We start from the raw sequence: 887,082 nt of genomic DNA on the forward strand, positions 1-887,082 counted from the left end.
ATACAGGTGAAAGGATGTTTTGCTATAGCAGACACGTGAATGGATGCTCAAAGTTTGGAAAAAATATAAATATCTCCCCACAGACAATGGTAGCTCTGGCTCTGGTTTGCCTTGCACCACCTTGTGGGTCTTTGCTGATGACAAACATGTATTGGTTCACCTTTCATTGCAAGTTGCTGAGCTTCGCTTGTGGTGATGTCATAGAAACTCACCTAAGAACTTCTTGTGAGATTCCTGCGACTTCCGGCCACTGGACTTGGCAGACTAGCAAGTCTTATCGTTTCTTCTGGATTGAACTGCCCTTGCTGATTTGTGTGTGTGTTGCCCGCCAAGCAGACTGGACCACAGCTGCTGATTTGTGTTTGGTGTTTGCTGGTAGACAGAAAACAATGAAGATTGGAATCTCCCCCAAAGAACTGTTTCCAAACAGATCCACTTCTCCCATATCCTAATTACCTTTCTTTTCCACTACCTCCAGTGGGTGGTGGGTGGACTAGAGGGGAGGTTGAACCTTATTAAAGTAAGTTGTGAAAAATATGTGCCTATGTATATCATTGCTATGGTGACCCTGACCATGAAATCATTTTTGTTGCTACTTTATAACTAATTTTCCTACTGTTATAAATTGCAAGGTAAATATCTGATATGTGGATGGTCTTAAATGGCCTCTGTAAAAGGGTCGTTCAACTTTCAAAGGGGTCACGACTCACAGGTTGAGAACGGCTGCTCTAGAGGCACCACTTGAAGTAAGACACTGGCTCTTCTGAATGACAGCAATGCAGACAACGGTAAAAGGTTCATTCAGTCTTCATAGAAATGTAAGATTGACTCTAGATGTCAGAACTTTCAGAAAAGACATAAGATTCTTAGAAGTAGCTTTAAAAGCTTTCTTATGACTAGCACAGCTATACACACTTGTGACAGTTTTGTATGTGGACACAATGCATTTTGACCATTCACCTCCCTCTCTCCCTTGTTTCTCACCTGAGGGCCCACTTCCTCTTTCCAAATATAGAAACAGTCTTAACTTGCATCTTGCTCTTCACTATGAAATTTGCCTTTTTAATTTTTTTTTTTTTTTTTTTTGGTTCTTTTTTTCGGAGCTGGGGACCGAACCCAGGGCCTTGCGCTTCCTAGGTAAGCACTCTACCACTGAGCTAAATCCCCAGCCCCGAAATTTGCCTTTTAAAGCGCGGTAGAAATGCTAGTGACTATTTAGAGGGGAAGAACTTTATTGACAACACTGTCCATTTGAATATCCCTTTTTAATATAATGATTTACATCTTTGATAATTTATATTTATTGAAAAGTCATGGGGGTTGAGGATTTAGCTCAGTGGTAGAGCACTTGCCTAGCAAGCGCAAGGCCCTGGGTTCGATCCCCAGCTCCTAAAAAAAAAAAAAAAAAAGAAAAAAAGAAAAGTCATGCACAGGAACAAATACAAACACCAGGTTTTGTTTATAGACCCTTGAAAAACACAAGAATGAGTCAAGAGGATGATTCAACATGGAAAACTTGGCAGTGGAGACCTAAAGAGAAGAGGCCAAGCAGAGGAGAGAAACGGAGTACTCAGAGAAACGGTCTGTGTATGTTTTCAACAACTGGACACAAAGTGAGGAGCCTGGCAGAGTCACAAAGCATCCATGCCCCTATGAATGCTGACAAAGGCAGCTAATGCAGCTGACGCAATGTGTCCAGCAAAGATAAAGAACTAGAGGCAGTCAGAGGGAACAATGTGACTGTCAACAGCGGCCACGGCATACAGAAACAATAGTTTATTTAAAGTTTTAGTATAAATGATTTTGAAATTTGATGCTAGTACAACCAAAATAGAAAATATGGATTAAAAGCTAAAGACATGGGGTTGGGGATTTAGCTCAGTGGTAGAGCGCTTGCCTAACAAGCGCAAGGCCCTGGGTTCGGTCCCCAGCTCTGAAAAAAAAAAAAGAAAAAAAAAAAGCTAAAGACATTCTCTCTAGGGTGAGAAATTCAGAATAAGACTTTTGGCTTATGTCTAATGGAGTAAACATACATACACTATATCCAAATTAGCTAGATACACAGGACGAAAGACCTGATGATTGCCTGCATTGTTGACAGCCAGAGGAACACAGACGTGTGGAGGTGAACTGGATGTCTTAATTCATTTTACAAACACTGAAAATGTTTTTAAGTGAAGAACTGAAAATGAATCTTGATTTTAGGCATTAATTTCAAGAGAGATTTTCGTGAAAGACATTTGGTCTTTCCAGGCCTCCAATTTGGACTAGGTGGGCTGGAGGCTGTGCCTAGATATCTGACAGCATCCCAGTCATAAAGCAGAGCCCAAGCCCTAGAGCTGTGGTTCTCAACCTTCCTAATGCTATGACCCTTCAATATGGCTCCTCATGTTATGGTGACCCTAACCATAATATTATACTAGTTTCTGTTTCATGCTATAATTATGCTACTGTTACGAATAATAATGTAAATCTCAGTGTTTTTCTGATGGCCTTAGGTGACCCTTGTGAAAAGGTCATTTGATCCTCAAAGGGTCACAACCCATAGGTTGAGAACCACTGCCCTAGATGAAACCTGGGGACACAAGAGAGACAGCACAGGGTCCCCAGCCACAAATGCGGGCAGGGCTCCTGTTTACAAGCAGGCTCCATGAAGGGGCCTCAGTGGACCCAAAGACCTGGATCTTGATTTCCCAACATCCTGCCACTTGAAGATTCAAATCAAACACACCAGAGGCACATGGAATCTAAGCTTCTCTTGATGTTGTTTATTTTCCTTGTGAATATTTTAGTACCTTATCATTTAATTGGAATCCCAATCCAGGACTATGAACTGACTAGATTAATTCTTTACATTGCCAGTTCAATAAAAAAAAAAAAATCTGGTCCTGGTATCTTTTAGGTTTCAATCTGTGGTCCAACCCATCACCTTCCTATTTCTCACAGAAAGAACATGAAAAGAAAAAAAAAAAAGTCTTCATAAGTTCACAGGGTTTCTGAGCCAGCACACGCCAGCATGCTGAAGAAAACAGATAACAGACTTTCAAAGGAGGGTCAAAAAAGCAGGGACTTTATTATATGTTAAAAACCGGAAGTTTTGTTTATTTTTTTCTACTTTTGAAATAACATAGGCAAACTCTTCTTTTAAGTTATAGAGCGTGGGAATGTCTTCCTTTTTCTTTGTGTGAATGTACTGATGGATGGTCTAGACTGGGTTCAGCTAAATCATTTCAGAGAGAAAAATGCATAAGTTTGCCTGCAAGTCCCTCTGGTTCCAGACATGACTGGTTTGTGCTAGGACCAAGTGCACAGTAGAGGGGTCCGTGGACACCCTAGGTCATTTCTAGATCTATTTTTCTAGTGTCTTGAGTTGCTATGGCTTCTGCTAAGGCAGAAGGAACCCAAGTTCTGTGTCAGCCTGGGCTAGTCTTTTTATTTAAAGCTAATTGATGTTAATATTACTTAATATCAACACTGAACAATAAAGAAAAGCATTTCCAGAATGAGTTTGTCTGAGCTACCGTACCTGCTGGTGTGACCTGGGATGCCTGCATGGGTGTCCTTGATAGCTGGCTCCTGGTGGTTTACTTAGCACCTTCAGTGTCAGCAGGGCCAAGCAGGCAGCCTGAAGAGGGAGCACAGTGTACCAGGCACTGGGGACCACTGGGAGGTGTGGGCACAAGCGTGAAAAGGCATTTGAGAGGCTGAGGAGTATGGCCGGCTTTTTGACTACTTTTGTAAGACTCGAAGTGAGTCTGAATTACCAGGAGACCCCCCCCCCACCCAGTGAGACACAAGAGCAGAGTTTAATGCAAATTCAAGAGGTTTATTTTTCCAGCACGTTGGGGTTGACCCTCAATCAGCCTCTCTTGCTGGGTGACTAGAAGGTGACACTGGCTATAACAAGCAGTTTTTATACTTTTTAGGGGTACAGGTTACATCAGCAAGGTTACAGTTTAAACTGATTGGCTAAGCATAGTGACCTTTGAATCTATTGGTTGGCAAGCATATGACATGCATTTGAACTCTATCTGGGACCAGAAGGTCAGGTACATTCTGAGGTTTTTCAAGAAAGTTCCTGCTCCTCCCGAGAACTGTGGGTGGAGAATGGAACTTGGCGTAGCCTTGACCTGAGGCAGTGGGTGTAAGGCTAGTGAAAGCCCCTAGGGTCTTTCACTTGAAGGGTTCCTACGTCTACCATCCTTCTCCAGCTTATCCCTCCTCTACCTTAGCCATTTGGGTAGAGGGAAAGGGGGCATTGATATCATTAGACTGCTTCCTGCTGATTAGGGGCATACCTTGGTGATTTTGATCTTCGCCATCAGGATATCCAATTTCCTTTTCTCATTTCTTTGCTCAGGACGACTTGACAAACCCCAACAAACTACAACCACAGCGACCAACCACCACCTGGCCCACAAGCTCCTTCTAGTGGGGCTCTAGCATTTATATACCCTCTGAAAAGTCCCCAGAGCTCCAAACATCACATACTTGCCAAAGCTATCTGTTGTTGGCAAAATCACGCCTCTGCCAGAGCACGAGGCAAATCAGTCAGCTGCTGTGAACAACGTAAAGCAGCCCCATATCCCACACCTGGGATTAAAACGAAAGCACATTACTATATAACACTTCTACGTTTTTAAAAAAAAAAAGAAACCAAAATTCTCACTACAGAGGACAGCCTCGGCTTTGGCCCTGAGTGTTGCCCTATGAAACCATGAGCCTAGTCACCGAGTCTTTAAAGAGACACAAACATTTCTATCTCCTTAAAAATTTCATTGGGCTCACATGAATAGCAGGCTTGCCTAGCATTCAGTAAGAACTGGGTTTGAGTCCCAGGTACACAAGAGGTGGGAGTGGAACCACACTCTTGTAATCTCAGCATTTGGGAAGGTGGAGGTAGGAGAATCAAAAGTGCAAGGTCATCCTTAATAGCTACGTAGAGAGTCTGAGACCAGTCTAGGCTGTGAGAACTGTCTCAGTAACAACAGATAAGAAAATGTAAAAATGTCCCAGTCCTGAAAAGCTTTTATCTGAGACATGAAGGCCAAAATTTGAATCATAGCTCTTAGTGAGAGGCCTCTGCATTTCCATTAACCAAAGCTCAAAGGTTGCCACGTCTCTCCTGTCCTTGGCGCCCTCTGTGGCAGACAGTCCACAGTCCACAGTTGCTTCTGTTGCTGGCTGAGGCAACACCTCTCTTCTACAGCTCTTTTCTCACAACTCCCTGCCTGAGTCCCTCATAACCCTCAGATGAGGGAAATGTGACTGGTTTTATCTCTAGGCTCCACTGGCACTATTTTACTCTCCTGATCTCCTTAATTATTTCATACTCCAGGGGTGCTGTGTTTTAAATATTTGTACTTCCCCCAAATTCATGTGTTGAAACCTAATTTCCAGTGTAGTAGTCCTGGGAGCCAGGTCCTTGGGTAAGGTCATGAGGTCTTGAATGGAGTTAGTGCCCTTGAGGGAGCCCGTTGACCCCACTGCTGTGTGAGGATACACAGAAAATGACACCCATGTGGGGCTTCCCAGCTTGCAGGCCTGATGCTTGACAGTTGCCCAGTGGAAGGGACCCAGGGTATAGCTGCTGGAAGAGACTGAATAGAGGGCAGTGTCTAACCCTTCACCCCAATAACACACATTCCCCAAAGACACATTCTTTCAGACTCCCCCTCACTCCTTCCCTGGATAAACCGCTCTCTCATTGCTCTGAAGCACTTTACTATATTGCTGTGCTGTGTGACAATTATTTCATAATATAGAGGTCACTCTCCAGGGCCCAGGCCCTTGAGGGTATATCTGATTTGTTTCTGTTTCCTCACACCAGCTACCACAGCTCCCAGCACACCCTAGGTGATCTTTGTTTAAGGGAGAGACTAGAATTCCACTACCAAGATGCAGACAGATGCAAATAGAAGAAGCTAGAATTCCTCTTCCAAGGCACAGATGCTTGCAAGTAGCTCTGTCATCTTCAGCCTCTTCCTGCATTAGTTCACGTGGAGTCACCAGGAATGGGCTGTCTGAAGAATTTAACCCTTACACAATAAAGTGTGTAAGTGTGAATTAGTATTTTTACCTGTTTTTATGTACCCGAAGGGAAAAAATTTACATTTATGTGTAAGTGATTTTTTAAAAGGTTGTATCTTCTTTCTAAGGATTTATTTTATGTTAAATTATGTGTGTGTGTCTGTGTGGATATGGACAGGTGAGTATGGATGCCTTCAGGGACCAGAAGACGGTGTCAGGTCCCATGGAGCTGGAGTTATAGGTAGGTGTGAACTACCACACATGGGCCTTGGAAACTAAACTGGTTCCCAAGAGCAGCCAGTGTCACTGAGAAACCTTTCCAGCTCTCTCTCCCTCTCTCTCTCTCTCTCTCTCTCTCCCTCTCTCTCTGTCTCTCTCTCTTTCTCTCTCTCTTTCTCTCTTTCTCTCTCATATACACACACACACACACACACACACACACACACACACACCCCGTACCGGGTATAGATCTCAGAGCTTTGTGCATGCAAGACAAATGCTCTACCTGGAGCCACGCCCCCTGCTCCTATAACGTTTGTATGTGAATAAGCCTGCTGTTTGAAATCTTTTTTTTTTTTGGTTCTTTTTTTCGGAGCTGGGGACCGAACCCAGGGCCTTGCGCTTGCTAGGCAAGCGATCTACCACTGAGCTAAATCCCAAACCCCTGCTGTTTGAAATCTTGAATGTAAGGCCATCTTTCAAGATGCCAAGGTTGGGACTGGAGGGACAGCTCGTAACTTCTGTAACTCCAGTCCCAGGGATCTGATGCACGCTTCTGGCCTCCTTGGGCACCAAGTATGCACACGATACACACATGTAGGCAAACACTCATCCACATAAAATAAAAAATTCAAAATATCAGGACCATTTCTACAGTTCCGTTTCTGTGTAACCGTCAACTTCCAAATGGCTCCTGAAACTTAAGTGTCTTTCTTTACCTTCGTGTTGATGGCATGCAGGGCCTTCTGGGCCCTTTCCCGTTAGTTATCTGAGCTTACCTCCAACAATACACTAGTTCCAGTCTCGCCCTGGCTGGGAGACCAGGTTGCTAGGAGAGTGGTGCCGATGTGTTTAGTCAGAGGAGAAAGATTCTGAGTGTGCAGCTCTTTGAAGAGGAAAGTGCCTTGCTTCAGGGTGTCAACAACACTAACCCACAGGGAGGGCCTCTGCAGCTGCGTTCTCTGTGTGGAAGCCATAGAACGGTGCTCCAAGTCTAGTACGCAGGTTACAGAGCACAGTTGTACTCCTCCGCTACAGAAAACACTTTCTGTCTCAAAGGACACGAAGACAAATGAGGTCTTTCTTAAAGCACCAGCGTGGCTGGGCCTTTCTGCTCATTTAGTCCTCAGTCTGTACATACGCAGGGTGGGACCAACAACAGAGCGGGGTGTGAGTCATTGTCACTAGTGAGGGAGCACTGAGAAGTGCGAGTTTACAGGACACTAATGTAAGGGAGGCCTTGGGAACTCAGTGAAGACCAGGTGATTGACAGGGCTCTTCAGCTGCAAAGGCCTCTTCCTTAATCACAGTAATTCTGAGCCTCGAGTGCCAGTTGTTCTTAGCTCTTACTGCGACAGCCTGGGGATTTAAGTGCCAGCAGCGCTGAGAGCTGGACACATTCCACCTCATCTGAAGTCTTTCATGAAGTCCTTTCTGCAGTCTCTCATCTTCTACCACCTTTTAGCTCTCACTCCTTCTCTCTTCCCCCTCCCCTCCATCCCTCCATCCCTCTATCCCTCTGTCCCTCCATCCCTCCGTCCCTCCGTCCCTCCCTTCCCCCATCTATTTTGTTCAAGCTTTCCCTTGGTAGCCCCAGCTATCCTGGAACTCACTCTGTAGATCAGGCTGGCCTTGAACTCACAGAGATCCGCCTGCCTCTGTCTCCTGAGCACTGGGACTAAAGGCATGCGCTGCCACCACTGGCTGCTGGTTTTAGCTTCTGTAGCTCTTCACAACCTCATTCCTTCACTGGTCTAATTCCATACACTCTCTGCTTCTGGATGCTCTCTGCAACTCTTTTAAAATAAGTATTTTATTTATAACTGTTACTGGACTGAGGGAGGGAGAGGGAGTGGGAGAGAGAAAGAGCAAGAGCACACCCCACACGCCATGGTCTGCACGTGGATCAGAGGACAGCCTTTGGTCTGGGGTGTTTCTGTCTTCCAGGGGTGCTGGGGTTGACTTGAGTTGTCAGACTTGAGCATCAAGGGCTTTAACTGCTGAGTCACTTCCCAGCTTCCCTGGAACTCTTCAGTTGTTGTCTTGTTGCTGGCTCTGCACAACCCCACATGTCACTGTGTGGGTAGCTCAGCTCACTGCACCCTGTATAAAGTGATATTGCCACTCGGATGAAACTTTAGCTGGGCCGACATCACAGCATGAGGCAGCCATGGCCATGCATGGAGGAACATCTCAGACTGAGCCACTGAGGGTGAGAGGAAGGCAGAGTATACCGTGTACGTGCACAGCCTCATCTCTGCTGACCACACACTTGTTTGGTCATACCAGCTTGCACAGGCCCACCAGGCCTGCCTGTTTCAGTTTCCAGGAGTTAAGAGAGGCTTGTCTCTGGTCTGATTGGAAACCACTTGAGGGCTGTGGGCCAGGTCTTGCAGACCTGGGGCGGAGGTCTAGAGGGCCCTCCCGGAAGCAGTCTCCTAAGCGGCAGCTGCTGGAGTGGTAGAGTGGAAACATTGGAACTGAAACTAGGACCAGAGCAGAGTTCCCTGAATAAGCAACCATGAGGTATTTGGAGCAACCCCAGCTCTTGCCATGAGATCCCTCCATTTTACTAAAAGCAGTCTGAGCAACAGATCTGTAGTTCTGGGGACAGAGGTGGGGCACAAATTGCAGAAGGTATTCTCTGATGAAACTTCGGGAGTGGTAACAATGTTGCCTATGTTGGAGTAGGGATCCATGGAAACAAATACTGATTCTCAATCAGCCTTGGTTCCCGCTGTAGCTTCTATTCCCAAGCAACCAGCCGCTGTGGGCTGGAGACTGGGGATGGGAAAGGGTCCAGTAGCTGTCCATCAAACAGCAAACTTATTCACTCTTGAGAGTGCCACTTAAAGGAAAGGAAAGAAAACAGGACTAGGGAGATGGCTCAGAGGGTAAAGAGCATGCTGGGCCAAGCAGGAGAGCCCAAGTCAGGATCCCCAGTGTCCACATAAAGGCTGGCACAGCAGCTGGAACCCCAGAGCTGGGGGTGGAGTTGTGGACAGGTGGATTCTGGGAGCTTGCTGGTTAGGTGGTCAAGCCAATCAGTGAACTCCAGGTTCAGTGAACGACCTGGTCTCCAAAACTAAAGTGAAGGGCAGTGGAGGAAGGTTCCCAGTGTCAACTTCTGCACATGCACATGCACATGCACACACATGCACATGCACATAGACATGCACATAGACATGCACACACATGCACATACACATGCACATGCATAGGCACATACACAGACACACACACATGCACATACCACCCACTCTCCCACCCAGTCCCTCAAGGAGAAAGAAAAGCAAAACAGCATTAGAGAATGCAGCACATTTTTTATTTAACATGATATTTTCCTTCTTTAACCACTCTTGACTCAAGGGAGAGCCGAGACCTCCTAATCTGCCTCAAAACCAGACATGGGGGATGGAGGGGAGTGAGTGCCTGGCCCTCCTCCTGGACGAAGCCTGTGGAATTCTTGCATCGTGTGTCAGGGGCCTTGTGACCACACATCTGCACAAAGACCTCTCTGAGGCCTTCAGTACAACGTGGAGTTCTGCTGACGCTATGGTCATTTGAGAGAAATGGAAATTTTAATACCGTTATATAATTCTGAGGATTAGGAGAGGACCTCCCCTCTCCAACAATATGCCTTTGACTCAGAGTCTGCCAGATGAATTAACACAGACATTAGTTTTGGATTCATCCGAAATATCTTATATGCAGCCCCACCCCCCTTCGTCTCTGGCCAATGTGAGGAAGAGCCTCCCACTGGGCCAACTTCATCCCAAGATTTTGGTCACATATCCCACCCTAGCTCATACAGTTTAGTCATTTACAAGCAAGGTTTTCACCCATTATTAACTTTTAGTTATAGAGAGAATACAAATGCAGACATACACAGAGACAGACACAGACACACAGAGACACACACAGACACATACACACAGACACACAGAGACACACACACAGAGACACACACAGAGACACACACAGAGACACACACAGAGACACACACACACATAGACACACAGAGACACACACACAGACACACACAGAGACACACACAGAGACACACACAGATACACACACAGACACAGACACACACAGAGACACACACAGACACACACACAGAGACACACACACAGAGACACACACACAGAGACACACACACAGAGACACACACACAGACACACACATAGACACACAGAGACACACACACAGACACACACACACAGACACATACACAGACACACACACACAGACACACACACACACACACACACACACACACACACACACACACCAGTTGATCTGGGGTTACTCTTATCTTCAGTTAGTCTATAACTCCCAGAACCAGAGCACTGCTGGTCACAGTCATGGCACAGGCTGCAGCAGGGTGGGAAACCCAGTGTGTCCTTAGAGCTGCAGCCCCACCCCAGCTTTGCCTGATGGGAGTGAGTCTCCTGTTGCCAGGAGACAGCAGGTTGATGTCAATCATTTAGAGGCATGAAACCAACCAAGCCCCAGCCAACCTGGGACACTGAAGGATTTCGAATGAAAACCACTCAGAATTACAGAAACAGTGATTGCCTCGAGAAGGAATTCCTTCTTAAGGTGCCCTCCAGAGTGGGAAAATTTTTGCCAAAATAACCCAAAGTCATCTAAGTTTCAGTTAGATAGAAAGAAGCCAAATGAATGAGTTGAAATGGCCCCTCCACTCATAGTTATTTGACACTGAGAATAATGGCTTATAATACAAATAATGTTACATGTCTATGATTTAGACATCTGGTATAGCGGTCAGCCCTTGTTTGCACTCATCTCCGTGTGTTCATGGGTTCCAGAGAACAAGATGAATGCAAAGTCACAAACACTGGATCCACATCGAGCTCTCTATAGCATCAGGCACCCCTCTTTTTCTTACCGGGATCGCGTCTTTGAACTAAGTTCTAAGGGTAGACAGTATGGCCCAAGGGTATGAGAATCATTAAAGACACCAGCCCCTAGTCTACCTAGGGAAAAAAAAAAAAAAAAAAAAAAACAGAGACCACATGGTGTCCTTGCAGGCAAATGGACCAAATTTTAATTTCTTCCTGTTCCTCTTCTGAGTCTCCTGATCAAGTTTCCTGTCAGAGAGGAAGAAGTCAGCTGGGTGAGGTTTGAGTGAAGCCTTTGTTCACAGTTAGCTGTCTGGAAGGTGAGCCTGCTGGCTCATCCTGTTCAGGGTTAGAGGAACCAAGGAAAGGAGGCACGAGAGGGAGGGGGATTGGGGATAAAGTCTCTCAAGCAAATTAGAGGAAGGTTGAGGGCTGCTGCTTTAGGGTTGCACCCACCCCGTCCTCCTGGAATTGGGAGTTTCCCTAGTTTATCCATTCATGTTTACGCTAGCTCGCTTAGGATTTTCTACTCATTTGTTATGTTCAGTTTCTATCACGTGCCTAGAGTTGAGCTCTCTTTGGTTGCGGAACCAGCTCTTCCTAGCTTTATAGAATGCTCCCCATCAAATCCTGGAAGTGGGAATAAAGATCGAGTTGCCCTGCTCTGTCCCTCCCCTCCCCCTCCCTTCTTCCATGCTAGGGACCGAAGAGAGTCCACCAGAACTCCAGGCAAGCTCTCTCTCTCTCATACTGAGATTTAAACCGACCTCGTTTCCACTTTGGTACTTTGCTCACATGCTATTTTTTGTGGTTGTTTTCGAGATAGACTCTCACGATAGAATCCAAGATGGCGCCCGACTTGTAATCTTCCTGCTCCAGCCTCCCAAGTTCTGGAATCACAGGTGTGGGCTACTACACTGGACTGGAAAAAGAAAGTTTTCAAACCTTCAAAGCATGAAACAGGAGGAACCTTTGGGTTAGCATTTAGATAAAAGAGAAAACTTGTACTGTCTCTCTTTAGAGTCTTCCCCCACTGTCGACTTACTTAAAAAGATGTTGAAGGAAGATCTTTCAGAAGTTAAAGGTGTTTAAACTCCTCAATTTCTCTAAGTTTCAAAGTCAGAAGAGCCTAGAAAAAAGTTTTGATTTCCTTTAGTTCCACATTCCCTGACTTAGGATTCTTCTCGATTCTAAGGCTTTTGAGCAAACAAGGCAATGACTGTGCTCTAAGCATTGCTAAGGAATGGCAACAGTGAGCAAGTCCTGAAAGTGTTAGCCATCTTTAAGGCATGAGGGGTTCCGGTGGCTGCTGCTTGCTTCAAGCTGTGTTTGTTCTTAGACCTTTTGAGAGCAAGGATGGGTAGCAAAGCAGACCCTAGTGGTTTGAATGAGAATGGCTCCCAGAGGTTCATATGTTTGAATGCTCTGTCCCCAGTTGATGGAGCTGTTTGGGAAGGATTAGGAGGTGTGGTCTCATTTGAGGAGGGTGACACTAAGGCAGGATTTGAGATTTCAAAAGCCCATACCATTCCTGGTTTGCATGTTCTCTCTCTCTCTCTCTCTCTCTCTCTCTCTCTCTCTCTCTCTCTCTCTCTCTCTTCTCTCTCTGCCTTGTACTTATAGATCAAGATGTGAGCTCTCATATACTGCTCCAGCATCATGCCATCATGCTACTTGCCTGGTGCCATGCTTTCCACCGTGATGGCCATAGACCCACCCCTGGAAACTTTAAGTTCCACATAAACTCTTTCTTCTTTTAGTTGCGTTGGTTATATTGTCCTATCACAGCAATATAAGAGTAACTAAGACACAGACTTTCAGATTACCCTTTGGGTGAACATTCAACCTTGATGTTTCCAGAATCTATTAATATAGCAATGGACACTGCAGACATTGCTCCCTCCTACTACAGTCTACAATACAAGCCTGTTTTCCACGTATTCTCCAAAGGCACATAGTTTTAAGTACTCGTTTCTCTACTGTTGAAGAAAATAGAAGAGACAGCGGCATTCTATCCAGGCAGGTGCATGGCTGTCCACACTGGTCCCTGGGTTGGTTGGAGGCACAGTGGTGAAGTCACAGGTTCAGTCTGCCCTTAATCTGGTTAGCATGGGGTCTGATCACAGCTGATTTTCCTAATGTGACTTAGACGTATGGACATTAGTCTTGAGAACCAGCTGAGATGTGCAGATGGCCCAGCATGCCTCTGTCACTCCAGGTGCGAGGCGACGTCAGGTTCACACTGGTAGCTCATTCTAGGCTGCTACAAATGGCTTCCTTTCTGGTCCTGTTGAAAGCAGGAGGCTTCTCTTTCCATTTCAGTCATTGTTTGCTTTGGCTCTGATGTCAGAGGAGCGGAGGAGAAGGCATGGCTTGACAAGCTCTTTCCCTGCTGAGATGAAAGGGGAGGATGGGCTGCCAGCTGAGAGGGCATCTGGGGCTTTCCATTGGTCACTGCACCCATGGGGTCAGAAAAGACACCTTCATCCCACCACAGGGCCAAGAAAGGCTGTGCCAGAACCTCCAAGGCTGCTTTTGAGAGGAGAAAAAAAGCTAATGAAGGAAGCCACAAAAAGATGGCAAGGGGACCCAGGCTGCCAGTCTGTCGATAGCTATTTTCCATTGGCCTTTGTTATGTGCAAGACAACTAGGAGACATTCAAGGCCGAGTTCCTCAAGGACAATAGCAAAAAAATAGCGCTTGCAAGCATCTGGGACAGGGTCATAGATTAACTGGGTCATTGTCTCATTGGCACTCAGCTGGGTCTGCCCTCCCTGTCCTTCAGAAAACAGTTGGCAGTTCATTCCCAGAGTTTTGAGGAATCTGGGAAGGTAATTGGTAAGTTCAAAAGCGCCCTTTAGAGACTAGCCTGGGTTGGCTGAGGTAGGATCACGCTGGTGACCCCAGCCCAGGAAAACACATACGTTTGATTCTGTTTTGTATTTTCAAAGGTGGGATGAATCAAAGAACCACATGGCAAACTGCTGAGGGCCTGATGCACATGCAAGAGTACCAGTTTCTTCATTTTCAGCAAGAACGTAAGTCAGTGTTGGGTCAGCTGGTCAATCTGAGGGCACCAGTCTGGAGAGATGGGCTACTCTGCTGCTCATGGAGTTCGGTAGGCAAAGACTGGCACTGGCTGGGTGTGGAGTGCATGCACACCTGCCACTCCCTTTTAGCATATGCACAGCCCACTGTTGCATACAGGGCTTGGGGTGTCCAGAGTTTTCAGAGGTTGGAGATTTAGATTAAGATGAGAAGTATCGGGGTTGGGGATTTAGCTCAGTGGTAGAGTGCTTGCCTCGCAAGCACAAGGCCCTGGGTTCGGTCCCCAGCTCTGAAAAAAAGAAAAAAAAAGATGAGAAGTATCCTGATTTAAAAATTTGGGTCTGGGGAGATGGGGATGACTCAGTCAGTAAAGTGTTTGCCATGCAACCACAAGGATCTGAATTCAAATCTGAAGATGCTTCAAGAAAGGCCAGGCACGCCGGCATGTGTCTATATCAGTCCTTGGGAGACAATGTCAGGGGGATTCTTGGAGCTCGATGGCCAGCTAGTCTTGCCAGGTTGGTACGCTCCAGGGTCAGTGAGAGACAGCCCCTCTCACGCAGGTGGGAAGGGATGGAGGAAGGCACCTGACATTGGTCTTTGACCTCCACATGCATGTGCACACATGAACATGTGCATAGGCATATACTACATGCGCACACATTGAGCATAGCTATGGGCTATGGAGTGCCTAGTAATGCATTGCTCAACTCTGGGCTGCATATGAGACGGTGATCTCAAAAGATTATGTAGCTTAGTGACTGCACAGCTGTCTCTGGGCAAGGCTGTTCCCAATGCTGTGATCCTTTAATGCAGTTTCTCACATTGCAGTGAGCCCCAACCATGAATTTACTTTGCTGATACTTCAAAATTGTAATTTTGCTAGTGTTATGGATCATAATGTAAATATCTGATATGTGACCCCTCCTCCCCCGGAAGGGCTCACGGCACACAAGTTGAGAAATGCTACTCTACGTCGTGTTCACAAGGACAGTCATTGCAGCCTCCAGCTAAAACATAAACAGTTTTGTTTTGAGAACTAACTTCAGAACAAGTGGGGCCAACTGGTTGACCTCAGTGGTTTCTGATACCTACCTTTGACTCTCCGAGGCCTGTTTCCTTATGGTGGACTTGGGTGGGAAGAAGGGTCGAGCCTGCCTTCTGTCATAGCTTGCTCTGCCTTTCTAGCTTTCGGTGAAGCTGAATCAGGATAGAACCATAGGGAAAGTTGCCCAGACATAGAAGTGGGATGAAGCCCTTCAGTCTATGTTAAAGGCCCAGTTGCTGGGAGCCCAGGGCTCCAGGTCCGGGAGAATTCAAGGGTTCAGCGGGGGAATGAGCTTGTTGTATGAATGAGGACCTGGGTTCTGTCCTCAGCACTCTAATAAAAATCTGGGGGAGGTGCTTCAAGTCTGTAACCTAAATGCTGGGGAGTGGGACAAAGAGGGGGAGGGGATTTCTGGAGCCCACTGGCCAGCCAGTCACTTCTATTTTAACATTCTTATGTAGAATATCTCTATGTAAAAGGAATAATCTCTGGGTAGGTAGCCTTCACAGGGAACTTTGTTTAGTGTAATAGCATTTGTGTGTGTGCATTTGTGTGTGTGTGTGTGTGTGTGTGTGTGTGTGTGCGCGCGCACATGCGTGCATGCAATGGTTCCATTAGGAACTGGATTCTTCTTTCCTTTAATGTTCCAAAAGGAACATCGACAACACTGATAACAACGATTCATCCATTCAACAGGTGCTCCTTGAGCCGGCACAAGCTGGATGCGGAGTGTGGGCGACATTAGAAAGCCGGCAGGGCTCAGGGAACCCACATATTAGTCAGCATGGCAATGTCTACCAGGGACTTCTACATCATCATCTCATTTCTGTTTCACGTTAACAATACAAAACCAGCATTACCAGGATCTCTGCTTTTTGGGTGGAAACCTAGCTAATCAAGATCCAGCGACCCCTGCCCCAGCTCCTCTCTCCAGAGAGCCCATCAGCGACTTTCAGCACCTAACTAGGGTCTGAAAACCTGGCCCCTCTCATTGCCATTTTTGATGGAAAATTTACATAAGTGTTGAAGGTCTTTCATTTTTAATAATTTCTAATAGAAGTTATCTAGGGATGCCATCTATTGGGTTCCTATTTTGTGCCGTGATCCATGCGGAGTACCTAATAGGTATCATCAGAGCTGTTACATGACGTAGGCATTGTTACTTTCATTTACTTATTTTTGGTTTCTTTGAGACAGGATCTCTCTATGTAGCCTTGGCTCTACTGAAGCTTTCTCTGTAGACCAGGCTGGCCTTGAACTCACAGAGATCTGTTTGCCTCAGACTGCAGAGTTCTGGGCTTAATGGCAAGTGCAACCTTGATTTTTGTTTTGTTTTGTTTTTTGTTTTTGGATATATTTTTCATTTACATTTCAAATGTTATTCCCTTTCCCGGTTTCCCGGCCATAAGCCCCCTATCGCCCACCCCGCCCCCTTCTTCTATAAAGGGACAAAACGGCAACCAACAGATTGGGAAAAGATCTTTACCAATCCTGCAACCTTGTTTTTGAAGATAGTGGAGCTCAGAGAGGTGATTCTGCATCTTCTTCAAGCCTACTCAGAACACCGTTGTCTGCCGCTAGAGGGCGCTGACCCTGCAGCCTGAAATCAGGCAGTGCGAGCTGCTCTCAAGAAAGAGTTAGGTTTCACTGAGACCAGCACAGAGCAAAAAGCTAGCAAGGAAGCAAGCAAACAAACAAAACGGGATCGCAACAAGAGTCAGGGGACTGGTGACAGGAAACAGCCAACGACAGATGGGAGGGACACCCAAAGAAGTGGGAGATGCCATCATCAAGTGGTAATGCCCTCTCTGACATACTGGGCCAGTAGCCCGTCCCATCCCTTGGAGCACCTGGTTTAGCTGGCAACTTGTACTAAAGGCAGGCATCTCTGTGAGATTGTCAATGTCTTCTTTAAGCATCCAACACAGCTTCTTTCATAGGACGGATTTAGGAACACAACTGCTTGTCCCATCCAGGCATTTGACATTGTGTGGATAAGACAAAACAAGAAACTGGCTTTCAGCTCCAAGGTCTAAGTCAAGTGTTGCTCTTCTCTGGACCTTTCCAGGGCTTAAGAAGAGTTGGGAGGCTCTGCAGGGGCAGAGTTTCTCTGTTTACAGCATGTCCTATTGTCCTAGCTGAGTTTGCGGAAGGAAGCGTTTTCTTAAGGCTTCAAAATAAACAAGCAAGTAGGATGTGATCAAAAGCCATCAACTAAAAGGGTCCTTGGAGAAGATCCAAGCAGGACTCTTATCAAGGTGGGGCAGCCTTCCCCAGCAGCCTGTCAAATCAGCAGTCTGTCAAATGGATAGCAAGCTGAACAGCAAGCTGTTAGGTCTGGGAGAGGCTTCCGTCACTGCTGGGCCACATCCTTTGCTTTAAAAACTTGAAAGCACCAGCAAGATAGAATGACTTATCCAAGGTCACCATGCTGACTTGGAAACACCACTCTGCCATCCTGAGAGCTAATTGAGATTTTAAAATAGTTGACTTACCAAAGTTACATATCAGCAAACCTAGTTTTTCCTAAATGTTTAAAAATTTATGTCATATTTTGTTATGTATTAAAGGATCCTTAACTAACTGAATAAAATTATGTCAAATCTTTTGCCTTATAAATATATACTCTTGCATTTTGATTAAAACATTTAAGTGAGTAAGGCAATCTTTATAAGTCCTTAAACATTGCATATAATAATAATAATAATAATAATAATAATAATAATAATAATAATAACTTCAGTAAACCTAATAAGATTGTCAGTGGTGATCAAACTTTGCCAGTAAATTTTAAAAGTTCTCTTAATACATGACATATGCACTGAAAAACCAATCTAATTTTTTTCCATTTGTGTGTGTGTCTGTTTGTGTGTGTGTGTTTGTATGTGTCTCTGTGTGTTTGTGTGTGTGTCTCTGTGTGTATGTGTTTGTGTGTGTGTTTGTGTGTGTCTCTGTATGTGTGTTTGTGTGTGTTTGTATGTGTCTGTGTGTGCGTGTTCATGTGTGTGTTTGTGTTTGTGTTTGTGTGTGCGTGTGTGTGTGTGTGTGTGTGTGTGTGTGTGTGTGAGTGATTATGGATGGGTCCTGTGTCTTTAGGGATGGGTCAGGTCCTTGGCTTTGACAGGCTAGTATCTCTGATCGACCCCAGGGCCCACAATCGAAGCTTAAATACTTAATCTTTTAAAAATTACAATCACAAGTTTAAAGTGCTATTATCTGGCAGACAGCATACTGCATCCAGTATTTTAAATACTTTAAGTACAAAATGTACAGATTGTCTCAGTGGTCCTGACTCCATTCTCAGCAAGCGGTGGTGAGTCCCTTTTTTAATGGGAATCTGAAGCCTCCAAGGTGATTGTGGCACCAACCCCACTGAGAAACTGTTACAGTGCAGGGCTGTGGAGAAAGAATCTGGCAACCTGCAGTCTCTCAAGATGCTCAGCGCTCCTGAGCACACACATTCCCACTGCAACGGTCTCCTTCCGATGCCCACAAAGTAAAGCTTGCTCTTTCTGCTTGCTTGCTGCTTCCTGAACTTCCCCATCTTGTCCTGGTCTGTGAAGGGCACCTGCAGGCACTCTCTGTGGGTATCTTTGGCCCTAGTGTCCTGTGATCTCTGATTCTAACATCCCTTTAGAGGTGGTTTCTACCACAAGATGTTTTCCTTTGGCCTTATGGTCAGTCTTTGGGCAGTTTTCCTAAGTAGCTGGTGACAACACCCCTCTCCCTGCTTCTTGGAAAGGCACCTTTCAAATTGCCTTATAGTGTACCCCCAACCCCCCGTGCCTAGCTCCTAAAGCTAATGGCCAGGTAGGGTATAGCCAGCCTTGTTCTGTTCCTGATCTTACAGGAGAGACGTTTTAATCAAACACTTTTTAAGACAACAAAATTTCTAGTGTATTTTAACACTTTGTATTTTACTTATTTATTTTTGTAGAGTGCTTTTGAACTCAGACAGCCTGTCCTGACCAGCCACAGAAATCAAACCAGAGCAGTATATGTTTCAAATGGATTCTAAACCCTTTAGCAACTTTATTTATATAAGCAAATATTCAGCTGGGCAGAACTCTTGTGTATAGCAAATGTTTCAATCTTGGGCTACTTTGTGGAAACCTACCCGGAGTTGGTGCAAGCCTACCTTCAGTGTTAAAAAAATGACAACCAAAAGAAACAATATCTTGTGGCCAGGTGGATGCATATAAATATCTAGTTCTTGACAATAAAACAAAACAAAACACCAAAAACTAAAAAAAAAACCCAATCCAGTTATAGCCAGATGTGGTGGTTTATGCCTGTAATCCCAGCACTTGGGAGGCTGATGCAGGAGGATTGCAAGTTTAAGGCCAGCCTGGACTCTATAGTGAGACAGTGTATCCAAACAACAAGATATGTGTGTGTGTGTGTGTGTGTGTGTGTGTGTGTGTGTGTGTGTGTGTGAAAATACACAAATGAAATAACTGGTCATACCAACCAGTGTTCCCACATGGTTCCCTCTCTCTCCACTAGATGGGGTTTGTACTCTGTAGTTGGCCACACTCTTGATTCTTCTTTAGTGCCCCCTTGCCCTGTCCCCGCCCCAGGTCATCATGTGAGATCCTCACAACCTGTTTCTTATAATAGCATCAAGAGGAATCATTGGGGCTGGCAAGATGGCTCAGAGGGTGAAGATGCTTGCTGGCAAGCCTGACTACATAAGTTCTATCCCTTGACTCAAGGCGAGGTCGCATTCCTGAACATTGTCTCCCGATCTCTACTTGTGCAAACACAAATAAATAAATTAATATATTACTTTTTAAATGCGGGAACATTGTCTTATCAAAAGCTGAAAATGGCTGCCAGGATCGCATACTCTGTGTGTAAAGTACAGGCTTTTCCGGACTTTTAACAGGTGTGGTCGTCTCAGCCTGGCTTTGACTTTGTGCTGTGCTGGCTTCTGGACTTGCAATTAGCATGTAAATCACTAAGCTGCGTAGGAGCTGAGCCTGATCTTTGGTTTCACAGCTTGCTGTGACTTAACTCTTGTGCAGTGGTGAGAAGGAAAATACTGAATGCAGCTCCAACAGCCTTCCATTCAGGTCAGTTTCCATTTCAGACAGCACCTAGATCTGTGGGTCACGACCCCTTAGAGGGAGCTGACTGACCCCTTCACAGGGGTTGTTTAAGACCACTGGAAAGCACAGGTATTTACATTATGATTTATAACAGTAGCAAAATTACAGTTATGAAGTAGCAATGAAAATAATTTTCTGGTTGGGGGGTCACCATGACATGAGGAACTGTGTTGGGATGGGGGGATGTCGCAGCATTAGGTAGGGTGAGAACCGCTGTCCTAGGGTGAGCTCTCCTTCCAAACTTCCAAGTCAGCTGCACTATCTGCACTTCACACACATGTAATTGTCTTTGCTGCTAGCATTTTCTTCTCCAATCTCCCTTGAAATAATTGAGTTATTGCACTACAAGTGTCTCTGGTGAAGGGAGACTTAAAGCTAATAGAGATATGAACGCAGAGGTCTCAGTGTTCCCCTCAGGAGATGAGTGGGGAGTGTAGTTGGAGGGCGAAGACAATAAGCCAAGGTAATGTCTAACCCGGCTTGAAAGGAGGCTCTGTAACTGGGGAAGGGGAGAGAGAAAAGTCCCAGGGTTCTCGATTTGAAAACTCATTCTGATGAAAGGAAACCATTAGAAAAGGCTTGGTTCTTAACTTTTGACTTAAAGATTAAAAAAGAGAACTTAGAAATAGTTCAAACTTCAGTATGGGCAGAATTATCCCTAATGACTCATCTTTTTAAATAATAATAATAATAATAATAATAATAATAATAATAATAATAATAATAAATTTTAAAAATCAAGGTGGAATTTTTTCATTGTGGAACCTAAGCTATGTTGACCTCACTACGGAGTTCACACTGGTCTTGAACTTACAATCTTCCTGGCTCAGTTTCTTGATTGCTGGGATAACAAGCAGATGCAACCCATGCCTAGGCATGGAGTATGTACTTTAAGGGGCCAAGGAAAAGGAATGTTTCCTTGCAAAGGTGAAAACTGGGCTAGAACAGAGCTGCACCCTTCAGACCGTGGATGGAAAGGACCCCAATTCAGGGTCTGAGAAGCAGGCAGCTCTGGTAGGTTACTGTGTTTGTTCAGTTTTCACCCTTGGGACAGTAATTCAGGCAGGCTAACTTGGTAAGGATGAGGCCGTCTGTGTATCTCACCCTCTGGGAGAGCCAAGGAAGCGATGTCAGCACCAGCTCAGCTCTGGGCGAGGACCTCATGGAGGGAAAGGTGCCCAGGAGGGCAAGATCAGATAGCCAAGCAGAAAGCCAGAGGCCTGGTGTTCCACAATCCCTTTTGAGAACATGGCGGCTTGCTCACAGACCTCCTACTGAGTCCTAAATGTTGCAACACCTCTCAGTGTTACAGCCCTAAAGGGTAAGCTTGTAGCAATGGACCTTTGGGTGACACTTTGAGCCATATCCTGAACATGGGAATCGCCATAGTGACTTTTGTTTGATCCGGGCTGCTAGGCAGGCTTTATAGGGTAGAATCCTACTTAATGAGTACAATGAACAAAATCAATCGATTCTCAAGACGTAACCCAAAGCCACCACGTTAGAGGCTTCTTCCCAAGCCCTGCCTCACGCTCACTCCAGGTGTCTACCTTTCCTGACTTGTAAAGATGGGGAAAGCCTCAGGTTTCTTAGTCCCTCTGAGATTTAAAATAACAACCTCCAAGCAGAACAAAACAAGCAAACATCTTTTTGACTGAGGTGAGTTATGAAATCTGTTAGATCTCAGCAAGTTATGATGCTCGGTTCCACAAAACAGTCGGAAATCTAGCTACCTTTTGAGGAAGAGTCTCCCCTCCTGGTAGGTCAGGTCTCTCCAAAGAAATGATTGTGGGTCCCCTGACAATGTGTTGTTGTTGGTGTTGTTCTTATGTCAGTCAGGGGCAGAGCAGAAGGCAGTCCTTTGTTCATCCTGGCTTGGTGGCCAAAGCTGTTTTATGCCTAGGACTCATAAAAATCAAATCAAGTCAAGTCAAATCAAATCAAATCCAGGCAGCACAGCATAGAAGAAAGGCAGACAGAGACCTGGAGACTTCCACGCTAACCACAGACGTGCCCGCCAGTGCACGACATAGGCGGGCAATAGGCACTCGCTTACCAACACTATGTGTGCCCTGCTGCGTGGATGAAGGATGTCATCCAGGAGCCTGTTAGCCCAGTGGTCAGCCTGCATCGGGAGCCGCCACAGTGTGTGAGTATGGCGGTCAGACGGGAGAGAAAGAGAAGCAGAGCGGCTTGAGTGTTATGAAGAGAGATGGAACTGGAGGCTCGAGGGTTGTGAGCTGCCAGCCCTGCCACCAGCGGCCATGCTGAGGTGCCAGCCCAAGCTGCCTTTGAGCGCCACCTCTGAGTTTGTAGCTGTGCTGTGACAGGGGTCAGTGTTGATGTTTGTGGTTTGTGTTACCACTAGAGCACATGGGAATGTCCCAGGGCAGCCGCTGCAATGGTATGATTGTCTAGGGGCTGTGCAGAACTGACCCTGCTTCTCACTGGATATGGTACTCTGGAGAGCTGGCCCCATCTCTCATCACTGGTGGAACTTTGCAGAACGGGCCCTGAGGGCGTGAGTGTGGGAGAGCTGAGCCTGCTGCTGGTCTGTTCTGGGGTGGGACGGGTACAGAGGCGATGTCCCCACCACCACCTCTGGAAGTGAGGAGAGCTACCCACAGGTCCATGAGGTTGGGAGAGTGGGGAGAGTCCTTGCCCCTCATTAGCTACAGCACTTGGGAGAGTGAACCCGGTACCTCTCCTGGGCAGCACAGTGCTGGCCCCAGGGAAGGGGGAACGGGAGAGCCAGCCCTGAGGAAGAGCTGGTCCCACCACTTGTCTGCCATGAGGTAGCATGGGTGCAGGGGTGATGCCCCCAACCCTACCCATTACCACCTGCAGCAGTTGGGAGAGCTGGCCTGGGGTCATGAGAGTGGGTAAGCTGGCCCCATCCCTTGCCTGCTGCAGCACTTGGGAGAGTAGCCCCTCTGCCTCACCAGTAGAACTGGCCCTGGTAGAGCCTCTCCCCCGCCCCCACTTCCTGCTCCAACCAGCCCTGAGCTGCCCCAAAGGGCAAGGGTGTGAGAGTTGGCCTTGTCATTTGTCCGCCATGAGGTAGATGTGGGGTGATGTCCCTATTCCCCTTGCCACCTGTGGTAGTCACAGTCAGAGCTGGCCCTGAGGGCATGAGAGTAGGAGTGCTAGCCCTGCGCCCTCACTGACTGTAGCACTCAGAAGAGTGGGCCCTGTACTTTCCCTGGGCAATAGAGTGTAGCTGGCCTTGCTAGTGAGGTGAGCCATCCCGGGAGGTGTAAGAGCAAAAGAACTGGCCCAGCACCTCCCAGCTGCAGCACTTGGGAGAGTGGGCCCAGTGCCTTGACTGGGCAGCTGGCTCTGGCTCTGGAGGTGTGGCTGCTGTTCCCTGAGAGCAGGAGACTGACCCTGCCTCCTGCTGATAGCCACACCGGGAGGCCTCACCAGCGCAGAGCTGGAGAGCTTGCCCTGGTGGTGTGGTGGGCTGATCAGCTCTTCTACCATCCTGGCCCCGGTCCAGGACTCTAGTTGGCCCACCCTAAAATCTTTACCATCTGCAAAGGGATGAGATGTGTGAGAGGACTAGCCCTGCTGATCCAAAGCTGCAGGGTCTCCATGACACAGGGCAACAACAGGATAACCAGGAGGAGTCCTGATGAGGATCCAATATTGATGGAGTCACAGAAGCCAAAGCCTCGAACCAGACAATGACACATTGCAATGAACATTTGCAAGTAAAGATGTGTGGACAGAGGGATATACTGTGGGACACACTGGGACAGGCTATAGCTTCCGTAATGAGATGTTTTCTATGCCTTTGTGGGTGTTGTTTGGTTTTGCTGTTTTCATTTGTTTTGTTGTTTCTGTGTTTTTTATTTGGTGGGCAGGTTGCAAGGGCAAAGGGCAGATGTGAGGGGATGGGGAGATGGGCAGGACTGGAGTGCATGATGGGAAACTCATAAAAATAAAAAGTAAAAAAAAAAAGACCTATGACTGGCTGATTCTGTGTCACATGGCTATAGGGTGCCCAGATAGCTGGTAAAACGTACTTCTGTGTGTGACCGTGAGGGCGTTTCTTCAGAAGGCCAGCATTCCAATGGGCATATCGTTCACTTGTACTGGTGATGTGGACAATCTATCATCCAGTCCACTGAAGGCCCAGATAGAGCAAACAGAGGGACCTTGTACTGGGGGGACATCTTCCTCTCCTGCATGGCTGTAGTGCTCCTTGTTCTAGAGCAGTGGTTCTCAACCGTCCTTATGCTGCAACCCTTTAAAGCAGTTCCTCATGTTGTGGTGACCTCCAACCATAAAACCCTTTTTGTTGCTCCTTCATAACTGTAATTTTGCTACTGTTAGGAGTTGGAATGTAAATTTCTGATAGTCTTAGGCAACCCTTGTGAAAGGGTCATTCAAGCCTCCAAAGGGGAAGCGACCCACAGGCTGAGACCACTGTTCTAGGCCTTCTCCTCCTGCTCCTCTTCCTCCTCCTTTTGAGACAGGGTTTCTCTTCATAGCCTTTGTTGTCCTAGAACTCTGAGAACTGCCTACCTCTGCCTCCCGAGTGCTGGATTAAAGGCATGCATCACCACTGCTGGACTTGTTCTAGGACCTTCTGAGACTGCTCTGCAGGTTCACCGGCATTCAGACTTGGGCTAGAGCCATACCATCGACTTTTCCTGAGGCTCCAGCTTGCCGACAGCAGATTACTGCAGAGTGGGAAACCACTCAGCTTCCGAAGCTGACTGGGCCGATCTTTGATAAGATTTTGTGTGATTCACTTATATGATTATAGAAGCTGAGCATTCTCATTTTGTTTATATATTTAATTGTTAGGAGTAATGTATGTATAACAAAATGCACTGCGTGTGTAGAACACGTATACTTATATGCATAAAACAATTCAGAGTAATATATATTTATATGCATAAAACAAGGCATATAATAATATATATATATGTTTATATACTATATGATCAGCACATACTATTGGTTCTGTTTCCTTGGAGAATTACTCGAAGACTGGATTCTTCAAGATTTCTAAAATTAGCAGTCATATAAATGTTCCCCACCCTCCCTCCTCAGTTTGTCAAACAATTTCTGATGATTTTAAGGTGAAACAGGAAAAGAGAAGGGAGAAGAGAAGACAAGAGAGATCTTACCAGATAGGCACAGACTTGGAACAGGCCTAAGACTAGGAAATACAACTTAAGGAGCTCTCAAAACTAGTACTAAAGTAAGAAACGCTGTAGTGAAAAATTAAAAGAAACTAAAATTAGCATAAATATCCAAACAGTCAAAATGCTGAACTTGAACTGAAGAAGTTAACCTTTGACTTCCCAACACATTTTTTTATAGATCTTGAGTGATCATGTATCAAATTCATATGGAAAAACAAAAAGCCCATGAAAGCTAAAACACTCCTGAACAATAAAAGCATTTCTGGAGGAATCACTGTCCCTGATCTCAAGTGGTACTACAGAGCAATAGTGATAAAAACGGCATGGTATTGGTACAGAAACAGACAGGTTGATCAATGAAGTCGAATTGAAGACCCAGAAAGTAACCCATACACCTATTGGACACTTGATGCTTGACAAAGAACCCCACACCACACAGTGGGGAAAATGAAAGCATCTTCAATAAATGGTGCTGGTCTAACTGGATGTTTGCATGAAGTAGAATGCAAATAGGTCCATACTTATCATCCTGCACAAAACTCAAGTCCAAGTGGATCAAAGATCTCAACATAAAAGTAACCCTACATCTGACAGAGGGCTAATATCCAAAATATATAAAGAACTCAAGAAGTTAAACTCCAACAAACTAAACAACCCAGCTGAAAAATGGGGAGCAGAGCTAAACAGAGAAATCTCAACAGAGGAAACTCGAATGGCTGAGAAGTACTTAAAGAAATATTCAACATCTTTAGCCATCAGGGAAATGCAAATCACAATGACCCTGAGATTCTACTTTACATCAATCAGAATGGCTAAGATCAAAAACCTCAAGGGACAGCAGATGATGGTGAGGATGTAGAGAAAGAGGAACACTCCTCCATTGCTGGTGGGATTGCAAATGTGTACAACCACTATGGAAATCAATCTGGAGGCTTCTCAGAAAATTGAAAATAGTTCTACCTGAAGACCCAGCTATACTGCTCTTGGGCATACACACCCCCCTCCCAAATGCTCCACCATACCACAAGGACCCTATGCTCCACTATGTTCATAGCACCTTTATTCCTAATACCCAGAAACTGGGAACAACCCAGATGTCCCTCAAACAAAGTATGGATACAAAAAATGTGGTTCATTGACACAGCAGAATACTATCCAGCTATTAAAAACAGAGATATCATGAAATTTGCAGGCAAATGGGTGGAACTAGAAAATATCATCCAGAGTGAGGTAATCCAGACCCAAAAGGACATATAGTTCATATTCACTACTTAGACGTGGATATTAGCCATAAAGTACAGAATGCCCATGATACACCCCACAGACCCAAAGAAGTTAAACAAGAAGGAAGATCCAAGTGAGGATACTTGAATGTCACTTAGAAGGGTGAATAAAATAGTCATGGGAGACAGAGAGAGGGAGAGAACTAGGTGGGAGAGGGGAAGGGGAGGGGAATGTGCGGAGGTCAGGATCAGGTATGGGGAGAGACAGGAGAGAGGGATAGAGGACCAGGAGAATGAATGGAAATCTGCAGTTGCCAGGGGTGGGTGTTGGGGGGAATCTCTAGGAAGTCCCAGTGACCTGGGATGGGAGAGGCTTGAGGGGATCAATCTGGGTGATCTTAGCCGGGATGCCTAAGAGTGGGGACATGGAACTTGAAGAGGCCACCTCCTGTAGCCATGCAGGACCCCCAGTGGAGAGGTAAAAATACCAACCCATCCACGAGATTTCAACCCAAAATCTGTCCTATCTAAAAGAAATAGAGGGATAAATAAAGATAGAACAGAGACTAAAGGAATGGCAAACCAATGATGGACTCAACTTAAGACCCAACACTATTAATGCTGTATTAATATTATGCTTGCAGGCAGGAGCCTAGCATAACTGTCCTCTGAGAAGCTCTACCCAGGAGATGACTGAAACAGAAGCAGGCACCCATAGTCAAGCATTGCATGGAGATTGGGTACCCTTACCGAAGAGTTGGGGGAAGGGATTGGAGGCTCTGAAGGGGATAGAAACTCTTCAGGAAGATTAACAGTGTCAACTAACCTGGACCCCTGGGAGCTCTCACAGACCAAGTCACCAACCAAAAAGCATACATGGGTTAACCAAGGCCCCTGGCACATATGTGGCAGATGTGCAGCTCAATCTTCTTGTGGGTCCTCCAACAACTGGAGCAGGGGTTGTCCCTGCTCTTGTCTGACTGTCTAATCAGTTCCCCGACAGGACTGCATTGTCTGGCCTCAGTGAGAGAGGATGCCTCTGAGGCTGTAAAGACTTGATGAGCTAGGGTGAAGAGATATCCATGGGGGGGGGGGAGTGGAGGTGGTGGTGGTGGTGTTGGAGGAGGGGGGGTGGTGAGGTGGGGAGGCTGGGGGGGTCATCCCCTCAGAGGAGAAGGTGAGTAGGGAGAGAGAGGAACTCTGTGAGGGGGACTAAGAGGGAGGCAATGTTTGGGATGGAAATAAAAAGAATTAGAATCGAATCGAGAAACATTGTAAGAAAAAACTACGATCAAAATGCTGAACTTGAAATAAAGAAGTCAATCTTAAATCATTTTATGCTGACACTTACATCAAGAGAAACTGTGGACACAGCAGTTCTCCCAGGTAAGGAAAGCAGCGAAGTTGATTTAGAGAACACTATTGATGAGTTCGTGTCCACTAAAGCCAAAGAATTAAAGTGATAATAAATCTATTTTAGGTATAAATAAAATATTTAAAGTAATGTGGTTTCTAGATACTTCAGTTTTTCCATTGTTTTCAATAATGTTAATGTTCTGAAAAAAAATTAAGCATCAAAATAATCCACATTAAAAATGTATACAGAGGACACTTCTTTCACATCAGGTGCCAATATGACTTGATACAGCGTCATTGTCTTGTCTTTATTTAAAATGAGGATACTTTGTTCATAGAGATGTTTTCCACCTTACTCTTGATTTTTAAAAACACTGTAGCAAAGTGTCTTAGTCAGGGTTTCAATTGCTGTGAGGGGACACCATGATCTCCACAACTCTTAGAAAGAAAAACATTTAATTGGGGCTGGCTTATAGTTTCAGGGGTTTAGTCCATTATTATCATGGCAGGAACATGGCGGCATGCAGGCAGTCATGGTGCTGGAGGAGGAGGAGCTGTGAGTTATAGATTTGGATCCACGGGCAGCAGGAATAGTGTGATACTGGGCCTGGCTTGAGCATTTGAAACCTCCAAATCCCTGGTGATTCATTTCCTCTAACGAGGTCACACCTACTCCAACAAAGTTACACCTTTTTTTTTTTTTTTTTTTTTTTTTTTCCGGAGCTTGGGACCGAACCAAGGGCCTTGCGCTTGAAAGTTACACCTTCTAATAGTGCCACTCCCTCTGAGCCTCTGGGGCCATTTTCACAACGTATCATTTCTCCTTTAAAAATAACTTGGGGCTGGGGATTTAGCTCAGTGGTAGAGCGCTTACCTAGGAAGCGCAAGGCCCTGGGTTCGGTCCCCAGCTCCGAAAAAAAGAACCAAAAAAAAAAAAAAATAACTTTATATAAAAGCTTGCCAAAAACCCCACACCAAAATGAACATTTATCTTGATGGTCGTGGGCTTAGGTTTTGTCCATGTGTCACAAAACTATAGTTACCCGGGAAGAAGGAGCCCAGTGGAGGACGTGCCTTCACAGGCTGACCTCTGGACACATCTGTGGAGCATTTTCTTGATTAATGATAGACAGGGGAGGGCTCAAATCATGAGCGGTATCACCCTGGCAGGTGGGCCTGGTTGTAAGAAAAAAGCTGAGCAAGCCAGAAAGCACCGTCCTCTGTGGGCGTTGCTTCAGTTCCGCCCTTCAGGTTCCTGCCTTGGCTCCTGTCTTACCTTCCCTGATGGCGGATCATTGCCTGTAAGGGGAAATAAATCCTTCCCTTCCCTGAGTTGCTTTTGGTCAGGGTTTTATCGTAGAAACGAAGAAGCAAGTGAGTGGTGGTGTGTGTTCATGTATCTTTTAGCTTTGTCTCGCCTGAAGCGTCTCTCCTCTCCCGCCCCCACACACGCTGGCGTGGTGGTTGATGGCGGGCTAGGCAAGTGTGGAGGCTCGTTTACCCCTGCCTGCAGAGTTGGTTCTTTTGCTGAGCATATGTGTGTGCCTTGTCTTTATACACTCCTGACTCCTTTTCTTTCATCATCCCATTGGGCAAAGTCTATAAGCCACTCCTGAATTACTTTGACGGGCTCCCCAACTTTCCCAGAGAGCAGGATGGAGGACCTGTTGCTAGGGGTTGTTTGTAATTTACCATGCCCCTTGGGTTACTGTCAGTCTCCTAACGGCCTTTCTATGTTCCAGGGCCACACGTAGGGCACAGCATTGTGTTACTTGCTGTGCTTCCTTGGGCTCCTCTTGGATCTGACCGTGCCTTAGATTTCCCTTTCTTCTGATCATCTCAATAGCTCTGAGGAGCGTCTGTCAGGTAGTTGCAGGATGTCCCTCTATTGAGACTTGCCCGAGAGTTTTCTCATGAGTATGTTGGCGGTATTGGCTTTTGGCAGGAAATTCCCGAAGTATCTTTTCTTTTATCATGCCATCTCATTAGGGGTAAGAACTGTCAGCGTGATTTACAACCATCAGTGTTGACTTTGATCACTGGTGATGTCTTTTCAAATTTTCCAATGTACCAAACCCTCAAGTAAGGTAATTTAAATTACCCTTACGGTAATTTAAGGAATAGGAAAGTTTGGCTATTCTGATCAGTACAAACCCAAAAATGTAACCTTTACAATCACCTAGATTGTTCACAAACTGTGTTATCCTGGGCCAGCCTTTGCTTTATCCAGGCCTCTGCTTCTTATCTAGAATAAGAGGATGAAATAGATTTACAACATTGTGTGTGTGTGTGTGTGTGTGTGTGTGTGTGCGCGCGCACGCATGTGCCGGAGCTATCCACTACAGCAGTGATTTTTTTTTAACCATCATCATGCTACAACCCTTTAATACAGTTTCTCATGTTATGGTGACCCCTGACCATGAAGTTATTTTTGTTGCTACTTCACAACTGTAATTTTGCTACTATTATGAACCATAATGTAAATATCTGATATGCAGGACATTTGATATGTGACCCCCGTGAAAGGGTCATTCCATACTCAGAAAAGGTCACAAGCTGCAGGCTGAGAACTCCTGCACTAGAGGTTACTGTGATACCTGCTCTGCTACATTTCACAGAATATTTCCAAGAGACAAAGTGGGGTTCAGGGTTTGGGGAGAATAATTCTCTGTGATAGGCTCAGCGATCTGACTTTTACCTGGGACTATCAAGTCCTGACTCTTTCTGAAGAAACCTGGTATGAAGCCTGGCATAGTGTCACGCACCTGGGACCCAGTGCCACAGAGGTAGAGGTAGGGAGACTGTGATTTGGAGGCCACAACGTGACTCAGAAAACAAAAACAAAATGAATGCCATCAGTGCAAATGAAGGACACAATGGACAGAGTCGAAGGCTTCGGTGCCCAGTCCTACTCTGCCCTCTAAACCACAATTCCTTCAGCTATGGTAAAAACGCTACCAAGAATACTCAACTCTGTATCATCATTGGCGGTGAGAAATGAGCACCCGAGAAACGCCCTGTTGAAGAGCTTCAAAGTTCATTTCCTATATTCATTTCAAACAGGCAAGGACGTGGATCTGGGGCTGTACTGAGGGACATTGAGAAGCGGGGAGGTTTGTTCTCCATCTTCTTAATAAATGTCTCTGCCCGTGCTGACGTGTAACAAGCGAGGCAGGGAGAATGATGCAGGAAAGGCAGAGATCCTGCCTCCGCACTTCCGCTGAGGAGTTGCTGAGGACCAGATGAAGCACTAGGAAACGGCTGGGCTGTTACTGTGGCTGAGGCAGTGGTCTGATCGGAGTGTTCGTACCCCCAGTTCCAAGCCAGAGCACAGACTGGGTTGATGTATGTTTATGCTTAGAGCCTTCCGTCTCTCAAAGTGCTGTAGTCAGAAGCCAAGGGGTCGTTCTTATTCATCAACATTCTTCCTCCTGATTGTAGGAGAGCACAGCTTGTTCTTCAGGCTTCCGGAGTGCCGCTGCCACTCCAGCTTCCCTGCCTTCCAATTGGCTATTCCTTCCCTTTCCACCCCTCTAGCCCCGCCCTCTCTCATTGTCTTACAACTCTCAAGAGATTGTCACTCCTTCCTACGTGGTAGAGAAACCCTAATCTCATTCTTCATGTTTTGTGAACTCTCTGCACAATGTCAGGTTGTGGGTTTCTGTGTTTGCTCCCATCTACTACGACAGGAAGCCCCTCTGATGATGGCTGAGCGAAGCGATGGCGTCTGAGTACAGCAGAATGTCATTAGGGTTATTTTACGTTTACATTCTTTTAGCTGAACAGCAGTGTTTGGGTTTCCTCCAGGTCCCTGGCCTATAACACTGTCTCAGGTTCTTGGCCACCCATGCAGTGTCAGGGATAGGCTCCGTTTCACGCGATGGGGCTTAAATCCAGTCAGATACTACGAACGCTAGTCAGTACGGAGGAAGCCTGTAGGTAGGCAACAGCTCAACCTCTCTGTGTTCAGTGATTTGTGTAGGTGTTGTTCTCAGCAATAGGGCCTTGCCATCAGTTTGTGGAGAGCAACCTTGGCAATAGCCTGGGTAGTTTCGGGGTTCCTGTGGGGCCGTCTGACCAACGACCCAGCACTAGAAGCTTCGTATAGCGATGAGGGAAGCATCCTGCTTAGTTCTCAAACAGCTTCCATAGCAGGTTCACATGCTGCCACGCTCGCTTTCTCTTGCCTGATGTCTAGCCCAGGCATCACGCTTGTCAGCCGCAAGAGTTCCCAAGAATCACTCAGGCTGCTCACAAACGATCTGTAAATGCCACAGCAGTGGCGGCTGTCCATTGTTTATCGCACAAAACTTTAAGACCAGTTGCACCTCCACAATGGTAGCTTTAGCAAAGAAGCACAGGTGTTTGGTTGCTCAAGTTACATCTTTCCCGCTGTTCAGAAGCTCTTTGCTACGGATTCATTTCTTATGGTTTGGGAAGAACTGTCTCGGTTTTCATAAGAGCCTGTGAACATTCAGTTAGCATGATGATATGATCGTGAATGCTTTGGTGGACCTGCGAGTGCTAGGACCCATATGGTTGCTGAGAACTGTCCGTCACCATAGTTGCAGGGAATCCAACAGCGTCACACAGACAAATGTGTAGACAAGACACCAATGCACATAAAATAAAAAGGAAAAACATTTTAAAAGGTACATTTATTCATTTATTTATTTCTTTATTTAGTGTGGGGATAGAACTCATAGTGTTACTCATGTAAAGTACCAGCTCTCCCTCTGAGTCACATGCCAAGTCCCGTTTTCCTCAATTTGACTCTAGGAAGCTGAGGTTTGGAGAGGCCAAGTGGTTTGCCTAAGGCCTTCCAGCTACGAAAGGCAGACTTGGGTTTCATACACAGTTCAACGCTTTAGCAGGTACACACTGGAGGACACTGTTCAAAGGTGCCAAGGTAGTTCAAATCCAGGCTGGTCTGGCCCTGATGCCAGGATTCCTTTCACTACAGCACCCCTCCCTCCCTTCCTCTCCTATGCTCAGGGTGATCTCACAGTTTTGTGACTAGTGGCCCATGGTGACAAGGTACCTCTGAAGAGGCACCTGGTCATACTGTGAACCGCTACAGGCAAGACTTGAGATAAAGAGACAGAGCCAACTGATTGGTTCATGTACTTTGCAACAGGTTGGATGACTTCAAAAGTTATTTCCATATGAGGTGCAAAACACCAGCCTTGTCTCGGGCTGCTCATCATGTCCCTGCTGGGCCATGAGCCCCAACTGTGACATAAACAAATTGGTGTGGTAAGGGACTTCCGTTCATTCATTCACTAATACATCAATATGCAAACTCATTCTAACAATGCAGCTGTGTAGGCTGTACAGCTGTCAATCACACGGGAGCGATGAAGTGTCTGTTCCTTAAACTGTTTTTTTTTTTAGGGTCACAGGACCCTTTTATTTGTTCCTTTTCCCAGTGTGGCCACATTGATCAGTTGTAGGGTTATAATGGTCCTGCATCCACTTCACCACAGGGCTCAGACACTTGGGGAAGCAGGACATGGGAAGTTTGACCTTTTTTACTTCATGCTGTCGCCAGACAGGTGTTGAGCTGTAGAGAAGTCATGGGACAACGCCCCACTCCAGGGGGGTGGAGAAGCACAGTCTGAGGCATGGGACAGCTGGAACTGTCTCACTCAGGGGTCCCCAGGCCTGCAAGGAGACCACAGCCATCTGGTTCTCAGGCTCTCGGTACCCAGGCACCACTGGATGCCATGGACAAGCTAAGAACAGAGTGGGGGCCCCCATGGGCTGGATCTAGCCTGGGACTGAGGGAAAAAAGAGGGGGAACTCCAGCTGGTCCCTTGAGGGGAGTCCTTGGCTTGACAGTGGCAGGCTTGGGCTTGGGCTTGGCTTGGCAGCATGGCTGGGAGCGCTAGGAGTCTGTCTATGGGAGATTAGATGGTAGCTCTGTAGGGGAAGGCCTTCTGTTGTAAGACACCATAGTGGCCTTACCTCAGGAGTGCCACCCACAGAGCACAGATTGACAAAGTGACCACTGCGATAGCGTGAGGGTTTTAATCCATGTATGTTGGGGTTGCTCATCCATGCAGGGAGAGTCAACCCCGAACCCAAAAAGCACACAACTTTTATTCCTTACAGAGGGCAGACTTCAGGGTTAGCTGGCCCATTCTCATTGGTGATACACAGGACAAAGGATCTGGTCAGGTATTGGCTGGCCTGCTCAAGGGGCTGTTCTTGGCTCAGTCAGTCACTTCCTCATCCAGCCCTACACATGGCCTTGGAGAATCACTGGGAAAGGGCTAAGTTGGCACATCCCTTAGAGGGGGGTGAACTGGGTGATCGGGCAGGGTCAGGATGACATCTTGTGGTCATTCTCAGAATTTACCACAGGAAGGGGTAGGGGGTCTTTCCGAGAACAGTTGTTATTGCTTAATTAGCTTAGTCAGAATCTTGATCACCAAAACTTTATCATATCACTGGGCATCCTGACACCAGATGTATTTCTCAAAACCTCGTTTTTACAGCTTTGTTTCTTATATTTATGAAACTATGAAACTTTATTTCTTCAGTCCATGGCTTCCCACAGCAGATCCCAATGAAAAGAGGGAATCTATGGTTTCAAGGCGTTTATTGTCATGGCGGAAGGTGGATGCGTAAAACCGTATCCTACATCTCAGGGTGGGCCTGAGATTAAATACCTTTTGCAGGGAGGAATGTCTGGGGAGAAAAGGTGATTGGCTAAGCCCTCCAGGCCTTTAGGTTCCTCATTACAATGGACATCTATCTGTCTTGAGCTTGCGTGGCCTGTGGTCAGGTCCTCTACCTGTGGAGGGGCGTAGGGTGTTGCCCTTATGTGACTGATGGCCACAAATCTATGGAGGGCTGTGGCTAGTGACAGGGGCCTGGTGCCCGGGAGTCAGGCGAAATGCCTACTTTAGGGTCACTGGGGTTTCTAGCCTTAGTGCAACAGGAACCAGGCTGCCTTTCATGGTCCCATAGTAGATCTCCTCTCTCAGTTTGTCACTATTACCTGTCAGTTTATTGACCCATTGAGGACAGGAGAGCTGGTTAGGGCTGCTGGGACCCAGGTCCTGACCCTAATCACTCTGTGATGCATCTTCCTGGTTCCTTCCTGTTCCTCTCTGCTTTCTGTCTGCCACAAGTGAATGAACCTACTGTCGGCTCCCCCCCCCCCCCCCGGGCAACCTCGGGCACCGAGACTGTGAGCCAGAATAACGCTTTCCTCTTGAATTCTTTCGGGTCACATTTAGATATCTGCAACTAACACAGGTACCCATAATGCACTTGGGGGATGGAATACGTATGCCATGTTGAGTGGCACCCACACATTCCTGATTCACTGTTTCTGTCACAATTTGTTTACCGGTTTTTGTCAACTGCCCTTACATCATCCGACTCTGTAATTTTTCTCCTTATAGTTTCAAAACGAGGGATTATATAGTTTTGCTGATAATGGGATCATCTGAATACCCCAGGAATGCACCTGATCATGACAGATTAGTTTTTTTTTTTCTTTTTCTTTTTTTTTGGAGCTGGGGACCGAACCCAGGGCCTTGCGCTTCCTAGGCAAGCACTCTACCACTGAGCTAAATCCCCAACCCCAACAGATTAGTTTTAATAAGCTGTGGGATTTACAATTGAGAAACATGCGAGATTGATCTGTGCTTGGCTTGTGTATAAGCTTTGATAGAATTTGATTCTAGCTTAATAATAAATAATTGAACAGGGCTGGAGAGATGGCTCAGTGATTAAAAGCACTTGTTGCTCTTGCAGAGGTCCCCGGCACCTCTGTGGATTGCTAAGGTGGTTCTGCAGTGGGAGCCATCAGTTATTTCTCTTGGTGTTGAGCAGCTGGAAGAGGAATGTTGGTCCAGTCAGGGTGCGACTTTGAATGCCGGTCTTTACCACTCTCAAATTACTGTCAGAAGACAACTTTCTGACCAGAACTCTCTAGAGCAGTGGCTCTCAACCTTCCTCATGCTGTGACCGTTTAATACAATTCCTCATGTTGTGGTGATAAAATCACTTTGTTGCTACTTCAGAGCTGTAATTTTGCTCCTGTTATGAATCGTGATGTAAATATCTGATGTGTGACCCCACGGGGGCTGCAACCCACGGGTTGAGAGTCGCCACTCTAGAGGCTAAGCAAGCAGCGGCTCTCACAGAGGGGGATGGCAGCGTCTCATCACCGCCCCGTGTGGCTCTTGACCTCTACCCTTTGGAGGTCTACTTTTTGACTTATTGACTTCTGTGCTCTTCTGCTCCTTTCTAGCACTAATGTCTGCTTTAGAGGATTGGTGGGGCGGATATCACCCTCCGAGCATCAGTGAAGCCTTGCCCATGCTAAGAAAGTGCCCTATGGAGCTTCTCCCCAACCTTTGGCCAATTTGTACTCATTCTGTTTCTGTGGATTCTTCTGTCCATTTCTCAACCACTACTATCGTGAAGATTTGCCTCAGAAACTGACTTTATCTGCAGCCTGTCTGTCCTGGTACATCTTGATTACTGCTTTCCCCTATACATTCTGCCATTTCTGTTTCTTTTCCAAACCTAATTTTAAAAAAAGAGTTATTTTTTTTTAATTTTCAGGTAAAAAGACCTTTTGATTTCTAATTGTTTTAATTGCGTCCGGGAGACAATGCCTACACTTCTCCTACTCTTTGGAGTTTGTTGAGGTGTTCTTTGTGGTCTTAATATTCGGTCAATTTATTTTTCCCAAAAACCTCATAAGAGGAAAGAAAGCCTGTGTCTAGGTTTTAGGATATGAGGTTTAATGTATATCAACTGAGACACACCTTGTTAATTATTTAAGTCTGCTATATCTTATTTATTCTTTGCTTCACGTAATGCTTTTTGGCCTTAAATCTAGCTTACATTGTAGTTAATATGATGACCTCTGCATATTTCTTTTTTGGTAAATTTTTTTTTTTTTGGTTTGTTTGCACCTGTCCTGATTGCCTCAGCACAAAGTCCCATCTTTCCATCGTGGGGTTGCTGTCTTTTTGCAGGTGGGACTTTTGTTTGCTGAGTTAGGGTGTGCTGCGTGGCCCAACCTGAAAATCTTTTAACAACTAAACAGTGCCATTGCCACTAATGATGGGATAGGGGTGTTTGGTTTCCATGCTAACATTTTGATTCGTTTTGCTTTAATTAATTCTTCTGACTTCGTGGTCCCTTTCCTTAGCACCCGATCCCTGTCTAGAACTCCTGATACTTTTTGACTCTAAAAATAATTTAACATTATAATTTCATTTAATGCCCACGCATTTTTCTTTATTGAAAGCCTATTTTATGTGTTTCGCCTCTACGTATGTCTGCGTACCATGTGCTTGCAGTACCCAAGACGGCCAGAAGAGGACACTGGTTCTGCTGGAACTGGAGTCAGACCACTGACTGTCAGCCACGTGGGTGCCTAGAATTGAACCTGGGTCCTCTGGAAGGGCAGCCAGTGCTCTTAACTGCTGGGCCATCTCTCCAGTCTCTGTTCTTCTCTCTTTAGAAAATACTTAATCAATCTGGATCATGAGAAACAGTGACGGTGATATTTTCTCTTCTAGCACTTGGGTTTGGAGACGTTCTTTCCTAACGTGCCTTTGAACTGTTACTCACACTTCTGTAATTTGTTCATTTGGGTTTTAAAATGGTAACTTTGACTCCCACGTCTACGGATATTTCCACCTGTGGATTTAACTCATTCTTACTAAGATTTTTTTTTTTTTCGGAGCTAGGGACCGAACCCAGGACCTTGCGCTTGCTAGGCAAGCGCTCTACCACTGAGCCAAATCCCCAACCCCTTGGATTTAACTCATTCTCTCTCTCCAGCGTCTTCTTGGGCTCTAAGGCTTCCAGCTGGTATAGAACTCGTGAGCTCATGTTCTCCAAAGCCTCAGGCTCCAGATTGGCGGGGACCAATCAGAAACGTGCTACCATGTCAGCTGACAACTTGACACCTAGGAGGCAGGTTTCTGGGCACACCTGTGAGGGCTTGTTTAACTGTAGGCTCTGATGATACCTGCAGGGGGTTATCTTGATTATACCTTAATTGAAGTGGGAATTCCTACTGTGATGAACTGTAGCCTGGATCTGTGAGCCAAAATAGATTTCACAGGTGATTGTCCCCAAATCACCGTTCAAGGCATCGTGTTACAACAGTAGGATGGGAAACTGAGACACCAGCTCTTCACTGTATGGTCTTTACATTGTCCGGAAAATTGTGTTTAATATTCTATTCCCTGACTCTAGCTGGGGCCATTCAGGACAGAAATTGAAGACCCGAGAACAGGCTCTTTAATTTTACCTCCAACATTCTTGTGTCAAGGTTTTGCTCTTGCATGATCTGGGCTGACAATTGCTTGGGCGTTTCTTCAACCTCTCTATGTCCCTGTTATGCCCGTCATTATTCTTTCTTTCTGTTTTACTTTCTTCTGACTGCCCCTCTTCGAGTTAGTCCTGGTATTTTTTTTTATAAAATTCCTGAGCTCCTCCAGTGGCTTTGCCAGCTCAAGTTTGGTCTCCTGTCAAGTTTTGAAGTCTCCCTTTTGTTTTGTGTCTGTGGTTTGTGACTTTTCCTTTGCATAGCTTGCTCTAGTTCTTAGCTGAGATCTGTCCTGTGTTTGTATCCCTTTGGAATGCGTCTCTGACTTTACTTGAAAACCTTCCTGTTCCTTTTTCATCTTTTAAATGATATGCTTATATCAATATTGCTTCCATTTACCTATGTTAACCCATCTTGGTTTGAGATACTTTTTATTAGCATATGTGATGGGTATTTCTGGTTGTCAACTTGATTACGTTGGAATTAACTAAAGACCCAAGTGGCTAGGCACACCTGAGAGGGACTTTTAGTTAACTGGATCAATTGAGGTAGGAGGACCCTCTTAAAATTCTTATCACTTGAAGTGCAAAGACCCACCTTTAACTTGGTTACACCTTCTGCCGGCAGCCCATATAGGCCATGGGAGAAGGACGCTTGCTCTCTTTGCCTGCTTGCACTTGCTCTCACTGGCAAGTCTGTTCCTTCTCTGGCATTAGAGTCTACTTCAGGATTCCAGTGTCAACTGAAGACCATCTGAGACATCCAGCCTTGTGGATTGAAAACAATGGATTCTTGAACCTTCCATCAAGAGTCAGCCATTGCTGGATGAGCTGGATCATGACCTGTAAGCCTCTCTCTCTCTCTCTCTCTCTCTCTCTCTCCCCCCTCCCTCTCTCTCTCTCTCTCTCTCTCTCTCTCTCTCTCTCTCTCTCTCTCTCCCTCTCTCTCTCTCTCTATATATATATACATATATACACATATATGTATATATATATATGTGTGTGTGTGCGCGCTATGTATGTGTGGATATACATACACATATATGGAAATATGTATTATTTTATTGGTTCTGTCTCTCTAGAGATTCTTGAATATTATGACACCATTAATTATACATAGTAATGGGTTTATGTGACATTTTCATGCACATATGTAAATGTATTTTGATAATATTCCTCCCATTTCTCTCTCTTCTTTCTCTTTATCTCTATGCCTCTCTCTCCTTCTCTTTGTTGAGACACAATCTTATATGCAGTCCTGGCTAGTCTGGGGTACTCACTCTGTAGACCAGGCTGACCTCAAACTCAAAGAGCTCTACCTGCCTCTGCCTCCAGAGTGCTCAGACTAAAGGCATGCACCATCACATTCAGTCTTTGCATGTGCTCATGGGCATGTGTCTCTGTGCACATGTGCACACATAAGCTTGTTTGCAGGAGATCCCACCAGTGCTGAGCTATCAGGCTTTAAGATACAAGGGATTTTATGCTTCTGGGCCGACTGCTTTCTGTAAGTCTGGCTCATCAAGGGAGGCTCTGGATGGTCCATCCACCATGGGAGACTGGCCGTGGGAGACTGAAGAGGTCTGCTGTCTGCAGCTAAACTTGTGTGAAGAAGAGGTTGAGTTTGCATGGGCAATCCTTTCTCCTCCAGGAAGGATATTTTATGACGCCTTTTTAGATACCCCTAGACTCTCTTGTGCATGCTGTTTTGTCTTCTTGTAGCTGTTTCGAAGATCTCTTTCAGCATATTTGAAGCTTGTGAATTCTAGTTGTCTCCTAGTTTAGCTAAAATTGAACTTTTTAATGAGGTCTCCCCTCCTCTTTTCATTGGCATCTGTCTGACATAGGAGAAGGGGAGGTTGAGTAGCATACCTGTGCTTGCATCAGATGTTCTGAAGTAGGACCTTCTTAAATGAGAGCCAGAGGCCTCCTCCAGCTTCAATCATCCAGTGGCTCCATGACTCAAAGACTAAAACCAAACCTTGTTCTTAGTGCACATCATCTCATGGGATGTCCAGGCTGCGCACGTCTCCCCTGATTTATCTCAAGACTCTCTCAGTGTGCTTCATGCTTCGGTTATACTGGCTTCCTTTCAGGCTCTTAGGACATGTGAGTTTTTTGTCTACTAAAGAATTCCATGATGATAAAGGCTGCCCCAGCCCTCCCAGCATCCTCTCTTGTCCTTACTATTTCGTTTTGAAATTAAATGCCTTATTTTTAGAGATGCTATCCTGTACCACAGCCTCCCAGCTCCTTGCTCTTCCCCCATAGAACTGAATGTATGTTTGTCTCTTGTCCACTCCACTTTGTCCATCTTTCTCCTCAGCCTTCCCCCTCTTTTTCTGTTTCCTCATTTCCTGCCTTCGCTCTCCCCTTCCCTTATTCCCTCAGAAGTACAGGGTAGGAACTGCCGATTTCTTGTTCACTGTCACACCTTACACAATGCCTGTCCTGTGCCTGCTCCCAGGTTCCTTGCCCGTTTGAGTTCCCACCTTGACTTCCCTCAGTGAAGGTCTGTGATGTGGGAGTATAAAATGAAATCAACCCTTTTCTTCCCAAGTTACTTTTGTCATGGTGTTTTGTCACAGCAATAGAAACCCTGACTAAGACAGCATACTCTTTACCTAGTACTCACTCCCATCCATTGGGATAGACTATATTACCACCAGTGCCTCTTGACACCCACCCACCTACCCACTCCTCACCCAAACTGGAATTTCCCAGTTAGGTATTAAAGAGGCAGCCCCCACTTCTGGGATCAAGTCAACCCTTTCTGCAGAAGTCTGGAGTCATCCCCAGTCATCATCCAAAGCCCTCCTTCTCTTCCTCATCCTCAAAGGACCCCACATCCCCTGCCTGGTTGGGACTTCCTCCCTACTTCTCCATCTCTAGACTAAGAATAAATGCCTATCAGTCTCTTATTGCTCTTGTGTCTCTAAAATGGGAAGGACACATTTGGGGGTCAAAACAGTAAGAATATTTCAGAAGGACAGCCTGGAGCTTGTTACTTGGGCTGAAGAGCAACAAGGTTGGAAGGAAGCTTTGAGACCGTTTCTCAGAAAGGCTAGTTATAGGAACAGGAATATTTTGTTGTGGAAAAAGCCAGGTTTAGAGGCAGATATTAATAGCCTTCAAATGCAGGAGGTTTAATCTCGGAGAAAATTGTTTTCACCAGAAGAATCATCTTGGGAGCTTGTTAAAAAATATGGAATCCCGGGCTCTCCCAGACACTTGATTTCTAGGCTATGGAGTGGGACTAAAGAGTTTTATTCAGTTTTGTTCTTTAATAAGTACCCCAGGTAGTTCTTTTCATTAGAAACTGTTGAAGAATACCATTTATAAGCAGTGGTGGTATTACTGTAGGACAAGTTGGGCCTCTGGCTGATGTTACAGACAGGCAGATGGATACCATGCAGGGAATTTGTCTTAAAGTGGTGGGGCTGCCTCCTCGAGTGGAACCCTTTGGAACTTACCAACCCTTGTGTGGGCGAAGGAGAGTCATGCATAAGTGACTGACAGTTTGGGTTTCAGGAAACTCAAATACTTTGAAAAATGTGTATGGGTGTTTTGCCTGCGCATGTCTGCATACCTGGTGCCCTTGTAGGTCAGAAAAGGCTTTGTATTGTACCCCTTGACATTGGAGTTACATGTGATGGTGAGCCACCATGTGGGTACTGGGAATTAAACCTGGTCCTACGGAAGAGCAGTCAGTGTTCTTAAGTGATAAGAGATCTTTCCAAACCCCCCTCTCTCTCCGTGTGTGTGTGTGTGTGTGTGTGTGTGTGTGTGTGTGTGTGTGTGTATGTGCATGTTTTCTGTGTTTTCTGGAGCTGAAGTTACAAGTGGTTATGGCCACCCAATATGGTTGCTAGGAATTGGATTTGGGTCTATTTCACCAGAATCTCAAATACCTTTAAGTATTAAGGAGTAACATCAATTGGAATTTGGCAGTGGGAGAGACAAAGGCGGTATGAAACCAGAACTAATAAAAATCAGACAACAAACTAAATGAAATGGTTCTCTCTCTCTCTCTCTTTCTCTCTCTCTCTCTCTCTCTCTCTCTCTCTCTCTCTCACACACACACACACACACACACACACACACAACTCAACAGCAACTAAGGGGAACAGAGAGAAAGAAAGAAGGCAAAGCAGGGATTGTTTGTCATTCAAAGCCTCAAAGTTTTTGAACACGGAAGGAATTCTGACATTTTCAACTCACACACACTCAGAGCCGCTGCAGAAGCGAGACTGCTGAAGTGAGCTGCAGCCTGAGTTATTAACTAGATTAATTTAAAGCATGATGGCTCCACCAATTAACATGGAGAACCGGCTTGCATCTGCAAGCAAAAGATGGAGATGGATGCTGGAAGAATATTCCCAGGCCTCCGTGAGACCAGGGCCCATCTGGTCAGTAATTCCCCAACAGCCCCGGAGCCAGGAGGCCTGTGGACATGCTGACCTCCAGGGGACAGGTCACTAGTGAATGATCTCAGGATCTGGTGGAGGTTGCTATAGAAACAGGGAAGCTCTGGAAAGTAACTCTAGAATGGCCTGAGGGAGGTTCAGAAGGGTTGGGGTGGCCCATTATTGTTTCTCAGTGTTTATTAAGTCACACATTTAATGTTCACAAGAACCCTGAGCGATGCATTTAATCACCTCTGTTCCACATTGAGAAAACAATCTCTGAGAGACGATTCAGATCACCCAAAGGAACGGGGGAATTTTCCGGATTCAGCGTGTTAGTTCTTAAGGGTTAGTAAGTGGCAGATTTCACACTGGCCCCATCTCTGCCTCCAAAGCAAATGGAGGTTTCTTTCGTTAGCCAAGGGCCCACCTTAGTGATAGCTGAAGTGTGTTGCAAACTTTAAGGAAATTCCAACAAGCCAAAGGAGACGTCGGAAAAAGGCACAACTGAGCAGGTCACCAGAGAATTAATACAAGTGCACTTGAAGGGCACAGATATCGCAGTGAGAGATGCGGAGGGGGCACGGGAGAAGAGCAATTGCTTGTTCACAGGGTGTCGGTGAATTGTCAGTGAGTTGTCTTAAAGGACACCCTATGAATATCTATGACCGTCTTAAAATGTATATCCTGTTTGGCCCCAAAACTCTACTCCAGGGTCTTAGTTTTTATCCATATCCATCCATTCATCAAAACATACATATATACATGTGTGTAGAAGAAGCAAACACGGGTAGATATTTCAGAGCTATTTGTATGAGCAAAAGGACTGACAGTGACACACATGACATGGACTAGGTATGTATTAAATACACAGTCGTAACACATGACGTGAGATAGGAATGTATTAAATACACACTAGTAGCACACATGACATGGACTAGGGATGTATTAAATACACAGTAGTAACACATGACGTGGGATAGAATGTATTAAATAGGCACTAATAACACACATGACATGGACTAGGGATGTTTTAAATACACAATAGTAAAACCTGAAATGAAAAGAAGTTTGCAAAGCCCAAACTTAATTACTGGTTAATTCTACCCTCCGATAACAAGGAGACCCAGGAATAACCAGAGTACTTTACAGAGGTGCGTAAAGTCTTGACCCACATAGGACAGTTTACAAATAAGTTATCTATTCTGGAGACTTTCTACAATGCAAAGAACAGGCAGATGCTATTCCAACCTAAACCCATGGGAGCAGAGCATCCAGAAGGCTGAAACACTGCTCTGAACAAGGATGAGAAAAGACAGAGTGTGGGATGATAGCATTTTGGGCTCTGCCCAGGGTTCCTCATGGTACCCAGTGTTTGGAGAACTAGTGTTAGTGGAGGGAGGTCACACTGAAGATAGGTAAGTAAGGTTTTGAAAGGCTTCTTGCTGTACAGAGACTTAGCAGAAATAGAAAGGAGAGGAGGAAAGAAAGGAGATTCTTGTGTTTGCCTTATAATGTCTGGCCAATGCCTCCTATTGGCAGAATATAGACTAAAGCTAACTGAGAAAAGGAAGATTTGAATGTGCTTCAAGCCTGCTCAAGGCAGACGAGTGTGCAGAACACCCAGAAGGAAGACACATGAGAGCTAAATGAGCAGCTTAAACCTGACATATCCATATGGGTACTGGATATTTTTTGTTCTGAGTGTTTTTTTATCAGTTATTGGGATAGCGAATTACTAATGTCTCCTCAGAGTCCTGTTAATACTACCTTAACCTATATGACTAGCTACACACACACACACACACACACACACACACACACACACACACACTCACACACTGAAACCCTGAAAATTAGGGACTGTCGCTAGTCAGCTTAAGTAAGACTATTTGCATTAGATCCTGTTAGTCCTAGTTAGCCAAATTGTCAACATCACACAGCCTTGTGTCACTGGAATCTCCATTGAGGGATTGCCCAAGTCAGATTGACTTGTGGGCATGTCTGCGAGGGATTGTCTTGATTGTTAATTGATGGTGAAGGGCCCAGCCCCTTGTAGGCAGTGCCATTCCCTGGGCAGGAGGTCGAGGGCTGTACAAAAAAGTTAGTTAGCTGTGATCTGGGCATGAGCAGTGTTCCTCCATGGACTCTGCTTCAGGTTCCTCCTTGATTTCCCACAAGGACAGACTGTAACCTATGGGCTAAATAAATGCTTTCTTTCCCTGAGTTGCTTTTGACTAGAATGTTTTATTACAGCAATAGAAAGGAAGCTAGAAGGGTAGTATGTTAGAATTTGCCTGGTATTGGGATCCCTAATAGGACGGCAGCGATGGGGATTCTGATGCATGGGATGCAGAGAAGACAAGCTCTTGCTGTTTGGGGATAGCAAGTGGAAAAAGAAAACTGGGCAGGGACAGAACAGCTTCAGTCAGACCCTGAGGGGTGTGCATGCACCAGGAAGGCATAACCTACCAGGCAAAGGAGCTACTGGTCGGCATAGGTAGAGCTGCCCATTCTTAGAAGGGCCTGAAGCCAAAGACCACAGGGCACTGGCAGCACAGTTACATCACTTCCTTGGAGGGTGATGGCATTGCTAAACTTTAACTATTTATTTTTTGATATGTTTTGGCTGTATCTTTGTAAATCGATACATAGTTGAATCTTTGATTTTTGCTTTTATGATTGTTTCTCTTTGTCCTATCATCTCCGTTGAGTTACAGTTACAAACTTTGGATTAGACAGCTCTTAAGTGGACTCTGAGAGACAGGTAACTGCCAATGTGTATAAACGATTCCTCAAAGGATGCTTAGAAGACCTGCATCCTCTGTGGATGCTCTACATTTAACGAGTGTTCACTGCCCACCATTGGCAGGCCATCAAGTTTTAGTAGTGTACATTGATCTTGTTTACTTTGGGCTTCATAAAACTTGCATCATAAAATCCCTAATTGCTGGCTTCTTCTCTTCAGCAGAGTATTTTTTAAGATTTCCCTATGATTTTGCATATTCTGGAGTCAGGTAGTCTTTTTTTTTTAATATTATTTATTTAATGTATTTGAGTCCACTGTATCTGTCTTCAGACACACCAGAAGAGGGCATTGGATCCCATTACAGACAGTTGGAAGCCACCATGTGGTTGCTGGGAATTGAACTCAGGACCTCAGGAAGAGCAGTCAGTGCTCTTAACCACTGAGCCATCTCTCCAGTCACCCCCCATTTGTTGTTGTTTTAAAGCTAGAGTTCTGGCTATCAAAGCACCACTTAAAAACCCATTAGCCCTTTTGTGTGAATTTGAATTGAGATTGTCTCACTTGCAGTTGTTACCAATGAAGTTGCTATAAAAATATTTGTTCAAGAACTCTGCACGCATGCTTCTGTTTTCAGATTTTTAATCAACTTGGTTGAGGTATAACACACAATAAGCTGCATTCATTTAATGTATTCAATCTCAGGTCTTTACTGATAGCACACCTAAGAAGCTATCCTCACAGCAAAGATGCAGAAGCTCCAACCCCCTAGGGCTTTCCTGGCCTCCTCTGTGGTCCGTATCACCCACACTCACACCCCCCCAGTCCCACATGCACTCATGAACACACACACATGCACACATGTGCACACACACATACAATGCACACATGAACAAGCACACATGCACACGTGAACACATGTGCATACACACATACACATGCATACATGAACAAACACACATGCATACATGTGCATACACATGCACACATGAACACACACATGCACACATGCACACATGTGCACACACATACAATGCACACACGAACAAACACACATGCACATGTGCACACATGTGCATACACACATACACATGCACACATGAACACACACATGCACACATGCACACATGTGTACACACACATACAATGCACACATGAACAAACACACATGCACATGTGCACACATGTGCATACACACATACACATGCATACATGAACAAACACACACGCACACATGTGCATACACATATACACATGCACACATGAACACACACACATGCACACATGAACACATGTGCCCACACACATACAATGCACACATGAACAAACACACATGCACACATGTGCATACACACATACACATGCACACATGAACATACACACATGCACATACGCACACATGTGCACACACACATGCACACATGAACAAATGCACATGCATATGTGTATCCACGCACATACACACACACACATACACCAGCACACCAGGCTTGGGCTAGGCTGATCAGCCTTTTGTCACTGTAAGTTAGCCTGCATTTCCTAGAATTTTAAATAAATAGATTCATACAACACACACACACTCTTTCATGCCAGTGTCTTTCACTTAGCATAAAGCACTCAAGATTCACTCATCCATGATATGATTTGGGACTCGATTGTTTTGTTAAATACTTAATTTATTTTTTTGAAAATTTTATGCAAGAATACTGTATTACCACAACTGTCCCGAACCTCCTCCTTCTAACTCTTTTGATCTGTTGTCCTTCTAATTTCTTTTCAAATTCATAGCCTCTTATTTTTTTAATTCACACACACACACACACACACACACACACACACACACGCACACACACGCACGCTCACACACGGCACCTATCCAGAGAGGCTTGCCCCTAGAAAAAACTGATTCTTGCCATCATTAATTGCTCTTCATTTAGGGTGGGCCTTGTGAGCTTTCCCCAGCTGTGTTGACATTCTGTTGGTCAGGTCTTCTTTAGGCAGCCATGTTGTTGAGCTTTCATGAGTGTAACCTCTCTTCCATGTCCTGAAGATGTATGTGGTAACAAGTGTCCTGTTCCTCTGTTGTTGTTGTTATTTTGTTTTTTAATTTTCTGTCTCCTCTCTGATGTCTCCTGACATTCAGTGTGGGAGTTGTGTTATAGATGCATCAATGGGGATGGACACTCCATGCCAGTTGCTGTCTGCATTTGACCAGGTACTTCTGGAGTGAGCTCCTTCTACTGCAAAAGTAGTGTTGTGGATGGGGTAAGAGCTAGACTTACCTGTGGGTATGAGATAAGCAAGCTGAATTGAGTTAAAAACTATATGGTTTAGAGAACCGGCAGTAGTAGGCTTTCTTCAGGGGTCCTTGCCTCACCAGCCAGGGCAGTGAGAAAGGTTTACCATGCCAGGCATGAAGCCCCTCCTTTTGAGTGGGCCTTAAGTCCATTTAGATAGCTGCTGCTTACCCTCAGGATATAAGTGCCATTATTTCATCTTTTGGAGTTTCTTGCTGTCCTGATCATTGTGGTTCATAAGTTCAAAGCTGGGTAGGACTACTGATTGTTTATCTCCATTGGCAGCTCGCATATCAGGGAGCCTGACTAACTTACCACAGCTGCAGGGCCAGGGGCCTCTGTGCTTCCTCTTTTATTATTTTTACTCTGCTTTTAGGAATCTTTTAATTTGTCACACTGTGAAAACTTACAATTTTTTCTCTATCTTGTATGTATTTAATTTTGTTTATGCATCTTTCGATATTGTGCAATCTTTTTCCTTTTCCTTTCTTTTTGTCTCTATGCCTCTTTTTTTCTTCTTTCCATTGTACTTTCAGTAGTATTTTGACTTTATCACTTTTTAAAAAGTGCTGCCTTAAAGTGAAAAGGCAGAAAAGGTGTTTCAGGCTTGCCCACCTAGAAATTAAACAGGTGCAGCCATGCTAATGTCTGACAAAGTAGACTTTACATTAAGATTAGTCAGAAGACTTAGAGGAGGTAAGGTCATATTGATTAAGGGGTTAATAATCCATCAAGAGGACATTTTATTTTAAGCAATTATGCACTGAACATTGGCATGTCCAAGCTCATAAAACAAACACTCCTGGAAGTAATAGCACAAATCAATAAAATAATGTCAAGTAAATGTAAAGCCTTATTATCACCAGCAAGCATGCCACCAGACCCCCCACACCCCCAAAAAACAACAAAGAAACATCAGTGTTAGATGATAGCATATATCAAATGGAGACTCAATATTCTACTCAAAGAGACTAGAACACACATTTATGTCAGCATCCCATGGAACTTTCTCAAAAATAGATCACATTTTAGTACACAAAACAGATCTTAACAATTAAAGAACATGGAAAGAATTTCTTGTATTCTGCCTGATCACAATGGAATAACACTAAAAATTAACAGCAAAAAATTATAGCAAATATATCAGCTCATGGAGACAGCAAAACACAGGAGCAAAATGCTGAATGAGTCATGAAAATCAGGAGGCACATGAATCCTGGGACTGGATGAAAACAGAAACATCACAGATGAGACCGCCATGGGCTACAAGGAAAGCTGCTGTACGAGGGAAACTCATAGCCCTAAATGTCTGAGTTAAAAACAACCCAGAGAAACCTCCAATAGATAACAGTGATGTCCTCCCAAGGTCTTAGGAAAACAAGAGAAAGCCAACCAAAATTCGGCCCATGGAAAGAAATGATCAGGATCAGGGCAGACATAATGAAATGCAAGTGAAGGTTCACTGCAAAGAATCAATGAAGCAAAGAGTTAGTTCTTTGGAAAGATAAACAATGTTGGCAAACCTTTAGCTGAAAGTAACCCAAAACAGAAGACTCAAATGAACAAAATTAGAGATGGAAAAGGAAACATTATATGAGATTAATTAGGCACAGAGGACTATTTGGGCACACTTTGAGAATCTACATACATTCTAGTAAATTAGAAAACTTAGAAATTGATACATTTCTAGACACAGATGACTTACTATGATTAAGCCATAATGGTATAAATAGCTTAAGTAGGTCTATAATGATCAAAGAGACTAATAATTTCCCAACTGACACAAAGAATAAGGACCAGAGAGATTCACTGTTGAATACTAGAAAATCTTTTTTTATGATTATTTTTTTATAAGTGCTCTATCTGTATGTACACCTGCATGCCAGAAAAGGGCATGAGACCCCCCATTAGAGATGGTTATGAGCCACCATGTGGTTGCTAGGGATTGAACTCAGGACCTCTGGAAGAGCAGTTAGTGATCTTAACCACTGAGCCATCTCTCCAGCTGCAAATTTTTAAGAAACTAACATATTAATGTCACCAAAATAATTTTATAAAATGAAAAAAGAATTATACTAAGACTACTTTATAACATCATATCACCCTGATACCGAATCTGGGTGAGGACAGCAAAAAGAGAAGATCACAGCCCAATCTCCCTGAAAAACACTGATGCAAAAATTCTCCATGAGTTATCTTCAAACTGAAGTCAAGAACACACAGAAAGAATAGTCACCATGGTTATGAGTGCAAGGATGGTTCAACATGTCCAAGTCAATAAATGACTCTGGTATTGTGGGTAGACTCAAGGACAGAAATCACAGTGTATGTAGAAAAGGCCCAATGTCCCTTTACAACAAAAGGCTTCAAGAAACTAGGAATAGAAGGAATATATTTAATAATAAATAAAGACTACTTAACACAAAACTACAGGCAAAATAACACTAAATGTGGAAAACTCAAAGCATTTCTGAGGAATCAGAAATAAGACAGGAGTGTGTGTTCCTTTACCTATATTTAACACAATCCTTGAATCTTAGTCAGGAGAGCTGCACAAAAAAGAAGAGGGACACATGGAGGAAGAGAAGTCAAATGATCTGTGTGCAGGCGAATCAAAACACTAGAGACCATGAAGATCCTGCTAGGAAACTCTTAAAACTAACACACACTTTCAGGGAAGTTCCGGGACACAAACTTAGTAAATGAAGCCAATAGCTTCCCTATACATCAATGATAAAAAAAAATTGTAATCAGGAAAACAATCCCATCCATCATGGCTTCACCCAAAATAAAACACCTAGGAATAAGGAACAGAAAGACTTTACATTGGAAAATTTAAAATACCGAAGAAATCGAGTGAGACAGAAAGACCCCCATGCTCGCAGAACTACAGAATTGATGATGTGAAAATGGCTCTTCTACTAAAAGCACTCTACAGATTCAATACACCCTATCAAACATTCTTCATAGGTATATTAAAAGTGACCATAAACTTCTTTTGGAAGCACCAAAGACTCTAAGGAGCTAGAATAATCGGTTACCTAAATTTTTGACAAAGATGCTCAGAACATATTTTGAAGAAAAAGACTTCATCTTTAACAAATGGTGATGGGAAAACCAAATAGCCACATGTAGAAGAAAGAAACGATAATCTCATATTTCACCCTGTACAAAAGTCAATCTAATGTGGATGTAAGACCCCAAACTCTGTTTCTTTGTTAGGGTTTTACTGCTGTGAACAGAAACCATGACCAAGGCAACTCTTATTAAAGGACAACATTTAATTGGGGCTGGCTTACAGGTTCAGAGGTTTAGTCCAGTATCAAGGCAGGAATATGGCAGAATGCAGGTGGGCAGGCAGAATACAAGGCAGGTGCAGGAGGAGCTGAGAGTTCAACGTCTTGTTCCAAAGGCGAACAGGAGGAGACGGGCATCCTCAGACAGCTAGGAGGAAGCTCTCAAAGCCCACACCCACAATGGCACACTTCCCCCCAACAAGACCACACTTACTCCAGCAAGGCCACACCTTGAAATCGTGCCCTGGGCCAAGCATATTCAGACCACCACACTCTGGAACTGCTAGAGGAAAATACAAGGAAACGATTCTGGCCACAATTCTGGATATGGAGGCAGTCCAAGACTTTTGAAAGCTCCAACAGCTCAGAAAACAGAACGAAGAACTAACAAAAGAGATCGAGCGACATCAAGGTGCTTCTGCACAGCCTCTGAAACAATCAGCAGAATGAGTGGGCAGTGCACAGAATGGGAGGGAGTCTTTGCCTACTGGCATGTTCTATTTTACATTTCCCTGAGGTCTTAGGATACTGAACACTCTTTGAAATACTTATCCGCCATTTGTGTCCCTTCTGCTCGGTTCATTAGCTCCTCTATTGATTGCGTGATGTGTTTCTCTGAGCTCCCATCCTGGGATTCCCTATAGAATCTATATATTAATCCCTTGTCAGAGGCAGAGAAGGCAGAGATTTGTCTCTGAGTTGTGTGTGTATCTTCTAAAGGATGCTCTTTCTCAGTTCATTTATTACTAGGGACTTTTAAATGAGGTTCCAGTAGACTTCCTACATGGCAATCGCACCAAGGATTTGTCTATAAATAAAGGCTACTTTACTCCTTTCCAATCTGAATCTTTCATTTCTCATCCCTCCTTTATTCAACGACTAAGATCCCACCCCCAGGGCCATGTTTGAGAGGCAGAGGGAAAGGAGGCAGCTTTATCACGTTCCAGGTCTTAAGAGAAAACAGGCTTTTGTCTCTAAGCACGGAGTGAGCAGGAGGGTTCCCTCGGTGCCCTTTCTAGTCAAGAAAAAAATCCCTCCTACTCCCTATATGCTAAGGGTGTATATTAAGAGTTGATGCTGGATTAAAAACAAAGACAATTTTTTTTTGGAAACAAGATCCTTGCAATAATCCTCCTGCCTCAGCCTTTCAAATACGGGAATTACAGACATGAACCACCCTGTCTGGCTTAGATGTTGGATTTTCAGTGCTTCTCTGTATCTCTTAAAATGACTTTTTTTCCAGCGCACGTTTTAAAAATTTTAATTAGGCAAAGTACTTCGCTCAACTCCCTGATGCTTAGCTGAACGTGCATCCATGGTACTCCCCTGACATTGTGTTAGATAGCTAGTCACATGGTGACAGGCTAGAAGGAATTGGCACTGGATCCCTTTCTCATATTCAGTCAAACACACACACAGAACAGCAGGATTTATTTATTGGTCAAAAGAATGGGAGTGGAGATGTGCTTCTGGAAGACAGTGTGGTAGCTTGCCTGCCCAGAAAGTTATTAATGGATATAACTGACTGGACACCTGTGGGCGTCCTGATCTTGGAGGATTACTGTGTAACAGGAGGCTGGCTGATATACGACAAGGATATCATTGTATGAGATGTGTTGCGGAGCTCTCTCCTGCAAAAGTCAGTCTAAGCCTGTCAGTCACCCGAATCGGGTAAAGACCTTCAGAGAAAGTGGCTTGTCCCAGAGATCTGGGAATGTAGGTGAGGGCAATGGTCGTTGGCTACTGCTCTGCTCTTGCCTCTAGAGAATGCGTTCACAGGCTGGGGTGTTTGCTCAGCAGATGAGAGAACGTGCTCTGCCTTGTGATAAACTCTGCGCATGCCCCATCACAGTCTGTGTGTCTCCTCTCAGTCCGCTCAATGGATGGAAGCCTAGGGCCACGATAAAAGAGTCCAGACCCGTTTTCCAGTGACATTGATGGAGTTTACACTTTCTATATATTGTTGGGCTGGATTTGTTAAAATTTTGCTTAGGGCATTTATAGGCGAATATATTGATCTGCGGTATTTTTCTTAAGTTGTAATCTTCTGATTGGGATATATTTGCATTTCAAATTTCTAGAAGAGTCCATATAGCGTGAGTTGACGCCTTCTTTAAATATTTAATGGAACTGGAAACTTCTTTTTAAATTTTTTTGAGATGATAATTTAATTACAACAGTTCTTCTTCTTCTTTTTTTTTTTTTTGGTTCTTTTTTTCGGAGCTGGGGACCGAACCCAGGGCCTTGCACTTCCTAGGCAAGCGCTCTACCACTGAGCTAAATCCCCAACCCCACAACAGTTCTTCTTAAACCCTCCCACTTATATACTAATCCCTACTCTTCTTCAATTTTATGGCCTCTTTAAAAAAAAATAAATACAGTTCAGTCTGTATGATCTGTTCAGGCTTGACCATTTGGTACCAGGCAACCAGTCAGAGTGTGAGCTTTTCTCATTGAGTCTGGCCTCCTTGTTCAGCTCATGTTGGGCAGTCATGGTGAGACTTTATGGGTGTGGCTTCTGACATTTATAGGAGACTCAGTCTTTCAGAAAACTCCCTCATCTTCTGGCTTTTACAATCTTTCTACCCCGTCTTCCTCAGCATTCCCTGAACTTTATGTGCAGAAGTATTTCATAGGAGTACAATTTCATTGGTTGTGGATTTTCTGTATTGGTAACTGGAGACCCTTTATTAGGAAGTTTTTAGCTATGAAATCAAGTTCTAACATGTTGAATGGCATTTTATATTTGGTCCATAGTGTCAAATTTATTATCCTATAACTAGTCATGGTATTTCCTAGTGTTTAATAGAATGTGGTTTTGTAAATACGTTCATTCTTGATATTAAGTTCTGATTTGATTTTCCCATCTTGTTGATTTTTCTCACTCTTGCAGTTCTTGGTTTTACTGTTTCTCATTTGTTTTCACAGATATTTTACTTTAATATTTAACACTTTAATATTTAATATTTAATATTTATCAGTTATTCTGCTCATATTGGTTTGATTCTCTCTCCTTTCTTCTAGCCCAAGGTCATGGATGTGATGGCTTCTATTTTTTCTTCATTAAAACCTGGAAGTGCCCCACATTAACACTATAGCAGGGCTCACTACATTTTGACGGGTGGAATTTCCAATTTTTGTTGCATTTAAAGAGCTCACTAATTTTCTTTTGGTTTATTCTTAGACTTGTGGATTAGTTCAAGATATATTAGTTAATTTTCAAATAAAGGACGTTGTCCAGGGATCTTGCTAGTTTAATCCTACTGTGATAAGAAATCTTGTGTGACTTAAATTCTTTTGGTCTACTGAGACTTGGGACTTACAATAGACTTATCATGGTGACCTTCCTCTGTAGACTTCGCAAAAACACTGCTGCTGTTGCCGTCAAATGAAGTGTCATAGAAGTCAGTGGCTGTTTTGAAGTTTGTTTTGTCTTTACTGATTTTTGTCTCCGTTCCTTCTGTTATTAATTGAGATGGGCCATTAATCTTTCTAAATTTATTAATCCTTACAGTTTCATTATATAATTAGAAGTTGTGTCATTAGCTGTCTAAGCTTGTTTGTTTGAATATGGACTATCGCTGTACAACATAGAACGGTTTTGGATTTAAAGTGATTTTCCTACTCCAGCCTTCTGAGTCCTGGGTAGACAGGTGCATAACACCAACTGGCTTCTTTTATAGGGTTTTCATTCATTTTATTCTTTTAAAAAAGATTTATCTTATTTTTGAGTATGAGCAAGTTTATGTGCACCAAGCACATGCAGGAAGGTCAGAAGAGGGTTTTAGATAGTGGATCCAGTAGGCGATAGGCTTCTATGTGGTCGCAAGCTGTCATGTGGGTACTAGGAACTGAACCTGGGTCTTCTGCAAGAGCAGCAATTGCTCTTAAGCATGGAGCCATCTCTTGAGGACCACCACTCACTCGGCTCTTGGTGAATTGATCCCTCACGGTTGTGAAATAACTGCTGCATCACTGGTAACATCCTTGGTGCTAATCTTACCAGCATTAGTCTCTTCATGCCAGTGCTCTCTGGATGAATATAGCACAGACTACCTTCTCCGCACTTTTACATACTTGCCACTTGGGGTTTTAGAGTGAATGTGTGTTTCTTATAGTTGTGTGTTTGCTTCCATCCATATTCTATGATTCTGACTTATGTGACGGTTAAGTCAGTTACAGTTGTCTCACAGCGCAGCTCTGTTTCATTGATAGTCATTGCTGTTATGCCTCCAAGTCACTAAATTTCATGCATTGATAAATAGCAGGGTGGATGCTTTGCTAACCTCTAGCGATGCCTCTCTGTCAAATCCTCCTACCTGAGCCCCTCACCAAAAGGAAAAACTTGAGACTAGTTATCATTGTCATTCTCTGAATTAAAAATAGGGGGGCTGGAGAGATGACTCAGAGGTTAAGAGCACTGGCACTCTTTCGGAGGTCCTGAGTTCAATTCCCAGCAACCAATGGCAGCTCCTAACCATCTGTAATGAAATCTGGTGCCCTCTTTTGGTGTGCAGGCATACATGCCTGCAGAACACTGTATACATAATAAATAAATAAGTCTTTTTAAAAAACAGGGGAGAATGTTTTTGTCATTGACATCCTTTTAAAATGACAGTCAACAGGACTGTAGTCTACATGCTCAGACTTGTTTCTTCTGCAAGATCTAAAACAGCAGTCAATATGCAGGCTAGATTCACTCGCATGGGTTTCTTTCTCTGTCCATTTCTCCTCATTGCTGTTGGGCCTCCTTGTTTCCCTGACAAGCTATGCTCTCCCTGCTTATATTTTTTCTTAAAGAAAATTAATTACATTTATTTAATGCATACGTGTGTACACACACATATATAGAGAGGTCAGAGGGCATCTTGTGGGAAGTGATTCTCATTCCACCACGTGGCTTCCATGTGACTCAGGTCGTCAACCTTGGCCAGCGGGCTTGGCAGCAAGCTCCTTATTTGTGAAGCCATCTCACCAGCCCAGCTACACATATTTTTCTTTTTCTATTGTTCTCTGGGTTGGTCACTCTCTTTCTTGCCAGTGCCTTTTCTCTCTATTTCTGATCCTCACTACAGTGGAGCATGGGACAGACTGCATTTTATTCTGATAGTTTTTACTTTGTTCATGAAGCCCTGGACCCTTTGACATATAACAATAATAACAAGGACTGGAGAGATGGCTCAGTGGTTAAGAGCACCAACTACCATTCCAGAGGTCCTGAGTTCAAATCCCAGCAACCACATGGTGGCTCACAACCATCTGTAATGGGATCTGATGCCCTCTTCTGGTGTGTCTGAAGACAGCTACAGTGTACTCATACATAAATAAATAAATCTTTAAAAAACCAATATTAATAAGTGTTAATCACCTTTCTCCCTGTCTGGTGCTAGGAGACAGAGAATGTGTACACTTTTTTCTCAAGGCCAATAGATTTCACAAGTTTAACTCTGTCATAAGATCCATGATTAAGGCCTGCAGTACCCTAGGACTATGCCATGTGCTACAGGGAAAAAGCTTCGGAGAAAAAGAATCCCCTAGTTTTCAGTCTTGGAAGCTAGTCTATATAGTATAGGTCCTGTCAAAGAAGAGTGGCTTACCCACGGTAATTGGCTAATGCTCACAGCTATGAAGAAAGAGGTTTTGTTTATTTGTTTTTTGTTTGTTTTTGGAGGGAAGTTTGCAGTATCTTTAACCAAACTGGCATCTTTGGCATCTTTGGGTTTAAGTAATCAGAATGTTTGCATTCTCAGCTCCATTAGTAACTATCTTCACAGAGACAATCACGGGCTGCCTCAGTGGAAACAGGATAAACAGATTTTTCTGGATTTCCACACCCCCATCATATGAAGTGTTTAATATTTAAAGGGTTTACTAATTCTTTAAAAACGGGCAGGAAACATTAATAAGTGGGTACACAGTGGGTACTGAATCATCATTAGTGACTAGCATTCATTACCTAATAGCTAATCATTGACTGCCTACTATGTGCCAGGTCTTAGACTGGGTTCTGAGATGGGCTAGTGAAAGACCAATTTGAGCCTGGTGGATCTGCATTGGGAAGGAACTTGGAAATAATGGCTTGGGAAGTACTTACTTCATTTCTAAAAGCTGTCTTTCCTGGATTGCATCTTTCCTGGATTACAGTTGAGAGCAAAGTTTGTCAAACTTCTCCACAACAGATCAGGTGGTAACTGTCTGAGGCCTTGTGGGCCACACAGCCTTTCGCCTAGCCACTTACTGTGATCTTAGAAAGCAGTCAAGTACAAAACATAACTAAGTGGGCATGGTTGTGTCCAGTAGCCCTGACATCTTGTCAATCCCTGCTCTAGAGGGAACACAAGTATTCCAAGAGGCCATTGCAACATTGTATGATATGGATTACGAAAGAGGTGATAGGGAATGTTCTAGATCCTCATACTTGAGGTCTCACCTTTGGGACAGAAGCACTCTCATCACCAGCGAACTTGGTTTACAAACCATATCTCTTACTCACCTGGCCCAGAGCTGTCATCTCAGAAGCTCTGACAGAGGGGGAGCATCCTACGGTCTTGAGGAACTCATGACACTGCCATGTTAACATTGCTGCTGCTAGAAGTGAAAGCAGTGACATCAGAGAAATCTCTTAAGTCACTGACAATGGAATTGACTGGAGGGGGCTCTGATACCACCGAGGCAGGAGTTTATATAAGGAGCTGCCTAAAGCCAGACATGGAGCTGCATGCCTAGAAGCCCAGCACTTGGGAAGTAGAGGAGCTCAAGGTCAGCTTCACCCGTGTAACAAGTTCAAGGTCAACCTGGGCTACATGAGACCTTATTCTCTACCTGCCCCTTGAAGAAGAGAGAGAAGAAGAAATATCGGTATTCATTAAAAAAATATATGGAAGGATTTAGGGATGAAATGGCTGGGTTATAAGAAGGTGCTCAAAGAAGTCCCTACAGGAAAGAAAAGATCGACACAAAGAAGAGAGAAGCAAGCAGAGCCAGGAGTGACTCAGCGCCGACTCAGGGTCCACGCCGGGCTCATTACCCAAAGATCCCTCCTTTTGTGCACTTTTGAAAACTTTCATAATGAAAATGTTAAGGGAGAATCTTGAACTAGATCACATTTCTCATCTCTGATTTTATGGGAAGCTCAGCTCATGATTAAACCATCCCAAGAGCGCGGCACAGAGCAATATTTTTCTTCTTTGAAGTCAATTCAGAAGCGCTTGACAGAAGGTCAAGTGAAAAGAGCAGAAAAATAATGGCTTTGTGGAGGTTCACTTCATGTCTTAAAGTAGATACCCCTAAGGCTGGGGCTAGGGGCTCTGCTCAGAGGCCAGGCTGCACAGTGCAGAGTCATGGTCTACATTGGACATAAGACTGTGTACCTTTGTGCTCCTGAATTTGGAGTCAAGCATATATGACTGAGGTATTTGGTGGGGGGGATTATGGATTTTTAAGTGGAGAAGAGTTACTGCATCTCTCAGTGGACCAGTGAGAAAGAAAAGCAAAGACAACCAAAAGAGGATTGGTCCAGAAATGCCATTTTCTAGTGCAGTGTCCTTGTGAAAGCTGCCAAATGTTTGAGATCTCATTTCAATACCTGTAAAATCATTTAGCCTCCTCTTTCTGGCTCCTATGAAGAGGTAATGAGCTCATGTAATGACCCTGGGACTGTAAAAAATGATAACTATTTTGTTTCTCAGGTAACTTCTCAGGAAGACCTTCCCGCTCCTCTCTCTCTGAGCTGGGTCCACTGAGTGGTAGATCCCAAGTTTTACTGTGCCCTCAACACTGTCTTTATCCCTGACGCCTTTACACTCGGGTGTTCCTTCTTGCCTACCGTGCTGGCGTAGTTACTGTATTACATCCTCTCACCAATACGCAAGTCTACAACCTAAGAATGTGAGAATAGAGCTGGAGGAGCCGAGGTCCTCCATGGCAGCTCTGGGTTGTATCCATCCAATCTCGCCTTTGAAGCACACACGTTAAAGAGCTCAAAAATCTAAAATTACCTATAAAACAAGAGAGAAAATAGGGCTAGATGGAGAGATATGGCAGAATATTTATGACTGATGAATCAAGGGAATACGTTCCTGGGCCTAGATACTTTACTCTTTGTGTACAAAGTTTTGTAACAAAAGGTGAAAAGAAAGTTGAACTTCAACACATTGGTAATTATGAGCTCTCCCGGCTCCTTATTTAGCCCTTCGGGGAGCACAGTGTAAGAGTCTCTCGTTGGCAGTTTTTGAGTGTTGCATCTATAAACCAGTCCTGTTTCAGGGTCCTCACTGTGCTGCTCCCACTGGGGCTGCTCCAGCGTGTGCCTCAGGCTGGGGTAAGCTTTCTTCCATACCACAAGCTTGGCTGTGAGCTTCCAGTCCTCAGGGTGTATAGAAAACTGGTTTTTAGGTGTTTTAGGTTCTTGGTTTTAGAGAGTGTTGAATACACAAATATTCCTTCTTTCCCAAAATTCTTAATGTATTCTTTTAATAAGCACCATGGGCAGGTGAGGAGACACAGAGACGAGAGCCCTGGCCTTTGAGGTTCCTTTGTGGGAACAGAGATTCATGGGTAACCCCTTTTTTGATCATCATCCTTCTGATTTTTCCATGGCTGTTTGTGGAAATACTGTAGGATTTAGACCTGAAACAACACCTTTTCTGCCTACTTCATCTCGGTTTGCATGGGTGTGAGTCTGTGGAATATTGGAAAACACAATGATATTTGGAGCTGGACCCGGAAGAGACACAGGGACTGAGTGCACTTAGATGAAGTTGACAAAACATACCCAAGTCTGCCTGTCTCTGAGCTGCCGTACATTTGGCCAGTTTGCTGGTTTCTAGAAAACCCAGAAATAGGAGCCTCAGATGTTTTACAAATGAGCTTGTGCAATCACTTTATCATCCCAGGACGAGTAGAAAGGCAGGATTACCAAGGCTGGCCGGCCAGAGGATACAGAGCTGAAACACCTTTCTGGCTCAGAGACTGAAGGGTGCCTTAGCCTCCTTTCTTCAGGCAGATGGCATCTAAACTAAACATTTGTTCTGATAAAGCTATGGTCGAGAGTGAAAATATGTAATTATGTATTTGGAGAAGATAGAAATTGCATGCGTAGACAGAGTGTGTAACCGTCAATGCTTAACAGAAAAACCAAATGAAAATTTAAAATGAGCAAATGATTTGAATATAAAATTCAACAAATAGGATGCATTTAGAGTAAATAGGTGCATGAAGAGTGCTCACCATTTTCAACCCATTAGCAAAATGTAATTAAAACCATAATGTTGTCTCCCAGCTAAAAAATCCCGACAGTACTAAGAATTGAAAAAATACTCGGGACAATTATGAATACCGATGGTGGAAATATTGCATAACCACTCTAGAAGGGGGTTTGACACTTCCTGTAAGGTTAAAACCACACTTATCCCAAGAGCTGTCCATCTCACTCCTATGGAGTCACTCTGAGAACTTTATTCCTGGCTTCTTTGTTCCAGATCTCCCCCAGATGGAATGAAACCCAGTGTCCCCCAAAAGATGAATAAGCAACAAAGCATGGAGCCCTGGGGTTCCCCTGGCAAGAGAGAGGCTCGAAGCAAGGAACTGAAGGATTCCTCAAGGCACCAGGCTCAGTGAAAGAAGCCACTCGGAAAAGCGGAAGAGGTCATGCTCAGGAAACGTCACGCTCTGAAGGTCGTTCAGATGACATTCTTGAAAGGACAAAATGCCCTGACAACACTGGTTTGCAGGCATGACATCACAGGTAAGAGGAGGCGCCATCTTGGGTTGATGAGATTGTTCTGTATCCTAAGTGCCACCAGTTACATAAAGGAGCATTTGTGCTAAAGTTCACAAAAACCTTTTCTGCGTGTTACGTTCAATAAGAAAATGACATTTGAGTTGTTTAGTATTTCTGAAATAATTTCTGTAAGTCCTAAGCCTCAGCGATTAGACTAAGGGAGACCTTAAGATTCATTTCATTCTGTTTCTGTTTTTTTTTTTAAATTAAAATTATGTTTAATAATAATATACAATGATGTAATATATTGTATAATAATTGTGTGTTTTATATGTGGTATGATGTCACAGAGTGCAGGTGGCAGTCAAGGGACACCTTGCAGGAGTCAGCTCTGTGGTTTCACCACGTGGGTCCTGGGGACTGCACCAAGGCAGGCAGGCTTGGCAGCAAGCCCCATTACTTGTTGATCCATTGCCCTGGCCCTGTATGTAATTTTTATTAAGTACTTCCTTTAGAACAACTCCGAGATTTGTCTAAGTTTAGTCAATTGCTTATGATTTGAGGGCAAAAGTCAGGTTTAATACTAGGAAGGATATATATGGGGTTTTAGAAAGAAAAGGTAAATGAATGTCTTTTTTATCATTTGAACAATATTTAATGTGCAAGGCAAGGAGCTGAAGGAGTGCGAGAGATGGCTCGTGTGTTTCTCACAGAGGACCTGAGTGCAGTCCCCAGGATCCACACTGTGCAGCTCACGATCACCAGGAATCTAGTACTCTCCTCTCCTCGGTCTCCTTGGTCTTTGCACTCACGTGTGCAAAGCTTCTCACAGACACAGAGGCATACACACAATTATACAAAAGAAAACAGAAGTGAGAACGAGTAAAGAGTTATTCTAACCTTATTAGAATGCACTGACACTTCAGTCAAAATCGGAATAGAGACTCAGTCTTCTTCTGAGCTTCCCCATCCTTAGTGTACAATTCATACCCAAAGGGTCTCTGGATAGATAGCCAGGAGCTGTGACCCTTACTTCTCTCTTCCCAGACAACCTGGAGCATAAAGGGCACAGCTTCCCCTCCAGTCAATTCCCTTTAAGGAGTCCGGTCGGGAGTTCTATACACACCCTATTTCATTGGCCAGACTTTAGTCACATGGTCAAACCTATCTGCAAAGGAGACTGGGAAGTGTGGAAGTGTAGTCTCTTAGCTCTGCCCACTGTAATACGTGCAAGAGGCTGGGGCTTATTACTGAGGGAAGAAGGTGAAGTGGTGTTGGGCATTCAGTTAGTAGTCTCTGCTCTAGTGGGACGTGTGACACACTAGGATCTCCCGTGAGACCGAAATTCAAATTGATTTTTTTAGAGAAGATGGCAGGAAGGCAGTTTGTAATAATCTACTGGAGAATTCATTTTTCAGGGCATCACCTTCTGAACAGGCTTTGGAAAATGACGCAGCCCTAGTTAAAATCCCTTTCTGGGAAGGATTGACATTCTGAATAAGTGAATACCCTGTCCTACTTGCCAATAGTTTAAAGACTATTTTAAATTGTGTGTTAGTGTACACGTGTGTGTACATGCGAGCATGTGCAAGTGAGTGCAATGGCCCTGGACCTAGAAGAGGGTGTTAGGTCCCCTGTTGCTGAAGATAGAGGATGGTGTGAGCCACCTGTTAACGGGTGCTGGGAACCGAACTCAGGCCCTCTGGACCAGTGGGAAGCGCTCTTAGATGCGAACCATCTCATCAGACTTCAGGGCAGTGAAAATACTGTGTCTGACACCATCACTGTGTGTTCGTCCATATCTGCAGAGTAAAAAAGTGACCATAATGTAAACAATAGAGTCTGCACGAAGATAGTGCTTCAGTGTATTTCTGTCAGTTGTAACAAATGTACCCTGGTTATTGGGCACACCAATATACATATGTGAGCAGGAAGTAGATGGGAAAGGTTTGTACTTCCTTTTGAATTTTTTATGAACCCAAAACTGCAATAGGAAAAGTGTATACATATTTTAAGTGTTTTCTGCTTCTAGAAGAAGTTTTAGAAGGAATTACAAGTTAACAGCTCCTAGCTGGGTGTCGTGGGGCACACCTTTGATTCTAGTACCTGGGAGGCAGAGGCAGGCAGATCTCTGAATTCGAGGCCAGTCTGGTCTCCGTAGTGAGTTCCACACAGAGAAACCTTGACTGAAAACAAAACAAAATGAAACAACCACAAAAACAAAGCAGAAAAATAAAACTAAACAAAAAACAAGTAAAACCAACCACAAAATGGACCACGACTTGTTTGAAGATCAATGCGGTAATGCGGCAGCCTGGAGGAAGAGGCAGGGCTACCCAATGGCCAGGGCAAAGGTTTAGGAATCATTCGTGCTTTCACAGACCAGGGTGAGCACAGGAACCTAACAGCTCTGTTGACTGGCTCCTGTGAGCCTGGGAGTTTGCCTTGGCAGGGTGGGACACAGGCAGGATGCCTTCAGGCATTCTTTCTCAGCACAACTCTGTTTGCTCCAAGGACTCCTCCTCGGGTGTCCACTCGTGTTATTTCCTGGAAAACAAGCACTTCCGTGCCTTGGCCTTTCTCTTTCAGCAGTTACCCTTCTCTATCCGATCGGTATCAGTTGCCATGTTTCCTCCTCCGTTCTGAGGCAGTGCACGTTCCTGATGTATCATTTAGCATTTGAACCCATGAGGAGAGGCAGCGAAGAGCCAGAGCAGCTAAGAGAGGTAAGGAAGGGGAGAATACTGCACCACAGCCAGAGGTAATAACGGCAGTGAAATGGGCTTCATCTGCTGCAAACCCCACCAGCCACATCCTGCAGCCTTGGCTGTGACTCTTGCTGTGCCTTTTGGTCCTGCCCAGCCGGACCCAGTTGTTATTTGGGCACGTACCATCAAACCGGCCCCTAGTAGCATTCTTTTTCCTCATGCCTTTTCTTTCCTCTGAAACCGAGTTCCACAGCCGGACCCAGTTGTTATTTGGGCACGTACCATCAAACCGGCCCCTAGTAGCATTCTTTTTCCTCATGCCTTTTCTTTCCTCTGAAACCGAGTTCCACACCTCCACCGCAGGCCAGAAGTACCTAGGGGCATCCCTCTGCCTGTGAATTCTGGGCACTACCACGTCAATTCCTCCAACACTAACCTCCTTGGCAAGACCTCTTGGGCATGCACTTTATGCAGGGCACCAGAGTTTTGCAGTAGGGTTAACTCCACAATGGTCATTTCCTAGACCACCTAGCCCGACCTTCCTACTGGCATCCCCTTTGCCCACAGAGGGCCTGTTTGCCCCAAATCCTCATCTTAGAGTCTGCCTCTGAGGGAGTAACTGGGAGAGATCCAGCAATATATTCTGGAAGGAAAGCACGTTTCGTAGGCAAGCAGACTGTGGTGGTTTGCATATGCATATGTGGTGGCACTATTAGGAGATGTGGCTTTGTTGGAGGAAGTGAGTCACTTTGTAGGCGGGCCTTGGAGGACTCCTAGGTCTCAAGTCTAGACTCCTCCCTGTCTGCCTTTGGATCAAGATTTAGAAATATTGACTCCTCCTCCAGCACCATGTCTGTCTGTGCACTGCCAGGCTTCCCACCATGATGATAATGGACTGAGCCTCTGAAACTATAAACCAGCCCCAATGAAATGTCCTTTGTAAGAGTTGTCTTGGTCACGGTGTCTCTTCGCAGCAGTAAGACCCTAATGAAGATATAGACACAATGCAGGTCACCCTCAGGCTTGTTTTCTCATGTAATTGTTCCATATTAATTCTTAAAAGAAAAACAAATAAACAACAATGCCCCCGCCCCCAGCAACCCCCCCCCCCCCAACCCGAGCCAGAGGAGGTGAGAAGAATCCGAAAGTGCCCAGAGGGAAAGTTTCTTAGCCTGATTAAATTGAACAGAGCTTCTGTGAGGAAGCAAACATGACTCATGGATTAGACTGCTCCGGGAACCAGAGCACTTTCAGAGAACCCGGACCTATAAGGGAGTTCTAGAAAAATGGAAGCAAGGCATTGAAAACGACTCAATTAGTTACAGCTTAGTGACTAAAGGGACTCTGGCAAGCATGGCTTTGGCAGGCTTACCCTTTCCCCCACTCCCTCTGCCTTGCTGAAAATTATTAGGTTATATCCCTAAAGCGAGCCACCAAGGTCTATGCCCTTACTTGGCACCTTCCTCCTCCTGAGGTTGACTTCCAAAGTCCAGCTATCAAAATGCTGAAGTCCAGCAATTAGAAGCCCCTTGGGCTCACCCAACTAACCTGCCCGATCAAAACTAAACCTCATCCTACTAGGGTTCCCTCTTGTACCTTTATTAAACCGCCATTTTTCTATGTACCCCATCTCCTCTCTCCAGAGGCAGTCCTTTGTCCCCTCTGAGACAAATATCCTTCTCCCTCTCCCTTGTTCCCTTCTCCTTCTCTCCCACCCCCTGTCTCTTGTCTTTGTCTCTTATCTCTGCCCTTTGTCCTTCTGGGGCAAATAGATCTCCTTTGTGCTGAGAACTCAGTCTTGGGGCTCCTGAGTCGATATTTTTCTTGACAGTGACCAACAAACCAACTGAAACAGACAGCAGTGGGAGCCTCCCATCCTTCTAGGGACCGGCTGTGAAGCTCTTGGTAAACTCTGTAATGGTTTCATCTGTTGAGCTAGGTAGAGGTACCAGTTTGAATCCATGCTTTACCAGAATGGGAGGCATTTGCCTTTCAGAAAGGCATCCAAAGTGCTAAAAAACAAAACAAGAGACAAGACAAAACAAAAAACCAGTGAGCTCAGGGACAGGGCCAAAGAGCATTAAAACATAAGTAGTCAATACAGTTGATATCATAGCAACGTGGTGCTGATTGGTTTAGAGCACATAGCTTTTCGTGCTATGTGCCCGAGGGGTCAGCGTGTGTGGAGTTCCTGATGGCATTGCTTGAGCTCCCGAGTCCTTTCTCTTGGCCAGGCGGTGCTGCTGCCCAGGTACAGGCTGTCTTCTCTGTGCTGGGATCTTTACAACAGCTGCTGGTCTCCTGGCTGCTCTGGCTTTAGCTTCACTTCTTTTCCTTGTTCTTGCCAGAAAGATTGTTTTAAAATTCAAACCAAATTACCATTAAAATCTTTTAGTAGCAGTAATTCTCTAAACAAGAAGTGTCTCAGAGGTCCAGAGAACGCATACTTGAAAAGTTTTCTTTTTCTTTATATTTTTCTGCTTCGGTTTTTTTTTTTTCCTGAATTCAAAGTCTAAACACTGGAATTACTTACACATTCCTATCTCTTGTAATGAATGAATCTCGTGTGTGTGTGTGTGCGTGTGTATGTATGTGTATGTGTGTGTGTATGTATGTGTGCATGTATGTGTGATGTATGTATATGTGTGTATACGTGTGTATGTATGTGTGTGTGTAGATGGGTGTGTACGTGTGTATATGTGTGTATGTATATGTGTGTGTGTATGTGTGTATGTATGTATGTGTGTAGATGGGTGTGTATGTGTGTATGTGTGTGTATATTTGTGTATGTATATGTGTGTGTATGTGTGTGTGTGTGTGTGTGTGTGTGTGTGTGTGTGTGTGTGAGAACACGATCAGCAGAAGGGATTCCATTCTTGTAATCCTACTCATCCTTGGGTACCAGGCATTACCCCTGTCTGCCATGCTGCCATTCTCAGTGGAGAGTTTCATGGTTTATTTTTCATTTTTTTTCCTTTCTCTCTCCCTCCCTCCATCCCTCCCTCTCTCTCTTTCTTCCTTCCTTCCTTCCTTCCTTCCTTTCTCTCTCTCTCTCTCTCTCTCTCTCTCTCTCTCTCTCTTTCTTTCTTTCTTCCTTTCTTTCTTTCTTTCTTTCTTTCTTTCACAAGATCTACTGTGTAACACTGGCTGGCCTGGAACTCCCTATGTAGAACAGGCTTGCTCCAAACTCACAGAGACTTGCCTGCCTCTGTCTCCTGAATGTTGGGATTAAAGATGTAGATTGTCATACTTGGCTATTACACGTCTTTCTTACTTCTAATCATATGTCTTAGTGTGTGTATCCAGAATGGCTCAAGAGTCCTGTGCTGACATGAAAACATGAATGTTCTCGAAATTACCTGCGAGATGACATCACAACAGCAGTTGGTTATGAATTAACACTTTCAATAAAGAGCTTTACGGTCTCTCTGAGGCATCTAAACCAGGGCTGTGACAAGCCATTGTGTGCCTGCTTTTCTGCGTGTAGATACCCTGCCCACTCTCCCTGACAGATTTTTTTCCCCGCTGGGAAGAGTTGAGAATGGGGAACCTGAAATCTTCTCCCCTCTACTTCACCGTTTGGGAACAGGCATGAACTTTCACAAATAAACCAGCTACTCATTACTTTTTCCCTCTTTCTCTTCACGCCAGGAACACACACTAAGTCAGGAAAGCAGTTTTAGTCTGTTTTTGCTCCTGTAAAATGCAGTATTAAAATTAGGCTATACCAGGTGTGTTTGATCTGCAAACACCCCCACAGCACATGAGAGTGTTGAAGGTGCAGAAACCTTCCTCTGCCTTTGTAAACAGTTGAGGTTCATGGAAGCACTAATGATACTTATTAAGAAGAGGAGAACCGTGTTTAAAAGAAATGTTTGCACCGGAGAGATGGCTCAGCGGCTTAGCAGTGGTTAAGGGCACCTGTTACTCTTGCAGAGGACCTGAGTTTGATTCCCAGCACCCACATGGCAGCTCACAACTATTTGTAACTCCAGTTCCAGGGGATGGGTAACCCCTTCTGACCTGTGTGGGCAAATACACTTTAACACATAAAAATAAACCACGCACGCGGCGCACACACACACACACACACACACACACACACACACACACACACACCCTCTCTCTCTCTCTCATTCAGGATTGCCCTGCAAAGTGAAATTTGTGATATAATCTATAATTAACTAATTTGAAACTAAATCAAATCCAAAGTTGTTTCTTTATTACAAACAGTAGATAAATGGCACCAGGAATTTCAAATGTCCAAACAGTGCCTCAGGGTTGGTTGCTACTTCTCTGTGGAGGGAACATGGAAATGATGAATTTTGACCCTTTAGCGTGACATACCCACATATCTGGAACCTAGCTCAAAGTCCACCCATTTAGAAATGCACTTTTAAATAAATCATTTCATTACCACGAGATGTTCTAGCTGGTTGATTAGTTTTCTGTTACTTCCATCAAACCGTGAACTCCTTGTCATGAATTTTTATCTAATTTGCATCCTTGCAGCTTAGTGCCTGGAGCAACAACAACAAAATGGCTCCCATAAATGTTTAAAAATGATCATTCCCCATCCGAAACCAGACTTAATTATAGCTACTACATTCTGTGTAAAATGTAATAAAAAGCAGAAAATGCATTCTGGGAAAGGGTAACCTTCTCATATGACTGAAATGAAAGCTGTTAATACTTAAAGGGTTACCCCTCAGATTACCTCAGCTGCCCGCAGTCTTGAGCTGGCTGGACAGGTGGCTGGATGTAGAACTGTCCACCCTGAGCCAGAGCCCAGCTCTGTCATCCTGCTGGGTTGGATTCAGGTTGGTCTTTTGAGCGTCCACCCTTACTTCTGATTGCCTTGGTGGAGGGCATTATTATTCGAATTAGTGACATTAAATCAGGAAAAGAAAATGATGTCATGTTATTATTACCTAATTGTTTTAGGGTTTTATTGCTGCGAAGAGACACCAGGACCACTGCAACTATTATAAAAGCAAACATTAAATTTGGGGGCTGGCTTACAGTTTCAGAAGTTTAGTCCATTATCATCATGATGCGTACAGGCAGACTTGGTGCTGGAGAGAGAGCTGAGAGTTCTACGTCTGGATAGGCAGGCAGCAGGATGAGACATTGAGACAGTAGGCCTGGCTTAAACTCCTGAGACCTCAAAGCCAAGTGTCACACTTCCTCAAGCAAGGTCAGACCTGCTAGTAGTGCCATGACCCATGAGCCTTTGGGGGCCATTTTCTTTCAAACACTAATGCAGCAGCCTCAACACCTCCTCACAAGGAAAGAGACGCTTGGGATGCTCTGTACACATGCGCTAAAGGGAGCACTTATTTTAGCTTCAGAGTAATTCTGAGAAAAGCAGCAGACTGTTCTCTCTGTTTGGCTTGAGATATGGCCCCTGAGAACCTTCTTCTTTGGGTAGCTCAAGACTGGTGGCTCTCTGGCACCCCCTCTTTGTGTCTAGAAATGGCAAAACATTTAACCAAGGAATCTGCAGACACACTCCAGATGTTTCAGGCCTGTTCGAGCAAAACCCAAGGCATGAGAAAATAAAAAAGACGGGTTTTAAATGGGTGCGTTTTTTCTTTTTCTGATCAGAAGAGCTGTAGCAAATCTACCAGCATCATTCCAACGCTCCTTTAGTGGGTGTACATTAAGACAGGTCACCCCAAACGCCTGCCGGGAGAACTCAATTATTTAACTCAGCTCTAGGTAATTTGGCTGAAAGCAATTTGTACAAAATGTAAGTTGGTCAATAGGAGAACTTGGATCAAAAAAAAAAAAATGAATGTTCTCTTTAGTCTTTGCCTAGTGATTTGTGTTTCTGCTTAGTCATTTATTCACCGTTTTGGCAGACGACCAGCCCACTGAGTTGGCACATTTTGTATCTCCAGCGTTTAAAAGACACAGGGAAAATTTCTCCCTCATTATTTTGAAATTTTAAGTTTGAAATAGATTTCCAAAGAGTTATTCCTGCTCTGTACTGTATGTGGTGATGAAAAACCAGAAGTATCCTAAGTGCATAGCTAAAGAGAATTATTGAAACAACCCCAGGCCCAACCACAGTACCGAAACATACTGCGTTTCAAAGGCGTATGAAAATTTTCAGCAGTCTGCCCCAAATTACTGTTTCGTTTCCTTTTAAAATTTTGAGTGAAGGTCTTGCTCCTGTCAAAATTGTAATCCTTCTAGCTCAGCCTCTTTAGTGGTAAGATTTCAGGCATGCACCACCATTCTTTATAGATATGTATATATACATTATATAACATATGTATATGTAGGTACTTCATATATACATATATATAATTTAATAGTTTTTTGAGAGTTTCCTACATGAACACTGTATGCTCATAACTCCTGACTCTTTTTCTCCCTCTCATCTCCTCTCAATTCATGATATCTTCTTTAATTATTACTGTTACATGTACATACATATGTGTATTTGTATGTACACATGTATAGAGCCTACCAAGGCCATTTAGCTTTGCTTACGTGGACATGTGTCCAGGGTTGATTACCTGGGACTGAACAACCTATGTGATGTTCATCTCTAGAGGAGTCTGGGTCGTCTTCTCTCAGCAGCCATTGACCAGCTGTAGCTTTTCTAAGGGGGAACGTAAAGAATTCCCCTCTCTTTTCCCCATTCTGACTAGTAGTGTCATTGTATAGATTTTGTTCAGGTAATCATAGTCTTGAGAGTTCATGGGTTCATTTTTCCTGCCATGTTTAGGGGATGCAATAGGTTTCCTGGGGCTCTGTCTCTTACAATCTTTCTAAATCCCTTCTCCCTTGAATTTCCCCAAGTCTTAGATTTAAGAGTTGTATCAGGTGTATGTATGTATCAGGTGGCCCCACAGTCACATATTCTGCAAATTTTGAGAGTGGACGGTGGACCGTGCCAGGAAACTTGGTAAGATTGAATGGGTTCCCAGCTCACACGGCGCCCAGGCACCCACCTGAGACGGTAGCGTCTCTATCGTCTCCCTGCTCCCTGCTAGATTCTTGGCCCAGAACATGAGACTACCCCTCATGTCCATCATGTAGATCGGAACAGAGTTCTCCATACTAGTCAGGTATTTAGAGACCCTGAGGGTTTAGCCATTAGTCTTCCCTACCCAGACATTCCTTCCTGCAAATCTCTGATCACCCTGAGAAGCTGTTATATTCCTGTTTTTCATGATGAGCAATCAATAAACAGTTTGGAACCAAGGATTGTCTCTTCCATCAAGATCTGCCATGGGGAGAATCAAAAGGCCTTCGCCAAGGGTTGGGGATTTAGCTCAGTGGTGCAAGGCCCTGGGTTTGGTCCTCAGCTCAGAAAAAAGAAAAAAAATGTAAACTAAGGCCTTCACCCACAGAGCCACAGCCTACGTCTCCCACAGAAGGCCCCTCCATGCTCCCAGACAACCGATGCTAAGTTAAGGATGACCAAAAATGAGCTAAGCATCCTCAGCCCTCAGGCCCCCAACTCCATTCCCAACTCCTGGAGACCCAGTGGTGCCTGGACGTCCAGGAGTTTTGGAGCCCCCAGCCTCATCTCACTCAGGCCCATGGACTCCCGACCCTCTCTGTTTCTGACTTCTCTGTGCAGGTTTTCCTGTCTACTGGATGCCTGGGAGCTGGGAACCCTAGCTTCATCGTCCCACATCCTAGGCTGCATTTTCCCACCCCTGAGTAGAGTATCAGTGCTTCCCTGGAGCCCAGCACCCGACAGCAGTAACTCAGGGTAAACACAGTCAAGCCCTCCACATTTTGCCTACCTGGCAGCATCCCTACTATGCTAGCGGCAGGGTGAAACTCAGACCCCACATTGGATCTCTGTAACAGTCTCCATCCAAGGAGCAACTTTGATAAGGTAGAGAGCTACACTTATCTGTGGATATAAGGGTAGGAGAAAACCGTTAGACATTAAGTTGGTTTAGGACAACCAACATAATGGTCTCTCCTCTTGTGTTTGTGGCCTCTCCAGCCATGGGACCTTAGGTTTACAGCAGCAGACATGGACTCCCTCTCTCCTACTGAGAGGGCCTTAAGTCCAGTTTGGTAACTGTTGTTATCCCCAGGATGAAAGTGCTACCATTGGGCCATAGTGGATATCTCCTCAGACTAGTGCATGGCTGGCTTTACAGCAGGTAGGATTGCTCGTCTCCCTTAGTGGCTTGCATCAGAAGGTTCTCTTCTACCACTAATGCTCCTCAGGGAGGAGCCTCTTAGGTCAGCTCAGCTTTGTTGCTCTGAATCCTGTGTCTGAAGCCGTGGTGTCTTTGGCAATAGGGCCTTCCCTTCAAATTCTGGGAGGCAACTGAGAGTAGAGTGCCAAAGCCCTCTCTGGGAGTGGAGTTATGGCTGCCCCAAGGCCATCCTAAAGATTTAATTGCTCCTTTTGAGGGGGTCCAGACAGTCTTGAGCCAATTTGAAAAGAGCCTCACATCCATTAAGACTTTTAAAAACATTACCTGTCCGTACCCCGACCATAGGAAAAAGAGTAGTTGTTGAGGCCAAACATAGACAAAGATCATGTGTGCTTTGATGGGGTCACTGTCCACTTCCCAGGGCAATTCTAGAGAAGGACACAGAAAAGAAGGAGTGGATGCCAGAGAGAAGTGAGGACCCCTGTTATTAAGGTCCTTCATCTTATTTATTAAATCGAGATAGCGACAACCACAGAAATTTTACAAAGCCATGGAAACTGAACAACTCTCCACTGAGTGAAAAATGGGGCAAGAAAGAAATTAAAAACTGAAATTAAGAACGAATGAAAATGAATGGACGACATACCCAAACTTATGGGGCACAGTGGAAGATATTCTAAGGTGAGTTCATAGCACTAAGTGCTACCATTAAACAAGGAGAGAGAGAGAGAGAGAGAGGGAGAGAGAGAGAGAAAGAGAGAGAGAGAGAGAGAGAGAGAGAGAGAGAGAGAGAGAGAGAGAGAGGGAACGAAGAGTGAAATGCCATGGATCAGTAGGATTAACATAATAAAAATGTCCATCTTCCAAAAACCAATCTACAGATTCAACACAACTCCCTTCAAAATTCCAACACAATTCTCCACAGACCTTGAAGAGCCAACGTTCAGCCTCATGTGGAGACACAGAAAATCCAGGACAGCTTAAACAATCCTGAGTAATAAAAGATCTGCTGGGGGTCTCACCATCCTGGACTTCAAGTTGTACTATAGAGCTATAGTAAGAAAAACAGTGCAGTATTGGCAAAAACAAAACAAAAAACCAGACACATTGATCAATGCAAATGAATTGAAGACTCAAACATAAATCCGCACACCTATGAATGCCTGACCTTTGATAAAGAGAACAAAAGTAAATACAAGGGGGGAAGGGACAGCATCTTTAACAAGTGGTGCTGGTGAGACTGGATATCTGTGTGTAGAAGAAGGCAAATAAATCCATGTTTATCACCCTGCATAAAACTCAACTCCAAATGGATCAAAGACCTCAACATAAAACCAGATACGCTGAACCTGATAGAAGAGGGAGCAGGGAATGGCCTTGAATTCGCTAGGCAGGGAAAGACCGAACAGAACACCGTTAGCGCAGGCATTGAGCTCGACAATTACTAAATGAGACTTCATGAAACCGAAAAGTTTCTGTAAGGCAAAGGGCACCAGCACTTAGATGAAGCAGCAGCCTACAGGATGGGAAAGGATTTTTACCAACTCCACAGCCAAAATATAGAGAGAACATAAGAAACTAGATACAAGAAAACTAATAACCCAGTTTAAAATTAGGGTACAGATCTAAAACCCTGGAGCAAGTCAACTAGATAGACTAGCCAAATTGGCAGGCTCTGACTTCATCCAGAGACCCTACCTCCATAAATAAAAAGACACTTGACATCAACCTTCTCCTCCCAGTGATGCCCAACAAGGCCATCCTCTGCTACATATGCAGCTGGAGCCATGGGTCTGTCCATGTGTACTCTTTGGGTGGTGGTTTAGTCCCTGGGAGCTCTGGTTGGTTGGTATTGTTCTTATGGGGTTGCAAGCCCCTTCAGCTTCTTCAATCTTTTTTCTATCTCTTCCAATGGGGACCCCATTCTCCGTTTGATGGTTGCTTGCAAGCATCCACCTCTGTATTTGTCATGCTCTGAAAGAGCCTCTCAGGAGACAGCTATATCAGTCTCCTGTCAGCATGCATTTCTTGACATCAGCAATATTGTCTGAGTTGGCTGTGTGTGTATGGGCTGGATCCTCAGGTGGGGCAGGCTCTGAATGGCTTTTCCTTTAGTCTCTGCTCCAAACTTTGTCTTCGTATTTCCTCCTATGAATATTTTTGTTTCCCTTTTAAGAAGGACAGAAGCATCCACACTTTGGTCATCTTTCTTCTTGAGCTTCATGTGGTCTGTGGATTGTATCATTGGGTAATCCAAGCTTTGGGGTTAATATCCACTTATCAGTGAGTGCATACCATGTGTGTGTATTTTTGTTGTTGTTGGGTTACCTCATTCAGGATGGTATTTTCTAGTTCCATCCATTTGCCTATGAATTTCATGATGTCATTATTTTTAAAGATTTATTTATTTTATTTTATGTACAGCATTCTGCCTGCATATGTGACTGCAGGCCAGAAGAAGGCACCAGATCTCATTACAGATGGTTGTGAGCCACCATGTGGTTGCTGGGAATTGAACTCATGACCTCTGGAAGAGCAGTCGGGTGCTCTTAACCTCTGAGCCATCTCTCTAGCCCTCATTATTTTTGATAGCTGAGTAGTACTCCATTGTATAGATGGACCACATTTTCTGTATCCATTCCTCTGTTGAAGGGCATCTGGGTTCTTTCCAGCTTCTGGCTATTATAAATAAGGCTGCTATGAACATAATGGAGCATGTGTCCTTGTTATATATTGGAGCATCTCTTGGGTAAATACCCAGGAGTGGTATAGTCCTCAGGTAGTACTATGCCCAATTTTCTGAGGAACCTCCAGACTGATTTCCAGAGTGGTTGTACCAGCTTGCAATCCCACCAACAATGGAGGAGTGTTCCTTTTTCTCCATATCCTTACCAGCTTCTGATGTCACCTGAGTTTTTTTATCTTAGCCACTCTGACTGGTGTGAGGTGGAATCTCAGGGTTATTTGGGTTTTCTTTATTATTTTCACTTTCAGTCTTGACCTGTTTTATCCATCTCCTCCCACAGATGTCTGTGTTTTTATAGGTTTCTTTAAGGGATTTGTTTGTTTCTTGCTTATGTACCTCTGTCATATTCAGAGAGGCCATTTTTTTTTGTCTTTTTCTTGTGTTTTGGCTATGTTGGAATACTCAGGGCCTGCAGAGGTAGGGCTGTTGGGCCCTGGTGGAGACATCTTGTCCTGGCTGTTATTGGTCATGTTTAGGAGGATTTTTGTGCTAGACACTGATTTCTTGTCTTGTCTTTCTTGGGTGTTTTGTTCTTTTGTTTCTGTTTTCTCTCTGGTTCTTAGGAGAATGTGGTGACTGTGTTGCCTGGTAGGAAATTCTTCTGTGGTCCTGGTCCTGGTGGGTGTGGCCACTGGAGGTTCCAGGTGAAATGTGTCTCTGCTTCCCTGACAAGAGTGGCCTAGGTAGCATTATAGATCCTTCATGTTCCAGTCAGATTCTTATCTTACTTGTATCCGGGGCCTTCTATCTCTCGTTCTACTTCAGGAGGCATTTTCCCAGAGACTCCAGTCAATTTTAGAAGGCTATAACTCCACAGAATTGGCTTGTCACCTTTGTGAGTTCCCTTTGTCTGCTTCCTTTGGGTGATCCTGCTCATGGGGGAGTCAAACCTCTGCGGTGAGATCTCTGATGTGTCTCAGCACTACAAAATGTGTAGGCTCATGCCCTATGTGTGAACCCTGCAACTGCAACAGGAGTATGTAGATGTGTCTTTAATTTCTTCTAAAGGGTGATGCCCTGAGATGCTGTCTCTGGTATCCCGCGGAATGCCAGCCTTTGAGATAGAGCAGTCAGCTACACCTGACATCTTTCCTTTTCTGCCTCACTCTGCTTTTCCCATACTCCTTTATCCTGGGGATTGTACTCCATAATAAAGAGTAGCACATAAGCCTTTTGCCTCCGGCTCTGCTTCTGGGAAGCTCAGGCTGGGACGGGTATGAAACCTGCCTTGCATTTACCAAGTATGAAACTGTGGGTTCTGTGTCACATTTGCCTTTGAAATCAGCTTGAGTGTCACATTGTGCTGAAAACCCAGCAGCTGGAGCTGGTGGTGGGTGCTTCCCGCTTCCCATCTATAGAGAGCTCCCTGGTGTGTGGCGAAAAGGTAGAATTAGAGATGTTCAGGCCCCATTTCAATGTGACAGTGGGGGGCTATGACTCTAGGATCCTTGGGGTGGGGGGACTCTGCTTCTGCAAAGGGAATTATGCTGAAATGATGGTAATTGGCAAAGCAGACATTGTTGCTATAGTCACTGCTGAAGTAAAAACCAGCCCTTACATATTTCTCCAATAGAGGACAAGGAATTATCCACTAAGGGGGTAAATTAAAAGGAAATGATCATGGGCCATGAACCGGCTCAATGGGTGACTGTATTTGCCACACGAGTCTGTTGTGATGACCAGCTGTGAGTTCAAACACTGGAACCTATGGTGGAAGGAGAGGACCAGTGACCGTCTTCTGGCTACCACATATGCACCGTGGCACACCTCACACACACAGGCAATAGTATTTAAGAAATATACTATAGCTTGTGTAAGAGAGAAACCTGTTGCAGCTCTACGATGCCTGTCAGTGCGACAAGAAAGTACTATTGACTAAAAATCTCCAAACTGTTGGACTACCAACACAAAGCTGGACACAGTAGAGTTGCCACAATGTTGAATCTTTATTCTTTCCAGAACTCACACAAGGGCCAGCGGGATGGCTTACTGAGTGAAAGTGCCTGCTACCAAGCTTGACAACCTGAGTTTGATCCCTGTGACTTACACGGTAAAAAGAGAGAATTGACTCTGGCAGTTTGTCCTGTGACCTCTACACACATCATACTCCTGCACATAAATAAAAATGTAAAAACCAAAACCAAGCAACCAACCGAACCAAAAAAAAAAAAATCACAAACCTCACATGAAGTTCAGGGGTAGGCCCTTTAAGAAGCAATTGAGGGCTCAGCCTTGCAGGTAGGGTTGAAATCGGAAGGAGTGGATCGGGGCTTCTTTTGCCTTTATCTTCTCATATCAACAGAGATTAAAGCCCTTGACAGCAACTTGTAGAGAGCGGCGCGCCGAAACAAAGATGGCGCCGACATCCAGCCTTGTCTGGACATAAACGACTTACTGCGCATGTGCAGGCTTGTCCCCTTGCTAGGGCTCCCTCTAGTGGTGAACAGCGGTACTGCACATGTGCGGTTTATTCACCAGGTGTTAGTTGACCGTTAATATGCTAATGAGGTGATTCATTCTCCACCAATCCCTGGAGGACAAGTAGTGGGGTGATCCAAGCTCCACCAATCCCTGAGAGATAATTAGCATACTGCTGTCTATATAAGCCGAGCGATTTTGCTGCTCGGGGTCCCTGTTCAGAAGAGCTGTAACACTGAGAAGAGCTGTAACACTGAGAAGAGCTGTAACACAGTAAAGGCTTGCTCGCAGAAGAATCCTGTTGCCGCGCGTCATTCTTGCTGGCGGGACATTAGGCTCGAGACAGCAACTGATTATTTAATCTTAGACTTTCTAACCCACAGAATCATGAACCAGTACATTTCTGTTTAAGTCCCCCCCTCCCGCCCCCAATCTCAGACGGTTTGTCATAGTAACACAGAATGAACTGGCATGAAAGTTTATCAAAGGACTGAGCTGCAGGATGTCTCTTGTCCAACTAACTCTTTCTGCAATCATACTAGTCCTGTGTGACCTGGAAGCGAAAGGATCTGACCTAAGCTCTTCCTTTGTCTATTTCTGTACTCTACCCATCGGTCATTTGCAATTGAGCCAAAGAAAACCCAGTAGAAATAAGATAACCAGTCTGAACCTGGTTTGCCTTGAATGTGTGTGGGACAGAACGGACAGTCTCCTGTCAGTGATGAAGTTAGTGGATGTCTTTGCTTCCTTAGGAGACACCCAGGGCCCTGGTGCCGGTTGTGGAGGTGTTTTGCCCAATGCATTGTTTGAAGAGTTGTTGCTCAAGAAGTCAGGGCCTTTGAGGTGCACAGAGTCCAGAGAGCTTTCGGAGTCTTGCTTCTGCTTAGGCAGCTGTGGAGGGAAACATTTCCAGTCAGGGTTCTGGCTTCTTGTCATAGAACACACTGCAAAAAGATGTCAAAGAGCGGACTCTCCAAAGGCCTATGGTTCTCACTGCTGCTACTGTCTGCAGCTAGCAAGTCCCCCTGGAGGGCCGGAACAGGACATCCGGAGGAAGATCATGTGCAGCCAGAGATGCCAGGAGGCAGTGGAGGAGGAAGCTGCTGGGTCCTCCACCCTCGCAGGGTAGTCTATGATGATGGGCGGCTGATTTAATTGGACCTCACAAAATGTCCTACTTCTCCCTCAGCCCGTAGAGACTGGCCCTTCCGAGGTTCACCCTCCAGCAGGTGTGAACACAGCGGTAAGTATGGATATGAGAGACGCAGCCGACCAGCTGCTTCACAATTTTCCAGGCCTTGCCCTAGCCCACACGTTCCAGGGCTTATGGGCAGAAACAGAACCACACAGAATGCTCCTGACTAGTCCTGTCCCGTAGCCCAGGCCTACAGCCCTTGCGCCATAGAAGGGCAGGGGCTATGCAGAGGAGCTCAGACTAGGGGGAAGGTTTAACACAGACTCCAGGGTATGAGACCAAAGAGGGAACTGGGAGGGAGGGGGTTGCTAAACGAGAGCATTTTCTCTAGAATCATCTATTCACAAAAAACATAGGGCAATCAGATTCTAGATATGCAGGTGACAGAAGCCAAAACTGGTTCTCCGAGATACAAAAATGTCCTCATTGCTTGTCCCTGGGTGACTCCATGTTCTTTCTTTTTGACTCTGACTCTTGCCTCTCTTCACACTGTGACCTGGGGATTCTTTTGTTAGCTCTTTAATCCCTACCCCCTTTTCTTGAAAGTGAACCCTGAGAAGCTTCCGCCTCTACTTCATCTTTGTGGACTCCCTGCAGCCCATTTTCACTCTTGCTTCTGGAACTTTCCACGTGGCTGTTCCCATTACGTTGGTGTCACTGGCACACCTGAAACCTCAGCTTCATTCTGAACACTTCTCTCTTTATTTCCATTCTAAGGTAGCTGTTAAGTTCAGGAGGCTCTGCACTCCCTTCTCTTTTTCATTATTCCTGTGTCTGAAACCCCTCAGAGTTGTTTGCTGTGTTTGTTTTGAGCTGGGTGAGTTAGGAACCTGGGTGACTATAAACAACGGCCTTCCATTTGTCTTGTAGTTCTGGAGGCTGGGAGGTAATGCTCAATGGGCTATACTGGGGGAGAATTTTCCTGTATCTCTCTCTCTCTCTCTCCCTCTCTCTCCCTCTCTCTCTCTCTCTCTCTCTCTCTCTCTCTCTCTCTCTGTGTGTGTGTGTGTGTGTGTCTTGTTTTTATTATTTTTAATTAATTGGATCCCCTGGAGCTGGAGTTACAGATGGTTGTGAGCCACCCGATGTGGTCCTGGGATTCAAACTTTGTCCCCTGGAGTAGCAGTAAGTGTTCTTAATAGTTGAGCCATCTCTCCATCCTGGGAAAGACCTTCTTGTTGCAACAAAACATGACAGAAATCAGAGGAGATGGGGAGACAACTGAGACAGAGCTAGAGGAAGATGAAGAAGGAGAGAAGGGAGGAGGGGAGGGCAGAAGAAGAGAGATGAGGAAGAGAGAGGGAGGGGAACTGACTTGGCCTGTTATGTTATAGCCAACACGGGTCCATTTATCACTCATGACCTAAGCACCATGAGGCCACAATTGGGGCCAAAACTGGGATTGTACTGGGAATGCACTGGGAGTGCATTGGGAATGCCCTGGGAGTGCATTGAAATGCCCTGGGAATGAGATTTTTAGCACCTGCTTCTTGGGTACATTCAGACCACAGGCATTAAGTCATACAGAGCTGCCACATGGGACCCAGGTTCCTCTTTTCCCACCCGGCCTCTGGAAAACTGCACTCTTTGACAATCTCCTCTGAGCATCTTTCCCTGAGTCCTATAGCCCTCCCTCACCCAAACCTCCAGTTACTTCCTGGCTCAGGGAATCGGCCTCTCCTCCTAGACTAACTCACTTGGCCAGAGCAGCTACACACCATGATAGATGTATCATGCCTAATTCCACCTGAACACCGTGCCAGCCATTTCTCCACTAGCTTAGCCCTGGTGCCTGCTGCTCTGCCTAGGAGAAGCTTGAAAACGTGCAGTCGCCCACACGCCTGCCCACACACGGGATAATGGATGGAGTGACTCCTGCGGGCAGGCCACCCTCCCTGAGGGGTGCCTGTTTTGGCTGGGATTTGGGCTCCCAGCTCTACAAAGAGCAGGGCCCAGCAGCTGCTTTCTCTTCTGTTCTAGGAGTCCACCATGTGTCTTGAAGGACGCTCCCAACTTGTGGATACCCTGGTCTCTGACCACCCTTTGTATGGAAGCCCCAGGCTGCCATGGTCTAGGGAAGATTTATGTCTTATGTCTTATGTGCGGGGACATTACACTCACACTGCGTAGGCACAGCCATTTGTAGTGCTCTTGCTTCCCCCAGAGACAGTACCCATGGAACACTGAAGCCCCGCCTCCGGTGACTCCCCTCTACTTCCGGCTCTACAGATCTGCCTCGTGTTTGTTCTTTTGTGTCTGGTGAATATCAGTTAGCATTGTGTGCTCCGGGTTCACTGTGTCATTTCAGAGTTCTGCTCCTTTTTGTGGTGGAATGGTAGAGTATTGTGTCTAGACCACAGTTGATGCGTTCATCCGTGGGTTGGGACATGTGACAATGTCTGCCTTTTGGCAGTTGTGAATGACGCAGCTACCGCTATGGGCATGTATGTAGCCAAACCTCTGATTTTGGAATCGCTCCCGAAGACTGATGAGAGTTGCAAAGCAAATTATTCAAAACACAGGAATAAGTGAAAGAGATGAGTGATGTCCCTTCCTGGAGCGCTCTGTGCTGAGCTGTGTCACAGAGCCACCCTGAACAGGACCATCTCATTTTCTAGGGCGACAAGTTTTGAGTCCCTTTTTTTTTTCTTTTCTGACTGATTCAGTCGTTTTACAACTGAATTGACATATAGAAAGCCACCAGTCATTCTATCCAGCTCCAATGGGAGTGATTTCGACCAAGGAGAAAGGAATATTAGCTCAGGGACATAGTTAATGCCCTATAAGGTGTTTTCACAGGGTTACTGGAGTTGGTAGAAGAAAAACAAAAATCTATGTCATTTTAGGACTTATTTGTTTTATGTGCACCCCCTGTGTGCAGTGCCTGAAGAGGCCTGAAGAGAGTGTGGGGTCCCTCGGGACTGAAGTCATAGGTAGTTGTGAGCCACCATTTGGCTGCTGGGACTCGAACCTGGGTCCTGTGCAAAAGCAGCCAGTGCTCTTATTTGATGACCATCTCTGCAGTCCCCAAATCCTTGTTATCTGGACAGGTATGTTTTTCTTCTGGCTTCGTTGTGTTCCTCTTTCCAAACAAACCACTCTAGTGTGTGTTTTGTGTCTGTGTGGTTTCCTTGTCTTGTCACCATGGCAAAGCACCTGACATAGGCAACTGAAGGAAGAGTTTATTTTGGCTCCTGGGGAAATCATGGCGGCAGGAGCTTGAGGCAACTGGTCACTTTGCATCTATGGTCAGGAAGCAGAGGGAGATGAATGCCAGTGTTCAGCTGTGTTCAGTATGAACTCCGGGACCCTGGCCTATGGAATAGTGCCTCCCACAGGCAGGGTAGGTCTTTCCACCTCAACTAACCCAATCTAGAATCCTGTTGCAGGTATGCCAGATGCTCACCTAATATAATGAGGTTTGTGATCAGAGATCCCTCAGGCCGACTAGAACTACTAACAATCAACATTAACACCCGCAGTGAGCTTGCCACTGTGTGCTAGCTATGTCTCCTAAGATGCTCCTGCTTAGGCCAGGGTCGAAGCAGCAAGAACCCTTGTTTGGGTGCTGACCACCAAGTCCCAAATTTCCTTTACCAGATTTTTTTCTTCTTAGATGTATTTATTTATTATACATATGTACACTGTAGATGTCTTCAAACACACCAGAAGAGGGCATCTGATCTCATTACAGATGGTTGTGAGCCACCATGTGGTTGCTGGGAATTGAACTCAGGACCTCTGGAAGAACAGTCAGTGTTTTTGGTTGTGAGCCTAGCCTTTAACGGCTGAGCCATCTCTCCAGCCCACAGTCAGTGTTTTTAACCACTGAGCCATCTCTCCAGCCCAAATTTCCTGCCTGGGACTTATTTCCCAGGTCACCAGCTGAAACTCCTTCTCTTTCTATTTGCATATTGTAATTTCAAGCCTTCTAACTGTGACCCTCAGAAGCTCAGAGGGACAGAGGAATCTCGGGATTTGTGGATCACTGCAGTTGCTCCGTGGATGTTAAGCAGTTGTAAGTCAGTCTGAGAAGCTGTCTTAAAGGCTATAGGTGGAGTTTCCTTGGCCAGACCATCAGCTCCCCTTTTGAGCCAGTAATGAAATCCATACCCCGGTTCCCTTCCCTTACCCTACTCTCTCAGGTTGCTGGCAATACCAGGCACTTAGCACACAAACCCTCCCCTCAACCCCCCACCTCCTTGGGACTCGGAAGGCTCCAGAGCACCAAGGCTCTGCAAAATTATTTACAGATGGACATACATAGCTGCCCCTGTTTCTCCAGCCTGCCCAACATGGGCTTGCCTGTGTAGATTTCTGCCTTTGATCTCTTCCAGGGACAGCACATTGTGTCACCCATCCGACAAATAGCCCTTTTTTTTTTTGGAGCTGGGGACCCAACCCAGGGCCTTGTGCTTGCTAGGCAAGCGCTCTACCACTGAGCTAAATCCCCAACCCCCAACCCTTAGCTCTTACACAACCTTACTGCCTATCCATCCTGGTGGAGGATAGGTGAAGTAGGGGTGGCCTCTGCTCTCAAGGAGGTGTCAGAGCCTCAGAATACTCCCAAAGACTTAAGCTAAGAGGCACCATAGAAAGGAGGCTGTGTCTGACTTCAGAGGTTGGGGTTAGGAGGAGTGGCTACTGGAAGAGGTAATGGGTAGGTAGAGATGTTAGCTGATTTCTTTTTTAATATTTTTATGGATATGGAGTTTTGCCTGCATGAATGTCTGTGCATTACATGGGTGCCTAGTGCCCACGGAGATCAGCAGTAGGAATTAGATCCTCTGGGATTGGAGTTACAGACAGTTGTGAGTCCTACCCCAATGTGTGCTGGGACACAGACTGTGTCTTCTGGAAGAGCAGCCAGTGTTCTTAACTGCTGAGCCATCAACCCAGCCCTGTGTTTGCTATTTTCTTCCTCAGATCTTTGATCAAGACCTTGATCCCACTGGAGTTGCCTGTCTCATAGAAAATGCTCTCTCTCACTTTTAGACATGTTTATGACTCTAGCTCATTCCGTTTTCTCTTATTACTATTGTTGTGATTTTTGTAGTGGTAGGGATGGAATCCACCGCCTTGGTAATCCCAGGCAAGTGCCCTACCACTTAGCCACCATCCCCAAGTCCCTCTGTAAACCCCTCTGTTTATTATGTTGGTTTGGTTGGTAAGCACAGTGTGAAAGAGAGTGAGAAAGTCAGAGGAGGGGGCAGGTGGGATTTTCATATCCAACACTACTTCTTGGCTTAGGAAGGTAGCCTATGTCTCTGCTAAGCTCATACACGCATTGTCCAGTTTAGCCAGGAGAGTGAAGCCTCTGCCTTCTGAGAAACTCTACACCCCTCACTGTGGTTTTCGACTTCCATGTCAGTCGGTCATGATGGAGAAAGTTGACCCTTCTCTGCCCTCCCCTTCAGTTAAGATTCAGTACCCAGAGCCGGAAGTAGAGCTGAGGCTCGGTGAGTAAGGTCTGCACCCTCCAAGTATAGAGGCCACACTGGAGTGCCTCCTTCCCTTTTGCACCCCACTTTTCTCTTGGCCTACCTTAGCCCTGCCTGCCCCACCTTCAAGACACAGACAGCATTGCTTATAGAGAAACTTCATTCCCCAGTACACTCACCCTCCCTTAACACTGATCTTGGCTCAGACAGCTTCTATCCCCACTCCCCCCTTAGTCCTAACCCTTCTAAACTACCTCTCAAGAGAAACTGGTGTATTTAAGTTATAAGCAAATTGATGTCTGGCCAGTAACACCCAATTAACAAAAGCAAACAAAAACAAGCAAAAAATAAAACCAAATCCAACATTTCTCTAACGTAATGAAGTTTTTATTTATTTATTTTTCTTCATGACTTTGCCAAGCAAACTCAGGATTTAAAGACATGATGGTAATTTCTGGGACGCCTGAGTAAGCTGCCTTTGGATTTTAGAAATTAAAAGAATTTTTCATTTCAGTTCCTGATAGAGCTGGTTCCAAAGTGGGCAGTTTGATCTGCTTTTGGAACTCCCACAGAGAGGGGCAGAGCAGGCTACAAGGGCAAAGTAGGATTTTGAGGCTTTCCTTAGCCATTACAACATCAAACCAGGATGGGGTTTGAGGAGGAGCAATGGTTCAGGCTACAGTAGAATCTGAAACACAGGCTGTAAGATCCCAGTGCAGTAAGTCTATTTGAACGAGACGGAGTAGAAAGACCTTGAGCTGTTCTTTCCAGTGCCAGAAAGGACTCTGTTGGTCCAGTTGGCCATTGGGCGCTATCTGCAGGGATCTGTGGGGCTCTGTCCTGGCTCCGAATGGCCAAAGTGTTACAGCTGTCCAAGGCAGAGGGGGAACCAGAGCAAGAAGGGGTGCTGCCCCCAAATCAAATCGGTGGCAGGTGGTGGGACACGGAGGGCGGCTGCCCCAGAGTCAGTGGCGGGCAAAGGCGGATGGGGTACAGCAGACTTGTGGGAAATGTCTGTGGCCGGCGCTAGCAGCTTCCAGCGACGAAAGCTTTAGAAGAGAATTCTCTTCCACAAGGTGTTACAGTTCCACAAGACAGGCACTCTCCGACAGACTTTGATGAAATGACGCCTGCACTTTATTCCCCGAGGAGAGGGTCTTATATACATTTTGCAGTGGGTTGGGTCTAAAGGCAGATGCTTTCCATTGGCTTGGTCTGAGATGTTAGGGTTGCCTCATCTGCACGGGGAGGGGCTTCAGGTGTTGCCCCTAAATGACTGCTTGCCACAGTCCTCTCCATGGGGTGGTATGGTCTCATGTTCCAGGACAGGAACCTGGCTGGGAGTAGATTAAATGGCTACCGTCCTCAGATATGAGGATCACCAGGGTTTCTGAATCTGCTCAACCTTACCAAGTGTTCTGCTTGATGGCACAGTCCGCTGCCTCATAGTACTCCTACCACTGGTCTCTTAAAGACACAGCATCTCTCTTTAGCCCTGGGAGAGGATGGTTACTGAAGGGTAGGATTTAATTCTTTCTTCCCTCCCTCCTTTTCCCCTTTCAAGCAAGAGAAATGATACACATTTCTAGGGATTGAGAAATGATCTTTTCTCTTGGAAGTTTAGCTTGGAATGATTGAAGCATAGAATGGGGCTCCATTCGGTCCTGAGGATTTCTAGGTCGAGAATGACCAGTGGAGGAGGGGACATTTTCTTCAGTGGTGTAGCCAAGGAACACATGTCCCTGTGTACAACTGCCACCCACACTCCTGTAAAGAATCTCACAGAGTTAAAAAGAAAAAAAAAGACGTGGAAAGAGGTTTATGATGTTGATATGGTGGTGGTGACTGCCCAGATGCCCTCCTGCATGGACCCTGCAGGGGAAGACCTACGTTTTACAGTGCTTCGGGCCCTCAAACCTTATGTTTATATCGAGGAAATGATGTCACACCTCTGCTATGGTTTGAATGTAACCTGTCATCTACATAGACTCATGTTTGTCTCCAGCTGGTGGCGCCCTTTGGGAAGGTTGTGGAACCTGTAGGAGGCGGAGCCTTATGGAGGAAGAGAGCCTCTGGGGATGGACCTTGTAGCCCAGCTCTATTTCCTGTTTGCTGTCTCCTTCCAGAGTGCAGATGTAGTTGACCAGCCAGTTTTCTACTAATGATATCGCTCCTTTCCTGCCAACATGCATTTCCTCCTTGCTGCCTGTTTTCCCTGGTGGTAATGGACTGTATCCTTCTGGATTCATAAGCCAAAACAAGCCCTTTCTCTTTTAAGTGGCTTTGGTCATAGTGTTTTCACAGCGACGGAAAGGTAACCAACACAGTCACAGTAGGATAAAAGGTGTGAACCCACGTCTCGGTTTACAAACCTACCCAAACCCACCAATCACTAAGCTCAAAATCCCACCAATCCCTGGGCTTGGCTTTTGAAATCCCACCAACCCCTCCACCCTGTAAGTCCATACCCTGCAAAGTTCCTCCCCGGAAGAAACCGGTTCCCTGCCGCTCTTCAACAGAACAGAGGCAGCCCCCTTTTAGGGTCTTTCAGTAATTCTCTTGTGTAAGTAAGTTGGGTTGTGCAGTGTGACTTTGTGGAATTCCTTGGCTCCCAACTCCCTCTCAAAGATACAACACTTATGTTCGGAAGCTTTTCCCCTTGGAGCTGTGACACATACGGTCTGCTGTTAGAAGATATAAATTTATTGACGATAGTGTCTTTGTCTGGGTCACGGTGATGGCGGCGGCATTGGGGGCAGTGGAGGTGGTGGGGGTGGTGGTGGCAGCAATAGCAGCATCGCAAATCACTGTGTACATCACACAGTGGCAATCAGTTTACCGTGATTAAGTGAATAAACATATAACTGAGTTGTGTTGCAATAAGAAGTGGTCCTCGTGAGTGGCTAATGATGTGCTCTTTCATTGAGTATTCTATGCACCCAAGCTATATTGGTATACACGGAGCAGACAGTTCGTTAGGCGTCATGGGTAAAGCCTCCAGCAAGACCAGCGTGGCTCCTGCACGCGGAGTTTGCAGTCTGGGAGGAGATGCAGGCAAAGCACAAATCATTTCAGTGTACTGTATGTTTGAAAGGTACATTTACATTTTTACTTCTTTGTTTTTTTGGGGAAAGTAAATTGGTTATTATATTTGAAGGCTACTCAGAAGAGCTTGACAGGTTTTGGAAGGGAACCCAGGGCTTTCCAAGGAGCACATCAATTAGCTGCAGTTTTCCCTGCAAATATGAGAACTCTGACTGTGGGGCTGTAACTGTGGTGGGAGTTATTCCTCCTCATATAACAAGCAGGCTGGTGAGGCCGCGTAAGGATAGCCCCGGGAGGCTGTCAGTGTTTTGAGATCTTTTTAACCTTCTGCTCTGCCATCCCAGGCACCATGGCTATAAGGAAGCTCTTTTACCTCGGGCTTCCATCTTTTTTTTTTTTTTTTTGCTCATTTAAGAAGGAAGTAACAAAGAGGGAAATGAAAATCCTCCTGAAATCACTGTGCGATGTTTTTCTAAATGCTGTATATTGGAGTTAGGGAGATGGCTTAGTGGTTAAGAGCACTTTTTTCTCTTTCAGAGGACCGGGGTTCAGCTTCCAGCACCCACCTGGCAGCTTACAACTAATTGCCTGTATCTTCATTTCCAGGGGATCTGACACCCTCTTCTGGCCTTCACGCATGGTGTTCTATCTCAAACAAACATAGGGGCAAGTCTCACTCAGTGTTTGTGGCTTCTCCCAGCACTCCCAGCATTCCTCAGTAGCTGTGGCTCCTCCCAGCACTCCCAGCATTCCTCAGTAGCTGTGGATCCTCCCAGTACTTCTCAAGTCCCCCCCCCCCCCCCACCAATCCTAAACTTCTCCCTCCCAGGAGCTGGGTTTTCACTTCTCTTCCCCAAATCTGATCCCAGTGTAATTTAGTCATTTTAGCTATGCAGCCCTCTTGGCCTCAGGTTGCCTCTCTTGGTTGGTGGCCCCTCTCTTGCGCTCCCTCCCCCTCTCTCCTCTCGTAGTCTGGTTCAGTCCGCAGGTCTTGTTCAGACTGGACCCTTTCCTCTGCCTGCTTTCTCCCTATGTCTACAATGCAAATCTTCTCCGTACTTTAGGAGTACCCATGACATCCTCCTTTCGTTCCACGTTTTCACACACATGGGCATCAGGAGCACACACAGTGCACATGCATGCATGCAAGCAATCAAACATATATATATATATATATATATATATATATATACACACACACATATATGTATATGTATACATACATACATATATATACATTTAGAAATGTATATATATATACCATTAAACACCATGTGTTTACCATTACACACAGGGAGTCTGAGGATAAGCACCCTCCCTATTTATTTTATGTGAGCATGCATATGTGTGCACATATCATAGTGCACAGGTCGAGGTCAGAGGACAACTTGAAGGAATTGGTTCTCTCATACTTTACAGTCACCCACCCATTTCATATATGTCCTTTAAAGGGGTGGCTTGAGAGAAGGAGATGAATGGTTGAGAGAGCTTGAGGAACTTCACAGGTTTCTGTCCTCCTTGTAGGGACATGTATATAGTCTATGGTGAGGACAGAAAGGCTTAAGAGGTCCTACTTTTGTTTAAAGGGTCAGTTAAGTTGTCTTAGCAGATCTTCTCCATCAGCTGCTGGAGAACTAAAAAGATGTTTCCCTAGGATTATTCTGGAGAATTGCTGTCTTGATTAAAATCACAACCACAGCACAGTACTCCCATGAATTAACTCCTGCAAAGACAACCAAGCCATGAGTTTTGGGTGTAGAATGTCATCGCCTGTGCCCTGGACAGTTCTTAGCCTGACCCTACCTGCCCTTGTGGTTGGGGGTGAGTTGGCACAGAATCAACAATACAGACTCCAGGAGCAGGTGAGAAACGCTGCAGCAAACTCATCTGGGCACTGCTCCTTTAATACCCTCCATCCGCACTCCATTGGTCCCAAGAAAGTATCTATTCTAAACAGCAGTTTCTGATTGGCTAGCACTGTTTGCACTAGCAATCCTTTTCTCTCAGGCAGTCCTCAATTAGGTCCTCCTCCAGGAATGCTGGTGTCACAGTCCTCAGTCAGGTCCTCCTGCAGGAGATGCATTTGCAGCTGCACAGCTCCTAGCGTTTACATAAAGGCAGTCCTGCTAGTCCCGCTAGAGTGTCTCTTTAAAAAGATTATTTTAGTTCATGTGTATAAGTGTTCTGCTTGCACTATGTATGTGTATGTATACCTATTGTTCACAGAGTTACAGATGGTTGTGAGCCATGACATATGTGCTAGAAACCAAACCCAGGTCCTCAGTCCAAACAACAAGTGATCCTAACCACTGAACCATCTCTTCAGTTCAGATTATCTCCCAACCATCATCAGCGACATCAAATGTACACTGAAGACCGGCATCTCTTGTCTCTAGTGGTTCACATCCCAGTTTCCGGGCAAACATCCCCCTAATCCCTCTCCCTCCCCTTCTTTATGGGTGTTCCCCTCCCCATCCTCCCCCCATTGCCGCCCTCCCCCCAACAATCACGTTCACTAGGTGTTCAGACTTGGCAGGACCAAGGGCTTCCCCTTCCACTGGTGCTCTTACTAGGATATTCATTGCTACCTATGAGGTTGGAGCCCAGGGTCAGTCCATGTATAGTCTTTAGGTAGTGGCTTAGTCCCTGGAAGCTCTGGTTGCTTGGCATTGTTGTTCATAAGGGGTCTTGAGCCCCTTCAAGCTTTTCCAGTTCTTTCTCTGATTCCTTCAACGGGGGTCCTATTCTCAGTTCAGTGGTTTGCTGCTGGCATTTGCCTCTGTATTTGCTGTATTCTGGCTGTGTCTCTCAGGAGAGATCTACATCCGGCTGCTGTCGGCCTGCACTTCTTTGCTTCATCCATCTTGTCTAATTGGGTGGCTGTATGTGTATGGGCCACATGTGGGGCAGGCTCTGAATAGGTGTTCCTTCTGTGTCTGTTTTAATCTTTGCCTCTCTATTCCCTGCCAAGGGTATTCTTGTTCCCCTTTTAAAGAAGGAGTGAAGCATTCACATTTTGATCATCCGTCTTGAGTTTCATGTGTTCTATGCATCTAGGGTAATTCAAGCATTTGGGCTAATAGCCACTTATCAATGAGTGCATACCATGTGTGTTCTTCTGTGATTGGGCTACCTCATTCAGGATGATATTTTCCAGACCCATCCATTTGTCTATGAATTTCATAAAGGCATTGTTTTTGATAGCTGAGTAATATTCCATTGTGTAGATGTACCACATTTTCTGTATCCATTCCTCTGTTGAAGGGCATCTGGGTTCTTTCCAGCTTCTGGCTATTATAAATAAGGCTGCTAGGTTCGCAACCTTCTTAACGATGCGATCCTTTAACACAGTTCTTCATGTTGTGGTGACCCCATCCATAAAATAATTTTCATTGCTACTTTGTAACTGCAAATTTACTATTACAATGAATTATAATGTAAATATCTGATATGCAGGATTACTGACATGCAGCCCCTGTGGAAAGGCCATTGAACCCCAAAGGGGCTGAGGCCCAAAGACTGAAAAACCATGGCTCTAGAGGGTGGAAAACTAGAGGAGCTTCAAAAGTCCACGATGGAAACTGTCCCTTACATAGGAGACATACTGTCCCTTACATAGGTATGTTCCATACCAGAGAGGGACTGACAAGCTGGGTCCCTGTGTAGGGGTATAGGGTACAGAAAGGAGGATCACAAGGGTACTAAAAGGTTTGTAGGTTGTAGTTTTGTAGGGTATCTGCTCAGAGCAAAGATTTTGTCACCCTGACTCACTGTGAGACATTTAAGTGCTATGTGACAGGCCAAGCCAATGAAAAGGTACAACTGCCACTTCATACTTTTGTCTTCTGTTATGACTCTGAGATAATTTTTCTGTGTGGACACACAATCCCCGATGGGGAAGATAAATGGGGAGAGGAGGAAGATGAGAAGAGGAAGAAGTGGAAGGAGGAAGAGGAGGGGGGAGGAGGGGGAGGTGGAGGTGGAGGGGAGGAAAGAGAGAGGGAGAGGAGGACAGGGAGAGGGAGAGAGGAAGGGACTGAAGAGGGGAGGGGGGAGAGGGGAGAAGGGAGAGAGGGGGCGGGAGAGGGAAGAGGGAGGGGAGAGGGGGAGGGGATAAGAAAAAGAGGGAGAGAGAGAGAGAGAGAGGGAGAAGGCAGACAGACCGACAGACACTCTGGCTTTAAGCCAGACTTCCTGTTTTTCAGCTCTCCTTCCAACACTGCACGTTTCTGTGGTCTTCCCATTTAACCTCTGGGCAGACAGACATCTTTGATGAACATACGCGATCCGTTTCTTCTAGTGTGCTCTGGGTGCCCCTCGGTTGTGTTGATTACAAGGCTGCCTGCAGACCATATCTTGGGTGTTTTATAATCAGCACCATGTATTTTTTTCCCCAAACCCTTGGGGGTGTTTCCCCTGCCATAACTTAGCCTTCTAGAAAGGCTGTAGCTGCAACCCACACACCCCGTGAGTCACAAGGAAATTTGATTCACAGCTAGTGGAGTCTTCAGCAGTCAAACCATCCTTAGTGGAAAAGATTGAGCTGAGGTGCAGTGAAGGAAGATGTGGTTCAGCTTGGACTCAAAGCAGCAAAATACTCTCTAAACCCCAAACTCCCGTTCTTTACATGTACATCTATCTGCTTGTTTAAGACAACATTGTGGCAGGACTCCTGGTCAAATAGCATGTAAGAAAATGGGTTCCTGAATTAAAGGGTAAGTTAGTTCACCTATACTTGAGGTTCCCCAGGCAGGCTGCTTTTGAAAGTGAAACTTTCAAAATGAGGACTGATTCATGAACCTACTGGAAACTTGAAAGTAAAACTTTCCAGTTTGCTAGAACCTGCCAACAAATCCTTCATACTTAAAAAAAGTTATTATTTTGAATGTCCCAGTTTGCTTTTTGTTGCTCTAGTGAATGCTATGACCACAGTTTCCTGAAGGGAAGGGTTTATTTTACGTCACAGTTGTAGGCACCAGCCCATCACTGAGGGAAGCCAGGGCGAACTGAAGGCAGGAGCAGAGACCATGGAGGAACGCTGCTTACTGGCCTGCTCTCTGACACTCCAGTTAGCTTTCTCATCTAGGCCAACTGCCTGTGTAAGGATGGTGTGTCACACGCTGGGCTGGGCCTCCAGACATTCCCACGGGCCAATCTGATCAAGGCAATGCCTCTATGGAGGCTCTGTCTTCCCAGGTGACTCCAGGTTGTATCAAAGTAACGATAAATTAATCAACATAACATGTGTGTGCCTGAGTATATGTATGTGCACCATGTGTGTTCAGGCACCCAGGAAAACTGAATCAAGATCTTTGTAAAAGAGAAGCTGCAATTAACTGCTGAGCCATCTCTCCAGCCCTACCAGTCTTTGGTTTCTGTGGTTGGTTATTGGAGTCTACAGAATATCATGGCTTGTGAAACACTTACCTTGGTTTCCAGTAGGTTCGTGAATCAGTCCTCATTCTAGTGAGTATTGATAGTAAACAAACTCCGGGTCGGAAGCTCAGGAAGCAGTGGGCCAGGCAGGTTTCACCAGGCATCTGTCCTGTTCTTCAATCTGGAGTCTGTAGGAGCTATAGTTACCTAAAGGACAGAATGGACCTGACATGCAAGATGGCTTATCTATGGCAGTGAGGTGATGTGGGATGTTGACAAAAGTGTCTGTGTGACCTCCTCAGCCTTAGAGCCACCAGACTGCTTACATGGCAACTGGCCTTTCCCTAATTAAACATTCCACCAGGACAAGGTGGAAGTTATGTCGGCTTTAGCACAGACACAGAGAGAGGCATTGGGTAACTCAGTCACAGACCCACCCACCATCTTGAAAGGAGGCTGAGATTCCCACATCACATATCATGATGCGCTGTGTCAGAAAGAAGCCATCTGAGTCTTGCCAGTGTCAGGGTTTATTGGGTAACAATAAAGCCATGAGGTACAGTGGTTTCATTGGCACTAATTTGCCAGATATTCCTTGGCTCTGTCTGAAGCAAAACCAGGTTCTTTTATCCCAGTCTCAATTACAATTATTACCTCTCAGACCATACAATACATAGTAACTATATCTACATATAAGTGTGTGTGTGTGTAGCTCAGAGTGACTACAAAGGGTTAAAGTAGCCAGAGAAGATAAAGTTGGAATATAGATAGAAATGGGTCTTCCTCTCCCCTCCCTCTCCCATCTCCTCTCCCCTCCCCCCTCTCTCTGTGGGCTATGGTGAACCAGATTGGGGGGGGGGGGTCTCTGGGGAGTGGAGCAGAGAGCTTCAGAATTGAATCCAGCTACAGAGGCAAAGGGTTGGAACCAGGCAAAACAATGGGCAGATGGCTGAATGGCAGGTTCAGTTGGAAAATACACTGGGCAGGTGACAATTCAAGTAGGGAAGTGTAGACTGAGTTCTGCTGAAGCCCTTGTGACAGTCAGCAGTTCTCTGATGCACACCGTGACTCAGCACATGACAGATTGGTTGTCACTGCAGTGCTAGGTGTCCACATTTTTTATGAGGTTCAGGTGACAGAGTCCTATCCCTTTCTTGGTCTGGTGTATGGTAAGTTCTTAGGTCTGTTTTCTTGGCTTTAACATACCCATGTGCCTGTACAGTTCCAAATCACCCTGATAAATTCCACACTCACATATGGGATCTATTAACTGATCTGAACCAAATATGCTGGAAAGTATTTTTGAAAGAGAAGAAAAGCACCTTCTCTATCCTAAACAATGAGCCATTTATTAGTCCGTGATTCCTGGGTGGTGCTGTTCTCATGTCCAGTCAGGTGCAGAGTCTCCTGTCTTCGAAACAGAGTAAAAAACGGTAGAGAACAGATTCTCTGAGATCATCTCAGGATGCTCTTCAAAACGACTGTTTCATGGACTGTGAAGTAGCTCAGGTCAAGACACACCCTGATTCTAATTCTGTAGCCTCACACAACTGTACCATGCAAAACCAAATCCAATTGCAACAGCCGCAGACAGTCTGCATTAAGGTCTCCTGGGCTCTTCTCTGGGCACTCACGTCCGCCTCTGCTGGTGTCTGGATATCACCCGGCAGACATTTTCTTTAGCTCTTCCCTCTACTTCCTTTTAGTGATGTTCCTGCTATTTAGAAAAGTTGCTGAACATTTCTCTTCCTCTTTTAAATATTTTTTTCCAGCATATTTGATTCAAATCAGTTAATAGATTCCAAACATGAGTGTAGAATGCTTGACTATTTACAAGTTTTACCAAGGAGAGGTTTTAAGATAACAGGCTTATTCTGTGAAATGAATTTTATGGTGCACATCATTTTTCTGTGTCTTTACCTCAACAACACCTCTTTCTAGCAGTAGGATGAGATTTCTCTCCAGTAAAGCACCATGGGAGATTTAGGAGGCAATTGTAATTGGCCGGACCAATTTAGAAAGGGAAACTAAGGGAGCCTGTTCAGCACCTGAGAGGTGGCTCTTGGCCTGATGTTTTCAGGCTGTGGTGACCGATAGGTAGACCTCGTAAAAATACATTCGTGCTTTGAAAATAGATAACTGCCAATAATCTTCAGTCCAGCCTGTACAGCCTTCCTATGATTAGCTCACAGTTTCTTTCTAAGATGCCCAGGCCAGCCTTGGAGATGGGAGCATGTGAGTTGCTGATGTGAGCGGACTAGAATTGACAGGCTAGAAATGGTCATAGTTAGAGGACCCAGGCCATCCCACTAAGCAGGACTTATGCAGAGAGGGTGCAGGTAGGGCAAGAAGGCAGCCATTCCCCTACGTTATTCCTTCTCTTTCCCTGTTTGGATATTTCTAGTTCTCAGCTGGTTGAATCCATGGATGTCATCTGTGAACAAGGAAGGGCGACCGTATAAGGACCGGGCAGAGCAACAGCCTCTTTTTAAAGGTTCCCACTCCTTACTTTTCTGTGCTTTTGTGCTGACTTCTAGTCTTTTCTGTCCTGCTTTGAGTTGGCAGCTGAATGTCGTCTTTAGAATATTACATTTGCTTTGCATGAACTTTGCATGGAAGACTCTGTCTCAGTATCTACAGGGACAGAAGCTGGGGCTTTGCTGAGTTCACAGAACAGGATGCATGATGTTCTTTTTGGGTTTATATTATCAGAGCAACTTCTCAGACAAATTAATTACCAGCGTATATCAAAGATATTGTTCAAACTTACTGCCAGGGAAAAGGCATATCAATAAGGCAATTTAAATTTTCATACTTGATACGGAGTCTTGGAAGAAAAGGGACATAAATAATTCACTGTTGGTTTTATCTGAGTTTTCAGGTAAAGCTCATTAGACATGGGTGGGGTGGGATTACAAGGTCCATTCTTAGTTTAGATGTTACAGGTATGGATGGCTGCTCGTGGAGAGAATCTTAGGTCTGTTTGTTTGTTTTTCCAGGAATGGGGTCCCTGGTAGGTTGCTATGATGTTTTGCATATGCTTGGCCCAGGGAGTGGCACTATTAGAAGGTGTGACCCTGTTGGAATAGGTGTGTCACTGTGGGCATGAGCTTTAAGACTCTTGTCCTAGCTGCTTGGGAACAAGCCTTCCACTAGCAGCCTTCAGATGAAGATGTAGAACTCAGCTCCTCCTGCACCATGCCTGTCTGGATGCTGCCATGCTCCTGCCTTGATGATAATGGACTGAGCCTCTGAACCTGTAAGCCAGCCCAAGTTAAATGTTGGCTTTTATTAGAGTTGCCTTGGTCATGGTGTCTGTTCACAGCAGCAAAACCCTAACTAAGACAGTTGCCTATGATACAGTGGACATCCCTACACCCATATGAATGTAGATAACACTAATTGGATTCAGTGGGAATAACCATATATACATGGAAATGAGGCTGAAGAGGGATGAGGGGGGAAGGGACTTGGGAAGAGTTAGAGATGTTGGCAAATAAGAGGTAGAGTTGATAAAAATAAAACAAATTCATATATGGAGGAGAAAAAAGCCAGATCATTAGACACCCCAGGAAATGTCATTGATAAGCAGCTTCCAAGACCGGAAGTCAGTTGTTGGATGTGTAGGTCAAGGTCCTGGTAGAAGGCAAATGAGTCATGTGACTTCAATTGAAGAAGAGACTCTTAGCTTATATGCTGAACTTGGGGTTAGTAACAAAGGAGAAAGGTAGTTACAGTCATCAAGGGTAGTCATATGGGAACCATTCCTTCTTCCAGGCCTGAAAGGACAAGGGAAGAGGACTGGTGTTAGGACCCAAAGAGAAGATCTGCATGTAAGGAACGTGGTACCAGGAGCTAAGGCTGGGTAAGGAGTGTGTACTTAACCAACCATACCATTCTGCCTTTTGCTTTCTCCTGCTTCCTGTTTGGTGACTCTCACAGGCAAACCCAACTCATGCTGAAAGAAAGGCCAAGGACCCCATGGGTGCAGGAGTTTCCAAGCCTGAGATGTGGAGGAGGTAGGGCCTTGGAGCTAACAGAAGACACAGGGCAGGGAATTTCCTAGAACAAACTCTGGAGTTCATTAGGGACTATCAGAAAATAGCTGGTGCAGTTAATGAGAAGAGTAGTTATTTCTCCAAAGGAGCAGCTGATCACACCAGACCATGAAGTTCAGCCTCGGTTCTGGGACACCATCCTTCTTTTAGTATGGGTACCAGCAATTAGTCTGATTTTGGTTTTATTATAAATGGTCACTGGGTAGGAGGCTCTCTGCTTTATCCAACTCTGTTACAGCATTGCCAGGAACTGATTTCTTCTTCCTTCTCCCCGTTTCTTCCTCCCCCTTTCCCTCCTCCTCTATGTCTCTTTCTTCTTTCTATTCCCTTCTCCCCCTCTTCCTCCTTCCCTTACCTCTTCCTCCTCTCTCTTTCTCCCCTCTTCCTGTTTCTCCTCCTCCTCCTGTTCCCCTTCTTTTCCTCCTCTCCTTCCTTTTCTCCTCCTCCTGCTTGTGTTTAAAACTTTACTTCAACATTTTCATTCTTATAGTACTATACTTGTATTGGTTAATAGAAACCAATTATGTTTAAGTTACCCACACAATTTTTATTAAGTCTTGTCACATGGTCTATAGTTTAAAAGACCAGGAGGTAGGATACCCCCTTCCCTGTTGCAGTTTGTTGCAGTTTCCTCTCCAACCCGAATTGGCCAGTACAAAGAAAACGCAACTCAATTAATATGAAAACAATCTAGCGTCTAGATTGGGCAGATCCACCCTACACTGTCCTATTCCTAGCTCCCAAATCCCTCATCCCTTGCACCTTTTATTTGCCAGGTCTCCAGCTTCTCCTTCTCCCAAGACAACTCTCTCCTCCTCGCTTCTTTCCTTTCTTCTCCCCTGACTCCTCCCCCTCCTGACTCCTCCCCTCTCCTTACTCCTCCCCTCTTGCTCCCAACTCCTCCCTCTGCCCAAATCTCGAGCTCTTGCCTTTATTTTACAAATTTAGAGAGAGCTCCAAGGCAAACCACAACACCTCCCTATTGGAGGGAATGTGTCTCTGAAGTTTTAGGTTTTGATGTTTGAGTCCAATACTGTGTAAAAGATATGATTTTCCTTGATCATTCCAGAAAAATAAAATTCCACGGTGACCTCCAATTTGGCTGGTTTGGGTTACACTGTGAAACAGTGTGAATGTGAGATTAAAATTCAGTGTTGCTGAGGTCTGGACAATCTTCTTACCCTTGTATCTTCCAAGTAAGAAAGGGAGAACCAAGCTTCATTCTTTGAAAATGTAGGGAGAAGATACAAAACCCCATGTTATATAAGTAACCAAGAGGTGGCTGGAGGTATACAGAGGATATGGACAGGTTATATTCAAATGCTACATCATCTTGTAAATGGGACCGGACCATCTGTGAGCACCTATGAAGTCCTCAAATATAATTCCCTGCAGGAACCAGGACTATGGTACTTCTTGACTTCCCTGTGGGATATGACACCCGTCCACTACTTTGTCTGGAGACACTTCTGCCCTCAACTTCTGTAACATCATACCTGTTACTCCACACACCCCTCCCACTATACTTACCCTCCATCCTTCCCTGGCCATTGACCACTTATGTTCACTAAGTTCCTGGGTATTCTTCATTATCCACACTCTTTCAGAAGTCTGATATCTGACTTAGCTCTCTACCTGGAAAACACACAATCCCTTTTTTTCAGTGTAAAGAAAACTGAAAAGAGTGAAAAGAGTCACTTTCAGACTCATGGTCAATATATTCCGAAGTCTGGTTTCTCCCACTCATTCTTATTGAGAATATGGACTTTGAGGTTAGATGGCCTTTAATTAACAGTCTAGCTGCTGTGAGCCAGTTACAGAAATATTACAGCTTCCTGTTTTCTCTTGGTCTCAGTCTTCACTTACGTGATCTGAGAATCACTTAAACAACTCCAGGACATGATACATGTCTGATAAACGTCTAGTAGTTATTAACATAGTTATTTGCAATACAACTTATCTTGAATTGTTACTATGGTCAATAAATCTTTATCCAACACTGACGGTCATGTGCGATCTGGTGGCCTTTCTTCTTCCCAGTTAATACATGTGCCCTTTAAAGACAAAATAGTTCTGATGCCGAAGGAGTGGCATTTGAAACCCCAAGCCAGTCATAGGTGACTCCTTCAAGGCTGGTTCCTTTGATTGACACTGTTGTCCGTCCCCTCCCCCATGCTTTTTGGTGGTCCTCTTGGTTACTGACATTGTCAATTACTCGCCCAGGAGTCCCTCCTCCTTGCTAAGAGAAATCAAATTTTATTTAATTACTGGTTGTTGATGTTTAATCAGGTACTAGCCTTTACTTTAGAGAAGGGCGTGTGGTACAACTCTAGCCAATGGAACACATGGAAAGTCACTTGCAGTGTTCCTGGAAAAGGACTTTTCTAAAGCAAATAAAGCTGGAACAATCGGTCTCCCAGCCTTTGGGTATTGGCAGGTGATGCTTGAAATTATGACCATCTTTCTCCCATGATGTGTCAAGACTGAGTTTATATCAACACTCTCAGAAATGAAGAACACAGAGAAAGAACTTGGTTCGTGACATTGTGGGTTAGCCAAAAAAAAAAAAAAAAAAAAAAAATCTAGCCTGCTAAAGGGTTTGTGGCACTGTGGTTGGTTGAATCCCTTTGTTGCCCAAATCAATTAGAGTTAGGATTTCCATCATTTCATTAAGAAAATGTCTAAGTGATTCAATTATGGGTCATGGCAAGTGAACATCTCCATTACTGTTTTAGATAACAATTACGAAGGATTCTTTTGGTAAGTCATCTTTTCTAAAGTCACACTAGCAATTCTGTTCCTTCACTTGTGGACTCTGGTGAGCTCAAAGGAGCCCCTGAATGCTTCAGAACATTTTCTTTCATCAAACCTAATTCTGAAAGTCTAGGTGCAGACATGCAACTTTCCTGTGAAGGAAGGATGGTCTTCAGAGAGGTGAAAAGGTCTCAGGAACATACTCAGAACTGTCCTCCTCTGGGGACAGTCAGGGAGGAAAGCTCTCAAATGCACAGCTTCTGCCTGGGCTCCCAAAGAAGAGCAGACACCGTTTCTTGTCATACACATCAAATAAAAAAGCATATCTGACTTTTGAAAGAAAAAGATAGTGTAGTATTTCTTTAAAGGCCCATCAATCAATCTCTCACAGACTAAATAAGAAAAAGCTGAACTGACATCTTAATGAGGCATAAAATTGGGCATTGGCAGTGTGGCCTGAAGCCATTGTAGTTGGGCAAATGATGTTGACAGGGTGTTTACAGTATTGGAGGGAGCACTGAGGTGATGTGTCTGATTCCTGAAAAGGGGACTAGATCCTTAATCCTTAGCTCTTGCTGACAGGCTGGGTTCCTAACTCACTGGATAAACAAATTCATCTCCAGCTTCTTCTTTTCTGTGTAAAAGGACACAATGACATTGGCCTAGTCACAGCAGGCCTGGGCTCAATGATACACTAAAAGAAAGACCTGGCACTGGGATGTGGGAAACCCGGACCTGTCTATTAGCAGTGCTGCTCTCTTTAAAGCTGGGGTAAAAGACGGAGAAAGTCTTTTGAAGCCGCCCTGTGGTGTTATTACCACTCTTTGCTCTATGGCAGCCATGTGGGGAAAGTCATATGACTTCTTTTCTTGCCTGATATAACTCTTTGAAGGCAAGCAGCTCATTTCCAGTAGGGACCCCCTTAAATCTTTTCCGAATGTGCCCTTCTCTCCACATGGTACATATGGAGATCCTGGTTGGCTGGCTTTAAGGTCCGATACACCTCTGGACAGTTGGATTCCTTTTTTGTGAGGCTCTAGATCAGTGGTCTTAACCTTCCTAATGTTGTGTGAAGGGCCCAGCTTAACATTACAAATTCCATTTTGCTTTCAGACTTCGTTTTATGATTAACTTGCCCTCTGAATGAAATCAGCAACTGGAAAAATGCCAACTTGTTCAGAAGCCATGTCACCCTGGCGACATTCACAATTCTCCTGGGCAAATAGCCACTCCTCTTGTAGCAATAACCAATCCGGTCTTAAGGGTAAAGTACCTAATGTCTAAAGTAGATTGATTAAGCTAGCAACCATTGTTCATACCAAGCTGAAATCATTACTATCCAATAGAAATGTGCCAATTAAATATCAACCAATCATGTAACTGCCAAGTTGGAAAGTCTCTCATCCTGTTACCATGATAATTAAGCAAAGCTTGTACCAACTCCTTGCACCTTTCATACCTTCTGTTCTGGAGAAGTTGGAGGGTCTGAGCTGGAGCTTAAATAAAGACTCTTTGATTTTGCATATGAGTTGGACTCCTGGTGGTCTCTGGTAGTCTGTGGGGGACCTCGTCTGGTCATAACACTGTGACCCTTTAACACAATTCCTCATCTTTGTGGTGACCCCAACCATAAAATTATTTTGTCACTATTTCATAACTGTATTTTTGCTGCTGTTATGTAAATATCTGAGATGCAGGATACCTGATATGTGACCCCTGTGAAAGAGTCATTTGATTTCCCAAAGGGGTTGTGACCCACAGGTTGGGAACCACTGCTCTAAATAAAGTTTCTTGAAGATTAGTATATCACACTATTTGTGTGTGATACATGACTTTGAATTTGCAGGAGTCAGAAGGAAGGGGGTCTCCTCTGTCAATGAAGAGGTTCTTTTGAGAAGGGCCTTGGCATTAATCAGAGCAGTCCCATCAGCCATAAGTGAGTCTGAATAGTTCTTGCTGGGAGGAAGATATAGAGTAAAAGTAGTAATTGTACTTTTCATGTGTGTGTCAGTTACTTTTCTATTGCTCTGATAAAATACCACGAAACAAAGTGGATTACAGAAGAAGGAATTTATTTTGGCTCACAATCCCACAGGGAGAATCTATGGGAAGAAGAGAAAACATGCCAAGTGGCTAGGACAAGACACACCTAGAGAAGACATGTCAACCAAATGCAGGAAGCACAAAGACCAAGTAGGAAGTGGGGGTAGTGCTAGAAACCTTCAAATCCTGCCTGCAGCAGACTTCCTCCTAAAAGGCATTTAAAGGTTCCACAACCTTCCCAAACAGTGCCACCAACTGGGAACCAAGTGTTGAAATGCAGGAGCCTATGGAGACTTGTTTCGATCAAACCACAGTATTTTACCACATTTTCTTTTAAAGCCCATCCTCCAGGGAACTGGTTATCCACAGTTATATAAATAAAAACACAGTTCTTGCCTTGATACAAGTAGGATGTTTCAATAATATCTATACAGAAATAAAATTCTATTATTATTAAAATAAATGAGCATTGATAGATATCATCTTAGTTACAGTTTTATTGCTGTGAAGAGACACCATGACCAAGGCAAATCTCATAGAGGCAAACATTTAATTGGGGCTGGCTTACAGTTTTAGAGGTTTAGTCCATTACTGTCATGGCAGGAAGCATGGCAGCTTACAGGCAGACATGGGTGGAGCTTAAGCATGGGAGACCTCAAAGCCCGCTCCCACAGTGGCACACTTTCTCCAACATGGCCATACCTACTCTAACAAGGCCACACCTCCTCACAGTGCCATTCTCTGTGGGCCAAGCATTCAAACACATGAATCTATGGGGCCTGTACTAGGGTTTTCATTTCTGTAAAGAGACACCATAACCAAGACCACTCATAAAGGACAACTTTCATTGGTGCTGGCTGATATTTTCAGAGTTTCAGTCCATTATCATAATGGTGGGAAGCCTGGCAGCATTTTAGACAGGCATGGTACTGGAGGAACTGAGCATTTTAAATCCTATTTTGAAGTCAAACAGGAGAAGACTGACTCCCATGTGGCTAGGACGAGGAGGGTATCAAAGCTCACCCCTACAGTGATCCACTTCCTCCAACGAGGCAACATCTATTTCAACAAGGCCACACTTCCTAATAGTGCCACTCCCTGGGCCAAGGATATTCAAACCACCACAGGGGCCAAACCTATTTAAACCACCACATAGCACTACCTGGCCCCATAGGCTTATAGCCATAACATAATGCAAAATGCATTTAGTTCAATTTCAAAATTAGCGACCACAGTCTATCACAGTCTCAATGTTTAAAAGTTCAAAGTCTTTCCTGAGATGCATGCAATCTCTTAACTGTAATTCCCTTTAAAATTAAAATCAAAGAAGAGATCACATATTTCCAGCAACACAAAGATTTACATCCAAACATCATAGTGAGGAAATACTGGACCAAAAGAAGGACAAAAACAAGCTTATTGAACTCCAAACTCCGCGTTTCCATGTCTGACATCCAACTCCTTTCAGCTTTGTTGACTGCAACACAACTCTTTCTCTTGGGCAGGTTCCACTCCCTGCTAGTAGCTTTCTTCAGCTCGTATCCTGAAGTTCTGAAATCTCTAACATTTTGGGGTCTCCAAGGCAACATCAATTTCATAGCTTCTTGTTTTAATGTCTGGGATCCACACGTGATCTTCTGGACTCCTTCGAAGGGCTTGGGTCATTTCTCCAGCTCTGCCTTATGTAGCAATGTAGGTTCTGGCTGACTCCACTACACTGTGCTGCTGTTCTTGATAGTTATCCCATGTTACTGGCATCTCTAATATGCTGGGGTCTTCCACTGCAACTAGGCTGCATTTTCACCAGAGTCTCTCATAGGCTCTTTTCATGGTGCCAAGCCTCAACTTTTTGACATGACCTCTTCAGTCTTGGGCCTTTAACTTCCACCTTTACCAATGGCCTTTCATGGCCTCTCCTAGTGCCAAGCCTCAGCTGCTCTCCATGACCCCTTCATACTTTCAACATCCGCACTATCTAATCCTTACACATTACCAAATCCCAATGCCAGCATGAGGTCTAGCTCTAGAACACAGCTTCTTTCTGCTCTCAGAAAACACTTCTCAGAAGATTTTACCTCAGTGATGCTGGTCTCTTCTTAATCACCACTAATTTCTTAGCTCTAGCTAACCAGCATCAATTGTCCCAGAAACCCCTTCTATTCTTGACTCTAAAGCCAGAACCATGTGGCCAAATTTGCCAAGTTCTGCTGCTTGCTGGTGCCGGAAGATGTCCCTCTTGTTCTGTTACATCTTACTCACGAAACTGCATGCCTCTGTGTTTTGAGCGCTGTAATTAAAGGCATATGCCACCATGCTTTTCTTTACCTGGACCTTGCTCTGTACCAGACTGGCCTTGAACTCAGAGATCTGCTTGCCTCTGTCTCCTGGGATTAAAGGCATGTACCACCACACCTGGACCTAAGCTTTTCTTTATTTCTTTTCACAAGATCTTTGTAAGCACAGCCACTCTGCCTCAAGATCTGGACCACAGGTGTGCTCTCCACTTCTGGATTGTAGTTCATTCCAGATGTAGTCAAGTTGACAACTGAGAATAGTCATCACCATCCTTCTCTTGTCAATTTGACATACAATCATACCTCTTTATGTCCAAATAAAAACAATAACAGGTCATTATAATTCCTAATATGACATAACTAACTCTTGTTGAACTGTAAACACACAATTAAGCTTAGCTGGCCTGATCCAAGGTCACCACTCCCTTAATTTGTTTATCTCCTTGAAGACAGGATTTAGCTCCATTATACTTTCTGCTGCTCCTTTAATACTTGAACCATACATTTTGCATTTTTCTTTTCTAAGTTGGCTATGCTTGGTCAAAATGCTCTTTGCGAGAATGAACCACATGACAGAGTCTCTGGTAGGCTATTTTGAGATTTCCTTCCTCAATGCTATTAATCTACATCTCTTTAGCCTCAGGCAAACTCTTTAGACAAGGGCAAAAAGCAGCCACATTCTTTACCAAAATATCACAAGAATGACCACGAGGCAACATTCTAAAATTCTTCTCTGGAACCTCTTGAACCAGGCCTCCAGAATTCAAATCACCCTCAGGACCAATGTCTTCTATATTCCAACTAGGATGGCCCATTATACTCCACTTAAAGTATTCTACTGTTTTCCAAATCCAAAGTTCCAAAATCCACATTTTTCCAAACAATGGCATGGTCAGGCCTATTACAGCAATACCCCAGTCCCTGGTACCAACTTCTGTCTTAGAGTCTTATTATTGTGAAGAGACACTATGACCAAGGCAATTCTTATAAAGGCAAACATTTAATTTGGGCTGGCTTACAGTTTCAGAGGTTTTGTCCATTATTGTCATAGCAGTTTACAGGCAGACCTGATGCTGGAGGAGCTGAAATTCTACATCTGGATCAGAAGGCAGTCAGGAGGAGACTGGAATCCCACACTTAATGCTTAAGCATAAGACATCTCAGAGCCCACTCCTACAGTGACACACTTCCTCCAACAAGGCCACACCTCCCAACAGTGCCCTTTCCTGTGGGCCAAGCATTCTAATACATGAGTCTATGGAGCCAAACCTATTCAAACTACCATGGAGAGTAACATTTTGTATAACTGGAATAGAATACTTCTGAGCTGTTGCAGTAGACAACTGTGACTTCCACTAGTGAATAGAATCCTCTTTGTCCCCTAGGAATGGCATCCTCACTCTTTCCTCAGGATAATATCTTCCCTTTTCCCATGAGGACATGTAACACAAGCATTTAACACATGTATCACAAGTGACTCCAAACAGAAGGCTGAGATCTCCCCTCCTCCAGACAATCATGGGAAATGGGAAATATGAAAGGCCAGAACTTCAGAAAGATATTGTCTCCACAAGGGGAGAGCCTGTAACAAAAGAACCATGACATGTAATACTCAAGAGACAAAAGCAGAGAAGCTGAACTCATGTGATGGTTTTTGAGTTCCCATATCCCCCAGATGACCACTCTGCCATGATGGCTCCCCCTCATGCAGCCTGAGAGAGCCTTAACCACTAAAGCCACTTAGAATGGGGGGTTCTCACTTTGCAATTGACATTTGGATTCATATTGGTTGCCTTATAGCTATTTGCAGTTGCTGTTAGACTAATCCTGGTGTTGTTTGAATGTCACTCAGCTTCCCAGCAACCAGAACTGTCCTTGGATTTATTCTTGGTATTGGTCTTCTACCCTGGGCTTCTAGTAATAGCATCATTTATTGAACTTCTTGATATATTTTTCTTTCTAGTGTGGTTGAGAGAAAGTCTACAGGGGAGATTTGTCCTGGTTTATGGTTTCAGAGACTTAGGTTTGCGGTTGGTTGGCTCCAGTGTTTTTAGGTTGGTGATGCGTTTGATTGTCATTGTCAAAGGTATAGTTGGCTAGAGATGCTCACCCCATGGCAGCCAGGGAGAAAGAGTCTCCAGTAACAGCAAGGGGCCTGGGCTACACATTACCAAGAGCATGGCCCCTGTGACCCACTTCCTCGTAGACCTTGCATCCTAATTTCTGTCACTTCCTAATATTGCTACTATTTTGTGAACCTGTCAAGGGTTTAATCTATTGATTAGGTCAGTGCTCTCAGGAGATGATCAGTTTCCCGAACCTATCACCTGGCAAGTAGGCCCAGAAGACTCATCCTTTAGAGGTTCTGACCATGACAGTCATCTTTCTGCTCTTGCCTGGTCTTCTGGAAAGCACATGGACTGCACACAGGAGAATGCAGATCACTGGCCCGCGTGCCTGTCAGGTTACACTCTCAGGGCTTCCTTCTGGCAGTCACTCGAATTTTAACCCACAGTCCTAGCACTAGACCTCCTCCTGGCATTAGTACCTGCTGCTCCTAGGAAGACTTTATGTCACTTGTCACTAGATCAGTTCCTGTCTCCATGTACTGAGAGAAGATGACTGTGAAACAGTAAGTGGAACATGGCCATTGGTCATGTGACCTGGCACGTTTACCCTTCTCCCCCGTTCATTCACTGAGCAAGTGTCAGCTCAAAATTGAACTCTTTGCCCTTTGGAAATTTGAACTTATATTCTCTCATCTAAGTACTGAATAACTGGGGTCCAACCTTGCTAGACTTCTGAGATACGATAAGAGCTGTGCATTCAAGATGGTATGGCTGTAGATAAATTTACCTCCTCTCTTCTTCTGTGGTTTTGGAAGGTTGTAGATTTACTAAAATCCAGCACAAATCAGAGATCAGAAACATATATTTGAATAGAACATCATTAACTAGTTAAACATTTCCCTCTTCCCCCCTCTTCCACCAGAGGAGGGAGGGTTCTAACGAGGCCTGCCCATCTCCTGTAGGGCAAACTTATTTGTCTCATGCCATTTCGTGCCGCTATCCCATCTGGGCCATTAAACAAATATTTCCAAGGGATTTCTTTCATTTTAGTGTGGTTGCTGATGGATATACAAATGAGAAATCCTGGGAAAAAAGCTGTGATTACAAAGGTTGATTGGCTGAATTAAACGAAGTTGGAATGTTGCCAGTCTAGAGTCACACTATCTTAGGAGGCTGGGTGGTGGTGCCAGTACATATCTTTAATTCCAGCACTTGGGAGGTAGAGGCAGGCAGATCTCTGTGAGTTCATGGCCAGCCTGGTCTACAGAATGAGTTCCAGGACAGCCTGGGCTACACAGAGAAACCCTATCTTGAAAAACAAACAAAAATTATCTTGAAGCATCTTTAACCCACCTAACAGCAACTTATTGTCCACCTCTGTATGTGATTTAATGTCTTCGTGACAATTAGGTAAGTTCTTTACAAGCAGACAATTTCCAATAACCAAGGGGCTGAGAATATCCACGGACAGCATCTAAGGCCATTAGCAACATTTTTGCTGCCCCCTATAACCACCTACCTGATACATTCATCCATGTAGTCGAAAGTCTGTTGTTTTATGACCTTCTTTGTTCTATTTCTTAAAAAGCCCATGGAGTCGCTACATCTTTAGAGCGTGGCGTTTGGGGAGCGTCGAATCTGTGTTTTCCGATCTCACTCTTAATTTGGCTTCAGAATGAACCGTCTCTTTAAGGTGAGAACCGTTTCTGTGGCTGACTGTTTTGATACTCGAGCTGAAGGAGAGTAATAACATAGACACAGGAGTCAGCTTGGAGAAATAAGAAGCCTTTCCCATGCCCCGTGACCTCAAAATAGTAGCTCCCTTCTGGCAGCTATCTGAACCCTGACCTGACCCTGTTCCCATGCTGCCGTGAGGAAGCTGGCTTTCCCTTCACTTGCAGGCAGACAAACGTCACAATGTTTGTAGATTTCTCATGGATCTCTGCATAGACCCGTGGCAATCACTGACTTAAAACACTTAAGAAAGTTCAAGGCTGTGACAATAATAACTCACTCGTCACAGGGCAAGCTGGATCTCCACAGCAGCTGATGATGGCTCTTTTAGCGAAAGGAGTCAAGGTGCTGTCTGTCCAGCAGAGGGCACAGGCCCACCTCATCCCCAAACCAAAGGACTGGTTCCGGTGTTGGCAAGGGGAGGGGTCTCCTCCTCCTGTGCCTGGTCCCTCTGCTGACCTGTGCCTGGTTTGTAACTGCACTCTTTGCCTTGGATTTCTTGAGATTTTGGTTGGGAGGCGAGCCTTTGATGACTGGGTCACCTCTCTAGCTCATCCTTGGGATTTCTTAAAGCTCCATGGAAAATGTTACATCCAGGCTCCTCCTGAGGCATTCGCCATCCACCATCTCCCTCTTCTTCCACAGATCTCCTCCAGGATGCAGGAGATCACCTCAGATGTCGTCTGGATTGAAATGTTAAAAGTTAAGCATTCTAACCCAATGAAGAAGACAATATTTGATCTTTTTGGTTTTGTGCTTCTGTAATTTAAAAATTATATGTAAAATTATTTATTAATCATACTTATTAATTATACATATATATGTGTGTGTGTGTGTATGTGTGTGCATGTGCATACCTCAGTACATGTGTGGGAGTCAGAGGACCACTTGTGGGAATTGGTTCTCTCACTTCATCATACGGGTTCTGATTTCAAGCTTAGGCCTCAGACTTAGCAGCAAGCAGCCTTACCCACTGAATCTTCCTGCTGGTCCTTTGGGTCTCCTGTAGCTCACACTGGCCACAAATCTCTGTACGGCTCAGCATGACCTTGAACTCCTGACCATCCTGACTTAGTCTCTCAAGTGCTGGGATGACAGGCATGGGCCGCTATACCCAGGAAGTCCTGTCATTTCACTTGAGAGACAGTGTGGAACTCATCTAGGTACCTGCTCTCAGAGGAGCAGTTTATAATGAAAATCATCACACTAGCTTACTCCTACGATTCTAGGAGTAAATATTATATATGGGCATTTTCAACAAAGGAATGAGGCCTGGCTAGTACAGGGCCAGGAATCAGATCACAGGGCAGGACTGGGGTTTGGGGGAGGTAATTGCTTTGCTTGTGGTAAATTTTCCTTTGGGAACCTGGGAGGCACAGGAACCACCACCTACCCTGTCCCACAGCAGTGTGCAGAGCAGGTCACATGTTGACTAGTACTTCCTGGTGACGGGTGAGCTCCTCTTCCCTCAGAAACCTTTAATTTAGACACCTTGCTTTGTCTGACAGAACGGGAGGGTCTTACTTCAGACCCCTGCTGTACTGCTTGCTGCCGAGTTGATTCCACTCAGGATCTCCCCACCCCCACCGCTGCTCCCACTCAAACCTAACAGGTCACACACGCCCTAAACGGTTTTCGTTTGGAGATTGGCAGTGCTCCCTCCACAAGTACTGGACATTTCAACGATGCCAGGCAGCATATTGGATACCAAGGATGCGCAAACAGATGTAGGCTCCTGCTCTCTTGGGCTGCTCTCTGGAGGGCTAATCCCATTAATCAATTAATCATTGACCAAATGTGCAAGTGCAGCCCAGATCTGTCCTGCAGAGGAGAGGTCTGTGGGGGAGGGGAGCAGATGGGAAAAGGGATTTGGACTTGTTCATGGCGTTGGGAGTGAGCATCTTTCTTGAAAACTTGGCAGCTATGTTGAGGTCTGAACAACGAGTAAGAATTGGGCAAAGGGATGGCCTGGTGTGCATGGAGACCTGGAGACTCCTGGGGCATTGTAGGTAGAAGGTACTAGAAGACCTGAGTTGGAGCAAGAAGTCACCAGGGAGGGGGGCGGATTGAAGAAGCTTGGGCACAGCTCAGGAAGGTCCTTGCTGTGGCCCTGGCAAGGAGGTGGACTTTATAGGAGTCACAGAGAGTTGTTGAGCAAGTTCAGTGAGTGGTGGCAATGATGGTGACAGTGGGGATGTGGCTGTTCTGGCTCTGTGATGTGGGGAGGGCGACGAGGCAAGAAGAGCAGGAAGGAGAGAAAAAAAGGACAAGAAAGTGGAGTGAGGTTGGCAATAGTGAAGGCCAGAGGGACTTATGGTTGAAATCAGAGCTGGGCATAGTGGCACATGTGTGTGACCCAGCACTTAGAAAGTGAGTGGAGGCAGGAGGATGAAGCCATATAGAAAAATCAAAGCCAAAAAAAAAAAAAAAAAAAAAAAAAGAGGTGTGTCAGGCAGCTTGAAATCCACAAAGCTTGTTTGCACAGGAATCATCCATCCATCCATTGTCACCTTCAAGCCTCCTCAAGTGTAAATGTGACAGGAGCCTGAAGGTGGCAGGTCCACTGATGCGTGCGGGAGCAGAGCAAAGCTCAGTTATGTTTATCCGAGCAAACGTCCCTGGTGCCGGACCCCAAGGAGCCTTTTCCAGCCCTGCTGCGTCTTCAGCATGAGTGGCACTGAAGACGAAGCTGGGGGGTGGGGGAGGGGCAGGGACTGGCGTCCAGGTTATTTTTAGCACATCCTAGGAAATAGCCAACGTTCTCATTTGGATCCTCATTAAAACCCAGAGCCCGACTTCACCCAATTCTTGTTCCTAATATCTGCAAACTTCCCCCTTACCAGATAATTGACAATAGGCTTCCACAGACGTCTCAGCACTTCTGCACAGCTCTGGAAACATTAGGTCTGACATGCCATCAGGTTTGCCAAGGCAGCAGGAATCCCAGGGGGCAAGTGCGGTGGAGCGGAACAGCGGGGACAGCACAGAATGACTGATCTCTTCAGAAGGCCTTCTAGGGAAGCTCTCCTAGGTCCGTGTTTTCCATTGTCTCTGAGGCGAAGTTGGGGGCAGTGACTTTGGGGACACTGCACGCATGGTGTTGAGGATCAGGCTTCTTTCTTTTTCCTTCCTAGTTTTTGTCTTTGCCCTTAAATGGTGGCATTATCACTGCACCACTCTTCTCTTCTTCCTTCCCTTTTCCCCCTTCCTCCCTCCCTCCTTCCCTCTTCCCTTTCTTCCCTCCTTCCTTCCTTCCCTACTTCCTTCCCTCTTCCCCTTTCTTCTTCCTTCCCCTACCCTCCTTCCTTCCCCTTTCTTCCTTCCTCTTCCTCTTCCTCTTCCTCTTCCTCTTCCCCTCCCTCCCTCCCTCCCTCCCTCCCTTCCTTCCTTCCTTCCTTCCTTCCTTCCTTCCTTCCTTCCTTCTGTCCTTTGACAGGGTCTTTCTGAGTTGTGTAAGCTGGCCTTGAATATACTCTATTCCCTTTAAACTTGCAATCCTTCCACCTCAGTTTTGCAAGTAGCTAAGATCATAGACCCGTGTCACCAGGCTTGGCACTGGTGATTTAATTTTTTTCCTTTTCAAAACAGTAAGAACAGTTTTTAAATTTAGCAACTTAGAATCACAGAGGAATCAGGGTCTGATGTATCTCTGTGCTGATCTCCTGGTGGCATCTAGGCTCTCCACTACCTGACCCTGGGTAGAATGTTTTGCACACTTGGCTTCTGGTTCCTCCTTCCTGCTCCCAACATGAGAACGTGTTGGCCTAATATAATATATAGCATATAGTCTCCAGTTTCTAGGATTCTGGCTTTGTTCATGTTCATGTATTGCTCTATTAATAGTTTTTTCTTTAGTTTGACTCATTCATTTTTCCCAAGTCTTGCGTGTGTGTGGTGCATGCCTGTGAGTGTGGGTGTGGCCATATGTGTGCACATGGAGGCCAGAACAGGATGCCATGGTGTCTTCCTCTTTAAGGCAGGGTCTCTCACTGAATTGGGAGCTTCCTATTGGGAGCAGCTAGGCTGGCTGCTTAGCAAGCTATCAGTGTTTACCTATCTCTGTCTCCCGGTGTTGGGGTTACAGGCATGTCCAGCCATGTAGGCTTTGTATGTTAGTGCTGGGGACTCACACTCAGGCCCCTCACACTTGCAGAGGAAGCACTCTTACACACTGAGACATCTCCCCATCTCCCCGGCCCCTTTCTAAGTATTTTACAAATACATTTTAAAAGGCTGTGGGGTGGCTCAGTTGATGTTTCTTCCTAAGTATGAAGAGGTAGGTCCCATACCCAGAACCACCCAAATAAACCTGTGCACAGTGGGTCGTTTGGCAATCCCAGCACCAGATGGGAAGGCATGGGGAGATCTCTACTGCTTGCTGGGACACTGTCTCAAAGGAGGGAGATGGCATTACTGAGGGTGACACCAAGGGAGTCCTGTGGCCTCCATGTGCATACACATGTGCGTACAGGTACACGCACAGGCACACATACAAACACCACATATATACACACAGCACACACACATATACACAGACATAGATACATACATACCACACATATACCATATATATATATATACATACATATGTCACACTCATACACACACATGTATATATAACCTCACAGTACATACACATACACCATACATATAAACACATATTTAGCATACACATCATATACATACACATACACACCATACATGTGTACATACACATATTACTACATATACACACATATATATACAACATATATATACAACATATATATATACACACACCACATAAACATATGCATACCCACATATATATTGCACAGACACACATAGATGTGTGTGTGTGTGTGTGTGTGTGTGTGTGTGTGTAAATAAAACTTTGCCTATAGCGAGTTTTGGCATGAAAATGAGTGGATTGATGTGCAGTAGGTCTTTTATTTGCATAAATAAGCACAGATCTAAAATTCAAATGTTTCTTGTGTACACAGTAAGACTATGTTTGCTCACTGGCATGATGGCAGGTAGAGCTGCTCTAGGAAAGTGTGTGAGCTGATTTCACCATACCTTCCTCTTTGCAGATGGTCTTGTCTACCCAGGCTTCCAAAAATAGAACCATAGGCTTGGATGTGCATTGTTCCTACTACCTAGAGCTAATAATTTAGTAAAGAAAAAGAAACATGAGGCCTAACTATTAGAGAACAAGTGGAGAAAACATGTAGTGAAGTGTGTGTGCATGTGTATATGTGTATATGTATGCATCTGTGTGTGTGTGTGTGTGTGTGTGTGTGTGTGTGTGTGTTTCCTTTGAACACTAGACACTTGCTGGTTATGGTTCAGGTATAGAATTGAGGGGTGGGTCATTTGTGGACTTGTCCTCATTTTAAAGGGTTACCATTGACTAGTCAACTCTTTATGTGTCCCTGTGGTCTGTGCCATATTATAGAGATAAACTCTGGTTTGAAAGTTAGTGGTAATCATTAGCTGGACAGAAGGTTGTTAAGTCACGTGTTTGCTCTATATGACATCCTCCTGTGTGAGTCACCAGAGATGCAGAGGTGAGGGGTCTCCTTTTCCCTTAAAGAGCTGGAGTGTTTCAGGAGATGGAAATGAGAGAGACCGCATGATAAAGTGTCCCACACTGCTTAGCAGGTCAGGGCACCTGTGTCTAGGAGAGGAGGAATGCTGGTCCGGGAAGATGAGCTGATTGGTTTTTATTGTTCACTTTGTGCAAACAAGAGTCACCTGGGAAGAGGGACCCCCTCACCCCTCCAACCCCAATTGAGCAAGTGCCTTCACATTGGCCTCTGGCATACCTGTAAAACATTTTATTGTTTGTTAACTGATGTAGAAAGGCCCAACCCACTATGGGTGGTTCATTCCCTTCACAGGTGGGCCTGGGCTGGAAAAGGAAGGTGGCTACCAAACATGAATCTGGAAAGAAGCCAGTAAGTGGCACTCCTCAGTGATCTCTGCTTGGCTCCCAATGAGCTCCTGCTCTGACTTCCCTCAATGATAAACTGTGTACATGAAAAAAACCCTTCCCTCTCCAAGTTGCTTTGGATGATGGTGCTTATCACAGCAGGAGAAAGCAAATTAGAATAGGAGGCAATTCTCAGACAGAGGCTCTCAGGAGCAATTGGCAAGTATGCTGTGTGGGAGGGACTGCTCTACTAAGGAGACTTAGTATAGAGTGTGACTTAGTAGGGCTGAAACAGAGTTTGCTGTATGTATGTGGAGAAATGGCAGAGAGTATGGCTGCATGCAGGCAGAGGCTGGAACAGAAGTTGAAAGTTGTACATCCTGATCTATAAGAAGAGAGAGAGACAGAGAGAGCCTAGGCCTGGCATGGGCTTTTGAAATTTCAAAACCCACTCCCAGTGACATACTTTCTCCCACTCGGCCACATCTCCTAATCTTTCTAATCCTTTCTAATGCTGATGACTACACATTTCTGGGTAGAAGGCTCTGCTAAGAGGAATGTATAGGGCGTGACTTAGTAGGGATGAAATAAGCTGTATATGTGTGTCTGTGTGAGATGGAGATACATGTGTACATACAGAGAAAGGCAGGGAGTAAGGATTGTGGGAAGGAGACAGAGATAGATAGATAGATAGATAGATAAATAGATAGATAGATTGATAGATAGATAGATAGTAGCATGAGATCAGGCTACTCAGCAAAGGTTACTGGACTAGTAGGCAGGTGTGGTTGTTTGAATAAGAATGTCCCCCATAGGCTCACATATTTGAATGCTAGGCACCAGGTCGTAGCATTATCTGAAAGGATTAGAAGGGTTAGGAGGTGTGGCCTTGTTGAAGGAAGTGTGTCGCTGGAGGTGGGCTTTGAGATTTCAAACATCTGTGCCAGGTCTAGACTCGCTCTCTTCTTCTGGCAGGATGTAGAACTGTCAAGTACTGTTCCAGAGCCTGCCTACATGCAGCCATACTCCCTGCTATGATGATAATAGACTGAGTCTCTGTAAGCAAGCTCTCAATTAAATGTTTTCTTTCATGTGGGTTGTCTTGGTCTGGGTGCCTCTTTACACCAATAAAACAATGTTAAGACAGAGGTTGGTTGCAGGGCTTGGGGTATTGCTATGACAGGTCTCACCATTCTGTTTGTTGGAGGAATAGGGAAGAATTTGGGACTTTGGACTACGAAGGCCGTTGGATGCTTTAGACAAAGCTTAATGGACCATCATAACAGGAACATGGAATACAGTGCTGGGGGGCAAGTTAAATTGTTGGGGGACACCTCAAGAAGTTTCAGAGGGGAAGAATCTTAGTAAATGGCCTAGAGAACATTCTTGTGATATTTTGGCAAAAAATGTGGCTTCTTTTTTCCCTTGCCTTAAAAATATGCCTCAACTGAAGAGCTTTGGATTAGTGCCATTGGAAGGGGAGATTTCAAGTCCAGTATTGACTCTGTTGTGTGGTTATTAGTAATCACTCTTATGCAGATCTATAATGAACAGGATCAAGATGGATAAACAGAAATTCAAAATGTACAGTTTGAGGAGAAAAGAATCACCAGGATGTGTAATGGAGCTAAGTCCAGTGCTCAAGGAGATAAAAAGTTTAAAGAAAAGCCCATGTTAAATGTAATAAAGAGGAGTGGTGACCACAGGGCAAGAGCTCACCCAGCTAAGGCTTCCAACTTATGAAAAGGAATTAAAGAGAAGCTTAAGCAGTGATGGAAACCATGGGCAACAGAAAGCACCCTCTTCTTCACTTAGCTACCTCTTTAAAGTGCCCACCTCCAAACACAATCACTACCTGGGGTAGTGGGAATTGAGGCATCTACATATGAGGTCAAAGAAATAGTGTATAAGTCATTTCATAGAACACGCACACACCGAAACACAGATGGGTCAGGTTCTTGGTTTAGCAACATAAGAAAGTATGCTAGTGACTTAATCCCACCAGAAACTAAGAGGAGGTAAGAGTTTGCCAATTACTAAATAGGCTGGCGTGGGGCAGGGTCACCAAGTCATGAGAGGATGGGATGTGGGATAGTTATACAACAATGCACACAACTACCAGTGGCTTGGAAATGCTAGAAAACTGGAAGGCATCACTCCGACAAGGAGAAAGATGATATGAATACAACTCATTATCTGTGACTGTGGGTGAAGGTAGGAAAATTAAGGGAAATGTCAAGGCTTCCACCAACCAAGGAGAAGGCTGACCCCAACTTTCTCTTCCAAGTTGAATCTTAAGTCCATTCCAGTCGCTTGAAACTTCAAACTTAAATGTACTATTCCTTAAATAAATTAGTATCAGTTAAAAAAAGTACACATGGTTTGATTTGTCCCCTCCACATACAATGCTGAGATGTAATAGACTTTACCAAAGTACTCAGAAGAACTTCTAAGGATGGATTATTCATGGGGGAGCTGACTTTGAGCACAGATTAATGTCATTGTCTTGGGAATGTTATGTTACAGGAGTAGGCTCCTAGTAAAGGTCTGTGTGTGTGTGTGTGTGTGTGTGTGTGTCTGTGTACAGGTGTGTGTGTACAGGTGTGTGTGTACAGGTGTGTGTGTGTACAGGTGTGTGTGTACAGGTGTGTGTGTACAGGTGTGTGTGTACAGGTGTGTGTGTGTGTACAGGTGTGTGTGTACAGGTGTGTGTGTATGTACAGGTGTGTGTGTGCAGGTGTGTGTGTGTACAGGTGTGTGTGTGTACAGGTGTGTGTGTGTACAGGTGTGTGTATACAGGTGTGTGTGTGTACAGGTGTGTGTGTATGTACTGGTGTGTGTGTACAGGTGTGTGTGCATGTGACATATTTTCTAGTTCTTCCACACTGTTCTGATGCATCTTGAAGGCCCCACCAGACACTGGAACAACAGCTGGGACAGGTTAAGACAGTGCACTTGAAGGGGAGCCACCTGATTGTGAGCATAAGCAGGACAGATAGAAGCAAAGCAATTTTAACCTGGAAAAAAGTAAGACGCTCATCTACCCACAAGTTTCTCCTGTGAAGAACATGGTCCCATATTATCTTCAAGAAAATACTTCTTCAGAAGGAGAAAGGGGCTGGGTGTGCACCAAATACAGACAGAGCTCTATTCTTCTGAAAGAAAACAACTGGGAAAAAGAGATCAGCACTCGGTGGCACTCAGGAGAGACCAGAGTTTGACTTGAAGCCAGGCTGGAGCAGGAACCAGTCAAGAATGATTAGTGCTGCTCAAAGAGCTCACGGCCCATGGAAAATTCCAAGATGGGAGAGAAAAGTGAAACTTGGGCTCAGTTGTCATTGCAGTGCTGAGGGGCTTGGTTTCCATTGTAACATAATGAGCAGGGAGACTAAGGAGAGACAAACCACAGCAGAAGAGCAACTCCCTCACTTCCTTGAAGAGATAGGGGAATGTACTGAGCTCTTTAATGAGGGTGCTGACCTTGAATGTAGATGAATGCCATTATATTAAGAACAGGTTGACTATCATGGAGGTGGGCTCCTAATTAAGGACATACTGTCTTCAAAAAAACAACTTTTCAAAATTAGAGAGGGAGCTCCTGTGAGGCCTCGGCTGGCCTGAGGACAAAAATGTCTCCTCAGGGGACAACAGAAGAGAGAGCTGCCACGTAAGTCCTCTGGCTCCTTCTGAAATCGTCCCTATTGTCACGAAATTTCCTTGGGAATAGCTCAGTGACTAAGTATATGTTTAGCATCAAAGTGAAATTAAAAGTCTTCTCTTGGGATTATTTCCATTTTTAAAGAATAATCTTGCTGAAACCGCATTTTGTGTAAAGCAGTGGGCCTGTACCTTCCTAATGCTGGGACCCTTTAATACAGCTCTTCACATCGTGGTGACCCCCAATTGCAAAATCATTTTTGTTGCTACTTCATAACTGTGGTAACTGTAATCTTGCTACTGTTAGGAATCACAATGTAAATATCTGATATGCAGGATGTCTGATAGGTGACCCCTGTGGGGGTCATGACACACAGTTTAAGGCTGGCTTAGCTGAGAATTCTGAAGACTGTAGCCCTTGTGCAGTTACATGGCTCATTCCATTGATCCTCCTACTTCTCAACCCTAATGTAGCAGGAGACTGAAGGTCTCCCTTAGCTTTAGCCATTCTAATATTAGTGCTCCCGTTTGTCAATATGTTGATATAGGAACATGAATATGCTCAACATGTTTGAGTTTGAAGTCCCTCCCATGGGCTCAGGTGTTTGAACATTTGGTGCCAAGCTGGGGACACTGTTTTGGAAGGTTGTAGGGATTTGGGGAGCTATGACCCTGTTGGCATAGGCGAGACCCTTGGGGCTAGTCTTGAAGCTTCTACTTGCTTCTGATTATGGTCTGAGCTCTTGGCTTCCTGTCTCTTGCAGTAATGGGACCAGCCACCTACTTCATGCTCCCACTGCCATGGACTTGAGCCATATCCATAGCCACGGTGGACTGAAATCCCCTGACACCTAGATCTGTGAGCCAAGGTTACTCCATCTATCAGGCACTGTGTCACAGCCACAGAAGACAGCTAGTAACCTGTCTCTGCTTGCCTCTTATTGCTGCAATCAACTCCATAACTAAAGGCAGATCAGGGAAGACAGGGTTTATTTGGCTTACAGGTCATACTCTATCACTGCGGGAGCTCAAGGCAAGACCAGATGCAGAACGCTGCTTACTGGCTTCCTTCTCATGGCTTCCTCAGCCTGCTTTCTTATAGAACCCAGGACCACCTGCTCAGGGGTATCCCCACCCATAAGGCCCTGGACCTTCCATATCATCACTAACCAAGAAAATGTACCAGGGGTTGGGGATTTAGAGCGCTTGCCTAGGAAGCGCAAGGCCCTGGGTTCAGTCCCCAGCTCTGAAAAAAAAGAAAGAAAGAAAGAAAGAGAGAAAGAGAGAAATAAATAAATAAATAAATAAATAAATAAATAAATAAATAAAGAAAGAAAGAAAGAAAGAAAGAAAGAAAACATACCAAGGGCTTGCCTAGGGACCAATCCAAAGGAGGCATTTTCTCCATCAAGGTTCCCTCTTCCCTGGTGACTCTAGCTTCTGTCAGGCTGATGACCAACAGCTCATGAACGTACTCAGTCACTTTTATTAAGAATGCCTTTTCTTTACATCGATTCACCTTGGGGGGGCATATGAATTTATGTTAAAAGGAAATGCTGCATTGCTATCTGAAATAGAAACTCATAGACTTCCAAAGATGTTCATCATAATCTGAATCAAATGTGACTGAGAGCGACTACTTAGATAATAACATTTTCATGGATCTATCTCCAGTGAACTCCTCTCACAGGAGTGGTGGTAGATAAATCTTGCTGGAGAAACACTACCCTCAGATAGGCCCATTTCTCTCCCTGGGGCATGAGTTACAATGAAAGACATTGACCAGAGATCCTTATTGTAAGGATGGCTGCTCCCGGCTCTCCAACCCACAAGAAAGCACAATAAGCAGGTTTATGTAACAGAGTTGAGGTTGCTTCAACTAACTCAAACTGCTTGCTTATTCCCATTTCTCTCCATTCTGACCTCTGTCAGATTCCCTTTACATCCTACCTCTCCCCTTCAGGTGACCTCAGCTCCACTATGGACAGGCAACATCAGCCCTCCTCATCAGCACCTCCTCCTCGCCAGCCCCTTCCTTCACCTGCTCTGGGGGTTCCCTGGACACTGTGGCAGGTATGCTCTCCTCATGTACAGAATCTGTGGTGATTCTTCAACCAATTGTAGACCGAGCAGCTGTCAAAAGATCTTTAAGTGGATTCTGTGGTCGAGCTAACGACAGGTCTGAGCATCTCGCAGGTGTGTGTCATCAGCACCTCTGACTCATCTTCCCCTCAATCCAATGATCAACAAACTCAGAGAGCTTCAGAAATCTGTATCGGAATTAACACATGTTGGGTTTGCCTAAGCACAGGGTAAGATGTTTGGTGTATCTTTAATGCAAGGTTGGGAAGCCTAAGTAATTAATATTTCTAACCCATCTATAATATGAATCGTGAACTTCACCAATTAGATGATATTTCTATGGTACAACAGCATCTTACTTTTGATGGAAGAGTGATGGCTTGCACATCCTGGTAAGTCAAAAGAAAGGAATGATTTGATATTGGAGAAAATACAGAGAAGTGGTCAGACCAAGATGTTGAATACCAGAGTACTACCTTTGCATCATAGCGATTAAGTAGTGGTAGGCAGAGAAGGGGCAGGGATATATCAGCGTTTCAGGGAGATCTCTGCTGGATATTCCAACATGGTACAAACTAACCATGGCTGTTGATTCTGCTCATTACAGCTTGCCCTCTCCGAACAGAGAAACATTTACCTGAGAGGGCACTTACCAAATGCCATCAATTCTCTAAGATGAGAACCTGACAGGCTATATTCTCAGGCACAGAGAGAACCTCTGGAAAGTTGAACAAAGTTAGAGCCTTGGAGTGAGGAAAGCAAGTATCATTGTGGCACATGCTGTCACTGTGCCACACAGGCCCCAAGAGATACAACTCCAGAAGGAGCTCAGATATCTCTGTGCAATGTCACTGGTGTCCTTTGACAAAGAAGCCATTTGGATACAGAGAGGCCATCCCAGAGGAAATAAAGACCATGTGTGGATACAGAGAAAGTGGCCACATACAGAGGCCTTGGTAGAAGCCAAACCCACTTATGTCTTGATTTAGAACATCTACACTCTAATCCTGAGAGAAAGACACGGCTGCCATTTAAGTCCCCTTCTATTGTAGCCTTTCATTAGCTCAGTGGTTCTCAATCTTCCTAGTGCCATAACTCTTTAATACAGTTCATCATCTTGTAGTGATTCCCCAATCATACAATTATTTTTTGTTGCTACTTCGTAATTATAATTTTGCCACTGTTATGAATCATAAAGTAAATGTGTTTACTGATTGTCTTAGGCAACCCCTGGGAAAAGGTCATTAGATCTCTTAAAGGGGTCATGACCCCTAGGTTGAACTACTGCATTAGGCTATCATGGTGTACCACTAAACAGTCTAGTCAGAATCTTAAGGGATCTCTTCCTTGGGTGCTAGGCCCACCGGCCTGTCTCCTTTTGCGTGGATGTGTGTAGCTGGATGCTGTTTGTGCTATGTCCGTTTTATTGGTTTCTTATATTTACTATCCTTCCAATCTTTTTTCACCCTAATCCCCTCCAACTCCCCAAGGTAGGAGAGAAAGAAGGTTAGGGGGGAAAGGGAGCCTAGATCTCCGTAGACTACTTCCTGGTGGTTAGGGGCTTTGGATTGCTAGAGGCAAGTCCAGTCTTCATTGTCAGATATCCAGTAATCCCGCAAGCCAGCAACAGCAAACCAGCAATCCAGCAAACAGCAGAGACCACAGGGGAAGCAGCAGTCACAGGTCCTCTCAGGACTCTCCCATTTATGCCCTCCCTACCGTCCCCAGAGTCAAACTATCTGTAGCTGTCAAAAATCACACCCCTCTTAGAGTAAGATCACAGTCAGCTGCTGTGGACAAACCGAAGCAGCCCCATATCCCATGCTTGGCATTAAAACAAAAACATATTCATATAATGTAACTTGGGTTTTTAAAAGAGACCAAAATTCTCACTGCAATGGACAGTGGAGGAAGAAAACTGAGAAGGAAAGTATCTGGATCAAGGCCTGGCCATTTTGCTTACACAGGCTGAGCTATCTCCTGATTCTTGATTGAGTTTCCATTAGCAGCAACATGAGGGCCCTAGCTGAGGCAAACACTTTGTGTTTCCAGGCAGAGGAAGATGCTGTTTTGATGAAATTTTGTAAATAGGCCTCTGTGTTTTATAAGTCTAGGTTTCTTGAGGCAAGAAAATTGTATTGGCCCCAAAAGGAAGGAAAACGAATCCTCTGTGGTTTGAGAGTTGGAAAGAAAATTTGCCTGATTTCAAGCATGGGTTTACACTATGGAACTGCAGGCCTGGGAGTCAGTGACGAGGGAGGATTCCTCCAGATAACCAAGGGGGTTGTGAAAAGACCAGGCTTTAGGGAAACTGAGGCTTAGGGTGTACAGTTCTTCTGGCACATCGAGTGGGTGAGGAGATCTAACCGCCTTGGCTGGCTGCATAGGGATTTGTTAAAATGCAGATTCCCAGGCATACAGTAAATTGGCTGAATTAAAATCCCTGAGTCTGTGGCCTGGGGACAAGCATATTAGGAAGTTTATCAGCTGAGTCATTGCTGAGTATGCACAGTGTTAATTAATTTCTCTAATTAACTCCCCAGCCAGACAGGAAAATTCCTGAAAACAGATGGCTGAGAAGTCTGGGGTCAAGTTCTACCTGAAGGTCTGTGAGATGGCTCAGTGGGTAAAGGCCCTTGCCACCAACCCTGACAGCTTGAGAAACTTTAGTTTCCTGGGATCTACAGGGTGGAAGGAGAGAACCAACTTCTGAAAGTTGTTCTCTGACCTCAACATGACCCTGTTGCTCACATGAGCTCACCCAAGGGTGTTCTCTCTCTCTCTCTCTCTCTCTCTCTCTCTCTCTCTCTCTCTCACACACACACACACACACACACACACACAATAAACATAATAATAAAAATATCCTATCTGAAACTGGATGTTTATAGGTCATCCATCACTTTGGGTATATTCTTATGGGCCAGGCTAGGTTGGGCTGGATCTTTGAAATAGATCAATTACCAAAGCATCTGTGTCAGGACTATCCATTGTAGTTGCTGATGACCTAAGCCATTGGGTTACCCAGCTTCTATGGTGAGGCACTCTGGGTGATAGCATTTGGATCTTGACACTCTCAGACCTTCCTGGGGCTGGTGGAGGTGACATGGATGGAGTGACTGATGAGATCTCAGAGACCTCCCCCCACTACCCCGCCTCCATCAGTTAAAGCGTGCCAAGAATGACTGGCAGGGAGGCAATTTACCTCCACTGTCTACAAGTGAAACCCGGAGTCAGACTTCTCCAAGATGAAGTGGCAGTGAGATGAGATACTTGGCCTTGGCCTTGACTGTGAGTGCCCTCTGGGCTGCAGACCCTCCTGTGATTCACCTGATTCTCCTGCTATTGTGTAAAGCCTGTGTGCTCTTCATGCCAAAAGCAATGTAAACCAGTCAACAGCAAATGTTAGCAAAGTGCCAAGGGTGAGGATACCGACGAGGACTGGGAGCTCCTGGCTCTGTCCAGCTGTTCTGTTTCCACGGTGCAGTGCTGGGTCATTTCCGATCCTCTCTGGACCTCTCTCCTTATCTATAGCATGCACAGAAGCTACTCACGGCACTAGCCATCATCTAGGACTTCTAACTCGGCTTTGCTTGCCAATGTGAGCATTTGTGATGATGTAAAGGCAGCTTGGAGACGCTGGCTACATGAAACGAGTTGCTAAACTCTGACTCCGTGAGAGGATCAGCTAATAATTCCCTCTCATAGATTTACGTAATTTTAGAAACTCCTCCTTATCCAAGAGTGAAAATTTGTTGGTTTTGGGATTAGGAGTTTATGATTGAACTTTGTTAATTGAGAAGAAAGATATATGAACGAATAAAGCCCCAGTCCCATATTTGTTCCTGTTTGAGTTAACGCATCAATTAAAAGAGGAACTGTCCTACATCAAGGTGGTCCCTCTACAGAAACATTTATGTGTATAGTCTGTGAGGCCTCGATCTCCGTCCTTTGCCTGAGGAGTTTTTGTCTCAGGTGTGCAGCCCTGTTGAACAATCCATGGACTGTGACTTAACCACTCGAGTGTTTCCCATAGGGATTTGTTTATAACCCTCATTTTGGTCCATTATCCTATTTTTTGGGGATAATATGATTTTACTGCACTCTAAAATACGCATTTCAAAGAAAAGCAAATAAGATGTATGGTAAGCATGCGGAATTGAGTTAGGCCGATAAAGGCTTGCTTGGAATACATCTGATGGCGCAGAATAGCCGTGGTTTCCAGGCAGTTACATTTCAGATATTCAAACACTCCTCCTCTCGGTGGCCAGTTTTTCTTTTCTCCTAGAGTCTGACATTTGTGGCAAACCATATACAATGCACAGTTGTCCTGAGACAGTGGCCATCTCTTTGGTGAGGGTATGACTGCAGGGATGTGACCCACCAGGTGAGGAGTGGGGTCTGCCTTGCAACTCTCAGCTTCCCACAGCTCAGACACAGACAGGCCTAGCCTGGAAGGGGAGATCGCAGCTTGGCTTTTTCCTTGGCTTGCCCATACTTTTCCAGAGCATGGGTGGAGAGTGAGGATGGGGCCGTGGGATAGGACATGAGATGAGAAATAGTGATGGGAAATGGAGATGGCAAGTAGGAGTGGGAGTGGGGCTGGGAAACAGGGATGGGAAGGAGGGAATGGGGCTGGGGAATAGGCGGTGGGGATGGAGGGTGGGAATGAGGAGTGGGAGTGGGAATCAGGGATGCGGAGTGGGGTTAGAGAGTGGGAATGGGGAGAGAGGGTAGGGAGTAGCAGGGTGTCAGGACAGGTTTGCTCCAGAAAAAGTCCTCAAACTCTAGAGTTTGAATGGCTTGAATGATCACAGGGCTTGGCAGAGTGATGAGTTTTAGTTCCCATTTCTAGAGTTTCTGATTTAGAAGCTCTCTTCTGGAAACAGGAAAGCAGTTTTTAAACCTGTGTGTCAAGGTGGTGTGTGTGTGTGAGTGTGTGTGTGTGTGTGTGAGTGTGTGTGTGTGTGTGTGTGTGCATGTGTGTATGTGTGTGATGTTTAGTGGACAAATGAGAAGTATTTAATGTCTGAAACACTCTTACTGGGAATGCTTACTTGAAGGAGTAGCCTGGGTCTTTAGAGCACCCTATCTGGAGTGGATATGAGTGGCTGGAGATGGGTCAGCAGTTAAGAGTGTGTGCTGCTCTTACAGAGAATCTAGGCTCAGTTCCCAGCATAGCATGTCAGGAAGCTCACAGCTGCTTGTCACTCCAGTTCCAGGGAATCTGGCATCTTTTGGCCTCTGCAGATACTGGACTCACACATACCTGTCACACACATACATGTAGAATTAAAAGTAAACATAATAAGGTTTATATGTGTGTGCTTCGGGACAAAGTTCTTATGTACGTCTTCAACTATATTTCCAGTCAACATTGAAGGCTGTGCTAATTTTTGTGATGGTTTGAGTGAAAATGGTCCGGATAGACTCATATGTCTGAATGCTTGATCTCCAGATGTTGGAACTGTTTTGTAAGGACTAGGAGGTGTGGCCTTGTTAAAGGAGGTCTGTCACAGGGGGTGGGCTTTGAGGTTTCAGAGGCTCATTCTATTTCAGTTCTTTCTCTCTCTGCCTCTCTCTCTGCCTTGTGGTTGATTGTTGTCTCAGCATGGAAACTCTCATTGACTACTCCAGCATCATGCCTGACTGTCTGCTGCCATGATCCCCACCATGCTGGTCATGGGCTCACCCTCTGAAATTGTAAGCAAGTCCCCCAATTAAATACTTTCTTTCACAAGTTGTCTTGGTCATGGTGTCTCTTCACAGCACCAGAAGAGTAACTAAGACAATTTCCATAAGATGAATACTGTAGTTAGATTTTCATTGGTACAATGTATGGCAGTATATTCTGTATGTAAGCTGGGGTTGTAGCTCAGTGGTGGAGCTCTTGCCTAGCGTGTCTGAGACTCTGAATTCCGTCTCCAGTACCACAATACTGAAACAAAGCAGAATGATTTGCAAATAAAGGGAAATTTGCACATATAATTCAGCCTTGCATTAACTCACTGTCCTTCTGTGGGCCAAGGCAAATCTATAATATCTCTTATTACAAATGCAGGCCTAGGAGATCCTTGCCTGTAGAGTTGAGAGAAGGAGCTCATGGTCTATCTGTACCATCAGCATAACATCTAGGAGGCAGACTCCTGACATTTTCCAGGGATCTACTTTTGGTAGCTGCTGTATTTATTTATTAAAAGGAGAAGAGTTAATAGTGTCAACAGTGAAGAAGAGCTAAGTCTAAGAATGGCGAGGAGAGGGCTGGGGTGGAGTGACTGATGGTTAACTGATGTTATGGAGCCTAGGTTAACTGAAGAAGAAGCAGGAAACAGATATTTGAAAAATAGGTCAGAACGCAGAAAAATGGGAATAAGAAAGTATTTTGTGTTAATTGAAAAGAACTCCAAAAGCTTTTCTGATAATTCTTTCTTGTAAAAATAGCAAGATCTGCTCAAGGCTTTTCTGGTTATGGCATTTTAAACACTGTCTGGTCATGTGTACATAAAACCTAATGGAAGCCTTTGGGTCTTGCTGGAAGTCAGGCTAAAATACCTTGATGCCCAGGCAGTGCTTTTTTATATGTCTCCAAAAGGACAGACAACAAAGGCGAAAAGTGGACAAATGGGATCGCATCAAACGAAAAAGCTTCCTACAGTAAGGTAAACAATCTGCAGAGCGAGGCAACAATTCAGAGAGAGAGAGAAAGAGAGAGAGAGAGAGTGAGAGAGAGAGAGGGAGAGAGAGAGAGAGAGAGCGCAGAGGGGAAAAGAGAGAGAGAGAAAGAGAGTGTTCACAAAACAGATCTTGAAAGAGGCCAATGTCCAAAATATATAAGAACCCAACTCAATAGCCGGAAAACAAATAGAGCCATGTAAAAGCAAAGCACCCCACTGGCCATTCCTGCAAAGAATATATCAGAATTACCAGTGGAAATATCACAAAATCTCAACACAATTCGCTGTCAGAGAAATGCAAGTGACACCCATAGGGAGATACCCTATTACCCCAGTTAGTGGGGATTATCACAACGGCCAAAGGGAGACATGTTGGCAAGGGTGTGGAGGAAAGGAAGGTGCTGCACACAATCAAGGGAACGTGTGGTACAGTAAGAGCTGTGTGCGGTGGCAGACACCTACAATCCCTAGCACGCAGCAGGTTGAAACGTGAGGAATAGCTTCTCTGAGCATAAACCCAGAAGATATGAAATTCATAGGTCAAAAATGTGCGTGTGTGTGTGTGTGTGTGTGTGTGTGTGTGTGTGCGTTGAAACACTATTGACAACAACCAAGACACAGAAACAAATTAAGTCTTCGTCAACAAATGAGGGGATGGAAAATACGATGCATCTATGCAACAAAATATTATCCCTCCTGAACAAATAAAAAGACTCAGGGCTGGGGAAATAGCTCAGTGGTTAAAGCACTTGGCACACAAGCATAGAGACTGGAGTTTCGATTCCTAGAAGCCATATAAACGCTGGATGAGCCTGACCTGTAATCCCTACCACTGAAGGTAGAGTTAGGATCCACAGAGCAAGCCGGCTTTCACTAGTGATGTGTATGCGATCTGGAGGTAATTGTGAGACCCTGCCTCAGTGAATAAGGGGGAAGAATGATTGAGGATGATCTCTGAAGTTAATTTCATGTTTCCATTCCATGTGAACGAGTAACCATGTGTTACTCGTTACCCCTTACATGGTCACACCTGCACATGTAAACATGCATGTATAACAGGTGCAACACAATACACATATACAACTGAAAAAAGGGGGAAAGAAGAAAAGTCTCTCCTTTGTAATAACATGGCATTACCACAAATAAAGCAAGCTAAACAATTTCACACATGGCGTGGGCTAAATATGGAACCTGAAAAATGTCGATTCTGGGAACTAGGAGGTGAGAGAGAGGTAGAGAGATGCTGGTCAGAGGAGAGGGTACAAAGCTATGTTTATGTGAGATGAAATTGTCTCTCTGCGTGTAGTGTGTATAGTGCAGGCATGTGAGTGTGCATGTATGATGATACCAGAGGAGGGTGTTGATTTTCCTCTACCCGTCTCTGCCTCATTCCTTTGAGACAGAGAACCTGAATGTCACTTATCCTCCATCTAGTTTGTCAAGTCCCCATGGCCATGGTCTCTCTGCTCACTATGGAGTTAGAGGGACGCATGCAGCTATGACTGGCTTTGAATATGCTTGCTGGAGGTCCAAATGCAGGTCCTCGTCATTACAAAGCAAGCATCTTTCCCCACTGAGCCATCTACTCAACAGTTGCAAGATATAATTAAACAAAAATTAGTTCCCAATTTCCAGATCAATGTTTCTTACAAGGACTCTAAGAGTGATTGGTATCAGAAGGACCCTGGGACCCCTTTATGGCGGTCATCTCCATGTATGCTCATTTGTGACTTAACACGTGTCAAATGACTGAAGGAGAGTAACTGTAACCTCTCTTTCATGACATTCAATCTTACAGTATACTTATTCCTCTTTCCAATTTCTTTCTCTCCTTCTGTTTTTCTTGGAATTTGTTGTGTAGTCAAGTCTGCCTTTGGCTTCTCTGTCCTCCTTCCTTAGCTCCCCAGTGCTGGGATCATGATGTGTGCCTTGGTGCCAGCTCTTCTACTTTTCCATTAAGAAAAAAAAACCCATCGTTCTTGAGATAAGATCTCACAATATAACCTAAGGTGACCTCATGCTCATGATCCTGCTGCCTCTACCTTCTGATCACTGGGATTATAGGCATGTGCCAGTGCGATCAGCTTCACAATATTTTTACTGTCTATATTTATTGTTATGATATACTTTGATCTACATAGTAAAATAAGGCAAGAACATTTCCTTATGTGTCTTACCATAACTACCTTCCTGTGAATGATTAAAAAAATCTAAAATCTCCTACTGTGGGACATTTATATCATACAGCACAATACGAAGCAGCCCTCACAGTGTACGTTAGTGGTTTAGATTTATCCCTCACAGTGTACGTTAGTGGTTTAGATTTACTCATTCCATGTAACCCCACACCCTCTTTGGCCTTAGTAACTATTATTTTACTCTGTTTTTATGAGTGTGACTTAAAGAAAGGCTGTGTTAACTATTTATTTTGTATGTGTATGTGGTGTAGGTTGGACACTACATGTGCCACAGTGTCCCTGTGCTATACTGACGACACCTTGAAAGGGTTCTATCTCTACCTCTATCTACCACATGAGTGCTGGGTCTTGAACTCAGGTTGTTAGGCTTGGTAGTGAGGACCCTCTGAGCCATTTTTCTGGCCTGAGTTTGATTCTAGAGTCTGAATACAAATGAGATCATAGAATTTTTTTTCTGCTTGTGCTTGCTTTATTTTACTTAACACATGGTGGTTTGACTGAGACTGGCCCCCATAGGTTCATATGTTTGAATAGTTGGTTCCCACTATTAGTGGAACTGTTTAAGAAAGGTTAGGGGGTATGGCCTTTTTGGAGAAGGTGTGTTATTGGGGCAGTCATTGAGGTTTCAAAGGCCTATGCCACTCCCTGTTGACTGTGTCTTGTGCTTGTGGATCGAGATGTAAGCTCTCCAGTGCTATGCCTATCTGCCCGATGGCGTGCTCCCACAGTGGTGGTCATAGACTCTAAACATCTAAAACTGTAAGCCCCCAATAGATGCTTTCCTTCTGGGTTGCCTTGGTCATGGTGGCTATCATGGCAATAAAAAGTAACCTAGACAGCATCATATTTTAAATGTTCGCCTATGCTGCCATCAGTCTTTCTGTCTCTCTCCTCTTCTCCCTTTTCACAGCCCCCCAGACAGATTCGAGTGTACAGACACACACTTTCTAAGACAGGCAGGGTCTTGTTATGTGGCTCAAGCTGGCCTTGAACTCATAATCCCTATGCCTTTGCCTCCTAAACGCTGAGATTATAGATGTGAACCACTGTGCCTGGCTCCAGAGTTTCAGTTTCTCCACCTCTATCCGCTGAAGCTGAGAGCTGAACCTATTTGAACTAAATCATTAACCTTAATGTCTCCCTTTAAAAGGCTGGATAATATTCCATTGTGTGAATGATTATCACAGTTTCTTTGTGTAGGAATCCACGGATAGCTACTAAATTGCTTCCAAACATTGGCTACTGTGAATGATACCATGTCGGTGAGCTTGGGTGCTAGCTATGTCTCTGGCAAACTGACTCCTTTCCTCTGAGTAAATAGCCAGAGTCGAGATTACGGGGTCACATGATAATTTTATTTTTAGACTCTGAATAGCCTCCATACTGTTTTTCCATAATGGCCACTTTAATTCACATTCCCACTTTCTTCACATTCTTCCCACACTTGCCATCTTCTGTTGTTTTGATAACAGCCATTCTATTTGGGGAGGGTAATACCTCACTGTGGTTTTAATTTGCATATTCCTGAAGAATAGTAGTATCATTTTTTTTTCATGGACCTGTTGGAGTTTCTCTGCTTACTTTTAGACTGACTGTTTTTTGATATTGGATTGAGTTCCTTGTGTATTTTGGATATCAACCTCTTAACTAAGTTTGCAAATGTATTCTATTAAAGGGCTACCCCTCCTCTTCGATGGCTTCATCTTCAGTGTGAGAGATTTGGAAAACGCTGCAGACCGTACTTGTCTATTTTCACTTTGTCATCTGATTTAGGGCTTGATCGCTATAAAGACATCGTCTGCTTTAATATTTCTCTGTAGGAGCTTTATGCTTTCAAGTCTCATGTTCTGGTGTTAAGGCCACTCCAAGCTGGTGTTTGTGTGTGCTGGAGGAAAGGGACCTGGTTTCATTCTTTTGTGTGAGCATATCCAGTTTTTCTCAGAACCATTAATTAAGGAGATTGTGTATTCTCTGTGGGCTTTGCTGGTTCCTTGTCAAAATTTAGTTGGCTGTACATTGTTAGGCTTGTTTCTTGGCATTCTCTGTGTACCATTAGCCATGAGTCAGGCTTTATGCAAGCACCACATCACTGTGATGACTAAAGCCTGCACAATCAGCATTAAAGAATGAGTTGTCTTTCTTTGCATGCATATAGCCAAGGGAACCTATAGCTATGTGCACACACACCACACCACACCACACACACACACACACACACACACACACCACATACACACACACTATACACACACACCATACACATACACATACACACACACACACCACACACACACATACACACACCATACACACACACACACACACACACACACACACACACACACACACACACACTGAGAGGGAGAAGATCAATCTAAACACAGATATAAACAAATGTAATTTTAAAAGGAAACCCATTATCCAATATCCCTGTATTATGGCCACCTGTGAGAATCCCAGGACCTAAAAAGAGGACCAGAGATTGCTAGTCAAGGGAATTTGTCTAAAGCCCAAGGTATATCCTATCCGTTACTGGTCTGACTGCAAGGTTCTAGCAGGCAGCCCTTGCCTTAGGATCTGGGAAGTGCCTTTGTGAGGCCAGTGGTTCTTAACTGCTTCTATAAACAGCATTCCACAGTTATTTTGGGTTTGTTTAGCTTTTTAAAAGTTTGTTATTGCTGATGTAATTTTTGCCCTGTGTATAGTAGTTGGAGACATATCCTTGCCTCCTGACTATTAAGCTTTGGGACTTTGTAAATACAAACTTTACTTTGACATGGCATCACTTCCAAATCCCAAAACATAACTACCCAGCACTAAGATATAAACACATTTGTTCCCAGACACGGGTTTTGAGACTGCAGATCATGGACTAACATTGGAAAGAGGAAAAACCCCCCAGCCTATATTATCATTTTGAGTTTGTTTGCCATGGACTGACTCCTCCTGACATGGTTGGATAAGTAATAGTAACAAAAATGATGAGTGGTCTCTTACGGGAAAGCCCACAAGCTGCAGCTTACAAGTTCTTGGTCAAAAGTAGATCCTTGGGTCTCCAGTGCCAGAGATTTGGACTAATCAATTCTGAGCCAAAGCTCAAGAATCATTATTGCCAAGTTCCAGAAAGAACTCACACCATGGTGCTGATGCTGTGACCTTTGAACAGATCTTTTTTAAAACTTAAAAACAAATGTGTTTGGTGAGTGTGTGTGAATGTGTGTGTGTGTGTGTGAATGTGTGTGAGTGTGTGTGTATGTGTGTGAGTGTGTGTGTGAATGGTGAGTGTGTGTGAATGTGTGTGTGAGTGTGTGAATATATGTGTGAGTGTGTGTGAATGTGTGTGTGTATGTGTGTGTGAGTGTGTGTGAATGTGTGTGAGTGTGTGTGTGTGTGTGTGTGTGTGTGTGTTCCTATGTTGAGGTCAGAAAAAGAGCAAGTTGCTGGAATCAGCCTTTGCTTTCCTCCCTGTGGATTCTGGGGATCCAACTTAGGCCATCAGGCTTGGCTGCAAGCTCCCTTACATACTATGAGAACATTTGTTTTCTTTCTGGATGTACCATGAGGAAAAGCTGACCCAAAATCTAGTTCCTGTCTTTTGTCAAAATGGAAAGAGTGTGGTCCTTAGCTGTTAGGATAAAAGGCTCCACATAAGCTGGGGAGATGGTTCAGTGGGTGCACATTTGTGAGGACCTGAGTTTGAATTCTCAGGACCCATGTAAGCCAGGCAGGGTAGTCTGTGTCTGTGATCCCTGTGTTTCTGTAGGAAGATGGGAAGCAGAGATAGGAGAATCTTGGAAGCTTGCAGGCCTTGTGTACACAGCTTCAAACGACCAGGAGACCCTGTCTCAAATGAAGTGGAAGAAACACTAATACCCAAGGTTTCCCTCTGACCTCCGTAGACACACTGTGGCATCCACTTACACTCACATATCACACACACACACACACACACACACACACACACACACCCCAAACTTCACATAACGTTGAAGGAAGAGATAAGGAGATTTGAGGAAGAGTGTCATCAGCTGTCAAATATAACGAATCCATGATCCAAGACATGGGCTGTCTTGTACCCAAACTCATTATCCTCCACAAGCCCCTAATGTGTTTCAGAGACGCTTACGTGTACTATGCACTTCATGTTCTATCTCTGCTCTTAATGCTGTTATTAAAATGAAGTAAGCAGAGCTGTCCTAATGGCAATTCTATCACAGGCTTAGCTGTGGCCCCTCCTCTGGTAATGAAGAAATCAAAAGACTCAGGGTTTTACACATTGCTGTATTTATTTTATACCTTAGGGTTTCTGGAAAGATTGCTGTGTGTGGCAAGGCCTTCAGGAATACGGGGTTGGCTAACCAAAACAGGTTGGGTGGGATTGTACATATTCACAGAGTAGTGTGCAGAGAGACCATCTTTTTATCTCAGTTAATGGTGAGAGAATTCTTCAAAGAAAACTGTGAGGGACACTTTTCAAAAGCGAGGAGTCTTTAGGGGTCAGAGGGATAACTCAGTGGTTAAGGGCAGTGGCAGCTTTTCAGAGGTCTTGGGTTTGGTTCCAAGAACCCACATTCTGACTCAGAACCGGCTATAACTCTTGTCACCCTCTTCTGGCCTCCAGTAGGCATTGCACACACATGGTGAGCATACATGCAGGCGAAACATCCCTACACATAAAATAAAATGGAAAAAAAAAAGGGCCTTTGTTGTTCATCTTGAGAACAATTATATCTCAATGTATCTTTGTAGACCATCTATTCTGAAATCATATTGAATTACAAAACACATTACACAAGCAGTTGGACAGACCAGCCTGCTTGCTCACTTTATTTGTGTGTTACCAGTTTCCAACCATCTGTGAATGAGTAACAAAAGCTTGTATATTAGGCACCTTCTCTTCCCAGTGGCAAAATACTGGAGGTAAACAATTTACAAGGAGGAAAGGCTTCTTTTTGGCATGAAGTTTTAGAGATTTTTAACCCATGGTCTCTTGGTCCTATGCTTTAAGCTTCGATGGTGGAAGATGCTGGTGGGAGCACTGTGTACCTCATGGCTCCGGGAAGTAGACTGTGGGAGGAGCCAGTCTCCTCATACACCCTCCACGGACTCTCCATATACCCTACTGGGCCCCACCTCTGACTTAAAGTGCTTACCACCTACCAGTAGGGCACATACAGAGTTCCTGGCACATCCAGGTTCCACTCACCGACCCCTTCAGACTTCAGAGTACAGTTCCTAAACACAGGTCATTCTCAGTGTGGCAAGCGCACTAACGTTATGTGAGGAAACAACACTGACTGGTCTATTTTTTTTGAATCCATATATTATTGAAATCTGTGGTTATCGGTGTCATTTGTAGGTGTTGGAGCCTACCCAAGATCACCTGCTGACTTAGCAGCCTTGTCCTCTGGCTTCGTTCAGTCGGAAGCCATCTTTAACAGTCTGCCATTTTAGAAGAATGCCTCTCCATTTACATCTAACTGGTGTTTTTCATTATTTACATATTTATGCACAGCAGTGCTGACAAATGTGCATATTGCCAAGGAAACTTGAAATTTTCTCCTCCAGACTCATGAAAATGAAGAGTCCAGATCATTCATCCTTAATGACTTGGGGTAATTTAATTTTTTTGTTTGTGATTAATTCATTAAAGTATAAATTACTGATCCATTATTGGTGTTGGTAACATTGACGTACACATCTACTGGTAACTATTTAGTAACAACCACCTTGTCCTACCTCCAACTACAGCTTCCTAAAATAATTTGAGACAGGCTTTTAAGTAGTCCAGTGAGGCCTCAGACTCCCTAAGTAGCCAAAGATGGCCTTGAACTTCTGATCTCTCGGGCCTCCACCCACTGAGTGCTCATATTACAGGTGGCTGCCATTTACTCAGTGCTTGGGGAAAGCCGAATCCGAAACCCAGTCACAAGTGGTCAAACATCACATTTCAGGACTTCCACATTAAGCTGTCCATTCAAGTCACCCTTGCTCATTTGAATGTCAACTCTTCTCTTCTTGCCCAAGGATATTGTACATAGATTCCCTTTTGTACCAGCCACAAAGCGCTCCCAACGCTGTGTGTGGTGTAAACGTTGAATAAATAAAGCCACGAGGTTAGCAACAATATCTCTGACGAACGCACAGGCTCATTTTAATTTAGAGGGCACCAGCCCCACGTCAGTGAGGGATTTAAAAGCTACTGGGATAGCACCCCAGGCCAGAATCGTGAGCATCTTGGAGCCACTAAAGTTTCCGTACCCGGTCATCCTAGCAGCGAGGAGAGGAGCCTTGGCTTGCTTGAGACAGCCCCTCGGTTTTCTAGGCAGCTGCTTGGTGGCCAGGAATCTGCAGACTATTTTTTTCCTCCGCCTGCTGCACAGAGCCTGATCCATACCTTGGGCGGTGCTAGGACAGGTGAGCCTGGCGGCGGCGACCTGCGGACCTGTTCAGGTGTCAGGGTCCCGCTCGCTGAGCGCCACTCAAGCCAGGTGCGGGCACCCAGGTGCGCGGCGCGGGGCTGCAGCTGCTCTGGGTCCCCGACAGCGGGCGCCGCTGCCGCAGCGGCCGAGCCGAGCGCCTGGGCTGCGCGACTCCAGGCAGCTCCTTGGCGATCGGTCCCTGCCGGGTGGCCAAGAGCTCCGCCCGGGGGCGCCCCGGGGTCCCTGTTGCTGCGGGCGCCGAGGGGGCGGATCCGGTCCGGACCGGCGAGGGGCGAGGGAAACACCCCGGGAGCCCCGCGCCCTGGCACCATGGGACCCGCCGCGCCTCCTCCTGGGTCTGGGGCTGCACAGTCTGCTCGTTGAGCCCCTTGCGGTCGCCGCCTCGGAGAGTGGCACCAAGGAGGTGGAAGAGGAGGAAGCAGAGGCGACACTAGGGAGATCAGTGCCCGGACGGATTCGGCTGCCCCTCCACCCCTGAGAGCTGGCGACTCCCGGGTTCCCCAACCTTACCATGCTCCGGGCGCCAGCCGGGCTTTAGGAGAAACTGAGACGCCGGAGCGAGTCGAGGCAATTCTTTGGTTGCTAAGGTAATTGTACTTAGACAAAACGGGACAAGAACCAGGGGAAAGGGAAGAAAAGCCGCACCCGCGCCCCGATCTGTATGGCTTGCATTCCTCGGGGGTGGGCGCCTGTCCATTTCAGATGCGTGACAGGTGCGGGTGTGTGTCTGCAGTTTGGGACTGTGCACGGCGAGCTTACGTAAGTGACTCGGCGAGCTGGCGTGCGGACTTGTGTGGGATGGGTGCAGGTCTACATGGAAATCGCCTTCCCGGCTTTGGGGTGGGACGCGCTCCGCGCCTGGGCCTGGAGGGCGTGCGGGGCCCCAGAGGCTCTCTCTTCTTCCCAGCCATTCAGTTCCGAGAGCGCAGGTTGGGAAGTCTACCTCCAGCAACTTTTCTGGTGAATAAGCTCCTGGTTTGTGAAAGGGCGAGGCTCGGTGGTGAGGTGAGGAAGGCAGGGGAGGGTGGTGAGGTCTGAGGTTTGGGAATCGTCTTTACAGACAGTAGGTATAGCCTTTTCTGAGCGGGTCAGGCTGCTTAAAAAGTGTGATGAGAGAAGTGACCCAGAAAATTTAAATTTGTTCAGAGGAAAGCTGCGGGTTTTCATTCTTTTTTAATGACAAAGTGGGAGCGCTTTCTCTCTCGTGGAGACAAGTGGCATTACTAAGTCTGCAAATAAATTCAAGATGTTTTGAATCTCGTTGGTTTGGAATTATTCCCGCAGCACAGCATTGGTGTCTGCTTAGAAACTGGACCTGTAGGTAAGTTCTGATCCATGCCCTTTTAGCAGACCCAAAGGAAAAATTGAAAGGCAATCATGAGTCGTAAAGTCCACCATTACATCCTTTTCTCTCTAGGGACAATGGGAGAGTAAGACCTGGGTTGGTGCCTGTCAGAATGTTACAGGATGGGTTGCCAGTATGTGCGCGATGGTTGGAAGACCTTTGCTGTGGAGGTCAGCGCACTATAAACAAGGCGCTCACAAGTCAGTTTTCACAAGTAGGTAGGTGGGTGATTGTGCGCAGTTGGATCTGGGCTGCCTGGAAGTTTCTGTGACTCCTATATTATTTTATCCTTACTCTGAACTTACTTTTCATTAGAAGGGACTTACTCCATCAAAGTGGAGGACGGAGGGCTGTCCCCCCAGACACACCTTTGGATGCCAAAGACAGCATGCACGGGGAGAGCAGGATGATACAGTGTTTGAGTTCTTTGATATGGCTGTTAATCTAAATCGTGTGGATACCGAGGTGATCTTGGACACTGTAAGTTCCAGTGTGATGAAAGCTTCCTTCCACCAACTCCTTCTTTCCCTAAAGCAGCTGCAGAGTTTAGAAATGTCAGCTGTTGGGAGGTAATTCGGTGAAGGGGTTAGCTCTCGGTGTTTTCCTTTCCATAGTCTTAACTTTGCTTTTCATTCTTCTTATGAAATTTCAGTTAACATTCCCTGAGCTTATTCTGCTGAGAGACTTTCAGTAAAATGTCTTTCTTTGAAGCTATCAATTCGTCACATTAAATGTGACAGAAAAGGATGCCTGTGTGGCTGCCATGTCTCTTTAAATGAGACTTGTTTGTTTATTTATGATTTATGAAATCAGATAGCCAACATAAATGTTTTTTTTAAATGAGCAAACATTACTTACAAGGGAAAAAAAAGAATCATTGGGCAATGGAATTTGCCAGTAAATTTCAACATCTTACTGTCCCACAGGAATGGAAGTGTGTGTGTGTGTGTGTGTGTGTGTGTGTGTGTGTATGTATGTGCGTGTGTGTGTGTGTGTGTGTGTGAAGGTAAGATCCTTCTGGTCCCTGTGTTTCTGACTTTCTCTCATATGTTTCTATTTCCCGAGGTCCTGCACGTTCCAGGGGTTAAACGTAAGATAAGAGGGAGAAGCTGTCTACCACATTTTATTATTTTCTTTTCAAAAGGGATGCTCTCAGAGGGCTCAATACTGGGATTAATTTTTCCTTTAGCTCTGCGGCTTGTTTTAATTCTTAGTGCTTTGAACCTCAAAGTGCCTTTAACCTCCTTGCTTATTTTCAGAGCATCTGGGAAAGTACATTTAATGAATTTCATCTTCATTGTAACATATGGTGCCATATAAATAATTACTATAATACCGTCCTGCTGTATAGAAAGGAATAGAAATATGAAATAAACCTCCGTGCAGAATGATATGGATAGGGAATAGTTAAAAAAAATCAGTTTTACTTTCCCCTCATGATTAGCGAAGTACCACTCACCTGTTGGAAACAATCTGGGGAGAAGACTCTTTAGAATGTCTGTCCTACAGACTGACACAGCTGTTGACATTTTTTCAAACTACATTCCTCCAGATGTTGAGCTTGCCAAGCCTTCATGGACCTCCCTCCCTCACCCTGGATTTTCAAATGTCACAAATAGAAGTTCTATCTTGTTGAACGCTTGGGAAGTAATGCCTAATACTTTAGGTGATTTCAGTAGGATTTGGTTGCAGTTTTCCATTCGAGGTCCTTATTTTTCAAAAACAGTTGTCTGCCCTTCGGGAGCCAGTGCTCCTGCTTTGGCTGGGAGGAGCTGGGATCAGGGAGGCGCTGGGATGCTGGGATGGGGTGCCTCTTCAGAGGTTGGCAGTAAAGCAAGCGGCAGAAGGAACGGTGGCCATTCAGGTGGGAGACCTGGGTTGTGGTTGTGGTTTGTCTGTAACTCTTCTGGAAGGGCAGGGGACTTTCAGATTTAACTCAGTGAGCTTAGGACCTATGTGTTGCCTTGACTTTTGATGAGAACGGTCTCTGTTTGAAGAGGGATAATTCAAACAGGCAGCTGGGGCTCACCCCCAGAGGTTCTGGTTCACTCCTCCTGGAGTTAGCCTGTGAATTTATCCTTTCATCATATGTCTGACTCTGCTGACCCTGTGAGACCAATAACCCTTTCGGAGCCAAAGTTTCCCACTCCCGGCAGCAACCACGTTCCCCTGGACTTACCTGCCAGCAATTTGGTTTCCAGCAGGTTGGTCAGGAAACGCTGGCTTGGATCAGTACCAGTTTTCTCTACAGGAGGTAAACTTTCCAAACTAGTCAAGATAGAAAAGAGACACCCAGAACTTGGGACTGTGGAGTTTGTATTAAGAGTAATTATTAGGGGTTGGGGATTTAGCTCAGTGGTAGAGCGCTTGCCTAGCAAGCGCAAGGCCCTGGGTTCGGTCCCCAGCTCCGAAAAAAAGGAAAAAAAAAAGAGTAATTATTAGTCACGTAACCCAGTTCTTCAAACAGCAGGGAATGGAAGACTGCTTACACATAGGCAATTAAATTGAACAGTAACCTTAATGACTTGCATTAAATAACTAGGAATACGGGCCCGAGACCTTGTAAACCTTGAACCAAATGCCCCTCTGCTGCATTCTGCATCCTGTAAGAGGCTGTCACATGGCAATTGGTCCTCCTTCTCTGTAGGTCCCTCATCTGCCCACGGAACCAGCTGCTGATCAGAACCTCAGAAGATGATGTATTTGTGCTGAACACATACAAAACCTGGCCCCATTTATTATTAGCTAATATTATTTATTACCTGTGGAGGTTAGTTTTAATTGTCAATGCGACACAACCGAGATCTACCTGGAAAGAGAGTCCTGGCGAGGGATTATTTGAATATGTCTGTGGAAGATTGTTTTAGCTGTCTTTACTGATGGGGAGGAGCCAGCCTGAAAGTGAGTGGCACCATTCCCTGGTTTGGGGCACGGGACTTGATTGGAGTAGGAGAAACGAGCTAAGTATTAAGCATGCATGCAGCATTCTCTCTGCTCTTGATGACTGATGTTTTGGGACCAACTGCTTCTAGCTCTTACCCCATGACTTCCCCACAGTGATGGGCCAGAAACCTTGAGCTAAAACAGACCCCACACCTTTCCCTCTCTCTCTCTCTCTCTCTCTCTCTCTCTCTCTCTCTCTCTCTCTCCACACACACACACACACACACACACACACACACACTTATATGCGTGTATATATTGGTCCAGGTATTTTATCACAGCAGCACAAATGAGACATTTCCTATCCTACATTGTTTGGCTACTATCTGCATAATATTCACACCATATTAATTATTGTAATTAACCTAGAGATGGCTTAATGAATGCAAAGGAGTACTCGAAGATTAGATGTAAAGGACTTGATTTTTCAGGATTGTGTCTGTGGAGGGTCCTGGATTCATCCCCTATGGATCCTGGAAGAAGACTTCTCCAGAAAGGGAAGAGAGAGTTTATTAATAACGACATAAACCATGAAAGCAATAAATAGAGCGGGCAAGGACTCCCTGCTATCCCCTCCTCTCAAAAGTCTGAGCTCTGCTCATTTGAGAGATGGGTGCCCATTTTGCAATTAGGTAAACTAAGGCTTAGAGAAATAAATTAACTTGCACCCAAAGATAGCACGTAGTTGCATCAGAAGTCAGACCCAGGCCCTTCTAGTCCTGGAGGGAAGTTCTTCTTACCTGCTTCTACTGAGCCCCTGTGGTTGCCTGTGATAGGCAGGAGATTCAGCCTGCGTGGGGTTCCAGGTAGCTGCCATAGCCCATTTAGAACGTTTGCTCCTCCTTCCACAGTTTTCTACTGAAGGGAAAGCCCTCCCTTCTACTTGGATACTAGACACAGAGTACAGAGGGCACTCGTGTTTGGGACACCACAAACATATTTCATTACTGGGCTGTGTGGGAGAGGCTTACTGCACAAGCAAGATGACTTGACTTCCAATCCCTAGCATTCAAATAAAAAACCTTACCTGTGATGCCAGCACTGGAAAGGCAGAGACAGGGGAACCCTAGGACTGCTGCCCAGTCAGTTTAGATAACTTGGTAAGCTCTGGGTTCAGTGAGAAAAGCTTTATCTCAAAGGGTGGAGGGCTAGCAAGATGCTCAGTGACTGGAGGAGCGTCCTGCCAACCTTGATTCCCTGGGTTTGATTCTTGGGACATCCAAGGTGAAAGGTGAAAAATGACTCCTCAGAATAGCTCTCTGATCTCCACACGTGCATTGTGGCACACATACTCCCCCCAAAGTAAATAAAGCTGTGAGTACAACATAAAAAAGAAGATAAAGAGTGAGAGAGGAAAGGCACAGGGATTAGAGGGAAGTACCTTATACAGACTGCTGGGCTCCTTAGGTGCACACGGGCATGCTCACACCCTCACATGTGTGCACATGCACACACACACACACACACTCACACACTCATTCAAAAATACAGCACACATACACACAAGCACTCACACAAAATATACCACAGTCACCATAGTCACACACACACACACACACACACACACTCACACACTCACACACTCATTCAAAAATACAGCACACATACACACAAGCACTCACACAAAATATACCACAGTCACCATAGTCACATACACACACACACACACACACACACTCACACACTCACACACTCATTCAAAAATACAGCACACATACACACAAGCACTCACACAAAATATACCACAGTCACCATAGTCACATACACACACACACACACACACACACTCACACACTCACACACTCATTCAAAAATACAGCACACATACACACAAGCACTCACACAAAATATACCACAGTCACCATAGTCACATACACACACACACACACACACACACTCACACACTCACACACTCATTCAAAAATACAGCACACATACACACAAGCACTCACACAAAATATACCACAGTCACCATAGTCACACACACACACACACACACACACACTCACACACTCACACACTCATTCAAAAATACAGCACACATACACACAAGCACTCACACAAAATATACCACAGTCACCATAGTCACATACACACACACACACACACACACACTCACACACTCACACACTCACACACTCATTCAAAAATACAGCACACATACACACAAGCACTCACACAAAATATACCACAGTCACCATAGTCACACACACACACACACACACACACACACACACTCACACACTCATTCAAAAATACAGCACACATACACACAAGCACTCACACAAAATATACCACAGTCACCATAGTCACATACACACACACACACACACACTCACACACTCACACACTCACACACTCATTCAAAAATACAGCACACATACACACAAGCACTCACACAAAATATACCACAGTCACCATAGTCACATACACACACACACACACACACACACTCACACACTCACACACTCACACACTCATTCAAAAATACAGCACACATACACACAAGCACTCACACAAAATATACCACAGTCACCATAGTCACATACACACACACACACACACACACACACTCACACACTCATTCAAAAATACAGCACACATACACACAAGCACTCACACAAAATATACCACAGTCACCATAGTCACACACACACACACACACACACACTCACACACTCACACACTCATTCAAAAATACAGCACACATACACACAAGCACTCACACAAAATATACCACAGTCACCATAGTCACATACACACACACACACACACACACACACACACACACACACACACACAATCAAATAAAAATGTAAAAATCAAATACTTGACTGGACAAATGAATTGGTTTTTTATCTGCAGTTATTAAAATTAGAGTTGTTTAGACATCGACTTCTGTGGATAGTCTGGTCACACCATCAAAGGAGAGAGCCACCTTTAAGTTGAGCCCTGGAAGCACTCACTCCCTAACTCTCTAGCATTGGTTTCCTCCGAGGCTGTGTTCTTGCTAAAGGGAATCATTCACTCGGCCTGCTGAGATGAAGTCTCCCACATCAGTGTGCTACAGTGCTGGAATTCTCTGGAAGTTCTCAAGCCACTGGCGTTGCCTTCGCTGTGACCAGGCTGGCCCAGAGCCCAGACAGAGAACCACTGCTGTTTGAACTTCCATTTTTTTCATCTGTCAGATAAACGCAGCCGCTCCATCCCCTGAGTGGGTGAGACTGATGACAGAAGGTTGTGTATCGTGTCAGTCGGTGAGAAGCTGGAGAAGATGGATGTGCCACATGGGTGTGTGTGTGTGTGTGTGTGTGTGTGTGTGTGTGTGTGTGTGTGTTTCTGGGTGGCTTTTTCTTGACTGGAAACACCCAGAATTGTCTGGGAAGGGGAACCTCAGTTTAGAAAATGCTACCACCAGATTGCCTGTAGACAAGGCTACAGGGTGATTCCTTGGTTAATGGTAGATGCAGGAGTATCTAGCTCTTGGGGGCCTGTACCCACCCCTGGGCAGGTTGTCCTGGGTTCTATAAGAGGTGGGTTGAGTAAGCCATTAAGAGCAAGCCTCTAAGCAGCACTTCTCCATGGCCTCTGTACCAGCTCCTGCCTCCAGGGTCCTGCCTTGTGTGAGTTCCTGTCCTGACTTCCTTTGATGATGGACTATGATGTGGAAGCACGAGATGAATCAACCCTCTCCTCCCCAAGTTGGTTTTGATCTTTATCCCAGCAATAGAAAGCATAACTAAGATGGGTATTTCATGAGAATATTTTCTAGCTGATGTTTGTGCTACTGGGGATTGAAATCAGGGCCTTGTACGTATTAGGCAAGCACTGTGCCACTGAGCTACACCTCCAGCCTTCTTCCTACATTTTATTTTAAAACAGGGTCACTCCATAGCCCAGGTAGGACTTGAACTTCAGCTCATCCCACTCCGCCTCTGGAGCTGCTGGGATTACAGGTTTACACTCTCAGGCCCAGTGTTTTGACAAGGAATCATTAGATGTTTATTTGTGAGTAATGAACCCTTACTGTTCTTGTCGAGGACTTAACAGTATCTATGTAGCATCTGATGGACTGAGTCCTTCTCAAACCCAGCTTCACAGATCCTTCTTGGGGACTGGATCGGCCTCATGTAAGGCTAATAGTCCAAACATCTGAGTGGAAGAGGACAGAGCACCCCAGATCTCCCCTTGGGAGCCAAGATGCTTACGAACCTTGAGGCTGAAGGCAGGGATGTTGGTGAAAGCACCTGTACCTGCAATGAGATGACCTCAGACGCATCGAGCAAATGGAAGATGATGGGTTGGTGTCGTTGTGGTACCGGGCAGACTAGTCCAATGAGGATGTAAGCGGGGCGGTTATAATCTCATCTTTACTGGAACTCAGGTCTTACTTATTTCCTGTGAGACTATGTCTTGCTGTGTTTCCAGGTTGATCTTGAACTTGTAGACTCAATTAAATCTAAACTTCCTGAGTAGCTAGGACTACACTGCCTCCTGGCTTAAACTCAGATTTTCTTGGACTCCAAAGTCCTAAGTCTGTGATGTATCTCAAGTTGGAGGCTAAACAGATTCCTCCCCTCCTGAGATATTTTTAGTCATTTTGGAGACAAGGTAGATATAACCAAAAAATAATAAATAATAACTGAAAGGACTGTGAGTGTCTTCTTAGGAAGGGGTAGCATTTACATGGCCGGGCACTGACAGAAAAAAAACACAGCTCTCACCTCAAAGTGAATGAGAGATGGTTTATTCTGGAGCCAAATTTGAGTGACCATTGAAAGCATGGATCTAGCTTACCCTAGGTTCCAGGTTCCCATGTGATGGCAGCCTCATGGAGTTATAAATCAAGGCATTTAAAAGTGCATTGGTGGAAAACAGCAGAGACAGTTATATCAAAATGGGGGAATCTCTCCTTTAGGCCTCGGATGCTATCTGATGACAGTCTTGGCTTTGAGGTTGATGGAAGCTAGAAGTCTGACAAGTTAATAGATTTCAAAAAAGTTTTGAATCTGTGACTAAAAACTTTTTTTTTTTACCTAAAAACCATTAGGTCTAGCACAGAGGTGAGCAAGCAATGGCTACTGCAGGGAGTAGGGCTAAAAGTAGCTTAATGTAAGGTAACTGGACTCTGGATCTGCAACATCCCAACCTCCCCACACCATTGCACTTCAAATTAGTCAATCAGACTTGGTAGATGCAGCTTCTTTCTAGAAATCCCCGTTCATAAGAAAGTAGACAGGAGGTGCATATGACACTATTAGTTTAGAGACAGCATATTGGACCTGTCAAAGAGACAGGCTTTAGAAACTAGGAAGAAATCTCAAAAGTGAGAGAAATAACAACACAATTTTTCAAGTGAGAGATAGTGATAATAACTGGTCCTTAAATCTTATAGAGTAAAAGCTAACATAATGGGTTGGGGTTATGCTTCAATGTTAGAGCTCATGCCTAGCATGTCTAGGGTCCAGTATTCTGTCCCCAGCCCAAAAACCTAAACAGAAACTAACAAAAGCCTTCATAATAACCCCCCCCCCCGCCAGGTCACAGTTGGTAGAATGGTACTCGGGCTCTTTACTGACCCCTCCCGCTCTCCCCTGCACCCTCTCCATGTCCCAGCACCATACCTTCAGCTGCATTATTGTGGGTCTGCTTCCATTAAGAAATTCATTCCAGGAGAGCAGGGACTTCCTTATTCCCTGGCAGAACTTGAGCGTCTGCTGTGGATTCTGGTTCATAGTAATTAAGAACAGTATGTGGAAGGAACAAAGGAAAAAGCATTAGGAAATGTTGCAAGTTGAAGTATGTAATAGGACTAACTAGGTCAGGTAAACAGGGAACCAGAAATCGTGATTTTTTTCTCTAAACACGCTTGCTTTGTAACAGGCACACACAAGGCTTTCCCTCCCAGAAAGAGAGGCATGTAAATCTATTTTTTCTTAAAATATGACCCCCCCCCAACGCCTTTTAAAATAGAGGTGTGGTACTGTTGTTGTAAAAATATAAAAATAAAAAAGTATTGGTGTCTTTTATCCCGCTAGGTCCACACCACGGTGCCCTAAGATATCTGCTAGATATCTTGGCGGAAACACATCCCCACTCCTCAGCGGCCCAGTGTCTCTTGCTGTCACACACTTTCCTATACTCAAACCCTCACATAAAAGAACACACAACACAATAATCTTTGACCCAATTGGTAAGGTATAATTGCCCACTTAAACATACAAAGCCCGGTACCATCCATCCCTTAAGAACATTGATAACAACCTGTAAATACACAGAGCAGAATCTTAACATCACCACCTGCCATGGCTTCTCCTCCTCCTCCTCCTCTTCCTCCTCTTCCTCCTCCTCCTCCTCTTCCTCCTCCTCCTCCTTCTCCTCCTCCTCCTCCTCTTCCTCCTCCTCCTTCTTCTTCCTCTCTCTCTCTCTCTCTCTCTCTCTCTCTCTCTCTCTCTCTCTCTCTCTCTCGTCTCTTCCTTTCAATGGCAAGGTTCTGGTGAAGTCACCTGATTCCTGAATATGTGACTAGGCAGCTGTCCTTGGGGCAGTGGAATTAGCATCAAAATACAGTAACTTCAGAGCAAACCACAACATGGTACTCCATTGTTTCTTTTCTTCCAGTTTCTTCTTTTTCTCTGAGATATGTAGAACAGACTTGTGGTCCTCCTGCCTCAGCCTGCTGAGTACTGAGATCGCAGTGCGCCACCATCATGCCTGGCTATGCTTCCTTCTGTTTCTGTGCTGAAGTCAAAGCAGCTACCCACGTATGGTGGCGGACGGCAGCTGGTGCTGGCCTTCTGGCTTGGAAGGTGTTAGAGACCGGTGAGCTCTGCCTTAAAACTGACGGGCGTGTGATGATGCCCAGAGAACCCCGTGGTTGTACTTTTAATTGTTAATTCCGACTAGAGAAATCAGTGTGCTCACTTACAACCCAGAGCAACACTTGTTTGTATTTTAAGTGTTTGTGACCTCTCTAGAAATAAAGACTGAGCACTTAAGCTAAACAAAGCAAAAACCAGTTTGGTACACTTGCCCTAAACTGCATGCGTTTAGATCCCGAGTCAGGCAGGAGGCACCCTTGATTTTCTACCTTATATCCTATTGCAAAGGCTGAGTTCACCATCCAGTCAGAATAGAAAGGGTGCTTTCAGGAGGAATGGCCACATCAATATAGCTGGAATGTTTCTCTTTGGGGGAAGACACTAGGGCTCAGCGGCCAGCTTCCGGGTATGGGGCAATAGACAACACAGGCAACAGTAGCCGATCTGCAGTCTTTGCAAGGGCAGGACATGGCCTTGAGGAGGGCTGAGGTGAGGGGGACATGACCGACAGAGTGCTCCTGAGACAGCCTGTGACAAACAGAACTTCCTCACTGGACTGGCGTGGGAGCTGCATCTCCCTTGTCACAGTGGCTGCAGGGTCTGCTCTCTTTCTGATCCTTGTCCTCCCTGTCCCTACCACTCAGTGAGTCCCAAGCCAACAACCTTTGGCTCAATGCTTAAGAATGCTTAACTGGAGAAAAAAAAGACCAGAGGCCATCAGGACGTCATATAAACATGGAGTACAGACAGAGTCTACCCCAATGAGAGCAGAGCAACAAAGAGCGAGGTGTGTATGAGCAGACAACACTCCCTTCCCCAGTACAGGTTCTTAAATACATCTGGTGTTAGTGAACTTCAGGGGTCAGAGAAATCAGGGCTGGGAAAATCTGCGCTGAGGGCAAAACAACAATGAGTTAATATTTGTTATGTTCCCTGAGACAAAAATACAAACATACAAGATGACAAGTGACACTTTCCTCTTGTCCTATGGGCAGCAGAAGTGTACCATGGCCCCTCTCACTACAGCTGTCTGCTCTGGGGAATCTTGCACCCAATGCACTGAACGTTTGCAAAAGATTTTGCCTTATGGCACGCAGCACAGAACCCCTAGGCTCTATACAAAAGCAACAAAGAGAGAGAGAGAGAGAGAGAGAGAGAGAGAGAGAGAGAGAGAGAGAGAGAGAGAAAGAGAGGGAGAGAGAGGCTGACCACTGATGCTCCCTGTGGCTAAAGGGAGACATAGCTAAATGTTTATGTGGGCTTTATTTAAGTCCCTTGATATGGCTGATAAGGAAGTCTAAAGACATCTCATTCCAGGGCATAGGATATTCAGCATTACACTAAAGCACATACCGTCAATTCCAAGTCCCCACCCCCCCAAGCTTCCTTTCTCTTTCAGGAGCTTCTCTGAAAACCTCATGTTCATTGCCTGCCGTCTGCAGTATACCCCGTTCCCCTGCCATCCCATTTTAAGGTATTTGTTAAGCCCCAATTGCTAAAATTTTCTAATATTCCTTAAAAGAAATGATCAGTAAACTATCGAGTCCAACATGGCTTCTTGGGAACTCTTGGTTGGGAGTTTCCTGTGGTTGGGATTGGCTCTGTGATTGGATATATGAAGAAGAATTATGATCAATAAGGTTAGGATTGTAGGTCGTTACAGAATTGTAGGTTGAAATAGAATGTTACCTTTCCCTCCAAAAGACCTCACATTGCGTGTCCTTCCAGTAAACATGCACGGTTATTTCCCTCACGGATAGCCACTAAGCTGGCTCTTAGCATCATATTTATATCATTAAGGTAAAAGGTGTGTATGGAACCCCCTTTTCAGGCTCCTTTAGCATATGGATGCATCTGACAGATCCCTTTATGCTGTCAGGCATTCACAGTAGCGTATTCACTCACAGTAAGATGCTCTGCTCTTGTCTATCCACCATTGACGGGCATTTGAACGTTTCCAGCTTAAGTGCACGCGCATAGTGCCACTACAGAACTTTCCTGCATGCGTTCCTTGTGGTGGACACAGAAGACTGGATGGCCAACCTTCAGAGTGTGCTCGCCCTCCGTTTCCTTAAGTGGTTGCCCCGACTTAGACTCCCAGCATCAGTTACAAGCGTTTCTGTTTCTCTATAACCTTGAGGAGACCTGGGGCCATCAAACTGAATGTGAGATATTCTTATGTGTGTTTGGTGGAATCTCATTCAGGGTTTGGTTTGTATTTCTCTGGTGACCAGTGTATATCAATTTTAATTAATTAAAAATGTTTAGATTATTTTCTTTGAGTGGCGTTGGTGGCTGAACTCTGACATTAAAAAGGAGAAGCAAAGTAGTAGAGGGGGGAAGCTCTGTGATTTCTCCTTCTCTTCCTTTCTGATCTGGGCCCAGCAGAAAAGATGGCTGGGAGAAGGGTCATGCTGTCATTAACAAAATGGTTCCTAGAAACATACAATCAATGAGCATGTTGAAGCAAGTATTCCACTTACAACCCCAGTATATACATTTTTGGGGTCAATTTTTAATAACTTTTTACAATCAGTGGTTAGTTCTCAACCTCATTGACTGGACGTTTTCAAAAGCAGGAGAGATCTAGGTCCCAAAGTACAAAGCTCTTGTGGTAAATCTTCATTCTTGTTACATTCTATATAATCAGCCAGGGAGAGGATGTGGGACATTTTGTATCCCTTTCTCCAGGCACATCTGGATCCTGGATGCCCTTCAGGTAATTTCCTAACCCTCTGAACAGCTGAGGGGTGCTTCTTTGCTTGACTCCTCCCCCTGGATGTGCCTGTTGACAGCAGAAGGGTGCCCCTCCCCTCAGAAGGGTGCCCCTCCCCTCAGAAGGCCACCCCTCCCCTCAGAAGGGTGCCCCTCCCCCTTCTTTCCATTCTTCTTCACTAGAGTGCTTTGGCTGGACCAGGTCACAAAGGAAGAGCTTGTGGGATAGAAGACATTTCCTCTGTCATTTCTCTTTGGAAACCCACTCAACCCGTTTCCTATTGGTCTAGAGAATTACCTTTCCTAGGGAGCGAATCTTTCTTTTTTCTTTTGCTTGCTGTGGTTCTGGACACTGACCCCAGGGACCGCAAGCGTACCACACGGAGCAACAACCTAGCCCTCGTGGTCTTGTTTTTAAGAACCAATTCCTAATATCTGTGAAAGCGATGAACCATTTGTGTTACGTATTTAAAACATCTTTTCCGGTCTCTGAGGCCCATCTTACTTTTGATGAATAGGTGATCTTACTTTAAATATAAGTTATTAGTCTCATTTCTTTTCTGGTTATATTTGCTGCCTAGCTAAGACATTTTACTTCTAAGGTCTCAAAGATACCCTATTTTCATTTGCAAAAGCGTGATGGTTTGGGGTTTATGTTGATGTCACAAAACAAAAGCAAAAACAAAAAAACCCCCAAAAACCTGGTTTGATTTTTTTTTTGCCTATGGTGTGAGAAAGACTTTGATATTGATTTTTGTCAATGTGAACACCCAATTAACCCAGCACCCTCATTGAAAATCCCCTCCGTCTTGCTGTACGTCACTTTTGCTATCACATGGGTGATCAGATACACGTGGGTCTGCCCTGCTTTCTAGTCTATGCCATTTCCTATTTGTCTAGCGTAATGAGGTGCCACGCTGGCTTAATCACTCGAGTTGAGTAATGGGCCACAGCACCCGACAGCATATGTTCCTTAGCTTGTGATTCAGTCAGCTTGTTTGTAGGCACTTGTGTTACTTTATACGTCTTGAAGCCACCGTCTGATGGGATTTTGCTCAAGATCGGTTAGGTCTCTGGCTCCAATCGGGAGTGAGTTTACATCAGTGTTGGCTGTTTCAGTGCACTGGTGTGGAGTGAGGGTGCTCCTGGCATTTAGCCAGCCTCTCCATTTCCCTTGGTGCTTTTGTAGCTCTCAGTACTGTTCAGGTGCTACATAATTACCTTCTTCGTATTTGAAAGTTGCTTGATTTTATTTATAATTAACACTTTTAAAATCGTATTTTCTAATCGCTTGTTGCTAATATTCAAATGCAAAATTGAGTTTTGTTTATTGGCCTAGTATATAGTGACTTTGCTAAATTTCGTGTGTGCATGTGTGTGCATGTGCGTGTGTGTGTGTGTGCATGTGTGCGCGTGTGTGTGTATTATGCATGTGTAGAGGAACATGTATATGTGTATACGTGTATATGTGTGAGGCTAGAAGTTGGTGTTGCACGTCTCCCTCAGTCTTACTTATCTTTATGTTTGTTGAGGCAGACTTTCCTTGAACTGTGAACTCCCTGGGTTGGCTCTCCAGCTTGCTCTAGAAAGCCCCTCCCTTTGGCTTCCCAAGCACCAGGATTGTAGGTGAGCGGCCATGCTTGTTCACCTAGTCAATGGTATGCAGGTTCTGGGATCCAAATGACCTCTGGTGCTCACTGACCCATCTTGCCCATTCCATAAACGCACTCCCTGCCCCCTCTCTCTAAAACTCCAAGATCCGTCCCCTCCCTACTCCCAACTTCATGTCTTTATTGTTGAAACACAATTTCTGCTGCCTATATACTCATGAGCTTGGTTTATCTGCCTGGGGCCACTCCCTTAAAGAAAATGGACTCTCATTCCCTAGAACTGAAATCTCAGTTCATGGTTGGAGTTCATAAGCCCCTCCCGTAAGCTAGTATGTTGATTACACCAGTGTTGTAAAGGCAACCACAGCTGCTGTTGAGCTCATGAACATATGGGTTCCGGTTCATTCTGGTCCTCTGACTGGCTTTTACAGTCTTTCCAATTCCTCTCCCCTGATGGCTCCTGAGCTCTCTCTCTCTCTCTCTCTCTCTCTCTCTCTCTCTCTCTCTCTCTCTCTGTGTGTGTGAGTGAGTGATAGATGTCCACACTTATTCTCTGCGTTGAATGGGTTATGGGTTTGCTAACCGCCGACCACTGCAAAACCTCCTTCTCTGAAGGCATCAGAGAGCTATGTTTCTATGTATTTAGGAGGAAGTGCGCCACTATATGTTTATTTAGCAAAATGATATCAGTAAGTTCTCTCCTGGAGCATAAGTTCTTGGTCAGATTTGTAGAACCAGGCATGTGTTTCTTCCTGTGGAGGGGACATTAAATCCAAGCAGAAAGCAATTGGTCATCTCCTTAACCTTGGTGCCGCCACTGCTCCTGTGGGAATCTTGCCACAGCAGTTGTTACTGTAGCTCACGGGTTCACAGCTAGGTACCACTGGTAATTTCCCCCCTGCAGCCATCAGCATGGCACCTTCTGGTATTGTGAAAGCCAGTGAGCAGGAGGCATCTTCCTAGTCACGACCAGCTAGATCTCGCCGTGACCTGTGACCAAAGTGTGTGATGTCTTCGGCAATAGGGTCTTGCCATTGCAGTGGGAAACAAGAGCAATGGCAGTAACCTGTGTCATTCTGGGGCTTTCCAGGGTCAGTGACTCAAGGGGAGGCATCTCACACTTGGCGATGGACAGTGTCTAAGTGGGGTGGGGATGGGGATAACTGACACTAGGAATGCTTGAAAAAGCCATACGGGAACCTATTTTATAAAGCTTCTTAGAGTCACAGAAGAGCTTAATTGGAGTTACGCTACACAGAGGATACTGTTCCTCTAAGAGGCCGTAGACTGACAATCAAATTCACTTCTTAATTCAAACATTTGAGTGCAGGTTATTATAGCTGTCCCATGTATAGAACCACGTCATTGGCGAAATAAATCTTTACTCTTCCTTCCTAATTACTTTTATTTCTTTGGCTTGCCTCGTGTTTCCTAAGGCTTTCAATATAACAGTGAGGAGAACTGGTGTCGTATTTCCAGTGTCAGTGGGAAGTTTTAAAGTCTGATTATTAGACACTGTGTTGCTCTCTGGGGTATTGCAAATGTCCTTTATCAGGTTCAGTAACTTCTCTGACACTTGGTTTTAGCTAAGAACACTTTCGGGAAGAGATGTTGAATTCAAAGGCCTTAGAGCAGCAGTTACGTGAGGTGTCATTTCTGTATATCGCCTTTCTTTCAAATTGGGGTCCCATGTGCCTGTATCGCCTCGGGGACCTTCTTCTATGTCTTACCCAGCTCTACTATTTTTATTTTTTGAGGGTTGGTCTGTTATGAGATAGATCTTCTGTGGAGGAAGTGGTTCATTCTAATTTTACTATTTCTGTCATTCATCTGCACGGTGTGAGTGAAACCACGCAACAGCCCTCCAGGAACGTATTCAATTGTTATTTCTAGTCATTTCTACTGCTTCTGGCTGATAGGTCTTTCTTCTGTTGAGTTTTTGCTGCCTGCAGAAGAGGAAAAGCCTATTGTTGCTCTGATTATATGCACCGTGGAGTCAGAGGAGAGACAGATTATACACTTAAGGATTTTATTTTTAGCATGTGTGTATGCGGGTTCGCGCACATGAATCCACAGCACGCAGAGGCCAAAAGTAGCTGGATTCCGCGGAGCTGGCATTACGGATGCCACCTGACGTGGGGGCTGGGACCTGAACTGGGGTTCTCTGAAGAACAGCAAGCATCTTAACTGCCGAGTCCATTCCTCCAGCCCTGTGTATTACATTTAAATTCTTATGTTGACGGTATGAACATTCTGACTTACCTTTTGACGAATTTAAAAACTTTTAATTTTAATGTGTGTGTGTGTGTGTGTGTGTGTGTGTGTGTGTGTATGTGTGTGTGTCTGATGTGCTCTTGCACATCATGGTGCATGTGTAGAGGTCAGTTCTTGATTTCTACCTTATGCATTCTGGGATTTGAACTCAGGTTGCCAGATTTAGGACTGAGTACCTTTACTTGATAAGCCATCTTTCACCTACCCCCAGTTTCTTTGACTTAGGGTTTCTTGTAGCTCAGGCACCTTAAACTCTCTAAGTAGCTCAGGATAGCCCCCAACTTCTGATCTTTTTGTCTCTACCTCCAAAGTGCCCATATTACAGGCATGTGCCAGTATATCTGGCTTGTGTCTGTTCTTAGAAAAATAAAGAAAACAATGATACCACAAGTACTAAAGCTGACATATATATATATATATATACATACATATACATGCATAAGTATATTATATATGCACATACATATTAAACATATGATATATATATATATATATATATATATATATATATATATATATATATGGAATGCTTTCCTCATTGGGTGCCCTGGAAACATGCAATCTTCTTTATCTCTTAGTCATCTCTTTCTTCTGAACTAAAATTGGCAAGGCATCTCTGTCACCCCCATTTCTTCAGTGGCCATCACACCCTCTGTCATGTGAAGTGGGAGAAAAAGGAAATGTTACTTCTTCAGTCCCTTCAGACAGCGTCGTTAGAGACTCTTACTCATATCCCACACTTACAACCTGCAAGAGGAGAAACACACGAGACCTCGGAATCCCAGATCTCATGTTGTCTCTGTCAGTAACCAGGTGACCTCAGAATAATGCCTTCTCTAGACCTTAGTGCCATCTTCTGAAAACAAAACCAAAACCAAAAAGAAACAAAAAAATCCAACCAACCAACCAACCAACCAACCAACCAACCAATGATCAAACAAAAAAACCACTCTTGGTCTTGTTTTCCAAAACAGACATTGTTTTATGCAAAGCACTGAGTGTGTTGGCTCTGTGGGCTACACACTATTCAGTTCTGCCCCCGTTGTACAAAAGCAGGCACAAATCATAAGTAAGCAACTGAGATTTGTCTATAATCTTTAAATATAGTGACAAATTCAAATTTCATGTAATTTTCTCGTGCCATAAAATAACTGCCTTTCAACATTTTCAGCCATTTTTAAATATTCAATCATGCTTTGCATGCAGAGCATGGGAAATCAAGCAGCAAACCAAGGTACCATTTGGCTCTGGTTTGCTGACCTTGAACTAGTTGGAAGTCAAGGGTTAGGCATTAAAATGTCAGTCTTCAAATTTTCATTCTGATGAACAGCGTTCAAAGAGTCTATTTGTTTCTTGTAGATGATTTAAGGATAAGAAAGAGGTTTTTTTTTTTTTGCTGTTGTTTTGATTTTTGTCTTTTAGACAGGAGCTCTCTGTTACCCAGGCTGGTTTTGAACTCACGGTTCCCTGTGTCAGCCTTCCCAGTGCACAGGCATGTGTCACCAATCCAGCCAAAGGTGTTTCTTTGTCTCTGTTCCTACTCTGACTCTCTTCTCTGGCAGGCAGAAGTTTCTGGTTCACAATTTCCCTAAGTCTCAGCCACGTATTTTGCCCTCTCTGGCTTGGTGAGCCTGCTGGTGATTCATTTTGGTTTTGTTTACCTGAAAATGTTATTTTTCTCAATTTTTGAGAGATAATTTGCCCAAGGTAGAATTTTTAGAGGGCTATTTCCCCTCCATCTGTCAACATTCAAGGGCTGTGCTATGATCGCTGAAACGCTGAGCTGTTTTGTTTTTAGAGAGCGGTATCTATCCTGAGTGGCGGTTTCCTGGGCCTGGTTTTGTTGTTTGTTGTTGACTTGGGAAAGTTGTGTCATTGTCTCTCCCGCTTCTGTTCTTTCTTCTGGATTCTGACTCAGTCTGCACATGATGATGATGTTTCACAGTTCCAGAATGCTTTTCATTAATTTTTTCTCTCTCAGGTGTTTAGTCTGGGAATGTTCAAGCTCACCGGACCTACCTTTCTTTGTGGCCATTTTGCTTGTGCTGAGGCTGCGGGAAGTATTCGTCACTGTTGTTTTCAACTTTCTGTTTTTCTTTTCTTTTCTCTTTTCTTTCTTTCCCCTCTGAGTTTCTGCTTTTCTGTCTCCATTACCGTTTACCCTTTCTAAGATCACAGTTATTGGGGCTGGAGAGCTGAGCTAGCAGTTAAGAGAGCTTGCTGTTTTTCCAGAGGACTCAACTTCCTAGCAGTCATACCAGGTGACTAATAATGGCTTATAACAGCAGATCTAGAGAATCAATAGCTTCTTCTGACCTCCACAGGCACTCACATACAAGGCACACCCCCGCCCCCACAGAGAGAGAGAGAGAGAGAGAGAGAGAGAGAGACAGAGAGACAGAGAGAGAGACAGAGAGACAGAGAGACAGAGAGACAGAGACAGAGACAGAGACAGACAGAGAGGAGACAAAGACAGAAAAAGACAGAAACAGAGGGGAGCTAGAGACAGAGACAGACAGAATGAATAAAACATATCTTTAAAATCATAGTTATTTAAATTTCCTGTCAGATGGTGACACAGTAGTTCCCACATCTGTGTCATACCGAGTCTGGTTCTGATAGGTACCATTTCTTCAGAGTGTGTTCTTCCCTGCCTCCCCACCAAACACCTCTCCGTGTACATGTCCATGTGTTTACATTCGTATGTGCATGCAAGTGGAGGTCAGAGATCCATGTCAAGTGGCTTCCTCTGTCACTTTCTACTTTGCTTGGAGCCATGGCCCCTCACTGAACTCAGAGCTCAGCAGTTTAGCTGGACTGGTTGACCAGTAAGCCCCAGGGATCTTTCTGTCTCTACCTCCCCAGCTGTGAGATCACAGGCACATATTCTCCACCTCTCCTGCTGGCTTTTGTCAGATGCTGGGGACTAATCCCAGATCCTTATGTTTGTGTAGCAAACACCTTACCTGGAACATCATCTCTCCAGGCCTCTCTTTGCCTTTTCCTGTGCTATGTGGCCCTGCTCCTGAAAGTCACACTTGATGAACTTGGCAATAGGGAAGTGGGTCTTTTGTATGAGGTCTGGTGAAAGCTGGCCTCCCAGTGCTGTCAGTGCCACAGGCTTTGAGTTAGTCTTTATGATTGTCTCTTCTTTTGACTTTATGCTTTCTAATGTCTGTCTAGGAAATCCAGTCTTGGAAGTCTTTAGCTGTAAGAGCCTATAAATGCCTCAGCGCTGTTTGTGTGGTGGTAGGATTCCTGAGGGAATGCCATAAACATGCTCAAGACTGTCCCTTGGGGAGTGCAGTGATGCTTTCCCTGTAACTCAGGAAAGATGGAGAAGAAGGTGGCTCATGGGAGAGTGTCTGTAGTCAAGAATTTGCCCTCTACTAGCTTCTGTTGTGGAATAAGCCATCAGACTCTATTCAGTTGGATGAGAAGCACATGAGACAGCTAGTAGGACAGTTTAAAAGCAAACGATGGGAGGGAGTCAGGGTTGGTGGGCGTGTTGACAGCTCAGCTGAAGTGTATGCTTTACATTTAAAATGCAACTCTTCTTGTTGGTCAAGGGATTTCCTTCCCACCCTAAAGCATTCATTTGCTTGGATGTGCGCTAGGAGTTGCTGGAGGGTTGAGTTTCTCAGCAGTGAACCTTTACCAAGACCATGAGACAGGAAGAGGGGTACAAGGGAGATGGAGGAAATTTGAAGGGGGTAATTACAGCAATGTGGCTGTTGAGAGAGAAAAAGTACAGGTGTTGTGAGAAGAGAATTAGATAGTAAAAAGGTTAAGTTTGAAGGCTGCAGTGAGTTGGACAGAGAGAGATGGTTGGGGATGGGGGATATTGTGTTGGGATTTGAGAGGGGATCCCCTTGGGTGATGGTGAGGAAATAAAGTAGCTGGAGAAACAAACTTTCCCGTTACATCTTTGATTCCTATGTCAAAGTTACAGAGACTGAATAAGTGGGGACAGGAGAAGAAACCTTCAGATAAGAGGACTCTGGAGTCTTCAGGTAATGAAGGCCTTAAGTAAGAAGAATGGAAGGAGATGGGAGTGAGAATGGGGCTGGCCCAGCAGAATGTCATAGGGCTGTAAAGAAGGGTGGATCATCTGAGGCAGCCAAGGGAGTGCTCCCTTTACACCCTGGTCTTGAGATGCACAAACTGAAGATCCCTGGGCTGTGGGGAAAGGCACAGTTCCATTAAGGTCACAGAAGCCACAGCCAGGGATGAGCTGGAGGACATCATGGGTATATCATCATCTTACTTCTAAAAAGAGGATTGGGGAGAACCTGTGGAGGTGGCAGGTGTGGGGTAGGAATCTGAAATCGTGGTAAGAAGAAGCCTGGTACCCTGGCTTAATTTACACGAACTGGATGCAAGAACCATCCTGCTGACAGGGGAGCTTTCCACATCTCCATCTTTCTGTAGGTTTTAAGAGCTTTGTTACAGCCAATGCAAAAACAAAGGTCAAGGCACTCTTCATAAGCTGGATTATTTCGTATAAGGTAGATTAATTTGTTGAGACTGCTGGGCAGCTGGTCAACTTAGAGAAGATTATATTTATTCGCATGTCTTGGGTTGGGTAATAGAGATGTCAACCTTTCCAGTAAACTTGGAAGGAGAACGAAAGAAACATGGATTAGTTGAGTAGACTATTATTATTAACATAAAACTATGGATTCCTGGACTTTTGCGCTATACATTTTTTGTAGGTTATTTCATTGGAGACCAAGAAAAATATGTTGAAAAGATACTGGTTTCAGCCCAGGGTTGGGATTTCTAGTCCCTGCTTACTTAGGGTAAGTTCCATATGTTATGTTCTCTAGCCTCAACTTACTCATCCACAGAGTGAGAATAATGCCAGTCACTTATTTCAGAGGCTCGCTGAGCCGCCAAAGGGAATCCATTGGGCAGGCAAGGCTGAGGAACACTGTGACAGGGATCAGATGACTAAATACATTACTCGTGATCACACAGCACTTCAGTGACCTTGAATGACAGCTCTGGTACCTGACCTGGGAGCCTTGTTTTCACTGTGAAGTTGAGTTTCTACTTGAATACAGGGAAGTCTCCAGGGCAGTGTACACAGAGGGGTGTATAATAGAGCCTCCCTTGCCTTAGCATGTCGGCCTGACCTGGGATGAGGTGAGGGACCAGGTGAGTGGAATCTAGGCCAGTGCTTTCCAAACCTGGCTGAGTCTGAATCTCCCTTGGGGCATTGAGATAAGTCTCCAGGGACTACCCTCAGCCACTGGATCAGACTTTCTAGGACATGGGAACTAAGAATGTGTTTGTTTAGATCAATGGTGCTCAACCTTCCTCATGCTGTGACCCTTTAATACAGTTCCTCATGTTGTGCTGACCCCCAACCATAAAATTATTTTCATTGCTATTCCATAACTATAATTTTGCTACTCTTATGAACTGTCTTATAAATATCTGTGTCTTCCAATGGTCTTAGGTAACCCCTGTGAAAGGGTCATTTGATTTCAAAGGCATTGAGCCCTACAGGTTGAGAACCAATGGACTTTTCTAAGGCTGCTAGTGTGGTTCTGCTCCTCAGGCCTTCTTTTGGGAACCTTAGAGTTCTAGAAGGACTGGGCAGTTATATCTCAGTAAAACAGCAGATGCCTGGCAGAGCTACCTATATTGGCCTTTAGGAGTTGAGCACTGTCTCCTCGCTTTAAGGTATGATCCTCCGGTGAGCTGCGCTGTGATTGGGCCAATGAACCTTGTATGTACAAGAAATGTTAAGTTGGCAGGCTATGGTAATGGAAAGAGTTGTTTTTTTCTTTTCTTTTTTTTTAAATCTTTATTAACTTGAGTATTTCTTATTTATATTTCAACTGTTATTCCCCTTCCCGCTTTCTGGGCCAACATCCCCCTAACCCCTCCCCCTCCCCTTCTACATGGGCTTCCATTCCCCATCCTACCCCCATTACCACCCTCCCCGCAAGAATCACATTCACTAGGTGTTCAGTCTTGGCAGGACCAAGGGCTTCCCCTTCCACTGGTGATCTTACTAGGATATTCATTGCTACCTATGCAGTTGGAGCCCAGGGTCAGTCCATGTATAGTCTTTGGGTAGTGGCTTAATCCCTGGAAGCTCTGGTTGCTTGGCATTGTGGTTCATATGGGGTCTCGAGCCCCTTCAACCTCTTCCAGTCCTTTCTCTGATTCCTTCAACGGGGGTCCCGTTCTCAGTTCAGTGGTTTGCTGCTGGCATTCGCCTCTGTATTTGCTGTATTCTGGCTGTGTCTCTCAGGAGCGATCTACATCCGGCTCCTGTCGGTCTGCACTTCTTTGCTTCATCCATCTTATCTAGTTTGGTGGCTGTATATGTATGGGCCACATGTGGGGCAGGCTCTGAATGGGTGTTCCTTCTGCCTCTGTTCTAAACTTTGCCTTCCTATTCCCTGCCAAGGATATTCTTGTTCCCCTTTTAAAGAAGGAGTGAAACATTCACATTTTGGTCATCCTTCTTGAGTGAGTTGTTTTTTTTTTAGCACCACTGTTTTCCAGCCTTCCCTTTTGAGGTTGCTGCCCACATGGTCACATGAGAACTGTGTTATCAATGGAGCTAGTACACGACTCTGTCATTTGTCACCCCCCACCCAATTACTTAACGTTGATCTCTTCTTTAAAAAAACAAAATGTTGGTTTTAAAAGGAGGAGGCAAGCAATAGGTTGATGTAGCATGGTGGAGAAGGAATGATACAGGGGGTTTGTTCAGTGGCATGAATGCTCAGCCACCTTCACAGCCATGGGCTGATTTCCTCTCTAATTGATACTTCCCTGACTAGGGGTGTTGGGGGCTGGGTACTGAGAGTAGCAGGCCTCATATTCAAGGCTCTGTGTGACACTGCCTCATGGCTGGGGGTGCTCTTTTCTAGTGCTGCACTAGGTCACCTGAGGAAATGCTTACTTTCCTGAAGTTGGCTGGGGATGGAGTTAGTACTAGGGAGCTGGTATGGTAGGGTTTATCTCCATTCTTATATAAGAGACCTGGATAAATCCTAGCTTAGAACATGATAATTCTCTCTCTCTCCCTCTCTCTCTCTCTCTCTCTCTCTCTCTCTCTCTCTCCCTCTCTCTCTCTCTCCTCTCCTCTCCTCTCCTTCTCTTTCTCTCCCTCTCTCTTTCTCCTTCCCTCCCTCATTCTCCCTTCCCCCTCTTCCTCTCCCCCTTGTCCCTCTCTTAGACACCTGGGGATTTTACCTGGATAAACTAGCTATTGACAATTGTATCTGTCTATCTGTCTGTTCTTTTCTCGGTCTTTGTCTTTCTATCTTTGTCTCAGTGTTCCTGTGTGTGTGTGTGTGTGTGTGTGTGTGTGTGTGTGTGTGTGTGTTCATGTATGTGTGGGTACACATGTGTGCACATGCATGTTGAGGCTAGAGGATCATCCACCTTCCCAGCGCTAGAATGACAGGCACAGGTCACTCTGTTTGGCTTTTTCACATGGGCTATGGGTTTTAAACTCAGGTCCTCCTGCTTGCAAAGCAAGGAACATATCAGTTGAGCCATCTTCCCAGTTCCCAACGGTTTCTGTGATCATCTATGACAGGTCACTTCCATGGCTTTTCCTGGTCCCTGCCCAGAAGCATGCCTGGGTAGTGCATTCCCTCTTCCTAGCAAAGCTCTGGGTTTCTGGAATGACAGACAAATGCCAAAGCTCAAAGCATAGGCCCAGAGAAGTTCAGGAAGGCTGGCGCTGAGCTATGGCTCCGGGCTCACCCCAATACCTCAATACCTCTTCCCTTTCCAAGCCCTTCTTTCCCATTGGCTTAGCTTGGATTTGTGTGTATGCCTGTGAGTGTATGTGAGTGTGTGTGGTGTGTGTGTGTGTGTGTGTATGTGTGTGAGTGTGTTTGAATGTGTGTGCATGTTTGTGTGTGTGTGCGCATATTTGTGTGTGTGCATATCTGGTGTGTGTGTATGTGGTGTGTGTGTATATGCATGTGAGTGTGTGTGAGTGTGTGTGCGTGTTTGTGTGTGTGTGTGCATATGTGGTGTGTGTATGCGTGTGTGTGTGTGTGTGTGTGTGTGTGTGTGTGTGTGTGTTTGGGCTTTGCTTGCTCCAGAAAGGCTGGAATGAAATCAATAGGCACTATTCGTAATTTCAAGTTACAAAGGCAATTTAAGTTTAGCCTGAATGGCAGGCCCAAGGCTGACTTTTAAAAGATCTTCGGTCAGTGTGTATCATGGACAACCAGTTGTTCTGTTAGTCCCGTGTCTCTCCTTACCAGTCTTCCTACCGACTTGTTTCTTTCATCTAGATTGCTTGCATACTCCAGAGCTGGATTCCTGGTTTCAAACTGGCTCATAACAGTACACCCTGTGGGGGATTCCACACATGGGTCTTAATATATTGAACACTTAAAAAAAAATGGGACTTCTCCCTGAAGTCTGAACTGATTTGAACTGGCTGCATAGCCCAGGCTGGCCTCAAATTCATGATTCTTCTGCCTCTGCCTCTTGGTGCTGGATCATAGATGTCTACCATCGAGCCTGGCTCTCTGCAGTTACAGCAGTGCATTCTCCACACAGTGTCTCATCAAGGGCTCACTGTATCTTGGCAGACTGCTATCTGCTTTATCATTCATTCAAAAATATGTGGGTGCCTACTCTGTGCCAGGCCCTGTTTCAGATTCCAGGGACATAGTCAATAACTCATGCCAGCCAGCCCTGCCTACTTGGTGAGTTCTAGGCCAGGGAGACCCAACTCAGAAAAAAGTAAAGTGATACACTGGGTGGTCTGATCTGTACATGCATGTATGCCTGCACACATGTACACCCATGTGCACACAGGCCCTTACACCCGACCTTGCCATTTTTTATTACCTTGTCTTCACTGAAAAGAAACAGTATAATCATATTGTAAAGGATGAAGGCCTAATTCCCCAGCTCTGTCAGCTTGTCATCGGTGAGCCCAGTGATAAAGCCCAGCCCACATAGCTTCCCATCCAGACCTCTCTTGGTGTTTGTCGACATATGAACCGGCAGGTAGCTATATTACTATTTTAGAATTGATTCACTCCAGGCGTAGACACATCAGACATCTTGTCTGAGTTTCGACACTAGCTGATAGAGTCACCCCAAACAGCAGCTCTTCTCATGGGCACTAAACTCACTACATTTTTACCCGATACTCGGCCTTTACCCAGCAGCATTCAGGCCGATCTGAACTCACAGAGATGCTTCTGTGGCGGTGCAGAGGGAGGTGTGTGGGGAGGGCCCGGACAAAGGCACAAGACTGTGAAGTTAGTTTCTAGGTCATTACCAACTTTCCTATTCCAACACCACTTTCTAGGTGGGAAAGAACAGGCTCGTTAGAGTGAGAGTGTTTGTTTTTAAAGAAAGCCATGCAAACTGTACTGGGCTCTGCATTAGTGATAAATGAGGGCACGTGGTGGACCTGGGTTCTATTTCTCATGCCCTGTTATTGTCTATGTTAAGGTAGAGGAGCAGGCAAGGAAGTAGGTTTCCGAAACGAAGCGGTACGCTCACTTTAAAAGTCACTGACTAGAATAATACCCTGGGTTTCCCTGTAGCAGTCTATTCATAGCAATCCTGCCACCACCAAGAGCGGTGGGATAGGGTGAGCCTCTGCAGTCTTTCATGCAGTGTAGCTTTAAAATGTATTCTTAGTCAAATGATGTAGAGTAAGCTTCCACTCTGCGTTGGGTATTTTGGGCAATAACATTCTTAGCATAAATTACTGATTCCCATCTCTTCTCCATCTTCTGCCCTAATTCGTTTTTCTAGAATGACCTTTGGTACCAATGCAGTCTATGGGAGGATGTTTCCGAGTCCTTCTCTTGGACCGAATGGCCTTTGAAGTATGGTATTTGTCCAAGTTACTTTGATGAAAAGCCCATGAAATTTGTGCAGATAACTCTGGCAGGCTCCTAGATTAGTGATAACATTTAGAAAGAACCTCTGTGGCTTTACACTATGCTTTCCCATTCAGCCTGTCTGAAGCTCCCCTGTGAGAGAACTCACCCTTCAATGTGGGTGGAATGTGGAGAAAGTTCCCATGGCTCTGAGAAGGGAATCCAGTGTGTTATCTACGTGCTGAGCTCACACAGCAAGTGCAGTGTCATGACAACAGTTGAGCTCATCTCATTACGCCCGTCTTTTATATGCATGTCATTACCTTATATGCATATCATTATCTTATATGCATATCATTATCTTGCTATTGTTTCTACAGGTTTTTTTTTTCCTTTGAAACACATTCACTTTTTCTTAATTCAGGTGAAGTTCATATAATATAAAATTACTCATCTTCGGGGCTGGAGAGATGACTCAGCAGTTAAGGGCACTGGTTCTTCTTCAAGAGGACCTGGGTTCAAGTCCCAGCAGCCACATGGCGGCTCACAACTGTCTATAACTTCAGTTCCAGAGGCTCTGACATCCTCACACAGACAGACATGCTGGCAAAACACCGATGCACATGAAATAAAAAATAAATTTAATAACGTTTTAAAAATTACTCAACTTCAAATGTAGAATTTAGTAGCATTTAGCATTCATAGTAAACCACAACCCTCATCTTTCTCTAGCTTCAAAGTGTTTTTATCATCCCCGAAGGAGACCCTATGTTTGCCAAATGACCACTCCGTTACGGTTTCCCCCTAGTGCTGGCAGCCATCCAATGTTTTCTGTCTCTGTGCATTTACTTCTTCTGGAGACTTTATATAAATGGAGTCATGTAATACATGATTTTTTTTCTGACCAGTTGCTTTCATACAGCAGATTCTTTTTTTAATGGATCATTCACACTGTAGCCTTTATCAGAACTTCATCCCTTTTTTATGGGTGAATAATATTCTATTCATGCACTGGTGGGCAGTCGGGATGTTCCTACCTGTTAGGCAGTGGGACTAAGACTACTATGGGTATCTTAGAACTGGTATTTGAGTATTTGTTTTCAGTCTTGGAGTGCACACACAGAAGCAGAGTTGCTAGGCCACATGCTAGTTCTGTATTTGATGCTTGAGGATCACTAACGTGCTTCTGCTGTGTCTGTACCGGTTGACATCTCTACCAGTCATCTAGAGGGTTCTTATTTACCCACATCATTGCTAACACTTGCTTTTTGCTGTTGTCTTTGTGTTTGCTTGTTTGTTTGTTCCTTCTTTTTCTCTGTGTGGCCCTGGCTGTCCTGGAACTTGCTCTGTAAACCAGGTTGGCCTTGAACTCAGACATTTGTCTGCAGAGTGCTAGGGTTCAAGATGTGCATCACCGACACTTGGCTAAAACTTGTTATTGAATTTTATTACTATCATTGGAGTGGTAACTTCTTGGAATCTTGGTTTGCATTTCCATAATGAAATATCTGTATATTACTATATAGATTGTTGTTAAGGCAAAAATCAGCTTCAAAATGATTGAATTCATCTGTTGCCAGGAGATTAAGATGAGCAGAGGTCTTCTCCTAGAGTACTTGGCTTGGCCAAGAACCTTGTGCTTTGGGGTTAGAGACCGTTCAGTATATCTGGCAAAAGACACTTATCTGACTTTAAATGCTTTCCTTTTTAAAGACAAGTTCATTCTTGACTTAATGCTATATTCATTTATTTTGCAGTGTGGGAGAAGACACTCAGGATGGCTCAGGGATCCGGAGACCAGCGAGCAGTGGGGGTTGCTGATCCGGAAGAGAGTTCTCCCAACATGATTGTCTACTGCAAAGTAAGATGCCCAGGGAGCCACTGGGCGTGCAGCCTGTGTGTGTCTGTTCTCAGTGAGGGCAGACGGATGCTATCTGTCTGAAGTGCTTTTAGGATAAAGGAGGGCTTTCTTCTCATGGTTTAATACTGTAGGTCAAGGAAACATTTTATATCATTTAGTTGTGTGTAAACCCCAAGATTTCCTGAGCAATACAACAGAGTGTCTGCTTCTTCAGTGGCCTTCACAATGCCATGCAGATCCAACTGGAAGGTCTTTGAACTCACAGTATACGGAAGGATGCTGTCAGGAGATGCAGAAGTGCGGCCACTCAATGCTTGAAGTTGGTAGAAGACATTAAAGGCCCACAACACCCAGAATCCAGTCTGCTAGCTTGCAAAATAGGTACAAGGAGGGTGTTCTCTCTCATCAAAGGAGGATGTTGGAGTAGTTTTAAAGGATTTTCAGGATCGTTAAGTGATCTGCTAGGTCATGAGATCTGTTCAGCAAAGGCACAGAGCTGGGGAAACTAAATGGCTTCTGGATGGGCTCATGGATGGCAAGGAAAAAAAAAGATAAGATTGGGGCCAGAGATGTGGATGCAGCCAGATTGTAGAGTATTGGATTATGGGTTGTTTCATCTTGAAAACATTGTGTACTGAGAGTTGTGAAAACCGATCTGTTTGGGATTCAGGGTTTTTCCACAGTGAGTCATTAGGTAACAAGGTGGGGGGTGCAGATGCCCTGAGAGGACTTCCACATCAATGAAAAGGGTGAGGAGGATGCTCTTCTAGCCAGAAATGTATCCCTCAGAATGGAGAGGAGTCTCTAGGAGGAAGTAAAGTCTGAATTATGAATAACTTGAAAACTGAGCAGATGTGGAAGGAGAGGCCGTGGAGGGTAGGAGACGTCCAGGTTATGAACCTCGGGTGCTGGGAAGACACTGCTACTGTCAGTTCTCATAGGGACATTTAGAAAAGAAGGAGATACAGCCCATACATTTATTTTTATCTGTGTTAAATTTAAGGTACTAATTACTCTGTGTGCTTATGAAAATTTAAGCTAACCAGTATTATATATTAGTAAGGAAATGGGTTAATTGTTTATTCATTTTGATAAATACTTGAGTTGTCTGCTGGGATCTGTGCCTGCTGCCATTCTGTATTTGGTCTGTGTTAATCAGAGGGATAGTGTTGAACTAGACAACCCTGGATGATCAGTGTGGTATTGTGTGTGTGTGTGTGTGTGTGTGTGTGTGTGTGTGTGTGTGCGTGTGTATAAATAGGACTCATATTACTCCAATGGTTAGAATCCTGCAATTCTTTGTGTCTCAAGAGAATGTTGAAAAAGCCTACCTCTAAGAAAGATGGCTATTGGGCTATAATAAATAATAAATATAAACTTCATCAACAGAGCCAGCAGTTTAATGAAACACACAGAGGTGTGTTTAGAGGTGACTGTTGTAAACTTCTCCCCTACCTCAGTCCCTCCCCACCTGCCACAGGCAGGAGAGCCTGGGGCCAGAGAAGCAAGAACATGGCTTTGGAGTTCCACTTGGGTTACAAGGTCACCTTACAAAGAAGAAATTGCTGTGAAATCCATTTTAATAAAGCGAGACATCTTTTGTCCACCTTGGTCCATACTGTGGATTGTATTAATTTCTCTTTACTCTTTAAGCCTTTTAGGGATAGAGACACTTGGAGAAAGGATGAATTATGACATACATAAAAGCTCACATTGTTAGTAAGTTGAACAGAATCAACCGATGCACTGAGTTGTCCTTTTGAGGCAGAAGAAAATAATACAAAGATTATTAAGGAGATTATTACTTTAAAAATTTATTTATTTTTATTTTATGCATGTGACTGTATTGTTTAAGTGTAATGTATATACCCCCCATATGTGTGTGGTGCCCAAGAAGGCCAGAAGAGGGCATCAGATTCTCTGGATTTAGATTTCTATAGATGGTTGTGAGCCACCTTGTGAGTGCTAGGAATCAAGCACAAGTCCTCTGGAAAAGCAGCCAGTGTTCATAGTCAGTGAGTCATCTCTCCAGCCCCACTGCACCGCTGTCAACAAGGACTGTGAAATGATGCTACCTGAATACATTTTCACTAAAATGGGGTGTTGGAGGTTCAAATCTTTCTACAGGTTCATAGTATGTTTAAAATTTCCTTTTCCTGTGGGGACAGGGGGCCTCCCTTTTGCTGCTGCTGTTGTTATTTAAAAAAAGCAAACATTATTTGTAGTTCTTTAGAACAATGGCAACTAGGAAGAGGAGTGTACCTTGCTTGTGACTCCTTCATGTGAGGAGTTAGTATGTGCTCATACATGTTCACACATGTTCACATGAAGCATAGTGTTAAGGTTCTAAGACAATTAACTGAGTTTGTTCAGTCTATTAGGAAGGAAAAATGCCTATTGCCCCTTTCTGGAACAGAATTAAACTTACACTAACTTGACTTACTCAAGCCCTGGCTGTGCTTGACCCTCACCATGACCATAGAGCATTCTGATTCCAATGCTCTGAACTGCTGTTCAGCTACAACAATGAACTTGTCCTCTGGGGCATGCTGTCAGTAAGGGTGACTCTGGGAGCTGAGGTTAATTCCCAGAATTTTCTGTAAAACTCCTTTAGTGGGACCACTGTTTTCCAAGGTTGTAGCCATACACCCAGACCTTTTCTCAGCTCTACAACAGAAATTTTGTCTCCTTTTCTCTCTTCGACTGTTACTCTTGACGCAGACATTCTCAGGGAGAGACTTTTGCTTGGATGGTGTTGTGTTGAACCATGTGCCGAGAGAGAGAGAGAGAGAGAGAGAGAGAGAGAGAGAGAGAGAGAGAGAGAGAGGCTCAGATGAGCTTCTGGGTAATGGATGATGAGATGGGCACATTCACAACATGAAATGACTTTTCAGTTTTCTTATTTTTAATTGACACATAATTGTGCAGACGCATGTTAGCTCTGGGTGCATGTACACTGCCCAGTCATTAGCCTACCCCTTGTCTTAGGCGTTTATTATTTCATGTCATTGAAATATTCTAAACCTTCCCTTCTAGCACTTTGAAACACTCAGGACGTTGTCGCTAACTCAGTTGTTGTGACTCTCAGACACCATTTAGGATGATTGTGACACACAAGCGAGCCCACGGCTTTCAGAACATAGCTCATTTTCTTTTCACATTGCCATGTGAGAAGTTGTCCTTCCCCCAAGGCATGATTTATTTATTGACTTGAACTGACATGCTAATTTGGTTTTTTTCGTCTTTCATATTCACATTTTGGATCAGAGGTGTGTATGAAAAATGTATTGGTTGCATTAAAGAGCTATTTAAAAGAAAACCTTAATCATTCATTAAGACACCCAAGGCTTCTTCATATCCCCAATCCCTTAGGGTTCTGGGTCACTGAACCTCCTAGTGTGGTGATGAGTGTGGAAGCTAGCTGTCTATCAAACTGTCTAGAGGGTCTTTATAAAAAACACCAGTCTTCAAAGGATGTCCTTACCCAAGCATACTGTACTTTAATATGCCTAGGATGTGTGCTTAGAGTATGAGTTTTAAAGCGACCTCAAGAGATTCTCAACTAAATCAGAAAAGTTTTAACTGGATGTTTGTCTTTCATTCCCCTCCCACTCCACCCCATGTAGGTATATTATGTATTAAAAAATTATGGGATAATTGGTGTTTAAATTTGGTTTAAAATTTCTATTTACATCTCTATATTTTTAAGTGTGTGTGTGTGTGTGTGTGTGTGTGTGTGTGTGTGCGCGCGCGCGCGCGTGAATGCGCCTTATGTTTGTGCTGCTGTGATAAAACAAAATAACTAAAAACATCTTGGGGAAGAAAGGGTTTATCTGATCTACATCTGATGGACATCAAGACAGGAACTCAGACAGTACAGAAACTCGGAGGCAGGAGCTGATGCAGAGGTCATGGGGGAGTGCTGCTGACTGGCTTACTTCTTATAGCTTGCTCGGCCTGCTTACTTGTAGAACCAGGACCACCAGCTTGGGGTAGTCTCACCCAAAAAGGGCTGGGCCTCCCCATATCAATCACTAAGATAAGAGATGCTGAGTGGCTGGTTCAGCTTTCGTTTTTATTATGGGAACTTCAACTTTTCTGCTCCATCCTCAACTTACCACCTTTTCTCGCTTCCTTCCCAGCTACAAAATACTTTTTACTACAGAAATACACCCAATGTCCATGTAATATATAAAGGAAAAAATATGAACTCTATGCATTGACACTAGCCCAATAAATAGCATTATTAGGCTTCGTTTTCTCTATTGTCAAATGAGAGAATTCATCTAAATAATGTGCAAATTTATTTTTGTAAGGAGTTCAAAGTTTAATTCTTTACATTTTGCTTTTTAAAAATATAATACCCGATGCACAAACTATGCACATTTAAAGGTCTTTGACCTTTCTGGGAGTGTTTTATATGGTCATTGATAATCCTAAATTGGATTGAGATTAAACAAAATTTTGTCAGGTGTCAGGAAAATTAGTTGTGATAATTTAACATTAGTAAAAGTTACACAAGATGTCTTCTTGGGCTGCCCTTGACGATATAGCATGAAGAAAGGATCAAGTTCAAGGCTATCCTTGGCTACTTAATATGTTTAAGGTTAGCCTGGGCTACATGAGACTGTCTCAAAATCAAACAAACAAAAACCAACAGAACAAAGATCTTTTTGTGGCATCTTGCTTCTTTGGGCTTGCTCTGACACTTACAGGAGTCCTGTAATTATTTCTGGCTATAATTTCATGCCATAGAATTAGCAAGAATGGCTTTACAGTAGCAACGCTGACAGTAATGCAGAGTGTCATGGATGAATTAGGACTTCCAGTGGGAGAAGAAAGAGCTCACAGTGTGGTGTGTTGGAAGATTGGAAAGCTTTGTCACTGGTAGCTACCCTCCCTGTTAGTTCCTAACCTACTGGCTCCTTTCCTATCGGTGTGATACCCATGTTTCTATGATACCCATGTTTCTGTGATATGTGTGTTGTTGTGATAACGATACTGATGAGGCTGTGATACCCATGTTGCTGTGATACCTGTGTTCTTGAGATCACACCGTGTTGGTGTGATACAACTGTTGTTGTGATACTGATGATGCTGTGATACCCATGTTACCGTGATACCCTGTTGCTATGATATCCTGGTTGCTGTGATACCCATGATGCTGTGATTCCTGTGATGGTGTGATATCTCATGTCATCAAGGACCCTTGAAGTCCTGGGGCAGAAGCCAGTTTAGGCACACGTCCTGAGAGTAAGCACACTGCTATTTTGTTACACAAGTGGTTAGTGGTATGCAGCAGGGAGGGCAAAACCAGCACAGAGGAGGCAGAGCTTTGGAGGAACCTAGGAGCAGGATATTATTGTCTTGGGGTTCTAGGAAAGCTGTGGCAGAAGCAGGATGGCTGAGGGCCTGAGAAAGCATAAGCCCTGGTGCTGAAGCCGTGATGAGATTGGAAACCATTTGACCAGCAAATATGTGTTGATCTTCATTTGTGGGACAGACAGTGATAGATGCTAGAGATGCAGGATGAGGGCCGAGTCCTGAATAGACCCATGAGTCAATGCGGGGTGGGGTGGGAGCAGAGGGTGGGTGGGTAACTAGACAGGTTTGTGCTGGTAGAGTCAAGGAAGGGGGAGGGGGATGGGGGGATGAGTTTATAGCCCCTAGGAGATAAAAGCACCAGAGAACTCAGCACATCCCTTGCCTCTTGAAGAAGTTGGTGAACAGAGAGAAAAAAAATGAGGAGACCGAAGGACAGGCACACGCCAAGTTATTACTCTCTGGAAACTTCAAGAGTCTCTTTTTATGGATCTAGGTTTTTGCAATGATGGCTTGAGATGCCAAGCCAGATTCTGAAAGATCGAATGTGTTATCTCAGGAGGTTGGTGTCCTGCAGATATTGTCCCTTTGTGCTCCCACATCCATGCTTCTACATGCTGTTCTCTGCTGCCCCAGCCCTTACACATATGTAAATAAACACTTAACATATTTGCATCCACTTAGTCTTTCATGGCTTTATTTGCTTAAAAAAAAAAGAAAAGGAATAACTGAAAAAAGAAAAAAGGAAAGCATCTACAAAGTTAATCCAGCCAAAACTTTAAAGTCAGTTAGGTCAGATTATTTAAAAGGAGTGCATCTTTGGTCCTGAACATTTAAGAGTTTGTTTTCTTTCATTCTTTTCTTTCTTTTTTTCCACCCCGCATTAAGTAAAATCCCCAATGACTAACTTCAGAGAGTTTTTTGCTTGCTTAATTGTTCAGACTGCATTTTAAGACTGTTTCCATTCAAGTTTTTTTTTTTGGGGGGGGGTATTTATTTTTTACTGCCTTAGGGAAGAAAGAGCTTTTCAGGTTTCCTTCCCTCCCTGAAGTGAGCTTGCTAGGAGAGCAGCCTCCCATCACATTCTCTTGGTTGGCAGGACCAGAGGCATGCAGGCAAGTCCCAGACCCACGGTGTCAGCCTTGGTGTCCACAGACAGAAGAGATGTGTTTCCACATGGGGCACAGCTCAGTGTGGTTTAATAGGATGTGTTGCTGTGGGTAGAATTTTCTAATGTGAGAAGCCTTCGATGTGCTCACGCCTCCATTTCATCTCCCGTCCCCCTCCTCATTGCACTTCAAACAGTCTGAGGAGACTTTGCTCTCTGGCTGACGGTTTATCTTAGCATTGGCAGTCCTCTGCAGCCCTCGAATGGCTGTCAGTCCCCAACTGGCACAGTTTTGAACAAGGAAAGTTTAAAGTGAACGAGAATGAGTGAAAGGAAAATAAATGCTTAAAACCATCGGGATAGAGGAGGGGGATTCTTTTAAAAGGCCATGAGCATGCCAGCCGGGTCAAAACAGAAAATGGAGAGCGCTTTTGACAGTGAGCTTCTACGTCCTAGACGTGTACTTTAAGGAGGGGTGGAAAACACACGCACAGATATAAGCAGCCATCCCAGCCCTGGAAGACAGACAACCCTGGAAAATGACAAGCACAGACTGGAAAGACATTAGAGGTTCACTGAAAAGAAATGGTTAAGTGGTAGCTATGGTCCTGGAGTCCTAGTTGGATGAGGCCACAGTAGGATTTCTGTTCTGGCAAAGGCTAATCTTTGCCAGGAAAGGATGCTGGCTACTGATCTTCTGGGACAAGACCAGGGTGCGTGTTCTGATTTTGAAGAATGGTTTTTAAGGCTTTCTGTAGGATTCTTAATGTATTTGTTGAATGTGAGGCTCGTGTGGATTTTCTCAGACCCCTTTTTGGTGGCTCGTTCATTTCGGCATGATTGTCCTTACAACCTAGGTGGCCTCTCTGTCCACTAAAGGACATCTTTAGGATTTTTTTTTTTTAGGAATATCTGATGGTGGTGAATTCTCTGGGGGTCTGTTTTGTCTTAGACCTGTTTGCTTCCCCCTCGGGATTGAAGATGTTTCTAGATTCTAGACTGGCAGCTGTCTCTCTCCATGTCTTGGCTACTGTCATTATCTTGTGGCTCCCATTGTTTCTGTTGACAAGTAGCTGTCCTTCTTCTGAGGGCAATCTATTTTTTCCCTGCTTTGGTTGTTTTTAGAGTTATTTTCACTTTTTTTGTAGTTTTTTTTTTTTTTTTTTTTTTTTTTTTTTTTTTTTTTTTTTTGTGCCTGTGCCTCTGTGTTCTTTACTGAGGCAGGATCTCTTGCTGAATTTGAGGCTCACTTATTGGGCTTGTCCAGCCCTCTGCCAGGCTCATGGTTTTATGTGGGTTCTGGGGATCTGAACTCTGGTCCTCATGCTTTTGCTGCAAGCTCCTTATCCACTGAGCCATCTTCCTAACGACAGTGATGTTTTGTTTTGTTTTTTAAATTTACTCTTCTTAGGGCTGATAACACATTGTTTCATTTAGTGCTTGAAGACTTCTTGTCTAAAAACTCTAAATATTGATTTGTCTTTTCCTTCGTTTTGGGACACTGTTCATATGTTCAGATAATTTTTTCCTCCAGCTTTTGAATCTTTTTCTTTTACATTGATTGTTGTATTTTTAATTAATTAATTTTTCATGGATTCCAATATATTTCCCTTTTTGTATCAAATTTTTAAAAATATTTTTACTTATTCTTTGAAAATTTTATACAATGTATTTTGACCAGTCTTTCCTTTCCCCAACTTCTACCAAATCTTCCCTTCATGCCTACCCACTAGCTTAATGTTCTTCCTTTCTTAACAAAACAAAATAACACCCCCTCCCCACAAAAGGGAGTCTGGTTTGTGTTCGTCGACTACTTCTGAACACATGGTCTGCCCTGGAGAGGGGTGACATGCTCTTTGAACTCCATTGAAGAAAACTGATAGCCTCTCCCTGAGGTGGACATCTTTGATAACAGGTGCCTTCCTCAGTCAGTCTCCTCATTTGAGAGAAGGTTTCTCACTGAGTCTGGAGTATACAGGCCGAGTAGATGGGCTGGCCAGTGAGTGCCTGACATCCACTTGTTTCCACACTTCCTAGCACTGGGGTTACACACATGGATACTTAGCCTGTTTTTTTCTTTTGTTTTTTTTTAAGTTATTGTTGGGAACCCCGACTTAGGTCCTCACACATTTGTAGCAAACAAATGCTTTAGCCACTGAGACATCTGCCCGCCCTAGACTGATTGAGCTAAATCAAATTATTCAAAAATAGAATTAAAGTACTCCTCTTTCACTCTTGACAGAACTAGTGTACTTCTTGGTCACCTTTAAAAGAAGTTCTCTATGTTCAGCCTAAACCCAAGGTGTTCATTCGTGCCTCATGCTCTTGGTGGCTGTGACCTCCTGTGTTTGTTCTGGAAACTTCTTGGGACTTTGGGAAACCACTCAGCTTCCCACTCAAGTCCTTTGCTTAAGGAATTGCTAGGGCCTTTGCTTAGAAAATGCATCCCTGGTCCTGGGCTTCACTTTCTTCTTAGCTTTTGTCTCCTTTCAGATCACAGACACAAGCTTTTCTTCCATAGCTCTCAGTGCTTTCAAACATATTTACTAAAGTATTTTCCAATCTTTCTGTTGCTCTTACCTGGGGGTTTATTCTGAAGTATCTGGCGAGCTGTCACCAGGACGATTCCAGACTATTGGCTTTGAAAGAGCAGGAATCTGTCTTTCACAGACCCAGTTGACCCTTACGATGTTTTAATTTCTTATTTATTGTTTATCTTTGAGTTTCAGGATGTAGCCGGTGAGGCTTTGAACTTACAGTCCTCCTGCCTCATCATCCCTGATGCTAAGCTTAAAAGACATTTGGTGCTGTACTTGGCTCTGAAATGATCTTTGCAAAAGACATTTTCCAAGATTTTTTTTTACAGTAGGATGGTGATACTGGAGAGGAAGGGGAGGAAGGGAAACCCTGAGAACACAGAGAAGGTGGAATTGACCTTGGTTAATTTTATACATGGAGGATAGAGAGAAGGATTCAAGGTTAAAGACCAAGATGCAGGCCTTGGTGACTAGAGATGTCAATCACTGAAGTAGGCAGGAGGAAGAGGACATGGAACTGTAATGTCATTAGAGTCACAGAATTTTTTTTTTTTTTTTACCTGACTTAGTTCTGTAAAAGTCTACCTGTTGGACGGACAGTGGTTCCAGGAAAACATCTCAAGTATGAAAGGAACCTGAAGAGATGTGCTGTCTGGAAGAAGTTGTCCTCAGCCGCGCGGTAGTCTAGAACAAATCCAGGAAGTAGCTTATGCCTGTCAGTATATGTGACAGTTAGAATATTTCTGTGTTTGTATTAGGACACTGTAAAGAATTCTCATACACACTGTGGTTCTGGACAACAGAAGTCTGCTTCACTCTTCTGGAAGGTAGAAACCTGAGATCAAAGTGTGGCAGGGCTGGTTGCTCTGTGAAGGCTGGAGGTCAGAGTCCTTCCCTGCCTCTTCCCGCATCTTTGTGATCACTGGAAATCCTTGCCACTTCTCAGTTTGCAGGCTCGTTCCCTGATCCACCTTTGCCTTTATCTCATATGATCTTCTGCTGTGTTCAGCTCTGTCTTCCTCCAGCCTTTCGAGAAGAGGACTGTCCTTGAGTTTCGTCCCCACACTCCAAACCCAGTATGACTCGACCTTAGCTAATTATTTTCAAAAGGACCCCCTTCTCAAAATCAGGTCATGCAAATCAAATCAACCAACAGTGTATTCCTTGGACTCTAGCTTCTGGCAACTCATTGCCTGGGGAATAGAGGATGCTACCAAACCCAGTCCCTGACCCGGATGAGCCTGTCTGCCTAATAGAGGAAAGCGGAGTGGGTCAGGATTAGAAAATAAGCTAATGTTTATGGGCCACTGCTCGCTGGCCAGGTTCTGTGGCGGGTGCTGGGCTCATTCTGATGCCTGGAATCACTAGAAGAACTTGTGGGCAAGGCAGATAAGGAAACCAAGAGCCAGGGGAGTCATGGCTAGGTTTGAGTGTGGACTCAGAATCGAAAACCATGTGCGCTTTATTCCGAAGCTTGTAGATCCAGGGAAGACATTGGTGTCCGTAAAAGAAAAAAAAATCTTGAGACTATTTAAAATGTATTAAAATGCAGTTAATGTGAACCATGCTACTTATGGAGGAAGAGGACATCAGAAGAAAAACCACTGAAATTATATTCCTTTTTTTTTCTTTTTTTCGGAGCTGGGGACCGAACCCAGGGCCTTGCGCTTGCTAGGCAAGCGCTCTACCACTGAGCTAAATCCCCAACCCCTGAAATTATATCTTTTTTTTTTTTGAAATTATATCTTTAAGAAAGGGATTCTGGGTCCTGGGGCCATGTGGGCACAGTTGCAAAATATTCACAGCAAGGTGTGTTTTCTGTCAGATACTCATCGGCTAATGATGAAGTTCTGTTCCTTATGCCATGTCCCTGTAACCCCATTGTTTCTGAAGATGTTGTCAATCAAAAACGCATGTAATAGGCCTAACTCACAAAACCAACATCAAACTCAGCCATACAGCTCACAGTAGCGTCAATCGTTTCTTCTGGTCCTCATGTGATGGACAAAGGTGTGAGTCACCACTGTTAGAACTCTCACACAGAAGTCTACTCTCCTGGGGGACCGGGAGAAATTTGAAGTATGATTTTTTTTTATTGTACACGTGTGTCTCTTTTGTACCTTCAAAACACAAAAGAGACTTAAATCATCACACTCAGTACTACCTGCCCTACACACAGAGGATGCATGGGTTGCAAGTGTGACTCACTCTTCCCATGATTACCTGAAGCAAGAAAACAGAAACACTACTACTTCTCGAGTTCACGTCATGAGAAGTGTTGGTACAGCCAAGCTCCTTAACAACTGCTTTTATTTCTTCCTTCCTTTCAAAAAAATCTGTTCTATTTTAAAATTAAGAATCCAAATAAAAAAGAATCAAAGCCCAGAGAGAAAAAAGGAAGCTCACATATGTCTTATGCCTAACATGCCAGTGTGATTAAAGTTAACATTTTGGCCTGGATCCTCCCAGTTTTGGATGTGTGTTGGGGTGGGTGTTATAAGCTAGTGGGTTATCATTGCTATGTGAAACTGTGTGCTGCCCTCTTGTCTGTCTCCTAAATATTAATCTACGCCACAAGCTGCCTTTATCATTATCAATTTTGAAGGTGGAATAACATTTGGTGACGTTAAATAATGCGCAATTATTTTTTATTATTTATTTTATAAGATCTTATGTATTTGGGGCTGGGGTTAAACTCTCTATATAGTTGAAGTGGGCTTGAACTTTTGATCTTCCTGTGTTTACCTCCCTAGGGCTGGTGGTAAAGGCATGTACTAATATGCCCGGTTTATATGGCTCTAGACTTCAAACCAAGAGTTTCATATATGCTAGGCAAAGCGTTCTACCAACAGGCTACACCCCTGTCCCCTGTAGCATAATTTAGTTCATTTTATTTATTTAATTATTTATTATTAGCACTGAAGTTTATAATTCTCAGGTCAAAAGGCATGACTTGTGTCACATGTGACCCCCGCTCTTAGGTCAAAAGGCATGACTTGTGTCACATGTGACTCCCGCTCTCTATTATTTCCTGCAAGGTCAGCACATCCCCAAGTGGTGCTTCCCTGGGATGCAGGAAAGGGTCCCTGTTATTGATCTTGGAAGCACAGTGAGGGGATTCCCAGGAGTGAGGACCCATTTCTTCCCTTTGCTCTCTGCCTTCTAAGCCATGTTCCCACCCTGCGGTCTAAGGAACCCTACAGCAGCACCCAGCTTCCCCTGAGAGCTTTGCGGATGCCAAGGTATCCAGAAAATTTTCATCTTGGAACCTGTCCAAGCCATTTGCTATTTTACCCTCTATTTGTTTTTCTTAAGCAGCTAACTAAATAAGAATACCATCTCAACCTTGCTCCACTCCCTGCGGCATTTTCCCTGCCTGCACACCCTCCCTGCCTACAATTTAACCACGGGGTAGCTTCTTATATTTGAAAGCTAAATACAAAAGCGCAGCTCTGGAGACCCAGCCAAGTTCTGCAGCCAAGTTTGAAGAATAAAACTTTAAAACAGCTCTTCTGTCACATACTTGAGAGGGGAGGCAGGCTTTGCTATAAATAAAGACACATTCCATTTCTATCTCGTCCTTTGCAGCCCTCTTGGGTAAGGCTCTCTGTGTATGACTACAGTGTTCTCTTGCTGCCCACTCTCCCTCTCAACTTTCTGTTTTATGCCTTGTCTTGTTTCCAGGCTCAGTAGTCTTAGGGTTTAGGGACCTTGTGTGACAGAGGAGAAGATGGTCCCTGTCCTCAGGGTTGGGTGTAATAAGATCCAGGGATTGATTAAGAAGCCATGCTTTCTCTTCATCCCTAACATTTTCTGGCAGCTACATCTTGTATCAGTTTCTGCTGGCTGCTGTGACAACTACTTCCAATGGATTGGCTTAAAACAAAGCAAAAAAAAGTCTTGGGGCATCAGAGGTCTGAAAGGATTTATCAGTGCTGGGTACTCTCTTCAGGCTCTAGGGAAAGTTGAACTCCCTTTTCTATGCCTCTCTGGCACGCAGCCCTATATCATTCCATCCTGCATGCATCACCGGACCCCCTACCCTCATGTTTCTATGTTTCTCATCTAGAAACTCTGCTAACCACAAGGAACTCCATCCAGTTAAAGCAGCATCATCTCTCCACTTCAAAGTCCTTAACCCAGCCTCACCTACAAAGCCCCCATTGCCTGTATAGTGACACATTCATTCACAGCTTGGAGGGCATATGGATACGAGAGCCTGAATGAGCATGGGTGTCTTTGGAGGGACTGTGTTCTCCTTACTACTCGTCTGTCTAGGAAGAAGACAAGGAAAACTTTTCTGGAATTTTCCCTCCTTGTTTTACAGCTATGGATGGGGATGTTGATAGTAGGGTTTTCCTTCCCTTTCCGTCCTTCATGAGGGACACGGAGCGGACAAAGCCATTGTATTCTTCCCATTTGTTTTAGCTGGGAACCATAGCAGGGCAGAGAAGTACATTTCAGACAGTAGGGAGGATAAGAGGGATATTAAAGGCCTCAGCTATAGTTGGAGCCCATAGTAGGCTTTTCTCAAGGCACAGATATGTCTGTGCCATGGAGGCGTAACCTCCATGCTGATGATGTAGTCCCAACCAATAAGGAACACCCTACTTATATCCAGTATGACTTCCTCACAACTCCACTTGTCCCCAGCTATTCTATTTTTTAAAAATCTATAACATCAAGGCATATAAATATGTATTTTTTGAGATAGGGTCTTGGGTAACCTAGGTTGGCTTTGAACTAGATATGTAGCCAAAGATAGACCTTGAACTTCTGATCCTCCCCTGTTTCCACCTCTCAAGTGTTTGGAATACAGGCAGGTGACACCCACCATACCCAGTATACATGGTGCTAGGGAACCAACCCAGGGTTTTGTGCATGCTAAGCAAGCAGTACCAGAGGGTGCAAAAGGTATACTGAAACTTCTGAGGGAGAGTAGGACCCTGAGTGTTAACATGACTCAAGGAAGTTGAGGCATCTCAAAGACCTACCCAAGAAAACCTATGATGAGACTCGTTATGTAGTGAGTGGGTAGTAAATATTCTGCTGAGGAGGGTTCAGTGATGGAAGAAACAACGTTAGGGCTGTTGTCACATGTCACCAATCTGTCCCCATGCTGGTTTTGTATCCCTCAAGTTTAGATTGGTGTTTACACCTTGAAGTGATTTGGGGGGATCAAAACAGAAGCAATACTTTATGCTATGTGAAAATAATTTAAGTGTCAGTGTTCACATTTTGAGTTTTTCCACAACCCAGTCATAACATTTGTTTATGAATTATCTATGGGCTTTTTGAGCTTCCCCCTAGGAGTGAAGTGGTTGTGACAGGCATGATCTGAGCAATCATCAAAGCCTAAAATATTTACTAAGTTGCCTTTTGCAGAGTTAGGGGCTTTGGAAGGGGCTGGAAAAGCTTCCACGGACGTCCTTGTTGGGACAATCCTTTCAAAGGTTGGTAGCCTCAGCACTGCCCCGCCATGCCAGCACAGCACCAGACACTCATAGATGGTCAGCTGGAAAGAGTGTATGCATTGCATTTAGAGCCTGCCTTGTGGTCATGTGTATAAACGATGTCTGCATTAACTTCCTGGAATTCTGTGTCCCTGCCAGGTAATGTTATTTATCCTTGTGCATTATTGAGAAGACATAGAAACGAGCATAGAGGGTCATTGGGAGTGTTGGGCTGTGTGTTCTGAAATATCCCAGGGAGACATGCTACCTGCTGCTTCTATTCAGAGGCAGTGTCCGAGTGGTTCACATCAGGATCCATGCTGTACCAGCCATTGGGCCAGGACGTTGGGCACAGGGATTGCCCACAGCTCAGAGCTCTGTTGCATATCGGTTTGAGTTTGAGGAAAGGAGCTGAGGGTGGATCGACAGTGCCTAGGCTGCACCACGTGTTAGAAGTAGTGCTGGGGCTCAGTCTGTCTTCTCATAGCAGGCTGTGAGCTTGAGACCTGGAGGGTAGAAGATAGCCATCTGGGGAACAGCTAGACTCCATTCTTTTCTCAGACACAGCAGGGCGTCACCACCTTGTAAACAAGATGCTGTAGTCTCTGTGTTACCCTGTCTGGTGACAATACTGAGGTCTGTTAGTTCCTTCTAGTGCTTCATATCTTTCAGAGAGCTTCCTTCCCTCCCTCCCACCCCTTATCCATGGGTCCAGCCAACTTCAGAACAAAAATATTCAGGGAAATAGTGAATTTTTTTTATATGGCATTTACACTGTATCAGATATTATAAGCAATCTAGAGATGATTTAAAGTATATGGTAGGATGTGTGTAGGTTATATGCAAACATAATCCCATTTTACATAACAGACTTGAGCCTCCAAAATTTTTATACTTGAAAGGGGCCAGGAAAAAAATCCCTTCTGGTTACCAAGGGACAACAGTCCTGTATCCAAGAAAGTGCTGTGGAACACAGAGGGGAGATGTCATCTTATTCTGCCTGGGAAACAGCCGAGTGTCAGAAAGACGGTGAGTCTTGCTGGAGTCTTCAGGCTTTAGTAACGCAGTTAGGCTTCCTGATCTAGGTTTCTGTGGTTTGATTATCCCCCACCACAGAACCATGCCACTGAAACTCCCTTTGCAGTGAACTCAGCTTAAGGCATAAGCCAGTTAAATGGCTCCTTGGTGGTAGTCATTAGCAACTTGCAAGACCAACGTCACGTCCCAGGCATCAGGGACCATCCTTCTACAGTCGTTACTGTGCAGAGCTCAGGGTACTCCTGAATCCTGGCTCTCCCATATCAACACATCTTTTGTTTTGAGTCTCAGCCCCAAATAAAAGAAGCAAAACTAAAACAACAACAACAAAAATGAGAGAGAGAGAGAGAGAGAGAGAGAGAGAGAGAGAGAGAGAGAGAGAGAGAGAGAGAGAAGAGAGAGATTCCCACTCTGGGATCTCTTTGCACATGACTCCAACAGAGGAAAGGTGGAATGTGTTGAGAACTTGTTGGGACCCATCTTCTGGGAAAGTCTGTGTTCTGTGAGTCACAGGACTACAGCATGAATTACCACTGCCAACTGCAAACTTGTTTTAAGCACACTTTCAGTACTAGACAGGATTGTTCTCAGGCACCTTTAGCAAATGCTACCTTGTTTTTGTCCCAGTCTCTGCAGTAGTGTCCTCAGCCTGCCCAGTGTGCCCTCGGCACCACACTCTTCTAAGTACCATCTCCTCCGAGTGATGATTTAAATATCTACGAATTGCTGAGTACCCACCCCCAGACCCCAAACGCCTGGAGCTACCTGATAGACATGTGCCTGAGTCCTCCTTGCTGAACACCCACTGCTGTCCCGGTAGAGCAGACATCTGGGGCTTAGTGACTGATAGACCAGCATCCACACTGCATCAATGGAAACCTACCCGATTCCTCTTGATAAAAGCCACTCCTCCGCCCGTGAGAATATTTTTATCCTATTTATATTATAGTATCCCCATTTCTGTATAGTTCTGTGCATTGTGGAGAGTTAGGTGACTTTGTTGTTTGTGTGGACATCATAGAGTATACACAAGGCTTGGATGGTAAGTGTATAGTCCAGTTGGCTTCAGACCCACCAAGTTCTCCCTGTGCTGGCCTCATGCGTGCTCGGATTGTGTGCCACCATGCTTGACACTGGTTTCTCTAACTAGGTGTGAGCTAGGATGCAGTGCAGCGATGCATTACCTCACCCATTCTTACTGTTGAGTCTAACATTGCTCATCCTCACTACGATGTACAGTGAACTGGGCATAGTCGTGTGCCTGCCGCTTTCACATGACTGGCGAAGCAGTGGGTTTGTTTCTTTGTGCTATTTACAATGGTTATCTCCATTCGTGGACAGTGGTTTTCAGCTTTGTTATGATCTGAGACCACAGCTGACTACACGGTCTGGCAAGTAGACCGTTGTTATGTGGTCTATGATTGTATACTCAGCCACACCAGGCTTCTGTAAGTGCCTGCTTCCAAGTAGAGCATAAGTAAATGCTCGACAGACTGTTGATCTAGTTACCTTTATCAAGTGAGTTTTTTTGGGGAGACCAAGTGATTTTCCCCATGTTGGTCACATATTGTGATTCTGAGGTTCAAAGTTGGCGGGAGTTACTGAGATTGGCTGCCCTCCTGGTTGTGATGCTCTCCATGTCGTGAATAGGTGTACCAGAACATCTGCCTTTCCTGTACTTGCTCTCTTTCTCCTCTCTCCACCTTTCTGTTCTCTATCCATCTATCTCCACAGGCAGAGAGGATGAGAAAAACTAAGAGAACACAGTCTCAACTTTTCTCGTCAATTGAAAAATATCCTTCATCTTGCTTCCATTAGTGTGTTGTGTGTTGGGTCTTAGTGACAAGAGCCTCTTTCTTCAGACACTTTCTTAAAAATATTTTTAGTGCAGACAGTCCATCATTGATACTTCAGAACATTTAGTAATTATAGAAAAATACAGAGAACACCATAAAATGTATAATTGCCCCAGAATGCAGTAAGTAATGAAGTATCTCCTTTTGTACATTAATGACTTGACAAAACCAGAGGCTGTACTTGATGTTTGGAAATGCTACTTAATAGATTGCAAGCATTCCCATGGTTTTCAGTAGTATTCTGGATCACAGACTGGAAACGTTTCTGTAAAGGTCCAGATAGTAGCTATTTTAGACTTTGTGAAAGGAACGGGAGAGCGGCCACAGATGGTATGCAAATTAGTGGGTGTGCCTACATGCCAATAAAACTTTATAAAAACAGGCAACTGGCCAAGCTTAGCCCATGAGCTAAACTGGAGTTCGCTTCTCTAGGGTATCATGTTTAATGGCCAAATAATCGACTTTACCAATATGTCACTGTGACCTAGACAGGCAGCATATAGCTTGCATGTGAGGCCTTGCTCTCTGCCTGGTACACTGCCTGATGGAGTCTCTTTATCCCTCCTTTATTCCTGCCCAGGACACTGAGGTGTAGGTTTCACACTCTCTAAGTTAAAGATGCAGAAACTGGGATTAGGAATGGGTAGGTAATTGCCTAAGAGTAGTTGACTGGTAAGTCAAAATTTAGATTTGTTTTAGAAGCCAAACCCGTAAGAACTCATTATATCCTTATGCCTTTGTGGTTGTTTTTCCTTAGGATAAATTCCTAGAATCAGTATAACAAGTCTATTTGAAGGCTTTGCCATATCTTGCCAGGCTGAGAGAGGCAGAGCCAAATCTCTCTCCCTCTCTCCCTCTCCCTCCCTCCCTCCGTCTCTCCCTCTTCCTTTCTCCCCTCCCCAGCCCTCCTCTCTATCCTGATATCATATAACAAAGCTGTGTGCCTACATCATTATCTATAATTCCTCTAATGCTTCCTTTCAATCTTTGCTAATTTCATAGCAAACAAACTTCATCATTTGAAAAATCACATCAAAAGGATACATGCAGCTGAACATTTATGGTATGTGTCTTAGTTAGGGTTTTACTGCTGTGATCAGACACCATGACCAAGACAACTCTTATAAGGACAACATTTAACTGTGGCTGACTTACAGGTTCAGAGGTCCAGTCCATTATCATCAAGGCAGGAACATGGCAGCATCCAGGCAGGCATGGTGCAGGAGGAGCTGAGAGTTCTACATCTTCATCTGAAAGTGGCTACTGAAAGACTAACTTCCAGGCAGCTAGGATGAGGGTCTTAAAGCCCACACCCACAGTGACACACCTACTCCAACAGGGCCACACCTGATAGTGCCACTCCCTGGGCTGAGTATATATAAACCATAACAGTATGCATCTTTCTTTCTTTTTTAAAAAAAGATTTATTTATTTTATGTATGTGAATACACTGTCGCTGTGTTCAGACACACCAGAAGAGGGCATCAGACCCCATTACAGATGGTTGTGAGCCACCATGTGGTTGCTGGGAATTGAACTCAGGACCTCAGGAAGAGCAGTCAGTGCTCTTAACCACTGAGCCATCTCTCCAGCCCAAATCTGTCAATTTTACTACTGGGATGAACGTCACATTCATAACCCCTCCTGTAAAGGGGACATTTTATCTTTGCCACTGATTGCATGGAACCTTTCATATAAGGGTATGTAAGCTGATGTCACAGTGTTTATTATAGAAATGGTCCCCTTCCCCATGATGCACAAGGAATTGCTACTACAATTACACAAGATTAAATATGAAAGTTTGCGGTTGCTATGCAGTGGTTCAACTAGCCATGTGGATAAGGATGATCTTGAATTTCCTAATCTGGGATTATAGGCATGCGTTACCACAGCATGCAGCCCTAGGGATCTAACCCAGAGCTTCACGTTAGGTGAGCACTCTACCAATGGTGCTGCTTCCTCAGCTCCAAGTATTTGGTTTTAACAGTATTTGTTAGATACTTGGAGTCAAAGAAAGAAAGAGAGAGGGGGGAGAGAGAGAGAGAGAGAGAGAGAGAGCACCAAGCTGTAAAAGAAAACTTCGTTCTGTTATGATGCTTGTCCCTTTGTGTCTCTCTTAAGTCACTGAAATTCACGTTCTTTAATTGGAATGCCTGCCTTGCTGTGACCATGGCAACACATCTTAGCTTCCATGAGCAGCTCGCATCTTGACAAAATATTTCTTTAGAGATTGGCTTTTAGATGAAAGTCATTATTCAGTATATTTTGAAGAGTCTGGATGAACTAATGGATGGAAAACCCATAATTTTATACTAATTATGAGAGTGAAATTAAGATATTATCTACTGATCGCCTACTGTGTCCCAGCCAAAATGTTATTGAAATTTAGTCTTCACGGCGTTCTCGTGTTGTGGATATCCCTGTCACCATATTTTACATATGAAGCTGCTAATACACCAAGAAGTGGCTCGATCTGGGCTCTCCAGCTGCAAACAGTGAAACTGGACCCGGTCTACTGTCTGATTCTCACAGGCTTGCTACAGAACAAACTTGGGGGTATCACATAGCAGGGATCAATATTGATTATCAAACTGGAGGTCAAGTCACTAGGATGTAAGACAGCAACAGGCTCAATGGGCTTCAGTGAGTCTGACCAGGATTTCAAAACACATGCTCCTGTAAGGATCAGGGATGGGATTCTAAGAGCCCAAAAGGTCGTTGCCCAAAATATTGTATCTTGGACCTCTCCTAAAGACAGAGGGCAAGGTATCTATATCTATATCTCTCTATATAATTTGCTATTGTATTTCATGTTATATATAATTTTGTTTTATTTTTTGTGTATGGATGTTTTGCTCACCTGATTATCTATGAACTGCATGTGTGCCTGGTGCCCAAGGAAACCAGATCTGGAACTGGAGTTATAGATGATTGCAAGCTGCCCTGTGGGTGTTGGGAATTGAACCCAGATCCTCTGGAAGAGCAGCTAGTGCTCTTAATCACTGAGCCATCTCCCCAGCCTCATATGTGAGAATATATTCTCATTTCATTTATTTATTAAGGATGTGTATGTGAGAGGCATGCATGTGCTGGGGTACATGTGTAAGGTCTGAGTGTGAATTGCAGAAGTGAGTTTTTGTGACTACCATGTGGGTCTCGGGTATCAAACTCAGGTTGTGAGTCTTAGTGGCGAGCACCCTTATTTATTACTGGACAGGAGAACTATTTTTATATTTTCACTGGAGTTATTCTCAATTGCTTGACAGTTGTACTCTAAGCTCCTTACGTTGTCAGTTAAGGGCCCTTTAAACTGAACTGAACGGAACTGAACTACGATTTCATGGTCTTCACCTAACTCCACCAAACGTACACGCAGGTCTCAGGGCAACCACTCAACCCAAACGCAGCTTGGGCTGTTCCTTCCTCTCTGCTGCTTACCTGCTCTGTGCATTTAGAATGTGGCAGTTGCCCTTCCCCACCCCCACCCTCCACTGCTCAGAATTTTGGGCCTACCTCAATACTGTGGTTCAGATACTGAGACTCCATTGCTGATTTTGACAGACAAGCAGGATATCCCTTCCTATCCCTCCCCCTCTCTCTCCCTTATTCTTGATAATTTGTTTGGCATTCATGTCTTTGAAGCCTACCTATCTGTGGGATCATTTTTGCACAGTTTCTCCCCACCCTCCTCTGCAACATTGGAAAACCCTTGAAGGTGGGCTCTAAATTTCTCTTTATTCCCTGCACAACTTTGCTTGGTTCTTCTTGTCTAGCAGTTTCCTAAGAATAAATGATGACATGTTTCTATCTGTTCTTGAAAATCCTGACTCTGGATCAGGTATTGTTTTGAGTCCTGTTATAGATTTGAAAATGCTCTCTGCTCCCCCTCCCCCCAGACTCTAGGACCTCAGAAGATAATCGTATTTGAAGACATGGTTGTTTTGGATGTTGTTGGTTGGGGGAGCAGAGGGGGCGGGTACCGGAGTTGCGTGGGCCTGTACTTTGTGCTAATTGGTGTCCTAAACGAGGGCTCAGGTATGTTCAGAGAAACCGCCACAGGAAGGCTGGAGTGGTGCTGCCACAGAGCAGGGTCGTGCTAGAAACAAGGCCTGGAGCAGACCCCTTGTTCCTGCAGGGAAGCTCGGGTCCATGCTCATCAGCACCCCCACCGCACACACTTACTTGTTTTAGCCTTTCAGTTTGTGGCCTTTTGCTATGGTAGCCTCGGGAAACTAACATAAGCCGGGTCTATTGGTCTTCCTTATGGCCACCAAGAAGGCTGTTTTAGATGACCCTGTGTGGACCTGGAGGCTGAGGAGGGGATATCTGATACCAGAGGTACCCAAGTGCCTTCCCAGGGACCTGTGCTCCAGTCTCAGACGTCTGCCCCAGGCTCTCTCAGAACCAGATACTGGGCGCGCATCACACAAAACACAGCCTTCCTGGTTCTTACCACGTTCTCCCATGATCCCATCCATTCTCAGCAACAATTAAAAAACAAAGCAATGAGAAGCAAAACCACCCGGATTTCTGCCGTCATTTGGGAAACTATGAAGACCGGGCACCAGGCTCTGGTAATTCCACAGCAGTTGATGACCAGAAGGGCTGCCCCTACACAGGCACCGGGCCGTGGCACTCTTTGGTGTCATGTGATCAGGCTTGTGGAGGAAGGAGCCTGGAACTCTGGCAGGGTAGAAGGGGATGCTAGCCTTCCCTTGGAGGATCTAAGAGGTGAGCTTCCTGTCATGGGCTAAGATAGACTGCTGGGCTGGGCTTACATACTGCAGTAAACTTACTGGCTGGGGCCCAGCCACAGGCAGGATCCTCAGTCTCCCTGAATAATGTCCCTCGCGCGACCTCCCGCCGGCAAGGAGCACGCAGACATTAGAAATCCTTACTGTGACCACTTTATTAATCTTAGAAGAGGAAAAGCCACGCCGCGCCAACATGGGGCGCTTATAAAACCCTCGTGCGGCGCACCCACACCTGATTGGTTGTTACCCATGATCTCATAAGGCACGCCCCGGAGTGGGCAAAGACCTGGCACGAAGGCACTCTTGCACATGCACAGTTAACTACCTGAAAGGGGGGCCGGCTGGCGCGGCGAAGGTTGGCGCCATCTTGTAATGGCGGAGTCTATCCTGACCTACCACGTGGGGCGCAGTGGAAGACAGCGCCATCTAGTGGTGGCGAACGTATTGCGGCCCTCTACATCTCACCCTTATAATTTATATAATTTTATAGCAGAAATGATCACCCTATCGTGTGCAATGAGGAAACCTCAGCGATGTGCAAGGGCTGATCAAAGGAACACTGAGTCTCTCTCAATCCAAGTGCAATGGATCCACAGATCCATGGGGTGCAGGAGCAGAGAACTCAGATACAGAGAGTATCCCTCTCCTCCCAGTGCAATGGACCCACAGATCCATGGGGTGCAGGAGCAGGGAACTCAGATACAGGGTAAATCCTGAACAAGATAACCAAATTCCAGGTGAGGCCCTTTGTACAATGGCCACAAGTGCTTGAGTGATAACGGCCTTGTCACGTTACTGTTGAGATCTGAGTTTGTAAACCAACCATGGTATGAATACTGATCCACAGCATAGGGCTGCATCAGACAGAGCCACTCCCGATAAGTAGTGGGCACCTCATATGGTCCTCCTCAGCTGTTACCACCAAGGACCGTAGTCAAGCTGTTCTTATAATAAAATTTAGAATTCCCAATTGTTAGTAACTACTCCAGAAAGTTCACCCACTGTACTTGTCTAACAATAGATTGGGGGAGGATAACTCTAGACACTGCCGACACAATGTCTGCAGCAGTAATGGCTGCTACAATAGCAGCGAAAGTGTCAAGGTCTTTTCCAGGACAGTTCAGGATCAGTCATTCTTCTCTGGAACAACCAGCAGACAATGGAACCATTTCTGAGATCTGTATAACCAGGACAGAGTTCTCCAGTCACTGTAGCTTTATACAGGTGGCTTTCTGTGAAGCTACAGTCTGTAAAATGACAACACCAGTTACCAGTTAAGGCAGCAAGAGTCACCAGGGAAATGAAGGGACAGGGGTAACAGCTGGAGTCCAGTCTTCTCCAGGAAGCAGCAGTGTATAGAGTCTGAGCGTAGGCCACAGTGGGATGGGAACACACGCAGCGGTAACACTGACTGCAGCAACGGCAAAATCTCTGTGATGACAAAGGATGAAGGAGAATCTTCTATCTTCCTCTCAGGGCAGAGGAATGACTCCAGGGACCCGAACCAGGAGAGCTGAATAACCAGGATCAGCAAGTCTCAGCAACCACCCAGGCAGCTGGCACACTCCTGCAGCATCCTGTAGAAAAAACACAAACATTCCCTCTTCCCCATATAAAATATCTGGACAGGAACATGTCAATAAGTGGATCTCTCTATTTCACCTAGGCAGAAGTATGCCTAGTTGTAGGGTGCCATAAACTTTGGCATCCAAAATTTTTAAAATTGAAATAAAAGGAGCATTATTTAGCATACAGGGATAACTCCCCCCTTTTAATTATTAAGATATAGTAAAGATATTATTTATTAAGGTAAGTCCTCGAGGATTAAGTTGAGGACACTGAGCACTTGTATTTATAAATTGACTTGTATACCAAATTATTGTCTCTAGCATAATTGTATTGGATATATAAAGAATGAGATTTTTTTTTCACTAATTGTTCTTATGTAAGGCCTATAATCTGTCTGGAATCTTGTCCTCCCTTGTTAAGGAGCCCAGGCAATCCAGTTTGAGTTCTTAAATGTCCTATAAAGGAACAGTATATAGTGCTCTTAACCACTAAGCCATTTTTCTAGCACCTCACAAACTTTATTTATCTAAACATAAGCATTAATTAGAAATGTCAAATCTTGTAAATATTGTCCAGATTCAGTCTTACTAGAAATCCCTGAGCTGGCAGGGTGAAGCTGGGAGTTGAAAGTAAACAAATGGAGTCTTCCTCTTTTCGTGAGGGTGTGTTATTAACTCCATTAACATTTTCAAAGAGCTGGGTCTATGGTTTTGTTTAGTTCTCTGAGCCAGAGCACTGAAAGGACAGTGAGTTGTCAGACAATTTACACTGAAATCACTCACTGATTTTAAGTAGAAAACTTGTCTCTAATAAAGCATTAAGTAATTGAAATCAATTGTAAACCACAAGCCACACATTGGCTATCAGTATATGAATAGAAAGCTTGATTTTTTAACATATTAAAAACAGCGGCTAAAGCATGGAATTTAATAATCTGTGTTGAAGCAATAGAAACTCAAGAGAATAAACAAGTGATCCAATCATACCTGTAGCCTTTTCATTAGATGAACCACCTATAAATACAGTAAGCGCATTTCCTATGGGTTGTGTGTACAAATATATAGGAAGTACAAAAGCATGTAAAGAGTAAAATTATCAATTTTGTCTGAAAAATTTGTATATGTAATAGGCCAAATATCAGTATTTAGTAGTAACCAATTAACTGTTGTTTGGAATAAGATATGTTTTACCAGGTTTCTTTTTTAAAATACTTCTATGACTCTAGTCTACAGTTCTGTACTAACACAACTGAAGCTTTATCTCCAATGTGTATAACAAAGACCTAAGTCCTCTGGTAAGGTGAGGTACTTAGCCAATTAACATATCTTTAGAAGCTTAAAATTAGCTTTAAATATTCTTATCTGGAGTAGTGTAACAGCTACTCCTCAAATATTAAAGCTCATTTTGAGAGCAAAGTTTGTAGTAAAAATTTTCCATATACATTGAAAGATTTAAGTTCTAACTTCTTACACTGAAGAAGCAACAAAATTATATAATATAAGGCTGTTAGCCATTCTTAATGATATCACTTTATGGGCTCTCTAAAACTATAAGCAAGCTCACGAAATGAAAACTCACAATTGTTATGACGAAAACAAATTGTATAAAATCAATCCTCTAAATCTGTCTTGAAATGGCAGTTGGAGTAAGGAAACTGGCCGTAATGCTCTCACAAGTTCTAAAACCTCATCAATCCTTATAAATCCTGTAACAACCTCTACCTGTTTGATTTTTCCTTAATTAAAAATAAGTTTGAGTTAGTCAATGTAACACTGGCAATCCTAAATCACAATCTTTAAGTTCTCTTTGTAACACCAGAACACAGCCACGAGGTCACCTGAGTTCTGAGTACGTGACTAGGCAGCTGTTCTCCGGGCAGTGGAAATTAGCATTAGAATACAGATAACTTCAGGGCAAGCCACAACTTTGGAAAGCAAAACTCAACCTCCAACAAACAATCTAGTCTCCAAGGCACCCCAGGTCTATCTATTATGTTACAAAGTTTGACTGTCAATTCTTACATTTGGACGCACAATGGTGTGGTCTCCAATACCTCAACCAGGGACAATGTCCTAAATTCTTTTAGAAGCCTGGTTTCTAGGATAAGAGTTCCATAAAAATATTACCTCAATTTAGACCTGTTTCCCTGGGTTGGCCCATGTCACATGTTATCTAGAATGACTCCATCCAGATTATCAGCTTTATGTCAACTTTCTGTTACCAATATTATACCTTTTTAACCATATCCAATAACTTGAAAGCCAATAGTCCATAACCAAGGCAAGTAGAGCATATTTATACATTTAAAACCAATGAGAAACAAAATTGAATTGGCTACACCTATCTTTAATATATAGACCAAACATCATTTTTACCCTTTTACCTATGATTTTAAGAGAAGCACCTTGTCACCTGTTGAGTCAAGTAATAAGTCAGGGATTTTTTTAAGAGAAACAGCTATCAACTCTTGTATGAAGAAGGTGTTGGCGCTTTTAAGATCAGCTCGTGTAGACGCTTAGCTTCTGGTCAGCTTCTCCAGCTAATCTAGACACCTGGCTTGAGGCACAGGGCTCTAAAAACCTGATTGAAACTGTTTTTTATTCATTTGTTCTTTTTTGAAACGAGTTAAAACCAAGTCAAGGTGTGCACGACCGGCAGATAAAGTTTTTACTATTTTTTCTTTTGAACATGAAACATAAAACATTTAAACAACGAGAAACAAAAACCACAGACATACACTGACAGACATGGGGACATCCTGGTGCACCAGAGACAAACAATAGACAAAGAGGGGAAAAAGCCAGATGGTGTTCACGGCGACTATCCACTCGAGTGGAGCTGATATGGGCGATGGATTGTCTCAATTCCTGGACTAGTCCACCAACGTGTTGAAACCCAATTTCTGTAAGATACTGAGAGATATTATCTGAGCAGTACGATCGACATTCGCCAATGGTATGGAAGTAAAACACAGTCCTGAATATTTTTACTCACAACCCAATTATATTAACTCTATCAGGCTGTGCACGGGCACTGAGATGTCCTTTTGTTTGATTCTTCTGAATAAATTTTCAGGCAGTCTGCCTCTATCAAATCTGATCAGTATGACTCTGTAAAGCTGTCGCATCAGCGCCCGGACGCCGCGGCGTCCCCAGAGCCGGCGCACGAGCTTATTTACACCTTTCATAAGCACTAAGACAAAGTTTTTCTCCCAAAATACTGTGTTCCTTTTACCTCCTCCTTTCTCACCCGGGGCGTTTTTTCCCCAATCTTTCACTTCCAAATTGGAAGGGTCTGGTGCTTGAGATCGATCAGTTCGTTGTAACTTTTTACTACCCTCTCTTTCTGACTCTTTATTATCTCGCCCTTCCCCCAACACTCTCCGCTTTGCTGTTATAGCTGGGCAGTTCCCACGCGACCTCTGACGCCGTTTGGCGGTAGCTAGAAACTCAAAGGTCAATAGAAACAACTCGAGGGTTGCCAGAGCAACCATAGCGGCACCTGCCGCGTCCGGCAGGGGACTGTGCTGGAGCAGATCAAGGCTAAACATTGTCTCTCAGAGTTTTTTACCTGCATTCCACAGCTTCTGGATTTCTTCCGTGAAACGGAGGCTTCCTCTTGGCACCGGCGATGTTGTAGCTTTTTTGTGTCCTGGGTTTCGGCACCAAATGTCCCTCGCGCGCGACCTCCCGCCGGCAAGGAGCACGCAGACATTAGAAATCCTTACTGTGACCACTTTATTAATCTTAGAAGAGGAAAAGCCACGCCGCGCCAACATGGGGCGCTTATAAAACCCTCGTGCGGCGCACCCACACCTGATTGGTTGTTACCCATGATCTCATAAGGCACGCCCCGGAGTGGGCAAAGACCTGGCACGAAGGCACTCTTGCACATTCGCACAGTTAACTACCTGAAAGGGGGGCCGGCTGGTGCGGCAAAGGTTGGCGCCATCTTGTAATGGCGGAGTCTATCCTGACCTACCACGTGGGGCGCAGTGGAAGACAGCGCCATCTAGTGGTGGCGAATGTATTGCGGCCCTCTACACTGAATCTCTGGTTCCTAACCTATAAATGGAGATAATGGTGGCGCTCACCTCCGAGGCGAGCTGAGAGAGTGATTTCATGCATGTCAGGCGATTAGATCCCGATGCTAAGCAGGCACCCCATAAATGCCCACTCGTCTAGTTCTGTATTCAGGAAAACCTTGTCACCGTTTATCCAGAATGCTGTATATATTTCATAAAAACCTCTCTACTTAACTGCTTCGTTTTCCTTGCTCCTCCCTTGGAGCATCGCACCCATTAAGAGATGAAGCACTAGTTTACACACACAGATGCAGGGCTGGCCTAGTGGGGAATTTGCAGGAAGGCTCCTGGGATGAATCTTGGCTAAGCTCCTGGGCTTCTCCTGGCTGAAAGTCCCCGATGCTACCTGCTTTCCCTGTTGTTTAGGTTCCAGTGACCAAGCACTCAACTTGGTGACTGGCCTCCTGGGGCCCAGCAGAGTCGCCAGGGGTCTCTCTAATTAGCTGTATTGTTGAACACACAGGCATGTTTCCTGCAGGCAAGTAGGACTGCTGGGTAAAGATGCTTAACCTGAAATCCAGGAAGCAAGGCGGGGCCCTCTAAGGGTGTGTTAACTGTGATCCAGGGTGCTGGGAGAGGCCAGGCAGGAAAATGTCAAGGACCCGGTCCCTAGAAACCATTTCCTCCCTGCTGATTCCCCTCCAAGGTCACCCCTGAGCAGTGCTGACTCGTTCAGCTCATATTTGCTGACAGATTTTCATTTTCCATGGGGATTTATTAAGCACATCTGTGTGCCAGAGCCATCCGGAGGCCTCAGCAATAAATAAAAGGTGAGGTAAGACACTAGCCTGCCTTCAGGGAGTGGGTAGCTTTGTCACTGGGAGAGGGACAAAGAGTCCTGTGGCCAACAGGGCCTGGAGTTGGTGGGTTGCAGGTGTTGTCTATGGGATTCTGGGAGTGGGATCTCTTCACTCAGCTTGTGTTTGGGCCCGTGGGTTATTGGGAGATCATATTTGGATTTTATTGATGTGATGTTCTTCTAAGACTGAGCTTTGTAAGAGAAGGATTGTGAGTATCTTTAAATTGTGTGTGTGTGTGTGTGTGTGTGTGTGTGTGTGTGCATGCGTGTGTACATGCGTGTGTGCATGCATGTGTATGTATGGAGGCCAGAGGTCAACCTTGGGTCTTCTTCCTTAGACACCATCCACTTTACTTTAAAGACAGCACCAGCCTGGAACTCAGCCAAGTAGAGTAGGCTGGCTGGCCAAAGGGCCCCTGGGGTACCCCTGTCTCTACATCCCCAGTGCTGGGATTAATTAGAAGTAAGTGCTACCACACCTGGCTTTTTAAATGCTGGTCGGTTCTGAGACTCAAACTCAGGCTCTCCTGTTTGTATTGATGAGTTAGGATGATGGCTAAGCTAAGAGCTGCAGGCTGAGGAGCCGGTCAGGAGGAAGGTGGGGGTTGCAGAAGAAGGGGATCCAAGAGAACATTAAAACATAAAAAGAAGATAAAAAGGATCATCTGGGAGGGAGCAGTACCTAAACGAAGAGAGCACAGCGGTCTTTCAATAAAGCTTTATTTATAAAATCGGGTGGCGGGCCCCATTTGGCTTGTGGATCACAGTTGGCTGAAGTAAGTGGTTAATTAGAAAGAGTTTCCATAGAATCCCTTTTGCATATGAGGGAAGTAAAACCAGGAGGTTTGGTTATTTGGTCGGTGCAGTAAAAGCACAGCCTGATTACTTTGGTTTCAAAACTCATACTTTTCTCAGCAAACCATGGTACTCGGCTTCCCCTGTTCCAGAGTGAGTGATATAAAAGAGGAGATAAAACAAGTGCCTCGTGGTCCCAGACCACGGCAAAAGCTCCAAGAATGTGCAAGATGCTTTTGAGCGTAGCCTTTTATTTGCTTGTTTTACACTTTTTTTTTTTTGACAAGGTCTTATTTTGTATTTCAGGCTGGCCTCAAACTTGTGCCAATTCTCTTGCCTGCGACTCCGAAGTGCTGAGATTATAGATGGGAGTCATAGTGCCCAGCAAGAGGACAGGCATATATTTAAAATTTTTATTTATATACGAGTATGCAAGTAAACAACACATGTGTGCAGGTGCCTATGGAAGGCAAAAGAAAACATCAGGTCCTTTGAAGCTGGAGTGCAGGTGGTTATGAATATGCCTGACTTGAGTTCTGGGAACTGAACTCAGGTCCTCTAGAAGAGCAGCAAGCCCCTTTAATTGCTTAAATCCCTATATTAACCCCCCAATGCTGGCATCTTTTTTTTTTTTTTTGACAAGAATCAGACTAAGTTTCCTTGTGGAAGTAGTTTGAGCTAACTCTTAAAGAAAGATGTAATTTTAGCAGATGGAGAGGGGTCATGAGGCAGAAAAGAGCCTTTTAGGTGAAGAGAAGAACTCAAGGCAAGTTTAGAACATCCAGGACTATAAACTCAGCTGAGCATAGTGACCTTGGGTGTCAGCAGAGATAAGGATGGATTATGAAGAGGGTTAGAGGCTGAGGATTAAGATCTGGACTTAAATTGGGGGATGCGCCGAGCCTATCTGAGGAGGATTGCAGCGCACACATTACTTCAAGAAAACCTATCTGATTTGGTTGTATGGGTTTGCCAGAGACCACACAGCTGTCAAGAATTCATTTGGGAACTTACTGCAGAATCATTTCATGACGGACAATCTAAAGGAATCAGAGCATGAGACCCGTGCTTCACCCATTCTCAGGACCTGGAGACGTGTAGGCTTTTGTAGAAGAATGGTCAGAAAGCCATGTGAGCTCAGATCCACCAAGGGAGAAAAGAGGGGCAGAGAACAGAGGTGGGCAGAGTGCTGGGCTGGGCTGCTGCATTGGAGGAACCAAGGGAGGAGGTGCCTCCAAGTAAAAGAAGTGTTAAGGTCATGCAGGCTGCACACACCAGAGCAGGGACCACCATCTGAAGACTGGCCTCAGGACTCCCATGCATACACCAGTCCCTTACATGAAATGGTAGAGCATTGCAGATACTCCTGGAATATCCCCCTGTTTACCTAAATCCAGATACTTTATAATACCCAGCACAATGTAAATACAATGAAAAGTTTTTATATATTCAGTGAAGATGTAATTAAAAAAATACTTTTGTTCCTTGATTGAGTCTTTAACACCCTCCCTTTCTGCCCCCAACAACAGAGGCCAGCCGTTGGTGATTACATAATTACTGTGGGTGATAGATACCCAAGAGCTGCTTCGAGTGTGGGCTCCTGTGTAGTCAATATTAAAAGAAGAGAGAAGAGGGGCAGTTGAAGCTTGTCTTTGCTGTCTGTGACTCATTTTCTGGTGTGGAAATCCCACGGGTGTCCTGGACTGAGACTCCCATCCACTTTTGCCTCAAAGCTTTCATCTCCACATAAAAGCAGTGAGTGGATTCTTAGATCCATTTCTGTGGGGTGGGATAGTCATTTGCATTTGACTTGACTCTGTCTTTGGCCCTGACTGGTGTCCCCATTCAGTTCTCATTCAGAGGAGAAAAAAAAAAAAACGCTAGGTGCCTGAGGTGACCCATTTGTGGGAGGTGAGATTATTGCAATGGTAACCAGCCTAACCTCACAGGTTCCTTCAAAGATTCATTAGGGGCTTGCTGTACAGTGCTGTGAAAATGTTATCTCCTAAGCCATACTTAAACAAATGTCCCCCATCCCCCCTCAACCCACTGAATATTTTGCTTTCAAAGTGTTAAATAAACACACACACACACACACACACACACACACACACACACACGAACAACAGCAAACCCAATAAAGACAATTATAGAATGTCTACTGGAGGTGGTTTCACCAGTTAAAACAAAAGCCAGGTTCCCCCTCCTTCCTTCCTCAACTTGTGGTGTCTATGACATCATTGTTTGGTCTTAAATGGAGAGTAGACACAAGAAGTGGCGGCTTGAATTCATATTTCCCCTGGTGTACTTCTCCCCTTCCTCTTCCACTGGAACAGTTATAGTCTACCTACCCGCCCAGCCTAAACCAGCCTTCTCTGGAACGCTTTGGAGATTGGAAGTATTACATTGTTCTCTAACTGGTCACAAATTCAGTTCTGAAGTATTTTGATACACACTCATCTCATTTGACTTTACAAGAATTCATGAGCCATGCAGGCCAAGTACCATCATTGAGTCTGTATGGTAGGTGAAGGAGGTGGGGCTCAGAGTGGTTTGTGAATTAGCCCATGTGACTTGGTCCTGGTGGTACAAATGTCATGGATTTTAGCTTCAAATTAGTTGTGCCCCATGCCTTTGGCTGGCATTTGGACTTCAGCATCTATTCTCCTTCTTAAGCACTTCAATGTCCAAGCAATGTTACAGTATCATCTTGGGCTCTGGAAGGGCATTGATTGTCCAGGGCCCCGGAGCAGAAACTGCAGACTTCAAATGACAGTTGCCCTCGGCAGAGGTTTGGCCTTTAGCAAACGGAGGTCTTTTATTAGGGGAAGGTATTATGGTTAGGCAAAAAGCTCGCCAGATTTTCCAGGAGTGGGAGCCCAGGCTTCCAGGGACAATCATTGCTGAGTATGGAGCACCAGGCAAAGGAAAGCCCCTGACGGCCAGCCCTGCTTGAGGCCCGTTGCTCTGAATTTTGTGCATTATTTAGACATTGGTGCCTTCGGTACAAATGCCAGGTCTGTATGCCCACTGGTCTTACAACTCTGTTTACCCAGCCTCAGATGGGAAAGATTAAAGAAAACACACATCTGTATTGAGCGAACCCAGACCTTGTTATCAATCTTCAAATGGTATAGCAGTACAGATGACATTGCCTTATATTGTATTAGGTTATCTAGAGGTGATACAATGTATATGAGACGATATGTTCAGATCATATGCAAATTCTATGCCACTTTCCCCAAGGGACCAAACATTTGAAGATTTTGCTGTCAGTGGGATTCCGGATACACCTATTCCTTGGTGGACACTGATGGAGGGCAGCATTTAGTTTTAGACCCAAGCTTGTTTGCCATGGTTTAGAGATCCGCCTGCTATCCACTTTGTGGTGCTTCCTCTGTGTGCCAGCCTGCACTTCAGTGAGATCGAACGGTTGTCCTGCTGCAGAGCAGAACTTAGTGACTCTGCCAAGAGCTCAGCCCTCAAATAGTTTTTAAATATTCTTAACCCCGGGAGCTGGCCCGAGAAATGGCTTGTTTGTTTCCCCTGGACCACTCAGTACATAACCCCTGACTTCCTGCCTAGTGGAGACACACAGAGTGCCAATCAATAAGCACTCTTACTCCTGTATTTTGAGCAATGAGAAGATTCGTGAAGAGGGAACCCCTGAAAGATGAATTAAATATTATCACTCTGTGGCTTCACACTGCCTGCGCCGCGCTGTACCCACCATCGTTTTACCTCAGTGAGGGGGATTTTAAAAGCAGTGTTATTGAGACATAATTCGCTAGGATACAACTCACTCATGCGAAGGGTGCAATTCAACACTTTCGGTGTAATATAATAATGTTTTTGATATATCGTAATCATTAGACATTTTCTTTTACTAGGCAGAGAAGTTTATTAACCTTTCCTCAGACCCTATTCCCAGGCTTCTTCAGCTTCGTTTGTCACACACGACAATTGCGAAGAGTGTGTGTGTGGGGAGGGGCTGGGCTTAAATATTAGAGATCTAGATATTATCAGATCTATACACAAAAGCATTTTAGGAAGCGTCCATGATATGAAATAGCAGACCCTGTAACTTCTGCAAGTTCCATCTTCTTTGGAAGTTTCCTCCATCTAGTGCCTACTTCTTTGAAGCCTTATCACCATTTTCCACAAGATTTAGAATGTCGTTGTCATCATCATCATCGTCATTGTGGTCATCATCATCATCATCACCATCCTCCTCTCCAGTGGCAAGTGGTCCTTTTCCATCCAGTGATTGATTGATTGATTGATTGATTAGGCAGGGCTTCCTGTAGTCAGACTGTTGGCGCCTGGCTGGGTTAGGGTGCTGGGAGGCATTCCTGTCAGCTGCTGTGGCCTGTGTCAGCTGCTGATGTCTTAACTTCAGGGTTGTTGACCTGGAGCATGGTTCCTTGCTTTGCAAACATACCCCCTCTTCAGGACCAGAGATATTGTCACCCCTGACTTTTTAAAGGAGAACTGAAGGTTCTATTGTCTTCTGTGGCCGGTCCACGAAACACAAACAGTTCCTTTTCCCACCGTGGACACTCATGCCCGCAGTTTGGCGAGATTTTCCTAGTTCGTAATCATTTCTTTCATCTTGTGGGAGAAGAAATGGGGCCCTACATGAAACTAGGGTTCACTAAGTGTGTCTCTGTCAGACCAGCTGAAATCAAGCACACACGTGGGACACAAAATGGCAGCTAGAGGGCCATTAAACATTTTTAGCATATGGTATACTTGGCATCAATTTTGGGCATTAATTAGTTTAGCCCAGTCTCCCTTATTAGAATACCATGGGCCAGGTAATTTATAAACAAAAATTCATTTTGTTCACAGCTCTGAAAGCCAGCAAGGTGCCACAGGCAAGGCCTTCATGACATGCTGGACTCAGTAGGAGCATGCCAGCAAGTGAGTCAGAGGGGTGGAACCCAAGCCACACTTGTGTTGGTGGTCACCAGAAGTAACCCACTCCCTGAAAAGTGGTATTAGATTTAGTGCCTTTAAGAGTCTACATCTTATGACCATCGCATTGGTGATCAAGTGTAGGGTGTCATACAGGTGAGATAGAATGAGGCCTGCATTGGACGAGAAGGAAGGATGGGCGGGAGAAATGTTTTAGAGAGAGGAGGAGACAGGAGTGAGGCAGGAGAGAACATGGAGGGGGATGTTAGGATTCCTCTCTGCACATTTACAGGTGGTTATGAATGTTCCTAAGGGATGGATGTGTACAGGGCTTTGTATGTCTAGGTGCGCAATTATATCTTATCAATTGGATCAGAGGTTATTGTGCTGTGTGCTCTTTCCTGTGATGATTTAACTGAATTTTAGAAAGTTTGTGGTGGCTGGAGACACTGGGCTGCCATGGAATTGGGATGTGTGTGTCTGGCATGGTGGCCCTGCCTTGGGAACTGGATGGATAGAGAGATTGCTGCCAGGCTCAGAGAAACGCCATCAGTAGTGTGATATGGGATGGAGCAGAGTGGGTGACAGGCTTTGTTGACTGAGATGAGGATATCTACCAGATATGTTGGGGTACTGTGGTGCCAGACCTAGTATGGGGTAAAAGACAACTTTTATTTTTTATAATTTTACAACAACCATCAAGTTCTGCATAAGTCCTGGGTAAGACAATGAAACCAAATATTTTTCAACCATCACCACTATTTTCAAAATTCTTCACCATGAATGAAAGCTCTGTACCTATTAATAATAATTCTCCTGTAAGACCTGGAATGGCCTTTGATTGTTATTTTCAGATTGTGTTAAACCTTTGAGGATTTTTTATTTACTTTTTACCTTTTCCATCCCTGCCATTTCCTTTCCTATTTCTTCTTTTGAGACAGGGACTCACTATAAAGCCTAACTTAGCCACAAACTCACAATGATTCTCCTGCCTCAGCCTCTTGAATGCTGGTCTACCACATCTAATGGACATTTTCCTTCACCTACACTTTCTTGCTTTAGAAGTTTGCTTTTTTTAGGGGAAGCCCACATATTACACATCTTAGTTATGTTTTTGCTGCTGTGATAAAATACTATGAATAAGAGCAAATTCTGGAAGAACGAGTTTGTTTTGGCTTACAGTTACAATTACTGGGAGTTAGAGTCCCAAATGGCAGGGACAGCATGAATGTGGTAGCAACAGTGGGAAGCTGGCTGGTCATCAACTCACAGGAAGCAAAGTACATCCCCAGTGGCATACGTCCTGCAGTAAGGCTGTTCCTAAAGACTCCATAGCCTACCCAGTCAGCACCAGAAACCAGGGATAAAGCAATCAAATACGTGAGCGTACTGGGTGTGTGTGGGGGGCTTTGCTCATTCAAGTCACAACAGTATGTGATACACATTGGATTCTCTGAGGAATCTGCCTGCAGGACATCACTGGGGCCTTGTGGAAATAGGGTGGAAGAGAGCTAGTTGTAAGAAAGCAGATGTGCTAGTCAAAAAGCCCCATTCTTCTCAGTGGAATTGGGTTTTTGACTTGGGGGGCTATGGTTTGAATGTCCCCATTCAATGTAGTATCCATGTGATGGGTTTAAGATGTGGCACCTTGGGATTGGGGATTTAGCTCAGTGGTAGAGTGCTTGCCTAGCAAGCGCAAGGCCCTGGGTTCGGTCCCCAGCTCCGAAAAAAAGAAAAAAGAAAAAAAAAAAGATGTGGTACCTTTATGGTATGAATGAATGCTGCTTGATGAATGAATGCTGCTGTCTTGGGAGTGGGCTACTTCTGGCAGGAATAAATTCCTGGTAGAAGCATGGTTTGAGCCCCACCCACCTCTCTGACTGACATGCTTGCATGACCTTCTACCATGGTCAGTGTAACACAAAGGCCCTCTCCAGAAGTTGGCACTGTGCTTTCGGCATTGCTGGCCTTCAGAACTGTGAGCAAAATTAACTTCTACTGTTTATAAATTACCCAGCCCACAGTAGTCTAACAGAAGAGAGTGGTCTGAAGCATGGTACAATAGAGGTGTATCTCTCTGCTTCCGTATCATCCAGTTGTAGGATGTAGTAGGCTGTCCCCAGGAAGGGACAGGTACTTGGTTACGTTAGGTCTTTTTTTTTTAATATTGGATATTTTATTTATTTACATTTCAAATGTTATCCCCTCTTCCAGTTTCCCCTCTGCAAACCCCCTATTCCATCCCCTCTTACCTTCCTTCTATGAGGGTGCTCCCCCAACCACCCAGCCACTCCCACCTCACCACCCTAGCATTCCCCTACCATGGGGCATCAAGCCTTCATAGGACCAAGGGCCTTCCCTCCTATCGATTCCAGGAAAGGCCTCTTCAGCTCCTTCAGTCCTTCCCCTAACTTCTCCTTTGGGGTCCCTGTGATCAGTCCAAAGGTTAACTTTGAACATCCGTGTCTGTATTGGTCAGGATCTGGCAGAACCTCTCAGGAGACAGCTGTATCAGGCTCCTGTCAACAAGTACTTCTTGGTATCAGTAATAGTGCCTGGGTTTGGTGTCTGTATGTGGGATGGATCCCCAGGTGGGGCAGTTTCTGGATGGCCTTTTCTTCAATCTTTGTTCCACTCTTTGTCCCTGTATTTCCTTTAGACAGGAACAATTCTTGGTTAAAATTTTAGAGATGGGTGGATGGCCCCATCCCTTAACTGGGATGCTGGCCATGCCTAACCTCTGGATATGGTCTCAACAGGTTCTCCCTCCCCTTTGTGGGATATTTCAGCTAATGTCATACCCATGGGGTCCTAGAAGGCTCTCGCTTTCCTGGCATCTGGGACTTGCTGGTTTCTACCCGCAGTTCCCTGTCCCCATTGCTACAACCTCTGTTCAATTCTTGACCCTCTGTGCATCTTCCCCACCTCCTCCCACACCTGATTCTGCCCTCTTTCCCCTCCCCCTCCTCTTTTCCACCCAAGTCCCCCCCACTCTCTACTTCCCTTGTTTATTTTGTTCCCCCTTCTAAGTAGGACTGAGGCATCCACTCTTTGGTCTTCTTTCCTCTTTAGTTTCACATGGTCCCTAAGTTGTATTGTGGGTATCTCAAGCTCTTTGCCTAATATCCACTTCTCAGTGAGTGCATACCATGTGTGTTCTTCGTGACTGAGTTACCTCACTTAGGGTGATATTTTCTAGATCCATCCATTTGCCTGCAAATTTTATGAAGTTATTGTTTTTAACAGCTGAGTAATATTCCATTGTGTAGATGTACCACATTTTCTGCCTAGCAGGACATAGTGGTGCATACCTGTAACCCAATAATTTAGCCAATACAGGAACATTGCAAGTTGTAGGCTAGCCTAGGCTGCATAGTGAGTTAGAGACCAGTATGTGCTAAACAGTGGGACCTTTTCTCCTTCCAGCGCTCTCTCTCTCTCTCTCTCTCTCTCTCTCTCTCTCTCTCACACACACACACACACACACACACACACACACACACACATATACACACAGTAGAGATTTTCCCAAGAACAAATAACAGCAACAATAAAATAAAACAAACTTTCTGTGCCTGAGACTCTAACAGACTACTCAGATTGGGAAAACTTCTCTAGTGAGAAGCAGGACCACCATTTTTACTTTAGTGTCTGAACAGTCAGCATTAGCTGTACAGGTGTTGTACACTTTACCAAATTAGAGGCAGGCATTCCTCAGAATACAGGAAATGTCTGACTTGAGATTCAGGAACATTTGAACCTGCCTCAACCATTTACAAGCTCTGTGAGCTCTAATATGTGTTCTGCTAAGTCTTTGCCACTGGGAATCTGAACGGATCTGAGAGGTGGGTGGGTGGGGCACATGCACAGATCAGCCCGGAAGCAGTGAGCACCTCTTAAAAAGCTGCATGGGACCAAGATGCATAATGAAGAAAGGTGTCTTTAAATATTGAAAATCCATCGCAATAACAGGATGGAGGAATAAGAAATAAGACTCTGCAAAGGTGAGACAAAGTGAGAGGTGTTGGAGGTGGAGAAGTTTTTATTCTCTTGGGGCGAGTGTACACCGATATGGCCTTAGTGCTAGAACGTGGGGCAGTGTGCACAGGAATTTCTTCGACGTAAATGTCTTTTTCAGTACCGGGGTTCAAACCCAGGGCCTTGCCCATGAGAAGCAAGTGCTCTATCACTGAGCTCCATCCTGAGCCCCGAGGAAAGTAAATGCCTACTAGTTTAGCGTGAGGAAATGATGGGCCAGGGTGTGAAGGTGAGTTCACAGGGTGCTGCTGTGGGAATGAGCAGCAGAAACCCACTCGAGCTCACAGGGCCTTGAGTAAATCCGCTCTGGCTCCTCCCTGCGTATTTTGAAGTCAGGGACAGTTAAAGACGTATTTGCTTTTTAAAAGAGCGACTCTCAGAGAGCCGGAACCTGGTAATAGTGGGAAGCATATTTTTCCTCTGAGTAAAAGAAATTCAGATGAACTTTATTTTCCATCTCAATGTTTTCTTATAGAACAGAGTCCCTAAAACAACCTACCTGTATTTATCTAATTTTATATCTTAATGTCCTGTGCATGAAAAGTGTGCACCCATTTCCAAAGTTACACCCATACCCTTTCCCTACCCTGACCCACCCTTCATGTGTCAGCCTCAGTGGGAAGTCTGAGCTAACAGCTAATAATCAGTGTTTATTTCGGGAATTTGGAGTCACGGGACATTTGTATTTTTTTCGTATAAACATTTCTATGGCACAGATTTCTATAATGGCGTGGCATTACTCTTACACAAAGGATGGGAAATGGCTTTTAACATACCGGTGTACTTGACTGACCTTTTCCCCCCCTCTAGCTTTGCATCTGTTTCATGTGCAGGGTCCTTGAGCTAGCATTTCTTTCCGCACGTCTTTCTTCCTGCCTTCTTGTTTAACTAGTTAACCTCCAGTGAAGTGTTATGTGTCCTGTGCTTTACGGAGTTAGAGCCGTCAGTCATCCCTCGCCTTTGGTACCCAGCCGTGCATTTTCCGGTTCTTCATTGTTTTATGCTTTTGCTTCTTCCCCTTGAGTGAAGTTCCACCTTTCGAAAGGACATTTCTGGGCATAGCATCCCTCATTTGCCATTGTGGGTCAGATCTGTCTATTAAGTGGTGATGCGTCCTCTCGAAATATTGATATTGCATCAAACCATTCCATGTTTGCCCCTGAGAAGAGTGCTGAGCCTGTGAAGATTGCTAGACAGGTAGGATGTGTACACCTAAAGAGAGAGGAGCGGTAGTGCTCCCGTGGTTGTGCTCCCGTGGTAGTGCTCCCGTGGTAGTGCTCCCGTGGTAGTGCTCCCGTGGTAGTGCTCCCGTGGTAGTGCTCCCGTGGTTGGTAGTGCTCCCGTGGTTGGTAGTGCTCCCGTGGTTGGTAGTGCTCCCGTGGTTGGTAGTGCTCCCGTGGTTGGTAGTGCTCCCGTGGTTGGTAGTGCTCCCGTGGTTGGTAATGCTCCCGTGGTAGTGCTCCCGTGGTTGGTAGTGCTCCCAGAGGTGGAGGCTTTTCGTGTGAGTGAGAAACCTCAGCAGTCCTTGCTCCCTCAATGAAGAAGCCTCTTCCTGGTGTCCTTCTGGACTCTTTCAGGGTCAGCTGGAGATAATTGCTCCACCCATTTACTAAAGACATTTTTTATAAGAAGTGCTTGACGTCTACTGTTAGACCTCCACATAGGAAATGTGGCAGTCTCTTCTTTCCCCACCTCCTTGTTCTCATGTCCTTCATGAATAGGAGATTCCAGGAGTGGCTGAGTGTCATTTCCAAGGTGTGGTTATTAAACACGGAGGACTTCATTTCTAATGCTCTCTTCTGGCTCATTTCCCCTGTGAAAAGTCAACTGCCACGTTGGGAAGACAATTAGGACAAATATTGAGAGAGGATCATCTGCTGATTTAAAAGGACAGAAGTTGGCCAGGAGCCATGTGATTGAGTCTGGTCACAGACCTCTCTTTGTGAGGTCCAAACGGTATAGGATCTGTTGGGAGCTCGATCATAGCCTCCGATCACCCACTCACACGGCTCCCAACTTCAGATCCTCGTCAACTCTGTGAGGCAATAAATGCAAGCTTTCTGTGCAAGTTCTGAGTTTTGTGGGTATTTTCTTCCATATTAGCCTATCGTGGATATAGGCTTTAGTACTAGCAATGGAGGGCAGTGTAACAAAATCTAAATTGTGAAAATAGCTTTGAACTAAGCACGTAGAACAGCGGGAGAGGGTGAGGACCGACAAGTGTGCTAGGTAGGAGCTTTGAGTGCCGCAGTTCGAAGTTTAGATTTTGAGGGAACTGCCTGTGAGTGCTCAAAGGAATCTGGAAACAAGAGACTTCATATATGTACTGGCAGAAAGTAATTAGCAACACTCTCTATCCCCCACTGTCTGTGGAAAGGGAAGACTGGGCCTCCTGGACAGGGTAATACAGTGAGGGGAGCAGCTCTGGTTGAAAGTGCACTCTGATTGTTTTGTTCTTCCTAGTGCCCGCAGAACAATTTCAAGAAACCAGATAGTAGCCAAAGGCAGAGCAATTAAGGATGAGCCAGGTGTCATGGGGCCTGCTTGTGATCTCAGCAAGAGGAGGCTGTGTCAGGATGCCCAGGAATCCAAAACCAGTCTCAGCAACTTACCACGACTCTGTCTCACGTTAAAAGTAAAAATCAACCAACCAATAAATAGTAAGCAAATAAATAAATGGAACAGAATAGAATAGAACAGAATAGGAGCTGAGACTTTTACATCTTGAAGATGCCTGATCTCTCCCCATGATACCTGACTTATAACCAAGAAATGGCTTCTGGGTGAAGACAACAGTCAGGGAGGTCCTATTTAGTAAAACAAATGCCAAAGAAGAGCATAGCTGAAAATACCAAGATCTTAGCTATCAAAGCTGTGTGTGCAAGGGCTTTTTTTGTAGACAAAGACCCTCCAAAGTGATCGAGGTATGTCCTATAGCTCCTTAGACTGACAAGGGGCTTCCAGGAAGTACAAGACCGCTGAAGTTCAGCAGAAACCCACACAGAAAGGCCAACTCCACAGAGATGTGTGGGTACCCACTTTGTACAACCAACTGAAAGGACTCATAGGTGTAGAGTTTAGACAGTTAGACTTGAAGAAGCACCCTGAGCTGGAAATACAAGGGCTTCAACAGGAACACAGCCAAGTGTTCTTTGGGCATCTGACCATCAGAAAGTAGGAAGGTGACTCGGAAGTCTGCTACATTTTATGGAGGTTGGTAGAGACAGCAAGACCAAGAGTCAGCGGGTGAGACTGAGTCATGGAGAACCGTTCTTAGACCTGATCAAGGACCTTCCTATGTTTGGTTGACTTCCTGCCACAGTTACTCTTACGTTCATCCCACATTCTTCTCTGTGAGTGTTTCTAGAGCTTCTCCTTTGTTTATACCACCATTGTTAGGAGTTGGGGACGCACAGACAGCCTGGCTCTTCAGTTGTGAATGTCTTAAAGTCAAGGGAACACCAATGAAGAACCAGGGACTATAGCTGGAGAACATTCTGTATTGAGACCCAAACTAGAGGATAGGATCTGGATTTAGAGCTGATATGGGATGAAGCTTTGAGGGACCGTGGGAGGGGCTTGTATGTATTACCCTTAGGAGGGGTGAGTTGTCAGAATTAAGAGGATAGCCTCTGAAATGTTCCCCCGTGATTCCTGACTACTGGGCTTTAGGTGGTTAATATCTCTTCTACTCTACTCTACTAGGGTTGTTCTGTGTGCAGTAGCATATGGTGGCAGTGATGGCGTGTCACTCCAAGATTAGTTCATTAAAGACTTCAGCTTCCATTTTGGGTATGCTCTTACTGTCTTGGATCACTCACTGCAGGAAAAGCCAGCTGTCATCTGTTAAGGACATTCAGCCCATATGGCGAGGAACTTGCAGCCAATAGCCATCCAAGTGAGCTCTCTTCACTGGTACCCTCCAATCCCAGTCAAGGCTCCAGAAGACAGAGGGTAGACCTACTGCTCGACTGTGATCCCGTGTGACAATGTGGGGAAGAGCTGTCATTGGAGGTGAGAACTCAGCCCTTAACAATGCTTGCTTGGAGCACTGGCTCTTTGTTGGCAAGTGGAAGTTTGAATTTAGTGGGGTTATTCATCATTCCAAAGGAATGGGAGGGTGTTAGAACACTCAGTTTGCTAGAACAGGAAGTATGCTAAACACCTGGTACCTTCCTACTGAGAGCCTGAGGTAGACTAAACTTGAGCCAAAAGATGCACAAGAATAGCCCCCCCCCCCCGTTTACCCATCAGGCTGGGGTCTGTCACTGGGGTCTGTTGTGAACACTCCTGGTTTGTCACAATGGGATACCGGAAGGAGCAAAATAACATCCTCATTCACTGTGCCAGGGTGTGTGGAGGAGACTGTAGGAAGCCTGTGCTTGCTTCTCTGTCCAGCAAAGAGTAAAGGTGCTGATCTTGCTTTTATGCTTCGCTGTGATGAATCACAGCCATGAGCAGAACTCTGGGAGTTCTGCCAATCCTCCCAGCTATCGATGAATCTGAAAGCAGTCCCCCTTATAAACCAGAAGCATCCAGATCATCCTAGATTATTCTCGACTCCAGAAACTGAGATGCTTTTGAGGTCACTGAATTTTGGGTTGTTTGCTGTGTAGACATAGGTGACAAAGTTAGTAGAGTTGGTCACTTCTCTCCAGCACTTAATGTAGAGCTTGATCCAGAAGGATGACTACGGGTTTGGACATGAGGTGAGCATGTGCCCCAGAAGTTCAGAAGCTGGAAGTTTGGTGTAGCGGCATGGAGATGGTAGAATCTTTAAGAGGTTGTACCTAGTAAAGGATCGTTAAGGAATCCATCGGGACTCCATCCAGATGAAGTCATAGCCAGGCTTTCTATTGCTGTGATGAAACACATAATCAGAAGCAACTTGAGGGAAAAGTTTATTTACAACAGTTCGTCACTAAAGGGAGTCAGGGCAGGAAATCAAACAGGGCAGAAACCTGGAGGCAGGAGCTGATGCAGAAGCCATGGAGGGGTGCTGCTTACTGACTTGCTCTCCCATGGCTTGTTCACGCTGCTTTCTTATAGAATCCAGGACTACCAGCTCAGGGGTGTCCATACTCACAATGAGCTGGGCCCTCACACATCAATCACTAATAAAGAAAATGCTCAAAGGCTTGCCTACAGCCTGATCTTTTAGAGCTTGACTGAGGCTCTCTCCTTTACAGTGACTCTAGCTTCTGTCAAGTTGACAGAAGGATTTGCCAAGACAGATATGCTATTTTGATGTACTTTCCTTTGAGGATGAATTGTTAATTTTCCTTTACACACTCAAACACACACACACACACACACACACTTTGTATTTTTGGTATTTTAGTTATAGGATGTCACAGAGAGACTACTTTTATATCTGTTTTAGGTTCTAAATGCCTTTGTGTTTGGGTGTTGTGGAGGTTTGAATCAGAATGCCCCTCATAGGCTCCTAAGATTGAATGCTCAGTCACTAGGGGGTGGCACTGTTTAAAAGGATTAAAAGCATCAGGATTTGTAGCTTTGTTGGAAGTGTGTCACTGGGGATAGGCTTTGAGGTTTCAAAAGCCCATGCCAAGCCCAGAGTCTCTCTCTCGGCCTATGGACCAGAATGTAACTCTTAGCTACTTCTCTAGCAAAACACGTGCCTGATGCCATGCTCCCTGATATGATAATAATGGACTACACCTCTGAAACTGCAAGCAAGCCCTCAATTAAAGACTTTATTTTATAAGAGTTGCTTTGGTCATGTCGTCTCTTTAAAGCAATTAAACAGCGACTGAGACAGCTGTACAGTTCTTTCTCTAGATTTGGGAATTTTTTTTCCCTGCTATAATTTCGGCTATATTCTGAATTGCCTTAATTTTAAAACACGGTGCCTTCCTTATATCCCGTGGATTTTCAGACTAGTCTTTTGATCTTCTCTCCTTAGAGCTTGGCATTGTGGTTTGTTTGTTTATCGTTCCTTACTGACATTTGAATGTAGGGTTTCATTAACTTGCCCTACATCCCTTATGGCGTTTCTTCTCCTCACCGAGTCTGTTGATTATGTTTTCCACTATTTGGTTGTTTGTTGTTGTTTTAATTTGGCTCAATGAGCTATTTATTCTCTACACTTTCTGCATCTGGATTTCCATACTGAATCTTTTTCCTACATTGCTGATTTTTTTATCCACAGTGCTGAGACTGTAGCCATGTTGCCGACCCTGTCTCTGGGTTGCCCGCTCTCCTCCCGAGGTCCTAGACAGAATTCATTTGCTTGTTTGTATCCTCTTGGAGGACTTTTGCTTACTTCTGCTAGCAGACTTTTGAAGTGGTCAGCTGGTGTTTTATCTGTTTTGTAATATTTATATTCAGTGAGGGAGGTGTTACAATCTTTCAGAGTCATCGTGTTGCCTCGTTTATCCATATTTCTTGCAGTTTTGTGCCATGACTTAGGAATTTTTCATTTACTGTTTTTGATACATGTATATAATATGTTCTGACCATTTTAGCCCTGTTAGCCTCTCTTATCCCCTTCCTACTCCTGTTGCCCCCTTTCTTCCCAACTAGTTCATTTCTAACTTTCATATCAGTTGTGTGTGTGTGTGTGTGTGTGTGTGTGTGTGTGTGTGTGTGTGTGTGTATGCAGGCATCGTGAAGGTGGCCACAATTGCTGTGTCTTCATCAAATCCTACACGATGTAGGAATGCACTTAAAATCGCTTTTATCTCACTAAGGCCCACAGTGCAGGAAATGGGAAAGCTAACGTAGACTCTACCATGATGTTATGGATTACTTAGGGTATTAGCTAGTGAGTGAATGAGATAAAGGCAGGGAGAGAGGGGAAAGTAGAGGAGAAAGCAAGCTAAATAAAAGGAAGGAGTTGGGGAGAGAGAAGGATGTTACAGAGCGGAGAGCAGAAAGAGGCTAGAAATGGTAAAAGGGAAGACAGCTACTTCCCAGCAAGGAAGCTTAAGAGCAAAGCTAAACGGATGTAAGAAGGTGATTAAAAAATAAAATCCCAATACATTTAGAAAGAGAAAACAACAGCAAAATAAGTAAAAACTAAACACACCATTACGATGAGGTTAGAACATCCCACCGCTGTGGTAGAGAAAATAAAATAGTCAAAACAGAAAAAAAAAAGTGTAAAATTATGTCAAAGCGTGAAGGATAGAGTATTTTCAATAGAATGGAATGAACATACCATTAAAAGTGCAATGCAAACCACTGAACTGAGAACGGGATCCCCGTTGAAGGAAGCAGAGAAAGGACTGGAAGAGCTTGAAGGGGCTCGAGACCCCATATGTACAACAATGCCAAACAACCAGAGCTTCCAGGGACTAAGCCACTACCTAAAGACTATACATGGACTGACCCTGGACTCTGACCCCATAGGTAGCAATGAATATCCTAGTAAGAGCACCAGTGGAAGGGGAAGCCCTTGGTCCTGCCAAGACTGAACCCCCGTGAACGTGATTCTTGGGGGAAGGGCGCGAATGGGGGGAGGATGGGGAGGGGAATACTGATAGGGAAGGGGAGAGGGGGCGTTAGGAGGATGTTGGCCTGGAAACAGGGAACGGGAATAACAATCGAAACGTAAATAAGAAATACCCAATTTAATAAAGATGGAGGGAAAAAAAGTGCAATGCAAAGAACTCGAAAGTGCAGAAATAAAGACAAGGAAAAAGGCTAAGCCCGGGAGTTGCTTCTTTCTGGGATCTTGGACACTGGAGACTGTGGGTGTTGGGGTTTGGTTGGGTCTGGGGACTCTTGTCTGTGGCTTCTGTGGGCAGCGAGCCTGTATTTGTCAGATGTCTGATGTGGCCAGAGCTGTCTTCCCTGCGGTATCCTCCCTTCTTTTTGCTGCCTGTGTTTAGCTTTGTAACCTGCAAACTGCATATGCTATTTCACCCTCTCCCAAACCCTCCAGCTTTTACTGCCTGGGTTGGCTTGGCTAATGTCCTCACTTGGGGTGCATCCCCAGTGTACTGCAAATGTTTAAGCAGCCTCTGCATGGAGATCTGTACAGGCTGAAAACCCAAGAGCCTGTCCCTGTGCTTTCAATGCCGTCTGAGTACTAATCGCCCTGCTTTAGGGAGACATCCACGCATAGCAAACTGATTGCTGGAGCTTCACAGTCCTGGTGTGTGAAAGCGGCTAGATCGCTTTGAAGCTTGGTCTACCTACTGCCTACCCAGACTGCAGACCCTTGCCTGCCACACTCCAGCATTATACTTGATGGATGGGATCTACTCCTGAAAACAGCGTGGGGGTTTCTTGTCCCTATGTTCTTCACTGACTGAACTGAGGGCCTTGTTGGCTACTTGGCAGCATTGAGGTTGTCTCTCACACTGACACTAAGATGTGTAAATTCAGTCCCGAGACTGGTAGTTGCTGGTTCTCATGTTCCTGGGATAGCTCGGTTCCAAATAATGGGTTCCTTTCAAAATTGCAGCATGCTATGGCTCCCTGAGTCTCAGAGTAGCACCACGGGATTCCTTTCTGCTGCTCATGAAGGCTGTAGGCTTGTCTTGAGGGTTGGAGTGCCGTCAGGGGTGTCTGGCTTACCCTCTGGAGGCTACACTAGCAGAGCTATGTTCCCTTTAGTTTCTCCTGTATGCATCACGCAGCCTTTCCCCCATACGTGTGAGGTATTGTATCACTACCTCTATGGATTTATGAAAATTTTCTCCTCTTTCTCTGTTTGAAATGGTCTCCCCACTCCTCCTCCTTCTGCTGCTTCTCCTTTAAAAGGTCACATGGAACAAACCCCTAACCCCGACTCCTCTCCTGGAAGTCTCCATTCTCTTGTCTGAGTGAGACAAGCAGCTATAAGAGCAGGTGTGTGCACACACCTCTTCTGGGCTACCCCCTTCTGGGTCTCTTGATTTTTTTTTTTTCTCTATGCCATGGCACTGACAGTTGTTCCCAGTGAGGTATAAATTCCTGACTGAAAAATTAATTTCCAAGTGTTTCAGGGGCTTATAAGATATTTATATTTCCTTATTGAATCCTGCCTAACTTTTTCCTCAAGGCCCTTCTTAAAGATCTCATTATCTTCCATAGAGAGCCCGCGCCTTTAATACATGGGCCTCTGGGGCTGTTGTGGATCCAGACCACAGTCTTTAAGGAATTTTATAGTGATGAAGAATTCAATGGTGCCCCAACCACTTAGTACCATTGTGACTTTGGCCAAGTTGTGGACTCTGTATAATTCATACCCTCTCACTTGTAAATTGGGCGGGGGGAGGCGGTCAGGATACCCACACTGGCAGGCTGTTAAAAAGGTCAAATGAATTAGTAAATGGAAAGTACTTAAAGCTCTGTGATATTGTGTAAACCAACAATACATTTTAGGAATTATTTATAGGGTCATTGTCCTGTCCACTCAGCACTGTTTATCATATTTATTGGTAAGGTGGACGACACATCAGAGACTCTCTTCTCAGTGCTTTGATCTAGAAGCCACAAACACAGCGGTCTCCATGTGGGCTCCCAGACAACAGCTAGGGGTGGCAGTGCAGACCCGAGAGTCAACAGGACCCATTTTTATATATGACAAATGAAGGGGCATTAAACATCTCGTTAGAAGAGCGTCATTCACTCTATGGACAATGTAGCTTATCCATCCCACACTGGGTAACATGGCTGCTTTCGATGCCATAATTCCTTCAATAAATTATGAAATATTATCAGGGGCAAACATGCCCATGCTTTGTTGAATGGCTTGCAATGTATGTTATAAATATAGCGAAGGCTTTCTCTGCTGGCCTGACAGTTGACAATGAACTTTTTATCTGCAGAGTGGAATAGGTCCTTTCAGGCTGCTCTCTCAGATTAGTATCGCTCTCGAGGAGGAACAGGTTCAGAGGCAAGGCAGGAGGCCGGCTCATTGTCTGCCCTCCCTCTATTGCTGGTCCTGTGCTTTAATTCCCGACTCTGTCCTTATTGTAGCTGCTGGGTCTGATCTTGCTCTGAAAGTGTTTCCTTTCTGCTAACCCACGGGGTTCAGTGTTTGATTAACAACTTTCCCATTTTCCAAGCAGAATGCCTAGGTAAATCCCCCTTGGTCGATGCGAGGGATCTGCTGTAATTTACAGCCGCCCAGTGAGCCCTGTGCTGAATGACATCCTGTTTGTAAGGATGTGCTGCAGTTTCTCACAGGCTCTGAGGGGTTCCCAGTGCAGTGCCTGTGCTCCTGTGGTGGTCACAGGAGAAATGGCCACAGTTGCTGCTGCTGGTGAGTCTTAAAGTAGAATATCAGTTTTACAATGAACAAAAGCAGTGACCTTGAGATAGAAGGAATTCTTTAATGCTTCCGTTGACGTTGCTATTGCTCCAAATATTTCCAGAATCCTTCCTTTTAAGTTGCCTTCAGCACGTAGTATAGGTTATTGTGAATATTCTTGAAAATTCTCATGTTTGTTAAATGTGCCTTCTTCATGCGGAAGGCTTTGGAAGAGAGTGAAGAGCTGTCACTGTAGGGTGCAGCTTCTGAGATGGGTGGCCAGGGCAGGGCAGGGGGTCCTGGTCTAAGAGGCTGGGCCACTTTAGAAGCCTCCTTAGGTCAGGATACTTGGGCATCTGTTCCAAACATGAACCCTTTTTGAAATAATGTTTCAATGGAGGTTTCTTTTCTTTTGAAGACCATACTTAAAATGACGGCACATTGCAAGCCTACAGGACAGCACGGAACACTCTATGATGGGCAGGCTTGCCCCCAGTATTACCACAAAGCTCTATGACACGCAGGAGAGCTCCCAGCACTACCACAAAGCAGATGCTAAGCTTTCGCCGTCTCTCTTCACTCCCATTCTTTCACACAGCTGGTCTGCCCTGTTCTTTCTTTGGAGGCGAACCTTCTAGATATTCCTAGAACCCTGCTCATCCCCCATGCCTACCCACCCTTCCTCACATCTTCCATCAGTGGCCACAGCCAGGCCTTTGAGGGGGAGCGTGTGGGCGTTTACATGAGGTGTGTTCACCATGGTCGCCCTTCCCATGTTGTTGATTTAGCCAGGTTCACTTATCTTTATTGCTCTATAGTGTTCCAGTGCTCGAATAAATCTGTTTATACGTCTGTACGTTGGAGATAAAGTTAAGATGGTGTTACCCTTCATTCTAGAGCAGTGGTCTAGCAATTAATGGTGTACATGCCCAATGGTGTACTAAGGCATAGCCAAGCCAGGACCCAGAGGAGAAATTACTAGGTTCTAAGAATCTGTTCATTTGCAAGGCAGTAGAAAAATTTTAAATATTGTATTTTTCTTATTATTCCAACCAAATTCCCTGATGGAGGGAAAGATTTATTTTGACTCACAGTCCCAGTGAGTATGATTTATCACGGCAGAGAAGCCATGGTGGAGTCTCCCATGGCAGTGGCTCCTGAGAAGGCAGAGACGAGAGGGAAAGCAGGGCTTTACTGTTGACCTTAAGGGCTGCCCCCGATGGCCCAGTCTGCAGTTTGGCTCCACGTCCTGAATGTTTCACAGCCGCTCCAAACAGCACCAACTCAGGTGCAGACACAGAGCCTGTGAGGGACACTCAATGGTCACAGCACAACACGTCTCCCCATAACAGTGAAGAGGAAGCTCCTGACGGCAGGCACTGCTTCCACCGTGTCCCCTGGGTTTTCCAGATTTTTAATTTTGTGCCAGTTCTGATGGACTTGGGGTTGTGCTTGTCGGTTTAAGTTGTGAACTTGACTTGGCATCTCCTTGAGGGCATCTCCTCTGTTCTCACTGGTGCGAACCACCCTCTGCCAATTCACACATCCTTCACCTCTTATCTGGTGGTCACTTATCCCCTTTGCTATCCTTTGGTCACTGGACTTGTCACTTGTGGCACAGGAATCGTGTGTGTTATTATGAGAGATATCAGTTCTTGGTCAGCTTGACGGACTATAACTCTTTTCTGTCTCTAACCTGTGCATTCTTCTTTCTATGATGTTGAACAGAACATTGCTACCTGGCCATGTCTCTCAACTTCCCTTTTATGCTAAAGACTTTGTGTGTGGTGTTAAAAAAAAATCTTACTCGACCTCGATCTCTTACACTTTCCCGTGCATTCTCGTAAAAATTTGGAAATACAGTGATTTGTCGTCATCTAGAGCTGATTTTGTATGCGATGGCCTTGGAATCATCGCGCAGCCTTTCCCACATAAGTGTCTGCTCCTCTCAGTTATGCACACCGGGTCTTTTTCCTATGGTCACGTACCGCACTGCATTTCCAGCATGTGTGGCTTGTTTTGGGTTTTGTTTACTTTCTTAACAAATATTTACTTTTATTTGATGTGTATGAGTCTTTGCCGGCATGCCTGGGTACATTGTCTAGTGCTCACAGAGGCCAAAAGCAGGCTTCAGATCCCCTGGAACTGGGGTTACAGATGGCTGTGAGCCACTGTGTTGATGCTGGAAACAAAACTCAAGTCCTATTTTGCAAGAATATCAGGTGCTCTTAACAGCCGGGCCACTCCTTTAGGCCCATTCTCCTCGTTTATGTTTGGAAGTGGTCTTATTCTGTAGCCCAGGCTGGCTTAGCGCTAACTTGGGCCCTTGTGCCTCAGCCACCCGAGAGCAGGGGTTCCAGACACAGTGCTGGCTCCTTTCTGTCCTCTAACTCCATGTGGCCTGTTTGCCCTAGCTCCCCATTTTCATTACACTGGACCTGAGGTTTAGGTAAAGTTCTGCCCTGTTTTTTACCCTTCTCATTTGATTTGGTCATTCTGGGAACGCCACACTTTCCAGTCTGTTTTGGGATCACGGAGGCCTGTGTTTTGGAACCAGTGGGGCAGTTTCTAGGTTGTCTGGAAGTGTCTGGCACCTTAGGACAGAGGGCCTTTCCTCCTCAGCCATGGCACAAATGTGTTTATTTAGTTTTTCTTTAAGTCTTTGAGGTTTTGCCAAGCTCTGTGTACTCATCTTTGTTAAACTGTTCCTACCTATCCCACAGTCTTTGTTGCTAGTGGTACCTTTTACATTGTATCCATTCCTGTTGCTGCTGCTGTACAGAACCATGGTTGTTTTTGTTTATCTTGCTGATATCAGTGATATCAGTGATAATATCTTGCTGATATTATCACTTGTCTTATTGACTTCTGAGATTTGTATATTTTGTAATTTTTTTTTTTTTTTGCTAAAGCTGTAATATGTTTTATAAGGAGAGGCATTTAAAAGCCACATGGCTTTCAGGAGTAATACACTGACTTGAACTTCAAGGGTGTTATTTGTTTCTTGTAAATAAAGTTTTATTGAAACTCATGTAGCCCTACATTCTCTAGATTCTTTTGCACTACAGTGGCAGTTAAGGCACCAACACCGTGTACGCCAAAGTATTTGTTATCTGAGCTCTTCTACAAAAGAGTTTTCTCACCCCTGCCCTCACAAAAATAGTGTTGACCCAAGTCAATGTTAACTGCCCTCCTCAGCTCACTCCTGGCTACAATAACAGGGCTGTTGAACACACTGTACCACCACAGACACCTCCTATAGCTTGCTCACAGTGTCCTTTGTTGGGTTGAGAGAATGTCCTCATGTTCCCAGCATTGTCTGAAGCATTGTTTGTTGTTTTGTTACTTTAAAAGGTGGTAAATTATTGTTGAGCTTTATCAAATGTAGTTTGGCACTTGAAATTAGCTTTTCTAAAACTTTAAAGACAATTACAGTCTCTTTTGCATTATTCTGCTAGTTCTAGTTTTCAAGGCCAGGATCCTCCGGCCTAATGTGACTTTTTTCATGAGTGTGCTTAGTAGGACTGACTTCTCTTTAGGAATTGTCTGTAGCATGGAGTTCCACTCCAGTTCCTCCACGCCCATCATCGGCCCAGCACCAGTTTCTGTGCTGCTTTCTCAGGTATTACTGGGTATTACTGGACTATGGGAAGCCTAATTGGTACCCACACCTCCACAAACCCACAATAGTCAAGAGGCAGAGGTCTGGGTGGTCTTTGCTGAGATGTTGTCTGGCTTCATTCTCAGAAGGACAGAGACAGGCTAGGAGTGGGCTAATAAGAGGTATTCTCAGCCTCTACGAGCACACGAGCTTGTTTCTCCTTGAGGGGTCCTTGCTTTGGACAGCAGCCTTGGGCCTTGTGCAGTCCCCATGGGTTCTGCTTCTCTTCCTGCCTGCTGGTGAAAGTCCTTGCTTTCATGGAATCTGAATTCTTTCTATTCCCCTTTCCTCCCAGAAAACCCCTCAATTCAAGGGTGATCCACAGGTAGATCATGTGTTCTGGTCTAGACTTTAGTTGTCACTGTGTGGCTGGCATCTGGGGGCCTCTCCTTTGTTTCAAGTTTGGTTTTGAGTTAGAACCATGATAGGGTATTGCATGTGCCTTGGATCTGTACAGAATGTGTTGTCTCAGCTCATTGTGTTGCTGCGATGAGAAGCTACCCTCTGAGAGCAATTCTAACATTCGGAACAAAACCAAGTCTCACTTGGCTGTTCTAAGAGGGCGTAATGATAATAGTCCTCTGTGAGACGTTGCATTTTTGTGTGGATTTAAAGTCAAGAAAAGTCTGAAAAGTGGTGGGTTTGGAAAGGAACAAAGACAAGCCACTAGCACTTCCTTCTGAGCAAGGTAGACCAGCCAGGAATTAATAGGGATCTGCTGTATACCAATGTGTGTGTGCCATGAATGCATGCATGAGAAAGGGAGAGGGAGAGAGGGGCAAAGAGAGACAGTGAGACAGACAGACAGACAAATAGACACAGAGAGAGACAGAGAGAGAGACAGAGAGACAGACAGAGAGACAGACAAATAGACACACACACAGAGAGAGAGACAGAGAGACAGAGAGAGACAGAGAGAGAGACAGAGAGACAGACAGAGAGACAGACAAATAGACACACACAGAGAGAGAGAGACAGAGAGACAGAGAGAGACAGAAAGAGAGACAGAGAGAGAGACAGAGAGACAGACAGACAGACAAATAGACACACACACAGAGAGAGAGACAGAGAGATAGAGAGAGACAGAGAGAGAGACAGAGAGAGAGACAGAGAGACAGACAAATAGACACACAGAGAGAGAGAGAGACAGAGAGACAGAGAGAGACAGAAAGAGAGACAGAGAGAGAGACAGAGAGACAGACAAATAGACACACACACAGAGAGAGAGACAGAGAGATAGAGAGAGACAGAGAGAGAGACAGAGAGAGAGAGACAGAGAGACAGACAAATAGACACACACACAGAGAGAGAGACAGAGAGATAGAGAGAGACAGAGAGAGAGACAGAGAGAGACAGAGAGACAGACAAATAGACACACACAGAGAGAGAGAGACAGAGAGATAGAGAGAGACAGAGAGAGAGACAGAGAGAGAGACAGAGAGACAGACAAATAGACACACACAGAGAGAGAGAGACAGAGAGACAGACAAATAGACACACACACAGAGAGAGAGAAAGAGACAGGGAGAGACAGAAAGAGACAGGGAGAGAAAGAGGGTCCTAAATACCTCCTGTATCTGGATAACCAATAGTGTTCCCTGAGGAAGACTATTTCTCTCCCTCTCAGCATTCCTTAGTTGCCTGCATTTTTTTTTTCTAGCATGGAGGCCCTTGAGCTTTCCCCATCCACTTCGGAATGTCTGTTGTCTGTTGGAGCCATCTCTGTTCAGCTCATGCTTAGGCGGCCATGCTGGTGAACTTTATGAATGAAGCTTCTGACAATCCTGGGAGACACAGTCTCACAGCAAACTCCTTGATCCTCTGACTCCTCCAGTCTTTCTGCCTCCTCTTCCTCGGTGATCCCTGATCCCTAGGAGCAGGACTTGTAGATGAATCTGTTGAGACTGGGCCCCACAACTCCGCATTTTGATTGGCTGTGGTTTTCTGTAACAGTCTCTGTTGCCAAGAGAAGTTTCCTTGTTTGATGAGGGGTGAAGACTACGTTTATCTGCCGGTGTAAGGACAAATGTTTAGTGCAGGTTGGGATACGCTGGTTTCGACTGAGACGTGTTTTAAAGGCATATCGGTAGGTATGTAGTGTGTGGAAGGGCTCTCTATCATCTCTTGATTTCTCTGCCCGTGCACTGAAATCAAGGCAGAGCTTCGATAAAAATGAAATTAATGGTTATATTTTTGAATCAGGACTGAAGACCGACATGTTACTCAAGGTTAATGGTTGAGGACATGCTTACTCTGGGGTACGTGACCACAGCTTTCCCTCGTTCCTTATCTGATTTAGCAGCATCTGAAGTAGGACTAAAAGGCATCACAGGAATTTTTGATTGGTGTTTAAAAGAGTGTCCTGAAATCTCCTGTGCTGCCTGATGGCCTAGGAGAAAGTTCTTGGGCAGTCCTGGCTTAGTGGACCCTGGCCAGCCTGAGAGGCTGAGAAGGGGCAGAGCTCCAACCCTCCTGGTGACGTGTATCTCTGGAGGCTGCCCTCATGTGTTTGCTCAGAGCTCCTCAGTGCACAGCACGGATGTGGACCGAGTGAGCCGAGCCTGCCATTCTAGTCCATCCGGAGCAGTCAATTACACGTCTGCTAATTACCTTGATGCTTGGTCTTCCAGCGGAGTGGACTTCTGTGAACTCTGCCAGAATCTGAATTTCCAAATACGTGCTACCTGATGGGCCTAGGAGAAAGCTCTTGGGCAGCCATGGCTTAGTGGAGCCTGGCCAGATAAGAGGAGAAGGGAAACATTGGACTGAAGAGGCCATTGCCTGGCAGTTTATTTCTGGTAGCCAAAAACTCGCTTAGCCTAAGTACCCCCCCTTTCCCTTCTGCCTTCAGGACCGCTGGCCTCTCCCAGGGTGAACTGCCTTAACCTCACTTCACTGTTTTCTGTGCTGCCCTTGAGCAAGTCCGGGGCTCTGTACTGTGGAGGGAGACCTCTCCAGCTGGCTGGGCTTAGCTCTGTCTCAAAGGGGGGCCACATATATTAATCTCCGTGACTCTGCTTGATCCCTTCATTTCTCTTCCTTTTTCTGGCAAGCCACAGACTGTTCTCCAAGGTTCAGTGCGTCCCAGCTGCCTTCCTCCTTTTTTTTTTCTTTTACTAGTTTTTAGAGATATTCACCTATAAACACTAATGTTTATGGAGTCAGTTTCAAGTTTCTGGGCTCTGCGTAAAGTGTGCCGATAATAACAACTGGTGTTTATTAAGCAGCTACTGTGTGCCAGCAACTGTTTTAGGTACAGGGATGTGAAGCAAACAGCACACAGCCAGTCTTTCAACCCATCAGCAAACAAGCAGATGGTGTCAGGGATCTGAGGAGGAGAGGAGGCCTGGCTGGAGAGTGTCTTTATGGGTGACAGTTTGTCTCAGGAAGGGATATTGGAGGAGCATTTTTGGGGATGTGGATGAGGAGTCAGAGCAGTTCCTGCTTCCTAAGTTCACACCTGCTTCCTACCCTAGCTCACACCCCATCTACCCCAGCTCACACCCCATCTACCCCGGCTCACATCCCATCTACCCAGCTCACACCCCATCTACCCCGGCTCACACCCCATCTACCCCGGCTCACATCCCATCTACCCCGGCTCACACCCCATCCACCCCGGCTCACACCCCATCTACCCCAGATCACACCCCATCTACCTCCAGCTCACACCTGCTTCCTACCCCAGATCACACCCCATCTACCCCAGATCACACCCCATCTACCCCGGCTCACACCCCATCTACCCCAGATCACACCCCATCTACCCCAGCTCACACCTGCTTCCTACCCCAGCTCACACCCCATCTACCCCAGATCACACCCCATCTACCCCAGCTCACACCTGCTTCCTACCCCAGCTCACACCCCATCTTCCCCAGATCACACCCCATCTACCTCCAGCTCACACCTGCTTCCTACCCCAGATCACGCCCCATCTGCCCCGGCTCACACCCCATCTACCCCAGCTCACACCCCATCTACCCCAGCTCACACCCCATCTACCCCAGATCACACCCCATCTACCCCAGCTCACACCTGCTTCCTACCCCAGCTCACACCCCATCTACGTCCAGCTCACACCTGCTTCCTACCCCAGCTCACACCCCATCTACCCCAGATCACACCCCATCTACCCCAGATCACACCTGCTTCCTACCCCAGATCACGCCCCATCTGCCCCGGCTCACACCCCATCTACCCCGGCTCACACCCCATCTACCCCGGCTCATACCTGCTTCCTACCCCGGCTCACACCCCATCTGCCCTGGCTCACACTCCATCACATCCCGTATCCTTTCTTCTCTCCAAGCCAGTCTGTGATTCCAGCCTCCTCTTTTCATTAGAAAGAGTGGCTTCCCTGATCTGAGGTCCAATCTCAACTTCAGAGGACGCCCTTGGCCCCTGAGCACCTATCGTTCTCGCTCGTATCGACTCATCCTTCTCATTGGTACCCTTAGTTTGATTTTACCTGTGATCTTACCTGTCCAGAAAACTTAAGACACCCCGAAGAGAGCAACTTTCCCAAGCAGTGGGCTTAGGAGACAGAAACTCATTTCATGAGCACTCGTCAGGGCTCCAAACCCATTCGCTGGAGCTCCTTCTTCTAAATTGCCTCCAGCTACGCAAGAAAGCCAATTTCCTTTTTTAATAGCTGCAACGCATTTTCAGATTCACGATGGCATGAACCCCGTCCAGACGCCCGTCTGAGTCATTATTAGGGACTCTATTTAAAATGTGACTATTTCCTTACATCAGTCAGATCATCCCCACGGGATTAAAATGAGATGTTCACTAGAATGTGTCACCAGATATTTTGAAATCAGAGTTCTGGTGAGAGTGGGGATCCCATGGGGGACAGGATGTACCCCTTGTGTCTTGACCCTTCCTTCGTCTTCTCAGCTACCCGCTTCTTTGAGGAAAGAAAGGAGAGCCTAAGCATGAAAGGAGAAACCTTCAGAAGGGGTTAAATCTTCCAGCAAAGATAACGAATGCAGGGCCCCTGTAATTTTAGGTTTCCTTCGGGGAAGACCTAGCAAGACATTTGATTTAAAATTGGAAGGGGCTCTGGTTGGCAGTGACTGGAAAGATGGATGACAGAGGTGGGAGCAATAAGGTGGAAAGGAAGGCCATTTGCACAAATAATTCTTCTTGGGCAAAGGAGGGGGTTTAATAGAAGACTGGAATGCCAAGGATGTGGTCCAAGTTAGACTCCTTGGCTCAGTTGCGTTGGTGATTAGTTCCCCAAGAGCTACCACGGAATCTTAGCTTACCTGTGTCTCGACACCTCACACACTCTCCAGCACGTTATAAGGACTAGGCAGAACCTTGCAGAATTAATGTAAAATGTGGTAGTTGGAGAGGTTGAAAGGTTTGGCAAGTGTGTGTTGTCATTCCTGGTAGTGACCACCAGGTGGTGCCTTCCTAGAGCAGGAACAAATGAGGTCCTGGCTATGGCGGATGTGAGAGACAAACTCTTCTCCCCAGTGTCCAAAGGAGTCCATCACAGATTGACTGTGCACATAGAATTCAGCTGTGTGACAGACGCCAATTTTCCTTACTTAGGTCAAGTTCATAGGCACAAAGAAATTCTTACAGAGACTTTCCTTTAGAGCTTCGCTTCGTCTCTTGAAGTGAATTCCAGCTAGGCTGGCTCTGTGCTGGGTGGATTCCTTGTGAGTCATTGCTGGTCTTCCAAGATGACAAGGACCTTGCTTCCCCGCTCTCTCTAAAATACCCCGCCCCCCATAAAACCACCTGCAAATTTGTACCCGGCTCTCAGTGCTTCTGGGTTAAGTATCTGGTAGCCCTGTGGATTTCTGGTCTGTGTCTGTGGTTTCTAAGTGAAATTTTCAAGAGAATGAGCATAAACCAGCTTGGCAGGTTTAAACAGCTTCTCAAGAAAAGCAGAGACACAGGGGGTGACACAGAGAGGGCCCTGATCCAGGGCTCTGTGCCCATAGGCCACAGAGTAATCTGCGTCATGGTTTATGAATATTGTAGCTTAATGTGGCCCAGGCAGTTCCAGGGACCACAATCTGAAGGAATTCAGGTAGCGTGAAGCCAAGTCATAAAGATGTGGAATCCTGCTGTTCACTTTAGAGTTAGAAGATTCGCTCAGCTCTTAGCCATTCTCCAAGAGCTGCAAAAGATGAAATGCTTAGCCCAAGGCTTCTTGGCACTCATAAACCTAATGGAAGGCGGTGGAGATTCAGATTGCCCCGATCGGGGACCGAGATGCTGGAGAGAGCACATGTGTCCTTCCCTGAGCACATTTGGTAGAGAGGATACTGAGACAAGGTGAGCTAAGTCTATATAGAACTGGAGAACTATCACTTGTCAGGACCAGACGAGGCAAAGCAGCAGAGTGGCTGGCTGGCCTTTTCCTTGAATCTGTAGAGCCACCTTTCTCATGGGGTTCAGATCAGTGTGTGAGCATCTCCTTCAACACTGGTATGCCATATAGCTCTGTGTTCTAGGTTCAGCTCTTTGTTTGGTGAACACAGAATTGTACAGGGTTAATCAAATGAGTAGATCGGTAATGACACTTTTAATAATTATAGAATTCTTGATTTCCTTAAAAGAACACAGAAATATGAGAATGTGGTTTTGTTTAAATCCTAGGTGTGGGATATGGTCTTCATAGGACTGTGCACGGCAGCTGACTATGATTAGCCTCATGCTCTAGCAGGAGCATGATTTTGCTGGCTGAGGATAATTTCTGTGATTATGTGATGTTTGGGATTTTGAGAACCTTTCAAAGGGCACATAAATGTGAGGGCCCCAGAGAGGTGGAGTTGTTGGTTGTTGGACCTTTGGGAGGTTGTTAGTAGCTGTGGTCTAAGAAGAAACAAAAGAAAAGAGATTAGATTCAGGGATTTTCCTAGTTCTTCTCAGTCCTCTCTCCTGTTTCTCTCCTATCTAGTGTTAGGGGGATGGAATGGTGCGTGTGTGCATGCGTGCGTGCATGCGTGCGTGTCTGTGTGTGTGTGTGTGTGTGTGTGTGTGTGTGTGTGTGTGTGTGTGTGTGTGTGTGTGTATAGGGGGTGTCAAGGGTGGGAAAAAGAATACACAGAGTACTAGTAAGGACTGGCTAATGAGTCAAGAGATGCACTTCGTGTTTCTCTTGGGTTAAAATGATTACTTAGTTAATATGCTGCCAGGCACAGAAGACCTTACTGTTGAGGTGCCAGGAGTGATTGCTCTACTAGGGAGTCTGAAAGGAGTCAAAGTCTGCATGATTAGAATTGCATTTGAGGGAGAATTGGTGAAAAGGGGAGGGAAGACTCAGAGTTTTTCATTTCAGCTCACACTCTATACATGCTGCTTTTTTTCTGTAGGGCCAACCTTGATTATTCTTTTTTTTTTAATGGTCTAAAATATCTATTTTGAGCCCTTGCCGAGCCTTTCTGAGCTGCTGATGTTATGGAAGACTTGTGCTCCAGGAGCTGGGCACTACTTCAGCATTCCTCAGAGGAACCTCGGGAGGCAGACTCTGCTATTCTCCCCTCCCCGCTTTCCTTCAAAAGATGAAATAGGCGTAGGGAAGGCCATAAGCCAGATCATGACAGAGCCACGGCTCAAAGCCAGACCTGCGTGATGCTAGAGCTATGTTCTTAGCCACTGTATTAGGCTGCGAGAAGAAAGCAGATCTTCAAAACGTAATTCCTGCCCATTCTGCAGGGAGCACAGCAACCTCTGGAGTAGGTGCTAGAGGTGCAAGATGACCGAGACAAAGGGATGAACACATGGATAAAATAGAAGGTTCCCATGTGCTTGTGACAAGTCTGGCTGTTTTATGGTCATTGAAGCCACTTTAAATCTCTTGGTCAACAACTGTCCTGGTGAAACTTTATTTTAAACCTGGTTGAATTGACTAAGTTGATTCTGGTTGATGGTAAGTCGTTACTTCAGAAAGTCAGCATTCATGGATGGGCGGGAATGCCTCAAGAATGCATGCATGACCCTGTATGCCAGTCATTCAGTGACAGCCTGACCTGAGATCCCAGGACATTCTGCCAATCGCAGAACTCCGTGGTGTACAAAATCCTCTAAGGCTCTAATGAACTGTCTGTTTCATTTGGAGGCATCGTGGCCAACAGAGCTTCTCTCACTATAGTGAGCCATACATTTTGTGGTTCTGTTTCACTTGTTGAGTGAGGTTCTCACTGGCCATTGACACAGAAAGTACTTAACACATGTCAGGTGGTGTAGGGCTGAGAGAAGGCTGCTCAGATAGGAGGTTAGTGCACATGTGGTGTGTGTGTGTGTGTGTGTGTGTGTGTGTGTGTGTGTGTGTGTGTGTGTGTGTACCGAGAGGAGGGCTGTTATCACATATGGGAATTTCAAGAGAGCCTTTTGGATGGAGGAATGCCTATGGAGATTCTTAAGAGACTTGATAAGGAATCAGACAACCAGAGATCTAGACCTGGAAGTTTGAGAAAGGCAAAGATCTTGAGTTAAGAAAGATTGTTTGCATGTCTGGGAGGGAGAAAGTAAGACAGGAGAGGAAATTGGTAGAGTATGATCCTTCAGCATCTTGTGACTTTGGAAGGGAGATCTTTTTCCTCCAGTTACAACAGGATTCAGGAAACTATCCAGAGATCAACAGCGTCCTCTACTCCAAGAACTCTCAGCATATGTGTACTTACTGGAGGGAAGAGAGGTCATGGGGGATACAGGGTGAAGAGCATGTCTTATGACTTACCTCACTGTGTGTAATTGGCTTACTTTTGTTTTCTGTTGCTGTGATTAAAATGTCTTAACACAAAGCAACTTCTGGGCAGAGCTACTGGTGATGAAGTCCTTAGCTTTGCAACAGTGAACTGGGTAAGTACAATTCACCCCTGTGCAATGTGGGCCAGCATTGTACAATCAGCTGAGGATGAAGACAGAACAGAAAAGAATGTCAAACATTCTTTCTCCTGGTGATGGGTCATCCATCTTTTCCTAACCTTGGATTTCAGGATTCTGGATACTCTGGCCATCATACTTGCATCTTCCACAAGTGGTCCCACTCCCTGCCTTCTACTTCCTGAGAAGTCTTGCCTCTGACCCAGTCAAAATGTCAGCTCCCTTGGCTTTCAGACCTTTTAGCTTGACCAAACCATGGTTCTGCTTTCTCTGCCCTCTAGATTTGCAAAGCTCAGGATTTCTCATCTTCCACATTCTCAACCGGTTCCCCTAACAAGCACCCGCCTATCTACCTGCTATCTGGGTAGCTTCTATTTTTCCAGAGAACCTGATTATAATAGATATTAATCACAATTATGTTAAATTATCTAATGATTCTAACATCTGCCTGGTTGTGATGTTTTGTGTCTTTAAACTGTGTTCTTCTTGCCTTTTAGCATGCCTTGCAATTGCTATTGAAAGCTGAGCATAACTTAGGGTGAAGGCCTTAGGGTGAAGCTTTATTTTAATCTGGAGTATGCGAGTCACAGCCTAGAGTTGGCCCGTGCTTTGTTTTTGTTGGGGCTCAAAGTTCCAGCAACTCAGATTCCTGTCTTTTTCTTTCTTTCTTTTTCTTTTTCTTTTTTTAAAAAGATAATTAATGTTTTTAAAGACTCTGCCATTGCTTTGGTATCCTGTAGCTCTTGATTTACTTTTATTACACCAATGAAATATAGGCATTAGCTGTGGTGAGGAGGACTGTCAGTCTTTTGGTAGGCCTGTGCCTCTTAGGGTAGGGCTGTGGTCTTTTTCTCTATCTTAAAAAAATATTCTATCTCGGTGTAGTGTGTGTGACTTCAATCTCAGCACTCGGGAAGCAGAGGCAGGCAGATCTCTGTGAGCTCTAGGCTAGCCATGGCTATAAGGTAAGACTCTATCTCAAAACCTCAATTCAACCAACCAACCAACCAACCAACCAACCAACCAACCAACCAACCAACCAACCAACATCACAAAACCTCCAGAAACAAACCAACAACAAAAACTGTCTCTTAGGTGACAATGTAAAACTGTAGAAGGCTACAAAGTGGAGAACTGTTCTTTCTTTCCTTTGTCTCAGTAGAACCAGGCTCTGGCAAAGGCTACTTGGGATTAAACACTGGAAAGTAGATCTTTATCACCAAGAATCCTCTTGCTGTTTTTCTCAGTAGCTCCTTGGATATTTATGTCCCCATAAGATTCTTAGGCTGAAGTCCATCCCTCAGTTTTTGGTTGTAGGATCTTCAGAAGATGATTAGGGCTAGATGAGGCCTTGTGGATAGGGCCCTCGTCTGATTGATTAGTGCCCTGAGATAATGTATCACTGCAATACCTTTCTCTCCTCTCCCTGTTTCCTTCTGTTCCCATGCCCCTCTCCCTGCTCCCCTCCTTCCTTATCTTTTTCATTCTCCATCTTTCCCTGTGTAGGAATACTGAGGTTAGGATATGCAAGCACATGGGAAATTGGTACCCCACTTTATGCTGGGAAGTGGGCTCTCATAAAATTTGGAATTAGGACTTCATTTCAGACTCGAACCCTCCAGAACTGTAAAGCAATGAGCTGCTTTTTAAACCTCCAGTTTGTGTGCTTTATTAGGTCAGCCTGAGGTGTCTCTTCCTTCCTTTCTGATGGACTCATGAAGGAACCTGTGGGGGTCTTTGAAGAAAGCTCACTGATGAGTGAAGGTCTTTCTAGGTTTGCAGCCCCTATGTTCTTCTCTGCTGTGACTCCAGCACTTCTGCTACGTTGATGACATCTTGGATTTTCTGACTCTTCAAACTTTGGGGTTTACTCCAAAATTTTTGTGGTAAGTCAAACTTGTTGCTGTGAGGGTAGAAGCGATGACATCCCAACTCCTTACACATCAGGGCTGATGTTTAAGTCTGTATTTTTGAGTTTTTCCTTTGAGCTTCCTAGCGTATTTAGTGCTATGCAATCAGGAATATTTTGGATCTCCGCACAGTTGCTAATTAAACACTCCATCTCCTTCTTGATGATTTATGGCGTGTTCTTTATCACGTTAGGCACATACTTTCATTTGCCTCAGCATTTTCCCAGTAATGCCCAACTTATTATGCTGCCCCCCTCCTTTTTCGTACCTAGCCATACCATTTTAGCTTTTTATTCTTCACCATATATTTTTTTTCAAAAAGAAAGTCAAATAACTCCCTTGGTGTCTCTTCCTTGACATCTTCTACTCTCCACTAAGTAGCTATCCAACAGGTAGGGTCAGTTTTGTCATCCTCTCTAACCTTTCTCTCCCCAGAGCACAAACTTTCCATAGCTGCAGAAAGATAAGCTTCAAGAACACCAGTACAGCCCACAGCATTTCCCCTACACCTGCTTTAGGTTACTATGGTATCTGTGTTGTAACTGTGGACCCACCGGGGACTTACTGTTCGCAAAGGGCCACATGTTACACACATCTCCTTGCTTTATTCCCTCTTCTTTTCATTCCAAGGAGCTCATTCAGGACACCTGCGTCACATCTGCAGCTTATCTTGGTTGACATTGATCCTGATCACCTAGAAAAGCTAAACTCTGTAAGGGTTCTTTTGCACTCTCTTATAGGCTATTCTGTGGGACGCCAGCCCTTAAAGAAAAAGGGCCATATTCCACTCTTGATCTGTAGGAATTACGTGGAAGTCTTCTTCATGAGGAACATGTCTTCTCGTCACATCTTTATTCAATAGCTTATTTGTATCAGTCTGGATTGATGAATATTTATTTTATGCTTTGAATTATAACCCAACATAGCCCTTCCCCATCCAATTGTTCTAGCGTTTGCCATTGAGGATCTTCTTCCTTTTTTGTTTAATCCTTAGCCATTTTTTTTCAAAGCTGAGGACTGAACCCAGGGTCTTGTGCTTGCACTTTACCACTGAGATAAACCCCAACTCCCATTTGTTTATTTTTTAATAATAAATTGTATCCTTTGACAATTAATACATGTGTATTCTCCATCCCAGTGGTGTGTCTACTAGGTTCTTAGGTCCCTATGATATAGTTTATACTCTTGTACTACAAGATCTCCTTCTCTGTAGGCATAAATGTGGAGCATCTACTCCATGCCAGGCAACGTGTCAACCACTGAGGAGGAACAGGAAGTGTAACATTCTGAGCATGAATGATAGCATATGTTCTAGTCAGAGTCTAGGAGCAGGAGTGCTAGGAAGACATGGTTATTTCTAGGAGGTAAACAGAAGATAAAGACAAGAATAGTGTGTGTGTGTGTGTGTGTGTGTGTGTGTGTGTGTGTGTGTGTGTATGTGTGTGTGTGTGACCTGAGACAGGTAAACATTGAAGAAGGACTTTCTGAGGGTCTGCTTCAAGTTGCTTGGATAAGCAAGGGAGGCAAAATTGAAGATTATCAGGAGGACTGTTTCCACAAATAGGCATACTGAAAGGAAATAGGTTGAAAATGGAGAGATGGAAATGATGTGGGAAAGGAACAGCTGGATGGAGGTAGTGATTAGAACAAAAGGGTAGAGGGAAGGGAGAATAGATTTGTAAACAGGCCCTGGGGGAGCCATGTTTCAAGAGAATATCACTAAGCGTTCACTGTGAATCCAATTGTCTTTCAGATTCCGTAGGGGTCATTTAAAATCGTTTCAATATGCTGAGAATTTGATGCAGTATTTTAATCATTTTCACCCCAACACCTCTTCCTGATTCTTTCCCAATCCACCCTCACCCTTCTATCTACTCCACTGAACTTGTATCTCTACCTCCACCTTAAATAGCCCACAGACCCCAATCTGTGCTGTGTATGTGAGAATGTGGCCTTCGACTGGAGCATGGTTAACTACTAGAAGTCATCCTCTTAAAAAACAAAACAAAACTGTTTTCTTTCCCCCAGAAACCACCAACTGTCCACAGCTCTTTAACTGGGTTGAGAACTCATGAATCTCTTGCCAAGAGAATGTTGGCTAGATGGGTCTGGTGTAGGTGGCAACCATTGAGTTGCCTCTTGAGTTCATGAGTGCAGTCAATGACCTTGTTGTCATGTCCAAAAGACACTGTTTTGCTTGCATCTGACTTCACCTCTAGGTCTTTCACTGTTCTGACTCTTCTTTCATGACGAGTTCTGAACCTTGGGGGAGGGGTGTTGGCCAGATCTGCAGCACCAGGCAGGTGTTTCCATGGAGTAGGCCTTAAAACTTATCACAAAGTGGTTGTTTGTCCTCATAACATTTATGCCACTATTTCATCTGTGGGTATCTCATCACTCTGGTTATTGTAGTTCATTTACCTCATAGCTGGCTAACACTATTGATTGTTTTCCCCCATTGCAGTCTGCATAGCATCTTCCAGTACTATAGTACATTTAGAAAAAGTGTTGGATCATTGAGTTTTCGTGGTACCTAACAATAATGGTAACAGTGTGCATTGTTTAGGGAGACATCCCAGGACACCTCAGACCAGCAACCTGAAGAGAGGACTTCCACACTTGACCCTGGACCACCTATGACAAGGATCACAATTCTTTGAGGATACTTTTGACAATTTATACGCTCCTTCAGTGTGGTGGAAGATTTGTTTGGGGCAGCAAGGAAAGGAAAATCTTGGATTTAGAGTCAGAAAATTCTGGATTTGACCCAAACTATATTTAGATACTATTTCCCCAGGCCGAGGGGGAAATCATGAAGAAAACAATAAGTGCTGGGTAAGATGCTGGGGAAAGGGAACCGGTGTAGACTATTGGTGAAATGTAATTAAATAAGGGTAGCCACTATGGGACTAAATGCACAGACCCTTCAGAAAACAAAAACAGAAGTACAATATGATTCGGCTGTAACACTCCTGAGTATGGAAGCCGGCATCATCAGCAGAGCGAGATGGCTGCACTGCTTATTATGAAACCGTTCTCAATAGCTGAGTTAAGCCCATATGCTATCAACGAATAGGTGGATAAAGAAAATTCAGTGTTTGTACACAATGGGATTCCACACAGCCATAAAGAAGAATGAGAGACTATGTCATTTCGGGAAGGTGGAAAGAACTGACTCTCTTAACTCATTCCCCCTGATATAAAAATAACCTTTTAAGTTTTTTCTTTGCCTGAGGTGCGAAAGTTCTTGCTACCTCCTGCACACATGGAGAATACCTATTTTCCTTTCCATTTTCCTGGCTCCCCCACTGCTTTCTCTCTCCCCTTGCAATTCAACAGAAAGAGACAAATCACGCCCTACTGTGAAATGAGGGAGTGTAGTGGGCTGTGTTTTGTCCGTTTGATTCAGAATAGAGCTGTGCGGTTGGACTGCCTTCTGTCATGTGTTTGGAAGTTTCCAGGCAATCAGAACTCTCACCGGTGCTTTGGCACATATTCCAGTAGAGCTTGCACTCTGGGCAGGGATACTTTGCCTTTCTGCAAAGGATACTTTGTCCTTCTAAAGAGAGGACAAAGAAATATGTCCATGTGTTCTCTAAAAGAATAGGCCAAGGCATGATTTTAAAAGTGTAATTGTTAAGATATTGTGTGTGTGTGTGTGTGTGTGTGTGTGTGTGTGTGTATGCACGCCCACACACAAGCAAAGTACATGGGCGAGAGGTGCCTGTGGAGGTCAGAAGAGCACTTCAGACCCCCTGGAGCTAGAGTTACAGGCTGCTGTGAGCTGCCTGACATGGGTCCTGGTGGGAACTGAACTCTGGTTCTCTACAATAGCAGTGTGGTGGTTTGAATACGAATGGTCCCCACAGATTCATGTGTTTGAATGCTCTGCCATAGAGAGTGACATTATTAGGAGCCATGACCTTGTTGGAATGGGTGTGGTCTTGTTGGAGGAAGTGTGTCACTGAGGAGGCGAACTTTGAGGTCTTCTATGCTCAGGCTATGCCCAGTGTGGAACATAATCTCCTTCTGCTGCTTGTGGATCAAGACGTAGAATTCTCAGCTCTTTCTCCAGCAGCAAGCCTGCCTACATGCCACTAAGTTTCTCACTGTGATGATAATGGACTAAACTTCTAAACTGTAAGCCAGCCCCCATTAGTTAATGCTTTCCTTTATAAGAGTTGCAGTGGTCATGGTGTCTTTTCACAGTAATATAACTCTAAGACAAGCAGCAAGCAGTCTTAACCATGGGCCCATCTCTCCAAGCTCTGTCCCCCCAAATGATTATTCTCAATCTATTTGTTAAACCTTTTAATTTGATCAATAATGTGTGGCAAGTTATAGCAATTAAAAATAGTGAGGACTTAAAAACATAAAACCCACTGCAGTCCTACGACTTGAATGCAAACCCTCTCTTCCCCTCGTGAGTTCTGGGAGCTCCTGTGCATTATGCTTCTTACACTTTAAATATCAAGAGACTAATGCAACTTTTCTTATGATAATGATTTATAAATTATTACCCAGAGTGAATTCACTGAGATGTGAAATTACAGACCTAATAGAAAAAAATGGGATTTTATTTTCTTAGATGGGATGGAAATAGAAAAAGATATGAGAGTGAAGACATTTCCTCCCAAGTGTACATTTATGTTGGGCATTTTTTTTTAAAGACAGAAGTTCTTTAACTCCTGCTTTCATGATTTGTTCTGTGGTTATGGTAAAGTGTGTACTTTACATATGCCAGGTCAGTGGTTCTCAATCTGTAGATCATAGCCCCCTTTCGGGATCTAATGATACATCTACAGGGGTTGCATATCAGATATCCTGCATATCAGATATGTACATTCTAGTTCATAACAGTAGTAAAATTACAGAAATAGCAAGGAAATCTTTTGTGGTTGGAGCCACCACAATGTGAAGAAGTGTAGCAAAAGTTTGCAGCATTAGGAAGGTTGAGAACCCCTGTGGTGGACTCTGACCTTCAGACTTAGCACCCCAACCCCCAACCCAAATCCTCACTGAACACAATAGGTTTAAAAAATGGTATTGGCCTTTGTTTTTTGGTTTTTGTTTGTTTGCTTTGTTTTGTTTTCTACCAAAACCTTGAAAAACATCCCAGGTCATATGCAATCAGAAGAGTTTAGAAGTAGGAAATGTCAACTTGTAGGGTTTTCATTTGGAAGCAGATACCTTTAAACCATAGAAGAATTGGTCTTGACATTGGTCTTTGATTCACTTACCCTTACTGTGGCCACTGAGTTCAAAATGGAGGGACTCAGGTCACAAGGTAAGGGTTTAGGAACACTCAGAAGAGTAGTGTTAAAGCCCTTCTGAACTCTGCCTTTGTGCTTACCATGCTTCTGTGGTGAACACAGATTTAATCTGCACATGCATCAGGATTTTCCAACAGCCAGTGCAAGAGGAAGACAGCAGCAGGATCTGTCAGACAAAACATGAACATGTCTTCCCAACAGGCCTCAGAATGACAGACTATAGCACTTGCTCCTGGGATCCCATGCTGACAATATTAGTATAGTTAGAGCTTGATGAAAGGTTCCCTTTTAGTCACTTGCCACATTTGATGACTGCTCCCTGTTCATGAGACTCTGCACTGAAGCCTCTTCTGGGCTTGCAACACTCTTCAGGTAGGAAAGACTAGCAGTTCATGCATCATATTATCTCTAAAAAATTCTTTTTTATTTACTATATCAAAAAAACATGAGCAGAAAGTAAAAAATTTAACACCCATAACCAAACAGTAACACTAAAGCCACCTAACCACGTAAACAAATTTCCACAGTGTATCTATCCAAAATTGACCAGTTGGGTGATTTGGATACAGTAAAGACACATTTCTTTTACCAATGAGGAAAAGAAAAGGCAATTAGAAACTCTTGGATAGCTTCAGGTTTCCATCTGTGCCCCAGAGCTGACCCTGTGCCACAGCTCTCCCTACCCAAATCCCACTGGGAGAGAGCTGGTCTCCCAGGAGTGCTGACACACCTAGGAGCAAAGGTAAGACCAACACTTCTGCTCCTAGGGACCTGCCCAGAGCCCTCAGGACACAGGAATGGAGGGGCAGCCTGGGATAGGATTCTTCTGGTTTCCATCTGTGCCTGGAGCTGACCCTGTACCACGCTCTTCATACCCAAATTCTGTCTGGAGAGAGCTGTCACCCAGGAGTGCTGACACATAGGAGGGACAAGCCACAGTCAGAGAAAGCAAGGCCAGCTAACACCAGAGATGATCACATGGCAAGAGGCAAGTGCAGGAACATAAACAACAGAAACTAAGGCTACTTGGCATAAGCAGAATCCAGCTCTCCCAACACAGTAAGCCCTGGACACCCCAGCACACTGAAAAAGCAAGATTCTGTTTAAAATTACATCTCATGATGATGATAGAGGACTTTAAGAAGGATATAAATAACTCTCTTAAAAATATACAGGAGAACACAAGTAAACAGGTAGAAGCCTTTAAAGAGGAAATACAAAAATCCTTAAAGAATTACAGCAAAACACAACCAAACAGGTAAAGGAATTGAACAAAACCATCCAGGATCTAAAAATGGAAATAGAAACAATAAAGAAATCACAAAGGGAGACAACCCTGGAGATAGAAAACCTAGGAAAGAGATCAGGAGTCATAGATGCAAGCGTCACCAACAGAATACAAGAGATAGAAGAGAGAATCTCAGGGGCAGAAGGTATCATAGAAAACGACACAACCATTAAAAAAAATGAAAAATGCAAAAAGCTCCTAACCCAAAACATCCAGGAAATCCAGACACAATGAGAAGACTAAATCTCAGGCTAATAGATATAGAAGAGAGTGAAGATTTCAAATTTAAAGGGCCAGTAAATATCTTCAACAGAATTCTAGAAGAAAACTTCCCTAACCTAAAAAAGATGCCCGTAAACATATAAGAAACATACAAAACTCCAAATAGATTGGACCAGAAAAGAAATTCCTCCCATTACATAATGGTCAAAACACCAAATGCAAAAAACAAAGAGAGAATATTAAAAGTAGGAAGGGAAAAAGGTCAAGTAACATATAAAGGCAGACCTATAAGAATTACACCAGACTTCTCACCAGAGACTATGAAAGCCAGAAGATCCTGGACAGATGTCATACAGACCCTAAGAACGTAAGTGTTAGCCCAGGCTACTATACACAGAAAAACTCTCTCAATTACCATGGATGGAGAAACCAAGATATTCCATGACAACATCAAATTTACACAATATTTTTCCACAAATCCAGCTCTACAAAGGGTAATAGATGGAAAACTCTGAAACAAGAAGGGAAAACTATACCCTAGAAAAAGCAAAAAAAGTAATCTTCTTTCAACTAGCCCAAAAGAAGATACCCACACAAATATAATTCCACCTCTAACAACAAAAATAACACTAAGCAACAATCATTATTTCTTAATATTTCTTAACATCAATGGACTCAATTCCCCAATAAAAAGACATAGACTAACAGACTGGATATGTAAACAGGACCCAGCATTTTGCTGTGTACAGGAAACACACTTTAGTGACAAAGACAGATAGTACTTCAGAGTAAAAGGCTGCAGTAGCCACTCATATTTAATAAAATCGACTTTCAACCAAAAGTTATCAAAAAAGATAAGAAAGGACACTTCATATTCATCAAAGGAAAAATCTACCAACATGAACTCTCAGTTTTTAACATGTATGCTCTATGCAAGGACAACCACATTCATAAAAGAAACTTTAGTAAAGCTCAACGCACACATTGCACCTCATAGTGGGAGACTTCAACACCCCACTCTCTTCAATGGACAGATCATGGAAACAGAAACTAAACAGAGACACAATGAAACTAACAGAAGTTATGAACCAAATGGAGTTAACAGATATCTATAGAACATTTCATCCTAAAACAAAAAAAAAAATACCTTCTTCTCAGCACCTCATGGTATCTTTGCAAAACTGACTATATAATCGGTCACAAAAAAGGCCTCAAAAGATACAAGAAGATGGAAATAATCTCATGCATCCTAACAGATCACCATGGATTAAGGCTGATCTTCAGTAACGACAAAAACAGCAGAAAGCCCACATACACGTGGAAGCTGAACGATGCTCTACTCAGTGACAACCTGGTCAAGGAAGAAATGAAGAAAGAAACTAAAGGCTTCTTAGAATTTAATGAAAATGAAGGCACAACATACCCAAACTTCTGGGACACAATGAAAGCAGTGCTAAGAGGAAAACTCATAGCTCTGAGTGCCTCCAAAAAGACACTGGAGAGAGCATACACTAGCATCTTGACAACACACCTGAAAGCTCTAGAACAAAAAGAAGCAAATATACCCAAGAGGAATAGATGGCAGGATATAATCAAACTCAGGGCTGAAATCAACTAAGTAGAAACAAAGAGAACTATACAAAGAATCAACAAAATCAGGAGCGGGATCTTTGAGAAAATCAACAAGATAGATAAGCCCTTAGCCAAACTAACCAGAAGGCACAGAGACAGAATTCAAATTAACAAAATCAGAAATGAAAAGGGAGCCATAACAACAGAAACCAAGAAAATTAAAAAAAAAACTCAGATCCTACTACAAAAGCCTATATTCAACAAAACTGGAAAATCTGGATGAAATGGACAGATACCAGGCACCAAAGTTAAATAAGTATCAGACAAACCATCTAAACACTCCCACCACCCCTAAAGAAATAGAAGCAGTCATTAAAAGTCTCCCAATCAAAAAAAAAAAAAAAGCCCAGGACTAGATGGGTTTAGTGCAGAATTCTTCACTAATTCTTCACAAAGAAGACCTAATGCCAATACTTTTCAAACTATTCCACAAAATAGAAGCAGAAGGAACACTACCCAAATCCTTCTATGAAGCCACAGTTATGCTGATACCAAAACCACACAAAGACCCAACAAAGAAAGAGAACTTGAGACCAATTTCCCTTATGAATATCAATGCAAAAATACTCAATAAAATTCTCGCAAACTGAATCCAAGAGCACATCAAAAGGATTATCCATAATGATCAAGTAAGCTTTATCCCAAGGATGCAGGGATGGTTCAATATATGAAAATCCATCAACGTAATCCTTCACATAAACAAACTCAAAGAGAAAAACTACACAATCATTTCATTAGATGTTGAAAAAGCATTTGACAAAAATTCAATACCCCTTCATGGTAAAAGAGGAATTCAAGGCTTATACCTAACACAGTAAAAGCAATATACAGCAAACCAGTAGCCAACATCAACCTAAATGGAGAGAAACTTGAAACAATCCCACTAAAATCAGAGACTAGACAAGACTACCCACTCTCTGCCTATCTGTTCAATATAGTACTTGAAGTTCTAGCTAAGACAATTAGACAACAAAAGGAGGTCAAAGGATACAACTTGGAAAGAAAGAAGTCAAAATATCACTATTTGCAGAAGATTTGATAGTATACTTAAGTGACCTAAAAAATTCCAACAGAGAACTCATAAACCTGGTAAACAACTTTAGCAAGTGGCTGGATATAAAATTAACTCAAATAAATCAGTAGCCTTCCTCTACTCAAAGGATAAACAGACCGAGAAAGAAATTACGGAAACAACACCCTTCAAAATAGTCACAAATAATGTAAAATACTGTGGTATTTAACTGAACAAGTGACAGATCTGTACAACAGGAACTTCAAGTCTCTGAAGAAAGAAATGGAAGACCTCAGAGATGGAAATATCTCCCATGGTCATGGATTGGCAGGATTAATATAATAAAAATGACCATCTAGGCCAAAGCAACCTACAGATTCAATGCAATCCCCATCAAAATTTCAACTTAATTCTTCATAGAATTTGAAAGAACTATTTTCAAATTCATCTGAAATAACAAAAAACCCAGGATAACAAAAACTATTCTCAACAATAAAAGAATATCAGGGGGAATCACCATCTGCAAGCTGTACTACAGAACAATCATGAAAAAACTGCATGGCATTGGTGCAGAGACAGGCAGGTAGATCAGTGGAATAGAATTGAAGACCCACAAATGAACCCACACACCTATGGTCACTTGATCTTTGACAAAGAAGCTAAAACCATCCAGTAGAAAAAGATAGCATTTTCAACAAATGGTGCTGGTTCAACTGGTGGCCAGCATGTAGAAGAATGCGAATTGATCCATTCTTATCTCCTTGTACAAAGCTCAAGTCTAAGTGGATCAAGGACTTCCAAATAAAACCAGATACACTGATTCTAATAGAAAAGAAAGTGGGGAAAAGCCTCAAACACATGGGCACAGGGGAAAATTTCCTGAACAGAAAACCAACGGCTTATGCTCTAAGATAAAGAATTGACAAATGGGACCTCATAAAATCGCAAAGCTTCTGTAAGTCAAAGGGCACTGTCAATAGGACAAAACAGCAACCAACAGATTGGGAAAAGATCTTTGCTAATCCTATATCTGATAGAGGGCTAATATCCAATATATACAAAGAACTTAAGAAGTTGGACACCAGAGAATCAAATAAACCTTTTAAAAATGAGGAACAGAGCTAAACAGAGAATTCTCAACTGAGGAAACTGAAATGGCTAAGAACCACCTAAAGAAATGTTCAATATCCTTAGTCATCAGAGAAATGCAAATCAAAACAACCCTGAGATTCTACCTCATACCAGTCAGAATAACTAAAATCAAAAACTCAGGTGACAGTAGATGCTGGTGAGGATGTGGAGAAAGAGGAACACTCCTCCATTGTTGGTGGGATTGCAAGTTGGTACAACCACTCTGGAAATCAGCCTGGTGGTTCCTCAGAAAACTGGACATTGCACTACCTGAGGACCCAGCTATTCCACTCCTGGGCATATACCCAAATGATGCTCCAACATGTAATAAGGACACATGCTCCATTATGTTCATAGTATCCATATTTGTAATAGCCAGAAACTATAAAACTCAGATGTCCCTCAACAGAGGAATGGATACAGAAAATATGGTACATCTACACAATGGAGTACTACTCAGCTATTAAAACCAATAACTTCATAAAATTTGCAGGCAAATGGATGGATCTAGAAAACATCATCCTGAGTGAGGTAACTCAGTCACAAAGACACATGGTATGCACTCACTGAGAAGTGGATATTAGGCAAAGAGCTTGAGATACCCACAATACAACTTAGGGACCACGTGAAACTAAAGAGGAAAGAAGACCAAAGAGTGGATGCCTCAGTCCTACTTAGAAGGGGAACAAAATAATCAAGGGAAGTAGAGAGTGGGAGGGACTTGGGTGGAAAAGAGGATGGGGAGGGGAAAGAGGACAGAATCAGGTGTGGGAGGAGGTGGGGGAGATGCACAGAGGGTCAGGGAATTGAACAGAATTGTGTAGCAATGGGGCATGGGGAACTGGTGGCAGCAACCAGAAAGTTCCAGATGCCAGGAAAGCGAGAGCTTCTCAGGACCCCACGGGCATGACATTAGCTGAAATATCCCACAAAGGGGAGGGAGAACCTGTAGAGACCATATCCAGAGGATAGGCATGGCCAGTCTCCAAGTTGAGGGATGGGGCCATCCACCCATCTCCAAAATTTTAACCCAGAATTAATTGCTCCTGTCTAAAGGAATTCCAGGGACAAAGAGTGGAGCAGAGACTGAAGGAAAGGCCATCCAGAGACTGCCCCACCTGGGGAATCCATCCCATATGCAGCCACCAAACCCAGTCACTATTGCTGATGCCAAGAAGTGCTTGTTGACAGGAGCCTAATACAGCTGTCTCCTGGGAGGCTCTGCCAGATCCTGACCAATACAAATGTGGATGCTTGAAGCTAACCATTGGACTGATCACAGGGACCTCAATGGAGGAGGTAGGGGAAGGACTGAAGGAGCTGAAGGGGCCTTATCTGGCATCAATGGGAGGCGAGGACCTTGGTCCCATGAAGACTTGATGCCCCAAGATAGAGGGATGGTAGGGTGGTGAGGTGAGATTGGGTGGGTGGGTGGATGGGGAGTACCCTCATGGAAGCAGGGTAAGAGGGCATGGGATAGGGGGTTTGCAGAGGGGAAACCGGGAAAGGGGATTTCAAATGTAAATAAATAAAATATCCTATTTGTAAAAAGAAATTCTTGGATTAACAAAAATCTAATTTTAGTATGAAATAATAAGCCGTGAGACAGAAACTCAATGCTTGAAACAAGTCTCTTTCGTATTATCTAACCTTAGTATCTAAGTCAGCAACAAGTAAAAATATTCACATGATCATTATATTTGAAATATTTCATTTTACTTTTTATAACTGGTACACATTGCAAGTCATGAAAGGTAAACTATGTTTATTAAACAAAATGGAAATATTGTAAAGTAAATATTGTGAAATAATGGCTTGAGATTTTAAGATGTAAAAGTGGGAAGAGGCCAGGAGATTGGGGTGAACTATAAGGGACAGTATTTTTTTTTATTATTCATTATGGAGGGTTTAATGTTACTTTTAAAAACTTAATAAATGAAAAGATAAGAGGATTGAGGGGAAGCTGCCTGGCTAAATGACAAAAGACAAGAAGAGGAGGACAGAGCAGGAAAGAAGACTGATGTCTAAGCCCAAGTTTTTATACTCATATTGTCTTTTTACAGTCACTATTATTGCTGGAATGAGCCACCATCGCCAAAGCAAGTTGGGTTAGAAAGGATTTATTTGGCTTACACTTCCACATCACTGTTCATCACTGAAGGAAGTCAGGACAGGAGCTCACACAGGGCAGGAACGAGGCAGGAGCTTATGCAGAGGCCCTGGAGGGTGCTGCTTAGTGGCTTGCTCCACATGGCTTGCTCGGCCTGTTTTCTAGAGAACCCTGGACCACCAGCCCACAGCTTAGTATATAAACCTTACGTATCATGACATTAGCATAGGCATGCTTTTACATGTGATATACAGGGATGAAAATTGGAAAAACAAGACTGATAAGAGAGAAGATAATTTAAAAATGGGACAAAGGAACAGAAAATGATGATGATGATAATAATAATAATAATAATAATAATAATAATAATTGATAATAATAATTGTCGTGCCCAACCTCGACCAGCAAGGAAGACACGACCAGCGAAGATCTTCTTCAAGCAGTTTTACTCAGGAACCTTGATACAATCTTCTGACCCCGGGGAACCCCCGCACCACACTTAAATAGCTAGCGCTGGCCAATCCTAACAAGCCACGTGGGATAGCGGATAGGTTGTATCTATGTGGAAGCGACCAGGCCAAGCAGGAACAGCCAAATAAGGACTTGTTTTTCACAAGGAGCGGAAGGCGGAAACCGGCACCCTCCCCGGGGCGTGGGACCTTGCAGCTCCCTACAAATAATAATAAAATGGTTTTAGTTTATGTTGTTTGCATTTATGAGATAATCTCTCATGTGTCCCAGGCTAACTCAAACCCAGCACGTGGTCCTGAATTCCTGATGCTCTTGCTCTGGCTCCTAGGTCTGCAAGCTCCGGAAGATGAAGGAACAGATGCTAGACAATCATTCTACCAGCCGAGCTCCATGCCCATCCCCTAAATGCTTTCATTTATTGTAGAAAAAAGAATACCTTAGAGAAATGTCTACTAAAGAACCTTGGGAAAATGGGGCTCCTGTTTTGGGGTGAGGAGATTGTGAGTGTAGGTAAGTACGGGTGGCTATCCCCACTGTAGGGCTAGGTCATTTACTGGGAGAGAGAAGCATGGGTTTCATTGCTCTGACATTTCCTCGTGGTAAAATCCTATAAAATTGAAAATGTTGGGATGAAGGCATTATCAGGAGATCCTGTCAGGAGTTTTACTGTGCAAGCTGCAAATTCTCCTTATCAGAGAGTCCCTGGAAACCAAGGCTACTGATGTTTTCCACCTCAGTGAAACACAGTGGCCTGACCCTCATATGATTCTATGGGCGTTCTTTCTTAAAGCAACCTTTCTGTAACTCTGTAGATTTGGAAGGAAATAAGAAAGCAGAAAGTTTGCTTCCTGTCTTGGTCACGATGCTGGGGATGGTCCAAGGAGGTCAGCTTGGAGACTGTGCAGATGTCAGGTGGGGGCTGGTTGGGAGGGGAGGCAGGTTGAGCGTGACAGTAAAAGGTGTTGGAGCATCTGCTCAACCTTTGCTAGCACGGGGACTGGAAAGAAACCCATACTTAAACTAACGTGCACACTGTCTATTTATAAGCTCCTAGGCTGTCCTGTACAGTCGCTTTAAGAAGTGGCACTGGAATGTTATTGGGATGTTATTACCGCAGGCAATCGAGGTTTGATTTCTTCGCTGACCACCATAACACGTTTCTCATCAGAAACTTACAGAGGAGAGCATTGGCAGCCAGAGTGTGGTAGCTGTTCTTTTTCCCCATTGATACTTTTCAGAACAGGCTGATTGGAAATGATCGTGAAATTGTTACAAGTTATCTAGGGAGCACTTCACTAGGAGAGAGAAAAGGAGGTCTATTTTTAACACCAAGGCTGAGAAAAGGGTGTGCTGAGAGTAGTACCTGTGTGCTCTAAGGGCTAGACTTTTCAGGCTTGGGTTTTTCTTGTGAGGTCTTCGTGAGCGCTTGTGCCGTGTTCTGTGTAATGGGTTCAGGAGTCAGAATGGACAGAGCTTGCAGAAGCTTCTGGACTCAATGTGCAGCTTTCTGAATGAAATCCGGGGAAAGACTTAGGAATCTGCAGTCTATTCTGTGTGGTCTCCAGGGTATTTAAAGCCCTCCTAACACTTTAATAACCACTGCTAATGGCCAGGCTGTTTCTGCCGGCAGATGTTTGCTGGTTTTTTGTTTTTTTTTTTTCTGTTTACGTTTTGTGTCATGCAAAGTAGAAGTTTCAAAGCTTACCATGGGCAGGGCTGGAATACTGTCTCCAAGTTCCTCAGAGCCCGGTTGCGTAAGGAGAAACGTTCTATTCTAAATTCTCTAAGATTGATCTTAAGATGACCTGCTGACTCAAATGCTAAGCAGATCTGTCCCTGTCTCTGGCTTCTGCTTGTCAAAATCGATAACCTTGTGCTTGGGTGTTCAAATGCTTCCTGAAAGTTGAAACATTTTGAAACATTTTGGATGAGAAAGAGCTAAACCCGTCACTTGGAGGAGACTGAGGAAAGACAGAATGGTTCTGATAAATTTCACATCACGGAAGCAGAGATGAGAAAAATCAAATTGTCCGTAGCTCCCATGGCCTCCCCTTTGGTTGGGGGTATCTTGCCATAAATAACTCTTCCTTCCCCAGCCAACAGTATGGATAATCGATAAGGCCGCTCTGCCGGATGGCTCCTGCTGTACTGGGCATTAAGGTACATTAATTTCTTATAGAAATATAAAGAATATGACCCTCAAAAGATGAGTGAAGTGTCCAGTTAGAAGTTAGAGGTTCGGGCTATTTTTTGTCATTGCTCTCTGCTCGCAATGGTGTGTACTAGTTAGCCACACTAGGGGATATGTGACTGGCGACAGGAAGGAGTACCCATGCTCCAACAGGACGGTATCTGTTTTACCCCAACCCTTGCTTCTAGCACGAGACAGAGCCTGGAAGATGGGATGATCCTAGCAAATCAAGAATTTGACTTCAACTAGAATCAAGGAGAGTGTTGGAAAATTCTTCTCATGGCTGATGTAGTTTTCTTCAGAGAGATATTTTTTTTCTGTTTTCTTCTACCTTTGTAACTCTGGTTCACAGAATTAGCATAAACCTATTTTATGAAATGCAATTAATTAATTGTGTGTGACTGCATATGTGCCACACATGGAGCGGGTCAGAGGACTTGGGGGAGTCCATCACAGGGTCCTGGAGGTCAACCTCAGTTGGTCAGGCTTGGTGACAGGCACCTGTACCCACTGAGCCACCCACCACTGCCTGCGCCCAGCTGTCTTTTATTTTGACCTACATTTGAGTGGTGACCGGAGTCATGGCTCACATACGAATCAGAACGTGATTTACATTGTACTCTGTCTCTGGGAGTCTCAGCACATCCCTGCTCCCCCTGCTCTTCATCCAGAAGCAAACACAACTTGGAATGTGCCCTTCGCTCTCCCTCTCCTCTGCTCAGGTGATGCACAGTTTCATCTTGCCTGGCTTTCAACTTTATGAGGTGATACCATTCTGAGATTATAGAGGAATCCGCTTTTATCATTAGGGGTAAATAGAGGAGCCCCCTCTATCCCCAGAGTGAAGGGAAGAATCCTTCTTCATCCTCGGAGTGTATTATCTTCAGACAATACCTTCCGAGATGTTTCTTGAGTGCCCAACACTTCCACTGATACGGAACTCTCTGTATGCTGTAGTTTTTTCCTGGCATACATAATTTATAAACAAGGCACAATAACACATTGGCGAAAAAAAGAGTAATTAATAGAACAGTCTTAACATCCGGAACCATATGTTAGACTTATGCATTGCTTATTACTGGAAACTTCCACCTGATATTTTTAGGTGACAGTTTACCCTTGGTGACTAAAGCTGTCCATAGAGGACAAAACCACAGGCAGGGGCACTGAACCTGCCAACCTGCTCTAACTTCTATCTTTATGTTCTTAAGTCTCATCTGTGTTTTCACCGCTCTGTACTATTTTGATTTGTTGTTCTATACATGAATCCATAAATGATATCATGATTGATGGTCGTGCTTCTGCTATTGGGCAATGTCGGTATGTCTGATTTCAGTTTGTTTCTACCTCTGAATCTGCTTCTAAGTAACTGAGCCTCCTTCTGTACATGTGACAGGGTTCCCTCAAGCATATATTAAGAGGTAGGTGAGGGCCAGTGCTGTGTATCGGTGTATGATATTCTTCATGCCTACGAGATTGTCATGACAGCGCAGTTTCCCCACCCGCCAGTGGTACAGAAAACAGACCACAGAAGCACATGGGCACCAACCCTGCCTTTTATATACATTATTTTTTGCCAATTTTATGAGTATAAAATTGATGGAGTGGTATAGTATTTTATGTATCTCTTAGATAAAAGGTAGAGGATGAGATTTAGTGCCCTGTAAGTGGAAAAACCAGTAAACAATTTCTCATGCCTGCTCAGTTTTCTGGTACCTAGGTTTTTGTCTGGGTTAGTTCACTGCTCCTGGTCTTTTCCAGAGCTTTCCGGGAATGTTCAAATCTCTCTGCACCATGAATCACGTGGGAAATGTCTTTATTTTTATTTTTTTTTATTATTAACTTGAGTATTTCTTATATACATTTCGAGTGTTATTCCCTTTCCCAGTTTCCGGGCAAACATCCCCCTCCCCCCTCCCCTTTCTTTTTTTTTTTTTTTTAAATATATTATTTATTTAATGTATGTGAGGATACTGTAGCCACCAGAAGAGGGCATCAGATCCCATTACAGATGGTTGTGAGCCACCATGTGGTTGCTGGGAATTGAACTCAGGACCTCTGGAAGAGCAGTCAATTCTCTTAACCACTGAGCCATCCCTCCAGCCCCCCCCTCCCCTTTCTTATCGGTGTTCCCCTCCCCACCCTCCCCCCATTGTCCCCCTCCCCCCAACAGTCTAGTTCACTGGGGGTTCAGTCTTAGCAGGACCCAGGGCTTCCCCTTCCACTGGTGCTCTTACTAGGATATTCATTGCTACCTATGAGGTCAGAGTCCAGGGTCAGTCCATGTATAGTCTTTAGGTAGTGGCTTAGTCCCTGGAAGCTCTGGTTGCTTAGCATTGTTGTACATATGGGGTCTCGAGCCCCTTCAAGATCTTCCAGTTCTTTCTCTGATTCCTTCAACGGGGGTCCTATTCTCAGTTCAGTGGTTTGCTGTTGGCATTCGCCTCTGTATTTGCTGTATTCTGGCTGTGTCTCTCAGGAGCGATCTACATCCGGCTCCTGTCGGTCTGCACTTCTTTGCTTCATCCATCTTGTCTAATTGGATGGCTGTATATGCATGGGCCACATGTGGGGCAGACTCTGAATGGGTGTTCCTTCAGTCTCTGTTTTAATCTTTGCCTCTCTCTTCCCTGCCAAGGGTATTCTTGTTCCCCTTTTAAAGAAGGAGTGAACCATTCACATTTTGATCATCTGTCTTGAGTTTCATTTGTTCTAGGCATTTAGGGTAATTCAAGCATTTGGGCTAATAGCCACTTATCAGTGAGTGCATACCATGTACGTCTTTCTGTGTTTGGGTTAGCTCACTCAGGATGATATTTTCCAGTTCCAGCCATTTGCCTACGAATTTCATAAAGTCGTTGTTTTTGATAGCTGAGTAATATTCCATTGTGTAGATGTACCACATTTTCTGTATCCATTCCTCTGTTGAAGGGCATCTGGGTTCTTTCCAGCTTCTGGCTATTATAAATAAGGCTGCAATGAACATAGTGGAGCACGTGTCTTTTTTATATGTTGGGGCATCTTTTGGGTATATGCCCAAGAGAGGTATAGCTGGATCCTCAGGCAGTTCAATGTCCAATTTTCTGAGGATCCTCCAGACTGATTTCCAGAATGGTTGTACCAGTTTGCAATTCCACCAACAATGGAGGAGTGTTCCTCTTTCTCCACATCCTCGCCAGCATCTGTTGTCCCCTGAGTTTTTGATCTTAGCCATTCTCACTGGTGTGAGGTGAAATCTCAGGGTTGTTTTGATTTGCATTTCCCTTATGACTAAAGATGTTGAACATTTCTTTAGGTGTTTCTCCGCCATTCGGCATTCCTCAGCTGTGAATTCTTTGTTTAGCTCTGAGCCCCATTTTTTAATAGGGTTATTTGTTTCCCTGTGGTCTAACTTCTTGAGTTCTTTGTATATTTTGGATATAAGGCCTCTATCTGTTGTAGGATTGGTAAAGATCTTTTCCCAATCTGTTGGTTGCCGTTTTGTCCTAACCACAGTGTCCTTTGCCTTACAGAAGCTTTGCAGTTTTATGAGATCCCATTTGTCAATTCTTGATCTTAGAGCGTAAGCCATTGGTGTTTTGTTCAGGAAATTTTTTCCAGTGCCCATGTGTTCCAGATGCTTCCCTAGTTTTTCTTCTATTAGTTTGAGTGTGTCTGGTTTGATGTGGAGGTCCTTGATCCACTTGGACTTAAGCTTTGTACAGGGTGATAAGCATGGATCGATCTGCATTCTTCTACATGTTGACCTCCAGTTGAACCAGCACCATTTGCTGAAAATGCTATCTTTTTTCCATTGGATGGTTTTGGCTCCTTTGTCAAAAATCAAGTGACCATAGGTGTGTGGGTTCATTTCTGGGTCTTCAATTCTATTCCATTGGTCTATCTGTCTGTCTCTGTACCAATACCATGCAGTTTTTATCACTATTGCTCTGTAATACTGCTTGAGTTCAGGGATAGTGATTCCCCCTGAAGTCCTTTCATTGTTGAGGATAGCTTTAGCTATCCTGGGTTTTTTGTTATTCCAGATGAATTTGCAAATTGTTCTGTCTAACTCTTTGAAGAATTGGATTGGTATTTTGATGGGGATTGCATTGAATCTGTAGATTGCTTTTGGTAAAATGGCCATTTTTACTATATTAATCCTGCCAATCCATGAGCATGGGAGATCTTTCCATCTTCTGAGGTCTTCTTCAATTTCCTTCTTCAGTGTCTTGAAGTTCTTATTGTACAGATCTTTTACTTGCTTTGTTAAAGTCACTCCGAGGTACTTTATATTATTTGGGTCTATTATGAAGGGTGTCGTTTCCCTAATTTCTTTCTCAGCTTGTTTCTCTTTTGTATAGAGGAAGGCAACTGATTTATTTGAGTTAATTTTATACACAGCCACTTTGCTGAAGTTGTTTATCAGCTTTAGTAGTTCTCTGGTGGAACTTTTGGGATCACTTAAATATACTATCATATCATCTGCAAATAGTGATATTTTGACTTCTTCTTTTCCGATCTGTATCCCCTTGACCTCCTTTTGTTGTCTGATTGCTCTGGTTAGAACTTCAAGAACTATATTGAATAAGTAGGGAGAGAGTGGGCAGCCTTGTCTAGTCCCTGATTTTAGTGGGATTGCTTCAAGTTTCTCTCCATTTAGTTTAATGTTAGCAACTGGTTTGCTGTATATGGCTTTTACCATGTTCAGGTATGGGCCTTGAATTCCCATTCTTTCCAGGACTTTTATCATGAAGGGGTGTTGAATTTTGTCAAATGCTTTCTCAGCATCTAATGAAATGATCATGTGGTTTTGTTCTTTCAGTTTGTTTATATAATGGATCACGTTGATGGTTTTCCGTATATTAAACCATCCCTGCATGCCTGGGATGAAGCCTACTTGATCATGGTGGATGATTGTTTTGATGTGCTCTTGGATTCGGTTTGCCAGAATTTTGTTGAGTATTTTTGCGTCGATATTCATAAGGGAAATTGGTCTGAAGTTCTCTTTCTTTGTTGTGTCTTTGTGTGGTTTAGGTATAAGAGTAATTGTGGCTTCGTAGAAGGTATTCGGTAGTGATCCATCTGTTTCAATTTTGTGGAATAGTTTGGATAATATTGGTATGAGGTCTTCTATGAAGGTTTGATAGAATTCTGCACTAAACCCGTCTGGACCTGGGCTCTTTTTGGTTGGGAGACCTTTAATGACTGCTTCTATTTCCTTAGGAGTTATGGGGTTGTTTAACTGGTTTATCTGTTCCTGATTTAACTTCGGTACCTGGTATCTGTCTAGGAAATTGTCCATTTCCTGAAGATTTTCAAGTTTTGTTGAATATAGGTTTTTGTAGTAAGATCTGATGATTTTTTGAATTTCCTCTGAATCTGTTGTTATGTCTCCCTTTTCATTTCTGATTTTGTTAATTTGGACGCACTCTCTGTGTCCTCTCGTTAGTCTGGCTAAGGGTTTATCTATCTTGTTGATTTTCTCAAAGAACCAACTTTTGGTTCTGTTGATTCTTTCTATGGTCCTTTTTGTTTCTACTTGGTTGATTTCAGCTCTGAGTTTGATTATTTCCTGCCTTCTACTCCTCCTGGGTGTATTTGCTTCTTTTTGTTTTAGAGCTTTTAGGTGTGCTGTCAAGCTGCTGACACATGCTCTTTCCTGTTTCTTTCTGCAGGCACTCAGCGCTATGTGTTTTCCTCTTAGCACAGCTTTCATTGTGTCCCATAAGTTTGGGTATGTTGTACCTTCATTTTCATTAAATTCTAAAAAGTTTTTAATTTCTTTCTTTATTTCTTCCTTGACCAGGTTATCATTGAGTAGAGCATTGTTCAATTTCCACGTATATGTGGATATTCTTCCTTGATTGTTATTGAAGACCAGTTTTAGGCCGTGGTGGTCCGATAGCACGCATGGGATTATTTCTATCTTTCTGTACCTGTTGAGGCCCGTTTTTTGACCAATTATATGGTCAATTTTGGATAAAGTACCATGAGGAGCTGAGAAGAAGGTATATCCTTTTGCTTTAGGATAGAATGTTCTATAAATATCCGTTAGGTCCATTTGGCTCATGACTTCTCTTAGTCTGTCTACATCTCTGTTTAATTTCTGTTTCCATGATCTGTCCATTGATGAGAGTGGGGTGTTGAAATCTCCCACTATTATTGTGTGAGGTGCAATGTGTGTTTTGAGCTTTAGTAAGGTTTCTTTTACATATGTAGGTGCCCTTGTATTTGGGGCATAGATATTTAGGATTGAGAGTTCATCTTGGTGGATTTTTCCTTTGATGAATATGAAGTGTCCTTCCTTATCTTTTTTGATGACTTTTAGTTGAAAATTGATTTTATTTGATATTAGAATGGCTACTCCAGCTTGCTTCTTCTGACCATTTGCTTGGAAAGTTGTTTTCCAGCCTTTCACTCTGAGGTAGTGTCTGTCTTTGTCTCTGAGGTGTGTTTCCTGTAGGCAGCAGAATGCAGGGTCCTCGTTGCGTATCCAGTTTGTTAATCTATTTCTTTTTATTGGGGAGTTGAGGCCATTGATGTTGAGAGATATTAAGGAATAGTGGTTATTGCTTCCCGTTATATTCATATTTGGATGTGAGGTTATGTTTGTGTGCTTTCATTCTCTTTGTTTTGTTGCCAAGACGATTAGTTTCTTGCTTCTTCTAGGGTATAGCTTGCCTCCTTATGTTGGGCTTTACCATTTATTATCCTTTGTAGTGCTGGATTTGTAGAAAGATATTGTGTAAATTTGGTTTTGTCATGGAATATCTTGGTTTCTCCATCTATGTTAATTGAGAGTTTTGCTGGATACAGTAACCTGGGCTGGCATTTGTGTTCTCTTAGGGTCTGTATGACATCAGTCCAGGATCTTCTGGCCTTCATAGTTTCTGGCGAGAAGTCTGGTGTGATTCTGATAGGTCTCCCTTTATATGTTACTTGACCTTTTTCCCTTTCTGCTTTTAATATTCTTTCTTTATTTTGTGCATTTGGTGTTTTGACTATTATGTGACGGGAGGTGTTTCTTTTCTGGTCCAATCTATTTGGAGTTCTGTAGGCATCTTGTATGCCTATCGGTATCTCTTTTTTTAGGTTAGGGAAGTTTTCTTCTATGATTTTGTTGAAGATATTTACTGGTCCTTTGAGCTGGGAGTCTTCACTCTCTTCTATACCTATTATCCTTAGGTTTGATCTTCTCATTGAGTCCTGGATTTCCTGTATGTTTTGGACCAGTAGCTTTTTCCGCTTTACATTATCTTTGACAGTTGAGTCAATGATTTCTATGGAATCTTCTGCTCCTGAGATTCTCTCTTCCATCTCTTGAATTCTGTTGGTGAGGCTTGTATCTACAGCTCCTTGTCTCTTCTTTTGGTTTTCTATATCCAGGGTTGTTTCCATGTGTTCTTTCTTGATTGCTTCTATTTCCATTTTTAATTCCTTCAACTGTTTGATTGTGTTTTCCTGGAATTCTTTCAGGGATTTTTGCGATTCCTCTCTGTAGGCTTCTACTTGTTTATTAATGTTTTCCTGTGTTTCCCTAAGTGTGTTCATGTCTTTCTTGAAGTCCTCCAGCATCATGATCAAATATGATTTTGAAACTAGATCTTGCTTTTCTGGTGTGTTTGGATATTCCATGTTTGTTTTGGTGGGAGAATTGGGCTCCGATGATGGCATGTAGTCTTGATTTCTGTTGCTTGGGTTCCTGCGCTTGCCTCTCGCCATCAGATTATCTCTAGTGTTACTTTGTTCTGCTATTTCTGACAGTGGCTAGACTGTCCTATAAGCCTGTGTGTCAGGAGTGCTGTAGACCTGTTTTCCTCTCTTTCAGTCAGTTATGGGGACAGAGTGTTCTGCTTTCGGGCGTGTAATTTTTCCTCTCTACAGGTCTTCAGTTGTTCCTGTGGGCCTGTGTCTTGAGTTCACCAGGCAGCTTTCTTGCAGAAGACAAGTTGGTCTTACCTGTGGTCCCGAGGCTCAAGTTTGCTCGCGGGGTGCTGCCCAAGGGCTCTCTGCGGCGGCAGCCGGGAAATGTCTTTAAATACAGATGTCTGCACCTCACTTCCAGGGACTCTGATTTATTTGTCTGGGGCACAAGCTTGAACATAGGGCCTTTAAAAGCTTCTCACGTGACCCCTGTGCAGTCAAGATCATGAATCAGAGCTCCACATTCAGAAGAGCCCACTTCCTCGTTTCTGCAGCATGATGTGGATGTTACTCTGCAGAAACTATGTCTAATTTCATGTTCAATAACCTTTGGATTATTTTAGAGATGAGTGAATATTTATTCTTGCTAAGACAGTAGCCATGCAATGGAAGTTTTCATGAACTAACAAATGTGCGTGGCATGCATTTTTTTGTCTATAGATGTCAAACTTACATGTCTATAAGGGACAACTGGGAAGTGGCTTATTTATTTCTTTTTCCTTAATGTAGACTATGACCCAAGAGGTCTGCACATGAGCCTGGGAACATGCTGAGTGACACAAGCTTGTGTCATAGGGTCACTTTTGGGGAAAATGGCCTTAGAAGTGTTCTACAGTGCAGGTGGCATTTACATCAGGACCTTTCTCTTGCTGTGATAAAACTCCATGACATGACCAAAAGCAAGTTTAAGAATGAAGAATTGATTCTGGCTTACAGTTCCAGAGGGGGACCCCACAGTAGTGAGGAAGGCAGTCAGAACAGGAAGCTGGCTGATCGCATTTCGTCACACAGGAAGACAACAGTGAACTGGAAGTTCCTGAGGCTGTATAAACTCTCAGGGCCCACTTCCTCTCACGATACACTTCCTCAGCAAGCCTTGGTGCCCTGAGAGTTCCACAATCTCTTCAAATGATGCCACCAACTGGGAACCAGATGTTCACATGCCTGAGCTTATGGGGACATTTTTTTCCTTCAGACCATCGTAGCAGACTTATGGGCAGATAAGAGAATGTTCAGAGAGCTTAAGAACCTGCCTCAGGTCTCCCTGGTCTTTAGGGTTAAACCTTTGCTCTCTTCCCTCTCAGTCTTACTCACAGTGTGTCTCCAGAAATCTCTGGAACTTGGAGAAGGCTTCCAGAATTGGGAAAATGCATTATCGGTTGTCTACTAGCATTCTTACTTAATTTGGGATGACCTTCTCCTTTAACCTTTAACCTTTAACCTCTTGTCTTAGTCACCCATGTCTTCAGGTTGCTGTGCATGGTACACGATCCCGGGCTGTCTCTTTGCTTAGATTTATAGCTGCAAGCAAGTGTTCTCTATGGACCTGCATGGATACATCTTGATAGAGACATTGGATGGCCAGGGAGGGAACACCAACTCACACAAACAAAGGAATTTACTGACGTATGTCACAAAGAGCTGTTCCCACTGATAACCCACAATTAGGCTACATATGTATATATCTGTCATTGATTCCATATTCTTGATATATTTTGTGAGATGCATTAATTTGGGGTGTTATAGAGCTGTGCATTTCTTATACAACCTATTTCTTATTAGACACTGAACTTTCATCTCTCCTTTTTATTAAAAATAGATTCTTTCATATAATATAATCTGAGTACAGTTTCCCCTCCCTCTACTACTCCCAGTTCCTCTCGACCTTCTCTCCCACCCAGATCTACCCCCTTTCTGTCTCTCATCAGAAAAAAAACAGACTTTTAGGAGACAGTAGCTACATGTAATGAAATAAAATATAAGATAAAATAAAAACATCCTAATGAAGTTGGTTGGTCAAGACAAGCCATCAAAAGTAAAAGAGCCCCAAGGGAAGGCACCAGAGTCAAGACAAATTCGCTAGTCCCAGAAGCGTACTGAACTTAGAGCTCTTGGGTGTGTGCAGGGGATGTGGTATGGTCCCTGTGTGTGTGGGTTCAGTCTCTGTGAGTCCACATAACATTTGCTCAGTTGTTTTAGAAGTCCTTGTTCTCCTGGTGTCCTCCCTCTTCTCTGTCTCCCTCACTCTGTCTGCCTCCTTTTCCATGGGGGATCCCTTGGTCCTGAGGGGAAGGATTTTATGGAGACATCTTGTTTAGAGCCATGCATTCCAACATCTCTCTTTGAGTAATGTCAGGCTGTGGGCCTCTGTACTTGTTCTCATCTGCTGCAGGAGGAAGCGTTTCTGATTTCTCAGATGATGGATGACTAAGGCACTGACCTATGAATACAGATGAGTATCTCCGGCTCTTGGGCACCCAAGCAGAGATTTCAAAAGCATCAACCTGTATGATATTTTTTTTACTTCTTATTTTGCCCTAAAACAGCAGCTTTGGTTGGCAATGGCTTCTATGTGTGCTTAAGAATGACTTCGAGATTCATGTCCAAGGGAACGGAAGTCTTTCTGAACATGGGTGATTTCCTCAACCCGATGCAGGACTTTGCCTTGAAATGTTGGCCTATGGCCTGTGGATTTTTAATTATGTTCATATTATACTACACCTGCACAAATCTACAGTTTGGCTGTGAATGTCTAGTGAAGCACGGCATGCTCTTAAGCTGTATTTCATGTGAGAACAGACAGTGGCTCGTCAAGGAAGCATCACAATGAGGTTGGAGGTTATATTTTGCCACATTATTATCTGTATGGGTGTCATGGGATAGATCCTTGGGCTGTCATTGGCTCTGCTCTTAAATGTCCCTCAAGCCACATGTTAAAGACTTGATTGTCAGCTGTAGAACTGTTAGGAAGTAGTAGGGCCTTTAAGAAGTGGAGCTCTGTGAGAGAAAGTTAAATCACAATGCAGGGATTGGGGGGGGGGGAACCTTTGAATCATTGGTTCTGTTGGCTACCTGTTAAAATGAATATAGGAAAATTTATTATTATGATGATTCTTTAGTCGTAGGGTTTGACCCTAGGACTTTACCTAGATTAGACAAATATTCTACCCCTGAGCCACATGTCCAGTTCATTCTTTAAGTTCTTATAAGTTACCCAGCTGGTCCTATACTCAGTCCTTAGTCCAGGAAGGCTTTGAACTTGTGAACCTCATGCCTCTGCCTCTATAGTGACCAGGATGCTTGTTGATGCCATTTCTAATCACAGCATTCACTATTGAGATGCTCCCCCGGAAGCTTTGTCCTTAAGTCACCTTCCTTCCCCCTAGGCACATGCATGATCGCCCCTTACTAGCATCCATGAATTGCAGTAAATTCTCCTTCAGTGACTACCAAAGGCCCTTTGAAGCTCGTTCCAGCTTGGCTCAGCAGTGAGTTCTGGAATTCTGGATCAGCTCCAAACTCTTGCCCAGTCTCTGCATTGGGTTTGGCCTCAGGATTACCCGCTCTGCATTCTGGGAAGTAAGCATGGTGTAGTTGAGTGACTGCCACTAAATCTGCCATGGTGCAAATGTTTGCTTGTCTCTCTGATGCTGGTTATTATACTGTCAAGTCATGACTCTTTGCTTGTCATCTTCCATGGAAGTGTTTCTGCCTGACAGGCACCGATTTATCAGAGGCATTGCTTCACTCAGTCGATTGTAGAGCGCTATCCTCTGAGGAATGGCCTCTGTCTTCATTAGGTCAGCTATGTTCAGCTGTGCCAGCTGGCAAGTGGCCATCAAAGCTAGGTTTGTTGACCATTAACAGTTCCTCATAGAAGGAGGGTGTGGGGGTGGTTGCTGGACTCTCTCCCAAGATTTCAGCTTCTCCTACCAGACATTTACCTATGGTTTGGTCCTTATACCTGGCCTCCTATACTAGACTCTAGAGCAATGGTTCTCAACCTTCCTAATGCCGTGACCCCCAATCTTCATGCTGTGGGGACCCCAATCATAAAATTTGTATTGCTGATCATAACTGTAATTTTCAGTTTTGAATCATAGTGTCAATATCTGATATGTAGAATATCTAATATACAACCCCTGTGAAAGGGTCATTTGACCCTCCAAAAAGGTCACAGCCCACAGGTTGAGAACCGGTGCTACAGAGCCTGAGGAAGGTTAATTGAAGACAAAAAACACTATGTGCTTTTGGGGAAACCATCATCTGTTGGGGTGAAATCTTTCTATTTTGGAAGCTTCATGGTTATTCAGGCACCTGTGAGCAGTACCTCGCCTATGCTCTGTAGATAAGCCTGCTGAATTCATTGGTTCCCCTAGTTGAGCTTTGGCAGAATATATCTTGCTTTGTTGTTGATGGGATCTTATAAATGAGAGTAGATGTTGTCTACATATTTCAGGGAAGAAATTTTTGCAACACAGTCCAGTTTCTACAGACAGGCTAAGGGCTCAGCAAGGTTCTTAATATCTTGTTTTAGGCTATCCAACCCCTAAATTTTCTCTTTAAGTGTAGCAAAATAGCTGGCAATGGAGCGTAGGTGTTGAAGTGTCATCTCTTAATGGGTGTATATGTGCACTCTTGGTGCGCAGTGTTTTCAGGAGGGTCTTCTGTTAGGTTAACTATGACACAGTTCCAAAGACCCATAACCCTTAGCATCACCAAGAACGTCTCCTCCATGTACTTACTTATTTATTCTTTATAAAAAGTCTATATGTATTTCTAACAAGCATTTTTTAAACGAATGATATTTATGAGCGTGATAAAACTTGAGGAAGGGAAATATGACTAAGCTCCATCTACTCTAATTCTTTGACTTAACAGATGAAGTTCTTCGATTTCAGAGAGATTATGCTTTCTTTTAACTCCATAGTTAGTGGTCCAACAAATTGCTTCCAGCCGAACAGTGGCTGAAAGCACCCTTCTCTGTGAGACCCGAGTCACACTGTCAAGGATGCAATTTCCTTGACATTTGTTATCTCAGTGTTTTATTTGTACTGGCAGGTTTCTGTGAATATTTTATTTGACCAATGTCTTTTTTTAAACCAATAACCTTGTTCCTACTATCAAATAAATATTGAATTTATGTAATCCATTCACAACTATATTTATGTTCAATGCCTCCTCCCCCAAGCTCTTTGAAACCAGGGCATGGTGCTAGATAGCTCTCGCTGTGATAATGTTTGGGAGCCTTGTCTGTTCCATTTAAGGTTTTCTAGTGAAGCCTAGAAGAACTAAACCGGATAGAAGAGCTGAGCACTGGGAGTCTGTTTACTGTGAAATACCCTGGCACTCGGTGCCAGTGCCACATTGTGTTGTAAGCCCTTTCACACTGCATTCTGAACATATGCTTTGAGAGCAGTCTGTGCTTCGTGATCAAAAGGCAACGGCCTGTGCTTCCTTTCGTTATGGACTTAATGCTCGCATCCACCCAAAATCATAGGCTGATCGCTAATGCTCCCTGTCATGGTCAGAGAAGCCTGCAGGAAGTAATTAGGGTTTGATAAGGCATGATAGAGCTTTCATGATATGATTTGTGATCCTGCGAGGACTCAGGTAGAAGGTCACTGCCCACAAGCCAGGAAAGGAGGCCCACAAGGCCAAGACCTGCTGGATCCCTGCTGGATCTTAGTGTTGGACTTCCCAGACTCCAGAGTTGTGAGGACATTAACTATTTTATTACACCACCCATTCTATCGTGTCATGCCTCTGTTGGAGCCTGCGACATTTAGCCATCTGTTTCTGTGTATGCCATTGTGTGTGTCCATGAAATGGACATATCCCCGGGGCTCTGTCTTCCCTGTCCATCAGGAGCTGTGAATGAATTGTCATTAAAGCCTTTCATTGAGATTTGGGAGGAATCTTCAGATTTCCTATGTGAATCAATGGTGGGAAGAGGCCTGGTGCTTACTGATTTGTTTATGTAAATGCTTAACAATGCTATTTTGTGTTATGTATACAAATGGTCAGTCATTTGTTTGCTTTTATATAGTCATATATATTATTTTAATGGTATATTTCATAATATATTTTCTAATAGGTTTAATAATATATTCGATGCTATATTTAATAATATATTATATAAAATAATATACAATATACGCTTACATGAGATATAAAATTAGATCTGTTTTAGTATATATTATCATTTTTATATCCCTGTACCAACTGTCTTGTCTACCTTTCAATTTCTTTCTTTTTTTTTTTAACCGTTATCCATGTACTTTTGCGAAACCCTTACCTATACAACACAGGACCCTCACAGTGTCCCCACCCTCATCCAATCTGCTATGCCTATCATTTAAAAGTTATTTATTTATTTGTATATATGTGTCTTACGAGTTTATTCGCAACATGTTGTGTGCTCACAGAGAGTAGAAGAAGGCGTTGAATCCCCTGGAACTAGAGTTGTAGACAGTTACAAGCCCCCACGTGGTGCTGGGAACTGAACCCAGGTCCTCTGCAAGAGCACTGAGTGCTTTTACCTGCTGAGCCACCTCTCCAGCCCCTCTGTCATTTACTTATGGAGAATAGTCTATCATGTATAGATCTCTGTAGAGACACTAACCTTTTCTTTCTCTTTTCTTTCTTTTTTAAAGCTATCTATTAATCTTATTTTTGTTTTTCTGGCTCCTGGTCATTTTGCTGAAGTTGAAATCATCTAAGGTCACGGCTTGTTTTGATGCGAATAGATTGGGTGCAGTTAAGCCTGGGTTACAGCCAAGAACGATCTCACATCAAGTGCCTACAGGACAGGAAGCACTGCCAAGGAAGTGGCAGAGTCGAGCTTTGTTCTGCTCGCTGGAGTTTCTCTCTCCAACACGTTTTATGCGTTGGCAATGGGAGCCTTGGTTGCTGTTGGTGGAATGCAGGGAATGCAGCATTGTTAAATTTTTCTTTAAATTTTTAAAAATATTATAAAAGAGGATTTATTAGATGGGCAAACGTGATCAGCAGTCCATCTGTAGCCATCTACCTGCTGGAGTGGCTGAGAGCCCAGTTGCTGTTCAGTTCACAAAGCTGGATACTTCAGCAGCAAACTAGCTCTGGAGGTCTGGGTCTCCCGGGAGAGCCTTGGTGTTCAATCTATGCTGGAAGGAAGGGGAAGCAGAAGTCCTATGTCAGCAGAGGACAGCAGCAGCAGTAGTAATCCCCATAAGGATTCAGGAAGAAAAGATGGTCTTTTATATAAAGACCCCCCACTTACTTTCTAGGAATTTTGGGGCTAACCTTTGTGGCCTGTGTGTTTAAATATGTAAATGAGTAGAATAGAATAGTGGTAAATAAGAATGCATTCGCCTGTGTTACGAAGCCTGTGTTATGTGAAGGTTGTTATTCCAGGCTCTGTAAGGGAAGTGTGGCATCACAAAGGCTGTGGACAATCTGTTTTGTTTTGTTTTTCAAGACAGGGTCTTATTATGTAGTTCTGGCTTGTCTCAAAACTCACCATGTTTTGGTTTAGAACTCAAAGAGATCTACCTGTCTCTGCCTCCTGAGTGCTGGGATTAAAAGCATGTACTGCTAATTGCAGTTGGTAAATGGATTGCAGGACCTTTCCTGCTATGAAGGGTAGGAGCCATATGATTTGATTTGGCCAATGAAATGAGAACAAATGAGAAGGCCACCTTTAAGAGCTAGCGTATGATCTACCAAGGGTTCACCCATTGCCACTTTAAGTGGAAGCATGAAGCTTGAGGTGGAGCCTCTGTCTTTGTGAGTTCTTGATTGACCATGGTAAGCCAAATTATAACCAACTCATACAATGCATATGTCTTAAGCAATATTCTTCTGTTGGCATTTGCGACTATGACTGGGCACATCCAATCAACCCAATCTATTCTGTTTACAAAGATCAAGGACATGTTCACTCAGAGAGCTTGGGATTTACTAGGGTAGAGAAGACACATTTACATAAAGAAGAGAGATCCGACTACTCTCTACACTTCCTCTTTAGTCTCATTAGTTACTGAGCAAGATGGACACTTAGATTGATCATGTTTTTAAGTGTATTCTTGAGACCATAGTTTCATAAAGCATATTTTTTTAATGCTTCTTTTGGAGAGTCTCAGGTCATAGTTGATCAAAACACACAAGGGCTTATGATTTACAGTTAACTGGCCAATAGATGTAATAGATACATTACATATTTAATTTGAAAAGCACCGTCATTCATAATGGACCTCTTTACTATTAACTATTCTTTATTTTCTATTTCTACTCAACCAATCTCTTTACTATTCTTTCTATGTCACAATCTGCAATGAAAACTTATAACATTACATATTTACTGTATGACATCTACTAACCAAAATTGCCCTTTATCTTTTTGTGATGTGGGGGCAGCCTGCCTGGCTATACACTCACAACTGTTATTGGCTAACTTGGTAATTCATTCCTTAATGGGTAATTTGTTCAACAAACATTTATTGGGCATCTGGTGAAACCAGGCAGAGCTCTAGATCCTGCCTGGGAAATAAAAGGCAAAGCGGAGTCACAGACTTCATGAATCTTATTTTCAGTAAGGAAAATGTATGACAAACAAGCAAACATACGAGGCGCAAAGTGACATCGGTGGTGAGTGCCGATTGGAGACAGCCAATGACGGAAATGAGATGGCAACTGACAGGTACATGATTTCAGAGAGGGAGTCAGGAAAGGCCAGGCGACAGATGAATAAAGAATGAGAGGAAGTGAAGGAGCGCGTCCCCCAGGGAGGGGATGTACTTGGCCCTCTGTATCTGCAGGTTTCACTCCTAGTGACTTAAACTCAAGTTAAAAGCGTTTGGGGAAAATGAGAGTGCACCAGACGTGTGGAGATCCTTTTCCTCGTGGCCATTACTGAGTCATGTGATATACATGTTTTCACAGTATGTAGCTTGTATTGGATAGTATAAATAATCTAGAGATGGTTAAAAGGGTAAGGAAGGATGAGACTGGAGTGTATACAAACACTGCACCATTGTACACCAGGGGCTTGAGCAGCCTCAGATGTTCATAGCTGTGAAAGCTCCAGAGACAGTGTCGTAGAATACTGAGAGAGCGCTGTACCCTGTAAAGCAGACGCAATGACGGAAAAGGCTCGGAGGTTACAGAATGTACAGAGGACAGGAAGGCAGCCTGCAAGAGATGTGACCAGGAGAGGAATGGGTAGGTGACATGATAAAGTATGATCCTGAAGTAGCTTGCAGAGGACAGGAATCAAGTATGGAGACTAGATATGAAGCTTTTGTGTGGGTCTATGTAGACAAAATGGACTTGGTTGCAGTTAGTAAATGGAAGCTGTGAGGCGGGATTAGCTCAGGATGTGTTTGTGAAGGGTGTCAGATGCTTTGAGAACATCAGCATGGTTGATGAGATGGTTTTCACGAGGAAATAACACTGTTTTAATATGCTGTTACCTAGATAGAAGAACGTGGCCGTTGCCTACATGAGCCTAGAGTTCAAGCCTAGGTATGAAGAAGTCAAGCTGGATATTCAGAGCATTGGTGGACGTTTTTTCCTGAGACAGGTCTTCTTATATAGCACAGGCTGGTTTTAAACATAAGGTCCTCCTGCCCTTGTCTCCTGCATGTTGTAGTTAAAGGGGTATACTTTCTTGTCTACTGTCATTAGCATTTAACGTCATTAGTATTTAAACCTACAGGGTTGGTTGAAATCCCAGGGAGAATGAATATAGAGGGAGGGGAACTGAGTTCTGCCCACGCTCACAACACTTTTAGTTTGAGGAGATAAAGAGGAACCAGTTGAGAGGTCTGAAGAGTTGGGCGCCAGACGAGAGAAGTATCCCAATGCTATCTGAAGAGCTGAGAAAGAGGGGGCGTGATAACCATGAGAGTGGATGGCCATGACACCTGAATGCTTTCTATGTTGCTGTGGGGACTATGGAGCCAACAACAACACCAGGACCAGTAAGTGGGTGGGGGAAAATTTTGATAAGACTTGGTTCAGGAAAGAACAAAAGATGAAAAGAATCTATGGCTCTTGAGACATTTGGTCTTTGGGGTGGGAGGTGGGAAGGAGAAGAATGTGGAGACAGGAAAAATTAAAATTGTTTTAAAAGATAGAATCTCTTTAAATCTTTAAAAACTATTTTAATTTATTGATATGTGTTCATATATCTGTGTGTGTGTGTGAGAGAGAGAGAGAGAGAAAGAGAGAGAGAGGGAGAGAGGGAGAGAGAGAGAGAATATGTTTATGTTGATGTCAAACGACACTGGGATTTGTTCTCTCCTCTTACCACATGTGTCTTCAAGCCCCCTAGCTCAGGCTCAGCTTGCCCACTGAGTCATCTAAGCAGTCCAAAATTTAGCTGTTGTTTTTGCTGTTCTTAGATGGCACTTATTCTAATATACTGGAAAATTGACGGGCAATATTTTGTAAAAATAAAGGAGTTGATTGAGACCTCTTTAAGGCTACAGGAAAGATGTGAAATAAGTCATTGAGTGATGACTTGGCTATTCAGGCTGGAGCTCAAGCATGGAAAGTTCTAGATATGTGCAGTACACATCGGTGAGTGTCCGAGGTCTGTGCAAGATGCTGCGATTGTCTCCTGTTTGCTTCTGCGTTTGAAGAAAATGCAAGTCAACATCACCAGCTGTGTCCAAGGGAGGGGTGGATGCACGACGTACTTTCCCTGAAGTGACATAAGCTGGCCAAGAAAGAGTGGGCAGATCGTTTAGTGGGGCTGAAGGCCCTTTGAGATTTGTGTTATATCTTTGAAACAAAACACGCCAGTGTAGTTGTTTATTTTCTCTCTGCTTGGTGGTGAGGCAATCTGAGAAGAATCAGATTTGATGGTGATAGCAGTTTTGCCAAGTGAATAATGGGAGGTAGGGATGTGCAGAGATCGGGGAAGATGAAGGAGGTGACTCTGGGGAGACAGTGTATGCTGGGCTGGGAAAGAAGGCGATGCTGAGGTAAAAGAGGCGGTCCATGAAGAGGTGATCAAGTCGATTTAGAGACCCTAGAAGTTGAATTGTTCAAGTCGAGATACTGGAGGGAATGAGCTGGAAATACCTTTGAATTGAAAACTTGGCAGCTTTTCTCCAATTTAATTTCAAAAAGAGACATTTTAAAATCGCTTGCTTTCGCTGCGTGGCTGGGGGAAATGTACTTTTCAAGTATGAGTTCAACTCATTTTTGTACCAGTATATTCATGCTGATATTCTTGGGTAAGTCATTCAAATTAGTCAACTATTTCTGTGTCTTCAACCATAAAAGGAGACGAGTGAGGAGGCCGAGCTGAACGCTCAGTGAGCCTTGCGTCCCAGCGAGTGTCACTGCATGGTGGCAGTGTGACTGGCAGGCCGGGATTTCAGGGCTGTCCTTGCTGTTGGGCCACAGAACCTCATCCAGGGAGATAAAGCTAGGAGATAAGGTCTGAGTTGGCACAGTAAAGGGAGCTTTTGGCAAGTCACATGTGAGCGGCCATTAACTAGATGTCACCTGTTTGGTTGTCAGTCAATACCAAAGTTCTCCACTCTAGGTTAGTCACACATTTTTCTTGAGAAGGGTGGGTGAGTTCAGGCTGGGGAGATGGCTCCGTTAGTAAAGTGCTGGAAACGCAAGCATGGGGGCCTGGGTTTAGATCCTACTCATCTACCTTAGAAACTGCACATGTGGCTCGTGCCTTTTATTCCAGTGCTGGTAGAGGCAGGGGGATTGCTGGGACTTACTGGCCAGCCAATCTAGACCTATGACACATCAGTCAGGGATTCTATCCCAAAAATGAGGTTTAGGAGCCATTGAGGAAGGTAACCCAATGCTACCCATGTACAGACACACAAACACAGACATACATACACAAACACACACACACACACACAAGCACACACACATATAGAGAGAAACACACACAGAGAAACATACACACACATACAGAGAAACACACACACAGAAACACACGCCCAGATGCACACGCATACATACATGCCCATGAACATGTACACCCTATATCTAAACAGTTTTAAAAAATTAAAAGAAAACTTGCTTCGATGTAAATAGAGCTAGGATGGCTCCTGAGGCCCCACTGCTAGCTGGGAGCTGTTGGCTGCTGACAGCTACTCTTTCCAGTTCGTCAAATTGGGCATGCTTCAGCGGATGACTTCACACACAGGCACAGAGAAGAAGCATTAGCCTGATTCACCGGCCTATTAAAACTTTAAAGTTGGGCTTATTAAACAATTGAGAGAGAAGGGTAGTCTGGGGGATGTTGGAGAATTTGGAATAGGGCACCAAAGGGGAATGGGCATGAGTAAAATAAGTCACAGACATGTATGAAATCAAATATAAAATTGCTCTAGAAATGTAAAACTTTCCTCCTCAAAGCTATGGAAGTGGTAAAACATGTTTCTGTGGGATTTGTATTTAAAGTAATAGGTAAATCTTATTATATTTATAATATCTTGGGTATCACTAGCCAGAATGAGTGCAACTGAAGATCTGCCTGGTACTTTTACGTACTTTTTGTTTTTAGGGGAAATTTTCCCTAATCGTTACCATATGTTGAACGGAAGCAGAGCCATCTGAATTGAAATTGAAATGTGATAATTACCACTTTTATTAAACATCAGGCTGGCAAACCTTGAAAATATGCCCTCGGCATCTCGCATGGGTGCTTTTGTGTTTCCATGTTTTCCTATTCTTTCTACTCTATTTTCTTTTTTTGAAGAGACGTTGGGTCAGGATTATAAATTTCCCCCTTTTTTTTTCTTTTGTGTGTCTATGTGCATGAGTGTGCACATTCACGTGCAGGTGTGTGCTCCTGTATGTGTTTGTGTTGATGTGTGTCGTAGGCCAGAGGTCAAAGTCAAGTGTTTGCTTCAGTCTTTCCACCTTATATTTTGAGACAGCCTCTCATTCACAGAGCTTAACAATTCAGCTAGACCTGGTGACTGGGGATCCTAGAGGTCTGTTATTGTTCCCCTCCAACACCCCAGCACCCACTGGGGCAATAGATGCCCACTCTCCTGCCTGATCTTTTTATGTGGTCCCCAGGGTTTGAACTCACGTCTTCCTCCTTACATGGTAAGTACTTTACTGACAGAGCCATCTCCCGAACACCCAGATTCCTCCCTGCCCTGCATTATTGTGTTTTAGCAAATAGATACAGGTCTAAGAATTTAACCAGGGGCTTTATCCCAAAACTACTGAGGGCAAGTGTGTCTTAGTAACCGTGGACTGATGCTCCACTGGTGCACGTTGTAAGACAGATGATATACAGTCCCTTAACCCTTGACTGTTGCTTTAAGTTACCTTTAGAAAGAGGTTCAGTCATTGTCCAAGTGATCAATCCTCGAAGAGGACCTGATAAAATGTCGCTTTTCGGCCCTTCAAGAGAACAGCAATGACGGTTAACAGGCAAATGTCCTTTCGGTCATCAGGGTGTCTGTTTTTCAGATCCTCTGCCTAACATGGAGGATTTTCAAACTGACTCTTTCTGAAGGGAAAGGGAGTGTGTGGTGCTTAAAATCCATGTCTGCCCATTTTAGGGACTGAGACTAGAGTGGCTTCAGCCAGGACTGAGGAATTTGTCTTCATGTGCAGGCGAGGCTTCAAGACTTTCAAAGAGTGGGCAGGGTTTTCAGGAGAATGGTTGCAGCAATGCCCAAGTTGACTGTCTCATTGCCATCTTCAAAGTGAGCTTACTTTCCTTCCTTTTTAAGATTATTATTATTATCATCATGATCATCATGATCATCATGATGTTATTATTATTATTATGTGTGCATACATGTGTGTGTATGTGTGTGTGTGTGAGAGAGAGAGAGACAGAGAGAGAGAGAGAGGCAGAGAGAGAGACAGAGAGAGAGACAGAGAGAGACAGAGAGAGACAGAGAGAGAGACAGAGAGAGAGACAGAGACAGAGACAGAGACAGAGACAGAGAAAGTGTTTGTGTACACACATGCATGTGTACCTGCAGAAGCCAGAAGAGCTGCCATGTTGGGTGGAGACTGGGGACCACGCCGGTCCTCTGCAAGAGTAATAAGTACTCTTAACTGCTAAACCATCTTTACCGTCCTGGAAGTACTTTTATCTCCAATGGTGTGCGGCATGACCGACCGTAGGATGGAGCTGCCCGTGAGGTTTGGTCTTTGCTCTGCCTCCAACTTCCACACTTTTACAGTCAGAGGGAGACGATCCTGAATGAGGCCAAGTGTCTTCAAAGGCTTTGTGTCTCTGTAGAGCCGTCTGTGTGTTATTGCTCCGAGGCTCAACCAGGAACTTCAGGCCTCGCTACATTCTAATGGGAATTGCATTTTCTATAGATGCATTTAATTCAAGCTTGTCAAAAAGGTTTTTGACTTCAGGTGCCTTTAGGCTCACTTGGCATCTCTCTTTCCAGAAAGTGGGATCTTCAGGGAGAGCAAATGCCTAGAGCATGCTCAGTGGCCCTCCACTGACAAGCTGCAGTTAGGGCAGTGTTATTTTTGTCTTGAGGTATTAAAGTTAAAATTCCAAGGGAGTTGCAACTTGAGATTTCCCTTAAGTATTTAATTTTCTGAAAGAGCAGTTTTAAAACTGAAAAAAAACTACACTGAATAATTATATTTTACAATCTACTCTCAGTATTTTTGTTATTCCTCATAGGCTCATCTGTTTTTGTTATTATTTGGGGGGAGGTGGGATTTTGTTTTTTGTTTTTTGTTTTTTTTTGAGAAATACTAAAATCTCTGAGAACAATTTGTCCTGGGTTTAAAAACTCTTATCCAACCACGCTGGAATGGACATATTTGGGAATCCAAGAGTGTTTGGATTTTAGGAATACAATACACCTGTGTTTTAGCAGAGCCTGTGGCACCCTTTAAAGGCATACTTATTTCTACAGCGAGCTCATAGCAGCCAAACGAGGGTTGTGTTTTCTATTGAATCATGGTCCTGATTTATGGCCATGCCATCATGACCACGCCAGACTACAAACTGCAACAATTACACACACACACACACACACACACACACACACACACACACACACACACACACCAACAATCGGGAGCTAGTCCCTGTTTTGCTCTGAATTCACGATTACCATGTTTGTTAGTTTATTTACAAGTAAATCAAGGCCGTGTTTATGGTCAACCGGATGCTTTGTTGCTGAAAACCTAGTTCAGAGCTCATCGTCATCACTGTCATTTGGGAGCTTCCTGGCAATGTAGAGCTAAGGATCTGCTCAGACTGCATTTAGAACTATCCAGATGATTCCCGCACATGTTAGACACATGTATTCATCTGTTCTCTGACAGAGTACAACTGTATTCATCATCTGCTCTCTGACAGAAGGCACGAGGCAGGAGATTTCTTCCTTCTGAGCTCTACAGGTTGCAAAGTTCAAGAGCATGGTTCCTGACTCTGCCCAGCTTCTGGTGAGGGACCCCTTGCTCCACTGCCACACAGTGAGGCCATCACAAATAAGACTGTGCAAGCTCAGATCTTTCCCTCCTCATATAAAGACACTATTGCCACGCTGGGGGTCAAACTCTCCTGACCACGTTGGGTTCTAATTATCTACCAGTGACTCTGTCTGTCAATATTATTAATATAGGAATTGGAGGACCATGATTTCAACCTATGAATGGGATTGGGAAGAGGTGCAGAGTCAAACTATGCAACGGACTTTAATCCAGGCTGCAAGTCTTGGAGACAAAGGGAGACGGAGGGACACTTTAGTTGCTCAGACTTGGAGAATGAGGGTTTTGGTATTCACCCCAATGATGGTATCTTCTGAACCCCACATCTAATTTGTAACTTATTTGTAACTTCCATTGTCCCTGTGTCCATTCTGCTCCCCTCCTCTCCTCCTTCCTCTGTCCTTTCTTCCTTCTCTGCCTTTTCTGCTTGTTGAAGTCAGTTAATGTTTGAGGTACTGTTTAAGGTACTGTTTGAGGTAATGTTTGAGGTATATACATTTGAGGTAATGTTTGAGGTAACGTTTAAGTGACTCATCAATTGTTCTACTTACTTTAATCCCGATGTAATTAAATTTCTGTCTGTTTTTCTCTCTATTTTGTCTACCTAATTTCTTTTTCTCATATTCTCAGGGAGTTATACTTTTTAATCTTCTTGGTCTTTCCTCAAGTAATTTGTTTTGTACTCTGTTTCTATGCCTTAGCATAATCTCAGAAATTTCAGTGTGTGTTCTTACATGTGTCCAGATTTTAATCAGTCTCTTTTGGCTTTTCAAAGGACTGCTCAGAACACGTCACCGCTCATAATCCCCCTCTGTCATACTCTACTGTTCTTTATCTGTTTTTATTATATTTAATTCCTATTTTATTTATTTATTGGTATATGTATGGATGTTTTGCCCACATACATGTTTGTGCGCCATGTGCATGTTCGTTGCCTCCTAAGCCAGAAGAGGGTGTCACATACTTTACTGGAGTTACAGGCAATTGTAAGCCACCATGTGAGTACTGGGAATTGAACCTGGATCCTCTTAACCACCAGCTCATCTCTCCAGCCTCTTTATCTGTTGTTTTTAAATTACTGATCATTTGATATTTTGTCACCATGTTGTAGTGAGTATTGGCATTTGGATATTTGCCCCGTTCTTTGCACAGTGTTATTTTAGTGTAGCTTAGCCGCCTGAGGTTGTTGACTCTTGTTTTGTTTTTATTTATTTTTAGTGAATACCATTTATTTTATGAATCGGAAGCTTTTGTATGTTTTTAATCAGTAAGCAGATTGTCTGTTGGGGTAACAGAAACTTTGTCTTGGGGATGCAGCCGCTTACTTACCAGTTCGTGGTCTTTTTAGGTAATCCAGCCGAGTCCACTGCTCAAGCAGAACCTCCCGATATGTCTTACAGATTAAATCAGCTTCAAATCAGTATAAAGTTTCATTTGAAAATACGCAAGTCGATACCACGCCGAAGGCAAGGTTAGCGTCACAGTAACAACAGTTTGACTGTGTTCTCTGGCTCTCAGATTTGCTTGCATACCGCATCCCCATGGCATTAAAAAACATCTACTTGGGTTGGGGATTTAGCTCAGTGGTAGAGTGCTTGCCTAGCAAGTGCAAGGCCCTGGGTTCGGTCCCCAGCTCCGGAAAAAAAAAAAAGGAAAAAAAAAAGCATTTACTCGAGCTTTGTTCCCATGAGTTCAGACTTATCTGCTCTGGGTGGGACCTGAAGTACCAGAGATTTTAAAAACTCCCCAAGTGGTTGTAATTGTACCTAGGGTGGAGGATGGCAGGATGCTGGTTAGCTATAGTTACCACATTCAGACGGATCGGGTTCAAATCCTGCCCTGGCCATTCATGGGATTCCTAACCTTAGGTGCTTTGTTTGTTTGTTTGTTTGTTTTTAGTCTGTGTGGTTCCATTTCCTCAATATGAGCATGGATGGTAAACACAGGACCAATGTCTCAATGAAAATGTCTCAATGTCTAAGGAAAAATGAATATGGTATATAAAATGTTTAGAATGGCAACTGGTTGCTGTGTTGAGGTGGTGTAATCTCTACCCACCCCAGGAATTTACAGGCAAAGGTTCTGTCTCTGGGATAGCACATTGAGAAGTGCTCTGGGCTTTTAAGAGCTAGGGTGTAGTGAGAAAACTCTTAGTCATGTGAGAAGACCTGTGGAGAGGCTGAGCCCTTGGCCTAACCTCTCACTTCGTGTTGACTTACACAGCTCCTCCTTCTCCTACCATCTGCTGTGTGCAGAAGGTGAAGAACCAACGGGGCAGACTCATCTTGGGTTTGGAAGGACAAACTATGAACTAAATGAAATTTCCCTTCTCTTTATAGGTACACTACACCAGATGTTTTGTTACAGTAACAGAGAGTAAACATGTGTTATAGCACAAAAGTAAACATTTACTGTTAGCGGTTTTAAACAGACTATGATAAAAGTCACCAGGGTTGGAAGCTGTCTGACTCAAATGCATTTTAAAGTGCTTAGACTTTAAGTCAAACCAGGTACAGCATGGCACCAGCACAGCCGTGGTGTTTACTGGCTTTATTTTTTCCATGTCTTTATTTATAAATCAGTTCTAACTATTTTTTGAAGGTAGGGAGTGTGTGTTGGAATCATGCAAGATGTGTGTCCCAAAGACCCAGAAGTTAAATCAAGAAAATTGCCTGAGGAATGATTGACAGCTAACAGATGGACCAGTGAACGGGCTTCCCTAGTTCCACATAACAGAGTGAGCCATCCTTAAATTGGAAATCCTCACTTTCAGGGCAACGGAACCCATGTCAATCTTGCCTAAATACCTGGACTTTCACACGAATCTACACTAACAAAGTATATTAAAGTTTGTGGTTGGACCAGGAGAGAGCCTGCTAATCTTACTTCCCAGTGGAATTACCAGCTTTTGTCTTACTTTCCTGTGACAATGACACAGTCGACAATACTGGCTGTGTTTGTAAACCACAGCCTGTTTCCCAGGTCCCTTACTAGACGATTTCACAGAAACTTTACACTTGTTTCAAATTCATCTTCTGTGGGCAGTTCCCTGATTTCCAGTCCCTTATGCAGCATCCACTCTTACAGACATGGAGGCATACTTTTCAATGTACTACCTTTGAAAGAAATATTGGATCTTTTGGCTGTGCAAAAGCATTTTTGTTCTTTGCTCTGTTCTTTAGGCATTCATTGGCTCTGTCTGCCTTTGGTTTCTGTTGATGTTGCTGTTGCTGGGGGAAAAGGGAGGAGCGAATGCAGCTTCTGATGTCTCATGCTAGTCCAGGTACTTCACTCACAAAGAACAGGGAGCAACATTTCCTACAGTGTTAAAAGTCAACCAGAACCTGCGATAAAACGCTCACCAGAGTGAACCATAACCTCATTTCATTCACGTATTCACTACTGATATATTCAACAGGATAGATACACCTGAGGTAGCCCAGTCCTTAAAGATGTGCAGTGGTTATGTTTATATATGTCTGAATGGTGATCACACTTGATGGGACCTGACACCAACCATGATTTTACTTTATCTTCCCTGGAAGTGGTCTGTCTTTTCTTTCCCACAGAATTGAATGGATTGCTTGTTTATCTGAGACATAATGCATGTCCAAGATTAAAGAAAAACAAACGAAAAAAGAGAAAAAGAAAGAGAAACTCCAGCTAAGACCAACTTGGCCTGGGTCAACATTCTAGCTCTTCCAATGTTCTATGTTGGGTCGCTACCAGGGTTGAACAAACCCCTTTAAAGTCCTCACCCAGAGAAGAAAATTTGGTCTACAAGAGTGCTGTGTTGCTGAAATAGAGAAATATACTACAGAACTAAGGGTTTCAAGAGGAAAAGGAAATCCAATAAAGGGGCGAACTCTCTCCACTCTCTCTGTATGTCTCAAACTTTCCTCCAAGAAATTGCAAGTGTTAGGATTAACACTCGGTAGCCCCACGGTAAGGCTGGTGGAACCGGCCCTGGAAATGCTCAGTGCCTGAGACTTGATGATCAGCACCGAGGAGGAGAGAAAGGCTGAGGACAGCCAGCGTTTTGGTGTTTGCCCTCCAGAGTTGGCCAAGCCTCTGAGGTCAAGGCAGTCCTTTGGAAGGTGGCTCTGTACCTCTGGGAAGCCACCTGTCTTCTCATTAGCAATGCCACAGAACTTCACAGGTTAACTGCTGCCAGCCTGAGTGCTAAAAAAGGAGGGATCCAGGAAGAAAAGGTGCGCAGAAAAACAGTGAAGGACACTCACCCTCCAGGGATAAGCTGTCCCAGCAGATGGCATGAGGGATAGAGGGGAAAGAGCAGAGCAGCCACGAGGCTCCGCCCTGCGGTTTGCAGTGATTATCATTGTAGGATCCAGACTCTGGCTTCTTTTAAAGGTAGTGGTTCCCAGAAATGAGGTAAACACCAGAGCTTCCTCCTGTTTTTCTACAAGCATCAGTGGCATTTAGAAATTGGAGGCTTCTGGAAATACTTATGGGCTTAAACACACACACACAAACACACACAAAAACACACGCAAACACACACAAAAACACACATACACAAACACAAACACACATACACAAACACAAACACACACAAAAACACACGCAAACACACACAAAAACACACATACACAAACACAAACACACACACAAAAACACATAAACACACACAAACACAAACACACAAAAACACACATACACACAAATACACACACAAACACACACACAAAAACACACATACACACAAATACACAAACACACACACAAACACACACACAAACACAAACACACAAAACACACATACACACAAATACACACATAAACACACACACAAACACAAAAACACACATACACAAACACACAAACACACACAAAAACACACATACACAAACACACATACACAAACACACATACACAAACACAAACACACACAAAAACACACGCAAACACACACAAAACACACATACACAAACACAAACACACACAAACACACGCAAACACACACACACACAAACACATACACAAACACACAAACACACACACAAACACAAACACACAAAAACACACATACACACAAACACACACACAAACACACATACACAAACACACAAATACACACACACAAACAAAAACACAAAACAAAAGCGAGCAAACAAAGAAAAAACCCTCAAAGTCCTGCCGTCTTTGCTCAGAATATTTTTAAAAATGGTTAACAAAACTCTGTCAAACTTCCGGCTGTTGTTTGTTTGTTTGTTTGTTTGTTTGTTTGTTTGCCATGTGCCATGTCTGAGCCCCTAATTACTACCCTGTTTCTGCTTGTAGGGCCAGACATCTTCAAATGTCTGGTCTCCCTCTTAAGTAAAAGGCTGAAGGCTATAAAGTTGCAAATGATAGGCCTTTTGGGGATATAAAAAGCCGGGCCCACAATCAGACAATAACCAAACCTATTTATAAGACAGGCTAGGAAAATCTTTACACTTCCAATGAGTCCTCTAATGACAACTGAATTCAACTGGGAATTAAAGAAGTTGCACCTCGGGGTTGGGGACTTAGCTCAGTGGTAGAGCGCTTGCCTAGGAAGCGCAAGGCCCTGGGTTCGATCCCCAGCTCCGAAAAAAAAAAAAAAGAACCAAAAAAAAAAAGAAGCTGCACCTCTGCCCTTCTGCACCCCTCGAGAATGAGAATGGGGGCTGGAGAAACAGCTCAGTGGTTAAGAACACTGTCTTCTTTTCTAGAGGACCCAGGTTCAATCCCCAGTTCTCACGTGGCAGCTCGCAACCTCTGTAACTCCAGTTTCAGGGGACACAATGACTTCTTTTGTCCGCACACATGCAAGTGAAATACTCATACACATTACATAATAAATAGAGTTAAGGTGTCAGCTCTTTTCTGTTAAGAAAGTGAATGTAAAGCAAAGGGGTGACGTGTTACCACAAATACTTCCCGGATAACCCAGGTGAGGTTCTCTTCTCTCCTTATCTTGTTTGTTTCTGTGGACGAGATGCACTTAAGCTAGAAGTTCCTCTTTGGCTGGAACTAGTCAGATATGAGATGACTGACAGAGTAGCCTGCAAAAATCCTATGCTTTACCATGTTGCGGTTTGCATGTGGAGTGGTGCCAGGCAGTGCCAGGACAGCGGTGGTGTCCACATTCCCAGACAACATCTATCCTTCTAAACCCTCTCTTATTACCTAACCACTGCCCCACCTGACCATGTCTTTTATTCCTTTACAACCTCTGGCCCTCCCAGAAGTTGAGAATATACTGTTAACTTCTAGTTTTCTCTGTGGGCTCACAGGTTGGCGTTTTCCTTTCTCACAGTCCCCTTTCTCAGTGTGTTCACTGACTGCTCCAACTGTCCATGTCTCACAGAAGCTCACATGGCCATTGGGGTGAATCTCTATTTTTCTCAGAGGCAGATGCCTTCAGTGTCTCGGAACAGTGGGGGAGCAGGCAGGTAGGCAAGCAGGGCAGGCTGGGACAGGATCTCTGGTCTTTATTTGTCTGACCGAAGTCAGCAGAAGAACAAGATGTCAACGGTTCTCCCAGAACATGGCTCTGTTAACTTCGATCCTTTGCTCAAATTCCACCTTCAAATAACAAAGCATTTTTTACAGCATAAATCCGTGCCCAACTCCTGGGATCACATATGACGTTATCACATATCACATATCACATATCACATATGACGTTATCACATATCACATATCACATATCACATATGATGTTATCACATATCACATATGACGTTATCTCTGTTTATCTGCAATGTTTGCACCTTGCTTCTTTTTACGGCGCCATCACGGAAGGAGACTCGGCCCTTGCCTTAGCAGCTGGGAGCTGAGGATGCAAGCCAGGAGCTTGCACAGTCCAAGGCTCAGCCCTGACCTTGTCCTTTACTCCACCCTGCTGATACATGGTACCCTCTACATCCGTACTTTTCCTTTTGTGTTTGTCTCTTTCTTTCCTTCTTTCTTTCTTTCTTTCTTTCTTTCTTTCCTTTCTTCCTTTCTTCTTTCTTTCTTTCTCTCTCTTTCTCTCTCTTTCTTTCTTTCTTTCTTTCTTTCTTTCTTTCTTTCTTTCTCTCTCTCTCTCTCTCTCTCTCTCTCTTTCTTTCTTTCTTTCTTTCTTTCTTTCTTTCTTTCTTTCCTTTTTCTTTGGAGCTGAGGACCAAACCCAGGGCCTTGCCCTTGCTAGGCAATGTCTAACTGTCCTCAATCTAGCTGAAAACTAGCTTTGTTTATTCAACTCCAGCTTTCATGGTCATCTTACCTATTCAGTGCAATTTACATCAGTTATTCTTGTGAGTATGTCAGGAATATAGATGGACAATGTTGGTGCCTTTCCACAGTGCCAGGGAATATTAAATGACAGTGACTTCACAAGCCATATCAAGACTTTATATCAAGTACTACACTATTTCGCTTGGTGTGCTTGCCAGTAATTAGTCACAGGTTCTTTTATTCCAGTCTGAATATTACTTATAGCTTTTAGATCACATTATTAATGTCACAAGTAACTCCATACAAATGTAGCCACAGGTATGCATTACACACACTGTAACACATACACACATGGTTCAAAGAGGCATTCCTGAAGGCAGAAAGCTAACATAACCCTACCCAGAGCTGTTCTGGGAGGCACAGAGATGAGACCAGGCACAGGGCTTGGCTCAGGACACAGACTTGTTCCATAAGGCTTATATGGCAGGCCATTTAGAGTGTCACTTTAAAGTGGGCTAAAGGTCACTGGCACAAGTAACTGTAAGCTGAGCCCAGGGAAAAGGGCACAGGACATTTACTGGGACATTTTTCCCTGGAGGAGGCTTGTAACAATTGACTAGTGGGTTAGACTGATTGTCACATCATAGTCTTGGGTCCCATTGTTGTTTGCCTGTTTATTTTAAGTAGTATTGGGTGAACAGTGGCGCTATACTCCGTCTGGTGTGCCAAGGTCACACGTCCGACTTTCCAATATAATTCTGCTGTGTCCACATGAAAACACGGCCCTGATTTAACCTGGTAAATCCACAGGTGTATTCCTTTATTTGTGTAAGTTTTTATCGCCTGTGCCTCACAGCTCATGCCGGGTAGATGTCCAAATAAGACATCTGTCATTTACCCTCTGCATTTATACTTGGGACTTCGGTAACTGCTCATTTATGAGATGGAGTCATTCGGGCACAGCCCAAAGTGACAACCTTACGTAATACAGTCATGGCAAACAGAGCCCAGCCTGTCTCCACAATCCCATACTACTTCAGAGCACAAATGTGTTTTACTGATTCGATCAAATGTGTGCATGTATTTCTGGTTCCTTAGTTATCTAATTAACAGTGGAATAAATTTCCTTTCTTTTGAGATTTATTTTTAGAAAGATTGCTGACTTAAAAGGTATGTACACTTTATATGTGTATGTATATATATACATATATATATATAATTTGGCTCTCTATGATCCACATATATATGTACATGTACATAACCCATTTTTATGTATATATATTATATATGAATGGGAAATACTAGAAAAAATGTTGCATATGTACGACATAGATTATTTTCTCATCATTGTTCTTTAAATAACACATCAAAACAATGGTTTACATAGCATTACATGGATTGGACCTGGTATATAATCTAGACATAATTTAGCATATATTAAAAGATGTATATAGGTTACATACAAATACTATGCCATTTATGTAGAGAGGATATTGATATCTACTGGGGTCATGGAACCAATTCCTCAAAGACACTGGGGAAAACCCATAGTCAAACCGTCTTGTACAATTTAACCATCTTTTTTTCTTTGTGTGGGTATTAAGAGTTGCATTTTTTTTCAGAACCTAATAATGCTAGTTATTGATGGTCTTTTCAGACATTATAATTAGGATAAGTAAAAACTTATTATTGACCGTCTAGATGGTTCAGCGGGTTAAGGTGCCTGCCATCCAAGCCTGGTGATGTGGGTTCAATCCCTGGAACCTACTCCACAGAGCTCTCCTCTGACCCCCATATGTGACCCACTACATATACACATTGTGTCTGTACACACTTGGTAATAAATATAAAAATATATATGACTATAAGAAGCTTTTTTTGAATCACAATTATTTAGTAGCAAAGTCAAAGTCTTAGATCTCTGTATATGAATTCTCTCTTCATAAGTTTGTTCCCACAGAGTGCTTTCTTTTTTGATTTCTAATAGCTGTGCCTGTCATGACCACCAGCGTCAGCCGGTTTTGCAGAATAGCGAAGGTGCTCTCTCCAGTTTTCTACTATTCCTTTAACACTAGTTTTGTTTTATTTTCCTTCTTCAAAAATACTGTATTTTTTAGCAATTGTATACATGATTACTTACTGTATTTAAATCAGGCTCATCCCTCCTCCTACCCCACGTCCTTTCTTATTCCCCCAACTCACTCTTAAATTTATGACTGCTTCTTTAATTACACCCATATTTGTTCTCTCTCTCTCTCTCTGACACACACACACACACACACACACACACACACACACACACACGCACACACCCTACTGAGTCCATTTAGTATGGTTTACTCATTAGTTTTGTGTAATCATGTCTGATTGTGTGTGTGTGTGCGTGCATGCGTGCGTGTGTGCGTGTGCGTGCGTGTGTGTGTGTGTGTGTGTGTGTGTGTGTGTGTGTACACATATGGCTTTCTCTACACTGTTCCCAGCTGGGATGGTGTACATTCAAACCCTTTCCCACGCAGAAGTTGCCAAAGTCTTGGGAAATGATGCTGAGACCTCACACCTAGGTTTGCTAGGTGCCTTGCATAATTATTTGGTGTTCAAAGTCTTCACATTGCCAGTCCCTGGATCCACATGCCTTCCCCTCATCCTCCTCCTTACCTTCTTGAGCCACCCCAGAGCCATATTTTTATGCAGCAGAAGCATACCTGGTTTGTTCTTTTTCAAACAGAAGTTTCAGTCTCTTCTTGAATGATTATTCTCTGTATTAATAGTGAAAAGCAGAAAATGGAGATTTTTTTTTCACTTGGCCATTTTGGGAAGAGAACGGAAGAGGTCCTTTGACTCCCCGATGTCTTAATGATTATTCTTTCATATAAATGTTAATGGTTTTGTCAAGTATTAAGGAAGGGCCTAGAAATGTCTGTATTTCTGTACCATTTTCTAATTCTGGGGAAAGTTGGCATCTTTGTGGTCTAAACCCATTTGGCCTCAGCTGGCCTCAGCACAGGTTCCAGCTTTCCTTAGTCCTTCATTTCTTTCAGAGTCTCAAGGGTAGGATTGGAATTCTCAATTCTCCCTCCAGTGGGCTTCTTTCCTGCTGAGCCTGCCAATGGCTGTTAGGGTCCATGACGTCCCAGCTCAATGTGACAAGAGCCCTTCTTCTTACTCTCTGAATGCAAGTTTCAACTTCATCTTTCCTTTTGGTTCTGTGGATTTCTTTTGGGTGGTGGAGTCTTGCTATGTAGTTTGCACTGACCTGGTGCTTGCTATATATTCCAGGCTAGCATTAAGCCTAGGGCCAATCCTCTCGTCTCAGCCTCCTGGGTGCCAGGACTATGGTATATGCTATCACACCTAACTCATGCTATCTTTCTTAGTGTTTCAGAGTTAGCCTAAGTTCATCCTTTCCAAGGTGTTCAAGAGTTAAAATCCAACACAAAATAATAAAAAGACCAAAATATAGAGTGTTACCTCAACTCCAGAGAGGAGGAATGAAGTTTCAGCTTCATCTGGTAATTTCTCCAAACCACACAAGACCATATGCCCAGCCACAGTGGTAAGGTGTGGGCCTTTACTCACCTCTACGACTTATAGCATGTGTGCAAGAAACATGAAGCCTGTGGAGATCCTGGGATTTACGGATTATGAAATAGGCCCTACTTGTAGATTCTGTTTTTCTAGAAGACTCTCAGGCAGCTGAATCAACTGACAGCATTCACATGAATTCCACAATGAGACAGACCAGGCAAGTCAAGGCTGTCCGCAGATGGCGTTTTGCCCAAAAAAGAACCCAAATGATTTCCTTTCCCAATTTCTTAATAATTAGAAAACACTAATTCTGATCTGCCTTTCTGAGGAGAAATGGCTCCTGGGAAAAGTCAGGCCACATCCCCGGGGCAGGAGAACAGTGGCTGAAGCTATGGGCGAGGTAGCCATGACTCCTTTAAAGCAGAGTGCTTAGGTCTCTCTTTAGGCTAGATGCTGTCTGGCCTTAAAGATATTGTGCTAAATCCACGGCTTAGACACAGCCACAACCATGATAACAAAGACAGGGATAAAAATGGTAACAGCTAATGCTTTCTGAGAGCTCAGGTATCAGGCACCATCTGTGTATAATTCGCCTTATTTAGTAAACAAATTAAAATACAAAACTGCAACTATAAAACAAATCGAATAATACTATCCTGTAGATCTTACAGTGTCCCCCAACTCATAAAAATAGCCTCCTTTTCCATCCTTGAGGGGACACGTGACTTTGGTAGTTGCTACAGTTAGCATTCACTGTTTTTATTGTGTTTTTGCCAGCCAATCTCTCATACCTGATGTACCTGGACGAAAGCTCATTTATCCATCATTTTTTTTTCTTCTTGAGACTTGTGTGTACTTAAAATACAAGAGGCCCACATTAATTCTCATGCACAGTGCTGCAGCTGCTTGTCTCTCCCGAAGCTGGGGTTGTTGTCTCATAATAAACCAGGCTGCAGAAACTTTACGATGTTTGTCCAGGCAGAAAACCTTTCTGGGAGGATAATCCATTCAGCACGCAGTGTATAATCTGAAGTCCTTGATGTAGACCACTGACTTACTCCCTGTGGAATCCGCTCTGGGAGGACCCACCACCGCAGAGAACATGGCTTTTGTAACCAGATGGACTACGGTGAGGGCTGTTCTGCCCATGACCTGGGATGAGCTCTGTGCAGCACACTGATGCTCCAGAGAGAGTGATTTAAGAGTAGTTTATCCTTGTAGCAGTAAAGCATGAAAGTAGGGAATCAGAGAGAGAGAGAGAGAGAGAGAGAGAGAGAGAGAGAGAGGGAGATAGAGAGAGAGAGAGAGAGAGAGAGAGAGAGAGAGAGAGAGAGAGAAATAAAGAAAGGTCTGAACCTCCTGATGGCAGTCACTTCAGTATTTTATTTTAATAATCATGTTAGGTTATTATGATTACCTTAATTTATATGTGAAGAAATTATTGCCCAGAGTGGTGAAGGGACTTATGCAGTGTCCTCCAGCACCAATTAGTAAAGCGGATGTGTCAACATAGTACTGTCTGGCTCCGCCAGGTTTGGGCTCCATCTATGAACAGTGAGCACCTAGGTCCCAATATGACCCAGGAGCCAGATCCTGCCTTGCCTCAGCAAACATACAGAATGTTTGAGAAGAAACTGAGCTGTGCTTAGCAGGCAGAGGCTAAGCCTCAGAAGGGTTACAGTGAAACCCGCGAGAGAGAAATTTCCTGACTCATAGCATGTTAGTTATCGTTGCTTCATCTCTCCATAATGAGGGAAGTTTGCCTTCATTAGACTCTGTCAAATTCGTCTTCTTCTCCCCCCCCATCCTCCCTTGCTGAGGATGCCAAAGCTGTGGTGTTTATTTCTGCTCCTTTTCCTTAGAGACATGCTAAAGTCACTTAGCAAACATCTCAGGAATAAAATGTGCTAAATGATCTCGGTCTCTGCAAAGATTCCAATTCAGCCTTAAGTCCACCCAGCAACACAGCCTAGCTGACCAATTCCTGCCTCCCGCCCGGCTGCTAAGACTCTCTGGGAGACGAAATGGTCTCGTGAAGTGAGCCGGGTCTCAGAGGCTTCTGCTTAAGGACGCCAGTGCTCTCCACTGCTCTCAAGCATCAGGGGGTTTCCTCTCATGGAGTTTGGCTTTGCTGTTTGTGAGAACTGGCTGTTGGGGTGCTCTATGTGTGTACCTCACTCCTGACTTCCGAAAGGTGCACAGAGATCACATTTATTCTGAATTGTTCCTACCCTGTGACCTTGGCTGTGACTCCTTGCTTCTTTATTGAGGAGCTCACTCTTCTTTGCTCTCCAACTTTCTCTTCAACTTCCCGGGTACACTGTATCAGAGTGCATTCAAGTCTTTTCTGTTCCTGTGCGGATCCATTTCACAACTGATTTGAGCCATGATTTTTGGATGGAGCATCTGATCTTCTGGTTGCAACCATATGCCTCCATATTACTACCCCCACAAATGCCTGCATGCACGCATGCACATGTACAAACACATTAATAATAAAAGAAAAGAAGATTTGAAAAATATAGGGACGGTGAGAGTAATAGAATACCATGAGGTAGCAGGCTATAGATGCACAGGACATAGGTGGATTTTAGTAATAATGGTAACAGGTAGGAGATTCCTGAAGGAAACAATGAGGGAGAGACCCTTTGCATAAAACTTGGAAAGGTAAACCTCAACAATATACCCTGTTGCGTTTTGAAAGAAGGAATCACAAAGTTCATGATAGTGGCTGTGGAGTGGTGTGGTGAGCACAGGGGTGAATGTTAGCAATGCTCTCATGTCTGAAGTTATCCTATCCACCTGTGTGCTTATGGTTTTGCCGATTAGAATTCGTCTCCAAGCCAGTAAGAATCTTAATTGGGTCACCCTTGAAAACCTGGTGCCCAGAGACGCACCTAGCACCCAGCAAGCATTTAGGAAATGAGGTTGCAGGTTGACACTCATGGCTCTGGGTCCAACCATCCGGGACCAAACTGAGTTGCTTCCAGCGAGCATGTGGCAACGCTCCTATTTGGGGGAATAGTGATAAGAAGGGCAGAAGGAAGGGGACATTGCTGAGTGACTGGGACCCACTAGCGTACAGTTAGGTGTGTGGAGTTGGATGGTCGTGTGGAAGCCTCAGGTTTCTCCCCAAGTCCTTTGGGCTCCCCAGACAGTGGCAGCCTTGGCTGTAACAGCAAAGCTCGCTTAGGTGATTACTGGATCAGGAACTCTTGTCCTAGCGGAGGTCACCTTCACTTTTCCAGGGTCTGAGGTGCCCTTAGCTTGAATGGGCATTTAGGAAGGAGAATAGAGGCCAACTCCATCTGTCTGTGCAACCTGGCTTCATTTAGCCTGTATGGAGCTCCAAGCTGGGTCTGCGTTTCCAGGACTGTCCATTGCATCTGAGGTTGCTCTGGGATTTACAGTCCCTTTCAAATATGGTGGATTCACATGCAGCCCAGCCCAGGCCAGAGAGCTTTAATATTCTCTTACTTCAAAGAGAAGGTTCATACTCTAGCTGCAGCTCGCTGTGGTTTTAAAAGCCAGTTTGTTTCTCAATACTTGGTTTTGTTTTCTGAGACAGGGTCTTGCTGTGTGGGGTTCATACTGCCCTTGAATTTGCAGTTCTCCTGCCTTAGCCACTCCAGAGCTGGGTTTATAGTTTTTAATGGATACACTAGAATGTAAAAATAATCGTCTTATAAAATAAATAATAATGCATAAGAAGTATTATTATATAAAATTATTTATTTTAGAAAGTAATAAATAATACAATAAAAATAAGTAGATAAAATAAGAATTAGTGATGAAATGTGTATATGTTATGTATTTAAAGTATATCAAGCATCTATTTCTTTCAACCACTCATTATTTCTTTGTGGCGAGAACATTTGAAGCCCTTTATTTGAGCTGGTTTTGAGATAAAACATTTCACGGTTGCTGTCTCTAGTCACCTGACTGTAACAGCACACCTGGACACTTTGCTACTTATGAAACTGAATATGTTAAAATGGTTTCCAATTGCAGAAAATTGCAGCAGTCGTACAAAGAGAAAGAGCTCCCACAATGCCCCTGGTCATTGGCATCTAAAAGCCCCACAGCACACTTCTTACACATTATGAGCTAATATTGAGACATCATCCAGTGCAAGCCATGGCTGTGTTCCCCACATCTCCTTAGCTTTTGCTGGATGTCCCTTTTCTACACCAGGGTCCCATCCAGAGTTCTGTAGTATTGTCCTTTAGTAATTGTGTCTCCATGTCTTCTTGGGTTTCTCAGTGGACAATTCTCAGACTTTTATTTCTTGGTTTATGTTTGAGACAGAATGCCTCTGGATAACAGAATGCTGGCCTGGAACTCAGTAGGTATATAGATCAAACTGTCCTTGAACTTGAAGCAATCTTCCTGTCTCAGCCTTCCAAAAAATGGTGTGTGTGTGTGTGTGTGTGTGTGTGTGTATGTGTGTGTGTGTGTGTGTGTGTGTGTGTGTTAGGGTTTTAATGACTGTGATGAAACACCGTGACTAAAAAGCAAGTTGGGGAGGAAAAAGGTTTATCTGACTTATCCTTCCATATCACTGTTCCTCATTGAAGGAAGTCAGGACAGGAAGACAGGAACCTGGAGGCAGGAGCTGATGCAGAGGCCACTGAGGGATGTGGCTACTGGTTTGCTTCCCATGGATTTCCAGGCTGCTTTCTTGTAGAACCCAAGACCACCAGCACAGGGATGACACCACTCACAATGGTTTGGGCCCTCCTCCATTGATCAATAGTTAAGAAAATGGTATACCTCCCAATCTCGTGGATGTATTTTCTCAATTGAGGTTCCCTTCTTTCAGGTAACTCAGTTCCTGCACAGTGTGTGTGTGTGTGTGTGTGTGTGTGTGTGTGTGTGTGTGTGTGTGTGCATGCATGCGTGTAGGGGGTTGGGGTAGGAGCGGTAACTGTTGGCCTTAGAAGCAGAGCACTACAGGTGCCGCTGAAGACTTCCGTGTCTCTCTCAATTTATCTCCATTTATCTCCAAAGACAACCACTATGTTAATGTGCTTTAGAGCAACTGTACAGTTGCCTCGCATATTTGAAAATAAGAATATGATTCTGCAGGCACAGCTCTCTAGCTTACCACATACCATTTTAGTCTTTATGTGGCTCCAGTTTATTTACTTGAATTTCTAAATCTGATTTTGTCCATCTGTCCACTCTCTAGTTCCTCAGCATGCTGTCCTTTCTATATTTTCATGGCCATCACAGGCAGGCTTGTAAGACTAATGAAGTACTTCTTTTTTCGCTCATTAACTGGGAATCTCACATTCCAATGTTGTCCCTTGCTGCAGTGGCTAGAATAGCCTAACTTTCTATGTTTGGGTGTGTGTGTGTGTGTGTGTGTGTGTGTGTGTGTGTGTGTGTGTGTGCGCGCGCGCGTGCATGCCTGCGTGTATGCCTGCCTGCCTGTCTATCCCTTGTTCTGTATAACAACCCATTTTGGAAGTAGCTGAGAGGGCAGAGCTTGGAGAGAAGACAGAAGACCTGTAAGCTGTCAGTTATCTCAACTGTGGCTTTTCTGTCACAAAGGTCTAGCCTTTCCAGTTTATATAAAGCTCTGTGTTGGTATGCTTGCTTAATCATACAGCGAATTCTCCAAGTTACCTGATTATTCATCAAGAGCCAGTTTGCCCTCTAAATATTCAGCCCACAATTGTCTTTTAATTGCCACCAACACACACACACACACACACACACACACACACACACACACACACACACACACACCCCTCCTCAGTGAAGTGGCTGTACCACTATCTTTAGCCGCATTTGCCTTGCCTTAACACTTCTCTCCTTTTAAAGGCATCTCCTTTGCTGTGACACTGTTTACTTTCATTATGCCTTAATTATGGGACTCTGATAACCACAGAAGAGCAGGAGGGGCAATAAGTGGGGGTTTGTGGGTGACTATGTGTCAGCTGGAGGCAGAGATGTTTGACAGCCATAGCATTTGTTCCTACAAGTGTCTTCCAATTACTGCCATGTGATTGCTGTCCCCAGCAAGCGAGGGAGAGGAGCCAGCCTCTTCCAGCCGCTCAGACACTTTCTCACTGGCTGTGCTTTTGAACACCCCACCATTCATCTTTCCTCTGATGTGTCTTTGACGGTCAGTTTGAGCATCCGATTTCTTCTTGGATGAGTGAAGACTGGCCCTAGGTGGGAATATGTTACTCGTCTCAAAAGGTAAATGAAGAAGCAGAGAGAAGCCTCATCTACCCCAGGAGCCATAGTGTAAGCTGAAGAAAACTGTATTTGAGCAGCTGTGAATGAATACAGTGTGAATACACAGAGCCTCTGCTCTGTGTGTGTGTGTGTGTGTACATGTGTGTGCATATGTGTCTATGTGCATGTGTGTGTGCACATGTGTGTATGTGTGCACATGTGTGTGCATACATGTCTGTGTGCATGTGTGTGTGGTGTGCACGCGTATGTGTGTAGAAGTCAGAAGGCAACCTCAGCTGTCATTATTAGGCATCTTCCCCCCTTTTGGAGACAAGGTCTCTCACTGTCTATGACTTCACTAAGTAGGCTAAGTGAGTTAGTCAGTGAGCCCCCAGGGACCTGCCTGTCCCTGCCTCCTATCTCACCATCATTGAGATGGCGAGTGTGTACCACCCAGCTTTCCACATTGGTTCTTGGTTTCCAAACTCAGGTCCTCATGTTTGTGAGGCAAGAGCTTTACTGGCCAGCCATCTACCACCCCACTCTTAGCGTTACCAAATAGTTATCAATGCAAAAATATGTTTGGCTGCAGGTAATAGGAAAGGGTTTCTGTGGTCCTCTTGACACATTCCATTGCTCCAGACTTAGGTGAGTTTCTGGTATGTCATCTCATGCACAGATCCTTTCTCCTCCGTTCTCATTACTGTTTTAAGTTACCGCTTCATGGTTGCAAAATGGCTGCTGCGACTGCTAATATTCCCAGAGGGCGGAACATACCGTGCTGGGCATAGCTCTCTCCGTCAGGATAACAAAATATATACAGACAACACCCCAGTAGACATGTTGCTCTCCCTTCTAAATGCCCAGTGACGTCACATGGCTGCACCAGTTTTAAAGCTCAGAAAGTTGGCAATTCAGTTGACATAGTAAGATGTCAAACAAAGCAGAGGGCTTTAACCAAGAAGTGCGTACACACTGATGGGGCCAATAATGCTAATCACAGCCTTCTATCTATCAGACCGGAGAGATGGCTGTCAGGCATACATATGAACAAACGTGCTATCTCCTGTACAGCTGGGGGTTCTGTGTGGCACGCCACCTGAGGTAGAAAGGCAGGAAATGCAAGGACACCATCTACGCTGACACACTTGCTTGTTGACCTTGCCTTGAAGGATGTTAGTGGAAGTGAAGTAATCTTGGTTTATTTCAGAAAAACTTCTAATGTTTTCCTTCCCAACAAAACCCAACCTTGAAAACAATGGCAGGAAATATAGACATCTGAAGCAGAGCTTATTAATTCATTAGACACTCACAGAATATGCGTGTTCTGGGGGCCTGAGGGACAGCGATCTGATGATAATTACCACTCACGCTGAAAACAAACAGTGAATCCTCTAGTGGGCTAAGACTTCCAGTGTCCCTTGCCTGAATGTTGCAAGGAGAAAAGACTTGATTCCCAGAGGTTTTCTTTTCCCCCCTAATGTTGGGTACTGCTGTGGGACAAGCCACAGAGCCCAAGCTGGCACTTCTCATGGGTCTCTCTCTTGTGTTCTTGCTCTGGTATGGGAGCTGGGACTCCTGAATATGGCTTCACCATGGGTCTTGGTCTTTGATAGTCTAGTGGCTTGGTTCTGAAGCTGTACATTCCAAGACATTAAGGGGCTTGTTAGAAAGTGCCTTTTAAAAAGACATGGCCTCGGGATAATCTTGAACTTTGGACTCCCCTGCCTCTATCTCTCCAGTTCTGGGACTACGGGCATTGCTTTTTGAGTCTTTGCTGAGCTCCATGGGTCTGAATGGCTATGGGATCCTTAGGGGGGTTCACCAGAGAGTCCTGTCTTCCCAAGTCTCCAGAAGGCCACAATTAGCAAAAAGACCAGGAATGAAGAGGTGGGAAGAGGGCGGGTGCCTTCCTGCTGTAAACTAGCAATTTTCATCATTCCCTGCCTTGGCCTATGTGGCTGCTGCTACCTGGAACATCCCTCCTCGCTGTCTCTGCCTGGCAGACTCCCACACTCCCCCAGATGCAGCCCAGCTGGTGACTTCTTCATGAAGCCCACCTCATCTGTCGGCTTGGGTGCTTCATTCGTCCTCTCCACCCACAGTTTTGTGCTTGTCATCCTGTCTCTGCAGAGCCTGTTCCTTCCTGGATTGTGGCCAGGGACTCACTCCTAGCCTGGTGCTCACAACAAAGCAGAATATGTGTAGAAGCTGGAAAGCAGGAATGCACGGTCAGCCATGCCAGTGCGTGGTTACTTTCTCAGAGGACACACAGTAGTTATCTTTGATGTCTTAAACTCTCCCTGACCCAAAGAGGACAAGCTAAAAATGTCAGGCTCAACTAAGTGTGTAGACTTTTCCAGAGTCAAAGATGGGTAAACTAAGTGTGGCTCATTTTCCTGTTATCTAAAAGCAAAACCCCATCCTCACCAACCAGTTTCAAACCCTTGTCCTAGAAGCTCTGTTAGGGTTACCAAAACACAGAGCCTCTCCTTTCCTACCCCTGGTTCCTGGACAGTGCAATGAACATCTCTCACCCTTTTTGGGGTCTGCTTAGCCTTTGGCTAAGATGATACACTCCTGTTCTGTTCATTTCCTGTCTTAGGAAAGGGGGGATGTGTTGAGAGGGGTGGGGGACATGTTGAGCATCTTGGCGAAAGCACAGTGCACTTATTCTCAGCTGTGGGGGGCTGGCTATGGCAGGCATGCTGTGGAATGTGGAGAAGAGCTGAACTTTGAAGCAGGCACAGCTGTGAACTTAGTTCTTTTGAAGGTGTGAACTGTGCAATGGTATTGCTTTTCTTCGGCCAGACGCACAGAAGGTCAGAGTCTGGGGCAAATTTGTTCCACACATATGTCTTGACTGACCTTCACAAGATCTATAGAAACAGTGGGGAAAACTTGCTAATGTTTGACAACCAGGAGAGTGTATGTAAAAGCCTACTCTTCTGGTATCCCCAAAATCTGCAAGTTTTAGCAAAATTGAGCTTCAGTCTCTAATGTGCAATACTTACTTATTAATAAGCAAAAGCAATGGTTATTCCCAAGGACAAATGGGAGCCCCCTCTCTTCCTTCATCCTCTGAGAAATTACACCCTACATTCTTTCAATGGCAACTATGTACCTCTTCCTGGATAAATTATTCTAAAAGATGAGTCTTGTGTGTGATGTTAGACAACTTAGTGCATGAACAATCTCATGGGAGGCTCCTCGAGGCAAGCCTGGCAACTCCTATGAGCCATTTTGTCTTACAGAGTTTAAGAGAAACGAGCCAATGGTCAGTTGTGTTAACTAGCTTTATATCAACTTGATATGAGCAAAAATCATAGTAGAGGAGAGAACCTCAATTTAGAAAATTGCCTTCAGAAGAATCTCTCTCTCTCTTGTCTTGTGACTCTGGCTTTCCAGGCACATACATGCTGCTGCACCAGGCTCTGTGCGTTTCAAGGGCTCTGACTCAGGCCCTCAGTGCTGTGACACAAGCACTTTGCTGACTAAGCCTTCTCCAGCCCCCACTATTCCCACTTTATAGATGATTACACGGAGGCTAACGTGGGTTCTCACTCACCCACTGGTGTATCACCAGCAATGCCAGGCTATCCCTCTGAGCAGTGTTGGAAACAAACTTCTTAATAGGTTCCTAGTGGCTCAGTTTAGGTGGAATCTTCTAGCTACCAGCTTACCTCATCAACAGTGAAATGTCCTGCTTGACAGAAAACCTCACAGTAAAAAACAGTATATATACCTCAGGCTGACTTGTCCTCTTGGCATCTCTCTGTGTTTCAAACCATAAAGTGCTCACAGGGGATGCCTGGGTAAGGTAGAAGCTGGGTGTTTGGACCCTCCTCAGCAAGCAAACCCCAATCTCTTGTCTCAGAGGCAGAACCAGCATAGAATATGCTACCCTGTTGGTGATGGGCACTTGTAAGGGAAGCTTCAGTACAGGCATACTGGAATCTGACTGGACTTCTATTTCTTGGAATTAAAGCCCCAGCCAAGCAGAGGGTGGCCATGTGAGCCACATCAAGAGGCAAGGAGATTGTTTGAGAGTGTCATTATGGAGGAAAGAACCTCATGGGGCTGGAGCTATAGAAATGGCAAGAGTAAGGGTGGATTGGAGAGGGTTGTGAAGTTATAAAAGACCAAGTCTGGTAGAAGAGGGACAAGAACATAAGGGCTGATGGGAAGGGAGTGAAGACTCATGAGTTCAGGTTAGAACTCTGATGTTCGCTTGAAGGTGTTTAAAGGCTATTGTAAGACCTCTCTTCTCAGCTCCCTAGCTTGCCTTATACACGTTCCCTGAGTGAATTTCTTAGCTACTCAATACATATTTGCTGGTTAAATGAACCTATCTGCAAATAAGTAGCATTCCTTCCTACAACTTACCAATCAATGTCAAACCAATTGAATCAAAGCCAATAGGGACTGGGAGCTTGTATTGATATTTATCGATTCCTAGCCATAGATTATTCTGATCTGTAGCCAGATATGAGAGTTGCAGCTTCCATTTTAATCTAATAATAGATGAAAGGTATATGGACAGCTCTATCTACTATCTATCATCTATTTATCTATCATCTATCTATCTATCTATCTATCTATCTATCTATCTATCCATCTATCTACCTATCTTTCATCTATCTATCTATCTACCTATCTATCATCTATCTATCTATCTATCCATCTATCTATCTACCTATCTATCATCTATCTATCTATCTACCTATCTATCATCTATCTATCTATCTATCTATCTATCTATCTATCTATCTATCTATCATCTCTCTCTATCTATCATTTATTTGTTTACAAAGAATTAGGTCTCATCATGGCCTTTTTTCAAACAATGATTTTTGTTGTCCCACTCCTTTCCCCCATGTGGTGATTTGGATAGGTTTGGACCCCCATAGATCCATGTGTTTGAATGGTTGGCCCTAGGGACTAGCACTATTAGGAGGTGTGGCCTTGTTGGAGGAATTGTGTCACTGTGAAGTGGGCTTTGAGGTCTCCTATGCTTAAGTGCTGCCCAGTGTGGAATTCCAGTCTCCTCTTGGTTGCCTTTAGATCAATATATAGAACTCTTGGCTCCCCAGGCGCCATGTTCAGCCTGTAAGCTTCCTTGCTTCCTTCCATGATGATAATGAGCTAAACCTCTGAAACTGTAAACCAGCCCCAATTAAAGTTGTCCTTTCTGAGAATTACCTTGGTCATGGTGTCTCTTCACATAATAAAACCCTAAGACATCCCATTCTCCGTGTTCTCTTGTACGTTCCCTTCCATTCTCCTTTCACTTTCATGTTATACACAACCCTTTGCTCCACTCACAAACGTCTCTGTGTCCTTTCAGCGTCTCCACGTGTGGTGTTCATTGTGATTCCGGCTCTATGCCATTTCAAGTTTACTCATTTCATTTACTGATTCACCTCTATACTTCCCGTGTGAACATCTGGCACAATAAATACTATAGAACAAGACAACGTTTTAGGGTTTTGAGAACTGAAAATTAATCTCAGCAGTGCCTGCAAGCGGTAGACAGGAGGCACTGTGCTTCTGAGCCTGCATCTGGGCTGTTTGTCATGGATGCCTTGCATTTCTTCACAGCACAGGACTTGCTACTTCCAAAGGGGGCGCTGTTCTGAACGTGAAGTCAGACCCTGCCAGGTGACCCTCTGGACTCTCAGTGTGCTTCCTCTTTGTTCCCAAGCTCCTTTTTTGACACAGACTTATGTTTTCCCCAGATTCGTGTGAGGAAGCCATACCCCCAAATGCATTGATATTTGAATAAAAGGCTGTAGGGACAATTAGATTAGGATGGTGTAAGGTTGTCGTGATGGACCATATGACAATCATCTTTGAGGGAGGGAGCAAGACCTCAACAGAACCTGTCCCTACTAGGACCCTGTGCTTGGACTTAAAACTAGGATGGTGTGAAACTAAATTATGGTAGACCAGTGTACTCTCTTATCCTCCAAACTGTGTTTCTTTCCATCTTCCTCTCAGCTACTTCCCCTCCAGCTGCACAGCTGCAGTTGACCTCTTGGCTATGATGAATCTTATTGTGTGCAGGCTGAAGACATGACCAGCTGCAAAGGAACTCATGTGGCAAAGGATCGTCACTTTCCATTGCTTCAGGATTCCCTCTTCTGAGGCTTGGGAGGCGGTCTACATAAGAAGTGATTTTCTTTGTCAGCTGGTCTGGTGTAGTTGATAAGAAGGTCGTATTAAATCTTCTATGTATCTGTCTATGACTATGTACTTCTGGAAGCATTCTGTCCAATGATGTCACGGTTCTTTAGAAGTTCCCTTCCAAAGTTGGGAAAGATTCCAACTCCTGATTCAATGGCTGCTGCTATTTTTCTATCCACTCATTTTTTAAATTCTGTTACTTTACCCAAACAGATTTACATAAAATTGTGAATATATACACAAGAAATATGAGCCAATAAAATGAAAGAAAATCAAAACCAAGAGTTGAAAAGGAGGCCTTTGAAATCTCAAAGTTGACCTCACTGACATGGAGAGAGCAAGGGGTTTCGTTACATATTTTCCTGTTGGGTTACTAAGTGCTGGTTACTGGAATGAAGGTTTGGGTTAGTCACAGAACTCTACAAGGTCATTATTCTCATTCCTAATTCATAGATTAGTAGCTGACGTTCAAGATCATGTGATGAACCCACAGTAGGGCCTGGGGTATAGTGTAGTATCCCTGACCATGGAGTAGTTCATGAATTGCTTCTCTCATTACTGTGGCAAAATGGCAGACAAGAGCAGCCTAAGGAAGGAAGGGATACAGTGCATCACCACGGGAAGCCATGATAGCGGGAGGAAGATAAGAGAGCTGTCATATGTCCACACCAGGAAGCAGAGAGAGAGAGAGAGAGAGAGAGAGAGAGAGAGAGAGAGAGAGAGAGAGAGAGAGAGAGAGATTTGCTTAGCTTCCTTTTTTTATGTGGTCTTAGACTCCAGCCCATGCAATAGTGCTACGTACATTTAAGATGGGACTTTCCACTCCAATTAATCCAATTCAAAATCTCCCTCACAGGCATGCTCCGAGTCTTGTCTCTTAGGTGATTTTACATCCTGCCAAGTTGGCAACCAGTATTAACCATTGTAAGCAGTTTACAATGCCCCAAATACCAGCTACCATTCCTGATGAAGTTTGATAGTCATACACCCAAACAAAAATAGATAAAGATGACATAAAAGATTTTTTATGAAGCAAAACAAAACCTACTTGTTTGTTAGTTTGTTTGAGACAGGGTCTTACTATGTAGCTCTGGCTGGCCTTGAGTTCACTATGTAGACCAGGCTAGCCTTGAATTCACAAAGATCAGCCTGTCTCTGACTCTCAAGGGCTGGGATTAAAGGTGTGTATCCTTATACCTGGTCACAATCAACTTTTAAATCTGTAAATTACTTTAAACTAATTTTTATTGACTAAAGGTTGGTAACTTAATGTCAGACTAATGTCTTACTACTAATAATCATTATTATTGTTGCCTTAAAATTCTTCTTGTTCCCCAAATCATGGATCTGGTAGTTCAATGGAACAGAATATTTAAAGCTGTAAATGTTCCAGAGAATTCTGATGCCAAAATTGTCATAAAGCTCAGAAGAAGAATGAAAGATTTGGCTCTTTGCTCAGAGTTGAACACTGTGTACAAAATATCTTAGGAAGAATTCCATAGCTCCATTATTTCAAACTGAGGGAAAAGGGCTTTCTCAGCTTTATTGTGTTCCCTGCTGTGGTGAGCCAGCTCTTCCCTGCAGAGTTTCCTGCTGTCTGTGGAACCCCTCCCTCCCCACCACACTATAGTCATTTGCGCACCCCCTTCTCCAGGAGAAGCAGGAGCCTGAGTCATTCAAAATGTCTCCAAACTCCAGTGGGGATATTTGAGTGTCAAGTGTGACATATACTATATTTAAGTATTACTTAGGAAGAAAAGCAAAAACCTCAACACTTGGAAATGATTGTTAAATTAATGTTTTGGTGGGAAATCACTCTCTTATGTATGCAACTTAATGTCTTCTGTGCACTTTTGTCTTCTTCCCTAAAAGCATAAGAAATAACCACTCCCTGTCATCACTTTGCTTCCAGTGTCTGGAAAGCAGCAAAAATCAAACCAGCTGCTCTCAGTCTTTCATTTCCTTAAACTTCTCTTATTTTTAATGGGCAGGCAAAGTTCACTCTATATTATGTGACAGGTTTTAAAATCAATATACATTGTGGAATAGTAAATCTAATTAACAAATGCCTTAGCTCTGATAGTTGTCATTTTTTTTTTGTACTGAAAGCATCTCATGTACACTCTGTTCACGTCACCATTAACAATACTCACCTTGTCATTCAGCCAATTGCTTCCATGTCCCCACTTGCTTGAGCTGTGTATTTTTGACCACGTGGCAACCTGGTGCAAAGTATGATGTCAGAAGATGTCTTCCCTAAGTAATAAGAGCGTCATAAAGTCCTAACTATAATGTCTTCATTGAGATAAATTAAATCACAGACACACCCTCTCACCCTCTCAATAGGCTGAAAGGAGTAAAGCAAGCTTGGGCTTTTTCCGTGGTGGAGACGAGTTTCCTGGGAATGTTCTAGAAACATGCAAGCCACTCAAAGCCTAGATTCACTTTGTATCACTTCAGCCTCATATCTGGTCATTAAGGCCAGCCTGAGTCGAAAGGATCAAAAGACAGGTGTCCCTGAGAGAAGAATTGTGGACATTTTTACAGCTCACCAAAGGATGACGTGGTTATTCATTGAGTCAAACAAGTTAATGGCCCTCATACCTGTAATCTCAGCCTTTGAGAGGGAGAAGATGGTGGTGCAATGAGACCCTGCCTGAAAACAAGTGAACAGGAAAGAAATTAATTAATGTTGGCAAGGTACTTAGAACAATGTCCGCGCCCATGCAGTTACTGCTGTTTTTCCGGTTGTTGTTGTTCCTGTCTTTGTTGGCATTTCTATGGAGACTGGGTATCTTTTATTTTGCTTTTGAAGTGATGTGGGAGGAGGAGTCTATCTTTAGCATTCACTTTACAGGTTGCTCTCTGCTGCCCCAGGCCATGGAGCCATTTCTTTTGTCCCCATAGATGACCTCACTTCCGTCCCCTCCTCTGATGTATGCTCCTAGGGGTTCTTGGGCTCCCAGAGTGTTCTTGATTGTCTTTTATTCTCTGTCAAAATCTGGATCCTCGATTCTTTCCATGGTGATGTTTTCCAATTTCCCATTTAGAAGGAAAGTAGTCACACAAATTTGGATGTTGCTTAATATTTTTTCTTACAATGTTATGTAGATATTTACCAAAGAAAGCTGTGTACAAGCCAACTGTGCTTGCCCACAGCTTCTATGCAGCTATAGACTTAGAGAGATGAAAATGGAGTCTTAACAAAGCAGACTTAATGATTACAGGGGACTTCAAAAGCCAAAACAGCAGGAATGATCTGATGCTCATTGTGCTTAAAAATAGCAGGTCCAGACTCAAATCACCATGACCTTTGCTGCCTCTATTCCTTCAAAGCTTTCACTATTTTGGCAAATGTAGTCCCTCTGCTTCTACACTGGGCGATGGTAGTCTTCAACCTTCCTACAGGATGAGAACATAGTTAGCTGTCTAGTCTACCTATGTTTCTATTTCTTAAGTCTACCATGGTTAGCATGGTGCCACTTGGTGTCCAGATGGAGTCCTGAAGTCACCTGCAAGTGCTTGGTCACACAATTGCACTTAGTGACCTAGAACCTTATTAGAAAGATGTTTACCAGGGCTGGTGTGGAATTCAAGATTATGCCATTTATTTTATTCTAATTATTAATTAACTAATCTTTTGTAGTCTTAAGCATTGAACCCAGGACCTCATGCACGCTAGGTATATGCTTGACCACCGGGTTATGTATCCAGCCCCAAGACCACATCTGCATTTTAAACAAGTGCTTGGGTTATGGCTGTGCTATTGGTTGAGGGAGAGCATCTTGAACCATTTATGTAGCCAAAGACAACCGTGAATTCCTGATCTTCTTGCCTTCCCTGTTTTAATGCTCGCATGTGACATAGCAGTTGGTTTATTTATTGCTGAGGTTTGAACTTAGGGCTTTATTTTTTTCTTTCTTTTAGGCAAGCAATCTAACAATATAGCTACATCCCTGGCCTTCTAGCGGGACTTTTGAAAGATTTAATAGGGGTTGGGGATTTAGCTCAGTGGTAGAGCGCTTGCCTAGCAAGCAAAAGGCCCTGGGTTCGGTCCCCAGCTCCGGAAAAAATACAAAAAAAAAAAAAAAAAGAAAGAAAGAAAGATTTAATAGTTATATGAAGCAATCTGATATTTAAATGATGGTTTGTAGATAGGTCCATGGTTTCTAGTTGGAAAATTAGTTGATAAAACCTAAGAAATAGTTAGGCATTTTAGAGAATCTGACTTTGCAGGATTCAAACCCAGATGTTAAAGATGAAGTGTATATGATGTGTAGCTTTTTAAAAAAGTGTTTTAGTTTTCAATTAAAAAGTTAAAGGAATGTTTAAATAAACAGATGGTAGATGGGTAGATGGGTGAATGGATGGATGGATGGATGGATGGATGGATGGATGGATGGACTGATGGGTAGATGGGTGGATGGGTGGATGGATAGATGGATGGATGGATGGATGGATGGGTGGATGGATAGCTGGATAAGTGTATGGGTGGATAAGCATAAAGACAGGCAAGATGAGTGGACTTAGGAAAACAAGTCCTTGTCAGCACCATGAGAAGGCTGCCTTACCACTCACGTTCTGTTTGTTGATGTCTCCCCAGCTGACACACATGCTTGTTAAGACACTGGTGTGAGCTCTGCACTCTTTTTCTCTCAACCTCATCTGATGGTTTAGGTCCCAGAGAGTTGGCCTGAGTGTGTTTGGAGCTGACACTTGTATGCATCTCAAAGTGGTTTATCTAGAGCAAACACTAGAATTACATTTTTTTTATCTCACAGAAAAATGTTTTATGAGCAAGGCCTAATCTGGGTAGCGATTACAGTATTGGGCTTTCTCTGTAAAAAGGCCACCCTCCTGCATTCTCTCATGGAACTTCTCAACAGAAAATAGCTATGAAACTATTTAGAAAAGACAACTCCTGTCTATATAAACTATCAGTTAAAAAGTACTTTTAATTTCAGTAATTTTTCTAACAAAAAAATTAACAAAACAAACCAAACCAAACTATAAATCACAAAAAACCCAAATTCAAAAACTGAAAACACAAAATGTGTCTAAGAAAACAAAGAATAAGCTTGTAGTGCGTGTTTAGATACTAGATGTTAAACTTTACTCATTTAAAATTTAAGACTATTTCCTAAAAAGAGAAAAAGAGCAGTAATAGTAAAGAAAATAGCAAAATAAAAAATATAGTAGAGAACCACAAAATTTCTGTGATAAGAAAATTAAATCCAACTGTACAAATATTTATGAAAATTGCAAAAAGAAAGAAAGGGGGGAAAAAACCCAAATTTAGTAGAGCTTGATCCTTGCCTTTAGGAGACTGAATTTAAGGAGAAAAAACTAAAAATGTGTTAAACTGTAAAGCCAGCCTAATGTGAGCTGTAATATAAGGAAGGCACGAATACAGTTTGTTCAGATAAGAAGGGAGGTGTTTGATTGACAGCAGACAGAGCATAGTGAGCCAATGGCAGGGTTAGGAAAGTCATCTGAGCTACAGATGCACCTCCTCTTCCCATTCTTAGAACATGAGGATGCTGACTAGGACGTCTCTTGACTACTCTTGCTGTACTCCACATTAACCACAGAGCACTGTTACCATCACCAAGTACTTTTTTTAAAAGTTAAAATTGTGCACACACTCTGCCCATATTCACCCTTGAACAGTTCCTGGACATATCTGTTCCATTATCAGATAATAGTTACTCTATACTACACTCTCTTCTCATCAGTCCTTGATGTTACTTCTTAGTTTTTTATACTTAAGTCTCACCAGCCTCTTTATGTAAATGTCACTGGCCACCTGAGTGTCTGACATTCATTCTCTAGAAGATGCTTTAGGGAGGACTTACAGGAACAATACACTCTGAGTTCGGTTTTTTTGCACATGAAATCCTTGGCTCCTGCTTGACTTTCTTGAATACACCATTTCCTCTGTGATAATTCATTGCCAAATTCTGATGCCCATTCAGGCTACTTCTTAAAGCAAGTCATGCTCTCTTTTTGCCTGGAATCCAAAGCATTTTTTTCCCCTGTAATGTCTTGCCATTTTATTTTTCTGTAACTCGATATTAGTAATTTTTAGTTATTATTCTCACATGTGCAGTTTCTTAAATTATTAGTATACAGTTTCTAATTCTAGGAGGGTTTCTTTCTTTTAGTTTTAAGTTGATTTAACAAACAAACAAACAAACAAACAAACAACAAATGCTTCTCTTCTCTGCCACCAAGTGCCATACCCCTAACTTGGCTTTTCTCCAGATCTTCTCCAAAGACTTTCAGAATCAAGCAATTCCTGAGCAAGAAACAAAAGCAAAATCGTCCTATTCCTCAATGGATTCAGGTGAAGCCTGATAACGTAATCAAGTACAACACCAAGAGAAGACACTGGAGGAGAAAGAAGCTGGGTCTGTAAGGATTCACACAATGGCAAGATTGAGAGTTCATACTGAATCATGGTCGTCAATCAATCCTACCAGATGGAGCTCAACATTAAAAAATATTAATAGTTCTTTGTGAATTTCACATTATGTACCTCAAACCTACTCATCTCTCTCACCCCTCATACTGGCCCTCCACCCTTGAAACCTCCCCCACAACAGAGGAAAACAGATCTTGTGGAAGCTGTAGTGTGTCACAGTGTGTCCCATAGTATACACTTTCGTCCATATGTCTTTCTTTGCCTGCAAATTGCATTGCAATGACTCCTTGGTCTTGTACGAAGCCTCTAGCTTCTGCAACTCTATCAATACTGGCTCCTCACTGGTACTTCTCTTGGCTACCCTGTTAGAGCTCTCTGTCATGGAGAGTCTGTAGTTTTGGATTTGTAGGGCTGGCCACTTCATGCACTCCAGCTGTTCATCAATGGGGTAGATGTTGGGATGAGCCAATTCAAAGCCCTGGATATGGGCCTGAGAGATAATCTCAGATGGTCAGCCAGCTGGCCCTCTAGCTTTCACACCCTTAGGGCCACCTCATTGGTAAACAACCCCCAGCCCCATGACCAGGGCCAGCTCTACTCTCCTGCGCAGGTGAGGCGGGTCCACTCTCCCAAGAATTGCAGCAGGCGAGGGACATGGCTAGTTCTCCCGTTCTCATGACCCCCAGAGCCATGGCTCCTACTTGTCATAGATGTCATGGGACAAGGGAGGGGAAGAGGCCATCTGTCCCCTTTCTGCATCCCCTCTGGCAGACTAGAGGCATGGCTGGCTGTCCTGTGCTCATCCCCTCTTGGTTGGCTCACCTGCAACCCCATATCGAGGCCCATCTCTATTGTGCTGCCCAGCTAATTACAGGGCCAGCTCTCTTGAGTGCTGCAGCAGGTGAGGGGAGGGATAGCTCTCTGCTCTCATGAGCCTGGGCCCAGCTTTCCTGCCAGCCGTAGGTGACAAGGGATGGGGTGGGGCATCTCTTCCTCACCCATGACACCACCTGGTACACAAGTTGGGAGCCAGCTCATCCATACCCCTACCATCAGCTCTACTATGCTGCCCAGGTGAGGTGCAGGACCTGGTCTCCCCAAGTGCTGAGGTAGGCAAGGGGAAGGGCCACCTCCCTGCTGCCATGACCCTGTCAGTGCCAACTCTCCTGCCTGCTACCAGTGGTGAGAGCAAAAGGGAAGAGAAGGGATTTCTTCTTTGCTAACCCTACTGCACAGCGAACAAGAGACAGGGCTGGCTCTCCCATACTCATTGTAACACCCACATCCAGGGCCAGCTCTACTGTGCTGCCCAGGGGAGGTGCAGGGACTGCTCTACCAGGTGCTGCAGCAGGTGAGGGGCAGGGCCAACTCTCCTGCTCTCCTTACCCTGGGGCCAGGATTCCTACCTCCTGCAGGTGGTAAGGGTTGATCTGGTACAGGTGACAAGTGGTAGGGTCAGCTCCCTACACTCACATCCTAGGGCCTGGCTCACCTGCAACTCCCACGATGTGCAGGGCTCACTCTCCTGAGTACTGCAGCTGGCTAGGAGCAGGAGTCAACTTTCCTGCTCTCATATCCCCAGGGCCAGCTCTCTCTTGATGCTCAGGTGAAGGGTGAGGTCTGTTTGCACAGCCCTCACTTATCAACATGTCCCCGGGCAGCAGACCAGACCAGGGATGTCTGTCTGACCTTTGGTGGTAACAGACTCCTACTTTCCCTGGGCCACAGACCCAGTGGCAACACAGGCCAGGACCCCACCATGGCTCCAGGTGATATCCCCTGACTACTCACATTAGGCTGTTCCTCACTACCTCAAGTTTCCAGTTCTGCCTCTCTTCATTGTGCACACATCCTTCTGTTTCTCTTTCTCTTCCATTTCCCCACCACTTACTTGTTCCTTTTAGTGGCTCCCCAGAGACTTGTCTGGGGTCCTCTCCAGAGTGATCTCAGGAGTGCTAATGCTCTACTTGTGCAGTATGGCGCTGGGCCGTTGTCATCTTGGGCATGGTCTGCCCCACCCCAGGCCTGTGTGTTGTTGAACTGGTGGTCATCTGCCCTGTCTAGGCCCCATGGCACATGTCTGATGGTCACATCTTGGGCTCACTCCTCACCTGGACCACTTCAGTGGCTCCATGTGACCTTGTCTCAGGCTCACTCCTGCCTGAGGGCCCGAGGTCTTAGGTAGGTTCTTCTAGTCTCTGGCTTGCTCCCTGTGCTAGGAGCCAGTGTGGGCCTGCACGGTACTGGACTGGTGGTCATCTTAGGCTTGACTTTTTTCAGGGAAGGTTAGGCTACTAATCATTCAGCTGTTCATAGGTCAGAACACTGAGCACAGACATAGCCTCTCTCCTCTCTGCCACCTACGGATGCCCATGTGACACAGTAACCACTCCTCTAGGGGCAGGGGAGCTGGACATTTTTAACCTGGAGACTAGGTCATGTTTAAATTGGGGGGTGTGGTTTGCCCGGTAATAAAATGTAGAACCTCTCAAAAAGGAAACAAAATCTTGTCATATAATTTTACAAGCATCTGATACCAGAAGTCTGACCTAGGATTCGCAGCAGAACAGGTTTGTCTGCTGTCTCAAGAGTGATAACATCTAGTGATGTTGAAGTTATAGTCCCTGGGTTTGCTTGTCCTTCTTCCTCAGAGACTCCGGTTATCCTTACGTTGTACCCTATTTGACCATCTTCACAAGTGTTCCTTATAACTTGCTTTGCCCTTCTCCCACCTCACCTCTCTCCTACCACCCAGGCTATACGTGAGCATCCTAGGGTGATTGTGGGTCACCAGCCTGGGGTATATGGCACTGGGAATTGGACCTTGATCTCTGTGTGCTGGGCAAGTGCTTTTCCAGATGAGCTGCTTGCCTAGGTCCTCACTTCTTTCATTCGCCTTTTGGAGATTGATATCATTCCCTTCTTTTTATCTAAAGGATCCAGATATTATCCTTTTCAAAGCTATTTCTTGTTAGGACTTGTTTTGTTGTTGTATTTTATTTTGTTTTGCTTGGTTTCCTAAAATTTTGATTCTCTCCTAAATCCTTCACTTTATTTATGCATTTTTTCTGGTTCTTATTTGTGTACGTGTGTGTGTGTGTGTGTGTGTGTCCCATGTTTTCTTGGTGTCTTCAGCAAATTTGTAAATTGTATTTTGTGACCTGGTTCCCATCTATGGGGACAGTCATCATATATTTTTTCATAGTCATCTTGATCCTCATGAGACATTGATAATGGCATTGGGGGGGGGTCATGGTAATACTTTGTGGGGTTTGATCATCTTGCTTTTGTGTTTCTCATTGTCCTGAGGTTTTAGCAGGAGCCTTGGCTGAGTTGTTCTTTCTAACTTCACAGTGTTCTCTTCTCATGAACCCACACAGTGTTAACAGCGTAGCTTTCTGTGTGAAGATTTCTGGTTCCTTTTCCTTCTTACTGATACATGATTTCCCATTTTCCATTTTTTGTTCTGATCATCTTTGTTTTTTGTTTGTTTGTTTGTTTTGTCAATAGTTCCTCTCCAGGGACCTTGTGAGGGAGAGAGAGGGGAATTTCAGGGAGATGCATCCTGCTGTCTTTTGTTGTTTGTGGGAGGTAGCTTGTTGCTTCATTTGCTTGATCATTTTATTTACATTTTTCCATTCCCATTGCTCTATTATATTTGGAGATCTCCATGGACAAAATAATAGTTGTTACTACTAGTGGCATTCTCTCAGAATCTCTCCTGTGGTGTAGAGTTCAGAGGTCAGTATTGAGTGTCTTTCTCAGGCACTCTGTGCTTCACTATTATTTAGGCAAGTCCCTTCCTGAACCCGGAGCTTTCCAGTTGGCTAGACTATGTGGAAAGCAAGCTCCAGGAATCCTCCCCTGTCCTCTTCTCCAGTACTTGGATCACAGACACACTGTCACATCTGGCTTTTTATGTGGGGTCTTAACTCAGGTCACACGCTGACATGGCAAGCACTTTACCTCAGGATTCCTAGGCTTTTAAGCTGATAATTATGAAGATTTGGACTTGAGAGATGCATCTGGATTGTGTCTCGTTTGGCCTTGTCTGACCTACCTCATGTAGCTATCAGATACCAAATGCATCTCTTAAGTCCAAAGGATTTTTGGAGCCATGACAAGAAAAAAAATTATAAATACAATTACGAAGAGCAACAAGAGCAACTGGCTTCTAAAATGGAAGGGATTGTATTGCAGAGATGGGGGGATCTGTTTTCTTCTTCTTACCCAGAGCAGCATAGGAATGTCACAGAAGTAAATGAGATGTGGGAAAAAGTAGGTTGAGCAGCCCAGTCTGGGGTCTTTTCAGGGTTCATGATGTTTTTATTTATTTAGCAAATAAACACATTTTTGTACAGTGTCTTTTGGTAGTCAGACCCTATCTTAAGAACTTTAAAAAACACTCAGTCAAAGGACAATGTGGTGGTACATGTCTTTAATCCTGGCACTTAGGAGGCAGAGACAAGCAGATCTTTGAGTTCGAGGCCAGCCTGGTCTACAAAGTGAGTTCCAGGACAGTTAGGGTTGCACAGAGAAACCCTGCCTTGAAAACAAAGAAACCCAAAATCAAAACAAACAAAAACTACATACATACACAGACATACACATAGACACACATATACACAGATACACATATAGTCACAGACAGACACTCACACACACTCACAGACACACACAGACACACACACACAGTCACACATACAGACACACTGACACACACACACACACACACACACACACACACACACACACACACCATGATGTAGTCCATAGTTACCCACAGAGGATCTGAATGTGGAAATGGGGCATGAGAAGGTGGCCTTTCTCAGTGCCACACAGGAAAAGTGAGCATTGCCCTGCTTCACCACTAAGCATTAAGACTGATCGATTAGCCAGAAGACTCTCTCTCTGGCCTGGAGAGCATGCCCCTCCTCTGAAGGGTACTGTGATGCCTCCATTCTTACATATGAAGGCTTGTGGCTTTCACTGTGGGATTCTCGCACAGTCTTCACCGTTCATAAATGTTCCAGACATTGTTGGCTGTCACACACATTCTAACATAATCCTCACAAAGGATTAGCACCATCCCTGGTGTACACACAAGGTACTTAGCACAACTTAGAGTGTGAGATTTAAACTCACTCTGCTAACCCAATGCAGTCCTCTGGAGAGTCTTTTATTTCTTAAAGTGCCCTAGCTTCATGTTACTGCCCTATCACCTGGACTCCTCAGGGAACCGACTAACCCACCTTCCCAATTAGCTTAAGGAGCATCGGGCTGTAAAGTGTTTCTCTCCTCATTCCCGCCAACAGACATCATTCTGAGAGTCAAATACGAGGTCTTTGTAATCTTTTGTGCTGGTTTGTGTAGCTGTAGAATTATCCTCCCAACCACATGTGAAGCCTGGTGGGAGATCACCTATAGCCTGATGATGAAGAAATGGAGCCACACCTCTATTCTTTGAGGGTCTCTTCACATCTAGTAGCCCCTCACCAGCATCCTAGTCAGTTCCTTACCACCTACTAACCTGCCTCACCTCACACACTAAGCTCAGGACCCCAGACTCTCCTTTTCCGAGTTACTTCCCTTTGGAGATACTTGTTTTTTTCTCAGCGTTTAACACATCAAGTCTGTGTTCCTATATTTGGTCTCGTAGGCCCTTTTTAATGTTTCCTTCTTTTGGGACTTTAGCTTCCAGGTCCCTCTGAGGGGAGGGCTTAGGCTTGGAGTAGAAGCAAGCCTTTCCTTCCTTCCACTCTCCCTCCTTTGCCCTCCCTTGGTCATGTTTCCTTTTCTACCTATGACTGTAAAAAGAAATCAATTCTTTTCAGCTAAAGTAAATTACATCCAACTCTCCTTACATTGGGGAAAGGCACTAAAGTGCTGACAGGTACCGTCTTGGGAATGGATGGGTGTTCTTACCAACTTCCTCCCAGGCAAATCAGAAGCAAAAAATTAACTTGTGAACAGCCATTCTAGATGGAAGGAGAGCAGTAACTAACATGAAAGCACTTTAACTCCCAGTAGGAGACATCCTATTTCTGTGCATTTTCCACTTACAAATTACCAACCCAATAGCATCTTAAATTGGAATTCGGAATGGACCACAGACTTGAGCTACAGTCATGGCTTTTAAATGCCATTTGAGGGCTGGGGAGATGGCTCAGTGGATAAAGGGATTGCTGTGTGATGATGAGGAATAGACTTTGAGAACTCAGCACTCGTGTGCATACTGCACAGGTATGGCGGTCTGCCTGCAATCCCAGCACTTGATAGGCAGGTATAGGGACTCCTCCAAGCAGCCCAGCTGGCTAGCCTAGCTGAATCAGTGAACTTCTGGTTCGGCAGGAGACCCTGCTGAGGGTGGAGAGAAATTGAGGAAGACAGCTGCCATCAACCTCTAGTCTGCAGTCTCATACCCATACATATGCCTATATATCCATACGTATGCGTACCCACTCATATACGTGTGCTCACACGTGTGAACAAACATACATGCATTCAGCATACATCCATGCAAACCACACAAATACATACACTACAAAAGTATAAGTTGAGCAGAAAAGCACAAATATGTGGCTAAAGGCATAATACATTTCTAGAACACAGTAGGAACGAACACATCTTGATTGTTCTTATCTACAGTCACACCATTCCTAGCAAGATTTTGGTAAATGTGCCATTTTGGTTGAGGTTATGACTTGAACCAGTCAAGGTGACCTTGAAGGATGCCACTTGTATGCATGTGACAAGTGCCAAGGGGGAACAGTTGAAATTAGGAGTAGCTTTTCTGAATAGGTTTTTGTCAACTTCACACAAGCTAAAGACCTCTGAAAAGAAGGAGCAACAATTGAGAAAATGTCTCTGTAATATTGGCCTGTAGGCAAGCCTGTGGGGCATTTTCTCTATTAAAGGTTAATGAGGGCAGGTGCCACCCCTGGACAAGTGGTCCTGGGGTACATAAAAAAATAAGCCATAATGAACAAGCCAGTAAGCAACAGTCCTCATGGCCTCTGCTTCAGTTCCTGACTTGAGGTTCCTATGTTGAGTTCTTGTCCTGACTTCCCTCATTGATGGAGAGTTTTAACATGAAATAAACCATTTGGGGTCATGGTGTTTTACTGCAACAGTAGAAACTTAACTAAGACAGTAATACCATCTCAGTGTGGACCAAGGAAGAGATCCACAGGGAAATGAGACTATTGGCTTTCCCATCATTGTGTGCCCATAAAAACATGGCAGACGTGGTGTCCTCAGCCAGTCACCCCAGGTCCAGGATATTTATGGATTAAAAGTGAGACAAGCTAATGCATGGCTCTCTACCAATAGGTTCTTGCTACTTTCTCCTTGGCTACAGTGCTGTTTGGCTCTTTAGTAGACGCTCCATGATGAGATGCCTGAGTCTACTGGCAGAGATAGGGTCTTAGAGAAACAGGGCTATAAGATATATGAGGTTTACTCTAATGGTCCTTGTCATATTGGGCAGATGGTGGCATTTACCTTGGCAATCAATAAGGGACTCTTTGTTCTCAGCCACAGATGGCTCAGGAAGCCCCCCTCCCTGTGACAGCACTTCACCCTCTCCCTCACACACCTTGGTAGCTATTTCCAAGTTTGTTCCCATGGCACGCATGTTTCATGCTTTTTGCTCATGGTAGCATGAGCTTATGTTGGTGCATGCTCTCCATGAGGCTGTATACTCGAGGGGTTAAGAGATTCAGGAGGAAACTCAAGGTCATGGAGCTTCAAGTGGCAATGATGCAGGATCCCAAGCCTGGTTCATCAATCCCAGAGTTCAGGCTCTTAATTGGAAGGCTGTCATGTCATAGAAATCATAATTGTTCTCTTAGGGCAAAATAATGGGCATGAAATAGTCCATCATCCCGTGATAATTACAATGGTAATTGGTTATTGGGTCTTTAGGAACTGTGCTAATCATGTCATAGACATTTTAGTTAATCTGTCCTGCCATTCTATATGTGGGCAGAATCATCACCAGTTTTCAGATGAGGACACTGAATGTCATAGAAGCTAAATGACTTTCTAAGCTGACTCACAGCCTGGTTTTCTCTGGCATCCATGGGCTCTTTCCTTAGCTTTACTCAGACCCAAATTCTGTATACTACTTGTTACTTCGAGCATAGCAAACTGTGCACTGTTGAAATATGTTGTTGCTGTTGGAATGCATTCTTAGTAAACCTGGCTGTTATATATAATTTGAATGCAAATATCACACTTTATGCTTTTTGCTAATGACTTATTCTTACTTATTTTATATTCTATAAATGAAATCCAAGTTCAAAAATGGGCCATAAAGCAGCAGAGACAATTCACAGAGTCAACAACCCATTTGGCCTAGGGACAGCTATGAAAGAGAGCACAGGGGTGGTCAAGAAGTTTTGAAATGGGGACAAGAGGCTTGAAGCTAAAAGAGCACAGTGGTTAACCATAGGAACTTGACAGAGACCAACTGAGAGCAATGATCAAAGCTGATCCCCTTACGTGTACATGGGATGCTGCACAGAACTCAGCATGGACCATTCAAAGGTCATCTGAAACAAATTTAAAAGGGGGAAAATCTCAGTGTGTGTGTGTGGGGCAGCGTCTCATGACCTTACCAAAATTTTGTATTGAACTGTTTTGTTGAACTGTTGACCTTTCTTATGCTGTATCACAAGGAAGCCAGTCTCTGTCAGAATTTAACATGCTACAGAAAGCTAATTGCACTCAACAACTAGTGGCCACCAGCTCAGTGTTTGGACTTAGAGGAATTTCTAAAGGTTTTTCTGTAGCCAAACCTGCTCTCAAGGGTCTCGGCCACTGTGGGGCAGTCAGTTTTACTATAGCTTTCTGTCTCCCAGTGAAGCCCTTACACCTGGGAAGTATATGCCCCAAACAGATGATGCCCACCAAAAGAGGCAGTGCCTGGACCTTGCATCAGTCAACAGAAAGCACCCGATTCTTCTCCACATCAATGCCCAACTATCCATCCTATAACCAACACTTCAGAAGTGAAGGATGAGAAGGACCTTTGAAGTCCTGCCTCATCCACCATTTTCACCTGACCTCTAGCCAGCCAACCAACTACTGCTTCTTCCAACATCTTGATCCTTTTCTACAGAAAACATGCTCGTATGACTTGCAAGATACAGCACATGCTTCTCAGGAGTCTGTTGGATTCCAAAGCACCAGTTTCTATGCTATAAGAATAAGCTTTTTTTCCTCATTGTTCAAAATGTGTTGATTATAATGGTTCTTATTTTGATTAATGGAGGTATTGTTGAGCATAGTTGACATGATTTAAGCTAAGGTTTTAAATAAAATATTGAAAAAACTGATTAAAAAAATTTGTGGTCCAAATCGAAACTCCTTTGGTACTACATGATACAGTACAACACACACACACACACACACACACACACACACACACACACACACACCATCTCAATACTGAGAAGGGTGTTGAAACCTACTAGCTGCGTTTTTTATTGGTCTTTCTATGTGCATAGTCACATGTGTGTATGCACGCACACGATGTGCTCATGCATCTCGCTTAGATTTTGTTGAGGGAAACTTTTCTGGCAAGACCCCTATCACGTGGACAATTATAGTGCTGGTGTTGATAGGACTAGTACCTTACATTGGTATGTTTTATGTTTACATATATTATGGTTGGACTTCCCTCCAACCATATGGGAGGAAACTGAGTCTTCTGGAGTGACTCATGAGAAATGAGGTAGGTTTAATTTTGTGACCCATGTTTCCTGATCTTTTTGCTGGAGTAAAGTTGTCAAACTGTATATATGGAGGTACCTCAGAAGCTGTCATAAAGAATGGGGCCAGGGGCCTCAAAGGCCTATATATTACAGCTCTGTTTCTTATTATTTTTAGGGTTTAGGAGATATTCTGTTTTGTAAAACTGTGGAGCAGTTTGTTGCTGCTATGCAAAGGCCATGACTAAACTGCAGGAAGCTATCATTCATTGCTGTGCGTGTGTAGGCTGGTAGGGGTTGACTGGGCCCTCATGGTGGCTGTGCATACTCCAGTACAGTTGTGAAGCCACTGAGATGACCTTGATCCAAGGTTTAATCCCTTAACCGGTGGGTTATGCAGGGCATACTCCTCTCATTATTTGCTTTCAGGCATGAGCTTTGGAACAGATGTGCTGTCACTTCCAAATTAAATAGCCAAGTTCAAATTCAAGGGACTCTTAAAAAAGATGCTGTGGCAAGGATGTAAGTAAATAGAGGAGTAGAGAACTGAGGACAATAACGCAATTATCCATAACTCTTTGAAAGCTTTACACCTTCATTACCTGTCTAAATTGGAGATGAAAACCCTCTAGCTACATACACCCCAGGGAGTTCTATGGGATGGATGCTGTATTGTAAGGCTATAGTGTCTGTATCCAGAGGCTACTGGTCATAAGAACTGTCACTTTCATCAGCCACCAGTTTGGACTATACTCAGTGTCTTCCTCTTTTCATAACTTACTCAGGCACAATGGTTGGATAAGTGAGAGGCAGGGGGCGGGAAGAGAGAGAGAGAGAGAGAGAGAGAGAGACAGAGAGAGAGACAGAGAGAGACAGAGAGAGAGACAGAGACAGAGACAGAGACAGAGACACAGAGACAGAGAGAGATACAGAGAGAAACAGAGAGACAGAGAGAGACATAGAGAGATACAGAGACACAGAAACAGACAGAGACAGAGACAGAGATGGACAGACAGAGCACACAGACAGAGACAGATACAGAGACAAAGAGACAGAAACAGAAACAGAGAAAGACAGAGAGACAGAGAAAGACATAGAGACACAGAAAGAGACAGACAGACCGAGACAGACAGACAGATGCACACAGACAGGCACACAGGGAGGCACCATACAAACTTGTCTCTACCTACTCAGAGTTTCAGCTTCCAGCCTTGTTTTATTCTGTGCCTTACCTCTCCCTCTGACCCCTGATCCCCCTACACCTCTTGAGATCTCTGTAGATAGATCCGCCTTCTCCCCTGCTATCTCCTTGCTTACTGTCCCAGTGTCATTCAATGTCTGAGTGTACCTGTTGAAAGCCATTGCTAACCCAGTCCCCAAAGCTAAGGGAGTTTATAACTTTGACCTTCTCCTGGTTAATTGGCCCTCATAAGCTGTCAGACACTGCTAAGGTCATTTAATTCTGTCTTCTTCATAATGTGGTTCAAGCTAAATGGCTAAGAGGCCAAATAATGAGAAATTCTCTGTAAAATGCAATGTTGCTCCATCTCACAAAGGGAGGGGGGAACAGCACAGGAGCTCCTCAGCAGAATATTTATTAAGATGGGATCTGTGGGGACTTTCCAAACACAGATGCAAAACAGTGAAACACACGGAGTGGCACTCACAACGTAAGGATGAATTCTGGAAGATTCCCCTTGTGCACAGGTTCTTTCCCCCAGTGAGTTTAATTCCTTGATGACAAAGCATGAGTTTTCAAGTCTCTCCTGATCCAGGGGCTTTTCAGTGGATGACTGAATTGAAGGGTGACCTCTGCATAGCAAAAGGGATGATGATGTTGGAAAACAGGATCTTTGGTAGATATGGAAAACCACACATGTGATCTAGTTATCCAGGATCCATTTTGAAAACAGGAAGGAAGGAGAACCATAGCCACAGCCACAAAATATTATTTGCTAATTATTCAGAGTCCACATGGATTCAGCCCATTTGCATGTGGAACTCCACCCCCTCTTCCTTTTTTCCCCTTGTTTGGAGACAGCATCTTACTGTGTAACCCTGGCATTCCTGGAGTAGCTACATAGAACAGGCTGGATTCAAACTTATAGAGATCCACGTGTTCCTGCCTCCTGAGTGCTGGGATTAAAGGCAGGAGTCACCACACTTGGTTTAAAATCCATTTCCTTATAAGAAACCTTCAATCTCTTTTTCAGATCTTTCCAATGTCCTGGAACTTGCTAAGTTTCTTCCTCACCTTCCTCTTATATCTCCTGAGATGATGAAAAATGTCTTTAGTTGAAGTTAGATGTCACATAGGTCAAGATCACCCTTAGACTACCATATTAGGGAAGAGACAGGTAAATGCTACTCAGATAGTTTCAGGTACTAATAGACTTAAGAGTAAGGAGTAGGGGATCTGAAGAGATTGCTCAGGAGAAATCTCTGAAGCCAGAACCTGGATTCTTGGCATCCATGAAAAGGCTGTGCATGGCAGCATCTGCTGGTTGTCCTATTGATGGGGAAGAGAAGGTAGAGGTAAAAGGATCCTTGGGACATACTGGGAAGACAGTCCAGTTAAACCCACAAGCTAGATAGACCCTATCTGGAAAAAACATGGTGGATACTGACTGAAGAAGATAGCCACCATCAACCCCTGGACAACACTTGGCAAAGGCAGGTGTATAAGTACACACACACGCACATGCACACAAACACATGTGTAGGTGTGAATATGAAGTAGGATGCTGGGATTGTGTGACTATGGGAGACTTTGAGAAAGACCCTGACAAGTACTGAGATGGTGGAATTGCCAGGGATTTGGAGTATGGGTTGAAGGGATGAGGGAGCTTGCAGGTTAGGGAGGGCTAACATCCCAGGGGCTCTTTGGATATGCGGGCCATGGTTCAAGATTTGTATTTGGCTCTGAGTACTCTTGTAGGTTATGGAGACTTTCTTTCAGGAAAGTGATAAAATCTAATTTATATTTTCAAAGGACTGGGTACACTACTGTGAGTGGACAGATCTTATGCCCCAGCCCTCTTCCTTCATTGTCATCTACTCCATGTCTCCATTGTGCAACCTGTAAGGTGTGATATCCACCTGTAGCTGTGAGGACTTGTCCATTAGCAGTCAAGAGGTTTGAGTCTATAAATGTTCAAAACTGGGCGTGAAAGTACAGCACTGTTATAACTGGTACTTCTCAGATGCTAGCTACTTCTGTTTCTGGTCCTTTTCTTAACACATCAATATACTTGCAACAAGAGTGAGTCCTTGCAATTTTAGAAACACTCTTGTAGCCTCTGTTGAACACCAGCTTCTCCCTGAGGCTGTAATTGGAAGGACTCCATGGACCACAAGTGTGGGGGAAATGCAGAAGTCACCCATGCGGTCACAGCCTTTATGTCCTTCTCCCTTTGTCCCAACAGTTTTCATTCAATAGCTTCTTTCCCTCCATCCTCTATCTTCCTCATGCCTTCTCTCTTCCCATACTCATTAATGGTTTTACACTCATTAATACTTGCACTGTACCAGCATGAACAGTTGAGCTTCTTACTCTAAGAGGAGGTCCACTATTCCTCCAGGGGAGAAAAATAGCTTCCTGGACTCCATTTGAATAGACCTGGTCTGGGTAGCAGCAGAGAAGAAAGGAGCAGTCTGCCACAGGCAGCATTGAGACATGGCCCCTGACAGCCGGAGACAGGCGGATAGAACTGCATTTCAAATATGTTTTTTTCTGAAGCCAGTACAGGGTCAGGGCCTGGGACACCAGGACACCTAAATCATCCAGAGACATCCTCTGTGTGACAGCTTGACAAGACTGGATTTCCTAATGAAGCCTGTGAGACTCCAAGGTAGAGTTCATTTCTTAGAATAAGCTATTTAACAACAGAGTAAACTTTGAGTTATACTTTGACTGAAAATGCTCAAAATTTGGAGAGCGTTAGCTGCTTAGCTATTTACCCTGACCATGGACATGGCTCAAGAGGTAAGTGCTTGGACAAGCATGAGGACCTAATGTGAGTCTGGAAACCACGTGAAAGAGCTAGTCATGGCAAATCATGTGTGTAGTCTTGGCTCTAAGAGGACAAAAGCATGAGGATCCTTTGGTCACTGGCTAGCCTGGCCATTGAATTCTGTGAGTTCCAGGTTCAGTGAGAGACCCTGTTTCAAAAAATAAGGTAACAAGAAACTGAAGAAGACATGACCATTAGCCTCTGGCCTCTACATACATATATATATACACACATACATATACCCACATATACCTATACATACACACATATATATACACACATATACACATGCATAACACATGTATATACACACATATACATACATACACACATGCATATACATAGATACACACATGCATACTCCTATATACACACACCCATACACACATACACATATACACACATACATTGAAATATACATACACACATATACACATGTACACACATACTCATACACACACGCACATGAACATATACACATACAAGAAGGAGTTCTGTATCTGGAAATATAACTAATTATCCAGAATGGTTTTCTAAAGCTGACACTTTATCTAAATTTTATTATTGGTTTAGTTTCAGTGGAATTTTCCTAAGGACATTAGTCTTATTTTTTTCCCTTCAGTGAATGTTTTCTCAAGAGACAGTACCTATTTTTATATTAAACAGCAAGGGTTCCCAGAAACACACAAGTCACAACCCCTGTGGTTAGTGCAAACTAATTCTATAGAGAAAAGAAGCTGACAGGGGTTGGGGAGTGGGGGGTGTTGAGGAGTTCAGATGTTTTCCTCTCAGGGATGGGAAAGAGCAGTATCTGAGGTTAGGAAGGATGTGCAGACTGGGGAATAGCTAGAGGGAACCCCGTTGACCTCTTTAATGCCGTGTAAGAGAGTAGTGGAGGAATGTGGCCCAGTGGTGGGACATTTGCCTAGTGTGCCCCAGGCCCAGGTTCAATACCTAGCATGACAACATGAGGAAGAAGTTGACTGATTTATTGGCACACGAGAATTTTAGACATTTTCCTGTTGATTCTCCTTCAGCTAGGAAACCCTATCCCTGGGACTAAAAAAGTCACCCATAGGTGTTTATGGCTAGTTTCGGTGTTGGTGCTAGATTTGTTGGGCATAAGATTTGCAAAGTTGAACATATATTTGAAAAACTGCCATTACTTGTGAGTGCATCAGTGTCTAAGAGGTTTGACTTTCTCTGCAAGCAGAGAGTCACAAATCACATGCAGCCAGTACTGATTTTAACCTTGATGCCTGGCAAGCCATTCTGTCTGTTTGTCTGTCTGTCTGTCTGCCTAATCTATCTATCTATCTATCTATCTATCTATCAATCTATCTATCTATCTATCTATCTATCTATCTATCTATCTATCTATCATCTATCTATCATCTATCTATCTTTAAGTAATTAATTTTAATTTATGTATTCATCATTTATTTATATGTTTATATGTTTATTTATTTATTGTACACATGATCTCACTAATAGACCTGGATGGCCTGGTACTCATTACACATGTAGACCAGTCCAGCCTCATATTTCTGCCTTTAACTCCCAAAAGAGAAAACTACACACACACACACACACACACACACACACACACACACAGAGAGAGAGAGAGAGAGAGAGAGAGAAAGAGACAGAGAGACAGAGAGAGAGAGAGACAGAGAGATGCAGTGTGGGGGGGAGAGGGAGACTCTAGCAAAGTGCTGGGCTCTTATAATTTGGAATTAAACATGTTGACATACGTGCCAGAAGATTGGATGAAACTAACCATGTATCTCAGCGTCCTGAAGAGCATGCACACATACTCTAATGGACTTAAGTTCTAGAATGATGAAGATTCCCATTTACTTTTAGAGAGAAAATGCAATCCACGAAATCAGAAGCAGACTTCGCTTAGGTGAAGATGGAGAGCTCTTGAGTTTGTGGGGACAGTAGACCCCTGAGGTCAGATCTGTTGGAGACATGGGCTGGCACCTTGGAGAGCAACTGCAATCGAAGGCCTTGCTGATAGACTTGTTTTAGACTCTCCATGCCTTTTGAGATTTGGAGGGGCTGGAGGAGGACGTTGCCCTAGACAATTCAGAGGATGTAATTTAGATTTAAATAATGCAACAATTTCCTTAAAATTCTTGAAGAATAGCACAGATCTTTGTACTTAAAAAGAACCTTATGGCTTGTCTTCTGAGTTGGTTTCCAAATAGTTTTAACAGTGGAAATTTTTCAAATGACGTCTTACGGATACTTCATCTACAGTACAGAGTGTAGTTCTGATGAGTATGTGCTGGGCAGAGCTTAGCATTGGCTGTTTTATGTTTGTTCTCTTGTCTCAGCCTCCAGGAGACACTTGGCTCATGAGCTAGCCTGGTATTTTAAAATGAGGTAACTCTAAAGGGATGACAACATATTTATAAAAAAAAATGTGTTCAGTAACACTACGGGCTTTTTATTCATAATGGCTAAAAATAGGACACCAAATAAATATCCATCTGCAGAAAAGAATCATACTGTGCTGTGTTCGGACATTGGAATTCATACTCAGTGGTAAAAGGAAATGCCTATTGATCAGCACCGAGGTAGTTGAGTCTCAGAAGCATTAAGGAAAGGATACAGGGCACAAAGGAACACATTCTTAGGTTCTATTAATATTATATACAGGAGCACTTTAAACTAATCTACAAAGGAAGAATCCGGAAACGGTTACTGGGGTGTCAGAGAGAACTGGCTCAAAGGCCACACAGGGAACTGTGTGGAGTGCTGAAGATGTGCACGCCATTTGACAGGATGTTTACATTTATGTACCCAGCTGTTAAAACTTGTCAGACAGAGTGCCCGAGATGGACTCCTTAAATTCTGTGTCCATTTTGTCTTAGTAAACGTTGGGTCTGTGTTTCTCAGCTCCAGCATCGCTCAGTTCGTTATCCAGTTAGAGAAAGACAAAGGGATGGGCTAGAGCTTAGCATTCACAGTTCCTGATCCTGTGATTCCCCACCCTGGCCCTCCCTTCTGAGTTACACTCTCTTTTCACCAACGCGCTCTCCCAACAGAGCCCCTTCTCACCTCCTTCACCACTAGGAGCTCCAGAACTTCATTGTCGCTGAGATAGTAGTAATTTGCAACACTGTGGAGTTGCTGGCTTGGCCTTTGTCTTTTCCTATGGCAAAAAAAGCACCATGAACACCCACACAGTTCCTTCATTTATATCTGCCCCACTGCTGAACTCCTGGTGAAGGACACTGTACTCCGGGGCCATGAGGAGCTCCTGTTACCTGCCTCAGTTTCTCACCTGAGGAACCAAACGCAGCGTGTAATCATACGGGATATGCCCAGCACAGAAGTAAGACTGGAACTCTTGAAACTCGATGGGGCCAAAACTAAACTCTGAATGGTAAATTAGGAGTTAACTTTTAAAGAGACTTATTTTTGAAGATGATGTCTGTATCTGTGTATGTGCTTGTGAGTTAAAGTACACACCCTTAACCACTGAGCCATCTCTCCAGCCCTAGAAGTCACATTTTTTTTTATAAAAGAAATTATTGATTTATACTGCTGACGAATTTGCAAAGGACCCCTTACGGTTACAGACCTGACTTTGAATCTCAAGAGATGTATTTTTATAAAATCCAACCTGTGGGAAAACATGCATGACTAAATTAAGGGTGATGGGTGCTTACTGAAAAATATTGCTCAAAAGTTGGAAAACCATTCTGAGGGCTTTGATAGAAAACACGTAAGTGAAAATGGCACCCAGTTGTTACTTTGTCCCCAGTTTGCTCAATCTGGCAACACCATAATTTCTCTGGGTAATGACCGAGATGACCCCATACTATTACATAATGGAATGAACAAAGTCGTAGAATGAAACACTGACTTAAGATTTCCTCCTAAGCTCTTGGCCTGAGCACTAAACGGTCTGGAATGGAAGACAGGTGACAGATGCTGTGCTCCTACAATGTCAGCAAGGAATTTGGTCCTTTTACTGCATAATAGTAAATGCCGTTTAATCTGTGCACTGAAATGGTCTCCTCTGCTTTATTGTGTTGGTTATTCCATGTGCGCTTTTGCTGCCAGTTATAAAAATGTCACTGCTTCTGCAGCTGCATCTAACATCTCATAAACTCCGGCATCTCATCAGACCCACCTCCTGGATAGCTTGCAGCAAACTACCACAGGCCAAGGCAGGCTTAATCAAAGATCTTCTTCTTAATAAACATAGTGCGTAAGAAAGCACGCCATTCGAGGGCCTGGACTACCAAGCAAAGACTTAGCATGTATTGCAGTTAGGGGAATTCAGTGCAGTGTGCAGGCTATAGGAGGCCTGCAAACAGCCACTGTGGCCTCAGCATTTGAAATGTAACTTAATCTGCACGTGGTCTACCTTAGGTTTTAAGTAGTCTATTACTGGTGGGGAAAATATCCCTCCCTCCCTGTGGGGTATGTGTGTGTGTGTGTGTGTGTGTGTGTGTGTGTGTGTGTGTGTGTGTGTGTGTGTGTATGAGAGAGAGAGAGAGAGAGAGAGAGAGAGAGAGAGAGAGAGAGAGAGAGAATATCTCGTTATGTTGTCATGGTTGGCCTCTACCTATAAGAGCTCCTTCTCAAAGGTGTGCATCCCCATACCTGGAAAAATCTAGATTCTCTAAGATACAAAGTGCAAAGCATTTGTAGTAACCGATTATCACCACAGCTGTGGAAACACCAAGGTGAGTCTCTCTAGTGAAAGGTCTGAGTTATAAGTTGTTGCTCCTTAATACCTTCTGCTCAGAAAACTCTCTTCTTGGTGACTTTGTATTGGACGGCTTGGGCCATTGATGGTTGTCATGCTTGGAAGGGTGGAGAGCTGGATGCAGGGGGCTCCTGTTAGACTGCTGGTTCAGAGACACATGTATGCTGAGAACTAAGGACTGAGTGTTATCAAGGCACTTCCTCTCACTCTCCAGCCTGCTCCAGCACTAAGCAGGATAAAGGCCCAATCTAAGTTACCAGGCTAGAGATAAAGTTGTCTGTCAGAAGGGAGAGATATCAGTTGACTTTCTCTGGAGATTCTTAACCATAAGCCTTTGCAATGCCTCTCTTCTACTAGTTGACAAATACTGCCAGTCAGATACTGCCCCTGTCAGCCCTCCCTCCTCTCCCCAAACCCAACTCCAAGTGCTAGAAACAGAAGCCAAAGGCATGACAACCTTTCCTTCCTGATGTCCCAGAGGAGGAAGTAGTCACTGTTGACATCCTGAGATTGAACATTCATTAGTAGCCTCTGAGGAAAGTTTGCTTTGTCTGCCACCAAGATCTTACCTGTGAGCAAAAGATAAATTAGTCTCTATATGAGAGTCTCACTGGGGAGACAAACTACACCCAAAGGCAAATCCCATGCTCAGGAGTAGATGGCCAACACAAAATAAATTCAATGGTATTTTGTGTGTGTGTGTGTGTGTGTGTGTGTGTGTGTGTGTGTGTGTGTGTGTGTGTGTGTAGGGGTAGACCCATGAGTGCGGATGTGGATATACTCAGTATCCCTAGGGTCAGTCCTCAGGTGCTTGATATCTTGTTTGAGACCAGGTCTATCATTAGCTTGCAAGTTCACTATCAGGCCTGGCTCACTGGCTTCCAAGAGTTTGGGGCTCCTCCTGTCTCTCTGCCTTCCATCTCATAGCTTGGATTTAAAGGCATGCGCTGTCACACATGACTTTTGATGTGGGGGGTGGGGATCAGAACTTAGGTCCTCATGCTCGGAAGGCGAGCACTTTATCAACTGACTTAGCACGCCTGCACCTCCTAAGTATTATAGGCAATCAATGGCCCAAGTATAAGCAAACACAGCAGCTTTCTCTGTACAGTCTCCTGAGAGGTTTGAGAGTACGTGTTTCATCTTTGTATCTTTTCCCTTCAGAGATAGAACACCTTATTTTCCTCCCATGCCAGTATCTGCAGTGAGAAGAGACTCATGGCAAGGTGGCCAGTAAAGGGGGTTGGTTGAATCAGCTGACATATGCAGCACGTGGTACAGGGAAGTGGATGACTCTGTCTGGGCAGCTTGGTTAAGAGAGGGAGTGCATGCAGAGCCTGCCCCACCTGTGGATCCAGCCCATGTACATACAGCCACCAAACCTAGACAATATTGATGGAGTCAAGAAGTACATGCTGACAGGAGCCTGATCTAGCTGTCTCCTGAGAGGTTCAGCCAGAGCATGACAAATACAGAGGTGAATGCTAGCAGCAAACCATTGAACTGAGAATGGGGTGCCCATTGGAGGAGTTAGAGAAAGGATTGAAGGAGCTGAAGGGGCTTGCAACCCCATAACAACAATACCAACCAACCAAAGCTCCCAGGGACTAAACCACTACCTAAAGAGTAAACATGGAGCGACTCATGGTTCCAGCTGCATATGTAGTAGAGGATGACCTTGTTGGGCAACAATGGGAAGAGAAGCCCTTGATCCTGCCAAGGCTGGACTCCCCAGTGTAGGGGAATGTCAGGGCAGGAATGAGGGATGGTTGGGGAGAGGGAACATCTCCACCCAGAAGGGAGAGGGGGGGTGGGATGGGGGCTTATGGATGGGAATCTGGGAAAGGGAATAACTTTTGAAATGTAAAAAAAAGTCCATAAAAAATGAAAGTAACAGAACAAATAAGAAGGAGAATTATGGTGCTTTATGGAAAAAACTCATGCTAAGATAAAATAATTCTATAAAATGAAAAAAAGAGAGAGGGAGGGAATAGTCACTCAGAGGTCTGTGTAGACTGAAGCTCAGACTGCAGAGCACAAAGAGTTGTAGAATTAAAGTCGCTGTCCCTTGTCAAGTGAGGGTCCTCTCTGCTGACAGTGCTGTTGATTGAGTAGTTGTGCTTTTTTTATTTTCTTCATGAAGAGGATTCACACTGGTGTCTTGATGTCTGCTGCCTAGTTCTTGGCCATCATGACTACTTTTGTCTTATGTATTTTTTGGTCATCTGGCATCTTTCAATTCTCTCTCTCTCTCTCTCTCTCTCTCTCTCTCTCTCACTCCCTCCCTCCCTCCCTCCCTCCCTCTCCCCCCCCTCTCTCTCTACCTGTCCGTCTGTCTGCCCCTGCTCCCATCCCTGTCCATCCCTCTCTCTCTCTTGCTCCTTCTCTCTGCATGATATACTCGTTTGTGTGCATGTGTGCGTCCATGTGTGGAGATCAGAGGTTGACATCAGGCTCTTTCATCGAGCCTGAAGCTCATCAATTTGTCTAGGTAAGGGGACCAATGAGCTTCAAGGATCTACCCATCTCCAACCCTCACCCCTCTCCCACACAGTGATATCACAGACATGTGCCTCTATGCTCAACTTTCCCAGGGGCAGCAGGGATTCAAATTCAGATCCTCATGTGTACATAGCAGGCACTTTTATTAACTGGGTTGTCTTGCCAGCCTCACTTCAGAACTTTGAGGAGGTGCCACTTAGAGGACACTTATTAAGACTGTAGGGAAAGAATTGAGTTCTCAGTTTTGTGTGTAGCTGTCTTTATGTGAAGGCCCTGATGGTGGTGACTGTATGTAGCTGTTTCTGAGAAGCTACTTAGACACTTGGGGGCTGTTTGGACCCAGCTGGGCTTATACAGCAGAGTCAGGAAGAAAGATACAGCTTGTTAAGTGCCTGCTAGTCTTTTGGTGGCTAAGGAAAATACAAAATGAGCCCTTTCCTACCTCCATCCCATAATAGACTCTTAACATCTCTCACTGGTCCTTCCCATGGGTGGGAGAGCTGGTGCAGCATGAGAGTCAGCTTCTATGGATGTCACATATTACTTGGTGGAGAAAAGGTTGAATATTTAATATAGTTTTTGCTTAGCCCCCTGCCAGTCCAAAGATCAGTGTTTAACTTTTATTCCCAAAATGTTGTGTGTTGCTCCATGTTTGTGCTGTTTAAGGGGTTTGCCATGAACTCTGAAGCCGGCCAGGGAGGATCTTAAGATAAAGCATAGGAAAGAGATTTTATTCAAAAGAGAGAGAAATGCTTCAGATGTAAAGTCATTGTCTTGAGTAGCATTGAGTGTTGAGTGACTTGACTAGTGTCTAGACAGTGCTGAGAACTGTGATCAGAATGATAGTATTACTAAAGAATGGAGGGATTTCTCTCTTTACTTTGAAATCAGGGTGTTTTTATTAAACTAAAACTTATCTTCAACTTATAAATTGTGAGATTTTTTTTTTAATCACCTACTTGGAACCAAAATACATACTTAAATTGACTTGTTTTTATTAAACTGTGGAGTGTGTGTGTGTCTGTGTGTGCGTGCGTGTGTGCATGCGTGTGTGCGTGTGTGTGTGTGTGTGTAAGCATGCATGCTCTATTAGGGATTGGATATAGGAGCTCATACATGTTATTCAGTTGACCACTGATTTGCAACTTCAATCCATAAATATCATTTAAACACAAAGGATAATTCTTAAGCTAGGTTACGTTACTCTGGAATTAACTTTTTTTTCTTTTTTTTGGCTTAGAAATATAGGCTAATGTATAAGACTTATTCACTGTTCATTTATGTTTCCAGCAGGATGCAGCTAATCAGGACTTCAAGAGGTAAAGTTAGAGTCAATTCACGTGCAGCTTCCAGACAGACTACAAAGGGCTCTGGTGTTTCCGTTTACCCAGGGTCCATCCGTGCAAGCGTCTTACAAAGCTCTGGCCCAGATTCCCAGGGAGAATATTGATACTGGTTCAGTCAACAGCTAGAACAATGCCATTAACATAAAGTTTCCATGGGGCGTCCTTTTATAGCTGACTCTGACCCCCCTGAAGTCCACTAACCTGAACTCTGTTTCCATAATTTATTGCTTCAAAAATGTTGCATAAATGGGATTACTTAGTATGAAACCTTTTAAGAGTCATTCTTTTCCTCAATGTATCTTGCCAAAAATATTTATAAATTACTACATCTATAACAGGTCTTTCTATTTTTATTGCTGGTAATAATCTATAGCATAGCTCTCCCAGTCTGGGTAACCACTCGCCTGTTAAATGATCATGACTATTTCCTTGTTTTGCCCATTAAAAAACATAACAAAACAAAACAAAATCAAGGTTATTTTTTAATTACAGAAATGTTTTTGACTGTGTCATATTGTAGAGTATTGAAGGGGAGGAAGAGTAGACGAAGAGCTGAGAGTCATTTGAGGATAAAACAAAGTATCTGGCCTAGCTCAAATTAGTGCGATTGTGCAAATGGAGTGTATTTATGGTATTTAATCAAACTTAAGTGCATGATTGGCCATTGTCTGCAATAGAATCTAAGAATAGGTCTTTGGGGCCCCACATTTCCGTTTCTGCTCTCAACCTAGCTGATTGCCCACTAAACGATTAACATCTACTTGCTGACACATCGTGCTGTGTTTGTTGAAGCTGGCGATGTGGAGGTTCGGCTGCCAAACTCAATTGTGGGGTGTTTTAAAAACATTAACTACAACCCTATTCACTTGGCATCACTGATGAAGGGCTTAATGAAATAAACATTTGCTTATGAACTGAAGTGCCACTGTGGGTACTGGAAGGGAAGCTTTTTAGTTAATTGATAGATGGTAGAAAATCAGTTGAGGGACTCTCAGAAACACACGGCTATATTGGGAGGAAGTACATAAGGCCTGTCTGATGTTCACCAGACCTCACACAGTATGAATGTGTCTGCTTGGGGCCCATAGTAGCCCTGGCAGGGACAGAGGAAAACACTTGCCTACCATCTGCCCTGCAGATGCAAGGAGAAGGTTACCTGTGGGTACTTTTACTGTATAAGTCCCAGAACTTCTCCTGACAAACACATTTTAGAATAGACAATAAAATGTAACCTGCTTAGTTTATATTAGATTTGAACAATCTTTACAAAATTCTACTTTAAACTCATTAGAATCTTTTCGAAACACTGTTATCCACCCTTTGGGCTTTGGTGGACAGCCAGAGAAATTGCAGTGCAGAAGCCAGTTTAGTCAAAAACTGTTCCATGGGGACAGGAGTTTGAATTGAATCTCATTTGTCCTATCAAGAGGGAAGCAACACAGAGAACAGTAGAGGGGATGTAGGTAGCTGTATGAAGGAAGGACAGACGGGGTGCAGAGACCTGGCTGGGCAGATCCTCAATCTCTTTTGTGGTCTTGGAGCCTAGTGAGAGCCTGGCCCCAGAAGGGGTTCGAAAAGTATTTGTTTTTTTACCATGAATAAACATAAGGATAAGAAACAAGTTGTACCAACTTCCCAGGCTATGGTGGAAGATGACTGTCTCCGACTAGAGTGTTCCTTGTTCTGCCTCTCTCTGGCCACAGAATAAACTCCTTTCCAGCTCAGCGGTTGATATCCTTAGTCTTAGTTCCTGGGGTCCCCCAGAGCTGTTTCTTCAGAATGTAACTTCTCCCCTGCATTGGGCCTTGGACTCTACCTGGCTGCCAGCTATTGGGCTCTCTCCATTCTCTATCAGGTCTCTCTTGCCGAGTAGTCAAACTTCTAACTTGGTGGGGCTCAGGACCTTCCAAAAGTACAATAGCAGAGGTCTCTGTCCCTTCCAAAATCTAAGACCTGGAACTGCTTCTGTTCTTGTCGCTCTTCTAGTTAAGCAGGGAGGGCGCTCGACTCCACCTGTGCAAAGGGGTCTAATGTCTTCCCCACAGTGGCTCTGTATCACCAGCTGCAGGCCCTGCAGCTTGACGTGCAGCTGAGTCTGTTAGCTGGTGTCAAGGTACACAAAGTACTCTAGATACCAGCTGGAGGTGGACACTCCCAAGCCACCCATGCTCCTGCCTGACTGGATTTGGAGGCTCCCCTTCAGATTCAAGGATTCGCCAGCTCAAAAGGTTCACCTGCTGCACCATGGGGTCAGCAAACATTGCCTTCCTGGTGTTTCACGAACCTGGAAGGTGTTAAATCCTCCCTGATCAACACTATCCTTCCAGACTTTGTTGCTTAGATGGGAGTGATAATGTCATTGGCTACTGGAGATGAACTCTGTATCCTGTTTATTCTTTCACTAGAGGTTAAAAAACAATCCCAGCCGTGTAGTTACGCGTGGTCAGCACCTCCCTTGAATGACCTAAGGACCTGTCTTGAGCCACCTTCCCAGAATAAACCCGGATGCAGCCTAAAGTTATTCATTGGTAATAATCTATAATACTCCTGTCACTCGGGAGTTTCAAGCAGTATTCAAAGCTGTGTGCCTGGAGCAGGCACAAAACCAGAATAGACTTGTTATGACACCATAAGGGGGAAGAGAGAGAATGTGTAACTGGCTTCCACCTACAGCTCTGGTCCTTTGGAGACAAGTCAGCCTATTACCTTTTACGAAATGGATAGGATTTGGAGAGTGACTATTTTCTCGTTAGTGGGTTAATGGCCCTCCGCGTGTATTCCTATTACCCCTAGAGCGGGTTCCCACAGAGCAGGTGCTATGACTTGTGTGCCCACACCACAATCGACATGAATCAGGAAAAGTTGTTGCAGCCAAGTGCCTGAGTGAGAGGGCAAGAGAGCAATGGGTGGCTGGGTGTTCTGGTCAACCTGGTGCTGGGATTTTTCCTATTTGCCATTTAGCTGGCACGGGTTTCCCTGATCCCCGGGCACGTAGCTCTGCCTTGGGGAAATGTGAACCTCCTCATTTCCTACACACCACTCCTCGGCTCCTGCCTTTCCTCCCTTCACATTCTGTCCTCCCAACCTTGAGTGGGACCTCCTGGGCTATGCTTTTTCTTTCGATCTTCCGGGCCAGATTCCTCGCTGCTCCATTCCCCTCCCTTCAGCCATCTTTTGCTGGCTTCTCCAATGCTTTTTCAATTCAGTTCTTGCTACAAAGCTATTTTCGGGTCTGGCTATGGGGTTTTTTTTGGCTTCATTATTTCCCCAGGCCTAGCATGGAGGGTCCTCTGGGAGCTTGCTCTGAGTCTTTTCTTTTAGGACTCCACAGTCCTTATGGGCAACATGGCTAAAATGATCACACTGTCCCGGGAAGAGCATCGTTGTCTCCATTCAAATATTTAAAATCCTTAATGATCCCGGGCCCAGGGTTTTATGTGTAAAGATTATATTCTGACAAGCTGCTAGAGACAGCATGTAACATGAAATTCCCCACAGCCCTTCCCAACAGTCATCCTTATGGGGTAATTTCATCTCCGCTCTGGCTCAGGGTTACAGCATAACTGGAATCTTCGAGCACAAAACACTTTTATATCCCTCCCACATCCCAGAGCTAGCTCGGAGTTTAGCCTCAGGCAACAACCAACTAACTGTGCCTTGAAGATAATTCTCTGGGGAGTTAATTAGGGTAGACTGAATAATTTATGGTGCAGTTTTGGTGAATTAAGTAGAGAAAAGATTTTTCAAGGGTCAAATGCTGAAGCATCCCTTTCCGTCACCAGCTCTTGCTGCCACCTCCTTGATTCTATATGTTAAAACAAAACAAAACAGGCCTGTTTTCCTGTTTTGATATATTTAAGTCCATTAGTTAAATCTGAGCGTTTATTATGAGTTAACCATTGGACTGAAATTCATGGAGTTTGAGTTGTAATTATATACTAAGTATTTGTGTGTGTGCGTGTGTGTGTGTGTGCGTGTGTGTGTGTGTGTACGTGTGTGTGTGTGTGCGTGTGTGTGTGTGTACGCGTGTGTATGCAGTAAAAGCTGAGGCCTCCAGACCAACCTGAGGTTCATTATCGTACCTAAACTCTTCTTTATAGTTGGTCATTGTCTTATCCATATTCTCCAGAACTCTTTATACAAGAGGATATAACTTTTAGGCCATTGCTTGTAACTAGCTACTGATCTATCTTGCCCATTGGACCCGAGCAACAGAGACCTCAGGACTATTGGCTTCATTCACTACCCAGCATTTAATTAAGAAGGTATTATATCCTTGGCCCTCTCTGTCATGGTTTTCATATAAAAAGATTCAGTGCATTAGAGCACAGTAATATTTGAAAGAAGTGCATCTGTATGGGACAAGTACTGACTCCGTGTTATTATTTGCTTAAAATGTAATATTTCAGCCAGTTACACACACCTTAAACATTAGTATTGCATGTAATCTAGAGGTGATATGAAGTGCAGGAGAGGACGCATGTAGACTGCGCATAAATATTGCATCATTTTCTGTAAGTGTCTTGAACAAATCTATAGAGATGAGTGTCTTTGGGGGTTTTAGAACCAAAGCTCTATGGGAATAAAGGTACAGTTATTTGGTCCTAGCCATCCAAAGGCAAATTATCCCTTATGTCACAGATATTTTTGTCTTCGTCCAACATTTTATGTGCGTATTTTCAATGCATACTCTTTTTTTCCCCTATAGACAACAGAAATACAGCCATTGTCAGGTGTCACAGCACTGTATGTGGTTCAGTTTTAACGTGTCTTGGAAACAAGGTGTGTCTTGTTCATGGGCTTCTCTCTGTCAAACACATCCTGCACCATCAGCTTCTAACAACTTTAGAGACTGGCTCATGATCTTGGTATCTTCAGCAGATTCCATAGGAAGGGTTTGGCATGAGACGGAAAGAGCTGTGCTCCATGAGCAAATCTTGGCCTGTGGTTTTGTTTGTTGGTTTGTTCGTTTGTTGTGTTTTCTTTTGCTTTTGCCTCAAAAGCTACATTGTGATGTTTCCTTAAAGTGTGGATGACTGTCAAACATGGAGACAGCTTTGCAAGGCACTGGAAGGTCAAGAAGTGGCTGAAGCAGGGACATGTTCATCTGTTGCTGGGGGAGTGGATCCTAGTCATCATTTGCTGCCCCAATAACAGATGAACACGTTCCTGCTTCAGCCACAGCTTGCCCTTCCAGGAGCCTTGCAAAGCCACCACCAGCTTTCAGATTCCTTTTTAGCTCTTAAGGTAGCCATGTTTTACTTTCCTTGTGTAGTTTCGAGATCTTGGTGTTATTTTCCCATGACCTTTAACCCTTGCCCAGATCTTTCCCACTTCCAATGCTTTGAAGTTTTTGTCCTTTCTGATAATGCTGTTCTGCCTTCTGTGGATTTTGAGGTGTTCTTTTGTTCCTCAGCTATTCTCTTTAAGTCAAGGAGCTGAAAGATTATAGAATGTCCAAGGAAAATCAGTCAACACTGATCATCTGACCAATGAAGTACAAATGAAATGTGTTGATCTCCCTGTTTCTGTTTCTAGGGCATTAACCAACTCCTTTCCTAGGCTTGACTCTTTCCCACTCTACACATGTGCCTCTCCCAGGAGCTCTATCCACAGAGGGTGTAAGTGTACATGTTCTGCCCATGCTGAATCTAGTGGGTACGCTAATATTGCCCACACTATTCCTTGTGGAGAATGTGTAAGATTCTGAATGTGTGTGCTTCCTTTATTTCCTCTGACCATCACCTGCCATGAGCTAAGCTGTCCTACTATGGCAAGCATTTCACTCATCAAAATGAAGAATACAAACATGGAGAATAAATCAAATTTCTGCCTTCTAGAAACATCTTTACTGTTTAGACTTTCAGGTAACATAACTTCACAGAAGTGGCTTCTCCATGGTGGATTACAACACTGTGGGCTTAGCATCTTCCCTAAAACAGAAGTCTGGGCAACCATTTCACTGGATTGGATGAAGCCCAGTTGGCACTGAAGCATCTAGATTGATTTCTCTTGGCTGAGTCATTCTCCTTCTCTTTCTTGCTAACCACGTATGTTAACCCTGGGTTTTCACTTTTGTTTTGCTATTTTGAGTGCCTTCCATTGTCAGCTTGGACTGTAGGGCACGAGCACCAAGGCCATCTGGTGATATCTCATTACCTGTGAAGGTTGCTGCTCATCTCTGGGAGATATGTTCCTATATGCCCATATTCCAAATCTACTGATAATTTTGTCTCTATGCAATCTGTCTTTCTATTTATATGTGGTGCTTACTTCATTGGAAATAGCCTCTCTTATCAGAAATGCTGAATGGACTTTTCCCTAAAACCAGCACATCATTGTCCTGGAGTTGCCTGGCATGGCATTCTAACAGTTCAACAGCGTTGAAGCTCCTGGGTAAATCATACAGAGGCATTTCACTCATCAAAATGAAGAATACAAACATGGAGAATAAATCAAATTTCCTTTAGTTCTTTCTACATAAAGTTATTAATTATATCCCTATGCATAGAAATCAAGGCAGGAATGTGCCATTTAATAAGTGCATTAGTCAGGGTTCTCTAGGACAATGGAATCAATAGGGTGGCTAGATAGATAGATTCATAAGAGAAGATGTATTATGGGAATTGGGTCACATTATCATAGATTATGAGAAGCGTCATGATCTTCAGGCTGAAATGCCAATGGAGCCTCTGGTTGTAACTCATTTGGAAGGTCTGAAAACCAGGGCAGGCAATAGCATATCACCCAAGAACTGGCTCAGTACTCAAGGTCAAAAGATATGGGCATTTCAGCATTAGAAGAGAAAGAATAAATTCCTTTCCTCCTCTTTGTATTCATCGGATTGGGTGGTACTGGTCCGTGTTAGTGAAGACGAGTCTTCTTTGCTCAGCCTACTGATTCAAACGTCAGTCTGTTCTGCAAGGAGCCCAAAGTCACCTGAAAGTCATCTTTTAATAGCTCTTCTTGGATAGCCCTTAATCCAATCAAGGCGATGAATATAAATGAACTATCACACTATGCTTCATGTACATTTCTAAATGGCTTAAATTTTAAACCTGTATTCCGTGTACATGTATAGTGGTAAAGTCACTATTAAATTTTAAATATTTTGGTATATGTATCTGTGTATACATGTTCATGTGCCCATGTGTGTGCACATGATAGGAGAGGGCACAGGGCAGTGTTGTAAGTTCTTCCTTAATCGCACTCTACCTTACTGTTTGAGACAGTGTCTCTCACTGAGTCTGGAGCTCACTGCTTAGCTAGATGAGTGGCTGGCCAGCCTTAGGCACACTCTTGTTGTCATCTCCAGCTCTGGGACCACAGCCCCAGGTCTTCATGCTTCCATGGCAACCAGCAGCTCTCCCCAGCACTCAGTGAATTCCCTGCTATTGAGTTTGCCAGTGATGAGTTCACAGTTTGTGGGGTTTTTTTTATGATGTTTACCATCTTATCACAGAAACCCTGACCTTTTCGATGATAAACCTTAAGGTATTTGGGTGGCTGAATGCACAGCCTGGCCTATTTATTAGCGGAATGGCTTTCTTGATTCTAGTTCCAGTTTGGGATCAAGTTGGTTGCCTGCTTTTGTGGGTTCCCACAAAGATCCAGAACATTCTCTCAGTTGTGGGATATGAGCATGGACTTAAATGGCTTCTCTGACTCTCGGCTTCTCTGAATCACGTTCCCTTCTTCTGTATCTTCTATTTCCTGGCATGTCTTTTGTACTTAATATTATAAATTTATGTCTTTTGTATTTAATATTATACATTTGTCTCCACCTTGAAAGCTGATCTAGCATGAGAAAGCCATAGGAAATAGTTAACAAAATTGTACACCGAGCAACCTAACACTTTTCTTGGTTTATTTTTCCTCCAGCAAACCTCTTTCCCTTATCATGACAACTTTTTTGGGGGGGTGGGTGGACTTGTGGGTGATACTGATATTTAGAAAGGAGGAGAAATGCAGAATTGCAAAGTTAACAACAGATGGTTAAACAGAGCCATTTCAGGAGTGTTATTAAAATAACAAATCTATTTTCCTCAATAGTAGGCTTTCTTAAGTATTTAGCCTTATACCTTCTACTGAAATAGAAGAAGAGGAGGAAGGGGAGGGTAAGTCAAGGAGATGCTTGGACTGTTCTTACATGACCTCCATTTCTCAGTGCTCCTAGGGGTTTAATTTGGACAGCCATATTTATCTGAGATTGAATGCAGGGACATTTGTGCATCAAAGTGCCTGACAGTTACTATCTCCCATCTCAAAGGTAAGCTTTTTCAGTCCAGCCCTCTTAGAGCTTCCCTCACCCCACTACCAAGTGACCTTATGGGCTCTTGTCAAAGATGTCCTGGAGCAATGCACCTTCCTCTGACTGATGGATGATACTCTGCTCTGAGTAGACCTAATTCTCACTCCTGCATCTTCAGAACAGAAACACCCTACACAGGACAGCTCAGAGGAGAGGGGACTGTATATAGTCAGGGAGCCCCACACCTTCAACACATAGTGGGTATATGGCTTAGAAAAAGTTGCAAGCCATAATGACAGCAACCTTTGAGCTTTTGGTATACAAATATTCACTTAAGTTAATATGTCCATTTCCCTACCTACTAACCAGAGGACCCTCTCCCCTGAGATAAACTCCTAGACATTTTTAAGTTAGAATGAGCTGAGGATGCCCTCTTGCTACTCCCTCGCTTTCTCTGATCCTGCTTCAGTTCTACTTCTCAGTTTACACTCAACCTCATGTCCCTTTTTACAAATTTTAAGTTGCTTTTATGTGTTTACTACTACTGAGAATTTCATGAATGCACACATTTTTCAACAAAGGATTGCACTTGAACTGTAGCAGCTCATTGATACTGGTGAGAGGCTTGCCCAAACTTGGGGAGCTCCAGATTCTCAAACACTCCAGACTAAGGACCCTGTGGGCTCCAGCTGGATTTCCTTACTGGCTTTCCAACTCCAGTTTCCCAACTTTAGTCATGTGCTGGAGGCCTTATATACCCTCTTTTGTAAATTCTTTTCACAGTAAGAGAATTCAGTCTTTCTTTACATTGGTCCATGGCTGTGCGTTCCCTTCTCCTCTCCTCCCCTCCTCTCCCTGAGTCTCTTGGTTGTGTTTTCGGTGCCGCTTTCCAAGCCAACTGGTTGGAAATACACTGGAGGATTGAACCTCAACAAATGTGGATCAGGTGCCTTCCTCAGTACATTAGGAATAAAAGACATCTTGGCCATGTAAATTCGTTAGCCTGGCTTCAGTCATTGAGCAGTATTTTGCAAAAGAAATTGACCTGCCAGGCTACGTTCATTTTGTTCACACATTCCTTGTGTGACGTGGAGATTATTCTCTTCCAACATGCAGCCCTACATGGTCAATACTAGAGGTCTCAACCTGAAAGTGAGAGGGGAAACCTCTCAATTCACACATTCACCATTTCCCACAGCTCTCTAGTGGAAGCTATGTGGATGTCCTATAATATAGTTCAAGTTGAACACCATTTACCTACCTAGAGCTAAATATCTCTCAGGTTGAGACCTCAGAGCCACTAGACAATGACCATTTCAAGCTGTAAGTTTATGTCTGTAAGCTGTTTCAACTCTATCCCCCAGTAATCTTATTAGTATCAGAAGTAATACTCAGCACACTGGCGGATCCAAGGTTTTAAAGAAAGTCTTAAGACCAAATGCTTTCTATCTCGTTATAAATCACAGTATCATACTTATAGAAAGCACTGCACATAAAGTTTACATTCTAAAAACTTATAAATACATATTCATCAAATCGTCAGCCCCTGCTGCATACCATGAATAAGGATGCAGTCTCCATCATCTGCCCTTGAAAGTTAGACCGCCAAGTGTCAAATCAACCAGGATATCTGTAGGAATGGAGATGAATAGTTCAAGCATCTCAGAAACATGAGTGTGCTAAGGTGTGTATGGGGGGGAGTGCTAAGGTGTGGGGGATGCTCAGGTGGGGGCGGCAATGCCTCCCTCACCCCCTTCTGGTAGAATCATCTTCGTATCCTCCCTGGTTAAGATCAGGGACTTCACCACTATTGCCCAATCACATGTTCTCACTCTCTGGACTTTGGATCTCAGAGAAGGCTTACAGAAACCAAAGCACAGCTGGGGGAAGGATCAAGGCAACCACGTTGATGACTGGGTGCTGGTACCTCAGAGGACTGTTTCTGAGAAAGACCTGCTGCCTGGCTACTCCCAGTTCTGCTGGGTTTTCTAATACTCTGTCCTCTCTCTGACCTTGAATAGCCTTTCAGGGAACTCCTTTCCTATCTCATATAATCAGACAATATATGCCTGCAGCCCTGGCCCAGTGTAAGCCAAGCCATATTACATTTGTGCCTTTACTTGGTCCCCAATCACGCCTTCTGCCCAGGCAGCCAAAAGAGTAAGAGCTGCCAGCTCCATGTAAGGAAAGAATGATTATTTGGGTTTTGAAATTTATTATAATGGGTGGACAGCAAGGAAGAAATTCTGAGTCTACCAAGCATTAAAACACAAAGTTGTTTGTAGGGTAGAGCTTCAGCTAAGCACAGTTTATTTATATTTTCTGCCTATTTATCCAACAATAGGATGAGGGAAATCCATGGCAAGGAGAAAAGAAACACAGGGAGGATGCATGTGTTGAATAAATTATTAGAATCTAGAACACATAACTCTTTAGTATTCTTTATAAGAAAGCTTTGAATTTCTCAGGCAGATTCCTACCCCCCCACACACATCACTTGGTATTCTCTGCCCACACTTGCATATTTAAATAACAAATTTGAAATCACATAAAAGTGGTCAGGGTTTTTCTTCCCACTTGACTTTCAGTTGTTTCAATTCAATGAGACTTGTTAAGGAAACTATTTACTTTTGTAAATGTCACCCAGCCATTCCGAAATAAAGATGAGAAATTCTTCTCCAAGTCCAAGCTGAGAAGGCCCTATTGTCTCCTGATGGAATTGTCCTGTATGTCCTTTACCAGTCACCTCCTCGCCACCAAGCTGTTCCCTGAATGTGAAGGTGACATGGTGTGTCACAGTCACCAACAGCCACGCATTAGCATGACATTTAGCTGGAACACTGGTAGATGTCCCATATGAGAAAAGGGACTATCCCTCAGTGGCACCATATTGGGATATACTCTGTGCCTTCAAGAACCCAAGTTTGGCCACTGGCTCTGGAGAAACCAACTACAACAGCCACATTAAGAATGTGAAGCAGGAAAAGATTTATTCCATGAGGTCACCTTAGAAGAGGCAGCGGGAACATTCCCATGGCTTCTTGCACTGGCTTACTACCTTGGCCTGAGAGGTTTTGAATTGGGGAAGACTAGCTCTTGACCTTGGGGATAAGGGGTACAGAACATTTAGGGTTATTTTAGTGGACTGTCTCTCATTTCTTCACCTGTGTGGACTTGATTTTAATGTGGGCAATGTTTGACTACCGAAGCCTCCCCAGGTAAAATGTGCGATGGTCCTTGTCAGTGTGCAGCCAGTTGTTTGAATCACTGTTTTACTATCCAGCGGTTGTGTCATATTTCCCCAGTCAGGTGGTAAGTGTCTTGAGAATAAGGCCACAGTCATTCTCTTAAGTTTTAAGAAGGCATCCAGACTCTTGATCATATTCTTGTTGGTTAAAGCTCTCACCTAGAGTTGCCAGGGCCAATATTTACCCCAGCCACTGACACTGACACAGGAGAGAACAATGCCCAGTGTAAATAAGGTAACATAGTCTTTAGTGCTCCAATCTCTCTTTCTCTGATCCCTTTATAACTCAAGAACACTGTGCTCTGGGGTTCAACTGTTCCTCAGTGTCTGTGTCTTCTCTACATGCTCTATCTGAGCAGATGGGGCTTCCAGGTTTGGAAGCTGATCCGGGCATGGAGCTGTTGCCCTCTATGGTGGGCAGTCAGCAGCAGTGCCCTTACTCAGAGAACGAGCACAACTCTGAGCTTCCTTTACTCTCCTAGGGGTTGGTTCTTTGGTCAATGTCTGAAGGACTTTGAGGTGGCAGAGAGAAATTGATCTCTGGCAGGCTGTCATCCTGGGGCTGTCCTTGAGCCTGTCCTCTATACACAGCATAGATGAACATAAGGCCAATCAACTCCTGGGGACTTCTTATACCCTCCAGATATGCACTTCCCCAGTGCACCCTTTAAAATATCTCTTTGCTTCCTGTTGGCAATGTTCCTGATTGAGATCCCACAGGATGTGACAGCAACTCAGACATGGTTCCGTGTTCCTCATATGACCTTGTACTGCATGCCAGTGCCAGAAATAATCCCAGGCACTAGTGTTCCTAGATTATACATTTTATATTATGTTAAGACATTTTAGTTCTTAAATAAAAAAAAACAGTAAGAATCTTTAAATTTAAAATTGGTTTTATGTTTAAAAACTCTTCTAAGGATCTAGGACCATGTTAAGCCTTGATTGATATCTGTATCAATTAAGTATAGAATGCCTTTTCTGCTCTGATAGGACCCTCTTGATCACTACTGTTTACTCTCTTAACTTTGGGGAGCTGGTCAGCCAGACTTCTTGACAAGGAAGAATTGATACATCTCATAGCTGTTAAGACAGTTACTCTTCTGGTGCTTTTGAGAGAAGCTGTTAAATGTACTAGGTTGGACAGAATTATATGTTCCTTATGCAGGGTGATGATGATTTTATAAGTACCGCTTAGATAGCACTGTAATTAGTGGGCATCAACTTCTGTTTTGGGAACATTTCATTCTTATACCACATTTAAGAGTCACCTCTTTCTTGTGGTCATGAAGCAATAAAAGAAAAGAAGGAAAATTAAAAAAATCCATTTTAATAAGGATTCCCAAGCAGTCTAAGTACCTATGAATTATAAATGAAAGCTCTTCAGTGATTAAGATAAATATATGATGTGGTCCCTTCCTCTGTGTCATCTTCTGCTGGACCTGCATGAAAATCATTCACAGGAAGTCCCCTAGCTTTGTGAGGTGACTTCTGTCTGTTTTGTGAATTTCTCAGGTGCACATCAGAGGAGCAGGAAGAGACAACCGTGGTGTCTCAGCTGTTTGTAGGAGGGCTCTCTTTCCTTGAGGAGACATCAACAGATTGTTGATAGTCTGATAGGGGTTAGGGGATAGCTCTTTCAAGACTAGACTTTGGAAGAATGAATGACTAAGCTAGTCTGGTCTGTCTTTTGATGTCTTGAGAAACAACTTACAACATTAAATGTGAAGCAAGGATTCAGTTCCTTTATTTCTTTATTTATGTGAAGACTTATTCCATAGTAGCAGGTGAGAGATGACAGGCTTAAGTGTTCCATTATGACGTAAGAGAGACCTATAAGCCAAGAAAATTGAAGTCTGCCAGTTTATTTCTAAATAAGAGCCAGGCACAGTCTTCGGTGGAGACTAGTCTTTCATTTGTTTGTTTGCTTGTTTGTTTTTGAGACAGGGTTTCTCTGTGTAGTCCTGGATGTCCTGACACTTGCTCTGTAAACCAGGCTGGCTTTGAACTCAGAGAGATCTGCCTGTCTTTGTCTCCAAGGGCTGGGATCCTACATCCAATAAAGGGCTAATATTCAATATATACAAAGAACTCAAGAAGTTAGACTCCAGGTACAAAGCTAAACAAAGAATTTTCAACTGGGGAATATCAATGGCTGAGAAGCACCTAAAGAAATGTTCAACATCCTTAGTCATCAGGGAAATGCAAATCAAAACAACCCCGAGATTCTGCCTCACATCAGTCAGAATGGCTAAGATTAAAAGAACTCAGATGACAACAGATGCTGGCAAGGATATTGAGAAAGAGCAATACTCCTCCATTTTTGATAGAATTGCAAGCTAGTACAACCACTCTGGGAATCAGTCTGGAGGTTCCTCGGAAAACTAGACATAGTACTACCTGAGGACCCAGCTGTACCTCTCCTGGGCATATACCCACATGATGCTCCAATATACAACAAAGATAAATGCTCCACTATGTTCATAGCAGCCTTATTTATAATAGCCAGAAGCTGGAAAGAACCCAGATGCCCTTCAACAGAGGAATGGATACAGAAAATGTGGTACATTTACACAATGGAGTACTACTTGGCTATTAAAAGCAATGACTTCATGCAATTCATAGGCAAATGTATGGAACTAGAAAATATCATCCTGAGTGAGGTAACCCAATCACAAAAGAACACACATGGTATGCACTCACTTATAAATGAATATTAGCCCCAAAGCTCAGAATACTCAGGATATAATTTACAGACCACATGAAGCTCAAGAAGAAGGAAGACCAAAGTGTGAATATTTCAGTTCTTCTTAGAAGAGAGAACAAAATACTCACAGGAGGAAATATGGAGACAAAATGTGGAGCAGAGACTGAAGGAAAGGCTATCTAGATACTACCCCCACTTGGAGATCCATCCCATATACAGTCACCAAACCCAGACACTATTGCCAAGAAGTGCATGCTGACAGGAGCCTAATATAACTGTCACCTAAGAGGCTCTACTAGAGCCTGACAAATACAGAGGCAGCAGATGCTTGCAGTCAACCATTGGACTGAGAATGGGATCCCCAATGGAGGAGTTAGAGAAAGGACTAAAGGAGCTGAAAGGGTTTGGAACACCATAGGAGAAACAGCAATATCAACCAACCAGACATCCTAGAGCTCCCAGGGACTAAACCACCAACAAAAGAGTACACATGGAGCAACCCATGGCTCCAGCCACATATGTAGCATAGGATGGTCTTGTCAGGCATCAATGGGAAGAGAGGCCCTTGGCTTTGTGAATACTCCATGCCCCAGTGTAGAGGAATGCCAGGGTGGGGAGGAGGGAGGGAGCGAGTGGGTGATTGGGAGAGCACCCTCGTAGAAGCAAGGTGACAGGGGAAGGGGGATAGAATAAGGAGTTTCTAGAGGGAAAACTTGGAAAGGGGATAACATTTGATATGTAAATAAAGAAAATATCGAATAAAAGAAAAGAAAAGAATTTTTCATCATGCCTCAGAGTTATGGTGAAGCTTCTACTAAGAAGCTGTTTGTTACCTCATCTACTCCCTTAATATAGATGATTGGCAAGAGCTATTTCTCTATGCACAAGGCAATTCTGTACCCATTTCTCAACAAACCAACAATCTCCCCTTAAATATAGCCTCTTTGGGGAAGTCCTTTGCTCCAAGACAGACAAGATTCCTCTGTTATATACCTCATGTCTCTCATTTCACTGATAATTTGGCCAAAATGGCCAAAAGATTCACGAAGGTCCACTCTACTAGACCCATCCAGTCAAGCTGCCTTCTCCTGCTTTTCTCTTCCCCGTTCTTAGACTCATAGGGAATGCATGGAAAGTACTTGAGCCACGAGCCATCCATCAGGCCTGAGATTTCATTCTAGCACAGTATTTGCTCCAAATAGGCTTCAACACATTATAACTGAATGGAGGATACAGTATATAAATCTGAGAAGAAAGTTGGACTCCTAAGCTCAAAGATAGAGAAAGATCTCCAGGGGATATGGACAGGGCTTTTTTGAAAGAAATTAAAACCCAAAACATTAGCTACAACTTTGCAAATTTTTTATTCAAGAACAACTAACTTTATATTAGTTTCCTTTCCCTTTGTTCTGCCATTTATGGTTCCAAACTTCATTAGATATAGATTATTCAAAAATAAGATTAAATACGAAGACAGTAGTCTTATGAAATTGTGCAATTCAGACCAATTTATTGTGGTTATATTTTTTCTCTGAGTTTTGAGAGGAATTTTTCTAGATTATAGGTACTGGGAATTATGATGATTCTAAACATAAACTGATCCTGTATGTCTGGTCATGAGCCGTCATTACTTAAAAATTTTCAGCAACAACTTTTCCAGTCTTGCCAATGTCTCAGGAACCTTGAAACCTTTCAAAGGTGAATCTCTATTTTCCTAGATCCTTGGGATTCTTCACTTCAAAACCTGTCAAAGTCCTATGACTGAGATGCTGCTTACAAATTCATCATTAGTTCAATAATAACTCCTATGATGGGAATAAATAGTATCAACATTAAAACAAACATTTTGCTAACCACCATGTACGGTTCCATTGCATTTGCTATTTGCATCATTAAGAAAAATGATTCTCAAAAAAAAAACAAAAAAACAAAAAAACCTGAACTCTAAGAAAGGTAGAAATCTGAAGTAAAATGTTATTAGACTGGACTTTGGTGACAAGTTGTGACAGGATAAAGGTCTCAAAGGGGTCAGTGAACATTGCCTTAGCTAAAAAAATCCAGTTTGCTGAAGCATCCGTTGCTTTTATTTTCACATTAATTATGCCTTGTTGACCATGTTGGCAAAATGGATCATTTCACAACCTCTGACCATCCATATGAACAACTCTGAATTTCTTCAACACCAAAAGGTTGGGGTGGCCTTCTATGTCCAATTCCATGGCAGAAACGAATGTTATTTAACTAGCAAATGAAGAGCAAAGTACAAGAAAGAGCTAGATTGCCTCTCCTTTTCACTGTACGTAACTCAAGGAGAAATTTCCTTAATCTTCATCCCTTGAGGTATATAATAGAGGAGTCTGTCCTGGGAGCAAAGTACTTCCCTGAAGGAGCTGTGTTTAAGGGGAGATTGTTGGTTTGTTGAGATACGGGTGCAGAATTGCCAATCCTCTGTGTTAAGGAAATAGATTAGGAAACAAGAAGATTGTTCAAGGTCACCATGCTGGAGCCTAGAAGACACGGAAGAGTCTGCAGTGACAGCCAGTGGCAGTAGGAGGCAGAGGGTAACTAGGCTGAGATCTTTTAACCAACTCAAGGCCATAGAGAAGTAAGAAATTATTGATGTCCTAAAGTCCATTAGTACACACTGTAGTCTGGATGCCAGGTGGCAGAGAGTTGGTGGATACAATGAGGAAAGGATGAGAAAATGGGATCCAGAACCATCAAAGAGGCAGGATCAATAGAATTGGAAGGAGTTGAATTATGGAGGGAGAATGGTAACCCCGTCCCTTGATTTCTTGTGGCAGTAGCATTTGCTGTGAGGAAACTGCTATAAAGTGAGAATCAGAGAAAAGACTGAATTTTATTTAGGACACATTAAATTTGAAGAACATCAAATTGATTTCATAACATTGGCATTTGTTACATGGTCCAACAAAGAAATGGATCTTAGGAAGGTAGGATGGCTGGATGCTGAACATTCTGGATTTCTCATAATGTATAACAAACTCCCAGGCTATGGTTTTAAGTATTTGCTCATGATACTGTGGCAGTCCTTGATGTGGTCAGCTCTCCCTGCTTCTCTTGACATTAGAGTGTGTATCTTGAAGACTAGGGTGAGATTACCCAAAGCTTGCTCACCCTTGTGTACAGCATGGATGTTGGAGGATACTGAACTAGGGACAGTGTCCTTTGCCTGTGGACGCCTGGCTCCTTGAGAGCTTGGCAACTGTGATTCAACCTAAGTAGTAGTGTGAGAGTTGAACAGAGATTACATCATCTTTGATGATGTAGATTCTGAAGTTACTAAGCCTCATTTCCATTGCATCCTACTCATCTGAGGTGAGTCACTCGGCTGGCTGTGTTCAAGAGAGCAACTGGAGTCTAAGTTTAAAAGTAATAATGAGTTTATGAATCCTTTGGGAAAGTCATACAATGTGCTTTGATCATAATCATACCCATTCCACCCCTAATCCTTTCTAGATTCTTCCTCACCTACTTACCCACCCAACCTCACCTGTTTGTTCTCCCTTTCTCCTTCCCTCCCTTCCTGTCTGTCTGTCCATCGGTCTGTCTGTCTCTTTCTCTCAATCCAGTTTGTGCCATCAGGTCTGACACCTGCCCTGAAGTATGTTCAGTATGTCAAATATCACATCATTAAAAAAATTGACTTTCCTTCTCCAAGCAGCAATCAAATGCCAGTGTCCCCTGAGTGAAGGCTGGGACTTCATGCCCATATCCCCTTATCTGGCTTGAGCTTGTACAGTCTTATGTGTGTTATAAGTTCCTTGTGAGTTCATATGTGCAGATGCTCTGTTGTGTCTTGAAGTCACCCTCCACCTCCAGCTGTTGAAATCGATCTCCCTGTTCTCCCACATGGATTACTGAACCTCAAAGGGAGAGTGTGTGATGAAGACTTGCCTTTTCATAGGAGTGCTGAAGAGTCCAAAAAAATGCCTTAACACCATACACAGAAAAAGAATAAGGAAGAAGGCAAACACTGACCTTCTGGAAGGGGAAGGATGAAGCAGGAAGGGGTTTGTGCTCAGGAGACTTGAGGTAGCTGTTCACTTGTGTGAAAAAGTCATGCACGGTGAGGAATATGGGTAAAAAGGAAGCTTGGGATCAAGGCACAGTGGAGCTCAGCTCTTCTCAGTCTCTTGTTTTGAACCTTGAAACAAATGATCAGGGAAGGATATAAGAGTGAATTTATAAAATGACTAGGAAAGGGGGGAGCAGAGTTCAGAGGCTGTGCAGTTATCGGGCAATTCTACCTAATGATAAAATAGCTCATGACAATGTTCATTTCCATCTACACATTTTTCACTGTAATACCCCCAACTGTAGATTGTGGACATAGACAATCTCATTGGGTGGGTTGTGGGGCTTTGTCTAATCTTCCATCTCAATATCAAGCTATCTTAAAGGACAGGATTAGGAATGCTGCTAGGTGCTATCCACCACAGATCCATGTGTGCCCAGGACTTCAGAATTTCACCTTAGAGTAAATAGAATTTGTGTAAATACAACTAGGTAAGGATTTTAAAGTGATTCCTAGATTTAGGGTGGGCTCACCTTAAATCCAATCTGAACTCAGGGCCTCATATTTGTGTGCCCAGCATGTCACTTACTGAGTTATGCCCTTCTCTCCCCAGCCTCAGTTTGTAGCAATTCATTAGCTGGTCCTAACAAACTGACCAGAAATTGAAGACACATGGAAAAGTTTGGAGTTTGCCAGTTACTGAATGGAAAGAAATGTTGCCCTATAAAGACTCATGTGCTATATTTACTGATTGGATTGTGAGGTCCGAGTTGAACCTCTTCCAGGACTTCTAGAATGAGACTCATGGAGATGGTGATCGATGCAATAGCAAGAGGAGTTTAATTCTGGCATGCCGGGGTCCTCCCACTTCAAGGGGAGACGATCCCGAGCACATTCTGACAGGGAGTTATATACCTTGCAAACAACTGGGGCAGAATTCAAACAATTGGTAACTAGTCAGGGTATTATTGATGGGGCAAAGTGACCTCCAAACTGACTCATGATCAGTGGATCATTCTGGACTTTCCAAGGGGGACAGTTGGGAGTCAAGGGGAAGTTGGTTGGGAGTCTCAGGTAGCTTTGTTTGACAATTTGGTTTGCAGTTGCTCCAGGAACTAACTACTCCCTGGAAGGGGTCTTTGTGCTTGGAGGTTTGTGGTGGAACTTTCCCACTGGCCTTAGATTGACCCAAACTCTGGATCTTTCAGGATCTTTAGGACATTGGAGTATAGAGTATTTCTTTTCTTCACATTAGGCTGGGGTGGAAGGTTTAGGGAGTGTATGTGATAGTCTTCCTCCAAGTGCTCTCCTGAAACTAGAGAGAGGCTGTTCTGTTTGTCTACATGGTCTGTGGTCAGATAAAGAGAGCTGGCTGGAGGAAGATGCTTGGGTATAACTTGAGTGCCTAGCAGGGTCCATTCAATGATGGAGGGAGCCTGCTTCTTTCTCTCTACTACAGTAACTAGAAAGAAACCTTCTTAAGGTGGCAGGGGAGTTTTAATGAAGTAAAGGAGACAGAAGTGTCCCAGTGGAGAAAGGAGTGTGTCAAAACCAGATTGTGCACGTAATTACTTTCTCAGCCTTTGCTGACATTATCAGCAGGACTGGTGTTTTGATGAAAAAAACTTAATTAAAACTTAATTTTTTTAAGTGGAAAATATTTAGCACGATTGTGGGAGGATTGAAATCAGGGTGCCATGTAATTTTAATTGCCTTCAAGAGATGCTCTTCACAATGACACATTAAGGGATAAAGAAGCAGTTGGAGGCATGGCCTCGGAGGTCATCGCCATGTTGGAAGCTCCACAGGTGGTCTTCTTGCATGACGAAATCACTCCCAGGGATGGCAGCATGGATCTTCGGCTCCGTGTGTCATGGCATACAGAGACTGTCTCTGTGTGCACTGGCTAGGCCACATGTGGAGCCCATGTTGTAAAACACGTTTTTATTCTTATTTTTTCTCCGTACTTCGTAGAGAGACAGTAAGTGGAGATTCAATGACTCACAAAGCATTAGTTTTGAAGTGCTGATTGTTCGATAATTCAAGAAGGATCATCTGGCTCTTTTAAACAACCTCCGTCGGAGGACCTCTATGTTTCTGTTTTTAAACCAGAACTGCTCAACTGGTTCTAGGCTTCAAATGTGGCGATCTTAAGCTGTAATAAAGGACACGTGGTTTGAACCAGGACCATGGGCCATGGCTCTTACTTGTCTGTAGATGTGGGTTGATTGCTTTGGTTCCTCCATCATGTGCGTACCGTATATACTTACCTGATGGGGTCTTGCAATCATCAAAGACAACACAGGTAAAGTGACAGAGAGGATTAAATGGGAAAATTATCCAGCTCTTTAAGAAGAACAAAATCAGCCTGGTTGTGAAACCCAGGGGATGGACTGGGCAGCTTGTTTCCTGTTTAATCAGGAGTTGCAGTAGCAAACCTGACTTTTGGTGACCTTTTAAAAAGTGGCATAAAGTCGTACTTTCTGATGAATAGTCCAGGGGTACCATAGACTTAGGGGCAGTGGGTTCTGAATCCAGGGAGAAATGATAACAGCCTCCATGTTCTGAAGGAGAACCAGGAGACCAGTGGGATCAGTCTGTACTGGCGGTTCTGGTTTCCCAGGGAACAGGGCTGACATTCAGTGTTTGTTGTGGACAGACAACTCTGAGGGCTGCTATAGCAGAAAGAGTCTGTAAACAAGACCTGGAACAAGGGTAGCTTTTGTTCTTTCCAAGGACCACAATGCCCCCCTCATCCTGGGCTCTTCAGAAAGGGGTGAGAACATATTTGGATTTCTCTAATGAAGGTGGTTCATAGGTATAAGAGGGTAAGAGCTAGAGTTTTAAAGGGGCCTGCTGGTTAGTCCCAGGCTGTGAGAAATTACCTCACCCCAAATGTTACTGCTGTCTGTTGAGATACCCTGTACCCCACTAAAGCCCACATGGTAGGAAGGTAGACAGGGCAAGCCTCATAAACCAGAGTGTGGGTGATGGTGAGAGATGAAGGCAATTTACCTTTCTGTGACTGGAACTGAGTTTCTTCGGTGTATATGTGTGTCTTAGTTACCTTTTCGTTGCTGTTACAAGACACCATGACCAAGGCAACTTAATTAATTCCAGCACTCTCTTTGTCAAATGAAAAAGCTATTGATATTTCTAGTCTTCCTAGCTCTGAGGATTCCATCTTCCTAGTCTAAGGCTAGTTTGGTAGCCAGGATGCTACACCCACCTGATGTTTGTGTGGGATCTAGAGATCTAAACTCCAGCTCTTAGGCTTGCTGCAGGAAGTACTTTAATCACAGAACTAGAACTATCCAGTCCTGGAGAACTAAATTTGAATGTATGCCAACTCATTTTTGTGGAGCCTTGTGAACTATTTCTCCATCTACATCTCTTGACTTCTGTGAGATAGTGGGAGACTATTTGATCAGGGTAAAGGAGTAGTTTGTTTCCAAGTTTGATCTCTGATGCTAAGCAGGCTGGGTTGACAACGAAGCCTTGACTTTGACCTTGGCATCAGGTTTTAGCCAATTGACATGAAGTAGTTTGTGGTTTCTTTGTTAGACCTGGTTAACTCAGGAGTCCAAATCCTTCCTATGCAAATACGTGGATGATATCAGGGCTTCATTGTGTCTGGAGGGGGGATTCCCCTGCATATGCCTGTATCTCTGGGTGATAGCTTCTCTGATTGCTGTTTTCCCAACAGCTGGGAAGGCCCTCTCAGTCTCTTTCTCATCAGCCTTTCCCTTGTGAGGCTGGTTTTCACAAGGGGATCTTGATGAGTTAGACAAACATGACCATGTTCTCACAATGGTGTCCTGAAGCTGGCGAGGGGCTACACATGACTTGGTAGGCTGTGCTGATCTGCAAGTCAGTTGCCCCTGAGATAAGGAGACCAAGGGGGAAGCAGACATTTCTATGGTTACTCGGTTCACCCAGCAGACTTCCTGGCTAGTTTTCTGTGAAGCCAGTAAAACAGGAAGAAAAGCAAATCCTTCCCCACCAGAGAGCAGGTGCCTGTCACTCACAATCCTCCTGGCTGTCATATCCACCTTCTGAAACAAGGATGATGGTCTCAGGCTAGCAAGTTCCTTCAGCAATGCCAAGTCCAACCTGTGCCGGTCTAAGCAGCCGTGCCTCCTCTTGCCCAGCTTGCTTGAGCTCTGCAGAAGAGTGTGACTGAGACCAGTGGTGTATCATTTTCTTCCCACCATTCTCTGGAAGCCTATGGGTTTGTCACCTGGAATCAAAGACTTATCAGAACTGAAGAGAGCCTTGAAGGTCAGCTCATTCAACCTCCTACCCAGGATATGCCTTCCAGAACTAACCACCCACACTGCAGATTACTAATATATGTGGCTATTCAAGGCAGTTATGTCTTTTCGGGAAAAATGACCCATCCCCAGGGTGTCCCAAAGCTCAGGATAGTGAGCTGAGGTGTGATGGGGGAGGGGGCTGTACTCTCATCCCCAACCATTATAATTAGTGGTTCGGATTCTTGAAGTTTATGATAGCTTTCCTAATTCCCAATTAGAATTCACTACAAGCTGTTGCTTGAATGTAACACAGAGCTCTGACCCACTTTCTACCCAACAGTTGGCAATTTCCCCTCTAATATCAGTGGTTTGAGTCATCACATTTACCCAAGCAGCTGGGTACCACTTTATCTCTATTTTCTGACTTCAGGATTATTTCCTGGGGTAGCTGCTGCTGATCGCTGTGTAGCCTGTGCCATGGGAACAGGAAGAAGAGCTGAGAGCAATTGTACGTACACTCACCTGCAGTTCAGAATCATCTTGGGACCTTTAAGAAATATGCACACTTGGCTCCCACGTCTGGAAGTTCTGATGTGATTCATCTAGGTGGAGCCTGAACATCTGAGATTTTATGGCCTCCCTGAGTGATTCCAGTGTGGACCTGTGGGTCACTGCCAAGAAAGATTGGTCGAGTAAGGAAGGTTGTGGACCTCAAATGATGCTGACCCCAGAGGGTTAAAAGTAGAGCTGTGTTGTGTGCCCTTAGTACCCTTGAGGTCTGACATGGTGGTACCCCAAGTGGCAGGTGAATGGCTGCTCTTGATGAATGAGTGCACAGTGACAGACTGTGGCAGTTAGTGTTTAGAGTGATGACAAAGAACAGGCAGATTGACAGCTCTCCAATGAAGCAGATGAAATCTGAAGTTCCAGCAGGAGAATGTCAAATAAGGAGCTGGGACAAGAAGCCAGAAGTTTGGGCTGTGTCCACAGCGGTGTAAAAGGAAATAGCTGTATCATGTCTGAATGCTACGCAGGGACTGCAGGCTGACTCCAGGCCCAGAACCCTCCTCAGTATCTGCGGACTAAAGGCTTCAAGCAATCAGAGAGTTGGTAGAGTTATTACTACCAAGTTATATAGTTATATTCTATATGACTAAAATTATATAGATACTTCCCAATATGGGAAGAGGGAGAGTCTCGTGATTGGGTGGTTAGGTGTGGGTAGTTAGTTTTAAAAGGAATACTCTAGGTGGGAGGTTAAATCATGGTAGCCACTAAAACCAACTGGAAAGGTAAGAATGTTCCTTCTGAATAGGCTGGAGCTGTCAGCCACACCTACCAAACTTAAGGGAAAGCAGGAGGGCTGTTGATATAGGTCACTCGGTAGAATCCTGTCTGGCATGCACAAGGGCTGGCTTTAACTCCCAGAGCCACCACAGCGCTGGGGTGGAGGTCTAGTAAGGTGGTTGAGTGAAGGTTGGCTCTGATGATTTCGGATCAATTGCTGAGTTTCTCGTGATAGAGGGAGAGAACTGACTCTTGCAAGTTGTCCTTTGAGCACTGCATGCTTGCTGTGGCACTCATGAACACTTACAGATATACTCTCTCTCTCTCTCTCTCTCTCTCTCTCTCTCTCTCTCTCTCGTATTCCTTCTTAAGCTTTCTCATGCTATAGAAATGATATAACCTCTGTCTTAGTGATTTTTTTCTGTTGCTTTGATTTAAACAGGCTGGCAAAGCAACTTAAAAAGGAAAGGAATTATTTTAGCTCACAGTTCATGGGAGTCCTAGCTGCAGAACTTGAAGTAGTTGGTTCTGTTATTTCTTCAGTCAGGAGGCGGAGTAGTTGATGTTAATGCCCAGGTAGCTTTCTCCTTTTACACATCCCAGGACCTAAGCCCAAGGAATGGTGTCATTTATATTTAGTGTGGGCCCTCCCACATCAGTTAGCATAGCCTAGATGATCCCCTACAGGAATGCCAAGATGATTGCCTCCTAGATGGTTCTAGATTTGGTCAAGTTGACAATCACTAACCATCAAGCTCTCCCAATCCCAGATTGACAGCATCTTTCATCTAGGAAGTATTGGATTATGTAATACCTCTTAAGAGTTCTCTGGACTCTGTAGGGGAAAACTACTGTTTTGACACTGTATAGTTCAGGTTCTGCACCTTGGGAAGTTTGGTAATCTGTAGGATTTCAGATACATTCAGACATTCTTTTGATGCCTGGAAGACTTTGTGATATTCTTATTTTTAAAAAGATTTAATTTATACTTATTTATCTCTTTGTGTATCTGAGTGTGTATATACACATTTGCATAGTTCACAGAAGAGGGTGTCAGATCCCTTGGAGCTTGACTTCTAGGCTCTTGGGATGAATGAGTGCTAAGAACTGAACTCTGGTCCCCTGAAGGAACAGAAAGCCTTCTTGACTGCTTACTCTAGCCCAAAAATGTCACTCCTTGTCCTTTGGAAACCAATAGCAGTCCAGGTGGTATCTCTGTCTCTCTTCACTCTGGGGAGGTTGCCCAGTATCCTTTTACCACACTTGGACTATGCTGCTTGGGTAATATGTCTGTTTTCTTACATCTTATATCTTATTTCTTATAATTTATAAGATATTTTTAGGACCACTTAGGAGGAATTTGAACTTTTTTCTCCAGTCAATGGGGGAACTGCTGGAGATTTCTAAGCAGGCAGATGATATGCTAGAAAGATGTTTTAGGAAAATACAAGTACTTGACAGTCACTTGTTGGTGGGGGATAAATAACACTGTAATCCTCGGTTTGCAGTAGTGAGAGAATAAAATGATGTAGGAGATATAAAGGTATAAGACCATATCCCACAATCCCTCTGGGGATTGTCAGCTCCAGGATAGCATGTTTCCCTTGACTACTCTATTACATTGCCCTAGCATCAACCGTGAGGCTTAGACAACACAGAATTCTTTGTTTCTATGGCTGGAAGCTGGAAGTTTGAGATCAAGACCTGGTGGGGCTCATTCTAGCCCAGAGTCCATCCTAGGCCACTCGCATGAACTCTTACCACCTTTCTCTGGTGTCATGACATCTTCCACCCACATCATCCCATGTCTAAATTATGGCTTCTTTCAAAAAGGCCATTCATTCTGGATTAAGGTCAGTCCCCCCTCCAACCTCATGCTAACATGCATCCCACTGAGAAGACTCTGGCTGCCATGTGTCAGCACAGAGAGGTCCAGGGGGTTAGGACTTTAAAATGGAATTTTTTGAAAGACAGAAATTTAGTCTGTAAGAGTCCTTTTTTTTATGACTCAGAGGAAAAAATTCCACTTGAGTAATTATGGGCTATGTCAAGGATTATACATCAAAGCCGTTTCTTCATTAGCCATCTATCTCAGATTATATTTGTCATTTCTTGGTACCTGATAGTCGACCACTAGAGTCACTTTGCTGGCCAAGCTAGTGTTTTGAGATTATCTCTGTAAACAAGCGCTCCTCCTACACAGAGGAGCTCATAACAGCTGGTGAGCTAGTGGATGTATTTGTCATCCAATTATGCCAAGATTGTCAGGGAAGCAAAAATGCATGGTGCCACCCAGAAGATTCTGCATGTCTAGGCTAGTGCTATGGTCGCAGCAAGGTCTCAGGTACAGCAGCCTGGGGTCAGAGGTAGCTCTGCCCCTCTCCCTGTGTTGACTTAGGCGTGTTATTTGACTGTCTTTGAGTCTGTCTTCATCTGCTCATAGAGCAAATTTTGTCATTGCCCATCCCACGGAGTATGAGGAAGGGTTATAGTGGTTATGGTGGTTTGAATAGGAAAAGTCCCCAATAGACTCATGCATTTGAATGCTGAACCACAGGGAGTGGCACTATTAGAAGGTGTGGCCTTGTTGGAATAGGTGTGGCCTCTTTGTAGAAAGTGTGGTACTGTGGGGGTGGGCTCTGAGGTTATACATGCTCGTGCTAAGCCCAGTGTAACACACAGTATCCTTTTGGTGTCTAAGGATGAGGATGTAGAAGGTTCAGCTCCTTTTCAAGCACCATGTGTCTCTGCATACAGCCATGCTCTCTACCATGATGATGATGAAACCTCTGAAACTATAAGCCAGTCCCAATTAAATGTTGTTCTTTGTAAGAGTTGTCATGGTCATGGTATCTCTTCACAGCAACAAAACCCTAATCAAGACAAGAGACTGAAGTTTTCAGGTGTTAAGTGATCCACACTAAGGCCTGTGTCAATGTCCCAAACATTTTTTTCTATCAAGGACTATTGTGGGAAAAGGAAAGGGACTCTGGAAATGCAAGTAGTAGGCCAAGATGGTGGACTGTTATGGATGGTCTCAGGGCAAAGCATTGTTGTGAGCCTCCCAGCAAGAGAATGCTAAAAGAGGCAGGGTGTCCATGTGAGAAGAATTTCAGAGAACTTTGTCTTTTGGGGTAAGCCCTTCTTGGCCATGTGATCCCAGTGTTTGTAGTCTTTGACTGCCTTGAACTTCTCATTCATGTGCCAGCTCTGTCTTGGTATGAGCTTAGTGGTAAGTTTCTAGAGTTCAACACACGCTCTGTGATTTTTTTCCTCCTTAGCACTCATGATAGCCTCAGAGTATTAGATAGGAGAAAAATCTACTTTTTCTTCTCAGAAGTATGGTTATGAACAGCAAGAGCAGTAAGCTTGAACAGTAAAAATAAATGAGGACAGACTCTGTTCTGGTGATTCGCAGGACTGGAGAGAGACATCATTAAATGACCATCTGTTGTCAATTTGGAACTTGGCAAATTTCTGCAAAAATGACCAATTTTATTAACTTCAGGATTTTGAATTCACCTTAAGGTGCTTTGTAGAGTTATCTTTAATCCTATTTAGTTATAATGTAGCCATTCTTTGTACGTGTGGTTTTTTTTTTTCTTCTCCATTAGACTGAATCAATAGGAGATTCTCATTACTTGGTACCAGAGATCTCAGTAATACCTTGGAATAGTAGGTATTGAATAAAAATGGTAAATGTTGCTTAGCTGAACAAAAGCTTAGGTATACTTAAACCACTTCTCTGGAGAGCCATGAGCATCTACCTTGGACCTTGAAAAAAACACTGAATTTTGGTCAGAAGTAGAAGTTAGCATAACAAAGCTGGTGTTCTTCGATACAAAGGAAAATTATAGCTAGCTCTAATCAAATCACCCCAGGAAATTAGAGACTAATAAATATTTAGAAGATTCATCAAGTTTAAAGGAGAGAGGGTTAGCTTGGCTCACATGAGATTCCTGTGTTTGTTACTTGTAGTGGGGATGAATGCAAGTGATCTCACATGTCTGTGTATCCCCTCGGTAATGTTATGGTCACGACTGCACACGCTTCTCATCCCTGTGTTAATTCCCTGACCCCAGAACACTGGAATGTGACTGTATTTGGTAGCATGACCTTTAAAGAGTGATTAACTTGAAGCTCGCCTGAGGTCCTGGGTGTGGGCTCGAAATCAGTCTCAGTGTTGTTTTAGAAGAAGTATAGACATTCAAGGAGATACCAGGGATGGTACACATAGAGGGAAGAACATGAGGGAACACAGAGAGCATAACCGTCTGCAATGCCGGCTCAGGAGAGAGGCCTTAGGCAGAGTCAAGGTATCCATGTTTCTTACAACCTCTAGGCCTGGGAGAAAAGAAGTCTGTGTTTTAGAACTACACAGTCTGTGCTGTTTGCCACAGCTGCCCAGATGACCTAGTAAAGCCACCTATTTTCAACAGATACAGACCTTTCCTTAATGCCAGGCAGTATGTCAAGCATCACAGTGGAAACTTCCACAGAGGAAGCTGTGTGAAGCTTCCCATCCGTCCCTCATACTCCCAGTTCTTCAATTCTGACCCCAGAGCCAGACTTGAGTGAAGCAGAATGGGATCTTCCCCAGCAGGCATCACAATGGTGGCCATCATTGAAGTTTCTGCCTGTGTTCTGGGTGTCCTTCCCGCAGCCTTAGCCAGTAGCAAACACTCAGGAGAGCTGTAACAACGTCCTCTGTGTCAAAGCATGCAGATGGCCTGCCTTACTTTGCTTAAACTATTTGGTTATATCTTCAACTGAAGTGCCTAAAAATGGGATGAGAAAAACTACATTTTCATATTAGAGAGGAGCGTCTGTTTTCTTCTTGTTCTTGAGGTCTCTGGGAAACCCAAGGGAAGAGCAAGCTTCTATCCAGGGTATTCGACTTCAAATCATCTCCTCTCTTTTGTTCTTCCTCTAATCTATTCCATTGCATTTTTGTAATATACCCAAGGGCAAGATTAATAGCGAGAGCAGAATCCTGCTATGAAGTTTGAGTGATGTGAATTCTTTACTAAAATTTTAAGAATCAAAACGGTGCTGGTGATCCAGTTCATAATTTGCACATGTATGCACTTGACATTGCTAATTTGCATTAAGTAACACAAAATGCCTAATTAATGCAGAGGAAAGAGAAGAAGAGCAGATTGTTCTTTTGCTCATTCAAGAGGAAGATGTGGAATCATTTCAACTCTTTATTTACAAAAATACTTTGCCAGTATGGGGATGGGGGTGGGGTGGGCGGTGTAGAGGGGACTCTGCCCTGCCTCTAATCCTCTCTGGATTTATCCAGATGGAGGATATTTCAGAACCATTATAATGTTGATTATTATGTGAAACAAAACTGGAGAAATGAGAGTAATGAACTTGGAGACTGAGTTCTTCTGTGCTGCGACCATAGAGTGCAGACAGCTGTTAGATGCTAGTGGTTGATATTTATTAATGCTAAGCCTTGATATTTTATAGTCCTTGTCTGTCACACTCCCCCAACTTTGGTAAAGACAACTGCATGCACATCAGAAAACATTCTGGATAATTGAATCTTTAATGACGTTTGTGAGAATCTTTTCCCCTGGGGGAGTTATGAAGAAGCAGTATCTTCCTCCTCCTAAAGTCCTAACAATAAACCGAAGTTTGATTCCACAAGTTAACGCCGAAGAACAAATCATTTATTTGAGAGCATGGGTGAAGGGGTATGGGCGGGAGTATGACCCTAAAGTAGCCACTGGAAGATCTGTACCCTGCATGAGTGATGACCCCCATGGCTAGATATTATGTAGTCCCTTCGCCATGTCTTTTCAGGCCTACATACTGTAACTACTCCTGAGAACCCAAGGTCAAGTGCAATTGGAGCAGGATTTCATCCAACTGGTGGAGAGGAGTGGCTGTATGTTCAGATGGGGGACTAGTGACCTCGCCCCCATTATTTGAGGGGACGTCAACAGTAGAGTTGCATAAGGGGTAAAAGGATACCTATAGCCAGGTCAGTGCAAGTGAGACTGAGCAGCATGGTAGAGTCAACAGGTGATGGAGAAGTTGACCTTACCACAAGATACAGACACTTAACGCCAGGTGCTGCGTCCCCCGTGTGTGAGCCAAGTGAGGGTTACATGTGAGTCAATGATGGCCATTTCATTAATAATAAGACCTAGCAGGCTGCAACGTTGGGGGGAGGAAGAACTCAGACCAAAGACTTGCTTTGTTTTTTTTTTTTTTTTTGGAGTCTTTAAATGAGGTGTGGAAGATTTGAATCTCTTACTGTGCTTGCTCATTTAAGTATCATTTGAGTCTTGGACTCTTCATCTCCCAGCAGGGCAGGTAGTGGGAATGAACTGGGCAAAGAGGAATTCGCTTAGTCACCAAAGAACGTTCTAATAGGGAAAGTGACATTTTCTGGCCAAGAAGTAGATAATTGAAAAGCCCACTTTACGAAGGTCCACAAGTCCTGTCTAACTTCCTCTCTCTCTCTCTCTCTCTCTCTCTCTCTCTCTCTCCTCACCCACCCTCCCTCCCTCCCTTTTAGTTTCTAGAATTTTGTTTTCTTTCATAAAAAGAAAATTTTCCTAGGTGAATAAAGGGCAGAGCCCAGGAGAGGGAGGCTTTGTCTGCCTTCCGGGCAGAGGGTTCCTGAACTGTATTGCATGCAGTGGTGTGGAACAGTCAAAGTCGTTGATTCGTGAGTGAGTTTGTTTAGCTTCTTGTCAAGTCAAACTCAGATGGAATTTGTCATCCATGCTCTGGGGATGTATTCATTGTAGCCTTGGAGCGGAGTGAACAGAGAAGGCGGGACCTAAGAGGAAGGAGGAAATGGCTCCAAAATGTTTGGCTGGAGATCTCTGCATCTGACACATTATAGAAGCCCTTAGCATCCCATCCTCAGCATAGCCCTTTGACATCAGAATTATTTCCCATCTTAGAATGAGGAAACAAAACCTCAGAGAGACCCAGCAGAGATTAGACTATGTTGGAAGGGGTCAAATGCAGACCTGGAACCCCAAACTAGTGTTTTTGCCACAGTAAAAAAAAATCTTGTGAGTTAACCCTTTCTACTCTCCTTTCCTTCCTCCATTCCAGTCTTCCTTCTGTTGTCGATCTTGAGACAGATGTCAATGATTTCATGGACATAGAATAGTAGAATTATAACAACTACTGGAAAATAGCTGACTTAAATTTACAATCATAATTTTATTCTAGAATTTGTGTGTGTGTGTTTGTGTGTGTGTGTGTGTGTGTGTGTGTGTGTGTGTGTATGTATGTGTGCTCCTGCAATCACTCTTCACCTTACTTCTTGAACCTGGAGTCTCACTGAACCTAGAGCTCACGGATTTAACCAGGCTGGCCAGCAAGCTCTAGGGACCCTCCTGTCTCTGCCTCCCCAGCATCAGGATTATGGTGTGCCTGCCGTGCCAGACTTCTAACATAGGTGATGGATCTAAGTCAGGTATCCATGACTGCACACCAAGGAGGCATTTCCCTAGCTCCTTATCTCAGAATTAAACACAACACAACAAAACAAACAAACAAACAACGCCCCCTAACATTTAAATATTTTTCTTTCTGCAAACCCAACAAAGTGGTGGATGATCTTGGATATTGCCATTTGTTTTCTGTTATCTGAGTTCAAGACAAAATTATGCTGATGGTTATTGGCATCCACAACCAACCAGGAATGAGGTGAGTCCCGGAAGGAAGGTGCTCTCTCTCATCTCTAGGCACCACCTAAGGGGCTCTCAGCCTGAAGGGCATGAATGTCAGTAGAAGCTCAGTTGATGTTTCTTGAGTTCCAACGAGGAAGGAGCAAGGCCGAGAGAGAGAGAGAGAAAAGCAAAGAGCTAGCGCTAAAGCTAGGTTCAGGTACAAGAATGTGTGTACACTGTGTAGGGGATGTTCAAGCAGCACGATTCACATCTGGAGGTGGGAGGCCATGAGAAACATGGCAGCCCAGTAGGCAGACTTAGTTATAGAGAAGGAGGAGCAGGGCTGATTCGTGGATGCATCCCTGCGAGCATCAGTGACATGAGGCGCCAATGCTCTGTGTGCCTTGCCCACGATGACCAGGGTGTTTCCCCATCCTCTTAGCTGCTTTAAGGCCAGGACTTTCCTCTTTGCTCTTAATGTAAAGGAGTTTTGCTAGGCTTCCTCTGGGGGCCCTGTTTTTATTTGTTGTGGTCTGGTGGTTTATTCTGGCAAAATGGACTGCATGGATTTTTGCAGCTTTATCTTTGGGCATCTTTCCACCCAAGCAGTGTGTTTACAAATGCCAGCTCCCTGCTTTTGAAAAATACCATGGGAGAGAGCAAATGTGTCAGGGCGTGCGGTGTGATGAGGAGACTAGGCAGCCAAATGCCAGCCTTGCTTCTTCCTGGCAGTTCTTTTGCTCAGAATCACTCTTCATTGTGTCTGGTTTTCCAGAACTCGCTAATCTAAAATGGGTCTGCTCTCTGTTGACATGCTGTTAACACTGAAATTAAAATCCTTTCAAACAATCCTTCCTATGCTGAGTAGGACAATACATCAATGATAATGTGTCATGTGGGACTGCAGGGATGGCTCAGGGGGTAAGCGTGTGCTTGCTCTGCAATCATGAGGTTTTGAGTTTGAAACCCCAACATAAAAAGCTGGGCAAGCCTGTTACCCCAGCAATAGAAGACAAAGACAGCTGGAGCCCCAGGGCTCACTGGCTGCATAGCAAAACCCAACTTCTAGTCCAGGTGTTTTCTCAAGCCAATAGGGTAGAGAGCAATAGAGGAAGACTCGGGTTTTGCTCTGCATGGGAATGTGCATACACACACACACACACACACACACACACACACACACACAAACTCTCTCTCTCAGTCACACACACACTCACACACACACACTTTCACACACACTCTCACACATTCAGGCACACTCTCACACATTCAGACACACTCTCACACATTCAGACACACACACACTCAGACACACACACTTGCACACACACTCACACACACTCACTATCTCATACACATACTCTCACACACTCTCATATACACTCACACACACACTCACACATTCACTATCTCATACACACACTCTCTCACACACACACTCACACACACACTCTCTCACACACACTCACACACACACTCTCACACTCACACTCTTTCTCACACACACATACACACTCACACACACATTCACACACACTCACTATCTCATACACATTCTCTCACATACACTCTCTCACACACATACACATTTACACACACACTCAAACCACACACACACACACGTGTACATATACACACACAACATCATCTAATAAACTACCAATATTGATGAGTTTGCTCATGTCTGCTCTGCAGATCCCTTCAGATCCCATTTGTGGATGACTTGCTACACCTCCTTACTTCATCCCAATGGCAGATGAGTCCTTCTTTTCTGCGACTTCCATTCTCTATGGTCCCACTGTCAGATCTCCAGTCTGTGGCAATCGTTTCCTTTAGTGTGTACCTTGCTTTGCCAAACACACAGGCAGGTGGAAGGAACCTAGTGGGTGTCTGGGTTGTGCTGCTCTTGGGTGCCCCTTTCTCCATGTGTGAATTTTTTCCACAGCTAATCCCGAATATAGCCTAGTACATTTCGGTAACAGGAAGAACGGGGAATTGTGCTGCTTCACGTCTCTGGAGTTTCTAAATTCAGCAAGTTTTCCAGTGGGGAAGCTCTCATTCTGTGATAGCAGCAGCTGAGTGTGCCACCGTGGCCAGTCTGCATTTAGCATCGGAAATAGACCACAGAGGAAGGAAGATTTGAGGAACTCCAGAGAAGAAACATTAGAGACACTGTTTCTTGAGGGCAATGGATAATTGATAAGAGAGGGTCCACCTCACAATTCGAATGTGCTGTAAAGAAAAAGCAAAGTTCTTTTCTCTAAACAAATGATTTCAACAGGTGTAGGGGTGACCGGCAGAGGGAACTGACAAGCCTTCTGACTTCCAACAGAGCATTTTCTTCCTAGTCAAGTATACTCAATTTACTGTAATTGTTTTCTCCCCTTAATTTTTCAAAGCTGTTTTTTGAGGGCTTAGAGTCAGACTAATTTAATTTCCATACACTCATTTGTTCATTCTGTCATTCTCTGTGTATTTTTCCTAAATATCATTTTGAATGTTAAGTACTGGTTTATGTTCAGTAAATAAACTTATTTCAATTCCAGGCTGCCCAATTCTGTATTTCAGATGAATATGTCATTTAAAAATGCCCAACATTTTTAACAGGGAGCATGCCTGTTTATTTATTAGGCCTCGTGGTCTAAAGGAAAAATGCACTGTTGAGCCCTCTCCTGGGATTCTCAGTGCTTTCATTGAGCCAGCTGGGTCTCTCTCAGAGGTGCTGAGTTGGGGTCTCCAATGGTTAAGACATGGATCTGGGTGCCCTTGAATTTTAACTGTCTGCCAGGAGAAAGAAACTTCAGAGGCTGGTTCCCACACCTCCAGCAATGCTGGGGTGTGTAGTACTTTTCCTCTAAATGTGGGAGTCATCTGGACATGGAACGAGTGAATCGCAGCTCCCACCCCAGCTCCATTGGGGTCCTTTGGTGAAGCGCATTTGCTCTGTCTGCCTGCAGTCCTGCCTGTGGGATGAGGAAGGCCAGCCTCCACATGGCCACTTTCTACACTTGATCTTAGACAAGAGGCGGGAAAGCGACACATGGCCACTTTCTGGCAAAACAAATGGGTTCAGCTTATACTGGGAAGCTTATCTCATTAGAAAGACAAATTACATCTCTGAAAATTTTTTTTCTTGAATTGATTAAGGTCTGTGGAACAAAATGGCTTCAGATCTATTACACACTTAATCTACAGTTATAATTTATAAAAAAAAAAAGCAAACTCAAACATGACAATCATACTAAGACAGTACAGAGTGGGAAATGATGTCTTTACTCTCCCTGTGACTCTTTATCGCTTTCTCCTAAGGGTTAGGAGAGGAGATGTAGTGAACATGTAATTACAGCATGCAAGTATCTGCCATAGGAAGATTATAAAACCAGGCCAGCCTGGACTACGTAATAAGACTTTGTCTCAAAACAAAATAAATGAAGGGTGTTAGCCAGTAATGGGTCTCCTATTCACATAAAATTTTCTGTGCATACACGAATGTTTATATGATTATATATATGCATATATACATTCATATATATGTGTGTGTATATATATATAAAATTCATTCACTTTAAACAAAACTGTTTATTGACTGTGTCCATGAGTGATCGCTGTGTAGCAAACTGCCATAAATGAGCAGCTTCCAACCGTACCTCTTTGTTACCTTCCCTTGCCTGTTATCTGGAGTCTAGGTGTGGCACCACTGAGTTCCCTGCTTTCTGTCCCTCTGGGGCTTGTCTCAAGGCCCCCCACCCCCTCCCTTGAACCCTGGATGGAGACGGATCGAGGTTCTGGCTCATGTGTGCAGTTGTTGGCATCAAGCCCTAACTCCCTGTGAGCCAGAGACCTCGCTTGGTCCCAGCCAAATGGACATACTTTCCCATCAAGGCACCTTGCTTTGTCTGAGCCCCTAAGGGAGAGATTCTCCTAGCTAGATGAAAACTGTGATCGTGTGGGATGTCCTTACCTGGGGACACGTTCTCACCTTCGCCAAGTTCTATTGGTTAGGAGGGGGTCAGTTTCCCACATTTAGGGGAAGAGGACTACAGATCTCCAGATCGTTGGAGGTGTTATAGACCGAATCCCGAGTGCTTACAAGTGTGAACTTCTGCGTGACAGCCTGAGGAGGAGTGCTCGCTATGCACCAGATCCTCTCGCTTTACTCTTCTTTACCCCATCCATGACTTTTATTATCAAAACTTCAGGCCATCTTGGTGCTAAAAAGCTACTTTATTCCAGAGATCTAATTAACAGCCAACATGAATGAGGCCTTTTGTATACTGTTGGTAAACTAAAACATCACCAGGAGGAGTGGGTCAGAGTGGGCAAACTGTAACAGCGAATGTTAAATAGCTAAGGGTGGCAGCGGATTAATGAGCAGCCGGAACAGCGGGTGTTGATGGATGGTTCTGGCTTCATCTGAGCGCCGCCTGCTTCTGAGGCCTGTGCTAACCCATCCCTGCTAAAGAGAGGGGCTGAGGAGACGGTAGAAGCCTCTGGAAGTTAAAGGGCAGTTACTACGCCCCAACCCTTGAATGCATTATTGAATTACTGTAGAGTGTGGTGATCGTAGCCCAAACTGCTGGGTATCCACTCTCTTATTATTGGGTGATAATAGCCAGCCCATGTTATGTGCTTTCTCAATGATAACATGTATGATATGCAGAGAGGGAGTGAAGCCAACATTGCCTGTGTCAGTAACTGAGCTCTTAGACTGTTGGGGCTGTTGGATCATGTGATATACAGCTTTATTGTGTAAAAGAGCCCAAATAGATGATTTACAAAAACAAGTTTACTTATTTATCTCTTTACTTGCACATAGGCTCACATGTAGCCCAGGCTGGCTTTGAATTCACTATGTAATTGATCTTCTGATCCCTCTATCTCTGCCTCCTGAGTGCTGGGATTATATATGTGCCTCCCAGTTGGGTTTCTTCACAAGCCCTAGACTGAATGTCAAGGGCCTACTTGATGCCCCCTTAAGTATCTGCTGTTTGGGTTCATCAGGTCTTGGGGTAGACATATGGTCCCGCCAGCAGGGAACTTTAGGATCCTTTGCCCCAGAGTATGGCTTGGAACTTCTATGTAGACTGATTACAGGTTGCCCAGGGTTGATGGGGTGGGTGGAATCTTATTGGGGTTTGCCATAAATGTAAGATGCTCATGGGACTGTGATTTCATATAACAAATAAAATATACCAAATGGCTCATTAATAATTTTATATGGAGTATGTGCTGAAATGATGCCTTGGCGGATGCACTGAGTTCAAGAAAATACATTATTAAGTGACATTGATCTGCTTCTTTGTAACCCAACTGCGGGCCTCTCTTTGTGTGGGTGATGTCTGCACCTGTCTACTGGGCAGTGCTGATCTGAGAGGGGAGCACGTTTCTGCTAGAATGTATCATTCATAGCTTCTTGTGTTGTGAGGAGGAGTCCTCCAGACTCCTCCAGAATCCCCCAGAATCCTCCCGAGCACGTGTTTAAGGGAACTCTCTCATCTATGACAGGGTCTCAGTCTCTCAAGGCTGCATCCTGAGGTGAGTAGAGACCACCTCCTGTGCCTCTGCCCTTATCGCCAGTTGAGAATCACTATATTCCAGGCACAGAAAGGAGAATTCTTTTGTGTGAATCCTTATCTTGTAAGAGGTTCTTATTCTTTGGCTAAGACAGAATGTAATCATGAAGCAATTCTTCACAGGCACCAAGACCCTTTCCCGCCTCTCCCTTCAGTTTGGAGAACACATTCATCTTTCTGAATGAATTCTTCTAAGTAGTCCGACAACATATAGATCAAGAACACTGGTTTTGTTTGGTAGCCAGTGAGCCATCTGATTGTGCACTGGTTGTTAATAAGCTACTGAATTATGATATGGTTGTGTCCTATGAAGAAATTTACACACCTAATCACTTAGACTGGCTTACAATTTGCTTAAAGAGTTCATGTTTGCTGTGTGTTGCTCTGGGCTGACTGAAGGCATTCCTGCTTTTGACTATGACTATGGAATTAGAGTTTCACTGGGACTGGCTTACCCAAGGCAGGGGATTGTATCCCTCCACATGAATACTGTGATCTGATCTTACGTTCAGAAAATTTAGATGTCTAGACTCTTTTTAGCTATTAATGAAGGGTTTTCCTCCTGATCACTCGGCTGGGCTGAAAAGCCTTTTTTGCAGCTAAGCATGGTCATATGACTGCAGCTACATCCTAACCACAGTTTCTCTTCCCTCCACTCTCCCAAGCTCCCCCTCTCCACCATATCCCCTCTTCCTTAGATCCACTCCCCCTCAATTTTCTCTTCAGAAAAGAGCAGGCTTCCAAGAAACAACAGCCAAAGAGGACGAAACAACTTGATTATGTTTCCACACTTATTTCCTTCCTCCATGTATGGGATGCAGAGTTTTCAGAGGTATGAGGACCTCACCCAGGACAGTAGCTCTTGACTTTGTAAGCATGTCCAACCTCAAGTCATCTGTGGTCAAGGACATCTATGACTGAGGCATGCCATAAAATTGTAAACTTACTTAAGACACTCCGACCTTTCTCTCTTGTGCTTTGCTTTTTAATAACTTGGCTGCATGGCTCTCAAGTGTGTGCTTTATAGATGACAGAGTTGTGTGGCAACATCCAAAGGTTGGACATGCCTGCCAGAGCAAAGAATCAAAACCTGCATTTTAGCGAGAATCCCCAGATAATAACTCTGATCTTTTGTTTAACTGAGACCAACATAAGCTTTATAACTTGCAGAAACATGCACAGTTTGAGAAATCACAAATATTCTAGAACATCGACCCACGAATTTGCATACCCCTCTGTGTTCTAGAAATACCCTCCCCAAGACACATCATTTTGTCCTCTTCAACTTAGCTGTGGCAAAGAGGTAGAGCCTGCCATAGCTTCTGTGACTGGGTAAAGAGGTCACCCACATGACCAGTCCTTGTGAGTGCCAGAGTAAGAAAAGCAGGGCCTTGTACATTTTCATCTCTCTTAACTCCATTTTCTTGCTGTCATTTGAATATCTATAATTTATTGAGGTCAGCATTAGCTTCTATAGTTGAATTATACAGACTAAAATGCTAAAAAGCTTTGCTACATACACAGGGAGCATGATTAGATGTCCTCTACACGCTATCCCTAGTCTACAGAGCAGTCCATTCAGGTACCATCTGGTACAGCAGTGGTAAGGATAAAAGGCCCTGGAAACCCTCTAGAGTGCTAATAAGGGAGATTTGAAAATTCACGCCCTGTAGATCTAGAGATGTTAGGAACCAGCAAGGTGGATGAGTTTGTTAGTGTGCGTTTGATGTCTGCATGTGCTTGCCGTCTCCAGTAAAAGCTGTCTGTGCTGAATAAAGCAGAGCCAGGGTTTAAAACCTTCACCAGAATCCCCTCCATGAAAAAGTTTTTAATTAAGAAACCTAGAGAGATTTTTACTTTTTTGGTCTAATTTATATAGAGAATTAAATTATTAAAGCACTGGCTAACTTAAACATTATTTAAAAAATTAAAGCCATATCCTCACGCATAACTCTCCCACCACACACATGTACATACCACACACACGCATACATGTACATGTACATACATGCACACATACATGCACATAGCACACACACATACACTCACACTTGCTGAAGAGAAAAAAAGCCATAAATTGAAGGGATTATATAGACTACGTAACTACCTACCTTCCTAAGGATGCACACACACACACACACACACACACACACACACATACTCACACACTCATACACACACACTCACACACTCATACACACACACTCACACACACAAACATTCTTTCACATATAATTATGTGTATGAACACACAAATCCCATCAATTCTTATCATATTTTGTCAGATAATCCTTATAGATATGAACAACAACTTCCATTTACTGCCATAATTTAAATAGAAGAATGTCATGGGTAAGAACTATGGGTCTAGTGACAGGGAAAAAATGCTTCTTTGAGACTTTCGCAGTTGACCTGTACTATTTATAACCAGTGCTTTCAACTCTGGGGTCCATCAGACTGCTGAAAAGTGGAAGACATGTTAACCCAATTCTTGTTTCCCTTCATTTCTTAGCTAGAATATTGTCTTAGAGCTGGATTTCTGTGAAGAGACACCATGACCTTGGCAACTCTTATAAAGCACAACATTTAATTAGGGATGGTTTACAGTTTCAGAGATTTATTCCATTATGGTCATGGTGGGAAACATGGCAGTGTGCAGTCAGACATGGTGTCTTTACATTTTGATCCATAGGCAACAGGAGGGGACTGGATTCCACATAGGAAGAAACTTATGCAAAGGAGACTTCAAAGCCCACCCCCACAGTGACATTTCCTCCAGCAAAGTCACACCTCCTAATAGTGTCATTCCCTATGTGCCAAGCATTCAAACTCATGAGTGTGTGGGGCCACACCTATTCAAACCACCACAGGTGTGGTGAGGTGTCTGTGCTCAGGAGCCAGTTTGTTTAGTGTCTTGGGGAGGGGGATAGGGGTTGGTGGTGGTGAAAGGAAGCCTCCTGAAGATGGAGGAACAGCTTTCTCTACAGTACAGCCTCATCCTGAAGCCAATCTTACCTTCACTGTTACTGCCTTTAGTAGTAGTGGACAGGAAATGGGACAATCACAATATCATAAAATTTGAGCTCGGGGGGCAGGAGAGATGGATCGACGGTTTAGAGAGCACACTGTTGTTACGAGGACCGGAGTTCTGTTCCTGTAACCCACGTCAGGCCACTCACAATGCCTGTAAGTCCAATTTCAGGGCATTTGACTCCCTCTTCTGGTCTCTCTAGGCACCTGCACTCACACCTACACGCACCCCTACACAGATGCACATATAACCACGTAATTAAAAATAATATAAAATCTTTAAGAAGATCTTGAAGTTCAACAAGCCAGGCCTTTTGCATGGAAACCTGAGTTATTAAGACCCCTTGAAGCATTATCTCAGCTAAGTCTTGTAGCAGTCCTATGTGGCTAACGCTGTTATATCCTCTTGTGAGAGAGAAGACTGAAGGAATCACCCCTTAAACCAGGTCACCTGCTGGGACTCGCCTCACTGGCCACGTGTCCTGACCCAGTTCCAGGGTGTTACATTTTATGCCTTGAGATCTGGACACCACGTGGCGATTCAGAAGCTTCATAAAGATTCAGGCTGCTCACGAAAACGGCTCATAGGCAGGGTGGGGCTTCCAAGGAAATCAATTTCATTCCCTTCCTAATGGACCATGCTAGTTTGCAAAAAATCAAGAACTATGATGATTTAAGATGCATTTGAACTCTTCTCCATTTCCACAGAGCCTCACTCAGCACTCCTTTGGAGATGACGTCATGACTCTTTGTGCAAGCTTAGAATGTGTTCCAGGGGAAAAAACCCACATATTTTCTAAACGTTATCCTGAAAACACCCTTGGGGCTTAGTGAGTTAGTTATCCTTTGAGAGAGAATTAGGTTGTGCTTGTTAAAGTTCAATTTTATGCCACTGTAAACTAACACACACACACACACACACACACACACACACACACAGGCAGCTAATGTTCACTCACACACATGTGCACACACACACACATCTATGTATAGACACAGAAACGACATCAAACAACACTTGCTCTAAGTGTGCAATGACTCTGGTTTATTGAATTCCATCTCATTCCTTTTCACTGAGACCAATGCTGGTTGTGTGACAAAGCTGACTTTATCGCATACTCGCGGAGGTTACCCAAGAACCGTGGTACTGAGTTCCATCCGAGGCACAGAAAGATGGAGGCAGGTGGTGTTCTGTTGATTCTTTTCTGAGATTTTGCAGCAACCATTAGTCGTGAAATTTATTTGCCCTTTTAAAATATTTGAGAAAGAAGCAATCTGGCGTTAGATCCAGCATCGTGCCCTCAAACCACTCTCACGAGCACAGTGAACTTTTCTAAGCAACAACTTTGTGCCAGGAAATAGACAACGGTGACCAACATAGAGTCACTCCAGTTGGTCACTTGACAGTCTGGTACGAGGAGGCTAGGGAGAAATTATGACTTTAGACCCCTGGCATTTCAGATCCTGGGTTGTTTGTGCAGACCTAACCCCCATCCAGACCTCCCAAATCTAAAGTGTCCCACAGTTTAGAAGAGCAACACTTTGGATCTTGGGTTCTGCAGTCAGAAAAGTCCATCACCGATCAGATGATGTCAGTGCTTCTGATGGAGCATAAAGTAGGCTGAGCTGTGGTGAGCTGTCATCAGAGGACAGCATGAGCATGGCCTTCTTCCCAGGGCCCTCACCTTACCCCAGGGTCTTGTTGCTCTGAAGCATCTGCTCTCAACAAGGGACGTGTTTGAGATATCTAGAAAGCACTTGATATTTTTAGACCCTGTTGTTTGGCACAACTCAGATGGAAAGCCACACTCGAATTAACAGGAAGAGACCGGATGCTTCTAGTATCTATGGTCTACAAGGCAGCCAATGACAGAGTGACCTGGCACAGAATGGTTGGTGATGATAAACTGGAGACAGCTTTGTCTGGTTCTAGAGAGATCTGCTTGGATCCTATTTTCATGCCCCCAACCCCATGCCTTTTCTCTAACCAGCTTGGTCATGGGATTGTCTCATACCGAGCATCTCTGGTTATCCACTGATTATAGATGGCAACATTAGAGTTCTGGTTCATATCTCTGTCCCATCAAGAGCTTACTTATAAGAAACACACCGAAGGTAAGAGACATGATGGTGGGACATGCTTTTTCATGATATACTGTTTTAATCTCACTGTATTAGCCTTGTGAGTGAGTGGTGGACATTTGAATAGAGACTATGTATCTGGACTGATTCAAAAAATTCAAGATATCTGGATCAAAATAACCTTGTGGAACCCTCTTGCCCTCCATTGTCTTGCCTGTTTTATGGCTGTGGCTCCAAAAGAAGATGAAATATTTACTTAGATTTCAACAATGCCTCGTACGTCTCTGGCAGCTTCTCCCTATAGTTGTCCCTCAGCTACCAGAGCAGCTATCTACAGAGTAAATTGAAAGGATGCTCAAGTCACCAGAAATAGGAAAATATCTTATTCTATTGAAGGTCTACAGTCTCTTCTGCCACAAAGAGCACACTGGCCAGCCTTCTCCTGGACCCAGAGTGCAGAGCAGGGAGGAGATAGCAGGTAACTCTCTCTCTTTCCCTCCCTCCTTCCCTCTCTCCTCTCTCCTCTGCACCTCTCTTATTAATGCAGAGCTGTAATATTAGATTGATGCCAAGCCAGATGCTCTAGCCTGAGCTTCTTAGAAACCCACTCTAAGCCAGGGATCCAGAGATAGAGACCTCAAAGGTGTTTGGAGGTAAACTGTACCACTGCAACCTATTGTGTCTGTAATGTCTTTGTATCGCTCATTTCCGTATTCAACAAAACCTTTATTGAGAGCATGCTATGGTCTATGTATAGAGCTAGTCCCATGAGAAACGCCAATTTGAAGTGACACATGTTCCCTTTAGGGTGAGTGGAATAGAGCGGGTAAGAGAGTGGCCTAGTAGACTGCACACTCTATCTTGAAAAGCAGAGCTTTGGAAGCAAGTAAGACAGTACAGAGATGATGCTCGGATCAATGCCACCAGGGCCAGTGTGGTACCTGAAGGCTGGCCTGTGTTCCCTGTGCATGAATTGGAAACTTACAGCAATGCCCAGGAAGACACGTAGAGGGAGACCGAAGAGGTTACTGAGTAGACATATGGGCAGTGCTAACTCCAACTATTAAAAACCAAGCCAAACCAAACAGGTATCGTGTAGTTCAGACTGTCTGTGTACCATGTAGTTAAGGATGCCTTTGAACTTTTGATCTCTAGCCTTTATCTACCAAGTGCCATGGATTTATCATCATCCCCAATTTGTAGGTGCTGGGGATCAAACTCAGGGCTTCATAACATGTGAACCAAGTGCACTACCCATTGAGCTACATCCCCCCCTCCCCATTCTTCTTCAGTCTGGTGATGAATGGATCCTTGACCTGTGTTGTAATGCCATCGAATGTCACCTGGACATGCCCTTCCTAGCTAGTCCTCCACCCCAAATCAGGACACAGTGATAAAGGGACAATAGAATCTGTGATAAGGATTCTCAATCAAAAGCACAAACACCGTAAACTTAAGTGAGGAATCTCACAAGGAGCCTTAAGGTAGATTTTTTTCAATCCTTTCTATATCATGATCAGATAGAATTTGTTCACGGTTCTGCAACAGAGACATACATAAACTGCTTCTAAGAACTATTCAGGAGGTGGGAAGCATGCATATGGAGATGCACATTTGAGGGCCCCAACAATATGACATATATTGTCTGTTCTCCGTCTCCCCACCAAGAGGTGACATGAGATGTGATTCCCCATGTGTCTCAGAAGTCCCCATGAGATGGGGCAGCAGGAATTTTAAGTTTGCTGAGGCAGGGACTACAGACAAATCTGCCGTTGGAGCAAGAGCAGGACCACAGGAACAGACATCATCAAAGGAGCAAGGACTCTGGTCTGTGCTCAGAGGCAGCCAAGGACACGGCAGTGAAACACTTGGCTGTGTCCTGTTTCTACTGACATGCCTTTATGTGCATAATAGACTTCTCTTTTTCTGCTGCCAAGAGAGCTCCAGGAGCCAGCCTAAGCCTTTAGGGAATTCCAGAGCAGGAAGTAAGAGGAGGCTGGGAAAGAGCAAACTCTGTGAGCGATGATCGGAATCTGCCTGAATACAGAGTATTTTAAAGTAGAAGAGGCCGAGAATATAAAGTGCACTGATTTTATGTAGTTCAGCAGACTTACACACACACACAGGTGATTCTAACCTTCAAGAAGTAGGGGGGTCCATCACCCAGAAGGGTCCCTTGTACCCCTTCCCCATCAGCCTCTCCCCCAAAATGACTTTTATTCCAGCATCTATCACCACAATTCATTTTGCCTGTTCTTAAATTTGGCTTAATGAAGTCATGTGACATGTATTCTTTTGTTTCTGACTCCACTCTTCCAACATTATTATAATGAAACATGTCTGCACTGTTGGATTTATCAGTCATTTTTAAAATGCAGAGTGCAATTATATATATATATATATATATATATATATATATATATATATATATATATATGAATGAACCACTATTTATTTCACCTTTTCACCTGTGGATAGACACAGGGGCTGTTTCCCATTTGGGGTTCTTTCAAATGAAACTGCTGTGAACATTTCTCTGCATACCTTTTGGTGGGCACTCATGTCTTACAAATGTGTAGCTGGGGTGGGTACTCTGGGCTCCACCTTAGGCCATGCACAGCTTTCTACCCAGTATGCTCTGAGCTTTTGTACACGACAAAGGTAGGGCATCTCAGCATCTGGAGCTGGAAAGACCTAGGAGCAAGGCCAGTGAGTTGAGTCCACAGTAAAACAGGATACTGGGGAGGTCCTGAAGTAAGTATGGTGTACAGCCTGGTCCAGGGAAAGCTGGTAAGGAATTAATAGTTAAATAGGCTGGGGGAGGGGTGCCGTTCAGAGTAGAACATTTGCCTAGCAGGTCTAAGGCTATGGGCTTGATTTCCAGCAACACACACATGCATGCACAGACACACACACACACACACACACACACACACACACACATGCATGCACAGACACGCACAGACATGCACACATGTACACACACACAAATGCATACACACCCAGGAAAGGGACGAAGGCAAATGCTTCAGATAGGCACTTCGCACTTCCTGTAGATCCCATTTGTTCATTAATAAAATAAAAAAGTTGCATGAGGCGTGACCTTGGGAATTGTGTCACTGGGGGTTTCAATAGCCCAAGCCAGGCCCAGGGGCTCTCTCTTCCTGTTGCCTGTGGATCTGGGTGTAGGACTCTCAGCTGTTTCTCTGTAAACCTCTGAAACTGTAAGCCACCCCCCCCAATTAAATGCTGTGTTTTCTAAGAGTTGTTATGATCATGGTGTCTCTTCACAGTAATAGAGTGGGCCATCTTCATTCTCTCATTTAGACCCTCTGCTGACGTTTGTCTATGGACACGCTGCCCAGTCCCAGTTCCAATCCAACTATTTCCAGACATGGCATGGACTCCACTCTCTCCCATATCTCTTAGGAGACACTCTTGTAACCTGTGGCTTCTTGTCCAACTCCAGCCTTTCTGATGCTCAGCAAGTGCTATCACATGGATCATCCATGCGTAGAGCCTGCCCCGGAGAAATCAGGTGAGGCTCTTGGCCCATGTTCATTCATGTCAGCTGAGTAGAGGCCAAATGATCAAATCAAACATAGCTCAAGATGGTTGTTTGTTTGTTTGTCTAACTAAGAAACTGCTTTGAGAAGTGAAAACAGAGGAATACATCTATGGTTGTGGGGCTGATTTTTCCGAAAGTTACCAGCGAAGACCTTTTTGCACCTGTTGTTCAAATTTTTATTCCTTTGCTCCTTTTCTATGGCTGAAAACTATTCTCTTAATTTGCCAGTTCCAAGTGTGGTATGTCCTGCTGAAATAGCGGTAAACATATCAGAGACTAGATTTCATGTTTCCACAGTTTTTACCCAGGAACCCAGGGTAATCATGCACCTCAGTTCATAATAGCACCTGACATCTAGAAGGCTCAGAGTTTATTTAGCCAGAAGATATTCCCACCAGGCTCAGTGAGCAGCATCGCTAACTCATAATAGTGTAGCCCCATGGCAGGGACAGAAAGCTGAGCCCTCTTTGAGCCACAGCCACATACAGAGCTTGGCATGGCCACACAGGAAGCAATGGATACTTGTACAGACCTCTGCCAGCATCAGCTTCGTGATGTCCCCTGCCAGTGGCCTCATCTACTATATTAATCACTTGTGTCATTGCTGTGACAAAGGGCCTGACAAAGGCAACTTAAGGAAGGAAGGTTTATTTGGCTCACAGTTTCAAGGGGCTCAGTCCATCATGGCTGAAGAAGCAGGAGACACTGGCTCTGCACTCAGGAAGCAGAGAGTCATGGGAAGTCTTACCCTTTCAGTTAATCTACTCTAGGAAATTCTTCCCAGGTATTAACAAACCACTCCCTGGTGAAGGCTTGTAGCCATAATGTAATGCAATCATGCATTCAGTCCACCTTCAAAAGCCCCCCTAGTGTATCATAGTCTCAATACCTTCTAAAAGTCCAAAGCTCAAAAAGTCTCTTCTGAGACTCATGGCAGTCTCTTAACTACAACCCTCTGTGAAAGCAAAAGCAAAAAGCAGATCACATACATCCAACATAGCACGGCACAGGACATATATTGCCACTCTCGAGGAACATAAGTCAGAAAATACTAGAGCAAAGTAAGACCAAAACCCAGTTGAGCACACTCCAAATACTGTATCTTCATGTCTGATGTCAAGAGCTCCTTAGATCTCTAACTCCTTTCAGCTTTGTTGACGGCAACATACTTCTGTCTCTTGGGCTGTTTTCACATCCTGTCATCAGCTTTCCTTGGTAAGTATCCCCTGACTCTGATATCTCCAACACAATCCAGGCTTCACCTTCCCAGCTCCACGTGATAGTCTTTCTGGGCCTCTGTGCAGGGACACCCCTGATAAACACCTAGGCTCTGCAGCTTTCCTTAGCCACAGAGGGAGATTCTGCAACCCCTTTCTTGTATCCTTCAAAGTCAAAATCATGTGGCTGAAGCTGCCCAGCTCTGCTTGCTGACACTGGAACTTGGCCCCTTCATTCAATTACATTTGCCCATGGTTTCCTTTATTGCTTGAGCTTTTAACATTTTTCTTTTTACAAGTTAGAAGCTTAGCTGGGTATGGTCTTACCCCGAGGCACCACCCCCTTTGTTCCATTTGACATCAAACTTTTTCTTAAACTCTTTATCTCCTGGAGCATAGGACTTAGCTCTGTTACACTTACTGGTGCCCCCTTTATTTCTCCAGAAACTGTACATTTTGTATTTTTTCTTGCTCAGCCTGTTCCTTTTCATTCTAGTTCTGAACACCATGTGACACAGCCAACACTAGTGTGTCTTGAAATCTCCCCTGCCAATGCCATTAGTCCAAATCTCTTTGCTTTAGCCTCAGACAGATTCTTTTGGGCAAGGGTAAAATGTAGCCATATTCTTTGTCAAAATATCACAAGAATGGTCTCTAGGCCACTTAATAATATTCTTTTATTTTTAAACTTCTTGAGCTGGGTACCCATAGTTCAAATCACTCTCAGCACTGTCTTCCACAGTCCTTTTGGGATGGCCCGTTAATCCCTGCTTAAGGAGTTCAACTGCCTTCTTAATCCAAAGTCCCAAAGTTCAAATCCTGCCAACAAGCAGCATGGTCCATCCTGGCATAGAAATACTTCATTCCTGGTACCAGCTTCTGTTTGGCCAGTATTCTATTGCTGTGGAGAGACACCATGGTTTCTCTTATGGGGACTTCATTTAATTGGGACTTACTTACAGTTTCAGAAGTTTCATCCATTATCATAACTGTAGCAGTTAGCATTTTAAGAAACCCTCAAGATGCCTCTGAGGCCAGGGAAAGAGCCCTCTCTAGGGTGGAGTGCTATGTTGGTCCTGAAGATCACCTCTGTCGATAATCGATTGGATTTTCAGAATATGGCTAGAGAAGTACTAGGGGTTTGAGCAGGAAGTCTGGATGCTTGCCTGTTAGAGAATCCTGAGTTGCATGTATTAGTCAGTGGTTAGTCCTTCACTGTAACAAAAGATATTTTACTTAAAAAAGGTTTTGGGGTTTAGGGATTTAGAAGCTTTGGTATTTGATCAGAGAAACCCACTGGGCCTTTTGAGATAGCAGAACCTGCCTATCTCATGGCCAGAAAACAAAAGAGAAAGAAGAAGGGGGCAGGCTCTCATAAACTCCTTCAGAGGTGCACCCCAAATGATCTAAGAACATTTCACAGAGAACCATCTCTTTAAAAATCCCAACACCCCCAGATAGCCCTACCCCAGAGACTAAGTCTTAACTCATGGGTCTTTGCAGGAACATTTAGGACTCAAACCAAGACACCAGTTGTATTCCAGAGCCATTAACTTGTGTGGGAACAGAAGATTAATGCAATGTATCCTATTTGGGTATAAGCTGGTGGCAGATATGTCCCCAGCTGATGACATATTATCACTGAGAAGCCTGGAATCGAACTAGTTGAAGGCATTGCTCTGTGGAGCAGGTGTTGTTTGCAGCAAATATGAAAGATGCTAAATGTTTGTTTAATTGAATAAATCAGGTAATGGATGGCTCCTTCCAAACTTTACGGAAAGACCAATGAAGGTAACTTGATCTTTGCCAGTATGATCCATAAATGTTCTTCCTTCATTAGGGGAAATCTGGTGCTCATGGCAAAGTCTGTCTGAGAAATGCCCCTAAGTCTGTTCTCTTGAGCTTTATTCTGTTCGTTATCAATCTCGAAAGCTGAAAATCCACCTCATCCAAATCACACAGCACTAACATGGCCCTGTTAGGATTCTGTTTGCATTCATCTGTACTCCAAATTCTGGAAAACCTGGGAGGAGGAAGGAAATGGATTCATAACACCTTATTAAACTTTCTTTAATGAAAGTATTTACCTTGATGTATCCCATCCATTATTATTTGTATTATAAAATGCTGTTCAGAGGATGTGAGCCTAGTCGCTGTGGAAGGTGGGATTTCCTACTCTGGACTTCCATGACTAGGCAAACAGAGAAGACAAACCACTCTCTTTACTCTGTCGCTTCTTATGTTACAGCAACAAGGGGGACCCTCCTGCCTGAGATTTTCATTCAAGCTTATAACTGTTGTGTATTGTTCAAAGCATTGAGGGGACTTTTGGGCTAGATTAGTGTGCGACATGCTACAGACAGGATGCTAATTTTTAAAAATTTATCTGAACTCTACAAGAGAGCAAATCACTTGTTCCTTCAACATTTCTACCTTGAATGAATGAAGTACATGGGCACTGAGGTCATTTGAGCCCTGGGTGTGAGGATTTGGGGAGCCTCCATACTACCGAATGTGGCATAGCATGATTAACTGCAGAGTTTGAACTGCGTAATGCTATACTCTATGGGAGTGGACATTTTCAGTGAGATTTGGTCAGTGAATGCATTTTTATACCTTGATGATAGGAGGAAATCCTCAGGGTCTTTATAACCTTGAACAGTAACTAGCAAGCTTTGTCCTTGGCAGTCCTAGTATTGGTGCAAGCTTTTGTTCAATTGTTATTTTCATAATTCAGAAATGAAGATTATTCTTTCCATAGTTAAATCAGATTTTAAGGTTTTTTTCTATCATTTCCTTTAGAAAATATACTATGGGTTTACTTTTTTGTTAACCCTAGCAAAATGGATTTTGCCATGCCAGGTTGGTGCTGAGTGCATGACCCAATAGTACTGTGCTGTTTAATTCCCCGGAAGAGAGTGGGGGTAGGGGCAGCATATTCTAGAAAACTGTTGAATGATATGTGGAAATCAGGCCTGGATTTTTTAGGGCAAAGTAAATTATGGATAACGTCTTCAAGAAGCTGGAGATAAGTGAAGGAGGCATACACGGTTTCACAGAAGGTCAGCTGCAATTTCCCAGAAAATGTAAGAGCAGAAAATCTATTTTGAGAAATTATGTCAATGACCGGTTTTGGTTTAGAAAGGATTTTTTATTGAGATTGTATTATTTTTATTTATTTTTAAATTGTCATCTACTACACACTGGGTATATTCCTCCTTCCTTTTGTCCCCTTCCATCATTCCCTTTGTTTTGCAGACAGTCTCACTCCTACTTTCCAGTCACATGTACATGCATGATCTTATGCATCTACATATGACCTTAGAGTCACAAATGAGAGGAAATATGTGATATTTATCTTTTAGAGACTGGCTTGATCTCCAGTTGCACCCATTTTCCTTCAGTGACATGAATCATTCATTCATCCATTCACTGAGATAGGGTCTGATATAACCCAAGCTGGCCTTGAACTCTTGGTGCCCTTGCCTCCATCTCCAGAGTTGATAGGGTTATAGACATGAGCTCTGACGCCCAGTGTATGAGGTGCTGGAGACTGAATTTAGGGCCGTGTGAATGCTAGGTAAGCACTTACCAACCTAAAAACACTCCAAACCCAAACTTCCTTCTTATGTGGAGCTTATAAAAAAATCCATTCCTCTGTTGTTGAGCAAAAATTTCAAGCTCTTTTAAAACTTTATAAAATATATCCTAATGCACTTTGGAAAAAACCATTCAGCCTTACCACGAATGAAAACCGCCTTCCCCATCTGGTTCACACCATACGTAAGTGGAATCAAGAACGAAGTAGCCTCTGTCCACTTAAGCCAGTACGTTCTTTATCTCCACTAAGTTCCCCCAATACACTTGATAAAGAAGACACAACTCCTCAAACATGTCTGCTTTATGTAGCTGGTTTAAAAAGAAGAAAAAAAAACTTCATTCCAATTGGCCATCCAATATGCTAATTGATTACATGTTTGGCAATCTTCTGCTAAGACAGGTTAGCCTTACTTTATATCTCCTTAAAACAAGGTCAAGTTGGAAGTACAAAAGAGAAAGAATTCCACTGCAGTGTCGATGTCTATTTGTCAGGGCAAAGAAGTCCGGGCAGAGGTAATTGTATTGTAATACTCCAACGTGACTGAACTGCTTCTGTCTGTACAAAGCCCCGTCTCTCATTTACATTCACAGTGTTCATACATCTCTCCTGTGTGAAGCTCTAAGAACAAGCAGATCTCTTGTGTAATTTGTGTGATTAATAGACTTAGTTCTGGCCTAATACTTAGACTGTAGGTATATAAATTATCATAATCATACAGGCAAAATTGCAGGTAGGTTTTTATACGTGTTGGGCTCTGGGTTCTTTTTTTAATCATTCCTTCATGGAGAACAATTATTAATTTCCAACACCAAGGGTGGATGCTCAGCTCTGATTTGGAACATCAATAGTCCGTCCATTTGTGATGCAGTGCGGGCAGTGTCGTTGACAGAAGGTGAACGATTCACTAAGTCTGGGAGCAGAGGGGGGGGGGCAGCGCAGCAAGGGTAAAGAGAATAATGCAAGGAAGATTCAAACTGTAAAAGAATGGGAGCACACCCCAAATCCTAGAACCAAGGAGGTGGAGTCAGAGGATCTTGAGTGCAAGGCCAGCCTGAATTATATAGTAAGACAGATCTCAAAACAAAGAAGTATGTTAACAACAATGATTATGCCCAAGTCCCTTGAGTAATAAAATAAATATGTTATTTGAGTCCACCTTTAAGACTGAAATGACAACACTATACATCAAGGCTGAGGCTCTGTTCTGGTTAAGTAGTATATGGTATGAGTCATCTGAACTAGATTATACACTAGGATTCGCTTATTGGGTGTGTACAGTTGTTTATTTTACATTTTATGGTCTTTTGCTTGTTCTACAAGTCAGAATGTTTGACAGTTTTGTTCACTGGTGTGTGTGTGTGTGTGTGTGTGTGTGTGTGTGTGTGTGTGTGTGTGTGTGCCTGAGCACACCCTGTTCATAGTATCTAAAGAAGAACAGATGTGACACTTCCCTGCCTGGCTACACACATGAACCCCAACTTCAAAATGCACCAAGGACTTATGGTGATCAAAGTTGCTGCCTCGGATCCCCTGTCCTGATCATTCCTGTTTCCTTAGCTCACCTCAGCACCATCCCACCCAACCTATCTCCCTATCCCCTTCCTGTGTTGCCCCCACTAAGTCACTCTCATTATTTTTTTAAGCTTAGCCTTAAAAACATAAAAAACTCGACTCCCTGTTCTCTCCAGACAGCTCCAGTGTCTTTTCATAACAGACCAAGATCTTTAGAAGGTTCCTCTTGCTTTGGCCCCTGTCTATACCTCCAACTTTCTGCCTTTCCCCCTATAAATCCACACCTTCCAGAGGCTTCTTGCCTTTGCTGGTGAGTCTGTCTAGCCTTGTACCTTGTGGGACAAACTTTCCCCTTACTCAGAGGGAACTGTAGTTGCAAGCAACATCACCAAGGTCTGGTCTTTACCACATCAGGGACAGACTAAAAATGAAATAGCCATTAAGGGCATCTGCCACAGCCACAGGAAGCCATTCTGTCTGCGTTTGGGATCCTCGCACTGCTGAAAGTTCCATGAAGTTCTGATAAACATGGCTGAGAGGAGACAGTCCCTCCCTCCATGGTTCCAGCTGATCACAAAACCTGATGAAAAATCCTGTTCCAATTAAGTTCTTCCTAGAAAAGAGGAGAGAGAACAAGGAAGGGACAAAATGGATTCTCTTGCCTTATTTATTGAGGATCTAAAACCAAGAAACCATTAAGAGCAGAGGGGACATATTTTAAGAGGGGGAGGAGAAGCACAAGCAGGAGCATGAGCAGGGGCAGCAGGAGGAGAACAAGGAGAGGAAGAAAAGGAGGAGCAGAAAGAGGAGGAGGAAGAGGAGGAGGAGAAAGAGGAGAAGAGGGAGAGGAGGAGAAGAGGGGGGAGGAAGAGGAAGAGAAGGAGAAAGAGGAGGAGGAAGAGGAGGAAGAGGAGGAAGAGGAAGGAATCTAGAAGTTGGGAAAGATGAATGCTAAGGAAGTTTTTAAACCACCCCATCCATCTTCTGGAAAGTCAGAGTGGAGCCTCCTGATAGAGAGTGGAGTGAGCAGTGTTCAGAGGCCTGGAATTTGGGTCTGATTTTTCTCTGAGTCATAAGCTTCCTGGGCACATCAGTTAATCTCCACACAACTCATTTTTTTTCATCAATGGCTGATGACTTCATTTGTCACTGTTATCATGTGACCCCTGTCTCCTTAAGTGTTTGAGAGAGACATCAGCGAGGATGATGGCACAATCTAACTGACTTGCCAATTTGTAAAAAAATAAGGGACTCCATAAACAGTGAACAATGCACTGGTGTTACATCTGTCACCAGGGAAATAGTCATTTTAGTCTCATGATCCAGCAGCACAGAATTATGCCTGAATCACATTGACCAATGTCCATTCATTGTGTGGTAGTCACCATGTGCAAACCCCTATGCTAGGAGGGTTATGCATCCCTCTCTCCTGGAACTTGGAACTGACAATAGGAGTTCCAGTGAGCAGTGAGCCCACAACCTGCCTGCACGTTTGCTTGGCCCCACACTCAACTCTGTAGAGACATGCAGCAGAGAAGCCTGGCCATGGTGGGTCCTTGTGGAAGATGTCACGTGCAAAAGGCTGTGTGAGCAAGTTCTGCAGAGTGGGTGGGGCCGCCCAGGGAAGGGACACAGAAAGGGAATGAGCCATGTAAGGACCTGGGGAGGATTCCAGGTTCTGACAGGGAAGTGACCACAGAGGTCAGTGTGGATGGCACTGGATCCTAAGGAAGTAAGAATGAGGGTGGAGGAGGTGGCTGGCTCCACTATAGTGGCCTCTTGGCCAATGAACAATGTGGGTAAAGGGCTCATTTACAAATGTGAGCTTCTGAATAGTTTACTGATTAAAGTGCTAAGGTTTCAATATGGTTGCTGCTGTGCGTTGCCTAGAACTCCATACCCTGAAAGTTTGCTTGGAGACGAGACCTTTAGCAGTGGCTTAGTGGAGCTGGGTCGTGGTGGTAGTGCCTCCGTGAAGCAATTAACAAAGGTCTTCTGGAACTCGATTTGTTCTTGGCAGAATGAGTTGTAGTACAGCAAGCTCAGTGTCTCCACTCTAGTTCTTTTACTTCTTATTTTATGTTGATTGATTCATCCTCCCCCTCTCCTACATACATTGGAACCATGATCCCTCTTCTGGCTGTGTTGTGATACAGTAAGAATCACCTTATCAGACCCAAGCAAATGCGGGTTTCATGACTTTGGGTCTCTAAACTCTGAGTCAAATAACCCTCATTTCTTTATGAAATACCAATCTTCGGGCATTTTGTTATAGCAGCAGAAAGTGGACTAAGATGCACATTATATTCTTCTTATCTTAAATGTTGACTATATTTGGTACAGTTTGTGTCCATGTTCCAACTTTAACTTTACTGCTTTTAGGGAGCCATGGATGTTAAGGTCAGGGATCATCTGTAAGATTGAGAATTCAAAGTAAGACTTTCAGCTGATTAAATGGCCAAACAATGAGTGTGAATCTATTCAGATCAGGGATCTACTTACTGAAGGTCATATACATCCTTCAGTTCTGTTCACGAAAACTATTTATTTCATGGTGGCTAAGGTCCCATGGCTGCAGTGAGCTGTGGGTCACAGCCTCAAAGTGTAGCTGCTTCCCTAAACTCACTATCCGAATACCATGTAGTCTTGCTGCCAGCTGCTCTTTCTTCTCAGGCATTTAACAACACATGCAGCTACGTGCATGGTCATTTGCATACGACCTCATGTTCTCATTTGCATATGATCTCGTGCCCCTCTGGATGAGAAACTTCACATTGCATGGAAAGTCCTGCCTTGCTACTCTTGTCAATGTTACTGTGACATACTAGGAGTCCAGTTGCAGAACAAAATTATAAACATCCTGCCTATATCAGCATCCCAACACAGTAAATAAAGTTTTATTGGAACACAGTCCTGCTTATGTGTTGAAGCATTACCCATAACTGCTTTCAGTAACAACTAAGCCCATTAGATCTTTGGATAACTCTCTTGTTCCTTCACTTTCCTGGGACACTTTTGACACATTCCATCCAGGGAGAAAGTGACCTCTCACTTGTATATGTGAGTTCATCACATCAGCTTTTGAACAAAGTCCTCTCGTGGGCTCTAAAGCTCTGCTGTCCAAGAGACAGGCATGGCTTCTGTGCATTTATGCAATCAGATCCCCCAACAGCTTCCTCTGACTCATGGAAGCTGGGACACATGTGTTTAGCATCTATTTAAATCACACTTATTACCATAGTAGCGAGGCATTTGGGCAAGCTTGCTATTTTTGCTAGGAAAAAAAAAACAATTTAGACAAAATAAAAACAGGTCAGCACTGAGGCCTGCAGTGACCCTTTCCCTTGGCGTGCAGAGCAAGGGGTGAGAATCAGGTCAAAGTGTCCCCAATAAAAGGTGTCAGTCATCTGGAATGTGTTTGTTAGCCCAGGCAAAAACTAGGTCACCCCAGCTCCCCCAAAGTTGGCCAATTAGACTGAAGTTATTGTGTAGTGAGAAATAAAGGCTATGGATGCTCAGCAGAGGCTTGCTCTCCTGGCAGACCCATATTCTAGGACAAGTTCAACTCACAGAAGCCGTCCATGCTGGATCCACCTCCATCTACTGAGAGCACTCTGCAGGCACATGCCAGGGACTTTGGTGACGTGCCACCGGACAGTTCTGAACACCGTCTGTACCTCACCTGTGCGATGAAGTACATCTACTCCCTAGTCACACACACCACAGCTCAGGAAGGCAGATGGGCTTTGTTTATGTTGTGAAGTTCCTAGGGCTCCATCTGCTTCCTGAGAGACACTGAATCAGAATGTGTGCTTTGGTAGGCAGGACAATGAGAGTGGCTGGTGAAGCAAACGTCTCTGAACCCCATCTCTGGAGTCAAAAGTTATGGATTCAAATCCTTCACACCTGCCATAGCTGTTACACAGGTTGCCTCTTGGAGACTCAGTTCTTTCACTCACCTGAATGAGAGCTAGAGAGATCCTATTCTACTGTGAAGGGCAGCAGCATGCTCTCTGGGGAGTGGCTGGAAAATCAGAAACTTGAGTGCAGATGGTATTTCTTTCTTTTTTTTCTATTTTTCGGAGCTGGGGACCGAACCCAGGGCCTTGCGTTTGCTAGGCAAGCGCTCTACCACTGAGCTAAATCCCCAACCTTTCAGATGGTATTTCTAAGTCATTTTAAATTACAGATGCTGAAGAGATGGGCCCCTGGGTAAGAGTGGTTACTTACTCTTCAGAGGACCCATGTTCAGTTCCCAGCACCCACATAGCACTCCACAATCACCTATAACTGCAGTTCCAAAGGACACAAATGGTCAGCATGAGCTCTTGTTGGTCAACATGGGTTCTTGAATGCATATAACGCACATAAGCTTATGCAGGCATTCACACATACACACACATATACAGAAATATAATATATAAACCTAAAATGTTTTTAATTACAGCAATTTTATTACATAAGCTCACACAGGCATACAGGCACACACACATACATATACACATAAATATAATAAGTAAACCTAAAAATATTTTAGTTACAACAATTTTATTCATAGAATATATATCCTTCCTAAAAATAAAATAGGCAGAGGTGGAGATTAAAAATTAGATCAAAGGAGGAATATAAAGAAGGGAAGGATTATAGTTTTAGCTAGAATAGTCAAGGACTTTTGAGACGGCATCTAAGTTTGGTGTATTACTAGTTCTTTGGATGATGGTCCTATTTAATGAGCTCTCTGGCAATAATAAATGAGTACAGCTGCAAAGAGGAGCAGTTGGAAGGTTGCGGGGTGAAGAGTAGACAGTTGGCTGCTGTCTTTGCTGAATCTGAGGTATTTCTTAATGAAGACTACATAATTGGGTGTGCACATCTGAGGCTTAAGGGCATCGTCAGGCTACAGGTACAAATTCTATGTCTTAGGTGTCTAAAAGGCCTTTGAAACTGGACTTGATTCGATCTCCAAGGACACGAATGTAGAAAGAATAAAAAGGGGCTGCAAGTTCTAGTCCATCAAGGAGAAAAGAGGAAGGACGAAGAAGGGAGTCACTGGAGGAACTGTGAGAGAAGTGAGGCAAAAGTTAGGGGGAGATGGAAAAGTGGGGATGAAAAAAGTGGGGGTGGGGGAAAGAGTGTGTGCCAGTACAGTAAGAATGTGTGTGTGTGTGTGTGTGTGTGTGTGTGTATGTGTGTGTGTGAGCGCGTGCGCGCACATGTAGGAGGGTAACCAACAAGTATGCTATACAGGCTTCCTCAGAAGTAGGCAATGGAGCTATCTGGTAGCTAGCCTGGTGTGTATGATCACAGAAAGGCGCCTTCTCACTGGGGACCCTTGCTGTTTGATAGCACATATAGTATATGATTGACTTAAGGATGAACACCAGGCAAGATGGCACTAAAGAGCACATACAAGACCTTCAGTTCCATTTCATAGGCAGATGAATTCAATCTTTTATAAACAGGTATTTGGGGGAACAGAAGGGAAGATATATTGGAAGATGGGGTGGTAACAAGGAAGATTCCAGGGAGGAAGACCATTTCTGTGTTTGAAGTCTACTCTGGTGAGAGCCTGAACTACAGGAGAAATAGATACAACGGGGAGAAGTGTGTGTCAGCTTTCACTGATGGTAACAAATCACTTGAGGTAATCGAGCTAATGAGAGATTATTTGTCTCGCAGTTTGGCAGCCTTATTGTTTTGAGCCCATGACACATCACAAGTAGAAAGCATATTTGGTGAAGGTAAATTATTCCCCTCATGGGCATAGGCAAAAGAAGAAGATTGGGTAGGCAAGTGTCCGCAAATATCCTTCAGAGACCTGCCCTGAATAACCCAATGACCTTCTACAAGGCTTTACTTCCCAAAGATTCAGTCCCCTCTCAATGGCACTATCTTGGAGGCCCATACATAGGCCTGTGAGGGACATTCAAGGTCCAAACCCTATCAGGAAGATGGACCTGAGAGGCATTGGGCAATAGAAATAGCAACATGTGGAACATGTATGTGGTCAGCGGTTGTGGAAGGGTTTACTAGGGGGAAGGATTTAGACAACTTTGGGGCTTCTGTCTTGTGACTGGGGGATAGAGTTCACAGTAGAGTTTTGTTGAGAGGTGGAGAAGGGGCTGTCACATTAACTGGTTTATGTATTAATTATTAAGAATCAGCAGGGACTTGGGAGCTCCCCTCCTCGCTAATTACTTAGCTGGTAATTAGGTGCTGACTGATTAATGCTCTTGCCTGCCCCCCATGGGGTGGGAGGAGAGGCTCTGAGCCATCCTGAGTTGTGGAATATCATCACAGAGAGGCCACTTAGAGTCTGTGCAGTTGGTGGCGCCCCTCCATTTATCTCAGTCACCAAACTCTGAAGAGCCATCCTCACTATCAGGGTTTTCTTTTTCTATAGCTCTTCAGGGTTCTCCCTCAGTCAGAGGAAACCAGAGTTGCATGTACCATGGGTGGAGATCCTCAGGAAAGGCTTTTACAGAGATGCCTTGGCAACTTTGATCTTCAGATACCTGCTATTAGTTGTCCATGCACCTGTCAACTTCATGTCAGGGTTTAATCTTCCACTTTGGAACTATGGCTTCTCCTTATCTGGGCTTTTGTTATCCTGAGAACTGCTTGCCCACTATAAGATGAATGAATGTCCCCAAGGCTGTTGTAGCAGCTTAGTGATAAGCACTGGGGAACAACCTGAAGCTGTGTAACCAATGTTCTTGCAACATATTAAGTCCCCCCCAGAGACCTAAGTTGCTTTAATTTATTTGGTACATTCTAGACTCTCGTCGGAGCAGTGAGGAATGGTGTAATTGGGAGAAATGGTCGAGACACTCCTTTTCACTTCCCAGTTCCAAGCATCCTCATGGAGAAGACCAAGAAGACCCCTGGCAGCAGAAACAAACAGTAGTTGCTGTTGAGCATGGGCAGAGAAGCTCCCTGGTGCTCAGATAACTCCTCTGTTTTATCCAGAAAGTTCCAGCCCATGGGGTGGTACTGCACGTATTGAGAGTGGCTCTTCACCCCTCAATTAAACATCTTTGTACCTACCTTCACGGTCACACCCAGAGGCATTTCATCTAAGGAAGTGCTTCTCAACCTTCCTAAAACTATGACCCTTTAATACAGTTCCTTGTGTTGTTATGACCCCCCAATCAGAGAATCATTTAGTTGCTACTTCATAACTGTAATTTTGCTACTGTTATGAACCATAATGTAAGTATCTGATCTGCAGGGTATCTAATATGTGACCTCTGTGTAAGAGTCGTTTGACCCCCGAAGGGGGTCACAATCCACAGATTTAAACCTACTGTCCCAGGTGATTCTAAAACCCAGTCAGGGCAACAGTGAGGACTAACCTTCACAGAGACCGATTTCTCAGTTGTCAACTAGAGATGAGCTGGTATCTACACCAGACCAGGATGAAGCTCTCTAGAGAGTAGCATTCTGCATCGTACCTTGCTGTCTATATACATACATAACTGTGAGGTCCTTCAGGACTCACTGGTGTGTGACATCATCTCGGAGGCCACTCTTGATTCTCCAGGTCTGGGTTGAATTCCCACTAATACACCAAAGATTCATAGATAACAGAATAAATACATATTTTTCATTGCCTCATATTTTTGTTGAAGTATCCCAGTCCCCTGCTCTATAAGAGTAAGATATAGTTCATCTCATGCTTCATAGTCAAGAGAATTGACAGACAAAAGAAGGCCAGTAGGCTAAGTGACCTCTGGGATCCACGTTGGTTGTAATATTCCATTGCTCTGGTATCTCTAATTAAATATGCATAATCATCGAGTTCTTTCTTATTGGTGTGTGACAGGGTATTGATCTCTACGTAAAGCTGAGTACGATGCCTTGCTTTGGTTCATTCCCCTCTTTTAGTTCACAATACCAGAGAACATAGACTCACAGGACCTTGGAGATGAATACCTATAGCTTGCAAGCAAATCGACAGGCTCAGGGAAGATGAATGACTCTGACTCAGGGTTGGGCCTGAGTCTCCTGTGAAGAGTCCCCTACCCTCTTCTCTGGCATCAAAGAGCTTACGATCAATGCAGTGGGAAAGAAGTATATTCAAAGGGACTGAGAGTACTAAGCAGCGAAAACAACAAATGCTGCAGAGGTTTGGGGGAGATCTGAAGTCACTGCCGAAGTCTACTGAGGATTGAGAAATCCAGTGTTTATGGTAGGGGTTCCCAAACTGGCATTCTGTGGTGCGCCCCTGCAATCCTATGTCTCTTGAAAATAGGTGTTGACATGCACTGCAATACGTTCAATGCAAGGCTTTCTGCTTGAGTCTGTGAGGGAATGTGACAGTGTCCTAGCCAATGAAGGGGAGAAAGAGAGGGAAGTGATTTGTAAATGAGTGTGCACAATAAGTGAAGAGTCAGTGAGGGTGGAATAGGATGCTGTGCTGTCATCTGAGGCACTGGCCATTGTGTCCATTTCAAAGTATTGTCATCCGTTGTATTACTTCAGTAAATAATATACTCGGTAAAGGTATATGTGTGGATTGTGCGCGCGCGCGCACACACACACACACGCACATATGCTAAATAAAATGTATAAAATGTGTGCAAACACCATTGTGATAGGCCTGCCTAATTTAGGACAATGCTGAACGTCTAAGAGATTTGTGGAAGGATGGCTTAAAAGGAGCACACGCACTATTCAGAGTTGTAAACACTGACTCCGGTAGCCTGTGAGTCACAGCTATTAGAAACTGTTGGCATAAGGGAGGACTCATGTGTGAGTTCTCGTGAGTCACTTAGGAGGCTCTGGGTGTGGGAGCCTTACTATGTGTTCCCCACAGAAGGTGTCTGCTCCCACAGGCCATTCTGAAACCTGAAAGGGAGTGCTGTCATTTGGCTGGCTTGAGGACTAAGTCTTTGGTAAAATGTTCTGAGGCACAGGCCTGAGGTTGGGGAGGGGTATCACTTCCATTTCACATAACTGGCATAAGCTAGAGGTCAGCACACTGGCCCACAGACCAAATTTGGCTCATTCTATTCCCTTGTAACTAAACTTATTGGAATGTCGCCATTTGTGTAGAAATTGCACCAACATGGTAGAGCAATGGTTGGCCTGAACTCTCTACCACCTGGCTGGGTCCTGTTGCACCGTCTAAATGTGGTAAACAGTCTCTGCACTGTTTGGGGATTGCATGCATTTAATTTGTTTGATTCTCTAAAGTGACTTAATTAGCCTGTCCTGTTTGAGTAATTGAAAATCTTTTCTTGGCTGTTACTTGGTGGAAGATGCTTTGATTCCTCTAATGAGGGAATTCAGTCTGTTCTAAACATCAGTCACTACTTTCTTAAAATAGCTGGGAGTTGGAGACTGGCAATCTGTGCTGTCCAGGCTGCCTACCTGCCAGATCTAGCTTTAGGCTGGACCATGGGGTGGGTGCTTTTCTTTAACTGTAGCCCCTCCTGTTTTTCCGTTCATTTGTTTTCTATCTTTTCACTTTCCTATCTCATAGCCCATCTACCATGGTTCAGAATGCTCAGTTTCATGTCCATTTAAAGTGACTTGAAATAAACCCAGTGAAAGCCTAAAAGCTGATACCCACATAGGAGAGTGAAACATGAAACATTTGTCTTTAGGCGTCTGTGTTATCTCACACACTTGATGATTGTTTCTAAATATATCCACTTGCCCACAAATTTCATAATTTCATTTTTTTTCCTTAACAGCCGAATAATAATAGTCCATTGTGTAAATGGACCAAATTTTCATTATCTGTTCATCAGTTGATGGACATCTAGGCTGTTTCCAATTCCTGGCTGTTGTGCACGGAGCTGTAACGAACAGGAGCGAGCAAGCGTCTGTGTGATAAGATGTAGAGTCCTTTGTGTGTGCCCAAGAGTAGTAAATCTAGATCTTGAGGTAGATTGATTTTTCACATTTTTTTTGTGGAACTTCCACACTGATTTTCATAGTAACTATGCCCATTTGCGAATACCCCAGAAATAATAAGTGGGTTGCACTTCATTTCCTTGATTTTGGCCATTCTGAGTTGGGGTAAGGTAAAATCTCGAAATAGTTTTAGTTATTACGCTCTGTGCTGGCTAAAGTTGGCAAACATTTGAGAAGTGCTTCTCAATTATTTGTGTTTCATCCTTTGAGAACTTTCTGTAGCTCTTCACCCCGGTCTTAACTAGATTGTTTTCTTGGTGTTCAGGTCTTTCTGCTTATTTTCATTAGTTCTTTATAGATGCTAGCTACCGACCCCTATATAATTGATTTAATTGGTAAAGATTCTCTCCCTTTCTGGTGGTTGCTGTTTGACTCAAATGATGGTGTCTTTTGTGATAAAGTTGACTTTTTTTGTTTTTGGTTTTAGTTTAATGGGGTTCCATTCATTAAATGTTGCACTGAATGTCGGTGCCATCAGTGTGCGGATGAAAATGTCTAATTTAAATAACCACAGATCTTGGTTAGTTAATAAGGAGCCAGAGCTTGGTTAGTTAGTTAGTTAGTTAGTTAGTTAGTTAGTTAGTTAGTTAGGGGCCAGGGCAGAAGAGGAGCACTCTCAAAGAAAGGGAAATGGAATATAGATTATAAAGACATGAAGGGAGAAACTAGAACACAAGGACTAAGTGGTAAAAAGAAGGGAAGGCAGGGTAAAGGAAGGAACACGGGGAGAGAAAAGCCACATGGACACCTACTACTATAGAAGCTTTCCAAAATGCGCACATCTATGAAAGGAGTTTGAGTGGAGGGACCATGTATTGGGGGGACAATGCCACAACTAGATATTTTATGTCACCAAGTAGAAACTCTAGTGCCAAGAATGGAGTTCGTTTTATTGAATCATTGTCCAAAGGGGTTCCATAGACGATTCCAAACAGCACAGGATATTGTCTAGTCTATTGGTTACCTCCACAACCTATGGTAAGGCCCAATGGCTGAAGACAGCTTAAATCATCAAACATGGAGAAACTGACGCGGCACCAAACCACAAACTTCACTCATACTGACTGGGATTCATGGTGTTGGAAGATATTCTTTGTGATACTAGAGGGGGAAAGTAACTGTCAATATCACCCACCTACAATTTCTGTGATCTACAACAGTGACCTGCTTAGACTGTTGCAGTAGTGGCACAGATGTTATGGATGTAACCAACCACTTTCTGGTTGGATTTAAAGTCCTGTCCATGAGATGGGGCCCATACCTGACACTACTAAAGTGGCCAAGAAACTAAGAAAAAAATAAACCATGAGCCTTAAGGCAAAACCTACTACTATCATTCAGTAAAAAGGGAACATAGGAGTAAAAAAATTCCTAATGACATATTGCTATGCTCATAGATCAGTGCATTGTTCAACCCTCATCAGAGAAGTAGATATTCCTGTAGTAGATAATTAACACAGAAATCAACAATTGAACAATGTGCAGATGATGAGAGGCTTTGGAGCACATCCTGAAAGGGGTGTCTTTATCAAACCCCTTCCTCGAGGCTCAGGGATCTACGTGGAAGAGAAGGCAGAAAGACTATAAGAGTTAGAGGTAATAAGGACTCTAAGGAGAAGGGTCTTCCATATAAAACAGACCAGATACACATATAAATGCATAGAGACTTTGACAACACATATGAGACCATCAGAAGTTCAGAACAGACCAGATCTCAGCACTGAAAAGGAGAGGCGGACATAAAATTTCAATCTCAACCAAGAAGCTATTTAAAATTGATGCCTGCTGTGAAAAGGAAATTCAGTATTCTCTAATGAAGTGTTAATCACATGCGATTGGAGACTGATTCTCCCATGGCGTATCAGCCATACTCATGGCCAGGAGTGACGGGCCAACACAAAACAGATTCTATGATTCTTGTGGGAGCCTTTTGTTTCATTTTGTTTGGGTGTTTTGTCTTAGTGATTTTATATTTGTTTTGATTTTCACTTTTTATCTTGTTGTTTTGTTTTATTTTTAAGAGAGGGAGAGAGAAAAAACAAAGTTGCGTGGGTAGGGAGATGGAGAAGCTCAGGGAGGGGAAAGAATATAATCAAAAATCCATTGTAAAAGTTTAATAAAAAGGAAAAAGTGGAGTTGATTTGTTAATTTCTTATTCCTTCCAATTTTATTCACATTAGCAGCTTTGACCTCAGCTGTGGAGTAAGACTAGAAAGAGGAGGACAGTCCAGTGCCCTGATCCTGAGCTACTGTAGAAATCAGTCTACACTTCTAAAGCCACATATCTTCAGTGATCCAGGATTTTAGCAAATATATCTTCACGGACACAACTCACCTACAAAGCCACATAAAACTGGTCAAGGCTTGAACAGAGCACCAAGGCTGTTTGGAATAGTGACTTGGAGAGGGTCTTCTACTTAGGCAGCCTAGAGAGTGGGCAGCGGCAGTGTGAGGCAGAAGGTGATGCAAAAGCAGTAGTTCATAAGAGATGTTCACTGTCAAATGGACTCTGCCAAAACATGAGCAAAAACTAACATGTTGGGAGTATCCAGAAGGATGACACCAGAACCTTGTTAGCTGACATTGCTTGCCCTCGGCAGACCCAGTCATCAACATGAGCATTCCTAGAAAAATATATAGGACTTCAATCATCTGAGTGTGTAACTCAGTGGCTTAGACATTCGAAGTTCTTCAGCCATTACCACCATTTCTTGTCTCCCTAAATAAAAACAGAAAGTTACTGTGTTTAACTTACTAAGCTTATAGATGATATGCCACCATTCTGCTATCTTCATTTCCTTGGAAGCAAGTCGCCAATTCTTGTGCATATGAATGGGCAAGGGATTGATTATCCTGGGCAAGGACAGCAGGAGCTCGGCATCCTTGGAGGTTATGCTCAAAGCTATCTGTAACAAACACTGTGCAAGTCACACAACCTAAAGTCAGGGCATCTTACATAAAATCTCTAAGCCTCAGATTTAATCTGGGCAAAGGATGGAATGTCTTCATCTGTTTGGGCTGCCATAACAAAACATCACAATCCTGGTGGTTTATAACCAACTAACTTATTTCTCAAAGTCTCAAGACTGGAAAGTTCTAGTCAAGTCTGAGTCTGTGTCTGGTGAGGGCTTGTCTCACACAGACAGCTCCTTCTTGTGTCTTTGAATAGTTGGAAAGGTAAGGTCTCTCTCTCTCTCTCTCCCTCTCTCTCTCTCTCTCTCTCTCTCCCTCCCTCCCTCCCTCCCTCTGTCTCTCTCTCTCTCTCTCTCTCTCTCTCTCTCTCTCTCTCTCTCTCTCTCTCTCTCCCTCTCTCTGTCACCTCCTTTTAAGGACATTAATCCTATTGCGAAGACAATGTCCCCATCATCTAATCACCTTCACAAGACACCACCTTAGATTCCCATGATGCTCAGCAGCCTCATATCTTTGGACCCCTGACAACATGAACAGAGAGGACAGACATGGGCAGCAGTGTGGAGATCTGAGTATGATCCCTAAATCTATGTGTGTATCCTTCATGTGGATCAGGACAACCCTCTCAGGAAGGGAAAGTCTGCCCTCCTTTTGGTCCACATGCCCTCCTTGAACTGCTTCTAGGGATAGAGCCATCCTTCCTCATTTCCTCACATTTGCCACCAAGATGCTATTCTTGTTTGCTCTGTGATTTATTCTCTTTCTTCTGTGCAAATTCCTGCTGCCCTCTTTCCTGCTGAACTTCCCTGTGCAGTGAATAACAAACAGTTCCCCTGGAGCTCTTGCATGGGGTTATGTATGAGCAATAGGGGTGCTTTAACAGCTGTTCTTTAAAATTCCCCAAACCAGCCATATATGTTCCCATTCTAGTTCTTCCTCATACATCAGCCCTCAATGAGGCAAGGCTTCATTCCAAACGCCAGCTCATGGGTGTACTTCTGAGTCACTGTATAGTCCATTTGTATCTTTGTATTTATTTCCTGAAACTCTAGAGGATGCTACTAATTCTGATCCTTAATTAATCAGCTGAAAATTACTCCAAATGACTGTACCTTTTAGCCAAAGATGTGAATTGATCCTCTGTAATTATAAAAGCTTCCGGTTGAATGTTTTGGAAAGACTATTAAAACATTTTTGGGATTTTTAAAAAAAAAAGTTTATAAGATAATGTTCAACAAAACAAAAATAACCACCAAATAGTATTTTCCTAAGTTCACTCGTGGAAATAAAATGCCATGTGCTTACCCACTGGTCAAAATTAAATTGCCGATCTCTAGGGTTGATGACAATGTGGTAAAGCAGGTGTGGACTGTGCACTGCTAGACTAGAAACTGGACTGGACTCTCTGCAGGCCTGCAGACGTATCTATCATAGTTTTAAATATACACTCTCCCACTCAGTGGTTCCATACCTAGCAATTAATTTTAAATTATCCTTCCACACAAGTGTATGACTCTATGTCTGCTTGTCTTCATCACGGTGCCGGTTTTCAGAAAGAACCAGAAACACAGATTGCCAGGGGAACTCTCTCCTTGGAGAAGTATGCACAAATGTCTACCCCATCCCAAAGGACACCAATAGCAAACCAAGGAATGAGTCCACCAAAGCCCTACTTGGGAAGCCAATGAGCTTATCTAGATAGTTTACAGAGCATGGATGTGGCATTACTTAAGGAATGTGAGTGACTCCAAAGTTGCCGTACTGCAAGGTCTCACCCCGGCACAGATGATGACTTACCTGTGCAGGCTGAGTCATGTTCCAAGCTCTGTAGTAGCTCTAGATTAGGGAAGAATTACAGATAAGTGGCCAGAGGGTTCAGTGGAGAGTGTCTGGACTCTCTGATGAGGGTCCAGTAGCCCTCCCCACCCACTCCTTAAGGAGGGATCATCAGGCCTGATTTTGAGGGTCTCTTGCAAGTACCCATATCTGCTTGGATGAAGATGATTCTTGAGATAGCTACAGGATTGTGTTCAAGCAGATATTCATCGACAACAGTCTAGATGAACCGTCATGGTATGTCTCTCCTGGAGGAACATGCAACACGTAAAATAATGAGGCAGATCTTTATGAGCCTACATGAAAGGTAGGTATAACATTTTGTTAGTTGGAAGAAGTAAGTCCTAGAGATGATATTTTAGAATGTACATATGCACATGTATAATCACATATACATATAATATATATGGGTTTATATGATATGTCTGAATATATGTATTAAATCTATATGTTTACAGCAACATACATATTTTAGGGCAGATACACACTAGTCCATCAGTAGGGGATTGCTCTTTGTGTTGAAGAATAGAATTTTCTAGAATGTGGTGGGACTGCTTTCTGTTAAGTGCTCTTAACCACTGAGCCATCTCTCCAGCTGCTGCTTTTATAACTTTTATAAAACAATTTAAAATTGCCTCGTGGATTTATTAGAGAACTAGCATGTGTTTATTTTTAAGCAAAGCAAAAATTCTGTAATAAACTCTCTTCCAAAATACAATTACCATTATCCTTTCTATCTCAATCTACATATGCATTTGTAAAATCGAATTCTTCCATACAGGTTATTTAGTACGGGACTTCTTTTACTTCACAAAAAAGTAAATCAGTGTGATTATTGCCTTAAAGGTTAGACTATAAACATATATATGTGTCAGTAGATATTTATTAATTGTGTTCTGGATGGTTGTATAATTTGAAGCACAAGCTTGCTGGAAACTAGGAATTAGAAATAAAGAAGATTTCCCCTTGACAAAGTCTGGCATTGAGTGAGGCCTAGTGTAAAGTTCTGTTAGGTGAACACTGACTGTAACTGCCCCAAAGATTGTTGAGAAGGTGAATGGATGCATTTAAATGGCTCATAGGTGAAAGCCAAGGCTCTACAGTTGCTGTCTCTGAAATGGGCTGGTTTTCACGCAGTCCGTCTGGTTTCGTTGAGATTGGTTCTAAGGTCATTGGCCAATATCCCCTTAGAAATAGTCACTGGCTCAAAAGGAACCAAATTTGACCGAATCACTGAAGACTTCCAGTTTTGAGGGAGAGAAAAATTTTACTCTAGGCTTGAACATAATGTAGACCCAGCTCACTTGTGTTCCAGGAAGGGGATCTGATCTAAGATTCTAGGAGCACAAAACAGAGACATAAATGCGGTAGAGGAGGGCAAAGGGTGAGGGTGTCATGTCCTGGTTATATAGTCTGCTCTTGTGAACCCACTCTTGACCAGTTCTCTATAGACTCCTTAGCTATTTTATCCAAAACACTCCCTTTGGATTACATCACTTAAAATGGGGGTTACCATCCTCACAACCCAGATTTCCAGGAGATATACCTTATGTCTAACTGCCATGATGCTTTTGCGTAACGGTTTTTTATTGATCTACCTCCCCACTGGACCTTATGCTCCGTGAGGACAGGACCTGGGTAATATTCACCTTCGCATCTCCAGTTCCCAGCACTGAGTATCTACTGCATGAACAAAATGCCTTGACTGTCAACATGAGTTGTCCAATGGCTCTGGCTAAGCCAGGGCTAAAACCTGCTTATATAATCTGTAAGACAAAGCAGGGATGGGAACAGAATAAACATTACGGGGTGCCTTCCCAGAGCTAGGTAATTGTGTAACAGTATGTCACTTAACTAGAAACCCAATTCCTCCTTGTCCTGCTCTCCAACCACAGAGCTTCCATGCAAAACGTTGAGCAAAAACAAGATACCGGTGGAGAGTTTGCACTTCTGACTTCAAGGCAATGTGGCTTTATAAATTCTTACCATTGAAATATGTGACTTCATTAAAATGTGCCATTTTCATAGTCAAATATTGAAGGTTCCCTTAAAATTCTATAAATTGATATATTGGAACCCAGTTACTGAATGGTCTGAGTTGAGTGATATGGCCACGTATACACAGGCCAACATAAGGCAGCCCTTCCACCTCTCCACACTGCCAGCGAGTCCTCCACATAAGTCCTGTTTTGTTTGGGAGAAAGATGGCCCGGGAGAGAAGCATTAAATGCCCATATTCCAGAGGGTTCTCTCTACTTGTTCCCTGACCCGCTGTGCTCAGAAGCTATGCATTAGCAAGGGGCTCTAAGTCAGGATGCCACCCATGGGTAAGTCATACCTATGCAATCACTTACTATAGCACAGCAGATATGAGTGCTCTCTCTTTGCTGTGTATAAAAGCTTGTCCCAGGATTCTACCATAACATCTGTGAATCCTCAAGTCTCTTACACAAAATGTCATAATATTTGCATCAAACCTAGGCACATACTTCAACATGCCTTAAATACTCTCCACATTATTTTTAATAGCTAACAGAATCTAAATGCTGTGTATGTGGTTAGAAAACCACACTGTATTGTTTTGAAAAATAGTGACTATTAAAAGTCTCTTCATATTTTGTTCTGTTACAGTTTTTTTTCAATATTTTCAAACCAACTAAACACGGGCAATAAATTCAAGACAGGTGAGTCTAGCTTATCTGGAGAGGCCATTGTTGCTTTAGGGCAATGATGGGGCCTAATAAAATGTACCTCAAAGTAGACTTAGAAATACTGAAACCGTTGTCAAAGAAAATGAAGCAGAACCAATGCATTCCCCAAGGAAGAAGGTCCTAAGCCCCAGATCTTGGGGTGCCTGAGAAAAGCCAGGGTTACGAAGACCAATGACGTCAGTTATCTCAGTTACAGATCCTTCCCTGGCACCCATATTGAGGGCTCAGCAAGAGGAATTCCCTAGTTAATGCCTTGGGGGATAAAACACGGCCAATGAAGTTTAATACTCATGGGTCACCGTGGAGCCTTGTACGTCCATCGATAACTGAACCTCATCAAAGATACTTCAGCCCAGCCGAGCTCTCTGACTTGCCCGTTAGCTACCAGCCGTTTCATGAGAGAGAAGGGTAATGGGAAAATTGGAGGCAGATCGTGTTTGATTTGTGGAGTCGCGCAGCAGCACGTTTGCCAGCGGGAGTTGTGGATAGATGTCGCAGGTAGCCGAATACAGTTGGAGCTTCTAAAAACTTGGCAAGCATGTTGCATCTGGAAATTGTCCAGTGAAACTTCAGAGATTGAGTAAATACATGTTTACAATTCTGTGTACCTGCTTTCTGGGACATCTCTCCCCCGCTAAGCTCAATGAACATCTGTTTCCTGGTCCTCTGGTTACCACTCTTCTTAATGTGGAAAGACAGAAGAAACGCCCAACCTAGGACCTGACCTCTGAGAGTGATCTAGTCTCTTCAATGGAAGGAAAGTGACCCCCTATGTAGGTTTGTGCTGCTTTCCTAGTTGTGGGACAAGCCCAACTCTACGGGTTGCCAGTGTGTACCCCGTACACTGACACAGGTATGCTTTCTTGATTTTTTTCATGTCACTTCAGAGTAAAGCTAATCACAAAACTAGGACCATACAGCTCGGCCTGGTGGCTCACGCCTTTAATCCCAGCACTTGGGAAGCAGAGGCAGGTGGATCTCTGAGTTCCAGGCCAGCCTGGTCTACAAAGTGAGTTCCAGAATAGCCAGGGCTACCCAGAGAAATCCTGTCTTGAAAACCCAAAAGAATAAAAAGTAGCACGCACAGGTATCTGAGCAGTGTCCCTACTGGAAAGGCCCTGGAACTATGTCCCACTGCCAAATAGAGGAGCAAGGTTGGCAGGAGAAGAGAGGAGACCAAAGACCAATGCCAGAAAGACCAGTCATGCTCTGTGTAGGGATCTAGCTTGCTGTGACCACAGCCCTTTTGGTCATAACTTCCACCTGGCTGACAGGTAACCCTGATATACATCCCAAACTCAGTAAGGAAAACAAAGTCAAGGTGTCAGTCCAGCATTTTCTGCTGGCTCATTTTACACAGGCATTTTTTTTTACTGATGGTTGTCATATTTTGAGAAATGTACCCAGTCCTTCCTGGTTGGCTGTGGATCCATGAGCCCCCCATAAGTTGTGCCTCACACAATCCTGGGGTTGTCTCCTCCTTCCATGTTTTTGGTACTTCTACATTTGGTGGTCAGCTCTCTTACGCTCTGACAAGGTTTTTCTGAAAATTTCTGGACTATTTTTTATTTTCCCATGTTAGCCCTTGCCCATGAGGTCTGTGATTAGCTGGGTTTCTTCAGACTGCTGCCCTGACTCTTAACAAGGCTTCTCTGTATTCTGCATTGGGAGCACAGGACAGGTAGATTGGCTTCTCTGATGTTACACTTAGAGCTTCTGACAAGAGGAAAGAGATGTTCTGTTACCACCTTGTAACTAATTTACACCCTTCTTTTCATCTCCAATTGCTCTCTTTTATGCCATCCATTCAAGCCAGCAAGAGAGCCCTCTGGCTTGGCCTTACATAGCAGCAGTCTTTGAGAAGACTTTCAAGACATTTGCCTCCCTGTGTTCATCAATGACATGCTAAGAGTCACTGTGGAACGAAAGGTTAGACTCTCAGATTTCTCTTGCAGCCCTGCCAGGCCAGCAGCAGCTCCCGCAGTTGGCTTTGTGAGATAATTCAAGGTCCTGGATAGTGAGGTTCAGTCACAGACAGAATCTCCATCCCCATTAGCCAAGAAACTCTATCCTCACAAGTTGTGTATCAGACCCACAGAAGAGCCTCTCACTGGCCTGTAAGTCCAGACATAGAACTTGCAAATTTTCATTCTTTGTTGCATAACTGGAGCTTGATTCTTCCTGGGATTAAGCCAGTCCTGGATTCGGAGCATCCTCTTCAGAATCTCTTCTTAGTATTCATTGGTTAAGTTTGTCCCTTAACAATTTTATACATGTGTATAGTGTATTCTGTTTACTCTTGCCCCCAACTCTCTGATACCTTCTTCCCACCTCTGCCTTCTCTCCCTCCTTTATACACTTTTTTATTTTGTTTTGTGACCCATTGATTTTTTTTAACCAGGGTCATCTGTGTGGCCAAGTGTTTAGAACGATCCCTTGTTACCTGGTGGCCTCATCGTTGGGTACACAACTGGTAACAATGGTTGTCCTTCCCCTAGAATCCATCAGTAGTTCAGCAAGGAGAAGTAGGGCTCCACGAATCTTCCCAAACACCTGACTGACAGTTGACACGTCCAGTCGCGTACAGATTCAGTGTAAGCAGACATAGCAGACACAGGATCAAGCTTGCAATGGCTGCCATGCCCTGAGGATAGCTCTTCCTCCCTCTCTTCAGCTCTTACATTCTTTCTGCTTCCTCTTCTCTGCATCCACGTTGTTCCTTGGGCCTTGTAGGAATTGGTATAAATGTCCTGTCTGTGGCCGAGCACTCGACCATCATTCATTCTAAGCATCCCGAGCTGCCATAAGCCTCTCTACTCACTGCAAAGAGAAGCTCCTCTGATTAAGGATTCAAGTCTTGCTTGTGAGTACAGACACAACTGTTTAGACTGCAGTTTGTGGCCAGCACATCCTTCCCAAGCATCTCTGTGCCTGCAGAGAAAACGCCCGTCTTCCCCAACTGCCAGGACAGACCACTTGCTCATTTCCTCTCTTACTGACCTTTCTGTAATGATAATGAATACATGGGCTCCTAAGGTTGCAAAGAGAACAGGCTTGTTTGGGCTCACAACTCTGAAATTCCCAGCCCCAAATGATTTCCCGTAGTTATGGGCATGTGGTAAGACAGATCACCACAACTGGAGTGAACCCTTTCCCTATATGTCTAGGGAGCAAAATAAATGAAGAAGGGACCAGGACCGCACAACCTCCCTCAAGGGCAGCCCATCAATAACTTAAAGACCTCCCACTAGGTCCCACCTCTTAATGATTCACAACCCCTACCCTGGGGACCAAACCTTTACCATATTCAACTTCAAACTGCCCCATCTCCCATCTTGGCCTTCTTCTAGCCTTGTTCATTCTCCCTTTTGAAAAAGAACTCATTTCTGCCTGATCTTAGCACTTAGTGCCTTACTGTGAGGATATCTTTCATACTGAAAAGAAGATACCTTTCCCTTCTGAAAGATAGTTTAAAACTAATGTTTCTCCTGACCTAAATGTCTGCATTTATTTTAGTTTGACACCACTTTTTAGATTTTATTATTTAAAACTGACTACATTGAACATGATCCTTTTTATGATGGCCTAAGTTTGTCCTGGAGCAGTGTGTTATGACATTTAAGTAGACCAATGTGGCAAGCTGAATAGCTTGGGGTACTATCATGGGTACCAATTTATTTCTTGGAAGTATTCTCTATTTATCTTTCTTGCAATTTTTGAGTTATATTGAGCTCATGGGATAGAGTTTAATGGAGACCTTTCATTTGACCAGAAAAGTTTTTAAACAACATTGTTTCAAAATCAATCTCAGATGAGTATATGGGCCTACACCTCCAATCCCAGAACTAAGTGACAAAGGCAGGAAAATCAAGAGTTTTTAAGGCCATCCTTAGATACATAGTGAGTTTAAGGTTAGGGTAGGCTTCAAGAGATTCTGTTTCAAAACAAACAAAATAATGAATCCTATCCCAACATGATGGCATACTCTAAAATCCTATTGTGTTGAGGGGGACTGGAGCAGGAGGAGCAGAAGTTTGATGCCAGCCTGCACCACATAAAACTTTTTTCTCAAATATCCAAACTAAAAAAATTTTTAAAAGACAAGAATACTGTTTTCTATATAGCACCTATGTATGCATAAATTGTCCATTCTCCTATTCACAAATTAACCTCAAGGAACATAATGTGAACTGACTTTCTGAAAAGCTACTATGGTGTGATTTGGACATCTGACCATTATTTTCTTTTCCCTGCTGTATACTAACACAGAGTAGCCAATCAATCAGTCAATCAATCAATAAGTGAATAAACTCTTCCAAGCTGGGTGCTGGTGGTAGCACACGCCCTTTATCCCAGCACTCGGAAGGCAGAGGCAGGCAGATCTTCAAGTCTGAGGGTCAGCCTAGTCTACAGAGCCAGGACTACACAGAGAAGCCCTGTTTCAAAACAACGAAACAAAACAAACAAACTCTTCCACACACAAACTGGTACTAGGATTGCTCAATTACACGTGTAACTTCAGAAGAATTCGTGTACAGTTCTGTTATGGGGAGAGGGAAGGAAGCCTGTAGTATAGAAGAAAGGCGTACAGTTGTGAGCCTTTCCAGTGTAATACTGATAGCATATATGCTCACTGGCCAATGAGAAACAGAACATCTCTTCCAATTTGCACGAATTCCCAAACATAGCAGTTGTGATTAGGGCTCAGCTTCTTTCTGGTCTTGGGCTCTCCCCATGACACTAAGAGCCTTCCTTCTAGGGACTTCTATGAAGTCAGGACCCAAGGACAGTGATGATTTGTTTGATGTTACTGGTTCTACCCTGAATCTCTGCAGCTTGTTGGTTTAGCTGCTGTTCTCAGCACAAGGAGCTGCTGTCCATATACACCCTTTTTAAAAATATTTTATTTACTACTCATGCATCCATGTGACATGTTTGGATACAATCCATCCCCCACTGACCCCCATTGCTATTTTATCTTCCTTTCCTGATCAGCATTCAGACTGAGACATTCATGAGCTCATTTCTGCCTCCCCCACAGGTCAGTCGTGATAAGAGGTGTGGTCTCCATGTATCCTTTCTCCCGGAAAGGTAGGCTAGACCAAAGGTTTCTTTCCTTCTGGGTCTCTGAGACCAGGTCTATTTCTGAGTACCTGAGTATTTCTCAGATCTGCTAAAAATCTCCCCAAGTTTCTGGAAGATGGAAGGAATCCTGAACACTAAGACAGCGTACAGTTCTACCTTATTGTCTAAACTGTTATTAAAGCCTCTCATGGCGCTTCATAGACATGGATGTCTCATATACTGGTCTCCAGTTCTCTCTTGAGAGCCACACGGACTGAAATAGAGCATATCCATGGAGGTCACCGTTCCACTCCAGAGAGCTTGAGAGAGATAGTCAAAACCTCACTGGGGAAGGCATGTGCCTCTCCCCAAACAAGAAACCTTTGATCTAGCTCACCTTTCTAGGGCTTTCACTGTGAAACTACACTTTCTACAGATGCAGATGTCTTCTGGGACCCACAGATGTGTTCCTGGAGACTATGACATTGATTTTTGACACCTATTAGTTACTGTGGTAACCACAAAACAAATATAATACCTAGCCCCAACACAATAAATGATCAGAATCCTAAAGAGAAGGATCTTACCATATAAGGCAAATTTCTTTCCAAGCTCTTTAAGTGTGAAATGCAGGAAGATATTTAAGGATCGTCTTACCAGCAGGTAGAAGAGAATGCCAATGTGTGCACATTAAATCACAGGTCTCACAAGTGGGGATGTAAGGAAACAGTAATTATCCTAACTCCCAAATGATAGTCGCTGGCTGGAACCAGTTCTGGTGAAGTTATGAACCTGTAGAAATAATATAGAGTTAATGAACCCTGAAAAACTCTGGGGTGCTTTCTTCCTCCTGCTCTATGTTTATGTACGCACCTCACATTTTTAGTGTCTGCTTACCTTTGATAAAGCAAATAAATTTACTTTGAGCAACAGATATCATTTCTCTTTCCATTCAAGAAGTGAGGTTTTTTTCCTTTTGCCTGTGTATATGTGTATAGTATGTGTATGTGTGTGATGTACATGTATGTTGGGTATGTGTGCACATGTGTGTGGAGGCCAGAGGTTGGTGTAGAGTCTTTTCCTTAATCTCTACTTTAATTCTTTTTTTAGACAAGGCCTCTACCTGGACCCAGAACTCACTGATTTAGGTGGTCTGACTTGCTAGCCTGCTCCTGAGGTCCCTGTCTCTGCTTCCATGCACCGGGACTCCCAGGAGTCTGCCACATCCTCTTGGCATTCATAGACGCTGATGTGTTCCTCACGTTTGCATGACAAGCACTTCGCCTGCTGAGCCATCTTCGTAAACGATAAATGTGTATTTTAAAAAAGAGCTCTGACCTCATGGTGCAGTAAAACCAACTCTTCATGAGTGGGCAAATTGGTCCAGTGAGGGTCTAAGTTTCATGTTACCGTGGTGGCCTCTCCTGTCCTATTAAGGACCGCGTGAGGAAAGTGGTCGCAAGCTCCTTCCTCTAACAGCAGATAGATAAGGAGAATCAAGGTAGCTGCTAAGGATTTAATGGAGTAAAACCTCCAGACATGGAAGGCTTTAGCAGATTATCAGTCAATATATGGATGAAGAGTTTGAGACGACTCCGAACTCCAGTCAAGGTGACAGAGAGCCAGCTCAGCTCACAGAGGTAAGAGGGGATGACCATTACAAATAGTCAGAACAGCACCATCAGCTGTGTCTCCATAGGCAACGTGCTTGGATACAAAGTGACATGGACCCAGAGCTTCTCACAAGGTTCAGAGACGATGACCTGCAGACAGCTGCCCTAAAAAAGTTTGTCGGATACAAACTACAAAGTTCTGAGCATTAGTACATGAACCTGAGAATGGCTGGATCAGGCCCAAAAAACCTGTATTGTGTTTATATTCCATGGAACTTTGGATTTTATACTTTCTTCTTAGTTATTTAAAACTGCATCCATTATGGGTGAGGATAAACACTGTCAGAAGCACACTGTCAGAAATATTAGGCACTCTGTGGCCTTTCACAATGTTGGAGTTTACCGAACATGCCTGAATTCACAAGTTTCATTGGCTACAACTTGGCAGATCTTTTGATAGCTTGTAGCATGAAATATTAACATAGCAAATCCACACTAACGCCCACTAGGCACCGTCCGGCAGTCCCAGTCTGTTTTCAGCCCTGCAGACAGGCTGAGATCACATTTTTTCCCTTTTGCCAAAGTCTGTCCCACCAAGGCTGGCTCTGTCTCTCCAAAGCTCCGAAATCTCTCTCTCTCTCAAGACTGGGTGCTACCAAATCTGCCCAGCACCCCCAAATTCCTATAGCTATCTGGGGGTACACTTCCTGCAAACCTATGCCCTGTCACAGTTACCTTTCTCTGGAGTTCAGCTGAGTTGCCCCGTGAAGGAAAACAATCAATCATAGTTTAGCATCAACAGATAACAATCGCTGGGCACAGAATCTAGCATCCCAAATTCCCCAACTATATACTAAGTTAGAAATTCTGGTGGTGGATCCTAGTGGATCCACAACTCAAACTAACAGCCTATATGTGCTTTCTCTCGAAGTCCATAAAGCAAGTGCCTTTTTCCTGCAGGCCCTCTTTCTCTCCCCAATCCAGAAGTCCCACCTCCTTGCCCAGTGATTGGTTTCTTGTTGTCTTTATTTATTAGGGGAAAATCCCACTACAATAGCTGACTGTGGATAACACAGTTCTTTCATTCTAGTCTTAACTGCTACCTCTCACACCACATAAGACACTATATACATGCATACATACATACATGCATACATACATACATACATACATACATACATACAATGTGTATGTACATATGTATGTGTGTGTATGACACACACAGAGAAGGGGAGGGACAAATGTGTTACAGAAAGCCTACAAAAACTTAAGGAGGCTTCATTGGGATTCAAGAAGTTCAAGGAGGTCTTGCACAGTCAGAAAGCAAAGAGATGTGCAGTCTTTGGAGGACTTAGGCTAGGACAAAGAAGCCTGCTAGGGAGCTGCTGCTGAGTCACAGCCATTCAAGCCACCATGTGTTGCCGTTAGTACTGGTTCTGCCTTCTAGTCCCATGCTCCCAGAAATAAGACTCAGACTCAAAATATATCTACAAATCACTTGGCCATATAGCAAGGCTCTACTCTGACTAGATCATAACTAAAGATAACCCATTTATTTTTAACCCACATTCTTCCATGTGTCTGGTCACCTGTGCTCAGGTACCATGGGTTGGTCTTGTCACATTTTCCTGGCCAATCTCCTGCCTGGCTCTATCCCAGAATTCTTTCTCCTCCTGGATGTCCCACCTTCTATTTCCTGCCCTAAGCCATAGGCCATAGGCTTTTTAATTGACAGGTGATGAATCCATACAACACAAGGTATTCTCTCTACAACTGTGTCAGAACTGAGTCTAGCCTTGGGGTTGAGTGAAGCTATTAAAGCATGATGTGAAACCAGAAAGGGAAGGACCAGGGCTAGATAGGCCATGTCAACAGTAGAAGCTAAGAAAGAAAGCCTGCCTGGTACAGTTGGGAATTCGTCCTGTCAGTGGCCAGATGGCAGGTTGGTAGAGCCATGCCCACTGAGGTATTTGATGTTCTCCTTCTTATGGAACCCTGGTGAGGGAGTTGCACTCATCATGCCCTGGTGTATTTGATAAGCCGTGGGCCTGGCTTACTTAGACACAGCCTGAAAACCTATCTTGTATATAATATGGACTAACTTTGAGTAGGGCACAGCCTGATCTCTACAGACATAACTCAGAATGCAGATAAGAACAAAAGAGAAGTAAATCTTTCTAGACTCCATTTCTGCACAGACTAGCTGCCCACTAAGGGCTTTTCATCTCATTCCCCACAATGGCATAAGCTAAAGTTTGATTTTTACTGGACTCCTAGGTGATAACAGGCCCAACTTCAGGGATCTGTGCCAGGTCCAGTTACTTGCCCACCTCTGCTCCCCAAATTAAAAGGCAGAGGGTAATGTGGGAGCATGAAAGGATTCTACTCATCATCAGACTACTGGGAAGACAAATTGACCAAGCATCTTTATCTGTCTGCCAGAGAGCTGCCATGAGGTTCAGGTTCAAACAGGGGGAGAATTTGGTTGGTATTTTGATCAGTCAGGTTGATCATTATCTGATCTGAGCATTATCTGAGGTCTGATTCTGCCAGGGCCAGAGAAGTCGATATTACTTGCAGTAGGCAAATTTGTTCCTATAATGAATGGCTGCTTCTGCTAAGGGAGAATGCCCCCAGTCCTTTTCATGGGATAATTGCTAGGACCTAAGAGGGGACAGTCTCATCACGGGGTAACCTGTCTACAAAGGTCCGGGATCGAAGTGACTGCAGCAGAGAATAACTCCCCCAGAAGATGAGATGGTGGTGGCTACTTCAGTTGAGCATTGACAGGGAACCCTAGGCTATTTCTGTGGCCCAAATGACACCATGAACGCTGGTGGTTACAGTAACTCAGTTCTGGAAAACAAACCTAAGTCTTGTCTTCAGCCTTGAAGAGGAAGGTTACCAGCTCTAGATAGTTAAACCCTAAATGATTGACACGTCTGTGTCAATAGCTAAGTGGGAATCCGACCCAGAGACCTCTGGTGATTAAGGAGACAGAGGGATGAAATAAAGGCATGCATGTCCAGCTCTACCCGGCTTTCAGATACCCACCAGGTCTCTGCAGATCCGAGAGACAGAACTTTGTATGATATATAGTTCTGTCAGGTTTATTTTTATGGTTATTTTGTCTCGATTTCTTCCTTCTCTTGTTTGCTTTTATGTAGAACATTTTAAAATTCACTTTTCTCAAACCATAAAGAAAACCACTAAGATTTTAAAAAAATCATTTTATGCATACACACACACATTCACACACAATCACATGCACACAGAGACACACACAACCACACACATAATCACACACACACACAGAGAGACACACACAACCACACACACATAGAGACACACACAACCACACATACAATCACACACACATTCATACACACAATCACACACACATAGAGACACACACAACCACATACACAATCACACACACAACCACATACACAGTCTCACACACACACACAATCACACATACACACACACACATAGAGACACACACAATCACACACACACAATCATACACACCTATGTCGGGTTGCTAGAGATGCAGTCTAACATGGAGGGTAAGCTCCATCCTAGACAAAATATTAGCACAATAACCAACAAACGGCATAAGGGAACACTGGAAAGCATTTTGAGGAATTATGCACATTTATTTTTTCCTTGGCATGCTATTTTACCAAGTTTGTAGATCTTAAAATAGTGATGCATTGCTCTGCTGACAAACACCAGAGTGTTCCCGGTGTCATTTGTGTGTCATTTCATCGCCATTTCAAAAAATGCCTTTATCAGGAGAGATAAGTTAGCAGAGATGATAGATATTTCTGGGATTAAAAGGCACATTTGCTGTGTTATTCACACGACAGTGTTATTTTCCTAAAAGCACTTAGCACCATTCTGCTTAGTTACATCTTATGAAGCTACCTTAAATGCTGAGTAGCCAAACATGAGACCATTTTACGAGTATAAAATACATTGAATTCATATATAAATTGGATTAGCTCTAAAGGACATACAGATGAGGTTCCTGTGAGTCTTTGCCCATACCTTGCATCAGGGATAATTCTGCTTAAAGACAGTTTACTCGACGCTCACTATTGATCCACAGATACAGCTCACACATAACCACAGCTCCTCCAATACAAGTCATCTCTCCATAAAATGCAGCCTAGCCTTCTTGTACTTAGGCACATTAGACAGCCCAGCAGCACCAGGCTAAGGGGTGGTAGTCACTTAAAAATATTGAAAGGAAGACAAAATTGGCTACACAAGGACACTTATTTATAGTATGGGGGTTGCAATAAGGCAGGGTGCCACCTTTTTTCACTTTAGCTGGGGACATCTATTGAGTGACTCATAATTTTGACACTGAGCATATCTGTGAGTGACTCAAATGGCCGTGGAAGCGCTGCAAGGGTTGATTTGGGGTTTGCAAATGAAGTTGAGCTGGCAAATTTGTAAATATAGAATGCACAAGTAATAAGGGTTGACTAAGTGTTCCCCGACCCCGCAGTTCTTGTCTCTCTCATTATCCGTTGCCTTCGCTCAATGTTATCACTCTACATTTGTGAATTTGTGTGTCTGGTGTGTGTGTGTGTGTGTGTGTGTGTGTGTGTGTGTGTGTGTGTGTGTGAATATTCCCTTCTTGATAAGGTTAGTAAGCTTGAGTACTTTTTATCTCTCATTATGTATTTCAATGAAGACTTTGATCACTGAATTATCCATGTATTTCCCCCTTTATCCCACAAAGTGGCTTTTTTTCTCATCTATTTGTAGAGTTTTCATTTATTAGCATGTTGGCCCTTTTCCATTGGTTATGCAAATATTTCTCAACTCCTTCTGTTGCTTCTCTGATTTTGATGACACATTTTTAATAACCAAATATCTGCCTCCCATTTGTGAGGTAAAGCCTCCCATTTTGTATCACCAGCACTATGTGAAATTTCTACTTTTATCCTGAAAGTTTGATTGATGTATATTTACAACAAAGTCTGGATTGTTTTCTGTACAGAGTATCAGCTAAGTTCTGTGCTTGCCTAGGCCAGATGAACATTCCCTTTTGTTCTGATGCTAACTAAAGTTTAAGACTGAGAAGCCCATGGAACAGCTGGACCCCGCTGGAGGCCATAACATGGAGTGTCTTCTGGCGCCATGCAGGGAAAAGAATAAGTTGTCTTTCAGGATGTATGTCTGCATGGCAGGTGCATCCCAAGTCAATTAAGATGCATCTGAAAGCATCTCGGAGACAAATTCAGTTGGCATTAATACTTGCATTCACTCAGTTTGCTAGAAAATAGGAAAACCAAGGTAGAGTGAGCCCTCACCTTAATTAATAATAAAACATAGTGGCTTTTGTTATGCTATCTTCATACCTGTCCATCATTGTATATAACTCTCATTCGCTCCCCTTTACCCTCTTGTCCCTCCTCCCATTAGTCTTCTTCCTCCCTACAAATAGTTCCCCCCTATGCTTTCTATATATTTATATGTATGTGTAGACAGACAGATAATAGAGAGATCAATAGAAAGATGGGTAGATAGGTGATAGAGGGGTATATAGATAAGTGGATGGAAAAATAGCTAGATGATAGGTAGATACATAGGTAAATAGATACATAGAGGACAGAGGGATAGATAAATGAATAGATAGATAAGTGGATAGAGGGATAGATAAATGATAGTAGATAAGCAATAGATAGAAAGATAGATAGATAGATTGATTGATACAAAGAAAGAAAGAGAGGGGGGGGAGGAAGGAAGGAAGGAAGGAAGGAAGGAAGGAAGGAAGGAAGATAGATATGTATGGATTGCTCCCCAAATTTCTATTATTCTTGTACCAGGGTCACAATAACATTTTATGCATTGTTTTGGTTTTAACGCTTCTGTGGCCACAGTGAACACCAGGATGGATTTATGGGTTTCTCTGCTCTAGCAACTCAGTGTGTTTCAAGGATTCTATTGCTTTCTGCTGACGTTCAGCCTTCCTCAGCAACTGCTTGAACCCAACATTGCCTTTTTCCCTGTTCATCAGGTGTCTGCTAGCAGCAATGAGAATGAGGTTTGTTTTTTCCTCATTTGTGTGGTGGCTGAGTTGGATGTTATGCACCGTTATGATTCTTCTCGGATGGTTATGATGGAGTGTGTAGGGCTGGTGTCACAAGACTGGGGTCAATGTCAGTCTATGGTATATTTAAGGTTCCCTTTTCCTATCTCATGTTCCTAGCTTTGTAGCATCTAAGCCTACTCTCTGGACATCATAAACATTCTCTGAGCTGCCTTCTACCCTCCATCCATCTGTTTCTGCTTATTCTTAAAGTTGATTATGTTTTTACAGCTAAGAATAGTTACCTCTAGAAGTGTTTGTGTAGATAGTCAGACACGGATATCTGGGGTTAGTTATCTGACTTAGTTGCATCTGAAGATATGTAAAGGAAACATTTCCCTCGACACTGGTTGTGGTTAATTGGAGTCAAGTGCCTGAAAAAGACATTTTGGTGAATTCAAGTGATGCTTGTATGACATTTTTTAAAAGTGTGGCTGTTTTCGATACATGTGTTTGTATTAGAAAATTTAAAGAAAGAAAAATAAGACGAGGTAGAAAGATGTAGTTCAGTGGTAGAACATTACCTAATATATACAAGGTACTACATTGATGGTAGATATATAGATAGATGATAGATAGATAGATAGATAGATAGATAGATAGATAGATAGATAAATGATAGATAGATAAATGATAGATTGATAGATGATAGATAGATTGATAGATGATTGATAGATTGATAGATGATTGATAGATAAATGATAGATAGATTGATAGATGATAGATAGATTGATAGAAGATAGATAGATAGATAAATGATAGATTGATAGATGATAGATAGATGATAGATAGATGATAGATAGATAGATAGATAGATAGATAGATAGATAGATAGATGATAGATAGGTAAATGATAGATAGATTGATAGATGATAGATAGATAGATAATAGATAGATAGATGATAAATAGACAGATGATAGATAAATAGATGATACATAGATGATATATATAGATAGATGATAGATATTACTTCTATTATTGTAATATTTTATATGCAAATTACAATCTTTAAAGTTCTGCACAATGTCATGCATTGCCCTTCTCATTTTTCTCCCTGGTTGGAACGTCTGCTTTGTACAGTGGCTCAGCTAAGACTATTGCATTCTCAAATGCCTCAGAATATAGAGGAGGCCATGTGACATACAACGAAACATAAGCATCAGACTGTGACTATTTCTTTACAAGATGTTGGCCTTTGGGCCTTGTTCTTCCGTCATGTACTCTCACAGTGTCTGCTACTACACAGGTCATGTCATGCTCATGAGAGGAAAACCAAGAGATTGCTTTGACTTGGATATGACATGTTTAACCCAAATGAATACTACACTCACTCACTTTGCCTCTTCTTATTGCTTAGTGGAAAGGGGAAGCCTATTTATTTCCATCATTCTTTGATATATCTAATCTTCTGTTCTGGGCAGAGTAAAGTAGCATTGCTTTATAGCCATTGATTTTCCCTTAGGAAAAAATGTCCTAATCTTTAAGTTTCACTGGCTGGGCCACATTAGATCCAATACTAGCCTTTTATCCAGTTTGGCAGAGCAACACTGTGTATTCAATGACATGGACAAGTAGAGTTGTTTCTGGGAGTTGGGGTGGAGTCCATTAAATACGCTCATTTGTAGATCTGTGATGAGGATACAATGGCAGGAAAAGGAGAGGAATAACTCAGTGATGTATTGATTTCTTTCTCACTGCTGGGATAAATATTCTGACAATAGAAACTTAAGGCAGAGAGGGTTTATTTTAATTCACAATTTAAGGTACATAGTTCATTGTGGTGGGAAAGTCAAGGCAGCGCGAGCTTGAAGCAGCTGTGGTTACATCATGTATGCAGTCATAGGAAAGCAACAGATGCAGGCATACTGCTCAGCACCCTCTTTCTACTTACACAGTCTAGGACCCAAGCCAGGAAGTGACGCCATCCATAGTGGACAGGCCTTTCTAGCTCAATTTATGTAATCAAGATGATCCTCCACAGACATGCCCAGATATCCCATTTCCCATAATTCTAGATTCTGTCACATTGACAATTAACTCTATCAAACGTAGGAAATAGACAAATGCCCAGTGTCTTGCATTCTTGAATCAGAATTCATCAGTCATCCATTTTGTTCTGCTTTAGTGGTTGCTGAGCTGCGTCCTGGTTAGATTTGACTTTCTATGTAATTTATGTCAGAGCAGTGGGAACAGATCTACTAACCGGAATCCCACAGTATTGTGGTCATTGCATTATATACCAGGTTTCATGAATTAGCATCTTTGGTTAATATTTGATTAATGTGAATCCTTTTACTGTCACCTCCCAGAAACTTCTAGAAACTTAGCTGCCCTACTTAGAGCAGCAAGCTAGATGGTGAGGTTTTTTTTTGGGGGGGGGTGTGTGCAGGTTAGATTCCAGGCCAAGAGATTCTTCTGAACCATCCTGGCATCCAGCCCACGAGCCCTGTAGAGACCTCCCTTGGTTTTATTTCTTAACACCTAGTTGAACACTCAGAACTGTCACTGATGCTATGACTGTTTCATACCCTTTGTGTACAATTTCTGGCCTTCCAGATGTCTGGAGTGACATCTGCCCAGCCTAAGAGTCCCCAAGATACAGTGCATGGAAAGATAGATCCTGTTTCTAGAGTCAGCACAGTGCACGCTAGGGATATAGCTCGGTGGTAGAGTGCTTACCTAGCATATAGAAGGCCTTAGGTTCATCTGTTACTGCCTTACAAAAATGATAATGGAACCCTCACCTCTAAAAACTGGGTCCACTTTGAGAAGACTCAGGCCTGCTTCAGAGTGTAGTGATGGGCACAGCCAGAACAAGAAACTGAAGAAGAATGGGTGAGTTTGCAAAGCCAAGGGGCAGAGCTGTTTGTATGAACCCTGTCATCGGAGTGCTTGCAGAGTATCCGAGCTTTAACTAACTCCTTCATACACAGAGTGCCTGCTGTAAGGTGCACTTATGATTCACAGAGAATCATCAGTAGTGATCAGTGAGTGAAGGCAGTTTTGGACCAGGAGACAGGAGCCCGAAGGGCTGATTTTCTTTACTGAGGCTGTGAACACATCAACTCAACCCAATGATCTTCAGCACTGAAACTTAGTCCTCATTAAGGTTTAAATATGTCCTGAGCAGTTTGATTTATCTCATTAATTTACTTTAAAAGGCTGTTCTTTATAGCACACAGTTCTCCTTTATTGTGGTTTCTGAACAAATTATAAATTTTCTGTTTGTAGAATCCCAATTAATGAGCCCTAGCTGCATGCTAATTAAAGCTCCTTAGAATTCTGTAAAGAGCTCTTCTTCAAGAGTTCACATTTGTTGATGAAATTTTCTCATTAGACTTCACAATGAACTCAGCAAACAAATTATTGGCCTCTCAGCCCTACAAGGAAAACCCCTTGCTACTCTTGACAGTTCCTATTATTTCTTTCCAGTGGAAGGCACCGATGGAGCATTCTAACGAACCTGACCTTGACATTATCTTATATGTATTTCACTCTCTTAGAGGCATCCATGTGAGGGTCTCAAACCAAAGTGTAATGTAGCATTGAAATTTCATGATTAGATTCATTAACTGGCACTCGATCACACCTCCGTACACCACCTCTAATAGAATGGATTAAAGTCTTCATTCATTGCAGTCATTAGTCCTTGTCACTGATGAGGTTGTGAAGAAATCTGCCTGTGTTCCACTTCTAATTAGTGTGTTAAGTGGCATCTCTGCTCTGAACACATATTAGTTCTGTTTTAAGGGAGTGTGACCCAGTTAAAAGCCTTTCATGAGGACACAGTCTGGAAAGCTTGACTGGAATAAACAAAGCAGGATGGTAGCACCTAGTCCAATAATAGTCAGGGACTACTTAGGTGCACATGAGTCTTAACCTCAGTGATGGGAAGGAAGAAAAGTGATTTACTCCAAAGGAGAGAGACCGGTGCTTCAGTGGATCCAAAAAGAGGGACTACAGTAAGCTAGCTTGTCTCACAAATGCTGGGAGGGTGATTACCTGCACCAGGATACTTTAGGAAGCTGATTAAAAATGGAAGCCTTGCTGGGCATGATGCTACACATCTTTATTCCCAGCACTTAGGAGGCCAGTGGGGGTGCATACAGCTTCAAGGTCTACCTGGCTGCAGAGACCCTGTCTCAAAAAATTGAGTGGTGAAGGAGCTAGCCTAGGAGGAGAATGCTTGATTAGTTTGTGCTGGGTTTGATCCAAAGCACTGGAGATGAAAGAAAGGAAGAAAAAGAAAGAAAGAAAAGAAAGGAAGAAAAGAAAGAGAGGGGGAGTGAGTGAGGGATGGAAGAAAGGAAGGATAGAAAGAAGGAAGAATAAAAAGAAGGAAGGAAGGAGAGGGGGAGAAAGGGAGAAAGGGAGTGAGGGAGGGCTGGAAGAAGGAAAGGATAGAAGGGAGGAAAATGAAAGAAGAGGGGAGGGAGGAAGAGAGGGAGAGGGAGGAAGAGGAGAGAGAGGGGGAGAGAGGGGGGAGAGAGAGAGAGAGAGAGAGAGAGAGAGAGAGAGAGAGAGAGAGAGAGAGACTGGCCTGTGAATTGTGTTCCAGACCTTGATAGGTACCCAAGATCTGCAGGGTTAATAAGCACTTCAGGTTACCCCCAGACTCACTCTGCTTTGAGATAGTGGTGTTAAGAGACACCTTCAAGAAGGGACAGAGAAGCAGACGAGATGTGGAAAGGAATCAGAACATTTGTCGTGAAGCACAGAGGAACACCCCATCTTTGTGTGTTATTGGAATTCTTGCTCCCATCAGCTAGATAAGCTAATGGGGTGGGAAGGTCAAATTTCCAACCCATGGTAAAAGAATGGCGTGTGCCCTTCAGAGGGTTTGCGTCTTTTGCTCTGCGTGATATTTCTATATCTGAGCTGCATGAAAGCCCGTTACATATTCCGCATCTACAAATTATGGATGTGCACAGATTTATTACTCCTGCCTTTGAAAGTTGTGCATTAGGAATTCACCATCTTTCCAGGCGTCTTGCACTTTGAAAATTATGAAAGGCCTGGGTCCTGATTCCCATCGATGTGTGCTCATCAATATGCAGACTTCCACATCTCATTTCTAAGGATTTACAGGCCTGTGGGCTAGCGCTCTAACTTATGAACCTTTGACCTGAGCTGAAACCACTCGGTCTGCTGTTCTGTAGGCTCACACGGGCTTTCCTGGCAAGGAGAAAAATAGCCCCAGAGTGGATGGCTTGAGTAAACGCAAGGCTCAGGAATTCAGCCATTCACACTCTGACTCATACCCTGAAGCCTGTCAGAAATGTCATCAAAATGTTTGTTTCCTCATCCAAACGTGACTGGTTACCTGTAGTAGGTGGCAAGTCCCCGACTTTCCTCTGCTCATTCACTGAAACTTAGAGCCATATTGAACAAATCTGCAGTTGAAGACATTTGTAATGAGTTAATGGGACTCCATGGGCTCCTGGTCAACCTGAACCTCTCTGCCTTAGTGAGTGAGGTTGGTGTTCTAGGGCATGTGAGTTGCCATTTCAGTTAGCTTAGATGTACAGGTAAGCTACCCCAAGCTTGATCTGGGCCTCTTGTGGATCATACTTTTAAGTTATTCACTTTGGAAAAAATTAAAATACAACAACCTATAGCACCATGTCTGAAGATACCTAATGGGATGTAACAAAGCATCCTACATTAATTAAAAAATAAGATATGTAGTGCACTCAAACCTGGTATTTTCACTTAGTTCATGTAGGCATCTGTTTCGGTACGTTACATCTATTGTGTCATGGTACTGGCTTCTAATAGTCTGTAGTATTTATGTGTGCTTTATTTACCAGAGTGCCCATTAATAGACACTGGGGTTTATTCAGTAATGAGATTTTTATAAATATCTTTCTGTGCTATGACCATTAACATTTGGGAATTTTGGTGCTGTGACGTCTGGTTTAGAAGTCTCTGAAGAAATGGGTACTTTGTAGAATTTAGATTCTTTGCTTAAAAACAAATTCCTTGGAGCTAACGGTGTGCAGAAGTAATTTTCACTTCTCACTTTGTTCTTAAAAACTAGGAAGGAGTAAACATCTCAAACCTATCGCAAATGCCCACCCTGTCCCCCATGGGTGATCAACCTCAGGGCCAGAACTTCAGAAGGGAAGACAGAAAATATAGCTGAAATCATTCTTAATTGGGCACTTAGCTATTCTTAGAACTGTATTTTTAATTGGTAGAGTGTTTTGAGAATTATTTTTCAAGTTTTACTTTTATTGCACTTAACCATGTATATGCAGGAGGTGTATGAGCACATGAATGTGGTGGCCATGGAGGCCAACAGAGAGCGCCAGATCTCTCCAGAGCTGGAGTTAGAGGGGTTGTGAACTGCCTGACGTAGAGGCTCAGAAAGAAACTCAAGAGAAATATGTGCTCCTAACCACTGAGCCATCCCTCCGGTTCTCGTGGTTTATTCTTGTTCAGTGTATTCGAGCAGCTGTGAATATAGATGTCTTTTCAAAGTGTGGCAGATTAAGAACAGGATTCCTCCTGTCTTCTAGCTAGTTAAGCTATGGCACGTGACTGATTGTGCCTGGATGGGTAGATCTTTGAGAGAAAGGAGAAACTTTCTGTCAGCAATCTTTCTATCAGAAATCTTTCTCTGATTTGATGCCATGTTTGGAAACCTGAGATCTGTTTTTTTCACATGCACGTCTGTAACCCTAAAATTGTCAGGTGTGCATATGTGGTCAGTGGATCAGAGGCCTCAGTGAATTGGGAGCTTGATAAATAGAATCATAGGCTCACCCATAGGGGTGCCTTTGAATCAGAGTCTTTAAGAGCGTCCCTGGGTGATTGTTATATATTTGACAGTTTGAGACACTGTTGTCCAGGACACCAAATAAATCAGATTAAATAAATACACGTACAATCCTCATCCATCTCTTCTAAGTAACTGAGATTCATTTTGAGGGAAGCAACCCTGTAGTGTCACCAAATGACCACATTTGGTGAGACTCTTCCTCGTTCTTTCCTTGTAGAAGTGAGTGTTTTGAAGTCTTAAGGTTTTAGTACCCTTTTGTTCATTCTTAAAAGTTTTAAGTACCCTTTGGTACTCACTCATTTAGTACCCACACCAGCAATTTTCCTCCATTTATGATAGGGATGAATCCAATTAAAATCATTATAAATTGAAAATGCCATACGTCAAAGTGAATTTACTATATCTGGCCTCACAATCACTTAGGAGTGTACCACCAGAGTATTGGTTGTTGCTCTGCTAGTCATGTGACTGACTTACTAACCTCACAAGGCAGACTTCAGTATTACATATCACTAGTCTATGACCAGGTCAAAATTCAAGGTGTAAAGCATGTTACTGTGAATCATCATAAAGTTAATAAACAGCAAGTCAGACAACCATAAGCTAGAACTATTTGTATTCATAAACACCAAGGATATCTTCCCTGGGGAAGAGAGAAACACTAGTACTGTGTCAGGAGTCATAAAAGCGTGGGCGTCTTGGGGTTGGAGAAGGCAGCCATTTTGAATGAAGATATCAAGGAAGTTTAATTCAAAAGAAAATATTTGAGCTGAATCTTGAAGGTATGTAAGATGCCATGGAAAAATCGAAAGGGAAGAGCAAGCCAGGTGATAGCAGAGGTGATGAAAATAAGACAGGAAGTCACACATTAGTCCTTTCTGTCTTGTGAGGAAGGTGCCCTCAGGAGGTTAGTCAGAAGAATGGCATGAGGTTGGATTTCAATCAAAGTCATCCTGATAGTCCAGCAGAAATGAAATGAGGTGAGGTTAGAGGCACAGAAATCCCTAAGGGATTTGTAACAGTCCATGTGACAGACGTGACTGAACTGAAGCACTGAGCTCAGAATTATAATAAAGAGTATGAGGAATTAAGCAAAGGGTACGGACACTTAGAAGATTCTATGTGGGACTGCTTGTTGATTTTTGGTGCCAATATGAGGGAAAGTAAGATATGTTCATCCTACCTTTGGCCTTTCTTTGCCTTTGTTTTTGCTCCTTATAAATGTCTCTCCTTCCATGAGATCAGGATGGACAATTTGTTGGAAACAATTCTGTCATGTGCCCTTGACCTGATCCTTCTCTCCAATGGTAGCATCTTGTAAAAATAAGTATCCTAAAAATGTTATAATCTATGGATTTTTTTTACTTAAAATATTTGTATGTTTTCGTGTCAAGTTTTAAATTCCCTTCCTCACCCCAATCCCACACAGGTCATCTCCTTGCACACACATGAATGTCTTCAAGAGTCAGGCCTTTATCAAGCAGATCTAGACCCTAGAAGGGAAAAAAGTCATATTTCTCAGAGTCACAAGACTCCTCTATCCATCAGATGCCCCTGGCTGGGTGTCTTAATCAATCCTCTATTACTGTGATAGCTGCTATGTTCTCTCTACATATCATAATGCCACTCTACAGCATTGGAATGGGATGGTAAGATCTCCAGTGACAATTATATCTATAAATTTGTGGGGAAGTTAAACAAATAAAGGGGGAGGCGCTGTCTTGTTCGCCATCTTTCCCCCAAGGCTTGGCGTTATTCTGTGTTCTACTTCATTCTAAAAGTTAAGTAAACATTTGTGGCTGAATAGCTTTGGTTTATTATACTATCCCAAGTCCCCTTGTCATTTCCCATGGGATTACCTTCATTGTGGTCTGAGTCTCTATTGGAATGTCTACTTTGTGAAACAAGTGTTTCGGTTTTTGTTTTTTTTTTTTTTTTATTCACTACTATGTTGCCAGCACCCGGAGCCATATGTGGTACAAGGGAGGGGAAGTAAGAACATGAATGTTTGCTACACTGAGACCAGCCCAGCAAGTGCCACATCCGTTCACGGTCTGTCTGACCACAGAGACCATATCTCACCTTCCCTTGGAGAGACAGAGGGAGGGAAGGAAATTCAGGATGATCTGAGCTAAAATGACATCAAGTGAAATGTAGGGAGTGTCTAACAGGAGCCCTTGTGCATTCCTCTTCCTAAGAAGATTGCTCATTTTGTAAAATGCTTACTTCACAAGCATGGGGACCTAAGTTCAGTCGACAGCACCCATATACAAAACCATACTGTGGAGGCAGAGACAGGAGGATCCTTGGAGCTCTCAGACAACTAGCCTATTTATCCGATTCCAGATCCTAGTGAGAGAATCTGTCTTGAAAGTCAAGGTTGGGTGAAGAACACCCAAGATGGAACCAGGCCTCTACAGCACATACATACACATGTATGTACATGCACACATATATGTGTACACACACACACACACACACACACACACACACACAAATCTGGCATGGGGAGACTGAAGCTATAAGACATCTAGATGTAAGAATACTGAAGACCTTTCTCTGGTGTTATTGAAAGTAATCTTGATGAGTAATTTGTACCATTTTTATATCTTTGAAGATAATATCTGAAACTAAATGAATCATGCAATTTCTACTTCCTTTATTATTTACCCACCTCCTTTATATTTTTCCCTGCATGTGTTTCTATCTATAACGTCACACACAAAGATAATGCCATTTCCTGGCAGCAGCCACCCACAGTTTAGGTCTTGATGTCTGAGAGAAAATAAGTTGCTCTTTTTGCAGCCCTGATCCCAGAATATGACTGAATAACTCCACCAGAATCTATCGCTTTGCTAGCTAATAGCTCTTTAATGGATGTGATGGATAATTGCCATTTGACTGCATTTAGAATCACCTAGGAGACACACCTCTGAGCTTGTCTGTGAGGGCATTTTCAGAAAGTTTTAACTAAGGAGGAAGACCCTCCCTGAAAATACATGGTACCATCTTTGATCTGGGGTTCTGGAGCAGACAAAAAGAAGAAAGCTGGTGGAGCACCAGCATGCGTCTCTCTCCTCTGATCATGGATGCAATGTGACCAACTGCTTAACCCTTCTGCTGCCATAGCCAGAGCCACTCTACTCACTGTGCTTTTCCCAACATGATGGACTCTTAACTGGAAGCCAAAATAAACCTTTTCTCCCTCCCTTCCTTCCTTATATGGCGTTATATCACAGCAGTGAGGAAAGTAACTAATTCAGACGACATGCAAATGAATTCTACATTTTTTATTCTCTGAGCACAGTGCACAGAATCTTAACACACATGCCTAGTATAACCTATCTGATCTTCATTTATAGGAGATACTAAATTTCTTTTCGAAAATATCTTTTTTCTTCAGGTCTTCCTAAATGGCCTTAAAGTAATATCCTGATCCAAATGAGATACAGATACTGACCTCCAAAGAGTTCCAGGCCTTCTTTAGTAGTTGAAGGGTACAAGCAAGAAATTCAGGACACATTGAAACACAAGTTCATTCAGCAGGGGGCTTTTATTTCTTTCATGTCTTAAAATCGCTCAGCAGAGTGAAAGGGAGAAGGGTCAGGGCCTTCCCAACATACCACTAGGATCACTTTTAAACAAGCAGGAGCATCGAAAGTGGTTGTGCTGTGAGTACCCATGCCCTTACTACCTACATCCTGCAATTCATGTTGCTAGCCTCCTGTGAATCTTTTTTACATGTATTCTGAATTGAACTGGATGAATCGGTACACTATGCCACTCAACAATTCAACCTGCATGCCGTTATGTAGTGTTCAATACATTTTAAGGTATGTCTATGTATAGTGTTATATGCACAGATTCAAGCTTCTCATTCAGAGAATTGTGACTCATGCATATGAATGTGCAATGTGGGTCCTTATTAAACTACAGGCTTTGTTTTCATGCAGATGCTAATTTTATGCTAATGACTTTTCCTGGGTAGTCCCCACCCTACCTGTATAGAGAGGCAGCAAATGTTTTGGGTTTCTTGGTGTGAGTTATTTTAGCCTGTTCTAGAAAAGGATGCAGTTCGAGAATCATACAGCATGTGTCATTTTGGGAACGTACATACAACGCAGGCTATTTTTCTTTAGTCTCATTTTTACACTCAGCATACTTTCAGAATTCATCCCTTGGGTGTTTGTGTCTATGTACATAATTTGTACTCATTTTATGCTAAGTAATGGATAGACCACAAATATGCTAAGTAATATTCTAAATGGATAGACCATGATTTACCCATCACTTCACTTATCAATGGTTACCTGGGCTCTTTCCCACTTGTAGAGAATGTTGAAAAAAAGGAGTGTTACATGCATTCTTGTAGACAAGAGTCCCTCTTGTGAACACCTTGAAGTATGGAGCTAGTGTGGTTTGAATGAAATGGCCCTCGTAGGCCATAGGTAGTGGCACTATTAGGAGATGTGGCCTTGTGGTGTAGGTGTGACTTGTTGGAGGAAATGTGTCACTGGGGGAGAGCTTTGAGGTCTTAGACGCTCAAGCCAGGCCCAGTGTTTCTGATGCCTGCCAATCTGAATGTAGAACTCTCAGCTTCCTCTCCAGCACCACATCTGGCTATATTAGAACGCAGTACATTATTAACAAGTACAGTGTCAACAAGGAGAGTCGTAAGCATAAGATTAGAGCACCCAAGCAGCCTGTTCCACAGACTCAAGGAGGTCTCAGTCTGTACACTTAGGAGCTCCTGGAAGCCCCTCTCTTCACACAGCGGCCTAGGAACAGCATCAAGGAGCTACCTAGTCAGAACAGTATTCTGGCAAGTGAAAGGACCCAAGGGTGATTGAAGTTCTCCACCCGCCCCCCAGCCCTCTGAAAGCATGAACTCATTAAATTACCCAAGCCTAAGAAGTTTTCAGTGTAAACCTTGGGGTTTCTTTCCAACCTAAATAGCCCTCACATCTCATGTGGTACACTTACCGCTGTGTACCAATAAACCTTCTGATTTGGATTCAGATAGTCTAAGCTTCCAGCAAGCCATCACCACATATGTTCATTGGACATCTTGACATGATTGCATGTATGCGTGGGGCTGGGGGTCACTGACTCTGGAGTATTTGATGTCTGTCACATTGTGTCCATATATCCTCTAAACCTGCTGACACCTGCCACCTCTCATGGTCGGAAATGGCAAAGCTGCACATTGGCAAAGCAGGCAGAGTGGGATTTACTTGGTGATTTTAAATGAACCTCTAACTCTGAAGTGTGGCTCTGATCTGGTCTTTGGCTCTCAGGAGCAATCCGTCTCACCCACGGTGAAAAGCTGTGATTCTGAGCCACAGCGTAGTCTTTTATAACTCTTCAGGCTGTGGGAACAGCACCTCATTAGCAGTTAGTGCTGTTAATTACGTTGATAACCTTGTTAGTGCCTTGCTCTGCTGCATTGATTAATTTTGTTGATATAAATGTAGCATGCAGATTTCTCAGGAACCTTTTACAGCTTTGTTCTATTCATTATTTATTGTTAGCATTGTGTGTAGGTCGATGTGTGTGCACATGCACATGAGTATGTGAGCACATGCATGTGGGGGTCATGGAACAACTGTACAGAGTCCGTTCTCTCCCTCTACCTTTTTGTGGTTTCCAGGGACTGAATTCTGATCATCAGGTGTGGCAGACACCTTTAACCTTCTGAGCTATCCAATCAGCCCATACTAGGGGGCTAGAAATAGAAATAACAAATACTTAAGCTTCCATATCAATATGTTAAGAGACAGATGTTTTTATAGCTAATGCTTTCTCCAATTGCAAGAGTAGATCATATTTGAGACAAACTTTTAACTGTTCGCTTTTTATTAAAATGTTCTCTGTAGCAAAACTTTATAGTTATGTGTGTGTATTTATATATTTATATATAAATACATAAATATATATTTACCACTTAGTATCTAAAAGTTTAATCTATCTAATTGAAACAGAAGAAATTTGGATGACTCTATGGGATTCTTGGTCAAATGAATAAAAAATTTAAGAACAGACTCTGTTGGAAGCACAGGGATAATTTTATTAAAGTTTAGGAAAAGGGGGAAAAAAGCTTCAGGGTAGACAAGGTGTAGGACCTCAGCAATTTCCTGGAGGTAAATGGAGGAGAGGAGGAAAGGCTATGCCACTGAGACTGGCACAAACCAGACTCATTACAGACAGGTAGGCACATGGTAGAAGAGACACGTTGGAGCAATGGTTCTCAACCTGTGGGTCTCGACCTCTTCAGGGTCCTATATCAGATATCCTGTATATCATGTGTTTACATTATGATTTATAAAAGTAGCAGAATTACAGTTACGAAGTAGCAATGAAAATAATTTTGTGGTTGGGGAGAGGTGGGTCACCACAACATGAAGAACTATGTATTAAAGGGTCACAGCACCAGGAAGGTTGAGGATGACTGTTCTAGAGAAAGAATAAGGAAACCAAAAAAAAGGAAAGCCCAGTATGCTGAGGGAGGCAAGCGTAGACAAGAGATGGAAAGAGGTAAAGGAAACCGTACAGCTTGTTTTTGTTGGTGGTAGTGATGGAGTTGTTAATGTTGTTGTTGTTGTTGTTGTTGTTGTTGTTGTTGTTTGTTGTTGTTTGGTTTTTTCCCCCTAACAATTTAGAAAAACAGACAAGCGCTCAGTGCTGCAAACCTGCAGCCTTTGAAGCTCCTGCACTAGGTAGGGGACTTCTGGGAAAGGAAAGCACAGCATTTCATGAAAGAACTGATTATTCTGCCTGTGTCTTCAGCATGGCTAAGGGGAGCCCACCTAGGAGTGCCCCCTACACAAAGGGAGGGAACTAGCCCACGTGGAATGCAAGGTTTCCGCCCAGGCCATGTGTTCTCCCAGAGCACATGCTCTTCTCCTCTCACAGTAGGATAAGCTGTAGTTAGCTCCGGCTGTTGAAAGTGTGCCTTTGTGGCTAGGGATGTAGTGTAGCTGGTAGAGTGCTTACCTAGCATAGAAGAAGCCCTGGGTTTGAGGCCCTGTAAAATGAGTGTGGCACAGGCCTACAATCCCAGCACTGTGGAGGTAGGAGGATCAAGTTCAAGGTCATCCTCTGCTATCAAATGAGAACAGCCTGGGATTCCCAAAACACATTGTCACCCAAACAAACCACAAGTATGCCCTCGCCCAAAGGAAGTTAGGGCCTAGGAGTGGAAGGGGCTGGAGGCAGAATGGGAGTTTGAATAAAGTTGGTTAAATAGGGGTGTGGTTCTGCCGCATGCACATTGTGCACCTAAAAGCATTTCCGAGTGCCGTCTCTTTATAGCAACTCCATTGCAATCAAACCAGATGATCGTGTCCACACACCAGTATTGCATAGTTTTAAATGTGGGAATCGGATGGGTGGGGTATGCTGTAATGACAAATTATGTTCTATTTCATTTCAAAGTTTCACTTTGCTTTTCCTGAACAAGACACGTCTTTTCTTTTCCTAACTTGGGCTGGGCACGTGCACCACACATTAACTGACTGTAGACAGACTGACGGGAGGAAGGGGGTTTATTTACACTGGTCTTGGTGCTTATAATAATAACTCAGCAAAGAGTTAGAGGGGATGCAGACTCGGGGAGCCCAACATCACCCAAACCACTGGATAATTTATAAACAACGGTCTGCTTTGCTCAGATTCTGGAAGCGTGGGCATCTAAGAGCATGGCTCCAGCTTGTGGCAAGGGAATCCATGCTGTGTGGTAGGTAACACAGTGGAAGTGGCGGTCATGATACACAGAGAGAGCAAGAGCAAGCCTGTCTGACTCATTTTCTATTTATGACCAAATACCTGAACTTCATAAGCAGAAGGGATTGATTTAGCTCCCAGTTTGGAGAGGGAAAGCTCAGCCCTGGTACCCACTGAGCTGGGCTCTGGTGAAGGCTGTCTTACCTATGTCACCACATGGTTAAAAAAAGCAAAGAGGGATCATGGTGTATACAGGAAGGGTTGAGCCAAGTGGGTGGGCTGGCCTCACTTTATAAGGGCCCTCACAAGAGCTGATTCACTGCAGAAGGCCAGCACCCCTTCTAAAGGCAGCCCCACAAACCACCTCTCACTAGGTCCCAACCCTTTCTGGTCAACCCCTCCAATTACATAGGGGGACAAGCCACGAGCACTTGAACACATAGGGGCCATACTCAAACCACAGCAAGGACCAAGTTAGAAGAAAGCCATGTTTTGATAAATAGCATGTTTTGATCTGAAGCATTAACAGCTATATGACATCTTCGGACCACTTTGCAGAACAAGAGCATACCTTGGCCACCACTGTCCAATCACACATGCTTCCCACCCCTTGCCCAATTCTTCCTTTGTTTATTTGCATAAGTCAGTGACCCAAAGATAGACTGAGGGTGTGCTCACTGAATGCTTGGCTTGTTTCTCTTTCCAATGCAGCCACACTGAGTAAGACTCTCTCTGCTTTTAACGTTACATTTCTCCAGTGTTGAATATTGAGATGGGTCCCCATGCCTATCTCGTTTGTGCTGCCAGAGGTCAAGCATTCGCCAGGAATGCTGGTTACAGTATCAATCTATTTGCCCATTTCAAAGGGAACAGGTACCTGTTCTCATCAATAAAAGAATTCATATTTGTCTATACATATGTATAGACAGCAGCCAGGGAGAGCGTCTGAGGACCCCATGGTAGGTAGATTTTTGTGGGCTCAGAAATGTTGGTAAGGGATCATTTGTCTAGCTCTGTCCTTTGTGATAATTAAGTTGTGTGACAAGTTGTATGGCAATGCCCGGGGCACATGCATGTTATTGATTTGAAGCTATGGGACCTGATCAGGGCAGCCAAAAGTTCCCTAAAGCTCTCCTTATCAGTTCGGTGCCATCAGTGGAAGGTCTCACACGCATCGTCTGATAGAAGTTTTAGGAAACTGTTCATCCCCTGGCCTTTTGCAGCTGGCAAATATTTTGACTCTCCTACCTTCACCCCACCCCCCACCTCCCACCCCTTTTTAAAAACTGGACAAGAAAGAAGGGCAGTGTGTAAAAGAAGGAGGGGATTTTATAATGAGGGAGTTGGCCATCGCTCCTAGTCTCTGGCTAACTACAGACTTTCTCAGATGAAATGAGAATTACTCAAGACAAAATAGGCAGATGCAGGCAGAGCTGTATTGAGGAGGGAACAGGGCTTGCAGCTTTCAAGGAATTTATTGTATGTTCCTCAACACCAAGTTCATCTACTTCAAATCGAAGTCATGGTGGGAATGATTAAAACTTCTGAGTCATATGACTAGGGATCCATAGTTAAAAATCACCAAGGTTATAAAGCAAACCAAACCCCTTATTCAGTATTCACCTAGTAAATGGTTATTACTGAAGCAAGTCTCAGTTCCTTGCGTCTTGGCCAGGATGGTCACCCATGCTTCAAGTATCTCCCAGTAGCTTTGTGGCTGATACAGTGGGAAAGCGGTGATGGAAAGGCATGATGGGAGAAAACGGGTTACACCTTCTAAAGGACTGCTCACCGTGCACTGCAGTGCCATTCCTGGGGCTGGCTCTCTGCTGCACGTCCGCAGACCAGTGTTCATAGTTTTCTGACTCTTGCCTTCTGCTGGTCATAAGTGAGTAAATCACTTGGGTGAGAAGATATTTCAGACCAGACGAACTCTCTGCCCCTAGTCCACATTTAACACGAAGGGTAAATGCATCAGTTCCAGTGAACTACCCGGTTCTTTCTTCCCAATTTGTTCAAGGTTGGGTCTCTTAAACGTGTCCTAGGAAAAGGACCTTTTGCTCACCTTCATACCCCTGCTGCCCAGTGTCATGGACTCAGCTGCTCTAGGACAGGCTAGGACAAAGTGACTTACAATCTCCAGCACTTCGGGTAAGCTATAAAGGGAGTACTATGGGGGGAGACAGACAGAGACAGAGACAGAGACAGACAGACAGACAGACAGACAGACACCTGGGAGCTCATGGCGAGAAACGTTACTCTCCAAAGGTTTCCTGGAGGCTTTCTTTGAGTTTCAATCCTCAGTGTTTTGTTGACTTGGCTCAGTGAATCTAATTCAGTAGAGAAGACAGAGCAGAAGCTGCATTTAGCAAGTTGGAAAAGTCCCTGGAAGTCCGCCCTAGGGACTAGCATATGGGGCTGTGCAGAACCCCTGACGACGACTCCGACGACTCCGTGAGTGATAGCAAGTCAGGGAAGGCTGCCCACATGCCCTCGCTGAGAATTGTCAGTGTGCCTTTGTCCTTTCTCTTTTCTCCTTCCTTCCTTCCTTCCTTCCTTCCTTCCTTCCTTCCTTCCTTCCTCCCTTTCTTTCTTCCTCCCTCCCTCCCTTCCTTCCTTCCTTCCCTCTTTTAGAGATACTTTCTTGCAGACTAACCTTCTCAAATGTCTAACCCCCTGTACCCCAACAAAGAGGCTGTACTTTTTAGAACCCCACAGGGCTACTAAGGTATGTTCCTCCCTGCTGTGCCTTCCTGGGTGGGTGCTTTCCACTCTCCTTGCCTCCCAAGGTGAGAGGTATTGACGGTACCTGAGTTCTTAATGTCAACGATTCTACTTCCTAGTGGAGACTGAAGGGCACCAAGGACAACCATCCACTTACCACCGTCACCGCCCAACCCCCACCTCCATACCAGGAGCCTATTGTCTCAGACTGTGTGGAGAACAAAAAGTGGTGGAGAGGCACCAGTGTTCCCTCATGCCTGTACCCATGTTCATCCCTGGAAGGATCATGCTAGCTTCCACTTCCAAGGCACTGCTGGGAAACCAAGGTGAAGTAGTCCTTGGGGCAGGTGGTAAGGGCACACTGTGCAAAGTTTTAAAACAATAGTAAAACAGCCTCAATGGCTGTCTGCTTTTTACTGTCGCCTTGTTCCAGCAGTCTAGAGGGTATGAGAAAAGACAAGGAACAGTGTCTTTTCCTTCTAACTGTCTCAGGCTCATTGGTCCCTGTTACAGAAAACAAATGAAGAGGAGAAAAGGAATACCGGTCTATTGCACACACATCCACGTGACATAGAAGCTTCCTAAGAAAATGGCTGCATGATAGACCAATGGAATAGAATTGAAGACGCAGAAATGAACCCACACACCTATGGTCACTTGATTTTTGACAAAGGAGCCAAAACCATCCAATGGAAAAAAGATAGCATTTTCAGCAAATGGTGCTGGTTCAACTGGAGGGCAACATGTAGAAGAATGCAGATCGATCCATCCTTATCACCCTGTACAAAGCTTAAGTCCAAGTGGATCAAGGACCTCCACATCAAACCAGACACACTCAAACTAATAGAAGAAAAACTAGGGAAGCATCTGGAACACATGGGCACTGGAAAAAATTTCCTGAACAAAACACCAATGGCTTATGCTCTAAGATCAAGAATCGACAAATGGGATCTCATAAAACTGCAAAGCTTCTGTAAGGCAAAGGACACTGTGGTTAGGACAAAACGGCAACCAACAGATTGGGAAAAGATCTTTACCAATCCTACAACAGATAGAGGCCTTATATCCAAAATATACAAAGAACTCAAGAAGTTAGACCGCAGGGAAACAAATAACCCTATTAAAAAATGGGGTTCAGAGCTAAACAAAGAATTCACAGCTGAGGAATGCCGAATGGCTGAGAAACACCTAAAGAAATGTTCAACATCTTTAGTCATAAGGGAAATGCAAATCAAAACAACCCTGAGATTTCACCTCACACCAGTGAGAATGGCTAAGATCAAAAACTCAGGTGACAGCAGATGCTGGCGAGGATGTGGAGAAAGAGGAACACTCCTCCATTGTTGGTGGGATTGCAGACTGGTAAAACCATTCTGGAAATCAGACTGGAGGTTCCTCAGAAAATTGGACATTGAACTGCCTGAGGATCCAGCTATACCTCTCTTGGGCATATACCCAAAAGATGCCTCAACATATAAAAGAGACACGTGCTCCACTATGTTCATCGCAGCCTTATTTATAATAGCCAGAAAATGGAAAGAACCCAGATGCCCTTCAACAGAGGAATGGATACAGAAAATGTGGTACATCTACACAATGGAATATTACTCAGCTATCAAAAACAACGACTTTATGAAATTCGTAGGCAAATGGTTGGAACTGGCAAACATCATCCTGAGTGAGCTAACCCAATCACAGAAAGACATACATGGTATGCACTCATTGATAAGTGGCTATTAGCCCAAATGCTTGAATTACCCTAGATCCCTAGAACAAACGAAACTCAAGACGGATGATCAAAATGTGAATGCTTCACTCCTTCTTTAAATGAGGAAAAAGAATACCCTTGGCAGGGAAGGGAGAGGCAAAGATTAAAACAGAGACTTAAGGAACACCCATTCAGAGCCTGCCCCACATGTGGCCCATACATATACAGCCACCCAATTAGACAAGATGGATGAAGCAAAGAAGTGCAGACTGACAGGAGCCGGATGTAGATCGCTCCTGAGAGACACAGCCAGAATACAGCAAATACAGAGGCGAATGCCAGCAGCAAACCACTGAACTGAGAATAGGTCCCCCGTTGAAGGAATCAGAGAAAGAACTGGAAGAGCTTGAAGGGGCTCGAGACCCCAAAAGTACAACAATGCCAAGCAACCAGAGCTTCCAGGGACTAAGCCACTACCTAAATACTATACATGGACTGACCCTGGACTCTGACCCCATAGGTAGCAATGAATATCCTAGTAAGAGCACCAGTGGAAGGGGAAGCCCTGGGTCCTGCTAAGACTGAACCCCCAGTGAACTAGACTATGGGGGGAGGGCGGCAATGGGGGGAGGGTTGGGAGGGGAACACCCATAAGGAAGGGGAGGGGGGAGGGGGATGTTTGCCCGGAAACCGGGAAAGGGAATAACACTCGAAATGTATATAAGAAATACTCAAGTTAATAAAAAAAAAAGAAAAGAAAAGAAAATGGCTGCACAGGAAACAGGAACAGAGGCTGCGTCTGCTATAAGCAGTGACTTCCTGTGGGCCTGCAAATGTCCATCGGATCAGAATCAGAGCTTGGGTCTCCTCTGGTTTAGCGTCTGGTTTCTTAGTTGGCTCATTTTCTTTTACACTCACCCTGGATGCCAGAAACAATACGTTATGGATAAATGTTAAAAATATTGTATTTGTGTGTGTGTGTGTGTGTGTGTGTGTGTGTGTGTGTGTGTGTGTGTGTGTATGCACGTGCCTGCACAATTGCCCACATAGACCAGAAGAGGCATCAGATCTGTTGAACCTGGAGTGACAGGCACTTGTGAGCTACACAAAATCGTTACTGCGACACAAACTCTAGTCCTTGGATTGGGCCTTAAGCACTCCTAGCCATGGAGCTTTCTCTGCCGCCCTGAATAAATATTTTATGACTAAAATAGAATCTACTGCCTCTCGACTGGCAGGAATAACTATATCCTGAGATGACCAGTCTTGAGATAGTAGTCACTAGACCACACTTTGGCCAAGACTATTCAGTTCCTATCATGCTTCTCTCCCATAATCAGGGAGCTCATGTAGCTAGCCTGAGATATTTAACTCCTTCCATCTTCCCAAAAATTGCCATATTGATTATGGGAATCCTTTTCATCATTACTTCTGTTTGATTTTTATAGGGCAAGTGGCCAGACCTGCCTTTTCGGGGCACTCAGAGTACATTATGACTACAATAAGAGAAGAAGTTAAGCCTGGAAGTTTTAATTTCTAGGTTTCAGGAAGAATGGAGAGGAATAGACCAATGGGATGGGCTGAGAAAAGTAAACTGGGATGTCCTGAGTGTGAATGTGCCAAAGACATAAGTGTATCCGTGTGTCCTCCCACACTCAGAATAACAACAAATTCACAAGTAACATGGATGGCATTGGCTGCAATTTGCCAAGTATTCCTGCTTTCCCTTGACAGTTGGCCTTGGCAAATATAGATTCTTTTATTCCAATATTAACTCTATTTAATCATCCTACCTTTCCCATCTACACACACACACACACACACACACACACACACACACACACACACACACATGATAGTCACATGACAGAAGTCCATCATGATCATAATATTAGGTGTTCTCTTTATGGAATCCAGGTGAAGGCGTTCAGCCTGCTTGGTCTAGAGTGTATAGTAAATGCCCCGGCCTGTTTTTTCTGCTGTGACTTTAATATGTCTGTGTTCTCGTGTCTCTGGTCTGCTTTGATAAGCTCACAGGTGGAACCATTGCCTTCCCAGGAATAAGCAGTTCATAGATGGTGACGTATGCATGCTCAGGAGCAGAGTCATCCGCTTCTGCATTTGCACTCAAAATAAAGGCAAATGCTGCTTATGAATTAGAATGTGAGCTAGCGAGATGATGCTTCGGCATGAAGGATGCTTGTCTATGGCACGCCTGCTGATACAAGCTCCATCCCTGGAACCCACATAAACAGACTGAGAGAACTGACTCGTCTAAGCTGCCCCGTGTCTTCCACACATGCGCCATGGCATGCACGCGACCATACCCACATACAATACAACGCTGAAAATCTTAGTCACCAAGAGCAAAAAGCGGCTTGGAGGTGCTGCTTCCTGTGTTACATGAAGGGGCTTATAGCCCGATCTTGATATGGAGGGAGAAGCATGACCTGTCTGTGGCCTCAGCTTCCTCTTTGTGTCATTGTGTCTTTGAAAATAAGGATGGTCTTTTCTCCTGGTCTTTTCTCCTGGCAAAAAGAGGCCATCTCTCAAATGAAGGTCTTCTGACCTTTCTTTTTTTTTTTTTTCTTTTTTCTTTTTTTCGGAGCTGGGGACCGAACCCAGGGCCTTGCGCTTCCTAGGCAAGTGCTCTACCACTGAGCTAAATCCCCAACCCCTCTTCTGACCTTTCTTAAGGAAAGGCCAGGCTCTCCTTCCCACACACCCTGTCCTTCAAATTCCATTAATTTAAATTATTCACAATGACAAGGTGATGCCTTTTGGGATGGTATCTTAAGCCTTGTCATTATTGACATTAGACTTCTCCCCAGAAAATGTTTTTGCCACTGAGTTCTAAACAAACGTTGTGATGATCACTGAGTCTTAGTGAAGACTGGAGCACAAATAACTTATCCCTCAAGATGCACTGAATGCCACCTAGGAATTAATTCAAAGAATTCCAGTCAAAGCCACTGGCTCTTCACGTGTGACAGTACGTATGTCCCAGTAGCATGTAAGCTCATGAGGGTTGAAAACATTTGCGTGTTCTGCTGGCATGCGGTTTCTGTTCCTTTTTGTCAGTATTATTGTTATTATTGTGTATGTATGTGGGTTAGTGTGTCATGATTATTATGTGTATGTATGTGGGTTAGTGTGTCATGATTATTATGTGTATGTATGTGGGTTAGTGTGTCATGATTATTATGTATATGTATGTGGGTTAGTGTGTCATGATTCGTATATGGAGGTTAGAGGACAACTTTTGGGAGTTGGTTCTATCCTCCTACTGTGGGTTCCTGGGATTGAACTCAGGTTTTCAGGAATTAACAGCAAGCTCGGTAAATGTTATAAGCTTTATTGCAAACATACAGTTCATATTTTTATTTTCAAAGACAAGTTCAAAATAAATAGTGCTTACACATTTACAATGATAAAGAAGCAGAATTTACAAGCCGTGTGAGTCTTTAACTCTAAATATGTTTTTGAAAGTGTTTCCTTTAAAAAGATTTATTATAGTTCTAGTTATATGTAGGGAGATGGTATGTGCTCATACAGGTATCCATGGAGGTCAAAGGTCACAGATGTTTGTGTTAAGGTTCCTGGCTAACCCACTTAGCTGCTTCACCATCTCTCCCTCCATTGAAGGATTTCTTTTATGCACCTCTTCTCTCTTGAAAGAAAGTCTTTAATGCAATTAAAATTTATCAGTCCACAGGGAGGATCTGGGGGGAGTTGGAGGAGGGAGACTGTGATCAGAATAGACTGTATAAAAATTTGGTTTTCAATGAAATAATTTTAATTCATTATTTTTTTTCTCATCTTGTGCTAAAACAATTGGTAACTGGCTTCCATGCACCCATCATCTTAGAAAGGACTATCTTTTAGACTTACTTACTGCACTTCATTACTTTCGTTTTTAAATTAATTTATTGATATGTGTGTGCGCGCGCACCCACACACACCTGCACTCTTGTACACACTTACATGCCGGCCACAGAATGTGTGTGGAGATCAGAGGTCAACATGCAGGAGTCAGTTCTCTCCTTCCACCATGTGGGTCCCAGGGACGCAGGTCCTCAGGACCAGTGGCGAGTGCTTTACGTGCTGAGCTGGCCCATTGGTTCCAGTAGTTTGTTTTAATGAGTGATCTCTCTATTGGAAATAAGTTTGCTGACAGGGAGAGGGGTCATGAATGATGCTCGCTGGCAGTCTGTCTCCCTCTGTTCCTCCTGTCTCCCCCTCCCTAAAATTCCTAGGTCTTTGTAAAAGTCTAGACTGGTTCTCCCGATAATCTCAACTCAATTCTTTTCTGTGAATTTCTCTAACTCATCAGCTCATGTTTCTAACATCTTTTGTGAGTTATGATGTGATCTCTTGGGAAGTCTTAATATATTTCCTATTCCCTCCTGAGTCCCCTCAAACATATCTCCTGGAAGCATCTTTTAAAGACACTTGCTCTTAATAACCAACATAAACCTTTCCACATCAGTTCTACCCCTAAACACTTCACTACTCTCCCCTAACTTACAAGGAATCACTTTCTTTTGTTTGATTTTTTTTTTCCTGAAACTTTGTTGAGTAACCAAATGTAATCCCTGTTATTCAAGGCTATAAATCTGTCTCCAAATACTCCAAAGACATGACAGGGTAGATCAGTTTCAGGGTTAAACTTCTGGTTGGGACCTCCCTTCCCCTCCACGCACAGTGACGTCCCAATACTTAGGTGGTCCATTCCGCAGTATTGAAAGTTGTCTTTGTACATATCCTGTAGGCCCGCAGCTCTCAGAGAATGATCCAGGGGCTTCTTAGAGTCACTGTGACCTTTGCAAGAGGTTCTGTGTGGTGCGGTGATTTTCCTAACGTTCACCCTTTCCTTGATATCTGCTATGTCTGAGGTGGAGTCGTTCAGATGGAAATCCTGTGATATGTAATATCAGAGTAGATGGGGTGCGGAAAGGAATGTGAGAACCCAGCTCTGGTCCATTAAGTCAGCCGCCGAAGGGATGTGCAAGAAATCGACAGCAGTGCCAGGACCCACATGGCAATTTTTTTTATATTATTGTTATTTAGTGAAGTAATTCACAGAAAAAGGTATAAAGAAAAAAGTAAAACATATAAAGGAAAAAGAAAAGTATAATTCACAAAATTACGTAGTCATATTGCCGTTAATATGTAATGAGTTTGTTGTTAATTTTAAATACATTTGGGAGATTATATTTTACATTCTTTAGCTTTACTCACATTGGTTTCCTGAAAATTACAGAGATTAACTTTTCTTTTTAGATTAAATGAAGTATTCCATATGTGTATACCACATGTGTGTTACACACACATGCACACACATACACACTCACACACAGTATATGAGTGTTTTGCGTACATTTGTGTGTGTGCAACATGTGTGCCTGGTACTTTCTGAGGTCAGAAGATGGGGGTAAGAACCCCTTGAACTGGAGTTACAGATGGTTGTGAGCCACCTGTGGGGATTGGGAAATGAACCCAGGTCTTCTGTGAAAGCAGCAAGTGCTCTAACCCGTGGGCAACCTCCCTGGCTTCAAACTTGCTAAGATCTTTGCTTCCAATGACCACACAGATCTTGCCTATTTCCCTTCTATTCTCTCCTGATTAGATTGTCAGCTAAAACTCTGCCATTCATCTTAGCAAAGCTAAGATTCTTCCTTACACATCATCTATTAGCTCTGAGCTGGGACTCCCTATAACACAGCACAGATGAACAAGAAACACACACACACACACACACACACACACACACACTGTTCAAAACCGTCTTGAGATTTCAGAGTTAATCACTACAGTTTAGTGAAACCACTTAGCAAAAGAAGGATGCTGAGGAAAGCCCACGGAGGACAAAAGTCTTGGAAAGGTTGGAACCAAGCAGAGTTATACCCAGGTGTTTTGCACTGAGGGGTCCCTAACAGTTTGATCACCCTCCTTCAAATCAGAGGTGGCCACAGTCTTATAAAGGGGAGGGGGTTGCTTTGAAAGTGTGAAGCTTTTCTTTGCATGTAAATATTTAAAATGATCAGATGAAAATAAGCCTTATGCCAATAAAAGAGCATATTTGAGGTGACCAGTGTTGTATATCCTGAACCCCTATATTCTCTATTTCCCTCCAAATTCATGTATTGTAAACTTAATCACCAAGGCAGCAGTGTTGGGAAGTAGTTCCTGAAGAGAGATTAGGTCATGAGGCTTGGCCTCATGAGTAGATTTGTTATTGGGGTCGTACAAGGGTTAGTTATCATGAGTAGACTTCTGTAAATCAACTTCAACCACAATGTGTCCTGACTGTCACCATGATGATGAGAGATAATGACGCCTTCACCAGGCTGCATGTGACACATCAAGAAAGTTCTCACTAGTTACAGTCTCTTATTCTTGGATTCGCCCACAACAGTTATTAGGAGACGAACCCATTGTCTTTTCATTGGTAACTACCCAATTTGTGGTATTCTGCGATGGCCACACAAAATGAACTAAGGCAGTTTCTTAGTGACAACTGATCAAGGGCTGACCTTGACCATGAAAGCAAGTGACAGATCCATCTGTAATTGCACTCTTCAGTGGGGCGATGAAGCCAACACTTTGAGTCTACTGACAGAGAAGACAGAGAAGTGGAACAATTGCTTAGAAACAGACATATTTCCCTGCGTTTTACAATCAGTACATTCTTCTACAATGTCTCCTACAATTTCTTCTTACACGATTTCTCTTAGAATCCTTCCGTCTTGAATTTGCATGCATATGTCTGCTCACACGCATTTGCTTTAAAATGGTTCTTTTGTCCTCTTTGCTTTTATGTGCATAGGAAGTAAACAAAAATCCAAGAGATACGAAACACTGACAAGAGTTTTCAAAACAGAAGAGTTCAGCTGAGAGACACAGGCCACACCTGTAGTCTCAACTACTCAGGAGGCCAAGGCAGGAGGATTGTGAGTTTGAGGTCAGCCCAGGGTACAAAGAAGTAAAATCCAGTCATTGGATATAATGGCTAGCCATGATCATCAGCTTGGTGAGCTCTAGGAGTAACAAGCTCTGGACACATCAGTGGATAGATTACCTGAAGTGAGCTCTTCCCTAAATGTGTACGACACCTTTCTGTGGGGTGGGGTTCAGGGTTACAGGAAAAGAAGAATGCAGGCTCAGAACAAGCTATGGATACAATGTAACCAACTTTCTCTTACACACACACACACACACACACACAACCTTCCTCCCTCCCATCCCCACCACATGGACTGTATCACCTAAAACTGTAAGCCACTGAAACTATAAGCCCAAATTAACCCTTCTCTCCCTAAACTGCTTTCATCAGAAATGAGACAAGTAACTAATATGGTTGGGTTTATTTGGGATGCAAAGGAAACTCAGAGGATCTAGGAAAGGAGGGGAATATAATCTAGTTTTCAAAATTGAACTATTACCTTTAACCCAGGACTGAGCCACCTTCAGATCTGAATTCAAGTCCATGTTTAATAATTGGATATTTTATGGCTTTATTTTATTTTAATGATTGACTACTACCCACAGTGGGAAATTTGCTGAAGGCAAAGAGTACTAAAGCCAATTCCTAAGTGGGCAATATCATTGGATTGAAAACAGCTAAACTAAGAGTAACACATAGCATTAGTTCTTGTACTATACACTGAAGTTGCCTATGTATTTTTGGTCCACAGATCTGAAAAAGGTGCAGAAATCTCTGGTGGGTTAAGAAAAAAATCCACTAGGAATTCTAATGCATCCAAAATCAAGCACTATCTAAGAGCTAAATAATTAATATGACTCGTCCATGTGTGTAACCAACATTCATCTTCAAATGTATGCGTAGGCTTGATTGACAGACAATAATATGCTTTTAAAAGCATTACAGGGCTGAGGTATAGCTCAGCAACAGACTTGTAGTATGTGCAAGGTCCTGGGATTACCCTGAATAAATAAACAAGCAAATCTTCCTACTAGTCACTTTAGAAATAACGGATGATGCATTAAGTCCCAGTGCTATAAAAGTTAACAAGATATCCTTAAGTCAGACAGGCACACAGATAAACAGGTGATTATAATCTAGTGAGGGTAGTATCAGCCTCACCATGTCTGCTTGTGATATACAGTCAAGATTCCATAGCTCTGGGAAAGAAATGCTGTAAAGTTAGCACATCTGCCCTGTCTGTGAGCCGGTACAGATCTGTTTATGTGTTAGCCAGCAATCCCAGGAGAAAAGCAGAGCCGTTCACACTGGCCTCAGAATTACCTTCAGGTATAGTGCTGACTCACAACAATGATTAAGATATTTTAGTTCCATGCACATCCTTAATATAGGCTACTCCACAAAGCACAACAGCCGTGATTCAGAAAGTTGGTAAGGATCTAAATGCATTAGCACAAAATGGTAGAAAATCATGATGCAATGTCTTTCGTTGATTTTATAGAGGAAACCTCCACAAAATGTTTAGAGAGAGGAGATGACTTGTTCTGTCCTGAACCTTTGTTAGTTTTCAGTTCATTTTTGGTGGTGGTGGTAACCTTTTCATTGTTTTTGTTTGTTTGTTTGTTTGTTTGAATGATTGATGGATATTTTTTTTAAAGATAGGCTATCCCTGTATCCCAGATCCCCTGTATCTGATCTAGAACTCACTATGGAAACCAAGTTAGTCTCATGTGCTTGCTTCTGCCTCCTGAGTGCTCTGATTAAAGGTCTTTTTCTTTCTTAAGGTTTTGTGTTGGGCATAAGTGCTATCAACCCATACTGCCCAGTAGGACAAGTGTGGTCAGTGGTCATATTATTCCCAAATACTTTATTTTTCCTGAGAGTATTACGTACTCTGAAGAGTCAGGGGACTTACAGTGACTACCTCAGTCATTTCCTCTTTCCTACATCAGTGGGCTTGCTTCCCACTGTGGTAGGACAGCTGACAGAACAACTTCACAGGAAGATGTCTGTATTTTTCGTCATGACTTGAGAGGGCTGAGGCCATAGTTGTACTTGAGCAGGATGTTGTGTCCTCTTTAAGTTCCTGCCCCAACTTCCTTCAAAATGGACCATGATCTGCAAGCTGAAGTAAAAACCCTTCCTTCTCCTAAATGGCTTCTGGCCAGTGTTTCATTCCTGCAACTGGAGGGAAATAAGGAGACCCGAGACCTACTGCCTCCAGCCTGGCACACCTCCTGGGCTTTCCACTGCCTCCCAAATCCCATCACAGCACGGAGACCAAACATCCAGCACACAAGGCTGCAAGAGACAGTTCACATTCAAACTACAACACTTGGCCATACACCATTCTCTGGACAGTAAAGTGGGAGCAGAAAAGACGTAGTCACCTTCGTGACAAGCTTTAAGCCCCCTCATGTCTTTCAGCCTGTGAGGAAGATGCAGAACAGAGCCACAGACTGGCAGCCGGCTCATCACTGACGCGGACTGGGAATGGGAAGGAAAGAATCCTCTGTCTGTTTTGTTTTGCTTTGTTTTGCAAACCGTGTAGAAACAGGAAGGTTTTTTTGTGTACAATGCCTGGTTAGTGAAAGCTGACTAACAGAGAGGAGCAGAGATCTGAACATTTCTTCTAGAAAGTCTAAAAAGTATTTCAGGCTTGTGAACCATACCTGGTCTCTGTCACAGCTACTCAACTCTGTGACATATAAACAAACGAGCTTGTCTGTGTTCCAGGAAAACTATTTACAAACAGGTAGTTAGTATGAGCCCAGAAGTGACAACGACTCCAAGGAAACAGTGTCTTCAGGACAACGCGGCTGATGCTCATGTGACTCACAGAGGCCGTGGCTGCACACCTGCACAGGTTCAAACCAGACAAAACCGCAGCACTGGGAAAGAGGAGTGGATGCAAAGTCCCCCCCTAACCAGGAAGCTATTTGTAACCAATACCTGCTGGAAAAGGGAGAATACATGTCACTGGGTATATCAACCACACTCCTGTTGCCCAAGAATTGTTGGCCAACACAAAATGGGTTTGTCTTCATAATTTTTTATTATTGATTTTATTTTTTAATTTGTTTTGATTTGGGGGGATATATTTTTTGAAAAAGAGATAAGGCAAGAGAAAGAGGGAGGGGCATAAAGAGGGGTATGGAAAAGGGGAGGAGCTGGAAGAATGGAACAAACATGGTCAAGTCAATTTTTTAACTAAAATTTAAATGTGCATATAGTGTATAATATATATATATATAGTCTAGCCTGCAGGCTATAGTTGGCTTTCCCCTGCCCTTGGACTTCGCTCATTGGTGGATGAAGTTGACTATGGCTAGTACACTGCACTGTAGGCAACACTGCTTTGGCTAATGGATACAAAACCGCAGTCAGCAATTGACTTCCAGGGGGACATAAAAAAGCTGAGCTTTAGCCATCCCATGATGGACATAAAGCATAGCCAAGATTAAGCCTCATTAGTTTAACATTTAACTGTGTGGGCTATGTGTTACCCAGAACAACCTAGCCTGTCATTCCTAACATTAGAGTTTAGAAAACCCTGATTCCTGCTCTCCCTGTGTACCCCAAGTGACATTCTGTCATGGATATTTTTAATTGTGTTTTATATGCAGTAGTGGCATGAGAAAGGACTGTTCTGTTGACCATAAATTTCTGCTAGTACTTTGCAGATAAATGATTTCACTTTACATGTTCTCTATTGTATTAGAAACTTTTTATTTTATTTTTTTTTCCCGGAGCTGGGAACCGAACCCAGTGCCTTGCGCTTGCTAGGCAAGTGCTCTACCACTGAGCTAAATCCCCAACCCCAGAAACTTTTTAAAGACATCACCTGAAATGGTTGTTTGTTTATTTGTTTCTCTTGCGATGGATCAAGTCCATTAACTGAGTCACAAACCTTGCCTTTGGGAAAAGTGCAATAGGAGTATGTTGCAGTGGTCTTGTTATTTGTGGTATGCAAAGGTTAACTATGGGAGTTCTGACCAATGGTGAAAATGTACAATTGTTGAAGTTATCCCATTTTGGGTAGCTGGCCTCAATACTGTCAGGTCTAGACGCTTACTTACCTCAAACTGAATTACTATATAGCTCAGGCTGACCTTGAACTTGCTGAATAGATGATGCTGTCATCAAACTTGCAAGCATCCTGCCTCAGCAGCCAGAATGCTACTATTGTAGGTGTATGTGATCACGCCCGACTAGACCTATTGTTTGATAGTGTGGACCTGTGACTCTCTTTCCCTTCTTCCTTTTCACACATGGAGTCCTCCCATTTTTAAATTTTTTATTATTTATTTATTTTTAAAGCACTGCATGTATGAGAGTTGCCATTCTCCATAGCCCCTGTCCCTTCTCCCAGGTCTGGTCAGTTGCTTCTCTGTGTAATATGTTACCCAGCAAGCTTAGATCATTGTACAGTGTGAGCTTTTCTCAGTTCTTTATGCTCAAAGGAGACACATGAAGGAGGAAAAAAAAAACATCCATGTCTCAAGATTGAAAATCTCGGGGAACCTGCAAGACAAAAGGCAGAATGCTTGTGCAACTCAGAGGTACCTCCTGTTCCTGTGGGTAGAACTCTGGACCTCAGGAAGTCAGAGGCATGAAGGGGAAATTCCATGTCCCATCTGAGGGGATGGATTGACATGAACAGAAAAGAAGATACATCAATTTAAGAACATGCTTTGAACACACCCTGTGATTGTTAGGGATAAGGAATGGACCTGGGAAACAGAGGAACTTGCAAAATTGTCATTGGAATTTGAATGAACCTAAGAGACAGATATAATTTGCAAAGAGAGTCCTTTCAGGCGTCTACATTCCTAGATCTTTTATTCTGTAGGTAATGAGTTTTCAGAGACGTGAGGGGAGGTCATTATGTTCTATTTGTGGGATCCAGGTCTTAAAGCAGCAAGGTATCCTGTGCCTGCAGCAGTGGAAGCCCTCCCAGAGGGGAAAGACATGGAAAACTGAGGTGATGTTAAAGAGACCTGGATTCTAAGCTGCATATCAAGGGCTGCCTGAAGGAATCATTCCTCTGAGTCCCAACAGGGTCTGTTCCTGGACATCTTAGCAGTGGGTCTCAGTGTGTACTCTTCCTAGCATCATGTATAAAGACATTTATCATTAAATGCTGTAGGCAAGTATCACAGATGAGGCTGGATACATGTTTTTAGAGGATGTGAGTTTGGTTTAGGATGCTATAACAACTGCCTCGGATGATCAACTTACAAAAAGGAAAGTTGTTTTGGCTCACAGTCTCAGAGGCTACAGTCAATGACCGGTTGGCCATGATGCTTTAGGGCTGTGTTAAAGCAATAAGCCATGGTGGCAATGTAAAACGTAACTGCTCACTCATGCCCTGGACAGAACGACAAAAAGAGGGAGAAATGCTGGGTCCCTAGGATCCCCTTCAAGCTCACATCGATAATGACTAGAGGATTTCCTACTAGATCCTACCTCTTAGAGGTTCTTTTCCTTCCTGTCAGTGTCATAAGAGGCCCTTTATCTGAAATATAAGATCCTTACAGAGAGCACAACTGCCTATACAAGGCCACTCAGGGGAAGACCTGAGGTGGATGAAGAGGCAAAGAGGGAGGCGGGGGGGGGGGGAGGAAGAGAATAGAGAGGCAAGTGAGAGGTTGAGGGGAGAGAAGGAAGAGAGAGAGGAATGAGCACCTTTATCAGAAAGAACAGGTAACAATAGTAACCAGATTTATGACTGGCCAACTTGAATAGATTATCTGATGGTTAGCCACAGGGCAATCACAGTAGGAAAACAATGGTCATGGTCCAGAGTGGTTGAAGAAAAGAGGTTGGGGGTATAGATTTAACTGATTACTCAAGAAGAGAATCTGATTGGTTCCAGAAATTAGGGTCAAAACACCCTGCCACCACCACCAATACCCATACACACAGTATTGCTAACATAATAGACCAAAATGCCAGGAGTCATATAGCTATCATAATCCTATTATTGAAGATCTGCTGTGTTTGGTAAGAGTGATTTTAGCAACATTCAAGTTCTTTTAGTATATATTATAAGTTTTAAATTTTAAATGAGCAAAGTAACCCCTTGCTCTCAGTGAACACTTTATTCTGTTTTAGAATGTCGTTTGAAAAGCTAGTGACTGCAGGCAATTGTTAAATTACTGGTGTGGGATTGGATCACAGCTTGTCCAGTATCTCTGAGGGCTATGGGCACACCCGCCAACATCGGATGGCCAGCACTTCCCAGAGGAGTGCTCAGAATTCTCTTAAAACTCCTTCATTGTCAGTGGTGTTCAAAGATACTCTGGAATCCAGTATTGGCTGACACTACAGTTTTACTTTGTACTGGAGATGTGAAGACCCAAGTAGATGGTCATCTAAACACTTATTAGATTGACAGTATGTCCTGACAAGGATTGAGTCAAGTCCTATACAACACTTAGATTCTTCAAAACCACTTGATAGCGTTTCCCCTACCCATTTGGCCCCCACTGATTAGCTCAGAAATAAGACGATAGCTGAGCAGCCTTGAAGCATAATCCCTAAGATTGGGGATAAAGGGCAAGATGGCCTTCACCATGACTCTAGTCAAAGGCCAGCACATCCCAGGACAACCCACAGACCTCGTTTGTCACCCAGCACACAGTGCTGCAGCTAGAAGACCTGTTTGGGAAAGGGGGAGTTCTGTCACTTGAGCAAGCTTGAAATCCTGTGGCTTCAACATTATTTATGGGGGAAGAAACTAAGAATAAGAACAATACTGAGTCTGAACAACGAATTCCTTAAGACCTGAACATCTTGTGCTCGTATACGGTTATAATTTAATCCAAATAGGTTGGAACGGCACCGTAATTCAATTTGAGGCAAAGAAAGGCTTTGTACACAGATGATTCATTTTAGAGCTCTCTGGAGATTTGATTACAGAAAAATTCAAAGAATTTCTTTGTGCTCTCCCACCCTCACAAAGCTGCCCCAAGGCCTGGATTTGAGAGTCTCTGTTACAGAGAGGCAGCCCTCCTCAGACAAGCTAAAAGACACCCCATGTTGTCTTCATGGGGTGCACTTAAATCAGGGCCCATATATTGTATCTCATCAAATTCCCTGGCTCAGTTCTCAAACTGGGGTGTCAAAGACTAGGCAGTTCACTTATGTTAGAAGAATGCTAGACTTGTATGCCTTCCAAAGGGGTGTTCTCCGTCTTCTCTAAGAGGGCTTCACTTACATAGTAATTGTATTGTGTTCTAGGGAAATAAGCCACTTCACAATTCAGGAGCCTTGAGAAACACCTCTCCCAGTGTCTACAGGAGCAAGTCTGGGAGGCATCTGAGTTTTCAATTTCTGCTGTACACATACATATTATCTTTGCTTTGTTTTAGTTATGTGTGTGTGCACATGTGTGTGCATGTTTCCACTTGTGGATATAGGTACATGCATGAGAGAAAGGCCAGAGATTAGCCTTTGTTGTTGTTACTTAAGAGCTAGGCACCTTGTATTGTTTTAGATGGGGCCTCTCATTGGTCTAGAGTTCTCCAAGTAGGCTGGCCAGAAAGCACTAGGAGTCTAGCTGTCACCACCTCCCCAGTGCTGGGATAATAAACCCAGCTCACATATTGTTTTCATTAATACTTAAGAACTCTTGATTTGAAGCTAGAAGAGAGAGGTTGGGACTTCATGGAGATGGCTATAAAGATCACTATCCTTAGCTTTGTGTCATGGGGGACCTTAAGGAGACTCACGTGTTGTGTGATCAACATGATGATGACATACATTAAAAGAAGGTAGGAAGAGGTGGGGGTGGCAGCCTAGAGACCAGGAGGGTGTGCCTTTGTGCAGATGTGTATGTTAGCTGGGAGTGGGCAGGCTCCAGATGTTCTGTGCTTCCTGGCTCCTAGAGGAATGGGATCCTTAGCTCCGCCCTTAATCACAGTGTGATCAGCTACAGAGTGGGGACCGGGGAAATGCGCTGCTCTCCATGGCTCAGCTGAAAGACTGTTCCCAAGGTCTGCAGAGACCAGACTGAGTGTAGTGCAGCCAATAATGCCTGCTGTGCCCAAAGATTGCAAACTGGGGGCTGCACCTGCCAGCGTATGTAGGCGGCTTGTTTGATTTTGTTTTGGCTTGATATCGGAAAATTTTTGATTAAATATATTTTAGAAATCAGATTTCACAATAAATACATTCTTAAACCTCCTTTAAAAATCAGATAAATATTGGCACCGAGTAGGCATCTGTGCGGATCCTTTTTAGTGTGGCGTGTGATTTGAGGTTGGCCGCAGTCCCCTTCATTCCCTACTGCCCTACCTCCTGCACTGTTTAGCCCACTAGGAAATTTGGCATCTGATATAGGGGGTGCTACCTAAAACCCCTTATGTTGCGTTCGGCCGACTTGTGATCAGCGTGATTGGAGAGGGGGTTGATCGGGAGAGCGTGTGGGAGAAGGCTGACATGTGGTTAGTGTAGAGTTTGGGTGCTGCTAATAGTGCTGTGAAATCAGGTCAGTGCTGGGAATGATGCTTGCTGAACAGGTGTGTCGGGTCGCTGGGTGAAACGCCTCAGCAGGTATGCACATGCGCACTCCCCCAGCTTACCCGGAGCATCCATTCTAGCTGCTCTTTAGTCAAGGACAAAACTTAGTATTTCCTTTAAGGTTTCACATTGCTGAACATTTATTTTAGTCATAAAATAGATATCATAGCAAAAGAGTGACTTAAGTACCCTAATAAATGCATACAGACTGATTAGCGTATTTCCGTCCATGATTAGACTCATCATTACTCTTACTGTGAAGTCTATCGTATTGGAGGCTTTGCTTTTGGTTTAGCCTATGTTTAAACAGATGGGTTCTCACTGTATAGTCCAGGGTAACCTATTATTCGTGTTATTGCCCATACTTGGACCTCACAATCCTCCTGCTTCACCCTCCCAAGTGCAGAGATTATATTCAGGCTTCTCAAAGTTGGTATTTTTGTCAAGGTTTGTTTCTCGCTATGGTGAGATGTCTTTAACACCAAACTGCTAATTTTCTACAAACACAACTAAGTGAGGATGTTGACTGGGGCTTTCCCAGTTATAGGAAGAAATAGATACTCCAAGGCTGAGCATAGCTGCTACTTCCCTGGTGTCCTAAAGTGCGTGGCTAGGGGCTCGAGAGATGCTTCACGGGTTGAGTGCTTATTGTTCTTGAAGGAGGCCAGGTTGGGTTCCCAGCCATCCACATGGGACAGCTCACAACTACCTATAACTGCACACACACACACACACACACACACACACACACACACACACAAATAAATCTTTAAAATGAAGTGCTAGACACAGGTAAGGGAACTTAATGGAAGGCATCGAAGGTATCTGCTAACTGGTACTCCATAAAAGATCCAGCCTACACCCAGAGATGACTGGTGATTCGGTAGACCCCTTTAGAGTACTTTCAACATTTCTCCTCCCTAAACTGTGGGGAGTAGAAGGAGGGTGCTCCTCCCCTCACACTGCATCAGGAATGAAAGACTCTAGAGGTTTGGGTTATGGTAACAGCGGCCGGCATCTTGCCATCCTGTCGAATGCTTGCTATATGGCCTCTTGACCATCAGAATGGAGCACGGAAATGAGTTGGGAGTATGTCAATATGGACCCAGGTGCCAACTCCCAATATAGAGGATGCCATGGGTACCAAGTAGCTAAACGAATTCATGAAAGCAGGACAAATAAGGTGTTCAGCAGTCAGCAAACCCAACTCTCACCATTTGGCAGAGAAGTGCATATTCTCATTGGACTGTGAAACATAAGGAAGGGCATATTTGGAGCAATTATTGTTGGTTCCCTGCCCAGTGGAAAAAATGGCTGCTTGGGTTGAAGTGAACCTAGCTATGAGGACAGGGAAATGTATGTTAATGTAGGGGAGAGAGAGGGGGGAGGGAGGGAGGGAGGGAGGGAGAGAGAGAGAGAGAGAGAGAGAGAGAGAGAGAGAGAGAGAGAGAAATGTATCCAGCGAAGGTTGAAACATGGACCTAATTCCCTGGCACAGACAACCTTGGTATCCAAGTGAGGGGGAATTGCAAGATGATATAAAAAGATATTCAACCACTAATCCATGATAGCATTTCTTCCATTGACCTTTGGAAGAGTCAAGGCACCGGGAGATGGAGAGAAAGAACAGAAGAAGTGAGATGTAAAGCAAAGGCTGGGCATCCACTCCCACTAGAGGTCATGCAAGAGCAGACAAGGGCAGAAACTTTGAGTGGGCTGGTGGATGGCTAAGGGTCAGCTACACTGGCCAAAGCAGAGTACAAGGGTCTCTGTCACCCATAAGCCCTCCCAGTGGTGTTGGTCTGGAGCAGCTCCAATCGGCGTGGTTCCAGCGTGTATAGCTTTAACAGAGTCTCCTGAGGCAGCTCTGACCGTCCTGAATGGCATGAGGGATAAATGGCCACCTGAACCCAGGTCCGACCCTAAGGTCTACAACTTGCAACCCCAGCCCCTGGGAGATCAGATTTCCCAGCAGAGCCAACGATGTGGCCTGTCTGTAATCTCTTCTTCTTTGTTTGGTTCTTAGCTATTTAATTGCACAGAAGACTTTTAGGTTTATTCATTTTGTCATAGGCCAGGATGTTCTAGTTAATGTCACTAGAACGTGTGAAAATCAAATAGTGTCACCTTGACCTCTGTAAGGGTTGTGCTGTGGACTCTTCAGATAGGCAGTCCAATGACCTGCAGGAGGTTAACACCCGAGGCTTCAGCCTCCTCCCCTAATCTGGGAGCTTTGCATCTTCTGCTGGGATCTGAGAAACCATTTCTCTCAAAATCCTGACTTCCAAGATAATGCTATTTAGGGAGATGGCTGGGTCGTCGAGGTTGGCTAGCAGAATGGGCCAGGAGGTTAGACAGACCTTCAAGGCCCTTCCACCATGAGAGGACACAGAGACAATGACCCTCTGCAGAATAGAGTAGGCCAGATTCCAGTCTGTGGCCACCTTAACCTTACACTTGAGCTTGACCAGAACTGTAAAAAGTACCATCTATTGTTTGTCAGCTGCCCAGTCGCCTGCATTTGGTCATAGCAGACCCAAGTGGAGCAGAGCACCAGTTACAGCTCTCTCACGTTGGCCAGAGCAACTGATCCTCCGTCTCAAAGTCCCGGTCAAGTGTGTCCTAGAACTCAGTTTCCATCGTGGAGAAACGTAGTGGACTGAGCATGTGTTTTATAGTGACTTCCCTGAGGAGTCTGAGGTGACAGCCTGGACTCTGCCTCATTAACAGCCCAGAGGAAAGCATGAGTGCTAAGCTAACACTGTGTGAGATAAAGAGCAGCCATGGTAGCCGTACATCCCCTCGGCTCTTGTTTTCCACCAAATGAGTTGTGAGAAAGGCTCTCTTCAGGACTCTGCAGTTCACAGTGGTAAAGGGGACTGCATGTGCACTTGCTTGTGCTCAGGAATATGTCTGTTGGACTCTCAGTGCCTCTGACAGCTCGCCACAAAATGTAAAACCCAGAAACATTTGAACTCACTGTCCACTGTAAGTATAGATACCTATGAAAAGCTGACATTGCACATACTCTACATATATACTGCATACATATAACACACACATATACATATACTGTAGTCACACAGGGAGAGAAAGCATTTATTAAAATTGGCTCAGTCTGTCACTCATGCCTGAATCTCTCTGTCTCTACAATTCTCCTGGGGTTTCCACAAAAGGACTCTACAGTCTCTCTACACAAAAATGAGGATACACTTGCAGACATGAAAACGGCTTTAACACCTGAAAGCGACTTAGTCTCCTACTTGGAAACCTCAAGTTGAAGGTTTGTTTCAAGTTTATCATGCTTGGTGTCTCCCAGGGAGAGCCAAAGGGCAGAATTGATTCCTGTTTTGCTAATGTCCCTACCAGCCTGTGTCAACCATTTGCCATGACGACCATGTCATTCATCCCACGTGCTAGCTTCAGAGTCTTTGATGTATTCCAACAAAGCCGGCTTTCGGTAATTTCATAATGCTACTGTCCTGGATGAATGGCAGGCACGTCTGTCTGCTGCCTGCCAGAGGTGTTGGAGGAGGGGCTTAAAAGATCATCTGATTTATCCAGAAGATCACGTGTAAGCTTCTATGGGTATGGGAGAAGGGAACTGTGTTATTCGTTGTGGAAATTTACTTTGTAGATGCTCCATGTGAAGACTTTAGGTCAGCTGAGTACATAGGGAGAGTCCTCATTGGTAAACACCAAGGATTGAATCAGTGACGTTTAGTGCACACGGTTAGTTAGAGATAAAGGTGTGGAACTTTCTGTTCTTTCCTGAACAAGGTGTGGAAATCTGCCACCAGACACCGTCAGCAAAGCAGCATTTCCTATCTAAGCCTGTTGACCAGTCTGTCTCTCTTTCCACTCTACGGAGAGTCCTGCCAACTGGATCAGCCTCCAGCCTGGGAACTCTTGAGTCAGATGATGCTCAGTGGGCTCCAGGGCAGCATCTATTGGGACAGTAGCCAGGTTTGGGGACTCTTTGTACATGTTGTCACACAAGGCCATTTGATCTCAGCCCACTAGAAGTTGCCAGGGTAGGGTATATGATCACCTACTTCCCTCACATTCCCACCGCAGCCTGCTGTCGCCACAGGAAGTCACCCCGTCCTTCACCAAGAACCACACTGGTCTGTACTGCCTCATTCCGGTAGCTCTCCTCGTTGGGAGTCATTTCCCTCCTTCTCCTTGCGCACGCTCACCTCTCTTGTACACTTGCACCTTACTAACCTGCTCCGTCCCTAGCTGCCTTCACGTCCTTCTAGCTGGCCTAGATAAGGTCTGCCTTTGCAGTTCCACCCATCCTCAGGTTCTTGGTTCTATCCAGCCTCAGACTTTCCTTCTTTAGCTGACTGACCCTTTTCACGCCTCTCTGGATTTTAGTCGTACCATCTGGGGTCGAGATGAACTTCTCTCTTTTCTAGTTCCTGTTCTATTTATCTGTGCTATATACATGGCATATACAACCCCCTTCCAAAACTTAGTAACTTAAAAATAAATGCTTTAGTTTATCATATCTTACAGCTCTGTGACTGGGAAATCCTGTGAGATTCGCCTGGGCCGTTCTTTTCTTCTTGTGGCATCGGTTGAGACAAGTCTGTGGTTTCAGTTGGCAACCAGGTGTGCTGGAGACTTAAGGATGGCCTGGATTATGTGCCTGGCACTTTGGTGGGGAGGTTGGAAGGCATACTCAGTTGGGGATATCCACTAAAGCACCCACACCTGGTGGTTCAGAACAGTCAGACTTCTTTATGCCACCGGCTTCCCTTAGACTGAGCATTCAAGAAAAGGGAAGCAGAAGGTGGTGGTTTCAAAGACATGGGCCCACTGTCACTTCTGCCACAAAGTCCAGTTTTAAGAGAAGAGAGCCATGACTTTATTCCTCGGGGTAACACAATGGGTTGCACTGCCATGGTGGGTCCAGCACTTGTCTCACATGTGCCCTGCTAGGGTTTGAGTGTCTCTGACTGAAACTTGGTTGTCATGTGACAGCATTAAGAAGGGCAACCTTTAAGAATGGATTGAGCCCTGAGGACTCTGCCCTTGTGAGTTGACAAGTGCCATTATTGGAAGAGGTTGTGTCGTGGGAGTGACCTTGGGTAGACATTTCCTTTCCACCTGATGCTTCCTACCATGTAATGATGTAACAAGAAAGAGGTGTCAGCCTCCAGAACTATGAAGAATCGCTTTCTGTTCTTTTATGTTTCCCTGTCTCAAACGCTCTGTCGTAGCATCAGGAAACATGATGTAATCCTCGTAGTTCCTGTTCCAATTCTCCAAAGCTCAAACGCCTCAAGTATTTTTGGTCTTTGGAGAAGGTATGAAGAGACATAAATCAAGATGGAAATAGCTAGAGGATGAAGTTTCACTTTGTGCTCACTTTCCTGGAGAGGCTTTAGAGAACAATTTAAGGAGGCCTTAATGCTCACAGCCTAGGACTCAGAACTAAGCTGATAACCACATGTGGGTTCCTTCCAAGGCAGGGCAGGTTAGGGAGCATACACTGCTACTGTTTTTGCTTAGAGATCAACTGATCCCAGGCAATGACAGGGGCAGGTCTCCTCAAGCAGAAGCAAGCTCATTTACCTCAGGGCCGGCACACCTCAACCTGAATATTTTAGTACCTCCCATGTTTATGCCCTGAGCTGAGTGTGATTTCTACATTTTAAAATAAGTGAGGGACTATAAAAAAAAGAGTGCCTCCTAAAGTACAAAAAAAATATGAAATTCAAATTTCCTTGCCTGCAAATGAAGTCTGATCAGAACACAGCCTTGTTCATTTACTTACATGGTATTGTAGCCATTTCACACTACAAAGGCAGGGGTAAGAGGCTGTGACAGAGACTATCTGGCCTGCAAAACTGAAAATATTCGCTGTCTCACTCTTGACACAACAGTAACATTAATTTTAACAGGGCCTCTCTAAGGTCAGTTGCATTTTTTTCAAAGCTAGATTTGAGTTTCTAGGGAGGAAAACAGAAGGCAGAACTTCTGGTTGGAGGATACTATAGCTAGAGTGTAGACTGTCCATGGTTGGAGGCTGCTATAGCTTGGGTCTATTATGCCCAGCTTAATCCCAGACTAGCACTCTTTGGAGGTAGTGGAAACATTTAGAAGGGAACTCTGGTGGGAGGACTTTAGGTCATTGGGTGTGTGCTCTCGAAAGGAATTACGGGATGTTATGCTGTCCCTTTTCACTCTTAGCTTCTCAGCTACAGGATCAGCAGTTTGGGTGTGTCTCATACTCCCTGCTCATTCCTTCTAGCACACCTACCAGATGCCTAAAAGCAGGGGATGGGCCTGATCACAGGCATCTAAAACCCTAAGTGTCTATAAACTTTTTCTCTTATAACTTAATCATCTCAAGCATTTGTTATAGTAACAGAAATATAAGTAACAGATGTTAATGTAACTGGGGGTGGGGAGAACATTACAGTAACTATGTCATCAATCCAACTTTATGGAGACTGTGGCTTACGAAACATCAGAGAAGAAACTAATTATGTGAACCAGGAGAAGAATGAAAGATTTCAGTCATTAGAGTATTCCCAAAGTTGATCCCCTCCCTTCAGCTCACTCTACCTTAATGACTTTAATATCAGAATAAGAACTATTTGTACCTCAATACTCAAGTAATTTCTCCCCCAAAACATAGAGCATGAACATTGCTGTCATTGTATTTCCAGAAATACAACACAGCATCACTCGTCCCCACAGTCCCATGCAGACACATGCACCTCCTTAGAAATCACATGGGAAGGAGCAGATTTACCTTTCCATCTCCCTCCCTCCTGCACACCTCCACTCATCCTACATATGGCTTCAAAGTTTTCTGCTTATTGGCAGGTTTGTCTTACAGCCCATTCTGTCACCAGCTCTAGTTTCCACCCAAGATCCAGTTCTGGTCCTAGGCAAGTTCCTCTTTCTGGAGCATCCTTGTAGCCCTCAGGAATTGATGTAATCCCATTTGGGGATGGGCGTGGGGTTGTTTCATGGCTTACTCGAGGACAACTTTAGAAGTCAGTTATCTCCTTCCACCTGGTGGTCAAACTCAGGTAACCAGGCTTGTGGCAGATAGCCTTACTCACCAAGACACTTTTCCAACCCAGGAGATACTCTCTTGTCTTAAATCTGGTAATCCGGTCCCTAGATGTAAGCTTTTCCCCCAAGATGTGGAATATAGCATATAGCAGTGTCTGTTTTCCTGGAGTTTTTTTTTCTATATTGTTCTTCATTTTTTCTTTTAAATTCCAAAACGATTTTCTTTTAAAACTTCATTACTCAGTCAGATAAGCAATAAGCTTTCTCCCCTGCTTGGTATCTCCACCTGAGGGGAACAAAACACACACTATATCCACACAGTTCTACTTCTGCCTACTCTCCATTACAAAGCACCAGAAGGAAGCGCAGGATGCACTGTCTGCCAGGGGGCTGCTCAGTCACTGTCCCCTGAAATAGGATCTCATTCACCAGTCACTGGTAACAAGCTTTGCAGTTCATCAGCCTACCTGAGACACACTCTGTGGTGAGGAGAAGAGGGCAGACAGGCGGGAGAGCCAGGTTAGAATGCTGCTCTGGGAGACTTTCAACAGCTGCTGTCGTTTGAATGTGTCCCCCACCCAGTGTTCGCGTTAAGAGCATAAGCACCAGTGCAACAGTACTGGACAGCAGGGCTGAGTGAGAAGGGTCAAGGCTGCAGGCGGGGTGAGCAGGTTAATGCTGGACTTGCAAGAATGAGTTACTTCAAGGACTCCCTCTAGTACAGACACTCTTGTCTTCTGCCATGGGACATCACACTTAGACTATCATCAGATGCCAGCACCTTGATTCACCCGTAGGGCTTGTCTAACAAGAATCCCACAGTCCTACAGAGCCAGGCGACATTACTGAGCAGAGAGGCCAGTGGACCCATAGCTGGTCCGTAGACCTGATCCCATCCTCTACATCATCCCTCTCTGTTTTAGCCAATATACCATTTCCCTCACGCTCACGACTCCCATGTTGGTACGACTCTGTTCCACTTAGATTTCCCTTGAGTCCTGCTTTTAATCCCACTATCAGTAACCTGTCGGCTTCTTCTATGCTCTGAATTTATCACCTCTACCATTCCCACCCTGTCCCAAGTCACCGTCACCACTCTCCCGGATTGTTGATGGCATCTTTACACCCAATTCTTCCTCTTGCACCTTTTCATTCCAAACATTGAATCCTGGTCCAGAAGATAGGCCAGATTATAGCCGTGACCAGCTTCCTGTTCACTGGGCAATCTCACTTCATTCCAGATACTAGTGGGAGTTCTCAAGGGGCTTCAGTCTGGCATCTAACATGCAGCACCCCTCTAGCCTTATCCTACCATCCACTAGTTCTGCCTTAGACTTGTCTGCTTCATTGATGCCTCTTTAGAGCCAGGGCCCTTGCACTTGCTAGGTCCTCTCTCCACTAGAACATGCTTGTCCCAGGAAACTGCATGGTTGGCCCTCTCACCCCACTCACGTCTTCCCAGTGAAACTGACCTTACTAGTCTACTTTGCTTCCGGTGTGCTGGCCACCTAATATTCCTTACTCTGTCCCTGCTCTCTCTTTCTCCTCATTATCTTACTCAGTTAGTTATTATCTGCTTCCTCTCCTAGAATGTCAGCTCCCTGAGGGTGTGACTGCCATCTGTGTCATCAGGTGTCCTAGCATCTCTTACAAGGCCCAGCACATAGTAAATGCCCAGGAAACTTTAATGGGTGAGTGTATGAAGTCAATCTTAGGGCTGGACCAAGATTGATTTCGTGATACAAAACCTAGAGGGTGTGTTTCCCAAGTCTGCACCCCTGGGCTGTTGATGCCATCCCTCGGAACCTTAGTTTTTCTACTCTGAAATATGGATGCTGGAGGACAATATTGCTCTCTCTCCACATGAGAGGAATCCTATCATTTGGTCCATTGAGTTAAATAAAACGCCCTGCTGTTTAGCTTGTGTTGCCTCCTCCTGAATGTGCATCAAGGGCTTAAGCTCTCTGCAGACGAGAACGAAGTTTCCAGTCCCTTGATTTCTTCCCCCACTGTCCTGGGTGCAGCGTGCTGAACTCAGCTCGTTGCTAATATGCTTTGCCAGCCCAACTAAAGATAAATTGCACTGAAGTTAGAGTTTTCCCTTAGTTGGAAATCTCTTGTTGGTAGTTGCAGGAGAATACTGGCATTGCCTACGTCAGAGGCCACTACTCTCCTGCCTGTGCTGGCTTTAATTGTTGCCACTCAGATCAATAGATATTTCCACTGTCTACGTTTAAAGCACAGAGGCCAGTGTTACAGGCTACCAAGAGATAATGGAGTGGGGGGGGAAGTCTTAGCATGCTGTGGGCTGGTGTGAGGTTCCAAGTTCAAAGGGCATCCTAAGTGAAGGGATCAGCATTAAGATTTATGCCTAAGGCTAGACCAACTTGGCTTAATTAATTAATGCCAGGAGAACTATTGTTAAATACACAAAATGAAAGACACTGGAAAAGGAAATGTCATTCCGTGTCCTAAAACCACAGCCTCCTAGAGGGTAAGGCATTAGAAAAGTGGAACAGTGTTTAATTACTTTGTCGTTAAAATACTTCTTATCCTGAGGGACCCTTAACAACAGCGTTCTTCTTGCTCCTTACCATTTTCAATGGAAGGAAACTTAGATCCAACCTGGTTTAACGCTCTAATCATACAGAGAGGGGCTGGGAATGTAGCTCAGTGGGTAGAGCCCTTGCCTAGCATTTGAGAAACCCTGAGTTCAGTCCTCTGCCCAAAGTCTGTAGAAACCAGGTGTAGTTTGGAATGTGCAATACCAGCACTGAGAAAAATCAGATGTTCAAGGTCAACCCCAGTCATATAAAGGCCTTCAGGTTAGTTTAGTCTACAGGGGACGCTGTGTCAAAATGTAGACATTTTAGTAATAGTTGGTTGATTTACCTTTAGATGAGAGCTTTGAAAAACGTTCATTATTTTAGTGTGGTTTTATAGTCAACAGGATAGAATATATTCTTCCTAGAGCACATTCTTAATTTGATAGAGAAAAATAAGAACTAGTATTTTCCTTATCTGTCTTTCTCTTCCTATATTCATATACAGAGTAAGAGGGTACAGAGAATGTATATACATAGATACACATTCATACATATACACACATGCACACACAAAAGTGGAGGGAGATACATACACTAAAATACATAGACAAACATATACATACATACATACATACATACATACATACATACATACACACACACACACATACATACATACATACATACATACATACATACATAAAAAGGGTCAGGGGAGACCCAGATATATAGACATACATACAGTCACATACACACATGCGTACACACAAATGTATATACACAGAGAAAAAGACAAACATATACACATATGCATGCATGCATTCACAGATGGGGGAGACAGATACAGACACATAGAAAGACAAACATGCATACAGACACATCTAAACAAGCACACATGCACACACACAGAGATGGCAGGGGAGACACAGACACACATATAGATACATACACAGAGAAAGACATACATATATACAAACACACAGAGGCACACACACAAACATGCATGCATACACACATACATCATCTTGGTAAAGTACAATATAGCTTTAATTTAATATCTCAAATACAGGCCCTGCTCCATAAATCATTCTGTAGGATGTTGGAGGGTGAAAGGACGTAAAAGAGTGTGTGTCCCTGGACCTCTGAAAGCTTAAAAGATTGTAGAAAACAAAAAGCTTGAACTCCACATAGCACATAGCACATAGCACATAGCACACAGCACACAGCACACAGCACACAGCACACAGCACACAGCGCATAGCACATAGTGCATAGCAATTGCGCAAAGCATGTGACATATTCCATGCAAGCTTCAAGTTAGGTACTCTGCAAGGTTATTGGCAGAAACCCAGAGGCGGTTCCTCAGAGAGGGACTCAGAGAGGAGACCTTGACAGATGGGGACAGCTTAGATCAGAGTCTGTCTCCTGCCAGTAGCTCATCCTTGCATTCCAAATGCTCCTGTCCACTAAGTTTCAGCATGTGTGCAAAATTTCTGGTATTCAGCCATCACCTAAAACGAGGCGTCTGCACATGGTGTTGGTCCACAGAAAGGAGTGAAACTGGGTGACAGCCAGGACAAATGGAGTCCTCCGGGGCAGAAAGAGAGGAAAGAGATGGCATTGTCCCAGGAAGCGACGTGAGAGTCTGGGAGACGGGACAACTGGCAGAGACTCGACTGCACTGTCTATTGTCAACTGTCCAGCACTTCAGATGTCACCTGAGGACACTGTGACAATTAACATGCAGGCAGACACTCACGGTGACTATACATTTTGGCTTGCTTGGTGGCTGTGGTTGAGTATTAAACAAAAGCAATTGGGAGGGCAGATCTTGGTCCAGGCTTTCAGAGAAGAGGAAATTATGTGCCGTGACAACTATAGCAACAATGGAGTGGCAGCATTTCCAACCCTGTCTGTCAAACAGGCCTTAAAATACATCTTCATTTGTTGTTGGGAAGCTGGGAAAAAGTCAATAGAGATGTTAGGGTACATCATCAAAGTTCGATTCTCTGCCTTCCACGCAGGTAACCCTAACCCCAAGTCACCCTGCTATAATACAAACAAGCAAAACCCCGTATTGGTTGTTCATCCATTTGTTTATTTGGTGAGTAGTTAAGGGTCAGGACTGGAGCCTTACCTACCAGCAAGTGCTTTTTCATTACGCTATATACCTAAGTGCCAAGATTGCAGGCAGGTACCACCTTACTTCGCACTAATGTATGTGTGCGCATGCGGGCGCACGCGCACGCACACACACACACACACACTAATTAACTGAATAAAAAGAATTGATTTCTTTTTCTTTCCCCTTCCTCCTTTCTTTCCTTGTCTCCTTCTTTCCTTCCTTCCTTTCTCCCTTCCTCCCTTCCTCCCTTCCTTCCAGAGAGGGTCTCACAATGTAGCCTTGGCTGATCTGGAACTTACCGTGTGGACCAGGTTGGCCTCGAACCTACAGAGATCCAGTGCCTCTTCCTCTCTAATCCTGGGGTTAAAGGTTTTCCCCACCAAGCCTGGCAGAATTGCTTTCTTTTTTTGCATGTGTTCTGTACACACATTTCTGTGGTGTTTCCTTCAGCCATGCATTTCGGGTCTCTGAAGATCTATGTCTCCTGCTGAACAGTAGGTACTGTGCTGGTTGGTGGCTTGAGGTTGAAAAGCACATGTTTTCCATCTAGATTTTGGGGTGCTAGGGGCACATCAACAGTGGTATGATAGTATGTTGAAACGGGGAAGTAGGAGACAGTGATCCATTGCTCTCCCAATACCCCACAGACTCTAGATATGGCCAAGTTCAAACGTAGTCAATAGGACCATGACCCAATGAAAGAATGAGGCCACGCCTGTAGATAAGAGAGTTTTCAACCGCAGCAGTTGACCTGATATGGTCATCAGACCACACCAGTCTTCTCTGGTTTCTGTGGCAAATGGCTACACTCTGTGGCCTACTGGGCTGGAGCTAGAGCTCAGAGACAGAGCAGAGGCTTGACATGAGGGTTCCATCCTTCAAACCAAGAGACCTCGTTTATAACAATACAACTCTGTTCTCTTTTATGTTCTAGAGGTTAGAAAAATCTATCACAGGTGTCCTCATGGCCAAAGTCAAGATGCCATAGGCTGTGCTTTCTTCTGAAGGCTCCGGGGAGAATCTGTTTCCTGCTTCTTCAAGTGTCTTGAAGTTAGCACTTTACATTGGCTCTTTGTCCCTTCCCTCTTCAAAGTCAACCCCAGGAGGTGGAGTCCTTCTTACATGGTATTACAATGGCCTTTGTCTCTTCCTCCCCATTTTCATTGGGTTAAATCGGGTATTTTCCGGAATTGTCTCCATCTTATAAGCCATTGGCCACCCTAATTTCCTCTTGCCATGTGACCTTTCCGAGTAAACTCCTGTGTCAGGCTCGCTGGCTCAGCGGTCAGAACAGAAAGACATCATTCTCCCTACCATATATTCCCACACACAGTTGCTCAAACCACCTATAGTAATACGTCTGATCAGCGCTGGAGAGAAGCACCTAGAGGCTCAGAGGAGCCCAAGGTTACCTGGCTTCAGACAAGAATGACCCGAGATCTTAATTCCATGTGCAGCTGTCATAATTTGGCCCAGCAGAACAGTGCACCATGCGAAAGGACCACTTGCCTGGTGTCCTAGATACACTGACTTTCATTCCCCTATCTGTGAAGAAACTGCAGAATGGATGGGCTATTATTGAATAGCTCTGGGCATAAAATGACAGTAGTAGACAAGCCATTCCTAATGCCTCTTGCAGTTACAACCTACAGGAAATGAACTGAACACCAGAGAGGCTGCCCTATGAACATGTACTACTGTTGTATCTTGCATCCAAGTGCTGGAATGATGTGCAGCATGTTATATAAACACAATTCTGTCTGCATCCTTTCTCCTTTAGCTCAGTCCTGGGTCCAGCCCACCTAGCCTTCCGCAGTGCTGGCAAACATGTTATCTCCCTTAGTCTGCCTGCCTCTCATCCACTAAATTGGTAAGTGCTCCAAAAGAATGATACCGGGGTATTTAGTTGAATATGATATTTAATTGTGGTTCAGGAGATAAAATATAGCTTTAAGAAAAATTGACTCAAGAGATATATGAGGTCACATATAATTGAGCATGAGTCTTCCAGGCTTCCAACAACTACAGCTGCTACGTTGTGGGTCAGAGGCTCAAGCCTACAGTGAAATCCTAAGTCTATGGATTATTAAACAGCCTCCACTGCTACTGCCTTTCTTCCTTTCATCAAAGAATTATAATATACATGTCACTGGATCACCCCTCTCTCTTCCTTCTCCCTTCCCCTTTAATCACAACAGAGAGGAAAATTTCCAGCCAGGCATTAAATTGGGTCAACAGCTAACCCAGCGTGAGTGTAGACAGCGGGGCTAGCAAGTGGTGTGTATACACAGGAAATGAGAGCCACTGCACTGCCCGCATTCGTGTGCTGTGGAATAGTGCAAAGGCCCTATTAAGACAGAAAGTAATAAAAGATGAGGGAAATATGGGCACCAGCAGCCAACAATTACTCCTGCCTTAAGAAAGCGTTAGTTTCATGCACTGGCTTCTAATGCCTTTCATGTAATCTCTCAAGGTAACCTTTGTCACCAAGAGTGGGCCTACAGGACTTCTAGGAAATGTCACAGCTTTGAGTGCCTACGAGCTGATCTTAAACCATTTATGGCAGCTGCACAAGGTTGGCTTGATTTTCAAAGGCTGTCATTGAAGGCATGTGTAGAAGGATGTCCTTGGCCCTGCCATACACTCATAGAAGTTGAAGCAAAGGCACACAGACCTGTGTCAGCTACAAGAGGACAGCCGTTCCCCTCTCTACCGCCTAGAATGACTCAGAAATGCACTCAACCGCCGGGCTTGCTACCACAGCACAGTGCTAATAGCTGCTAGTAAAGGCTATGCTATTGGCTTTGCCTAGATCATCCCTGGAGATCAGAGCAAAGATTCCGTTCTTCTTGTGTCATCCCTTAGATATGGCTCTATAGTTCTTTTGTTTTCTCTATGTAATGCAACAGAGGACAGCGCATTAGGAGAAAGTCTAACATCTGCCCTTGGCGAGCAAGGAAGAGCTATCTCCTAGGGCAACCTTCCTGTCCTCTCATTCCTCTGAGAGTGAACTCACAGGCCACAGAGTGATGAAAAACACGTTATTTCCTTCAGACCTCCCAAGGCTTATGCAATAGCTGGCATAATGCCCCCAACAATGACCATGACCATCCCAGTGTCTAGAGCTTAAGTTACTTTGTGAATTAAGAGAGATGGCATGCTATCCTGAGCTATGAATTGACCCAGAGTCCCCCATAAGCAGTGGAAAGATGGAACTATGATCCAGAGGAGGAGTGGTATGGCCGACGATGTGGTCGGAATAAGGTAAGGCCTAGAAGCTAACGATTACATGCAGCCTGGAGCTACAAAAGCAAAGCCATCGAGTCTCTCCTAGGAACATGAGAGGACCCAGCTTCTGCCGCCACTCCAGACTTCTCGGCTCTGGCAAAACAGTAAATAGTTCTGCTTTCAGTCACTAAGGTCACGATCATGTGTTCAGGCAGCAGTGAGAAGCTCACGGAGGCAGCTCGCCCTGCTTTCTTCCTTGGGATTAGCCTCCTTACAGGTTGGCCAACTTACAGAAAACTTATCCTAATCCATGAGAGGAAAGTTCCACCCCCCTGGCTCCAACAAATGCCACAGGACACTATCAACTCCAGCAACCCACTTCATCAACCATGGAATGTATTTGCACATTATAACTAACAAAAATATGCACTTGTCCTGTATGATGGTTATCTTTGGAAGATAAGCTTGCAATTTTAATGTTCTGGGGTTTTATTTATTTATTTATTTATTTATTTATTTATTTATTTCTTGGAAATCCTTTTAAGGGAAACATCATAAAGCTTGAAACTAAATGACACAGCAATTGAAAATTTAAAGAATAAAAACATTTAGCATTACTCTGTGGTCTAGCAGTAAGTGAGAATGTGAATACGTTTGCCCAAAAAGAAGGTAGAAAAAGAAAAGAAAAGCTACCCCTCTAAGTGAAATCAATTAACTTGGAGTTTTCAGGGGTTCTGGGGTGGGGTCTCCAAGGACACTCATGCTCTGCATGATTTCTGGTTTCACCAGTGTAATTAACTTTGCTTCTGTGATTAGGTATGTTACATGACATAGATTTCCTGCCAGGAATGTTGTTTGGCTGGGTCTGGGCTAATCAAATAGCCCTTTAAAAGCAGAGCATATTCCCAGGTTGGCAGCAAGTGAGAACTAGTCTATGTACCTGGTTATCTGAAGGTTGAAGAGCCTGCGTGTCAAGGCGTGTGATCCTGGCTTCGGCGCAGCCAGCAAGGTGACACGGGCTTCAGTGTTACAGCTACAGAGAAACCTAATTCTGGTACCAGTGAACACAGAAGTGAGTTTTCCCCACCACCTCCGGATGGAAGCCCAGGTCAGCAGACACTCGATATTAGCCTGGGAGGTACTACACGGAGTGCTAGCATGGTGTGGAACTTCTAGACCCTAGCACGGTAGCTACTCAACTGATTGTCCTCGGAAACCACCTTTGATTCCTAAGGCCTCTGTTCCTCAATGGAGCAAACACTGCTTCTGGGGTGAGGGTGATTTTCAAAAACACCTGAGGTAGTTCAGCCAATAAGGTATCTCAGAAGTCCTACTGGGAGAAGAACAAAAATCAAAGTATCAGTAAATCCTTACCTAGAATAAAAGTTCAATATTTGGTTTCTACTGGGTTTTGCCCATAGGCTTCTAGCATAGTGGTTTGGGGGTCGAATGACCCTTTCATGGGGATTGTGCATCAGATATCTTACATAACAGATATTTAGATTATGGTTCACAACAGTAGCAAAATTACAGTTGTGAAATAACAACAAAAAATAATTTATGATTAGGGGCCTCCTCAATGTATTGAAGCACTGCAGAATTAGGGAGGTTGAGAGCCACTGCTCTAGTGAAGTACAGACAGGACAGGCAGGGAAGCAGAGGGTCTGTTTTGCTGTCTGCTGAAACCTAAGATCCTGCAGTGGCCCTGGGAACCTGGAGGTGTTCAGTTAACAGGAGATGCTGAAGTGGGCGGCAACTCTCTGGGTGGCTCACCAGGTCACAGCAAGGGAGCTTTCCCGGCAGCGCCAGCCCCAGGCTCTTCCAAGCAGGTCTGATGTAGTTTACAGGACAGCTAAGGCCTTTTCCTTCCTTGTGCTGAGTCCATGCAGAACGTAGGTCTGAGGATGGGGCTGCCCTAAAAAGTTGGCAGGTGCTGCCTTTAACATAAAAACCATGCACCTCAAATATCTGAATGCCGTTCGGGGATTTTAAGACAGGTCTGTCTGCCTAGGCCATTGTGACAGGAATTTTGCCTGTGCAACTGTGGCCCCTCCATGCTGCCTCTGTGGGCTATTAGGTTTGTGTTTAGCTCCAGAGCCTGTTGTTTAGGAAGTCAGGGATGGCAGGGGTGAGCAGTTTGCTCCGGATGTCAAAGCAAAATTCTACTTATTGGATTGTTTCAAGATGAGAATTGTGTTTTCTCCCATTTCAGGAAGCTGAGAAGTACCTGAGTCCAGCAGGGCTCAAGGCAGGGCAAGGGGTTGTTCTTCCTCCTCAGCGGCCAACTGCCTGTTTTTAAATAGACACCAGTGCTTTTGCTTTGGGGCCCCACCTATGACATCACAGTTATACACTATGATGACTTTTTGTTCAAGACCCCGTCTCCAGCAACTGTTGCATTGGGTACCGAGCTCCAACCTAAGAATGTTGAAGGGCCACAGACACTTAGTCCATAGTAGATACAAAATGGGGAGACAGGTGTAGGTTGGAACCTTCAAACAGATGCTGAAACCTAGATCAATAGGAACTTGGTTAGCATCCTCGTACCCCACCCTTCCAAGGGAACTCAATGTACATCTGGCCTAGGCACTGAAGAAGCTAGAGGAGAACCCCAGGAGTGGGGGAAGAACAAGGAGTAGAAGTCTGGTCTGGCACTAGTGAGCAGCAGATAAGCCATGGGATATGGATCTGCTATGTCACTTCCACACCTCACATCTCCTCCATGACAGTCTCCCATGGCCCACTCTCGCCACAAACACACATGGCAAGGAATTCTGGGAAATGGAATTGAGTTCACTCAGGTTGACATTTTATACACTGCCAGCCTCTAACAGGGGAATTATGCCTAAGGCAGAGAGAGATGGAGGCCATTACTTGTACACGAATGAATGAGCGGTGGCTTTGAAGCAGATCTGCATGGGACCAAGCATTGTCGATGAGAAAAGATGATGTAGAGATGGAAGGGCAGTACAGAGAGGGGCTGCTGAGTGACGTGAAGAGAAAGGGGGGAGCCAAGATGTCAACAGTGACGTCTCTCATCACATACAGAGTATAGGAGAGAAGGAAATAGCAGACCACAAGAGTCAGAGTGGATTCATCTGGGACACAAGGCATGTGTGCCTGGCTAGATGTCTCTGGTCAGACCAGAGTCCAGAGCAAGAGACCATCCTGGGAAAGGAAGCATGATTGTTTCAGACTATCACTAGGGGGATACCACATTCACTGCCCATGAAATTAACTGAAGAATTAAGCCTTGCTCTACATTATTTGAAGGGGTGTGAAATCAACCTTGTGCCTCCCACCCTCAAGTCTAAATGTTGAAGATTTTTGTATATGTTTTTTTTTCTTTTTTTCGGAGCTGGGGACTGAACCCAGGGCCTTGCGCTTGCTAGGCAAGTGCTCTACCACCGAGCTAAATCCCCAACCCCCATATGTTTTGTGTGTATAGGGGGAAGTGCACCCATGAATATGAGGTATGTATGTTTGCTTACCTGCACATGTGTGTGTGTGTATATGTATATGTGTGCACACACATGTGTGTACATGTGTGTGCACACATGTGTGTTACACTTGACCATTTGGGCATTAGTGAAGACTAGAATTAACGTTGACATGTCTTCCTCAAACTCTGCTTTTTATATATGATTTTATGTGTATGGATGTTTTTTTCTGTATACATGTTGCCAGTAAAATATTGTATGCCTTCAGAGGCCAGAAGAGGGTATTAGATCGCCTGAAACTGGAGTTACACATAGTTGTAAGCCACTGTGCTGGGAATCAAACCTCTGCAAGCGTAGGAAGTGCTCTCAACCATTGAACCACCTGTCCAGCCTGTCTTGTTTGTTGAGATAAGGTTCCTCATTGAATCCTGAGCTCTCTGTTTGGTGTAGACTGGTTGGCCACCATGTCCCCAAGCTCCGCCTGCTTCTACCCACTATCTCCAGCACTGAGACTGTCAATGCCTGCTGGAACATCCAGCTTCTACACGGGTGCCGTGGGCTCCATCTCAGGCCCGAATGCTTGCACGGGAAGCACTTTGCCCACTGCTCCATCTCTCCAGCCCACTAAACATGAATGGTATTTACCTGGATTTTTCTTCCAAAAAGTAATGGGTCTTATCTTTCATGTGTGGCTAGAGGCAATGGATAAATTTGGAACTCAAGGTTGAAGCATAACAGTAGTAGGTGAGTGGGTTATCAAATCAGCAGAGATTGGAGAAAGGAAGCTATGAAGACTTGCTTTAGAACTGAGGTAGCATGAATGAAATCATAGAGTGTACTAGCACCAGGTCTCTCAAGGTTATGGTCCAAAGATTCTGTGTCTGGGATTCAAGTCTCACTCACATGGACCACGCTGTATACCAGGGAAATGGCAACCATGATTTTATATCATGGAACAATCGTAAAAACGTTGTCTACTAATGTATTCACTCAGCAAACATAGTGGGCGCCAGCTGTATGTCAGGCATTACCTCCCGGACTAGGCACACAGGAATGAAGAGAGAGACGATGACCTCGGCCTCATGGGAGTGACTATGGGGTGAGAAGAGAAATAATGCCATAAATAATGAAATCAAAGCAAATAACATGTCACTATTCTCTCAGTGGCCAAGATTAAAGAAGCTACCTTTCATGCTTGTTCTGGTCTGGATAGCTGCCATTTCTCTCACAAATGCCAAGGCAGAGACGCTTGCCTGAGGCCACTCTGCTAGACAGGGTCGCATCACAGGTGAGACTCAGCCTAGGTTTTCTGATTTTACAAATCCCTCTTTGAGCAGAAAATGCAAACCCAGGGTTCACAGACTTACAACGAAAGGGCATTGTCTCACTCGGACGGGAGGTGATGATGATCTTAGACTCATAAAGTTCTACGTAGGCAGAGGCTTCCTCAGTGACAGAAAATGTAAACATGGGCCCCACCAACACATTTTCTGAAAGTAACTGGTTTCTATTAACACGGGGATGTCTGTGGTATGTCGATGCAGCAGTGAGGCAGGAGAGTGAGCTAAAAACTGGGAAATCAAGCAAGAGCCTTAGAATAAGAGAAAGCAAAGGGGTAAATCCAAACCTGAGAGCTGGCCATGTTATCCTGACGACAGATACAAGTGACACCGGGTTTCTGCCTCTCAGGTGATAAATTCAATAAAGGTGGTAAACCGAAGAGGGGGACCACGTGACTGAGGGCAGCTGGGGTGGCCAGTCAGGTAATAGCCCTCTGAGGTAGAGACCGTTGAAGAAAGGAGACATGGATGCCAGGCCTGGAAGAAGCCCGCTCCAGGAGAGAGAACAAGGGGTGGGGGACCAATAGCAAAAGTGAGCTCGGTATATCTCAGATGCCAACCATAGTGGAAGGAGCTGGCAAGGAGCCAAACACTGTAGGACATTGAAAGCCCCTGTGAGAAACGCAGATTTTACGTAAAGCGAAAGGGTGTCTTTGGAAGATTTTACGCCACAGTGACATCTCATTTGCATATATTTTAAGCCACAGAGCGCTCACAGACTGCTCATGATTGTTAAAGATTATTGTGCAGTAGATCTCTCATGCATGCCAGACCTGAAATAGAGGGCCAAGAAAATGGAGGAACTTCCGGACTGTGAGAAAGAGTGAAGAAGTTTATAGGACACTGGCTATGGTCCAGGCCTTTGACACTGTTATGGCTGCCATGGGAGATTATGTGATGGCTCTGTGGTCACTCACTTGTGCCTTCCCTCCGTAAAGCATATGTGCCCTTTCTGCACCTTTATTCCTCTTCATGACTAGGGCACCAGTAGACATTCGTTTTGAAGTCCCTGTGAGAGATGACTAATGTGAAACCCTTTTCAGTTCCTGAAATCAATTGCTATGCCTAACTCGTTGGGAAACACTGACTCTCTGACTAGGAACAGGGATCCCCATATCTGTGGCAGCCAAGAGAAGAGTTGAGAGAAAGGCAGGGACCTCACGGACTGAGGTAACCACCTCCGATTCCTGGTCTTGAGTACCCCAGATTCAATCACAGGCTCAGAGTCCCCTTGTTTGTTAAGATCTCAGAGACAGTGTAATCACTTTACTGAAGTACAGTTAACATACAAAATGATGCATATCTAATGCACATAGTTTGATGAGTTTGGACATAGGCAAATACCTGTGGTGCCACCATCAAAGTAGCCATCTCTGGCTCACTCTCAAACATTGTATCTCCTTTTAGTTTTCCTACTTCTTTATGTATTAAGAGTATGATTTTTTTAAAGATTTATTTATTTCAATTTTATGTATAGAAGTGTTTGGCCACATGTATGTCTGTGTACCACAACCATGCCTGATGCCCACAGAAGCTACCAGAGGGTATCCAATCCCCTGGAACTGGAGTTACAGACAGTTGTGAGCTGCCATGTGGGTGCTAGGAACCAAACATGGGTCCTCTGCAAGAGTAGCACGTGATCTTAACCATCTCTCCAGCCCCTATAAAAACATAATTTTATGTATGTTCTCATAGCTCAGGTTCAGGAATTAGCACCCACAAAATCCTAGGTTTGATCCCCAGAACTGCACAAACCACTATGTTTGTATAGATTTTTGTGGACATCATGCCACTGTGGCTTAAAAAAATATATACAAATGAGATGCCACTGTTGCTAAAAATCTTCCAGTGGTACCCTTTCACTTTACATAAAATTCGTATTTCTCATTGGCACTTGCTTATAATGCCAGCACTGAGGAGTTGAAGGGGGAAGATCAGAAGCACAAGGACATTTTCGGCTGTGTGGCAAGTTCTAGGTCAGGCCGATACATGAGACTTATAGAAAAGAGAAGAAAAGAAAAGAAAGGAGGGAGGGAAGAGAAAGGGAGGGAAGGGAAGGGAAAGAAAAAAAGGGAGAAAAATATTTAAAATGTAAAGCTTTCTTTCTGATGAATAACAATTCCTATTTTCTCCCTTTCCCAATCCCTGCCCACCGCCACACTACTTTCTGTTTCCATGGCCTTGGCTTTGTGAAATACTCATAGAAAACTGTGACACTCAGCATTTGTCCCCTACTGTCCTCACAGTCTATCCACATTATGTCTGATGGCAGGATTTCCGTTTTTAAGACTGGACAATACTCTACAGGGCATAGATGCTACGCTTTCTCCATCCATATGTCAGTGGGCATCTGGGTATGTTTCTGTACCTTGGCTGCTGTCAATGATGCTTCAGGGACTCAGGAGTTCAGCTCGCTCCTGTGCATTCTGATTTCACTTACTCTGAACATGGGCTCAGCGGCAGGATGGCTGCCTCCTGTGGCCTTTCTACACTCTTTCCCACAGCAGGGGCGCCATCTCACATCCCCACTAAGGAAGAGTCCCCATTCCTCAACCTCTTTGGAAACACTTGCTTTTAAAAAAACAACAACAGAAAACAAAGAGCAATGCAAACCAGCCATTTCAGCCAGTGTAAGGCAAGAAAGACCTCATGATGATGCTGACTCCGTCTCTTTTATTCCACAGCATTGGGTATTTTTTCCAAGGTAGCTGCCCATTTCTGGCTTGTTTCAGCCATTTACCCATGTTTTAATTGGTGTTTTCATGACTCCTGAGTTTTTTTAGGAGTTGTCAATGTTTAACATTAAACCACGACCAGTCATCACAGTCTGTAAAAGTGCTCTCCCATTCTCTACCTCATGGTTCTGTTTGTTTGTTTGTTTGTTTGTTTGTTTGTTTGTTTTCAAATGCTTTCCTTTGTGGGGCAGAGGCTTTTTAGTCTGACGTCATTCGTCTACATTTTACTTCATACTTTAATTTCAGTATCACGTTCAATAATACCCATCCCAATGCTTAATTTACGGCTGTGTTTTCTTCTAGCGGTTTTATCAATTCTCACGTACATTTAAGCCAAGTCATCCCGGAGTAACTTGGGTGTGGTATGAGAATGGCCTTAGACTCCTTCCCTGTGGATATCCAGTTTTGTGGGAGTGGATATCCCTCCCAAGGGGGTATTCTTGGCCCCAGTTTATCTCTCGGCTGTCTGTCCTTCCCATCAGCCCGTCTGTCTTTGTGCCACTGTTAAATTATCTTGATCATCATAGCTCTGTTATGAATTTGAAAATGCTGGACACGATGCTACTGGCCTTGTTCTTTCCCGAGATTTATTGATTTCTGTTTTTCTCTTGTGGTTCTCTATGGATTCCAGGATTGCTTTTCTGTTTTTGTGATAAGCGCCACTCAGATTTTTGTAGGCATAAATTAAATAATTTATGAACAGCTTTGGGCAGTGTGGACATTTTAACAGGATTTACCCTTCCAGCCCATGAATGTCAGATGCCTCTTTCTCTGAGTCTTCCCTCACAGTTCTTATCAATCTTTCTTCCTTCACAATGGCTGTGGACGTGTAAGCCTTTCCCCTCCTGAGCTATAGCCCCTTCTAGGTTTTCTTCTTTTTATGTTAGTGAAGTACGATTGTTTCCTTAGTTTTCCTTGTAGACAGCTCGTTGTCGATGCATAAAAAAAAATGCAGCTGGAGTTCGGGTCTTGATTTAGTACAAGGCAGTTCCACTGAAATCATTTAAATTTTTGTTGAATATTCAGTGCTTTCTACATAGAAGATTCTGTCATCTGCAGGCAGAGATCATTTTCTTCTTCCTTTCTGTTGGGAATGCTCCTTGGTTCATTTTCCTGCCTGATTGCCCTAGCTAGACCTTTCGGGAGTGTGTCAATAGAAAAGTTCAGAACAGTAATTCTTATCTGTTCTCGGGTTCAGAGGAAAAGCCTTCAGTTTTGGACCGCTGGTTATGATGTTGCCTGTGCTCAAGTCATATATGTTATCTTTTATATGGAGATAGATTCGTTCTATGCCCTGTTTCTTGAGAGTTGGGATTTTTATAAATCTTGAACAGGGAATGAATCTGTCAATCTTTTCCCTACATGCATTGAGATGATCATGTAATTTTGTTTTGTTAATGGTATTATATTCATTTGCGTACATCAACCATCATTGTGTCTCAAGGACAAATCCTATTTGGTCTCTAAGCTCAGTCTGTTGGCATTTTGTATTCCTCTCCATCCATGGTACTGCTGTGCAGGTTTTCATCAGGCTTCTGTCCTAGGGCAATACCACCTCCAGATTTTTGGAAGCGTTCTAGAATTAATGACATGAGATTCTTCCCCAAATGTCTGGTTCAATTCACTGGTGAGGACATTATAGAAATATGACGGGTGTAGTTTATGTTGGGAATTGTTCCTCTGAGCCAGGTCAGTTAACACAGGCCTATCATTCACAAGATAAGGCAGAGGCAGGGGGAGCACAAGTTCAAGGCGTTCCTGAGCCACAAGATGCATCTCCGTGGTAGAGCACTTGATAACCACAATCCCATAATGCTGCCATTCACTTGATCATACCACTGAATAAAAGGGGTCCAGGAAATAGACTGCATGTTTGACTAGTGATTACCTCCACTCCTAGGACAAATTGGCTGGAGCATCTGTTCTCAGAGGTAGCAGGAATCTTCTGCTTGGGAAGAGAGTGTTAAGCCTAGATCTGTTAGAGGATCCTACCTCACAATGGGGAGGCTGGAGAGAAACCAGGCAGGATGCGTGCTAAGTGACAGGTCTAGTACTTATCCCATGTTAAAAATGGTGATGGCTTGCAGGCCCAGGATGCTTTGAGGCAAGATAAGGAGTAAGACTGGGGGCAATACCAAGCTAGCCAGATGGCTGTCATTTCTAAGAAGCACTCTTAAGAGTTCCAAACAGTGGGTAGCCCTGAAAGGTGGGTTCAGAGTTGTCTTGGATTTCCTTCTCACCCTGACAGACATGTCCTGTTAAGACAAAACTTAAAACACAGCTGTTTTCCCTGTTTTGCTAACATTGAGTTACCTGAATCTAGATCCCAAGACTCGGGTAGGGTCCATTTGTCCTAACATAAAAATGGTGATCTCAGAGAATCAAAGCATGCCCCAGATGATAGCAAGGACTCTGTTGAGCCATTAAAACCCATACTTTAAAAGGAAACCTATGCCTTTATATCCAGTAAACTAGAAAAGTGTTCATAATTTTCTGACATGGGTCTTTAAGCATCTCTACCAAGGATGTGGTGTTACCCTTTAGTCAGTAGCTCAGGAAACCATTCTAGTCTCTTATGGATGTATGAACTGAAGGGTGCTATGGTCATATATCTGGTCTGTTCACCCTCTCTTCCAGGCTCTTTCCTTTGGCTTCTGTGGTTGACATTTTGGAGAATTCTGCCCCCCCCAACTTCCTGTGTTACTAAGTTTATCAGGAAGAGAGCCAGCTTGCTTACCGTGCTGTCTGTTGATACCGTGCTCATTTCACAGCAGAATAGCTAAAGGCTACCTTCCAGGCAGCACAGATAAACAGTGTTCTCAGCCTCCCCATTAGCGAAGTTCCTCAGGACATTATAGTTCGGACACGCTCTGTGCCCAACAGTACACGCGTTTCATATTCACACTCATCCCAGGAAGTGTTACTGCTTCTCTTTCAGAAAAGTCAGAGCAGAGGTGACTTACCCAAGACCTCTTTGCTACCAGAGTCAAAGGTGAGACCTGGTCCATGCTCAGCACCTCCAATGGCATCTTCTGACAGAAAATGAAAGCCACAATCTTCACATCCCTCTCAGGACAGAAAATATAAGTTCCCAGTTCCACATCCTTCTAGGATGTAAGAGGAACACGTTATCTCGTGGGGACAGATGGTTATGACTTTAAATAGTCAGAACATCTAGTTAGGCAGATGTTCCGCTGATGACAAGAAGTATAAACACGACCCTGATGACTGCATTTGCTGAAACTTGCTGGTCGCTCCTGTCGGGACTGTTGCGTTTACTGCCAGTCTTTAGGCTGTATAAAATAAAAAGAAAGAAAAAAATCAAGCATGAAGAGAATTGGCATTTAAAATGTGTTTACTCTTCACTGTCAAGACAAATGGAACCTTTCACTCAAAGATAAATGAGAAGTCCATTTTGGTGTGGGAAAGCACAAAGAACTAGGAATTGAGAAATCCTTGGAAGATCCATCTCATAAAAGCCATCGAGGGAATACGAGAGATTTCCTTGCCAAGGGTCCTATAGCCAATCTGTGGCTGGACTGCTTTGAAATCTTGAGGGTTCTTACAGGAGAGACTTCAGAAAACCCATCCATGGGTTGGGCTCATCCTTCCTGTCCCCTCCCTGGTCCAGTGTTTGATCAATCACTTATTTTTCCAACTGTTTTCCTGACTCTCATTCTCCCTATGCCCTTTGATATTTGTGCTTAGAAGGTAGTGACTTTTTACTTCTGTTTTTATTACTGGCCCACTCCCTTCCTCATTGTTCAGTTTAATGTAGTTTGAAAACTGCCTTGAATTGGTTCTTGTAGCATCAACTCTTTCACTGAGTACCAACTTGAGGACATTCATGGCCTCCCAAGACCTCTCCCAACACTTTGAGGGTTGATCAGAATAGCCCTTGTGCAGCTCTCGGTGTTACTATATCCACTATAGAAGCCCAGGGGTGGGGAGGTCTGGGTATGCAGTGGAAGAAAATATGTTTAGTTAGAAATTGACCCTCATTAATACCTTTCAGGAAGTGTTCCGTTTGCACTTAACCTTCCCAGAGCGTCACGTGAGTTCACTGGAAGCAACTACATTCGCCTGTAAAATCATCATAGCCGGTTGGATGGTTTATAGCGTCCAAGCATCTGGAACAGGGAGAAAGATTTGAATCTCAGATGTGTCAGAGGCAGAGAGTTCTGCCGCCTGCCCCAGTAGAGAATCTGGAGAGCCTCTTTCTCCAAGGAAAAAGACAAGGACGAGAGGGCAGCTATGGCGAACACTCTCCCTACTTCTGCCCTTTACCAGATGACCACAGATTCTCCAACTCGGCCCTTCTTCTGTTCACCCAAGTCATTGCTCAACTCTCTACCCTCAGCCAGGCTGAGACCAATCCACTCCCAGGTAACATTTTACCAGACTGCGTTACCTGTGTTGTGAAGGCCAGGCCCACGATTGTTAGTGATCTCCCTGTGTTGACCTCCACAGCCCTGTTCTTCCGTCAGCAGGCAAGCTACGGTGGCAGTTGTTTGTCCCTCACTTACCCTGTCCTTTCCCTCTTCCCATATAAGGAACTGTAACTACATTGCCATTTGTTCGTGTGGCATCTGCTTTGTATTAAAAGTCTAAACAGATTTTCTTGTCCACTGGATTTAGAGTTTTTATACACTAGGTCTTTGCAATCTCATGACCCCAGAGTTACCTATCAAAAGCCAGTGTTGAGAAGTATTTGCTAAGCAATCCCTACTTTTCCTGGCCACACACAGAAGGACAGGGTGACAGCCACACCTCCCACTACCAAGAAAAGGAGAGGCAGAATGAATAGCAAAAAGAAAAAAGGAAGAAGGAGAAGGAGGAGGACGAGGAGGAGCAGGGGGAGGGGGAGCAGGAGGTGGCGGCGGCGGCGATGATGATGACAAAACCCAGGCGAGTAGAAGAATGGCATTATTAAAAAGGACTGAGATACTGAAAATCACTCAAACCTAGAGTCTAGAAAGTGAGTTTGGTCCTGCCCTTTCCCTCGGTGTTAAACGGACTTCTTTTCCAACCAGACTGTTTTAACAGTGCCCTCTACAGGCCATTTTCAAAACTGCAGCACTTGCTTCCTTTAACGTTCATTGCTTGCCTTAGGGATCCTCTCTGAATAAATAGCTGACTTCTACAGTTACCTCAGAAGGATGCTTTCCTGGGAAACCCCTCAGAACCCCTCCCCATATGCTGTGCTTTATGTTGAGACACTACCATGTAACAAATTCAAGAATGTTGTGTTTCCGTCCCTCATCAGTCTGGACCCATGGATGGATATGTTGCCAGAGACCCAGACAGTGAAGAAAAGTGATAAAAGAACTGATCTTGGTAGGGCGCATTCCTCCAGCTAGGCTTGGGCCATGTCGCCATGGGGCACTAAGAGCTGTTTGGTTCTTTCCCTCCTCCATTCCTGCTCTGCCTGCCTCTACCCCTTGCCCCACTTCTCCGCTCCATTGCCTATCTCTGAAACAGTCAGAATCCCACATATTCTGAGTCAATAAAATCCTGGCTAGCCTGTGGTTCACAGTCTCCACACTTTAAGACCTATGTTCTATACTCTGCATAAGCTCAGCTCATTACTTCCAAATATGGACCGAGATGGACAGCAAACCTGACACTAGGGGGGTGAATAGGTCCCTTTCCTGTAAAAGATAGATATGTCACGTCTATGAACTATGTCGTCTCTGTTACAGCTTCTCACTTCTGCTCTGGTAACACATCAGACATTAGAAAATAAATGGATGTAGCTGTGGCCCAGAAAACTTACCTGGAGAAAGAACTGGCAGTCTGGGTTTGGCCCTCAGGTCTTCATTTACCAACCGATGGGGTAAGCTATTGCAAAGCCATGATGACTATGTAGAAACCATGGTCATGTGACCATGCCCAGGCAAGGAGGACCTGAAACCATGTTAGCTTCTTTGCCCCTTCTACTCCAGGACACCTATAACCCAAAGGTCCTGGCTATACAGTAAAAATTACGGAATGCCCCGTCTCCAATACCCAATGTCTTGTACTCTGTCCTTGTGATGATGTGAGGTGATATGGGCATCTGCCATGCTCTGTGGTTGTGACATGGGCATCCGCCATGTTTTGTGATTGTGATGTGGGTATCCTCCGTGCACAGTGGTCATTGCATCTGCTATGTCAAGCATTTGAGGCATGAGAGAAAAATTAGCATGAATTCATGTTTCCTCCTTCATGATACCACAGACAGGAGATTGAGGCTTACTATACACTGTAGACCATTCAACCCATGACGATCTCCTCTCCTGATCAAGCCAAGGACACTTGCCTCTACATTCAAAGGCAGAGGTTGTTTTGCTGTTATTTCTAAATCACCAGAGGGTTTTTTTTCCATACAGTAGGACCATCATTTATGAACAGTCAGAGTTACTAGAGCATAAGCAGGGCCATGCACCAACAGTCAAGCGTGTGGCTAAGAACATGACTAATGGGTGGGTAGTGTATGCACGAACATACACTGGATTCAAAGACAATTTGTACCCAAGCAGGATGGAGCAAGAAGTTCTAGATTTCTTCATGCTGTTCAAATGGCATAAAATTTAAACTTTGTGAATTTTCTTTTTAATCGTTTTGGATCATGGTTTATCACAGTTTTACTGAAACCATGTAAATCATTATTACAGGTAAGGGGGAGAGAACTATTTCAATGAGTGTAGGCGCATATTATATCTCCTTTCACGTTAGTAAGTGTATAGCTTGTATATTATGTATATTTTACACCCATTTCAAATGTGGTATCCATGTATTTGTCATATCTGTCATATCATATATGTACATATGTGTACTTATATGTTTGAAGAAAACAGACTTACCAGAAGGCAGTAGGTAGCTTGTACAGTCATAGAGGCCGACAAATCCCAAGGTCTGCAATCTGAGTCTTCGAGCTGGAGACATAAGAGAGCTGGCAGTATGAATCCAGTGTGAATCCAAGGCCTGGAAAAAGGAGAGTCGGGGCTTCAATTGCAGCTCAAATATCAGCATGTTCAGGACATAGGAAGAGCTGATATGCATCTGGAGGCAGGAGATTTTCCCTCTTCCTCTTGGGATAATCAGTTTCCTTGGTGCTATTAAAGAATGGCATCTCCTAAGTGGTTGTTACCAAAAGCACTATATGATAATGGAGGGCAATCTTCCCTGACTAGGTCTACCCATTCAAATGTTTACCTCCTCCAGAAACAGCCTCACAGATAGATACACCAGAACGATGTTTGATCAAACAGCTGGGCACTGTGTCCAGTCAAGCTGGTAACCTAACGCTAACTCTCACAATTAGTTTACAAACAGGCATCCAGCACTATCAGTTGTGGATTGTCTGAGGACACAGCAGTGCACAGACACCATGTGGGAGCATGTCAGTTATGACCATTTGCTCACAGTGAGCACAAACTCATTCATTCTCTCAGGCTAATGAAGGAGCTTCTGAAACTAGTTTCGTCGAGTTCTGCTTGAACATGGTCTGTGTAAATGGGAGGGGAATGTCTTGACTGTCTTGGCTTACAGAAGGTTAACCTTGGATAAGCCTGTCACTGAAAGCAGTCATCACTGCAGTAGCCTGAGACTTGGACTGGGACTGGGAGTGGTTGGTAGGAACAACCCAACAGAGATGTCCACCAGGTAATTTATCCCACAAAAGGAGAAGCCTCTGGAGACTGAGGCTGCCTAGTTAGGGGTCTATCAGACATTGTTTTGTTAGAGTTTGGATAGAAAATATCCTCCCCCTAAAAGGGTCCTGGGTTGAGGACCAAGGGTTTGGATATGAGCTGGTGGAACTACTTTGGAAAGTTCTAGAATGTTTTAGGGGGAGGAATCTAGCAGGAGGAAGTGGCTCACTGAGAGGCGGGTCTTTAGGGCCCTTCTGCCTCCTCTATTGGCTTCCTACATACCACAAAGTAAGGCTTCCTTCTACCACCTGCTCCCAACCCCCAGGGTGTTCTGTCCAACTACACAGGGCCAATCAACTATGACCTGAGACTTCTGAAATCAGGAGCCTAAGTAAATCCTTCCTTGCCTTCAAGTTTATGTTGGGTGCTCACAGCAGTAACAGTGACTAATGGAGCCCCCTTTTTCTTTCCTCCCCCAGGATCTTAGACTGTGCAGTCCAGGGTAGCCTTGAACTTCTGGCCCTCCTGCAGAATTGGATGCACATGCCCGCTTGTCTGACGTTGGTTAGGGGCTCTCATTGCTGTTTATTGCAAAAAATTTACAGTCCCTTTACAAAGTTTGCCTTATATAAAAATTGTGATTTAAGCCACCCATCTACAGTGTAGAACAGTAGAACACATCCAAAGGGGGAAGAAAATTTTTAGAAAGAAAATTTAGGCATAATTTTTCCAATTTTAACATTAGAATCCTCTCAAAGAAAATTCTTACATAAAGCCCCAATGTGTGCAGCTAAAAAGAACTAGGGATAAGAGAGGCCAAAACTGACACTTTCCAGTTCCCTTCCCCAAAGTTCTGCCTACCCCTGAGGTGGCTGCTACTACATCCCTGGGGACCTCTCAAGCCAGTGACCTGGACACTCTATAGGTGACAACTGAAGCCACAGGTTGGATAATAGCACCTTCTGCCAGCTTTTATTGCTGTAAAGAACACTTTCAGTTGCCCTTCTTTAACTTTTTATTGTCTACATATTTAGAATAATTGTATCGATTATACTATAGCACGGTAAGGCTTATTTACTGTAGCATTTGTATCTGACATTCCGTTGCGTCTAAGCAGACAGCGGGAAGGGTAAATAAACACACACAAAGAAGACTGCTGTCACCATTTGTTCCTGTGCGAGCAAAATAACGCACCAGATGTGCAGCTAACAATCTGCGTGACCTTTCAGTTATCTGTTGGTACGAGGTAGATTTACATACTATGGAACACATGGGATGGTGTTTGATCTTTTCTGACAAACCCATAGCCACTGACTCAATCAAAATCTATATCTCTTGTCCCAGAAACTCCTCTCATTATTCATTGAGATAAAGCAGCTAGAGATTGGACGTCTGTCACCATGTCTAATTTTCAATTCTAGAATTCTGTATAAGTGAGCTCATGCCATAATTTGTGTCTGGTTTCCTCACTTAGTAGAATTCCTCCAGATGATGTCATATATCAGTGCTGTGTTCCTGCCCATGTACTGTTCTCTTGTATGAATGAATGAACTGCAGTTTACTCCTTCTCCCATGGAAGGTGACTGGGTTGTTTCTAGTATTTAGCTAGTATGAAAAAGCTATTGGGAAATTCTTGTCTAGGATATTTTGGGGACATATATTTCCATTTCTCTAGTTAAATACCAAATGGAAATTTTATGAGATCAGAGAAATGTATATCTTTTAAATTATATATGTGTGCATGTATACACATACATACACATACATAAACACCTATACATGCACACTTACACACATACACATATATACATATATAAACGTAAAGACTTTATAAAATGGGTGTCCTTTTTGCACTCTGGTTGTTGCCTCTCATTTACAGCTCGAAATCCTTGGCTCTTGGAATTTCCTCCATTCTTACTGGCGGATAGGTTGCAGTATTTATGCCATCCACGGGCATCTCTGAGTAGTAAGACCAATCAATGCCTTTTCACAGCCTGCTGGCCATCATTCTGTATTTTGTGAAACGCCCAACTTTCTGCCCTTTCAAATACTGCATCACTGGTCTTCGTATTACTAACTGGTGGGAGTTTCTCATATATCCTGGATCAAAGGTCTTTGTTCTATTAAAATTTGGCGAGCGTTTCTTCGGGTTTTGAATCTGTTTTATTGAAAATGTGTTTTTGATGAACAGTTTTCAATTTGTGGACATTTTTCTTTTATAGTTATTGCTTTCTGTATTCGGGGAAATCTCCCCCTCCACTAAATCATGAAAGCATTCATTTCTATTTTCTTCTGGAAGATTTATACTTAAACTGTATGTATTTATATCTATGATCTGTCTTGAGATGTGTATGTATGCACACACACACACACACACACACACACACACACACAGAGTGGGTTGGGGTTAAAATTTGTTTTTGTTCTACATATAGATAACCAGTCATTCCCCTACACATCCATTAAAGGTTTTGCAGTTAGGCATCTTGTTTGAAACTGATTTTTTTTCACATAAAGGTGTGAGCTCCCATGTATACCCTTGTCTCTACTTTGTAATTTCCTATTTTATCTCCTTATCCTCTTTCTCTTTCCTCTCATCAATGCTGTGCCCTGTAGGGACTGTAGAATCAACATATTAATTTCTACAAAACAGATACCAAAATTATTCATCGAGATCTGTTAGGATCTCTTAAGTCTGGGAAAAGCCAGCAGGCTAGCAGCATCGAGTCTCCTGGTCGCAGAACATGGTATACTTCTTCAAGTCCTGGCGCCATAGTTACTCCTCTCAGTGGTATGTTACAGTTTTCTGAATGAATCTCATGTATGTCCTACATTAAATGTCCATAGATGACTTAATGACTTGATGCTGTTATAAACAGCACAGCGGTTGCCCTTGTCACTATTTCTTTGTGAGGATTATCTTCATAAACATACTTTTCTCCTCATGGTTCATGGACTGTTTACATCTTCATTATTTTGTAAAATGTGTGTGTGTGTGTGTGTGTGTGTGTGTGTGTGTGTGTGTGTGTGTGTGTGTATGCCCTTCTCTCGGTCTTATAGACTAGTTTGTAGTTGCTGCGAGGCAGAACTAAACTATACTTAGCTGAACAAAGTTCCAATTCACTGCAGTACTGCATTGAAAGTCTATGCCCTCTTACAGGGTCTTGTTATGAATGTTTCTTCAAGTATAGTTTTCTGCATCCATTTAGTTTGTCATCTTCTTCTTCCACCTAATCCATTCATATCTCAAGCAACACTGGTTGGTGTGGGATGGTAGGCAGCTTTCTTGAGATGAAACTCATTTGACCACGATTCCTTCTTCTTCCCATGTATCGGTCTGTTTGATTTTTAAGGCTTGTCCCAGTAATTTATTTCTGTGTTCGCGTTTATGAGAGATACTTGCAATTGACATTCTTTACCTGTGGTAACTGTGTCTACTCTGGTTTTCAGTTAGTACTAGGTCTAAAAATGTCTTTCTCTTTCTTTCCCTCTTTTTAAAATACTTATTTGTTCACTTTCCAGCCCAGTATCAGGCTCCTTCCCCTCCTAGTACCCCTTCATACAGATCTTCCCCCATTCCCTCCTCCCCTTCTCTTCTGAGAACAGGGACTACTGGGTATCCCCTATCCCCTTACCCCCCACTTTCCCACTACACCACCCCGACCCCCACCACTACAGGACTAGGCGTGTCTCTCCCACTGAGGCCAGCCAAGGCAGCCCAGTTAGGAGAGCCACAGGCAGACGATAGATTCAGAGACAGCCCTGACTCCAGTTGTTGGGGAGCACATGAAATGAAGCTGCACATGTGTTACACATGTGCGGGGGGCCATGCCTGCTCTTGGGCTGGTGATTCAGTCTCTGGAAGCCACCAAGGGTCCAGTGAGTTGGCTCTGTTGGCCTTCCTTTGGAGTTTCTGTTCTCTTCAGATCACTCAATCCTCCCCGCAACTCCCCAAGCTCTGTCTAATGTTTGGATGTGGGTCTCTGCATCTGTTTCCCTTGGCTCCTGGGTGGAGCCTCTCAGAGGACAGTTAGGCGAGGCTCCTGTCTACAAGCATAACAGAGTGTCATTAATAGTGCCAGGATTGGTCCTCAGCCATGGGAGGGGTCTCAAGTTGGGCCAGCCACTGGTTGGCCGTTCCCTCTGTCTCTGGTCCATCTTCATCCCCACTCACCTTGTAGGTAGATCACATTTTGGGTCAAAGGTTTTGTGGGTGGATTGCCGTCCTTATCCCTCCACAGGTAGTCATGCCTGGCTACAGGAAATGGCCACTTCAGGATCCATATCCCCCCACTACTGGGAGTCTCAGATAGAGTTGTCACCATAGATACTCTGGGGCCTCACCCCATCCCAGGTCTTTGGCAGATAGATATAGAGTGGCTGGCTCATCAGGGAGAGGCATGCTGTAGCTTCTGAGGAATGGTCAGATTATTTTCCAGAACAACTATATCAGGTTATTGTCCTATATCAAGGATGTGAAGGTTCCACTTTCTCTGCACACACACACACACATACACACACACACACACAGATGACACACACAGAGACACACACAGACACACACACACTCACACACAGACACACATACACACAGACACACACACTCACACACAGACACACATACACACAGACACACACACACTCACACACACAGACACACACACTCTCACACACACACAGACACACACATACACATACACACAGATACACACAGACACACACACACTCTCATACACACACACACAGACACACACACACTCTCATACACACACACACAGACACACAAGACACACACACACTCTCACACACACAGACACACACATACACATACACACAGATACACACAGACACACACACACTCTCACACACACAGACACACACATACACATACACACAGATACACACAGACACACACACACTCTCACACACACAGAGACACACATACACACTCTCACACACACACAGACACACACACACAGACACACAAGACACACACACTCTCACACACACACACACTCTCACACACACACAGACACCACACACACAACACACACAGACTACACACACACACACACATACACACATACACACACAGACACACACACATACACACACAGACATACACATACACAGACACAGACACACACACACACACACACACACACACACACACACACCTTTTCCCATCGCCATCCTGTTGAGTATAAACTGGGATTTCATTGTGGTTTTGATTTTCACTTTTTAGATGCCTTTGAGCTTACTACTCACTTGTATCTCTCCTCTTAGAGAAATAACCACTCAGCCATATTACCCCTGGGAATCAATAGTAATGTTCCTACTCACTTCTCTGAGGCCAGTGGTGTGCCCTGTCTCTTTTTCTCTTCATTAGAAAAAAAAATAAAAATTCTTCAATTTTATTGATCTTTTTGAAAATTTCAGCTCTGGGCATAAATGATATTTTCCTATTAGCAAATTTTCCGTTTCATTTATTCCTCTTTTTTAAACTATCTCTTGTTTTCTACTTACTCTGAGTCTAATTTACCCATCAGACCATTGAAATCAATAAGCGGGATTTTTAGCACAGGGAGCTCCTCACGTTTTTGTAGCCAGCGGCCCCTGTTGAAGAATCACCCAAAGGTGGAAGGAGCCTTGGATGCCTGGATTGTGTTTCCTGAATTTCCCGCGCTCTTATTGGTTTTTTCCCCTAGCACCATCGAAATGATTTTAAAACAGTACATAAGCATAACTTTGATTCTATTTCCTCAAAACTTGAAGTGGACATACCTTGTCCTATTTACAGCCAAATAAAACCTGACACTCAGAGGGTTAAGTCGCCGGAAACAAATGGGGAGTTGAGGGTTATGTCAACTCCATGAGCACGTGGCAAGAAAGGCGAAGATGGTTCACTCTCCTGGGACTTGCTGGACTCTTCAGCGCTGGCCACTGTATGATTCAATTAATTTGGAGACGAGAGTGGGATTTCGTTTCTTTGTTGGATTTTTGTGGTCTAACCTTGACCGATGTGACAGAGCTGTGGTGTGACTGTAGGCCAACATCAGTCCAAAGTCACTGCCGGTGAGCAGCGAAAATAGAAGACAACCAGGAAAATAGCAGAGCCAAGACCTGGAGAAGCGTGGCCACAGGGCCAGTTCTTTCAGGAACTAAACTGGGAGACAGTGCTTGGCTTTGTTTATTCATTCGTCCTCTTGTTTGAGCTGCACAGGATCCTGTAGAACGAACGCAAATGCATTTCTCATGCTCCCTGTTAGTGCACATATTTCTGCTCTGGTTCTATAACCAGGAGTCTGGCTTTAGTGAGGTTTCTGAAGAAATAAATTCTGGCAAGCTGGAAGTGGGAATCCAAGGCTATGCGCACTGAAATTTTTATAGACACTGTCAAATAGCTGTCCATAAACTTTGTTCCCATCCAGAGTCCCACAGGCAATTTGAACACTGTGTTCCCACGTCTTCCTCAATCCGGCATCATCATACTCTCTGATCTTACTCCAACAGACAGGTGAAGACTGTCAAACCCTGTGGTTTTAGTTTCCACTCTTCTTGGCTATAAGAGGTTATCTCTCTCCACGGACTTCAGAGTCATCTGTATTTTCTGGCCTTTTCCCTATTGACTCTGAGAAGCTTTTTATTTGTTTGTTTGTTTGTTTGTAGCAGGTTTTTCTGCCCAGATTTTTATTTTGTTTTATGTCATCCAATGTATCTTCCATTATGGATTCTGGCTCTTGAGTTAGGTGAGAGGTGTGCTTTCTATTCTGTAATCATATAAAGAAATTCTCCTGGTGTTTTGGTCTCTACTTTAATAGTGTAATATTTCCACTTAAATCGTTAATTTGCCTGACATTTATGCTGACATAAGGTATGAAATAAAGACCTAAAACTTTGCCTTTGCAGTTGATTTTCTTCTCGAGAATAATTCATCTTTCCCCTGCAAATGTGCAGGGTCATCTTAATCAATTATTGACAGACACAGCTTTCTGGTCTGAGTTCAGTTGTCCTGTATCTCCTGCACTCACATGAGAATTCATTTTAATCATCGTGGGTGTAAAGTCTATTATTTCCTGTGAGCTGTACTTGAATTCTGTTTCCTATTTCTTCTTTTTCTAAATGAACTTTAGAGTCACCTTCTCCATGGAAAAGTAAAGCTGAGATTTGGGGGCAACTGGAAAGCTATTCATCAAAGGGAATCAAAGCTTTGAAATGCTAAGCTTCCTCATTAAAGAGTGCCTTTAAAGGTCCTGATGCTCCTGAATGATATTTTGAAGTTTAGTTTACATTGATTATATACGTGTCTTACTATAGATATTTCCATATGTCTACATAACAGTCTTGTCTACCTGTGAAATTTCTTACCCAGTTGCAACTTACAAACCTTTAGACTTCTGATTTCTTTGCAGGAACTATTCTTAGCCCACACATTGAACTTCTCATGATTCTCATAGCACTTAGGTACACAGTCGTACATCTCCTAATCTGATTACCCTGTCCCCACCCCACTCCGATTGGTCCTTCCATGGCTTGTTTTGATTTGCCTTGAGAATGACTTTCCATAAAGGATAAAAGATTTTATCCTATGTTCTATGGTGTTTCAGCACCGAACCCTAACCAAGTATCTGCCCTGTCCAGACACAAGGACACAGCAAACCCCACTGCTATTCAGGACTCAGCTCAAATCTGCCTTCTTCCAGAGTCCCTTCTCGAACAGAAGCTAGCTTATTTTGATAAGATTTCCTCTGGCTTAGACTGGCCTTTCAAAGTGTCTCGGAGGATAACCTTAACGTCCTGTCTCCACCACTCCAGTGTGGGGATCATAGTTGTACACCGGCATGCCTGGTTTCCCATGGTAGTAGGGATCCGCCAAGCTACGGCCCAAGCCCCAGAAGTTGGTTTTGCTGCCTTTGAACTTCAAGACCCCTCCCATTTTCTGTTTGCTACCCCATTTTATAGCTATTTGTATATTCTGACTTATTTTCACAGTCCCCTAAAATTCCGTAGCTCAGAGAAAGCAAAGTGTTCTGTCTTGCCCACAAGGAATGCTCCTCATGGTGCTGCTTAACTGATAATTAACTAAATAATTAACATTAATGTCTGTTCAGATCTACTCAGATAAGCTACAGGTGTAAGTATCTATTCTAGTAAAACATGCATTTTCATATAGAGCCTGTTATGGTTTATACATGCTTGGCCCAGAGAGTGGCACTATTAAAAGGTGTCCCCTGTTGGAGTAGGTGTGTCACTGTGGGTGTGGGCTTTCAGACTCTAACCCTAGCTGCCTAGAACTCAGTCTTCCACTAGCAACCTTCAGATGAAGATGTAGAACTCTCAGCTCTGCCTGCACCATGCCTGCCTGGATGCTGCCCACCTTGGTGATAATGGCCTGAATCTCTGAACCTCTAAGCCAGCCCCAATTAAATGTTGTCATTTGTAAGACTTGCCTTGGTCATGGTGTCTGTTCACAGCAGTAACACCCTAACTAAGACAGAGCTCTTAGCCATACATAATAAATATAGATCCTGTCGCTAAGCTATCCATGCACACACATTTATATATTCAGCACCAGCTAAAAGATGGGACATTCACCCAGAAGTTGTGATCAAGGAAATAAGAAAGGGAAAAACATTTACACCAAGAACTTAACCTGAGTACCTACCTCTGGCCTTTCACTCTAGATGGACTGGAAGACATCCAGCCATTTCAGGCCCTGTTCGTTTAACTTCAGAGTCCTTTTCTCTAAAGATTCTCCCTCGATAAGAATTAATAAAGCAGACGACTTCAGATTCAGGGGTTGGATTCTTTATCACACACAACTGGTTTTATTTAGTGTGGGCTCTTGATTTTGATTCATATCTGTTTAAAAAATATTCCTTGTTCATCTTCACTGTAGTGGTCCTGGTTACACGAGGGCATTTTCACGAGCATTTGTGACGTGAGTACTCCTCCCACACCACCCCTACCTCCTCCTCTTCCTCCCTAGCCCTTCCCGTTGACTCCCTTTCTGCCCTACACAGTTTCACTTCTACTTCAGGTCATGTACATATACATGAGTCTATGTAACTATATGAAATCTAGGAGGAACAGAAAAGATGACTCAGCGGTTAACAGCCTTTATTGTTCTTGCAAGAGACTGGATTCCTAGCACCCACACCAGCTGGCTCACAACCGCCTGTCACTCCAGCCAGGTGCCCTCTTTTGGCCTCCATGGGTCACACACACACACACACACACACACACACACACACGGAGTGGGGGGCAGGCAGGCAGACATAAATATAAATAAAATAAAATTTCAAAACATTATCTAGAAGCAACAAATGAGAGAAAACATATTTGTCTATCAGAGACTGGCTCAGTTTGCTTAGTATGATCATTTCTGACCACTCCTTAATTTAGGTTCTCCATATATTAAATCAGGGTTCCCTGTGCTTTACCCCCTCACATCAGAGATTTATGTGCATGTGCACACGTGCATGCAAAACACGTAAAGCAGAGCTGGGTTAGTCCAGAGGAGCTCACCATGAGCCTGCTACCACCCCTTTACCCAGTCCTGAGGAGCAGGGATGAAAAGGGACCCTGTCATGTGGAGGTGGGGACACTGATACCAGGCTTCCTTGTGATGTACACTGTGATAAGGTTTTCCAGGCTGAGAACCACAGTTTGCAATCCGTCTCCAACCCAGAGGCTGACATGAGTGCTAGCAGACGGGTCGGTACGTTTTCGGCTCTCGATGTCCCCACACTGTGAGTGACCGACTGAATGGCAAGTGAATGAACAGACACTGTGTGTCTTGTCAGGAGATGACCCCCAAACTGACTTCCACCTGGGCTGTTCTGATCCCTCAGCATGCCCAAGGTTGCTAGTGTACATATTTGCACTTGGCTTAGAACGGCTCCCTAGCCCAGTCCTCAGGCGATCTTGTGAACTTTAGGCTGCTCGCTTGATAAATATGATTTTATTATTAATTCATGCGTCTGGAAGAACACATGCGTTGAAAGCCCCAGCAAAGCCTTTTAAGCTACATGCTCTTTCCAGGAGGTTCTTTCTTTCATGCTCAAGACAAAAAGGCCACTCACAAAGATGGCAGCAGCCTGCCTTCTCAAAACCCCTGGCGGAGAGAATCCATGCTTGCCGGCCACCTGTGCCGCCACACCACAGTGACCCGCAGAATTATGCTCAGAAAATGTCTGCCATGGGAGAGATGTATTTTCAGGAGTATGGCTGATGGTTTCTGCGATCCCCCTTCCAAAGCATTTTCTCCAGTCCTTCTCCTCCCTCCCCTCCCCCAGCAGTTATAAGTTGTATCTTTGGGATGCCCTGCAGCTGTCCAGCTCTCTGGGAAGACAGCTCATCTCTCTCGCCTCTCCATCCCGCGCTCTCAGCTCTTCAGAGAAGAGTAGCCATTACTGGTGCCCTTCCATGCTCTCCTTGCCCCATCGTCCCCAGCCTCTTGGGCTCTCCTGAGCAAAGCCAGGAACAGTATCTAATGGAGGTCAGAGACGGCACTCCAAGGCTGCCAGGCGTGTTCTAGCAGGCTGACAAAAGAAATGTCTGGCATCAGAGAAGCCTAAGTAGCGACAGAGAGGCTTCATGTCTCTCCTCTATGCTCTAGCAAACCGAAAGTCAACCTCTTCTTTTGAAGACAGCCCGTGTGTGTGTGTGTGTGTGTGTGTGTGTGTGTGTGTGTGTGATACATCGCTGAGTCTTGTTCTGGAATGCACTGATTTCTAGTCTCCTGTCTCTTTCTCTGCCCCTCATTCCTTAGAATGGTTTTCTCTGGTTTCTGCTAGGAATGATAACGTACATCGCGTGTGCGCTTCTTACTTATCCAAGCCTTGGCAAGATACAGTTGTCTGAGTAATTTGCATGGGCTGCCCTTTCCGTGGCAGGCCCCACCTTTGGGTTCCGCAGAGCAGGCTGGAATCCCACCACAGGATGCTGCTGGCTGCCTTCACATTCATATACATAATTTACACCGGGGAGCTCCATTCACAGCCTACTTTGCCTGAGCCTCAAAGACCCAGCTGCTGCTGGAGGAAAGCCTAACAATCCAGATCCCTCTCCCCATGAAGGTCAAGAATTCCTAGAAGAAAACAGAGAAAAGCATTCTAAGGAATGAGGGGGGCTGATGGGCGGCGAAAGAGACAGGAGGCTGGAAATCCTCAAATCCTCATACTTGAGGATTGGTAATTCTCAGATCCTGGGCGAGTGTTGGAGAGAGATCATCCATCAGACACCTCCTTTATGGTCCCTGGATTCCAGCAAGCATCATTAGGGAGAGAACACCTGCTGTGTCTCAGTTACCTGGCAAACAGATCAGTGGTTGTCAACCTCTCCAATGCTGTGACCCTTTAATACAGTTCCTCATGTTGTGGGGAGCCCCAACCACAAAATTATTTCATTGTTACTTCGTAACTGTAATTTTGCTACTGTTATGAATTGTAATGTAAATATCCAATATGTAAAGTATCTGATGCGTGACCTCACAAAGGGGTCTCGACCCACAGGTTGAGAACCTCTGCCCCAGGAAGAGCTCTGTGCATAGGAAGGGTGGGCTGTCTTTGGAGTGCCAGCCTTTGCAGGGCACAATGCAGCTAATGCTTTCTGAGCCTGACTCAAAAATCCTATCACAAAAGGACCAGGTCTGTTGCTCCCCAAGAAGTATTCTAATAAAAGCAAAACAAGCAAAGAGCCTCATGCACAACCCATTCTGCCGATTTCCAATCTTCAAAGGCCTATAATAACCTCTGTTATGCCACCGTGTGGTTCTCATCCTGCAACCTCTGGCGCGCAAACATTTTAAAAATAATTTACCAGCAAGGACCAACGTCAGAAGTAAATGCTGATAAAACTTGGCCTGGGAGAGTAACATGGTCAGATTGTTAATGTTTAATGCATGGACATCAAAGTGGGGGTAATCCTGCCACTCGAGGTCAAGAGAGCCCCCCTTTTGTAAAATGGAAAGAGAAAACCAATATTGTCACTATTCTATTTTTTAATATTAAATTAATTCAGCATAAGTGTACTACAGCCAAGTCCAGGATGGGCATTTCGCGTGGTTTGTGTCAGCCCTTTTTGTTTCTATGATGACGACCGAAAAGCATCTCTGGGATCCAGAACATCCTCAAAGCCCAGTCCATGGCTGGGCTCTCTTACAATCGAGGCTGTACAGTTAATTTGCATACAAACCTCTGGCTTGATTCTAGAGCAGTGACAAACCAGAGTTGTCACTCTGAGAAGAGAAAGAGTGATCATCAGTGCTACAGGAGGAACGTGTAGAGTCCTGCCCCCAACTTCCTGGTTAAAAAAGAGGTCAGCGTTAACTTCCTCATACACTTGAAGCAGTAATCTGAAACAGCCCCAGCCCCAAACTCCAGCCCGAGGGGTTCTAACATCTGAAAAAACATTAATTGTTCCTGGGCAGCATCAATGCCCACAGAAGAGTGTTGACCCCAACAGCCCGCACTGTACACAGCTGCTCCCTGCAGAGTTCATTTACACAAAAAGAGTTTCTCAGTTTGGTCCATAAGTTTTTTGTTTGCTTACTTTGGAGTATTTTGTTTCAGTGTTTGATTTCTGTCTTAGTCAGGGTTTCTATTCCTGCACAAACATTATGACTAAGAAGCAAGTTGGGGAGGAAAGGGTTTATTCAGCTTACACTTCCACATTGCTGTTCATCACCAGAGGAAGTCAGGACTGCAACTGAAGCAGGCCAGGAAGCAGGAGCTGATGCAGAGGCCATGGAGGGATGTTACTTACTAGCTTGCTTCCCCTGGCTTGCTCAGCTTGCTCTCTTATAGAACCCAGGACTACCAGCCCAGGGATGGCACCACCCACAATGGACTGGGTCCTGCACCCTTGATCACTAGTTGAGAAAATGCCTTACAGCTGGGTCTTATGAAGGTGTTTCCTCAACTGAGGCTCCTTTTATGTGATAACTCCAGCTTGTGTCAAGTTGACACACAAAACCAGACAATAAATTGACCCCTTGCCAACTTGACAAACACATCACTATTAAGCCTCATCAACCCTTACTTTCTTATTCGTCCCCTAGATCTAAATAACTTTAAGTGTCCCACAGTCTTTACAAATTCTTACATATTAAAATTTCAATCCCTTTAAAATACCTAATCTCTTTTAAAATTTAAAGTCTTTTAACTTTGGGCTCCACTAAAATACTCTATTCCTTCCAGAGGGAATAATATCAGGGCACAGTCACAATCAAAATCGAAATCAAACTCTAACTGGCCAATGTCCGGGATCCACTCACAGTCTTCTGGTGTCCTCCAAGGGCTTGGGTCACTTCTCAGCTCTACCCATTGTAGTGCATACCTTGTCTTCTACATTCCAGATGCCTCTACTCCACGGCCACTGCTGTTCTTGGTGGTCATCTCATGGTACTGGCATCTCCAAAAGACTGCTGTCTTCTGTTGCAACCAGGCTTCCCCGATAGCCTCTCATAGGCTCTCTTCACAGTGTGACGGCACACTGTCATCGTGTGTGCATCTTCTCAGCACAGGTCACATGCTCTCAAAGCCACCAGGCTAGAGTTCCACAGTGGTGGCCTGTCAGTCAACAGACACTCAGATTGCTTGCTTTTCTCTTTCTTTCTCCTTCGCCTGTAGAGCTTTAAGACTCCCCGACCCTGGAAGCTGCTCCTCCATCGCCCACCCCCCAACCCCCCACCTGCTTCTGCTGTCTTCCATGCCCCTCAGGATGCTGTCCTCTGGTTACCAAAGCCCCTCACCCCTGAAATCAGAGGGCTGAGGGATGGAATTGAGAGAGGAATGGCCAACCAGCACAAACCTTGCTTCCCACCTATTTCCCAAGTTCTCTCAAAGACAACACAAGGAAAATGAAGAAATAACAATGTCATAATGTATGAGAAGGTTCTTGAGTTATGATCTGTGGAGGGCAGGGAGCAGGAGAAGGAACAGAGAAAGTAAATGAAAGCAAGGAAGAAATGAACAAGAGAAAATGGAGTTGGAAGGAAATGCTAAAAGCCTGCAGTTTGCCCCTGATCTAAGCATGCTTGAGGCAGGTCCGTTATAAAATCACTTCAAATATTTCTTTCCCTGACTTTGGGCCATTTCCACTAAATAAAGCAACCAGATATTTCCTGTAGGCTTGATGCTAAGCTTCCTAGCTAACAAAGGGATGCATGGCTCATTTTAACCAGGAGTCCCAGTGTATGAATCTGAGTGTGCTAGATGTACTTTTTCCTCCCGAACTAACTTTATAGTTACTGTATCTGTCACAAATGTATTTTTCACCCTAAAATAGCAGGAAGTCTGACTCCCAGTGTGTATATTTGGGTGGGGTAGGGGTGGGTGCTTCTAATAAGAGCTTGGAGGCAGATTGATCGCTGCCTCTGACAGTTTCTTGACTTTCTGCCGCCTATCAGCTGCTCTCCTGGCTTCTCCTTCATGGTCACAAGATGGCTGCTTTGGCTCCGAACATCACAACCGTGCCCAAGAGGAAAGGGAACGTGGAACAGAGCAGTGTTTCCTTTCCCTGCACAGATTTATTAGTTCACAAGACTCTGCTATGTGTCTTTGGCCAGACCACAGAAGCCCCTAGGTACATAAAGCACTCTTAAGAATGAGTTTCCTTTTCTGGCCACTCAGCTGGTATGTAAAGGAAGGTCAAAAAAATCCCCAATGGAGGCCAACCTGACAACATAGTAACTGACAGGGACAGAGCCTGGCTCAGTGCTGTGGGAGGCACTGTTGTGTTCTTGACAACACCTAGCAGAAACTATGTAAGGCATCATCACATTGGGCTCTGAGCCCTTCCAGCCTTGAGATTCCCTTCAGAACTTTAATTCCCAGCATCATTATTTTTTTCCCATTGGAACTATTTACTCGGGAGTCATGTTTGCATGCCCTTAGTAATGTATTAAATTCACTTTCCAGAAGCAAGCGCATCTATAAACATCTGCTTAAGAGATTAGAAACAAAAGCCAGAATGGAATTTCCCTGAGAATAGTCACCCCATGTGGCTAGCAAAGCAGGGAAGCTGAACTCATAATTCAGTCCAAGGTAGAAAAATGTCAGATTTGGGAGAATGTAAATTTGTTCCTGTTGGAAGCACAGTACACTGTTAGCACCAACTCCACTTCTTCAGCTGGGAAAGGTTATCCTAGGGTGTGTGTGTGTGTGTGTGTGTGTGTGTGTGTGTGTGTGTGTATGTGTGTGTGTGTATGTGTCTGTGTGTCTGTGTGTGTGTGTCTGTGTGTGTGTCTGTGTGTGTGTGTATCTGTGTGTGTCTGTGTGTATGTCTGTGTGTGTGTCTGTGTGTGTGTGTCTGTATATGTGTGTATGAGTGTGTGTGTGTCTGTGTGTGTGTATGTGTGTGTCTGTGTGTGTCTGTGTGAGTGTATATCTGTGTGTGTGTCTGTGTGTATGTCTGTGTGTGTGTCTGTGTGTGTGTGTCTGTGTGTGTGTCTGTGTGTGTGTCTGTGTGTGTGTATATCTGTGTGTGTGTCTGTGTGTGTGTATATCTGTGTGTGTGTCTGTGTGTATGTCTGTGTGTGTGTCTGTGTGTGTATGTGAGTGTGTGTGTGTCTGTGTGTGTCTGTATATGTGTGTATGAGTGTGTGTGTGTATGTGTGTGTATGTGTGTATCTGTGTGTGTCTGTGTCTCTGTGTGTGTGTCTGTGTGTGTCTGTGTGTGTGTCTCTGTGTGTGTCTCTGTGTGTGTGTGTCTGTGTGTGTGTCTGTGTGTGTGTCTGTGTGTGTGTCTCTGTGTGTGTGTCTGTGTGTGTCTGTGTGTGTGTATGTGTGTGTGTGTGTGTGTGTGTGTGTCTTAAATGCTCCGTGCAGTAAATTGGAAGTGAAGCATCTGCTGAATGTTTAGTCAGGCCTCGAACTATTGAATAAATCATGAAATCTGTAGGTGAACTGAATAATAGGCACCCTGGAGAGAAGTGTAATTCAATGTTGACAAAATAAATCCCTTTTCAGTTTGGGGGAGGGGAGGAATCACCTTATTTTAGTGAGAATGTTGGGTATACCCAAAGTAATTAAGAGCTCTGACAGATTGGGAAGTTACTGAACAGACCGGCGATGTTTTATGCACAAGGGGCCAGGTAGATGACTCCATAAGAATCAAAACACTAAACCCTCGCCCCTCCCTGGAGTCCTGAATTAGCTCCACTTGCCAAGATGAAGAACCAAGACTTTGGAGGTGAGGTAGTTAGACTGGGAACCCACAGACACATGACTGAAAAGGAAGAGAAGCCATTCATTGCGGCTCCATCAAAGTGTGCTTCTTTAAAGGCAGCCTGCACACTGACTCACTCAGCCCTGGGCACAAACCCTTCTGCCCTGGCTGCTTCCTGTGGAGAGGCCAGAGACTTCAAATCCCCAGCCTTCCCAGTAGCATGATGGGACGCTGCCCCCCCCCCATCTGTCACATGAAGTAGACCGGATTCCCTGGAGCCAAGGAAAGTCTCTTCAAGTCTCCAAAGTCTCCCTTGGCAACCTTCTTCCATCAGAAAAAGAAGGTATCTTTGTTTCTCCACACAAAGCAGCCACTGCATGGCAGCGGGAAGGATGCCTGTAGTTAAGATGGGAGGAACACAAAGAAAGGGAGTCTAGGTGTTTAGTGCATTCTGTAATGCTCGCTCTGGCCTCAGGCTTCCTGGTGGTAAGTTCCCTGCTCATAGGTAAAGTAGTAATCTCTTGATATAATTGAGTCAGTTGCTGGTATTTCCTCATTCTGAGGTGGTCTAACGGTGCATGTAACGAGTGGCTGTGCACACACCCATGCATATGAGTGTAAAAGTCAGATGAGGATCCTGGGAGTTTTTTGTTTTCCTTGTGACCTTACCGTTTTGAGACAGAGTCTCTTCACTAGAGAGAGATCTAAACTTTACAGTTAGGACAGCTGATTGGCCAAGTCAGCCTTCAGGATCTGCCTGTCTCTACCCGCTGATGCTGGGATTATAGACAAGTACACATGAGATGTCTGGCTTTTTAACGTGGGAGCTGGGGATTGGAAAGCAGGTGCTCATGTTTGCACAGCAATCAGTCTGACCTACTGAGCCATCTCCCCAGCCTGGTTTAACTTTTTTTTTTCTATAGCAAAGAATATAATCAAATCTGTAAACCCTCATTTCTTAACACACTGTTCCATGGACCTAGAATTGAAATATGTCTACATGTAAGGTCAGTATCAGTTTTAAAATAAGAGTGTTGATACCATTAAAATGAAACCAGTAAAGTGATCATTTGCCGTGACTTGAGCACAGACCACAGTTTGAGTCCTGGCTACTATACTTGTCACATAATCTTGAGTGGGTTGATCATCTTGCTATTCCTCAGTAACTGGTATGCGGTTGGTACTAACGGTAGTTCTATCTCAAAGAGAAACCGAAGGCATCTGGTCCATAAATACTCAGTGTCGTTGCTGAAGAAGTGATAATAAATGCCGACTGTAATTGGCTTGGCAGAAATGAAGATACACTTTTGAGAGAATCCCTCAATCTATCAGACAGTTGCAACAAAGAAAATTTCTTCAGGAATTTTATACTGGGAGAAGGAAAAGGCTGGAAGACTTCTTCCAGGCAGATGATAAACCTGTCTCCCAGAAAGAGATTTCACACAGTTCTTTTCAGTCGCCCTATAAGATGGGACCAAATGAAGATGACCAATGATGGGCAGGACCACTTTTTAGATGTAAATATTCTTAGCTCTTGTGGTGGTTGGAATAGGAATGGCCACCATAGGCTCGTAGATTTGAATGCTTGGTCACCAGAAAGTGGCACTCTTAGGAGGTGTAGTCTTGTTGAAGGAATGTGTCACTAGGGGTAAGCTTTGAGGTTTCAAATGTTCAAGCCAGACCCAGTGCCTCCATACCTCCTACCATGACAATGATGGACTGAACCTCTGAAATTACGAGCCACCCTGCCTCAGTTTGGGTTTGATTGCTGTGAAGAGACATCGTGAACACAGCAACTCTTATAAAAGACAACATTTAACTGAGTCTGGCTTACAGTTTCAGACGTTTCATGGTAGGAAGCATGACAGCATACAAGCTTACATGATGCTGGAGATGCTGAGAGCTCTACATCTTGATCCACAGGCAGCAGAAGGAGACTGTGTACCATGCTGGGTGTAGCTTGAGTATAGGAAATCAAAGCCCTCCCCACAATGACACACTTCCTCCAGCAATGTCACGCCTCCTAACAGTGCCACTTCCTGTGGACCAGTTACATTCAAACTACAATATTCCACTCCCTGGCCCTCTTAGGCTTGTAATGCAAAATGCATTTAGTCTAACTGTAGTGACGACTGTAATCCCTGTAAAATCAAAAGGCAGATCACGAACTTCCAATATAAAATGGCATCTAATATACATTACCCAAACTGAAGGAAAGGAAGCAACATAAGGAAATACTGGACCAAAGACTGAAAACCAACTGGGCGAACTCCAAACTCTGCACGTCCATGTCTGATGTCCGGCGGTCTCCAGCTCTCCAACTCCTTCCAGCATTGTTAACTGCAGCACACTTCCTTCTTGGGCCGGTTCTACTCCCTGTTAGCAGATTCCCACGGCAGGTATCCCACAGCTCGGGCATCTCTAACATTTTGGCGTCTCAAAGGCAACCTAGACTTCACCTTCACAGCTTCTTCACCCAATGGCCTTTCTAGACTTCCACCCAGGGATACCCCTGCCATACACCTGGCCTCAGTGAATTTCTTCAATGGAAGAGGGGGTTTCCATAAACCCCCTCATCTGTTCTTGAGTCTAAAGCCAGAAGCCTGTGGCCAAAACTGCCAGGTTCTGCTGCTTACCCAATGGTAACATTGCCTCCTTGTTACGTCTATTACGTCTTTGCTAGCCTTCTTTGGGTGATGGTTTCCTTCACTGCCTAACCTTAGCTATCCTAGCACTTGCTCTGTAGACCAGGATGGCCTTGAACACACAGATCTGCATGCCTCTTTCTCCTGAAGTGCTCGGATTAAAGGCATCTACAGCCATGCCTGGACCTAAGCTTTTCTTTAATTCATTTTCACAAGTTGGAAGCTTAGCTGGGTGTGGTCTTGCCCTGAAGTCACCGCGCCCTTTATTCCATTTAACGTCCAGCTTTTTAATCTGTTTGTCCCCTTGAGCGAGAATTTAGCTCCATTCTTTCTGGTGCCCCTTTCTCTTCAAATTGTACATTTTGTAACTTTCCCTGCTCACCTTGCTCCTTTTCGTTACTGGTCTTCATTAACCCACTAAGGATCACAGGACACATCCCACACCAGGCTGTCTTGAAATCTTCTCTGTAGATGCAATTAATCCAAAACTCTTAACCTTAGCCTCAAACAGATTTTTTTTTTTTGGACAAGGGCAAAAAGCAGCCACATTCTTCACCAAAATATCCCAAGAATGATCTCTAGGCAGTATACTAAAATTCTTCTCTGAAACCCCTCGAGCCAGGCCCCCACAGCTCTAATCGCCCTCAGCCCCACTGTCTTCCATGTTCTTACTAAGGTAAGGCCCACACAAAGCATTCCACCGCTTTCCAAATCCAAAGATCCCCAATCCACACTCCTCCAAACAAAAGCGTGGTCAGGCCGGTCACAGCAATGCCCTAGTTGCATTTTAGTTTATGTTTTATTGCTATGAAGAGACATCATGACCACAGCAGCTCTTATAAAGAACAACATTTAATTGAGGCTGGCTTACAGTTTCAGAGATTTCATGGAGAGAAGCATGGCGGCATACAGCCTGACATGGTGCTGGAGAAAAAACCTGAAAGGCAGTAGAAGGAGACAGTGTGCCATACTGGTCATAGCTTGAGCATAGGAGACCTCAAAGCCTGCCTCCACAGTGACATGCTTCTTTCACAAGGCCATACCTCCTAATAGTGTCACTCCCTATGGTCCTACGGTCCTACCACACAGCCTCAATTAAGTGCTTTCCTTTATAAGAGCAGCTGTGGTCTTGATGTGTCTTTACAACACTAGAAACCTTATGACAGTCCTCTGTTTACACTGCATTATTTTCTATTGCTGTGATAAAACACCGTGACCAAACCAAATGTACTAAATAGGGTTCTCTAGAGGAATGAACACACACACACACACACACACACAAAGATAGAGAGGGGGGATATACTAGAATAGGTAATAGGTTGTGGTCCAGCTAGTCTAACAATAACTGTCTACCAATGGAAAATTCAAGAATCCAGCAATTGTTCAGTCCAAGAAGCTGAAGGTCGCATCTGGTCTTCAGTATATGCTGGAATCCTGAAGTTAGGCTCTACTGTGTTTGCTAGTGTATGGTATTCTGTAACAGAAGTAGAACATGCACTGACACAAGGGTACTACCATCCTCAGGGTCCATTTTCTGTTACTATCACAGAAGGCCACAGGCTGGAAAATTTATGGAATTTTTTTTATTTATCTCATAGTTCTAAAGGCTAGGAATTGCAGGAGGATGGTGCTGGCAGCTGGTGAGACCCTTATGCTATCTCACACCGTGCCAGGAAACTGAAGAAACAAGGCAGGCAGTTTAAAAGGGAAGGAAGGAATGAAAAAAGAAAGGAAGGGAGGGAGGGAGGGAGGATGGGAGGGAGGGAGGGAGGATGGGAGGGAGGGAGGGAGGAAGGAAGAAAGGAAAAATGGACCTTGTGTTTTAGTAAGAACCTGTTCTCCTAGTAACTGACTCCCACAATAATGGACTCCATCAACTAATGAATTGACTCACTCATTAATTTCATTCCATCCTGAGCCTGATAATCTCTTTTTACAAGGCCTCACCTCCAAACACTATGACATTGAGGACCAAGTTTTTGGAGGGCACATGTATTTGGAGGGCACATTCAAACAGTAACGACACTCAGGATGGGAAAATGGATGGGGAGCCTTAAGAGGTCTAATCCCCACTCCTTTATGCAGGGAAGTAATGGCATTCTGAAAAAGAAAAAAAGGTAACCTTTGCTATGTGTCTTTCTGTGCTTGATCACTCTATGGGGCACTAACTTTTCATGGACCTCAGCTAAGTGGGAGTCTAAAATCTATGTTAGTGACAGGGTGTTTAATTTCAGATCTTCAGGGCCCACATCTAAACTCAATAATAGCCTGCTTTACAGGAGAGAGAAGCCCTCTCACAGTCTCCATGTGAGAGCCAGAGGTACCCGGCCATGTGGATGGCTGGTTCCACTGGAGTGACAGCTATTTTTAAGTTTTTTTGTGTGCTTCATTTTCCTGCCAATGATGTGACTTTTGTTCCCCTGGTGTGCTTTTCAAAGCCAAGTTGGACAGAGATACCCTGAAGCAGGGCCTCCTCTGTGCCAATTCATTAATCCATCAGTGACAGCTCACACAGGGCTGGTCCAAGCCACCATGATCTTCCGCAGAGCCCATCTGGAGGAACGGTCCATGGAGGGATGGCCTCAAGGCAGTTGGTTTGCCCGGGAAACTCCTGGGCCTAGAGAGAAGGTTGTCTGGCTAAAAGTATAGGTCATGAATATTCAAGACAGGATGTGAGGACTACCCAGTATGTTTTCCCATACAAACTGCCTTGACATGTTGCAATTGTCACTGAACTTAAATCTACCTTGTTGCTCAAGAAAGTGAAGGTATTTGTTAAAGTGACCAGACATCAAAATTTTTGTGCAGGACTTGGGTTGGGAGGCAAACTCGGTTCCTTTGGAAATGTAGCAAGGACTCATGACCATTGCGCCATCTTTCCAGTCCCCAGACTGTACGTTCATGAGGGTATTGGATCCTGTGCTTTGTAATGTGAAAGACTCAGCTGAGCTTTTATAACACAAGGTTCAGTTCAATGAACTATGTACTAGAGATGATTGTCCTGGGAGCAGAAGCCACAAACAAGCAGCATTCCCACATGGTACTGGAGCAGAAGCCACTGACCTGGGACTTTCAAGACCCTTGCAGATCAAGATTCCAGGGTCAACGTGTTTGTCACTTTATTTTGTGATCGCTGTGGTGTATGCCTGTGAAGTTTGCTGTGGAATCTCTTCACCTTAACTTACCACTGTATATCATAACTTTTGATACAGGGTCCCTCCCCAGACCCGGAGCTCTCCAATTTGGCTAGATTGGCCAACCAACAAGCCCCACGGATGCTCCTGTCTCTGCCTCCCTAGTGCTGGAGTTCCAGTCACACCCACCCCCTGTACCTTTTTATCAAATGGATGATGGGGATTTAACTCCTCCTGCTTGCTTGGCAAGTACGTTACTGACTGAGCCATTTCCCCAGCCCCGTGGCCATCATTTTCTTCCTTTCTCTACTTTTCATTCTTTCTCTTCCTCCACTACTTTCACTATATCCATGTTCTTTATTTGAAGAATTTAAATGGAACTTCCCAGTAACCTTGGGCCCCTTTCTTTAGGATGTCCTGCCCTCCAAGAAGGATAGGTAAAGGAGGCATTCCAGATCACTATTGTAATAAATGCTTGACTTTAGTTCCTATGCGGGCTCACCAGTCAAAGGCTTTTTTTTTTTCATTAAGTTTTATAATGTTTCATTACTTAGGAAAAAAATAGCAGTTTGCCAATGTGAAATTATTCTGATTATCTAATCTCTTGCATCCTGGGACACCGCAAAGAGTTAAATGATGCATGAAATCACCTGTCAGCCTGTGTTAGACGGTGCTGTTTTACACACCCAGAGGCAACAGTGAATTATTTAACCAAAGGGACTCTTGGCTCTGCATCAGGCTAGACACAGTTTAGCCTGAGCTACTCGGGAGACAGCTGGAAGTTCCTAAGCTCCTCCTTGGCTGAGAAGACCATCTGACAGACTCTGTAGGCTGTTGCCAGGGCCAGGTCTCCTTGAGAACAACTTGAGCTAAGCTCCTGTGGGCTCCAGATGGTGTGCAAAGTCAGGGGGAGGCTTGGGGAATCTTATACTCTTTGCCAAGAGAGAGAGAGAGGAAGAGAGAGAGAGAGAGAAAGAAAGGAAGGAAGGAAGGAAGGAAGGAAGGAAGGAAGGAAGGAAGGAAGGAAGGAAGGACAGAGGAATTGGCCAAGTTTCCATCTGGTGGCAGGGCAGGGGGTGGGCTTGCTGTCATACTCTGAACTCAAGGGCTTTAATAATACTTGTGGTTCCCACCTGAACTTGGAACTAATTCGAGAGAGAATGGGAGAAGTGAGGCCAGCGCAGACCAACACATGGCCTACATTACCCATGGCCTGTGGGCAACATTGCTGCTATCTTTAGGAATCTAAGTGGAAGCAACTTCCTGGTCCATTGCCAGCCACCACAGTCTCACTCTTTGTGGAGCAGGACCTTGGGTTCCTTTTACCCCAGCGATTCTGGAAAACAAAGATGAGGGAGACTTTCTGCAGGCACCTGCTCCTGAAAGAAAGAAGCCAGGGTCCACTTCCCCAGATACGCACTTGGCCCACACAAGCCTTGCAGGTTAGCTTCTCCAATCCCTGTCTGAGAAAGAATGAAGGCTGTGACAAGAGACCGGGAACATCAGGAGCAAGTCTATGAGGAGAATAGCATCCCATGTATCATCACCCCCCCCCAACTCCCAGAGACAAGGCAGGCTGTGTTTGGAGGAGTGAGCTGGGATTGTAAGAGGTAGAAGAGATTTAGAAGACATCAATATCTTTCCATCTTGCTGGAAGAAACTGAGGCACAGAGGCCTTCAGGACTTGCCTCTAAGTATACAACTGTGTGGCACCATCTATTCTCAAATGTTTCCTTCCCAACACCAAGGTACCTCTGAGGGGGTACGACATTGACATGTCACTGCCCTCATCTCACTGTGAGCAACCAGATGACTTCTTGGTCCATGGAGTTCCACTCTATGTGGATCTCAGGCCAGGTTCCAAACCCCAACTCACTGGTCCAATCCTGCTTAGAGGATGCCTGCTAATTAGACTATTCTTTGTAGAAAATGGTGACCTATGAAAAATATAACCTGAAATAAAGTCAAGTAAAACTGTCTGGTTGGCACTTATTACTTTAGCAATATAGACTGTTAACAAAGAGTTCAGAAGGCAGGGCGGGACAGTAGATTGGAGAGAAGCACTGAGTGACTGGACTGGACTGGTGCGTCCCTGGGTTCCGGTGAGAATATTTGTCATGCCTGCCTCCAGAATAGCTCACAATTCTTCAGAGCTTTGTCGTGTGGACACGGCCTCCAACAATGTCTGTTTCTTTCTGGTCCATCTCATTTTCCAAACCCATATCTGCCACCACCCTGGGTCTGTGCACTTTCTGCTCTGTGGCTGAGCCTAAAATACCTGCCTTGAAGTACTTTTTTCTGGGCCCTACCATCGCCACCCATCTGTGTGCCAGGGAAGGCAAAAAAAGACCCTCCCCACCATTCCCATGCCCATGTCCAGAGAGAGAGAGAGAGAGAGAGAGAGAGAGAGAGAGAATTTCTATTCTCATCACATCTCCCTATCCCCAAATGACCTACCTGTTGTCAAAGGCTTTTTAGCTGTCGTAAGTTGTTATCACATAGCAGAATCCTCTCTCTCTTGGCTCCATATGCATTACCAGCAGGGTGGGCTGTACAGGTCTTTCTCCATCTCATCAGTACCCCCCAAACCCCTACCTCCCCACTCCCCAGAGTTCTGTATGCTCCAAGAGATGCTCTAAGGTGACATGTTATTGGCATCTGAAAGGAGACATAAAGGACATCTTAAGAGAGCTCACTTCTGTTTTTCATGGTGCTACACTTCTCCAACAATGCCAGAAAGCCAGGACCACCCTTTGATACTCGTGTTGACCCCTGCCCTCCAAGGATAGATAGGCCTGCAGTCAAGCTACATCCAGATGTTCCCAGAGTGCCACACCTTTCAGCTATGGCCCACTGAAGCTCTGCAACTAGGGAAGCTCCTGGACAGGTGAGTAGTGAGAGCTGCTTCATAGCCAAGCCTCAGCTCTCTGTGTCTTCCTCCCTAACTCCGCTCCACCTCTCCCCGTGGGAGCATCATTCACCTTGCTGGCACCAGTGCTGAGCACGATTGAAGCACCCAGAAAACCACACAGTGCTCATGGAGACACTTGGCTTTCAGGGAAATGAGTGATATTTGTCTGAAGCTGTACAAATTCTGTTTTTGATATAATGCTTATCAATTCTGTTCATGAAGAGACTGGGGAACTTCCTCCACAAAGAAGATGCACTGTTCTTGGGTCATATTCCAAATTACATGTAGTAAAGCCACCAGGGAGTATTTTTCGAAATGAGACCTTCATGTCACCTTCAGTGTCTGACCCCCTGGTTTGTTTTGGCAAATGACTCCAGCCTTCACTGACTTACACACAGTGTGAGCTGTCCAAAGGCCAGTCTTGAAGTATATGCTGTGTGGTTCCCCAGAAAATAGACAATACGTAGGAAGTTAAATTGGTTGATACAGCACATGAAACATGATCTAATTTAGAAATAACTAGGCATTTAACGTGTGTGTGTGTGTGTGTGTGTGTGTGTGTGTGTGTGTGTGTGTTAAAAGAAGAGAAATAGAGAAATTGGGGGTAGAGAATAGAAGGGGACAGAAGGGGAGAGGGAATAATTGGGAAAATTCATTCCTATGATCTGTAACTTCAGGAGTATGTGTTTGCAGGACTGCCATAACTCTCACGAGCTCTGATAGTCTAAGTGATATAAACTGATTTTTCCAGAGACTGGAAAGTCCCAAGCCATGCCTTGACAAGGTAGTTCCTTCTCAGAGTTTGTCTCTCTCAGGTGTCAGCAAACCTTCCATCACCATGACGGAACACTGACGGTCCGCAATCATGGCTGCTCAATGATCCAGAGCTTTCCACTCATGGCCAGCTGTCTCCATTGCTTTTAGACAGTGGCAGGGTAGAAACATGTGGCTAGAAGGGTAAGGTGGAGGAATGCTGCTCACTTCATAGCGGTCAAGAAGCAGGGAGGCAGAGAACAGCACCTGAGATAAATACATCCTTCAGGGGCATGACACAGTGACCCACTTCCTCTAACCAAGCTTAACTTACTGATTTAACTTATTGATTAGGTCAGAGCCCTGATGGCCCAATCACAGCCCAGAAGCCCTATCTCTGAATGTTGCATTGGAGCCCCAGCTTTTAACACATGAGCCTTCGGGGGTTGGGGGTAGCCAAGCCACAGCATATCCCAAGGCTCTTTCCTTGCCTTGTTTCCCCTTGTGTGAGCATAGCATTAGTCTTGTATTCATGCTTATTTTTTCATCCAAGTGTCCCCCTTACACATGATGCCAGGGTCCACACTGATGATGTTACCCTCTGTAAAGACATTCTTTATAAATAATATTGTATTCTAAAGTACTGGAAGTTAGGACTAATGCGTGGACTTGGAAAGACATAACTCAACCCATAAAACATGGGGATTCCCAAAATCACAGTAAAAATACCAGCTCGGCAGGAAGTTCCTAGGAAGCAGGTTGAACCACCACCATGGAAGTTAAAAGTAAGATGTAGCCATGTTAATGCCATTTTGCTCTAGAATTGGTTTCTGTCCACACCACTCATCTCCCTACTCAACATCCATCCCCAGTGTCTTGCTTCTCTGTAACAACAGCCTTTCTCCTGAAGCAGGAGGCTAACCCTACCCCCCATACCCACCCCGAACCATCAGGGTCAGTGTTCTCAATCTGGTGGCCTTTTGAATTGGGTCCCTCCTTCAGTCCTTTTGGTCCACTATATCCCAGGATCTAAAAAAGACCAAAAGTGAAGAGGAGGACCCCACGATACACATCTGAGGTCCCCCAAAATCTATCTGTAACATTTTTCTCCCCCTTCATCTGGGTGATTGAGGGCAAGTGGGTAGCAACGTAGCTGCTAATATGAAATTGTCAGAGTCTAGGAATGCTTAGTAACTGGAAGATAGCTCTACATAGGGCCATGTACCCCATAGGTGGAGCCTGGATACCCAAGGCCCTGCCTGGCTGTCTGTTCGCCTGGCCTTACGCTTGTTTGCCTTCCTCTTGTAGAAAATCTCAGAGAAACAGGCTCAAAAAGCCATTTAATCTCTGGGATTAACAGAAATAATTGGCAAATGACCCCGCCACTCTCCCAAGAGCTATGCAGTTTATTACCAACTTTTGGTGTTTGTCCCAATGATTTTGAGGGTTAGGCTTTCAAGTCCAACAAGCACATCTTAGGGTTGTTCAGGCTCCTTCTTAGATTAATTTCAAAATTAAATCAGATAGATCCGTGCCTTATTAAATTCCATTTTCTTGGGAGATAAAAACAAAATAAGATTCTTTTTTGCTCCGTGATTACAAAAGGAAAAGGACCTAGAGATGTAGAAGTATCCTTTCCTGGGTTTGTATAAACTCACCCCTCCTCCAGGAAGACATTGGCTTCTCTTTCACAAGGTACTACCCAGGAGCAACAAAGTCCTTCTGCTTCTCTTGCCATGTAGTAGGACCTGGACTATGAAGCGTTATGTCAGTCTGTTTTCTGTGACTATAACAAAATACCTGAGACTGGACCACACATAAAGAAAATAGCTTAATTTAGCTCATAGTTTTGGAACTTACATACATCAGCATTTGGTGAGACTTTCAGGGTGGAAGGTGGAGGACCTATGAGAGGTTCACATAGTAAGACAGGACCCAGAGAGGGTGTTGTTGTTGTTGTTGTTGTTGTTGTTGCTGTTTAAAATAAATCCACTCTTGCAGGAACTAATGGAGGTCACAAAGAATGTTTTAACCCTTTCCTATTTCAGTGACCTAATTATGTCCTTTAGCCACAAGTCCTTTGGGGCGGGGGGGGGGGTGGTGTAGAACAACCCTTTCGCAGAGGTCAAATATCAGTTATCCTGCATATCAAATACTTATACTATGATTCCTAACAGTATCAAGCTTACACTGATAAAGAAGCAATGAAAATAATTTTATGGTTGGGATCAAACCATCCCTAAATATGCCATCTGATAACAATAAGGCAGAGAACTCAGAATGAGTCTGCAGGAAGGCTGTGTTGTGCAAAGATCAAAGGAGAATGCTAGAGGGTTTCTTCAGGTGAGGGCACCCACAGGCGGGAAGGGCTGGAGAGGTGCTGGGGAAACAGTTTGATTCCAAATGATAGAAGCCCTTGAACTCCACAGTGGGGGCTTGGCATTACCTTTGTAGCTGTGGAAAGCCAAGCTAAGTTTTCCACATGACCTGTATGAATTGTCCCAACGACACTGGTCTGGTCCAGTTGTTGAGTCTGGAGTAGGGAAAGATACTAAGAAATGGACTGGGGTTTGGGGGATGAGCCAAGAAGGGTTAGCTGGTCTGGTTTCAGGTTGGGGGATAACCTCATCGTTTTTTCTAAGACAAGGCCATTGCATTCTTGGCAGTGGGAAGAGGGAGGCAATCCATGTGCTGAGACTTGACACTCTCTGCCACAACTCAGCACGATGGCCCTCATGCTCAAATGTGGAGCATTTTAGGATGATGGCTGCATTGGCCTTCATGTTCTATTCTCTCTGGCATGACAGGTAGCTGTGTAAAATCCGGAGTGAGAGGAGAAGAAAGGTCTCGGTCTTTGCTTGTGTAGAATGGGATGCTGGAGAAGAGAGGTTTTAGCAGCACCTGAGTGCCCTCTGATCTCTCTGGTCCAAAGTCAAGGAAGCCATGGGGGAAATTTGATCAACGCATGCTTGGCAGCCTCCCTGCCATCCTCCCAAGTGGCCTCTGACAAGTCCTGGCTGACTATTAGTTTGGCCATCAAACAGTTCAAAATGACAGAAAGCAGTGTGGAAGGTTTCTCTCCTGGCCCTCACCCTGGGTGGTGTACTAACCTGATTTTGGAAACAATGCAGAATATCTAACATTTACTAGGTATTTGTTTTCTATTATGATCATAATAAACGTCAAGCTTTGTGGCTTAAAATAAAACTGAACAATGAAACTTCCAGAAGATCAAACTTACTCTCTCGTATTCCGAAAGATCAGCTATCTAAACTAGGTTCCCCCTGGCTAAAAGCAACAGGCTAGCAAGCATGTTCCTTCTTTGCCTAGGTTCTTAGACTCTGTCTTCCCAGAGGTCGCCTGCACTCCTTGGTTTCTGGCTCCTTCCTCTATATTTGCAAGTGGGAAGTCTTGTGTTTTTGATCCTTTTCTACCCCTCTACCACTCTGTAGCCAACTATAATCAGGAAAGGCTTATGCTGTCAAGAACTGTAAACAAATGGGGCACATTTGAAAACTCCAGAACACTCTCCTATTTCAAGGCCCCTAACCTTATTACATGACCCTGGTACCACATAAGATAACATGGTCTCAGGCTCCAGGGATTGGGGCATGCTCATTTTTCTGTTTTTCAATACTGTATATTAAACTAGTAGGCACGGGATATGGACCTACCTTCTGTAGCCTTTCCCACTCAGTTAAATGCATAGGCGAATTCCCATTCCCCCCTGACCACACCTTCACCCACCACAATGGAGATCCAGGCAGCCAGGTGTGGAGCAAAAACACCTGGATTTCTGCTGCTAATCTCACTGTTTGGCAGTCCCTTGTGTCCTTGAGCAATTTACCTTCTTCCCCCATCACCACCAACACTGGCTTGTTGTTGAATAAAGAAAAAAATGTCAAGAAGCAGACGACATACAAGTCTGAGGGAATGGTGATGAAGCATCGAGGTTGTCAGAAGGGCTGGGATGTTTTACTGGCCAGGGTCCTCTTCTCCATTCACTATGCCTAACCTTTGCCAGGCAGACATTCCAGTCCCAAGGGATCGGCTCTCATGTTTTGCAGAGCAACCTCAGATTCCTCTATTAAGAAAAAGCAAAAGCAAAAAGCAGACAAAGCTGTGACCAATCTCAAGGTGAAGGTGCTTTCCCTGAAGTGTCACGAAGCTGTTGAGTTAATGTCCCGGAATCCCATTCTTCCTGTGTTTCTCTTCAATGAAATGGGAGAGAAAGTTCCTGTGAAAGTAACTTAGGAAACACTGCAAGGGGTAATAGTAAAACCATAGCCCGAAGCAGCCGGTGGTTTTCATCCATCTGCCTGGCGCAGCCCAGAGCATGCCAGGCCTGATCTGATCCTCAGAGAGCCATCTCCGGTCTCAGCTGGTGCTTGGATGCCTGTGGAGCTTTTCCTTACATCCTTACATGTAGTTATTAAAAGTCATGAAATCTTGAGATGTCTTTTTGTGGAGCGCAGTCTCAAAGCAAGATGCCCTTGGATGTAAACACCGAATTTACTTTGGACTGCAGTCGAGTTGTTTGCTAAGCACTTAACATTAATGACGACTCCATGGCGAGCAAAACAGACTAATGGGAAACGCAAATACAAATTGACATGATCGCTGAAACGGAGCAAAGACAGAGGCCTTATAAGAGCTTATGACCAGGCACTCTAAGACACTGTAAACAGGCTGTAAGCAGTGTGGTTAAATGTGAGCATTTCCCCCTTGAAGAATATCTTGCAGGTTACAGTGTAGAAAGCCGGTCACAGGGGAGCCAGGGCCTGCCTCCGGTCCTTCATACCTATTGGTTCTTTGGAGCAGATAATTCTAGTCAATAAAGAACCCCCCCATTTCTATCCTCCTCCCACGTGGCACAGGGCCTGGACTAGCCAAGCACCCTTGTTCCATTTTTGTAGCTCAAAGAAGTTTGTGATGCTCTTCTGGCCTGAGATTTGAGCCGACATCTATTGGGGTCTTCTGGAAGGGAACAAATATGGACTCCCCCCATTTTGTCCCACCATTCAGAGAGATGTGAAGCTTCTCCATGAAATGAGGCACTGCAGCAATGTCAGCTACCACCACACACATTGTTCCTCAGGGAGAAAGCCTGCAGGCCGCTACCCTTGTCCTTACTGACACAGTGATTCAAACGCCATTTTCCCTCAAAACCGTTAGCTAGCATTGTTACAACTAGAAGATGAAATCCCAAGATTCACTTCAGGCCTTGAACTGGGATGGCAAAAATGAGTGGTGAGTCCAAAATGTTGGCATCCATGCCAAGAGCTTCCTGAAGGGGGTCCCTTAGTGTTTCACTTCTTTGACCCAGCTGTCTCCAATACATCCTTAGCCACAGCCTGGATCCCCAAATCACCGACCATATTAGTTCATTATGAAAGATAATGAATTCTTCTGCCTGCTTTAGGTGTGCTGTGTATATAATGTGTGTGTGTGTATGTGTGAGTGTGTGTGTATGTGTGAGTGTGTGTGTGTCTGTGTGTGTATGTGTGAGTGTGTGTATGTGTGTGCATGTGTGTGTATGTGTGAGTGTATGTGTATGTGTGTGTGAGTGTGTGTGTATGTGTCTGTATATGTGTGGGTGTATGTGTGAGTGTGTGTGTGTGCATGTGTGTGTATGTGTGTGTATGAGTGTGTATGTGTGTGTGTATGTGTATGTGTTTGTGTGTGTGTGTGTGTGTGTGTGTGTGTGTGTGTGTGTACAATACATGTAAACAGACATGCATAAGGATGAGGATTCATAGGTAAGGATGCAGGCGCACCTGTGTCCTGGTGCACATGTGTCGGTGAGAGAAAAACCTCAGGCATCATTTCTCACCTTCTACCTTGTTTGAGACAGGGTTTCCATAGTTGTTCACCGCTGTATATGGGAGAGGAACTGGCCCATTCTTCTACCTGGGCATTCTTCTTTGTCTGCCTCCCTCTCACTGAGGAGCACCAGAGTTACAGATACATGCTGTATGCCCAGCTTTATGTAACCTCTAGGGGTTCAAACTTGGGGCTCACTCAGACTTGTTGTACAGCAAGCACATTACCCACCGGGCTACCTCCCAAGTCCACCAACTGCCTTTTTAACTGTAGACTAACACAGAGCCTGGCATCAGAAGTGCTTAAGTGAAGCGGAATATATGTAGGAGCTGGACAGACAGCAGTTGTATTCTATGTTTTTAAGGGAAAAAAAGATATGATCTGATCTTCTGGGAGCCAGACGGGGGAGATGAAGCTCAGTGAAGCATACACACTTCACACTGTGAATTGTGACTGTCACCAGCCAGCTCGAGTTCCTGCCTCTAGGCTGACACAAGGGTGTCCGCAGAATCAATTCCACTCATTCACAGATGCAAGGGAAGTCCAGGTCTTTCATTAAATGCAAGAACCAAAGTAGAACTAGGCGGCTGGTTACAAAGTCAAGGTGAAACACTTGGATGAGAAGAGGCCCAGGGCATCAGTTTGTTTATGTGGTCATAATTTTTATGAATGTGTAACTTCCTTCCTTGAACTTATAGGCATTTTTCTTTTCAATAATTGCACTATAACTTTCCCACACTTGACATTTTTTTAATCCTCTGCTGAGGAAACTCGGCATGAGATAAATAAATTAGTTCATTGGCTCATTAAATTGTATAAACGATACTAACATGGGCCCTTTGTCATTTTGGACAGGAATGTCATCCAGAAAGGCAAAGAGATGAGCGGGCCTGGGATGACCAGTGCCAGTGGCTCATGAGGCTATTAGATCATTGTCTGGTTTCTGATGTCATCCACCTAGTATAATCCATAAAAAATCAGGACTCCCCCATTCTACCCAACCCTACCTCCAACCTGTGAGGCTGTCACCCCTCAAACACAGTTTTGCAATGGGCAGGCCAAAGCAGCCTCTCTTATTTTCAAACTGGACTATCCGCTTAGTAAACACACATAAAACCATAGAGACAGGTAGTGATGTCCCTAGAGAAATGGAGCACTTTAAAGAGGCTGCAGGTCTCTCTAAACCTCAGTCCAGTCATGAGGTCTCAAGGTGACTTCTATTTCTAAAGAGATGATCACTCTTTCCCCATCCTGCTCAACACTACTTCAGTGAATTGTGTCTATTGGTTATGTAAAAGAAAGCCCAGTGGGTGGTGCAATGGCTGCTATCCTTCTGTTATGTGGAGGAGCCCTCACCCTGTGTATCTGTGCTGGGTGCTGAGCTCCTTGTAGAAGAGCGCCCTTATTACCGAGGCTCACCCAGGCAGAACCAACCAAGCTGGCCAAATGATTTCTCTGCTTCACCTGGCTGTCAGATAGGGGCCACCTGCTCCTTGATTGGCACAGGGGCACGTAGGTCCAAACATGTTCCCTAAGACACGTGTCTTCATATCAAAGGATGCCAGGGAACTTACTGTGTTGTTCCCTGAGAACAAAAGGTGTCAAAGCGAGATGCAACTGAACGGTTGGGAAAATATAAGTCTGTGTCTGACTCCCCTTCCCTGGAGAGATGACGAAGGGCGGTAACTAAGGTTTTCTAATGATCTGAGAGGGCAGTAGAGTTATGATTTGATAGACCTTGATGACATACTGGATTCAGGAAGACTTGGGGAGGAACCACAGCTGTGTCACGCACCAGCTCTGAGGCCTTCTGGGCCTCCATGTTGACGTCTTTACCGTAGAGCTTTTAAGATGGAGAAACAAATTAGACATCTGTTTAAGGTATTTGACAATACTTCTCAGTGTTTTTATAAGTGCCTAAGGCCTTCTTGTAAATTCTTGGGAATTCTCCAAAACCCATGACAAGGAACTTCAGAGAGAAAGTGTGTGTGTTGTAGTGAGTCCAGCATCAGGAAGAGTTTCCAAACACTTGTCTGACACAATGGTGGAGTAAGCTACCTAAGCCAAGATGGCGTATGATTGTTTTAAAGTGGATGGTAAATACCATATATTGAATTTCTATATTCTCAAGGGGGTTGGTTCCAAAGGTGCCCTAAATCTAAGGTACATCCATCCTGATGGCTGCCTGCCAAATAACTGTTATGGTTTTGGCAATTTTAAAAAAGTCAGAGTCTTACTACATTTTGCTGGAAAGTAAACCATCCTGGGGTCAGTGGTATAGAAACATTGGCTTCTTATTTCCAAGTGGGCAAGGAAGCTGGGGTTGAGTCGCCTAAGATAAGGGGTTATTCACTGAGGATGCCTCACATCTTTCTTAGGACATCAACTCTCTAAGGTCAAGAGGTAGCATGCACAGGTACCTGATGGGCATGTGCCGCACTGCATTCAGGAACAGCAGCCAGGCTAGTCATGTGACAAAAGGCCAATGGGTAGATTTTTATGTCCACCATGAGGCCAGAGCAGAGACTACAGTGCATGAGTACTGCAGCAGAGTCGGCCATTAGGACCAGCAATTCCTTCTCCATACTTATGATGCTGTGAACAGCTCAGCATGGGAATCCCCTTTCCAGTCCAGTGAGGAACTGGCTGGTAGTCCTTCTGTTATTGCCTTATTTTTTCCAGTCTTTCTCTGTAGCCTGGCTGGCCTTGAACTCATGATTCTCTCCTCTCTATTTCTCTAGTGCTGGGATTACAGGCATGTGCAATCACACCCAGCAAGACTGGTCATTTGGTCTGGCTATTACTGCTAATGAGCATATACTTCTTGGTATGCCAACATAATGGGATTGGTATGTCTTTAGCAAACACATCCTTCTGAGATTCCGTCACATGGTGAAGCAACTGGGCGGAGGAGAAAGGAGCCGTGGGGAACTCCTCTGTGCAGTCAGTTCTTCCCATTTGGCCCACAGTGGCAGAGACTAAATATTATTACTATCTGATGCCTACTCAGAAGTCTGGCTGAATTGAATTATTGGCTTCCCGCCAATCCTCAAAGGCATTTCTGATTTTCTCATAGCAACCATCAAAGTAACCGGTGCTTCTGGTTTCAAACAGCACACTAGATCAAATGCATAGATTACTTTTAAAGTGTGACCATTTTCCTAGCAATAACTCTCCATGGCCGTTGATACTCAGGGGTGGTTATTTGGTTGAGTTTAGCATCATAGAGTTGAGTGGTAGCTCAGGTGGATAACGGAAATAGGAATTAGATTCCTTCTTAGACTGTAATTAAATAGAACACAGAGTATCAGGTTGCAGAGAAAGACTCTCCTTTCTGCGAGATACTCACTGTCATCTGAAGGGCCAGTGCCTTAGGATTCTTTCTCATTCATTCATTCGTTCGTTCATTCATTCATGTATTTATTTAGTATGCTTTGAATGGGATGCATTCTAGACAAGTATTCTGCCTTAGAGCCACATCCTCAGCCTGACTTTCTCAGTACTTTTACAGGAAAAAAACAAACAATCTTCAGGGGAGGGTGGCTTTCACACTTCACTGGTTTTCTGTGAATCCTGTTGTAAGGCAGAATAGCTCAGTGTTAAAAACCCAAGCCCTGGAGTCTACAACTAAATTTTAACTTGGCTGTGTCACTGGGAATCTGTAGGACCTGTTGATGGCTGTAATAATTCTTAGCCCCTGCCTTAGCCATTGGTATTGATTACAGATGTTCAGCTCTCCACTTCTGGCAACCAGAAGATATGGTGCCCTGGGCCCTGGCTTAGGGTCTAGTTCTAATCAAAGACTTGTGAGCAAGTGCATTCTATGTGTGTTGAGGATAATGCATTCTGGATACCTGGTAGGCATTTTTATCGTCTTAATGGTGCCAATATTATTATAGCATGTCCTAACTTTGTATCTAATAACACATTTGGTTGTTTCCAAAGCAAGTACTAGTCCCATTGTGTCTTTGAGAAAATCAGTTACCCTTGAAATGCAGTCATAGCATGTGGAACTAGAGGAAAGTAAGTTATAGCTTAAGTTTCTGTCTTTAAAATTATGTGATCCCAATAGGGACTTACTCAGAGAATTCATCCCATGATATTTCTATTGGTTATGGAATCAAACTCTGTCAATCGGACATGCTAGCCTCAACTAGCTGTCCCACCTCCCCAAACAAAAAGATCCATATCCTTTTTACAAACATTCCTGTATCCTATTCTGGACAGTTCTGCCCAGGAAATTACTTTGACTTATGAATTCATGCCTACAGACACGTGATCTCCTTTGCCGATCACTCCCCTGCTCTGTTTCTACCAATAGGACTGTTGCTGCCCACTGTGCTCTTTCTCCCAAAGGCATTCCTGCCTGAGCTTCCCAATGACTGGTTTGTGTTAACATTTTAGGATGAAACTTAGGAAACTGAGATTTCCTAGGAGTCAAGTATGGTAGCGTTTTTTATGATATAAATTTACTTTGAGAAAGAGGAGAAATCTCATCACACACATATTGATGTTCATGTTGGAGCCTATCAAGGACCCCAATCACTTCTCCATTCCTTTCTTGGTTCCCTAGGCATTTGTTCCTACAGAACATGCTCTGACCTCCCTATACCCAGCAGACACTGACACTGTTTCCTGACTGACTCGGGTCTTCCTAATGCCTGTTATTATTACTTGCGTTATACACACTGGGCCTATTTGATAAAGGCTTCCTTTATTAGAACTGTGAAAGAAAAAACTAACACCTCTTTTCTTCAACCTCTTTCAGATCGAGGACATCATTACGAAGATGCAAGATGACAAGACAGGGGGTGTGCCCATCAGAACAGTTAAGAGCTTTCTCTCCAAAATCCCCAGTGTCGTCACAGGTAACATATCCTTAGAAGATGGCAGAGACAACCAGAGTGACTATTAAAGAGTTATGTGATTTGGATAGTGATGTGGGAATGTCTAGGGATCTGAAAAGTAGCATGAAATCCTCGATGAGGATCTTGACTCAAAGCCCCTCCTAGTCTAGGTTTTTAGTAAAAAGCCTACACTTTGCACATCATTAAGAACCACTTTAGTGTTATGAGCCTTTCAAGCTTGTGTAGCTAATGCCTCTGGGAGTAGATGAACTGACAGGTTAGTAGTGTGTCCTGTGGCTATAAACAAATGCAGACGTGCTCATAAACATTAAGCAGGCTTCATTTTGTTGGGACTTGTTTGTTCGCCACGTTGCATTTGGGACATGATTTTACTGTGTAACTCAGGCTGACCTTGAACTTGTGGTCTTCCTGCCTCTGTCTCCTGGTGCTGGGATAACAGGTGTGTGCCACCATGCCTAGCTCCATTTAAGCATATTTAAAGGAAAGTTTTGTGTCTTAAGAAATGTTCAAATTCTATAAAAAATGTTTTTACCAGGTTTTTAATCTACTTTGCACCAACTCCCTTCAAAAAGGAGTTTTAAAATATTGCTCTGTGGTCTGTTGCTTTTGTGTGTGTGTGGTTTCAGCATAGTCAAGCTTATTTCTTTAAAAATTAAGATTCTTTTTTACCTGTGTGTGCAAAATGCATGCACACATAAGTAGGGGTGTCCCTAAAAGCCAGAAGTCACGAAGTGTTCTGCGGCTGGGGTTACTGGTGGTTGTGAGTCTCCCTGCGTAGGTGTGGGAACTGAACTCAGGTCCTCAGCAAAAGCAGCATAGAACTCTCAACTGCTGAGCTGTCTTTCCAGCCCCCTTTTAAAGTGTTTGATTGTAAAATATATCAGACATGCCTATAGGTGCAAAAACAAAAACCATAGAGAAGTCACATAGCATTTTGTCTTATAAATAACGCGAGCATCTTAGATCCTCTTATTAAGTGCTACTAAATCAAATTCCCCTCCCTGTTTGCTCTCTATTTTGGTTAAATAAGTCATTGTTTTTTCTTCATAGCTTTCTCTTTTTTTCTTATAAAGGACAACATTTAATTGGGGCTGTCTTCATAGCTTTCTTATAGAGTGTGTATCCCTTGCTATCCAAACAAATAAGTAAATGGATTTAGGCAAGCATTTTGGTGATTCTCTCATTTCAAAAATTTAGCTATTCGCTTTCCAAAATTCAGGATCCATCAGAACTTGGCATCTGTCATGTGCCATGATAGCTAAAATGATAACTTAAAATATTCTGGTGGTGCGATGTGACATGGGGGAGTTGGAACTTTTTTCTTATCGGTGGGAGCGTGAAATGTTGCAGCTACCCTGAAAGGAGTTTGGCAGTTTCTTAGAGATGTAGATATTGCCTATGCCTCCTGGATATTTACTCACAGGATATGAAAACATGTCTTGGTGAGAGGGTTTCCCCTTTTAGAGCAAGCTGGTCTTGAACTTGCTGTATACTCCAGCTTTGTCTTGAACTCTTGCCTCAACCTCCCAAGTACTAGATTTACAAATGTGTGCCATTATACCTGAAAATAGATGCGTCTAAGAAAAATAAAGATATCATGTATTGTTCTAAGTTACATTGGGTAAAGGAGATTCCTTGGCCCAATGTATAGACTTGTGGAAGTTGTGAGTTTGAGAAAATAGCTCCAAGAATAGTGTTCGCCAGGCTAGAGTTGAGGTTTGGAAGGGCGTCCGATGGTTTTGTCCAGGACACAGTTTGAAATAAGGGATTGAATATCTGGAGACATTTTATAGTAAAAGTATAAATGGAAGAGTCATGATGTCCGTGGACTTGAAAGGATACTACAGCTTCCATGTGTTTATCTAGAAGGCACTCCCTACCTAGTTAAGAGATGACCTGCTTGCCCACACCTTCTGTGATTTTGAGTTTGAAGTTTCCCCTATTAACATATATATCAAGGAAATTATTTTCACTCCTCCTATTAGGAACTCCTAAGTAAAATCCTAGATATTCCTTGGGTAAAGTTGACAAAGAAATGCTTGGTATTCCGTTTGTGTCTAGAGAGGCTGGGCTTGGGAAGGCCCCAAAGGAAATGTACTGAAATAAGAGATGGGTATACTTAGATATATTAGATAAAAGGCAAACCATTCTAACACAATTGCATTCTTAAAAGGTGAGAAATGAGGAACTGCAAGGGTGAGACTTAGCAAATAAATGTTCGTGTGGGGAAAGGGATAGAAATCTGGAAGAACAAAGTTGAGGACAAAGTAGAAGCCATTATCAGATCATCACCGAGGTTCACTGGCCTGGCAAATCTCATTTGCAAGAAGCACAACACCGTGCCTTAGAGCTCCCATCCAGAGGTATAGATTCTAAGCAAACATGTCCACAGAAGGTCACTTCACTGTCATTTGAACACCCTCCTCTCTGGACAGCAGACAAACCTCCTCAGACCTCCTTTCCCGAATAGTAACTAGGTCACAAAGACGATAATTGAAGCAAGAAGCGAATTCCCCAAGTTCCCAGTTTCCAACCCTCTCTACTCCCCACCTGTCCAGCAGAGACAGACAGATCCTGGGCATGAAGCCTGCCAACTCCATGAAAGCAGCCATTTCACACAGCCTTGCCCAGCTGTCACTGACAGCCATTCCAAGATAATTCCCCAACACCTGAATGTCCTAAAGAAACTTTCCAGAAACTTCGGGGATTAATCTCCTCCAGGCTAACCTCAGAAACCCAACTCCTAGCATATAGGAGACCTAAGAGACATCTAATCTCACTTGGTTTTACAGGCAGAAAATCTGAGTCCCAGTGACATAATACAATGTGTTAAAAAAAAATATTCGCAGAGACAGAACCCAATCTAGAATGTGGATTTCTTAGCCATTCCAACCTTTTGTGCACAAAATTGTAGTCTCTTGAGTTGCAACACTCCCTTAAATGCTTGATGCATTTCTCTGAACAAGAGAATCACTTGCGTGGCTTCTTCTTAAAGATACAGTCCCAGGGCACCCTCTTGGGCTTGGACCCAGAAATCTCTATTTTCAGCAGCTTCCCAGGTTGTGCCTACAGCCTGCTTGCATTTGGAAGCCAAATAAACCCTGCCAAGTTCTCCCAACCTCTGTTTTAATAACCTCCAATGATGAATGTTCTCATCTCTCATCCCATCCTCAGACAACGTTGACCTTTGAAACCTTCTTCCTTATAATGAATTGAAAGTTCCTTGCCTCCCCATTGCTTCAAGTCATTCATCTCCATTCTAACTCCCTCTCCCAGTCAAAGAAAAAGAAATGTGGATTTAATAAAAAATTATACTCAGCTTGCTCTCCTTTCGAATTTTTGACTGTACAAATAATTTTCAGAAAATATTCTAGGTATGCACATACGTTTTTAAAAAACATCTCAGCCTGATTTTCCCACGTGCATTTCTATCTCTTTCTTAGCCCACAAGTTTACTTCTCCAAGCTTGATGACAATGTGAATATTTTACAGCTTTTCTCTTGCACTTATTAGCAAGTGGTTTGGGAGAGAGTGGCCAGGGCTGCAAACTGCCTCCGTGAGACCTTGATCTGACCTCTTTGGGCCTCCGTTCCCTTATCTGAATTAAGTGTTGTCCCAGGTCCTTCTCACTCTTGCCGTCCATGACTCCATGGCCAGCCTAGACTGAAGAAAGGACAGGGCCCCTTCCTGCCAAGTCTAGGGACGATGGACCATGCATAAGCCAGTCTGAATTCCACTCTGACTGCCCCGACCGATGTGACTTGGCTATTGCACCTTCTCTTTCACATTTGCACTTTTTTATTTTCTGCTTAAAGAGCTTCATTTTAGTAACAACATCCTGAAATATGTCAAGTTGTAATTGTGGAAGGGAAAAAAAAAAAGCAGAGCTCTGATGTTCTTGCCCTTCGTGTCATCAAAATCTTGCTCTAAATGTCACATTAATTCATCTCTCCACATTTTCTCTTGCTTGATTTTTTTTCTCTCCTGTGAGAAGAAATGCTAAGTTGAATGAAGGGCAGCTCATTTATTAAAAGTAAAAACGCACCACCCATCCCGCTAATTGTGTTCTAAAGCTTGTTTTTAATCCATCTCTACACACAAGGAAAGTTCTACAGTCAGATAAAATTTGAAATGAAATGAAGTCCAGATATGTTGTCGTTGACTCTGTGATAATGAACCTATTAAAGAAAAGACCAAAATGGCCACCGCACCGGGTCCCTGTGGTAGATGAAGGAGCAATGATGGCTGCCACCTTCCTTAAGCCTGCAGCCTTCTCTCTAACTATAAAGAGTTGCACAGGGGAAGGTAACAAAATTATTTTATATAAAACCTAGGGTGCAATCCTTAACTACTCTCTTTGTTCCTAGACATCATTTTCTAGATGCAAGAACACCTTCCCCTCAATCTCTTCTACAGTATTCTGCCCTACATTTTCCTCGGATGTATGTCCTGGGAGAGCTGTTTTAACTGTGAATTAATAATAAAGAGAAACACGCGTTGAGCTTAGGTAACGTCTGTCGACTATTAATACTGCATGCTTGATACTAGCATGTGTAAAAGTACTACTGAGATGAACCCTGAGGCTGAGTGGGAATAACGCACTCTTCAGAGTTCGTTTTCTGTTACTGAACTGGATAGCTGAGATTAGATGGGTTATAAAGGAAAAAATAAAAGGTTATCCTGGCTCATAAATGGAGGCTGGAGTCTAGGTGCCGGGGCAGCTTCTGGTGAGGGCCTTCTCTTGCTTCAGGTCATGAGGGAAGATAGAGACGTAAGTAGATAAGTCAGAGAGAGAGAGAGTAAAAGGAGCCAAAAGCACACCTCAAACAACCCATACCAGGGGAAGGTGTCAATCCTTCCCCCTCATGACTGAAGCTCCACCCCACTCCTGCCGCTGTGGCTATGGAGCAAGTTTCCCCAGCAGGACTTTCAGTTGGAGCAAAAGAACCAAACAAACAAACAATATGCATTTAAACTGTGTCTGGTTTTCTAAACAATCCTTCCAGGATCCAAATATCCACTAAACAATGAGAGAACAGATCCCGTAGAAACACTGAGGATGATCATGGATACAGGAAGGGGATTTTGACCCCCTTTCCTGCCTGAATTTTTATTGAGCTGTTGAACCCATAACCCTCCCTTCCCTCTGAGTAATAATAATGATAATAATAATAACAATAACAACAACAATAATAATAACCATCAGATATATCTGGGAGTTTGTGGATTTGCTTCCTAAACCAGAGACCTACGGAGTCTATTTACCAATGAGTAAATATGGTCCACAGAGTGACACGATGTGCCAGGATCCCTGTGACCCTTGGGATCAGACAGAGTGGAGAGATGAAGGGCTGTGAGTGGACCTGTTTCCCCAAGAAGTCCTTGAAATGGGGCTGGTAGGAGAGAAAATAGTTAAAGTGTAAATAGAACTTGGATTTTAAACTGGACTAATTACAATTAGATAAAAAGCTAACTATTTGGACCATGGTGTCATTCAACAGTAGAAACAAAGATTTGGCTTTTTATAAAAACAATTTTTCGAGGAAAATAATTAGGAAAAAGAAAAATCGCTTCGTGATAGGGTCTGAGTTTACACTGTTGAAACTAGATACACAGTCTCTAGTTACAACAGGAGGCTTGAATTTCTTCTATGTTTAGTAACAGGGTCATCTAGATGTCATAGCAACACTGCTTGGTGCAGCTCACTAAAGTGGTTACCATGTAGGGGACATCTCTAGAGGTCATGAACAGGGAAGCAAAAATCCAGTAGGTGAACTGGCACAAGGAATAGCTTTTCTCACAGACCATCTATCAACCTGGCAGGGGTCGACATTTTTAAAAAGTGTGTATGTCTGTGTGTGTATCTGTGTGTGTGTGCGTGTGTGTGTGTGTGTGTGTGTGTCTGTGTGTGTGTCTGTGTGTGTGTCTGTGTGTGTGTGTCTGTGTCTGTGTGTGTCTGTGTGTGTGTGTCTGTGTGTGTGTCTGTGTGTGTGTCTGTGTGTGTGTGTCTGTGTCTGTGTGTGTCTGTGTGTGTGTGTCTGTGTGTGTGTGTCTGTGTGTGTGTCTGTGTGTGTGTCTGTGTGTGTGTCTGTGTGTGTGTCTGTGTGTGTGTGTCTGTGTCTGTGTGTGTGTCTGTGTGTGTGTCTGTGTGTGTGTGTCTGTGTGTGTGTCTGTGTGTGTGTCTGTGTGTGTGTCTGTGTGTATGTGTGTGAATGGTATGTATGTGTGGAGTTCAGAGGACAACCTTCAGGAGTTGATCCTCTCTTTCCATGTTGCTGACACAGAGTTGTTTCCATTTTCTGCTGCTACCTATGTGCCACGCTCCAGGCTGCCTAGCCTCATGTAACCTTCCAGGCAATTCTCCTGTCTGCGCCTCCCACCTTGTAGTAGGAGAGCAGAGACTGCAGATGTGTGTCACTGCAAGGGCTCAAAGGATTTATCCTGGGTTGTCAAAATGTCATGGCTAATACTTTACCCAATGATCCATCTCTTTGGCCCCTAGAAGAAAACATTTTAAGTAACGATTTCAAAGGTTTCCATAAGGATAAATAAGGTTGGAATCATAACAAAGCAATTATTACTGAAAGTCAAGAATTATGTTGGAATTTAAGATTGTATAATCAATTGGAATTATATTTAGATTATAAAAGAATGATTAGATCATGTCACAGGAATTCACTATCCTTGGAGATCAAAACTGATATCTATGACTTTATATATCTAATCTAAGTTTTAGAAAGATATAAGATGTTTTAAGAAGTCTTTTGAATGATAGAAGATAACATCGTCTCCCATCCAAGAACTAACCAGGCCTGACCTTGCTTAGCTTCCAAGATCAGACTAGAATCTAAGGCACATTCAGGTTGGTATGACTATTGACAAAGATAAACTATTCTCCAAATGGACTAGAAATTTTGATAAGAAGCCAAATGAAATATCTAGAAATGAGAAGTATAGTAGTTGAAATTGGAAAATGAACAGAAACATTCAACCTACATAGCTAAATGTTACATTTTGACATAGCTAAAAAGAGAATTGACAAACTGGAAGACAGCACAGATGAAAATGCTCAGAATGTGACCTGCACAGACAGAAACAAGTAACACAAACAGGTGAAAGTCTTGGAGGCAAAAAGTGATACATTGTGTCCCAAAATCAATTTTTTAGACAGAAATGTTCGAGAATTTAGAAGGCCCATTCTTCTCAGACTGTCTTTTCTTTCTCATGTTAACTGACAAATCCAAAGAAGGTGAAATAGAGAGTAATTCATAAGTAGCTAGTGGCATCAACTTATAGTACATGGAATAACCGCAAGAAGATCTCCAAAATGACTAGAGAGGAAAGCAGATTGCCTAAATGTTTAAAAATTACACAGATGATTTCTGTGTAAACATTTAAGCTACGCCACATTGCAGAGGAAGAAAATCTTCAAATTGCTTAGTGAAAGCAAGACTAAGAATGCTATATGTAACAAAACTGTCTTTTAACAACAGCAGCAGCAATAACAAATTATTATACAAGAAGCAGAAGCAGCCTTTCTTTCTAAAGGCTATATTTCAGGGAGGTAAAGGCATGCAAATTGAGAGGAGTTGACAGGTTAGCACGTTCTAGGCTGGCACTATCCAGGATAATAGCCAAGGTCCATCTATATATGTCTTTTAAAATTAATCAAATCAAGTCAAATATTAAAATCCAGATTCTAATACTTTTCTAACATTGATAAAAATTAAGAACTTCTGTTGGGGCTTGTTCTGGTGCTATGTGTTCAAATGCTAAATACTGGCCCCTCAAGATCTGGTTGCCCCAGACAAGCAGAGCCTCACATACACCAACTGACTGATGCTATGTAAACGTTCCTCCCCAAAATAAAACTATTGGTTAAATAAAGGTAGCTACAGTCAATTACTAGGGAGAATAGAAATGGACTTGGGGTTGCAGGTAGGGACCATGGGAAAAAAGAGAGAGTGAAGGAGAAAGAAGACAGAGAGAAAAAGATGTCTCCATTAGAGTGATGGACTAGGACAAATGCCCGAGGGAATGCACCCCAGGACAGACTGACGGAGCAGAAGTAACCAGGGCAAGATTCAAACAGCAATTATTTGGGGAGCACAACTTGGAATGAACAATCTAGCAAACAGATATATAGATTAGGGATAATTCCCCCAATATTTGTGCAAAAGCTGACAATCCATGGACTGTGACTCAATTATTGGGGGTTGTTTGGGTTATATTAATAGCTAATAGAGATTATTAAATGGTAAACTTATCATAAGATACCATTTTTAGAAAACCAAAAAGTGGTCCCAGACTTGGAAAAGACATTCATAACCTGATGTAAGAAAACATTAGGGTCAGGGATATATGAAAGACTCTTACAAATTGAGATACTAACAGCACCATAGGAAAATGAACAAAATCACAGGCAAATATTTTATAGAAGAAGAAATGTAATTGGCCATTAACATGTCCCACTTGCCCAATGGCATCGATCGTCTCAGAAATGCAAAGTGAACCTATGGAAAGACACCATTGCAACTTGCCAAGTTGGAAAGCTCAAGGTCTTGGACTGTGCCAAGTACACACGATGTATGGGAGAAATGCTAATCTGGGGCTGAAGAGAGTGTGAATTGGCAACTCTCATTAGACATCGTGTGGTTGACAGTGGCTGTTCATGTTGAACTCATAAATATTCATGAGTTCTTGTTTTCACTACTAGGGACATGTTATGGCCTAGGAAAGCCTTTGAGCAAGTGTTCAGAGACACTCAACCCCACTCTTTGTGTCAGCAACATCTGGGGTAATCTGGGTTTAGCTGTTGGCTGTGGACAGAAAAGGGAAACACACAGTCAAAGAGTAGGACTTGCACAGCCATGAAGGCCAATAGCTAGATTCCTTAACAGGACACAACTCAGAAACAATGTAGGAAGTGATAAGTAAGAAAGACGCATACCATGACCCCATGTGCATGACATTCAAGAGGAGACAAAATTAAGCACTTAAGCACTCTCACTCATTTGGCTGAGAAGTAGAAATGAAAACTTGGATGGGTGGGCTGGCTCCTGGAGGGAAAGCAGAAAAGTAAACAAAGGGGCAGATGCACCCAGATCTCAGAAGTATTCGGACTTTAGTTTTCTAGAAGATCCGAACACAGTGGTCATTTTATTACAATTTTAAAATATACTTGTACTTAAGCTTTTTGTATACATTGATGATTTATTTCACAATGAAATTGGCTTTCTGGATTCTATGGCTGAGAAACTACAGACTTGTCAAAGTTGTATGTACATGGCTACATGTACACAGGTATGGCCGCCATATATACACAGGTGTGGCAAACTACACAGATGTGGTCAAATGTATGCATGAATACATATATTCATTATATATTCATATGTATGGGGGATTTATTAGAATGGCTCATAGGCTGTGGTCCAGCTAGTCCAACAATGGCTGTCTAGCAATGGAAGGTTCTGGAATCTAGTGGTTGTTCAGTCCTTGAAGCTGGATATTTCTGCTGGCTTTCAGTATATCCCAAAATCCAAAAAAAGCAAGCTCTAATGCCAGTGAAGCAGTGGACCTGCCCATGAGAGTAAGGGCAAGCCAGCAGAGAGAGAGAGAAGCTTCCTTCTTCCATGTTCCTTATTTAGGCTGTCGGCAGAAGGTGTGACCCAGATTAAAGGTAGATCTTTTCATCTTAAAGATCCAAATTAGAAGTGTGTCTTCTCCACTTCAAATGATTTAATTAAGAAAAAGAAAGTCTCTTACTGGTGCACCCAGTCATTTGGGTTTCAGTTAATTCCAGATATAATCAAGTTGACAATCAAGAGTAGCCATCACCCATTAGCATGCCTGGCTAGGCACTGTGTGTTTTAACCACATGCTACACTTCTGTAAACATACATGTAACACGATCCATCTGACTGTTCCCTAGTCATTAACGTACTCCACTTACTAAGTCATAAACAGGCAATGTGGAGTACTAGTCAGTCCCAAGGAACACTGAAGAAAAAGACAGAGAACTCCATTGTCAGTGCCACGTTCTCTCACCTAAAGCTCCCGCCTTACCCTTCTCAAGGGTGGATGGATCCCCTAAGGGCAAAACAAGTCAGAGCTGTGGGGGCTACACCATATACGCAGGCATTAAAGGGAAAGGGAGGGGGAATCTTTAGAGAATTAAAAATGCTAATAACAGAACTTCACAAGAGTTTATCAGCATTACGTTCTCACCACATGGTTCTAAACAATTATGGTGTTTAAATATCCCTCCCTCCCAAGTTATTTTGGCCTAAGAGTTCTATTTAATAAGACTGTCTTCCACTTGAACACAAACTTAGATATCCCACAGCTCTGTGGGGTCTCCCAACATCTCAGTAAGGTGCACTCCTGCTGGTTTGGGATTGGACACAGTCCTGTCTCAAACCTTAGGACCAGCTTTAAGCAGTAAGTTAAAACCTGAGTACTGTCTTGTAAAGATGAAGAAACAGGAGAGGAGATGGAGGCAAGGTATCCATCCAACGTGGCTGATTCTGAAGGCCTGTGGGAGAATCCTCCCCTCTCCCTGTTGTTTGTTTCAGGTTTGGCTTTGATGATCAACCCAATGTGGGCAAACAATTCTGGCGAGACAAGTGGGATGACAGTCCTTTAGATGAGCTGACCTTTAATTAGTAACACAGCCAACACCTGTTCTCAATTGAGCTGTGAATGAACATGGTGGCATGACCTCAAGCAAGAAGAGTTGGTGGCTCTTCTGCACTTGAGCCAAGACATGGGATTGTTCCCCTGCAGACAGCCTTGTTCCTACCTGGTCATGTCACCTGGTCAAGTCACTGCTGTCTTATCTTTATCTGAGTACTTACTGGCTGGCTGTTTTGGCCACTTCACATACCCTTGTCATGCCTTGGTTTCCTCATCTCTAAATTAAAGCTGTTAGTAACAACAGTATGCACTGATGTGGTTGTTGAGAAGACTAAACTGGTTCATGTGGTTAGGGTTGGTTGTCACTTTGACAAGAGCAAGAACCCCCACAGACAAGGCTCTGGGCATGCATGTGAGGGGATTATAGATTAGGTGAATAGAGATTAGAAGACACACCTGACTGTGGGCAGCCCCTTCCATGGGCTTTGGTCTTCAGAATGTAAAGGAGAAAGCAAGTGGGGCTCCAGCCTCCACCCTTCTCTGATTCCTGGCTTTTGTATGCATGAGACCATAATAAGCCAAAATAAATCCTTCCCCTGCCTTTTGCTGTGATATTTAACCACGCACCAGGAAAATGGATGACTACATTCCCTGTGGTTTGTATGTTGTGTTGTGTGCTCACTATTTTTTAACATGGAGTGTTTAAGTTACCTTCCTTTCCTGTGAGAAATTCTGCTGATTGTCTCTGGCCATCTGCTCAACTCATTAATTCTGTTCCTACAACATGCTGGGAATAAGACTGTGGGGCCGGAGAGCAGAGATGCGCGACTATCTGACTCCTTGTATTTCTTTTGAAGAAAGGCAATAATTGTCTGTTCTGAATGTCCAAGACTTTGTTGTATAGGTGGCATGGCAGGTCCCCTCAGGGGTGCCTTCTCCTTCAGCTTTCTTTCCTTCTTTCCTCTGTCACAGCTTTGCCAGGAGCACTCAGAGATTAAAGTTCTTTTGAGACTCAAAGGTGAAGGCCTGAGTCTTAGTCTTTTGCTGTCACTGGTCACCCCTCCAAGGTGTAAATACAGGGCACTCCAGGGAGTGAGAGCTGGAGTCTCACTGCTCATAGGAGGCACGGGTGGGAGAATTCTTTAAATCAAAAGATAAAGTTATATCTCCCATGATCCATGAGCCAAATCCTAGGTCCCAGCACACAGTCTGGGAACATTCGGAAACTGGTTATTATGAATAGAAGTATCCCGAGTGGTTTAATTGTTCACGTCTCAAGAGCCATATTAATTATGCTTGGCTATTTGTTTCTTCAATCATTCAGACACAAAATGTTTATCAAGACTTTGGGGGAAACCACAATAAAACCATTCAGCTGGCTCATATTCAAGTTGAAATGCTTTTTTCTACATTAACGAAGGTAAAGGCTATCTCATGTGGGCAAAACTGTTAGAGCTGTGTTAATTAATGAGTCTGTTGAGTTAATTTTCATAAATTCTTTGAAATCCATTGCAAATCCCAAAATTAAAAGTCAAAGCTAGAATTAAAATTAAATTAAAATGAAAAGTCAAGCTAGAACTTAAAGCCTAGGTCCAACAATTACTTGTGGAGTATAGGACTCGACATAGTGTGGGAAACTGAAAAAGTCTTTAAGAAACAAATCAGTCCTTAACATTAAGGACTACCAAACGAAACAAAAGGGTAAAAAGAACTGTAGTTCTTAAGGGAGCAGCTTTTCACAGGAGCCACAGTGGTGTCTGCAGATGGCCTTGGTGACAAGTCTGTTGGGAAGCAGGAAGGATGTCGTGTTGTAAAGATTCCATTGTAAATCTTAATTGTCTTGGGAAAAGACTGTGACATAATGCTGCCGCACACCTAAGCAATGGTCTCCTCATATCTAGAATGTTTGTGTGAAAAAATGTTCAGAGGGGAGAAAATCTGGGGAGGGCTGAAGAATGAGGGAAGCTAGAACGAGTAATAATTCCCTGAATTCAGCATCTGCACTGCCTTCCCAGGAGTCATTCTGCTTGTCTGGGCTGGACAGCTCAACAGGGTTGCTGCAGGGATGGGGAAGCCTCCCAAACAGCAGAAGACTTGGGTTCAAGGTCCTTTGTGATCTCATCCAATGATTCATTTAACAGTAAGGAGTCTGGATTGCCACAAGTTGGCTCGATGAGCTTCCCAAGGTCTCAAAGTTTTCTCCTAGTGATTCTGGAGCTCAAGTCAAGTGTTTCGGCTCTCACCCTGGGGCTAGGATACAGCAACCAGACCTTTTGCGATCACTGGTTGTTCCTTTCTGGGGCTATAGGCAAGCATCAATCATTGAGAGCCTTTCTCCAGCTTGCTTCTCCAGGATCATGTCCAGGGTTTAGGACGCGGGGCTCCTAAGCCAGAAGCAGAGGCTGGCATTAAGACATACCTTAGCAAATGCAAACACGTGCATCAGTCAACCGAAATCAGCCCCAAACGTTTGCTTATATAAGTTGCCCTTGGGAGGAAACTTCGCCATATCTCACACAAGTGTTAATTGTTTTTCTCTTCCACAGATTCTCACTAATTTATTCTGAAGACACTGCTACATTTCCAAATTTTACTTTTATTTTAAAGCGATTCAGACTTGGGGGAAAAGTTGAACGCTATTTTGTCGGATTGCTTCAGTAGTTGAGAATAACAGCTGTCATGTTTGAGTAGTCGTTAGTAGTAATTGGCCACGGCGAAGGGGAGTTGGCCTTGCTCTCAGAGGGCATCCAATACACATGACTTAATAGTTTCCAGTATATTTGGATGAAAAAAGGCATTGAGCTAACTGGGTACAGCTTCATTCACAGTGACTGGTGAACCTGCCCCTCCAGGGGCCCAGATGATAATTCTCTAGCTCCCTCATCCTCCAGCCCTCTTTTAACCTCTGATCCTTCTTCACTATGTCCTCTGTCTAGTGTCTTTAATTATTCACTTATTGCGCTAATATTTCCTGTGCCAAGAAGAAATGTGCTACTGAAGGAAGTGCCAGGTATGGGGAGAACAATTCAAGGGTATCGGGTCCAGTGGAAGAAAAATGTTAGGGATGAAATCACACACTTAGTGAATGCCTGGTGGTATTCAAGGGCAAGGTATATAGTGATAGAGAGAAGACAGGGCTGACCAGTAAGCCAAGACAGGACACATGTGTTGGGGCCAGCCAGGAGAGATGGCTGAAAGCAGTCATCTAGGCCAAGGAAATATGTTACAGTTTGGGTCCCAAGTGTCTTACGCTGGGTCACGATTTGAGGGCTTAGTCTTCAGCTGGTAGTATTGACTTTGAAGGCTGTGGACCATTTAGGAGGCATGGCCTGGTCAGTAGAACCCTGTCTCTGGTTCTGGTCTACATTCTCTGCTTCCTGGCCCACCCCATGTGAACAAGTCTTCCTGTCATGCTCCTGCCACTATGAACTTGACCATGCCTTCTCCACCATGATGGACCAAAATTCTCCTGAAGTGGAGCCAAAAGGAGCTCTATCTTCCCATAAGTTGCTGGTGTGACCCATTTTTTGACACAGCATCGAGGAAAGCAGCTCAAGCAACTCAGACTTAGCATCGCATGCAAAGTCCTCTTTGTGGGAAGGACTCTGGTGGTAGGAAGAGCAAAGCTGCAGCAGAGAGAAGGCCAAAGAAACTGGGAGGAGTGAAGCTAGAGCCTGGGAGACTTGGCTCTTGAAAGCAGTTGGGGGGAAACGTTGAGGGCTTCAAGTGAGGATGCCATGACCAGGTGGGAGTTTTCAAAAGGCCATGATATCTGTTTAAGCAGAAAAGCAGTGAGAACAAGAGGGAAGAGAGGGGAAGAAAGGAAGAGGAAAGGGGGAGGGGAGGGAAGGGAAAGGGGACAATAAGAGAGGGAAGAGGAGAGGGGAGGGAGAGAGGCAGGGAGATGGGGAAAAGGGGAGGGGAGGGTGACAGCAAGAGAGAAGAAGAGGGAGGGAGAGGCAGAAGGAGGAGGAGGGGAGGGGAGAGAGAGAGAATGAAAATATTCCTAAAATCCTATGAGGCCTGGTAGACTAGAGTGATGAGGAGAACATTCATGTTCTTCTGGATTCCAAAGTCTCTTGAGCCAATGAACTTCATCTCTAATTGCCTTTAACCTTAGTTATACTTCCTCCATTAAAACCATAAATGACTTAGAGACTACTTTGTTCTCCATTCTCTGAACTCTTGCCCAGAGCCTATAACATAAAATGAGTCACAGCCAATGGCCCGTGCTATTCTTTTTCCCACCAGCACAGTAAAACAACCAGTTTTCCGTAGAGCCCTTTCTGGCTCCTTTTTACTCTTGTAGATTAAAGACCCCTTGGGTCCACTTTAGAGCATTTATTCTCACAACTATATTACACGATAGTCATTTGGCCTGAATAAGCACCTTCCTTACAGTGTGCCTCAGCTCGTGTAGCTGACGAGGGGTGCTTGCCACAGGGAGTGAGCAAGCCTTGTGCAGGTCTGCTGTCTGCACAAGGCTAATCAGATCTTGCAGCATCGGAGCTTGAAGTCCAAGAGGCAGGTAGAAAGGGGGAGTGGACAGGAAGTAGAGAGAGCAAAGGCCTTGAGCTAGGGTACAGAATGGGTGCCAGGGACTCCTCTCAGTTACCAATGTCTCCCATCTGCTTAGCTGTCTTGCAGGGAACACTGGCTTTTATAACACACTGATAAGCACATATCTGGGAGGGGATCAGACCTGCTACATTGGGGACAGGGTGGTAGAGTAGTTGCAGGTCCTAACTTCTGCCACCACCCGTAAGTGAGCAGCAGATTAGAGAGCACGTGTGAGCACAAGCATTCCTTCTAGATGGGTCTCAATCACTGATGCAGCCCACGGCCACCTACCTGGAGATACTCAGGAGAGGCACCTGGTGAAGCCGGTTTAGCTGGGTGCAGTGGGGAGAACAGGCACTCAAACCTTCCTCTCCAGCAGTCTCTGTATACTATGGGATAGATAAACCTTCTCCACCCTCTCCCCAGTTGTCTCAAGGAAACATTTAGAATTTTCAGATGGGCTGCCAATAGGCGAAGGTTGGACAAGTTAGGAGTGCACTTGGCAGCAAGGCAGACCTTCACCACCAGGAGAGGCCATTGAGGTCAGAGACTGGGCAAACCAAATAACAAGTGACGAGCCTCAAAGATCATCTGCCCACCTTACAAGGTGGAGAAACACTGCATCTGTCTCCTCTCCTCCTTCCCCTTCTACCTGAGAGCTCTGAGCCACCATCCCGCATGCAACAGACAATCCAGCACATTTTGTCCCCCATTTTCCTCGGGGTATTAAGAAACCAAAATTGAGTCCATGGTGAAATATTCTGAGATATAAAATGGAATCTGGGAGTCAAGGCTGTGAGTGATCGAATGGCCCAGTGGCCTTTAACTGTGGCTGCAGGTTGAAGCACACTCAGAACTTCACAGCATTTGAGGCGTCCCAAGCGCCCAAAGGCTTTGGGGTACAGCTCAGCATCGCTAAGTGATAAAGCATTTCAGGGATTCTACTGTGGTCTCTGGGTCTAGATCAAGGGTCTACTCTGATTCTCTTGTTTGCAGAGACAGTCTAAGTTGCAGAGAAATTGCGTGTGCCGGCCAGTGGTGCTTACTGGGAAGGAGCCTCCAAGTCTTCTCTTGGGTCACCATGCTCATGGTGACAGAAAGGAACGAGAAACACATGAAGTAGGAAATGTACCATTGTGGAAGAGCCTTAGCAGTCAATAATTACACCTCCTTAAAAAAAAAAAGCCATCTTTGCAGCAACATGGTCACATGATCAGTCTAAAATAAACTGGAGCTGAGGGCTTCTGTGACAGCTCTCTAAGAAGAAAGATAAGGCCGGTGAGGTGGCTCAGAAGATAATGGTGCCAACTACCAAACCCAGCAACCTGAGTTGGATCCCAGGGGCCACTAGAAAAGAACCAACTTCCACAAGCTGTCCTCTGACCTACACACACACACACACACACACACACACACACACAAACACGCGCGCGCGCGCGCGCGCGCGCACATACACACACATACACACACACACAGACATGCGCGCACGCACACACACACACACACACACGATCAAAATTTAATTAATTTTAAAAAATAGGAGCTATTACAAGAAAATAAACTTTGTAAATAATGAAAGCAGTGTTTAACCTAGAGTATGCTCCTATAACTATTATAAGTTATTTATTTAAAAAATTAGAATCAAATTATTGGATATTTTTGACTTGTGGCAATAAAATAATATGCCAGGATCAATTTTACTAGCTCTTCGTTTAAGTCTTCCATTAAAAATGTAGTCTTTTTATAAAGGTTCTCATTTTTTTGTTTGTTTTTAAATGCTCATTTTAAAGATTTCATTAGGAGAGAAGGAAGAGGGAGGGAAAAGTGGAGGTGAGGAGGAGAAAAAAGAGAGATCGCTCTGCCCCAATTCATCATTTATAAGTCAATGTATACACATGTACACACACACACACACACACACACACACACACACACACACTGTATGTGAAGGGAAAGGTGTATTTCCAGTATTTATAATATTACCATAATAGGGTAACACTACAATGCTTTTTAAGATTTTTAAACACATGCTCAACTTCACTTTATTTCTATGCAGAAATAAAACTAACTGCAGAGACACTGGAGGAGGAGCCCTTGGTCTCACATAAATATTTCTCTACAATCGAGCATTTTCCTTCCATAGAGGAGCCTTGACAGAGGTGGTTTCTACCTTCCCGGAGTAACAATAGTTTAATTTTGCCAGTGTTTCTAGTTAATAGTGTATCAAGGAATGCCTTGTTGTGAAATTAAAAGACACTACCACTCCATCTCCCACCTCTCCTTTAATACATCCAAGCAACCATTTTTTTAGGATCCACTTTGTACAGGGTGCATTCATTGTACTGCTTGGCCTGTAGCCATAAGATGTAGGCAGACGAGATGAAGCTATCCGCCATGATGGTCTTTATAGGCTGGTAGAGTGCCGGAGAGGGGGTGGGTATGAGGCTGAGGCTGTCTGGGCATTTCTGCTCACTAGCCATAAGCCTCATAATTGTTTGATATTATTCCTGTGTTTGAATTCTCTCCATGCATATATAAAAGGGGAAGTCTGGCAGACTAGAGATAACCAAGCTCACTCTTACGAAATGATTCGATGCTATAAATTCATTTCCTTCTTTGAAAATCAGCCCGACCTTCCCGTGCTCCTTACTTCATTTCTCCCTGGCATCCTTCTCTCTGGAGGAAGCAGAGCTCTCCTCTCTGTTTCCACAGGGAAGGCTCCTGTCACCTTGCCTCCTGGCTGCTTCCGAGGAACAGGCGGGAATGGAGAGGCAGCTCCAGTCTCAGCCTCTCCCTTCTGTGCAGAATTCCCAGGATGGCTGCTCTGGAAGAGTATGACATTATGTTATGGTTCTTTCTTTTGTGGTTAATGATGAACGTTTTGGCTGGGTTCCCTGTTTTGATGCCATCATTATCTTTTTACTAAGTACCGTTAAGCTAGGAGAATGGAGGATATAAAGATCTGTCTATTTTATCTTTTCCCAACTTTAATTTTTCAAAACGTATTTATTGTTATTATTAGTGTATGTGTGAGAGTGCGTATGTGTGTGTATGTGCATGCATGCACACGTGTGTGTGCACATGCATGCATGTTGTGTATGTGTGGGACTGCATGCCCTGGTGTGCAAGGAGAGGTCAGAGGAGTTAAGCCTTCCACCTTGTTACATGGGATCCAGGGATTGAACTCGACTCAACAGGCTTGCACAACAGTCACGTCTTCCCTCTGAGCCATCTTGCCACACCCCACCCCAAACTCTAATTCTTTAAAATAATGTTACCAACACAAACCTCTGGTATAAAAGCAAACCATGATGCATTTTCTGGAGAGGTAAAAACATGTATGTCTTTGCATAACTAGGAATGTTAGTGCACACCTGGAATCCTAGAGAGACTGAAGCAGAAACACGTGGAATATGGGGACTTGAAAGACTAAAACAGAAAGGTTAAATTTAGGACCGGGCTGGGTTGTAAGTGAGACCATCTTAAAAACAATCGTTTGCTTTCTGTCACATCAGGTCTGTGAGGGTTTGTTATTCCATCTCATCGGTGTGCCCAGCTGTACCTTGTTCTACTGACCTGCTTCAGAGCAGACGGGAAAAATCTCTGTGGGTGGGAGAGGTCAGTGGGCCACGAACCTCATTGATGCCACAAAGCCTTTATCTGTGAGGATGCTCGGTACTTGTGAGAAATTGGCCAAGGAAGAGGGCATAGAATGGGAAGAGCTAGTCTAGGTGACTGTTCAGGTCTCATCACAATGAATGGAGGAAATAGTTTGAAATTTCTAAGAATGCTTAAAGGGGAAAAAAGGGGAATATTGTCAAAATACACTAGAAAACTCTAGAGCTAGCTTTCTGCCAAGTTGGAGATTTAAAGGGCTGTGTATCATAGAGGAAGGAAGATAGGGGAACATAAACACTGGTATCCAAAGGTGGCACAGAGAATGTTTGGAGTCGTGACAAATAGCCGTGGTCAGTCACTGCCACAACCAACGGTTTGATTTGGAGAGACGAGAAGGACGATGCACCCGTGAAGGTCTTGGAGGAAACAGATGGTTCCCTGAAGCTATTTGAGGATGTCTTAATTAAAAGACTATTTTAAAAGGTGTGGGTAGCAGGGAGAAGAACTAACCAGAGATGAGCAAGTTGGAGCCCATTAAGAATAATTTGGAGAGAGGGAACACACAACAAAACACAGTGAGAGATCCAGACCCACTGTGGTTTCGGACAGAAGCAAGCTGACTCACTTTCCTCTGCTCTGTCACCTCCTGGCTCTGCTTCTTAACTGAATCAGAACCAGAAGAGAAAGAATCCAGTAGTCGGTCCATCCAAAATGGCCTCCCAGGACTCAGAGCAAGGTGGAGGAAGCTGATATTTCTGTAGATAAACATAGAAGATATCTCTCATAAATGGAACAAAGGGGGAGTTAGAGCTATGGTTGCAACAGTTGACATGAGGAAAGATGGATTTAGTAAAGATTTTACATTTGTCTTTCCAGTCAAGATAATTACCTAAATGAAAACAAAAGCATTAATAGTTAAGGGGTAAGGTTCAAGTGGCCAGAACAATTCACCAACCTTTAACTTTATACCAGATTATATGTGAGCTATGATTTTATCTAAGGTATGGGAGGTGGATGTCCAGTTTCCAGGGGACTCTAAGCAGCGCATTATTGAACCCATGGTAAAGCTCCCGAGATTAAAAGGATGCTACGTATCTCAGCTACATTGCATTCCGAAGGACGTTCGATGATTCCTCTCAAAGCCTGATGGGTAATGAAGCTGCTGGCTGCACAGTAGGGCTGGGTGGGACTTTCGAGTGCTCTCAGTGACCAGTTGGTGCCATGAACTGAGAAGGCCACTTCTCTTTGACTCTTTGTGAATAGCTTGAATCGTTTCCCATTCTGCAGCCTGCTGCTTTGTCCAGATGATGGTGTCCTTTGCCATACAGAAGGTGTTCATTTCCACGAGGTCCCCATTTGTTAATTTGTTGTTCTTGGTGTCCATGCTAATGGTGTTCAGTTTGGAAAGTCTTTCCCTATGCCGCTGAGTTCAAGACTATTCTCTACTTTCCCTTCTATTAGATTCCATGTGTCTGGCCTTATGTTGAGGGCTTTGAGGCTTTAGAGTTGAGTTTTGTGAAGGTTGTAAGTATGGAGCCATTTCCTTTCTTCTACATGCAACCATTCTGTTTGGCAGATAGCATTTGCTAAAAATGCTCTTTTTTTATTCCAGTGTTTCTAGCTTCATTATCAAAAATCAAGTGTCTGTATATGTGTGGACTTACTCTTGGATCTTCTAGTCCATTGGTCAGCCCATCTGGTTTGTGCCTATAGCATGCTGTCTTTGTTACTATAGCTCTGTAGTGCAATTTGAGATTAGGGACGGTGGTGCCTCCAGCAAATTTCTTATTATTCAGGATTATTTTAGCTATTCTTTGTATTATTCCTATATGAAATAAACCTGAAAATTATCATTTCAATCTCTGGGAAGAATTGCCTTGGAATTTTGATGGAGATTGCATTAATTCTGTAGGCTGTTTTTAGCAGGATGGCCATTTTTACTACATTCATTCTACCAATCCAGAAGCATGGGAGATCTTTCCATCTTCTGATACTGTCTTCAATTTCTTTACAGTATCAGGAACACGAGTCCATAGGGATGAAGGCTCTATGTAGGCACCAGTTCAGTTCCTCTGTGTTCAATGAGTTCTGTAGATGTTGTCTTGAGCAATAAGACCTCACCATCAGTTTGTGGAGAGCAGCCAATACACTGACAATAGCCTGCCTGGGGTTTTCATGGGACCCATTCAGCCAGCAACCCAATTACATGTAACTAATTCCCAGTACTGAAAGGTTCATTTAGTAACAAGAGATATTTGGTTGGACCTCTGTCTCCCCTGTTATTTGGCAATTTCATTTAGATCAACTTCATGTACGTATCTATATTAGGAAGCTTCTACTGTATTAAGTTTCCAAATGAAGCCTCAAATGACTCTTAGTTCAAGCTGTCCCTCTCCATATTCTTTCCCTTGCACCCCTCATCCTTGCCTCCATTTCTGCAAGAATTATTCAGCCATTTTAAAAAATGAAGTCATAAAGTGGATGGACCTAGAAAAAATCCCGAGTGACGTACCCCAGACCCAGAAAGGCAAATATACTATGCATCTGCTTAGATGTGGACATCAGCTGTTGAGTCATGGACAAGCTCAACATGGACCGCAGAGGTTAGGTCTAGAGTAAGGGACTAAGCAGAAGGGAGGGGCCGCCCTAGGAAGGGGAAATCAAATAGATAGTTATGGGTGGACAAGGAGTAGGGCTGAAACTCCATTCTACTTATTAAAATAAGTTCGATGGATTAGTATAACAACAACTTCAGATAGCTCAGCCCTGCCACAGACTTTAATCCTCTGTCTCTGTCTCTCTCTGTCTCTCTCTGTTTCTCTCTCTCTCTCTCTCTCTCTCTCTCTCTCTCTCTCTCTCTCTCTCTGATGTAATCTTATGTTTACTATTATCTTAGGAGTAACAAGATTTAACACATACACGCATGTATGCACGCACACACTCTAGTCTATGTGTGTAAGCCACTTAGTTTCATGCATTTCACAATGTGTGCACAACAATATGAACACACAGTGGTGAAATGACAAGTGATTCATGACTGTGAGTGTGTTTAGAAGACATTAGGAACAGCCCTACCACAGACCCTAGGGGAGCAAAACTGTAAACCAATACCAGCCAATATATAGTTCAGTGGCACAGGTCAGTCTCTAAACACATGTGTAACAAAAGTAGAATTAGCTAAGAGGCCCACACAGGGGATGGGAGTGCAGGAGGGAGCCTGAAGGAAAATGTTTGACAATGTTTCTTGCTATGCTCTGGAGGGACCCAGCCCAGGATGTTCCTTCCACCTTGGACTTCAAAGTGGAGCTTCAGTGAATTACCCTTCAGAGGCACCCTTATCGCCTGTTCCTCTGTGGTCAGCTATGATAGGTTAATTGCTGGGTGGACTGAAAAGACCATGCAGGCAGCTTTTACATTCTCAAGACTCTCTGTGCGGTCCCCATAGGACAGACATGACAAAGAGGTGGTGACAGAATTTAAAGTGATCTAGACTGTTGGGGCACATTAAAGGAAGCATTATGTAGTAGGATGATTCCATGGAGCTAATTTGCCTCTTGTGTGTTAAAACATTAGCAAAGGAAAAGCCCAGAGAGTGGATTTAGAGAGTTGAGTCTGAAGGAAGCGACACTCCTGTGTTCTGACACTCCTGGGACACAAGACTGTGTCTGTCTGCACACAGAGTCATCAATTGTAAAGGAACACTGACAATCTGTTTCTCCACAGTGAAGGGCCAGGACAGTTTATCAAGATGAGAAGTCGTGAAAAGAAACAAGGGCTCCAGAGAAAAGACACTGAAAAGGATTCCCAACAAGTTGGAGAGGACCGCTCTGAGCAAGACAGGGCTGCAGGGAAACTGATGTAGGGATTGGCCGCAGAAGAAACCCCGCACTGGCCAACAAGGCTTCTGGGAAGTGAATGCAGTGGGCTCTGAGACACTAGAGTAAGAACAGAAAAAGAGAGACGGCTGACAGGGATACAATGTATCTCTCTGCGTAAGGACAGATAAAGAGAGGGAGCTGAGAGGGATACAGTGTATCTTTTTACAGAGCCTTTGCTGCCTTCCAAATCCAATTGTATTCCCCGAAGTGGTGTGGAGATGAGAGTAGCTTGGGAAGGGGACTTCCCACCAGTATTCTCACTGTCTCTTTTCCTTGAAAACCAATGAGAGAGTCTACTTATAATAGGTAAACAAACTGTCCTCTTGTGATGGTTTGTATATGCTTGGTCCAAGGGAGTGGCACTATTAGGAGGTGTGACCTTATTGGAGTAGGTGTGTCACGTGGGCATTGGCTTTAAGACACTCATCCTAGCTGCCTGGAAGTCAGTCTTCTAGCAACCTTCAGATGAAGATGTAGAATTCTCAGCTCCTCCTGCACCATGCCTATCTGGATGCTACCATGCTCCTGCCTTGATGATAATGGACTGAACCTCTGAACCTGTAAGCCAGCCCCAATAAATGTTGTCCTTATAAGAGTTGCCATGGTCATGGTGTCTTTTCACAGCAGTAAACCCTAACTAAGACACCACTAAATAAGAATAAGCATCCTTGCCTTTAACTAGCTACTTATACCCATGAAGGGATATTCCAAAGTAAAGAGTAACTGACTGGCATTCAGAACTGGGCTTACAACGTGACTAAGACCACTAAAAAGGTGTCACCTTAGGCTGTCACACAAAGTTAACTTCCTCACTAAGCAGATCTATCTGTCCAGGTTGCTGTCAAGAGCTAAGATACAGTGGCAGATGTAGTCATTGGATATGTGCCTGCGCATAAGTGGGGACCATCTTTGACTCTTGCAGTCTGTGGCCTTAAGCCTAAATTCATTTAAACTCATCAAGTGACAGTCACATCCAACCTTTTGACATCGCAACAGAGTTGTGATCTATGTAGTTTGTGCAAAAAAAAAAAATTAGAAAGCCAAAATCTCATCACTGGTGCTGAGAAATACCTCCGTGGGTCACAGGGCTTGCTGTGAAAGCATGTGGGCCGAGTTCCAATCTCTAGCTCTCGTGTAAAAGCTGGGCCTGGTCTCATTTGCTTGTAACCCTAGCATAATGGGTTGAAGTCGGGTGGTTCTTAGGAGCTCCCTGCCTAGCCAGCATAGAGAAAACATGGAGTTTGGTTCAGTGAGAGAGCCTATGTGTCAACTTTTCCGATGACCTGTGTAAATCTTGTCTGCTGGACCTGAGATCTGAAAGCATGGGGCGGACTACATTCTAATGCTGTAGGCAGTCTTCCTTCCGTTTCAGTGCACTTTTATACGTGAATGTAATGAAGAAGACAATGATCCAAGGAAGGTTGTTTGAGTTTAGAAAAAAACGTGATCAAAGAAACATGACCAGAAACACGTAAACACCAGTAAGCACATACCAACTATTAACAGAGCAGTCCTTTCCCAGAACTTTCTCAGGACAGACCAGCTTAAACACAGTTGCCTGACACATATCACAGATTATCTCTGGGAAACCATGAAAGCAAGGCAGAAGGCCATATACGGATTCAGAGTACACAGACCAGATTGGGTTCTACAGCTCTGTTCTGACATCCAGCAAGAACAAATGTGTCTTATGAATTGAATGTAAATGTTACACCCAGCAGGCACTAAACCCCTTCCAAGAACAATCCAGAGAACAAAATACACCTGAGGTAAAAGGCCCTCCACCTTTTTTTCAGGAGCCTCTTTCATAGTACCCCAAAGCATTGTTCACTATGGGTCATTCTTTTGATTGTGTTTTAGTCTCATTTCTGTTGTTGTGATAAAATACCCAGACAAATGAAACTACTGGGAAAATGACTTATTCAGTTCCTAATTCCATGTCACAGTCATCTTTGCAGAGAAGTCACAGCAGCAGGGAGGAGAAGCAGCTAGTCACATTACATCCACAATCACTAGAGGAAAGAAAATGGATTCCTGTATGATTATGCTGAGTTCACTTTCTCCTTCTGTTATACAGTCCAAGATCCAAGCATAGGGAATGGAGTCACCCACAGTGGGCAGATCTTACCACACCTTAACATGGTCAAGATGGGGCTCCAGAGACAACTCAGTGGTTAAGAGCACTGCCTGCTCTTACAGATGTTCCAGATTTGATTCAAAAGGTCAACACTGTGGCTTACGATGGTACATCATTCCAGTTCCAAGAAATTCAGTGTCTTCTTATGGCATCTGTGGGCACTATAAATACACAGTATGCAGACATACAAACCATTAAAAAAAAGCCCGTATACTTAGTTTATTTAAAATTTAGAACAATCCCCCAAAGATATGTCTGTAGCCTCCCCCCCCCCAACCTAATCTAGACAACATCTCTTAAGACTTTTTTCTCAAGGTGATTTTAGGTTGCATCAACTTGATAATTAAGGTAAAAGCTCCCAGGAATTGAACTCAGATAGTCAGACTTGGCAGCAAATTTTCTTTTTCTGACTGAGCCACCCACCAGCCTCCAACCTCCCACCCCAACTCTAGAATCTCAATGAATGAAAGAAGTTGTAATTATGTTAGTATTATATATCACATGTGGACTATCAGAATAAATCCACACACTGTACCATTAAAAAAAAAAAGAGGTTATGTTGGTCGAGCTCAGAAAAAAGTGGAACGGCAGACGGAACTTAAGCGCAAATTTGAGCAGATGAAACAAGACAGGATCACCAGATATCAGGGTGTTAACCTTTATGTGAAAAATCTTGATGACGGTATTGATGATGAGCGTCTCCGGAAAGTGTTTTCTCCATTTGGTACAATCACTAGTGCAAAAGTAATGATGGAGGATGGGCGCAGCAAAGGATTCGGTTTTATATGTTTCTCCTCCCCTGAAGAAGCCATAAAGCAGTTACGGAGATGAATGGCAGAATTGTGGCCACCAAGCCACTCTATGTAGCTTTAGCTCAGCGCAAAGAAGAGCGCCAGGCTCACCTCACTAACCAGTATATGAAGAGGATGGCAAGTGTACGAGCTGTGCCCAACCCTGTGATCAACCCCTACCAGCCAGCACCTCCGTCAGGTTACTTCATGGCAGCTATCCCACAGACTCAGAACGATGCTGCATACTACCCTCCTAGCCGAATTGCTCAACTAAGTCCTCACTGGATTGCTCAGGGTGCCAGACCTCATCCGTTCCAGAATATGCCCGGTGCTAACCGCCCAGCTGCTCCTAGACCACCATTTAGTACGATGAGACCAGCTTCCTCACAGGTTCCCCGAGTCATGCTAACACAGGGTGTTGCTAACACATCAACACAGACAATGGGTCCACGTCCTGCAGCTGCTGCTACTGCAGCTACTCCTGCTGTCCGCACTGTTCCCCAGTATAAATATGCTGCGGGAGTCTGCAATCCCCAGCAACATCTTAATGCACACCCACAAGTTACCATGCAACAGCCTGCGGTTCATGTGCAAGGTCAAGAACCTTTAACTGCTTCCATATTGGCATCTGCACCCCCGCAAGAGCAAAAGCAAATGTTGGGTGAACGGCTGTTTCCTCTTATTCAAGCCATGCAGCCTTCTCTTACTGGCAAAGTTACTGGCATGCTGTTGGAGATTGATAACCCAGAATTACTTCACATGCTTGAGTCTCCAGAGTCTCTCTTCTCAAAGGTCAATGAAGCTGTAGCTGTACTACAAGCCCGCCAAGCGAAAGAGGCTGCCCAGAAAGCAGTGAGCAGTGCCACTGGTGTCCCAACTGTCTAAATTGATCAGGGACCATGAACAGAAACTTGTGCTTCACCGAAGAAAAATATCTTAAATATCGAAAAATTTAAATATTATGAAAAAAACATTGCAAAATGTAAAATAAATGAAAAAAGGAAAGGAAACTTTGAACCTTATGTACCGAGCAAATGCCAGGTCTAGCAAACAGTGCTAGTCCTAGATTACTTGATTTAAAACAACAAAAAAAATAGTAAAATATAAAAACAAATTAATGTTTTATAGACTCTGGGAAGAGAATTTTCGGCAAAGTACAAAAATTTAAAGCATTCCTTTCTTTAATTTTGTAATTCTTTACTGTGGAATAGCTTGGGACATCAGTTCTGTTCTAAGGACCGGCCGATGACTGAGCAAGGAAACGTAATTTGGATTATAAAATTCTTGCTTTAATAAAAATTCCTTAAACAATAAAAAGAAAAAAAAAAGTACCCATTCCAAGGACAGGAGAAAAGAATCAATGTTTAAGAGCACTTGCTGCTCTTCGAAAGCACCCACACCAGTTGTTCCCAACCATCTGTGGCTCCTACTCCAGGGGACCCCAGCCTCTGGCACCCAGGGGCGTCTCCATTCATGTGTGCACATCCACATGCAGACACACACACACCTATGCACAAGTAAAAATAACAAAGCAAATGTTTAAAAAATAGCTACCCCTACCGCACCTTATCTTCAAGGAAGAAGGCAGAAAATGATGGAGAAAGACACTCAGTATCCTCCTCTAGCCTCTGCAGAGATGGACACAGACAGACAGACAGACAGACAGACAGACAGACAGAGGGACGCGCGCGCACACACACGCACACACACACAGCCACACAGTGTTTGTGATTTATGATGTACTGTATTCAGAGCTATCCTGGACTGCTGCTGGCAGTGGTTGGTGGCATGTGTCTGCTTGGAGAACCTAGGACTGAGTATCTTCATTTGTGTTAGGTATCCTTGCTGGCCTGTTATATCCTTGCTGACCTGTTAGCTGGAGCGGTCTCAGACAGGGACTTGCTTGGGTGATGGAATCCTGTTGTTTCCTGTAATTTAATGAACCTTCACTTCCAGCTGTAGCTACCCCCTTATACCTTCCTCCTTCCAGGCATGGCAAGGCCACACACTGGCTTCCAGGGACTGTTACTCTTCAGAGAGATGACCTTCTTTTTTTGTCCCCAAAGTACCTTCCTCAAGGTGGCTGGGGATGCCCAGATTTGGATTTTCAGGTTACTAGTAGAAACAGTAAATGAGAGGAGACCAAAAGTAGATATTACAGATTAACTAATTGTCAGCTCTTAGCTGCAAAAGAGAATGTAAGAGACTGGCACTCAGCCAAATGGCATCTGCACAGTGTATCCTACGTGTCTAGATGTTCGTGGCTATGAAAACTGAGGTGAAGGAAGTTGTGTGGGGCTGTCAGTGACCGGGAACAGAATCTGTGGAGAAGGTGTGTGGCTCCTGGATGGTATAGCTTGCCTACGGAATAGCAATGCCACTTCATTCTGCTCTTGACTGCCTAAAACAACAAAACAACAACAACAACAACAACAGCAACAACAGCAACACACACACACACACGCACACGCACACGCACACGCACTCCATTTATCCTGGTAAGTTGCAATGTTATTTTTCCTTTGTTACCTCCTGTTTTTCACTTGCAAACAGTGTGCCGCAGTGTGCGTGTATTCCTCTTGACATTACAGCCAAGTCTTCCACACCAGCCACACCACAGGGCCTCTGTTAGATGCAGGTGGCAGTCTCAGGAAAGTGGGCTCATTAAAGCTGTTGGGGAAGGAATACAGACGGTAGATGTACAGACCTGGCTGCAGCTTTGATATCAACCATAAGTGTATATCCATCCTTGACCACAATGGCCAGGTGACTCCATATGGTCAGAGATCCATAACATTAACTCAGGCTGTAGGGAAATTACTATATCTAGCAATAATAGCAATGATCAGGCCAGCATGACCTCTCAGTAGCTTTCTGCACAAGCCTAGTGATCAAACTATGATCCATGGGACCCACATAAAGGTAAAAGGAGAGAATCAATGCCACATAGTTGTCCTCTGACCTCCAAATACACACACCTCGCCCCTGACCTCACAATACACCAAGAGTGCTATCACTGTTGCTCTTGACTGTGTCCAGTTGTGTCATGGCACTACCGACAGCCTGCTGTGACATCATGGACAGCCTGTTGAATAGGAAGCAGAAAAGGAGCCCAGACATGGCCAATTCAAACCCTCAGGCTTACTTCACTTTCTGCTTCTAGTCGAGTGTGTGTGTGTGTGTGTGTGTGTGTGTGTGTGTGTGTGTGTGTGTGTCTGTTTGTCTGTCTGTCTGTCTGTCTGTGTCCATCTCTGCTTCTCAGGAGGGAGTCACTCCTCACCGTAGTCTAAAAGACACTGTGCTCAGATTGAATTTAAACAAACTGACGCAAGCTATTGGTCTTCTTGAAGTCCCCACTCTCTGAAGGGAGTTTGAAGAGTCATTTGCTATTACTTCAGCAGACTTGGCCAAGCCCTGTGTCCTGAAGAGCCCTTCCAATGGACAGACATATTTTAGGACAAATTGAGTCTGCTTAGACAAAGATCTACAGAACCTAGTGCTTTACAGATCTCTTGGTAGTTTGCAAATTCTGCTAATTAAAAAATATTATTATGTTTATTTACTTACTCTGTGTGTGTGTGTGTGTGTGTGTGTGTGTGTGTGTGTGTGTGTGTGTGTATCTGTGCATCTTTATGTAGATTGGAATCTGTTTTCCTCAGCTGCTGGGTGGCTCCCAGGCATCAAACTCGGACCATCTCACTTAGCAACAAGTGCCTTAAACCACTGAGCCATTCCACCAGCCCTCTTTTTTTTTCAATTTTGTGGTCTTAGTGCTACTGTTTTTTTTTTTTTTAAAGAATTTGCTTTACTTTTATGTGTTTGGATGTTTTGAGGGTTTTGTCTGCATGTTTGTGCACCGTGTGCATGCAGTACCATAAAGTGCCAGAAGAGGGTGCCAGAGCCATCAGCACTGGAGTTCTAGACAGTTGAGAGCCACCATGAGACCTCAGGGCATTGAACTTGTGTTCCTCTGGAGGAGTTCTTAAACCTGGAGCCACCTCTCTAGGCCCTTTTTAAAAAAAAATTATAGAAATTGTTTTCAATATTTATAATTATGTACTAATATAACCGAAAGGACCATGTTATAGTGAGTACTGCTATGGGCTTCCAGTGTGCCCTCTCAGAGCTGAGGGTGACCTAGACACCATCTAAAGTGACAATATCTATCCAACAATGTTTGCAAGGCATAACTGTCTGTCTTGATTGACGGCATCCATCCTGCACTCATCTTGTGCTGTCACCACATGTAAGACAAAACTTCTCGTTTTCTGATGCTAGTTTGTGGTTGAATGACATTTTTGTGAACTGAGGGTTTAGTTTCCCTAAGTAGACATTGCATCAGGCCAGCGTCAAGGAAAATGCAGTGTATTGGAATCAAAGGACAGAGAAGGTGCATTAGGTAATTGGCTCCTTGCTGCTGATGACGTCATGGAGAGCTGAAGAAACAGAAGTTTTATAGTAACTTGAAAGGATTAAAATGCCTAGAGAATCAGGTTGTCACAGGGCACCTGTCCTGCACATCCGGACCACACTCCCTGGGCCAGCAGGCATCTCTGGAGCGCTTGGTACAAACGAACTTGGAATAGTTCCACAGTGGAAAGAAGAGCATAAATGACACAGTGGCTCCCTGCTTTGCTGGGTGAAGTCTTAAAATCACACATGTTGAGGGTACATGTGGGTCTATTCTGTAAAACCAACGACATTCTTTGAAATGAATGACACAGACGCCAGTGAGATGTCCTTCCAGTTCAGAGTCAAAAGACTCGGGTTAGCAAAATCTAACAGATAAATGAATCTTTTCCCCTGGTAAAAGAGAAATGAGTTTAACAAGGTTTATTTAAATGCCAAAAGACTCACAAACGGGGCAGCCCTCCAGATTAGAAGGGGTTCAGAACACCACGGAAAGTTTGCAGTCAATCTAGTGCCACTCTGGTGTGGACCTTGCGAGTTCAGCCTGTGAGAGCTCAGTACCCTTGGTTCTCTGAACTGGAAGAACTTCCAAGTTCCCTCCTTCTGTGTGGAAGGTTTGCTCGGAAGCTCACGGACTTTTGCGCTCACCATAGCAATGATTTACAGAGCATCTTAGGTGAATTAAGCCCTGAAATTGGGAAGATGGGTGAAGCTATTCCTTTTGATTACTGCCACCACCAGCCCCTGCTCTCCTCCACCCCATCCTCACCAGATCCAGAAGCATCAGAGACATCTACAGAACAGACATCACATGGTCGTTCATTTCTGCTGTTGAACTTCAAGCAGCCTCTTTGTCAGGAAACAGAACTGAGAAAGGAGAGAAGAAAACCAGAGCAAGGTCATGAAGAGAAGACCTTCGTAGGTGTCCTCTGAAGTCATGGTAACACTAGGGGCAGACGAGGCAACGTCACACATCTGCCGCTGACCCCACATGGAAGACGCCTCCAAACATTTTTATTCTGTGTTGCTTTCCGTACCTGATTTCATTCTTTTCCTCTCTCCTCGGGTCCTTGAATCTCGGCAGGCAAAGGGCAAATCTGCTGAGAAAGATGCCTGTCACGAGTGGTTGGGTGACTTGCGGCTGTCACACCATCCCGATAAGAAGGCAGGCTGGCGCCAACAAGGAGCAAGAGGACACTCCCATATCAAATCGTGCAATTTAGCAAATGGCCAGTGGCAGGCTGAAATGATAGCGAGTTAATCTGTTTCCCGTGCACTCACAGCCTCTGCCAAGTAATGGTTCTGTCTGAGGTCCTGGAGGCAGAGCCCACTCTGGGAGTGGCTAGCCCAGGGTCATCTCCCAGCCTTCTGCAGCAGACACCAGCTGAGCTAGAGGCCTGAATGGGCTAAGATCCTGATACCTGGCAAGAAGTCCCGCAAGACTTGTATTTTAATGAATAATTGGAAACTTTTAAACCAGCATTAAGTGAGAGCATGTGGCATATCGCATGCTTTTCTGAGCTTAAATGCTGGCTCTCCCATCCCCAGCCACAGAGAAGCCATACAAAATGACTGGTGTCCGTATCTTCCTAGATATCGAAACATGGAGGAACAGAGAATTCAGAAACTTGCCGGGGCCTGAATATCTGGTAATGACCAAGTCAGGCTTTAAACTCAGGCTCTTTGGCTCCAGAGAAGGGAGACCAATAACTGTTGTGTAAGGCTGCCTATGCTGTGAGAGCCTGATTGCATGAGAATACCAGAGTCCAAATCCTGTTAGGTGAGCATCACTATTTCAGTTGAGAGCAGATGCTGCACAGGAAGCCCCATGTGTATGTGCACATGCAGTCCTTAATTCAATCAGCCAGAGGCTGCTTCCTGCTGGGTGGTGGCCACTAGGCTGGAGCCAGATGCACCCATGCAGATAAGTACTGTGGAGTGTCAGGCGGGGACTCTGCACCTATGGATATCCAGGAAGACTTGTCCAAGGAGACTGCCCCGTGTTTCCTTTGCACTACTCACTTGCATAGCATTGGACCCTGGGCTCCCAGGATGCCCAAGGATGGCTTCCTTCTTATAGCCAGTTCTCTCTGTGCATTTACGCTTGTGTTCTTTGAGTTGGTAATAGCCCGAGCTTGACTCTGTCTGCCAGCAAGAACTAGCACCATTTCATATGGAGAAAGGCTGAAGATTTGGGGATCCGGGTCTGCACAAACGCTAGAAAGTGAGGCCCTGCTCAGCAGTCTCCTTACATCATGAACTGCAGACAGTTCCACTTTAATCATTAATTGTCACTCTGTCGTGCTTCCAGAAGCTTGGTGTGGTTCCTGCCCCCTCTCCCACTGTCACCTAACCTCTAAAACTTTTTTCCTGCCTGCTCACATTTCTTTCTTTGTAACTTTTGGACCTTCACAATGGACATGCCAATTTTACCCGTAGACCCAGAAGTTCCAGGAGCACTTGAAAACCCCTTGAAAAACCCTCGCAAGCGACTAACTATAACCATACTTCCCTTTTACCTTCATTTCCGGCTTCTGGAAAAGACTATAACAGACATCAAACAGGCTTCAGATCTGTACCTTTTGAACCAAGAAGTTAAGCAGCCTTCAGAACGTCAATGATAATTAATTTAAGTGAAATACAAAATCAATACCACTATCCTAGATCCCAATCTGTTTAGAAAGCAGCTTACAAACCCAAGCGACTTTCAAAGCCAACAGTGCCCCTGTGTGGTAGTTCTGTGCATTGCATACCAAGAACGACTAAAAGTACAGAATGTGGGCAGAAGCAAAGATCTCAAACCTAAATCATTTCTGCATTAAGCCAACAGGCTGTTTCTGCCAAAAAGATGAATGAAGCAAGATTCTTTTGTATGTCGAGACTTTTTTTGAAATTGTGAAGAATCTTTTTTCTCGTGAAACCACTCCAGGCAATGGGGAGCTCAAGTAATTTCCAGGGCTGGCTAGCGTCCATGAGAAGGGAAAAGGTTGGAGAGAGGAAGGAGCTGCAGAATGGGGCAGACAGCACAGGAGTAAGGGGAAGAACACAGTGGTCTGGGTGGCCTGGCACAGACATGGTCTACTACATGCATAGTGTATGTATACATGTTCATGTGTGCACACATGTGCAGAGGCTATAGGTCAACACATGATGTTTTCCTTAACTGCCATCCACTTTATTTTGTGAAGCAAAGTCTTTCACTAAACCTAGAGCTCAAAGATACAGCTAAATTGACTTGCCAGTAAGCCCTAGGACTCTTCCTGTGTCCAGCTCCCCAACACTAGGATTGCAGGAATGTACCATGCACCCATGTTTTATGTGGATGCTGGGAATTGAACTCGGGTCTTCATGCTTATGCAGTAAGCATTTTACTGATCCCTCCCTCCAGCCCCAATAGTTTACTGGATATTTTTTAAACCAGGTAAAAGGCGACACTGAACAATCTCGTATCAAAATACAGTAGTAAAGGAAAGACACTCAAGCGCAGAATCCACAAGAAGAAGATTCCCGCTTCCCACTACAAGGGGACTTACGACACTGGCTGGAAGTTGAGGCAGTTCCTCCTGACTTTCAGCTATATGGAGCTGCCTCTCCAGAGACCTCTACATCTGCCTGGCCTCTAGGCTTTAAGAGATTGACCGACACAGGATTTGAGACCTAAAGCTGTGTGACCCTTCTCAGAACCAGTAGATGTTAGAGTTTGGGCATAAAATGTCCCCCCACAGATTTAAACACTTGGTCCCCAGCTGCTGGGAGGTTTAGGAGGTTGTAGACCTTTCGAGGTCTAGGTCCAGCTAGGAGCAGAGGGTCGCTGGGAGGTGGGTGAGCCGGGAGGGCTGTACTCACCTCTGATTCTGATCTGAGATTAGTGAATCCTATCTAGCCTGCCTGACAGGATGTGAGAATCCCAGACTGTATGTTTCGCTACGGTGACATGACTTCCTGCCATGATGGATGGTGTGTAGCCCTTGAAACCGTGAGCCAACATAAACTTCTTCCTGGAGGGGTCCACAGGTTATGTTGCTACAATAGCAAGTCAGTAGGGTTCTAAAGGGGAGAAGGAGGTCCTTACTGGTATCCCTTGCTGATACCAAACTCTCTCTCTAAGTAGCTGCCCTCTTAATGCTTCTCCCCACTCTCTGTGTACTTGAGGGAGCAAGACTCCAATTCCTCATCTGGAAAATGGGACTGATGTTTCCAAGAGAACTCACATAATCCTCACGAAATTCTTAGATTATTGCACAGATTTACATGAGAGCAACACTTTGGTGTAAATAAGCATGTGGGGTAAAATAAGGGTGTCAGATACTGTATAATATGATAATATGCCATAATGGAGGAGTAGGGTAATCTACTCCTAGTAATTCCTTGAAACTATCTGCAATCCTGGGAAACCAAGGTTAAAGAAATGAGAAGTCTGAAGCCAAGCTTTAGGGATGTGGTTTTACAGGCTAGAGTCGAGCTGCTGAAAGAGTTAAGTCCTATGTTTCCTTTTGGCAATGAATGAATGAATGAATGAATGAATGAATGAATGAATGGTCAGTTCTCGGCCTATGAGCTGGCCCTGGAAATACAGAGTACCTCCTGTCCTTGGTAGGGTGACCTCAGCCCTCATTGGTATTTGGAACAGGGAGTAGGGCCCCACTGATTGATACCAAGGTGTGTCCTCATGAGGGTGAGTGGGGTCACACTTGGAGGGCATCAAAGTGTCAGTCATTAAAACTATGAAGGCTACTGCGTCACGAAGGAGGCAGACTGGCCTAACACACCTGTAGACGGAGGAGCCTCAAGCGATGCAACCACAGGCCACACAGGGGACAGGGGGGAGAGACTGAGGGGGGGACGAGGGAGGGAAGGACGGAGGGACAGAGGAAGGGAAGGGAGGGAGGGAAGAATGAAAAGGAGGAAGAAGGAGTAGAAGAAGAGGAGGAGGAGGAAGAAGAGGAGGAAGAAAAAGAGGAAGAGGAAGGGACCTCCAGAGAGGCAAGCTCTCCCCACAGGAGATTTACAGCTGTGACATCCAGATCCGAGAGATACATTTACATTGCTTTAACCCACAAAGAGAAAGCAAAAGTCCAAAGAACTGGTGGCAGTAGGGAGAGGTAGAGCCTGTCCAATGGTTAAGTCTGGCTAGAGATAGTTTTGAACAGGCTTCTTGAAGCAGGCAGTCTTCCCTGTGTCTTGAATTGGTGAGTAATCCCAGCTGAGGAAGATTCCCTTTAGGGAGTGTGTGTCAGGAAGATCCATAAACAAGACTATGTAGTGGGTACAATTTGTCCCATTTCTAAGACCTTCACTTTTCTACCCATCTCTCCCTTGTATGATACCCAGCCTCCCCTGAGAATGCTGGATGTCTGCCTTCTCAAAATCTTAACAGCACACCTCAAATTCTAGAGACAGAAGGTTTAATTCATTCACTCAAAAATCATTCTTCACAAACACATACACAAACACATACACATATACATACACACACACATACACATACACATACACACACATACACATACACAAACACAAACACATACACACACACAAACACAAACATACACACAGACAAACACATACACATACACACACATACACACACACACACACACACACACACACACACACACACACACACACATACACATACTCATAAGCCAGGGCCCCTGACTATGGAATCTGTAAATTTCTTGAAAGATGTGTCCAGATCTAGCCACTCACTTGGGGAGCGGGGGAGACATATCTATTCACACCACCATGTACAGTAATTGGTACAGTTGGGATTTAAATCAACTTGTAGGCCAAAGCCCTCGCTCCATCCACTTCCATTAGATAAACTCCAAACATCGCCAACACCCTCGACTTTGTGTTCTGAGTCATGTGTGATCTCCATTAAGCTCCTGAAAGTGCTTTTCCCATACGAGGGGTCTGGGTTACTACAACTGTGAGGACCCACCTGTGTGACTGATTGCATTTCAAAGGTGTCAGAAGAATGTCTCCAGTCCCACATGCTCTTATGGCTTGTGGCTCCCCCACCCATTGAGTACAGCTGAAACAACATCACGTGGGTGCTGTGGATGAGCCACAAAAACCCTGTGCCTCTGCCCTCCTCACTTGCAATGTTTGGCCTCCATAGTCTATAGTTAGCCTCCATGCTGTGAGGAAGTCCAAGGAGCCCAAGGGAGGACAGCAGGGAAAGGGACAGAAACCTCTGACAGCTCTTACCTCATTACACCCAGGCCTTTGATTAGCGCTGGCTTGGCCGCTGGGAGTATCTGGGAACGAGATCTTCTTCCCTTACACGCTGAAGCTGAACAGCTGTCCCCTGTCCGGATGCAGGTCCTAAGGCAGGTAATTGCTGACGTGAAGTAGGTTATCCCACTCATTTCCCTCCTGACACCAGATAAGGTGGCAAGAAGAAGGGAGCCCTGCCTGCCATCTCCCTAGTTGTAATTCCTCCTCAGTCATGGCAGACTTCCACCAAAAAATACTCTTGATGTTGGTGGTACCATTGCCCACGAAGGGAACTGACTCAATTATATGCTAATTTCTGAGGCCCCTGTCCTTACCTCCCTGACTGCCAAATCCAAAATGTCTTCCTCAATCTGTTAATTAAAATAACCAGAAACGTCATGAAGGGCAGCCGAGGTCAAGAAAGATGTTAATTGTTCTTCTGTCTCCAAATTAAGTGCTCAGGAGTAGGGGAAGGCAGAGAAAGATCGCTGGAAAAGTCACCATGGACAGTCTGTGTGAGGAAAGGAGAGGGGGACCCTTCTCTGCTTAGTGGAGAAATTTCCCACCGATAGAAGCAGTAGTGTTCCAAATGTGTGCGTGAGAAGTTAGGAGGAGGTTGATAAAGGAGAAAAAGAACAGAAGAATGTGAAAATGAGACAGAGATACTGGGGCTCCAGGAAGCACTCGGATACAGATGTCAAGGATGAGGGGCGAGGCATTGCTCACGTACAGGTAGCCTAACGTGACCTTGGGAGTTAGCTGGGGGAAAGAAGGGATGGATAGAGAGGGAGGACTGTGGGGAGTAGGCATAGGGAGGGGAGGGTTGAAGGGAAGACATAATAGGAAGATCTCTGAGAGCATCAGTCTTACTCAGGGAGTGATGGTGGTCTCATATTTGTTGGTTTCCAATCCGTCCCCTGAATATTGAATGCAGTAGGGATAAAGGTGGAGCCCTATGAACACCTTCAGCCCTCTCTAGATTGCTCTATTACTAAGTCTACAGACAGTGCAAAATTCCACCGGCCAATGACCAAGTGACTACTGTCGCCCCCTTGTGGTGGCTCCTAAAGCAGCTGGCTGTCTTTGGTTCCAGACAACTGGGAAGGTGGACCCTTGCTTCTCAGTTTACTTTCATATAAGCCCCAGGATGCTACAGCTTATCAAGGCCCTCCTTCCCGTGAGGGTGGAGGTGGGGCCAAGAAGTAGAAGGAGTCAGACTTGAATCCCCTCCCTGAGGAAGGAGAGGAGGTAGGACATGGCCACACATATCCCCACTTTTGTTTTCTGCATAGACTGTTAACTGCTCCCGAACCAAGATCTCCAGAAGCATGCCCTGAACCTCACTTAGCAATGTCACAGTTCCTCTGCTTACTTAGCCCTTCCCTCCCTGAGCCCAGCGGGTGTCTAGCACCTGCAGATGTGTTTTTCCCTCACCAGGGAGGGTACAGGCATGTCACATAAAGCCTTAGTTTCTGAGCTGCATCGTGTATTTGCTTTGCCTCTCGTGCTGATTCTTAAACCTGCTTCTTAAGAATGAGAACCACAGCTGGAATCCCCTACTGTACCTAGCGTCTGTGGTTGTCTATCTGCAAGGTCCTGAAAATAGCAGGTAGCCAAGGAACCATCCATTCTTTTGTTGTGCTCTCCTTAACTCAAGCCTCTCCTGGGCCTCCTCCTTCCCCCGTGGGTTTCCCTCTTCCACTTGGTTGGAAAGGGGAGGCTTGGGAGCACTGGGAACAGCCTGAATGGTGATGTGCAAGTGTTGCATCATACATGCAGTGCACACTTATTAAACACCAGTGCTATACATGGAAAGACTGGACATAGCATCTTTCCAGTAAAATAGAGGTGTGCTCTGTGCAGCAGCCAAAACCGCCAACCCCGGAAGCTCTCTGGAAAACTGGGAACAAACTCAGATCCCAAGGCTGTCCCTGCTAAGATAGTGAGTGGCCTTACCAAGCACCAGCAGTTTCTTTTCTTCATGGTCCAGGCCATTTGCTCTCTAGCATATGACAGAGGATGCAAAATGGAGTGTTCCCAGTGTCCATGGCTGCTGTGCTTGTAAACTTCTAATGTGCATCTCCAGCGCTTCCACTGGGGTTCTCACACCTCCACTTCTCAGGATGCTTGCCCGTGTCCCTTGTCCAACTATGACCCTCTACTCTGGTTTCCACCATTCTGTATCTTCCTCTATCTCCAGCTTCACTACCTGTTCTTCTTGACCTCAAGTATCCTCGGACTTTGCCTTGACAACTGGGAAGATGTCCTCTTCCTTTGCATCCCTGCTACACATCCTGCTTTCTAACGTAGCATGACTTAACATTTCAGATGTGATAGTTACAAAAAAATCGTAAAAGTTAACATGACAGTTGTTCAGTTTTCGGGTGCCCTCCTGAGACAGCACATGGCTTGGAAGGGTTTTGTAGAATTGGATCTGCCATTGGAAAAGTGATCACTTGGAGAAAGCCCTTGACTTCTTCATTGGAGACTCTTCTAAAGCACTCCAAACACAGGGCACCCCTTGAGAAGCCTGGCAACAGAAAGCTTCCCATATGTGGGGAAACTCCAGGAGTCAGGGGGGCAGAAGTGCTGGACCAGGCTACACAGGGTTGCTGAGAACTTGCTATAAAGATACATGAGAATCTTCAAGGCCTTACTCAGACATGTACTCATTTGGAGCCATTGGAACTCATTTGGTTCAATAGACAGGCAAACTGGTATGTCTTTGAAATAGGGTACAGTTGTTGTCTGACTTGGGCCACTCTACAGAAGAGTGCCACCCAGAGTGGGTTGCTCAACTAACAAGCATCATTTCTCCTAACTCTAGGTAGCAAACTCCAAGATTAAAGTGCTGTGAACAGATCCGATATCTAGTGAGAGCCCCTTTCTAAGCCTCAAGGTGGCCAATTGATTTCTCACTGTGTCCTCATAGGCTGAAGAGACCTCTGTTCTCCTCCAGGCCTCATAGAACACCGATCCTATCATGGTGCTTCTCCCTCCTGATCTCACCCAAACCAAATCACATTCCGAAAGCCTGTTTCCCGGAACCATTACACTGGGGGCTAGGATTCACCAGATGAAGTGACTTCCACACCGGCAGCCTATAATAGTGACTGTATTCTGTCTCCAGAAAGACTGCAGACTGGATACTGTAGGTGCACACTCAGTTCTCCTTGCTGTCACTGCTGGTCCAGGGCTCTGATCTAACCCTTCCCATATGCCGCACAAAAGTGGAGAAAGCTTTGGGCTCCTATTTCTCCTCTACCACACACTGGCTCTTTGCATAGCATTCTACTGCTTTCCAGGATTCCTACACACGCGTCCAGGTTCCCAAGCAGGGAGATGTGCTCAGGTTGATATCTGTCTCTAAGTGGATCCCTGGATTGACCACATTTTGCTCTTTTGTGTTGGTGATGGGCTAGGATATTGTCTAGGCTTCCTTCCTCTAAGATAACGGTTCTTAACCTGTAGGCTATGACCGCCTTGGCAAACTTCTATCTCCAAAAACATTTGCATTATGATTCTTAACAGTAGCAAAATTAGTCATGAGGTAGCAACAGGAATAATTGTATGGTTGGGGGTCACCACAACATGAGGAACTGTAAAGGGTCACAGCATTAGGAAGGTTGACAACCACTGTTCCCGGACCCTCTGGCTTGGGTCTTGGAATTTCCCGTTCTGATTTGGGAAAGAGAAAGCACAGGTGGCACTTTCCGTTTGTTTGCTCCATCTGGATCTGAATGTCTTGTGTCCATTATAAAGTTTTGACTGAGGAGTTTTGTTGGGAGCTAAGGCTACTCTCAGCAATAGATGCTGGAGGTACCAGATACTATCAGAGCCATCTCTGTGTGCATCTTGGGTGTAGCACATGACCCATGTACTCATCTCCCACGCTGCCTGGGTAGTTGTTGCATGGCCTGTCCCCAGGCACTGCCTGGGTTTAAACCAGACGCTGCTTCCCTCTCCTTGGCAGTTGGGAAAGCCGATGGCCCTTCTTCTTAGTTGGGCAAGTATAGTCCAGAAAACAAAGAAAAGATAACTGAAAAGATCTTGAATGAGAAGGAAGGTAGCTCTAGTAGAATGTCTAGAATTCTTTTGTGGTCGCTTCCAGCCTTGTTTGTTTCCTCCATGGTACCCTCTGCTCATATCCAGGTCATCTCTGAACCATGCAAAACGACTCACTCCAAGTATGGGCTCTGGTCCCAAAAAGGCCTGGGTGTCCATTCCAGTTTTGCCATTTACCTCAGACTATGGGACCTTAGGCAACTCACACAACCTCTCCCTCTCAGTTTCTTCATCCTCACAGACAGGAAGAATGACAATACTTGTTTCTCTGGGTGGCTACCCATGTGAGTTACTGCACACGGTCTTCGGAATGATGCCTGGCAAACACTAAGATCTGTGGAAGTGTTTGCTGACACTGTGTCTCCGGATTGTGCAGCTCTGACGCTGCCCTCCCCTCATCCTGTAAGGCTACCCTTCCATACCTAGCTAATGCCAACTGGTTCTCTAGACTCCGCTCACGCAAGGCCTCCTGCATGTCTGACACAGAGGCCAAGTCCATGGTCCCAGGGATCATCAAAAATGGACACACTATGGCCCTCAGTGCACTCAAGGATCATTGTTATTGCATGTTTAAGACGCGTTGTGAACCCACTGAGTACTGCAAACATACATGTGTTATAGATCACAGAATGTTCTTGTGTTGAGTGAATGGATAAGACCCTGTTTCAATCCATTAAGGTCCCACACGTATCCAGTCACTCATTCACCCCTTCATTCACACACACACACACACACACAAAACCCTCTGTGTATATATGTGTCTGTGTGTCCATGTCCGTGTGTATGTGTGTGTGTGTGTCTATGTGTCCATGTCCGTGTATGTGTGTGTGTGTGTGTGTGTGTGTGTGTGTGTGTGTGTGTGTGTGTTTGTGCTCGAGAGCTTGTGTGTCTGTCAGGAGCTGTCCACTTTGGTTTTTGAGACAAGGTCCTTCATTAGAACCTGAGACTCAGCGAGTAGCATAAGCTGGGCCACCCAGACACCCTTGGGATCACCTGTCTCTACCTCCCGAACTCCAGGATTATAAACATCTAGTGCTATAATTGGATTTTCCCTGAGTTCTGGGGACTGAACTCGGATTTTCATGCATATATGGCAAGAACTTTATGAACTGTGCTATATCCTCAGACCCTCATTTAAAAAATCATTAAAGATTTAAAACCTCTGTTGAGCATCAATGATGAGCCAAAAACGTGTTTTACTGACACCTGGGAAACCCCATCAGACCTGGGGTTCTACTGGGTCGAAGAGTTAAAGTAAATTCTGAGCTCTCCTTTGAACTAAAGAAACTTTGGAAACCAAAACCCTGACCAATAGCCGAGAGTAACTTCATCTCAATCTCAGAGCCCTTTTTCAGGCTCTGAACATCACGGTGGGGCTCGGCCAACCCTACCAGCATCTGAGCTGATTAGTGAGTTGGGGCTGAAATACACAAGACTGGAAGTATTCTGCCAAAGGAATTGTTGGAATCTTTCTAAATCCATTGTTGTCACAAAACTTTTGAAAGTTGTGTGTGTGCCAACTCCTTAGGTTGCCAGTCCTGTTTTGAGAGTGAGTTCCTGTTTCCTGAATGTAGAGACTCTTCCGTTCGTGTAACAGCCCCACAAAGTGGTCTGCTGTGACGTATCCCGGCAGCCATCTTTCCTCCCTTCTGAGGGCTAAGAAAGCCTTTTGTTTGATTGAATTCATTGTTGCCTCCATTAAAGGAGTTTCCCAGCTTCCCTCAAAGCTGTGTATGATCTATGATCTGACCAGGATGTGTGTTAGTTTTCTCCTGTTCCTGATGTAATGATTTGTCACAAACTTCAAACAGCAGGAATTTATCAGACGTTTCTGGAGGGCAGAGTCTGGCTGCATCTCCAGGCCTGGTCTTCTATCCGCAAGTTTTGTGACTCTACTGTCTCCCTCCCTCCCCCTCTGTTGGAAGAACTGGATGGATATGGTTAAATTCAGTGATTTGTGTAATCACTCCCTCTTGAGGCCTTTAGTCATACCTGCAAATCCTTTTTGTTATATAAAGTAACACATCTGTGACTTCGTGGATTGGAGCATGGACAATTGGAGAGTCATTACTCTGTCTATCACAATTAGAAGTAGACTCTAGGGCTTTCAGGAAATGAATTTAAAGGGGGTATCATCTGGGAAGGATATCCTTTGCCCATCTTTCTTTGCCTCTCTTTCTCTTGCCTTCTTCTCTTCTGTCCTTCCTTCCTTCCTTTCCTGCAGGAAGCGACCTTGAGGATGGTAATCAACCACTGTCAAGGTAGAGATCCTTAATGACCCATCCAGCCCCCTCCAGAACTTTGTTTACCAAGCATACATTAATCTTGTTTAACCCACTGCTATTTTTGCTGTCATTTTGTTTGTGTGGAACATTCAGATGGACCTAATCCCAACTACTCAAAATCATGTACAACTCTAGTCTTAATAAACTACAAGTCCAAGGCTCTAGTCAGCTACTCTACGTAAAGGGCAGGCAAGTCATTGATATAGATGTGACAACTGCTACTAGAATGTTTAGAAAACTGGACAGTGGGTTTGTCTTGCACTGATCAGCACCAACCTTCACCTAGACCCTTACAATTCATCTGGCTTCTACCACAGTTTCAGAGCTTGATCTGATCCCACATGGCACCCCAGAAGAATCAAGCCAGACACAACAGGCTCCTGATAAATCAACTCCTGGTCTCAATTAGTTCAAAAGGGAACTGTATGTTGGCTTCCATTCTCTACATGCATTTACATACATGTAAATAAGGATCCTTCGCAATGAGTGTGCTGGCCAAAGTCTCTGCATTCAGAAGTGGCCCTAAGAAATAACCAAATGCACTGTCCCTGGGGGAAACCAGCAGTTCTCAGCAACACCAAAGTGTGGGATGTTAATTTGGACTAACGTTCCCTATCCAGTCATCATGAGTTATAGATGTGACATAACGCAATATGGCCTTAATAGAGGGCTGCCTCTCCTTAAAGACACTCCCATTGCAGTCACGGAGAGGCAAGCGAGGAAGGGTAAACGTCAGACTTGGCCATGCTGTGTTGTCTTGTTGCAGCCAGTGGACGCTATAATCACAGCAGCCATCCTCGCTGGGCCTCCTCTTCCCACCTCACCCCTACTCATTATTTGGATCCTGAGGTATTTCCTTTATTAGCTCTAGCAATTTCTTTAATTATTCGCTGCACCAATCTAATCCGGCAACCAGCACCTGGGGCAGGAGTGGCGCTGAGGAAATGGGGCAGGAGGAATAGACTTGAGATGATGTTTAGATTGACTCCATCCTTTGCCTAGTTCCAGGGCTGCCCCATCTGGGGTTTGATTATTCCTCCTGTGTTCTCTGAGCCAAAGGCATCTTTCTGTCTCTTCATCTAGAGTTATCAGTGTGAACAGAGGATTGGTCGGAAAGATGCCTGACTCTGAGGATACTGTACTGAGCCTTAACAGTACAATGAAATCTAGAGCTCATGCTCACTTCTCTGCCTAAATGAATATGTCTGCCAGGAAGCGGTGTCCACCATGCATCGAGCTGCCACGGGCCGTCGCCCCGGTTGCCAAGGTGCTTTAGGGAGCCTGCTGTGATTTAATTACAGAAAAGCCAGAAAGCCAGGTTGAAGCTGTTTTAAGTCAGAAGAGAACACAGAAATCTTTGGCTGTCTGTTCAGCTTGGTCATAATGCTACACTGTAAGGCTCTGCCAGTGCTGGGAAGCATGGATTGTTTTTCCCCCTGAACCAAGACAGGAACAAGGAAAGGAGGGAGGAGGTGGCAGGGGTGAGCTGAGAGGGCCTGGCAGATGCTTCTGTTGTTTTCTCACTTCTGTTCCTCTCCATCACGGTCACAGCTTAAGCCACAGAAGGTGGACTGATGGATGTGAGGGACCCTTTCAGGGGGTGGAAGGTTTCCAAACTGAGAATGGATGGTTTGGGCTCCCTTACCATCTGTGCTGCCTAAAAACCATGGGCTTCCCTCCAAGGCCCCTCCCCTCTTCTGAATTTTTCTCCTGACCCCTGAAGGTGACCTTACCCAGACTCACTGCTTAGGAGTTTAAGGTCCATTCTAACACAGCAGCAACTCCTCTACAGTACCTGCAGCCTTCTCTCTCCCTGAAAATCCAGAGTTGCATATCCAGTGCTCCCCTACCCCACCCCGAGACCCCTCCATACAAAAGGCTACCTTAGATCTCAGGCTAACATACACATCCCTCAACCCAGGCTTCCTCCCCAACCTACAGGCCACTTTCACTGAGCTCAGGCCCCCTGTACATCCTGTTAGTTAAGTTAGGAAGCTGGAGTCACTGGAACTCCCTTCTAACCACACAGAAACCCCACTTCAGTGAAAAGGACCAGAAGTTTGGCTTCCAGTGAGGCCGCACCTCACTGGATGCAGCTCCATTCCCACTAGCTTCTCCACACTTCACTTCTATAGGATACCCCCATACCGCCCTCTCCCCACCCTGAGCATTTGACTTTTCTAACCCACTAGAAAACTCTCCTCACCAGTCTCTTGCCTCTCCTGGCTCAACAGTCTTCTCCACGGAGCAGCTGCGGAGTGATCTTTTGAAACTACGGACAAGCTCTCACTTGGAGCTCTCAGAGATACCTTTGGTTCTGAAAACCCAGCTGGACCTCAGCTGAAACAGCCAGGTCCTTGTGGTTCTTGGGTTAGTTCTGGGTCTCCGGGCTCCAGTTACCCAATGCAGGGTGCCTCCCACGTGCTGGGTAGACCAAGCTTGCCATTGCTCCAGAGCATTACTCCTTCCTCTGTATAGTCACAACTATCCCGCGCTCGGGCCTCTGTAAATGTCATCTCCCTCACCATCCAATCTCAGGAGCCCACCAGTCTCTCTCTCCTCCACCACCCAATTTTAGCTTCCTTACTGCACTCTTGTGAGCTCTCACTCTCCTCACAGATACAGTATCTCAGCCTGGTGGTCAGTGAGCAGGACTGAAGAGCAACAGTTATGTGGAACCTCCACACTCTTAACAAGTAAAACTCCTCAGAAGACCACTTGACAGATCAGTCTAGTCTGTGTAGCAAATGCCTCCTCCCCTCTCTTCTGAGATGGACTGTCTCAATTGGTCTCTCCAAAATGAGGCCAGAAAGATAGGAACGCAAGAACTGGAATTCACATTGTTTCTTCCCTGGGTGGTCCCAGTCTAATGATAATCCTTCAGCTCCTGTCTGGTCACCTTCCCCCACAGAGATCACACTCTCTGGGTTCCACTCTGCCCCCTCTTGCCACCATATTTCCCGTGCTGTCACTGTGCCACAGGCTGCACCTCCAGCCACAGCTCAGGCAGACTGTTTCATGTACAGGCTCAGTTATGAGGTTCAGAGGTCCTGGCCAGCATTGTCTGATGATGCTTTCTATGAAGCATGCCTGTTTGTGAGAGCTTCTCTCTTTTCCTCTCTCGCCCACCTATCTGCCTCATCTCTAAGACCACTTCTTAACTACAGAGAACTCAAACCGCACAGCAGCTGGAAAGAAAACCATGCTGGGAATTTGGGGCAATGACTGTAACTTGCTCGGACCGGCTTCCTTGATCTCTCAGTGCTCAGACCCCCTCTCTCCTCTCTCTTCTTACAAACAAGGAGACCAGATAACCTCTAAGCAGTGAGCTGGCAACAGTTAATCCCAGAGTGACAGAACTCATCTGAACATCTAGCTAGCAGACCAAAACACTTTATCCTCAGCCTGAGGTGACGTTTGCTGTTACTCGGGGTTCGAGTCATGGGGACCTGTGGCAGAGGCACTGAGTTATGTGTGCGCTGAGTACTATATTTGTGGGTGGGTGTGCCCAAGTGTATGTGAATGTGTATGTGTGAGGCATGTGTTAACAAGAGAGGCGTGATTGCTAGACGATGCGTGGGAGTTTCAGGTGTAACTAAGGAGGGAGCCTGAACTCTCAGGGTGATGAGGGAGGGTGAGAGTGAGAGACCAGAAAGGTCAGGAGACCTTGCCTCTCTCCTCCCTGGTATCCCATGTTAGGAGACTGAAAGGCTGCCCTGGAAAAGACTGTGGCACCAAGAAGGCTCGAATTGTGGATTCTACAACCTCCCCTGGCCTCAAGTGACTTGCTTGACTTTTCTCCCAAGTTCTCTAAAACTGGCCTTCATTCTGGACCAAAACGTCCAAAGAAGAAGCAGCATTTGGGAGTCTGGGGAAGCAGGAGTTGGGCAGGAATATAGGCAACATGGCTGAACTACAGTTACGCTGTGTTGGAGAGAAATTTTGGGAATTCTGTCTGATCCCAAGCCAAATTCATTTCATAATTTTTTAAAACTTGAGTCAGCAACTGAAATGACAGCTTTTAGAGTCAAACATTCTATCACAAGACAACCCAAAGACAATAATTTGGCACTCCATCCTGACAGACAGCAATAGAAGATATTACAAGACTTTGTTTCTATCATTACCTCATTATGTCTCCATAAGAGCAGAAAACACTGTATGTACAGTAAAAGTCTTGGGTCTGATCTGAGGTTTTCTCAGACCTTTGCTGGTTTTGCGTGGCACGAAGGTATGTGCAGGGCAAAACATGTGTGTTATGTGTTCAGAGCAAAGGCTGCAGTTTGCATGGGCAAGCACTGACGGAAACACCCAAGAGTCACGGCATGCTGCTCTTTAAAGTCATGTTTGGCCATTGCACGTCCAGAAAACTTTTAGTGTTCTCAATTTCTCATGACTGCCCACCCTGCCTCCTGGGTCATGACCTACAATTTAAGAGGTGGCACCAGAGACTGACCCACAAGGAATCAGCTTCTAGACATTGATAGGGGCTATACAGGAAGGTTCATGGCCACATACTAGAAGGCCAAGAGGCCAGCTAGAGGAACGGAATGGAGAGGATGGCCACATCTCACTGCCGGGGAAGCATAAGATTGTCTTGAAGACAACCAAGATAATTCTCCCCTTGCTTGTTTGCTTACTGTTGTAATGTGCTTGTGTTTGAGGTGGGGTCTCATTCTGTTGCCCAGGCTACAGCTCCTGGGCCCAGGCATCCTATTGCTTCTTCCCCATCTCCCTAACTCATAGCTCCCTTTTCTTTCTTTCAGTGGATCTCTACCCTGGGTAGCACACAGCACTTCACATACTGAGGATGCCAGAGCATGCTGGGGACTTCTGCTCTAGGATGCATTCCCAGTCATAAGACTGACTGTTCAACACACCTCAACCTGAGTATAAATGTGAAGTGTCGTCCCCTTCAGGCTTCCAGCTACCCTGTTGGAGTCCTAGGCTCTACATCCAACTTACTTCCTCATTATGTCCTGTTGATCCTAACCGAGTCATTTATGATCGGGTCAGCTGAAACTAGGAATTGTCACATCTGTGGCCTCATGGCACCCCAGAAGCACTCCCATGATAACCCTTGCAGTGTCCCAATGCACTCATGCCTTTAGGACAGAGCCCTGGAATGTTCTTCATTGCCAGTGTGGTAGGGGACGGGCATAGCCTGGTGATAGAGAGCCTCTAGCATCCTTACAGCTAGATGAATGCAAACATTCTAACAGGAACTAGTATCCTGAGAGCAACATTGAAATCACTGTGTCTGTGTCTGGCAGGAGAAACAAGGTCCAGCCTCTTCTGGGCTCTACCCGGATTCTCATATCTACCTCTCAGACAGAAGTTGAAACTTGGAACCAATAGGTAGATCTCTGAGGGTCACAGAGCTGGTGGGAATAGCAACCCAGATCCTCATTCACTGACCCCTTGGTGACTACTGAGAGAGGACTAAGGGTTTGACTACAGTAGGGTTGGAGGGGAGAGCTCAAGGTCCTGCCCACAGTAACCAGAAGTGGATCTGGGAGTGGACCCTGTGCTGGAAGAGAGCATGCTGGGCTGACTGATAAACTCATCTGCGTGAATGAGACAGAACCCGATGGCCACACCTGCAGAATGGCCTGGAGCCTTAGGACTTGTTGGGGGAGGCTACTAGCTCTGTTGTGAGGCTGTGGCTAATCAGAATGGTGTTGAGTAACTGCTGCTTAGAGACTGACCCTCTCCCAGATCGCCTCAGGAAAACCTTAGCACCCTAGAGCAATTTAGATTCAAAATGTGCATGAATAACTTTTCAGATTCAAATTTGCACAAGTGAGGTGACCAGTAGGGCACCGGAAGGCAATGTCCCAAACCTATCATCACTGGATCCCTTCCTAGCACCAGGTACCCTCTCCCAGCCCTCCCAGAAAAGCTCCCTGTCAGAGAACATCAATGAAGCTTTCTGATGAGGGCGCTGGACACCAGGCATTAGATGAGTTCTTTCTCAGAGCACTGACCCTGATTATTTATTTTTCCTTCCTGCCTTTTAATGGAAAGACACTGCAGCAGCAGTCACCCTAGGGAACAATGGCTCCTCCCACCCCAGCCTCCATTTCCCTATGCTGAGGCCTAATCAACGTAGCCATATCCAGCCTCGCCTTTAATAAGCTGACTGTGGAGCTAAATCCCACACGCTCTCAGCCTCACCCTGGATGCGTTTGATTGACAAAACTAATCTCTCCTCCCGCCCCCACGTATGCCGCTGCCCGCATCCTCTTGCAAATCATGCACTCAGCTGCTGACAATTAGATATAAGACTGGGGATTCGGGCGCAGGAGGGTTATGAGGTTATGAATCAATTGTGGGGGCTCTGGTGAGCTAACCAACTGGGGGAGCCTGTCTCAAGAACCTCACCACAGCCCTCAGCGCCTCCTGGCTGATTTATGAGTTGGTAATAACCTCACCTGCTCTCCTGCCCCTGTTATTTTTCATAATACACAGGGAAGCTTTAAATTTCAGAATCCAAGCTGGCTGGGTGGGGCTGTGGGCAAAAGTGCTTGCCCAGGGCTTCCCCACTGTCCATTGTCTTGGATGTTATGTAGTCACTGGGTCCTTGAGAATTACGGTTGTCACAGACTCCTAGAGGCCAGAAAGCAGTTTACCAGACCCCATAGAAATGGTCCCGACAGACCCTGCATATGGTAGAAGGTTTGCAGACCAAGGGTCCAAAATCCTGATTCCTGTGTCTGAGTTCAGTTCCTCTAACAGGATCCAAACTAAGTCGAAGGACTGGAGGATTTCCTGTAAGGAACATGAAAAGGTAACACCCACTGCAACCCGGATGTAATCAGTGCAGACAGGAAGTGGGTGGAGAAGAGGAAACATGTGGGAGGCACACAATACCTGGAGGCAGAAGGGTGGAGGCCTGTCGCCCCCTCTTGCCCTTCATTCTCCTCTCATTCCTCTGACAGCCAGCACATGCTGATGAAAAGATGCCCTGACCCTTTGTAGAATGATTGATTTCTCGAGATTTCTTCTTATAAGAGAAGATGTGGTATTTTTAGAGGAACCCATGACAATAGATGAGAGAGCCCTAAGGATTTCATCAAAAGCAGCATCCCAAAGGTGCCTGTCTGAGACCTGGTGTTGGCTGGTGCTGTGTTTCTCTTTCCTTCCTCCTCTTTTCCTTCCTTCTTTCCTCTCCCCTTCCCGCCTCTATCCACCTCTTCCTTTACTTCCATCCTCCTTCCCCTTTCTTCCCTCCTTTCTTTCCGTTTCTTTCTCCAGCCCTTGGGCTGAAGTTTAAATAACCCACCAAAGACAAAATGTTTAATTGAACTTGTAATGAATGCGTGCGTATGGGCGACTGTGTGCTATACTGTGCATATTTGGCTGCAACTATAAATGAATAAGTGCTTATTAAATCCCACCTCTATGCCAGGCATTCACCACGTGCCAGCATAATTGAGTCCCTGTCCATAGGTGCTGATACTAATCAAATGCTAAAAGCTAAACCGAATCTTCCCCCAGAAGCTCAGAATGTGATCTTATTAGGAAACACAGCCACTACGGGTATAACTAGTTAAATCTGGAAATTAGGGTGAACCTTGAGGCATCATGATTTCTCTTATAGAAACAGAGCCTCAGAACAAGCGTGAACCAGAGGAATAGCATGTGGATACAGATGCGGAAATCAGGGTGTTGCCTCTACAGGGCATAGTATCACATTCTGCCAGCAGACCAGAGGAGCGGCAGAAGACAGCCCTTCCTCACTGCCCTCATGAGAGTCAACACTTCTGTGACCTTGAACTTGAGAATCCCGCCTCCAGAACCATGAGAAAGTGAGCTGTTGTGGTGCGGGCCACCCAGTCCATGGTGCTGACCAAGCAATCCCACAAGGGCTGTCTATTCTTGGCCAAGAGAAGTGCTGCAAAAGGGAGAGTCTCTTTGTCTCCCAGCAGATGCCAAGGGACCTTGCCAAGCCTTGAAAGTAATGAAGGCTTTTTCTGAGGTAGTGAATGGTGTGCAGGAATCAGGTACAGTAGAAGCTGGGGGTGGGAGGGTGGATCCTTACTATCCCTGGGGAACGGCATATGCAGAGGTTCTGAGCTGAGATGACAGCATGGTGTGTTCTGAGAAGGGAGAGGAGGATGTAGGAACGATCAGTCACTAGAGCACCCAAACCAGAGCCATGCTGAAATCCATCACATTCAGAGGCTTGTTCTAGGTCAGGGCAACTGTCTTGCTTTCTGAGCCTCGCTTTCTACAAAATATTTATCCAGGAGCTGGGGAGATGCTCTAGTGGTTATGAGCGCTGGCTGCTCTTTGAAAGGCCCTGGGTTCAATTCCCAGCACCCAGATGGTGGATCACAACCACCTGTAACACCAGTTCAGGGGATCCAGCACCCTCTTCTGGCCTCTGCATGCACCAGGCATGCATGCAGGCAAAACACCCATACATATAAAGTAAGAAAATGAAAATTATTGGAAAAAAAAAAGGCTGGGCAGTGCATGCCTTTAATCCCAGCATTCAATAGGCTGAGGCAGGCAGCTCTCTGTGAGTTCAAAGTTGTGAGCCTGGTCTACAGAGTGAGCTCCAGGACAGCCAGAGATATTACACAGAGAAACCCTGTCTTGAAACACACGCACGCACACATACACACACACACACACACACACACGCACACATTTGCACATATATATATATACACATCACACACATATATATACACATAAACACATATACCCACACTCATATATACATAATACATACATACACATACACACACATATGCACATATATATACATATACACACACATATATATACATACACATAAACACATATATATACACATCATACACACACATATATATACATACACATAAACACATATACCTACACTCATATATACATATATATATAAACACACATACACACACACACACAAACACAAACACACACATACATATCAAGAGTAAGCCTTATCTGGCCACCTTCCTGTTGCTTGTCGGCTGTCACACGCCCTTTCTTTCCCCTTTGTCTGCAAGCAAACTCCTTCCCAGAGGCATCAAGACACAGATGCTCCCTAAGACCTCAAATGAGAGAGCAAGTAGCACAAAAGCTCAAATTAGTATGGCTTCCCTCAGCCTGGCAGGTGACGTCAGTGAGATGCCTGGACTTAATGTGGTCCCTCGAACACAGATTGTCTGAGGGGCCACCATGCATCCAACTGATCTGTACATATTCTGTGCAGTGGCCAAGCTGTTTCTACAAAACCCAGCAGTCCGTGTGCTCTCGCAGCAGCTGTGGCTGTCCTGTCATTATTGTCCCCTTTCCCTGTGATGAAGGCACAGAGCAGTTCATGGTCTGTGAAGACCCAGGTCATCACAGGAAAGCCAAGAGGCAAGCTTTGTGAAGAGGGCTTCTTCCTGTAGGTTCATCAGTGACATCTAAAGAAACAGAGTGAGGTGGAAGGTTCCAGAATTTATAGGTGACATAATATGGGCCGGAGACAAGTCTGCCCAACGTTATCATGGCTGTGCCTTTTTTGCTTCATGTGCTTGCTAAGTGACTGTTACAACTTTCCTCGGTGCGCTGGTGACCAAGTGAATGATATCAAGCTTTTCCTCGCACTGTTTCTCCTGCCTGGTTTCCTTCCCGCTGCCATTTAACCACAAAACCCGGTTTAACATTTCTTCTACATTTAATCTTTCTCTTCTAATGTGACATTTTTGTTTTGTAAAATGAAGACAGGAAATGAAGGCCTACCACTGTAGAGACGCCCTTCTTAGCCTATCCATCTGATCAATGGAGATTAAAAAAAAAACACACCATGAAATTAGTATAGCAGTTTTGTATTATTCTAAAACCCGGACTATAGGATGGATCCAAGAAGTATTTAGTAAGATTTAAATGAGTGGGTTTTTAAAAGTGGAGTGGGAAGGTGAGTTGACTAAAAACAAAAGAGTTTAGCTTAATGGTTGGAAATCGCAACCAACACTGAACTGATTCCTCTGCTTCAGGAAAAAAGTTCAATACCAGAATATCAGTTTCTCAAATATCATTCTTACACACCACTGGAGATGTTCATTAACTCTAAGACAGTTGGAATGGAAAGTTGGGAAGAAATTTGGCATGAGAATGCCTTGGGACTCTAGTTCCAAGTCTAACAAATACTAATGTGCCTTGTGTTTCTCTGTGCCTAATCTTTTAAATGGGTATTATAATGACAATATTTTATATAATCATTATCAATATCATGTATGATAATAGGAATATAGTTGTTATTATTATAATAGAAGGGCTCTGTAAAGTGGGCACTTGGGAAATGTCACTGCCCCTTCACAAGTGTTGGCACTCCCCTGGGAAGTGTCATAATCATCCCTATTGCAGGTGCACAAAGACCCCAAGCAGGTACATGCAAACATCAGCAGATGAAACCCAGGCTCGATGGACATGTAGGGTGAACTCGCTCCTGGCACAGTTATCTCCATTGGGATCCTGAAATTATTTCCTCAAAAGAAATGGTGACTATGCTCATTGATAAGTGGCTATTAGCCCAAATGCTTGAATTACCCTAGATGCCTAGAACAAATGAAACTCAAGACGGATGATCAAAATGTGAATGCTTCACTCCTTCTTTAAAAGGGGAACAAGAATACCCTTGGCAGGGAAGAGAGAGGCAAAGATTAAAACAGAGACTGAAGGAACACCCATTCAGAGCCTGCCCCACATGTGGCCCATACATATACAGCTACCCAATTAGACAAGATGGATGAAGCAAAGAAGTGCAGACCGACAGGAGCTGGATGTAGATCGCTCCTGAGAGACACAGCCAGAATACAGCAAATACAGAGGCGAATGCCAGCAGCAAACCACTGAACTGAGAATAGGTCCCCTATTGAAGGAATCAGAGAAAGAACTGGAAGAGCTTGAAGGGGCTCGAGATCCCATATGTACAACAATGTCAAGCAACCAGAGCTTCCAGGGACTAAGCCACTACCTAAAGACTATACATGGACTGACCCTGGACTCTGACCTCATAGGTAGCAATGAATATCCTAGTAAGAGCACCAGTGGAAGGGGAAGCCCTGGGTCCTGCTAAGACTGAACCCCCAGTGAACTAGACTGGTGGGGGGAGGGCGGCAATGGGGGGAGGGTTGGGAGGGGAACACCCATAAGGAAGGGGAGGGGGGAGGGGGATGTTTGCCCGGAAACCGGGAAAGGGAATAACACTTGAAATGTATATAAGAAATACTCAAGTTAATAAAAAAAATAAAATTAAAAAAAAAAGAAATGGTGACTATGGAAATAATTTTACCAATTGCTTCAGTTGTCAGTGCCACGGTATACAGTCTACCAGGTTTCCAGAAGCTCGACATCTGAAGTTGGTTGCCGTTCATATGATTAGTCTTTATCAACTTTGGGTGGAATGCAACTGATCAAACACTTGGGGGAATAGAGGAAAGTGACTCATGCTAAGATCTCCCCGGGTTATCTTGTCTGAGTAGAAGTGTCCTAATCAAATTCCCTAAAACATGTGAGGACACAAGCCAGGATTTTATGATTTTATGCAATTATCCTTTAAACCAGAAACACCAGAACCTCACTCAAATCTAGTTGGTATTTACATAGAGTTCACACATCGTGGGAACTAAGCAGGAGAGGTCACTGAGTCTTAATCCACCAAGTACATAAACACAAATAAGGAATTCCAGTTGCCTCTCCTGATGTAGGACTTTGATGAACATCCCTGTGGTCCACTCGTAGTTCCAGAGACAACAGATGGCCAGAGTGTGGCAAGTTCAAAGGCAGTGATCCAGCATCATGACTGAGACACCCTCTACTGCTCATCTAGGCAAGACTGAGTCTGGAGATGCAGTCCAGTTGTTAAGAGGCTCACCTAGCATCCTTGAAGCCCTGAGTTTGACCCCCAGCACTGCATAAACAGGATGTGACAGCAACAGTAACCCCAGCCCCTGTGTAGTCATCCTGGCTACATAGTCAGTCATAGACCACCCTGGACTACAGGAGACCCCCATCTCAAAACAAACATCAACAAGAAAGTTCTAGCCCAGAGACTCCTATCTTTGTTCACTGATGTCTGCTTTTCCAAAACAGGAGAAGCTACTCAGAGTTCCTCTTACTTCCCCTCTGCTTTGGCCTGAGAGCCAATTTGTTTGTTTTTGAGACAGAGTTTCTTTGTGTAGCCCTGGCTGTTTTAGAACCCACTCTGTAGAACAGGCTGGCCATGAACTCAGAGATTTACCTGCCTCTGCCCCTGCTGGGATTAAAGGTGTGCACCACCACACTTGGCAAGAAGTCAATTCTTGCCTCTCCATTATTGAAAATAAAAAATATTTCTTTGTAAAGCATATAGAATGTCCTGTGAGTGTAAAAGAGTTCAGAAATGAATAGTTTGATACCTTCCCTTTGCCCAAGATAACCTAAATTAACAACTTAATTATTTCCAGAACTTCTTTTCATGCCTTATGCACTTATATGTATGTGTAGTTAATAAAATAGGAATTTTCTGCTGTAAAGAATATCATTTCACCATATGTATTCTAGTTGATGTGTTTTTTTCCACTCAGAATAGTAGTTGTCCAGTGAGTATTTATTTCATAAATGAGCCATGGTTTATTGACTTTCTTGTTAGAGGAATTTTATACTGATATTACATGCCCATTCAATAAATATGTCTATATGTAAAAGATACAGTAGAAAGGTATACTACAGCTGGTAATAAATATACTTACATACAGGGATACAGCACACATGTAGTAGAAGGTTCTTGAGTACTCTCGGTGTAATTCATGGATAGTCTAATATTGTGAGTTGATAAATTACTTTTAGTTGGGCTGAAGTGCTTGTCACTCAAGCATGAGGACATGAGCTCGGATCTCTAAGACCCATTTAAAGTTGGCTATGATCATGAGCCTATAATTCCTGTACTGGGAAAGCAGACACAGATAGATTCCTGTAGCTCGCTGGCCAGGCAGCCAGCCAGTCAACCTAGCTGAATAGATGAGCCCTGGTTCAATAGGAAACCTTGCATCTTGCAGGCAATGGTGGCACACTCCTTTAATTCCAGTCCTGGGGAGGCAGAAGCAGACAGATCTCCAAGTTTGAGGACAGCCTGCTGTGCAGAGTGAGTTCCAGGACAGCCAGGTGACACAGAGAAATCCTGTCTCAGACGGGTCGGGGGGGAACAGAGAGACAGACAGAGAGACAGAGACAGACAGAGAGACAGAGAGATGGAATGGGATGGGAGTAGCTGAAGGAAGTGTGGGCAGTCATCTCTGACAGAAATACATGCGTAAATACTTGTGCATGCACCCACACAACATGTACATAACACGAGAGAGAGAGAGAGACAGAGACAGAGAGAGAGAGAGACAGAGAGAGAAACACACAGAGACAGAGACAGAGAGAGAAACACACAGAGACAGAGACAGAGATACACACATACAGAGAGAGAGAGCCCATCCGTAAGCATCCTCCATCATGCTTGCTTCGTGCCACAGAATGGTGCCCACAGCGTGTGAGAGACACAGTGCTGTGCTGGCACAGCAGACAAAGCCTCCTTACTCAGGATAGCCAGGAATAGCAGCTTAGCAATCCCCACATGGCAACCACCAATGTCACAGTACCATGACACAAAACCCAGCTCTGTGGTCCCCAAAGTGTTAGCGGGAGAAGAAAAGTGCTTAACTGTGGTCCTTTAGCTCAGTGAGGGTGACTGGGGCATGGTAGAGCCGGAGAAAAAAATTACACCAGAAACTGAGAGTGCCAAAGGGGGCAGGACTGCAGACAATGGTGCTGGGGGCTGGGGGCGGCAGTGGGTAGGATAGCAAGGAAGGAGTTTCAATGAGAATGAATACTAATTAGTGACATGGATATTAATGATGACAGTAATTAACAGGGGAAAGGAAGGGCTGTCATTGTCCCAGGGTGAGCAATCAATCTTGGCAGGTGATAGATAATGGCTGAGCAAGCTCAGCGGAAAGATAATCCGCAGGCCCCAGGGAGAGTCGGAGTGATACTGGAAGCCTGGCGGTTTCCAGGCAACCCACAGAAAAGAACTATTTTTCTTTGAGGAAAAAAAAAAGGAACAGGTTAGTGTCTCCCCACCACCCCCAACTTGGGATTACAGTTCTCAGTTGATGTCTGTTTTGTTCTGCATTTCCTAGAACAAATAACGGAACTTCAGTAATTTGGGGGAAATGAGCATGCGTGCACACCCTTACACATGGCTGTACCAGTGAACTCCCTCAAAGGATGTGAACGGGCTGGAGGGTTTTTACAGCCAATGTCAGCTCATAGAAGTGGTCCGGCAGCACGGTGGCAAGCTTCCGAGTCTTGCTTTTGAGGCTGGTGTGTGAGAAAATGGAATTGTCAAGTGGGGGCTGACCCTGGGCAAAGCCCAGGAGGACGAGGCTAGGGCCCTGGCAGCCCCGAGGCACTGTTATAGAGCCACACAGAGACCAGACAGACACCAAAGGTCCAGGCTGTCCAGCCATCAGGGATCTCACTTCTAGTCAATGGTCAAATGTCTGAAAATTTGATTTCCAGGAAAAGGATGTGTCAGTAAATTCCTCTGTTGGATCTTAGTCACCTGGCTGGGAAGCTAGCCAGGAAGCGATTAGCCTGCTAATCTAACCTCTGCCCCCCCTTTCCCTGACACACACACACAGATAAACACACACATACACACACACATACACACAGACACACTCACACACTCGCACACACACAACATACACACACAGACACACAGAGACACACACACAGATAAACACACATACAGATACACACACATATGCATACACACACACACACACACACACACACCAAGGCTTCAAACCTTTCAGCCTATTTCTTTTTTTTTTTTTTTTTTTTTTTTTGGTTCTTTTTTTCGGAGCTGGGGACCGAACCCAGGGCCTTGTGCTTCCTAGGCAAGCGCTCTACCACTGAGCTAAATCCCCAGCCCCTTCCATCAAACATTTCACATGATGAAGCCATGTTCAGAGGTCTGCGCCAGGGTAAAATGAAATCTTTGGGTGACATGGTGGGTAGAGCAGATATTTTGAATCCTGCAGATAATTGGGCCCCTGCACTTCTGTTATGTACCTCGAGGCCTGGGTCCTGACTCTAGAGGCAAACGAATGAAGTGAGGATCGACATAGAGACATAAGTGCCCAAAAGCTGGGTCAGGTGGGGTGTGTGTACTCTAATGGAGCTGCACTGAAGACCCTGGTGACCCAGATCCTCTCTCTGCCTAGGGATCCATGATAGCCAGTCCTGGTAAGAGATCTCTGTAAGGGAACGTCTCCATCTATAAACACCTAGGAAAGGATGATGCAGCGTGCTTTTGTGCACACTGATCAATTGTTTGATCCTGGACTTCCCCCTGCCCACAAAGAAAGCTTTGCTGTGCTTCTGAGCCTCATCAGAGGAAGACTTTGCCATCTCCACAGGGTTGAGCTACTGGGGACTTTGACACGTCTGTGCCCGTGTCAACAATACACACTCGCTCAAGGATTCCTCAGCTTCCTACACACTCCTGTGTGAGCTCAGTTGCTCTTGGGTCATGGGTTCTAGGTGCATCTTTTTAAAGGAAGACAGTCAAAGGGAGTTTGTTCAGAGACTGTGGCCCACGATGAGGAACCCCAGGCCAAGCCATGGAATGAATCCAGGCCTATCACACTGGGAATGGTGACACTGACGATGTATCCAAGGACTGATCAAAATCTGACGGGATGGTCTCAGAGCAATGAGGTCTGGGTTCAGGTTCACTGTTCTGTCATCAGAAGACAAAGCCAACAGGAAGAATTTCTGTTCACGTGTGACTTATCTTAAAACATGGCTGGCGGGGAGTTCATGAGTTCCTAAGAACTGGATTATTTCAAACACAGGCAATGCCTCTCATGGTGGGTAGGGGGGCAAAGAGTCCTTTATTTTCATGGTGAGATCCATGGCCCCGTCCATATTGTATGCCTGTTTTACTCAGTTTCCCAGATGACTAAGGGAAGGGTCTAGAGGTGCAGACCGCCCACCCAGGAGTTTTCATAGGTCAGATCAGGAAGCAGTATAGGTCATTCTACCCACATATAATTAGTACAGTTCAGTCCACAGCCTACTTCGGAGGATAGGGGTTGGATGTGTAAGGTAACTGAGCCATGGTGGAAAAAGGAGAAGCTATAAGTGAAGACCCAGAAGTGTTTTCTACAAACCCAGAGGCATGTTGATTCAGAATGGACTCACACCCGAAAACAGTGGTTTTTTTTTCAAGGACCTTGAGGTCTCCCGAGCTAGCTAGCCCTTGCCAGTAAGGGTATGATGATGAGGGAGAAGTGTTCTGGGAGAAGTGTGCTAAGGTTTCGCCAGCCTGTCTTGGGGAACCCATTGAAATCTATGTCCTCAATAAATTTCTGATAGATGCTCCCTAGAAATGCAGATATAACTGAGACTTCAGAAGTGAATTTGGATATTTTGTTTTGGTTCAGTTGGTTGGTTTCAGGGGTAGGTTTTTCCTTTTCTTTCTTTTTTCTTTATGTCTTTCTTTCTTTATTGTAAAAAGATTGAAATTTAGGCTGGGAGTGCTGCTCAGTGGGTACTCTGCTTGCCTAGAATGTACGAAGCCCTGTGTTTGAGCCCCAGTACTGTAGAAACTAGGCATGGTGGAATCCCAGCATCCTCATCTACATAGAAGATTCAAGGCAGCCTGGGATGCTCCAAAGCCTTCTCCACTAGAGAAGAGAAGGGAGGATAACAATTATTGAATCATAACTGTGGAAATGTCCCAGTGGATGGGGAAGGAGGGTTACCATGGGGAAATGTCAGGATTGTCCAGCTCTTGGGCTATGTGCTGCTGGACTTAGGAGCTGATGAAGAAGTTACTTCTGCTTCCAGTGAGATCTTCAACTGAGACTGCTTTGTCATTGCAGGTACTGACATTGTGCAGTGGCTTATGAAGAACCTTTCCATTGAAGACCCAGGTACTTGACCCTTGACCTTGCCTTTACCTCCCCTGGTGTTGGTATAGACACCACAGCCAACTTCTCCAGCCTCCCCCCCACCCCCCATACAGTCTTGAAAAGAAGGCTTCTCACTGCGGAGTCCAGGATGTGGGACCGTTGTGTTTGCAGATAGAAATCATTTATTTTCTCCACTGAATGTCTATCATCACGTGAAAATCGCCCTTTGAGGAAATGAGCCACTATTTAGAATGCCAAAGAGCTCGACACAATAGCATGTGAAATGAGATGAATTCTCGTTAGCCATAGCAATTAAAGATAAGTTGTAGCCCTGTCACCGAACATCCTTCTAGAAGAAGCTCTTAAAATTAGATTGCCTGATCCACAATTAAGATGTTTAATTATTTGCTAAAACTCCGTCTGTTTTCCGCTCCTTGCAAGAAGTGAGGAAGTGATTTTTTTTTTTACTCTAATTGTGCATTTCAGCTAGGCAAAGCTTATCAGAAAAATGGCAAAACCCTGACCAATGAGACGGTTTCCACAGCTGCCCTTCTATCAGGAAATATTCAGGAAAATTAGAAAATGGGGGAGATGCTCCAGAAAGAAACAAACAAACAAACAAACAAACAAACAAATTTCTAGGGAACTAAAGTTGCTTTTCAACAGAATTCTGGGAGTGTATTGTTTGTTTTCTGCATTCAGCACCCACTCACTTGTCTGGCTTCACCAGTGTTAGTAACACTGAAAGATCACACTTACGGTTATCTACTCTGGGGTTCTCATTAGTGCCAAGTGAATCCAGGGCCTGTTCTTACTGGGTGAGCATTCTACCACTGAGCTATACACATCCAGCCCTCTGCTCTGATGTTCTTAATAGTCATCCTTGGGGGACAAAGATACCACAAGTTAAGTCAACCCCAACCTCCATGCTTTCTGAGAATTTACATTGTGTGCTCGCAGCAGATGTTGGGTCTATGATTCTGACTCTCTGTCGAAATCAATATGCCAACCCAGGCTTGCATTTTAACCTGACATTGTTAATCTACAGTTAAGCAGACAACAATGCAGTTTCAAGTAATTCAATTAAATGAAGTCGATGGAAACAAGCAAGTGATTGTGGAAGTGACCCTGGCCCTTTTCATGTCCTAGATCAGTGGCCACTCTGGCAACTAGCAAAAATTCCTAATTTGATTGAAGTTTTTAGCTCACAAGAAAAAGAAGCCTAGGCACCGTGTATTCTAGAGATGAGACCTCTTGGTATCGCCTTCCCTTGGTATTTCTGTCAGACAGTCTGGGCTTCTGATTGCCCACCTGTGCAACCAGCCTCGATAGGCATCTAGCCATGTGGTGACATTCATCTGAAGTCCTTACTTCTTTTTATTGTCACGCTAACCTAAGGCCATCTCTATGGTAGAATTTGCCCTTCTTAAGTAACTATTGCATTCATCAGTATCATCATTACTAATATTCTGAGAACTCTACCCCAGCTAGTTTAAGTGAGACTCCTGTGATCCTGGCATGAGCAACTGCTGAGGGGGATCCAGACTGATGAAGGGACACATGAGAAAGGTCTGCTCCTCTCTGTCACTTTTGGGAGAACATCAAGATGTTGGGACAGGTCTGACAGTTGGCCAGGAAGGAGAAGCTGAAACAATTTGCCAGGTGGTAATAGAAGACAAAGCCACAGAGCACAGCTTTGGAAGCTGGCATGTTCAATGCTGGCCCCGCTGTCTCTTCTCCTTTCCCATCTGTCAAAGCCAAAGCATCTCTAAGAGTTTGAGATCCAGAATTAGTGGCACAACATTACCTGCTTTCCAATGATCTTCCATCCTGCCTGGGGAAGGGCAAATGATGGAGCTTTCCCTCTTATCATACCTGGCATTCTTGCCTTTGTGTTAGGGCTTTGGTGGTTGGTCATCTGGTTGGTTGGTTGGTTGGTTGGTTGGTTGGTTGGTTGGTTAGCTGGTTGGTTGATTGGTTGGTTAGTTGGTTAGTTGGTTGTTTGGCTATTTGGTTAGTTGGTTGGTTGGTTGGTTAGCTGGTTAGCTGGTTAGTTGGTTGGTTGATTAGTTGGTTGTTTAATTGGTTGTTTGGTTAGTCGGTTAGTTGGTGGGTTAGTTTTACTATGTAGCCCAAGGTGGCTTTGACCTCTCTATTGACCTGCCTCAGCCTTGTGGGTGCTGAAATTGCAGACCTGTGTCATCCCACCTGACTCATGGTTCTTGAAACATACACATGGACTTCCCCATATCCAGAGCTTCATCCTTGAAGTCTACTAATGTTGGGTTGAAAATATTTGTTACAAAAATATATCTATACTCAACAAATAGAGATATTTTGTTATTCTCTAAGCATATAACTGTGGTTTCCACGGCATTTCGACTGTGTTTAGACTGTTTTAGGGATCAAGAGTAACCTAGAAGTGACCTCAAACTTACAGAAGAGTGTGATAACATACAGATTATTCAAACATGATGCCATTTGACATCAAGCCTCGAGCATTCAAATACTTTGACCTCCCCGGGAGCCCTGAAACAAATTCTACATAAATACATAGGGATAGCAATATAGAATTTTAAATGCAAACTTGTCATCAGAAAGCAGGTAAAATAAAACATCATTTATTCTGAGTCCACCCCTGATGGGTGCTACTTTCAAGGGGACTTGGTGATTCTTAGAAAGCAAAACACTTGGATTGTAGTTGAAGTTGATGGGTACAGACAATACAAATGACTTTAAAATGCATACCTTATAAAACTGGTTACTGTTGGTGACCTTCAGAGCACATCTAATTCCATGCCCACAACTTACCTTCTAACAAAAAAAAAAAAAAGTTTGTGGAGTCTTAGGTGTAGTGGGAGCATTAGGTTCCACCCTTCTCCTCCTGTATGGGCTCCTTTCAACATAAATTAAAATCTTAACTACCGATGGACATATGTTTATGGCTGGGGCTGAGATAAGAAGGTTGATTTAAGCAGAAGCATTCAGTTTTCTACCATGTTTGTCACCTGGGGCCCAACCCAGCCCGCTGTCCTTCCTCTGATTTCCTGGGAAAGTGAGGTCTTGCCCTGGTCCATCAGAGGAGAGACACTGTCCTCACAGAGGGAATTGTCATATCACAAGGACCTGGACCACAGGACTGACTGCACCCCAGGGGCCATGGATGATAAAACGGGAGATCTCTGACTGACTCTCATCCCTGCGCCAGCCACTGCTAAGCACTTGTGTGAGCTGCCTCACTTCTTTAGGTCAATAACATGATGTGAGAGCTGAGTGTTTTGGAGGGTTGCAGGAAATGAGTGGTTAGACATTGTCAGATTCTCAGAGGAGGCCAGACATACAGTGGCCTTTCTCAACTGTCGGCATCCTCTCATGCCCACCATCAGCAGGGGAAGTTACCATCAGCTTCACCCTCTACACCATAATGCTGCGACCTTTAACATAGTTCCTCATGTTGTGGTGACACCCTGACCATAAAATTACTTTTGTTCCTACTTCGTAACTATAATTTTGCTACAGTTATGAATAGTAATGTAAATATCTGTGTTAGGTGACCCTGTGAAAGGGTCATTTGACTCCCCCAAATGGGTCATGAACCACAGCTTGAGAATCACTGCTCTAGAGAGATAGATGACATATGACTGCTAAACCAGTGCATGTTTCACCGAATGACCTGTTACCTCATCTTTTCTCTCCTTGCAGTTGAAGCAATACACCTGGGAAGCCTTATCGCCGCCCAGGGCTACGTCTTCCCAATCTCAGACCACGTCCTCACCATGAAGGACGATGGCACCTTTTACCGTTTCCAGGTAGGCCTGCCGGAAGGACCCTTCTGACTATCACCATGTGTCTTCAGATTAGAACACTACAGTAACGAGGCATATTTAAGAGAGTGTATGTCCCCGTTTAGCACTGGGAAATCCAAGAGATACATTGATTTAGCCACTGGTTGAGCCACTTAAAGAGCAGTTTTAAAGCCCTCATGATAGCCTACTGTGTTTGGAGACACTGTCTAAGTCCCTTCAGGATGTAATCATAGAATCTCTTACATATCTTATAAATACCAGAAATTCATTTTTCAGAGCTCTGGAGGATGGGAAGTTCAAGGTGTCAGCATGGTCAGTGTCTGGTGGGGGAGTACTCTGTAATTCATAGATAGCACTTACCAGCTGGTGAAAGGAATGAAGGATCTCTCTCAAGCCTTGTTAAAAACAAGGACACTGATTTTACTTAGGAGGCCTCTCTCTCCATGACCCCTTCACCTTCCAAAGTCCCCATCTCTCTCATCTTAAAAGGGTGGAGGGTATTTATATTTTATTTTATACATACATATTTTGCCTGAATGGATGTATAAACCATGTGCATGCCTAGGGCCCACAGAAGACAGAAGAGGGTTTCAGATGGCCTATAACTAGAGTTACAGATGGCTGTGAGGCACCATGTGGGTGCTGGGAATTGAATCCTGGTCCTTTGCAAGAATAGCAAGTGTTCTTAACCCCTGAGCCATCTCTCCAATCCCAAGATCATGTCTTCCAAACATCTCCTGGAGGACTAGGGTTTGGATGACAGATATAATCCCTTATTTCTTCTGGAAGAAAAGTGAAGTGGACACCACCCATCTTACAAAGGAGAGGTGGAGGGACTCAGAGAATGAACTCGGCTTTGGGTGACCTGGGGAGCTGAGCCCGGGCGAGCCTGAAAACACAGTCCTTGACTTGTGTCACCGGAAGTGAGTTCTTGTGTGCTCTGTGATCAGCCTCATGCACTGCTGTCTCTTCTCCCACACTCTGCCTCAGAGGGAGTAGGGACAGAAAGTCAGGGGCTATGTCAAGATCTAGGCCAAAGGCTTTGGGAAACAGTCCTCCAGAGGTGTGAAAGAAGAAATGGCAGGATATGGAGTGTCTGCCCACAACTTAAATTTCTTGGTTTTACAACTCCATGCCCCTGGTTCTAATACCATGCAATATTTTTCAGGCTCCTTACTTCTGGCCTTCAAACTGCTGGGAACCTGAAAACACAGACTATGGTGAGAACAGATCATGTGACCCAAACTTCCTGTTACCCCTAGGAGTTTCCAAGACAAATGCTTGGTACCTGGTCACCACTGTGCTGAGGCAAAGGGGACTCAACTCCACTAAGTACTTACTGACACATATACCAAATTCCCTATTTCACATAGTAAATGAGAGCACAGCACACTAAGAGGCATAGGAGACAGGGCAAAGGGGAAAGGTTTTATCACCAGTGCGTGTGCAGTGGAGCTAGGGGAGACAGGACCCCACGGGAATGCTATATGAAAGGTGTGCACGAGGAGAAGGGATTGTTTGTTTTAGGAGCACAGCTCCAGGAAGGGCTGCATCAAGAACCTGCTTTTCCCTGGCCTTTCTCTGTTCTCACATATTTATAAAAGCTTACTGTAACTCATTGGTGATTTTGATAGTTGAAAGTTAAGGGAGACAGACAGACAGACAGACAGGAGGGAGGTAAAGAAAGAGAGAGAGCAAAGAGAGCAGAGAGAGCAGACCACAGAAATAGTTGTAGAGAGAATATATTGTGTATTTTATGAATGCATCACCTGTCAATTAGAAAGCCTATGGCCTATGGCTTAGGCTAGGTGTGGGACATTCAGGAGGAGAAAGAATTCTGGGAGAGAAAAAGTGAGAAGGTCACCGAAAAGAGGTGCTGAGACAGACACACAGTACCTGTGCAAAATAGGTAACCAGCCACATGGCAGATTATAGGTTAAAATAATTGGGTTATTTTAGTTATGATCTAGTCAGAATAGAGCCTGGCTATATGGCCAAGGTATTTGTAAATATATTTTGAGTCTGAGTCTTATTTCTGGGAGCGTAGGGCTGGGAAGAAGAACCTGGTTTAACTACAACAAATAGTGAAGTTACCTTTATCCAGGCAGAGCCCAGTTAGATCTGTGTCACACTCTTAGTGGAGACTATTTACTGTCCCCATGACCAGTTCTCTGAAGAGATTATATTGTCCCCAACTCGAGATAATGAACTTGAGACCCAGAAAGCCCCTACCCTCACAGGATCACAGCTGTCTGAATTCCCAGTTTATCGTGAGACCCAGGAGAGCAGGAGCTGGTCTGCCCTGGATATTGGTCTTATACCCAGCGTGGATTCTGGGGTATAGGACGCACATGGTGATCAGTAAATATTTACTTTGGGTTTGTTACTACGTAAGATTTCCTTGCTTGTTTGGTTTGGTTTGAAGTGGGTTCCCTTACAGCACTAGGATGGAGCCCGCAGCCTCACGTGTGCTCAGCCACACTTCAGTCTGGCTCTGGTTGCTTTTAACAAGTTGCCACACAACACATAAAGCTATTTATTTTCCTCTCTGCGTACTTACCTGCTTGTCTGTGTACGTGTACCACATATGTGTAGTACACATGGAGGCCAGAAGAGGGCATCAGATCCCCTGAAGTCAGAGGTACAGGCTGTTATGAGACACTGGATTGTGGGTGCTGGGAACCCATTTGCAGTTCTCAGGAAGAACAAAAAGTACTCTGACCTGCTGAGCCACCTCTCCAGCTCATGGTTCTGGTTCTTCACTGAAGGTGACCAACAGATAACCCAGGAAAGTGTTTGAACTGACCTGAGTGAGTCCAGCCCATTCCCTTTCCTGCTCCCAGGCATGACCTGCCTGGAGACCCCAGCATCAGTACCTGCCCACTTTGTTTGGCATCCTTACAGCCGCTGGTGCAGTCTAGTCTGTGGCTCTCCTGAAGACCATGGCACTCAGTGACCCAAAGAGCTTCTTCTCTGAAGCTTTGCAGAGTGACCGGACAGCAGCTGTATCATAGGGACTGGCTGGCTGGTGGGGGAACCTTGTCTGGGAGACCTGTAGCTTAAGCTGCCATTCTGAAGCACAGGGGTGTGAGATGTAGACAGGCTGCTGAGAACAGTCTGGAGATGTAGAGCAAATGAGGCATTGCTTAATGAGGTGATAAGTCAGGAGGGTGCGTGCGTGTGTGCGTGCGTGCGTGTGTGTGTGCGTGTGTGTGTGTGTGTGTGCGTGTGTGTGTGTGTGTGTCTGTGTCTGTGTGTGCGTATGTGTGTGTGTGTCTGTGTGCGTGTGTGTGTGTGTGTGTGTCTGTGTCTGTGTGTGCGTGTGTGTGTGTGTGTGTCTGTGTGCGTGTGTGTGTGTGTCTGTGTGTGCGTGTGTGTGTGTGTGTGCGTGTGTGTGTGTCTGTGTCTGTGTGTGTGTGCATGCGTGTGTGTGTCTGTGTGTGTGCGTGTGTGTGTCTGTTTGTGTGTGTGTGCGTGTGTGTGTGTGTGTCTGTGTCTGTGTGTGTGTGTGTGTCTGTGTGTGTGTGTGCGTGTGTGTGTGTGTGTCTGTGTGTGTGCGTGTGTGTGTGTGTCTGTGTGTGTGTCTGTGTCTGTGTGTGTGTGTGCGTGTGTGTGTGTGTCTGTGTCTGTGCGTGTTTGTGTGTCTGTGTCTGTGTGTGTGTGCGTGCGTGTGTGTGTGTGTCTGTGTGCGTGTGTGCGTGTGTGTGTCTGTGTGTGTGTGCGTGTGTGTGTGTGTCTGTGTCTGTGTGTGTGTGTCTGTGTCTGTGTGTGTGTGTGTGCGTGTGTGTGTGTGTGTCTGTGTGTGTGCGTGTGTGTCTGTGTCTGTGTGTGTGCGTGCATGTGTGTGTGTGTCTGTGTGTGTGTGTGCGTGTGTGTGTCTGTGTGTGTGTGCGTGTGTGTGTGTGTGTGTCTGTGTCTGTGTGTGTGTGTGCGTGTGTGTGTGTCTGTGTGTGTGCGTGTGTGTGTGTGTCTGTGTGTGTGTCTGTGTCTGTGTGTGTGTGTCTGTGTGTGTGTCTGTGTCTGTGTGTGTGTCTGTGTGTGTGTGTGTGCGTGTGCGTGCGTGTGTGTGTGTGTGTCTGTGTGTGTGTGTCTGTGTCTGTGTGTGTGTCTGTGTCTGTGTCTGTGTGTGTGTGCGTGTGTGTGTGTGTGTGTCTGTGTGTGTGTGCGTGCGTGTGTGTGTGTGTGTCTGTGTCTGTGTGCGTGTGTGTGTGTGTGTGTCTGTGTCTGTGTGTGTGTGCGTGTGCGTGCGTGTGTGTGTGTGTGTCTGTGTGTGTGTGTGTCTGTGTCTGTGTGTGTGTCTGTGTCTGTGTCTGTGTGTGTGTGCGTGTGTGTGTGTGTGCGTGCGTGTGTGTGCGTGTGTGTGTGCGTGCGTGTGTGTGTGTGTGTCTGTGTCTGTGTGCGTGTGTGTGTGTGTGTGTCTGTGTCTGTGTGTGTGTGTGTGTGTCTGTGTCTGTGTGTGTGTCTGTGTGAACGACAGGGTGACACCTGCTGCCCACTGGTCCTGGGACACCACTGTGGCCCTCCCAAAGGGCTGTCCCCTATACAGTAGTTGATCAGGTCCAAGAAGGCTTCTGGCCCAGAATAGGAGCCATGTTTGGGCCATAAAACAAGAGCTTCAAGGCTGCTCAGGGTGGCCCATCTCTCCATTATTACAACTACGTAATAATGACTAACTACAGCTTGCTTCACCCAGCATGAGCCCCTCAAGCAGGGGCCAGAAGGTAGAGTCAAAGCAGACGTCTAGATCAAAACAAGAGTAAAGTATAATCAACTATCCTACCTACTGAGTACAGAAGGACAGATCATTTTTTTTCTCCCTTTCAGAATTTTCTCTAAGATCTCTATTTCAGAACATTAGTGGGCATCGTCAACAGAGGTGGAAAAAATGTTATTTTAGGATCCCCTCAACATAATATTATTTTGCATTCCTGTGCCTTGGTCTACTGCAAAGTCTCAAGCGGGAAAATCAGAGTACAGGGTTTAAAAGGAGCCCTGAGAGAGTTTAGTCAGAAAATCAGCTCACCAGGAGAGAATCGGGCAAAGAGAACCCCCTCCCCCCCCGCGCCACAGAATCAACTTCTCCCACTCCTGTGTGATCTCTGTGCCTTAGAACCTCATATTAAAGCTACAACACCATCATTGATCAGTACCTCAGTACCTCGTTCTGCTTTGTTGGGACTGAGTGAAACAGGTAACGTTTGTTACAGCACACAGTAAGGCATCAATACCATCCTGGGGAGATGTTGTTCCTGTCATGGTGGAGGTTTATAGTGGTATTGCTACAGCGATGTCAAATTCTTACCACTTGATGACCCTCTCCCCAGAAGGAGGTAAGACTGAAACTAAGAATTCAGGGAAAGAGTGAATTAGATTGATCAAGGACTGGAAACTTTTCCTCATTCAACAAACATTAGCTAATAATATGCTGTGCGATAGTATCTATGTCCCAGACCTGACCACGGCACAGTCTTGTGGCCCAGTAAGTGGCTTGATGGGACAAGGAAGGTGACGAAGATGAAGGAGAAGTTGGAATGGATAGGGAGGGACATGGTGTTTGTTTCTGTTTTCACTGCAGTGGCAAAATACCTAGCCAGACAGACTTAAGCATTTGTTTGGCTTTCCTGGTAGAAGGGTGTGGCTGCAGCGGGGTGAGGCACTGGTCACATTGTATCTGCAGTCAGGAAGCAGAAGCAGAGACAGCTGAATGCAGGTGTTTAGTTCCCTGTCTTTGATTTAGAACAGGATCACAGTTCAAGCGACGAATCTGTGTGTAGAATAGGTCTCCCTTACCCAGAAACGCCCTCACAGATAACCTCAAAAGTTCATCTCCTAGGTGACTCTAAATCCTGTCAAGTTGACAATCATGATCTCAGTCCCTGGCAAGTTATGTAATGAAAGACCTAGTCGTTAAATAAATAAGCCCTTTAGAATTTCTATTTGGTATGTTTAGCAATGACTTGCATGAATAATTTGCAAAATAGGGATCCTAACTAAACTTACCGGGTAGACTTATCGTGAAGACTCTGTGGAGTCCACATTTGAAAGGTCCCTGAGGCAGAGCCAGGCATTTGGTAAGCTCAGCATAAGCAGGTGCTGTTGTCATGGTGACTCAGCGTGAATGGGTCAGGTTTTATGCACTAAAATGGATCAGTTCCAGACATCTTTTTTTTTTTCTAAGTTTGTTACACTTAGTCCATGTGAAAATTACACAAGGACGATTTACAGGAGTCGGGTCTCTCCTTTCTTTCACCACATGGATTCCAGGGACTGGACTCAAGTTGTGGGTCTTGACAACAGGCCCTTCACCCAACTGAGTCACCTCAGTGACCCTGGTTCCTTCTGTCTTAATAGTCTGTGGATCTGTTTCCTATTTGGTATGTTGAGACACAAGGCGTTCTTGTTAGGGTGACACAGTAGGACAACCACATCCAAGTGAAGCCAGGATGAGGTTTGGAGGGAGAGATAACTGTTTTTACTGAAAACATCACACAGGACAAACCAACATGTGGTTTCGCATTCCCCAGAGGTCCTCTGCAGGACCGGCTATCACCACTAGAGGTCACTGGAGCCAGAGCTCTAGAGAAGGTTACCCAACAGAACAGACTTCTAGAGGGCCAGGAGCACAGCTCCTGCTCCCGGTAACAGGTTCCCAGTGTGGCATCAGTGACAGGGAAGCAGGCTGGAAGCCCAAGACTGTGGGCTCATGGCCAGCAGCTGCAGCTGGAGTTTTGTATTCCGTGCTCAGTACCCCAGAATCTGTCTGGCCATGCTGACCCGGATTGGAAATGTCTTGGTTTGATCTTACCTTCACAAAACTCTTAGTCAAAATCTGTGTTGGCCCCTCCCTGTCCTATTTATTTTATAGGGGGTGAGAGTTGTGTATGAGCATGGGTATGGGCGAAGAGGGGACAGTTATATGCATATGGAAGACAGAGGAAAACATCAGGTGACCCATCCTATCACTCTCTACCGAATTCTTTGATCCAGGGCCTCTTGCTAAACCCGGAGCAAGACTCATGAGCAGTGAGATCAGTAAGGCCCACTGGAGTTATGGGAATAGTCAGCCATGCACGTCCACATATATTCATTTATAACTCTTCACATGGATTCTGGGGGTTCAAACTGAGGTCCTCAGGCTCGGTCACCGAGCATCCTTACCCACTGAGGCACGCCCTCCCCACGTCTCTGAGTTTCACGTTTGGCCAGTGGCTAATGCTTTGTCAAGTTGCTGCCACTCCCAGAGGCTCGCCAGGGATGGAGATGAGGCAGGTGGTAGGACGCCAAGTTTCCTGCTTGGTTGACCCAATCCCATAGATTGTCTGGGATCCGAGAAGCTGATTGGGGTATTCTGTGCTCACTGGATGGTTTTTTACCTGGCGCAATGCAGAGTTCTGGTGACTCAGTTCACTGCAGGAGCTAGGGAAGTGAAACTCAGGAGACATTGCAGGCTCGTACTTTCAGCCCTCTAGACCCAGCTCTGGGGGCTGAGACCCCTTTTGGAGTCAAATGACCTCTTCACAGGGGTTCCACTGAGACCATCAGAAAACACAGACGTTTAAATTACAGCTCACAAATGACAGTTCACAAAATTACAGTTAGGAAGTAGTAATGAAAGTATTTTCTGGTTGGGGGTCGCCACAATGTGAGGAACCGTATTAAAAGGTCACAGCATTAGGAAGGTTGAGAACCACTGCTCTAGATGAGCATAGGTTATACAAAGGGACATTCCTGTGGCCACCTATGACATAAGATCAAGGGCTGTAGATCCCGTCGACTTGGTTTTCTTCTTTTCTTTTTTTTTTTTTTTCCGGAGCTGGGGACCGAACCCAGGGATACTATTAAACTACCTTAAGAATTTTTGAAGCCACACAAATATCGGCCCCTCCTATATTTTTATTGCTTTTTTTTCCAGATGCCTCATCTGTAACAAATTCACCAGCAATTACCTCAGTCAACACTCTCGATTCGTTAGTTCGTTCCAAGCCATTTAGTAAAGTCTTCAGAGACACAGCCACTCTTGCTTTTAACAGTAGTTTCATTGATACACATAGTCCTCAGCGTATGGTAAGGTTATAGCTTGATATTCCCACCATAACCTGAAAATATCCCCAGTCAAAAGACACACCCAGCTGCCAGAAGCACTCACTCGGCAGCTCGACACACCTCCAGTGTTAATTCTTTCCCCCCTGTGAGCTTCTGAACACTGCGGCTTGCTGCCACTGCCCCCTCCCAAAAGAGTGACACACTTCACATCTCTAGCCTAGGAAGGAACAAAATTTGTAATCTGTAACTGTGGTTTCTGGCAGATCAGGTCAGCTTTCCCATGGACTTAAATAGAGAAATCGTTAAGTCGAAACGAAGGTCTGGGGCATGTGTCTGTTTGTCTGCGTCTGTTTGTCTGTGTCTCTCTGTGTGTGTGTGTGTGTGTGTGTGTGTGTGTGTGTGTGTGTGTGTGTGTGAGTGTGTTGTTGTTGATGAGCAGATTTGGAAACAACCACAGCTTGCCCTGCTCAACACAGTTTGTAGAATGCATAACTGTGGGCACACGGGGAAGAAGATTATCAGCCACAGGGTTCCCAACAGCTTAAGCTGCCAAGAAAAAAAAAAAAAGCTGGTTGTTTCAACCAACATGGCAAGGCATTTCGTAGGGAGCATAAGAAAGGTGTCAGGCCACTGGGCAGGCCCAGGCTATCTGTGGTCTGTCCTTATGGTCACTCACAACAGTCATCCCCTGCGTTCCTTGGGTCCTCTCCTTGGCACTAGAAACAGAAGACAACCTTGAAGCAGCAGAGACAGAGAGGAAACAGTGACGGCCGTGTTTGAGAAAGACCGTTCTGGTAAGGTGGGGCCAAGAACCCTGCCTTAGCCTGGATGGATGGGCCTAAGTGGTCTTTTTCTTCTCCTCTTTCCCTGGCAGAAGATGCTTGAGGACCAGGGGCAGGACTGCCGCTGAGTATGACGGCCTGCATCCCTCATAGCCTTCAGCCTAGAGCAGAGGACACTCCCATCTAACAGGAGGGCAGTGAGAATGGGTGTGTCCTTGAGGGTCTAGGGTTGCTCTCTGGAACAATGGGCTATCTTTTCAGGTATCAGTGGGGCTGTGCCGGGAAGATGTTATAGTGGTAGATACTTGCTGCGAAAGTATGAGGGCTTTAGTTCGAGTCCCTAACCACATGAAAAGCACGCACTTGTAAACCGGTGCTGGGGAGGCAGAGACAGGAGCGTGGTGGTGCTCACCAACAAGCCCCAGGTCCCGTTGAGAGGCCATGTTTCAAAACACAAGATGAATAGCATCTGAGGCAAGACACTAAATGTTGAGCCCTGGCCTCGACGTGTGAAGCTAAGAATGGTGGCTCTGTAAAGCTTTCAGGAGAAAGGAGAGAAGGTTAACCAGACAAGGTAGGGTTAGAAAGGGCCATGTTTGCAACCCTAAAGACAGGCTGCAGTGCAGGCCACGGCCATGTTTGTGAAAGGTTACTTTAGGCGGAGGGTGTTCGGTGCATCGTGAATGGAAGAAAAGGTGATGCCAGAGGTAATGACGTCCACCTTGAAAAGCTGTTCCTCTCAGACAGCTGGGCATTAGCACGGTCTAAGTGGGCATCCTAGTTAGGGTCACTATCGCTGGGATAAAACATGCCCAAAAGCAACCTGGGGAGGAGAGGCTTATACTTCCATATCACTACTCATCATTAAAGGTCAGAAGAGAACTCAAGCTGGGCAAGAATCTGGAGGCAGAAGCTGATGCAGAGGCCACAGGGAGTGCTGCGTACTGACTTGCTCCCCATGCCTTGTTCAGTCTGTTTTCTTATAGCACCCAGGACCACCAGCCCAGGGGTGGCCCCACTCACAATGGGCTGGGCCCTTCCCATGAATTGCTAATTAAGAAAATGCTCCCACAGGCTTGCCTACAGCCTGACCTTATGGAGTCATTTTCTTAACCGAGGCTCCCTCCTTTAGTCTGTGTCAAGTTGACCTAAAACTAGCCAGTACAGTGGGCGACTGACTGGGCAGGCACATGCTGGCTTCGTTCCACTGCACTGCTGGGTTGACATGGCTATTGTTTCTCTTGTCCTCAGCCATCTACCTCTGTAAGAGGACGATGCAGAACAAGGCAAGGCTGGAATTGGCCGACTACGAAGCAGTGAGTACAGGGGCTCCCAGGCCTGGTGGGAGGGGCGGCATCCCTGCAGTTTTGTAGAAGCCTGCGGGTTTTTCCTTTTCTCCCCTTGGAGTTCCCTTCCAGACAGTTGGAAGGATGTCTCTTCTTTGTCACCAGCTTCTCTCACAAGACGGTCAAATCGCATCTTTATAGAAATAACTCTCAATCTTCAACAGCTAAAAATAAACAGCTCAAGTGGGTCCTGGTGGTACACACCTGGAGTCCCAGCACTTAGGAGACTAGGAGTCGGGAGTATTGTGAGTTTGAAGCCAAGCAGGGCTGTGCCAGCCTGGGCTATGCCAGCCTGGGCTATGCCAGCCTGGGATATGCCAGGCTGGGCTATGTGGCGAGACCCTGCCTCATATGTACATCAAGACAGACAGACAGACAGACAACTCAATATAAAAACCGCACAGGACTTGTGCAGATACTTCACCAATGAGGACAAAAGATGACAAACACACAGAAAGATGCTCAACACACCATCAGCTATCTGAGAAGCAGATTGACCGCTTCTCAGTCTTTCGGCTAAGATCAAGTGGAGAAGCAGGTTGAATCCGGTATGAGGTGCCATGTTCTAGAATGGCTAAAATGAAAGACGTAAACGACACCGAGTGACAGTGAGCGTGTGGCACACATTGTTTTGTGCTGCTGGGAGGGTGGAAAATGGTACATTTTGGCAGTTTCTTGTGAATATACAGCTATCACACACAAATCAAGAAGAGAAGTCAGAACCCATTTCTAACATAGAAAATGCTGTATTCCTGTCCACATTAGCTCTGTATGTGGTACCCCAAGGCTGAAAGCACCTCAAATTCATCTTAACAGACACATGACTAAACTATATACATACAGTGGAATAATAGTTTGCAGTAAGAGGAGATGGTTCTTGTTAGACACACCCACTTGGTGGGCATTGAATGCAACGTGCTTAGCGGCAGAATCCAGTCTTACGCCATCCATCCCATTGCTCGACACTCTTGGAAGAAAGCACATATATCATGGGGGGAACCAGAGCGATGGCTGTGGTTATAGATGGGCTGAGATATGGGCACAAAGACATATCCCGGGGGACAGGGCAGGTGATAGAACGATCCTGGATCCTGACTCTGCTGTACAACTAGATACATGTGCTGGGAATTCACATTTTTTTTCCTGGAAGGTAAATTGTCAGATTTTATGTACAGTAAGTTTAAGATCAAAATTTTAAATTTCACCTTTATATCTCTCTCTTGAGCTTGGTAGTAGAGACAGAATCCAAGATCGAAATTCAATCCAGGAAATAAGTTAAGGCACCTGTCACAAGGGTGATCTCCTTTCTCTGTCCATTTACCTTCATCTATCTTTGTCCGTAAGACGTGCTTCCTTGCAAGATTAGACATCCCACTTCCCAAGGTCTAGGTCCACTTGGCAGAGTTTGGAAATGACAAAATTGAGACCATGAAGACTCATAGGTCATTGTAAATATAGAAAATATATGCTTAATTTCTGGCTGCAGAATCTTTCTACCATACCATGTATCACGGGCATCACAGAGAACCAGAGAAATCGGTCATGTGTTCATGTACCCTCCTTTCTGTCTCTCACGGTGCACTATGTGTGGTACAGGCGTTGCTGAACTGAACCAATCAAAGGGTAACAGTTAGGGGACGGGGAGCTCTGTTGAGGGTAGTGGAGAATTCCTCCTTGATGCTCAAGAATCAACAGCATCTTCAGAGCCACTTTCCCAAAGCCCCTCTCTGCCTCAGTGTTCCAAAAGAAACACAACAAGGCTCCTCTCCACCAGGCCTTGCCTCCTCTGAGTCCCAGTGCCCAAATCTAGCAAGGCACCTAGACCATGGCTCCCCTCTCCACTACCTAAAGGCAGATGTATAGCCAGAGGAGAGCAGGGCTTGGGATTGCCGTGCTGCCTTCTTTAAGCCTGTTGGTATTACAGGCTTGTTTTGAGAGGGAAGAGTAGAGAAGGACGATGGGAGACTATCTAGAATTTCAAGATCTGGCTATGGTTTGCACATTACATCACATGTGATGTGGTCCTGTGGCTGTCTCCAAACCTGGAACAGTGTGTCTGTGGCTCTCAACATCCTGGGAACTGGGCCCTAACTGTGTGTGTCCTAATATCCCAGTGGTCACATCAGCCCTCTTTACAAAACCAGCTGTTTTACTTGCTACATACACAAGGCAAACAGCTTTGTTAAGATCATGTGACTTCCCTAGGATACGTCATCAAAGTTTCCAAAGCTTCTGTTGCTCTCATCCACCTTTCTGTGCCTTAGAAAATATATTACAACTTCTGAGGTGTTTTATTCAGTTCTCTGTCCTCTTGCCCCGCAGTGGTCTGTTCTGATAATGGCCAAGTATACAGCATAAGGAATTTTTTCCAGGATGAAATTCTGCATAAAAATGCATAGAAACTAGAAATGCACTTTGTTCCCAAAGCATACAAATTTTATTAAAATGTTCTGATTACATATACTCTTTGTAGGAAACAAAAATTCAAATAGCAAATTTTTTTTAAAGGAAAGAAAATGACCTATGATTCTCCCACTAAGTTTTTCTATATATACATTTTTCTATATATATATTCCCTCTCTCAATTTATCTATAAACATTATAATATTATATATAATATATGTATAATATATATATGTATGTATGTCTAGTCACAGACCATAACATCTAGGGAATCACTTTATATTGTTAATAGACCAGATTGCCATTTTAATAGCTGCTGAGTATTCTACAGCACAGCAGAGTCACCGTCCACCATCATCTTCCTAAGTGACTGACAATTAAATATCACCAAACACACTTCCTACAAACAGCACAGGCATCAAAGGGATAGTTCTTTTAAAAGCAGTTGCACCCCAAGCCTTAGTAATAGGTGAGAATTTGTGTGCTCCTTAACTGAAGCTCCTTTTATATTAATAATCTACTAATGAGGGTAATCTATTAGTGTTGGCATGAGCTCTACGGAAATACATACCATAATACAGGCCCCAGTCTTCCATCAATCAGAATTAGGGGGATCATTAGAGAACCTGTCAAATGCCTGCTTTTCCTCTCCCAAGGCTCCAGTAGGAAAGTGTGCAGACTGAGAGGAAAAATCTTGTCCCTTTCCCTTTAAAAATGATCCTGGATGAAGGTGCTTTCTTCCTTCCTTTCTTCCTTCTTTCCCTCCCTCCCTCCCTCCCTGCCTCCCTCTCTCTCTTCCTTTCTTCCTTTCTTTCTTTCTTTCTTTCCTTTTTCATTTCTGATTTTTTTTCCTTTCATGAACATCACAAACTGCCACTCTCTTTGGTCCATTTCTAAATTCTGATCTTAAAAAGTACCCATGCAAAGTGTTCTGGGTTCCCCTGTCCTGCAGCCTGCCAGCTCCCCAGTGGAAGAACTATCCTGAAGCCTTCCATCCTGAGTTTTGCTGTAGGGCAGCCATGACACTCTTGTCCCAACCACCACCAGGCAAAATTCCCAGTAGACTTTATACCAAGTACTTGTATTCTCGAAGCAATTCCCGAGAAGGGATTAATCTGATGAACCAGAGATTTCAGGCTCAATACACTTATAAATGAACATTAAGAGTTAAACAATTCATCAGAGCCTGGAGCAAAATCAAATTGGGTTCACGTCCAGTAGCTTCAGTATGGGACCTTGCTGTTTTGAAGAGAGTGAACAAAAAAGATGGCTGCCCTGCAATAAGCATAAGCGTCAATATATTAGCTTATGATGATTAAAACCGTCTTATTGATTTTTATTTCTCACCAGGAAAACTTAGCGAGACTCCAGAGGGCCTTTGCAAGGAAGTGGGAATTCATCTTTATGCAAGCAGAAGCGCAAGTCAAGTAGGTGAACTCTGCAGAGGCTTCTGGGAGAGAAAACGCTCTAGGATCTGGAGATGCTGTGAGGGTGTGGTGGCCAAAGTGAGGTTTTGAGTCAAATTAATCTCTCCCATTCCCTGGGAGAGACTAAATAAGAAGAAAGATCGTGATGAACGTGTTTCATATCTGAAACCAAGCTCTCACTAGGGCAGTTTTGCCAGACAAGGACAATGCTTCCAATTGCGGAGCTAAAAGCTGTACCAAGAGATTTCTGTAAGATTTCCACAATAAGAGACTGGGAAACACCAGGCCAGGTTCACTGGAGTTCTTGGTTTCATAGGTTAACACGTTGAAACTTAATGACTTTTCTCAACACTGCGACAGAAGCGACTTATAGGGAGAAAGGTTCATTTGGGTGCATGGTCTGGGGATGTTTTGATACATCATGGTGGAGGGTGTGGCAGAGTTCATGGTGGTAGAAGTGTGTGGCAGCTGTGGCTACTTGCAATATGGCGTATCAGGAAGCCGAGATTGCTAGACCAGAATTGTGCCTGGGCTATCCCTCCAAGAGCTTGCCCCCAATGACCCTCTACCATTACCCAGACCCCAGCTCTTAAGGACTTTGTATTCTCCCCCAAACAACTCCAATAGCCGGGACCAGGTGCTCAAACTCAGAACAACAGGCAGGATAGCTCTCGCCATCTTCCAGAGCTAAAAGCTGTACCAAAGCTTTATAGAAGCTAAAAGCTATATAGAAGCAAATCTTAAAACTGATGGAAAAATAATGAATAAAATTTAGGCTTCTGGGTTCACTTGCTGAAGCCATGTTGTGAGGCATGAGGAGCTCTGTCTTTCCTGGGCAGAGGTGGGTGTCTACAGGACCCCTCTGCCAGGAAAGAGGCTGACCCCTGTAAGCTTAACTTACAGATAGCTGAGAACAGATATTCTGAGCTCAGGCTAACCCAGAAGGGTCAGTGTGAGCTTTCTTACATCCTCCCTTCCAATCTTCCACAAAGGACACAAGAGGGAAGGAGCAAAGAGAGAACAGGTTTTCTCCCTACCTTCACTCATGGAAGTAGAATGGAGAGTCCCTCTTCCACAAGGAAACATGAGTCATGAGTCATGAGGAATGAATATTCCCCCAGCTCACAAACAGGGTTGTCACCCAAGTCCATGGAGTTCTAGGACATGGAATTGCTATGACCAAGGTCTCCCTTTTTCTCACAGTGATGATATCTGCTTAGCCAACCATGCCGATAGTCAAAGGAAGATACAGGAGGAGTGAGGAGGAGACTGAGCTGGGAGATGCAGGATCTTTTCTCTGAGAATCCCTTGTAGGTGAACAAGCAACAGACAGCTTCAGAGACGTACTTTCATGCTTTGTGAGTGGCCCCACTCAATGCTGAGGGTCAAGTTCAGGAGTTGTGTGAGTGAGGACAGGTCACCAGTGGCCACCATTGGAAATGGACTGAAGTCGCCTGGCCAAGCAGTCTGTGTGCCTTCATCACTGTCACCCTCCCTCAGTTATCTCCACCTTTCCCCTACCCATGATGCCAGCCACCTGTTGGTTCTTTGTCCCCAACTCAGAGTTCCCAGACGTCCCCAAGGCAAGACAGAGACCAGGTTCTAGGTGCTGAGTGACTGGGTAAAACCACCTGGGAAGTAAAAGTTGTGAGTCAGGGAGAGCTGGCGGGAGGAGGCTCCAGTTTGGATGGACTGAGGTAGCTTTTGGGTCTGCATGGTCACAAGTCCCTGAGAAGCAAAGAGAAGCATGGGTTAGCTCTTCCAGAATCAACTAGCACCACGTTATAAAGGAGGTGGAAACTGTCACTTCCTACAGATATGGTTTTTCTCCATTAACTTTTCTGATTAACTCCGTGATTGCATAATAATTGTGGGCCATTTAAGTACACAGCAATTACCACAAAAAAAAAAAAAAATCACAGGGTGATTATGGGTTTATTTCAGTCCAGTAAACTAAAGGGCTCCCAAGAGAGCTGAGAACCACAATTCACACGACAATTAATCTGAGTTGCATTTTCCTCAGATGATGTGGAGCGGTACATGCTTGGAGGGCGTGAGCGGGTGGGGGGACTCTTGATCCGAACATACAGTATCTGTCTTCACCATCCATAATTTCCCTTCCGCAGTTTTTGCTTTCTCCAACTGAGGCCGGTGACATTTGTCTTTAGGGTCTTGTCCCAGGCTAGGGCCCGCTACACTGTCTTTAGAGATCCAGATGTTTTAAGTGATGTTTAAAACGTTTTACAGATGTTTTGACTGCTGTTTTAGCTTCCATGTGTGGGAAGGAGAATTGGCAGCCAGGTGGCTGTATCTGTCTTACCGAGTCACACATGCAGGGACAGACTGGTAGAGAATTCAGAGATTAGTAACCTAGATCTTAATACCTCGCATGGGCAACTCTGCTCATTCTCCCTGTCTGTGGATCACGGTCAGTGCTCACACATGCTAATCTGTAGTCCAGACGATAACAAGCTCTTTCGGAGTGTGGAGTTTCTGAGGGGCCATGCAGGTCGCAACAGTCTTAGCATCTTAGCGCCTAGGAGCAGGAGAGCTGAGAGGGCAGAAGAGAAAACAGCACGAACAACCTTTCCCTTCCTCTCTTTACTCTTTCAGGATTGACCGGAAGAAAGATAAGACGGAAAGGAAAATCTTGGATAGCCAAGAACGGGCCTTCTGGGATGTCCACAGGCCAGTGGTGAGGAAGTTCTGCTTGGTCCCTGAATCAGACCCGCCTACCTTATTCTTTTCTTTTACCCAAGAAAACCACGGTCTCTGGTGACCAGGTGACTCTTCCTTGGGAGAGTTGCTAAGTTTTGTGAGATTGGTCTTTCCCTCTGTTTGTATTCTCTCTGAAGATCTCCTGGGGGTAATGTGCTCTGGTGAAAATGTAGGACCAGGAATGGGGAACAATGGGGGTGACAAGAGCTGAGCGTTGAATTCTCCAAAATCTCCAATCCTTCAAATTAGCAATGTCCATTTCTGCCATCATTAAGAATCTTAAGACGTTCTTACCATTTCCTGTTAAGTCCTACAGTAGTCATGGTCTATAAGGTCTTTGCAAACTCTATATTAGTGAAGATCAAGGCATTGCTTCTGCATGAGTTAACTCCCTTCCAGAAGCTGCCTACATTGCCTACATATTTTGGTCAATATGTAGCTTTGTCTTGTGTGTGTGTGTGTGTGTGTGTGTGTGTGTGTGTGTGTGTGCGCATGTTCCTGTGTGAAGACACCACTGCTCATATTATAATGTTGACTCACTGTGGTAAGCCCACCGCTGACAGAACTCAGTTCAGGCAAGGTCACAGCCATTCTGTTTTATCCTGTGGCACAGCAGAGCCCCCCTGGACCCTTAGAACACTATATAATTCTTTGACACCCTGCCTGAAGGCTACTGAATACGGACAAGTCACCAAGAGGAACACAGAAATGTAGAAAGCCTGGAACCAGATAAGCCCTGTAGAGGCTGCTGTCCAGCGTGGACTAGGAAGGCAGAGCCTTACCCTGTTCAGCCTCATCTGGGCCTGGTTATGTGGGGTGACTCAAAATGATTGTTCTTCTGCCCGTGTCTGCAGATGGTCATTATGCTCTGAGAACGTTGATTTGCACATTACAAAGAAAATTTCACAAGTAGATGAATTCACGAGTCAGAAGACAATGGAGCTTGACTGTGTCTCTGATTTCACATTATTAAAACAAAATCTCGATTGCCCTCAGGAAATGGAATTGAAAAATGAACAAACTACTGTAACCTTCCTAAATGGTAACAGGGACACAAAGCCCCTCCCTGTCCACACAGGGGGCTTTTTTTTTCCAGGTGGTTAGAGATGAGACATGGCAAAGGCTATGCCCAAAGCCCTGTGGTCACTTGAAATATAGACTTGATGCCAGGGAGGCCTATTAGAGCCCCAACAAGGTGTCCTGACTATAAGGTTACAGCGAGAACTCCAGAAAGAGCATTACAGCAAGGAGACAAGATGAAGGTTATCTGCAAAGGGAAGCATTAGGTCCGACAGCACTACGTGGATTCAATTTGAAGTATAATTGTCACTCAGTAATTTATACTATTTCCTTTTTCTTCTCAGCCAGGCTGTGTGAACACAACGGAAATGGATATCAGAAAATGTCGGCGTTTGAAGAATCCACAAAAGGTTAAAAAGGTTCGCTAGTTGAATTGAATTACAACTTCCTGGTGGGGAATAGCCCTCTGTTTCTGGTGGGTGTTCACAGTGATCTTTTTTTCTGCTTATAATTCTGCCACACTATGTCTTTTAAAATAATTTTTATTCACAAATTCTAGAAATAACTCGTTGGGTGGCTGGTATGTTCTAGGTACTGTGCAAACTGCTGAGGGTCACTTACAGGTTTGGGGGATCCTATATTTTTGAAGGGAATGAAAACAAACCACGGGCATGGGGCCACTGTGCTGTATTAGGAAAAATGGGAAAGTTCAGGAGCCCCTGGAGGTATAGCCGAGACAGAGTGGGATATCCCAGGGGCTTTATGTAGGCAGGATCCTCTGAGATAAAGAGTAAATAGAAGGCGCCTCTGGGGATGTTGCAGTGAAGAAAAGAAACCATTGGGGAAAAATACAGGAGAGCTTGCAGGTACAAAGAGCCCAGTACTTAGAAGCAAGTGGGACTGTTTAAATAGAGCAGAATTGCCAAGATCCATATCACCATCTCGCCCTACTTTCAGTGACCCCAGGATTCCAGTGTTGTATTTCACTGGACTAAAATGGGCAGTGGCCACAGCATCACCATGGATACCATACTCAGACTACCTCTATCCATCAGTTCACCCTCCTCACAGACCAGGCCACAGAAGAATGTGGCTGTGCTCTGGACCACTAATTCCAGGAGGTTAGCGGCACATTCTCAAATGTTGCCAACTCACGTGATGACCGAGTACGAATTCAGAGCACTTCCGGTCAGGAGTGTTTCGGTGGTTGGAATGCTTGCAGAGGCCTCTCAAGCTGTGTTAGGGGAAGGGCCCAAGTCTGAGTACAAAACTCACTCATTGTATAGCCACCTTATGTGTAGTCCAAAGGTAATGTTATGTATTATTTTCAGTGGTTTGTGCTTTAATCAGAGCCTATTCTATGAAATGAAGTATGGAGTTTTCCTCTTGTGAGATTTGGGATTTGGGAAAATTTCAGATATTTAGACTGAATGGTGTGCATGTGGGGTGTGTGTGTGTGTGTGTGTGTGTGTGTGTGTGTGTGTGTGTGTGTGTGTATGTGTGTGTGTGTGTCACAGAAAGATAGACAGATAGACAAAGAGAGAGACAGGGACAGGGAGAGACAGAGACTGAAACCCCAGGTATGCACTTCTTGAGGTTATTTGTGTTATTTGATCACCGAATAAATAACAATACTGTATTTCAAACCTAGTCTTAGCTGGACTTATTAAGTCTTTAATGGCCCTAATTCTAAGATCCCAGAGTTTTATGCAGCTACGTGCATGTCATCGGAGTCTTTATAATTGTGTAGATTTCAGATACGCATGACATGTCCTTCAGGGCCGTGTCTTTCCCTCTTCATAATACCACACACTACTTGAAAAGCAGCCATGGCTGTAGAGTTGTGTGGAAACAGAGGCCAGAAAACTACTTAATTTTAAAGGAGCATGAGCCTGCCATCTCGACCCTGTACCAGAGTAACATATCATCCACTGGTCAGCAGGAGACCCATAGGAAACTTTTGAACCCACCTTTCAGCTGTTATTCTTAAGCTCCGTGTTGACTCCAAATCACCTGGGGTTTAAAGTAGACCCCCAGACCCACCAATGAGAATTCGGTTTCAGTCAGCCTGGGGCAGGACTCAGCAATGCACCTCTTGGCCAAAGACCCCCAACTGATTCTTCGAAGTTAGCTGGCCTCTGGATTGTATTTAGAGAAGCAGTGCTACACATGGAAACCATTTTAGCTTGAGGAAATGAAGCATTTCCTCGCTGTTGTAACCCAAAGAGGATGTGGTTCCTCAAGAAGTCTACCATGGGAGAAATCCATACAGAGTCAAGTCATTTGGCTGGGTGCCATAGAGGTAGCAAAGAGAATGCAATGAAGGGCCGGTTCCTGAGGCACCCACCACACTGAGGGTACGCGATTCATAATTTTGCTTCGTCTTCTAGTCAGTATATGGTGTGACAGACGAGTCCCAGTCACAGAGTCCGGTGCACATACCAAGCCAGCCAATCAGGAAAACTACAAAAGACGACATCCGAAAACAGGTGAGTGCATAAGTACAATGCTCACAGCATGATCCACAGACAGCAGAGTCCAGCCACTGGGTGACTTCCACCTGTGTGTGCCATGTGTGACACTTTTAAAAAAGTATGAGAAACTGTCCACCCTGGATCTCCAGCAGTTACTGAAAGGGGTGTGACTGAGGTATCCCAGTGGTGAGCTGGCGTTTGAGGTCACAGTTTCCCACTTCGTGCTGTGAGAGCTGGGGGAGGAGGGGTAAACTTCCCATCCTGGAGGGGTTAACATTAGAATGCACTCCCAGAATGCACCAGTTCAGGACTGTTAGCATTCTATCTGAGCTCCACTACCTCTATATTGCTAAGACTCAAAGGGAGGACATTAGAATAAAGAGAGCCCCAATCCAAAATCATCGCGGTGTCATTTTCTGCTCATAACTTGCCAGGTTAACAGAGAGTGGCTAAGGTTGTCACTCCCTTCTGAAGTCTACTCTTTATTATGCCTTGCTGGCTTCTGATGTGCTGGGCAAAGGAGTAACTTTAGATGCCTTTTTTTCTGACAAGCATATGACTAGGTGGGAAGAAAGAAACAGACAGACGCAAAATAGCTACTGGTTGATTCTAGTTAAATATGACCCATACATGGGTGTGATATATACATGGAGATGAGGCAGAGGAACCATTACTGGGGTTTAGTACAAAATATATTCTTGTAGGCCTAGGTTTTGGACTATGTTTCATCTTTTGAATGAATAATTTTGGGAGAAAGTAAAAATTAAATGATATTATGAACAGGTGAAATGGAGATGCTAAACTGTTTTAGAATCCAAGTATGGCAGGGTTTCCTGAAAGGGCAAACTGGTTTCCGGAGATTCAGCTACAAGGTAAGAGTGTTGTCTATGGAGCTGTTTAGACCTTGGTGTGATTGCAGGATTTGGGGGCACGGGATGAAAGCGAATCAAGCTCTACTCTGGCCTCAGCACCCATGTTCTCTCTTCCCCACCAGATAACGTTTTTGAACGCACAGATTGACAGACATTGTTTGAAAATGTCCAAAGTGGCTGAAAGGTAGGCTGCCCTCCCTCCCAATATTATTACCATGTGCATATTTTATAAAGGAGAAATGTTACAGGGTTCTAGTTAGCCAAGTGTGTTCAGCTTCAGGAGGCAGCCCATACTCACTCCTTCAATCTGATGTGTATAATCCCCAGGCCCTGTGTGAGTGTAGCTAACAAGGCCTACCCCCACCCCACGCCCAAGTAAAACACACTCTCTTCTGTAAGCTTCCGCCATAGGACCTTGTTGATCGGGGAAGAACACCTCTGGCAAGCTCCATCATTCACCTTTGCCCTCAGTCCTTTGGTTGAATCAAATGGAATCACTCCCTTTTCAGCTATAAAAACGCCCAGATCGACTTTATGGGGGAATGAAATTGTGCGTGCCCTTTGAGGCTGGCCACATAAACAGGAGGGGACTAGATCCTTGAGAGGTGTCCCTCCTCCACATACCAACAACTGCTGAACTGCATCGCATCAGCTGTAAAGCAAACATCTGGCTTTCCCAGCAGCCCCTGGGCTATATTCTGCACTGGTAGCTGATTCCACTCTGTCACCTTGTGGGAGACTCAATTTTATCAACTAAATGATCTGGTTTTTTTTTTTTAACATTTAAGTAAAGAGACCACCTGGGGATTCTGTATGAAATAAATCTAATCAGGCAGCCAGAACTTAATACTTATTCATCCATATGCCGCCGTAAAAGTAGTGTCCAATTTCTGAAGGAATCCAGGGTGTGAGTCAGGCTATTCACTGCCTATGAGGGAAAACAAGTCCTTTAGGTTTAGAGCACACAGGGTACTGGGACCTGCCCGCAAGGCTTTCTCTGCAGATCCCTGGAGTAAGCCACATCTTCTCTCTGGACAAATGGGAACTTAGAAAACTCCAACCCCAGGTCCAAAGCCTGGATTTGTGCTCTGCTGATTATTGCTCAGGACACTAAAGACGCTCGTAGCTTGTGGCATTTTTTATGTCTATTGTATATATGTCCTGCATGTGTATCTATGCACACTCCCTCTTGTATATTTGTTATTGTTCTGGTACTGGGACTTGAACCTCACAAACCGCGGGCATGTGATGTACTACTACTAAGCTGTATTCCCAAGACCTCAGTTTCCTTTCTATTTTGAGAAGGGAATTTCACTAAGTTGCCTGGGATGTCTTTGAACTCCCTCTGTAATTCAAGCAAGCCTTGGACTTGGAATCCTCCTGGCTCAGCTTCCTGAGGAACTGGAATTACCTCTAGGCCCAGTCATAAAGACTTAGTTCTTTTAGTCATGAATATATATGTGGAAAAATACACGGAGTGCAGCTGCCTACAGGAGCTAGAAGAGAACATTGGACGCCCTGGGGCTGGGATTTCAGGTGGTTGTTAACTGCCCAGTGTGGGTACAAGAAGCCTAGCGGGGGTCCACTACCAAAAGCAGTATGTTTTCTTCATAGCTGAGGCATCTCTCTCTCCCCGTTTGTACTTTTAATGATAAATGTAGCTACTGACATTCTGGGCCAGCCGATGGCTTGTTGCATTTCTAAGGTCCTATCCTATGCATAAGAATGTTATACAGCACTCCTAACCTCTATCCACTAGAGGACAGTAGTGTCATCTCACCATTGTGACAGCCAGCAATGTCTCAGAGCATTACCAACCTGCAAAGGGACAGCAGCAAAATTGCCCCCATTGTGAACTTCGGTGTTCCCGCATTCTATAATGCAAATGCCTCTCACAGTGCCAATGGCTGAAGCTCCCATCACACAGATAGAAATTATTTTAAAGCCCTGGGTATTGCCAGCTGCAGGCTACAGACTGCTTCTCATCCTCACTGTCAAAATGTGGGTGGGACTCCTAGGCAGCACACCAGGCTCTGAGGGTATCTTTTCATTCCAAACTGAGGGTACCTTTGCCTCCCACCCCAAAGAGTGGCCAAGAGCAAAGCTGCTGAGGTTGTCTCAGTTTCCCTGTGCCACGGCTGTGAGAACACCAAGCCTCTGTTTGTGAGGCAAGGCACAGAAACGGCTGACCTGGCATGCGCAGTCTCTGCATGGTCATATCTGGCTTGGAAGGGCTCACAGGAGAGAGTGTACACAGAGCGTCTTTTACCAGGTCCACATGTCCAGGGTCAATGTTCTGAGGCCAGATGGAGGACTAAGCAATAGGGATTCCCAAACCCCAAACCCCAGTCCTGGGCATGGACTCAGTGATTCCTGGGGAGACTCAAGCAAGCTGTACTTTTGAGTTTCAAGTGGACTAATCTGGTATCCAGTACTCTGGTAATGCTATTTTAGCTACACAGGCCTGAGAACTCACTTCAGAGAGGCTCTGAGTTTCAGCTTTGTCTTATCTTTGTGGGTAACTGGAGAAACCTAAACCAGTCATTGTGAGATAGCAGTCAGAATGTGGTAGGTGATACGTCCCAGGAGGGTCTGAAGCAAAAGCAGGGAGTCTGGCAGGGCCCATTGTTTGTTTGTTTACGGGCTGTCTGGGAGGAGCCCCAGCTGGTACATCTAATTACACTGGAGAGGTGCTCACACAGGGGGTTATTCCAACCACAAGTCCCCAGCCAGAGACTTCCAGGAGTCCAACCCCAGCAGAGGCTGGATTTTATTCCCGACAGCAATAACTGACAACTCTTCAATTCGATGTGGGGGTTTTCATTAGAGCCACAAGCAAACTCCCAGAGAGCAGGGGGCCAGAACAGCCGGGTGTTTGCTGGAGATAAAACGGCCCGGGCCTTAGCCTGTCAGATGCTATGCTCTGCCAGGAGGGGCCAGGGAGGTGGCACTGGCAGCTGGCCAGAGGCGAAAGCTGAGCTCTCCTGGGTGAGCCACACAGTCCCATGCCTGGGATCTGGTTTCCCTGGGCCTGCTCCAGGTGATAAGTGTTAATTAGAATTGTGTGCCCCTGAGGAAAGGTCCCTGCCTTTTTTTCCCCCCACTTAGTTGCCTAAGAACCCAAGAGCTGAGAAGCTGTTGCCGGTGATACCGGTGGCCAATTCTGAAAAAAGCAAGAATTGGGCAGGGTTAAAACTGGCAGCGGGTGTGTCTAGAGATCTGCTAGGGAGGTTTGAATCCTGCCTCTGCCATTTCCCATGTTCTCAATGAAACAAGTTGCTCCGTCTCTCTCTCTCTCTCTCTCTCTCTCTCTCTCTCTCTCTCTCTCTCTCTCTCTGCTTTTCTTCTTTAAAAGAGGATGTGGTATTTCGGGTGAGCCCACAGGGTTAATAAGTGAGCACATGCTTGAGGCTTGGCTCCAGTCCTTGGCACTCGGGCCCCTCCATAGCAAGCAGGAAGGACAAGTAATTTTCCAAAGTGGTGATTAACAGTCCTTCTGACAGGAGCAAAATTCAGGTGTATGAGATAGAAGGAACTGAGTGTGTGGTGCTCCAAGGAGGAGGGAGACTGACCTTGAAGATGACAGTTTTGTGTTAATGCAAGTCTTCCCAGCCAGCCTCTCTCCCTCCTCTCTCTGACTCCTATTCCGACAGCCCTGCAGACTGCCCAAGGCCAGCACCGAAGCCCTTAGCCTGTGCAGTTCCCCCTTTTCTAACTTCTACACACACTGGCCTCTCATCTTCCTGGAGGGAGGTATCCTGTGTGGAGGCTCTTTAGATCTCCTCAGTTCATTACGGTTTCAAATATTCTGTGCGCTGTCCCTAACAGTTTAAATGCCCCTGACACATCGGCATCTGCATGCTTCCTAGGCTGCTTCTTTCACTGCCTAAATGTGGAACCCCATTCTTGACTGCAAAATAAGGATCACTGTGTATACAAATTAACTTTCCAGATAAATAACACTCACTACTTTGCATTTCTGTCTTAACTATTTTAAGTGAAAATCTTCCTTAAGTGTGGCTCGCAAACTTGCCTTCCTAAAGAAAGAACACTGCCTTCCAGTTCATTTTGCTGGATAACTTGAGCCAGTGTTCTTACAGTTTGCTTCTAAACTCCTTTAAATAAAGTTCCTGATCTTAGGAGACAGCACACACAGCTTCCTACACAAAATGGCCGTAGAGCGCTGTGTTCTCTGAGTCTCTGGTGCAAAATCTTACATGCTGGTTCTCTTTCTTCTTTTCTTTTCTTTGTTTGTTTCTTTGTTTTGGTTTTGGTATTTCTTTGTTTGTTTGTTTGTTTGTTTGTTTGTTTCGAGACAGGGATTCTCTGTGTAAACCCGGCTATCCCGGAACTCACTCTCTAGTGCAGGCCTCCAACTCAGATCCACCAGCCTCTGCCTCCCAGGTGCTGGGATCAAGTGCGTGCACCGCAGATAATACCCTCTGTAAACATGCAGCATTTCTTCCCAAGCTGTGACAGACAAGGTTTATCAATCAGCTGTGACTTACAAAGAACTTCCATATTCAGAGGCATAACACGACGATAGCTTCCTTTTCCTGCTCACAGCAGATCCATTCTCTGCCCAGGGATGGCCAAAGACCACCAAATTCACTATTTTCTCTTATGTCTACAAACCCAGGCATTAAAATTAATTAATAATGACATTATTAATTAATAATAATGAATAATAGAATAGGAGAATCATAGCCGTGTATAACAGCAGTGTAAATGTAACCTCTTTTGGAACTCTCGAGTGCTCATGTAAAGGAACAGGTAAAGAACTGCTTTACTGATTTTCTTGGGTACCTGTGGATCACCTGCAGTGCCACTCAGTGCAACTTGAGGCAGCATCAGTAAAACAAGGGTTAGCTGAACACCAGCACCACAGTTCCACAACAGTGAGTCCAATAGCACACGTGGGAATTAAGTGACTAGTAGGGAGTTAGTATATACAACATGGAAACACTGGGCAAAACTCATGTCTTGGGCAGAGATTTTAATCACACTGTTCAGGCCAGCATATGAATTATTTGTTTCTGGGATTTTCCACTTAGTATTTCCAGGCTGTGGCTTATCATGGGTAACTGGAGTGTCTGGAACAACACTATGTAGAAGAGTGTTTGCCCTTTCTCAGGTGTCTATTGACCAACTGGCTGCATGGGCTAAGCTGCACGTTGTAGACCAGGTAGGAAGCTCTGCTGATCCTGGTTGTCTGTCTTGTGTATGTGGCTTCCGATCATGCAGGACAGCCTCGACAAGGACAGTTGCACTCTTTTAAATGAGCTCTCATCCTCAGGCAGGCAAGTTTGATATCACTCACACAGAAATGAGAGTACAAGAACAAAGTGGACCCAAGCAAAGCCCACGTCACAGGCCCTGATTAGATTAAAAGGCTGGGGTCTTACAGCCTGTTTTTAAAATCAACCCATCATAGCAGACAGTGAAATCACAAGAGCCCGAATCCCAAAGCAGTGGTTCTCAACCTGTGGGTCATGACCCCCATGGGGGTCACATATCAGATATCCTGTATATTAGATATTCACTTTATGGTTCATAACAGTAGCAAATTTACAGCCAGGAAGTATCAATGAAATAATTGTCGGGGGTCACCACCCCATGAGGAACTATATTAAAGACTGGCAGCATTAGGAGATTAAGAACCACTGTCCTAAAGGCAATGTAAAAGCTCTTTCCCACGAGCCATGGTTTTCTTAATTACAATAAACTTTAGGCATGGAGTGTGTTTCACCAAGAGACCCTGAAGAGACCTTTGTGTTAGTCGTCTGCCTGTGACTGTGACCAAATACCAAAAAAGAATCAAAATAGAGGGAGGAGATTATATTTGAGCTCATAGCTCAGAAGTTTCAACCCATGCTCATTCGACTCCATCATTTTGGTCCTGTGGCAAGGTAGATTGCCAAGCAGTAAGGGCATAGTGGAACAGAGCTGGTAGCTGTGAATGGGAGGGAAGAAGAGACGGGAGGAGAGGAGAGGAGAGGTTAGGTCCTAATTCTTCAAGGGCACAATCCCAGAGACCTTCATTCTTCTACTAGGGTCTACCTCTCAAAGGTCCTAGTGCCCCACACAGGATGCTGACCACACCTTTCATACATAGCTTTGGAGAACATTTAAGAACCAAGCCATAACAAAGTCATCTATCTGGTGACTTCTCCAGATAGATGAAGTTGCCAAAGAAATGAGGTCTTCCTCCTCTTCCAAAGAGTCCCAGACTCGTCTATTTTAATCCACCCGCCCAAGCCCCCCATCGCTAGCAGCAGCTTTATACGACTTTATACAGAACGCTATACATCTCAACTTCCAATTGCCTGGCATCTCTGACCTCCTCCCACCGCACCCGGAGACGTCTTCCCAAGCTTAGCAATGCTGTGAGATACCACAGTCCCCAAGGTTCCGCCTCAGGTCCCAACACAGCACAGAAAGATCAAGTTGTCTCATTTTCATGCCTGCCACTGTACTTGCCCACCCTCACTCCATTACTGGGAGTCCTTAGTGTGTCACAGCTGACTGCTGGATTGATTTTTTTTTAAACATCATCTTGCTTGCCCATCTCTGAGATTGCTGCTGCTCCCTAAAATTGGATGCTGGTTCCTCCTCTGCCTCCTGACCCTCGGTGATCATGAAATGTAATTAATGAAATGCGACAAGACAGCAAGGAACCGGATACCCCAAGGCTCTATTAAAAATCTGCTAGGGTAATAGAAGTCTGTGAACTTAATGTCTGGTGATAAATTCAGGGGAGGGAGTGAAGGAGGCCAATACGACTCTGCTTTAGTGTGCTTTGGGAAACGGTGGGGTCCTTTCACCTCCCAGCCCATCTTAGTCAGTAGGAAAGGAATGGCATAGAAGTCACCAGGTAGCCAAGGCCATCCATCCTATCCAGACCAAAAACTGGAATCTGTAACCCATAGAACAAAAGGAGTCAGGCGAAGCTGCCAGAAACACAGTCTCCCTTCAGAGGGGTTAAATTCACCTTCACTGCACCCAGGTTTTCCTCCTGAGTACAGCGTCTTTGGGTAACCTGCAGTAAGGGCATTCTCTTACCCCCACCCACCCACCTTTCCCCACCTCCTTCCTCTCAACCTGTACAGGGGCTCTGCACCCTGTCTCCTCCCCCTTCAGGTCCTTCCTGTCCCACTTGCCTTCCAAGCACCACTGTTTAGAAACTGCACACACACACCCCAAAAAGAAGCAAGCACGACCCCTCCATACTCCCTGGCACTTTTGGGTTTCCTGTTCTCTCAGAGGCTCTGACTTTATGAATGACTTACCACATTTTAGAGTATCCCTGAAGTGGGGACAGAAGACACCTGGACACAGCATTTCAGATTCCACTCCTGGCTTTCTCTGCTGTAATCCTGCTCACAGCTGCTGGCCATACCCGCAGTACCTTTTTCTGTAGCAATTACAAATGCCTGTGCCTTTTCAACATCTCTGCCAAAATCACATGCGCTGGGCTAGGGACTAAGCTAGAGATTCCCTCCTATGTATTGCTTCACTGTGGTAGACAGCACATGTTCTTTCTCTGGCCTATATACTACAGTTTTCTATGTCATACCCCATAACTCAGGAGGAAATCATGAGTCTTTCTGTTAAGGAAGAGAGAATGGAAACTAAAACTTGCCCCCAAGCTTTTACAAGCCGGTAGACTAGGCATTTTCTGAAGTTCCTTTCATTACGTCCTTCTTCTCCAAATATATCAAGATGACCCTAATTACAACCTCAATCAATAGCTTCTTCATCCTCTTGAAAGGTGAGTGTAGTTAGAACCTGACTTTGCAGGGATAGCCATGATGAAGCTCAGTTGTAGAATGCTTGCCTGGCATAGATGAAGCTCTGGGTTCAATCCCCTGCATCTCATAGACCAGGTTACATCCCTGTAACCATGGCACCCAGGAGATAAAGGCAGGAAGCCCAGAGGTTCATGGTCATCCTCAGCAACAGAGCAAGTTCAAGACCAGCCTGTGATTCATGGGGCACTGTCTTGACAAACAAAAAAAGGCAAGAAGATGTCTTTGCTGCCAGCTCTGTGCTGGTTCATCCTGTGGTGATGCAGTGGGACCTGATAACTTCAGCAGGTGATGGATACCGCACCGAAGGACACACTAGCTATAGAGAGTCCGCCCTGGGAGCACCTGTTCAGGAAGATGAGGCAGATACACAGGCAAAACAGCCAGCTCCATGTCTCCAGTTGAAGACCTCTAGCAATCGCAGGCAGCATCTCCGCCCAAGTTCAGTAGGCTAACCTCCTCTAATGATGTGAGAGTTTGCCATTTGGAAATAAGAAGACAAGTCACTCATTAGGAGTCATGGGTAAGGGGCCAAGAGTGTCTAAAGCGCTAAATAACAGGCGTTGTTCCTAGCGGACTTCTGCCGGACTTCTTATATTTACTTTCTCTTTCCTAATTCCTCTGATTCTGCTTTTGTGCCTGTCACATCCATGCACCTATGAACCATCACTGCTTCCATGAAACTGCACTGGGCAGCTTATATAGCCCTTTATATCCCTCTGGTTGTATTTCTCTTTGCTTTTGACACCAGTCCCCAAGTCTTTCTGTGGTTAGTATTGACTTTAAACACAAATATCAGCCTTGGCTGCCTCCTTCATTGCCTGCCTGGCATTTTCTTTGTCTTGGACCTCCTAGGCAGAGTCCATTCATTTTGTGATTTGTACACCACCAGGAAGCACATGCTCTGGGATGGCGAAAGCCTACCCAGTCAATGCTGAAAATGACTGCTTTATTGAACTTGGTCTTCATATGCCCATCACCTTCATCCCCATCCCAAGGATATTTGTTTGGTTTCAAAGCAAAGCAACCCCAGTGTGTACTCAGGCTCAGCCGAAATGAGACTATATTGCCTCCCAGAATGCAAAGAGACGTTTCAGAGTTGGGCGTGGGACTGGCAGCCATGCTCAGGAAGGGCCAGGCCCTTTAGCACCTCAGAGTTCCCAGGCACTACTGGCTCTGTCTCCCTTCTGTGAAGCCTCAGGGTCTCTTATTAGAGACATGTGTTGGAAGATGTGACAAGCTCCATTCTCTGCACTTTCAGAGAGAGAGCACACTGGTCCCACCCAGGGTAGGTAGGTGGCCCTGGATAAATCAACAGTGGCCAGGAGCAAGGCTTGCAAGCAGAACCATGACAGTGCTTGGTCAGGATGCACTCTTCAGCTGAGCAGAGCCCAGCAGGATGTAAGGCATGGTTTAGACCTACTCACCCATTTTGGAGACCTTCTCACCGCCTAGGCTCCTTATCATCTTCCCATAAGTTTCCAAGAGACCCATTCCAAGGCTCAACACAGCTCAGTTTATTCACTGTCCTCCTGGCCAGTGCCTCTGCCTCACCTTGTACCACTTTTTACAACTAGAAACTGGCATTGGGTCCTAGAAGCAAATCCTGCGCCTTTCAATCTCTCCGTTATGATCTTATCCCATATAGATGGTCAACCCCATGTATTCTTCCTGTATCCTCACCTTGGAAACTCTAGCCCCCAAGAATAAGTGCCCCCCACCCCACTCCCAGAGCACTCTAGCTTTTAAAAAATATCCCCTAATTTGTAATTTAGCTAGATAAGGAGGTCTCACTTTTTTGCCTTGAGCTGTTAAACAGGTATCTTTTCTTTGAGATACAAAGCCAACTAAGGAAGACGTACGTCCTTGTATTGACCAGGGTGGAAGGACAGAGAGGCCTTGACTGAAGGATAGAAGGAAGCCCCATGAACTGTTTGCTTCATCCGGATTCTAATACCACAATGGATATCCAAGTATTCCAGGATCAGAGAGGCTCCCAGTATCTCCTCATCCCTCGGATACTCAGGAATACCTTAGTAGGGCCTGTCATCCTCACCCCTTGAGCAGAATTTACGTTTGTTGGTGACAACTTGTCTAAGCAGTCAGGTGATCCAGTTTTGTCCTTTAGAACCCCCTTACTGTTTACATTTTCCTTGCTAGGGGGTTGAATAGTTTTATCCCCGCCACACACACACACACAACAGATATGGCCAGGTCTTGTCCTGTGGGACCTGCAAGTGTGGCCCCACATGGGGGAAGCATCCTTGCAGATGTGACTAAGTGGCCTTGGTGGGTTGCCCATGCCCTGGTGGATGGCCCTGTACACAGGCACATACTGGCATCACCAAGTGGGCTCTGTTGGTTACGAAGAAAAAGGACATGAACTTGGTGGTGTAGAATGAGATGGAGAAATGGAAGGAATTGGACGGGGGTGGTGGGATAGGAGTGTGTTTGAGCAAAATACATTGTACACATGTGTGAAATTTTCAAGTAATGTATATTAAATATGTATACATATTTTTAAGACCCTGAGATGTATTTTCCAGAAGAACCTTAAGTCCAATGATAGCCATTCATACTAGGAAACAAAGAGAAGAGAGGGGAGGGGAATGAAGGAGAGGAGAGGGGAGGGGTGGGGAGAAGGGAAAGTAAAAGACAGAGAGAAGAGATAGGGTGAAACGAGAAGAGAGGTCAGGTTGCAGACACAGGAGACGGCCACTAGAGAAGAGACCGAGACTGCAGTAATGCAAGTGAGGACTGGGCTGCCTGGAGCCACTAGAAGCTTCAGTAAGCAAGAATGATTCCCCTCTGGACTCTTGGGAGGGAACGAAGTCCTGGTGAGCCCTTGATTGCAGACTTCTAGCCTCCAGAGCTGAGTACACACTCACGCTATTTAAAGCTACTAAGTCTGTGGTCATTTGTGACATCATTGTCATTTCTTTCAGGGTGAGTAAAATTCTCCCAGTGACAATGGAGTGGCTACTGTTGTGGGCTGTCGAGCATCCTGCTCCTGTCCCACAGGGGTCCTTCCTGAGCTCACTTTCCCTGGACTTTATTCTTGCTGCTCTATAAAGTTCTTTCAGATGAGTTCCTACCGGTCAGGATGCAAACCTCAAAGGAGACTCACAGGACAGGCGACCATGAGCCTCCACTGTGCACGGTGGCTTCAGACATGTATCTGTATCTGCAGAAGATGTTCAAGATTCTTTCGAAATAGTTTCCTGGGTTTTTTTTTTTTTTTCAAAAATTTTTCTTTAGCACAGTGGTCTTGAGTATTCAACAAAGCCACTGTGTACAGTAGTATGAACCTGATAAAGATCAAACAAATCTCCCAACCAAGAACTGAAACAAAAGTCTTCCAATGTGAGCCACTGCTTCTTCTGCCCTGCTGGTGGATGGTCTGTACTTAGGAGGGCAAGGAGGCTCTGGGGTGGCAGGAAATCGACAGCCACCTTTAAAACGGGCATTAGCAGCTTCTTTCATTATGGCGCATGCGCGCGTGCGTGGGTGTGTGTGCGTGAGTGAGTGCGTGCGCGTGCGTGCATGTGCAGGTTCATGTACGTGCATCCTAGTTTCCTTCCTGCCATTGTGATCAAACACTCTGACGACGGTAACTTTAAGAAAGAACTGGTTTGCTCAACCTACGGTTGCAGGTTACAGTCCATCATTTCCATCATGACGGCAATCCAAGCTAGAAACTTGAAGCAGCTGGTCGGCCCGTAGTCAAGAGTGTGGAGGATGCACGCCCACTACTCCACTCACTTTAATACCATTCAGGACCCAAACCCAGGGAATGGTGCTGCCACAGTGGGGTGGAGCATCCTGCCTCAATCAGTGTTATCAAGACGGTCCTCCCCCAACCCCCAGACATGCCCACAGGCCAGTCCGATTCAGCCGGCCTCTCAGTGAGATTCTCTTCCCGGGTGATTATGTGTTGTATGTGGGGACATGTGAAGGCCAAAAGTCAATATCATTCTCTACCTTGTTTTGTGAAACAGGATTACTCACTGGACCTAGAGCTGGCCAATCCATCAAGGCTGGCTGGCCAGTGGAACCCAGGCATCATCCTGTCTCCATCTTAATACCGGGATTACAGGCACGGGACATTACGCCCATCTTTTTACCTAGAACTGGGAATCTAAATTCAGGTCCTCGTATTCACACAGCAAGCACTTTCCCCACTGAGCCATCTCCCCAGTCCCCCCTTCATTATGACTTAGTAAGGAAAACACTGCATAGCCTGTGCTCTTTGGAAAATTGATCAGATTTTTAAAAACTTTCATGCGCGTAGGAGTCGCCTGGGAACCTTATTAACGTGAGGATGGGCTTGGTAGAGCCCAGAAGCTAAGAATCATGACAGCTTGTAGGGGGCACCTGCGTTGCTGCTTGTGGACCACATTTCATGTCGCAATGGTGCCTCTGGCTAAAACCTTTACATTCTTAGCATTAACAGTTGACCCTGTTTTGCCCTTTGTAGTTTGGTGATAGAGACGGTGGTTGTGATCTTACTGTAGTAGAGGAAACTGCCGACCCACAGCAGCTCTGCTTAGGAAAAAAGAAAATTTCTAGTGTGGAGAAGTAATTATGAAAATGTGTATATCTTTGGGCCAAATTATTCTACTCGCAGATATGATTTTCCAAATAAATACTGAAGAAGATGTGTGTAAGCCAGCATTCTGTTGCTGTGACAAATTACTCGAGGAAACCAAGTTAAAAGAGGAAAGGTTCAGTTCACAACTTCAGTTTGCACCTATTGGCTGTGTTGTCTTTTAGCCTGTGGTAAGGCAGAACAGCATGGTGGAGCAAAACTATGTACCTCATAGTAGCCCAGAAGCAAAGATAGGAAGTGAGGAGAAAAAAAGCTAAAAGAAATACACCCTTTGGGGTCACAACCCAATGACCTACTCCCTCAAGTGAAACAAGCTATTTCCACGCCCCACTGTGGCCTGTTAAATAATGGATCTGTGGAAAGACAATCCAGTCATGAGGCCAGAACCTGTGATTTGTTCACCTCTCAGGGTTCTGCTTCTGAACCCTGTTGCACTGGGGATGAGGGCTTCAACACAGGGATTTTTAGGAGACATTTAAGGTCCACACTGCTGCAAGATAAAAAAGAAAAAAACCTATATACAAGCAATAAACTATACCATACTAAAACTATATTAAAACCCTGTGTCTAATACAAAGAAGATGACTAAATAAAGTATAGTAAACTTTATGTAAATATAATTATATATAATAAACCATTCTTTTTTATTCCCTCCAAAGCCACTAAGTGAATAAAACTAATATAAATTAATTTATATATAACATATAATTATATATAATATTCTTTTTCTTCTCACCCCCCCAAACATGTCACTAAATGAATAAAAATAATATGAACTTTTCACTAATCAGATAGTAGAAGATTTTTTTTGTTCTACTTGGACAGAAATTATAGGTAGTCAAGGGAATTACTTTTCCTATTGCTGTGATAAGATAGCCTGACAAAAGCAACCAAAGTGAGGAGAAGCTTCTTTGGGCTCAGAGTTGGAGAGTAAAGCCCATCGGGCCAGGGCAGTTCTGGTGGCAGGAGCTTGAGGCAGTGGATCACATTGCACTCCCAATCAGGAAGTAGGCAGGACTGCTGCTGCTCAGCTAGCTTTCTCCGTTTATGCAGTCCAGGACTCCAGCCTAGAGAATGGTGCCGCCCACTTCATGCAGTCCAGGACCCCAGCCTAGAGAATGGTGCCGCCCACTTCATGCAGTCCAGGACTCCAGCCTAGAGAATGGTGCCACCCACTTCATGCAGTCCAGGACCCCAGCCTAGAGAATGGTGCCTCTCACTTTAATTACTCTAACCAAAATAACTCCTCGCAAACAGTCTAGAGACTAAACCTAATCTAAATAACACCTCACAGGGACACCCAGAGTTCTGTCTTCTATGTCTTCTAGAGCCTATCAAGTTGATGATATTAACTTTCACAGACACCCTTCAAATGCTGGTCTCTGGCAACTTTTGTTTCCCTCAGGGCTTGGCATCAGGAAGCAGTAAGGAGGCATACTCCAGTGTCAGAGTCCTCGTTAGGCTCTTAGGTAAGGAGCCTTAGCCCTGTGATTATTCGAAGCCCCGCACAAGCTTTATGCATTGGAACTCTTGGCTCTTGATAGCATCCAATGTCACTGCATTCAACCAGGGCACTGAGACCCATGGTCCTGAAAACTGGTCAGTTCTCTGGAACTCTTGTAGTAAATAGGGCCTACAGGTTGTTTATCCTTTAGTCACCTCTCGGCTCTCTTCTCGGCCTGCTTCTCTCTTCTTCCTGGATGGTCTCAGATCTTGGATCTCAGATGCCAGCATGCTGCTGAGATGACTCAGGATGTCTGCCTCCTTGGGAGACATCTTTTAGGAATCCGAATGGTTGCCACTCAGGAAGCCAGTGTCTGCCACTGTTGAGACCATTCAGACATGGACATTCAGTCAGGAAGGGCTGCTAGGCAGTGGGGATCACCAGTGCTGGGCACCGTCCAAGGTCACTTCTTTCCCAGCTGTAGAGCAATCATGCCAAGGCCACTACCTCCCTTCAGCTATGCAGCCGATTGCCATCACCAACACTTTCTGCTGTTTCTTTCCTGGTGCCGCCATTTCTGTGGAAAATTCTTTGAATCGGGCCAAATGCTGCAACAGCAGAGAAGGTAGCACAGAAGAGTACCTCCCAGCCTACTTACTAATAAGCCTGCACACACTGTTTATAGAGCTGTTTACTGGCCCTGGTGTGAACCAATCACAGTCATTTGTTTGGGCCAATCAGAATCTTGCCTCTTAGTACTATTCATAATCATTGAGGCTTGTGTTTCGGGACAAGAGACTTTACCTCTTAGCACCCATCACAGTAATTAGTCCTTCGACCATGAGAAGTGCTCTTCCTTTGGCCAAAGCAGAAATGGTTGTAGGGTCATCTAGAGTTCATGGACTGTTCTGATAACAAAAAGTCTGGCACAAACAGTTTCAAGCAGCCCTGACTGGGGCTGTGCCTTTAAGATCCAGGGCGGTCAGCTGTGATATTTTCATAATTATCCCAAACCGGAGGCTGCAGGTGTCAAAGAGAAGTCCAGCTAGTTGTTATATGCAGTCCTTTGCTCAGGGTAGCAAGGGCGAGTCTACAGCTACTAATTAGGAAGCCAAGTTGACCCGCCTTAGCGTATGCCTAAAATAGCAGCTTAAAAAGTGTCTGATTAACACTGACCATGATTTTAACAGTGCTTGAATAGAGTCTAACACCTACCCAGTGCCCAGGAATTGGTGGATCCTTCATCCATCGATCTTAAACTCAAGCTTAACAAATTGTCAGATTAGTGGGTTCAACCCATTTTCCCAAGAAAACCCACAGGCCTTCGTTTCTGTATTTGTAAATATCTGAGCTTTTCAATTGGGCATTGAGTATAGATGTTATTCCTTATGCTTTTTGTGTGTATGGTTGGTTAGTTTTGTTGTAGAGGCTCTCTAAATAGCCCAGGCTAGCCTCCAACTCACAATCTTCTGCCTCATTTTCTCAAGTGTTAGGTTTGTACTCAAGTGGTTCCTAGAATTGTGTACCTTTGATAGCTTATAATATTTCAGAATTTGATCAGAGTGTAAGTGGCTGGGGTCGGAAGGAAGAGCATTGTATTCTACAGGTTGGCACACAAGCGTGGTTAGAAAGTGAGCCAGCTCACCTCTGGAGTCATGTGATCCAAGAGGACCATGGAAGGCAAGAGTGAAGCATAGCTGATAGCATCCAAACGAGCTCATTCTGCCTCTAGAGACTTCTGCTCTTAGATCACGTGTGCCCCTGGAAACCAGTCCCCCTACTCTCTGGAGGCAGTGAGACACATAACCTCAGAACTCAGGTATAGTCAGCATCACTGGAGCCAAATGAAGACAAAAGAGATGGTAGATGTTGTATCTACTGTGTAGGGCTTCTAGGTATAGGCTGCCCCATACCTGCATTATAATGGTGGAAACGCCATTTATCCAGATAAATGGATATTCTATTTACTGAACTAGGGGGTTTCTGAGAAGGAGAGAGGTGGTACTCTCCACTCCTCATTGTAAACTGTAGAAGTGCTGAGATAAACACTATCTGGCTCATAAGGCCTCAACCATTTACCATGTGAACCTTGCAGAAATGGCTTGCGGACAGATGCTTAGAGAAAAATAAATGTCCTCAGAGGAAAGACTCTAGCTCTGTAGTTCTGAGCTTTAATTAAAAAACAAGCAGGTGGCCTGTGACCTGCCCAGGATGCTCATCAGTTTACAAACTCTGTACACACACACACACACACACACACACACACACACACACACACACTCACACCTAGCAGGTTTCTGTACTTGACTCTTCAGTACAAATGGATGTCTATAGTTTTTCCAGATCCTCAGGGAAAGACCCAGACTGAAGGGATATCATTTACATATTCAAACAGAAGGAAGGGACTTGGACAACCAAAAATAACTCAACCAACAGAAGAAACATAATACATTGGAAGATTAGTGACCTTTGATATATGAATAGACATTTCATTGGTATATGAGAAACTCGGTGCTATGATAAGACTCTTAAGAGTGTGTCTACCTATGATTTAAAATCATTAACTTGACAAGTCAAAAGACAGTCCAACAAGGAGATGAAACACTGAAAGAAAAACTGGACTTATAGTCCAGGTTGTTTGTTTGTTAATTAAAATTTGTCTTGTTGAACAAGAAAAGTGGTGGATTATGGGTATTAAAACAACAAAGAAATAAACTTTACAGGAGTCTTTTAAAATGTGTTTCATATTGTACTTAGTATGAGGAATCCAAACAACAAGGGGAGGGCCATCATGAAATTGCAGAGCACTTTAGCAATGAGGAGGAGACTCGAAATCCACATAGAGAGAAACTGACAAAGTAACAATGTGGACCCAGAGTTCTCAGCAGTGACGCTGGGCAACGAAAATGTAGAGCAATACCTTCCAGCCTCTGAAGGAGGTGACTCTCAACACAGTGACCTATGCCCGCCACTATCGGTCAAATACGGAGATTGACAGGCATTCTTAGAGCCCAGGCACTCAGATATTCAGTTCTGGAGAACCTTGCTAGACAGCGACTAAACGATGGGCTTCATCACAGCTATAAGGTGAAAGCAAGATCCAGAAGTGGAATCCAGGGAACAAAGAACCAACTTAGGAATGAAGAGAGTCACGAGATGATGGCTTGACGTCAGGTCCAAGGAGCCGGCTGTCCAGATAGAAGCCAGGGCACTAAGGGCTGCAGAGAAGACACCATCTGGAGGCAGGGACACCCGGATGGAGGATCTAATACAGAATGGAGTGGGGGTGGGGAAAGTCTATTTCTATGTTTCACAGGTTTGCTAAAACACTGGAACGGAGTAGGATACTGTTAGCTGAGCAGCCAACGGTCGTATCCAGATTGGTAATGTGGACACTGGTTTGACAATAGTGAGGTGAATTCATCTGGGAGTTCCTCAGAAGGCAGGGAGTGAGGGATGCTAGGGGACTCGTGAGTAGAAGCTAACCTTGTTAAAAATTAATTAATTAATCAGCTATAAAATAATAACAGCTATAAAAGCGTATGCTTTAGAAACAGTGAGGCTCACTGAAGACTCAGAAGATGAACGACAGATGCGTCTGTGAGAAAGGTTGGGGGGAAACACCTGGGGCCATTGCTCCTGGCCTGCCCCAAATGGTAATTTAGTACTGTGTGATGGGCATTTAGGGCCACTGGTCTCATTACATATACACACACACACACATATGCACCCTACCCTAGCATTGCCCCTAGCCATTTTCTATTTTCTATATACGTGTCAGCTAGTCATATATATTAGGTTATAACTCTAGCTAGAAAAACTGAGTTGCTTTTGAAACCCAAGCCTGTGTGAACTCACAGTCGGGTGGGATTTAAAAGTCCATACAGGAAGTGTACCATTGGGTTGAAGGATTCTGATAGAACTGTGGAATTCACTGTGAATTCAACTTATTTTTTTGAAGTTCGTAATCATATCATTCGAGGTTGTGACCTCTGTATTAGTGAAGCTGGCGTATGCCATGGGAGAGGCACTGTGGTTCCAGGAAAGAGTCAAGTACTGGGAAAGGATACCAGTGTGTATATACTAGAACTTATGGTAACAGAGAAAACCTGGCTTGTTCGGGACAGGGGAGGCTGAGAGCAGCTCGACCAATCAGGAGTGGGAGTGGGTTTTTCCTGCAAACACTGCTGTTGTTGGTGTGGGACAGCACTGCCTGCCTGCCTAGGAAGTCAGTTCTTTGCCTTGCTTTCTCCTACAGCTTAATCGCTTACACGGAGCAGTATGTGGAATACGACCCTTTCATAACACCAGCAGAGCCATCTAACCCTTGGATCAGCGATGACATCACCTTATGGGACATAGAGATGAGGTAACACATAAACAAACAAACCAAACAAAGGTTGGGGGAGTGAAAAATCTGTAATCTAAGGCAATTACCTTGTTCCCTATTCTAACACGAATGAGACTAGAAAAGGCCCAAGCGTCCTCCACACTGCTGTCTGCTTGCTCAAGGTTCCTCCTTGCTGCTGTGGTTTGTCCATGGGTTCTCTGTGTCCGTCATGGCAGCTAGAACTGCTCCTATGGCTTTCGCGGCCAGAAGGGGAGACTCTGCTGCCTCAACTTGTCTCCTCCATCTCAGATCGCAGCAACACTGACTACCCCCTCTATGTACCATCCCTGTCTCTCAGTTCTTCCCACCAACCTCCCTCAGCGATACGAGCCTGATTTAACAACAATGGGTGAATGCATTCATCTAGGAGTTCCTCAGAAGGCAGGGAGTGAAGGGGCTGGGGAACTAGAAGCTAAATCCTTATCTAAAATTAATATATACAAAGAACATTATTCTCCCTGTGGAAAAGACAAGGCAATAAAGCAGAGAGCAGCTGAGGACTTGGCCCAAGGATGCACAGTTGGAATGCAGCAGCCTTAAGGCTGGAACCCAGGCGGAGGCTCAGGGCTGTGGCTAGGCCTCACACTGGCCTTCTGACATCAGAGGCATCAACAGTTTTAGCAGTACTTGGCCCTGCCCTGGGTGGGAAACAGGTGTGTTGACTTAACAGCTGAGGGGAACTTGAGCACAGTCACAATTCCTAGACATGCCGGCACAGTTCTGTGTGGTACTCCTTCGCCCTCTGATTTCTTCTTTCATTCTCTGTGACTCCAGTGTTGTCTTTCTCTTTTAGTAAAAGTCATAGATACTTACTATAAAATGTTAGTCTATCCTGGTATGCATAAAGAAGGGAACTCCTCCCTTCCTCCAACCTGCCCTCCAGGAAATGTCTGATGTCTCAGTTCTCACCCTGCAGCAGGGTGCTGGGCACTGAGAGGACTCCCAAGGGTGGTCCTCTGTGCACCACTGGCAGACTCCACAGGACATCTGATGTACATACTGGCTTGGGTTCATTCAGTGTAAGGATCAGCCCACATCCCTTCCTTTTTAATGTCTCATCTTTGCAAATTCAAGTTCCAAGTTTTGTGATTAAAAATTGACACAGACTAGGAAGTTCGGGTGGGCATGATCCTGCTAGATCCAGTTGGAGAAGATGTGCAGTGCATAACATATATTCATAGAGACTGCCTTGGTTACGATTAATAGTGATGTGATGTATCATGACCAAAGCAACTCTATTTTGCTTACACTTCCAGGTAACAGGTCTATCACAGAGGGAGGTCAGGACAGGAACTCAAACAGGGCAGGCACCTAGAGGCAGGAACTGATGCAGAAGCCATGGAGGGGTGCTGCTTACTGACTTGCTCCATGTGGCTTGCTCAGCCTGCTTTCTTATAGAACCCAGGATCACCAGCCAGGGATGACACCACCCACAATGGGCTAGACCCTCTCACATTAACCACTGGTTAAGAAAATGCCCTAAGGCTTGTGAAATCTGTGGAGACAATTTCTCAGTTAAGGCCCCTCTTACCAGACAATGCTAGCTTATGTCAGGTTAACATAAAAACCAGTCAGGAGAGGGGTTAAGAATGAAATTAAGACTTTTTTCCTTCAATGTATGTGTATTTTATATAGTTGTTAAGTTGCTAGGATACTAATTCATGTTAAGTTGACCCGTCCTACGTTAGATAAACAAAAATATTAGATATTAAGTATTTCTTAGGACTCATGGATATTGTAAAATTTACCAAGACCTAAGGGTGCGATGAACTCAAAAATTTGAGAGGCTCTGAATTAGTGACTATCTCTTTAAATTTTCGTACACAGAAAATATTCTCATCTCTAATGTAATTATGTTCATTATATACATATAATGCTATTTTAATTAGCAATATATAAACACATACTAATCCACCTTATCCTTCTTAATATTTGCATAATATCCCCTGGCATGAATGAAGTAAAATTTATTTAACCAATCCCTAGGCCATAACTATTTAACTCATGTCTTTTTCTGTAATATAAACAACAATTCAAGGAACATCCCTATACCTAAATCTAATTAGTTTTTTACTATAAATTTTACAAAGGAAGAATTACTTCAAACAGAGTGCATGTTTTAATTTCGGTTCATGTGCCAGATTTTCTTAAATAAACCTGAAGCCCTTTTCCATGCCTTTAGTTTAAAGGTCCCCATCCCTTCCAACCCCAACACGAGCGATCTTTCTCTCTTAATCCTTAAACCCAATAGATTGAAATAAATCTCACTTTGCTCTCTTACTTGAGGATGTCTCCTGTGGTCATAGAGAGTCATTCTCTGTGACTCTCTGCCAACCTGTCCCTTCCCCTTTTCCCCTAGTGATGGCTTTGCTTTCGATATCAAGATACAAAGATCCCACTTTCATTGGTCTTTTTCCTGATTCCTTCTCTTCTCTCTCTCTCTCTTTTTTTAAATTTCTTTTCCTCTTCCTCAACTTTTTATTTTCTAATCAGCTTCTGCCTCCTCAAATTCCAGTTTCTGTTCTAGTCACAATCATGTTTTACATGGTTTGAGTTTAAAGAATCACTAATTCATAGCAGGGCATGTGCATGCTTGAAAGCAGAAGTTCCCCCTGCCTTCCCATAATGCACTGGTCCCAGAGGTATGCTAGCATGATGTCTTTTAAACCGATGTTCTGAACCTACATTTCTATCAATGTTAAGAGGACATAAAGTGTGCAAATGGGCATCTACTTTTAAAATCCTGCTTCTGGGGTGGCCAGTGCATTAGGTACTTTTCCGTTGCTGGGATAGAGCACCAGGAGGGAGAATTTTTTTGGGCTTATGGTTCCATAGGTTAACAGTCTGTCACCATCATGGAAAGTGGCAGGCATGGGCAGCACGCATGGTGGCTGGAGCAGCAAGCTGACAGTTCATATCCTGAACCCCAAGCAGGAAGTAGAGAGTGAAAACTGGGTAGGGCAAGCCTTAAGCTCTCAAAGCCTGCCTCCAATGGCAGCAAGGCCTTAGGAGATCCTAAGTCTCCCTGAAGGGCAGCTCCCGCTGGGGACCAGATGTTGAAATGCCTGAGACTCTAGGGAATGCATCTTATTCAAACTGCTTTGTGGGTGTTTGTGTAGTCTTCGTCATTCTGAGGGACGCAAGAATTTAAAACTTTCATTAACTCAGGGTGTCTCTTTTCTTCCTCCTCCTGTTCCTAAATGCTTGCTTCTGTGTTTTTCATGCCCTCCCCGACTCTTGTTTTTAACCATTTAGGTACATTTAAATTCATATTCTAAAGTTTTTAAAATTTATTCTATAAAGGTTTTTCTGTGTGTTTGTCTGCCCTCTCTGTCTCTGTCTCTCTGTCTCTGTCTCTGTCTCTCTCTCTCTCTCTCTCTTTCTCTCTCTCATTTTTAACTGTTTAGATATATTTTAATTTATATTTCTAAATTTTTAAAAATTTATTTTTTTAAAGATTTTGCTCTCTGTGTTTGTCTGACTTCCCTTTCTGTTTGTCCCTCTGCCTCTCTGCCTCTCTGCCTCTGTGTCTCTGTCTCTCTCTGTCTCTGTCTTTGTCTCTCTGTCTCTCTGCCTCTGTCAGTCAGTCTGTCTGTCTGTCTTTCATCCTTCAGTAGGAACTCTGGGCCTCTGGGGTAGAACTCTTAAATCTCTTGGGCTGTCCCCTGCATCGCTCAGATGTGTTTGTTTTCTGTGTTCTCTTTATGTTCTTGCCACTCTGGCATCGGTGGTGGCACTGTGCTCTGACCTCATTGTCTTTATCAGCATCTGGTCAGCTCCCTCTCCCTCTCCCTCTCCCTCTCCCTCTCCCTCTCCCTCTCCCTCTCCCTCTCCCTCTCCCTCTCCCTCTCCCTTCCCCTCTCCCTCTCCCTCTCCCAGCCCCCACCCCCATTCCCTCTTAGTAACCTGCTTCCACAATGTGGAGCCTACTATGTATGTAGGGAGCTTCGAACCCTGCCTGTCTCTCTGAGCCGTTTGCCTCTCCCGGCTGGCTTTCCTTCTCGCTCAAGCCTTCCCAGGCATGATGGCCATCCAGTGCAATGTCATGGGTGTCCCACCCCTCCGGCTGTTATGTCACACCCCTCTAGGTCACTTCTAAAGAGGCCCTGTGATTTGCTTTAGAGTCCAGTCTTCTGACACATACAAGTACTCAAAAGTATAGATTGCGTAGAGGGGTAGGTGACCCTTTTATAATAGGTGGCCCAGTTTTCACGTTATCATTCAAGTATCTACCCTAACCTAATGCCTAACCTAAGAAACAGTACAGCCATGGAGTCTTATCTACTCGAGCACATGGAGCTCTGTTGTCTCAAGTGAAAACGAAGCTCTACTTCCCCTGCAGAGCTCCCATACACACTCAGCCTTGTGGAACTGTCAATAGAAAGGCAGAGTGTGAGATCAGTGCTGACATCACACCTCAGCCTAGTGATGGTCACCATCTACACAGTAAAATCCAAAGACAACCGAGGAAATAACCAACAGTCAGCGCTTTCTCCAGTTCACCTAACTTCAGCTCATACAATGAGACCTACTTTGTAATGTGCTCTGAGTAAGAAATCCTCTGGCTAAAACTCTAGCAAAGTCAATAGGAGCTGCCGTCTTACCACCTGGCACCAGAATTCCTCCTTGCTTGGCAAAGGGCACTCAGCCATTTGAGGCAGAGAGCAGGTTCTGTAGGGAAGGCCTTGGCAGACTCAACCAATAAAGCAGAGGTTAGGCTGTTGGCAGGGAGAAGGTGAGATGGGTGTGCTCTAGAGAGGAAAATAAAGGACAGGAGACAGGGGAGGGGAAGGAGAAGAGCCAGGGCAAGATTAGAAACCAGGGAAATTCTAGTAACCAGAGATAAAGGCCTTCTCAAAAGCAGGAATACTGAGTACGTTAGCTGCCAGGAGAAATGATAGGAGGTGCCCTTCCCTCGAGGCTTCGTGTATCATCCCTGAGTGTCTTCCCAGACCTCAGGTGTGCATGGCTCGTGGCATAGGGCAGAGGAGAAGCCATGTGAGGACAAGCAGGATGCAATGAGGATGTCCTTCTGTTCATCTGCACCGGGCTCTAGTCTTCTGTGCTACAGAGAAATCCATGCTGACTTATTTTGAGCTCCAGGCCTGAGGATATCAGAGGAAAGCCTGCACTCTACAAAAATGAAGGACATATTGTATTTGCTGCAAGGTGGGTGTCCAGTGAGGGACAGCGACTGAATAAAGGACAAAACTATGTGAGGTATACTTGAAACAACAGGCATTGTCCTTGGATCCCTTCTGAGCCTCAGATAGGGTGCTATTGGATGCAAAACTCTAAGAATAAGAAAGCATTCATCATCAGGTTGGGAGGTAGGGGGGGGATAGGACATCTGAGAAATCAGCTTCCATCGAAGAAAATAACAATAGTCAGGACTTAGCATGGAGGGAGCAGTCAGCTAAAAGTCATCAGACCACAGCTGGAAAGACTTGGCTGATCTAAACATTACCAGAAGAGTATCTTAGGGAGGCCCAAGGGAAGTAGTTCTGGTAGCAACATTAATCCAAGGTTGGGACCTTATGAACTGGTGGGGCTCGCAGAATCGTGGTCAGCCATTTCTTCCCTGCATGGGGTAGGTTTGATGCTCCCTCTCTACTGAGGAGCAAGCATGTGAACAAACCTGGTTCCTTCTACCTGGCTGAAGGAATCCACTCCCAGTCAAGATGGCCTGCTGAGGAGCAGAGACAATTTTTGACTTGCCTATATACAATTATTAAGCTCCCTTTAAAAATTAGATGTATTAACTATTTTATGCATATAAGTGTTTTACCTGTGTGTATGTGTGTGTACCACATGCCCATCTAGTTCCTCTGGAGACCAGAAGAGGGCACCAGATACCCAAGAACTGGAGTAATAATTGCCCCAGATCATTGTGAGCCATCAAAGTGATGCTGGGAACTGGTCCCACACAAGATCAACAAGTGCTGAACTTCTTAACTACTGAACCATTGCCCCAGGTCCCTCAAGTTCCTTTCTTAAAGCACTCAGTTCCTAAACATGCCCCACCTTGTGGATGTATTGATCCTTATGGTGAAAGAAGACATTTATTTTCATACAGACTGGCCTCGATGTCTTATTTGGCCAACAGACTGTGGCAAAGGGACACTCTGAGAGGCCGCCATACAGAGTCCCAGTAATTTCTAAACATACGGTCTTAAATCTTTGAAATGGTCTGCCATGCAGGGAGAAGTTCAAGCCACTGGGAAAGCCATGTGGGATCCCTCTCCTCAATAACCCCAGATGAGCTCTCAACAAACAGCCAGTGTCAGCTGCCACAGGGGCAATTTGGACACGGGCCGGGTCTAGCCCTCAGATGACCTTTTAAACCACCTTGCAGCTCAGTGATCACAATGAGAGGGCACAGTCAAGCCAGATGAACTGAGAACACTGAAAGGGAACCACGCCCCGCTGGAATATCCAAGACTTTCCAGCTCTTCTTGGGGTGGTAAATAAATAAATAAGTCAAGATCGTTTCTTCACAGCATGGCCCTAACTTTGAGGTCATTAGATATGCTTCCTGAGTGGACTGGCCCCCGTTTCACAATTTTTCTGACAACTTCTCTTAGTCCATTCAGGCTGTCAAGCAAAAAACACAGTAGACTGAGTGTGTGACTTGCAAATGAAAGAAATTTGGTTCTCTTTGTTCTGGAAACCGAGAATGTTGAGACCAAGGTGGCAGTATATTAATGTCTGAGGAAGGCATGGCTCATGGTCTGAACGAGGTGACACTTAGGAGGCAGAGGCAGAAGGATCACACGGGTGGCTTGGCTACAGAGTGAATTTGTATCTTCCCTCTGTGTTCTCTTATGGCAGCAAGGTGAGAGCTCTGAGCCTACTAATGAGTTTATTGATAAAGACATTAACTTCATTGCTCTTGGCTCAGTGACTTCCGAAGGCCCCAGCCCTTAACACCATCATGCTGGGGGTCAAAATGTCAACAGATGAGTTTTGGAGGGACAAAAATTTTAATCTGTAGCATTCTACACATGCTCCCCGGTTTGTAAACTCTCATATGTTGCCCAGATATCACTAGCAGTCTCTCTCTAACATCTACTTTAAAATAGTATCTAAATACCATCTAAATAGATAAGAGGAAGTCAAGATTCAAGTCATCTCCAGCTGACGCCCCTTCCAGCTGTGAAACCAACAAGCGACATTATTTCCAAACCATGAAGGGAAGTTAAGATAGGCATGTTCATTCCAATGAAAGAAGAAGCAAGCCATGGGTCACAAGTGAGTCTAAATACAGCAGGGCAAAGTTAAAGGCTTTATCTAAGAGGAATTCTCTTTGTCTTGATCCTCTGTCTGTCAGACCAGACTGAGGTGACACCTCCACCACTCTCTGAAGATGAGCCGTGTGCCTGTGGCTTTTCTGGACTGATATTCTGTCTGCCACACCCATTTGGGTGGCAGCATCATATCCACAGCTCAGCGGACGTCCTCGCTCTGTTAGGGCCTTGCAGCTTTCCCAGGCTAGACCACTACCCTGCAATTCTGCCCTGGAATTTTGTCCCAATAGCCCCACTGGTCACAATCCACCCTGAAGCTCTCTGCAGGCACCTCTACCCTAGCAGTGGCAGACATGGTTATCTTAGACTGACTGGAATGGGAAGACGCCTGCACCTATTGCAGCTCCCGTGGTTGTAGCCATCTGAGCCTGTAATGGGGGTCACAGGCTAGAGGCCATTGAACCATCTTCATGTCCTTTTCCTATCGTCCTGAAATATAGCCCCTGGCTTTTGTCTGGATGTCTGAGCCCTACTCTATCCTTATATCAGCCATGTGGCCACACCATTCCTGGTCTCCTTTGTTTGTCATTGTGTTTGCTTCTTCGTTGTAATGTGAACACACTAGGAATTTTCTCAGTCCTTATTTAGCAATTCTATCTTTAGTTGATTCCTCTCTCCAAAAGCACTTAGGAAGAATCAAGCTGCTCTTTCCATACAGGGCTTAGAAACTTCCTTGGTTAAATATGTGTAGTATCTAAATACCATCTATTTAGTAACTAATAGTAATTACTAATATTACTTTAAAATATATTATCATATAATAATTTAACAATAATATATAATAAAATATATTATTATGTAATATAGATGTATCAGAATATTTAAATGTTTAAATATAAAAAGAATAATCTTTATAGGAACTAAATAGTATCGTGGTTTGCAAGTTCTGCCTTCCATAAAACACTAGCTTACTACCATGACCCTACTGAGCTACACCTGGAAAGGCAAAGCCAGACTGCAGAAGCCTCCCTGATCCCCACATACACGATCTATTGATCACTGCCCTAGAAATAGAAGACATGGCTGCCAGTCCCACGAGTCAGTGAGGGGTAGCTGAGTTCACATGGTTTGCATCTAGGCCACATACTCAGGACCGTAGCCACCAGTCACAGATGGCTACTTAGGTTTAAACTTTCGTTACTCACATTTTCGATTTCACTTCAAGTCGCCAGCCCTACTAGTGCTTTGCTGGCCTCTGCAGGTGGCTTCAAGCCCACCAAGCATGAATGTAAAATGGCTCCCCCAGTCCAGCAAGTTCTCCTGCCAGGCTCCTCGAGAATCTGTTGCTTTTTAAGCACTTGGATGCATCTGTTCTCTTCTAAGAGGAATATAGATAGTATGTCAGCTCTACAACAAGGAAAAACCCTTGGTCTTCTATACTGACTGTGAGGGGTTTTCGTCTAAAAGGAAAAACTGTCTACACCAGTGGTTCCTAAAGGTTGCTATGACTAAGTCTCTGAGGACCCTTGTGAGACTGGAGCTTCTAGTTCAGCAACTCTGGCTGTGACCTGTGATCCTGCTTGGTCTGCAGATTCCCATCTTGAGTTGGAATGGAGGTGAAAAGGAGAGAAGAGGTTCCAGCATGTGACTTGTGAAGTAGGAGCCATTGTTTCAAGGAGGGTCAGCCCATAGACTTCATGTGGGAAGAGAGGACCTGAAAGAGTTCAGCACCAGAATAATATGACCAACCCCACCCCACCCCTTCTTCCTTGTGGATATGAGATTGAAGAGCAGGGATGAACTCAAAGTTTAAGGCTGTGCTTGGAGCCACAGGACCAGATTGGATTCTCTACTCCATCGCCTCCTAGTGAAAGTCCCAAGGCAACTGGTCCTGAGCTCTCAGTTTCCCTAGCTGGAAAATGGAAACAACCCTAGCATTCTGCACAGAGTATCTGTAAGGACTCAGCCCATTAGCAAATAGAGATAAGGTGGTTAGAACACTGTCTACCTAGTACTCTACAAACAACACAGTGGCTATAGCAGTGAGGGAAGGCAGCATGCTGTTTCTAAGCAAGTGGATCTGCTTTATTCTGGTGAGAGTCATGCATTTATAACTGGTGCATCACTCAATTCTAGCCAGAGGCTGATCTCTCCTTTCTGTATTGAAGAAGGAACAAAAGATAAGGAGCCAGTTTCTTAGACTAAGTATCCTGGGCATTAGAAAACAAGCCGAAGGGGCGAGTGGAAAGTTGGCTCTGTAACTGATGGGAGAGGTTGGAGGAGGCCCCATTAGTCCATCAGTGGAGGGGATAGCTTCCTGCAGACAGTGGTCACTTGCTGGGCACTTTGGTGACTCTCACCAAACATGGCCTCTCCACCTACCCCTTTTCAGAAACTGTCACCACTGAAGGGTAAAAGCATACACATGGAATTTGTGTGTGTTTTATGGTCTCTGTTGTTTACACCTGAGGTGATTTCCCTGATGTTCAGTGGCAAAAGAAACTTGAGTCATCGGGGAGCATAGGACAGAGGCTTTGTTTTTGTTTGTTTGTTTGTTTGTTTGTTTTAAATACTGATCATTTTTTCAAACCTTCTCCTCCAACCCAAAAGCAAAGAGCCCAGCCAGCAGCGAGTGAAGCGTTGGGGCTTCTCTTTTGATGAGATACTGAAGGACCAGGTGGGGCGGGACCAGTTCCTCAGATTCCTGGAGTCAGAATTCAGTTCAGAAAATCTCAGGTAAGTAAACATTTGAATTGTTCTCTCCCTCCTCTGTCTCTGTCTCTGTCTCTGTCTCTCTCTCTCTCTGTCTCTCTCTCTCTGTCTCTCTCTCTGTCTCTCTCTCTCTCTCTCTCTCTCTCTCTCTCTCTCTCTCTCTCTCCGACTCTCCATCTCTCTTTCTCAATGAAACATCACTGGGGGAGTGGTCAAATTCAAGTACTGGCTTTTCTGGCTATGGTTGGAATTGAGGCTTTTAATGGAGTTAAACAGTCAAATGACTTTGATAACACCATTCATCGAGTAAAACTGTGGAGGGGAGGGTTTTCAGATTGGGATGACAGCTCAGAACACCCATTCCCCAAAATGTGCCAGCCCTAGAGATTCAGGGCCCTTGTGTTGTTAACAACCATTGTTAAACAATTTATTGTTAAAGAAATGGGTCATCGCAGGGCTCAATTCAGAACTCTAGCAAGCCAAGTCAGTGTTGTATAACTAGAGACCTGACTCTACAAGCGAATAAAAGCACACACTTTCTTCTAGAGAAGAATTCTGTCCCTTCCGTGGGATTCCTGGATCAGAGGATGCCACAGTCCCTGATTGTTTCTCTAGGCCCATAACTTAGGAGGGAAATATGCAAATAAGGACTACTTAATAGGAGAAGGAAGAGGGAAAATGAAATCTGCTGAGAAATAAAAGGGATAAGGGGAGCATAGAAGTTCTTCTCACAGACAGGAACTGTGGGCTTATTCAGCCCCCTGCTATGTCAGATGAGGAACCAGGGGACTTACAGGACTGGGATTAGGTATTGCTAGGTGAGACCCCTCAGTGACTGCTTAGTCAAGGTCCTCAAAACTGACAGGACAAACACATCCATTAAAGATGGATTAGTAGACAGGAAGTGGTCCAGGTAGTCCAACAATGGCCCTCACGCACTAGAGAGGCTGAGAATTCAAAAGCTCTTCAGCCCACGAGACAGGATGTCTCAACAGTCCTGAACAGAAGATCCTGGAGGATTTTGGGGAGCTGCTGGTCTTCAGTCTACGGAAGTTGTTCACACTATCGGTGGAGGAATGCCATGGCTACAGAATGCACCAATGCGACTCAAGTAAGGGCAAGCATGCAAACCGCAAGGCTTCCCTCATGCTCTTACTTGGGCTGCCACCAGAAGGTGCCGCCCACATTTCGGGTGGGTCTTCCCCCACTTCAAATGATTTAGGAAAATTCCTGGTGGCTTTGTTATGATTCAGTGGTCTTAACCAAGTGCTGGTTTCTCCACGGCTGAGATCCGCTACCAGCGCCACAAAACCCCACCCTCTATTTGCAACAGGTTTTCTTTCCCACACTGAACTGATCTCCATGTTCAAGTGATGATGTCTGAAACAGACTTTTATTGCTTTTTGAATTTTTAAAATAAAAAAAAAATCCAAGCTTGTAATGTTGGGCAGAGAGCTGAATTCTCTTCTGTTCATGGGTAGAATCCATGTCACCCATGAGGTGACAGCTAAAGAAAGCCTACGCTACAGCCAGCCTAACCAGGCCCTACTACAGAGTACTAGTCAGTCAAGACTGGATCTCTCCCTGGAAACAATCTCGTGGGCCCTGGAAGACAATACACAAGAAGCTACTGAGTTACTAATTAGATACGGTAAGTGTAGCCTCTGGAGCCAAGCTTGACTTGGAAGAATTCATAAGACACCACAGGAACAAGTGAAAACGGGGACTATATTCTAGGCCACAGCACTGAATTAGCCATGGGTATTGGGCAGAATAATTTCATCTCTGACCAATAGTTGAAACAACTCAAGGTGAGAAAGGTTCACTTCGACCCCTGATTACAGAGGTTGCTATGGATGCTGGTGGGAGGGGTGAAACAGAGCACACACACTGGTGGCCAAGGAGCAGAAAGTGAGAGAGCACCTGCACCTCGGGTGTTCCCCTCCACCCACTCTCAATGCATCCATGCTCCCGGCCTATGGGGGTAGTGCTGCCCCATCTGAACTGTCTTCCCCCTTAGTTAATCCTCTGTGGAAACGCACACACATCCCAGATCTGCACTTTCCTGATACCCTTAGACCCTTTCCAAGCCAATCAAGTAAAAACCATAAACCATGATGAACTGTCACCTGGTGCAGAATGACCGTGCCGGGCCATCCAGTCCTGGGATGATGTTGGTACTGTGGCATGCCTTTGCCTTCTGATCAGACCTGTGCCAAATGGGAACCAGACAAGGTGATCTTACCTCAGGCTATGACACAATAATTCTTTCAGCAGTCTCTTTAGAATATTCTAACCACAGCTTTGGTTCCTAACCAGACATTTGCAACAGAAGCCCTGACACCTAAAACATCACCTGGGGTCAAATTCAAGCACTAGCTTCTCTGGCTGTGGTTGGGATGGAGGCTTTTAATGGGATTGAATAGTCAAATGGCTTTGATAACACCATCCAACTAGCATAACTATGGGACTGTGGGGTTTCAGAGTGAGGCAGCAGCTCGGAGTACTATTTTAATGGATTAAATAGTCCCAGCCTCCCCAGGCCATGCACGAACCAATCTGTACTTTCCAAGCTGGACTCTCTGTGGGGTCAGCCAGTCCCAGACTCTATCTCCAGCTGGGTCCCCGTGGATCCTTCTGTCCTGTTTTGGCTCCATGATGGAATGATACAGAGTATGTCCTTTGCTGGCTTCTCAGCCCACAAGCAGACCTGAGAGCCCTCCGGCACCCGATATCTTACAGATAGTAAGAACGACCATAGAATTCTATTCGTTGTGAAGACCCAGGGGGCATCTTCCTGCTTAGCTACTCCCTGTGCAGCCTGTGGGCTTTGCTGTCAAGAGCTGCAGCGTAGGTAGCCAGAGCCAATTTTCCGGTAAGTCTAGTCTCAGGAAATATGCGTGACACTGAAGTCCCAAGTGCACTGGCGAGTGTGTCCCTGGCAGGTGTTCCCTCCCTTCTGCTAGTTCCATTTGTGCCTCTTCCAGTGGCTTATCTGGTGCCAGGAGGGCTGCATTTAATCTTGGGTGAAAGAATGTGTGGGCACACGTGTGTGAACGCGCCAGCCCCCAGCATGCATGCATAAATCCAGACTTAAAGAAGGTCCCCTCTGATCCACGACGGGAAGGTAGATAAAGAAAACAGAACAGTAGAGAGAAAAAGTACAGCCCAGGAGCTTCCCATAATCCTCTCCGGAGGCCCCGGTTCTGTGGTGATGGCACTCAGCATAATTGGACATAGAGAGGGAAGTTGAGCTTCAAGGCACACAACTGGAAGACCCTTCAATCCCTTATCACAAAATTGCTGCTTTCTTTCCTGCTCTATTCATTCCTTTAGCCTCAGACCTGGCTAAACCCTTCCATGACCCAGATTCCAAGGATTCGGGGTTACTTTGGCTCTACCCCTTGTCCACAGGAGCCATGTTGGCTGAACAAGTGCACCTCTATTATAGTCTTTGTGCACAGTGGGCCCTAGAGGCTGGGGAAGGTGCACAGCTTGAGGCTCCTGTTTACTGTCACTTTGGTCCTGCTGCGATGTCCCTTTTCTCTAGGGGTGGTTGTGAGCCCAGGATACTAGAATCAAGGCAGAAGGGAAAAGGGGGATGGGGGCTGGGTATATTGCAAAGTGCTTTCCTATTCCTGTCTTCTGGTGCTCTTCAAATCTCTCTAGTACAAGGGATTTTTCATCCAGCACAGGGAGCGCCAGTGAAATAGCCAATTGGTGAAATTTACCCCAGAACTTCAGAATAATGAAGAGAGGGCCTCAAAGTGCTGCCCAGACCTTTCAGTAAGTGTCGGAAAGTGGTCGGTAGTGACATAGTATCATGGGAAGGTCCTTTCTGATCCGTGTGTACAGGGTGTGTGGACATGATCATATAGATGTGTGAATGAGTATATGTATGTGCACATGGGTATGCACGCATGAGACTGCAGAAAGCAGATGTTGTTCTCGACCAGTCTTGGCCTGATCTTTTGAGACAAGGTTTCTCACTGAACCTGCAGCTCATTGATTTGGTAGCCTTGGCTAGCCAGCAAGCACCAGGGGTCTTCCCTGAATGACATGTGAGCACATTTTCAATCCCGGCTTTTCACGGGTGCTGGGGATTGGAACTCGGGTCCTCATGCTGGTACAGCAATTATCATACTCAGCCCCTCCTTGATCATTTTCTTTGGGTTGAGTCCCTGAGATGACTGAGGATTGTTATCTCCAGGGATAGAGGGAGGGACAGGTCCAACTTGGCTATGACTCTACACCAGTGGCCATTCATTTCTTGCTCTAACCACACAAGCCAAGTCTAGCGCAGAGCTGCCCGAGAAGTGTGGCCACTCCTGGACCAGCACGTTGGGAGCCTCACAGTCCTGAGGCATTCCCTACAGAGCTGACTTCATCCTTCTCCCTATTTTGTGAAATTTCCCCAAATGGTGACAGTGCCATTTGCCCCTGCTCCCGCTCCATCGTCCCTGTACAAACCTTTGTCCTGCCTGGGCTTGACACCCTCTGCCACACAGCAAGGCATGAGTTAAAAATCAAAACCTGCAACAAAGAGCGTCCCCCCTACATTTTTTATGAGCTGTAACATCTCCTGAGAGAGCAGAGTTGTTCTTCTAACCTGCAGATTGATGACCCTACTTCCATACGGTGTCAGCTGAGGGAAGAAGCAATTAAAAGCAAGCGCAGGGGGCTGACAGCTTTCGCCTCAAGAGCTCCATCTCCAGCCTTAGCTTCAGCAGTTGCCCCAAGCCCTAGGAAGACCCAAGAAGTTTCATTAGGGCCAGTGGGGATCCCACAGTAACCAAACAGATGACAGACCAGAACGGAGTGACTCCTGCAAGCCTGTGGCCATCTGTAGCAGTTTGGCTCCTGTCCTGTGCTGAGCTCAGCTTGGGTGCTGCTCATGCTAGCTCATGGGGGACACTGGAGGAGAATCATTCCCGCAGCCCAACCACATAAAAAGCTCTCTTTTTTTTTTTTCTTTTTCTTTTTCCATTGTTCTGAGTCACCCGGTGACCAGCAGAGGGCACAGAAACACTTCCTTCTGCCAAGGAGTTCACTTTTTCTCTGGGAACAAGCCCAGAGCTGTGTTGTGTAGCCTGCGAACATGCTAGCTTGTGAAAAGACAGGTAAGCTGGTAATTGTGGAGATGTACAACCTCCTGATGGGACGGAAAGTGATCGATGGCTCATGGCTTCTCCTGACCTAGCCAGACTGGAAGAGAAAAGCCACACTGCTTGTCAGAATCTAAGGAGAGAGGGAGCAAGTAAGGCAATCCCGGGCTATCCTCCAGTCCAGACCCCAGATGCTTCACCCTAGTGCTTTTGAAACAAGCTGCCCTCCCCCTGAGCCCAATTTCCTCTCCTGCATTCATTTCTAAGCCACGAACAAAGATCAAATGCCAGCACAGCGCTACCTCTCACTGCTCTGACAATTGGCAGTGGCCAGGGGAGAGGCAGGGCAGGTGGTCTCCGCACACCCTGGAGCCACTGTGCCCTGCCAGTCCCTAAGGCTCCCTGCTTCCAGCCGAGGGCTTAGTGCAGGATGGCTGCATTTGATGGGGCTGCTGGCATTTGCCGGCTAACCGCTCCCTCAACGGAGCGGTACCTGCAGGCTCTTGATAAGAGTAACCATTTCTCTTCTCAATGGGCCACCCATCCACAGAGGATACACAGAGAGAAGCTTTTGTGGCTCCTGGGCGGTGGGAGGGCAGGGAGGGGGTTGGCCTGAGCTCCTGGTTCGGCTCACTCTGCACAAGAGGATGCCAAGCACAGACCACAGCCTGTTCTGCATTTCAAATCGTCACAAAGGTCCCTCCAAGCCAAGTCGGTAAACACATATGATATGTCAGGATGCTGTTGTGACAACATTTTTGCTGTCACCTAGGAGAGACAAGGTAGGTCATCTCCAAGGCAGACAGAAGGCTGGGCTGAGTCCTATGTACACAGGAGGAGAAAGCTGTCCAGAGAATGTCACTCTTACACACTATGTGCCCTCCCCCCATCCCCTTCTCCCTCCTCCCTCCTCCCACCTCGCTTCTCCCTCTCTCTCTCCTGTGACATGCCTGCTGTCTTCCCTTGTGCTTTTTTATAAACCAAAAAGCCTCAACTTTAATTGATGGAGGAAATCTCTTGGTGTTTTCAATGTAAAAACGCATGCGATTTGATTCTGAGATTTTCTTTGACATCCTCTTGGCTCCTTCTGTATACTCAGAGGAGGGATGCGCCTCTCTGTGCTTCTGCAAAGGGCATCCTGAAGCCCTGGGAACCACAGGGGTCTACAGAGCCTAGAAGCTTCAGAGGTCCTCAGGGCCTTCCCATGGTGTCTCCATGGCTTCCCACACAGCAGACTAGACTAGCAAGGGACAGAAGATAGAAGGTGACCTCCAAGGTGACACTGATGGAGACGGAAAAAAAAATCACCCACTGACCATCTATCTGTGTGAGAAGTCACAGAAGCTCCACAGGCACAGGAAGAAATATGACCCAGAAGGCCGTCCACTGCCAGAGACAGCCCCGAGGCCACTCCCTGCTTCGTTACTGGCCCAACAGGTCCCATAAAACTCTGTGACTTCTCTCCCAGGGGCCAGAAGGGCCTGGGCTCCAAGGAGGGCAGGTGTTGAAAGGCAGGAGATGAAGCGGAGTCGGGAAAGGCCTGGCAGCTTCTACCCTGAGCACCGTTGGGGGAAGAGTTGAAATTCTAAGAGCTCAGGGTGGCAGGTGACTGGCCTGACACTCACTTGTCCCTTGGGCCTGGAAGCGTTCCAGAGTTAAGTGCGACTGGGGAACTCATCCAGAGTTCCTCTTGCTTCCCCTTCACCCACTTTGTACCCATTTCCCCGGTGATCAAAGACTACCTAGAACAGTACAATTCCCACAGCACTGGAGCTAGGCTGAGGACAGAACTGAGTTCCCTGCTCTCCTGAGAGAGGGGTGTTCTTATCTTCTTTGCCCTCTTGGCTTTTCATGTTTGGGGCTTGAGGGAGGGTTTCTTTAAGGAGATCATTTGATTCCTGAAGGGCAAACTGGGAAAGTGGGAGATATCCTGCAAACAAAAAACACATTCCTAGTGGAAATAGGACTGTAGTACCTTGGTATGCCACTGGGTGACGCCTTTGGGCCGCACATCTGTGAGCAGCAGAAAAACAGGCAAACCCTTCTTAAAAAAATTAATTAATTAATTAATACTACTGATAAGCAGGTCCACCTTACTTTGGGTGGAATCTGATGCCAGATTGGACGTACTTTCCACCTTATGGCTTACCTGAATTCGTCCTCCCCATTCGTTCATTGACCAGACTATGTCTGTGTTCTATTGCCTGTGGCTGTGCAGTCCACACAGCGATGGACCCTTCGCTAACTCACTGAGGATACTGGCCTGTCCCCTTTGCACAGGAGAATGTGCTATCCAGCTCTGGGTCCCACTGATAGAATGCCCTGGGGGACCCCTGGGGGTGGGAGCTGCTTTGCCTGGGTTGACTGAAGCTCTCAGTGTCCATCCAGGGGTGGGGGTGGGGGTGGGGGTCTCCATCAATAGCTCCTGGGCAGACTGAGGGATGATGGGGAGACAATTGGAAGGTGGGGTTCTCTCATACTCCCTAAGGAATCATTAGGTAGAGATGCTCCTTCAGCCTTGTTTATGACAAATCCTCTCTAAACTGTTGAAGACCTGCTAGGTGCCCAACACCATGTTGAGAACTGACACGAATGCCCCTCCCCCCACCCCCGCATTCATTCCTCTCTAACATGAGCGGCTGGCTCATTCTAGGCAAAATGTCTTTTATAATTTCAGGCTTCTGCCTGCTTTCGTGACATGTCCCTTTTAAATCTTTTCATTTTGTTAATTTTATTCCTGTGTATGTGTAAGATGACCGCCTGTCTGTATACGCACCACACGAATGCAGTACCTGGGGAGGCCAGAAGAGGGAACTGGATAGCCAGAACTAGAGTTACAGGCAATTGTAAGCTGCCCCGGTGGATGCTGGGAACGGAACCTGGGGGCTGTAGGAGAGCAGCAAGTGATTTTAACGGATGAGCAGACTCTCTAATCTCCTTCTCCTTATTTTGGTGTCCCTGAATGACCCCAGCCAGATTTAACAAAGGGACTCCCATTGTGTAAAGACCTGTATGTGGAGTAGTTGATTTTCAACTAGGGAGAATTTTTATTTCCCGGGAACATTTGGTAATTTCTGGAGATACTTGCTAGTGGCCGTAACTTAAAAGATGCTAGTGTGCCGTGGGGAGGGGCGTGTGAGTTGCTGCTTAGTGTTCTGTGAGACTGCCCCTCTACACCAAACAGAATCCCCCAGCTTGAATAGCTACTGTGCTGGGGTTAAGAAATCTCTACGCAGAGGGAAGAGAGCATTTTGCTGGTCCCTGGAAGCTCGCATCTTCTTAGATGTACCTTTAGTCTGTCGTCAGCAGTACACCCTGAACTTTTAGCAGTCCCACGGAACTCCCATGTGGCGTCAAAGCAGGCAGGGGGATACACATCAGCTCTGGAACCATCTCCAGCAGAGTCCAAATAGAACTGACTGTGTTTCCGCTTTCCCTCCAGGTTCTGGCTGGCCGTCCAAGATCTCAAGAAGCAACCTCTACAGGATGTGGCCAAGAGGGTGGAGGAAATCTGGCAAGAGTTCCTAGCTCCCGGAGCCCCAAGTGCAATCAACCTGGATTCTCACAGCTATGAGATAACCAGTCAGAATGTCAAAGATGGAGGGAGATACACATTTGAAGATGCCCAGGTTTGCTCATTGACCTGAATCATTGCCATAAGGCCTTCCTTAATCACTTCCCAACTCTGACCCTTTAATACAAGTCAGAGGTTTTACAAGTAGTTAGAATATCAGCTCTTATAAGTCAGTGGGTAGAGACTATTTCAGATCCGTATACAGTGAAATTCCAAGATCTTTTTCTTAGGTCACATTACTACACAGATACAGAAAGTTGTAGTTCCTCAAGTTAGGATGCTAACTGGAAATGCAAACCCATTGTGAGCTGAAATAGCTTACTAAAATGTACTTATACACACATCAAAGCTTATCATTCTCAGAACACTGTCAGGGATCTGCCCTTTCCCTCAGGAGCACAGGCTGACAGGGAGCTTCAGCTCAGTCACGACCCAGTGTCTAGAAAGAGGATCATACCAGGAAGGAAGACCCAGATCTGAACTCCATCGAGTGTCCATGCCTCATGCACGGTTGTAACTTCAGGGTGCTGTAAATCAAACCCATTTGTATTGCCTCATTTTTTCTAGGGGAAAAAACTGATTTACAGTATTTTACAAAATTCTAAACCCCTCTATGAGATTGGGACTAGACCAAAAACAGTAATATGACATCATTAAAGCGGGAATTGTGAGCTGTCCGGGTCAAGAATCAAGTCTAGACCTGTCCAGCTATGATGCCCACACTTTGCACTGACTGTCCCCATGCAGTTAGTGTTTTCTGAGCCCTGAGTAATAGTGAGACACCACAAAGAACAGAAGAAAGGCCCTGTCCTCAGCAAGGCCCAGGTGAGAGAGACAGACAAATCAATAGGCCACTTCAACCCTGGGAAAAGACCCCAAAGAAGTGAGCTCTGGGGTTAAATGAAGACTTCAGGAAGGACTGGACCGTGCAGGGCACTCTCGGGGTGGTTACAGATGCTGTAGGCCGAGAGTTTGAGTGACTTCCCCTGCCATTACCACCCTACCTAGTTAGAATAGTCTACACAACTACACCAATGCAAACAATGACATGAGGCCATGACCAGGGTCCCTTGTGAGGCCATGACCAGGGTCCCTTGTCACTAACTCAGGATTTCAGACTGAAAACAGCTCCTCACCTACCCCTTTTCTCCCCCATCTCGGAGTCAACTGAATGCCCACATTGGGCAGATTTGACTCAATCTCCACCCAGTGACATCTTGAGACCCTCATGGTCTTTGTAGCTTTGGAGTAAAATCATTAAATCACAAAGACTACTTTTGTCCCCCCTGCCATATTTTTATATGCTCTAAAGGACAATATTGATGTAAGGAAAAGGGGTGGAGAAACTCTTTGGGGAACCCCTGTGCATATGGCTTGAAACACAGACGCCATCATAAGGAAATAAGGTTAGGAAACCTCAGGAAGAGACGCTGATCAAGCCATGATGTTCCCAGTCTCTGTGTCACCAAACGTGTGACACCATGGAGGGTTTGCTTTAGCATTTCCCTGTGGAAACTCTTGGACATAAATGAGGGGAGGGAGCAGAAACACAAGCCTTTATGAGCCTTTATCCAACCTCAAAGGTCATCAGTACATGACCCATCTCCTTTTCGCTGTGTCCCCACCTACATTTTAACCTGCTGCCCAGTTAGAAGAGTACCCTTTCTGTTTTAAATTGCCACAATACCATTATCACAATTTAATAAAATGTCAATAACTCCTTAATACCATCAGACAAGTGTATGTACCTTTAATAGTACCATAAATAATTTTTAAAACACCATTTAAAATCAGACTCCAAATAAGGGATCCATAGTGCTATAAACCACATGTGTGTTCTTAAATTATACTTCAGATTTCTCCCCTCCCAAACCCCTGTGCATATTTGATGAAGTCAGGCCACCCCTCCCTCTTCTCCTCTTCCTCCTCCCTTCTCTGTGGATATTGGACGAAGTTAAATGTTTCATCCTGTGAAGGTTTCTGTCTGGATCTTTCTGGCGATGGCTCTGTGGTGCCACACAACATGTTCTTCTGTCACCCATATTTCCTATCAATCGGGTGTTTGATTTTGACATTTAATTAGGTTTAGCTTTGACTTTTGTAGACTTTACTGTGCTGTCTTCTCACCAAGCATGCAGTGATGCCTACGTGTCTTTGTGTGTCTTTCTGTATGTGTCGGTCTTTCTCTCTCTCTCTCTCTCTCTCTCTCTCTCTCTCTCTCTCTCTCTGTGTGTGTGTGTGTGTATGTATGTGTGTGTGTCTGTGTGTGTGTCTGTATATGTGTATGTCTGTGTGTGTCTGTGTGTGTGTCTGTGTGTGTGTCTGTGTGTGTGTCTGTATATGTGTATGTTTGTGTGTGTCCATGTGTCTGTGTGTGTGTCTGTGTGTGTATGTGTATGTTTGTGTGTGTCTCTGTGTGTGTGTTCTGTGTGTGTGTCTGTGTGTATCTGTGTCTGTGTGTGTGTCTCTCTGTGTGTGTGTGTGTATCTGTGTGCGTGTCTGTGTGTGTCTATATGTATGTGTCTGTGTGTGTGTGTTTGTGTGTCCATGTGTCTGTGTGTGTGTGTATCTGTGTCTGTATAAGTGTCTGTGTCTGTGTCTGTGTGTGTGTATCTGTGTGTGTCTCTGTGTGTGTATGTGTGTGTGTCTCTGTGTCTGTGTATGTTTGTGTGTATGTGTGTGTGTGTGTGTGTTTGTGTGTGTGTCTGTGTCTGTGATATCTTAGCTATTTTCAGTGATTTTTTTTTTCCTAGAGCTGAGGACCAAACCCCGTACCTTGAGCTTGCTAGGCAAGCGCTCTACCACTGGGCTAAATCCCCAACCCCTTTTCAGTGATTCTTAATTGGGGTAGTGAAATCATGATGTTCTCATTTTAGCCTTCGTTCCTTGTTAATGATCTGCAAGACTTCCAATAAGAGAGATTCCTCTCAACTGCTAGTCCATTACCTACCTACTTTTGCAGTTCATGTAAGGCAGGAGAATATCTGATTCTTTCTTTGTTGCTGGTTTCCAGCACAGTGAGTGACCTGGTATCATCCTCATTTGGTGGCTGATGGGAGGTTTGGTTTTGTTTTCAGTGTCTTTTAAACTCATTTTTAAAACACATGTAGTATATTTTATGATCTATTTTACTGATTTTCTTTATTGATGTATGAGTTTTACCATGTCTAGCCAGTTGATTCCTTCTGATGTAACCTCATTAATCTTTGCTGTCATCTAAATAACGAGGAAACTCCAAGATTCCGTGGTCTGTCCTGGGCCTGGAAAAAAGCCATGTCTCTAAGGACCCCTGGTTCTTCTTAGTGGAAAATGATTCTTAGGGGCCACATTGTGCCCCTTAATGCTCATGGTGGCTGACTTGTTTGTTTGTTTCGTCTGTTTGTTTTTTTCCTCAGTATTTTTAGTGAACAGAGCTAGGGAATAAATTGTAATGTATAATAAGGATGCATTTAGCTGGGCACATTTGTAGATCCCGCAAGTGGGAGGCTGAATCAGGGAGAGAGTTGAGAGTTTGAAGCCACCCCACCCACATCGTGTGTGTGTGTGTGTGTGTGTGTGTAGAGGGAGAGAGGAGGAAAGAGAGAGAGAGAGAGAGAGAGAGAGAGAGAGAGAGAGAGAGAGAGAGAGAGAAAACAAGTTCATACTGGTACTTTCAGTCTAGATTTGGAATTGCAGGGGAGCTCTCCTCAACTTCTTCTTTCTCCATTTCTCCTCCTTTTGAGTTCAAAATGTGGCCCTCAAAGCCCCTGAAGTGGAAGTGTAGCCACTTACCTGCTTTATTCTATGTTTCCAGCACAGTCTGAGGGCCAGACAATGTGCTCAGTGCCTGTGACTAAACACTCCACAGTAGTCCACGGTATGGAAGCACCGAGGTTTGCTTAACCAGCCCTGCCCACCTAGATGCTTGTGCTCTTCCTTATTCAAGGGAGACTTGATGAGAGAACTTGAAAAACAAGTATGTGCTGCCTTGATAAGGCATCGAATTCCTGGCCTTCGTGAGTACAGTTCTGCGTGATCTTTTCAGGTACTTCCAAATGTGTTATGTTCCCGGCAAGTCTGTGAGGTAGACTAGGCAGGAAGATGCATCTAGACCCAGTTTCTATAAATGTAAATAAGTCTCCCTTCCTAAGCCAGGTCCCATTCTTAGCCTCTTCTCTGCTGCTCATATATAAGTGTGTTTCCACGTATAAAAATACAGTCCTCACTTTGGGAATGTCACCTAATGTTCTGGCTAGTTTTATGTCAACTTGACACAATCTAAAATCATTTAGGAAGAAGGAACCCCAAATTAAGAAAATGTCCCTACCAGATAGACCTGTAGAACCTTTTATTTTGTTGATTGATGATTGACGTGGGAGGACCCAGCCCATTGCGGGTGGGATCATCCCAGGCATATGAGCCCAGGTACATGAGGAAGTAGGCTGAGCAAACCATGGGAAGCCAGCCAGTAAGCTGCACCACTCCACAGTATCTGCTTCCTTTTCTGCCTCCAAGTTTTCACCTTGAGTTTCTGCCCTGGCTTCCTTCAGTGATGGAGCTGCCCTGAGATATGTAAAATGAAACTGACCATCTTCCTCCCCAGGTGACTTTGGTCACAGTGCTTTATCACAGTAATAGAAACAATAACCGAGACACCAAACTTCCTTGTCCTCCTTCCCTCTTCGGTAGAACAGAGAGATAGCAGAACTTCCACCTGGGCTGAGGGGTGACAGAATGAAAAGAGGCAGATGCCCACCACAGTGACTGGCCCATGGAACGAAAAGGAAGACATTTACTATTTTATCTTCCTAATGGCATTAACACGCTTTATTCTTTTATGCTAAGTACATTTGATAAATTTCACATATTTGCATATATTAACACACAGAGATAACCCCTCTTTCAGTATACAGCTATTCCTTGGCTTATGATCGGTTAGACTCCAACTTACTTACTGTAAGTTGAAAATAGCATTAAGTCAAAAGATGCGTTTAATACACTTCACCTACCCAGCATCCAGGCTGGGGGCCGTGAAGCATTGGTGAACATTTGGTTTTCCCCTCTTGGGACCCTGTGCCTGAACTCTAACTGTAGCTTGTGGCCCTGCTACCCAGCATTGGAAAAGATCACTTGCATGCTGCTAGGCTGGGGGATGATCAAAGTCCAACATATAGTTTGTATGAGATGCATGTAGCTTCCACACAACTTTGAAGTTGAAAAAAATGTAAATCAGATTATCTCTCAGAAACACTGTCACCACTTATGAGCCACCTGTACCTTCCTTCTGCTCAGGCTGCAGGCTGTGACAATGTAAGACTGGGTGACTGAGAGAATGTTTGGTCTTCTGGGTCTTAAGGCTGGGAGCTCTGGGGTTTAAGCGTCTGTAGAAATGCTTCCTGGTACTGATATCATCCTCGCTTCTTGACAGCCACCATCTTGCTGTGTCCCAACCTTCAAGTAGAGAAAGCTCTTTGGTATCTTCGTTTTATAAGAACCTCGACGTCATCACAGGGCTCCACCCCCATGACTCATCTAAACAGCTTGGTATCCCAAAGGCTTCACCTTCATCTAACACCATGATGAGGGGGAAAACAGGCCTTCAAGAGCATGAGCTTTGGAGGGACACAAAAGTCTATAACAGGGTGACTATGAAAATAAGGTGACTCTTTTACATTAAATGAGAGAGCTAAACTTTTCATGTGAAGGACTAGATAATATAAACTTTAGGTTTCTGGAACGCGTGGTCTATGTCACAACTGTTTGGTCTTGTCAATCAAAAACAGCTACGATGTCACAATGGAAAGAAAAAGACAAGATAGTTGTGGCTGTGTTTCCAAAAGTGAGTGTGTTGACAATGAAATTCTACTCATAATTTTTCACACAAAAAAAAACCCATAATTGTTTTAACTATTAAAAATAGATCCCTGGACCAAGAGCTAGATTTGAGCCACAGGCTATATTAATTTGAGCCAAGCAATAAAGCATGAAAGTCATTGAAAAGCTTCGATGAAGCAGAGAGACAGAGGGTCAGGCATGGCAACTCTGCAGCTTCACAGCGACACTGCAACTAATCTCTGAGGGCATTTTTGTGTCGGCAAAAAGTGGACCCATCAGGGACCAAGCCTGCACTGCAGTAGCCACAGCCTTCCTTACCTACCTAGCCCAGTCACCGGCACCAAGCAGAGTGTTACAGCTCGGAAGCTTCAAGAAACAGAGAGGAGGTTAAAATCCATAACAGCCTATGGCCTGCAAAGACTGTGGAGATGACCTCTTCCAACATGCTGGCCAGAAGTTCACAGCCCATCTCTTCCTGGGTTACAGTTTTAGTGCTAGACTAAAGGCTTACCTGGCTTCCTGAGACATGGAAAAACTTAAGTACCAGAGACCAAGGAACAGGCCTGATCCTGTGTCTACCCAATACTTTTCCTAGATATCTATATCTAAGGCCTTTACACTTCTCTCCTCTCTGTTTACCTAGCTGCTAAGTGGGGATGACGACCCCTATACCCTTAGAAGTGCCCTGCTTTAAGACAGGAATTCTGTCAGGCTACCACAATAGGTCCTGAGAGAGTGACCCACAAACATGGGAGAAAGCAAATGCTGGCGACCGTCAGGCTGAGTGAAGAGAGGTGGGTTTGGGTGTTGCAGCTCACTTGACCACATGCAGTAGAGTAAGATTAATTGCCCATGCTTGCTTCAAGGGAGGGTTTCACAGGCCACTCTACCAGCATGGGCCAAGCATTTGCTGATCCATTTGGCTCTTTTGACAATTTGGGCCGAGACCAAACCTTCCATAGAGGCCTGTGGGCTGTGGCTAAAGCCCTCATCTGTTTTCTGTGCTGCTCCTATTTTATAGATTGGGGAGTGGGGGTGGAAGTGGGCCATGGGTTGTTTTTAAGGGCTGGATTTCTCTGCTCTCAACTCTAGGACATCAGCAAACCTACACTGTTCTTTACTTGCACTGAGGTCTTGGGCAAGGTCCTTGGAGACTCTTACCTCAGCCTCCATCTATAAAATAAAGATGGTGTCTTTGCAGTCTATTAAGTAGGATTTTAGAAAATGCACATGAGCTAAAAGCTCTGAAAATTCTTTGAAAAGATTAAAAGTGCTATAGATTTGTGTGACCTCACAAATAATAATGCCTTTGGTATTCCTTGGGACCTTATAAATCTAAGCTAAGATCAAAAGAAATCCTGAGGAGGCATGGTGGCACACTCCTCTAATCCCAACACTGGGGAGGTAGAGGCCGGTGGTTCTCTGTGAGTTCAAGGTCAGCCTAGATCACACAAGGAGGAGTTCCAGGCCAAAGGGGCCTCCACAGTGAAACACTAAGCAATTCCGTCAACAAGACTACTCTTGCAGGAGAATCGCGTAATGGGCAGATGCAAGGTGCATGTGGTGGGGGTTCACTCCCACTGTCCCTGCACTTGGAAGGCTGAAGCCGAAAGACTGCCATGAGTTTGAAGTCAGCCTAAGATATATAGTGAGCTTTAGCCCAGCCTGGGCTATACAATGGTACCTTATTTTAATAAAACAAAGAAACCAAAATGGGAAGGTCCTTGTGTGTCCTCTGCAGGACGTGGGTATGCTTATCCTAGAAGCTCTCATCCAGGAAAGCACTGGGAAGGGAAAGCAGATGTTGCGATCAGAGTGTTGGCGTTGGACAGAGGTCTGAATCTTAGGGATTGCTCAGCACGGTGCTAGCAAGTTTGCAAGAAGAGAAGTCAGAGGAAGATTCAAAGTGAAGGCCGCCTTTGTTTCTTTTGTGAGCCTCTGTGGGCTCAGAAAGATAACACAAGTCCAGTGACAAGCCAGGTGGTTATGGATCTTGTTTGTAAAGCTCAAAATAGCCGAGGATGGTACAAGGATGGTGTCTCTAGGTCATTAGACCATTTGTCTAGTCACCACGTATTGATTTTGTGACCATCCATTCTCCATCTGAGTTGGGAAGCCTTGACCTCTATGGGGTGACCCCTATGATGAAATTATACAGGAAACAGGCGGTCTGAGTGGCTCATAGCCTTAAGACAGAATTTGCCTCAAACTGCATCCTTCTTTACAGATGGGACAAACAGGTCACTGACATCTGGTTGGTTTGGAAACCTGTCCGTCAAGTGGATTGACAGTTGAATCAAGCAGAGCAACCTCCCCCATGGACTTCGTAGCATGCTGCCCAAGCTCCACTGGAGCCCTGACCTACGTTAATGCAGAGACTGCCCCCCCCCCCCGCCCTGTAGCTGGAGTGTCTGGGAACAGGATTTCTTTTTTCCCTTTTGTAAGGGCCTAACAGCACTAGGATACCACTCTGTGTGGGATTCAAGTATTTCAAAAGCAGCTGCCTTGCTAGGCAGAGTAGCTTCTGCCTATTATCAGAGGGGAAGAAAAATCACTTCAAGTCTGAGATCAGTCTGACATACAGAGTAAGTTCCGGACGGACCAGGGATAGCAAGTAGACAAACCAACCAGCCGACGTTCTCCAATCATAATGCTCTTAGCTTTGCCTAGCACAGTAAAGTGGAGGGTACAATTTGTCTCTTAGCTTTAAACTTCAAAGAGCTTTGGGGAGCAACCATAGCAATCAATAAGGACCAGCTAAATTATGTTTCTAATTTTAAGTTCAGCAAAACTTGGAATTTTCACTCTGTGCCAGATGTTTGAGGTGCTGGAAATCTGCAGCTGTATAGTTGGATCCCTTTTGGAAACAGCCCTCAATCTAAGTGACCAGAGCTCTCTGCAGTCCTCATTCATCCCTGGAATGGTCAAAGACTTGAAGGCTAGAATGAGACCTGGGTGATTAAAGATACCATCTGATCTACACCCATCATGAGCAGCCGGGAAGCCTCTAGCCAGCATCCGTGTCTATGGAAACGTAGATGTTTTAAGATTGGTATGATGGAGGAATGCAAGGTGTCTCCCGTTTGTTTTGTTTAAAAGCCCAAGTGTGGGAGAGTAAGGTTTCCTGATTGTCTCAAGGAGTCCTCTGAGCCTGGGGGAGGCTGTCCATTTTTGTTACGGTAATATCCAAATGGTGCTGTAGGCCTATTTCCTGGCTCACCGTGTGACACACTGTCACTGTCCTTACTGTGGAATCCCACCACGGCTCGCTTTAGAGGTTACTCACTGTATTCTGTGGGTGGTGTTATTTTAGGGAGACAAACAGCAGAGGGAGGGATGAATTCTCGAAGAACAAATCAGTGGTGTGTGAGCTGTCCCTGTTTATTACCAGGAGTTCCAGGAGAGAAGGAAGCAAAGAATTAAACTCCAGAATGTTTTTGTTGTTAATTCTCAGCATAGATTTCTAATACCAAAGCCTTAGAGGGGAGAAGCAAAACCAGTTTTCTTCTGTGTTAATATTCGGGGAGGTGGAAGGGAATATTTGAGGCTATCTTCGTTACTCTTATCTCAGAGTAGGCGTAGAACAGCATTAAAATCCTGTGCCTTTGGGCAGTTGAATTGTATCTCTGAGATGCCATGCAGGGTAAGGGTAATGGATCATTTTCTCGCGGACTCATATAGGACTTTTGAATTATCCCCTGAGTGGAAAAGAGGGGCCCTGGGGTCTGTTAGACAGCCCAAGAAATCCAAATGGATCTTGTCATTTAAGATCCACAGGATCCTAAAACAGTCATTCAAAGCTGCATCCCTGGACTACAGATGTAGCTTACTGCTAGAGAACTTGCCTAGAAGGTAGGTAGGAGGACCGGGATTCAATCCCCAGTACTGCAAGAAGCCAAAGGAAAACTACAAAGCTGGCCTGGCCAGTCTCTGCCCCTTGTCATCTGTCACCATGGTCCCTCTCCTCTTTGCTTGCCGAGCAGACACTGAGCTGTGATCACTTCCTGCCCTTCCCACCACAGCACATTCTGTCCTATGTGACCCCCTGCCCCGTCTTGAAACGATTTACTTTTCCCTAGGCTTTGGCTGGCCATGGCTCAAGCTTAAAGATCTTCGGTTCAAGACGGTTACGATTCTCTTAAAAGGGGGTTGGGGATTTAGCTCAGTGGTAGAGCGCTTGCCTAGGAAGCGCAAGGCCCTGGGTTCGGTCCCCAGCTCCGAAAAAAAGAACCAAAAAAAAAAAAAAAGATTCTCTTAAAAGATGAGGCTCCAAAGACCTCATCCAGACTTGCCGGTGACCTGCTCTTATGTGCCAGAGCCTGGGTCCTTGCCATGGCCACTGTTAACAGTGGTGAGGGCTGGTGGCTCTCCAAAGGGAATGGTGAGACTCAGGCTTAAGACTTGAGGAGGGAGCTCCACCCCTCCCCCATCCACTCCTCACACCTCCCCTACCCTCGCACCTACGCCTAGATGAGCACACCGCATCTTAGCCAAGAGACACTGAGTTCCTTTGAACCCAACGTCCAGCCAATGAAAAGACAAAGGCCTCGGAAATCATCCCATGAAAGTGGGAGGAGCATAACCTGTGGGTTCACATGCTGGCTCTTTACCTGCGTGAGACATCCCACCTAGAATAGTGTCAGAAGCCTTGTCTATAAAATAGGGCTACGTAACCTATTTCACAGCTAAGTGCAGCTGAACTCTGTCCCCCAGTTCTCTTTGCTTCAAGCCTCCTCTCTTCTCTGGAATCCTCCTGCTACCTTCTGCCTCATCTACACTGCCTCTTACATGTGCAATCACGACCCAAGGTTGTCATTATTACTTGACACGGATAATCATTTTGCAGTGCTGCTCTTCCGCTTCTGCACTGGAAGTGTGATTGATGGGGCTAGAAGCAGGCCAAGTGGGGACTTGAATCCAAGCCTTTGGCTCTGGGCCCAGTTCCCTCTCCTCTGCCCCCTATACACATCACATTCTGCCCCTCATTTTCTTTCGAGGGACCCGACAGCTCCCCAAAGTATGGCTATTAGATCAGGAAGCTCAGGAGTGGAGGGTCACAATGAGGCGCATGCACCTGCAGAAAGAAAAATAGGACACTTGAAAAATCACAAGGAGGGCTCTTGGCCGCTATGCACATTCCAACCGAGTGGTTTCCACTCTGGGAAGATGTTCTCATGCGGGGAGAAAGAGGTCTGTGCTGTTTTAGGAGCCCACAGCTCAGAAGAAGATGGGACGATATTCTTAAGAGGTTCAGCCGCTCAGGCATGCCTAGAGCCCAAGGCCCTGGACATTCACTAAATACCCTCCCAGCCCCCCACACACCCACACACCTCTCACCAGACTCCCAGTGTTTTGTCTACAAAAGAAAGGACGTTTCCAAATGAGGGCTCTCACAGCAAAATATTGATTTGGAGCACATGTGTTCTGGAGACAGCGTGGATTGCTTGCTTATCCCAGCACTCTCTTGAGTTTCCTAGACTCTCGCTGACCCTTCCTCAGACATCCTGCTTCTGTCTCAGCATCCCAGGCAAGCAGAGGACCCATCCACAGAGCAGCCAGGGCCAGGAAGGGAACATGAAGGAGATGTGTTTCAGCAGAGGGACATCTCTGAGCTCTGTCAACCACTAAAGGGGTTTGAGTCCTTCCCACCACTGGGAAGTGTGCGGCTAAGACATCTGTGTGGTTTAGGTCCTAAAGTAGTGGTTTCTTAATATAGACAAGGCCATTCCTGTCCTCCCTGCAGGAGGTATCCTGGGGGGGCAGATGTGACCAGGCAGCTCTGCCTTTTTGTGGTCAGCCTTCATCTCCGTACTCTACCGAGGGAGATGGTTGGAGGGACGGGTAGTTGATAAGCAGAAGAAAGGGAAGGGAAGTTGGGGTAAGGTGAGAAGACAAGAGAAGGCAAAAGAAGAAAGGAACAGGCTTTTTCTCCAGCCCTGTTTCTTCACCCTGGCCTTGGCTGGGCTCTCCAGTGGCTCCCTCGCACTTTGCGGATGCTAGATATACATTTCCCTTAGGACCAGTTGTCGGCAGAACGGTGCAAACACACCAGAAACCCTCATAAATCAGCAGAGGTCACTGCCAAGAGCTTTGTACACTTGCTGTCCCTGGCAGTGATAAACTCATTGCATTTGGGAAATGGCCAGAGACCCTGAGTCTGATCTTAATTCTCATTCCCAGAAACATCTCAGCTCTGGGTTCACCCAGCCCCTGTTTACTGTCTTTGTGTTTCCTAGACAAAGCTGGAAGGAACACATTTTCCTGACATCAAAGGCAACATTTCTTTGTCTCAGGGAGGAGGAACAGGACAAGGGAGACATCGAATTCCTAGGCTGTGGGAAAGCCAGGTTCCGGCCAGAAAGAACCTGGAGCCACATCCCCCCATCGGGGCCTGGGAGATCTGCAGAGTGTCAAAAGCCTGTTTTTGTCAGACCTGAATGCTAGGGACATTCTTGTACTTGTTTCTCTTCCCCCCGCCCCCTTCTCTCTCTCTCTCTCTCTCTCTCTCTCTCTCTCTCTCTCTCTCAGTGTGTGTGTGTGTGTGTGTGTGTGTGTTTGTGTGTGTGTTTGTGTGTGTGTGTGTACACATGCGTGGGTGTGTGAGTGTGTGTGCGTCCATGTGGGCGATTCGAGGCTTCATGATGCCAGTCAACAGCGACAGGGCTGGTGAGAACAGCCCCCTCCAACAGTCTGTTGCCACTATTTTCCCTCAAACCATCCCTACCTGGGTATATATGACTTTGTAGTTGGCCACTTAGGGAAAGTAATAGCAATCTTTACACTTTTTCGTGAACGCACACTGATGCGTGCCCTTGGAGAATGAGCTGTCGCAGGCTGCTTGCCCTGGGATGCCTGCTTGGTTTGTAGGGTCTTACTGTGCCAGCTCTTTCCCTCCAGCCACATCTGGGCTGGCCCTCCTGCCTCGAAGAGGCATTTTCCAGTAGTTGGGTCACCTTTCCCCACCCAGTAAGATCAGCTCATCCCCAGACACACCTATGCACAGCAGCTGTTCTTGGGCACTGTTGCAACCCTTAGCTCAAATGGCTATGCGCGCCTTGCTGAAAAGTCTGTCTTGTCTGTAGATTCTAAGCTAAGCTAAGATTGTTCTAAGATTCTAGTGGCAACAGAATTCTCTTTGTCTTATTTAGACTATAACCTCATGGTGTCAGACTCAGTGCCTGGTACCTACTAGATGCTCAGTAAATAGCTAGTGACAGAAGCCATGAGTAAGCATTTAAACACCTGCCTTTTCTAGCCCTGTTTTCATCGACAAGGTCTGTTTTTGTTAATGAACCAAGATTTTCCTGTCTGTAACGAGGTAGTTGGAATTAAGCAGAACAGGGTGGAAGTTTGTCACTGAGGGCAGAAGAGCTGGGCTAGGAGAGCTCTTCTTGTCCTTTGTAAGGAAGAGGGAAACATTACATTCTTAGCATTTGGATTTCTAGGAGAAGCCAGAAGAAGGAGCCGAGATGCATTGTTTTAAAGGGCCAGGCCTTTGCAGGCGACTCAGCTGTCACCTGGCTCTGTTGGCCGGACTGGGATGATGCTTGATTAAAAAAATAAAGAAGTAAAAAAAATAATAAAGAAGAAAGGAAGAAAAGATGATAATAAGTCCTCGACACTCAGAGTTAATCTTTGCCCCTCTGATTCTAATGGTAGAGCAATTTAGACTACAAATAAAAAAGACCAATGGCACTCCTGGGTCTCCGGGCTGAGAAGGATGTTTGGGTTGAGGTTCACACCCCTTTGTGGAGCGTGTGGTCCTTACTCTCCTTCCCTACAGAGTAAGTAAGCAGAGGCTTAGGCCAGACATAAACTAAAGCAAGCACGGAGCCTGCAAACTCGAACATTAGACTCAAGCAGGCATTTTAAGGAACCGAGACACTGTGCGCTAGTGTGTGTTTTTTGTTTCTGTAACAAACTATGTGAGGACGGGTATTCTACAAAGTGGAAAGTGTTATTTAGTTTGCTTTTGGAGCCTGACATTTTAAGATCAGGCAACCGCATCTGTTGGGACTCTGGGGAGGGCCATTCTACTATGTGTCAATATGGCCTTGGAGGAGAGAGCCCACAGTGAGTATGGCTGAGAGGGAGATAGAAACCTTTTTCTTCTTGTCGCAACTTGCTCTTCCAGACACTAACTGGGTTCTGAGCCTCTGGAAAACAAGCTTAAACGATATTCAAGCCATCCACAGCACAGTGTACCTTCAGCTAAATGTCCCGACCCTGTGATGGATCGGATGCACGGCTAGAAGACGAAGGCACACTGTCCACCATCATCTAGGAACCTAAGCTAGAGCGACTGGACATCTCTGTGAGGTTTTCAGAAAAACCTTTCACAGGAAGTTCTTTAAAGAGAACACAAGCAGTGTCTGAGGCAGCCACTGTTTAGATTTCCTACAGCCCATGCTGTGGGTCCATTTTTATTGACAAGGATGCCACCTCACCAATAAAACGTTTTGTAAATATGGGGCATATTGTGAAGGACTAAAACTGATCCCAGTGTCCTTTGGGGCTCAACTGAGGATGGGCCACAGAGGTTCTTCATGTAACCAGAATATTTTTTGTGTTCGTTCTCCTTTCTTCATTTCGCTATTTATAACCGACAAGTAAGAAGTCATTTGTTCTCATGATGTAAACGTGATGTTTTGACACATATACACACTGAAAATGCCTGAATCAAGTACATTAACATACATATTATCCCACATAGGTTTTTAATTAAAATTAATTAAATCAAAATTTCAAAATTACCAGTTACTGTAGCCCACCACAACGAACCATAGATACCCTGAACTTACTCCTCCTGTCTAAATAAAGTGTTTCCTCCATGGCCCAGCATCCCTCAGCCTTCCTGCCCTGAACCCATCAGTCCACAGCAGCCATCGCTCACTCTCTCTGCTTTTGGTGAGTCTGACATGTTAGCTTCGACATGTAAGGAGAGTCGGGCAGCAGCTGTTATTCTGTGTCTGCCTCATAAGCCACCTAGGCTCATCTACACATGTTAAATGACAGCTTCCCTGCTCAAGGCCGAAGAGTATCCCATTGTGGGGTGTGAGGTGTGTGTGTGTGTATAATGTATGTGTGTGTAGTGTGTGTGTATGTGTGGTGTGTGTATGTGTGTGTGTGTATAATGTATGTGTGTATAGTGTGTGTGTATGTGTGTGTAGTGTGTGTGTATGTGTGGTGTGTGTGTATAATGTATGTGTGTGTAGTGTGTGTGTGTGGTGTGTGTGTATGTGTGGTGTGTGTATGTGTGTGTGTGTATAATGTATGTGTGTATAGTGTGTGTGTATGTGTGGTGTGTGTGTGTGTATAATGTATGTGTGTGTAGTGTGTGTGTGTGTGGTGTATGTGTGTATGTGTGTGTGTATAATGTATGTGTGTGTAGTGTGTATGTATGTGTGGTATGTGTGGTATGTGTATGTGTGGTGTGTTTGTGTGTGTTGTGTGTATGTGTGGTGTGCGTGTTGTGTGAGTGTATGTGTGATATGTGTGTATGTGTGGTATGTGTATGTGTGGTGTTTATGGTGTGTGTATGTGTGTTGTTTGTGTTTTGTATGTGTGTGATGTGTGTACGGTGTATGTACATGTGTGTATGATGTGGTGTGTGTGTGTATGTGTGTGTGGTCTGTGTGTTTGTGGTGTGTATGTGGTATGTGTATATATGATGCATGTATATGTGGTCTGTGCATGCCTATACATGTATGTGGTGTGTGTGTATGTGTGGCATGTGTGTATATGTGGTATATGTGTGTGTGTGTGGTGTGTATGTGTGTAGTGTGTGTTGTGGGAAGGGATGTATGTGTGTGGTGTTTGTGGTTGGTGTATGTGTGTGTGTATAAAAAATATTTCTCACACTTCATTATCTGTTCATAAGTTGACAGGCACCTTGATTAATTCTATGTCTTGGCTATGTGCCTTTTATGCTGGTTAGGGAGGAGTCTTGGCACAGCCTAGCCATTGTTCCAGGATTCTCTAGCCAGGCTACAAAAAAAAAAAAAAAGAAAAAAAAAAAAAAAAGAAACCGCCAGTTCCCTACCCCCATCCCCAGGGCTGGAAAAAGCTCAGCAGTTAAGAGGACTGGCTGCTTTTCTAGAGAACCTGGATTTGATTCCCAGCACTCACATGGCTGCTGATAACTGCCAGTCCCGAGGGGATCTGACACCCCCTTCTGGCCTCTGCAGGCACTTCATGCTCCCAGTACACAGACATATATGCAGGCACAATGGCCATACATTTCAAAGTAAAATAAAAATGAAGAAAAAAAATGTGTCCCCCAACTGATTTGAGTTCTGCCTCCCTCATACGTGGTGTTTCTGGGAAGAGAAGCCAGAAAGAGGTCTCCAAGAGTAACTCTGACTTTCGGCTGGGCTATCTCTCTTCTTTGACTGGCCCTCCATTCTCTCTGGCCATGAGGCTTTTGCCCAACTTCCTGGAAGGACAGCAGGCATCATAGGGACTAATGCTTCCTTTACCAGCTCAGCTGTCAAGTAACACTCCACCATCCCAGAGGGCCCAGTCTTCTTCCCAGCAGCACTGCTCTTGAGACAGACAAACTGCCTCAAGAGATAAGCAATCCTCTTCATAAGAATAGACTGAGGGAAGAGCGCATGCATGTACAGAGTCGAGCTTCCAGTCAGGGGTTGAATTTATTACCACCATGTCCTCTTCTCCTAGATGCCACCTCGAGGCCTGGCATATGTCCCCATGTGTCCCATGATGTGGCTGTGAAGGGCCATGTTCCAGGCCCAGATGATGGCCCTAATGCGCACAAACTAATTCAATTATATTGTTGTTTCCAGGTACACACACACACACACACACACACACACACACACACACCACATGCATGCACTCACATATGAGCTCACAAGCGTGTCCATGTGCATAGTATGTTATGTGCAGACACAGAGGCCAGAGGAGGATATCAAGTATCCTGTTCTGTTATTCCTCCTCTATTTCCTTGAGATAGTGTCTCGCTGATCTTGGAGTCTTGGAACTAGGCTGGCAGCCAGCAAGCCCCAGAGGTCCAACCCTCCTGTCTCTGCCCTCTACTGCACTGGGTTTGTAGGTACCCACACAGCCATATCCAGATTTTTACATGGGCGCTGGGAGTTCAAACCCAGGTCCTTGTGTTTGCACAGCAAGAACCCTTACCCACTGAGCCATCTCCTCAGGCTCTTGAGGAGGTTTCATCTAGAGACAGGTGTAGACCCCAGAAAGTTGTTAAAGAATACAGAGATGGACCATTTATCCAAGTCCCTCATGGCAACATCTCACAAAACTACAGTAGAAGATTGCACTCACTGTAATGGCGTAGCAGCCATCCTCTGATTTCATTCGGGTTTGTATTCGTGTATGTGTGTACTCCATTCTGCACAGCTGAATCTCCTGTGTAGATATCTCAAGATGGAACCACCCATCACCACTACGATCCTTCCTGCTGCCTCTTAACCACCCATTTCTCCCATCCCTAACCTCTGGCCGCCACTAATCTATTTCTCCAATCTATCCTTTTAAGAATACTCTATCAATGGAATCACACAGTACAATTGAGGGCCCAGTGCTTCATCTCATCATAATTCCCTTGAGATTTCCCCCAGTTTGGATGGGTTATTTCTTCCCAACTGTTGTTACTGTGGGGTTAACCATTGTATACCCCAACATGACACCTAGACCCCATTACAAATCCTTTGAGACACGAACCTCAAGGATCTCTTGCTCTACAAGAGAAGATGCCATTTTGTTTGTTTCTTTATCTCTTGGTTTACCTGTAATGGGGGAGAGGTGGGACACATGGCAAGTTTTCCTAGCTCCATTCAAACATTCCTAGATTCCTTTGCCTACCCACCTCCAGGTCAGTTGGGTTGTAGTTTCCTTTAGTTCCAACTGACGGTTCCTTCTCTGTCTCCCTACTCCTTTCTGTCCCCAGGAGCACATCTACAAGCTGATGAAGAGTGACAGCTACGCCCGCTTCCTACGGTCCAATGCTTACCAGGATCTGTTGCTGGCCAAGAAGAAGGTATCTTGGGAAGGCAAGCTTGCCTTTCTTAGCACTGTCGACTCTCGCTGCTGCTTGCTGCTGGTGTGAAATGATGATATCATCCCTTGGGTTTTATTTATTTTTCCTTTCTTCTCTCCCCTCCTCTGTCTGCTCCCCTCCGATCATAAACAGTGAAGAAGTTTACAGTTCCAGTCTCCCCTCCCCCAGCACCAACATCCAGGACGTGGCAGTGTCCCCAGGCCTCTGTCTGCCTGTTTTGCCTGTAGTGAGAGGAGTGTGACCAGTTACCATTGCCATAGTAGCTCAGCCCCAGAATGTCAGGTTGGCAGTGACCCAAGCAAATCTCTTAGGATATCAAAGAGATTTTCATTACCAGTTTCATCCAGTCATTCCCAACTGTCCTTCCCTCTTTAGCCAGACTAAAATGGAGGCAAATGAACCCAGCCCTGTCCTAGGAAAGAAAGTCTCAAAGGTGATAAGGGCATCTTTCAGCTAGCCGAGGTTGGCCATGAGTCCCTCCTTACCATGCTGTTGCCTCTAAAGTTTTTCCTGATTCTTTGAACCAGGAAGTAACCACATTCCAACCACTTCCCCCTTTTCCACTTGGAATTAAATCATGGCTCTTACAGCCCTTGGAGTCTTGGTTCACAGAGCCCTAAAGCCCTCAGCATGCAGGTGGTGAGGGACCTGGAACAGGGACTAATTTAGTTAGATTGCTGGGGGCGGGGTGAGGGGGTGGATGCAGAATGGTACACGGGGCTTGTGAGTCTGGACAGCCTGCCAATCCTCTGTATACCTCAGTTCCAAACTGAAACCCATGTATGGTTAAATGTGGCTCGATTTGCTCCAGATTCAACCACTTCCAGTGCTCATGCGCACGCACGCGCACGCGCACACACACACACGCACACACACACACACACACACACACACACACACACACACACACCTTTCTCTTTCCCACCGGGTCTTCAAAGCCTGTCTCCAAGCATGTAGCTGTCCATGCACAGGCTTTCTGTCAGGTTGCCTCTCAGTCTCACACCCTTCTCTGCACTTCATGTTTGCCTGTCTGCCTATCTGGTTAGTGCCATGTAACTCCAGAGTCCCGGAGAGCATTGATGTCCACCTTCCTGTTCTTACACAACCCTCAGAAGAGCCCCCAAGACTCTGGGGAAGATGAAAGGAGTCCTGGAAGGTTTATTGTCAAAAGTTCAGCTCTGGTGGTTCCTTTGAGTATAGACTCTGGGTTAGAGAATCTGAATCCAAGTCTTCTGCCAATTCCCTTGTTGGATGGGTTCTAGTAGAGGGAGGCGGAGGCTTCCACACACAGTGACTCTGGTACCCACTATTTAAGCACTGGAAAAAAGATCAAGGTCATAGACTTGGAAACATATACCCCCAATCTCATGGGAGAAACTCAAATGAAACATTTCTTATTTCTTGATGCTCAAGCCCCCTAAATGGACGTACTTGGGGGCACCAATCTGTGCCTAGCTACGTAAACGTTTGGGTCAAAGGCATTTTGTCTCCCCATGGATATGAGCACAAATGGAAGATTCACCTCAATCCAGGAAGTGGGCTGAACCAGCTGATCCTCCCAACACAGCAAAACCTTCAGGAGGTCAGTGGAGTGGGGGAATGAATTAACCCCTTCCTGAGAAAAGTTACAAATGAAGCTCATCACAGTTACCCTTGAGCCCTCCAATTAAGCGATGCTCTTAGAGCAGAAAACCGGAGCACCGACTGATCTTTTTTCAATATGAAGGAGTTATTTCCCCAGATAGTGGTGCTTTCCCATCCATGTCTTCCTAAGAGTCTCTGAGCATCCGATTTGATACTCAGCACCTTCAGGAAGGCCCAGAGCATCTTCTGACTCCAGTGGTGCTCATCCTGTGATAGCAATACCCAGCTTATAAAAAGGTACGTGAGATTTCTGCCTGCCAGCAGAGGTAGGGTAAGAATTGGCCTCCCCTTTTGGCTGAGAGCCTTGCCTGGTGGAGTCTAGAAGCTTAGCCTTCAGTTCTGTCCTCCCTGACTCTTCCTCTTTTCTGCTCTCTTCAGAGGAGAGGGTCGTTGCTCTGGAGAACTAGACTCTAAAGGTGGGGGATCTGGATTTTGATGGATGGTGACGTAACCGTGATGCTGGGACTCCACAGCAGCTCCAGGGAGACCCAACTATGTGGCTAGGGAATAAGGATGGCAGCTCCAGAATTCTAGACCTGGAATGGGCTTGACTTGACTCATGACTTGACCTTTAGGGGGAGAGCTGAGTTTGCCATCTCTGTAGCACAGTGGGTATGGGCCAGACAGGCCATATGTGAGAAGAAAGTCCAGCCCAACCCTATGGTCATGTGTTGTTTGTCTTGTGTTTTCCTTTTGCAACTTCATATCTGTCTTTCCGGAGCTGGCTGAGTCAGCAGGGGGCATGGGCGGATGCCAAGGACAGCTGCCTTTGCCAGACCCCTCTGCTTCTAGCACATTCCAGACCCACAGACACCTAGCTGCTTCTTCAATTCCCAAGTTGCAAGTATTTGCTCTGTGGTGTGTGTGTGTGTGTGTGTGTGTGTGTGTGTGTGTGTGTGTGTGTGTGTGATGCGCGTGTCTGTGCTACCGTGTGCGTCCATTGAATTTGCCAGCCTTGGGCTCAGGACCTGAAATGGGACTCCCCAAGAGTTAAACCATCAGGTATTGGGGATAGAATTCTGTTCTTTCCAGGTAGGAAACTTGGGGAGGGGTTCAGGCACACGCACAACTCTTTTCCTCCTTCAAGGTCTATAGAATATTCCAGGCTTTTGCCATCTCTTGCCTCTGCTCCTTGAACTTAACAGTTACCCAGGGAGGCTCCTGGAACGCACCCTGCGTATAGCTTAGAAGCGACACCATTTGGGAACCAGTAGAGTAGTTTCTACTCAGAGCTTGTCCTTTCTTGAGGCCTCGGAGCCTTTGTCCCTGCAAAGTACTTGAGTAGATTCTCCTTGCTCTCAGGACACTGAAAATCCTGAGGAAGCCACTGAAGTTAGCAAATGTTCTTCTAAGCAGAAAAAAAAAATTCCAAGAGAGAAAACAGCCCTGACCCACACTCGAGGATGAATCCAAGGACTTCACCACCCCAGTGGCTGCTTCCGGAACATCCTGTCAGCCTCCCTCCACCACCACACACAGACAGCCCTCAGAGAGAGTCTGTTCTGTGTCACCACTTGGAGTCCCATACGTCTGCCCCGGGGCGCCACCTTCAGAGCACAGCTGAGAGTAACAGGCAATCACCTTGAATAGCAACCAGGGAAGGCCCTATAGAAAGCTAAGGCTCAGTGGTACCACCACAGCCCTTCAAGAAGCCCATTCCCACCTTTCCCTCCCCGGGGCTCCAGAGAGGCAGTGTGGTTCTCCCGGGCTTCTGTTTTCCGACTCTCCATGGGCTCTGCCGACAGCTCTGGCTGCTCCTCTTTTCCCATTTTGCGGCATTTGGCTTCTGTGTTTTGTTCTTTAGCTGTGGCTGCTGCTGCTGTTTAGAAATCACCATGTGTACGCTGAAGAATTTTTTCCCTGTATTTTTCTCCCTACCCTTTTTTTTTCTCCCCCCGAAGCCAGAAAGTGAGCAAGGTCGTAGAACTTCCCTAGAAAAATTCACCCGCAGTGTGGTAAGTTCAGCTGGTTTTCTGCCCTCCATGTTTCTTTTGCTTTTGGTTCTACAAGTCTCGCCCCTCCCCCACCCCACCCCCACTTTTTTTGGTTGTCGTCTTCTTTGGGGTGGGAGGGGGGATCCAGTGCTTCCCCTCCCCCACTCACCCCTTTTCTTTTGCGAGTGTCTGCAGCTTCTCTTCCAGGGATGGAATTGCAAAAAAGAGCAAGCAGCCCCCTCTGCAGAAGGTTCACAGCTCAAGGCCCAGCCCTGAGCCCAGCCGCAGGTGGGGACCCTGTGGCCTCTTTTCAAGGCTCTGAGGAGGAAGGGACCTTTCTGCTCCTAGGGCTGGGTCACCTGTGCATCTTCTACAGCAGCCTGGGGCGAAGGCCGTGAAGCAACCGAGGAACCAAATTGGCTGAGAATTGTCATTCATTTAAAAAAAAAGAAAGAAAGAAAGAAAGAAAATCCAAATTTCCCTCTGTGAACCCGGACAGGAGCCGTGTTGATGTGGGTTGCGAGCTGCTGTTGCTGCTGTGTAGACGGCTAACGCTGTGTGCAGAAAGCAACTGTGCTGCGTGGGTTGTGGCGATGTGGTCTAGCTGGCGTGTGTGTCCGTGGTCTCTGCATGAGCACCTTCAGCCCGGAAGGTCCCTTGTCAGCCTCATTTGCATAGCACGGCCTAGAGAGGAAGTTAGCTGCTGAGTCCCAGAGCTGTACCAAGCACTTGCCAGGGCCAAGGTTTTATCAATCTCCTCAGCCCCTGATCCTGACAGTGAGTGACAAGAAGATACAGGGCCACTGTCTCTGCAGAGAAATGGTCTTTCCCCTTTACACACCAGCTTGGAGAGCGCGTGACACAAAGCAAGGCCAGGTAAAAGCAGTTCATGAGATCCCTATGGCATCTATACCATAAGAGTCTATATACCATGACCTATCATAGCAGAGGGCACAACTACCTCCCCTTTCCAAGCCTAAGGCTTGATACACACTGACTGGTCTAGAAGGAGCCACTGAGTTCTTGGGGCCCTGCTGTACTGTTAATGTCAAACGAGTAGCAACAGAGATAGCCGTTAGGAAAGCACGTGGGACTGGCCACCTTTCTCTTCCCAAAGAGCAGGGGCCACTGATGCTGCCTTGCCTTGCTTGTTTCTCCACCTCTGTCCAAGAACAAAGTCCTTGTATAACATGACTACTATATCATTAGTACCCTTTGAGTCCTTTTTAAATAGTCTGAGAAATCCTGGGTTGAAAGCCACCTGGTCATTTTCTCTGTCATAGCTGGATGCATTTTAACAGCATTTAAACATGATTTTTAATTCACCAAATGTATACAACACCTCAGGGAGACAGCAATTAAAAAAAATAGACAGTCCTCTCCTTCTTCATACGTTGTCTCATGAGAGAAACCAGGAAAAATGCAGACTGTGAGACCCGTTGGCCTCTTGTCCTAACAGCTAGTCTGCCATGGTCATGTGGTCATGAAGGTGCATTGTCAAAGGTCAGGTCCATCTTCCATCCCATAATTGCTTCATAGAAAGTGGTAGATCTTTCTGTATTGAGCCAAGCCCTAGCTGCTATAGATGAAGGGGGTTTAGAATTGAGTTGACAAATTAAGAGCATGCTGTAGAGGCCACTGGGACTCTCTGGTGCAAATTGAGAAAAAAGGAGTTTCCTTTATGGGAAAACTGAACTCTGGCAGCCCTGTGGTGCTCCTCAGGTAGACTGTGGGGACTGAGATAGAAGGGAGGAAGCCTGGTACTTGGACAAGATGTACAAACATCTTCAGGTTGCCTTCCATGAGAAGTGGGGATGGGGATGGGGAAAGATGGTCTCAATGAAGCTACAAGGAGCACTGATTGATGTCCCTTGCCTGCAGAAGCGCTGTTATCTCAGAGAATCTCTAAGGTCTGTTAACACAAGGAGAACAGGAAAGCACCTGCCCCTCCCTACCTCTGCCATGCCATGTAGATTCACAGAGAGGCTGCTGGGAAGCAGAGAACAGCCCAAGCTCCCGAGACTTGGGCAGTTATGGACCAAAGGCTCAAAGTCTTAAAAACGATTCTCTGAGTTTCTTTCGTGAAGGGAAGGCTCTACTACATGGTGATTCAGACTTCCTGGTTCCATGATGGCCAAGGATTGCCACTGACCCCTCCATGCTTGTTGTGTGCCATAGGAACACCCTGAGCCCACAGATAGAGCTAAGTCTGGGAGCATGACTATGGCTGTAGAGATATCATCTGTCTGATAATGCTACTTGAACTCAGAGCCCAAGAATTTGGTCTCAACATCCCAGTATTTTAATCAAACATAAGCATCCAACCAATATGCCCTGCAGTTTGGTATCTGTTTTCTGAATATGATTGACAGACAGGAAGGTTCAACTTCTCCAAAAGAAGATTTACTCATGTTTGCTGTGCTATGCACTTGTCACTAACAAAGTGAAGGGCTGGTTCAGTATCATTCCCATGTCAGTCACTGAGATCAATGAACAGGCTATCCGTATTCACTACTGATGGAGAATTGGTAGGGGAAAGCAAGGCACTTCACTAATAAGGGCATAGGATTGACTGACATTTAGAATCAATCAATGGGAAGTGGGTTTTATTCAAGCAGCTGGATAGCCTAGTCAGATGGCGTCTCATCAGGACTGGAACTCTCCCCTGGAGCATGGCAACCTTTCTTTGTTCCTTGATAAAGGAGTGACATCCTCAGAGAGACGTTGTCCATCCTCTCCAAGTCTAAGGGCATGCCATGACATGGAGGGGCTACCTGTCAAAAGCCAGAGACATCACTTCCTCATGAGTGGTTGAGCATTTCATAGCGGTGGGTAAGACTGTGCTTTTAGAGAGCAGAGGGCCTGGCCATCCGTAGGAGCAGTGCTGGGAGTGCTTCACTCCCTTTAGTGGTGATTTCATTTTAAGTCACCTGAGACTTTGATGTATCAAAAAAAATATGGAGGGTGTTAGGCCAAACGTCATGTCATCTGACAGACTGGAACCGGAGAGCTTACTTAAAACCCTGCTTATCTGCTGGCAAAGGCCCAGAATTGATTGTGAATGAAAGTCTTCAGTGGGTTGCAGCTAACCCATATATACTTTAACTTGGGGGTGGGGGGTGCAGGACTCCCTCTGGTGGGCCAGCCTTGGGTACACCCCTCCGGCCATTCAAATCACAGGCTTTGTTCATCTTGGCCACCACTTGACTCTGAGATACCCGTGCATCGTCAATTACCCACTCCAGTAAGCAGTAGCCCTTGTTCAAAGAGAGGACTATAACAGACAACAACTTTTCAAACATGGGCTAGGGCCAAAGAGAAAGTCTAGAATCCAAGAGTTAGCCATGGTGGAAGGTGCTGAGAGACCAAAGAAAAGCACAGACAAACCCAGGATTGCCCAGAGCACAGTATATTAGGGACTTAGTGTCAGAAACATGGTCAGAAGATGAGATGAGAGAGTCCACACTCCAAGGTAGGGGTAAAGGGTGTGTATGCCAAGCCAGAGAAAAATGGGCCTTGGCTAGGTAGATGTTCCTGGATTTTCCCAAACATTTGTAATGTATCATATATCAATTGAGAAGCAGTCTGTCTTGTAGTGGACAGCAGGAATGCTTTGTCTTAAAGTTTTTATTTTACTTTATTATTTTATTAATGGCGGTATTTGAGTATAGGTGTCCATGCAGTCCAACAAGAGGGTCAGAACCCTTGGCCTCAGAGTCACAGATGGTTGTGAGTCCTCAGTCCTGGGTACTGGTTATTCAAGTCCTCTGTAAGAATGGTACACAGTCTTAAGTCCCTTTCTGAACTCAACCTAGCGTTCCCTTGTCTTTCTCTCTAAGCTCCTTCCTTTCCTCAGTGGCTACAACGTTTGAAATCCACATAAGGAAACCCAGTGATCCTTGTGGGCTGCCTCTTTTGTGTCACCTTCTACAGGGTCCTCTGGTGGGAAGCCACAGAGGAGAAGGCTGTCTCCAAAGAGGAACTCCACTGCTTAGTGCCTGCCAGCCTGCCGGTCTCTGCTGTCTTCCTGGTCTTGTGGTTGAGAGATGGCAGGGAGGAGGAATGGGTGACCAGGACTGAAAGTTTCTTGTCACTTCTGCTCTCTCTTTCTCTCTCTTTCTCTCTCTCTCTCTCTCTCTCTCTCTCTCTCTCTCTCTCTCTCTCTCTCTGTGTATGTGTCTCTGTCTCTTTCTGTGTCTTGCTGTCTGTCTTTCTGTCTCTGTCTCTGTCTGTCTCTCACTCTGTGTCTCTGTCTCTCTCTGTGTCTCTGTCTCTGTCTCTGTCTCTCTCTCTCTCTCTCTCTCTCTCATGCTTGTCTGCTTAGTGCTTAGCATTGAGAGCTGACAGCAGGCTGGGGCCTCCTCTGGCATGACTCTGGCAGAGGATCAGGGGCTTCTGGGGAGGCAGGGCCAGTGAGAGAAAACAAAGAGGCCCTCGCCAAGGAGCAGCAGCAAGGTCATAGTCTCTTTTGGATGGCAGCTGAAGCCATCTGGTGTGAACTCTGAGCTGGGGAGGAGAAAGTCCCTTGTCCCTTGTACACAGTAGCAGGAAAGACACCCCAAAGCATGATGGCATTTAAATGAAGAGAAAAGGTAGCCCCAGTGTGGCTGTAAGCCACTCCTCTTTACCTCCCCCCGTTAAAGCTCCTGCAAACCCTTGAGAGTTTTATCAGCTCTACTTCCGGACTGCAAAGACAGAAAACAGGTACCTGAATGGGAATCACAGAGGAGAGAGGTGAGGAGCGGGTTTCTACACACCCCTAGTAGATTGGGGGCTGGGGGGGAGTCTTTGCTGTGGTATTCAGTAAACTCCAGCAGGAAGGGCTGGAAGCAGAGGGCTCCCTTGGCACATGACCAATGGCCTCTCGGCTTTGGGCATTCCATCCTTTGTGTGCTGCCTGCCAAGATATGCAGGGTGGTGTGGAGGAAGTCAGATGGAGGTGAAGCCCAGGGAGCTAGCTGTCACTCCTCAGTCCCCTCCCTCAACAGAAATCTAGAGAGAACCTGCTGGAAGTAGGACTCAGCCCCTCACTGGGCTCTGCTTGACATGACTACAGTTCCAGGCCAGAATTAGAAGACTGGGGCTTTCAGGAAGGTTTGGAGAAATACAGTAGCTGACCCAGTGGCAACACCTCCTTCGCCCAGGTTTGTTTCCTGATCTCTCCGCCTCAGCATTTCCTGAGCAACAGCCTGGGGATGAGCCTTCAAACATTAGACTCAGCAGAGTCCCAGAAGGCCTGAACCGTAGTCAGAAAACCCTTTTCAGGTCTCCAGCTAGAGACAGTTGACTGCAACATCTTACACGGGATTGGCTTTGATGGCCAACAGTCCTCAGGTCCTTTTGAAACCCCTGTGTTTCAGATGTTAGAGCCAGCCTCTCCCATCTGTCTAACCATAGGGATGCCCTGGCCAGAGACTCGTGTCATAATATGTAGGTAGGGAAGAGTTAAGGTCTGCTACCCCAGAGTAGCCTCAATGTCACCTAGGATTCCCCAAGGCAGATTAGCTACTGCTAGTTGTATGATCCCCAGCAAATAACTGCCCTCTCTGAGACCAATTTCCTGTGTACTAGTTTGGACTGGTTAATCTCTTGCACTCCTGTCTGGCTGGGAATGCTCTGTAGGCGTGTGCTTCTCTCCACACTGGGACTTCTGAGCTGTATGAATCATTCCTGAGAAAGAGCAGCCGCCATTTTGCCCCAGTAGCTACCTGATTCAGACATATCTGCCAGCCTTGGAGGCTGGGGGATAAATGATACGTATAAAGGAGTCAGAGTATTTGCAAACCCCAGACAGACACAATTGGCAGGGCTGAAGCCATGGGCTCCCCGACGACTTACAGGACAGGTCCTTTCACAACCCAGGGCTCACTCCTGCATTGAGTACCTGGGGGGCAAGGGGAAGGTCACAGAGAACAAAGAATGGTGCCATCTTGTCTTGCTAGCTCAGCAGGCCCACCCTTCTGGTAGGGAGGACCAGTGGTAAGTATCAGGGACAGTTTGTCCAGGTCAGCTGTGCTGCTGCTGAATGGGGGTAGCGTGTGCTACAGGACAAAGAATGACCATCTTGGAGTCATCAATGACGCCCAGAGCTACTCTTTCTGCTTCACTTGGGGATGCTGGACACTCTTGGAGATGAGTCAGAGGGTCTGGGAGACAACGATATTGCAGTTACAGTCAGTACCAGGCAGCACCTGTTCTAGTCTCCGTCCTCTTTCTAGATTCTGGCCCATGGGGAGTGTGATTAAGCATACAGTCTGTAGCTATAAAAATGAGAATGTAGAAGTCTGATTTCTATAAACTATAAACCGTGAAGTTAGTGAACCTGCCCAGCTGTTCGAAGGCAGGGAAGACACTTCAGTGAACCAATCTCCACACCAGGGTCTGGGGACAAGGAGGGGTTTATTTTGTTTTGCTCTGTTCTGTTTTGTCTTTATATCGAGTTTAGTTGTCATTTGGGGGAGATTAATCATCCCTAGACCCGGCTACCAGAACCCTGGTTGTTACAACTGATGATTCGATCTGACAGCTGAAATCACCCAAAAAATGCCCAGTGCCCATTCAGAGAAGAATCCTGTAGGTGGTTCAGTCTCAGGACACTGGACTGAGCAAGTTTCTGGGCTGGCTACGCCCTGCCTCCCCTCGACCCTTACACCACTGTTGCTTCCTTTCCCAGACCCCAGAGTGCCACGCAGTCAACTGAAAATCCAAGTCCTCTGAGGCAGAAGGGCTCAGCTGTGTGTTTACAGCAGCTGATTTCCATCCAGATCTCACCCTTGCCAGTCTCCTGGTGAGGCAGGCTGGGGGCAGACTATGTGTCTGTGCCAGGCAGGGATCTATTTTGGGAGGTGACCTGAGCCCTCTGCCATCCTGTTGCCTCCTGGCCACCCCCATCCTTCTAGAAGGAGATCTCACTTTAGCAGCGAATGGTGGGGTTGTGCAATTTCAGCCTGTTTCTTGTTGCTGTGTGACCCACTCTGGCACATGTCCCCAGGCAGTCACAGGGGAACTTTGTGGGCTCTCGTCTGTCCAGTGAGCAGGCAAAGAGTAAAGGTGAGCCAGGACCCTGCATAGCAGGAGAGATGGGCCACTCACAAGATTGCACATGTCTCTTTAGGGAACAATGCTGCCAGCAGGCCCAAGTAGAGAGCCACTTCCAGGCATTACCAGGCTTAGGTCCTGGAAAGAGGACAAGGCTTCCTAGGTCAAGGTCTAGGAGACTCAATTCTATCTGTTACCAAAACCGAACCATTGAAAGAAAAGTAGGGAGCTTTAGATCAGAGAACTGCCAGTAAGACCCTCGGTCTTCTCTCCCAACCCCACCCCACCCCAAAATTAGCCACTGTGAAAACAAGGTGGTAGGTACTTGCCCTCATTGAAGCAGCAAGTGAGTTTCCCAGGTTGCAATGGAGTTAAGAAAGCACAGTATCCTAGAAAGTAAGTACACCTGTGATGTATGCATTGTAGGAACAGACTATAGGACGCTGCTTAGAAGCAAATGGCTGCCTGGGATGCTGAAGGAGAGGGGAGAAAGCTCAACACAGAGGGACTTCCAGTGCTGAGGTGTTCTTCATAAAGCTAAGGAGAGAAGGGTGTTTGAGGGGTTTCAAGGCAGCTGTCTATTGGGTAGAAAAATAAGACAGGGCTCAAACAGCAGTGGGTCTTCCACATCCCTTCATCACGGCCAAGTCCTTGTGGCTTTAGCAACAATAGCACAGTCCCAAACAGGAACAGGTTTCATTGGCTTAACATTTGGCAGAAACACCCCGTTCTTCTTTTCCTGGGTGATCCTAATAATGACAACCCTACTACGGGAAAACAAAATTTTAAGAGAGAGAGAGAGAACATTGTTAGTGAGAGATTGAAAATAATGTCTACTCCTGCCCACCTCTCCCACCCTCTGATTGTTATTTCTAACTTGAGGTTGTCATAACAGAAATGGAAAAGGTTAAAAGGCCAGAGGAATGTTCCCTGCCTTGAGGAGTTCTCCCTGCCTTGAGGAGTTCTCCCTGCCTTGAGGAGTGCTCCCTGCCTGGTGCTGCTCTGAGCACCTTCATGCTAACTCTCTGTATCTTATCCAGAGTTTTGATAAGCCAGAAGAAATTCAGGAGAGAAAGGCTCTGTGAAGGTCATGTCAAAGGAGACAAGAGTAGATAAAGATGTTTGGCCTCAGGCAAACCTGATGTTCATCTTTGTTTCCCAGAATAAATGAACCCATCTTGATGTTCCCAAAGGGTAAAGCAGAACAGGGAATAGAAGACATAGGGAGGGCCACTCTACTGGAGAATATTCTGACAGCAGCAACTTCTCAGCCATGGTGTAAGCCTCACTGAGAGTGTTTAGAAACGCCTTGGCCAGGAACATTGCAGAGGAACTTTCTGTGCTGAATTCCAAAATGTCTTCCAACTGAGATTCTGGACCACACTAAATACTTCTTAAGGGATCTTGCTGAGTTTAATTCAGTGGTCTACAGGTTATGGGGGATGTGAGTGGGATATAAGGAGGAAGTTTGCTGAGACTGCAGAAGAAGGATCCAGGAATCTACCTTGGGAAAATAATAAGGAAACAGTGACACAGAGAAAGCAAGAGAAACTCAAGAGACAGAATCTCTGCCCTGCACACATCAACTGTGCCTCTCCTCTTCTCTGACCTTGACTAATTACTCTGCTGCTGCTGCTGCTGCTGCTGCTGCTGCTGCTGCTGCTGCTGCTGCTGCTGCAGCTGGGCCTTGGGCAACAGGGCTGTCTTCCCTGCATGCCTGAAAGGAGGTCAACCAGAGAAGGACCCAGGGGGCTGGGCACAGTGTAGAACATAGAGCATCCTGGCCTGGGTTGGAAAAAGCATGTCTTGCCACAGTTCCCACCAGGATGGGTATTTTGTTGAAAGCAGAAAAGACATTTGTCTTTTACCCAATGCTGCTGCATCCAGGTGATGAAGCTAATGCCTAATGCCCCCAAGTGCTTCTGACCAGAAAAGGGGTGTCCTCCCTGTACACTCCTCCTCCTGGGTCCTGCCAAGGGGACTGTCTTAGACTGGGCTCCTAGGAAGGAAGGAAGGAAGGGCTTTCGTGTCACATTCTTTTCAGCTGTCCTAAGAGTCACCGTATTGCAGATGACACTCCCTCCTCTCTGGGGCTTCACCGGAGGCTGCTTTCAACTCATCGTGGGATTGTGTAATTATGGTGATTACAGCTCGTGGCTTTTTCCCTCTCTTCATCTTTGCTTTCAAATTTATCAAGGCCTCTCATTAAACATGGCGATCCTGCGAAGTTTTAATAAGATTTTTTTTTCCTTAACATGGAAGAAAGTTGAGAGTTGGTGGTTGCTGGGGTCTGGATTTATCCATATGCCTCTGACCTTCATCTCTTCCACAAAGAGCAGGCTCTAATGGAACCTCCATGTCTTGTGGGACACACAGGCTGTCCAACAAGAAGCAAAAACAATACCCTGCCATCTACAGTAAAAGTAGCAGGCAGAATTTGCCCTGGATGATTCTATAAGGTTCCAGAGTATCTATAAAGGAGGCAACCATTATCCTATGTGGGTGATCATGACCAGAAGACATATACTCCATGGAGGTTTTCCTGATAATGATACAGAGGTTCAGGCCCCATCATTTGCTTGTCCTCAATCATAGCTCTCTTGCCTAATTCCTAGGTCCATAGGACATCATGAGAAAGACCACCAAGGAGTATGAGTTGGGTGGTAACCACCAGAGTAGCCCCGCCCTGCCCTTCAGTAGCTTCCTCTAGGTTTAGTGTCAGGTTTTCTTCATGGCCATGCCCTCCAGAGACAACAAGGACTGCTTGGTGTGGTGTATCTTGCCAGCAGGGGTGTATCTTTGGGTGGCCACTGACTGGCCCCTCTCACCTGGCTTCTCTGAACCTTCTAGCTTGCTCTTGCTCCTAGCCAATTAACCCCGGCATGTGTCCCTAACTAGACAGTGGAGCTGCATTGTGCCTAAGCTGTACCAACTACCTAGAGTTGAATGTCAAAAGCTTGGCCGAAACATGTCCCCACTTGCATTGTCACCCCTACCACAGATGGCCTGCTTGTTTTTCCTCCCTGTGAGCCATGCCCTTTTACAGCTCACTGGAATTCAGAGGAGGAAGTAAATCTGAAGCAGGCAGCCAAAATGGAATCCCCACTCATCCTGATATTGATGTAAGAACCTGTAAAAGTCACTCGTGGACCTGAGGGGTAAAACAAATCCTGCGTCACAGAGCTTAGGTCAGCATTGCATGAGAATAGGATTAGTGACAGCTGCTGTTTCCTGAGAACTCATGGTGTCAACCATGTGACGATGGGCATAGCGTGGCGTGGATGTTGGTTCTCCAACTCTACCCATTGGATGACCATGAGAAGATCCTCTGGGCCTCAGTTTACCCCACCATAAAGGAGAGAGAACAGTAAATGGTGAGGCGTGAAATTTACACAGAGCACACTGTTGGCAGACTACGTGCTTGACAACCATTTGGTATATTTTTCATGAAGCACAGCCATCCTTAGTTCTCCATTTATCATTTTATGTCATGTGCAACAGAGTTCTGTGAGGTAGGTATTGCTGTAGTGACTTTAGAGTCCAGGGGATGAAAGCGATGCTATGTACAAAGTACATTTACCACAATAATGGGAATGATAACTCCTCGGTGAATGGGAGCCATTATTCCTGGCCTCCTCTAAACTTAACTCAGCTCCTCTGCTTTACTGGGGAATGGAGAGGGACTACAGTGCCCGAGAGGCCAGCCTCTGGCACATGACCTACTTCCTAGCTCTTAAGGACTTTCCAAGAAGCCTTGGGGCTGTGAGTCTCATCAACACAAGAGTAAGAGGTGGGACGGGCCACAGGTAAAATACTGTCCGTGTTGTTAAGACTCGGCCTCTGGGCTTCCATAGAGACCTAGGACATGAAGATGGCTCCCTATCCCAGACACAGACCAGGACTGGCTTTGTCCCCCAAGCAGCATGGACAGCCCAGGCCTCCTAGCATAGCCCTCATACCATGCAGCCACATTTCTAGGGCAACTCACCTCTCAGCTGTTTGCCTCCTGGAGCCACCCAGAGCAACGCAACCTCACCAAGGCCAGTTGCTCCATCTGCCAGATAAACAGAGGTTTCTATTTTTTTAAGCACTTATTACACAGCAAGGCTCTTGAAAGACTCAGAAGCAAGTGGCAGGGAAACGCTCTAAAACATCTCCATAAACCAGGTCCCCGGGGTGTGGGCTCCTACTGCTTATGGCATTGGAAGAAACAGGGTTGACACAAATGGAGTTTCCTGAGGAGAATTTGGGGTGTGTGTGTGTGTGTGTGTGTGTGTGTGTGTGTGTGTGTGTGTGTGTGAAGGCAAACAGGTTTGCACTGTTGTCAAAGGTTGGCACGGCTGGGAGCTGATGTAAAAATCTCCACCATTAGCCTCATAGCTGCTTCTGTGTCTTGCATGAGATGCTTACGTGAATGTCTGCTCTGTGAACATGCACATATGTATACACGTGTGTATGCACAGGTGTGTGTGCACAGGTGCATGTGCCTCCTTTTGGATGCACACTGCGGTGTTCAGTATACGGCTCACGTGCCACCATATGCTGCAGGCCTGCATGCGCCCGTGCATGGACTGCATGCCTGTCATGGCTGTATCTGTATCTGGGCAGGGGCACCTCTGAAGCCACGGGTCTTCGCGGTTTCAGCTGGATAAGTTATTCTTCACTTCCCTTCCCCCAAACACAATCGCCTAGTGCTGCTGGCGCAGACTCAGAATGGCCGCCGCGTTTCACCCCCGAGGTGGCTTCCTTCCAGCAGTGGGTGAGTGATCCCAGTGACTGTACTCTCTCTAACCTTGGGGATTCTTCTGCATAGACAGTGTTCCCCAATCCAGAAGAAATGATCTATCTGTCTGTCTGTCTGCTCACTGCTCCTATTCTCATGTCTTGGTCCCACAGACAGTCAGTGGCACACATTTCTTGGTATCCATGTTTTGGGGCATCTAGTTGGTTTTTCTTTTTTCTTTTCTTTTTTTTTTTCCTAAGAAATAAGGAGGTGAGCATCCCGGAGATGTTGCCAACATGAATCCTTTGTCCTGGAGGCAATGCCTAATAAGTCCCATCCTAGGTATGGAGCCTTATAGTTCATATCTCAGGGTACCCACTTCCTAACAGCTTTGTAGACATGTTCAAACCTGATCGCGGTATCCGTAGGTTCCCTCTCCTTGATAAAGCTTTCAGAACCTGTCCTTTTACAAGCCTAGGACTGAATCCTCAGCTAAGTCCAAACCCTCATATCCCCATATGAGAAACGAGTCTGCAGGGAAAGACAAGTAGTAAGGTTCTTTGAAGCTAATTTCAATGGCCGGAGGTCTTATCCAGGTGGGCCCTGACAATGCTGCTTAACCTGTCCCTTTCCAGGGTTAGAACGCCTAGCTCATGAAATGCCGAACTGCAGCCAAGGTGGTAGAGAGAAAGGAGAAATGAACTGCCTTCTCCTCACATGCCTCCAAGCACACATCGATGTCCATGAAGTCTTCTGCTTTGGGTGGGCAGAGGAGGGCAAGGGGCAAATCAGGAAGCTGACTTCCTGCCCGCTAGACTCTGACTTAGATATTGCAGTTAGGGATACCAGCCAATGTATATGTGTTTGCAGGAGAAAGGTGCTTTTAAGTAGCTGGCATTGAAGTCTTCCCAGATTCCCTGGAGAATCTCACAGTGCCACACAAGTGATTTCTGCTCTCTTGTCCATAATATCAAATTATTAAGCTTCTCTTGCACGTACTTGAACTTCCCTGTTGAAAAGGAGAAGCATCCAAGTTACCAATAGCAGCATAGCCGCATCCCTGTTTTCTTGAGTCTTTGGCCTTTGCCTAATTTGGAGTAAACCAGAGCTTCGATCCCCATGTACATTTAGGGAGGAGGAGAAGAAGAAAGCATGAGGCAGACACTGTGCAGGTCTCAGGCATGTATACTACTGAGAGGCTTTGCAAGCAAAATGCCCTCTCCTCTCCCAAGACCACTAAGAAGTTCTTGCAAGCCGAGAGTGGAAAGGGCAGGTTGCTCCACTGGAATGAGGAGAAGAGACTAAAGTCTGAAGTCTGACTCCCTGAAGTCTGGGGTGAGGGGAGCAATTTCCACTGCAGGGGAGGTAGAGCAGCAGGGGCGATGGAAACCCACAGCTTGGAAAAGGAGGCCCGGGAGTCCATGTCTGGGAGTTGTGCCACCATGCCAGGGTTCAAATATCAAGCCCTCACCTTCCCTGGCATCTTTGCCTGGTTCCAGATTAGACTCTGTGCAGCTGGAGGGATAGGGAAGAAGGTCTCCCGCAGCTCACTGACAGTCAACGGTTAGCTAGCTCTGCAAGTACAAAATCATCCTAAGGGATGATTTGGTGACAGGCAGGAACCAGAGTCCATGAACACCATTCAGGGAGAGTTCCAGAGTCTGTCAGGGGTATTCCAAATTGGGCAGTTGGTCTATGATGACATGAAATGGGGTCATTTCTAAAGGGAGCAAGTTCACTTTGCCTGACCCACCTCAGAGAACTCAGTACTACATCAGCTTCTGTCCTTCTTGAAGTCTCTACAGGATGCTCCCAAGGCACAGTGATGGTTTCACCTGGCACGTCCAGCCACACCTGCTGCAAATCCATATGCACCAAGTCTTAGAGATATACCTTGCGATATAGCCTTATAGGATACTCAAATAGAAAGAATACTTTTAAACAAATTAAAATAATACCCTTCAGGCCCAGGGAGAGTTCAAAAAGCTCACCGAGAGCCTTGGAAGAGTCGGACCCCAGGATTGGGTCTTGCCATGGGGCTCCTACCTGCCGGTCTCCCTGTGGCAGGGTGGAACAGCCCAGAAATGCCCTCTTCCTTCCGGTGCCGCTCTGTCTGGATCCACCGTGGATGCAGCCCCGGCTGTCCTTAGTGCATCCCATTGTTTGTGCCTTTCTATGTCTTCAGCCCCACTTTGCCTTTCAAAGTCAGAACAAGCTGAGAGAAGATGTGGAATTGCAGGTGCTCTGAGGTTATTCTAAGTACAGGCCCCTCTACCATCCCGTGCCAGAGTTTCTCAGACACTTGAACCGTCTCAAGAAGTAGTCCTCTCTCTCTCACGGCACTCTAAAATATCGTTGGAAAAGGAGACGTCATGGAATTCCTCATATTTATCCTATCCAAATCGATCGTTTGGCCTTACTCATGCAGCGACAGGGAGGATACCAAAAGCCCGATGAAGTTAGACAGACCCTCTGCGTCTCCCTCTCTGTCAACCCCTCACTAGGACTTGTGCCTTCGCGTCTGGCTGGGTGGATTTCTGACCTCTCTCCTTGGCTGCCCACCCCCGTCCCCTGAGCCTGTAAATCTACACGTTTCCATCTTGTAAACGTGAGCACCGTCAACTCATAGACGACCTTCACAGTCCTTGAAAGGACAGCCCACCTCTGAGTTGGTGTGCCCAATCTGGCAGAACACTACTTTTCATTAGCAAGGATGAAAAATGCCTGTGTGTCACACCAAGGGGTTCAGCTGGGATCAATGGAAGCTAGAAATAGCGCCCCAAATTAGTCCTGCCCAGAGGAATCTGAGTTTCTCCCAGGTGGGAGGAGGGAGCAGTCAGTTTTTAGAAAGGCAAAGATGGCCCAGCAACTAACAAAGACTCAGGAGTGGAAACTCCTAGGCCATGATGAGACAGCCGGATCGTCTTTTTTTCCCCTCTCTAATCTTATTTCTTACAGTTTCTCCCTGGAATTGTGATTGCGTATGATAAAACGCACGGGTCTGAAATACAGGGTTCCATGAATTTGACAAATGCATACTCCCATGTAACCTACAGCCCATCACCTTATGAAGTCCCTCATGCTCCCCCACCTCAGTGCCACTCCTCTCTCCCAGGGGCAGGCAAACCCTACTTACAGCCTAGATTTCGATTTGGTATATTCTGCAGATTTCTAACTTCAGTTAGAGCGACTGAGAAAATCAACCAGGGAATTCTATCAGCTAAAGTGTCCATATTCTTTTATATAAAAAGGGTTTCCCCTACCCTAAGACCCTAGGTATTTGCCCTGCTGTGCCAAGTATGCCCTCTGACCCCCAGGGATTCCCATGAGCCATAGCTCTCCTCTCAACCAATGAGGTTCTTAGCCCCAGTCTCCCAGGTAAGTAAATGGCAAAAGCTCTTGGTCACGGGGTCATGCATGCTTCGTTGGTTACTATGTAGAGGTGCGATGCCCAGAGCCTCGGCATGTCCAGCAGCATGTTGTCCTCCAGCTCTGCACAAAATGGAGCTAGCTATGCCTTTTGTGCATTTTCTTTCAGAAACAAAGGATCCCCTAACACCTTCTATCAGGTTTCTAGCCATCTTCAAGGCCACAGAGCTGAAATCATCCACTGGGGATGGGGGGCTGAATGTGTGGGTGTTGGAGTCCTTGGTCCAGGAAATTTAAGCATCCCAAGTTCTCCTGTGTTACATTTTTGCCAGGTGTGAAAGGTGAAAGGTGCTTTGTCTGTGTGCAAAGCTTTGGTGTCTCTGGAAGGTACCTTCCACAGTTCAGTTCTTAATCACTGTACATTTTTCTCATTTGGACAAAGGCTCCCTGCTAATAGCATTTTCAAACAGTCTCTGCTGCTTCGCTCAGCTACGCCAAGGCCTCAGGCTGAGCAGGCTGCTGCTCTCTGGCACCACAATCCAAACCCTACTGACCAGAACTGAGGAACATTACACGTTCACACCCCGAAACAGTGCTGCCTCTGTAACTCTACAAGTGCCAGGCATGGGCAAACTCACCACTCCCCTTCCTTCAGGATCATCCCTGCTGGAGTCAGGGATGGGGAACAAAGTAGAGGGAGAAAAGACCCCTAGAGGGTTCAGGAGGGGGCTCTCTGGGTAGAGCAAGTGCCTGAAGCAGCCTGCAAACCCACTGGGCATAGCCTCTGGGGCAGCTCACCTCAGAACAGATAGCTTCGCCTCTAGGATTTCACTTTGATCCCTGAACACCACAGGAGTCTCTGCTCTTCAGAAGGCAGGCTGCTGCTGAGCCAGGGGGTATCTCATGATTTCTTCCCCCAAAGCTCCTGGCCAGGCATCCAGCCCTGACTGCTTCCTGTGTGATTAATTTCCTTGCAGCCAGTAGCCCAGCCTCGCTCACTCAGGTGATGGTGAGGTGGGTGGATTGCAGCTATACCCTCTCAGCTGAGCAGAGTCTTTTCCAAGCCATCCCAAACCCTCCTGACCTCGTCTTTAGCATCAAAACTGGCATTTAGTAAATGTGTGAGCTCAGCAGTAAGAGAGGGACCAAAAGGCCACACACCACCACCTGGATGTTGAAAGGCAGGTACTGATCCCAGGAGCAGCTCCTGGGCTAGTTAGCTACCTGCCTCATCCTGGAAGTTCCCAGAGATGAAGAGATGGGGGAAGAAGGGGAGGGGCCACCATTTGCACTCTGGCCACAAGTCCTTGGAGTTAGAACGATGAGGCTGAGTTCTGGCAGGGAGAGATTAATTATCGCCTCCAAATCCAGTCAGGATTTCTTTAGAGCTTGGAAAGGTGAAGGGTGGGGGTGCCTCAGGGTTGAAATTACTCAGAACAATCCTCCAGGAAAAAGATCTCTAGTCTGCCTACCCACAGCACCTCTGTAGCCAAAATGACCTCACCAATGAAGATGGAATTATAACGAGGGTTCGGACAACTGGTAAACCTTCCCTTCCTTGAGTTCTTAACACGCATTTTTATTCAGATTTAGTGGGGTTTTTTTTTTTCACCTGTGCAACTCAGGCATAGGTATCTGAGTACACAATGTTTAATTTGTGGCCCTGATAGAGGAAAGGCGGAAGGGGAGGAGAAGCCAGATTAAATGTGTGGTCACTGCAGCAATAGTCTATACCTTCCTGTGACCAGAGGCAAACAAAGGTGACAGGAAGTGATATTGTCACCCCCAAGGGCCCTTAGACTCATGTTTTTCCAGAAAAGGAGTCTAAACTCACCCTATGGCTCCTGCCTTTGTGCCTATACTGAGAAGGTACATTCCCAAATGGATCAACAGGGATACAAATGTTCCCTGCTCCGTGTGAGAAAGGGTAACCTGGAGAGTGAGAGCTAGGCTGGAATGGAGGCCTTAGAAGCTATTGTCTGTCTTCTGAGGGCACTGTGGGGCTGTCCTTTTAGTAGATGGCTACTAAATGACTGGCTCTCCTTTTAGAGAGTCTCAGACTGACAGGATGGGCTGGGAAGATGGCTATGTATGTAACATACTTATCACACCAGCATGAGGAACTGAGTTTGATACCCAGCACCTATGTAAAAAGATGGATGTGGTTATAATCCCAGCACCAGGGATGAACAGAGGTGGGTGCCTGGTGCTCCCTGGCCAACCAGCCTAGGCTACTCAGCATGAGTTCTAGGCCAATAAGAAACCATGTCTCAAAAACTGAGGTGGACAAGTACCTCCTCAGGAAAGACACCTGAGGTTGTCCCTCTGAACTTCACATATACTTACATGTGTACACACACACACACACACACACACACACACGCACACGCACATGCACACATGCACGCGCACACGAGCATGATTGACACAGGAACTCGCCAAGATTTTTTAAAGCTGATTGAAAAATCTTTAGCCTAGTATAAACATAGGTTGCTGCAGGCTGAGTTTAGTCTATCTGAAGACTAAGAGATAAGGTGGTTGGTGGGGAAGATTGTGTGTGTGTGTGTGTGTGTGTGTGTGTGTGTGTGTGTGTGTGTGTGTGAATTTGTGATTTTTTTTAAGATAAGGGAGAAATGAAGGAAAGGAAAGAGAAAAGAAGAAGGGGAATAGATACAGATTTTCTGACAGCTTCTGAGGCAATTCCATTTCTGGACAAGCCCTCATCCATGCCATCAGCTGTCTCAGCTCGGCTGACTGCATCCCTCCATATAGAGCCGAGCTGGATGACACACAGCCATGCACCCTGGCAGCTCTAAGCTCTTGTTCGTTTATTAGCTCTGCCCATTACCCATCAATTCATCAATCAGCAGGTCTATTGAGTACCCCAGTAGGCTTCACCAACCAGATCAATTTTTTTTAATTACATCCAGCTTACGTGCAGCCGAGCCCAGTAAACAAAATGAGCCCCCACACCCCACTTGGAAATGAGCATGAGGAACGGCTGGCCCGTGCACTCTCACTGCCAAACTCCACAGCCCTTGCTGGTGGGGGATCATTTGCTGCCCTCTGCAGATGGTGACAGGTGTCACTGACCCACTGTCAATAGCAGGATGGGCTTTGAATGTTTTCCCAGACATGGCGATCAATCTGCCTGGGGTCCAGCCACACTCTTCCCTGAGATCCATGTCCTATAGTAGGAATCTCTAAAGGGGGTGTAGGGACAAGTAGAAACCATGTCCAAGGAAATAGTAGGAGTGACCAAGCCTCATTCATCCTGTGCCTCCTCCTGCTCTCTAGCACTGAATTCCTTCCCAGATCATAGGCTCCTCAACCCCCCACCCCCTCCAAAGCATGCAGATAATTAAGACTGTCCCAGGATCTCTGTGCCTCATGGACCAGGCTTCACGGTCCTGTTTATTCTTTGATTCTGAGAATAATGGCCACATAGGATTTAAGTAGCATTCAGTAGCTTCCCAGTTCAGACCCATCATCCGGTACTGCCCGTGGGGAATCAGGAACATCAAAGGTTTTGAGATTGCAGCTCTCTGACACCTCTGAGGTTTGCAAAGAACACTGAAGGTCCCAGTCATGTTCACAGTCACAGCACCTAGAGCCAAGAGTCCCCAAATCCTCGGTGTCAATCCTGTGTCATGGTTTTTCAGGATTCCCATGACTAATTAATTCCTTAATTTCCGATCTCCCGGATCTGTGGTGATCGTCTGTTTGTGTCAACTATCCCTGACCTCAGACTTCCCCAGCCTACCTTTTCCTTACACACTAGAGTAAAGTCAAGTCGAAGGGCAGCCCACAGGCAGTAAAGGATCTGAGGGTTTAATAACTAGGCTTTGGTATGCAGAACTTCCATGCCCCAGCACGAGTACTAGCCACACACACTCACTCCCGTAACCTGCCCAAAGTCCTGTTTCTCTCAATTGTCCCTACCTGCGGCTTCTACCCAGAGAGATCCCTATCCACAAGGTCAGCTGGGATGGGTGGTTGATCTTTTGGCCAGAGTGACTCCGAAAACAATTAATTCACCGGTTTGGCTCTCTGTCTCTGTCCCTCTGTGTGTCTGCACACCTGTGTGTGGTCTCTGTCGGTTCTCTCTGCAGGGAAAGTCGCTGGCGGGCAAGCGCCTTACGGGCCTGATGCAGTCCTCCTGACCGCCCCGATCCCAGGCTCAGGGCCCGGGCCCACAGAGCACCCGGGCAGGCGACGCTCCACATCCAACGACAGAGCTTCCTTGCGGGGAGATTTGGTCACTGTGAAGGAGAAAGAGTGAGGGCCATGGAGGGCACTGGTGGGAAGCTGCGGTGGGTGAATGGGGAGACCAGAGAGAAAGAATCCACGGTGCTGGGCCAGCTGGGAGAGGCCCTGCTTATAGCCTCTCTCTTGTACAGCCACACACCAATGCTCATTCTCAACAAGGGTCCATTTCTAACTGGGTCAGAGAATGTCTCATGGGGTTCCTGTCTGACTATCTATCACTCAAGATGTTGTTGAACTCACCTGTCCAGTCGTCTGGGGAATCCAGCAAACTTCAGAGGGACCCTGGGCACACAGTATTAAGCATCACCTCCCTACCACTCTCTCTAAAGCATTGGCAGTGCTCACTGCCATCTGTTCCCCCTCCGCCACCCCACTGGTATACCGGGTGGGTGACGGACGCTGCTTTCACACAAAATGTCACATCTTCAGTCCTAATGACCGTTCAAGTTCTCTCCACCCTCTGTGAGACCACATTTTAAATAAGTCTCCACGGGTGTGGTGGCCAGCCCCAGTTCCCATCAAATGTCCAAAGGTCCTTGGCTTGAAGAGGCACCAGTACAGATAGTGGAGTGTGTTGTTCAGCCACTGAAAGTTCGGGTGACAATCTTTTAAAAATATTACTACTTCCTGTCTTCTGATTTTTGCCCCTTGCACCTTGACTTGTTCCCTTGTGTTTGGCTCGCAATAAACATGGCCATGAACTCAGGGGCCATTAGGCTTCATCCCAATGGCAGCCCAAGATGGAACTTTCTGGAGGTGGATGGATTGTAGGGCTGGCACAGGGCAATGTCTTACCAGGCCTGGCCGACTCTCACTGGTTTAGGGCTCAGTTATTCCTGAGTCTTAAACACAATATGCAATGACAAGTCCCAACCAGAGTCACAGAATTCCCTTCCCAACCTTATTCTGAAGACCCAGCCAAAGCACCCTATTAGATGTAGCCAGTCACCTAGAAAAAAGCAAAATGTGCTAGAGTCTGCAAAGGGACATCTGTGTTCTTCCGGTGTGTCAGAATAACCATTTGCCAGCCTGGCTGTGAAGTCTTGCACCTAAAGTGCCACATAGGTCCCAAATGAGCACACAGGAGGTGCTTGGCAAATGGTGGCTAGTACAGTTGTTGTCATTGTTACTGGGATCACCAAATGCCCTCAGACGAAGATGTACTAGGCAACATGCTTTTAAATTCAAATATATTCTTCCACACACACCTGCCCTGCCAATACCTGTTGGCCCCTCTATTCTTCCACACACACCTGCCCTGCCAATACCTGTTGGCCCCTCTATTTGGCCGTAGGTGAAAACTCCCCCCTTGGGAGTATATAAACAGAGAAGGAAAAGGAAGGAAGGAAGGAAGGAAGGAAGGAAGGAAGGAAGGAAGGAAGGAAGGCAGGCTGGCAAACATTGCTTATGTAAGCAAATTTACCAGCTGGTGACCCAAGGTCCAAGTGTTTGTTCAGTCTCAGCCTTCTGGGTACATCATGTGACTCATCTGTTCAGCTCCCACCTGCAAAGCCTGTCCATGCCTGGCTTCTACACAACCACTGATCCACAGGCGTCCTGTTGGTCCCTCAAGGGGAATCCTCCGTGTCAGATTCTTGGCCAGCACATCTGTTTCCAGGTCAGTTGTTCTCTCCTTGAGACATGGTGGAGATCAGAAGGTGTCTCTAAAGGTGACTGAAAACACCCAGACTCTTGCCAGATGCTCCCACTGAACCTTGGCAAACAGAAGTAGCCACATGAGTAGTGAGTGGGAGAAGTGAAGACACAACCCAAGTTATGGAGTCTTCTGGCCCTTTCTCTCTAACTCCACTTAAAACGAAATAAAACAACAAACAAATAAAATTCCTCTTATGTAGAAATAGAACCCTCCAGTTTCTAAACAAAATTGTAGTCCAAATTCATCTCCATCCAACAGTGCCCAAAGGAAGCTTCTCTTCTAAGGGCACCCTAGGCTATGCTGACACTAAGGCATCTGATTTTCTCAAACAATGGTTACATCATGCCCTCAGTCATGAAGGACAAGGCTTCTGGCTGCCCCTTGGCCCTTCTATGGTCTACAGAACACATTCTAAGCCAGGCTGCAACCTGGGTAGGATAAATTTCTTGGCCATGGCTTCTTGTGCCCTTTTCTGCACCAATTCTTGTCTGCTGGTTTTGCACTGTGCTGTCCTGAAAACTGGGCTCAGAGTCACCCAGAGCCAGGTATACTCTAGTTCTTAGATGGAACAGGAGGCAAGCTTCTAACCTCCCCCAGCCCCCAGGGGACAGAGAAGCAGACAGGACAGTCAGCAGGTTCAATAGAACCAAGGACAGACAGACACTCTAGATGGATTCAAGCCCAGATCAATAAACTCCCACCCCCACCTCAACTCCCAGGTAAGCTCAGGCACATGGCCACTGTGTGTGCCTCAGTAGATCAGGCAAGGAGCTGAGAAAACAAAGTAGGACAAAGTCCACCCAAGTTGACCAGCCCAAGACAGTTTGACACGCAAGATTATAATGCAAAGGTTTGAAAAATTGAATCTCAGCCAGCTTCCCTTTGGCCTGGTACACACAGACAAAATCATTCCTCAGCAAAGCAAATTCCTCTGCCCCGTTCTGACCCCTGGAAGCCTGGTAGGCTCTCCTAGCTACATATGGTCTGAGAGGAGACTACCCCTATAATGACTTGTGGAACAAGTGTCCTTTTGGCAGCTCCCCAGTCTTAGCAGGTGAGACAGGCCCAGGCAGGGAAGCAAATGCTGACATAAATGTCTCCTGAATTGGCAAGAGTGCAGATGGGAGACTTTACATTTAAATGCCCGAAATCGCCCTGACACCAGGCTGGCCCAGGTAGCCAGAAGAAACAACCTGCCTTTCTAGAAAGCGACATGTCTGTTTCACCTCCCTGCAAGCTGTTGCTGTACCCCAGAAATAAAGGAGGTACCAACTGCCAGTGAAGTTAGTCTTCTCTAGGCTTGCCCACTGCTCAGTAGCTAGGTACCTGGCTAGCCCCCAGGAAGGGCCTCTTACAATGCTAAGTTGCTGCTGGGACTAGTCAAACCTTTGGGACATGCCCAATGGGATTCCTGGGATGTTCAAACTACCTCACCAACAGGATACAGAACCAGATGCCCGACCCCCCCTGCTTGTTGTGAAAGTTGGTGGTTTTCCTGAAATGAGTCCTCCTGCTCTGTTCTGCATGTGTGGGCTTCAGACGCCAGCACCAAGAAGCCTTTCCAGAATGGGGAAAGGACTGAGGGTTGTTCATCTTTGGGCCCTGGAGAATTTCCTGGAGGAAAGTGTTCCAGCAACTTCCAGGAACTGGGAAGCCCGGGGCTGGAGAGAAATTATGTGTCACCAGCCTCCAAGGGGACCTGGCTGAGAGATGAATTTGTGGCAAGGACTTTGGAATAGTTGAATAGTGGTCAAAATAAATTGCTAATAACTCACCACTGGACTCTCCGAAAGAGGCCTGTGTTCATGTAACCAAGGCAACAGCAGACGCCAGCAACCTACTCATTAGTGCCACCCAGTGATAAGGCCTCCCCATGGGCAAGACCCAGGGGCCATCAAGTAGCAAAGTAGCAAATGTAGCAATAAGGGCCTGGGACCCTGAGGTGGCAGGATCCAAATAACAAGGCCTCAGTCTTCCCCAAGCCTCAGACAGGGGGGCAGAGGTAGCTGCTATCAGCTGTCTGGGGTTGGGGAGCCCTGCCCACACCAAGGGTCCCTGTCTTATAGCCTATGACCATTCACCGCATGATAACAGACACGTCGGAATGGCCTCCTCTTAGTGCATGTGGTTCTCGTTAGTTTATTTTTCTGGAATTTGGGGAACTGGACCCCAGGACCAAACATGCTGGAAACAGTCTAAAAATAAACAACTACTTGAACCCACTGAAGTCCACTTAGCCCCGTGTGTCTCTTTGGTGTGGGGTTCCTTGGGTAAGATGACCCGACTGTCTTGTTTGCTTCATCGCTACTTGTCCAGCACCACTACACACATATACATGTATTGGTTTCCTTCTCCCAAGGACACCAAAGCAAGAGAGAACAAGAGGATCATCCCAGTAGCTTGGGATGGCTGTGTCACTGAAAGGCTACAAGTGCTGACTTTGCCAGAGTACCTTTGACTGGGTGGTCATTCTGCCCTGCGGTGTCTATACTCAGGACTGACCCAGGGACCATTCTGATGCCCTCTTAAATAAAGTCTGCTGCATTCTGACTGCTCCTTACCGTGAGTCTTGGTTTCCTGAGCGACAGACAATGTCATTTTCCCACCACTGCCAAAGCAGCAGGACACCAGGAGCCTGAAAACTCGGGCTGTGGAGAGAGGGACGAGAACAAAGTAACAAGGACCTTCTGGTAATGATGAGGCTGGCACCTCGCAGCACGCTTTAGGGGCGGAAATTTTCCTTCTGGAAGTGGGAGTGATTTCAGAGATGGGGATCGGGTCATCGGTCACATCTTGTCTGTCCATGCCAGGGCCATTTCATCTACAGCTTTCCTGATGAGGAAGGCCAGGTTCAAGGTTACATGTGTCCCATTCTAGTCCATATTCTTCCCTCTCTTCAGATCCTGGCCCACCCACCTGCTTCCCTGCCTCCCTCAGGGACAGCCAACCCCTACAGGGAAGAGCTCCTTGCCAGCCTACCATCTGACTTATTTCCACAACCTTTGTCTAGCAAAATGCTACCCTAGGTGTACGCACAACTCGACCTACCTCCAAGGATAGAGATTTGTTCAGATTCAGGTTGTGGGCAAGAATTGGGAGAGGACCAGTGAAATCCCAAAGAGCTGTTCCCACCCAAGGGTGTCTTCAAGTCACCCTGACTACTTCCTATCTTCATTTACCTTCCTCACGACATTTGACCTAGCAGGCAAGAGATTATTCTGTCCCTGGTACAAGCTTTCTGTTATTTACTGATCCCAGCCTCCAGGGTACTTTTGGGGCCTCTAATCCTAAACCATCTCTTGGTATGTGACAGCCTGGAAACCCAGGTCTTCTTCAGACATGTTCCTTCCTGGAATCACAAAGCTCTCTGCCTAGCCTGGTCCCTCCCTCGCCAGAAACTCCAGGCTCCCTAGATGGTGCTATGAATGCATGCAGCTGTTGGGCTCTCATCTTTCTTCATCCTGACTTTTTGTACCCAGAGTAGAGGTTCCAGAATGTCCTTGCCTCTGACCACACAGCCATGGAGATCTCGGGGTCTAGATAACATAAAGGAGGTGGGTGGGGAGGAGCTTAGCTGGGCAGAGCTCTCTGTTTGGCATACCCCTCCTGTTTTAGCCTCCTCAGAACCCTAAGCTGGACTGCCCAGGCCTGGCTTGCTTCAGCAAACAAACCAGGGAACAGCTCCTGACTGCAAAGACTGAACATTGCTTCCCAGGAGAAGAGCGTAGACACTAATGTGAACAACTGAGTCTGAACTTGACACACAGCAGATGTGCCTGAAATACTGTCTGGTGTTGAGCACCACATCTGAGATGGATTTGGGACCGTCCCCTGTGCCCCTGTGGCCTGGGACAACAGCGCAGAGGTGATGGGTCTTGTTGGTCTGGGCAGGCACTGTCTCACCTATGACTGCCACAAACCACTTGCAGTCTTCTCCAAGTGAGAGCCTAGTTCCCTCGCTGTGTCACTGGGATGACCTCAGTGGATACCCAGCAGTGTGCCTCAGTAATAACAGAGTGATTAGCCACTGAGGAGGGTTCTCTTCCCTCAGACCCCGATGGAGGCAGGAAGAGAAGGGACTACATCTCCGTCAACAATAGCTTTTGTCCTACATGGAGTCTTCCCTGGGATCTGGATTCTGAGCTCACATTCATTTCAGGCCAAAGACTCAGACCCCTGACCCAGAACAAGAAGACCAGACAGGGCTTCCATCCTGAGAACATTATAGAGACAAGATACCCGTTCACCACCCCCAGGGCTTTAATTCTCAATAGCTGACCACAAAGACAATCACCCTCCTTTCCTCTTTCTCCCATTACATCATGGAAAGGCTGTCTGAGTTAAGGGGAGGTGAAAGAGTTGGGAGCGGGTTGTGATTTTTAAAAGCAAACCAAAACCTTGGATATCTCTATCTTGTCCATGAACGCACCTCAGGGAAAATCCGTGCAGGTCAGCACTGAGAGAATTCAGCAGGGTGTGTGTGTGTGTGTGTGTGTGTGTGTGTGTGTGTGTGTGTGTGTGTGTTCGTTCTGTTGCTTGTTTACTGAGCTGTAATTCATTTGTAATAAAGCTCATCCCTTTTATGAGTAGTGTTATCAATTCTGATAAACTTACACAATGATGCAATATCCACGAGAAAAACAAGTCCATCGCCCCAAACATTCCTTGTGCCCCCATGGCCAATCCCTCCCCCACTCTCTGTTCCTGGCAGCTATTGATCTGTTTTCTGACCCTGTGTTTTGCCTTTTTCAGAAAGCCACATAAAGGGAACCATACTGTAGGTGACCTTTGAGTCTGTCTCCTCTCTCTGGGCTCAGTGCTTACCTGGCCATTTTGTTTTTATTCAGGAGGCTCAGATGGGGGGGGGGGGGACAAAGCAGAGAGGATTGGAGGAGCAAAGCTTCAAGCACAAGACCCCACTACAACCAAGCACCTCAGCTTCCTTGGCCTCCTCACGCTCCTCAGCCCAACGCCATCTTCTTACCCTTCTGAAGTCTTCGAACCCCTGTTTGAGAAGGCACATAGTCCCAAGGCCTGCAGCCCGCAGAGAATGCATGCTTTATTCATCTGATAGAAGCTCCGGCTTGGAAACAAAGAGTAACAAAGGCACTGCAGAGTGTAGGGTGCTGGAAGGGAGTGGTGGGGATGTTTCCCTTGTGGAGTTATTCTCCCTTCGTATTTGGCAGTGGTTCTGTGTTCGCATAGACAAAGTTGCTTCACTGAGAGGGAGACTGTTTACCCTGCAGTTAGAGCATGGCAGTTGGTGGGCGGACCCTTCCTAACAACTCTGCAGCTCCCTATGCCTTCTCCGAATGGATGGACATGGGAAAGCAGTGAGGACAGCGACAGGCAGCAAAGCACTGGCAGAGAGCCCATGGACGAGCCAAGCAGGTAAAGAGGTAAAGCCAAGTCACTGATGGTCACAGAATCCAGGGGTTCTAAATAACAGCTTTATTTTGTAGCTGCACTGTGAACTTACAAATGTAACTCTATCCCATGCATTGAGAACCATCCTGGTTATTGGCCCTTGCTGAGGCCCCATGTCGAATCACTGAGCCCTTCAGACATGACTTTGGTAGTCTTTGTAGCATGACAGTGTAAGCTAGAATCCTCATCATATATAATCACACGTCAGGGAGAATCTGTGTAAGTTACCGCTGAGAGAAACCTTAGGAGTGTTTTGGAGTGGTGTGTGTGTGTGTGTGTGTGTGTGTGTGTGTGTGTGTGTGTCCCCGTCCTGTCCTTCACCTAAATTCCAAGTTGAATGAAAGTCTGTGAGGCTGGGAAATGAATAAAAGTGGGGAAAAGCACAAGCCTGATGTCCTGAGTTCGCATCCCAAGAACCAATGTAAGAAAAGGACAGAGCAGGACACATGTCTATAAATCCATCGTATCCCTACTGAGAGATGGGAGGCAGAGGCAGGCTTACACAGCATAAAGAAGCCCTGTCTCACACACGATGGAAAAGGTGAAAGCTGACACCCAGTACTGTCCCTATGATCTCCACACACAGCACTGTGGCCCACATTTGCCAACACCACCACAACACACGCACACACATATACAAACAAGCATCACACACACACTCATATATGCATACAAAGTCATAGAATCCCATGATAGAAGTGGTCCAAGCAAGCTAAGACTTCCACTCCTCCAGAATATTAGAATCAAAAACTCCTTCCATAGTCAACTAGCTCAGAGTCCACCCACCACAAAATGGAAAGCAGACTGAGTGGCTCACACAGTGTTACACAGGGCAGGCAAGGTATGAAAATGACATTCCTGAGGGCTGGAGGGATGATGGCTCAGTGGTTAAGAACAATGCCTGCTCTCGCAAAGGACCTGAGTTCAATTCCCGGCAACCACATGGTGGCTCACGACCATCTGTAATGAGATCTGATGCCCTCTTCTGGTGTGAACTTAAATACATCTCTTTTTAAAAAAAAATGACATCCCTCAACTCCCAGTCTGAAAAGTCTCCCAAGGTCCTTGGCCCCTATGGTCAGGCTTTTTTTTTTTTTCAGCCAAATTCCAGCCCCCCCCCTTAGAATGCATTCTTCCAGATGTGCATAGAAAGTAGAAAGGCATCATTTCAAAACTTATGGCCTAGATACAAGTACTCAGGGTGGGGTAACGATATTGGATGAGGAGTGATCTAAGGAGGAGAGTTGAGGGTCTAGAAATAAACCCACACATGCACAGTCGACTTTTGCCAGGGTGTACACCAAGCAGTTCAACAAGAGAAAGAATGACCTTCTTAACAAACCGTGCCAGGAAAATCAATTAAATAGAAGCTGAGGAGGAGCGACCCTGTGTCCCTGTCTTACACCATAGTCAGAAATAAGCTTAAAGAGATCAAAAGGTTCAGCTGTGAAAGGCTTAGAACAACGGATAGGTCTATGTGACCTGTGAATTAGTCGGTGACGTCTTAGCTATGACCCCCTCTCCAACATAAAGAGCTAAAGAGAAAAACCAAACCAAACACGAACAACAAAGAAACTGGACTTCATCAAAATTACAAGCTGTTTTGCTTCAGAGGCTACTATCAACAAAAAGAAAAGACACCCCCAGATTGGGGCACAATTTGACAATCATGGAACTGACAAATACATCTAGGACAAAGATGAGACTCTTGAAAGTCAGTAATAAAAGAGAAAGGGTGCAGTTAAGACAGGCAGAAGTGCTATGGGGAGTTCTCTGAAGGAGACACAGGAATGGACAGGAGGCACAGAAAACCCCCAGCACTGTGCACCACAGGGGAAATGCAAATTGAGACCAGAATGAAATACTGTTTCACACCCACTGGGCTAGCAATATCAAAGAAGACAGATAATAACAGGTGTCTGTGGGGAAATTGAAACTCTCCTATTATACCGAGATGTAAATGGTGGGGACAGCATGTGGAAGGCTGAATCATCTTAGGAAAAAGTCTGACACTTTTTTAAAAGTTTAAGCCTAGAGTTAATACATGACTCAGCCACTCTACCTCTAGTTATTACACCCAGGAGAAATGAAAACATACAGAAATGTAAAGTACTTCTGTTCAGAGCTGTGTGACTACTAATAAACCTAAGCTAGAAAGAGCCCAGGTCTGGCAACTGGTACACAGGAAAACAAGATGTGCTATGTCCACGAGATGAACTATTGTTTGGCAGTAAAAATATAAAGAAGATACAATACACATACAATGACTTTGTGACCGGCCTGGAGACATGATGCTAAGTGAAAGAAGCTGGGCTGGACACAGTGCTCTGTCCTGGATGGTTCCACAAACATAGAATGTCCAGAAAAGACCATTCTGTAGAGACAGAGCGTAGACTAACTGTTATCCAGGAGTAAGGAGGTCGAGAATGGTGAGGAGCTGAAAACAACTATCCATTGCTAATGGTTATGGAGTTTCCTTGGGAGAGTGATAAAAGTGTTGTTAAGTTGGTTGCAGGGATGTCAGTGTGGCTCTGTAAACAGACTTGAAAATGCTGGCATGTGTTTTAAGTGCGTGGATTATATGGCAAATCATGTGCCTGAAAAGCTATTAGAAAAAAATGAGAGAGAATGGAAGAACAAAGAGAGCAGGGAGGAAGAGAAGAGGAGAGAGGTGGGGGGGAGCTATAAAATGCAAAGGAATCCAATCCTATTATTCTAAGTCATCAGGAACAGGGCTGGTGAGTAGGGAGAGTGGCGTGAGGTAGCTACAGAAGACTTTGAAACTGCATGGTACCAAAAACAGGGTTGGAAGGTACCAGGTCATCCCACAGTGAGTGATCCATTTCTGCTGACTTGACCTACTCTGAAAATTAAAGCCCTTACACGCTCTTGGTAGGAATTAATGTAATTAGATGGATTTGTGATCTTCAAACAAAGATGCTTTCAACACTCTCTCATATCCAGTTTGAGCGGTGGTGCTTCCCAAAGCTGTAAGCCCCGGGACACTTGGGCTGTGAGTGGGGACATCGGGGTGGCAGTCAGAAGACTTTATCCTAACCTTGGGCCAGCACTATTAGCCTTGTATCCTTAGGCAGCTGAGAAGGCAACAGCTCCCCTAGGTGAAGTTCACCCCAGAACACCAGGAGGTTGGAGGGGACTCAAGAAACCTACCACTTTGATAACCATTCTTGGGTAACCCTGGTGCCTAGAAAGGTAGGAAACCCTAGATTCAATGCCGTCTAAGTTCTTTGTGCCTGGGAACCATATGGCTCTGAGAAGGTGAGAAGCCCAGAGCTGTCTCTTCTCCACCTCTTCCCCAACCTACCTGAAACAAAGAAAAGCTTAGTGTGTGAGCTGCGATCTGACTGTCTCCAGAATCTCTCTGAACCAGCTCCTTGCCCTCTCCCCACCCCAGCAGGCTCTCTCTGTCTACTGCCTTCACAAAAGCAAGAACTCAGAAACCGATTCTGTGTTCCCCTCCTGAGAGGAAGTCCCTCATTTAAGGGTTAAAGCAGCTGCATGCACATATGCACACACACTCACACACACACACACACACACACACACAGAGAGAGAGAGAGAGAGAGAGAGAGAGAGAGAGAGGACTATGAGCTATGTGCTTATCTGTTAAGTTAAATGCTTCTATTCATGCAAGACTTTGCCAAGGTGAACTCACTGAGCCCTCAGATAAATGCATCAAGTCAGAAACAAAGGGAAACACTGGGATCAACCCAAGAGATAAATTACAAATCGGATTAGTGGATCTTTCCCTCGCTCTGCTGTGGAAGCATGCTATTAGCTATCTAGACATGCCCAGTGGCTTGCAACACACACACAACATCCATAATGCCTCCCTTCGGTCAGGCACAAAGCAGAGGTGACCTTGACACGTCTCTCTCCCAAACCGTCAGCACTGAGACCACTGGCTGCCCTCCTAATTCTCAGCTTTGGGCAGAAAAACATGAACTTTCCCTCTGGCTGTTCCCCATCATGCCAGCTGGTGAGCCCACAGAACTGCTGCTGGCAGTTCACACAGCGTTCTGTGATATTCTCTGGTCCCTGCTGCCTCCTTCCCTCACCCACACCCCCACCCTCTACCCCACATCTCCCAGCCCCCATCACAGCCTCCCTCCTGTGTGGCAGACTAGGAGTGACCATCCATCCAGCATCTGGCACCACAAAGGAGAAAGGACAAACTGACAAGGGACTCTGAGGGAATCTTTCCCCCCAAGAAAAACTTAGGGAGAGCTGAGGTTGAGCTTTGCCGCTTCGCTGACAATGACGCAAGGGGCCTGCTTGATGGAAGGCAAGTCCTAGGAAGTTTAAAAATATAATATCTGGGCTAGGGAGATAGCTTAGTCAGTAAAGCACATGCTTTGCAAGTTCGGGGACATGAGTTTGATCCCCAGAGCCTATGGTGGGGAAAGCACCAGGCTTAACTGTGCAAGCTTGTGATCCCCACACTGGAAAGGCAGAAATGGTGGATTGTTGGAGCTCTCTGGCCAACCAGTGAAGCCTGTTTGGCAGACTTGAGGCAATGAGACATCCTAGCACCAAAAACAAGGCAGATGGTGGCTGAGAAATGACACCCAAAGGCTACCTCCTAAGCTTATACCTACATATGCTTCCCAAACACACAAAGAAGCAGTATTTATCAAGATTGCCATGGGGCAGGTGTTATGCTAGTAGAGTTGAGTAAAAACAATGGTTCTTGTCCCTAAAGACCACACCTTCTAGTAGAAGGCATCAACATGTAGCCAACCTATCATGACACAAGCCAGAGACATACATAGAAATAAAATGCTCACCGGGCAGAAGATATGAAGAGCAGACCACATGAAAACCCCCGGCTGTCAGGCACCAATCAGAAGATGGTCTTTGTGATCGAAGCACGAACCATGTTCAGGACTGGAGTGGACTTGGGGTTGAAAGGTCAGAGCCAGGGGACCAATGAAAGACACCAATGTGGTGTCTTGATTCTGAAGAGGGCTAAGCGGTGAGGGAGGCTGTGGAAGAACGTGAAGCCCTACAGCAAGTCTATGATATGGGCTTGGAGGGGAAGCATGGGGACCAAAGATTTCAGAGAAATAAGACTGGGAGAGGCGCTGTGGAGAGGCAGTATTCTAAACTTGTCCTAAGCTGTTGGGGTGGGACTGGAGGACCAGGGGCAATAGATCTGTAGGCACGCAGGAACAGCAGAGGGTGAAATGAGGGAGAGAGGGTTCAGGAAGCACATTTCAGAGTCCATTTGTTCAGGTATCATCCATTTTTGAGGAAGAGTCCAGGTGTGGCCATGGGGGCTACACGGGATTTGAACCGGCAGGCAGAAGTGTGGAGGCAGGGGTATCCTTGAATGCTGGAGATCATCTCTGAGGGGCATTTTGGGATCCTCTGGATGGACAGCGGTGAAAATAGAGGAAGACAGTAGGAGTCAGACATGACAGTCCTTGTCCGTGAGAATAGAGAGAGATGATGTGGGGTCCAGAGATGAGGGCATTGAAAATGAGGATGGACTTTCCGGACTGTGTCCCTTCGAGCAACAGAAAAAGCCCTGGACAGAAGTCTGAAAGGAACAAAGACACAGAGAGAACATAGACTTGCAGCATCACCCAGATTTCCCCAAGGTACCTTCAGATCGAACTATTCTCCACCTCCCTAAAACTTAGGCAATAAAGGCTGAGCCCATTTGGATGTGAGGGCTCCATGCTGTTAGAAAGCTCAATAAAGACCATCAGCCTAGATGGACTGACTACTCCTCTACTCCTCATTTGCCACCCCACCCATCCTTCCCACTCCTCCCTGGAACAGCTAAGACGTCTAGAGGCTGCCAGCCGGCTTCAAGGGCCTCCCATAGAACCACCTCATTAGCGGACTGATCTGATGATCACACGCCTTTGATTTGCAGTCACTCAACTCCTCCACGGAGTTCAAGGTGAATGACTGCACACTACATTTCAGTTGCCAGGAACACAATTAAGGAAGGCTCTTCCTGCTTTCCTTTCCCCAAAAGGAGCAAAAATTCTACCCTCCATATTTGGGATATACCCTCCAGATCTTAGAAGACCAATTCAGATCTATCTACCGGTCTACATAAGCATAGTCGTGCTATATGGGAATGCCTGTCCCCCCACCCCCACACACACCTACAGAGTTCCCAGGAATAAACAAGAATTCTATTGCTCTCCCTCAAGGTGGTACGTGCAGAATCCTCACTCAATAACATCACCCTTTAGCCTATAACGATAACAAACAGTGACAGTTGAGAGCAAAGGGACCCAGGTCTCCAACACAATAATGCGATTCCTCTAATGTGCTGTCGGCAGATTAGACTCAGCTGTAATCTCATAAAATGTTCTCGTCTCCAGGACCGTCAGCCCCTTCGTTCGTTTTAGCTATTTGGAAGGGAACTTATTGGGGGGAGGCAACAAAACAAGTATCTGTTACAATATTGTTCCGGACGTAGACATGAGAGACATGTCCTTCCATGATGTAGCCCATGATGGAGACAGAGCAGGGATCAGTGTGTCTTCCTCTTCCTCATCGTTAGGACAACGCTGAATCTACCTAACATCTTAGTTCCATAGAGCCTCTAATCTGCACCCCTTCACAATCCAAGAAGAATAGACCTAATGTGTTAGTAATCTTGATATTAGCAATTAAGTGAGTGTGACAGTGACTTGCTCTGACTCCTCAATCTAGGCTCCTGTTTAAAGGCAGAGAGGCCCCGGAGTGCCTTATGCCTTCCAGGTAAAGGGGAACATGTGGGTGCTGTGTTAACCTCTGTTCCCAGAATGCCTCCCTTTTATTTCTGGAATCATCCATGTGATCCAAGTAGTGAGGATGATTTGAAAGATGGCCCTAGGCCCAGGAGGCTGTGCCCCAGTTTTGTCCATTCAAGTCACCTTCCTGCACATCTGTATTGATGTCCCCAGGAAGGACTGTTCCAGTAGACAGGTATCCTGTTTGGCAGTAGCGTTGGAGCCTTAAGTTATCAATACATCAAATGCTCGGGGGGATACAGCCTTATCAATAATTTTTCTCAGAATTCTATGTTTATGGCCAAGTAAAATTCATAAGCAAAGGAGAATTATCTAAACATCTGGAAAGGTGGCTTACTGTTAGTTAAGAGGACATGCTACTCTTGCAGAGGACCTGGGTTCATTTCCCAGCATCTACATGGTGGCTCACAACAGTCTGTAACTCCATTTCCAGGGGATCTGATGCCCTCTTTCTATACTGCATGTTCATCACATAAAATAATTTTTAATTAAAATATTTTTAAAAGAAAGCCAGGCATAGTAGTACATGCCTTTAATCGCAGCACTCAAAGGCAAAGGCAGCAGCAGTTAGGTCTCTGTGAGTTCCAGGACAGCCAGGGCTACATGGGGAGACTCTCATACAAAATTATTTTAAGAAAGGTTCTCTGAGCAGGCAAACTGAAATCTTGACATAGTAATTGTTTAGGGTGGTCCATTATGGCTAAAATCTAGACAGAACAAAACCTTTCAAAGGAGAAATGGAGTACTCTGTGCTTAAACATGGCCAGAGTTCTAGAGACCTGCGTTGTTGACCACACTAGAGCTCATCTTTGGCCTTTCTCCTGCATCCTTCCCAGTTTGAGCACTGTCCCCTTCTACTCTACCTCCAATGACACGCATCTTTAGTACAGCTCCAGTTGTAACTGCTCAGCTGTCACAGAGAATCCAATTGGAAAGAAGCTGGATCCAGTCAGAGAGAGACAGAGAGAGAGAGAGAGAGAGAGAGAGAGAGAGACAGAGAGAGACAGAGAGACAGAGAGAGACAGAGAGAGACAGAGAGAGAGAGGCAGAGAGAGAGAGAGAGAGAGAGAGAGAGAGAGAGGTTATCAAAGGCCACAGGGAGGAGTGAATTCACTGCACCTGTGTGCAGTGGGTTAGGAACTGACTCTCAGGCCTTTGTGTTATGAAGCACCATTTGCTGCTCCAGATAGGCGGGGGCGTATAGAGAAATGATGTGGGGTCCAGGGGTGAGGACATTCAAAATGAACATGGACTCTTCAGCCAGCATACCTTCAGGGGACAGAATATACCCAGACAGCGTTCACAGGCCAGAGATCTGAAAGCAGTGAAGAAAAAGAGAGAATGATGGGCCTGTGTGTCACCTGAAGTACCCACACTTCCCTTAGAGGTTTCTCCACAAACCTTTCTCCACCGTCTGCCTTTCCCCCATGTGTCTGGAAGAAGTCCAGCGTAACACCCAGCAGGGGAAGCCATGTCTCACATCCTTGGGCAGCTACTTTCCAATCTGACAGGCCAGCTAAGCAGAGCTCTAACCCAAGCCATCAGTGACACAGGGACTCACTCCTCTGGGTAACCAGAACATTTTCCATCACGCCAGTCAGAGGTGAGACCCCAGGGCAGGCAAAGCACAGAGACTGTAAGAACGGTCTGAGGTTAGTTCAGGATAGCAGACTCTGCCATCCCTTTAGAGAATGGAGTCCTTGGCCACTGAAATCCTCCCTTCCATGTAGCAGGTGACTGACATAAACTGACCTTCCTTCCCTCTGCTTGGGTTTTGACTTGGCTCATCTGCTTCTCTCTCTAACCAAGAACACAAACAGCCCATCTACTACCCTGGCCATTGGAGATCCACGTCCCTCATTTGAGAGATACTTGTCTTACTCACTGGAGAAAAAAATGTCCAAAATACCTTCCTTGGCTTCAGAGAACCTTGACCATCCTCGCGACACCAGCTCCCTTCTTGGAAGATGTTTCCCCTCACTGACCGCTAACACAAAGGCCTGAGAGTCAGTTCCTAACCCACCTCCTTCAGCCTCCATGACTTCAAATCCAGCATTGGCTCTGCCCTTTCCCACTTCATCTGTGTGTGCTGCCTACCACAAAAAGCTACCAGAGGAGGCGAGAATGCAGCACTCAGTCCTGTCTACTGTGCCAGATAGAAAGCCAGGCATCTCTCTACTCAGCCTTCTTCCTCAGATACTTCTGAAGAGTGAGAGAAGAGCAAACGGGAGGAAGCCTCAGCCTTGTTACCAAGAGACACTAAAGGGGGAGCCTGGGCACTGGTTTTTGTTGTCATTTGTGAATGTGGTGTGTGAGCATATATGAATGCATGCTTGCACTGTGCAGGTGTGTGTGTATGTGTGGGCTGTACTGTGTGGGCTGTACTGTGTGTGTTTGTACTGTGTGTGTTGTACTGTATGTGTAGTACTGTGTGTGTATGTGTGTGCTGTTCTATTTATATGTTTCACTATGTGTCTTGTACTGTGTCTGTGTTGTACTGTGTGTGTTTTATCGTGTATGTGTTGTGCTGTGTGTGTATTGTACTGTGTGTGTTTTATCATGTATGTGTTGTACTGTGTGTGTATTAGTGTTGTACTGTGTGTGTATTAGTGTTGTACTGTGTGTGTATTAGTGTTGTACTATGTGTGTGTATTGTTCTCTCTGTGTGTTGTACTGTGTGTGTGTGCTGTACTGTGTGTATATGTGGGTGTGTGTTGTACTATGTGTGTATGTTGTTCTCTGTGTGTGTTGTACTGTGTGTGTGTGCTGTACTATTTGTATGTTGTATTGTGTGTGTGTTGTACTGGGTATGTGTGTGTGTATGTGTGTAGATCTAAGGCTAATATCAGTTTTCCTCATAGCTTGACACCTTGTTCATTGAAGCTGGAGGATCTCTCACTAGCTTTGCTAGTCTAGCTAACCAACTTGCCCCAGGGATCCCTTGTCTCCAACTCCTTATCCTGGGATTTCCTGCAGGCTGCCATGCTCACCCAGCATTTAAATGAATTCTGGGGATCTGAATGCCATCTTCATGCCTGCACCACAGGCACTTAACCCACTGAGCCACCTCCACAGCCCCGAGGCACTGAACTGTGATGGGCCGGTTGTTAGTGACATCTTTGCTAGGATAAGTCATCCCCATAGCCTTACGACCATGACCTGTAGCAACAATAACCAGTCCCACTGACTGTCATGGGACTTGTGTCTTCAGATGCAGGTTTCTGGGCACTAAACCAAGTGACTAGAAAACTAGTAACAGACATCAAACTCTTTGGGTGGATAGGATTTGGATTCTGTAAGTCACAAACAGTAGCAGGGCTCTTCAGACACTAGATACCTTATAAACACAGTCGGGAATAGAATCATGAAGGAGCCTGGGGCCTGAGCTGAACCATGGGGACTGACTGGGATCTAGACAAGAAGAAAGAACGTTACAAGGAGTTATCGTCAGCCAAGTCATGAATTAGGGCAGTGTACGTACCCCTTGGAGTTGGAAGATGTCTTCCGACTCATCTATCATAGTTCACCACTGGGGAAAAAAATCCTCCTGCAGCATCTAGCTACCCGGCCTCCTAAAAATGTCAGGAGCTGAATAAAGGGACACACAACAGGCACAAATGCTTTCCTGGTAGTGGCAGCTTTCTCCAAGCAGCCAGCTCCTGAATCTCAAAATGGCCTTTCTCCTGGCTCAGAAGACCACCCTTCATCCTGACCTTGTATCTCAGGGAAAAATATCATCCCTACTCAGGGTGGTAGCTTTGCCCTGCAGCATGAAAGCAATCAGCCTGCATCCTCGGCATCCATATTCATACGAACTGTTTATGCTCTGACCTGTAGCCCTGAGTGGGATGTCAGCCTGGGAGCCGGAGATGATGGTCCCCAGAAGGGCACTTCAGGAATGAGCCCAGAGCCATCTGCCTCTCCTTGCAGTAGCTCAGGCCTGGGAGGAATGCACAGCTGTTGTCTTTGCCTTCCTGGGGAAGCATGAAATAGGACAAGGAGGAAGGGAGGCGGTGGCTTTCAGAGTCAAGGCTGCTCCTGAGAGTGTTTGAAGGTTATTAGTGCGGCCTGTAATCAGGCTATTAGCCAAACGCAGGTGGAGAATGAAGTGTCTTTGAAATTGCTTTTCAGAGAAAGCAGAGCCCGTGTTGGTATAATCTATGCATATGATCTCTTTCAAGTAGCTCTTCAGCTTCCTACCTGACCAGGATGGGGCCCAGATACCCAGAGAACACAGTCAGAACCATCCACTACCCTGGCTCTAAAGACAGCAAGACATGCTGGACAAAACCAGGCCTTCAGCCTGCTCCTCCTGCCTGGGTGCAGTCCATGAGTCCACTGCTCAGATTCATAGTCAGAGTCTACAGGCCCTGGGAGGCCAATTAGCTCAGAGACACTTGTCCTTTTCCTTGTAGGCAAGTGGCTTCAGTCTGCCCTGAGTGGACAGTGTTCAAGCCCAATGCAGGCCCAGGAGGGTATCTTGTCTCCTTCAGGTTTTCCCAGGTAGCTCAAAAGGAATTTCATTTCTTTGGCAAGGCCCTTGAGGAGGGTGGTGGTGGCACTTGATAGACCCAGGCCTTCACACAGTACAGAAAGAGGAAGACGCATTCTTACCTGCTTCTTCATGGGGACCTTTTCCTCAGTCTTGGTACCACATCTGTCTATTTCCCCAAGGCCAAGGCTTGAGCATCATACTTTCCCTCATCCCCTGCATATCAGATCAGCTGCAAATCCTATTTATGTCTTTAATCTCAACTTCTTCCTTCCTCTCTGCAACTGCCATTGTTCTGGCTTCTACCATATTGCCCAACAAGACCAGCTGTACAAATGCTGACATTTCTTCAACCCATTGTCCACACTTCAGCCATAAATATCATTCCAAAATTTCAAGTCTACCCACACAAGGCCTCTGGTTCATACTTCCCAGCTCCTGTTGTCCTCTGAATGGTTCCTCTGATACACAGTGTCCCAGGAATTCTTGCCTTTGGTAGGAACACCTTCCATGCTCCTCTCTATTGATAAAATCCTATTCCTCCACCAGAACATGGTTTCAGAACCCTCAGTGCTCGGGAATCTTTTCTGAGTTTTATTTCCCCCATGCTTGTGATAAAGGTCCCCTAAGCGAGCTCTTATCTTCTGTGCATTCTTATCACCCTTCCTATCTGCAGGCTCTACCAGGTCAAGGATGTTAGAGTCACCTTCCACTCACTGTGCCATGACCATTGGCAAACATATCAAGCGATTGAACTCATAATGATGATGGTGGTGGTGGTGGTGGTGGTGGTGGTGATGGTGATGGAGACTGTAAATGGTCTAATGGGCCAATATAGCTTGGAATGAGCCTAATTGAGGACTAAAGAGGTGAGACCACACTTGTGACATTAATGGCAGAGCCATACGGACAAAACCAAATATCCTCCAATGGAATACCTTCAGCCCGGAGTTCCTCCTATAATTTTGGCTAATGTATTTGTTCCACCTAGAGCCGTCCAATCAAATACACTGGCTCTTGGTTCTGGGAATCTCATCTCTTATCCAAAGAACGCAACTGGATCTAGCATATAGTACAACCCAACTAGATAGTAAATGATTTCCTGGACCTACTGCAATGACTAAATGTGTAATCACAGCCCCCACCTGTGTCCTTCCTTTCCAAGGCATGATGACTAATTTTAGGTGTCAACTTGACTACATCAGATAGATGCCTAATTAGTAGAGAAAGCATTATCCTGGGTAAGTCTGTGAGACTGTTTCCTAAAGAGTCTGGCATTTGAATCAATGGACTCATTAAGAAAGATCCATCTGCATTTAATGTGAGTGGACAATAACCAATCAGTGGAAAGGGCCAAAGGCAAAGTAAATCCATTCCTCTCTTCTCTCTCTCTCTCTCTCTCTCTCTCTCTCTCTCTCTCTCTCTCTCTCTCTCTCATTATGTTGGCATGCCTTTCTCCTATCCTTGAATACCAGAGCTCTATGTTCTCATGCCTTTGGACCCTGGGACTTAAACCATCATGTCTTGGCATTCTTGGCCCTTCATCTTCAGACTGAGACTCACGCCATCAACTCCATTGGTTCTTGGCTTGACTGTGCCATACTACTATGACTTCTGTGGTTCTTCAGTTTGCAATGGTATATCAAGGACTAAGCCTTCATAATGGTATGTGCCAATACCCCATGTCATCTATCTATCTATCCATCTATCTATCTATCCATCCATCAGCTGTTTGATCCAATTCATTCTGTGTCTCTGGAGAATTCTGGCTAATAATTATGGTGCCAGTGTGTGCTTTTCATGATTATATAGGAATCAAATAGCTTTCAACACATTTGTCAACAACAGGAATGACACAAGAGCTGATATTTGAAGGTTGCATGAAAAAGTGAAGAGAGGCCATTTAAATTGCAACCCAACTTCTAAAGAGAAATGTACTTCCCCCTGACTTGGCTTTCTTCTTGGGCCAATCTTTCTGCCAGTACTCCTGGACACTGTCAGACCTCCCCTGGTCTCTTTCATAAGTTGGCAGGTGGATTTGATGCAATGCTGGCAAAGTGTCACACAGGTGGCCACCCATATGGTGTCAGTTTGGAACTGACTCCAGGAAAAATTTCAAAGAGCCCACTCAGCCATGAAGGATACCTGCTAGCTTCCTGTACAGGGTCCAGAGATGACTACTCATGAGGGACACGGGTGGGAAGCAGGTGTTTCACATAAATGGACCACCCTCTGCTAATCACCACCAATCAAGCCAGTGGTGCGGGAGGAAACAAAATGAGAATCATCATCCAAATGGGGAAGTGAACTTGTGGCCACGGTGGCAGGGGATGCGTCTGGGTTTGCATAACACACAGGATCATATTTCAGGAAGCTTTTGCCACAGAGCTTGCTGGTAACTCAGAAAGGGAGGAAACAAGGACTTCAGGTTTAATTCCAGTTGATGCAGTATCTAGAGGTATTTAATATAATAAATTCAATCTAATCAGGATCCACGGCAGCCAAAGAACAGATTCACTTAGGCAGTTTTTCTATGTTTATTGAACTCCTGACATGCACCATGCACCATACTGGGTGCTAGAGACAAAATGGGGAACAATGTTCACAAAATCCTCCTTTTGGAGGGTTTGTTGAAGGAAGTTGAAGGAAGACACAGAGACAGGAATACAGGATGCCAGAGTATGTTTACACCGTAAAGTTGAAATGGATGGTGTAATAGAGAGGCGCTGGAGAGCTACTCTGGCTGGATCAAATGAGTTCTCTCTGAAAAGCTGAAATTTGAAGCACAGTGATAAGCTGGAAGGGAAGGACAAACCAGACATCTATGGAGGACTGAGAGAACTACTGTATCGGACCAACAGGAGACAGACAGGTTGTTGGCCAAAGATAGTTTGCAGAGCAGCATCCTGACAATGGGTGATTCCATATGAGGAAAACCATAGCCAGCAGGACTGGGATCCACAACCATGTGTTGAAGACATCACCACCTATGACTGAGAGACTCTAAGGAAGGCAGGGACCAATGGTGACTAGCTTCACAATATTTACCAGTGGGATGCTCAACTGACTGGCACAAAGGCAAGGCTGCTAACTGAACTCCAGAGGTGGTACAGTCTACTCAAGGTTGAAAATGAAGCAGGCAGAGGAGAGACTGGAGCTGAAGTCTGCCAGGAAGATGGGGTGGGACCATGACCAGGTTAGAAGTGTAGGTAAGAAGTAATAGAGGCAAGGATAACCCAGGGTATAGTCAGGAGCTACATGTGAAGCCAGACTCCTAAGACTCAAAGAAACCATCATGACACTTTAATTTTTAAGAAACAGAATAATTTTCTTATGGAATAAGGCCAATTCAAAAATCCCAATTAACCCTAGAGCACTAATGACTTAATCTACTCACTTTATGGTATTTGTATTTATTTTTTCATACTCACACATATATACAGTGTATCTCGGTCATATCTACCCCCTGACTTTGCCCCCAATTCTCCTGGACTCCTCTCAACATGTCCTCTCCCATCTGTGTGTCATATTTAAAAAAATATAACTCACTGGTTATCCATCATCCAATTAATGCTGTCTCCATGTGCATCATATAGAGCCAACCACTCGACCATGAACAGCCTACCAACAGCCATGTCTCCAAAGAAAAACAATCCCACACATCCCTAGCCACCATCAACTGCCAATAGTTGCTCATTTAGGACTGGGGCCTAATGAGTGGCTCTCCCATCCATGCTGACCACTGACTGGTCTGATCTTACGCAGAGCTTGTGCAGGTTGTCCCTGTCTGCTGCAAATCCATGAGTACAGCAGCCAGGGACAGCACTTCAGATCCTCATTCATGTCCTCAGCTCTGACTTCTTTTATACTTTCTTCTGAACTCTAGTCTCGACTTTCTCGTATCACAGGATGGTCAGACTCAGTGTTTCCAGCTAGGATCTCCTTGCCCGTCCACTCTGTCTACGTTTCCTATGTGAATGTGGGATACCTCTCTCTGTGCTCTGAGAGGCCAGAAGAGTGGCAGTGGTAGACATGGGTTCTCTGGGGAGTACTCTGCCCTGGAGGTGCTCAGGGAGACGTACTAGAAGGTGCTCTTGAAGAGCCACGTACAGTGCCTGTGTAAGGGAAGGAAAGGGCAAATGTGGAATAATGAGGAAGCTGAGTTGCTATTAGACTTCAATAAAGGCCTCAAACAGCCATGCACAGAGTCCCAATGCAAGAAAGGCCCCTTTATGGCTCCTGCCTCCTAACTGCACCTCTAGAGTCTCCTTAGCCTTTTCCCAATGACTTAATATTCTCCGATTCTTTGAAATGTGGCTCTTTTGTCAAAAAGACCTCCATCTTAACCCAGTTTGAGCTTTAGGGATCAATGTGGTATCCTGAAATGTCCTCCAACAAAAGCCAGCCAGGCCTGGTGGGTTTATCCAGGGTGCCTTGGACTTATTTCCTTCATAATTGCCTACTGCCTCTTCCCTTCTCTCTGAGATGAAAAGAGCCTTGAGCACAGACCCCATGTAATATCCCAGGTACTGCAAAAGGGAATTGAGAAATAGAATAAAGACCAAGATACAAGGATGTAAGACATCCTTTGACCAATCAGAGGTGGCAGTTCCAATGTCAGGTGTCCAATGGATGCCTCCAGGATTTGGAGAGCCCCCCAACTAGAATAGTGGCCACACCAGAGAGATAAGACTCTGCTTGAGACCTCAAGTTCAAGTGTCTTTGGAGACTCCCAGGAATACTGACCTCAGGAGCATATCTGGGTGACAATGCAAGCAACTACCTGGGACCCCATAAGTTGGCTAGAATCCCCACATATGAGCCTCTATGAGACACCCTTCGAGAAGCTTCAAGAAAAACTTGGGGAGGACTCATTTATGAACTCATATATGAGATTATTTGGGTACTATAAATATTGAATATTAAAAGGTCTCTCATCTGTGTTCATACATGAGACATGACCTAGGGGTTCCTAGAAAGACGTGGGAGGGGCTTTTAGTTATGAGCTCATGAGGAATGCTGCTAGGGATCCCTCTGTGTGGGGACATGATGATAGCATTGTGTCACTCTGGGTTCAAACTACTTGAGGTTCTATGTGCAAGAGTTGGGTATTCTACATGATCAGCCGGAGGCAAGATCCAATGAAATTTGAGGGTTGCAATGTTTAAGACCTTTTACCTAAAGGCTTGCAGCATTCCATTTTGGGTTTTTGTTGTTATTTTTGTTATTGTTTGGTTGTTTGGTTGTTTGGTTGGTTTGGTTTGGTTTAGTATAATTTGTTTGCCATGTTAGGGATGAACTGAGGGCCTTGTACATGCTAAGTGAGAAGTCTCCCACTGAGCTACACCCCAATCCAAGCCTAGAGACATTTGTGCACTCGTTTGATTACTAAGAACAACACCCTTTTATTCTTACATTTTTGGTTATAAGTCTAGCCTTTAATGGCTGAGCTATTTCTCCAGTCTTCACTCTTGAATGACAAATATTTTACTTGAGTCTGGTAAGTCTTCCTTTCTTTTCTTCTTCCTTCCTTCCTTCCTTCCTTCCTTCCTTCCTTCCTGCCTTCCTTCCTTCCTTCCTGCCTTCCTTCTTTCCTCCCTTTTTTGTTACACAGTTCTTATACATAGCCCAGGCTGCACGCCTCCCCCCTGCCCTCACTACCATGTTCTAGGACTATAAACGTGTTCTACCAACACCCCTGCCACGGTTCTGACAATTCTTTTGTTGAAGTTACCGACAGAATTTTCTGGCCTGAGATCCATTCTGATTCTGTCTGGCGACTTTGCCCATTGCTGTAGTGGTTAAGACAACAAAATTATAAGTGAATTCTCAGAAGCCAAACCTCTGTTCTGACTTTTAGACATCCCTTCCTTGTTGGCCTCCTGGCTGTTGGCAGAAAGAAATGTGACTTTCACAGGCTGCTTGGCCTAAGTGAAGGAAGAAGTGTTCAGGATGGCACGAGTTAACAGTCATCTGAAGAGGCCCTGGGCTAGCTCTGACCAGCAAGGTTCCCCCACACCTGACTCCAAAGTCAAACACTTCCAAACCTGCTGCAACATCTCTGCTGAGCTTGGGTGCGTATAACGGAAACCCATTTGGGACAAAAGACATAAATAAACAATTCACAGAAGAAGAAAAAGAAGTGACTTCTGAACACTTGGAAGGATGTTCAAGTGCACTAATAATTTATGAAGTGCAGTTCGAAAGTAAACATCATCCCCACCCATTAAAGAAACATCAAAAAAAAAAAAAAAAAAAAAAGAAGAAGACCGATATCCAAAGCTGGCAAGTGTGACAGAGAAGAGTTTTCACCTATTAACAGTGACATCAAAAAAGAATACAAACTTACTGGGAAGCAGCTGGGCAGTATTAGCCAAAGCTAACTGTGTTCTCTACTCTTGGACCGTATATTTTACTTCCAAGGATGTATTCTAAGGGCTAACCCAGACTCCTGTGAGAAGGCAAGTGTTACTGTTGTAGGGAAGCTGGGAAGCAGAAATAGAAGAATTGATGTTTAAGAAGCAGAGCTAAGGCTGGTGAGATGGTTCAGTGGTTATGAGCATTTCTGCTCTATTGAGGGACCAGAGTTTTTGGTCCTCAGCACTCACATAAGGCTGTTTGCAACCACCTGGAACTCCAGCTCCAAAGGATCTGATGCCTTCTTCTGGCCTCAGTGAGCATTTGTGTGCCTAGACACAGACACAAATATAAACACATGCACACAGACATAAACATATACACAGACACAGAGCAGACACAGACACACACAGAGACACAGGCAGACACAAACAGACACAGGTACACAGACACAAAAACACACAGAGATATACAGACACAGACACACAGACACAGACATACACATACACACACAAACAAATGCAGACATACAGGTACACAGACCTAAACACATAGACACATGCAGAAATGCACACAGATACACACAGAGACACACAGACACAGATATGCATGTACAAACACATATACACATAAACAAAAATAGGTGGAAGAGTCCACTCCCCATAGTCCCACTGTGCTATGAAATTATCAAAGAGAAAAGAAAATTTGCAAAGACAAACTCATGAATCAGCCAAATAAAACCACCTATAAATGACTAGTGTGGGTAAGGGGGGGACCTGTACTTGGCAACTTATTGTACATTTTCAGAATACTATACATAAAGGATAAAACTCTAGACATTTCCTGTGGATATAAAGTAAGTCTTCTGCTAATGAAATAAAATCAGGCTGATCTCCAGGTTCTCGCGAGTCATGTTGAGGATGGTGATTTCAATGCACTGAGAGTAAATTATCTAAACCTAGAATTCTAGACCTCATGAAAGAATTGACCAAGTGTTATGGTGGAGTGGGCAAGAACTCAGAATTTTTACCCCTTCGCACCCAGTCATTGGAAAGCAAACATAAACCAAAAAGAGAAAAGAACATGGACTCCCCAAAGAAGGGGAACCAAACCAAAAGAAAGAAAGAGAGGACCTGAGCAAGTGCTGTACAACATGAAGTCTAGATGGGGGGAGGCCCTGCAGCCAAGGAGGCCTCTGGGATACATTTTTTTTTTAAATTTCTCATACCTGATTGGATGGAAACATTGAAGTGAAATCAAAATTTTGGTTAAGAGAAAAAGAAAACAAAGTCTGGACAGTCGACCAAAACGGAGAGCAATTTTAAGATGTCACATGTGTCCTTGGAGCCAGGCTTGGGAGACTGACAGAGACGAGAATGTAAGTGCTCTTTACTCCCTAACCTCCCAGATGAAGGCACACGAAAGTGGAAAGGCCCAAACCTCACAGGACATCATGTGAAGGCTGACACTGGAGAATTCAGAGTAATGGCACCCAAGTCGATCTGGAGGGTATGAAAGGATGAGAAGATGTGGGGGTGTCAATGTCCTCCATGTGGAGCACACGACAGCAGGAAGCTGAGGAAACAACATTGCATTGATACAGTGCAGTGCTTACACTAAAAGTAGCCACAGAAGTCTCCGCATGCAAGCAGGAAGTATAGTGGTTAAATGGCCAGCACGGGACAAGCAGGAAATGGTGGCAGATCCAAGTCATCTGGAGAGGTAGACTAGCGTAACCTGAGGAGAACATCAGAAGTGTTCAAAGTCGCTGCCTCTGGGTGTCAGTCATGGAAACAGGCAAGGATGGGCAGGGGACAGGACTGTTCATCACGCCCTTCTGTGCTTGGCATTGTTATTAACCATTTGAGCAAACAGAATATTATGTCTCTAAAAGTAAAATTACACTTAATACATCTGTTGGGAACTGGAAAAGGTGCTCTGTGGTTAAGCGCATTTGCTGCTCTTGCAGAAGACACAAGCTGGGTTCCCAACACTTACATTAAGAGGTTCACAGCCACCTGTAACTCCAGCTCCAAGAGATCCAATGGCCTTGTTTGACCTTCTGGGGCACCTGCACTCACACTGCACATGCATGCACAGCGAGTGTGCACACACATAAAAATAAATCTTTAAAAAATAAACTATATACAGCATATGATAGTATTGTAAACACATACAAATTTACAGGGAACAAAAAGACCTAAAGGAAATAAATTAAGCATTAAAACCTTGGAAAGATTTTATGATGTCATTCAGCCAGTTCTTTACCCTCTTCTATTTTTCATATTTCCTACAGTGAGTGTGTAGTGTATATTATGAAGATGGGAAATGTTAGAAAAAGAATCAAAACAATATTTGGGATCAATTTTTAAGTATGAGAAATGAAATGAATAAGCCAAAATTGAGTATAAGAGTGAATTCAATTATGTATGTGCTTGAAAGAGATTTAAGAAAATATGGATAGTAGGACTGTGGGTCCTTTTTCCATTTTATCTTTACCTTTTCCTAATACATTTTCCACAACAATCGTGCATTAATACAGGTTTGCCTGAAGAATTAATTCTGAGCTCTCCATTGGATTCAGATCAAAATAATTAGGTAATGGCTCTGCGTGGCGCCAGGCACCTAGAAAGCCCTTGGTGAACACTTGTGGCTTTAGCAGAACTGAATGTAATGAAGTTTGCTAGCAGCTGCTTCTAATTGAGCTCACTGGGCTTCAGCCCTCAGTCAGCATTAACCAAGCCCCTACTGTGTCTGGTGACCTGCACGAGACTCAGGGTAGGTGGTAGAAGATACAGGTAGACTTTGGCCTTGTGGAGTAGCAGCAAGGTTGGAGTAGAGACTCAACACTCACACATTAAAGACAGCTGGACAGCATGACAGCAGAGATACGTCAAATGGACTTCTCTTACCCATTCAGAGAAGTGGGCATCCAGTCCAGGGAGCTCTGCCCTACCTGGTAGAATACTGGTTGCTAACCTCCCCTCTTTATACCTGCTTTTCCCTCTAGCTCAACTCCCTACCTCAGCCATACTAACCTCAGGAGAAACTCCATAAGCTCGTTCCTCTCCCCAGGGCCAGGATTAGAGTCCTCAAAAGTATCGAGATATGAAGAAACAGCAACAAACTCCTGCGATTCCTTGCTGCTCAACTCCGCTTCACTTTGGGAGAGCCAGCCTCATTGACAAGCATGAAGGGGAAGAGAAAGAGTTCTCTTCCTCCCTGGATTGCTCTGCCAGGGTGGGCTGAGAATTCACTCCTGTGTTCTCCGGCCTAGGAAATCCATCTCTTCGTCATCAGGTAGAGAGAGGAGCCACAGGAATTTCTGATTGTCCCAAGTCAAATTTGTTGGTTCCCGTGAGATCATCCGCCGCCAGCAAGGAAGTGTACTTGTCTCCGTCAAGCATGGGAATGTGGCTTCATGGACTTCCCCTTCACCTGGGGCCACATCAAAATCAATGTGAAATCTATAATGAGATGATAAATTGAAACCTTTGCCTGGGGCACTATGACACCAGAATTAGCTATACATTTTTAAGGAGAAAAAAATTTTCAAAAACTTCTTTTTTGAACTCAAGTTCTCACCCACGTCCATACCAAGGGTATAAAGCAATCTGACATGTAGAAATAGATTATTTAGGAAGATACGTTTAGAAAAGAAATACAGATGTACCGTGAGCCTTGCTGCTTTCCGGGGTCATAGAGATGGGTCAGAGGCACATGTGTCCCTTCCAAATCGATAATTTGGGAAGATTGCCCGGCACATGCCCTTAGTGATGAGGGATACACAGAGTACCCACGCTGGACTCCAGACAGGAACTCTGAAGGGAAAGGAGAGGCGGCTGGCTAGATGCTTCTACCATGGAATGGGGAGATGTTTCTTCAACCTTGGAACTGACCCATGAGTTCTCACCAAGTAGGTGGTGAGAGAGAGAGAGAGAGAGAGAGAGAGAGAGAGAGAGAGAGAGAGAGAGAGAGCGAGCGCAGTGAAGCCTCAGCGGTTTCTGATGAAATGTTTCACCTCCAAAGATGAGCAGAAAAATCTAAGATGTTTCCCGTGAGCTAGAGAAGCAGTGTGAATGTGTGGATGTAGTGACAAAGGAGGCCTGCACGAGAGCTACAGGATAAACCAGAGGTGACGGTTAAATTCCGCCATCAGCTTGATCGGATTTAGAATTTTCTAGGCCACTTGCCTCTGGGTGTGCTTGGGAGGGTGTAATGAGAGAAGACCCACCCTGAATGCAGGACACCGTCCCATTGACCAGGAGGCCAGACTGAATTAGAGAGAAGACAAGCTAAGTATTGGCACTCATCTCTCTCTGCTTCCAGACTGTGGACCAGCTATAGCCAACCATGCCTTCTCCACCATGATGGACGGCACCTCCACACTAGGAGCCAGTAGAAAACCTTTCTTCCTTGGGTTGACTTTATATGGCAAAGAGCTAATGAATACAGAGGACTTCTCAAAGACCCTCCAAGAGAATGCATGGTGGCCCGGAGGCCATAGCTACCTTACCGTAGTTTAACAATACACATTTCCTTCTTCCTCTCAGCTCATCTCCTGTTTGCCCCAACTCCAGAGAGCTTCCAACTCTGACTGAGAACTTGGAGGGGATAACTGATCAGGAAGAAACCGGGATAAGGATGCTTGCTGCCGAGCTGGAAGATCTGAGTTCGATGGCTGAATGCCAGGTGGTGGAAGGAGAGAACCATTGTGCACTGACCCCCTCATGAACACCATGCCCCAACATGTGGACACACTGGTCCCATCCCTTCATTCTTACAGGCATTCTATCCACAGTGGCCCTAGCTATTGAGATTTTGTTGTTGCTGTTTTGTTTGTTGTTTTTTTGGGTTTTGAATGTTTTGCTATTATATGGAGGCAAGCACGCAAGCACTCTAGTATCTAGATTGAGAGCAGTATTTGGTGCCTTAAAGTCGCTGCAGGGATTTTAATTATCTAAGAATGAGCAGAAAGGTCATGGAACTGCACGAATTTGTTATAGTCCAGGAGAGGGACTTTTTTCCATGAACATCAAAGTACACAAAGACATGAAGGTGAAAATAACATTACGTTATAATTATAACTCAGGAGCCTTCACTGTACGAAGTCCATGTTATCCCATATGATATGACGTTCACTGCATTTTGCAAAATTCAGGGGTGCTCCCTCCCCATAGCTGTACCAATTCTACCTTTCAGGTGGAGTGATAGCTTGGTCAATGAAAGTATTCAAAGACACAGGCTAGGAGACCCCAGAGACAATGAGGAGCATTCTGAACACAGAATAGCAGACAAGGGAAGGCATAAGACTATATGAGCAGTCAGTATCTTAGGACTCAGATATTCTGCAGTATTAAAACAAGCATTCCAGAAAGTTCTAACAATGCCACTCCTCACCCCAAGTAATCCAAAAAAAAAAAAATCACTACAGACAGAATTACAGTCTTCTGAAGGAGGGAAGGAAAGAATGAAATAAACTTTTGGCTGAACCCGTGTGTGTGTGTGTGTGTGTGTGTGTGTGTGTGTGTGTGTGTGTGTGTGTGTGTGCCAGTAACTTTTACACATTTCTTTTCCTTTGATTGTTGTCACTATTGTGTAAAGTGATGCTTTCAGCTACAGTTACAGAGGGTATGAGTCAAAGTCAAGAGATTTTGGTCAGTGTGATTTATAGAAACCATCTCCTTTTGTCTAAGAAGACTGTCTCTTCATATTATTAAAGATTTGGGAAGCAATTATAATGGCCAATGTAAGAGGGAGGCTTGGTTAATGGTTCTACCAAGGATGGCCTAAAGCCAAAATGGAGCAGGCAACATGCTAAAAGCCAAGCCCTAACACAACCCTCACCCAAAAGACTACTGTTCCCAGCTCCTTGTTGAAAAACAGTAGATCTTAGACCCACAATCCTCACCCCCAACCACAATGCTGCAAGACTGAGTGGCTTCTACCTTACAAACCTCACCATGGTTCTTTAGTTAACACATAGCTTCCCTTCAGCCTTCTAGAAGGGTTTTAATGAGTTATATTTAGAATTGGCCTGAAGTCTTCTAATTTTCTCCATCGAGGGGTTCCCAAGGCCTTTATGTCTCAGCTGTCAAGACACTGATATACTGAATATGTGCAGTTACCCAAAAGCCCCCATACTATCACACCACCGTTCACTGGCTGTACTGACAGAAAAACCACTTCCTCCTGCTCCTGAGCTGCTCACAGTTCTAAGTCAGTTGCCAAACCTCAGTTCTGTTGAATTAATTGCCTCTCCAGTCAATCCCCTCACCTCTGACCATGGCAGAAGTATGAGTGTGAAACCAGAATAAGTCTGTACAGAAAGTAAGCTCTCCCTTCTTGGGTTGGGGATCCCACAGAACGGATACTACCATTACATGGTGACTTCCGCAGGCAACCTCAATGGACTCTACCCACTTGTTCCTTCCACCCCAGAGACTGAAATCTTTCTAGAGTGTTCCATCCCCTTTCTGTGGTTGAGAGTCATGTTTGAAACTCACTCAGAAATAGTCTGAGTTACCCTTGACAGCCATATTTTCAGTGGCTTTGCCCAGCACAGTGCCTTCCATAAATGATTCATGGGAGGCTTCTAAGCGCATTTTATTTTCTAATAACCATCTCTCTTTGCCAGTCCATTATAGATGAACCAAGATATGGAAGAATGGTGAACCCATATGAAAGATTATCCCCTCTTGCCCAAAATGACCACACTGACCTTAGCAATATTAATCCCTGGCCCAATTCTGTTGAGTATGTCATACACGTCCTGAGGTTACAGGAACTAAGTACACCATGTTATTTCCCCCCTCTGTATTAAGCAACCTATATGCACAGTTTAATCATGAGTGAAAGTTACAGGCATAAATTATAACCTCTGTGTCCTGGGTGACCACCTGACCAAAGGTCAACTAATCCATCCCCCTGCATCTTTAAACGTAGAGTCTAAATCATCTCCAAGCAGACACAAATGCAACCTCTTGGTAGAAAAATTGTGTCCCTGGCCCCTCAGAGGGATGCCAAGCCTAATTCTGCAAGTGCTGTTGGTATTTGTTGAGTCCTACACAGGTCCTCACAGTACTGCGATGGCTCGCTCTCCTTTCTCTTTACGGTGGATAGAAAGCAGCCCATCAAGAGAACAAAGCCAATTTACCGGCACTGCATTATGAGACCTCGCCTGTGTTTACATTCCTATTCTTCCTCTTCTCCATCAAGGGATCTGTTTGTTTAATTGATGGTCTCTGCCTTCGTTAAAGGTTACTCTGGTATTTAGCAGGGTGTCGAGAGAGCTAGAGCTGTGACAAATTATACCTGTTTTCACTCCGCTCCTCTCCGCCACCATCTCACAGGTACAAACACTGACAGTCGCAGCTCCATCCATTCTCAGACTGCCTGAATTACTCACCTGCATGGAAGTCACCAGCGAACTGATAATTGACAGATGTAATGACCTCATCTTACTTCTGCTATGGCTTGAACTTGTCAAAACTTCCCTGGGAGGAGCTCCTGAAGGAACCAGGATCATGCAGCATGGAAGAAAAGACGCTCAGGGAAACTGAATATTTTTAACGGGTCCCACTGTGTAGCTAGAAACTCTCTTTGTAGACCAGACTGGCTTCGAACTCACCTTCCTCTGTCTCTCCTTAGTGCCAGCATTAAAGTGAGTACTGTTTTTTAAAAGCTCTGGTTTGCTTTTCATTCTTTTGAATTGCTGCTATAATAAACAAAGTCGCTTAAAACAACACACGTCTATTATTGTTCAGTTCTCAGGGTCAGAGGTCATCAGCGTATCATTGTGGTAGCTCTTTTCTGAAGGCCCTGGGGAAAACGTGATTTCCCACTCTTCTGTCTTCTACAGGATGCCTGCAAGTTTTCACCCGTGGCTCCATGATCTCCAAACCATTAATGGTGGTTCCAGACCCCCTCACATCCTCTAACTCTATGCTGACCCTTCTGCCTCCCTCCTCCATCTTTTAAAGACAGTTTAAATCTACTGAACTCATCTGTATAGTTCAGATTAATCGCTCTATGTTAAGGTCAGCTAATTAGCAACCTTGGTTCCATCTGTGACTCTAGCGTCCGTCCCCTTACCCCGCAGTGTAACCTATTCTAAGGATTGGGATAAAGATCTCTTTGAGAATCCATGACCCAAAACTAAATAATATAGGGTTGCTGTCAGTAGAATGCAGTTACTGAGAACCCAAAACTAAGTCTAGTCCAGAGGTTTGGAAAATAGAGAGCTTTTTAAATAATTAGAGCAGCCCATGGGTAGGACTCCTAGTGAATATGATACCCAAACTCTCCCTATCAGAGATAGGTATACCCTATACCTAATGATCCATCTCAACTCTCAACTCAATGAGCTATAGAATCACCCGGGGGGATGGGTGTCTGGGCAAGCTTCTGTATCTTAGTTAGGTAAACCAAAATGGGAAAAACCTGCCTACTGTGGGCGGCATCATTCCCTGGGCTGTGCCACAAACTTCATGGCCGTGGGACTGAACTCCTGGGATGATGGGGAATAAAATGACAGATGCATGTGCAGAAAAGCATAATGTGCATTGAGCTCTGACAGAGATGCACCAGCAACCTAGAAACTCAGCATTTATTATGTGCAGCTGAAGGAGGAGACAGGCAAGTTCACCTCAGTAGGGGTCTTTGTAGGGAAGCAGTCTTAGGCTGCTGTCATCTGGAAGGAGGAAGCTATGGTGGGTGCTTTCTGCACATATTACCAATATCCTTATTTGGACCAAGGGCCTTGCCATTTCCACACGTCTGAAGCACTGGGGTCCTTAATATGACTATACTCTTGTCACTAATGAGTGTTCATTCATATAAGGGCCTGTTTGCTCCCCAAAGCACTGCATAAAAAGAAGAAAATGGACTACAAAGGCAACTCAGCAGTAAAGAGCGGTTGTTGCTTTCGCAGAGGACTGGGGTTCAGTTCCCAGCACCAGCGTGATAGTTCATAACTACCTGTTGTTACAGACCTAGTCCCAGTGTCCTCTCTGACCTCTGTGGGTCCCAGGCAAGTGCATGGTGTACATACATAAATTCAGGTAAATAATCATATATGATAAATAAAAATAAACAAACTTTAAAAAGTGTAATGGTGGAAGTGAGCTGAGCGCCAGAATTTATAACTCTCTGCTTCCTGACTGTGGATGCCGTGTGAGCAGCTGCCTCCCTTCCTGCTTGGCATAGTACTGACTTCCCACCATGACGGACTGTATCCTGGAACTGAGCCAAAATAAACCCTTCGTCCCATAAGTTGCTTTGTCAAGGATTTCATCACAGAGGCAGAGTAGCTAAGACAGAGAGTTCCAAGCATGGCTAGTCAAAAGAGCTACCTCACCACAAATAAGAGGCTACCACAAGCACATCAAGGGTGTGAATGATTTATTACCTCCCTGTTCTTCATAAGAACCCTGAGAAACACAAGTTATGTTAGAGAAGATAAACGTGATATGAGAAAGCTCCCCCTGGGGGGGGGGGGGACATCCCTGCTCTAACTTTCATTGTAGGACCTTAGACAGTTACATAGTTTCCCCAGTGCTCAGGTTACCCATCTGCACAATGGGTAGAATGACAAAGCCCATCTCAGAGAATAGCTCTGAGGATTAACTATGCTCCTAATGTCACTAACACCTTGGTTAGTGGAGCACAGAACAGAGCAAGTTTAGCCTGGAGTCTGGCTCATTATCAAGTCTCTACATCTTTCACTAGAGTTCAGCTCAGCAGAATTGCACTGGCTCCTTGGCTATCGGCCCAGCATTGATGGCTTCTCTAGAAAGCAGAATTCAGGATGTCAGGCAGCCATGTTTCTCCTCCTTGTCCCTGACCTTTCACCTGTGACTATGTGAACCAGAAATGACCACCTGACTCTAGCTGAATCAATCAAGATGTTCTCTACCAGTAATTTGGAATGGGGCTCCTGACAGACATTGAGCTCAGTCTGTGCAGATATTTTTCCTGGACTTTGGTACAATGAATATTCATTTTTCACCATGAGTGCTGCAGAGAAAAACCAGTCCTGAGAGAAGACTAAGCAGAGGGCCTGAAAGGAGTCCTGAAGGGAGATGAAGGTGCCGGGGAGCCCTTCCCATCCTACTACCCCTCCCTCTTTGAACTGCCCCATTCCTACTAAAAAGGTACCCCTGAGCCACCTGTCCTCCTAGCATGTCCTGTTTCTGTTCAGTGGCCCTGGGGGTGAGGGTGGTTATCTATATTCTTTACAACCCCAAAGCCCCAGGACACAGGCGTCCACACACATTTACAGTCAGTGAGAGCAACAAGAGATTTCCCAGCTCCTCTCTTTTTCACCCCATGGTAGACATTGCAGTCCGAAGAGGTCAGGGGCCTGCCTCATGCAGGTAGTATGACGGCAGAGCCAGGACCAGAGCCTAGAACCTCCAACGGCTTGGGTAAATTCTACTGGCCAACCCTTATTGTCTCCAAATCTGCTTGTTTTGCTGCCCCCACCCCCAACTCCAATTCCAATAAACTGAGAATTAAGAGAGCTGCTGAGGGGTAGAACTGGAGACTGGGAAGAGTCCCCAAGTCTTGGAAGAAGTGAAAAGGAAATTTCACACTGGGAGTCTGAAACACCCATTCAAGAGGCTAATTTCAGCACAGGATCTGGAACACTTCCAACAGCACCTGGATCTGCCTGGATGGGACTTCGAAAGAGATGAACCAGGCACCATTTGCATATATGCAAATAAGACCTTCCACAGCTGTCCAGAATCCACCCTGGCTTAGAGCTCCCAGCTCATCAGGCATGGGGGTCCCATGAGGTGGGGGCAGGGGTGGGTGTGCTTTTATCCATCCACTTAGCCTTGGAAGACAGAGGAGAGACAGGCTTGCCATAGCTTCCCTCCCAGCTTACAAGAACAGCCATCCCAAGAACAGGGCTGAAGCTGCACTGAGTGTCAGCCTCCACAGTAAGAAATGGAGCCTTCCTCCTCAGTCGGTCCTCAGGCAGATTGTCAGCTGTGCTACACCAGGAGGCTCAACCTCCTGGGTTCTATCTACAGGAAGGCTGTTGCCCTTTCTTGACGCTCTCCCCATGTCCTGTTCTCTGACCCGGAAAACTTGACCTATCTCAGTAACAGAAGTCCCAAGTCTCAACCTGTTTTCTCTTTATAAAATTCTGCTCAAGGGGACAGGGAAGTTAGAACCCATCTATATATCCGGTGTAGTCACAGGAGTCTCCAGAAAAACGTTAGCAGGGTTGCCTGTCAGTACAAGTTTTGGCACTCTGTTGACTCAAATGCTGAGGTACTGAGGCTATCCCTACACCACCACTATTCTTTAGCAGCCAGAAGGCAATCAGAGCAGTTTCAAAGAATACCTGGGTGGCTGATTCATAGTTTTTTTAAAGCCAGCCATTGCCTCCTGACTACTGAGGTCTGAAAGAAAGCTAATATTTTGTTTGTTTGCATAGTTGGTTAATTGACTGGATGGATGGATGGATGGATGGATGGATGGATGGATGGTTGACTGGCTGGCTGACTGGTTAGTTGGCTGGCTGGCTGGTTAGTCGGTTGGTGGGTTGGTTGGCTGGTTGGTTGGTTGGTTGTTGGTTGACTGGTTGATTGGTTGGTTGGCTGGCTGGCCAGTTAGTTGGTTGGTTGGTTGGTTGGTTGGTTGATTGGTTGGATTTAAGGCAATGTCTGACTACATATCTCAACCTGCCTGGACTCACCATGTAGTCCAAGATGGCCTCAAACTCACGAGCTGCTGCTTTACAGATTCTGTGTGCCCAACACACATGGTATTGAGTTCTGTAGGGCAACACACACTCAACCCTCAAGTTCATAGTCCTGAAATTGTTCTATTCATACTCAGCCTGGCCTTAAGAAAACATGTTTAACCTGGAGAACTCCCTTCTCAGGGCTAGCCCAACCTCTGTGCCCTTCGCCTCCCTTCCTGCCCCGCAACCCCCACACACAGAGTTAACTTGTTACTAACTTCACTCCCCTCTCCCATCCCTGGCCAGTCCAGCCCACTGGACCCTGGGAAAATATGTGAACAATAGCCAGAGAAAGATCAGGTATCCCACTAGGGACAGGCCCTGCAAAACACACAGATGGTTAATCCCCAGGCTCGTCTGGGCTTTCCTTTCCTCCCTCCTCCCCTCTCTCTGTTCCCAGCCCTGGGCCAGCTCCCAGTACCCCTGCTCTCCTGACAAACATTCTTCTCTTCTGTTTCTTGCTCTTGATGGCAGGGACTCAGTCACCCTCAATCCCTCCCAAGACCTCAGTTTACTCACATAGCGACTGAAGGGGTGCGTTGGCAAGAGCTCTGTTGGTATTTAAGATTTCTGAGATACCATAGAACCCTTTTGACGAAAGCCGGGTAGACACACATCACGCAGTGACAAGTTCAAGGACTCCTAAAATTACTCTGTGAATTTTGGAGTAGCTGTCCTGTCTCATGCTCTAGAATCAACCGCTAGTATTGTAAGAAAAAGAGAGAGAAGCAGAGGAACGGAAGAGAGCAAAGGACATCAGAGGAGGAAGAGGAGTTCCTGTGTAGTCGGGATGCAAAGCAAAATGTCCGTGCCTTTGGGCTTCCACACTCACCCCAGAGGGAGCCTGGCTTAGAGGGCCTGGGTTGCAACGTACCTTCCCACATAGCATAGGCATGTGGCTAGCCAGACCAGGCAGGGCCAGCTTCCTCAAGTCATCATCTGGCAGCAGGGCCCAAGTGACAGGTTGACAGCCAGGACTCCCTATGCAGGCCCCTCTCAAACCCAGTCCACTCAGTCCAACTCCATAACTCTCTGCTGGTTCTGGTTGAAGTTGCTAGTCCCTCCCTATAAACTCTCTAGGTCAGAACCCCCACCCTAGGCTTCGCTGCCTCATCATCTAAAGTTCTCCTAGCCATGGGCCAATCTGGACCACCAAGCTTTCCTGTCTCCACATAGATGCTAGAATACTCTCCCCACGTCTCCTAATCACCTCCCACCACTAGTATCTCAACATGTCAGTCCTCGTACCACCTCTGCTCAGTGCGTTTTCTCCATCTTTCCAGCTGGATCCCTCTTCTCACTGAACTCTGGTGGGACACCCTACTTTTCTGTAGCCTTTCCTGCCTCACACTTGATGCTTATGGGCAAATTTGACAGTAAGAGTCAGTGTCTGGCTGGCAAGATGGCTCGGGGAGTAAAGGTGCTTGTCTGATGGCAGGAGTTGGGTTCCCTGGACCCATGTGAAGGAAGAAGAGAACCAACTCCAGCAAGCTTTCCTCTGGCTTCTATGCCTGTGTCATGGGACACAGACAAAATAAATAAATACATGTAATTTTAAAAATAGTTTCAGGGGCAATGTTACTATTTGGCTGGAGACTGTCGCTTGCCAGGTCTGGGGCCAGGAATTCTACTTTCCTAAAGCATCCGCCTGGATCTTCCCACAAGTACAAGTTAGAAAGCAGTTGCCATGTTCTCTGTGAGAGTTAAGAAACAGACAAAGCCACATCTCTCTGTTCCCCCAAGCTCATGTACTTCCCCTATTCTGCCACCTAAATTTCTTGAGGAAACTTAAGTGTTACTCACCTTTAATCTGAGAACCAAGAACGGTCGGAGAAGACCAAGAGAGGAAGAGTGTGGTGACACTATGCATTCACTCTCCCAGTAAGGTACAAGGAGGTGTCACAGGAGAGGAAACTGAGGCTTATATGATGAAGTCATACACTGGCCACCAGCCTATGAGTGGGCCTCCCTTGGCATTCCTTCGGATCTTTCTCAATCCCCAGAGATCCCCTCCATTAGTGGTCTCACCAAAGGCACTAGGGCAAGGGTGAGCCCTTTCAACTGCCTCTCTTTCAGAAGCAAATAGGTTCCCAAACATTAGAGTGCAATATTTTTTTTTTCTAATTGAAAGTATTTTCTTACTGACTTCCATTATATAATTGGAAATGTGTTCCCTGGAGCAATAATTTTGGCCTCAAGATATAATTAAAAGCATGCAGGAGTGCGGTGTGTATTTTTAAATGGCACAACGAAAGGAAAGCTAACGATTTTGTGACACAAATAAAAACAGAAGGAAAAGATCACCCCCGAAGCTGACGCCCGGAACCACGCCCACACTGGATCCAGTTGGAGATAATCAAGACTTTAAAATCAAAGGGTGCTTGTAAACCAGCCCCTTTAAAGACTCCACTTTTAGGTAGACTCCATAAATAGATTTAGTCTGTGGGTGCCTGTTAAGGGGCTGAGCTAATAATGGATTTGTTTTCAGGATGCTTTTCTTTTTCCAGGGTTTCTCTGTGTAGACCTGGCTATCCTGGAGCTCACTCTGTAGACCAGGCTAGCCTCAAACTCATGGAGACCCACCTGCCTCTGCCTCCTGAAAACTGGATTAAAGGCATAAGCCGCTACCTCCCGGCTCAGGGTCCTTTTTTTGTGCCTCTGAGAGGCATGGAGATCGACTCTAAAATCAATTATTTATTTAAGCGTGCAGTGAAATATTTCCCCCCACAGGAACACAGGTTAGCCTGCATAGAGCATGTCCTGTTTAATAATTCAGCAGGGTTTGAAGAGTTACCTAGCAGAGAGAGAGAGAGAGAGAGAGAGAGAGAGAGAGAGAGAGAGAGAGAGCTGTGTACAGGCCCCTGCCCAGTTGGTTCCCAGCCAGCATGGCTGCCTGGGCTCCACCCTTGAGCATGGGCAAGCATGAGAGTGGCGCTCCGTTGATGGCTGTGAGGAGACCATCACGCAGACAGAGGTATGTGGGGCCAACTGTGCTTCAGTACCACCTCTTGTTTGTTCCACTGATTTTTCTCCTTCATCTACTCGTTGCTTGATCGTTTGTTCAAGCATTCATATATCCATCCATCTTTCCCTTTGTTGATCGAATACCAGGGCAATGGGATTCAATAGTGACCCAGACACAGTCGCTGCCCTCGGAAGACTCAGTCAGATGAAGGGAGACTGGCCAAAAAAAAAAAAAAAAAAAAAGGCAGATAAATGGTTCGGGGCACACCACGTGGTGTAACAGAGGTCCGGTAAACAGGGCAGGGTTGTTCCCTGGGCACACAGGAAGACGCATCGCAAGAGACAAGCTGAGGGGAGCCTTTAGGATGCTTTCAGGTGGAAAGAGTGTGTGAGAGAGATAACAGGAGCGTGGGGGGCTTGGTGGCATTCTAGATAGAGTGCAATTCAAACACACAGACAAAAGGCAGAATGGAGGGCTGCTGGTGGTTTGCTTTGGGAAATGAGAGTTTTAAGGTACCTTGTAAAAAGGATTAAGGGGAAGGGTTAAGGAGCTGGGGGGCCGCTGAAAGAATTATCTTTCAGGAGAATGCATAGAGGTTGGGAAGGAAGAGTTCCATCTGGACAGAGTCCAAGCCCACACATCAAACAAAATGGCAGGCCAGTTGCTAGAGGATGTCAGCATATTTTTCAAGTTAAAGACTCTGAGTTGGCCTGACAGACCTTGGCGCTTAGCCCCAGAGGGTAGTCCTCTGTGCAGTCATGGAGAAGCCACGGTACCATCAGAAACTTTGCCCTAAACCTGGGATGTAGCCTGGGTCTCTCAGTATCTAGGATACAGCTCTGGGCCAGCCCTGCCCAGCCCAATATCACATCAGCCCCCTCTGCTTAGAAAGCCAATCTCTGATGCCAAATCCCAGACACCCTCATGTCTCTGACTTAGGGCACCTACCCACGAGACCATTTTGCATATAAACTATCCTTTGAGATCTCAGGTCTGACCGTCTACACCCAAATTAAAGTCACCCAGGTGCATGCTATTCCCATGATCTGGCCCATAGCTTCCGGCAAAGGGTTTTCAACGTTGATGCTGAGCTCGATGTAGTCTCTAAATCTGCCAAGGAGTGAGCATTGAAAACAGCATGGAAAATCCCAGCATCCCCATGGACACAGAGGACCTGGGGATTTGAGAGAAGTGGGAAAGGGAGATAACCAAGAGCCTGGACAGCCCAGGATAGCCCCTTCTACATGCTTCAGACCCCAGGGGGTGCCTGAGTTGTGTTTTCCATCTCTGTTTTGGGTTGTGCCTATGTTTAGTCCCTGGAGGGGCAGTCATTATTTTCCTCCAGGTTTCAAGGGGTTTGAAGCACGTCTCATATTTCTCTGTTTGACAAATAGTCAGCCCCTTGCTTCCCACCCCAGGAATCATAAATCCCAGAAATTAAAGCCAGTGGGAATCAAGTTTCCTCCTAGGGAGGGGACCTACAGCAGATGCCAGTCGAGGCCAGGAAATGCAGCCAGGAATTGGGCATGTCAGACCCTGGATTCCTCTGAGAGGAAAAGGAGGGGTGAGAAGCCCTGAAACAATGTCCCAACAGGACAGAAGGACAGAAAGACAGAAGACAGACTCAGATTCCTGCCCAGAGAAGAAGATCCTTTCTTTTTACAGTTGTTAGAGCTGGCAAGGACCAGTGACAAGCCATGGCGATCCCCACTGTGGGCAATCTTCCGTTTACAGGGAGGAACACAGGTGACAGAACCTTCTCCAGTCGAGAGAGGGTGGGAAGGAGGGAGTCCCAGCCGAGGGAGGCAAGGCCCAGCCCAGATGCCAGCAGACAGGAGCTGTAGAGGAGGTGGGAAGGAGCCAGGCTTCCAAATGGAGGCTTGAGGTAGTAGGCTATACTTACAGCAAGAGCAGGGCTGACACCTGAGTCTTGCTGACGTCCCCCTGGAGAACACTTTAATGAGGATCACAGCTGTAATATCACAGAACGAGCATTAACTATGCTAATTACCTAAAGTTTAGCCAGGGAACATTCTCAACCCACCCACCTTAGGGACACACTTTTGTTCTGACCAGAAATGGGGGTGGGCAGGCCGGTGAGCACTGCAGGAGAGGAGCAAGTCACCTCCCTCGGGGATGACTTGAATGCCCTGTGCCCTGCTGCCCTACTTCAGAGAACCACCAAAGAAAGAATCCCCGGAGGAGATGGCATCCCTTTCGAGAGAGCTAGGGATGGGCTTGATCCATCTGCAGCTGTCATGAAATCAGGGGCTGGTTGAATCATCTGCTGCCTTCTGCAACCTCAGAGGACATCCCCACCCCACCCCCACCCCACCCCCACCCCACCCCCACCGCCACCCCCACCCCTACCTGCACCGTGCCCGCCGCCTCTCCCACTATCAAGCCCAAAGATGGCTTCAAATTGTTGCATTGCCTTTTTCCACTCAGTAACACAACCACCCTGTGGTACAGATCCAATCAGAGCTGTGCTGGCCAACAGTAGGAGTTGAAAGTTGAGGCTGCGGGGCCTTGTTCTCTCCATTCCTCCCTCCAGAGCATCTGAGAATCATGCAACGCCATCTGAGATTCCTGAGTCTCTAAAGAATGGGTTGAGAGCACCTCAAGCCCAGGCATTTTATCTCAAGGGACTCCATGAAAGACTAGTTTGTCTTCTGCTCCCAGAAAGCCTTTGACTCAGGTGGCCAAGGGTATGGAAAGGCAGGCATTGCTAATGTGTGTATTTTGATCTGATCAGCTCCTGGCCCACACCCTCCAGAATCTATGGTTGTATTTGCTAAACTCTGTATCTGTGTCTATAGGAGTCATAAACCAACTAGATACAAGAGGTAGGGTCTTCTACTTCTCTCTGGGGTCCTTTCTTCTGACCCAAGGAGGGAAAATGGCTGCCACAACTCTACTCATTAGAATGTTCCAGTCATGGTATAGCAACATCAGTTATCATCCCTGCAACTTCCTAGAGCAGGGGTTCTCAACCTTCCTAATGCTGTGACCCTTTAATACAGTTCTTCCTGTTGTGGTGACCCTGCCCCAACATAAAATTATTTTATTGCTATTTTGTAACTATAATTTTGCTACTGTTATGAATAACAATGTAAATATCTGTGTTTTCTGATGGTCTTAGGCCATCCCTGTAAAAGGGTCATTTGACCTGCGCAAAGGGGTCACAACCCACAGGTTGAGAACTGCTGGTCTGTGTGTTACTTTCCTGGATCTAGCAGACCACAGCATGTGTGTTATCTCCTCCTAGAATAGTCTGTCTCAGTCCATGCAGGCTGTTATAACAAAAAGGACCGGGTGGCCTGTAAACAATGAAATTCTTCTAGAGACTGGGAAAGTCAAGATCACACTGGCAGAAGGTTTGGCGTCTTGCTGGAACTCCACTCCTTATGGATGGCCTCACAGGGAGTCTCTCTTGAGCCTCTGGGAGAAAAACACTCATCAAATCATAAGGGCTTTGCCTCTGTAAAGTAGTCACCTCCCACTTCCTAGTATTGTAACTGAGTGAGCAAATCAGCATTTTACGGAGGCACAGCATCCAAAGCAGAGCAAACTGGGATGCAACCTGGGTGTCCCTGGAGTTAGAACAGACACACGCACAGCCCTCCATGTAGACAAAAGCCTGAACGTGGGTATTTGTGCAATCTTTTCCCACCTGGATTTTGTTTTGAGCCCAAGACCTCACGCTGCTGGAATCAGCATTTTAACATTGCAAGCTCAGCTGTATCACCTGGGGCACTTTGGGTAAAGGCCTGGCCGTTCTCCTATTGCCCCTGGATATGGACACTGCTCCCTCGGTAGGGAAGACTTACCGGCCTGCTCAGTGGCCTGTATCTGCAGCAACAATCAATGGTTCCTCTGTGAACCAGCAGGCCACAGACATGGTTCCTTCACACACTGGTGCACCAAGATGTGCATGGTGCACACCAATGTAGTGCACCCAGTTCTTCCTGAAGCATGCATGTACTGTACACTCCTGCTAACAGCACACTGACTAAGACCTGTTTTCGCTGTTGATGATTTGAGGTTTTCTTTTTTCTTTTTCTTCCTTTGTTAGCTTCCTTGGTGTCCCTCGGACCTGAATGATCCTGGACCCACTGCATTGTTAGGTTCTAGGTTCCACAGCAAGACTGTCAGCCCCATGAGGGGGTCTGGCTTGGTCTTCTCAGTTGAAGCCCCAGAGCCTAGCTCATAGCAGAGGTTTTATTTTGTATTTATGTTTAATTTCGTTTTGGGAGGCTGGCTCTTCCCTTGCAGTCTTGGGAAACTCCTTTTTGTGTGGCCCAGGAGCCCTGCAGGAGGTAAACACAGTCTGCAGCCTCTCTGCACAGGTGTATCTTGTGCTAGGACTCTGGGCTCCCTGTCCAGCACAGCCGTCAATGCCAGTTCCTGACTCTAGTGGGGAAGGAATAATGTTCTGCTGGCTTCAACAGGGTCCTGGCCTGGGGCCTCTCCCTCCCCTACCACATTTCCAACATTTTCAGTGAATCACCTCAGAGTCATTGACTCCCCTCTCCCCAGAACTCCAGTGGGCTCCCTTCAGGATGCCCTGTGACCTTTCAGAGGAGCCACCTGAACGTGACCAAGTACACTTCCGCAAATGAAACTATCGGTTGTGCCCTGAAATTACACTGCCTGCTGTGCTCATGAAAGCTGCCTTAACCTTGCTTGTATGTGATGGGGTCAGAATTCCATCACCCACTGGGATCAACTGAGACCTGGAATTCATTGTGCTTCTCTGAAGCCTAGTGTGTGTGCGTGTGCGTGCGTGCTTGCATAGATGCATGCGTGCTCAAGCACGAATGGGTGTATGACTCTGCACACACACACACACACACACACACACACACACACACACACACACACCGCAGTCCCATACATCCCAATGTTTTGTGACGGGCTTCCTGAGGATGATTAAAAACAACCAGGAGTTTCTGAGAGTTCTAAAGCTTTTATTTGTTTACACATTCTCTAAATTGCAGACAAAAGATTTGCTACACAGATAGCCAACACTGCTAGTCAGTCACAGGACAAGACGCTAACCACAGCAAGGAGAGACAGGGGGCTGCGGCTCAGTCTTTACCTACGTGCAGGGGTCCCTCTGAGGGGCTGGGTTATCCAGGGGTTCTGAGGAAAAGGCTGCTCAATGCTCATAGCCTAACCATTTGCTTAGGCTCTGACTTCTCCAAGGGTTCTCTCCTAGAATGGAAATGGAGTTGTCGGGGAGAGGAAGGGCAGAAAGAAGGGAGGCCCTGGCACCTAGGCAGTCCTTCCAGACAGCTGACCTCTCGGGCAAGCTCCAGTCAGGGAGGTAAAATCCAGATATGGGTTATTTCCAACCTGTGGATTCTCTTGGAGATACTTGCAATATGCCAGCTCTCTAGGGAGTCAGAACCAGCGTGTCCCCGTGGAGTAAGGGAAGATGTGCACAGCTTCCTCTCCAATACTGAAATATCAAGAAATCCCATACATCCCTCAGACAGGGTGGGGACATGACAGCATCTTTCACAGTGGGAGTCACAAGACCAGGACTTGACATACGAGAGAGAAAAAAAGCATCCCCATGGGGTGGAGGGACAGTGGCATACACAGCCATACCTGTGCGGTCACAATGCCACACCTGAAAGAGGATGGGGACAGAGGGGGAGCCCGGGCTTCTCGTTCATCTGCTGGTTGCTGTGTTTGCTTTTCAGAGTAGCAAAGCAAGCCGGATGGAAATTCATCTTCGGCCCATTACACACAGCTTCCCAGATCCGCAGCCCTTTTCTAACCTCAGGAAAGCTGTGTCAGCCTTCATCCTGTGCACGGTAGCTAAGCAACTCAAGGCAAAAACTCTAGGTCGTTCAGTCAGCAAGAGGCAGTGTGGTGCTGGGTCCCAAGGTCCAATGGGGGAAAATATTCAAAGGCGGAAAAGGAAGCTCTTTCATTTGTAGAGATTTCCAGGGATGGAGGCCAATGCTCCTGTCCATCCTTTTGTGATTAAGATCCTCAAGGCCCGTCTCTTACCTCAAGGGAGGTAAGAGATGGGCAAGCTTGTAGGAATGGTGAGGATAAAGTACTGGAATGGCTTCTCCCTCTTGTGCCCACTGGGAGAAGTTTGCATCACCCCTCAACCAAGCGAAGAGATATCAGTGGAGACCCTGTGTTTCCAGAGATTAGAACATCACCAGGGACTAGGGACCCTTTCCCAAAGCAGTCCAGTGTAGTACGTTCCCCAAGACTACAAGATATCCAGAATCGGCTCAGAAACTAACAGGGCCACAGAGGCTAAACCAGCTCCTACCCAAATGCTTCACACTCCTAACTTAACCCACAACCTCTGAGTCCCTCTAGAAGCCAATGTAACCAAGAGATTCCAAACCACAGGGCATCCTACCACAGGGACCTCCTACCCAAGCTCACTCAGGAAAACCCTGGGCTTAATCAGCAGGGGTGGCCCTTACTAAAGCTACTGTGCCAACCTTTCCCTGATGAGACACACAGTAGAAATTAGCCAACTAGAAGAAAACTAATTTCTTGTATCTGCCTGTGGAGATCTTCCATATCTTGGCCATCAGGGATAAAGGGTTATTTGAAAATGGCCTTTAAGGTTGCCTGTCCTCAGACTAAATATGTGTTGGGCAGGGAGGGGACTGTGGTTAGGACTTTCCCAACAAGCTATAGTGTGCACAGAGCAGGCACTCCTCAGAACTGCATTTCTTAATTGTCCAGCAGACCAGCCTCAGGACCGGAAGGGATCTGAGTCTGTTAGAGTGGAGACAGGGTAAGGAGCTCCTCTCCGAGCTTGGTCCACTGGCTCTGGAGATCCCAGGTGCCCTGTAAATTCAGGAAGAGGCTCATGGCCTGATGTCAGCTGCCTGAGCAGTGCCACCAGTCTGGCTTAGAACAGGATCCAGGTGGATAGCCTTCCCTTTTTCCTCCATGCTCTTGCTAAGGATAGTGGGGAATCTGACTATTCAAAAAGATATGTGGGCCAAAGGAACCCTGCCTGACAGCTCTCAAGTGGACCAAACTCCAGGATCCATTTCCTGTTCTCTAGCACTTTAAACCCAGATTCACAGCCAAGCTCCATCCCGGCTGTCCCTAGAGATCCTACAGTCTCTCCTACTGAGAGCTGTGTGCTCCAAGGACCCAGCAGAGCTTTCTCCTAGACCATCAACAAACACAAACCTAAGGTTGCTTGTGAACAGGCTGACCTACCCTCCTCCAAAGGTGGGCATCTAGCTGACCAAAGAAAAACCTGGTGTGACTTCTTTGGGGAATAGCTAAAAGCTAAAACTGTTGTGACATGTGCAGAGCAAGGGGGAGACAAAAAGAGTTTGTCTCCAATGCTGTCAGTGGGAGTGGAAGCCTGAGCTAGGATGTGAAGAACCTCTGGCCAGAGGAGGTTCTTTCTCTGCAAAAGCCTGACTCTGGGCCACATCCACCAACTAGACCATGGCAGAAGCTGGCTCCTAGAGGCTGAACCCAAGTCTCAGTGGGTGCCCACTCAGCCCAGGCATGAGGCTCCCTCCTTCCCACATCAGTTACTGCCCACTCCTGAGCATGCCCTGCCAATCACATTACCCTGACCTCCCCACCCCAGAAATCCAAAACCAGCATTTGGAAACGCAATCTCAGATCACCTGGCTGCCTGACGTGCTACAATCAGGTACCGCCATTCATCATCCCCTGGACTCTGATGCTAAAGATGAACACCTTCCACAACATCTCTAAGCTAAGGGTATGTACCTTCTATGGTGGCCAATTGCGTTCTCCCCGACCTCCAGAAGGTGGCAATAATTAGATGTTTCCACCTGCACATCACATGAAAATACGTTCCAAACGGAAACCCACATACGGAGAGCCAAACCTTTCCCCGTGGTAGGATGCTGAACAGGGTCCCCTGGAATGTTTTAACATTTACGGCTGATAATGCAACCCAAAGACTGGGCCAGGGTGAGGCTGGTTTTTCAGCCCCTGCAGACCAAGTGCATTGCTTTGCGCATATCCAGCCCCCTGCCAAGTGCTTCAGCCAGTACTAGCTTGCCCAGCGCTCGCTCTTGGCAGGCAAGAAATGTGTTCATCTGCCTCCAGGGAAAAGGTAGCCAGGGTGGACAGGCATAGCGGACACACAGTGGCAGCTAGGGCGGACATCTTTTTCCCTTGCCTGACAGAAGGGCTCAAGTGCTCCTAAGCGCTTGACCATTTGGTGCAAAAGCACAGCTTTGTCTGCTTCCGCAAATGCCACGTGGACCTGACACACTGGTAAGCTGGGACTCCCTGCCTACCCAACCACCTGCTCCATGTTGTCTGAGATTTTGGCTTCAGGCTTCACTCGTACATTATCTGGCCATGTGTCTTTTGCTTTGTTCCCCCCTGGTCCTTAATTTAGGCTTCTTCAACTACATGTTGAAGATGCACAGGGGTATATTTTTCTCTCATGCCACTGTTTCTTCCAGCTACCTCTGCATTCTAGCATCTGCGTGGCTACAGGGGAGGTGGGAGGGGGTGCAAGGGAGGGAGGAGGGAGGAGAGGGAGAGGATGAAGGCTGCAGTGGGGGGTGAACATGAAAGGGAAAAACAGAGTCAACATAAACCCAGGCCTCATTCCAGCCGTGAAGTCTTTGCACCGTTTCGATAGCATAATTGAGGGTTTTTCTTTTTCTCAAAATCCTCGATATTTCTCCCAAAGGGGCAGAGGTGGGGGAGGGGAAAGACAGAAAGGCCATGAGAAGCCAACTGTGGGACCCTGCCGGCTCTTTAGACTGGGCAGTGAGGTTCTTGGCTGCAGAAAACTTCAGGGACAATAAGATACACCTTGCCAGGTGGCTCCTGGCTCTCCCTCTGGTCAACACTCGTGATTTTCTTCAAGCCAACAGACACATACACACACACACACACACAAACACACACACACACACACACACACACTCCTGCTCTTGTCAATAATATTAACAATATTAATACAACAATAAAGGTGAGCTAACAGGATGCAGCGAGTGGAAATATAGGCTGGGAGTTCTCAAAGCTAGCTGTGGAGGGATACAAAGGCCCCACGGCCTCACGGGGTCTCCCTATTTCTGACAGAGGCCTCTTTTCCTGTGTCCCTTCCCAACCCTGGTTTTGTTGATTTGCCAGACCCAGTTGGGGCTGACCTGAATGGCCATCTTATTTGCTTTCAGGATAGAGGTCATTATTAGTAATTATATCTCTGTGGAAGAGGGTTCTGGCTGCCTGCCAGCCCAATCCTGCCTTCCTCTGCTCTGCCCTGGGTAATGTCACCATCAGCACAAATGCTCCCTGTTTGTGGTGAGGCCAAAGATGGGGAAACTGTGGTGTGTCACTCATTCGAGGGTTCTGGGCCCCTCCGCTTGAGGCTGTCACAGACTCAGAGCATCCCTGCACCCACCCCCACCCTGTGACACCCCCCACAGCTTCACCAATGCCGAGGAGCATTTTCGATCAGTCAGGAGGCATGGCCAGGCATCACTCAGAACCAAGACTTTTCTAAGACACACTACTCCTGGCTTCTAGTTTTCCTCTTCATGGGTGGGGTGGGGTGGGGATGGGGGTGTGTGTGTGTCCCTTCTGAGAGACAGGGTAAATGCAAAAATGACAAGGCAGGAGCCCACCTCTCCATCTCAGGGCTTCCTGAAGTTGCTTCCTTTGTGCCTCTCTCTGACTGCCCAGTTTGAATAGCTCTGCAGCCAGGCCTTTCCAGAAGCAACCACTGTGATGCTCGAAGGGCCCATCCCACATCCTCCTCTTGCTTCCCCCTGATCTACTCCTCAGAGCAAATTTCCAAGTCCTCCTACCCCACAAGTCTTCAGGCTCATTGGAAAAACATTTTCAGCTCTCAAAGACCCTAAACCAATCCATGGTTCCCAGACTGATCCCACCCTCCAGGCAGGTTACTGTGGCTTCTGGAAGAGGATCATAAAGACCTCAAGGCCTAAGAATGTTGGTTAATAACCAAAGAGCCTAACTCACAGATGACCTCAAGGGCCCTTCTGACTACTGATAAATTAGATTTTGTGCAGGAGGGATCACGGTGGGGAGACATGGACTTGAAGCAAAAACAAACACACACCAGTGTCCTCACCTTTCCTCAGCTGGGACACAGATAAAGCTGAGCTCTTGGAAAGACCTGAAAGGGCAGCAGACAGTGGGGGACATGGAACCTTGTCTGTTCTGCCAGGTGGTAGGGAAAAGGCTGGCCAGGCCCTCCTATCGCACTTTCCAGCTGCTGGAGTCAGGACCTAAGGCCTAAGCCCCGAAGCAGCAAAGCCTGAAATTGCTCCCAGGCCCAAGGCTGTAGGCCAGGATCAAGCTCACCCTGCTACCATCTGTCTGTCTCCTGACCCTAGCCAGTCTAGACCAGTGGAGTCTAAGCAACTTATGTCCAAATGTTCCAATGACACTCATCTGTAGGAGTGGAAAAATCCACGGAGACTCAGGCAGGAGCCTGGAAGGCCTTCCTATTTCCACTGGGCAAGGGGTACCAGTCCTTCCCTCCTTGTCCTCTGATAGCCCCCTCAACCAGCATGGATCCAGGGAGCCCACAGAAAGGAGAGCTGGCCCAGCATCTACTGCTAGGCCAACGTTTGGCTTTTGTTTCTTTTATCTTTTTTTAAACAATTTGTGGGGGTGGGGGGAGCTTGTCATAATAACTCTTCATATCCCATGCCCCGTTCCTCTGCTTACAGCTCCCAACAGCCCCCATCGGTACACCCTCACCTTCCCAAGGTTCATTCCCATGTCTTCTCTATATTAGGTTAACACTGATTCCCTTTCCCCAACCCCCCAACCCAACTCAGGAATGCTGGTCTACTACAAGGGGCACCAGTACTGCTCCGGTCTGGAGCTAGGCCTGGGAACACACACACACATCTTCAGTGGCAATGTAGGCATGACTCTGGCCTGGGAGCCAACTTCTCCCTTGGACCATGACTCTGGAATTCCTAAGGAGTACTAAGAATAGACATTATTGAGTAGGAGGGAGACACTCTGACCTCAGTCCTTCCAAATGGCAGGTAAGGGGATTCTAACGGCCCTGCCCGGGCCACCCACCAGCCAAGCAAGACTGCTTTGAACAGGTAGGCTGGAAGAGGAAACCACCAGACCCTTATCTGTGCCTGATGCAGCCTGGTGCTACCTGTGGTTTTTCTTCCACCTACTGCAAAATATAAGTTTTCTGAACTTGCCCCCAAAGGAAACGTAAATATAGTCCTGTTGGTTTTCTCCCTTAAAATACCTGAACTTTACATGTGAGGCCTGGGAGGGATTGTTCTTGAAGACTAAAGTGCACCAGGAATGAAACCATAGCTTCTTCCCCAGCAAAACTTCCTCTGAGCTCCCCTGATCAGAATCTCCTCTCCTCTCCTCTCTCCCTCTTCCTCTTCTTCCTCTTCCTCTTCCTCTTAATCTTCTCTTCCTCTTCCTCTTCCTCTCTCTCTCTCTCTCTCTCTCTCTCTCTGTGTCTCCCTCTCTGCCCCCTTTCTTCCCCCCCATTTAACCACCCCCTAGTCACCTAGTCACAGGGTCTCTCTCAGGCTGAGCCAAGGGCACCAGCCACTCTCTCCACCTAGACCCAGCTTCCTGGCTGGCCCTGATTCAACCATGTACAGCAGACTTGCTGGCTTCTGCCTCTGGCAGTGTCAGAAAGGGTTGGAAAAGAAGACAGGAAAGTCAGGTCCCTATCTAGAGCTCCACTCCTCTTTCCTCAACAGGTGCCTATCCTGGATTTACTACGGGTCCCAAATGTAGGGTCTCAAGAGTGTCTAGAAAGAAATGAGTTTATCTTCCAGCCAGGGTTCTTTAGCTACCACATAAGGATGTAAGGCTGTAGTGGAGCAGAACAACCCTGTCGGGGACTTGAGGGGTCCTCAACAGAATCATCTCCTCTTAGTGACTTCTGGACAGTGACAGTGGCTACTAGAGACTGGAAGCCCCATTTTTAGCAAGACCTGCACCATGATACTCATTAGCAAGCATTACTCTAACAGACCTGCTAGATGTCTAGACAGCCTAGATTTCTCTGCCTCACAGTTTTGGGCAGTGAGGCTCAGAGAGGCAAAGCCACCTTAACCAGCTAAAAGAGACACGTGCACAGTGCCCTCTACAGAAGTTGGCTCCCACTCCAAGTGGTTGATCATGCTGATAGTGTGTATGTGTGTGTTTGTGTGTCTGTCTGTCTGTGTTTGTGTGTCTCTCTGTCTGTGTCTATCTGTCCACATGCACATGCATTTATGGTATCTTTGTCCTCAAGTCCCCAAACCCTGGGCACCTCCCATCACCACCCAAGCCCAATCATGGTCTCCATGATCACAGCCCTGGCTTAGGAGCCCTGACCACGGACAACATGGCCCTTGACATGTAAGCTTCCACTTTTCTGTGGCTTCTAGTCCAAAGCTAGAAGCCCTCTTGGAACATCCCTTTTGATAGATGGAGGCTTACATGTCAAGAGTTGCCATAGACAAGTCAGGCTCTGCAGTCGACTGTTTATGTAACATTGTACTTTGGGCCCCTCCCCGTGTCACTGTGGGATAGAAAAGGCAAGTGTTATCATTTCCATTTTACAGATGGGTACATTGAAGTTGAGGGTGCTAAGTGAATTGTCCAAGGTCACACACTATGCAGGGGTAGAAGGGACACTAGAACCCTGACCCTGTGATTACTGCTCATTCCAGGGCTCTGAGAAAGAAGATATCATTTTTACTTGACTTAACACCTTCTTTTTCCGATGCAGGATGACGACTCTGAAGACCTGGCCTGCCGTACCCTAATACAACGTCTCCATGCTGAGCTGCTCTCCCCACTCTCTACATGGGAAACCAAACCAAAACCTCTGAAGGGGAAAGGTGGAGTCCATTCTCCAGGACAAGTGAGAAGGACAGAAGAGAAGGACCCCCTGGAGCCTTCCTTATGAGACAGAGTGCTGTTCCCCAGCACTGTGGACAAGCTCGGGCTGGTGCCTTGAATTGGCTAGGGAAGCATGATCCCCGACAGTTTGGGCGGGCACAAGGTTGGCTGGACATGCAACATCTGCATTTCTGTAGAGAGCAGACTCGTGTCCACTCCAGAAGAGGATCTGTCAAGTCTCAGAGCCATAAAGGTGGGGTTATTTTTTCCCCACCTTTAAGCCAGTATAGCATTCCAGAACATTTGGGCCTCCCCAACCCCCCTAAAATTAATTTAATATGATTCCCCCAAACAAGTAATTAGCCTTTGAGAACACTCTGCTTTAGATTTTGTGGGAAGAGAGAGCCAGCTGAGTCTGGAGAGGGAAGTACCCCTCTGAGGAGATGGGCCATCCCTCAAGCCATTCTGGGTGCTTTTGAATCCACACAGGCACAGCAACCAGCAGGAGGAAGAAGAGAGCTTGAGAGGAGGAGAGAGATGCTCTCTGGACAGGGGCCCTTTAAATGAGATCATTTCGTATGCATGGAACTAGCTCTGAGGCCACAGGGCCTGCAGGAGAGTGACCCCCACTCTCTTGCCACAGGTCACTCTGCAAAGAAGTTGCGGGGGAGGGACACACTGCTTGGTTCCTTGCCAGGCTGCCCTGGTCCACATGCCAAGAGCAATTAGCCAGGGGGAGGACGACTCCTGTGGAGTGGCAGAGGCCATGCTGCAGCTGGGCAGAGGGGCCCAGCTAGCCCAGGTCTCCAGGGGCTTCTTCAGGAGCTGAAGACTAAAAATAACCCAGGCCTTTGTTGCAAGCTGCTAGACCACAGCGATGGAGCTGATTCCAGGGAAGCGGAGCATGCGCAAGGGTCCTGCTCACAGAGACCTGCCCTTTGGGCAAATGATTTTTCCAGAAATGTGTCAGTTTCCATGCTGTTGCTGTGTTTCAAAGACAGCCCAGGCCGCTCAAGGCTTCTCTTCTGACACACAGAGTTCTCAGAATCTAGGCCTTCCTACATCTTTCTTCTAGAAACTTTACTTCAGACAAGAGCCTATCCGGTATGGGGGAGCTCGGGGTGCAAGAACAGACTAGGGTTCTGAATCATTGCCACCCAGTCACAAGTAATCACTGTGCCCAATGATCTGGTTAAGTAATGTTCATCTCTCCTCCGTTCTAAAATTTCCAGTCACATCTCAGTGGTCACTGGCAAATAATACATAGAAGGAAGAAATTGCCCAGAAAAGAAATCCTTACTGTAGCACCAATACTGGAGGTTTTCTCAAAGCTACTACAGTCTCCTCGATCCGACACTGTGAATGGGCACCGTTTGCCCACGTCTCCAAAGACTGAGTCCCACTCCCAGAGACCTTCACACTCAATTCGGCTGGGGGCAGGATTCTGTGTTTAGAGACTGTGTTGTCTCACCTCAAGGACACCACAGTTCTGAAGGTCAAGGAACCACCTGGTCCCTCGAAAAGTCCCTCTTGAGGAACAGCAAATACTAACTGGTTATAGCGGGGCCCCAAGTTTTCCTCCCATCTCCCAGGCCCTCTGAAGCCCCCATCGAGTGGCAGTGCAGTGGATCAAGACCATCCCAGCGGTAGATGCTACCGTCAAGGCTCGGAAACTACAGCTCCTCTTCTTAGCAGAGCCTGTGGAAAGCAAGACATTTCCAAGTTCCGTCTTCAAGATGGCCTCCGACCATAGATGTTTCCGGTGAGACTAGTGATGAACACGAGCTCCACCCACAGCATTTTGTTCCTCTGTGATAGTTTTAGGATGAAGAGCCGAAACTAAGGGTGAGAACCCTGCGTGATCAGTTCTTGAAGCACAATAGAAGAAAACGAAACAAAACAAGAACCCCACTAAAGCAACACGCAAGTGGTTGATGAGCAGTCACAAAATGGCTTCCTCCAAAATGGGAAGCAACGCGAGGGATGCATGTGAAGGTGAACATGAGGAAGGTTCCACAGAGCAGGGGCTGGATTGCTCTTCAAATATGCCAGGTTCCCTCTGGCAGAAATGAGGAAGCGCTGGCTGAAGTATGTGCAGGGGCGGGAGGTCGCGGGTAGGGCGAGGGGTGAATGGAGACCTTGCTCTCACCGCTCCACTTGTCCATACCCTTCTGTAATTATCCGTTTTCCTTGCAGTTGGTCTGTGTGCATATACAGGAGGAGACCTCCATCCTGTATGGGTTGAATAGGGCTTCGGGTCAGCCTCTCTAGTGGCGGGCTGCATTCCGTGATTGGGGCCCTAGGCCTGGCAGCCAAAGGCTGATGCTTTCTCTTTGAGCAGCTCCCAGCATAAATGGCAGCTCCAGCTTCCTGTAAGAGACGAGATAGCATCAGTAGCAGCATTCCTCCGAACTCTTGGGCCCCAGCCTAACCACCTCGATGTCTGGTAACTCCCATTTTCCTTTGACTTTTATAATTCAGAGATCAAGTCCTTGTCCTGAAGGCTCGCAAAGTCAACCAATCAGTGGAAAGGGAACACAGAGCGATCAGAGCAACCGTTACAAAAAGCCCCTTAGTTGCACCCCATAGCCAGCCATAGTGGGCCTGTACTAGTTCCCTTGAGGCTCACACCTCCCGCCTCCCCCGATGTCACAGCTACACATCTGAGAAGCATGTCTTTGACCCATCCATTGACATTTCATCTGGCTGTACTGTGCCTCAGTTTCCTCATGTGTCCTTTGTTAATAGTCGGTCCCACCTCATAGGGTAGGGATAATTACATGAGACAAAAGCAAAAAGCCCTTAGCGCAAGGCCTGCACCATAATAAGGGATCAATAAAAGGTGGGTATGATAGCTGCTGCTGCTGCTGCTGCTGCCGCTGTGGCTGTTACCGAGTTCATCATCGTTACCTTCTGGGGGCTCAGCCACTGGGGGATTTAAACAGTACATGTGATAGCCTCGATCGCAGTCATCACAGAAGAGTAGCTGGTCCTGGCAGATACAGAGAGGAGGAGAGAGATGCAATTACTTGAGGATTACTTCCTCCCACTTATTCCTCTCTCTTATTTCCATAGATCAACTTTCCAAACCTTATTTGGGGTCCCCACTGTCCCTTAAATGTGACTTATATTTTATTGACACCTGAAATTCACCCTCTGCCTCTCCAAATCCTTTACCGCCTTTGGCTTGTCTCAGGGTTTCTATTACTGTGATGAAACACCATGACAAAAAGCAAGTTTGGGGGGGAAAGTGTTTATTCAGCTTACACTTCCACAATGCTGTTCACCACTGAAGGACGTCAGGACAGGAACTCACACAGGGCAGGAACTTGGAGGCAGGAGCTGATGCAGAGGCCATGGAGGGGTGCTGCTTACTGGCTTGCTCACCTGGCTTGCTCAGCTTGCTTTCTTTTTCTTTTCTTTCTTTTTTTTTTTTTTTTTATTATTAACTTGAGTATTTCTTATATACATTTCGAGTGTTATTCCCTTTCCCGGTTTCCGGGCAAACATCCCCCTAACCCCTCCTCCTCCTCTTCTTTATGGGTGTTCCCCTCCCCACCCTCCCCCCATTGCTGCCCTCCCCCCAACAATCACGTTCACTGGGGGTTCAGTCTTAGCAGGACCCAGGGCTTCCCCTTCCACTGGTGATCTTACTAGGATATTCATTGCTACCTATGCAGTTGGAGCCCAGGGTCAGTCCATGTATAGTCTTTAGGTAGTGTCAGCTTGCTTTCTTATAGAACCCAAGACCACCAGCCCAGGGATGGTACCACCCACAATGGGCTGGGCCCTCCCACATTGATTACTAATTGATCAAATGCCTTAGAGCTGGATCTCATGGAGGCATTTCCTCAACTGAGGCTTTTTTTCTCTCTCTGATGACTCTAGCTTGTGTCACGTGGACACACAAAACCATCCAGTACAGGGCTCTTCTCAACTCATTATCTTAGAAGTCTTCCATGATGGCTACCTTACACTCAAACTCACAGAGATTCCTTGTCCTGAACTGCCATGACCAGTAATGTTATGGCTTTCTCTGCCTCCACTCCACGCAATATGACAATGGCCTACTACAGGAATCGAATTTCTTCTGTTTCATCTGTGCAGTGGACAACAGCTGTACTTGGTGGTGGCATCTGTGACATTTCAGAACTCCATTAGGCTTTAAACATATGTGTTAAGAAAAGCCTCCTCCCTGGCTAGGGGCAGGAGCCTGGGCTTGCGGGGGTGGGGAGAAATGAATGTATCAGTTGTTCTAGAAGTGGAAGACAGTCACACAGGTGAAGGGTGGTGGGTGATAGCCTGAAGTAAGGCTGTAGCAGTGAAATGAGGAAACAGTCACCAACTGGTATGGTTACCTGGGCTGTGGTATAGATAGCCACTGGAACATGAGCAAGAAAGTGGCCACGGGGGCTAGTGAGAGAGGACAGCCTCAACTATAGATCCAAGGTCACCAGGGAGGGTTGACCTGGAGACTAGAGATCAGGACAGAGGCCTAGGCCTGAGCTATGGCTTTGGAAGTTCCTGCTGATTTGACAGCAAAGGAAGGTCTTAGGAGAGGAAGTCCAGAGTGTGTGACAGCAGATGTCTCTGAAATGGGGCTCACGAGATGAGATGCACAATTGTGTAGATGGGTAGACGTGTATATTTTGAGAAAACGTGTATTTCTGAAAATAGAGTGAATCCACAGCTTTCACTGAAGATCAGTGACCTCAAGGAAAGTCAAGAACATACTGTCATGAGAGAACATTTCTCAGAAAAAGAGACAGGAAAGAAGGAAGAGCAGTGCCAGACAACTATGTGTGACAAACGTGTTTGCACCCTTACAGTTGGATTCTTTTGGGGGCAGGGGAGCCCAGTCTAGGGTGAGCTTCCTTTTTGTGTTAATGCTGTGGCAGTGGTTACTGATGTCTTTAGGACGTCACTGAAGTCACTTGTCTTCATACCACAGCCAAACCCTATCGGTCCACAGCTTCCTTTGGCTTTGATGCCACAGTGTACCTTCTGGGAGTCAAGCTGGTGTGCTGGCTTCCACTCTCTTCCCTGACTGAGCTTCTTTTCGTCTCTTTAGTCTCTGCTGTCCCTTAATGCTAACCCCCAGGTAAAATACAAATTTAAAGGAGTTCTAACTCCCAAATCTAAGAAGCTGGGTCCATGGAAGTTTGCAGTGCCGGAGGGGTAGGAATCTCATTCTGGGAATGGCAGGAGATGTATAAGAAAATCCCCAAGGTCCCAGCCACAACTCTACTCATCTATGGACTCCCACTAAGGCTCTGTGTTAACACGCTCAATAAGACCAAAGTCTAGAATCAACCGCCAGCCAAAATGAGACCAGCTGAATAAAAAAACAAAAAACAAAAAAGTGAAACCCTAGAGAGTATGGCTGTAGATCATGGTGGAAGGGCTTCTGGGATATTCAATGAAAAAATTCAGAATGGAGAAAGCACACCTTCCTCTTACCATTTGGCTATGGATTTAACATACAACACACATGCTTACACTTAAAAGAAACATAAAGACAACATTCATAATTTTAAGGGGCCATATGTAAGCAAAGAAGGAAGCTAGCCAAAGTGGAAGCTAGACTTTCATGAATGCATTGTTCTTTCTAGCTTTGTTTGTAGAACTAATTTGTACAGTCATAAAACAAAATTGAAATCTTACTCTGCTCTTAAAAGTGAATTTGCCGGGGCTGGGGATTTAGCTCAGTGGTAGAGCGCTTGCCTAGGAAGCACAAGGCCCTGGGTTCGGTCCCCAGCTCCGAAAAAAAGACCAAAAAAAAAAAAAAAGTGAATTTGCCATGGTGAATATCTAGCTAATGATACAACTACAGATAGGAAGTATTTTGGGTGACTACCTACTACCTATCTTTTTATGTTGATTTTCATTTGGTTCAGGGTCTTGCTATGTAGCCTAGTCTGGCTTCGACCTTTATTTCTGCCCCTGCCTCCAGAGTACCCAGCCAATATGTGATACTAACAACAAGGGTAAATGTGTGTGTGTGTGTGTGTGTGTGTGTGTGTGTGTGTGTGTGTGTGTGTTAGCAATTATACTATTGATGATAATATTTGAACTGGTTATCTGAGACAGCTGGTTGTAGGTGTATCAGATGTGTGACAGTGATGGTACCCACTGAGAAGCAAACGTTTTACATGACCAAAGGAAGGCAGAGACATGAGATCAGTGAATTAATAGGAAAACCACATAGTTAGTTCTGGATGCCATCCAGAAATATTTCAGTAAATAAATGTTGCATTTTATCTTTTCAATAAACAAAAATATGTTCTCGCTCTGCCACTGAAAATGTCTGAAAAAAATGACCAACACTGTAAACATCAGCCCCTCTAGACCAGCAATCTACGGGAGGTGGGGTTTTATACTCGCACATGAAGTGTATAGATATCTTCCTTTGTTCAAAAGTAGGTAAGCTACCAAAGATCCTGTGGAAAGGGAACCTGAATGTTCCCACAAACGGAAGAAAATTTTGACTGCAATGGATGGAAACAAAATATATTTAAGTTCTTCAGTTGATAAAGATAGTATTTTAAAGACTGAGGGAGAGGTTAGGGAAATTGGACACTTTTATTTACTTTGATACCATTATAGACTTAGAGGAAAGTTGCAGATGTGACAGTTTCTCTATTCTCTATGTTGCTTTTGCAAACAGTAACACTTAGGTAGAACTGTGGAGAGCGAGATGGCTGCTGGTGTTACTAACTGGTCTACCCAAGGGCTCTAATTTCCTCCATCTTCTCCCTTACTTTCTCTTTTCTAGGATCCTACAGCACTTACTCTTGTTTTGAGGGGGTGAGATCAGTTTATTTATTTATTTATTGTTGGGGATTGGGTACATACTAGAGCTTCCAAGTGGAAGTCAGAGGACAACTCGACGGGGATGGGAGGGGACTATCTCACTGGCCTTCTTTGTATATTGAGGGACAGGGTTTTATGTAACCAGGCTAGCCTCAAAATTACCATGTAGCCAAGAACAACCTTAAACTCCGGACCCTCCTCTTCTACCTCCAAATGCTAGGATTACAGGTGTGAGCTACCACGACCAGTTCACACAGTACCAGAGACAGAACTCAAGGCTCCATGGCTGCTACATAAACTCTCAGCCAAGTCCAGCTACATCCCTAAGTTTAGTTGTATTTTCTTTGTGTCCCTCAATCTGTGGCATTTCCAGTTTATCTTTCACTACCTTGACAAATTTTAATCAATAAATTATATAGGTTGGCGATTTGATATATGTTTAGAATATATTCTGGTTGGGCTCCCCTGCAACCTCTCTCTTATTTCTCTCCCACCCTTGAGAACCCCCATTCTATCTTACAAACCTCTTTCTCCCATATCATAACATTTTGTTTTGTTTTGTGTCCCACAGAGTTTAACTGGGGCATTTATGTGACCCTAGGATTGGAAATGTCCATTAGAGTCTGGTGGGCTCATCTGTCAGCACACAAGTGGATACTACATCCCGCCCCATGCAGTCCCATTACATTGCAACAGTAGTAGAGTCCTGTGAGTCCCTTTCCTTCTGTAGCTGACTGCTAGAAAGGCCTGACTTGTGAGGACCCACGGCAGCTATGTATTCATGGCTTCCGAGCCATGGCCTGCTTAGAGGATAGCATGTCAGAGACCTCATCTTTGGTCCTTGCGTTCTTTCCACCCCACCTTCCACAGTGATCCTGAAGAGGGCACTGTAAATATTTTCTCTAGGGCTCTATATTCTCAGCATCTCTGAAAGTCTGAATACACCTCTGTCCAGAAAAACTGCTGCTTCCCTGATTAAGATCGGGGGAAGCCTTCATGGGCACACAGGGGCTGTTTATGCTGTCAGGAATGTGAAGCTTCTGAAGAGTGGGGTTGGGGATTTCATAAGCATCGTTGGATGTTTTAAGCTAGATTTTTCCCATGTATGAAGGCTATGGCGATGACTGTGAATGTAGTTACTAATTTTCCTTTGGTACTATGGAATCAGAGACATATTTTGAGTTTGTGCAAATATCCTGCCTCACATAATTTCACTTGCCACATTTTAAAAATTAATGTGATGGTTCTTGCCTAACTGTGGGGCTGGCCTCTGATTTCCCCTTCTGTGTTTATTCATTGGTACACTACTCTAAGGAAGTGTGCTCTGTCTTCTTAGCCTTCCTTCTTTCGTCCTTCCCTCTCTCCCTCTCTCCCTCCCTCCCTATCTTTACTATCCATCCAACTTCATACTGTAAGAAGGGATATTTGTGTATTCTTTATATTACAAGACAACCGTATCATTGTTTTCTTTCTTTCTCAGTTGTTCCTGTTTACCATTAAGTGCTCCTTCAGGTTGATTTTCTCCTTCAGACACACTCCATTACTTTTTTTATATATAACACAACCCTACCTTCTGGCATCAAAAGGTATTTAACCATGTTCTGTGTAGTTGATACCTGAGCCCTGGCACCAGTCATTTCTCTAAGAACCTCTCGCTCTCTTTACTAGAGAATACTACTTAGAAGAACCAATCTCCGGGTGTTGGGTGTCCTCCTTATTTCTAGGTCCTTACTAGGTCTGAAGATGGGCAATGTTAGTGCCCAGAGCGATGGTACTGGGGAAGTGCCAGAGACCTCCAGGAGAAGGGCCTAGTAGCTGGGCTTTAAGTCACTGCAGATATGTTTTGAAAGGGACTGTGGGGCCTGGGTACTCACTCTCATTCCTATTCTCCCCTCCCTCTCTCCCCACTCTCTCCTCCCACTCTCTCTCTCCCTCCCTCCTCTCTCTCCCTCCCCCATCTCTCTCCTCCTCCCTCTCCCTCTCCCTCCCCTACTCCTTCTCTCTCCCTCTTCCTTTCTTTTTGTTAAAGAACTGTTTTATTCGTCGTCACATGATTTCCCTGTTAAGTGTCCTCACCAAAACTCCAAAACAGTTTGGTCACTTGATCTTGAACTGAAACCTTCATAACCTCCAAAACCATGAGTTAGATAACTCCTTTCTCTTTACAAATTAATTGTCTCAGGCACATTGCTATAGCAATGAGAGGCTGACTAACTTTGCCAACAAATCTAGGAAATAAATGTATGCATATAAATATATCCATATCGAGGTCTATATGTATAAACATAGATACTTCCTATATTAAAAACCATGAGTACACACACACACACATACACACACAAACACGCACATGCAAATTCACACACAACACACACAAACACACACACAAACACACACACAAACACACACACAAACACACACATACACACACACATACACATATACATACACCACACACACATACACACACACAAACTCACACATACACATACACCACACACACACATACACACACAAACTCACACATACACATACACCACACACACACATACACACAAACACACACACATACACACACATACACACACACAGAAACACACACACAGAAACACACACACACACAGACACACACACAGACACACACAAACACACACACACAAACACACATACCCACACACAGAAACACACACACAGAAACACACACACAGAAACACACACAAACACACACAGAGACACACACACAAACACACACAGAGACACACACACAAACACAGACACACACAGACACACACAGACACACACACACAGACACACAGAAACACACACACAGACACACACACACAGACACACATACCCACACACAGAAACACACACACACACAAACACACACACAGACACACAGAAACACACACACACAAACACACACACAGACACACAGAAACACACACACAAACACACATACACACAGACACACAAACACATATACACACAGACACACACATACAAACACACACACACAAACACACACATACACACAAACACACACACAGACACACACACAAACACAGACACACACAGACACATACACACACAGACACACACAAACACACACATACACACACGTAAACACACACATACACACACATACACACACGCAAACACACACATACACACACATATACACACACAAACACACACACACACACACACACAAAAGCCACAGGATTTAGCCTTGCCCCCTCCTGTCTTATGTTATTCTTTTTTCCCACTTCCACTTTATTTTTAAATTTATTTAAAAACACTCACATCATGTCACACTTCCTCTTTTCTCATTCCTCTTCCCCTTCTCCTCCAAGACAGGCCAGCCCCCTCTGCATATCACCCCCATCCCTCCCCAGCTCCAGTTAATCAAGTCACTGCAGGACTAGGCATCTTCCACTGAGGCCAGACACAGTGGTTAAGTTAGGGGAACAGGATGCACAGGCAACATATTCAGAGACAGCCCCTGCCTCAGTTGTTGGGGGACCCACATAAAGACCAAGCTGCACATCTTCTACACAAGTGCAGGGAGCCGAGGTCCAGCCTGTGCTAGCTCTTTGGTTGGTGATTCAGACTCTGGAAGCCACCAAGGGTCCAGGCTAGTTGTTGCTGTTGGTCTCCCTGTGGAGTCCCTGTCCTCTTCAGGGCCCTCAATCCTTCCCTCAACTGTTCCGTAAGAATCCCCGAGCTCCATCTAATGCTTGGCTGTGGGTCTCTGTGTCTCTTTCCATTACTCTGGCTTTTAGAACTATGAGTCTCCATCACAGCAGTCAGTTACTCATTTAGACAGACATAATACATATGAAGTCATTTCAGAATTACTAATCCGTATACCCATGAAAATAAATTTCTTAGCTAGGGCACAGCATTTGCAGTGCAGCTGTGTCTGTCTTTAGCCTTGCAGCACAGTCAAAACACCATTTTCCAAGACAATGTAGGCTGACTATTCCCTTGCTCCTCAGTCTGGTCATGCGATCTGCTTGTTGTGTAGCTAGAGTCGTTGGTTACTGTTTACACCATTTTAGCTTCCCTAGCCTCCCAGTTGGCATTAAATATGTATCAGTCTGTGAAACGTTCTCCTGACCCAAGTTATCTAAAATGAGTATCCCAGGGACATGCTGGTCCTCCTGTAGCTCCACATCACAGCTTTCTCCTCCCCATCTCCATCCACTCCTGAAAATAACCACCCCTCATCTCCTTGTTTATTCTTTTACATAAGTGTGCACAGCTATGTGTGGGTTTCCTTATGTAACAGTTTCCTTACAACAAATGGGCCCACCATCAATAGATGCTGCATTTAACTTTGGATTTGTCCACTTATGGAAATTATTACACATCCATGCCTAGATAGTCTCCCCGTTCTTTATACAGTTGCATAGTACTTCATCACACACCCGTACCAACGCCTGGCTGATTGTTTTTCTATGTGTGTACATAGAGGTTACTTCTGGTTTTCCTAATTAATAAATCACCTCGCACTCATATATTTCTTTAGTGGGATGTGCCCTTCAGGGTAGATTCTCACAGATGGGATGGCTCAGTCAAAATTAAGTGTGTAGTAGTTTGGTTAGGGATCACCAAACCCCTCGTTCCAGAAGGGCCATACCTCTTTGCCCACCCTCCAGCACTAGATACAAGAACCAATTATCTCATAGCTTCCTAAATTGTTATACTTGAAAAACTTCTGTTCGTCAGGAGAGGAACAGGACCTTGGTTTTGTTTTGAGTCTCTTTTATTATGTGAGTATTTATGGCAAGGCTTGGGGCTTGTCCTTATATTGTTTGTGAATCATCTTTGATACATGTTTCTTCTCGTCTATCAAGTACCTGCTTCTCTGTCTCCCATTCACCAGAGCTCTTCACATCCTGGGGCCGCGGACCTTCCCCGGTACCTCTTACAGATACATCTTCCCATCTCGTCCATCATCCTTGGGGAGTATTGTGGTTTTGACTATGCACATTTTCATAGAGTTTAATTTTTTTCAGTATTTCATTTTATTGTGTCTCTATTTTTGAGCCAACTGGAAAATCTTTCTCAGTGTTGAAATGAAAGAAGAATCTGGTACTGCTCTGGTCCTAGTTTTTACATTTAAATTCCCAGTCTTTTTTTGGAGATAGCTGCTATGCCTGGTGTGAGATATGAAGCTAATTTTGTCTTTTCCCCAATGGCTCCCCTATTGTCCCAGCATCATTCATTAAGAAGTCTACCTTTGACATGGCAATTTTAGATGCAACCTTTATCCTGTACCATATTCCCCTATGTAGGTGGTTCTATTCATAGGTTTCTATTCTCTCCCAACTGGCCATTTGTCCATTCACCTATCACTACCACACTGTTCCACTCTGAGGGCTCCCCCCAATGGTTTAATGTCTGCTAGTTCCTGTTTTCAGTGCAGTTTATCGAATTTCTTTGGCTACTTTCTTTTTTGAGTCAGGGTTTTATATAGCCCAGGCTGGCCCAAAGTTAACTATGTAGGCAAGGGTGATCAAGGTTGATGTTGAACTTCTGATCCTCCTGCTTCTACCTCCCAAACACTGTTCCCAGGCATGCACTACTCTGCCTGACTTCTACTGTACTGAGCATTGAACTCAGGATTTCATGCATACTATAAAGTACTTTATAGCCTAGATAAAACCTTGGCCCTTCCTCTGCTATCCAGTCCTCCTCCTCCTCTTTCTCCTCCTCCTCCTCCTCCTCCTCCTCCTCTTCCTCCTCTTCCTTCTCCTCCTCCTCCTCCTCCAGAGGAACATAAGTTTCCGCTTGCCTAACACCACAAAACAAACTTGTTGATATTGTTGTTGCTCCCGGTGTCCATTTGCAAATTAACATGGGCATAACTGATAACTCTGCAGAATTGAATCATTTTATCATGAGACCTCCTTCCACTTGACCTTTGTAGTTTCAAATGTACTTAAATTTAGTTTTTACCTTTGTGAGATTTGTTTTTAACTGTGTCTGTCTATCTCTCTGACTGACTGTGTGTGGGTATGTACACACGACAGCAGGCATTGGCAGCGCTGAGAGGGATCTCCTGGTCCAGCTGAAGATACAGACGGTGGTGAGCAACCTGGGGTAGATGCTGGAAACAGAACTCAGATCTTCTGCAAGAGCAGTACATGCTCTAAACCACGGAGCCACCTCTCCAGCCCCTGGTTTCCCCTTTGTAGATTCAGGTTAGCCTTATCATTGATTCTCCATGGTTTCCCAGATGTACTGTCACATCACGTGAAAATGGTGTCTTAATACAGGTTAAATATCCTGCATTTGGAGTGCTTGAAACAGAAGCATTTCTGATTTGTGTGTATATAATGAGGTATCTTTGAGTTGACATCCAAAGAGAAGGGCAAAGTTCTTATGGTTTGTATATGTTTTACACACATGTCCTAAAGGTGATCTTATGCAGTATTTTCTAATGATTTTATGCATGAAATAGAGTTCTGGGCTGTAGAATTGTCCACGTGTCGGTAACCATGAAGCTCTGGCTTGTAGAGCATCCTGTGGATCAGCTGGAAAGATGGCTCAGTTGGGGAATTGCCTGCTGCACAAATCTGAGGACCTGGGTTCAGGCCCCAGCACCCGTGTAAAAGCTAGGTGTAGCAGTGCACACCGGACACCCCAGCTTTGGGTAGAGGAAGCCATGTCTGGAGATAAAAGGACCCCTGGAGCTCACTGGCTAGCCCAACTGAGAAGTTTTGGAATCAGTGAGCTATCAGTCTCCAAAGTTACAGTGGGGAGTGATAGAGGGAGAGAGACAGCTGATGTGGAAATCCAGACTCCACATGTGCAAACACATGGGTGCATACACATACCTACATGAACACATATGTATAATGCACACATAAAGGATAAAGTAATAGTACGTATCATATAAGATGGGACACAATGTCTACTGTTGAAGCTGGGACAGAGTGTATCAGCTTCCTAATTCTCTTGGCCATCGTACAGCTTTGAAATAATTTGTGATGAAAAAAAGCTGTTGAGTATTTTGTATTCCTTGTATTTGCCATGTCATCCAAGTGAGATCATACACTAGAATTCGGTGACAACAGCCGAGAGCATCCCACTCAAAGCACTGGTCATCATCATAGGTACTAAACCCTGGAGAGCAGGTGGCCAGGCTGCTAAGCATTATGGCCAAGAAGACATTCCCTGCTGGCCACCTCTGGCAGCTTTTCCTTAAGGCTCAGGGACCCCAGGGGTTGTAGAGGCTAGAAAGACTGTCATTTTCTCCAGGAACCCAGTACCCAGAGTCCTATCTCCCCTCCACCTCTCAGAAGATCCACAACCCCTTCAGTCTTTTCCTGCTACCAGGAGAGCCCCAACTCACATCATTCTCCGAGGTCCCACACAGGATACAGGATTTGCATTCTATGCACTGCCACTTGTAGGTCTTAACTGCCTCAGTCATATTCAGAGTGAACTGCAGGCAAGTTGGGTGACCTGAAAGAAGTCAAAGCAACAGAGTTAGGACAATACCAGTGTGTAGAGAGGCACGGGTACCACAGGCTGGAAAACAGCCTGGGAGTCTCAATGGGGCTCTACCATTACCACCTCCGATCACGTCATGTAGAAGCCAAATGAAGAGATGGGCTTTCACCTTCTCACTAAATACCATCATCCAGTTTCTCTATGCTAAGAGCCATGTCCCCCATAGTTACAGTAAGTAGAGCAGAAAGCTGTCACCAGAAAGCACTAAAAAGGGTGTTACGGTGCACACAGCCCAAGGCAGCACAGCCTGGTGGGAGGTATCAATCAGCATTACCTTTGAAGCCCCAAGTGAAGCCAGAACAACTTATCAGAGGTACTTAGAGCTAGGACCTCCTGTTCACACTGCCCGAGTGTGTCAGGATCGTATAAGGTTAGCAGGAGTAATAGATGACATTTTATGGTTGGGTATCCAGGCCCATAATCAAGAGATGGGCAAAAGCCCAAACCCTGAACAGTCACGGGGACACAAGAAGAAAGGGCTCTGGCAGGGAAGGCAAAGGCATGACTATCCCTACAAATGACCAGATCTGTCTCTGTTTCTACCTCTATTCTCCATCTCAAGTGTCATAGCTGAATTGGGAGAGGGACTTTAAGCTGTGACCATAGAACACATAGCACCGAAGGGATGCCTGAGGCTTGACCCACCAAGCAGGACTCCATCAGTCCCCACTGAGTCTGAAGAGCAAAGCCAGCAGTGAGTGAACAAGCTGGGAGCTACAGAAAGGGCAGACCCTTGGCCTTTTAAGGAAAGAGAAACTGGATGGGATTCCCCAGGTTTCCCAGGGCTGTGACCTGGATGGGCAAAGCCCAGCACTGACTCTATGGTAAAGAACCAGCAGCTTAGCCCAGGGCCTTCTCCAGAGCTCCCTCCGCATAGAACATTGTGCCACCTCTTTCATATGAAGGATTTTTGTCCTTTAAAAGACATTATAAACAGGGCCACCAATCAGAGGCAGCATCACTTACCAAGTGTGCTCACAGACAGGCTTCTAAGTGCTACCCCTACCCCTCGGCAGAGCCACATCCCAGCAGGAACTCCATGGTTCCCATTTGAATCTTCAGACCAAGCTCATTCAGGTGAAATACTGGCTAGTCCATCAGCGTAAGGACTTACCAGGCTCGGGGCTCCCTAAATATAAACCACACTGAGGTTTCTGAGCGTTTGCATTGAAGGAGAAATAGGTAGTGGTGTGAGAATAGGACAAGGAGAAGAAACCAGAATGAGGCCTTAAACTAAAACCCTGCACAAATGTCCCATTGATTTTCTAGAATATATCATATAGTATTATCTGAAAAGAATACAAGTCAACCCATTTCCCGTGCTAGCCTCCTAGAGTGAAAATGGAATGTGAGTAAGGGCACATTTTCAGCTGAGGACTCCGTGGTGTGGGCCACAAGTGCCCAGGTTCTCTGACAGGACATTGCTGAAAAGGATGGTGTTGGGATCCTAGGACGCACACCTACTTGGCAAGGTGGCTTTGTCCAGTTCCCTGGCCTGGGGCTATACCTCAGCCATAAACAGCCAGCCTATACAAAGTGGTCATTAACACCTCAGCTGGCTGTTACACTATGTAGAAAAAATACTACGTGAGCAAGAGACCCTAAGTAAGCCCTCCAAAGAGACCTCAAGTTACTAAACCTGCGTACATCTATTCAATCACTATTGGGTGACTAGCACCATAAAACAAAACTGTGTTGGAGAAGGAAACCAATGGGAGCTCCTAGTCAGAGAGGTCAAGGAAACTCTCCTGGGGATGCTAACTGGGTGGGAAGGAGAGATGGAGACAGGTGAAGGGGCCAGCCAGTGAGTGCAGGCTCTGAGCAACAGGGAGCTTTGCAAAGTAGAAGAAAGAGAAAGACCATTGACCATGATTGTAGTCTTCTTGGCAAAATTATGGGGCAGGAGGCCACCAAGGAGACGCTGACACCAGACTAAATAGTCACTTATAGTCCTTATTTAAGCATTTGGGCCTCTAAAGTCATTGAGGGCTTTCAAGCAGAACAAAGGCCAGATGACTGTATTTAAGAAGCATTCTTAGGCATAGAGGACCTTGAAGCTGAGGATGCCACTTTGGATGTGAGCAGCTACGCGTGTGATAAGACGGCACAGAACTATACGGAGGGACTCGTCAAACATTCACAGACATGCATAGATAGGCACACAAACGTATGAGGCACACAGCAAAGTCCGCCAAGGGCGTAGGGTCCCAATAGCTTGGCTGTATGTGGGTATCTAAGATGCTCCTCACTGGGGGAAAGGTACACGGGACCACCATCATCTCATGCAAACCTATAATTACTTCCAAACTGATGAAAAGATATTTTAAAATAAGACTATACAAATGAAAATGTTCGTCATCGGGAAGAAGTGGCGGGTAGGAGAGAAAGCCCAGAAAGAATTTGCAGTGAGGCTGAGGAGGTACAAGAACTTTTGCCTGGATTGGTTTAAAGACTGGTGCAGCCCGCAGAAGAGAGACAAAGAGGAAGGCACTCTTAGGTCAAAATGGCAGGCATCAAGCGGGTGGCTGGATGGTTTTTGAAAGTGGTATTGTAATACTGCAGGATTTGATAAACTGGGGTTAATGCGAGATGATACAATGCATGAAACTGAAGATATAAAAGAAGCTATAAGAAGACTTCCTGAGACCTTTATCTGCTTTTTTCAAATGTTTATTTTATTTATTTTGGAGACAGAGTCTTTTTTTCCTTAATTTTTTAAAAGATGTATTTATTTATTATATATAAGTACACTGTAGCTGTCTTCAGACACACCAGAAGAGGGCATCTGATCTCATTACAGATGGTTGTGAGCCACCATGTGGTTGCTGGGAATTGAACTCAGGACCTCTGGAAGAGCGGTCAGTGCTCTTAACCACTGAGCCATCTCTCCAGCCCCACCCCACCCCCAGGGCCTTTATAATGACAGAATGTTTTAGATTAAGAGAGCCCTAGACCTGACTATGAGGCATTAGATCTTGCCTAAGGATCAATGGACAAAATATGAGGACAAATTCTACCTTGAATCCTATCTGAAGAAGGTTATTCAGGAAAGAAAGGAGAGAGAAGAGTGGGTGAAGAAATGATCTTGTAGTTAAGATCTGTGGGTACACCTGGTCTCAGCATATTTTTATGAAGTTATTTTAACCTGAATCACAAATTTAAGAAATAGTTGCTCTACATTTGCGTCACTTTAAATAAATGTCTATTGTAATCAATAAAAAATAAAAAAGAAGGACTAGGCTCAGGTGGAAACCTGAAGGGGGTGGGGGAACGACAGAAATTGACTCATCTGGAGAAATATCCTCAAGTATCTGAATGAAGGAATTAGGTAGAGGGCAGTGAAGTCCCCTGGAATGAGAAACACTATGGGGAGCTTGTGGCCATCCTGGTGAAGAGGATCCAGTCTTTCTGAGCAGTGCAAGTTGGATCAGGGAGCTGAACATACTGTTGAGAGTTCAAAAGACTAGGGATTTAAAATAGAAACTTAAGGCCAGGCATGATGGCACAACTTTAATCCCAGCACTCCAGAGCCAGTGGCCCGCAGATCTCTCTGAGCTCTAGGCTAGCCAAGGCTACCCAGAGACATTGTCTAAAAAAACTTAAGATTGATCTTGCTAACTAGGTGTTAATTGAAAATATGAGAATCAATAAAAGTAGCAAAAGGAGAACAAGAGAAGAAAGAAAAGAGAAGAAAGGGGGAGAGAATTTTTTTTCTATATCTAGGACTAAGCTTTGAGGAACCATCTATTTAAAGACAGAATTGCTAGGGATGGAAGACGCACTTCTAAATCTTCCTGGGGAGCCAAGAGCAAGATCTTGGGCAATGTGTTCCAGACTACCCTGGGCTACCAAGTGAGACCCTAGCTTAAAAATAAATTAAAGAAAATGATTGCAAAAAGAACCAGTAAAGGAATCAGAAGCAAGTTGGGCAAGTATGGGGTGATGTAGCTAAAAGGAGAGATTTCCGAGATGGGTTGGCAGTGTGACAATGCCATTGTTCCATAAAGACCCTGAACGAGGGAGTATTGTCTATGGCCATACTCGTCCTGAATGTGTCCAATCTTGTCTGAGTGAGGGAGTGTTGACAGATCAGTGCAAATGCTGTCCTGCTAATAATAACATTTCCCATGGCGCCATCTTCCCGAGGAAGGAAGGTCAGCACATTCCATGGCCTGGAACTTGGCGGGCAGCTGCACTGGAGCATCTGCCTAGGAGGGGCTGGGTAGACTGCGTGATCCACCCGTCCACCACTGCAACAGCTAGTCAGCAGCCTACTCCATGGCCAAGTTCTCCTACAGGCATGTCCAGTCTTTGACATTGAGACGTGATATTGTCTACCAGGTTGAGACTTGGGAACTGCATAATTGAGTTACATAACAACAACAACATGATAATCTCATAATTTTTACAACTTTGTGTTAGAGGACCAGCTCAGAACCCAAGGCACTGTTCAAGTGAGAGCAGAAAATGGGGCACAGGAATGTTCTTACAACTTCTCTACTAGGGAGGAAGAAGTGTAAAAAGTTTAGTAGCTATACAGATGGGCCCAAAAGCTAAGTCCAGAACTAAGTCACCTGCCTGTGCCACCACAGCAAGTTGGCCATTCTCCCCAAAACTAGAAGAAACACTTGCTATGTCAAACTTCAAGAATCCGACTTCTTATCTACTGTGGAAAGGAAATGAGAGTGTATACTGTTGGACGGAAGGCAAAGAAAGCTTCTAAAGAAAGCAATGGAAGCTGGCTTTGTCCAGAATGTTTAAAGCCCATGTAAGTAGGAGAGGAGAAGGCACAAGTCTTTTCAGTCCCAGAGTGGAAGAGAAGAGGAGCACATTGCTGTAAAGCACTTTACTGAGATCATTTCCTACTTGACTGCTCTTTTGTAAAGTTGACCGCCATCTTTAAATGTACTTACTTGAAAACTAAGAATTTTTGCTTAATCTTTTACAAATTTCTTTTTATTTTATTTTTGTATGAGTGTTTTGCTGCATGTATGTATATGTACCATGTGTGTACAGTGCCCTCGAGGGCAGAAGAGGGCATCAGAACCCAGAACTGGAGTTACAGATGGTTGTGAGCTGCCCAGTGGCTGCTGGGAACTGAACCCCAGAGCAGTAAGTTCTCTTAACCACTATGCCATCTCTCCAGTCCACCATCTTTCTTAAAGTAAAGAATATCTATACTGTTATTTAGCTCAATGTATTGAAAGTTAGACAACCTACTCCAAGTTCCCTTGGGGCAATTGGTCAATGAGACATTTCTAAGATTCCAGTTGGTGAAAATTTAAAAAGTGTTGGTCGGGTCTTTGGCTCAGTGGTAGGCTACATGCCTAGTGAATTCAAGAGCCTGGGTTGTCTACAGCACAGAAGAAGGGGTGAAGAGGGAAGGAAGGAGAGGGGGAAGTAGGAAGGGAAGGAGGAAGGAAGAAAAATGAAGGAGATGTTGGTGTAGGAAAGAAGGTAAGAAGGAACTACCATATAGGTGATTTCATTCCAATGGAATCATTAAAAGTCAAGTCTGTGCTCCAAATTCATATCCAATAGTGAACTGGGTGTGAAGATGCATTCTTCGTTCCTACTAATCTGCTCCCAAACTGATTCCAACCCTCCCTAGAATTTCAGACAGGACATGTCACCCACAGCCAGCCATTCTGGAAGCCGGACCCCTGAACGGGGCTTTCAGATAACAAGATTTGACTTCGTGGGGCTGTTTCAGCAATAGGATTAGGAAGGAAGCCAAGGCAGACTGGAAACCTTCTCAGACACGAGAGGGCACACCGAGGAGACGAGGTGCGGCGTGTTCATGACATCACAGTCTACAGAGCTCATAAGAAAAGGCAAAATGGGCATCTGAAAGCAGTGACCACTGCCCAGCCACTCAGACGACACATCTGTCTGCACAGGACATTGTGCCCGGGCGATGAGCATAGTCAATCAAATGCACAGAAAGGGCTCAGCTGGAGCCAGAAGGAACTGACAGAAAAACCCCAGGCAAAAACCAGAGTTGGTTTCATAACCACCCACCCCTGCTTGGATTCTCGTACACAGCCAACCTTTCAAGGAAAATGACACTAAGTACACCTCACTGATTGAGCTCACATTCTGATTGAGGCTTAGAAGCTAACGCGTGTCTCTAACTTGTCAATTTCATGCAGCACACACTCTCATGCAGTGAAATTCAGTTCACTTCTAAGCAACCCTGGGCTGAAATAAATACACAAAGCGCTATGATGCTTTTCTTGCATTATACTCTCTATTAGACGGCTTTTTTTTATTTCATTGCTGCTAATACTTAATTTTGACTTGGGTAGGGCACATCACTGATTAAATTAAAGATGGGGGTGCACTTACCTTGTGAGGTATGTGCTTGAACCATAAATAAAGAGGCTATGAAGAAGGGCGAGGCTAGCAGGCCTATTATTTATTCATTGTGAAGTTATAAACATCTAATTATGTCTAATTATGTTTTACTACCTTATTTGTCAATGTTGAGCTTTTTAAAAATAATTTCTCAGTGAAGAAGACCCTGGAGATCTATGGTTCTCTTAAAAGTATGTGTAAGCCGCCGCAGAGAGCCCTTGGGCAGCACCCCGCGAGCAAACTTGAGCCTCAGGACCACAGGTAAGACCAACTTGTCTGCTGCAAGAGAGCTGCCTGGTGAGATTGGGACACACAGAGGCAGAGTTCATCTAGGACCGGGCACGTCCTGTGTTTGCCGGAGGTCCCACGCCCGAGGATCCCGGCCCGCAGCAGCTCTCTGCTCCCAGAACCCGTGGGAAAGAGACCTCACCGCCTGGTCAGGTGGGCACTCCTGAGGCTGCAGAGCGGAAGAGACCACCAACACTGCCCACCCCTGCCCACATCCCTGGCCCAAGAGGAAACTGTATAAGGCCTCTGGGCTCCCGTGGGGGAGGGCCCAGGAGCGGCAGGACCCCTGCCTGAGACACCGCCGGAACCTGAGGGAAACAGACCGGATAAACAGTTCTCTGCACCCAAATCCCGTGGGAGTGAGCTGAACCTTCAGAGAGGCAGACAAGCCTGGGAAACCAGAAGAGACTGCTCTCTGTACATACATCTCGGACGCCAGAGGAAAACACCAAAGGCCATCTGGAACCCTGGTGCACTGAAGCTCCTGGAAGGGGCGGCACAGGTCTTCCTGGTTGCTGCCACCGCAGAGAGCCCTTGGGCAGCACCCCGCCTGGTGAACTCAAGACACAGGCCCACAGGAACAGCTGAAGACCTGCAGAGAGGAAAAACTACACGCCCGAAAGCAGAACACTCTGTCCCCATAACTGACTGAAAGAGAGGAAAACAGGTCTACAGCACTCCTGACACACAGGCTTATAGGACAGTCTAGCCACTGTCAGAAATAGCAGAACAAAGTAACACTAGAGATAATCTGATGGCGAGAGGCAAGCGCAGGAACCGAAGCAACAGAAACCAAGACTACATGGCATCATCGGAGCCCAATTCTCCCACCAAAACAAACATGGAATATCCAAACACACCAGAAAGGCATGATCTAGTTTCAAAATCATATTTGATCATGATGCTGGAGGACTTCAAGAAAGACGTGAAGAACTCCCTTAGAGAACAAGTAGAAGCCTACAGAGAGGAATCGCAAAAATCCCTGAAAGAATTCCAGGAAAATACAATCAAACAGTTGAAGGAATTAAAAATGGAAATAGAAGCAATCAAGAAAGAACACATGGAAACAACCCTGGATATAGAAAACCAAAGGAAGAGACAAGGAGCCGTAGATACAAGCATCACCAACAGAATACAAGAGATGGAAGAGAGAATCTCAGGAGCAGAAGATTCCATAGAAATCATTGACTCAACTGTCAAAGATAATGTAAAGCGGAAAAAGCTACTGGTCCAAAACATACAGGAAATCCAGGACTCAATGAGAAGATCAAACCTAAGGATAATAGGTATAGAAGAGAGTGAAGACTCCCAGCTCAAAGGACCAGTAAATATCTTCAACAAAATCATAGAAGAAAACTTCCCTAACCTAACCTAAAAAAAGAGATACCCATAGGCATACAAGAAGCCTACAGAACTCCAAATAGATTGGACCAGAAAAGAAACACCTCCCGTCACATAATAGTCAAAACACCAAACGCACAAAATAAAGAAAGAATATTAAAAGCAGTAAGGGAAAAAGGTCAAGTAACATATAAAGGCAGACCTATCAGAATCACACCAGACTTCTTGCCAGAAACTATGAAGGCCAGAAGATCCTGGACTGATGTCATACAGACCCTAAGAGAACACAAATGCCAGCCCAGGTTACTGTATCCTGCAAAACTCTCAATTAACATAGATGGAGAAACCAAGATATTCCATGACAAAACCAAATTTACACAATATCTTTCTACAAATCCAGCACTACAAAGGATAATAAATGGTAAAGCCCAACATAAGGAGGCAAGCTATACCCTAGAAGAAGCAAGAAACTAATCGTCTTGGCAACAAAACAAAGAGAATGAAAGCACACAAACATAACCTCACATCCAAATATGAATATAACGGGAAGCAATAATCACTATTCCTTAATATCTCTCAACATCAATGGCCTTAATTCCCCAATAAAAAGACATAGATTAACAAACTGGATACGCAACGAGGACCCTGCATTCTGCTGCCTACAGGAAACACACCTCAGAGACAAAGACAGACATTACCTCAGAGTGAAAGGCTGGAAAACAATTTTCCAAGCAAATGGTCAGAAGAAGCAAGCTGGAGTAGCCATTCTAATATCAAATAAAATCAATTTTCAACTAAAAGTCATCAAAAAAGATAAGGAAGGACACTTTATATTCATCAAAGGAAAAATCCACCAAGATGAACTCTCAATCCTAAATATCTATGCCCCAAATACAAGGGCACCTACATATGTAAAAGAAACCTTACTAAAGCTCAAAGCACACATTGCACCTCACACAATAATAGTGGGAGATTTCAACACCCCACTCTCATCAATGGACAGATCATGGAAACAGAAATTAAACAGAGATGTAGACAGACTAAGAGAAGTCATGAGCCAAATGGACTTAACGGATATTTATAGAACATTCTATCCTAAAGCAAAAGGATATACCTTCTTCTCAGCTCCTCATGGTACTTTCTCCAAAATTGACCATATAATTGGTCAAAAAACGGGCCTCAACAGGTACAGAAAGATAGAAATAATCCCATGCGTGCTATCGGACCACCACGGCCTAAAACTGGTCTTCAATAACAATCAAGGAAGAATGCCCACATATACTTGGAAACTGAACAATGCTCTACTCAATGATAACCTGGTCAAGGAAGAAATAAAGAAAGAAATTAAAAACTTTTTAGAATTTAATGAAAATGAAGGTACAACATACCCAAACTTATGGGACACAATGAAAGCTGTGCTAAGAGGAAAACTCATAGCGCTGAGTGCCTGCAGAAAGAAACAGGAAAGAGCATATGTCAGCAGCTTGACAGCACACCTAAAAGCTCTAGAGCAAAAAGAAGCAAATACACCCAGGAGGAGTAGAAGGCAGGAAATAATCAAACTCAGAGCTGAAATCAACCAAGTAGAAACAAAAAGGACCATAGAAAGAATCAACAGAACCAAAAGTTGGTTCTTTGAGAAAATCAACAAGATAGATAAACCCTTAGCCAGACTAACGAGAGGACACAGAGAGTGTGTCCAAATTAACAAAATCAGAAATGAAAAGGGAGACATAACAACAGATTCAGAGGAAATTCAAAAAATCATCAGATCTTACTATAAAAACCTATATTCAACAAAACTTGAAAATCTTCAGGAAATGGACAATTTCCTAGACAGATACCAGGTACCGAAGTTAAATCAGGAACAGATAAACGAGTTAAACAACCCCATAACTCCTAAGGAAATAGAAGCAGTCATTAAAGGTCTCCCAACCAAAAAGAGCCCAGGTCCAGACGGGTTTAGTGCAGAATTCTATCAAACCTTCATAGAAGACCTCATACCAATATTATCCAAACTATTCCACAAAATTGAAACAAATGGATCACTACCGAATACCTTCTACGAAGCCACAATTACTCTTATACCTAAACCACACAAAGACACAACAAAGAAAGAGAACTTCAGACCAATTTCCCTTATGAATATCGACGCAAAAATACTCAACAAAATTCTGGCAAACCGAATCCAAGAGCACATCAAAACAATCATCCACCATGACCAAGTAGGCTTCATCCCAGGCATGCAGGGATGGTTTAATATACGGAAAACCATCAACGTGATCCATTATATAAACAAACTGAAAGAACAAAACCACATGATCATTTCATTAGACGCTGAGAAAGCATTTGACAAAATTCAACACCCCTTCATGATAAAAGTCCTGGAAAGAATAGGAATTCAAGGCCCATACCTGAACATAGTAAAAGCCATATACAGCAAACCAGTTGCTAATATTAAACTAAATGAAAAAAACTTGAAGCAATCCCACTAAAATCAGGGACTAGACAAGGCTGCCCACTCTCTCCCTACTTATTCAATATAGTTCTTGAAGTTCTAGCCAGAGCAATCAGACAACAAAAGGAGGTCAAGGGGATACAGATCGGAAAAGAAGAAGTCAAAATATCACTATTTGCAGATGATATGATAGTATATTTAAGTGATCCCAAACGTTCCACCAGAGAACTAGTAAAGCTGATAGACAACTTCAGCAAAGTGGCTGGGTATAAAATTAACTCAAATAAATCAGTTGCCTTCCTCTATACAAAAGAGAAACAAGCCGAGAAAGAAATTAGGGAAACGACACCCTTCATAATAGACCCAAATAATATAAAGTACCTCGGTGTGACTTTAACAAAGCAAGTAAAAGATCTGTACAATAAGAACTTCAAGACACTGAAGAAGGAAATTGAAGAAGACCTCAGAAGATGGAAAGATCTCCCATGCTCATGGATTGGCAGGATTAATATAGTAAAAATGGCCATTTTACCAAAAGCAATCTACAGATTCAATGCAATCCCCATCAAAATACCAATCCAATTCTTCAAAGAGTTAGACAGAACAATTTGCAAATTCATCTGGAATAACAAAAAACCCAGGATAGCTAAAGCTATCCTCAACAATAAAAGGACTTCAGGGGGAATCACTATCCCAGAACTCAAGCAGTATTACAGAGCAATAGTGATAAAAACTGCATGGTATTGGTACAGAGACAGACAGATAGACCAATGGAATAGAATTGAAGACCCAGAAATGAACCCACACGCCTATGGTCACTTGATTTTTGACAAAGGAGCCAAAACCATCAAATGGAAAAAAGATAGCATTTTCAGCAAATGGTGCTGGTTCAACTGGAGGTCAACATGTAGAAGAATGAAGATCGATCCATGCTTATCACCCTGTACAAAGCTTAAGTCCAAGTGGATCAAGGACCTCCACATCAAACCAGACACACTCAAACTAATAGAAGAAAAACTAGGGAAGCATCTGGAACACATGGGCACTGGAAAAAATTTCCTAAACAAAACACCAATGGCTTACGCTCTAAGATCAAGAATCGACAAATGGGATCTCATAAAACTGCAAAGCTTCTGTAAGGCAAAAGACACTGTGGTTAGGACAAAACGGCAACCAACAGATTGGGAAAAGATCTTTACCAATCCTACAACAGATAGAGGCCTTATATCCAAAATATACAAAGAACTCAAGAAGTTAGACCGCAGGGAAACAAATAACCCTATTAAAAAATGGGGTTCAGAGCTAAACAAAGAATTCACAGCTGAGGAATGCCAAATGGCTGAGAAACACCTAAAGAAATGTTCAACATCTTTAGTCATAAGGGAAATGCAAATCAAAACAACCCTGAGATTTCACCTCACACCAGTGAGAATGGCTATGATCAAAAACTCAGGGGACAACAGATGCTGGCGAGGATGTGGAGAAAGAGGAACACTCCTCCATTGTTGGTGGGATTGCAAACTGGTACAACCATTCTGGAAATCAGTCTGGAGGTTCCTCAGAAAATTGGACATTGAACTGCCTGAGGATCCAGCTATACCTCTCTTGGGCATATACCCAAAAGATGCCCCAACATATAAAAAAGACACGTGCTCCACTATGTTCATTGCAGCCTTATTTATAATAGCCAGAAGCTGAAAAGAACCCAGATGCCCTTCAACAGAGGAATGTATACAGAAAATGTGGTACATCTACACAATGGAATATTACTCAGCTATCAAAAACAACGACTTTATGAAATTCGTAGGCAAATGGTTGGAACTGGAAAATATCATCCTGAGTGAGTTAACCCAATCACAGAAAGACATACATGGTATGCACTCATTGATAAGTGGCTATTAGCCCAAATGCTTGAATTACCCTAGATACCTAGAACAAATGAAACTCAAGACGGATGATCAAAATGTGAATGCTTCACTCCTTCTTTAAAAGGGGAACAAGAATACCCTTGGCAGGGAAGAGAGAGGCAAAGATTAAAACAGAGAATGAAGGAACACCCATTCAGAGCCTGCCCCACATGTGGCTCATACATATACAGCCACCCAATTAGACAAGATGGATGAAGCAAAGAAGTGCAGACCGACAGGAGCCGGATGTAGATCGCTCCTGAGAGACACAGCCAGAATACAGCAAATACAGAGGCAAATGCCAGCAGCAAACCACTGAACTGAGAATAGGACCCCCGTTGAAGGAATCAGAGAAAGAACTGGAAGAGCTTGAAGGGGCTCGAGACCCCATATGTACAACAATGCCAAGCAACCAGAGCTTCCAGGGACTAAGCCACTACCTAAAGACTATACATGGACTGACCCTGGACTCTGACCTCATAGGTAGCAATGAATATCCTAGTAAGAGCACCAGTGGAAGGGGAAGCCCTGGGTCCTGCTAAGACTGAACCCCCAGTGAACTAGACTGGTGGGGGGAGGGCGGCAATGGGGGGAGGGTTGGGAGGGGAACACCCATAAGGAAGGGGAGGGGGGAGGGGGATGTTTGCCCGGATACCGGGAAAGGGAATAACACTCGAAATGTATATAAGAAATACTCAAGTTAATAAAAAAAAAGTATATAAAAGAAATGTAAATAAATAAAATATCTAATAAAAAAGGCAAAAAAAAAAAGTATGTGTAAAACTCAACCTGTGTTCCTTGGCTTGCCATTTAGTTTCCAGAAATTAAATGAGACGTGTAGCATCACTTCACCTGAAGCAGTTCCAAAAGCAAGTCTGTGTGTACTCGTGAGAAAAGGATCCAGAGGCCGGGGAGATGACCTGACAGGTAAAGTGACTCCTGGGCAAGAATGAGGACCTCTGTTCAATCCCCTGAACCCCTCTAGAATAAAAATCCAGTCACGGTGTGCATGCCCGTATCCCAGGGCCAGGGAGATGCTGACAGAATGATCTCTGGCGCCCACAGTCTAGCCGAATTTGTAGAAATGGTGGAAGAAGACATTCAGTATCAGCCTATGGTCTCCACATGTTGTGCACATGCAGCCACACATGCACACCTGAACACACACACACAGACACACAGACACACAGACACACACACACACACACACACACACACACACACAGTAATTCGGCTTAAAATTTAAACAGTTCCCCATGTTCATATACACAAAAAAATGACAATATTTACATGTTGAAAATACATACAAAGAATTTATGTAAAGAATAATCAAATTCAAATCAAAATGCTAAATCGTTTGAGGAAAAAAAAAAGTAACTCAATTACCTTGGGAACAGAACTGGTCCAATCAGATCCATTCCCTCTCATTTCCTCTCTTCCTGCCTAAATCCCTCCCATGCTGCTTTGCTTCTCTGCTTGGACACCCAGCCTACCAGAGGGAGGGAAGGAGGCTCTGAGCCTTCACTTTCAATCCGCGATGGGTGAACTATTTCTACACAGTCAAGCCTCCAGGCTCTTGTGGAGCTGGGACATAGAGAGAATGTGTCACCTAACAAGCACTCAGGCCTAGCTTCAATCACAGCTCCACGCATGTGTGCATAGTGCCAGGAGAGGGGGGGAGTCATTTTCCTTCAGGATTTGGCCCCTGATACAGGTTGAACATGCATGTGTAGACGGCACATGTAGAGTTACTTAAAAGAAACAAAGATGAAAACATGAAGGGGAAATACATGTTGGGGGCCCAGCGAACTGGAGCGGAGAGTAGGGAACAGATATCAAAATGCATTGTATGAGACCATCAGAGAATAAATAAAAAAAATTTTTTTAAAGAGCCCAACCTCTTTACATATATATTGCCACAGGTGTGCTCAAAGACGCTTTCTTCTCGTGGATTCTTTCTCAAGCCCTGCTCTGTTAATCTTTTGTAGTGGTCCACAGGCTCACCTCTGTATGCCCCAGATGTAACCGTCACTGCCCGAGACTCCTGCAAATTGATGACTGCAGTGGAACGGTGCTCTTGGGGCACCTGAATGCCTCCCTTTTTTCTCACCATTTTTCATGTACTTCAAAGAAGACAAAGAGGAGAAAGAGAGTGGAAAGGACAAAGACCAAACAAACAAAAATCCATTAAAAATGAATGACGGACTGAGCTGTGGCTGCCTTTGGCTCCGGCAAAACACCTCACGGGGCAGCAACTTCGGCTCCTCTTAGAGGTCAGCTAATCCTTGCCCTCAAGCCAGCAAGCTGTACAGCACACCCAGGCACCACGTGACGCGGAAGCCAGAGGGTTTGTTGCACCAATTGTTACTATAAATACCACACCTAGAACATTCATTCGAGAACATTGGGGGCGCTTCTGATGGGCTTAGCAGCTCATGAGGCCATTCGCAAACGGCCTGAGAAACTCCGTTTGAACGGTCACATAGGGTTCAAGATGGAGGCTCCTAGGAACGGCTATACCTATCTATAAACCCAAGGGCACTGTGGTTGGTTCTCTTATGGTGAAATGATAGGATGGGGAAACCTTAGCCTGGAGTTACGGAACCTACTGGATTTGTTAATTTGGGCCCAAGGTGCAGCACTTACGGAGAGGTAAGGACCCCACTGTTCCTAATTAGTTATGTATAACAGCTGAGGGTCAAAGACAATTGTTTGTTGATCTAATCTTTCGATGGATTTTGTTGATTAAATACATGTGACAGCACTCTTCTAGGTACCGGGGAAATAACGGTGAGAGAAAACGAGATCCTGCCTCAAACAAACAACTGTTGAAATTCCAGATGTGTGGCAGCAGCCGAGTCTTTTAGACAAGCCACTGTGCCTCGGTGGGCACTGCAATCCTGATATATTAAGTTATGGGACTGCACTATATGAGCCATGAGTCTGTAACTCACTCTATGCTATCCATACATGAGAAAGTTAGAGATAACCATCGAGCCCAAATTGCCTATCTCTTTAGAGAAGGAAAACAAACAAACAAACAAACAAACAAAAAACCAAATCTTCTAGAGTTTGCTGGATAAAACACAAGGTGAAAAGAAGACATTAAAACAGTCAGTAAGTACGACTAGACTCTAAGTTGACAAACCCTGTCTTAGACTGACACCAAATACGGCCATGACAAAAAGCGACAGAAATTAAGAAGTACTAGAAATCTAAATCATTTCCAATCAGTCAATCATTCCATGAGGTAAGGTCAGCCTGCAAATCTGAGCTCTCTAGGGTCTGCAGGCAGACAAAAATCTTCTGTAAAGCTCCCTCTATGGGGAGTTTTAAGAGGACACTGCCAGCCAGGGAGTGAGATACGGGTGACATCCACACAAGGCACTTAACTGATTCTTCTTTTAAATTCTTTCCCAGAATTCTGAGCTTCCAGCTACCCATCTGCCAGAATGCTGTGTCCCCCTCCCCCACAGTGGTGGAGACCGTCCTGAACCATCATTCACAGCCTACCATCAATCTCAGATACAAATCTTTGATGCTGGCTGTTTATTTCAGGCCTGTCTCGATATCCAGAGCAGCATCTAGTCATGGGCCCTGGCTAAAGACTCTGGAATTTTCTAGGAATTCGAACCCAAAGAAGAAATTAATTACTATGCCTCCTGCTGTCCTGAGTAGACCCAGGAGGGCAGATATCTGTAATTAAGGGATCAGTGATGGGGAAGAGTGTTTAGTCAACTCTTGATTGTCTGTGACTCTGTAATCAGGACTGGCCATGGGAAAGATGAATTCTCTAGCGTTTAAGTTCTTGAACTATCTGAGGACTGGGTAGGACTTCCATTCTTCTAGGTATTGCAGAGAGTTTTTCCAGGTCAAAGGGGAAGTGGACACTCTTTTGCTTTCTATGTTGTGGTGGGAATACTGAAGGACAATCACAGAAGAGTCTGGGAAGAGAAGACCGTCAGTACTCTGTTTTGCATTGCTAAGTAATCGCGGTCTAATTTGGACTTTGTAATTCAGTTCATTGTGATTAGTCTCAGAGGGGGGAAATACCCCCCATTTCATTTGACCAAAACTAATGAATGTCTTCTCTGGGACAAGAACTGTACTTGGGGTTCAAGTTTTAAAAACGAATGAGACATGAATCCTATCTTAGAAAGCTCCATTTAGCAGGTGTGACGGTAGCCTCAAGTATTCTAGCAGTCGGTCTCACCCCTGGTGTTCACAGTCTTGTGTCATTCTCTCTCCCTGAGTATGGGCTGGACTTTATAATGCCCCTCTAACAAGTAGACTATGATGTTAGTGGTCACTACCACTTCTAACATTATCTTATAAAGGACAAGCTTTTCACTTCTCCTGTGCTTTCTTACTCTAAGCAAGATAACTTCAAAGTAGAGAGATCCCCTGTGATGAGGTCCATATGGCAATGGAGGAAGACACATGGGTTCTATGACAACATCTGGAGAAGATCTGAACCCTGCCAAGGATATGTTGGTGATCTTAGAATAGATCCTCTTCCAACTGAGCAACAGATAACTATTTTAGGGGGAGTGACATCTTTTTTTTAATTCCTATAGTTCAACATGGTTAAGTGCTACGATAAAGAAAGAAATCAAATTCCTGAGGTGGGGAAATCAGTAAATTATGCTGTGGAGTCCCATGGAAAGTCAGTTAGAGTGGGCAATATTTGAGCTGGGTCTTGAAGAACAAGTAGGAGTTGCCTAAGTAAAATAAAAAAAAGGGGGAGAGGAGTTATACTAGGGAAATGAAATAGCAAGAAATGTTAGGAACAAGGCCCATTCATTCAAAGCTGAGTAACCAAAGAAAGAAATGGGGAATGGCAACAGCAATTGAAGTTAGAGGGAAAGGCACGAAAAGATGAGGGCGGGTTCTACTGTGGGTATGAGCATCCCAACATGACCATGTGAGCAGCGGACTGATTTGCCTGTAGCCGTGCATTTGTAAGGTGACGCCGGCAGGAAGGCAGAGAGCAGACACAGCGAGGATGATTGAGGAAGATGGCCGCTTGCAGTAGCCAGTCAATGGATGCTGAGTGCACACAATGCTCTGAGCACAGCAGCAGACAAAAAAATTCTGATCTAATTCAGGGTCCTAAGTGAAAGGAAGGCTTATTAATACTGGCAATAAAGGAAGTTGAGAGGTGGATTTGGTCAACACAATATGATGCCTACCTGGACATGAGCACAGAAATAATTGAGAAGTCAAAATTGTCACGAACGTCATGATGGGCCACAGAGTAGAAAACAGGCCTGTTGGCTGAGCTGGAGACGGAAGACACGTGGACTGTGGTTGTGTACTGTTCTCTGGTATTCCTGTTGATGATGGAGCCATTACACCATGCTAGTCCTGCCAGATTATATGACTCAGTGATGTGACAGTCATCTTAGTTTAGTACTATTCCATTTTCACAATCATGGAATCGCGCAGTGATGCGTGACTCAAAACTCTAATGGCTGTGGGGACAGAAGTGTCCCTCAGGAAGCACCAGAGCTGGCTTACCCAGAATGCATCATAACAAGCTTCATTTGTACATATTCAACTTGTGGGGCATTCAGTGGCGATGTCTCGGAATCAGAACAAGAACATGGTTCTGTACTTAAGCAAAAAAAAGAGACAGTGCTAGGGATATAAATTTATAAAATTTGGGTGTCAGAGGTGGCCTTGGAACATGGAGAGATAGTTAGGAGATGAACACAGGGCAAAAGACTTGAGAAAACGAATTGGAATGTGAGGTGGGGAACAGAACTCACTGAGAAAAATTGAGCTAGTGTGGGAAGAAAAGAAAACCTAATGAAAGAGGCATAGCTGGGCGTGGTAGAGGTAGGTGGATCTCTGTGACTTCAAGGCCAACACGGTTTACAGAGTGAGTTTTAGGATAGCCAAGGATTCACAGAGAAACCCTATCTTGGAAGGAAGGAAGGAAGGAAGGAAGGAAGGAAGGAAGGAAGGAAGGAAAAGAAGGGAAGGAAGGGGAAGGGGAGGGAGGGAAGAGAATAGGAGAGAAAGAGGGAGGGAGGGAGGGAGGGGGAGAGAGAGAGAGAGAGAGAGAGAGAGAGAGAGAGAGAGAGAGAGAGAGAGAGAAGATTTGATGGCATCTAAGGAAGGGAGGAGAGAGTACCACAATTCAGTGGGCAATGAGGTAAGACAAGACCTGAAGTGGACGTGTAGCTTAGGATAAGCAACACTCAGCAGTAGCTCTTGGGATAGCTAGATGGTTTCAGTACCATCAAGAGAAGAATTCACAAGCACATGATCTCCCAGCATGTTCTGTCATGGGCTTGGTATACCATGCCTAAGCTCAGAAGTATCCTGTGAAGTAATCTTTAGACATATCAAACTCCATCTAGGAGCAACAAGGTTGTTTTGGGGATGTAGGGTTCCCTGTCCAGAGGATGAGTCAAATCCCAGAGGATACCTTCCTTTTCTTCTGATCTGGGATGGAGGTTCTTCAGTGGTAGATGCCGAGCTTTGCTAACAAAGCTGACCCTTATCCTAGTAACAGCTTCTCCCCCAGGTCCAGAATCTGCCTAGTGAAAGTCATGCAAGTTCTCTGGGACGATCAAAGACAGGAAGCGAGGATGAATGATGGTCAAGCAGCAGTGTGGGTGGCCACAAGGAGCTTTAAAAAAATACTCATGGGTCTTTCATCTCCCTCTCCTCGTTGTCAAGAGGTGATGGTGGGCACTCTCCTTAAGCAAAGACTGGACTTAAAGGCTGGCTTTTAACATTACAGAAATAAGGAAGTCCTCTCAGTCTTAGAGACTAAGTATTCTCTCTGCCTCTGTCTTTCTCTGTCTCTGCCTCCCCCTCCCCCACTCCCCCCACTCCACATACACAAATCACTGACTCTGGAGGAAGCCAGCTACTGTGCTTCCTGAGGGGAGCTTCTGCCCCACAGCCAACAGAGATCCAGCAGCCCATGAGGAACAATGGCCATCCAATACACCCAAGTCAAGATCTTTTAGCCCTAGCTGAGCCAGGATGCCCCAGCCTAGGAAACGCCCTAGCCAGACCACCCACACAGTTAAGCCAGCCCCACACTCCTGCCTTTTGAACTGAGATAGATGAGGGCAGAAGTCACTTTGTCGGGGATACTTTGCTTTGCATCAACAGTTAATGCAGTGCAAACTAATACAATAGAAGGTCTGGCTGGAAGGTGAGAAAATGGGCCATCTGGAAGCTGGGCAGGCGGCTCAGTGGCTAAGAGTATGGGTGTTCATGAAGAGAGCACAGGTTCAAGTCCCAGCCAGCATGCTGGGCAGCTCATAACTGCCTGTCAGTCCAGCTCCAGAAGACCCATCAACTTTGACCCCCATGGGCACATGCACTCACTCACATGTGCATACTCACACAGACACACACACACACACACACACACACACACACACGCACGCACGCACGCACGCACGCACGTGCAAATACACAGAGATGTAAACACATATTTAATAATAAATAAACATTAAGAAGAAAAGGCAATTGACACTTGACACTTGACATAACTTCCTTATCAGCAGTGTGTCTGTCTCTCCTGCCATAGTGAAGCCTAGCACTGGGCTGGACAGCGAAGGGAAGAAGTGAGAGATTTATGCTATCTTCCCCCCCTGTGGGGGACCTTTTCTTTTTAAATATCATCTTATGTGAGTCAACGACGGTGGGCTGGAGAGATGGCTCGGTGGTGAAGAGCATTTATGTCCTGGGTAAAGGACCTGGGCTCAGTTCCCAGTACTCTGCGTGGTGGCTCACAATCACCATGACTCCAGTTCAGATGTAATGCCCTCTTCTGATCTCTGTGAGCACCCACCATATACATGGGGCACATACATATATGCAGGCAAAACACTCGTACACATAAAATAAAATCTTAAAAATAAAAAGGAGCCAATAGTGAGAACCTAGCTGATTTAAGTGACCATACCAAAAACTGAGTAAAAGAATCGAGTCTTCTTTTACTCTGCAACTCTCACTCCAACAACCTCACCGTTTCTATCTGTCTTTGCTTACCTGGCCTCAACCATGATGTGACTCCCAAGAAACTTACTCTACCACTGGCTGTGGTGTTATGCTTGATTCTGGTCTCACCCTCACTTCCCCTACACTCCTTCCGACTCTCTGAGACTGTGTCTCACCTTCAACAAGTTTCTCATTCAGGTTCCTGAAACTTGTCCTCAGTGTGGGGAAGGCAAGGACTTCGTGGAAATCTGATAAGTATACAGCAAGTATCCACTGCCAGTATTTCGAGCACCTATTGGCGGGTGTGTGTGTGTGTGTGTGTGTGTGTGTGTGTGTGTGTGTGTGTGTGTAAAGACAAGGCCTGCTGTGTAGACCAGGCTGGCCTTGAATTCACAGCACTCCACCTACCTCTACCTCCAGAGTATGGGGATTAAAAGTTTATACTACTATACCTGGCTTGAGTAAGTACCTTAATGTACTCCTAACATTCCCAACACTATTCACTGGGCTCCCTTCATTTCCCACAATCATCCTGGAAGGTGGGCAAAAGAGATATCCCCAATTTACAAAGGAAATCAAGACTCAGAGTGGCTAAGGCAGCAGGACCACAGTGGAACAGAAATGATCTAGGTCTTCACACCCTAGTCTCTGCTCAAACACAGCTGAGGCACGTTTTGTCACTCCGCTTCCTTCAGCTCCTTAATTGACACTATTAAGTATAGTAATTCTCTCCCCCTTTTCCGTTAATTTATTTATTCACTTTACATCCTGATAACAGTTCCCCTCCTCCCAGGCCCTCCCCCGCCCCAGTACCAACCCACACTGGCACACCAAGTCATTGCAGGACTAGGCACATCTGCTCCCACTAGGGCCAGACAAACAACCCAGTTAAGGGAACAGGATCGGGAGACTAGAATAACTGTCCACTGAGAGGATCCACCCAGCAGCTGACCGAAACAGATGCATACCCCACGGCCAAACATTAGACATTGCTAGGGGAAGGGGAAATGATTAAGGGACCCAAAAGGAATAAGGACTCCACAAGAAGGCCAACAGAGTCACTGACCTGGACCCTTTGGGGCTCCTGTGACTGAACCATCAACCAAAGAGCATGTGTGGGGCCTAGGTTCCACCCCCCTTTTTGCATAAGGAGTTTGGAAAATGTATCTGCCTCAATTCTTCTCTTCATACTGCACTGGCGTGTACTGTCCCCAAAGACATTTTTGGATCATAATGCTTCAAGTCTCTGATGAAGTCCCCAGGAAGCAGGGTTTCAAGTCCTCACCACCTGGCAGTGACTAATCTTGGAAAACCCTTGGGAACAGTTGCCCAGAAGTGAGCCAGTTCAGCCCACACAGAGGCCCTGTTGGGGTGCAGGAAGTAGGTCAGCAGCCTGTGGTGGCATTACCACCTGCCCTCACTGGCCACAGCCCTTCAGACACCGTGACACTGGGAGATATCATCCCTTCCCTATATCTCAAGGTCCCACCAAATCTTGCTGGGCTACTTATTTCCACGTAGAGCCGGCTGTCCAGGCCCTCCCTAAGATCCCCCTCAAGTGACGGCCCATCACCAGTTCAGCGGCGAAGCCACAAGAGGAGCACAAAAGGACGGCTGGCATCCCAGGCTGATTTCACGTCAGACACCTCCACTGCACTGTCAGCTGAGAAAGGACAAGAATGTTCCCCACTCACTGTAGGAAAGAACAAAAGAGCAGACAGGAAAGATGCCCCCCGCCCCCACCCCACCTCACAGGCATCAGACTGCACCTCAATCAAGGCATCTACAACCTTACCCTCCACCCCCCAAGGCCCTGAGAAGGGTCCTAAGGTGTCGAATCTCCTTTTAAGCCCTTCCCCCGTCTATTTCTCCTCCCAAATTTCTCCAGATCATGAATTCACTTTCCCAATTGCAATGACAGGAGAATAGAACAGGTGAAAACCAGTCTCCCTTGGAATCTGTCACTAAGGCTTCTTGAGACCCTGAGGTCCCCGATGTCCTTCAGTATCCTCAACATGCAGAAAACAAAATCACATCAGAGTAACATTGCTTGAAGGAGAAACATCCTTGGGACTGCATCAATGCCAGCACCAAACCCAGTGCCATCTGGCCCAGTGCTCGCACCCAGCCCCCAGCCTACCGCAGCACCAGTCCTTGCTCACTCTCCGTCTCAGGCCACTCAATCCAAAGTGACAGATCACTTCCTACCAATCAAATTCCACCTGCGATGAATGTGAATTTTCCTGACAGTCTAACAAATATTTACCCAACAAGTTCGTGAATGAGAATTGATCTTGATGTTTACTCTGAGAGCTGAAGGAGTTGACTCTGACGTGGCTTTATTTCCCCCCTCTGGAGAAATTAGAGAGTTAGGGTAGCACAGGGGAGAGCAAATCAATGGCTATTTCCAGTTACCAGCATCTGTCTTCAGATTTAATAGAAACAATGCTCTCAGACCCACTGTCTTCCCAGGCCGCTCAGTGTAACAACACCCATCGATATTATAGTAAGGCATGAAGAATGCCTCTCCTAGTCCTCTGGAAATGTAGACAAGAACCTCACAACTTTTGCAAGATACACAAAGCCCTTCTGGATGAGAGGTGATCAATTCCATCTCATAATCAGAGAAATGAAAGCAGCGACCATCTCTGAAATGGTTCTGGTCCACCTGAAGGAGAGCTGTGAGAGGATTCAGGATAAATCGTCAGACTTGCCTTCAGGAGAGCTAAATGGCTGGCGCGTGTGTTAACCGTTCTATCCGATATTCACCCCAGACATCACTAATCAATTCAGCGTGTTCTTCCAATCCACATGGATAAGACCTTAGGATCTGCCGCAAAACATGTTTCAAAAGCATCTGTCCCCCTGTGAATTTACACACAAGAAAAAAAAAAAAGCCTACTTGCTACCTCTGAGCTAGAACTTATTGAGCGTAATAGGTTAAAAGCCTGGTGTGAGAACTGAGAAGGCAAACCTTTAGCAGGTCATAGGTCAAATACATAACTCCTGCTTTCTTGTCTGTGAGTCAGTGACCCTAACCGAAGAAGTAGGACCACAAAGCGAATGGCTTTGTTTTATAGTTGGTCTCACTGACAATATTCCAACAATTACATAGCTCTGTATCCACAGAAAATCTGCAACACCCTTTCAAAAGGGAGATTTTCTTCAAACGTTGTCTAGTTTTCGCTAGACCATCAATTCAAGAGGTCCACACCAAACCCCTTTTAAATAAGCCCTATGTCTCTCATTACCTAAGATAAACTCTAAGAGCCTTTACCTGACAAGCCACCTCAACCCTTTGCAGATCTATGCCTTTCCCACTGACCCCATGCCCTAGCCAACAGTCACACAGAAAAATATTCATTGCCTGGCTCCCTCAAAAGCCCCCACAAAGCTACTCCTTCTGCATACTTCTTTCTGTACACAAAGACACTTCTCCCAATCCCCACACATAGCCAAAGTCAACAGCCAATTGTCTATACTCTGGCTACACGAAGACTTGTCCACATGACATTAGCTTGGGTGTCACGGGAACATCTTCCAAATCCCCACCAGAGCTACTGGGGATATCAGACCCGCAGTTCTGCAGGCTACCAAGACCTCCAAATGCAGACTGCATATTGAAATGGGAGGTCCACGCTCACTTCTTTCTGGGGCACCCGCCCAGTCTTCATTCCTTCTAACCTGACTAGCCATTCCTTCTATTCCTCACTAGCCATAGAACATTTTGCATCAAATGAGTGAATCTATCAATACACATGTGAATAAACAAAATGCCACTTCCACTGTCTTTGAGGTCCAGGGACTTCCGTTCATCCTTCAAGCCCAGTGTCAGTGACCCATTTCCAGAAGCATTCTCTGCTCTCCAGTGCAGACAAGGGGACCCCAGTGCAGGGAGGATGGAGATGATGCTAATGGAGAAGCCTGCCTCTAAGCCTCATGAGAGCTCTCAGGCCTACAGCATGCTGCCTTAAAGAATGCCATCAGGAGGCTGGGTGGCCATCGAAGCCCCTGTCCATGGTCAAAGCAGGAACTCCCACCTGAGACTGGTAAGAGCGGACCAGCATTGCTATGGAAATGAGACCTCATTCGAACTGACAACAAATCAAATCTCTTATTTGGGTTCCAAACCTGGACGCCCACACCTTACCCGCCCCGCATCTCTCTGTTGCTCAAGAGCTCTCTCTGATCGCTGCCTTTGCACACATCACCAATACTTCTCTCTCCCTCTTTTGTCTCAGGAATTTTTTTGGTTTGGAGAACAAGAACCTCAGAGTGGAAATTGCAGACACTAGTCTCTCCATTTCCACAATGCATAAGAAAGGTTTCCTGGCACCCCAGTGCCTCCCGGATGCTAGAGGGCACAACAGTCACTAGCAGGGAGGTTTTAGACCTTGGCCCATGCTTCAGATCTACCGGGTCCAGAATGGGCAGAATCTGCTTATCAGTTAGGGTCCTGGAGAAACTGATGTGGATGACCTTCCATTCCCACTTGGAGCCCCTGGTCAGATCAACAGACTATGATGGCTGTCGAGTCCTCCTTGGTCCAAGAAAGGGTCCCAAGCCTTTCTGGCCCATGTGCTCCTTTTAGTGTAAGGAGTGAGGCAACAGGTGCATGTTACCATTTTTGTTAAATTGGAAAATACTTAAACTCAAAACAGGCAAGGTTTAGGACTCTTCTGCTCTGTGTTGGCACCACCAAACTCCGATTCCATCCCTAGGAAGTCTATCGTTCTCTACCTCACAACCCCCTCTTAACATACTCCTAAGTGTTCCAGACAGGGCTGTGCTTGATCAAAGGATATCAACATGCACTGGCCTCGGTCCAGTTACAGACCGGAGACCTGGCTCCTGCACATGATCAAAAGACCTGGGTTTCCTCGCAGGAGCTTCAGACATGCAACACCCATCCACACGCTGTCCCCAAGGTAAGTCCTTTTAGATGACAAAGCACTCAGAATTATGAGAAACAAACTCAAATACCCAACCTAGTATTTGTGGGATCAAAGTGACTGGGATAGAAAGGGTGACCAACGGATTGACTGAGTAGTTCCCTCTGTATCATAAAGAAGCGCGACTGTCGGGGGCTGGGGATTTAGCTCAGCGGTAGAGCGCTTGCCTAGCGAGCGCAAGGCCCTGGGTTCGGTCCCCAGCTCCGAAAAAAAAAAAAAAAAAAAAAAAAAAAAAGAAGCGCGAGTGTCTGTGTAACCTAGCTAAACAATAACCGAATATAAACAGAGCCGGAATAGGCATTGCCTGTTGCTATTTTCTATTTCACTGTTCATTCACGTGTTTTAGGAAGAATATGCATGAGCCAAAATCAAAAGGGACAGAGTAGGGGCTCAGTGGTTAAGAGCACTGGCTGCTTTTCCAGAGGACCTGAGATTGATTCCAAGCACCCACATAATGGTTCGTAACCCTCGGTAACTCCAGCTCCAATGAATCTGTCACCCTCTTTTAAAAGATTTATTTATTTATTTAATGTATATGAGTACACTGTAGCTGACTTCAGACACACCAGACCTCATTACAGATGGCTGTGAGCCACCGTGTGGTTGGTGGGAATTGAAATCAGGACCTCTGGAAGAGCAATCAGAGCTCTTAACCACTGAGCCATCTCTCCAGCCCCCTGACACCCTCTTTTGGCCTCTGTAGATATCAGGCACACAAACATATATGCAGGCAAAACACACATACACATAAAACGAAAAAATTTTAAAACCAAAGGGGGTGGCAACATGATAGCATAGTCCTGGCTTGCTGAGGGCAGTTACTGAGACAGGTACACTCTCAGTCCGGCTGGGGCTGCACTCCATTGTCCTAATGGCTCACACCACACTCTATGCCTCCCTGCACCACTGTCATGTGCCCATCTTATACTCCATGTTCGTCCAAAGGCACACTCTTGTGCATACCCGCTCACCTTCCTCTCTTACCGCTATCATGGTTAAAGCCAGCGTCCCCCTACCCTGCACCTGTCTCAGGCAATGCAGCTGCTGCTGCCCAGTCTCTTCCCACACAGGAACTGCATCTCAGCTATGCCCTGCCTCCCCCACTCCCGCCCCTGTTTTGCTGATCAAATTATTCTCTCATGTCTCTCCGTTTTGTCTTGCCCATTCACTAGGAAAGCATACAGGCAATCAGACTACATCCCTTTTTCTATGCCACATGTACCCAGCTCCCTACACCTGCACTCTTTCTTATATTGCCTGACAATACTCTTATATAGTCAGGAATGTTACCCAAAGCCCCCACCAGTCATGGAGCCCAACTTCTCAGCCTAGAAGGCTCTCACTATGATCCTTTTTGTAGCCTCTCTCTTATGAGCATACAAGTTGTAAATGTTTCCGTCTTCTAAAATGACCCCTCCCCTGTGAGTGCAGAGTTTCTTTGCTTCTCCACAGTCCAGTTTTCCTTCCACCTCCCCAGGTTCCCAGAAGCCTCTTCTCTGTCTACCCAACTGGGTCTTTCTCCTCACCTGACTCCTAACTCTCCTGACTGGATCAGTTTCATTTCCCCTAAACAGCATCCACACACCTTTGACTTCTGAACCTCTTCCCGCATCATGAACCACACTGCATCATTCATTGATCCATTTGCAATGGAAGTTGGGAGCCCAAAGGACTGAAAGTAGGAACAATCCAAGGTGGGAAAGGAGTATGGGGAATCCTTATCTCAAGGAGCAATGGAGACCCTGCCAGTCAGGAGGGGAGCCCTTGGTTGGAGGATTTGAACTCCTGAAGGTAGAACACAGAGCAAGCAGATAATAAGGTGCATGGAACAAGCTTTACAAACCAAGTTCTACTTTCAATCACGAGTAAGTAAAGCAAACAAGTAATAGGAGGCTCTAGAACAGTGGTTCTCTGCAAATCAAAACCACCTCACACCAGTCAGAATGGCTAAAATCAAAAACTCAGGTGATAGCAGATGCTGGCGAGGATGTGGAGAAAGAGGAAGACTCCTCCATTGTTGGTGGGACTAGAATAGTGGCTCTCAACCTGCGGGTCACAACCCGTTTGGAGGTGGACCGACCCTTTCACAGGCGTCACATTATCAGATATCTTGCATATCAGAATTTACATTATGATTCATAACAGTAGTAAAATTACAGTTATGAAGTAGCCATGAAAATAACTGTACGGTTGGGGTCACCACAACTCAAAAGACTGTATTAAAGGGTCACAGCAGTTGGAAGGTTGAGAATTGCTGAACTACCGAAATGAAAGAGGAGAAGAGCAAGGAGTAAACAGGGCAGAGAGTAAAAGAGCTGGTGCCACCCGCTCTCTCAGGAAACAAGAATTTTTACAGTTTCCTCTGTTTGTTGTTGTATTGTTGTCCTTTGGAGACTGGGTGTCATGTAGCCCAGGCTGACCTCAAACTCACTCTCCATCGCTGAGGATGACTTTGAACTTCTGATCCTCAGCTGGGATACACACTGCACCTAGCGTTTGCAATGCTAGGGCCTCATGTATGCAAGCCCAGGGCTTCGCATATGCTAAGCAAGCACTCTACCAACTGAGCTACACTGCCAACCCCATTTCCTCTCATTCTCATTATTATTTAGTTTGTTAAGACAAGGTCCTATTAATCAAATTCTTTAAAAGATGCCAAAACTCACTCCATCTCTAAGGCATCCCAGGAGGGTAATTAGCATTATTAATGCTAATTTAATGAGATGCTCCCTGTGTGCTTAGCACTTCTCACACACTTCTTCATTTAAACTTTAAACAATCTATGACTAAGGTTTATTGATGAAGAAGCTGAAGCCCAGAACATTAAAAAAATTTTTAAGGTGACCTAAGTAGGAACTGGCAGAGGCAAGTGCAAGACATCTTATTCTAACATCCATGTGGGGAAGAGTCATACAGCCCTCAGTCACAAGACACAGGCCATTGCAATGCCCCTTCCTCTGACAAGATATGATGAGAGGCTCTCAGAGGACATGGGCTTCTGACTGTTCTGGTCACCTCCCAAGCCAGAGGAATTATTCACTGAAATCCTGGTTCCCTATCATACTCCACTCTCTCTGTCCACACTCCAGGCTGTCCTTGTGGAAAACATGAAGCTACAAAGTACAAATGTGGGAAGAGGGAGACCCATTCCTGGCTCTCTCACAGCTAAGCTAGCTTGCAGATTAAAGGCCTTCCCATAATTCCCTAGGCAGAACCAGGTCGAGGATATGGCCAAATTCTTCCCTCATAGAACTAAAGGTGAAGAGCTGTGCCCAGAAACGTGAAGATCTGACAATGGCTCTCCTAGGTTTCCATTTCCTCCTTTGTCAGTTCAGCACTAGGGACTCTTGCCTGCACCCAAGAGCCAAGGGCAGAGCAGTCCTTGTAGCTAACATGGCCTTGTCTGGAATGGGTCCAGTCTGCAGATGATGCTTGACTTCTCTAAAGCCAATAGTGGGAAAGACCAACGTGATCCTGCAGGGGTGTAGACCTCAGTCTCCCTCCTCTGCACACGGAGACCCTGATTCTAGCCAGATCAGCTTACCACCTGCCCTCTCTGGGCAAGACAGAGACAGAACTGGGAGTAGTCAGGTCAGAGTGAGTTACAAATCTAGGTAGACAAAGACAGAGAAACCCTCTGCCTTAAAGACATGAATAAGTAGTGTTGTGGGGGAGAAGGATATAAAACATCATTATCCTTCCAGACCCCCACCAGTTCAGCAATGTCTAGTAGTGAAGACTCTACAAGTATCTTTAAAATAAACCATCCTCTACTTAAAATGCGAACAAAATTTGGGGCAGGAGCACATAGTCCCAATGCTCTAGCTAACCAACACACTGTCAGCACACAGGCAAACTCTGACGAGCATTGAGTCCAGTCTCTTCTTTAGACACAGGAGGAAAGTGGTCTCCAAAGGTTGAGCAGCCTGCAGCTGGTTATGGGGCATGGTGAAAGCAAGGCTGTGCTCTAAGCAGCTCTGCTAAGTCTTTATACAATGTGGTCCTGGGTGACCAAGGATGGGGTGAACAGAGATCTGGAATCTTGGCATTCTGCTGCAAGGGTTGCCCCTTCCACATGCCACCACAACAAATAAAGAGCCCTTGGGATCTAAGCCAGATGACTGTCCCCTCCCTGGCCCTGCCTTCCGGAAGGATGGTCACAGAGAGGAGAGCCAGAGCCAAATTGGTCCTGGGTATTGTCTGCTCTGCAGCTGGTTATCTATTTCCCTGCCTCCCAAGAGGAAGAACTTTCTAGAAGGAATACCTCCAAAGGACTTTACTAATCTTTTGGTTACTGGAAGCAAGGTAAGAACTGAATGTATTAAAGATCATAATTTTTTAACATCACATTCTCACCAAAACAGCACTCTAGGGTTCTCGAAAGTCAGCTGCCGACTAATGCCACATTGGATCCATTAATTACAAGGATGGAGAGTGACTGCACTTGAAATCGCTAGCCAAATGATGGCTGTGACCCAAAATGAGGTAATGAGAGGCAACAAAATTGGGGACAGACAAAGCATCCTGCCTAGGAGTGAGAGGGATCATAGGTCTGCAGAGTCGCCCAGCTCAGGAAGCCTGGTCAAGAGGGAAGCTTGCTCTTTGAAACTGAGCAATTCGCTTCGCTAAGTAACCAAGGTTCACTTAAATACTGGCTTAAGCCCCAGGGCTCAGTAGCCAATCAATGGTCAATAGGATGAAGGATTCTCCCAGAGGCCAACAGGAGTCCTGTTGGACTAAAGGAAGAGTAACAATCTACAAATGGAGGTGGGTGAAATATCTAGAGAATCGACAGAAGCTCAGGGGCCTTGGCTCATGGGGAGAAGGCCCATGAAAAATACCAGTCTCAGAACAATAGCAAAAAGCCCAGAAAAAGCAATATTTGAATACTTGCCTTACCTTGGACAAATTATTGTTCTCAATTTCAGTTCCTTTGCTGTAAAGTTGGACCACCTCTTACCTGAGAGGATCATTAAAGAAGACAGCGAGGGTAGAGATTAGGATGACATGGGTGTGGTTGGTGCACAGTGAACCTGGATCCTTTCTCTACCTTAGACTAAAGGGCAAGCACCATCGGAAGGAGTCGGAACAACTGTCTAAAAAGGGCTTTCAAGGGACACAGAGAGCGTAGCTGTCCTGGGTCTCATGGGTATTGGTAGGCGCACTCAATGGCCATCTCTCATTAATGTTCCTCTTTCTATCTGGGGAGCCCTTGGATGTTCTTCCCCTAAATGAGGCATGCGGCAGAAATGAGCTGTGATTATCACAGCAGCTAGAGCAGAAGGGCCAGGGGAACAGGGAGAACAGTGATCTGCAGTTTCTTGGAATTCATGGGGGAGAGGGGAAGAAGGGCTCTCGCTCCCTCTCTTAACTAATAAGCAGAGATGCTTTTCTTTAAAGTCAACTTCTAGCCTCAGCAGACTGCAGTCACCCCTTGGACCGTTTGCAATGCACCCGACACAGCCATCAGAGGTAGGCAGGACCTGAGGTGGTTTTAGCAGCTAAGTGCACAGAACAGACACAGGACATTGCCTGCCGGGAGGAATGCAGGCTGTAACAGATCAACATGGGCAGCAGTCTGAAGGCAGGTGAAGCAAAGAGGGAATGCGCAAGGGTTTAATGAGGTTTAAAGAGGCCTGAGTCTACAGGCTGCAAACAGGCCTGTCAGATCCCACGGAGCTAGAGTTATATGGGGTTGTGAGGTGTCCCACATGGGTACTGAGAACCAAACTCGGGTCCTTTGTAAGGGCAGAAAGGCAAGAAGGAAGAGGGTGCAATCTAGAGGCTCTTACAATTATGCCTTTCGTTAGAGGGAAGGTGGCTGCTCTTATATTGTAGTTGTATGCCACGTTCTTTGAGTCCAGTGCTCTGCTCCTGTTATCCATGCAGACACCAAGACGATCATCATTGCACATTCTGGCTAAGTAACGTGTAACGGCGAGTGGATTAATGCAAACAGCAGAGAAGACACGTGGGGTCTAGACCAGTCCAACATAGCCGCATGGCTTCAGCCCTTCTAAGTGCCCATCTATTCGTTCATCTGCTAAGTGGGACAGTGGCTTCCAACAGGGCTTCTAGGAAGATTACATTGAGAGTGAAATGGTAATGGTTTAGCATGGCAGAAAGTACCAGCCCCTTTTGGGCTACTGTGGAGAAGTGGCCCTACATTCTTTGCCTTCTCACTCCACACTTCTAACACACAGCTGCACCTCTCTCAGCTTCAGGACCTAGGAGGGAAGGAAGCCATCAGTGAAGTAAAATACAGAGGGGAGGGACAGACACAGTGTTAGAATTGGAGGACTCATGGGATGGGGCAAGTGTGAGTTTGTGCTACCCTGGCAGAGGACCTGGGTTTGGTTTTTAGCACCCATGTCAGGTATCTCACAACCACCTAGAACTCCAGCTCCGTGGGATCTGACAGGTCTCATGATCACTTGTATTCAGGTGCACATACCCATTCACTGACACACATAAATAAAATGAAATAAGGGGCTGGAGAGATGGATCAGCAGTTAAGAGCACTGGCTGCTCTTCTAGAGGTCCTGAGTTCAATTCCCAGTGCCCCCATAGTGTCCCACAACTGTCTGTAATGGGATCTAAGGCTCTTCTGTTATGCAGGTATCCCTGCAAATAGAGAACTTTTATACATAAGTGAATAAATCTTTAAAAATAAAATGAAATAGATCTATTTTTAAAGGTTAGAGATTATAAGCTCAACTTCTCGTTCCCTATAAGAGGCAAATCAAATTATCTAGACAATGAAGCCTCAAGTCATTTCTACACCCAACAATGGACATGGCTAGCATCCCGGCCATTTCCCCCTCTTCTTTCTCTTCTTCACTTTACCCTCAGTGATCAAGTACATTTAGTTCCAATTTGACCAGAATAATCGTAGGTTTAGATCTCAAGTTGAAATAGGCTCTCTGGGACCAAGTGGCCAGTGGGACCTCCCCGGATATACCACGCTGCTCCTCCCAAGTGCATGTCAAACCAGCAAGTGATGAAAGAACAACCCTTGGCAGGAAATGGCCATGAAATTACCAAGCTTCAGGGGCAGCACTCAGAAAGATGCGCACTGGACCAGTTAGACATCACACAAGCCGGAGACACTAAGAGTCTTTCAAGCCATCTAGAAGGAATATGATTGCTGCTTTGCCTGTGAGGACTAAGAAGCTACCGTTCATCACAAGACAGACACTGTGGGATGGGGAGACTGGATGAACCAAAGTTTCTTGGCACTCACAGCTCAGCTACACTTAAAGCCATCACACAAATCCTTACAAGCTCATGAGGGGGCCCTACTTCCTGCTATTCCTAATTCTTTTATTGTGGATCACACCTCCTCTTGATGTCAATGCTGACAGGATATCCACGACCTGCCTTCTCTTCTGGTCATGTTCCTCTCTGGTCTGGTTCCAAACCCCCATGCCTGCTCACATCTCTGAGCTTCTGCCCATCTACCGCCTGCTGTTGCTTTCAGTGGCCTGTCTTCTCTCTGTCCACATCAACTCCATCCATCCCTTCTCTGAAGTCTTGTCCCCACATCAGCCATCACTGGTGTCTCTCCTTGCTGAGCCTGCCTAACATCTGCAGTTTGCAGCAACTTGGCATTTAATTATGCATAGCCTTGTCTTAAATAATATGTTAACCACCTGTCTCTCCTCCACAAAAACAAAAGATGTCTGACATGGCACACTGGAGAACCATACTTTAAAGCCATAAAAGACAAAGAAAAAAAAAAGGCTTGTGTTTCAGCAATACATATTCTTAAAAAAGAAAGAAAAAGAAAGAAATTTGGCTAGAAAACTCAGACCTTACCAGTGATCTCTAGTACTTTTATCACATCGACCCCCTTGAATGTCAGATCCAATCCCTATAGAGTGGAATTGGTAACCTAAACCATTAGGGCCCTAACTAGCAACCATCTACGTACGAAAAGCCTAAAGCCAGCCACTCCCATGAGCCCATGGAAATCATCCCTCTTTGCTTCTCTTTATGCCCTTCAGAACCTCACACCATATTGCAACACAGAAGGCATTCAATCAGTTATTGAACGATTGATCTGTAGCAAAAAGCAAAAAGGATTATTACAGAAAGTAGCGGTGGTCTGAACATACTGATTTATTTTCCCATCATGGACATAGGGTTGATATTCATGAAGGTAAAACAGACCATTTTACCCAAAGACGTGTTCAAGATTACAAACCACCAGTGTGTCCAAATCCATAACCCGGCCAAGCAGATGTGACAGCACTAGCCTCATGGTGGTGTCTCCCTTGCTCCCTCAGCAGATGCTCCTTCGGTAGAGTCGAAGTCCACAGAAAGCTCACTTCACGCACAGAACACAGCACAATGGTTGCTTCTTTAAAACAAGCACATCGAAAACAGTGTGCGCAGAACTTCTTTCCCCAATGACTTAGGTTCTCCAGAAAGGAGGCTAACTACTTTCCTCCCAAGTAGAATTTTTTGTTTATAAAACATTGTCTTCTACTGGGACCCTTCTGCCTGACCAGCTGGGGAGAAGCTAGGGGACAGCTGTGAATGTCAGTGACATCACTCCATCCCGGCTGGATGGAATCGGGATGCCCTATTAACAAGCACGTAATTCACTCACATGGGTGATGCTGGAGGCTGTGGAATCCTTGGAGTTGAGAACTGGTAGCTCACAATGAAGCGCTCCACAATGGTGGCCTCTTGGCCTGACTGGCTTCTTCACATCTGTGGCATTTCTCTGGAGAAAATTTTCTCTTCCCACAGTAGACACATTCCAGCTGGTGTCTTGTACCACCCAATGAGTGACATTGCTTCAGTGCAAACAGAGCATGCCCAGAAGTAGAGTTTTCTTGACTCTAAGACACATTCTTGGAACCAATCTTGCCCATGCTTCTCCAATCGCTTGTGCTAAGTGGGCGCTGGCTCCTTTAATGTTAACCCATGTGTTGCAGAGTTAGACCTCAGGAGGTTACCTGTCCCATTCCCCTAACTCCGCACAGGGAAAAGATCTTGGTTCTTGACTACAGGTGAGTCTACCTTAGCCTCCAAAGACTAAAGTTGCTCTCAGTGTAAAGAGTTTGTCTATTTGCTCTCAATCACCCAAGTCACTTCTCCTGTCCTCACAGGAAATCGTAAATGGTCAGTGGCCCTTTTCTCAATGACACGCTGAAGTTATTAAGTGACTAATGCTTCTTTCCAAGTTAGACAATCCCTAACACTAAACATCTCCTTAAAGGGCTTACTTGCTCTTACGACACACTGCTAATAATCTTTCCTGCATTTTTAGATTTCTTTCAGTCTTTTTATTTCATCTGAACATGGTCTTATCACTGCTGATAGCAATATTAATATAGCCTAAGAATTACTTCTCAGCACTTACACATCTTTCCCGGCCTAGCCTTCTATCATGCACTCAGGTAACACAGTACCCATTGGATAGGGTTCTAATAGGACCATCCGAGTCTATCCTGTGTACAACTAACCTTGGCAGATGGTGGCTAATAACAACACAGTCAAACCAGGCATAGTGGCACACTCTTCTAACCCCAGCATTTGGGGGATGGTATGGGGTTCAGTGGTAGAACTCTTACCTAACACCCTAAGACTTTAAGTTCAATCTCCAACGTTACAATAAAAGTAACATGCCAGCACTCAGGAGGATGTTTCAGGAGGATTAATAAATTGAAGCCTGGAACATTCAGTAAGACTCTGTCTTTTCTCCCTACCATTAAAACATAGAAACAAAAGCAACACAGCCAACATAATTGAATTGATTGGGTCAGTGATAAACCATTGCTAACCATTGTCGATGACGCTCAAAAATTATTTCCTATTCTAGTGTAGGGAAGATCAGTTAACCAAGACAAGTGTGCTCCCCACACCATAACCATTATATACCATTATATATGTAAAATATAAAGCACAGGATTTGCTGACTTTAAATAATCTCCATCCCCCTAGTCTATCTTGAAAACTCACTTCCAAGTGATGCAAACACAGGGTGAAGCTTGAAACAAGAGAAGGCATGAAAACACCAGTTCCAACCACTTCCTTCTTTCAGGAAACTCTCGAAACCCAACAATAAGTCTCACTAAAAGGTACCCTGGGTTCTGAAAGGGTACCCAATTCTCTTAAGACATTTAATTGAGCATCTCCTAACCATGGCAAAAAAAAATCTCTTCAGTAATTTTTAGCATGACAGCTGCCTCCTGACATCCCGCCTCCCAGTCTCCTCTTTCAGGATCATCCCTGTCTTCAACTAGTAGGACAATTTCCTTTCAGTAGGAAGCCTCATGTTAGGAATCGTCTCCGCTAACAAGTACGGGGAAATAATTTCTTACGAAGAGATGAAATAAAACGTTGTGGGATGTGTTATGATCCTGAATAAAACCACAAGAATTTGAGATCTTGGGGAGAAATGTATCTCAGTAACTTCAACATCTCATAGGTAACCGCATTCGGAAGCCATAACCAAGTCATCAAAGCACTCCAGCAACAGCCCAGCTCTTTACCTTCAGCAACTCCCCACCTTTTGTGCTTATCATTTATCTCCTAGAGACAAAACTCAAGAATCAATGTCCACAGGACCTACTCATTTTCATGCTTAAAAACAACAGAAGCTGCTAGGAATGAGGGAATTCATCAGCGTGTCCTCTGGGAGTTACTGTCAGGTAGGATTTGGTTATCCCTAGACTCTTCAGTAAACACACTATGTTGTGGCTTGGGCTCATCACTGGAAGCTTTTGAAGAACCAGTGGTGGGACCTTTTGCCTCTGAAAACCTTTCATAGTGAGGCCTTTAATGTTTCTATTATGAATGGTTAAACGCCCCTCTACCCTTCCACTGGTGACATGAAACTTTTCTCTTGATCCTAAGGCTTAAAAGAAGAGCCAACTGTTAGCATCACCACCCCCAATTAAACGCATGCTATTCTGTGAGTCAAGGACCATCAAAACCTCGTCCCATGGACAAGCTGTCCGTTTTTGCAGAGTCTTTTTTGAAGCAGAGCCACGCCCATTCACGTACACATTGTGTACAACCCCAGAGCAGGGCAGCTCCAATAGACGCCTGACCTACAAAACCTGAGTTATTTATAATCTAGGCCTTTATGGAAAGAGCTTGTGAGTGTCCATTATAAACAGGAAATGAAATGCCTGTTCAGAATCACCTCTACCCCAGCAAGACCAAATGAGACATCGCTGACCCAAGCAAGCAGTGTTTGCAAATTCAAGAGTCCGCCCAACCCTCTTACAAGCACCTTCTATAACAGAGGCACATAAGAGCTAAAGTAGTTAAGAGACAAAGAATTAAAGAACAAACATTCTGGAAGAATCTGTATCTATAGATAAAGCTACACACACACACACACACACACACACACACACACACACACCACATACAGGAAATAGGGGTGAGATTTTACTCAAAGTTCTAAATTTGAATTTGCTGGTTTGGGGCTAAAACCCAAATTAGGTTCTGCTCACATGGAGTTCTTAGAAGGAATGTGGCATGATGGGCAACCTGCTGGTCAGCGATAATAATGCAAAATGAAAACATCTGTAAACTACACAACCTTACCCAGAGTTTCATAGAGAGGCTCTTTCTTGGACATGCAGAAAAAAGGGACTAAATGGCAACGTGTTTTCTGCTAGAAACATACCCCAAATCTCTGATGTGCTGACTGATGGATGACAAAGCTCTATCCAGAGACCACCCAAGTGCCCTTTCCTACCATACAACCCCTGTAAGCCAGGAGATGCCACCTACATCCCTGAGTCAACATGAGGGTCTACTCTTCTCAAGGATTCTGAGCAAGGCATTCCCACCTCAACTTCAACCTTATCCAGACCTCTAAGTCCAAAGCCATCAAGATGCATCCCAAGTATGTCCTGTACGTAGTCATGCTTGGTTTAGTCCACACCAAGAGGATCTTCAGTGCCTGATTTCCTTCTACTACTCCCAAATGTCTTATTTAAATGGAGAGGTTTCACCAAAATGTTAATGTTTTACTTCTCTTGAAAAGCTGGACGACAGCTGAGCAGGTGACCCAGTTGGTAAAGAGCTTGCTGTGCAAACACGAGTATCTAAAAGCTGGACATAGTGGCACACACCTGTAATCCCAGTGCTGAAGACGGAGAGACAGGAGGATCCCCAGGGCTTTCTGGGCAGCCAGTGAGCTCCGGATTCAGTGAGGGATCTTGTCTTAAAACATAAAGTGGAGAAACTATTAAGGAAGACACCAAACTTTAACCTCTGTCCTACACGCATAACTCAGACACACACACTAACACATACCACCACACACACATACCTCATTCACACACACACATACACACACACACACACACACACACACAAGCAGGCATACCCCCCCACATACACACACTCACACTACCCAACACACACATACCTCACATACATATACACACAAGCATGAATACCATACCTTCATACACACACATGCATGCATAACACACACTCACACATTCTACCATCTCCCCAACACAAACACTACACACATGCACGCACACAAACAGGCATACCCCCATAGACACAAATACTCATACACACATGCACACAAACATGCACAAACACATGCACATGTTTCCACCCCCACCACACATACATGCACAGCTAGGAAATCTGAGAAGCCTGGACATTTCTTCATCTAGCATCCTTTGTGCTAAGTAGCAGCTGCCCCATGCAAACTGAGCTGCTCTCTGGCACTACACACTCTTCTTGTCCCCGTGACCTGAGGCTGAGCACCTTGCCTGTTTGCCTCGCTGGATACCTGTTCTGCACCCATCTGAATTTCACCTCTTGCTCTAACCCATTATAGTAAGTGGTGTGCTTGAACTTCACCCCAGGTGCTAATCCTCCATAGTGACTAATACATTCGCAAGTGGAAAAAGTGGTTTCCTCTTCTGTTTCTCATCCTTAGGCTTGGATATACACCTTGCTACTCCCTCTTGTCTGTGAACATCTACAAACACAAAGCACTCCTGGCCAACCACTCACCACCAGATGCTGGAAAATGACAGCCACTGCCTTCGAGACCTGCGACTGAGGACACCTGAATACCCTGAGTCTCTTTTAACCCTGGTCATTTACACTGATATTACAACCCTATGATAACTCTTTATCCTAGTAAGCATCACCATGACAGCGAAGTCTTAGTCATAAAGGAAGACACCCATAGAGACAGTCTTAGTCATAAAGAAAGGCACCCATAGAGAAAGTCTTAGTCATAAAGAAAGGCACCCATAGAGAAAGTCTTAGTCATAAAGAAAGGCACCCATAGAGAAAGTCTTACTCATAAAGAAAGACACCCATAGAGACAATCTTAGTCATAAAGAAAGACACCCATAGAGAAAGTCTTAGTCATAAAGAAAGGCACCCATAGAGACAGTCTTAGTCATAAAGAAAGACACCCTTTTCTAGAATGCTAACCAGAAGGAAGATTTCCCCTTCAACCACTTCTTTCTAGAAAAGATATTTAATTCCCAGAGTAACCTAGAACTAGGTTCTACTGTTCTAAATCCTCCAGATAATGGGGGTATGTAATGAATGTGTGATATCTGCTTCATACGCCAAGTGTTGATGGACAGATGACTAGATAAGCATCATGTGCTTTATACACACATTCAATCCCCCAACGAGGGAAATGTCAGCACATGCCTTAGCATAGACTATCCTTGAAGATAATGTGCAAAATGAAATAAGTCAAAGGACAAATATTTGACAAAGAATGAAATTGCATGAGCCCATTTATTCAAGGTATATGAGGTAGTCAGAGTCACAGGGAAATAGAACAGAATGATGACACCACACAGTTGGGTTATCCCTGTGGCCAGGGGCTGGAAAGGAGAAAAGTTGATGCTTAAAGGGAGTGCTTCGGTTGGAGATGAAACAGTTCTAGAGACAAAGTGGAAATGGTTCCTCAATGACATGAAGATACTTTTACCACAGAACTATACACTCCGTGGTTAAAGTAGTGAGCTTTACCTTTTAAATATTTTATCACAACGTATGAGAGCAGGGCCAGGAAGATGGCTCAGTTGAGTTTTGCCAGGCAAGCGTAAGAACCTGAGTTCAGATCCCAGCATGCACATGAGAAGTCAGTCAGAAGGGACAGCATCTGTAATCCTAGTGCTGGTAGGGAGAGGGACAAAGACAATTGGATCCCTAGTGCTCACAGCTGTCAGGACTTGGGCTCAGTGGGAGATCAAGTCTCAAAAAATCAGGTGGAGATGATAAAGGAAAACATACATCAACACCAACCCCACACACACACACACGTACTCATACATACAAAAATAAAATACAAAATTCAAAGGGGGAGATAGGGATGTTAAGGACCACAAAATATTAGGAGTGGGAAACAACCTCCTTTTTAGTACCTAGAAAATGGAAGTTGAAAATGTAAGTTGCGTGTGACCTTCATTCTAAGAAAGAGAAAACCCAATGGCAACAGCTCTGAAATGTCCCACTCCACCTCCACCTGGCCCGCAGGGGAACAGGTCCACTGCTCAGAGGGAAACACCCGACCTCACGGATAACCTAGATGACCCTTCGTAGCATCCATCTGAACCTTTAGGAAAACTCTACCCCAATGGGTCCACCTTAGAGCTTGCACAGCTGTCAACGTGGGGAGCCTAACCCAACAGCAGCTTTCAGGCAATAAAAAAAAAAAAAAAATGGCAGCCTCAAATCTTTTTCCAAGCATAAGCTCAATCTCTCATAGCTGTGCAGAACTTCGGCAGCAGTACAATAGCAACATGAAACAGGTGTGCTATGCTTTGCACATAGCCAGGATTTTGATAATTCTGTTTCGACCATGGAAGGATGGTAAATGGGGTTGGTGATGGAAGGATGGGTGACAGTGATTCTGAGCTGAGAATGCACCAGGTACCACTCACTTCTGATGCCCCTTCCTGGCATTCAAGCCAGTGGCAACTGCCGTCCCAGAATGCACTTCTAAATAAAACAAATCCTGGGCGTGCAAGGGAGCTGAGTCTTTGCAGGAGTTCTTTCCACACATGTTGTAAGTCACTTATGCAGGATGAGGTTGACAAGCAAATCTTACAGATGTTCTAAGACCATCAAAAACAGTGTTTTATTTAGAAGAAACTTACACGAACGTCACACAAACCCTACATCGTCGCAAAGCTTTATCACAATTCTACATATATCATAACTTGTGACTGTGGGTTGGAGAACAGATTATTATTGTAATTAACATTTTTGACAAGGGACATTTTCTACCAGAAAATGATAGTAAGACACTCTTGGTGACATCCCCCTTCTCTTGAGTGGGAAACCTGACGGGTCTAATGGAAAGTCTGCCTGTCTACCCTTCCCTTTCAATGGCAGATGAGCTTTATTCTCAGGCTGAGACATTTTAATAATACTGTGGCTCAAGGACTTTGGCTGACGAGACTTTGCAGCCTTAAGTCCTATCTATGCCATCCATGACTCTGCTCTGGACATGTAAAAGACAAGCTAAGTAGAAGCCAAGAGGTAGAACCCAGTAGCCCAGACAGTCAGCAGACCTCCTGGGCTAGGTCAAACATAGGATACCGAATTCCATTCCATCGGCCCTAACAGCCATAAAGGACACACACAGAATGCTCACCCTCCTTACTCTCTGGAGCAACTCTAGCCTCTCAGACCTCTGAAATCTGCGCCCCACCACTCTCCTGGCCAAGTCGAGGAGCTGTCACCTAACTCAGCCATGCCCTCTCCGCCACTGATTACTCCTACTCCTGACTGTCGTTATAGTTGTTTGTTCGTTCACTGAATTACTCTACACAAAATCATTTCTGTTTGGAGCTGTTGAACTTTGCAGCAATTCCCTCAGTCAGTGGGTAGCATTCCTTCCTGAGTCAGGCCTCATGAGACAAGATAGACAAGCCGTAGTTTTACATTCAGATCAATGGGGTTCATCTGAAGTAAGGGGCAGTTGGGAGGGGGACACACTGCTAGTTTGGGGCTAATTTATTTCAGTCAGATCCTAACACATAATTATTTAATGTCAACAATACTTTCCAGAGGACTTTGGAAGAACTGACCACTCCTCACTTACCACATCCAACTCGCAGAAATTTGAAAAAAAAAAAAAAGACAAAAAAATACCTAAAGCACATACACGAATGCTTTCTCACAAGCCTGAGAGAGCAGAGTTGATCTTTATTTTCTTATTAAAAATGTGGGGTACTTTTCCTTGGCGTCACCATGACACCTTTATGTTACAGTAAGCACTCTTGTTCAGGTCTTCACAAAAATTTTTTTTTAACCTCTGAAGTAGATGGCATTTTAACCAAAAGACAGTGCAATGGCAGCACCTTCTCTCTTTTAAATATTGAAATAAATAAAATAGTTCGCTCTTTTTGTCTTTGTCAGTTTGTGTTGTTGTTTGTATTGCAGAGCAATATCCACACTGCGCTGGGTACTTTCTCACAGGCATCCCAAGCAAAGGTAATGAAGAGGTTTAAAAGGGAAAAATATAAAATTAAAATCTTCTTATTGCACAAACTTGAGCCATTTCCAAAACTTTGAGCTGAGCTGAGCTGAGCTGAGAGACGCTGGAGGCTTTTCCATCCAATCCCTGCCGACTGCAGCATTAGTTGAGATCCACGCTCAGGAAGGGCTGGGCGGGAGAGGAGGAGGAGGAAGCGGAAGAGGAGAGGCTCATCGTCTGGATTCTCTTCACCTTCTTCAAGAATGGCTTGCTTGAAGGATGCGCAGTTCCTGGCTCACAGAGTGGACTGTAGAGGGAAAGGCAACGAGAGATAAAAAACCAACAGCATGGACAGCTACCTAAGAAAGAAAAGTCAAAATTAAGGATGAGGGTGGGGGGGGGGGTGAAAATGGAATGAATTGAAAACAAAAGAAAACCACTAATTAAGGATGGAGCTAAGGAAGCCACAGCTTTGGGCAATGAAAACTAGGCTTGGCTCTCTGGTGCCTTGGACATCAGCAATGTGAAACCAGCTGGCAACAGGGGCAGGGTAACCTCTGAATGGCCCAGGAGACAGAGAATACAGAAGATAAAGCTGGGTATACACAAAGAAAAACAGAACAAAGATTTCTACTTGGCAACCAAACAAACCAAGTCTTTGCAAAGTTAAAATATTCCAGAAGACCCTTATGAAATCATGTCTTCTAGTCACCTATGTGGAAATGAGATACAAACAGCCACAGATAACCCCAGCTGCTGTCCCATCTGGCCCATGGCCAAAAGAGCATAACTTCACTAACACACACACACACACACACACACACACACACACACACACACACACACACTTTCACCTCCAACCCTGGCCAAATAATAAAGCATGTCAGAATTACTCAAAGAGAAAGCAAACCACAAAGTGCATTCATTCTACTAGCCCAGTGATGCCATGGGCCAGCTCTGGATACTGGTGTCACCTTAAAACAGGTGGGAGAGACGCCAACCAGGTATAGGTTCTGCTTCTGGCTGAAATGGGGCCTACAAAGTTACCTTTGGTGTTTAGTATGAGATAGTCAGTCAATATGAGGATCAGACAACAGCAAGCGCTTGCACTTCCTCTCGCAAGCCCTTTATGAGAACAGAGATGGAACCCAATAGAAAGAGCCCACATGGCTCTGGGCTCTGAATGGAAGGAAGGAGAAAGTCAGAAGGAGCCGAAATGAAAAATGACCAAGGCGGAAAGAATAAAGTTTAAAGCCAAACATCACCTCCTCTAATCTCAAATTCTACCATCTACCATGCTGCTCCTTCTGGTCAGCCCAAGACATCACTCCCTGGCCTGGTGCACAGGCCATGAAGAAACACATTTCCAAAACCAACACTGTATGTCCATCTCTGTTTTCAAAGGAAGTCTGAAAAAAGTCCACACCCCAGGCCCATCAAATCTTCCCTGCGCATCTGTCCCTGCTCCTCCAGTACACTTGATCCCACTTAATACGGCCTTGTTTCTGTGTGCTGCTGACTTGCTCTTCCTTGACTAGCTATTCTTTCTTGTTCTTCAAGTCAGCTAGTGCCATGTGACTCCAACCCTTCCCATAGAAATATAAGCCAGAGTGACCTTCCTTCTGGCTTTTCCCAGGTCACCTGCCACTTGTTTGCTCATTGGATATTGGCCATGATTTTATCCCCTGAAAGTCTTTTTATTCCTCCTCCAAAACTCTTCCCCTTGTAGGCAGATGGCTCCTACCACTTTGTCAGTTTTACAAATTTCTACCTTCCATCCATCTACTAACAACACACACACACACACACACACACACACACACACACACACACACACACACACACACTTTTGCTCCATTTAACCCACCTAGAAAATTGATTGTAAGTTTTTGAGTTTGCACTCTTGACATACATTTTTCTCCCATTTACTTTGCCTAAGTCAACTACAGACTGTAGAAAATGCCTTGCTATTCTTGGTCTCCTGCTGAACCCTTCCATTAAAGCTCGGCTTCTCATCTTTCCCCACACTGACAGCTCTCTACCACCTTCTTCTACCACATCCTCATTTTTTCTCCTTTATCCCTCTCTACCACTGCACTGTCCTGCACTGCATTGACCAATAAATCTCATCTTCTCTCTCTGCTTGGACCAATGGATGTTGCTTCCAATGACAGCTTCTCCACTGTTCCATCAGAAATATTAGTCCAGCACCTAATGTGTACAGAACAAGATTGTAGAGTATTTCCATTAATTAGCTCAGAAGCATTGCTAACTTCTTACTTTATTTCAATAAATAACGATATTACGGTGGTATTGGATATTATCCACAGACAGGAACGATGGCACCCTTGCCCTCAGGAGCACACCATCATTGGAAGAGAAAGACTACTGGTAAGAAGAACATTACAGGGGTTGGGGATTTAGCTCAGTGGTAGAGCGCTTACCTAGGAAGCGCAAGGCCCTGGGTTCGGTCCCCAGCTCCGAAAAAAAGAACCAAAAAAAAAAAAAAAAAAAGAAGAAGAACATTACAGCACAACACTTAAACATCCTTTCATGCTAGTTTTGCTATTTTGTGCAGATCGAGTTGTGGTTCCCAGCTTTGCTTTTGATTCAGCTCTACCCCCATTCTCTTTGACAGCAAACCTGCAGCTTAAAAGAACAGCAGTCTCTCTGGAGCATACTGATCTGGATGGCTTGCTCTAAGACAATCTCCCTGACTACTGTGGGCCCTGGTAAGATATCACATACCACCGTATGACATCCCTTACATATTGAGTGTCGGTGAATAGCTGGTCTTAGTCTCCACAGCTAGATTACAAGTAACTCCATTGGCCAATAAATCCATTAGTCCCAGTTTAACTGCACCTTAGCTATACAGGGCTGAGCATTCACTTTATACTGCACTGCACGTTACTCAGTTCCTAGTCACCAAATGAAGAAAGGCATAACGAATACAAGCACTATCCTCCAAGATCTAAGAACTTACTAGCTAGAAACATCAGCTGACAGGCCCACTATCTTTCTCACCAGCAAAGAGCTAAGTCAATCATGGGCCTTGACAACACACTGGGAAGGATGCAACCTCTTTTATCTAACATGCTTAACCAAAAATGCACAGCCCCATTCACACCATTAGAAAATAGCACAGAAACCTAAAGGGAATGGCTATGAAACGACCAGCCAACACTCTACATCAAGAAACTGAAAACCCTAGGCAGACACTGGATTCATAAGTCCAGGCTAAAGAACTTCAGAAGGATGGGACAACTGGCTGCCATGTGAGATCCTGGGTCAGAAAAATGACATCACCAAGTTAATAGGCAGAATTTGGATCATGTCCAAAGCTTGCAATATTGTCCCAAAACGAATTTCTGATTGTGGTTACTATACTGTGGCTATTTGGAATATCTGAGTAAAGGGTATATGGGATTTTTAAATTTAGTATCTTAGAAGTTTTTGCTAAGTGTGAGATTAGACTTTTGTTAGCCATTGGTTGAATACTGGTTCTGAGATACTTTTGAACCTACTTAAGTTTTGAATGTTTTGGTTTTTGTTTTGTTGTTTGTTTTTTAGCTAGTGACTTCTTTTGTGTGGATGTGGGGGTGGGGAATGCAAGTGTGTACATGTGCATTTGCATGTGCGTATACAAGTCACAGGACAACCTCAGGAGTCCTTCCTGAGGCAATGACTACTGCTTTATTTGAGACTAGCCTGCAATTGACTACACTAGGATACATAGTCAACTTTCTGACTCTCTCTCTGCACCCACTCCTACCCCAGTACTAGGGTTACAAGTATCCTGGTATAGTGTGTTTTGTGTGTTTGTGTGTTTGTGTGTTTGTTTGTTTGTTTGTTTGGATCAATTTGGGGAACTTAAGACATCCGAGCTATCTCCCCAGCTAACAAATCACCTCCAGAGGAGAACTTCCATCAATTTAGTTATTTTGGAAATCAATCACGCCTAATGGTTTTTCCTTTATTGGTTTTTAATAAATGGTCAGAAATCATTCTTATTAAGCACACCAGTGTCATGCCATTTAGGGTTGTAATCTCACAGACTCTCAGGCACACAATAAAAATGGAGTCTCACTCCATGATACCTCACCACTCCACCAAACCTCCACCAGCCAAACCTCCACCCCACAGGAAGCCCAGACTTAGTCCTTTCAGAAAGTTCATGGGAATCTGGGTGCTGCTGTTTCTCAACATGATTATCTAATGCAGTGGTTCTTAACCGTCCTAATGCTGAGTCTCTTTAATACAGTTCCTAATGTTGTGGTGACCCCTCCCAAACCATGAAATTATTTCATTGCTATTTCATAATTGTCATTTTGCTACTGTTATGAATCATAATGTGAATATCTGATATGAGGCATATTTGATAAGACTCCTAAAGGAGTCATGACCCTCAGGCTAAGAACCACTAGCCTAATAGATTGGTTTTGTTGTTTTATGTTTATTTTATACTGAATACTCTTTTCAACCCCAGTGAAGATAGGAAGCCTTTTACTAATTCCATTCAAGATATCTTCAAACATATGACCTGCAAGTAAGTCACTATAGATTGAATTTAAGAAGACTGAAAATGAGTAGACCCAGCCACCGAGAACTTATTGACCTTGAAATTTTAGACTAATTATCTAATCTAATCAAACCCCAAGTTTCCTCACCAGTAAAACAGAGATGCTTGACATCTATCTCCACTCACAACATGTTTTTCCAGAGTGATAATCAGTAGTGTTGGTCATGTATTAAAATAAGAAGAAACATTCACATTTGGGGCATAAAGAAACTAAAACAGCGCTCACATCAAGAAACTCACATGGGGAGTTGAATCCAGAACTTAGAAGTCTTTCATGTCTGCTTTGGGTTTCTACTCACAAGACCAAATGGGCCTCAACGGGCCTCACTCAGAAAAACCACAACATACACAACTTCCCTTTCAAAGGTCAAGCAAAATTGCCCATGGAAAAAGTCCCAATGCGTGAGTCTGCTCAAAGTTTAAGTACATGTTCAAGATTATATTCACCAGCTACAACAGGAGGCATATTGGATAAAAATTAATTTTATTCCACCATGAAGTAAGAACCTCCAAACAGCCTTTAGTTCTGTCCCCACATCATGATGGTCTCTTGTTCCCACAAGTGCTGTATAGAGGCAATATCAAGCTCCAACCCATCAGGTGCATAGAGAGACACAAAGCAAGCGGGAAGACTTAAACGGATGCTATTGATATGACTATCCTATTTTTTATTAAATCCCTCTCTCTAAAATACCAGCAGTAAATTGGATTGCTGACTTTAAAGTACCTTTAAAAATTAAATGCATATTCCTCATTCCCGGCGCTGTAGTGAGCTTACTCTCTGACCCCCTCAGTCTTCGGAACGGAAAATGACACCTTAGATTGGGGTTGGAACAAACATCAGATAGTCAACCTATTAGACCAGTTACCTTTCCAGCCTTGATATCCCCCCAAGAGGATTTAAATTGGCACAAAGTTCTATACCTTGGCTTCTCCCATGCTGGGGCTGGTACTGAGAAAAACCAGGGGACATTTCTGAAGTATTGTGGGCATGTCATTCCGTAGGTGATCGTGAGTTTCTTTTTATTCTAAAATGTTCATAGTGATTCTTAACCAAAACCTTCTAGTACCTCATATAACTCCTATGTGAGGTCACAAGGAAAGACTTTATGCCACTGTGAGGAACCCAGAGTCTGTCTAAAAGTTAGCTTACGTAGAAGATGAGTTACCTACAATATTCTGTACAAACCTTGATCAGAATTAGAATTCTCTTCAATGGGAAATAGTTGCTTACTTGAAGGTGGATGAAATTGCTTAAGAGGATGGCTTTTAAAGACACATTCATTATGGGATCCTTTATTTCAATGGGAACTGAATGAAATCTGTTCCTTAACTCTGGCCAATTTGAGAGACAGAACAAAGGACCAGCAGTGGGTTCTAGAATCAGGCTGCTAGGTATCAAAACCTGGTTCCTTACTATGTGTGGGACCTTAGATGCGTTCAACCTCATTTCTAGGTCTCTGCCTCTTCACCTAAACCTGGGGTCATGCAAGCATTTATCTCGGAATAGAAGTCAAATGAATTATTCTAAAGAAAGCACTAAAGACAGAGCCCAGCACCCATGTTGACTATGTTCTCTGGGCCAGGGGCATAAAGACCTAACTTCAACACCATTGAGTTTTGCAGGATCCAGGACAGCCAGTTGCTCCCTCCTTTGCTGCTGCCTCCTATGCCTTCTCTCCAAAGTACCATCCCTCTGCATTAAGACATGTCCCACCACCCTGAAACCAGCATCTGTTCCACTCACTCAAGTGAGTGAACTCTCCAGGTTCACTTGAAAGATGGGAATCTGGTCATCTGCCAGGTTCCATCCAGTTCTTTGAGTTTTCCTTAAGGAGTATCAATTCTGAGCTGTTTATAGATGCTGGTGCTGTACAGAAATGAGTCGTGATGCTCAAACAATGTGAGGTGGCACCACTGTTCCACATCTGCTGGGTGGATAGAGAATGACAGCTACTGTGCCTAACAAGAGAAACTGAAAGGCAAGCTAAACTAGTGAAGTAAATCAATCAGATACTGCCCTGGGGTGGGGTTAGCCTTGTTAGATGGTTCTAAACTATTGATTCTTTATTAGAAGCATAAACTAGACCATATATATATACATATATATATATATGAGTTTTAAAACATCCCAAGTTCAAAGTCAAGTTGTCACTGATAAGATCATGAACAACTAGACAAGACTTCAAATGGTTGTGCAGACTGAATATATTTTTTATTGACCTGGAAGATCACATTTCATCAGTGAAAGCCATAAGGCTATGAACCCAATATCTGAATCAAAGGACAATCAAGTACAGAGGTGAAAGTGGCAAAAGGGCAGAACCCTACTGGAGTCGCTGCATGTGCGCATGCGGAAACAGTACAACATGGGAGGTCTATGCTCCATTCCTTGGGAAGAAGAGCACATATAGATTCGGCAGAAGATCCCTAAAGTGGGTGACAGTATCATTTTCAACCTCACAAAACTGAGCAAACATTCAAATAAGTTTATTCCATCTGAAACAGAAGAGGAGACGTTCGTCTATCTTGGGCTACTAGGAAAACTCAAAAGGTTTCATTTGTAGAGCTGTCTGCATGCATTTACTTTTGCCGAGTTAGCTTGTTAAATTTATGAGTGGTCTAATTCAGGGAGACCTGCCAAATTTGGACTGTAGAAGCCAGTCTCCCCTGATACTTATAAGCAATCAGATGACTAGGTGGCCAGAAGGACCTTGCAATGTGTGCTCATGGAAGCACAATGCCCTGGCCATACTCTGTGGGAATTCAGAATCTTCAAAACAGTCCAGTGGAGTGTTGGGCTTAATCAGAGGTCTTTCGTGTGGTTACTGTTTGTTTGATGGGTTGCTTGGTTTACTCTCTGTGTGTATATGTGGCATGCTCACAAATGCTCCCATGTGTTTTTATGTGGACACACAAGCCATGGTGTACACATGGACAACAGAGGACAACTTACAAGAGTCAGTACTTTCCCTCCACCATATTGGATACCACAGATCAAATTCAGGCTATCAGGCTTAGCTGCAAGCACCCTTGTCCAATAAGCCATCTTGCTGGCCCAGAGATCTTTAATTTAGACTAGGTCCCTTGGCTGTGAAACAGGTCCCCAGAGCCCAAAATACCACCGTACACATGCAGTAAACTGTTCTATGCCTTTGTTCCTACCCAAGCAGACAGACTTCACTTCCACATTTAACCAAGGGAAAAGGCAGCCAAGCATTTCCCCAGCCACTTTCTCTTGCAGTTAAAGCCAAAAGCCAGAAGCCAGAAGCCAGAAGCCAGAAGCCAGAAGCCAGAAGCCAGAAGCCAGAAGCCAGAAGCCAGAAGCCAAAAAGCTTAACCATTCGCTATAGAGCCCTTCCCCTACCCCCAAGCTATTATCAGCCCAGCACTGAGGCCCAACATGCACAACAGGGCAGACTCTCCATTCACCACAAAGGCAGAACCCAGAAACACAAAAGAGCAAGCTTAGAAGAACCAAAGGAAGGAAATAAACAAAAGGGGGGAAAGGAGAAAAAAACTATGATGGTTTTGCACTCGTTGTGAGCAATCCAGCCAGGACGTACCTGTTTAAGCAGGGCCTCGCAGTTGTTCTGTTCTCAGGGACTGTCAATGGACGGACAGTCTTCTCTATCCCTGAGGCCTCGGACCAAGTGTTGCTTTGGTTTATTTCAGGAAATGCTATTGGAAAGATAAAACAAAGTGCCTGGCAGGCACTATAAAAAGTAGAAGAAATATGGAAGACGCCATCGTCCAATGGGTGGCTACATGTTCTTACACCGGGGCGAGGGGAGGGAGATGCACTGTGTAGTGCCACTCTTCCTTCCAGGAGCGCCGGCCTCAGTTGCTCTGTCAGAGCTGAGCCTGTGATTGGCTGACATTCCATTCTGTGGAAGCTGATCTTTGCCAGGAGGAAAGTGAGGGAAACCCAGCAACAAGGAGAGAGGAGAGGGGTCGAGGGGAGCAACCACTGCTGCTCAGGGCCAGCACTGGAGGGAGGCCAGATGTAAGTGGCCCCAGGCTTCTCTGGGATGGTTGCCATTTTCGCACAAGCAGGAAGATGGAAAGGTCATGGAGGAAACATGGGGAGGGGTCTGCTCTGTGGAGCCACCAACTCCCATTGAAGAAATTCTACAGACACACACACACACACACACACACACACACACACAACACACACACACAACACACACACAACACACACACACAACACACACACACACACAACACACACAGTGGCCATTCTCTCTCTCTCCTCCTCTCTCCTCTCTCTTTCTCTCCTCTCTCTCTCTCTCTCTGTCTCTCTCTCTCTCTCTCTCTGTCTCTCTCTCTCTCTCTCTCTCATCTAATAATAGTTATTTATAAATAAATATTGTTAACATTATTTGTTCTTTGTTTTCAAACCTTGCGTTCCTCTTCTCTTGAAAACAGAAAATCAACTGCTCATGTCAAAAAGATGCCCTCCCCCCGGTGAAAGAAAATCCACTTAATTTTTCCTACTTCTAGGGATAAGAGCCCGCCATGATGCCATTGCTCCCCAGAGGACTCTCATCCTGCTCTTCCCTGGTTCTCAGTAGTTTGTGCTTCTGTGGTACCCAAAATAGAAGGATGCTAGGAGGGGGAGGGACACATGGAAGGCAGAAGATAAAAGCAAGGATAAAGGGAAATGCCCAAGTCGTCTTTCATTTAAAAATATATATCAGAACTAGACAATGACAAGAGTCAGGGGCGGGGAGGCTAATTGGCCAGACAGTCTGTCCCATGCGCTCAGCAGCTGCTCTTTTTATCTGCTGTGGGTGAACCCCGGCCACTGCGGCGTCCTCGACAGGAGCGAGGCTCTTCCAAATCGTCCTCATCAAAGCCGTAGAAAGTTGAGGTGTCACTTTCTGACGTGGAACCGAATAAGTCCTCCGTGGTCCGTGCTGCGGCCGCTGCCTCCTTCTCCTTCCTGCCTTCTCCTCCCAAATGAGCTGACATGTATGATGAATATATCAGCACACGGGTTAAGCAACAGACAGCACCATTAATATTCTCATTATGTCACTGCAGGGTTATTCCTAACAGCCAGATAATAAGCCAGCGTTAGACCAAAAGGGACTCACCGGGTACATCGTCTGATGACAGCGAGTTAGGACAGAGCACCCATTTCCAGGAAGACCCCACTTCCCAGAAAAGGTCTCCTCCCTACCATGACACATGTGTCCAGATACACGCACAACATCTCCTTAGGTCCCCTCGGACAGAGGCACACGCTCACTCAGCCCTGCTCCACACAATGCTTTAGTTTGGCGGTTTTTAAGCCTCGCTGGCATTTCTTTGTAGTTTCGGTTGGCGTTTCTTTGAACAACGTTCGTCCGTCACTTTGACAGTCAGCTTTACCAAGGTATTACTGTCAGATAACCCATTCAAAGTGCTTAAGCCTCCGTCCATTTTATTTTTATTTTTACCCGCTTCTAATCCCATTCTTTGACAGCTCTTTCCGTTGCCCCCCTGACACCGTGTAGTTCATTTGTACCAAAAGCAAAGAGCAGCTGGATTGCCTAGTGGTAGTTCAGAAGAACTTCCTGCTTCCTTTAACCCTGGAAGAAATGTCTGCAATCTCACACACCATGGCCACTACACAAGTCCATGTCTTAGCTACTCCAGAGGGTGCACCCTGTCCACCTGAACTCAAGGCACACTGAAAGGTGACAATGGGCTTTAAAAACCCTAAACTTAATGAATACAGTGCTCTGAGACCTATTCTCTTTCTTTCTTTCTTTCTTTCTTTCTTTCTCTCTTTCTTTCTTTCTTTCTTTTTCCGGAGCTGGGGACCGAACCCAGGGCCTTGTGCTTGCTAGGCAAGCGCTCTACCACTGAGCTAAATCCCCAGCCCTCTGAGACCTATTCTTTTCACTCAATTCCATAGTGATGGTCCCTTCCACGCAAGGGTCAGACAAGACACCTTCTCTCAGGACACAGAGGCAATGGGTAAACTGAGGCAGGGAAATCTGCTCTTTCAATTCATACTATTCTTTGGAAGGACCTTGGGGAGGCCCCAAAGATGTATCCACCCATCTGTCTCAGCAGCTCACCCCATGGGCTAACACACCTATATTAAATGTCTTAACTCTTCCAGGAACACTAGAGTTGGTGTTGAATTGCGGCCCTCCAGATTAATTCCCAGTGATTACAGTGAGGATATTTTATGCCGTAAATGACACATGAAGCATGGAGCAGACAGAATCAAGGAAAGAAATGCTGAGCAAAGGTTGTAAGAAGAGAGGCTTCGTGTAGAAAGAAAAAAAAATTAACATCCTACTCCTGATGTCCGTGGATCAGTTAAAGTACATCAGCTGTTTTGGAAAGAAAAGGGGAAAATGCCGGCAGCTTAAATGAGACCCTTAAAGCTGCCTTCTAACCCACCAAGGCCTACAGCAACCCACAAGACTCTGCTTGGCCAAGTGGCCTTGCTTCTGATAAAATTGATGTTGTTTGATTGCCTGATCTTACAGCAAATAAATAGTACCAGGTGCAAGTTCGTTTGTTTAATTTTCTTTTTAAAAATCTAAAACCTAGAGCCGTCTATCACAGGGTTACATCTTCCAAGTAAAAGGTCACTGTTACATATCCCATTTGGACCATAAATGAATTGACAGAATTGCACAAAAGGGACTCCCTGATAGGGTCCTTGAGAATTAAATGTAAAGGGTCTTAGGCAATTGATACTAAGTCCATTTCTAGTTATTGGTTTACCACTCAAGACTGTCTAGAGCCCTAAACAACCTTAGCTTCAAAACACATAAGAGCTAAAGGGAAGACTTAAGACCACACCAGGCCGAACTGAGTCACTGCAGAAAACTAAGATGAGGTCACCTCAGTCCTCCTCTTGGGACTGGGGCTCAAAATAACACTGGATCAAAAGGTTTAAGATGAGATGACCTCCCAAGCTAGCCCCAACCAGCCAACCAAAGTGTCGGCAGCAAGCAGCTGGTGAAACAGAAGACAGTATCTGCAATAAGTTCCCTGCCTTGTGCTTTGGTCTAATTACGACGTAGGGAAAAAAATGGGGGGAGGGGGGTGTTTAAAGCACCAACCAATCATGACCAGGCAAAAATAATGATTTATCTACAACTGAAATCCAATTTGCAGCCAAGACTCTAACTCATTCTAATAATGAAGGAACAAGACATCTCTCTTTGATACTTTAGTCTTTGGATAGACTAAAGATGAAAAGAGTAGGCAAGGCCAACGGCAGGTTGCTCCCAAGGATGCTTGCCCTCATGACTCCTTGACGTGACTGTAGCTCTGTACTGTTCTACATGGAAATATGGCATGAGCAGCCAATGGTGGTAGTAGGGTTGTGCTGGTAGATAGGAGCCCCAGAGCTCAGGATGTGTTGTCTGCTTCCCTGATTCTTCTGTCTCCATACTCTGGGGGTTGTCCCAAGTATTTCCACAGAATAAACACCATTTTTTTAGCATGTCCATCAACTAGTACAAGAGAGCATGTTGCCTGGTGTCTCCACGTATCTCTGTTCTACCTTACTTTGAACTGCAAGTGCACATACAATGTTATGTCCACCTCATGGGAAAGCCAGACCTTCTCCTTTTCCTTTCCTCTGGGCCCCAGAGAGTGGTTTTTGGTTCTTAAGACCCAAAGAAGAAAAACAGGAAAATAAACCTGAGAATCCCTTTCACATCGAAGTCATCACCTTCATTACTTTTCTGCTCACTCTCTCCTCTCCCCAACCACTGAGAGATGGCAAAGCAATCCGGGGAGAAGAGGTCTACAGCACACAGTGCAGGAAGGGGCCACACTCACCAGAGCGTCCACAGTCTGCACAGGACACAAGTTCTTCGGGCCTTCCACTCTTCTTGTTCATGTTGGAGCCCCCCAAGCAGAAGTCACAGTAGTTATTAGGAATGACTGTCCCGTCTGGTCCTTTCTGGGCTGTGGAAACAATGAGAAATAATCCAATTTTAGTCTTATATGTTGCCTGTTCGTCTACTGGAGTGTAGCGGAGTCTCTTCTGGGAAAAGCAGAAAGCTCAGAATGGGAGAGTTTGTTAGGACCTTTGGGGAGACTACTGATATTGGCGATATCGGCGATATTGGACTAGGATTTAACATTTGCTTTTGTTTCATTGGCCCTTCTTTGTCCAATGGTACTCATCCTGCAAGTCCTTCAGAATCTCGTCTTTGAAAGTTTTCCCAGTTCAATGATTTTATAGACACGTTTTTGCCCTTCCAATTCCATCTCTAAATAAGCTACTCAGTAATAGTATGAGTTATTTGTTATTAGTCAGGAAAACCTCTGTTAGTCCTATACAGACTCCAAAATGTCAGTTGGAAATTGTGAACAGGAACTAGAGGGAGAAAACAGCCAACACTCAAGCCTAGCCTTTGTGAAAGATGTGTTTACTCAGTATCTGTGGCTAGTCACTTCTAGACAGCATGCTAGAGACTCGGAGTGCATGTGTCTGTTCTACCCTCAACTCTCAGAAGTACAGACTCATCACTCATGGAAAACAAGTGGGATAAGTTCATCCGAGGACCTCAGAGGCCCAGAATTGCAGCTGGACATGGCTGGATGGGCACTTAGTTCAGTCTCATATCAGAGATGGATGCAGTGGTGACGAATGAGCATGAGATCTTCACAAGTAACTGAACAGGATAACTCCATAGCCTACCCCTGCTGAACATCAAAACAAAGGCAGTGAAAAAGTCCTCAGGTGTGACCTTGAATAGAGAGCCCTGTGATAACACATGTGCCTTGGACCAAAGTCCTTCCCAGTTCCTAGGGGCTGGTTGAAAACCCTAGGGCAGGTTCCTCGTGTGGGAGGACGCTTCCACTTTCTCATTCTCCTTTCTGATCTAGACATTTAGGTGCTATTCACACTCCCTGATTGCTACCAAGAAGAAAAGTCTGTTTGTGAAGTAAGTCTTAACCACCAAGGTTTCCTCTTCCTTAGTTTCCTCAGTGTCTGCTGCTATCTTTCATTATTCACTGGCTAACGTTAATCAGGGTCCCATAGGGTACGAATCTGTGAAGAGGAAGCAGATATGTGAGCAGAAATACTAGCTAGACAGTAAGTGATAAACGGATTCGCCCCCTTAATAGGATTCCCTCCAGCCTTCGCTTCCTCTGTGCCTTTGCTCTGCCTCCAGGAATAGAAAACTTACCTGGGGAAGGCGGAAGACAAAAGCTAACAGAATTACATTAGAGAGGGTTAATCCATTTATCAGTCGCTATTTGAATTGTTTAATCAGTTTCTAAGTCATTGATTTTCATCTTCAAGCATGGAGACAATCCTCTGCTTGGGGGAGGCAGAGGAATGGGCCACCCTCTGAGGTCTTTTTGAGGATGGGCCTTCCTTCCATAAGGACTGCATCTCAAGGGTATCAACATAGCTAGCAGAGTGGCCCTACGGATGCTCGCCCAAGGCCTGTGCATCTGCCTGTGAAGGATGCTCTGCCCAAGTGCTCTCTGCCCTCTGCCTTTCTCTTCAACTGCCCTCTTCTCCATTTTCAATACTTTCTAGAGAAAAAAATCTAAGTATGTTTAAGAAGCAAATAAACTTAAGGTTTCCTATTTAGGAGGTACACTGAAGCCTACTAAGTGGTAAAAATAAACGAGAGGTGGATAATATTAAGGTGACAAGCCAGGTTTCACAATTGAGTGAACCAGGTACAAAGTGTGCAGAGATAATTACATCTGAGTAACTGCCTACACACAAGAAAAAAATCCCATATACACTATGCCAAAAAGACCCCTGGGTCCCAGTCTTTCTCCTATACATACACAGACTTATTGCAATATCAGATTTTTTTCCCTGTTCTCAACATACTTCCACTACCAAAAAATCTAAATGCCTTCAATTCACTGTATTCCCTGATGATATATAAAGATGAAGAGTGAAAAATACAGAGACTAATAACTTCCAGACTATTCTTTACAGTAGTCACCAAAGGGACCACAGACAGAATATTCTGTTGAATCAAAAGCTCTAAGTTAGACCTGGTGATACAGGCCTGTCATCCCAATTACTTGGGAGGTGGGGACTGAAGAGTCATAAGTTCAAGGCTTGCCAAGGGGAGTCAAAAGCCAGCCTGGGCAACTCATGGTACCCTCTCTCAAAATTTAAAATAAAATAATCGTAAGAGGGCTGGGTATATAGTTCATCAGTAGAATGCTTGTCTACCATGCATGGGATCCTGGTTTTAAAGAAGGTTCTGATGGCATGGTGTCAAAGCAGCATATACAGAAAGATAAAATGTCTGTATAAGGTAGTGAGGATGGTAGACCTCAGTACAACTGTGATAAGAGGAGGTAAGAGATGTATTGTTGCTTAAGCAATGGTCCAGTTTAGAAAATGACAGTGCAGGGGGTGGCCCAGTGGTAGAGCACGATGAGGCAGGAGAGGGGAAGTGAGGGGACAGTAGTAACCGTGTTTTAATTTTGGTTAAGGTCTCTCTTCTTACAGCAATGGGCTCAAAGCATCCTTCCATCCCAGTGAAATGACAAGGTATGGGCTAATAGCATACACATTGGTTCTCTTTATGCTTTTTGATATTCAAGATCAGTTGGAGAGCACAAGTGAGTCCATGGCCCCTCCCTATTCCTAACTAGCTATGACCAGTCATGCCCTGGGGAGGGCACTATGTTGGTATCACTATTATGTACCTTGGTAAACGTGCACACCTGCCTCATATAGTCACACACAATGATTAATTTCTTCAGATAGACACACTGCAGGGCCACCTGCAGTGCTGACTTGTAGACTGGAAATGGTGACCAACAATTTGGGGGATGAATGGCTTTAAAAGGTGATAAAGGTATAAACGGGTATCGTTCAATGCATCTGGGATTATCCTCTGGCATACAGAGCATGGCACCAGCTTTCCCTGTGGCAGAGCAATCGCTCATTGCCTTTAGTTTATTTCTTGACTCTTCAAAGAGATGATCCATGTCCAAACAGATGGACTCACAAACAGCCCACAGTAAGCAAGAGTGGGTGCTGAGGTCCCGAATTGCTAGAAGAATAAAGAACACAACTGCTATGGTTTGGTACGAAACAGCACGTGTTGAAAGGTTTGGTTTCCAAGGCAGCAGTTTTCCAAGGTAGAACTTTAAGGGGTGTGACTGAACCATACAGGTTCTGACCTAATCAATGATCTGACCCAATGATATGTTCAAAATTCAAATAGGTTTCTGGGAGGTCATGGAACTATAAAAGTTGAGTTTACTGAAGAAAGTGAGTCAGTCCATGAGGGTATCATGGCCCTGGCACCTTCCTGTTGAGCTCCTCTGCTTCCTGACCATCTGAAGTAGGGAGATCTGCTCCACTATTCCTCCTCTGCCATGAGACACTGCCTCATCATAACCTTAAAAACACAGAACCTAGAAGCTTTTGGTCAAAACCTCTGACATTTTGAACTAAAATAAATCTTTCCTCCTTTGGATTATTTCTTTGAGGTATTTACCAGAGCAACCTGGCTAACACAACCATTCCAAAAAGCATAAAACCAGAACCCGTTACCTCTTGAGAAGTGATACCAGCCCATATCTACCCACTTACTTCCCTGTGACTCAATGGCTTGCTGAGAGGGAAGAGAAGCAGATACAGACTACACAGCTATGCAGGGGCTTAGCCCTACCTACTAGATGCCAGGTGTATGTCATTGTGTTTCGTTCCTACAGCATCTATGTGAAGTAGGAGTCGTTTTAAAGAAGAGGTAACCAAAATGCAAAAAGGTTAAGGTGCTGACTCCAGGTCCCAGTTATAAAAGGAAAGATGGGTTTCATCCTCAGGTGCCTATATGCCCAGAAATTCTCACGTCTCAGCCTTCTAGAAGGTCTGGAAGCAAACACTTTCTGGCTATACCATGTACAGCAAGCATTTCATAAATCTCTTTCAAGTCCATTTGAATCACCCGATATATTAATTATAAAGCTCTAGAATAAAAATTATTTCAATTGACCTGATAAAAGCAGAGATTCCTCTTGAACTTAAATTTAATGTAATCTATCCCTGGGTGACTCTGTGAAACACTTCACTGAAGCTCTCCGGAGACTCATGGCGAAGAGCATTAAGTCATAAGCTCACACTATGGCTACCCTGGCCTATGGCCTGACCTAGCCACAAGCATCATACCTGAGTTCGCTATAAAGGATTTTACTATAAATAAGGGGCTTGCCCAGAGCTTGCAAGTAGGGTTTAAATAGAGTTTCTACTTCTGCATGTGGGAAATTGAGTCTCATTTTGTAGGATAAGACAGTGGGGAGGACAAAGACCCCAGTGATGTCTTGATGGCAGTGTCCACAAGGATGGATTTGCTCTACTGTTGATTGACGTTCATAACTGAGATCATAGAAAAGATTCAGGTAGGCTGCCAAGAAAGGAAAGTGAGCCTTGAGAGTTCTGGAATTTACCTGAGAGAGAGAACTCAAGAAAACCTCAAAGGAAAAAAGCAAATAGAGCTCAGGAACAGAACTCATGAATAAATGCAGTGGTGGGGGGGGGGGGGACAGAAGTGAGGGGAGGTGCTCAAATAACTCAAAGCAAAATGAAGCAAAAGAAACAAGTGTCTATCTGGCGTGTCCGGCATATGCTATTTCACTGGTTCTTACAGACCAGTGGAAGTACAGACTGACAGATGAGGTGACCAAAGTTCCAAGAGTCTAGCCACCACACTCAGAGAAGTAAGAGTAGGCGTGCTAGGGGACATTAGTATGCTACAGGACTTAATGGTTAAATTACGTTTTCTATCTATGGAAAACAAAGCCTCAAATCCATGACAGGGCTGTCTTTCCCTCCCGTTAATGTCATCCCTGCTGCAATGTTATCTGTCACTCATGAACACAATGACTGGTGGGACAGCCTGGCCACTGTCAGTCACCTCTCTCCTGGAGAGATTAGAACCATATCCCAGGTGTCCTGGGGAAAGAGGAAGCAGGCCAGAAGCTGATGCTTCTTCCTGGCATATGCACAAAGGCATGGCTTCCCATTCTGAGCAGATGCTCAGGCTGCCTGCCAGGACCTGCTGGGCACAAGCACGAGGCCATGTTCCGTGTCCACTAGCTCACTTGAGCCCCAGCGCCATCCTGCAGCTGTCTGTCCAGAGCCTGCTTGGATGGGGTGTACAGCACCTGGAAAAATGGGGAGCCATAGGCAGAGCCCTCCAGGAAAAGACGTGCCTCTCCTAACCCCTCTCACTTGTTCCCCCACCACCCTCCATGGCTGACAGTTCCTGTGTCCCTCTACAGGGCTGACATGTTTCCATGGCAACCGGAATCCTGGGCTCCAGCAGCCTCTGCTCTTGCCACCTGTTATTACTCCATCTCTCAAGTGTAAAGCATGTTAGCCTGGTACCACTTGGCTGTGCGGCACATCTTTAGAAGACGGCGTGAAGAGAAGGGGAGTGGGAGAGAGGACGCGCAGAAAGGCTGCCCCGGGCTAGCCATGGATGACACAATGGACAAGACAGGCTGGAGGAAGCAGCTTTGGAGACAGGGAGGGTGAGGAGGGAGAGCATAAGCCAATGTGCCTTCCCTTCAGAATCAGGGAGCAGGCCTCAGCTGGAGGCCACTGCCACATCCACTACCTTCTTCCAGCCTTTAATGAGGGCTGTGGGAGGGGCAGAGAAGCAAGCAGCAGACAGGGAAGGGAAGGCAACTGGGCAGAGACAGAAGCAGCCCAGTGTGGAACAGAGCCAGGAGAGGGTTAAAAGTGGTGTGATCAAGTCTGGGGAAGGCCGGACCAGAGGGCAAGCTGAGCATCACAGACTCGATAAACGGCCTTAATTCTCATGCTTGCGCTCACCCGACTCCTTACGTGTTTACTCATATAAATTATCCCCAAGGCCTGCCACCTTTTTCACTGCTTCCCTAGAATTGATAAAAAAAAATAAATAAATCCCACAGATCCAAGGAATAAAAGTGTTGGGATTCCATTCAGGCTGGTGTGTGGCCGCCTCACAGCAATGAGGCCCTGCTGCTGGGCAAACAATGCCTTTCACGCAGATGCATAGAGACAAGATCCAGGAGCTCCTCTGGGAAATGGACACCAAGGTCCACGCACCACAGGCCGGTTGGGCCATCAAGAGTCCTCTTCCCCTGCCTCTTGGCCACTGATCGCTGAGAACAGCAGCGTGTGTGGAGAGTAAGGCTGGGAAGGGGTGCCGGTGTGGAGCAATCAGCACTGAGGTCAGTCTGTATGGAGAAGGGAAGGACCAGGGCTGATTTAAAATGTCTTCAAGTTTATGGACGAGCCTGATAAACTGCCACGCTCTGGATCGTCAAGGACAACAAGAGACAACGTGAGCTGGAAGGCAGCGCACGCCACAGGGAAGCTGGACACAAGGTGCCGAGGAGTTAAAGGCAGGGTTAGAGGGAAGGCATCTCTGAGGCAGCCTCAGCACAGAGGCAAGTCCCCAGAAACCACTGCGCACACCTTTCTAGAGCAAGCAATGTGTTAGAGGACTAGCTAATGTCCTTTTATGTCTATTGCCCGAGGATTAGAATAGTGTGGGAGAAAAGACAGGAGGGAGAATTTATCCCAACCCAAAGGGATGCAGGCTTTCATCCTTTCATGTTTGTGACTCTCTCCCAATTAGCCAGGAGCTCCCTGAGGGCAGGAACACCGTCTTTCTTCTCTGTGTTCCTAGCACCTGGCACATAAGACTGTCACCACGCTGATAATAAACACTTAGTGAAAGGATACACGCGTGTTCACAGAAGCCTTTGCATGGGGCAGATGTGTCAGGCCAGGGTGATCTCCCCACCATCACCACCTCTGAACTCAGTTTGCAAAAGGACCCATATTGTCTGTGCCCAACTGACTAAAAATAGAGTATTTAAAGAAAAAGGAAGGGACAAGCCTCAGGCTTCAGACCTAGGGATTAGGCAAAAATCAAGAGACTAGGAGACCAATAGGCAGCATAAGCCTGAACAAGGTGGATCAAGCAGGAAGATACACCCAGGGAAGGAGGCCCGTGATGGGAGTCAGAGCGGTTTGCTGCATACAACAGAGTACTGAGGAAAACTGGCATAGTGGAAACAGCTCTGTCTATGAGCACGAGGACCTGACTCAATGATCCCCAGAACCCACATCAAAAACCCAGATGTGGAAATGCATACCTGTAATCCCAGCACTGGGGAGACAGACACAGGTAGATTTGTGGGGCTCTCTGGCCAGCCAGCCCAGCCTAATCCAAGAGTTCCAGAACAGTGAGAGATTCTACATGAAAATACAAAGTGGAGGGCTCGGGAGATGGTATGGAGGGTAAAGCAGCTAATACAAACATGGAGGGCCCAGAGCTCATGGGAAAAGCTGGGCACAATGTGCCCCTGTGATCCTGATGCTTGGAGGCAGACGCTGGCAGATCCCAGGCCTCGCTGCTGGTTACTTTAGACCTGTAGTAGCACAATCCATTGTGGTTGGGAGAGGGGGATATGACAGAGACCTATTCAACCCCTGACAACCAGGAAGCAGTGACACACAATGGCCTCCCTTCCTCCCACTAGGTCTACCCTCCTCCAAAGATTTGATCATGCCTCAAAAGCCCTGTGGGCCGAGGACTAGGCCTTCAACACATGGGCCCTGAAGGAACATTTCAGATCTAAAATAGCACACCCAGCTCTCGTGGGACATGTTACAGCTCTACTGCCTTATGGTACACACATTTTCTGCTGATACGGTGCTTTCTAGTGACTTAACTTACTACGTCTTCATCACAGCCATAAGGCAGCATCACCAACGTTATGATTTCACATAGATAATGCCTGAGTTACAAGCAGGCAAATCAGTTTGTCCAAAGCAAAAGTTAATGACTGTCTTGGCTCTGAACCCTGGCAGTGTACTGCTTGACTGGCCCTTTCCTCAACATACAACCACGCCTTCGAGAAACCCAAAACCAAAAGTCTAGCAATATATATGTGTATATGTGTGTGTATGTGTGCGTGCGCGCGCACACGTGTGTGTGTGTGTGTGTGTGTGTGTGTGTGTGTGTGTGTGTGTGTTATAAAGCAAGGCTTCTCAAATTCTGTAATGAAGGTCATTTGGGGAGGCTGACAAAAGGGATCAGTAGGTACAGGTATCTGCCACTAACCTGAAACCTGACTTTGAACTCTAGGACCCAAATGGTGGACTCACTCCCACAAATTATCCTCTGACTTCCACGTGTATGTGCTGTGACACGTGCCACCCCCATGTACACAAAAAATAAAATTGTAAAATAAGTGAAAATCACTTTGGGAGTTCATTAAAATTCAACTTGGAATTCAACGAGGGTCTGAATTCAAGGAAAGGTCTGGAAACTCATCTCTTAGGAGCTTAGTAAGATGGCCAACCTTCAAGGTTTGCCTTTGACCAGGACTTTCCTGAGAGATCGGGCTGAGCCAGTCACCATGGTCCCCGGTGGTTCTGACACTTCTTACCACACTTAAGAAGCCCAGAGTGAGGGCCTTGTGTGAGAAGTACGGGCCGAGCACACGTGTGAGCAAAGTATGCTATGACCTGCTTCGTTCCTTCACAAGAACATTCCAGGGGAGGCTGGAGAGATGGCTCAGTGGGTAAGAGCACTAGCTGCTCTTCTGGAGGACCTGGTAACTGCCAGCACACCCACATGGCAGCTCGAAACGATTCCAGCTGACACCTTCACACAGACACATGTGCAGACGAAACACCAATGCACATAAAAATAATAAATAAAAGTGTAAGAAGACCAATCTGGAGAATAGAATATACAAGGCAAGGAGGAGGCTGAGGGACAGAGAAATAAAGCATTGTAGTGACACATGCAGAAGCCAGTGGTGGTCAGGAGACAGAGAGAAGGGGACAGGCATGTATATATTTTTCAGGATCATCCGATATGGAGGTTGAAAACAATAGCAGGCAGAGGTGCAATCTAAAATTTTCACTATGGGCATAAAGCATTGTTTATTTTTAAAGGAGAATTTTTTTAAGGCTTAAAAACTGTGTGAGAAAGGTTCAGGAAAGTCATGAACTAGTGTGATATTGGAGGGTTGTTTTTTTACTACACTGTGTGTATAGATTATAGACTCATGGAGACTTTGTAAGGTGAAGGGTGAGGTCCATAAGACCAGCACAAACAGAAACAGGTCATCAAGGAGCTTCAAGAACCAAATGTGTCTGGTGTGGATCCAGCTGTGTCCCCACGTTCCCCAGAGCTTATGTTGACCCTATGCCCAGTGTGATGTCATTTGGAACTGGGGTCTTTGGTAAGGCTGTGAGGATGGTGCCATCACGATGGAATTGGGGATAAGAGACCAGAGAGTTGCCTTCCTCTCTGTCTGTACACATAGAGGAAAGGTTGTGTAAGAACAGCAAGAGGGTGACCGATCTATGCCAAGGATGGCACCCTAACAGGACACCACCAACTCTGCTGTAATCTCCATCTTGGACTTCTATCTCTAGCATTGTGAGAAGTCAATTTCTGTTGTCTAAGCCACTCAGCCTAGAATTCTGTTGTGGCAGTCCTTGATGGTTAATCTTGGTTGTCCATTTGGCACACTTGAAAAGAAGAACCCTTAGTTGAGGAATCGCTTCTATGAGATTGACCTGTGGGCAAACCTGTAAGGCATTTTCTTGATTGGTAATCCATAGAGGAGAGTCCAGTCCACTGTGGGCAGTACTATCCTTAGGCAGGAATGTATGGATTGTATAAGAAAGTTAGCCGAGGAGTCAGAGGGTACAAGCCAGTAAGCAGCACTCCTCCATAGTCTCTGCTTCAATTTCTGATTCAAGTGTTCTCTTGAGTTCCTGCCTTGGCATCATCCTTGAGGATGGTCTCAAACTTGCAAAGTCAAATAAACCCTTTCTTCTCCAAGTTGGTTTTAGTCAGTGTTTCACCACATCAACAGAAAGCAAACTGCTGGCTGGTTTTTGTGTCTAATTGACACAAGTTAGAGTCATTTTGGAAGAGGGAATCTAAATTGAGAAAAATGCTTCCACCAGAACCAGACTGGCCTCTGGGTGAGCTTTTGGTGCATTTTCTTAATTGCCGAATGATACGGGAGAGCCTAGATCACTGTGGGGAGTGCCACCCCTGGGCTGTTAGTCCTGGGTGTTATAAGAAAGAAGGATGAACAAGGCAAGAGGAACAAGCCACTCTCTCGTGGCCTCTGCCTCAGTTCCTGCCTCCAGGTTCCTGCCGTGCCCGAGTCTTGTGCTGATTTCCCTCACTGATGGACTGTTAACTAAAAATGTAAGGTTAAATAAACCATCTCCCCGCTAAGTTCTGTTTGGCATGGCGTTTTGTCGCGACAGTTGAAACCTAACAAAGACACACACTAACAGGCGGCCTAAGCTAACAGAGACGTGGTCTGTCAATGCATTCGTCTCTCCTGACAAACCACTGTGTAATAAGATGCAGTTGACAGCGGGCTAACAGAGGGACATCGTCAGTAGGTCCATGAGAATGGAGCCTGGGCCTGGGATCCATCACTTGGGATTCCAGTGTCCAGACAGAACTGAATGGTATCCAAGCCCAACTTCGCCTTCCAGCGTACTGAGTACACTGAGACAAGTTACTCAGATCTCCCCGCGCCTCCATTTCCTCCCCTGTGAAATGAGAATGCTCACACATGCCACTTGGACCCGTGAGCATTACATGAGATGATGTGTGAAAACTGCCAGGCACCTAATAGATTTTCCATCATTTCCTCCCCTCTCTCCTCGCCTGCGTGCAAAACCACTTCATTTCTAATGAAACGGGAGGAAAACCAAAGCCCTAAATAAATAAGCTCTCCCAAGAAACAGAGATAAACTCACGAAGCCACGTTCATGCCATCCGCGGGAATGTCACCTCATGTGCTCATGTGCTTCTGGGCAAGACAGCACCTGCCTTACAGGGTTATTGTAACGAATGAATGAGCTGAGCAGAGCGGTCTGAACAGTGCCTGCGACACTCGGGACAGGCCACAAGTGCTATTGCTGTCACTCGTGCCGGTCAGCCTGTGGAACTCCTCAGTCCTGAGCATTCTATAGAATTACAGCACAAGTGTGAGAGAAATCAGAGAGCCTCGGACAGAGTCAGCCCCAGGAAACTGGCTCCACGACTAAGGGAGGGCACCCTCGACTGGAGTCTAGGCCACTTCTTTCTCTCACCACCTTTCATGCATCCATCTTATCCCCCGATTACCCTAGAAGTTCTCCAAGGACAATGACCATATGCTGTCCCAACTGGGAGGCCTGGTTGTACATATCCCCACGACTGGGTACATCTAAAGCGAGGGCTTCATAGATACCTGGGTTCTGCATGGACAGAAGAGTTTGTGCCATGGCTAAGATTTAGCAAAGGATATGCTGGGGTCAGGTCAGGCTCTGATAATCTCCATGGATACCAATGAGTCGTCAGGGGCAGTTAGCATCAGTGCCAGAAAAGGCCCCTTGCGCTGCCTCAAATGGAGTCCCTGACCCAGATTAGCCATCTGTGGTCACAGACACATTCTGCTGGTCCAAACAGGACAAGGATGGGACATGACTACTCACAATGAGCAGGCTTAGTGTCCCTCCCAGACCCCTTCGTCTCATTGAAAACACACAGCCAGTCCACAAGGCCAGGTTGGGAACCTCCCTGTTACAGAGGAGGCAACTAAGGGGAGAGGGTGTCGGTAGCTGACCCACATCCACAGAGCAGTGGGGGACAGGGTGACAGGGTCATAGGTCACACCCTGACCACTCACTTCTGGTGCATCGCTATCCGCCTGCCACAGGCTGAGAAATTGCCTCCAGACACCTACATCTCCACGGACCGAGCAACCCCTCAGGCTTCTTGCTTTGTGGCCTGCAAACCATTTAGATCATAACTCATCGGAAGAATGTCTGCTGCTGGTTTTCGAATTTGCCGTTTGGGAAAGCAGGAGGGGAGAAGTGGGTGACCTCCTCAGAAAGAGCTACACATCCCGCTCTGCCTCATCTCCCCTCTAGCCAAGGCTCGAATGCTAGTACCACGGTCACTAGGTAGCGGGCCTAATGGGTTTCCTTTCACACACCTTTCAGAGATACCCAAGCACATTTCTAAAATGTTCTTCATCTCCCAAAGCCTGTGCTCAGCTGCCCCTGGGCCTACAGCAGAAGACAAACATCTGCTGGACTTTTCCCAGCAGTGTGACAATGACATCATGCACTGCTCTTAGATAATTTGCACATTATCAGACTAATTTCCAGATTATCTAATCAGCAGACATTACCCTTAATCAATTTGGCTCTCCCCTTACAGTTCTACAAAGTACACCCTGCCCTCAGCAGCACACTGGCTCTGGGCACTTTCCTCTTAAGAATGACAAAGAGGAAAGCTTAACTCAGAACCAGCATGTGAGCACCGCACAGGAGTCTGACTTTCAGGGACCTAGGACCTCCCAACCTCAACTACACGGTCCTGAAAAACAGACGAGATACATTTTATAGAACAGTATTTTAAAAAAATCCCTCTTAAGAACTCCAAGTTTAGTCTGAAAGCATATATTTATTTATGCTATTAAATAAAATTAAAAAAATAAAAATGAATCCTCTCTTCGAGGAATGGCTGTGAGAGTTCCCACAGAATAAAAACTGCAAGGTGAAGGTGCCTCCAATTGTGGCATCCTGCCTCACTCGGCCCTGACTTCAATACTCCCATGAGACCTGACTGCTACTGATGTACGAATTTGCCATGACATCACGGGCCTCTTTCCTTTCATCTGTATGCATTCATTTTGAAACCAGGGAGGTCGTCTCCCTCCTCAATACTCTGCCTTGCTTTTCAAGGTCTGAACAGAACCTCCTCAGCGAACCATTTCAAAACCTCACAGGGCTTTAGCACAAACCAGAATACCCTTCATGTGGCTCCTACCCTTGGACTCTCTGCTGTGGAGCCTGAGAAGTTCCACGTCCAGTATGTCAACAAGCAAGGTCAGCTTCCCAGCAAGAGCAGTCCTGCCTCAAGACGTGGAGTACACCCAGTGACTCTGAGCCTTAGGCAAGCGCATCCTTCATTCGGGACCCACGGAGCACTCCCATCTGAGACTGTGAGCGCTTCAAGGTGAGCTGGCTCTCGCATAGCTCTGCCTCTCAGGCTCAGCATTTAGTCAACACTCACTATGGGCACCAAACTTGGGGATGGATAGGTGCACGAATGGGTGGGTGGGTGGGTGATTGCATGCTATTGATGAATGAATGAATGAATGAATGAATGAATGAATGAATGAACAGTACTAATTTATTTACACTGTTTTCATGCTTGAATCTAAGACTTTGATCTCATTCCTACCCCCAAAAAGTATCCTGAAAACAGTGTCTGAGGCAGATTCCAATTGCGCAGAGAAAACTAAAGGGATTTTAAAAGACTTCAGAGATTGTGGGCCTGGGTTGCTGAGATTTCGAACCTTAACCTGCTGACTAAAGTCGCTCTGAGTCGCTAAGGAGAGCCTCTGAGTGGTACACTCGCAGTCCTGACTCCTCCCCTTTTATTCATGTGTGCCCATAGCTAGAGATGAAGGAGACGAAGGTGGCAAGAGAAACTGAGGGAAAAAGAAAACCCCAGGCTCATCTGGGGAGAAAGGCAGCAGCCCAAGGGAAGAAGCCTCATCAGAAATGTCCTCTCTCCTCAGAAGGAAGGGCAAAGCTCCAAGCATTTCCAGCTACTCGTCTTCCACTGAGGCAGAGAGCCTCAAGCCCAGAGCAATGAAGGAAAACCTATAGCAAGAAAGAGGAAGTGGAAACTCAGGAGGAAACGAGAGAGTGGGGGAGGAACAGAGGCAAGGCTGCATCCTCTAGGGTGGGGGTGGGAGGCAGGGGGACAGCAGGAATACCAAAGTCAAAAGGTCACTGTGACCTATGGCCATGGGTGGTATGAACCAGTTGCCTGTGGCCCTGCATACTCCTATATCTTTGGGGTTCTTTTTTGATGACGCCAGCTGGGGTCACCCTGAAGCTCTAGTAAATGCACTTGCCAGCATGTAGACCTTCTCAGGGGGAGCATTAGCCTCCAGGATTAAACTCTTCTGCCTCCCTCCCTCGGTCTGGAAGCCTGGAAGAGGTGGAGGGCTGAGCTGAGCCCTCAGAATGCTGCGGGGCTGTCACACTCAGTTCACCGTGCAGCCCCAGTGGCATTTAGGGGCAGTATGGATGGGAGCCCACTCCAAGCCCCAAACAGTGAGAGCAGCTAATAACTGGGTATTAATGATGCCAGCAATTAGTGCTCACAGGAAAATGGTGGGGGCCTGCTCACCAGGGGCATGTGGGAGGAACCAGAGTGCACATTTGGAGCAGCAAGCAAAATCAGTGGTATGTGTGTGGCCCACAAAAGCCAGGGTGAGCAGCTGCCATGGGGTTTGTTCAGCGAAACTGGGCCTAGGGGAAGATGGCTTCTCCAGACAGTAAGAGCTTATCTGCTGCATCCACTTCCCTATGTATGAAATTAGGGCTGGTCATGGAGTTCTCAGGGGTGGGTAGGGGGTGAAGTTGTGAGAAGACATCATTAAAAAAATCAAGTAAAATAAAGGATCTTTCTGAGGATTCTGGAACCATCTTTGTACGGGGAGGACTGAGATGAGCCCAGATAGGGCTATTCTGTTTCAGTCAGTCATGTGATGGCTTTGTGAGAAGCTGGTGTTTCATCAGCAAGGTAAAAAAGAAGACAAGGATGAACCAGAGTGTGGATGGAGACCAGCATGGGACATTGGAAAACGAAAGGCACAGTCTCTTTATTAATCAAACCCATGCTATTTCCCCAGGGACACCTAAGGAAGACACAGATACCTAATGATAAGCTTGCATTCAAGATTCTGATTGGAAGGACAAAGAATGTCAGTGCTGGTCACAGAAGCCTACCCGGAGGAGACCTCAGGAACAGCCAAGAAGGGGACTGCCTCCTTCCACTTACTGTTGCTGCCAAGGTGTACATGTGTACATACATACATGCATGTGTGTGCACAGACACCGCTGGCTGTGGGCACTGTAGGGGAACTGGGCAAACACGACTCAAAGGAAAAACCATTTGAACATTATAAAATGGGATACCTGAACACAGGAGCAAGTGGCCAGGCATTGAAGAAATGCAAGAGACAGGCTAGCGCTGCAGGAATGAGCAAGAAAGCTGAGAGGAGCTTTGGAGAGAAGATGAGTCATTAATCTCTGCTTTCCAGATAACACCTAAAACCAAAGATCATTTCCAGCCTCTTCCTGGTAGGAGGCAACAGCTCTTCACGACTTCCTAGACACTTAGACCAGACAGGAAGGGGAAGGGCACTGCCAGCCGCCTCAGTACAGATAGGCTTTCTTCCCTGACAGAGAAGGAAAACTCTCCCAAAGTGCAGGCAGCGAGCTGGGTGTCATGGAGACTCAGATCTGGTGCAGAAAGAGCGAAGCCATCCTCCTCCTCCAGCCCTGCTTCCCAGATTCTGCCCAGATGGCAACAGGAGGTGAGAAAGCAAGGGTCTGTCACATTAAAAGCTTGAACCCTCAAAGTTGGAAACAAATTAATGTCACGGGATGTGTTTTCCCCAACTCCAAATTTCTCTACTGCAGCTTAACCTCTAGTACTTTGGCATTTGGTTCTAATGGAGGGAGAGAGAGAGAGGTAAAGAAAGTAATTAAAGTGCCGGAGAGATGGCTCAGTGGTTAAGGGAGTGCACCGGCCTTATCCAGTCTCCAGAGCTTACATAGGGTGACTGGCAGCCACCTGTAACTCCAGATTCAGAGATCTGACGCCCTCTTCTGGTCTCCACATGCACTCCACTCATGTGCACATCCCCCACCCCCCTCCCCTTTCACATAATTCACAGTGAAAAGAAATCTTCTTTTAAAAATAAACAAAGTAAAGGTAAAATGAGGCCATTGGAGCTGAGGAGACAGCTAGGCTGGTAAAGCAGACATGACAACTGAGTGTAGACACCCCCAGAACCTATGGGGAAAGATGGCAACAGCTACACATGCCCATATTCCCAGAGCTCAGAGACCGGTGACCTCTGGAGCTCTCCATAGCCAGGCTCACCGAATCAGTGACATGCACATTCAGTGAGAGACTCAGTCTCAAAAATAAAGTGAAAAGCAACTGAGAGCCCTTGAAAGTGTGACAGAAAGACATTCAGACAGACAGACAGAGGCATACACACAGAGAGGGGCGGAGGGAAAGGGGAGAGGGAGAGAAGGAGAGAGGAAAGGAGAGAGGGAGGGAGGGGGAGAAGGAGAGGGAGAGGGAGAGGGAGAGGGAGAGAAAGCGCACAGCTATTAGGGTGAGTCTTATCCAGTCTGCCCGGTAACCTTATAAGAGGTTACATGGACCAAAAAAAAAAAAAAAATCGAGACCCCAGAATATATGTGCACAGAGAGAAATGAGCAGAACTGCCAAAGGACAGCCTTCTGCAAGCCAAGGAGAGAAGTTCAAGAAACCAACTCGACAGTACCTTGACCTTGGTTTTTCAAGCCCCCAGATCTATAAAAGCTTAATTTTTGTACTTAAGACTACGGGTCTGAGATGTTTGGCTGCTAGCCATAGCATACTAATAAAGAAGTCAGCATTACCAGTGAACACGGGTGTAGACCAAGAAGCATGCACAAATCCAAACAAAGGTCTCGGACAAGGGTGTGTGTGTCCATGATCTCAAGTACTTGGTGAAAGTGTCCATCTGATGTCAGTTAAGCTGACAGCTTCAACCACACAGGAGTCAACTTTAAATTTAGAATCTGGACACTTTACAAGTCACACTCTTGGTTCACTTTAAGGTACATAAAAATATATATATTATTTATATACATGCATATATTATTATATGTATACATATATATTTATATACATATATACATACATACAATACATACTTACATCTCCCAGGGTTTGGAGAGGTGGATCAGTGGTTGAGAGCATTTAATGCTCTTCCAGTGGACTCAAGTTCAATTCCCAGCACCCACATGGTGGTTCTCAACCATCATCTGTCACTTCAATCCCAGGAAATCTAACACACTCTTATGACATCAGTAGGCACTGTACATGCATGTAGTGCACACACATGCATGCAGGCAAAATGTTCACATACATGAAATGATAAACTATATCTAAAAAAACTAAAAGAAATGTACCAACAACTTGCATAAAGAAAACAAAGCCCACACCATACGTCTACAGATACCCTTCCCTCCAGTGATCTCAGTAAGGCCCAGATCTTGAGGCAAGCTTAACAGATTCCATGACCACATCCTGCTTTGAGGTTTCTGTCAGCCCAGAAACCAAAATACATGGTAGAGAGCCAGTCAGGTGGTAAATGCTAAGCTCCACTTTGATTCCTAATTCATAACTAGAAGAGGAAGGAGAGGAAGAATAGACACACAAACCTACAAGATCACTTTGAGTCTTCAGAGCCAAGTGTCATCCCAAGTGACATATCCATCAACAGCCGGTGGGTTCTGTACCCTAAGTAGTGACCCATACAGGAAAACCATAGCAACCGACCAATACCGGTCAGTCTCAACAGTTGTGAGCGAACCTTCTGAAGCTGAGGGAAAAGGTGGACAGGTCTAGCCTCTGACAGCGGCCAGGTGAGGACACTCCCCTTCTGCTGGACACTCATGCATCACCCCGCCTCTCTCTGGAGACAAGGCTGATCACATGCATTCTGACCTGCTTGCACTTAGCTGGTAACTCAGCTCAGCCATACGTGTGGGAGCTGGCTGAGCTTAGGAGCCAACTTACCGCAGACCACCGGGACCCATTGGTTTTTACTGCCAGATTCCAGAGTGGAAAGGAAAAGATTGGTACCCAAACTACCCGTCCCGTCCCTCACGCCCTAACCTTACAAGCGGAAACTCACGTCTATGGTTCTCGTTTCTGTGGTTGGGTGGGGATCGGGTCTCCTGGTCTTGGGCTTCATCTCCCTCCTCGCTGGCCAGGTGAGTGTGAGCATAGTGGTAGCTGAGTCCCGGCCGGTTCTTGTAGCGCTTGCCACAGACTAGAGAAGCAAAGAGAAGACACGATGAAGGACAATGTCGGCAGCTTCTTTGGTCACTCTCTTCATACTCCAGGGCGACTGTCCCCTTAAAAATAATTCCTACCTTCAGACCCACACCACTGTAACCACGTGACTCACGGACACAGCGCAGAGTACTGAGGCGAGCACTGTGTGACTGTGCTTGCTATGGAGCTAGGGATGCTAGGCAAGTGCTCCGTCGCTAAGCCATGCTCCCAGCCTGTGCACGCAGAGATGGGCATGGTCCTCCTAACTTTGAATCCAATTATCACTGGAAGCCGATCCAGTCCAACATTTCAGGTCACCAATGTGGCAAAGCAGCCCGTAACACTAAGTGACGTGCATAGCACACACATCAGCAGAGGAGCCACCAGAACCCAGGTCTCCTGGATTCCTCGGCAGTGACCCATCTGCTGCCCTGTGGTTGAGTCTGTATGAAGTAGGAAAGTTTCCATTGGGTAACGTTCTCCATGTATCACCCTGTGACTTATGCCAGGAAAATGTGCTCCAGCCTCACCACGAACACAATGAGACTGAGGCATCCTGGGGACTGGAGCAGCCAAGAGCTTGTGACCTCAATGCTCCTAATTAGCCCCTAGCACCCCCAGGCCTCTCTCAAATGAGACTTTAGACAGAAGACAACTGATAATATTAAAATGGCATCTTAGAGGCAAGAAGGAAGGGGGTTGCTCAGTATTCCAGCTGCCTGGGACCTAGAGACCAAAAGGCAGGCAGAGTGACCTCAGGGCAGTCCGCCAACCATGCTTTCCACACACTCAGCACAGACCTCAGGCTTTGGGGGTAGGATTGTCAAGAACAGAAGCTTTTGGGTCTTCAAAGTCGAACTGTGGTCCCAAATGCTCAGTCTTGCTTGCCCGCCCAGCAGACCAAGCCAAGCGGACTTTGCTGGAGCACTGGGGGATGGGCTGCTCTGAGGGACTCTCTCCCAGATCACTGTCACCAGAGACCATAAATGCCTCATGGGGAGGGAGAGCAGGACTTCAGGATCAGACCTATGCTCAAACCTCAGCTCTAGCCATGCAAATTCAGTGGCCGTGACCACCACTATAAGGAGAAGCACCGTTAGGCACTATCATAAGGACTTCTCAGAGCTTGTCTTTTCCTCAGATTCTCCTAGGGTTGGCAAAATTAGATAGCACCATCTCTTCTCTCCCTTATTTAAGTAAACTACTTCTAATTAGCATAATTCATTTTGAGTAATAGCCAGAACAATAGTTTCAAGTGGCAGAATTGGACATCTCCTATTTTTATGAGGCCGGATCTAGTGTCTCATGCCTTGAATGACTTGGTAGCTAATTTTTAGCCTTTATTAAATTTAAGACGTTCCTATTACTCCTGACTTAGAATCTTATTATAGAAAGTTTTTATCGACTGCCCTTTAAGCATCTGCTAATGCTTGGTGTTTCTTTAGTTTATAGATATGGTGAATTAGGTTGGTTTCCTAGTATTTCCTATTATCAAACCATTCCTGCATTCCTAGAACACGCTCCATTTGGTCAGCGTGTACTGTTCAACTGATACACTGCTGGAGTCAACTTGATAATACTGCATTGGAACTCAGACGCGGAGAGCTTTAATTTTTGAACTATCTTTATGGGCTTGATTCTACAGCCAAGTCAACCTCCAAAAACCAAATGAGTTTTGCTATGTGAAATTGGACAAGACACGTACTCTCTCTGGGTGCCTTTCCTCTGGAAATGAAGATAATAATACTCATTTTGAAGGCTAATCAAAATATCATAAATAGTATTTGTAAAGAATATCAGAGTTTAACCTAATAGTCATTTTCAATAAATGGTAACTAATGGGTAAGAGACATAAGCCTTGTTTGTCACATCTAAAGGGCTGGACCCTCCCAAAGAAGAACTTTGATCCCTCAACCTGTTCTGTAGAATCTGGCATCGGTTGGACATCCTTGATGAGTGTTTAAAATTCAAGCTGGGGGCTTGGCAGCTATAAATTCAAACGCTCTCTCTCTCTCTCTCTCTCTCTCTCTCTCTCTCTCTCTCTCTCTCTCTGTGTGTGTGTGTGTGTGTGTGTGTGTGTACATGTGTGTGTATGTGTGTGTCCCTCCTCTCCCTCACTCCCTCTCTCAAAACAAACTAAGATGGTGCCTTGCATCTCAGTCCCATGTGACTTAGGAAGCAGGACCTAAAGAGGCCCCTGAGATACACTCTCTGCCTGCTTGTGGCTTTTTCCATTTAACCTTTTAAATGATCTGAGGTCAATAAGTAACAAATTACAGGGTCATCGGATATGAATCCACTTAGTCACCAAACACACATGAGGAATGCATGGCGATTCAAACTGGAGAGGCTTTCAGTGTTTGCACAAGGCCACCTGGGCCCTCTGCGGATCCACCCAGGACTCTAAGTGAGCTAACTGTTCATGCACTGCCGGGCCAACCACTGCACCTTTTTCTTAACCACAGAATCTCAAGATCTTAACTGTCACTCCACTAACCATCCACTAAGATTATCCCACTAATAGTCCAGAAGCCTGTTCTGGGCTCCAGGGATGAGAACTCCCCACCCTTCAGAACAGGTGCTCCTCCCCAGGACTTGGGTAATGATCCTGCTACACCTACAGTCTTCCCTTCAGGGTGCTTCCCTACTGACTTATTTGATTTCCTCAGCTCCACCTCATCTGCTGCCGTGCACATTCTACAGAATATATTTGTTGATTGGCTGGCGAGAGGTCATAGAGACACTGCGGGAGAGACAAGAGCCAGGAATGCAGGCAAGCCTATGGTGTCTCATCCATCTAGCCGCACTGTGGTGGTTAGAATACGGCTGCCCCCGTAGACTCATGTGTTTGAATGTTTAGCCTAGAGGGAGTGGCACTACTGGATGGTGTGGCCTTGCCTTGTGTTACTGAGAGGTGGGCTTTGAAGTCTCCTATGTTCAAGCTCTATCCAAGTGTGGTACACAGCCCCCCTCCACTGCCTGCAGATCAAGACATAGAATTCTCAGCTCCTTCCCCAGCACCATGTCTGTCTACATGATGCCATGCTTCCAGCCAGGATGGTAATGGACTGAACCTCTGAAATTAATTAAATGTTTTCCTTTATTAGAGTTGTCGTGGTCATAGGGTCTCATCCTAACAATGGAAACCTTAAACTAAGACTAACACTAACCTCACACTAATGACTCTAACACCTACAAAGCTGAACCCTAGTGACAGCGTCCATCTCCTCACCTAGCACTGTACAGGGTGGTACCCTGGAGAATGAAGTCCTTTGCTAGAGCACAGATTCTCAACATGTGGTTCCCAGACAAGCACGCACACACACACACACACACACACACACACACACGCACGCACACACACACACACACACACACACACACACACCAGCCCCTGACTCAGAAGCGATGGGGATTATGGGGGATACTCAACCACCTGCTCGATAAACCAGGGAACCCACGTTATCCTGGAAGCTCTTAGTTCTAAAGCTTGAGAAGACTTAGGCCTGACTCTAACCAACCTGGTCTACTTACCTTCCTAGTATATGGGTATAGGGTAGAGCCTTCCTTGAGGCATGGGATTGGTCACTAGAAGATACAGATCCAGGCAGCTCAGGGAAGGGTCCTGGAAGCCAGACTCCCTTGTAAAGTGCCTCAGGGTGGAGCCTCATCTTTCGTGGCTCATTCGAACAGTGTCCCTCATCACTAGACCTCCAACAACGTAATGCTAATACACGCTAGCTCAGTGGCACCAAAAAGACAAAGACAATGGGGCCCAGACCCCTCTCCTCCAAGGAGCTCTCGGTCTAGACAAAGAGATGTGCCTATAAAGGAGAGATGTGACATGGCTGTGTGGGCAGGCATGGCTGAGTGGGTATCTGAGAGGGGCAGCAGACAGCTTGAGCTGGGGAGAACGGATTCCTAGAGTAAGAACACCCTGTAGGAGGGCATGAGGTGAGCAAGATTGGCCTGCGGCTCCAGAGCATAGCCATTTGGTACCGGGAGCCATTGGAGAAAGCTGGAGTGAGGAGAGGGGTGGGGATGGAGAGAGCTAACAGAAAGGCAGTGGGCTTGACTCCATCCTGACAACGAGGGATGGAGGGAGGCAGTTAGCCTAGAGGATAAAGTTAATCTGGTCCGTATTCTAGCTTACTGCTGGCAGGACGAATGTAAAGGTGGCAGGACACCATTTGCCTTGCTGGTGGGTGAAAAAATGGCCTTATGGGTGGAAGTGAATTGTGAGGAGAGGGGTTCAAGGCAGAACCTGGTAGAAAGCAGAGTAAGAATGCAATGTGGTGCCAACTGTCATGGCTGTCTCTGAGGTGCACTCTCCAAGCCTGGCCTCATCTGGCACTAGGTCCTGCCTCCTCCTTGCCTTCTTGCTTATTTCTCAAGCAGCTTTTTCCTTACCACAGAGACTTCGAGCATGCTCTTCCCTCTGCATCACCTACTCCCCATCCCCAGTTTGCCTGATGAGCGTCTAATCATCCTTCAACTCTTCGTTCTAATGCCCTTCCCCAGGGAGGTCCTGCCAATCATCAGGACCCTGGTGTTCACCTTCCGAGGACTAATCCACATCACCCCTACAGGCAGCCAGTGAGACAGACCCTATACATTCACACACACTCCGTCTGCAATGGCCAGCATGGGGTCTGACTGCGACAGGCACTTGGATGTCAGCTAAGGGAAGTAAGAAAGACGCCCAGTTTCCTGATTTGGGTGAGCTGTTAGAATAGAGGAGAAAAATGAGATGTAAGGAAGAAAAAAATGGGTTAGCCTTTTTCTTACGGAAAGAGATGTGGTTGGGCTATAGGCACTGTGGCATGGGAAGTTACGGTTGTTGATACACAGCAAGGGAAACTGTGGGAGGACCTACAGAGGTGGAGACTTAAGTTTCCTTTTTAGATTAGTTAACAAAGACTCACGTGAGAGCCAGAAGCACGTGCCATGGGTGGGGCGGTGGCTTTCAGGACAGAAGTATGGGAGCCCCAGGTAACCCATGGTGGTGGCTTGAATGAGAAATGTCCCCCACTTGGTCCCTAGCTGGCAGGGTTGTTTGGGAGGCCTAGGAGGTATGGACTTACTGGAAGACATACGTCATTGAGGGTGGGAGGTGGACCTTGAAGTTTAAAAGCTTTAAGCCATTTCAAGTTCACTCTGCTTCCTGCTTGTGGTTCAAGACGTGAGTTCTCACCTGTTCCTGCTGCCTGCTACCATGAGTCCCTGCCATGATGAACTCTTAGCCCTCTGAAACTAAAAGCTCAAATAAATTCTTGCTTCCATAGTGAGAATTTTGGAATTTTGGGTTCCTTTAAAAAGCAAGCAGAAATATTATGATTGTTTTTGTTTTTATCTCAGATGTGGGATTTGGGGCTGCTCCAGACATCCACAACAGCTCCTTGGGTTTTGCCTCATGCTCTAGCAGGGGCAAGATTCTGCCCGCTGTGGGTAGTCTGAACAATTATGTGATGTTTGAAAATTTGGGGACCTTTCAGAGGGCATATACATGCTGGGGACCTGAGAGGCAGGGTGGGGCTGGGGACCTGAGAGGCAGGGTGGGACTGGGGACCTGAGAGGCAGGGTGGGACTGGGGACCTGAGAGGCAGGGTGGGACTGGGGACCTGAGAGGCAGGGTGGGGCTGGTTGACTGTTGGTTACAGTTGTTTAAGTGCCACGTGCAAAAAGAAGGAACAAGGTGAGGAAATTAGATCTCCTATGGCAAAAAGTCAAACTTGCTCCAAGGAACTCGACACATTAATCAGCAAGAAGTTGTCTAATGTCCCCCTTCCACCCTGTGACTTTACTCAAGGATCGTTCCCTCTCCCTCTCCCTCTCCGTCTCTCTGTCTCTCTCTGTCTCTGTCTCTCTGTCTCTGTCTCTCTCTGTCTCTCTCTGTCTCTCTGTCTCTCTGTCTCTCTCTCTCTCTCTCTCTCTCTCTCTCTCTCTCTCTCTCTCTCTCTCTCATCAAGCGTTAAGGGGCTGAAAGGGTGGAAAAGAGGAAAACCCACAAAATCGCAAAAGACAAGCTACGTCTATCAGTCCTTGGTCATGGTGTTGTATCACGGCAACAGAAAAGGAACAAGGGCACCAATCTTAAAGACGAGCAGACTCAGGCTTAGAGGCAGCAGCACTATGGACGGCCAAGAGATGGAGAGCGAGAAGGGACTACTGCATATGGCCCTTGGGAGGCCACCAGAGCAAGAAGATAAGCCTTGACCTTCTGGAAGCTGAGACAAAGCTGCAGATGGTTGGCATGCTCCGAGAATCAAGGAGGAAGCACAGCCTAACAGACTACTCATTCCAGAGGGGACAGGGCAGCTGGCGAGGAAGGGGATATCAAGAGTTACCAGGGTGGTTTATGAGCAGGTCACAGGCTGAAGGGAGGCAGCTGGGGAGGGCAGCTTGAGAGGCGAGTTAGGAGGAACTGGAGTTAATGGAGAGGACACTGAGCTCCAAACAAAGCTACTGATGCTAAAACCTAGTCTTCCAAATGACATCATCAGGGGATGAGAGAGGAGGTCAAGAGTCCGTGATTAATTCTGATGGAATAGCAATGGAGTCAGAGTGCAACACTTTGATGGGACAACCTGCTTTAGAAATCCCGGGCTGATCGCTGTAGGCAAGCTAGAGAGGACACTAACTTCCTGTGTTTAATCCTACTTTCCAGTCACTCCAAACACTAAGGGCCAACTTCATTCAATTCTGATACCCAGCATATGGGTTTCATGCTCTGTGGCTACCACCTTGAAATACTTCTGTGCATTTGTGTGTGCACGTGCGTCATGTGTGCATGCGTAGGGGATGCTCTCTATATCCTGGAGTTCTCTATAGGGTAGACTAGCTGGCCAGTGAGCCCAGGAACACCTGTCTATATGTCTCCAGTGCTCAGATTATAAGCGCACACTACCACACCCAGCTTTTTACGTGGGTTCCAGGAACTAAACTCGGGTCCTTACACTTGTAGAGCCAGCAGTTCACCAACTGAGCTCTCCCCCCCCAGTCCCTCTGGGTCTAACCTTGCCCTGCAAATCTGGGAGTGGAGATGTGGGAATATGTTACTCCAGTTGAAAGCTTTAAATCCACCAGGGTGAACCTAGGCCCCAAGTGGTTGAATCAAGAGTGGATCCCTGGAAGTCTGCCTGGGGCAGTTCACTGGTCATCGTGCCAATTTTGTCATGCCGGTTTTGTCACTGGAGAAGGGGGAACTGCGCCGACATCTGAATGGTCTGCATCTGAACTGGGTGGGTTTGAACTGGGTGGGTTCAAACTCTGCCTAAGACTGCTGACTACATGATCTCGGTGAGCTGCCAAGCCTCCCTGCACCGTGTACCCCCTCTGGAATGGGCTCACTGTGACAGCACGCCTACCTCACCACAAGGAGAAAGATGTACGACAACAATTTAAAAGTGGATCCATGGTAAGTCTCAGTCACCATCAGCTGTCATCCTCCCCCCACCCCCTGCCATCAGAGGGGCTCAGCAGAGACAATCAACCCCAAAAGGGAGGGAGCTGGCTGCTTCTCCTCCGAAGTGTGGAGTAATGGTGTAGGGTAGGAAAGAAGGTAAGGAGAAGAATAACATTCTGAAAATAAAGTACTGTCGCCATCTGCTCCCGTCTCATCAAGTCGGCACTCCTGCTCTGGAAGGAGCTGTCTCAGGGAATCAGACTAAGCCCCAAGACTGCTGAAGCATGCAGAGAGGGCTGAACCCCCAGCTTCCTTCTATAGTCTCCCTCCCCAGGGCCCACTGCTCTACGTCATGTACCTCCGCAGCCATCACCCCTGGGACCAGGCGGCCCCATCTGCGCACAGCCTAAGGTCCTTCTTTTCACCTTGGCAAGCCAGCACCTGGATTTTGTGTTCCTGGCGCATCGCGCGTGGAGAGCAATAGCTGTGACAAGGGAAGTCCAGCTTGCCTCCCTCTCTCTCCTTCCCCCTGGGGCAGATCCATCTGTCAAGCTGCAGAAATAGCTTTACCCACATTCCTGGTCCAGAGCTGGGTTCTCCACATGGGACCTCCAGCCTAGAGTTACGAATGCCATCAGTGTTGTCCCAGAGCAGGGACAGCATGTCCCCTATCCCCCTACTCCACTCCAATCTGGGCTGGGTGGAGGGGGTGGGGGGTGGGGGTGGCAGTTTCTGTGAACAAAGCCAGCTACAGCAGACAGCAGAATCCTTCCTGCCGGGGAGAAGCGGCTGCCTTCCCTACTGATAACTTAATGACTCTGGCACATTTTCATCAGCCCAACTTGGAGCACGCAGTGGGTATCTGAGCCAGTGGTTCCCAGAGACAGAAAGCAGCGACTGAAAGCAATTACAGGATGAGTGTCCAAGAGACAAAGCCGAGGCCTTGGGAGCCACAAGGCGCATCGCATTCCCAGCGTCTGCCCATGGCACAGACACGCAGCCCCTTCCCTCTACAGCTCCACTCCTTCAGCTAGGACACAAATCACAGTGCCCGCATCTGCTGCTGCTGGCCCGAAGCATCGTAACTGCCGTCAGACAGGCAGCCCCCAATCCCTACAGTTACAAGATGTGGATCCCATTTACAGGTGAAGAACCCAAGGGTGGAAAAGAATAAATGACTCCCCAGATTGGCACAGCCAGGATTCAAACCCAGGTCTGTCTGTCTGCCTTTGCAGAATACAGCTGGAAGATGTTTGTTTTCTGCTTGTCACTCCTGTCCCTGGCTCTCCCAGTGCCTGGGGCTGACCTCCATAGCTTGCTTTTCCCAGGGGCCTTCATTCTGCATCTGGCCATTTGCCAGGAAGAAGCAGAGTGAGAAGGGAAGTTGAGGTCTGTGCCCTGCCCTGCTTTTACCCTGCTGGAACCTTCATAATCATGTCATCATACTCTCTCCTATTTACTACCTCAGAGTGGACCCCACAGCCTGCAGGGCCTCATGCATACCATTTGGTCAGAAGAACCGTGCACTACCAGGCTGGCTGATAGATGTTCGGAGCTCTACACACCTGGCCAGTGTCCCTCTTTGTCCTCTTTGGAGTACCATTGAGGGGTAGAGGAGAGCCCCCACCCAGTTGCCCAAGTAGGGAGCAAAGTGAGAAAAGTTCTGTGTGACTTTACTATAAACTGAGGCCAAAAACAAAAACAAAAACAAAACAGGAGAGATGCATCTCAAGGTGGGCTTGTTCATTCCTAAGGACCATTTTAAATGACTGGGCTTTCTTTAAAAGCCCACAATGGCTCCACAGGACCCAAAAGAAGAGAAATGAAAGATTCATCCAGCACCTGCAACGTTTGCACCTGCACTTGTGCAAATGGTAAGGAGCCCCTCACTGGCCAGCCCAAGCTTCCACATAGGGTGGGCCTCAAAGACTGGACTCCAGATGAGCTGGTTGCCTCCAGGAGCCCTGTGATCCAGTTCCGGCTCTACAGGGTTTTATAAACCCTCTCTAGATCCTTGGACAAACCACACTGTAAAACTATTGAGCCTGGATCGGATTCCTTCTAAGTCCTCTCCATTCTAGTTCCTCGTGGCTGTTTTCTCTCTGCCTTGAAAGGTCTGTGTGGCCCCTGGGTCTCTTACCCCTTCAGCTATGATAGAAAAATGATACATGCTCGTAGCCACAACATCTGCCCAGGATCTGCTGACACCTAGCAAGGCCTGCATTCCTGCGAAGTCAGGAGCTGGGGGCGTGGTAAGTTGAAATATCCTTACATTTTTGTAGGTTTTTTTTTCCTTTGTTGCAATAAGGCCTCATGTAACATAGGCTAGCCTTGAACTCACTATGTAGCCAAAGCTTGCATTGGCTGCCCAAGTACTAAGATCACAGATATATACCACCACATACAGCTGACATCCTGCATTTTTACAAACACATATCTCAAGGCCTGGCACCTGTCTTTATTATGTGAGTCCAGGCCCAGGACCTTAGTAACCACTGAGTCCAGTTGTAACCAAGGGAGCTGTCCTGCTTCTTTGGGAATTTATTATATGTGAATACAGCTCCCAGTGAATAACAGGAAGAAGAGTGAGCTGATACAAGTCTTTCATTTCAAGATACTATGTAACTAGCTCCTGAGCGCCCAGAAGCAGATGCCTCCAAACCAAACTGTTTCGTTTCCTGCCCTACTGAGAAACATGGCGGTGGAACGCTGGCAATCTGCCCCTTGTCCTAGGGGAAGTGACTTCACCTAAGCCTTAGTTTCCTTGTCTATAAAATGGCGGTGACAGAAGTGATGAGTCAGGGTGAGGCCTGTGTCAGTCCAAGATCATGTAGGACATATTCAGGACCTGACCCATGACATGGGCTCCAGATCGCTAGCTGTTTTTGCCAACTCACTCAGTTCTACATTCCTAGATCTAACAACTCCAAACCCTGGTTCACAGAACCAACCAGGGATTCCCCTGGGGTGCTAAGTGCCCTTGTCGGTGTGTATAAAGAAAATAAATATCTATTGACAATATCCATGATGCCGGCAATGAACTGCTGCTTTTCTGCACTCTCTCATTGATCCTTCCTAGAAACTCTAGCACTTGTATCAATGTCATCACTTTTGAATGTGCCCAAGGTCACAGCTAGGAAATGACATGCCATGGCTTCAAATCCTGGGCTCTTGACTCCAGAACCATCTTCTTTCACCCATCCCCTGTAGACAGGGTTTCTCTGTGTAGCCCTGGATATTCTGGAACTCACTCTGTAAGGCAGGCTGGCCTTGAACTCAGAGATCCGTCTAACTTTCCCTCCCAAGTGCTGGGATTAAAGGCGTGTGCCACCACTGCCTGGCTCAACCATTGTCTTAAGACAGTGTCTGAGTCCTCATTTCTAGGGAGGCCCATGTTACCATGTCTTTCATTAATTCTTTCAATAAAGAATAAAATATAATTTAATTATATAAAAATAATTAAGTAATCTAATGGTCAACATTCCTGGGGAAAATGAACAGAGAAGAGTCAAGAATCAGACCCAGTTACCACAGTGGCAGCTCTCACTTCTTGGAAACTTGTGGGTATCCCCTCTCTGGGACTCTAGAACCTGCTAAGCCTTCATGACGACCCAAGAAAGGCTGCACTAGGCATAGAGCAGACTTTGTGACTCCGAAGCCACCCTGTGGGACTTCTAGCACCTTTAGAGAAACGAAAGTCCAAGGCTTCTGTTAGACTTCCTGCCCGGGCCTCCTGACACTTCAGCATTCATGGCAAAGTTCCATCGCTCTCCAAATGTCCTTCTTTCAAAATGTTCCACTTAAGCCTCTCTCATGTCTCAGCATATCAAGCCCAAGAGGTCAGGGGTCATCAATGCCTCTCTCTCCACTCTCAGGCAACCCTCCTGCTCTCAACCATTGCCGGGTTCTGTGGGGTCTCCTCTCTTGTCTTTCTTTCTCCCCCCCTCCTCTATCTCTGCCTCTCTGTCTCTCTCCCTCCTCTGCTCCCCTTCCCCTCCCCCTCAGGAGGCCAGATGACAATCAACCATCACTTCTCAAGCACCATCCACTTATTAGGAGGACAGAGTCTCACTTGCCTGGAACTTGCCAAAAGGCTAGGCTTGCTACCTAGCAAACCCCTGCGGTCCGCCTGTCTCTGCCTCTTCAACCTTTCGTGCCAACCCAGCCTTTTCTATGTGGGCTCTGGGAAGCACATTCCAGTAGCCATGTTTTCGAGGCCAATGTTTTGCCAGCTGAGCCAGCCCACCGTCCTGTGGGTTTCCTGTCACAAGGCCTGTCTCATTGGCCCAATCCATTTGTTCCTGCTCTCAGTACTACCCAGGTTTCTTCTCATCTCCTTCCACAGGATTGCAAAAGCCCCTCCAGGCTCCAGGCATCTCACCTCAATCATCCTATAGATTAACTTTTCTAAGTGGCCCCAGTTCGACAGTGCAGTCACCCTTCAGACGAGCCCTCCTGCCGTAGACACCTGCCACACACTACTGCACACTCTGCTGGGGACAAGGTGACTGCCTCCTGTCCTGGCACGCTCCCTTCTCAGCCATTCATCAAGGGTTTGAGATAGCCCTGTGCTAGGGATTTGGCCTAGGACTCTGTCCTTGCCCGAGACGATACACTGTGTAGCCTGAGAGCACAAGCACACAGGCAGGCTGTGACCGCACAGTAGGAGAGGGTGCTTTGTGGAGCACACTCAAGGTCCACATAGAACAGTGCATCATTACTGGGGATGGGAGGGGTGGGAGGAGATTCACGGCTGCAATCAAATTCCACCTCTCACTTTCTCCCCGTGTGACCCTGGAGAGTTATTAACCCCTCTTCTCCCCAGTTCTCATCTAGAAGATGGAGATGACTGCAGTTTCTATCTCATGACCCTTCTGTGAGATTGAAATAGCTCACATAGAGGAGACTCATAGAACATTCCAGACCCATAACCTAAGCCAGGAACCATTGCTAATATGACTTCTCTACAGACCTCAACATAAACTCTTCTATATCCCTGGAGACAGGAATCCACTCACTCTGTGCTCATTTAAATCTGACTGCCCTTGAGATGTATCCTCTGATCTGATTGCCCCCTAACACACATGCACACACACGCAAACACACACACACACACACACACACACACACACACACACACACACACACACACACCACTCTTCCTTGTATAATAAGCCCGATCTCTCTAGGCATACTTAGAAAGAGGAAATAGCTAAGGTGAAAGAATGTTTCTTCAACCATATTGTATACAAACCCTTTATCTAAATCATCACAGTTGGCCTGCACGGTCAGGTGCCCTTCCTGCTGCACAGAGGGCACAATACCCAGAACAAGTCATCTCCTCCTCCAAGTCCCAGACACTGAGTGGCAGAGCCACAGCTTGGCTCTCAAGGCAGTGTCCTTCCCCAGCTCTCTCACCTGGCACAGGCAACACGCCCCACCCCACCCCACCCCACCCCCGCCCCATGACTAGCACCAGGCTCTCTGACCTCACAGTTCTGCTTCCAGGAAATAATAAAACATTGTACAAAGACTGAGCCCATTAACATTTTATCCTGGGTAGAGGACAGACTCATGGGGACCCACCCCTCCTAAGGAGCAGCTAATGGGAGAAGAGGAGACATTTTCTTCAGAGGCATAGCCAGCCTGGAAGATACCCATGTTCCTGAAAGTGACCCCTTACCAAGGGGTCATACAGGCAACCCTAATTAAAATCATTGGTTTACCAAATATACATAAAAATGAATAAATGATAGGAAGGAGAAAGGGGCTAGTTAGAAAGAGAAAATGGGTCAGCAGGAGTTAGAAGTGGGACAAGAGAGAGTAAAGAGACGTGAACACAATCAAAATACATTACATTCACTTATGAAAATGCCATAATGAAACCATTACGTATAATTAATATATGCTAAGAAAACAAAGACAAAACTGTGTGAAGAAAAACTGCAATGGTATTAATAGAGAACAAATTCTAAACTGAGCGTTTAGCAAGCTGAATACTGACTGCGCACTCAGAACAACCGTAAGCTGTGGCATGTCCACACTGTGGAATAGTATGCAGCCCTAAAATTGCTGTCATAGAAACACATTCATTGACATGGAAAGATATTCCTCTTTTACTGGTGAGTGAAAGGCATGGGGAGGGTTGGGGGTAGGGAATAAATCCAGCAAAGCCTACAAAAACTGAGTTCCCTTTGAGGACTAAGACAACATGATTTGTTTCCCCCCTTGTGACACCTACAGCTTTGCCTTCCCTGCACAGGCACTATTTCCAGAGGGGGGAAATTACTTTCAAAAATGAAACGAACCTGTTAGCATTGTGGCTAAAACAGTTCCCGTGGATGAGAAAGCCATCGCAAAGGGCGCAGGTGGCTATGGTGGCACACTTAGAGGGAAGAATGGATACAGCAAGGACCTCTGAGGACAGGGAGGACAGGGACAGGCAGCAGGACAAAGGAAACAAAGGCAAGCAAGTTGAAAATATACATCTGAGGGCTGGAGAGATGGCTCAGTGGTTAAGAGCACCGACTGCTCTTCCAGAGGTCCTGAGTTCAAATCCCAGCAACCACATGGTGGCTCCAACCATCTGTAATGGGATCCGGTACCCGCTTCTGGTGTGTCCGAAGACAGCTACAGTGTACTCATATACAAAATAAATAAATAAATCTTAAAAAAAAAAAAAAAAGAAGTATTAACAAAAAAAAAAAAAAAAGAAAATATACATCTGAGAAGCTTCCCAACCGCCCCTCCAGCCAGCTCTGCAGGGACACTGCCACTGGGTCTGTGGTACAGTGGCGTTCACATGTTTAAACAGGCCCAGCTCTGTGAGGACAGATGCAGGTTGTCTCCAGTGATGAATCCCTACCATAGGCCCTGCTCCACAAATCAAGTTTCTGGGGCACTAAGCCTCCTCTGCCACTCCCTCACACACACATAGCCAAGGATCTGCAAGATAACAGCCAGACAACTGAGTGATGGGCCAGCCACTGCATGAGGCAGCAAGCCCGAAGGCCAACTTATTGGCTTTTTTTTTTCCTTCCCTGCCACGGTTTGAAGCACAGAACACATGAGCCCTGGAGAATGCTGGCCTCTGTGCCCTCAAAGAAAATTTTCCTAAGATAGAAATAGTTATCTGAATCCACCTGCTGCACTCCGGTTTGAGTGAAGGCGGGTTGATCTGAAGGGGCTGAGGAGAAAGATTTTCCAGGACCTCCGTGTCTGCCCACCCCACCAGTCATGCATCCACAGCTCATCTGATTCAGGGTGTAATCCCCTCATATCCCACAATGCACTCTTCTTTTCTGTTCCCAGATGTATGGTCTGGACAGATAGCCTCTGAAGGTGCTGTGTGGGAGGAATGGATCCCACAGGGCAGGGCTGGGTTCTGATGAGGGAGGCCTGGAGCTCTAAGAGACCACAAAGTACCACTAGCAAGCAGACCTAATCGGAGACCCACTTCACTCTCTTCCCTTCTCCCTCTAGAATAAACATGGCAGAAAGTAGACTTTCAGAACTGGAATAGAGCCAAGACTTTACTCTGACATGGCCCCTATTGGTTGTGGTTGCACCCCCATCACGGTTTGAATGAGAAAGCCTCACTCCACCTAACCCTGGAAGCACTAAACACTTGGCCCCCAAGCTAGTGGTGCTGCTTGGGGGAAATGGGGACCCTTCGAAATAAAGTGGGTCACTGGGGCGGCAGATGTGATGCAGTACGGCTTGGCCCGGTTTCCACCCACACCCTCTGTTGCCTGAACTGCTAAGATGCAGGCAAGCAGGCTCTGTGCACAGCTGCCATGTTAGCCAGACAATGTGAACCTTATCGTGCCTTGCCTGCCATGATGGCCCAACCATGTGCTTTCAAATCAGGAGCTGAAGTAAGCTGACACTCCCTAAGAAGCTTCAGTTGAGTAATTTTTATCACAGTAAGGAAGAAAAGCCAGGTAATAGAAACCTCCAGCTAGACTTCTGAGAGAGAGAGAGAGAGAGAGAGAGAGAGAGAGAGAGAGAGAGAGAGATCACCCTGTACACCCTGTAGCATGGCCATTACAAAGTCGCAGCCACATCTGCAGTTAAGGTACTGGGACAAAGATCTTACTGACAGAATTGGTGCTGAGCAGAACTTCTTGATGTGTCAACGCTATGCATGACTCAGAGGTGGGTCACACTCAGATGTGTCACTAACCTATGCTCATGTTCTAGTGTGCTGTGGTTTTAGTAGATTTAAATGTAAAGGCCTAGAAATCATGTAATCCATTCCATTATAATCACTATCTGACTCCAGCTTGCCAATCTGATACTAGAAGCAACCCACGAGTGTAGCACACGGGCACTGCCTCATAAATAAGGAATGTGTGTTTATTAACTGATTTCAAAAGCAATTCTCCCTCAGCTCTTCCGAGAGCACCACAGGAGGAGGACATGCTGAAGCAGATCTAGACTGGGCCATTTCTAGAGTTGTGGGGTTCATATCTTGGTGTTAGGGTCAGCCAGCTGTGGTACCTGGGGAAGTCCCTCCACCTCTATGAGCCCTGGTTTTTTTTTTTTTGTTTGTTTTGTTTTGTTTTGTTTTTTTGTTTGTTTGTTTGTTTTTCATAGAAAAATGAGCTCAGCTGTCCTTGTGGCTCAAGCTTACCCTGGGACTTTGTGCAGACAGTCTGTACAAAATGCCAGACACACTACTCTGTGTGTGGTAGGCACACACTAACAGGAGTGTTACTATAACTCAGAAGAGTTCCCTGTGTCCAGCAAAAACACAGGAGCCTCTTGTTCCTCCCGGAATGCCTACCACATAGAGACTGAATTGCTCAATCACCACCTCGGTGTCACCATCTTCTCTATCATGTCCCCTGAACAAAGAAAACATGGAAGTAGGTCTCTCCTTGGGAGTCTGCCCTGATGACAAGGGCACTGCCGAGCAGCTCAGAACTGGAGGCTCTTAGGACAAGGTTGAACAGCTCAGGTAATGACACTGAACGCATCCCAGGAGCCCACACCCCAGGTTCCTTTCATGTCTGTCCCCACTTAACACGCCAGCTAAAACACGGATAATGGTCCCATTAGAGCTTCGTAAATTAAAGTCAGGTGCAGGGCTGTTGTGGTTTAGACTGGATGACTGAGCTTTATCATTGCTGAAAGAACTACCAAGAAAAGATTTGAAGGAAGCCAAGTAAAACAGTGAGGCAAGCCAGTGTCGGACTGCCTAGAGAATCCTGGGGCCATATGATTTCTAGGCATGACTGGAGAGACGGCTTAGCGGGTAAGGGCTGCACAACCATAAGGAGCCAAGTCCTGATCCCAGCACCCATGTAAAACACTGTGGCAGGATGAGCACTTGAGACCCCAGCACTGTATGAGGCTGAAAACAAGAGTGTAGAGAGAATCGCTTATAATCATCACCTGTCAATAAAAATGCTTATGGCCAATGAGCTGAGGCAGAAAAGAGGAGGTGGGACATCCTTCAGGGATAGAGAGAATTCTGGGAAATAGAGGGCAAGAGATTCAAGCAAGTTGCTGAGGAAGATGCTAAGGAAGAAACAGACCAGGACTAAAAAAGAGGTAACTAACCAGGATCTGGCTAAACTCGGGATAGAATAAGAGGGATAAGTTAGAGTAAGTCATAGAACAAGCGAAAGCTTATGGCCTAGGCATGTATTAATAAATAGTCTTGGAGTCATCATTTCCAGGAGCAGAGGCTGGGAGGAAATTTTGGAATTATTTTTCGGACAAGAGGGTTGCCAGCTGCCAGCTTGGCTCCAGATTCAGTGAGAGACAGACCCTGTCAGAAAGGAATAAGGAAAAATATTGGCTGTCCTCCTCTGGCATGTGTGTGCACTCATGCTCACACAAAACACATACATATATATCTCCAAGAGAGACAGAGACAGACAAAGAAGCAGACACACAGACACACAAAGAGACAGGGATATCCAGGCAGGAAACATTAAAAGAGCCTGGTCAAGGCCAGGGCCCTCAGGTTGGAATGAGGAGAAGATGCCATCCTCAAACAGTATCATTCTTATGAATGTCCTGGAAAGTGGTAGGAACATGCAGGCTCCAGACCTGGCCCTGTGGTTCTGATGAAGTCCAGAGGGAGACCCTGGAACCTGCAGGAGTACGTTTTCCTGAGTGTCTAGGTTATTTCTGCACCAATGGTCAAGATCCAAAAACACTAACAGGCTCCCCGACAAAGGCCATTTCTGTTGTTTTGTTTTTAAGGTAATGACCACCTTTCCTGACAAAAGACAGTGAAAAAACAGAACTTTAAGCCTTCAACTCAGTCAAATTTCAAGATAATTACTAGAGATCAGTTACTTGGTAGAAAAATGAAGTATTCATGTGTGCAGCATAGATGGGGCAAAAAAATAAATTACATTTAGATGATTTAATATTTCTGAGATGAAATAAATTCAATGGCTGAGTGAAAGGCAGGAAGTAAACCTCTATCACCTGAAGTCATCCACTAAAATAATATTTTAGCCACCTGCTGTGAAAAGGACACCTAGACCAACACCACCACAAGACGTTGACTATACTCAGGAGTACATACCAGGAAGGGTTAAACACAAATGTACCTGAAAAAAATGGCTATTACCAACCCCCATAAATCTGGAGAGAGGTGTTTGGGGTCCAAGGTGACCTAATATTTTCATAAATAACTCCAAAGACAGAGTAGGAATTATGCAAATCAAACCTCAGATACAAAAAATGGCAGGGGTTGCAAGTCTGTGGAGAATGGAATTTAACTACTGGGCAATGTCTTTAAATTTGCCTTTATTGAATCTTGTATATTGGAGTCACACATTATTGTATCTGTTTATTGAGACTCAATGGGGCCAAATGCGGAGTGATTTATGGAAAGAGAGACAATCAAATGCCTCAGGAGAAAAGATTCCACACCTGGAGAGACCCTGGCACTGGACAGACCGGAGCCAGCTGGGAAGGGGTTAGGTGTGCACAGAGGGGCTGCATGTTCTCAGAAAACAGGGGTTGTGCCAAAAGCTGATGTATGAATTGAACAAGCAGACTCCTGCTATTCTTTGAGCTACTTGGTCTTGATGCTGCTTCCAGAAGACATGCTTAAATGTGGATCCTGAGGGAATTCGGGAGCAGGATAACACTGAGATTATGGGGTAAGACCCTAGTTCACCCAAAAATACAGGGGAGGCTAGACCAAAACACTGAGCGTACATTTTGCTGGGAAAGGAGACAGAAAAGACAAGGCGATGTGGAGGAGAGAGCGGTTCCAACTCCAGCTAAGAGAAAATAATCCTGGGAGGCACAGCTGGAATCGTGGAGAAAGGGCAGCTGTGGTAAGGCCATCCCTCAGGACACTGAGGAAGGGCGACAGGACACCTCTCTAGTTAGGATGCATTAGAGATTATTAAAAGCATTCCTTGTCCACCTCAGGGGTGGGGGGTGGGCTTCATGACCTCTCCAAAGGTCACTTCTACCCCTAGGGAATCCCATGTCTGAAGGGCACCAGATAAAAATAAAATCTATTAATCACCAAGCTGTCACACAATGTCCTGAGAGAAGCAGAATGAAGAAGGGCAAACTGCAGTGGACCTTGCTTTTCAGAGGGAGGCAGAACATGTACGGGCAGAGCTGAGGAAGCAGCTGCTGAGACTTTGGGGAATGTCTGCATTGCCCTGTGATGAGCCCCCAAACTCTGCAGGGCACGCGGGGTTGGGGGAGTCACCGTATGGGGAGGGGAGCAGAAAGTACTAAAGGACGCCAAGAGCCCATAAGCAAAGCTGGAAGGTTTGGAGGGGAAGGTCTGCTGAAAGCACCGAACGGGAGCTGGAGGGTGGAGTTGGCTCACACAGCCTCTGCAGTAGGAGAGAGAGCCAGGCAAGAGGTCACACACAAAGAACGCTTCATAGAGATGATCCTGTCACAGAAAGAGGAGAGAAGAAAGAAACAGGAAGTCGAAGTGAGAAGAAAAAAGAGCATCAAGGGGGATGTCTGGAAACATTGGAGACGATCGCAGCTCAGGATTCCAAGAATGTTCTAGAAAAAGGACCAGCGAGGTGGCTCAGCATGTGTGCACGCTTGCCACCAAGCCCGATGACCTGAGTTCAATCCCTGGAACCCACAGGCAGAAGGAGAGAACCAGCTCCTACAGGTTGTCCTCTGCCCTCCACAAGAGCCATTGCATGGCACCAACCCCACGCACAGACACGCACTTAATCATCAATCGGGGTAACTTTTTTGAAGTTACAGAAATAGAGTGAAACGTTAACCCCACTGTCTAGAACAGCAGAAAGCCACACAACGAGGAATCAGTTTTTTAAGAGGAGTGGGGTAGTTAGGTCTCAGCTCCGAAGATGGGGTGTCACGCACAGCTGGAAATCCTACCCAGTGCCCAGAACCAGTCTCGCAAGGACTAGCACACATGGATTGTTTACATATCAGGACACGACTAAATGACACCCAGGAAATAAGACCCAGGCCAAAAGCAGGTACCTCCCGTCCAGGAGCAGGAAGTGCACCAGACCCCCATGCCCTGCTTCCTTCTCTCCCTGGAGCATAGTTCCCTGAGGGTGGGGAGACCTGCAGAAGGTTCAGGAGTGTCATCCACATGGCATAGGAAGCAGCCAGATGAGGGTCGTGGAGTTTGAGTTCTAACAAATGTTGTCCCACCAAACATCCCCACAGGGCTCAGAACAACATTTTAAACTCAAGAAGCCAGAGGAGAAGTAGGGAAGGGTGCTGCCCAGGGTGCCCCTTACGGCCTATCCCCTGACCTTCTTTGCCTCCGTGGAGGCTGCAGGACCTAACAGGATGGGTGAGCACCAAGAAGGACCACTGTGCAGGCCCTGCCTTGTCTAGCTTTCTGCTATCCTCAGAGCAACCTGGTCCCTATGGCTGAACTCTGGGGTTTGAGAGCAGATGAAAAGAGAAAGGAAGGACACACACACACACCCCAGTCACATGGTGTAGAAGGGTAGCACTGCCACGGAGTGCGCAGGAAGTGTGCAGGAGAGTGACTGATGACAGGGTAAGGCTGTGGAACCCACCACACCATACCCTGGCATGTGAGAAAAAAGACAACTACTGTCCTCTCGATGAGCACAGTCCTCTGTGCCCCTCCCTTGGCCTCTGCCCTCATTCCGTCCTCAGTCTCTAACCTGCCACTGAGGTAGAAAGATTCCTAACCTATGACAGGAGAGAGGGAGGGGGAAAGGAAACTAAAGGAGAAACTGACGGAAGCCACGGAAGCCAAGTGCCTCTGTCAGAGCCTTGGGCTCCACTTCTGTTTGTGATTCTGAGGTGGAGAAAGATGCAGAATCTTGAAAGTGAGAGAAAGCAGGTAGAAAGTCGGGAGGGAGAGGTGTGGGAGGTGGGGTCCCCTGCGAGACTACTCCACAGCGGGAGCTGGAAACAGGAAAGCCTGGTAAGGCGGAGATGGTGGGTGACTGCCAAAGTGGCACAGAAAGCCTGGGCTAAGACAGTACGGGAAGATACTTACTGTCACAGACGTAGGGTTTGTCATGGTCTTCCTGAGAGGCCGCATCATGCCTCCTCCTGCCGCCTGCAGAGCCACGAGCCTGAGGAGACATCGAGTAGGAGATACTTGTTACTGTGCTGGCCGCACAGCTCACCAGCACACACACGGTAGGGCCTGAGTGGACCACCTGCGCCATCGGCCTTTGTTCCCAAGCCAACCCTACTTCACACAGTTTAGGTAACTTTCTGAGGGGATTAGGTAACCTGTCCTGGCATCACGCATCTACCCGTCTGGTCCATCTCTCAGCTTCCACAATAACTCCAAGGAGGAAGTATATGGTGGTCGGTTTGTATAGGGGAGGGGACCGAGGTGGCGGAGAGGTGAAGTAACCGTCCCAATACCGCTCAACTACCAAGTGCAGAACCAGGATAGAAACAGGACGTGTGGCGAAAGGCGGTGTCGCAGCTTAAATCACAGCTTAAATATGAAAATCCCTGGCTAGTGGTATCATTTGACAGATTGTGTGTGTGTGTGTGTGTGTGTGTGTGTGTGTGTGTGTGTGTGTGTGTATGGGGGGTGATGATGTGAACATTAGGAGGTGAACCTAGGAGTACATAGGACAGTAAGGGGTGTGTCTCTATGGGTTATAGCTGTCCTAGGCAAGTCTTCCTTCTGTTCCTCACTGTTTCCTGGTCACAGTGAAGCAAGCTACTATGTGTGTATACTCTTGCCGTTGTGATGTTCTGCCCCCCCACAGACCCAGAGCAATGGAGAAAGCCAACTGTGGCTGACCCTACTGAAGCAGCCGGGAGACAAAATAAAGCCTTACTCCTTTAAGAGGCTTTCTCGAGTGCCTGGCCACACAGAGCAATAGAAGTCTAATACAGTCCTGTATCTATCACATATGGGGCCCTCTACCATACACTGCCTCTACCTCACTGACAGTGAACCCTTCTGACAGACAGTCTACTGGAACATGACACAAGATGTCAGGTTACTCTGCATACTGGCCAGCTGATGAGCAGACTGGGGATGGAGGAACAGGAAGTATAATGGCTGTGTCACCCCAGGTTCCTGTGCCCTCACTGCCTACCCTAAAGGCCTCAGGAGCCCAGTCTCCTCCTCCATGTTTGGCCTTCACAGTAGGGCTGGGCTTCAGGAAGGATTCCCGTATGTAGTCTACCTCAGGCCTCCCATCAGGGACTAAGTTCTTGACCTTCAAGGTCAACTGGAGCTGGATTCTTGATATCTACACCAGAACCTTGAGTGTCTCACAGGGTGGGTCACATGACCGGAGGAGGAGCAGGGCAGGAGCAGCTAGACTTCAGTAGTAACAGAGTCTAGCTTGAAAGACAGGCAGCAGCTCGGTATCCCAAGACAACAGCTACCAGAAAGGAGCGAGCCTTATTTATAAGCTATTGTAAGCCCATGCCCGCCTTCCTGCAGCACCACCTTAGTCTTCTCCTGGTCATTCATTGCTAATGAGGAGTGGAAGACTCCCAGTCATGGAAACAGCTGTCTTCAGAGAGCAGGAGAAGAACATGGCAGGAGAGAAGTCTGGGGCGCAGGCCCAGAACCTGCTCTGGAGAAGTGGTCCCAAGGATCTGTGGTGGGAAAGCCTGGCATAGATTTTCCCATGCGCACACACTCACAAATACAAGTGCATACATGTATCTTACTGGGGACTTCGCTGTAGCTGGGCCCACTCTCCAGGCCTGTGGCAATCACTCTCAAAATACACACACTTCACAAGCAACTCCACCTTGCCAAACTATCCCGTTTGCCCTCTGTTCAGCTTGTCTTTTTCAAAATGATGATGAAGAAGAGGAAGAGGAGGAGGGAGAAGGAGGAGGAGAAGAAGAAGGGGAAGAAGAAGAGGAAGAAGAAGAAGAAGAAGAAGAAGAAGAAGAAGAAGAAGAAGAAGAAGAAGAAGAAGAAGAAGAAGAAGAAGAAGAAGAAGAAGAAGAAGAAATCCACCTCCCTCCTTGTCACTATTGTCACTACCTCCCTGTCCCCATCCCTGCCAGGGATAATCAGTAAAAGCCATTCTCCTCCTCCCTTCTTCCTCTTCTCATTCTCGTCCTCCTTCATCCATCTCTTCCCCTTCCTCCTCCTCCTCCTCATCTTCCTTCAATACTCAGTGAGCACTGGCTATCACCCTGTGGCACTGATAGATGTTGTGCCCAGGATGCTAAGGGTGGTCACCTTACAGCCCTGGTCCTCCCCACACCTCCTCAGTGAAGCCGGAGACTGCTTGACATGCACAGCTGGCAGCCCAGTCACAGCCCCTTGGAGCAGGTAAAAGCAAGTCAGGCAGAATGGTGAGGCCACAGCAAATGCTGGAGGGGGCGCCACCAGGCTGGCCACTTGTCAAGGCAGGAGATGAGGGGGCAGGCAGAACAGAAGCACCAGGGCTTCTGAGGGAGTCAGCTGAGAGAAAGAACAGCCCTGTTGGGAGCCAGCTCCCTCCCCTTATTGCTGGGCTGCCCAGCAGGGAGGCTGCATGCTCCCACACTCCCCAGGGCCTTGGTTTAGCAGAGACAAAGACTATAGGGGCATCTGAGGCAATGTGTGTGGAATTCTCCTAAGTAATGGAACTCTTGATCTGCTGGAAGATGTGGGTTTGACAACTCAGAATCCTATGAGTCCTGCTCAAATACCACTTCCTCCAAGAAGCCCTCCTAGCCCACTGATATCCACTTGTTTCCTTTCTTTTATTTCCTTCTTCTCTGTTTTATGTTTAGCCAGGGCACTTGCCGTTATCTGGCACCACACTATACATGTGTGAGTTTACTTGTTGGTTTCTACTGGTCCCATAGAGGTGGAGTCCTGTATGAGGCACCACTATTCTTGGAATCAAGTACATCCCTTCAACAGTTGCGGGATCACGAAATCAGTCCACCAGACAGAGCTGACTGTAGCTGTTCTTCTCTATCTGTATTCCAATGTTATTTTTCTTCCCTCAAAGGCCATTAACTGATCCTAAACTCCTGAGGAAAGCCTGGTTCACCTCCCCACAGCCCAGCCTAACCCATCCTACATGATACATGACTACCTGGCCACATAGACAACAGAGATGAGAGTGGGAGCTTGAGGCCATTCCCTCCCTCACAGGCATCCACTGCCACCCATGACACACTTCTGTAGCCAATGCCAGCCCACCGCTGACCCAGCCATCTAGCCCCAGGCTCAGGCCATGTCTACATCTTTGTTGTCATGGTTTCTTTTATGGTCGCCTCTCCTCTGCCATCCACCGGCAACCTACATTTAGCCAGTGTTCACCTTCCGAAGATCTTCCTCTTGCAACACCTCAGAGTAAAGATAGTGTTGTCTTAAAGTCTGACAGGCCTACGTTTACATTCCCAGTTCTAACAGTGAGATATTCATTACTATAAAAAAAAAAAGCCTGAGGTTGGCACTTTCAAAAGGAAAAGAGGTGCATTTTGGCTCACAGATCTGGAGGTGCGATGTGTAGGGGACCCATCTGGTGATATTCTTGCTACCAAAATCCACAGGCAACATAGCATCACAAGGCAACAAACAGAGAGCCCTCATGTGTGTCTCTCTCAGTCCTTCTGTCTCTTTTTATTGGCCCTCAGGAGAAGCTCTACCCTGACCTTACCTAATAATCCTAGTCACTTTCCAAACGCCCATTCTGAATACAACGGTCATTGGTTTCTGACCTCTCAACTGACCTTTAAATTTCGTCACGGGGACACTCAAGCCACATCCAAACCACAGATAGCACCATCTGGTGTCACAGAACAAGCTATTCCTCTGAGCCTTAATTTATTCCTTTATAAAACGGGCAACGGCACGCCAGATCTGGTGCTGTACATCTGTCATCCCCACACTCAGGAGACAGAGGTAGGATGAATACTGCAGGTTTAAGCCAACCTGGTCTACACAGAAAGTTCTAGACCACCCAAAGCTACTTCAAGTCAGGCACAGAAATACTTCTGCAGTACAGTTGTTGAGATCACTGGGATTAGGAGTGTTAAGTCTAACATAGGACAAAGCTAAGCCCACGGGAAGTACAGTAAGTTATTAACCCCTCCATGCCCACGTGGCTCCTCTAGCCTCTGGTTATGTTTGGTTAGCTCACGATGAGAAGCCACCAGACTTCTTACTGTATCATGAATCTCACTTAGCACCTCCCCAATTTGAGTCTTGTGTCCTGGGGAAAATGGCATTTTACACTTTATTATGAGCCCCTAACATTCTCCAGGGCACGGAGCACAAAGCTCTTCCACATATATTAGCTGGGATGATTCCTGTAATAATCCTGTGAGTTGGACCAGTTGTGTTGCTATCTCTGTCTGTCAGTTGGTGCCAGTTCTGAGTGGGTCCATCCCTTGCCCACAGTGCCAGAGCCCATGAAACAGGACAGGTTTCTAGACTCTGATATAGAACACTTTGGGCTTTACTCTCCAAGAGAGACCCATTCTTCCTCCCTGAGGATGTTCACTTCCCAGTCACACATTGAAGCCATGGCAGCCATGACCGAGTACCACAGGGTCCTGCCTTACTGGTCATAGTGTGGGTAGGCTCAGGAGGGCTCGACTAATTATTAGACCAAGCCTATTTTAACTCCAACCTGGGCCACTCACAGTCTACCTTCAAGAGACTTTGAACTTGAAAACAGTGACTCCTGTTGGTAAGCTGAGTTGCAGGGACCCTTAAATTCAGGAGCTCTAGGGACCTGTGCCCCAAGGAGCAAGAAACCCAGGTACCCAAGAAAGAGAGAGGAAGCAGAGGTCGTGGGTGGGGTCCTTATTCTCCTCAGCTGGTTCCCTGTTTTGTTTTTTTTGTTTTTGTTTTTGTTTTTGTTTTGTTTTGTTTTGTTTTGCTTAAAACCATTTTGTTTTCTACAACAAAAAAGACCCAAAATGAGGACAAAGAGACTCCAGCCAAGGGTAGTTCTTCTACAAAAGTTATTCTTGAGTGGTGTGTCCAGAGAGGAGCAACAGACCTCTTTTACAGGCCGGTGATATGGCTCAGCAGTTAAGAGCACTTGCTGCTGTTCCAGAGGGCCCAGGTTCAGTTCCCAGCACCTACAAGTTGGCTTACAACCAGGGGATCTGGTGCCCTCTTCTGGCCACTGAAGACACCGGCACTCGCCTGTACATAACCAAGTACACATAATTAAAAATGAGTATTTTTTAACAAAAGCCACTCTCCTGGTGTCACTAAAAGATCTTCTGCCTTCTTCATTCTCACTCCCTCCTGAGTGTGCAGTGGGGTCTTGCAGAGGCTGACTGACATTTGACGGGGCTTCCGGTGTGCACCTGTGATATGTGTGAGCTGCATTCATAAGCTGAATTTTTGTCTTAATTTCTAGTATAGCAAATCATTAGTGAAATTACTGTCACCTGCTATACCCAGAACAATGGCTCTGAAGGGCTGTCAGCATTTGTTAGTGGAATAAAGAGTTCTAGAAGCAGAGAGAGAAAGGGAGGGGCTCTATTAGCTTGTCACTGAAAGCACGGTCTTTGGACCAGCAACACCCAGGAGCTTAACATCAAGGTAAGAGCTCGTCCCCTAGTTCCCAGAACTATCCCATCAGAATTTTCCCTTTAGCAAGATCCCTGGGGTCTTCCTGCACACATACAAGTTTTAAAAACACTAGGCTGAACCATGAGTGTAACAGTAACTACTAATGTGATCGGTCATTTGATTTATTAATGATCGATTGATAATATGAATGTTATTAATTCCTTACATTAAGGTTACCAAAGACCCAATTATTAATTGTTGGGTATGAACTGTCCTCACCACCACCACCCCCCCCCCAGATAATATATAGTATTAAAACTCAGAAAGTCATCATCCACTTCACTTACAATGACCCTCTCTCTCCTTTATCGGGCATTCACATTTGGCTGTGTGTTATTATCCCCAACTTACTGATGAACAAACTGAGGCCCAGATCACAGACGTTACGTGATTCACCCAAGGAATGATGCAGGAGGTGGTAAAGCTAAGATTGGCATTCCCAGGGCAGAAGGTTAAATAAGGAAACCCACTGGAGAGTCACTACCAAAGCCCTCCCCCTTCATGCTTACAGAGTAGCTATGACCTTGTCAGTGGCCTGTGGGATAGAGATTGGGCTCTTCCTGCATCCCCAGCAAGTCCTCAGGTGAGACTGGGGCTGTAGTCCAGACCGCACGGGGAGATCCCATGTGGTTGCTCTCCCCAGTGGCCAGGAAGTTCCAGCAGCATCTGGAAAGCCCTGTAAATGCTCAGAGCTATGAAGCAAGGCAGTTTCCCACACTTGTCATCCCAGAGACTCACTCATATACCCTCTGCTCCCTCCATGGCTCTCAGCATGGTAACGTGGCCACAGCGTCACTGTAAAGCCTGGAGCCATTAGCTGTCGCCCAATCATGAAGCTCAAATATGACTTTTCTTCCCACTCTCCTCGTTCAATTCATTCATTCAGCCTAGACAGGCAGGGTCCTGGGCCAGACAGAACTCAGTGGGAAAAAAACACAGACCTGTGTTCAGATCCTTCTTTCTTTCTGACCAGAGTGAGCAAGTTTGAACAAGTTGCTTAATTAACCTTTCTGGACTACCACACCACTCTCGTATCGCTTTGGGGTTTTTTTGTTTGTTTGTTTGTTTGTTTGTTTGTTTGTTTGTTTTTAAGGAACGAGATAGGCCATCTGGGAGTACCTCAGGACTTAGCAGATAGTGAGCACATTTAAATCCAGGTTCGACCCACAGCACTCCAAAAAAGACAAAAATAAAAAACAAAATAGAACGAGACAAGCACATTTTAATTTCAATAATGTTTTAACCAAGTGTAACAAAGCCTGTTATTGTTAAAGCTAACAACGAGGTGTTCTACATTTTCTTATTCTAAGCTATGAGAATGTGGTGCACATTTTACATCTGCAGCACCTGACAGTCTGGAGTAGCATATACCAGGTAGCCATGTATTGCTAGCAGCTGCTGCAATGGACTGTGGGAAATGGGCAGTACAGAAAGCACCGAGCATAGCACCTGGCTCTCTATAATGAACTCCACAATGTAGTCTACAAAGTCTGGCAGGGGAGCAGGTTAGGAGGTACACAGCTCTTGGCATTCTCAACAGGCACAGAAACTTCAGTGATGGAATAGGTGTCTCACAGACACACACACACACACACACACACACACACACACACACACACACACACCTCATAGTGAAATAATATGGCCAATCAGGTTCATCCAGAGCCACAGAGGACCATCAGTGAAACCCTGAGGAGCAATATTGTAAGAGAGAGACAGGGCTAGCAGCTAATTCTGATCAGTGCAAACACCACTAAAGGCAGAACAGCCCAGCAGTGAACACCGCTGAAGTGATAAGAAGCACACATCACCACCTGGGAAGGATGCTCGCCCCTCAAAATAGATGCAAGCATGCACACACAGAGATCCTGAACTTACTCAAATCTCCAAGCAACGGAAGTGCTCCCTGACCCACAGAGAATGAGACGCAAGATACCCAGAACCCCAGAGAGTACTGAGCCCTCTAATTGAATGCCTTGTCCATCTTAATTAAGTGCTTATCATGTCCCGTGGTCATGACCTTTGACCTTCTGAGATGAAACAGCAAAAATAGTACAAATTCCTCTCTCCTTCCCGATTTCACAGAGAGAAGGTTCGTTCTTACTATAGAGTTTATCAACCTTAACATATAACATTTTCCTTAAAACTTAAAAGGAGAACTTCTGCTTTCTCACTTCAAGGAAACTATCAATGGGCTCTTTGGGGTGTATCTGAACTGCTGGTATCAATACTATGCACTTCTAGGCTGACAAGTATAATAAGGGTTATCTGAACGTAAGTACAGCACTATTACCAGTCTTTCTGATATGACGACTAATAGATAATTAACAGGCGGTTAGCGAATACAGAGTGGACACACGGGGCAGGGGAATCGGAATTAGAGCAAGGCATGTTTGTGCTGCATATAAGAATGCCTAATAGAGATGCACTGGAATCTATAATAAAATGTATAGAATCTCTTTTCAAATACTCCAGTGGGAAACAAACACCTAAGCCAACAATAAGTAGGAGAAAAGAGTGCACGAGACAAAACTGTGGGAATATTGGTAACTGATAAAGATGGTAGCAGCTCAGTAGAACTGTGCCATCAGATAGCTGCCCTGCCTACACTGACAACTGTGTGGCTCTTACCAACAGTGGGAGCATCTTGGATCACAGTGTAGCCAGCACTAGACTTCATGCAATCGCCGGGGAAGTTGCTCATACTATAGTGTAAAGGTGTGATCCCAGACCTAATAACTGAGGCATCTAATTTTAGTGGTTACTCTCTGTGGTACTACTGTGTGCACAACACAGGCTGACAACAATTACCCATGGGCCCAAACCCACAGGGCTCACAGGACTGAGTTCTCTCTCACAGCAAGGAAAACGTCCTACTTAGAGCAGGTAGGAGCTAAACCCTCAAGCCCTCGAGGGTGGATTTGCCTGTGAAGAAGTCTCTGGAGGTCCCTCCCTACCTAGTCATCATGATGCCCTCACTTTAGGTGATCACAGAACACTTTACCGAACAAAGAGACCCTAGAGAACCAAACAGAAATGTCCGAAAACATGGTCCTGGCCAGCTCCCTTCCCCCTTAAGAACTAGCCAGTGTTTTCTTTCTTCCCATCAGGGTCCCTCTGTCATTCCCACCTCTGATCCCATCCTAGTTCATCTCAGAACCACGTGCCTCTAAAGTTCATGCAAAATCCATTCAGGGGACCATCGGCTACAGCCTGTCTGCTTCTAGCAGGCTTCCACTCTCTCTGCCTGCCCATGGAAGCATGTCCCAAAGCAGGTGACTTAATCCTGTCATCCTGGGAAGACCCCAGGAGGACAAGACAGGAACTTTCATGGTGGAGTCTCAAAAAATTCTCCTTGCCCTCAACCCCCTCAGAGCATCTTCTGCTGCCCCTCCTTCCTCTTGCCAGCTCTGGACCTGCAGGCATGCCCGGCTGGGGCTCTACCAGCAATCTTCCTCATAACAGTCTCCCAGTAAGCCGATGTGGTGTGTCTGTCCGGGTACAGAGGGGACTAGACTCTTCCCTCGTAACCCACCCCACTCACCCGTCCTCTGGTCCTGTTCTTGCGCTTGGGAATATCTTCTTCCAAATCTTCCTCTTCATTCCCTTCTTCTACATTTTCATCATTTTCCAAAACCCTCTGAAATGACAAGAGAGTCGAACACAAGAGTTGAGAGATGAAAGGCAACCGTGAGGACCATCAAAGGGCAGGTTGGTTGGGAATATTCCGGGGTTTTTTGTTCTTCAGCAAAGCAAGGCTGCGGTCACTGCCTCAGTTTGAAGTCTCAGTGGAAACAGTCTTCTTTCAAGCCCTCAGGCCCCTTCCAGCCAAACTGTCCCAAAACACTGGCTTTTCTTCAACCCTTACACCACCCCCAGCCCCCAAAAAGAGGTTTTTAGCAAGAGCAAAAGGATGCTTTTCTACATGGGGCCAGGTCAGTTACTCAAAACTCACTGTCTTTAATATAATGTGTTCTTTTGTTTCTAAAGAGCTACCTTAGAACATAAAAAGCCATTTTTCCTTTCTCTGCCATTGTGGAGCTCTGCCTGATGAGAGCAAGGGACAGAACTTCTTGTTCAACTGGACAGAATACAACCTTAATATACTGCCCATAATAATCCACTATGGGATTATTTTTAAGAAAAATAAATTTCCAGCAAGGTGTTAGTGGCATACGCCTGTAATCCCAGAATAGGAGGAGCAGGAGTTCAAGGCCACTCTCGGTTACACAGTAAATCTAAGGCCAGCCAGGGTTATGGGTGAGAAAAAGAGGCAGACATACAAACAGACAGATGCACACAATCATAGGTAGACAGACACACCGATGGACAGACAGACTAAAATTATTTCATCACAGCCTACGACTTTAAGTGTTGGACTTTGAGAACTAATAAAGCTTTAAGTTCATAAATTCAAATGTGCCCCCTCTAATATCCCTCAGAACATGGCCATACAAGAGCCGATTTCCATTTTAAAGGTGCATAAACTGAGGCTGAAAACAGTTTTGACCACTCACAATCATCCAGCAGAGCCATGAGCAGAGCAAGATCATGTTGGCTAGATTATTAGCTTCATGCCCATTCGCCTTCCCTCAGGGGCATTGCAACAGACCAGAACTTCAAGCAGGACTGAGCATTTTAATCCCCATAAAGAAGGAAAGGACAGAGGTGGGGGATGCACCCCCAGGTCTATGAGAGCATAAAAGGCCATAGAAGACCCCCTTGCTACCAGGGAGCAGGATATGAAGGAATAGACTTGGAGCCCAGGAGAGCCCAGGGACCAACACAGTAGAAGAAGCTTTTCATGGGCTCACCCATGTAACTTTGACCGATACAATGTTTTGTGCCTCTTCTTACCCAATTGAAAACTCGCAATTCTTCGGCCCTATAACTATTTGTCCAATGCTGGTTACAAGCTATGAACAAATAAATGGCTATAGTCCTGGCCTCAAGTAGACTTTAAAGTGTACTAAAAGGAAGACAGATTTAAATAACATGTATAACTGTAGAACACGCATTGTTGTAATGACTGTGAAAGGTAAGTTCAAGGTTCTGTGAAAGGGTGCTCCAAGGGAACCTCACCTTATCCGAAGGTCAAAGGAGGCTTTCCTGAGGCTGGGACAAAACAACAAGGAGATGTGGAAGGGGAGCAAAGGATGGATGAGAGCAACTTAGACCCTTCCGGCTTCACAGGAGAAGGGTGTGTGTGTGAATGGATGGGCTTAGGCAGGTTCTGGGTCAGCAAGAGCTGGTGAAGCAGTTAGAGGACTGTGGCTTATTCCTTGGGGAGAAAGATTGTGGTGTGACCAGCGTTAGTGGCTTGGGGAGAGATGATGGGGTCAAGACTAGAGAGGTGGCATTATCATGTGACACAGGGCTGCAGCCTGGGTTAGTGGTGAGGAAGTCATACCAACTATGAAGAGGCTCAGAAAGCGGTAGGCACTGTCCATGCAGTCTGACGTCACCACTACTGCTCAAATGGTCTCCAAGACAGCAACGCTTCAAAGTGGGAAGCCCAAGAGGGAGTACCAGAACATCCCACTCCAGACACATCGGCTAGGTTGCTGCCGGTCACCTGATCCTTCCAAAGGACAAAATATTCCCCATGACTTCTCTATCTTTTCCTCTGGATGTCTTTGGGAAGCCATGAGAATTCCCTCCCATAGGCTCATATATTTGGCTCCCAGCTCCTTAGACTGTTTAAAAAGGTTTAGGGCGGTGTGGCCTTGTTGGAGGAAGTGTGTTGTTGGGGTTGGGGTTGGGGTTTCAAAGGTGCATGCCAGGCCCAGTCTCTGTCTCTCTGTCTCTCTGTCTCTCTGCCCCACCCTACCCCCTGTTTATGTATCAGGATTAAGCTCTCAGCTACTCCTCCATTGCCCTGCCCGCCCGATCGCCCACCCACCCGCCTGCTACCATGCTCCCCATCATTATAATTATGGCTAACCCTCTGAAATGGTAAAACGCCTTCTTCTATAAGCAGCCCTGGGCATGGTGTTTCATCACAGAATTAGTAGCCCTTACTAAGACACAGCACTTACAGATAGCTCGGCCAACCTTCAACATCAAAGAGAGATGCCCTTGTCTGCTGCACATGGCTTCTGGCCCATCACTAGGAGATGCTGACTAGGGTCCAGAGCACGCTCCTTGGCTTCCTGACCTTAAAACAGGGTTACTAGTCAAGCCAGGCAAGGCCCGGCCAGATGCTCTACCACCTTGGGTAATAAAAATCATAGGATGAATATGAGTTAGCACTGTGGCTACTGCTGTTGATTATATCTTGTATATGTTCCAGGTCTTGAAGTCAATTAGTCATGGCGAGTTCCAAGTGCTGGTATCTAAAGGCCGTTGCCTCTGGCTTCTCAGTACAGTTCTGATGCTCCTGTTACATTTTGTGATAAGGAATTTGTTACACACAACATGAATTCTAGGCTGGAAGGTTAATTTAAAAAAAGAGAAAGAGAAAACAGGTGACTGCCACTAGGCTGGTCCCCTAAGTGTTTTACAGTCTCCTGGCCCAGAACCAAGTTGATTTCTCCCCTGAGTTTCCATTCTACCTGCCATCAGCATGTAACTCTAGAAGCCTGAGTCTAAAGCACTGGCCTCAGATACACTGCCCCCACTTGTCTTCATTTTCTGCCACACAGCCCTGACTCCAGAGCCTATCTACCCAACCCACTCCATGAGAGCAGCCAGGAGCTCCTCACAAACAAAGCCCGAGCCAGGCCTCAGGAGGCTGGGCAGGGAGAGTGCGGAGGTAGGAGTGGAGGACAAGGGGCATCCAACAGAACTGACACCCTCTCCACCACCCTGTTACACACTGGCAGCCCCTGTCCACAGACATCTGAAGAATAAACACATTTGAAAATAACATTCCCTACCGTTGCCCTGAATAGCCTTTAGTATACTGGTAAGAATGATTTGTGCTTGTTTTCAATAGTAAAGGGGGAGGAGAAAGGAAGGAAATACCAGTGGGGGAAGGAGGGAGGATCTCCCAACTAATCCTCTCCCCTGCACTGTCTGCTCTCCGCGCAGAGCAGGAAGGGGAGGAATCCTTATGAAATCTAAATTCACTGCCCTGATCAAAACCCTCCAAATGGCTCCCTTTCCATCTCACATGAGGCCAAAAGCCACGACGACTAGGTCTCCAGAGGCCTGAAGACTCTGGCTCCCGCCTACCTGTCCTGCCTCCCCACCCCCACCCCCCAGTACTGTACTCAGACCACAGGGCCTTCTATCTGCTCACTGGACAAGATGGGCACTGACCTGTCTCAGAGCTGTCACTCCGGGGCTCTCACGTCAATGGCTCCTGTCATCTCACAGGACTGCGGTTAAACCCTTAGGACACTGACTAAGCTCAGCCCCTCGTTCAACACTGCTTCTTCCTACTGGCTCTCATTTAGCCAAAAGTCCAAATCTCTTATTTGTTCCCTTGCTTTTCTAACTGTGTGTCACACTAGAATTTGAGTAGTCCTCAGCACCTACCGTTCCGTGTTCAAAGCGGTGTGCCTCTCGGTCAAGAGCACGCACGAATTAATGAGTTAAAAGTTGATGAAAAGGCACACAGCTGACTTATTATATGTGCAGTTCTGCAATGAACAGTCAGTAAGAACTGAAGCTCAAGTGGCGTGGGGTCTCGTTTCACCATCCTGCATCCTAGACCGCGCAGTCGCATGCTGTGCACGGGCAGCCACACTGCTAACACCAGGACTGATGCAATAATGTTGATACAATGTCAGCAAGTATCCTGGCCCGGGGCCACACGAAGGCCACTCAGACTCCCTCCCAGCTTTACAGAGGAGCAGCTGTATGTCCATGTGTATCCAGGCTCCCGGGCACTGGCTCTGTATCCACCACCGATCCTACTGAAGTACACCAGTGAGGCAGAAACACTAACAGGGCCGTAGGTAATACAGAGATGACACACCTTGCTTCGAACTCTACAGGTCGGAGCGCAGAGGCTAATGCATGACTACCTAAACACACAACCCGAGTCATGGACCAAGAAAGGTTTGATGGGGAAGGTGGTGCTGGGGCCAGGCCTAACCACTAAATGGAATCAGGGTAAGTAGAAGAAAACACACACCAGAAGACCAGAGGCACAGTGACAAGAGGCTATGGATGGACACTAGCTTAAAGCTGGGAGGAGAGGCCTAAGGAGGTCAATGTCTATCACGCTGGATCTATTTAATGGAAACAGAAGACAGATAAGGAAGGAGTTGGCAAAAGTAGCAAAGCAGGGCATGGGAGATGGGGGAGGGTGGTTAGAAACAAGGCCCCAAGGCCCCTCAAGCAGGCATTTACTGTGTACCTACTATGTGTCGAGCTGGGTTTGTGTGCTTAAGATGTACTAGTGAGCAAGGTAGCGGGGTGGGGGGGTTACATTTACACCAGGAGAATAAACAATCACAAAAACTAAAATTCAAAGAACATTAGATTGTGCTAAGTGCAATAGAAAGAAAGAGAGAGAGAGAGAGAGAGAGAGAGAGAGAGAGAGAGAGAGAGAGGAAGGAAGGAAGGAAGGAAGGAAGGAAGGAAGGAAGGAAGGAAGGAAGGAAGAGGGAGGGAGAGAGGGAGGGGAGGGGAAAAGGGTGAGTACAAGGATGAGGTGGGAGTAGGGTATGGTATTAATCACAGAGGTCGGGGCACCCAAAGGTGAGATGAGAGCCCCGTATGTCTGGGAAGGACTTTGTAGAGCAAACAGCCAGGGCCCGGCCCGTCTCACAGAGGCAAGAGGTCTTGCTTTCACTCAGGCATGAGCAGCCACAGAAAGAGTTCCTTCCCCGCCAATCATCTATCCTCTTAAAGGAGTAGTGGTCAGTATTGGAAGGAAATAAGCTATGACATCACAAAAAGTCATGGAGGAAGAGTCTGTGTGTGTTCTGTGACAGAAGGCAATCTGAAAAGGCTACCTGTGTAGCCATGGGGGTGGGAGGAGACAGAAGGCTTAGCCGGGGACGAGAGCAGAATATCGGGCCACAGTCGGTGTGGGACGGTGAAATTCTCTTGTCTTACACTACGCAGGGTGGACTCAGATCATACATTTGTCCAAGCACACGGCCTAGAGCACGCCAAAAGTGAACAGTGACACAAACTGTGGATTCTGGGGCAGTTCACTGATGGATACAAATGTGGGGTGTTGCCAATGGGAGAGGCTAAGCTGGGGGTTCAGGGCAGTGAGAAATCTCTCTTCTTTGCTCTCCACTTTGCTATGAGCCTAAAATCACAGGTTTTTTGTTTTTTTGGGGGGTTTTTTTTTTTTGGTTTTTTTTTTAAAGTGATCTTTGTCTTTCTGGGCGTGAGTGGAGAAAGCATTGAGAAAGCAACCAAGCGACTCAAGCCAGGGAAAAGGGTGGGGTGATCAGGGCAGCAGGAGAGGTATGGGACAAGGGCCTACTCCGATTCCTGCTGAAGACACTGTGGACAGGCTCGCTGGTGCATGTATGCTGGCAGGAGACAGACAAGTGCATGCCTAAGAAGGCCCGGCGGTGGCTAAGTTCGAACCAGCAGCCCTCTCCATGAGACTGCTGTCTGTAAGCAGGTGAGGAGGGGCCAAAAACATCCTGTGGTGGCAACTGAGAGAAAAGGATTTAACTATTCATCTCAACACGGGAAGGGCAGAGGCAGCCAGCCTCGGACTGGCCCAGCACCTCTATGGAAAGCCAGCTCCATGCTGGCACGAGCAAGACGGAGTGCATCCCAGTGGACACAGCCCAGTCCCTGACACACAGGTATTTACAAGGCACCACAACGATAGTTGTTATTTTGTTGTTGCTAATGAAGATTTTTAACAAATTAGTGAACCAAATAAATTAAATGTTAAATTGGATATAAAAAAATGTGATATGGGATGTATGACAAAACATAAAAATGTAATATACAAATGTAATCAAAATATAACTTAATCATGATGAATTATTAATACTATATCAGAATTAACTGATAACATGGTAACACACTGTGCCCCGCTGTGGTTTTAGATAGGAGGGGACTGAGACTCACTGAGGGTGACCAACAATAAGCGTAAGTCCTCACAGTGATGTCTGAGAACTTTGCAGGGGTGGACACATGAGGATCAAAGCGACTGTCCCTGCCTGGGGGGGGAGGGGTGAGCTGAAGGAGGGGGGACCAGGCTGGCTTTGGAGGATGGGAAGGGAGTGCTGGGGAAGGCGGCAAAATAATATGGTGAGTTAGAGCTTAGGCTGGGGTGTGAGGAAAGGGGCAGAGGTCAGGCAGGGGCCCCAATGGCCACAAAGGCAAGGACTCTGTCAGTCTGTCCTGATCTCGTCATGTCTTTAGGACTCAGCACAACCTGGTGCTTAGCAGATGTGTTCTGAGTACAGATACCAGGAAACCAGGGAGAGGAACAGATGTGAGGAGACAGACGATGATTGCTCCTGGGGTGGAGGGATGCTTTTAATTTAGAAGCTCTAAGTTTCCTGGCAACCATGTCACAAGGACCCCAAGGCACAGAGGCAGCAGGCGGCAGGGCCCAGGGGCTCCCCACAGGTAAGACTACCTGTATCTCCTGGATGCTCTCCTCTTCTCTGGCATCCACCTTCTTCTCCACTCCCTCACCACGAAGCAAGGCTTCCAGTGTGGTGCTCTCAGAGGTAAATCCATCTTTCTTCAGGGGCAGTTCTACTTCTGGAAAACAAACATAGACAGATGAGTCAGGCATCCAGAAGCAGGTAAATAAGAAGAGAGATCCTTGGGAACCAGAATGAGGGGCCCAGAGTTCCTGGGTAGAACTTAAACGGCCCAGCCTATGCTATCACCTCCTGACAAGCAGGATCATGGACACTGGAGCTGGGCTTAGCTCCTCCTCCAGCACACAGTCCCAGAGATGGATCTCAATCCTGCTCACTCCCTGGGGCAAACTGAGGCACAACACAGAGGGTGTCCTCTAGACGTAGGAGCAGACTGCCTGAGTCTCAGAGTTGCTTCTGCCAGTCTGGGTGGTATGACCTTGGGCTTGATGCTCAAGAAGCCTGGAGCCCATTTCTCCATCTATAAAGAGGAGCAAAGTGCCCAGGACACAGTTTGTAAGAACGTTCCAACACACCACCCATGTCTGATTACTGTGGTCTTCAAAGTCTCCCCTTGGATATGCAGGCTGCCTGGCTCTGCCTTGTTCAATAAAAAGCTATCAGCCTCAGAGAGGCTGCTCTCCCCAACTCACAGGGGAAGTAGAGGCTCAACCAATGCAGGAAGAGCACCAGTAATGCCTAACAGATCCCAGAGCAGGAAGAGCACCAGTAATGCCCAACAGATCCCAGAGCGGCAGAGTAGGCCATCGTCATGCCCAGAGAAAATTGTGGCAAGAGTTTCATGCCCCCAAACCTGGAGTAATCGGTAAAATAGAACCATGGGACATTTATCTACAGATATTAGGAGTTATCTTGCTTGGCCTGTGAGTTGATGGGTACTAGTTTGGACATTGAAGCTCCCATTCCCCTCAAAGCTTGTGGGTTCAAAGCCAGTTCCTGAAGTGGCACTATTGAGAGATGGGGGACCTTTAGGAGAAGGGTATAGTGGAAAATGTCCTTAGATCACTAGGGTAAAGAGATTTACAACCCTGGTCTCTTCCTCCCCTCTCTCTTTCCCATCGTGAGGCAATCAGTTTGTTCCAGGCACACCCTTCTCTCACCACTGACATCGAGAGAAGCTCCCAAAATGGGTCTGCCTACCCATGGACTAGAATCTTGAAAACAGTAAGCCAAAATAAACGGTTCTCTTTAAAGTCACAGAAGGTGGCTATAGTGTACTACATTCTACTATAGTCACAGAAGGTTATTATAGTTACATAGGTGGAGGCAGCCTGCCCCTGAGAGAGACCAAAGAGAGTTTCCAACTATTCGCCAAGGTGTCCACAATTGGCAAGGAATTTTAATTTAAGAACAAAAAACAAAAATATGTGATATTTTGATTTCCTATCTAATTTTCCTCCAATATCTCCTTTATCCTGAATCTACACACACACACACACACACACACACACACACACACACACACACGTACTCGAGCACACACATATAAATTAGATGTGTGGTCCATGCCAGCTAAAATGGCCCTAAGAACAACTAAGTGGAGTCAATCTCTCATTTAAAGAAGGGATCATTGACAGACGTGTGGATAGGCCAAAGGGAGTCAGTGAGGACTGATGACAGAGCCAGGGGACCCATCCCACTGCTGCTCCTAGAGAGACAGGGGGAGGGAGAGTCCTTGCCAAAATCCCACACAGGACTGGGGCTAGAAGCTTAGGAGATCAGAACCTGGGAAACCAAGAACCAAGCATGCAAACACAGCAACATTGGCCAGCTGAGAGCCAAAGCCTGTGGACAAGGGGCGGGGCTGCTGTGGCCCACCTAGGTCAGCTTTTCCAGGACACAGATCCCAGTAAGGAAAACGAGAGCGTCTAGAAGGGTGAACAGAAACAGGAGGCGCCAATCACAGCCAGCTTGCCAGGCTCACCAGGCTCGTCAGACTCCATTGGAACACCACCTGCCATCCCCTCAACCAAAACACACAGGCAGACAGACAGAAGGCCATCCCAGCATCCTTACAACTGAAGAAATACACCTGGGAGTGGCTAGCCCCAGAAAAAGTTGGAGAAAGTCTCTTTTGAAAACACAGAGAGAAAGGCGGGGGGGAGAATATGAATCTATACCTATCAAGAACTACAACCAGGGCCAGCAAGATAGCTTCCACATGGTGGAAGAAGAAAACTGACACTTGTAGGTTATCTTCTGACATCCACATGTGTCACGTCTCACACATACTCATACATACACACACACATACACACACATCACCACCACCACCACCACCATCATCATCATCATCATCATCATCATCATCATAACAATAATAATAACATAACTATTGGATCAACAACTAGTGAAACTTTACCTATCATCTATTTGACCAGTAAATGTGTATTGAGCACCTGTCGTGTGGCAACCACTGTGGTGGAACCAGACACACAGGAGGTGACCAAATAATGAGAGAACTCCATTTTTGGATGATTTAAAGATGCAGAAAAGTGTTAACTGTAATACAAAGATGCAGTTATGAACTATCTCAGGTGCTACAAGGAAAACAGCAAGGGGGCAGCTACTCCCTTCCCAGTCGGAAAAGACATGTGTGATGAATCCGATGATATATTCTCTCCCTCCCTCTCCCTCCCTCCCATTCTCTCTCTTTCTCCCTCTCTCTCCCTCCCTCTCCCTCCCTCTCTCTCCCTCTCCCTCTCTCCCATTCTCTCTCTCCCTCCCTCTCCCTCCCTCCCATTCTCTCTCTCCCTCCCTCCCTCCCAATCTCTCTCTCCCTCTCCATCTCTCCCATTCTCTCTCCCTCCCTCTCCCTCTCCCTCCCTCTCTCTCCTCCCATTCTCTCTCTCTCCCCTCTCTCTCCCTTCCTCCTTCTTTCTCTCCCCCTCCCCCCTCCTCTCTCTCATCAGAAAAGTCTTCTAAATGTCTAATAGTAAATAATTAAGGTATGTCACCTCATATCCTGTCCTCAAACTGCTGGCCACCATCCCTCAAACTTCTAATAATCTTATGTGTATATCTGAAGTTTATAAGTCTTCGACAATAAGTGTGTCCAATTTCCAGAATGGCCCAGTGTTTTACAGCAGGAAAGATTTGGTCATCGAATCCATTTATAAGTGAGCCACTCTAGCTCAGAAAAGTTAACCAACTTCAGCAAGAGCTACCCAGCAGGCAAAAAATAAAAAAATAAAAATAAAAATCATGATCTTTCAAGACACTATAAAGATCAGGACAAGAATCCAGACTCCATATAACTTTATCAATGAATAGATTGGATGAAGCCTGGACGGTGCTTTGGTGGCCCCATGCAGAGGACGTGGTGTGGTAAAGCAAGAACCCCCGAACTTGCAGAAGCTATTACTGCCAGATACCCTCTAATTCTCATCACACCACAGAGTGGAGATTTATCCCATTTTACAGACGAAGCAGCTCAGTTTAGGGAAGTTTAGAACCTAGGGAAGTTTAGGACTGAGAAGGAGCAAAGTCCAGTCTAAACCACCAGACCCTTTCGCCTAATCGTTCTAAAGAGGCTGCTCTTCCATCAGCCCCTTCTCTCTTAGAAAGAGAAAAGGTTTCCTTCCGGAGCTTTGTGCATTCCATTCCGCTGCTTTCCTAGACTCTCCCTGTGGTCCTCAGATTTCAGGATGAGAGGCTCATCTCTGCTAAGGTTGCGGGCAGTTTGCAGTGTGGTGCTGAGCTCTGCTCCCTGAGAGCATCTCTGGAGCTCTCGGCCCTCAGGAAACCAAAACCGGAAACCCATGCGGATTTCCGGTGGACTACGGAACTTCCTCTCCCTACCTGCCACTCTTCCCCGCCCAACCCTCCTGCTAAATATGCTTCCATCTTGTCTTCTGGCGCTCAGTCTACTTGATCCTCTTTAACTGGACTGGCTGGCATGCACGAGGGAGGACTCAAGAGCAAAAATGGAGCCGTGGTGGTGAAAATGCAGTGGGCTTCCTGGCTTGTGAAGGCCTCCAAGGGACATCCAGTGACACCTAGGACCAGTGCCTTCAGAAGAAAAACAATGTACGGAGGAGGGAGCTTTATATCACAGAGACAGAGTGGAATCATTTTCCCCTAATTGCCAAAACATTTTATTGGCTCATATAGTTCCATTTTCAAACTGGCCTAGTCGGTCTTGCCTTGGGGCAGTTTCTTAATATAAGTCTCTGTTGATAAATTACATGGGGGTGATACAAGCATGTATCCCATAGCGTTAGTATAAGGTTCAAACAAGGCCGTATGTTGTATAAAGATACTTCAAAAGGACCCACCCCAAAAACTTAGTGTGCCAAGCATTGCGGGCAATGCGACATGTTGATTTTTTTTATATATTTTATTCTCTTTAAAACTTGGGTTCAAAATTGGGTGATATACGCAAAGAACCTGAGGACAGTTTGAGTGTCTCACAAATGCTAAGTAATTATTACCAAAATTTTAATCGCCGATGGTAATGTTCCAATAGAAATCCAATAAAAGCCGCTGGTATTGTCCTAAATTTTCTAGTTACTGTTTGATAAAGCCAAAAAGAGGTGCAATTAAGTTTTATATTTTCTCTGTCCTAAATGCTACCACTCTAATATGAAATTGATATCTGAAAACTGATGTGATATTTTACATTCTTTTAGACTTCACTGGTATGTATGCCCCACCCCCGACCCCCATAACGCATCTAAATTCAGAGGAGGGCTCCAAAGCCACAAGGGGCCGGTGGCTACCCCACTGGACAGAGCAGCTTTACAGCATTAAAAGAAATGCTTACAAAGATTTTGCTTTCAGTAAGTGGATGGAATTTAAACGTGGTTCTTAATGTTGCCTGCTTAATGCCCAATGGAGTACCATTCCAAGAGCAGCATTCAGGCTGACCTCTGGCAAACCCTGTTTGCAAAGCATTCTGGGTAAAGCTTGGCTAGGCGGAATGAAAGGCTAGCCCCGCCCCCAAGACAACCCAGCAGAGGGTACAATCTATGCGTCTTAACCCCAGGGGGTCCCAGTACACATCAATGAGAAAGGTGACGGGTCCAAGCTCACCCTTGACGTACATACGGCATGCACACTCCTGGGAGCCCCTGGGGATGTCACTGATTTAATTTTATCCTAATGTAGCTCATCCAGATATAGGATCCAGCGACTCTTTAAAAGGCCTCTCTTGTTTAACCGCACACAAAGTTGGAGACCACATAACCTGACAGGAGCCATCAAACATTTAACATCAAAAGAAAATGGACCAAAACGCACACACATATTTCATCTTTAAATTAGTCTGATTTTATATACACGGATATGAACCTATGGATCGTTACTCTTTCCAGAGTGGCAGCAGCTGTCACCCAAAGCCAGCCACCTCCTTGGGACCCGGAGGCAGCTCTGCCTCCACTTCTAATTGGGAACAGAGACACTCCTTGGGTGACTTCCAGCACGATCCATCACACCAGAGACAGCTTCTGTGCAAACCGAAGCAAATCGGTTTCCAAATAAGAGAGAGAGAGAGAGGAAAAAGAAAACTCTTAGACAAATAAGGATTGAAGCATCAGAAGAAAAAAAAACACAAATAAAAGCAGAGGAAGGAAAAAAAAATGCCAGTGAAGCACAGTGGATTCTCCCCAGGCTCCGGATGGACAGGGCAGCCGTCCTCTCGGTGCAGATCAAAGCCATAAGCTTTTGACACAGGTGCCCTAAGCCTGCCACCCAATGCACCAAAAGAAAGGCTTCCGCTGGGTTGTTGGAGCCTCTGAGCTCATTAACAGGATGCAGGCGAGATGAGTCTGAGAGTGCTACACGACAAGGGAGCAGAGTGAGTAATTAAATCCCAGGTCATTTAAAAATGCAAACGCCTTGGATGTCACAGGCTCCCTGAGCCTCTGACTCCTTCTCCTTCTTCATTATTAGGCTAAGGATGGGGGGCCGGGAACCTGCAAGTCATATATGGATTATAATAAAATATGCTATATATATATATATATATATATATATATATATATATATATATATGGATTAAGACAGGTCTTCTTTGGGGAAATATACAAAGAGAGAAGCTGTCTGTTAGCTGTCGAGTTTGCAAGAGATACCATCTTTCGGGAGGCTGGGCTCTGCCAACAGACAGGCTGCCCCAAGGGAAATTGTGGTGAAACACCCCGACAAGGCGCATCCATCCGTCCATCCATCATGGGTTCCCTCTGACGCAGGGGCCTAGAGATAGAGCCATGGGGGGGGGGGGGGACACAGACAATGGCAAAAAAAATCTCCTGCTAGCCCGTGAGTGCTCAGGGGTTTTGTTGTTGTCATGGTTGTTTTTTTTTTAAATAACTGACTCTAGGTTTTCTTTAGAAATACAAATGTGCCATTTTCTCTTCTGTGTGCTTATTATTTTGAGGAGTTAAGCTCATCATATGTCCTTGGATTTGTACATCAACTTACACCAAGGAGCGAGGAGCTTAAGAATCAGGATTTCATTTATCCCTGCAGACTCTCAGGCTCATGGAGAGAAAGGGGGAAGCCACCAGAGAGCTGATTTCCTACTGTGGTGGCAGGTCCAAGGATCCAACTCCTTGTTCCCTAAGAAGGCCTTTTCTTGGCCGCATTTGATTCCCTGGTTTGGGACTCTAAAGCCCAAAATAAATGAAGGTCGTGTTAAGGACCTGTCACTCAGGCTGCAGCTCCGTCCTGTTACAGCTTGTGTTAGAATCGCAGGCCCTCCACACAACCGGAGGACCATCCTTCCCCCTGGTGGCCCCCCTGCCGAACCTGCCCACATTCCTCGAAACAGGCCGGTTAAGGTAAGTTCTAGAATTTGAGGTTAGTACTACGGAGAAGCATCTCTACTGATTTTAGGCCCAAAGAAACATCTATGATATCGAAGGAAAATCACCACTAAGTCAGCCTGCAGGACAAGTACATGTTCCCAAGAAGGACAGAGAGAAGCATTATGGTAGAAATAGGCTTGGTGGAGGAGACATTTCCAAGGTGTGTGTGACCACTGGAGGTGGTCATAAGATTTCAGGTAGGGGGGTGACTGCATTCTGGGGAGCCAGGACACTGAGTGGTAACTGCTTATTAACAATATGTTGTTGTACTTAAAATTGCTGAAGGAGTGCATCTGGGTATTCTCAACACACACATGCGCGCACACACACATACACACACACACACGCACACACACACAGGCACACACACACACACACGCACACACAGGCACACACACACAGGCACATACACACACAGGCACACACAGGCACACACACACACGCACACACACATGAGTGCACACACACACACACTCCCATAGTAGAATAAATATATACATATACATAAATGTTCATACATATTCATAGATACATCCATGAGTACACACAAAAACTAATCCTGTAGTACCACATATGTGTGATCATAGATACATCTATATGTATCTCATGGAGTGCACACATTCAAGTGTACCTTTATAAAGCTTGAAAGTGTTAAAATGGTCAGGGACTGGAGTTACAGCTCGGCTGACAGAACACAGGCCCAGCATGCAGCCCTGGCTCCACACCCTGCACTGTATAAATGGACGTGTGGTACACACTCATGAAGATCAGGATTTCAAGACCATTCTTGGCTACCCAGCAAGTTCGAGGCCAGCTTGGACTACATGAGATCATCCTGTCTGTAAATAAATAAGTAAAAAGTAGTTCAGAGGGGCTGAGGCAACTGGATGTTTGGGGATGAAATCTCAATTCTAAATCACACAGTTGGCTTTGATCGCCTCATCTGTAAAACTGAGAGAACAAAGCCCACCTCCCACTGTCGCTAAAGAGCAAAAGAGAGAGCAGCTATAAAGGATCTGAGCCCAGTAGATGGTCCAGAGCCAGGCTCTGTTCCTTCTTCCCCCTCTATCCTCCCTGTTCTTGTGCACCTCAACCCAAACACCTTGCCTTCCAACACTCTCAGGTCACTGAACGTGTGAGACCCAACTTTCCCAAGAATGGGTATGGCCCAGGAAAAAAAAAGAAGCAACCAGACAGAATCTGGAGCAGTTCAAGGGACAGAAGAGTTGGAGCATGAACACAGCTCCAATCATAGCTCCCTGTCCCACTGCCATGGAGAGCCCCCTGCAGCTTTGGAGGAGAAACAGCACCGTGGAAAGCACCCAGCTTTCTTCATTTGTTTGACTGCGAGTGACAGGAGAACTTACTATGCAGTAGGCTGCTTCAGGCACTGGGGACACAACTGTGAATGAGACAAAAACCCCTGCCTTCATAGACCTTACATTCAGCTTCATAAGAAATGGCGCCGTTGGAGAGGGACATAAGAAGTGAGTGCGTGAAGTCTACAGTCTGGCATCTGGTGATTGGTGCTTTGGAGAGAAGACAGAGCATGGCAGAGAAGCTGGCATCTGGTGATTGAAGGGTGATAGGTACTTTTAAATATGGCCAGGAAAGCATGAACCTGGGAGAGAAGTGGCAAGGGGCCTGCTCTGATCACCATGCAAAGATGTCACAGGCACCATGGGGGTTATTAGTGTGTCTGCCCTAAACCTGCCATTCGCCTGGAACACACAGTGAGTCGGGGGCTCACAGGAGGGCAGCTCACAGGGTTGTTACAGGGACTCTGAAGTGCTGTGTGGGTGGCAGCAAGGATATCAGCTTCCAACCTGAGTGTGGTGGTTAGCCACAGGAGGTTTTGAGCAGAGAGAGGCCGGATGATGCCTGTATAGTAACAGGGTCACTCTGAAGGAGGGCAAAGGCAAAAACGGGGAGACCAGGTATGAGGTTCTGCACTACTTACAGAGCCCCAGGATCAGCCCATGCTGGGAGGAAGCTGGCAGAACAGAGGCAAAGCTCTGTCCTCAGGGAGCTTAGATTCTCCTTGTCAGACCCCAGAGTACATTGGGCACGAGTGAGTGAGTGCCCTGGTTCCCAAGCAAGGGGGCTTCTAAATATAGCAAATCCGTGTCGAGAACAGATGCCCGATGCTGGGGGACCATGATATGGATCCTTATCTGGGCAAGAAAGAGGAATCCTTCTCCAAAAGAAAGAGCAGCAACTTCCACCAAGGGCAGAAGATGGGCTTCAGGCATATGGGCCTGCCTAGCATATCATACCACAGCTCTATGCCTCCGCATATCACAGGACAACAGCTATAGTAAACGCAGACAGTGGCTCCCACAACCAGGTTCCGAGAGCTCTCCTCAACATCGAAGATGCTAGAACGGGGCTTTGGGGGGCAACTCGGGGATATAATGTGTTCCTGGCTCCAGACCAGACAGCACACAATTTCCCTGTGGTGCTTCAAGCTGCCTGTAATAATCTCTTCGCTGACACCAAGGAGTGTCACAGCCTTAGTGAAGGTCCCTGAGCCCACTCCACGGTGTCTAGAGAGGCAACATCTCTGTGCCTCCTCACACACCATGTGGCCTTTAGAACGACCCTAAAAATCTACCCTCACCCATGTTTCGTATGTGAAGAATCAGGCTCTGATCTCCCAGGTAACCACCGAAGCTCCCGAAGCCAATGACTGGGGGATCTGAACTTGGATGCAGGCCTTGTCGTATCCATTCAGGGTTTTCTTTCTCCAGTAGATTATAAGAGTAGGAAAGGGGTCTATAACCTATGACTAAATATAGGCCCAGGACAGTGACAGAGCTGGACAGGAAGCCCAGCTCTGGGCCAAGGCTTCTCCCTCTCGAGACTTCCCTCATCCGTGTAAGGACATATGGGAACTCAGTCTGTTCCCCCGGCTTCATTTAACAAATCTTTATCATTCGTGTACCATGCACCAGGCCTTGTGCTGGCCTCTAGGGATACAGGTGAAGGACAAGATGGGGTCCCAGCCCTGGATGTGTCAGTGAGAAGACAGAAGTGGAAGAGTATGCAGGAGCAGACTCCAGTAATTCTTAGCCTTAGCCCCTGCTCTAAACAGGGGGCCCTCTGGCCCATTACAAAATGAAGCTTTGGAAACCGCGGCAGCCACGTGGCTACCCTGCCCACCTCTAGCTCTAGGCTTTTGTCCCTTGCCAGGAACATAAGCAGTGCCAAAACAGGGCTTAAAGTCTGTCAACCCCAGTTCTGCCACCTGAGATTTCAGGGAGCAGGTGCCAGGGGCACAGGCCATTGCAGCATGGAGTAGGCTGGAGGCCTACCCAGCTACCTTGCTCACCGGGCCACCGGGAGCAGAGGAGGCGGCCAATGCAGGCATCTAGGATGGATGGCTGCAGGCTCTGACACTGCAGGAAAGAGATAAATGACAGGTCATTTCCCCTGATGCACTTGAAGGCATCCATTCTCCTGGCCATACCAAGCTCAGAAACCCCCACACAGAGGCAGATAAACACTGACAGATGGGGGTGGGAGCCAGTGTCCTTCTCCCTTGGAAGGACACAGCAGCATCCAGGGCAGGCCCGGTGGGAGGTCACGCTGGCTGGCCACTGCCTCACACCTAGCTCGGGGCTTTACTTGTCTCTTCTCCACTGCCCTCCCTGTACCCACCCCCACCCGACTCATCCATCTAAGGAGCGCCTGGCAGAGGGGGGAGGGCCGGGGGGCACAGGAGCCCGCCGACAGTCCCATCAATCTCAACCTACATGCTTGGCACATCAGCGTTCCTAAGCTGTTCCTGGACGGGAGGGTGTTGGGGGAGCCGGGGAACTGTCTTGGGGAGAAGAGAAATCACATCAAGCGCCAGAGAGCAAATGGTGGAAGAAGCCTAGAGACTATTAAAATGTGGGCCATGTACAAAAACAGTAGGGAACTAATTAAGATGCAGGATTTGCAAGAGCTGGGGAAGTTGGCCACAGCCTGCTCCCATCTGTAGAGTTCTGGCAGTTCAGCGCAGCAGGGACAGCACCCTGGGCAGCCTCAGACCTCCTCCTGTACCTTTCCCTTGGGAGCACCCCTCTGAGGGTCGTTGTCCCTGGCTTATGACTTTCTCTGCTTTGGGGCATCCTGAGCTACAGTCTCCTTCAGGCATCCCACCCTCCTGTCAGTTTCCCCCAGCAGCCAGAGGAAGGAAGGAAGTATATCCTGGTCATTCATCCCCAGTCATTGAAAGCCTGCCCAAAACAAGAGAAGGAGGAGAAGGAACCAGAACCCATTTCTGGCAGCCTTCCCTCCTGTTACCCTTGGGATTCAGTAAGGAGGGCAGAGAAACGGATGCTTGCTTGAGTTTCGGGCCAGGGGTGCTGACAGGGCTTCAGGCTCACAGGGAGCAGGAAAGATTCAGATTTTTAAAGCCAGCGTTTTCAAGCACCTGGATGAGTGTGTGTGTCAGGTCCTGGAGAGAACAGTGCCAGTCCTGACCTGCTGCTCCCTTTAGTGTCCCTTTGGCTTCACCACCAACACCCTTGAGAAATTAACTTCCTAATCTGCACCACAGTTTCCTATTCTCTGAAATGAAGATATCTCCATCTTCCCAGGACCACAGGGACCAAAGGTCTGGAGTTGGAAGACGCTCAACCAGACAAGCATTTACTCCAGAGAGGAATTAAGGAATAGTTTGCCCCTCGCCCTGGCCCCAGAAAGGTTCAGTGCTGTGCACCTTTAGTCCCAGGAGGTAGAGGCAGGTGGATCTGTGCAAGTTTGAGTCCAGCCTGGTCTACAGAGTGAGTTCCAGGACAGCCAGTGCTACACAGTGAGACCTTGTCTTAAAAAAAATAAAATAAAGAAACAAAGAAGAGGAGGAAGAAGAGGAGAAGGGAGGGAAGAAAGGATTAATGGTTCCCTTTTTGAATGAAGTAGCTTTTGCCCACGAGTAGAGCTCTGTTCTTGGAGGAGTGACCAGGAGAAGGCCCCTCGCTAGCCCCAAGATATCCTGTTGTAGGAATTATGACATCTCAACGAGGCAAAACGCCTTGTGCTGTCTCTGTGACCAAGTGCAAGCTACAGACAATACTGTCCTCAACTGTAAGTCAGCTGAGAGAAACAGTGTTGTGTGGGGTGTCCTTCAGACATCAGGCAGGTGGGGGGCTGTGGGACCTTTACTCGTGATAAATTGGAGGTGGGGGTGGGGGGTTTGAGGAACACAGAGGTCCAGGGACAGCATGGATACTGAGACTTCAAAGAGTTCTTCCACACCACACATTTGTCTTCCCAACAAGAAATAAATATAGGGGGATGACACGGTCGCAGTGACAGAGGTGGAATGAAAGCAACCAGACAGAGGAGCCCCTCCATCCGGCTGAAACTCTGGCCAGGAGCAAAGGACTTAATGGCAGCCAGAGGAGGAGGAGTCTCTTCTTGTCCCCACTCTGGGATCCTTCTCATAGAAGATGAGCTCTGTCCTTCCAGAAGTACAGGGGAGCTACGCCAGAACCTTCTTCAGGGGATCTCAAGACTGCCAAATACAGCCTCCCTCCCTGTGCCCAGACCTAGTTCCTTGACAACCTCTCAACCTCAGTGCAGACACAGAAAGAGCTTATAGGGCACCTAGCCCACGAGGATCTGCAGGGCAAGGAGGATAGGAGGACAAGCTGCAGGTGGGCATGATGCTCACAGAGGCCTGTCTCCAGAAGATCTGACATGGAGATACTCATGACCTGGGGTGAGCAAACCCTAGGCAGCAACCCTGAGTTCACACAGACCAGGGTCCTTCTCATCAGGCCTAAGCATCATAATTTTAAAATAAATAAAGTAATATTCCATTTTATGAATGCAGTGTGCATCTAGCTATACCCCATCGAAGGGCTCTAGAATAGTTTCTAATCTTTGCTTACTGTGGTTATGAGTAATGCCACAATAACTAAATATGCTTATAGTTTAGATAATATGTATCTAAAAATTAAATTACATATACTACATGTGGTGATTTGAATAAGAATGGCCCTCATCAGCTATGTTTGAATTCTTGGTCCCCAATTAGTGGAACTTTTTGGAAAGGATGAGGAGGTACGGCCTTATTAGAGGTGTCCCAGGCACAGTGCCTGTCTGTCTGTCTGCTGTCTCTGCTGTCTGTGCTGTCTCTCCCTGTCTCTGTCTCTCTCTGTCTGTCTCTCTGTCTCTCTCTGTCTCTCTCTCTGTCTCTCTCTCTCTGTCTCTCTCTGTCTCTCTCTCTCTGTCTCTCTGTCTCTCTCTCTCTGTCTCTGTCTCTCTCTCTCTCTCTCTCTCTCTCTCTCTCTCTCTCTCTGCCTGTTGCCTATTGATCAGGAGGTAAAGCTCTTAGCTACTGGTCTAGTGCTGTGCCTAACCATTTCACACCATAATGATCATGAACTAACCCTCTAAAACTGTAAGCAACCCCCAGTGAAATGCCTTCTTTTGAAAAAATTACCTTGGTCACAATGTCTCTTCACAGTGACAAAACAGTAACTAAGACACTATACATGGTATAGCACTAACAAAAGAGTGTCTAGTTCAATAGATCTGTGCTTTGTGTGTGTGTTCATGTGTGTCTGTACATGTTTGTGTATATGCACATATACGTCAATGCACATGCATATGTGTGCACATGTATAGAGGCCAGAGGTCAAAGCTGGGATTTTTCTTCATTCACTCTCCATCTATTTTTTCTTTGTTTTGTTATGTGGATTTGTGTGTGTCTATCTGTGTCTGTGCACTCGTGTGTGCGTGTGTGTGTGTGTGTGTCTGTTTCTGTCTCTGTCTCTGTCTCTGCGTGTGCACATACATGCAAATTTCAGAAGACAACCTGTCTGGGCTCTTCTACTATGTAGGTTTAGTGAGTCAAACTCAGGTCATCAGGCTTGGCAACCTACTTGTCACCTACTGAGCCATCTTACTGGACTTAGCATGGAGTAGCAAGGCCCATGAACCCTCTGCCTCTGCCTCCCTGGCACTGAGATTAGAGGCGCTTGCCTGGTAAGCTCTTATTGAGTTATCTTCTCAGCTCTGAGCCAGTACTTTTTAAATACTAAAGGGGCTACTAAGACTTCCCTCCACTGTCATAGACAGAAGAGACCATATCCCTCCTTGTCCCGCTCTGTTTTCCTCACCGTGGCAGGCCCATGCGTGCACATACACACACAAACACAACAAACAAACACATATGCATAGATGTGCATACACATATATGTACACATACACACATTTTTCACACATATACACATGCTCACACATATATACACATACATATCAACAATACACACTTATACATACACACATATACATAAATAAACATACACATATACATGTGCACATACATGTATACATACATACATATACACACATGAACATGTACACACATGTGCACTCACATACATGTACACATACATTTATACACATACACATACATGCATATGCATGTACACACACATAAACATGCACATACACACACACAGAGCTGACCTAATAGGAATTTATAGCAAGTTCTCCAGAGACTCCATCAGTGATTCCCCTCTGAGTCACACTCAGTGATATTAATCAAAACTCTGAGCTCTCTTAGAGCCCAAATCAAATGGAATAAAATTAAGAAATTACCATTTAAAAATATTATCCAAATCTGTTTAGAGAGGACATACTCCCAGAAAGAGGTCCCTTAAGTAGAAACTGCATCTTATAATGATGAAGGCAGAGACACTAAGAGGTAAGCAGGCTGTACCACCACCCCCATGAGGGCACAGGAGAGGGGCTGCATTCCCTACTCACCAAACATGGCATCCTTTTGTGGGAATCCAACCAGAGACAGTGTGACCTACTACTTTTGCCCAAAGGGGCCTGTGTGCTCACTGAGGCCCACGTTGAAGGTATATTCTTGAAACTTTGACTCGTGTGTTAGAATGAGGAGATGGCTCAGTCATTAAAGAGCTTGCATGCAAGCACAAGGACCTGGGTTTGATCCCCAGAATCTATATTTAAAAATAAATAAAATCTAAAAGCTAGGCACAATTTCATGTCCGTGTAATCCCAACACTGACGAGGCAGAGAAAGAATTCTCATAGCTCGCTAGGCAGCCAGACCAGCCGAACTAGCAACTCAAGGCCAAGGGAGACAAGGGGGATAGTTCCTGGAGATTGGCATCCAATCCTCTGGCTTCTGTATAGATGAACAATCACACAAACACAGACTCCCGTGTACACTCATACACATAAAACACACACATACGCGCACGCATGCGCGCACACACACACACACAGACACACACACACATACACCGACACACACACAGACACACACACACATACACCAACACACACACACAGACACACACACAGACACACACACACATACACCAACACACACACACATACACCAACACACACACACATCCTGTATCGTCTCCAGGAAGATCACAGCGTGCTGCTTTGATGGTATCCATCCCGGCTGCTTCCAGGAGCCAGGGTAAGGCTAATGAGGCAGGGCCAAGGCTACTCCTAGGCATCTTTTCTCACCACTTGCAGAGATACTCTGAGCACCAGGCAGTACAGACTCAGATCAGGCTGGCAAATAACTAGCACTTGGCCAAAGGCTTGCAGGTTTGGCTGTCAGGTTTCATGGGTTTCGTAGTAGGTCTCATTTTTCCGAAGTGTCTCTGAGAAACACGTATGGCTTTAAAGTTCCTGATTCCCAGCCTTGGCTGTTTACTATGTCACCAGCACCTGAGCCCTGACTGGGAGAACAGGCCTCCCAAGACATTGCAGCGGCAGCCACTGGGGGATAAGGACATCTGTCAGAGTCCACACTCACAGAGCCATGACTGCTCTCTCCATAACAGATCCTGCTCTAGAACCCTGAGCATCATTGGTCTGGGCCTTTCTCCCTGAAGTTGGTACAGACACTTCTGCCTCATGATTGAGGCAGAGACTCTAGAAGTCTTTCCAGGAGTCTCAGATAGAGCCACTGTGTGTTGAAGGGAACAGGTACCAAAAACCAGCAGCCCTGCCTTCTCCCTCAGCCATCATGGTGGGCGAAGGATGGAGGCGGGTCTCCAGCACCTATGAACATAGCTGCTCCCACTCAGCCACTGACAGGAAGCAGATGCTGGGAGGCCAGTTACCTAGTGTGAGTATCTATAGAGAGACAGATCAAACCCCCCAAAACCCCTTTTGCCTCAGTCCCATGAGCAGTGGTCCAGGACTCCTTGGACACTTGATCCACAGAAAGCACCCTTGACTCTATCTGCAAGCTGATTGCCCTCACCTATGAAATAAGCTTAAAGCACTGTTCCCTTCCATGCCCTCCCTAAGCCCCAGCTCCGGGTAGGAGCAGGTGTCTGCTGAGTGGGGAAGCTTTGGAAAGGGCTATGCCAAGCACTATGCTAATCAGAAGCCACTGCTGAGGAAGTTGGTGACTCAGACCCCTGGATGGCGAGAATTTGTGGGGCAGACATGAACACAGTCAGCTATTCAGTCCTCCCCAGGGCTTCTCTGCCACAGCTGGGGAAGGGGACTATTCTGCTAGGTGCTGAGTCCGGGACCTCTCCATTAAAAGAGCATGTTGCACACTCCCCAATACATCCAGCCCCACGACAGTTCTGGGCACCCAGGATTTACTCTTCTGTGTTCCATTTCCCATGTTTGGTATAGGCTAATTAGGTCTGAGCTTATAACACTTACAACTGAAGGAATTGAAACTATCTCTTGGTGTATTTGAATATTTAATACATATATTAATTTTATGAGCATAAAGTAAATGTCTAAAGAGGCCTATCTGCAACATGTAGCAGCAAACACTTCCTGAACTCAATAAATTTGGGTTCCGGGCTGGAGAGATGGCTCAGTGCTTAAGAGCACTGACTGTTCTTCCAGAGGTCCTGAGTTCAAATCCCAGCAACCACTTGGTGGCTCACAACCATCTGTAATGGGCATCTGATGCTCTCTTCTGGTGTGTCTGAAGACAGCAACAGTGTACCCACATACATGAAATAAATAAATCTTTTTTTAAAAGATTGGGTTCCAGGCCAGGCCCATAGGAATTCCTGTGTGATTTTGAACAAATTCCTTAACCTGGCTGGGCTGTGATAAAGAAGGGAACAGAGTTAGTGATGCCTCCAGGTCTTTTATGCTAGAAGTATTTGATTTTACTGACACCCATGGACTATTATGCTTTTTCTTTCATTTCTTTTTTACTTCTTAGAGAGGATTTCACAGTGTATCCCTGGCTGTCCTAGAACTTGCTATGTGGATCAGGTTGGCCTTGAACTCACAGAGATCCACCTGACTGCCTCCAGAGTGCTGAAATTAAAGGTGTGTACCATGCAGCCAATGCATTTTTTCATTGTTGTTGCTGGTTTGGGTTGGTTTGTTTGTTTGTTTGTTTGTTTGTTTGTTTGTTTGTTTAGAAAGGGTCCCATATAGCCCAGCCTGACCTAGAACTTACTACATTGCCCAGCTGGACTCAAGCCCATGTTGAGTCCAGATGCCACCATTACTGTTGCTGTTGCTGCTTGGGGGGTCAAATCTTCTGTGTGGACCTAGAACCACACTGACCGATACACCTCCATTAGCCACACATTAGGTACCTGAAGTGTGGCTAGAACAAAGGAGACATGGAAAAGTGCCAAACACACACTGTCATTCAAACAGAAAATACAAGCACAGAGCAAAAATGCCAAAGAGCTCCCATCAACCCTGGACTGGAGCATGCTGGGATGACAGTACTGTGCTGGCCCCCGGCCCTGATCACGATGAGGACAGTTCTGTGGCTAAAAAGCCAGCCACTCACTTGACATTTCACTTGTCATTTTTACCCATTCACTGGGTGGAGTCCAAAACAGAAGAAACCATCTGAACATTAAGGGGTTCCACGAGAACTAAGGACCCCACATACTGAGCAGGGGTCTGAGGTGAGATGACATTTGCCTTGGCTCTGTCCTGTTTTGCAACCCAGAAATGGATGTGAAGACAGACAGCCAAGTGTCTGAAGTTACAGATGAGTCAAGGTAAATAAGCCTGCACCCCGGAGGTGCGTTTTACAGCCTGACTCCCACAACCCCAAAGAAAGGCCTAGATTTAGCCTTTAGAGATAGCCTTTTCATTCCAAAGAGTCACATGGGAGTGTGTGACGTAGTTCCCTGATTCTTAGAGAAAGCATACCTGGGTCAAGGTGTCTTTATTGATGCTACAAGGAAGGGAGGGCCTGAACCAAACTTTGTATTGGGCTCTGGGAAGGAGGGGGATGACTGAGGCCTGGCCCTTGCTACTGCTAGCTTTGTTTCTCAAGGGTGACAATGGTACACACACTCAAAGCCCAGAGATGTTTGGACGTCAACAGGAAATACTTACACACACAGTGAGCACATGCACATTTCTGTGTACCACATGGGCACCGTTCTTCAGCCAGAACCTCACCCCATTGAGGGGTTTTCGCTTCTTTTATTATTTTGTTTTACTTTTTCTCATAGTAGAGGGGTTGCACTCAAGACCTCGCACATACTTGACAAGCACCCTTCTATGGGTGGAGGTGCAGCAGCCATGGGCCAAGAAACTCACTCTGCAGACACAGGGCACTCACCCGGTTTTATCTCCAGGAGTCGCAGCTTTGGGTCCTCTGGGGGGTGCAATCGTCGCTTCTTACGCCAGCAGCGGGCGGGGTAAGTATACAGCTGGCCCGGGGCAAGGCCTGTGGATGACACATGAAGAGATAAAAGGCTACAGACCAGAACGGACATCACAGCTTCCTCTGCCAACTTTGTCATCCACAGTGAGCGACAGCCAGAGCACAGAGAGGTGAAGGAGCTTGCTAATGTCCCCCCCGCTGGGTCACAGGACCACGGCAGAGCCAAGGCATGTTTATTGTGACCTCTAGTGTCTACACCATCACACTTTTCAGCAGGCCCATTGCCAGACAGAACAGCCGCCTAGAGAGAAAATCTTGTGTACTATATGGATACATCACCCATCAATAAAAATAAATTAATTAATTAAAATAAAAATTAAAAAAACCTATGGCCTATACAAAAGGGTAGAATAGAAGGTGGGACATCTGGTAGGCAGAAGGAATTCTGGGATAGGCCCAAGCCCAGGAGGATTTGCCCTGGCACAAGGCGGAGGCCAGACTCATGGAAGCCGAGCAGAGGTAACCAACCACGTGGCGGGACTTAAATTAGAATGAATGGGATATTGAGATATGAGCTGGTTGGAGAACGAGCCAAAGCTATTTGCCTCAACATTTATTTATATAATAAAGCTTTGGGAGTCGTTATTTCTGGAAACAGGGATGCAACTTACAATAAACGCCCCTACAACAACCAACCTGAGCCAAAACATGCGATCTGGTCTGCAGAGGCCTGAGGACCTGAGGACCCAAGATGGGCTCATCCAGAGTCCACCTTACCACCAGGTTTGTAAGGCAGGGACCCTGCAGTGACTGTCCCTCTGTCCAGGGCCAGATTAAGCAGGCTCCCTTCAAAGAGGAACAGCAGAAGTCAGTGAGCCTACTTGAGAGATAGCCTCAGCTAAAAGCATTTCAGAGACACAGCATCAAATGATCCGATCTTCTTATAGCATCCATTCACAGAGGCCAGCAGACAACCTGGGCCAACTGGCAGATGCACGGCCTGCCCTGGACACCCACTTGCTGCTCTGTGCTCCTGGCCCACATGCCAGGCCTCACACAAGAAATCCAGAAGTCCGTAGGATGAACTTTAGTTTAGAAGTCCTTGGGATGTTAGCAAGCGCTGTCTCCCTAAAGCAGTTCCTATCTACTTGTGGCTTCTAACACCACCAGCTCAATTTCTATGCAAAGCACCCTGCACACACATGTGCACATAAAATATCACACACACACACACACACACACACACACACACACACACGGGGAGGGGAAGAAGGTGGCTCAGTGGGTAGGACACTTGCTACACTAGTATGAGGACCTGAGCTCAATTCCCAGCACTAGAAGGCACATGTCTCTAATTCCAAGTGCTAAGGGGGAGAAGTGAATCCCAGGGGCTTGCTGCCAGCCAGTGCAGCCCAAACATCAAGTTCTAGGTTCATTGAGCAGGTCTGTCTCAAAAAAACAAGATGAAGAGGGATGAGAAAAATACCGTAAGTCAATCTCTGACTTCTACATGTATGCATGAGTAATCACACCTGTACACATACACATGCATACATATAAACACACACACACACACACACACACACACACACACACACACTACCACCAGCACCACAGAATAAAAGTGGGAGAACAGTTTCCACAGACTCACTTATCATCTTTACTCATTTGCTGTGTAAGGTCCAAAGCAGAGGCAGCCATACCGATAGTAAAGAACCCAGACTTCTCCCGTAGATTCGCATGCTAGGTACCACTTTAGTGATGCAGCTGCTCCCTCCCATGGCTTACAGGATGGTAATAGACTGGAGATTTGCATCGCCAACCCATTGATTCTCAGGAAATATTAAGGTTGGAGTTGGAAGGCCTAAAGATCAGCCTGCGCCTGGTGGCTAGAAGGCTAAAGGAACCAAGTAAGTGGCCTAGAGCTCCCTGGCCAGGGAGAAAGGGGACAGCTGTGACTTCTCCCTGACAGAAAGTGTCCCCAGAAATAGCTCCGTGTTCCTGTTGTGACCCACTTGAGGAAGATGTCATCTCTGGTCCTGTCATTCCTATATTCAAGCAACTTCTGGGGAAGGTCCCCCGGGATTGTAGCAAGGATCCAGGGACTGGCCCACTCCTCTGTATCACAAAACAAGCCCCAGTGGTCACCACTCATGATGGGCTAGTGACTCTGTAATCAGCTGAAACCGCAAACTCCTGGAAAACACAGAATTTCCAGAGCCCAAAATTCATACCAGACCTCTGATCTGAAGGGAGCAGGCCTTTGAGAAAATGGAACAACTGTTCTTTTAGGAACTTTATAGATTGTTTTAATGCTTACTGTGACCCTCTGGAGGCCTGAATAGCATCTACTAGGTGCTTGCCTGTGTTCTCTGATGTCCTAAGACTGGTTTAATGGCCTTCCCTGAAGGATCCTAATTCCTTGTATTTCCCCCAAGGTAATTTAATCAGTTGCCTGCATATTAGTGTCTCCCCCACTGGTTTTGAAAGAGCCAGGGTGGCAGGAATCACACCCCCGCTAGTGTCCTCTGTACCTAGCATGCCATACTTGGCAAAGCACATCTAGAAATAATCATATAAACTCAACCGGAATTAAACAAGCCTCAGAAATACAAGAAGGAAATAACCACTGGCCCTGATGGTTCTGGCTCCAGGATATTCAGTCACCCAGACACAAACCATTCAAGAAGGGCTGGGATATGGCTGAGTGATAGAGACTTTACCTAGCACATACAGCACCCTAGTTCAGTTCCCAGAACCACAAGGAAAGAAAAGTTCTCGTTTGGGAAGCCATCCAGAAAAGACTCCGGAAGGTGGGCTCTGGACTCAGTGTTGAGCCCACCAACTTACATGTGGCCATCTCTGTGCCATGAGGTCTCTTCTTGCCCTGTCCCCTGCTGATCCCTGGAATTTCCAACTTGAACCAAGGCTGGTAAATGAAGAAGTTGGTCCTGACCAGCACTCTCAAAGGGGTTAAGGAGCCAAAATTTGAAAATGTCCACATGTCTGGGTACCACATGCTCCACTGCCCTGCAGGTTAATGGCAAGGAAGCCATTAGTTGTCCGTCCACTCTCCTGGGTAGCAAGGAAGCCATTAGCTGTCCGTCTGCTCTCCTGGTAGCTGAAGTTGGCAACAGTATGGATGTCCAGAAGACAGGTTGGCTTTACTTTCTAACTTGGAGAAGCCCTGAGGTCTGCAGAACTTACCATGCATGAATGTTAGAAAACACCACAACCCCTGTCAGAGGCTGCCTCCCTCCTGTAAGGACAAGTCACCAAATATGCCTGCCTCAGGGGAATATGGTGGAAATTAAGTAGAAATTAACTGATGTTGGAGAAGACTCTCTCTGTGACTATGAAGGCTGGACATGTGGCAGCTGCTGACCATCACAAGCCAGTCTTGTGTGATGGGTCTTGGACCCTGTGCCCATGTGACAACCTTGCCCATACCATTGTTCCACTCTTCAGCCACCGGAAGGAAGCATGCTTCCCTTTTAATTTTGCTTTGAATCCACCTTGTCTCCAGTAAATGGGCCCCAAATCACTCCCCTAGGGCTCTTTACCCTTGGTTCCTCGTGCTTCCTGACAAGCTGACAGGCACCAGGTCCCCCTTCTAGGACCAACACATCCCTCCCTGCAAGTTGCAGTTATGGAGGAAAGAGCAGAGCCCGGTGAGACTGGTGTTGTTTATCTCATGAGAACAGGAGGCACATAACTCAAAGACCTGTGTGGGGGAAAGACAGAGGGAGGAGGAGGAGGAAGAAAAGGAGGGAGCAGCAGCCACCGTCAGGGAAACCAGCCTAGAGGACCCAGCCAAGGGTTAGGAGTGGGTTTAAAGAAGAGGAAGGAGGAGGCAGGCGGCAAGATGGGGACCGATCATCCCTGGCAACCAAAGCCACAGCTACCGTCCCCACCAAGTCACAGCCCTGTAAAAACTACAGAGCTACAGCTCCGGTTCCCACACTCTGTCTTTGTGAAAGCACAGGGGCGACTGGAGCAATCATACAGGAATTTGCATGCTTGCTGGGAGAACTGGTTCCATGGAAAACTGCCGCGGTGAGCCTGATGTTTAAGCGGTCAGCAGATTACACACAGATACCTCGCTTTGACCGAGGTTCTAGTTTGCAGGTGAGTCTGACTATCTCGGACAATGCCTGAGCCAGGAAGGACTGGGACAAAGTGACATAGGAACGGTACTATGGGACTATGGAAGCAGAAGAAAGTGCAGCAGAAAAGGACTGAGAGATTCCCTCTTGCTCCAGCCAGATTCAAACAGTGGAAGTTCAAGTCCACTGAAGGGAAAGTTCTTCAGCAGCATCCTGAAGGTGGAGAACAAAGGCCATGTCACCACAGGGTGTCACTAATGGCCTTCACATTGACAGACAGATAATGACAAGAGTTGAAGATTCTTCACCAAGGCCGGGCACTGAGTAGCTATAACCCAGTCTTCCCCATGCTGGAAAGAAAGCTCACACATTCACAGGATCGTGTGTTAGCCAACACCTGTGCTAACCTGCCTTCATTTTGGATCCAATTTCACCTTCCAGAACCTGGGCCCATTTGTTCAGCTCCTTTCCCAACATCACCAGGAATCTTCTCCATCCCCAACGCTCCATCCCATACACTCACTCATGTTGAACCATCTAAGAAGCCGAGGGAGTCAGAGAGGAACGGGAGGGAGCATAGGAAGGAGTCAGGAGCATCCGCTTGGCTCCGGGTAACAGGATCAGAGACCGCAGATGAGGGACCCAAATGCCATTCATCACCCGTCCACAGCCTCACCAAGCCAGAAAAAAATGGGACGGGCACTCACCAGGCTCTCCTCACAGATATCAGTCCCATCTAAAGAGCTCCTCCACATCCCGCTCCCATTGTAGGTCACCACAATGGGTCATTAATGGCCTTCACATTGACAGACAGATAATGACAAGCATTGGAAATTCTGCACCAAGACTGAGCATTGAGTAGTTCTTGAACTATTAAATCTGAACTAGAATCAGAGACATGCCAAGGCGGTTAGAGTGAGGAAAATGCCTGCATAAGAAATTTCGCACAGGGGCTGGAGAGATGGCTCAGTGGTTGGGAGCGCCGACTGCTCGTCCAGAGGTCCTGAGTTCAAATCCCAGCGGCCACGTGGTGGCTCACGGCCATCTGTAATGGGATCCGATGCCCTCTTCTGGTGTGTCTGGAAACAGCTACAGTGTACTTGTATACAAAATAAATAAATAAATCTTTAAAAAAAAAAAAAAGAAATTTCGCACAGATAACTCTTCCTCATGTCGCCTGGGCTCTGTCTACACCTCTGCTTGAAAAACATCCTCACAGGCCTGGAGTGATGAGCACAAGCCCCAGGCAGGGCTTGAAGAGTGGACAAGAGTGTTGCCTAAGTACACCAGGGATGTGTCCCTGGAGCCCCACCCACCCGCTCAGCTTAGCTCAAATCTGCCCTGCTTGCAAGGCCATGCATGAAGCATTCATTCCTGACCCTTCCCTAAATGATGAGAGTCTGGGCAACTGGCGCTGCACTTCAGGACTCAGTTCATATCATTATGGACATCCCTCCAGCCTGCCCTTTCTAAGATTCTAAGTCTCTTGTGCCATGACTACCCTGGCTTTCTCAACATGGAAATGTGGCCTGCTTCTTCTGGTCCACGGGTTTCCAACCCTTACCCCTATCACCCTTAAAGCAGGCACAGCAATAGATGCTGACATTCACCAAGCTTTCCCTTTGGGGCAGAAACTCCACGAGACATTTAAAGGCTGAATCAGGAGGCTAAGGGTGACTTTGTAACCAGCTCTAATCACTCAGCTCCCCATGAAGTCTCACTCATAGCAGAGGCATAAAACATCTATCCACTCCTCCCTACTCAAATCGCAATGGGTCACCCATTGCCCAGAAACAGCAGGATTGACGTTCTACCCTGTAGGAAAACAGCACCCAAGACCATGAGGAAAAGAGCCCCAGTCCTTGTGCCCATGCCCACCGATCCACTTCCTGTGGAGTCCATTTGTCTATCACCTCCATCAACACTGCCAACTCTAACTGTTCAGAGAACGTGCCCAGCAGTGACATAGACACATACACTGTAACAAGGCTCTGAGACACATGAAGAAGCAGAAATCCACCAGGACCCACTATGAACACTCATGAGAATTTGTTTAAAATGATATTATGCCAGGTATGGTAGCTAGTTAGTTCCAGCACTCAGGAGGCAGAGGTGGGAAGATTTCTATGGGTTCAACCCAGGCCAGCCTGTCTACATAGTGAGTTCTAGGCCAGCCAAGGCTACATAGTGAGATCCTATCGATAAAAGAAGGAAGGGAGGGAGGGAAGGAGGAAGTAAGGGAAAAATGAAAGGAAAGGAATAAAGAAAAAGAAGATAACAATGAACCCTTAAGAATCACAGGTCTGACCGCTGTCTGGGACAAGAATCACCTCTACAACGTCCCTGACAAGTGCGCCCCGACCACAGCCTCTGCTTCAGAGTCTCTTGCTCTCACTCAGGCATGAATACTACACTGCTGAAATAGATGCAGGGGTATAGAACACTATCCCCCCTTTGGCCTACTAACCCCATTTCCAAGAACCCCAAAATGTGAACATGTATATTCACTGTAGCTTAGCACTTGTCCTTCTACAGGGACTCGCTTAAACAAACAAGATACACATGCAAAGGATTTGTTTAAAGGGGTACGGTGGCTCTGCTATAACCCCAGCACTAATCCAGCCCAGGGAGGGAGAGGCCCAGAGGCTTCGTTCGGAGTTCAAGGCCAGACTCAACTATGGAATAAATAAAAACCCTATCTTCAAAGCAGAGAATAAGGGGCACTAGGATTGTGGTTCACTTGGTAGAGTGTCTGCTTGGTGTACAGGAAACCCTGGATTCAGTTCTCAGTAAAGCATAAATCCAGGCATGGCAGAGCAGACTGATAATCCTAGCCCTTGGGAAGTAAAGGCAGAAGGATCCAAAGTACAAGATTATCCTTGGCTAGATAATGAGTTCAAAGCCAGCCTGGGTTACATGAGATTGTTGTGAAATTAAAATTAAAAAAAAAAAAAATGAGAGAGAGGAAACAAGAGAGTTAATTCTACCAAAAGCTATTTTTTTTAAAAATTAAAAGCCTCTAGTCAGAAGTAAAAAGGAAAATAAAATTACCATACGAAAATACTGCTACAAATTCTACATGTATTAAAAATCCAATAATATTCTGAGTAACTTTTTCTGGTTGTTTGTTTCTAGATAATGCGTGTGTGCACACACAAGTGTGTGTGCATATTTGTGGCATGGCTCATGTATGGAGGTCAGAGGACAACATGCAGAGTTATTTCTTTCCTCCCACCACATGGATCCCAGGATAGAATTCCAGGACAGATTGTTTGACTCAGCAGCACAGGCCCTGGTATGCTGAGCCATCCCGCAGGGCCCTGTGAGCAATGATGTACAACTAATTTAAGTAGCTTATTCAAACAGACAAACTACAAAGCTTACCCACGACGAAACTGACAACCTGAATAGCCCGATGTCTGCTTATGAGATTAAATTTATAGTTCGAAAACATTCGGAGGAAATTACCAGGTTCAAATGGGTTCACTGGTAAATGCTATGCAACATTTATGGAAACAATACCAATTCTGTAGATAAAGTCTTCCAGAAATTTGGAAGGGGAAAAAAATCTTCCCAGACTCCTTACATGAAGTATCCTTTGGTACCCAACCAAGACACAGCATCACACAACAGCCATAGGACAACATCTCTTCAAATAGAGAGAAAATACAAATAAAACCTTAGTGACACGAAGCCAGTAACACAGCCAGGAAATACATCAGGAAGTAACGCTGATCCAGGAGGGCAGCGTTAGTGGGATGTTCAAAACCAAGCTACACAACTCGCCATGTTAACAAGCTACACACACACACACACACACACACACACACAAACAAACAATTTCAATAGGTGTGTGTGTGTGTGTGTGTAATTGTTTATTCAGGACATGGGAGGGAAGTTGAGAGGGTAGTAGGGGGGCAGAGAAAGGCAGAGGGGGGAGAGAGAGAGGGAGGGAGAGAGAGAGAGGGAGGGGGAGGGAGGGAGGGAGGGAGGGAGAGAGAGAGAGAGAGAGAAAGAGAGAGAGAGAGAGAGAGAGAGAGAGAAGAGTAGAGGCCAGCCATGAGCACGTGGAGAGAGGGGTGTTGGGGAATGGGGAGAGAGTGGGGACAAGAAGGCAAGATCAAGAGAGAAGCAGGAGAGTAAGAGAGACTCCACAGGCATTTTAAAAATACCAAATCCATTACATTTTTAAAACTCTCAGGGGCTATAGAGATTGCTCCTCAGTCTGCACAAAGAGTTTCCACGAAACAACTACAATCACCAGTAGTAAACTTAAACAACACGCGGGAAGATGTGCTTAGAGGACTCCTCGGACTCCGCAGTGAAGTGTCCACTGTCCCAGGTGTAGATTCGTAGAAATTAACAGACAGCAAAATCCAAACAGGGATGCAGAGGGCCTGGGATAGAAAAAAGTAACTGAGAAAAAATTTAGAGAAATATAGCAACTCTTTTTTTTAAAGACAAACTCTCACTATGTAGCCCTGGCTGGCCCAGAACTTGATACTTAAACCAGGCTGACCTCAATCTCATAGAGATGTGCGTGCATCTGCCTCTGAGTACTGGGATTATAACGTGTGCAACACACACTCAGTGCACCACCACCTTGCTTTAAGGTGTGTTAGCAAACTACATAATGAGTAACCACAAAGAACAATGGAGCAGAACCCAGAGTCCGGAGGGGGACCACAGATGTGTGGACAGCTCACCTTTGATAAAAATACAAAGGAAATCAAAAAACGGCTAGTCTTCTCAACAAATTATACTGAAGGAAACATCTGCAAAAATAAACTAGCTCATACTTTGCACTGTACAAATTATAGCACCAAAATAAAATCTAAAATTATAAATTCTGGGAAAAACCTGTACCATTTAGGCAGTAATTTCCCAAGTACTGCCAAAAGCCCAATTCATAAGAGAACAAAAGTGATAAATTGGGTTTCACAAAAATATTTAACTGTTCTGCTTGTTGAAAGAGGCTGTTAAGGCAACAAAAATATAAATCAGAGATTGAGAAAAAGCATTTGGGTGTGTGTGTGTGTGTGTGTGTGTGAGAGAGAGAGAGAGAGAGAGAGAGAGAGAGAGAGAGAGAGAGAGAGAGAGAGACTTACTATATAAGCACCCAAATCCAACAATCTTTAAATGGACAAAAATGTTGAACATCTTAGCAAGGAGCAGATGAGCAGATTGACCCTGCGATAGTGGGAAATATAATAAGAAACACAGTATCTTTAGTCCCCCCTTCTCTGATTCCCTAAGGGTCCTTCTGTGTACTACTAATAAGATCGCCACTGATTGGAGGCTTCTTCTGTCTAGCCTCAGATTGGGAGTGTCGCCAGGGATACCAAACACACAATTATCAGGCTGGAGCTTCTAGTCTCCTCTAGACTTTCAGCCTCTGACCTCTGACCTCTGACCTCCTTGACAAGAAAAGGCACTGGGGTCTGAGCAGATCGCTAACAATCAGTGTCCTAATCATCCATGTACACCTAGCGAGGGGACCACAGAGACCCAGGGGGATGAAGAGCACCCTGCTGGTGAGCACACTGTCACAGCTAGAGATGGCAAACCCCTGTCACCCCTTGCCTCTCCCACAGAGCTCATTTGTTTAGTAACTGTTTTCTCTTTTATTGTGTATTTATTCTTTGGAAATATTATACAGTATGCTTTTATCTTATTCCCCAACCCCCAACTTTCCCCAATCCTCCCCACCTTCTCTACCCACTCAACTTTATGTTCTTTCTCTCTGAAGAGGAAGAGGAAGAGGAAGAGGAGGAGGAGGAGGAGGAGGAGGAGGAGGAGGAGGAGGAGGAGGAGGAAGAAGAAGAAGAAGAAGAAGAAGAAGAAGAAGAAGAAGAAGAAGAAGAAGAAGAAGAAGAAGAAGAAGAAGAAGAAGACGACGACGACAACAGGCAGTGGAGGTGCACACCTTTAATCCCTGCACTCGGGAGGCAGAGGCAAGTGCAGCTCTGAGTTTGAGGCCAGCCTGATCTACACAGTGAGTTCCAGGACAGCCAGGGCTACACAGAGAAACCCTGTCTCAAAAGGAAAAACAAAGAAACAGAAAAAGAAAAAGAAGAAAAAGAAATAAGCCGCCGAGAACCCTTGGAGCCTCATTTGTACTGGTCATCTTCCCCCTCTGAATACAGGGCCTGCCCCGGGGTGTATGTGGCTGGCAGACCCATTCAGTGCATTGCAGAAGACTGATTTTCATTCCCCAGCAGCTATCTTCAAATAACTTCTTGGTTGAGGGTGGGAATTTGTGCCCAGCCTCCCTCCTTCAGGTCTGGTTTGAGCTTGTGCAAGTCCCACGCATGCTATCACAGCCTCTGCGTATTCATATCCATCTTCCCTGTTATGTCCGGGAAATGCCGTTTCCTTAAAGGTATCTACCACTTCCGGCTCTTACAACCTTTCCACCATCTCCTCCACAGGCACCCCTGAACCTTGAGAGGAAGAGTCTCTCCTTTGGCACACTGCCTAGCTGTGGGTCTCTATGTTAATCAATCATCTACTCCAAGAGGAAGCTTCTCCAGGGAGGGTTGAACTATGTACTGATCTGGGCCCCCACCAACTAGGTTGCTGTGAGATCCTTCGTGTCAGACAATTACAAATGAATGGAGATGAGCAGAGAGAAGAGCCAAGGGGATGGAGATGGCCGAGGTGGCTCCTTTGTAAGCTGCAGGTCCAGGTAGAGAAACTGTTTCTCATAGCTCTGTGAGCCATTCTAGCAAATGACCAAATCTGAAGGGCATCATGGGAACTCTAATTTGTATTCAGAGGTCAGAAACAGAGTTGACAGCCTTGGACTTGCAGTTGGCTCATGAAATGAGGCAGTCTTGGAAAACTAGACCCTTCACCTGAAGCGTCTGATGATTGTCCAGGTAAAGAGAATGTCAGAGGCCAGTTAAACTGTGGACACGCAGGGAGTAACAATGGGAATCAAACAGTTGCTAGTGTGAAGAGAACAACATATCTGTTCTTGAACAGATGTGTTGAACAGGGATATGGAAAGAACAGTTTGCTTTCAATGGCAAAAAAGCACATATAAAGATAATCAGTAACACCATTAATTAAGGGAACACAAATTAAAACTATAGTTAGTATCACTATACATCCTCCAGAATGGCCAGATTTCTTGACTGACAATGTGTAGCATTAGAGAGAGAACAAGCAATGAAGCCTTCGCTCATGGGAATAGTCTGTACTTTACTTTGGAAAACTGCCGGGCAATTTCCTAGAAAGTTAAGTGTGTGTTCACCTTCTTTGTGATCTAGCCAGTCAGTGTTTGAGCTGTTTGCCCCAGAAGAATTAAAGCACACGTCTATGCAAAGACTCGAACACAGATGTTCACAAAAGCCCTCCTTAATAACAGGCAGAAACCAGAAAGACGTTCAGACCTCCATCAGCAGGCGAATGAACATAAGCAGGGTGACGGTCGGACATCAGGACACTACCTGGCAAAGGAAGGAGCTGCTACAGACACGTGTGAGCGCATGGATGAGGCTGGAGTAATTATACCAAGTGAAGGAGCGTACACACCGCCACCTCTAGGACGGAGTACATAGAGGCTGATTCCAGTATAGGAAGAAATCAGTGGTTCGCCCCCAAGAAAAAGGGAGAAGAGGCAGAAAGATGAAAACAAACGACTAACGGAACTTCAGGAACTTTGTGGGGCTGTGGATGCTCATTATTTAGAATGTTGCTGGTGGTCTTATGTGTGCACACATGCCAAATCTCATCAAATTACACAAGCACATGCACACACACACACACACACACACACACACACACATTTTCTCTGTGTAATCTTAGCTGTCCTGGAACTGACTCTGTAGACCAGGCTAGCCTCAACTGAGAGATGCACCTGCCTCTGCCTCCTGAGTGCTGAGATGAAAGGCATGCATCACCACCACCCAGAAGGCTTTCCTTTTTAATCTTATAGGTCCTGTGCATGCATATGATGGCTTCCGGTTTTGAGGTTTTATGGGGTTCCTGCATTGTATGAACCTGTCTGTCTTGACATCTATCTGTATTTCTTATGCATTTCCTTTGTTTTGGTTTTTTGTTTGTTTGTTTGTTGTTTATTGCTCTATCCTATTCCGGGTTGTTTGTTGTTGCTTTATCTTGCTTTATTTTGTTATTATTCTTTAGATGTCTATTTGTTTTCCAACTAGAGACAGAAAGAATGTGGATTCGGGTCAGAGAAGGGGTGGGGAAGGATCTCAGAGGAGTTCCAGGAGAAAAAACCAAAATCAAAATATACTGTATGAAAACATCCTATTTTTAATAAAAGAAAAATAGAAGGGGTTGGGGATTTAGCTCAGTGGTAGAGCGCTTGCCTGGGAAGCGCAAGGCCCTGGGTTCGGTCCCCAGCTCGGGGAAAAAAAGAACCAAAAAAAAAAAAAAAGAAAAATAGAAAAAGGAAACACAAAAGATACAAGAAACCAAACAGGAAATTGAGATGAACAATTGTAATCAAAGAAGCAAAACATTCCCCGTGAATGAAGCTCATCAGCAGAATGCAAAGGAGGAAAATAAGAGAAATTATAGAAATTGCTCAATCTGAGGAATTGAAAAACAAAAATGAATAGAATCTGGGAAGGGGGGGGGGACTGGAAAGATGGCTTGGCGGTTAAGAACACCATTGCTCTCTAGAGACCCGGATTGATTCCCAGCACCCACGTGGCAGCTCACAACTGTCTAACTCCAATTCTAGGGGATCCAATGCCCTCTTCTGGCATCTGCAAACACTGCACACACATGATGTATTCACATTTATTCAGGCAGAACACCCATACACGTAACAATGAGGGTTTAAATTTTTAAACAAAAAACTGAGCCTAGGGGGCCAAGAGGGCAGCTCTGGGGCTGTAAAAGAGATCCAACATGTGTGCTGTTGGACTCCCAAAAGGAAAGTGAATGGGGCAGAAATGATTGCCAACAAATTTCTCAAACTTGGAGAAAAAACAAAAACAAAAACAAAACAATCTGACAGGCCCAGAACTCCAGCTAAGCTTTAAATAGAATAAATCTGAGCAAATTTATTTCCAAAACACAAAAACATTAGACAAAGCAAAGAAAACCCTTGACAACAGTGAAAAGAAATGACACTTCTCATACAAGGGAAGCACCATGTGACAGGCGGCAGATTTCTCATCACTGACCATCTAAAGACATGGCAAGTCTTTCAAATGTTACTCAGAAAAGACTATCAATTTGTAATTTTATACCTAGCCAAAGTATTCCTTGGGAATGAAGGAAAACTCAACGTGCTCTCGATGAAGGAAATCTAACCCTTACCACATTCTTCAACTACTGGAAATTGTGTTTGATGATTTGGTGTGCTCTTCAGTAGAGAGGTAATATTTAATTTAGCTATTTTATTAGTATCACCATCTAATCAACTGAGTTAACTGCTCAGGAGGACAGCTAGTTTATAAATGAAGCTGGTAAGGAGATTTGATGAGATGAAAGGTTGGGTGTGGCTGTGAAGGAGCTGTATGAAAGCAATCTTTGCACTGAGAAAATAGTTTCCCATCTTGATTGTAGTGTTGGCTACATGTGATAAAATGACAGATCTCCAGGAAACCCCATGGAAGAGGAGGGGTGTAGGAGCTGGGGGGCAGGGAGAGCATGAAGAAAAACCAAGGCCCTCTAAATCAATGAGCAAAGTTCATGTGAACTCAGAGACTGAAGCAACACGCACAGGGTCTTCTCCTGTCTACACCATGTCTTCTGCACTTGTACTATGGCTTCCAGCTTAGGGTTTTTAGGGGACTCCTGTGTATGTCAATGAATGAGTCTCTGATTCCTGTGCCTTCTCTTGAGCTCTTTTCCTTCTGTTGGTTTGTCTTGTCAATTTCAGTAGGATAGTTTTTGTCTTTTCTTACATATTATTTTGTATATTTTTTGAATGACTGGATGAATGAATGAATGAATGAATGAATGAATGAATGATTACCTATACACTAGGGTAAGAGTAACAACTATCACATATACCTGCTGAAAGCAGGAAAATCAAGTTTTCTCAATGTAGTGGCACTAGGTATATCAACCACTCCAGGCAAATCTTATGTTGAGGAATAGTTGAACAACATATAATAGACTCCACAGTTCTGTGTGTGTGCGTGTGTGTGTATGTGAGTGTGTGAGTGTGTGTGTATGTGTGTGTGCATCTGTGTGTGTATGTGTGTGTGTTAGTGTGTGTATGTGTGTGTGAGTATATATATATGTGTGTGTGCGTGTGTGTGTATGTGTGCGTGTGTATGTGAGTGTGTGTATGTGTGTGTGCATCTGTATGTGTATATATGTGTGTGTTAGTGTGTGTGTATGTGAGTGTGTATGTGTGTATGTGTGTATGTGAATGTGTGAGTGTGTGTGTGTATGTGTGTGTGCATCTGTATGTATATGTGTGTATGTGTGTGTTAGTGTGTGTGTGCATCTCTGTGTGTGTATGTGTGTGTGAGCATGTGTGTATATATGTGTGTGTGTGCGTCTGTGTGAGTGTGTGTGTGTGTGTGTGTGTAAATGTGTATGTGTGTGTGTGTGCATTTATTTGGTTATAGTTTGGTGGGTTTTTATTTCTTTTCGGGTGGTATTTTATTTGGTTTTCTTGGTTTGAGGAATTTGTTGCTGTCTTAGAGTTTTGTCCATTTCTTTGAGAAAGAACTTAAAGATGGCAGGGTGCAGTGGGGAAAAGGATATGGACGGGCTTGGGGGAGGGGAGAATATAATTGAAATATACTTTCATTTTAAAATTGTTTTAAATAATAAAGAAATAAAGAATGGCAAGAGCTTCCCACACACATTTTACCACTATGAACTTCTGGTGTGATCTTCAGGGAAAGAGAATGAAAAACAGAAAGGCATTCTCTATCCTGTGTTCAATTCCCAGGAGATATACAGTTACTCAACATGAGAGGCTAATTTTAAGAAAAGAAAGTCTATGAAACCTCGACACAGAGCAATCCTTAATAAGTAAAACCAAAATGAAACCTATAAAGCCACCCATGTAAAAGACTCACTGTCACAACCAACACAGAGGACTATCTGAAGTATCTTTAAGGCACAGTGGTTTGACACTACAGCCTAAGGAGGATAAGACATACAAAATGCAAAAAGAGAAAACGTTAGACCCTATCCAATAATCTTACTATGAATAGCCTTGCTGTTACTGTAACACTGTTATGTGTACTGTGAGCTCTGCATGTGATGCAGCAAGTGTGTCCACATCATTCAATCCAGACTCAGGGGCACATGCACGTGTGTTGTGTGTACTTATGCATGCATTTGTGTACATGTATATGTGTGTGTGTAGTACATATGTGCATGTGTGCACGTGTGTGTGTGTGTGTGTGTGTGTGTTGAATTTCTGAGAAAAGGGATACAGAATAAAGACAGTTAAATACAAACTATTTAAAGCTGAATTGGCTAGGAAATAGTATAATTCAATAGCAGTCACTTAAAAATGTCATGCTTTATAGGATGCTGACCGAAAAGCCGGAGAAATCATGAGAAACTTAGAAGCATAAATGGTAGTTTCTGAACATCTACAAAAACAATAAGCCAGGGGTTGGGGATTTAGCTCAGTGGTAGAGCGCTTGCCTAGCAAGCGCAAGGCCCTGGGTTCGGTCCCCAGCTCCGAAAAAAAGAAAAAAAAAAAAAAAAAAAAAGAAGCCAGGACTCCTAGGAGAAGCAATTCCGTCTAGGTCCAAGGCAGGAAGTGCACGGGGTAAGCCGACATCGATTTGTCCCAATATCAGGAGGGCAAGGAAGCCATCAGAAGGAACTGAGGCTGTTTCCAAAGCCCTCCTGGCCGAAGATGGGACAGTGTAAGCATCAATCAGAATGATGGCTACAGTGGGTTAAAGTGCACCAAACAGGCTTAAGTCCGAGTTCATGGTGGCACTTAAAAAAACCAAATTGATCAACTTTGGACAAGACCAACGAGCCAACTCATTATTCCAAAAACTGATAAACAAATACAGAGGAAATGTCATTTATCTCCTGTCAGCTGTACCTCATAATAGACAAAGTTTTAATGAGGGGATGCTTTGCTTTACAGAAGCTATAGCACTAATAAATGAAAAACCACCATGGCCTCTGATCAAATGTTACATTGGCTTTTTTGGTTGGTTGGTTTTTGGTTGTTTTGTGTGTGTGTGTGTGTGTGTGTGTGTGTGTGTGTGTGTGTGTGTGTGTGTGTAACTCTTTAATGGAATAAGAATCTGGATGGTTCTCACAAAGGGCTGATAACATGAGTGCAGGGATACCAGACTGCATGAGCCTCCTGGTGAAAGCCCAACCTACTACCTGAACTGTTCTTGAGAGAGAGAGAGAGAGAGAGACTGACTGACTGACTGACTAAGTCTCCAGACCTAATTACTAATTCACAGCAATAACGCCATGGGGATGCAATCAGCAAATCCGAGCTCTGGGAAACCCTACAGTGCAAACAACCCAGTTTCTTCAACAAATAACATACAAGGGAGAAAGAGTGTCAGAAAAGCCTGCAGATTTCTAAGAGCCGGGATACAGCTGCAATGCAGGAATCCTGTTTGGACCCTGTCTCACACTAGAGGTAGCAGGAGAAATGAATGTTGACCATTTAATTACAGAGAAATCCTGGATGGACTTGGTCTTCTTTGTCTTCTCAAGAAGAAGCTTGTCCTGTATCCCAGGCTAGCCTCAAACTTGCAATCCTCTTGTCCCAGCCTCCTAACGACTGTAATTACAGGCATGTCCCGGGGCACCCAATGGTTTTGACATATTAAGTCCAGAGTATTTATATGTGAAATGATGCATTGTCCCAGATCTACTTCAAAATCATCCAGAGTCGGGAGAAAGGTGACGACGAGACAGTTGCCTGCTGTGGAGCTTGGCTGTGAGGAATCTGAGTTTTCTTTGCCATTATCTGAGTTTTACATAAATATAAAACTCTTCAAAACAACAGAAAAGAGTTGTTTATTATACTCATATAGAGGCAGGAGTGGCAGCATAGGCCTACAGATCCCAGCCCAAGAGGCAGAGGTGAGAGGATCAGGAGGAGTTCAAGGTCATCACTGGCTCCATATAAAGTTTGAGATCAGCCTGGGGTAAATGTGAGACCCTACCAAAACTAAAGGAGAAGTTTTACAAAGATGGCTTGGTCAGCAATGTGCTTACTATGGAAGCGTAGACCCTAGTTCAATCCCTAGAGCCCATGTAAATGGACACACTTTTAATCCCAGTGCTGGGGAGGGAAAAACGGGCAGATCCCTGGGGCTCGCTGGTCAGACAGCCAAGCTGAATCAGCAAGCACCCGGTAAAAGTGAAAACCCTGTCTCAAAAAACAAGATGAAGAACAATGAATTAAGGGAGACACTTGCATGCACATGTATAACACACACACACACACAGAAACAAGTACATACACATACATGTGTATGCATACCCACGTGCATACACACACATACATGCATCCCATGCACACATGGAAACAGGTATATACACGTATATGTACATGCATGCACATGTGTGCACATACACACACACACACACAGACTCATGCACCCCATGCCTACATGGAAACAGGTATAAACACATACATATACACACACAGAGATTCATGCATGTACCCCATGCAGACATGGGAAGAGGTCTAAACACATACATGTACACACACACACAAATTTAAACATAAATAAATATGACCACAGAAAAGTGCGTCCCTAGAGCTAGCTGTCTCCCTAACCTACACCATTGGGTTTTTATTCTATTCTTAGAAGCCTAGAAGATTAGATCACAGTCATGACAACAATAATATCCAGCATTTTAGAGCATATAATATGTTGAGTTGTTTATAGATATTTTCATTTAATCCTGATAAACTCCATGTAGTAAATACTAAGATTATCCGCACTTCACAGATGATGAGCCTCAGGGACAGAGTTCTGATGACAAAACTAAGCCTCACCCACAGCTGAACACATTTACAGATTCTAGCCAACACCCAAGGATGGGAAAAGAAGGCTGCGTTCATTGGACTTCTTTGAGATAAATACCTCGCATCGTCTTTGTCTGGTCTCTTGGATAAACTGTATGCATAGCTAAATTTCTCCACTGTGAGTATAGCTTTTCTAACTCCCAACCCAGCCCAGCTGTGTGGACTCCCAAACACAAGAGTACTCCGTCCTCCAAGCTGGAGCCACTGTGCATGCAGGGAGTTGCAATGACTTACCTGGGCCTCGGTGCCTCTTCTCCATCCAGATGTAGCAGTTGTTCTGAGCCACCCCAGTCTGCGAGTCCAGGAAGGGGAGCCTCACGCTCCGCTCTGCACACAGCCTCGAGTTGTAGCTCCGACAGTGCTCAATGGCTTCCTTGTAGAACTGGTCCCCAAGCCTACAGGAGACAAGAGAGCAACAGAGTGAAACCAAAGGAAGTAGAAACACAACCAGAGGGAAGAGGTCCCCTACCCTCTCTCCAGGAAGAAACTGCATTTCTGGCAATCATGCCAATGAACACCAAGAGCCCCATCAAGGGACAAAATACAAATTGTCACCAAATCTCTACCAGATTCCATTTCCTGTCCCAAATCTACCAGGTCACTTAGAGATCCTTTTAAAGTGGGCCCCAAAGAACAAACTGCCAGTAAGGGTGACCCGGCCTTGTCCTAAGATGCTAAGATGTCCCTGAGGTGGCACATTCTGTAGCAATATTCTGCTTCAGACTTAGAGAGAATATCCAGCTGCCAGACTCCCCTCTTTAAGCATTCCCCCACACTTTGTTCTCATAAGTTGAAAAGTACAACCAGATTCCCATTACGACAGAGAATTTAGAATAAAGCATTTATGATAAAGACTACATGAGCAGAGGAGATGCCCCATGGAGATACAGCCATCGTTGTGAGAAGTGTGTAAGGAAGGACACGTGTAGATCTTCTAGGCCCACAGTTTAAGATAAATAGCTTTCTCTGGCCAAAAAACAAGCAAAAGTGGTATTTAAAATAAGGTGTGACACCCCCCCACACCGGAAATTGCTGAGGGATGGAAAGGGAAGTCACTGTGTCTTTAATTGTATGCCTACCAACGTGAGTCCACTAGGCCTCAGTGCAGAGCCCCACACCCATGGTCACGCAGCCGTGGTTAAATACAGTAGGTCACAAATCAAAGAGACATGATTATGAGACAGGAACTTGTATATGGAAGGTTGATGTGGGTAAGCAAGCTATAAGACAGGTGGTAGTGGGTAAGAGAAATTAGAGAATGTGTTCTGTGTATAAAACTGTCAACAAATAACAGTGAGGCCAGAAAGAAGGCACAGATATTAAGGGCACTCACTGCTCTTATGGAGGACCTGAGTTTGGTTCCTTGCATCTAGGTCAGGTGCTCAAACCACCTGTAACTCCAGCTCCAAGGGACTGAATGTCCTCTTCTGGTCTCTACAGGCAAGCACATGTATGTGGCATAAACACACAGATACACACACACACACACACACACACACACACACACACACACATTTTAACTAAAAAATTAATATAATGATGATGACGATGACGACGACGATAAAACAAGTCAATGCCCAAAGTTGAAGCCAAAAATAAAAGTCTATCCTGATTTGCAGGCTGGTGATTTGATTTAAACAGTTAATTTTATGTCTGTGAATCTTTGGTATTCTTGGACAAGTGATGGTGTTTCTCTCTAAACATAATGTCAAGGCAAAAAAAAAAAAAAACCCACAAAACTTTAACAAGGATATAATTGAGCAGATAAAACAATGAGAGAAAATACCCAACATATAAAACACAGGGCCATCCGAGACAAAAGCTAATAAAGAAACCCAAATACAACCCAAGCCCGGGCTAGTGAACTTGAGCCTTGTGGATGGAAAGGCATGGAGGCAGGAAGGGGAGGGACATGGAGGCAGGAAGGGGAGGGTCATGGACAGGGAGGCAGGAAGGGGAGGGTCATGGACAGGGAAGCGAGGAAGGGGAGGGACACGGAGGCAGGAAAGGGGAGGAGCCACAGAGATTTGTGAGGGCAAATTGGATAACTAAATCATTTGAAGCAACATTAAAATATCTTCCCCAACAGAAATCCATTTCCTCTGGCCAGTCCTTTCTGCCCAGAGGTTGTACAGCTACCAAAACACACCCCTACCTTGGGACCAAGTGTCCAAACTCAGGGACCTGTGGATAATAACTACACTCAAACTATAACAGGTATCAAGAGCTCTTATCAGTTGTACAACCGCCACCACCGTGCATTTCCAGGACTCTTCATCCCTAAAAAGCAGGAGCTAACAAGCATTAATCAGTAATTCTCTCTTCCTCCTTTCCCTAGTCCTGCCTACCACCACTCTGCCTGCCTCGATCATTCTGACTGTCCAAGTACTTCATATAATTTGGATCTTTTGAGGACGGCATATTGCACTTAGCATATTACAGCATTCTAGATCAATCCATGCTGTAATATACGTCAGAATGCCCATCTGTTTTAGACTATTTCTATATCCCATACTATTGGCTCATTGGTCAATGAAGTCCTGGATTGCTTTCATGCCATAGTCACTATCTATACTGTCTATAGAAGTACGTCTCAGGACCCTGAGGACATACAGGTAAAAAATATCAGGCCTCTACTTTCAATTATTTTGAGTTCAGCCCCAAGAGTGGATTTGATAAACCATATGGAAATTCAGATTTCCTTTCCCTGTTTTTTTTTTTTTCCCCTCTTTTTTAAAACTATCTTACTGTTTTTCACAGTGGCTGGGCCATTTCACAATCCCAGCAGCAAGATTTCTAATTACAGCACATTCCACACTGTTTCCTAAAAACCAAGGTTTGAAGCAAACCTTTCTGTCCTTTTTTTTTTTTTTGAAGTCAATGGGGTCAGGTTCTACTAAAGATTTACCATTACCATTACTAGTGTGTGAGTGTGGGGGCAGGGCACCGTGTGGAGGTCAGGGGTCAGCTTTGCAGAAGCAACTCTATCCCTCCAACGAGGATGGACCTGAGGTCGGCCGGCTTGCTCAGCAATACCCTTTATCCACTGGGTCATCTCTCCAGCCCCCAACCAAAGGATTTAAAACAAGCATCTTACAACTGGGGAATAGAGCCATGGGAGGTTATGAGGTTCCGTGTGCTGCCATTTAATTGTTGGCAAGCCTCTGGGAAACAAACAAGGCTCCTCTCACTCTTCACCTCTGAAGATCCTGGTACTCTCACAGAAAGGCTAGCACGCACAGAAGGTGTCCTGGCAGTTACAAAATCAAACTACCATCAAATCCTAATAACCACACAGCTGGAAATGAACTGGGGAGGGGAGTTGAAAGCCCATTAAAATGCTATAAAATGGAATAGTACATAATCCGATGTAATCAAAGATACTAACAAGGGCCATGAGATTGATCAAAAATGAAGAACATTTTCGACAAAGGGTTTGCTTGTGCTATGTCAGCCTGAATGGCTCTCCCAACTAAAGCAAAGCATCTCAGAGGATTGGCAGTTCAACCCACGCAAGATGATACAGCCTGCCCAGGGTCTCCAGCTGCAACCACCCACACCATATTGATGGGAACTGAGCAGAATACAAGAGGACATGGTTTCCCATAGCCGATTGTTTGTGTTAAACAGGATCTTACCATGTAGCCCATGGTACAGCCTCCCAAGAGCCAAGACTACAGGTATGTACCACCACTGATCTAGGCTCACCCAATGATCTTTAAAAAAAAAGTTAACTAGTTCAATCTCAGAAATTCTGGGGGTGGGGGGGAAATGGGGACATAAAATCAAGTCCAAAACGCGCAGTAAAATTCATGTCTTGGAGGAAACAGGCTTTTCCTTCTTCCAGATAGACTTCTGGAAGCCAAAGAAACCCACAGTGAGACTTCAAGGTAGACTTCCCTGCCACGCTCTTCACTCTGAACAGCTTTGGTCCACACAAGAAAGTGAGCTTACTAAGAACAAATAGTGAAGTTGGCTGACGTCCATGCCTCACACAGAATGGAAGAGACAGGCAAAGAAAGCCGTGACCCAGTGCAAACAGACTTGATCTTAAGTCCTTTCCACACTGAGTACACAGGTCAGTACTAATAGACATGCTGGGGGAAATGTGTAGTTTCAAAAGTGAAACCTTTGTATGAATGAATGAAACTTCTGATAAATATCAAATACGGAGCGGTGTCAGAGTTCTTGCCTTCCGCCTTTGCATGGGTCCCAGGGACTGAACTCAGGTAGCCTGGCTTATACAGCAGGCGCCTCTAACCCACTGTGCCTCAAAAAGGGACATCCCACAGCCTTTGGAGCATCATCGAGTTCCAGGGAAGTTATTTTTTTTTTTTGGTTCTTTTTTTTTCCGGAGCTGGGGACCAAACCCAGGGCCTTGCGCTTCCTAGGCAAGCGCTCTACCACTGAGCTAAATCCCCAACCCCTCAGGGAAGTCATTTTTAAACAAACCAGGCACTGGCAGCAATTTGAAAACAAAAGTTAAAGCCATTTTTGAAGATATGGGAGGAGGGGGGAAAAAAAAGTCAACCTCCTGGATAAACTTAAGTGGCACTTCTCCGAAAGTTAATTAGCCAAAAACTTCACAGGGCTTTCTGCACACTCTAAGAGAAAATCAATGGCCAGGTCTCCCAAACCTGTGGAAAGCAATTTAAACAGAAGAGAGGACAAATGTTCTTTCCAATATGGCGTTTATAAATAAATAAATAAATAAAGTCCCACGAGGAAAGAATCCCACCCCTCGGGTGACATTTGCATTAAAGCCATGGTGGGCAGAAGGAGCAGGGACAGGCTGGCAGCAAATGACTCATTGTGTGGAGTTGTGACCATCATGCCCCAGGCTGGAGCAGGCATGGACCAGCCTCAGCCATCACCTGTCTTTACCAGACCATGGGGGCTAGATTACCAAGGCATGATTGATGTCTTGGGCCTGAGGAAGCTGGCACCAGGCAGGTTAGAGTGATGTCCTCATCAAGAATTGACCCCAGGCCACTAAAGGCTGCAATCAGAAACAGAAAGGCAAGAAGTCGCTGGGCTCTGAAAAGCCTTCTAGTTTGGAACACCAGCTGCCGGGCTCTAGAGAGCTTTGTAAGGGGTGAAAGTCTGGTCACAAATGGACAGAGAGGCCCAGTCTAGCTCTGAAAACTGAATGTTCCTCTCAAGACACGTTTCTCAAGCGTGTCTGTAGGGAGATGAATTCCAGGGCCTGGAGGGCTCTCTGCTCCTCATCCAACCTCCTATTCTAGAGAACTTAGTCACTGGCTCAACTTTCTGTCCCTACCTTGAGATCATGCCCAGGTCCAACCTTCCAAGCAGACACTCATCCTGATTGTCCCACAGGCTCCGTGCTCATAACTAAGGACGTGTGTCACGTCTTACTTCAAATGCATGCCCATCCAGGCATGATGGAACGTGCCTACAATCCCAGGATCTAAGCAATGCAAGCAAAAAGGATTACAAGTTCAAGGCCATCCTGGGCTACATTGCCCATCTCTGTCTCCAGTAGGGGGAAGGGAAGGGTGTTCAAATAGCAAATTCCTCATTTTCTGCCAAGAGCCTCTTCCCTCCCCAGTTCTCATTCTTTGGCGGGGAAGCAAAGAAGGGGTCACTTCTCCCCACCCACGTAGCCATTGGCCTAAGGCTCATCTCCTGCCCTCACCCCATCTGGCATGAGTTGTGTCACTTTCCAGAGTTCTTGACTATTCTCTCATGTCATGGCCCTCTTGCTGTTACAGCAGGACAAGCTTGGCCTATTGTCTGGGCCTGTAAGAGGTAAGCAGGATTTGAGCAGCCCTGGCTGGTGACATGTTTGATCCCTTCCTCCCTCCAGCTTCCACCCTCTGTGGCGCCTCTGCCCAGCACCCTGCCCAGCACCCTGCCCGCACCATAGTCTCACCCACCCACTTCTCCCAGCCACAAACACACATTGAACTCATCTCCAGTGCACTAGCACCCTGCTCTTTGCATGTTAGCGTGTGTAACTGTGGCATGTTAGCATGTGTAGCTGTGACATGTTAGTGTGTGTAACCATGACATGTTAGCATGTGTAACCATGACATGTTAGCATGTGCAACCATGACATGTTAACACTGTAACTGTGGCATGTTAGCATGTATAACTATATGTTAGCACGTTTAACTGTGGCATGTTTGCATGTGTAACTGTGGCATGTTAGCACATATAACTGTGACATGTTAGCATGTATAACTATGATATGTTAGCACGTTTAACTGTGGCATGTTAGTATATGTAACTGTAGCATGTTAACGTGTGTAACTGTGGCATGGAAAGCTCTCTCTTCTCACTTAGCTTGGGATAAGCCCTTGAAAGCTTTGGACAGTTTTTGACAGTGGAAGGGAACCATTTCACATCCCTTGATGTTGTGCTGCTTTTAGAACACAGCCCTTGAAAAGCTAACCACTAGGTCAGACTGAATTACGTCACCCCACATGCAAAGAAAAGCTAACGTCCCGACCTGATCTATGGTATCTGGAGATATAGAGCCAAGGAGCCTTTAAAAGTAATTAGGTCGTGAGGGTGGTGCCCAAAGAATTGGATGCGGGTAAAGGAAAGAATAAACAGAATGGGCTGAGGGGATAGTTTAGCCCTGGTGAATGCCTGTCTTATAAGCACAAGGACCTGAGTTCAATCCCCAGAATTTGCATTAAAAAATGCTGGGCACAGTGGCACAAGTTCTAATCCCAAGCAAAGGCTGGCAGAGCAGAAATTCAAAGTCATGTTTGGCGGCAGGCCAAATCTGAGGCCAGCCTGGGAGAACCCCACCTCAAAAAGTGAAAAGTTAAATATTCATCCCCATATATACATACTTGAGGACACAATACAAGAAGTCCACCACACTTAATAAGCCAGAAAAAGAGCCCTATTGGGAACTTGACCTTGCTGGCACCCTGATCTCCAACTTGAAACCTACAGAAGCAAGAAATAAATGTTGCTTGAGCTAGTCGTCTATGGTATTTCATCACAACAGGCAGGACAGCCAGTGAATGACAGATATTTCAAACAAAAACAAAAAAAACAAAAAAAACAAAAAAAAAAAAAGCTAATGGGGTAGGAGAGAGAGAGATTCCAAAACCCTTTCTCCCCAGTCATTTTCTTACATCCAAAACATCAACACTATCACTATCAATTTAAACATAAACTCAATGTTTAGCATGTCTTCCCTGGAGTGTTAAAGGTTGGGGTCCACTGGACTGTGAACCCCAAGAGAACAGAGAACGTATTGATGGAGCCGCAGCACGCAGCTGTTCATGTTGAGCAGTGACCATTTCCCGGGGACCATAGGCTCCAGGGTGAGGGAGGTGACCTCAGTCAGGAGGGCCAGCATCCCCTAAATCCTGGACTTGAACCTGGGGCATTCCCAACATCCAGCACAGGACCTGGTACACGGTCAGCATCCAGGAAGCTGTGCTATGTTTTATCTGACAACCCCATTCCCACTGGCCCAGGGGAGGAGGCATTTCCACTTGGGCCACAACCCATATACCCCATACGTGTGCTCAGTTCTCAGTGTTAGACGCATAAGGAAGTCTGCGGTTTAGAGGCCTTGCAGCGTTAGCAGGGAAGGGAAGAGTGTCTATAATGTCTCCCTTAGTGCTTGTCACCCAGTGCTTGACTTAATTGCAGCCACATGACTGAAGTCATCGTAGCTTCCCTCTCACCCATTCTGACTAAAAGAAGTCTTCCTCAAACCTTCCTTTAGCCTTTTACCCCTTGGCACAGAACTCAAAGTGGCTTCCAGTGATGCTCTGCTTCTGCAAGGCTGTGGAGAGTCTGAGAGAGCAGATTATGAAAGGAAGGCTGGGTACTGGACCATATCACAGGCTCCCCACTCCTGTGCATTCCTTGCAAGTCGCACAAAGTATTCTGTAGCTCTGCAGAACCCAGAACACGGGGGCAGGAATACCTACAATCTAGTCTTTCCTGCCTCTTCTCCTTGAAGCGCAATCTGTGTTCTGCGACTTTGTGGCAATAATGTTGCCTGAGCAGGTCCTCTGCATGCAACATCCCACATGGAAACTTCACTAGTGATTTTGACATGGTCAGAAACACACTCAAATTTCTGACCCAAGCTGAACTTCTAACGTTACAGAGAAAGGAGGCTGGGATATGATGCAGTAGGACCCCTCCTTCCCAGAGCCTATGCTAAGTAGCAGAGGCCACACCTGATGCATCTGTTGGTCTGTCCCGAAGCCCAAGGCAGAGACGGCCACACCGAGTTGACAGATGAGTAAGTGCACAAATTGAAGAAGCAACCAATCGGTGTTAATCTTCGTCTGATGATTTTTCTGCTCACAAGCAGCAGACAGCCTTGTCCGTGTGTCCAACAAAAATACTCATGTCCTTCCACACACAGTTTGGCTAGTCTGAATGGGTTCGAGACTAGCAGAAATCCTCCCTCTTCTAGGAAGGGTCCCAGGTTATCCTGCCCAAAACACTTAGGTTCCACATCCATGAGTCTACTTTTTTTTCCCTGTCCTCTGCTGCCTTCTTTACCTCATTCTCACTCAGTCAGACTATGGATGTCTTGAAGATGAGTCCAGAGGATTATACTCTGTTCCCAAACCATACACATTAAACCAGTGCAAGTGTCTGGTTGGGCTGTCTATCAAAAGTCTATCAAAGATGGCTAGCCCAACCAGGTAGTAATGGTGCACACCTTTAATCCCAAAACTCAGTGGGGGGAGGGAGGCAGGCAGATCTCTGAGTTCAAGGCCAGTCTGGTCTACGGAGTGAGTTTCAGAACAGCCAGGACTACACAGAGGAAACCCTGTCTCAAAAAGAAAAGAAATCAAACAAGCAAACAAAACCAAAAAAATAAAAATAAATAAAAAGCTAACCGGTCAAGGCCAGTATTCTAGCCCCTTCTTCCTCATCTTGTGAAACTTTTGTATATGCCTCAGCCCCTAGATACCAAACATTCTTAAAACTTGACTACAACACCCTTCCCCAGTTATACATTAGCAACAGCAGTAGATTGCGGGGTTGAGCTCGCACCAATGGAATGAGACACACTTGCAACACTGTGTCAGGATGAAGGTTAAGTGAAATTCGAGCCGTGGCGTGCTTGCTTACCCAGTTTGAACTGTTGCGTGCTCCTTTGCCAAAGTAAATTACCTTGCCAAGCTCCTTTTGTTTCTGCTCACCTGTCGCTATGCCATCCCACCTATAGTCAATGCCTTCCGACACAGACCAGCCTAGACGGAAGTGTCAGTTGTGAGGTATGCCGGAGTCAAAACCCTCCTCTGCTCGAGCATGGGGTAGGCCAGAGGACACCTGGCCTCTCCAGACACAGGAGCAGACATCTGACAGCAAACCTCCTACAAGATCTCAGCCCGCTATGGTTTTTTGCCCTTGTCCTAAAAGGGAAGTGGGGGTCACCTTAGCTCTGCAAGTTCATTCCTTCACCAGAATCCAAGCTGCCTGCCGCCCCAGCAGGAAGTCACAGAACTACTGATGTCCTCATGAGTCTCATCGCAAAACAAAAATCAACAACAACAACAAGAGACCAAAGCAGTAAAGGAAGGAGACAGGCGTGGCTTGCTCTGGCTTACACTTTGAGAAGTCCCTCAGTGACAGGGAAGGCCTGGGGGCATGTGTATGGTTGTTGCTCATAGTGAACACACACGGTAAGGAAGCAGAGGGGGATGAGTGTCCCAGCTCAGCTGCTTTGGATGTCTGGATCCCCACCTAGGGAATGGTACTACCCATATAGAAAAAGTCTTCTCTCCTAACAGAATCAGTAAAATCCCTCACAGACACGCCTAGAAGCTTGTCTCCCAGGCGATTCTAGAGCCGGTCAAGTTGACAGTCGGTGTTCCTCATTAAAACCCCCTTTCTTTCTCCAAGCCTCAGAAGCTGACCTGTACCATATGCAGACACCAGACCTGAGATCACCCCCACTTGACAGGAAATGTACCTCTGCCAGGAATGCCATCACCTGGCTCTCAGAAAACAAGTAAGCCAGTGGTTCCCAACCCCTGGGTGGTGACCCCTTTAGGGGGTCAAATGACCCTTTCACAGGGGTCCCCTAAGGCCATGGGGAAACACAGATATTTACATTACTGTTAATAGCAGTGGCAAAATTACAGTTATTAAGTAGCAGTGAAAATAATTCTATGGTTGGGGTCATCACATCATGAAGAACTGTATTAAGGTGCCACAGCCCTAGGAAGGCTGAGAGCCACTGGACCAAGCAGTGTCTAAGCAGTGACTCTCAAACTAGAGTTTGTAAAAGAGACCAATAGGCAGTTCAAGGCTAGGAGACTGGTTCTCGTTCTGACTCAGGAGGTTTGGAATGAGGTCCACACAGTTCAGCCCACTCTTCACCCCCAAGCACTCAGTGCTGAAATGTGTACCCCCTTGTCTCTAAAAGAAAAGGGCAAAAACTCTTTGGACACTGTTTTAAAGGCAGAGTGGAGAGGATCCACTGGTGTACTCTAACTCAGCCAGCTTGGTTCCCATTGGGAAACCTCAGGAAGCTACATCAATTAAAATGACAGCCCTGACCTGTCACAGGCCAATCCTCCAGAAGGCCTTGTACCTTGCAAATGTCCAAGAGGCCTACTCAAGGCTTATGTATGATATAAACACTGACATTCTCACTCATTCAGCCTGTGGCTCTGATCTTCATGATGGTCCAGAACAGGTACACTTGGGGACAAGGGTGACCCTTGTTGAAAGTCACATTAGACAAAGAATTTGAACCCTAAAACTCATTGTGATTTCCAAGCCATTCAGTGGATGTTCAGGCCCACTAGACCTAATAAATCCCTCCTCCTGTGGTGGAGACTTTCCAGGGAGCTATTATGCAAAGCTGCCTAAGCAAGACAGAATTTATATTGAACCTGGCCATGATTTCTGAGCTGCCACTGGATGTTCTGATGACATACGCATCTCAGGGTTGAAGTCAAGGGGCTGCCAAGGACAGGAGACTGGAGGCAGTCTGATTCCTTCCAGTAAATAATGGGAGGGAGAAGGAGAGAGGTACTCTGGGAAGAAAGGAAACTAGCTTCACTTGTACCCAAGGTTTACCTAGATGTGACAAAATACATCTCTTCTCTCTGGGTTAAGAAATGTATAGAAGGTCACCAACTGTGATGGTTTTGCATATGCTTGGCCCAGGGAGTGGCACTATTAGAAGGTGTGGCCTTATTGGAAGAAGTGTGTCACTGTGGGAGTGAGCTTGGAGACCTTCCTCCTAGCTGCCTGAGGATGCCCACTCTGTCCCTGGCTTCCTTCAGGTGAAGATATAGAACTCAGCTCCTCCTGCACCATACCTGCCTGAATGCTGCCATGCTCCCACCTTGATGATAATGGACTGAACCTCTGAACCTGTAAGCCATCCCCAATTAAATGTTGTTATTTTTAAGACTTGCCTTGGTCACGGTGTCTGTTCACAGCAGTAAACCCTAAGACACCAACTTTCATAGTCACACAGCAGCAGTAATACCCACTTTATATAGGGTGACTCATACCTGGAAATAAAATAAACCACAGCTGGGTGTGGCCATGCACCTGCGATCCTAGAATTCAGGAGCAGCAGCAGTTCCTGAAGCCAGCCAAAAGAAAAGGAGGGAAGGAAGGAGGGAGGGAGAGGAAGGGAGGAAGGGGAAGGAAGAATGGGAAATATACAGAGAAGGGAAGGAAAGGGAGAAGAGACAAGAGGAGAGGAAAGAGGAAAAGGAAAGATGTCTAGACTCCATGCTTCTCTGCTGAAACCCCAGCAGGATAGCGGATGTTGGCCTGAGTATGGTGCCACAGGAGTAGATCACCAATTAGACCATCCCCATCCACAGATGAACTGCCCAGCCCCATCTTTACTGCTGAAGACCTGAGCTTTGGTGCTGCCCTCCCCAGCAGAGGGAATCTGGTCTGGCATTTAACATAGCCACAGTCAGTCCTCAACATGGCTGCCTAAGCGACCTTTTCAAAACAGAAATCGGACCATGACATTCTCTCCTTTTTAAATCCCTCCGGTATCTTCCCACTGCACACAGAATAAATCCAAACTCCCTATCCCATGGCTATAGAGCCCCAGGCTGCTGCTGTCTGGTTCTACTCACCCTTCCTGCTTCCTTTCAGCCCCACCTTCCTCATGCGCTGGGTTCCATCATCTCAGTACCTTTACCAAGGTGACCTCAGACCTCAGGGCCTTTGCATATGCTACCTCCCTAGCCTCACAGACTCCTCCCAGATCCTCTGGCTGGGGGATCTTCAAGAAGCCCTTAAATCAATCTATCTAGAGTAGCCAACCCACCTCACTCCTTCCTGACCCCTTGCTACCTCATATTTTAGTTTAGTTTTTATAACATTTTCCAGCATCAAAATTCTCGTTGCTTAGCCAGACATGTTGGTGCACGCCTTCAATCCCAGTACTCAAGATGTAGAGAAAGGTAGATTTGAGTTCAAAGCTACCCTGGTCTACATAGGAAGTCACAGGACAGTCAGGAGTACACATTGAGATCCTGAATCAAAAGCAAAAAAAATTTTTAATTAATAAAATAAAGCCAACTTCATCTTCTGATTGTCTCTGTGCAGCTAAACATTAACCTCTGTGGACAGGGACCAGTCTCTTCCGAGCCCCTGCGCCCAGCACAGGATTTGGACCCTAGGAAATGTTCAAGTGGTACCACTGAACAAACATGAAAAGATCTGGGTAAACTGAGTCAGAAAAGAGGTTCCCCCCCCCCAGGACTACAGAGGAGACGCCTGCCTACCACTGCTGAGCTGTCCCCTCACTTCTGACCCTCCCCGCCCCTCCCCCAATCCTGAACACCCAGGAGAGCAGGCCTGTCTCCTCCTCTACCATCTCTACATGCATTTTGCTCATGGTCCTACGATGCCACCTTTACACACCAAACTTGGAGCAACTGCTGATAGATAAATAAATAGCGCCTATCTGTGGTAATGGTCATTGCTTTATATGCCCAAAGGGACAGTCCATGCTCAAAACCAGTGCTGCAAACCAGTAAATTCAGAAGACGGTGTCCACTGTGCCCATTCTGTCTCTCCTCAAAGGCCTTGCTCCAAATTAACCCCCTCTAGGGTCCTGTGCTAGCTTAGTGATCCATGTCCTTGTTCTGAGACCCTAG

At 45.1% G+C, this 887,082-nt stretch overlaps 3 protein-coding genes, 4 long non-coding RNA genes and 1 pseudogene across 29 annotated transcripts in view; 3 read left to right on the top strand and 5 right to left on the bottom strand.

The window, feature by feature from the left end:
• Positions 1-13,912: 13,912 nt before the first annotated feature.
• Positions 13,913-665,502, top strand: Rgs6 (regulator of G-protein signaling 6). Of its 12 annotated transcripts, none has more exons than XR_005505572.2 (21): positions 13,913-13,955; positions 14,069-14,155; positions 60,598-60,863; positions 163,134-163,237; positions 499,349-499,448; positions 558,972-559,022; positions 562,704-562,810; positions 563,976-564,027; positions 572,884-572,948; positions 576,732-576,808; positions 579,422-579,503; positions 580,891-580,965; positions 582,937-583,035; positions 584,015-584,076; positions 602,012-602,122; positions 612,001-612,126; positions 620,650-620,836; positions 638,531-638,620; positions 642,191-642,240; positions 653,950-654,016; positions 661,462-661,534. XR_005505572.2 is itself a non-coding variant. In XM_063262367.1 (21 exons), exons 3-21 carry the CDS (start codon positions 60,767-60,769, stop codon positions 661,629-661,631), a joined length of 1,776 nt encoding a protein of 591 aa, XP_063118437.1. In that variant the 5' UTR covers positions 13,913-13,955; positions 14,069-14,155; positions 60,598-60,766; the 3' UTR covers positions 661,632-665,502. The 12 variants fall into 12 exon arrangements, 11 of the variants coding, with proteins under 11 accessions (XP_063118437.1, XP_063118438.1, XP_038968717.2 ...); XM_063262367.1 differs by having other exon boundaries at positions 642,187-642,240; positions 661,462-665,502; XM_063262368.1 differs by lacking the exon at positions 653,950-654,016 and having other exon boundaries at positions 642,187-642,240; positions 661,462-665,502.
• LOC134479449 (uncharacterized) lies at positions 107,005-107,601 on the top strand. Its single transcript, XR_010052744.1, has 2 exons — positions 107,005-107,329; positions 107,507-107,601. It is a non-coding gene; the product is annotated as an uncharacterized LOC134479449 (long non-coding RNA).
• LOC120093445 (small nucleolar RNA SNORA17) lies at positions 296,429-296,551 on the bottom strand (annotated as a pseudogene).
• On the bottom strand, positions 449,550-450,419 carry LOC134479450 (uncharacterized). Its single transcript, XR_010052746.1, has 2 exons — positions 450,220-450,419; positions 449,550-449,907 (listed from the first exon to the last, which is right to left on the bottom strand). It is a non-coding gene; the product is annotated as an uncharacterized LOC134479450 (long non-coding RNA).
• LOC100912402 (polyadenylate-binding protein 1-like) lies at positions 524,867-526,398 on the top strand. The gene has a single exon (XM_039078169.2). The coding sequence runs from the start codon at positions 525,104-525,106 to the stop codon at positions 525,950-525,952; it is 849 nt and encodes a 282-aa protein (XP_038934097.1). The 5' UTR covers positions 524,867-525,103; the 3' UTR covers positions 525,953-526,398.
• Positions 611,907-621,361, bottom strand: LOC120093216 (uncharacterized). 2 transcript variants are annotated; one of them, XR_005486330.2, is made up of 4 exons: positions 621,239-621,361; positions 616,712-616,844; positions 614,232-614,312; positions 611,907-612,094 (listed from the first exon to the last, which is right to left on the bottom strand). It is a non-coding gene; the product is annotated as an uncharacterized LOC120093216 (long non-coding RNA). The 2 variants fall into 2 exon arrangements; XR_005486329.2 differs by lacking the exon at positions 611,907-612,094 and adding an exon at positions 613,477-613,707.
• Positions 639,528-642,537, bottom strand: LOC120093217 (uncharacterized). 2 transcript variants are annotated; one of them, XR_005486331.2, is made up of 3 exons: positions 642,389-642,537; positions 641,949-642,104; positions 639,528-639,958 (listed from the first exon to the last, which is right to left on the bottom strand). It is a non-coding gene; the product is annotated as an uncharacterized LOC120093217 (long non-coding RNA). The 2 variants fall into 2 exon arrangements; XR_010052745.1 differs by lacking the exon at positions 642,389-642,537 and having other exon boundaries at positions 641,949-642,354.
• Positions 665,503-715,821: 50,319 nt separating the features above from the next.
• Dpf3 (double PHD fingers 3) overlaps positions 715,822-887,082 on the bottom strand; it is a 278,933-nt gene continuing 107,672 nt past the window's right edge. For 4 of the 10 annotated variants that reach the window (XM_008764749.4, XM_008764747.3, XM_039112021.2 and 1 more), the window contains 10 exons: positions 874,205-874,365; positions 855,836-855,943; positions 837,428-837,555; positions 830,456-830,551; positions 821,377-821,455; positions 800,355-800,492; positions 782,367-782,495; positions 728,094-728,206; positions 716,825-716,906; positions 715,822-716,284 (listed from right to left, as the gene is read on the bottom strand). In XM_008764749.4, coding sequence (XP_008762971.1) covers positions 716,214-716,284; positions 716,825-716,906; positions 728,094-728,206; positions 782,367-782,495; positions 800,355-800,492; positions 821,377-821,455; positions 830,456-830,551; positions 837,428-837,555; positions 855,836-855,943; positions 874,205-874,365 — 1,105 coding nt within the window. In that variant the 3' untranslated portion in view covers positions 715,822-716,213. Of the gene's footprint in view, positions 716,285-716,824; positions 716,907-728,093; positions 728,207-768,615; positions 770,289-775,290; positions 775,380-778,129; positions 779,621-782,366; positions 782,496-800,354; positions 800,493-821,376; positions 821,456-830,455; positions 830,552-837,427; positions 837,556-855,835; positions 855,944-874,204; positions 874,366-887,082 lie in introns of those variants that run through there. The other 6 variants (XR_010052069.1, XR_010052068.1, XM_063261728.1 and 3 more) reach the window with 4 other exon arrangements.

This window comes from Rattus norvegicus, chromosome 6 (genome assembly GCF_036323735.1).
Source record: "Rattus norvegicus strain BN/NHsdMcwi chromosome 6, GRCr8, whole genome shotgun sequence".
In the NCBI taxonomy this organism is placed as follows: Eukaryota; Metazoa; Chordata; class Mammalia; order Rodentia; family Muridae; genus Rattus; species Rattus norvegicus.

Bases quoted from the DNA above. Each gene is read 5' to 3' on its own strand.
- LOC100912402 (XM_039078169.2), top strand. From the start codon at position 525,104: ATGAATGGCAGAATTGTGGCCACCAAGCCACTCTATGTAGCTTTAGCT.
- Rgs6 (XM_063262367.1), top strand. From the start codon at position 60,767: ATGCTCAGGAAACGTCACGCTCTGAAGGTCGTTCAGATGACATTCTTG. The intron at 580,966-582,936 runs GTTCGCTAGTTG...TTCGTCTTCTAG, and splicing joins ATCCACAAAAGGTTAAAAAG to TCAGTATATGGTGTGACAGA. The intron at 638,621-642,186 runs GTATCTTGGGAA...CTCCCCCCGAAG, and splicing joins TGTTGCTGGCCAAGAAGAAG to CCAGAAAGTGAGCAAGGTCG.